The sequence below is a fragment of the Eretmochelys imbricata genome, chromosome 3, assembly GCF_965152235.1.
Source record: "Eretmochelys imbricata isolate rEreImb1 chromosome 3, rEreImb1.hap1, whole genome shotgun sequence".
Taxonomy (NCBI): domain Eukaryota; kingdom Metazoa; phylum Chordata; order Testudines; family Cheloniidae; genus Eretmochelys; species Eretmochelys imbricata.
Genome location: NC_135574.1, coordinates 154,553,621 through 155,707,053, shown reverse-complemented (window position 1 = coordinate 155,707,053; position 1,153,433 = coordinate 154,553,621). Strand labels below are relative to the sequence as shown.

The window sequence follows — 1,153,433 nt, the reverse complement described above, 5'->3', positions numbered from 1 at the left end:
ACTAAACTGTAAACCATGTATATAAGAGAAACCATTTCAAGCCCGGGGGTGCTGCAGCACCCCCACACCCCTAGTTCCAGCAGCTATGTACAGCTGCTTTGTGCTGCTCAGCACAGGTGCTGGAACTAGGGATGCTGGAGATGCTGCCGCAACCCCTTTCTTGATGTGGTTTCCATTATATACAGGTATCAGAGGGGTAGTCGTGTTAGTCTGGATCTGTAAAAGCGGCAAAGAGTCCTGTGGCACCTTATAGACTAACAGACATATTGGAGCATAATTTTTCTTGGGTGATTACCCACTTCATCAGATGCATGTAGTGGAAATTTCCAGAGGCGGGTATAAATATGCAAGCAAGAATCAGGCTAGGGATAATGAGGTTAGTTCAATCAGGGAGGATGAGGCCCTCTTCTAGCAGTTGAGGTGTGAACACCAAGGGAGGAAAAACTGTTTTTGTAGTAGGCTAGCCATTCACAGTCTTTGTTTAATCCTGAGCTGATGGTGTCAAATTTGCAAATGAACAGAAGCTCAGCAGTTTCTCTTTGAAGTCTGGTCCTGAAGTTTTTTTGCTGCAGGACGGCTACTTTTAAATCTGCTATTGTGTGTTTGAAGTGTTCTCCTACAGGTTTTTGTATATTGCCATTCCTAATATCTGATCTGTGTCCATTTATCCTTTTAAGTAGGGACTGTCCAGTTTGGCCAACGTACATAGCAGAGGGGCATTGCTGGCACATGATGGTGTAGATTACATTGGTGGATGTGCAGGTGAATGAACCGGTGATGGTGTGGCTGATCTGGTTAGATCCTGTGATGGTGTCACTGATGTAGATATGTGGGCAGAGTTGGCATCGAGGTTTCTTGCATGGATTGGTTCCTGAGTTAGAGTTTCTCTGGTGCGGTGTGTCGTTGCTGGTGAGAATATGCTTAAGGTTGGCAGGTTGCCTGTGGGCAAGGCCTGGCCTGTCTCCCAAGGCCTGTGAAAGTGAGGGATCGTTGTCCAGGATGGGTTGTAGAGGTTTTAGCTGAGGACTGTATGTGATGGCCAGTGGAGTTCTGTTGGTTTCTTTCTTGTGCTTGTCTCACAGCAGGAGGCTTCTGGGTACATGTCTGGCTCTGTTGATCTGTTTCCTTATTTCCTCATGTGGGTATCATAGTTTTGAGAATGCTTGGTGAAGATCTTGTAGATGTTGATCTCTGTCTGAGGGGTTGGAGCAAATGCGGTTGTACCTCAGCGCTTGGCTGTAGACAATGGATCATGTGGTGTGTCCGGGATGGAAGCTGGAGGCATGAAGGTAGGCATAGCGGTTGGTGGGTTTTCAGTATAGGGTGGTGTTAACGTGACCGTCACTTATTTGCACCGTGGTGTCTAGGAAGTGGACCTCCCGTGTAGATTGGTCCAGGCTGAGGTTGATGGTGAGGTGGAAGCTGTTGAAATCGTGGCGGAATTCTTCCAGGGTTTCCTTCCCTTGGGTCCAGATAATGAAGATGTCATCAATGTAGCGTAGGTAGAGAAGGGGCGTGAGCGGACGAGAGCTGAGGAAGCGTTGTTCCAGCTCAGGAATAAACAAAGACTATGAACGGCTAGCCAACTACAAAAGCAGTTTCTCCTCCCTTGGTGCACACAACTCCACTACTAGAAGAGGGTCTCATCCTCCCTGATTGAACTAACCTCATTATCCCTAGCCTGATTCATGCTTGCATATTTATGCCTGCCTCTGGAAATTTCTACTGCATGCATCTGACAAAGTGGGTATTCATCCACGAAAGCTTACGCTCCACTACGTCTGTTAGTCTATGAGGTGCCACAGGACTCTTTGCCGCTATTATGTACAGGGTTTACAGTTTGGTTCAATGGCTCTCAGCGTCCCCACAATGCGAATTGTTCCAGTGCCCCTGCTGCTCAGGCAGTGTGAAGCTGGAGCAGAAGGATCCATAGGGGACATATGACATGATTTCTGTTAGGCCCCCTATGTGTGGGTGGGTGGGTGTCAATGTGGGAAGGAACATGCCTCTACACTCTGGCAATCCCTATGGAACTGTTCCAGCCAGTGAACCTTTGGCAACTCTAAATTATGCTAGGTCCCAAGATGGACTCGAGGTGACCCCAGGACTGGGAAAGCAGAAAACCTCTTACGGGACAGGGCTGTTCAGCTGCACATGGGGTTCTGACCCACCCACAGGTTCTCTTTTTTTAAATTATGTTTAGGTCCTATCCACATTGGGACCAGAATGGTGCTAATTTCAAACTGGGTTGAACACTCTTGATGCTAGTGGGGCTTTAGTACCGCTTTCCTTCCTCCAGGCGGGATTGCGCTATTAAAGCATGGCATGATAAATTGCACAGAGGGAGAACCTGGAGCACACTTTGGTTAGCACAGATCACAGGCAAGATAGCCCATCTTCACACTGGTCAGGGAAATCATACTAATAGCCATCTAGGAAACACACGGACCGCACCCTGGGGATGACTCCGCTCTCTCTCTCTCGCCTTTCCATCAGACGGCAAAAGCCCCATCTGCCGGATCTCTCAATACCTAGCTGAGACCATCACCTTGATGAACTGCAACTGGCTAAAGCTTAAAGCCGGCAAGACTGAGGGGTTGTAAGATGAGGCGCAGGCTTGGAAGGAACTGGTCTCCTCAGTAACCTCCCCTATTATCAAGGGCATCGGCCTCAGACTGTCAAATCAACCTGCAGTCTTGAGGCTCTTTGGGACTCAGTGCTACTGGATGCCCACAAAGCCAACTTGGGGGGAGGAAGCTTAGTAATCATTGCCATCATTTTTATAGGAGCTTAACCCAAATGGAGGAGCTCCTTCTGCTTGTTCAATGCATCCAACTCAAACTGCAGGGCTTTGCAGAACGAGCTTTTATTAATAGCCTGCCTGTCCCAAGCTTCTATTTTCCCGGTTCTCACGAGTTATTTTTTCTGCACAGCTTCCCATAATCAGTCAGTTTTGGGAGCTGATTAGACCAACTGGTGGGATAAATCCCCACAGATGAAAATAAAACAAACAAACAAAAAACAACCCAAAAGTGTTTCTATAAAAAGTTTAGAACGAGTGCAGTGCATTGTGGGACGAAATGTGACCAAGCACGTAGATTTTTCCCTTGCTGAGAAAAAGCTCAGTTACACGGGGCTTTTAAAAACAAGTTTGCTGAATGGTACCTCAGCAGTTGTCTACAGAGCAGATTGAGATTGGTTGAGAGATAACTGCTAGGTCCTAGGCCCAGTTTGCCTAAAGGGCCAGCCAGCCTGAGACAAGACCCCAATCACATGGAGCATCTTCCTTTCCTGTGGGGAAGTCCTCTGTCAGCGTGTGTCATAGGGACAGGCTTAGTAATTGGTGCACTATAGGACTCAGGTGGAGAGAGATTATTTTTGAGCACTGGCAATGTGATCGGTGCTACGCACACAAGATTACAATCTAATTCAAAAGACAGACATGTATGTACTTGGTGATGGTGCAAGCTCAAAGCAATAGTGACATCTGGGAGAGATCACCAATGAAAGACTTTACAGAAGATTTGCCTCCTTTACTCTTTGTCTTGCTTCCTTGCAAGCAAGGCCTAAAAACACATTCAGTGATGCATGGAATGGCATGAAATTTTGAGCATATGACCTGAGCTCCCAGGAAGGCGCAGATCCTTGTAAATCCAGCAATTTATACACAAGCACACATAGAGCGAAGATACACTTTAAAAAATTCATACATCTATATTGTTTATACATGCACACATGTACCTAAAATATACCCATCCAAATAGATACATGTGTGTACAATTATGTTCATGGATGTCATTTATGTGGTGCATATAATCAAACCTCTATGTAAGGTATCATGTTATGATATTATACATATCATATTACACCCAAAAACAACATTAAAAATATTATTGAGGTTATGAAGTCAAGCATTCAAAAGTTAGGAGATGCAAGAATTAAGGTAACCTGTGCAACCTTAATTTGGCCCCCTTGTGTGTATGTTTATGAGACAGTCTTTAATTACATGATTGCATATGAATTTTTCCACTGGACCTCTGCCTCATTGAGTGCACTGTAATGAGCAGCTATTCAATATTTTGTTTTCTCCTTATTGTTCAACATGTGGCCAAATGCCTTGTTTACTACTCACCATTCAACCCTGCTCTGAAGACAATTATTAATTTCTTCATAGGCTTTTCTATAATGCTCACAATTATAGTCTCTGATTGCTTCACAAACAGTAATGGGTTTATCTTCACAACACCTCTGTGAAGTGAGAGGGTGGTATTACCCTCATATTGCAGGTAGGAAACTAAGGCACAGAGGGATTAAGGTCAAAATTACCCACTAATTTGGGGTGCCTCATTTCAGTCACCTAGCACTTTATATGTTCAAAGTACAGCTCCCATTAATTTCAGTTGCAGCTGTGAGTGCTCAGCACTTCTTAAAATAAAACCCCACGGTTGCAAGTTGGGCACCCAGAAAATGAGGAACACACAATAAGTGATCACCTGGGAAAAGTTTTGTTTAACCACAAAGAACTGTATGGCAGAGGCAGGGATAGAATCCAGTTCGACACAGCGGTATTCAACTGTCTAAAAACCATCCTCTCTTTCTGCAGTCCTCCTGTCTCATTCACTCAAACAACGCCCCATCCAACTTTTGCAGCAAAGGTGGCAGGGGTCCCTGCACACCATGGTCTGCTTCGCTATATAACCATGCTTCATCCCCAGAGCAGGTCCATCCCGTGCAATGAATGAGTAGGGTTCTGTGGAAAAAATAGAATGGCTATGGCTACACTAGAGAACTTACAGCGATACAACTGCACCGATGTAGCTATGCTGCTGTAAACTCTCTAGTGTAGCCACTCTAAGCTGACAGGAGAGAGCTCTCCCATCGACTTAATTAATCCACCCCCAATGAGTGGTGGTAGCTATATTAGAGGGAGAAGCTCTTCCACGGATATTGGGCTGTCCACACCAGTGCTTAGGTCGGTGTAACTTATGTCACTCAGTGAGGTGGCTTATTCTTAAAGAGCCAGTGTCACCCTGTGACAGCCCACATTACCTCACAATCTTTAATGGATTCAGTCCTTGCAACATGCCTGTGAGGGAAAGCAGTGCTATCTCCATTTTAGAGATAGGGAACAGAGGCACAGGGTAGATTATGTGACTTGCCCAAGGTCACACGGGAAGCGTGTGTCTGAATTGGGAACTGAACCCAGGTTTCTAGAATCCCAGTCCAGTGTCCTAATCACTAGCTCTTCCTTCCTCCCCAATATTACGTGGTGATACTTCATATATCATATGTTTGTGGACAGATTATTTTTATTTTAGCAATGCAGACGATAACATGCCTGTCCAGGGCTGGAACACCCATATGGCTAAAGACATGAAAGATACATATGTGGGTGTAAGAGAGAGAGATGTGACATATGATCACATACTAAGGAGATGTCCTGAAGGGATAGAGAACTTGAAAATTTTCCACTCATTGTCTTTCATGTCTCTAGCTGTATGACAGTTCCAGCCATGGCCAGGCATGTTGTCCTCTGCACTGAAAATAAATCTTTTCATAAACACACTGCTGTAGTCTCCTGTGGCTGAAGACGACTCCTAATAGAATCATTTGTAGGCTTTCAGAATACAATTTCCCATTTATCTGACAGTGGAAAGTCAGTTCCAGGCAGTTGTTTTTTCTCTCTGAGGCTTTGAAGTCTCCAGAGTTTAACTGTTTGAAAAGATTGCTTAATGAATACATTTTGTGGACATGGATCACCAATACAGAGGCATTATGAAGCTGCTTGTTTTCATGAGTTATTCAGAGACAAGCAAGTTAGCCCTGGCTTTCTCAGAATTAATCAGCATCTCAACAGAACATTTGTTCCTAGGTGCCCCCCTCTCTCCCTCCCCCCACACCTGCTGCCAATACCACCACCCACCATTGCATATTTCATGGACTTGCGGATTGCCATGTGTATTCCAGCCAAGCTGACATTGCCCCTGTCACCAGAGGACAAATAAAGAGGTGCTCTGAGCAACGAGGCCCAATGGAACAAGGAAAGAATAAAGTTCATCCCATGATGGGTCTGAACTTTGAACTACTTCAATAATTACTGTGTCTGGTGGCCAGCTTCAGGAAGAAACTTGTATGCACAGTTTTGTTGGGGAGTATGTGTTATTTTTTATTGTGGTCCCTTTCCATCTTGCACTGTATTGAGAAAACAAAGGTGTTCAGTGGATCAGGGCCAAGCAGAGCAAACCTGTGCTACTGCAACACAGTGTTACCTTTGGCAAACAAATTCGTATCGCCTACCTGCCCAGGCTTGCCCTCAACCACACACAGCTCTGCTGCCAAGGGAGAGCTGGAGAGAGAGGGGATGGTCTGACATTCATCTCCAACCACCACTGCTCAAAGTGCAAAGGGGGAAAAAATGAAAGCCATTCAACCTAAAGTTCCCTCTTTATCTACAGAACAAATCCAGCGCAGGCTCTGCCAGTGCAAGCTGTGAGCAGCATGGGGACAAGTAGGCCTCAGTCCTACCTACCCAGCTGGGAAGGGGGTTGAACCTCCATGCCATTCAGCTCCTGGGCTTATGGCAGAGACTGGTAACTACACTGGTGATGCGGACAGGCCTTGTTTGGGAACCAGGCTGCATGACATGGCCAGCACTGAAGGCCGCAGAGGAACAGGGATGGGGTTTTGTATGTTTGGGCACTGATTCTGGTTGGGGAAGAGCCGATCATAGTAAATAATAGTAATCTACTCCCCTCGCTCCCTGCCTACGAGCAGTGGACAATTGGGAAGCATAATGTTAGCTCTACACCACTTAGTTTGCTTGTGTGTGACCCAGATACATTGCTTTGGACTTTACCAGACCCATTCATGTTGTTTTGACCGTCAGCTCTTCAGAGCTAGGCCACTGGTCTGCAGTTAACGCCATTTACCAAGTGCAGCGAGTTCTGCAGAAACAAAGAGAAACTTGGCTTTAATGCAAGCAGTGTCTGATCTGATTGACAGCCCTCTGCTCCAGAGGAGCCTGGAGAGTTTAAAACGTGGGAGTTTTGTAAACCAGGCTGTTAAGAAACTGGATCGCTATTTCTGTCCAAGGTTTAGGGCTGTGTTACATAAGACTAAAAATGCGAGAATAAAAAGTTAAAAAAACTTGTTATTTTTCTAAGACCACATTAAACTGTCGTGTCCTTTCCCCTCTGTTTCCTTTTCCATCATTGGCAATTGCCAAGGTTTTTATGTGCACTAAAGAGAACAAGGCTTCTCTTTGATAGCTAGCTGCCTCTTCGCCTCTCTCTTTAACCATTGTGACACTGCAATCCAGAGCTTGTGACGCCACCGTCACCACTTCCATCATGATGAAATGTAACGTTCCCAACCCTAGAGGCAGAGGGGGTGGTGACTGAATTAGTCGTAAAGGAGCAGAATAAGGATTACTGCCACTCACCGTAAAACAGAAACACACCCAGAGCCCACTAGAGTCCTCCTTGGCGGGACAGGTGAAGAGCCCCAAATTGATTGTCATGAAGTCTTCTCGGTGTGACACTGCAACAAGGTGATAGTGTGTCCTCATGTAACACTCTTGAGGATAGCTCTACTGTTTCTTTAAAATTGTACCAGGAAGCCAGGAGAGGGTGGAGCTGAGGGAAGGATCTAAGCAAATGGGGAGGAAAGCAAGGAAGCTTGAGATATATTGTTTTCTTTATTCTCATAAAATTCCTTGTACAGTGTTTAAAGAAAGTGACCTTTTCTGTGATCCTTTACCATTGTCTCGTAGCAGCAATTAGAGATGCTCTCACATGTAATAAATACCAAAATGAGAATAAGAATAAGCAGGAGAGCAAATAATTCCCAACCAACAAACTATTTGACAAAATTTATCCCCATCTTCTGCATGAGAATATCCATGAGGAGATCACCATTTCTTCAAAATAATTTGTTACTCAAATCAGTTGGGTGAATATCTGTTTGAATTAAAACACAGACAAAATACGGACTGACTATTCGAAATTGGAGCCATGGTCCTTAGTTCTGATTGGTCAGATAAACCCCATGGTCGTTTCTGTTCCCTCAGTGTATAAATATACGAGTGTAATAGCTGCCTTCATGGGCCACACACTGGAGGTGAAACAGGGAAAAGCATGAGCTGCTACAGCTTGAGCTAAAGCAGCAACAGGCCCTACTTGGGGCTGTACCAGACTCATCATCAGTGAGTCGATGCAGAGAGGGGTCAGCAACTCACACTTTCCATTCGGTTACACAAGCACTTCTGGTGAGAATACTGAAATTAGTTTTTAATTTCACTTTCCACCAGCATTTGTGCTAGTAAAGCTCGCTGGCAGGCGAGGCCTCACTCAATTCCATTGAGGATTTAACCGAATGCTTGCAAGTAAGCATTGTCAGCATTATGTAGGCGGCATGGCGGGGTGCATCTTACCCTACAAACATTAATCAGTCCTCACCACATCCTTGTGAGGTGAGTAAATGTTGTCATTCCCATTCTGAGGGAGTTACAACGGAGGGGTGAAGTGACTTGCTCCAGGCCATAAAGCAAGAGTGGAAAATCCAGGATTTGAACTAGGGGGGGTTCAGTTTTGCAAAGCCCTTTCTGTGCAGAACATCCTGTGACTCCAAAGTGACCTCTACACATGTGTCTCAGGACTGGCTCCATGCTCAGCCCAGTAGACCACCCTGCCTCTCTCAGGGGCCCTGTAGCGGTCAGGACTCACCCCTGTGGCGCCTCCTGCTGGTCATCCTTGGGAATTAGCTCTTTCAGCTCCCAGAGCGCCCTCTGCAGGGCAGTGTCTCGCTTGCCACTGGTCCCCATGTCCCTCCCAGACCACGGTGCCCCTTTACCTGGGGTGCTGCCCCCTGCAGTACCCCCCACAGATCTAGGTCTCCCCCTCCCAGGGGAACCCTCACCCACTATCCCCACCTCGCCTCAGTATATGGCTACTGCCCAGTCACCATCTAGCCCCCGTTCACTGGGGCAGACTGCAGTATATAAGCCAATCATCACAGGCAAGGGGGGTTTGTACCTGCTGCCTCTGCCTACCCCTTGGGCTGCCCTCTGCAACCCCAGTACCTATTTGGCCTTCTACTAGGCCTGCAGCCTGGGGGTTTCCAGGCTGGAGCTCCCCAGCTCCTCTGGCCTTCCCCCAGCCCTGCTCTACCTCAGGTACTCTGGTACACTCCCCAGCAGCCAGGCCCATCTCCACAGCTAGAGGAGACTCTCTTTGCTTCTGGCCCACTGCCCTCTTATAAGGGCCAGCTGGGCCATGATTGCACTGACTACAGCTGTGGCTGCTTTCCCCATCAGCCCAGCTTTTCTCTGGCACAGCCCTCTCCTGGCTGCTTTAAGTCCTTCCAGGCAGAAGTGGGGTGACCACCCCGCTACAGGCCCATAAGAGCTTGCAGGGAATCTTTGTCCAAAATTCCAACTGAACCTCTAAGGCATAATCCCCTCCATTCTTCCCACTTCCTGCCAGTCTCCACTGCTGGCTCCCGTTCCCCACCATTCCTTGGCCACCCTTTCTGGGAGGAGAGTAGCGGGGCATCATGCAGCACAAGCTCCTGGGCACCTGGACAAGCTCCAGAAAGCCCATGCAGGAGTGTAAGTGCTTCTTTTCTCTTAGTTCTCTGTGTTGGCATATAGTCCAAGTCCAAGAGAGGAAAGATGGTCCCTGGTTTGAGTGCAACCCGGAGACGTGTTCAGTTCCCTGCTCCACAGGAGACTCTGCCTGAGACCTTGAGCAAGTCACTTGGCGTCTCCATGCCTAAGTTCTCCATCTGTAACAAAGGGATAACAGTACTTCCCTGCCTCACAGGGGTCTTGTGCAAATAGATGCATTAAATATTGTGAGATGACCAGATACTACAGTAATATGGCCCATGTATAAGGTACAACTACGTCACAATCTAGCCTTGTGAGTCTACATGGGCCAAAGAAACTTAGGACTGAGTAATCATTGCATAAGGACTGTGGGCCCTGTATCTTTTCAGTGCTTGGAAATCAACATCTAAACTTTTTGAGGTTTGCCCAGCATGAGTTAAAAACTTCACAAAGTTAAATGATACTTGCTAATTCTGGTGCTCTGTTTGGTCCAGATATCTATCCACAGTGGCAGGTCTAATGATGATTCCAGCCTGCACATGCCATGGTTATTCATTGGCTCTCCTTTTTTCCTTTATGTAAATATTCAGCTCAGTCACAGAGGAAATGAGAGAATAGCTATAAATAAAATGCAAGTGGCTATTTCGGGGAAAAAAACTTGTGAAAGTGCGTGTGTGTAAACATGTGTTATCTTCCACATTTACTTTGGCTTCTCTAATCTCTACAACAAATCCCAAAGCTCTTTTAACAGCTTAGTCATTTCAATCAGTCTCTCCAAAGGGTTCCATAAGGGTCAGGTTCTGCCATCCTTACTCATGTGTTGCCAGATTTTCAAAACATCTCAGAAAGTCCTCGTTGTAAGTGTTCATCGGAGCTGAGCACTTCGGAAAAATCTGGCCCTTGGAGTAGTTCCTTAGGCCCTTATCCTGTAAAAACTGACATCTGCATTTAACTTCATACACTGACGGGAATCCCAGTGAAGTCAATGGGGTTACATACACTATGTGAAATTAAGCAAGTGCATCAAACCTGGGAGTTCTTGGTGCCTCACTCTGTGAATAGACCCACTGATTTCAGTGGGACTATTCTTGGAGCACGACACTACTCACTGTGAGTAAAGGTGGCAGAATTTCCCTAAATTTAGAGAAATAAGCTACACCAGTGTAAGGCCCTTTGTACCGTATAACTGTCCACACTTAGGGGGTTGTGTCACTTTAACTAAAGCTATATACACACACATATAGTTAAAGTGGTGCAACAACTGGGATATCCCTCATCTCCAAGGATGGCAGAGCTTCCTCTGAAGCTCCTCCTCCTTTGAAGGTCAGCATGAGCTTCCCTGGCCAGCGGGAAAGTAAAACCCATTCAGTGTGGCACTCTGTCACCCTCAAGTAGTGGCTGGGCGTTAGCTACAGGTCCATGAGTCTGGTGCAGCTTTGCCTAAGGGGACTGGGGCCTTTAGCTCAAGCAGTAGAGGCTTATGTATTTCAGTCCAGCAATTCCAAGTTCTATCCTCACCTTTGAGGAATGGTAGCCAGCCAGAGTTCTCCACACAGGTGGGGCAATGAGAAGTGGCAGCATAGACCATTCCCCGGAGCCAGCACGGCCACTGAAACAACAAATGCCAGAAGCCCTTGCACCTGTTCAGATAGAGCGCTCCACTGTAAGCCTGTCTCTGGAAGTTATTAGACGGCAAGGAAAATTGACCCAAATCCCCTCATAAAGAGGTGGAATAACGTAGGCAAGGGAAAGGATTTTAGACTCCAATAGCTGCTCCTAGGAGGAGTTTTTAAGAAAGGAGAGTGAAGCGTATGCAATTGCAGACAGGGGAAGGCAACAGCTGGGGAATAATCAAGGCAAGGTGGTCTAGGGAGCAGAGACAAGCAGCTAAAGGCAGCAGAACATCCCTGCAAGACAGACTATAGCCTGCATGTTATTGTCCATACTGATAAGAGATAGGAACTTCACTTGCCAGTACTGTTGACAGTTCGAGATGGGTACATAAGCAACATGCTCTGGAAGCTGATAATGGAGGAATGTCAATACTGAGCTAAAAACCTCTCTCACATGCTGCTTTAAATACTCCCCAAGCACCCAGAGGTCAATTTATGTGGATCAGGCCCAAAACCCAGGGAGCCATCTTTGTTCCAGTTTATGACGTAACTCCCAAAGCTGGCGCACTGTCTAGGAAGGCAGACAGAAGAGAGGAGCCTGGGATTTGTTTGGTGCGTGTCAAGCCATTTTCATTAGGAACAGACAGATACACCAAGAAAGGGGTGTAGGGAGGAGGCAGGGAAGAGAGCTGGGTTTCATAAGGAGCCATCAGGCACATACATGGAAGGAGCTTTCAGTGGAAACCACTGAAAATGAGAAAACGCAGAAAAACAACAACATAACTTCGGATGTATTTGCTGAAATTCTCGCCCTGTTGAAGTCAATAAGAGTTTTTGCCATTGCCTTCAATGGGGCCTGAATTTCTCCCAAGGTCACACAGGACGTCTGTGCTAGAGATGACTCCCGCCCTGGGTGATGCCGGCGTGTTGGAATCCAAGCAGCCAGCTGAAATGTTGATGTGCAGTGCACAGATGCATCTGCTCCAAAGGGAGCAAAGAGAAGAAGAGGTGACTGGATAGTAAGTGAATAATGAATGAAGGGCTGAGGGAAAGTCTCAGAAACCCCATTTCTCACCCTTACCCGGGTTGAACCCTTAGGTCACTTAATCATTGGCTGGGGTAGGCCAGGACTGATAGGTCTTGAGTGTAATGGTGCTTACAGGTGAAAGACTAAATTCTTTTTTGAGACGTCATTATGGTTGCACGGATGTAAGTTAAAGTAGAACTTAGCCTTAAGGGTATAAGGGGAGGAAGGGAAAATTCTTTTTAAAAGGAAAACAAAACACAATGCAGTCATTTCTTTAAAAAGCCCTATGCAACCATATTCTACAGACATGATCTCAAGCCCTGCAGTAACCCTGCCATTCACTACAGGTCTTGGACTGCTACTGTAGAGTCCTGGGGACAGATTCTAGGCTGGTCTCAGTTGAAGTAAGTCAGTCGAGCTATGACAATTTACACCAGCCTAGGATCTGCTCTTGGGCCCCCACCCTCCATATAAGTTTGACACTTAGGGCTTGTCTATACTTGGAATGCAACCCTGGCACAGCTGCAGCACTTCAGTGTAGACATTACCTATACTGATGAGAGGGGGTCTCCCATTGGTATAGGAAATCCACCTCCCTGACAGGCAGCAGCTCGGTCAACAGAAGAGTTCTTCTGTCAACGTAGTGTTGTCTACATGGGGTTACATCAACATAGCTATGTCTTGCAGGGGTGTGGATTTTTCCTATGCTGACGTACGTGCCCAGTGTACATCAGCCTATGGATCTCTGTAACTATCAATTGCTGATATAGGCAAATGTGATTCTAATTTCCCATCACCTCTCTCCCTCTCTGCATCCTTCTACAAACATCACAATGCACTTCTATCATTGTCCGAAGAAACACCATATCAAAGCCAGAACTTTCTAAGGCAGCAAAAGCCAAACTAACCTAGATTTCTGTGCATTTCCACAAAGGTTTTTAACACCAGTGCTTGACCCCTTTATGACTAGAATGATCAAGTTATTTTTGGGTTGATTCCCCACTTTCCCACCCTACGCTCTTTTGGTCAGTAGTTCTGGGTGGCTTTTGAGTGTCTCTGAGTTGGGCATTCACTTTTAGGACTTGGTCGGTTGATTCAATCCCAAGATCAACACTATTTGGTAGTTTTAGTAGTCAACAAAATAAAATGAAATTAAGTGTCTACCTGTAAAGTGTTACTAGAACCTGGAGAGGAAAGGGAGAGTGCCTTTGCAAGGTGGGCAAGATGGTGTTGAAAAGCAGGAGAATTTCCAGCAAAAGGTATAACTACTTTAGGGCAAATAATTCATTGCCTAGCGTGTAAAAGCAAATCCCATTCACTGTTTGTTAAACCACTATAAAATCCTTGCCCCACTGACTCACATAGGGACCAAGACCAGATGGTTTGGCTCTGCCAACGTTTGTCAGTTCCCTGCCACCAATTCAGAATGCGACGAATGGATGAGCATCACCACCTCAAGTTCCCTGTGTGTATGCTACACTCATTCTTTTCAATTGGTGCCTCCTGTCGTAGTCTGTTCCCATCAGAAAATTTGAGCTTCTAAAGGTTTCTGGCAGGCTGCAAGGAATCTAAGTGATGGATGGCTGGTTTTATTGTTACTTTGGTGTCCCCAGTGCAGAAAACATGAAGTCTAATTTTGTGGCAATATTTTCATAGCTGATGACAGTACCTCACAATAATGGTCATCATACTGTTACCACCCTGTTGGCATTGCTGTGAAACCCATGACACCTAAGACATCCAGCATGATAGGTTAAAATGTGACATGAGTACCCTCATTTTGTATTTCTCTGTTTTGGTAAGCGGCCTTCTAACAAAGGAAATTCTTATCACTGGGGACCAGAAGTTACTGTTCAGTGACCTATGTGCAATGAGTTAGTTGTCTCAGTCCAGCTGGGAATGAACAGATGCTCCATTGACATCACCGCAGCAGACTTAATAGGTAAGCCAAGGACTGAATGCAACTATCGTCTCTCATTATTTTTTGGGAAAAATGCCATCGCTGTGCCTGGAGATGAAATTTTCTATCTATCCCTGGACAATTCATCACCAGCATGACTCCACAATGATCTAGAGAGATCATTTCTAGGAGTGACGGGATAGTTCAGTCACCATGCCCATTCAATCTTTGGCATCCTTTTTATGGCTGATTTAAAGTTATGAGAGTGGTTGCTAGGGTGGGAACAAGTCTCCAATAGAAACTGGATTGATGTCTGTCATAAACATATAGCTAAGGGTAGCATAAAATCCCTCCTTTACCTGTAAAAGGTTAAGAAACTCAGGTAACCTGGTTGGTACCTGACCAAAGGGACCAATGAGAGGAGAAGATACTTTCAAAATCTGTGGGGGCGGGGGTTTGCTTTTGTTCTCTTTGTTGTTCACTCTGGGGTCAGTGAGGAACTAGGACAGGGAAAATACATCTCCCTAAGCCATATCTGAACTAAGCATCTAATCTTACAGAAATAGTAAGTAATAGCAAGGAAATGCGTTAGATTGTCTTTTGTTTCAGCTTGTGAATTTTCCCTGTGCTAAGAGGGAGGTTTATCCCTGTTTTTGTAACCTTAAAGTTTTACCTAGAGGGGAAACCCTCTGTGTTTTGAATCTGATTGCCCTGTGAGATTATTTTCCATCCTAACTTTACAGAGGTGTTTCCTTTATTTTTCTTTTTAATAAAGTTCTGTTTTCTTTAAGAATCTGATTGGGGTTTTTAGTGTCCCTAAAAACCCAAGGTTGGTCTGTGCTCATCTTGTTTATTCTCAAGCCCCCCCAGGAAAGGAGGTGTAGGGCTTGTTGGGGACATTAGGGGGAGATAGGGTTCCAAATGGCCCTTCCTAAATGTTTGTTTGAATCACTTGGTGGTGGCAGCATTTACCTAATACAAAGTACAAAGGGAAATTTGTGCCTTGGGGAGTTTTTACCCTAAGCTGGTAAAAATAAGCTTAGGGGGTCTTTCATGTGGGTCCCCGCATCTGTACCCTAAATTTCAGAGTGGGGAGAGAACCCTGACAATGTCATTGCACGATTCCACATTGGCCACCAAACAGCCTTCAAATGGTGTTGACTTTCACTCTTTTTATAGCTAGACTGGATTCAAACTGGCAATTTAGAGGTGAAAGTCTCTAGATGCCATCACAAACTCCTGAGCCAGCTGGTCCCCTCTAGCTGATCATGAAGTGCATACATGACTCTGTGGTATCCTGTGCCTCCGTAGTCATGTCTCTCATGGTAATGAGACTATTTCAGTGTTTCAGCAGCTATGCACATATGCTATAAATATACCTTGGGCAATTCTCCTAAGACACGACTTCAGGGAATGGTTCTTAGCCTGCATATTTTCTTTGAATGCAGCTTTAGTAAATGTGTGAACCAGTGTCTAAGAAGTGTAAAAGATTTTTAAAAAATTAAAAACCCACTTCTAACAATTGGCTTGAGGTCTACTAGGCCAGGTGCACACAGAATGATCAGTGGACTGAGTGGTCGAAGGATGATGTGTTATTGTGGACACGTTTCCAGTATCATCAAGAGCTATATGTGTTCTGAAGTAGCGAAGGACTTGCAACAGCCTCCCACGCTGTAACTTTAACCATTTCAGGAATCAGATTATGTTTATACTTAGTCTTAGGCACGCGAACAAGACTGCCGCTGCCACCAGATCAATCGACCATCGAAGTTGAAGGCCTGATCTAATAACTTGCACTTTCTTGCTACAGTTTAAGGGCCAGATATAACCAATTTTCCAAGCCCTCCTTTTTCAGCTAAGTGGATGCAATACAGGAAGATCAGAGCACTCATGTCTCATCAGATAACTGTCTTCTCGTTATCCACAAACTCTAAACCAAGACATCACACAAAGGATTCAGGACTTCCAAAGACCACCTGATCCCTTCTCTGATTCTATATTTATTCTGTGGATTTTAAATCCAGATTCACTTTTGTGTTAAAGGGAAAAGCTAAAAATATTTGCTCCTTTGTACCTGCACGCAGCAATTCACCTTATTAATTTCCTCTTGGTAAGGGAAGAATGTATTCTGCTTTACAGACCATGATTCAGAGATTTACTTACTAAGTTTTTATTAAAGCTAAACAAAATTGTTGACAGTACAATTGTTTTTACCCAAATATTAAAAGGGAAAGTGACAAATACAAAAGTTAAAGGAATACTGCAGAGTTGAGACAATATAGGGTTAGAAACGGATTTAGTTACATTAATGCCACTCCTTTGCAGGACGCTCTTATTTCAGCTGAAGAGTGTCAGTTTAATTGATTTCTCAACAACTAACTCAATAGATTATCACTTTCTAAACAGATTTAGTTCATTTAGTACTATGTTCTCACTCATGTACAAGGCCTCAGTCGTCTGCAAATGGATACTCTCCTCATTCTGTCTGTTCCGAGGAAAAGACGGGCTAGTGAAGGAAAAACAGAGCTCAGGAACAGGTTTGCAGAGTTGAAAAATGAAGAAGGGGCACAGCAGGTGGTCACTGAAGGTGAGAGGGCAAGGAAGAAGAGAAGAGCAGCTAGTCCTACAGGAAGAGGGGAAGAGTCAATGAAGATAACAATGCCAAATATGAGCCCCAGGAGGATACGGGGTGGGTTGCAGAGGATTGTAAGGGATAATAGGAAACGAGAGGATTTGCAGCCAGAGGGAACAGGGGATAGACCGGAGAATCGCACCATCGTCAGGAAAAGGCAGGTCTATGTGATTGGGGACTCCTTACTTAGAAGAATAGACAGGTCTGTAACCAAAGCTGATCCAGAGAACAGATGGGTGTGCTGTCTGCTGGGTGCTAAGATACGGGATGTGGACCTGAAGCGGCTCCAAACGGGAGCGGGAAAGAATCCACTGATTGTCCTTCATGTGGGAACAAATGATACAGCTAGCTTCTCACTGGAACGTATCGAGGGAGACTATGTCAGGCTGGGGAAGACGCTTAAGGAAATCGAGGCTCAGGTGATCTTCATTGGGATTCTGCCTGTTCCTAGAGAAGGGCAACAAAGGTGTGACAAGATTATGATGATCAACAGGTGGCTCAGGCAGTGGTGCTATAAGGAGGGTTTTGGGATGTATGGCCACTAGGAAGCATTCATGGACAGAGGACTGTTCTCTCAGGACGGACTTCACCTGAGTAGGGAGGGAAATAGACTTCTAGGATGGAGGCTGGCACAACTGATTAAGAGAGCTTTAAACTAGGAATATGGGGGAGATGGTTGGGAGATGTCCAAGTAATCTCCACCCCGGATTTTAACATTGAGAGGGAAGAAAACAAAGTAAGAAAGGATACAGCTGTGGGTAGGAGAATGGACGTAAGGAGGAAGGGTAGTGTAGATACCAGTCTAATAGGTGATACTGGCGGTAGAATGTCTGTGCCTAATCAGGTAAAGAATGTGAGTGAAGCCAAACAGCAAAAATTAAGATGTTTGTACACTAATGCGAGGAGCCTCGGTAACAAAATGGAGGTACTAGAGCTACTGGTGCAGGAAGTGAAACCAGATATTTTCGGGATAACAGAAACATGGTGGAATAGTAGTCATGAGTGGACTACGGGTACTGAAGGGTATGTGCTGTTTAGGAAAGATCGAAATAAAGGCAAAGGTGGTGGAGTAGCATTGTATATCAATGATGAGGTAGACTGTAAAGAAATAAGAAGTGATGGAATGGATAAGACAGAGTCTGTCTCGGCAAAAATCACATTGGGGAAGAAAGCTACTAGAGCCACCCCTGGGATAGTGCTTGGGGTGTGCTATAGACCGCTGGGATCTGATTTGGATATGGATGTTTTTAATGTTTTTAATGTTTTTAATGAAGTAAATACTAATGGGAATTGTGTGATCATGGGAGACTTTAACTTCCCAGATATAGACTGGAGGACAAGTGCTAGTAATAATAATAGGGCTCAGATTTTCCTGGATGCGATAGCTGATGGATTCCTTCACCAAGTGGTTGCTGAACCAACAAGAGGAGATGCCATTTTAGATTTGGTTTTGGTGAGTAGTGAAGACCTCATAGAAGAAATGGTTGTATGGGGACAACCTTGGTTCAAGCGATCATGAGCTAATTCAGTTCAAACTAAATGGAAGGATAAACAAAAACAGATCTGTGACTAGGGTTTTTTATTTCAAAAGGGCTAACTTTAAAAAATTAAGGAAATTAGTTAGGGAAGTAGATTGGACTGAAGAACTTGTGGATCTAAAGGCGGAGGAGGCCTGGAATTACTTCAAGTCAAAGTTGCAGAAGCTATCAGCAGCCTGCATCCCAAGAAAGGGGAAAAAATTTATAGGCAGGAGTTGTAGACCAAGCTGGATGAGCAAGCATCTCAGAGAGGTGATTAAGAAAAAGCAGAAAGCCTACAAGGAATGGAAGATGGGAGGGACTAGCAAGGAAAGCTACCTTACTGGGGTCAGAATATGTAGGAATAAAGTGAGAAAGGCCAAAAGCCATGTAGAGTTGGACCTTGCAAAGGGAATTAAAACCAATAGTAAAAGGTTCTATAGTCATGTAAATAAGAAGAAAACAAAGAAAGAAGAAGAGGGACCGCTAAACCCTGAGGATGGAGTGGAGGTTAAGGATAATCTAGGCATGGCCCAATATCTAAACAAATACTTTGCCTCAGTCTTTAATGAGGAGCTTAGGGATAATGGTAGGATGACAAATGGGAACGAGGATATGGAGGTTGATATTACCACATCCAAGGTAGAAGCCAAACTCGAACGGCTGAATGGGACTAAATTGGAGGGCCCTGATAAACTTCATCCAAGAATATTAAAGGAACTGGCACACGAAATTGCAAACCCATTAGCAAGAATATTTAATGAATCTGTAAACTCAGGCATTGTACCGTACGATTGGAGAATTGCTAACACAGTTCCTATTTTTAAGAAAGGGAAAAAAAGTGATCCGGGTAACTACAGGCCTGTTAGTTTGACATCTGTAGTACGCAAGGTCTTAGAAAAAATTTTGAAGGAGAAAGTAGTTAAGGACATTGAGGTCAATGGTAATTGGGACAAAATACAACATGGTTTTATAAAAGGTAGATTGTGCCAAACCAACCTGATCTCCTTCTTTGAGAAGGTAACAGATTTTTTAGACAAAGGAAATGCAGTGGATCTAATTTACCTTGATTTCAGTAAGGCATTTGATACGGTTCCACATGGGGAATTATTAGCTAAATTGGAAAAGATGGGGACCAACATGAAAATTGAAAGGTGGATAAGGAACTGGTTAAAGGGGAGACTACAAAGTGTCACACTGAAAGGTGAACTATCAGGCTAGAAGGAGGTTACTAGTGAAGTTCCTCAGGGATTGGTTTGGGGACCACTCTTATTTAATCTTTTTATTACTGACCTTGGCACAAAAAGTGGGAATGTGCTAATAAAGTCTGCGGATGACACAAAGCTGGGAGGTATTGCCAAACAGAGAAGGACCGGGATATCATACAGAAAGATCTGGATGACCTTATAAACTGGAGTAATAGTAATAGGATGAAATTTAATAGTGAAAAGTGCAAGGTCATGCATTTAGGGATTAATAACAAAAAATTTTGTTGTAAGCTGGGGACGCATCACTTGGAAGTAACAGAAGAGGAGAAGGACCTTGGAGTATTGATTGATCACAGGATGACTATGAGCCGACAATGTGATATGGCCGTGAAAAAAGCTAATGTGGCCTTGGGGTGCATCCAGCGAGGTATTTCCAGTAAAGATAAGGAGGTGTTAGTACTGTTATACAAGGCACTGGTGAGACCTCATCTGGAATACTGTGTGCAGTTCTGGTCTCCCATGTTTAAGAAGGAGGAATCCAAACTGGAACAGGTACAGAGAAGGGCTACTGGGATGATCCGAGGAATGGAAAACCTGTCTTATGAAAAAAGAAAAGGAGTATTTGTGGCACCTTAGAGACTAACCAATTTATTTGAGCATGAGCTTTCGTGAGCTACAGCTCACTTCAGACTAACACGGCTGTCACTCTGAAACCTGTCTTATGAAAGGAGACTCAAAGAGCTTGGCTTGTTTAGCCTAACCAAAAGAAAGCTGAGGGGAGATAGGATTGCTCTCTATAAATATATCAGAGGGATAAATACCAGGGAGGGAGAGGAATTATTTAAGCTCAGTACCAATGTGAACATAAGAACAAATGGATATAAACTGGCCACCAGGAAGTTTAGACTTGGAAATTAGACGAAGGTTTCTAACCATCAGAGGAGTGAAGTTCTGGAACAGCCTTCCAAGGGGAGCAGTGAGGGCAAAAGACGTATCTGGATTCAAGACTAAGCTTGATAAATTTATGGAGGAGATGGTATGATGGGATAGCCTAATTTTGGCAACTAACTGATCTTGGACTATTAGCGGTATATATGCCCAATGGCCTGTGATAGGATGTTAGATGGGGTGGGATCTGAATTACTACAGAGAATTCTTTCCTGGGTGTCTAGCTGGTGAGTCTTGCCCAGATGCTCAGGGTTTAGCTGATCGCCATATTTGGGCTCAGGAAGGAATTTTCCTCCAGGGCAGATTGGCAGAGGCCCTGGGGGTTTTTCACCTTCTTCTGCAGAGTGGGGCATGGGTCACTTGCTGGAGGATTCTCTACACCTTGAAGGCTTTAAACCACAATTTGGGGACTTCAATAGCTCAGACATAGGTGAGAGGTTTTTCACAGGAGTGGGTGGGTGAGATTCTGTGGCCTGCATTGTGCAGGAGGTCAGACTAGACGATCATAATGGTCACTTCTGACCTTAAAATCTATGATTCTATGATTCTTTAGCCACAACTTTACAATGAAAGCAACCATGCTCTTCTGGATGCTTTGCACCATCTGTCATTCAGATGAGTCCCCTGAGAATTCCCATTCCTCCTCTGTCTCTCAGCAGCCTTGTCTATAAACAAAAGTTGTACCATTTTAACTATGCTGGTGTAGTATAGACATAGATATTAGGTTTCAGAGTAGCAGCCGTGTTTGTCTGTATTCGCAAAAAGAAAAGGAGTACTTGTGGCACCTTAGAGACTAACCAATTTATTTGAGCATAAGCTTTTAAAGAGAGCAATCCTATCTCCCCTCAGCCTTCTTCTGGTTCGTCTCTAAGGTGCCACAGGTACTCCTTTTCTTTTTATAGATATTAGGGTTGCCAACCCTCCAGGGTTGTCCTGGGGCCTCCAGGAAATAAAGATTAATCTGTAATTAAAGATTAGGTCATGTGATAAAACCTCCAGGAATACAGCCAAACAAAATTGGCAACCCTAATACTTATATAGGTATAAGTGGGCTTATGCAGGTATAGCTATTCCCATGCAGGAAGAGGAATAAACTATACCAGTATATTAGGCATCTTTATAACGGTGTGCATGCAGAGGTTATACCTATAAAACTATTTTCGGCAAATATCACACCCCAAACCAAATCAGTTCTACCAGTACAAAATCTGTGTGCAGACCAGGCCTAAAATCCTGCCTTGCCTCTACTTCCCCACAGTGAGCTGTGCTTAGCTCAGTTCTTGGTCTAGGGACACACTGAGTCAAGCAGAACTGGGCTGAACAGTGACTTCCACACAGGCTTCAAACAGCTACTGAGCATGCTCAGCAGTTATCACCACCTAGCTTCTGAATTTTTCTGGGTCCTTGGAGTTGTGTCCCCAGCTCAGCTCTCTGCATGCGAATGGAAGTACAGATGTTTCCATCCTTCTCTAGCCTGCTGCTGCTGCTCTTCCTTCTTTCCTTAAATAATAACATATTGCAGTAGAAAAGCATATGGCTTAGACTTGTCTAAATTATTCCAGAATGGCTATTCATCATTAACTAGTCCTGATCAACTCCATGTGTTGATGCTTTTATTCTGGGATAAGAGGGAATTAATCAAAGAATACCCATTCCACTTTACCTTCACGCACTCCCTTAAGCCGAAATAATTTCTCAGTATATTCAAGCCCTTACATTTGTATGCAGGAGGACAAAACAGAGATTTTTGCCTGCCCCCTGCACAGATCCCCATAGGATTAGAACTAGAAAAGACCCACTAGAATGATTTTGCAGCCCAGTTCCCTGACAATGTTGAATGGAATTGTTCTCTACAGAACATTCCCAAGTGTTTTGTCCATCCCAAGCCTGAGTAAACCAGTGCAGAGGATTCTGCCATTTCCCCATTTTACAGTCTAAGTGATCATATTGTTAAGAATGTTTTCCTGGTATTCAGCCTACATTTCCCCTTGCTCAGTTTTATCCCACTGTTCCTAGTGATCCCTTCCTCAAGGGGTCTGTTCTCTTGCTAAGTGCTCCCTGCAAATTGCTGATATATACATTGCTAAATACTTCAAGATCAAAGGTTCTACTATTTATATAGCACTATTAGCTATTATTTACATAGCCTCATTAGTGCACATAATGGTTACTCAGGTACCACTCAAGTGTCCCTCATTTCTTAGGGTTTGTCTACACCAGAAACTCTACAGCGGCACAGCTACCTGACTGTAGTTCTGTAGCACAGACACTTGGTACAGTGACAAAAGGGGTACCTCTGTTGGTGTAGTAAACCCACTTCTCCGAGAAGCACTAGACAGGTTAATGGAATTCTTCAGTGGACCTAAAGCAGTCTACACAGGGGCTTAGGTTAGCTTAACTACCTTTCTCAGGGATATAAAATTTTCACACACCTGAGCAACATAATTAGGTTGACCTAAATTTTAGGTGTAGAAGAGGCCTTAGTTCCGAACATAATGACAGGTTTCAGAGTAGCAGCCGTGTTAGTCTGTATCCGCAAAAAGAAAAGGAGGACTTGTGGCACCTTAGAGATTAACCAATTTATTTGAGCATAAGCTTTCGTGAGCTACAGCTCACTTCATCGGATGCATCCGAAGAAGTGAGCTGTAGCTCACGAAAGCTCATGCTCAAATAAATTGGTTAGTCTCTAAGGTGCCACAAGTACTCCTTTTCTTAGTTCCAAAGTTATCTATGTGCCATACGCATCTGGTGTCCTACCACTTTACTGCTGAAAATTAGTTACCTCAGAAATGCAAAATCATAGAACTGAGGATACCTAAAGAGCCATTTACACTAAAAGAGTGAATCACACAGCATTTTGAATTTCCTGAATGAATCATTTGTTTTGTGTCTCTCATTTTGGATCTCAGTCACACACTGTGCTCCACATTTGAGCCTTGGCTGGTTGAAAGATATGTGCTTAATAGGCAAATAAAAAGCATGGTATGAATACTGCTTTCATGTAGCTGGGTGAAGTTACAGTGGTGAAAAGGATGTGAGACTTTAATCCAGGGTCCTGGACCCAAAAAGCATACAATGTTACAGTCTGATCTTGCAGACACGTACTCGCAGACATATTGCTTGCTTGGTTGAGTAATCCCAATGAGGTCTACTCACAGGAGTAAAAGTTTAGGGCCGGATCCTGCAAATGCCACCATGTTAAGGCAACACTTGAGTGATGTATTCAGAGAAGGCTGGGTGAAGTTAGCACAAGGATTTCTAAATATTATGTTAGACTACAGCTGGCTGAAAACTGAAAGGCTATTTTCATAAAAGGTTTTGAAATTTCAAAGAAGTTTCCATTTCAGAGTAATGGAGCCATTTTTCATTTATTCCTCTCACCCCCACCCCCAACCAATTTTTTTTTTTTTTAAATCACAAACATTCTCGAAATGGTTCTTGACCTGTTCCGTTTACCAAAAACCACTGCATATGGGATATCAGGTAACATGAGAAAAAAACAAAGTGACCCATATTGTTACAAGCACAGAACTAATCATTACAGAACTCCACAGGTCTCATAATCCTTTAAAACTTGTAAGGGAGCTCATTGCAGATCAAACTGCATGTTTGCATTCCTTTCACAGCTGTGTCAAATCCAGCCCTCGTGGATTGCAGAGGCTCATGTGAGCATCCCACATTTTATTCCCTTTCAGTCATCCTGCATTTCCCCTCAAACCTTCCCTCTCTCCAAAGGTTCTCACTGAGTTTCAGGTTCGAATAAATCAAAAACCCCTCGAGGCAAAACTCAGCCCAAACCACCACAATTTCAGCTGGTTTTGCACTGAAAGAATAAGTTTCAATGCAAACCCATAATCCAACCTGTGGGACTTTCAGAAAGTTCACAATCCTGAGACGAATTTCAAGTTGGGAACGAAACCCAAAAGCAGGGAAGTTCTGGGTTTCCTTGCAAACATCATGCAATTGCTCTGAATCCTTCCATACCAGAGGTGTGCCTGTTTTCTAATGAGGTTGTATGCCTGCTGTATGCTACACCATCCTGGAGAAGACAAGGAGGCATCAGAATAAAGATGGGTAACTGACCAGAAGTCTTGGGCATTCAGTTCCCAGCACTGCTACTGATCTTGAACAAATTACTTAACTTGTGATATTGTGAGGCTCAGTTAATTAGGGTTCTTCCCCTGCTTTGAGATCTGCAGATGAAAGGTGCTGCTGAAGTGTTAATATTGCGGCGGGGCGGGGGAGAGGGGAAGAGTCTAGTTGTAGCTGCTGGGGGTTTTGTTTGTTTTCCTCTCTCCCCTTTCTGGTTCTTTTCTGAGCAGGTCTTTATTATGTAATGGGAAAATGCCTAGCTGATGGGCCTGCACATCCCTCTGATTGCTTGGGGCTATGGTGAAGCCAGTCAGAATGTATCTTTTATCGTTAAAAAAAAATCTTTCTTCCACGACAGAGGAAGACATTGCCAGGGGCCTTCTATATTCTCAACCCTTTCTATTTCTGGCTCTCCCTTTTCACAAGACTTTGTTTGCTAAACCCTGCTCCTTCCCCTCCAGGGACATTAGTGAGGTTAATATGTATCTCAGAAGCAGAGTACAGTGGAAAAACAAGCACTCCTGGTATAGCTAACCCTCACTTAGCCCTGGAGAAAAGGGGCACCAAGTCTCACTTTTCTCCCTGTCTTACTTGAAGGGAGTCTGCTGCAGCTAATGGGCATGGGGTTTGGTTCACACTCTCATTAGCTACCACTTGCTTGTCAAGGGAGGAAGCAAGGTGGGTGAGGTAATAATCTTTTATTGGACCAACTTCTGTGTTCAGCGTATTTGGAGTTGTATGTAGCGGTGAGAGTGTTACAGATGGTGAGACCTCTGGGGATGATGTTTTCTTTCTTGCATGTGCTCCACAGAAGTTGGTCCAATAAAAGATATTACCTCACCCACCCCATCTCTCTAATGTCCTGGGACCGGCACAGTTACTACTGCCCTGCATACAAGGTAGAAAGCAGTAAATGATCCACTTCTCAGATGGCCAGGTTTGGAATGATGACATTGATGAGCCCTACAACCATTCAAGAGAGGAGCTCTGGTACTTGTGATGATGATGCGGGGCCAGAGTGAATAAACAGCCGCAGTAGGTCAAGAAGATGCCCATGGAACCTCTTGATGGGTTGTCAACCTAAGTTGAACTGGTCCCCTGCTGCAGAGTTCTAGCAGTTGATTTCCGTTGATGGTATTAGCACAGCAACTCCAGATGACACTGACCCCGCTACTGAGGGCTGATGTCAGAGGTCACAGTGTCGCCGGCCCCAGCGTGAAGGTTTGAGATCCGGCATGCCACTATCTGTTAGTGACATGGGTGAAGCACTGGTCTGAACTCCAGAGTGACTGTCTTTGCTCAGGGTCCTGATCCTAGTGTCTGCTGCAGCCTATGACTCTCTGATCTGCCCCCTACAGTCTCAAGCACGGCCTTCCAACATGGAGGAGAACCTCTGATCTCTGCAGTTGCACCCTACAGCCATACACAAGAGATGTTCCACACAACCAGAAGCTCAAAGTTTAAAAAGTGGCAAGTCCAAGTGCCACCCCTGTATCTCCATGTAAAACAATAATTTCAGGAATGCAACTTCCAGGAAGCTTTGTCTCTGCCTCCGCTCAGATGATGCTCACTGGTTTAATACCAAAGGCAGGTTTGGCAGGACGGAGCTCATTTTAAGCATGTAGAGAGGAAAAGATCCTGGTATTACCAACAATACAATAAAAGTAATCACAATGCTTCTCTCTTATATAGTGGTTGCCATCAATTGACCCCGAAGTGCTTTACAAAGGAAGGAAAGTGTCACAATCCCCACTTTACAGATGGGGAAACTGAGATGCAGAAAGGTAACATCATATACTTGAAGGTCACAGAGCAACAGCAGAAATGGAACTAGAACCCAAATCTCCAACTCCCTGTGCAGTGCCCTGCCCTCTAGACCACACAGCCTTCCACTGTGACGGTTCTGAAAACAAGCCATAGTTCTGCACCCTCTGAATTTCAAGGGACAACACAAGTCATGGTTTCTCTGTTGACAGTGAGTGCTTGGGTGATCACCCTGGAGGGTTTGTCTAGCTCAGGAAAGAAGGTTGAGGTTAGTTAAACATGTGTTAGCTAACCCTGACCTTTTCCATCAATGTAGGGTACCACATTTTACTTCTGCTTAGCTGGTCAAAGTCAACTCTAGGAGAAGCCAGTTATGTCAAGGTAAAAGATATCAATCTACACACCTATACTAAGGAATAGGTCATGGTTAGCTGCTAACCCCGACCTCCTTGCCTAATCTAGGCAAACCCGGAGAGCTGCTGCCTCATGAACACCCTGGAGAACAGTCACGCCCGGGAGGTATGTGCATGTGAATGTGACGCTGCAGCCCATCACAGTCTCAATGGAAACTATGCAGCTACTTGTATGCTGGTGCCTGAAAGACGAGCTGCCTGCACTGGGAAGTCCTACAGACAGGAACGCACTGTTCTGACGTCATTATCATTGCTCTCCTTGCTCTGGCCAGGGGCTGCCAAGCTCTCTCCCTCAGGCTCTTTGCGTCAAAACACAGCAGGCAGGCAGCCGCATTGCCTGAGCTGTCTAACCACCTCATTAGTGCCCTAGTCTTCACTCTTCAGGGACCTCTTTCCAATCCATATGCTTTCCACTTGGGAGTGAATGTCACAGGCAGCTGGCTTCAGTTTTGGACACAGTCCCTGTCTATAGCTGGGGCTCTCTGTCAAGCATAAGTGATTTTCTTATGGTTTATTATACAATTTATTGTTATTGCGCAACACAGATTAAGAGACAGTTCCTGCCGCAAATAGCTTACATTCTAATTGACAAGACAGACACGCATGGGATAAATTAACTGCTATTATCCCCATGTTATAGATGGGGAACCGAGGCTCAGAGAAATGAAGTGATCTACCCAGGGTCACACAGGAAGTTTGTGGCAGAGACAGGAATTAAACCCAGATCTCCTCAATCCCAGTCCCATGCCTAAACCCCAAGCTCACCCCTCCTCTCTGCAGCACTGGTTTTCAAACACTCAGCACCATCCCTTCACCGTACCATTGAGTGACACAGACTCAGCAATTCACTGAGCCACTTGATGGCCAAAATTCAAACACTAAAACTTCACTGCTGGATAGAAAGAAAAAGAACAGATGGTCCACGAGGAACGAAGCCTTTGTTTAATCACAAACAGGTATGAAAAACAAGTGAAGAGCGAATGGATTTCCCTGAATGCACAAGGTATTTGAAAGCTAAAATCCCGACAGACAGTCCTGCTTTAAGTCAAGGCCTGTTCCAATGAGTACAGCCGTGAGACACCCAACACATCCAGATGTGCTTCAGAATACTCCACCAGAAGCCAGGAACAGCACTTCACTAACATGCAAGGTGCTTCCTAATCTAATGTTCTATTGACTTTAGTAGTTGCTCCAGTACAATTGTTCTGAGGCAATCGGGGTCCAGCAGGAAGGAAGAGTTCACGTGACAATAGCCCACTGTTCAGTGTGCAAAGGAAAACACATTTTGGGAGGGGGGCTATCTGCAGGTTAATGTAACACTCATGAAAGTGCGAATGAGGAGCTATGGCTAGAGCTAGGTACAGGCCAGGCAGGCCCTGTACGACCTCCTGTCAGACAGCTCTGCCCCATGTCCCCCAGTATTCCTGGCTGTGTTCGTTTCTCAGTTCCCACACAGTCCTACTGAGGCACCTCAGCCTTTACCCTGCTGTTCCAATTCTCCTTTCTTCCCAGCTCTGCCAACGCATCTCCAGACTGTCTCACAAACCCGGCTGCTTCGTCAGCCCTCGGCCCCCGGGCAGCTCTGCCAATGCCCCTGCCTCACGCCGTCCCCTGCTGTTTCAGTCCGGTGCTCCCACGCTGCTCTGTGGCAATGCTCCTTCCATCCCTGCATTCTTGCACCCAGTTGTTTTCTCCCACATTTGAGCGTGTATGACTCACTCGTTTAAAAAAAAAATCAAACAGCAGGGGAAGAGTTAAGCTAGGCCACTTGGATTTCAAAGATTCAGTTCTTTGTTACCAGCCTCCATTTAGGAGGAACATGAGAATTGCATTTCTATTCCGGGGTGGTTTCCACCTCTCTTTTAGTGTGCATCAAAGGGGAATTTTTTTTTTTTTTTGTCGAGGCAGCGCTCATCACCTTATTACATTGTTCTAATCTGTTCGGGGGGGGAGATGAAGAGAGCACAAAGCATCCCACCAGACCACATTGCCTCAGGCACCTTACCTAGGATGGGGCTGTGCTGGGAGGCAAAGCCAAAGGGATGACAGTCACTGTCTCCACCCTTTCCACCCCTACCTTCCCAACTAGTCACTTAGAGAGATAGAGAGCTTATCGAACACTTCAAAGGTAGTTTCTTACTCCCCTGGGTTTCCTTTCAGCATGGAGGAGGGGAGGAAGCAGAGAGGGAGCTTTCCACTGGAGTCTCTTGGTAGCATAGCCACATTCCATGACCTTTACAGAGCTGGCGCAGAATGCTTTGAGTCTGTGGAAAGTCAGCTTTTCTATTCATCCAAAGGGCAAACAGGGCATGGACAGCTCCCACAATCTCCCATCCATAGCAACCAGGCTTCCTAATGCCTAAAGATCCTAATGATCACACCAGAGGAGAGTGCAGTGCTTTACAGACAATCTCCAGGGAGCTTAAAGCTACAGCAAGGAAAGATGGACAAAGGGATGTGTGGTGGGTACAAAAGGAAAGATCCATGATAATCAGGGTTTTGTGGCATACACATCTTTCAGGTTATATATATAATGTTTGATGGAGTCCCAAAGGGGGCAGGAATGGTGCAGCAGAGGTCAGGGCTGAGAGGCTGAGAGGAGTGAGTCTTGAGAAGAGATTTCATGGTAGACCTGGAATCTGGGACCACATGCCAGGCATATCAATCTGAGCAGACATGCCAGGCATTTCATGGGGAGACTGAGGAAAGGTAAGGAGTCACTTGTGAGAGAAGGAGACCACTCCCCTGCAAACCCATGAAGAGTCATTGTAACCGTGAGAGGGTGTTTACCCCACACAGCTTGCAAAAGGGTTAATATGGGCCTTAGAGGCCAATTAACCAGGTTGGGTGCACTTGGAGGATGGGGCAGGCCTAATTAGAAATAAAGCCTAGCTAGGGGACAGCAGGGTTGTCTCTATAAATAGCTGGGTGAACCCAGTTGGGGAAAAGAGACCCAGAGGAGAAGAGAAGGGAACCTGCCTGACAAGAAGGCTGAGAAGGAGCAAGGGGGAAAAGATCAGATAGGGTTTGATAGGGGCAAACTGGAAACCTGCCAGAAACCATGAGTGCCAGTCCCTGGATTGGGGGTTGATTGAACCAGGGAGGAAGAGGAGGAGGAGCAGCAGCACAGCTGTGCTTAGGTGACTGCCTGCCGAGCCTAGTGGGACTGAAGATTTGGTTTGTATGCAAAGCAGATAAGATAGAACAGTGTGGTCCTTCTGCAGTCTTGGGTCAAGCCGGTTAATAGTGGGAGAGGAGATCTTTCTGGCCAGTTTACTCTGACAATGGATTTTGAAAGCCCTTCCAATTTGTGCTCTAGCTGTTGTCTCCAGTTTGTGTGCTGTAGTGGCTGCCAGCACTATTTCCCTTTGGATTAAGCCTTGGCCCTGGTCTACACTAGGACTTTAGGTCGAATTTAGCAGCATTAAATCGATGTAAACCTGCACCCGTCCATACGATGAAGCCCTTTATTTCGACTTAAAGGGCTCTTAAAATCGATTTCCTTACTCCACCCCTGACAAGTGGATTAGCGCTTAAATCGGCCTTGCCGGCTCGAATTTGGGGTACTGTGGACACAATTCGACGGTACTGGCCTCCGGGAGCTATCCCAGAGTGCTCCATTGTGACCGCTCTGGACAGCACTCTCAACTCAGGTGCCCTGGCCAGGTAGACAGGAAAAGAACCGCGAACTTTTGAATTTCATTTCCTGTTTGGCCAGCGTGGCAAGCTGCAGGTGACCATGCAGAGCTCATCAGCAGAGGTGACCATGATGGAGTCCCAGAATCGCAAAAGAGCTCCAGCATGGACCGAACGGGAGGTACGGGATCTGATCGCTGTTTGGGGAGAGGAATCCGTGCTATCAGAACTCCGTTCCAGTTTTCGAAATGCCAAAACCTTTGTCAAAATCTCCCAGGGCATGAAGGACAGAGGCCATAACAGGGACCCGAAGCAGTGCCGTGTGAAACTGAAGGAGCTGAGGCAAGCCTACCAGAAAACCAGAGAGGCAAACGGCCGCTCTGGGTCAGAGCCCCAAAGATGCCGCTTCTATGATGAGCTGCATGCCATTTTAGGGGGTTCAGCCACCACAACCCCAGCTGTGTTGTTTGACTCCTTCAATGGAGATGGAGGCAATACGGAAGCAGGTTTTGGGCATGAAGAAGATGATGATGATGATGAGGTTGTAGATAGCTCACAGCAAGCAAGCGGAGAAACCGGTTTTCCCGACAGCCAGGAACTGTTTCTCACCCTGGACCTGGAGCCAGTACCCCCCGAACCCACCCAAGGCTGCCTCCTGGACCCAGCAGGCGGAGAAGGGACCTCCGGTGAGTGTACCTTTTAAAATACTATACATGGTTTAAAAGCAAGCATGTGAAAGGATTACTTTGCCCTGGCATTCGCGGCTCTCCTGGATGTACTCCCAAAGCCTTTGCAAAAGGTTTCTGGGGAGGGCAGCCTTATTGAGTCCTTCATGGTAGGACACTTTACCATTCCAGGCCAGTAACACGTACTCGGGAATCATTGTACAACAAAGCATTGCAGTGTATGTTTGCTGGCGTTCAAACAACATCCGTTCTTTATCTCTCTGTGTTATCCTCAGGAGAGTGAGATATAATTCATGGTCACCTGGTTAAAATAGAGTGCTTTTCTTCAGGGGACACTCAGAGGAGCCCATTCCTGCTGGGCTGTTTGCCTGTGGCTAAACAGAAATGTTCCCCGCTGTTAGCCACAGGGAGGGGGGAAGGTTGAAGGGGTAGCCACGCAGTGGGGGGAGGCAATATGCGACCTTGTAACGAAAGCACATGTGCTATGTATGCAATGTTAACAGCAAGGTTTACCCTGAAAGAGTGTAGCCACTGTTTTATAAAATGTGTCTTTTTAAATACCGCTGTCCCTTTATTTTTCTCCACCAGCTGCATGTGTTTCAATGATCACAAGATCTTCTCCTTCCCAGAGGCTAGTGAAGCTTAGAAAGAAAAAAAAAACGCACTCGCGATGAAATGTTCTCCGAGCTCATGCTGTCCTCCGACACTGACAGAGCATAGACGAATGCATGGAGGCAAATAATGTCAGAGTGCAGGAAAGCACAAAATGACCGGGAGGAGAGGTGGCGGGCTGAAGAGAGTAAGTGGCGGGCTGAAGACAGGGCTGAAGCTCAAATGTGGCGGCAGCGTGATGAGAAGATGCAGAATTCAATGCTGAGGCTGCTGGAGGACCAAACCAGTATGCTCCAGTGTATGGTTGAGCTGCAGCAAAGGCAGCTGGAGCACAGCCTGCCACTACAGCCCCTGTGTAACCAACCACCCTCCTCCCCAAGTTCCATAGCCTCCACACCCAGACGCCCAAGAACGCGGTGGGGGGGCCTACGGCCAACCAGCCACTCCACCACAGAGGATTGCCCAAAAAAAAGAAGGCTGGCATTCAATAAATTTTAAAGTTGTAAACTTTTAAAGTGCTGTGTGGCATTTTCCTTCCCTTCTCCACCACGCCTCCTGGGCTACCTTGGTAGTCATCCCCCTATTTGTGTGATGAATGAATAAAGAATGCATGAATGTGAAGCAACAATGACTTTATTGCCTCTGCAAGCCGTGATTGAAGGGAGGAGGGGAGGGTGGTTAGCTTACAGGAAAGTAGAGTGAACCAAGGGGCGGGGGGTTTCATCAAGGAGAAACAAAGAGAACTTTCACACCGTAGCCTGGCCAGTCATGAAACTGGTTTTCAAAGCTTCTCTGATGCGTACCGCGCCCTCCTGTGCTCTTCTAACCGCCCTGGTGTCTGGCTGCGTGTAACCAGGCGATTTGCCTCAACCTCCCACCCCGCCATAAATGTCTCCCCCTTATTCTCACAGATATTGTGGAGCACACAGCAAGCAGTAATAACAGTGGGAATATTGGTTTCACTGAGGTCTAAGCGAGTCAGTAAACTGCGCCAGCGCGCCTTTAAACGTCCAAATGCACATTCTACCACCATTCTGCACTTGCTCAGCCTGTAGTTGAACAGCTCCTGACTACTGTCCAGGCTGCCTGTGTACGGCTTCATGAGCCATGGCATTAAGGGGTAGGCTGGGTCCCCAAGGATACACATAGGCATTTCAACATCCCCAACAGTTATTTTCTGGTCTGGGAATAAAGTCCCTTCCTGCAGCTTTTGAAACAGACCAGAGTTCCTGAAGATGCGAACGTCATGTACCTTTCCCAGCCATCCCACGTTGATGTTGGTGAAACGTCCCTTGTGATTCACCAGAGTTTGCAGCACTATTGAAAAGTACCCCTTGCGGTTTATGTACTCGGCGGCTTGGTGCTCCGGTGCCAAGATAGGGATATGGGTTCCGTCTATGGCCCCACCGCAGTTAGGGAATCCCATTGCAGCAAAGCCATCCACTATGACCTGCACATTTCCCAGGGTCACTACCCTTGATATCAGCAGATCTTTGATTGAGTGGGCTACTTGCATCACAGCAGTCCCAACAGTAGATTTGCCCACTCCAAATTGATTCCCAACTGACCGGTAGCTGTCTGGCGTTGCAAGCTTCCACAGGGCTATCGCCACTCGCTTCTCAACTGTGAGGGCTGCTCTCATCTTGGTATTCATGCGCCTCAGGGCAGGGGAAAGCAAGTCACAAAGTTCCATGAAAGTGCCCTTACGCATGCGAAAGTTTCCCAGCCACTGGGAATCGTCCCAGACCTGCAACACTATGCGGTCCCACCAGTCTGTGCTTGTTTCCCGAGCCCAGAATCGGCGTTCCACAGCATGAACCTGCCCCATTAGCTCCATGATGCATGCATTGGCAGGGCACATGCTTTCAGAGAAATCTGTGTCCATGTCCTGATCACTCACGTGACTGCGCTGACGTCGCCTCCTCGCCCGGTATCGCTTTGCCAGGTTCTGATGCTGCATATACTGCTGGATAATGCATGTGGTGTTTAATGTGCTCCTAATTGCCAAAGTGAGCTGAGCGGCCTCCATGCTTGCCTTGGTATGGCGTCCGCACAGAAAAAAGGCGTGGAATGATTGTCTGCCGTTGCTCTGACGGAGGGAGGGGCGACTGACGACACGGCTTACAGGGTTGGCTTCAGGGAGCTAAAATCAACAAAGGGGGTGGCTTTACATCAAGGAGTATTTCAGGCAGGACTTCACGGAGGGTTCCAATAAGAAATGGTGCACCTAAGTTATTGTTCTTATTGGAACAAGGAAGTTAACCTGGCCTCTGATTGATACATGGCTAGATTTACCTCGCTGCACCTTCTCTGTGAGTGACTGCAGTATGACCTAGAGGAATGAGTCCCCTAGACAGGGGAGGAGGCAAATGAGTACAAAACAAATCTGGTCTATTTCTTGTTTTGATCCACTCCATCTATCTTTTACATCTTTGGCTGGCAGCAGAGGGGGCAGAAGGACTGCATGCCATCCGCATCTCATGGCTGCTCGGCAGAAGATGGTACAGTACGACTGCTAGCCATCCTCATCTCTTGCCTGCCCGGTAGAAGATGGTACAGTACGACTACTAGCAATCCGTATCGCCTGCCTGCTCACCATAAGACGGTTCAATAGGACTGACTGCAGGACTAAAGAGAATGACCTGGTCAAGTCACTCCAAATTTAGTCCCTGCGCCCATGTCTGCCCAGGCGCTCCCAGCCGACGTGTCCAGGAGCACCTCGGACATGACGAGAACGGCTACCAGTCGTACTGCACCGTCTGCTGCCAGAAGGCAATGGGTTGCTGCTACTGTGTAGCAATGCCGTACCGCGTCTGCCAGCACCCAGGAGACATACGGTGACGGTTACCTGAGCGGGCTCCATGCTTGCCGTGGTATGGCGTCTGCACAGGTAACTCAGGAAAAAAGGCGCGAAATGATTGTCTGCCCTTGCTTTCACGGAGGGAGGGAGGGAAGGGGGGCCTGACGATATGTACCCAGAACCACCCGCGACAATGTTTTAGCCCCATCAGGCATTGGGATCTCAACCCAGAATTCCAATGGGCAGCGGAGACTGCGGGAACTGTGGGATAGCTACCCACAGTGCAACACTCCGGAAGTCGACTCTAGCCTCGGTACTGTGGAAGCACTCCGCCGAGTTAATGCACTTAATGCACTTAGAGCATTTTCTGTGGGGACACACACTCGAATATATAAAACCGATTTCTAAAAAACCGACTTCTATAAATTCGACCTTATTCCATCGTGTAGACATACCCTAAGCCTCTGCCAGTGAAAGGGACACAGGCAGTTAGGCTTGAAGTCTAGGAAACGAACCAAACAAATGGTGGCTGTATTAAGAGCTAGAGGGTGAAATCCTGGCCTCATCAAAGACAATGGGAATTTTGCCACTGACTCAGATGACTTCTGAGGACTAGGTAGCTTGGAACTGTGAAGCTTTTATTCTTTGTGTGCTGCCCTATTAAATTCTAAGAACCCTGCCTGTAAGCAGAGCCAGCAGTCACTTTGTTCTGATTGTTGTTTTAGTCTTTTACAAAGAAGACAAACACACTGTGCTCTGTCCTGGAAACTTGACTCTTGTTCTTTTTTTGGTTTGTTTTCTTTGACCTAACATTAATGCCACTTTAGAGTATTTGTTTCGATGTGGGTCTGCAGAAACAGAAGTGTACTCAATGTGAACTGAAGATTTTGTCCCAGTAGGAACAGAAATATTTTCACTTCTTTAAAATTTCATTAAAAACATTTTTGATGTTGTAAACACAAATACACAACAGCATTGCACAAGTGCATGAGAGCCAGAAAGGGAAACTGACCATTTAGTTTCAGTGAAAAGCAAAACAAACCACACCAGCTGATTGTTTTTTATTTATATTAAGATAGTGGGTAAATGCCCTGATCAGGGCTCTTTTATGCTAGGTGCTATGTATGCAAAACAAAGGCCCCCTTTGCCTCCCAAAGAGCTTACAAACTAAGGACCAGATTGTAATACCCTTATGTACACTGACTAGTACCTTGCTTGCATCATGATGATGATAATTATTTAGTATTTGTATTGAGGTACTGCTGCTCTTAGCTTTCCAGGTATCAAAGCTCATGTGGCAAAACACTATTAGAACAGATGTTTTAATGGCCTTGTATTTCCTTTCCAACCCTGTTATATTTCCATACACAAAGAGCAAAACACGTTCTTTCAATCTAAAATTACTTTGGATGAAGAACAAAATTAAAAAGTCTCCCGGAGAGAGCACAGTGTATACATCTCCACTGTAACATGCTACAGGCACGCCGAGAAACAAAATGGCTGTCAAGCTCTGTGTGCATGAGGGAGGTGCTTAGGTTTTTAAAGAGGCAGTACACAGGAAAACTGATGCATCACAATTTCATAGCCAGAAACCTAAAGCAAGGAGGACAAGAAACTTTGTGACTAAGCTTATTCTTCCTCTGGAAATCAGTCTTTTGAAGATTTGGTTAAAGCTAAGTAAGGTTCAAATAAACAGTATAAGCTTTAGATCCTTATCCAATTCTAAACCAAACCTAAACTTTCCATAGTTTATCCATCCTTAGACAAAATTATCTTCAGTCCGTCCATAGCCCTAGGAGAGCCATAGCTCTGAGAAATGAGAGGACTGGTACAATTGCTTCATTCATGTGATTGACTAAAGGCTAACTGGAAGCCATAGGATACAGGATCCTTGATGTGTCAGCCCAGCCCTAGGAGAGCCATAGCTCTGAGAAATGAGGACTGGTACAATTGCTTCATTCATGTGATTGAACAAAGGCTAACTGGAAGCCATAGGATCCTTGATGTGTCAGCCCAGCCCTATCAGCTATTGTGAAGATTTATGGGCCTTATAAAAATCCTGTGACATTTTCTGAGGGGCAAAGGGGGCTTTGTTCATAGAATAACTACTAACTGAGTTATGGGACTGTACTCCCATCTAGGGGTCCTGGTGGAGTTTGAGTCACTAACACCCTGGAGGTGAGTTTGCAGCTTCGCAATTCAAAATAATCTGTTTTTTCTGCTTTAGATAATACAACTAGATCCACGTTGTGGTTGGGACAGGGCACTTGGCCATAGTCACGCAGCAGGCCAGTGACAAAACTGGGAATAGAATCCAGGTCTCCAAAGCATCTGCCAAGTCACTTCACTGCTCTGTACTGCAGACCTCCTCTGTAAAGCACTTGGAGACCTATGGATAAAAGCATTACGTAACAGCTAGGCATTAATTACTATGAGGAGTATTCTCTCTCTGCCCCCGTCCCTGTTCCTCGCTTACCTTTCTCCTCTCCACTAAACCAGAACACAGGTTCCTGCCTGGCCCTGGAGATTCAGTTCCTTGCTGACTCCAGATCCTGGAACCCTGACTCACATGAGTAATACTTATACAAAGTGTTATTGAATTCAGTAGGATTACTCATGTGACTAAAGTCTTCACTATTCTACTAGCATACCTGTGTTTTTGTAACCACAATGTGGTGCTCTAGTCTGAGCTACTGTGACCCAGGAGCCTCTTAGCGCCAACTGGCCAGGGGCGCAGATCAAGTGCCCAGGGGCTACAGGAATCTCCTGAGTCTGGTACGTATTTTGGAGTTTACCAAACAATATCATGTGATTTCTCAAATGAAAGCCAGCGTGTCATTGGTCATCAATGTCTTTGTGAAACAGGCATGTGCGTGTGTGCATATGCACACATAGTATGTTCTTAAAGTCTGCGTCCAGGTACAAATCTGCAGCAAAGGTGAAAATCAGGTTTTCTGTCAGAAGAGAGGTTTTGCCATTGTCTGTTTATGTGTAAACTGAGTATTGTCCCATTAGAAGGGGGCTCCTAGCACCAGTCTGACCTGAATACAAATGGAGGATTGTCAGAACTTCCAAAAGAAACTAACAGGAAGAGAAAGAAAGGGGGAGAGAACTTAATCTTGAGGTGCACTTTCAAGGCTTGCTCCACTAGAGTTGGGGGAGGCAAAGACGATACCCTGGCACCCTTCACTGAGGAAGTAAACAGCACATTTGCTTTATGAAAAAGGGTCTTAACCAGGCTTGACTGAAAACCGTGGAGAAAACTTTTGGTGGGAAATGTTTTTGTATGTAACTGTTGGTTTCCAATATTCTTACTCACCATTCCTTAATCTGTATTCTTTGAGGCCTGGTAATTCTGTGAGTTTTCAGTGGATAAGGGGCTGCAAGGCCCTGGAAAATCATGCTTGTGCTGCCAGAGGCTGGTGGTTTCAGGGAACTGATCCACAGCAGGTTCAGACAAGACTGCTGCATGCTAAGGGCAGGTGGTGGTGAGGTGCCACACAACCCTGGATATCCCTGGGAAGTTATACGCAGTTATAACCAACATCCACAATGGAGTGGCATCCACAATGCAGTTTTTCACAATATGCCCCATCTCAGTGTTCGTGCATCCATGTCTGCAATGCTGCGTGAGCATGTTTTTACCTGTGCTTTGGGGCTCTGCCATAGTGTTTCAGCAGGGGTTCCCAGAGGGTATGTGCACAGATCAGACAGATTGAAAGTGCTCAGCAGTAACAAGTGGGGGCAGATCTTGGAGCTGAGCTCCCATTCAGCCACCTAAATAAGGGCCAGACTTTCAAAAGAGCTGCGGTCTCAACATCATTCCCCACTGTGACATCTATGGTCAGATTCTCCAAAGAACTCTGTACCTAAAATGTGGCCCAGAACAGCACCTTCAGCACACGCACTCTGTGACGTCCTACTTCACAGACAGATGGAAGGAAAACCAGGTTACTCAGGCTTGTGTAACAGTTTCTACACTGAGCAATAATAGTGGGCTGGATGGAAAGACAACCAAGTAGGGGCTTAGGGCACTGACAGAGGCAAAACACACAGTTGCCAAGGCTGCTAACCAAGCAACATGCATGTTGTGTGTAGTCTCAAATCATCCATAGGGTCAACCATGTCACTACGATGAAGAATTAAATTACTGGTTCAAATAGACAGAGTAGGCAGGGCAAACCAACAGGTTTGGAACACAAGATTGAAAGGCCTATTCTACCTCTGGAGCAATGGCTACACTTGAAGGCTGCCCTCTCTAGTGGATCATTAATGGGGCAAGGGAGCGGTATTGTCAATCCCAAACATGCAACAGTCATGAGCCTGGCCCCCAGAAACTGAGTTTTAAAAATAATGATTTTTTTAAAAGATCAGTAAATATTGGGTTCTTTCTATTTGGTTTCTGGTTCCCGAGCCTTCAGCATGTACTCAGATCACCTTTTCAAACTCTTCTAGGCTACCATGAGAGCTAGAACTTTTCCTTTTAAAATGGAAAGCAACAGACTGATTCCCCCACTCGATTTTTAGTGTTTTCCTTGAATTGGCAACACTGAAGTGGTGAATGGTCATGAGTTTGTTTGTTTTTTTTCCCCCTGTGGGTTTCATTGTGTTTAACACTAACTATTTAATATGCCCCTTTGCATGGAACTACATTTGCCTTTGTTTCTCTGTGGTTCTTCTTTTTTCCTTTCGTCCAGCCTTGACACAGGGCCAACATTCCTGAAGACCAAGTGAAAACCCTCCCAGGCTTTACAACTTGAAGACCTTGAAACAAATGAGCCTTGACAAATGATTGTAACATTACAGGGACCAGGTGATGCTGAATTATGTTACAGCTTTTAGCAGGAGCTGTTCAATGGAGGGGTCTGGGAACGATTGTTTGATTAGTGAATAAAAAAAACATTTTAAATAACAGTAAGGTGACATCAGTTGAGAGGAAGGAATGCAAAGTTTTAGGATATAGCCCTCTGTCCTCAATATAGCAATGTAACATGAAATAAGGATGGAGATTCAGGCAGTGGTCTCAGTTTTCTGTAGGTTTATCAGTCAACTGATTACATTATGTGCCAAATGCAGAAGTCCTTCGTCATTAAATATTTGTATTGCAGTAGAGGCCACAGCTGAGACTGGGCCCCTTTGAATGAGGCACTGTCCGTACACACAGTGAGAGATAGAGCTTGTCTTAAATCGCTTGGGCTCAGATCCTCAAAGCTACTGAGGCGCTTAAGCCTCACTGAAATAAATAGGAGTTAAGTGCCTAAATACCTATGAGGATCTGAGCCTTTCAGTCCAAGTAGACAAACGGTGGGAGAAAGAATAAGAATACTGTGATGCTGTCTAAAGAGGTTACCAGCTCGGTGTCGCAGACAGACCAGCTCAGACCAGAGCACCAGGGTGATTCACTTGTATCTGAGGGCTTGGCTACTCTTGCGAGTTAGTGTGCATTAAACGAGCCCCGGGTGCACTAGCTCACTACCCGTCCACACTGGCAAGGCACGTAGAGCGCTCCAACTCCGTGGCTAGAGCGCTCCTAGTACTCCACCTTGGCGAGTGGAATAATGTTTCCTGCGCCCCCACTGGAGCGCCGTGGTGCCAGTGTGGATGCCCTGGTCTGTTAGTGTGCTCTGATCGCCCTCCAGAAGTGTTGCCTATTCTAGTCACTCTAGTCACCACTTTGAAATCTACTGCCTGGCCCTCAGGTGACCAACCGTCAGACCCGCCCTTTAAATTCTCTGGGAATTCTGAAAATCCCCTTCCTGTTTGCTCAGCCAGGCGTGGAGTGCTCTCAGCGCATCTTTCCAGGTGACCATGCCTCCACGTGCCAGGCGATCCCCAGCATGGAGCAATGGCGAGGTGCTGGACCTCATCAGTGTTTGGGGGGAGGAAGCTGTCCAGTTCCAGCTGCGCTACCACTACCTTTGGGCAGAGATCAAGGGCCATGATGGAAAGGGGCCATGACCGGGATGCAGTGCAGTGCAGTGCAGGATTAAAGTGAAGGAGCTGCGGAACGCCTACTGCAAAACCCACAAGGCAAATGGCCGTTCTGGTGCTGCCCCCACGACCTGCTGTTTCTACAAAGAGCTGGACGTGATACTTGGGGGCAACCCCACCTCCACTCCAACGACCACCACGGACACTTCCAAGGCCAGTCCAACAAGGCAGGAGGAGAAGGAGCAAAGTGGGAGCAAGGGTGCTGAGGTGGAGGAAGACACCCCGGAATCCCTAGATGCTCTCAAGCCAGGAAGAAGGCAGCCAGTCGCGGCGCCTGGTGCTTGGGGAAGGACAAACACCAGAGGAGGTTCCTGGTAAGCAGCTTTTATTTTGGGAAGGAAGTTATTCGGTGCGGGTGCTTGGGGTGAGGAGGCTTAGGGCTGCATGCATGCCTAGATACTTAATAGGACGTTGATGTGCTCTCTCACATTATGGTAATCGGCCTCAGTGATCTCTTCAAAGGTCTCAGAATGTGGGCAATGCGCTTGCGCAGGTTTCTGGGGAGAGTCACTGTGCTCCTTGTCCCATTTGTGCAAAGCCATCCACAATGTCACACATGTTACCCAGTGTCACGGTTCTTCTGAGCAGGATGCAATTAATGGCCCCGCAAACTTGCATCAACATGATTCCAGCGGTCAACTTCCCTGCTCCAAACTGGTTAGCGACCAATCGGTAGCTGTCTGGAGTTGCCAGCTTCCAGATTGCAACAGCCACCCGCTTCTCCACCTTCAGGGCAGCTCTCAATCTTGTGTCCTTGAGGTGCAGGGTGGGGACGAACTCCTCACACAGTCCCATGAAAGGTTTCAGAGTAACAGCCGTGTTAGTCTGTATTCGTAAAAAGAAAAGGAGTACTTGTGGCACCTTAGAGACTAACCAATTTATTTGAGCATAAGCTTTCGTCCCATGAAAGTGGCTTTTCTCATCCAAAAGTTCTGCAGCCACTGCTCGTCATCCCAGACTTGCATGACGATGTGATCCTACTACTCAGTGCTTTTTTCCCGAGCCCAAAAGTGGCGTTCTACAGTGGTAAGCATGTCTCTGAATGCCAAAAAGCAAACTCGTGTCATATGCGTTACTCAAGTCGATATCATCATCTGAGCCCTCACTGTCACTTTGGATCATAAGGAATAACTCGACTGCCAAATGTGACATGCCGGCAAGACTCATCAGCATCCTCCTCAGCACTTTGGGCTCCATTCCCACAGACCGAAAGGGAAGACAGAGCACGCAGTATAAAAAACGTTGAAAGATGGCGCCAAATGTGGACAGAAGCACAGGGATTGCTGGGATGCGAACCGATGCATCACGGGGCGTTGGGACAGGACCCAGAATGCCCTGCAATCCCCGCCCCCTTCCCACAAGCCACAGCGCCAGAATGGGAAGAGGTGCTCTGTGGGATAGCTGTCCATAATGCACTGCTCCCAATGCCGTGGCAAGTGCTGCAAATGTGGCCATGCCAGTGTACTTGCAGGTGTCGGTGTGAACAGACGGCAGCGCTTTCCCTACTGCGCTCTCCAAAGGCTGGTTTAACTCAAAGTGCTCTACATCTGCAAGTGTACCCATGCCCTGAGTATCCAAGAAGGGCTGAGTGGGTCAACATGTATTCAGGGCAATTCACTTGTGCTGATAGAAATCAAGAGAGATGTTGATTGCATTGTTTTCATCTGTCCATGTCCTGTACTTAATTAGCCTTAGATTGAAATGTGTGTTAGTGTTTAAATGTGAATTAACTTGATGTGTAAAGCTGCGGAGAAGTGTGAGTAACAAACGGGGCAGGGGAAGCTTGGGGGAAAAGGTGGACCGAGGGCAGGAAGAGGAGCAGCATGGGCAGGGTCACAGGGGAAGAGCAGGACGCAGGAGCGGGGCCGCGGGGCAGAGCGACGGCAGCACTCCAAAGGCAGCAGGCTGGCGGCGTGCCTCCAAAGGGAGGTGTGCTGTATCCTGTTTGGAGAGGCTTAGCCTCCCCTGGCCTATTATACCCACTGCCCATGCTTTTACTGGTCCACCTGCTGTTGGTGAGAGAGACAGGCTTTTGAGCTGCACAGAGTTTTCCTTCTGAAAGCCTGTCTCTCTCCCCAACAGAAGTTGGTCCAATAAAAGAGATTACCTCACCCACCTTGTCTCTCTAGCTCTTTCATAGTGCTGTTCAGCCACAGATCTCAAAGCACTTCACAGAGGAGGCCAGTATCATTTTCCCGATGGGGAATTGAGGCATAGAGAGGGGAAGTGACTTGCCCCCCGGTCACACAGGCAGTCTCTGGCAGAGCCAGAAAATGAACCCAGATCTCCTGCATACCAGTCCAGTGCGTTAATCACCTGAGCAAGGACTTCAGAAGCGACTGCCTTGTGAACTTCTATTGATTTCAACAGGGATTTTCTTGCTTCAGAATTGAACAGGATGTAAATAAAGGTCTCACTCCCATTGACCTTATTACTAAACACTTTTAAGGAAAAGCAACAGCAGTAGAAAGAATGCGGTCAGCATAAATGTTCATTATAATAATCACATTGCATTTATCCAGAGCCTTTCATCTGATGTTCTACTTGTGCTTTACAAAGGTGATTCACTGTCTCCATTCTACAGATGGGGAAAATGAGGTAGAAAGAAAGGAAGCAGCTTGCCCTAGGTCACTCAGTGAGGCAGAGCCAGGAATAGAATCTAGGAGTTCTGCCTATTGGTCTTCTGCTCTCATCACTAGCCACCCTATCTTCCTGCCCACTTCTGCTAAAGTTAGCTGTGCAGTAATCAGATAGTTGAGGGGAGGTGGGAGAGAATAAATTTACTCTCACATCTGGATTTGTCCTCTGGCCTTTGATATTAGTATATGGATACCAAGATGCAAGAAGGAAAGTGGGTGGGGGACCTGGCAATGAAGGAGAACTGGAAGGACTGGCAGAAGTGAAGGATGTGAAGTAATCCAAGCAGCCCTGGGCAGGGCTTTGTTGGGTTGAATGTGAGCTGAGTGGAAAAGTCCCATAAAGAAATTCTACATAAGCATTAAGATTTAGAGGGCAAGGCATTTCCTAGGGATTAGGATCCAAAAGGAGGAGCTGGTGGCCAACGTAGGCCAGGCATGCCCAGACTTTGTTGGCATGAGTTTGGAGTGGACACATTACGTAGGAGAGAGAAAGTTTCAACAACCACGCTGTTTATGAGAACAATAGAAAATAGCTCCGTCGTTCTCAGGGAATCATTATGCCTGGGATCATCACGACTGTATCAGAACACAGAATCCAAGTGGGGCATGGGTTATTCAGGAGGAATGAGCACAGGGGCTTAAGTCAGCAGGTTGTATCCTTTCCTTGCTGCATGGACTTTTGAGCAAGTCACTTCACCTTGCTGCCTAAATTTCCCCATCTATAAAATGGGAACAACACTTGCCTGCCTGCCTACCTAATGGACAACTCTAACTTGAATGGTCCCTTCCAATATGTACTAACTACTTATGCTGAACAATGCGTTCCACCTTGCATGCTGCTGTGACACTGGGAGTGCCTTTCCCAGACCTGAAGAAGAGCTGCGGATGGCTCGAAAGCCTGTCTCTGCCTCCAGCAGAAGCTGGTGCAATAAAAGATATTACCTCACCCACCTTGTCTCGCTAATATCCTGGGACCAACTTGGTTACAAGCACATTGCCTACCTAACTCAGTAACGTTGCAAAGATTGATTAATGTCTGTACAGCGCCTTGAACACAAAGCACACAATTGTATTAATACACACAAAGCACACAGAGTTACACAGATGCTTGTCTAGTAATTTACATACTAAAAGGCCAGACCGTGCTGAGCAGCTGGAAGATGGGGTGCAAAGAGCCAGGACGAGGCCCAGTTCTTGAGCGCAAGGACTAAGGGCCTGATCCTGCTCTACTGAATCTGTGGGAACTTTGCCATTGACTTCAAAGGGCATCGGCTCAAGCCCAAAGTGAAGCTAGTGCCTACAACAATGTTAGAGTCTCCAAAGGAGCCCGGGCATTGGCCAGATTTGTCTATCTGAGGAGACACAATGGCTATGTCTATGTTACAACGTACATTGGCATAACATTTGCCGCTTAGGGGTGTGAATAAATCACACACGCTCCCCGAGTGACATAAGTTACACCGACATAAGCACTGGTGTGGCCCGTGCTACACGGGTGGGAGAGCTTCTCCCTGCTGCTTGTGGGGGCTGGTGTAGTTGAGCCCGTGGGAGAGCTCTCACTCATCGATATAGAGCAGTTCAGCGGCATCGGTGCAGCTGTGCCGCTGTAAACTCTCTAGGGTAGCCGTGCCCAATGTCTCCTGGAGCTCCTGTGGGGCAATTTCTCTTGGCAAAGCATTCAACGCAGGGCTGTGCCTTAAAGACATAAATACATACGCGCACATCATTCTAGAAATGACCTAGTTCACTGCACAGGATGGACCTGCTCTGGGGATGACTCGGCATTGTGTAGCAAAGGAGACTGTTGTCTGTAGGACCTGTGCTTTATTTGTTGCAGAAGTTGCAAGGTGTGTAGCAAATGAATTCTGGAAGAGAAAGGACAGTTTCATGCTTAAGGCAGCTGAATGCTGCCCTAGAGAGTTGGATTCTATCCCTGCCTCTGCTGCTGAGTTCCTATGTACTGCTGAGCAAGTCACTTAAACCAATTTTTTTCCAGGTGGCCACTTATGTTCCTTTTTTTCTGCGATTCCCAACTTGAGCCCCTGGGGTATGATTTGCAAAAGTACTGAGGAGTCACAACTGCAACTGCAGTCAATAGAAGCTGTGCTTTGAACATATTAAGTGCTATAAAATACTAAGTACTCTTGAAAATCAGGTTTTAGGCATCTCAAACTGAGCATCCAAAATTAGTGGGTAATTTGGACCTTAGTTTCTCTGTGCCTCAGTTCCCCATCTGTAAAATGGGGATCACACAACCCCTCACCTCACAAGGGTTTTGTGAAAATAAATTGTCTGGGAAGCTCTCAGATACCACAGTGATGAGCAGCACAGAAAAGCCCATCAGGAATTAACAATTCTATCTTCACACCAGGATGGTGTGTAGTAAATAAGGCAAAGGGCCACACATTGAACAGTGAGAAGAAAACAAAATACTGAATAGCTGCTTATTAAATGCACAAAGCACTGAATGAGGAAACAATAGTATGTGATCATGTAATTGAAGACTGTGCATATGCACAGTCATAATGCATATGCACAATGGAGCTGAATTAAGGTGGCACGGGCAACCTTAATTCTGGTATTTCCTAACTTTTGAGAGCTCGAGATTGCAAACGTAGTGTTCTTTTAACATCATTTATTTATTTATTTTTGTTAAAGAGCTAAAGTGCATACACCTCACTCACGCAGTCATATGTGCCTCTGCACACTGTATCTATGCAGAGAGACAGCTGTAAGAAATGGGCCAGAGTGCCCAAGTCACAAAATTCAGACCACACATCCGTTCAGAGGTGTCTTGATCTAGTCTTCCAGCTCAGGGCCATCTCTTATGCATATACATACACTAATGACAGGCAGCTCTCCTGCTCCTAGCTATGAGCCAGAACTGAAACCTGGCCAATTATAAGCTAGCTGAGGCCTTAAATTACCTTTGTCCTGATTCTCGCTGTTCAGCGTTTAAAGGCAGGTGTCTGTTGTTGTTGTTGACACTGACTGATAAGTGGAGACATATTTTCCAGTGGAAAGAATCTTAAGAATTTCCAAGTTCTTTTAATTCCTTTTTCCTTCCACCTCTTTTCAACAAGCCCTTTGTTGTAGGGCGTGGAATTGGCAGTGCTGTGGCAGATGAGCCCTTAAGCACTTTTTTCAAAATGCGGTTTCCCTCTGTCTAGATTTAAAGTACACACAATCCCATCTTCCTCCCCCCTCCCACCCATTGTCATCCACTCAAGCCCTCTTCCCCTTCCCCACCACCACACCAGTCCCTAGTGGCTCCTATGCTGTTCCCCTTCCTGCACGCACAGTCCTTGATGGCTCAAACATCCTCCCTCCCCCACAGCCACCAGCTTGTGTGGGCAGACAACAAAAGAGGCCACCATTGCAGTCTGCTACTCCCCTGCTACTGCAGCATGTCCTCACACCTCCGGGAACTGCAGAAGGACAGACAGCAGACACCCAAATGAAGGGCTTGCAAGTGAAGAGAGCCGCCGCCTTTGGTGCCTGAATCTGCTGCCTGTAACAGCAATGGCTGCTGCAGAGTTCCCTGGACTCATGGCAGCTCATGCACGGCAGAGGCAGGATCTATACCCATGCACTGAAGCCTGATTTCATAGCTCAGCCCTCATTCCCCATGGTAAAGTCTGTTTCCTTTGCTTCTGGGCAGGTAATGAGATGGGAAAGGAGTGATACTGCCAGAGCCTAGGATGTGGAGCGTAAGAGGGCTTCATACCTAGTTATAAAATGATGCCTCCGAACGGAAAATGAGTGTGGGAGAGACCATCCTGCCTCCTGCTCACATCACAAAACTGCCACCCAAACCTGTCACAATTCAGCAGCTGATCGCTAGACTCTGCTCACCAGGCCCAGGAGCGGAGTAAGCAGAAGGAGGTGCAGGGTAGCAGAGACACATTGCCAGGTTTGTCGGGGGTCGGAATGAACTACCCAAAGGAGGAGTGGATCGCTTTCAAAGCCCAGGTACATTTGCAGAGCTGGGTGGTGAAGAGCCCAAGAGTGGAACAGCAGGGATGCTGGAGGTCAGAACTGAGGTGTGTTGACAGAGCTGGTGTTTGGAGTAGGACTTGACTAATAGGGGGGAGCTGTAGACCTGAGATCCATTAGTTCTGCCAACCTGGGTGAGGAAGGACTGGCAAAGCAGGGGGAGCTGTAGATTAGGAGTGAAGGGGAGTGGCAGGGCGGGGTGTGGAACGTTTGTACAAACTGCCTGAAGTAGGCCAGAAACAACTCTGTTCTCATCTTGGGTCTGCCACTGAAGCAGCATGTTGCCTCTGGCACGTCACGCAGCCTCTCTGTGTCTGTTTTTCCATCCATAAAACGGGGATAATACTGACCTACTTTCTGGAGATGTTGTGTGGATCACTTAGCTGGTGTGTGCACCATGCGCTGAAGCCATAATATGCTAACTATTATTATTCTCTCTCCCGAGCAAATTCATCAGTGTTTGGTTACCATGCGTCTTCAGCTGATCCTCTGCAGGGCCAACCTGTGGTAAAAGCTATAGTAAGCTAAGCTGGCAGAGGGGTCCAAACAACTGAGCTGTCAGAAACACAAAGCACCTCTGGGGGATGGGGATGGGGGAGAGGGACAATAGAGATTTCAAGCAATAATCTTAGGGAACTCTCCTTCCTTGTGCTGGGTGAGGCTCTCTCAGCCTCTCTGGGTTGGGAACCTCTCAGAGCTGCACAGCAGGGCTGGGAATCTCACCAGGACAGGTTTTCCCAGGAAGTCTGATGGTCTCCACTCTGAACCCAGAAGTTGAGATGAACAAAACCTTTTTTGATCCGTAAATGTGGTCCAAGTTAGAGTTTAGGGCAAAAGTTCAGGTCAGTTCTTATATTATCCAAATGGTTTGCGAGTCTCTAATAGAATCCAGGCCTCACCTACTCTAACCTTCTCCGAGAGTGCGTGCAAATTCTGAGATCCATTAGCAACTGCACACGCAGGTACACGCGTGATGCACATAAGCACAGATGCGCCCAAAGAAATGCACACACACCTGTATATGCATGTAAACACATGCATCAGCCTGAATACTCTATGGGCTCAAACACATTTGCACAAAACCAAACATGTCCATATGCACCCACCTGGCACCTAGGCCCTGATCCTCAAAGGTCATCAGGCAGTGAACTCCTAGTGGGGTTTGGACACCTAAATACCCTTGCGGTCTGAGCCCTGCATACTATGGGGAAAGGCACTTTAGAAATAAATAGCTTCATAAACACACTGATGCACGTGCACTCACTCACTAATGTGCCTCTGAACACACATGCTCATATGTGCACATCAGTGCTTAATCCGTCCCAGGGCTTGCCGGGGTTAGCCCCGGCACCTCTGGGCGTGGCAGTTCATAGCCCCGGCACCTCTGGGCTTGCTGCTTCGGTTATGAATGTAAAAAAATTGCTTGAGCCTTGAAACCATGGACGGCGGGTATAATAGGCCAAAGAAGGCTAAGCTTTCCCTGGTGCAGCCGCCTCCAAGGGACACCTAGGCCGCAGTAGCCCCGCGCCTTCCCCAGGCCCCCCCACCCACCGCCTGCTGCGGCTGCCACCTGCCTACCTGCACTTCACCTCCCCCCAGGTCCATGCTGCTCGCTGCGTGGCTTCTCCTCAGGGGTGGGGGAGTGAGAAGGGACACTGTGAGCAAGTGGTGGGTGCGGGAATGAGGCGGCTCGGTCGGGCACTGGGGCAGCTGGCTCAGCTCGACACTCGGGGGCAGGAGGCCCGGCTCGGCACTCGGTGGGTGGAGTGGCTCGGCCTGGTGTGGTGCACTGGGGGGAGGGGTGCAGCTCGACCTGGCGTGGAGGGAGTGGCCTGACACAGCGCTCGGCTCGGCCTGGGATGGGGGGCTGGCACAGGGTGGCTAGGGTGGGTGAGCCGGGGCTCCTCTGTCTCAGGGGCTGCCTCAGGGCTCCCCTTGTTATAGGGGGCGGGTCTCGGAGCTCCGGCATGTGGGTGGCGGAGCCTGAGACAGAAGGGGTGGGGCCAGCAGACTAGCTTCCCCAAAGAGAGGGTTCGCCTGCCGCCCATGCCTGGCACCTCTTTCATTACACATTAAGCACTGCAGCACATGCACACACCCAGAAATGCAAGTAGGCCCCTCTGCCCCCATTTGCACAGGCTTTTCTAGGACTTTGCTGGAAAGCAGAAACGTTGATGACTCACCTATAGCCTTGTTTGTGGCCAGGGCTGAGTGCACATCTCTCTCGGGGTGATAATGATGCTTCTCAGGGAAAGAAGCAAAGCGAATAAGGAGGTTCCTGCCCTGCCATATGATGGAAAATATAATGATATAAAAATAAAAAGAAACACTTGGTAGAAAGTCAAACAGAAGGTGACTGCACTAAGGGGTCGGGGGGGAAGGGGAAAAGGGGAGGTGGGAGAAAGACACACACACACACTCACTCAGCAAATTCAATAGTGTTTAGTTACCCTGCAGTTACTAACTGCCTGTGTCTTCAGCTCCCGTCCATAACTATCATCACAGTGTCACTCCCTCTCTCCCAGAGGTTAGAACACCACACAGCAGTGCTGAGAGTGAGGGACCGGCTACTGGCGTGGAACCTGCACAACGTGTGTGTTACACAAGGCAGTACACCCGTGTCCTGCTTTCATGTGAACCTTGTCCTTCCCCTGCCCCCTTCCCCTTACCCCCTTGGGCTGATTATTTTAATCATTCAGTTTGATTTGTAGTGATACCACCAGGAAAGTACCTCTCCGAGGCTCAGGGCACTGCCTGCATGGATTAAAACCCACAATGGTCCGAACAAGAGTAACAGTCACAGCCTGCCCCCATCCAAAACACGAGAGTCAAGCCCAAGCCGTACCTCACCCCATTTTCTCTCTTCTTTTGCCAGGTCACACAGAAGGGCCAATCCTGGAGGGGCTCAGCACTCCCCACTCTGGCCAGCTTTAATGGGGCCAGGACTGGGCCCACAGACGCAGAGGATTTGGTTCATAGTCTTAACCGTCAATAAGCCAGCCGTTCTCTTATTCATTCATCGTGTTCTCAGCCTCTAATCTTTCCAGGTCAGGAGCTCGGGATTTTCCTTCAGGGCAGCAGCTGAATGTGCTTCACATGATACACACAGACATCTGCCCCACACACCCTGCCCTCCACACACCTCTCCCCTCATTACACACACGGCAGGCTTCTCTGAGGTCACTACAGCATGCCGAAATGACACGTCAGCTCCAGATCCTGGTACCTTCAGGGCATCCCTGCCATCTTCAATCAGAATGATACATGCACATACCAGTTCTACACAGCCTTACAGGCACACACCAGAGGTCACTCAGGACAGCAAAATATTAAGGCCAGCAGAGCGTTCTTGGTACCTGCTTTTGCAAGTGAGTGTAAGCTAGTAGGGGTGGCCTGCCTAGGACTGCATGCCCAGAGTCAGCCTTCCAGAGCACTTTGATTGTAAGCATTTCTGGCAGAGACCATCTTTTTGTCAGGTGTGTGTAGTGTCAAGCACAATGGGTCAAAAATCTAACTGACTGGTACCTCCAGCCTCTGTCACAATCCAAATTATAAACAACCGTTCTGTCCTTCAAGGAAACCCAGCTGATCCCCCTCAGTCCCAAGAAGATATACACAACCAATGTGTGCTTCATTCACATCCGGCCCCACCTGTTAGGCCTTTGCCAGCCCCAAGTGTTCAAAAACCATGAGATTATTAAAAAAAAAAAAAAAAAAACCAAACACTCATGATTTTTAAGCCAATTATTGGGGGTTCTTTTTGTTCGCCTTCTGGGGTCATTTGTCAAGCTTTTCTCTGCAAATACACCGGCTAAAAATGCTTTTATTTTCAATGAAAGATGAGCCGTGCACCTGGCTTCCCACTCCTGGGGCTCTGCTCTTGGGGTCCCAGCTGCAGGTCCCCTGTCCGGGGCTCTGCTCCTGGCCCTGTGCCCGCCCCCAGCCTTTGCCCCCTTGCCTCTGTCTGGGTCCCACCCCCACCTTGGAGACACAGCACTGCTCCCAGCCCCAGCTAGGGGGGCGGGGGGCTGACAGGGGTAAGGGGGCTGGGTTTCAGCACCCCCACTATTAAAAGGGTTCCAGCACCACTGGTAGTGACCCATGTGGACACTCTTATTCTATAGTCAGGGTATGTCTGCACTGCAAGTGACGCTGTGATTGTAGAACCTTGTGCTAGCTTTATTCTAGCTAGCATCAGTAACAATAGGAGTGTAGATGTGACGGCAAAGGCTTCAGTGCAAGTTAGCTGTCAGAGTACATACCCAGGGTCCCTAGCGGGTTTGTACTTGGGCAGCTAGCCCATGCCACCACGTCTGTACTACAACGGTTACCTGAACTAGGTAGATTAAAGCTAGTGTGGGTATGCCGACCTGTGCTACAGGGACACCTTCACTTGCCGTGTAGACATACCCCAGCAGAGTGCCTGTGTGCGAGTTCTGTTAGTTCACATCAAAAGTGAATTAAGCTAAACTGCAGAAAGGCACTTTTCCATGTGGAATAAGGGTATCCACCCTGTGAGCTAGTGAGGAGTTGTTATTCAGCAATAGCTATTCCAGTCTCTTCCCCCTCCCCTCCATTGACAAGCCCTTAGGGTATGTCTGCACTACGGAATAAGGTCGAATTTATAGAAGTCGGTTTTTTAGAAATCGGTTTTATATATTCGAGTGTGTGTGTCCCCACAGAAAATGCTCTAAGTGCATTAAGTGCATTAACTCGGCGGAGTGCTTCCACAGTACCGAGACAAGCGTCGACTTCCGGAGCGTTGCACTGTGGGTAGCTATCCCACAGTTCCCGCAGTCTCCGCTGCCCATTGGAATTCTGGGTTGAGATCCCAATGCCTGATGGGGCTAAAACATTGTCGCGGGTGGTTCTGGGTACATATCGTCAGGCCCCCCTTCCCTCCCTCCCTCCGTGAAAGCAAGGGCAGACAATTGTTTCGTGCCTTTTTTCCTGAGTTACCTGTGCAGATGCCATACCATGGCAAGCATGGAGCCCGCTCAGGTAACTGTCACCATATGTTTCCTGGGTGCTGGCAGACGCGGTACGGCATTGCTACACAGTAGCAGCAACCCATTGCCTTCTGGCAGCAGATGGTGCAGTACGACTGGTAGCCGTCCTCGTCGTGTCCAAGGTGCTCCTGGCCACGTCGGCTGGGAGCGCCTGGGCAGACATGGGCGCAGGGACTAAATTTGGAGTGACTTGACCAGGTCATTCTCTTTAGTCCTGCAGTCAGTCCTATTGAACCATCTTATGGTGAGCAGGCAGGCGATACGGATTGCTAGCAGTCGTACTGTACCATCTTCTGCCGGGCAGGCAAGAGATGAGGATGGCTAGCAGTTGTATTGTACCATCTTCTGCCGAGCAGCCATGAGATGTGGATGGCATGCAGTCCTTCTGCACCGTCTGCTGCCAGCCAAAGATGTAAAAGATAGATGGAGTGGATCAAAACAAGAAATAGACCAGATTTGTTTTGTACTCATTTGCCTCCTCCCCCGTCTAGGGGACTCATTCCTCTAGGTCACACTGCAGTCACTCACAGAGAAGGTGCAGCGAGGTAAATCTAGCCATGTATCAATCAGAGGCCAGGCTAACTTCCTTGTTCCAATAAGAACAATAACTTAGGTGCACCATTTCTTATTGGAACCCTCCGTGAAGTCCTGCCTGAAATACTCCTTGATGTAAAGCCACCCCCTTTGTTGATTTTAGCTCCCTGAAGCCAACCCTGTAAGCTGTGTCGTCACTCGCCCCTCCCTCCATCACAGCAACGGCAGACAATCGTTCCGCACCTTTTTTCTGTGCGGATGCCATACCAAGGCAAGCATGGAGGCCGCTCAGCTCACTTTGGCAATTAGGAGCACATTAAACACCACACGCATTATCCAGCAGGATATGCAGCACCAGAATCTGGCAAAGCGATACCGGGCGAGGAGGCGACGTCAGCACGGTCACGTGAGTGATCAGGACATGGACACAAATTTCTCTGAAAGCATGGGCCCTGCCAATGCATGCATCATGGTGCTAATGGGGCAGGAACATGCTGTGGAACACCGATTCTGGGCTCAGGAAACAAGCACAGACTGGTGGGACCGCATAGTGTTGCAGGTCTGGGACGATTCCCAGTGGCTGCGAAACTTTCGCATGCGTAAGGGCACTTTCATGGAACTTTGTGACTTGCTTTCCCCTGCCCTGAGGCGCACGAATACCAAGATGAGAGCAGCCCTCACAGTTGAGAAGCGAGTGGCGATAGCCCTGTGGAAGCTTGCAACGCCAGACAGCTACCGGTCAGTTGGGAATCAATTTGGAGTGGGCAAATCTACTGTTGGGGCTGCTGTGATGCAAGTAGCCCACGCAATCAAAGATCTGCTGATATCAAGGGTAGTGACCCTGGGAAATGTGCAGGTCATAGTGGATGGCTTTGCTGCAATGGGATTCCCTAACTGCGGTGGGGCCATAGACGGAACCCATATCCCTATCTTGGCACCGGAGCACCAAGCCGCCGAGTACATAAACCGCAAGGGGTACTTTTCAATAGTGCTGCAAGCTCTGGTGGATTACAAGGGACTTTTCACCAACATCAACGTGGGATTGCCGGGAAAGGTACATGACGTTCGCATCTTCAGGAACTCTGGTCTGTTTCAAAAGCTGCAGGAAGGGACTTTATTCCCAGACCAGAAAATAACTGTTGGGGATGTTGAAATGCCTATATGTATCCTTGGGGACCCAGCCTACCCCTTAATGCCATGGCTCATGAAGCTGTACACAGGCAGCCTGGACAGTAGTCAGGAGCTGTTCAACTACAGGCTGAGCAAGTGCAGAATGGTGGTAGAATGTGCATTTGGACGTTTAAAGGCGCGCTGGCGCAGTTTACTGACTCGCTTAGACCTCAGTGAAACCAATATTCCCACTGTTATTACTGCTTGCTGTGTGCTCCACAATATCTGTGAGAGTAAGGGGGAGACGTTTATGGCGGGGTGGGAGGTTGAGGCAAATCGCCTGGCTGCTAGTTACGCGCAGCCAGACACCAGGGTGGTTAAAAGAGCACAGGAGGGCGCAGTACGCATCAGAGAAGCTTTGAAAACCAGTTTCATGACTGGCCAGGCTACGGTGTGAAAGTTCTCTTTGTTTCTCCTTGATGAAACCCCCCGCCCCTTGGTTCACTCTACTTCCCTGTAAGCTAACCACCCTCGCCTCCTCCCTTCAATCACTGCTTGCAGAGGCAATAAAGTTATTGTTGCTTCACATTCATGCATTCTTTATTCATTCATCACACAAATAGGGGGATGACTAGCAAGGTAGCCCAGGAGGGGTGGTGGAGGAGGGAAGGAAAATGCCACACAGCACTTTAAAAGTTTACAACTTTAAAATTTATTGAATGCCAGCCTTCTTTTTTTTGGGCAATCCTCTGTGGTGGAGTGGCTGGTTGGCCGGAGGCCCCCCCACCGCGTTCTTGGGCGTCTGGGTGTGGAGGCTATGGAACTTGGGGAGGAGGGCGGTTGGTTACTCAGGGGCGGTAGTGGCAGTCTGCTCCAGCTGCCTTTGCTGCAGCTCAACCATACACTGGAGCATACTGGTTTGGTCCTCCAGCAGCCTCAGCATTGAATCCTGCCTCCTCTCATCATGCTGCCGCCACATTTGAGCTTCAGCCCTGTCTTCAGCCCGCCACTTACTCTCTTCAGCCCGCCACCTCTCCTCCCGGTCATTTTGTGCTTTCCTGCACTCTGACATTATTTGCCTCCATGCATTCGTCTGTGCTCTTTCAGTGTGGGAGGACAGCATGAGCTCGGAGAACATTTCATCTCGAGTGCGTTTTTTTTTCTTTCTAAGCTTCACTAGCCTCTGGGAAGGAGAAGATCCTGTGATCATTGAAACACATGCAGCTGGTGGAGAAAAAAAAGGGGACAGCGGTATTTAAAAAGACACATTTTATAAAACAGTGGCTACACTCTTTCAGGGTAAACCTTGCTGTTAACGTTACATACATAGCACATGTGCTTTCGTTACAAGGTCGCATTTTGCCTCCCCCCACCGCGTGGCTACCCCCTCAACCCTCCCCCCTCCCTGTGTCTAACAGCGGGGAACATTTCTGTTCAGCCACAGGCAAACAGCCCAGCAGGAATGGGCTCCTCTGAGTGTCCCCTGAAGAAAAGCACTCTATTTCAACCAGGTGACCATGAATTATATCTCACTCTCCTGAGGATAACACAGAGAGATAAAGAACGGATGTTGTTTGAACGCCAGCAAACATACACTGCAATGGTTTGTTGTACAATGATTCCCGAGTACATGTTACTGGCCTGGAGTGGTAAAGTGTCCTACCATGAAGGAAGCAATAAGGCTGCCCTCCCCAGAAACCTTTTGCAAAGGCTTTGGGAGTACATCCAGGAGAACTGCGAATGGCAGGGCAAAGTAATCCTTTCACATGCTTGCTTTTAAACCATGTATAGTATTTTAAAAGGTACGCTCACCGGAGGTCCCTTCTCCGCCTGCTGGGTCCAGGAGGCAGCCTTGGGTGGGTTCGGGGGGTACTGGCTCCAGGTCCAGGGTGAGAAACAGTTCCTGGCTGTCGGGAAAACCGGTTTCTCCGCTTGCTTGCTGTGAGCTATCTACAACCTCATCATCATCATCATCATCTTCTTCGTCCCCAAAACCTGCTTCCGTATTGCCTCCATCTCCATTGAAGGAGTCAAACAACACGGCTGGGGTAGTGGTGGCTGAACCCCCTAAAATGGTATGCAGCTCATCATAGAAGCGGCATCTTGGGGGCTCTGACCCGGAGCGGCCGTTTGCCTCTCTGGTTTTCTGGTAGGCTTGCCTCAGCTCCTTCAGTTTCACGCGGCACTGCTTCGGGTCCCTGTTATGGCCTCTGTCCTTCATGCCCTGGGAGATTTTGACAAAGGTTTTGGCATTTCGAAAACTGGAACGGAGTTCTGATAGCACGGATTCCTCTCCCCATACAGCGATCAGATCCCGTACCTCCCGTTCGGTCCATGCTGGAGCTCTTTTGCGATTCTGGGACTCCATCATGGTCACCTCTGCTGATGAGCTCTGCATGGTCACCTGCAGCTTGCCACGCTGGCCAAACAGGAAATGAGATTCAAAAGTTCGCGGTTCTTTTCCTGGCTACCTGGCCAGTGCACCTGAGTTGAGAGTGCTGTCCAGAGCGGTCACAATGGAGCACTCTGGGATAGCTCCCGGAGGCCAATACCGTCGAATTGTGTCCACAATACCCCAAATTCGAGCCGGCAAGGCCGATTTAAGCGCTAATCCACTTGTCAGGGGTGGAGTAAGGAAATCGATTTTAAGAGTCCTTTAAGTCGAAATAAAGGGCTTCATCGTGTGGACGGGTGCAGGTTTACATCGATTTAATGCTGCTAAATTCGACCTAAAGTCCTAGTGTAGACCAGGGCTTAGTTGCAGGGCTTGGGACCGTTACCATAAATACTACAGGTATGTTTTAAAAGGCAATGGTCCTGGAAAAGCTTGGATCCAGCTCCAAGGCTGACCTTGAGAAACAGGCCCTGCAAATCCAGACACGCCCAGACATTCCATTCCAGCATCTTAAACCCACCTCTCCTTATCAATGCAGCTGGAGCCCTGGGTGCATACAGGGAGCTCCTTCCTTTTCCTGCTTTGCAGAACAGTGTGGAAGCGTTGGCTCTGGGTAGGAGGGGGCGAGTGTCTATAATCAGGACAGGGAGGGGTGGTTAGAACAAAGGAAGAGTAAAAGAGGTCAAACCACAAAAGAAACAAACCACTTTGGGAGGGGGAGCGGGAGAATTTGCAAAAAGCAGGTAATTAAGTTAGTCACCCAGCAGTGAATTACAGCCCCAGTCCTGCTTCAGTCTGACTAAGGAATCTTTCTTCCTCCCCCTCTCCTCAGTGCCTGCCTGTTTATGATATGGCCTATGACAAAACAACCCATTAAAGGAATTATGCAATTGCGTTCCTAACCCTTTCTATGCTGGAGTTTTCCACAGTCTTGTGCCTCGCAGCGATCTGTAACTGCACTCAAGATACTAGCTACATTACTTTACTCACATGGCTCTTTTCTTAACCAGGGCCTCAGCATCTTTATTGCTTTATTGTGAAAGCCCAGTCACATAGATGCAAAAATAACCCAGGAAAAACAAGAATATAAATGACACCAGTTACATGGGGCTGTTCCTGGGAGCTAGCAATGCACTGGCTCTGGGCCACCATCTCTGGCCTCCGAAAGTTCTGCTGGTGAAAGGATTCAGCTCCCTGTATCCCTTGCTGATAAACATCAGGCACGTGCACTGAAGTGTGAGTCCTTTACAAGAGAAGTGGGGAGCAAGAGGCATTGACCGGTGCCAATGGCACTAGAGGACATACTGAAGGGCTTCCCTGCATCAAGGTTTGTAAAGTGCCTTGAAAATGGGATGTGCAATATAAGTCCTAAATATCCCAGGCCACATCCGCGCTGTTGCAAAGTGGCTTGTAAGTTGTCTTCAGTGGAAGTACATCAATTTACACCAGCTTAGGATCTGGCCCTATGATTGTATATCGTCATCAATGTGCCGGGGGCTTTAAAGACAAGGAGTGCTTGCCTACACAGGGAAATTTACTGGCAGAACTACACTGGAATGAGTTATGCTGTAGTTACAGCATAGTAGTTCCAGTACAGCTCCCCATCTAGGACTGGTCTACACTGGGAAATTACATTGGCATGGCTGTGTCTCTCAGGGGTGTGAAAAATCCATGCCCCTGAGTGACATTGCTATGCCAACCTAACCCTCGGGATAGCCAGCACTAGGTGGAGGGAAGAATTCTTTCTTTGACATAGCTACTGCTTCTCGGGGAGGCGATGAGAGGCCCCTCTCTCCTGTTGAGTAGGCAGTGTGAACACTGAAGGGCTGCAGCTGTGCCGTTGTAGCAGTTTAAGTGTAGACATACCCCTAGACACCCTTATTCCAGTATAAAAGGGCCTGTTTCTAGTGTAGTTTATTTCACTTTAAAAACAGTCTATGCTACACTTAAATAAGAGTACCTGCATGGGAAGTTATAGTGGTATAATTAGAGTGGTTTAATTATATCAGTCTAGTTCTGTCATATAGACAAGCCCTAAGATATCAAGGTCCCTGCCCTGAAGAATTTATCATCTAAATCCCAGTCCTGCAAATGCTTCCACACTGGCTTCAGTCAGACCACTCACATGAACGAAGTTACTCACAAAAAGAAAAGGAGTACTTGTGGCACCTTACGTGTGTTTGCAGGATCAGGCCCTTAATGGGAACAAGGAAGCAATAGAAAGAAAAGTGGCTGAATGCTCCAGCTAAACATCTTGTTTGATTTTTGCTCTTTGATATTTTGCACTGGCTAGTTTGTTGATGCTTCTTTTCAAGGGGAAATTGGGGTTTATAGGTTTAGTTTCACTTTCCTTTGATCATGGTTTCTCTTTACTATTGATTCGAATGTTTAAATGGTTGTTATTCATGGTTAAGGACAGTCAGCCCTGTGCTATATCAGCAGAAACACCTTTATTCCAGTACAACTGTGTCTTATTCTACCTTGCTGATGTAAGAATGTTGCAGAAAAATTACACACCTAACCAACATTACTAGACTGGCAAAAGTTTCTGTTGTAGACCTGGCCTCAGTCCCACCTAAACCCATATTTGGTGCATAGGTCTTGTGCTGGTCCTCTGCACAGAGAAGATTTTCACCCAGTTAGAACATTTCTTTTATGCCCAGAATATATATACAATTGTACTGCATTTTGGTAGCACTGAAAGGCCCAGTCATGGACCAGGACCCCATTGCGATAGGTGCGATACAAATGCAGAACAAAGAGACACACTGTGAGGGGTGAATGAGTCAGACAGACGGACTGACCCCAATCTGCTCACCGCGCTGTGAATCAGCCCAGCCAGAAACTGAGACACATTCAAAGTTCCAGGGTAGCAGCTGTGTTAGTCTGTATCTGCAAAAAGTTCCATTTACTCATTTGAAACTTTGCTGCAATTTATGCCTTACCCCCTCAAAACACAACCACCACCATCTCAGTTCAGCCGGTTCACCAAACCCAGAGTCAGCTGGGTCTATAATAATAACTGTTGCGCTTTCCGAAGCATCTATGTACATTCATAATAAGTAATATAGTGTATAAAATATGCATTTCTATATAATTAAGAGTAGTTGGAATAATGACTCAGACATTCCAGTAAGCTTTTCTCTTGTTGTTGGTGTGCAAAAAGTAATTTTAGTCATTTTTTCCGATGACTTTGGACTTAAAAACAGTAATTAGCAAAGTCAGCTTGTTATCAGCTCTTGTCAGTAACCTCTTCTCATGCCAGGCCTTGCTCTGTTTTGGTCACAGCCAAAAATTTGGCAGTCAGTTCCCAGAGTTTGCTTTTCTCTGCATGAATGTGACAGCGGATTGAAACAAATAGGCCCCAATCCTGCATACACACACAGAGTAACTTTAAGCATGTGAGTAGTTTCACTGAAGTATCTGCAGGATCCGGCACTTGGGAAGGAAGCTAGATAGAAAGAGGTGAAATAAAATTTCAGAAGCACTGTTATTACCTCTCTTTCTAGTTACCGATATATGAAGTGCCCCTCCCATTAATGATGCTTCCGCCTTGCTATAGTGCCTTTCATATTGTATGAGAGCAAACTGCTTTACACACCACACACAAGGACTTTAGTTTCCACTCCTGAATCTGCAGCCAGCTGAAGAGTGAAGAAAAGAAGTTGTTTATTATTTATTTATATTACCATTGCCCCTAGGGGACCAAGTTATAGACTGGGACCCCACTGTGCTAGGCATTATAAAAACACAGATACTTGTTTTACCAGTTCTTTACCTACCTCCAGGTGGTATTGCAAAGCTTACATTAATTAAGGGCTAAATCCTGTTCTCATTAAGACAATAACAGTACTCCTGTTTTCTTCATTGGTGGAGGATCTGGCTTGAAGATCATCTGGCAATAGGCTCTATGACAGGGGTGGGCAAACTTTTTGGCCCAAGGGCCACATCGGAGTGCAAAACTGTATGGAGGGCCAGGTAGGAAAGGCTGTGCCTCCCCAAACAGCCTGGCCCCTGCCCCCTATTCATCCCCTCCCACTTCCCGCCCCCTGACTGCCCCCGTCAGAACCCCTGACCCGTCCAACCCACTCTGCTCCCTGTCCCCTGACTGCCCTGACCCCTATCCGCACCCCTACCCCCTGACAGGCCCTGGGACTCCCACACCCTACCCAAACCCCCCCTGCTCTCCGACGGCCCCAGAACCTCTGCCCCATCCAACCACCCCCTGCTCCCTGTCCCCTGACTACCCCCTGGGACCCCCTACCCAACCCCCCGACTGCCGTGCACCCATGCCACCGCCACCCCCTTACCATGCCACTCAGAGCGGCAGGAACTCACAGCCCTGCTGCCCGCACAGCGGCGTAACTAAGTGGGGGAGGGGGGTGAACAGTGGGGGAGGGTCCATGGGTGAACCTCCCGGGCCAGGAGCTCAGGGGCCAGACAGGACGGTCCCGTGGGCCGGATGTGGCCCACGGGCTGTAGTTTGCCCACCTCTGCTCTATGAGAATGATCCAACAAGACCTGCTGCAAAGGAAAGACTCTGACTGACCTCAGTGGGTTTTGGATCAGGCCCCCATATAAGTGTCAGGTATAATTAATAATCCAGAGGGGAATCTATTGATGGTGGATTAATACTAAAGAGAAATATTTACTTAAGGCTGCAGCATTTATGTATTCAGAATAAGAGCAGAGAGGATAATTCCTAGTGAATAATTTATTCAGTGAATTTCCTCTCAATAGATTTGTGCCATTCTGCCATTTGTTAGAAGTGAAACTCACCTGTGTGTGGAGGGTCGACAAAAGGTATTTGCTCCACTCAAGCCCACATACACCCATTGGCCTCAATAGGATTATTCAAGTGAGTCAAGTCATGTGTGTGCCCATGCAATGGTTTGCAGGATTGAGCCCTTCAAACCTATTGTATCTGGAAGGAGGGGAGTATTTTTAATCTTCATGGACCTAACTGATCTTCACAGCTTGGGAAGGGAGAACCTCACAAAGTTCAAGTGTTCACAAATCTTTCCAGCTCTTGTTGGGATCAGAGGTTCACTAAATGAACCTGAGTTCATGAACCTTTTCTTTCTTGTACTTAAAACTAATTTATCCCCAAGGGAATTCATATTTAAAACATATGTTTTCCTAGCTAGAGGGAGGCCTTTGCTACATGGCTCCAGTTCAGGAAAACATACCTATTCAGGACAGCATTCAAGCACACGGTGAAGTCAATGCAATCTAAGCACATGCTTTAAGTTATGCATGTGATTAAGTGTTTTCCTGAATCAGGCCTGTATGAGGGATTCTCCCTCCCCACCAAATTGAAGATGGCACAGGAGGGTACATGCCATGTGTATTTTGTCATTGGATTTTCTCTCATCCCCCCTCTCTGGTCTTTATTTCAGACACTTCCCTGCTCCATTCCCGCCCCCCCCCCCCCCCCCCATCCTCTATCCCGAACTGTTTAACCCTTCCCCTTTTTCCACAGTGGAAAATGAATCTGACAGCTTTTGAGCATGAGTCGAACTTTTGGACGCAAAACGCAGGGGTGTGTTCAGGCTTCGGCTAGATGGGTTTGCCCAGCACACTGCTGACAATGTTGATCCCCATCTGCAAGATGGGATGAAGCCAGGGCACCAATTCAACAAAGCACAAGTGGAGGTATGTCCTGAGGAACCCCTGGCCTTCTGCAGAGAAGGTCACCCCTTGCATGTTTAGTTTTGAAGGGGGGTGGTTTGTATAACTCCCATCCATATTACCTACTTTGCAGACCAAGAGCACAGGCCCAAATTCCCCCTCCCCCTTGTACCCCCAGATTGTACACCCAGCTATGATGAATCCCATGAATCTGTCAAGACTTCTGAATTATTTGGCAAACTCCATTTTAATTCAGATTAACAAGGTGGGGGGAGGGGGGTTGGAAGAGCCTGGTCACAAGAATGGTAACTATTTAAATTCCTTCCCACTCAGACATAGGGATAATAAATCAAGGTTTGGCTGGAGCGACAAGCCCCCGCGTGTCCTGTGAGAAGAGCTGCACTCTATGACATACGTAGCTCACACTGTGTTCCACCTCCTACCCCGTCCTCCCTTTCCATCAGGCCACGTTTAACAGTTTAAATCCTGCTCTAATTCTGTCATTAATTCCCCTCCTCACAAGAGTGTCACAAACAGCATCGGCTAGAGCATTAATGGATTAAACTGACCAATTAAAAATGTGTCCAGTTACTTAAGAGGCCAGGGGAAGGGTAAAGAGCTGCCTCAGAGTTGGAACATGAGAGACAGGCCCTCTGCAGAGTGGGGCTTGTGACCCTGTTTGAAGGGGTTTCCAAAGAAACACATTTGCAACACAGTTTGCACCCACAAGGCACTCTGTTGCCGGCCGAACGAGGCACTCCCTGCACTGCAGCTACAGTGCACCAGGTACCGTGTCATTCAATTTGTCAGCGTATTCAAGGCCTTCCCCCTGCTAACTGCAAAATGGATATAATGGGCCTCTTGAAGTATAGATGGGGTCTTGCCCCTCTGTAGCATGTCCAGAGATGACATGGCAACCATAATGCAACTGTGCTGGCATCAACCATGATGGAAAAGAGTGGCCAATCAGGGTTCTTGAGGAACAACAACCCGTCATGACAGAGCAGGTGATTGCAGTTTTGTTGTCCACTAGTCCAGCTGCAACATAGCCCGAGTTTGAAGTGTAGACTGGGCCATAAGTGAGTTTTGTAATCAGATTCCTTCCTTCCTTCCTTCCTTCCAATTTGACTGCACCTTCCTGGTACAGAGGTGCCCAGAACCGAACATCGGGTGGGGGGGAGGAAGGGGGCAGAACCGCAGCTGGTATCAACTGATGCTACCCCACTGAAGTCAATGCAACTGTGCTGCCTACCCCCAGCTGAGGATCTGGCCCCTGGTGTTTCTCTTCCTTCAAGCAAACAGGCTGCAGCCCTCGTTCTGGGGGCATTCCCTGCTCATGAGAGTCCCACCAACTCCAACAGGGTATTTTGCATGAATGCCTGGAGTCAGGGAAGCACGTAGGTCATACCAATGTTTGGGAGAAGGAGAATGATAGCATTACACACGTACAGACCGATTCTGCAGGAAATATCGGGCTTCATAAACAAGTCAAGTGCAGAAGAAAGAAGGAAGTATTGAAAATAAAACCAAAGCTGCTGTGACATTTTCATGCTTGGCTTATGACATGCTCTCCTCTTATGCTCTTTACTTCCTTGGTTATATTTATCAGATGAAGCTGGTGGTCGCTGCTACGGTAACACTGTGTGGTTACAGCTCTGGTAGAGAGCAAGTGCTCAGCATACACTTCCTTTGTGGCTTTCCTCTCCCCACCACCATGTTCCTTATACTGCTCCCACTCCACTGTCTCACAAACGGGTTTATGAAGCTTGTATCTTTTTATGACTTTTTTCTGCCTTCTGAACCTTTGCGGGATGAGGTAGTCCCTTCTGCTTGCTGACTTTGTGTATTCAGAGGCCACCTGCTTCAGAGGAGACGTACACACTGTGCTCTCTCTCTCTCACACACACACACAGGGACCTTAGCTTTGTACTCTTTCACTGTTTTCTTAGTGCAAAATAGAGGTAATTCTGTCCTGAAGACTATTGCTGCTCTTTGTACATGGAAAAAACCACACCACAGCCAAAGCTAGCAAGGCACTTACAACAATGGGGTAGTGGAGAATATTTGCACTGGTGGGATGAAGCCTGATTCACAACCGTAAAAACAATACCCATCCCTTCCCCTTGTAGATTGGTTGTTCTGTTTATTTGGATTTCTTGCCAGTGAGAGGTGCTGGCTTAGAGAATAAAGACTGGGGCGCACTTCCATCCACTGGAAACTGTGGTGAAATTGCCCATTTATTTCACAAGGGTCATCAAACAACCATCAGGTGATAAAGTCACTCAGTTACTACTGCCGTGCCCTGCCCTGCCATGAAACTGGTGACCTAATGGGGAGAGGCTCTGGAGCCTATCACCCTCTTCCTTAAATCTTTCTGGAAAAAAACATCCTCATTGTGGTGAATGCTTCTTCTCAAACATCTGTGGTATGGACCCCTCCCAATTTTTCAGTGAACAGCTATTCTACTTCACTAGAAAGCTCTCCACCACTGTGGCACATTGTAGCAAACATCAGGAAGTCAAGAGCTCAGCACCAAGCCTTAACAGACGCCCCATTCAACGCAATTCATTTATTTCAGTGGAGTTTCACCCAGCATGAACTTGGCCCATTATAGTCTTTCAGTTTCTCCCTCAAATAAACCCCCACATCCCACACTCAAGCTGGTCAATCTTCTGGTTTTGAGCTTTCTAACCACATCAGAGAGTTAAAAAACAGCTGTTAGTATTTTCTGAATTGTTTCAAGTATCACCACAAGTGACCATGCAGCATTATGAACTGCACTTGCATCTGAAACCAGGGCTAATTGACCCCTCCCTCCATCCCCTCCACACAAACCTTCAGCTTAACTAAAAAGAACATTGGAAAGACTAAATAAATTGTCCTGAACAATACTTTGTAGCCTCCGTGTGCACTGGATCACTGACATGACATACCCCTGATTAGGGTTGGATGAATCTGGTCAGATACAATACGAACCTATCTGGACCTTCACTCACATTTGCACTGAATCAAGGTTAGAACTTTCTGTGGAGGATTTAAAGCATTAACGCTGCTAGGCCTTTTTTAGTTTTTCCAGGTGCTAAGGTAGAACTGAAACAACATGAGAAAGATCAAAGTGTGTGTGTCACTTCTGATATATAGCCCTGCCTTCCATCCCCAATGTCTCCTTTCCCCCAAAGAAAAGCCCAACAAGTCCGGACAATCTCCTTGCCTTGCCAGCTCCATTTCCAAAACATAGGGATATAAGAAAGTTCAAAGAAGCACCCAAACTGAACCACCAAACCTTTTGACATTCATTCCTGATGCTGTATGTATAAAACAACACTCATTTCCCACTTTATTGTTCTAGGGCAGCTCTCAGCCTCCCTCCACAGTAAGTCTGGACACAATTGTCTTCATAAAGCACTCAAGACAAATTACATTAACATGATCTCTAGATTTGTAAACTAACAGACTCTAGCCACCATTTGCAAAACTAGCCTCTGAACTCATCTCACTCCCCAGCTGTTCTGCCTTACACCAGGTTGAGCACAAAATCTTTATACACTCAAAGGAGCACTCACAAACTTTCACTTCTGTTATTACAAATTTGCACTTACCTACACCTGGTCCCTTTCATGCCAGGATCTCAAACTTCCTTACAAAGGTAGGTATTATCCATAGCTTCACGACAAGAAAAATGAAGCACAGAAAGATCAGAGAGACTAGTGTTGGGATGTAGGCAAGGATAACGAGCACAGGCAGGCCCAAGTGGTAGCAGCACAAGGTAAATGCTTTATTAGCAATGACCTGGAAATGCCACAGAAGGGTCAGTGCCCTACACTTCTGAGTGTAGTGAGTGGACTCTTAGAATACCTTCCAGCAGAGTGACTAATCCAAGTTCACACAGGAAGGCGGTGGCCTAGCTGGGAGAAGAACCCAGATCACCTGTTTCTCTGTCTACAGCTGATGCTTCCAGGGCATGCTGCCTCCCAAAGCTCTCTTGGGGCAGCAATTCCATCAGGGGTTCAAGCATCTGGTATTCATGATGTACCACAGTACCTGGCCCATCAGTGGCACCTTCCCACCTGAGCATCTCAATACCTGTCACAGTTATTTGTTGGTTTACCCTAAAGACCCCTTTGAGCTTGGTTTTGAGCAAAGGAAGGTAAGGCTGAGATCCACAAAATAGTTAGGGTCATCACTTCCATTGTAATCACTGGAAGTTAGGAGCCTAAATACCTTTGTGGCTCTTGGCCTAAGTGACTTGCTGAAGATCATACAGGATGGCAGTGTCAGAGCTGGGAACAGAGCTCTCATCTCCTGCCCCTCAAGTCCTGGTCTTTATCTAGGAGAATCTCTCAGACACCAAGGTGATGTCCTTATAGAAACTTAGAGATCTCTCTCATATATGATGGCAGCACCATACACCCGACTTAGCGACAGCACAGAAAGACAGCTATGCTTGTTTTTTAAACTGTAAAACATGGATACATATCTCTAAACTGGGAGGGGTGATAAATATTACATAAGTGTCAGCTAATATTTATCCTTGACAAGCAAAATTACTCTGAAATATCATGCACAGCTGTGGTGGGATGGTTCGGATCAGATTTGTGCATAATTAAACTTCAGTTAAGGGAGCCAGTTTCAGCTTTTAAACTTTTTATTTTCTCACTGTTGTTCCTTTCCCATCCTGCCAAACATAAACAGAAAGCAATCACCCAGTCCAAATCTGGAACATGCCAGAGCTGAAAATAAAAACTCTGAAAAGGATTGAGGGTTTAGTAGTTGCTCCAGTTTACGTATACAAGTTGGGTTTGTTCGATTGCTTTGGAGAGCTTGAAGCATGTCTATTAAAATGCATTGCTCCTTGGCTTTCATTTAGTTGCAGATTATTAGACTAAAGTATTTCTTTTAATTGTGCTTCAAGATCTGCCAAAGCAATGCCAAGGCAGTATGGGGATGTGCTTCTCAACAGCTCAAATACGAACTTTGGACCATTATGAACTTTTTGTCAAGGACAGGAATTTGGGGTTATCCCCTACTCATTACCAAAGAGAGGGTATTAGCTCTTTAAGTGCTGCTAAGTAGAAGCCTGATTCAATGCTTCTTCTATACCATAGCAGATATTGTTACCTGCACTAGCAGGGTATGAACCCCTGGATGGTGGTGAAGCAAAACTGCTTCACTTTACTGACCCAAGCACTTTGCAGGGGCCAGGTGCACACAAAAGGGAGCAAATCCAGTGGAAGTTCATCTGCTCAGCACCACATTGGAAATGCACATGCCACTAATTTCAAAGATGGGGCAAAATGAATGCATGATAAAGGCCAAGACAAGGAATAGTGTTTGTTAACTCAGTGGTATATAGCTATTTGCTTGCATTGCCTTACAGTTAAATGCACTACCCTCGGAAGAATTAATGCTTCAAGTGGAAATGGTAGCCACACAGGGCATATTTACACAGAAATTAAACACCTGTGGTTGGCCTGAGTCAGCTGACTTGGGCCACAGGGCTGTAAAATTGCTGTGTAGACATTTGGGTTCAGACTGGAGACTGAGCTCTAGGAACCGGCGAGAGGGGAGGATCCCAGAGCCCAGGCCCACGGTGCAATTTTACAGCCCTGCAGCCCAAATCCTCTGAGCCTGAGTCAGCAGACACAGGTGTTTAATTGCTAGGTAGACCTCCCCATTGTTTCCCCTTCCCTCCAGAAGGAATTAAACCTTTAAACAAAAGGGAAGAGGGAGAAGCAATCATTGAGTAGCTTTAGAACTTGCACTCTATTTGTAAGGAAGCACCAGCATGATAAGGGCCACCCATTTGACACAGGCCAATTCTGTTTCCATTTGGTGGTGCTCGCACGAGGAGGACAGTGACCCCACTGGCTAAAGCCAAGCACCATATAATAGACTTCCTCCCCCCCCAGCATAGTTCTGCTAGGCCCATTTTAGTTTTGACCTCAGCCAGGTCAGTTCTTCTACTCCAAATGATGTTCACCCGATCAGAGATTGACAGGCCACCTTTTCGGTGCTGGCAAAGAATTAAAATGCACCCTTATGGAACAACACACAATCCGGGGTGTTCTAATCTGAGCCAGAGAACAGTTTCAGCTCACGTGCACCAACATGGCAGGCAAGCACATTCATTTGCTCCCAGCTCCTTCCTCCCTCATTTCTAATCCTTACCAGCTCTGCGCTTTGCCATCAGAGAACCAATATTCTGGTGCAGGAAATACAGCTTCCCAAGTAATCTCACAGATTGCTGCAACATTGCTATAATGGAGAGAATTTGAAGGCCTAAGGAGAGGTGAAAAACTAAATTAAAATGGGGCACTTCGGAAAGAGGCTTAAACCACAGTCCCATCAGGAAAGAGCAAACTTGACATTTTTCCACTAGAAGCACTCACGCAAATATCCACATCACAGGAGCAAGAAAGCATTAAGCATCTCTAAACTGGGGTTTAGTTCTAAGTGTGTCCTTAATTCCCAAGCATTTAATTTTAGTGTCAGGTCCCAAGTTAGTATCTTTAAACCAGTCTAGTGTAAAGTTAATGCTCCAGTCACAGGCCAATTAGTCTGAGGAGATTTGGTTGTAGTCCATTATATACCCAGCCAATAAAACTACAAATTCCCTCTTCTTGGAGGAATTACAGACTTCAGAGGGTGTTTGGCCCTTAACACCTGGATTTCCTAGTGCAAAGTTTAGCCCCATTAAGCACAGAGGGCCTTCTCAGTTAATTGAGCCTGGCAATCTGGTTGTAACCTACCTGCAATTAAAATGTTCCGATACAAGAAAAGCTGTCTAAAAGAGAGAGATTCCATTTAAGGGTCCCAGCTCAACAAAGTAAGACAGCTAACATTTTTGGATATGACCAAGGCTTTAGTCTGGTCACAGAATGATTAAGGTGGAGTCCGTGCTACACGTTTTAATGGTGTTGTAGCTGGGTCAGTAACAACCATATAGTAATATAGCAGGCCTGTTGAATTTGAAGGGTCAGCACAGCTGACAGCCCTAATCTTCAGCCAATGCCTTCCTTGATTACTGTCTCTGTAGTCCATGTGTTTGTGTTCTGTGGCCTTCTTAGGGTAGTGTTGCTGTGCTTTGAACTAAGCAGCAGGGGTGAAAGTGTAACATACAGGTATCAGGACAGATTTGGGTACGGAGATGGATTTGGCTTTTACACTTACAAGCAATTTGTCAGTCAGTAAGAGCACTTCAGATTGTGCCCAGTTCTTGACTCACTACTTTGGGGTGGATGTCCCAAGAGTGTGGGGTTCAACTCAGACTTTCAAGTGCCATTTGTGCCTCTAGAAAAAAAAAATCTAGGGTAGAATCCACAAGACTACTTAGGCACCCGAGTCCCCCACTATGGTCCACAAAAGTCATGTCAAACCAGCTAGAGGCCACAGTTCCCTCAGGCCAACACTTACGTTTCTGCCTCAGCACAAGCACTGCTGGCTCACTCTAAGCACCCAGACACCTGTCTCCCCACCAAGCCCCAGCACAATCCACAAACCCTGGGGAAGATTGGGTGACTTAAGGGGGTGAACACAAACAGCCCAATCCAGTAGGTACTCTGAGCATGCTTACCAAACTGGGTCCCATTCAAAAGCCAGGAGAAGACTGGTGGTGCCCCCACCTGGGTGCCTTGACCACCAGACTGCAGAGTGTCTTCCATGAGCACACACTTGTTTATCCACAGAGGAACACTCATTGGGCGAGAGAGAGGCTGTAGTTGAGTGATTAGGACACCACTTGGAAGGGGGAGACCCCAAGTCCAGGCCCCCTGCTCCAGTCACTCATTTATCCACAGGGGAACAGCCTCAACAGGAGAGGCTGAAGGAGCCCCACATCAGAATATCCCATAGTGATTAGAACACTGCCCTGAGAGGTGAGAGACTTCAGTTGCAATCCTCTTCCCTGCTCTGGTAGAGGCAGGTGGAAATTGAACCTGGATCTCTCACATCCCAGGAGAGTGCTTAACCACCATGTTAAAGTTCAGGTGCAGTAGGACCATCACCACCACCTCCTTGGGAGTGAGGCAGGTACCTAACTTGTTCCCACAAGAAACTACACACCCATTCATGGATTGTTAGCAGAGCGAGGCACCTGCTTACACCTTGACATCCATCTCTGAGAAAGGGGCAGGGCTTAGCACATGGGCATCTCCCATTGGTTAACTTAGACATGGAGAGGCCTAGTATACTGGCTTCTAGACTGTGGATCATGTTCTTATGCTCCTGTCTCTCCCCCCATTTGTTGGATTGGGAGCCTAGGTGCCCAACTCAGTTTTGTAGATCGCAGTGTTCCTGCGATTTCCTAGGTGCCCAACTTGCAATGCCCAAGTCCCTTTGCAAATTCCCCCACCCCTTAGTTCTTTGCAGAGGTGCAAGGCAAAGAAGAGTCAAGTCCCTTGATTTCATCCTTTCAAGTGATTTAGGTGCTAGCTCAACAAGCCCCTTAAGAACTATAATTACCGGGTAAGTCTAAACATATGCTTAAATTATATCAGCTTTACTGGGACACATGCCTAAGTGCTTTGCATAATATGGCCTTGCTTTTAAAGTGAAAGGTTGCTTCCAGTACAGATTAAAGCTCTGGGAAACCTGAAATCCCAACCCACTTTTCTGTAACCAGAATTTAAAAAAGCCACCAAGTTGGAAAGCATTTTCAAACTTTATTTACAACTGTCACAGTGACAAAAAAGTAGTTTGAAAAAAAAAAAGCTAGCTTCTCCCTGAGGCTCAAAAAAGAATTACAGAAATAGAATGTACATCAGACAACAGGAGTTTTACTGGAGTGCTTTGTTCTTCAAATACATTTGACAAATAGAAATATACACAATACCATAAAAAAAAAGAAGAGGATGCAGACAGGAATATGCCAGTCTTTACGGCAGACATTTCTGCTCACATCTGGGGGTTAAGGATTTCCATCCTTTTGCTACCCACGTTAGTAACCTCTGTTAACAAGTCTCAGCATGGTGGCACAGATTGGAGACTAGTAACAGTTTTTAAAAAAAAGGAGACTGGCTGGTATACAGGTGTACAAGTTCATTCCATTAGACAGCAAGACTAGAACAGATGTTCAGATACAAACAGCTGGATCCATCAGTTTAAAAATGATATCACTAGATCATGATGAGAGGTCAGTGATGACAAAGCATCCACCAAACCTTGGGGGAGGGGGGGGCAAGAGACAGAGACAGACAGACTGGTTCTTTGCGGCTAAAAAGGAGGAAGAGACAAGCTGCATTCTACATAGGTACTAGTCCGAACAATGCAAAAAAGAATCAGTCTCCAATCCCTCAGGTCTGTCTGAAATCGTAACAGAGCTGGTAAGTTATTGCCATTATCTTTAATCACAAGCAAGACAAAGACTAAAACAATCCTGCCGATATGTTAAAAGCAATCCCCCAACCCCCACCAGCGTTTAAACTACTCATGAGGTATTAGATACAAATATATATATATATACACACACACACACATATACACACACAGTCCAAATATATTTTTAATTGAACCAGTTATTAGCAGATGGGATGCACTGGGTTTTATCAAAATGTCTGGTTAAGGCCTTAACATCGGTCTTTCTTCCTTTAATGTTTCCAGACTTGTTTTAAGGTGGAAACTACCAGCACTTTATTCTTAGACTTGTCAGCTCCCCAACAGATGCCTTGGAGCCCCCTGGAGCTTTTCCATAAAGTTGCTGGATTGCCACTTTTGTGGAAAGTGGCAAGTCAGCCTGCCTTTCAACCAGTTCCCCTAGTAGACAAAGGTCAGGTAGGACAGACAGAACTCAGCACTGAACAAGTTGCATGGGATACCTTAGACCTTACAAACCAGCTTGCCCTTTATTAAACCCTACTAATACTTTGTTACAATCAGAAGCACATCCTTTTGTCCAAAACACTCAAAAGCCATGAAATACTGTGAAGAGAGGAATCATTTCCCCACCCCCATCTTATCCTTTCAAGTCAGCTATTTGATTTAGGACTGCCTCTTTGATTTCACTTTTGGCAACATTCTTCTCTGACTTTGTGCGAATTTTCAATTTCATCCATTCTTATGCGGTTGATTTTTGCAAGCATCTTGGTCTGCCAGCATTGCCAGGTCTTGGAACTCTGGTAAAGCACTGCTGATAAAGAAAACCCAAACCTACCAATTCCCTGCAGATTCTCCTCATGTCCCTCTACTCAGCCAATTTTGATCAGACTGTTGACCCAGCATGTTTGAGATTGAAACCATGCAGCCCCAGAATCATCTAAAAGGCAGGTGGCCCCTTCACCTTGCAAGCTTCATGCACCATGAGTTCTCTTCCTACAGCAGTCTCAGCTAGCAGGAGAGAAACATCCTGACTACTTCTAGAACAAGATCTCGGGTAGATTTAGATGTTGTGAAATTTCTTTGTTACCTCATGCTAATCTGCAAGAGGAATGAGGATCTTGCAGAACAGATGGAGAGTAGCAGAACACACTGACCCTGCCAGCTGAGTTGTTCAGCATTACAAGGATTAAATGCAGACAGAAGAGAAGGAGAGAAAATATCTTCTGGGCAAAGACTGGGATCAGGTCTGATAGTTAACACAAGAAATTCATTACTCTTACACATGCTTGTGTAACTTCAGGAGATGTGCAACTGGGCAAAGACTACAAGCCCCTTTGCCTCTCTATGCCACCCAGCAATTGTCAGCAGAGCATCCATTTGGGACATGTCACCATACATTTCCCCTCCACTCCAGATACACAAACAGAAGCTTATAAGAAAGGAAAATTTAAGAGATGAAGACTTTAGTCTCATGCTTTTGTAGCCAGAGGCAATTCCTTGCTCAACACTGCTGCAGTTTACATTTCGCTTTATTCCCACCCTCCCCACAACTCATTAAACAACCCTGCTTGTTCACCAGCCACCAAGGGCCTTGGAATTTCACTGCCGCCTCTCAGTCTTAACAAAAAAATTAAAAAAAAAAAAAATAATCAGAGAGTGATCTTGAGAACAGCAAACATTTTTCTCTGCATGACTTCCTTCCTCAGAAGGTCTGGAGAGTCTGTCACATCGAGGGCTTCAGTTCTCGACACAGAGAATATGAAAAAACCTAAGATCTTGCAGGTGCAAAATTGAACTTTGTCTTTTCTTAAGAAAAAAAGACCTTCAGAACAGGTGTGGCGCTTCCCTCAAGACAATACAATCCCTTGTATTTTCTTCAGCTGCCATTTATTGCTCTTTGTTCTCTTTCTTTGCCTCTTCACAGTTTTCTTCCTCCTCCTCCTGGACAAGGAATTCCTCAGGTGGCCATCTCAGCTCACCGCTCTCCACGTCCCCCTCTGTTGGCTCCACCACAATGGAAGGCAGGCGGTCCTTCAGCTTACAGTAACGGTCAAAATCTGAGGGGTCAGGGAAAATCTGAAACAAAAAAAGGAATGCCTCATTAGTACCTTTTAGCGTTTTGATATTGGCTAGCAGCTTACAGAGCATCACAACTATCAAGAGCCAAATCTCAAGAGGTCTGGTTCCCAGGGACAGAGTCAACCATAAATGAAGTTCTGAAAACTCCTGAACTTGCAGGTTAGCTTCAGGAAAACTCATGAGCCAGGCTAGGACCTGAAGAACCAGAATGCTGCCCCAAAAAAAAAAAAAGAAAAGAAAAGAAAAGAGGGCCAGGGCAGCTGTCTGAGGGATTCCAAACTGGACAGGCTGCTGGAGTAAAGTTCAAGATGGACATCTCTATACTTTCAGATACTTATATCAAGTAAGCCTCCCAGATATTCACTGCTTACTGCCAATGCTCATGAATTTGCAGCCAGAGCTAAAAACCTTGCTATGAGAATCTGATGTCTGCATTTCCTGCTTTTGGTCAGGCCAGAAATATTGTGAAAACAGGCTCTGCTATTTTAGCTCTTCTGCTTCTTGGTCTTTTTGCCTCAAGGGTTTGGACCTGCTATCTAAGACTGCTTGTTCAGAGTCAACATGGAGAAAGTGGCTCTTTTACTGAAATGTAAAGATAAGTCCACCTAGAGAACATTTCCAGGATTAGGAGACAGTATGCAGGAGTCATAGGATGAAATTTAGAGGCTAGAATAAACTATCCCTCAATGTTTATGGGGTTTGTTTCAGATTGTCCTACAAGGCCAGTATTTTCTATTGCTCTGAAAGTTCCTGAGATGCATTTCCCAGTCCTAAAGCTGATTTGGACCTCCTGCTGTCTTCCATTTGGATCCCACCCTTTGATAACCCCAGCAGACCACTCAAGCCCAAATACTGGTGCCATTTTGGTAGGATAATGCTGGAGATGGGAGAGCACCCAGGTGGTTTTCTAGAGCAGAATATACTGTCAGTGCTAGGTGTCAAGGCAGAAACTCAACCTAGGAAAAGCACCCTGCTTTTGTAGTAGTGTGTTGCAGGAGTACTTGAAGTTAGAGACCAAATGGCAAGTTTACTGAACCTTCAAAGCAGGAAAGAGGCAAGAAAGTACTATTGCTTGTGAGCAATACAGTGCAATTGGGGGTTACCAAATGGATGTCTTTATTACCCCCCAGTTCACACAGACAAGAATTTGTAGTAGAAAAAGAGGGACAACTACCAACTCTGATTATCCAGTGGATAATTAAACAATTAGCCATTTATCAAAAATTCCTGTCCTGTTTACAACTAAGCATTTACCTGTGCATCATTAAATATAAAACCTAGTCTTCAAAATATGATACAGCAGTCACTACTGCTACTCCATTTTCCTGAGGCTTGCAGAGGAGATAGAGTAGTGCCTCACTTAGACAGCAATGCCTACACTTTCAGAAGCATCCACTAGTTTGGAATGCCTCATTTTTTGAGAGGCAAGGCCTGTTTGTGTTTTTTTTAATAACACTTAGCATTTGCCACTACAATTGGAACTGCAAATGCTCAAGTCAGAAGCCTGAGGTGTTTCTTGTGAGTTTGGAGCAGGAGCAAACAATCTACCTAATTTTAAGATGGAGCTTGATAAATTTATGAAAGGGACTATAAGATGGTGTTGCCTGCAATAGAAGGGGGCTGGACAAAGTGATCCAACAAGTCCCCTTCCAGTCCTATCTTGGGCACCCATACCCAGTAGACATTCTTGGAAAATTTGGCCTAACCTCTTCAATGGCGCTACTAGAGATATGCTGTAACATGGCAGTCAATTAACCCCTTCTGCAGATCAGTTTCCATTGAGTATTCTGAGATTCACTGCCAGGACTCAAGAGCCAAAGGAAGCATAGTTCAGAATACTCAGGGTTTCACAGGATTTAAGCTGTGTTATTCTTTAGATAATGGAAAACTTTTTGGGACCTAATCTTGAGTTCCTGCCAGTTTAGTAGCAGTTAAATGGCTACTAAAGAAGGGAGGGAAAGGAAAGACTAACTTTGGGAGAAGATAGTGAAGTAACAGCCTCAGTATGGCCACTAGAGACTGCCAGTCAGGGATGGATCAAGACAAAAAGCCACATTTCAGACAGGCAGCCTAGGCGAGCAGTAGGCAGGAAGGCAGAGGGGCGTCTAATTCCAGCTCTCCCACACTGCTCCAGGGCACCTTAGCCAGGTCCTTCAGTGCACTGCTAGGAAGCTAAGAGGAGTATAGTATGGACAAGGCCTATGAATGCTGTGACGTTAACAGGTGTGTTGCAGTTGCAGGTGTGTGCTTTGTGCTATTACTCATTCCCAGAGCAAGCCATACAGCAACTGGGTCTCATACAATTTAGTGGCTTCAGCTAGGCCAATCCCAGACATCCAATTCATTGCTTAAGAGCTGTAGACAGAACTGAACTTTCAGTATTAACTCCCCAGACTTGGAATACAGAGAACCTTGACACTGTATTGTTTAGAGGGCTGCAATGGAAAGAAAGTGTATTATAGTAGGTTATATATGCTGATAATGCCACTAAAATAGCCTACACTGTAGGAAAACAGCTTAATTATTATACTGCTAACCTTTGGCTGCTATCATTTTAGCTGCATTAGATCAAATGGAGTAGTTTTGAAAATAGACTGACAGATTGGGTCTCTCAGAGGCCAAGGAGCGAGTCATTTCCTCACAAACAAACATCCCCAAATGTGGTGTTCAGCTTTATTTTCTTACTAGCACAATCTTATCTTGAACAGCTGCACGAGAGGCTGAACTCAAGGAGGTCAAGCTTTTTTTCCACTAAGTCATGCTTTTTAATCAGAGGCAGCACAAAAAAGGAGATGTCGCAATTACCCTTTCCAAGGGTGTGGACAGTCAATGGAAAAAGCGTATGAAGCCAGATTTCCTAGCATGTGACAGATAGCCTCGCTTATTGCCCTTATTGTGGGAACTAAAGAAAAAGGTTTGTCATAATAAGACTGCCACTTACATTTAGGGAACAGATCAGGCAAATTACCCCATGCACTCTGACCCCTAGCCACTCCAAAATGAGAGGCAGATTTCCAGTCACTGTACAGAAGAGAAGAATCACTTCTTTACCCTCCCTCCTCAGCCAGAACTCTGTATGATCTGAAATACAGCATAGGCTGAAATAGCCTGAGGGGGATGTCCCTCCAGAGCAGGAATGGGAAACGAAAAGGGGAATCTGCACCCACATAACTCACTGCAGGTTTTATGTTGAGCTCATGGCACTCAAAATCCTGTCCTGAAATGCAGTGTGAATGCTCATACAGTGTGGATATTAAAGCTTGTACTTACATGCTTCACTAGAGAGTCTTGGAGTTAAAGAGCTAAGATCAGCGTGGGACATGAGCTTTTGGCACCTTTCACCATCCAAAAATGCTACAGAAGAGCGTTTGTGATGGGCTAACTTTCCCCTGCCATCTACATGACTGCATACAACTTTGAATATGCAATCACAGCAACTGTGGTCACTGAATCACAAGCCTTGGCTTCCAAGCTTTATGCAAAGAGCTCTGGGACACATCTTTGCTGGCTGCAGAGGGCAAGTAATAGGTTTGCTGCCTTAACCATGACATGCAGCATACTTTGCCTTCTCAAATCCAGACTTTGTTCAGAGGTCTTTTGGCAATCCCATTCTGTTCCACAGTAGATTCAGCACCAGCTCAGGTACACGCAACCTGAGTTCTCACCTTTCGCCTAGAAGGTGAACTGAAAGGCAATACCAGAAATTGAAGCCCCAGACTTAAGGTCATCCATGTAGATCTCCATGCCAGGTGACCCAAAAGTGACTTCCTAGATTGAGAGCTTGGCACAGAGAATGGAAAATATTTAACACCCCTGGAAAGGCAGATGGTGCCAGAGCCCTTTCCCAGCACCCCAGAGCAGCGGAGCTTTGCCATAATTAAACTAACCTTTGGCTGCTAACTTCATGCAGGACTGCAAGAAGCTGAGAAATGCTAATAAAGAAACCAGATACTACTGGACAGTAAGATGCAGTGTCGTTAACTGTACACGATGGGCTAATTATTGTCAGTACAAAACGAGACAGCAGCAGCAGCATGAACATCCTGCTTTCTGGGAGGGGAATGGGAGACTTGGAAGGATCACAACATTAGATACAGAGGCCCATATTCCAGTCAAAGTTACGCTGGTGTAAATCCAGAGCAACATCCATTGACTTAGAGGGAGTTAACTTCGGATCAACACTGGTGTAACAGAGATCAGACTCCAGCTGCTGGGTCTTTTCTTCCCCAGACACCCTGAAAATTGTTGTTAGCAAGAATGCACTGGTGGGAGAATATAGCTCCCTCCAGACACAAAAGATACTCCCAAATGAAGCCAGTTGCTGCCTTGGACAGAGCCATACATGTCTAACTGCCTATGTTATATGGGTATGGACACCAGTTCTAGGAGACTTACATTCTGACGTTGGCACTTCAGTCTGCATCCAGTGGGATATCCTGCATTACTGTCACAGCAGAGAACCCAGTCTAATGGAATTCAAGGGTGCATACAGATACTACCATCCTTAGAGGTAGAGCCATGATACTAGAAGCTAGATGTTCTTGAAGAAGCCCAAGACCAACTACATCTTATTTCAAACCTGAATGGACAGCGGTCAAGGGAAAAGTTAACCCACTCTCCCATCCCTAGAAGCAGAACATACAATAGCCCTTCTGAGAGACAGGATGAAAGTTCACATTGGATTATCCTTCTCTTTAGAGGTAAGTGGTAAGAAACGCTAGGGCACCTGTTACTGCCATGACTACTCAGGATAGCATAGACAAGTGTCCAGACTGATGAAAAGTGGTAAGGAAAGTAGTGTTTGTGGGTGACGTTGCCAATCAGGAGAACAGATCTCCCCTTGCAAAAGCTGCATAGGGGAGGGTAAGAAATTCTACATGGAGGTCTTGAGATCAGATGGTCCCTTTATCATCCTGGGTTTCAGTTTAATACTGTTCTTTGGTTTACAAGAAAGTTACCTTTAGTTCTAACAATTCCATCTCTATCCTTTTTAGCTCTGATCATATTAGTTAACATTTGAAGCACTACTGTGCTCCTAGGCCTAAGTGTTTAGCCTGATCTATGCAGTAGACATGTGTCAGCACATGCCAGTGCAACTTCCTGAGCCACTGCCTGTACTATGCACAGCTGGATTTGAGTAACAGGTGAAGTTCTTTCATCCAGGCTTTCATTTTATGCAGTGGAATGAATCCCTTCCGGGGACAGTTTTACACAGTGCACGGATATCAGTTCCAACACAGGATTGCCTCAGTACAGATATGGCCCTCCTTACTTTAGTATAAAGGTGTCTTATAAGACACAAGAGATGAATATGAAGGCATACTAAGTTCCCCATTAGCCATCAGGTTGGCAATACATGTGTCTTTGTCCATGGGTTACAACCCCATATGTCTGAATCATTACTCATCTAGTTTCAGCAACATCCAGAGTAACTCCACTGACTTCAGTGGAGTTGAACTGATTTACAACCCAATCTGTAACACTAGTGTGACTCCCTATATGGAGTCAGCTAGCAACACCCAATATTGCCTTTTCCTATTGAAAATCAACTTTGTTCCAGCAGAACAAAAGAGGAGCTGGCTTCCACGGGTAGACAGTGCTGTGAGAAGCCCTAGTCTCAATGCGGGGAAGAAACCTCTAAGTCTCTGCCATGTGCGTGAGGGTTACACATATCAGACAGATCAGATCCCTAGCCAGTGCTAGGATCCCACCATGAGAATACCATGACTGAAGGGGTTCGAGCTTCCCAGGACCACCAGAGCAGGGCTGATGTGACTAAGCCAGCTCAGTCATTGCATGCCTATCCCATTTAGGCATAAATCAGTCACCTGTCCAGGGCAGTTAGTCCACAGGAAAGAACTCTTGGCTCAGAGTTTGGCACACTCCTTGCTCAGTACAGCTGCCTCAGGCATCAAGATGTTTTCACTGTGCTCAACCCCAGCTACCATTCCAAGAAATTAAGATCGATTCAGGTCAAGGCACTGTTTTGACAACAGTGCAGCAAAAATGATTAATTTAGTCTTGAGAGCCTTGTTCTCACCCACATCATTTGCGCTGCTGTGGAATGACATTAGGAGACGGTGAGCCAGCAGAGAGGTGGCTATTAGGCTTTTTCAGATAACCAGCCCTTCTCGGGGCTGGGAGAGAGAGAAGAAGGGGTCACCGTACATTAGCTCCAACTGGCTGTAAAGAGACAGGACTCACACAAGGCTGCCAGACTGGAAATGAATGAAACTCTTCATGTGCACATTTGTCTCCGTAGGAGGGGCATCTTGCTCCATCAGCTGCATTTGAATGAGTTACTGTGTTAATATTCCCACAGGAATTATGGGACAGCCATTAGAGATCCAAAAATAGCTCTTCACTGCAGTCACAAGACCCAGTCTGACTTCATTTTTTCAGATATATTTTGCCCAGGCTTCCCATAGGGATATGCTTTTATTGTGCCAGACTCCTGCTCTGCTTTCACCACCTGCTTCTATTCTGGCCCTTCAAACCTGGCGGCTGAGCCATCTTCCTGGCTAGGTAATGTATTAATAAAAACTTTGTCCTACAAGGAAAGAGTTTTAAGTGCATTAGCTTAAAACTCTCCAAGACGGTCTATTGGCTGCATTTAAGTATAGTTCCATGCTAGCTATCATTAAAGCCAAAGGAACAGAAAGTTGACAATTGAAAATGTGTTTGTGTACATATAATTGCATACAAATGGAGAATTTGGGCCAATGTGAGTACAACAGCACATGCAAAGTAGGTACAGACATCTACAAAAAGACCATGCTTGCCTCATCCTTCTGGAAGTCAGGCCTTCACATTGCTAATTTAAGAGCAAACTTACCAGGATACATTAGTTTTCCTGACATGCACTGGACTCATGAGGTACATTAGTTCAGTTGTATATCTAGACTGAAGTGATACTCTATTGCCAGGAGTACAGAAGAGATCGGTGTTTTAAGTCTATAGAGCACAACAGCTGGTGCGGGACAGAGGCAGGAGTCTTACAATAAAGTTTAGAAATCACTGGTTAATCTTTCCTGCAAAGTCCTGCTGAACTCTAGGTTTACATTCTCTTAGCACAGAGCCTTTTATAGTTTTCCAGTGATCACAAGAGCATTTCAAAACAGAGCTGAGTACCAAATCTATGCTCATTTACTTTAGGACCAAGGTTCTGATTTAAGGGCACTAAAATCTTGCAAGTTAGTTCATGAGTTTTCTACTGGTAAGGGCCACCTTCCAAAGAACAGTCCCCTTCTAGGATCAGGATCCAACTAGGGACCAGTTTAAATGCTCAGGGATCTAGAGACCCATGGTTAGATTTACAACTCCATGTCAAGCTCATCACCACAATCCAAAACTAAGTTGAACACTGGTACAGAAGAGTCGTGCTGAAATTAAGGGACTGCATATGTCCACCAGCCAAGAAAATACGAAAACCAACAGAGCTCCAATTCTGGTTTTACAAGTCCTTGCCTCTTATGTCCAAGTGCTGCGGTTCTTATAATTGGAATTCAACTCTGCAAGATGGGTAGAAGAAGATTTTGTAGCTTAGAACAATGTTGCTTGTATTGCAGGAGCATTCATGCTTCATTAGCCCTGTCCACTTGTAAAATACTAAGCTCAGGCACTCAATAGACTAGTGTACAGTTTCCCATATAGAAAATCTTTCACAATCAGCAGAAGGGGTGGGTCAGCCGTGCCAGTCACAGAAACCAGTGAGCCCAGTGGTTTTGTTTGCATCCTGTTAGGGGGGGTTTCTCTTTCATTCTTAGTGTTTGATTTTACTTTAAACTGTACAAGGCTGTTTTATTTTCTATCACTGTTCACATTTAGTAATCCAAACCACAATATGACAAATAATTTCCATCCCAGTGCATTAGTGGGAGGGCTACAATCTAGACCTTCATTCCCCATTGTAACCTGATTTACAGGGAATGTAAATAAAGCAGGACACTTGTGTACATTGTTCATATAACAATTTGCTTCTGAAGATTGCCAGCATGTCGCTAGTGTCCTACTAAAAGGTGACCACCCACTTTTCACTCAACCCAGCCAGCCAAGGACTGTATGCTAACAGAGGGAGAAAGTAGCTTCTTACAGTCAACTAGGCTGTCAGTTAGGCCAAGCAAGTGTAGACACACCAATAAGAAGCTTGCAGGCATTTGAATAGGACCAGACCACTACAGAGAAGCAAGAGCTCTGAGAGCCAACAACACTTTGCTGTTACAGTAATTTGCAATGCTTAGTACTAAATGCAACTTGCAAATGTGAGTGGAACTCCCAGCAACTTGAATGCTTCATCCAACCAGTTTACACCCCCCCCCCCCATGTTAGGGTCTAAATAGAGACACTTACTAGGGCAGGTCTACACTACAAACTTGCATCAGCACAACTGCACCGCTTCTGATGAAGATGCTAAGTTGACAGGAGATTGCTCTCCAGTCGGCTTAATAATGCCAACTCCACAAGAGGTAGTAGCTATGTTGACAGGAGAAGCTCTCCCGCTGAGACAGTCCTGTCTACTTGTGGGTTAGGACAGCATGAGGACACCGCTCAAAGGTGTGGATATTTCACACCCCAAAGGAACAGTTATACTGAAGTAAGTGTGGAGTGTAGACCTGGGTCCTAGTATCGCTAATGCTCACGCAATATGGTTAGGACAAACAGGGCACCTAGATTCTGACTAGTTCTCCAAAACCTCCAGATCTGTCTGGACAGTTTAAGAGGAGCCTAGAGGAAGGGCGTTATTGGCCTGATTGGCTGTTTAGTTTCCTGTGGTGACCTATTAACATCATTATTGCCATGGCTGGTTGTGTGCTACCATGATGAAGCGGGGTTTGAAGACTCTTCTTGTTGAAGTGTGCCTACTCTCTAGAAGCCCCAACTCACTCATGAGCATCCTTACAACCTTTAGAGCCACTCAAACAGCTATTTCACATACAGACATGTAAACAGAGCACAGCACGTGGAACCAAACCAAACACGCCACGTTTTCCCTGTCCAGAGGTTTGGTTTAGGTTGGATCCAACATGTTGATGCACTCTATGCTAGTATATTTAAGGCCCTTTTCAAGAGCTAGGCGTGCAACGCTGCACCAATTTGCATGCATACTTAAAACCTACACATACAGTAGCTGTAACAGCATCTGCAAGTGCAAAGTTATTTTTTATAAACTGCCCTGTTATGCACAGATCAGGCACACACATAAGCCAGCCACTTGCATGCACAAGCTCACATATCAAACTTTAATAGTAAGTTTCCCACAGGGTAGTTAAAGGGTGAATAATCTCCATTTGAGAGGACTGGGAAGGTACAATTATTCAAATGCTCATCCTTTGCACATGTAAGGTGATGCAGAAAATAGATTGAGACAAGCATTGAAATGTTGGTCAATCAATAGGCTAATATCAAGAGTCATACAAGAGCTCACCACCCCACCAATATTGACTTAATGGCTCATATATCAGAGCTAGTCACTAGAGCCGGTTGAAAGTTTTGTAAAAAGTTTCACATCTGAAGATGCTGCTTAAGCGGAACCAAAACATTTTGCAAAATTATATCAATTTTGATGAAACTTTGCTTTGAAAAACTGAAGTTTCCAGAAACAGTGAAGCAGGATGTTGATATTTTTGGAACAAAAAGTTTAGATTTTCCATAACAGTCTGATTTTAAAAATTTGCTTTATTTTCTAATAAAATTTTTTTAGAACCCTGTTATTTGGAGGTTTTTTTATTAATTATTTTACACAAAACACTTTACTATTTTGGCTTTTGCAATTTTTGTGGGATGGAAAAATCCAGTTTCCAGCTAGTTCTACTAACGCAGTCATTTTAAGTTATAGCCTCCTACCAAAGGTTATTGAAGTGCCAGGAGCTTATATCACTGAGTATTCAGATTAAGGTTTTTTGGGGAGAATGGGGAAATAGACTGTCTCATAGGGCACATGCAAACAGCTTAAAATAGCCTTATCTGCTCAGTATAAACAAAGAATTATCTTGAAAGACTGAAGTGCCACAAATAACTCCTCCCATCTGCTCTAGGCAGACTGCTTGTGTGCCAAGTTGCAGCTCTGTCAAAAGAAACTCCAGGGTTAGATTGTCCACTAGGGCTATCCAAATTCCTGATTAGGAAACTTCCCCCTGGCATAACCCCTCCCCCTCCAAGAATGCTACATGATCAGGATTATGTAAAAAACAAAGAGGTACTTGGTTAATACAATCAGATATTAAGATTGAAATTAAATTTTGACAAATTGCTGCTGCCAAGCAAACATTCTAGACCACTGACTTGTTCTCACTACGGCAAGATTTATTAGCTCAGATATGGGAAGGTACATTAGGCTAGAAATTTTCAACCTAGCTTGGACAGTTCTTACCTAACCAGCCAACAATGCTGTCCAGTCAATAGAGACCTTACCTGATATGATAGGCCATCCTTGCGGGGGCTTAGCCCGATTTCATCCATAGATGTAGTATTCATCATCACCTCAGTCATTTCAGCTGATCTCAGATAATCAGGGCTGGAAACAAAGAGATTTTTTCAGCTCTTATGGAGCCATTAGATCACAGTTGTCCTTGAACAAAATTATGTGGTATCTAAAGAACTAAAGCTTTATACTGCTGCAGAGCTAGTCACAGATATAAGAACCTAAGTGCTAAACCACTGAATCCTATTTCTGTTCTTCCCCCATCCCCTTCATAAGGGATCTAAAATTATTCACCTAAAGAATCAGTACACGATATCATGCACCCAAAAAGTAGTTTGCAGGATCTCTCACTTTGAGCAACACAAGATTTCACCAAGACTGATTAAAGTTTAACTCCACTTCCTCCAAGTCTATCCTTAAGTGTAGGTTTAAAAAAGAAAAACAAACCAACACCCACCACACCAAGCACTAGCACTTCCTGTTTTCCCCCACCCAGCTTTAAAAATTAATCCATTTTAACCCCTACTGACTTATTTTGCTACCTCAGGTATTTAGTTCCACACTGGTTGAGTAGGAGATATGCCAATTCCAGCTCTGCTTTTGCAGTCATAATGAAGTTTCCAGTTCGACAATTTGAGAAAGTGAAGTTGATTTTCACAGCTTGTGGTTCCTCTATTTTACGTTATGCTATTCTTTAAGCCTATTTATAACCGCAGTACTTTGTATCTGCGCACACAAGTCAACTCACATTTGTCACCAAAATACCGGCCATCTGTTGCACCTTGCTCCTATGAAGTCACTTCAGACTAGTTCACATTGCCCTCCCAACGCCACTCCAGCTTACTATGCATGAACCAGCAGATCTAAGACCTTTTAGATCCCTTTTGAAGAAGGGGATGGGGGAAGAACAGAAATAGGATTCAGTGGTTTAGCACTTAGGTTCTTATATCTGTGACTAGCTCTGCAGCAGTATTAAGACCTTTCAAAAGCATCCCAAAGCACAAGATACACGGATAACAGATCTAGAATGATAAACACAGACAAGGGCTTTGTTCACATTGGCAAAGTGAGACCATATGATGCACCAGCTCTTGGAAGTAGCAGCAGTGAAAGCTGTAGCATTAGAGTTGATGCAGGTTTCACTATATCATATACCCCACTCAGTCATGACAACTTGTGGAACTGCACCACCGTAGGTGTCACCCATACAGTAACTGGTAGAGAGCTGGAAAAGACCGCGTTCTTTTCCAAACTTTCACTAAGCGGCACACAAAGAACCTTGCTGATGGGAGATCTCTGCAAGTGCACTGCAGATTAGTATACAACCTCCCTAGCCTAAGCTAATAGTAGCTTGTGTACTTCCCAGCCTCTGCTGCAACACACCAGCCCTGGGAGTGAGAGAAGTTACACAGAGCCATTTGTTTAATGAGCGGGAGCTCTCTATTTTCCAACTCTAAATGGGTTAGAAGGATACTAGCTAGTCAGCACAGGATTAGTAAAAACAAGGGTTTTTGCAAAATCCAGTATCTACATGCATGTTTCTAGGACTGTCTTAAATTGCACTAAAACAACAACATTTGCCTGCAACCATTCCCCCAAAGCGTTTGCAATCCAAACTGCTGCAAGAGCCAGTGTCTATTTTCATCGAGGGAATCAAAAAGAAAGGAAGTGAACAAGAGTGTTGGTGAAACGTAGTCAGATGTTTAGAACGCTCAGCTCTAAGAATACAAGGTATTAACAGGGGAGGAAGGCTTCTTAACTCAGTGTCCTTTTACAACTCCCAGAAGCAACATTAAGGATATTAAGTAGGGTGATTTTTAATTTGGAAAGAAAGGTTGGAGGTGCAACATAAGTGCCAGTGTTCCGACCTGAGCAACCCCTCTAATTCAGCCCGAATGGAGGAGAAGAAAGCCATAAGCAACTGAAAAGCAGGGTTTTAGGACCTCAACTTCAACGTACTACTGCGAGGTAGCCATGGGGCGGCTGAAGGTGACAAGCTCACTAAAGTTCCCACACAATCTGCTTTAGCTCTAGTCCAGGGCTATTCGGATTTCAGTCCTCAAATGGACTTGCACACTGATTGTTCAAAGGATGCACTTGAAAAGGAGTGTACAGGCAATACGGGAGCCTGGCCCAGCCTGTGCCCGCAGTTATATAGGTGTAAATCCAGAGGAACCCGCAGTGAGGCCAATGGGCTAAATTCATCACAGGAGTAACTGCTGAATTCAGTGGTTTACTCTGGCATAACAGAGCACAGTCTGGCCTTGTGGATTTATTGAGGTGGGGGTGAGGGGAGGATGCAGGGCAAGGGCAAGGCTGCTACACTGTCTCCCTAGGGAAGGAAATGGGAGTTAGGATGAGCAGCTGCAGCCAAGGTGTTGGTCACTTTCTGCAGCTGACCTGATCGCCTCTGCCCTCGCTGCTGGTCCCAGCGCCTGACGCTGGCCAGGCTCAGCGCAAGGAAGATGGTAACCGGGTGCGGGATTTGCAAACCGCCTAGCAAGTTCCAGCTGCTGGACAAACACACACAGGGAAAGCATTTCCGCCTGCCTTCCCCGGCGTGATCCCCGCACGGTCCCGCCCGCGCTCTTCTCCCAAGCCAGGGAGAGGATGAAGAGGAGCTAGCGAGCCACCGCGGGGTGTGTGCGCGTGTAAGGATGGGACACTGCAGCCGCTACAGCATGTGCGATCCACGGCAGCCAGATCGCTTCTGCAACACCCCTTCCCTTCCAACGCCCCTGCCAGGCTCAGGCCCCTGCTAGCGTCTGTTGCAGCCCCAGAGACTCCCTCCGTGAATAAAACCCCTCTCCCCGGCACAGCCCTGGCGGCAGCTCACGCATCCGCTCTCAAGTGGGCTTCCAAACCAGCCAACGCCCCCCCCCCACCCCACCCCAGCACAAGCTCCAAGACGCCCTAGATTTTTGTGACTGGGGCGGGTAGGAGGAAGATCTGGCCACGTCTTCTAGCCAACCTCCCCCAGCCCTTCTGCACGCTTTACTGCGGCCCCCAAGCCCACGTCCTTTGTTTCCTTTCCCTCACACCTCCGCCTCCCGTCACAACCTTGACTGTGACTTCTGCCTGCAAAGCCACTGCAGGACGAATGTCCTCCCCCCTTCCAAAGCCTTAGCCAAGCGCCCTCGGGACCCGCGCCGGAGGGTACTCACCAGTGAATGGGGAAAAATACAGACATGAAGTCCTCCCACCAAGGCTGACACGCGTCCTTGGGATGCGAAAGCAGGGAGCGCGTAAGGGCCCGGTGGCTTTCCCTGAGAGCAGTGCGAGAGGGCCAGGGGCAGAGCAGCCCGGCGGGGAGGCTACGCGCTGATCGGCTTTTAACCCACAAGACAAAGGCCACGCTGCCAGCCGCCACTACAGCCCTAAGCCGCCCCAGCGGCCCGGGAAGGCGCTTATATAGAGGAAGGGGCGTGGCTTTGCCCAGAGCGCCCGCCCCCTCCCTTGGGTGACGTCACCAAAATCATGAATGGTTTCGAGCTTCCAGCCCCGCGGCGAGCGGCCGCTCTGGGAGCCCGGGCTGGCGAGCGCCGATTGGACGCAGCTGGGCTTCGCTTCCATGGCCTCAGCGGGGCTCGGGCTGCTGCCGCAGCTTGTTACCCAGCCCAGCCCCGCTCTCGCTCGGGATGTGACCGAGCCCCTCTCCCCTGGGCGGCGTTTCCGAGCGGGCGGTGGGGGCGTCTTTGGGTTTGCAAGCGTGCAGCTCTGCACAGAAACCAGAGATCGGGGCGGCTCCGCATGTGCTAAGTGCTTTGGTGGTGAGTCTGCGTGCGACGTTTACACTCTCACTCCTTTAAAAAAAAAATCCCATTCATTGAAAGGGTGGCTGGCAGCACAGGCCCACGAGCTAGTCAAGCACAGCGCCATCATCTCTGTCCGGTCCATCCGCCTGGCTCTCCACCAGACTGAGCTGTTAGAACCAATCACAGCGGCCACTCCACCTCCTTTCAGCTTTCTGCCTTACTCCCCTGCTTTCTTTACCTTGCTGCCTCCAAGTAGACGCTGAAGAGAAGAGAGCACTATTGGTTTCTATTTTGGGCTGCCTAATCTGGATAGGAGCAAGGTTTAAAATAATCCATGGGAAGGTGGGAGGAGGAAGAGCTGCGTGATCACAAATTGCTGGGCTGAGTTTTTGTTTTTTTCACCCTGGCTCTTCATGTTGGATCTTATTTTTAATGTGTTATGCTTCTTTGTTGGCGGAAGGAATCGTTGCTGGTGCTGGGTTTTTTCCGCTCCACGTCAATGACACTCCCTCACTCATACACCACAAACACAAAGGCTGGGCCCGACTCCGCTCTTGGTTACCTGGGTACCAATCCACAGGCGCTAATGGAGTTACTGCATTTGCACCAGTGTGCTGAGATTGCCATCTGCCCACTAGTTTCCAGGAGCAATGTGACTGTTTTAAGATAACAGGAGTCTGAGGTAGGGCTGGCACTCTGTCCATAACACATCATCTCACTTTCGGTGAACTTCACCCCGAAACAGAGGGCCATCACATTGCCTGTGCACCACTTAATCTCCCTCGAACCATAAAAGGAGATATTAAATAGGGTTGAAGTGGCTCTGCACAGGGGTGAATTTTACCCCCTGTGCCTAAACACCACTATTTACCTTACCTAAAACTACATATTGCTGGAGACCTCTGGGATGCATAGGCAAATTGGGGTGAGATGAGAATAGTGTGTGAACCCTAACTTTGAATTTCCTTGCCGCTGTCCGGTTAAGCTAGAGAGATACTGACATTGATCATGACAATAAAGTATTCCCAGTGAAAGAACATTGGGTTTCTGCCAGCTCCATGGACACTGCCTTCCCCCCACCTCCCAAAAAAGAGACACAGAGAGAGAAACAATCTCTAACTGATCTCTCAATTGTTGGGGAGGATTCTCTTGTTGGCGGGTTACCCACAAGATAGACAGGGTATGCAGGAGTGTCTGCTGCAGGCAAAGATTGATTTGTGAAACTTTTAGCAGGAGAGAATTGAGCAGAAAGCCACACAGTGGGCTCCAAACTCCCAAATGAGGCAAATAATGCCAAGCCATATTTATAAAACAAGAATACAACCACAACAAAGTACAGGAGAAGGAGGTGGAAAATACATTGCCTGCTTGGGAAAATTATAGAACCATTAGAACAAGGTAGCAGATAGTTTAGGTGAACGGGTAAATTTCCCCAGCTTTCCTCTTAAAATTAAATCACTGGTGATGAAAGTCACCCCTGGGCAGAGCACCCCAAAAGGCCTATGCTCATTAAAATATCATTTAAACCCTAGGCTGTGTGCATAAACTAATCCCATGCACTACAAATCCTTCGGCAATATCGGAGCAAAAAAGAAATCACAAGGGATACAGAGTAGGTGCTACTGTGTGGGTCAAATCAGCAGAGGTAGATCCCGAAAAGCACTACTGTCAGTCACTGGTCCGGCTGGGCTCCAGAGACTACTGACCTATACAACATGTTTTTACTGTTACCCTCCCTTCCTATCCTCCATCTCCCGACCCTGTCCATCTGTTCCCGGCTTTTTATGTCTTCTTGTAATCCTGGAGCTCATAGTCTAGGGCAGGGAGTGTCTTTATTTTACCTGCTTGTAACACTTAGCACTAGATTTTGATCCTCGAGTTGGTGCGTTAGTTTCTACCATAATACAAATAAGAAAGAGACAAAGTTGGTTCCTAAGCAGCACTCACAAATGCCGCTATGGGACTGTTTTGCCGGCAACAGGCACCCAGATACTGTGCTGACAACACCAGCATCCTATAAATCCTCAGACAGGCAGCCAACTTCGTGCCAGCAAAACGGGTAATTGTGCATACAAGTTGGAATGGTGCTTGTAGTAGTTGTCCATATTGCTCCTTCAGATGAATGTTATGCAGGGAAAACAGCTGCTCATACAAAAGCTGAAGTGGGTACGTGTTAAACTCTAATTTTTGAAAGCTGGGTTTAAAACCAAATGTTGCCCCACCCATTCACCCCAAAACCATAGGTGTGCGTGTTTTCCACTGGGCCCGACAGACAGCTGAATAGCCTAGTTTAATATTATATAATGGGGAGGTGGTCTTTTTGCATCAGGAGCCATCAGTCTCTCCTTTGTGCCAGGTTAAAGTAAATTATGAGGAACTGATCAAACCATCCCAAACAGATTTAAGTTCTGGTGGGTGAAAAATCACCCCTGTGCAAAAGGGTAGCACTAGGCTTAACTTAATTAAATGGGACTTAAGCAGTGCATAGACCTCATGCTGCCTGTCTCCACACAGGTGAATTTCACCCTGAAGTGAATATAATCAGTTTAACCTTTATCACCACCCCCAGAACATATGGGCACCAGTGAAGGTCAGCAATAGGAATCCAACTGATTTCATGAACAATGAATAAGATTTTGGGCCTTGTTTGTTTTTTAAATGTTGGAGCCAGTGAGTTGAGCCGACTAAAACGGGTCTAAAACAGGACTAAAACAGGTCTAAAACAATCAAAAGGTCTGATTATGCAATCAGCACAGGCGAGCAATTCCCATTCAAATCAGTGGTGCTCAGGATCAGGCCCACGCTCCAATTGCTCCTAACCAAATGGTCTGATAGACAGATGCAATTCTATAGTCACTGACTTTGTTCACCCAGGACCCAATCTAGTGAGATTCTAAGGGCCAGATTTTTAAGGGCACTAGGTACATAAAGATTCAGGGAGATGGCCTAGTGGGATTTTCAAAAGTACTGAGGTAACTATAATAAGAGTTAGGTGCCTAGGTGCTTTAGAAAATCCCGTTGGGTGCCTGACCCTTTAGGCATCTAAATACCATTAAAAATCAGGCCCTAAGTGCCCTGATCTACCCTGGCCTCCAGCAGGAGCTGAGGACTCTCCATATCGGGCCCTTTCTCAATTGCCTCTAATGGATCGTCAGAAATTTCTCCCTGCCTCTCTCATGCACACATATAGAGTCTGGTTTTGTCCATTTGTATGGAGTTGTCCATACATAACAAAAGAAGAAAAGAAAAAAAGAAGAAAAAGAAAGTGTCCCATTTAAACCAGACACACTGAATTTTCTGTGTCAATAATGCTTCTTTAGTTAGCAGCACTTCAGTTCTGTGGCTTCCCCCTAATCCTTCTGGGCCTAGCTCCCATGGCAGCATCTGATTGAGGTCTTTTGTTCTTGATTTCTCAAGTACCAAGCTGACTGAGGGCTGTTTTGTGATTAATCTAACTGATTGACTCTAGACAGAGGACAAGGCTGGAACAAATAATTCAATCCAGCCCTGACTTTTTAGAAAGCAGTTTCTCCTCTCACTGGCTGGGTTGGTTTTTTTGTTTTTGTTTTTTTAATAGAAAAAGCAGAGCAGGGAACCCCAGGCCTTAAGTCAGATTAGACTGGGCCTGTTCCATGCCATAGGTACAGGGATCTTTAGGTAGCGTTTGGTTCTAAGGGGGTTGCCAGGGGCTGGGTCTAAGAGAGCATGGACCACTAAAAATGTATATTTGTGTTGCTTGATGAAAACAGATACTTAAAAGTTCATGTCAACACATGAAGTTATTCAGGAATAGCTATTGCACATTAGATTCACACCCTACTTTAATCTGCGTAAATTTCCAAGGGTAGACAAGCCCTTGCACTGACACCATCAGGAGTTTTGTCTGAGTACTGACTTCAGGATTTGGCCCCATATAATCAGTAGGTAGAAAAATCCTGCATAGATATTAAAAGCCATATATATCCTTAGGGTTCTCTACATGGAACCTCTTAGGAAAATGAATCCAAATTAACTAAAGGTGTGAATTTAAAGCAAATTCATTAAACTTCTGTGTGAACACTCTCATTCTGCATTAAAGTGGCCTTCCTTCAGTTTAGTTTTAATTCAGTTGAATTAAACTAAACCATGTTAAGACCATTGTAATTCTGAATGAAAGTTAAAGTGAATTAAACTAATTCCAAAATAACTCCCTGTGTAGACAAGCCGTAACACATCAATTAAAAAAAAAGAAAGGCCTTTAACCCTTCCATTGCTCAGTAATTTCCTCACTTTTTATTACATCCTTGAATATGATTCTCCTCCCACTTACGCTAGTGTAAAACAGGAGGCGCTCCAGTGAATGCCATGCCATTGCACAGGAGTAAAATAGTATTCAGGGAGAGAAGAACCAGGCTCAAAGAATTTTGATTTACATGAAAATGAGAACTAAACACAGTCCACCTCCCATGTCCCAGTGATAAACATGGAATACACCTTAACAGTTCCATGATTTGACTTTGGTGGACAGGCAGTTCAAGTAAAGGGAGCCTGACATAGAAACATTTTCAGTTCTTTATTCTTTGTCTAATCATGGGCTCTCAGATTCCTTCATCTCATTGTTGCACTCCTTTAAACCCATGGGGCCAGATCCTTAGCCAGTGCAAATCAATGCTGCTCAAATCCTCAGTCAGTGTAAATTGATTTTTAATGTAATTCTATTGATTTATACCAGTAAGCTCTAGTCCCTACTGTTGCTGCTTTGATAATTTAATTTAATTTGATCAATCTTTACAATATTTTGTTTTTCAGGAAAATATAATGCAACAAGACACAAGCAAATACAAACAGGAATTCCCCGTGATGTTACAAATCAGTAACAATCGGCCAATAAAAGGATCACGAGAAACATGCCAGAAAACAATGGCTAATAGTATTCCTGTGTAGAGCATTTGTAGAGCCGAGAAATAAAAGGGGCAAGGTCAGGTAGTTTATTCAGACTTCAAGTTTAGGATTTGTTAAAATAAAATCCAAAACTTTATCACACCTTATATTATTCCAAGTGTTTTCATGACATTTACAGTTAAAATGTTAATGGAAACAGACTTTTTGGATTTAACTGTTCTTCTAATGCAGCAATATGTAAGTCCGTGGTAGCCAGAAAGTGCATTGACCAGGAAATGACAAATGATCATAATGAATATATTACTGGGAACTCAAACATTAAAGCTTAGATTGCAAACGCTTTATGAAGGTACACTTTACAAGCTCCATTTTAGAGATGGGGTGAACAAGGCCCAGAGGGCTCCCCAGACTTGGGAATGGAACTTGGCATTTGTGTCTCCCAGTCAGGGTTGCAAATACTGCAGGGAAAATTTCATAGTGAAAAAATAAACCCTTCAGTGGAGTTTAGAAACAAAATCATGAGCCTGGGTCTTTTGTACAAAGTTATTTTAACAAATTTAAATTTGGGGCCAGATTTGACCTGCCAGAACTATCCTTCTGAATAGTTGAATTAAGGCCACAGAAAGAGGCCGCATCAGGACTGGGATTAGAACTCAAGAGGAGTTCCTAACTCCCATTCTTGTGTTCAGACTGTTAGATCCTCTCTGATCAGACCATGGATCATCTGCTTCTCTTTTACTCATTTCTCTAGTATCATGGGAGAAAATAACCATAACCCTGTCATGCAAGTTGCAACTGGCACTTTGAAGAAAGCATATAGCATGTTTACTGTCTCCACACATTACAATATTCACGGTTTGCCCTACCTGAGTTTGTCCCAAGGCAAACGTTCCCCTTCTTGTAAAGCTCCTCAACTGCAGAGTGCGTCAAGCTATATATTTCTCTAGAAAAGCGGGTCTTGTGGCTTGAAGTGCATCATGTTTCCCGGTGACTTCCAGATGCTGCTTGAGTGTCACTGCAGCCTGCAGAAATTTAAAACAAGATCAGCGTTTGGACATCCTTGTTGTATTTCAGCCGGCGATCACGCGGGAACAGAATCAAAAGGTGGATAGAGAGAGTGTTATTTCATGGCCTGGGTGAGGAATAAGGCAAGGAACGTAATTCTGGCAAACCAGAGTGCCTTGGTGCTATTTGGTGGCAGCATCTGTAGTACCTAGAGATGCTACTAAGGGGACAGAAATAAGAGCCACTTTTGTAACCAACCCCTTTGCTTTGTTTTACACCAGTAAGTGAAGAATACAAGGCTGGAGGCTGATTCTGTAGCCCTTGCAGATGTGATTAATACTACTGGCTATGCAGACCAATAAAGTCCCTTCAACAAAACCCTGATTCAGTGAAGCACTTAAGCACATGTTGAAAGTTAGGCATGTGCAGAAATGCTTTGCTGAATTGAGGCCATACACACCACAGCGATAGTTACTATATAAAACCCAAGAGAGATGACCGATAGATGTATGTGCAGGATCAGGCCCCTCGTCTTGAAACCTAAAATAACCCTGTGCTCGTCCATTTTTTAAATTGATTTTCCTTTTGTTCTATCTTGATTGTCAAACAAGTTTAAACATGTTAGTTTTGCTCCCTGTGGGAAGCTCTATCTCCTCCAGAGTTTCAAAGAAAGCCGAAACCAAACACGGCTCTTTTGATTTGTTCCCTTGCAAGTGCCAGACCGTTACCGAGGAAGTCAGCAGCACGGATCCCCGGCAAGGGTGTGTGTTACTTACCTGCTACTTTCAGATCCAGCAGAGGGGGCTTAAGAGCAACACATGGATTTATTTTCTACACTATAAAATAACTGTTTCTTGGGGGTTTATTGATTTCTTGGAGGCCAAGGAGTGGTGGATTGAAACACAAAGAGCCTGATTCCTGGTTGCCTGGAAAATACTGTGGTCATTTGCACCAGCACATGGGGAAGGCACAGGGCCAGATCAGAATGGCAGCATTTCACACCCACCTTCCACGAGTGCAAATGATGACTCGCAGTGTGAGAATCAGGCCTGGAGCACAAGAAATATTACACACTCTTTGACTGGGACTTTATACACTCGTACTTACAGTTAACTCACTATATACTATCTGCCTACATTTGTGTGTGTGTATTTGTCCTCCCTCAGTATGTGTCACCAGGCTTACTCAAACATGCATCATCACATCACTTTTCCGTGTGTTACAGTATATCTACGCAAGCTGCACTGCTGATATATCTAGACTGTGTGGGATTGCATCACTCTCTTATGGCGGCAGCCTCCAGAAGGTTTAAGCCCCCAAAGTGCTGCAGCAATGTCCAGGTTACTGCTTGTGTCTATCTAGTCATCTTATTATTGGTTTAGTTACTATAGTATTGTAAGTGTAAAAACTGCTTTATATTGGAGTAAACCTACTTCTCTGCTCCCTGTGTGCCACTCAGCTGGTAGAAAGGAAGAAGAAACCACCTTTTCCCCAGCTGGTGATTGCCTGGCATAGAGGAGTCCCCAGCAGGATTCAGAGCCTGCAGAGCTGTCTGCTGTGCCACCCCTCCTGTGCTGCGCCAGGGAAGAGAGCGTCTCAGGGGAGGGTACCCGTGGCTGCAGTCCTTTGGGAACATTGCCAAAAGCTGGTGCTGGAGCAGGACTGAGCAGAGAGCTCTTCATAGATCTATAGAGTCTTAGGCCAGAAGGGACCATTGTGATCATCTAGTCTGACCTCCTGTATAGCACAGGCCAGAGAACTTCCCCAAAATAATTCCTAGAAAAATGTCCTGTCTTGATTTAAAACCTGTCAGTGATGGAGAATCCACCATAACCCTTGGTAAATTGTTCTAGTTGGTATAACGGGCTCCCTGAGGTCCCCCCATCCTCTGCTGCCCCAGACAGATCTTGACCACAGCAGATAATCTGCTGCATAATGGAGAATGGACCAAAGATCAGCATGTCTGTCCCATAAAGCTTACAGTTTAAAGTCCCAGTCCTGATCCCAATGAAATAAATGGAAATTTTGCTGCTGATTTCACTTGACTGTAAGTCACATAATACTTAGCACTTGGATAGCATCAGTAGTATGGTGAGAACTTGAGAGATAACAAGGAAAGGTCCCAATCCCTGAGCTAGCAGGAGGTCAATGCTAGCCAGACTGGGCCCTAAATGACACACAAAATATAAGGAGAGATGGCAACCAGCCATGGAGGAGGGCAAACCTGGGGAAAAGGTAAAGTGGCTCTGAGGAGTTGCAGCACACAAAGAATTCAGACCATTGAGTCATTCTCTATTTCCTGGTCTCCGTTTATTAATTAGGAGGAGGAAGGAAGAGAGAGAGCACACCGGAGCTGAGAGCAGGGAGAGGGTGGTGCCGAAAGAAATGGGTCTCAAGAAGGGACCTGAAGGAGGAGACAGAGATCACCAAGAAAACTGGAGGAGAGAAGCTCTTCCAGGACTAGGGAACAGTGGAAATGTAGTGCCAAGTTGCCAGTAGCAGCAGAAGAAGCCAAAGGGCGTGTTACACAGAGAAGAGAAGGCAGAGCATAGAGCCCAAGGGGGAGGGTTGGAAGAAAACAAAAGCTGAGAAGCAGACGAGGAGCACGTGGCAGCTGCAGTTAACGATTTTCAATACATATATTTTTCCTTTGCGACCTGTTGGCTGGGATGATGGAGAATAAAACAGCCTTTCCCCACCCATCAGTGGACACACTTTATTGTCCATGGACAAGCACGATATGAATAATGTTTGCAGCAGCACGGTTCTGACACTGGGGAACGTTAGTCAGCTGCTTCCGCCCAGCCAGTGAGCGAGTGAGTGGCAGGGATGGTTCTAGGCTGGGAAATTTTGATCCAAATCTGGACTCAAATTCCTCCAAAGTTTTGGTATCTTTAGATTTGGAGGTTTTTGTTCAGCCCATTATAGAAGTAGGGACCAGAGGCAACAATTGGATCCCAGAGTTTGGGATCCTGGGGTTTGGTGGGGTCCCATCTCATGTATATGTGTTCATGCATGCACTGGCAACGAGGCCAATAGTGACAGAGGCTAAAGTTCCCTCCACACTTAGTGAAAGGTTCTTGCTGGGGTCAATTAATGGGAACTATGATGCCTAACAATGACCTTCAGCCTAATGTAGAGGGATCTACCTTTGTCAGGGAGGCAAGAAGTAATCCAGTAAAATCCTCAGCTTCCTGCTTAAAAGAATAGGCCAGTTAACTGCATACCCAGCTGGGAGAAGTGCGCTCTGATACCATAGTGATGATGACTGTGGCATAAATACCGAATCTGCCTGTCCAGAAGAGATGAGAAAGGCATGCTGCATATGTAACATCTTTACCAGGGATGGAAGTGCACCAAAACCCTTCCTCTTTGCAGGTCTGGATTTGTATGCTGTGACTGGGGCCATTCTCTAACCTTGATTTAGCTCTACCAACCACAGCTAACTGAGGGCTTGCCTGCACTTGGAAGGCTACAGTGGCACAGTTGTAGCACTTCAATATAGACACTACCTGCTCAAGAGAAGTGGTTCTCCTATTGGCTCAGGTAATCCACCTCCCCAAGAGGTGGTAGCAAGGTTGACAGAAGATTCTTCTGTCGACCTAGCACTGTCTACACTGGGAGTTAGGTCGGCTTAACTACATTGCTCAGGGGTGAGGATTTTTCACACCCCTGAGCGACATAGCTGGATCTACCTAACGTTTTACTGTAGACCAGGCCTCACACTTACTTCTGTGCTCGTGTCGGCCTTTCACGCCCACAATCTTCAAGTCCCAGAAAATAGGGAGCAGCTTATGAGTTCCATCAACGTAATGGCTATCAGAAAGTCAGCAGCCCCTCTGACTATCTGGCCAATGGGGCCCTGGAAATTCGGCACCCATCGTTCTGGGGATTGCTGTTTTTCCTCCTCCCACCCCCAGAAAATTGTCTCTTTTGCTGTGTAAAGTGCAATGATGAGTATCATCAAGTACTATTCTATAAAGAGAATGCATGCTGCTTTGGCTGACATGAGGGTTTTGAACCTGAAATCACCAGTGTTAAATGCATGCATTTCAACTCCTTGAGCTAGCCAACTATCTTCTCTAAGGAGGGAGTGGGGGCAGGAGGGCTATTCAGGACCCATAAAACCTCTTGTGTACACCAGCCACTATGGGTGTGTCTACATGGCAATGAAACACCCACAGCAGGCCCATGTCAGCTGACTTGGGCTCATGGGGCTCAGGCTGCAGGGCTATACAGTCGCACTATAGATGTTTGGGCTCCGGCTGGAGCTCTAGCTCTGAGGCCCTCCCCCCTTGTGGGATCTCAGACCAGGGCTTCAGTCTGAGCTCAAACGTCTGCACTGCAATTCTATAGCCCCACAACCCAAGCTCTGGGCCAGCCGCAGGTGTTTTATTGCAGTGTAGACATAACCTACATGTTTCAGAGTAACAGCCATGTTAGTCTGTATTCGCAAAAAGAAAAGGAGTACTTGTGGCACCTTAGAGACTAACCAATTTATTTGAGCATAAGCTTTCGTGAGCTACAGCTCACTTCATCGGATGAAGTGGTTAGTCTCTAAGGTGCCACAAGTACTCCTTTTCTTTTTGCATAACCTACATGGATTACATTAGTACAAAAACTCCCTCTAGTGGTGAGAACATTTCATTATCTGTGTTGTTACTCAAAACACTAGAATAAAGATGTTCTCAAATGGCTCCTTCTTGAAACCAATGCAAGGATGCAGATCATTAAGCTGGGCTGGGTACACCAGGCGCAGCTCTCCCCTTGCTTGTGCAGGGCGGGGGAGCAGTGTGCCTCCTCAATGGCACTTTCTTTGCACTGTGCAGACGCCCCTTTCCTGGGTTTCATGTGGATGGAGCTTTGCTGAGGTCAGAGGACAGGGTGGAGAGAAGGGGGGTACAAAGCAGAAAAGGTGCTGCTCTTGTCAGCACCCTCCCCTGCAAAGTCTGGGGATTTCTCTGTGGGAGCCTAGGTGGGGAGTGAGACAGCTGGGAGCTGCATTGCTTCCCTCTAGTTCCCCTCTGGGGCTGCCATGGGTCTAGGGCATGCAGTGAGGAAAATAACACATGATTCTTCCCTTGAAATGCAGCTTTGGGGGGCTGCCTCTTGTCCCATTTACACTAGCTGGACATCAAATTAATGTCACTGAAAGCCAACAAACTTTTCCCTTGATTAGTTTGGTGTTAGTAAGATCAGGATCAGGGCCTTAGAGCTATAACTGCTGTTGAGAAATTCTGCTTAAGATAGACCGATCAAGCCTTTCCCCTGGTACATATCATGGGTCAAATTCTCTACTAACATAACTCCACTGACTCCAGTGGAATTATGCCAGCATAAAATTTGGCTCTTTTACCAGTTTATCTTCTCTTTGCAAACATTGGTGCATTCTAACATTTTGCTGCAGCAGCCTTGGATGGCAAGTGTGTGCCCCCTCCTGGGGAACATGTGGCTTTGCAACAACTAGGATGATTTGGTTTAGTTAGAGTTTCACTATATAATCCATTCGCCAGCCCTCCTGCTTTGTTTTTTTAATCTAAAGGACAGACCAATTACATTTTGGTGCTACAGCAGAAGTGCGTTACGCACCTGACCAACAGAGCAGGTTGGCCATTTCACAGTGATGGACAAGTTGAGAGTATCCAACGCATCATCAAGGACCTACAACCTATCCTGAAGGACGACCCATCACTCTCACAGATCCTGGGAGACAGGCCAGTCCTTGCTTACAGACAGCCCCCCAACCTGAAACAAATACTCACCAGCAGCCACACACCACACAACAGAACCACTAACCCAGGAACCTATCCTTGCAACAAAGCCAGTTGCCAACTGTGTCCACATATCTATTCAGGGGACACCATCATAGGGCCTAATCACATCAGCCACACGATCAGAGGCTCGTTCACCTGCACATCTACCAATGTGATATATGCCATCATGTGCCAGGAATGCATCCAATGAAGTGAGCTGTAGCTCACGAAAGCTTATGCTCAAATAAATTTGTTAGTCTCTAGGGTGCCACAAGTCCTCCTTTTCTTTTTGTACAAAAGATACACAGTTTTTTTGACCAAATGGGGAACAGAAGGATTGTGGTTGTGGGAAGGTGCCCGCACCTGTGGCTCAAAGTCCATTTTCAGTGATGTCTTAGAACTAAAGTAGATAATTTTAGGCTAAAAGGAAAACCACCTGCATTCTTCTCCTGAAAAGAGCATTTGGGGCTGGAAGTTGAAAAAGTGGGCTGTGAACGTATAGTAACAACAGTTGACATGGATATAAAACCATTCATCCCACAGGATGCATTGTCAAAGTGATGTATGGATTTTGTACATGCTCCTTTCTCACCCACCAATGAAATGAAGCCACCTCTGAGAATAAATTTTGTAGGTGGGGGAGTAGTTCCTTCAGTTGAAACTCTTAGAGGAATTTAGGGAAGCCAAATAAATAATAATTACCTTATTGGCATTTGGCCAGGGCACCAGGCCTGCCATCCGTACTCTTGTGCAAATAGTCATGGGATCTTTACGGGACCTTCGTTTTACATCTCACCCGAAAATCGGTCCCTTTGTTAGCATAATGACCACTGACACCACACTGGGACACCGGGTCCTGTACTGACTCAGAGGGGAGAGCACCAGCATCACCACCATTTCTTGCAGTATCTGGTGTTCCCTGAGGGCATTTGATGCTATGGCCTGGCCTGACCTTGCTCAGCTTGTGAGATCTGATTAGATCACAGCACTACATGACACAAAGACAAAGAGCGTGTCTAATACACAGAAGTGGAATTCCCATGTCAGTTGGGGGCAGGGGAGGAGGAAGGAGGCAGAGAGAAGAGGAAATGGGTGGCCATTCCTGATAAAGAAAACAGTATGGCACAACTTCTCATCAAGGGCTGCAAAAATCTGGCTGCTGATCCTAGAAGGCCAACACAGGGGGACCCAAGATAAACAAATCTGTGCATCCACAAATAGGAAATTGAAAAGCTCTCATGTCCTGATTCTGTAGCTTGACCAGCTGTTGTTTGGTGGGATTCTTACTTTGGGGCCATTTGGAATAGATCATTTTGTGCCATTCCCTATGTCTAAAGCCTTTAAATGGTGCCCAGGTTTTCAGCGTGTCCTGCTATTGGCTACCATGGCCTGATGGGAAAAGGTAGCCGCAGTGTGCAGATGGCTATTGGATAGGGTGACCATATGGCCTGGTTTGGCCGGGGCAGTCCCTTTGTTAAGCCCTGTCCTGCCTTTTTTTTCCAAAAGGAGGCATTTGTCCTGTTTGCTCTTGTTGACATGATCAGTTGGCAAGAGCAAACGGGACAAATGCAGTGTGGAGGAACGAGGTGCCAGCTCTCCGCAGCACTGGAGGCAAAGCTGGGGAGGGGAGACAGCGTTCCAGCCTGGGGGCGGCAGGGTTCCAGTGATGGCCGACAGGCCGCTGAGGGCCTCCCCCGCAGGGTTCTAGCCACAGGCAACCAGGGGGGAGAAGCAGGGTTTCAGCCACGGGCAACAGCCTCACATTGCGGGGGGAGGGAAGGCCTCAAGTGAGCGGTTGGGGGTCTCCTGTTTTCTCTTTGGAAAATATGGTCAGCCGTATTGGAGGGTCACTGGTATTTAGTGTGCTCATACCAAATGGAACAGGAAGCTTGGTCAGTTGCCATGTGTTTAAAAGAGAAAACTGGATGTGATATTACCTCTCGCATCCCCTGCCCTCCTCTGAACCTAAAGTGTTGTTGTGCTTTCCTGTGGTGTAGAAGTGAAAAGGTGCCACAGCCCATGTAAAGACTTTAAGATGGACCCAGAGAGTTGCCCCCTTTCCCTTTTTAATGGGTTTCTTATGGTGAGATGAATAAGCACTATGTTTTCATCACAGCTGGCTAAAAGACTAGGCACATTTGCCTTTCTGTCCCTCTTTCTCTCATGTGAGATCTAAATACTGGAGATGGACACAGGGTGAACATCTGGAGCGGAACGTCCATAAATGTCAAGGGTGTTTGACAGCAGGGATGGACCCAAACCAAAACATCCTTCCTCCAAGCCCTCAATCCAGGACTCGATCTATGTCACAATATATTAGCTGACTCCTATCTATATACTGGGAAGAATCAAAACTTCTGATCTGAGAGTCAAACTGAAGTTAATTTGTGGAAATCACAGGCACAAGATGTTGTGTGTGAATCCAGGTCAGATTTGCACTTCCATAAAATGTAAGAGTCTTAAGCACTGTGAAAGTTGAGTTCCGAGCTGCATTTATACATATCCTGTGGCAGGGAGTTCCATAGGTTAGCCTCAGTGCTATCCCATTTCAATGAGCACCATAGGTTAACTTCAGTAATATCCTGCATCAGTGAGTGCCACAAGTTAACCTCAGTAATATGGTGTTGAAATGAATTCCACAAGGTAACTTCAAAACATGCTGCAACAGTGAGTTCTATGGGTTAATCTCAGTAATATCCTTTACTATGAGCCCTAAATGGTCTCTAAGAGTGTGTTCCATGGGCTAACTTTATTAGTATCCTACAGCAGGGCATTCTATACGTTGACTCTGATAATTTCCTGTGGCAGTGAGTTCCATTAGATAATTCAAGAACACTATATAAAATGTTTTTTGATTGAAAAAAGGCTTAAAGTGCTGCTATCTTCCCTCCAGCCACCACTCTGTGCTAATCAGAGTCATCTCAGTGTGGGGCACATAGAAGAAAAGTGGGGAGTAGACAGCTGACCGTACGCAGGTAGCTGGCCTAAGGGATTGAAAAGTCAGTCTGGTCACTGCTGCTAGCCAATTGTCTAACAGCAAAAACTCCCCTCCCCACCAACAGTGAGCTCAAGTAACACCTGGTGGACACACCTGCTCAGTTAAAAGGGCAGATATAGTCTTCACCACGTCTTCCAGCTACTTTCCCCATCCTATGGTAGGCGCATGTTATCCAGAGTGAGCTTCAGCCATGCCCCTCTTGCCTCGCACTGTCCACTACCATTCCTCAGCTGCTTGCTTGTTAGGTAAATAGGTGGGTCCATGTACAAATTACAGAAGGCTGTCAGGGTGGGAGGCAGGGAAGGGGAAGGATGAGAGCAGATCGGAGCCTGATGTGTGGGGAAATGTGACAAGCACCTGCTTCTTACAAGGGCTTGCAAAACCAAACGCCAGCCTTGCCACTGACATCAAACAAAGACCTTGTATGCTGGGAGGCAGTGTTGTCTAGTGGTTAAAGCCCATCACTTGAAGACAGTGCTTTTGGTTGTATTCCTAGCATTGCTCACTGTGCCACTTGGGCCAAATCCCTTGGACTCCCAGTCTCTAAAATGGGGGTGATAATACTTATGCACTGGTGTAAAATTATGTTAAAATCTTCAGCTGGAAAGGGCAACGCTTTCTTATTATTACACATGGAGAACAGGCCCATCTCTAAACATTCACTGTCACACCATGGACTGCAAACTGCGCTGTAGCAAGCAGGTTCAAACAGGTATTATCAGTTACACAGCTCTCCTGTCTCTATAGCTGAGAGTACAGTACGTCAGAGACTTGTGTATGCTCAAACCTATCCTGTGGGGGAACCAGTGAGGCACTAAGTGGCTGGTCCTGTGGGGACCTGAGAGTTAATGAGCAGTTTCGGTAACATGCTCAGCTTTTTAATGACTCTAGTGCTAATTACTAAATGGGGAGATGAAGTGTTTCCAAAGCAGCTGCTCATCTCTGCATGTATGCCAGGGAAACTTCATTAAAGTGACACTGGCCTGGTTTGCAGGGCTGCCATTTGACTTACCTCCTGTCCTTTGGAAGGGCATGTGGATGGCCTCTCCCCTCCTCTCTGGGGGAGCAGGGAGATCTCTGCCCTCATTCTTAGGGGATAGGGAGTCTTTTTCTCTGGGAAGAAGCAGGATAATTCCTCTCCATATGAGGGGCAGCAGGGAGGGCCAATCACATGAGCAGCTACCTGGCTCAATATGCAGTGAGCTCAGTGTGTTCTGTGATTGGGGCTGGCAGCCTTAGTCTAGCAGAGACCTGATTCCAGAATAGGGAGGAAGGAATCTGAGCTGGCCAGTTGTCTTGGATTTGGCAGGCAAAGAAATCAAAGCCACAAAAGCTTGGAATGGTGCTGGATTTGTGCTTGTCGCCAGTTAGGGCTAGCCAGGAGTGCAGATCAGGACACCTGATCTGAAACCTCCGTGAAGCCTTGAGGAAGTTTGCCTCAGGATCCCAACTACACAGCATGGGCCCATCTCTATAATGGGTTTAACTGGAACCCTGAATCCAAACCTCCCCACAGGCTGGAGAAGCGTGGGCTTGGCTCTGGCTCCTAGCTTCAATGCTTGGGCTCATCTCCAGGAGGCACTGAACCTGCAACCTTGAGCTGAGCTACTTGGAGAGTTTGGTTTGGAGTTGCTGCTAGCTTGAGTGAGTGTACATGGCCTAGTGACTAGCACACTGGACTAGCCTGTCGGAGGCCTGGGTGCTATTCTCGGCTCGGTCAATGGGTGACCTTAGTTAAGTCACTTCCTCCCTGTGCCTTGCTTTCCTATGTCTGTAAATTGGAGATAATTATACTAATCTGCTTCATAAAGGGGTTTGAGACCTACTGATATATAGGAGCTGAGAATAATAATTTATCATTATCATCATTATTATTATTGAAACGTCACAGCTCAACCTACTTTTCAGACCTCTGGGAGTGACTCTGTTTCTGACGGGGCAGCTCCTCAGGGACTGTGCGGTCTTTGTTTCTTTACATTTCTTTTCTTGCTCGCTTCAGCTGTTTTATCCTAATGAAGTTTGTCTTCAGGCAGAAGGCTCAGGTTCAGATCAGTTGACCAGAAGATGCCCCAAGCCCCTGCCCTGGATCAGAACAGCGTTAGCTGCAGCAGCATGTCAACGTGGCTGTTGCTAGCAGGCTGCTGGCATGCTTTCCCTGGTCAGTTTGGACAGGGTTATTGTTTGGAGAACCATGTTGTCAACCAGTCTTATGTGGCGGGATCTGTGCAGGACAGTCTACCTAGCATAGGTCTGACTAGTCAAGAGAAACATGCTGGACAATAATACGCAGCCCTCCATGTTCTCAAACCACTAAGCAACCTAAACTAATGAACCCACAGAGGACTCAGCACAGAGAGATTAAGTGGCTTGCCCAACAACAGAGTGGCAGAGCTGATTAGAACTGAGAGGTTCCTGATGTTTGGGCCTTGGTCCAGTCCACATTGCGTCTTGGATACCAGTTAAATCCTGCAGATCATTTAAACATGACTAGCAGGGTTGTGTTCCCACTGTGTACGTAGTCAGAATCTCTTCTCTATCCTGCAATGCCAACCATCTTTAAACATGGTTGCAGGCTAAGTGGTTTATTAAAACAAGGGAATATTTTGCATGTGTGGACTAAAAAATCCATGTGATTGGAACAGTGATTAGTCCCGGTAAATATTCAGGCTAAAACATGGTCCTTCAACATGGTTATAACAGAGATTTTTCTCGTTGCATAAGATAAAAGAGACCATGCTATGACAGTTGGGCTGTAAACATGTGTCAAGGTTCCTCCCCCACTCTGAACTCTAGGGTACAGATGTGGGGACCTGCATGAAAAACCTCCTAAGCTTATCTTTACCAGCTGAGGTCAAAACTTCCCCAAGGTACAAAATATTCCACCCGTTGTCCTTGGACTGGCCGCTACCACCACCAAACTAATACTGGTTACTGGGGAAGAGCTGTTTGGACGCGTCCTTCCCCCCCAAAATACTTCCCAAAACCTTGCACCCCACTTCCTGGACAAGGTTTGGTAAAAAGCCTCACCAATTTGCCTAGGTGACTACAGACCCAGACCCTTGGATCTTAAGAACAATGAACAATCCTCCCAACACTTGCACCCCCCCTTTCCTGGGAAATGTTGGATAAAAAGCCTCACCAATTTGCATAGGTGGCCACAGACCCAAACCCTTGGATCTGAGAACAATGAAAAAGCATTCAGTTTTTTACAAGAAGACTTTTAATTAAAAAATAGAAGTAAATAGAAATAAAGAAATCCCCCCTGTAAAATCAGGATGGTAGACATCTTACAGGGTAATTAGATTCAAAAACATAGAGAACCCCTCTAGGCAAAACCTTAAGTTACAAAAAAGATACACAGACAGAAATAGTTATTCTGTTCAGCACAATTCTTTTCTCAGCCATTTAAAGAAATCATAATCTAACACATACCTAGCTAGATTACTTACTAAAAGTTCTAAGACTCCATTCCTGGTCTATCCCCGGCAAAGACCCAGCATACAGACAGACACAGACCCTTTGTTTCTCTCCCTCCTCCCAGCTTTTGAAAGTATCTTGTCTCCTCATTGGTCATTTTGGTCAGGTGCCAGCGAGGTTACCTTTAGCTTCTTAACCCTTTACAGGTGAGAGGAGCTTTCCCCTGGCCAGGAGGGATTTCAAAGGGGTTTACCCTTCCCTTTATATTTATGACACGCCCCCCAAATCTCAGCTAGGGTGAAACACTGGCTGGGATTTCTTCCTGGAGGTCTAGGAAAAACAGAGTTAATAAGACATATGCATCTCTAAATATACTACCAAGTACATAAAGACTAACAATATTTTCCACATCTCAAGGACGATTTTAACCAGTTGACTCTGGGAAACTTTCACGGGAGAGTGCATCAGCCACTTTGTTAGAAGCTCCTGAGATGTGTTGGATGTCGAAATCAAAATCTTGGAGAGCTAAACTCCACCGAAGAAGTTTTTTGTTAGTTTCCTTGACGGTGTGAAGCCACTTCAGTGCAGCATGGTCGGTTCGCAGGTGGAAACGCCGTCCCCAAACATATGGGCGTAGCTTTTCCAGCGCATAGACAATGGCGTAACATTCTTTTTCAGTGACTGACCAGTTGCTTTCCCTCTCAGACAGTTTTTTGCTGAGAAACACTACAGGGTGGAATTCTTGATCAGGTCCTTTCTGCATTAAAACTGCTCCCACACCACGCTCGGACGCATCTGTGGTTACTAGGAACGGTTTGTCAAAGTCTGGGGCCCTTAGTACAGGGTCAGACATGAGTGTCGCTTTAAGCTTGTTAAAGGCCTTCTGACACTTTCCGGTCCACTGAACAGCATTTGGCTGTTTCTTTTTGGTTAGGTCTGTCAGTGGGGCAGCGATTTGGCTGTAGTGCGGTACAAATCGTCTGTAATAACCAGCCAAGCCTAAGAAGGATTGAACCTGTTTCTTTGACTTTGGGACAGGCCACTTTTGGATAGCATCCACTTTGGCCTGTAGGGGGCTGATAGTTCCTTGACCCACCTGGTGTCCAAGGTAAGTCACTCTGTTTAGGCCTATTTGACACTTCTTAGCCTTAACAGTTAGTCCTGCCTCCCTTATGCGCTCAAGGACTTTTTGTAGATGTTCCAGGTGGTCTGCCCAGGAATCCGAAAATATGGCCACGTCATCAAGGTAAGCGACTGCATATTCTCCTAATCCCGCTAGGAGACCATCTACAAGTCTTTGGAAAGTGGCGGGTGCATTTTGCAGCCCGAAAGGGAGTACATTAAATTCATACAGCCCGAGATGTGTGATGAAGGCTGACCTTTCCTTGGCAGATTCATCTAGCGGTACCTGCCAGTACCCCTTGGTTAAGTCCAAGGTAGAGATGAACTGGGCCCGTCCCAGTTTCTCTAATAGTTCATCTGTGCGGGGCATTGGATAGTTGTCTGGGCGAGTTACAGCATTTAGCTTATGGTAGTCCACGCAAAAACGTATTTCCTCATCTGGTTTGGGAACTAGAACCACTGGAGATGCCCATGCACTTTCAGAGGGGCGGATTACACCCATCTGTAACATATCCTGGATCTCCCGTTCTATAGCAGTTTTAGCTTGAGGAGACACCCGGTAAGGGTGGACCCTAAGTGGGTGAGCATTACCTGTGTCAATGGAGTGGTATGCCCGTTCAGTCAGTCCTGGGGTGGCTGAGAACGTTGGCGCGTAGCTAGTGCACAGCTCCTGGATCTGCTGTCGCTGCATACGCCCAAGGGTCATGGAGAGGTTCACCTCTTCCACACCACCAGCACATTTCCCTTCGTAGTAGACACCTTCAGGCCACTCAGCATCACCTTCTCCCTGGGCTGTAAACTGACAAACCTTTAATTCTCTGAAATAAAAGGGCTTTAGAGAATTAATATGGTACACCTTAGGCTTTCGGTTGGAGGTGGGGAATGCTATGAGATAATTAACAGCTCCCAGGCGCTCCTGGACCATGAATGGCCCTTCCCACGATGCTTCCATTTTATGGGCCTGGAGCGCCCTTAAGACCATGACCTGGTCTCCTACTTTGAAGGAACGCTCTCTGGCATGTTTATCATACCAGGCTTTTTGCTCTTTTTGAGCATCCTGTAAGTTTTCTTTAGCAAGGGCTAAAGAGGTTCGGAGGGTGTTTTGTAGGTTGGTTACAAAGTCCAGAATGTTAGTTCCTGGAGAAGGTGTAAATCCCTCCCATTGCTGCTTCACCAACTGCAATGGCCCCTTAACCTCACGGCCATATACAAGTTCAAATGGGGAAAACCCTAAACTGGGATGTGGTACAGCTCTGTAGGCAAAGAGCAACTGCTGCAACACTAGGTCCCAATCATTGGAGTGCTCATTTACAAATTTACGTATCATGGCCCCCAAAGTTCCATTAAACTTCTCCACCATGCCATTTGTTTGATGGTGGTAAGGAGTGGCAACCAAGTGATTTACCCCATGAGCTTCCCAAAGGTTTTTCATAGTTCCTGCCAGGAAATTAGTCCCTGCATCTGTGAGGATGTCAGAGGGCCAACCTACCCTGGCAAAAATGTCTGCTAGTGCCTGGCACACACTTTTAGCCCTGGTGTTGCTTAGAGCTACTGCTTCCGGCCATCGGGTGGCAAAATCCATGAAAGTCAGTATGTACTGCTTTCCTCTGGGTGTCTTTTTCGGAAAAGGACCCAGAATATCCACAGCTACTCGCTGAAATGGAACTTCAATGATGGGGAGTGGCTGGAGAGGGGCTTTGACCTGGTCTTGGGGTTTTCCCACTTTTTGGCACACCTCACAAGACTGGACATAGGTAGAAACATCCTTGCCCATTCCCTCCCAGTGGAATGATCCCCCCAAACGGTCTTTGGTCCTGTTCACCCCAGCATGGCCACTAGGGTGATCATGGGCTAAGCTCAAGAGCTTGGCCCGGTATTTAGTTGGAACTACCAACTGTCTCTGAGGATGCCAGTCTTCCTGGTGTCCACCAGAAAGAGTTTCCTTGTATAAAAGTCCTCTTTCTACAACAAACCTGGATCGATTAGAAGAGCTGAGAGGCGGTGGGTTGCTCCGTGCCGCCGTCCAAGCTCTCTGGAGGCTTTCATCTGCTTCCTGTTCGGTCCGGAACTGTTCCCTTGATGCTGGGGACATCAGTTCCTCATTGGATTGTGGACCTAGGCTTGGTCCCTCTGGAAGCGATATAGGGGATGGAGCTGTTTCTGTTGACTGTGAACCGCTCTCCGCTGGTGCACTATGTTGGGATTCAGGCTCCGGCTGAGCCTCTTGTGTAGGGTTATCGGCTGCTGCCAGTTCAGGTTCAGTGGGGCCCTCTGGTGTTGAGGTTGCAAGTACTGGATTCAGTGCTGGCACGGGGTCTGGTGTTGGTTGTTCGGCTGGTTCCGGTTCTGGGACTGGTTCCGTCTGGGTCTCTGGGACTGGATCCACTACTGCTGTTGCAGACATTGGCCTGGGGTCCGGGTCCATCACCTCTGACTGGGTCCTGATAGAAGTTTCCGGAACAGAGCTAGGCCTCACGGCTTGTTTAGCCTGGCTGCGGGTGACCATTCCCACCCTCTTGGCCTGCTTCACATGATTGGCCAAGTCTTCCCCCAACAGCATGGGGATGGGATAATCATCATAGACTGCAAAAGTCCACATTCCTGACCAGCCCTTGTACTGGACAGGCAACTTGGCTGTAGGCAAATTGAAAGAGTTGGACTTGAAGGGTTGAATCGTCACTTGGATCTCTGGGTTGATTAAATTGGGGTCCACTAAGGAAGCATGGATAGCTGACACTTGTGCTCCGGTGTCCCTCCACGCGGTGACCTTCTTCCTGCCCACACTCACAGTTTCCCTCCGCTCCAAGGGTATCTGGGAGGTATCTGGGCCTGTGGACCTCTGGTGTGATTCCGGTGCAATGAACTGTAATCTGTTGGGGTTCTTGGGGCAGTTGGCCTTTACATGCCCCAGCTCGTTACATTTAAAACATCGTCCAGCTGACGGGTCACTGGGGCGAGGTGGGTTGCTGGAGAACGGGGTGGCGGGACGGTAAGGGGTCTGGAGGGTTCTTTGGGAGGTAGATGGGGCTTTGGGAAGCCCCCGGTAATAGGGTGTGGTCTGGGGTGGTCCCTTCTGGTCTCTGCTTCAACTGCGACCAGTTTTCTTCTTCTCTGCCACCTCCACCCATCTGGCTCCAATCTCTCCTGCCTCAATTACAGTTTTGGGTTTCCCATCTAGGATGTATCTTTCTATTTCCTCAGGAACACCCTCTAAGAATTGTTCCATTTGCATTAGGAAGGGCAAATTTACTGGAGATTCAACACTTGCTCCTGATATCCAGGCATCCCAATGTTTCACAATGTGGTAGGCATGTCGGGTAAATGACATGTCTGGTTTCCACCTTAGGGCTCTGAACCTCCGACGAGACTGCTCGGGTGTTATCCCCATTCTGACTCTCGCCTTGGATTTAAACAGTTCATACTTGTTCACGTGTTCTTTAGGCATTTCAGCTGCCACCTCAGCTAAGGGTCCACTGAGCTGCGGCCTCAGCTCTACCATGTATTGGTCAGTAGAGATGTTGTACCCAAGGCAGGCCCTTTCGAAGTTTTCTAGGAAGGCCTCAGCATCATCGCCTGCCTTGTAGGAGGGGAACTTTCTGGGATGGGAAGTGGTACTTGGAGAAGGAGTACTAGGGTTTGTTGGGATATTCTGCTGAGCCTTTATCTTCTCCATCTCCTCCACATACTTCCTCTCTTTTTCCTTCTCCTCCAGTTCTTTGTCCCTCGCTTCCATAGCTCTCCTGTGAGCAGCCGCTTGGTGTTGTTCTGCCTCCCTTTCTTGTTCCTTCTTCAGCTGCATGAGTTCTATCTGTCTTTCATGTTCCCTTTGTCTTTCCTCAGCCTGAAATTTGGCTAATTCCAGCTGTAGTCGAGCTGAGGATTTGGTCATTCTAACCTCTCTGTTTTTAACTAACTTTACACCCGAGGTTTAGAAATAAACAAACAAAACTTGGCTGTAAAATTTTGCTGTGCTGGAATAGAATACCTATTCTCTGATGGTGATTGTCAGCCTACAGAAAAAGACAATTCCCTTGTCTCTGCTCTGGGCCCAACTTAAAGCAAAAAACCTCCAACTACTTGGAAACCTGCTTACCCAGCCCAAAGAAAAAGCAAATGGGTAGAACACACACCCCCTATTTACTTTTAGGAAGAAAAGAAAAAAAACCTCTGGGTTGGAAGACTGTGAATTTCCCTGCAGGAGTTAAGTACCCTGCCTCCAGGCAAAGAAAACCTGCAATTCACAAGATAATCCCCTTTTGTCTCTGCTTGGCCACAAAGCAGAGAAAAAACAATCTGCTTTCAGTTTCAACTGCTTTCTGGACTTCCTTTCCAAAGGAAAAAATAATTTCTTTTTAAATTCTGTATTTCTAGTTCAAAAAATCTCAACTGGATCTCAAAATGATTTCAGGTTAATCCCACCACTATGCCACCATGTCAAGGTTCCTCCCCCACTCTGAACTCTAGGGTACAGATGTGGGGACCTGCATGAAAAACCTCCTAAGCTTATCTTTACCAGCTGAGGTCAAAACTTCCCCAAGGTACAAAATATTCCACCCGTTGTCCTTGGACTGGCCGCTACCACCACCAAACTAATACTGGTTACTGGGGAAGAGCTGTTTGGACGCGTCCTTCCCCCCCCAAAATACTTCCCAAAACCTTGCACCCCACTTCCTGGACAAGGTTTGGTAAAAAGCCTCACCAATTTGCCTAGGTGACTACAGACCCAGACCCTTGGATCTTAAGAACAATGAACAATCCTCCCAACACTTGCACCCCCCCTTTCCTGGGAAATGTTGGATAAAAAGCCTCACCAATTTGCATAGGTGGCCACAGACCCAAACCCTTGGATCTGAGAACAATGAAAAAGCATTCAGTTTTTTACAAGAAGACTTTTAATTAAAAAATAGAAGTAAATAGAAATAAAGAAATCCCCCCTGTAAAATCAGGATGGTAGATATCTTACAGGGTAATTAGATTCAAAAACATAGAGAACCCCTCTAGGCAAAACCTTAAGTTACAAAAAGATGCACAGACAGAAATAGTTATTCTATTCAGCACAATTCTTTTCTCAGCCATTTAAAGAAATCATAATCTAACACATACCTAGCTAGATTATTTACTAAAAGTTCTAAGACTCCATTCCTGGTCTATCCCCGGCAAAGACCCAGCATACAGACAGACACAGACCCTTTGTTTCTCTCCCTCCTCCCAGCTTTTGAAAGTATCTTGTCTCCTCATTGGTCATTTTGGTCAGGTGCCAGCGAGGTTACCTTTAGCTTCTTAACCCTTTACAGGTGAGAGGAGCTTTCCCCTGGCCAGGAGGGATTTCAAAGGGGTTTACCCTTCCCTTTATATTTATGACAACATGTTTCACAACCACATTCAAGCATAGTTAATTCTGTAGTGTAGACAGGGCCCTCAGCTCCTAGTGAGAAATCAGAGGTACGTGATGGGGGAGTTGGGAGCTCCTTCACCAAGCCTGGTGTGCCCCCATCTGACAGCTCCATTCAAGAAATCCTGGGACAGGAAATTCCAATATATTGTACATATAGCCCAGAAGAGAGACTGTAAACACAGTGCTTGGGGGTATGTGGGTAATGCAGAGCTACCTCTTAAATTGTCTGCTGCCTCCTGACATGAAGATGAGACGAGCATATATTCAGTATATACCACAAGGGCTGCTTCCTTGTAGGATGATGAACAGGATAATTAACTGATTCTTATTCAAAGGGACTCCCATATAACAGTATCTGGCCTCCTCCATGGAGATCTCTCTCCTAAATCCAGCCAGCAGCAGTGTGAGCTCTCGTTACCTTCTTTCTGGGTGTGGCTTATGTAGAGCACAGCTTTCTCTGGGCTGTTTAAAGGTAAAGTCCCTCCAGTTAAGGAAGGCTCATGACAAGCTATTCAACAAATAGAGTTAGAAATCCAGACATCGAAAGCAGCAGAGTTATCAGGTTTTTGGACATTGCATGTTGATCTGGAACAGTGGGCCAAGGTCATCCTGGGCATAATGATCTTGGCTTCAGCAGTTAAATGCAGAGATAAATTTGACCCTAAGTGTCTTAGTGACGCATCTTGGGAGACTTAGACTGATCCAAGCTTGCAGAGCTTGTTGGATTTAACATAGTCACCTGCCAGCCAGCATTATGTGTGTTGCCAGCCAGATCCCAGTCGCACAACACATGAGCTCACTATCACAGGGGCTTGATCCTGCTAGAATCAACTCAGCAGAACAGAGAGAGAAAGAGAGGAAGAAAAGCTAGCCCTTATCTTATCACACCTTCACCTTTGCAGAGGCCTTTGTCACCAGACTGGATTGTATTCAAAAGGCCGGGGCCAGATCCTACCTGCACTGAAGTCAGTGGTAAATTGATTTCACTAATTTCAGTAGGACCAGAGTTTGGCCCAACCACACTTCCTGTCACAGTCTCCTCCTAAGGGTTGGAACAGAAAGGTTTTTTTCCTGTGGCTGTACTAGTTTGGGAGTGGGTAGAACCAGCCAGTGATTTGTGAGCGCTGGCTCCTCACCAGCCCCCCAGCAGCATGAATTACACTGCAAGACATTTTCAGTGGCTCAGCAGAGTCACTAAAACATTATTAGGACAATGGGCTTTATCTAACTAGTACTAATAATGATAATTCACTCCCAAAACCCTTGTGACCCACTATTAGATTTATTTTACACCTGGGGAAAGTGATACCTAGAAATTAAGTACTTGCTCAGGAATACGTCGAAAGTCAGTGGCAGAGCTGGGACTAGACCCCAGAACAGACTCCCCACCTCCTGTGCTAGCCACGAGACAGCTCTTCTAAAGTGAGCTCTGAAACTGAGCTAAACAAGTAGCCCCACTGCATCTTTCAGCAGAAAGATTTGTATCCGCTGAGCCTTAATATTAAGGCACAGAGCTGACTTCAGAGATTTAGTTCAGCTGTGATCAAAGTTAATATAAGGCGACTATAAATTATACCATAACCTCACATCAACTAGTCATTACCAGTAATAACATTTACTCAAAACCACCACATTCCAGGACGGTTTAAGGACTCTGCAACATCTGTCAGTCTGTGATTTTCCCCCTGAGTTTTAGTAACCAGAAACAATCCTGTTTAGCTAAAAATGCTTGCCTTAGAACTGGTCTCCTTAGAGCCTCAAGGGGAAATCCAATGCTGGCAAAGAGCTAGTAGCTGGAGGATTCGGGGGAATGCGGTTTGGAATGTCCAGCATTTAAACATTATTGGTTCCAGAAGGGAGAGAATGGTGCAGTTGGTAGAGGATGTGTTGAGACACTTTGGTGACGTAGAAAGTAAAATACTTGCAGGGCGGAGGAAAGAAAGATTCAGCCTTCAAAATTAAATTCTCTGCATGTGCTAGGGAAGAGGTGATGGGCAGCTAAGAGGAATTCACACAAATATCCAGTCATGTTTACTTCCTAATTCTTATTCAGTTGTTTTACAGCTATTGCAAAACCACGGAGCCATATTAGGCAGGCATCCATTGTCAGTGCTGTTGTGTTAATTTAGATAAATAGAATAAATGGACCTAGCAGGTCGAAGATGGTAACGTGACCCGGTCACTGTGCAACACTGAACAGTGAAACAGGGTTTCCGGTACAGAGCTCTTAGCCTGCTTATTCCCATGGCAACATCCACTGTTACATTTTTGATAACCTTTTATTAAAGATACAAAAAAAGAAGGGAAAACAGCTGTGGCATTTGAAATGTAAAGTATTAATTAAGGCTTTTATTTAAACAGCATCCCTTTCCCTTTAACTGGCGAGAGTTTTTTATAAGGAAAAAACAGTCTTTAAATGGCGGCTGGCAATACGACCCAGATCGTCAAAGGTATTCAGGCTCCTAACTTCCTTTTTTCGGAGAAAAATGTAGTTGCAATGGGCTGGTGCTGTTGTTAAAGCCTGAACCCATTTCCTCCATGACAAAATGAGACAAACCCACTGAGGGACAGCTCAGTGGTTTGACCTTTGGCCTGCTAGACCCAGGGTTGTGAGTTCAATCCTTGAGGGGGCCATTTAGGGATCTGGGGCAAAAACTGGGGATTGGTCCTGCTTTGAGCAGGGGGTGGGACTAGATGACCTCCTGAGGTCCCTTCCAACCCTGGTATTCTATGATTCTATGAAAAGGGAAGAGAGAAGAGCAGCAAAGGCAGACAGTGCCGCTTGCGTCTCTGGTGTTGGCTCGTACTTGCAGCCTCACTGCTGGAGAAACACGGGCGTGGCACGCGGTCTTCTCAGCCACGCTGAGACCTGGCAAACCTACACCAGTCTCAGGCTGCCGAGTTCTAGTTCACAGCAGTGTCGCGAACGAGACCGTGTTGGCTGGCGAACCCGGAGTCTTATTAAACAAGAGGCAAAAAGAGAGAGAGGATAGAGCAGAAGTAAGGTGGGGAAAGGAAATGACGGCAGGAGGAAGAGGGGAAGGGGCGGATGGAGACAGCAGGAACCCAAGTCTCACATTTCAGGCTTGTTCGGGACTTAGCCAAAGCTGATGGAGGTGGCAATGCCAGTGGTTCCCTCTCTCTGGTCTGGCCCGCGCAGAACATTTCTCAGGAACCATATGATGACAGCCCAACCATGTTGTGATGGATCCCAGGAGATAATGGGGATGGCAGCCATGAGGGTGAAACTTGCTCCTTTCAGTCCAGCTGTCCCCTGTGTTCTGATCCCCCCACAAAGTCTTTTTTAAAGGACCCCAAAAGGGAGTGGTGAGTAGAATAGCCTCATTATTTTACCCACCAGTTAGGTCTAATTTCCAACACCACAATTTGGGTTCATTATCTTTTCATTTACCTTAACACAGTCACTGGGCGGCATCAACAGCCTTTGGCGTTTGGACCAATCCCATCTTCCCCTCTCCCTTTTGTACCGTTTTCTGAATAATTTTATGCAATAGTTTGAGCTGGCTTTTGTTACCTTGGACAGAGTACAGCCCTCTGCTCAACAGTGGTCTCCACTCTGCTTGGGCTGGCTGGCAAAAGAGCTGTTTACACCAATCCAAGGGGCTCTGAACCATTTACAACAAAGCAGCCTCTTGCAGGACAAGCGGCAACATGCTCTACATACAGCATAGCCGGGACTATGCTGTCCTGGGGCCTGATCACCTGTATCCTGGAGGTGGGAGGAATACCCAGAATCTCAGAGAGGGATGCTAGTCCCTGGCATTTGGTTAAATGGTTTGAACCTGATCCCATTGAAATCAATAGCAATGTTGGTGTCTTGTAGGGCAGTGGTTCTCACTTTTTTTTTTCCCGCGGACCACTTGAAAATTGCTGAGGGTCTCAGAGGACCACTTAATGATCCTTCCAAATGTTGTTTGTATCATTAGCTAACTATTATAAAGTGCTTTGGATAAAAGCACTACATTAAAAAACTTAATAATAATAACTTTTTTTGTTCTACAAATAAAAGCACACAACTCGTATTTTAATATCAGTAGGCTTACCTTTCTAATGCGATGGATGTGCCCTCTCTCCCCCACTGCGGCAGCCCCCAAGCTGGGGCTAGGAAGGAGGGGGGTCTCCCTGCCACCATAGCAGCCACAGAGCTGAGGCTGGGAAGGAGGTTGGTCTCTCCCTGGCAGGCGCAGCCCTGGAGCTGGGGAAAGTCACTTTTCTCTGGCCTCTGCAGCCCTGCATGTCCCAAATTCCCCCCACCCCCTGTTCTCACCCCACTGGCCCTTCCCACCTACCCCACATTCCCCTCAAGGCCACCACCTCATCTTACATGTGCGTCTTCTCCAGGGTCCAGGCACCTAATTAGTGGAGCCAGGCCTGCGCGGCTAGGTGGGTGGCCCTTCATTCTATCATGTGCTGCCACCCAGGCATGCACCTTAGAGGGAACTATCCACGGACCGCCTGAATGGAGCTTGCGGACCGATGGTGGTCCACTGGTCACAGTTTGAGAACCTCTGCTGTAGAGGGAAGACCTGGACTGCAGAACTGTAATGCATAGATGAAATTGTTAATGGAGAGGAACCTCCATCTTGGGAAGAGGAGAGGGAGGGGGGAAGTTTTCACTAACAAATGGTAGCTCTGACTTTTACAGGGTAAAGCCATCACTGGCTCAGTGCTTGTGTGAAATGAGTTGATTGGATCTCAGTCCTGTTCCTAATGGAAAAGTATCCATAGAAACCCTCTCCCAGCCTCCCTGGAATAGAAGTGTGGTGCTAGGGTTGGAAGAGGGCATGGCAGTAGCATCTAGTAATTGCTTGCTGGTGTAACCACGCTTTGGGGGGTTTACTAGCTATTGAAGGTTAGAGCTGCCTTGCATGGGGGCGGGGGGGTGCTGAACTGGCCTATGGGAGCCCCTTGGATTGGAAGAACATAAAGATATCATATGGCAACCCTTATGCCCCCCCAGAGTTCAGCGCTGAGCAGAGCTAGGCCAGACCCAAAGATCTGCCCAACCATCAGAAGATTGTTCAGGGGCCTACACGTCAGAATTTGGTGGTGTCACTATGTTACTTAGAGTCTATGCCAAGAGCCTACTCATCACCAAAACAACCTCAGTTGGCACTGGTTGGCACCTTCCTCAGCAAAGAGCAAGGACTGAAGAATGGAGTTGGCTGAAAACCCCCAAAAGAAGCACAAACATTTTTCAAGTATTTTCTTTTATTATTTTTATTTTTTGGAAGGTATTGCTATAATTCTTGCTAGAATGACGCTGTCCACAAGTGTCTACTGTTTTTTCTAATTGAATTTAATCTTATTCCAGAATTTATTTCCCAGGTATTACAAATGATATTCAGACAGCTGCATTTAAAAGGCACATGGATTAAAAGTGCCTCTTTTAAAGCCAGGTATGTTGCATGAAAAAAAAAGACTCTTGCCATGACTCCATGAGATATTGGGTATGAGCAGCAGAGGGAGCAGTTGGGCTTCTTTCACCCAGCTTTGCTTTTGGTATGACATTGCCATGCAAAAGCAAAGCTATCATGGCTGTGACCTGTTTACCTCAAGAGTTTACCTCACTCTGGATCATAAAGGCCTTCAATCCCGCTTATTTTAAGAGCTCACTGCTGTCGCTCCCTGGGGAATCTACAACTTACGTCATTGGCACTAGAAAAGTCTCAAGCGTGGGAGCTGAGGTTGCTGCAGAAGCCACCAAGTAGCAGTGCACATGGGCTCGTTCTCATGGCCTGCAGGTCTGTGTCATGGCTTGGTGTGCCTAATGGACGTGGGGGCTCGATGTGGATGACCCACGGTTTCCTAGGTGAAGATGGGATTTGATGCCTTCCCCAGATCAATCAGCCCCCGCTCCCTTCTTCCCTGTCACCCACCCAATTCAGCAGCCCTGTTATTGTCATGTCCTCAGTTCTAAAGAAAAAACGAGGAGAACTTGTGGCACCTTAGAGACTAACAAAGGTGCCACAAGGACTCTTCGTTGTTTTTGCTGATACAGACTAACACGGCTGCCACTCTGAAACCAGTTCTAAAGGGATCCCCTCATCACCTGGGTACAGCAGGTGTTTTTAACTCCCAGGTCCTTTGTGCTGGCTATAGTGGTGATCAAAGGAGGTGCCAGTGTAGTTCAAGCCCAAGGATTCTGCAGTGTATTTAATACTCAAAGGCACTTGTCACAGGTGACCAGGTTGCCTATATTGCACAGCCACATCTGCTATTGGCAAATAGGTCCAACGGCTGGAAAGGAGACACTACATGGAGAGGGCTCTAGGTTATTGGAATTCTTTACCAGATGTCAGAGTAGCAGCCGTGTTAGTCTGTATCCGCAAAAAGAAAAGGAGGACTTGTGGCACCTTAGAGACTAACCAATTTATTTGAGCATGAGCTTTCGTGAGCTACAGCTCACTTCATTGGATGCATTCACTGCAGCTCACGAAAGCTTATGCTCAAATAAATTGGTTAGTCTCTAAGGTGCCACAAGTCCTCCTTTTCTTTTTAGCAGGTGTCTGGCTGGTGGGTCTTGCCCACATGCTCAGGGTCTAACTGATCACCATATTTGGGATTGGCAAGGAATTTTACCCCAAGTGAGATTGGCAGAGACCCTGGAGGGTTTTCACTTTCCTCTGCAGCCTGGGGCATAGATCACTTGCTGGTTTGAACTAGAATAAATTGTGAAGTCTCTAAACCATGATTTGAAGAGTTCAGTAACTCAGCCAGAGATTAGGGGCCTATTCAAGGAGTGGGTGCGTGAGGTTCCATGGCCTGCGACATTTAGGAAGTCAACCTAGATGATCATAATGTTAGGCACATAGATGTTAAGGCCAGAGGTACCAACAGAAACAGGGGAACTCCAGGTGGGCAGAAACTCCAGGGGACAGTTCAAGCAGGAGGTGGCTTGTTGGCAGGTGAGTAACACACTCAGTCTATTCTGGTGGTGTCCTTGTAGACATGATGTCCTAGTAGATATGATGGCCTAGACTGCTGCTTGCCTAGCACAGCTATGCCAGAGGCTACCCCTAGAAGTGGAGCCATGCCAACTCAAGCTGTGACTTTTGTCAGCCTTTGTAGCCCTGCCATCCTCTTCCCCATTTTTTCCCCAAACAAAATTTAAAACTTGGGGCCTAAACTAAACTGATAATGTCCCTTTAAATAAAACACTGTAGATGGCTGCTTTCCCTGACACTGCCTCTCACCACCCTGCTCAGGACAACCCAGGTGCCAAAATACAGCCAGAAGCAGTTCAGCACAGAGAGCACTAACATCATTCACCACTTCACGTTCTTGTCACACTGCTGTAATTATGGAGTCACCCCACTGCTTGTTCCATTCATTCAATGCTCAGTCACTCTGGAATCGTTCCAGACTTACACCCATCTCACTGGGAGTTGAACTTGGTCCTTTGTGTGTTATTTTCTTGCTGCCCTGATTCTCTCTCTTTATATTATTCATTGATACTAACCTTTATCTAGAGCAGTGGTTCTCAAACTGTGGGTCGGGACCGTGTTTTAATGGAGTTGCCAGGGCTGGCATTAGACTTGCTGTGGCCCGGGGTTTAAGCTGAGGCCCGAGGGCTTCAGCCCTGAGTGACAGGACTCAGGTTAAATGCCCATTGCCCAGAGCTGAAGCCCTTTGGCTTTGCCCCCCCTGCCCAGGGCAGTGGGGCTCGGACTTTGGTCCCCCATGACCCTCCTGGGGTCCTGTAGTAATTTTTGTTGTCAGAAGGGGGTCACGGTGCAATGAAGTTTGAGAACTGCTGGTCTAGAGCAGCAAGTGACCGTGGGAAGAACATGCTCATTGCCCTGCTTGCTACTGGAGGATAGAACACACAGCATTGTTTAAAAACTTTCCCTCCAGGAGGGCTTTAGCTGACAGAGGTTACTCACATCATGGCAAATAGCTCCCAAGGGAGACTCACATCCCTAGCTGATTTAATGCACAGTGACACGCGCATGATTAGCAAGTACAGCCTGTTAGCAGGGGTTAAGACAATTAGGCTCTCCATACAGAGGGAATCTCTGTGCATGGATCACCACACCTGTCCCCACACTGCCCCGGGCCCTGCAGAGAACCCTTCTTAGGTCTGAGGATCTGTACACAGTGGGAGGGGAAGTAGGGTGGCGAGAAACACACACACACCCGCCCCCCAATCTCGTGGGAACTCTGCTCAGAACATGACACAGCTAGGACAACATTCCTTTCTGAATGGGACGCCTTCTGGTGAGGGTGCTAGAGGAAGCTGCTGACAGGGAGTCAGGGAAGAGCAGCCGGGGGCCAGGAGGCAGTGTAGAGGAACAAAGACTGCAGCAGTGGCTCTTTATGTCTGGTGACTGTCAAGGGATTTGCTGGTCCCAAGGGTGGAACCACCTGCCTATTCTGTAGGAGGAGGGAGGATAGAAACCCACAATGGAGCAATTTGACAGGAAACGCTGTAAGGGGACCCTTACTGAGAATTCCTCCCACCTGGTTTTCCTGCAGGAGAGGAGGAGCTGACCCTATCATTGTTACAGAGATGTATTCATTTGCTGTTGTCTCTCACGCAGTACCGCAGGTCCCATACTGCTCTCATTGAAAGTCAATGGCAAAATACCCATTGACCTCAATGGGTGCAGGATTGGGCTTCTTGCCTGAACATTACTCCTGAGAGAGGAGGAAGATCTTTCTCCAGGATGGAGCTTGGTGGTCTCAGCATCAGAGCTGGAATCCCTAGACTCCATGAAACCTCAGGCGCCAATCACAGCAGGGGGACTCAGCCTGTTCTTGGCCTGAAGTAGATACAGTAAGTTGAGTGCACGCCCTGTGGATTTTTCAGATGGGATATTTAAAAATATCATGTCTTTTCTCCGCTACATGGACACCAAAGGCCTGATTTTCAATGCTTAGGTGGCTTGGAATACGTCCAACCGGAGGCATGCTTCCTGCTATTGCACCTTCAAATCCCCAAATACACGCAGGCAGTCACAGTGGTTACACACAGATTAGGTCTTTGCTTGCCACTCTCCGTGCCAAAAAACAGACCCTCAAGATCTCATGACATTTTTTGGAATGGCGCTTCCCTGGTTCTCTATGGTCACAACTTTCCCTCTCTGCCCTGTTGTGCAATGTTGTGTGTGCTGTTTGATACCCTGTCTTGCATCCCCCCTGACCCCGAGATGGACTCATTTCAGCGGTACTGGGTGTAGCATCTGTTTAAGTGGACGGCATTCCCATCCTGCTCCTAACACAGCAATCGCCCTGGGTATTGTCCAAACATACCCCTTTCCTTGGCTTTGTCTTTATTGTTCATTTAACTGACAATATAATCTCAAGATGAGCTTGGCTGTTCCTGTCTCTGCAGGACCACTTTGTTCCTATCCTTAATTCTCTTCTGCCTCAGAGACACTCTGGAATTACAGTACTTATGCTCCATAATTAGAGCTGATGGGACCCCACCTGGTCTGGTTGCCAACATCTGTTAGCAAACAGCTCTGCATCTTTCAGTGGGGTTCTACAACAGGACACCAGAATAAGGCAGCTGAACCCTATATGCCTGTCCCAGCATCCCGTCCAGTTCCACAGCCTCTATTCACATGATTAGTTCCATTGAGGTTAGTGGAACTAATGGGAAGAAGAGGATGAGCAGGACTCATGGTGCATTGTTTGTAATTGCTTTGGCATTCTTGGGATGAAGGCTGCTCTATGAACATGAATTATTCTTCTTAATGGCATGTACTTCAGATTATTCACTGAAATGAATAATAATAATTATTACACTGGATAGCAGATATGAATATTGCTATAGTGCTATCGGAGAAGACTATTTACTGGTCACTCCCCTCTCCCACCCCCACGCCCCAAACACCCAAATATCTGTATTTGCTGTTTAATGGTACTTCTACAAACGATAATTCTGCCCTGTATAGTTTGCACTTTTGTAATTCTATTATAAAATTTTAAATCAGGATAGAATAGAGAAAATTTTTTTAAAAAAACAAAAATCAATTTCATTTGCTAAGAAAAACTTCATGAATCTCTGGCTCAAAATTAAGATCTGATTTTACAAACAAACAAAAACCTTCTCTTGTTTCAAAAATGCCTTTAAAATTTTTTCAGGCTCTAAAAGCATAGAGTAGGTGCTGTATAACAGAATTATGTTTCTGAGATGAAGCGATTTAATAATTAAAACAGCATATATGAAATATAAATGAGATATTAATAAATTAAATTAAATGAAGGCTGCTGAAAGCCAGTTGCCTTGTAAAAGATCTGTGATGGCTAAACTAATGAGATGTATAAAGATTAATTCAGATCCCTGTTACAGGAGGGGATTATAAATTGCTAAAATGCCATACCAAGTTACTAGGTTGTTATTGAAACTTGTGAAATACATTTAGAAGAGCCTATTAATATTAATAGTTAATGAAAAATTAGCTGCCTTGGTACATTTTAGTCCTAATCCCATTAAATGTTCCAGTTTACAAGGCATTAGAGGTCTTGATCTGCAGAGGTTATAGACTATGCTGTTTTATGAGCTGTGAGTTACAGTCAAAAGCAAAACATTAAGGAATTTATTTTTATTGTAAATATTCTTGGGTTTGATTCTTTGTAGGATTGTCTTCGCTGCAGGAATGACTGAGTGAAGTTCTATGGCCTATGTTATATGGAAGGTCAGACTAGATGATCACAATGGTCTCTTCTGGACTTGGAATCTATCATTCTCATTGTAGCAACGTACATGGACCATGGAGAGAGGAGAATAGGTTGCAGGAGAGAAGAGTTTGGAGGAGAAACTGGGAAGTCAGTCTGTGTGCACACGGCTAGGAATGTTAAGGAGTGGCTGGAGTAATTCTATAAACAGTTGCTTTAATGAAGAGCCAGGTTAGTTTAATAAGAACGGAATCCTCATGTTATTATTCAGCACACGGTACATGAAATACTCACACAATATAGAATCCCAGGGAATCTAAAAATGACCTAAGATATACCAATTTTCAAGGCAGTTTTTTCTAATGAGCATAACTGACAAAAAAAATCCAGGTCTAGACCAGGCCGCACTGAGAAAACACAACTACCAGGCCACACATAGTGAGAAAGATCCGCAACCATGCTGGTCACAGAGTTTATTCTGCAACATGAGTTCAAGGTGAGGCACCTTCAGAGTGGCCTTCTTACCATATGGATGTATGATAATCCCATTGGTTTCTGGGCAGCCTTGGGAAGTGAGACCCTGATCCCTGTGGCAGCATGGATCTCTAAAGGGCCCTACTGCTCATTCCTGGCTCAGTGCCCTCATGGAGACATGGGGGAATGGCCAAAAGTACAGACCAGGTGTTTGCATGAACTAACCCTGAGAGTGGCAGAATTAATTTACTGTGGGAAATCTCCGTGGGCTTCTAAGGAACAAAGCTGCAAAGAGCCCACAACTCACACCCCAGCAACATCCACCTAAAACCCATGGATGCCATATGCCCCACAAGATTTGTTCACAGGATTTTGTGAGGTCAGAGGGAGGGGAAGATGAGGCCTCATTATCTCAGTCCCAAAGGACCAGATTTTCCACTCCTTTGGCCCCCTCTGTGGGAAATAGCGGAGTGCTAGGATCATGCATGGAATATACAAGAGAGACCTAATCCAGGCCTGATCCTTGTATTAAAACACTGAATAACTGATTATTGCATGGCTATACTATTATTTCTAGTGCAGTAGCTCCTAAACTCCCATGTGAGGAATCAGGCCCCTTTGTAATAGGCACAGTATAAACAAATGACAAAGACAGTCCCTGCCCCAGCCAGCTCACAATCTGGAAATTGGACGTGAAACAGGTGATGTCTTGCATTATCCTTTAATTTTGGAACTATTTGTACTACACTGTACTGCTCAGTATTACACAAGAACCAGTAAACATTTACTCACAGGCAAGAGTTATTTGCCCTAGTTTCTTTTAGTGTAGTGAACAACCACCAGGTTGCAGCTCTGAGGAGACTGTAGTTTTCAAAGTTGCCTTCTATAAATGTCAGAACACTTGATAAGGTCATTTCTGAAATTCAGATTTTAATTTCTGGGTTTGTATAGGTGGGTTTCCTCTTGCCCCCTTTGTTCTCTCTTCCATCACCTCCGCTTGGCACCGTTTATGCCAGTCACATCAGAAAAGCCAAGGGCTGGGTGAGCACGGACACTGTAACCATCTCATCCTTAGAGGTGCTCCATCCATGCCAGGGTTGAGGCTCATGGGCAGAGCTGTATAGGAAATGGTTGCACTGCTGCACCCTGTATTGTACTTTGTTCAGTGTGTAAAGAATATACTGTAAACATCCCAGTGGTTTCATTTTGGTACCTTTCCTTAGCACCATGTTTGTGTAACATACTGAAGTTCCTGATATCTGTACCTACCTTCACAGCCAAGAAGGGAGAATTGAGTGCAGCACCTGCGACTCACAGTCAGTCTTCCTCCACCTCCTCCTCATCATAATACTTGTCCCACACGCCATAGATGTGGGCTTTGGAGGTGGATGTAAACTCATTATCATCCAAGCACAGATATTTCAGAGACAGGGTGTTTTCAATGAGTTGGATGAGCTCCTGCTCACAGTTGTTAGTGATGCCATTGTGTTCAAGGCTACGCAATAGGAAGAAAGAGGAAAGACTCGGAATCAGAGAGCTTGAAAACCTAATTGCTGCCTGAAATCACTGAAACCATCATGAAAATGAAGAATTACGGAGTGCATTACGGTTTTGTAAACAACCCACTCGGGACTCTTTATGGCATCAACAAAATCAAAAGGAAAAAGAATGGAGCCTGGACATACATTAGCTTCTCAAGATGGCTCTCCTTGTCTTTCAGGGCAGAGCACAAGGCTTTCACTCCACCATCTCCGAGGTGATTAAAGCTCAGGTCAAGCCAAATCAGGGTGTTCTTCCGGGAAAACAGAGAGGTGATGGCAGGAACACAGTCTTCCGTGAGGGCAGCACTTGATAAGCTGAAATAACCACGAAAGAAAAGTTGGACTGATGTGTGTCTTCTACTCAGCTCTCAGAGGACCGGGTGCAGAAGGCCTTCACTCCGCCCTGCCTCCCCCACCCTATCCCACCCATGCCCTATCCCCAGAATCCTTCTGCCAGGAGGGAGGCAGCCTTGGCCAGCAAAAGATCTCCTGTGCACACAGCAAATTCTCTGCCGGCCATCGTACGGCTCTTCATTTCTTAGACTATGGCCCCAATCCTGCAAACACTCAGGGTAGCCACTAAGGGATTCTCCTGTCGCTGTAGTTAATCCACCTCCCCGATAGGCAGTAGCGAGGTTGATGGAAAAATTCTTCCATCGACCTAGCACTGTCTACACTGGGGGTTAGGTCACCTTAACTATATTGCTCAGGGGTGGAGGGGGGAGGGGAATTTTTCACACCCCTGAGAGACATAGTTAAGCCAACAATTTTCTAGCGTAGACCAGGCCACAGGCACATGCTTATCTTGCCTACCAAGAGCAGTCCCATTTAAATGGATGGTAAAGTTAAGCACATGAATAAATATTTGCAGGACCAGGGCCTATGTTAGTAACTATGCTTTGAAGCCAATGGATACCACCTTATGCGCTAGTTACAGTGCCTCATTTTCCATATCAACAGTTACACCAGAGCATCTCTCTCCAACTGTACCTCAGTTTTTCTAGGCAGCAACCTTTACTCTTCAGGCACACTGCAAGTAGTTTAACTCCTTCATCCCCCACAGAGTTGCTCTGAAGGTCCAAGGAGACTGCCGTGTTGCAGAGGAATAGTGAGCAGATATTAGCCATGCTCTCCTGAGTTATGCTGCAAGAGCGAAGGCTTTAAAAAGAAACATACAAAGAGAAAAGATTAAACAAGCCCTGGACTGAAAGACAGCTATAGACAGAGATAGTCCAGACTTCAAACTGGAGAGGGATGACTGCTGTAGCAGATATTTTGAACTTACATGAACACCTATTTTTTAGACCCCTTACCAACCCCTGGATTTCTCATTATGAACAACTCAAGAGTAATTCCCACTGGCGAGTATTTACTGTGTAAGACCTTCATGAAAGTCAAACTGGGGGCTAGATCCTTAGCTGGTATAAACTTCAGCCCTCAGAAACATCTAGTACGGGTCACTGCCAGAGATAGGCTACTGAACCAAATGGAGAACTGGTCTGGTCCTGGCAATTCTGGCAGATTCCTATGTTCCTATCCTGGATACCAGGAAGATACCTTAGAAGATTCTGATCACCTCAGTGACTGAAGCTGATAAATCAGTACTGTTCAGATTTTCACATATTGTTTTCATCAGCTCATCACTGATGGAATTTTCATCCAGGCACAGGGCTAGCGGAGTGAACGTGGAGGTGACCCACATGGTGAGCTCAAGAAAATACTCTTCAGGGAGACAGGCGAGGACAGCACTAGTGGAAAAAGCAGATTTTAACACTAAAAGTTATAACAATAAATAGAAACAACAACTCTTTTCCCACCAGTAGCACTTCCCATCTGAGGATTTCTAAACACTCTGCCAAAGTGTGTACTAGCTGGGGAAACAGAGGCACAAAGCAGTAAAGGCCAAAATATTCAAAATTGGCCACTTGTTTTGGATGCCCAACTTGGAACACTTGGGGCCGGATTTTCAGAGCAGCCATGCACCCGCAGCCTCTTATTCACGTCAACTGGAGTTATAGGCACTTGGCTCCTCTGAAAATCAGGCCCTTCGGGGGTCTCAATCTGAGCACCCAAAAACTGAGCATCCAAAAATTACAGGACACTTCTGAAAATCTTGTCATAAGTGAAAACCCATAGTCACACAGATAGTATAGCAGAGTCAGGAAGAGAACCCATAGAGGAAGAGCCAACATGATGCATGATCCTTCAGGGATCTGTATAGAGTGGCCCTCCCTTGTCAAGATATGCATCATCTCCTTTCCCTCCACTTCACCAGTTAAACTGCCTTTGTCCATCCACCTCAAACAATCACCTCCATGCCATTCAGTTCCCTTGAACTCATGCTAGGCCCCTGCCGTCTCCATTTTCAAGTCCCTCTTACAACACACCAGCCACACTGCTTTTAGCAAATCTTATTGATTTGTACAGAAAATCCATTTTGTTGTCCCCAGTCCCTGACCTCTGTCTACTTGTTTGTCTGACCTTAGTCTGTGAGCTCCTCTTGTATGTCTAGAAAGCACCTAGCACAAGAGGTGAGAGAATAATGGATTTTCTGGTTCACTGGCATTTCCAAAGAACTGGGGAAAAAGTAGTTTCAGATAGAGCCAAAAATAAAATTTTTAGCAAATTGAAAAGCTGGAAAAAATTATTTCAGGTTGAACAATTATTTCAGGTTTCATTCAACCCAAAATGAAACATTTTGTTTCATTTTTGAGCATTTAACATATTTTAAAAAATAATATTAAAAGGAAATTTGAATTGAAAAGCTGTTTTAAACGAAAAAAATTAAACATTTTGTTTAGAAAATGTTGAAACAAAATATGTCAAAATGAATTGATGAAATGTTTCTGTCTCTCCAAATCTGTGTTTTCTGCCAAAAAAAAGTTTTGTTCAAACAATTTCTCCCAGCTCTACCTAGCACATCATGGGCACACTTGTAAACAAATAATAACAATAATAATAATCTGACCAAGGAAAATAACTAAACAAACATTTTTCCTTTCTTCTCTGCCATTATTTCAGAGATGGGACTGAACTGCAAAATTTGGATCTAGATGTTGCCAAAGTTTGTGGCATTCCTGATCCTGGATTCAGGTTTACTTAATATAGTGATGGACACAAATCATGAAGTTTGGAACCAGGTTTGAAATTCCCTGAAGTTCATGCATGGGTTTGATTCGAGTCCTTCTACAGTTTATTTTTTCCTTATAACAGTATATCGTTTATTCTCATTTGGATCTGGTATCTGTCCCTTTGTGGGTAAATATATTCAGGGGCTTCTATCTTATTACAGTGAACTACTGAAAATATTTCAAGAAAGAGTCATGAAAAAGGGGAAGGGAATATTTACATGCAGTCCTTTTTCTTTTGCTTTTTCTCTCCCGTTTTCCTTATTAAACATGGCCAGGGAAAACACTTTTTCTGTGCCTCATTCTTTCCCTTTCTCTTTTCATTCTTCTTTTTCTTTTGGAGTCTGGATAAAAGAAAGTGAACAAGATTACATTATAACTATAGAAAAAAGGTGCTAAAAGAATTACTGCATGGCTTTTCCATTTCTTCTTCCACAGTGGTTTCCATTTCAATTAACCGCTCTGAGATAATTTGGCGAAAGAGGCAGTAGAAATGACATAATTTTATCAACTATTATTCATAACAATAACGTTACTTTGACTCAAGTTACAAATCTAAACAAGTGCAGTGACTGCAAATCCTAGGGTATGATGCTTCTGCGTACGCAGCCCCAAAATCACACTGCCCTTTTCTATCACATCACAAACTCATGTCTAAATTGCTCTCCTTTCCCTCTCAAGTCTCTTTTAGCATTACCATTTCCCACCCACTGAATATCTCTGTTTCAGATTATTTCCCCCAGATGTATTCATTTGCATGTTTTCAAATAGAATCTCACTTGATTATGTTTTGTCCATGTTTCTAATCTCTCTAGGTCTACATTTATGTATCCCTAGACCAAATACCAACCAACCAACCCCGTATTGCTCAGATGAAGTTAAAGCTGGAAGTACATATAAGATCCTCGTTAAATGTGTCAGTGCCTCAAGTGCTTTAGGGGCCTAATCTGCACCTCTGGTGTCTGGGAAGACACACCAGTGGTAATGCTGTGCCCCTGGGTGGGTCATCATAAGCAAGGATCAAATCAACAACCTCTAGATCTTACAAATATAAGCTCTGGCACCTGAGCTAAAAGATCTCGCTCTGTTAGCCCAAGATGAAGCAGGCTTATCAACCTGGCTATGTGGGTCAGTCACCACTAAAAGGGGACAAAGCACCACACTGAATGGGCCTGGGTTATATACTGCCTTAGGAGACATGCTAATGCTACAGAAGGTCAACGGGAAAGGAGTCAGTTCATGAAGAATTTACTTTGCACTGTTTGGTGGTTGTATTGGGGTACTGTCTGGCAAAGTTCATCAGCACTGTGTTGAACTAAAGATCATTATTTAGAGCTTCTGAAGATCCTAACAAAGATTATTGCAGACCAATCGTCCTGGTCAGGTATTTTTACTTTAATGTTAAACAACCTTTCAGACGTGACTGTAAGTTCAGAAATCTGGTTCTATGCACCACACCTCAACTAGATGACTCCAAAAAACATAACTGCCCCCCACTTGATGTTCTCAAGCTAGAGGTGGACATACTACAATGCTACTTTTGGCAGCAAAACTCCAATTTGGCAACAAAATAAAACCACCTTATTCATAGATATCAAGGTCAGAAGGGACCACTATGATCATCTAGTCTGACCTTCTGCACAATGCAGGCCACAGAATCTCACCCAACCAATTCCTGCAATAAACCTCTCACCTATGTCTGAGCTATTGAAGTCCTCAAATCATGGTTTAAAGATTTCAAGGGGCAGAGAATCCTCCAGCAAGTGAATCGTGCCCCATGCTACAGAGGAAGGCGAAAAAACTCCAGGGCCTCTTCCAATCTGCCCTGGAGGAAAATTCCTTCCCGACCCCAAATATGGTGATCAGCTGAACTCTGAGCATATGGGCAAGATTCACCAGCCAGATACCCAGGAAAGAATTCTCTGTAGGAACTCAGATCCCACCCCATCTAACATCCCATCACAGGATATTGGGCCTATTTACCATGAATAATTAAAGATCAATTAATTGATAAAATCATATTATCCCATCATACCATCTCCTCCATAAACTTATCGAGTTTAATCTTAAAGCCAGATAGGTCTTTTGCCCCCACTGCTTCCCTTGGAAGGCTATTCCAAAACTTCACTCCTCTGATGGTTAGAAACCTTTGTCTAATTTCAAGTCTAAACTTCCCGATGACCAGTTTATATTCATTTGTTCTTGTTGGCATAGAGCTTTTTGCAGAAAAGTTAGGGCGACAAAGCAACAGTGTAGACTCTGCATTTGTTAAGTCACTGTAACTGACCTCCAGGAAGTATCCCACAATACCCACCGTGATCACTCTGCTCACTGTTTTGAATGCCGCTGCCCTGTATCCAGCTACACAGGCATGCGCCCCTCCCCTTTCAAAACCCTGGGGAAGTGTTGGGACGTGTTGACATTCCTCAGTGTGGAGAGCTCTCATAGCTACTGTCCAGCAACTGGGCATTCTGGCTCCTGGCAGCAAACGCATTCATGCCTGGACTACAGGACAGGGGTAGATCATCTTGGCCTGTGGGAAGAGGAAGCTGTGGGAGAACTTGGAGGGAATCACAGAATCATTAATGTGGAATCCTGCTCTCCCCAGCACTAGGAACGCTGTGGCAAGGAAGGCAGGGCAGGCTATTGCTGCAGGGGGAGGGGGAGAAATCCTTCCCAAAGCACCCTGCAGCCAGACGCACAGTGGGATAGCTACCCACAGTGTGCTGCTTTCTGTGTTGATGCAAGAGCTGCTAGTGTGGATGCACTCCGCCTCCACAAAGAGCATAGTGTGGACATGCAACAGCGGTTTAATTAAAGCAGTGGCTTTATGTTGGCATAACTTGTGTTGAAAAAACTGTGTAATGTAGACAAGGCCTGAGTAAATGGATACAAATGGAGGCTGAGAGACTGTCTGATCTCTCCCTCCCTCATCCCCTGTTCTTTATATCTATTTATTCTGCAGCATTTTCCTGTGCTAGTTCCTTTTCCCCTTTCTTTGGGAATTAAATGAGTTCCAGAGACTGAGAGTGCTGAGACCTGGAAATAAATGGGGGGTTGCCATGACAACAATTAGCCAGGAAAAGCAGGAATTAATTGCCCTGATTTGATCCTGAAAAAAATACACGAGGCTTGGTGAGGAAAGTGGCGTCTGGGCCAATCAGGGCAGGGGTATGTTGTAGTCTGAAACAGGGGTGCCTTATGTATGAGGGTCAGACTGAAGTCTGTGAACTGGGACTGCTACCTTATGAACTAAAACCAGAATAATCAGACCAGGAAGTTGAGAGCAGGATACTGGAACTTTTAGGCAGTCCATTTTCATGCTGAATCTGGATGCTGCGACTGTTAACCCTCATGTTCTGAGACCAAATCTGAGATGATTGCACACTGAAACGCCTGGCTGTGAAATCCAAATTTCAATCTCTCCATTTTTTTTAGGCTTTGGCTATGTGCTGTCTTAGTTCAGGGAAGGATGAAAATACATGTAAACCCTCTATAAAGAAAGCCCCTGTGATGTTTTATTAAAGCTAGATCCACTTCTTGATGTCCCAGTGACACTCCCCCCCGGTACATATTATTTCAACAAGAGACAAAGGAAGATGAATCAATTAAAATGTACCTATTGCCACTCTTCTCCTCATCCTTTGCCTCGTATCCAAAGTGTATTTCATCCTCCTCATACCTTCGGAATAAGAGGAATTTTCTCGGGCTACGGTGAGTAGCAAGATGTTGGCAGATGTCCTGGAAAGCCTGGAGTCTGGGGTTCTCAATGTTGAAGCTTGGCAGAAAATAAAATTGAATCAAACCATCTGTAAACACCTTCCTGACCGTCACAAGATGACCTGCCTCGGTCCTTAAGTATGAAATTGAAATAAATGGATGCTTATCATCAGGAAGAACCTGGCTCAGTTTCTATGAGAGGAAGGATATGGTGAGTCTGTTTGATAACTTGAAATGACAAATGTCCATTTACCCCACTGATTCCAGTTTGCAGTCCGAGTCCAGAAGACTATTCTTCAGGCTTTTTACAAATTCCTCACTTCCCTGAATCCTATTCACATCAAGGGCGACAATGCCAGGGTGAGCTGGAATAACGTGGTCACAAATCGCAATGGCAGTGTCTTCAGGAAGGTTATCTAAAGTTATTCTGTAAGCAGAATGAGATCACCTTACTTAGAGGTTTTAACAGAGTAGGAAAATAAAATGAGATGTCAGGACAAAACCAGTCTGATCTCCACTTGGCTAATACAAAACTGAATGGTTTTACTGCTCAGAGGTGACCAGCAAAGGAATAGGAAGGGGTGGAGGGGAGGAGAATTGGGCTAGTGGCCTTCAAAAAATTTTTTTTATATATGAAAGAGACCCATATGGTGTTTTGAAATGAAAAATGTTTTTTCATGACATCAAAATTTAGATCTTGTCTACCCAATTCTTCCTCTAAGATTCTATGGTCAATTGGAGTGCTGTTAGCCTTATGCCATTAAAGACACCATGCAAGTGAAAACTCACTGAGAGAGGAAGTGACTTTTTTTAAAATTCAGGTTAATAAAAGTACAGACTTTTAACTAACAGCTATTTAATTCAAACCCAGAGACACATGCGCAAGCAAACTTCTCTTTGTTAATACCCCAGTCCCACCAAGCAAGGGCTGAAAGGAATCACTATCCATATCTCTGAGACCTCCAATGGGTCCATCCACCAAAACCTGAGAAGAACTAGATTTGATATTTGGATATTTCCAAAATAAATGCAAGCATAGGACAAAAATCCAAATGCACTTTTTTGGAAAAATAGTGGGCAAAAAAGGGCACAAGTCCAATTTTTCTTTTCCTTTTCAAGAAGGTCACCTCTAACACCATCATATGCATTCACTACAAAGACAAATAAAACAAAATGATGACTTAGAATACCACTTCTTTCAGACACAACAAATCCTGCATCTTGGCAGCTTGAGGTCCCTTCTAAACCTACAGTTCTATGATTCTTTACGTTGCTCTGCTATTCAAAACAGCTCTGTGATCTTGATGAGACCAACACTAGCTAGGCATGACATTCACCCCGTACATAGGAATGAGGAGGTGCACAGGATTCATGCTGGCTCCCTGCATGGGGTGGGAATTTCACTGACTGAGTGAACATGCAGCAAGCTATGACACAGCAACTGTACCCCACCAGGGTATGTTGCATTTGAGGAAGGCCATTAGAAGCGCTGAGCCTTATCAAGTTGTGATGCATTGGCAGAATTAAGATGGGGTTGTCAACTGGGACTAGTGCCTGATAAACTTTGTCATGAACTAGGCATCTCATTAAAATACAGAGATGATGATAACATGTATCACATACACATATGGAGCTTTCCATCATGAACACACTTCACGGGCATTAATCTTCATGTCAGATCCATCTCATGTTATGGATAAATCAAAATGGCGACAGTGAGGTTAAGCAACTTGCCCAGGGCCCCTTGCAGTGATTCAGCAGCGCTGGGATCAGAACTCAGGAGTTCACTGGATGAAATTCTCCCTGTGCAGAGGGCCAGCATAAGGTCTACACCTCAAGTAAATCCTATCTAAACCCACCAAAATAAGGCTTCAGTGGAATTACATGGTGCACTAATCTAGGGCTGTCCCTTTGCATACAGAGGTGAGTTTATCATAGAAATGGAGGACTGGAAGGGACCTCAGTAGGTCACCTAGTCCAGTCCCCTGCACTGAGGTAGGACTAAGTCTTATCTAGACCATCCATGACAAGTGTTTGTCTAACCTGTTCTTAAAAATCTCCAGTGATGGAAATTCCACATCCTCCCTAGGCAATTTATTCCAGAGCTCAACTACCCGACAGTTGGCAAGTTTTTCGTAATGTTTAACCTAAATCTCCCCTGCTGCAACTTAAGCCCATTACTTCTTGTCCTGTCCTTAGTGGTAAAGGAGAACAATTTATCACCCTCCTCTTTATAACACCTTTACATACTTGAAGGGTGTTATGTCTCCCCTCAGCCTTCTCTTCTTGAGACTAAACAAGCCCATTTCTTTTTCAATCTTTCCTCAGAGGCCATGTTTTCTAGACCCTGAATCGTTTTTGTTGCTCTCCTCTGGACTTTCTCCAATTTGTCCACATCTTTCCCAAAGTATGGTGACCAGAACTGGGCACAATACTACAATTGAGTCTTTATCAGTGCTGAGTAGAGTGGAAGAATTATTTTTTGTGTCTTGCTTACAACAGTCCTGCAAATACATCCCAGAATTATGTTCACTTTTTTTGCAGCAGTATTACATTGTTGACTCGTATTTAGTTTGTGATCCACTATAATCCCCAGATCCTTTTTTGCAGTCTTTCTTCCTAGGCAATCATTTCCCCTATATTTATGCAACTGATTATTCCTGCCTAAGTGCAGTACTTTGCATTTGTCCTTATTGAATTTCATCCTATTTATTTCAGACCATTACTTCAGTTTGTCAAGATTAATTTGAATTCTAAACCTGTCCTCCAAAGCACTTGCAACCCCTCCCAGCTTGGAATTGTCCATAAACTTGATAAGTGTACTCCATTATCCAAATCAGTTATGAAGATATTGAATAGAACCAGACCTAGGACAAATCCCTGCAGGACCCTACTTGATACGCCCTTCCAGCTTGACTGTGAACCACTGATGAATGAGTACGCTTTTCTAACCAGTTGTGCGCCCACGTTATAGCTCCATCTAGATTGTATTTCCCTAGTTTGTTTATGAGAAAGTCATGTGAGACAGCATCAAAAGACTTATTAAAGTCAAGATATACCACATCTACGGCTCTCCCCCATCCACAAGGCTTGTTACCCTGTCAAAGAAGGATATTAGGTTAGTTTGACATGATTTGCTCTTGACAAATCCATGTTGACTGTTACTTATCACATTATTTTCCAGGTGTTTACAAATTGATTGTTTGCTCATCTTTCTGGGTACTGAAGTTAAGATGACTGGTCTATAATTCCCTGGGTTGTCCCTATTCCCCTTTTTGTGGATTAGCACTATATTTGCCCTTTTCCAGTCCTCTGGGATCTATCCTGTCTTCCACAAATTCTCAAGGATAATCGCTAATGGCTCAGAGATCTCTTTAGTGCTGTAGGATGTATTTCATCAGGCCCTTTCAACTTGAAGCCATTTAAGGGCTTGTCTTCACATACAGTGCTACAGCGGCGCAGCTGCACTGATGTAGCATTCTAGTGAAGATGCTACTATGCCAACAGGAGAGCTTCTCCCGTTGGTGTCGTTAACCCACCTGCCCGAGAGGCGGTAGCTATGTCAACAGGAGAAGCTATCCCGTTGACATAATGCTGAGGTGTTTGCCCTCCTATCATTCTGAGAATCATGAATTTAATTTCATGATCACTTTTATCCCACATGAGTGTGAAAGGGACAACATATGGAAAGGCTAGGTCCTACTATCCACTGCTGAACTGGAAAGTACACTATTGTTGGCCTCTCTTTCAACTCTCTTGCCATCAGATATCAAAGGAGCACAACTATCCTGCTCTGGCTGCCTTTTATAGAAATAGCATATGATTCTACCTTCACTGTCCAAAGCCATACTGCAGTGTTTGCCGCTAATGATTTCTCTCTCTAGATTGTCTCTTGGAGTGAGCAAGACAAATAGTTCTATTTACGTGCAAGGGTCCCTTTCACAGCTTGCTTCCACTGTAAAAGACATTTCATCTTCTTCTTCGTGCTCCATGTGCAGTCTGGTCATTCTAAGCTTTTGTGAAAGGTAAGCACACACTTTGTGTACCGTAGACAATGAGATTCCAGAGGCATTCAAACTATAGGGAGAAAAACAGATTTAGCAGTGTTAGTATCTATACCGGAGGCTACAGGAGTAGATGCACTGCTAATCAGGAAGACCATTCAGCACGGAGACGGATGTTATCACAGGAATGATTTCAGTAGACTCCCATGGAGTTTTGGTCTAGAGTACAATACGTAGTAGTCTCATATTAGATACAGAAAATATCAGAGCACTGCACAGTATTTAGTTTATTAATTAACAATTGGATCTGGGCTGAGTAGAGAGACTGAGGAGCCGATGATACCCCATGATGGGACCAGAAGAGGCAGGAGTCCTGGTCAGGGTAAGGGATTGGGAGGAGGAGGACATGGAATTGGGGGTTACAGAAAAGGAGCAGGAGGCTAGGCACTGGAGCTGCAGCGCTATTTGGGAAGAGAGAAGGGTAAGGCTGGGAAGGAAAGGAGGAGGATTTGGTTGGGCTGGGATGAAGGACGAGCAGTGCAGACAAGTGAAGAGAAGAAGACAGCAGATATTTGAATACGTTTGGATAAGGGTCTTAATATGAAGCTCTCTGAAGAGAGACTAAAAATGACACTGAGGCTTTCCATGCTTACTGTCTCTCAATGAATATGTCTACACTGCAGCTGGGAGTGTGTCCCTCTGCCCAGTAGACAGACACATGCTAGCTTTTCTCAAGCTAGCATGCCAAAAATAGCAATGTGGACATTGGGACATAGGTGGCGGCATGAGCTAGTCCCCCAAGAATGGGCCCAGAGAGGCAGCGGGCTTGGATACTTTGCTAATATTAGCGCAGGAGCACGAGCAGAGCTGGTGTATTGTCTGGATGTTTCCAACTCCAAAGTGGACATACCCAAGGAGTCCAGATGCGGGGAGGCGCTGTTTAACTGCAAACCCTGAAAACTCAGCTTATGCTGTGAGGTTCCTTGCTGGCTCATATATAACGGCAAGTAACAAGGATTTTTCAGGCCAAATTTTGCTGTGTGTTTCACCTTCACAACATTATTGGGCCCGATTCTGACCTCACTTATAGCAGTGTAACTCCACTGGCTTCTGTGAAGTTACTCCTTGTTCACACTGAGACAAGTGAGATCAGAATATTGTGAACTCCGCTAAAGTTTGGTCACATTGATGGTACTTACTGGATCTGTTTGCATTTCCCTAGCAACGGAACCAGTTTGATCATGTCTCTCTCTTTCAGACTGGCCAATTTCAGCTGACTGAATTCCTTGGCATGCTGCAGACTGTACAGTATCACCTGTTGGTCATCCTGCCCTAGATTGTTCTCCAAGAAGACCACTTCCTTGATCTCCTCCAAAGCACTTATGACAAACTCCTCATCCTGAATCTCAAACAAACAATGCAACAGCTCCAGGAGGAGATGGTTCTGCTCGCCCTGTTCCTGGCAAATAAGAAGCGCCTTCTTAGTCCATTTCAGAAGCTCATCCTTTGAAATGCCCATGCAGGTTTCATAGTACCTTTTCAAAGGCTTTAGTGACTTGTCGTTGTTCAATCCAAACAGAAAGCGAACAGTTAAGATCAAATGGCTTTTATTCTCCACAAAAGCTTCTTTCAGGAGCTCAGAAGCTTTCTCCTTGTTCCAGAAGGTGAACAAGGCGGCAAACAGCTCCTGAACTGTCAAATGGACAAAGCTATAGATCGTTTCCACAAAAATGTCTGCCTGCAGCAATTCCGTGAGGAAAGTTGATGGACCTTTAGACACCTCCAAGTTACACTTTTTCAGCATGCTCTCATCAAACAGCATTTTCTGGTCCCTCACACCGGCATAGGCCAATGATCCAAGGTTGTGAAAAAGGTCTTGTGTGGATGTCTGTGCATGACCATGGGACTGCAATAAACTGTCCACAAAATAGGTAAATATTTCGGTGGTTGTGCTCACCTTCTGATCGAGCGCTTCGCTATGCCTCAATTGAAGGCTCAGGGTTGTACAGACAATCCAGCAGATGAGGGGGATGAAACACATGGTGAACACTACATCATTTTCTTGGATATAACTGTAGGCAAAGGCTGCTTTCTCTTCATCTTTGAAAAACTTCTTGAAAAACTCCTTTCTGTCTTCCTCCAAGAAGCCCACAATCTCTGCCCAGAGGTCACCTTGCATATGGGTCTCCAGCATTCCTACGGCTAAGGGTCTTGTTGTGACAAGAAGGCATGCTTCTGAAAGGCTCTTGCTGCTGAGGAGACTTTCTACCACAGCTGCTGCTGTTGAGTGAGGTGTGTTCAAATCACAAGATAAGCTTTTACTTTTATCATAATCCTCAGGAAACCTGAGTTCATCAAAGCCATCGATGACAAACAAGACTTTATCTGGGCAAGACAAAATTTCCCCTATCTCTGGCTTTGGATGTCCCCAGTTTTGTAAAATTAATTGAGCTAAGCTCAGTTTTTCTGTTCTTTGGTTCAGCTCTCTGCAGCTCCAATGAAAAATATAATCAAATCTGCCCTGGTAAAGCCTGCCAGATGACCAATCGTACATAATTTTGCTAACTGTAGCAGTCTTTCCAATCCCTGCTATTCCTTGTAAGATCACTTTTCTGGTTATTGTGCCATCTGATAATGTGTCAAAAAGATCTTCCACATTAACATGGGAGTCCGCAAAGCTGCTCGGCTTCCTCATGATCTCCATGTGTCTTTTTTCTCTAGACAGTAGCTCATGTTCTTTATCTTCTGCTTGACGGTGTTTTTTTACTATAAAGAGATTTGTGTAGCGGTCTTCCAAAGACACCCATTCTCCTGGCCTGGAATTATAATCCTTCACTCTTCTAAATTTTTCCTTCACGGAGGCCACATAGTTCGCTCTGTGGTCTGGAAAAGAGAAGAGAACAGTTTATCGGTATTCTAGTCTATTTAAGAACATATCCTTAAATATACCAATATGACAGAAACAGTCATTTTTAGAGGACATTTTACAGTAAAGATGGCTTAATCTGCAAAGCTCAGACGTGGATCCAATTTCCTTACAGTTCAGAGATCTTCCCAAAATCCATTTCAGATTTACACCTAGACAAACTGTACTGTGCAAATACCTGGCACGTCTGGGTCCAGTGGACCTCTCTTAGAGAAAAGCCATTTTGTTTCCACTGAACCACTTCAGTCTAAGAGGAAGTTTCAGTTTAAGCAGACTTGGGAGCTGCACATTTTGATGCATTCTGACCTTCCATTTTACTTTACTGTAAATGGAGTTGCACTGAATTCAAGCATACTCACACAAGTGCCACTGTATTTCATATCACTTTGTTGGTTCTTGGTGTTAAAACAAAAATAGGATAGTGCACAAACTGCTGGGGCAGTGACTTACCGATGTCAGGGGGCTTTACAGAAACAGGTCTGGTTTTCCATACTGAAAGAAAAGACACACTTTATCATGTCTTGATTCCTGGACATGCTCTCAACAGAGTATATATGTCATATCTATGATAACTCTATAATGATACAGACATATGGGCCCAGAGCCGCAGCTGTGTCTAAAAAATACACGGTGCAATCCAGCAAGGAGTTTGTCATGCTGGCCCTTAAGGCCATCTTCAATTAGGGATTGTTAGGGTTCAAGGAAGCCACAGCCAAAATGTTCGTTAGCAGCCAGGAGCAGAGGTAGCCTAGGAGCCACTATTGCATTCTGTCTAGGTTCTAATACCTCCCTCGTCATCACAGCATCAGAGCATCTTCCAGTAGTGCATTGAGATGGCTAACATCTCCCATGTGTGGTTCGTTCTCTCTCTCATCTTCTCTCCAGGGAGAAGCTGGATGTGCAGTGGAGTGTTTTGTTTTGGGGGATTTGTTTTTTAAACATAGACATTGCTATGTGTTTATATTGGAGAAGGCAAGGCTCTGTGCCCCTGAAGGTTCACCCTACACCAGGACAATCTCCTGTGGCTTTAGGGCCAGCTTGCACCAGGACTGCAATGTCACGGGGCTGCCACAGAATCCAGCTCCTACCTTTCATCTCTATCTATACTTACAGACAGGGGCTAGATATCATCCTAATCACCACCCACCTTCAGCTGACTTTCTTCTCAACCTTTCAGCCAGATCCTTATCATTGATGTGATCCAGCACGTTTATCACCACCTCCACAGCATACTCCTCTTGTAGTATCTAATCAGCAGATCAACCATGTCTGTTACGTCAGCTTTCTCCAGACGTCCCTTGGGAATGTTTGCATAGCCTTTCCTCAGTTCAGTGTCACCGAGTTTCAATTTAAACTTCTTTCTCTGTTCCTTTACCAGCTCCTCCAAGATCATCAGCAGGATGTCTTGGTACGTTTCCGTCATTGCACCCAATGAAGGTCAGTTGCCTTAAAGAAAATAAGGTAATTGAAAAAAAAAAAAAAGAAAACCCCACATAATAGTGTGGACCTAGCAAGCTGATGAAGGCTACAGTCATCCTGATGAGTCACACTAGAAATAAACAGTTCCTCAGCTGGCCTAAATCTCTGTGGACTTTAGTGTAGCTATGCCCATTTACACCAGTCAGGGACTGTCCCTGAATGCATGGAATGCACCACAAAGTGCAGTATACACAATCATCCAAATGGTGCCATAACACATGGGAGATCTGAATGGTTCTGGAGGCTCAGTGGTTTGTCAAATACCCCGGGGCACAACAAAATGGGGAAGCCCAGAAACATTAGAAAGGGAGCAAAAGCATGATGTGGAATCTCCATCCTTAGAGATTTTTAAGGCCTGGCTTGACAAAGCCCTGGCTGGGATGATTTAGTTGGGGATTAGGTCCTGCGTTGAGCAGGGAGTTGGACTAGATGACCTCCTGAGGTCTCTTCCAACCCTAATCATCTATGATTCTATGATCCAACAATACCTGCTAGGCCCCAGCCTGCAAAGAGAGTCAAGCCTGTAGGGGACTGTTTCAAAGGGAGAACTGATTTACTGCACCAGGTTCAGCTGGTTCTCATACTATCCAAATCAATTGGCTTATACCTCCTTTTGGGGATGGCAGTGTGATCTAATGTTTAGAGGATGGGTTGGGGAGTCAGGAGACCTGACTTTTAGTTGAGATTCTGCTACTGGTTTAACATGGGAGTCTGGGCCAGTCAGCTAAACGCTGTACCTCTGTGTGTAAAATGGGGATAATAATCCTTACCTACCTTTGTAAAGTGCTGTGAGATCTTTGGTTGAGAAGCTCTGTATATAAGTGCTAAGTATGATTACTAAGGATACGATTCTGTCATGAAAGTCACGGATTCCGTGACTTTCTGGGACCTCTGGGACTTCTTCCGGGGCAGGGCCAGAGCAACTGTCAGCCTCAGGGCTGAGGGAGGAGTGGCCCCAGGGCTGAAGCAGCAACCAGGATTGGGTCAGCCCCCATAGCGCTGGAGCAGCGGCTGTCAGCCCCTGCCACAAGAGCAGCGGCAAGGTTGGAGCAGATGGCCATTGGTCAGCCCCAGGGCCAGCAGAGCAGCGACCCTTGGACCACCAGAGCAGCTGGTTGGCCCCAGACTCCTGGAGCAGTGGCCCCAGGGATGAAGCAGTGGCTGGGGTTGGGTCAGCCTCCTTTGGGCTGGAGTAGTGGTGGGGCAAGGGAGATTTAGGTTAGCTGTTAGGAAGAACTTTCTAACAATAAGGATAGTAAGTTCTGGAATACACTTCCAAGGGAAGTTGTGGAATCACCTTCCTTGGAGATTTTTAAGAACAGGTTGTTCAAACACCCGTGAGAGATGTTCAAACTTTCTCAGCACAGGGGGGCTGGACTTGAGGGCCTCTTGAGGTCCCTTCCAACCCTTCATTTGTATGACTCTATGGTCAGAGTGAACAGAGAAACCTGGTTTTACTTTAGGTTGTATGCCCAAAAAATAAATCATGAGTGCTTTGGGTTCAGGATTTATTTTATCTGAACCACTAGTCCTACGGCCTCAGATCAGGTTCTGATTTTGTCCTGTTTCTATAAGAAAGAAAAGAGGCTGTGCTGAATTCTTATAATCCATGGGGAACCTCAGTCGCTCCTTTAAAAATCTGATTGGGGCTGGAGGGGGAAATTACAGCTGAGATAATACAGCAAGATTCACACACAACTCACTGGAGAGAACCAGGCGGTGCATCCAAGAAACAGCCACTTACTGTACAGGTCACGAGATGTGTGTTTTCATCACCAGAAAGAACTCCAAATGAAAATGAAATTTGCCAGCTCAGCAACCACTGAGTTTTATTTCCTCAGAATAACAAAGCTGAAGATGCATTCTCCTCTCATGCTGCTGGCAATCAGGAATAATTCCACTGAAGTCAATGGGTTATGTGAGCGTTAAACCAGTGGGGGCGAGAGAAGAGTCAGGCCCAAAGCGTTTCAGGCAGCTGGCTCAGTGCTGGGAAAGGTCAAAAGACAGTTTGTCATATTTCGAAGGCAAAACAACAAATCCTTAATTCTACAGAGTTGTTGAAAGATGGATAAACATGATCATTTCCTAGATTTCATATGGTTAGTAGAATTAATGCTAGTAGCAATAAGAATAATTATATTCATTTATACTGAAAAGGGATCTTAATACAGAGTAAATGAAAGAATAAAAACGTTAAATAAATCACTTTGTTTTCCATCCAGCCACCCCACCTCTGATGAGTTCCTCAGCAGCCAAGCTGTATCTTTGTACTCGTATTCTAGAAAAGTATTCAGAGCATGCACTATTATAAAGCCTAGCAGCTAGGGCACAGGCCTCCAAAGCAGGCCGGAGAGGGGCAGGGAGCATGAGGGTGGAGAATAGGGTGACCAGATGTCCCAATTTTATAGCGATAGTCCCGATATTTGGGACTTTTTTTAATATGGGCTCCTATTATACTCTCCCCCCCGTCCCGATTTTTCTGGCTATCTGGTCACCATAGTGGAGAAGGATATATTGGCCAAAACCCACCTAGGGGTAGTTTAGACCAAGGACACTACAGCAAAGGCCCTGCCTACGGGTTGGAGGTGATACGGGCATCACCCTGCACAGCTCCTCTGAACAATCCCATTTGTTTGGGCTGTGCACAGGGACCAAGATATATCTGTGAAACATAATATTCTCCCTCCCCACCTTCCTTCTGCACTCTCTGTCTGGGGTGACCCTAAGATTCTGCTTGGAATACAATCTTCAGACTCTTGAAAGAATTAGAATAGGGCATCCCCAAGCCGATTTCAGAATAATTGTTACAGTCACTGTCACCAGGATAGATTAGTGATTGCTGTTGGGCTGTATATTCTCTGAATAGGAAAGGAGCAGCCCTCTTCAGTTTTACATGCCTGCTGCAATATTTGTCATGAAATCAGAAGAATTGTGACATCCAATCTGTATAGCGAAAGCCGAGAAACTGAACAGACTTACTGCCTTAGAGACTTAAAAACTTTTACATTATTTAATGCAGAGGATAGAGACAGTCCCAGAGCAAAAGCCCAGATCCAAACACCCCCATAGCTGAATGTCATGATAAGCCTCTTGTCTCTACCCTGGACTGAATCAAAACCCTGGATCTGAACACCCCCATACTCTGACGAGGTTTGGATCTGCAGCTGAACTTTGTAGCTCAAACCCATCTCCAGTTTTTACCTTCTCTTACGCAAGTTACTGATGCTGTTAAACACAGAAAGCACAGCACATTTTGAAAAGCACAAACGCACTACATCTTGGGAAAGCCGCATCTTCACTGAAATGCACCAAAGCCAGAAACATAGTTCTGATTCTACATTCCCTACCTTCTCAATGGAATGAGGAGTCTAACCGGAACTGGAAATGATCAAGCTCTGCTTCTGTGAAAGATCTTAAGGCTGTTAGAAGCATTTTAAGAAAAAGATGAGATCTTAGACCCCCTGCTTTGCTTGGATCTAATCTCACTTCTGCACAAGCTAGACAGAAAATTTACCTTTCGAACTTCCTTCAGCATGGGAAGAACAAGCGACTCGTGTGTGAAATCCTCACCCAGCCCAAACAAACAAAGATTTCCCTGTCCCTCTGTCCACATCAGTAAGTTTTTTTATGCTCCCCCCTCCCCCCTCTTTAGAAGCCTGTTTTCCTTTCTCTTTCAGTTGTTTCACTTTCAACCCTTGCACCATCTGCTGGCTGGCTTCTGCCACATTGCAGAGCCTCTTGTCAGCTGAACACCAGGAAGTCTGTTTATTTCAAATGTATTTTGTGGCTGGCTACAAATTTTAGCTATTTTGGGCCAAGTGGGAGAGTAAATTTAAAAGCCAAAGGGTCAGTGTAAAAACTGCTGTGCCAGCAGTCACCTGTCTTTCAAAATCTAGGGGCTGCAGCCTGGGAGCCCCTGCCGATCACATCTGTGGCAGCACTACATGGGAAGAGATGCAATCTATCTATAGCAGGGGTGGCCAAACTTGCTGACCCTCTGAGCCGCATATGACAATCTTCAGACGTTCGAGAGCCGGGGCACACCTGCCGGGGCTTCAGCCACATGGGAGGCGCCTGTTGGGGCCCAGGGCTTCAGCCCCACTCCTGCTGAAGCCCCGTGAACCATAGTTTGTGGACTCCATGGGTGTTCCAGGGCTGGAGCACCCACGCAGAAAAATTAGCAGGTTCTCAGCACTCACTGGTAGCCAAGCTCCTCCCTCTCCCCTGCACCGATGGCCCCTCTGATCACTCTACCCCCTCCCTCACAGCGCCTCCCACCTGCCACAAACAGCTGTTTTGCAGCATGCAGGTCAGCTCCAGGAGGGAGAAGGAGAAGCAGGAATGCAGTGTGTTCGGGGGAGGGGGTGGAAAGGAGGGGCGGGGTCTTGGGGGCAGGGGTGGAGTGGGGGCAGGGCCTGGGTGGAGGTCAAGTACCCCCCCCCGTGTATAGGGGAAGCTGGAGCCTATGCCATGAACCCCTCCCCTGCTTGTTGGAGGACAGGATACTGGGCTAGATGGACCTTTGGTCTGACCCAGTATGGCCGTTCTTAAAAGCCCCTAGCCCCACCAGCCCACCACAGGGCAGAAGCCCCTCCCCCCCCCCGCCCCGCCCCAGTCTGGTAGGCAGAGAATAGGGGGGTGGGAAGTGGGGAGCTCCGTGAGCTGCATTCTACCTGTAGAAGAGCCACATGCGGCTCTTGAGCTGCAGTTTGGCCACCCCGATCTATAGAATAACTACGGTACTTAGGGCCCCCCATTTTACCATAGTATCCGAGTTCTTCAACAACCCTGCAGCTTAACTTTGGGGGTTGGGCCTAGTACACTTCTCTGAAGATCCTACAGTTTAATAGACTGGGGGTGGGACAGCAAGAAATACCCTCCCCCTGAAGATCCCTGGGAGGGAAGGTATCAGGAGGCAGGTAAGGCTATGAGCAATCTTACTTGCAAACAGCAAAAGGTAGGTAGGCAAGGTTAGGGTATGTGTCATCTCCCCCGGGAAACCCTGTGTGACAGGATGGGGGAGAGGGGTGAGGCCGTGAACTGCTTCAACATCTGAGGTTGTCGTGAAGACTAGACCAATCAGCAACCTTGGTTACATGACATAGGTTCCCTATATAACAACCGTGCCTCAGTACTGGATTTACCATGACGCCATAGCGCCGGGCCCAAGCTCAGAAGGGAGCCCATAACACTCACTTCCTCCCCCCTTTGCAGTGCTGCAGAAATGGAACTTCGGAGCTGCAGGGATCCAGCCTTGGAGCTGAGAACCCATGGGGCCCTGGGAACTGTAGTTTCTTGGCCAGCTCCCTGCCTATAGTGCTGGCCTTGGAGCAGGGAAGGAACTACATTTCCCAGCATTCCTTTGGGCGCTAGCAACAGGAAAGGGCGGGGTAGGGAGTGGGATAGCTGTGAGACCCCATGCACTGCAGCTTGCTGTGAATGGAGAGCTGGCTGCTAGAAGGGGGTGGCACTGTGAATGGGGAACAAGGAGTAGAAGGCTTTGGCCCAGATATTACCCTCAGAAGACTTCCCCAGACTGAATTAGGGATGCTGGTGTGACCTCGCCTGGCTGCCCCCAAAGAAGGAATTGGGTGGACTAAATGGACAGTGCACCTCTCTATCTGAAGCCTCGCAAGGGAGGCTTATGCTCAAATAAATTTGTTAGTCTCTAAGGTGCCACAAGTACTCCTTTTCTTTTTGCGGATACAGACTAACACAGCTTCTACTCTGAAATCTGTCAAGGGAGGTATGTGGATCCCACCAGACGTTAAAATGAAAAGTAAGGGAGGGGAGGAGGACCCAGGCAGCTTCAGATACAGTACAGGAGGACTTCCAGATTTGAACACCCTCAAAATTCAGGAGTGCTCAAGCTCAATTTGGGCAGCTGTTACTTCATTTCTCCCAAATCAAATCTGCTGATCCACTGTAATTTGCTGTAGAAAAAGTAGGATAAAATTGAGCAACAAATGCTGGGGTCTTCCCAGTGCTAACTAGGACTGGAATTGCTATTTTCAACAGCTATTACCATTTTTTTTTTTCGTTTTGTTTATTTAAAAGGAAGACAGTAATATTACATTGGGAAATTCCCCATAGAAACGCAGAGTGGAACAAAAGAATAATAAAGACACCTCAGCTTTTCCACATTTATGTAGGATAGTCTAATATGGATCCAGATATCCTCCAATCACACAAACTGAACATTGCTCCACTTTACTGCAGTTCTATAACCATGCGCAAACCAGTCCTGTCTGTGTTCTGTGCATATCCAAAATTCCTGCTGAATTCAGAAGTGCCTGGCTTTTGTGACCATACGTCCTAATCTTTTCAGCCCTGGTAAGAGAAGCAGGTTTACATTTAGTAATTGGGTGGGAAGCCTCTCTGAAAAAGTTAGGTGCTGTAGGAGGTGTTGCTTATTCACTCGGTCATGTGAGACCTTCCTGTTACAATAGTAAACCAGTGCAGCATAGAATGCACTTTGCTCCTAGAGTCTAGAATAAGGTCCTTTGCTTCTATACACAGCCCATTAAAGACAACGAAAAGACTTCCACTCACTTCAAGAGGCTTTGGACAGAACTGGTTATACACAGGGTCCTGGTTCCACAGCGGAGGAGGGGCATGTGAGCTTGTTGCAGAGCTGCTGCTCAGCGATGGGGAACTCCTGGCACCCCAGCCTCCAAAATCATTCAGGCTGCACTTTCTGCATGACTATGTGCTAGCTGAGGGGTGCATGGGAATTGGTGGCCTCTGCTGCAAGTGATGGGCATCTCAGGTACTTAATGCCATGGCCTAGAGGAGAGAAGTGCATAACTGCAGAGTCTGCAGCTGCCTAGGGCCAGCGCTGAGGATTTAGAGTCCCTTGTGCTGCCGTTGCAAGGTTCAAGCATGCTCAGCCTTGGAATAGCCACCCCTCCCTTGACTAGTAGCTGTAGCTATCTAAGGCTGGCCTCTGGCAACTGGCCCTATAGCTATAGCCAGAGAAGCGGCAGGTGGCTCTGACTACTGGGGCCATTAAGCTAAAGCAGATAAAGAAACTGGAGTTAACCTCAAGGAACAGAGGTCACCAGTAGGAAAGGAATGTCAAGGGGAGCAGAGAAAGAGGAAGCAGGTCAGGCTTGCAGCAGGAGAATTGTCCCAGCTGGTTAGGGAGCATGTCCAAAGTAGAAAGGAAAAAAGTATGGGGAGAGGTAGTGGTGATCAGGTAGTAGACTATCATGTAGATAGGAGCAGAGGGAGAAAGGCTGGTGTCTTCAGATTCCCAAGGGCTAAGTCCTCACTTCGGGGGCATGGTGTTTGCAAGTGGCTTGCTTAAATGGCAGGATGGGTGCTGAGGGAGGGATTTGTCAGAATTGATCAGGTATCTGCTGGTTTTGGAACTTTAAGCTGAGACTAAGACCACACACGGTAACTGGTGACATAGGGTGGTACTGGAGACATGGCTACAGAAGGTCTGAATGAGGAAGGAGATAAATCTGTGGAGAGTTTCCCTGATCACTTTGGAAGTTCTGCTCACTGTGGCCACTGGTGTACCCACATGGGTGTACAGCTCAATGAGAAAAACTGGGGGCTGAGGGAGCTGGGTATGGCAAGGCATATAGTCATGTAGAGGAGTGTGATCAAAATGAAAAATGTCTCTGAGATTCAGTACCGGGTATACTATGGCACCTCCACACCAGGCCCACACTGACGACATAGGGGCGCACAAATATGTTTGGTGCTGGGGCCCACAAAAGGTTAATCCAACCCTGCCATGCCTCAGAGCTGTACCAATTATAAATAATGCACCCCCAAATGAATATGGCACCTGGAATCCAAGAGGGATTCAGAGCATATTTATGGGTGAGCTACCATCACAGGGCAGCAGTGAGTAAGAGTAGCCCACTGAACAAACAAAACAGAGTTATTTTCTCTTGCCAGGATTTAATTTTTTTGTAAATGAGCACAAGACACAAGGGCCCCTCCTCTCTATTCTCATCTTTGCAGGGTGCAGTTATGAAAACACCACATTGTGGTTTTCTGTCCCGGAGGGATATCTAGTCAGTGTTTCCTCAGGGCAAAGTCACCCTTTAGCCAGCCACACACAGACTCTCACTCTTCCTCCTCCTCCGATCTTGCAACTGTGCCATGAAACTGAAATGAACGCCACCTGCATTGATTCCTCAGCTGTTTAATCCATGCTGATCTCTCCTTGGTTTGCTCAGGTAGCACTCAACAGGTTCACCCCAGCTCAAAGAGCAAGGCCCTTTTTCAACAGCAGCGTCTAACACCTCTCTTTGTTCCCCTTTCCCCAGGCTCCTCCAACCCAAACTCTCTGCCAGTGCAGTGGCACAAACTGCAGCCGTCACATTAGGAAATTCTGCCAGGGAGCAGTTTATGCTACTACACAGGCAACCTGGGCAGAACCAACTTCCGTTAGCGTGGCCAGTCTCTTTAACATATACATTGTTCTGCCATGGCAGAGTCATTCAATGTTAACTACTCTTTTAATTGTTCTGTGGCCAGTCTTTGCTGGCTAGTGTCTGATTCAATACACTGAGGATTATAGTTCTACATAAAGGTCATTAAATTAATCAGAATTCATCAATTGTAAACAGATGTCCCAAACCGTCACAATACCCATATAAGCTAGGGCACTACTCATACAAAATGGGCACAACCGGGAAAACTAGCTCCAGGCTGCTGGCTTGTTTCGAGGAGAAAGGTTAATAGTCTTAGCCCAGTTCCCACTGAACAGGTTTCAAGATTACAAAACTCCTTACTAGGGCAGTGTCACGAAGGAAGCTGAGACAAATAAGCGCAGAAGTGGTTACTCACCCTGTGCAGTAACTATGGTTCTTTGAGATGTGTCGTCCGCCACTCCCCGTGGGTGCGTCATTCTAGGTGCACTTGTGCGACTTGCGCCTTTGATCAGAGATTTCTCATAGCAGTGTCTGTTCTGCCAGTGCACGTTACTCAGTCTTGTACCCCATCACATTGCTATATAGCACTGCACGGGTGAACTGCCCTCACTTCCTTCTCTACAGCGAAGCCCTATAACAGAAACATCCGAAGGAGAGGGGAAGGAGGATGGTTAGTGGAGCATCCTTGGGGACTCATCAAAGGACAATAGTTACTACACAGGGTGAGTAACCACTTCTTTGAGTAGTGTCCCCATGAGTGCTCCACTCTAGGTGACTACTGAGCAGTTCCCTCTAAGGTGGAGACGGCTTTGGAGCTGAGTCCGGTATGGAAGAAAGTACAGCCAATTTGAACACAGTATTGGAAGCAGAGTCGTGAGCTACTGCATAGCATTCAAATATATGTACAGAAGCCCAAGTTGCGGCTTTGCATATTTCAGTGCTGGGAACACTTCCAAGAAAGGCTGTAGAGATGGAAATGGACCTCGCAGAATGAGTTCCTAAGTCAGAAGGTGCTTGAATATTACAAGCAGAGGTGACCTGGATAGAGTGTGTGAGGGAGGGGGTAGGGGGGGCCGGAGCGAGGGCAGCTGCCTTAGCAGTGTTACTCAGCATGCTCAGTCTGTGTGAGCATGCTCAGTACAAGCCAAGCAGCAAATCTGGGGGGAGGGCCGACCCTACCCGCTCCCCCACACGTCATCTCTGATTACAAGATTCGTAGCAAAAACTAATGCAGTCAGATAGCCACTTGGAAAATCTTTGTTTAGAGATTGCAGAATCTTTTGTTCTATCTGCGAGCAAGAGAAACAATTTGGGAGTCTTTCTGAAGGGTTTAGTCCTATCAAGATAGAAAACCAGGGTTCTCCTGATGTCAAGGGTGTGTAACAGTGCCTCATCTATATAGGTGAGATTTAGGATGGAAAATTGGCAGATGAATGGGTTCGTTAATACAGAATTCATAGGAAATTTGTTAGAAATTTGGGGTGTGGTCGTAATGTGACCTTATCCTTAACAAATATTGCAAAAGGGGGATATGCCATAAGGGGCCTTATTTTCCCAACCCATCACACCGATGTGATGGCTGTCAGGAATGCTGTTTTCATTGATAAAGGGAGGAGTGGTTCAAACTGTAGTCTTGTAACACATTTAACAACCAGATTGAGGTCCAAAACTGGCCTATGACACTTGATTGGTAGAAAGAGATTTCCAAGCCCCTTGAGGAACCTCCCTTGTTCTTAGGTGAGCAAAATGGGGTAACTCTCTTGGAGCATGGAAAGCCATGATGGCTACTATGAGGACTCTAATGGAGCTTTGCAACAGCCCGGAGCTTTTGAGTGATAGAATACAGCCCTGTATCTCTGGCAGCGATGAGGTTGTCGGTGGAGTATGTTTGTGATCACACCGGCAGACAAATCTTATCCATTTCTGAGAGTATGTAAAGTGAAAAAATGATTACTAACCTTCTTGTAACTCATGTTCTTGAGGATGTGTTGCTTAAGTCCATTCCAATCAGGGCGTGCTCACGCCGCATGCACGGCAAACGGAAAAATGTTCACCTTGTGGTATTCATCAGGTCGGCCTGGGGTCGTGCCTTCATGGCGCTGAATATAAGGCGTTGCTGACCCACCACCCCCTCAGTTCTTTGTTGCCAGCTACTCCGACAGAGGGGTAAGGAGGGTGGGTATTGGAAGATGTCAAGGTTCCTCCCCCACTCTGAACTCTAGGGTACAGATGTGGGGACCTGCATGAAAAAACTCCTAAGCTTATCTTTACCAGCTTAGGTCAAAACTTCCCCAAGGTACAAACTATTCCACCCGTTGTCCTTGGACTGGCCGCTACCACCACCAAACTAATACTGGTTACTGGGGAAGAGCTGTTTGGACGCGTCCTTCCCCCCAAAATACTTCCCAAAACCTTGCACCCCACTTCCTGGACAAGGTTTTGTAAAAAGCCTCACCAATTTGCCTAGGTGACTACAGACCCAGACCCTTGGATCTGAGAACAATGAAAAAGCATTCAGTTTTCTTACAAGAAGACTTTTAATAAAAATAGAAGTAAATAGAAATGAAGAAATCCCCCCTGTAAAATCAGGATGGTAGATATCTTACAGGGTAATTAGATTCAAAAACATAGAGAACCCCTCTAGGCAAAACCTTAAGTTACAAAAAAGATACACAGACAGAAATAGTTATTCTATTCAGCACAATTCTTTTCTCAGCCATTTAAAGAAATCATAATCTAACACATACCTAGCTAGATTACTTACTAAAAGTTCTAAGACTCCATTCCTGGTCTATCCCCGGCCAAGACGACTACAGACAGACACAGACCCTTTGTTTCTCTCCTTCCTCCCAGCTTTTGAAAGTATCTTGTCTCCTCATTGGTCATTTTGGTCAGGTGCCAGCGAGGTTACCTTTAGCTTCTTAACCCTTTACAGGTGAGAGGAGCTTTCCCCTGGCCAGGAGGGATTTCAAAGGGGTTTACCCTTCCCTTTATATTTATGACAGAAGAACATGAGCAACACATCTCGAAGAACAAGTGTTACAAGAAGGTTAGTAACCATTTTTTCTTCTTCGAGTGATTGCTCATGTCCATTCCAATCAGGTGGATTCCCAAGCCTAAATTTTGGAGGTGGGGTTGAAGCTTAAATGTTTGCTGACTGGAGCACCGCTCTGCCAAAGGTTGCATCATCTCTGGCCCGCTGGGCAACTGCATAATGCGATGTGAAAGTATGAATGGAGGACCACGTCGCTGCTCTGCATATTTCCTGGTGTGCCAGGAACACCGCTGATGAAGCCTGCGCCCTGATGGAGTGAGCTGTAAGCGGAGGGGCTGGTACCTTCGCCAGGTCGTAGCACACCCGGATGCAAGACATGAGCCATGACAAAATCCTTTGGGAGGAGACTGGAAGCCCTTTAATTCTGTCCGCGACCATGACAAACAGCTGAATGGACTTCCAGAACAGTTTGGTTCGCTCAGTGTAGAAAGCTGACACCCCACAAACGTCCAGCGAGTGAAGTTTTTGCTCCCTGCTGCTTGAGTGCGGCTTAGGATAAAAAACTGGGAGAAAGATGTCCTGGTATATGTGAAAATGGGAAACAACCTTAGGGAGGAAAGCTGGATGCAGCCTGAGTTGAACCTTGTCCTTATAGAACACAGTGTAAGGAGGCTCCGATGTTACAGCCGTGCACATCCTCCTGGCTGAAGTTATTGCTAGCAGAAAAACCACCTTGTATGAGAGGTACAGTAGAGAACATGTCACCAGTGGTTCAAAAGGTGGCCCCATTATTCTAGGAAGGACCAGATTGAGGTCCCAGGCTGGGACCGGTTGTCGGACATGTGTATAGCCTGTCAAGACCTTTCAGGAAACGGCTGACCATAGGGTCGGAAAAGACTGACTGGCCCTCTGTGCCTAGATGGAAGGCAGAAATGGCGGCCAAGTGACCCTTTATTAATGACATGGACAGCCCCTGCTGCTTAAGGTGGAGAAGGTAGTCCAGTATAAGGGGTATGGACACGAATGTCAGTCACGGACAGCGTTGCGCCAACCAGACTGAAAATCTCTTCCATTTGGCCAAGTAGGTAGCCCTGGTAGAGATTTTCTACTGCCCAGGAGGACTTGCCTGACTGGGTCCGAACAAGCGAGCTCCCTCGAGTTCAGCCATGGAGCTTCCGTGCTGTGAGGTGCAACAACTCGAGGTTCGGGTGCTGGAGATGGCTGTGATCCTGTGTTATGAAGTCCGGGAAGAGCGGCAAGGTGATTGGGGCTTCCACAGACATGCCGAGGAGAGATGTGTACCAGTATTGATGGGGCCAAGCTGGAGCTATCAATATCACCAAGGCCTCATCCCTTCAAACATCGAGGAGCACCTTGTGAATGAGAGGGAGGGGAGGGAACACATACAAGAGGTGGCCCTCCTAGGGAAGGAGGAATGCGTCCGTGACGGATCCCGGGCTGTGAATCAGGAAGGAGCAAAATTGCTGGCACTTCCTGTTGCGTCGTTCAGAAAACAGGTCTATCTGGGGAGAGCCCCACTGTTGGAAGATTGAGTTTGTGACATCTGGGAGCAGGGACCACTCGTGGCCATGGAACGACCTGCTGAGATAATCCACTAACTCATTCAGTACTCTGGGGAGGTAGGATGCTTCCAGGTGTATCGAATGAGCTACACAGAAGTTCCTTAGCTCAAGGGCTTCCTGGCACAGAGGAGAGGAGTGTGCACCCCCCTCTTTATTTATATAAAACATCGCTGTGGTGTTGTCCGTCATAACCGATACACATTTCCCTTCCAGATGAACTTGGAAGGTCTGGCGTGCTAGGTGGATTGCTCTCAGTTCTCTGACGTTGATGTGGAGAGCAAGCTCTGCCTGAAACCAGAGAGACTTGTGTCCTGAGGTCTCCAAGATGTGCACCCCACCCCAAGGCTGACATGTCTGTCACCAATGAGAGGAACAGTTGAGGTCTGGTGAAAGGAACTCCCGTACATACCACCTGCGGGTCGAGCCACCACAGGAGGGAGATGGGGGTCAGGCGAGGCAGGGTGACGACCTTGTCCAGACTGTCCCAAACTGGTCAATACACAGAGGCTAGCCATGATTGAAGCAGCTGGAGTCTGAGCCTGGCATGCTGTACCACATAGGTACAAGCAGCCATGTGTCCCAAAAGCTTCAGGCAATTCCTTGCAGTTGTGGTAGGGAACTGCCTGAGACTTCGAACAATGTCACCCAGGGCCCGGAACTGCGATTCTGGGAGGTACGCCCTGGCCTGCATGGAGTCCAGGACTGCCCTGATAAACTCTATCTGCTGAACCAGGGACAGAGTTGACTTCTGCACGTTCAAGAGAAGGCCCAGTTTGTTGAAAGTTGGTGTTACGAATCCGACTTGTGCCTCCACTTGCTCCCTGTAGCGGCCTTTGATCAGTCAGTCGTCGAGGTACGGAAACACCTGAACCTGTTGCCTGCAGGGGAACACGGCCATGACTGCCATGCATTTGGTAAATACTTGAGGCACCGCTGAGAGGCCGAATGGGAGGACTGTGAACTGATAGTGATTGCGGTTCACCACAAACCTGAGGTACCTTCTTTGGGGTGGTGTGATTGCAACATGAAAGTATGTGTCTTTCAAGTCAAGGGCAGCATACCAGTCCTCTGGATCCACGGAAGGGATAAAGGAGGCCAAAGAGACCATATGAAATTTCAGTTTCTTCATGAACCTGTTGAGCTCTTGCAGGTCTAGGATAGGCCTGAGGCCGCCTTTGGCTTTCGGTAATAGGAAATACTGGGTATAGGAGCCCTTGCCTTTCAGCTCCTGAAGAACCTCTTCTACTGCCCCCAGTGCTAGGAGCGAGTGTACCTCCTCTATTAGGAGTTGCTCATGAGAAGGGTCCCTGAAGAGGGACAGGGAAGGGGGGGTGGAAGGGAGGGAGGGCAGAGAATTGGAGGGAGTATCTCCTTTCTACTATGCAGAGTACCCAGTGGTCTGATGTAATACAAGCCCATTCAGGGTAGAAAGGGGACAGTCTGGACAAGAACGTAAGGCTGGTTGGATCCAGTGTCTGTGCTGGTACGCCGTCCTCAAGCATGCCTTCAAAAGGCCTACTTTTGGCCTGAAGACAGCTTTGACTGACCAGAGCCCTGGACTGAGGAAGGGTGAGGCCTCTTCCTGTTGTTTCTGTTCCTCTGCCAGGAACTATCCTGCCTACTGTGTGGCTGGTAGAACCATGGCGGAGACTGTGGCCAAAAACGTTTCTGCTGTGTAGCGGGGGCATGGAGGCCAATGGACTTCATCGCCCTCAAGTCCTTCAGGCGATGAAGCCTCGTGTTAGTTTTTTCAGAAAAGAGGGCCGAACCCTCAAAGGGGAGGTCCTGTATGGTTTGCTTGTAGGGGAGGCCAGAGCCTGGAGCTCCTCCTCATGGCTATCCCTGTAGCCATAGTGCGGGTGGCTGCGTCCGCTCCATCCAGGGCCGCTTGCAGGGAGGCACGGGCGATGAGCTTGCCCTCTTCTACCAGTACAGAAAACACTGCGTGTGAGTCCTGCAGCAGCAGCTCCACAAACTTGGCCGTTGCTCCGGAGGTGTTGTAGGTATACCTGCTAACAGTGGCCTGCTGGTTTGAGATGCAGAGCTGCAACTCCCCAGTTGAATACATCTTCCTCCTGAACAGATCTAGTTTTTTAGCCTCTCGGTGTTTCAGGGAGGGCTCCTGGTAGCCCTGGCACTTGCATTGGTTGGCTGCGTCCATGACCAGGAGTCTGGCAGAGGGTGGGTATATAAATGTTTGTACCCCTTGGAAGGGATGAAGTTCCGCCTCTCATTCCCCTTTACCGAGGTAGGAAAAGAGGCTGATGTCTGCCATGATGTCTTGGTTGTATCACTGATGGTCTTGATCAGTGACAAGGCATTGCAGGCAGGTCCGGAGGGGGCGAGGAGGGCAGAGTCGGCATCCTCCACCACTTCCTTTGCCTTTGATGTCCAGGTCCTGTACCACCCATTGCAGCAATTGCTGCAAGATCCTGCTGACTTCCAAAGCCGAGGCCATTGGCATGCCCCCCACTGCCTCGTCCGGGGAGGACGAAGATGAGAGCCCTGCAGGAAGCGGGCCCTGCTCACTGTCCTTGGTCCGAGGCGGTCTCGCGGTGCCCAACGCCCCCGTGTCGCCAGCACTGGGAGGAACGGTGCAGACACCGCAGGTGGAGCCGGAGCCGCCGGTGCCAAGGCCAATGGCACCGAGGCCACTCGTGCTGGTGCTGTGGATACTGCGGACATCGGTGCCAGAAACATCGGCGCTCAGGGTGCCGCTGGTGTCGGAGCCCCAGCTGCTGACTGGGGCAGCGCTAACGCCGATGCTCCTGGGGCTGCCACCGCCTGTGGTGGCACAAAGGATGCCGAGGCCACCGACGCTGATGTGGAGTGCAACCCCTGAGTCTGGTGAAATACCCTGGGCATCCAGAAGGGCCACTGGGTCAGGGCCTGCCATGGCACAGGATAGGGCTGGCGGTCACACCGGGACCTGGTCCTCCTGCTTCTGCTGAAGGATACAAGTCTGCCTCCGATGACTCCGAGTAGGATGATCATGGAGGAGCAGTGCTCATAGGTGTTGGTGATCGGCGCCGTGGACTGGGGGACAGGTGTAGGTCCCCTGTATGGGCGGCCCATGCTGGGGAACGATGCACAGGCGATGGGGAGTGCCATACCATCATTGCTGGCTTGCCCCTCGATGGTACCGGTGGATGAATCTGCACCAGAGACTTGTCACACCTTACGGAGGAAGACGGCAGCGTGAGCTCCAGCAAGTCCCGAGCAGCTCAAACGCCTCTGGCATGGAGGGCAGCTGCAGCTCTCGGCTGTGTCAGGCCAGAAAGCAGGGGGGTCCGGTCTCGACTGAACCTCTGTGGGAGCAGGAGGAATCGACATGACCCTGGTAGGCAGTGGGGCAGCGGTGTGGCCTGACTCGGGTCTCATGGCATCAGGCTCTTTAGGTTTGGCTGGGCAAGAACGGACGCTCTCCAGCCTCCTTTTCCTTTGGGGCACTAGAGATTGAGACTGGAGTCTCCCTGTGGCCTGTATCTTGCCGGCGGAGCTGTGGCGGTGCCGAGGGTCTGTAGAGGAGTCCTTCTCGGCACTGGCTTGCGTGCCACTGGTGCACTTCACATCAAGGAGGAGGTGCTTTGAGTCAGCTCTGCTGAGTCAGGGTCCAATTGTGGACTGCGCGCGGCCTCCATCAGAAGGATCTTAAGGCGCTACTCCCAGTCTTTAAGGGTTCTCTGGAGAAACCCCCTGCAGATCCTGCAGCACTCCTTCAGGTGGCTCTCCCCCAAACACTTCAGACACGAAGCATGCGGTTTCGCTCCTGGGCATAGACTTGCCACAGTCCTTGCAGGCTTTAAACCTAGGGGAGTGAATGGTGGGTCAGCAGGGCCCTATATTGAGTGCCATGAAGGCACGACCCTAGGGGGCACCCAGGCCAACCCAACAGATACTGCAAGGGGAAAAATTTTCCCGCTGCTATGCAGGGAGTGTGCGCACACCAGATTGGAATGGACATGAGCAATCACTCGAAGAACAGACCATTTTCTACTGTGTAACAATATTCTTTTTACTCTTCTGGGCCGGTTGTTTCTCATCCAGTGAACCATTGACCAGACATGCTTTGAGATAAAGAACTCTGAGATTGGGGTGAAGAATCTTCCTGGGAGAGTAGATGTGGAATGGCCTGGAGAATGATCAGTGAGTGAGTAAACAGCCAGCTGTATCAGGTAAGGAAACCATGTTTATCTGGGCCAGGTCAGAAGTATTTGGATGACTCCTGGAAAAGGGCCTCTAGTCTATAGAATAAGTAGGAGAGCCCTGTACTGATATTTGGGAGACCCAAAGCAAAGTTATCAGAATCCTCTTCCTCCAATTCACCATGAAATGGTGGAGCATCAGAAGAAAACGGAGGTGAAGTTGTCGGTCCTGGGCAAATTTCTAGAGATCTTAATGACTGAGGCAGCTGAAAAAGAACTGAGGGCAGTTTGCCCATGCAGTGCTATATAACAATGGCACAGGGCACGAGACTGAGTGACACGCATGCTGAATGGACACTACTATGAGAAATCACCAATCAAAGGCACAGGTGGAGCACCCCTAGGGATCCTACTTGAAGGCGACTAGCTAATTGCTTCCTCTTTGTAGTTGCTTTCTCATTCAGGGCTGAAGCAGCACACTGTGTTTGAGAGCCAAAAGGCATGGGCCAGCTGCTGAGAGTTTCAGAGCAGCAAACACACTTATTTCCTGGTATCCCTGAGAATCACAGCAATTGAGGTAAATCACCCAACAGAAGAGAGACCTGGTACATTTGTGGCCTTAAATGGGATCCTACATTGGACTGGGAGCCAGTGCAGCATAGGAATCATCAGGTTGAGGTGGTCTCAAATTTCCCTGTTAGTAGTGAATGCCTCTTTGGTGTCAGCCCTACCTACTGTATAGAACATTGCAATCATCCATGCCTGGAGGTAACAAATATGCATCCACTCTTTCTAAAACACATTCCTAATTCCACTGGCCTAGAAAGTTAAGAGCCAACCAATTTGAACTGTAATTTAGCCATTTGAGGGAAGCTTTATTATTTGAGTTTTGCATATGATGAGTATACTGGATTCAAATTGATATAGTACTTTTCACTTCAACACTGGCAAATGTCTACCAAAAGCATTAGCAAAATAAGTCAAAACATTGAAAAAATATTTGTCAGGGTGGCACAGCATGGTAAATTGTCACCCTCACTTCTGTGCTGCAACTGGACCGAGTAACTGGAGAGCAGGGCTGCAGAGGCTGCTGGTGACGATGGGGAGCCCTGCCCAGTGCAGCATGCACCCCCAACTTAGGCCTGCCCCCCATGCACCCAATCCCCCACCTAGGTACGCCACCCCCAGCAACCTCACCCAGCACCCCTAAGGACTACCCTCATAGCATTCAACCCCTCCATCCAGGGATTGCCCCCAGCTACTAGTCCTCCCATGTAGAATCTGTCCCTCATGCATGGGCTGCATCCTGCAGCCCTAGTCCCTGCACCACCTCCCCGTGCTCATTAGTTTCCTACCTCAACGATACAGCATGCCCTGCCCACCAGGGTCCTAAGGCCAGGGAGCCTGCTCCAGCTGGGGTAACTGGACCTGCAATCCTGCACAGCGGGGTGCTGAGCACCCTAGCCTCCTCCCAATGCTGCTGGGCCCAATTCTGCTGGGGGGCACTGCTGCTGCTAGGCCTGATCCTGCACTGCCCCATTCCCCTCCCCCCTGGCCCGCTCTGCATCCTGGGCTGGTGCTCCTCCCACTCCATCCTAGTTACGGCCCAGAGGATGTCACATGGGCCACAGATGGGTGCTGATTGTGCTGCATTGAGAACCACCGTGCTAAACCATGAGTACTCCTTGGCTGTGCTCTTATTGCCACCTGCTCAGACAACATGAGAGGCTGAACCATTTCTTGTTATCTTATATTGTGGAACTGCAGTCATTTGCTCAATTGACTGATCCTATGAAGCACTGAATTTTTCAAATAATCAAAGGCAAAAACACCACACTGGTGGGAGACAATTCAGGACGAAACACATTTTATTGTACTGTAACACTAAAAGGACACAGAGTACTGCAGAGAATCACTCCAATGGAGATTTTTGGGTTCATGAAGAGCTGGCTCACTTGAGGCACAAGTTACACTACTGTTTATGTACCTTGATTCAAAGAGTTCTGGTATGTGAATCTACACTGTGTTCCCTCTAAGTGACATAGTTCTATAGTAAAGCTACTTTTAAGTTAATAGGTGACAGATTTAAGCCATGGGGTGGCCAAAGCACAGCCCAATGTCCAAAGGAACCCTCTGGAATATTACCCTCCCCCCCCGCAACTCATCTGTCTGCTGTTTCAGATACAGAAATAGGGCCTATGGATTCCTTGTTCTGTTTACATTGTTTGTTAGTGGAGTTAAACAAATATTAGTTGCTGGTTAACAAAAAATATAAGTTCAGGCAGAAACTATATCTATGCATATTTATTTGATAAAGAACAGTACATAACATTCAAATTAGGTGCAGCCATTGGGCTCTTAGCAAGTTGTCAGTGTGGTTCCAAGTCACAATGTTTGGGCACCCTTAAGAAAGGTAAAGGAGAACATTTTCACCAAGAGATAAGTAAGATTTCAATATCTTAAAATAGTTGACTTCTACAGGAAGGAAGCAGGAATCAAGTCAGTAATTACAACCAGGCAAGCCTGTTCTGCTGGTTGGAAAGACAAAAAAGGGTCTAACATCACAATAGAAAGATGCAATAAAATTGAGAGAGAGAGATACGAGTTTCAATACCAGAAGCAGCATTTGAAAACAAGCTGTTTAAAGAAGTTGCAGATTGTACGCATGAATGCACATGCTAGCATTCTCCTCCTCCTACCCTGTAGCTGTGTTTTAAAACACAAAGTCTTGGGTTAAAAAAAAAAACATATGAACAAGAATTAAGATTTGCAATAGCTTTGTCTACTTAATGAGGTTATTAAAGAGATGAAAAGGAAAAAAAACACATTCACTACTGGAACAGTAGTTACTCAGTAAACCCCATCATTACAAACAGCTTCTGATTTTTAAAGCAACAAGACTAAACAGACAATTATTACTTTAGATTATTACTATGCTTATAAATTACATCAGTTAAAAGAAAAAAAGCCAAGCAGTTTTGCCCTATTTCAAAAATAGCTTCCAATCAGCAGTTACATGGTGAAAGGGACTTTACAAATAAATGAAGACTGGTGACATCTTTGGGTCAAGAATGACAAGAAAGGATGGGCTCTGTGCTACCGATCAACCTCAACAAGAATATGGCACAATGGCCAGCACAAGCCGTACCAACACTGAACCTTTTGCACTCATCACAAATTCAGATCTCTTTTCTTAAACTAGTATATCTGGTGAAATGACTGGGTAAAAAAAAAGTTAAAAACTTAGGTCAAAAATTGGAAAGTAAATTAAAAAACACCTTTGGACATAAAATAATTTTCTATTGATGTATCAGTTTATATGAACTAAAAACCACTGATTTCTCTAACAAAAGGTATAATCAGATTATTTTCCTTTCACCCCACTGTTAGCTGCAGATACAATCTCAGATCTAAGAGATTGAAACACAAAGGAGAAAAAAATTACAGCATCTGTTCGACATTCTCTACAAACACCTGTTGGGAGAAAAGTAAAAATTAAAGGAATAAAGAAAGGAAGTTTCCATCTGAAATACTCTCACAATCTTTCCCAGTCCATAGTTCAATGAATCCAACTCTGATGCTAAGGTGACAGTGTATATAAGTAGAATTTTTTTTGTTATTTTTTTATTTTATTTTTTATTTTTTGAGTTTCACTGAAGAAAACCAGGAAAGAGGCCGAAGTCTCTTCAGGAATTATCGGATGGAACATGCTCTTCAAATCCCTCACTCTCTCGGACCAAAGCTCTTTCCAGGATAACACGGCCTTCCTTGTAGCGCTGGCTGTCTTCAGTGGCAAATTCATAGATCCAACCCAGTTTGCTGTTGCAGTTCTTGCAGCTTACATCTCGAACCATGTGGCGGCCAGTGAGCATGACCCGATCTTGAACTTCACTATATTGCAGATTTACCACCTGAGAAAAATATAAAGGGGATGAGGAGAAGGGTTAAGCCTATCGAAGGCAAGACTCTTAAAGCCATATTCCAGTTACTAGGAAATCCAAGGCACCTCTGTCGAAGTACAAAACGTCTAAGTGAAGAGCCTGTGGCACTGTGCATATTGGGAGCTGAAACCTAACAGATGCAACTATCGAAGTTCTGCTGCCTGTGCGGGCAGAGCTTGCAAAGATCAACCTCACAAGGGTGTTCTGAGCCTACTTTGTTTTTCAAGCACAGCGAGATCCTGCTACAAAAAGCACAAGTATTTCGTTTGCCCAACTAAGGCATAGCAATTAGATAAAGCTACTCACAATCCGATAGTTTAGTAACCCCTTGATGTCAGAAGTAATTTCTTGATACCAAACTCATTATTAGCAATGGGTGTGGTGACAGGAATGGATCGGTCAATTTAGTCACTGGAATATTAGAGTTAAAAGCTGTTTTTCAGGGAAAAAATTAAGATGAGATTTAAGAGTATAAATCCCATTGACTTTCAACAAAGGTCAATGGGACTTGGGCTCTTAAATCCCTTTGGTAGTTTTGAAAATCCCACCTCCTGAGAAAGATAAACTGAGTGAGCTGACAAGCGTATGCCTTTTAGGGCTGGTACAAATGCATGCCTTCCCTTCCTTAATCCTAGCAGTTAAAAAAATCCACCTGTAACTTGTTTAGGTAACTAAACATGTGGAAATAGTGTAAATAATTTGCTAAAAAAGCAATGTCTATGACAACTGTAATGGAGATTCCATTTAAATAATCTGATACTTTACAATGATGCAAATTGGGGTTGCAGAGAACAACAATCAAAGCCTTAGCCAAAACTCACTGTTTCTCAAACAGAATTTGGACCCAGAGATCCAACACTTTTTGGACTAGTATGAGGACAGATTTACTGCTGTCTTTCCTTACACATGCAGTATATGGAAGACGACTTGCATATATGACCTACTGACAGAACTCAACACATACCACAGTAGTGCTTTCTGAAACCACGCATAACTAACTGAAGACACTTCTGCCTGTACCTGGGAGGACTATGTTGACAAAAAAGCGTTACCAAGGTCTGGTTGCTGATGGTCAATTTCAAGAAAATACATCCCCGATCACCTGGCCATATTTGTTGAGAAAGCACAGAATGTGTGTTAAGCCAGAGTCAGCCTAAAAAATCTGGTCTCTACATAAATATCCCCCCCCCCCCCCCCGGAGCCATATTCTATTCTCATTCCCAACTCTGCCAATCTTAGCCCTGGTCTACACTGGGGGAGGTGTGGGGGGTGTGGAAATTGATCTAAGTTACCCAACTCCAGCTACGTGAACAACATAGCTGAAGTTGACGTACTTAGATCGACTTACTGTGGGGTCTTCACCGCAGTGAGTCGACTGCTGCCGCTCCCCCGTCACTCCACCTGCACCTCTTGCGGTGGTGGAGTACAGGAGTCCACAGGAGAGCACTTGGGGGCTGATTTATCGCGTCTAGACTAGACGCGATAAATCAACCCCCACTGGATCGATCGCTGCTCGCCGATCCGGTGGGCAGTGTAGACATACTGTTAGTCAAGATACCAACTTCTACATCACTATACATGCCTGTAAAATGGGGACAGTATTTATCTACACACTTGCAATGGTGTTGTGAAGTTTAAAGATATAGCAATGGGCACAGTATAAAAATCTGGAATAGATTAGACAAAAAATGTAAATCTCTTTGGAACCCTGCGTAAAAGTATTATTACAATGAACCTGAACTTTACATTATAGAATTCAGAATACTTTGAGTTTAACTGCATGCACTTTGGCAAGATACTAAATTCACAATCCTCCCTGTAGCCTTTTAAGCACTAACTGCAATAGTTTAGGCAGTTTATGGTGAAATTTCAATGACCTAAAGAGCAACTTAGAAAGTAAAAAAAAAAAAACCAACATCCCCCCCCCCCCCCCAACACCCTTTAAACAAAAAAATCACAACAGCAGGATGTCGACTGAATCCAAGAAGATTTAACAGTTAACATGATGGATTCTTAGCCCCCCACAAACTTGATTTTCAAAAGCAAGAAGATCTCTCTCTCAGCATCTAATTTCTTACCAACCTTATTAAAAAGGAAGGCTCTCCCTGTGGCCCCTGTAAAGCGAGTTGATATGAGCTCAGAGCGGTTGGTCAGGATTGTATCACAGTTTGCACAAGAGAACAGACGAGTGCCACCAATATGGTCCAAGAAAATTCTGCCCATTTTTATGAGTTCTTAAATTTAGACTCAAGACCTGAAAGCAAACAGAGATATTTCATCCATACAGCAAATTAACATAAGACTTCCTCTAACATACAGCCAGAACACATTGCAGGGCAATTCAGCTGATGAATACACAAACTCTTTATGATCTATAAAATATTGAACTTACAGTTTGTGTTCATCCTTTATTCCTTAACCCTGATGGAAATAGCGACTAAGAACCTAACCAAAATCAGGAGGGGCTCTCCTAAATTTTCTTCTTTGTCCCAGCAGAATGTTATAATTTTCAGGAATGCGTTATGAAGAAACCAGTAAATATACAGCTGGCAGATCAGAACTCTGTAAAATTTCCAAGTGGTGGGCAGCTTTTAACTAAATCTCTCCCTTTGACTTAAATCAATATCGTGCAGCTTACACCCCCACACAATATTTGAAGGGGGCGGGGAGAAGCACAGAAACCCAGAGCAACCTCAGGTCTTAATTTCCTTACTTGTATGTGGCTCGAGCTGAATCCTTAACCCTTAATTCTAAAACCAGATTTTTTAATCTCATTTCCTTCAGATTTTTAGTAGAACAAAAATAAGAGTTTGTTTTTAAGAAGGTGACCATCACAGTCATTACAGTGACATTTGTGTTGTCATAGCTACACCATGTCAGTACAGGTATTTGACACTTCCATTATAAAAAAGCATTTCTGAGTTTGATCAGACTTGATACATGGCCAATTCAACCGATTTGATAACTGAGTTGTCTCTGCACTGGATATGAAAATCCCACCCAGTCAGTTGCCTGAGACACTTCAAGGAGGACCAAGAAAGTGTGCATAACAGTGTTTAACATAGGTAGCCTGGGCGTTTAACATAGTAGGCTGAAGCTGAATTCAGGCAAGATTGAGGTTATGCTGGTAGGGGGAAGGAGATGCTTGAAAGGATTTGCCACATCCGTACCATCCTCCTCCAGCAAAAGAATCAGCCCTCCAATCCTTAAAATAGTTAAGTCTTGGGGTCCTTCTGGACTCCTTGATACTTCAAATAACCAAATTGTTTAAAAGTGCCATCTTCCATCTATGGGTAGCCTGAAGACTGCACCCTTGTCTGCCAAACTGATTTGGCCACAGTGATACAAGCATTCGTTATCTCCCGATTACTAAAATTTGTCATACCTATGGGTGGAGCTTTACCAGGGTCAACAGCTTCAGTCAGTTGAGAACACAGCAGCTACTCAGCAACATAGAGTACTGGACAGCAGATCATATTCTGCTCTCTACATTTGCTACCCATGGGTGGGGGGGAGAAATCAAATCCTGATATTCCAAGTCCTCCACAAACTGAAAAACTACTTTCTCGATATGCAAACATGATTTCACACAATTACTCAGGAACTATCAGACATGTGGGATTCATGAGCATGGGAGGACATTTTCCTCAGCAGCTGGCCTACAATAGTGGAATTCTCTCTGAGCTCATTAGAAGGAGCACAAATCTCATTAACTTCAAAATAACATGCAAACTTCTTTTAACTTAGTGTGTCTTTATTTTATTCATTTAGTAAGGAAATGTTAGATGGCAGAGCAACTTCAGATACCCAAGATAATTGGGAAAAATGTTTAAACTTGTAAGGCACTCCAATAAGATGATGTAAGAACTTAAAGTAGAGGTTTTCAATCTATTCACTGAGAGGTACCATGACCTATCAAAAAATAAAATGTTTACCTGAACCTTAGAAAGTAACAAGGATGTATTTGTTTTAAGTCCAAAGAAAAATCATCAGTACTTCAAGTCTAGATAAAGCATTTATTTGATTTTAAGGTTCTCTTCTGGTACATGTAAATTCATTATATAAATATGTGATATCTTAATGTAAACAGCATATCAAAGGGTATTGACCTCTTATATAGGCCACTGTTATGCTGACCAGTATTGTCTCACTGTTTCTCTGTACTCCCCCATAGGTCTGTCTGTATCCATCTGTTGTTCGTCTCATATTTGAGGTGGGGACTGTTTTTTTGTTCTGTGTTTGTACAGCACCTACTACAATGGGGTCCTGGTTCATAACTAGAGCTCCTAGGTGCTATGGTAATACAAATAAATAATAAGTCAAGATATTTATCATAATACTGAAGTTATTCTCTCATTAGCATTTATAAATCTCCTTGGAAGCCTGCAACAAATCTGTTCATTAAAATAGAAAAAATGCCCTTCACTGCACTTTTATACTGTTTTGTTATTAGACAAATGCTGACACTGTTTTGTTGCATTTTGATCAATGATGCAGTTATGTTTTAAAAGCAAATACACTTTCTTCCTTAAGAATAAGCAATTAACAGGGAAAGGTAGCATTAAATAGAAAATTTCCATGACTATCCAACCCTACATGTGTACTATATTAAAAATAAGAAAATAGTGTGTGCAGTTACCTAACAAAACTGGAAAGAAAAAGTCATTGGTTCTCAAACATTTTCATAGTATGGAAGGTAACCTAAGATTGTCTCAGACACCTCACCTCCCATTAAGTACATGACTGGCATCAATATGGAAGGAAGTGGTCAGCCCACTGATTATTATATGATCTACAGCAATTTATATAGAACAGTAATATTAGAAAAAATGTATTTTTAGCAGCAGAAGTAAAGAACTAGCACTATATGACAGCACTACACAGCCTATCAATGCTTCAGTCACTACTGTTTGAGAACCTCTTCTCTAAAATGCCCTTGTAGTACAAAGCATGTGAGCCCTGTTTGTTTAAATGTCTGCTTAAGTCTATTGCATGCAAGTCAAGAAACGGCTTTTGAAAATGGGATCTGTGCATTTTCATAGAGTTTTAACTTTGTTTCCAGACTCCAAATCCAGATCAGCCAATACTGCATTTGTGAGATGGTAAAGTACTCTGGGTAACGTATGTAAGGGCCCAATCCAATTTCCACTGAAGTTGCTACCAAAACCTCCTTTTTCTTCAATATGAGGTGGATGGAGCTCTAAAGTTAATTTTAGAATAACGTTGTTTTGCTTGTAGGAATCCTAAATCTAATACTGCTGCAACTATTGTCTTTTGAAATTGACTAGTCTCTAGCCAAGTCGGATCAAATGTGGGAGTATATGATCAATTCTATACCAAAACAGTGAATGCCTATTGTGACCCTAAGAATCCCTATATTCACACCCTACACACTATTGTAATAATCTTTGCACAAAACATGCTTTGTGAGGTATCATTTGAAAACTCATAACTGCCTAATCATTAATATTTTTGCATGATGCATATACACAATGTGTATTAAAAGTATGGATATAGGCTAGGATTATGACTAAAGTATGATTAAACCAGGCATGTTTAAAATGTGTTTAAATCAGGGAGCTGGTGAACAGGTCTGCCTTAGACAAAGGAACATGTGTTTGATTCTCTGACTAGCCCAGTCTTCAGGAAGGTCCATTTTTACTTATTTGGTAAACAAAGCTATTAAGCTACCAAGTGGGGGAAGAAACAGCACAGAGCTTTCTTCATTAACAGACTCCATGTCACTTTCCTCACATCTTGCATAAACTTTACTTAGAGGGATCACCCAAGCCGAAACAGCTACACTGCAATGTCATAGCTCTGCAGCCTGAGTCATCTGACCCAGACCAACTATGGGCGTTTTATTGCTGGGTAGACATATGTGACTTGCTCAAGGTCACACAGGATGCCTGTTGCAGATCAAGCACTAAGCACTGGACTAGTTTCTCATTCTATTGATTTCAACAGTACTACTCACAATTGTAAAGTTAGCAACATCATGACTATTTGCAGGATCAGAGCCCTGGGCAGTCTCCAAAGCCAAACAAAGCTGTGAAGCACCATTCAGACAGTGCAAGAGAAACTACCTCAGGGTAGAGACTGTCCTTGTACTGATGTTTATACAGTACCTTATACAGTGAAGCCCCAATCTGATTACAGTAGAGCTCTGGGCCCTACTGTAATACAAATAAGAGTCATCACAATGTGCCTCTTCAACACTTGTAGTACAGTCCTGGAAAAGTACTCAATACTGTAATAGACATTTTCACAGCTGCAGTCTTCTGCAAAACAGCTATTCCACAGCATAGCCTCTCTACACACAATTGCCTGTGGCCGTTTCCTCCTTTTGTTGCCATATGCTAGTAGGACAACAGCAGGAGATGAGCACAGCAGGACATATTGGAGTGCTCTGAACCAGGAGGGAATGGAAGTACAATCAGATGCACTAAGTGAGTGAGCCTGAAGAGCAGTAACTTACAACTGCGAACCACAGCCTCAGGCTGTAATGATTGTGGCTCCTGTATTCAAAACCGTATGCTCCCTCCCCATTTTAGAATGTATTCTCTCTACTGAATCCCTGACATGCCATTCTAATAAAACTCATCCATCTTAGTCAACACTTGGATACATCACTTAGTATTACCACAGATATAGTGAATCAGCAGGATGGTTACAGATAAATTTTTCTAAGTCACTTTAATACTTAGTCATGTGCCAAGCTTGTCACAATTTGTCACATACAACCATGTAGTAATGCTTCACTATTACACACAATGCTAAAAATCATCCAGGATGCTTTAGTTCCTCTAGTAAAGCAGATTGGGCCGCAATACTTCGCTGCCTGTTGCGGAACCTGGCAACACTATAGCTTCATATACATAATAGTGTAGTTAAGCTTCAGATGCTATTTCACATAAACAACCCACCTTCCAGAGGCTTTAGAAGTAGACAGCTTGTATATAAACATTTTCTATTTAAATAAAAATGGATAGCTTAAAATGTTTGTGTCTACCCTGGGTATTTCTAGGCACCATCACCGAAGCAGCTGAGCAATTCTCCTAACCTGCAAAAAGGAGCTAAAGTAAGTTAGTTGTGTTGATGTTGCCAAGATATTGAAAGTTAGCCATTAATTATGCATAGAAGATACCCAAACAGCAAAAGCAGATAATGAAGGATAACCTGCATTAAACAGAGGAATACATTTTAAAGTGGACTGTTACTGAATCATTTATCTTATTTCCATTTCTCTCTTAAAGAAGCTTTACAACCAAACAACTTTTGTTTCTAGAAGCTCAGTTAAAGTACTGCTTTCTTTATGTTTCAGGTCAAGACGCAGTTACCAAGAAGAATCAGAAGAGAATATCTACCTTCTCTTTCCCTATTACTGCATCATACATAATGCACCAAATTCATTCTGTGTGAGGAATGGTGTTTGGTTTTCTTGTGAAGATCATACATTGGACAACCAGAGACAGGACACCCAACTTGGACACTTAGTCTGATCTGATATGGTGAATCTTAAGATAAATATTTTCCCACTTCAGATTTCTATTTCTAAAGGTTCTATCTCCTAAACTGAAATAATTTGCTTCACAGTCATGAAACAAACTAAACACAAAAATCTCTCATCCATTCTCACCTAAAACATACTTTTAAAGTAGATGGCAGTGATTTTCTTGTTGCTTTGTATTGCCAATTTGTATGGTAATGTGGTTTGTTTGGTAATGAAATAAGCAGCCTATTATTGAACAGAATTATTTTACCACAGGTTTTATGTATTAAAATTTTGTTTGAATTACATGTTTCTCAAAAACCTTATTCAGTATTTAAGTATATATAACTTCAAGGTAACAGCGTTAGATTCTGCATCGCCTTTTCAGTCAGCATGTACTGTGCTTCTTTTAAACAGTAAATAAAGCAGGTCTCTCTACTTGATAAAACAATTTCAACATTACAGCTGAATTTTAAGTGGCAAGATATCCCTTTCTAGCACGGTTTTATCTTACTTGGTAAAAGAAGGGAGGTAAAAGCAGCAATAAAAGAGTTTAAAATTTTTGTAACAAATGGAAAAATGGTGAAGCTGATAGCAAAGAGTACAAGCCAGTACTCAGGAAATGAAGACAATTGATAAAGTAAACTAAAGGAAGCTGTGAAAAAATCCACAGCCAGTAAGCTTAAAAATGACAACAAGAAGGAATTCTTTAAATATAATCAGGAACAAATGAAATCCCACAAATGGTATAGGCCTAACACTGAACAAGAATGACAAAATCATCATGAAAAGGCAGAAGTATTCAGTAAATATTTTTCTTCTGTATTTGGAAAGAAGCTGGATGGTATATTCATATCTTACAATGATAATGAAATGCTCTAGTCGAATGGTAACTAAAGACCATGTAAAAGAGCAACTATTTAATGTTAAACATTTTTAAGTCTGCAAAAATGGATAACTTGCATCCAAGAGCATTAAAATAATTGACCAATGAGCTCTCTGAACATATCCTGCAATACTGAGGAAGTTCCAGAGGACCTGAAAAAAAGCTAACGCTGTGTCAATATTTTGAAAAGGGCAAATGGGATATCCTAGGAAGCTACAGGCCAGTTAACTTGACATTGATCCTGGTCAAAAGCATGGAAAGGTGGATACAGGATGTAATCAGTAAAGAATTCAAGATGATAGCATAACGAATACTAATCAACATGGCTTTATGGAAAAAAAAGTCTTGGAACAAAAGGAAATGGGAGACTGCATCCTGAAAACAGACACTGAAAAGGACTTGGCAGAGATAACCAACTAAACATGAACCTCCAGTGCAATGCTGTAGCTAACAGGGCTAATGTAATCCCTGGAAATATAAACAGAAAATATCAGCTAGTGTAGGGAGTTGATATTACCTCTACACACAGCATTAGTGAGATAGACACCATGTTCCAGAATCTAAGGATGTTGAATAATTGGAAAGGGCTCAGAAAAGAATTACAAGAATGATCTGAGCTCTAGAAAACACACCTTATAGTTAGAAACTCAACCTACTTAAAGTTTATCCAAAAGAAGGTTCAGAAGTGATTTGTTCATGTTGTACAAGTGCCTACTCGGGGAAGAGATTTCTCATGGACTACTTTTTAATACAACAGAAAAAAGGCATAATGATATACAAACAGTTGGAAGGTAAAGTTAAGCAAATTCAGACTAGAAATAAGGCACCCAGTTTTAACTGCAAGGGTAATTAAACCAAAAGAACAATTTACCTAGAGATGCGGTTCTCCATCACCAAGTTTTGGTCAAGACAGGATGTCTTTCTTGAAGAAATGCTGTAACTCAGACAAAAGTTTTGGACTTCATGCTGAAATTACTGCGTGAGGTTTTATGGCCTGTTATGCAAGAGGTCAGGCTAGATAACCATAAGGGTCCCTAAAAATCTATGACTAGCAATTAATGTAATCCTTACTACAGTTTCTAACATTTTAAAAATCCACACACCTGTCTTCCCCATTACAAATTTTAGCCTTATTGCAAGGATAAAGATTTGGAATACTTATTTGGGCTCCGGATTTTATAACTACTTGATAAAAATCCAATTATTTTAGTAAGTAAATGAGGTCTAGTTGAACCGCTCTAAAGTTTACCTCATGCACAGTTCTTTAGGTTATATATAAATCTAGAAATTAACGTGAAATACAGTAGTAATTACAAAATGAATGCTAAAAGAAAGGCCTTAAAAAGCTGATTTGATCTTGAGTATCCTGGACAAGCTGTATTGCTATCAAGGAGCAGGAAAACCCTAGGAAAACTCTGAATTTGGACTTGAGACGCTTCCCTGAAAAAATTAAGGTAAGCACCAGTTTAGCACTATCTTACCTGCAGAACACACAAGTTGAGGGGATATTTTGCTGTGGACAAAGGCTAGCTGCCCTTTCATATACATGTATATTTATGGTAATTAAATATTCATGGTAAATAGGCCCAATGGCCTGTGATGGGTTTTAGATGGGGTAAGATCCAAGTTACCTGGGAAAGAATTTTCTGTAGTATCTGGCTGATGAATCTTGCCCATATGCTCAGGGTTTAGCTGATCGCCATATTTGGGGTCGGGAAGGAATTTTCCTCCAGGGCAGATTGGAAGAGGCCCTGGAGGTTTTTCGCCTTCCTCTGTAGCATGGGGCACGGGTCACTTGCTGGAGGATTCTCTGCTCCTTGAGGTCTTTAAACTACAATTTGAGGACTTCAATAGCACAGATATAGGTGTGAGGTTTTTTTGTAGGAGTGGTGGGTGAAATTCTGTGGCCTGCGTTGTGCAGGAGGTCAGACTAGATGATCATAATGGTCCCTTCTGACCTAAATATCTATGAATCTATGAATCTATGATGCTGAGCCCTGCAAAGGAATTTGTCTGGAGTATAGTCAAGTATGTCTTGAACCCATACAGCATAGGCAAAAAGCTGCCTTTGTACCTTCCAGACTAGCATCCAGTGTCCCTAAATGGAAGGTACAATATCACCCAAGATAATTGGTCTAAAATTTTATTTTTTTCAGATTTCACATCCCATGTAAGAGGTATGGGTGTATATTTATTCACTGTCTCATGCACACATAGGGTCTGAAAAATCCACTCACCGGTGGGAGTGGGACGCCTCTCTCCAGTGAAAGAGAAACTAAGGCTTTAATTCCGCAGAAACTAAATGCCTTTGTTGAAAAAAGTTTAGACCTCCAGTTACAAAAGCCAAGGTTCCAATGACAAAAGAGTATAAACCAGTCCAGCATTGTCTCCCTGCATCTATATACAAACAGCTGCAGTGGACTTCTCATACTAGTTCAAGTTCTCTGCTGATATTCATAACCCCGGAGGCAGCAGCAGAGCTATCAAAAATCATGCCAGTTCCATGTTGTTCTTGAGGAAGCTATAAATAGCACCAGAGACAGGTATCAGAGACATTTACAGGGAAGGACCCAAAATGCAGACGCTAAGGAATAGGTAGAGACTTTTTATCTCCAAGCCCTTCCTCAAAGCAGCTATGCAGCCTCCAATCGTTCCTCACCCTCTAATAAATGTGCACAAGAGATGCAACGTCCTTATGGAAAAGTTTACAAATTTTAACAGAAAAAACTACTTGGACAATATTCAAGTGAATATCAGTATTCTGAATCAAGTGATTCAGAGTCAGTAATCAAATATGAAACTTTTAATCGCTTGATCAAAGTAGCAGTTGATAGCAACTTTTATGAAGTGAATTGCAAGTATCAGCTCAGAGCAAATAGTCACTCATCAAGCTATTCACCTTCGGAACGCACACTGACTCAAGAGTACCTAAGGGGGTACTTCACAGATGTTTGCTCTACCCATTCCACCCACACAACCAAGAGATGACAGAAAGAGATAATGCAAAATAAAACTTTATTAATCTTTTAAAAGCGTGGTAACAACAGAGATTTTTGGTCACACAGAGAATCACCAGAAAATACACCAACTTCTGATGTTTGATTTGACAGCAGACACCTGAACACAGAAACTCACTTTACCAGGGCTTGTTCCAGCAGTCTGGATGCTGTCTCAGCACCATCTCCAACCACTCCTGAAATCTGAGAGAGAAAACCGAAAAAGACTGCTAATTAAAGGAGATGCAATAACAACAGACCTTCTGTCTTCATATTCCCAAGTAATTCATTTACCTTCCCGTGGCCCTCCAGCACTCAATCATTCCCTTGAGGAGAAGTGGTGCATATGACAGGAGCCACATTCCCTTAGGTGGGGGAGAAACTCCCTGAGCCACACGAAGAGGCTCAAAAGATGTATTCACTCTGGACTCAAGCCCAGATCATTTCACCTCTGTATCCTAGAGAGAAATACAAGTGAGAAGGAAACTAGCAGGTAAGCTACAAAACAAAGCAACACAAAAGAGTACAGAGAAACAAACAAGAATTACTGGATAAATGAAAGAAAATACAGTCAATTCCTTACCTTCTTAACACTGCCACCCAAAGGTGCCAAAGCTCATCAAAATACACTCCAGGCCCAGTCAGGCTAACAGCAAGTACAGTGGGAGTGAGTAATCCTCCATCATGACATCTGAGAGTGAATGAGCTATGTAATCTTTTATTTAATGTTAATTTTAGCACGGTTATATTATACCGCAATGGGTTCGGCTCTGGTGGCTACAGTTTCAAGTTCAACAGAGTTATCTCTGTTTGTTCTAGATCTAGAATAGGAACACATGAAACCATAGGCAAGTAACATACAATCGCAAGAACAAGGTCCACTATATTTTAGCAAAAAGAAAAGGAGTACCTGTGGCACCTTAGAGACTAACAAATTTATGCTCAAATAAATTTGTTAGTCTCTAAGGTGCCACAAGTCCTCCTTTTCTTTTGGTGAATACAGACTAACACGGCTGCTACTCTGAAACCTATATTTTAGCAGTTTCATTAAAGTTGCCAACAAAGTTATGAATGTCACAGCATATAAAATTCCTAAAAATATCCATGCACCCATTATAACTACACACATAACACCATCTAGGAGGATGTGAGTAAGAGTCTGATGGGTCTCATGGATTGATCACCAATACAGGGTAGTCCCTGCTGGAGTTTTCCCATTGGAAGCTCAATTTTCCCAGCTCCAGGCACCCTTTCTTATAATGTGATTCTGTCTATACCTACATTCTGTGCACGTACATGAAAGTGTCAACCCTCTCTTTTCTTATTTGGTGCGTGTCCCCTAGAAACATAAGGGACCCAGAATTCTATAGGCTGTATGGGTTCTCTTTAGTCTCATTAACATTGACCTACCCCCTGTATCCTGTGGTTAAGACAAATGTTGGAGACAAGATGTGCTTTTACAGAATTTTTATAATTTAGAATTAATCTTCCAGCTAGATTTTTGCATTACCACCACTTGGTACCTCTTTTCCCATAATCTTAGGGCATCGGATTCTTTTTCAGTCATTTACTTATATCAGCATTTCTATTATCTCCAAGGCCTAAAATAGCTAAGCTACAGTCTTGCAGGCCTCAACCTACAAGTTCTTGCATTTCAGCTTTTCTTACTTATATCTAATACATGATTCCATCTAAATACGGATCAATTAATTAACTCTATTTAACATACAATGAATATTAGAAAAGAGACTACTAAGAGGGGATATGATAGAGGTCTATAAAATCATGACTGGTGTGGAAAAAGTAAATAAGGAAGTGTTACTCCTTCTCATAACACAAGAACTAGGGGGTCACCAAATGAAATCAATAGGCAGCAGGTTTAAAAACAAACAAAAAAGTATTTTTTCACACAATGCACAGTCAACATGTGGAACTCCTTGCCAGAGGATGTTGTGAAGGCCAAGACTATAACAGGATTAAAAAAAACTAGATAAATTCATGGAGGATAGGTCCATCAATGGCTATTAGCCAGGATGGGCAGGGATGGTGTCCCTAGCCTCTGTTTGCCAGAAGCTGGGAATGGGTGACAGGATGGATCACTTGATTACCTGTTCTGTACATTCCCTCTGGGGCACCTGGCACTGGCCACCGTCAGAAGACAGGATACTGGGCTAGATGGATCTTTGGTCTGACCAAGTATGGCTGTTCTCATATTCTTATAACATATTGATTAATCATAACATCACACAATAAGTGGATAATAAATTAAAATCATTGGCTACAGCTAGCAGGGTATAAACCCTGCTCCTCATGATGCATGCAGCCTTATGCCGGACAGAACAAGCTGAAGCAGGCAGTGGAACATTATAACAGACTTATTAGACATTATGCATGTGCTCTAGAAAGCTGAGCCAGGAATTTTAAGGTAGAGGCCATGATCCAAAGGCCCTCCAACGTCTGCAGGGAGCACAGCATCCAGAAGCATTGCACTGTAACCTCCCGGAACAGGATGGCTAACGTGGATGCTCTGTACAATTGCAACTTGCACTTATTCAACAGCACTGGTGCAAATTTCAATAGTACAATTCCCTACTGCAGACAGGCCTAACAGGTAATTTCTCCAGGTTATTTTGACAGGGTAGCATGAGTATTCTCGCATTTTTATCTGAGGGCTGGTATATACTACTGCAGCAAGTCGACCCAAGTTACACTACTTTGGTTACATGAATAACGTAACTGAAGTTGACATAGCTTAGACCGACTTATCACGGTGTCTACACTGTGCTGGGCTGATAGGAGATGCTCTCCCGCCAACTTCCTTTACTCTTCTTGGGGAGGCAGAGTACATCATCGATGGGAGAGCGCTCTCCCATCGATTTAGCGGGTCTTCACCAGACCCGCTAAATTGACACCCACTGCATCGATTGGAGCAGTGCTAATCTACTAGTAAGCGTAGACATGGCCCTAGTGCATCAATATAGCGTTCGATGTTGCAAACAAGACAGCCTGTATCAAAGAACTTGGAAGATAGCTCAGCTGACTTGCATTATTATTTGTAGTACCATTTTCTCTATCGCCCCCCGCACCAGCACAGCATCACAGACATTAACGTATGTGTCCTCACAATATCCCAGGCAAGGTAGAGATATTTCTTCCATTTTACAGATGTGTAATGGAGACACAGAGATGAAGTGACTTTCCCAATGTGACACAGCAAGTCCATAGCCAGAAATTACCTAAGTCTCATCCCACTTGACCACAAGATGGCCTTTCCTCCCTGATTTTTCAAGTGCCTTTGATGAGCAAAAATTAAGTGTACAAACATCATTATTTTGTATTCAGTTTGAAAATAATTTAAGGAAAAAGAATAGTGAACTTTAGTCTCCAGAAGCAACCCCTCAGCAACTTTCACAAAGTATTACACATTTTAAATAAAAATAGAATCTGAATTATATTTAATCAACTTCAGTGTTCAAATAGTACTAATCTTCACTCTGAAAACACCAATGTTTTATTAGACATGTTTAAAATAAGCATTCAGTTAAAACGGTAAAAAGATGAACAACTGTATTCACATATAAACATGCAAAAATGACATCCACTGGCAGGAAGGGGACTTAGATATTTCTACAGTGTATCTCCACTAAAAATTCACTTATGCACTGGAAGATTTTAGGGTAGATAAAGACACTAAAATTTAAAGGAGTCATGTAATCAAAACTTCATCATGTAATATTTCACCTATACACCTAAAGTCATTCTTAAATAATACCATGCTAACTAGGTCCCCAATGCAAGAAAAAAAAAATCCCCAAAAAAATCACACAAATTGATTATTTTAGAGAGGAAACTTGTCTAACTTTAAAAATATTGCTGTAAAATTGTAGTGGCTCCCAATAAAGACTGAAAAGGGAAGTACAATATTTGGCAAGTTTGTCTGAGACTACTAGTAACATTTCTGGTCTTGCTATCCTACCTGCCTGATGGAGCTTTCAGGCACACCCTACATTTCTCACCCCACACAATGGCTGAAGCCACTTATGAAAAAGTCAATCTATGGTGAATTAAATTTGTAGTTTATGTTTCAATATTTTGAAAACTAGAAAAGGGGAAGTAATGGGTAACAGAAGTTTACAAAGGATATTTCTGTAGACACATAACATTAGAAAAGATGATTAATGGTTAAAAGATAACATTTTAATTTCCAGTAATCACCACTAGAAGACAAACTACAGGACAATATCTTGTATATGTCTATGTTTTATTTTCTTTGTTACTTCCTTAATCTAATCTTGATATTGCATTTTGCTCTGTGTATGGAGGATGCAACAAAAGCATTTTTAAAATTCTAGCACTATCCTGTTTTAAAATAGACCCTTTAAAAAAAAGAAACAAGCATGCCATATATTACTCAAAACCATATCTGTTTTCTCATACTAGTTTAGGCATTATAAATTGTGTTTATATACAGACATTGCTTTTGATTCCCTCACTGCCTCAATTAAAATCTCCTCCAGAATTAAAACACTTGGAATAAATATTTTAGTTTCTTGAGAATCCAGGTCAGACGAAAGAGATCCAAATATAAAATCTGTTAGATAAAACTGGCTTTTAATATGACTGCAGTGAAATCCTTAATAATCAGATGACCAAGATCATTCTAGCACTGAGGAAACGGAATGTTTCATATAAAAAAAAAGAGCTGTCAAATAAGGACATGGGGTTTACTTAAGGCTGATTCAACATCTCCCATGACAGATGGGATGAGGCTTCAGAAAGGCATAAACAGAAAAGATGCTTTTAAACAAATAATGGTTTTTATAAAGTGGTGGGGTAGGGGAACAGGAGAAGCAGAAACATAAAGCCGCACATCATTAAGGCCCTAATGTTAAAAATGGCTCTGTGTAGGTAAATGTTAGACCCACACAGAGCTGTTTTGACTTCAATAGGGCTCTGTGCAGACAATTGGATTTACTCATGCAGAACCATTTCCAGGATTGAGGACTTTTTGGATTGTATGAGGCCTCACATAGCCACAAGATACTATCTAAAGTTTGAAAGGTCAGGAAATAGGTTTGCCTGCAAGACAGCACTTTGTTTCAACATGATTGTTGTTCATAACAGCCTTCCACGACTTCCTGCATCTGAATGTTGCATCATAAGCAAGCTACACAGGGTCACATGACAGGAGGGCAAGGGACATGGGAGGAAAGAAGGGGAAAGGGAAATCAGCAAGTTTATATCCACATTAGATAATACATGGTCACAATAACCAAAGAAAACAACTATATTAATGATTAAACAGATGGGAGCATCACCTGAAGCTACAGAAGTGATAACATGCATGATAAGCCCTCCTGGATGCTATAAAAATATGTATTTTTCTGTTTGCCATTTGTAGTGCCTGCATAAAAGGGATTAATGTTTGACAATCTTCTTAACTAAGTTTCCTTAATTGTGGTACTAATACATAACTCATCAGATCAAAGAACGTTAGAGAAGTTGGAGAATAAAATTACTTTTTTGGTATTTTCACTTCACTCAGTTTGGACAGTGAAGAACAGAACAATTTCAGAATTGTTTTTAGTCAATGATACTGTCAGGGTCCCACCTTTGGCTTGCAAAGACTATAGGTATTGTTTAAATCCCCTCCCGCACACATGTATTTTTCCTTAAAGAATGTAAACTGTCACTTTGTTCCTAAAAACTGTATTTGCACACAGAATCACAATAAAGTTTTACAATTTTTTTAAATCATTACATTATTTCTATTAACTTTGTTTGTTTAAAAGAAAACCTAAACTGTGAATGTAAACTACCTCAGAATTTCCCCCAATGGTAAATATATATATATATATATATATATATATATATATATATATATATATACACATACACACACACACACACACTTGGAAGGGAGTTTTGAAATAAGGCATGTTTTATACACAAGGTTTGCAGTTGCACTTGCCACAATACTTTTCAAAAGCAAGTTAAGATTATTCTGTTTCAGTTCTTCCTGTTTCATATACAGTTTACTGAATATGGACTGTTCGAGTGATGTCTATTAGAGAACCAAACCCTAGAAGACCAAAAAAAAAGGCACAGAACCTGCTCCCCTCTGATAAATGTTTTTAGTCACTCAGGCTGCTGCTATATTTGGCAGTGAGCTATGCTCTGGCTAGAGCAACAGCATCACTACTGCAGCACTAGAATCCTCCTCACCGAGCAGCCACTGCAGATTGCAAGAGCATGCGCTACTGCCTTCGCTCATAGCCCCAATCCCCAGAACATACAGTGCACAGCCTCTATTATCTAAACCTAAACTGTACACAAAGAAAACCAAAAGGGGGGCGGGGGAGAGAGCAGTCCAACAGCTGATACTGGTCATGTGGGCTGCTGGGAGCCAATAAGTAAAGGCTCAGCCTATGTCTGGTTTGAGAATGAGGCTCTACCAGAAGCACAGGCAATTTGACAACAAATAAGAGGAAACAGCTGACATGAAACACAAAAGTCCTGTGGGCCTGAGTCACAGGTACCATACTACCAAGGGGGAGGCAGCAGGAACAACCCCCTCAGTAGCAATCCCACAGGCAGTCGTTCTTCTCCCCACCCATCATTTAGACACTCAGCAGTATTATTGTGTTTGTACAGATCCCAGGTCTGGTGCTCCCTATATTTACTTTATGGGCGGATTGGTCATGAACAGAGGCAATTGCTGCTGGACAGGAAGATTATTAACCCAAGAGACTATGTAGCTGAAACTATTTACACTGGGGAGGATGAGTTGATCCAAACACTTCACTCTGCACCACTTTTTTTTTTTTAATTGAAAGGTGTATTAGAGGGTTTGCTGGAGGAGGAAATGTGTTACTGCTGAGCTGGAGGAACAAAGGGGTAACTGGTCCAAGAGAGTTCTCTATACCTCTTAAATTTGGGGCCAGGGAATGATAAATCCAAGGAATGATTCTCCAGGTACTATTTATCTTGCGGGGTTGGGGCGGGGGGGTTTGGAGTGATTCTTGTTGGCCGGGTAGTTTGTCTGTTTAAATATATGTGCCTGTGTGTGTGTGGATAGAATAGTAATAAAGTTAAACCACATTCACTACAGGAAATGAAGCTACCCCCGTGGCGTAAGCCAGCTTCCCCTAATAGCCACAGCCAACCTCTGTTTGTGCGGGGTGTACTGTGCTGTAGGACACCGTACTGCTCTGCTGGAAATGGGGGATAATTATTTAGCTGTTATGGATGGTGCAGGCGAAGGGGGCTGTTGGCGGAGGGAGGTTGGTGCGTGCTGAGGAGGAGGGTTGCTGTGGCGCCGGTTGGGGCAGGGGAGGAAGTTGTGTTGCGCTTTGTGGTGCCGGGGTGATTGTTGTGCTGGGGGGAGGGGACGTACAGGGGTCGGGAACTGTTGGGCGGCGGGTTGTGGTGGTGCTCGGCGGGGGTACAGGAGGACGAGGGAGTTGCTGCAGCGGTACGGGGAGGGGGTTGTTGCGGCTGTGGCACAGGGGGGGGGGTTGTTGGCGGGGGTACGGGGTTGGCTCTGGCAGAGGTACGTGGGGGTTGCTGTAGCAGTACCCGGCGGTGGGGGGGGGGGCTGCTGTGACGGTGCCGCCGGGGAGACGGGAGGTTGCTAGGGAAGGGCGGGGGTCGCTGTGGCTGGGTTGGGGGCCCTGCGCCGCTGGACGGACGGAGAGCGCCGTTGGGAGGAGGGAAGCGGGGCCCCGCACCCCACACCCGGACCGAGGGAGTCAGGGCCCGGGGCCGCCTCACACCGGAGCCCACCGCGCTCTCGAGGGCCAGGTGGGCTGGACGGGCCTCGTCCCCGTCCCGTGGGGCGGTTACCTGGCGGCCGGACGGGCGGGCGGGCGGCCGGAGCGGGTCGGCGTCTGGCGTCTCCCCTCAGCTGAGCGCGACCACTCGGTCTCGGTCCATCTAACTCCGCCCCAGAAGCCCCGCCCCTGCCCTGTCAGTCCCCGCCAGAGACCCGCCCACGGCCGCTATGACCGTTCCCCTGGGCCAAGGGCCACGCCCCCTGCTGGCCCGGGCCACTCACAACGCGGAGTGAGGTCACGTTGGGGGGAGGTCAATTGGAGGCGGGGCGTCCGCTGTGTGACGCTGCCGCCGGTGGCCGGGCAAAGGTAGAGACGGTGCGGTCACGGGCCGCGCTCGGGGCTTTCACTCCTCGTATAATTTATAAAAATCCGCTTAAAAAATTCATTGCGTCACCCAAACTGTCACCCACAGTCCCTGTTACCCCCGTCACCGCCAGAACACCCCCGTCACCCACACCCCTCTCTTACCCCCGTCACAGCCCGAACACCCCCATCACCCACACCCCTCTCTTACCCCCGTCACCGCCCGAACACCCCCATCACCCACACCCCTCTCTTACCCCCGTCACCGCCCGAACACCCCCATCACCCACACCCCTCTCTTACCCCCGTCACCGCCCGAACACCCCCGTCACCCACACCCCTCTCTTACCCCCGTCACAGCCCGAACACCCCCGTCACCGCCCGAACACTCCCGTCACCCACACCCCTCTCTTACTCCCGTCACAGCCCGAACACCCCCGTCACCCACATCCCTCTTACCCCGTCACCGCCCAAACAATCCCGTCACCGCCCTAACAACCCGTCACCCACAGCCCTCTTGCCCCCGTCACCGCCCGAACACCCCGTCACCCACACCCCTTTTACCCCCATCACCGCCCAAACACCCCCGTTACCGCCCGTACACCCCTTCACCATATCCCTGTTACACCTGTCACTGCCCAAACACCCCCTTGTCACCCACACCCCTCTTAACACCCAACCCCCCATCAGCATATGAACAGCTCCCCGTCACCCGCATCCCTCTTACACCCAACCTCCCATCACCACGTGTACCCCTCCCCATCACCCACACCCCTCTTACTTCCAACACCACCCAAATGCCTCCTTATCACCCACACCTCTCTTACCCCCAATCCCCATCACAGCGTGAACCCCCTCCCTGTCACCCACACCTCTGTTACACCAATCTCCTTTCACTGTCTGAACCCCTTTTCATCACCCACACTCCTCTTGCCCCCAACCCTGTCTGAATCCCTCCTCATCACCCACACCCTTCTTACCCCCATTACCACCCAAACCCCTCCCTGTCACCCCCACCCCGTTACCACCCGAACCCTTCCTTGTCACTCACATCCCTTTTACCCCCAAATCCCCCCATATAGCCCAGATCCCTCTCATCCCCAGTCCTCGTCACCCACACCGCTCTTCCCCTAAATCCCACTGCACCGCCTGAAATCCTCTGATCCAAAATCCCCTCTTGGCTGCAATCCCTCATTGGCCAATATCCCCCATCATCTAAACCTTGACATCTGAAATCTCCCATCATCCAAATTACTTGTATCTGAAAACCCTGGACATCTGAAAATAGAGGTGGTCCCTTCTTTCTCCAGTGGTATCAGTCACCCTAAAAATCCTTTGATCGCCCAAATAAATTGCATGCCTCCCCCACCCAATTTGTTCTCTTTAGATACAGGGGTCTCCACTATATACAAAAGCTATTTCAGAGTTTTTTAGGGTCAAACTCATGTTTTTAAAATTAAAACATTTTGGATCTAAACTTTGGAACAAATAGAAATAATTTGTCCTGATTGGGGTTGTGAGGGCAGCATGGTCCCCTGGCAGCAGTTAAAGTGCTAGGGCCCAGATTCTCTGAGATATTTAGGTGCCTACATACTTTGGAGGCTCTAGAACTAGGAGTCAGGCAATCTGGGTTCAATTCCCAGCTTTGATTTCTCATGTGACCTTCAGGAAGTGACTTAAACTAGCTGTATCTCAGATCCCTATCTGTAAAGTGAGGATAATAATAATTTCCTACCTCATTGTGGGATGGGGGGGGTTGACTCTTAATTAATTAATTAATATTTGTAAAGAACTTTGAAATCCTCCAATGGAAAGAAGCGTAGAAAGACAAATGAAAAATTATTAAAATCATTTTGCATTTATTTAGCTATAATGCTGGAACTTGCTGACACAAATCAGCAGTTACATCATCAGTACAAGAGCTTCTTATTTCTGCAAAGTAGTCAAGGAGAAAATGTGGTGAGAACAGCATTTTAAATAAAGGAATCAAAGTTGGTAACATTGTCGAGTGAAAGGTACATCAATTCATTTGGCACAAACATGGCTCATATCAGTGTTATAAAACCACATATTACTTTTAAACTAAACTACCAAAGAGTTCTAACTAGGGTGGAGACATTGATATAATTGTATTAATCTTCCAAATAACTATCGAAATATGAAAGAACTACAAATAACCTATTGTATATTTGTGTGGGAAAGACAGCTCTCAGAATTAAGTAAGTGCAGAGATTTGGCTGAAGACCAGTGTTTCAGTGTGTTATGTACTGCTCAGAAAGGATGTACAGTTTAGGTGTGAAGTGTCAATTATTTTCAAAGATGATGTAATTTGTTTTAAAATGGTAAATTTAGCAGTAGTTGAATTACTGAATTTAAAATAATGAAATTGAGTTTAGTTTTCCAAGGGATAAGAGCATAAGAACATGAATGGCCATACTGGGTCAGACCAAAGGTCCATCTAACCCAGTATCCTGTCTTCTGACAGTGGCCAATGCCAGGTGCTCCAGAGAGAATAAACAGAACAGGTAATCATCAAGTGATCCATCCAGTTGCCCATTCCCAGCTTCTGGCAAACAGAGGCTAGGGACACCATCTCTGCCCATCCTAGCTAATAGCTATTGATGGACCTATCCTCCATGAATTTATCTAGTTCTTTTTTGAATCCTGTTATAGTCTTTGCCTTCACAACATCCTCTGGCAAAAAGTTCCACAGACTGACTATGCATTGTGTGAAAAAATACTTCCTTTTGTTTGTTTTAAACCTGTTGCCTATTAATTTCATTTGGTGACCCCTAGTTCTTGTGTTATGAGGAGTAAATAATACTTCCTTATTTACTTTCTCCACACCAGTCATGATTTTATAGACCTCTATCATATCCCCCCTTAGTCGTCTCTTTTCCAAGCTGAAAAGTCCCAATCTTATTAATCTCTCTTCATACGGAAGCTGCTCCATACCTCTAATAATTTTTGTTGCACTTTTCTAAACCTTTTCCAATTCCAATATAACTTTTGAGATGGGGTGTCCACATCTGCATGCAGTATTCAAGATGTGGGCATATCATGGATTTATATAGCGGCAATATGGTATTTTCTGTCTTATTATCTATCCCTTTCTTAATGATTCTCAACATTCTATTAGCTTTTTTGACTGCTGTTGCACATTGAGTGGATGTTTTCAGAGAACTATCCACAAGAACTCCAAGATCTCTTTCTTGAGTGGTAACAGCTAATGTAAACACCATCATTTTATATGTATAGTTGGGATTGTTTTTTCCAATGTGCATTACTTTGCATTTATCATCATTGAATTTAATCTGCCATTTCGTTGCCCAGTCACCCAGTTTTGAGAGATCCTTTTGTTGCTCTTCACAGTCTGCTTGGGACTTAACTATCTTGAGTAGTTTTGTATCATCTGTAAATTTTGCCACCTCACTGTTTTGCCAGATCACTTATGAATATGTTGAATAGGACTGGTCCCAGTACAAACCTCTGGGGGACACCACTATTTACACCTCTCTTCACTCTGAAAACTGACCATTTATTCCTACCATTTGTTTCCTATCTTTTAACTAGTTACCAATCCATGAGAGGACCTTCCCTGTTATCCCATGACAGCTTACTTTGCTTAAGAGCCTTTGGTGAGGGACCTTGTCAAAGGCTTTCTGAAAATCTAAATACACTATATCCACTGGATCCCCCTTGTCCACATGCTTGTTGACCCCCTCAAAGAATTCTAGTAGATTGGTGAGGCATGATTTCCCTTTACAAAAACCATGTTGACTCTTCCCCAACAAATTATGTTCAGCGATGTGTCTGACAATTTTGTTTTTTATTATAGTTTCAACCAGTTTGCCTGGTACTGAAGTCAGGCTTACCAGCCTGTAATTATCAGGGTCACCTCTGGAGCCCTTTTTAAAAATCAGCATCACATTAGCTATCCTCCAGTCATTTGATACAGAAGCTGATTTAAATGCTAGGTTATAAACTACAGTTAGTAGTTCTGCAATTTCACATTTGAATTCCTTCAGAACTCTTGGGTGAATACCATCTAGTCCTGGTAACTTATTACAGTTTAGTTTATCAATTTGTTCCAAAACCTCCTCTAATGACACCTCAGTCTGAGACAGTTTCTCAGATTTGTCACCTATAAAGAATGGCTCAGGTTTGGGAATCTCCCTCACATCCTCAGCCGTGAAGACCGAATCAAAGAATTCATTTAGTTTCTTCGCAATGACCTTATCGTCCTTGAGTGCTCCTTTAGCATCTCGATCATCCAGTGACCCCACTGGTTGTTTAGCAAGCTTCCTGCTTCTGATGTTGTTAAAATTGTTTTAGGTATTACTTTTTGACTCTTTGGCTAGCTGTTCTTCAGATTCTTTTTTGGCTTTCCTAATTATATTTTTACACTTCATTTGCCACAGTTTATGCTCCTGTCTATTTTCCTCACTAGGATTTAGCTTCCACTTTTTAAAGCAAGGGTGGCCAACCTATGGCTCCAGAGCCACATGCGGCCCTTCAGAAGTTAATATGCGGCTCCTTGTGTAGACCGACTCCGGGGCTGGAGCTACAGGTGCCAACTTTCCAATGTGCCGGGGGGTGCTCACTGCTCAACCCCCGGCTCTGCCACAGGCTCTTCCCCCACTCCACCCCTTCCTGCCCCCTCCCCTGAGCCTGCAGTGCCCTCGCTCCTCCTTCATCCCTCCCAGAGCCTCCTGCACACCATAAAACAGCTGATTGGGAAGTGTGGGGAGGGAGAGGGAGGCACTGATCTGCGGGGCTGCTGGTGGGTGGGAGGCGCTGGGAGCAGGGTGGGGGAGCTGATGCGGGGCTGCAGACATATTACTGTGGTTCCCTGGCAATGTACATTAGTAAATTCTGGCTCCTTCTCAGGCTCAGGTTGGCCACCCTTGTTTTAAAGGATGCCTTTTTGCCTCTCACTGCTTCTTTTACTTTGTTGTTTAGCCACGGTGGTGCTTTTTTGGTTCTCTTACTATGTTTTTTAATTTGGGGTATACATTTAAGTTGAGCTTCTATTATGATGTCTTTAAAAAGTTTCCATGCAGCTTGCAGGAATTTCATACTTTGCACTGTACCTTTTAATTTCTGTTTCACTAACTTCCTTATTTTTGTGTAGTCCTCCTTTCTGAAATTAAATGCTACAGTATTGGGCTGCTGTGATGTTTTCCCCACCACAGGGATGTTAAATTTAATTATATTATGGTCACTATTACCAAGCGGTTCAGCTATATTCTCCTCTTGGACCAGTTCCTGTGCTCCACTTAGGACTAAATCAAGAATTGCCTCTCCTCTTTTGGGTTCCAGGGTTCTAGCTGCTCCAAGAAGCAGTCATTTAAGGTGTCAAGAAACTTTATTTCTGCATCCCATCCTGAGGTGATGTACCCAGTCAATATGGGGACAATTGAAATCCCCCATTATTATTGAGTTTTTAATTTTAATAGCCTCTCTAATCTCCCTGAGAATTTCACAGTCACTATCACCATCCTGGTCAGGTGTTCGGTAATATATCCCTACTGCTATATTCTTATTATTGGAGCATGGAATTACTATCCATAGAGATTCTATGGTACAGTTTGGTTCATTTAAGATTTTTATTTCATTTGATTCTACGTTTTCTTTCACATATAGAGCCACTCCCCCATCAGCATGACCTGTTCTGTCCTTATGATATATTTTGTACCCTAGCATTACTGTGTCCCATTTATTATCCTCATTCCCCCACATTTCTGTGATGCCTATTATATCAATATCCTCATTTAATTTGAGACACTCTAGTTCTCCCATCTTATAATAAGGGATATGAATTGTATTGTGAGATGCATTTCCTGTGTGTTTCCCAACAGGATGTACTGTCTGCAAAATGGCTGATCCTCAGAGCACATCGTCCTGCCAGGCACAGATGAAAAGTGTTGCACATAAATTAAACATCTATGCAACACAAGGCATGCATGGCAATCCAGTCCACATTAATGAGAGCATTGATCACCAGGTTACTCCTGCTGAGTAGCAGAAATGAGGCCTAGGAGGACAGCCTATACAGTGCCTCAGTATAGACAAAGATGATGCTTAAGTCTATGTCTACTCTCATTCTCTCCGGACACCCTACCCCCTTTTACCCGGCACGCTTGCAAATATGGGAGTGGGTGAGTGAGGGGCTTGAGATTTACTATAGTTTGCTGTGGAGGAGAAGGCTTAGTGATGTATTTATGCCCTGGCATAGCCTCTGCTCACAATTCTGCTGGAGCACTATAAACTTGCACTTCTGCTGTGCATTGTGCAGGGACTTGCAGATCAACGGGAGAGAGACGGGGACACCAGCCTCATTCACTGCATATGGAGAGACTGAAACAATGACAGATCTTTGTAATAATGTTTTAGAAAATACAGATTGAGGGGTAATCCATGTTGGGAGTGGGGCAAAGAAGGTTTTTAGCCAGGTAGCCATCTTTGCATTCTCAAAATCCTAGGCTCCTTTGAGGGATGATGCGGCTTCTGGCATAAAATAGGGCATCCTCCAGAGAGCTGCTTATGGGCTGTTCCAGATGTAGGGAACAGAATCTCCCATAGTGTTCCATTCTACAGCATCACCAACTCCCATCCCTGGCTCTGCCCATGGTACAGAGAGGAGGTCAGTGTAGAACAGCAGCCTACAGGGGCTAGAGAGGGGGCACTATTTTATAATCACTGGAATAAATCTGGATAGAATCAGAATATGGCATAGATCCTATGCTGTTTACAGCTATCAGAGCTTTTCCTTTACCACACATGGTAGGGACCTGCACTTTTGGAGAAGAAGGACCTAAAAGTCCTAAGGAGCCCTGGTATGTAGCATAGCAGCACCTGTGAAGTCCTAGGTGGCCATAGATTTTTACTCTACTATCGAGGCACTAATAGCAGATCCATAGATAACGTTGCCAAAGCTTTTGCCTTTGACATGTCCTTAAAACCTCCCTGCAGCCAAAATAGTATGCTTGAAATAAAGAAAAGTGGAAAGTTCCGCTGGAGGAGTCTGACTTTTTGAAAGTATTCACCTGTTCTTGGAAAAAGATCCAAATCATTAAAAATCACACTTTTCAGAAACTGTGTTTGGACTGTGTCACCACACTGTGCATTCTTTTTGCACAAAAACCATAGTACTCGCCAACTTCACAATTCTCCTTTGAAGTCCAAACCCCTTTTTTATTAGATCTTGTAGTTCTTTTCAAAATTGGACAATTTTTACTTGACAAGAAAAATGCCAAAATGAAGCCACCAATTCTCCCCTCTGCACAGCTGACTGCTGCGTGAACATAAAACATAAAATGTATAATATAGCTAAAAACATTTAAAAGTCAAATAGTGTCCCATAATTCAAAGCAATGGCAAAGAGACAGGGGTGGACATCCACTGGGCAAAAGTGCCAGACCACCAGGCAAAGCCTTGGCTATGCATCAGTGGCATGATGATGATTGATGATTTATTTGTATTACCATTGCCCCTAAAAGCCCTGTACAAACACAAAACAAATACAGTTTAACACCTTTAGATTGTAGCTCCAAGGCTTACAATCTAAATAAAAGACGAGACAATAAATGGATACAGACAGATGGGGAAGTACAAGGAATAAGTGAAACCATACTGGTGATACACAGAGCTTAGAGGCCATAGCACACCAGCAGCCTAACTGTTGTCAAGTTTTTACTAGGCCTCATAGCACAGGTGAATTTTGAGGAGGGGTTTGAAGGTAGATTATGAGTAGCCCTGTGGATGTTTATGGGAAGCGCCTCCAAAGGTGATGATGGCACCATAAAGGCCAGGTGGTATCAACGGACAGTTACCCATCAAGATGTAGTGGAAGGAGGTAATCTTTACACCCTCGTCCCCCGCAGTTAAGGACCTTGAGAAGCCAACAGGTTTGAAAACAAACTGCCACTTTGTTGGTAGATTAAAGAATAACACTATGTTTTTATAGCATCTTTTCATTGGAGGCTGAAAAGTGGGTGAGAAACATTAACCCCATTTTAGAGATGGAAAAGCCAAGGCACTGAGGCTTGTCAGGCAAAATGGGTGTGTGTATATAAGGCCAGAGTAGCTAATTACCCTACACCAACTGTCCAGTGAAAGCGGATGAAGGCTTTGAAGTAGTAATTTGGAGAGAGGAAGTTGGTACCAGGGACAGTCAGTGACTGGGAAAGGGAAGCTGCAGGAAGAACCTTGACCACTGTTCCTTTAATTAAGGGGCCCAGGACCAGGAACCTTGTTGAGTTACGGGAGGGAGCGATAAGGCTCCCCTCTCTCCCAGCCAAGCACAGACAGGTATTGGGGAAAGATTAACAGACTGATTAGAGATAACTGAGCAGGGGCGTCAAAGGGAGGCTCCAAGCCAGTTAGAAGAGGAGCTTCTGAAGCCAGTGGCTGCTGGGAAAGGAAAAGAAGAGAAAAGAATGGAATCAGCACATAGCTCTAGGAAGAAGGGTTGTGCAACCCCTAAGTTTGAGGGGTGAGTTATGGGCCAGGGAGGCCAGACCTTAAAGCCACAGTCCTAGCAAGGAGGACTGTGACACCTTAGATTTGAGGGGTGAGCTATAGGCTCGGGAGGCTAAGACTGAACCTGAAACAAACAGACCCCAGGAGGGATGGCTGTGAAACCACAGGAACCTAAGGAGAAATTCTAAAGGACAGGGAGGAGTGGACGGGGCAAAAAAAGGCCCAAGAGGGAGGGCTGTGCAATCTCTGACACTAAAAGAGGATCTGAACACTCTGAACAAATTAAACACACCCCTTCTACCACCACCCTCCTTCAAAAGGAGGAATATTCTTTTAAAGATTCCAGGTGTATGTGAATTATTTGGGGACTTGAGGCAGGGTGCCTACAGAGCCATCTTAGCCCATGAGGGAGTGCCCTGAGGTTGCACCAGCCTACTGTGTTTTGTTTTAATTTTATATGCTCAATCAAGTTAGCTTAACCCAAACGAAAAGCCCTCTTAACACTAATTAAGATGGGAGCCTAGGCTACTATGGTCAGCTCAAGCATTTCTAAAGGTGTTAAACTGTGTGAGCACTGGATGGGTGGGTGTCTTTTAAAAACTGCATTTTTAAAAGTTTTAAAACATAAATAAAATACATCCACATTAAGGCTAGTGGCGAGGAGGGTTCTCAAAGAAGTTAACTTAACTCAACAGAGCTAACTTGACTGAAAAATATCCCTTTTTTACGCCACAGACAAGGCCTTTAGTCTTAGGCTCCCCTCCTGAGATAAAACATGGCCAGCCAACAGGGCTTCAGATCTGCTAGCCTGCACCTTAATAACCATTGTAAAGTATTTGAATAAAGTTAAGCTAACCCAATACAACAGGTGAATTTTCCGAGTGCACAGCAAGAGCTTGCGGTACAGACTGGGAACAGAACACAAAAGTCCTAACTGCAGTACTTTAACCACTAGACCAGTGTTTTTCAAAGCACGGCACCCAGGGACTCTAGCGACTCTGGTCAGCACCACTGACCGGGATATTAAAAGTCCCAGCGGCAGTGCTGCTCAGCTAAGGCAGGCTAGTGTCTACCTGTTCTGACACCGTGCTGCGCCCTGGAAGCGGCCAGCAGTGGGTCTGGCGTCTAGGCAGGGGGGCCCACAGGGCTCTGCATGCTGCCCCTCCCTGAGCACCGGCTCCGCACATGAACCGGCCAATGGGAGCTGGGGGCGGTGCCTGTGGGCGAGAGCCACACAGAGCTGCTTGTGTGCCTCTGCCTAGGAGCCGGACCTGCTGCTGGCCGCTTCTGGGGAGCAGCATGGTCCGCAGTGCTGGGACAGGCAGGAAGTCTGCCTCTGCACCCCAGCTGTGCCGCTGACCAGGAGCTGCCGGAGGTAAGTCTGCGCCCCAACTCCGCACCCCAGTCCTCAGCTCCACCCCAGAGCCTGCACCCCCAGCCCAGAGCCCTGACACTCTCCCACACCCCAGCCCCATGCTCCAGCCCAGAGCCCCTGAACCCCTCCTTCCCAGCCCCACCCTGCTGCCCTCACTGCAACCCTCTACCCTGAGCCCCTCCCACACGCCAAACCCCTCATCCCCAGCTCCGTTGGGTCACGGACGTCAACAATTTTCTTCAACTGGGTCCCCAGAAAAAAAGTTTCAAAACCACTGCACTAGACCATGCTGCCTCAGTTACAACACTGTATTTATCACAGACATCATACAGAAGTAGTTCCAAGTCCTTTCCCTCCCCAGCTCTGCTATGAATTTAGGCAAACTATTGCAGCATCTATTATTTCTCTGCCAGTTCTAAGGCCTTGTCTACTCAAAGATTTTGTGCAGGTGTAACTATTTTGGCGAGGGGTGTGATTTTTTAAAACTGAAATCATTATATGAGTACAGTCTCTACTGTGGACAATGTTATAGAGGTACCTTATACAGGTATAGCTTATTTCTCTTCCCACATGGGAAGAAGTTTTAGCAATACAAGCACTCTTATATTGGTATAACTGCTTTCATACTAAGGCAATTGTATCACTTTAACTACACTGGTATAAATAAAGCAGTCCAACTTTTTGTGTAGATTAGACCTAAAAGGTCTCCAACATTCCCAAGCTACTCAAGGGTGAAAGATAATTTTAAATCTTGTGATTTACATTCATCCGTGCTGCCTGGCCCCGCGCTGCCCAGGGCTCCAGCAGTAGCAGCAGCGGCGGCTGGAGCCCCAGGCCCTTTTAAATCATGGCCCCTGGGCAGGTGTTCCTCTTGTGCCACGCCCCCCACCCGGCTGACGGCAATGACATTAAAGCGCTGCTACAGCAGGGGTTTAAGCAGGGTCCTTTGTCATGGCAGTGCATTAACGTTGCAGCCCCTTTTGCGCCCCCTCGTTGGTGTCCCTGCTGGGCCCCATTGCCGCCAATGGGGGGGTGTGCAGCGCTTTACGCAGGGTACTTATAGCGCTGCTGCGGCAGGGCTTTAAAGTCAGCTAGGTACAGGCCGGTACTGGCAGACACTTTTCCCCAGTACGCCGTACCAGCCCGTACTGCCTTACTTTCACCCCGCGTTTGTTCAAACATGTAGCGTCTGGACAACTTCTCCCAGATGCTGAAGGGTGTTGAGCATATTCATCTCTGTTTACCTGTCTGTTCTTTGCACTATTTAGATTATATAAGCGGGGTGAGGGAGTGGATCAAACTGTCAAAATCAGCCAGGTAGTGGCATGGGGACAACAAAAGTGCTGATGCAATTGCTCCCTTCTAATATTTTCTCCCTTTCAGTGTCCCTTTATTAAGAGGCTGCAAGGGGTCCCATTTACCTCCTGCAGCTGGAGGAAATAAGTGGTCTAAGCTCCTGTGTTAATTAACAGGCTGGTCTGAGCCTCCACTATTGTGTATCACAAAATGGATGTGAGCTTTGTATCTGGGGTTTTGTTCCAGATTCTCACAGGGATGGAGCCTGGAGCTATATTAAGTCCAATGCCTTAATCATAAAAAAGTCTCTCCTTTCTCTGAGCCATAGCTGATGCTGCACAGTCTTGGAAAACTTGCCATGGAAATCAATGTAAACAAAGACAAAAGAAGAGCTGGCATGGCAAAGTGAGAGGCTGTGTGATCTCGTGTTTTAGAGCTGATGACTAAGTTTTTATTCCCAAGTCTCCTGGACTCTATTCCCAGCTCTGCTCCTGACTCACTGTATGTCCTTGGGCAAGTCATTTGATATTGCAGTGCATCATTTACCCATCTGTAAAATGAGGTAACTAAAGCTAACCTGCTTCACACTTCTGTTATAGGGTTTAATTAATTAATCCTCAGTAAAATTCTTTGACACCTGCAGATGAAAAGCATCTCTGAGAACAATGTAATGTTTATAATTATTACATTATTTTATGAAAATCAAAGTATCAATCCACGAATGGTACTGCAAGTAAATTCCTTGTGTTCCGTAACATAAAGGATCGTTGCATCAATCAGAGATGAGCCAAACTGACCATGAGCTGAGCAGAGGACAGATTAGCGTAGCTTGACAGATGGCACCAGGGACTGGGGTTTTTACATTGCTTTGGAAAGGAGCTTAGAAAGAAGGGTGGATATGGGGAGGGCGGAAGAAGGGAGCATTTATTAGAAGGAAGCTGTGCGCTGCAGTGCAGAGGTGCCGACTTTGATAGTTCCCGAGCGCTGCTCGACCACCCTCTGCCCCAGGCCCCGTCCCCACCCCACCCCTGTTCCACCCCGCCCCACTCCACTCCTTCCCCCACGCCCTCACCTCCAGGGTTGTCCTTAGGCATACACAGCATACGCGGCTGCGTAGGGCACCCGAAAATGTGGGGCACTCCTGGGTCTTAGTGTCCACCCTTCTGGTTCTTCCTATCCCTCTTCTGACCCTTCCTGCAGGCTCCCACTACAGCTGGCTGCTGCAGCCTGGTGAGTCTTCCTCCGGAGGGGATCTAGTACTTAAAAGTGAAAAAGCCTTCCAGCCTGCCAGACTATTAGCACAACATTGAATCTGTTAAAGAGCCATTCAAGTGGTAATGAAGCCATTTAACAGGCATTTGCCAGCCCCCAGATATATACTGTCTGTTTCTGAATTTACTGACAAGAACAGTTGTGCATTATTGTAATATTTACTCAGAACGTGTTAGTCTACAGGACCTTAGTTTAAAGCTTGCTTTAAAAATATTTCATAAGTGTGTTGCTGAAGATGATAAAATCACATCTCTAAAAAAAACCTTGCATAGATTTTTAGATGCACAATCTGAGTATTCATCTTTAGCTCTAAATGCTTGGATCTTCAGCCATATAGTTTTTTAAAATAAATCCTTCAAAAGACCACCCTCATCTAAAATACACATTTTAATTTTAATTACTATAGTACAAAAAACTTGCTTCCCAAGTCTTCCTGTCCTTTCTGTCCATCCCTTTCTCCCTTCACCCCCTGTTGAAGAGAGCCCTTAAAGGAACAAGACCCCTTTCCTGCTGGATAGCTGGACAAACGAGTTTCCCTTTCTTTACTTCTGTTTGATGAACTAGTTTTAAGAGAACCCTCTAGCCAAATCAGTACATTAGTAAGATATAAAATCCTTTGTTATGCCTAAAATCTTTGGAAACATATTTTTTAAAGTTGGTGAAATTTCATAAACATGTCTATTGTTATGGAGATCACACAAAGTAAATTAGTGTTCCCTTTTTCTAAAAGCAATGAACATTGTTATGAACACACTAAACCTCTGTGACTGATTAATTTAAAAAAATGTTTTTGTTTCAGTGAGTTAAATATGTAGTAATCTGGAATGATTACTTTATGAAGGCTTAAGAGTACATATAAAATATAAAATCAGCTTAGAAATACTGATGGAGAAAATGTAAAACAGAGAAGTGCTGCGTCATGTATTCTATAATAGAATCATAGAATCATAGAGTATCAGGGTTGGAAGGGACCTCAGGAGGTCATCTAGTCCAACCCCCTGCTTAAAGCAGGACCAATCCACAAGTTTTTGCCCAACATAGTTAATGTTGTATTCAGCAGGGCAGCTGACTTGCCCTTACCACAAAGTTTTTGCAAATAAATCTCTGACAAACTTCAGAGTATATCAAAAAACCTGTGACTAACATTTTTTATTCCCAAATTTAGTGCTTTTAATTAGGTACCTTCTACATGTCCAGTCTTCACCTTCTGGCAGGAAGTGGAAAACATGCTGCATTTTCTTTAGAAAGAAATTGCAGAAGAGTGTTTTTTTCAAATGTCATTTGCTTCATTTGGGTTCAGGGATTTGGCTGGAAGGAGGTGATCAGACAGGGGAAGGGAGACAGTTGGGAGAAGGCAGGGCCTGGGCAGAGTGGGGGCAAGGCCCTGGGGCAGAGCAGGGGTGGAGTATGGGCGGGCTACAGGCAGAAGAGGTGGGCTGGGGAGCTATCCTCCCAAAGCAGCAGCTTCACCCACTGCCCATGACAGCAGGTAAGAGTGGGTCGGCTCCCGCACACCCAGTGCGCACTGCAGCCTCCTTATGCAGGGGCCGTATTCACAGAGCTGAATGTGCAGGTGCTGCGCATTCTGCGTGAGGGAGAGGATACGGGGGTCTCTGAGGGGAACTGTGACTCGTGAAGCGGGCCGAGTGGCTTGGTATCCTTTGCTGCCTCGTCCCCCTGCGCCCCGCCCCAGGCTGCGAACCTGGGCTGCCATTGGGCGTAGGCACACCAGTTTAATAATACTGCGTAGGGCCCCATAATTCCTAAGGATGTCCCTGCTCACCTCACCTCTTCCCGCCCTACTCTGGCCCTGCCCCACCTCTTCCTGCCCCGTTCTGTCCCCTCCCCCCCGTTCGTTCCCCTCTCTACCATCACCTCCTAAATATCGCTGAACAGCTGATCACTGGCAGGCAGGAAGTGGTGGCATCTGGGATACATTTACACTGCAAGTGAAGTCTGGGATATGTTTATACTGTGGAAGGTGTGATTGTAACTTTAATCTAGCCAGCATGGGCTACAAGAGCTGTAAAGTAGATGTTGTGGCATGGGGTTCAGTATGCATACCCAGGATGCATGGTGGGCTTGTCCCTTCCTGTCCTACTTTTCTTTGACTGTATGAAACATTTCTTTTGACTCAAAATGTATTTTAGATGAGATGAAAAAGTGAAGTACTAACCACCTTGTGATCATTAAAATCCATGGCACTTTTTGCAAAAACAGAGGTGTTGGGTAAAATTTTAAAAAATACCTAATTGATTTGGGAGGCTAGATCCCATTTTCAAAAGTGATTTAGGCACTTAGTAGGAGCATAAGTCTCATTTACTTTTAATGATTCATTACCTTCTAATTTGATTAATTAAACTGTATATTTAAAATTTCCCTTTTTGTTTTGTATATGGAATCCTTCAGTCCCCATCTTATACTGTGGTGTAGCATTGTGTAGTTAAACTGCTGCTATGTTCCACTGCAGAAGAGGCTGCTTCTCAGTGATGTGTGAGGAAATTTCTCTCTCTAGTTTATAAATTGCTTTGGGAGCCTTCTAGATGGACAGGTGCAGTATAAATATATTTTATTATCATTAACAGTGCAGTACTGATCCAGTTAATATGGAAAATATTCCTGGTAGTAATTTAGAATGATGCTATTAATAGATTCCAACGCCAGAAGGGACCATTGTAATAATCTAGTCTCACCTCCTATATAACATGAGCCATAGAACTTCCCCAAAGTAATTCCTAGAGCAGGTGTGTTAGAAAAACATCCAATCTTGATTTAAAAATGGCCAGTTATGGAAAATCCATCATGACTCTTGGTAAACTGTTCCAATGAGTAATAATTACTCACCATTACAAATGTATGACTTATTTCCACTCTGAATTTGTCTAGCTTCAGTTTCCAGCCATTGGATTGTGTTATATCTTTCTCTGCTCGACTGAAGGGCCCATTTTTAAATATTTGTTCCTCTTGTAGGTGTTATAGACTATAATCAAGTCACCCATTAGCCTTCTCTTTGTTTAAGCTAAAATACATTCAGCTCCTTGCATCTATCATGTTTTCTAATCCTTTTATCATTCTTGTGGCTCTTCTTGACTCTGAACTCTCTCCAATTTATCGACATCCTTCTTTTCCAGAGTCACTGCTTCCCAGGATAGAATTCCCCATCACATAAGTATGGCCTGCATTCTTTGTTCCTAGATGTAAAATACATATTGTTTGTTTGCTCCCAATTTACCAAGCAATCCATATCACTCTGTGAGTGACCTGTCCTCTTCATTATTTACCACTCCACTGATTTTTGTTATCTGAAAACATTATCAGTGATTTTGTTTTCTTCCAGGTCATTAATAAAAATGTTAAATAGCATAGGGCCAAAACTAGTCCCTTTGGGACCCCAATGGAAACACACCTGTGTGATGATGATTACCCATTTACAATTACATGTTGAGACTTATCAGTTAGCTAGCTTTTAATTAATCCATTTAATGCATGCCATGTTAACTGTATATCATTCTAGTTTTTTAATCAAAATGTTGTGCGATACCAAGTGAAATGCCTTACAGTCATTTAAGTATATTACATCACACTATTACCTTTTCCAACCAAACTTTTTAAATGAGATTGCGAAAGATATCAAGTTAGTTTGACAGGATCTGTTTTCCATAAACCGATATTGATTGGCATTAATTAGATTACCCTCCTTTAGTTCTTTATAAATGGAGTCCTGTATCAGCCACGTCATTATCTTATCTGAGATTGATGTCAGACTGACTGGCTTATAATTGCCTGAGTCACCCCATTTACCCTTTTTAAATAATGGCCCAACATTATCTGTTCTGGAACTTTCCTGTTGTTTCAAGACATATTGCAAATCTACAATAACAACAGTCCAGCAAGCTCCTCAACAAGCTCTTTTAAAACTTTGGATGCAAGTTCTCCAGAGTTGCTGATTTAAATGTGTCTAACTTTACAAGGGCGGCAGGTTTGTATAATTTTTGGTGGTGCCCAGAACGGGTCCAGGTCTCCCCGCCACACACACACCTGCCTAAGGCTCTGAGAGGGAGTTTGGGTGTGGGAGGGGGCTTGGGGTGCAGGCTTTGGGAGGAAGTTTGGGTGCAGGAGGGGTGCGGGCTTGGGGATGGAGTTTGGGTGCTGGGTGCAGGCTCTGGCTGGAGCAGGGGGTTGGGATGCAGGAGGGGGTCTGGGCTCTGGGAGGGAGTTTGGGTGCGGGAGTGGTGTGGGCTCTGGGAGAGAGTTTGGGTGCAGGCTCTGGGCTGGTGCAGGGGGTTGGGGTACAGGAGGGTGGGTGGGTTCTGGGAATGAGTTTGAGTGCAGGATGGGGGGTGGGGTCCAGGCTCTGTGAGGGAGTTTGGGCGCTGGGTGCGGGCTCTGGGCTGGGGCAGAGGTTTGGGCTGCAGGAGGGGGTGTGGGGTGTGGAGCTGGGCCGGGGATGAGGAGTTTGGGGTGCAGCAGGCAGGCTGCCCCAAGATTGGGGCGGGGGGCCAGAAAGGAGGACTCCCCCAGCCCTCTCCCTGACGGCAGCAGTGAGCTCCAAGGGGGGGGGCACTTAGCATGACACTCACCCAAGGCCCCCCAGGCTGCTGCTCAGGAGGTCCAGCCAGGATAAGCCCCCCCTCGGAGTCGACTCTGAGTCACCTGCTGTGGGGGAGGGGGGGAGATGGCTGCCGTGCACCTCCTCCCTCCGCAGATGCAGCCGCCACCTCAGCCTGCCCCCCCCCCCGTGTCGCTCCCTTGTAGCTGGCAGCGGCTGGTGAGGGAGAGCAGTGCGGAGCTGCAAGGGGCAGCTGCCCGCTGCCCACGGCAGGCAGGGATGCTCGGGGGAGGCGTGTGGGGGCAGCAGGTTGGGCTGGGGGATGCTCCGGGGGAGGCACGTGGGGGCGGAAGGCGGGACCGGGGGAGAGACCCGGTCCCAAACATTGGTGGAGACGAGCCCCCCAGGACCCTGAATTTGCTGAAGCCTGGGCACCATGGGCCCATATAACTCACCGCCCCTGTAAATTTAGTAGCTGCTTTCTAACATCCGCTGAGATAGTAGTGGCATGGTGGTGAGGTGGTGGCTGTTATGATAGAAGTAAAGAAAGATTATGTGATCTCCTATTGGATCAACATTTAAATACAAAAAGTTGTAGGGACAAAAAAGTCCCTTATTCATGGATTGCATTATAACCGAGACAAGAGAAGGAGGAGGGAAGGAATTTCTAAACAATAGTGACAGAGATATACTGTTCAGAAATTGTTTTGAATCAGGAGGTGTATGAAGTGCTGGATAAAAAGGGATGGACAAATTGCTGTATGACACTGTCTGGACAAGAAGATAACAATTCTGATAAGGACGGAAGACAGAAAATAGAGGAGATGTAATGTTTTCCACTGAACAGTGTTTACGGTGTCTATGCTAGAAATACTGTCATTCAGGGGAGGAATACAATGAAAGGAAAGGATTTTGTTTTAGTAAGTACTGATTATGATTATTTCATTAATAATACTTAACATGTCTATAGATCTTATCATCCTCCAATCTCAATGTATTTTATAAAGAAAGGTACGTATATCCCCATTTGACAGATGGGGGAAACCGAGGCAGAGAGCAGCACCGACTAACGTTTCCAAAAGTCTCACCTAATTCTGGGTGCTTCCAATTTGTAGGGTCCCAACTGACAGACTCTGGGCCCAATTTTCAGAGGTGCTAAGTGCCTACATCTCCAGATTAAATTGGTTGCTAACTGCTAAATAGTTAGTACCACTGAAAATCAGGCCCTAGGGGTGTTGAGTTAAAGCTTGTCAGGCAGAGGTGACCCTACCCAGCAAGGTCCGGATTGCTTGGTTCATTCTGTAGCTAGGTGCAGGGTCAGCTGGCCCTTTAAGGGAGTCCTGGGTTTTCAGCCTCACCTGTGGCTAGTTTACCTTTCAGTCCAGAGGTCAGGTAGTGGATACATGTGACTAGGAACCAAGCCTGCAGGGGACTATATGGGGGCCTGAGCTCAGTCAAGGGCTAGATGTGCACAGAGTGGCTCCTGCAGGAGAGCAAAGGTTAGAACCGGGGAAGGAGCTTGCCATGCTAGCCAGATGGAAAGGTCTGAGTGGAGCTACCTGCTGTGAGGGACACAGAGTATAAAGGCAACAGGGGGAGATTCAGTAGTACTCTGTATGAAGTCCTGCACCCGGCAGACAAAATGGCATGCATGCTGGGGAACATGCATCCGATGAAGTGAGCTGTAGCCCACGAAAGCTTATGCTCAAATAAATTGGTTAGTCTCTAAGGTGCCACAAGTACTCCTTTTCTCATTGCATGAAGGTGAATTTACCTTTGTCTGATTAATAATGTCCTCACAGCGCTTTTTCAAGCATTATGGAAGGGAAGACATGGGACTGCTAGTGTCTATAATCAGAATCAATCAATAGAATGAAAAAAGCTCCTTGACAGCTGGAGCCCCCATCGCCCCCTTCCATTCTCTAACCAGGCACAATCAAATCCCAGTGGGACCATCATCTTTACATAATAATTAATTTCAAAATGGAGGCTGTAGAAATCCAGTGAGAAGTCTTAAGCTAGTGATAGAAAATGTTTAACACGCACTTCGTTGCTATGATTTTAAACCTTTTTGCAGGAGGCTATCAGGTCAGAGGCTAGCTGTATGACTGTATGAGCAGCACTAATATTTGTCAGCCTACGTGACAAAGTAATAGTGATAATAAACTGCAAAAAGCTGATCACCATAGGGGATCTGGAAGGAATTTTTTCTAGGTATGATAAGCTGAAACCGGACAAACTTCCTCCAACTGAAATTAGTTATAATAATGGTACTTTGCACTTACATAGCACTTTTCATCGGAAGATCTCAAAGCACTTTACAAAGCAGGGTCAGGATTATCCCCACTTTCATGAGGAAATTAGGCAAGTCACGGTGACCCTCTCAGAGTTGACCACTGAGCCAGTGGAAGAGTTAAGATCATATGTTAGGTCAGGGGGTTGATACTGGGCCTTTCATTTATGGAGATCTCCAGGCTCAAATTTGGCAGATGTGCCAAGGGAAATGTGTGTGGTGGGTTCAGTTTAACATCCAGCGTATTCAGGTGTCTGTATCACAAAGAATAGGACATAGCATCATTCAGCATGTGTGATTGGCTATGTTCAGGACAGGCCCAGAGCAGGATGAGCAGGGATGTGGCAGTCCAGGTTTGAGTTACATGATAGCTTGGAGCCAGAATAGCAGGGAGCGTTACAGGTTTAAATTGAGGTGTACAGGTGGGGAGCTTGCACAGCATGAGCTCACGTTAACGGTTGGCTCACTTCTCTTATTTCACAGTGGCTCTGTGCATAGGATGCTCATGTAACCCCCCTTTCTTCCCTGGATTACTTGGGAGCAGGCAACACTCACCTCTGCGCCTCGGTGCCTGATGTTGTTGACATTAAAGGAGATCCTGAGTATCCCAGTGGTGATGTTGGATAAGTGGAAACTCTATATCCACCCCTCTGCTGCAGTCCCTTTACTCCTCAAGGAAGTTAAAATTGGCAATGCCTCCACCTGCTGGCCCCTGTACACACTCAATGGCGTGCCTTGGGAACCTCCAGAAATAAACCTATTCTAATAATAATAATATGTGGCATGAGTCTAACTCAAACATACCAATTATAAATAATATTCATCCAAGACACTTAAATTAGAGCCAACCCTCATTTACTTAACAATTTAAAGAAACAGGGTAGGTATAACAGACTAAGATTAAATGTCACTGCTAATTTAAATCCACAGGGGCAGTTGAATAAAATCAATTAACAAATATAATATACAGTAATAAATGAAACTTATGTAACTGCCACCATTTACCGCACCCTGGAGTGGGGTAAATTTTTTATCTCTGAGGTGTCGGGATAGAAAGGAAGACATAAACATTAAAAAAAATCAGCACAAGAATTCCTTTGATCAATATTTCCCTTTAGCTAATCCGTCACTACTGATATTACATCAGTGTTAGTCATTTTCCTGGACATCTGTTGTTGTGACACGCGTAAAAAATTGCTAGTTATTTATTAGTAGTACAGTGTTATGCTAGTGCCTATAGGTCCAAGTCACAATCAGGGCCCCATTGTGCCTAGGCACTCTACACACAGACCTTGTCCAGACTAAGATGTAAACATGATGTTAGATGGAGTTACCTAGCTAGATCTATTTAACACCTTCCAAACCTCTAGTCAGAACAAAGCAATTGTACTTTAGCCCATACTAAACTGGTCCACTTAAAATCTAGAGTGGTCTGAAGTGAGTTAATTATCATGAGCTGGATTTAAGGTTATGTCTACACCATGAAATTAGGTCAGTTTTATAGAAGTGGATGTTTAGAAATCGATTTTATACACTCGATTGCGTATGTCCACACTAAGCGCATTAAGTCGGTGGAGTGCATCCTCACTACCGTGGCTAGTGTCGATTTACAGAGCGGTGCACTGTGGGTAGCTATCCCACAGTTCCTGCAGACTCCACTGCCCACTGGAATTCTGGGTTAAGCTCCCAATGCCTGATGGGGCAAAAACATTGTCGTGGGTGGTTTTGGGTACATGTCATCCGTCGCCCCTCCCTCCATGAAAGCAACAGCAGACAATCATTTCGCGCCTTTTTTCTGTGCAGATGCCAGACCACGGCAACCATTGAGCCGGCTCAGCTCAGCTCACTGTCACCGCGGCTGTTGTGTCCTGGGTGCTGCTGTCAGCAGACGTTGCAGTAGGTCTGCTAACTGTCGTCATCCACCACTTCCGCGGCAACTCTGCTCTCCTGCAGATGCCATACCATGGCAAGGATGGAGCCTGCTCTGCTCACCGTCATCACAGCTGTTGTCAGCATTGTAAACACCTCGCGCATTATCCTGAAGTATATGCAGAACCGGGCTAAGAGATGCCAGCACGAGGAGAATTTTGATGAGGACATGGACACAGACATTCCTGAAAGCATGGACTGTGGCAATTGGGACATCATGGCAGCAGTGGGGCTGGTTGATACAGTGGAACGCCGATTCTGGGCCAGGCAAACAAGCACAGACTGGTGGGACCGCACAGTGTTGCAAGTATGGGATGATTCACGGTGGCTGCGAAACTTTCGTATGTGTAAGGCCACTTTCCTGGAACTCTGTGAGTTGCTTTCCCTCACCATGAAGCGCAGGAATACCAAGATGAGAGCTGCCCTGACAGTTGAGAAGCGATTGGCGATAGCCCTGTGGAAGCTTGCAATGCCTGACTGCTACTGATCAGTCGGGAATTAATTTGGAGTGGGCAAGTCTACTGTGGGGGCTGCTGTGATCCAAGTAGCCAATGCAATCATTGACATTCTGTTATCAAGGGTAGTGACTCTGGGAAATGTGCAGGTCATAGTGGATGGCTTTGCTGCAATGGGGTACCCTAATTGTGGTGGGGCGATAGACAGAACGCATATCCCCATCTTGGCACCAGACCACCTTGCCAACCAGTACATAAACTGCAAGGGGTACTTCTCAATGGTGCTGCAAGCACTGGTGGATCACAAGGGACGTTTCACCAACATCAGCGTGGGATGGCCAGGAAAGGTGCATGACGCTCACATATTTAGGAACTTCGGGCTGTTCGAGCAGTTGCAAGAAGGGACTTACTTCTCAGACCACAAAATTACTATTGGGGATGCTGAAATGCCAATAGTTATCCTTGGGGACCCAGCCTACCCCTTGCTCCCAGGCATGAAGCCATGAAGCCATACACAGGCAGTCTGGACAGTAGGAAGGAGCAGTTCAACTATAGGCTGAGCAAGTGCAGAATGGTGGTAGAATGTGCCTTTGGGCATTTAAAAGCTTGCTGGTGCTGTTTGCTGACTAGGTCAGACCTCAGCGCAACTAACATTCCCATTGTTATTGCTGCTTGCTGTGTGCTCCATATTATCTGTGAGAGTAAGGGGGAGACGTTTACAGCGGGGTGGGAGGTTGAGGCAAATTGCCTAGCGTCCGATTTTGAGCAGCCAGACACCAGGGTGATTAGAAGAGCACAGCTAGGCGCGCTATGCATCAGAGAGGCTTTGAAAACGAGTTTCATGACTGGCCAGGCTACGCTGTGACCATTGTGTGTGTTTCTCCTTGATGCAAACCCACCCCTCTTGGTTGATTTTAATTCCCTGTAACCAAACCACCCTCCCTCCCCCCTTCGAAATAAAGTAACTATTCTTTTGAAACCATGCATTCTTTCTTTATTAATTAAAAAAAAAAGTGAGATAACTGACAAGGTAGTCCGGGTGGGGTGGGGTGGGGGAGGAGGGAAGGACAAGGCCACATTGCTTTTTGAAGCTATACTACAAATCAAACTGTTTGAAGGACAGCCTTCTGTTGTTTGGGCCATCCTCTGGAGTGCAATGGCTGGGTGCCCGGAGCCTCCCCTCCACATCATGGGCGTCTGGGTGAGGAGGATATGGAATTTGGGGAGAAGGTCAGACAGTTGTACAATGGGTGCTGCAGGGGTCTGTGCTCCTGTTGGCTTTCCTGCAGCTCCACCAGACGCTTCATCATGTCCGTTTGCTCTCCCATTAGCCTCAGCTTCGCCTCCTGCCTCCACTCGTTGCACTCTTGCCTCCGCTCTTTGCACTCCTGCCTCTGCTCTTCGCGCTCACTTAATGCTTTCCTGGCTTCTAACACTGAATTCCCCCATGCATTAAGCTGTGCCCTGTCAGTGCGGGAGGACTGCATGAGCTTGGAAAACATGTCATCGCAAGTGCGTTTTATTCGCCTTCTAATCTGCGAGAACCTCAGGGATGGAGATGATAGGGGGAGTGTAGAAACATTTGCACCTGTGGGGGGGATAAAAAGGGAGAGTAAAATTTAAGATGATATATTTCTGAGAACAAAAGGGATACTCTTTCACAGTGAATCAAGCAATTCACAGCAGACAGCACATGTGCTTTAGGTACACGGTTGCATTTTGCCTTTTATATTGAGCACCTGCCAGTATGGTGACACATCACATGTGGCTGGGCAACAGAATTCGGTTTCCAGGCAGCCATGGTAAGGTACAGGGTACGTGGGGTTGGTTTCTTCTGCATAACATGTGGGAATGGTTTCAAACTGCAGATCCATCCTTTCCTATAGCAAGCAATGGGTTGGGTTTCACATTTAAAAGGAAGGGCTGCGGTTTTCAGGTGGATGTGCAGCATACACCACCTCCCACCCCACTGTGTGGCTATTCTCTGGGATAAGCCCTTCACCCCTCCTCCTGCCACTTGGCTATTCTCCGGGGTGATCCCTTTTAGCCAAGCGGAAAATAGCCCAGCAGCATAGGGTGCGCAGGCTTGGCAGAAGCTACTCAAGCCACTTCACTATCCTTGCCCCCAGTCTCTGAATAATTTACCAGTGCATAGCACTGAAGGAACCTGAGTGCACAGCTCTGGTGCTTGAACTGTGCCCTGCATGCACCAACAGGGGCACAGTATATCAGAATGATCAAGCCACCTGTTGATATTAGCTGCCATTGCACATCACATGAAGAGATCATGCTAATACTTAGCACATCTGAGGTGCTTTCGTGTTCAAAGTGCCATTCAAACTTTGGCCAACTAACCAAGCAGCAACTCAAAGCAAACACCATAAGGATAGATCCCGCCTGTACCTGGAAAGGTTCTAAAGAAATCTTAGTCAACAACCGATAAGAAACAAATCTCACTCAAACCTAGCCTTAAAATGAAGAACTGACTCAGCCATTGGAACCATTTCCCAAGGTCAGGGGAAATAACCATACATGGGCAAGCATGAAGTGAAATGACATGGGAGCATCTGGCACTTGTGTTGGGTTCTACCCAGAGCTATTTCTGTGGAGGCAGCTCTTCTGGAACGTCAGACTGACATGGCAAAAAACACGCTGAAGTAATTGGGAGTGCGAGGAAAAGTGCACAGTACTTCACAGGGGATGAGCAATGGAGCCTAATTCTTTGGAAACTTGCCCACAGCGGGGACTTAGAGCAAAATAAGGCCAGATCCTACTTGTATATAAGTTAATGCTAAAGCTAATGTCCAGGATTGAATCAAACTTTAGGAAGCAATGTAATAAAAATAGCATCACTATACTAACAGATAGATGAGCTTGGATTGAATGTTTCCCAGTGAAGTACTCAAAAAATTGAATATGCCTTTAAACTGAGATTCCTCAATAGTCATTTAATTCCATTTTAAGGGGAGTTCTGTAAGGGGAGCAAATGCATTGGCATGTCAACTGTAGGAAACCTGGATTCATATCTGAGTTGGCTAACAAGTGAATTTTGTTTGACTGATCTCGTTCAAATCCCTTGTCCCCTAAAAGAGGAAGTAAGCAGGTTAAATCCAGATGTGCACAGCAGAACAGGAGAGTAAGGAACACACAGAACAGACCTGATGTGTTGAACCAACAGATGGCCTGGATTAAAAAATGCCTCCAAACCTATCTGAAACCATGTCAAAAAGCCGTGCTAGTGTGCACTGTCCAGCACCACGTCAGTCAGTGAAAGTAGAGACTGGCCATATATAAAGCAGGTGAGTTCCACAGCATCCTTAATTAGCTCCCAGTTACTTGAGGGTGCCATTAAAGCCTACTGATAACACATGAGGCATCACATTACTTCCTACATACCTAACTTTTAGGACAGTGATGCATACATAAGTCATGGAAATTTGCCATAGAGTCCTCCACAAGCAACCCACATGCACAGATCCCTGTTACTAATAGTTGTCATCAGCCTCTCTGCCGAGTTATTAGGGTGGATCTCAAGAGGGGGTTGTGTGCAGTGACTCACTGTACATGCCCGTGAACAAACACAGTTGTGTTATTGCCTGTACGTGTTGCTAGATCAATTCAGGTTATAGGGCTTCCTTAATTATGGTCCCTTATTCCTATTTTTCTTTCGGGTAGCATAACTCTTTCCATTTTGATTATCACACTTTTGAATAAACCATCCCTAGCCACCTATTTTGTGGCCGTGGGCTAATCCTACACAACTTCTTAGTACTATCTATTTCTCTGTTCTTTGGCCTAATGTTTGATTCTACTTTTGGATGCAAGCAGTTTTGTGTTCCAAGCTTCAGTTAGTTTAACAGAGCAGGTCCAGGTACTGCAGGGATGCATCTTGGAAATACGTATGCCAATAAAATATAGAGAAACTTTTCTTACACAACGGCTTAAGGGCTTGACAATAATTGGTTGCTTAATGAAGGTGGCCTCCTACTAAAGATGAAGCAGAACTGTACTTAGTCCATTTGAGGGTAATTTGGGACACTTTTCTAAGATAGGATGTTGCCTAATAAGAAAGATCTCTTGTACAGATTTCACTGTAAAATAGTATCATAGCCCACTGGCATTTTTCCCTCAAACAAGGTGTGGGAGTTTTTATGCAAGATGAACCCTCACTATATATCCTGATTCTCCAGGGCTTTGCACTTTGTGCAATCACGGTGTGAAATGAGTGTAAAATGCTACCTCTCTGATCCAGTAGCATTTCACACTCATTTTGCATGGGGTAAATGACTGTTCAAGATGCAGCGGTTAGGAGTCTCACCCAGGATGTGGGAAACTGCTGGTTCAAGCCCCCCTCTGCTTGATGAGGAGCAGGGGTTCACACAGGTATTGAAAGTGAGTCCAGCTCTCTCTGGTCAACTAATATTTAATTGTTGAAAGTGAAACAGCTTTGATTGGAGAGACCAAGGAGGCCCTACCTCAGAATATTCTATAGCTTAGTGATTAGGGCACTTATCTAAGAGAGGGTAGATCTTAGTTCTCCTGAAGAGGAGAAAGGACTTGAACTGAGGGGATCTTCCACATCCTGGGTAAGTACCCTAGCCAGTAGACTAAAGGCTATGAGGGAAGTGGGCAGTGGTGCTGGAACCGGGGGGGACCAAGGGGCCGTTGCCCTCCCACTTTTATGAAGTGGATGGGCCTGGTCTGGGGCGGCTCTACCAATTTGGCCGCCCCAAGCAGTTGCTGCCGAATTGGCCGCCGCCGCCGCAACAGCGGTGGAGGTGCCACCGAATTCCCGCTGCGGGACACGGACTGCCGCCCCATTCTCAATGTCGCCCCAAGGACGTGCTTGGAAAGCTGATGCCTGGAGCCAGCCGTGGGCCTGGCCCGTCCACTTTTCCCGAGCAGACCTGGCCCCTTTCCCTCCTGTTCCCCCGCAGGGCCCAATGCCCTATCCAGGCCAGTGTGGAGCCTGGCTGGGGAGCCATGCAGACCCTCCACAGTGTTGGGGAGCTGAGAGCAGCCCCTGACCAATGTCCCCGCCCCCAGGCTCCCTGCCCAGCTCAGGGCAGGTGGAGGTGGAGGGTCCGCGACTCCATACCGGCTCCCCACAGTTGCCTGCACAGCTCTCCCTGACCCAACTCCGGCCAGGGGTGGGGGCCTCTGAGCCACAGCCTGGCAATGGTAAGAACCACAGGGGCAGGGGTGCAGGGGGCAGAGACTTGGGCTGGGGGCTGCTCGGGACCCCTGCACCATGGGCAGGTTGTGGGTTCACCATGGTGCCCCACAGCTGCCTGCACAGCTCTTACCATGGCCGGGCTGCAGCTCCACGCCCCACCCCTGGCTGAAGCTGGGTCGGGGAGAGCCATGCGGGCAGCTGTGGGGGAGCCTGGATCCCTCCACCTGCCCTGGTTGGGAGGCCTGGGGGTGGGGACACAGGCAGCTCTGACTTGCAGCTTGGCTGGGGACAGGGCCTTTGGTGGAGGACAGGCGTGAGGCTTGGGAGAGGGAGCCCCTACCCCTCCCCACCCCCACTTTTGGGAAGGCTCCAGTGCCCTTGGAAGTGGGCCTCCTCCTCTTTCCCACTCCCAGCTATTTTGTGTGGCATTGGCAGTTCGTGATTGGGCCCCTGCATGCAACCTAGGAGGCCAAACATCTATCTTCCTTTGGATTGTGACTCATAAGCAGAGATAGGCGCCTCCCTTGCAGCCTGGATTTAGGGGTGGGACATAGCACACCCCTGTCACTAGCATCTCCCATTGGCTAATTTAGGCGGCTCCCATGCTGGATTTGTGGATGGCATTCTAAGGCCCCATCTCTCCCCGTTCCTTGTTCAGGGAGCCTAGATGCCTAATGCAGGCTTTGTGGCTAGCAGTATTGTTCCTGTGATTTTTTTTTCTAGGCACCTAAAAGATAGGTGCTGTAATGCTGAGCATCACAACAGCTAAGTCCCTTTGGTGGGTCTGGACCTAACTGAAAATGTATCCAGTCAGGACAGAGTGCCCCCGCTGATAATGCCTTCACGACGGATGCATATGATAACCTGTGGGTAAAAGTTAAGAGCTGGGGGTGGAGTATAGAAGCTTCAAGCTCAGTATAATGCCAGAAGCCCTCCCTCCCATCTTGCTTGTGACATTGCTGCAGCAGACAGGTATGGAATTAATGTTCATGCTGCTCTTGCTAACTGGAGAGCAGGCTGTTGCCTGCACAAATTGCTCAGCAGGGGCTCGTGAAAAATAAACACAGTGGCAGATCTCCTTAGCTGGCTACCTATTGTAAAAGCGTTTGCTGACACACAGAGTGATACCCTCCATCACATCTGCCCTGCATGTTGGACGACTAGTAAAAATTAAACTATAATATTTTGTAAGCTAGGGAAGAAAGAGAAGCCTGACTAAGATCTGATAGCAGGGAACAACACAAATTGGGAGTGAATTTCATTTAAACAAAGTGCTAAGGGGTGGGGACCTCCAGTCCCAGAAAACTCCAGGTAGTTTTGTTTTTTGATGCTACCCTGCCTTATAGAACAGATAATAAACACTTTTTGTGGTTGTACAGGAGTCTGGTTCTCAAACAGTTGTGCAACCAGATTAGTCTCTGGCCACTAGTCACACCCATTGTGTGAGTTATTTAGCTCTCAAAAGCTATGCAGGGGACCTCCAAAGACTCCAGTCTGAACTGATGTTGGATGTTAAAGGAAGGCAGAATGGAAGAGGGAAACACTTTGAGGAGCTGGCTGATACACTAAGCCTACTATCAGGTGAGAACTTCCTCATCAGTGGAGTAGTCCATTCCTCGGGGTTATGATGGACTTTGCATTGCTCCAAGATACAAAGAGTGAAACTCCAGTGAATAATGACTTCTTCCATTTTCAGCTGGTTAGGGGACTCCTCCCTTTCATTTTAGAGGAGGACCTTGCTAGTATTATCAATACATTCATTGCTTCCAATTAGACTCGCTCTACCTGGGGCAATTGAGGTGTCTTCAGTCTGAAGGTACCTGTGTTACTACTCGTATATCTGTTCTGGAAATGTCAGAGATGAATCGTAGTGACTAGTCCAAGTACAGTCAGTTAATAATCCCTCCAGAGCTTAGGTAGGAAACTTTAGGTGAACAGAGTGCACATTGTATAGAGACAGGAAAGCAGCTGCTCTTAAGGGCTTTTCACAAAGAGAAGGTTTCATTGTATAACACCTCTGCAATTGTTTTTGTGTGGTTACAGTAAAGGAACTATGAATAGATTAAGCTTAAATTTGGGCTCAGATCCACCAGAATTTAAGCCAGTCTACCACCCGACACAAGCCTCCACCCAAAAAAAATGTTCCTGTTCCTTGACAGCCTCTTCTCCTAGCCTTTCTACCCCATCACTAAACCTATCCTTCTCCCATTCCTGAGTACTTGATCTTGCTGCCCAAGTGAAACCACTCAGCTGGTAGCTGATGAGAAGCAATTGCCCTTATCTGCTATGCTGCCTCTGAGTCACTGATCAGTATGGACTACTCATAGGGCCAGGATCCTATTGATACAAGAATCCTGCTTTAATCTGCAGAGGAGGGCTAACCAAATTCTCTAACAATTCTCCTCAATTTGTGCTAGAGTCTGAGATGGGCCCAAGCCAAAATCCCAGATAGGAACACCCTGCTCTTTGGAGGGGGCTTCAGAATGCAAACCAGGATATGGAGAGCTCTCTGTATTAGGTAAACCAATACCAGACAAATTTGGGGTTGTTCGAAATCCTGGTCTGGATCTGAATGTAGTAGCTTGGGATCATCCCCCACATTGTGCACTGTAGAGTAAAAGGACCATTCATTTAGATTTGTCTTTCTATCAACTGTAGTTCTGCAGGGTTAATGTGCATCACTATAACAGCCATGGTGCTTGGCACATATATAGCAGCAGCCATCACATAATTCACAATCTTGGCCCTGGTACAATTAACGTATGTTCTCCCAGCATTTATTTGCTCAGTGTGACTCTGAAGCAGAGTAGAGTGACTGGCTATTCATGGAGGAGGGCAGCTCAGTAACCACTGCTGGCACTGGGCACAGTTACTGCAATGATTCCTTAGGGCCCAGAGCTTTACTCAATGCCTTCACACATGTTGAGACCAAAATATAGAGACAACAGGCTGTAGAGAACCATTGCTGTTACACTTGAATCTGTAGTTGCTACTCTCACAAAACACAAAAATGAAAGATGTTAGAACAGGATAGTTTTTATCAGGAGGGATCCAGGTTGTCTCCCTTTAAAGAGGTAATCAAGTATTTTTCATAGCTTTTGTCCCAGACAGTGACACTTGATTTTAAGGGCGTGTCTACACCTCAATTAAACACCTGTGACTCTGGCTTGCAGAGCTCAGGATAAGGGGCTGTTCATTTGCAGTATAAAGGGACCCTCCCCTTTCATAGGGTCCTAGAGCCCAGGGCCAGCCTGAGCCCAAACGTCTACACTGCAGTTAAATAGCCCTGTATCCTGAGCCCTGCAAGCCTGAGCCAGCTGGCATGGCCAACTGTGGGTTTTTAATTGCAGTGTAGACATAACCTAAGAGATGCTGTAGCTCAAATAGAAGTGATGGGCTTGATGCAGAAAGTACTGCGTGAGAGTCTATGGCTTGTGTTATGCAGGAGGACAGACTATAGGATCATAATGGTCCTCGTGGCCTTAAAATCTATGACCCATTTCATTAGCACAGCTAAGGATACAGCAATATTCTGAGCACTAATCTTTTCCAAAAAACATGTGCTTCATACTGTAAGAACACAAGATTGACATACTAGGCAGACCACTGCCCACATGTACTATTGGCACATAAAAAGGAACGTTGCTGTCAGGAAGGAAATCAGTTTGCACTCTCAAAAATGAGATGTGATTATCTTTAGTACTCTAAGGAATCTTCTGTCTGAAGAGACAGCTATTTTGTTTTGGGTCACCATCAGTGCCTCCATAATGAGATTTATTTAACCTATTTCCCCTTGTTTTTTCCTTCCCCCCTCCCCCAGACGTTCTTGTTAAACCCTAGATTTGTGCTGGAAATGGCCCACCTTGATTATCATACACATTGTAAGGAGAGTGATCACTTTAGATAAGCTATTACCAGCAGGAGAGTGGGGTGTGGGGGGAAAGAAAACCTTTTGTAGTGGTAAACACCCATTTTTTCATGATTTGTGAGTATAAAAAGATCTTCTGTACTTTCCACAGTATGCATCCGATGAAGTGAGCTGTAGCTCACGAAAGCTTATGCTCAAATAAATTGGTTAGTCTCTAAGGTGCCACAAGTACTCCTTTTCTTTTATTTAAATCCTTGTTTTTCTCAAAACTTATATTTTGGCCCCAAACTATTTTAAAGAACTGCTTTAAAAGAATTATTTTAACAAACAAAAAGACTGTGATTGCCAAACAAACATCCTTATCACTTCTTGGATTTGGCATCACGTCATCTGATAAATGGGCCTGACAGACAAATGGCTGTGGGGCTGCTATACACCAAGCAACAGTGGTGCATTGCACAAAATGATCTTTTGGCAAATGCACATTAGCATTTTGGAAGTCACTGCTAGCTAATATGTGAGCCTGAAAGGGAGTGACTGTCCTAAGACGGGCAGCATGCAGCTTGCCTGTGCTACTGAGCTGTAAATGATTGAGAAGTTGGCTTCTATAGTGGTTTGCCCCAGGTAGATATGTGTCTGCAAAATGTATGTATGAGTCCTCCCTTTACTGAGGTCATTTTATATTCCAATGGCTAATCCCAAATCCTTGCAACTGACTGATAAAAATGCTTTGACTTTAGATGTCATAAGCTATTAACAGGTTTCAGAGTAGCAGCCTTGTTGGTCTGTATCCGCAAAAAGAAAAGGAGTACTCCAACGCATCATCAAGCATCTACACCTATCCTGAAGGACGACCCACTCTCACAGATCTTGGGAGACAGGCCAGTCCTTGCTTACAGACAGCTCCCCAACCTGAAGCAAATACTCACCAGCAACCACACTCCACACAACAAAAACACTAACCCAGGAACTTATCCTTGCAACAAAGCCCGTTGCCAACTGTGTCCACATATCTATTCAGGGGACACCATCATAGGGCCTAATCACATCAGCCACACCATCAGAGGCTTGTTCACCTGCACATCTACCAATGTGATATATGCCATCATGTACCAGCAATGCCCCTCTGCCATGTACATTGGCTAGACTGGACAGTCTTTACGTAAAAGAATAAATGGACACAAATCAGATGTCAAGAATTATAACATTCAAAAACCAGTCAGAGAACACTTCAGTCTCTTTGGTCACTCGATTACAGACCTAAAAGTGGTAATTCTTCAACAAAAAAACTTCAAAAACAGACTCCAACGAGAGATTGCTGAATTGGAATTAATTTGCAAACTGGATACAATTAATTTAGGCTTGAATAAAGACTGGGAGTGGATGTGTCATTACACAAAGTAAAACTATTCCCCCATGTTTATTCCCCCCCCACACACGTTCTTGTCAACTGCTGGATATGGCCCACCTTGATTATCACTACAAAAGGTCCCCCCCCCCGTCCTCCCCCCGCTCTCCTGCTGGTAATAGCTCACCTTACCTGATCACTCTTGTTACAGTGTGTATGGTAACACCCATTGTTTCATGTTCTCTGTGTATATAAAATCTCCCCACTGTATTTTCCACTGCATGCATCCGATAAAGTGAGCTGTAGCTCACGAAAGCTTATGCTCAAATAAATTTGTTAGTCTCTAAGGTGCCACAAGTACTCCTTTTCTTTATAAGCTATTAAGATACCCTGAAAAAGATCCAGTTCATTTTTTAATTGACCTGATGATGACACAGGAAGTTTTACTTGAATATATCCCTCTTTTTAAGACTTATGGGACAAATTCTGCTCTCAGATATTCTGAAGTAAATCTGGAATACCTTCTGGAATTGGTCTGATTAGTTTTAGAGCATCAATGAGTAGGGCTCAGTGAATGTAATGTGCTGGCTAGTGTGTATGTGTACTACTGACCTCTGCCAGATAATATGTCTGACTTCCTCAATATGTTTGAATATGTCACTGTCCAGTGGGTCAGTTATTTTTGCTTCCAGGTGATGGTAACTTCTTACATGTTATATGGCAATGGAAAGCAGTGTGGCATAGTGGGCAGGATAAAAAGAAAAAGATTTTGTTCCTGGCTGTGTCACTGAGCTGTTGCATGAACATGGCAGGTTGGCTGGTACAGAAAGTGTTATTCTCCATCTCTATTCAGTCCTTGTCCTTTGTACTAAAACAGCCAATGATGGTGCCAATGTAAAGATGTAATCTGGACACTGTCCCTAGCAACTGGATTGAGAACCGTCAACTCACTTCACATAAATCCCCAAACAGCCATCAGATGGGAACACCCACCACAAATGCTAGCCATTGTTGCTTTGTTATATCATTGGAATTGGGATGGCCTTAGCAAATCAATTATTGTCCTCTTAGCAGGTTCTGGAGCTCCAGCAACACTGTAGATACAGCACAGTATTTGGGTGGAAGAGCTGGTTTGTCTGAGCCGTAAGTGCCACTGTATGGTTTTGGTTTGAAAAACAAAATGTGCTTTTCCCATTGCCTGAAAGGTTCTGTGGCCATTCTCAGAACCCCAGCCCAAACAAAGCCAGCTGGTGCTGAATGGCAGCGGGGAGACAGCTGCTCCTTTCACAGCCCCTGGTGTCTGGGCAGACACAGTTTCCAGAGAGACTGGCTCTTTTTAATGCAGCTCATTAAATGAAGCATCTCATTGACACCAGAGTGACACTGCTCTCTACTCAGCATTTGAACAGGAATGATCCAGGCACACTGTTCCAGCAGAACAGGGACTGGCACAGAACAACAGGTGCCTTTGAAATGAACCCCTGATGTCGAAGTGGGGTTCCCACTGTCTCAGACCTCTCTGGGACAGAGTGAACTTCTGCCACCTCAGCCCCTGCCTGCACAGTTAACAGACTAGTTGAGTTCCCTGATACTGAGGTGCCCCCTACTGGCCCATTCCTTTTTTTCATAATGAGAGCAAACTCTTTCAGGCCCTGGACTCCGATTGGATTGGAGGTTGGCCCATTGCCTCTGCCCCTTCAATGCCCATACATTTTTATGGTCTGTTCTGTCCTTGTCCTTACTGCTGGTGCTAATTAATGCCAATATATATTGATTCTGGTGGTGGTGTGCTTTTTTTTTTTTTTTAATGTGTACCCCTGTCCACTATTGACTGGAGAGAGACCACAGATTCTTTTCACATGGGCCATCTGTCAAGATGGGAAGTGAAAACTGTTGCTTTGCACTGGCAAACTGAGCCAACTTCAAACAGTGGTGACCTAGAGATGAAAGACTGTATCCCTTCAACTTCCCAGCAGTCTCCCCATAGATCTTTCTCATAGCCTGAGAATGGAGAGAGGGCAAAGGAAGTGTTAATAGATGGGAAGGGTAAACATCTTGCTTCAGAATGAACTATTCACAGATTCATAGAAACTTGATATGGAGAATACTTCTTAATCTTCTAGTCCATCCCCATTTCTGCCCTTTCAAGGGCACCATTGTTACCTATGGTTTATCTCACAGTGCTTTGACCAGTCAAGTTTTATATAATTAAGGTGGTTTGGCTTCCATCATTTCCCTTTTGAGATTATTCCATGTTCTTGGAGATCACACTGGAAAGAAGTTTTCCTTTGCTCAGTTTCATCACATTATTCCCAGCTGTTAATACAAATGTGCCTCGGTCAGAAAGTCTGGGCCTGAAATTTGAACAATTCAGCTTGATGGTTTCTGGCTATGAAGTTTTTATTTGAGCCTAATAACCATGACCATTGTTGAATTTCAGATCTGGATCCACGTTTGGATTTCAGATACCCCAAAGCTCAATGACATTCACATCTGGGGACTTCGGTTTGAGTCTGTCTCTAATATGAATGTGCCATTGCTTCTTATTCTGACTCTTTCATGCTAGCACTGAAAACATTAATCGAAGAGCCACAGGCTTCCACTTTCAGTCCCAATGCTGCTGCCTGGCAAGGGATTAATCAGACACTGCAGGGACATCACGTCCCATTTGCTGGACAGGCAGACACTTCAGAATCTTTTCCAAGAAAATCATCTGCACAGACTTCTGTAAAAAATCAAATTCCACCCTATTAGCCAACAGCTCATAAGCAGCTCAGAAAACAATTCAGCTATAATAGCCCCCCAACAAATGCTCCAGTGCTTAGCCCGTTCATTTAGATATCCAACAAATGGATGCTTTAAATCTGAGGGACTGACCCCTTTAACCTTCCTGGTCGATGTTTCCACACCAAATAGATCCATATTATAAAATCATAATACAATTAGAGATGGGAAGGGGGGGAATCTAATAGGTCACCTTGGTCAAAGTAGAATTGTTCCAGACAGAATAATACTAACAAATCTTCAAGAGCTTTTTAACTTCTTTTCCCTCTCCACTCTACCCAAGCCACATGACTCACTGCCCTCCTTCATTATTATTTGTATTACTGTATTAGCTGGGAGCCCCAGTTATGGACCAGGAGCCCCAGTCACAGTCCAGGACCCCATTGTGCTAGGCACCGTACAAACAGTGAAAGATGGTTTTTCACCCAAAGAGTTTGCAATCTAAGTATAAAACAAGAGACAACAGATGGATACCGACTGACCAACAGGGTGAACTAGGAGACAGTGAGGGAATATTGGTCAGTGTGACAGGCAGTGGTCTCAGCACACCAGCCGCATAACTGATGTTTGTAGGCATGGTGGCAGAGGCATTTTCAGGAGGAATTTGAAGGCGGCCAGTGGGGTGGCTTTGCAGATGTTTATGAGATGCTACTTACATGCGTAAGGGGCAGCATGAGAAAAAGTGAAGATGCTGGTTGGTAAATTTAAATAACGAGCAATGGAACCTGGCATCATTTGCAGAGCAGAGACAGGATTTCATGTCCTCTCACACAAGGCTGGTGGATGTAGAGCTTAACAAAGCTATGCCTATTGTTACCGGGACTTTATGGGCTACTCCATTGCCATGGCTACCAATACTTCGTGCCATATGCTATTGCCTAAGATCTGAGAGAATAGCGACCTGCTTTTGTATGCAGATCTCTTCAAACCCTCCCCTGTCTTCCCCCGCCAGCAGCTTGCCTGTCTTCTAGACCCCTTTTATGGTCATTTATGCCACCACAGGACATGACGGTGGAATCTGCTTGGCACAATGAGTGCTCAGTGATGACAGTTGTTAATCACTCTCTCGTCACTGACCAACCATCTGTCCACCAGGTTTTGATCTACCAAGGCACCTGTGGTCATCTCTGAACAGTATCAAACAGGACAGGGCAGCTGTGCAGCCACTCTCTTTAAATGGGGTTTTTCTAATGACCCACAGTGCAGCTGCGGTCAATTTCAGACTGTCACATATCCTTGACCAGTGCCCATTGACTTATTTTGATGGTGGGCTACTGGCTTGCTACCTGGCTGATGATGACACCATCAACTGGCTGGGTTCATTACACATACAGTGATAATAATGTCTTGATAGCATAGGAGAGAGAGGTTTCGTGGAGGTAAGTCAGGAAGGGACTTAAAAAAAAAAAGTGATGCTGTGGAAAAGGGGAGCCAGTAGAGGGATGCAAGGAAGGAGATCAAAGTGCGGAGCCAGGAAAATGGATCCCCCCTTTGTCCTTGTCAACACTCTGGTCTTGGCTCTTTCTGCATGGCCCTGCTATGCCTGAACTCCCATCATCTGACACGCCTCCACTTTCTCTCCTCCTTTGAGTCCCTCCTTAAAGAGGCTTTTCCCACTGGGTTGATAACCCCGTGTATTTCTCTCAGGCATGTCTTCATAAAACAAGATGACAAAGAATGAGAAACAAAATCCTGACAAAAAGGTGGAAGCAAAAAGACCAGGGCTGACTCCACCATTCTGTCGCTCTGCTGTACCCCGATTGCCATGCTTCATCGGAATGTTGACCAGCTAGGCCCTGATCCTGCAAGCTGTTCTGCACAAATGGACCCACAAACCTGTGTACAGCCTGCATGAGGCCATTTGGAGCGATGCATGGACTCAGGGCTCTGCCTCTACAGAACAGCCTGCAGGATGAGGCCCGCAGGCTGTAGTCTTGAGGCAGTGAACTTTCTTCTTCCTGTTTGTCTTGCCTACTACATTGCTGGCACTCCATCAACAGATAGTAATTAGTAATAAATGGGGCTATAAGTATCCATTTGCATGCTTATTTAGCTGTTTTGTGCATGCAATTGCCTGTTGGCAAGCTTCTGATTTACAGATACAATTTAGACACCAACATTTGCAAACTGAGACCACTGTATCCAAAGGATAAGTTAACACAATTTTTTTTCTGCGTTTCTCCAGGCCACAAGGTCAGGAACTGCCAATGGCTCAGGTGCTATCAGGTGTTCCAATTGGATTATTCTATGAATTTCATTAGAATTATGAATAGTTCCCCAGATAGCGTTGCCTGAGAAGAACAACTTAAACTAATAAAAGAGCTTTAATTCTATCTGATGGCTTTGACTCCTTGCTCTGCTGAACAGCGTTTTCTTTTATGAGTACAGCATGCATCCTTACCTAATGTTATTAATGTCTTGTTGACACAAGATATTTGCATGATTTAGGAGTCACTGGTTTCACAGATGATCTGGCATTTAGTAGACATTCTGTAGCATGACCCGTAGAGCACAGAACCTAAAGAGAATTGGAGGATTCTGGAGACTGGTCACAGACCATCAGCACACAACCGAATTCTAGCAAAACTTTCACCGATATCAGTGAGGGCTTTGCCAGAGTAAGGAGTGTGACAGGTTCCCACCTGGAACTGGAGTACCACTGAGTCCTCTGACCCACAAGCCTGGGCTCCCTCTCACACTGTGCTGCGGTGACAAGTTGCAAAGCCCTCCAACCTTGCACTTTCACCAGCATTCACACGGATAGGGGCACACCCAGTTGCAGTTACATGCAGGCTCTCTAACCACCAGCCTCCCAGCTTAGGATCCCAGAGCAGTACCATCCTACCTGGTCAAATCTGGCCAGTATATGGGTTTAACACCCTGACTGCCCCTCCCTCAATGTGAAGAGGACCATGCACACTTGTGGTAACCAAGCTGAGATTTTCCCCAAAGCTCTTAATCAAATGCACACTGCTTTGGATTAAAACGTAACATAATTTTATTAACTACAAAAATGTATATTTTAAGTGATTATAAGTGAGAGCAAACAGATCAAAGCAGATTACCTAGCAAAGAAACAAAACAGGTAAACTAAGCTTAATATACTACATAGATTGGATATGACTAGCAAACCCTCACCCTAAGTGATGATACAAGCGGGCTGCAGATTCTTAAAGGGCAAGCCGCACTGGTTTACAGCTTGGAATCCCTGGGTGTTCCATTCACAGACTAAATATCCCTTTAGCCTGGGTCCAGCACTTCCCCCAGTTCAGCCTTTGTTCCTCAGATGTTTCCAGGAGTCTCTTTGGGTGGGGAGTCAGGGAAGAATATTGATCATGTCACTCCCCTGCCTTAAATAGCTTTTGCATATGGCGGGAACCATTTGTTTCAAAGCTTGGTTCCCACGCCAGTCAGTGGAAAAACACTGATATCCCAAGATGGAGCCCAGCACCAGGTGACCTGGTCACATGTCCCTGTAGTGTTACAGCAGTCTGTGGTTGTCTGCAGTATGCTGAGGAAGACCCCCAGGTGGGAGATAAGCTTCTTCTAAAGCCTACTGTTTTCTCTAATGGCCGCTCAGAGTAAATGGGCCCTTCCCAGCCAGCCATCTAGACTGTGATCTTTTTGCTTAGTGGGTGTTCCCAGGTGTAAACACATTTGTAATACAGATGTATAATCAATATTCCTAACTTCAGATACAAAAATGATACATGCATACAAATAAGATAATCGTATCCAGTAAATCATAACCTTTCCAATGACACCTCATATGACTTATCTTGCATAAAATACATCATAATTATGCCATAATCATATCATAATAATATCACTCCGAAGAATATGGGGAGCACTGTCACAAGGAGTTCACGACTGGGCCAGTGGAGTGTTACGTTGTGAAGTTAGTTGGTAGCCTTGGTTCTAGTGAGAAAATTAAAACGGAATATAACCTGTGATGTCCAGCCAATATTTGAAGTAGGGGTTCCCACAAAAATCCCCCTCTCCTCTTTGCTCTGTATACATGTGCTTTCAGAAATTGACTTTCCTGCTGCTGGGCAATCAGGCGGCTCAATGTGAAGCTGGGGCTGTCATGGAAAGAGGCGGGGCTTTGCCGGCAGAGATGGGCTGTGTGTATGAGTGGCGGGGTGATTCAGATTTGGGGGAGGGGCTAAGCCCCTCTAGCCCTAGCTACCCACCACCTATGCCCCTCAGATCCTGCCCACCCACAGGATCTCCTAGGGCAACTGTGCAACAGACGATTTGGAGAGGAGCGTAAACCTTGAAGGGATATAGTGAGCTCAGGGAGGGGGAAATTCTGAAGTGCTGGAGCACCACTGTCCTGAATTTCAGGTGCCAGAGTGACGCTCCCGATCTCCCCAGCATCACTACACCTCTGCTAGAGAACTGATTCATTTGTTTAACCAAGTCAAAAAGCCGCATCCCCGGCAAACAAATCTTTATTAAGTGCATTTGCTGGAAATGTGTAGATGGACTTAATTCTTGACAAGTGTCCTGAGTCTATTGATAACAGCACAGTGTTCATCTTGCATATGAAGTTGGGGCAGGCAGGAAAGGTATCCTTGACAGAAAAGCATTTTATTAAATCGCTGCCACTTGATGCAATCTAGTCCATTCCAAAGGAAACAAACTAGCTTTTTGGAAGTATTTTATGAAGTCCCAGAGATAAAAGTTGTCTCTGACAAATATAATTTAGCAATATCCTGATGGTGGATGACTCCAGGCTGAGACTGAGCTCTATTAACTGTGGAATCCTACCTGAAGGAAAGTAGTAGAAGACCCATTGCTTGGGACATTCAATAAGGAACAATCTTTCATTGGCTAGGAGACCGGAATACAGTCTTTTCCAACTCTGAGTTTTAAGGTTCTGTGGACTGAATTGCTAGGGGCTGCTGGAGGAGTGACTCCCGGAAGAAGAAAGAAGATGGGTTAGTTTTTGTAAGACTAAGTTATTTGGCATAGAGATACAATAGATACTGAAAAGCAAGGTTGGATCTGGTTTGCTGACTACCCTCAAGCCCTGTAAGAGCCTCTGCTCCTAAATTTTATTACATAGCACCACCTTGTGGATATTTGGAGGGAGTGACAGCTTTCATACATTCTTCTACAAACATTTACCCACATTTGAATAGTGATGCCATTTGTTTGGGGTTTTTTTACAGAGATAAAGTTGGTTCATTGTTTTTCTTAGCCAGGGATAATGTGATAATCAAGACTTGGAAGTCAGCCCTCTGCATATCCCTTCTGTCAAGTGACAGAAACAGATTTCATGGCTTGATGATTGTTGGGTGTTTGTTTATGTATGTTTATAGGAAAACCTTATACAGACAGATTTAACAAGCAAATAATTCAAGATCATAGATGACATGGGAAAAATAAACCCATCACATATATGTTAAGGAAAAAGGCAACTTTGCTTTATGAAGCTTTTTTATTCTTTCTAGATTATATCTCCTCGAGGTGAAATTCCCCTTGATGGCCAGTAGGCAGCCTGGGCACCGCTATGTGTCCTTAACTCATCAAAATAAAGTGTAAATATGTCTTAATTGATGCACAGGCCTTGTTCTGCCATCTGCACAGGAATGAATTTCACCCAAAGGGAAACTTTGGATTTTAGAATTTTTAGAAATTTTAGAAATTAAAACTGACCATAAATAGATGATAAAACTAACCCACCCAGTTTCCCTGTCCATGATGAGGGATTTACTGCAAAGTAAACCAATGGGATAAATGGTGAAAAAGCAAATTAAATTTGTAGGGCCTGATTTTCAAACCGGGCCTCCAGCTTTGAGGGCACAGTGTTGCCTGCGCAGGTTTGTTCATGAATTTTTTTTAGTCATAAAATTACAAACACCGTTCACCGGAGGTGCAAAGTTGGGCCAGTTTGAAAATCTGGGCTCCTAAAATTCTTTTAAATAATCCACGATATGGTTGGTAACAGTGGCTTCACGCTTTGTCTTTACTGACTGTCCATGGTTACAGAGTAACGGCTGAAGAGAGTAAACGCCAGTCTTGGTCTTAGAAGTAAATATGAATCGACTTGAGCTTTTATGGGACTTTCTCCTTTTTTCGCATCTTCAGAAGTTACCTTTTACATTGAAGACAGTGGGGCCACTGCTGCTTCCAATAGCAGTGGCAGCCTAAGGGGTGGTTTTCGCTGACACAGTTAATTTTAGTTACTCCACTCAAGTGACCCTAGCTCAGGTAAGAGTGACCACAGTGCAAAAGAGCACTGGAGCTACACAGGGGGATTGGATTGGATTAGCAGATGAGGGGTTTTGCTAATTGGAACTGTAGCCTATAGCTGCATCCCCACAGCATTACTAACTCAAGTGTCAGCAGCACTTGAGATTCAACCTGAACTACCCCCTGGGGCATGAGAGCATGTGTACATTGCAGCTCGGAGCAAGCCTCTCAGCCTGGGCAGACAAACTGGCGCTAGTGGGGCTAAGGTTGCCAGGCATCCTGTTTTTGACTGGAACGCCCAGGTGACCGGGCCATTAAAAGTCTGGTCGGCAGCGCAGTGAGGCTAAGGCAGGCTCCCTGCAGGCTCTGCCTGGCTCCTGGAAGCAGTGGCGTGTCCACATTCTGGCTTCTAGGTATTGGGGCAGCCAGGGGGCTCTGCGCACTGCCCAAGAGCCACCTCCGCAGCTCCCATTGGCTGGGAACTGCTGCCAGTGGGAGCTGCAGGAGCAGTGCCTGCAGATGGGGCAGCATGCAGAGCAACCTGGCCGCACCTCCGCATAGGAGCCAGAGAGGGGACATGCCGCTGCTTCTGAGAGCCGCCTGCAGTAAGCACTGCCAAGAGCCTGAACCCCTCACTCCCTCCCATGCCCCGACTTTCTCCCACAGCCCTGATCCCCCTCCTGCCCTCTGAACCCCTCATCCCCAGCCCAGAGCACCCTCCTGCACCCCAAATCCCTCATCCCCAGCCCCACACCAGAGCCTGCACCCCCAGCCAGAGCCCTCACCCCCTCCCATATCCCAACCCACTACCTCAGCCCAGAGCCCCCTCCTGTACCCTGAACTTCTAATTTCCAGCCCCACCCCAGAGCCCACACCCCCATCCGGAGCCCTCACCACCTCCTGCACCCCAAAGCCCTGAGCCAGCCCGGTGAAAATAAGCGAGCGAGTGAGGATGGGGGAGAGTGAGCAACAGAGGGAGGGGGGAATGGAGTGAGCGGGAGTGGGGCCTTGGAGGAGAGATGGGGCAGGAGGTTGGGCAAGTGTGTTAGGTTTTGTGTGAGTAGAAAGTTGGCAACCCTAAGTGGGGCTCAAGCTAGCCTGCTAATAATAACAGGGTGGATGTTGTGGCTTGGGCAGAGACTTGACTAGCCACCTGAGCTCAAGCTCATCCAATCCCTCCCAGGCTTGAGATAAGGTGGCTAGCCCAAGACTCCGCTGAAGCCACAATGTCCATGCTGCTAAATGCCACTGAACTTAAGCTAGAGATTTTTGTGTGTGGACAGAAATTGGATTAGGGACAGCACTTGAGTTATACCTTGAGCTAACACCACAGTGAAGACAAATCCTAAGAAGACTTGCAGTTTGTGAGGCTATTTGTATTGTTTCTTTCAGGTTGTAGCACGAAGCTAGGTAAGAGAGGAACTGGGGAAAGTTACAGACAGAAGCAGTGCAACAAAGCAGAAAGAGAGCGAGTAGCATTAGTAATAATACAGTTTGTTTTAAATTCTAATCGGGTTCCTTGTTCAGAGTTAGAAGAAAGCGACTCTTTCTGCGATTCTTTACCATTGTCGCGCCACACGGGGGAGAAGGCAGGAACTCCTACTCTCAAAGGGATGAAAGCAGGCTGCTGCAAGGGGAAGAAAGATTGTCCCTGGAAGCTCAGGTCTGGCTGGGCTGAAATAAGCTGCCTCTTCTACTCCCACTGAAGAGTGGAGTGATAGTCACCTGCCTGCCTCCACCCCTTTTGGTTTGTTGCCAGGAGGGAGACGGGGAGATATAATTGGGCAGGGTATCCTCCCTGGTTCCCTCTCAAAGAGGGTGATGCAGGATCCCCCATTCTGGGAAGACTCTGGGGACAGAGACACCCTGTTTCCCCTGCAGTGTGTGTATAAACTCTTCTGGGTGCAGGCTGCCAACAGATACCATGCACACCATGTGAAATGCTTAAAAACCTTTCACCTTAACTCTGGAAAACTGTGTTCTTCACCACATCATTTACTAGGTGTTGGGAAAAGTCATGGTGACACTGATATTTTGTTACCAAAAATGCAACAGATGGGAACTAAATGATGCAACTTTGCATTGGCTGGTCTCAGAAAAGTGATTCAAATGAAGAAAAACTAAATCCATAGCAGATACCATGTCATTTGCTTCCTACCCCCATGCAGAGGGCCAGCAAAGAGACCTATATGCCACTTAAGCCCATAGGGTTAATAGAAATGCTGGGGCATTCTGCTAACCATCTGCAGAGGAGTGAATTTCACATCTGTTTAACTTACTTACTGGCATAAGGCAGAAAGATGGTTTTGTAATTAAGCCAGTGGATGGGGACTCAAGAGGTCCTGGCCCTGACACAAACTTTGTCCTTGGCCAGCAGAGCTGGTCAAAACGGATTGGTAACATTTGGCCCCTTAACTTTTTTTTTTATTTAATTGATTATGAATGTTTGGCCACCTCTAATCTTGGGCAACTCAGTCTCTCTGGCCCAGATCCATTAAGGTACTTAGGCACCGAAGTCTTGGCTTTAGATGCCCAAGTCCCAGTTTTGGCTCTGCTGCGATCCACTGAACTCTGCAGGTGTTTATTCACTCAGCTCCTAAGGTTGCAGACTAAAAGTTCCCTTGATGCCTATATTTGTGCCTCTCGGCATAAGCACTGCTGCTTCCCTCTACACACCTAGACACCTATCTCCTCCCTCAAAACGGAGAGCAATTCAAAAGCCCGAGGTAAGGCAGGTGCTCGGCCCACCTAAGTTATGTGTGGGGCCCAGTCCAGTAGGTGCACTCAGAGGCTGCCTATTGTACCGAGTTCCATTCAAAATCTGGCTGGAGAAGGAGGTGGGGCCCACCTTATAACCTTAGCCCAGTAGGTAGAGCGCTTACTTAGTATGTGGGAGAACCAGGTTCAGTTTGTTCCCTCCCTGCTACAGAGGGAGAGGGGATTGGAACTGGGGTCTCTCACCTCTAAGGAGGGTGCTCTGACCACTGAGCTGTGGGATATTAGCATGTGGGCCTCCTTTAGTCTCTCCTGTTGAAACTGTGCCACTGTGGATTTAAAGTGAAAGTGACCAGAGCAGGGAATGGGATCCAGGATCTCGTACCTCCCATGTGGGTTCCCTAAGCACTGGGCTACAAAGTCATTCTCATTTTGTGTGTGTGTATGAGAGTGTGTGTGTGTGAGAGAGAGAGACTACTACCTGCAAAGTGAGAGACACAGGGTCCAGCTCCCCTGCTCCAATCACTCTCTCTTTCATTATTTTTCCACAGTGGAACAACTTCAACAGGAGAAACTGAGCCCCTCCTCTGCCCAATATCCCATGGCTCCATGGTTAGAGCACTCTCCTCAGAAGTGGGAGATCCCCATTCAAATCCCTTCTCCCCCTCTAGCATAAAGGAGGGAATTGAACTTGAGTCACCCACATCCCAGGGGAGTGCTGTAACCACTGGGCAACCCCACATCACCATTTTGTGAGGAGTGAGGCACATGCCTACCCCATTCCCAAAAGAAAGCACTTAGGCATCAAAGCTGCTGGACTCCAGGTGACAGGTTCTTATTTGTGGATTGCTAAACAGAGATAGGCATCTATCTTCCTGAGAGTAGCAGGGTTTAGCACCCCCCCACATTCTCCGGCATTTCTCATTAGCTAGCTTACAGGGCTCCCTACCTAGCATGCTGGCTTTTGTGGACCTCATTCTAAGGTGCCTCTCTCCCCTCAGGCATTGTAGAGAGACCCTGATGCCCAACAGGGGTTTTGTGGATCAATGTTGTTCCTGTGATTTTCTAGTGGCTGAAAATTAGCTGCTGTGACACTCAGTGTTGCAATGCCTAAGTGTCTTTGTGAATCCAGGCTGCTGTGCCTCAGCTCCCTGTCTATAAAATGGGGATAATGGTACTGCTCTACCCCAGGATGGTTTTGTGTGCAACGATCCATGAATGTCTCTGAAGTGCTAATATACTATGGGGCCAGGAGGCCAAATAAGTTCCTAAATAGAATTTGGCCTAAAATATTCTTACATCTAATGTTTGTGTCGTCAGTGTGTCCTGTAATAGTACTTACCTAGCTGCTCAGCTGGATTGATGTAGCCTAGCAGAGCTGTGTGGGAAGACAACATGGGTACAGGGCATTCAATCTAGCCTTTGGAGGATCACTGAACTTTGGAGAGAAAGCGTATCTTTGTCCCCTATGAAGAGAAATCCTCATTTTACAGATGAGTAAGATAAACATATGGGTCGCATACAATAGTTAACACTGAATTTTGTGAAGCAACAGTGTGTTAAATATTTCTACATATTTATGTAATGATTTTCAGGCTGTATTTAACAGGCTAGAACATAAATGTGATTGTGTTCTGGCACACAGATGGCACATTTTTGGCATGGCTTTTACAATGTTTTTCCACAGGGCATGTTGATGGGTGACTCATGTACATTCAGATTTTACTGTTAACAGATGCAATAGCTCTGTCTAAGCCTGAGAACAGATGGAGGTTTGTCAGGTTTTTGATACAACCACCAGGGCCAACAATTTCAAATCTCAGAGTCTAAAATTAAGTATCTAAATTCATGATAAATGGCCTCATTTTCAGTGGGCCTGAACATTATCAATCCCAATAAACTTCTATTGGAGAAGAGTCAGGCCAATATGGAATGCTTTTGAAAATCCCACTCTAAATCTCCAGCAGAGGTAACCTTCAGAACATAAACTGTTTGTAAACCAATGCAGTGATACTTGCCAGAGTCTGCAGACCATCTGAACCAATAGTTTTGAGAGGTGGGAATGATCCCTATTTGTTTCAGTGGTGTTAACTCTGGAGCCCAGTGATTTAGAATTTAAATGTCAACACTGTTAGCCATTCCACTGCTGATCAAAGCAAGGAGGAGGACAATTATCTAATGAAGATCTGCACAATGGACTGGGAGTGGTATATCATTTTGGTGTCATGAGAGGATGGAACATAGGTCATGAATGGAGAGTGGGGAATACCAGTACTTCTTTTTCCAATCTGTTCCCTGTTTGAAAAGGTGTATGGGGAAGGAGGAATCATCTGGAACCATTAATGGTAAGAGAATGAGCAGGGAGAGTCTGAATGCACAGCATTCCTCCCCAACCGAATCAATCACACCTTTATTTTTATACATTCAAGCCACAGGGCAGACTCAGAGAGGACTACACTATGTGCTAATGGAAGAAGGGAGTGCTTTTAGCTTTGGGATATTAATGCAGGGCACGTCCCTTCATTTGTCTGCATTACAGCTGGTGTGGAAGAATGACGCCTAATTGGTTTCCTCTGGCAGGGCTGTATCTGTCCCACTGTGGATTCTCTAATGGTCCATTAAGGAACACAGTCCATACTGATGTTTTGGACTGGTTTCAGCCCCTTGCAGTAAGGTACAGTAACTCACTGTGCTTGGAATGTTTATTAGATTCTCTGAGGAAATGAGACACCCTGAGGAAATGCTCAGAAAAGTGACTGTAAAAATGAATTTCTGGGGTTCCACATTTTGGTTTTCTGTATGGTTCCCATTTCTCTCATTTCAGAAGACCAGTTTAAACTTCTAAATGAAGAAGCTCACGCTTAGAAAGGTTTTTCTAATTGCCAGCCCTGTAAACTCTAAGGGCTCGTCTACACTACAGATGCTATAGCTATGCTGCTTCAGTACCATAGTGTGCTTCCTACAGTGACAGAAGGGGTTTTTCCATCAGTGTAAACTCCACCTCCTTGAGCAATGGGAGCTACTTTAGCTGAAGCTGTCTTACATCCACTTAGCTAACTCTACACTGGGGATTGGGTTGGCATAGATACTAGGGTTGACAACAAGCCCATATTACAAGGGACGGCCCTTATTTAAATAGAAAATTGCCTGTCCCGCACTAAATCGGTATGGGATGGCTTTTATCCCGTATTTCAACATATTAAAAATGTTTAAAAATCATTATGCAAAGCCAGTTTTATTATTACTTTACCTTCCAAGGATATAAGGTTTGTAAAATTAGACGATTGTAATAATGCAGAATTGGTCCCTGAACCAATGTACCTATACCAAAGAGGTTTCCAAACTATGGGGTGCGATAAGGTTATTGGGGGGCACGAAGACTTGATGGGGCCATGCTGAAAGGCTGGAGTCAGGAGAGCACTCTGCCCAGCACGGGAAGCGGACAGGGCTCTGTGCCAGAGGTCTCAGCTACCAGACCAGGGTCCCTGCCTGCCTCGCTCCCCTGCTGCAGCAGTTGCCACCAACCAGCAGTTATGCTCTTCTGCTGGGGAGGTTGGCAGAGACTCTGTGAGTGGGGAATGGAAGGCTACACAACAGGAGTACTGACTGCCCTGCCAGACAGAGCCTCTTCCTGACTTTCGCCCTTCTGCACAGCTCCAGGGCACATAGCCCCATGCACTTGCCCTGACAGACAGAGCTTGCACAGGCAAAACAGATGGGGCCATGCTCAAGGGCCGGAGTCAGCAGGGGGCCAGTACTCATGGGTGCATCTTTCCATTCCCCTCCTGACCCTGGCCCTTCAGTGCTGCCCTGTTCATTTCCGGAGCTGGATCCCTGCAGCCAAGACTGCCTGACTGCTGCAAGGAGCAGAAGGTTTCCTGAACTGCCACATGGTTAGTACACCTGCCCCCTGTGTCATTGAGGACCCCACCTCTGTCCCCTGTGGGTACAGGGTACTTCTCCCCTATAGGAGTGCTAAGAAAAGAGTCCTGTATTTTTGAAATACAATGTTGGTGACATTAATAGCTACTGTGCACAGGTGTGGATTTTTCACACCCCATGAGAGATGTAGCTATGTCAATCTTAATTTTAAGCATAGATGAAGCCTAAGATCTGACTCAAAGTGGGTTCTTTCTGCCTTTTTTCATCATTTGCCTGTAGAGCTGGTTGAAAGTTTTCTGATGAAATGTGTTGTTGCGGAACAGATGTTTTCTTATACAATAGAAAATGCTATTTTATCTAAACCAAAACTTTCCATGGGAACATGTTGCTTTTGAGAAATTTAGAGGAGAAAAAATGAAAAAGGAAAAAAAAAAGCATGTAAGCAAGGTTGAAACATTCCTTTTTCAGATTTTGGCAATATAATGTTTCATTTTTACGTTTCAAAACAACTTTTCATTTTGAAAAAACGTTTTTTATTTTCTATTATAAATTTTTTTAAAAGGTCAAAATCGAAAACTTGAAAAAATGTGAAAAATTAGTTTTGTGGAAAATTTTGAAATTCCTCATTTTCATTCTGATTTAGAACACAATTTCAAAATAATGGAATTTCCCATGAAATGGACATTCTGGTTCCTACACAGGTCTAATTGCTAGTAATAGAGATTCTACTATCAAAATGTAGGGAAGATTTGTTCATGATATGCAGTGCCATTTAGTGCCCCAAATAGGGATTCAAAGGTGAATTGGATGATATCCACCATGTCACTGAGGAGGCCTTGAATTGGCTTATGGACCTCCAACTGCAGCTATAGACTGTTACTCTGCAGATGCCATACACGAGAGCAAGAGAGGCATTTTAAAAAAAAAAGCACAACAGTCATTGTCGAAAATCGGACCGTTTACAATAGGGATGCTGCACAGTTTGGGTGATTTACTGCAGAATATTTTGGTTTTTTAGAATACAAAAATAGAATTCAGTTCGCTCTCCCATAGTTGCATTGGCACTGCTGTGCTATCTGCAGTAAAAACATACTTTTGCCAGTAAATAGGTGACTCTGAATGTACACTCAGGGACCAAATCTCAAATCTTTGTAATTCAACAGGATTTTGATCAGGCCCCAGATTGGTAATGGCCAAATGTTATTAACATCTGATGGCTGTTTTTTGGCCTCCCTTTTAAATTATGTATAGTCCAGTGGTGCCTAGGGACCCCAGGAGATCTGGATCCCATTGTGTTAGGTGCTGATGCTGTACAAAGAAATAGCGAGACTGTCCTGTCCTTCCCTAAAGAGTATATAATCTAAGCAGAGGCACAAAGAAGGGAAGTGACTTGCCCAAGCTGGGTCTTGCCCACATGCTCAGGGTCCAACTGATCACCATATTTGGGGTTGGGAAGGAATTTTCCCTGAGGTCAGACTAGTAGACACACGGGGGCGGGGGGGGGGGGTTCGCCTTCCTCTGCAGCATGGGTCACTTGCTGGTTTAAACTGGAATAAATGGTGGATTCTCTGTAACTTGAAGTCTCTAAATCAAGCTTTGAGGACTTCAGTAACTCAGCCAGAGATTAGGGGTCTATTAGAGGACTGGGTGGGTGAGGTTCTGTGGCCTGCAATTTGCAGGTCAGACTAGATAATTACAATGGTCCTTTCAGCCTTAAAGTCTGAGTCACCATGGCAGTCAGGACTAGACCCCTGATTTCCTGACTCCTAGGCCACCCCCTAGCCACGAGAATGAGTTGGAAACAACCTGCCAACTCTCGGATACTTAGCATGTCTGAAACTTCTAAAGGCTTCTCCCTAATACATTTATTTTTCAGCTGCATTTTGAATTCCTTGCTCTTACATCAGCTGGTTCTGCCACTAATGCACCTATTGAGTGAGTTTAACTGCCCAGCTGCAGAAGCACACTAAGCCATAGATAAGAAGGAGCTTGAGATGATCAGCTGTCCGCTAGCAGGCTCTGAACCTATTAAATATTAAATCAGCCGCTGGTAGTAGCAGCAGCAGCAGGTTGTCCTTGTCCCTGGCTAAGGAATGACAAGTGTTCTGCTCAGGGAATGAATTATTATCCCGGCACAGTTCTTTTGGCCCAATGCTGGAGATAATAAAGTCAATCACTTCTGGAAGGATCCTGGACAAGCTTAATTTCTAGGCATTTCTGTCGTTCTTATTGCTGTCTGGGATGTACACTGACCATTTTCTGTACTGACAATTGGAATGAAATTTTTTGCCTTGAGGGTCTGAAACATGGCAATGTTCAAAGTGAGGCATAGGAAACTAGGAATTGCTGCACTGGCTCAGTCCAATAGTCCACTCAGCCTTGTATCCTGTCTCTGACAGTGGCCAGCATCTAGTGCTTGAGAGGATGGTGCAAGAAGATTCTTAATGGGCAATTGTAAAATCATAGCCCTATAGGAGGTTGTGTTTTCTAACGCTCAGCATTTGGTAGTTGCCTTATGTTAACATGGAGAGTTGATTTAGTATTTAAATTGTGGTAGCACTAAAAAGTATCAATCAGGTAGGGCCCCATTGTGATAGGAACTGTACAAACCTATAGTTTAATATTATTACTTTATTTGTATTGTTGTAGCATTTAAGAGCCCCAGTCCCAGACCAGGGCCGCTAGGTGCTGTACAAAGACGTAACAAAGACAGTTCTTACCCCCAAAGAGCTTAAAATGAAAAAGTATCTAATCTGTTTTGAATCCTATAAACTTCCGTCCTTGATATCACATGGCAGTGAGTTCCACAGGGTTAATTATGTTTGTGTGGAGACAAAATGAGTTTGTGTCTTGCTGGATTCTCAATCTTCAGCCTTGGAAGTGGCATGCAGATTAGCAGAGCAAGGGATCTATGCTACTAGTCACCCCATGTTTTATCTTGTTAGATGGGGAGGAGCCCACATCAAAGCAGAGCTGCAGCATGGCCCCTTCCCTTCATGACAGAAAGAGCTACTGGGTGATTTAATTTATTTGTAGTCATAAATCATCAAAGTATTGCCACAACTTAACATTCAGGGTTTTATGCTCTTGGGTTGAGCAGGGTATTTTGGACATTTACACATCATTTGTGGGGAAAGTATCCTCCAGATAGGTTAGGTACCAGGACTGTAAGCAAACAGGCCACCGTGAAGTGGGAGGAAAGTCACCTGATCATAACTTCAGTACATCTTGGGCAGACGCTATGTAAATCAGGTCTCAAAAGCATTTTAAAAGGCTGTAATAAAATCAGGCTTGTTTTTTGTAGCTGACTGAACCTAGCCGGCATCTCATTCTCCAGATATAGACTGTGACTTGTCTAGACTGTATCTGAGGGATACATGACATGCGTTCATTCAATTAGAGTTAGCAGTGCTTTTAACTCTCCCTTTGGAGTTATTTTAGATATTTATTGGGTGCGTGCCCTTAGCACTGGGCCCTCTCACTGGAGCAACAGACAAAACACATTTAACTCATACTCCTGACAAACGGTTAGGAGAGAAGAGCTCTTTGTGAAAGATTCAGCGTCTCCACCTCACTTCTTTGAGGGCTGGATGCTGTAGCTCAGGTGTCAGCCTATTATGATGTCATTCTCCCAGTCTCATTCTCTGACCTCCATACAACACAGGGAATTTGAGATTTGATAGGGAAGAATAAGCAGAAGGAAAAACACCCTGAGAGAAGTGTAAGGGGGCCAGCATTCTACACCATGATGCAGCTGGAACTGTGGTTAAAGGCGGTTGAAAAAGGAGGGGGAAGTCTGACCATATCAAGGAGGAGGGAGAGCTGTGTGGGAGCACTGCTTATCTAAGCCAGGGAGAGAAGGGAGACCCCACTTCGCTTTCAGCAGGTGAGGGGGAGCTGTGCCCTGCCTCCCACGCTTTACTTGAATCCTGGGAAATACAACACAGGCAACAACAACAAAAATCCCATTATTGATGAGTTCTGAAGCAATGGTCCTGACCACTTGTGGTCCTTAAAGGCACCATGACCTTTTAATCAGAGTGGGAAAGTGGTTTAATCAGAAAGGTTGCTGCATTTCAGACAGATAGCACAGCAGTGCCAATGCAACTCTGGCCCCTGTGTCCTGGCCAGATTCCAAACTTTGGCAATGGCATTCTCGCTCCTTTAATTGCCTCTACAGTTACAAGTTGTTTGAAGATTCTTCTTCACCTACTGTCTTGAGCTGTTGTGTGTCATTGTTGTTCACTGTTTGATGGCTACTCTCCTTCCCCCTCACCCCCCACCAAAGGTTGCTGCATTTCAGACAGGTTTGGTGGATGAAGTGATCCCTCTGCATATCAATTAAAAACCCTGATTCTGCATCATTGCGAAGTTAGTGGGACTCTGTGCAGGTGTAAGGGTCTTCCTATATAGATCCCTTTGTGAGATCAGGGATTATGTTTGTATGGGATCCTTTAGAGTGCAATAAGTGTTTAAGATTATTATTAATAATTTACTGCAACAAAGTCAGCATCATGGCCAATTTTGGAAATATTGATGTAGCTCCACGGCATTAAATCTTTGAATAAGCCATGGAGGAGAACTGCTGTGATGTGGTCTGTCACACTGCAGCGCTGCTGGCAACTCTGTTGTGCTAATAACACACGCATGCAGATATGCAAACTGTTGTGCTAATAACACACGCATGCAGATATGCAAACCAGGCTAGCAGAGGACAGTAGAATTGAGGAGTAGAGGCTCCATGTGGCATGCTCTCATGGAAATCCACCATAACTGATGATACTTACTGCATGCAGCAAAATTTAACACTGAGAGCTTCAGCGTTAACTCTCCCGTTGTAAACCCTTACTATGTCTAGTGAAATTTATGGACCTCAACATTCTGCACAATGTCTCCCAGATCCACTACCCTTCAAAAATTCATGATTTCATGAACATATCAGGGCGGCCCTCCGTGGAGGTATACACAGGGAGGAATAGAGTGAGGTACAGATAGTCATATGTACACGTTGATAGTATGCTATTGTTATAGACACACACATAGGTGCTGGAACTAGGGGTGCTACCACACCCCCTGGCTTGAAGTATTAATAACAACCCAAATACATGGTTTCTGCCTTCAGCATCTCCACAATTAAACATTGTTCCAGCACCTCATATACACAGGTCAAGAAAGGACAGGAATGGTCCGGCAGTCTTTTTTTACTTCCAGCGCAAGCATAGGGATCTGTCCTGCATTTTATATTGATTAGTCCTAAGGCCAGAAAGACAGTCTAGTGGATAGAGCACTTGACTAGGACTCAGGAAACTTTGTTCAGTTCAGCTGTTTTTTGTATTGGGCCAGGGATCATATATATTATTTTTTTAAACTTGCAGCCATTTTATGCTTTGCCAGCTGAATTTCTCAGCCATTCTCTGCCAAATAATGCGGGACACAACACAGAGATTTAGTATGCTGGCCAGTTCCTGTAATAACAACCAAGATAGCAAGAATTTCCCTGTACTGTATATGTTTTTTCCAAGACAGAGGTTTTCTGTAACTTCACCTTTTTACACAGTGTCTGATAATCCTGCTATGAAATTACAGAAACAGCAGACCCTGTTTCAAGCTCATTCCTTCCACCTGTGAAGAAATCCAAATAGCATTGTTTGTCGAAACTGAACAGCTGTAGAGATGTTACAACATTCTCAGTGGACTCGATGTTGTCATCTGCAAGCTGATGACTATACAGTCCTCTGCTTTGATCCTTACAAGGTGGTGGTTGTGTTTTTTTCACTGATGTGCACATTTTCCATATGTGTCCCAATATCTGGAAGTTCATAAAGGACTTGTTCTTGAACCAACCATCTGTATTATGAGACTGTTTCCCACAATGAAAGTCCTTGAGTAGTCTCCTGGTAGTGCTTTCTGTGTGACCCACAGTTTGTGTGTTGCACAGATTGCACAGTGCTGTTGCAGCTCCCTGACGTTGTTAGTAGCTGTTTCCATTGATGCAGCTTCTAGTGCACGATTTAGGGTCAATTGAGCCTTAGGCCAGGTCTACACGTAAAAATTAGATTGACCTAGCTACATCACTCACACTGTGAAAAAAATTGTGCGTGTGCAATGTAGTTAGATCGACCTAAGCCCCTCTGTAGATACGGCTTCATTTAAAAAAGCAGTTGACACACAGTCCTAGTGGCTGCCTCTTCATCCCCAGTTGTTTTACCTTTTGCTCTTTACACAATAACAATACTATAAAAAAACCACAGAGGCGCAGCTGGGTTCTGCATAACCGTGTTTGGTAACTATACATAGGCACACAAGAACTAGCTACCTACATAAGTTCCTTTTCGTGGCTGAAGATTCCTGACTGTTGACTGTTCTATTGTGAGATCATGAGTCAGGCTTAATTTTTACTTAGAAATCACGGCTCTCACGATTATTTCCTGAGAGTTGGCATGTCTGCATCATGAAACTGTCTCAGCCGAACAGACTAAACAAAAACACAACCAGACAGAAACACCATAATGGCAGGAAGCAATTTATTCCCGTTGACCCTGTGAATCAATATACACATGAGCAACGCTCCTGGCCAAGTGAGTAGGTTACTAACGGTCCCAGTGCTTATGGCCTGCAGTTACTCTTTCCGTTTCACTTGGCCTCTTCTGCCACTCTCTGTACCACTGCATTCCTGGATTAAGGAATCTTCACCTGCTATATCTTTTGGCCTTTACCCAACAATAATAGCACAAAGAAACCACAATGGCATGGTGGGGTCTGTACAACCATGTATACTAATTATATACAACATGCCAGGCCTGGGTATGGACACATGCTGCAGCTCTGGCTGGTTTCTAAAACAGACAAGACAATTTAAAGGATTCTGCCAATTCCTGTACACTACAGTATCCACATATCTCGATGACTATCAGCTTTAATTGGAAGACCATTCTCCTATCTGGAGTTCTCAAGGGTGGCTGCCATGTTCTAACTGAAATCTTAGCTGGTCTTTAGGAGGTGAGGATAAAAAATCTTCCCCTGTCCCCTTCAACATACAGAGGTGCATAAAACTCCTTTCTGCTGCTGCGCCCTCTGTGAAATTGAGTCAGAATGGCCTGGCCTTCTGCTAACCCTGTGGAATACAGCTCAGCCAATCAGGAAACCAGAAACAACACCATGTGACACGTCTTGCTTGATCAACCAATCCCAGCTCAAAAGGCAAAAAACAACTCTTACTTCATCCCCACCACCTCCCTTGAATGTTGTGGTTGGTTTGGTTTGCACTCATGGATAGTAGCCCAAGTTTTTGCATTCAAATTTGTTGTGAGAAACCTTGCATGTTTTTGTTTTAGAGATTTACTTCTGTTTTGCAAACATTTTTTATTTTGCAACCTCAAAACAGATGCATTATCAAACAGTCCACCCAGCTCTAGCTCGCATAGACTATTGGATGAGATAGGAGCATGCAACATGCAGAGAGCTTGCCTATAGCAGACAGCAGGATGGCGGGGAAAACAGATGAGCAGCTTAAGGAAGCGCGGAGGTGGGCCCAATATATAATCTCTCTGCTACAGAATTGGCCCCATTTCTCCCCAGTGTTCCTTCACAGGACATGCCTCTGTCCCCTGGGCATCTCTTCCCTCACCCTGATGGCACAACAGTGTCTATTCATAAGCCACAGAGTTCAGAGACTAATTATTCCTTCTCCTGGTATTTTATATGGGAAGGGACAATACTATTTGCAGAATAGTTTTTGTTTAGATGTTTTTCACCCGGTGAACACATTTGAACACCCTATAATAACCCACATAATAGAAGAGACTACAAACATTGTACTTTGTCTTTAGCTCCAGACTTCTGCCTGAGTTTCAGAGAGGGAGGGTTGTCCAGTGGTCAGAGCATGGAGAAAAGACTCAGGAGTTCATGGCTTTACTCCCAGTTCTGCCACTGGCTTACTGTGTAAACCTGAGCAAGTCACAAAACATTTGTGCACATACCTCTGTTTCCTCCTCTATAAAATGCGGCTGGCAATACTTACCTATCTCACTGGGGTGTTGTAGACATAATGAATTAATGATTGCAAAGTCTTTTGAGATCGTTGAATGAAAGATGCTATAAACATGTAATGTATTAACACTTTAACTTTTAACCAGACCAGTTTGTTACACGGGGCTTGTATGCTAATGGCCTGATTTTTCAGACTGTTTGGGTAAACAACTGGACACACAAAATATGTTTGCTCCATCATGCACCTACGTCCAACATACCGTACCAACAGACCCTGGTCATAAGCGGGCAGGATTGCTATATGTTTGCTCCATCATGCACCTACGTCCAACATACCATACCAACAGACCCTGGTCATCAGCGGGCAGGATTGAACCTGGGGTCTCTGGAGCTTAAAGCATGAGCCTCTACCACATGAGCTAAAAGCCAACTGGCTGTGAGCTAAGGCTGTAGAGCAGACTCATTTTCTCTCTCTTTCTAAGCGGTCTCGGTGCCACTAAATGGGACAGAACCCCACACCCAGAAGGTGTGTGCGTGACATACTTCCCCTAGCTGAGGAAGTGTGTCCCGAGTTTCGGAGTCTTCCCAGTTGAAATCCCAAATGAGCCCCCACTTGTAACGCCGACAGACCCTGGATGTCGGTGGGCAGGATTGAACTGGGAACCTCTGGAGCTTAGTGCATGAGCCTCTACCGCATGAGCTAAAAGCCAACTCGTTGTTAGCTACGGGTGTAGAGCAGACTCATTTTCTCTCTCTCTCTAAGTGGTCTCGGTGCCAGTAAATGGGACAGAACACCACACCTAGAAGGTGTGTGGATTACACATACAAACTGGATAATGGCGCATGCAAATATCTAATTAGCTGTATTTGCATGCACAGTCACATTAATTGTGAACACAAACTGGGCATTCAATTGCTCACTCAAAATGTGTAAACCTGACCCAAAACATTAAATGTATACACTGTACAGGAGATGGGCTTGAACCAAACCCCAGGATCTAAATGTCCCTGAATTTTGTGGGCTACGAGGTTGCAGTCTGTACCCAGATCCAGACCCAAACTTTGCAAATGGACCTAATTTTATCCTATGATGATCCAAACCCCTGGACCTGAACACCTTGCAACTTTGGGCTATTCAAAATCCAGATCTGAACGTTGTGTGTTAAGTCTCCCAATATGGACACAGTGTAGATTGTTGCCCCTTTGCCAAGTTATAACAGAATTCAGGACCTTGCAGGTCAGGTCCTGTTTAAAGCAGAAATCAATGAAGCAGAGTCAGGTATTTTCTCAGTATAATTTGTTTATTTCCAATGCGTGCAAATCCTGTTTCCTTGAACACAGATGGTAACAAACACCACACAGGTCACACCCTCTTGCAGAAACCTCCGGTCAGGCACCTCTGTCTTGTCCCAGAAGCATCTGCCTTGGGCCTCTGTCTCTTCCCAGGACCTCACCCAAGTCTCACACAGCCCCAAACTCCCCTGCATGGACATCTGGGAAACCCCAAGTGCAAGGATCCCCCTCAGATTAGCTGGTCTAGACAGAAAGGTGGCTTGGACATTAATCCTTTCTTCATGCATCTGCTTTGCAACACAAAGGAACCTCAGAGCTTTAACTGCCGGACAAAGGGAAGTGCTTTAACTATCCAATATCCTTCATGACTCTGGATGGGGTTACTGCATGGTGTCTTCAACTCATTCTATGTAGAGTTTCAGCCTATGGGCTTATGCATCATAGAATCATATAATCATAGAATATCAGGGTTGGCAGGGACCTCAGGAGATCATCTAGTCCAACCCCCTGCTCAAAGCAGGACCAATCCCCAATTTTTGCCCCAGATCCCTAAATGGCCCCCTCAAGGATTGATGACCTCTAATAGACAAACCATTATCAGTGTCCCCTAATGCGTCACCCATAACAGTATTTAGTAAATAGAAGTCACTTTATAACCATATAGCTAGCAATCAGTATATGGAAATTATATATGGTACTCAATATTGATTATATAGTATCAATATACATTTATTATATAAGGAATTGTAGAAGTACGAGGGACAAAGACAAATGAATAAATGCATATTGTGCTTACTGCACTATATCAGCTGATCTGGGTAGGCATCAAACACAGACAGAAAATTGCCTCACCTCTAAAGCTAATTTTAGTCTCTCCTATGTAGCTCTGCATCTATAAAAATCACTGCTAGTCTGACAGCGTTCTAACCTGTGCTGTGCACGGAGCAGAGTGCACTGACTAACCATCTATTGCATGGCATGGGTTAACTGAGCCTGTGGGATTGTGCTTACCTAAACAAAACCACTGCAATGAGGGGAAAAAACAATGAATGGGTGGAGATGTTCAAGCCGAGGCATTCCAGCTAGTGCAGTCTGGGCTGCAATGACAGGCTGAAGGTTGCAGCAGCATCGGGATCTGCATTCAAAGTGAGTGAATCTTACATTCTGGAGCGAGCTTGTGTGCAGGTCTTGTTTATTTGCTGAGACATGGCCAGTAACCAGGCCAGCCTGCAGGATGAGCAGAGCAGGCATTGTAAGTTCTTATCCTATATGTTCTACCAGGCTGTGAGAGACCACAAACCGGTGTGGATGCTGGAAGATATGAGAACTATGGAATATTTTTACTGGGAGGAAAATGCAAGCCTGAGAACATATTCACCTTCGGAAGCCCTTCTCTATGCAGTGGTGCATAATCACCTGCCTTATGCCCAGTATCTGCTGTCTCATTTTCCAGAGGACGCTCTCAAGGTGCCTGGAGAGCATTTCTGCTATTGCCCGTCCTCTGCCCCTCATTTGGCCATGGCAGTCACATACGACAGGAGGGACATTTTGGCGCTGATCATCAAGATTGCACACAAGCTACCCAGCCTAAATTCCTACATCAACAGGACTGGCTGCTTTCATCTGGAAGATGGCAAGACCCCGCTGCACCTTGCCTGCGAACTGCTGAGGTCAGAGACTGTCCTCATCCTCCTAGGAAATGGGGCTTCTCCCAGGATCGAGGACAGCAAGGGGCTCACCCCGTTGGATGTCATCCTGGAGCAGATGTGGGACTCCAAAGTCAACGTGGCATCAAAAAAGCTCTGCCTCGACTACCTCTTGCTCTTCATGCCTAACCCACAGTTTAAGATGCGGAAAGTTCTGCAGGATCATCCAGACCACTGGACAGCTTTGCTCGGGGAAGACAAATTCAACAGCCTGGTGGGGAACACACCTGGTTCTTTATACCTGCAAGCTATGCAAACTATTCTCCAGTCTCTCCCACCTTCACACTTTCCTAAAAGCATCCAGGAACTACCTATACCTCAGGCACTAAAGCCCCTACCTTCCTATGGCAAAAAACTACAGACAAAAAATGTGGTAAATGTTTTTCCTTGACTATATTTTTTTGTGTGCGGGGGGTGGGGGGGAATGGATTTTCAAAGGCTCCTAAGGGAGTTAGGCACCTACCTCCCCTAGAATTTCAATGAGATTTTGGTACCTACCTCCCATAGGCCCCATTTGAAAATCCAATATTTTATGAGAAGATTTTCAGTGTTTTTCTAATCGATTGCAGGCACAGCACTTTTGAAAGCAAAATTCTTCTTTTTTTGTTGTGGTGCATGTGAAGGGTTAAGTTTAATTGAAGCAGTTTTTTTAACAGCCAGCTGAAATCAGTGTATCTGAATTCCCAACATATTAACAGTATCCTGTGTAAATTCTGCCGGTGAAAAAGAATGGCCTGTCCATTGTGATTTGCAAACGATGGAACTGTACTCAACCAGCCCTGTAAAAACCACCAACGGGGTTGAGATGTCAGGTTTCCTTTCTGCTCCAGTGAAGATCAGGAATCCTGTGGCTCACAATACTCTTACTGCAGTGGTGTTGAGTCAGTGCTGCAGAATACTATTGCATTTCCTCGATTAGAGTCAGGGAGTCTGTGTTCTTGCTCAGAGGATAAAGACAGGCAGCATACTGATGAGAAGGCAGCCTTTTTTTTATTTGGGAGTGAGAGGGTTAAAGGCTATCCCCGTGCTGAAGCTTCTATAGAATTGTGCAGTGGGGCGGGATCCGTCTTTCATGCTGTTCAGTGAAAAAATGCAAATCTTGGCAATACCAGTGAGTGGAAGTCCATCTTTAATGCGTGACATTAGTTCCCCAGGACTTTTGTTTTCAGGAGTGATGGTGTCCCCAAGAGAGTTACAGCTGTGCCTTGATTTGGAGATTTATATCAAAGCCACCTGCATTTGCTAATTACTTGAAGATGGGAGGTGGTATTTTGCTGCTATAAATCACCAGCGTGGCAGATTAGGTCATTCATCCTCCAAGCCGCAGATATAGGGCCCAGTCGTGCCATGGGAGCTGAAGACAGGTGGTGTTCACAGGATTGGGCCCGGAAGCTGATGTCGGCTGCCTTGAATTCCCAAAAGCACAGACGGGACTCCCCTTATTGATCAGTCAGTATCTTGCTGTCGGTGTGGAATGCTACTCCCCACACCCCTAGCCACAATCAAAGCAGACTAGTGAAATCATGGCCTAGCAGCAGGCCACTCCGACGCCCTTCGCAGCATAGTCCTTAATTAGCTATACCATAACGTTATTTTAGTCCAAGTGGTCTCATTTTCAATTTAACCCTTTGCTCGAGTCCCCAGCCCGCAAAAGGAACACATTCCCACATATTTGTAGGGTGTGATAGAGAGTGCATGGTTGAGCTCTTTAAAATATATGCAGTGGTAAGCAAAGGGCATGATTACACATTACCTCATGATTCATGAGGTTGTGAACAAGAAATGGTGTGCAATAGAGTGTTGTGCCACCTAGCACACTGAATAGACCACTTGTTACGTTTATAGATGACCTACATCTCAGACAGTAAAATGCTGAGCCATGTTCTCTGTTGGCGTCAATGGATGCAGCCCCATTGACACTGGCAGTGAATGTCCTGAGGGCACCACTGCTATATTGCGCTGGGTATCTGGGCAGCCTGATACTGAACGTACTGGGTACGCCCAGGTGAGGTGCCCCCGATGGGCTGCTGACTGTACAGGGTATGTTCACATGGAGTGTCCCTGTTGTATGTCTCAGGCACATCCGGATAGAATGCTCAGGTTCTGCTACTGAACGTACCGTTTCCAGCGCGTGGCACCTTCTGCGCTGCTGAGTGCGATACGTGCAGCTTAACACCCCTTTATCGTCACTGGTATGCGGAGAAAATGCCAGCACAGCATTTTCAATGGCAGACCAGCAGCGAAAGGGTTAATCTATTTCCCTGCATCTCTCCTCCTGTTACATTGTGCCTCAATGGCATCTCCAAGGACAAACAGTTCCTTCTCGATGTATTCCTTGCTGGGCAGGGTGACTGGTGGGAGTGGAATTCAGTGTAAACCTCAACCCCCCTTTTTTATTTTTGCAGAGACACTGCCCCTGCAGCACATGCTGGCAGAGTTGAAGGCTGTCACAGCTCCGGGGTATTTTTCCCATGAAGCGGGAGCCAAGCTGAAGGCAGATTAGCATAATAAGCTCTTGCCCTGCCAATCCTGCCAGTCCGTGGAGAATGTGCAGGCACCTCCAGCCTTAAGGCGTCATCAGCCCCCAGTGTCACAGGGAGGGAGGGGAGGAGACAAAACTGATGTTCCACCTCCAAGGCTGCTGAACTGACAGAACAATAGCACAGCTGTTAAGAGCCGGCTGTGTCCTGCTGCCTCTGGAGTCAGTGGGAGCCAGATCCATCCAGCTCATCCACCCTGGAGCTGCAGCAGCTAATTTGGATGTCAGTGGGGGAGAGGCGGAGGGTGGGAATATTATTAAGATGCTAATTAAGCTCCAGTAGCAGAAATTCCATATTAAGAACAGTGGAAGGGAATTCATTAGGTATGTTCATGCTCTCTGATAGCGTTAGACCTTCCGTGCAGAACAGAGTTTCAGAAAATCCACTCCAGCTGGTGTGGGTGGGTGGGTTGTTTCTACACAAAACACAGATTGTAGGGATTGATGGTGTGCGCAATATGATATTTTCCAGTAACACAGAGGGAAAGTTACCCCTTGGCAGAGGGCTAGAACAAATGCTTTGGGCACATGTGAGCTTTAAATGGTGCACAGGCCCTGTGAACAGGCATCAATTTCACACACTACAGGGTCAGAGCTTAGGTTCCCCACTGCTCCAGCCTATGCAGATATCTTCAGTTCGCCAAATTGGCCGGGGCAGGAGGTTCAAGGGCATTGTGATGCTTGTGTGTGGCCTGCAGTAAGGAGAAGACGCCTCCTTTCAGCAGCGAAAGGAATTCTCCTGTAGCTCATACTATGGTGTTACAGCAGCCTAGGTCAGTACTGGTTGAAAGTCGCTACCATCTGATGTGTGTTCATTGCCCTGTGTGCAATGAGTTTGGTGTTCTCAGCCCAGTTCTTGATGGGCAGATATCCACATCAAAGAAATCATTACCATTGCCTCCAATTTGCCCCTTTGTTGGTAGTCTTAGCAGAGTGATCAAGAACTGGATGGGCCCTGGAGCCAGATTCACCATTTGACCTCTAGAGGGGGTTTCTTTGGGCCAGGGTTAATGGACACTGACGGGCCAAGGGGAGAAGCTTGTAGTGTTGCTAACTAGGCAGGACATGACAAGGGAACAATCCTGGATGGGATTTCTTTTTGATGGAAGGGCGGGGATTTTTTCCCCCTGCTCGTTCGCCTATCCTTTGCATTGATCTATCTGTTTGATCTCCTGTGTGTCTTCGTTCTCTGTAGGATATTACACCTTACAAAGCCAAATCTACCTCAACTTCATCACAATTTTCATTGACATAGGACAGAAAATCAGGTTCCCTATTCATTGTTCTTCTTAAGCCTGCTCACGAGCAAAACTAAATTCTAGATCTGTTAAACAATCCCTCCAACCCATCAGCCCGTAGCCTTGAAGCTTTCCAGAGGAAAAAATCCCTGCACTTGCATGACAAATACATTAGTGATCGTATTTTTTCTTTTTTAACAAACAACAACAAAAAGGGCACTTGGTGCCATGTAGCAAAGTTTTCATTTGGCATTAAAAATGCATTGAATGAGTGTAGTTTAAGGTCTTTATTTTTAAACTTTGGCAAAAGAATAAAAGAGACAGAGAAGAGGAGGGGGAGGGGGGAGAAATTTGTACCACGCTCTGGATTATCAGTAGGCTCAACAGGATTTTTAACTTATTTCAGTTTCTATGAATATAGTTGGAAAGGCCTAGCTTGTGTTTGTGTGTGTGTATATAGATCACTGCCCTTTCATGGCCTGAGCTGCTCTTGACAGAGGAGTTTCTGGGATAAATTCATCAGTGTTTGTGAGATAGTTAGATCCTACAGTGATCGATACCTTAAGAAAGCCTATAAATTATTTAAATCAAGAAAACAGTGTCTCGTAAGCCCTGCTAAGTTACTGCTTGCAGCTAAGGAAGTTTCTTCATCAGCTAAAGTGGCCTGTGCTCTTGAAGAGGGAGCTCTGTCTCTGAATACCAAGTGGCAATGGGTTACAGCAGGGGTGGACAAACTTTTTAGCCCAAGGGCCACATCTGGCTATGGAAATTGTATGGCAGGCCATGAATGCTCATGAAATTGGAGGTTGGGGTGCAGGAGCGGGTGAGGGCTCCAGCTGGGGGTGCAGGCTCTGGAGTGGGACCAAAAATGAGGAGTTCAGGGTGCAGGAGGGGGCTCCCAGCTGGGGCAGGAGTTGGGGTGTGGGATGCGGGGGCTCCAGCTGGGGGTGTGGGCTCCCGGCTGGGGCTGGGCATGAGGGGTTGGAGGTGCAGGAAGGTGCTCCAGGCTGGGACCAAGGTGTTTGGCGGGCGGGAGGGGGATCAGAGCTGGGGGTTGGGGCGCTGGAGTGGGTCAGGGGTGCAGGTTCCAGGGGGTTCTTACCTCAAGCAGCTCCCGGAAGCAGCGGCATGTCCCCCCTCCAGCACCTACATGGAGCATGGCCAGGCGGCTCTGCACGCTGCCCCATCCACAGGCGCCACTCCTGCAGCTCCCATTGGCCGCACTTTGTGTAGGTGCCGAAGGGGGAACATGCCGCTGTTCAGAGCTGTGCAGAGCCATGGCACACATGGAGCAAGGCAAGCCCTGGACCCCGCTCCCCAGCGGGAACTCGAGGGCCGAATTAAAGTGTCTGAAGGGCCAGATTGGCCCCCGGGCCATAGTTTGCCTACCCCTGGGTTAGAGCACAGTGACAGGTGTAATTGGGCAGCAATGGATTTGTTATTGCATCACCATCTATTTTTGAATCAATTTTTTACCAAAATAAAATCTTTTAAACAGACATCCCCAGCTTTTATTTCTATTGCTATGTAGCCGAACAAGCAGGCTCCTGTTTCTGTGCTGCCAGAGAAATTCAGTGGCCTGAGAACTCCTGCTTCTAGATACCGTGGTACAGCCACTAACAGCAAAGGGCCAGGTCCCCCGAGGACTTCTTATGTTTTTGTCTAAAAAATATTTTTAATGTCTCTAAATGTTCATTAGCATTGATGGCCATTTGTTTTCCTCTGTCCATTTTTGGGTTCAGTGTGAAACTGACAAATGCTGATGTTTACTGATTGAACTGAATCCAGCCAAGCTTAAATACAAATGAATGTTCATCATATGAAACAACTTTCTTATAGATTAAAGCCATACTTTGTAATTTAGGTTTCTCTCTTTTGTTTAATTTTATTCCATATGATTGTTTGTATATTACTCTCTGCACGGAAAGATGAAATGATTGCCTGTATTGAAACTAAAATATTTATATTCTCTCTGATATAATTATATCAACTACGAAGATTATTTAATCTGACTGTATTACTGTAATAAACTTGCAGTATAAACTGACTGTGTCTTTTATTGCCTATTAGGTGAGGAATATCTGGCAGGAGCTGTTCCTATTGTTTTAGCTACTTTTGGTCTTTGATTATCTTATGCTGAATATTAGATCCCCTTGAATGTAATCTCAGGAACAAAGTCATTTCTACATGGCCTTGTAACACCTGGATGTGTCATGAGATGATGATCCTGTGTGATGTCATGTAACCACCCATCACAGCATCACCACCAGCTGAAGGCGGATCAACACAAAATGAATGCAGAGGGAAGGTAAGTGGATGACTCAGGGAATTGGCAATGGGATGTGAAATCTTTCACCTTTAGGTCACTGGTCTGAGTTCAGCTCAGCTCGGTTATGACAGTTGTTTTCATCTGATGGGAGTATAATGATGCAGACAGGCTGCTTTCCCAATCTGCAGTCCACAAACTTATCCCCTTCCTGGGATTTGGCTTCACTAACCAAGCAATCAACAATAAGACAATAAATTCAGTTCACATCTCCTTCATAGGCTTGGCTGCTCCTGGAGTTCCTCCTTCGGGACTGCTCAGCCCCCAGCCCATGTCTTCTATCCCCAAAGAGTCACTCCCACCTTCCTTCTATACAGGGGAAGTAACCAGTATGAGTCTCTAAAATCCACTTAACCCTTTCCCAGCAGGATCAGGACCTGCTGACTGGAGTGTTTTAGGCAAACAGTGTCTGACTTCTACAGGATTGCAAACTGTAAGTTTCTGGTTGCCCCAGGTGGCCTTGCAAAAACCTGTGGTTCCTAGTTCCCTGAGTAGGGGGAAACCAAAATGTAAAGGGGAATTTCAGCTTTTTATTTTTAAATTAAGTTCCTGGTCCTATTCCCTCTGAAACCAAAGACAGTCCCCAGGATGGACAGGAACAAGTACCAGAGCTGGACTTCTTCAGCAGGAGGTACCTGGAGATCCCCGGCACACACAATATTTACATTTGAGGTATATTTCAAATAATCAGTTCCTCAGCTGGCCCTGGGCATAGTGAGTGTGACAGGAACTGTTTATCTGTCGGGGAGAGGTGAGCAAAAAAATTGATTTACTGACCCAAAAAGACTAAGATCAGTGCTCCAGGTGTGGCAGGAGCCATTGTAGAGGAAGATGTAGTCTTGCATGATAGTACTCTGAGAATGGGAATGCAAAAGATGCTCCGACATGGGCTGTAGTGATACAGAAGTTGGTTCACTGGCCACTCTGCTGAGATTGCCATTAATTGGTGTAATTAGTGAGACTGATGATGTGGACCTTTGTCCACCAGAAACTGGACTGACATCAGCAACTGATTTTCTGTAGGCCACTCAACAGCCATCAAACTGCAACAACTTCTGAGCACTACTGATCAAGACTAGATTTGAACTTGTGACCTAGAACTGAAAAGCTGCATGCTGTTAACTACTGCCCCTTCTTGATTCTGTTACTTGCATGACCTATCTTTCTGCTGGGATAAAGAATTGGCTGCCAAGGGGAACAGAAACTAGAGAAGCAGGAGAAATGAAGTCAGCATTGTATCACCTTCACTACGGATTGTCAAAGGGCAGCTCCAACTGGAGTAATCTCTGCAACCGACCATGACACAACTGAGATGTCTGCCTCAGTTTCCCCTCTCATGTAACCCAAGGACTCTATGCCAGGCCCAATAATACCCTCCTGAGGGTTCGTTTATGTCAAAAATATTGATCAATTAATCCCCAACAAAAAGTCCCAAACATACTACATTTCACCCCCAATCCATGTAGTCCTTAAAACCCTGCTCTACCGAGAGTGACCCACCTACCCTCCCCAGTCTCTCTGTTGAGACTCCTTCCATACCATATTCTGGTGTCTTCCACCACATCCAGGATCCTTATTGGTCCTTTTCTGTCCTGGGACAGCCACTCCAGCCCTTTCAGCTGGCATGCAACCCTGCTCTTCCCAGCTGGGAAGACCATCCTCACCAGGGAGCATCCTTTACTCCCCCTTGTCCTCTCACTAACCCCCTGGGTCCAGCTGTCTGATGTGGAGACATCAGTGGGTAAGCTTCTCCACTGGTTCTCAACTTCAGCCCTCTCTGGCCCTCGGCTTTGGTTCTCTGGCTTAGAGCCAGCAGGCGCTTCCCTCTTCTGCTCCTCTTGCCTTCAGCTGTCTGAAGCCCCTCTGGTTTGGGGAGATCAGCCAGCAAACCCCTCTTGCTGCTCTTCTTGCCTTCAGCCTTCCCCCAGGAACCACCTTCTGGCTCTAGCAGCTCTCATCTCCCGCCAGGCTACTACTCCCAGGCAGCCCTGTCTCCCAAGGTCCCAGACACACAAAGTCTCCTTCCCTCTCAGATTCTCCTTGGTCCTTTATAGCCTCAGAAGCTGCCCTGCTCTCTTATTTGGCCAAACTGGGAGCACCTGTTCTGGCATGAGGGTCTGGACCAGCTTCATTCCCAGAGGCCAGCCACCCTATCACAGAGACACTTGTAACATGGTGAAAATTACCACACAGGCCAGGGTGGATTTGAGTCACGCTTATCTCCTTTAGGCAGGGCTAGTAACATTCTTATATTACTAAGTGAACAGTTATGTCTGAGGGCTAGAGACAAAAAAGATGACTCTTCCAGACAGACCATCTTCCAGAAGGGACTCAGGATTGGACTCTCTCGTGCCTTGCACCTTGAGTAGTCATTCAGAATTGTGCAAAGGGGGTGACACTACCATTTGGTTCAGTCCATGTGCAAATGACAAGATACCAGCTAATGCAGGATCATAGAAATGTAGGGCTAGAAGGGACCTCAAGAGGTCATCCACGCCATCCCTCTATGTTGAGGCAGGGCCAAGTATACCTAGTTCATCCATGACAAGTGTTTGTCTAACCTGTTCTTGAAAACCTCCAATGACTGGGATTCCATGACCTCCCTAGGTAACCAGTTCCACTGCTCAACTATCCTTATAGTAAGAATTTTTCCCCTAGTAGCTAACCTAAATCTTCGTGGTGCAAACTAAGCCAGTTTCTTCTTGTCCTTCCCTCATACATGGAGAACAATTGATCACCATTCTCTTTATAACAACCTGTATACCTATATGAAGATTTATTAGGTATCCCATCAGTCTTCTCTTCCCCAAACTAAACATGTCCATTTTTTTTCAACCTTTCCTCATATATCAGGTTTACTAAACCGTTTCTCATTTTTGTTGTGCTAGACTCTTTCCAATTTGTTCACATCTTTGTTAAAGTGTGGCACCCAGAATTGGACACCAGCAGCTGAGGCTTCACCAGGGCTGAATAGAGCAGGAAAATTACCTCCCATGGCTTACATACAACATTCCTGTTAATACATCCCAGAATGGCATTTGCCTTTTTTGCAACAACATCACATTGTTGTCTCATATTCAATTTGTGATCCACTATAATCCCCAGATCCTTTTCTGCAATACTACTGTCTAGCAAGTTAGTTCCCATTCTGAAATTTTGCATTTAATGTTTCCTTCCTAATATGAAGTACTTTGTACTTGTCTTTACTGAATTTCATCTTGTTAGCTTCAGACCAATTCTCCAGTTTGTCAAGATCATTTTGAATTCTAATGTCCTCCTCTAATGTGCTTGCAACTTCTCCTAGCTTGGTGTCAGCCAACAGATTTTGTAAGCATACTCTCCGTTCCATTATCCAAGTTATTAATGATCATATTGAACAGTACTGGAAGCAGGACAGATCCTGCAGGACCCCACATGCCCCAGGACATCATTTCACTTTGTCAATGAATTGTTGATAACTACACTTTGAGGACAAAAAGAAAAGGAGTACTTGTGGCACCTTAGAGACTAACCAATTTATTTGAGCATGAGCTTTCGTGAGCTACAGCTCACTTCATCAGATGCATACCGTGGAAACTGCAGCAGACTTTATATATACACAGAGAATATGAAACAATACCTCCTCCCACCCCACTGTCCTGCTGGTAATAGCTTATCTAAAGTAATCTTCAGGTTAGGCCATTTCCAGCACAAATCCAGGTTTTCTCTGGAAGTGCTGGAAATGGCCTAACCTGAAGATTACTTTAGATAAGCTATTACCAGCAGGACAGTGGGGTGGGAGGAGGTATTGTTTCATATTCTCTGTGTATATATAAAGTCTGCTGCAGTTTCCACGGTATGCATCTGATGAAGTGAGCTGTAGCTCACGAAAGCTCATGCTCAAATAAATTGGTTAGTCTCTAAGGTGCCACAAGTACTCCTTTTCTTTTTGCGAATACAGACTAACACGGCTGTTACTCTGAAACCTATCTTTGAGGACAGTTTTTCAAAAGTTGTGCACCCACCTTTCAGTAATTTCACCTAGACTAGAGGTTCCCAAACTTTTTTTGCTGCACTCCCCCCTTCTCCGTTGGAGCCACATAACAGTCCTATTCCCTGCCCTGCATTCCTGCCCCCCATTGCCAACTGTCGCCTGTGTGGGGCAGAAAGTGGCTCATGGAGAAAGTGGGCTGCTCACATCTGGGGTAGTGTCAGGTCCAGGCTGGCTCAATCCTACGTGAAGCCCATGGAAGTGCAGCACAGTGCGGACCAGGGCTCTTCACCTTCCCTCCCGACTACCCAGAGCTTCTCGCTCCCACGAGCTCTGGAGAGTTTAAAATATGGGGGGCTGCAGGTAGCCTGGTGTCCAGGCCCCAGCAGGCAGCAGGGTGGGACAGCACACACAGAGGTCGGAGGGAAAGCAGCAGGCTGCTACTGGGGCTGGGCTGGGCAGGGCTGGGCTGGGCCGGGCAGGGACCCCCCACACCGCTGAGGACTCCCTACGCATTCTCCCTGTTGCTGCCCTGCCATGGCCTGGGCACCCAGCCAGCTGCAGCTCCTCCATCCCATCTTGCACTCCCCTGATAACCTTGTTGTGCCCTCCAGTTTAAAAACTTATGATCTAGAAAATACGCTCCTAATTTGCTTATGAGAATGTTATGGGGGACCATTCAAAGTCATACAAAAATCAAGATATATTACATCTTCCCCATTATTCACTAGTCTGGTTACCCTGGCAAAGAAGGGAAATAGACTGGTTTGGCATGATTTATGCTTGACATAAATCCATGCTGGCTATTCCTTATCACTTTATCTCCTAGGAGCTCACAAGTGGATTGTGTAACAATTTGTTCCAGTATCTTTCTGGATATCAAAGTTAGGCTGACTCGTCTATAATTCTTCAGGGCTGCTAATTAAGACCCTGATTCAGCACAGGATTTAAGGCAACGCTCAGTTTTAAACATCTGCATAGTCCCATCCCTACTCAGCAAAGCATTTAAACACATGCTTATATCCCATTGAAGTCGATGGAAAGTCACTAATGGGACTTAAGAACATACTTAACGTTAAATATGTTCATAAATGCTTTGCGGAATCGGTGCCTATAACAAGGCCAGAAAAGGGTTGCACCTCTCTTATGCATTTGCATTGAACAAAGTAGAGAACAAGGTCACCAGCCAAATAAAATGGAAACAAAATCTTCAGCAAACCAACCCTGTGCATGGAGTTACAGCTTCCCATTGGCAGAGCACATCCAGAGCTGTTACAAAAATAGAATAAGAATTCCACATTTCAATTAAAAAGGGGAATAATTTTTGACGAAATCTTGTGGTTCCCCCGCCCCTTTTATTTTTGACCAAATGTACAGCTGGTTACAATTTTTCATTTCAATGAAACAAGTTGTGGGTTTTTTATTTCTTTATTTTTCTTTTCTTTTTTTACGAGCTCCAGTTTTTTTTAGGCCCTAACATACCTCCTTGGAGCTTCTGCTTCATGGTTTTTATACAGCTTAACCCTGCTCCTGACTCAGTGGTTGATTTAGGGTGACCATATTTCCCAAAGGGAAAACTGGACATCGCGCGGGGCTGGCCCATGCCCTGCCTTTCCCTCCCCGCACAAGGCTGGGCCTGGCATTGCTGCTCGCCTGAGCCCTGCCTGCCCCCCGCCTGAGCCCGGCCTCCCCACTGCCCGGGGCTGGCATTGCCACTCCTCACCCTGCACATTCTTCTGCACCCCATCTTTTTGAAAACAGTGGGCATTTGTCCCACTTACTCTTGCCAATTGATCAAGTTGCCAAGAGCAAATGGGACAAATGCCCAGTTTTGTGAAAAAAGTTGGGGCAGCCATGACAGGGCTTAAAAAAGGGACTTTCCCAGCCAAAATTGGGCACCCTAGGCAGACTACTACTTTAGCTTTGACTTCCTTTAACTAGACTCTTCTAGGCTAGCTGGGACTAATGGCAGCCTATTAGCACAGAGTCACTGAAAGGAAATTTAGTCTCTGGATCCATCTAGTGAAACAGTCCAATCACGAATTGCTGCCTTTAAATAGGAGCCTTTTCCACGACTTTAGCTGAGCTGTAGCTACGCTATACTACACCTTCAGCAAGAAAACTCTTGAGAAATGATGAATACAAAGGTTAGATGCCTTTGTGCTCTGGGAAAATGTTGGCAAGATCAAATGCTTCACTGATAGGAACCATGTGTACGCTACAGTTAGCTAAATTGTATTTTACTCAAGTTAGCTAGTTCCAATGGAGCTGACGTGACTCCATCATGTTCTTCTAGGCACGTATCCCAGAATTCCTAGCACTGCTTCAAACTGCAGTACACTGTAGATGAATAAGCACACACAGAGATCTCCGGCATGTTCCTGGGGATTGTGGGAAAAGAAGTCAAACTCTCAAAACTCCCACAATCCTACTTTGGGAAATTCTCAAGATTCTCTGGGGGCTATTCCATAATTCCTCCAGGATTCAGAAACCTAGTATAATTTCCCAGAATAGGCCCCAGATGCATCCTGCTTCCACAGTGAGTAACTTCTTTTGGTAAAGCCTGCTCTCCTCTTCTGGCATGGGTCCTTCATGGAGTAGAGATCCGTTTCGGGGTGAACCACCTTTGCTGGATTTCATGTTTAGAGAGAGCAGAGCGTTAAAAATTTCACATTCACACATACAGAATGAGAAGGGTACACCCCTAGGGGATCTCAGAGGCAAAAGAGGGGGGCTCCCATCCTGCTTTCCAGAGCTCTGCCCACAAGGGTCCCAAAACAAAATGTGAAAAAAGGAGAGTATGGCAAGAATTCCTGTGTCATGCAGCTTCCCCAGATAAAGAAAAAATAAAAATAAACTTACCTCTTAGAGCTTGTCTACACACAATACTTGTACCACACAGGTACAGTTAAAGCACCCCCCTCGTGTGGACATAGCTGCACTGGTATAAAGGTTTAGGGGAATAAACTATACTGGTACAAGGCACCTTTACTCCAGTATAACTGTGTCCATACTAGGTGTGGCCTAGATCAGGCCTTGGAGAGTCAGACCAGCTTGCCAGAATCCACCAACGTGACTGGCCACTGGCACTCGAGGTTGAAAGACTGAACTCTTCTGAATAGCACCAAAGCTGCCTGCAGTGGAGCGATGGATGGAGACAAAACTTCCCTGTCGAGTGCCAGGGAACCCAGATTTACAAACTGAAATTTCAGGGGGAGACTCAACATTGTGCGGTTGCCAGTGCTGAGCAAAGTGCAGGCCGGTCAACTGACGAGATTTTATTCAAGCGAGAGCTGATGCCTATCACCAGTCTTAGCAGTTTTTTTGCTAGGCCGGCAAAACATTTTGCCACCGATTAACTCCTCTCCACTCCACTGCCCCCAACATTGTTATCTCAGGTTCCAGCCACCACAAGGTGACTCCTGTACCCCATGCTCACACCTCAGTGGGCATTCATGTGAATAGATAACACAATCTCAGATTTCGTAAAGAATTTGGGTAATAACCGTGTGTCCCTGAAAGCCAGGAATGCCTCTGTTTTCAGGGCAAGTCCCTGTCAGTGCTTTGCCCTATGTAGCGGGGTCGTCACCCTGCTCCAGCCCTGAAGGGGTTAAAACAGCCTTGGGAGAACCAATAGTAAAAGCAGCCCCGGAGAGGGCTGCGGCTGGGAAAGGGGATTAAGAACAGCTGGGGGAAGCTGACTATGTAGCTGACCACAGGTGTGGCTGGCTTAATCAGGGCCCAGCTGGCCCTCGTAAAAGGGCTGTGGGCTAGGAGCTAGAGGAGTCTTACTCTAGCACTAGAGTGGGAAGGCCTAGCTGCCTGCCTGGGAGCAAGGTACCTGAGGTGGAGCAGTGCTGGGGAACTCAGGCTGCAGGCCTTGATAAAGGCCTATGAAAAGGTACTGGGGTTGCAGAGGGACAGGCCAGAGTTAGGCAAAGGCAGTAGGTCCTAAACCCTTGCCAATAATGAGTGGCCATTATAGACTGCAGTCTGCCCCAGTGAGCGGGGGCTAGATGATGACTGGCAGTAGCCACTGAGGCAAGGTGGGTTTAGAGCATGGGGTTCCCCAGGGAGGGGAGACCTAGAGTGATAGGGCAGCACCTGAGGGTAAAGGGCACTGGGGTCTGGGAGGGGACATGGATGCCAGCGGCAGGTGAGACTCTGGCCTGCAGAGGGTGCTCTGAAGGCTGGAAAGAGCTAATTCCTGAGATGACCAGCAGGAGAGGCAGTGAGTCTTGCATTGCTACACCCTGGTTTATGTAAACCCCTGCAGTGTGGCCACCTGAAGGAGCTGCCAACCAGCTGAGCTGATGAAATTCACAGCAGATTGTAGGAGCCCATATCTGTCAAGTGACCCACATAGAAATGTGGGGCTGGAAAGACCTCATGAGGTCATCTAGTCCAGCCTCCGGTAGTGAGGCAGAACCATGTATAGTTACATCATCCTGGAGAGGTGATTGTCTAACTTGTAATTAAAAATCTCCAATGAGGAGGATTCCACAGCTTCCCTTGGCAGCCTATTTCAGAGCTTAACTATCCTTACAGTTAGAAAGTTTTTCCTAAATTTAACCTAAAACCTCCCAAGAATTGGGCATGGTACTCCAGCTGAGGCCTCACCAATGCTGAGTAGATCAAGACAATTATCTACCAAATTTTACATGTGCCACTCCTGTTAATACACCCCAGCAGGAAACAACTGCATCACAGTGTTGGCTCATATTCAATTTGTGATCCACTATAACCTGCAGATCCTTTTCAGCAGTATGACCACCTAGCCAGTTATTCTTCAATTTGTCAAAGTCCTTTGGAATTTTAATCCTATTCTCCAAAATTCTTGCAACCCTTTCCGGTTTGATGTCATCCATAAACTATGTAAGCATATCCTCTACTCTATTATCCAAGTCATTAATGAAAATATTGACTAGTACCAGACCCACGACAGACCTCTGAGACCCTACTAGATAGGCCTTCCTAGTCTTACAGCAAATCACTGATAACTACTCTCTGAGTACAGTCTTTCAGTAAGTTGTGCACCCACTTTATAGTAATTTCATCTAGAGCACATTTCCTTAGTTGACTTATGTCATGTGGGACTGCATCAAAAGCTTTACTAAAATCAAGCTATAGCATATCTATAGCTTCCCTGCTACCCACTAGGCCAATACGGTTTAGCAAGATTTGTTCTTGACAAATCTATATTGGCTATTACCGATAGGTGCTTATAAATGGATTTGTAGTGGTGTGGCTAGAGCAGCATCCCCTAGGGGACCTTCTGGGAGCCCAGACATGGCTGTGGTCTTCCTGAGAGGAAAGAAGCTTATATCAGTGGTGTCCACTGAGGCAGGCTCTAACCCATCAGCTAATTGTCCCTTCAGTCTCATTCCCCTTCAGGGCAGGGTTGAGGGGCTCAGCCCCAAAATGTTATATAACAAAAATAAGTAAATAAAGATACTGAAATACTCAATACTGGGTCATATCCCCAGTCTTCCAGGAGAAGGGCATCCCTGCTCTTTTCTTTAGGTTGGTTCTCCAACCAGTCTCTGATTTAAGTGTTGCTTGATCCTTGGGATCTGGCAGTTCTTCCCCAATGGCTGCTGTGGCTGGCAGGTCTGTCTCCACAATTCTGTAAGGGAAGCTTCCTAGAGGCAGAGCTCCACCGTCCTTCCTGGCCAGTCAGCCCAGAGCTGAGACAGGCTGTCCCCTTTTATCCTTTCTCCAGACTCTGCATTGGCTGCAGGCATAGTGGGCTGGGGCTAGCTGGGCCCAAAGGCACTCTCTAATCCCTTCTCTGCTGGTATGTTGCCTCTGTGCTTGTTTAAAAATTTGTTCCTATATCTTTCCAGGTATGGAAGTGAGGCTGGCTGGTCTATAATTCCCTGGGTTCTCTTTGTTCCTCCTTTTTCAGGTTAGGTACTATGTTTGCCTTTCTCCAGACCTCTGGGACCTCACCTGTCCTTCATGAGTTCTCGAAGATATTCACTAACAGTTCTGAGGTTGCTTCATGCCCTACCAACTTAATTACATCTAACTTACCTAAATATTCTTTAACCTGCTCTTCTCTATTTTGGTTTGTGATCCTTCCCTCTGTTACTATTAATTAATTGTGTTAAGTGTCTGGTCACAATTTACCTTTTTAGTGAACACTGAAGCAAAATAGGCCTTAAGCATCTCAGTCTTCTTGAGGTCATCAGTTATTAGCTCTGTTTCCCCGCTAAGTAGAGGACCAACACTGTCCTTAGTCTTTCTCTTGCTCCTAATGTATTTAGAGAACTCTTCTTACTGCCTTTTCTTTCCCTTGCTAGGTGAAACTCATTTTGTGGATTACCCTTTCTGATTTTGTCCCCACATGCTTGTGCTACTCTTTTATATTCATCCATAGCAATTCATCCATGTTTCTGCTTTTTTGTGGGATTCCTTTTTGATTTTCAGGTCATTAAAGAGCTCCTGATGGAGCCATATTGGCTTCTTACTAGTCTTCCTATCTATCTTCAGCATTGGGATAGTGTGTAGTTGTGCCTTTAGTAGCATCTGCTTGAGAAATTGCCAGCTCTCTTAAACTAGTTTACCCCTTACAATTTACCTCCCGGGGCCATTACCTACCTGTTCTCTGAGTTTGTTAAAGTCTACTTTTTTGAAGTCTATTGTCCTTATTCTGCTGCGTTCACTTCTTCCTTTCCTTAGAATCATGAAATCCCTCATGACATGATTATTGTCATCCCAATTCCTTTCCACCTTCAGATTTACCAGCATATGTTATATTCCATAATAACGTTGCCACTTCCCCTTCCATGCACTCTCCCAGTAAGCACCCCCCCACCCCTCCCAATCCAGCACAATCCTCCACCACACAAATAGATCCATGTAGAGGCTGCTGAATCTCTGGGTACTGCTGTGACTGACGAGTCTACAGCCAACTTGGGTGCATTGCCCCACACACAAGCAGCTAATGAATCAGGGTGGGGGATGGTGTCAATTTTTCTGCTCAGCTCCCCTGCACCACAGGTGAGCACTACCTTGTGCATGGTAATAGAAAGGGGGGAAAACAAAAATGAGAACCCAGGAGCTAGTCCCACTTGCCTCCAAGCATGTGGGTATTTATCAGTACTGAACCCCAACCTTTCATGTTCCACCCACGACCAACAGAAGGTTGCTTTCCACATGCTGATCCTGTCATCTGACTGGATGTTGCTGGAGTATTGCAGTCCTTACACTGCTGTGACTAGCACCAGCCTTTCTGAGTGGAGCTGGGTTGCCCTAACTTCATGTCAGTTTCGATCCTTAAAGATAAGGAGGTGTCTGTCTTACCTGTCATGCCCTTCCATCTACATCTTTCCCACCTCTGATGGCATTCAATGGTAATTGCTTTCTGTAAAACAGGCACAGGTGACCAGACTTATTGGTGTCTTTTGTGTCCATATCAGTCAGAGGAAAAATCTATTGAGTTTTATTCAACAATGATAGAGCAAATTAGGGGCCCAGCCAACCTAGAGAGCCAAAGGCAGTGGTGAGCAGTGGAGTCTGTGTGTTACCCATATCCACCCAGTATGGTGCTCTGCCCCCTCTAGAGGTGGCTGGGCAACATACAGGGGCTGATAAGCCTGCTACAACCTGGGCCAATTGAGTTGGGTCTTTTAGTTCAGGAGGCTCCTGTTTTTCGGTCCAGAGATAACAAGGTTTGATTCCCATTGTGAGGACCCATCCTGGAGAGTGAACACTACGTATGCAAGAGAAACACTGAACACGGGACAGCATACATCTGGTAGGAATACAGGAGGAAGCCTTTTACAATGAATTAACATAAAGGAGGCAGAAGTATAGTGAGACAAGCGCTAAGAACGGAACTGGTCAGAAAATAGAATTTCCGTTCCATGGCAAATTCCAACATTTCATAATTGGAACAAACATTGAAATTTTCATATTTCCCCCAGAATGAAAACTATAAAAAATTAAAAAATCAGATTCAGACCCATCAAAACATTTCAGGTGTTGCATGTTTGAATTTAATAATACAAAATTGTCAAAAACAGGCTCAAATGGAATTATCGAATAAAAGATTATCTGTCAAAGATTAATATAGCAGTATACAGAATTACAGAAAGGAAACATACTATCCCATTCTTTGTAAAAGCGAAAGGATGGCACCCCAATGCTGGCAGGGTTCATCCCTGTCTAATTCCACAAACCTTTCCTTTTATAGAGTGAAAGAGGGGAAAAATTATTATCCCACAATTAATTTCACTATGTGTTCTGTTTTCAGTATCTCATCTTATCTAGTTACTTCTGGCATTTCTTTAAAGTTATTGTTGTTTACATGATTGCCAAGCTAAAGGGATTTCTAACCTAATTATTAAGAACACCCATTGCAACAAGTACTTCCTAGTGAGTTAAACATCTTTCAATGGGTCATTATTTCATTCGTCACAGAAAACATCTGTAACAAATACCAGTTATCAATCACAGAACATAACTGGATCATAAGGTACCCTTATTGATTACCCAGTCTTTTTTATGATAACATACTTCCATAGACACCTTTTATTCATTTTGAGAGGTCCTTTTTCCTGGACATCTGGATTTAGAGGCATGGGCAATAATTAGCTATAGTCAATATATAATTACATAAATTCCTGAGTGTTGCTCAAGTACTAAGTTCGGGTTAAGGGCAGAACTTTCAGCTTCCTAGGTACAGGGGACTAAATGCACAATATAAAAAGGATTTTGGTTAGCCCATAAAAGAATAACTAATTTTAAGATGTAAGCAGAGTCTGGATGAGCTCTCCCCTGACATCCAGTGGTGAGCTGTGGAAAAAGACTTCAGGAGCTGATCTCGTTTACATGGACACACCCACCCTGCCTAGGTGCTCAGCATGATGGGACTGGTTGCCCAAATGATCACTTGTTATTGGGGCAGGAGTAATAAAGGGTGCTGACCTTGTTGTGTGAACTAAGGGCAGCAGAACTGTACCTAGCATACCCCAATGGAGGGACTCACCCTCAATGGAACAGCACTCTGCTAAGCAGGAGACATGGGTTCCAAAGCCCAGTGAGTTGAAAGAGAGTGGGGACAGGTACTTGTACCTGGTGGTGTGGGCCCTGTGTAAGGGTCCTAGACACCATTTGATCTTTTCTCTCTCCATGATATAATAAAAGAGCTAATTTAGACTCAATTGAGAGTCTTGTTACAGACTGCAGAGCAGAAATTTTTCTTTGGGACAGTGTCTCTATTGCAAGAGACTGTCCAGTGTGCATCAGCAGTGAGGCTCCCCCACTCTCAGCTGAAATCACTGAGAGCTGTGTTGTGTGTGTAAGGGGGGGGGAGCTGAAGACACCTTGGTGAGCTGTTGGAGAGGTGTGGCTCGCAGGGTGGCTGCTGGAGAGGGCCAGAGCAGAGCCCTGCAAAGGCATAGCAATCGGCAATTGGGGTGATGAGTGAGTGCCTGAGCAGTGCAGCGTATAAGGTGCCTCCTTACCCCCCACCCTGCCTTCCACACAGGGTGGGAGGTGAAATCTGTGGATGAACCTATGAATGCTGGGGCTGCACTGGCCAATTACAGCAACTGTGAGCGGGGTGCAGAGAAGGGACAGGCATATTAAAGGGACTTTTGGGTTGCTGGACTTAAGACCCTGAGGGGAAAAGGACACTACCCAACTTACTTGGGGGTGGATCTTTTGCTCATGATTTGTGTTTGTGAACCCTACTTGAGGTATTTTCCCAAATTAATGCTGAGTTAATTCCCTCCTTTTATTAAATTTTTGCTACACTCAGACTCTTTGCTTGCAAGAGGGGAAGTATTGACTCTTAGAGGTGCCCAGGGCGTGGTGTGTAATTGTCACTGGGTGGGGGCTCAAGCTGGTTTCGTATTGTATTGTTGAAAAGGAACCCCTAGATACTGAATCTGGCCCTTGTTGCTTCTGGCTTCACCTGGCAGAAGGGTTGCAAAATATACAAAATCATAAAAAGTTAATATTTACTAACATGGGGCTAGTTAAGTGGGGCTGTACCGAACTCATACTGTCTATGGATTCAGCACAGAATGGACTTGTAACACACATTCACCAATGGGTTCCATAATCACTAGGAAGATACAAGCAATTCCAATCACCTCTAGTCATTGAGACACACTGCCAAAAGAAGCAGTGTTGAGGAAGCTTGAGCTACAAATGCCTGGGCTCTAATCATCCTGAGGATACACAGAGGCCTTAAGGCTCTAGAGTATTTAATCTGGAACATTTCATGGGTCCCCCAATTTACTTAACATTTTAGAAAAAAAAAAACCCAAACCTTTAAAGATGACGGAAGCAGAAATGCAGATGCATTAGCTCGGCCTAGAGAATGCAGTGGGACCAACCAAGATAAGAAACATCCTCTATCATACACAGACAAATCAGCATTGTTCTTGTGGATTTTCTTTAGCAACATAGGAAGTACCTCCCTACCTACTTTTAAAGATGCCCTGGAGTTGCTGCAGTTAATTCCAGATAAAAATGTTTTTAACAGGGCACAATAGAAAGGTAGCTCAGGCCTCTAACCACCAGGTGTCACTCTTTCCTTTCTATAAACATTGGTAAGGCAAGAAATCTAGCAACATCAGCGGTTCCCTAGAGAAGTGTGTTGCTTTCTATTCTTCGCTTTCACTCTGAGCCCTTAGTTGGGGTGTAGGACAGTCTGAGTACAGCCATCATCTGGCCTCCTGTTTAACCAGATTAAAACATGATCCAGGGGATTCATGCAAACAGCACAATTTCCTTTTTATTGAATGCAGAATTATGTTTTGTGGTGCATCCACTATATTTTTGGGCAGCCTATTGCTTTTACTTTGGAGTCCAGGCACTGACCCATCCCAATCAGCCTGTTCTAGTTCCGAGATGAGTAATCACAGGAAGAAAGACTCTATTCTCTCAAAAGCTGGCAATGGATCTCTTGCTCCATGAGGGGGAAGAGCAGAAGGGTTCTCAGCAAGCCAGTATAATCCAGCCTCACTGGGACAGATTCTCAGATGGTGTAAATTGGAGTAGCTCCACTGAAGACAGTGGAGAAGCACCTAGAAATATGGAAGTTTCTTGCACGGTCACAACTCTTGACTCTTCCTTGTGTGATGTACAGTACTTCCCTTCCACTACATCAATACTGGAGAACTGGCCTGTTTCATGGAATCTCTGCATCCCTGCTTATGGCCCCTGTTGTGAGTTGCACAAAGGTGCACAAAACTGAAAAGTAAGGTTTTTACCTAACTTTTTCTGAACTCCATGAATGTTCCCCTTGAGTTTGGATTTTGGATAAAAGTTTAACAGGATGTGTGTGCATTAATTTATCTGTACTGGATCACTCCTCTCTAATTCTGTTATGGTTATTTTTGCCCTGTATGACAAATACACAACATTGGCAGCCTGGGACGGTCACACCGTCTCTTTGAATGGTGTCTGTCTATTTTGGTAACTCTGATGGCATTCATCATCCTCATATCTGAGCATCTCAAACAATGAAGTCATCTCCACAACACCGTTGTGAGGAAAAGAAGCATTCTTTCCATTTTATAGATGTGGAATTGAAGATTAGAGAGATTAAAGCATAGGAAAAGATAGGAGGCCAAAAGTAGCCTGCTAGATAAGAGATTAAAGTCCAGAATGTCCATGCTAGCATTCTCTGAAATGCTTCCAGTTCCACATGCAGGGCCACTTACACAGGCCGAACTTCAGGGTCTTATGGAGTGAATGAGACAATGGTGTCCGGAGGCGGGAGTTAGGTTTATTAGGAACTGGGGAATCTTTTGGGAAAGGAGGACCCTGTACTGGAAGTCTGTACATGTTCTATCTAAACCAAACTGGAATCAGATTGCTGGCATGTAAAATTAAAGAAGTCATAGGGGAGTTTTAAACTAAGAGCTGGGGGAAAGCTGACGTGCAGAGGAGCACACGGTTCGGACAGACACATCCCTTATGGGAGGATTTATTAAAGGTGATACTCTAGATCCTAGTAGAGGTGAGGATTGAAGTTAGTAAAGTACAGGTAAGAACTGAAGAGAAACAGTCAAATGAAAGAGTCCCATAAAGGCAGACAACTAAATATTGACAAATGTTAGTCTAACCACTAAAATTGGTGAACTTGAGCGCCTGGTATTAAATGAGGAGATTGATATATATAGTAGGCAATACAGAAACTTGGTGGAATGATAATCAATTGGACACAGTAAGTCCAGGGTACAAAATATATAGGAATGACAGACGAGGCCATGCTGATGGGGGCGTGCGTGGCACTATACGTGAAAGAAAGCATAGAATCAAATATCGTAAAAATATTAAATGATTCAAAGAGTACCATAGAATCTCTGTGGATAGTCAAGGTGCTAAAACGAGCATTCAAGGAAGACAAGGCTGTTGCGGAGAAGCTAAATGAATTCTTTGCATTGGTCTTCACTGCAAAGGATGTGAGGGAGATTCCCCCACCTGAGCCATTTTTTTTGGTGACAAATCTGAGGAACTGTCCCAGATTGAGGGGTAAATAGAGGAGGTTTTGAAACAAACTGATTAAACAAATAGTAGTAAGTCACCAGGACCAGATGGTATTCAACCAAGAGTTCTGAAGGAACTCAAATATGCAATTGCAGAACTACTAACTGTGACATGTAACATATTGCTTAAATCAGCCTCTGTACCAGATGACTGGCAGATAGCTAACTTAATGCAGGTTTTTTGAAAAGGCTCCAGAGAAGATCCTGGCAAGTACAGGCCAGTAAGCCTAACTTCAGTACCAGGCAAAATGGTTGAAACTATAGTAAAGGACAGAATTATAGACCCACAGATGAATATGGTATGTTGGGGGAGAGTGAACATGGGTTTTGTAAAGGGCAGTCATGCCTCACCAATCTATTAGAATTTTTGAGGGGGTCAACAAACATGTGGACTAAGGTGATCCAGTGGATAATGTGTCAAAGGCTTTCTGAGTACAAGTATAAGCAGGGCCAGCTCTAAGATTTTGGCTGCCCCTGCTTTTTTTTTTTCCTGCCCCTGGCTCTGCCCTAACTCTGCCCCTTCCCAACCCCTTCCCCAAATCCCTGGTCCCGCCTCCTCCCTGGGCATGCTGCATTTCCCCCCCCCCCACCCATTTGCTTCCTGCAGCTCCCCCGCCCCAGCTCACCTCTGCTCCGCCTGCTTCCTTGAACATGCCGCTGCTCCGCTTCCCCCCCTTCCTTCTCAGGCGAGGGAGAGGCAGCGCGTTCAGGGGAGCAGGTGGAGTGGAGGTGAGCGAGGGACACAGGGAGCGCAGGAAGTAACGGGGGGTGGGGTGGAGGAACTGCTCCCCACCCCAGCTCACCTCCGCTCCACCACCGCCACCTCCGCCGGGGGCGCCGCTGCTCTGCTTCTCCCTCCCTCCCAGACTTGCCGTGCGAAAGAAGCTGTTTCGTGCGCAGCAAGCCTGGGAGGGAGGGGGAGAAGGGGAGCGGCAGGGGTGCGCTCAGAGGCGGAGGCGGAGGCGGAGCGGAGGCGAGCTGGGGGGGCGGGGGCACACTTCTAGGGGCGGCATGGCTGGCGCCGGAATGCTGCCCCTAGAAATGTGCCGTCTCAAGCATTTGCTTGTTTTGCTGGTGCCTAGAGCCGGCTGTGACTACAAGGTCCCTCACCAAAGACTCTTATGCAAAGTAAGCAGTCATGGCATAAGAGGGAAGTCATCTCGTGGACTGGTAACTGGTTAAAAATAGGAAACAAAGAGTAGGAATAAATGGTCAGTTTTCACATTGAAGGGAAGTAAATAGTGGGGTTCTCCAAGGATCTCTACTGGGACATGAGTTGTTCAGCATATTCATAAACGGCCTGGAAAAAAGGGGTATACAGTGAGGTGGCAAAGTTTGCAGACAATACAAATTACTCACAATAGTTAAGTCCAAAGTTGACTGCCCCTGGTTACAAAGAGCTCTCATAAAACTGGGTGACTGGATAAGAAAATGGCAGATGAAATTCAATGTTGATAAATGCAAAGTACTGCACATTAGAAAAAAAAATCCCAACTCTACAGACAAAATGATGGGATCTAAATTAACTGTTACCTCTCAAGAAAGATCTTGGACTCATCATGGTAGTTCTCCCTAAATACTGCTTAATGTGCAGTGGCAGTCAAAAAAGCTAACAAAATGTTAGGAGCCATTAGGAATCAGACAGATAAGATGACAGAAAATATCATAATGTCACTATATAAATCTATGGAATGCCCACACTTTAAAAATTGCATGCAGCTCTGGTTGCCACATCTCAACAAAGATAGAATTGGAAAAAGCACCGAGAAGGGAGACAAAAATTAGAGGTATGGAACAGCTTCCACATGAGGAGATATTAAAAAGACTGGGACTGTTAATCTTAGAAAAGGGGCGATGTGATAGAGATCTCTAAAATCACGAATGGTGTGGAGAAAGTGAATAAGGAAGTGTTATTGACACCGTCATCCAACACAAGAACCAGGGGCCACCCAATGAAATTATTAGGCAACAGGTTTTAAAAACAAACATAAGAAAGGTTTCAGAGTAGCAGCCGTGTTAGTCTGTATCTGCAAAAAGAAAAGGAGGACTTGTGGCACCAAAGTCCTTCATACAAAACACAGTCAACCTGTGGAACTTGTTACCAGTGGATGTTGTGAAGGTCAAAAATATAAATGGGTTCTAAAAAGAATTACATAAGTTCATGGAGGATAGGTCTGTCAATAGCTATTAGCCAAGATGGTCAGGGACACAATCATATGCTCAGGGTGTCCTTAAACCTCTGACTGCCAGAAGCTGAGACTGGATGACAGGGGATGGATCACTCGATAATTGCCCTGTTCTGTTCATTTCCTTGGAAGCATCTGTCATCAACCACTGTCAGAAAAGAGGATGCTGGACTAGACAAACCATTGGTCTGAGCCAGTGTAGCCATACTTCTGTTCTTAAAGCTTAAAGGAACCTAAGGGAGTTAGGTGTTAAAAACTACTTGTTAAGAGCTGCCGGGGGAGTGATCTACAATGCATAACATGGTTTTGTATTGCTCCTACAAAACATGCATAACATGGTTTTGTATTGCTCCAGGCACTATGCTACATATTTCTGAGTGCCATCTACTGACCCCTTATATATTAACTATTTACATATATACATTAGAGAGAAAGAGAGCGCGCACACGCTTCTGTAACAGTAGGCACTCAAATCCCAGTCTAAATTTTCAAAAATGTCCAGCTGCTCAGCATCTCTGAAAAGTCAGGCCCTGGCCATCTCGGTCTGGGCACCCCAAATCATTGAACACTATAGGCAATTGAAGTATAAATGACTTGCCCAGGGTCCCACAGGAAATCTGTGATACAGCTGGGAACCTTACCCCTTGTATCCCAGTTCAGTGCCTTGCCCACCAGACCATCTTCCCTCCTTTACCAACTCTTCCCTCTCTTCTCTTTCACAGCAGGCTGGGGGGCAGAGGGCACCTTAGTATTTGTCTATCATTCTGCTTCATTGCCAGGAATGCACTTCATTCATTTTGTTTCCCTTCTGAAACATATAAACATTCACTCAGCCCAGCTGCTTCCCTTGTGTTATTACAATAATGCTTTTCCTGTATTCCCTGGAACATATTAAAAAAAACCAACCCTATTTTTAAAATAGAAAAAGAAAATAACTCATATTACAATCTCAGTTCTATTTTCCTTGGAGTTTGACTTGTGAAATATTCCTGAAGTCTGTGGCTGGGAGCAGGACAGGATGGTGATTTGGGTCTGAAAACAAGTAGCTAGCAAATCACATGATGAACCTAATGGTTCATTTCACTACTCAAGTTCTCATACTGTTTCTCCTGTTAAATACCCTATGATGTTTTCCCATAGTCATCAATATGGCAGAACCCTAACCTAGAAGGAGAGAGTAGTTCAGTCTCCCTGGCCCATTCATTGGCTCCTCTGCTGAAGCTACTGATGAAGGAACATTTTTTGCTTATTGTGACAGTAGATTTAATAATGTTGTTATCTGGCCACTAGGATCTGGGTTGAAAAAACACAAACACTCATGCCATCGGCCATCAGACAGTTAAGGCAGGAGGAGAACCCAAGGCATATGAACCACAGTGTGGTGGTCCATGGGCATCCTAGTCACTACGGTAACAAATAATAAGTAACAGTAACAATAGCATAGGACACTATTGCTATGCTTAAAGCTAAGCTCAGACTTACGGGTTTTACTGATCAGGGCATTGGTGGCCTTCAGGATAAGCTGCAAGAGTCACCTGTTCTCCCAGGCTTTTCCTGGGGAAGATTTTGGTAGAGATTATTTTGGGGTGGAAGTTAGGGAAAGGATGTATACTATGGCTGAAGATCTGCTGAGGGTTAGGATGGATATGTTATAGATGTGTTTATTTCTTAAAGATAGAAGGGGTTCTGGGATGGCTGTTTTATTTTAAGTCTGGAGGGCTTTTGTGATGGAGATCCTTTGAAATGTGCATTCGACACAACTGGTTGAATTTTAAAATAACCCCCGGTAACCGGCCAGGCCAAAACTCTTGGCGCCTTTAATTTGTAATTTCTAAGTACTCTTCAGCAACAAAAGCCAACACACATGAGATATTAACAACAGGCACACTAGACCAGGGCCTCAGCTGGCATTAATGGATATAGCTCTCTGGAGTTCCATTGATTTACACCAGCTGAGGATCTGTCCCTTTGTTTGCCTCTACACTAATCAACAGACCTTGCAAGCCAACAATAAAACAAGTGTAAAAATCAACAGCATATACGCTGCATGAAACATATATATATCCGTATTCCAGCAGCCTTAGCAAAATCCTGTTTTATTTGTGTGCATGAAATAACTTTTCTTCCTAGCCCTGCAAAAAGCTGCTTGTTCTTCATGGTCCATAAAAATTCCTTTTGGTGGCACCATGTCTGAAAACGCTGTGTGCCCCCTCTGTGTATGCTCTAAGTAATAAACTGCATAGAGGTGGGTTAATAATTTTGTAGTGTGGCAAAGAGCGTAATGGTGGTTGAGTCAACCTGCCAGGGAACAGGGGTTTTGTTGTTACTGTGCATTTTTTTTTAACAAAGAGAAATGAAAGTTAGACAAACAGACACTTATTTTCAAACCAATGTATTTTCTAAAGACAGCCCACACAGTCACTGGTCCTTCCGGAGCTGCACTGAATCATGAGGCATGGCTGTACAGAAAATGAAGACAGCCAAGAAGGGAAAGAAATCCTCGCTCACGTCGGACTAATGACTAGAGGCACGAAATTGCTTTGTTTTTTCCAAACAACTGATCACCTTAATTAGATGAGTCATAGACCATTAAGGGTGGAAGATGCAGGCCAAGCTGCCCACTGGCATCTGATTCAGTCTTAACAAGATTATCCATCTCCATGGGGGAGGATGTTTCTCTGACTCGGCTGTACAGCAGAGTGCTATGGTCAGGTGCATTGTGATGTTTTCACCATACAATAAGTATTGGACGCTGCTAGAGGCCAATACTGGACATGAGGGACCAGTGGTCTAATCCAGTCCTGCAAACCCTATTTTCCTTTCCAGAATCTAAGTAGCAAGATGGTGCGCGTGGCGATGTTCTCAGTCACAATAAATGGAGGGAGTGGCAGGGGAGGAAGGTTCAGAGGAAAGATTAGGAGACATCCTGAAGGCAGTGCCACTTCTGAGGTGAGGCTGAGGTGAGAGAGGTTTGATTGAGGGACACAGGTCAAGAGCTGATAGGTAGACCTGCAACCCATTGCTATAACACCGGTAGTTGGAGCCATGTGAGCAGTTAGGATGACCCAAGGAAAGGCTGTAAAGGGACAATTTTTCCTGATTTTTTTTTTCCTGTCTGGATCCTGGAATTTCATCGAAATATGAAAAATGTCAAACACCCCCAGCCATTTAGAGACCTAAGTGAGAGCACTGTCAATGCAGTGGAGAGAGCAGAAGTCAGGCTGGAGGGGATCTGGTATGGAGCTGGAGGAGGGGAACCCAAGGCAGCAGTTGTATATGGCACTTTCTATAAGACTGGAACTCAAGGGAGATGGGGCAGAGGCTGGTGAGAGGCAGGTGGGAGCAAGGGTTGGGGGGCAGCTTTTTGAGAACGGAGGAAAGCAGATTACTGCTAATGTTGTACAGAGTGACAATGAGCTTGAAAGCTTTGCCTGGATCACAGAATTATTCTTGTGTTCCCACGGACACTAACAACATCTGCGGAGGCGGGCACAAGTTATTCCACTTGATGGCCAGGATAACATTTGCTTCCCTAATAAATTATTTAGGCATGATTCTGAAGTCTTCATATGGAGAGATTAGGAAAGACCCATGGAAAACCCACAGAATCAAAGCCATCCCTTTGATGGCATTTCAGAATGCAGGGGCAGTTCATGTAGGTGCATAGGAGAGATGCCAGTTCAACATGCATCTTGATCTATTTTTTGCTTATATTCTTGTGCACAACTCAAGCCAGAATTTGGGTCCTGGAGCAGACCTCAAAGGCCTGTGCTTTCCCCTTTATTTTAGTCACAGGAAGGGAATATGCCACAGAAGCACTTTTGCAGTGCTTTGTGACTGGCCATTACAAAAGCAGCAAATAGAAAGATGTTTCCTGACCACATAGAAGAGAAGGAAGGGGAAGAGCACATGAAAGCAGATGAAAGCAGGGACCTACGAACAAGCCAATAGGCAGGCCATGGAAGAGGAGGTGGAGGAAAACAAATGGAATGGAGAGCCATGAATACGAGATGCAGGAAAATCCATCAGGAATGCAGATAAGGATATACAAGGGCGAATGGTCCAGATGCTATGCAATCAAGTTTATCCCAGACAGGGTAAAACAACAGAACCTTTTCCTCCCATAGTAAGGTATGATGATTTGCCTTCCTTTGTGGCTCTACAGTACATGATTAAAGTCCTCAGCCAGGAGGAGTAATAAGGACAATATCGGGATGAGTATGCATATATCTTTAAGTGGATATGACTTTTAGTCAAATGCTAGAAGAGAAAGCAAGCAGACCAACTGCTGAGCAAGGACTATCCCTCAGTCGAGGAGAAGCAGGTAGCTATTGCTCTGCTACTCACTCAAGTTTGCTCAAGATATTGAGATGCTTTTGATTCACAGATGTGGAGCCATTAGGAAAACAATGAAGCCTTTAATTGTAGGAATGTGATTGATTGGAGACAGGTGACAGAGGATGACGGTAATAAATAAGGCTGTTTACTAGAACTCTGGGAACTAAGTTTAAGTTGGGGGTGAAAATCCTCTCTTACTCAGGGAAAACTTCCTTTGGAGTTAGGAGATGGGTTACTCTAAGGATCCAACTTATTTTCTTCAGTGGAGAATATTCCACGAGTAAGGACTAAAGAAGGTGTCAAGGTTCCTCCCCCAATCTGAACTCTAGGGTACAGATGTGGGGACCTGCATGAAAACCTCCTAAACTTACTTTTACCAGCTTAGGTTAAAACTTCCCCAAGGTACAAATTAATTTTATCCTTTGTCCTTGGAATATCCACTGCCACCACCAAACTCTAACTGGGTTTACTGGGAAATGTAGTTTGGACACGTCTTTCCCCCCAAAATCCTCCCAACCCTTGCACCCCACTTCCTGGGAAAGGTTTGGTAAAAATCCTCACCAATTTGCATAGATGACCACAGACCCAAACCCTTGGATCGGAGAACAATGAAAAAGCATTCAGTTTTCTTACAAGAAGACTTTTCTAATAGAAATAGAAGTAAGTAGAAGTAAAGGAATCGCCTCTGTAAAATCAGGATGGTAGATACCTTACAGGGTAATTAGATTCAAAACATAGAGAATCCCTCTAGGCAAAACCTTAGGTTACAAAAAAGACATACAGACAGAAATAGTCATTCTATTCAGCACAATTCTTTTCTCAGCCATTTAAAGAAATCATGATCTAACACGTACCTAGCTAGATTACTTACTAAAAGTTCTAAGACTCCATTCCTGGTCTATCCCGGCAAAAGCAGCATACCGACAGACACAGACCCTTTGTTTCTCTCCCTCCTCCCAGCTTTTAAAAGATTCTTGTCTCCTCTTTGGTCATTTTGGTCAGGTGCCAGCGAGGTTACCTTTAGCTTCTTAACCCTTTACAGGTGAGAGGATTTTTCCTCTGGCCAGGAGGGATTTTAAAGGGGTTTACCCTTCCCTTTATATTTATGACACCCCCCCCCCCCAAATCTCAGCTAGGGTGAGACACTGGCTGGGATTTCTTCCTGGAGCTCTAGGAAAAACAGAGTTAATAAGACACATGCATCTCTAAATATACTACCAAGTACATAAAGACTAACAATATTTTCCACATCTCAAGGACTATTTTAACCAGATGATTCTGGGAAACTTTCACGGGAGAGTGCATCAGCCACTTTGTTAGAAGCTCCTGAGATGTGTTGGATGTCGAAATCAAAATCTTGGAGAGCTAAACTCCACCGAAGAAGTTTTTTGTTATTTTCTTTGATGGTGTGAAGCCACTTCAGTGCAGCATGGTCGGTTTGCAGGTGGAAACGCCGTCCCCAAACATATGGGCGTAGCTTTTCCAGAGCTTAGACAATGGCGTAACATTCTTTTTCACTGACTGACCAGTTGCTTTCCCTCTCAGACAGTTTTTTGCTGAGAAACACTACAGGGTGGAATTCTTGATCAGGTCCTTTCTGCAGTAAAACTGCGCCCACACCACGCTCGGACGCATCTGTGGTTACTAGGAATGGTTTGTCAAAGTCTGGGGCCCTTAGTACAGGGTCAGACATGAGTGTCGCTTTAAGCTTGTTAAAGGCCTTCTGACACTTTTCGGTCCACTAAACAGCATTTGGCTGTTTCTTTTTGGTTAGGTCTGTCAGTGGGGCGGCAATTTGGCTGTATTGCGATACAAATAGTCTGTAATAACCGGCCAAGCCTAAGAAGGATTGAACCTGTTTCTTTGACTTTGGGACAGGCCACTTTTGGATAGCATCCACTTTGGCCTGTAGGGGGCTGATAGTTCCTTGACCCACCTGGTGTCCAAGGTAAGTCACTCTGTTTAGGCCTATTTGACACTTCTTAGCCTTAACAGTTAGTCCTGCCTCCCTTTATGCGCTCAAGGACTTTTTGTAGATGTTCCAGGTGGTCTGCCCAGGAATCCGAAAATATGGCCACATCGTCAAGGTAGGCGACTGCATATTCTCCTAATCCCACTAGGAGACCATCTACAAGTCTTTAGAAGGTGGCGGGTACATTTTGCAGCCCGAAAGGGAGTACGTTAAATTCATACAGCCCGAGATGTGTGGTGAAGGTTGACCTTTCCTTGGCAGATTCATCTAGCGGTATCTGCCAGTACCCCTTGGTTAAGTTCAAGGTAGAGATGAACTGGGCCTGTCCCAGTTTCTCTAATAGTTCATCTGTGCATGGCATTGGATAGCTGTCTGGGCGAGTTACAGCATTTAGCTTACGGTAGTCCACGCAAAAAAGTATTTCCCCATCTGGTTTGGGAACTAGAACCACTGGAGATGCCCATGCACTTCCAGAGGGGTGGATTACACCCATCTGTAACATATCCTGGATCTCCCGTTCTATAGCAGTTTTAGCTTGAGGAGACACCCGGTAAGGTTGGACCCTAATTGGGTGAGCATTACCTGTGTCAATGGAGTGGTACGCCGGTTCAGTCAGTCCTGGGGTGGCTGAGAACGTTGGCGCGTACCTAGTGAACAGCTCCTTGATCTGCTGTCGCTGCATACGCCCAAGGGTCATGGAGAGGTTCACTTCTTCCACGCCACCAGCACTTTTCCCTTCGTAATAGACACCTGCAGGCCACTCAGCGTCCTCTCCTCCCTGGGCTGTAAACTGACAAACCTTTAATTCTCTGGAATAAAAGGGCTTTAGAGAATTAATATGGTACACCTTAGGCTTTCGGTTGGAGGTGGGGAATGCTATGAGATAATTAACAGCTCCCAGGCGCTCCTGGGCTATGAATGGCCCTTCCCACGATGCTTCCATTTTATGGGCCTGGAGCACCTTTAAGACCATGACCTGGTCCCCTACTTTGAAGGAATGCTCTCTGGCATGTTTATCATACCAGGCTTTTTGCTCTTTTTGAGCATCCTGTAAGTTTTCTTTAGCAAGGGCTAAAGAGGTTCGGAGGGTGTTTTGTAGGTTGGTTACAAAGTCCAGAATGTTAGTTCCTGGAGAAGGTGTAAATCCCTCCCATTGCTGCTTCACCAACTGTAATGGCCCCTTAACCTCACGGCCATATACAAGTTCAAATGGGGAAAACCCTAAACTGGGATGTGGTACAGCTCTGTAGGCAAAGAGCAACTGCTGCAACACTAGGTCCCAATCATTGGAGTGCTCATTTACGAATTTACATATCATGGCCCCCAAAGTTCCATTAAACTTCTCCACCATGCCATTTGTTTGATGGTGGTAAGGAGTGGCAACCAAGTGATTTACCCCATGAGCTTCCCAAAGGTTTTCCATAGTTCCTGCCAGGAAATTAGACCCTGCATCTGTGAGGATGTCAGAGGGCCAACCTACCCTGGCAAAAATGTCTGCTAGTGCCTGGCACACACTTTTAGCCCTGGTGTTGCTTAGAGCTACTGCTTCTGGCCGTCGGGTGCCAAAATCCATGAAAGTCAGTATGTACTGCTTTCCTCTGGGTGTCTTTTTCGGAAAAGGACCCAGAATATCCACAGCTACTCGCTGAAATGGAACTTCAATGATGGGGAGTGGCTGGAGAAGGATTGCTAGGATTTGTTGGTATATTCTGCTGAGCCTTTACCATCTCCATCTCCAGTGCATGCTTCCTCTCTTTTCCCCTCTCCTCCTCCTTCAGCCGCATGAGTTCTGTCTTTCATGTTCCCTTTGTTTTTCCTCAGCCTGAAATCTGGCTAATTCCAGCTTTTGTTGAGCCATGGATTTTGTCATCCTAACCTCTCTGTTTTTAACTAACTTTACACCTGAGGTTTAGAAATAAACAAACAAAACTTGGCTGTAAAATTTTGCTGTGCTGGAATAGAATACCTATTCTCTGATAGTGATTGTCAGCCTACAGAAAAAGATAATTCCCTTTGTCTCTGCTCTGGACCCAAATCAAAGCAAAAAACCTCCAACTACTTGGAAACCTGCTTACCAGCAGCCCAAAGGGAAAAAAAAATTCCTTTTCAAACTTGTGCTCCTTGTAAAAAAAAAAAAAAAAAATCAATCTTAAAAAAAAAGCCCCTGCCATTTTTGTCTCCAGGCAAATGGGTAGAACACCCCCCCACATTTACTTTTAGAGAAAAAAAAAAACTTCTGGTTTACCAAGACTGTGAATTTCCATGCAGGAGGTTAAGTACCCTGCCTCCAGGCAAAGAAAACCTGCAGTTCGCAAAGATAATCCCCTTTTGTCTCCACTCTGGCCCCAAAGCAGAGAAAAAACAAGCTGCTTTCCAGCAGCTCCAAAGGAAAAAAAAATCCTTTTTAAAATCTATTTCTAGTTCAAAAAATCTCAAATTTATCTCAAAATGATTTCAGGTTAATCCCAACATTCTGCCACCATGTCAAGGTTCCTCCCTCACTCTGAACTCTAGGGTACAGATGTGGGGACCTGCATGAAAACCTCCTAAGCTTACTTTTACCAGCTTAGGTTAAAACTTCCCCAAGGTACAAATTAATTTTATCCTTTGTCCTTGGAATATCCACTGCCACCACCAAACTCTAACTGGGTTTACTGGGAAATATAGTTTGGACACGTCTTCCCCCCAAAATCCTCCCAACCCTTGCACCCCACTTCCTGGGAAAGGTTTGGTAAAAATCCTCACCAATTTGCATAGGTGACCACAGACCCAAACCCTTGGATCGGAGAACAATGAAAAAGCATTCAGTTTTCTTACAAGAAGACTTTTCTAATAGAAATAGAAGTAAGTAGAAGTAAAGGAATCACCTCTGTAAAATCAGGATGGTAGATACCTTACAGGGTGATTAGATTCAAAACATAGAGAATCCCTCTAGGCAAAACCTTAGGTTACAAAAAAGACATACAGACAGAAATAGTCATTCTATTCAGCACAATTCTTTTCTCAGCCATTTAAAGAAATCATGATCTAACACGTACCTAGCTAGATTACTTACTAAAAGTTCTAAGACTCCATTCCTGGTCTATCCCGGCAAAAGCAGCATACCGACAGACACAGACCCTTTGTTTCTCTCCCTCCTCCCAGCTTTTAAAAGATTCTTGTCTCCTCATTGGTCATTTTGGTCAGGTGCCAGCGAGGTTACCATTAGCTTCTTAACCCTTTACAGGTGAGAGGATTTTTCCTCTGGCCAGGAGGGATTTTAAAGGGGTTTACCCTTCCCTTTATATCCAACTTATTTTCTTCAGTGGAGAATTTTCCATGAGTAAGGACTAAAGAAGGATTTCAGGATGTGGCCCTTCAGTTGTTTGGGGAATTCCCATCACTAGTCAAGCCGTGAAATATTTAGATGAGAAGATCCATTGGTGGCACCTCAGTCCCCCAGTTCCCTGCCTGTGGCACATAATAGTTTACTCTCTTGAGGGCTGTCCTACTTTGGGCATGGATGCTGGGTGGTGTTGATGGCTTGTCATATACAGGAGGTCAGACTAGATGATCCGGTGGTCCCTTCTGGTGTTAAATTCCATGAATAACATGTAGAGTAGGATGATGCTGGCCTCTGTTCTATTTCTGATCATGATCACACATTAAAAATCACAGTGAAATAACGGTTTTCCTTTGCTTTCTTTCTAGGAACATCTCGGAACCCTTCCGCTATATGCAAATTGGTCCCCTCCTCTTATGTAGCTCCCCATGAAAAGGGAAGCAGGTTATGAAACACCGACTGCTTCTCATGTTCCTGCCTTAGTGGCTGTGATGGCAACATGCTCCTGCACTGCTCTGGAAGCTTGATGGCACACATCTTATTTCATCTACTCCTTAATTCTTCTACCGGGGCACTAGATCTGGACTAATCTGAAATCAGAGGACAATAACTCAATGCGCTGTGGAACACTAACCGAGTGTTAAGACAGCGATTTGCTGTACATTAAGAATGTGGCTGTATGTAGTTTCCCCTCTGGAGTTGCTGATTCACGGATGGAGTGATGTTCTTCCACACTGGAATAGATTAATTGGAGACAACAGACTCAGAAGTAATAAATAAGGTTGTACAACAAAAATTGCCTGATATTATATTATTTATGAAATGGTATGTAATCATGTCATTAAAAATGACATCAACACACACACACACACCAGGGGCAGAGTTAAGGTTGCACCTGTAACCTTAATTGTGCCAGTTGCTGATTTTCAGAGATTAAATGTGCATAACATCACAAGCATGTAGGTTTTTTGTGGGAGAGTCATGGGGTTCTCTACTCACCACTACAGTGCCTCCTTCTGACCATGTCTGGGGATTAGCTCTGTCAGGCCAACACCCCTTCCTGCAGTTGCACTCTGTCACTTTCTGATTCTCTCCGTCTTGGGACTTAAATGCTCCCTTATCGTCGTTTGGCCCTCCGGCCAGGTCACTGTAGTTTCCCCTTCTTGGGGGTGTGAGTTCTCAAAGTCTCTCGGGACCCACTGTCTTAGGCAGTCTTCTCATTCACTGGGACTACCTCAGTGCCTGGTTGGGGGAACCCAGTCCCACCCATTACTCTGGGTTTAGACACAACAAATCCTGCATCTTGGCAGGGGGCTGGACTAGGTGACCCTTGTGGTCCCTTCTAACCCTATGGTTCTATGATTCCAGCTCAGGGAGCCTATAACACACAGCCAAGGTCGTCTTAGACTTCAGCCTTACTACTCTCTTCCTGGGCTGTGTCCTACTCCACCTCCCGTAGGCTTTTTTCCTCCTCCCTTCTTTCAGGACTAGTCTTCCAGCACCCACTCTTTGCCTCGGTTCTCTCCTTCCCCACTTCCTCACTGCAACCCTCTTTCTTTCTTCCTCCCCTTTTTTTGTGGCAAAGCAGACTTGAATGAATAGTCTATAGCCATCACTAACTATAATTCCTCACTACTTAGCGGTTTATATCTTCTCACTCTGCCTGTGTCTTTCAGGTAATGTAACAGCACCTTTTGATAATACTCCATTTCCCTGATGTTTTAAATCACACAATGTAATGTGTTTTTTTTACCTTAAGTCATTTAAATCTCTCAGAAAGCTTTTCCCTTTCTTTATCAAAGCCCTTACATACCCATAGAAGGTGATCAATTGTTTCTTCCACATTAGAGTAGAGTGCACATAGTCCATCTTTGTGTCTAGTTATTCCAAACAGATTTTTCTTTAAACTAGTTAGTACTTTAAACAAAAGCCCTTCATTAGTCCTGGCCAAGCCCTGAAGTATGTCGTCGTCCTCAATTCTAGGGCACAATTAAAAAAAAATCGTCCTCTCTCTTTTCATTAATCCAAATTTGCCCTTCCTCTTGTAATTTTTTCTGAACTAAACTTATGAACTAAACTTATATGCACTGGGATCCAAGCTAATGCTACATGTATGCCCATTTGTACTAACTCTGTTAGTAGACATATGATTTCATTAATTAAATCACTTCTACATATGGAGACACCCTTTTTTTTATTGCTATCAGGCCTAGGGTGACCAGATAGCAAGTGTGATAAATCAGGACAGGGGTGGGGGGTAATAGGCACCTATATAAGACAAAGCCCAGAATATTGGGACTGTCCCTATAAAATCATGACATCTGATCACCCCAATCAGGGCTGAGATTGAATCTGAAAAAATGACCGCTCCTGCTGAGCACACATTCCAGCTCCAATCCAATGCTAGCATTATTGCTACTAGTCTGGTTATCATGACACCTAAATAGTCAGATATTCTTTTAGATGTACGAATTCCAATTTTTTGTGTACAATATGCCATCCCCACCTCTTCCTGTTTTTTCTTCTTTGGACCCATGTGTATATATTTAACAAAACTGATTCCACTTCTCCTCCATAGACTGGTACACTTCATATTTAATGCCTACTGTCTCTATTTTAGCCATAAATTTATAAAATAAATCTAAATCCAAGTTGGGACATGTGACTTTCCATCCATAACTAATTTTCACATAACTAAGTTTTGACTTTGTTCAATTTTTCCTTGTCTTTCCACTCCTGCACCCACACTTTACCTCTAACAGCATGTGGAGTTCTAACACCATGTGCTACCGTTTGGCTATCCAATTCCCAACAGCCCACATACATTTGTTTGGTACCTTCATCATTGCAGTTCCCATTAACTTTGGCCCGGAAAGTTAGAGCCAGTAGTTCCATTCATAGTATAACTGGCATGTCACTAGATGCTATATGTAGGGGAGAGGGATAGCTCAGTGGTTTGAGCATTGGCCTGCTAAACCCAGGGTTGTGAGTTCAATCCTTGAGGGGGCCATCGGGGGCAAAAATTGGGGATTGGTCCTGCTTTGAGCAGGGGGTTGGACTAGATGATCTCCTGAGGTCCCTTCCAACCCTGATATTCTATGTAACAAATACACTACATGCAATTCATAGTGCATGGACTTCTATTAGTTCTGCATTTAATGCTGACCCAAAAGCTTGGCAGCCATACTCAATAACTGATCTGATTAAGGCTCTGTGTACCATCAGCAGTGTTTTCTTATTTCCTCTCCCCCCATTACTCCCAGCAAGACTTTTAAGCAGGTTAATTCTTCCTGTACATTTATCTTTAACACAGTTTATATGATCTTTTAAAAGTAATTTAGTATCAAATAGTACCCCTAAGAATACAAACCTTTTAACTACATCTATTTGTTACTTTGTAACTTTCCTTTTTGTAAAGAGCAATCCTTGGGTATTAGCAATGCAGAACATGAAACCCCATGCATTTCTCTAGTCAGAGGTCTCTTGTAATACATGTTGATTCTCCTTTCTGCCACTTCAATATTCCTGGTCCTAACCCACCAAGCACAATCATTTGCTAATAAAATGACTCCAACCTAGAATGACACTTACTTGTTTGGGGGATCATTTATCATAATATTAAATAATGTTGGGTTGATAACACTTCCTCATGATGAACCATTTTTGATATGATGTATTCAACATAACTTTCCCCACTCTGACCTGCATAATACTTTTACTCAAAACTTCTCTAATCTACCTGCACATTCTTCCCCTTATCCCAGTACACCTACTTTGTACAATAAGCCTTCCCTCCAGAGCGTGTCATACATTTTTTCACTATCTAGAAAGGCAGCTATCATGAAACCCTTGTGTCTCATACTACTTTTGTATTTCAGTTTCTCATTTAGCAATCTGATCAATGGTACATCTTCCTCTCCTAAAACCATTCTGCACCTTATCTATAATGCCATTGTTTTCCGAATAGGCAGCCAATCTTTCATTCCCCCTGTAATTTTATGCAGACAGGATGTAACAGCAATTGGTCTATAGGCATCCACTTTTGTGGATAGTTTGCCTGATTTTCATATTGGAATCACTACTTCGTGTTTTCACCTACCTGTATCACTCCTTCTTCCCCTATAGTGATAAACAATTCCAAGATAACCCTCAAACTGCTTTCAGAGATATTTAAACATTATGTTACATATATTATCTTTACCTGGGGATGTATTATTGCTGATATCAATAGCTTTCTCAAATTCACACACACAAAATCATTCTTTCAATAGAGTATCTTCATGTTTACCCCAATTACATAATAAATCATGATTCTCTTCAATGCATTGTCTTTTAATCTGGTAGAAATCCTCACTTAGGTTTCATCATTATTCACCGCTCGGAAAGTTTCTGCTAAAACTTCTACTTTCTCATTATCACAACTTCTATCTGTGTTGTCAGTCCCAATATGTGGCTACTTTTAGTCTGAATTCAGTTCTCTCTTATTTGCCTTTATATTTTTGATGTCTTGATATCTTTGTTTATCCGTCCACAGTATTTTCTCCAATTCTTTCTTTGATCCTTTTCCAATTCTTTGTACTATTGCCTTACTTCTTTTATATGTCATTAAGTCTTCACTATTCATTGTATTTTTTGTGTTTTTATAGACTATGTTCCTTTCTTTAACTGCCATTTTGCACTCCTCATTCCACCATGGAAGTGAGCTTTTATTTTTGGGGTACTTCAATATCCTAGGGTATGGCTACAGTAACTTCTGCTATTAATCACTTGTTACATTGTCTTTGAGATTCTCTCTTATCACTCACAATGGTTAACAAAATTCAGTACATTCACTTGTAAATATCTCCCAATTAGCTTTTGGAAAATTCCAAGTGCGTAATTTTCCATTACCTTCAACCTTACCTTGCCCTTGAAAAGCAATAAGCATAGGGAAATGATTGCTTCCCATTCCTTCTTCCTTATTTATTTCCCAGTTGCATTTACTTGCAATATAGGTTGTTATAATTCCCGGGTCTAAGCAGGAAAATGTAGCATCTGTTGTATTAAATCTAGCTGAAGTGCTATTGTTTAAAACCACTAGATTATTTCCATCTATGAACTTTTCTAAGAATGCATCATTTTTATCAGTTGTCTTACTTCCCCACAATTTATTATGATTATTTAGGTCACAGCATATAATATATGGTGTTTTCATTCTTCACTATTTCTTGTAGCTCTGAGCTTTCTAATTTTCCACATGGGTTATATACATTATAAATCTGTAAAGAAATATTACTCTTCTGCATTGGGATCTCAACAGCATTATAGTCTAGGCTTCTTCTTCCTTCTCTGCTATTTAGTATAATCTTTCCCTGATGAAAGTGCAAATGCCTCCTCCTCTTCCTAGTTTTCAGTCTTGCCTAAAGGCAATATACCCTGGGAATTTAAAAGCAAGCTTTTCAACCAGCCATGTTTCCTGGATACATAAGATGTCTGGTTTAGTTTTCATTTCTAGGATATTTTCTTTTAGTTCTTGACCATGTGCTATCAGACTGTGCACATTCCAGCAAAAGATTGAGATCCCCATACTAGTCATATTTCTTCATTCATTTAATTCAAACTTGCACAAATGCAGTCCATTGACAAGTTGCTAATTCAAAAGTATTTTCCACCACACTTGCTGTTATTCATTTTTTCCAATTTGTGATGTATGTTGTATCACTTCTATCATAAATGCAATAAACATTTCTTTTTTCATTACTAGTATAGCTTTTATTCCTTCCACCGTGTTCTTTGTAGAATGAGGCGGTGCTGACAGTTCACCTTTTCCTGTGCCGATTGTCTCTTCCCTCTCCATTTGATGCTTTGAGAATCTCCTTACAGCTTCTGCATAAGACAGGTTATTCACAATTTTTTTATCTCTTTAGTTTGCCTTGCTGCAACTCACCCTCTATATGTTGGGCTGTGATTACCACCCCAGTTACTACATTTGATCTTTGTTGCTTCTCTACAGTTTTCATAGGAATACTCTCCCCCACATTTACTGCATCTTATTTTCCTTTTATAAACAGCTGCTAAATGCCCATACCATGGGCAGGAGGATATATGGCTTGATTCTGAATATCTGAAACCCTAGTGTTACTCTCTCAGGTAGAGTCCCTCCTTTAAATGTAATCAGTACAGCTGCTGCTGGTTTGGTTTCTCCTCCTCCTTTACTAATTAGTCACTTACTAAACACTTAATCTTCTCCTATGCTATTGGTTATCAGCTGTAATGGCACACTACATATTACCCCCTATATTCCAGGAAAATACTTTGGGAGCTGACAATTTATTTTAACTTTTGATATTTTAATTTTTAGGAGTTTATCAGTTTGCTCTTTAGTCGAATGAAAAAAGAAAAGATCACCCTTTCACAGCCTCCTAGCTCTTACAATATCCCCTACGCTTTTTTTTAAAAAAATCCAGTCAGCTATTTTCATAGGGTTAACATAATCTAATCTTATTTCTCTGAATAGGAATCTTACAATTATAACATTTTGGTTTATTTCCTTTCTTGGGTTTTCTTTCTTGCTGAAATCATCATCATCTTCTCCTACTCCTTTATCTTCCCCCACCGCCTTTGTATCCATTCTCCTTCTCTAATACATGCTTCTTCAGTTTCTAGAGTGACTTCATTTGGGGTCAAAGAATTCTCTACCAGCCCCCTTTCTGTTGCAAAGTAACTTGCCAGCTTCCTGGCTTTATATTAGCCCAGCTCACACCTGCTCAGGTGAGCTTCACCCTCTAATCAGGGGTTTCTCCTCCAGCCTAGTCCACTCATGTGGGGCCTACTTTAACTGGCCCTTTCTGAGCTTCCTTAATCCTTTCAGGGCTGGTGTGGGGCGAAAACCCCATCACAGATCGGCATGTATTTATTTAGCTACAGACACAAACTCTCCTTTTGTTCTTTACTTAATCTATAGATCTCTAAGCATGCTGCAAAGATAAATAAGCACTGTTATCCCATTTTACAGATAGGGAAACTGAGCCAAAGAGGGGCTAAATGACCCAGCCAAGAAGAAGAGCTGGTAAAAGAACACTGGTTTTCTAGCTCTATGCTCTGTCCACTGGCCACGCTGCCTCCCTACTTCTAGCCCACTGCAGTCGATAGGGTTGCATGGGTGGAACTGTGAGGAGACTTTTGGCTCATGTATTACAGCTGGGCTGTCCAAAGTGCAGCCTCCCTCCCCTTCCCCCCCTCCCCCTGCACACACACAAATAACCACCAGATCTCTATGTTCAATAAGGAAGTACAGCAGCTAATTCTAGCCTGCTGAGAATCCTCATGGTGTTGGGAGCTCTCGGCTTGTTCACTGCCAGCATACCCAGTCGCTGTTCCACCCTCTTCTAGGCCCTCGCCTAGGGGACAAATTGGGGAAGGGGGGGATCAAGATAGGGAGTAGGCAGGGCTTGGCTCACTGTCCTCTGCCTATTCACAGCTAGTGTTCAGTCCCTTAGGGAATGTTTCAAATGGACCTTCGCTTTTGGCTGCTCTAACCTATGCAAGGGCCAAACCAGCCAAAATGAATGATAACCATTAGGGAACTGTTACCAGTTTCCTGACTCGCCACACTCTTTCCTCCGCTTAGTGGATCTAGGTACAGGAAAGAATCTGGCCCTCTTTATTCATTGCAAGAAAACACAACTAACAAGCCACATCTGTCAGAAAGGTAATGGCAAAACGCACAGTTATGCTACGATGGAGTGTGTAAATCCTACCTTGGTAGACAAGGGTTAACAAGAGCCTGAAAGCTCATTTAGCCCACTTGTTGTACCTGGAGGGGTGTCCGATTCAATTCCTTATTAAACCCTTTCTGGGGTGCTTCACAAAGGAAAGAGTGGGCATCTAGAAGGGAGGACTACAGTTATAAGCTAAAGTTCCCTCTCTTTGTGGAAAAACCTATGGGGTAGGCACAGATATGCAGCCCACCCTTAGGGTTGCCAATTTTGGTTGAATGTATTCCTGGGGGTTTCATCACATGACATAATCTTTAATTAAAGATTAAGCTTGACTTCCTGGAGACTCCAGGGCAATCCTGGAGGGTTTGCAACCCTATCAGCCCTATGTCTTGGTGTTCTGGATGTGGAACAGGCATCCGGGGAGAGCTTGATGAACTATAAGCCCAGAATGTGCAGAAGTGCTTTAAGTTGTGTTTGGGCTGGTTAAACTCTTCTGGGAAGTAACCTGGGGACCCCCTGCTGTGATAGAAGAGTGGGATTAAAGACCATTTTAGCAGGGGTGGGAGATGTAGTATTGATGACCAGTATTGTATTGGACAGTGTTTGAGACACTGAAACCCTGGAAGGGGTGAGGCTGTATGTGATGCTGTCTGGAGAGCCGAGTCACTAAAAGAACCAGACCAACAAAGGACCTGAACCACTGTTGGAGGTAAGTGACTGAGAGAGAAGGTCCTGCAATGCCAATCCTAGCCAGGAGGGGATATGCTGAGCTGTGGTCCTACTTATACATATGTCTATTTAATTCTGATCAAACACATGTAGGTAAATGTATATACAAATACCAGGGCTAGGTTTTTGGCAGGTTGCTAATTGATTTGGGCCTCCCTGAATTATCTGTCTACACAGAATTCCAACAGCCCCCTTTCCAAAGGAGTGATTTGTACCCATTCTCCTAAGCACGTAGGCTTAGATGCACTACAGTGTTTAGGTGCCTAACTCCCAGTTTTGGCTCCCCTGAGATCCACTATACTCCTGCTTAACCTAAACTCACTTGTTGCCTATGTTTTCAGAGTAAAATTTCCTTGATGCCTATGTTTCTGCCTCTTGGCATGTGCACTGCTGCCTCCCTCTAAGAGTCTGAGTGCCTATCCCCTGCCTAAGCTCCAGAGCAAGTCACGAACCAGCATAAGACGTGTTCAGCCACCTAAGTTGCATGCAGGTCCCAATCCACTAGGGGTGTTTAGGGGCCACCTAGTGGATCAGGTCCCATTCAAAATCCTGCCAGAGGAGGAAGTGGTGCCCACCTTATAACTTATAGAGCATTCAGCTGAGCTGTGGAAGACAGAGACCTCCCCCTCTCTGCTAGAAAAGGTAGAGACGATTTAAACAGAGGTCTCCCACCACTCAGGATGGTGTGCTAACCACTGGGCTAGGGCTATTCTGATGTGGAGATGCCTCAGTCTCTCCTGCTGAAGATGTTCCACTGTGGATTAAATAATGAAAGAGTGTTTGGAGCAGGGGGACTGGAACCTGGGTCTCACCCATGGGTGACCTAAACACTGGGCTACAGAGTCATTCTCTCTCTCTAATCCAGTGACTACTTAAGTATTTATCTACAGTGGAAGAGTTTCAATAGGAGAGATGGAGGGTGCTCCAGCTCAGTGTTTAGAGCAAGTTCCTGAGAGGTGGAAGCCCTCCCTGCTCAAATCCTTTCTTCCAGCCGGGGAAATTGAACCGGAGTCTCCCACATTCCAGATGAGAGTTCTAGCCACTGGATTAAAATTGATAAGGTGGGCACCACCTTTTCAGCGAGCTACCTGGTGTGGAGCAAGGCAGGTGCCTAACTCATTCCCACAAGAGGCACCTAAGTCACCTGACTCCTAGTCCCCAATTGTAAACCGCTATCGAGAGAGAAAAGGAGTACTTGTGGCACCTTAGAGACTAACAAATTTATTTGAGCATAAGCTTTCATGAGTTACAGCTCACTTAATCAGATGCATTCAGATGAAGTGAGCTGTAGCTCACGAAAACTTATGCTCCAATAAATTTGTTAGTCTCTAAGGTGCCACATGTCCTCCTTTTCTTTTTGTGAATACAGACTAACACGGCTGCTACTCTGAAACCTGTCATTATGGAGAGAGAGGCACCTTCCTGAAACCCGGATTTAGGCACCAATCTCCATGAGAGGGCCAGGGCTTAAAACAACCCCATCTCGTTGGCATCTCTCATTGGCTAGCTTAGGCAGCTCTGGGCCTAGCATGGGTGTTTTGGGGATCACATTCTAAGGTGCTTTTCTCTCACATTCATTGTAGAATGAGCCTAGGCCTAGGCACCTCACTCAGCTTTGTGGATTGCAGGGTTGTTCCTGTGGTTTTCTAGGCACCTAACGGTGAGGTACCGTAAAGCTCAGTGTCCCAGTGCCTAAGTCCCCCTGTGGATCCCAGCCATTGGCCATCCAACCCATGAGAGAACTTGCCTAGGAAAACCTAAAATGGGGCCTAATCATTCTCCCTAGGCCAAAGGCAGGAAGAGACTGAGTTCTGGGAAGGTGGGAGGCCAGATCCCCTTTTGGTAGTATATTATGTGGCTGTGACAATAAGGCATCAATCCTCAAGCACATGCTCAACAAGAATCCACCCCTCCCCTACTTGAACTCTCGTTGGCCTCTGGAATGTGAGTCTTCTTCACCACCACCCTCTGCCTGAGGGAAGGGGCTGGGTAAATCCTTTTATTTGGCTGTGTTGCTGGTGACCTGATGTTGCTGGTAACCTTGCTGCATTCATTGGGGAAATTCACTATTTTTTTTATCAGGGCTGTATGATGTTCTGGGCATGTTTCTCTCATCTTGTCCCCCAGGCATAGCAATTGATATTCTATAAACTGCTGCCTCATGCTTGGTCAGGCTGTTTTTACAATTCACTTTTAAGTTTCCCCTAAAATTTGCCTACTAAGAGATTTTGTGTAATTGCTCCTCTGGATTTGGATTTCAACAGAGTATCACTTCTTCCTATCCTATCGTGGACTCTCTTCACCTCCAACATGGTCAATCCATGGAGCCATCTTAATTGGATGATCTGAACTGCTTGAATGGGGTTCACCTTGTAGCTTAATAATAATTACAAAACTGGATCTTTACCATTTTATTTTAATTTAACTAACTCCTTCCTCTGTTTCTTTGATAATTTTTCTCCAGAGGCTCCCTCTGAATTGAAGCCATACTTGAGCTGTAGATCTAGCAAAGGGGTTTCTTTAGCACCCCTTACCATATTATCTAAGTGCTCATCTGAGCTCACAAACTAAGTGGGGTTGAGGTAGGCCTGCTTGGCTTGTGGATCTTCAAGAAATAGTTAGAGGTTGCATGAAGTGCTGATGGTGATCAATAAGTGTTGCTTTTTCCTTTGAGCCAGTTGTGACATTGCACCCCACAAGGCTTTATGGAAATATGCTTATGAATGTATATATGACATAACTGGAATATGTTTTATGCTACATATGACATGTAACATATCTCTGTAAAGGTTATGATCTATTGAATCTATTCATCATATTTGTATGCATTTATCATTTTTGTATTTGAAGTTATGAATATTGTCTGTGTACTGGTTTGATTTTAAGTAGCCTTAGTAAAACATTTGTTCAGCTTCTTGAGAAAGGAATGTGCAAATTAAGTGCCCAGTCAAGAAACACTTAACAAAAAATGGATCTTGGAAGACTCCAATCCACATAAGAAGTCTACTTGAGGAAGTTCAAGGTAGCATGTGAACCATGGCTGCTACCTGTAAGTTCTGAGTCATGCATGGACATGTGACTTGCCCATGTGATTCCAAAACTCCATCTGGTAGCTGGGGGGAGAGAGGGGCATCCACCCACAAGAGAAAGTCTATTTAAACCCCTGGGAGACCCCTCCATTTTGTCTTCAGCTAGCTCAAGAGATAGCCTCTCCACCCCCAAAGGATACCTGAAAGAAACTGGAACAAACCGTTACCATGGGGGTGCGATTAATTGCTGGACCCAGACTAGAAGGAGGCTAGTCTGTAAAGCTGTAAGCTTATTGGAACATCTCTGATGGTGAGATTTTATCTGTATTCAGTTTCTTACTGTGTTAGGCATGGACTTGCACGTTTTATTTTATTTTGCTTGGTAATTCACTTTGTTCTATCTGTTACTACTTGGAACCACTTAAATCCTACTTTTTGTATTTAATAATATTACTTTTTACTTATTAATTAATCCAGAGTATGTATTAATACCTGGAGGGGGGTGGGGAAACAGCTGTGCATATCTCTCTATCAATGTTATAGAGGAGGAACAATTTATGAGTTTATCCTGTATAAGTTTTATACAGGGTAAAACGGATTTATTTGGGATTTTGACCCCATTGAGAATTGGGCATCTGAGTGTTGGAGACAGGAATACTTCTTAAGCCATTTTCAGTTAAGCCTGCAGCTTTTGGGGGATGTGGTTCAGACCTGGGTCTGTGTTTGCAGCAGGCAGACATGTCTGGCTCAAACAAGACAAGTTTCTGGAGTTCCAAGCTGGCAGGAAAAATGGGTTAGAAGTAGTCTCAGCACATCACGGGAGTTTCTGTGATCCAATCTGTCACCAGTACTAATCCAAAACCCCCAGCGTAGCAATGTATTGGAGGGCTTTAGCTGAATGAGTTGTCAGACTGAGGTCCTGACCAGTTATGGTCATGATAGTGATGGCTGATGCCCAAAATAAGTAGTGACCCTCTCTCCTCACACACTTTCATTTCGCATCTCCCAAATAAAATCAACCAACCAGCTGAACAATTTGAGGCTCTTCCTGCCTAAGGAAATAAATTCTGTCCTCCACAATAACTCCTGTGTTGTCTTTCCCACCACTAATCCACTTATTGGAAATGAGCAGGAAGCACTTTCTGCTCTGCTCCGATCCCTAAGTCTCCCTTTGCAAGGTTATAGGCCCTGACCTCAAACTTCCTCAACTTTTGAAAAATTACAGAATGGCTAATGGAAAAATAGAGAGAAAGGGCAGGGGGGAGAAAAAGCCGGGGAGGAATCCCAAACCCTGGACATCACTGATTTTATTGCCCTCATTGGAAAAATTTGGGGAACATAAGGGGAAAGGAAAATTTAAAAATTGGATTTATTTTGCAAAAAGGCTCTGTTTTGTCTTTGCAGGATGAAAACCACATTGACATTTTTCAAACTGTTTTTGACCATATAATATACTTCAGACCTTGGTTTCTAGTGATGTATCTACTCAGAGTGAACACGCAAATAGGAAGCACAAATGCCTGAAAACTGACTCAGTGACTCCAAAGTGTTAAAACGTTATACTTCACTGTCTGTTTAGTAAAACACCAAAAACTTGTTTGCTCTGACTTTTCCCAAGAGTTGGAGGGCCCCAGTGCAGCCACTTCTTTACTGCCCTTGATATTCTGGAGATCGGGTTGGATTGGGGGGGAGACCAAAACCTTGGTTCCAAGCACTCCCAAAGTTTGACTCCAGATTTAAGCTTCAGGGTTAAAATTCACTCAGATTGGCCTTTACTAGAAGCATCTTCACACTGCCAATGTAGAGTTGTTCTCTAGTTTCTCTTGTCTTCAGTCTGATTTTTTTTTAATGAATCATGCAATGGGGCTGTCGTGGGGAAATTGTTCGATAGCCTAACAGACCTCGCTGTCTGGAAATCTTTCCTGAAATTCAGCCTAAATTTTCTCTTTGCTTCAGTTCACCCTTGTGCTCTCCTAGTGATAGCCCACTGGACATACAGTATTCCTCCCATTTCTCTTTGGTGTTTAGACTCTAGTAGACAGTTTTAAGAGCTCTTCCCTCACCCGTACGCTGTAAGTAAGTTCTCTTCATATTTCCTCAAGTCAATCTCCAGCTCCAAATTTCTCTTGTCTTGTTAGCTGATAATGCTTGTCAGGTTCAAGCTCTTTGTGCATTGGTGTTCACCATACACAGGCTCATCAACCGGGGAAGGGGGGAGCAAAGGGGTCAGTTGCCCAGGGGCCTGGCAATTTAAAAGAGCCCGGGTGGCATCCGGGTGCAATGTTCCCTCTAATTTTTGGCAGGCTGTGTGCGTAAAAAATTTCTTCTGTGCAAATTTTTGACAGACCGTGTGCTCAAAAAATGTCTTCTTTGCAAATTATTGTGCTTCTATGCAAATTTTGACGTTGCGGTGTTTTGCCGTGAGCACGGCGTTTAGGGTGTGAGTGCACGCGCACATGCGCACAGCTTAGAGGGAACCGTGTCTGGGTGTTACTCCCATGATCCATCAATTGGGTACTAGTTCTGGCTCATGACGTCACGTCCTGCCCGTCCTCTGGGCAGCAAGTGCAGGCTGGAGAGGAGCCTGGCTTCCTTGAGGTGCGGGGCCAGGACTGCAGCTCCTTCGCTCTGCCAGGCGCCCACACAGGTTCCTCAGTGGCCAGGGGTTCAATATGCTGCCCTCCTGTTTTTCTGCAGCCTGCACTGGGATCTGAGCCCAGAAGGGGCATGTGGCTCATGGGGGCGCCATGAGCCACACCTCACAGCTGTGCAATGGCCAAGTGTCCTCCAACCGGCCATGCGTTCCGGCTGGGAACAGGTCTGCGGCCAGCCAGGAGATAAAGCCTGGGTCAGAGACATTCGTCCCCTTGGCCTCCTGGAGCATTTTAGGACCCCTTCTGCATTCAGATATTATTAGAGTATTTTTTAAAAAAATCTTTTTAAATATTTGCTTTATTATTGTATACTTTAACTTTGTTGGCGATATTCAGTTACATCTTGAATAGCAGCTTTTTTCCTTGTCTTTAGATTACACATGAATCACGATTAGGTGTTTAATTAGCCTACTTGATACTTTAGCTGTTTTCTTACTTTGTACTCCTTTAAATGTTTTATATATTAATTTAAAATTTCATTCTATAATGTGTTTAATTTAAATATATAATTCAAAATTAACAAATTCTACTTCTTATATTTAGGCTCACAATGTGTTTAATACTGTAACTGAAAACAAAAATAGTTAACTAGATCAAGCAACACCACAACTTATGCATAGTGGGTTCTAATGTGTTATCAACAGGATAAAAAGTAGTGTTGTAAATCTCAGCCATCCCTTTCTAGGGGGCCCATTGACTGTTCTGCCCTGGGGCCTGGAATTGCTGTCAGCAGGTCTGACTCCACACTTACCCTGAAAGGCAAGGTAAGCTAAGCAGGGGGCCAATTAACCAGATAGGCCACAGCTGAGGGGACTCAGGTGGTTTAAGTAATCCCTAAACTGAGTGAGGACGCCCAGCTGAGGAGGACGTAGCTGGGCTGGGTTTATAAAGACAAGAAGTTGGCCATAAGGGGAGGTTTCGGGGGAAGTAGTCTGCAGTCACTCTCTGGGAGGTATGTTTGGGGCTGCAGAAGTAAGTAGCCTTAACTACTCCTTGGAGGAGTGGGGAGAGCCAGAAGATAAGGTAAGGCTCAGGGAAAATGCAGCAAGATTCAGGAGGGTGCTGACTTTGGTTGCTGACTTGTGGGTCTCTGAGCTAGAGCCTGGAGTAGAGGGTGGATCTGAGAGCTGGAGCCTGGAGTAGAGTGGGTCTGGGTTCCCCTCCTAGCCACTGAGGAAGTGGCAGACTTCCTGGGACAGCCTCCCTGAAAGACTTTGGTACCATGGAAGGGGCAACATGTATAGTGACCAGGCCAGAGGGTCATGTCACAAAGAAGGGGCACCCAGAGACATGGCAGCAGTAGGATATGAAGTGAGAAGTGTAAGGGGGCCCTGGATCTGGAAGAAGCTAACTCCCAGAGTGGCTAGGAGGAGGGACTCCTAGCAGTGAGTGCACCCTGTGACAGTCTTAGTCACTTCTGCCCCACCTCCCAGCATCACAACCTCTGTATTATAAATGCTTCTCCACACCTTGCCAAGATGTCTTGAGAGAATTAAATGAAAACAAGTAAAGATGTTAAAGTCATTTACTCAGTCCTCTGAGTAATCCAGCAAGTTCCTCACGTTTGTTCTTTGGCAAAATATCCCACTTCATGCTTTGTACTTTCTGGTCTCTACAGCAGAAGGCTGTAGGAAGATGACCTCTGTGCCCCTCACCCCCCCCTCACCTTTTGGGAATGCTTTTCTAAGCAGGGAAGTTTGACTTTCACAGCTTGTTCTGTTGGTGGAGAACAGTATCACTAGAGCAGTGGATCTCAGTCTGTGGGTCACACCTTCCCAAAGGGGTCATAACTAATTCATGTGATGACGCACTGGCTCCTTTTCTCGCCTTGGCCTGAAGTGTACGTTCTTTTGTTTCTTGCCATCCAGTCCTCAGATGCCAGTGGCACTGATTAGATTCCTGAAGAGTAGGACCTGGAAGGTCCTTTGAAGAACCACACTGGAGGTATGCACTCAAACTAAAGGGGCATTTTGCTTGACATTCCTGGCACATACAACAGCAACAAAGTTGTCAGCTCATGTGTCCACTAAAGCTCAAAGGAAGAAGGGAGATACAATGAGGTGACCATGGAGAGCTCCAACCAGGGTGACTAAGGAATATTAGATGACTGTTGTTTCTCAGGCATTTTTAGTTGAGTGTGGAAAGAAAAGCTTAAGATGCCACCTATCCACACCACACTCTGGGCCTGATTCATTGCCCATTGAAGTCCATGGGAGTCCTTGCATTAGCTGCAGTGAGGTTTGGCTCAGGCCCTATATGCAAATATTATAGGTAGAGCTAGTAGTGATGCCTATCAGTTAAAGTTGCATAACACTTTTTCTATTTTAAGAACCTTTGTAGGTTGTTTGTAACTTTGCCTGATTTCAACTGTTTGGGCTGAAATTTGCCAAGCTGGATGTCTGCTTCAGGCTGGCTTGTTCTGGAAAGACTCTAACTGCACTAAGCACACCCTGTCCCCTCACAGATTCTATGTGCCAACCAGATTGAACATGTGCCGTCCCTACAGAATGACTGAGCATGCTCCATCCCCACACAGCTCCTACCCACAGTGCTGACTAGACTGTGCAAGCACCATCTGACAGAGCATGCTTATGCAGGGCTGACTGCCTCTCCTGAGCTCTCCAAGTCTCTGCTGTTGGCTACCATACAGCATGGAGGAGGAGTACACAGTATGACTGGAATTTGGTGGGATGAGAACTGGGGGCGGGGGGAAGGGCAGGGACTGTGGGAAGGGGGGCTGAGGTAGTTGCGGGTTTGTTTGTTTGTTTGCGGGTACAGGAGCTAGCTGACAGGACAGGAGCTGAGAAGGGTGACGGGCAGGAGCTGTAGAAAAGGGGAGAAATAAGTGAAGGGTAGGGAGGGGATCTGGGAGATGTGTAGTGAATGAAACAGAGAACTGAACAAAGAGAAAAGGTGGTCTAATGGGTAAAGCAGTTCAGTGCTGCCATGGAGAACTGGATTCTGTCTCTCTCCCTGCCACAGAGTTCCTATGTGGTGCTGGGGAAAGTCAAAATGTTTAGTTGGCCACTAACTGAGTTCTTCATCCACTGGGTGCCCAACGTGACCTCCGCAGGGTTTGAAGTGTGATTGCTCTCAGCTGCAGCTAAAATCAATAGGAGGTGGGAGCTGTGCTTTGAACATACACAGTGCTATGGAAATACTAAGTTCTCTGAAAAATTCGGCCCTAGGCACCTCAAGCTGGGCACCCAAAGTCAGTGGATGCTTTTGACAAAGTTAGCCTTAATCTCTCTGTGCCTCAGTTCCCGCATCTGTTTATAAAATGGGCGTTTGCGGGGAAGATCATTAATGTTTGCACATTCTAGTGATGAGCGCCATCTAAAAGCCTCCAGGGAAATCAATAGTTCTGCATTCCGAGCAGGATTTAGATGTGAGGAAAATATTCAGTGTGTGGCCCCAGGACTAAGGATTAAAAAGTATTGGACAGCTGCCCATTCACTAAGCCCTGTCCCTCCTGTGCACTGACTGAGGGAGGGGAACCTGTGGAAAAAGAAGTGTGATCAATGTACGTAAATACTATGTGCATATGGATTATGACAAGGGGCTTGAATTCGGGATGCACCGGCAACATTAGTTCTGATGTTTCCTAACTTTTGTGTGTTCCATTTTGCAACCTTAATGTTCTCTTAATATGGTGGTCTGGATGTACTTAGTACATAAAATACACTGATTTGGAAGCTATTAGATAGCATCTTTAATGGGAATGTTGCAGAGTGGGAATCTTGAGAGACTACTTATAACTACTCTTCAAGCTTAGCTAGGGCTTGTATTAAAAGCAATGCGAGGCTGATCTTAGCCACAGATGTCCGTCCTGAAACATATCCGCTCCCTAATTTGGTTTGCACAGGACCCAGGAAAACAACAAAATTGAAAGTAAAGTCTAAACATTGAGCAAAACATGTAAAAAAGTCAAGTAGGCAGAAGCAAGGAGGCTGCAGAGTATCAGAAAATTGATGCAGCATTAGCCTAAACTGCAGGGAAGAAATTAGCTCTGCACAACACCTACTTGAAAACGGGCTTAACTCTTTTCCCTCATGTTCTCGCTCTGCTAAGCAGCAGGGGTGGATGTTTAAGCCTTAGTAGGCTGGCAGCTGCACAGTACTTTATAAAATTCAGGGGATGTGTGGGTGTATAGTAATACAATTGGAGAAAAGGGAGGTGGATTTTTAGGTTAGCTAGTCCATGGCTGGGGTGTCCTTGTTGCCTTCTCTGGAGATAGCTACACAGTTTCAGTGCTTGATGCTACTCCCATTGGAGTTTTTGGCAAAATTACCACCAATTTCAATGGTGCCGGATCAGCTAGTAGGATTTCTAACTTGCTATTTATCTTGCTCTTCTCTTCCTGTTCTCTGTAGCACTGCCTAAACAGCTCCTCTCTCCTTGGGGCCAGATCGTCCCCATGTGGAGTGCCACGGGAGGAGACTTTTTAGTGAGAAATGTCAGTTATGATTGCTTGGTAGCGATTCCCCCTCTTTTTCCCACCAGGAGGTAGGGTTTGTCCCTCCCTCCCCACTGAAAAGTAGCCTGCAGACACCAGGAGAGCCCACCTGGAGGCTCTCTACCCCAGCAGTGGCTCTGGTCCACATGTGGCACCTCTGTTCCCTGGTGGCATGACTCTGTTGGAGCCATAATACCAAGGCCTCTCCCTCTTCCCTGGCTGAAATGGCTCCTGATGTTGGCAAGAGGGTGGGTTTCCTGCAGGGCAGATGTGCAGAAATGTTAATCCGGCCTGGGGCCATATTCATTTGTTTTTGAGGGAGGATAAGGGGCTTCCCTTTGGATCCTTCCCCAACTCTATTCCCCTCCTGCTGCATGGAGTCCATGCCACCCAGAGAGCCCTCCAAAGGGCCAGTGAGGTGATGTATCCCCTCCTACACAGAGGGACTGAGATTCACCCATGAATCTCGGAACTGTCTGGCCCTTGGGACTCACATCTGTCCTTATGCAAATGACTATCATATCCCCTCTTACTCATCATCTGACCAAGCTGTACTTGCTGTATTGGTGTGTGTATTTTTTTTACGAGTTGCCCTGTTCAAAGCCCTCAAAGGGTTGACAAACAGAAAATGGGATGATCACACCTATTGCATATGGATATGGAAGAGCAACTTAGATGTTACAGATGGTTTCAGACACAGCCTAATCCCCCAAAACTAACGGAGTATTATAGATAAATTAAAGGAGACAAATGAGAGACAGCTACGTGGATTAGTCAACATGTCACTTTGCTTACTTCAGTTCACATTGAAGGTGTAAGCGAAGTTACACCTTGAAGCTAATGTTCTCCTATGTCAAACAGACACACACAAAGGCTAGACTATATTCCAAACAGGAGGATTTGGCATTCTCCTGCTGTGCCACAAAGGCATTGTAATTTTCAAAATATGCCTCCCTCCCCACCCGCTGTTTGCATTTATGATGGCACAGATTGCAGGATCCTTGTAGGTAGTAACTCTTAAAGCTTTTCATCTGAGGATCTCAAAACCCTTACCAAACATTGAAGAATTAAGCCTTGTAAACTCCCTTCCATCATGTGGCAGAGCAGTATTAGTATCCCCATTTTACAAAGGGGAAAACTGAGTCATACAGAAGTTAGCAACTGGCCCGAGATCAATTAATGATTTAGTGGCAGACCTGGGACTAGAACCCAGAAGTTCTGAGTTCATACTCGCTGCAGTAGCCTAAGGATTATAATGTATTTAGGGGCTGATGGCCTCCTTGAGATGTTCTCTGAAGCACCATTCAGTAGAAGTTCAGAGGAGGAAACTCTAAAAGCAAATTCTATTTGGAAATTGTATAAAACATGTTGTGATTTATAAAAGCAATATTTTAAAATCACATTATTCTTTTGGACCAATTTACAGATCAATGAACACAGCACTGTGTACACAGATGAAAACAAATATTGGTCTCCAGCCCAGCAAGCGCATTAGTAGAAAATATTGTTACACATAGCAGTCCAGGAAGGAAAAAAGAATATGAACTTTGCTGTCCTGGGACCCCATGCGCCAACAGGAAGAAGCATCCACACACACATGCTATATGTTTAGGGACTTCTCTTCTCACCTAGCAATACAGAAGAGGCAATAAACACATGGGAGGGTGGGGGAACTATGGCCCCCTGAAACCTGTCTGTGATCCCCCTGGGAATTGCTTCTCCCCCACAGCTTGAGAACCTACAATGGGGTATGATGGGGTGTGTACCCCACACTGGCTCAGCAAGAGCTAACTGGATGTGGAGCTCTCAGTTATGGCACCTAGTTGCCTCACAGGGTTGGCCAGGCCCACTTAAATATAAGTCACAACTTAGGGAGGAGCTGACTGGTTATTAGGAATTACTAGGGAGGAGTATGACAGGTTTCAGAGTAACAGCCGTGTTAGTCTGTATTCGCAAAAAGAAATGGAGTACTTGTGGCACCTTAGAGACTAACCAATTTATTTGAGCATGAGCCTTCGTGAGCCACAGCTCACTTCATCAGGAGTATAAAAATATTGCTAGAGCATGCAGGGGTGTAATCGGGAAGGCCAAGGTACAACTGGAGTTGCAGCAAGCAAGCTATGTGAAGGGTTTCTACAGGTATGTTAGCAACAAGAAGGTGGTCAGGGAAAGTGTGGGACCCTTACTGAATGGGGGAGGCCACATAGTGACAGATGTGGAAAAAGCTGAAGCAGTCAATGTTTTTTTTGCCTCTGTCTTCACAGACCAGGTCAGCTCCCAGACTGCTGCATTGGACAACACAGTATGGAGAGGAGGTGAGCAGCCTTCAGTGGTGAAAGAACAGGTTAAGGACTATTTAGAAAAGCTGGACATGCACAAGTCCATGGGGCCCGATGTAATGCATCTAAGGGTGCTGAGGGAGTTGGCTGATATGTTTGCAGAGCCATTGGCCATTATCATTGAAAATTCATGGTGATCGGGGTTGGTCCTGGATGATTGGAAAAAGGCAAATATAGTGCCCATATTTAAAAAAGGGTCATTTCAGTCCCCGGCAGAATCATGCAGCAGGTCCCCAAGGAATCCATTTTGAAGCACTTGGAGGAGAGGAAGGTGATCAGAAACAGTCAACATGGATTCACCAAGGGCAAGTCATGCCTGACCAATCTGATTGCCTTCTATGATGAGATAACTGACTCTGTGGATATGGGGAAAGCAGTGGATGTGATATATCTTGACTTTATCAAAGCTTTTGATACAGTCTCCCACAGTATTCAGCATGCCCCCCTTCTTGCCAGCAAGTTAAAGTATGGACTAGATGAAAGGACTATAAGGTGGATAGAAGGCTGGCTAGTTTGTTGGGCTCAGCAGGTAGTGATCAATAGCTCAATGTCTAGTTGGCAGCTGGTATCAAGCAGAGTACCCCAGGGGTTAGTCCTGGGGCTGGTTTTTTCAACATCATTATTTTTATTAATGATCTGCATGATGGAATTAATTGCACCCTCATCAAGGTCACAGATGACACTAAACTGGAGGGAGAGGTAGGATACACTGGAGGGTAGGGATAGAGTCCAGAGTAACCTAGATAAATTGAAGGATTGGGCCAAAAGAAATCTGAGGTTCAACAAGAACAAGTGCAGAGCCCTGCACTTAGGAAGGAAGAATCCCATGCACTGCTACAGGCTGGGGACCAACTGGCTAAGCAGCAGATCTGCAGAAAAGGACCTGGGAATTACAGTGGACGTGAAGCTGGATCTGACTCAGCAGTGTGCCCTTGTTGCCAAGAAGGCCAATGGCATATTGGGCTGTATTAGTAGAAGCATTGCCAGCAGATCGAGGGAAGTGATTATTCCCCTCTGTTCGGCACTGGTGAAGCCACACCTGGAGTATGGTGTCCAGTTTTGGTCCTCCCACGACAGAAGGGATGTGGACAAATTGGAGAGAGTCCAACAGAGGGCAACGAAAATGATCAGGAGGCTGGGGCATATGAGTTACGAGAAGAGGCTGAGGGAACTGGGGTTATTTAGTCTGCAGAAGAGAAGAGTGAGGGGGGGATTTGATAGCAGCTTTCAACTACCTGAAGGGGGGTTCCAAAGAGGATGGAGCTCGGCTGTTCTCAGTGGTGGCAGACGACAGAACAAGAAGCAGTGGTCTCAAGCTGCAGAGGGGGAGGTCTAGAATGGATATTAGGAAAAACTATTTCACCAGGAGGGTGGTGAAGCACTGGAATGGGTTACCTAGGGAGGTGGTGGAATCTCCATCCCTAGAGGTTTTTAAGGCCTGGCTTGACAAAGCCCTGGCTGGGATGATTTAGTTGGTGTTGGTCCTGCTTTGAGCATGGGATTGGACTAGATGATCTCCTGAGGTCTCTTCCAACCCTAATCTTCTATGATTCTATTACTATGAGGAGATGAAGCCCAGAGTAGAAGGGGGCTGCAGGGAGAGAACTCTGAAGTCCCTATCTTGGCAGTAGAGTGCGGAGAGAGTGACAGGGTCACAGAGGAATCCCTGGGGGGGAGTTAGTTCTGGGATCCTCACCTGAGTAGAGAATTCTCACAAGAGGCAATGAGTGAGACAGCAAAGTCACTGGTGGAGCGAGCTCTGACAAGGGCAGGTCCTTTACCTCCAGAGAAGAAGCCCAGGGAAGTATTCAACTGAGAAATAGAGCACAGGGGAAACTTGGAGGACAAAAATTCAAGCTTGAGGAGGGTAGAAGTGGCTTAAGTTTATTTATTTTCAGATATGGTTTGTTGGAGGACTCCAGGCAGAACCCTGTAAGATCTTACCCTGAAAGAAGGATAAACCTAGAGAGGCAGAGAGGTTCTGAAACTCTGACCCAACGGGTGTAGGACTGCTGGGCTAAGGGTCAGTCTGACATAAGCTCTTGCAACTATTTGTTGGACTCTCCATTACCCTTGAAGCAGGGCCAGCCCTAGACCAAATGGCACCCGAGGCAAGGAGCGTCTTCAGCATGCCCCCCTCCATTTTGAATACTGTTAGAAGGTTCCATGGGATTTTACAAAGATCCAGAACATTCTAGGAGATTAGTGAAAAATGAATCCACATACAGAATACCTGAAACATTTTACCTTAGATGTCTTATTTTCCCTTTTGTCACTAACAACAAAAACAACACCCTGAGCTCAGTGCCCCTCCAAGCCTGGCACCCAAGGTGGTCGCCTGCCCCTATATCTGGCCCTGTCTGGAAGGAGGTGAGGGTGGGGATTGTAAATGACCTGGCTGGGGGGGTTGAGTCACAAGAAGCAGCAGAGGAGAAAAGTGACTGTGGGAAGGGTGGTGATAGATGAGGAGAGCCTGCTGTGCCACACTCAGCCACAAGGGGGCAAACCAGAGGGGAGCCCACTTGTCTACAGAGGGAGTGACTTTGTAGTGGAGGATTTTAAACAAAGTTAATATTAGGATTTATTAAAATATATGTCCATAATGCAACATACCCCTGGCAAACCTTTTGCTCATGTTTATATTCCAGTGGTTGATGTGTGTGGGACCACTCCTCTTGCTTATATTTATAGGTTCTGATCCCAAACCCTTTATCACCAGAAATACTTCTATTCATATCAACGAACTCTGAATTGGGCCCATAACCAATATAGGCAGAAAACACAGCAAATTATTTTGTATTAAGAATGCTGGAGTCTGTGTCTCAGAAGTACAGGGACCAGCACAGCCAGAAGATGGCAGTGTGAGTCAAGTTTACAGCAGCAGATTCTTTGATTTCCACAAATCTAGTCTTTCTCCTGGGCTGCTGAGCTGCCATTCCCTTCTCCCATTCATACCATTTAGCTGCATCTGACTGCAAACTGTTCGTGGCACCTGCAAAGCCATTAGGAAGATCCCATCCAATTTGCAAAGTCCTCTAGGACATACTTCCTGTTCTCTCTCTTCTCTGCTGCTGACTTTAACACTCTGTAGTTCCATTATAAAATATGCATGAGCTGTTTTTTATCTCAAAGGCTAATCTACCCCTTATGAGACATTCATGACTCTTTGTGTGTGGTATGTCACTGCTGCATATTGGAATCAGATGACGTAGGCTTTCACGCACAGCCGCAAATAAATGCAAGTGTATCACTGCAACTGTGCATTTAAATCTCTTGCACATTGGGATTTTTCAAATATTGTGTTTTCCATCCAAGAGGCCGTTGCTGCTTGACACTCTTGGAAGGAACACATTCCCTTAGGAAAAATATACACAGGAATAGCTGCTCTGTGTATGATTATGGAGGATTAGTCAATGTTCATCCCTACTAGGGTTGCTGAATGGTATGAAGATTTCCAGTCAACATCCCTGGCTGAGCCTGTGAAAGCCATGCATGCACTCAGCTGAACAGCATTTCTGTTTGTAATCTTATAGCTTTTGGACACTGCATCTGATAAATTCCAAAATGTCAAGGAATGTCCTAGTTATCAGTGGCCAGAATTGTATTGATTTTTTTGAGGAAAACTAGGAAAAACAAAGGGAAAAAGCAGGAGGCCTGTGGAGCCTCTGCCATCTGATTAGCACAGCCACAGTTTCAAACACCTCTGCAATTGTTGGTAGACCAAAAAAACATGGTTGATGTCTCCCATTAATGCCTTCCGGCATAAGAATATACCATCTCATCTCTGCACAGCTTCCTGATAGGACATCTAGTGTGCCAGCATGTTCAACTGTCTCCCAGACAGAAGAATAATAGTGGGAATGGAAGAAAAATGGGATCATGCACACAGCCCCAGCATGGGGGAGAAAAGGGGCCCCTGGTATGGAGTAAATGGGGGTGAACAGTAAGCCCCTGGGAATCAATAGGAGTTGGGTGCCCAAATATCTTTGAGGATCTGGGCAGATGGTAATATTACTAAGTTTCTTTGCACAGAAAATATGGTAGTTATGTCTAATCCTGCATTTTTTGCATACTCCAAATGTCTACAGACTTCAAGAGACAAGGTGGGCGAAGTCATGTCTTTTATTGGGCCAACTTCTGCTCGTAGCTTGTCTCTCTCACCAACAGTAAAGGATATCACCTCACCCACCTTGTCTAATATCCAGTGGTGCAAGAGAAACCCATTTCTTACCGGGGGGGGAGAGCCCATGACCTCTTCACCTGACCCTCCACGGGACTCCACCCCCCCACACTTACCGGAGCCGGGGGAGGGCTCTGTCCTCTTCCTGCTGCACTGGAGACTTCGGAACTGCAACGGTGAAAGAAACGGAACATGGGGATGCCACACCCGCGGCATGTCCAGCATGGCTGTGCCGCCACCAGTCCTTCTGGGAAGGGTCTCTTCTATCTGTACAGGAGCCAGCCCTGCCGGAGAACAGGGATGGGGGCAGTACAGCAGCCATGCTGGAGGAGCTACTGGGATGGGGCTGTCTGGTGGCCCCACGTTCTGTTCCTTTCACTGTTGCAGTTCCCAGGAGAGCCCTGCAGTTCAGGGCTCTCCTGGGAACCGCAGTGGGGAAAGGAGCAGAACATGGAAAGCATGCTTTGCTGCTCCTCTTTCCGGTACCCCACACCAACTATAAATATCTTGCTGGTATGGTGTACCTTACTGCCCTACTTGCACTGCTGCTAGTGTCCTGGGACCTATACGGCAACACTCACACTGCATAGAAGCTTCAAGGCAGGAATGCAGGTTCAGAATCAACCCTAACTGGGGAAAACACATCAAAGGCAACAAAAAGAGTGACTGCTGAAAAGATCTAAAATATCTTTCTAGCAAACTTGTCTCTTATGAAAGGTGGTGTTAGAAAGAAAAAAAATGCACTTTTCTCCCAATTTTTCAAATAATGTGACCAACTAGTTAATAGAAAAATTGGCAGGGCTGAAATCTCGCACAAATTTAACAAAACTTTTTTCAGATTTTTTTCTAGCTCAGCATCTCTGAAAGTTGATGTCTTCTGTTTAGCTATGTTCTACAGCACAGATTGCACCAGAAGCAAACACTGCCCTGCTGAGAGACCTAAGCTTTGCTCTGGAGACAGCTGCAACAGCTGCTTGGATGAGAAAGGAGCTCAGTCTCTATGCCCTGTGAAATTCTTAGCCATTCTACCTATTATCAAACACGTATAGTCTTTGGGGATGGCTGTGCCACCAGAATGACCTCAGTTCATGGCATTACACCAAGCATTGTGTAATGAAATTCCCAAATCTGGCTCAGTCCTGGGAATTCACAAATCTCTGGGGTGGCCCCAGGTAGGATCGGGCATGCAACCCTTTGCATGTTGATTGGAGAGCACAGTATGCTGGGGTGTTTTTGTGCAGCCTAGCAACATAGCTGAAGAACACACTGTTTTTTAATGTAATGAACAATTGAAGGAAGGCTAGATCTTGGCAAGACTAACGTTTTGCACAAAGTCAAACCACTTTATGCTCAGGATTTGGCACTGACAGGGCATATGGAGTGCCTTATCCCCTCCAAGTCTTCCTGTAAGAGGATCCAGCTTTCTGACCCACATAGAAATTCTATACACATTCTACCAACTAATGCCAATTACAGAGGTGGTTTCTGGACTGGAGATTCCTTTCCTGGAACAAGACTGGCAAATCAACTAGCTTTTAGGACATCACACAGCCTGCAGATACTTTAGCTTCCTAACATTGCTGGTCCAGGTGAGATTTGAACCAGCGACCTATAAGTCAGTAGCAGTGTATCTGGCAGTCAATCTTCTGAGCCATCCAATCGTCTTTTATAAAAGACTTTCTGAAAAGGCTAGACAAATACTTTAGAAAATGCAGTGTGGGCTAGAACTGCTAAGAGGTCATGAACTGCTCTGAACATCCTGGTCCAAACCTCTTATCTAAACAATGGAGTTAAGATCAGAAAATAATGAAATCCTATTTTCAATTCTCCTATTCTTTCAATTGTCACAGCTTCGAGGATGATGGTTTGGAATAAGTGGAATATTTAAAAGCTCAGCCAAGCGCTACTTGCTGACAAAATAGCAATTTGTATGTGCCCAGTGCTTCTGGCAGTCTTGATGCAGAGTTCACATGCTAAATGAATCCTTTTTCTTTCATCATTCAACATATTAACTTGAGGTCATGCTCCATGGACATTTGAAAGCAGCACCAGTCTTGTGTCAGTCACAGCTATGCACAGAAGGAGCATAGAAGGAATTAGTCAGTATAATAGACATAGCCAGCTTGTGTGTATGTCCCCATAGGACTGAAATGATGGCCTTAGGGATTAACATGATCTCAGGGTGTTTTTAGCATAATTGAAATGAAATTTTCGTGTAATTTCAGGACCAATATTTAAAGAGTGATCTGTCAAACCTACTGATCACGCAAATGTCTTTACGAATTTTGAAAAATATTTTATTTTTTAAAATGGCAGTGACAACATTTTGTAGGGCCTGTGACACCAAACCCAATGACATTGTGCCACTCCAATGGGAAGGAAAACTAGCCAAGCTAGTTTGAAGATCAAAGTTGTGTTGAAGTGCAGAAGGCATCAAAAGTGGTAGGAGAACTTGATTCCTTAAAAAATCTTTCAGCAGCAATAACTGAAGATGCTAGTAGCATAAGGAATTTTATATCATTTCACTAAAAATAAATAACCTATGCTAAAAGACAGTTAGTTATTGAAGTTGCAAAGTCAAGCCCTTACAAATTAGGAAATGCCAGCATTCCAGGTTGCCTGTGCAACCTTAAAATTTCCGCCTCCACCTCTTGTCTGTATGTAGTCTTTAATTACAAGATTGCATACTATTTTTGCAAAGAACCCCGGCTCATTCAATGCACATGAACTAAACCTGGGGGGGAGGAGGAATCTATCATAAGCCACTGTAATGATCACCACCACCCAAGTGGTCAGCAGCATTTGAAATTGGGCCCTTCAGATCTGCAGCACAGACCTTTGCCACTTGAGCTAAAGGACTATCTCCATTGCAGCTGTTCTCCTCTTTGGAGCAGCATATAACCTACTAACCCAGTGGGTTACATCAGTGGCGGATTAATGATTTTGCAGCCCCTAGGCCCTGAAATAATTGCTGCCCCCCCCAGCAGCTCCCAGCCCCCCCGCTGCAGCTCAACTCCGCTCCGCCTCCTCACCTGAGCGCGCCGCCGGGTCCTGCTTCTCCCCGCTCCCTGCCAGTGCTTGTGCGCGAAACAGCTCCGCGAAGGAGGGGGGAAGGGGTGGAATGCAGTGCGCTCAGGAGAGGAGGCGGGGCCAGGGCGGGGATTTGGAGAAGGGGACCAATGGGGGCGGGGAAGGGGTGGAGTTGGGGCGGGGCCGGGGGCAGAGGGGGTGAACCGGCACTGGGGGAAGCAGCCTCTGGCTGCTATTATAAATTTGCCGCCCCTGCAAATTTGCTGCCCTAGGCCTAGACCTAGGCCTTGTCAGCCTAGGCGTTAATACGCCGCTGGGTTACATACTCTTCCTGTTACGAGGGCTCATTCCCAGCAACTGAGCCTCCAGACAGCATTTCTGTCTCTTGTAACATCCCCCTGAATGAGTCTTTAGATGTGATTGGATGCAGGACTTTTAGCACTACCGCCTTACTATCACTTGAACTAAAATATGGGTTTGTAAAATGAGTGTACTTCGCATGCATTATGCAGGTCCTTGCAACCAAATGATGATAAAACCTTTATACCATACCACTCCACACCATCTCATCTTTTGTTTATGGCACATATGTTCCTGAAAAAACTATTTCACAAATGCTTGAGAGACTTTTAAAAGAACCTCTTGCTCCTGCTTTTTTGTGTCCCTCCCTCTCTGACACTGGGCTCTGTTAGGGTCTGATATAATGCATCCAGGACTAGAGATGGTTGAGAACTCTTCAACAAACTTTTTTTTTATTGCAAGGTGCTGATTTGTTGAATCCAAAACTTTTCCCAGGAAAGGGTGACAAACTTCTTGTATTGAAAAAATGTGAAAAAGTTTCAAAATGTTCAATGTTTTATTTTTTGCAATGTTGTAGCCATATTGATCCCAGGAATATGCTAATCTTTAAGCTTTTTATTAAGCAAAGAGAAGTGTGGCAATTTTTTTCACAGGCCAGTAAACAAATTATTAGCCCCTAGAGAACTATTTTTGTGTCCAGGAAGATAGGAATATTGAATTATTTTAACATAGCTGTTGCGTGCCAGCTATCCAAACCTCACTAGACAATGATTCAAGCACATGTAGCATTTGCCAGAAGCTGGGAATGGGCAACAGGGGATGGATCACTTGATGATTACCTGTTCTGTTCATTCCCTCTGGGGCACCTGGCATTGGCCACTGTCAGAAGACAGGATACTGGGCTAGATGAACCTTTGGTTTTACCCCCTATGGCTGCTCTTATGTTCTTAAGATTTCAGCTGGCATCGCTCTCATGATTACAAGGTATTTTACAAATGTCTATAAAAGGATGGGTCCTATCAGGAGCTCAGTCAGATAACTTGACCCGCCAGATATATGAGGGTAAGAGGTCACTATACTGGTTACAGGGCAGAGGAGTTCTTCCATAATCTTTATGGGAAGGAGTTCCGTCAGTCTCACCTGGTTCAATTTGGAAAGACCTTTGGATAATAAAGGTTGGACTGTGCTCTGCTGCCTTGTGGAGTTGACCTTAGGCTGTGTGGGACCCCATATGAGAAGGGGATTCTAAGCATCCAGTGTGAGGGAGAGGGTGATCTCCCTCTCAGCTTCTGCTGCCAGTAGGAGCAAGTGCTTCCCCATGCAGTCCCACTTTTGTAGGGGAAAATACAGTGTGAGTGGAACTGGAGAAAAAGGGTCAGTTTTCCAGGAGGGACCAAGTGTGGTGTGACACCAGGGGCTCAGAAAAGCAAGCTGCGCCAGTGTGCTACTAGACAAACAGGGGCCTCTTAGTATGTAACAATACATGCTCAGTGAAGATCTGTTTCCTACAGTTCTGCCTGCCTGCTTTATTGCTTATTGTTAATCATAGAAACATATGGCTAGAAGGGATCTTGAGAGCTCATCTAGTCCATCCCCCTGCACCGAGGCAGGACCAAATATATCTAGACCATCCCTGACAGATCTTTGTCTAACCTGTTCTTAAAAATCCCCAGTGATGGGGATTCCACCTCCTTTGGAAGCCTATTCCACAATTTAAGTATCCTTACAGTTAGAAGGGTTTCCTAATATCTAACCTTGCTGCAGATTGCTTCTTGTCCTACCTCCAGGGGACATGGAGAACAGTAGATCACCATCCTCTCTGCAACAGCTCTTGACCTATTTGGAGACTTGTTAGGTCCCTCCCCTTAATCATCTTTTCTCAACTTTAATGAAACCAACTGTCCCAGTCTGTGAGTTGAGAGTCTTCGCAGAGCCTTCCCAAGCAAGGAGCTGTATCAGATAGCTATTGCATGAATAATTCTGAAAGCTGGCCCAGTTTCCTTATGATCTTTGCTATAAGGGTCCTGTCTGCACCTCATCTAAATGTACATAATTGTCTTGGCAGCTGTAGAATGGATGATTAGAGGACTTACTGCTTTAATGTAGATACATATATTATCAATAGTTACCTATTTGTCTTTTTATTCGTCTAAAACTTGCCAAAGTGTAATTAAAAACTGCTCAAACAGCTTTTCAGCTGAAAACAGACATTTATTCAGAGAGCTCACAGCTCACTCTTCAACTTTTGCTTAAATACTTACATTTCATATTTTTATGCGGTGCATTAAAAGTATGTCCATGGGAACGTGTGCTGATGGCAAACTCCATGCGTTCCACCAAAACCTGCTCACTGATTAGGCTAATTTTGGAAGCATGTTGTAATGAAAAACATTTGCCACTAGGAAGGAGCTAGAGGGTGCTTTGTTGCAAAGCAGATTACAGAAAAGAAGGTAGAGTTGCATAATTAAGAGAGTTAGGGAGCCTTTGGAGATCCTCAGCTGATCTAAATTGAAGTTGGTCCATAGAAAGTGACGAAGTAACTTTGATTTACACCAGAAGAGGATCTGGCCCTATAAATTCTCCATACAGAAGAATGTTCAAGAATTGTACTATAATAAGCTTTTAACGTGAATAAGTAGAGATGGGCCAATACACAAAACCTTGGATCTGAACACTGAGGTGTTTGAATCTGAACTTTGATCCAGGTCAGATTTGCCTTTATTATAATGGATGAAACCAAAAATCTGGATCTGAACTTTGAGGTGCTCAGAATCCAGATCCAAGCTTTGTAGCTTAGTTCCATACATAAAATAAAGCTGTCTCCCCTGTGGACTCCAAGCACTGTCCCATCCTGATTTTACAGGGGCACCCTCTCCTTGTATCTTCACTGTGACCACACCAGGCTCAGGTTTAAACATTAAAAGCCACATTATGAATGGGCCTTGTCAAGGTTCCTCCCCCACTCTGAATGCTAGGGTACAGATGTGGGGACCTGCATGAAAACCTCCTAAGCTTATCTTTACCAGCTTAGGTCAAAAAGTTCCCCAAGGTACAAAATATTCCACCCTTTGTCCTTGGATTGGCCGCTACCACCACCAAACAAATACTGGTTACTGGGGAAGAGCTGTTTGGAAACGTCTTTCCCCCCAAATACTTCCCAAAACCTTGCACCCCACTTCCTGGACAAGGTTTGGTAAAAAGCCTCACCAATTTGCCTAGGTGACTACAGACCCAGACCTTTGGATCTTAAGAACAATGAACAATCCTCCCAACACTTGCAACCCCCCTTTCCTGGGAAATGTTGGATAAAAAGCCTCACTAATTTGCATAGGTGACCACAGACCCAAACCCTTGGATCGGAGAACAATGAAAAAGCATTCAGTTTTCTTACAAGAAGACTTTTAATAGAAATAGAAGTAAGTAGAAGTAAAGGAATCACCTCTGTAAAATCAGGATGGTAGATACCTTACAGGGTAATTAGATTCAAAACATAAAGAATCCCTCTAGGCAAAACCTTAGGTTACAAAAAAGACACACAGACAGGAATAGTCATTCTATTCAGCACAATTCTTTTCTCAGCCATTTAAAGAAATCATAATCTAACACGTACCTAGCTAGATTACTTACTAAAAGTTCTAAGACTCCATTCCTGGTCTATCCCCGGCAAAAGCAGCATAAAGACAGACACACAGACCCTTTTGTTTCTCTCCCTCCTCCCAGCCTTTGAAAGTATCTTGTCTCCTCATTGGTCATTTTGGTCAGGTGCCAGCGAGGTTACCTTTAACTTCTTAACCCTTTACAGGTGAGAGGAGCTTTCCCCTGGCCAGGAGGGATTTCAAAGGCGTTTACCCTTCCCTTTACATTTATGACAGGCCTCCAGAAATGTACATGGAAGGAGTGTGCATGTAGCCATTTGTGCGAGTGTCAGTTTGCGTTTCTGGGTACAAAGGGTCACCAGCAGACGTACCCAGATCACCATTTGTAGGCACAACAGAAGGTTTTTAGGTGTGATCATGGATGAAGGCCCATTGAAAAGTTCTCTAGGTCCCTGCAGAATTTCATTATTTGAAAATTAAGCTTTTTTTTGGCTCTAGACCAACTGCCAAAGAGCAAGGGCCAGATTCTCAGCTAGTCTAAATCAGTGTAGCTCCATTGAAGATGCTGCTACTGTCAGCCTCTCTGGTTGCCTCTTCAGAAATGTGCCACCAAAACTGCTTTACTCCAAGCTTTGTAAGACTGATGTTAGTATGTGCTTGGGTGCTGTGAAGCTACCTACATTAATGAATGTTTATTATGAGCCTTGTTCAAATCCCCCTGAAGTCAGTCAACCTTTGGATCAGGCCCTAGGTGCCTTGAGAGGCTTATATTTAAGGTGCTGTACAATTCCAGTGCAGTATTATTATTGGGCTGTGAAACCAACCACAGTGAGGATCTGCAAATAGAGTAAGAACTTTAAATGTCATTAGCTGTGACCCTAATGAGCAACCATCCCATGGCAAACCCAGAGACCCTTAGTGCTGTATGTCCCATGCAGGTAAGTACCAAGAATTCACCTTATGTGCTGAATCTAACAAAGGAAGAGACACCACATTTCTGCTCCTTTGCAAGTCCTGCAGACCCCTGCAGTCATTTTCTCCCCACAGATCACATGCTGTCAGTACAGCTACTTCTTGCTGTGGCTGCTTCTGTCTCAAGATCGCTGCTGAGGTAGCGATAGCTCACGCCAGCTGCCTTGATCCACACGCGGCAGTGTAACACATAGGAACTATGACCTGATGTGCGAGCCATTGTGCCAGTGAGTGTCTGAGCCAACTTTTCCATTTCTGAGCAGGACCTTGCTTAAGAAATGTTTCTTTTGTTGGTAAAAATGATTTTAATTGGTTTAAATTGAATGACGCACAGTGAGGTGAAATTTGACCCATGACGCAGGAACCCAACAATTGCATTAGCCCATTTTGAATGTATTAATGTAATTCCATAATGCGCTGGACTGAAGAGAAGCAGGTTCAGTGAAGTTAAACTGGTTTCCTTCTATGCTGATCCGGAAGTATTTACGATATACAGCAAAGCCGAGAAGCACTTAGACTTTGGGGGCCCGATTCTGTCTATGCTAATCTGTCACACTAATGTAAAACTGGCATAACAGAGTGGCGAGTCAGGCTGCTGCTATTAATGTGAACTTTGAGTGAAATTCACCCTTTCGCAGAGGGCCAGCATAAGGCATGTGTGGCACTTCATAGAATACTTAGACTATTTTGATGGCTTAAGTAGGACTTAAATAACGTGTAGCATAGACCGGTGGCTCTCAAACTTTTGTACTGGTGACCCCTTTCAGTTAGCAAGCCTCTGAGTGTGACACCTCCCCCACCCCATGGCTGGAGGTAAAGCGCGGTTTGGGGTGGAGGCTGACCGCTCATGATCCCCCCCATGTAATAACCTTGCGACCCCCCCTCCCCTCCGTGGGGTCCCAACCCCCAGTTTGAGAACCCCTGCCATAGACCCTGTGCTGGATTTTTGCCCAGGAGTGAATTTCACTGTTAGCACTGGTGCAACATGCGTCAGTGACAGCCCTGGAGACTGATGTCTTCTCTTTATACATAGAGCAGGTACAGCAGGAACAGAAGTCTTACAAGATTCCCCTAGCGTTTCTCCTGACCCCAGACATGGAGAGATTCCCTCTAATATGGAGAAGAGAGGCTAAGGGGTGATTAGACTATGGAGACTGAACTTTCTCTTGAAACTGCTAGGAAACATCAATGGTGATTTTTTTGTGTTTGTGAGATTTGGACATGGGTCCATTGGGAACTGGAGAGAAACCTACCAATTCAGTTCACACAACAATGAGATAGTAACAGCTATAGGACCCAGACAGAAAATATCTGATTAATATCTGGCTCACACATACATAAGGTCACTATGTTTATCTAGGGAGTGAACTCCTTCAAACCCCCCCGCCCCCACCAGTTTAAACCTATTTACATAATCATGAATCACCAGTGGTAGGTGTCTGATTCCATTTATCCCTCAAAAACTAAACCATGGGATCTTTAACAACCCCTTATTTGACATCTCAACCCAAAGAGACCTTCAGCAACCCTGGCACATTCCAGGATAGTGAGTGTGGCAGACAGAAGCACCAACTCTCAAGTCACCCACTGAACTTCTTTGGAAAGTCTCCCATCCATATAGCAACCGAACAACTCCAACCCCACTGAGCAGTTAAGATCTGGCAATAGCACCGCATGTAGTGGGTATAGCTTTGGCAAGATAGTCTAGAAACAAATGTAATATGTGCTGCTGGAGAAAATAGCACCATCCAGGCCAGACTGTTGGAATGGAAACATTCAGAAAATATTTCCATACTAATCACAATCTCTAATCCCAGTAAAAGTTTTTCCTCTATAGTACGTGAGCTGAAAACATAGCTGTTGTAATACATCAAACTCTTGTGCTGAATGACTGAGAAGTTTTGCATTATTTTCTACTCATTAAACTATTTATGGAGAGGTAGGATCTGCACTTGAGCCTACTTACCTACATGCTTCCAGCTTTCATCCAGACCACACCACACGATCCATTGTCTGCAGCCAAGCTCTACAATACAACCGCATTTGCTCCAACCCCTCAGACAGAGACAAACAGCTACAAGATCTCTATCAAGCATTCTTACAACTACAATACCCACCTGCTGAAGTGGAGAAAGAGATTGACAGAGCCAGAAGAGTACCCAGAAGTTACCTACTACAGGACAGGCCCAACAAAGAAAATAACAGAACGCCACTAGCCGTCACCTTCAGCCCCCAGCTAAAACCTCTCCAGCGCATCATCAAGGATCTACAACCTATCCTGAAGGACGACCCATCACTCTCACAAATCTTGGGAGACAGGCCCGTCCTTGCTTCCAGACAGCCCCCCAACCTGAAACAAATACTCACCAGCAACCACACACCACACAACAAAAACACTAACCTAGGAACCTATCCTTGCAACAAAGCCCGTTGCCAACTGTGTCCACATATCTATTCATGGGACACCATCATAGGCCTAATCACATGAGCCACACTATCAGAGGCTCGTTCGCCTGCACATCTACCATTGTGATATGTGCCAGCAATGCCCCTCTGCCATGTACATTGGCCAAACTGGACAGTCTCTACGTAAAAGAATAAATGGACACAAATCAGACGTCAAGAATTATAACATTCAAAAACCAGTCGGAGAACACTTCAATCTCTTTGGTCACTTGATTGCCACTTTTAGGTCTGTAATTTTTCAACAAAAAAACTTCAGAAACAGACTCCAACGAGAGACTGCTGAATTGGAATTAATTTGCAAACTGGACACCATTACATTAGGCTTGAATAAAGACTGGAAGTGGATGGGTCATTACACAAAGTAAAACTATTTCCCCATGTTTATTCTCCCCCCCTACTGTTCCTCACACATTCTTGTCAACTTCTGGAAATGGCCCACTTTGATTATCACTACAAAAGGGTTTTTTTTTTCTCTCCTACTGGTAATAGCTCACCTTACCTGATCGCTCTCGTTATAGTGTGTATGGTAACACCCATTGTTTCATGTTCTCTGTATATATAAAATCTCCCCACTGTATTTTCCACTGCATGCATCCGATAAAGTGAGCTGTAGCTCACAAAAGCTTATGCTCAAACAAATTTGTTAGTCTCTAAGGTGCCACAAGTCCTTCTTTTCTTTTTGCGGACACAGACTAACACGGCTGCTACTCTGATACCTTGAGGGTGTAACTGTGTGTTCATAATGTATTGGCTGGAGCTGGTGATCCAAACCGCAGCATATGAAAGGTCAGTATGCAAACTACAAGGTTGCATAGCAACATTGGAGAAAATATGGAGCCCAATTTAAAAGCGCCAGGAAGCAAAAGAAGGGGAAGGGCACTTATTGAGAGAGACTCCAGAACAGGACTTTAAAAGTGGGCTTATATGGCAGTGAAAATAGAGAGAAGCTTTTTTTTTTTTTTTAAAGATCTCTCATCCATTATATGTTGTTAATAACTTAAACATGAAAATGACAGATATAACACAAAAACAAATTACAGATATGGGGCTAGATCATTAATTGCTTTAAATGGATGCCAATTTCAATAGAGCTGTATCCATTCACACCAGCTGAGGATGAGGCCGATAAATCAGGATAGACAAAGAAATATGTAAGAGGACAAAACATGGCACAGAATTCTTAACCCACAGAGTCAAATTCTGCTCTCAGTTCACACCAGTGAAAATCCAGAATGAGACCACCTATGTCAGTTGAGGTACTCTGGATTTACAATTCGTAAATGAGAGCAGAACTTGGCCCATAACCTTAATGTAAGAATTTATCTATTGACATTTTACTCTGGTGTTTCATGTGACATATGAATGTGACTCTGGATTCTGCTGCCAAGAAAATTAATGCTAAGCCTTGTGGAGCATTGTTACCAGGATTGTAAAACGATATTGTATCTTAACAAAAACAAATCAGCTCAGATTTTGTACTTTGCAATTGTGTCCTTGGATCCTGTTCACACATTTGTATCACAATGTGAGTAGTGCTCCCCTGACTTTCATGGAAGCAGGCACGCAGATCCTATAATGACGAGGGCCTGATCTATCTATTTACTTATGACCCTCATCCCCACAGATTCTGAGCATCTAGATCAGGCCTAATACTACATAAGGTGATAATAAGAAGTTGGAATCTTGCTAAAACTGTATTAGCAAAGGAAAATCTGACTTTTTGCCATAGTTGCTGTTGAATTCTCTATCCTTCCCTTTTCCATTCCTGTTAGTTAAAAAAAAATGAAGTATTTTAAAAAAGAAAAATCACCATGAAATAGCATTAATTTGTCTAACCTCACTTTGGAGGGGAAATATACAGCCTCAAATCAGTGTACAAAGTGCGTCATACTGACTAAAGTTAGTTATCCTTGTACTGAGACTGAAAGGAGGGCCCTGAATCTATTACAGTATCATTAACAGCAAGGAGAACAGAAACTTGGCCATTTTTTTGCTCCTCCAAAGGGTTCATAACAATACAAATTTTAAATCACAAAAAGTTAGAAGCCAATGAAGCTACTCTGATTTATATTAGCTGAGGATCTGGCCCAGTACATTACTATTCTGTTAAAAATTGCCATATTCCACCTCAAGGTGGTTGCGTTTTAGCGGTAGGTGTCTTGCACGGAGTTTGTAGAGTACTTTGGGTTCCTTTGGGATGAAAGTCACACTGGCAATGTAAGATATTACTACATGCATCTGTTCATTGGCATGGAGAAGAGTTATTGCTGTGCCTGGCAGTTATTTAGAAATCAGGACGGAGATAAGATTATGGGCTAAATTCTTAGTTTGGCTGATCTACACTTGGCTCAGGACCCAGGAAGAGCAGGGACAAATGGTGTTTACACCACCTTTATGCCCCACCTACCTCTGATCCTAAGGCTGGCTGCTGCCCAGTTTGGCTGAGAAGTAACTGTTCGACCTTGTACTTAGCTACCAACATCCCCAAAGGGGCATTCCAACAACTATGGATTGCAGGAGCATAGGGCATGCTTCTTTTCTCCTGCCCTGCCAGGGGACCACCTTGAGGATCAGTCATACTGGGGGGATCCTCAGTTGGCCAATTAACCTATTTTATAGCCTCCTTATGGAGCACAGACTGGGGCCCTAACAGGGCTGAGAAACAGGCGCAATGTTCAGGGGATCAGATGGCAAATCTTAACTGACCCACTGCTCTCAGCTATGATACTGTTTATTGCATACATTTGGCAAAAGCATACCTGAGCTCTTCCTATCCTCTTCCTGTACTTTCTTTACAAGAGACATGGTGGAATATGCCTTCCTGCATGAAAGCAGGTTCTGTCCTAAAGAGTGTTCTTTCTATAGTGCATTTTAGAGTCACAGGGAAACTAGTTTTCCCTCCCCACCATGAACCCACATCCTGCATATGCCACTACTAGAGCAGTGCATCATGTGGCCTTCACGGCTGCTTATCTCCCCTTAAAGGCGTTTCCTGAGTTGCATCAAGAGTGCCTTGATGAATCAGAGGCAGCACAGAAGTTATTTCAAAACAAACAAAAAAGCTGGCAGCTCTTTTTTCCTTTAATTTGAAGGCTTTCCTCTGAAGGGGTCTCTTGGTCTTACATGACAACACAACACAGGAGCAACACTGCTGAGTGATAAACTGCAACGTGGATCTCTTCTTCTCTTCTTTAACTGTGCTTACTCCATATTTTTTGGTAGCTGTTAGGATATGCAATGGCTTTGTTGAACAACAGCCCTTAGTCATCTGTGCAATGTCACAAGGATAGGGGAGGAAGCAGTGATCGTCACAAACTGGTTACAATGGATGGAAGATGCTCAGTCTGTGCTAACCAATACAAGAATTGCCTCAATGTCAAAGGGCCAAGTCCCCACCCCATCCTCAGCAGAACACCAGATCCTATGCGATGGGCCAATTTTTTCCTTTTCCTGAAGCTTAGCTTTTCTGGTAACTTCACACCATAGTCTTCCAAACCTCCAAGCTTGGCTGCTCTGAACATTTGCCTCTAAGGAAGAGGAGGTCCTGGTTCTCTGTGGTCCAAACGAATATTCGCACCCTCTTTTGGTCAGAGTTAATTGGACTCATCAGGACTCAATTACCCCAAATCTCATATGATTCAGCATCAGCAGTAGTTATTCCTGAATGTAGAGTGACTGACAACAAGTTTGCCCCATTCCATTAGGTATCCCCTGTATTAATATATAAACAAACACTCAGGTAATGATCTTTAAGACAAAATTGGGAAGTTTTAAATGCAACCACTGTGCTGCTAGCACTCTGCACACAGCAATCTCAGTGCTAGTGTCCTGTATTTGAGAGGCTTCAGATAGCATGGTGGTGTGCGTGGCAGAGAATACCTATGGCTGGAATTTTCAAAGGAGATTGGAAGTTAGATGCCCAATTCCTAATGGATCTCAATGAGATTTGGGCACTTGCTCCCTTAAGGTCCTTTGAAACTCCTAGCCTAAATGGGCAGAGTAGATCCTTCCCTGTGCAGGTTTGCATTGGGTCAGTGTGCAAAACTTCTGTAAACCCAGTAGCTCCACTCTCTTGAAGATTCCCCCCACCCCCTCGTCTGGTGGTGTGGAGCTGCTGAAGTGGATCTTAGGCCCCCTTCTTCCCAGTTGCTGATGGTTGGGGGGTGTCTAAACTAGGTTTTAATCCCCCTGCTGCTTGAAGGGTGCCTGGGGCCATTGCCAGCCAATGTAGTTTAAAGCAGCCATCAGGTTAATGTAATTTATGCTATGGTATAGCCCAACATTTGTTTATGGTATAGCCCAACATTTATGGTACCAGGATCAGAGTAACACAGAGATGCCTTAAGGTGGTCACCTTTGTACTGCACCCCTGACACCCCATTCTCAGTTTCACCAAGCACGCCTCAACCCCAGCTCTGGCCGTGAGCCAAGCTATAAAGTCTAATTGTGTCATGCCATACAATGCAGTGGGGGATGACATCTTACTGACCCCAGGTGGTGTACATCCCAAACCCATTCATGGCAGGAATCATGTTCACAGGAACCACAAATATTGCGAAAAAGTGAATTTTGACTCCTAAACATGAATTTTTGCACCAGAAAGTTGGTTGTAAGAGTTGCAGTCCTCAAATCAGAGAACAGAAACAATGCCATGTGTCTAGTCCAAGATTAGCTTCAAATACAAAATCAGTTTCAAATACTCACCAAGGCTTGTTCAGCAACAAGCTACAGAGCAAGAATAATTCATAAAAAGTTTTCAGAGAATAATTCTGAACAACAGTCTGAGGAAATCATGACTGACTCAGTGATTCACAAACAGAAGAGGAAGCAGTTTGTTGAATACATTATTCACTGGGATTTATTCTCTTCGCTCTAGTTTCTCTTAAGTAAATGTAGTGCTGGTGAAAAGTGCCAGCCTGACAGCCCTAGGGATTGAAGGAGATGACCTCAGAGCACAAGCAGCATCAGCAGAGGCACTGAAACCTGCCCCATGCACTCCACCCCTATATCTGAAAGGGTTCTCTCTCTTGTTCTAGAGGCCAATTCATTCTCCATGGCCCACGTGGTCCTGGGCCTTTCTACTGACCCAATTGACCATGCAACAAAAGAATGCCAATTGTGATGGTGGGTTTTGTGATGTGGATACCTACGGTCAGACCCTGGCTGCCACTTAGACTGACCAGATGCCCTGATTTTATAGGGACAGTCCCAATATTTGGGGCTTTTTCTTATATAGGCACCTATTACCCCAATCCCTGTCCCGATTTTTTACACTTTCTATCTGGTCACCCTACTGCCACTCCAGCACCTCTGTGCCACTCTGGCAATGTGAAGCAGGTTGTACGTTTCCCTAAGTGGGCAGATGAGCAGTCCCCTCTGACACAGATGGCTCTAAGCCAAGCATTCCAGCCCTCCCAGTGCAGGAGGCATGCTAGAGGGGATCAGAGACATAGCTGGCATGAGCTGCACTTTTCCACTGGCCTAATGGCCCATTGGGGGTTGTTACAAGCTTGCATAGTTTGAAACAGACCTAAAGGCTGGGATGGGAATAGCAAAAAAGTCACAAATGTCTCTTTTCCAGCTCCTGCTCCTCAGCTGCTCCCAGTGCTTTCTCTGCATGTATTCAGCTCCAGCCTAAGGCTTCACATTCATTCTACAATACTTAGGCCACATAAGAGCCATCCACACTGAACTGCGCTGATTCAAAATGGTGACCTCTTTGGAAGAGGTTCTGGTTCTCCAGGATCAATCTTCTGGCATGTCCTTAGAATAAGATGTGTATTTGCTTCCACTGTAATAGTGTTTTGAACTTATTTAAACTCCATGTCAGTTGAATATAGAATTCTTCATTTCCTAGCTTAACCTATGCTACAGAGTGGCTGTACAGCTGCCATATGCTACCCCAAAAGTGGCTGCATTTCAGTAGCAGGTGAAGCATCTGGCTGTGTCTCTACATTGCAGAGCACTTTGGGATCCTTCAGGATGAAAGGTATTACACAAATGTAGGCTGATATTATAAATATATTATTACCCAGTCACAGAAAAAGTCGTATTGTTTCACAACTTGTTCAACAGGCATCAACATTTCTAAAAATACGAGACAAATGTCTTTTTAGTTGACCTGTTTAAGGCGATGTCATAGATCATTTGCGTGTTTAACAGTTCTCAAAACATCAGTGTGCGTGTGCTCACAAAATAGATATCTTCTCGCGCCTTTTTCCCCCCCTCTTGAATGCCATGAGAAATTATTTAAGGAAGTTTTAATGAAATGCATCTGTCACTTATGAAGATAAATAGGCGGAGTATAGCTTTCCATTACTGGAAATGGCAGAATTAAATTAGAAAATTACAATCCTCAGCATCTTCCCTGACTTGTTTTTGCATAATGTGTTAGAAAATATGCCCACATCGGCAGAATGCTGCAGTACCAATGGAGCATGTCGTAAAACAAGACTTCTTTTTATAGTTGTTTTGTTAGTTTGCATTGGGGAATTTTCTTACATGGCCAATTTTGATCCCATTTCTGGCTTCATGAAGGCCCACTTAGTAGGGGAGGGTGAACCAGTTTGGGTGAAATTGAGAGCCATCTCAAACTCAGATTTCTGGAAACCAGAACTTCACTTGACACCCCTCCCTTTTAACAGAGCTAGCCTTTTAGTCCTATGTAGGGGATTCTTGGCTAACTTTTTTTTTTTAAATCAAGGGCTAAACACTGTACTAATGTAAATGGGTGCAACTCTATTGATCTCAGAGATTGGCCAATTTACACCAGCAGTGAATTTGACCCCAAGACTCTAGCCCTTTTCCTTCAAAAAGTAAACTGATAAGTCATGCAAACTGATTGGAGCTTCATTTCTAGGGCAGCACACTTGGGTGGGGGGAACCTACTGTACAGATTCTGCCCCTGCCCTATACACACACACACAGTGTGTAACATGAGTCAGTACAATTTGGCATGTATCCCAAAGAATAACCTCACTGGCCCACCCCACTATCTTTAGGATGGCCTTGTGCTCAGTGTTGTGATCATCATGGTCAGAAGTGGTTACACGTGGGGGGAAAGGAGAAAAATATTACTCCACAGCTTGCACCAAAGTGTTCTGGCTGGCTCTGGTTGTTGAAATACCCAGGCCAGTCCCCTCTGAGGCTTGGTCTACACTACCAACTTGTATCGGTAAAACTATGTCACTCAGGGGTATGATCTAAATAGGTGAGAGAGAGAAAAGGCACTTTATTATCCCTATTTTGCAGATGAGGAATTGACGCACAAAGAGAGATTTAGGGCTTGTCTACAGGAACGTTTAATTTGTGGCAAGCGGGGGTGTGAACCTACCCTGCACTAGCTTGCTGTGGTCTAACCATCCCTGTGGACCTTGCTGATACACATTTACAGTTCATTTGTTCACTTCAGTCATAGAATCATAGAATCATAGAATATCAGGGTTGGAAGGGACCCCTGAAGGTCATCTAGTCCAACCCCCTGCTCGAAGCAGGACCAATTCCCAGTTAAATCATCCCAGCCAGGGCTTTGTCAAGCATGACCTTAAAAACCTCTAAGGAAGGAGATTCTACCACCTCCCTAGGTAACGCATTCCAGTGTTTCACCACCCTCTTAGTGAAAAAGTTTTTCCTAATATCCAATCTAAACCTCCCCCACTGCAACTTGAGACCATTACTCCTCGTTCTGTCATCTGCTACCATTGAGAACAGTCTAGAGCCATCCTCTTTGGAACCCCCTTTCAGGTAGTTGAAAGCAGCTATCAAATCCCCCCTCATTCTTCTCTTCTGCAGACTAAACAATCCCAGCTCCCTCAGCCTCTCCTCATAAGTCATGTGTTCTAGACCTCTAATCATCTTTGTTGCCCTTCGCTGGACTCTCTCCAATTTATCCACATCCTTCTTGTAGTGTGGGGCCCAAAACTGGACACAGTACTCCAGATGAGGCCTCACCAATGTCGAATAGAGGGGAACGATCACGTCCCTCGATCTGCTCGCTATGCCCCTACTTATACATCCCAAAATGCCATTGGCCTTCTTGGCAACAAGGGCACACTGCTGACTCATATCCAGCTTCTCGTCGACTGTCACCCCTAGGTCCTTTTCCGCAGAACTGCTGCCTAGCCATTCGGTCCCTAGTCTGTAGCGGTGCATTGGATTCTTCCATCCTAAGTGCAGGACCCTGCACTTATCCTTATTGAACCTCATCAGATTTCTTTTGGCCCAATCCTCCAATTTGTCTAGGTCCTTCTGTATCCTATCCCTCCCCTCCAGCGTATCTACCACTCCTCCCAGTTTAGTATCATCCGCAAATTTGCAGAGAGTGCAATCCACACCATCCTCCAGATCATTTATGAAGATATTGAACAAAACCGGCCCCAGGACCGACCCTTGGGGCACTCCACTTGAGACCGGCTGCCAACTAGACATGGAGCCATTGATCACTACCCGTTGAGCCTGACAATCTAGCCAGCTTTCTACCCACCTTATAGTGCATTCATCCAACCCATACTTCCTTAACTTGCTGACAAGAATACTGTGGGAGACCGTGTCAAAAGCTTTTGTCCTCTTTGAAACGGGACTAGATCAAAGTACATTAATGAACTGTTAACACCGGTCAGCCTGGTCCCCACGGAAAGTCAGTCCAGGCAGTCTAGTGCATGGTAGTTTCACCCTCCCCTATCTTGTTACAAACTAAATGTTCATGTAGACTAGCCCTAAGTGACTTTCCCAAGGCCATGTAGAGAGTCTGTGGCACAGCCAAGAACTGACCATCTTTCTTGAGCGCTAGTCCAGTGCCTCAGCCATAAGACTATTGTTCCAAATCTGGGTGTTTGTAGACTAGAGCCGGAGAGGTGATCAGCAACTGGAAGTTTCACTGATGAGGATACTATAATCTGAGGAACAAAATAAATCCATGGAGTGGCAGAGAGAGACAATGACTCTCTCTTGTTCCTTCACAGGAAGATTGTTCTTTTTTCTTTTAAATTTTATTTTTATTCAGTTGGCATTTTCAAATTATTCTGCAGGGAGGGGCCTGTGATGGGACCTATTACTCTGCCGTGTGCAAGGCAAATAGAGTTAAACTTTTGGGGGCTGGTCTACACACAGATTTGTACCAGCATAAGTGTACTGGTTACAGTTTATTGCCCTAGACATACAGTAATAAGCTGCACCAGTATCAGCGCCTTTATCCCTATGTAACGTCCTCCACAGTAGGATGTTGTACCACTTTACACCAGTTTCAAACTGATATAATTATAGCAGTACAAAAATTGTGTGCATTGTTGTTATAATTATTTATTATCATAGAGCCTAGCAGCCCGTCATGGACCAGGACCCCACTGTGAGGCTCTGTACAAACACAGAACAAAAAGACGGTCGAAGAAAGCAAAGCAACCACCATAGGGCTCAAGCCCACAACCCTGAGCTTAGTTTGCAGTGTTGCTGTAGCCATGTTGGTCCCAGAATATTAGGGAGACAAAGTGGGTGAGGTAGCATCTTTTACAGGACTAACTTCTGTAACCCTGAGGTTAGGCATCTCAGGGGCTACCCACTGAACTATCCAGGTGTGGGGCAACCAGTCCTTGGAAGGGAAGAAGCGCCACCCTTTTCGCACCGCCGCGCCCCCCCTCCCCCAAGATACTGTATGAGCGGTGAGGCCTGTAGAGAGGGACTGACAACTGGGCTCTCCACCCTCTTAGACTTTGTCGACACTACACACCTTTCCATGCCACTACAGCCGTGCTGCTAAAAGGTATGCAGTGTAGCTGCTGTTTGTCAGCAGGAGAGAGATCTCCTGCTGACAAAAAACTTCCACCCCAGCCTGTTCACACCGGCGCTTTTCGTCTGCAAAACTTTTGTCGTTCAGAGGTGTGTGTTTTTTTAACACCCCTGAACAACAAAAGGTTTACCGATGAAGTTCCAGTGTAGCCAAAGCCTCAAATCCAGGCCCCTTTAAGGAGTCGCAAGTTGGGCCTGAGGCACTCGTTATCACTAGTCACTTTTGGAAATGCAGGCCCATGTCATAGCATCACACACTAGGAAAGGATCTTTTTAATATGGTTTTTAGTTTCATATTCTCCCATTTTACATTTTTGTTTTGCTTCCTTGATGTTGAGAACACAACACTCCAGCAGAATGTTGGACAACTAATGAGCTACCTTCCCTACTGTCTCAAGCATGAAGGTCGTGAACTCAGTACTATGCAGCTACATGTTTATACTTGCTAAAAGTAAGATGTACCATTAATATGCACCACAAAGCAGAGTTATCACAGAAAGAGAATACACAGGAACTATTTTAATCTCCAGACAGGTGGGGGAAAAACAGTAGAAACCCTGTTATATTTCATAATATTATCAAGAAAGATTAAAAATATTTGATTAATTAAAAGTCACTAACAGATGGTTGTGTTGATAGATTCATAGATTCCAACGCCACAAGGGACCATTGTGATAGTCTAATCTCCTATACAGCACAGGCCATAGAACTTCCCCAAAATAATTCCGACAGCAGAGCTTTTAGAAAACATCCCATCTGGATTTAAAAATTGTCAGTGATGGAGAATCCACCATGACCCTTGGCAAATTGTTTCAGGTAGTTACCCTTCCTCTTAAAAATTTATGTCTATTTGTCTCGCTTCAACTTTCAGCCATTGGATCATGTTACACATTTCTCTACTAGACTGAAGAACCCATTATTAAATATTTGTTCCCCATGTGGGTACTTATAGACTTATCAAGACACCCCTTAACGTTCCCTTTGTTAAGATAAGTAGATTGAGCTCCTTGAATCTATCACTATAAGGCATGTTTTCTAATCTGTTAATAATTCTCATGGCTCTTCTCTGAAAGGTCTCCAATTTATCAACATCCTTCTTGAATTATGGACATCAGAACAGGACACAGTATTCCAGCAGCAGTCACACCAGTGCCAAATACAGAGGTAAAATCACCTCTCCACTCCTACTGGAGTTTCCCCTGTTTATGTATCCAAAGAAGATTTTCCCCTCTAGGTGTTATGAGCTTGCAGTATAGGAATAGTGTATGTACAACATTTATTCATCAAAAATTTCCTTCAGTCAATGTTTGGTCAGAGCTAGGGCTGTGTGAAAGAAACACTTGCATTCATCCTTAGTCAGAGTCAAAGACAGGTGCAAAGTCTGACATGAGAAAAGGATGTTTATGTAGCTAGTTTTTTAAAAGAAGGACATTTTATGAACTTTTTAAAATTTTCCCTCCCATTTTTTTCAAAAATTCAAATTTAAAAATAAAAAAAGCCAACCCGCACCATCTTCAATTTGTGAAACTTTCATGGGACACCTGCAAGGAAAAAGGAAGAAGTGGGAGCCACCCACCAGGAACCCTTAAGATATTAAAGATAGGGTGGGTTCCGGGGCTGTTTGAGAGAAAAGAGGAGCTCCAGTAAGCACCACTAGGGAAAGAAATTAAAGGTGGCACTTATCAGACTCCAGACTGCAGTAATTGGCTTAGTGCCTGTCCCAGACAAACTGACCTGCAGGGCTCAACTCACAAAACCCAGCATGAAATGAACCCTGCATGGTTTGCTCAGCTCTTGGCTTTAGCAACCACATCATTGAGGAGTGCAGCTTTTCCAGTAGGGACCCGGTAACTTCCCTTTCTGACTGTGTACAGGAAGAACTGAACAAATTTGAACAGGGAGGGGAACATTTGGCAAAGAGGAATAGCATCCAAATAAAATATAGATAGGATTTGACACTGGATTAGGCCAATGGTCAGTCCATTCTGGGATCCTGCCTCCAGCAGGGGTCAATATTCAGTTCTTCAGAAGAAGGTGACTAACTCCCATAATGGTCCTAGCTAATTATGGAATCCAAGCAGAGCATTTCTACCATGGGGTGGACATTACTTGCTGACCCCAGCAGATGGTAGGTTTATGCTCTGAAGCTTTGAGATTCGATTACTCTTACTTTAGGGGGCATAGCGCTGCATGTTAGTAGTAGTCATAACATGATCAAAAACACCCTTATAAAACTCCAGCCTCAGTATTTAACTCCATGACCTTCTCTTCAACATATTCCACAGACTGATTTCATGCTGTGCCGAGAAGTATTTCATTTTATTTTTTCTAAATCTATTGCCCTTTAATTTCATCAAGCGACTGCTTGTTCTCTCTGTCCTGCCACACACTCTGGGATGAGAGCCTTCTCCTCTATGGCTCCTGCCACCTGGAACAGCCTTTCCTGTATCTCTCTGCTTCATTAGTTCTCCATCTCATCTGAAAGCTTCTCCTTTCCCCTTACCTCTATCTCTTCCCCTCTTTCTCTGCTCTTATTTATCTCTGCAGCTGCACCACTGAGTTCTGCTGAGCATTTTGGAGATGATGTTTGCCTGACAGTTGGAATACAAAATAAAGGCCAGTTTCTTTAGCCCTTACTCATGCGAGCATCTCTTTTGAAGTCAATGGGACTACTTGTGCGAGCAAGGGTTGCCAGATCAGCTGTGCTTTCTTAAGGAAGAGGTTAAAATGAAGAGTGATCAGTTTCATTATGGCCTTCCTAATGTTAAATACTCACCTCAAGTCCAAAGCACTTGGGAGCTCCACAGACCCTGAGGGGTGAAATTGGTTTCCATCCTCAGTATGGAGAAATGAGTGTTCGGACAACCGCTAAATATGTATGATGGCGCTTCTTGCATTAGAAGACTTTGCTTCTGTGCCTGTAGGGAAGCATATGTAACCCATCTGGGTGTGGGGTTCTGTCCCATTTAGTGGCACCGAGACCACTTAGAGAGAGAGAGAAAATGAATCTGCTCTACAGCCTTAGCTAACAGCCAGTTGGCTTTTAGCTCATGCAGTCGAGGTTCATGCACCAAGCGCCAGAGGTCCCCGATTCGATCCCGTGCGCCGACGACTGGGGGTCTGTCAGCATTGCACATGCACCCACCCACTTGGCCTGGAGAGACACAGCAAGCAGAGTATTGCCTCCACAAAATGTCTTTCCCTGACACCCCTGTCCCCCTCTGAAGCCCTTCCTCTGGGATCCAGATTTAAGGTTTGGGTGTGAGGGGTGAGGAGTAAGTTGCACTTGGCAGCAGGTGCAAAAGCCCACAAGGCAAAGAGGATTAAATTACTGCTGGACAAGTCTAAGGTTTCCCCCCTTCATGCTGTGGATCTTCATCCTGGAGAGGCATTCATGCAGCAACTGCCGAAGAGGGGATGCAGTGGACTCTCAGTCCCTGCTGTCAAGGTGCCACAGGGAGCTGAGGGAACCAAACAGTAGCACAGAGGCACAGGTTCTCGTGCGTAAGGCCCATGAATCCCCTATGACCTGCAAGAATTTCAGGTGATCTGTGGTCTGAGGGACTGAATGCCTGGCCTCTTCCATATTAGAGTATGACAGATATGGCAATTTCCTGCAGTATTGTGGGCAAACCTTATTGAATTAAGTTTAGGTATCTTGGGAGTTCATTGTATTAGAAATACAAAGTTTATGGATTACTGAGGGATTGTATTTTACATCGCTGGGGGAAAAGATGTGGCCAGTTGAGACCATGGGAAATGTTAGGAGCTCCCAAGGACTATTTTAAATGATGTGTCAGAAAGAACAAAGCTAAGTGGGGTCCCTAGGAAATACCTGGGGCAAACTGAATGCAAATTACACCCTCTGTCTATGCAAAGATGCAACCTTTTGAAGCTTTGCTCTGGGGAGGGAGCCACTGTCTGGCTGATTACCTGTTCATGGTCTCTGCAGATCAGAGGCCCTAACTGCATAAAGGAATGATTCTCAGATTCATGAGCATGCTTGTTCTGAGATAACAGCTGTTATGAACTTGTGAGCACTGAAAATCTCCTTGGAGGGGTCTGAAGAACAGTTTACTGGTTGGAGCCATTGTTGGAGTTGGGAGTGATCTCTGGTAAGCTTATTCATATGCATTTATGTTCTTCTATTGTTTGGCTGCTTTCTCTGTAATGTTTTTACTTTAAGCATAAATGTGCTTCCTCAGAAAGGGCTGTGTGGTACTTTATACATATAGGCAATTACACTGTTTATAGCCTCTGAGGAGAAAGCAAAGCAGGCCCCTTTAGGCAGTCTGACTTGCTGGGGAACTCACAGTGTAGGCAGGTGTCATGGGGCAAGCACACCCCATCACCCTGGGGCTGGGATAAAGGCGTGGTAGCCCCATATTTAGTCTATATGGCTGTCCGCCTCAGGGCTACATGGTCCAATGGTCAGCACTAAAAGGCAAATGGCCAGGGTCAGCAGAACACCCCTCAGCTGCAGGGAAGCACGCTCCAATGGCCAGGGTCACAGGGCAGAGATGGGAGGGGAACCCAGGCCCTCCCTGCTCCACCAGGTCCCAGCTCAGGGCCCTGGTAGTGGCGAATGGGTTCACCACTAAGTCAGCAGGGAATCTGCCCACAGCACTCCAACTGCTGAAGGGACACTGGCTAGTCCCTTCCTGGGCTACTTCCTACTGTGACTCCTGCAGTTGAAGTCAGGGTTCTGGGCTCCTCAGGCAATGATTACAATTTCCCTGGGTCATCCGCAGGTGCCTGTCTGGGCCTCAGCATCTCCTGCTCCCATGGTCTGGGATCCCAGCTGCTCCTTGGCTGGAGCAAGCAAGGTGAGGCTTTCCTCCTCAGTAGTCTACCTAGATTGACTGAGTTGGGCTGCTCCCTTTTATACTGCAGTGGCAGTTGAAGCATGCCCAGCAGGGTTGAGGGGGCTTGGCTACAGCACCCCCTGGCTTGTAGTGGTTTCCATTAAATACAGGGTTTACAGTTTGGTTCAATGGCTCTCAGCACCCCCCTATAAAAATTGTTCCCGCACCCCTGGATATAACCGGCTTTTACATTGGATATTTAACTCCAATGGCTCCCAGTAACTCAAATGCAAAAGGACTCGGGGGGAGGGGGGAGCGGGTTGTTTTGTTTAAATGTGCTGTTGGGGTAGGGGTATTAATTAATGATTACTTAAGAAAAAGATGAAACAAAAAGGTTTGTGTGTCTGAAGTAAAGGAAAATTGAAGTAATCTAACAGTTAATCTCTAAGGGCCATTCCTGCCTTCCTGGGAGCGGAGTTTACTCAGCATCTCATAGGATCAGGCCCTGCGTAAACTGCACTGACTTTTTGCTGACTAGGTCAGTGTGTGTGGGGGGGTGAGGGGGTGGAAGGGAGGCTATTTCTTGCCAAAGCGCTGAAGGCAACAGCAGCTTAAATTGTTTTTAAATTGGTGAATATAAAAAAGTGGTGAGAGCATTACACTGCATATTAACGGAGATAATCATCTAGTGCTGAAGGTCCCCATTTGTCTTTTGTTAAGGTTGTAAAGCCAGGAAACATTGGAGCAATGCTGTTCAACAAGGGTCTGAAACAAAGCTTCCTATATATATATATATATATTTTTTTTTTTTTTTAAACTGTGGCTATCAGTCCAAGAGCAGAACATACAGTGGAATCCTGCTAACTACTGTGTGTGGTGATTAATAAGCCCCCAAAAGAAGCCACAGTACTCTTGATTAATTGTATGAACATCCTGCTCAGTCTCTCTCCACCTGCTCAGGCTTCTGAAAATACTCTTTTTCACCGCGGATTCACTGAGGCTTAACATGGGCACTAGCAAAGTTGCTTCCACACAAGGAACTCTATTAACTGTCCCTATAAGTTATTTTGTGTGTTTGGGAAAGGGAGAATAGGCCTATCCATTACTCTATTCAGGCACTTGGGACAGGAATAGAATCATAGAAGATCAGGGTTGGAAGAGACCTCAGGAGGTCATCTAGTCCAACCCCTGTTCAAAGCAGGACCAACCCCAACTAAATCATCCCAGCCAGGGCTTTGTCAAGCCTGACCTTAAAAACCTCTAAGGATGGAGATTCCACCACCTCCCTAGGTAACCCATTCCAGTGCTTTATCACCCTCCTAGTGAAATAGTTTTTCCTAATATCCAACCTAGACCTCCCTCACTGCAACTTGAGCTGATTGCTTCTTGTTCTGTCATCTGCCACCACTGAACAGCCTCTCAGGTAGTTCCTCTCTGGAACCACCTCTCAGGTAGTTGAAAGCAGCTATCAAATCCCCCCTCATTCTTCTCTTCTGCAGACTAAACAATCCGAGTTCCCTCAGCCTCTCCTCATAAGTCATGTGTTCCAGACCCCTAATCATTTTTGTTGCCCTTCGCTGGACTCTCTCCAATTTATCCACATCCTTCTTGTAGTGTGGGGCCCTAAACTGGACACAGTACTCCAGATGAGGCCTCACCAATGTCGAATAGAGGGGGACAATCACGTCCCTCGATCTGCTCGCTATGCCCCTACTTATACATCCCAAAATGCCATTGGCCTTCTTGGCAACAAGGGCACACTGCTGACTCATATCCAGCTTCTCGTCCACAGTCACCCCTAGGTCCTTTTCCGCAGAACTGCTGCCTAGCCATTCAGTCCCTAGTCTGTAGCGGTGCATTGGATTCTTCCATCCTAAGTGCAGGATCCTGCACTTATCCTTATTGAACCTCATCAGATTTCTTTTGGCCCAATCCTCCAATTTGTCTAGGTCCCTCTGTATCCTATCCCTGCCCTCCAGCATATCTACCACTCCTCCTAGTTTAGTATCATCCGCAAATTTGCTGAGAGTGCAATCCACACCATCCTCCAGATCATTTATGAAGATATTGAACAAAACCGGCCCCAGGACCGACCCCTGGGGCACTCCACTTGACACCGGCTGCCAACTAGACATGGAGCCATTGATCACTACCCGTTGAGCCCGACAATCTAGCCAACTTTCTACCCACCTTATAGTGCATTCATCTAACCCATACTTCTTTAACTTGCTGACAAGAATACTGTGGGAGACCGTGTCAAAAGCTTTGCTAAAGTCAAGAAACAATACATCCACTGCTTTCCCTTCATCCATAGAACCAGTAATCTCATCATAGAAGGCGATTAGATTAGTCAGGCATGACCTTCCCTTGGTGAATCCATGCTGACTGTTTCTGATCACTTTCCTCTCATGTAAGTCCTTCAGGATTGATTCTTTGAGGACCTGCTCCATGATTTTTCCGGGGACTGAGGTGAGACTGACTGGCCTGTAGTTCCCAGGATCCTCCTTCTTCCCTTTTTTAAAGATTGGCACTACATTAGCCTTTTTCCAGTCATCTGGGACTTCCCCCATTCGCCACGAGTTTTCAAAGATAATGGCCAATGGCTCTGCAATCACAGCCGCCAATTCCTTTTGCACTCTCGGATGCAACTCGTCCGGTCCCATGGACTTGTGCACGTCCAGCTTTTCTAAATAGTCCCTAACCACCTCTTGCTCCACAGAGGGCTGGCCATGTTGTGATGCCCAGCGCAGCAGTCTGGGAGCTGACCTTGTTAGTGAAGACAGAGGCAAAAAAAGCATTGAGTACATTAGCTTTTTCCACATCCTCTGTCACTAGGTTAGCTCCCTCATTCGTTAAGGGGCCCACACTTTCCTTGGCTTTCTTCTTGTTGCCAACATACCTGAAGAAACCCTTCTTGTTACTCTTGACATCTCTTGCTAGCTGCAGCTCCAGGTGCGATTTGGCCCTCCTGATTTCATTCCTACATGCCCGAGCAATATTTTTATACTTTTCCCTGGTCATATGTCCAACCTTCCACTTCTTGTAAGCTTCTTTTTTATGTTTAAGATCCGCTAGGGATTTCACCGTTAAGCCAAGCTGGTCGCCTGCCATATTTACTATTCTTTCGACTCATCGGGATGGTTTGTCCCTGTAACCTCAACAGGGATTCCTTGAAATACAGCCAGCTCTCCTGGACTCCTTTCCCCTTCATGTTAGTCCCCCAGGGGATCCTACCCATCCGTCCCCTGAGGGAGTCGAAGTCTGCTTTCCTGAAGTCCAGGGTCCGTATCCTGCTGCTTACCTTTCTTCCCTGTGTCAGGATCCTGAACTCAACCAACTCATGGTCACTGCCTCCCAGATTCCCATCCACTTTTGCTTCCCCCACTAATTCTTCCCGGTTTGTGAGCAGCAGGTCAAGAAAAGCTCCCCCCCTAGTTGGCTCCTCTAGCACTTGCACCAGGAAATTGTCCCCTATGCTTTCCAAAAACTTCCTGGATTGTCTATGCACCGCTGTATTGCTCTCCCAGCAGACATCAGGAAAATTAAAGTCACCCATGAGAACCAGGGCGTGCGATCTAGTAGCTTCTGCGAGCTGCCGGAAGAAAGCCTCATCCACCTCATCCCCCTGGTCCGGTGGTCTATAGCAGACTCCCACCACTACATCACTCCTGTTGCTCACACTTCTAAACTTAATCCAGAGACACTCAGGTTTTTCTGCAGTTTCGTACTGGAGCTCTGAGCAGTCACACTGCTCCCTTACATACAGTGCTACTCCCCCACCTTTTCTGCCCTGCCTGTCCTTCCTGAACAGTTTATAACCATCCATGACAGTACTCCAGTCATGTGAGTTATCCCACCAAGTCTCTGTTATTCCAATCACATCATAATTCCTTGACATCACCAGGACCTCCAGTTCTCCCTGCTTGTTTCCAAGGCTTTGTGCATTCGTATATAAGCACTTGAGATAACCTGCTGATTGCCCCTCATTCTCAGTATGAGGCAGGAGCCCTCCCCTCACAGACGTTCCTGCCTGTGCTTCCTCCTGATATCCCGCTTTCCCACTTACCTCAGGGCTTTGGTCTCCTTCTCCCGGTGAACCTAGTTTAAAGCCCCCCTCACTAGGTTAGCTAGCCTGCTTGCAAAGATGCTCTTCCCTCTCTTCGTAAGATGGAGCCCGTCTCTGCCCAGCACTCCTCCTTCATGGAACACCATCCCATGGTCAAAGAATCCAAAGCCTTCTCTCCGACACCACCTTGCGTAGCCATTCGTTGACTTCCATGATTCGACGGTCCCTACCCCGGCCTTTTCCTTCCACAGGGAGGATGGACGAGAACACCACTTGCGCCTCAAACTCCTTTATCCTTCTTCCCAGAGCCACGTAGTCCGCAGTGATCCGCTCAAGGTCATTCTTGGCAGTATCATTGGTGCCCACATGGAGAAGCAGGAAGGGGTAGCGATCCGAGGGCTTGATGAGTCTCAGCAGTCTCTCTGTCACATCGCGAATCTTAGCCCCTGGCAAGCAGCAGACTTCTCGGTTTTCCCGGTCAGGGCGGCAGATAGATGACTCAGTCCCCCGGAGGAGAGAGTCCCCGACCACCACCACCCGCCTCTTTCTCTTGGGAGTGGTGGTCGTGGAACCCCCAATCTCAGGACAGTGCATCTCATGCCTTCTAACCAGCGGAGTCTCCTTCTGCTTTCTCCCCCCAGACATATCATCTGATCCACTCTCCTCAATGGTACCTGCGGAGAGAAGATGAAAGCGGTTAGTTACCTGTGTCTGCGTTGCTGGAACCCGGACATTCCCCCTTCTTCTTTTGGAGGTCACATGTTGCCAAGCTTCTTCACTTATGGCTTAGGGGCCCAGTGATATGATTCAGAGCCTTCCTGCTCTATTTTACTAGTTTAAATTCAACACAGGTTGTCAGTAGCCCAAAAGTTATTACCTAATGACGGCTGTTCCACAGCCCCTGTGAATAAAGTATGTGTGTATAGGTGGCGGGGAGGAGAGGATATGCTCAGTCCAATTCCCAGTGGACTTGCCTCTTCTAATACATTCCTCATGATATTGGAGAACCAGTCAATTAACCTCTCTCATATTTAACCTTACCCCACTGAGAGATTAGCCGAGCCTCTGCCTCCTTGATGTGAGTTCAGGGTATCAGTGCCAGAAAAGAGGATCATCAACTCGCATTTCATCTCACGGATGACTTGAGGAATGTCAAGAGAGGCTGTACTTATTTTAGGTAACATTTCTCACTGCTCTCAAGCTTCCCCATTGTCTTAGCATCAACAGCCATTTAAATGCACTATAAGCTTTCAATATCTTTCCTAACTCAGTGTAAGCAAATATTGATCATGACAGAGATAGTAATTGCATTCATGATAATAGATGGTCCATTGGCTGCACCCATTAAAACTGGTTTAATGACAGAAAAACAGCTGTAATTGCCTATCTGGAGAGACAAGGTTGTTGCAGCGGATTGGACCCTATTAATAATAGTAAAGTCAGTGGTTACATTGGCACATTTATATTTGTGTCTATGCCTTCCACAGAGCCTGAAGGATGTTAGTGAAAGCTGCATTGCAGGCTATGGCCGAGTGTAGAATCTTCTGCGTGTAAATAAGATTAAAAGGATGAATTGGTGGTCAAAGTACCAGAGGAATGAGGAGGCTTGCTTCTGTGTCTTGCTCTGTCACAGGTTTCCTGTAGGGCTATAGATAAATAATTGAGAGTCAAAAGTGGCCTCTAATTTTGGTGCTTCAATTTTTAGGTGCCCACTTTTTAATTCATGGGGCCTGATTTTCAGAGACGTTGAGCACCTATTGCAGCTCCCTTTGACTTTGACCAGGAAAGCAGAGTGATCCAGTGGATTTGACACTGGCCTGGAAATCAGGAGGTATTACTAGGTATTACTGCATGACCATCCACCCCTCCCACCGCCACATCCGGCAGAAGAATTGGCTACATTACATACACCAAGCACTCAAGCAGTATATATCTGAGCTACAACACAGAGGGACTCAGCCCAGCATCAATACTGAGTTTTACCTGAGTCCCCGTTGAGAACATTGACAGAGACAATGTGCTGTCTGTATAGATGTATATGTCGCTGTATGTAACGTCTATAAGAGGTAACATTATATGTTGTATAAAACTGCTTTCAAGTGGGAAGAATCAAAATTGCTCAAACAGGTATCAGATATTAGGTTTTTGGGACTGGAGCTTGGACATGTTCTACCCTGGAGCAGGAGGATCTGGACTCTCTGCCTACTGATGCCATGTAATTCTGAATGGCTCAGCTGTACAGCACAGTGACAAAAATGAAGGGCTAAGTGGCCATGCTTTTCTTACAGTACAATTGGTCCCTTTGTCGGGTGCGGGTATGGAGATGGCTATCAGCAGATTCATACAGTTTAAAAGGGAAACCTTGAAAAAGCTTGACATGAGCACCGTATTCTTAAGGGAGAGTTTTATTACTGTGTTCACTTAATAAATTATGCATTACCAATATTGTTTGCTATTCTGTTATTAAACACTTCTTGCGGGGTGAGGAATAACATGGGGAAAACACAATTTTAGGCACCATTTACTTTTAGTAAGAATAAAAAAGAGGAAATACTAGATCTAATAGTCAAGAATATGTCTGTAGTGTTCTCTGTCTGGTAACTGCTGAGCCTCACACCCCATAGCGAGGTATTTGCGAGGACTTGTGTGTGTATGTTCGTTGATATGTACAGACATTACAAAATCTGACCATAGAAGTTGGCCATTCTGTCTGTCTGAACAAAGCTGTTTATCATGGGGCAAATATGGAGGTGGTGGTGTAAAGGTGTAAAAATTATAACACTTGCTTTAAAAATATTTTTCATTTACATAAAGTTTATCGTCACTTAGAAAAATCTGAGTAAATGTGTACTGTTTCTTTAAATCTGTTGTAAACATGCAGACTGAAGATGGCTGGGGAAGTTTTCCTAATGAAACTGAGATAAACAGTAGCTTTAGGCATAATGCTGCATTCATTATTTAAATGAAGTTCCTTGTTTAGAGTTTGTGACCCTTTTATGTAATTCTTTATCATCACATGACAAAGTGGTTTTTTAAAAAAATTATTTCATAATTTGAAAGCAGCACATAACACTAAATACAATATTTGTATAAAACATAACAACCAGTGTCTTGCTTGTTATACATTGCCTGATTACATACTTTTAAAGTTCTCCTGTCATCTCTATGGACATCTTTATACAAAGCAAAGGCACGCTCTGCAGAAGCATAGTTTGCTGGTAAAAAGGCATTTTCATTCAACAGATGAAAGATCTGTAAATCTTAAAATTCAGTTCACACCTCGCCAGCGCTGGACTAATGTGAGTTAGTTCGGATAAAGTATGCATGTGGGCTGCAAACACTCCCTGTGCAGGTCTGTTATCTTCAAACACTGAGAACAATTCAAATATAACTCTGTTCCCCACCATAAAAGTTTTGGCTTTCTGTGGATCAAAACCTCCATGAGATTTGGAAAAAAAAACAGTTGCAGGGCTGATTAAACATTTCTGGCAGATTCATCCACATCATTAGTGAACTTTTGCTTATTTTTTTTTTAATAAGTGTATATGGGGTGTTTTCAGTTTCTGTGGGTGTACAAGCAGCAAGGTCTTGCAGATAATCAAAGCAAGGTGTGATTGACATTTTAAGGACTTTGTTAAGGTGTCCATAACTTTTCTAACATATAGTTATAGAACTTCACGGTTTTCTCTAAGTTCTTGGTCCCATCCCACCAACGCTCTTGGGAATGTAGAACTGCTGAATTTAGTTTTGTGCTTTTTCAGCACCCTATGGGCCTGATTTTCAACTGCTCTGCATCTTGTGCAGGCATTTATCCCTCTGTAAACTGGCAGTAAACACTACCAAATCAGAATGTAGAAATGTAGTCACACTTTGTACAGATATAAATGACTGCACAAGGTGCAAGAGAGAATCTACCCCTGTGTTGACTTCAAGGTATTGTCTGTAATGGTCAGGAGTATTGCCTGAAATCAACTGTTCCACAACACATGGCAAGTGTTGGGAGTACATCTGAGGACACTTCCTGTTTCATCTAGAAACACACAGAACCTTTCCTTTTTTTTTGCTAGGCATGCAGTGAAGCAACATATAACAAAAAGAACAGGAGTACTTGTGGCACCTTAGAGACTAACAAATTTATTTGAGCATAAGCTTTTGTGAGCTACAGCTCACTTCATTGGATGCATGCCTGTATAATATAATACTTATTCTAGATCACTTGCTTTTGAAAAAAAGTTTTTCTCCATTGGTCACCAGCAGAAATGAGTAGCTGTACTGTGTACTTGGCACGGACAGGATTTGGGAGCATAGGGTTCTCATTTTCCAAGCTGCTGAGCAATCAAATCTCTATTTGAAGTCAATGGGAGCAGTGACACATGTTCAGCATTTCTGACAGTCAGGCCCTAGGCTAATAAAATTAGGCAGCTAAATAAGAGTGGCCCAATCGACCAAGGTGCTGATCATTCACAGCTTCCACTGAAGTCAGAGGAAGTTTGCTGGTGACAAATCTTGGAAAAATCAGACCATTGACATAAGTGTCTAACTTTAGGCACCTAAGTTTGACAGTGTTGATCATGTTTCAAGTATCTTTGGAATGCTTTAAACAGGTATGTAGCACTGTCAGGAATAAAAAACGGATACATTATCTTGATTATCTGAACTTGCCAAGGGCTTCTATTACAGCTTTACTTACAGGCTTAAAATTAACAGGTTCAAGCATCACAGAGTTATGTAAGTTAGTTGGACTCCAAGCAGTTAACAGTCATCACTGCAATCAACACTAAGTACCACAAGCACATTCCACATATATCTGTCCACAACTTCAGTTGTTTTATCACATAGGAAAGAAAGTCCTCTGCAGTCAACCAACCTGTCCTTGCTATCTGAGTTGGCGGGTCTCAAAAAGTGCTGGCAAATACAGAATTTGCATTTGACAAGGTATGGGACTAAACCCAGTTTCTTTTACATTGCTTTCCAGCAGGGCCGGATTAACTCTTCTGTGGGCCCTGGGCTATTAGATTTTGTGGGGCTCCTGTATACAAGTCTTTTTCCTAATTTAAAACAAAATGATCACAATTATGGCATGGAGGCTATTAACGCTATACTAAACTTGCCTTTTAATTAACATAAAGCCGTTCTGTGGTTACATTTCAGTCTTAAAACATGTAGAATATAGTTAAGTTAATTCAAAATAGCCTACTTCTTACCTTAGAACAGCTATTATATTAGTTTCTTTCTGGGAGGGAGTTTGGGTCCAGGAGGGGGCTCCAGGCTGGGGCAGAATGTTAGGGTGCAGGAGAGGGTGAGGGGTGTGGGCTCTGGGAGGGAGTCTGGGTGCAGGAGGGAATTCTGACCTGCGGCAGGGGGTTGCGTGCAGGAGGAGGTGTGATGTGCAGGCTCCAGCTGGGAGGCGCTTACCACTGGTGGCTCCTGGCCGGCAGTGCAGCAGGGCTCAGGCAGGCTGCCTGCATGCTGTGGCCCCATGATGCTCCCGGAAGCAGCCAGCTGCTGGCCTGTCTCTACCCCTGGCGGGGAAGAGGATAGCGTGTCTCCATGCACTGCCTACACCTGCAAGCGCTGCCTCTGCAGTGTTCCTGGCCAATGGAAAGCTATGGGGATGGTGCTGGAGGTGGGGGCAGCACACGGAGCTGCCTCCCCACCCCTGCCAGGGGCCACAGAGACATACCAACAGCTGGCTGCTTCCAGGAGCAGGGTGGGGCCATGGCATGCAGACAGCCTGCCTGAACCCTGCTGCACCACTGAACTTTTAGCGGCCCAGAGATCGGGATTGACTGGCAGAGGCTCCAGGATTGACCAGTCGATCACGATGGACAGGTTGGTGACCACTGAATTGTATATAATTATGGATTTATTTTTTCTGGCCCGCCCCTTAGCCCAAGGCCCTGGGCTGCAGCCCCTAAAGCCCTGCACTAGTCCGGCCCCGCTTTCCAGGTGTTTGGTTGATCTATTAAGTGGACAGCCAATGTCACTACTACTCCCTGTCAAAGTGCTTGGGAGTGACTCACCGCTCCCTAACGATGCAGGTAAGAGCCTGCAGACACCTTCTCCTGTGGAGTCGCTGAGCTGTGAGGGGTGGAGCATAGGCAGTCCAACAGAGAGAAACCAGAGACACCCCCTACATTCAGTGTAGTCATGTTCTGTAGCCAACCTGCTGATTATGCTGCATGACCCTAGAATGCGCCTCATGGAGATAGGTCACAGCATCTCTATAAGGGGAGCCAGGGCACCGAGAAGCTTACAGTGTCAGCCCTAATGGAGGAGGGAGACATGCCTTCTGACTGGCTGTTTTCCCCTATTGCCCCACCTCTTGGGAGAACAGCAGCCACTAAAAAGCTGCTGTAGGAAGCAGGCAGTATTCCCTGGACCCCATCCCTTCAGGAGCCAACACCGGTTGAGTGGGAGTGAAAGGACCCCAGTTGCTCAGGGCCCCTCCACCCTGTGGTGAGAGAAAAGGGGTGGCTCTTGTCCTCCTCCCCTGTGCCTTGCTGCAAAACCTAGCCTGGGAAGGGGAAGAGGGCCTCCATTGAGCCCTCTCAGGCTGGGGTGGGGGAGGTGCAGAGCCCCAGGAGTTTCAGGAAAAGCAGAAGTGTGGCTATGGGGCAGAACAGGAAGTGGGATGAGGGCTGGGCAAATGGGATAGATGTCTTGCCTTTTTCAGCCCCACTTAAGCACCAATGCCCCAGCTCTGCACCCCACTCACCAACAGTTTCTAAAGTCTCCTCCCTGCATTTGTGGGCCTGAGCACTTGCGACTCAGCCTTTCATTGCACTGCTTGACGCAGGAGTACATTAGCTCTGTGGACAGCAGGTGAGACCCCATGACTGGTTTTTGGGTGGAAAGTGGGGAAAAATCATGGATGGGTCTGTGATCGTTTGACCAAAAAGATTGCAGCAAGACGGTCAGATGTGCCTACTTGCCTGAGTTGCGGCTTGTAGTACCCAAAGGTGATTTTCACTCAATTTGCTTTAAGAACAGATGTGATCTCTGACACCAGTATAGAGATTGTTTGTGTCGTCTCAGTGTACTTGTTCCACTCTAAGAGCGTGAGAGGTTTGAGTATCACAGCCTGTATGGAATCCAGAAATTGTTTCATCCACTGCTGACTTGCTTCACAGTCCTGGAAAAAAGAACTGACTTGTCTTATTCATTATGCGCTGTGCTGCTTTACTGTAGAGCAGAAGTAGGTCAAGGATGGACTGATTCTTTAAGCCATTGTTCATGTCAGTAAGGGTAGGATCAGACCCTAATGTTGGACCAAATTCATCCCTGGTGTAACTTCTTTGACTTTCTGGTATAACTCAGTCAAATCTGGATCACTGGGTGCTCTTTAAGAAACAATATCCTCTGATGAATACCTCTCTAGTATCTGTGAAACTGGAATGTTCCTAATTTGACCAGTGGTCTTGATATTTTGGCCAGCTCTGAAAATACCATGAAATGGCTCCCTTTCCTCCCACACAAACATCTCATTCCAGGTCAGAAAAGCAGGGCAAGTAAATGTTTGTGCCCAGATATTAATCTATGCACACTCAGAGAAACTATCCTACTGATGATGATTTTCCTTATTGATGATGAGACCAAGCCTACAAAAACAAAGTCTGCAACACAGACAAGTGCAGTTTCAATGTGTCTTTAGTTGGGTTACAGAACTCTTCATCCACACCAAATCTGTCCCCTAAATTCACTTCCTATCCATATTCTCTCTACCCTCTCTTGGAGCATGCCTGCCTCCAAATAGATCCACACACCTGCTCTGGCTTTAAATCCAACCAACTGCACTATGGCCCACTGAAGGGAGGAGATTTAAGGGCAATTCTACACTTAAAATGCCACTGTTGCACTTTAGTGAAGATGCACTAAGCTGACAGGAGAGAGTGCTCCCCCTGGTACAGTTAGCTTCTGCCTCTCAGGGAGGTGAATTATGTTGGTGGAAGACGCTCTCCTGCCAACAAAGTACTCTCTATGTGGGGAGTTAGGTCAGTATAACTACATCACTCAGGGGTATGGATTTTTCACACCCCTGGGTGATGTAGTTATACTGATATAGGTCTGTTGTGTAGATCAGACCTTACAGAAGAGTTAAAATTATCAAATATTCCTACCCTATTTTACATCACACCAAAGATAAAACAATGAAAGATTTGAAACACAAACAATGGTGGCATTTTTCAATTCTGAATGGGCTAGTCTCTCTTACTCAGTTTTTTTTTTTTTTTGCCCCAGATCCTGCTTCTAGGCCAGTGTGTCTTGTTTAACAGCCTGAGGCATGTTCATCATTTATTTGTTTTTCCTTAATGAGCAAACTATTGTGCTGATGCACCCTGCTGCTGGGTGATATTAACAATCAGTGGTTTACTGCTGACACTTGAAAATCTGGGCATTAAGTGGGGGATTAAAATTGTCAATCAAAGGCACCTTCTTACATCTCTGACTGGCTCTGTCCTTGGCAAAGATACCAAACATACAACAAAAGAATGCTTGAGTCATTTAGGAAGAGAAGGGATGAGTCTGGATGAAGGTGGAGCAATCTTTTATACAAAGAATGACCAATCTATTCTTATTTTCCTTGCACTATGCCAGGGATGTATAAAAAACAGTGATTAAATGCAACAGCAGATGAAAGAGCAGCAGCTTGGCTGGAACTGAGCACCCAGTTTGCAGTCATGCTCTTAATTAGAACACAAACGTTGTCAAATAGTAACATTATCACCTATAATTGGTCCAACAGAAAGAAACAGTAATTGTGACATTAGCAGCTGGATTGCTTTCAGGCAGGATCTTTGTTCAAAATGGAAACACACTAATTGCCATAATGAGATAGATGAAAGAATGAATGTAGTGAGAGAGGCTATTATACTTTATTCCAGTGCATGGAAATCTACTGTAGATCCAGTGAAAAGGTAGGTGTTTTATGCAGAGCAGTGAAAGAAATAATGTGCATTGTTAATTCACTGCTTCTGTCTCTGGGAGTTAGAATAGCTACAAAAAACATTGCGAAGCCAGATTCTGCTTTCTATTACAACAGTGTAAATTCGGAGTACCTCCACTGAAATCAATGGAGGTGCATCAGTGTAAATTTCACCCCCAAAGTACAAGACCTTGATAAACAGACTTCTCTCACTCTTCTTCAGAAGTCTCACTCTTCTGAACACTGATAGGGTGACTAATAATAAAATGAGCTGGGCCTGTTATAAATCAAATTTTAGTAGACAGCAAATGCTCTTGAAAGGATGAGAGATTTGCCTGAATAAGAAAATGTAGAATTTGGCCCTTAATTTGTTCCTTCTCAGTCCAACACACCTGAACAGGCATTTCAGCTTCAGCAACCAGTAAGGACTGAATGTATGCAGTGTTTTACATGCCACATACAGAGGGACTGTTAGCTGTCAGCTCCATGAGGTTATATCTTTGCTTCTATAGCCCCTAGAACAATTCATAATGCCATATCCCATTTTAAGCTCCTGTCCAGTTTGTTGGGTGCTGTTGTCTGCCTACTTGCCCCCTATGCTTGATACTAAAAAAGGTGATCGCTATGCTGCTTTGAAATGAGCACATTCTCTGATTATTCTAGTGTGTGTGTGTGTGTCAGAGGCCAGGGAATCCATGAAGCATCCACCTTATCCTCCTTCAGATCCCTCCGTAAGCCTAACTTCTGCTGTGAGGCCTACAGAAAACTGCCCTCCTGAAATGGCTAAGCTACTGCTTATTACATAAAAAGAAGCTCATTTTACTCTTACCTTTGTCTCCTGGGCTCCTCGTCTTTTCATCCACCTGTTGCATCTTGTCATCATTAGGGCTTGTCCATGCTACAGGTTACGTCAGTATAACTTATGTTGCTCAGGGGCGTGAATAAGCCTGACGACATAGCTACCGCCTCTTGCGGAAGTGGTTTTATTATGCTAACGGGAGAGCCCTCTATATGGGTGTAGCTGCACCGCTGTAGCACTTCTATTGTAGACGAGCCCCTAGACCAGTGGTTCTCAAACTACTGTACTGGTGACCCCTTTCACATAGCAAGCCTCTGAGTGCGATCCCCCTTATAAATTAGAAACACTTGTTTATATATTTAACACCATTATAAATGCTGGAGACAAAGCAGGTTTGGAGTGGAGGCTGACAGCTTGCAACCCCCCATATAATAACGTTGTGACCCCCTGAGGGGTCCTGACTCTCAGTTTGAGAACCCCTGCCCTAGACTGTGAACTCTCTGTGGCAGGGGCTATTTTTGTATTATGTTGACTGGGGCCCTGAGGTATGACTGTGGCACAAATCATCATGACCTGTCCACAATCTGAGTTGTGAATGCCTTGGGGGGGGGAGGGGGAACCTCTCTCTCCCTCTATTTTGTACAGCACCGTGCACAGTAATGGCACTCAAATAATACCAATTTCTTCCCTAAACCTAGCTCACAATGACCATTCTTCAACTCTCCTCTGGTCTGGGTTATTTCACCTGAACCGTCTTACACTTTCCAAGGCTGATTTTCATTTTATTACTTCCTGCCCACATTATTAGTCTTTGTCACACTGTCTGGAGTGGCTCATGACTGATGGTGCCTACCTCAGGGCAGGGACACCCCAAACTGGTGGTGTGTTCTGTAATTAGATTTCAGCAAGCCAGTAACAAATGTGAACTTCTGGATCACTATACCAGTCTTACCTATGGAGTCAGACAGTCCCCTTAGACTCTCCTCTATCTTGCCACCCAGACAAACTGGTCTCAGTTATAAATGGTCACTTACATCAAAAAAATCACACCATATTCAGTTTGCTTCCAGTCCCAAGAGACCAGTCACTTACCCCAGATCACTTGGTACACTAGATGTTACACCAAAGACAATGGCTGTAGCCAATCCTGTAATAACTATTTAAAGGTTTAGTAACTAAGAAAGAGGGAGTTATTTATAGGTTAAAGCAAGGAAACATATACACACAAATGAGTTCCCATCTAAATCCTAAATGTGACAGAGTTGTAGTGATCTGTTAATTCAAACTGTCTTTCAGGGCAGCCCTGGGGATCTCTGGTTTCAGTTTGGTGTCTCTAGCTCTGTCAGAGTTCAAACAGCCAAAAAGATGGAAAATTTTCTAGTGTCTTTGTTTTATTTCCTTTCATTCAGCCTCCAAGCCCACAGGAAGCTTCCTTGCATGTAGAGTTTTCAAGGTGCAAGTCATTAACCAATCCTTTGTATTGCGATGTTCCTTGATGGCCCATCTGATTATTTTTCGGGGTTGATTGGGGAAGGGATGATTCCTGTGCATGGGTTCACAAGTTCAGAGCAAACATTTTCAAAGTTGTAAAGCAAAACATGCATACTATCTTGTAGCATGGAATACAGACATTGCAAGTGAGATTAATGCATGGAACAATTTACAAGCTTTCCATAGAGTCTAAACACTAAATACATTCTTATAATACTAATACCCATTTTAAGCAAAACTAACACATAGGTGAACTGGTCTGCTCTTCAGGTATGAATCTGTCCATTCTTACCTAATGCTTTTAGTCTTGGCAAGAGCTGGCACCTGGTTTGCCAGCGTCACAGTCTTGGTATTATTTCTCTGTTCTTACTTGTGTATGTAACCTTTCCCAAGTTAGTACCATCTGTGAATTTAACACTGAACATCACAACATAAGAATGGCCGTACTGGGTCAGACCAAAGGTCCATCTAGCCCGGTATCCTGTCATCCGACAGTGGCCAATGCCAGGTGCCCCAGAGGGAATGAACCGAACAGGTAATCATCAAGTGATCCATCCCCTGTAGCTCATTCCCAGCTTCTGGCAAACAGAGGCTAGGGACACCATCCCTGCCCATCCTGGCTAATAGCCACTGATGGACCTATTCTCCATGAATTTTTCTAGGTTTTTTTTTAACCCTGTTATAGTCTTGGCCTTCACAAAATCCTCTGGCAGAAAGTTCCACAGGTTGACTGTGCATTGTGTGAAAAAATCCTGCCTTTTTTTTTTGTAAACCTGCTGCATATTAATTTCATTTGGTGACCCCTAGTTCTTGTGTTATGCGGCGTAAATAACAATTCCTTATTTACTTTCTCCACACAAGTCATGATTTTATAGCCCTCTATCATATCCCCCTTAGTCTTCTCTTTTCCACACTGAAAGTCCCAGTCCTATTAATCCTGGGGTGAAAGTAACTTAAAGGACTTACTGGTACACAGGGCAGCTGGGCTCCTGGGCAAGGTGGGGAGGGGGCGGCTCTGGGCCCCCAGAAGGGGTGGGGCCTCAGGCAGAAAGGGCGGGGCTGGGGTCAGACTCCCCCAGCCAACCCTTCTGCGCTTCCCAGCCTGCACCGCCCAGAGCTCTGGCGGTGATTTAAAGGGCCTGGGGCTCCTTCCCCGTCATGGGTCACAAAGCCCAGTCTCCAGCCCAAGCCTGAACATCTACACTGCTATTTTACAGCCCTGCAGCCCAAGTCAGCTGACATGGGCCAACTGCAGGTGTTTTATTGCAGTGTAGACATAACTCAACCCTCTCCTCAACACATTACAATTTGCTATGGTCCTGTCTGCATGACAGGACTCAGATCTAGTAATCCTTCTTGCTTTATTGTGACAAATGTTTACTAAAGTCAAGGTATATTAAAAATCTACTGCATCCCCTCCAACCACTGTACAATAGTCATTTGAGCCTAGAAGAGTAATCATGTTTGTCTGGTACAACCTGATAAAGCCTGTGCTCTTTAGCACCTGTGGTTCCTTTATCCTCTGGACTTGCAGCATATTTGTTCTCAGTGGTCCAGACTCTGGTGTTAACTGGGGTGGTTCCACTGAAGTCATCTCAGGCGTTGGCCCACTGTCTCTTCCATTTTATTCCAGTTTTTTAGAGCTAGAATGTAGCCTAACCAAGGTGACTTTTTGCCCCTCTTGATAAAGATCAGCACCACATTTAATTTTTTCTCCATCCTCCAAGATCTCCTCGGTTCCCCTTGACTTTTCAGAACCAACTGCCAGTGATACAGTCAATTCATTAGCTAAATTAAAACCCTGGGATGTGTATCATCCAGCCCTGCTGATATAGATCTCTCATATTTTTTCCAAGTATTTCCTAACATAGCTTTTGTTAGCAGCTGTGGGGACAGGGTCTTCATTACTTCCCAATTGTCCATATCACTTTTTGAGTTACAGATCAATTTAAAAAAAGAGTGAAAAAGCAGCTCAGACATTGTTGAGCCATCATTGATTGTTGGCTCTCCAATCCTTCAGACAGAGACAAACACCTACCAGATCTCTATCAAGCATTCTTACAACTACAATACTCACCTGCTGAAGTGAAAAAACAGATTGACAGAGCCAGAAGAGTACCCAGAAGTCACCTACTACAGGACAGGCCCAACAAAGAAAATAACAGAATGCCACTAGCCGTCACCCTCAGCCCCCAACTAAAACCTCTCCAACTCATCATCAAAGATTTACAACCTATCTGAAAAATGATCCCTCACTCTCACAGATTTTGGGAGACAGGCCAGTCCTTGCTTACAGACAGCCCCCCAACCTGAATCAAATACTTTCAAGCAACCACACACCACACAACAAAAACACTAACCCAGGAACCTTTCCTTGCAACAAAGCCCGATGCCAACTCTGTCCACATATTTATTCAAGTGACACCATCATAGGACCTAATCACATTAGCCATGCCATCAGGGGCTTCTTCACCTGTACATTTATCAATGTGATATATGCCATCATGTGCCAGCAATGCCCCTCGGCCATATACATTGGCCAAACCGGACAGCCTCTATGCAAAAGAATAAATGGATGCAAATCTGATATCAGGAATCATAACATTCAAAAACTGGTAGGAGAACACTTCAACCTCTCTGGCCACTCAGTAATAGATTTAAAGGTGGCAATTTTGCAACAGAAAAACTTCAGAAACAGACTCCAACGAGAAACTGCTGAGCTTGAATTAATATGCAAACTAGATACCATTAACTTGGGTTTAAATAGAGATTGGGAATGGCAGGGTCATTATACATATTGAATCTATTTCCCCATGTTAAGTATCCTCACACCTTCTTGTCAACTGTCTAAATGGGCCATCTTGATTATCACTACAAAATTTTTTTTCTCCTGCTGATAATAGCTCATCTTAATTAATTAGCCTCTTCTTCTACCTTTTCATGTTCTCTGTATATATCTTCTTACTATATGTTCTATTCTATGCATCTGATGAAGTGGGCTGTAGCCCACAAAAGCTTATGCTCAAATAAATTTGTTAGTCTCTAAGGTGCCACAAGTACTCCTGTTCTTTTTGCGGATACAGACTAACATGGCAGCTACTCTGAAACCTGATTATGTTAGTGTAAGGCTTCCCTTAAAATCCTATATGCCAAAGATAAAAGAGAGGAACAAAAAGGATTTATTGAGAGCAAAATTCTCAGGTATATCGTGTCAGAATTTTTGGCTACTTGTTGCCAGAATATTGGACTTAATGTGGGAAATTCTGGCTCTTCAACTGTAGGTGCAGAAGACCCTACGAGCAGCAGAATTGGTGTGGTTTCACTGTGCTGGGAGGAGGTGGAACTGGCAGGCTTGAAGTTCATATGCAGGGGAGTCAATGTTCCCGGGTGTGCCAGAGAGCCAAGATTGGCAAGATTGGCCAGTCACACAAATCCAATCCAACTCCCTGTGAAGCAGGGACATATAAACATCAAGGACTCTTGTGGTTTTAGGCCTGCACAGTGATGGTAATGAAGACACTCCATATTCTGTTTGAATTCTTCCTCCCAGGAGTTATTTCAGGGAAGTTCTATGGCCTGTGTTATGCAGGAAGTCAGACTAGATGATCACAATGGTCCCTTCTTGCCTTAGAACTTATGAACTCTTTCCTCCTTTATCCTATGCAGAAACTGCTCCCTCCAAACACATGCATGCACAGCATGACTGTCTTGATTTCAAATAGATAGAACTCTCTCTTGGTAATTTTCAGTGAATTCTCAAAGTATAAATACCCCCATTGTGGGGAGGAAGTGAAGGCTGGATGGCTCAGTAAGACGTCGAGATAACAAGTTCAAATCTATCCCAGGGTGGTATTGACCAGAAGTTTAACAGTTGTTCATTGGACTTGTGTGAAATAAGTGGCTGTTGTCAGTCAAGTTCCAAAAGATAATAGATGGCTGCTGTGAGAGGTCAGAGCTGGAATGGGTAAGAGTAGCGAAAGTTTCCTAAATGTAGGGGAGCCACTGGCTCCTGAACCATGGCCTTGCCCTGCCCCCACGCTGAGCCTTCCCCTGAGGCCCTGCTCCCATGCCACCTCTTCCCCCAAGAACTCACTTCTCTCCACCCCCTCCCCCATCACTTGCCCTTACGGCCAGTAAAAAGTGGTGGGGCCATGGCCTCCTTGCCCTTCCCCATTCTGGTGCCCCGGTATGGTGTCTGAGCTAGCCTCTGAATTCTAGATGTGGTGCCCCCAGAATGAGACTGAGGCAGTGTGGGAGGAAGCTTGGACTGCCACATGCTATACAAATTATGTGGATAAATAGACTGCTGTTTCCAGTGAGGTGAAACTGACACCTTTCACACAACCTTGACTTCCCAGCTGTTGTGGAGATCATTGAATAGTTTGAATATTTTTCAGAGAATAACAGTGTGGCTTGCTTTGTGAGCTACAGAGCCTGGGGCTAAGCCAATTTGATCACAGAATGAGCCCCACCTGAGGGAAATCAGAAAATTCCCCTAAGAGGTGGCTGTAGTAAAGACAGGGAGCCAGCCCTAAGTGATGACAAAGCCTGTGTAGAGGGAGAGCCAGGCAGGAAGTTCCAAGCAGGGAGAGAGTAAGAAATCTTTCTAGGCAGAGAGGCCTGGGAGAGACCCTAACTGACCAGGGAAAAGACCCACAGGGTAAGCAAGAGATGAGGTAGGAAGTGGCTCAGGAAAAACTGCAACAGAGATAAAGGAGCAAACCTAGCTGTGTAGTATAGGGCCCTGGGCTGAACCTGAAGTAGAGGGTGGAACTGGGCTCCCCTACCAGCCCCAAGAAAGGGGAGGGTGGGTACAGGCCCATTGTAAGGGTTGTCCTGCCTGGCAAGGAGACAGCAAACTGAGCCAAAGACTGGCCTAGGATGAGCCCCAAAGAGGGCAGAAGGACTTTTGTGTTTGTTAAAGATGTTTTTGGACACTTTATTTGGGACAACTGGAGTTGCAGAAGGGGTGGAGTGAAGATGGTGGTGGTCTGGCTGGAGGGCTGAGTTACTGACCAAGAAAGTGCCACACTGCTGGTGTGGTGTGGCCAGAATCCCAGGAGAGCCAGCTGAGATCACTCAATTAGGGTGAGCTGCAAAGAATGGGGCAGACAATCCCCAAAGCTGGTGGATATTCCAATACTTAGATTTACCAAGCCAGCACAAAGCAGCTTCTATTATACCTCACTGGTTACTCAGAAGTCAAAAACACAGTTCCCTTAAAGTAACCCAGCCTCAGGCCTCCACCTAGACACCCAAGTCAGGTGTGATGAGGATTTCTGAAAATCTTATTTTATCATATAAAAAAGGTTCTACCAATCCCAAATGATTGGACACATTACCTCCCAGGTTAATGATATTACAGACCTTTCCCAAATACATGCTTACAGCCAATTCTTATGAACTAAACTAAAATTTATTAAAAAAGAAGATGGAGAGAGAGTTGGTTAAAAGAACAGTATACATATAAACATGACTCAGTGTTAGGATTCATTCATAGCAGAGATGGTGAGCTTTGTGGATGCAAGAGTTCTTTCAGAAATAGTTCAAAGTAGGGCTGTCGATTAATCACAGTTAACTCACGTGATTAACTAAAAAATTAATTGTGATTAATCGCAGTTTTAATTGCACAGTTAAACAAAAGAATACCAATTGAAATGTATTAAATATTTTGGATGTTTTTCGATCTTTTCATATATATTCTGTGTTGTAATTGAAATCAAAGTGTGTATTATTTTTGATTATAAATATTTGCACTGTAAAAATGATAAAATAAATAGTATTTTTCAATTCATCTCATACAAGTACTGTGGTGCAAACTCTTTGTCATGAAAGTGCAACTTAAAATGTAGATTTTTTTTTGTTACATAACTGCACTCAAAAAGAAAATGATGTAAAACTTCAGAGCCTGCAAGTCCACTCAGTCCTACTTCTTGTTCAGCTAGTTGCTCAGACAAAGAAGTTTGTTTACATTTGCAGGAGATAATGCTGCCCTATTCTTATTTGCAGTGTCACTAGAAAGTGAGAAAAGGCATTTGCATGGCACTTTTCTAGCCGGGATTGCAAGGTATTTACGTACCAGATATGCTAAACATCTATATGCCCCTTCATGCTTCGGCCACCATTCCAGAAGACATGCTTCCATGCTGATGGCGCTTGTTAAAAAAATAAGGTGTTAATTAAATTTGTGACTGAACTCCTTGGGGGAGACTTGTATGTCCCTGCTCTATTTTACCCGCATTCTGCCATATATTTTGTGCTATGGCAGTGTTGTCGGTAGCTACCGGTGTGGTGCTCTGCTCTTGTTCGATGATAACAGTCAGCTGCGTGCGTGTTCCCTCTGTGTGCTGCCCCAGCTCTGCGCAGATAGCTAACACAGCAGACCCCGAGAGAACCCCCCAAAACCACAGACTCTAGTAAGGTACGAAGGAACCTGAGCCAGGTTTACTGTCAAACGAAGCACAGCAATAGTTCCCTATAGACTCTACAGGGCATACTACAAATTTGTTCTCCCTGGCAATGGATACAGCTCAGTCAGTGATGGGACACTCCACTGCCCCATAGGCTGGACAAAGATGTGCACTCCCGGACCTACTTTTATTACTCATCATAGTTCAAACGAATCTATCCATCATGTTGTCCTTTTGACCCTGTCTTTAAGATGCACCTGCCTGTTCCTTGTTGTCTGTGGAGTATTCTGATGCCGTCTTGGTGCAAGTTACTCTCATTAGCACTTATGTGTGTATGCATGTGCTTCTAACAACCTTTTCTTGCCAACTTCTGTGAGTGGGACCTACCTCTGGCTCACAGCCCAGCTCTGCTTAACACTGCCTGGAAGTGCTTTGGTTCAGGCTTCAGGCCTCAGACTGGGCCTCTGATACAAGAGTTTATGTTTCAGGGCCTCCCCTTACTACAGGCAGTCTCTAATGATGACCCAGGACATGTTGTTCATTTTAAGAACACTTTCACTGCAGATTTGACTAAATGAAAAGAAGGTACTAATGTGAAATTTCTAAGGATGGATACAGCATTCAACCCAAGGTTTAAGAATCTGAAGTGCCTTCCAAAATCTGAGAGGGACGAGGTGTGGAGCATGCTTTCAAAGGTCTTAAAAGAGCAACACTGATGCGGAAACTACAGAACCCAAACCACCAAAAAAGAAAATCAACCTTCTGCTGGTGGCATCTGACTTAGATAAGGAAAATGAACGTGCATTGGTCTGCACTGCTCTGGATCGTTACTGAGCAGAACCCATCATCAGCATGGACATGTGTCCTCTGAAATGGTGGTTGAAGCATGAAGGGACATATGAATCTTTAGCACCCTGGCACATAAATATTGTGGCAAATTGCCAGCACTACTATGATGGGCCTCGCACTTTCTCTTCTTGTGTGTGTGTGTGTGGTGGGGGGGGGGTTCAGGGCACCGTTTCTTGCTCCTGAACTGGGGTATTAACTACCCCACTAGTGTCCTAGAGGAGGGGAGTGGAGAGGGAGGGACCCAGACCCCCCTCTACTCCGGATCCCAGCCCAGGGGCCCTAGGGATAGCGGTAAACCACTAGAACAAGCAGTTCCTTCCCCTGGGCTACTTCCCTCTCCTGCCCTTCAGCTTGTGGGGCTTCCTGCCCTCCCTCTGCACAAACCAGGTGTCCCTTTACCTAGGGTCTTGGTCTTCTTAGCCCACCACAGCACTTCTCCAAACTCTCTTCTGCTTCCCTCCAAACTGCTCTCTACTCCAACACCAATCCACTCTGCTTCAACTCCTCCTCTTGTCTGACTGAAGCAGGGGGGTTTTATCATGTGACTGGCTTCAGGTGCTTTAATTAATTTGTAGCAAACTTTCTTCCCTCTAAGGCTCCCTTCTAACACTCTCCTGCTGCCCTCTGGCCATGCTGTATCACAATATCTTGTGATGCCAGCTACAACAGTGCCATGCTAATGCCAGTTCTCACTTTCAGATGACATTGTAAACAAGAAGCGGGCAGCATTATCTCCTGCAAATGTAAACAAACTTGTTTGTCTGAGTGATTGGCTGAACAAGAAGTAGGACTGAGTGGACTTGCAGGCTCTAAAATTTTACATTGTTTTATTTTTGAATGCAGGTTTTTTGTATGTAATTCTATATTTGTAAGTTCAACTTCCATGATAAAGAGATTGCACTACAGTACTTGTATTAGGTGAATTGAAAAATACTATTTCTTTTGGTTTTTTTACAGTGCAAATACTTATAATCAAAACTAAATATTAAGTGGATACCGTGCACTTTGTATTCGTGTTGTAATTGAAATCAATATATTTGAAAATGTAGAAAACATCCAAAAATACTTAAATAGTTGGTATTCTATTATTGTTTAACAGTGCAATTAATCACAATTAATTTTTTTAATTGCTTGACAGCTCTAGTTCAAAGGTTATAGTCCAATGTTTGTATTCAGGGTGATCCAATCAGAACTGGGATCTCCGTCCTTGTGGCTTAGGCTTCCCCTGCATGAAACCTCAAGCAGATCTGAGATGACAGGATCAGGACCCAAGCCATTTTTTATACAGTTTCAGACCTTCTTGTGACCACCACTCGGAGATGAACGTAAGGCAATTGCTTGGTTTTCCACCATTCACAGATGATTTGCTATACATTTCAAGGAGAGATGAATACACCACTGGCCTATGTTTACAGTTAATTTAAATGCTAAGATGTTCTTTTGATCTCTGAATTAACAGAATACAGCATAGACAGGGACTGTTTGATTACATTGACCTCTAACAATATATGTAAATACACAAAAACATAAACATTATCTCCCCATATGTTTTTAAGGGTTGAATTTGAGTCATTTATCCCGTAGGATGCTTAACCCTTTCTGGCCATGCATCACAAGTGGCCACTGGCAAGGGGTGCTAGCCCAGCAAGAGAGCTCGGACCACCCAGGGCCGGCTCCAGGCACCAGCTTTCCAGGTAGGTGCCTGGGGCAGCATTGAGAATGGGGCAGCAGTCCGGCAGCTCCGCCGCTGTTGTGGCAGCAATTCGGCAGCAATAGCTTGGGGCAGCAAAATTGGTAGAGCCACCCCTTCCGACACCACACCTGACCAAAAGGCGGTGAGTAGTGATGAATGGTCTCTATGTAACAGAGTAAACAATAGACTTTGGGAGACATGATCTTGCTTAATGGGAAGTTAAAATAATCGAATTAATCCATTTTTTCTGTAAATACTTATTGGCTGTGTTGAAAATCTGCATTACGGCCCAGATCCTGAACTATTATAACCAATGGGAACTTTGCCATTGACTTCAATGAGCATAGGATCAAGTCCTGTGCTTGATGATCAACAACTGGAAACACTGAGGGGTCATAAAAAGAAAAGGAGTACTTGTGGCACCTTAGAGACTAACAAATTTATTGGAGCATAAGCTTTCGTGAGCTACAGCTCACTTCATTGGATGCATTCACTGTAGCTCACGAAACCTTATGCTCAAATAAATTTTAGTCTCTAAGGTGTCACAAATCCTCCTTTTCTTTTTCTGGATACAGACTAAGACGGCTGCTACTCTGAAACCTGAGGTGTCATAGTTCAGGGCAACTGCACCTATATTCTCGTTCCATCATCCAGTGAGGGTACCCACTTCTAGGCTCCCAGTCTCTCAGCTGTCATTTTTCTTGGGCAGAGAAGCGAATCTCTCTCCCTCCTGACTGGGATTTTTCCAGGCTGCACAATTCTGAACACATAAGTATTGCAGAGAAAACATTAAAACAATAAAAGAAACTACATGTGTGCTAATAAGCTTACAAGCTATCACCCCCAACTGCAACAAGGGATCTGGTAGGAGTCAGTCCTTCAGACCCTACGCAGGATTTTCGTTTGTGGTTATAAATCCGTTACATCTTTTTCAGAACAAGAACCCTCATGAACCTTAGAGTCCCTCCTTTATATGATTTGGGCCTTTGATCTTGTCCTCTCCTAACAGGCAATCAGCAGACAAAGGTCCCCTCCTCAGGATGATGCTTCAAAAGGCAGAGCTCTTGCATAATTGGATGGGGTACATTTGCATATTCATCCCCCCAGATATTTCCTGGGAACCTATTTAAGTATATAAGTTCATTCTTATCTGGCCCATTGTTTCAAATATTCCTTTTGAGCTCATACCGCTTCCCATGGTTTACATGGGCCATGTAACCCCCTTAGAGATGCTAGATGCAATCCCCCAATAATGCATAAATATTTGCATTTTTTAATATAATCAACTCTTAAGATTAACTTAATTCAATAAGGCTTGTGCAGGACATGACAGGAAATTTCCATATCTGTCACATGCGGAATGAAAGCTATAAAAGTCCCCTAGTGGAATCTTTATTTGATGGAAATCTGATTCACGCAAGCAGGCAAACAGCCTATAATAAACTAGTCAACGAGACTTTTAGAACATTTTCTTCCACTGCATTGTATTTCATTTTCTCCAATTGCCATTTTTGTAAGAAACTTGCTAGTGTATAGCACTCGGTGTGACTAAGATGACAGGTGACTAAAATAATTTGGTGGAATGGGACAAGTTTGAGGATCGATTTTTCAAGTCTCACTAATGCAGACATTAAAGTGATTCTAGCAGCTACTTTATAAGAGGATGCTGAATGGGGGGCGGGGGAAACCCAACCAGGATAGTTTTATGTGCTTGCATCTTTTTGAATGTATTAAGGTACACATTTTTTAAAAAAATCTTTTTATGGTAAAAGCCTGATATGAGCTTTGCTAATTACTCTAATGGATGCATCATCAGGCCCTAAAATACTACAAGCCAAATTCAGAAGTGATGGGTAAGCAATCGTAAGTCACATGTTGGGTGAGTCTAATGAAACCTAAAATAGTGAAAGTTACAAGCTGTGGGGATTGTAGGGCCCACTGAGGTCAATGGAAAGACTGCCATTGTCTTTAATAGGCTTTGGTTAAGGGAGTTTAAAGGCTTAAGACTGGAATATGGCACCAGTATGCTTTTTGTATTAAAAATATTATATAACTGAGTGTTACTATGCTGACTGATCCTAGTTCTTCAGCTCATGTGTAGAAAAGATGCTTATTATATTTTTATAATACTGTGGCTGTAAATTACAGCCTCTATTTGCGCTACAATTATAGCATGGTTAATCTGTGATTATGCTTTGCAATACCTGTAACTAACACTTTTTTTTTTAAACTGCCAAAAGAACTAACTATGTGACAGAATAATTACACTGTAACTACTATGTAATACCTGGATTATAAAATTATATGCATTAAGTATGAAACACAGGGCAATAAGTAATTCATGCAGACAACTTCCAGTAAAATGAGTAATACTTGGTTATCAAAAAACATAATTACGCTATTTACAGTATAACACTTAGAGCTGGCCAAAAAAAGGAAAATAGCTTCATAAATCTTTGAAATTATTTTAATTCCAAACTGATTCCCCCCCAATTTTTTTCAGTGTTTCCTTCTGAATGCAATGGGAAACGTCTTCAACTTTTGAGGAGTTAGAGTAGGAAAAAGGAGAATGGAAGGTGGGGGAGGAATATTTCACTTTTCTTTCAAACAGCCCTGGACATCATTCATTCTATTGCATTTAATAACATGGTGGGGGAGGGGGGAATAGGAGAGGAAGGGGACAAATAGGAGATGAAGTGTGTGGGGGAATAACTGAAAAGAAAAGAAGCCAAACAATGTCAAATTCTGACATTTCTAGTTTTGAAAAACACATTTAATAAAAAAACAATGAGGAGTCCTTGTGGCACCTTAGAGACTAACAAGTTTATTTGGGTGTGGGCTAAAACCCACTTCATCAGATGCATGGAGTGAAAATTCAGTAGGCAGGTATAAATATACAGCACATGAAAAGATGGGAGTTGCTTTACCAAGTGGGGGTGGGGGTCAGTGCTAATGAGGCCAATTCAATTAGGGTGGATGTGAGTAACTTTTTTTAACTCTTACTTTCAATGTAGGGGTCAACCTACAAAACAAGACCAGTAACCTCTTTCCAACATTTAAATCTTTCCAGGATTTCAAAATGAATTACAAATAATCCCTCTTTTTTATAAATCTAAATAACTATCACTGTGAAATTCAGCCCATTGAAGAGGCTATTACTCATCACATGATGCATAGAGGGTCTTACAGGGGGCCCCTCTGCTATGGAGGCATGAATGCTACATTTACAGATGTTTTAAAGACTGAAAAGTAAGAGCTTGCACTCTATTGACAGGTGTGGAAATGGGGACACAGAGGTTAGGCTCCTTTGAAAACACCTGCCTTAAAATCTCAACCTGACACTTGCCTAAAGTCACACAGGAAATTAGTCAGTAGCAGTAGTGAGAAGAGAGCCCAGATCTCCTCCCACCCCCAGTCCCATACTCGCTCCAGTAGACCACATGGCACTGCTTTCTTCACTAGAGCAGTGGTTCCCAAACTGGGGTTCATGAAATGTTACAGGGGGTTCTAGGGAAAAAATTCCCTAATGGTGGACAGAGCTGTCCTAGTGTGTAATAAGCATGTCATAAAAAACAAATTTTATATTTCCAAGATTACTGCTTTTATAATTTATACTCAGGTGAAGAAGAAAATCCCTGGAAATATTCATTTTTAGGAGAGGGTTTGCCAGACTTGACATTTTCGCGGAAGGGGTTCACAGCTTGTTAAAGTTTGGGAACCACTGCACTAGAGGAATGTGTTCGCCTCCCACCCCAGTACAATTTCTTGTCATTAAAAGTCATTTCCGCAGATGAAATGCAACGGTGCGGATCACAGAGGTGGTGAACTAAACGCCTCTTCTCGCCGATCTCATCCTTTCGAGTCCTGAACTTGCTGTGCTTGTACTTGATCCGCTCAATCTTTGGATGCATAGGCAGGGAAAGTGCATTATTGCCAATTCCCCGCCAAAGGCCCTCGTTTGCCTCCAACAGCCCGCCAGCAGTCACACGGAGCGGGGGTCGTAGTGCTTTTCTCAATGAAGGCGCTCCCCCGCCCTCCTGAGCCTCCTCCCTCTCTCAGATCATTTGAATAATAATGTCCCCGGGACACGCCATTGGCTGGTGGGAGCAGGACTCCGGCGTGACGTCAGCGGTGGCAGGGTAATACCTGGCTTGTGGCGGGTAGTTGGAGCCTGTAAAAAACCCTCGCAGCAGCCGCGAGCGGGCCAGGCAGCTGTGAACCAGGGACTGCCAGGAGTGGCGGCGGCGGCGGCGGCGGCTGCCACGCTAGACCGCCGGGCGGCTGCAGCTTGCCGGAGGGGCCTGAAGCTGCTGAGCCCCTCACCCAGCCTCCCGCCCCCTCCCTCCACGGACGCTCGCAGCGGCTCCACCAATGGGATGGTTCAAGGTGCCCAGAGGAGTGAGACGTAGGGAGCTGGCCCAGGGACCCGGCCGAGGGACCCAGTAGCTGAGCTCGTCCGCCCCACCAGCCGCTACAGCTACTCCAGAAAACCAGCAGGAGCTGGCCAAGGGAGCTGAGGGGAGGCACTGGAGAGCCGGGCTGAGACTGAGAGGGACCCCCGCAAACTGCGGTCCCCTCTCCCCCCCAGCAGCCAGTCACTCCAGAAAGCCACCAGGAGCCGTCCAAGGCCAGGGCCAGCTCAGCGCTGCAGGCGCAGCCCGCCGGGCTGGAGCAGGGTGTCTCCGGCCAGTGACAGGGGAGGGGAACGGGGAACAGGAGCTGGGCAGCTCCTGAAGTTCAGCCTGGGGTTTGCTCCTGCAAAGGGTCGGGCAAGAAGAAGTGTCGCAGCGAGCAGCCGAGGCGCGCGAGAGACTCCCTGCAACTAGCCGGGGATGGGAACAGCTCCGTCCCCAGACGCAGCCCTGCCTTCCAGGGGAGCAGCCGAGCTGGGGCTGCCCGCTGGGGAAGGTGTGCGCTGCTGAGGGGGTGGGGAGCGGGCCAGCCCACACGCCTGTCGCCCAGCCGCCCTTGTGAATGGCCGTGTAGTGCAGATGTGCGGAGGAGTGTGAGAAGAGACACCCGTCCCTTCGCGTCTGCACATCGGGCTCGGACACACGCATCCGGCCAGCGGCGGGCTCCAGTGAGAGAGGACAGCGGGTCGCCTGGATCTGGCTGGTGATCCACTAGGAGGCATTGCTAGGAATCCAGTGGGTCCTGGGGGTGCCCGAGCGGAAGGGAGCAGTCCCAGCACCTCCTGGAAGGGGAGGCGATCCAGGGATTCCCCTGGCTCCCTGCAGCTCCTGCTGGTGACGGAGTAGAGGGATCCAGTGGCTCCCCTGAGCTCTTGCAAGTGAGGAAGTCGGAGGATCACCCGGGAACCCCCGTGAATCCAGCTGGTGACTGAGTCGGGGGGATCCCCTAGAACCCAGTGACTTCTCCCCCCATCACATGCTAACATGAAAGCTGCCAGCCTTTCCCCCTTCTTTGTGGCCACCGTCCTCCTCTCCTTCCCCCCAGCCCTGAGCTTGGAAGAGAGGACCCCTCTCGCCGGCTCCCGGCCTGGGCAGCCGTTGCAGCGAGAACCCCCCAGCTTCTCCCGGCTCCAGAGGAAGAGCCTGGCAGTAGATTTCATCGTCCCTTCCCTGTTCCGGACCTACCTGCGGGACCTGCTGCTGGGCGGAGGGGAAGCAGTGGGCTGGCTCCAGGCGCGCTGCAGCCTGGTGCTGGAGTGCTCGCCCCTGCTTCGGGCGGCGAACTCCTGGCTTCCCAGGGCCGGATCCCCGCAGCAGCCAGCCCGGGCTCGAGCCCTGTCCAAGGTGCTGAAAGGGGGCTCGGTGCGGAAGCTCCGCCGAGCCAAGCAGCTGGTGCTGGAGGTGGGAGAAGGGAGCCTGCGGGATGGCTGCGCCTGGGACCCGGCCCAGGCAGCGGGCGAAGAAGCAGAGCCAGCTGCGGGCGAGCTGGAGTTTAACCTCACGGAGCTGTTCAGCTGGTGGATCCGCTCCGGAGAAGGAAGGCTGAGAATCCGGCTGATGCCTGAGAGGAAGGCGGCATTCCTGGGCAGGGAGACCAGCTTATCCGCGGCGATCAGAGCCTCCCAGCCCCGCCTTCTCTTTCAGATCTCCAGGAGAGGTAAGCAGTTGCGTCGCAGACCCTGGCGTTATGACTTGCACCCGTATAAGCTCAATGTTTCCACCTAGCCCTGAGAACTTCCCCTTGAGCTGGGGGCTGATCGGGCCACAGTTATTCTGCCCATTTAGCGTCTCCCTTACACTGAGGCTAGGGAAAGTTTGGAAAACATGACGGGATCCAAGTCCTTGTTCTCTCCCCACAGCCGGTGTTTACACCTTCTGAGTTGGGGGGGGGGAAAGGGGGGGCTTCCTTGCGCCTCCAGAGTACCATCCCTCTGGGCACGACTAAACTAGCCCTGCAAAGGGGACCTGTCGCTCCGGTTCCTCAAAGACACGTCTGAAGAGCGTGTTGTGTTGGGACCGCACTAGATTGCATCAAATGTCCTTGGTCAAAAATAAATACCTGGGGGATCCTCCCTGGAAGTCTCCCACCACACGCTCTGCTGGCCCCAGAACACCCCGGGAGCCCTACGAGAGGTTTCGTGCTGATTCAATAATATAGCCTTGCTTAAACATCTTCGCTCGAGATTTCCCTGCTCTCCTATCTCCCCCAGCTCCAGTGGGACTAGTGGCCAGAGAATGCCGCCTTCTATTAAGTAAGAGGGGAAAGGAACTAGAGACTTGCTGTGGGGTTAATCCTGGTTTTGACGAATGGGCTGTATCCCTCTAAGAAGCAGTAGGGCGCAAAATGCTACATTCCTCACTTTTCCACCCACCTGATTGTTTGTAAAGAAAAATCAATCCGAGTTGGAGCTTTTTCCTCTTGTCTGATTTTTGATTCTTAAGTAGAACAGAATGTGTCAGGGGATGATCGCGGTGGGGAAGATTATGTAGAAAGCATCCAGCTGTTTTGTTAAACAGGTTGAGTTTGTTTATTTCATTCAGACACAAGGACTCGAAGTCCAGCTACTCACCCATAGTGTAGTCCTGATCTCCTGGAAGTCAATGGCAATGCTGCCACTGACCTAAACAGTGCAGGATCCGGGTCTATAAAGTGGAGAAATGGGGTATGTATTTGGTAATAACGGAGGCAAAGCTCAATGGAGTGAAACAAGTGATTTCCAGGTTCTCTTCTATCACCAACCACAACGAAGCAAAAACATTGATACACTTGATACCAACACAATGAGGCATTAATATGATGAAGGGACACAGAGTGATAGCAAATGCCCAGAACAAATATAAGGCATGAGCATGCCGTTGATTCTCCTTCAGTTGGATATAAAGTGGGGCTTAATTAACTTCATCCTTTTGAATCCAAGGAGTCTAACGTGAACTGGCATTGCAAAGGTCAAAGCAGTAGGGAGGACAACAGCTCTGTTAGCACTCATACTTCTCTAATGAAACAGTGTAGCATAAATTCTTGCGTCCACCTCTCAGTTCTCTGAAAGCAAGCTACGTAAGGACAACTCGACTCCCTCAGATAAAAGGTCTTTGTTCTGCGTCAGTAAAGGAGATTTCTTCTTATTACCCACAATTATTTAAGCTCTAATACTAGCTTTCTTTCATTGTCTCCTACAGAAAGAACATAAGCCCCAATGGACAGCATAGCCAAAGACTTTGTCCCAGGGAGAGTAGTTGGGTAGCTTATTTAATGGACCGCAGAATATACTTATGTAGAGTCTGAAAAGACAAGTCACTACTGGGACTTGAAGCACAATGCTGAAGCAGCCAGCTCTGAGCTCATAACTGAAAAAATGGGCCAGCAGTTTAAATCTGTTGAAACTAACTTTAGGGGACCCTCTTCAGATTTCCACTGGTATAAGTGAAATCAGACTGGGCTTTCAAAGCCTGGTCTGAACGGACCTGCCAAAAAAAGTGAGCTTTTTCTTACAGCGAGATAACTAAAACAGGTCATTGATCTGGCTGTAAAATCCTAATGGAGACCAAACACAGGTAGCTTTTACTATGATATAGCTAGGTAGGATTCTCTCCCCCTCCCACTGTGGCTGACCTCACATAGCTACATCATAGTAAAACTCTCTGCTGTCTCCACTGAGACCTAACAGTGTTACAACTAGCCCAGATTAGTTATCTTGCTGGTTTTGTTAACTTTTTTCCCCTCAGTGAAGAGATTGCTAAAGGAGTTGTCTTCACTGTTTAAGAAGAAAGCCATGGTTGAGCCTGAGTTAACATGCTCCACATTCATGCAACAAAATGACTGTTTCTGTGCTACATGGTGAGGTACCCACCACTGCCTGAGCTAGAAGGCAAGCCCCGAGATATCTGTTAAGGTACATTCACCCCAAGGTAAGTACAGTGAAGACATGTTGCCAAAGGTAGTCTCAACAATTAAGGCTTGTTGGTCCTTCAATCCATTCCAGTAACCCCTGACCCGAAATAAACTATCAATCTCCCTCTGCTCAGCTCCCTCCTCCCCTCTGCCCAGCTTCCTGTTTGCAGTTTCTTACACAGCTCAGTGTTGCTGTGGCCAAGATCCTACCTGAAACTGGGGACATGGTTTCTCCACAATTTTGCTCCACTGATTTGAGCAGTGATGGGAGCTGCAGTGTCTGGGCTTGTCTTCAGTAGGAATAAAGTTATTTTTAACCTGTGTTAAGCGAACCCATGTTAGCTAACTGGTGTTACACTCCTAGTGAAGAAGGCAGCTGAAGGTTTAGCCCCTGCTAGATGGCAAACCCTAAGAAGTTTTACAATACAAAAGGCCATAGGAAGGTGTGGGTTTTTTTTTTTTGTTTTTACTGGAGATCAGTATGTATTAGTGATCTCAGTATGAAAGTCTAGCAAAGAAAAGGCTTTTACTGTGATGTGGCTTGGCAAGGTCCCTGCCAGGTGATGGGAAAGTGTTGACCATGGTTAAAAACTACAGAGCCTTGGCTCCACTTGGATTTTATGCCAAGATAGCTCATGTGTTTTCATTACCTCACCGTAATACGGAGATGCCCAGGACTGTAATTCATATAGGGTATATCTATGCTGCAATTAGACACCCAGTTGACTCAAGCTTGTGGGGCTCGGGCTAAAGGTGGGGGCACTGGAACACAGGGGGCTAAGAGGCCATGGCCCTCCCACTTTTTGCCACGGGCCTGGCCCTGTGCCCCTCTTCTTTCCCCCTGAGGCTCTGGCTCTGGCCAGGCAGTAAGGTGGAGCCAAGCTCTGGTAGGAGCAGCCCAAGAAGCCCGGGGAGCTGCATCAGACCCTCCACCTGCCTGGGGTGGGGCACCCAAGAGCAGTCCCCGACCCATGTCCCCATCCCATAGGACAGATGGAGGATCCCTGGATCTCCAGAGTTGCCTGGGTGGCTTTTTCCATGGTCCAGCTGCAGCTGTTCATCTCCCAGAGCCTCAACCCCAGGCCAGACTGGTAAGAGCTGTGCAGGCAGCTGTAGGGAGCCGAGGACCCTCCATTGGCCCTGGGTGAGGGACCCAGGGGCAGGGCCACAGGCTGGGGGCTTCTCTTGGGCCCCCCAACCTGGCTCTGGCTTCCAGTTGCTCTGGGGGGCATGGCCTTGGGGGAAGAGAAGGGGTAGGGGCATGGTCATGGAAGGGGGGTCCTCGCTCCCCCCACTTTTAGGAAGAATTTGTCACCCCTGGCTAAAGAGCTGTTTAACTGTGGTGCAGACATTTGGCCTTGGGCTGCAGCCTGAACTCTGGGACCCTCCCATTTTGCAGGGTCCTCGAGCCTGAGCTCCAGCCTGAGCTCAAATATCTACACTGCAGCTAAACAGCCCCTTAGCCGGAGCTCTGCAAGCTCGAGTCAGCTGGCATGGGCCAACCACAGGTATAATTGCAGTGTAGACACACCTGTACAGACATAATTAAATATTTTTGCCAAATGGTCGGAGATTAAATTTTGATTAGATGGGGAGGGAGCCAGACGTGGCTAAACTGTGTTTGGCTTTGCTTTATTCTTTAACTGTCCCACCCACTCAAGGCTATTTAGTGAATTAGCCCTCCCCCTTTTTAACAAGTCTTGCCAAGAGATGTTTCCACACAGAATTGTGGTGGGGGTGGGAGAGAAAAAAATTAATAAAGGATGGTACTAAGGGAACCATTGTTGTTCAGTAGACAAACCATAAAGTTTACAGGAACTTCCACAAAATATGCCTGCAAAAATTCTCAGGGCTAAATTACTGCCCCACTTCCATGGACATGGAAATTTCACCCTTAATAGAAGGTCTATTTATCACCTATGCACCACTAAGGACCTACTTATGCCTTCTGTAGTCATGATAGGGTATGTGGTCTAGAAGTTAGAGTGGATCTGCATAGCTGTGAATGCATTGGCCATGCTACTAACCCTTCCTTGAATCAACCCTAAATCATCTGCTCTGTGGTGCCACAGAGACTGGCCACAGATTACTTATGCAGGTTGTGTGTAAGATCCATCCATGTCAGTTCCACTGCAATTGGGGTGAATACACACCTGGACATAAGTGGGATTTAAGTAGTGTATAGGCCTTGTGCTGGCTCTCTTTGCAGGGAGTGAATGTCCCCCTACATGCAGTGAACAGACATGAAGACACCATGGTGGCAGCATGGAGCAGGGTAGTTTAGAGGAGGTCTAGTAGCATGACCAATGGATCTACAGCTACGCAGGTAATCCACTATGCTCTAATTACTAGAGCAGACATTCTCTCACATATTAACATCACAGGTAGTCAGCACACTTACAGTAGGACACCTGGTCTACAAATGTTAAGTGGGTTTCTTGGGAGTCTAGTCAGAAGATTTAATAAGCTGTGATGCCTGTAAAATAACTTCCTGTGATTAATTACTACTTACATATGCTAAGGTGGGAAATGTTCATTAAAAAGGGGGCACAGTGGGATGAAAATGACTCATGCCTTCCTCAAAAGGCCAAAGTACTTCCATTCATAAAATAGATTTAAAATTCCAATTATATTTTTTTAAATAGCAATGCATAACTTATCCCTCCCTGGCCGGGAGACACATTTCTCCTGCTCTGTGGTCTTCACATGGAATTATACTAACTTGCCACATGTCATGTCTGAAACAACAGCTGTCTTCTCAGCATTCACTACATAGCGGTGTCCCTAGCAGAGCTATTGAAATACTGACACTTTCCAAGCAACTAAACTGTACTGCTGCGGGGTGCTGCTGCCATGGGCCTGATTCTCATTTACACTAAGGCCCTTTACATCATTTTGGTAGAGAGAAAGGGATGCAAAAATATTTTTTAAATTGGCCTTTGTGTGAATGAAAACTGGACTGTGTGGGTATAATACTGTCCCTATTGAAGTTAATAGGAGTTTTGCCAAGGATTTCAGTGGTGTCAGGAGTTCACTCATATTTGTACCTTTGTCTTTACTTTACTATTTGTTGCTATTTGCTTCCCAACAACAAATCTGGGGTTGGGCAATAGTGAATTCAGGTGCCCTAAGGGCAGGGGGGGTTCAATCACCTTCTCATTAGTGTCTGTCAGTAATTCTCCTAAATCCCAGCTAGGTACCTGGGACCTGATTTTGTTCCCACTTAAGTCAATGGTAAAACGCCCATTAACTTCAGTGGATCAACCCCTTGCAGCATAGCTTCTGAAGTGCTTCCTTGTAGAGCAAGTGGTTCGTCCCTAGTTCCTGACTCTTTGTCTAGACTTGGGGTTCAGTAGTCAGTGGCTGGCAGGCACTGTAACTGCACCAGTGCAAACCCCAAGGAAAGCCCCAATTTGCACCAGTTGGATTTACCAGTGCTTAAAGCCAAAGTAAGCTCAACCAGTGCAAATTGGGGCTTTTCTTGTCTGCACTTGGGGCAGCACTCATTAAAATCAGTTTCTGATGCAAATATATGTGTTTGATTTCAGTTTTGCTTTCTGCAAATTTCCTTTTGCTATTGCTTAAAACTCACATGAACATTCCTGCCAGTGAACTCATGCACTAAAATTATGGCAAGCAAACACAAAAGGGGCACAAATATAGATAAAGCACATTCGGTTTTTTATTTGCATGAATAGTCACAGCATGCTCTTAATACATTTTCCCTGCTCGCCTTGCTGTGGCTCTATTTCTTCCAGCTGTAAAAATGGGGAATAAATATCTCCTTCACCAGGGGTGGTGGGAGACTTGAACACTTTATTCTACAAATGCAAAGACATTGCTCAAAAATCAGAGTCAATTGATAAATCTGTTTTGCATAGTGTGTTTGAATTGTATCTGAACTTAGTCAGGTCACTTGGTTCACAGTGCATCTTGTGTGAACATTATTTGAGAAATCATGATCTGCCTGTGAGCCGTACACATGTGAATCAGCTATAGAAAGAAGAGGTGAGAAAAGACTAATGGTATTTTGCACTTATCCACAGAGTTCATAGGAAGATCAGCATCATTATCTCCATGTTATCTATATCTTGTGTGAAAAAGCTCTGTTCTTGCCTCCGTGGGTCCCACGTTTCCTGGCAGATTTCGCTAGCCTCAGAGGCTCATTGTGACCTTCCACGTAACCCTTCTCTCTAGAGACAAGGGTCACAGTCTACTGAGCCATTTTCATCATAAGCCACCGAGGGAGGTGAGGAGAAGTTATCCTTCCTTGCACAGTCTCTGTTGTTTCCCAGTCTCAGTGATTAATCAGGGGGCAAAGGTGGGGGGAGCCCGGGACCACCCTCTACTCTGGGCTCCAGCCCAGGGACCCTAATAGTATCAGCTATGGTAGCTGACCTTTTAGAAACATGACATGTACAATTCCCCGGGCTACTTCCCCCACAGCAGCCCTCACTTCCTCAAGCTCCACTTCACCCTTACCTCAGGGCCTCCTTCCTTGTGCCTGATATGGTGTCTACTACTCAGCCTCTCCAACAGCACAACTTCCTTCCACAGCTCCTGACATGCACATGCACCTGACTGGCTGAGAGGCTTTTAACTAGTTTCAGCCAGCCCCTGATTGGCTTCAGGTGTCCCAATCAACCTAGCATTCTCCCTGCCCTCTGGAAAGTTCTTAATTGGCCCCAGGTGTCTTAATTGACCTGGAGCAGCTGCCATTTCACTTATCCTGGTACCAGGGATTTGTTTAGCCTGGAGCTAATATATCTAACTCCCACTACTTTTCTATAGCCATCTGGCCTTGCCCCGTCACACTTGGTATAGATAACATCTGTTTGCTTCAGTTGCTAAGATCAATATTTTTCAAAGTGTTGGCTAATGTTGGGTGCCTCCATTGTTGCATGCCCAAATTGAGACACCTTGGGCTTGGTTTCTTTCAGAATTGCTGAGTTGCAACAACTCCAACTGAAGCAAAGAGGCTCAGCATCTCTGATTATCAGGGTCCAACTGCCCCAGGCTGGTCACTCAAAATTTAAGGCACCCAAACTTAGACACTTTTTGAAATTTTTTGGCTTCAGTGACCATGGCACAGTGACCAGGCACATGGCAATTCAATGGCGGAGCTGGAACCCAGGTCTCTTGACTTCCAAATCCTTCTCTATCTCCTGGATCACAGTACTGTCCTTCTGAATCATCTTCAGAGATAAGTGCCTCTGTACAGACTGAAGTGCCTAGCTCAGAAAGGTCCTTTCTGAAATGTGCCACATTTGTCTTGTTTCTCTAATTCAGAAAAATTTGGTTGGAGAAAAATGTCATGGAAGCATAAATGCAGATTTGATAAGTCTGACCTTTCTTCTCTTCCAAACAATAAATGTCAGGAAGCTTAAAATGACAAGTTGGAATGGCTGGAGGTTATTTATGTGTTTAAATATTTAGGCAAGAAACACATTTTGAGAATAAAGTCTCATATACATAAGGATTTTGATTTATGACAGTGTCTGTCTAGAAATTTCATGGCTGTCACTATGCTGCACAGCATGGTTGCTCAGAAATTCACTGTGACTGCATGGCCAGACCTTAGATCTTCCTGAAGCTATAACCCCTGTCAACTGTACTAAAAGAGAATCCCCTTTAGCTGCTAGCAATATAGGGCTTCTGACACACTAAGTACTTCTGATTGCATCCAGTAGATGGGAGTGGTATACTAAATTAGCCAATTTATTACCATAGAATAGGCACTGTAAAGAAACAAAGTACTGTACAGAGGTGGTGGCAAGCTTGGGAAAGTCTGTTTATTGAAGGTGAAAATGATCCTTGATTTTCAAGAACAGATTACTGAATAATACTTTGCATTGACATAGCACATATTTGCCAGAGAATGTCAAGGTGCTGCACAGAGGGGAAACTAAGAATCAAATTCTGTGCTAACTTACTCTACATGCAACTATATTAACTGGGGGTGTGGGTCGTCATGGAGTGTGTGACACAGACAGATCATGCTGGAGGCAGTATTGTTTAGTGGCTAGAGCAGTCAACTTGAGTCAGGATAGATGGGTTTTCTGTATGCAGTTGTGCCATTGACTTGCTGTGTGACACTGGGCAAATCTGTAAGTCCGGCATCTATCTGTGTGTTACCTTCCCCATAAGTAAAGTGGGGATAACTTTTAATCACCTTTTGAAATCCTTAAAGGAAAGCTGCCATCATATTGGCACAAAGCCTTATTGTTCATGAGGCTGTTACAGAGAGAGCATGAATCTTACAGTCTGAACTCCAAGGTTTTTGTAAGTTCTAAGTAGAAAAAAACAGTCAGATGTACAGTCTTCCAGTGCTAATCAGAATACATCTTCCCCACACCTAACTTTTGTGTGATAGGAAACCTCAGAAACTTCAGTGTAATCTCAGTTTTTTTGTCTACCATGCCTGCTGTGGCATAACAAATTCATATTTCTTCTTTTGGGGTGGGGGAAGTCAATCCTCTGAAATTTCACCCTGTTTTAGGACCAAACTGAAGCATTCAGTCCTGGCTCCACAGAGGTATTTCGGCACAACACCCCTGTCATGTTTTTAGGTACCACTGCAATCCCTGAAACTCCCACTGGGCTGCTGCCTCACCCTTTACACATCCGGGCAGTGTTCCACTGCGCAGCATCCGCTGGCTCCCTTGACAGCTTTGAGAAGCAGTGGGCGCTGTCCGGGATTCTCTGCTAGGTGTCCCCAGCCGGTACCCTCGTTTTGGACCTATGACCTTCACCTCAGTCCTTGTTTTTCTCATTAGTCGTCCCCTGCATTCATTTGGTCCCTGGGTCCAGTGGTCCCTCCTGCTTGGCTGGGGGAGGGGCCTTTGAAAACATCTCCCGGGTTTTCCAATAAGACCCTGTAGGCACACAATTTTGCTCAGTGCCCAAATTTTTGCAGTAACAGTTCCCTAAGCACCTGTATTTTTACCTCACACTGCTGCCTCACTCTCGGCATCTGGATGCCTATCTCCCACCTAAGCCCCAGAGTGATCCATTAACCAGGGGAATATAGGTGTTCCTCTGCCTAACTTATGTGGAGCCTAATCCAGTGGGTATGCTCAGAGGCCACCTTTTAGCTACACAAATCTGCTGAGGTGGTGTTTGGTGTGATTTTTCTAGGCACTTAACTGTTTGGCTTTGCAGTGGTCACCATTGCCACACCTAAGAGCCTTCTGTGGAGCTGGGCCTTGGATATATTGTCTGACTTCTATGTGTGGGACTTTGGCAAATGTTTAATCTTCAGCGCCATGGTTAGAGTGCTCACCTGGGGTATGGGAGACAACTAGTTTAAGTTCTCCTCTGTTTGTTGAGGAGAAGGGATTTGACCAGGGATCTGGCACCACTACAGCTCAGTGGTTAGGTCACCTGAATATCATTCTTTCTCTGGGCCAAGTAATATTTAATTACTGATTTAAAATGGAACAATTTAAATAGGAGAGATTGAGATTCCATGGCCCATCTGAGAAGTGGTATTTGAAGGCTTCAAACCATCAGAACCACTTGAGGGCAAAACTGAGCTGGCAATCTTCAGAAAATAGACTTTTTACATGAGACTTCTGGTAATTGCTGGAAACACCATGAGAATAGGTTTCCACTGATATTTCCAGTTCTGGTCCCAGCAAAATCAAGCAATCCATAAGCTGTGAGTAAGGCAAAGTGGGCTGCACTTCCATGCTGGTCCAAGAAGGAGAGGTGTGCTAAGTCTGTTTCAGACTTGGATTTCCCATGCCTTAACATACTGTAGTCAAGTGAACAGCTGCAGCCGCCTCCCGCACACATCTTCCCTGTAACAAGCAGCTCTCAGATTTCACACCTGCAACTTTATGCACCTGGAGAAAACTGCAATCTCATTTTCAACTCATGGGCTGGGCCTGCGGGAAGGATGTGATTCTGCAGCAGGTGACCAGGAAGTAGACCATGGATAGAGAGCTTCTAAACACACTGAGTAGGTGAGGATAGTCTCTTGCTACGGTGATGTGTAGGGCCAGCCTTTGGGGTAGGCTGTATGGGCCCCCCACCCAGGGTGGCTTGCCGAAGGGGGCGCTGTGCGCCGCTTTGGGTTCCTATGGGACCTGCTGCAGAGACGCGTCATTATTGGCAGGCGAGCAGCAGCACAGGGGAGGGGGCAGCTGGACGACCAGCCGCCAGAGCCAGGTGCTCCGGAGTCACTGCTCTTCCTGTCCCACTCCCCCGGGCTCGTCCCTGCAGTTGCCCCTGGCCACTCCGGATTGGGAGCGTCCTCCTGTCTGCTCTGAAAAGGGGGGCTGATGGTGAATTGGCCCCCTCCCCGTGTACCCGATCTCCACTAAGCTGGGGTGACGGGACGGGGGGAATGTGGATGTACTCTCCGGGGCTGGAGCTGCTGGCAGCTGCTTGTGTCTTAACGAGCCTGGCTCAGGCTCCTGACCCTGAGTGCTTCCATAAAGAGATAGGTTTCAGAGTAACAGCCTTGTTAGTCTGTATTCGCAAAAAGAAAAGGATCCGATGCATCTGATGAAGTGAGCTGTAGCTCACGAAAGCTCATGCTCAAATAAATTGGTTAGTCTCTAAGGTGCCACAAGTACTCCTTTTCTTTTTGCATAACGAGACAGCGCACTCTCACTCACTCAGGCACACACACTCCCCCCAACACCACACCAGGGCTCCCTGCATCCAGGTCACTTCCCCACCTGGGCTGTGTGGAGGCATCAGGAGCTGCTGCTCTCCTGCCCTCCCTTTACACAGCCCGCAGGGAAAGTGACCTGGATACAGGGAGCCCCGACATCGCTCGTTGCTCTCTCCCCCTCTCCCCCCACAGCTCCCTAGGGCTGCGTGGGGCAGAGGAGCAGTAGTCCAGTGGGCGAGTGAGCAGCAATGCCAGCTGCTTTGTGTATCCAGGTCAGTTTCTCCACGTGTGTGCAGGAGGGGGATGCAAGGTTCTGCGCAAAGGGGGCACAGTGCAGGGGTTAGGGGCTCGGGGGGGGAGCAGTCAAGGGGGTGTAGGGATTAGGAGTGAAGGAGGGGGAGCAGGCATTAGGGTGAAGGGACCACCGTGCAGGGGTTAGATGGGAAGGGAGGGTGGGGAGCCCAGGAGGGTGCCATACCTACAGGAGTCAGGGGCAAGTTTGCCCAGGGTACCATTTTCCCTAAGGCCTGCCCCCTGTATAGAACAGATGCATAAGTTGTCATTGCTGAGTGCTATAGGGGGGCCCCATGCACTTGTTCCTTTTGTTTTAATTGTAGAGAGGTAAATCTATACTTCATATATATATATATTGCAAAGTAGAAGGCAAAGTTCCTGTGGAGTTGTCAATGCCATGTGCATTGGCAAATATAGATCCCCCCCCCTTCTTTTCACACTATTTTTAGTGCTGTTATGTCTTCAAATGTTTTTTGTCACTTTTTTCCAATCTCTTAGCCGTAAGCACTATAAGGTTTATGACACACTTGAGCATATGGAGGTTCTGACTTTTTTAAAGAACTTAGATTAGAATCCATGCACTTGGGTTCTCTCACTTCTACCAACTCCCATTAAATAAAGGCATAATTGCATGGACCAAAATGCCTTGCATTTTAGAATGCCTTTCATCTGAGAATCTCTAAATGCTTTGCAGGTGCTAATTAAGCCTCAGAAGCCCTGTGACAATACTGAGTATTTATACCCATTTTACAGACTGCTCATAAAATTTAGAGATGGAAAAAACTTTGTTAGATAATTAAACCAGCCTGCAAGTGCAGGATAGTCTTCTCATAGAGAATGTCAAATACTGTTACACTCTACTCTCACCAACCAGCCAAGAAGTGAGAATTAAGCCATAGAATGTCTCTGTAATTTGCCCAGGATTATATAGCAAGTCAGGAATAGAACCCCACCATCTTGTTCTCTAAACACCAAACTATGCCTGCCTAGATCCTACACCCCTCCCCTCAAAAAACCTTGTTTCTCAGCTCCTACCTCTTAGACAAATCTTCTTTTGGGTATGTTCCGCATCAGATTTATTTTTTTGTGATTTAAATTGTGTTCTCAAGAGGAACTAAGATAACTTTGGTCTGTTGGGGGCCTCAAATTCTGTCTTCAGAAACTGCCCTATGGCCTTTGTTAGTAGCACTGTGTATTAAACTATGTAGTCATTAGGGAGCATGATGGTATGGTTATTTCTGAGGGAGGTTTCGTTATTGATGCTAATTAAACTTGAAGCTAATGAGAAAGGATTACTTTTCGGGTCTTAAGACGAGGCCAGAATAGTTATTATAGGTTAATTATTCTTCTAAAAGACTCAATTTCAGCAACAAATCATTTTATCAACTCTTTTCTTTCATACTGAAAAAGACGTGTTTGAAGGGGATATGAAATATAATTGCAGCACTGACCTCATCTAGCTCTTGATCAGCAATCTCTTTCCATCAGCAAAAGGTTAATACAATGTTTAAGAAAAGGAATTCCATGTATCTTCTACATATGGACAGTTCAGAATATGTCTCCTGGCAAATATTTCCTGATAATCCTCTGCTTGATTTCCTTAGTGTACCTTTTTAACTTTGAAAAGTATAGAATTCTTCAAAGCCCAAAGATGTAGTGGTTGCTCTCCAAACTGCCACATCATGGAGAGTCTGATAGTTAGTCCATAGATAAGATTGTTTGGAGACTTGCACTTCAAGATGGTCTCAGCTCCCTCTGTTTTACACAGAGACTGAGTTCAGCCTTAACAATTGGCATGGCTCCCTTTCATATTTACTTACTTGTAGGGGAGAGACACACATGCTCCCACCTCTAGTTTCTCACATGAGAGCTGTTACTCTGAGAAACTATAGGTGGCTTATCAGGGGGCAGCTCTTCTCCCCCTTCAGGGATCTCCTGCCAGAAACCTCACTTCTCCCCTAGGTTGCCACCCACATGGTCCTGCTTGTCCCTCATGCTTCCCAGGTGTATCACCTAATGAGAGACCTTCTTCATCGCAGTAGACGTTCATGCCCTGCACCACAAGCTATGGTGGTGTGCTACAGGAGGAGGAGGAGCAGCAGCAGCCTGCTTGTGGGGGTAGGGGAAGTCTGAGGAGACTCCCTTAGAGCAACTTTAGGCCCCCAATCCTCTCTCACTCCTGTACAAGCAGAAGAGAGGTGGGAGACCACAGTTGGTTTTAAGCAGACGAAGGGGTAGGCAGCTGGTCTGCTCACAAGAGAAGAGGGCTTTTACAGGCTGGGAGGTTCCATCCCTTCCTTCTTGTGGAAGATGTACTGGCTCACCCTGCTCCCTCCAACTTTGCCCCTACTGCTGGAAAACTGCTTTTGGCAGCTAGGCTTCCTCTCTGTTCCTTGAAGAGACCAGCAAGGGCCTAGGACAGCAGCAATGGAACTGTGTAGAGAGGTAGGGCTGGGCCTTAATTCTCCGTGTTGGTGTGGGGTGGCTTAATTCTCTGTATTGGGGGTGGAAGGGCTGAATTAAATGTGTGGGGAAGTGGGAAGACTATCAGTCTTAACTGTAAGGGAGGCAGCCTGGATCCCCAAATATCCTCTCTTGGTATCCCATGAGAATCCCTGGCAGGGGACCCTCTTTGCAACCCCACATCTGTGTGGAGCACCTGCTGTTGTCATGTTATAATTCGGGATGTGACTGCAGAGGTCAAAGGCTATTGTCTATTTGGGAAGGTGGTACTCTGGACTGCAGAGAGACAGTCAGATAGTGGCAGGTGGCAGCTTACAGCAGCCTCTCATTATGGTGTTATGTAACATTTAAATAAAAACAATTTAATGATTTTATATAAGCTTAACAGAAACACATAACCCAGGTTCCTGGACAGGAACAGCCCTCCTGCTCAACTCTCCCACCAGTAGCAAGTCTATTTCTTTCAAAACACAAAACAGGTCTATTTCTTTCACACAGTGAAGGAAGACCCTTGAAAATAGGTTTTAGATTTCCAAAAATAATCCCATTATCTGTCAGTTATGATGTGTGTAATAAAACCCAGCTATCCCACATTTCAGCCATTTGTCATACTTTGAAGTCTTGGCTGACAGATTTGAAGGCTGATGGGTATGCTCCCAAAACACAGCATAGCTCCAGCCCCAAAGGCCTCCTAGAAACCCCATGCTACTCTAACCCTCTTCCCTGCTTCATTCACAGACAACCTCTCACTTTGCTCCTCTCCTTCTCTGCCTGGTATTCCCTAATTTTATTGGAGGACTTGTTTTGGGTTTCATATGTGTATTCCAAGTTGTCTCAGCCCTTAACAGAGAGGCAGGAGTATTCATGTCTTGAGAAAATCCAACTGTTCTCCCAGCTGTTTGAATTAAATCGATATCAACAAAGCCAAACAGGCAAATGAGTTTTGAACAGTCTGAAAAAATTCTCTTGCCTTCCCTTTTAATGAAGTTTAATTTCAGGGTACCTCTGAGGTCATTTGAAAACTCCTCCAGCTGTTTGTACAGTCTTTTGGGAGAAGCAAGATAGGCACGATCCTGTTCTTATCTGATATAAAAGGCAAGCAAAGCTTAAACCAAAAAATCAGGTGTTTATTAGAATACACAAAGGAGCGAACAAACAAAAGCCTAAAACTACAAACCAACTTTTTATTTTCCTTTTGAAGGTTACCTTAAAGGGTTTATATATTTGGCATTCTATCCTACCATCAGTGCTTAATTTGTGCTGCGGCTTGCCAGGCCTGAGTCCCAGCACCTCTGGGCTTGCTGCATCAGTTATTAAAATAAAAATATTACTTGAGCCCTGGCACCTCTTTCATTACAAGATAAGCACAGCCTACCATCAGGTTTTCCACTGAGCTCCTTATTGACTGCAGCGTGGAATACTGTGCTTGGATCAGTGGCAAGGGATGACCCCTGCCACGCCTGTAAGGTTGTAACGCTCTTCAGATTTTTCCTCCTGTTTAGGAATGAGAAGGTGTGGCTTCAGTTGCTGATTTAGAGGTGGGGCTATGGGACAATAGAACTAGGCAGTGGGATCTGGAGGCAGGGAGAGATGTGGTGATCTATGCATTAAAGCAACAAGAGCTTGTATTGAACAACTTGGTTATTTATACTGAAAGAACACATAACACAAATACAGCAGAAGGCACCGCTCGTTGTTGACTACAAACAGCAGCTCCTTCTCTGTCCCTGCAGGCCAGAACCTCACCTTCAATGTGGAAGGTGCCCTTTTGACCTCTGCACCCACATCCTGACATCAACAGTGGCTCCACACAGGCGTCAGGCTTTAGAGCACCCTGGAGGTTGCTGTTTTGCCCTCAGGAACAAGAGTTCCCTCTCTACAGTAGTGTGTGTAATGTATATGTAGGTAGATAGTTGTTGTTAATTGATATCAGGCCTCTCTGCTGCCAAACCTACAGAGATTGAAAGGGCTGTACTTGTGAAAAGCCCTGTTCCAGTCTTGAGTGTGAAAGGAAGCAAAGCTTTTTTGTTGCTGTCAAGGACCTGCAATTTTTGCAAGACTTTGTCTCTTATTAGTGCCTAAAGAATATCTAGGGGATCCATCTGAACAAGGCCCTCCTATTTCCTTTTGAAAAGAGGCTTTTTTTGTGAGGCTGAAGCTGGCATCTTTTGTTGTGTGCATTGTACTATGTTCTTGGAAGCCCCCAGGCGTGCAGCAAGCATTATGCAAGGTTGAACTGGGGATGAGCCTCATTAATAGAGCTCTGCGAGAGAGCCTGCGATGCTGTACCTGTTATAAGGCTAGACCTCCCATTTCTCGCTCCATCAATAGGACACCATTCACCAGCACTGAATTCACTTGAAAAGTAGCATCCTATGTCTCACGCTCCTCCTAATGGTGTCCTCTCCAAAAATAATAATAATAAAAAAGGTTCTTTTCAGTTTATAACTGCATCCCCATTCATTCCACTCTGCTGAGTTCAGAGTGAAGTGCAAATGATAACATTTGAAGTGCTAACTTTCCAGGAGTAATTAAGGTTTTAAATCATCTGAGCATTTCTGGATCAGCCACAGGGCATGACTTTTCCTCCCCTGCCTTGCCAATCGAAAATCCTTTCTTATTTCCACACACAAAAGCTGCATAAAGTTTTAAGACCTGATTCAATACTACTTTATGGATAATGAGTATGGCTTATATTAAGTCTTCAAAAAACAGCCTATGCATAAGACTTAATGTATTGAAGTTTATCACCAGTGTAACCTATTTGGAGTGGCAGGTTTTTTGTATTGGCTATAAAACAATATAAAATATACTGACTTGAAGAAAAAGCAATTTAAAGGAACTGGTCTTCTCTAGTTCCCTCCACATCGCTAGTGTTTAAGGAGTTTGTCAAGATTGTCAATTTCTCTTGAGAGAGGCAGATCGGTTGATTCATTTAAACTGGATTGGACAAAGCAGTGCATAAATGAATATGCTACAGGGAACAATCCTGTCCTGGCAAAGGGGATATAATAAATTATCTAATGGCCAAGGGATAGTCCCTGAAGCTAATTTGCTCATACATATCTTTTCTAATGATGGGTGGAGTCAGAGTTTTTAGAGATTCTATATAAAGAAAAATTCAACACTTGAATCTAAAGCTTTTCCAAATTATTGGAAGTTCTTGAATCTACAAAACTAGTCAGGATATCCCATGTGCACAAACTTTCTCCAGAGCTTTTCAGTATGGCCTGATTCTGGTCCAGATGGAAATAAAGGAAGCACATTGTTCATGGGATTTTGTGAAGATGAGCCTGGATCCAAGCATCTCCACCCTCCATTTCTTGCAATTTGGCATGTTTGGGCTCATCTGGGACATGGAAGGGCATGAAAATATGTTTGTGTGAGAACGTAAAGGTGACTTTTTCTAACTTCAGAAAAATTCCAGGCAAAGCTTCAGGGAGTTGAGTTCTTATGCTATGGAAGCCCTACAGCTTAAGGGTAAAATGGTCTAATACAAATCGTGGTGGCTGGAGGGAGGAAACATAACTTAGATTCCATGCATGGGCAATGCACAAAGTTCTCTTCTCATCATCATTAAAACCTCAGATGAAGAATCCAGTTCTAAACCCGACTACTTATTCAAATGGAACCTTTTGATATTCATCCAGCTTTAAACTTATCAGGTTTTCTAGTCAGCTTTTTTTTCCTGCCTGTGCTGGCCCTTTCCATAGCTTTCTGTATTAGGCCTGCCTGAGTGGTAACTATCCTAGTAAGATGCTGCCTGCTTGTCTCTCTTTGCCTTTTTTGGTGTGAACACAGAGTTCTAAAATGCATTGGGAGTTGCGTGGTGGCCTTGCTTTGACATCTTTAAATATGTGAGTAATGGGGACACTTAAAACCGATTTTCCACGTGAAGGGTATTCAGGACTGAGGAATCCCAAATCGTGTGTAGTAGAGCTTGGAGAGGAGAGCTGTTCAGCAAGATTAATGAGAAGGGAGATTTCTAGTCTGATGAAATACACAATGCTGACTAGGAAATAAACAATGCAACACTGGATTAAGAGTCCCAGGGACTCAGAGTGGAATCATTTGTGGAAGATGGGTACTAAGCAATCCTGGAGCGCCTTCCCTTTGAGGTCCTTAAAGTGCTTGGAAGACTGTAGGTCTCCTGACAGCCTGGTGAGGTAGCTAAATGATTATTCTTCTGTGACATGGAAACAAACTTAGGTACATAGAGGTTAAGTGACCTCTTCAAGGCCACACATTGACTCAGTGATAGGGCTGAGACTAAAACCCTGGAGTCTTGATGACATATAACTGTTAGAGTATGGGAAAGCAAAACATTTGGAAGCAACAGAACTAGAATCAAATAGAAACACAACTGATTTCAGACAATGGAGGGCATGAGAAAGCTATAGACAAAAAGAACAAATAGAAAAGGAAATAAAGATGGATTTTTCTAGTAGTTTGCATTTTGTTTGAAAGGCTGTGGCTATCAGAGCAATGAATTGTCAGCTATGGGTTACAATTACGGACAGGGTTACTGAGGGAATGGATGAGTAAGGTTGTATACATGGAAGGAGTCGTAGCTGCACACTTCAGCATAAAGGGCACTAGAAAAATGACGAAGTAGAGGTCACTTTTATAGGCTTTTTAATATAATCATAATTGGAGGACATTTGAACTTGGTTGTGGAGAAGTTGAAGCTGTATGATTATGGCTCTTAGTTTTTGAGTTTAAAACCATGTGGCAATGACTTTCCCTTAGAGCACCTTTTAATCCAGAATGATCTCAAAGAACCTTGCCAACTGCTATACAAATGACATACTTGCAGAAATGCATTCTTCCACCGAGCCGCTTCTAGGGTGAAGCCCAGCAACTGTTCGTCATTGCACAGCAATGCTACGAAAGAATTTAGGGCAGCAAGGAAGTGAAGACTACCACATCCCACTGAGCTACAGAGGGATTTTAATGGCCTGGTGTTGCCAGGACTTTGGCTCAACTAAAATATTCTCTGTTCAACATTCAGCCCCAATACGTAGCCTGCTTAATTCATGTTCTATAAAGAAGGCCTGAATGTCTTATTTTATATTAGCAATTAAGGGGTGAAATCCTGGTCCCACTGAAGTCAATATTAAAACTGCAGTTGACTTCAGTGAGGCCAGGATGTCAGTCTAGATCTTGTCTGGTCATTTTTTTCCCCTTGGAAGTCTCTATGAACAGCTGGAAAACTATATGTTCATTACATCGGAGAAGTTATCCAAGTGAAACTTGATTAAATAAGTTTTCAGAGTAGCAGCTGTGTTAGTCTGTATTCGCAAAAAGAAAAGGAGTACTTGTGGCACCTTAGAGACTAACCAATTTATTTGATGAATGCATCCGATGAAGTGAGCTGTAGCTCACGAAAGCTTATGCTCAAATAAATTGGTTAATCTCTAAGGTGCCACAAGTACTCCTTTTCTTTTTGATTAAATAAAAATCAATTCCCCTCTAAATTAGCTTGAAATTGTCTTTTGTTAACACATATGTAACTCCTCTCTACGGTTAAATAAACAACAATAAAAAGCAGAATAACTAATATTTTGGTAGGGAATAAAAAAGTCCAGGTCTTTATATATCCTAACAAAGCAAATAAAAGGCACAATCCAATATTTTTTTCCTTTGCAAATAACTTTTAAGGTTACAGGGTGGTGGTAGCTCTGAAGGGTTTCGCCAGGGTGATGGTGGGCAACGGTACTGGTGAAATCTAACTAGTGATGGCTCAGGGATCATTGTTAGGATTCTGTGGCTAGGGTAATTGTGTAGTGGAAGTGAAGTCTGCAAGCAGGTAAAATAATTCTGACTTTAGAGGGGAAAACAGCCAGTAATAAGCAGCAGAGCAGTAATCAGATGCAGAAGGGCTTATCCTAAAGTACAATGACTTGAAAGATGGCAATGATGGTAGATAACCATAAAGAGGGATATGAAACTGAGAATAAATAGAGCAATATCCTCTAAACTGTAAAGAGCTGGAGCATAGTACCTGGAAAGAAATTCAGGAGTTATTACTTGAGAAAGTTCCCTAAAGCTATCAGGCAGATGTGCAGCTGGTGACTAGACTACTCACTGGGATCGGGACTGAACTGAGAAAGTGAAATCAAAGAGGATGGCATCATTTCCTCTGATAGGCACTATTTCACTTCAATATGATGTGTAGAGTCCTGTGAATAAAGTAGTGGTCATGATACTAGAGGAATGATGGAAGGGACAGAATCAGAGAGGACCCAAGTCCCAAATTCAAGCTACATTATGTAAATGGAATTTCTGTTCCCTATATCATCCTTAAAGTAAACTTGAGAATCAGGGCTCCTAAGTGTCTTGAGTTTGTTTGAAGGACCACACTAGGGGCCTGGTCTGAAGCCCACTGAAGTCAACAGAAATTTGTCCATTTACTTCAACAGGTCTTAGATGACTAAGGAATTTATAAAGCCTTTTTATCTTCAAATAACCAGTTAGCATGTGAATGCTGTTTCTATCTCATGGTTGCTGGGAAGCTTGTGTGAAATGAGTTGATGGGTTTCAGCCAAGTTCCCAGGAAACGGGTATCTGCATAAAATAACTGAGTCTCAGCAGAGAGAGGTGGATGCTTCTTGCGGGAGACAGGGCACACAAGCATTGCCTGGTGTGTTTTCTATCAGACAATAATAATGGCCTTCTCCTGTAAACTGGCCCTGCTGATGCCTCTGAGTGTGTTTTCCCCACCCGTTTTCAGATGTCACCAGCCAAAAGATTGAAGGGAACCATCTTCTGAGCCCTACCGCTAGCCCCCCAGTGAATGAGGGTTTGGGCATATTGTGCGTATCTTTTGCGTGGATAAACTGAGTTCAAGGTGTCAAATCCAGCACCTTTCTCCAGCACTTAGTAAACAGAGAAAACACTGGTGCTGGGTTTGTGTTTGACCCTGTAATGTCCTTGCGCTTGTCAAATGTGCATCGGGGATAATGAAAGCCCTTGTTCTTAAATGCTTAGTCACTGACTTGGGGGAAGGGCTTGGGCTTAGTCTGGCTTGCTGCAGTCTAGAGGGTTAGCTTTTGCTGTTCTCCTAAGCCGGTCTTCTGTTGGATCTGAGGCCTCTCATGGCAGAGATTTGGGTCATATGTGAGGGGAGCTGCATTCCCATAAAAAGTTCTCTAAAGGAGAAGGGAGATGATCCTGGCACAAACAAAGGGAGAAGTGCCAGAGCCCTAGGGTCTGGTGTTGGGAGGAAGTAGTTTGTCTAGCAGGGGTGTGGGGTGGGGGACAGGACTTACAGTACAATAATAGTAATAAAAAGGAAATGTAGGGGCATTGATAGTCACATAATCCTGTTGATAACATTCTAGCCTCCACTTAAGCTTTATACCTCTGAAGACAGAGGTTCAGATTCTGTCTTCTGGTAAAATAAAAAGATGTGGGTTAACTTTATCCTTGCAAAGTTCCTTAGAGCTTGCAGTACAGACAACCAGAAGAATCTATCACATATTGATATTCTGGGGAAAGATCAAAGCTCATGGACCTATTGGTTAAGGCTTGCGATAATTTAGAGGCGATTTGTTCTAGCTGTAGAATAAGGGAGATCTTTTACTGAGATCTTAAACTTCTTCACTTTCATCCCATTACTCCTTTGGGTCAGCTTCACATGGAGCTTTCCAGTAACTTTATCAATAGCTTCCATTCAATGTACAATACGGAGTCCTGTGTCTCAGCTGAAGCATGATCTTCATATATAAAGATAGGCAGTATTCATCTGTGCACATGCCTTGAACTTTGCAAGTCTGATCCTCTGAGTAAGCCGAGGGACTTTGGGCTTGTGTACACTTACAGTGCTTCAGCAGCACAGCTGTAGCGCTTAGTAAAGATATTCCCTACGCTGGTGGGAGAGCTGCTCCCGTGGGTGGAGCTACTCCACCTCCCTGAGAGGTGGTAGCTATATCAATGGGAGAAGCCATCCAGTCAACAGCGCTGTCTATACCAGAAATTAGGTCAGTTTGTCTCTCTTTGGGTTGGGGATTTTCCACATCCCGGAGCAACATAGTCATACCAACATGCGTTTGTCGTATATAGACCAGGGCTAAATAATGTGATCTCTAAGGTATCTATTTGTTTCCTTAGGCAAGAAACTAAAGCCTAGTCTACATCTGAATTTGCAAGTGAATTTGGTGCTCTGACACATCTTAAGTCCCATTCCTGAGCAAGCCAATATGCAAGCTCACTAAGGGACGTTGCCAACCCTACATAGCTACTGCCAATATCCTGGAACTATTCCAATCTGGCTCTGGGGCAGGATATAGGACAGATGGAACTGGTGGCACTGATGAATGATTTCCTTTTGTTTGTGGACAAGTGCCATCCATCCATTGACTCTCTGCAGCATCTAACAAAGTTAATCTTAGAATTTTGCTGTCTCACCTCAGACAAGTTGCAGGGTTCATCCGATCACACTGAGATTGCTTTAAGTGTTTCTCTCAAACTGCCCTCAGAGAGTCATGATCAGAATGGGGCTTGACTGTGGTGCTAAGAACTCACCAAGATTCAGAAGTCTTGGAAGATCTTCTGCTACATCATCCTTTTCTGAACTGGATCCAGAAAAACAGCATCTTTCCAGTTTTGGATTTGACCTGGGACAAAAACCCTAAGAACATGTTTGGATTGAGTGATAAGAATCCAAATTGTGATACACTAACTCTTAGTGAATAGGAATTTATCCCAAAAGTAGCTTCATTGGGTACAGGGTGACTTTAATGAGAGCACTTGTAGCGTAAGGTACTCTTCAGCATGAGAAAGTGGCAGATTCTGGCCCTAAGCAGATCTACCTTGGCAGGAGGAATATGTGGCTTAACTAAGGGCTGTTTCTGTAGGCCTTTTGTGAACATATAACCCCTTTTTAGGAGATACTCAAGGAAAAGCTGCCAGGTAATAGGTATTCTGACTAGTTCTATATCTACGGCAAACCTGAAAGATGATCAATAGCAAGGGGACAAACTACTGGATGAGCAGTGTGTTGGCTATACAGGGAAGTGGCTTGTAATTTTAGAGGGAGGGAGATGAATATTTCAGCACTTGGAAAAGTTGACCTCGAAAAGCGACAAAACTACAAAGAAGCCTATTTTCTAACTAACATGCAGAGAAAAATGTCACACTAAAAATATGAACCAATAACTCATTTCCTGTTTTGTGTTTGCCAGTTTATGTGGTGCTGTGTTTTTCAGTAAATGGAGACATATACCAAGATATTTAGTTGCCACCATTCCATCCCAATGAATTTAGATTAAAATATATTTTTATTTTACTTAATATTGCGTGCTCTACTGGAGCTGAAAGGAGAAGGACATAAACCCAAAATGAGGGGCCAAAGAAAACTTTGTGCCAGGAGCTGAGTTCTGGAAGGTGACACTCTTTTGGCAGCACTCGCATTTCCATGCTCTCATGAACCTGCATTTTCATGTGCAATAGTCACATTAATCAAAGTTAAGATCACCCTAAATTTGTGTGGGATGGAGGTAAATGTGGGTCTAACCCAGGGATAGTCAATAAGTGGACCATGGGCCAAATCCAGACTACCTGACGCTTTTGAATGGACTCCGAAATCTTTTTATTTGCTTATTATTTTCTCTGGAGTCTGGACCTTGACTATACCATGACCAAGAAATTTGGACCTTGACAAAAAATAATTGACTACCCCTGGTCTAGCCTGTAGTGCTATGGATGAACTGAATGAGTTATCTTATCTACATAGCTGGGGAATATCTCTGTGTTGATATTTCGGGTTAGGTAACAAGCTCTGACCTCCTATAGATTTTAATCCTTCCAGTCTTTCATCTCTTAACACTTTACACAGTTTAGTTTGTTCCCTCTCCCTCTTTTTGTACGTGCTGCGGTGTATTAGATAGTTTGAATGAATGTGCATGCTGCCCTCGACGTGACAGGATCAGCTGTGTGTCATAGGTCTCATCCCACTAAGAGTTTTTCCTTTTAGACTAGTTATTGGGGGGCCTGTTATCTTGAAGCAGATGCTGCTGAGTTCAGTCCTGCTATCATGTGATGTTTCAAATGGCCATGGTTTGCTGCATAATGACAGGTATGAAGTTCTGAGGTATCCATGAAGCCTGACCCATCCCCTCTCAAACTGGAACAAATGTCACGTGTGATTTTACAAAAATCACTTCTGCCTATAGTTGTGGGATTTAATTTGAAGAGGCCACAACCCAATTTCTAGCTCCACTGAAGACAGTAATGAACATCGCCTTTCCACTTACAATAAATTCTTTGGGCTGCTCTTCTGGGGCAGACAAAGTTGTGCTCTGTTTCCCTTCATGATCTACACTTTCTTAATGTCCCCCTCCTTTTTTTTGTATAGTCCATCTATTTGGAAATCTCTGTAGCTTGGAATGTCATGCTCAGATTTATTGTGTTCCCATATACCTGGCTGCTCACCATGTGGGTCAGCAGAATAAAGCAATGTTCAAAGCAAGGGACTCATTAGGATAGTCTCTGAAGACTTTTGACAAGATCATTGAGTCCTGAGTCACACATGAGTTCTCAAAGTACTTTAAAGAAGAGCTCAGGTGTTTGGTTGCTAAACAAGACTAGTTTAGCACTTACAAGGCCAGCATGTTAACCCTTTAACACTTCTTTGCTGTCATCCTCCATTAACAGCCCAGTGAAATTGTTTAATAATTGTATTGCATTAGCATCTAGAGACTCTAGTTAAGGATTGGGGCTGTATGGTACTAGGCACTTTACATAACTATAACCTGAACATGATTCCAGTGCCATAGAACTTACAATATAAGTATAGAATGAGCCAACAGGTGGATCCAACAGAAAGACCAGGGGAATGCAAGGTAAGTGAGATAATTAGGATGAGAGATGGATAGGCTGTTCATGGGACGTGTTGCAGTTGCATCCTTCTCAGACACCTGTGGAATACATAATGGCAGCCCGACAATTAACAAGTATGGTAGCCCTTTAGAAAAGTATTTATTTAGAAAGCTGAGAAATGTAACATCTGTAGAAAAGAGAACAATGATGGTCCTAACTTGTTCTATTTTCTACTCCACTCCTTACAAACAAACTCAGCCACCTTGAGGTTGCATTTCCTGGGTGCATTTTCCAGAAATTCTTCTTCCAGCTAGCATCAGTTGGACCTGCTTCTAGCCAGCTTGAATTGGCTGGTTAAAAATATTGCTCCTCTTGGGAAGGAGGAGGAAATAATTCTGTTATCTTCTTTGATGCCAGAAAAATTATGGAGTGAATTTTGAAAAATATAAATTGCAGGAAAATAAGAAAAGAGGGCCTCCTGGGGCATATTGATATTTATAAAGTATCTGCTTCTGTTGGGTTTGCGTGTGTGCATGTTAGAGAGAGTGAGATGAAGCGGGCTAGGAAGCAGTTTGGTTGAAGTATCCTTTGTTATGATTAGCCTAAAGAAACAGACAGAGATTTTTTAAGAGATTTAAACCTTGTCTGTGGGGGAAGGAGCCTTGTTGAGGCTCAGCTCAGTAACATTGGGAACCCTAATGTGACTGGCACTCCAGGTATGGTATAGACCTTCTACTCTAAGGCTATGTCTACACTACACTTCCATCGTTAAAACTTTCATTAGTCAGGGGTGTGAAAAAACCACATCCCTGACCGACAACAGTTTTACCAAGGAAAAGCGCTGGTGTGGACAGCGCTTTGTCGGTGGGAGATTCTCTCCTGCCGACAAAGCTACCACGCCTTGTTGGGGGTGGTTTTATTTTGTCGGCAGGAGAGCTCTCTCCTGCCAACAAAGAGTGACTACCCTGCATACCTTACAGTGGCACTGCTGTGCCGCTGTAAGGTGCGCAGTGGAGACATAGCCTCTGTTATGCCAGGGCTCTGGACTGGTGCACTGCCTGCTCAGGATGGTGGAGTGCAAAGACCACATTGGTACTTGCCCTTCTGATCTGCGCTGTTGGCTCCTTGGATGCATCCAAGGATCTATGCCATAATGTTTGTTATACAGTGATGGCCGCAACTGGGAAGCTAAAAATCTCCCGCCCTCCCCCCCCAAATTTCAGGGGGAGGAGTTGTTTCTAATCTCTAGAGTCAAACTAGGTCTTTACAGTTGTGATTTTAAATTGGATTTAAAATCTGCAGGATCCTATTTTCTGCTTCAGATATGGCGATAATCTTGTCAATGGCCTTTTATGTAATTTTGCATGTCAGATCTTACGAGACAAATGATCCTTACAAGATGTTCACCATTTTGTATTGATGTCAGGAAAAGAGTTTACACTCCTTCCATGCTGAACAACCTGTCTCCTGATTCTGCCTTGAGACCTGGCCTTACCCTGATGTCTAATCAAACCCCACCTCCTCAGATGATCTCATGGATACATTTAATTTTCATATCAACGCTTATTGTTACTAGAGTAACATCCCAAATCCTGCTTTCCAGACACCATTACTTTATTAGATCTATTTTAATGAAACTGTTATTGAATTCTAAAGTGTCTCTCAACACTTAACATTGAGCAACTTTCAGAGTCCCTTGATGCACGGAGAGATACCTGGAAAGCAGTGAGCAGTTTTTCAGTCTTTCATCCATCATGTAAGATGAGTTGTGTCTAAAAAAAAGACTCTTCCTCCTGTCATAAGTGAAAGCAAATGGCTTTGAATTGTCACTTTAACAAACTTTGAAGTATTAGTGGTGTTATGGGCTAAGGAACCAGCCATATGAGTCTTCCATATGTCAGTGTCATTATGAGATATCAAAAGGACCAGAGGAATATGTTGTGACCATTTAATAAATCTTGTCTCTGCGGGTGAACTGATTTTTGGATGGTTTCATAACCAACTGAACCCTAATTGGCTATACTCTGTCTCCAACACAACTGCTGGAATGAGACATTTTATAGAGCTGTTTATTATTTTTTCCATAACCTCAAACCAGTTTTTATACCCCCATACTGGCATGCTATAGTGGATACCACAACATTGGTTGTTCTGTATGGTGCCTGTATGGTTCATTAATGGGTGATGTAAATAAATTTATTCTAGATGGGTGTACTATCAAACTCTTGTTCTAATATTTCACTTTAGGATATGATACAAAATGTGTATATGGCACCTTGCACATAATCATCCCGGAGTCGGGGAAATTCAAAAGTAAATGAAATCTTACTTGGCATGTAACCAAAGAAAAGATTCTTTTTAGGATTGTATACTGTGCCCATTGCTATGGTATCTGAGCATGTGATAGGGCTACAATTTCAGCTCTGATGTAAAAACAAAGAGGGAATAAGCTTTACAAACCTACATCATTAAGATTTTCAAATTCCAGGAACAAATGAAACACAATTTCCAATTATATTTGACCTTAAAATAGGGGGTTGACAGAGCAGAGGACTCAAAAGGGCAATGAGGGAAATAGTAAAATTTATAGTGTCCAAACATTCAAAATATTATGCAGGCTTTTAGCCATGCCATTTCCAATTGACTTTAATAGGAGCTCAGGATGCTTTGAAAATTTGCCCCATAAAGTAAGTGCAATGTGACCCATACAGTTTTGCAGCTAATATGAGATTAATATTCAGACAGTCAAGGTAGAACTGGTGTCTTATTTTTTTATTATTATTATTTTTTAAAAATCATCTTCTGGGATAGTCATTGGGTCTGACTCTTGTTTCACACGTATACTGGATTGCTGCCTATGGATATCAAGGAGTGAACATTTGCCGAGCACACTGATAAGTCCCAGAATGCTAAAAAGGCATCTGTGAGTAGTGTGAGAACTGCGAGTCAGCAGCATAACTGGGACTAACTGAATTAATTTCATATGTAAGAGAAATATTCATGTTTAGCTTTCCTGAGAGCCTGAATCAAACCAGGATGAGGTCAGCAGATCGAGCAGTATGTAAGTAACAAACTGGCACAGCACACTTAAGTAAGAAGCAGAATTCTCTGAGGCCCTGAAAGGCGCCGTGCAATGCTAAATCAGCTGATGAGTTCAGCAGAGTGTGGGAAAAACACTATTGTCTGTTTGAAGCTAAAGAACGTTACAGATCTTTACAAGGGTAGTGTTGATGACTTGTTCCTATACAGAACGATATATTTCCAGAAGTGGATATATGCTGAAGTCATTCACTACATCATGTCAGCCTATTCCAGTGGCTGAGGTGGGAAACAATATAGGCTTATGAATGCCACTAAATCAGCAGTAGGGGTGAAAAACAGGCCATACAAATGGCCTCATTGCATTACGAGACTTTCTGATCCCAAAGTGTTTTAGGGGATGCTTTAGATTAATGGCTGTGAGGCTGTTAATACATTGTCCCAGCATGTGTAGTTTGCATGATCTTCCTACGTTTACCTACTTCCCTGTCTAGCAACCACCTGCTGGCTGCTTACTTTACTTTCTGGTGTCTGAGTACGTGTATCAAAAAAGTAGGTTTCTGCTCTCTGGCAGATACAATTGCAGCCTGCACTGCCCTGCTCCAATCTGGCTCTTCCCTTCACAGAGGAGTACTAGATAGCAGTCAGCAATGCCAGTTACTTATAGTTCATTCCTGAAGAGTCCATAGACAAACACCTGAGGCTTACTGCAGGCTCAGAAGGATGAAGAATCTATGGGTGCAGCTAAATACAGATGATGCAAATCATTGAAGATAGTTGTAGGGATTGTGGAGAGGGATTATGGTAGACATGCATTCCCAAAAGAAGCCAGGGATCACTTCCATGAGCAGAGGAAGTACTTGGAGCCAAAAATAGGAAGCCATTTTTTTTGGCTGGTAGTATTTCAAAATTGCTTAAATAAAGCCAAGAACTGTAGCAAGAGCACACAGCCCTCCTGCCCCCCACACCTGCATAACTCCATTGAATTCAATGGTGCTAAGCCCTCTAAGAACCTGGCTGCAAGTCTGCATTACATAGCACTTTGTAAATGCTACAAGCCTCATCTCGGCATGTAGAACCTGGAATGGGCTCTTTAGAACATCTAAAAAGGAGGGGACCTCCACCATCCTGGTCAGGATTCTAATCTCTATCTATTGGGAGACAGTTTGGTCTCTCTCTCTCTCTCCTGCCATCCATCTCCACCCTCTGACAAACAGAGGCTAGGGACACCATTCCTTACCCGTCCTGGCTAATAGCCATTAATGGACTTAACCTCCATGAATTTATCCAATTCTGTTTTAAACCCTGTTATAGTCCTAGCCTTCACAACCTCCTCAGGCAAGGAGTTCCACAGGTTGACTGTGCACTGAGTGAAGAAGAACTTCCTTTTATTTGTTTTAAACCTGATACCCATTAATTTCATTTGGTGGCCCCTTGTTCTTATATTATGGGAACAAGTAAATAACTTTTCCTTATTCACTTTCTCCACACCACTCATGATTTTATAGACCTCTATCATATCCCCCCTTAGTCTCCTCTTGTCCAAGCTGAAAAGTGCTAGCCTCTTTAATCTCTCCTCATATGGGACCCATTCCAAACCCCTAATCATTTTAGTTGCCCTTTCCTGAACCTTTTCTAATGCCAGTATATCTTTTTTGAGATGAGGGGACCACATCTGTTCTCAGAATTCAAGATGGGGGTGTACCATGGATTTATATAAGGGCAATAAGATATTCTCCATCTTATTCTCTATCCCTTTTTTAATGATTTCCTAACATCCCGTTTGCTTTTTTGACTGCCGCCGAACACTGCGTGGACGTCTTCAGAGAACTATCCACGATGACTCCAAGATCTTTCTCCTGATTAGTTGTAGCTAAATTAGCCCCCATCATATTGTATGTATAGTTGGGGTTATTTTTTCCAATGTGCATTACTTTACATTTATCCACATTAAATTTCATTTGCCATTTTGTTGCCCAATCACTTAGTTTTGTGAGATCTTTTTGAAGTTCTTCACAGTCTGCTTTGGTATTAACTATCTTAAGCAGTTTAGTATCATCTGCAAACTTTGCTACCTCACTGTTTATCCCTTTCTTCAGATCATTTATGAATAAGTTGAATAGGATTTGTCCTAGGACTGATTCCTCTCCATTCTGAAAATTTACCATTTATTTCTACCCTTTGTTCCCTGTCTTTTAACTAGTTCCTGTGAAGGCAGCACTGGATGGGGAGTCAGGAGACCAGTACATTGGGAAACCTCCTTAGCAAGCTCTGCCATTGGCATCCTGTATGATCTTGAGTAAATAACTTTCCCTTTTTGCTTTGTTTCTCCATCTGTAAAATGGGGATAATGATACCCACCTCCTTTGTAAAGCTTTCGAGATCAGTGGCTAGAAAGCATTCTAGAAGAGCTAAGTATTTATTTATTTATTAAGCACGCTATTAAAACAAGAGCAAGACTCTTTCCAGGCACTGGAGGAATCTGAGGAGGGATGTCTTGAGGACATAACATTATGGATATTAAGATGTATATTTGTACAGGGGAGGATAGGGGGAGAATTTGAAAACAGTCTCTTCAGGTATACCAGCCTTAAGCACATTTGTGACAGGGAAGATTTTCTGCCCAGTTTGTATGGGTAAAGAGAGCATGCCTGAACTGCTATAGGGAAAATTCAACAAGATGTTTGGTCACCCTACTCCTGGACAGGTACTCTGTAAACCAGCTTGTTGAAAAGTTGGACTTCTGGTTGTCTTAATAACAAGCTCTTGTCCCCCAAACACTCAGCTCTTTTCTACACCAGTCAAAAGAGCACAAACCACTGCATGGACACTATTTCCGTGTGTGTCTTACTTGGGTTTAGCTTAAATCTTTTCCTAATCAATTTAAGACGAACTGAAATAAACCTGGCTGAAACCAAAATAAGCATGCCCACATAGGTTTTTGCACCAGTTTAAGTAAATTAATATCATACCCTAAGTTTAAATTGGTGCAACTCTGCATGTAGACAAGTCCTTACAGACTATGCTACTCAGTATTGTAGTGAATGAGGGATGTTTATGGAGTACCATAATGAATTGTTAATTAACTTGTGATTTTTGAACATAGTGCAAAAAAAGGATTGACATGAGGGGGAGGGGGAGCATGAAGGTAGATAAATGGCAGTTTGAAAAATGCAAGCGATGAGGACCCTGCATATTTTGTCTGGTAAGGTTGCCTCCTCTCCTGCCTCTCAGCTGGACTGATGGGAATGTTACAGGTCTGACACTTAAGTGACAGTGACAGGTACCAGAGCTCTTGCATTTGGAATGTGATGGCATCTTTCAAAACAGTGATGGTTATGTACATAATTAAAAAGGCATAATTGCAGCAGATTTATGTAAACCATCTTGTGTTTTGATATTCCATTCAAAATGCAAGTCAAAGAATCACTGCTCAGTAGGAAATATTAACATATTGTGTGTTAAACCAAAAATGTTGTAATCTGTTTGAGAATGAGAGGAACATGACTTAGGATAAAAAGTAACTGTTCAGGATACTGAATCAGTGCTGTCAATCCAGGACCTTTTATGTGAACTAAAACTCATTTTACATTAATGAATATATATTGTCATTATTCTTTGTCCCTACATTAGCTCTAGATGAAAAGTTATGTAAATGAGGGGGCTTCTGCAAGGCGCTGGGCTGTCGTGCTAATAGAAGTCATTTGATTAGAGTTGATTGAATTATTCATTGTGAATTTAGCCCCTATTTCTGTGTGTGAATGGTGTTTGTGAACTGGCCCTCATTTGGGCAATTCCTTTTTTTATGAGAGGAGTACAAGATTATTATTTCACGCATCATTGCTTTATGTGCCTCCAGGCTATTGTTGTGGGCTTGTCTGAAGTATTGTATTAGCCAAGTATTCGGTGGTTTAAAACAGGGGTCACTCTGTAACAAATTCTTCCAGATGTGATGGGGTGTTCACCCACACTTGCTCTGAAAGGGTTAAGGCAGATTGAGAAGTGGGGCTAATTAACCCAAGAAGCCACAGCTGAGGAGAATCAGGTGGCTAAGCAATCCCATGACTGAGGGAGGGAGCCCAGCTGAGGAGGAATGAGCTGGGCTGGACAGGAAATTGGCAGCTGAGGGGGCTTCTGTAAAAGTCCGCAGTCACTCTCTGGGAGAAGGGAGGAGAATTTGGAGGCTACAGGAACAGGTAGCCTACAGTTACTTGGTGGGGAGTTAGGTGGCTGGCAAACCCCACAGAGTGGGGAATGGCAGATGGTAGAGAGAGAGCTCAGGGAAAGGCAGTAAGGTCTAAAGGGGAACAGATCTTGACTGCTGGCTAGAGGGTCCCTGAGCCGGAACCCAGAGTAGACGGTGGACCTGGGTTCCTTTGCCAGCCACTGAGGCAGTGGTATTATGTAGTGATGAATGGGAAGACTGCCTGGGACCACTGAAGGAACCCTTTGGTACCCCAGAAGGGGAAAATATGTGAATACCTGGCTGGAGGGCTCTGTCACAAAGGGGCGGCAGCAGCAGCTCAGGGAGTGAGAGAGGGGCTGCAGGAAGGGGTGTCGACCTGGTGAACTATTCCCAGAACAGGCAGGGGGAGGTGCCAGCGTAGCCTAGCGGTGAGTGAAGCAGCCCATCACACCAGGTCATTGTCATTTGTTGTTGATAGAAGCTTTAATTCATTAATATTAGCCAAAGAGTTGAACAAATTTCAGCCGATGGATTGTTTGGGAACTGTGTGCATTAGCTATTTGTCACTCTTGATGCACGATTGGTCACCTATGTCACATAGGGTACAATTTTCAAAAGCTCCAAAGTGACTTGGGTGCTTTTGGAAACAGGTGGTAGGTTCCTATCTCCCATTGATTTTCAGTGGTGCCAAGGCTCCTAAATCACTTATTGTTTAGGTAATTTTTTTTCTATCATAGTGTGCCTGCTCCTTCTGTGAAACGTCTTAAACAGGAGAGTAGCAAATGGATTATTTAGCTAAATAATCCTGTGTCAAAAGTCCTGAAACTTTTATGATGCATGGAAAATATTCACAAATACCCAGCAGCTGTCAACATTTCCTGATACACAGGTAGTATGACCCTACTTTGTGAACCTGTGATAGGAGCGACAGTTACTGCTTATATTTATGAATCTTTTCCAACCAAAGTTGGGTGCTACAACCCAGGCACTGGCAATGCACGCTTCCTGACTGTTGTGTGCCACTTTTGCTGTGGAGGGACTATCCTTTGGAGTGAGAAGGAAATTCATTCCCCTTTGTCCTCTGAGTTGCAGTGCTCGTGTTACGGTGTAAATGCTTGTCCGTAAAGCATTTGGCTGAACCCACCATTAAACATTACACAGCCCACTGAACAGCTGCCAGAGGTCAATTGCCTGTTGGTGCTATTGACCTCTGTTAGATTCAAGCTTATGCTCTGTATTCCATTTCCTGTCCACTTTTCCTTTAAAGAGAAGAGCCCATACAGTGTCACTTTCCAACAAAAGATTGTCATGCTGCAACTACACCACCAGCTGTCAGGCTTCCATGCGGTTTTGCCCCAGAATGTCCTAGCACTATGGAAGAAAGGTGGAGGGCAGCAGAGTGGAAGAACTACTATAAAGCACGAGATGCACTGACTGAGCAGATGTGCTGCATTTTATAATCAAAGCCCTGGAAAAAGTAAAACATCTAGCATTATAAAGCATGACCATTGATTTTTATTTAATTTTTCTCCTACCCTTTCTTGCATAGGGGCAATTGAATTCAAAATATTTACAGTTGGCTGAACAGCTCACTATGGTCCCAGACTGCAGAAATATGTTTTTTCTTTCTTGCTTCTTTCATGCTGCAGTATCCTGAAATACAGGGCTCATGAAATTTCAAGGAATATTTGACAGAGATAAAATGGAAGCAATTGTGTGATCGTGTTAAACCCTGAAGTGAAAGAATTCCTTTCATGCAGAGCTTAGCGAGTAAACCAGTGCAGTGGTTCCTGGACTTAAGTTTGAAGATCTCCAGTTGTGCTCGAGCACGTCTCTCTGTGGACCACCAAGGACCATTTTTGAGTGGTGGGTAGCGGTCCATGAGAGAATCTTATTCTTTTGCATAGTGATCCATAAAATGAAAGAATTGAGCCATTAGTTTAGTGCAGCATGTCTTGAATATAAAGTATGTGACAGACCAAACCTCAAGTATTAGTATAGCCCAAGTTGCAAAACTTGCCCAATGAGAACCAACTTTGTTCACTTAAATGCAGTATATGGTAATAGTGCTTTAATATATATATTTATAGGAGTTGTGGGCAGCATTGCCCACAGCTGAAGTTGCCCAATGCTTCTCATCATAAGACCCTGTTTTTAGTTTCTTATACTTTGCTAAATTTTAACAGTTTGGGCTGAAATTTCCTATGGTGGGTGTCTGCCTAAGGCTGCCTTCTGGAGAGTTTCAGCTAAAATGGTTGACACTTCCAAGAATGAGATTAGAAAAAAATATAGTCTTGCCAAGATATACATGTATTTTTAACTCTGACTGGCATTTAGTTGAGAAGTTCAAGCTCCTATGCGCTATGGAGCAGGAGGTTGAAATTTGGCAGAGGGGTGGCCTTTGCATCAGGGACATGCCTTTGCCATCCTTGTGAAAACCTACCCTAATCTGTTCATGTTATGAGCCTCTGGACAATCTGTTTGCACACGATTGGTAGAGACTTGTTAAGAGAACAAGATACTGTAAGAAGGTCAAGCTTGACGATTTTCAGAGCATTCTGCAAAATTAGCAAAAAGGTGAAAGACTTCCTGTAGTAACTGCAGACGAGTAAATGTAAGTGTGCAGTGAAAGAGCCTGTGCTTGCATACACATACAGATACATGCCCACGCAGGTATACACCTCCTCACAACCAGCCAGCAAATAGGGGAGAATTGAAGAACGGAATGTACTAAGAAATCTGTTGTATTAACATTGCAGTGCAAATCTTACTTGCCTTTTTCAGTACCTGGAGACTCTGGTAACAGACACTTTAGAAGTACATGAGATTCAGATAGGATTTAATGTTTATATTTCTAAAAGTATTCAAAGGATGATGGATTTTCCATCAAATACTATATTTAAGCTTTATGCCTGCTTTGTAACAGGAAGTCACTCATGATAAAGTGCTTCCTTTTTTCTTTTGGAGAGACTGATTTCTAGAGCAGTTGAATAACCAGTTCTCTGCACTCTTTCCCAAGACAGGATCTGTGCTATAAGACACTGATGGAAGGATTAATGAGCACTGTCAATTATAGCTGAGTACCCCTGTAATAACAAAGAGCTGAAGCCAACTCAGTGAATGTTAAGGGGTGTGTGGCAGTGTTCGCAGAGCCACAATTGGGATTTCTGAAGGGTTGTCACTGATTCTAAATCAAGCCATTGATTGATTCATTGAACAAGCAATTGTTTCCAGAGCTATACCACTGATCTATAAACCATGTGTCAGATTTCTTCATCATTCAGTGATTGCTAAATCATTGCATGCTCATGATTTGTATGTATTTATGGAGAAGTGTGATGGAGACAAAGCCAACAAGTTAGACAGCATCAATTTAATCAATCATCGGAACATGCCTGGCTTTTAGAAAGTTGGAATTAAATGGAATTGAGAAAACATCTTAGTCAAGGGCATATTCAGTTCACTAAACTTATTGAGAATCAAGTATACAAATACCCTTGCTTTTGGAAATGGGCTGGATTTCAATTTGAAATGGTATTCGATTCCTGCCATAAACTGTTTTGTGCTAATGGAGTGCAGCAGTTGTTTATCTGTGCGCGCACACAAGCCAGAGGTGGATGCATTTCTCTGGAAGACCTGATTCTTGCGGTGTCTCTCTTTCTGAATAGTGGAGTGTGCACACACGCATGCACAGAGTGTATAGTTTTTCTCTCAAGATCTCAAAAGACTAGGCAATTGTATCTCTTGCCACTTCTGCTATTAAGATGCAAAATGTTTTTTATTCCAACTGCTTTGTTTCAGAAAGTTCTGCCTCTGGGCAGAGGCCGTACCTGGAAAGTGATTTTATTTTATTTTTAAGTTTTGGACAAGCATGGTTCAACCATTTTGGAATGTGAAAGGTGTTTGCTCTATAACCAAAACATCTAGAAGTTGATGTCCATGCGAGACATTAACTTAGGGCCTGATTCTTTAACATATTTAGATGCTAGTCAACTAACCCAGTTTCCACTGTTCTTATGTGCTTTTTAATAATTAATTACTCCAAGAGCTATTCAAAGTATAATTTATACTTTATAAAGTATATAATTTATTAATCAAATGAATAATTTCTGAATTGGCAACAGAAATACAGCAAGTCTCAAGGGATGTGAGTTGATATGCATATGGACATGGTGTTACAAAATTACCATTCAAATATATTGTTTTGGCATGTATATTTTTGTGAAAATGTTACAGTGTACAAAGGACTATTCCACTCTGTTCTTCTGCTCTCCTTTTCTTTGTACTTTAAAATGCTTAAACATGTCCTAAAATAGACTAAAGAGAGTGGGGTACAGGAAAAGCATAACTTAACATTTACTGACCTTCTGTAAAAGAAGGTTAAAATTCCTGATTCTTTCAGCCTGCCTTTAGGTTTCTTTTCTATCTGTTCTACACATCTGTGGTGGCTATTTTCTGAATCTGTAGAAGTTTCCCTCTTGTACAAGAGCTAATAGCATTTCTGAAAAGCAGGACATTTTCTGCTTAAACTTCCTCGCTTGCCGAAAAGGCTGGCCCGGCCTCTATGGCAGTATCCCATTGTCAATCTAGGTCCTAAGAGTACTTCTCTTGGCGTGTGTCTGTCCATTTATTCCCTTCTCTTTCAGGGCTGAAGGGTAAACCCTGCCAATCAAAGTGGTTAGAATCAATGGTTTTTTTTTTGTTTTGTTTTTGTTTTTAAACTGAATTCTTATTTAAATAAATGAAGTACAGGTTTCCTACTTAAAATTAAATTTGAAATTGACAACCTGTTTTTAAGCATAAACTATTAAAATTTAAATTAAATTAAGCAGTACATGGTTTGCAGCAAAGTTTTAAAGAAAGTCATACTACTGAACTTGTGGAAGTCTCTGGCTAAACACCTATAACTAGAGTTCACTGAAATTCTAAACCTGCTTTTGAAAGCCGTAGCTTTTTCCATTTATTTAATTCAGTTCAGTGACTGATTCATTCAAAATTAAGAAACCAATTTGTACTTAAATAAGCTTTCCTGCTTTTTCTCCTCTTCTAATATGTGAACAAAAACTAGGCGTGAGAGGATAAGATCTACTAGTTCCAAAATTATGAAGGACATGGTGACCAGAAACAGTCAGATCAATTCATTAACTAACAAAACTTCTTTTATTTAATATATCAGTTTATCAAAACATTGTGTTTTTTACATTTAAAACTAAACTTTTTATGTAACCAGCACATTTTAAGATTTTATTTAATAAAAACCCCAAAACATTGTTTTTGTGCATTTTTAAATGAATTTGATTTTTCCATCCAAATAGAGTTTGGCACACATCACAACAAAATTATGTAATAAATGAGTCATAATTTACCATTTTCTAACATAATGTAAACATTAAGAATCTCAATAAATGTACGCTAGATAAATATGTATAGATATTGTGTATCCTCCTGATAAGCAAAAAGAAACACCAAATATAGAATAAAGGCAAAACAACATGTTTATAATGATAGACAGATTCTTCATGGTTGGCATTCTTTAGAAAAATAGGTAAAAAGAACATGATTAAAATCAGTAATTTAATTATTTAAAACAAGCCCCAATCCTGGAAAGGGATGTGCACAGGCAGCCCTCTATGCCTGAATGGAGCCCCACTGACTGTGCCCCCCCCCTTTTTTTTTTAAGGATCGGGCCATTGTAAGAGACTTCTGATTTTGTATATGCTTGTGTATGTTCTCAGGCATAGAATCAAGCTGCCATCTCATTAAGTGGTACACACAGAATGTGTTTTATCCAGCATCTGGCTAGGGAACCATAGAAATTAGAGATGAAACAGACCTATTGGAACATGTGATACATCTCCCTGCCTGATAGTGGTATGCTTGAGCCACATCCTGAAGTTTCTTTGACTCTGTGGGAGAACTTTTGCCTGGGGTGTAAGAACTGAGTGAACAATTCTGGGATGTGGCCACCTGATGAGGTAATTCAGGGGCTGTGTTGTCTGTACAGAGCAAAGAATTGGGGATCATGACCCTCTGCCTCACTGTGTGACCTTGAGTAAGCCACTTAGTGTCTCTGTGCCTCACTTATGAAATAGATACAATACAATAACTATGTCACTAAGGTGTTGTGATTAATATTTGTAAAGCATGTTCTGAGGAAAGGAACTATACCACAGGAGTAGTAGTAGTATCCACTACAATATATATTCAATACACTACATGATCTGCATTATCTGTTTTATGTAGAGCTGATCAGAAAATCAGTTTTGTTTTCACAATGGAAAATTCCAGAAAAATGAGAGAGAAATTTTGTTCACTAGCATTTTCCAGAAATTTCAAGTTATATGGAGGGGGAAAAATGGCATGCCACTTCCTTAATTTTTAACACTTGCTCATTGTCTTATTTTCAGGTAATAGTTCAGTTTTTTTTAATTACATTTTGGGCCTATTATAGATTTATGCTAAACTCCATGTTTAAGGGTGCAATGCAGTCTCCTCTGTTCATAAACTCCCCTACTTAGCATTTACAAGTTTATTATCCACCATGCTTTATCAAGCTCTTGTTTCAAGATAATGAGTTATATTTTATTAGTTACTTCCATAGGTGCTGGAACTGGGGGTGCTGCAGTATCCCTGGCTTGAAGTAGTTTCCATCATATACAGGGTTTGGAGTTTAGTTCAATGGCTCTCAGCACCCCTGGTTACTTCCAGCTGCTTCTCAACAAGAAAACTGGTACTCGCTGATCCACACACTCTTCAATACCATGCCAAAGTATCTTATAACAGGTTAGGAAATGTCACCCAAGAAAAATGCTTCTATTTCTCAGTTTTGGGTGTTTGCACTAGTAACTTTGTCCCACAAATATCTTTCCAGATCTTTTTATTTTTGGCATTATTTTCATGGTTAAGGAAAAACTAAGACTTCAGGTCTTCAGGTAAAAATGCATCTGCAGGTCTACACCTACATTTGTGCCTGAAAATGTTTAAATTAGGGACCTTGCTAGGCATTTGTATGAGTGCATAATTGTGGTGGCAAATGTAAATATGCAGGTCTCATTGTTTGAAAATTAGGCTTAAAAGGCATTTCTTTAGGGAGTTTACTGTTCTAGTCCCACAGAAGCTTTGAGGAACTGGTGCTTTTCCTAAGGGACTAGGTTTCCTTTATTTCTATTTGTTTGGATGCTGTACAAATGTCTACTAGGTGCCTAAGTGAACAAATAAAGACTGCACTTTTGAAAAATGTGTGCTAGATTCCTGCTCTGAAGAACCTATAATCTAAATTAAAAGTGACATGGAAGAAGTGGGGATTTAAGAAGCATTTAAAGAGGCGAGGATGGTGGATTACTAAATAGAGCGTGGACAGTTTTTCCATGCAGCATGGCAAAAGACAATGATAGAAGGAAATGAATAGGGTATCGAGGCACTATGAGGGGAAGCAATTAACATTCTTCACTAGGTCAAATAACTGTGCATTTGCCACAAAATGATGTTGAGGTTTGACTAGACCAACATATAGTCAATGAATGGATACACTGGGCTCCTTGAACCAAGGTCAGACTTTGGCTAAACAGCATTCTTTGAATATGACAGAATCTGGTGCCCCAGGCATGTTGTGAATCTAAAATTAGAAATGAGATAATCCTCAAGAAATAAGCTTCCTATATACTGATTCCTTGGATTTTCATTCAGGTTCCTGTCCTTAAGTATGGCCTTGGTTTGATCAAAATCCTACATTTGCATCAAATGGATCAACAAATGTTATGAAGAATTTCATTAAAATCAGTTCAGAGTGAGAGTGGATCTCCATATAGTGGAAGTTACTTACCTTCCCTTTCACAAATCAGTTAGTTCATCCACACTAAACCTAACGTAAGCTCTTTTGAGGTTTGAAACTTGTGACCTTTTTATGTCTCTGCCCTTTCTAATTTTGATCCAGACTGGAATTGGAAATGCAAAAATATTGCAGGAAAGTAATACTTCACTCTTTTATCTGAGGATCTCACAATGCTTTACAAATTCACAAAGCCTCAGAACGCTCCCATGAGCTAGGTAGGTTGCATAGATGTGGAATGCAGGACAAGACAAGCAGTAGAGAAGAGAACCTGGTGATTCTGACTTCCTATTCAGTCCAAGTCCATGAACACACTGGCTGCTGGTCTCATACGATTTCTGGCTAAGCCAAAACTCAGAATAATAGAAAACTTACAAGACAGATCCTATTGCCAGATTTACAGGCTAATTTCCAGATCAAAGAAGTATGGGTAAGAGTCTCTTGGAACTGAAGTGAACTGCCAAATCAACTGAGATTCAAGCATCTCTAATATTTTGGGTATTAACCAGAAATCTGAAGGTTGATAGAACCACAACTACTTTTAATTTTTCATAGCCTTTTGCATGGAGTGAAGATTTATGCCTTGTTCCCTCTTACTGACACTTTTTTTTTCTTTCACATATTTGTCTGATTTGATATACAGTAATTAATTTCTAGGAGCTCTTACACTAATTCACCTGAAAGTTCAAGGATGTTATACTGGGATATCTGCTAATTAATCAAAGGTTACATGTTGGCTATTAATCAAGGATTTCTTGTGAAATCCAGCGCCTCAAATACTGTAAGCAATATATACGTCAGTGATAAGTAGTAACAATATTAGCTTGTTTAAAATAGATCTTAGTGCTTGGTAGATTGTGTTAACAGACAAAGCCTAAACTAATGTGCATACAATTTATTTGGTCTTCACTGTCAATTGGTAGGCAGTAAGTGCCCTCTCAGACCCTTGGGGAAATGTGGACTTAAAATAATCAAGTGCTCTTGTGCTAATTCTCCTTTCCCTCCCAAATCTCCTTCCCTGCTGTGGGATCTGAGACAGAATGGATATTTCTTCAGAGAGCTAGAGAATGACTGAATGCAGAAGTCCCTCACATTATTAAGTCTGCTTTACAACACATCCTGATCCTCTCTAAGAATAAAAGGGTCAAGAATTCTGAGGTCAAATTAACTTCTCCCCACCTTCAAACAATAAATTATGATCAATGGTTTCACTGACCATGGATAAAACTCACTGATGTTCACCATGCCACAGCTTAGCTTTAGACTGTGCTGAATGCACTGAGATATCCTTATCTTCAGGGTTCATCAGACCATAGCTAAACCCATGTGGCATAAAGTAAAGCTAAGCTAAGGCATTGTGAGCCCTGATGGTGTAAGGAGATCTCAGTTCACATGGCATAACCCAAGGGTGAGGTCTTACATTGTCAGTGTTATGCCTCAGGTTATTCCTCAGGTGCTCCTTAAATCAAAGCACTGAGATGCAACAGTGAAGTATGTAAGTAGGAGCTGTATCGATTCTGTCTGTTCACACAACGAGGAAATGAGCCCACAGGAAGCAGACATGACTGACTAATGCTGGTATAACATTGGGTGCTGCTTTTTTTGTGTCACTTTCCATTGGCTGCCTGGTGCTGTGATTATGGCTTTGAAGAGCAAGGCAGTGCTGTGTCCTTTTGAAGAGAGTGCTTGGCATAAAGTAAATATTGATGATTAGGAGCTTTTGTACTGTTTTTCAATATATTTTCCATAAAATACATAGAACTTCTTTTAGAACACTGAAGTTTCTTGATGATGTTTTTGCATTTTTGAGCATCCAAAATGTTGCTAGGCACTTCACAGAAACAAGTAAAGACATGGCCCCTACCCCAAAGAGCTTCTAGTTTAAGGCCTGATCTACACTTAAAAAGATTGATCAGCAGAATGTTGTCTGCAAGGGGTATAGGTGTTTCATTTGGGTGGTAGGGTTATTTTTTGTTTAATTCTTTGTATACTTATGCCAGTAAGCCCTAGTGTCATTGCAGGTATATCCATATATGACACTTTATATCAGTATAACTTATTTTGCTTCACTGAAAGCTTCAGTAAAGCTTAATTAGAGAAGGCCTCACACGACATCAAATGCCCAATCCAATGTCACTGAAGTCAATGGAAGTCTTTTCACTGACTTCATTAGGAGCAGAAGCAGCCCTCAAGTGAGGGTAATAAACAGACAAAGAAGGGGCGAGGAGGGACAACGTTTACCGTAAGATCCTTTAAGATACTCAGTAAGGACCCTATAAAGCAAAACACCTAAGTATGTGCTTAAAATCAACACATCTGGTAGTTTTGATCTTATATGCCTTGTATGCATCTTTCTTGCTTCTTATCAAACCTTTAATAAAAAAAAAAGAGAGAGGTGTGTGTGGGGGGGTCTAACCAAACCTTTTTAGCTGAACTATTTCTTCCTTTCTATCAAAAAGAGTGAGAACCAAGGGGAATGTGCACATGAACCATTCCTCAACATGCCATTTGGGGGCTTGGCTTTGCCAAAACCCAGACTGCCCCTCCTTTGCTCATCTCTACTTATTTTATTGTGGCCCAAAGCAAAGACTGTGTGTTATAAATTTGGCTTGTGGGCAGTATTCTGTACGTACATTTCTATTTGTGTCTAACTCTGTATGGAATAATACTTGTCTCTGCTCCTTCATAATGGTTAATAAATTATTTAAATAAAAATAAATTAATTCCAAGGGGAATTTCATATCTCGGAAGAAAAAGTTACATTCCAATAGTCTTTACCTGTTTGCCCAGTCCTGGTCCTTCCTGAGTAGAAGCTGCCAGATGTATAGAAAGTCATATGGCGTATGGCAGAGATCTCAAACTCAAATCACCACGAGGGCCACATAAGGACTAGTGCATTGGCCAGAGGGCGGCATCACTGACACCCCTCCCCACTCTACCCTTTCCCTGCCCCCCATTCCAACCCCTTCCCCAAATCTCCGCCTCCTTCCCTGAGCACGTGGGTCCCTGCTCCTCCTCTCTGAAAAGCACTAAGAGCCACCAAACAGTTGTTTGGCAGCAGGAAGTGCCTGGAGGTAGGCAGAGGAGCGGGGATGCAGCATGCTGTGGGGGAGGGGAGGCGGCAGGGGAGGGGAGCTTGGTGGCTGCAGGAAATAACTCGGGGCGGGGGGGCAGCTTGGTGGGCCGCAGCAAATAACTCTGCCGGCCACATGTTTGACACCCCTGGTGTACAGTATGTTAGTGATGTGGGCAGTTTTCCCGCAAGGAGTCTATATTGAAGGCAGGCTGCAAACTCCATTTCCAGAGAATACAGCAGCATTATACTTGTAATCTAAGTGTAATTTGAAGCCAGGTTATGGAAAAACTTCAGTGTGTGGGCACTGAGCCTTTTGTAGGAACAGAGCCTTTGTATGTTCTTTAGTTTCACTGATTTATTTGTAATGGGGATTAGTCTGTCACGATCCCCGTTTCATTATTCCTTGGAAACAAAAAGCTCAAGTCTTTTTTTATTTATTTTTTTTAAAATGAAAAATGGAAAACATTATCCAGCCTTTAAAATTGCTTGGTCAGTGGTTCTCAATCTTTCATATTTTGCCAAACTGTCATCGTTGTGTAATTAGAACATTAAAACATGTACCTAGATCTAATTATAATCTAGGTTTTGCTTTCTAGCAATCTGAATGTGCTGTACCATTGTGAGTTTTTTTTTTTTTGTGTGTGTGTTCTGTGAGGTTCTCGGCTCTTCATAATGATTCTGTATACCCATATTTGCTAGCCAAGCTGCATACATATAGCAGTGAGGCTAGAACTTGGGTTTATCCCCTATTACATTTTGTTCTGTAGAGCACTCATTGTCTCAATATTATGATTTAATAGCGTCACTTTATAATGCAGAAAAACAGGATCACCTCTCAGAACGAGGTCCCCAAAGTTATGTTCAAAGTAATGCCTCAAAGTGGCCCTCCCATATCTTTGGAAAGCATGAGGGACGACTTTGGTAAAACCCGAAGGAAGAATCCGCAAAATTTGGGATAGATGATATCTAGAGATGATATCCACAATCCTCCGTTCTCCGAACCCAGGCTTCTCCCACTTGAGTCATCTTCTTTTGTGTACAGTCTCAGTAACTATAGGGTTTATATGTGCTCTATAACTGAGTCACTAGATGGCAAGATGGTCACATTTGAGCTGGTCTGATGCCATCTAGTAGGCATAGGCCTAGTTTGACTTCTATATTTGGGGGTGGGAGAAAGCTCCAGTCAAGACAATGGGGCTGTATATGTGGGGGCAAATTCTGCGCCTGACTGAGGCTTCCAGTCTTGGAGGGCGGGGGGCAATGCCTTCTGCCCCAAAACTATGCCCATGCTAGTAGGGAGCAGCAGCTCAGATACAAGTTAGTACTTTGAAGCTTCACCAAGAAGAATAACTTTTAACAGTTACAGGTCACAGTGTTGCCAACTCCTCCAATTTTATTGCAAGTCTTGCATTATTTGGTGGGTTTTATTTTTCTTAAAGCCCCAAGTGCTGGAATCAAGAGATGGCATCAGAATCTCAGCTTTTATTTTAAAACACATAAAATAGTCACTGGCCTTCATGGTTTCAGCAAAATACTTGAAAAAGTGTAATGAGTGCACCTGAAAAGCTCAGAAACCAGGTGTTTTAAAAGAACCCAACATTTATAATTTACAAAATCTCATGATTTTGGGGGTCCCTTGCTCATTCATCATTTTTTAACACTTATTGTTGGCAATACTGGAGAGAGGTCCCAGCAAAAGAATTCAGATCCAAATTTAGATTTGGAATGCATTTGATGTTTGGGTCAGGAAGCCACATCTACGATTAAAGCAAACTTTCCTTCTCTAAACACAGGAAATATGGGACAAGTATCCACTTCAGATTAAGGCCCCAAAGCCAAAATGTTGATTTTTTTGTTCTGGATTTCCTCATAAGTTAAACAACAAACACACCCTGCCCCCTTGTGGTTTAACTTCCAAGAATCTTGGTCTGTAACTTGACATAGGTGTGGATGTCAATGTGTCCAGTATTCCAGAGCACACAAGTTTATTTTTACTGTTGTATCTTATTAATGCTGGATGTGGGTGTTGTAAGGCAACAGTGATGGATGCTATGTTATTACATACTTAAAGAGCCACCATATACCTTGAGTCTGAAGGACTTCTTATTTTAGATTAACAAGAAACCAGGAAGTAGCAAGGGGTCGGGAGGAAAGCTCAGTAAGAGGGCACAGTCTCTCTCCTTTGTCTATCAGGCTGTAGCAGCTCTGAGAACAAAATGTCAGCTGTTGCTGCACAGAGGAGGCATTTGTGAGAAACTTAAAGGTGTGGTACACGGAGAACAAAGTTTGATAACTATACACTGCACTGTGAAACCTACTGTACGTAGCTTATGTGGCATCATCTTACGAAAGGCTTAAACCTCCCAAGGTGACTCTTATGGGTTGCTTTAGCTCAGTATAGGGCTGGTCAAAAATTTTCCATTAAAACTGTTTGTTGATGGAATTTTGTTTAAGTAAACACAATTTTTCACAGGATCGTCTACTTTGTAGAAAACGTTATTATTTTTCACAGAAAAACCAAATGCCCCGAAACTGAAATATTTTTTGATTTGGAAATTCTGCCATGGTGCCTCATGGATTTGCTAGTTAAGTAGCAACATGTTCCCATTCTTCTCTATGGACGGGGCCCCCTGCCAGATTACATCTCCCATGATGTACTGCCTTCCTTGACTAAAGAGGTGTGATGCATAATGGGAGATGTAGTCAGACCCTGGAGCCCAATTTACAGAGAAGAATGGGAGCATGACTCATCTGAACTACAACTCCCATGAGGCACCACAGTAGCTTTTTCAAATTGAAATATTTTGGGTTTTGGAGGGAAAAATATTTGAATTTCTGCCAAAAACTCAAAAGATTCAGTGGGGGATGATAACTTTTTTTTTTTTTTTTTTTTTTTTTTGCCAGTTGCTGTGAAAGGGGATGGAAAAATGCATGTTGGGTTTGGTCACTGTTTGTTTGCTTAGAAACTTCCTGCAGCATCCAAAGTACATAAATATTTTTTTGATCAAGATACAGAAAATTCACGAAGGGAAAAAAATGTGACATGGAGAGACTTTAATTGGATATTCATGTTTGTTTACGTAGAAGAATGGCTGGATATCTTCACAAACTGTGGATGTCTGGTAAATTTCATCATCATCCACACAAGGGAATGTTTATAGTTTTGCATTGCAGTTCTATTTTTGTCAGCTGCCCTAGCAGCTTAGAGCTTAGCTAGCATACCATTAACAAATAGATTTGTTTGTAAGGAAGTAGTATATATTCATTTATATTTAAAAGTGAAAGAGAAAATATTGCTTTCCAAAGCAAATAGGACAAACTTACCAGTTGAAGAGACTTTATTTTCCAGCTTCTAAAAAGGATAACATATTTACTATTATGATATATTTTATGCTGCTTTAAAATAAAAAAAAAGAGCTTGAAAATAAAATATCTTCCACTGCTGAGTTTGTCCTACTTGATTTGCAAAAGCTGATTCATAATTTTCTTATGTTTGAAGGTTAGTTTGAAATTCACATGTTCATGTTTCTAACTTCCTTTCTCAAATGCAAGTACCATGGATATCTATAGGACAGCTCTAACAATGTGTGAGGATATGTATGATGTTTAAAAAAATTGTTGTAGGAATGCAAGCTCTGTGTGTGTGTCTGGGGAAGGGTCTGAGCAGACACCCTTTAGAGATGAGAAAGGAAGCAGAGTGGTGGTAGGGATTATACTGTTTTCCTATAGTATGGTCTCACTACTGAGATCATAGTTGCGATTGCCTCAGAACTCAGTTTTACAGGATCTACACCTTAGTGTCGCCTTTTTTCCACCCCCAACTTTTTTTATCTTTGTCAACATGTCAGGGAGGGTTTGAACCAAATTTCAGCTACTATTAATGCATGTGAAATGGTTTCCAATGTGCATTTTTTGTGTTTGTGAGTGGTTGGTGGTTTTTTGGGGGAACTTGAGAAAACCAGAATTCCAGATCACCTCACCCCTTGCTCCCCATGCACACTTGTTGCCCCCTGCTGCTGCCTAACTAGTAACATTGTGACATCACAGATAAGCAGCCACTCATCACTCCCTCCCTCAGATGATTTGCAGACCTGGGGGGAGTCACTGTTGCCCTGGCTGTTCTAGCAACAGCTGCCTTTGATAACTGATTTCTCTCACTGTCCTAATATTATTACAGAGAAGGGTCCCCAGGGGGAGCTGTAATGAAAGCAGAATGGGTTTGGGTATGCTCCTGCTGTGCTCCTTTGGAATTGTAATGGGGTAAATTACACAGCTTCCTTCCAAAGGATAATTGTTTGTGACTTTCTTCAAAAAAAGGTTACATGAAACTAAGGCCTCCTTTTCCATGGATATTTTTTATCTGCTTCTTACAATTGGGGGTGGGGGGGGCTTTGTCTCTCTGAATATTTATCTTTAAAAAACAGTGGGGAAACGATAGTTGATTCCCTGCTCAGTTTTCTGTTATGTTTTACTGCAGCTTCTAAATGACTTTATTTTAAAAGGTGTATCTATTTTTTCCATGCTACTGTGAAGTACTTTTCAAGTACTTCTTACTTTCCATGACATGAAAACTTTCTTCTCTCTCCCCCATCCAATACTGAAACATATATATTGAATGAATGATTACTTGTTTATGTGATATAGGTGTGTCAACATTCAATGAACTATATTGCTGTAGTTTAAAGATGTTTTATATTACTTTGTTTTATATATAAATCATAAAATATCTTTCTATTAAAGAAAATTCACAAACGAAACCTACACATAACATTAGTTAAGGTTGCTTTTATCAATGACCAAAACAATAAAAAAAATTAGAAAATACAAAATTAAGGATTAAAAGGTTGCAAAGTCAAGCACCTGCACTTTATGAAATGAACATGCAACCTTAATTTGGCCCCCTTGTGTATATGCATAATGGTAGTCACTAACTACTGCTACTCTGGGGACTTGGCATTATCCCTATCTCTGGCACAGAGTTCCTATGTGATGTTATACAAGTCACTTAAACCAAACTTTTTGTGTGTAGTTAAAAGTTTTATCATAATACATACTCACAAGGGAGGTGAATTAGGGTCGCATGGGCCACCTTCATTCTGTCATTTCCTAACTTGAGTGCTTGGCTTTTCAGCCTTTTAATCCTTAATTTTGTATTCTGTATTTTTTTTTTATGGTTTAGTTTATTGATGAGAGAGAGCCTTAACTAAGGTTCCATACATTCCAACGCCCAGAAGGGACCATTATGATGATCTAGTCCAGGGGTTCCCAGACTTGGTTCACGGCTTGTTCAGAGTAAGCCCCTGGCAGGCCACGAGACACTTTGTTTACCTGGGCATCCACAGGTACGACTGCTCGCAGCTCCCAGTGGCTGCGGTTCACTGTTCCTGGCCAATGGGAGCTGCAGGAAGCCTGCGCCGCTTTGCCTCCAGACCTTGTCTACGCTACAGGGAAAAGTCAATCTAAGCTACGCAATTTGAGTAGCTTAGATCTACTTACTGCGGGATCCATACTATGTGATCTCGAAGGGAGATGCTCTCCTGTTGACTCCACTTACTCTTCTCGATCCAGTAGAGTACAGGAGTTGATTGCCATGTGTCAATCCCCCAGTAAGTGTAGACAAGCCGAGGCAATATAAATGCATGGATGTTTTAGTTACAAGTATTATAGCACTTTCCTAGGGTTGAATTTAGAGAGACATTAAGGCCTTCTGAATGCCATCCTAGTGATACTGTGTCAAATGCCAATGCCTTGAAGCAACTCATGTTCTTGGAGTGTCATGGGTTGCATCTGTCAGCTGGTGACCAAAAGCTATAGAGTGGATTGGGTGGCACTGCTCTAGCTAGGCTGACAAGTGTCATGAATTTATCATGGGTCTTGCAATATTTGCTCTTTTTCTTAAAGTCCCAGGTCCCTGGTGTGGTGTGACCATGTGAGAGTCCTGACTGTGATTAAAAATAAAAATAAGTTTTTAGTCCTCATACATGCAGAGAAAAGGCTGATGAAAATCCTGAGGGATTGGAAGACACCCAAAACAAACCCAAACTGTATAAGTTTTAAACTGGATGGATTGACTTTTAAATCAAAGCAATTTAAATGACTGATTTTAATCATGATGTAAATCAGCAAACAGGGAAATCTTGATTTAAATCATCACATTTAATCTTGTATATTTGTCCTTTTTTAGTTATTTTTCGTAAAGAGAGGTAAATTCTCCCTGGTTGGTAACCATTAAAACATGTTGATTTGGGGAAAAAAAAGGTAGCATTTACACTAAATTTGGTGCTCCTTTTTGCTAAACAGGTGTACACACTATATCTAGACACATTTATTTTAGCTTAACTTGCATTTATTCAGATTCTTAATTTTTACATATTTCATTATATTAGAAAATGGTGAATGATACATTTTCTACTTACAAAATTAACATTTTACTTATGATTTGTGCCAAGCACAATTTGGATGGAAATTGAATTAAAAATCCAAAGAAAAGCATTTTAATTTTTTGTATTTAGTTTAGTTAAATAAAATGATCTTTTAAATATGGTGGGAAAATAGTTCATCAAAACGTGCTTTTGCATTTAAAACTGATGTATTCAAAAAAGGAAATAGAGCTTATTCTCACACCTAATTTTTATTCATAGATTGGAAGAGGAAAACAAGTTTTCCTGCTTTTTCAACTCCCAATTGGTTTCTTAACTTTTGAATGAACTATAGTAATAGAACTGAAATAGCTAAACAAACTGAAATGAAGAAAATATTCTCTCTGCTCTTGCAGAAGAGGCTACTGCTGTCAAAAAGAGGTTTGGCATCTTGACAAAAATCTAGTTCCAGGTGCTTAGCCAGTGACTTCCACCAGTTCAGTGGCTTGACTTTCTTTAAAACTTGGCAGCAAACCAGTCCTGTTTAATATTTTTAAATTTTATTTAACATTTGTTGTAATAGATGTATTTTTTTTTAAAAAAGATTTAAATAAAGAAACTGATATTTTGGGGTGGGGAGGTCTTTAAGTAATTTTTTTTTTTTTTATCCAGTTGGATTTTGAATCTCATGATTGTTGTTCTCATGATGATTGGGGATCTGACTCATTATTTTTGAAAGCTTGAGGTTGTCAATGCTGTGAAAAGCCAGATCATCCTCTGCCACAGTAAAATCAGTGTGTGTGTGTGGTGGGGGGGAATGCCCACTAGCACTCCCTCGGAGAGATTCTCTACCATAGCCCATCTCTGGGGGTGAGTGAGGGTTTGCTCCCTGCAGAAAAGTGGTTATAGGCTTCCCCAATGCCTGGTGTATCCCCAGGGATTTACATGAGGTCAGGACCATCCACATGAGATATCCTGTGCCCTCCTGTACCAGCTTTTGGGCTAGCTCAGGGGTTGCCAATCTGTGGCTCCGGAGCCACATGCGGCTCTTCAGAAGTTTAATATGTGGCTCTTTGTATCGGCACAGACTCCGGGGCTGGATCTACAGGCGCCAACTTTCCAATGTGCCAGCAGGTGTTCACTGCTCAACCTCTGGCTCTGCCACAGGCCCTGCCCCCACGCCCCCCCTTCCTGCTCGCTCCTCCCTCTCCCCCCCCCCCCAGCCTCTTGCATGCCACAAAACTGCTGATTGGGAGGTGTGGGGAGAGAGGGGGAGGCGCTGGGAGGGCGGGGGGAAGGAGCTGATGGCGGGCTGCTGACGTATTACTGTGGCTCTTTGGCAATGTACATTGGTAAATTCTGGCTCCTTCTCGGGCTCAGGTTGGCCACCCCTGGGCTAGGTGGATCACCTGGTAACATGGTTCCAATCGAAATGTGAATTTTAAGTCTTCATTTACATTCTGTTAATGATCTGGGGACTATAAAATGTGCTTTTTAATAAAAGCATTCTCATTTAATCTAACTACTTCTACAACTCAAGGCGCACAGGATTAAAAGGCATTTTTCGCAGATGGATTAATGGATTGAGTTTGTATCTTAAGTTTTTGTGAATCTGGGTTTTATTTTTTTCAGGCATTCTTTATCCCTTAGTACTCTTCAGGCCCAGTATAAAAGAGGGGCTTCATACTCCTTATTTTATCTTGCATGTGCTACTCACAAATAATAATTTTGGACTATTAAATTGTGGATGCTGAATAAGGCTGAGTTGAACAGGACTATCTAATGGGTCAAATATAAAGAAACAGAAAAGTAAACATTTTGAGGTCTGAAGACAGCATGGTATTTCTAATGATTTTTAATCATCTGTGGAAAATTTAAATAAGGTTGCAATATACCTAGAACCAGTGAAAAACCATTGCTGGATTTCTGTAACTGTTCTCTTCTGTTTGTTGGGCTGAATGACCCAGGAATGTTGCATATTGTCTTGTCATGCATTTCATTCTTTCCTTTTGTGGAATCTGCTTTCAAACCAGAGCTGGGTGAATGACTTCTCAGTCTGTAGGCTGTTCCAAAAATCATTGGTGGAGGGAGGAGGAGGAAGGAGTATTGTCATTGCTTTGGCTTAAACTTAATCCAAAAATTGCTCCCAAAAAAAGAGAACTTCAGTGAATCAAAACACCTGTCTGGTTGTTCATTATAATTTGCCACTATTCATTGTCACTGGGCAAGGAAAAGAGTGTGACAGACTCGATAGTCTGGTAGTTAGGGCACTTTTATATGTGGGAAACCCACATTCAGGTGCCTGCTCCACTGACTATTTGTACACAGTGGAACAGTTTCAACAAGAGAGATTGAGCCCTGCCCCCAAAATATCTTTGGGCCTACTGGTTAGTGTACTCTCCTGCATCATGGGATGCCCAAATCCCTTTGCCGCATCAGGCAGAGGGGGAATTGAACCTGTGTCTTCCACATCGCAGGTGAGTGCTCTAACTGGACTAATAATTATAATGAAGCTGCCTCCTCCTTTGCCTTGGTTTTTTATTTTTTGCTGAAACTATTTGGCAAATTTGTATCAAATTCACGTACAGATTTTTGGGTCAAACGCAACTGCATTTTTCAGTCAAATTATTCATTTGAAAAAATTCACTGCTGCCCTTTCCTGGATGGAATTAATACTGCACAAATGTGCATCTGGCCCTGTATTGCTGGCTAGCCTGGGAGATTTTGTTAGCACACGTGAAGGAGTCTTTGCTTAGAACTCAGAGCCTGCTGTTTTAAAACTATCTCCAATGTCATCATGAAGTTCCACATGGCCAATAGTGGGCAGCACAATGACAAGAGCAAAGACCTAAGGGGCTGCTGATTTGTTACGTATGGTTATTAAAATCAAAGATACCCACGTTTTTCTTAATAGATTTTTTTTAACAAGAATTACATTGTTTGGGTGCTCAGCAACCCAAATATTCTAAAACATTAACAAGGACCCTAGCATTGTGTTTCTTTCTATAGATTTTGAAAATAATATAAGAGGTATCTTCTAGGAAAGTTACCTATTATTTTGGACTGGTATGGGGGGAGCAGGTTAACTAGTTTGAGAGTGTCTTTTTAAAAAGTGTTCTCTTGCATTAATGTTAGACACAGAGATATCTGAAGGGCATCCGCTAAGGGTATACTCTGCATCATGCTTATGTGCCTTACCTCTGTTCAAGCACACAAGTAGTTGCATAAAGAAAAGGAGTACTTGTGGCACCTTAGAGACTAACCAATTTATTTGAGCATAAGCTTTTGTTTCAAATGCCCACTATATAATGTCTAGCTTGGTTTTATTTGTGATTTAAATCTTTAGCGCATGATAAGAATGGCCATACTAGGTCAGACCAGTGGTCTGTCTAGCCCAGGATCCTATTCCAACAGTGGTCAGTGACAGATGCTTCAGAAGGAATGAAGAGAACAGAGACATTTTTTTAGTGATCCATACTCTGTCATCCAGTCACAGCTTCTGGCAATCAGAGGTTTAGAGACACCTGGAGCATGCGTCCCTCACCATCTTAGCTAACAGCCATTGATGGATCTGTCTGTGACAGTATCTAATTCTTTTCTGAACCCACTTACAGTTTTGGCCTTCACAACATCCGCTGGCAATGAGTTCCACAGGTTGACCATGCATTGTGTGAAGTACTTCCTTATGTTTGTTTTTAAACATGCTGCCTATTAATTTCATTGGGTGGCCCCTGGGTCCTGTGTCATGGGAAGGAGTAAATAACTCTCTCTCTCTCTCCCTCCACACCATTCATGATTTTATAGATCTCTATCATATCACCCCTCAGTTGTCTCTCTTTAATCTCTCCTCATATGGAAACTGTTCCACACCTCTATTTTTGTTGCCCTTTTCTGTACTTTTTCCACTGCTAATACCTTTTTTGAGATGGAGTGCCCAGTACTGCGCAAACTATTCAAGGTGCGGACAAACCAAGGATTTATATAGTGGTGTTGTGATATTTACTGTCTTATCTATCGCTTTTCTAATGGTTCCTAACATTTTTTGGCTGCTGCTGCATAGTGAGCAGATGTTTTCAGAGAACTATCCACGATGACCCCAAGATCTTTCGTGAGTGGTAACAGTTAATTGACCCCATCATTTTATACGTATAGTTGGGATTGTTTCCCACTGTGCATTACTTTGCATTTATCAACATGGCATTTCATCTGCTATTTTGTTGCCAGTCACCCAGTTTTGTGAGATCCCTTTGCAAGTCTTCAGTCAGATTTGGATTTAACTATTTTGAGTAATTTTGTATAATCTACAAACTTTGCCACCTCACTGTTTACCACCTTTTTCAAATAATTTATGAATATGTTGAACAACACAGGTCCCAGTAGAGATCCTTTGGGTACCCCACTATTTGCCATTTTCCATTGGGAAAGCTGACCGTTTATTCCTACCCTTTGTTTCCTGTCTTTTAATCAGTTGCTGATCCCATGACTTCCCTCTTCTCCCATGACTTCTTACTTTGCTTAAAAGCCTTTGGTTTGGAACCTTGTCAAAGGCTTTCTGAAAGTCCAAGTACATTATATCAAGTGGATCACCCTTGTCCACATGTTTGTGGATGACCCCACCACCCAAGTATTCTAATAGATTAGTGAGGCATGATTCCCCTTTACAAAAGTCATGCTGACTCTTCCCCAACATATCATGTTCATCTAGGTGTTTGGTAATTCTGGTCTTTACTATAGTTTCAACCAATTTGCCTAGCACTGAAGTTAGGCTTACTGGCTTGTAATTGGCAGGACCACTTCTGGAAACTTTTTTATTAAATTTGCTAGCCTCCAGTCTTCTGATACTGAGGCCCATTTAAGCAATCAGTTACAAACCACAGTTGGTAGTTCTGCCATTTCATATTTGAATTCCTTCAACACTCTTGGGTGAATAGTAAGTTACCATGATCAGACGGTACTGTTAAATTTATCAATTTGTTCAAAACCTCCTCTACTGCCACCTCAATGTAGGGCAGATGACAAATCTGAGGAACTGTCCCAGATTGAGGTGTCAGTAGAGGAGGTTTTGAACAAATTGATAAATTTTAACAGTAATAAGTGACCAGAACCAGACAGTATTCCCCCAAGAATGCTGAAGGAACTCAGATATGAAATGGCAGAACTACTAACTGTGGTATCAAGTATCAGGGGGTAGCCGTGTTAGTCTGCATCCACAAAAACAACAAGGAGTCTAGTGGCACCTTAAAGACTAACAGATTTATTTGGGCATAAGCTCTCATGGGTAAAAAACCCACTTCTGTATCTGAAGAAGTGGGCTTTTTACCCACGAAAGCTTATGCCCAAATAAATCAGTTCGTCTTCAAGGTGCCACCGGACTCCTTGTTGTAATTGTGGAATGTAACTGATCACTTAAATGGGCCTCTCTATCAGATGACTGCAAGATATCAGTGTTAAACTTGCTTTTTTTTTTAAAGAAAACAAAAACATTTAGACGTTGAATTAAATAGTTAATAAGAAAACACCACATGAAAATAATTGACAAAGAGAGAGAATTTCCTGTGAATCCCAGTTACTCACTTAGGTGGAGCACCTCTACTGTCCAGAGCAACGTGTGGATGTCATTTTGCTGGGCAGATTAATTATGGAGCTAATCGATATGCAACTGCACGGAGCTAGCAGCACAAGTTTGGTAATGGGGCCATGTGGTTTTTTTTATGGGCTCAGTCCTGAATCCTTTACTCCTGAAAAACTCCCACTGACTTCAATAAGTAAGGAATAGAAGCTTGAGCCTTTAACACAATGGAAATGCTACATTTCTGCAGTTATAGGGGGCTACGAAGTGGCCCACTAAGGCAGACTGGATCTCTCTGCATGTGCCATGGAACAGAGCTCTGTTTCTCTTATTCTTTGTGCCAGAATGCCGGCAGGACTGGGGTAACGTCAGGGGGAAGTAGGTGTCCAGTGGCTATGCAAACAGCACAGATTCACTGGCTTGAAACCCATATAAGGGATGCAGTGGGCCACAGCAGCCATTCCTCTCCATGCTTCTACATGTCCCCTAGTTGCCTCCCATATCTATGCATCTCAGAAGCAACCCCAGTCCAGTGGCATATCTAGCATGGTTGGGGCTGAAGATCATCTTTCTTCATCATGGCCCAGTTACACTTTACGGCAGACTCGACCCTTGTTTACCTGTAAGCACATTAGCAAAGCTAAGCCAACATGCAATGAAGTGGAGTTCATGTCTAGATCCTCATCCAAAGGCTGGCTGCCTATAAGACTGGGATTTCATGAAGTATCAAGAGGCTCTGTAAAGCTCTGCTTCTGTCCAAAAGGCATGCTTCTTCAGTCACATGCATTTCTTAACCTTGGTCTTGCAATATGCAGATGAATCCTGTTGTTTTAGGAATAGGATGCATTAAAAGATACTTTTTTGAAATATAAAAGCACAGTCTCTGCTTTTATTGATGCATCAGTGTGCTAAACAAGCTTCAAAATGCAGCTGTAAAGGGCAGGAATGGTGCAATGTGACCAGTATGAACCACTACAGAATTTATTGCTCTGAACTGTGGGATGGTTTGGAGACCATTGTTCGACTGGGGTGCAGTTTTCTCCTGAGACTCAGAACCTTATTTTTCTCATTCATTGCACACTGGAACGGTGTTGCTGCTGCTGCTTCAAGTGCAGAAAGGAGTAGCATAAACATTTTAATATTGCATGAGGTTTGTGTAAGCCTGAATGATCGTGTGAATGCTAAAATTGTAACATAAAAGCACAAGTGAGAACAACCAGCTGAGATTGTCCAGTGTTCTCAACTGGATAAACCGTTGTGTGTGGCTTGTTAGTATAACTGTTTGTTCCCCCTCCCTGGGCTATTTCACAAACTTAACATTAAAAACAAATATACTGCTTCCCATTTTTAAAGTCGCCTTATAACTTACCCCTTGTCAGTAGGCACTTATGGATCATTACATCCAGCTAACTATTCCACCATAGGGAATGATCTCAGATTCATCGTGTGAGGGGGGTCTTCCATTTGGATAAATTTGTAGAGCACCTCCAGACTTTATTAGTGACCTCTAAACACAGTGCTGAAGAGTCACTTCACCTATCATTGTTGCTGTGGTCCTAATATACAACAGTAGCCTCGGTTAAGGGAAATGGCAGAACCACACCGTAGAAACTGCTGAAGAGCAAAGCTAGAAAAATTATTCCAGCGTCTGACGGTGCAAATTTTTAACCATGAGGGTAATTAACCATTTGAACAACTTATGTAGGGACATGGTGGATTCTCCACCACTTGCAACCTTGAAATCAAGATAGGAGGTCTTAAGTTGCTATAGTTCAAACAAAATTTCCTGAGTGACTTTATGGCCTGGGCTATGCAGGAGGTCAGATTAGATGATCATAATGGTCCTTTCTAGCCTTTAAAATCTATTAAGTCATTTGCCCTAGTCTGATCAAAAAGTCTGAAATGAGACTGAGAAATCTTTCAGCTTTATTTTACTTCCTAAAAAGGCTTAATATTTGGTGTTTGACCAATGAACTAATGGAAACACTCTGCTTTTGGTTTGTGTCTGTCCAGAGAACTTATCTGGCTCATCACCTTAGTACCTGAGTGCCTACAGTCTTTATTCCTCCCCATGTAACCTCCTGTACTCTGCAGCAGTTGCGATAAAGATAAATTTAGGAATGGTGTAGATGAGTGATCTTGTCTATTTTCTGGAGTTATAGCTGGTTTAGTTAGAGGGGATTTGCAGTGGGAAGAGTGGAGGGTTGCTAGAGAATTAGGAATAATTGAGGAACCTTAGTATGGTTCAATTAGGCAAATGTTTTCAGATTAGTTTCATGCTCATTCAGAAATGAAGTGTAAACAAATCCTGAGCTACTTACAAATAATCAAGACCATGGGGAAGAAAATAAGCAATTTTTTTCTATCTAAGGTACTTATATGGCTCCCAATTACCATAGTATCTAAGTACTTCACAATGTACTTATCCTCACAACACCCATGTAAGTTAAGGAAGTACTATTATCCCTATGAAAGACATAAGGACCTGAGGAATGGCAGAGTATGGAACTGAACCTGGGTGTCTCAGAGCTTAGGATGAGATCCTAACCTCTAGATTATCCTGCCTCTCTAGCAATTTCTTGTTAAGTGGCACTATCCTTACCTGGTCTTTGTGAAAATAAAGTGTTTGTAAAAGGTTCCAGATCTCCTAATTATCCACAGATGGACTAGTACAGGCACAAGAAGGGCAAATTTCCCACATACCACCATTGTGCCTCAGCCCTGCCCTGGAGGTGCCACCCCTAAGGAGTGAGATGTGAGTAATGGCTCTGTGCCCTGTTCAAAATTTGCAGATGGCCAATTATGGTATTGGGCTCTTCTGATGGGGATACTTGATCCATCCAAGAACAGGACTGGGACCCGCCTGCTTATTTTACATAGGGCACTGAACAGTCCTCAGGTGGCAACCGTTTTCAGTCATTGCTGTCATGCACTTGATTCAAACTGGTGATTTGCAGGTGAAAAGCCTCCATCTCCCTTTAGCAGTTTTCTTATCTGGAGAGTCACGGCGTTGGAGGGAGCAGGCCTTAAACACAATCGTCAGTAAAATAACATCCATCACCTGCCACTTTATTTTTTGCCTTTTCTTTTCTCCAGCTAATCCTGCATTTCTTGCTTGCTAGTGTAAAGACAAGGTCAGGCTTTGGAAAAGTCCCCTCATGAGCAGATATAGAGGAATAGTGCTATAATGAGTCACTAATATTCATCTGAATTCTGAGTAACTGATTTGGTTCTATTCTATACAGATTCTTATTCCATGCTCATCACCATAGTACTATGTGAGTGTCTTCCAGAAGTGAATTAAGCAGCGTGACTATGCATCTCACATTTGTTCTCTTATCCTCTCCCCAGGGGGAAAAGTGTGTGCAGTCAAGTTATTTGTTTTAGGTGTGTTTATTTTTTAAAATATACAGGGTGTGTGTGTGTATGTGTTAGAAAAGGCAAGGTCAAAGAAATGTGCCTTGCACATAGATTGGAAGGTGGAGAGGTTTATGATAGTCCTTACTACTTGTGGGAGTTCATTCAACAGTTTCAGGCCAGCCCTTGAGACAGTTCTGTCTCCTGCACACAAGAGTTTTACCCTTACTGTGGAGAGTTCCATTGTGCTTGAGAAGCAAAGTTGTCAGCCATGGTCTTCAACATATTTGTAGCCTTTACTTGTGCAAAGTGTTTGTGTGCAGACGGTGGTGGGCTAAGCGGCCACACAGAGATGCCTCTGCACACTTTGAACATAAACTCTGAGCAGACTCTGAAGTGGAATTTCTCTGGATTGACAAGTGTAACTAAGATCAGAATGTGGGGTATGGTGTCTGTAAGAATTTCCATATTTACTTAGGGAAAATATTTTTCCCCTTAGGTCGAAATAATTATCTTGCCATTTAATGAGATGAATATCGCCACAATTTTATACAAACAGTTTAATGAGATGAATAATAATTCGTGAACTTTCTTGGTTGCTTAGTTTTTGGGTTTGGTTCCCCTCCCCCCCCTTTTTTGTCTCCCAGCCGACAGTGGGCTCAGAAACAGATATCACTGCAACAGTATTCATGTACTAAGGTCAGGAATTATATCATTTTAGCAGTAGCGTCTCTTTCTGTGAATATCTCCTTGGCTGTTGGATCCCAGTCTGTGTGAATTATTTCACACTGGTCTAAAAACTATAAAGCAAGGTTAGGCACTTTAAAACAGGAAATAAAGAAAAATTGCCCATTGATAAAACTGTTTGAGCAGCTCCATATTTGTCAGGTGTTAATGATGCATGTTGTTGCTCTTCTTTGGAAGACACGCACAGTACGTTGTTTCAGGCACCTGTAAGTCAGTCATATTTCAAAATGCTGAGTACCTTGCTTCTCATTGGGAAGGTTGAGGGTGTTGAGCATCTCACAGATTAGACACACTTGTGATTCTTTTGTGAACAATATTGTCTCAGCCCAGCACAAAGTTGCTACCATCACTGTTTAGTTTTCATAGTTTCTATGGTCCCTCATGGCAGAGACAAGACAGGAGTAGGCTGTAATGAGTATAGAAGGGGCTCTTAAGTGAGGTCACTGACCAATCCTGTCATTCTCACTCAGGCCAACAGTGAAACAGCCTGCTCTGCCTAATGTATTCACTGTTGTAAGTGTGTTGTTCCCAGACCCAGGATATTAGAGAGACAAGGTGTGTGAGGTAATATCTTTTTGCTGAATGTGGTCCAATAAAAGATATTACCTCACCCATCTGCTCAGCCTAACGACGTTAGTAGAGCTGTTAGCAAAATGGCCTCACAAATTTCAATGAAAACAAAAAAAAAAATCATTTTCATTAATATTTGGGGTGAAAATTTTGTTTTTTATCTATGTTTTCACTTTTCTGCCAAAAAGTGTGTTTTCCTTAGATCCTGGCTTGGATTAAGCAATGATAGGAAGGAACTGCTGTCTACCTTACACTTTCCCCTCAATCTCACGTTGCACAACATCTCTTTATCTGCATTCTGCCTAATTACAATGCACTCAGGAAACACGGTTAAAATGGACAAATTATTCTAATGGCACTCAAAGCAAAGATGGGTAAATCTATCCATCGAGGTTTTTCTCTTCTCCCCACCCCGGTAGTATCTGTCACACCAGACATACATTTAAATAAACTTTATTCTAATTACAAGAAGCTATTTTAAAAATAGTAGCTGCTATTAAACACCCAACACTTAGCCATAGCTGCCACAGTTACTTTCTATACTATATATAGAGGGGACGCCTGCTATCTCAGATAGTCTCTGTAGTGTAATGGCTTGCAAATGCTGACTTCTTGAAACTTGTTTCTTTAAAATTTAAAAAGTAGAGCAACTATTTGTGAATGTAAATATTAGAGATGGGAACCTAACTGATGGCTATGGAAGCTGATGGTGCTCAGCATCTCTGAAAATCAGGTCATTTTTTAGGTGCCTAAATAGGACTTAGGATTCTAAGTTTAGGTGCCCATTTTTGAAAACCTAGGCCCATGCTTTAATTCTTTACTAATAGGGTAACTCACTTGCATGTTTATAGCACCTTTCATCCAGCAAAACATAAATAAAGCACTTTATAACATTCACAAAGTGTAGAGGTTCTCCTGCTGCTGCTGCAGATGGTTTGGAAGAGAGGGTGCCTGTGGGGTGCCAGCTACTTCTCTGCAGCCACAGAGAACAGAGGGAGAATAAAGTGTGTGTGTGTGTGTGTGTGTGTGTGTGTGTGTGTGTGTTACAGGTTGAACTAGGTGAAACTTTTTCACAAAACTTTGTGGGATGGCAAAAATACAGATTACAAGTTCATGTAAATTTTCACTCAATTGTTTGTCAAATAACCAACAATCCCCAAAACAAAACCCTGAAAGATCGGAACACTTTGTTTTCTCTGTTTTTAGACAGAATGTTTTGTTGCATTTTCAGAGTGGTCACCTGCAGAGGTCAGGAAGGGCCTTTTTCCTCCCCATTGTATTCTGAGGGGGGTGTGTGTGGGGCTGTCTTTCCTCTGAAGCATCACAGATGGCTGCAGCTGGAGATGGGACACTGGATGGGGAAGGTCGGCTTCTGAGGTGATACCAAGCACAAACGCTTGGGTACTTGGCTGGCTGGTTCTTGCTCACATCGTCAGGTTCTAACTGATCCCTATATTTAGGGACAGGAAGGAATTTTTCTTCTGATCAAATTGCCAGGGACTGCAGGAGGTGTGTGTTCCCTTCCTGTGCAACATGTGGCGTGGGTATATCTCACTTAATCAATTCTGTGCTATTGTGAGCTTTAGTGTGTGGTTGCTAAGTGGTGGTGGCCCATGATCTATAGCAGGTCAGACTAGATGATCCAGTGATCCCTCTGGCCTTCAATTCTCTGACTTCATTTCAAAATTTCCTTAACCATTTTTAAACATCTGATTTAAAAAAAATTAGATTATCTAAACAACATTTTATTTTGGTTTGAACAAGACGTTTTGTTTGATCCACAACAAATCTTTTTTTGGACTTTCTTCAGAATTGTCAGTGACCTGAACAACATGTAATTTGCACAGCTCTAGTTATGGGTCCCCTTCTATGTCCTATCTGCAGGGGATCTGAGTCTGTTACAGTGCCAGCTAGAATGTCTGTGTTGGCCAAGAGGGCAGCTATCACGTACGCCCCTGAGTAGTTTACCCATAGCTTTACATTTACTTGTCATAAAAGCAGTGTGTAAATTAAGTGGAAATAATTGACATCCACATTTGAGACAAGCTTCTTCTGATCTGGGCATTTGGTGGAACTCGCCTGAATAAATAATGTGCTTGCCACTGCCTTAGGGCTTGTCTGCACAAATGTTTAGTTCACTGCATGCTGGGGTGTGAATCTGCTGCACACTAACTGTCCATGTGGACCTTGCTGACAGGCACTAACAGTTTGTTAGTGTGCTTTGATCTACTCCAAAGATCAAAGTGCTCTAATGAACTGTTAATGTTTGTCAGCATGTCCACAGGGACAAGCTAGTGTGGCGTAGATTCATATCCCAGGTTTCTGTGAACTAAATGTTTGTGTAGAAAAGTCTTTAAATTCATTGTATTTACAATTGTAAATATTGTATTAAATATTGTATTAAAACTCTACAATTGTATTAAAACTGGGTTTCAGGGTTCTAAGACCCCTCTACACTAAGAATTGAAACCATGTTTGCACCTTTCAGACAAGAAGTATGTTTAGCCATAGCTTTCTGGATAGATGCTAACATGGCTTCAAATACCCACTGTAGTTAAGGCAGCATCCAAATGCTTATGAAGTGCTAGAGAACTGTTGAAGGCTGTTCAGATACAACTAAAAGGAAAAGGAGGACTTGTGGTACCTTAGAGACTAACACATTTTTTTGAGCATAAGCTTTCATGAGCTACAACTCACTTCGTTGGATGCATGTAGTGGAAAATACAGTGGGGAGATTTTATATACACAGAGAACATGAAACAATGGTTGTTGCCATGTGAGCTGTAGCTCACGAAAGCTTATGCTCAAATAAATGTGTTAGTCTCTAAGGTGCCACAAGTACTCCTTTTCTTTTTGCGGATACAGACTAACACGGCTGCTACTCTGAAACCAGATACAACTAGAGTATAGTGGGTAGACCTGCTTGTTACAACAGATGAGGCATTAACTGCATTCAGGTGATGGTATGAGAGAATTTCTCACATTTTATCAGTGATTGACAAAGGATGCCTTACACCCTGGCTAATTAAAAATGGATTATACCATCAGAAAAGGTGGTACTAAAGTGCTTTAATGAATAATTGGGAGAATTTTTAAAAAAACCCTGTGTTTTCTTTAGTTTGCAGCAATTCATTTAACATTGCATCTCTCAGTGACAGGCACAGAAGAAGATTTGGTACTTACAGAAGGAAAAGGAACAAGGAATGAAGGAAAAGGAACATTTAAGGCTTACAGCTTTGGGAAGAAAAATCATGAACAAATATTTTTGAGGATATGTTTTTAGCTAAGCCTTTCTCCTTTGGATAATTTTTGATCTGTTCCACAGACTTCTTTTTATCCAGCTTCCATGTCCCCTATTCTTAAGTAATGGTTGGGTGAAGATATCTCTGGCACTGATCTTGCTTAAGGTTCTCCTGCTGAAGGCTTTGGCAATCACCACGCCAATGCATTTTTGTGAGAGTCCGTGATTCTTTAATCATGCCTGTTACCTTCTGAGGTTATCACCAAAGTTTGAACTTGTGAAGGAGCTCGCATCCCTGAGGTCATCCCATGGGTTTAATGCTAGATCTACTGCCTTTGGGGATGCGGGAAGTGGTCCACAGTCCAGTCAATGTGTGGTTAATTTGTACCAGGATTTATGGGAACTTTGTCTACAGTGCAACACGAAACAAACAAACAAAAAACCCATGGCAGTGAGCCTCAGAGCCTAGGTTGTACAGACTTGGGCTCATGCTATGGCACTAAAAATAGCTTGTAAATGTTCTGGATGAGGCTGAATCTTGGCCTTTGAATACTATGCAGGCAGAGGGGTGGGTTTCAGAGCCCAGGCTTCTGCCTGTGCCAGAACATCTACACAGCTATTTTTAGCGTCATAGCACAACCCCATGAGCCTGCAGAGCTGGGCTCTAAGACTCTCGGCCACAGATTTGGTTTTTGGGTTTTTTTGCAGTGTAGGACATGCTGCAAGTGTGTTGACACTAAGAGTAATACTGTAACGAACTGTCTACCAGGCCTGTGTACCTTACCACAGCTCCAGTATCTTTGTTCAATAGGTTTGCAACAGAGAAAGGAGTTTGGCCCAATATCGCCACAATTTTATACAAACAGTTTCATTTGTCTGTATTTATTCAGGCTTTCATTATTCATGTGAGTCAGTCTTGAGGGATGGTATTCAATTCACTAAAATTCTATTAGCTCAAACTATGAATTATAGAGGTGAATTTAAGATTAAGTGATTTGTGGGGAATGACAGCATAATAGCTATTAAAAATAGACTATTATAGATTAGATAGCTACAAAAGAAAAAAAGACACATTTTCAATGCTTGGGAAGAGACACTGCATCTGAGTCTCTCACTTACACTGAAGCTGATTAACAATGCTATAATAATATAAATTGTACGTAAATATAGCTTACTTTCTCCTTAAGGCTCCTTTACACTGGCAGAGTGATCTAAAGTAGCCTTAGAAAATCTTCCCACTAGGCGGAGTGGTATATGTATGTATAGGTCTGCTACATATATGGATTCAAGTTCACTTTATTAAAAATGTCTTCTATTGTATGACCCATATTTGGTATCTGATCTTTTGAAGAGTTAAAAGGCCACTTCACCTTGAATGGTCCCTGGAAATGTGTGTTAACTACTTATGCTAACTAGTCTTTTCCTCCTTGTATTTTGCTGTGACACTGACAGGCCTGTCTACACTTACATTTTATAGCGCTCTAACTTGCTGGCTCAGGGGTGTGAAGAATCATCCCTCTGAGCACAGTAAGTCTGAGTGCTCTAAAGCTCTATGTGGACAGGCTCCGAGTGCTGGGAGCTGCGCTATTCCCCTCATGGAGGTGGATTACCAGGAGTGCTGGGAGACCACACGCACACTTCAAAGTGCTGTTGTCATAAATATAAAGGGAAGGGTAACCACCTTTCTGTATACAGTGCTATAAAATCCCTCCTGGCCAGAGGCAAAACCCTTAAGGGTTAAGAAGCTAAGGTAACCTCGCTTGCACCTGACCCAAAATGACCAATGCGGGGACAAGATACTTTCAAATCTGGAGTGGGGGGGAACAAAGGGTTCTATCTGTCTGTGTGGTGCTTTTGCCAGGAACAGATCAGAAATGCAAGCCTTCCGACTCCTGTTAAGTTAGTAAGTAATCTAGCTAGAAAATGCATTAGATTTTCTTTTTGTTTAATGGCTGGTAAAATAAGCTGTGCTGGAGGGAATGTATATTCCTGTTTTTGTGTCTTTTTGTAACTTAAGGTTTTGCCTAGAGGGATTCTCTGTTTTGAATCTGATTACCCTGTAAGATATTTACCATCCTGATTTTACAGAGGTGATTCTTTTACCTTTTCTTTAATTAAAATTCTTCTTTTAAGCACCTGATTGATTTTTCATTGTTCTTAAGATCCAAGGGTTTGGGTCTGTGTTCACCTGTACCAGTTGGTGAGGATTATTATCAAGCCTTCCCCAGGAAAGGGGGTGTAGGGCTTGGGGGGATATTTTGGGGGAAGATGTCTCCCAGTGGTCTCTTTCCCTATTCTTTGTTTAAAACGCTTGGTGGTGGCAGCATACTGTTCAAGGACAAGGCAAAGTTTGTACCTTGGGGAAGTTTTTATCCTAAGCTGGTAAGAATAAGCTTAGGGAGTCTTGCATGCAGGTCCCCACATCTGTACCCTAGAATTCAGAGTGGGGAAGGAACTTGACAGCTGTTGTGGGAGCGCTCCCGCACCAGCGCTTTTGAAGTTTCTAGTGTAGATGTAACCTGAGTACATTTCCCAGACCTGAAGAGCAGTTCTGTGTAAGCTTGAAAGCCTCTCTCATATCATCAGAAAGTGGCCCAATAAAGGATATTAGCTCATCCACCTTGTCCCTCTCATATTCTGGGACCAACATCGCTACAACAACACTGCATACAGTAATCTTCTTTGTCTAAAGAGAGCTGCTGAAGTACTCAGTGGTATGTCCTCTCTAATGTGATCCATCAGAAAGATATGGTATCTTGGGGAAGGATAGAGAAAATGGTCCAAATGGGACTGCAGCGATGCTTCTACTAATTCTTGTATGTAATGCCTAGATACTTAGGTGGATGGGCAAATCAGAAGCAGATTGTCTCTTACTTGAAATTTGATATGTAATCAGAGTTTGGAAGGACAGGCAAGTTCCCTGTCAGAAATCTTAGTGCTGTGTTGAAAAGAATGTATTCTATAACAACTTGGTGCTCTATATCAATTCTCAGTCAGTGACTTATCAAATTTGTTCAGCATAGCAAGTCAAAACAAGATATGTTTTTCTAATTGCCAGCATGGTGAACTCATGCTGTTGGAAAACCAAATTGTTGGTTTTTTTCCTGTTTCACACATAATTGCCTATGGTAAAGAACTTAAAATGTGAACTTGACAATTTTATTAGTGCTGCATGAGGCAAAACAGCACTCAGCTCACTCATCCACACCTGTGCTGAGTTTGAAAGGCTGAAAATGGTAAGTCACTTTATATAAAAAATAAAATGTGGTCAGAACGTTAAGATGACCCAGAAGATACACGGGGATCCGATAAGGGCAGTAGTAAAGTTCCAAAGGTTCTTTCACAATTAATTTTTTTTATTTCTGGTGATAGCTGCAGTGAACAAGAGACAAAACTCAGAAGCTGTCAGAAATCATCCATAAGTTCTGATGCTCATCTGAATTATTTCCATATAATCAGGATTAAATTTGAGTTTAACTGTTCACGGCAAACACTTATTCGTGGAATCCAATCTCTTTTGATGTCCACTGCTTATCCTCAAGCAGTTGGAACTACCATAAACTTGTTCTTTCAAAATTATTTGTTGACTGTTTTATCCAAATATGTTTCAGACTGAGCTCTTCACTGCGTGTATTGGTGAAATATTTGATGTTGTGAAGGTATAGTTCTGTTCTGACTGCAAACACAGGTCACATGGTATTTTCCCAGCAGGTTCAGGTTTCCAGTGTGCAAATGTTTATGATTACAAATTAGTTTTACCTCAATTTTCCATCCCACCATTCACTTAAAAATTATTGTTCCAGTGACCATTCCTGCCAGTAAATGTGCATGCTAGAATAGTCACTGAAAGAGACCACAAAAAGGGAAGCGAATCTGCAGTGAACATGAATTTGTCGCAAATGATTTTTGGAAGTATTTTCCCAGCACTAATCAGAGATGCTCGCTTGTGCCAGATCAGACTGAAAATCTCAGGAAAAAAGGCTTTGCATGAGACTCATTAGTTTCTGCTTCTGAGCAGGTCAGAAATACATCAATCTTCGCAGGGCTATTTGAACACTTACTTTTTTTTTATTTTTTATCATGCTCCCTACTGAGGCCAGGAAGTATGGAGGCTCATGAAATTGAAAAAACAACTAACTGAACCTTTTTTTAATCCTCAGCATCTATTTGTTTGATGTTTGGATCAAGGGATGGGCAGAGTTTTGAGTCAAATTGTGGGTGCCATTAAAACCTCCACATTCACCACTGCAGATAGAGTATCTGCCTGCAGAACATGTGGTCTCTTCCTATCTTTAGAAAATGAGATCTTGTTGTGTTTCAGTCAGTGCGGAGCAGCAAATATTGAGTTTTCATGGGCACCTTCTGTATGTAGCCCATCCTTCATAGCCGCACTTTAAAGAATGTGCAGTGGAAAAATACTTGCTTATTATTTTTACAATTTATGTGGCCATTAAAATGCAATTTTACCCGGTAGAAATAGCACTGTGGGGCTCCTTATTCGTAGCGTCTCACTATTTTTTCCATCTTAAATAAGCTCACTTTTTGTAAATAAGATGGCAATTCTCCTTCCTTTCGCATCTGCCAGCTCCACATACTTTACCCTGGGATCCCAACAGTCAAACTGGCTTTTTTCCTTTGCGTGGATCAGCTTCAGTTTTAGACGCACGCAAAGCACTCCGTTATACCTGTGCAACTCCATTGTCTTGTATTATGCCCTCAGTGACACCTGCATACATCCACGTAAGGCTAATGGAGATACACAGTTATCACACTGAAGGCAAAATTTGAAGATAACTATGCAACCCTCTTAACCAGTACTGGATTTGTGACTGTGTCACAGAGGGCATAATGTAAAGACTTTAGGTTGCACAGGAACAGGTGAGGGTCTAATATGGGCAGCAGAACCCCAGTTAGTGATTGTGGTGTGCAAGATGAAAAGAACCCAGAATTAGCTTGTGGAGCTGACAGGTAAGGCTTAAAGCCCCTGCAAACATTTATCTGCAAAATGAGCAAATGAGACCTGAAAACGAATGAGGCACAATTAATATGAAACCCCATGGTGTCACTTCTTCTTCAGAGTCACTTTTTTAAGTGTTGAAATTACACTGTAAGTAGTTTTGAAGAATGTTTGTTTGAATTTTTAGACGAGAGGGCTTGTCCCTTAATCCAATGATACTCAGACCTCAGTGGTTCAGGAGCCAAATTAGTGATCAAACATTACCCAAAAGAGCCACAGTAGTGTGAATTCATTTTCATTTACTATAGTGCTATATATTCATATTTAAACAGTATGATGGGGAAATATTTAGTTATATATAAAATAAATATCTCTCAGTATCTGACCAAACATTATTTTATCAACTACAATTGGCTAATATCAATCAAGATGCTTTTAGTATGTTTTAATAAGTTAGATTGGTTAATAATTAAATCACACAGTGTTTTAATATCCATGTGCTGCAAAGAGCTGCAGGAGACACATTAAAGAGTCACTTGTAGCTTGAGAGCCTCAGTCTGAGTATCACTGCCTTAACCCAATTAACTTGTGCTTGGCTTAGGAAGGATTTGTCCTTTTTGGGCTTGTGTTTATCACTTCTGTGGCCAGACTGCTTGGTGAATAGTCACCTAAAGTGCCTCAAGGCACTTGTGTTAATAACTATGGGTCACCCTTGCAATAAGTAATAATAGTATCAGTTGGAATACTCAGAGTACATACTATTAAATGAGAGTAAGGGTGGAAGGACTGAGTCCTTAGTTTCTAACCCAGTGGTTGTCAACCTATTTACCATTGTGGGCCGCATATGTGGCTCACAATGTATTATATGGGCTGCATCCAATACTACCTGTATGGCCCTGAGGATGTCACATGGGCTACAGCTCTGTGCTGATTGGGTTGCAAGCGGCCCATGGGCCACAGGTTGAGAACCACTACCCCATGTGTAAAACAGAGGCAATGCTCCTATGAACCTGCCTTATTAGCTCATGTTGGTTCTGCTGGCTAACTGCAGAAAGTGGCTCATTAATGCCACCTTATATATAAGGGGGGCAGGGGGGAGAAAGGGCGTGGATCTGAGGCAGGGAGAAACCTATTGTCTGGACTGAGCAGTCCTGAGGGAGCAACCATAGGAGATCCTAAGATGAATGTTGTTGCCTTTGGGGGAAAAAATTAACAATAAATACTAGGAAGGGGGTAAGTTTAGACTAAATGCAATGTGTGGATCATGTTTTAGAGCAGGTTGGGAAAGACACTTGTTTATACCAGCATTAGGTATTTCCTAGTATGTGGTGATGTTGTTAATAATCTGACACTGACCTGCAGCACAGTGTCCTCTGTTATAATCTGTTGACCTTATTTGGAGATGACATTACTCGCAATTCTTGACACATGCTGGGAATCTACTTTTTTCTTTGTTTGCTCCCTAGTATGTTTGTCTCATCAGTCCTGAGGTTATCTAAATCATGACTCTATAGCCAGAACACATACAGCTAATATCCTCCTTGAAAATGCCTTTGAGTAACGCTGCATATATTTTACAGATTTTATTTCCATTCTGTAATATTCTAACAGCCTTCTTCGTTGATATACAACCTCTAGATATGGTCCTGTGGTAATGGGAAAAATACTATATTTTTCCTGGCTTTCCTCTCCTTACTCTCTAATTCTCCTTCCCCTTGAAATATGATCCACTTTGTTCTTTCTATTTCTGCTACATGTGCTTATTATGCATCTTGATCCATTTATGTATTTGCCATTACTGCTTATTACTTAACCTAGGCTAATTTCACTTCCCTGGAGTTACCTCTCATTGTTTGTGCCTAGCTCATTTGTAGTATTAATGAGAGACTGTCAAGCTCGAAGTAATATATTTGAAAAATGAAAATTTTCAGTTTCAATAATTTACTATATTATTTTAGTAAGTGAAAGCACTTTAAAAAGTTTATTTTGATTTTTTTTTAAAGGTAGGATGCTATAAAAATACAATAACTTTTATTTCTACTATCTCTGTTTACTTTTTTATATTTCTTTCAGTGTACTATGAAAATAAACTGGTCAGTTTCACTTTGATTCTTGTGCACTAAAGATTGCATGTCTGGATCTCCAGTGCTGCTGTGGATTATTTGAATTATTTGCATTTTTTTCCCCCACTGGAAGAAAAAGGGGTAAAATCTTAAACAGATGAAACTGCAAATTTGGGAAGCAGCCTGTTACACTACAGAATATTGTCATGTTCCTCCATTCTTTGGTTCCCCTGTTTATAACTGGAATGCAAGAAAAATATTTTAATAAACTGTTACAGAGCTCAGTCACTGCAGGAGCACCTCCTCCTGGCCAGGTGTGGGGTAGCAGTTGTTTTTCATTCTCTTTCCCCGTGCTGACAGTTGCTCCTTTGCTGTGGTGGCCTCTCTTCCGTAACTCTTCCTTCCGGCTAGCTTGCAATATTAATGTCCACCCCTTCTGAGGTAACAGCCCAATGCAAAACAGTTCAATGTCTTCACAAGAGGGTCTTTGGCCCCAATTCCAGGTCTCTGTTCTCACACACTTGCCTCAGGGCTTTCTAATGTCCTTGTCCACTTCTCTGGACTCCTGCCAGTGGCTGGGAGGGAAACCTGGGCCCTCCCGCTACACTGGATTCCAGCCTAGGGACCCTATAACCAGCAGCCAAGGGCTTCACTGTCCCACTCCTTGTTGCTGTTTCCCTGGGCTTCTTCCTTTCTGGCCTTTGTCAGGCTCTCTTCCCTGTAATTTCTCTGGGTTGACCCTTCTTTCAGGGCTAGGAGCCAAGTGCTTATTCTGCCTCTCCTCCCCCAGGTTTTCTTCCTCCACACCTCTCTGTTCTCATAGTGACTGCAGACTCTTTTCCTGCAGCCCCTTTCTTCTTCCTTTTTTGGATTAGCTGTCTCGCTTCCTGAGTCCAAGACCGCCATCCACTGTACTTTTTCATGATTTAGAGTCTCACCTTCCTGGTGTTTTTAAAAAGCCTTTTGTTGGGGGTAGGGCTCATTTTCCTTTTTTTTTTTTTTTTTTTTGATACATATAATAAAGAAAATTCGGTTACTTTAAGGCCTCTGAGTTTTCTGTAGAAACACCTCCTTTCACAGGTACAGCCTTTACAATATCAAAGGATATGATCTATCATTTCCTGGACCTTATGTGTTGCTCATAATACATTTTTGTGCATGTTAATTTCATAAGAGAACATAAGAATGGCCCTACTAGGTCAGACCAAAGGTCCCTCTAGCCCAGTATCCTGTCTTCCAACAGTGGTCAGTACCAGGTGCCCCAGAGGGAATGAACAGAACAGGTAATCATCAAGTGATCCATCCCCTGTTGCTCATTCCCAGCTTCTGGCAAACAGAGGCTAGGGACACCATTCCTGCCCATCCTGGCTAATAGCCATTGATGGACCTATCCTCCATGAATTTATTTAGTTCTTTTTTGAACCCTGTTATGGTCTTGGCCTTCACAACATCCCTTGGCAAGGAGTTCCACAGGTTAACGGTGCATTGTGTGAAGAAATACTTCCTTTTATTTGTTTTAAATCTGCTGTCCATTAATTTCATTTGGTGACCCCCAGTTCTTGTGTTATGAGAAATAAAGTAAGAATAAATTACTATTTAATCCACAGTACCCTATTAGAATTCTAACTAGCCATTTCACTCTTGTTTTCAGGGCCTTTGATTATATTAATTTTGTCAACTGTTGGGCATATTTCTTGGATTTTTTCTCCTATTTGTTTCATTTGCCCACAGTTCTTTCCATTCCTTCCTTAGCTCATTTTTTATTAGGTGTTTAAATTCCAGTTTACTTGTTCATATTAATTGCCTATTTGTCCACCAATTTGTTGCCTGCTATCCCTACATACGCTGGGATTCATGCCATCACTATAGTTATATCTAATTGTGCAAATTCAGTTGTTAGCAGCAATACTTCATTAAGAATATCATTTCTGCTGTCAGACTTACCACTGTAAATTGCCCACAGCCCTGATAAGGAGTCCATCAGGATGGTCATGGCAGTTGGCCACACAGCTAAAGCCCAATTTAGTGCTAGCATAAGCCCTATTAGCTCATCTGTAAAGAACAAAAGAAAATAAGAATAGCCATACTGGGCCTTCCAGCAGGGGCTGGTGCCAGATGCTTTGGAGGGAATGAACAGTGGTCCCAGCTTCTGGCAGTCAGAGGCCTAGTGATATCTAGAGCATGGTGTTGCATCTGTGACCATCTTGGCTAATAGCCATTGATGGACCTATCCTCCATGAGTTTATCTAATACTTTTCTGAACCCATTTGTACTTTTGGCCTTCACAACATCCCCTCACAGTGAGTTCTACAGGTTGACTGTGCATTGTGTGAAGAAGTACTTCCTTATGTTTGTTTTAAACGTGCTGCCTGTTATGTTTATTGAGTGACCCCTGTTTCCTGTGTTATGGGTAAATAACCCTTCCTTATTCACGCTCTCCACGCCATTCATGATTTTATAGACCTCTATCATATTGCCCCACAGTCATCTCTTTTTAATCTCTCTCTCCATATAGAAGGTGTTCCATACCCTTAATCATTTTTGTTGCCCTTCTCTGCATCTTTTCCAATTCTAATCCAATTTCCAATCTTTTTTTTTTTTTTTAAGATGGGGGTGAGCAGAACTGTGCACAGTATTCAAGGTGTGGGCATACTATAGCTTTATATAATGGCGTTGTGATATTTATTGTCTTATTATCTATCCCTTTTCTAATGGTTCCTAACTTTCTGTTAGCTTTTTTTTACTGCTGCTGCACATTGAGCGGATATTTTCAGAGAACTATCCACGATGACTCCAACATCTTTCTTGAGTGGTAACAGCTTATTTAGATCCCATCATTTTGTATGCATAGTTGGGATTATGTTTTCCAAGGTGCATTACTTTACATTTATCAACATGAAATTTCATCTGCCATTTTGTTGCCCAGTTACCCAGTTCTTTGAGATCCTTTTGTAAGTCTTCAGTCAGCTGTGGACTTAGTGGATGATACAAAATTACTCAAGATAGTTAACTTTGCTACCTCACTGTTTACCATTTTTTCCAGATCATTTATGAATATGTTGAACAGCACTGAACAGGTCCCATTCTTTGGGGGGACCCCACCATTTACCTCTTTCCACTATGAAAACTGATTGTTTATTCCTACCCTTTGTTTCCTATCTTTTTAACCAGTTGCTAATCCCATGATTACTTACTTTGCTTAAGAGCTTTTGGTATAGGACCATGTCAAAGGCTTTCTGAAAGTCCATATTCATTATGTCCCCTGGACCACATGCTTGTTGACACCCTCAAAGAATTCTAATAGTTTTGTTAGGCGTGATTTCTATTTACAAAAGCTGTGTTGACTTGTTCCCAACATCAGGGCCGTCCCTACCCATACACAAAGTATGTAGCTGCGTAGGGCACCAGGAAATTCGCTGCCCTGCGCAGTGGTGTGCCGCTCCAGCCTCTGCCCTGCCTCTTCCGCATGGCCCCTGCCCCTGCTCCATTCCCACCCCTCCTCCGCCCCAACCCTGCCCCCACTCTCATGAGGCCTGCAGCAGGGCCGGGCCTGCACTCACCGGCGGCAGGAAGTGCAGCGACCCAGCCCCAGCCGTGCTGCCGGTGAGTGCTGGGGCCAGTTTCCCCTGCCCCCCCAAGCCAGCCCCCCCGCGGAGGCGTGGGGCCAGCCCTCCTCTCCCCCCCAATTGAGGCCTGCCCTTGCCCCCCGTGGAGGGGCTGCGGAGGGCTCCAGAATAGCTCTGAACAGCCCTGCCCAACTTGTTGTGTTCATCTAGGTGTCTGATAATTCTGTTCTTTCCTGTAGTTTCAATCAGTTTGCCTGGTACTGAAGTTAGGCTTACTGGCTGTGATTGGCAGGATCACCTCTGGAGCCTTTTTTTAAAAAAAAATCAACATCACATTATCTGTCCTCCAGTCATCTGGTAGAGTCTGATTTAAGTGATAAGTTACTGATAGTAGTTTTGCTATTTCATATTTGAGTTCTTTCAGAACTCTTGCCACACATGGTCAGGACTGAGGTACCTTGGCAGGATGGCTGCCTATATGGACCAGTGGATAAGGCACTCAAGTTGGCAACCAGAAGTCCTGCATTCTGTTCCCATCTCTGCTACTAACTCAAGTTACTTTATCTCTGTAGGCCTCAGTTTCCCTCTTTTTTGTAAAATGGTGATATTGGTTTAGAAGCAGTATAAGAACAGGTTGGGGAAGGGGAGGAAGCTTGCACTGCTGCTTCCCATTGTCTAACTTTTATGTGGTTCAATAGATAATTTCTACTTCTAGAGATGTAAATTCAACGCTAACAATTCACATCTTTAGGCTGTCTTTTTTTTTTTTAATTGTCAGGAAAATTACATAACAAGTGACAGGTTAGGTTAATCTGAAAGTGTATTTTTGACCTGATTTTGCAGTCTCTGTCCACTGAAATATCCCATTGAGTACAACATAGGTGAAACTTTAAACTTAAATGCTGGCTGGTGCAGCCAAGCTGTTAGTCTGATGGACTGGTACAATTGCTTAAAAATGCTGAGAATCACTTCTGTGGACTGTATTCTAAGTATGATTGGTTCTTTATGAAAGATTATGGTATTGTGCTAGGGATACATTGTATTTGATATATTTTTCATCAAAATTCTGTCATCTTTTTCCAATCTGTGCTACAGAGTTCTCCCTGAATTGTTACATCTGATGAGTTCTGCAGGCTGTGATCCAATATCCTGACTTTATTTGCAATTTGATAACAGCATGATAACTTCCCACCAGTAAATGCACAGGGAGGATGGAAATAAAACAATACCAATTGTTGAATAAATCAAGAAGAATATTCGAATCCAAGGTAGAAATATGCATTTAGGAAGGCTGGATGCCTCAGTCTATTGGTAATAAAATCCAGATACTTTCACTTCTAAGTTGTTAGTATGCTAGGAAACCACACCAGGCCAATAGTGAATGGAAATCATTACTGTCTGGTGGCTGTTCAGTAGCCTGTGTAAAAAGAGCTGCCACTCAGTCTAGTGGCTAGTGGACATGCCACACCTAAAATATTAGGCATTCAAGTACAGTGTGGTTGGGGTTGGTATGTTCCTATTTTACAGGTGGAACCCAAGAGAAATGAGGCACAGAGAGGTTAAAGGCCCAATTCAACTCCTGCTGAAGTTAATTGGGAGCCTTTCTGCTGACTTCACTGGAAGATAGATCAGTTAGTAAGGCCACGTGTACACTACAACTGCTACAACAGGACAGCCACAGCACTGCAGCTGTGCTGCCGTGACACATAGTGTTTTTTCCATCGGTGTAGTTAATCCACCACGCCTGAGAGGTGGGAGCTAGGATGATGCAAGAATTCCTTCATTGACCAAGCCTCATCTATCCCAGTAGTTATGTCAATCTAACTGTGGTGCTCAGGGTGCAATTATTTTCACAGCCCTGAGTGATGTAGCTTGGTCAATCTAATTTTTAAGTGTAAACCAGACCTAAGGTCTTGATCCAAAGCCCGTTGAAGTCTTTTCATGACTCCCATTGACTTTGGACTTTGAATCAGGCCCTAAGTAATCTGTTTGTGGCAGAATTGGGATGATAACATAGGTCTTTCCATGCCTAGTTTTGTGTCTTAATCATCCCATAAGCTATCACAATAGCTGGCACTATAATACTCTTCTTAGCAGTCTCCGAAAAAGGGGTAAAAAATCTAACATGTGAAGAGAGAATGGTTAGTTCGCATCACAAGGTGCAACTGCCACAACAAAGCTGAATTACATCACTGGTGTTTCAAAGCGCTCTGCTGCTGTCATTACACTACCTGTTCTGTGGACAAATAGTGCATTTAAACCTCCATGTCTGCCACTTGGTATATTGTGTAAGTGCTCAAGGGCCTGATCTGACTGCTATTGAAGTCATAGAATATCAGGGTTGGAAGGGACCTCAGGAGGTCATCTAGTCCAACCCCCTGCTCAAAGCAGGACCAATTCCCAATTTTTGCCCCAGATCCCAAATGACCCCCTCCAAGGATTGAACTCACAACCCTGGGTTTAGCAGGCCAATGCTCAAACCACTAAGCTATCCCTTCTCCGCAATGGAGTCCTTCATTTCACTTCACCAGGATTTGGACTGAGTCCTACACATGCCTAAATTTTGTATATAGCAGTTTGTAGGGGCCTCATCCTGCAAACCATTAACTCAGGCAAATGGTTCCACTGGCCTCAGTGGGTCAGCTCATGTGAGTACTCGTGCAGGGCCTGGCTTTAGATTTACAACGCTACCCACTTCTATGGAATCTCAAGCAATATCACATCATCCCTCCTCACCAGTGCACAGAGCATCACTTGTTTTTTACAATGCCTCAGAATATCGTAGTCCACAATAGCTGCTTCCTTTCTTTTCTTACATCTGGACTGAATTGTGAAAAGACAGAGGTGAATGGCTATGAATATTGAAAATCAAGGTCTGCAGCTTTGGTTTCTTCACACAGCGTTGAGGCAATGCATGTGAAGAGTAAATGTGTCCACTCCTGAAACTTAATTCTTATGACAACCCCCCCCCAAAAAAAAAAGTACGGCTAAAAAGAAAACGGTGCTAAATGAACCCATTCTTTTGTTGTAGGTCATCGTGAAACCCAGGGAGGCCCAATCAATTCATTCTTACTATAATTTTAAGACTGCAATCTTGTCATTTGCTTGGCTGATAGGCTCTAAATTGGCTCTTGGTATATTCAGTGAGCTTTTTGCTTAATATTGGCTTGTCTATTCTAGTAATTTTTTTCCACCCTGAATGAAATTGGCAGCTGAAACTGATGAAATCTGCACTGGTTGCATGAGTGTTCTTAGTTTTGCTTGATCATTTCCTAATAGATGGTGGTAAATTTGTTTCATGATCCTGTTAGGAAAAAGCCTACTACACTGAGTTGTTTATCCTTATGTTAGTCACAAGTAGAGATTTACATTGTTAATCTTATTTGATATAGAAGTGCTTGAATTCTGTATTTAGAGCAGATTTTCTTAGTTGATTGGGTGCATAAACAAATAAGTGTGGGATTTTTTCAAAAGCCCCTGAGTGATTTAGGAATGTAAGTACCACTGAATATCCATTAGACTTGCACTACTAAATCACTTAGGAACTTCTGAAAATCTCACACTATGCTACTAGTTGTGGTTCAGTATTTCAACAGATCAGTAGGTACTGATGGTAATATAATTAATGCCAGTCAATATGGTTTTATGGTAAGTAGGTCTCTTCAATCAAACTTGATATCACTTTTTGATTATGAATTTAGACTTCTGAAAGGCATTTGGTCTAGTCCAACAAGCCATTCTGAGGTGTGTGTAATATTAACACAATACAAAATCAGTGTAACCCATATTAAAAAGCTGGGAACTGATAAATGTCAAAAAGTAATTGTCCATGGGGCATAATCATCTTGTGGGGTTTCTTGTGGGGTTCCACAGAGATCTGTTCTCTGCCTAATTCTATTCAATATTTCTATCAATGATCTGGTCTGGAAGAAAATATAAAACCATTGCTGGTAACAGTTGCAGATGACACACCAATTTGTGGAGTGGGAAATAACAATGGGGACTGGCCAATTACACAGACCAACCTGGATTGCTTGGTAGGGAGGACTCATTTGAACAATCTGAATTTTAATACAACCAAATACAAGATCATGCATTTAGCAACAAAGAATGTTGGTCACACTGACATGATGGGAGACAATATCCTGGAATGAGGTGACACTGAAAAAGATTCGGGGATCATGGTAAATAATCATTGTAACATAAGCTTCCAGTTTAATGCTGTAAATTGGAGAGTGAATGCTATCTTTGGATGCATAAGCAGGGGAATACCAAGTAGGAATAAGAAGGTGGTATTACCCCTATATAAGGTATTAGTGAGAAGGTTACTTAGAGTGACCAGATGTCCCTATTTTATAGGGACAGTCCCGATATTTGGGGCTTTTTCTTCTATAGGCGCCTATTACTCCCCATCCCGATTTTTCACACCTGCAGTCTGGTCACCCTAAGGTTACTGCAACACTGTGTCCAGTTCCGGCATCCACACTTCAAGAAGAATGTAGAAAACTAGGAAAGGGTTCAGAAAACTGCTGCAAGAAAGATGTGATATCTGGAAAAGATATCTTATAGTGACAGAAGTAAGTAGCTCAAAAATTTATCTGAGATGGGGTGTAGCGGTGACTTGATCACATCTACATGAGAAGGATTTCTTGTAGTAGTTGGATCTTAAACCTAATAAGAAAAGGCATGATGAAATCTGAGTTGTTAGAAGCTGAAGCTAGACATATTTAGAGTAGAAAAAAGGTACATGGTTTTTAACAGGGTAATTAGGTAAATTGTTCCAATAGTTAGAGATGTGGTGGATTTTCCAGCACTTTGCCTGTAAATGAAGACTGGATGTCTTTCTAAAATATATGCTGTAGCTTAAAGAAGTTTATGGGCTTGATGCTGAAATGACTGGGTAATGTTCTATGGTGTTTTGAAGGAATTAAACTTGATAGTCATCATGGTACTACCGGGCATTAAAATAAAAATCTCTGAAACATGGCTTCTGTATGGAATTCCATTGAGTTCAGTGGGATTCTGCAAGAGAGTCAGGATCCTTGAGCTCTGATCTGTTTGCTGGATCTTGCATTTGCTTTCTGACTTGCTGGTGTTTACTTGGCCAGATTATAACAGTGTTGCCAACCTCAAACATTCAAAAAATCTTGGTCAGGCCCCCATAATCATGAGATCTAAACCAAAAATGGGGGCTATTTCTATTCCCTGCTAGCTTCTGAACCGTTAACGTGGAACTGGGTCACACTTCCATGATTTTTCTCTACAATCATGAGCTAGAAACTTTTTTTAAGTGAAAGTTGAGATTTTTGTGTAATCACATGACTCAAGGTCCAGGGGCTTTAATTAAATATCAAGAAACTCAAGATAAAACAAGAAGAACTGGCAACAGAGCATGTGGCAACACTGTGTGTACATGTAACTTGGATTGTAAACTCTCTGAGTGAGACACAGCCTTTTCATGGTGTCGGGGTGTGTGTGTACAATGGCTAACATGACAGGTCCCTGATTGGAGGCCTATAGGTCCTGCCACCTGTGTGTGTTTGTGTTTGTATGTCTTTACCTAAGAGATAGGGAAAGAAGGTTTGAAGAGAAGTATGGAGGGAAAATCTGTTCTGTACCAGTATTTTATTTACTGTTATGTTGAGAGCCTTTACCATATCCTATATACACGGACTAGTAATTATTGTGACTATGGCTTTGTGGCTTTGTTTTTTCCATTCCCTTGCAAATATTTTCATGTGGGAGGAGATTGTGTGGCTCGAAGTTGGCAAACTTGAAAGGTTCAGATAGTTTTGGTAGGCTGATGATCCAGTCTATTGATTTGTTAGCTAGTTTGGTTTGGAACTTGAACAATATCAGATCTACACTTACTACTGTATAGTAGTACTATTGTGACACTGCCTCCAAAATTTTCAAACTTTGGTACTCAACCTTAGACACCTAAATAACGCCTGATCATGCAACACTTACACACATGCTTAACTTGACAGATGTGAATGCTCCCCTTGAATTTAATGAGACTACTTACAGTAGTAAGAGTTAAGCACATGCACATATGTTTGTAGGACTGGGGACTAAGTGGCCTGATTTTTTTCAGAAGCACTGAGCACCCACAATTCCTACTGATATTAGTGAAAGCTATGGGTGCTTAGCACTTCTAGAAAAAAATTAGTGGGTGCTTTAGCACCCACCGGCAGCCAGCGCCTCCTGCCTGCCAGCGGCCCTCCTGCCAGCCAGCGCCTCCTGCCTGCCGATCAACACTTCCCCCTCCCTCCCAGCACCTCCTGCCTGCTATGATCTGCTATTTCGCAGTGTGCAGGAGGTGGGGGGAGTGGGAGGAGCGGGGAGGGGGCGGAACTGGGTGGGAAGAGGTGGGGCTTTGGGCAGAGCACAGGGGTGGGAAGAGGCCAAGCAGGGATGGGGCGGGGTGGGGGTTGATCACCCCCAAGGCAAGGAGGAAACTGGCACCTGTGATCAGGCCATTTATTTAGGCATCTAGATATTAATTTAGATGCCTGTTTTAGGCACCCAGTTCTGAACCCCATGGCCTTTGTCTTTCCAAGGACAACAAATCACTATGTTCAACCTAATCTAAGAAATGCTTCTTGCTGGCATTGCTTCTGTAGACCATAAGAGTCCGGCAGAGTATGAATTGCATATTATTTCCGCTTGTTAAAAAAAAATGCAGCAAATCATTTAAATAAATTATAAGTGGTACACTTTAATGGCAAATCAATGAATGACTAAATGACAATAGATTTCCCCTATACATATCGTATTTGTATTAATGCCACATTAGATCATCTGACTTTAATGAGTTAATGTAATATCCATCACAATTAAACAGGAGAGCTAGCAATTTCTTAGCGAGTTTCTCATTGTTGCTGTCTGATGCCCCAATTCAGAAAGCGTCCCTGTTCAAGATAGCACTTGAGCATGTGCTTAAGTGTCTTGAATAGGGATGAATTCACAGATGCTTAAGGGCTTTCCAGGATGGGATCCAGAGAACTGTGCAAAAGTGGTGAAAATGAATCCCTGAAATCTCTCTCTGAAATGTCCCTTGTTTTATTTTGGGCAATTCTATCCCATTCATATGCAAGTTTCCCCTGATTTCATGGAATGGCTAACTTTATATTCACAATCATTGAAAACTCCAATTTTTTAAAAAATTGGAGTAAGTTACCTTTTATTTGTAGATAGGTTCATTTCATACACAATCAAGCTACATTTTCCAGTGAAAACAATCCTATTTTCAAGTTTGTGTCTAAATACGGAGAGGAAAAACATTATATTGAGCAACTGAATGGGGAAGCTTTGCAACCTTCTACCTCGGTCTAAAGAAGCCAAGTCCATTATTCCTTCCATGTTTCTTATAGAGCCGGTTGAAATTTTTTCACAGAAAAATTTTCCCACCAGAAAATTGGCGTAATTGAAATCAGCATTTCCAGAATCAGTCTAGTTTCCTACTACAAAGAATGTGTCATACTGATGATGTGTTTTTGCTTGGAGTTATCTTTCATTTGTAATACACCATGGCCCCATTCGTATTCAGACACCATGCTTGCCAGTGGGGCTTGAGGCTAACAGCACAAAAAAGACAGGAGGTACCACTTGAGCTAAAAGAGAACTACTTTAGCTATGAATAAGTAGTAAGGTGTTACAGTTGCTGGTACGAGTGGAAAACATGGTCACATGCATAAAACTGTATTACTAGCCATACAAAACTGACTCTAAGAAGCAAGAATTATTGGAATTATTTCCTACCTAATGGGTATGTTTTGAAGTCCACCTTGCTTTCTACTGGATTGGCCATAACTGGCATCATCATCTGAAAAGATTCCACAAGTCCTCTAATATTTTTATTTAAATGACCTAAACTGTTCCTTTATTTTTGTCCTTCCTATTTGTCCATAAATCGTAATAGATTGCAGCACTACATCACTCTCTGTATTTCAGTGGGGAAATACAATATCTCTAGGTAAAAAGAAAAGGAGTACTTGTGGGCACCGTAGAGACTAACCAATGTAGCTCACGAAAGCTTATGCTCAGATAAATTGGTTAGTCTCTAAGGTGCCACAAGTACTCCTTTTCTTTTTGCGAATACAGACTAACACGGCTGCTACTCTGAAAAATATCTCTAGGTGTGCCCCTGACTTTATGTGAGCCCTTGAGCAACTGCTTAATTGCTGTTTTAATCTCCACACCTGTAAAGTGAAATTAACACCTACCACATAGGGATATTGTGGGGATCAATTAATATTTCTGTAGCACTTTGAAAAACTAAAGCATTTTATGAATGCTAAGCCTTGTGGCCACTGACTAAACACTCAGACATCATAGCAATGAACTTGTTGCATGCCTGCACAGATTAAATACTTCTCAAAGAATGATGACTATGTATCTCTCAGCTTGGGCCAAATAGGAAACCATGATGAAGGGAAGAAATAATTACAAGTTCTCTGAGTCACTTAGTTCCCCTCACCAGGGCCCTGAACCAAAGCCTGCTGAAGTTGATAGAATGACTAACAATGATTTCAATGAATTTTGGGTTAGCCTATATGTCCCTCCTGAAGCCTTCATGTTTGGGATCATTTTTTCTTTTTAACAAAACAGTGTGTTTATCACAGATCTTGAGTAAATCAGGAAATACAAATACTGTTTGTTTGGGATAGCTGAATTGAACTTAAATTTATTGAGAAAATTTCTTCGAAAGAGTTATTGTTGTGTATATAGTAGAATAAGGACACTTGACTGCATGAAAAGTCCTATGTGAAATTATTCAATGCAGACAGTCGAACACAAATTTAAAAAGAATGTAATTTTGTATGTGTCTGACTCCTTAAAAGGTAGATGTATTTCTAGTGCAAGAGAGGTTGATGTTTGTTGAACTTGCTTTTGATTTGAGTGTAACATTTTGTCCGCTAAACGGGTTGCATCCTTTTCTTTTCTGAGTAATGTAGTAAATGCTGTGGTTTCATGCACAATTGAAGATCATAGCTCAGGACCACTGTTCCCTCTAAGCTGTTCCCTCTAAGCACAGATCCTAAACCCCACGCACATGGCAAAACACTGCATGCACAACAATTTGCACAGAAGAAATTTTTTGCACACACGGCCTGTCAAAAATTAGAGGGAACATTGCTCAGGACCTTATAATATAGCAGATAAAAATGTTTTGGAGGCATGTGCCTTTTCATTGAGAGCAATATTGTCAAAAGTGTCAAGGAGGGCAGCAGGGAGTGACATGATTGCAAGCAAATGAAGAAAGTGAAATCTTTGTGCTTAGGCAAAAACTTCTGAATAATTTGCTTTTTTTAAAACTCTCACTTTGCATGTTTCAAAGGTAAAACAAATACAAGGTTCATAAGCTTTTGGCTTTCTGAAACAAACAGCAAACTGTGAGGATCTTTACTGACTAATGATTAATCCCTGACCTTGGATTCAAATATTCATGTCAGTTGCACTGGAAAAACTGTCTCTGCTGCATAACTCACTTTCATGTGATATTTGCCATCATTGGTTTGTCCTTGCACAGCAGGTTGAAGAACAGGGACAGAACGAGAACAAAGGGGGTGAGTTAGCATGAACATGGAGATTTATCATTTATCTGTTCACCATAAAATAGACGTTAGGTGAGAGGGACTGGATAGCAGAGGGGACTGATAATGATACATAGAACTTTTTACCAATAAGGCACTGTTACACTCATGAAGGCCAGATTTGAAACAGCCCTTGTCTCCACTCTATGGGTCATCAACTGGTACGGAACCCTGGGCATTCAGTGCTAAAGCATGTCTCTACCACTTGAAAGAAAGAAATAATTCAATTAGGTGGTACTGGTAGGAGGCTCTTATCCTCGATGCAGACTAGTCATTAGCGGAGAGCACAAAACATTTATTCAGTCAGTTACAGTAGAAATGTTCAAAAGTCTTTATTACCCTTTGACTTTTGCGGTCTATGTAAAATGAATTGGTGGTCTTAGCCTAGTTCCTATTATCAAATAGATACTAATTGACCCTCTTGTTTAGTCTTGAAAGACAGGCCAAGGACTTAAGAGAGTGACTTCTATGGGCTCTGGATCAATAAGGATTGTTACATTGATTTCACTGGGCTTTGGGTCAAGGCCTGAATGAACCATGAAGACTGAAGTCCCCTCATCACCTCTCAACTTTTGTAGTGGCCCCTAAAAATAGAGTTGAAGCTCTTTTGGCAGAGCAGACGGGGTGATGTTTGCACTGTCACTGATGGGATCAGCAATCTGAGTTCAGAATCAAATCCCGTAAAATTATCACTTAAGAGCAGTTTTAAAGTTACAGGAAACCCATTTCTTCAGCTTTGCATTAAATGATTGGTCATTTTCACTTACAATTAGGCCTTGTCTTAATTTGGGAAATGCCCTGATTCAGCAATTGGTGTAACCACACCAGTATAGACCCCCCAAGTGTACACACAGACAAGCTGGGGTTTGCTGACTGCTGAATTAGGGTTGTTCCCTAGTATAGACCTTCAGAATCAGATGAGATTACATGCAGTGCTCTGGTGTTTGCATTTACAATAAAACAAGGTTGTTTGTAGTGGTGGTATAGCCATGTTGGTCCCAGGATATTAGGGAGACAAGGTAGGTGAGGTAATCTCTTTTATTGGACCAACTTCTGTTGGTGAAAGAGACCAGCTTTCGAGCTACAGAGAGATAAAGAGCTCTTTGTAGTTCAAAAGCTTGTCTCTTTCATTAACAGAAGTTGGTCTAATAAAACAAGGTACGTTAAAAAAACTGTCGCCATTCCAAAAAACTGTGTGCATTAAAACAAACGTGTAAGCATTTTTATTCATTTTCTGAATAGTCATGTAAAATACAGCACTGTACAAATGTTTTTAAAGTGATTCCTATTAGAGTTGGTAAATCCCTGCATTTGGGCTTGAACAAAGCTGATATCTCTTGAAGGCACTAGTAAACACATCTGTAGTTTCATCTTGTCTTGTCTTTGTAGTTTCAGGTTTTAGTTTTACATACATACGAGATGGGTAAGCCAAATTCTTGCTTAAGAGATGCTAAATTATTACCATAAATCTTATATTGTTTGCTGTTAAATTATTATGAGTTGTGCTTCCAGGCACTAAAGACTGCACAAAACAATCAAATGCGTTCATATTTTCTGTTATGAATTTAAATTATGGTAGAGTGTTCTTTTCCTCTACCGTTTCTCATAATTCTCTGTGGGTATCCACAGATGGAAGCTGCTAGTAACTAAGGCTGGTCTTTTCCCCTACACAGTCATGGACTGTGAGATTCCTTTAGTTTTGCAATTCAAATAAAAAGTCATGGCTGTTCAACAATCCTCTACAACACTTTTAGCTTTCATGGGGGCACGAGGACAGGTGGGGAGAGAAATTAGGTTTTTATAACCATAAGAGCTAGAACACTTCCAACCATGACTCAAGTGTAACTGATACAGGACTGTCTTCCTAAGCCATAGCAACATACAGCACTTCTACAAAGTATTCCTTTTCTTTATATGTAGATATAATTAAAGATGACAAGAAAGATCTAAAATCATGTAATTTAAGAAATGAATAACAAGCTTGATCAAAACGACGTACTATCATTTTTACAATTTATTAATATCATAAACATATATTACTGATTTTTTCCTATTTGAGTTTAACATTGTTTTTTAAAACCACACTAATATATAGGTATTATCTCTCTATTTTAAAATGTACACCATTGGTGAGGAGTGATTCAATTTAACTCAAGAGTTTTTTGCATTCTTTTGGCAACCTTTAATTTTTTTCCCATTTTTCCCCATTTCTTTCCTATGACAAACCACATACCTTAATAGCAATACAGCTTGCATTTCTAAGCAACATCTAAGCTCCTTACAAACTATGCATAATCAAGAATCCTTTTTCCCCCACCACCATTGAAAAGCAGCCACCTGTGGAGTGGAATGCAGCAGCTGCTAAGGCTCTGTCTACACTTCAGGTTAGGTCGGCATTACTTATGTCTCTCAGGGGTATGAATACCCCCTATCCCCCGACTGATGCAAGTTATGCAGAAGCACTGGTGTGGACAGCGCTGTTGGCTGGAGAGCTTATGTCGGTGGGAGAAGTAGTCTACGCTACAGACCTTACAGTGGTACAGCTGTACCGCCGCAGCTGCACTGCTATAAGGTCTCCTGTGTAGCCACTCTATACGAACGGGAGAGAGCTCTCCTGCCAGCATAATTAAACCATCCCCAACGAGCAGCGGTAGCTATACTGGAGGGAGACGCTCTCCTGCTGTCACAGCGCTTTCCACACTAGCACTTTTTTGTTGGTGTGACTTGTCGGCAGGGGGTGTTTTTTTCACATCCCTGACCGACAAAAGTTTCGCCAACAAAAGTGCTAGTGTAGACAAATCCATAGCTACCGCCATTCGGGGGAGCTGGAGTAATTAAGCGAACAGAAGAGTTCTCCTATCAGCTTAGAGTGGCTCTCTAGTGTAGCCATTGCCATACGTTATTAGGCTATGATACACAATGATCGGAGATAGTAGATAATTACTGAAAATGGAATTTGGCTGGGGGACTAGGGTTAATCCTACAGTTTTGAAAATAAGTGCTCTGGGATTTCTTTAATGGTCAGGAACTCAGTTTATCTTCTCCTCTGAAAGGTGACATTTCCTACATCACAGTACCCCTTATGCCATGCTGGGATTTTAGTTAGGCAGCAATACAGAGAAAAAAATGCCACCTAGTGAACCACCAAAACGACTACTGCCTGTGGTACTTTGGATGTATCCCCTCCCACTCCCTGCATGTTGCTTCTCTTAGATTGTAAACCATTTAGGGCAGGGGCCATGTGACTTACATGTGTGTATAGTGCTTGACACAATGGAGCCTGAGTCCTGATAGGAGCACTCTCGGTAGGTCACTCTCCTAATAGAAATGATACATAATTATAACAAGTCATCTAATTTTCCTTCAAGGTTGTAGGACATCATAGAGAATGGTACAGCTTCCCCGCAGCTATGTCTGACTAGGACTATAATAACTTGTGTGCAAGCTCAGCAATATTAGTACTCTCATATATACTGTCCCTCTTGGCTGTTTTGTATACAAAATGAATCTCCTTTTGGAGAGTGGCTGCTAATGGTAGAGCTGGGGGAAAACTAAACTAAATTGACAAGATACCTGAGCCACTTGCCTGTATGACTTGGTGAACTGCTAAGCTTCAGTACTAAGCGCACACATTGCGCTGGTTTCTCATTTCTGTAATAGGATTTCTAAGCTAGCTACTAAGGCGGCTGTTGTAAAATAGAAGTAGAGGCAACAAAGACGCCCCATCTCCACCCTGTGCGGCTGATCACACATTGGAATAAATATACACAGACAATTCATCAGGGCTGCAGCCTTTTTACCAACCTTCTTTCAGGTGCACTCTGATTTCACCAGCTGGTTTTCGGGGCACGACGCACTAGTAGCAGAAATGTTCGTATTTGCATGGGAAAGCAGACAGCACTTTCATAATTGGCACAAGGAGAGACCAAGTAGAACTCTTTTGGAAAGAATAAGTGTCTGTCAGATTTACGTTATGAGTGAACATCACAGCAGAGAGCCTGGTCCTCAGTCAGGTGTGGGAAACATGATAAATGGAAGACTTGACTTCTTTCAGAGTTTAATGATTTCATCAGTTTCATCCTGTTTAATTAATATGTGAATAGGTAGCAGCTTTTTTTTTTTTTTTTGCAAGTGGCAAGGCTTAAAACCCTTCTTGACTTTACTGTAGCAAGGTTGTATGGTCTAATAGTTATAACGGGCACTAGACATTAAGACTTCTGTTTTTTATTTGCAGCTCTGCCCTTAACTCTTGTGTGACCTTGGACAAACCACATTATCCATCAATAAAATAGGAATGATTATATTTATTTGTCTCACAAAAGTGTTGTGAGGATCAACTAATGTCCGTAAAGTGTTTTGAGACCCTTGGGTGGGAGGAGCTATGGAATTGAAAAATATGGTTAATAATTAGAGTTAATGACATAAACCATAAAGTCAAAAGACAAGACCAGTGTCATTTGTTTAGTGTTTTCAACATCTTGTGCAGCTGTCAGAGAATGGAGCATTCCCATTACACTGTTATCTCAAGCCATCTCCACTTCAGCTTCTGTTCCATGGTGCTGGAACAGTTTGGATGAAGCAAGCAAGAGCAGCTGCATACAGTCCTTTTGAATTTTCCTTTCCCTAGAAAAGGGCAGTTTGCAGATGGTGGCTCAGCATCCATTGGAACATTGGTCCCACATGAGTTGGGGAGCTTTAGTTTGAATCAAGGCCTTGGCTTTGGGGCTTTTCAGAGGTACTATGCAGCTGCAGCTCCCATTGACTTTCGTTGGCGTTGTAGGCGTTCAGCAGCTCTGAAAAATAGAGACATCTGGTGTTTTCAGGACCAAATATCCATGTCAGTGGTTGTGGTCAGTCATATACCATCCCATTGCATATACTTTGTCTCGTTGTAATCAACAGGGATTATTATTTTTTAGAAAATAACAGCAGAAATGGATGGGCACATAACACTATCAAAATTGTTTCCATCAAATGGCTTATTTTCAGGTATGTGACTAAGAATAATGCAGGACTAACCCCTACTACTGTCATGAGACAATATTCCCTTCATAAATTTAAGAGCAAAGATAGCTGAGCTCCGAGTTCCAGAGTATATCTTACACTTTGTATTTTCAAAATCCTTTTACCCTTTTCTTGAGGGAGAGTGCACATGTACTACTACTTTCTCATCTGTCCCTTCCTTTTTTATCCACAAGGCCTCTTCTACCACCACCTTTCCTCATTTGCTAAATGTTATCCTGTTAAAAACAATGCAATTCTTTAATGACATTCCCTTCCCCTTGCCTGCACATTGTGGACCCAGTGGGGACTTGTCTATATGCTCTGGGATTCCCGATGAGCATACATTATTTATTATTAATATTTATATTAAAATAGGGGAGATGTATTCTTATCAGTGGAACTGGAGTAAGGAAATTAGGCTGAAAGCAATTCAGTCAGATGGACAGAGCAGTGCACAGGGAAATTTCACTTTTTCAGCTTAACTTGCAATGAGCTTCATTCTTTGTGAATGAAACAGGCTAGTGGGAGAGGTGCTAATTGTCCCCTCTCTGGCCCCTTTAGAAATTACCCAAGAAAGATAAACTACCATTGGGCTGTATTAGCTCTTCCTCAGAATCCCCCACCCTCTAACCTAGCATCTCTCCCCATGATCTACTGGAGCAGAGTTGCCATGGAGACAGGCTGGGGGTGTCACTGGGGTCCAGAGCTAGTATGAAGGCAAGGGACTTCCGTGCAGATCCTTGGAGACCTGCAAGGCTGGAGGGGCTGGGGGCACTGCTTATTGCACTTGAGTTAGTAACTTTGAATGTTGAGCTGAAGATCAATAAACTGTGCTGCTCAGCTTCTTATCACCCTCCTACCCATTGTACCCTCCCCTTTGACAAGATACATGAACAACTCCCCGAAAGTGTCCCAACTCCTCTCTTCACTCCACAGGGGAGCCAAATAGTAACTTCAGTGGGCTTAGTCTCTATGATAAGATTCCAGGAATGTCACAATGAAGCCTAAACTGTCTGCACAGTCAGTGTGAAACCATGGAAACAGCTACAAGCATGGATGGGGGCTCTCTTTGTTCACGTTTCCAGGTTCAATCACCACTGGGTTTCAGTCTGTTACCATTTTGACTTCACAAATTCCACCCATGCGGTGTAAATCTGCAGTAAGGCATGTAGCTATGTCATGCCAAATGTGTTCAACTGTTATCAGACATAACTCATCCAATTGTCACTCTCCCTCTACAGATAATTTGTATGCAACAGTTTAATTTGATGTATGAGGGAGACTGCACAGATGGTGAGTTGCTTGGCATATCCATGCACCCACCTGCACGCATCTCACATTTTCCAGCACAAACCTCCAAGAAACAAATCAACACAACTATGCATGCAACTACACAACCAGCATACACAAAACCCCCAAACATACATAGCCCTTCACTGCAATACACAACCCCTGATTTGCCACCCCCACAAATCAATGCACATCTTGCAATGTTCTCATTCTGTCTGCATGTCACTCTGAAGCTTAGAATATCTATTGAGTCAGTGACACGTGCTGGAAGCAGCTCGGAGCATAGCTGAGAGCTCTCTGTTCAGAACATCACCAGGTTCAACCATCGATGGGACCTGTGGGAACCACATGGAATGATGGCACACAAAGGTTCTGTGGCAGTTGGAATGTGACAGTTGTTCAGAGGGGGTGGGAGTAACAGCTACTAGGGGGGACAAAGAGGTGGTGGTGCCTGCAGCCAAGGGGCTGCTCTGTGCATCAACAATGGTGAACATGTTAACACAGCAACATTGCTGAGTACAACACAGCACATGGAAATAAGAGCCCCCATTTCTGGCTTTTTAAACACATTGCACCCTTGTGACAACACAAGCTTTCAGCCACTAGTAATTTCATAACTCCACAGAGCCTGTTAATTTTGTAAAGGTTGTAGCCTACACTGGAAATGTGCATGATGTAGGGATGGTTGGCTTCTGTTGCAAGAGAGTGAGGATGGATGGATGGAGTTTATATATAATGTCTTACATTTGTACATTAATTTGCAAAACTGTAACTGTGCCCGTAGTTTTTAAATGCGTAGGGGTTTTGTTTGTTTAAAGAAGACGTATTTTGGCTTTGTTTCAGCAGGGTTCTCAATGTGTGTTTCAAGGGAAGTGCCAAATGCGAGTCACTTATTGGTACATGGCTGCTCTTCAAACCCCATTCAGTAGGAATGAGACGCATTTTCTTGAGTCATTCTAAAACTGTGTGCCCTTATGGCATAAGTAGAAAAGAAATGCCTGCATCATGCTGTTAAACTAAACTTCCAGGTTGATGAATTAGCTGTTTCAGCAACAGGGCTCATTGAAGGGAGATCAGAAGATAAATGACTGTCCAACGGTTGAGCAATGTTAAGGTCAATTGTTGCTGAGATCAGTTTTATTGAACAATAGGCCTATTTCTGAAGGGTCACATAATGCTAATAATAATTTTTGCTTTTATGAAAGTACTCAGCATGGTGAAAGGAGAATTAACTTTTAAGTGTTAGAATTAAATATTTTTTTAAACTGGAGATTTTCAGACCATCTGATTGATTTTTATCCCAATGAAAGTGAAATATCTGTACAGGGAAAATATGCTTTGGAAAATAATTTGACTGAATGCCAAAAGCAATTGACTTTTTCCCTTTATTCACTAGCAATTCAAAGTCAATTGGTATACAGTGAATAGTTAACGTATAATTAAGGGTTCAAATTTGCCAGGGCTTGAAAAACCTACTAAATGAAGGCGAATAGAAAATTAACCCGGGCAAATAGGATAGTGGGAACTGCTAATGTAGAGTGTACGTGTGTGTGTGTACACATACACCTTTTGGGAAAAGAGAAGTCTATAGAGGATGGGCTCCACTTGAATCAAAATGGAACCAGATTGCTGGCATGTAAAATTAAAAAGGTCATAGAGGCGTTTTTAAACTAATAGCTGGGGAAAGCTGACAGGTGCAGCGGAACACACAGTTTGGACAGATACATCCCTTAGGGGAGAATTTATTAAATGGGATACTTTATATACTAATAGAGAGGAGAGGCTAGAAGTTGATCAAGTACAGGTAGGAACTGAAGAGAAACAGTCAAAAGAGTCTCCATCCCTACTTTAACAGGAGGAGAGAGGGAATGAGAACAGCTGCCCCCATAAGTTGCTAGTAAGTGCCCACAGGCTAAGCTCTGCTGGTAGGTATGTCTACACTGCCTCAGGAGGTGCAATTGCATCTCATAGAGGCGAGCCTGAGCTGATTGTGATCTAGAGTGCAATATAGACATACTCAATGGGCATTTTGAAGATTTAATGTTTCTGTCCTCTCATCACTGAATTTGGAGTTAGGGGAACTATGCAGGTAGAGGTCTGGAATCAGCCTGAATGTTCCTTGCTTCAGCCTTCCTGCTCATGTCATTGAATTTAACTCCTAACAAAAGCCATTAATTATTCTGTTTCACTGCTAGGCTCTTAACTACAGTTGTTTCAAACACAGCAAGAAGTGGAAATAGTTTGATTTAACTTGCTGGTCCATTGTGGCCTCTTACACCCACTTTATGCACGCATAACTGACTATAGAAAGTGGAAGGCAATGGAGAATCAGACCCTTAATTTTGTATACTCCACAGCAGGTGTGGTTTTTTTGGATGATACAATGCTGATTCTTTTCTAGGACTTGTATCAAGGATTTTATTAGTAAATATACCTGTTTTTCAGGCTGCTTAGTCCTCTCCCACTCTATCTCCCTCCCAGAGTCTCTTCTTTCCTTCATTTCTTATTCCTTTTCCTCCTTGGCCCTTCGAAGGCACTAGAAAGAGTTCAGAACCCCACTATTTGGGGCAGCTACCTCCCCCTGCCCATCCCAAATGTTGGAGAGCATTGGTCTGATTTTCAGAATTGCTGAGTCCCTGCACCTTCCCTTGGCTCCTGGGGAATACTGTGCTGTACTTCCAGAAAATCAGGCCATACATTTTTCTCTCTCATTCTCTTTAAAGTGTGTGTGCATGTGGGTGTTTCACAGCAGCCTAAGAGAACTGTATTTTTCTCTCCAGTCTCATCTATTTTCAGTTCCTTGTCTCTCCCTTTCTTGCACATAGCCTTCCTCGTCTGCAAGAATTACTTTCTCTTCATACATTATTAGTATATTTTGTTGGAGGGCTCGGTTGGCTGCTCCACAGATCTGACATGCACTCCACGGAGAGCCAACAGCAGCCTACTCCTTGGCGGTGTGCAGGCAGCTGTAGCTCATGTTAAGGATGCCAAATGTTCTTAGCTCATATAATCCTTTGTCTGCTTTAGCTTCAGTCAGAGCCTCACAAAAGAAGGCTAGACACTAAAGCACAATGAAAAATCACCTAAAAAGCCTTTGTTCTTTACTTTCCACTCCTGTTGTGGATGGGGTTGGAAACACCATGAAGGTTTGAATGTGTTTCAGGATGGGGTCTATGATCTGTGACTGGCACCGGGACGTACAAGAGATGGGCTCCGTATTTGAGTCTCTTCAACGGATCTTGTCAGGTTTAAAAATAATGTAGTTAAAGAAGGGGCCTTATTTATCATTATCGTAATGATAGTAGGTGCAAAGGGGCTGTAGGGCAGATGTAAAGCCCCCTTTTCCTAATGAATATCATCCATGCAGGGGACACTGTGCTGCCTCCTCAAGAGTCCCCCTGCCATGAAGAGGGCACAGCAGGGATGGGAGGAGAATGGTCTGAGGAGAATCACCATCTGGTGATTCAGTACCTGTGCAATGGCCCATAGGATTTATCTACACTGCAGCCTTAAGTGAGCCTCCCAGCCCATGTAGATAGACTCGCGCTAGCTCTGCTCAAGCTTGCATACTAAAAATAGCATTGTGGACCTTGCCACTCGGGCAATGGCTTGGGCTAGCCACCCCATCTTGGACCCACGGGGTCAGGCAAGCCGGACTTGTGTGCTTCTAACCTGAGCTGCTGCCTGTGCCACAACATCCACACTGCTATTTTTAACACACTAACTCAAGTGGATCTAGCACAAGTATATATAACAGCACTGGGAGCCATGCTCCTAGCTACAAGGTAGACCTATCCATAGAGGCCACTGAACAGGGATTCAAATAAGGGCAGCTTTCAGGGATGTCTGAGCCTGCACTGGGGCCTGCGTCAGCTCCCAATTTCCCCTTAATAGATGAAGCCCAATCTGCCTAGCCTCCATCTCCTCACTTGATGGATCCACCTAATTCCTTACCTGTAGGGCACATCGCAGTTTAGATTATTCCATCTGAAACATGTCTTAAAAATCTCATTTAGTTTTCACTCTTTATGCTATTTGTTTACTTTTTGCGCTCTGTTCAGCTTGGACTGTGGAACTACACAAGTTTCACTTTCAGGCTCTCATGCACTAGCATACTGCTGCAGCGTTTGGGTTGCACACAGTGTAAGGTAAATTTTACTCACAGGGCCAATTTACACTTAGCAACATTGGGCACAAATTTCCATTCTCATTCTGCAGCTGGACTCTGTATGTCCATAAGGAGCTTGGTGACTCTACAAGGGGTTCAGCTGTGCAAATTGGATTGCAGAATCAATGCTAAAATGTTCAAGTACTGTTATTTATTCAACCCTAATCTGAATAACCCAGAATAGTTTGGTCTGGAAAACTGGGCTGGTGTCTGAAACAGCCTACTACTCTATTTGTGTCAAGCTGGTTGAATAATTGGATGGAACTACCCTCTTCCTCTCCCCCCACACCCAAAATTGCTGAAAAATAGAAAAAGCCATGGATAATTGATGTGATAATATCATTAGATTAACTGTAGAGCTGGTCAAATGCTAAAAAATCATAATAATTAATAGTATAGGTCACCTGGGTACAGGGAATTCAGTGGCATGTGGGAACCTCATTTCTGTAGTGTCCTTTGGAAATCCAAGCCTTGTGTGTCAATTGATTGGAAAAAAGGTCACATGGCTTGTGTATATTATTCATCCAGCTCTGTTTATGAGATTCTGGCCCAGCTGGAACCAGGAACCAGCACAGAGGTGTATGACAATGTGTTTGTGTGTTTTGCAGATGAAGGAAGACGACGGGAAATCAGTTGCATACTTACTAATCTATAAATAAAGGTGGGGCATTGTTTGTGGCTGGGCTGAGTCCTTTATTAGCTCTAGTTAATCTATCCCTGCATAGTGCCATTAGTAGTTGTATTGTTTAAAAAAAAATGCCTTTCATTTGATGATCGTAACCGCTTCACAGTGCCCCTGTGAGCTTGGATGTTTAACTTTTACAGATGGCTAAATGCATTTTGGGCCCACACATTATGTGGTCACTTACACCCTCTGTGCATGAGCTTTGCATTGGTGTAAAATGCTCCCAAATCGGAATGGTAGCATTTTACACCCATTGTATACTTGTTTGCATTGGTTTAAATATCTACACAAGATGCTGAACCAGAAAGAATCTGGTTAAATGACTTGTAAAACATCACAGAGGTGGAACTAGAGATGGTGGGCAGCAGAGCTGGCAGTAAAATAGAACCCTGGAGTCCTATGTCCTAGTTCACTTAGTTGTGTCTTGAGTATAGTCAAGATACATATCTTGCAATATGTAAGGTTTTTTTGTTCTTGCTTTTTGTGTAGAAGAAAGTGCTGTTGATAACAGCTGTTACTATTTTTTTATTAGTTTGGCAAACTTTTTATTTGCACCCTTAGGAGCAATGGACATCTTGTGCAGAGAGACAAATGTATGGATGTAACAATGGCTTCTTAGTCACAAAGCAGTAAAATATTACGATCTTCATTTGTAATGTTATACAAATATATGGGTCTGTTCATCATGTCATCCAACTGTAATGTGTTTATACAACTACAGATTCCATTGCCTCATGCAATCAAAAAGGGAGAGCTTTGCCAAATAAGAGAGTGATCCTAGAACACTCTTATTAGGAATCTGATACAAAAGCAAAAAGGGTTTATCTCTTAAAGAAAAAAGATGCAGGGCATAAATTTGTCTTGGGGTTGGAGAGGAATATTTCCCCCCATGTACAGCATTCTGGCCTGGTAAATTCTTATTTTATTTTTCCCCAGATTCCTCAGGAGTGGCCTCTCTTGGGGAAAGGGATATCAGAATTGATGCAGCATGGATCTGATCTGCAAATCCAATAGTCCTGAATATGTTAACTGCTTGGCAGAACCTGGTTTAAAAAAATAAAATTATATTAAAAAAATCCATCAGGTAAAACTCAAGAGTATTTTCTGTCCAACATCAGAACAAGATGAGGTTTTCTGTGTTGTGGGATGGTCATCCAGGGTATAGTTTACTGGAGTTTAAAATTCAAGATATCACCATATTGTAACAAAAGACATGATAGTGAAATTGGGGTCTCAAGTAGCTAGTATTGTGGTTGTTTCAGAACATTTCCAAAATTGGAGGGCGTATCTTCATTGCTGTTCAACTTTTATAGGGTCAGATTTTTAGCTATGCTCAGTATCTGTTGGGTGCAGCTGAAAAATGGGCTTCAAATAAGCTTATAACTGTGTCCTAATCCTAATGAGCAGAGTCCTGTAAAGATACAAAATTTGTATCTGCATCCAATCCATGATCCGCAAAAATGGGCTGCAGATATCTCGCACCCGCGGAAGAGAGATCTGCAAATTTGCAGAGCTCTACTAATGTATAGTTGCTTCTGTAGTGCATGTTAGAAAAGCCTCTGGGCTGCTCTAAGCTATACTGATTGGCTATGGCCCCTCAGGGTCTGGTCACCAGCTCAGGATCAGTGAACTGCTGTAATACTCAGGCCATGCCTTCTCCTGCACCCAGTACCAGTGGCTGTGGAGGAACCATCTTTGTTATCTAAGTCAGCAGGAGATTTCCTTCCCAAAACACGGGGATTCCCCAATTTGGGAGATGTGGCTGTTTCTGGCCTCTGCGCACCACTGAAGTGGTGCACAGGGGCAGGGTCACAGATGAGAATCAGTCTTCTTGGGTAAAATTTTCAAAGCTGCCACCAAAGTGATTTAAGAGATGAGGGTCAGATTTACAAAGGTATTTAGGCATCTGAAGATGCAGATAGGCACCTACTGGAAATTTCAAAAGGGCCTAAGCAAGTTAGGCACCTAACTCACTTAGGCACCTAGTGGGATATTCTAAAGGTGCTGTCTGCATCTTCAGATACCTAAATACCTTTGTAAATCTGAACGTTAGGTGCTTAAGTCCCATTGACTTTCAATGTGACTCTAGTTCTGAGAGCCTAAATCCCTTTTGAAAATCAGGTGTGGGCTCCTGTGCCACTTAAGCACTTTTGAAAATTTTACACCTTGTTTCTAAACTAAGCATACGCTTTTGCAGAGTGTAATTTCGGCTTTGTAAGCTGTCTTTTTATTTTCACAGTTGGTAACACTGAGGCCTTGAAAGAGGCTCAGGAGTGAAGTAGGATAATCAAGCAACTCATTGATCCAAACGTAATCTGCTGCAACAGCCCTCAGCAAATGCTAACAGTGATCTTTTTTTCTTCTTTCTATAATTCAGGGAACAGCCTCTGCCAATATCCCAATAATGCCTGAGGCCCTGACGCTTTCCTCGAACACACTGCAGGCTTGCACAGATCAAATGAAACTCATTTATTATTATTATTTGAGTTTAAGCTCCAGGTGTAGAATTACTTTTGATTTTTTGGGACCAACCTAATAATGCCAAAGTAGTAAAAACAAACGAGAAATTCAGCTTATTGTGGTTTTAAGGTTGTTTTAGGATTCAGGTTTTGCTCTCTTCAGGAGTGACTATGGAGTATTGTATTTCTCTAAGGTTAACTGAATGCTTGCTTAAAAAGAACATAATATCTTACACTTGTAACACCCAAAGAGCTTAAGGTGTTTTTCCAAAGCTATGAGAAGTCTGACTGAGGCATCGTTCTGAGAAACAGGAAATCTTGCATTCTAGTGCTGGCTCTGATACTGACTCTGTTTGAACTTGGGCACATCATTTAAATTGTTTTCCCCACCTGTAAATAGGAATATTATGTATCCCAAAGTACCCAGCCAAACATCTATTCCCCGAGATATGCTAGCACTGCAGATACATTCATTACTGAGAGAAGGAAAAGTTATTTTCTCCATTAAAAGCAAATGCATCTAGGCAGTTCAGATTGGTCTTTGTACCTTGGTGTTTAACAACTGGGACTCTTTTTAAAATTTTTTTAATTTTTTATTTTTTGCTATTAAGTTTATAATTTTGTTTTGAATTGTATGATAATACTTTACACTTTCACAGTGCTTTATACCCAGTAACCCTCCCAACACTCCTGTGTGGTAAATCAAAATAATTATCCTTACTTTACAGATGAGGAAGTGACTTGACCAAGGCCACACGGGACTGTAGCAGAGCTGGGAATAAAACACGGGAATTTGGCTACTAGCTTTGTTCTCAGTTGACTAAACACTGACTTTTTAAATCTTACTATAGAATGTATAAAGTGTCATGTTTTTAAAATTTTTGCTTCAAAAAAACCCAAACACTCTCCTGCTACCATCTGGCCACGCTGTATCACAACAGTCAATTTTTTTCCACAATTAGCCAACCTTCATGTTACTAAAGAGGATAATCCCTATTTATATAACTAAATTACTGCTATTAATTTATACATTGGGGCCCCAAGATAAAATATTTAAATACAATTTTAATTTTAAGCATGCGAACCATCCCCTGTGGGGCTACTCAGGGGCTTAAGTACTTTGCTGGGTCAGGGCTTAAGCTACATCATTCATGAGTACACAGGTGCTAAACAAACAAAAAATAATAGATGCCACACATATGAGTGTACTCAGCAAAAGGGTCTGTGGTCACAGGACACAGAAGGCAGCAAACTGAAATTTGCTGATACTCCCTCCTCCTGCAACCTGGCTCTAGACAGCAGTTGGCTGTAAAGAGACCAAAATCCTGGCTGCCACATGTTTTTAAGCCCCCAGGTCTGGGTAGTGGCTGATCACTCTTCCTAGCTTTGGGTCTCTTAGGCACGCTCGAGGATGGGTGCAAACCCCCTGTCTGGTACTCTTCTTGGACAGTGGGATACCAGAGTCTGGATGCCTTTGACCCTAGAATCAGTGCCACAGCCCTAGGTATCTAAGACGCATTTCCCCAGAGTTCCCTATGGCTGTGGGAGCGTTGGGTTCCCAATTAATCCCTTCGGGGACAACGTGCAGGCAGGCAAGGAACATACAAGAATTTAGGACAGAGTTGCTTAACTACAAACACCTTTTATTCTTAAACAGCACTGTAGTATTACAGATCTTTGGAAAACAACACAACAGTCCTGAACATAATTCCCCTGGTCTCGGCTCACCAATCGTGTGAGTCCAGGGTCTGGTCAGGGTCCTTCGAGCCAGGAGCCCGGGCTTTCTTCTGGTGCTAGTCATCTTGCATCTGGTGTTGGTCAGACCTATATGGCAGAACTCAGCCCTTAAATAGGGTGTGTGTCTCTCTATGCCATGTGCTCCACTCAGAGGCACCACATCCCATTCCACGCAGGCTTCACTTTCAGAGACCCATTGTATCATAAAGGGTGGGCCAGCAGTTGAGTCATTCTTAAATCAGTGGCCCTCCATCTGGGTATCTCTTTTTTTTCCTAATAGCTCTCAAGGAGTGTCAAGTACCCCACGTAGGTAGGAAAGGTTTCCCAATTGGCTGTGCATATACAAGATCAAACTGGTTTTCAACACAGAATACCAAAATGGAAACAGGCATACAAAATGGAGGACAGGCCTGTCCCCGCTCATGCTCACCAGAAATGAATTTGATTTGATTCCATTGCTCTCAGAATAGAGAGAGGCACTATGTCTCAGTGACTAGTGCATTGGACTGGGATAATAGGGCTGATGACACTTGCCCACCTTTATAAAGCATTTTAAGATGTCAAGATAAAAGGCACTACTTATTATCATCTGTCTTTTGTCTAACTGTATGGGTTTCATCAATTCCTTGTGCGAGTGGTTTCCATTTAATTTACCATTACTTCAGTTACTAATGTTTTCCTGTAAATATGATCCAAATAAGAAATTAACGAGCAAATGGTATTGATTGTATTAAATTATGTTTTATGGTTGGTAGTATTAGGGTATTGCTTTCAGCGTCCAACTGAAATTTTTGTTCCCAAAATAACTTTGTGATTTTTGCTGTTTTAATATAAAACAATTTTTTAAATGCAAAAACATAATTCTTCCCATATCACCCTGATTCACAAGTTCACAAATCTTTTAATGAACATAGTCTGAGCTGAAAAAATAAATTCAAGTTCATCCACTGTGTAACTCCATGGGCTTGGTGGTAGTCACTGCAGGAATGAATTTAGCCTGGTATATCCTTGTGAAAATTTCACAGTTAGGGTTGTCCTTGGAATTAGAGAAATCCACCACCCTGACTGTCCTTATCCTTCTCAATGGCTGAGGATAGACAACCTCTTGAGATCTTGAATGCATCCTTGTTTCAGTCTAAAGAAAAGAAAGAGGAGGACACTGGATTAAATATGAAGTTGAGTAAGTTTTGAGGTTCATACATTTTGAAATTTTAGCCAGTGAAGTTGTAACATCAGGGAATAAAAGTTAACATTGTGGGTTTTTTGTTTGTGTGTTGTTTATGTTTTATATGATGAGATCTAGGCCAAAACCCACATATTGATTTTTCCAGACTTTGGAACAAGGAAAGTGTGGTGTTTTTTTTCTGAATCTGTTGGAGGGTGCAAGCACTGGAGTATGTCCCAGTAGTACTGGGTTTTATACTAAATCTTTATTGCCTGGAGCTGAGCCATTAGTGTGATACTGGCAGAGATATTGCTTATATTACAAAGAGGATTTTTTTTTTATTTAGTAAAGTATCTCCTTGATGTTTTGCCAATACATTAAGGGCTATATTCATTAGAAAAATCTGGCTTTCTCCCCCGTGGTAGCTATAGGTAGTGGTGAACTCAGCTTCTGCTCCAGGCCAGCCTACTTGCCCTAACATTGCTGGGAATGTGGAATGCTTTGTTTTTGCTGCACAGATTTAGGACACAATGGGCATAATATTTTTGTTTCCCTGTTTACCTGCCAAACATTGTAGAAGGCTAATAAATTCTGATTTTTGACTCCCGAACTCAATGTAGTTTACTAATGATGTTAAAATGCTGTTCAGCTCTCAAGAGTGACTATCCAAAAATGGTACTTTCTTAGCCAATAGATCTGCTTTGTGTGTGCAATCAGACTAATTTCTGCTAATGTTAGTCGCAATATAATATATTTTTATTTCTTTTGACTTCAACTATGGGAGAGTGAGCTGGATGCTTTTCCTTCTTACACAACATAAGTAGAATTTTGTTCAAGTTCCAGTCAGTTATGTACCTGTGCAACCCCATGGTTTCACTAAAAGCATAATTTGGCCTGCAGAATCTTTTTTATTGGTTATGGTGTACAAGATAGTAACAGCCCAGTTTGACTCTAGAATCCTGGGTTAAGTTTGCAGGGTTGACAGTTAAAGAAAAAAATGTTGATCTGCAAACTGTGCACATCTCATCTGGAAATCATTAAGAGCATAAATAGATAACCCCATCATGCCCCATTTTTTGGAGCTCCTTTTCAGAGTGGAACTGCTTTTAAAAGGTTTGGAGATTTCATTCAATTTGGCTACGGAAGTGATCATTTGGCGACTGCTCTGAACTGCTAATGTCTGCAAAATTGGACTAGAAATGTTAACATTTCTTTCCGTGTTCTGGCACTTCTGCTTTTGTTACTGATCAAAATCTGAATGTACATCGGTGCAGCACAAACGAAAAGCAATGCGGCGTGGGGGAGAAAAGGGGGGATAATTAAACAAGCTTTTTTCAGATCTCATTAAAAGTTAAGATTGTTTCTTATTTTATCCCAAATACATCTGATTGTCCATTCATAAGGCCTCACAAAAATGGACTTGAAAATGACAGGTTGGGTTTTGATTACTGCATTGTGAATGACCTGCCAGCGGTGGTAGATTTGTGGCAAACCCATTTCTGACTAAAATAAGAATGACATTGTGCCATATAACAATTGGCTCTGAAACACTACAGAGCCATCCAAACTACAGGGTTCCATCCTGGATTTTAATTGTACATACCTCAAAAATCAAGGGTGTTCAGAGCTAGGGTTGCGGTTCAGGCCCACCTCTAGTAAATGTAGAAGGTTCCAAACTCCAGCTGCTTTTGACATAAACAACAAGTTAAATCAGGTTGGCGACAGTAAAGAGACCAACACACTGATGCCTTGTCTATACTTAGAAGCTTACAGCAGCACAATTGTACTAATACAGCTGCACTGCTGTAAGAGCTCTTGTGTAACCGCATTATGCTGATGGGAGAGAGCTCTCCTGTCGACATAATAAAAGCAGCTCAATGAGCGGCAGCATCTGTGTCAATGGGAGAGCATCTCCCACTGACATAGTGCTGTGCACATAAATTTTGCTGGCATAAGCACTCATGCTCGGGCATGCTTTTGCATACCTCAGAGTAACAAAAGTTTTGCCAACTGAAGTGCTAGTGTAGACATGGCCTGAGAAGCAGGGTCAGTTGCATTTCAGAATAGTGGAGAGTGAAGAGGGTAGAATCCTTGGAGGGTAAATTTCCAACCCCCCTCCCACCCCCCGAACAAAATGGTCAGAAAGCAAAAGAACTGCTGGAAGCTTGAAGCCCAAAGTACAGAAACTGAATTTGGAATTCATGCAGTCTGCGCTGGAAGATAATCATGTGAATTCCTGAGACAAGTGAGATGGATTTCTGATCAACCTATCTGTGTGAACAGGTGTGCTACTGAGATAGTGACCAACAGAAGACCAGGTCCAAATTTTTTTTTGCAACTTGATGACAGGAGAAGACATTGGAAATTGTGCACTAGTTCTCTTGATAACTAAATTGTGGGTGTTGGGGGTGAGAACAGGGAGATTCTTATGAGCAAGGACAGAGTATGCTTTTCCTTCCATGAAAAGCAGAAATCTGCTGCTGTCTTGCTTGCTCAGCAATGTAGAACTTCAGATTAGTAATTTCCACCTCTGATGTTCACCCTTCTCAAAACCAGTTATTTCCCTTGGATATTCTAAAGTAAATTTAGTTCTGGTGAAAGGTACCTGGCTGATTATTCTCTGAAGAATGAAATCCTCCCTCCTTCCCTGGAACAGCTATAGCACGGGCAGTGGTGGTGCAAGCTTCCCCATCTGTGTGCTTCAGTCCTGACCTGGAAGGACTTCATTTCTAGGGGGAAAAGAGTAAGCCATTCTCCATGGCTCGTTCAATCCTTGGCTTCTCTGCTGAGACTAATAACAGATCTTCCAATTATGAAGGTGGTTTATGTGATGGGGACAGTGGTCCACAGAGATCACCAAATGCTATTAGCTGGCAATTATGTTCTGGTTGTTCCCTTGTGAAGCTGCATTAAACTAGTGACCAAGAAGTGAAAAGCTCCAGAATCTGTTACATTCCCTTGAGCCATCTGATCTTCCTGTAGCTGTGATTTTAAAAAGTTTCCCAAATTGCTTGTCTCTCTCTCTCTCTTTACAAGCCACAATGCATCAATGTGGTTATTATATGCTTCAATTTTTGTCAAAGGCTTTTGTAAGACACCTTGGCTGAAAAACAGATTCTTTTTCTTGAGATGGTAAGGAAAAAATATACTGCCTTTTTTTTTTTTAACCTTGCCTGGATCTCATTTTATCAATGTCCTTAAAAATGTCCAAGTTACTTATTTGCAGCAAAGTACTTTTGCTTGAGTGCAAGTCTGAGGGGCTGTTTCTAAGAACTGCAGTACCTTATATTAGTGTTTTTAAGTTTCGGAGGGATTTTTGTGCAAAACCCAACACTTTCAAAATGTATCTGGGAGCCAATAGGATTTTCTCTACTGCAGGTAAATTAGGGGGAGAAAGGATGCTATGATACTATTATAGGGTGACCAGGTGTCCTGATTTTATAGGGACAGTCCCGATTTTTGGGTCTTTTTCTTGTATTGCCTCCTATTACCCCCTGCCACCTGTCCCGATTTTTCACATTTTTGCCTGGTCACCCTATACCATTATGTGGGGTTTACTGTGCTGTAATCCAATATGGCAGGTTTGAATTGGGTGACTGGGCAACAAAATAAAATTATGTTGGAAAACATAATTCCAACTATACATATAAAATGATGGGGTCTAAATTGGCTGTTATGTCAAGAAAGAGATCTTGGAGTCCTTGTGGATAGTTCTCTGAAAACATCCACTCCATGTGCAGTGGCAGTCAAAAAGCAAACAGAATGTTGGGAATCATTAAGAAAGGGATAGATGAGAAGACAGAAAATATCATGTTGCCGCTATATAAATCCATGGTATTCCCACATCTTGAATACTGCGTGCAGATGTGGTCATCCCATCTCAAAAATGGTACTGGAATTGGAAAAGGTTCAGAAAAGGGCAACAAAAATGATTAGGGGTATGGAACGGCTGCCCTATGAGGAGAGATTAATAAGACTGGGACTTTTCAGCTTGGAAAAGAGATGACTAAGGGGAGATAGGATAGAGGTCTATAAAATCATGACTGGAGAAAGTAAATAAGTAAGTGTTATTTATGCCTTCTCATAACACAGGAACTAGGGGTCACCAAATGAAATGAATAGGCAGCAGGTTTAAAGCAAACAAAAGGAAGTGTGTTTTTTTTTTCAAACAACACACAGTCAAAAGGGGGATAAAATAATATGTTATGTTCCTCGAATGCCTTTCATTCAAAGGTATCAGTGGATTCTACAGACATGGGAGTTAGTAGCCCCTTTGTAGATGTAGGTGGAAACTTTCAAATATAAGCCCAATTGTTTTTATTATTAGTAGGGCTGACGAGCAACAAAAAATTAAGCACTCTGTTAAAAACAGAATGCTACTGATATCAATATTTTTGATGTTTTCCACATTTTCAAAAATATTGATTTCAATTACAACACAGAATACAAAGTGTACAGTGCTCACTTTATATTTATTTTTATTATAAATATTTGCACTGTAAAACAAAATATTTGCACTGTAAAACAAAACAAAACTGTATTTTTCAGTTCACTTAATACAAGTATTGTAGTGCAATCTCTTTATCATGAAAGTTGAACTTACAAATGTAGAATTATATACAAAAAGTAAATGCATTCAAAAATAAAACAATGTAAAACTTTAGAGCCTACAAGTCTACTCAGTCCTACTTCTTGTTCAGCCAATTGCTCAAACAAGTTTTACATTTGCAGGAGATACTGCTGCCCTCTTCTTGTTTACATCACCCTAATGTGAGAACAGGCATTTGCATGGCACTGTTGTAGCTGGTGTTGTAAGATATTTGTGCCAGATGCACTAAAGATTCATGTGTCCCTTCATGTTGCAACCACCATTCCAGAGGACAAGCATCCATGCTGATGACTGGTTCTGCTCGATATCAGTCCAAACAGTGCAGACCAACACATGTTCATTTTCATCATCTGAGTCAGATGCCCCCAGCAGAAGGCTGATTTTCTTTTTTTTTTTTTTTTTGGTGGTTCGGGTTCTATAGTTTCTGCATCAGTGTGTTGCTCTTTTAAGACTTCTGAAAGCATGCTTCACACCCCATCCCTCTCAGATTTTGGAAGACACTTCAGATTCTTAAACCTTGTGTCAAATGCTGTAGCTATCTTTAGAAATCTCATATTGGTACCATCTTTGCCTTTTGTCAAATCTGCAGTGAAAGTGTTCTTAAAATGAACAACATGCTGGGTCATCATCTGAGACTGCTATAAACATGAAATATATGGCAGAATGCAGGTAAAACACAGAGCAGGGACATACAATTCTCCTCCAAGGAGTTCAGGCACAAATTTAATTAATGCATTATTTTTTTAACGAGCATCATCAGAATGGAAGCATGTCCTCTGGAATGGTGGCCAAAACGTGAAGGGACATATGAATGTTTAGCATATCTGGCATGTAAATACCTTGCAATGCTGGCCACAAAAGTGCCATGCAAATGTCTGTTCTCACTCTCAGGTGACATTGTAAATAAGAAGCAGGCAACAGTATCACCCATAAATGTAAACAAACTTGTTTGTTTTAGCTGTTGGCTGAATAAGACGTAGGACTGAGTGGACTTCTAGGCTCTATAGTTTTAAATTGTTTTGTTTCCGAGTGCAGTTCCATACCAAAAAAATCTAGATTTGTAAGTTGCGCTTTCACTATAAAGAGATTGCACAACAGTACTTGTATGAGGTGGATTGAAAAATACTATTTCTTTTTTTTATCATTTTTACAGTGCAAATATTTGTAATGAAAATAATATAAAGTGGGCACTGTACACTTTGTATTCTGTGTTGTAACTGAAATCAATATATTTGAAAATGTAGAAAAACATCCAAAAATATTTAACAAATTTAAACTGGTATTCTATTGTTCAACAGTGCAATTAATCGTGATTTTTTAAAATTGCAATTAATTTTTTTGAGTTTAATCAACAGCCCTAATTATTAGTACTAGTATTAAATATTTTATGTGGTAGTGCCAGGATATATTATGGATGGTTCCTCTCATCCTCTAAAATAATCAAAAATATAATTTTCATTTCAAATTTGTTCATGTGTAGTCTGTGGCCAACAGTGTAGTTTTCATCTGAATTTTCAAGTGAATTCACTGGCTGTGTTTGCTTTCCTTTTGGTGTTCACTTTTGCTAATTACTCTAGGGGAGCAAATTTATTGATAGGGATGTTCTTCAAAACAGCTAAAGCTAAGCGACTATTGGAGAATACAGTATTCATAGGAAGTGCTAGTTTTGACTAAGTATTCAGACTGGAAACACGATCCCAAAAGTCATGTTTAGGCAATTGTGGAACAGAGACATACCATTAGAACTGGTCAACATTTTTCTGATGGACCATTTCATCAAGATTGAAATTTTCCACAGGAATGCATCAATTTTAACAAAATTTCATTTTCCAAAATGAAGCATTTAGACCTTACTCTAATGCAATGTTTAAACTGTTATGAAATTTGTTTTATATTCTAAATTATAATATATAAGTTTAAAAAGTCAAAATCAGAATGAAATGTTTTGATGTTTATTGAAACAGAATGTTTTAATTGACCTAAAATGAATTTTTTGTTGAAAATCTTGTCTTACGGGAAATTCTGAAATTCTTTGGTTTCCTTCTGATTCCCAACAGAAACAAATTTAGAATCACAGAATTTCCCACAAAATGGAAATTCGGGTTCCCACACGGCTCTAGTAACCCTTCCAAACAGTATGCATTTCAAAGACCAGGAGATTGTCTATGCTACCAGGGCTACAGAGGCACAGTTGCAGAGCTATAGCAGCATAGCTATAAATGTTTGCTACAGCAACAGAAGAGGTTTTTCTGTTGATTTGTGTAATCCACCTCTGCCGATGTAGATACTTCCCCACCAGGGTAAGTTTAGCTTAACTACAGTGATCAGAGCTGTGAATTTTTCACCCTCTAAGAAATGTGGTTAGTTTAATCTAAATTTAAAGTGTAACCCAGGGCCAGATGGTGAATAGCTGAAGCAATACTTAGTCACAACCTCCCCCCGCCCCACTGGCTATGTTCGTGTAAAACATGTGTGAGTAATTTCAAAGAACGAATATGTTAATCAAAATTGTGATCTGTCCATGGACGATTCACAAACAGAAAACAAGGACTGAGTCTGACAAACTGTTTGTTCTGTTCTACCATAGGGATTGGATCTATGGCATTAGAAAGGCAATTGCTCTTCTTGCAAAGTTAAAATATTTGGCTTTTTTTCTTATTGCTGAAATCAGTGCAGGAAGGGTGAAAGTAGATGGCTTAGTGAGAATGAGATTTTGAATTTTCTCCTCTGTCATTCCTTCAGATAAACATTTAGTTCTTTTCATCCTAGGATCTCAATGCACAGTAAATGTCATCATTCCCATTTTACAGGTAGGAAAACTGAGGCACAGAGTGATGATGTAACTTGTCCAAGATCCCACTGGAGATAAGTGGCAGAGCTGGGAATAGAATTGAGGTATCCTGAGTCCCAGTCCCTTGACCTACCAATTGAACCATAAACAAGTTGGCATTTATTTATTAATAGACAATTCTCTGGTGCTCATGTCTATAGTTTGTGCAACTCACAAACATTAATGAATCAATCCTCATAACACCCTCATGAGGTAGATCCATATTATCTTTGTTTTACACAGTTCAGTCTCATTGCTCTTATCTGGGTACCTTTAATCGGCACTGAATTCATCTTAAAAGCAAAAGCACTTTGCAAGACATACATGTAAATAAAAACACTCCAAGAATCCAAAATAAGGTACCACTAAAGAAAACAACTAACCAACTCACTCGTGACAGCTAGCTATGATTCCTCCCTGATTATTCCTTAAGAGCCTTTATTTGCAAGCACCTTATGCCTGGAGGGTTTGCTAGATGGAAAAACCAAGGGAGGAAGTCTCCTTAAAGAGGTGTCATCTGTCATGACAAGTTGCTGGTCCTGACGAGAGTTGTGCTGAGACCACATTATGATGACTGATGAGGCCGTCCAGAGCAGTTAACTCAACCATTTGTAATCATTTCTCTTTCAGAACTTTAGGTAATCACTTTGGGAAATTCTTTTCAAACAGTGCAGGATCTAAGGGGAAAAAGGAGCTAAGATATTTCACTTATGCAGGAAAGGATTTAGACAGTCATAAACTCAGGGGGAAAAAACAGCTCAGAATAAAATACCATATTGCCCTTCTGGATATTCCTGCAAGGCCATTTATTTTTTGAATAGTGAAAGCACTTTCCGTGTTCTGCCTCTATTCCAGATTAACAGCATTTTCTTCTCGGTAAGGCATATTAAAGTCACCCGTCATGTCTGGATGGATGGCCAGAGCAGGAGACTTGAGGAGGGGGGCAAGAATACTTGCATCTATTCTCAGCTCTGCTACTGGCTTGCTGTGAGAACTTGAGCAAATCTCTTTGTGGCTCAGTTTCCCTATCATCTGTAAAATGTATCCATTACTATAACAATTTCCCCTCACAAGCTGTTTCATCCCATCAAGTTCAGGTTCTCACCCATAAAGCTCTTCACAACTCTACCCTTCCTTACTTATGTGCTCTTGTCACTTAAATTCTCCCCCACCTCTTCTTCCAGCCAGTGCTGCTAGCTTTGACCTAACTAATAAAAGTTGGCACAAGTCAGGGATATTCACTAAAGAACACACCCCTCACCCCATTTAAACAATGTATATATTTTGACCACCACCCTCTCACATCTTGTGTAGTTTGTCTTCTTGGGTGCATGGACCGCTCTTAGCACATTCTGGGCTCTACCAGAATACAGATGATGATAATAATTGACAATTTAGGTGTAACTTCTGCTGCTTGAGCTAAAGCATGACCTCCATGAGCTGGTACCAATATAGCATGTCACAGAAGTGAGCAGTTCTGATTCCATGCAGTAGAGGGCAGTGGCAGCTGTTCATTATAACACTCACTAGTTTTTCAGAATTGCTGAGGATTAGTTAGAGCTTAAAATTTTGTGATAAAAGGTGTTGTACGGAGCAAAACTATATCATACTACAAAAATGCATATCTCCTATATACTTTAGAGTGCCTCTCTTTTTTTTTCTTTTCCAATTGAAAAACAAAATGATGAGGTACTTTTCCCTTCTACAACTGCCATTTGTAGTCAATTCGAAGGTGCCTATCTGAGTAAAGATAAGAGCTTTTCATGTTTTACTCAGGTGTTTTATGGCCTTCATTTCAGTAGCACTTGCAAAACTTTTTCCTGAGAAATGCTTCCACATATTTAAATACCCCACAGATGTAGCCAGAGATGATATCCTTTACCTCGAGAAACATAAAATATTGCAGTGAAAATAGACAATATAAGCACATTGGCATCCTTCCCGGTAAATGGAATATGAATGAGATTTTATTGTTACTGCCGAGACAGCTGGATTTTAGATTGAAATAGTCTTTTCAGCCTTTTGCTATTTCTAGAGATAAAGCAACTTTCCTACCAATAACAAATGGCCTGTATTTTCTCTGCTGCAGAAACATCTTGTAAGTTCATTGTCTCTTTGCAACGGTACTTCTCAACAGAAAAGTCTAATGCTGCAAATAAATTATATTAAATACACACAAGGCAGGAAATTCATAATTCTGCTTCCTTCCAGCAATCATAATTTGTTTCCATTGTGTATATGTAGTGCTTCATATAATTCTATAGAGCATTACCATTAGTGCCTTCACACAGTGGGTACGTTTTAAAAGTGCATTCCAGTTTTAGAGAGATGACAGGTTTCGGAGATATTCCCGTACTTAAAATGGGCAATATTTCTAGAGCCAGGATGTCTTTTTAAGCATATGGACTGTATATGCAGTATGGCTAAGTCACAGTTTCTATTGGAGACGCTCCAAGTTTGGTAGCTCTTGTGTAATTTGACAACTCCACCTTAATGCTGCTTTTTGCATTTTATTTCCCGTGTGTGGGGGGTGGGGTGGGGCAGGGGGTGTTTTAAGAAAATAAAGAATTTCAAATGTGAGCTTTAAAAAAAAAAAAAAAAAAAGCCACTGAATTCTCACCTGTATCTTTAGTACCAAAAAATACAATATTAAGATTTTGCAGGTCAGATATTCTGCCTGTGTTATCATAGAATCATGGAACTGGAAGGGACCTCAAGAGGTCATCTAGTCCAGTCCCCTGCACTCAAGGCAGGACTAAGTATTATCTAGACCGTCCCTGACAGGTTTTTGTCCAAACTGCTCTTAAAAATCCCCAGTGATGGAGATTCCACCACCTCCCTAGGTAATTTATTCCAGTGCTTAACCACCTTGACAGTTAGGAAGTTTTTCCTAATGTCCAAACTATACTGCCCTTGCTGCAATTTAAGCCCATTGCTTCTTGTTCTATCCCCAGAGGTTAAGAACAACAATTTTTCTCCCTCCTCCTAGTAACAACATTTCATGTACTTGAAAACTGTTATCATGTCCCCTCTGTCTTCTCTTCTCCAGACTAAACAAACCCAATTTTTTCAATCTTCCCTTATAGGTCATGTTTTCTAGATCTTTAATCATTTTTGTTGCTCTTCTCTGGACTTTTTCCAATTTGTCCACATATTTCCTGAAATGTGGCGCCCATACCTGGACACAATACTCCAGTTGAGGCCTAATCAGCGCAGAGTACAGCAGAAGAATTACTTCTCATATCTTGCTTACAATACTCCTGCTAATACATTCCCAGAACGATGTTTGCTTTTTTTACAACAGTGTTACATTGTTGACTCATATTTAGCTTGTGGTCCACTATGACCCCCAGATCTCTTTCCACAGTACTCCTTCCTAGGCAGTCATTTCTCATTTTGAATGTGTGCAACTGATTGTTCCTTCCTCAGTGGAGTACTTTACATCTGTCCTTATTGAATTTCATCCTATTTACTTCAGACCATTTCTCCAGTTTGTCTAGATCATTTTGAATTTTAATCCTATCCTTCAAAGCACTTGCAACCCCTCCCAGCTTGGTATCGTCCACAAACTTTATAAGTGTACTCTCTATGCCATTATCTAAATCATTTATGAAGATATTGAACAGAACTGGACCCAGAACCAATCCCTGTGGGACCACACTCATTATGCCCTTCCAGCATGATTGTGAACCAGTGATAAGTACTCTCTGGAAACTATTTTCCAACCAGTTATACACCCACCTTATAGTAGCTCCATCTAGGTTGTATTTCCCTAGTTTGTTTATGAGAAGGTCATCCGAGACAGTATCAAAAGTCTTACTGAAGTCAAGATATACCACATCTACCTCTTCCCCCTATCCACAAGGCTTGTTACCCTGTCAAAGAAAGCTATCAGGTTAGTTTGACATGATTTGTTCTTGACAAGTCCATGCTGACTGTTATTTATCACCTTATTATCTTTTAGGTGTTTGCAAATTGATTGCTTAATTATTTGCCCCATTATCTTTCCGGGTACAGAAGTTAAGCTGACTGGTCTGTAATTCCCTGGGTTGTCCTTATTTCCCTTTTTATAGATGGGCACTATATTTGCCCCTTTTCCCGTCTTCTGGAATGTCTCCTGTCTTCCATGAGTTTTCAAAGATAATTGCTAATGGGTTAGATATCTCCTGAGTCAGCTCCATAAGTATTCTAGGATGCATTTCATCAGGCCCTGAAGACATGAAGACATTTAAGTTGTCTAAGTAATTTTTGACTTGTTCTTTCCCTATTTTACACTCTGATCCTACCTCATTTTCACTGGCATTCACTATGTTAGATGTCCAATCGCCACCAACCTTCTTGGTGAAAACTGAAACAAAGAAGTCGTTAAGCACCTCTGCCATTTCCACATTTTCTGTTGTTGTCTTTTCCCCCCTCGTTGAGTAATGGACCTACTCTGTCCTAGGTCTTCCTCTTGCTTCTAATGTATTTGTAGAATGTTTTCTTGTTTCCTTTTATGTTCTTAGCTAGTTTGATATCGTTTTGTGCCTTGGCTTTTCTAATTTTGTCCCTACATACTTGTGTAATTTGTTTATATTCATCTTTTGTAATTTGACCGCATTTCCACTTTTTGTAGGACTCCTTTTTTGAGTTTTAGATCATTGAAGATCTCCTGGTTAAGCCAGGGTGGTCTCTTGCCATACTTTCCTATGCAGTGGGATAGTTTGCTCTTGTGCCCTTAATAATGTCTCTTTGAAAAACTGCCAACTGTCGTAAATTGTTTTTCCCATGGGATTTTACCTACCAACTCCCTGAGTTTGCTAAAGTCTGCCTTCTTGAAATCCATTATCTTTATTGTGCTGTTCTCCCTCTTACCATTCCTTAGAATCATGAACTCTACCATTTCATGATCACTTTCACCCAAGTTGCCTTTGACTTTCAAATTCTCAACCAGTTCTTCCCTATTTGTCGAAATCAAATCTAGAACAGCCTCTCCCCTAGTAGCTTTCTCCACCTTCTGAAATAAAATAAAATAAAAATATCTGTAGCTTGAGCATGTGTTATAAGCATAGATTCCACCTCCTGTCTCAGTAGTAGTAGCAGTAATTAAGGATGGTGTATACAAGTGGGAGAGTTTGTTTTTTTTAAAAAAAATCACTATATTTATGCACCTGGCCTCCTTTAGGAGCCATGATTGGTGGAGCACAGTTGCAGGTATGGTAAATATGAGGGCTTTAGTTCATTGAAAAATACCTGGTGTCTCATACATTACTGTTCTGATTATTATCCTACACTCTGTGAGCAAGAAGGATTGTGTGCATTGTAAAAAGGTACATTTTCCACATACTGTAGAAGAAGAAGAAAGGGGTAGGGGAGAGAATGCTGTTACTTTGCTTAAGAGAGAAAAATACATAGCAGTAACATGGAATATGCTGAAAATGAGTTTAGGAAGGAAAATAATGAAGAGACAAAGTAATCTTTTAGTCTGCGTTTGCACAGGTACTGAATGAATCACCTGGGATGAAGTAAAGACTCTTCTCAGACATTCATTCAGGCCAAACCTGAACCTTTTAAAGTCTCTGAAGTTCTGTATTAGAACTAGTAGAAATTTTTTTTCTAAAATATGTATTGGAAAATGAGAACTTTTTTTTTCTTTTAAGCTAAGCTTAATGTAGTACTAGAGGGGGAGAGAGAAACTTTAAAAGGTCAGGTTTGGTCCAAATAAATGTAGAGAGATGGGGGGGAGGGGATGACAGAATGTGCATCTATATCAGTTTAGATGGATATATGATAAAATGTGTTTGTTTCAACCCTATCTGATTTAGACCAAACCAGAAGTGATGAAATTCCATGGGAAAGGCAATACTTGCTGTCTTGTTGCCGATCAGGATAGAAATATAAGTACTAAAAAGGTCCCATAGAGACTCTGCTCTCATGGAATTTGAACTTTTTTTTTTGCAGACCAGAAAGATTCAGATGAACATCTGTATTTGTTGGTGATCATCCTCACTGAACCTTTGAAACTTTTGAGATTCTTTCACGCTCAGCTTGTCAGGAAATGTTCATCAAAACTTTTTTTTCTTTTGACCAAAAATCAGTGTGAGGAGGTAAATTTTCTGGAAGTTTTTCCTGAAAATTTTTTTTTTGAATAGCTGTGCTATTGTATCACTCAACTTCAGTTCTGCCATTTTTTTCCTTTATATTATAAGTACTGGTTAACAAGATCCTTGTTCTAAGGAAAATTCATAAATGTTGAAGGGGGTCAACAGGAATTGGTGTGCTGGTAAAAAGGAGTTGCATTAGCATTGAGAGGAAATCATCTGAGCACTATAGCCCCCACTTCCCCCGATCCAAGAATATAAATGTCTATTTCTATTTGCATGGTCAGAAACTGTGATATTGCATAGAATCATAGAATATCAGGGTTGGAAGGGACCTCAGGAGGTCATCTAGTCCAACCCCCTGCTCAAAGCAGGACCAATCCCCAATTAAATCATCCCAGCCAGGGCTTTGTCAAGCCTGACCTTAAAAACTTCTAAGGAAGGAGATTCTACCACCTCCCTAGGTAACGCATTCCAGTGTTTCACCACCCTCCTAGTGAAAAAGTTTTTCCTAATATCCAACCTAAACCTCCCCCACTGCAACTTGAGACCATTACTCCTTGTCCTGTCCTCTTCTACCACTGAGAATAGTCTAGAACCATCCTCTCTGGAACCACCTCTCAGGTACTTGAAAGCAGCTATCAAATCTCCCCTCATTCTTCTCTTCTGCAGACTAAACAATCCCAGTTCCCTCAGTCTCTCCTCATAAGTCATTTGTTCCAGACCCCTAATCATTTTTGTTGCCTTCGCGGGACTCTCTCCAATTTATCCATATCCTTCTTGTAGTGTGGGGCCCAAAACTGGACACAGTACTCCAGATGAGGCCTCACCAATGTCGAATAGAGGGGAACGATCACGTCCCTCTATCTGCTCGCTATGCCCCTACTTATACATCCCAAAATGCCATTGGCCGCCTTGGCAACAAGGGCACACTACTGACTCATATCCAGCTTCTCGTCCACTGTCACCCCTAGGTCCTTTTCCGCAGAACTGCTGCCTAGCCATTCGGTCCCTAGTCTGTAGCTGTGTATTGGGTTCTTCCGTCCTAAGTGCTGGACCCTGCACTTATCCTTATTGAACCTCATCAGATTTCTTTTGGCCCAATCCTCCAATTTGTCTAGGTCCCTCTGTATCCTATCCCTGCCCTCCAGCATATCTACCACTCCTCCTAGTTTAGTATCGTCCCCAAATTTGCTGAGGGTGCAATCCACACCATCCTCCAGATCATTTATGCAAATGGCATGCAAATGGCCATTAAACCATCTGTCCATTTCAGTGTACAAATACCCCACGTGCATAAGCACTCATGGTAACTGCACCCACAAGTGTGGGCGTGTGTTCATTCTAGCAAGTCTTTGCTTTGAATATAAAAGGTGGCCCTAAATGTTGGGGGCAGGCGGGGGAAAGAGTTGTTTGGTTTTTTTGGTAGACATACCGTCTTGATCCCATTTTTAGAAACGGATGAAACAAGGATAAAAGTCTTTTTTTGAGATAGACTCCAGAAAGGAGTAAGCTTTAATCATGGAAATAGCTGTGCTTAATTCAAAGATGCAGACACTGTGTAGTTTGAAGTTAGCAAGCATAACAAATTATTAAGCCTATGTCAAGATGCCTGCTATTTTGGTTTTTTGAAAGTCCCAGCCTTGTAAAATGGGTAGATTTTTATTTGCTCTTTCTAGAGGTTACATAGCTGGATCTCCATCTAGCAAACATCGTCACACATGAGTAACTTTATGCATGTAAATAGGTGAGCAAATGCAGGATTGGGATCCTAGTGTGTGTGATTTAGAGAACAATTCACTAGCTAATATTGGAAAAGTGCTTTGAGATCCTCAGATGAAAGACATAAATGCCAAATCTTTTAGGGCCTTATCCAGTGCCCACTGTGAAGTTGGTTGGAAGGACTCCCACTGATATCTGTGGGTTGTAGATTAAGCTCTTAATGAATAATAACATAGTTGGGGTTAAAATACTTGCCTGCATTGAGCAGGTATACACATGTCCAAAGGGATATGGTCTGTTGGCTACAGATCGTTTAGGTCTCTATTATATTATTATTTAATCCTTCTGTGATTCTATAATTCTTCGAGTGCTTGCTCATGTCCATTCTATTCTAGGTGTGTGAGCGCCCATGTGCACCATTGTCGGAATTTTTTGCCTTAGCGGTATCTGAAGGGCTGGCCTTGGCACCCATTGGAGTCCTGTGCTCATGCACTGATATGAGGTGCTGCCGGCCCTCCGCCCTCAGTTCCTTCTTATTGTCCATGACAGTTTGTCAGAGCCTTTCTTCTTGCATCTGCAAGTGCAGTAGCGGTTCTGTTCTGTGCTTTGCTGTACAGATGCTCCCCAGATTACGCAAGACCCGACTTATGCAAATTTGCGCTTATAGAAAAAGCTCCGTAAGCCAAAAATAGGATTTTTGAGTTGTGGAAATTTTTGCGTAACGTTCGGGTATACATTTCCAACTTACGCAAAATTCGAGTTATGTAAAGCTTTCCAGAATGGAACGATTGCATAAGTCGGGGACTGTCTGTATGTTGTTCTCATTAGTTAGCTAGCCTTGTATAGTGTTGTATAGTGTTTAGTAGTTAGAGTCCCTGTTAGCGATCTTTTCCCAGGGATGGAGCATACCCCAATCCCCCAGCTTCAAACCGTGCTTAGTTTGCAACAAGCCCATGCCTGTTAATGATCCCCATAGCAGCTGCCTAAAGTGTTTGGGGGAGTTGCACGTGACGGAGAAGGGCAGGATTTGTAAAACCTTTAGGCCAAGGACCCAAAAAGAACCTCCTCATGGAGGCTGCACTTTGCCTGGTGTTGGAGCTATCCTCCTCCAATTCAACTTCAAGCACATCAGTGTCAATGTGGAGCATTCCTCCTGTCACCATTCCCCCTCACCAGTGCCTGAAAAATGCCAGAAGAAACAGTGTGGCCACTCCCCGACACCCAGTAAAGAGGGGAAAAGGGTGTCGAGTAAAGGACCATGTTCGGGCTGCCTGCCCACCCCGGAGCTCCAAGGGGGCACCTCCCTGGCAGGACCCGTCAGCCCGACTCCAGGGAGCAGCAGGGGTCCCCAGTACTTGTTAGTGCCTTTGATGCCCAAGGCCTTTCAGGCGGCTAGGGACCTTATGGCCCTCCAGGCATCGCCTGCAGCGCGTCTGGCAGCAGACACTGCTAAGGCTCCCTCATCCAAGGGTAAGCCAGCCAGGGGTCTGCCTCAAAGGGCAATAGAGCAGTCACCAGTTTCCAGAGCAGAGAAACCGTTCCCTTACACTGCAACCTTGATCTCTGGCTCCGCAGCCGTGGTCTCCGGCCAGACAACCCATGTCTCCAGTACTGCGATTACGGTCTCCGCTGATGTGGTGGGGATCACTTGCCTCTAGATACTGCTCTCTGCCTTCCCAGTACCGACCTTCCTCTTGGCAACCAATGCCCCGGCACAAGTCACCATCCCACAAGAGGTCTTCAGTGCACCAGTGACCAACTCTCCAGAGCCACTCCCCACCATTGCGCCATCAATCCCTATTGACCTGGCACTGCTCTCCGGAGTGGCATCAGTCACCGCCTGTTCAGCACTGGTCTCCTGCTCCTGGCATCAGCTGCCAGATTCACGCTTCCATGGCTCCTCTGTGCATGGAGCCCCTCTTTTGGAGAGGCTAGCCACTGGCTTCGCCCCTTCCACCTGCGGCCAGAGCAATGAGCCCGCCCCCCACCTGGAGGAGCCCTGGGCGCTCTGCCCCCCTGCACCTGCCCAGAGGAGCCCCGGCCGAACACCTCCCTCCCACTTGCCTGGAGGAGCCCTGGGCCAGCCGCAGCCATGTGGCACCTCCCCATCCTTTCCTCCCCTTCTCGGACACCAAGCCGCCTGGGGAAAACTATAGCATGATAGCATCTCTTTCCGAAGAAGAACCTGAGCTTTAGATATGCCCCGTGCAGATTCCGGGGTGGTTGAGGAGGCAGTATGTACTACTCAGCTTCCTGGGTTCATCAGTAATCTCTCTGGAGTCCCGGGAAATTACTGATGAACCCAGGAAGCTGAATAGCACATGCCATCTCCTCAGCCACCCCGGAACCTGCATGGGACATAAAGCAAAAACTTCCTCCACCAAACCCGCAACTGGGTGTCTGGCACAGCAGTTCCAGGGGAGGCAGAGCTACCCACCACCCATGCCTCCATGGTCCCTGAGGGGAGACTCATCTAAGTTGGATCAGGAATTCAGCCCTTCGCTGTGCAAGCAGCGATTACCCTAGGTACTGGAGATCAGCATGGAACCTGTGGTGGCCGTGTGGCAACAGGGCCACTGACCAGCTTGATGGCGCAATTGGAACCCGTGGGGTCTTCCAGTTATGCCGGTGCCATACTCACACCACTCCTCTCTGACCACCTTGGAGAAACAACCCACCGCAATGCAGGCGCCGAGTTCAGATCATAGCACAGATCTGATGCCGGGGCAGAGAAACGGTGCCAACACCACGAGAATCCGCTCCAATGTGGGGAGAGTGCCCCAGCCCCATCTCTGATGGTGCCATCCTCATCCCCAGATCAGGCTGTGATGGGCCCCTCACACTCGGCCCCTCCAGATGACTTTAGGGCACACCATGCTCTACTTAAGAGGGTGGCATCCATCTTGGGCTTGGAGGCTGAGGAGCTGGCAGAGCCAGCCGACACCCTATTTGATGTTTTAACAGCAGCAGCCATAATGAGGGTCGCACTGCCGGTGCATGAAGGGGTCTTGAATATAGCTCAGGCCCTTTGGCAAACCCCTTCCTCTATTCTGCCAACACCAAAACAGGAGGAAAAGAAGTACTATGTCCCTGCCAAAGGATTCAACTATCTATACACCCATCCACACCTTGGGTCACTAGTGGTATCTGCAGCTAATGAAAGGGATAGGCAAGGTCAGGCAAGCGCCATGCCTAAAAATAAGAAAGCAAAGAGATTGGACCTTTTTGGAAGAAAAGTTTATTCAACAGCCAGTTTCCAGCCCCAGGTTTCTATTCACCAAGCCCTGTTGGGGAAATACAAGGTGATTGTGAGGGGCTCTCTCATGATGGTATGGGATGTGGCTGATTCGGCAGCCAGGGTGTAGCCATGGCCATGGTCATGAGGTGCAGTTCGTGGCTGCAATCCTCCAGTCTCTCCTAGGTAATGCAGTTGTCCAATCAGGATCTTCCGTTCAAAAGGAATGTTCTTTTTGGAGCAGGACTGATGTGAGGCTGCATGGCCTGAAGGACTCTTGGGTTACCTTCTGTCAAGGTTCCTTACCCACTCTGAACTGTAGGGTACAGATGTGGGGACCTGCATGAAAACCTCCTAAACTTACTTTTACCAGCTTAGGTTAAAACTTCCCCAAGGTACAAACTATTTTACCCTTTGCCCTTGGACTTCCACTGCCACCACCAAACGTTTATCTGGGCTTATTTTTATTAGGAAAGCGTTGTTTGGAAACGTCTTTCCCCCCCAAAATCCTCCCAACCCTTGCACCCCACTTCCTGGGGAAGGTTTGGTAAAAATCCTCACCAATTTGCATAGGTGACCACAGACCCAAACCCTTGGATCTTAAGAACAATGAAAAAAATTCAGTTTCTGAAAAGGAGGATTTTAATAGAAGTAAAAAGAATCACCTCTGTAAAATCAGGATGGTAAATACCTTACAGGGTAATTAGATTCAAAACACAGAGAATCCCTCTAGGCAAAATCTTAAGTTACAAAAAGGCACACAGACAGGAATATCCATTCTATTCAGCACAACTTAATTTCTCAGCCATTTAAAGAAATCATAATCTAACGCATATCTAGCTAGATTACTTACTAAGTTCTAAGACTCCATTCCTGTTCTGTCCCCGACAAAAGCATCACACAGACAGACACAGACCCTTTGTTTTTCTCCCTCCTCCCAGCTTTTGAAAGTATCTTGTCTCCTCATTGGTCATTTTGGTCAGGTGCCAGCGAGGTTATCCTAGCTTCTTAACCCTTTACAGGTGAAAGGATTTTTCCTCTGTCCAGGAGGGATTTTAAAGGTGTTTACCCTTCCCTTTATATTTATGACACCTTCCACTTTCTGGGCCTTTACACACTGCAGGCTGCAAGGAAGCAGTTCTGGCTGCTTCCACCATCAAAGTCTTTGGGGCCTCCACGGTAAGGCGCTGCAAGGGAAAAGATAGTGATGTCGTCCCTCTTCCTCTCACTCGCCTTCCCAGTCTGGTCCTGCAAGGCATCAGGGAGGATCATGGCAGACATTTTGATGGTGCTCATGAGGACGGTGTCCCGGTTGAGTTCCAGGATCCACCCCGCAATTTATTTTTGAACCGATTGCATCCCTATTTGCATGGGCTCGAGTAACCTCGGACCACTGGGTGTTCAACACGATATCTTTGGGCTACGCCTTGACATTTTCAACCATCCCACCCTTCCTTCCCTATCCCTCTTCCGGGACCCTTCCCACGAGTGACTCCTCATTCAGCAGGTAGGAACTCTTCTCCGACTAGGGTCAGTAGAGGAGGTCCCTCAAGACATGAGGGGGAAAGTGTTTTATTCCTGACACTTCCTAATCCCAAAGGCCAAAGGGAGCCTCAGACCCATTCTGGACCTGCGTTGCCTCAAGAAATATCTCAAGAAGTTGAAGTTTCGCACAGTCTCCCTGGCCTCTATCATCCCCTCCCTGGATCCAGGAGACTGGTATGCCAACCTCGACTTGAAGGACACATTTTCATATTTCCATTTTCCAGGGGCACAGATAGTTTCTCTGTTTCATGGTGGACCAACGCCATTTCCAATTCATGGTGCTACTCTTCAGCCTCTCATCTGCCCCGAGAGTATTCATGAAGTGCCTGGCTCCAGTGGCTGCTTACCTGAGGTGTTGAGGAGTACTGCTTTATCATTATCTCGATGACTGGCTCATCAAGGGAAGGTTGCAGGCCCAGGTGCAAAGAGCCTTGACTTGGTGCACTCCACCTGTCGTGACCTGGGTCTGCTAATAAACTAGAAGAAATCAACTCTGACCCCCATTCAGCGTATTGAGTTCACAGGAGCAATATTCAATTACACAGGCCAGTGCCTTTCTGACAGAGACCCATTTCCAGACCATGTCAGACCTGATCTCCCACGTGAGAGCCCACCCTCTCTCAACTGTCCGCATGTGCCTCAAGCTGTTGGGCCACATGGTGGCTTGTAATTACATGGTCTGGCACGCGTGGCTTCATCTCAGACCCCTTCAAGAGTCACTGGCATCAGTCTACATCCCCAACAGACATGATCCGGACCAGATGGTCATGGTACCGGAACACATCAGGTCATCCCTGGAATGGTGGTCAGACCCCAGCTTAGTGTTGGAAGGAATTCCTTTTGTGGTCCTGTTCCTTTCAGTGACTCTGGTCTCCAGTGCTTCAGACCTGGGTTAGGGAGCTCATGTTTGCAACCTCATCATGTAAGGTTGCAGGTCACTGGAAGATCGCTCTCTTCAGATAAACATCATCCATTCATATCCTATTATGCCAGCACCCAGGAGGCCCGGAACAATGCCAGCTTCAGTAGAGCAGTATTGCAAGCCACATGACCGTGAACTCTGAGCCCACCTCCGGGGATACTGCTTGTGAGTGACCTAGAATGGAATCTGCATGAGCAAGCACTCGCAGAAGAAAAAACGGTTACCTACCTCTTGTAACTGTTGTTCTTTTGAGATGTGTTGCACATGTTCATTCCATTATCTGCCTCCTCTGTCGGAGTTGCCAGCAAGAAGGAACCAAAGGGCATAGGGCTGGTGGAGCCTCATATACCTGTGCATGAGTGCAGGACTCCAGAGGGTGCCAGAGCCGGCCCTACAGATACCGCTAAGGCAAAAAATTCAAACAAATGTGTACGTGAGCATGCACAAACCTAGCATGTAATGAACACGAGCAATGCATCTTAAAGAACAACCATTTCCAAAGGTAAGTAACTGTTTTTTCTCCAACCCCTTGGGTGACAGCATTTGTTAGGGAGAGTGCACAAAGATTCATTTGAAAGGTACAGTACAGAACTTGTTCTCCACCAGGCTCCTGGAGTCCTCCATCCCTGTGCTGACAGAATGGCTCAGGAACCCCCAAAGCTGCCACACTCTTTTTTCCTCTGTGCAGTTTTCCCCTGAGAACGTAGTGTAGTAAAAATCATACCTAGCATGAATAAATGATATGGCTGTATATGCTTAAAGGGATGTTGTCATGTCAAATTTCATCTAGATTTTGTAAAATCTCTAGGTTAAAAAAAGTTAGAGACTAACAGATGTGTTTTGAGAAGTCTTACAAATCCCAGTGGGAAAAAAGTTTAAAAATAAAACAAAAATTTCTCTGCACTACTTGTAACCCAAACACTGCTGCCTTGTACAGCTGCTAGAGACCTGAAAGTGAAGCTGACTGCAGACAAAAGTAAATGAACATTATAAGTAATGAAGCTTGAACATTTCTTTCAGTATTTGCCTGCAACAGTATTAGTAACAGAGGAAAGAAAGTATAGTTTTATGGCTAAGACACTGAACTGGGACGTCGGAGATCTGGTTTTATTCCCAGCTCCGCTACAGACTTCTTGTGTGATGGGTTAATCTCCAGTTTGTTTCCCCATCTGTAAAACTGATATATTAACACTATCTTTACTCACAGGGATGTGTGTGGTGCTCAGTTTATATAGTGGTGGGTGATAGATGACTAGATTAAACTCTAATAAAGTCTCCTTTAAAAAAAAAATAAAAGGAGGGGGCGGTGATAGTGGCACAACATTTAATTTTTTTAATCACGTAAAACTGGAAGAAAGTGCTTTGATTACAATTTTAAGTCCCATTGGCATGACATGGGATATGAATCCTAAGATGTTGGGCAGTTTTGTTAAGAAACCAAAAGCACAGATGCTTATGGGAAGCTTTTTCTCTGGCCTATGTATCAGGTTACAAGTTTATGGGTGAAAACCCAGCTCCATTGAAGTCAAGGGCAAAACTCCCTTTGACTTCAATGGAGCCAAGATTTCACCTTTATGTGTTTAAAGGTTGGGTCTGGTTCATTTTTTAGTTAATAAGGCCATTCCCCCCCCCCTCATTTTTTAAATAACCCTTTACCAATTTGCCCATGCAGAATAACAGCCTAACCCAAACTGTAGAACTACTTTTGCTCAATATGACCTAGTAAATCCTTTCTATCTTTAATTATGATTCTATAACATCTAAAAGCTGATGCTAAGTGCTCCTCCTCCAAATTTAGAAATGTTAAACTTGGCTCTCACTGGCTTTCTCCCCTCAAATAATTCAGTGCTGGTGAAAAGGTGCCAGATCAATGAATCCACAGATTGAGCTGGTACAGAATAGTCAACAGGAGTGCAAGTTTCCCACATTGCCATGCCAGTATATCTCAGCATCCACCTGGAGGATAATCTTTAGTTGAGAGAGGTCTTCAATCTTCATCATTTAGTGCTTGGCCTCTTTGCTGAGATCACCAACAAGGGTGTTAGATGTGGGCCTTTGTCCACTAGGAAGTGTATAGAGATTATCAGTTTATTTAAAAAGGCCTTTCATCAAACATGGAATGGTAACAATTTTCAGCCACTGCTAACTTGGGCTGGATCTGACTCACTGATGTAAGGATGTACATCCCATGACCACTTCCCAGACACACTATGGAACAAATTCTCAGCTAGCAAAAATGAATGAAGTTACTGGAGCTATGCTGATTTGGACCAGTTGAGGATCTGGTACTATATTTTTAAGCCCTTAGACTGAGCTGGGTAGGATACATGTTCACTACTTTATTTTGGTAGCAACTACAGTGTGCTAGATGCTTTCCATTCAGAAAAAGACATGATCCCCCATTCCAAATAATTCATAATCTAGAGACAGTTAAGTAGAACTGGCTGAGGAGGAAAAAAAATCCACAATTTTTTTTTCAAACAAACAAAATTTCTTTCCATCTAAATTTTCTTTGGGGATGGGGGAGCAGAAATAAAAAAATATCTGACAAATCCCAAAACCTTTTAATTTGGAAACATTGCCACAATTCTTCATGAGCATTACAGTTCAGGTGCCTTGTGCTCACATTCTCCTCTGTAGGCCTGGCTTCCTGGTTGGACTCTAACCTCCCACAATGCACCATGGTCTCCCTTCTTGGAGAGAGGAGCCAGTGCATCATGGGAGTCTCTGGCAATGCATCAGGAGAGAGATAGATTAGATGGGAAGCCTGGGCCATACAGGATAATGGGGATATGAGACAACTAAAACTATAATTCCCATGAGACACCATGGCAGCATTTCCAAATCAAAATATTTCAGTTTTGGGGTATCAAATGCTCTATGTAAAGCAGAAACCTTGTTTTATGAAAACCTAAATTTTCAGTTAAAATTTTTTTTGACAGAAAAGTTTCATCAGCCTTACAAATAAGTGGGGGAAAAAACCAACAAAAATCAACATTTAAGGGGAGAGAGTTACAATATATTTGTAGTGTTACAAGCAGTTAATTTAACAGAATATATTTTAAATAAGACATGTAAACTATTCCCAGGTTTCTCATCAGTTTATGGTTGTCAGTCAGTATTGTCTGTGCTTCATTCAGTGTGTTCCAGTGAACTCCCAAAATCTGTATACATCTGCTACCGCCCACTAAATGCTACCTGCACATTCCTTCTTTTAAACAACAATCCAGCACAGATTATCTGACACACTGTTTGTTTGTGCATGTCAGTCTTGTAGAGTGTGACACAAAATCATTATAACATAATACATTATTAAATATGTTTTCCAACTGAACAAGATGAGCTGACAGGCTGTCACTGAACATTTTTTTCACTTTAGAAAGGTTTGTAAAATTAAGGAATACATGGTGACTGGTGTTATACCCATCCGTGGGTGTAAGTAGAGCTGGCCAACTATTCAGAGCAAATCATTTATCTTAAGAATTTTGTGCCTTTCCTTGTTTTGTGATTTAACCACAAACAGATCGTGAGTTTAGTGATTTTGTTTGCCGTTCAAAAGGGTTTGACAGATAATTTATATTAATATATTTCAATCTGTGGTTTATTCGTGATCTCACTCTATTCACTATTGTTCACAGTGTGTGATTGATTGGTCACCTTGGTCACATGATATTCTCTCTCTACTTTTATGGACGACTGAAATGTTTATCAACAGGAGGAGAAAAATTGGAGATTTCAAGATGGCAGCGTGAACATTAGGATGAATTAGGCTCTATTTACATATTTGCGAACACACAATTATAAGTTTCAGAGTAGCAGCTGTGTTAGTCTGTATTCGCAAAAAGAAAAGGAGTACTTGTGGCACCTTAGAGACTAACCAATTTATTTGAGCATAAGCTTTCGTGAGCTACAGCTCACTTCATTTTCTTTTTACACAATTATAAGACCTCCACTTTCTACAAACATTATTGTGATCAATCATATGGAAAACAGAGTTATGTATGCCACCAAAGTCATCCTCTGCTTTCATTTAAACATGTGAATAATTTTGTAATATTCCCCCAGGGCGTATTTTGGGAAATTAAGGGAATTAAAGAAGTCAACTGAACAGGAAAACTCAAGGATTTAAATGTGGAGGAGGTTTGCAATTTCTTCCAATCAACAATATAAAAACTGCCTGAAATTTTCATCCAAAGAAAAGGTAAAAATGTATGGGGAAAAGCTCCAGACCCAGATGCCTGAATAAAGACCTCAAAAAGATGATTAGGAGTAAGCACAGAACCTATGGGGACTGGAAAAAGGATTGATCAGCAAAGAAAGCCATAACTTGGAAATTAGAAAATGTAGGAATAAAGTGAGAATTGCCAAAAGTCCAGTTAAATTAGCTCTTGCCAAGGAAATTAAAATAATTTCAGGGTTTTCAGTTATATAAATAAAAAGAGACTAAGGAAGGATGAGGGTAGACAGCTATGCAGGGTGAATGGCAAGGAGATTGAAGATAATCTAGTTAAGGCTCAAATACTAACTAATACTTTGTCTTGGTTTTCTATAAGGATGATGATATGGAACATGGGCATGAAGTCAGGAAGGCTGATGGAACTGAGTGTATGGAAAGGGAAATTACCTCATCAAAAGAGTTGGGGGTGAGAGAATAACTTCCTTCCCAGAATACTGAAATAACTGGCACATGAGATTGCTCGTCTGGCAAGAAGGATTTTTATTCTATCTCTTCAGGGGTAGTTCCATATAACTGGAGAATAGCTAATTTTGTATTTATATTTAAAAAAGAGGGGGACTGATCAAGCAATTGTAGATCTGTTACTCTGACCTCAGTAGTATGCAAGGCTTTAGAATGAATTGTGAAGGAAAGAATAATTACATACGTTACTTCACCTTTACGTCCATGAAACATGGTTTTAGCAAAGGTAGATCATGCCGATTAACTTGTTTTCCATCTTTGAAAAAAATAACTGATGATCTTTAAATAAGGAATATGCATTAGATCTAATATACTTGAACTTCAGTAAAGCATTTGACATGGGAAATTATTAGTTAAATTAGAAAAGTGGGGATTACTACAAGAATTGCAAAGTGGGTAAGGAATTGGCTAAACAGGAGAAGGCAATGGGTTGTGCTGGAAAATTAATTATCGGATGAGTGGGAGGTTGCGAGTGAAGTTTCTCAACGATCAGTCTTAACACCAATCTTACTCAATATTTTTATTAATGACCTTGGCAGAAAAAGTAGGAGTGTGCTAATGAAATTTGCTGATTATACAAGGTTGGGAGGCATCATCAATACCGTGGAGGGTGGGAATATTACATAAGAAGATCTAGATGGCCTGGACGACTGGTGTGACAGAAATGGATGAAATCCAGGAGTACAAAATGCAAGGTCATGCACTTAGGATCTAATAATAAGAGTTTCTGCTACAGGTTAAGGGCTCATAGTTGGAAGCGACACAGGAGACTAGGTGTACGGGTTGATCACAGGATGACTAAGAGCCACCAATGTGATGTAACTGTGGGGGGTGGGGAAGGCAAATGTGATCCCAGCATGCATTAGGCAAGGAATATCCAGTAGAGACAGAGAAGTACTCATGCCATTGTAAAAGACACTGGTGAGACCTTATTTGGAATACTGTGTACAGTGCTGGCCACCCATGTTCAAGAAAGATTATTTCAAACTAGAACAGGTGCAGAGAAGAGCTACTTGAATGATAAAGGGAACAGAGGGCCTATCTTATGAGAGAAGACTAGAAGAGCTTGGCTTGCTGAGTCTAGCAAGAAGGCTGAGAGGGGATATAATTTTTTTCTATAAATACATCAGGAGGGTAAACACCAGGGAGGGTAAAGAGCTATTTAAGGTGAAGAAAAATGGTGGACAAGAACAAATGGGTGTAAACTGGCCATGAACAAATTCAGGATGGAATTTAAAAGAAGGTTTCTAACCATCAAAGGAGTCAGGTTCTGCAAAAGCCTCCCAAAAGGAGTTGGGGTGGGGGTGCGTAAACAACTTTAGTTTTAAGAGAGTGATGGACAAATTTGAGTGTGATTATATGATGGGGTTGCTTGTGATGGTAGGGGACACTGGGGATCACTTCTGGTTTTTGTGTTAGGTTCCTAAAATCTCATGCTTCAGGGTTTCTGCCAGCCACCTGTTGCAGTCAGGAAGGGGATTTTCCCCCAGTATAGTTTTTGAGGGGAAGGGGTTGTTGGGGTCACCCTGCAAGTGGTGACCAAGGCTGGTGGAAGCCAGAGTGTGACTGAACTGTTGCTGGCTGGCTGCAGCTATATGCAGATACTCAAGGCGAGACCTTTATGCTGTTTGTGAGAGGCCCAAGTTGGGAGCTACAGCTGCAGAGCATTGTGAGGCACCCTAGGTTGCAGGACAGGTGGTGATACAATCCCTTATTAGTATGAATTGCACCCTCGAATGTGATAGCTGGCTCCTTCTGACACATCAAATATGGTTATGGCTGGAGATGAGACATGGGGCAGGGTGGCTGTTGGTCTTGTGTGGCACTGTGCATTCTCTCTGTTAGGTGCTTGGTTGACTACTATTTGCTCACATGCCTGGGTCTAACTGATCACCATATTTGGGGTTTGGAAAGAATTTTTCCCCCAGGTCAGATTGGCAGTGACCTTTGAGAAGATTTCACCTTTGTTTGCAGCTTGACGGTTCAGGGATTGCCAGGACTATCTGCGTATATGCCATTTAATCATTTCCCTGCAGCTGTAGGAGACTCGGGCATTGGTGCACCTCGGTACCTTCTTCTCTCTCCCTGTAGCACATAATAGTCTAGAGTCCTGTGGGCTGTAATACTTCGGTCTAATTTGTAATATTGGGTTTAGTGGGTGGGTGTTCGTGGCCTGTGATTTATAGGAAGTCAGACTAAAGGGCCTTAAACTCTATTACTCTAAGTTGTAGGTGTAGCTAAGAGGGGAATTTGACCCAGAGCATTTAAAATATGATTGGTACACCCCTCCAGAAGCCTAAAAAAACAGCTTCTTACTAGTATGTCAGCTGGAAGTAGCCAGTAACTTAAGGGTGAATACAATATGTAAGTTAGAATTAAGGTGAGACCTAGCTCTTGTCAAATTTGTGTAGCAGGAAACACGATAATACCTGTCTATTCCAAGGCCGAGAGATATTTTGATACCTTCATTTTTTCTCAGTATGTTTTCCACAATGTCCTTGAAACATTCTAAATGTGGAGTTTGGCTGATTCTAGAATCTAAGTTTTATAAGAGTCATCACTGTAAATATGTTTTAGCAATCTGAGATAACTACAATCACAGGTAGAGTAATAAGGCATTATCAACAGGTAGCACTAAGCAGGTATTTCTATGGAGACTTTTACTAACTGTGTGTGTGAAGGAGAGAGAGTGCACTGGTCAAAAAATAGGCAGGGTGTTTTGTTAAAAATTCAAGATTTTAATATTGTTAAACATTAAAGAAATATTCTAAACTTTTCAACTTTCAATGGCAGATTTAGAGTTAGTGGGGCCCTGTGCTCAGCTTCATTTTTGGGGCCGCCCCCATGGGACACAAGAGAAAATGTTCTTTTTCTTGGCTATCTCCCCCGCACCCTGTTTTTCATTCTTTTTTTTCTTCATCCTCCTCCTATATTATAAGTAATAGGAAATAAATGAAAATAAAGTGAGGTACCTTGACTGTTTTTGTAGTATAACTTTTTTTTCCACAGACCGCTTGAAAAGTGCTGAGGGCCTTGGCGGACCACTTAATGATCTTTCCAAATATTGTTCGTACCATTAGCTAACTATTGTAAAGTGCTTTGGATAAGAGCGCTTTATTAAAAAAAAAATCATAACCTTTCCTCGATCCTCCTGAATGGAGTTCTCGGACCACAGTTTGAGAACATCTGGTCTAGATGAAAGCTTGTATTTGAATTATGCTAACATGAAAAATGTGTAAAATAGAAAGTATAGATGATGCATGAATGGAAAAATAAAAGTTAACTTCCTCTGAAGAAACTTATTCAATCTGAAAAAAAATATTTATTCAGATAGCTTTTTTCCTACACTTTTTCTTTACAAAATCATCAATTACGTCTTTATAAGTAATATTTTGTAAAGAGGCACTTTCAATTGCCAATATTGCTGAACTTGTCAAATAATTTTTAACTCGTTTCAATACAGAAAAAGAATGTTCGCCAGAAGCTTTTGTGACAGGTATTGTTAAAAATATGTTCAGAATGGTTTCTACATTTGGAAAGGTTGCCTGCAAACAGTCACATACAGGTCTATACAAATCAACTGGTGATCTCGAAGCACAGACCTCATCATTTTTGATAAAATGAATGGAATGTTTCACTTCATCTTCAAAAAGATTTATGTCTATATCCTCTCAGTAGAATTCACTTAATTTCTTACTGTAGTGGCTTTTAGCATTTTCGTCCATACTTCTGTCAAAAAACACACAAAATAAATCAACAGTTTTCTTTAGAACTCACCTCTACTCTGCAATTACACTATTACTGTGTCACAAATAACACTGACTGTCTCAATGATGATCTTCTCTTTACCTTCTAAATTGATTTCATTGTCTCTAGTTTCATCAAAAAATAACTTCCTGGTTTTTTTACACCTCTCATCAGATATATCAGAGGAACCTATATTTTCTGTTAATGTTAGTGCCTCTGCTTCCACCGCGCTATAGTCATTTCAAACTTCCATGACAAAACTTGCCTCTGAGGCTAACAATTGTGCAGCATTCAATAAATTTGTATCAACCTTTTGCAGCGATTTGCTGACAGCATTAATTCTTTGAAGTAAACGGTTCCACAAAAGAGTAAAAGCAGCAATATCGTACTTTTCAAACTTTTCTGCTAAGGATTTTGCTTCAGTTTTCGCATGTGGTTTTGTAGAATTTGATGTGGCTATGTATAAGGTTTTCTTTATAACATCATAGCTCATTTTCAAAGCCAAACAGCATCTAACGAGCAGACCACCTGGTGTCACAAATTCTTTTGACTGTCAAATCTGTTCCATTTGCCTGCTCCAAGCCTGATTGTAGACTACATCGATGAGTGGAAACAGGTTAAAAAAATGCATACGTGTTTTGAATGAAGTCAAAAAAATGGGTAGCTCCCTCACAAGATTTGGCTACAGCACCACAGATTAAATTTAAGGAATGGCTGGAACATGGTATGAATAAAGCAGAGAGATTTGCATTGTTCAGTCTTGCCTATAGACCTGAATATTTTCCTGCCATATTTGCGGCGTTATCAAAACTCTGCCCATGACCATTTTTGATGTCCAAACCTAAATTTGCAATGATTTCCAAAGCAGTTGTCACTAGACATTCAGAAGTGTGTGATTTTAGTGGGACAAAACAAAGAAATCGCTCTACAACTTCACCATTGCCAGTCACATATCTTAAAATTGATGTTAATTGGTCTACATGACTCACATCTGGTGTTGAATCGACTATTATGGAATAGTACTTGCCATCCTTTACTTCATCAGTGAATTGGTTTCTGAGCTGCTCTGCCATTATGGTGATGAATTCATTGTAAGTTTGGTGCGTTAAAAAGTTGGTCTTCCCTGAGGCACAATTCTGATAATTTTTCAAATGTTCATTGAGAAAATTGTCAAATTCACTAAGATATTCAAGGCAGGTTAAAAAAATTACCTTTTCGATTTGACAGTGATGACTCATCATGTCGTCTTAGAGGTAGTCCCAAAGAAGACAGCAGTTTGACCGTGGCAATAACAGATCTCAGCACTTTCCTCCAATAAGAACACTCCTTTTCAAACTGAGCCGATAACACAGAATCAATTCTTCCAGATACTTTACACCTTTGAACAAACTTACACGTAGCATTAATGAGAGTTTTGGAAGTTTCATGATCAGCAATATGTCTTGCAACGTTTCTCCAATTAGAGTGCCTGTTGACAAATGTTTGTTTCCCTTTACTATGGTCAGGGAATAATTTGCAAACATAACAATAGACTGCCTTGGTGGTTTCCAAAAAAATCAACCAATTTCTCATTTCTGTCGTCTCCTTTTTCTTCTTCCTCAGAAAATGGGACTCATGAAGACCTCTAAATTGCTTTTGTCCTCCAACCTCATACTCTTTTCTCAAATTTTCCATATTACCTATGTTTTTCGGTTTATTTACTAAGAAAAATTCTATCATATCCAATTAAACAGATTTTGGCCATAATGCAATGTCTTCAGGGTAGGTTTCTTCCCTTACTTCGACAAAGTTACCAATATTTTGTAGTTTCATTGACACGTCAGAGTCCACTTGTTCAACTTTTGCAGATGTCGTGGTATCCCCACAACTCGGCAAGTGATCAGACAATTCAGATGTTTCCTCGCCCATACTTTTTGATGAATATCCGCTATTCAATACGTCAAGCTTTTTAAAATAAGATGACAAACTGTCTTTTTGCTTAGATTTGCCATCTGGCCTCGCCTTCATTTTTTTGCATTTTTGATTGCCAGACTCATAGTGTCACTTCATTATTGCTTAAAAAGCTGATCTTGATTTTAGGCAGATTTAAAAATGTCTGAAAGAACAGGGGCGTAGCCACAGGTGGGCCTGGGTGGGCCATGGACCACCCAATTTAGGTTTAACCCCAATGGCGCTGGAACACTTTTAATAGTGGGGTGCTGAAAGCCAGCCCCCCCCATGGAGCAGGCTTCCTGAGTGCCCGGCCCTGGGGCCCCCTGTCATTGGGGGGGTCCTATGCCAGGGCACAGTACGTTTCATGGTAAATCTGCCCCTGCCAACTTTGACAACTCCCCTCAATTTTTTAAAATGTATTTACTGGTTTTGTCCCCCCACTTTCTTTCTAAAAGTGGGGGTGGGGGGGGGAGAGTGTCTGTGTGTTAAAGGGGGAAGAAAAACAAAAATGGAAAACAATTTTAATTTTTCATTTTATTGAATTGGAAAATTAGAAAATTTATATTAAAAAGCCATTTTAATAAAAAAAAAAGCATTGAATGAATAATTTTGAACAGCTGTCTCGCTCCCTGTATATAGGTATGTTTAAAATATAATGTACATATAATTGCATATAGACTTACATGATCAAGTCCTGACTTCAGCAAATGTAAACTACAACCCTTTTAAATCCAAACTCTCAGTTAGCTGAATGAAATTCAAATTCCCTTCAAGTGTCCAAAATCAGAATTTGGCCCTGAAAGCTCCTTTAGGCAGACATGTTAAAGATAGCCAAAGATGCAAACGAAGAATTTGAATGTTAAACCTCTGTACTGAAATGTGCCTCCTCTCTATAGTTGATTATATCCTGCCAAGCTTCTGGCTACTAAAAATGGTGCTGTCAGCTTCCAGTTGCTAATTCATTTATTTATTTAAAAGCTTAGTGTTGCTGCTATAGAAAAGTGGTAAAGCACCATGGCACAATGAACCAGAAAGGATAGTTGGCATGTTCTGTAAGAGTTAGAGGAAGATTCCTCAAATCATTTAGCTCAGATTCTGCTCCCTTAAGGAAGCAAAAACATTTTATTTTGTAAAATGACAGCAAAATAATTTATTTGTGGATTATTCTCGAGAGACTCATAAAAGCATGAGAAATTTGTTTATTTGATTTGTAGGTCTTATTGTAATTACCTTTCAGGACATGAAATACCTTGGAGATGCAATAAAGTAGAAGAGGAAAGGCCTTTCTTTCTCCTGACCTGTGACTCTTACCTGAAATCAAATCATTAATTCCTCATTGAGGAGCATGGCCTCTTGTCTATACAAAAACCTTTTACCTATCATCTTTCTCTGAAGATGACTTAATTGGGAAGGATTCATAACTTCTGATAGAATCTTCTTGCCTTTGTACTAAGGCCAATAATCCAAGCAAAGACCTTGAGATAAAGTTGTATAAAGGATTATAAAGGGTACAGGGAAACAAAAAGATCATTAGGGTAAGATGAGTTGAACTGAATCTCAAGGCTGTGTCTACACTATATAATTTTGTATAAAATCCTGAATTATTGTACTACCATTGGCATAACTCTCTTCAGTTTTGCAATAGTAGAAGAGCTAGTGTAGGAGGGCTCAGGTATCTTTAGGCTTAAAAATTTTATTAAGATGATGTTTAAAAAAAAATGTGGATGGTACAGAGTTTAAGCATAGAAGTTTCTGGTTATCTGAGAATAACATACAGATTATCAAGGGGTGCGAAGTTCAGTTTAAGATTGGATGGCATAAGGAATACATAATCTGCAATATCCCCAATTGGGGGTAAAAGGTTAATGGGTCAAAGTACCCTCCTGTCTCAATGTCTGTATGTTGTTCATATAATAGCTATGTTCAGGTGTGGAATGGATATGATGATGAGGATGGATTGACCCTTATTTGGTGAGATTTAACATTCAGTGAGTTTATGGTTCCAGTTCATATGGTCCAATGGAAAAAGTCTCTCGGTCCCTTTTAGTCGATGCACGATGTCGATCCAGCTCACGCCTCCTGGTACTGTCATCTAGCCCTGCTCAGAGACCATTTTAATTCTGACTCCAGAATTTAGATAGGAAAAAACTCATTACACACTTTTACAGTAAAAGTAAGTGCATTAGTAAGATATATTTCAATCGAGGTGAGGTTGGAGTTAGAGTGGCATGAATCTGAAGAAGGGGATATGTGCAGTGGTGGGTTATAACTGACAGGGAGGTTGTTGTGAAGGTGAGGAGTCTGGGGGAATGTTTGGGTGTTATGATTTTGGGTTGGTAAAGTATAGTATGCCAAATGAGTTTGGTCAGGATGTTAACAGTGACTTAACTCTGCTGGTAGGAAATGCAGCTGAATAATATTCACTGTAAGAGAGAGGGGTGTGTGTGTGTGTGTGTGTGTATGAGAGAGAGAGAGATGGAGGCCTGCTACAAATTTCAGATCAACATCTGATCTTTTTGAGAATTCAGAGGGATTCACAACCACTGTTCTATCTATCATGAACATGTATACAAAAATTGCACTCATTTAAGGCTTTTAGAGATCAAGAGGCCTCAAAGATCTTGTCCTTATGAAGCAGATGATTTGGAAGTAGGATGCTAAATCTCTCCACATTTTTTAGCGTCGATGGTTGCTTACCCTATTATGTGACAGGGAGTATAGTTATTGATCACCCAGTCCCAGATCAAGTGACACACTCTTATTACGTTTATTTGTTTGGCTGTTTGTTTAGTGGAGTCAGCCACTTCAAGAACTTAATTTGTTCAATATATTATACTCTTAAATTCAGCAATACTAGTCTAATGACAGTAAAATTGTTGAAATAGTCAGACCCTAGCAACAAACAGGCCTATTGTCAGATTTCAGGGATTTCATTACATTACCACCAAGATAAAGTCTCAATGAAGGGCATAAGTCAACCACTAACCACCTGGGGTTAGATAGAGACACAAGCCCCCTTATCCTGAGCTAAGTCATTGCATAGTTGTGTATTATGTTTGTATGTAGGGAGATTACTCCTTTATTTACAGTTAAATATGGGATACTAGACTTGATGGTCCACGGGTCTGATCTACTCTGGCAATATCTATGTTGCTAAATTCCACCCAATAATATATAGTATTCAGTTATTTTACCATAAATTCGCAAAGGGTCAAGATATAATTCAGCCATCAAGGAAACTAAACTTTTGTCTACAATTCCAGGATGAGTGACAAAAAAATACTGTGTTGAAGCCAGTTTATATCCTAAAGGTTATTGTTGCAATCAATAGAGTTAAAGTTAGCACACACTGTGTCTTTATATGAAAGGTTAGCACTTGATTCTCCTCTTGCTTATGCCATTGTTACTCCCAATTTATACCAGTGTGAGTGAGATCAAATCAAGTCCTTGCAATCTTCAGAAAACATAAAAATTGTGACAGGGAAACTCTGAATCCCTTGAATTGACACATTTCCATACCCCTGGAATTCTGTTGCACCTGTCAGGCTTGCCTTATAATTCAGGCACTATTTCTCACATGCGTAGAGTCATCCTGGTCTTGCAGAGTAGCTATGGATAAAATTGACCATTGTAACCTGTTCTTGTTCATTTTAAGAGTCTAAATCCCTGAAGACTTGTTTCAAACATTTTAATTTATGCAGCAAAAACTCAATAGAACATGAATTCACCTGCTTTATGTGCAAGATTCCAGGTACCAAATACACATGCACACACAAAGCTTAAAGCACTCTGAGGTAAAAGCAAAGCTTGGAAATATAGAGGGGTAGTGTTGACAATTCTGCTGAGCAACAATTCTCATTTTCCATATGTAGAACAAACAATTTATCCTGACTCTCCCTGTGCACATAAATGGGTAAAAGATATCCTTTCAGCCACTGAAACTATTAAATCCTACTATGAATCTGCCTCAGATTGAAACATAACTATATATAATTGAATTTTCAGTTTCCAATGGATATGGTATTCTTTATGTCCTGTGCATATCAGCACTTATTACATATAGTCTCTAAAACACTTTAGGATCCTTCAGCCTGTTGTTTATTTTGTATTTATTTGCATTTATTCTTTTATTTAAAGGTCTGAGCACTTTGGAATCTCCCATGAATATTCCTTTTCTCCCCCCTGATTTCTCTGCCTGGAATTTAACTTGGATCATGAAAGATGCTTCCCCTTTCTTCCCTCACAGAGGACAGCATGGTAAGTAGGCTTATTTTCTATTCCCATGCAACTTTACATAAATACTGTATCAGTAGTTCAAAACATTTAAAGTAAGACTCTTCATGTTAAAATAGCCATGGCCCCCTGCTATCAGAGAGGCTCTGCATGAACTGAAGGATCCACACTAGCAGGTCAGATTGCTTGGTCATAACCACTACACTTTTAATTGACTTGGCAGGATTGGAATGGGACAGATCTGGGATTATGGTTCAGACTGTTCTCTCATATGACCTAATTAACGATGATGTAAAACCACAGTCGTCATACAGTAGAATGATATGCCAGTGTTTTCCTGGTCAGGGCAGGACTGAGTAAAGATATATCCAGCATGCAATTTAGTAAAGGGACTGAAGGAGGATATATCCACCAGCAGTTTCTCATGAGAAGAGATAAGGTGGAGAGAGGCTAATAAGATTTACTCACCATAAGCCTGTAATTATCTGCTTGAGGGAAAAGTTTGACCGACCTATATGAAGGAGTTCCATATATCTTCAAATTTATGTTGCAGCCTTTTATGCTGTGCAATATATATTATTTGTACTGGCATACAATATCTGCTTCTAGCTGTTGTATCTGCGTGACTGATGAGGACGCACCAATTTCATTTTAGAAGGGACAGTAGCAAATTTTCCCCACCTTGGCTTTCACAGAGGCTTCAAGGAGGATTTCTCATTTATCCTTTATTACTTCATCTTTAAATTTCACCTCTTTAAATTTCTCAGAAATATCATTCCAAGAGAAGGGTTTGTTCTAAGAACCTAAAATCATGTGGATTGGTTCCATCTAATGGAATCACATGTAGATAAATGTACTGTATCTAAGCTTAAAATGGCTTTTGGCTGATTATATAATCTGTCTGGATGAAGTTCTATCAATGCCCAACCCACCATTCTGCAATGAATGGCAGGAAATCGATTGTATATGTTACACAAAGATGATTCCTCCTCAGTGCTCCAGAATTGGCAGAGAACAATATTTTCGTATATAACCCTTCTGCCAGGTGGAGCCAGCAGGAACAAGGGCCGGCTTCGGTATCTAGGGGTTCCTTTTCAACAGTAGAACACAAAACCAGTTTGAGCCCCAACCCCAGGGACCTGGGACAATTACACACCACACCTTGGGCGCCTCTAAGAGGCAATACTTCCCCTCTCACAAGCACAGAGTCTGAATGTAGCAAAAAACTTTTAATAAAAGGAGGGAAGTAACTCAGCATTAATTTGGGAAAACCCCACAACTAGGGTTCATAAATATAAACCGTAAGCAAAAGACCCATTCCCAAGTAAGTTGGGCAGTGTCCTTTTCCCCTCAGGGTCTTACGTCCAGCAACTCCAAAGTCCTTTTAATGTGCCCGTCCCACCTCACTCACAGTTACCGCCCTTGGCCAGTACAGCCCCAGAGTTCAGAGGTTCATCTGCACAGTTCACCTCCCACCCCGTGTGGAAGGGGGGACAAGGAGGCACCTTATATGTGTTGCCCTGCCGGCTGATTGCCACTGTGATCTGGCCCTCCCCGCCAGCTGTCCTGATGGCTGTGCACCTCCCTTCCAGCTGGCCACTGGCTGTGCCTCTCTGCCAGCCACCCTACTGACTGCACCTCTCCACCAGCTGCCCGCCTGGCCACTTGCCAAGATGTCTTCAGGGCACCCCACTTAACACAGCTCTCAGTGATTTCAGCTCTGTGATTTCAGCTGTTAGTGGGAAACCTCATTGCTGGTGCACACTAGGCAGTCTCTTGTAATAGTAGGTCTAATATTTAGACTTAAGTATCGGTGATTTCAGCTTTGTAGCATGTAACAGGACTCTCAATTGAGTCTAAATTAGCTCTTTTATTATACAGTGCAGAGGAGAAGGGTCTAATGGGGTCTAGGACCCTTAAACAGGGCCTGCACCATCGGGTACAAATCCTATCCCCACCCTCTCTCAATTTATTGGGCTTTGGAACCTGCCTTGCAAGTGCTATTTTCAGTTGAGGGTGAGTCCCTCATCGGGGTATGCCAAATACAGTTCTGCTGCCCTTGGTTCACACAACAAGGATAACAACCCTTTATCATTCCTATCCCAATAACAAGGAGACTGGGGATCCAACACCAGCCACAAGTGGTCATTTGGGCGAGCAATCCCATCATGCTGAGCACCTAGCCAGGGTGGGTGTGTTAATGCAAATGAGATCAGCTCCTGAAGTCCTTTTCCATAGCTCACCACTAGGTCAGGGGAGAGCTTATTCAGACCCTGCTTACATTTATAATGCTTTATATTTTCAAAGCTCTTAAAAATCTCAACTAATTTACGGATAGTATTTGAAGATAGATCTGAATTTGGGTCAAGTATTTCCTATCACTTTCAGGATGTGCAGTTCAGAAGAGTGGGAGGAGTCTTGAAGAGGGGCCGATCGCTTTTTGTCACCATTGCACCTGGGGAGCTCTGGAATTTCCAGAGGTTGCTCTGTCCTATGGGTCTGCTTTAATTTACACCTGGACTGCAGTGGACCCCAAGGCACTATCTAGCAACCTGGAATACCTGTAGGACAGTTTGCTTTGGCCACACCCATGTAACCCAGGATCACTATATTTTGGGGACTGGGTGGTCCATGTTTCTGTGTGAAGTTGAGCCACTACACCAGCCCCCGGGGAACAAAACAAGAGGAATTGAGGTGTAAAGGGACTGAAAGCAGCCTAGTCAGGGCCCTATTTATTGTTCATCTGAATCTCCCTGGCTGGAGACTTTGGTATAGTTCCTCCCTGCCAGAGGGAGAGGGAGCCTTTGGTATTCTGTGTTATGACCCACACACCCTTCTCTATTTATCTAAAGGGCACCAAGTCACAAAGGAAATCATTATCAAAGGTGGGAACAGAACCCAGCTCTTCACAGTCCCAGTTCCTTTGCTCTCTGAAATGGCAAAGTGTCACTGAGTCCAGACGTGAGGAGGTGGTCTCAGCCAAATCTCCATTTTGACAGAGCCAATCCATCCATCTATCCAAACTTGAAGGTTGTTTTTTTTTAAATGTAAAAGAGAAAATGTTGAATATCACCAGGTCCCTCTTGCCCCCAACTCTGTCTCCTTTGGAAGTTACCCCAAATCTCAGTATGCTGGTGTCCTTCACTGGCTCCCTTTGATTAGCTGTTTGCTCAGGATGGGTTTGCACTATAACACCTAGTGGTTTATTCAGATAGCATTCAAAGGGAGAAATACTTTGCACTTCTATGATTTCAAAGCACTTTGCAAATCATTAAGTCTCACCTCACTCGTATGAAATGAGTAAGCACCTCCATTTTACAGGTGGGAAAACTGAGGGACAGAGTGGTTAATCTGCTTCATATGCTCTGCATCACTGTGCGGTGCTCAGATACTACAATCTTCAGTATATTTATCCTCAGAACACCCCTGTGAGTGAGGGAAGTGTTATCCCCATTTTAAAGATGAGGAGCTCAGGCACAGAGCTCCTCAAAGGACTGGCTCCACAAAGGTACTTAAGTGCCTAACTCTGAGACTCAAGCACCTGAGTCCCGTTTTTAGGCAGCACTGTGATCCACAAAACTGCTCGGCTGCTGCCTAAGCTGCTAAACTCACTCAGTGCCTGAATGTTTGCAGTAAAAGTTTCCTACATGCCTATGTTTCTGCCTCCCTGGGCATGTACACTGCTGCCTCACTCTAGGTCCTAGGATGCCTAAGCCCCAGTGCAATCCACAAACTGGGGGAAGACAGGCGTTCCCCCACCTAAGTCATGTGCAGGGCCTGATCTAGTCGGTGAACTCAGGGGCTGCCTAGATCTACATAGAGCACCTTTGTAGGTGAGGGAGAAAGAGAATTTTCCTTATAACTGTTAGTTCAGTGGTTGAGTACTCACTGGAGAAGTGGGAGACCACCAGTGCAATCCCCTACTCTGTCTGATGAGGAGATGGGATTTGAACGGGGTTCGTCCCCTCTCAGGTGGGCGCCTAAACTGCTGGGCTATGTGATATTCTGAGGTAGTGCTCCCTCAATCTCTGCTGTTGAAGTTGTTCTCCTTCCTAACTGAGTTCCCTAACCACAGGGCTAATGATTAAAGGGAGGGCCTCCCCTCCCCCAGTTGTTTTATGTAAATCTAAGTGGACTCTAACCACACCAATCAGATCAAGCCCCGCACATGACTTAGTCAGAGCAGCTATGTCCCCCCAGTTGTGTGGATTGCTAGCAGAGATAGGTGCCACCCTGAAGCCCGGACTTAGGTGCCTATCTCTGTGAGAAGTGTGGGGCTTAAGACACACCTATCTCTTCCCATGCATTGTGTAGGGAATTTAGTGTATCTCTACACTGCAATTAAACACCTGTGGCTGTAACTTGCTTGGGCTAGGGGGTCCTAGAACCTGGGCTCCAGCCCGAGCCTAAACATCTACACTGCAATTAAATAGCCGCTTAGCCTGAGCCCAGGTCAGCTGGCATGGGCCTGCCGCGGATGTTTAAGTGCAATGTAGAAGTACCCTTGGGCACCTAACTCAGGTGTTGTGGATTGCAATATTGTTCCTGTGATTTTTCTAGGTGCCGCAATGTCTAAATGACTTAGAGAAGGTCACATAAGATGGCTGGGGCAGGGCAAGGAATTCAACTCAAATCTCCTGAGTGCTAGTGTAGTGGCCTAACCACTGACACATCCTTCCTCCTAGGTTAAGTGAGCAATCCCAGGTCACATAGTAAGTTACTGAGTGTGAAATAAAACCTAGCCGTCCTCTTTCACTAGTGGCTAGAGCATTGTCCTTCCCTCTCCTGGAAGAAAGTGCCACTGTTTGCAGCATTGTGGCACAATTAAGATTACTAGTGAATGTTTAATAAAACTTCTATTAAAATTTTGTTTGTCTAATAGGCTGATGGGATCCATCTAATTAAGTGACTGGCATTGCTGAGGTGGAGAAATATTAGTTTTCTTAATTACTTTTTTCCTGTTGCTCCTGTTAATGGATCAATTTCTTAGATTGAAAGACTGAGTAAATTAATTTTTTTACCACACAAAAAACCCCTAAACAAAACTAAACTCCCCTCCCCTCAAAAAAGAAAACAAAAAACAAAAAACACTGTTGAATTGGCTGCAATAGTTCTTGCAAGCAAATGTTTCATCACATTTGTGAAATTACATTCAACTGTCCCTAGAGGTGGTCATCCACTCAGGCTGTTGGAGAGGTTACTTCAATAGGAAGCTTTTACAATACTCTTCCTTCTGTGTCTCATCAGTACTAGCAGTTTTCCAGATTTGCTGCTGTATGTGAGCATTGATTATTCACCTACCACCCTGGAGATACAAAATTTCACCTGTCCTACAGAGAAGTGAGATTTTTTTTTTTAATTTTATTTTATAGGAGCCCAATGTTGTTTAAGGGACAGGAAGAATTTTTAAGCGTCTAGATTTTTAGGCTTTCCTTTATTCTTTCTCCTTGTCAAGATGCTCTCTCTCCCTCCCACATGGCAGGGACTGAAGAATATGGGATCAGCAAGCATTCTTAAGCATATGTTGTCTAGCATATTAAGCTCCCCAGAGGTACACAAATTGGCTGGCACCTTGCTAGCACCTGTCCTTAACACGCAGCAACCTTGTCTGAGCCTGCTGTGATCAGCTCCCTGAAACCACTAGCCTCTGGCAGCAGAAGCACTATCTTCCAGGCCCTTGCAGGCCTTGCTCTCTCTGTACAGGTGGCAATGGGCACACACCAAATGAAAGTACTCAGAGAACTCTGTGAAGTGTTCAGCTCCTTATCCACAAACACTCATAGTATAACCAGATCTGCTGTTCCCAAAGGTACAAACTAGCCTGTAACATTCAACTCCAGACCAGCACTTTGCTTAATACCACAGCACTTATACTAAATCTTGTTTTCACTATAAATATATTTATTCGTAAAGAATAGATGCAAGTGATAGTGAGTAAGAATATTGGAAACTAATATTACATATAGAAAAAATCAAATATGCTTTCTAGAGACTAAACTTAACTAACAAGTTACTCTCTTATCTAAAGAAGTTTATCTTACTCAACATTCTCTTCAGTGTTTTCAAGCAAGCCCGGTTGAGACCCTTTTTGTATATACCAGAATCAGGAGATTCTGGTAACCCCTCTGCACTCCCTTGCCAATTGTCATTAAGAGGCTCTTTGGTCACACACTGGGATTAGATGTTCCTTTTGTTCAGGATAGGAGGACCAAAATCCAGGAAAACAATCTTTCTCTCCTTGTCCCTTTGTTCTCCTTCATCTGCAGACAATATTCCAATGACAATATGCAATTTATGCAATGACTTATATAAGTATGAAGTACTATACAGTAAGATAACAAATTGCCTTTTTCTTTTTTCCTTTGGTATTCATTTTCCCTAGAGACCACCCTAATTTTTTTGGCAAGGAATCCACTTTTAGGGCTTGTCAAAATATGACAGTTCACATCTTGCTACTTTGTTGAGTCAACTGGAATATAAATTTCCTAACAAACCTCTTTAGCATCAGTTCTTTAGACATTTATACGGAACGTGCATTAGAAATTCCCTTTCATAGAGATGTTTGTCTTGTATGCATGAGAGATTTGGTGGACAAATATTTCCAGCTCTGAGCACATGCACCATAGCTGGACATACCTAATCTGTCACTTTCTTATGGCTGAAGGAATAGAAATGAGATCTGTGTTGGCTGTTTCATTCCCCCATGAGATGTCTTGACAGACTGTGCTTATAGCTGATTGATGAAGGAATCCTGATTCCTTTTCTTTGTAGTCTGATTTTGAATGAACAAAGTAGCTGTCACAGATTTTGGTGACTGAGTCTCCAATGCACGTAAAGGAATAGGGAAGAGATAAAGTGACTGCTGTCAGTTTAGAGATCGTCGTAACAAACAAATTAGTGGCTGTGTTGTTTAATCTAAGAAGTGGGCACTCATGTTATTTGCTACTGTTGGATTAATTTAAAGACTTTTTTGCAGAGTTGAGTTCTCTATCTTTACTTCTCCAAAGATAGAGGCAACATGTCCTAGTGATTAGTGCACAGGCGTAAAGTCAGGACTTCTGAATTTTATTGCCAGCAGTTTACAGTGTTTTTGTAGAACAGAAAAGGAGTACTAGTGGCACCTTAGAGACTAACCAATTTATTTGAGTATAAGCTTTCGTGAGCTACAGCTCACTTCATCGGATGCAACACATAATGCTCAGTGAGCTGTAGCTCACGAAAGCTTATACTCAAATAAATTGGTTAGTCTCTAAGGTGCCACTAGTACTCCTTTTCTTTTTGCGAATACAGACTAACACGGCTGCTACTCTGAAATTTGTAGAACAGATGGATCTTATTATTCTAAACTCATATGGCATTTTAGATCTAGCACTTAACATGTTCAGAGTGTGTTCAAATCCATTGAGGTAGGGGATAAGAGTTTCTCTCATTTTAAAAATGGGGAGGGGGGTTGTGAGGGTGGATGATGTCACAAGGTAGCTGGCCCTTTATGGGGCCTACCTGTGACTGAGGCTATGTCTACACTACAGATATTACAGCAACACAACTATGTTGCTGCAGGCTAGGAAGGAGAAGGGAATAGAGAGGCTCACCTTGACTCTGTTTTTTGAGTATCCTTCGTTTATGGGATGGCTTTCCCATAATCCTAAGGGTATGTCTACCCTGCAGTTAGACACCCACAGCTGGCCCATTCCAGCTGACTCAGGCTCGTGGGGCTCAAGCGAGGAGACTAATTGCTGTGTAGATATTTGGGCGCAGGCTGCAGCCCAAGTTCTGAGACCCTCCCTGTCACAGGCCAAGCAGGAGTACCTACACTGCAATTAAACATCCCCATGAGCCCAAATCAGCTGGCATGGTCCAGCCACCATTTTTTAATTGCAGTGCAGACATACCCCAAGACAATGCTAACTTTTTTGCAAGACATTTGCAATACCAGCCCTCCCTAAGATGTGGAGATGGGACTTTGGCTAGAGGGGGTTTGCCATCCATCCCAACACATTTATGGGACAGGCCTAATTCCCATGGGTCTGTCCTACAACCAATGCTGTTTTTTCCTGTAAGGCGTAAGGTTAATTCTGAAGGCGTAATGTTAATTCTGAGTGCATCTAGTGCTCCTACAAGCTGTCAAATTGATAGCCATGGAGAACAAAGTCTAGCATTTTCTCAGCAAATGGGCAGTAATCATGGAAGTTCCTTCACCCTAGGCCCACTACACAGCCCACTGCCACACACCACTGTCTTAACCTGACATCTCCCTGCACTGTGACAACATGACTGAAGAATCATGGGGTGACTCTTCTTCTTCTGGTGTAGATGAGTGAAAATGGGATTCAAGACTAACCTTATAGGAGGCCCCCAGACTCCTAAAACTGGCTGAACCATGCCATCTATACCTAGAGGAACTGGGAAAGCTTTAGGAACTTCCTTTTTCTCTTAGATTAGTAACTGAAAACTCAATTGTTTGTTTCCCTATCATGAATTAAAAGCTTTATAGGCCTTAGATACTGAGAATATAGAGGTTAGTGGGTGTTAATGGAGGTCCCAGAGCTCACTCAGCAGAGCGTTTCTCCACTATACAATTTAAATTATATCTCTTCCCCAATGAATAAATGTCAATACAGTATTTATTTTAAAAGAAACCTACCGTGGTAAGAATGTTTGATCCCTATCCATTCTCTAGCTTCTGCCATTACTACAACTGATAGAGCCACACTTGTTGGGTGTTGGACATGAATTAGTCAAATTTTTGCCAGTGTAGGCAAGATCTTTGATTTAGATGCCTATATCTGAAAGTATGATGTATGGGACAGCTGTTTAAATACCCAGTTGATATATTTGTGCATAAGCATAGGGCTGAGTGTGTATGGCATTCACACTTATTGATTACCCTAGTCAGAGAAGGGACAAACCAATCCTTGATCATACCATTTCAAAACACGGTGATCCAAGGGGGGGCTCTGATCCTGAAAGTCAGAAAGAGAGGAGATGGAAAAAGACCTTTCTTCGGGGGAGTTGGAACATGAAAACTTATTTGTATAAATCCTTGTTCTTTCCAAAGAGCCAACTCTGGTTTCCCTTACACTAGCTGCCCCATAACGAACGTGTGTGTGTGCTGGATAGTGAAGGAAAGGGAGCTGCCATATAGAAGGATATTTTCCAGTAGACCTTACTTTTAAGGTGGTGGTCTTGAGATCTGGTTTATATTTTCTTTTTACTAGGCTTTTTTTGTTTAATAGAAAACTTTCACTAGCATAACTAAAATGGCTGTAGTTGCCATTCATACTGGAAAATGTACACCAACATAACTAACATAGATATAGTTATGCCAGTGCAAATCCCGAATTATTTTTATTTATTTATTTCTGTTCATCATGCATAGTTAACAGGAGCTCCAGAAGCTTTGCAATAACTTTGTGTTAGTTTGTAATGATACTGGACTAACTACCAGTTTAAAGAAGACAATGATTATAGCAAACATAAGTTGACTATACCAGAAGTTTTAATAGTTGGCAGTATTCTACAAGTTATGCACAAATTCTATTTTGAAGCAACTATATTGGTTAACCTATCTCTAGGAGAAAAGTTTAATGGTCACTTCAGAAAGGCAGCCACCACATTTAGTCAATGAACCAAGCACATGTGGGATAACAGGAAATTGAAATTGAACACTAAAATATGAGTTTACCAGACGTGTGTCTTAAGAACACTTCAATATGGTCCTGAGCACGCTGCTGTATAGCAGGCATGAGAGAAGGCTAAACACATTTCACACCCACTGTCATTTTCATATTTTAAATATCAAGTGAGAAACTTAAGTTCCTGATACCGTAGTATTTGAGAAAGCAAAATTGCCAAACCTAATTACTGTTCTTAAACACAGGTGTCTTCATTGGTTTAGTTATCTGTACTGGATGGATGATGGACATGTTCTAAAGGACCTACTGCATGGAGAAAGTGTGGCTGATCTAAGGCCACTGGGCTGTTGTAGGCTCAGGTTCAAAGATGTTTTGCAATAGTGATTTGAAAACTTCCAACATCAACATTACAAGCTCCAAAGAGGCAGCTAGCAACAGGCTACACTGGAGGGTGGTGCTGGAGGGCTGTACTATACAAGGGCTGGAAGGAGTCAGAGGCTGAAGAGAGGTGGTCAAGAAAGAGAAACGTGAAAAGAACAAAGAGGAAATTACAGCAGGTGTCCTAGCAGCAGTAGTGTACCAGATTAATCTTCTGGCCCTGCACCATCTGTGACAAGGACTGCCACTCAAGAACTGGACTTTTTAATAACTTGTGATGCTGCAGCATGACACGTAGCAACAAAACTGCTTTGGCATTTTCACCATCATCTTTTGAGATGAACAAGTGACATCTATCTGCTGTGTATTTATTTGTATTAACGTAGAACCTAGGAGCCCCAGTCATGGACCAGGGCCCCATTTGCTAGGTACTGTTCAAATATAAAACATATACACAAGGTCTTAACATCACTTCTCAATTACAATTTCCTACCTTCTCAATCAGGTAGTGACTTGCTTTATCTTCTTAGCCAGATTTGGTAAGTTGGCATTTCCTTATATAGCCAGCAAGTTGTGATATACACACTGATGGCTACAACCAAAACCTTAAACAGGTGGGTGTTTACCTTTATTTGATTGTAAGCAACCAAGGTTATTTTTCCATTTTAAAAGTATAATGATATAACAGATTTATTATAAACTGCCTGGGCATTCAAGAAACTGGAAGATATAATGAGCCTTCAACTTATACGCTATATTTTAAAAGTGGCTTTGTGATTTACTGGACTTAGCACCTCCTTTAGAGCCTTTATGATCCATAGTATCCATATAACTACTGCATAAACCGATACCTATGGATATAAATCTTTGTGAAAGTCTCATCGCAAAAAAACCTGAGTATGCACAATTGCCACCTTCTAAAGCTCCATATCTAGTCTTATTTGGGGAGTGGCTGGAGGAGGAGATGGAAGGGGAGTTTGGAAAAAAAAATCTTAGTAGGTTCTACTAAATTTAATTACTTCCTACAGTGTGTGTTTATTTGAAAAAGGGAAATGATGGCTTATTTAATCAAATAAACTCCAAAAACAATCACTTTGTGTCCTACACTGCTCAACACACACACAGCATTGTGTAGGATTTAAACATAAGACAAAGATCAGAAAAGAGAGGTGAAAGACCTATTGTGGGTGCATTAAAAATTGACCAGTAATTTGTATTTGTGGAAGGAAGTAATTTGTGGAAGGAACGGATTCTTAGATGTTATAAGGAACGCTATGCTTGTAAATGTGGTATAGTCCTGCAGCAGCTACCAGAGAAGGTTCCTTACAACTCAAGAACAGTTTGTAAATGAGCTTACATATAGTATATATGAAAAGCATTTACTCTACATTGTGGACTGATCATTAACTTGGTTTGAGAGGAAGAATGGTCCTGTGATTAGGTTGTTGGCCTGGGACTTGGGAGATTTGGTTTCAATTTCCTCAGTACTTGGGTTTTAATTTCAATACCACTGTCTTCCTGTGTGAAGACAAATCACTTAATCCCTGTGTGCCTCATTTCCTAACCTGCAGAAGAGTTAGTACTTCCCTAGGGCACAAGAGCATTGTGAGAATAAATTCATTAAAGCTTGTGAAATGGTCGGATACTATCGTGATAATGCGTGTATAAGTCCCCTAAATAGATATGAATGCTTAATCAAATCAGACACTTTTTAAAGGTGCATATGAGTCAAACACAGCATCTTCCTATGCAAAATGATCTATTTTAAACGTTGTTCTGAGCTGTATTCAGCCAGGCTGATCCAAGGAGGTATATGTTACACGCATCCCTGCACCCCATGGGATTCCACACAAGCGAAGACCGATGTGATTGTCATCCCCAGCCCTTCCTCTGGGTTCCCATTGCTGACAGGCAGCTTTAATTGCCATGAGGGGGCACACTACTGGGGAGATGATTGATTGATTGATTGTTGAGTTGTATTACTGGAGCGCTTGGATACCCCAGTCATAGACCAGGGTTTCACTGTGCTAGGTACTTTACCATCACAAAGCAAAGGCAGTTTCGGTCCTGAGGCATTTACAGTCTAATTATAAAACAGAAGGCAACAGATGATTACAAACCGAAGGGGAGCATAAGGAAACAGTGAGATAAAACTGAACAGCATAAGCAGAGGTCTCAGCACACCAGCAGCCTAGCTGCTGTCAAGTTTCTGTAGGCATCCCAGTAGGGGAGGGTTTGAAGGAGGACAATGAGGTGGCTTTGTGGATATTTACAGGGAGCAGCTTCTATGCTTAAGGGGTGGCATGAGAGAAAACACAGAGGTCCTGTTTGAAAATTGTAACAAATGAGAGATGAAGGGTGGCATCACTAGCACAGTGGAAGCAGGTGGTGATGTCTTGATAGTGTGTAAGAGAAGATGGGTGAGGGGGCATGGGCCAGTTAATTTAATGGCTGTCCTTTCATAGAATATCAGGGTTGGAAGGGACTTCAGGAGGTCATCTAGTCCAACCCCCTGCTCAAAGCAGGACCAATCCCCAACTAAATCAGTCCAGCCAGGGCTTTGTCAAACCTGACCTCAAAAACCTCTAAGGAAACCTCTTAAAAACCACCCCCCCTTCATGTTATTCTCCCAGGGGATCCTGCACATCAGTTCCCTGAGGGAGTCAAAGTCTGCTTTTCTGAAGTCCAGGGTCTGTATTCTGCTGCTCTCCTTTCTTCCTTGTGTCAGGATCCTTTCCATGCATCCTTTCTGGCCTGGGCCACCCAAGGGGGTCAGTTTTGACCTTCTAACATTAGAAAGCCAAAGTTTTTTCATTTCATGATGAGTTTCAGTCATGGGTCAGCTCTTTACTCCTTTTCTTTACAGTTGTTGGCCAAGCTGTGCATGCTGATAAAGGGAGATATATAATGTAAATGCTGGGAAGTGGGGAATGGAAAAAGCAGATGATATTACACAAAATATGCAAGACACACAAAATCCATATGTAATAGTGTCATCCATGTCCTCCTTCCGCCTATTGTTTCCTGTGCTTATACCTTGCATTTTGTCTCAAATTTGGCACTGAGCTTGGAAACATTTAGACAGGAGGGTAACTTCACACATGTGAGAAGTCCCATTAAAGTTTAATGGGACTGTTTATATGTACAGTTAATACTTATGTATGTGCTTTTCATGATTGGAGCCTTACTGTAAACTCTAAAGAGCAGGACTCTTGCAATGTTTTGTACAGCACTTAGCACAATAGGGCCTTGATTCTGGTTGGGGCTTTTGAAGATGCCATAATACAAATTATAAATGTATATGGTATCGCAAATAAGTATGGTGCCCCAGAAACTATGGTGTGGGGCATATATAAATGTTGGTAGTGATAAATAGTTTAGATTGATGGAAAAGGACAGGAGTTCAGAACCAGCTCACCAAAAAAGTCACATGCTTTTAAATCTCTCTCCTTTCATTCGTGTTGGCATAGGCAGGACTAATATTAAATCAAAGCTGTTTGGCTCTTCTCATGTCTTTTTGTGTGTTGGCACAAAACTGAAGAGACTCTTGCATTTTATAGATTGTTTTCCATTCTCCAGGATTTACTAAAAATGTCAGGAAATTAAGGAAGTTTGGTGGCAGTGTTGTAAAAACTGGGTCGCATGTGTTAGGATATAGATATTCAGGCCTGTCTGTAAAGGCCTATACTCTAATTTAGGTGTATTCTTATCACTTAGCTAGTTACAGAGGTATAAAAGAAAGAATCAAATCACTGTCTTCTGGTGTAAGGGCCTTCTCTTACTGTGACAGTCTGAGGCCCTGTTCTTAGGCTAAGGCCTTTGGCTAAGCAGCAGAGGCAGCCATAAGCTCAGAAGCAAACAGTCACATCCTCACATTCCAAACTAGTCACATTGAAATAAGGTGCTATTGGGCTGTTAGGAATACAATCCTGTCTTGATAATGCCTATCACCTCCAGAGAAAGGGAAGTGCCTAGAAGATGTAAAAGGAAACCTAGTTGGATAGCATCCTGTCTGGCAATAACTCACTTATCAATAGCTGGGATGTGAAATCCTCATTTCTCTGTTGTTCTGTCACTGTAGTCCCCATTTCCCTGTTGTTTGTATAATCTCTGTCTGGTTCTGTGATTGTTTCTGTCTGCTGTATAATTAATTTTGCTGGGTGTAAACTAATTAAGGTGGTGGGATATAATTGGTTAAATAATCATGTTACAATATGTTAGGACTGGTTAGTTAAATTTCAGTTAAATGATTGGTTAAGGTATAGCTAAGCAGAACTCAAGTTTTACTATATAGTCTGCAGTCAATCAGGAAGTGGGGGGTGGGGGAATTGGAATCATGTTTTGCTAAGGGGGGGAATGGGCAGAGGGACACAAGTAAGGCTCTATGGTGTCAGAGCTGGGAAGGGGGATACTAATGAAGGAAACTGTAATCACGCTTGCTGGAAGTTCACCCCAATAAACATCAAATTGTTTGCACCTTTGGACTTCAGGTATTGTTGCTCTATGTTCATGCGAGAAGGACCAGGGAAGTAAGTGGGTGAAGGAATAAGCCCCCTAACAGCATGCATGTACAACAGCATCCCCTGCTGGATGGAATCAAATCTGCTCTACTATATCATAACTAAGGCTAAGATTTTGTCATGGATATTTTTAGTAAAAGTCATGGACAGGTCCTGGGCAAAAAAGAAAAATTATCAGAAGTGATGACCTACCCGTGACTTTTACTAAAAATATCCGTGATGAAATGCGGATCTGCGGGTCCCCACACTGTCTGAAGTGGGCAGCTGTGCAGGGGTTAGGAGCCGCCTGCAGCAGCTGGAGGCTGTGGAGTTCCCTGCAGCCTGTGGCTGCCAGGAGCTCTGGGGGTTCCCCCACCACTGGCAGCTCTGGGGGCCCCTGCCACCTGTTGCAGATGGGAGCTCGGGGGTACCCCACAGTGGCTTGGAGCTCTGGGGGATGCCAGAGGCAGTGGGGGTTCACTTTGACAGATTTATGTTACCAATCTGCCTGGGGCTTCAGGTGATCAGGCTGAGGCCACAGGATCTTTAGGGAAGGAGATGAAGGAGCACACCAAGTGACTAAGTTTAAAGCTTTATTAACCAAATAACAGCGGTGAGTGCTGGGTGTGCCCCATGTCACTCAGAGAGAGGAAGAAAGCGTTAGTGCCTGAGCCCTAACCCACTTTCATACTTACACATGCACAACCCAAGGCTGGCCAAGCCTGGGTGTAATGTAAGAAGAAGAGGGGGAAGGGTAGACGAGAGTTCTGCCCTGTGCACAGGTCATCGAGGGTTCGCTATAAATCTTTGACTTGCCCCCTGAAGAACCCAGGGCTTAAAACCCTCCTGAGAGCTGAAGCATTTTCGTCCAGGGACCTTCACCCCACCCATGCTCTCGGTACCAGTCTGAACCGGTCTTCCGTGGCTCCCTTAGTTTCCCCAAAACACACCGGTTTCAGGGTCGCGAGGCGGTTGTTTTTTAACTCACTGGCCTTCGCAATCTTACTGGTTTTGCAACCCCTTCAGTTCTGTCTGGCTCAGGTCTCCTTGCTCACAGCTGGCTGGGGTTGAGACAAAGGCTTCTGGCGGTTTGGCAGCAGAGAGCTTGTTTGTGTGTGCTGGCCTTGGGCTGCAGTTTCGTTCCTTATCTTTGGGCCTAGCTGGATCATCGAGTTAACCCTTTCCTTCCTTCCACGCATATGAAGGTGTTAGCAATATACAGTGCTGTTGCTTACCCAGGGGACCCCACAGGGGGGCATTTTATTGTGAAACTTCTCAGCTCCCTGTCCCCGTGGGTAGTGGGGGACCCTGCAGATCCCGACCACCGCAGGCTGAAGTCACAGAGGTCACTGGAAGTCACATATTCCGTGACTTCCGCGATCTCCGTGACTAAATTGTAGCCTTAATCATAACCTTTATATTGCTAAAATGTTATCGTCTAACTCTAGAGATAGAGCCAACACATTTGGAACAGAAGGACTTGAGTTCTATTCTTGCGGCTATTGTGTGTTGTGCATGTCCATGGATTTGTTACATTTATTATCTCAGTGGTGTGACAAAGGAATTGACAAAACACATGATTCAGAAAGAAGAATGTAAAAAAACAAAAAAACAAAAAACAAACACTAGACCTCACTGATTCCATTTCCTCATTAAAGAGGTGGATTATCTGAAAGTATACAGAAAAGACAATACTATTAACTTTAGGATTAAAAGATGTTATACCAGCAGGAGAATTGTCTGAACTGCATAAATATATGCAGTCTGGGAAGAAATTAGATGCTTAATAGAGAACATAATTGAAGTCTAAAAAAAATCTTAGTTTGACTAATGTCAATTTAAATGATTTGTTTTAATCTCACAATAGTGGCATGAGAGTGGATACTAAAGAAAATCTCCAGAGAACAGCATTTTCCTCCTAAAGGGCCTTAAGAGTAGGCTTTTCAAAAATATCTAAGGGCCAGTTTTTAAAGGTATTTAGGCATCTAAACATGCAGATAAGTGCCTCATGGGATTTTTCAAAAGGGAGTTAGGTGCTTAGATGCTTGGAAAATCCCATTAGGTGCTTGTCTCTATCTTTAGGCACATACACATCTTTACAAATCTGGTGCTGAGTTATTTAGAAGCACAAGTCTCACCCAAAATCTTGGACTGTTAACTGCAGACCAAGTCTGGGGAAGTCAACATACGAGGGGCTTTCAAAAAATAAAGGAGGAAAAATCATTGGACATAGTACTTGGAGATGAATTCCACACTTTACGGTATGTTGTCTTGGACAACTTTACTCCATAATGTGATGGTGAAAATACTGTATTCAGAGAAAGGAATCTTAATTGCACCAACAGTTTTAAGCATCCTTAGAAAAGTCTGTTCTTAAAAGAAAGCTTAGTGCTGGTGAAAGGTGTGGGTAGCGAGCTTTGGTGGTTAAGTCCCAAAGGACACTCAGCAGCAAATCAAGCCTCCGCTGCTGCACAAATGTGCCTCACCTGGAAGGACCACTTTTGTGAGTGAAAGGTCACTTCAGACACTCATGAATCATTTAACCACAGACTGCCATACAATATACCAGTTGTGCTCACGGTTGGTGTGTTGCAGAACCCCGGTCCTCCAGGAGCTGGTCTGAGACCAGCAATTCATAGACCACTGAACAATCTTCAGATTGTAATGAGTTTCTCTTGACTTGGGTGGAATTTGAACTGACATCCTATAATAGAAAAGCTCTATATCCAATTTTCCTCAATCTCTGAGATATCCAGTCACCGTTCTCTAATCAGGGGTAGTCCAATTATTTTTTTTGAAGTCCAAATTTCTTGGTCAAGGTATAGTCAAGGTCCAGACTCCAGAGCAAATAATAAAATATAACAACAATAATGATAAGTAAATAATCTTGGGGTCTCTTCAAAAGTATCTGGTGGTCTGGATTTGGCCCACAGTCAGTCTGTTGACTACCCCGCTGTAGATAATTTTTTTTCCTGCTTGAAAATTTTTGCTGGCCCTCTTTCCCCCTAAGAGATGTGGTGGCCTCTGGCCCTTCCTCTTGGTTTGCTTCTGCTCTGTTCACCCCACAAGGCACCTTTAGAGTTTGGTTCATTCTGAACTCCTCTCCTATCTATCATTTGATCTGATCTGTCCTTTCCTGTGCCCTTTTTTACTTGGAAAGGGAGAAAATACAAGGAGAAACATGAATAAAAATAAGTCCTAACTCATGTAAGAAATATGACTGATTAGGAGGGGAGAAGTTAGGTTTTATTAACACTGTATATACTGTCTGTTTTCCTGTAACAGTATTTGACTGCAATTTTGAATTGCCTTGTGAGCTGGAATATTCTCCTCCACTGAAGGACAAAGAAAACCACAACAGGACCTGGCACAGAGTGAGTGCAGAGGAGCTAAACCTTTTGCGTGGACCAGAGAGAGATCACTCCGAGGATTCACCAAGAGGTAGGATGAGCAAGTATATTTAGTCTCCTTAAAATAATGGTGGTGTGCTTCTAGATACCACACCCTATACAATGTACAATTCTGTTCCTTTCTCTATGGCAAGCAACACGTGAACTTAAGGGAATTGCTCTGTCTACAGGAAGCAAAATAAGACTGGATTGAAATCCGCTTTGGGATTGTAAAAATCTGAACCAGACTGGACTCGGGACATTGCACTTGGAGTTGAATAATAATATTTTACACGTCTATAGCACCTTTCCTCTGAGGTTATTGATGGGGATGGGGGAGAAAGATGAATTCTACTTCACATCACCCGGGGTACACTGTGGCACATGGAGTTCGACGTGCTCAAAGTCATTCTGTGAGTCAGTGGAAGAGCAGAGAATAAAATCCATGTGTTCTGCATTATTGTCTTTCTTGCAAGCCAGTGCAGACAATTTTCTTGTTAGGATTTAAGCTTTTTCCATTGAAGCTATTTAGAGAGAAAATAAATACTAAGCATTTGACATTATCATCAATAAAGCAATGTACATTTAAATAAAGAGATCTAGAAGTAGGAAAAGTAAAAAGTGTATAAATTTTCTTTTCTCGCTCTTTTGAATCAAAGATGGCTTCTTTGACCTTTCTTGGGTATTTTTTTTAATTTTGCTTTTAATCAAACCTGACACCAGCAGCATATTTCATTCCGATTATAAATGACAAAAGGATCAGCAAGATGCACTTTGCCTTCTTAATCCTAAAAGAGTAGAGGAAAATCCCACCCCCCTTCAACCTGTTGTGGGTACCTGCTTGAAAACTGCCACTGCTAAAAGTCAGGGTGTCATTTAAGTGGCTGGAACTACAAATGGGAGAGGAAAGTAGGGACACATCCAAACAAATGTTGGGGAAAGTTTTTCCTCTGAAACCTTCCTTTGTATTAGTCTCAGAAAGACATGTTTGTTTGTTTGTTTGTTCTATCTTCACCGTGTACTATGCTTTCCCATGTGCTTCCCAAAAAGTATTCTTTATGCATCAGCTTTTAGTGCCCATTCCTTCAACCTTACTCGTGTTGAGTTATCAGATTGATTTAAGAGATTTATCGTGGATGGGTAGAAAGACTGGACTGATGAAAGAAATGTCAGGATCGGGACCCTATTGTGCTAGAGACTATACAAACACATAGGATGATGAAGCTTATATTCATTGCATCTTGTCTTAAATTGGATTGTAACAAACAATAGGAAGGAAGGGGGGGGGGAGAAGAGAAGGAAGAATAGCAGTAATGAGAGGAATTTAAGTAGCCTAGCTAAGTGCAATGCACAAAATAGAGTCCTGCATCAAAGAGAGATACACAGAAAGCAGGATGCATTGGGTAAACCAGAGATGGGATGCTTTAGATGAAGGTGTTAAATATTTAAAGTCTTCTCCTTTAACTTCTAATGGAAATTCTGGCTGAATGGGACTTTAAGGAGGATTAGTATGAGAAGGGTGGTTGCTCAGTGAACTATTTGAGAGGAGGTTCCACACCAAACAGGCAGTGGGGAGGAAGACATGGAGACAGAAATGGGAGGTGTGATGAGGCTGGAATAGTTGGTGGAGTAGAGAGAGAATGAAGGAACCCAATAGGATAAGAAGCTCAAGATATAGAGAGGGCCTTGAAGGCATAGAAAAAGAGTTTAACTCAGTGGGTGAAATCCTGGCCTTTTTAGGGTATGTCTGCACTGCAATTAAAAACTCTTGGCTGGCCTGTGCCAGCTGACTTGGGCTAAAGGTCTGCTTAATTGCAGCGTAGACTTAATTGCAGTTCGGGCTTGGGCTGCAGCCTGGGCTCCAGGACCCTGCGAGATGGGAGGGTACCAGAGCTCAGGACCCGAGCTTCAACGTTTATACCACAGTTGAGCAGCCCCTTAGTCCAAGCCCCAGAAGCCTAAGCTAGCTGGCGCAGGCCAGCCACAGGTGTCTAATTGCAATGTAGACGTACCCATAGACGTAAACTTGGGTGAAATCCTGGCCCTCGTGTCATCGGTGTAGTTTTCAAGGGAGTAAATTCTCTATCTATGAATGTGTTCTGGATCCTGCTTCTGTGATTAAGTTTTGAATAATTAGACATTTGTCTTTGAAGGATTTGTTTTCATGTTGGTGTAAATGTTTCAGAGTTGGACTGAGATTTAAAGTCCAACCCGTGCTAGAGGGGGAATTAAGTCATGTGGTTGATTTGGGGAGGGGACTAGAGTAAGAGCCTGTGCAGTCGATGGAGTCAGACTTGGATTTGTTTGGGGTTTTTAAACAAATAGACAAATTGAGGATAGTCAATCATTCATTTTGTGGTGACTCGAGCCCTTGCAGAACCTCCTGAAAAGCCTCGCAGTTCCCAAATGACTGTAACTTCTTTTGCATATGAAGATGGATTTGAAAATTCTACACTCCCAGCTTTCTATTTTATATCACTTTAATTACAGCTGCTTGGCACAGAGACATTTTGTGTGGTCTGTTTCAATCTGAAATAACTAAGTACAGTAATTCCAACCCCCACTGTTTGTTTTCTGCACAACATACTTCCAATTATGTGAGTCCCATTTCATCTCCATTCATGAGCTGTAATGAACAGAAGTAAATAACCAGATAGCATAACCCAATTTTGAGTCATTTTAACTCATCCTTGTCACTTGACTATCAAGTCATGTCAAGTGAATTTCCTGTTAATCAAGACAAATATCCCAAGCCTGCTTCCATTATCCTCCCTTTATGTATAAAGATTAGTAGAAATTCACTGATAATATTTGACACTGAGAAGCAATATTCCCAGCTGTGACTTAGACTCAATGTATGAATTTGGACAAACTTCTGTCAACCCTAGTATCCCCTTTTGAAAAATGGAGGTAATAGCATTTATATACATTTTTAAAACACTTTTGAGATTCACAGAAGAAAGGTGCTAGTAATTATTGTGTTATTAATTATTACATTATTAAAAGCTTCTGAATGGTACACTCTTGCTACAGAAAATTAGTGGATATTTGTAAACGAGGCACCTTTCAGTGTATGTATTAGGGAATACCAGTGGTTCATTGCTTTGTATTTACAGTTATACAACAAGCTTTTCACTAAAGGATTTTCTCCCCAGTTAGTGGATCAGCCAGCCATGTCCAAGACCATGCTATCAGTTGTGAATCTACAAGCTTAGGTCCCGATCCTGCAAAGAGTTTTATATATATATGCTTAATTTCTCGCAAGCAGATAGCTCCATTGAAGTCAATGGGATGTTCACATTCTTAAAGCTTATGTGTAAGTCTTTGCAGGTTCAGAGCCTTATTATATTTAAATTTCAGTAGGAGCCTGATTCAAAGTCCACTGAAGGCAATGGGAAAGACTTGCACTGACTTTGTAGGGCTCAGGATCAGGCCCATATGCATATTAGTGACTAGGTAACCCTTTGTGGGTTACCACATTTTTTGTAATTCATGAATAAGCAAATGCCATAAAATATTCAGGAATACTGTATCACAGAAAGTATTCATTTATTTTGACAAGTATGATTAATGTTTAATTATTTATGATACTTCATAATATACTCTACCAGCAAATGTACAGCAATATATTTTGTAGTGAAATATTAGTAATAGATCTTGCTGCAGTGCTATCCATGCTGTTAAATCCTTGCTAAGAAGGCACATGAGACAACTAGATTTTTGGTTAAAATGACTGGGTTTGCAGATCAGTGAAGTTCTACTGTATCTGTTTGTTATATCCCAAGTAAGACAGAGAGATTTCTCTCTCCATCAAAAATCAAGTTGTGGCCAGACCAGAACCTCTGTGTCTGAACTCTGGATCCAGATCCAAGCTTCCTATGCCTGAGAATGCCATTCAGAGACAGCCCTGAGGTGTGTATATGTGGGAGGGTTGATTGGGGAGGGGGATTGGTACTGGGCCACCACATCAAGAGCTCCAGGAAACACTGTGCCTCAGGAATGTACAGTGCCTCCCAGAAAGGCAAAATCCTTCTGTGTGCCATTGGTACCACCTCATAAGAAGATGCTGCATGCGCTCTCCAGATCCAGAAGGGATCAAGGCTCTGCCTTTTTCCAACACTATTTGAAGAGAGGGAGGGTGTGTATCCTGGTGCACTTGCAGGGAGCAATAACTGTGTGCTCAGAGTTCAAAGACTACAGTTATGGCTGGCCCATGAGTCAGGTGTACAAGGAGAAAGCAAAGATTCCTTGCACTCCCGGTACCACCCCTGAGCCTTCCCTCCTGCTCATCTACCTGTGGAAGAAGGATCAACAGTTAAATTCAAACAGACAGAATGCAAACTGGATCCAAATCTGTACTTTTTCAAATCTCCAGGTCTTCAGATTCAGATCTTTAACAGGCTTAAGCCACAGAACTCGGAGATCTGTCTTTTATATGAATAGATTTGGGGGAGACAACCCCTTTTAGATGAGTGTTTCATATCAAGGTTATACCATATTGGAAGACTGAACAGTACTTGAAAAAGTTCTTCCATGGAAATGTGATTATACTTCTATCAGAGGAAGACAAATGAGGGTAATACCCTAACTTATGGCTGATAGCTTGAGGCTGCCTTGAATTAGAGGTAAAATAAGAATTAAACACACACACATTTTATTAGTTGAATGATCTTCTTTGTCAATGTTGTCGAAAAAATGGAGAGCAAAGGATCTAGAAGGTGTGGAATGAGACCCAGGCAGTGAGAATATTAGCAATCAAAGATAATGAACTACTGGAGTATAAATGCCTACTGCCTTTAATTTATTGCCCCTAGGGGAGAGAAAAATGAGGAAGATGCTATGAGATGAAAAAGTGATGATATGGAACAAAATATTATATATTAACCAAACGGGATGGTATACATCAAAGTATGTGCTAGCAAGAAATTAGTTTTCCCCCCCTTTGCGGTGTTTTTAAATAGTACAACATTTTTCCAGTGTAAATACAATCAGAAATATCAGCACATTCATCAATGGGAAAAAAATAAAGGATGAATACCCAAGGAACCAGGTGGACTTGTGCCAGATAGACAAATGAAGAAGAGATATTAATGGGTGAAGTAACAACTGACTTTGGTCCACAACCTCCTGCTTTGACATGAGGCTTGAACTGATAGAAATGGACTGTATGAGTAATCTTTTTAGTGCTGAAAAACATTTTTGAGAACCAACATGAAATATTTTATTTGTAAATGCAATACAATTGATTTATGTCAAAAATAGAAAAACTTTGACAGAATCAAAATTTTGGATTTTGTTGAAAAGCCATTTTTCATCAGAGAAAGGCTTTGCTTTAAAAACCAAACAAAAGACCTTTTACCTCTGAGTGCATATTGCACCACCCTTCCTAACTGAAGGGAAAAACGAAGGTCAACTTTGTTTGTTAGGACTTAATCCAGATGGTCAAACAGTTTAAAAAATGGTTTATGAATATTTTTGTGAATAAGTGCTACATTTGATCTGTGAGGTCAGTGTTAGTTATTTGTAAACAGTAGGATGGCATCAGGTATTCATGAAAACATATGCAAATCCTAATCTTTAACAAATGTGAGCCCAAATGGTGATCCAGCCAGGAGTGAATTTTTCACTATTAAGTATTCTTCTGCTTAAAAGATTTAGTCATTCAATCAGGAAGCAGAAATATTATCGTATGACTTAAATGGATCAACCACACACCACAAATAGTGAATGGATGAGGCAAACTGTTTGCAAACAACCCATAGTTTGAAAATCAGTCATCCATACTATTGCAAAGAAAAGATATTCACCGGGTTGATGCACAAGCTCCTTATAAACAGAAGAGGTTAGATTTTTATAATGGATATTGCTTGTAATGAATAGCTCCACCAGCTCTACATCAGATCAGATTTTGTTCGGAGACTGAACATGACAGCATATACATATCAAATACTATCTCACAGCCCCATAGGAACATATGCAATATTAAAATACTAAAATGCATCTGATTTTAAAAACACAAACTCCTGATGCCAAACCCCCAAAGTGCAATGAAGAAAAGATGCCACTTTTCATAACTGTCAGATCCCCAGCTCATGCTTCCTCTTCACAGACAAAATGGACTAGATATTCTTGGCATTCTGCAGCCTACCCTCCTAGTTAGTGATATACTTGTGCTTTGTTATTGCAACATTATTTCACTTTAATGAGCCTGCTTTAAAGAGGCTAAATTATCTCATTGTAGAGCTATGTGTTTGTTTCTAAATGTGAGTATTATATAATAGGTATATATATTTATACTGAATATGAATGGGGGTGTGGGTTTGTTGGCTTGGAAATCTTATTTGTTTGCTCATTTATTCCTTAATTCAGTTAAGGTTTACAAGGAATTCATCTGAAATGAAGCATCTTCTACTGCCAAAACTGAAGAGAAAAATTACAGGATATATTAATTTCTGATGCACAGTAAAATTAATGATTTGCTCATTACCTGTGACTACACAATAATTTACAAAGTAGCTATCCAAATTACTTAGCAGATTTGAATGGATGGAAATAGTACTTGACCACTGCTGGATTTGGCATTGTTGTGGGCAGTCTCGGAAGAGAATGAGGGTTGAATGGGTATGAAAAGTTAACTCCTCTCTCTCTCTCTCTCATCTAGAGGTGGACCCGCATGGTCAAGGTTGACAGAGACATTAGAGGGGCAGCATAGAGCAAGCTTGCCTTACTGCCGTCTGTGCTTTCTTTTTCTAAATAGAGATTATGGGCTTGATCTCACACCACTGAAGCTAATGAGATTTTAGCAATTGGCTTCGATGGTGTAGGATTCATTCTGCATAGCTATCAAATCAGTCCCTTTTATCCAACACTGCATTTGCACACATGTACACTTTTTTCTTTACGTAATACACTATTTATAAGCAAAAAGAACACCCATACATTACATAAGGAAGCAGAACACTGAGTAAATGAATTAATGATCATTGAATTATTAGCAATTGCTTTACTACTATTCCAGGTACTTATTTTAGATTGTTTTGCTGTGCTGACACCAGCTACTACATATCAAAGTGTCAACAAAATGCAACATTTAATAAAGTACATAATTAAATATGACAAAGCAGAGAGTAGAGCTTGCATCTCCTATGCCTTAGCTATAAAATCATGAGGGGTTTAACACCTAGAACTTCTGTGACCATGGAGTATTTTAGCATCATATTGCACCCTTGATGGTCTTAGCATATACAGAATATCAAAGGGATTTTCTCCAGCCCTGTTTTTTTGAGGCTAGTAAAAGCATTAGTAAATTGACAAGGGAGGTTGGATTAGAATCTATTCTTTATTGCTTTTAATGGCAAGTGAAAACAGATTCTTTTCTATTGTGTTATACCAAGTACATTTAAATGTCCATTCAGGCATAGGCATAAGGGTAAGGCAGAGTCCCAGAACTCCAAAAGGTAAGATGCATGTGATAGCAGGCCAGACTCCCACCTAGGGTGAACTTGACCTGATAAATTCAGGCAAAGGGTGTTAACCTGCGTCTACAGTAGGGAAAAGGTTGTGATTAGGTCAGTGTGTGTTAGCTAACTTCAATTTAATCTCTTTCCCTAATCTAAAGAAGCCCACTGGGGTAAAGGAAGACTGTGCATTTGACATATTCTGAATGTTTCTACATATGGTATCATACCAGATGCTTTCTGGGCAAATTATTGCTCTTTCCATTAATGCATCCATAAAGCAAAAGCCAATATAGATGCTTCATAATATATCTTTCCAATTGGAGTTTACATACTTCAGTGCCTCTGGGAAGCAGTGCATCACCAAAAATATTACCCAAGACATCATGTATATGCCTTTTGAGGTTAAAACTTCCTTGGGGAAATTGTTCATGTGGTTATAGCTAATATCTCCAGTTTCATATATTTTAAGTAATGAGCAGGGGGTGAGGGAACCACCAAAGTAATTATTTGGTCCTTGGGTTTTTGCCTTAAAATATATATTCGTTTTACACTGTAGACCAATTATGTTTATTTTAATCCAGTTAAAGTGACTAATGAAGACTGCAATGTAAAGGTAAAATGCTGAGGTTAGTGTAATTGAGACATCTGTATTCTGTCTTTTGAGATGTCTTTTTATATTTTTCTTAATTCTGTGAGAGGCATGCACTGCATCACTCTGAGCCATTTCCATGGGTGCAAGAATAAGTACATTGTAAGTTATGATTTATAAACTATTCCTAAAGTTTGGTCTCATCTTGTTGTATAAAATGCTAGTTGAATGGAGAATATATAGGCATCGGGCCAAATCCTGTTTACTTTATTCATGTGAGTAATCCCATTCTTTAAATTGATTTGTAACTAATGGACCAAATTCATCCAGAATGCTAACTCCACTGAAATCAGTCAATGAATCTGGCTTCACATGAGCGGGATTTGGCCCTTCAGATGAGTCTGTTCTTCTTTTACTTATTTATTTTGAGAGTAACTGTGATAGAATAAGATCCACTGACCAACTTTTTCCCAACAGCAGCCATCTTTACATGTATCAGTGCGTCAGCTACATTCCAAGGGTTCCAGAGTGGATTAAGGGTAGTGCCTTGGGGGTCTTGGACTCAGGCTGGGATCTAGGAAGGGGATCTTCTCCTTCCGTGTAGTGACACAAATGTTGCAATGTCCTGTTACTGACGCACGGATATTTAAAGGTTTACCCCATCCCTAGGTTGGGCCATGTTGCCCTTTATTTAGCATATTGTGTTAGGCACCCAGCTCTCCATAAGGAACTCAAAACCCCTTTGGCCTCTAAGTTCCATTGTCAGCCCTATTCACTACATACACATCTGTACAGGAACCATCAAAGAAAACTGTTGTAAACTACTACAGAACAAGACATCAACTCACCTCTCCTTATAGCATGGGGAGTTAAGTAGTTCTAGGTCTCTTCCCACCACTGTGTATTTGTAGGTCTTCTGTGGGATCTCTGACAGGCCATGGTACACCAAACTTTGTTCTGGAATGCCGACCACTGCCTAGAAAAGAGGTCATTATTTGATCAATATCCAGTCCAGCCCACACATGCTCAAAAAAACAAAATAGCAGGACCTTATTTTTATGCTGATCAGTGCAAAATCTGTAGTCATTGAGATCTTTACCACTATCTTATTGCAAATGAGTCACTCAGCCTGGTCTTCCTCACGGAAATGTAGGTCAATCGACATCGTAGAGCTGGTGTTGACTCATCTTGTCCTCAAGGCTCCTCTCTGAACCACAGACACAGAGAATAAATCTTGAGGCTAAGTCGCCATTCTGTCCCCTTTCTGGCTGAAATAAAGAAAAGACATTCAAAACAAAATCCTTTGATATGTTAATCCAGAAACAGTCATTTTTCTGATTTACAAACATTCAGGCATCAAAGGAAGGATGAATGAGCCAGGAAACCATGAATTCAAACTGTACCCAAAATGACATTTCTCTTGTGATTTTCAAAAAGTTCAGTTACCCTTTTGTTCTCATTGTTTCACATCTTTGCTCTTTCCATGTCTGGTTGGAAGCAGAAATCTCCAACATCCTATGAAAAGCTGTTCTCGTAGGATCTTTGGCTCAACCACAAGTAAGACAGCTAGCCCAACTTTGCAGAATCAGAAGTATACAAACGGACCCTCTGAAACCTCTGGTGTTTGCCATTAGTTGTGATCAAGTGCTGGACAAGCAACTACAATAACTTCCTCTATATGGTTCTTGTAGCACCGGCCAACTTGCTTTCATTGTTCTTCCAGCAAGGAAGTGGAAAAGTCAGGAAAATGAAGTGAAGCATTTTGCTATATACCACAGATTCCAATCTCTTGAGGTTTGGAGCCTTGCAAGGTGTGTTAAAAGTATAATGGAGGTCAGTTTGCAAATCCTTTTCACGTGTATCACAATAATTTCATTTATCAAAGAGATGGGCCTGAGCTGACCTGGAATTCTGATCTGGGTCTTAAACACCCCAAAGTTCAAGGATGTTCCAAGTTGAGATTTTTGGTTCAGCTCACTGTAAAGATAATTGGCCTCATTTTAAAAATCTGATTCAGATCCAATTCCAGGTTTGGGTGTCACTCAAAGTTTAGCTGTGAATGGAACTGGAGTTTTGTTTCTGACTCCTCCTAAGAGGTGACAGCTTTTGATACTGCAAGGTCAGGCTCTGCCTGAACAAATTCATGTGCTGCCGTAAGGTCATTTGCTATGACATACACAATTTGGAATTTTCCATACTGAACTCTGTACATTTGGGAACAACAGGCCATGTTGTCAGACTCTGGTATCTAGCTACAAAATAAAACAGAAGCACTTCAACCCTGAAGACACTGTTCCATTTTTCAGATGGACAGACAGACATGTGTCTTCCTAAACTAAGCTCAAAGCTTCCAAAGAGGTGATGATTTAGATAATTTAATTCCTCTTCAATTTATTCTGTGACAAACTAATGATTAAAGGAAAGAGCCTTGGAACAAATACAATGAGATATTCTATGTCTTTATTTAGAAACTGTAGATTCTATTAAATTTATTGACTTTCTCCTTTGGCTTGTGTAGTAAAAGGAGTATCTGTTAAACAAGGACAGATCCTATTAAATACTGCTTAGTACACGTGCATCATAAATGAGGTTGTTTACTAATCAATGGCAGCATCTGAATGAATAATACTTGGCACTCTTCATATCAAGTTTCTTTATGGACACTTATTTATTAAGCTTCATAATACTGCTTTGAGATAGGTAGGTCTTATGCCCACTTTACAGTTAAGTAAACTGAGGTACAAATTAAGCAATCCCATAGTGAGTCAGTGGTAGAAATGAGAATGGACTCCAGAATGCCTGGCTCCCTGTCATCTACTTGAACCACATCCTAATCATTAAGATATACAGTACTTTAAAACTCTGAGGCAAGGTGAGACCAAAGAATAAGCCAAAGTGTAATTGTGGCTCACAGAGTCTGAAAATGCATCCCGCAACTAGCATTTATTTTGCAGGCAGGGTGTAGGACAAAGCTGGTTAACAGTTGCTTTTTCCTGCCAAAAAGCTCAAGCAATTTCAGTTTCTATATCAAATTGAGATGAGTCTGACTCACTGTGGAATTTGAATATGAACTTCCTCAGAGTTCATGATTGTTCAAATCCAGGATTTTGGTTCAAGTTTATCTCTAGGATCAAAGCAGATTCAGGAATAAGAAATACATTGAGGGTGTGGGTTTACTTATTTATTTATCTTGAACACTGGAGGGCGTGGGGGACTGTGGCTATGTGTGTGTATAATTGGATTTGGATTCCTGGCAAATTTCTAATGTAGTCCTTAGTATCACAAAGAATGAGCTCTAGGAGTAAGGGAAGGGGGACCAACTTGCTTCCCAGCTCTGCCACGGACTCCAGGTATGTCTTCAGTGAAGAGTTAACTCAGGTGATCAGTGCCTGGGTGTGTACAAGCATCCAAACTCAAATTAGTGTGTCCTTATTGGTACTGCACTCCCATGAGTATGCCACTATGACTTCTGGGGGCATTACGTTGAGTGGGGGTGACTAGAAAGAGAGCATATCCCAAGTGTTCAGTTAATGGAAACAAATGCTCAATATGGCGAGAATGACTTGATGAGAAGGGGACTGGCAAAAATAAATTAACTTGCTGTGTAATTAATATGCCATTTTTATCACTGTAGCCAAATGTTTTTTGGGCTGAGTTATTGAACACTCCTTTATAGCCAGAAGAACCTCACTAGTCACAATACAAACTTTGGAAAGAGCAGTGGACAACAAATCACTCCTTTTCTTCTTTCCAGTGAAAATGACCAAAATCTTCATTTTCCTTTACTTTCCAAAATTACATCCCATTTTCTTTTCCCCTCTGTGGCACTGAACTCTAACTCTAACTGAACTCTGTGGCACTGAACTCTAACAGTCTCCTCTCTCCTTTAAGAGCAGCCATGTTGAGCACACTGGCTGAACCAAAGTGGTTGGCAGGAAGTCATTCTGCTAATCACACTGAAGTAACCTACCCCCTCCAAAATGGGCCTGTTTGTTAGCTTAGTTCAGTGATTCCCAATTTTGGAGGTGGGGGAAGGCAGCTGCTTCAAGTCATCAGACTAAGAAGGATGAGGTTATAGCTTTCAGGTAGATAGTATGGTGGGATACTATGGAGGGGCACTGCTCCACTGTGTCTGCCTACACTGGGTTAATAACAAGAGTGGCCCTTGCTTCATCTTTCTGCTGGGTGTGTCGGGCACTTCCCTCTCCACAAAGTAGAGCCAGCTCAGATGGCTGGCTGTGGAGGAATTGTCATGATACCATAGCCTCTCCTCTCTTCAGTTTGGGAAGATTAACTCCACTGTCCGTTTAAGCATGAATCAGCCCTTTGCGGGGTGGAGCAGCAAAAATACTGGACTATGTCTGGTGCCTGCACAGAGACTTACTGGGTGTGAGCCTCTTAACGTCTCTGACTCTCTCGTGCAAGCCAGACATAATATGGGCCAAAGGCTTCAGTTGTCCACCACCTCTCATTTAGATATGCTCACTCCTACCACAGTAAAGCATGGGCTGCTCCAAATCCCAGTCTCCTAATTCACGCATTATAGAGATTCAGAGAGTGTCCAGGTAAATAGGAGGCAGGCCTGGCAGAGCACCTGTTATTGACTAGGTCTGGCCAAATGCTTGACTGCACTAGTGGTTCAATATCAAAAATACCTGAGACACCAAATAGCCAAGTGTATTCAGTTTATTGAAGACAAAGGAGTGCAGCACGAAAAGGAGATACACATAGCAGGGAAGCAATCTCACAATATTCACCTTACGTAGTCTTGAGAGCACACTTTCAAAGCAGACCACCTGTGTTTGTTTATCCTGTATTTATAAGATAAAAGCTTTCTATATGTCAGCCAAGACTCAACCTGCCAGTATGTAATAGTTTCTTATCTTGTTTTCTTGTACCTTCCTTATCTTTGTTTTCAATACCACATTCCACGTGTCGGGGAGCCTTGGAGGTACCTCCTAGCTGTACATTCATACACTTTATTTCTGACATGTTTTTATTTGTCTGTTCCAAGGAACATAACACCGTCCACAGTTATACTACTTACGTTAACTACCTAATCTTCATATATGATGTGTACAATATTAATATTGTGCATGTAATATAGAACAGTGTGATGTGCCATGCACATTACAAATATATACTGTGTATTTGGCTAATGCTGCACAACAGGCACTCATCATTGAGAGTGAGCTACAAAGTTGGGAGAGAGGGGGAAACAACAGGTTTAGTGCTCTCTTTGCTCCTTTAAGATGTATGAATGTGGCCTGAAAGGCTGCTTTATGCTTATGTTCATAACATACAAATGGAAGTTAGACAAACATAAAATACTCTTGATGGAGGGTTGCAATGTAACAATACTTTTTTTCTTTGAATTCAGAGAACACACAGTACCCCAAAACTGAGAGAGATAAAGCAGTCTGCTCCCTAAAATGGAGAGAGACAACTCACCTCACCTTACTCTGAGCTACCTGCCTACAATCACGCTCTTCCCTACGGAGCCCCCTGCCTGCAAGCAGGACCAGGAAAATCCCTGAGAATTTAAAGTGATCACAATTTTAATACTTTTCAATACACCACAGTTATATTAGAAATTCAGGTCCTGTCTAAACATTTTTCCCTCGGAGAGGATTCTGTGGGTGACCAGAGACCTAGCAGGTCTATTACATCTTAGGTACCAAGCAAGTAATTGAAAGTAATTGCCAAGAGTAATTGAAAAGGGAAATATATTTTGTCCAGAGTGTCTAAAAGTCTGGTTTCTTTTTTGTTAATAACTATTCAACTCAAATGCCAGACAAAGAGTTGGGCGGAAAGTTTTTCCATTAAAGATAAAATATCAGTATGCCTTCCCTTGACAGCTGAAAGAGCTCTTAGTCCACATATCTGATTCCCTTAGAGTGATCTCAACAAAACAGGGAAGTCCATAAATTTCTTTCTGAAAGTAAAAAAAAAAAAAAAAAACTAATTCAGGCCTTGGATTTTTGTGAGGTAAAAACAAAAAAGGGCCCAAGTGTACTTTTTTTTCATTTCCTCTTCGGATAGGCCATATTTAAGCATGTCTTTAAACTTTAAGCATGCGAGTAGGCCCATTGAATTTGGTGGGGCCATTTTCTATGTTTATCATTAAGAATGTGCTTTAGAGTTTTGCTGGTTTGGAGTGGAGTGCTCAGCAGCTTCAATGGTTAAGCCCTTAGAGCACATTTCATCTGTTAAGTTGTGTCTTTTTAGCTCCTGTGCTCTGCAGTTTGAATCCTATCCTTCTCTGGACACTGTTCCTAGAGGCTAGTGACGTGTTCCCAGCAATTAGACAGGATGGAGTTTTTCTGCTTGAAAAGTGACAAAAGACCCCATAAAGATTTTTTCCCCTCTTCATTGGCTTAAAGGCTAGCAGTGAGAGAAGTGAGCAGTTTGTCATCTTTCTCTTACCAGATGTCACTTTAATTGATGATTTTTTTTTTTTACCACCACTATTTTAAAAATAAAATTGAGCAATGTACTTTTTTGGCCAATTGACAGCAACTTAATGAGTGGTTGTGACTTTGTAATCAATTTTCATTATCATTGTGTTGCTAATAGTGCCAAAAATAACTCCAGATTTGCTGTTGGGTGATTGATTACTGGAACCATTTAAGAATAATTGATGCTTTATTGCCTAAAGATACTTTTTATTTACTCTTTATTTTTAAAGGAATAAAATGAAGACTTTCTGGAAAATATTTCTTTGGCTTACCATACAGAATATAGTATAATTTTATTTATACTACTATGATCATAAATGGACATAGGAACTATTACTAAGACAGTATTTCTTGTGGTTAGAGCAGGAGACTGAAATTCAGAATTTCTAGGTTGTCTTCCTATCTCTGCCACTGATTCGGGATGATTGTGGAATCTTTGTGTGTGTGTTAACTCATCTTCGTGTGTTTACCCATGAGTAAAACTGTGATCATGTTTAGCAAGCTCAGGGCTTAAAAGGCTGAAGTGATGTGGCTGCAGTGCTTCAGGGACAACGCTATCTATGCCCACAGGAGGGCTTCTCCCATCTGAGTAGGTACTCCATCTGCCCGAGAAGCCCTCCTGATGACATAGTGCTGTTCACATGGGGAGTCAGGTTAGTATAACTGTGTCACTCAGGGCCCCTGGGTTTGCATTTTCCACACCCCTGAGCAGCATAGTTATACTGACATAAGTTGCTAGTGTAGATCAAGCCTCAGTCAGATACTGTGAAACTATCACCAGCAGGAGAGTGAATTTGTGTGTGGGGGTGGAGGGTGAGAAAACCTGGATTTGTGCTGGAAATGGCCTAACCTGATGATCACTTTAGATAAGCTATTACCAGCAGGACAGTGGGGTGGGAGGAGGTATTGTTTCATATTCTCTGTGTATATATAAAGTCTGCTGCAGTTTCCACGGTATGCATCCGATGAAGTGAGCTGTAGCTCACGAAAGCTCATGCTCAAATAAATTGGTTAGTCTCTAAGGTGCCACAAGTACTCCTTTTCTTTTTGCGAATACAGACTAACACGGCTGTTACTCTGAAACCTGTGAAACTAAAGGGTTTCACTCAGAAAAATAACTTTTGTTAAAGGAGGGTGACCAAATGTGTTGTCAGCTTACATGATTATTGTGTGTCAATGATTCAAGAGTAAATCTGCTCAGTTTACAAGTGAAAAGATGGTTTTCTTAGCTGCTAGCCCTGCAACCTTAATGTGGAATCTAAAAGCTAAGTCAAGTTTTCTGGTTTTTGCATCGTCAACACTAATGAATATTCTGTGACTGGAACTTCTGCAGTCATCAATTCTATTGCTAATTGTAACTTAACAATTCTACAGGTAATTCATGAGCTAAATGGAATCTAGCTACTCTCTCAAAAGCTAGGAGTTAAAAAATCGTTAGTTAACAAAGCAGACGGACTTGATTGGATGCACACCTCATTGCAATCAGTTGAAAGTAAAGGCCATGTTTACATTGTTTTTACAGCAGAACCTCACTTGAATATTGGAAAGTGCTTTGAGTTCCTCCAAATGGAAGGTGCTATAAGTGAATAGTATACTATCCCATCTGCAAATGATACTGGACCATTCTGTTCCTTGCCCGGAATTGGGTAGTGAGGATAGATTCATATTAATGTCATCAAATACATTTTTAACAATGTTAAATCCATATCTTCATGAAACTAAATGAGATTTCTCCAAACATAGCTACCTATTTATATGCAGTGTGTACTGTGCAGACCACCTCACTATTTTTAAAGTAACTACCAATCAGCACAAGGAGTCTAGTAGACTCTGCATTCTCCATAATTACACCCAATTTTCCAATTGAATTATCCCATGATTTAATTCCTTTGCCTGCATCTGGAGAGCATCAGCAATGTGCAGCTGTTGGGGCTTTGAGAGCTAATTGTTGGTAAATGCATTAGAGTAGCCCTGTTACAATGATTTCAGAAAGTAATTAAAACCCAGCTCACTTCTGGACTAAACTTTCGCTTCTCGTTTCCAAGTCTGTTGAATCTTGTTGTGAAAGAGCCTGTGGACTAGTAGCATTTGGCACCTGCTGTCGCAGACCAATCTCATTCACAGTAAATAGGTTTACAGTAATAGAACTGAAAGATAGGCATGTTCAAATGCAAAGATTAACGGAGACATGCCAGGGTCTGTTAAGCCTGATGGCTATGGCTTGGAGACTGAGGATAAATAGGGTTAGTTGTGTTATAATTATGATTGTAAGTCACAAGCTTTTTTGTAGCTATACAAACAATGGGACAATGGAAATAGCTACACAGATGCCCCTGTTTTTCCATACAGAATGAAAAATAAGTATGCATTGGGCATGATTCTTTACAGTGCAAGGTCCTATGTACAGAGCAAGTCCTAGGTTCATGTGAATGCGGCACCCCTTGGCATGGGGGTTGCCAAGCATTACAGCTGAGAACAAGTCGTATTTTCTCATTGGAATAGAAGATGGAAGGGGTAAGAGCATTGAGGGTCTCATGGGGTTAGGATTAGTAGGGCCCTCCTGGAGGAGGAAGATCATTAGGAAACTGAAGAAACTAAAGCCACCCTGAATGTACTTACAACTTTTTTTCATCTCAGCAAGCAGCTGAAGTCTGTGGGTCCAGAAAGTTCACATTGGCAGTGGGCATGGGCAGGCTGGGAAGTCAGCAGGCTGGCAATGGATCTTTCCAGTAGATGCCAGAATGCTGCTAATGCACAATTTTGAATGCCACTCAGCATCTTCCTGTGTTACTGAAGAACTGTGCTACAATGTTAATATACAATTAATATGTGTGAGGGAGTTTTTGCTCTAATTTTGGTCCTATTTAAAGATGGTCTTGTACCAAAATCCTGGAGCTGAATCTCCTGGAACTTTTGGGAGATCTGAACTTTGTAAGTTGGCCCCATCTTAAATTCTGTTGTTCTCAGCAGAAATTGATTAGCCAGCCATCAGGGTATTGGTTTACATTATCAAGGCTATCTCTGTGAGGTGGTGGAGAGAGAAATTCTGGGTTTCCTTTTCTTTTTAGATGGATGATTAGATTCTAATGAGAATAGTACAGTCTGTGCAGAGGCCCCAGTTCCACGTTTTCCATGGAAGCAAAGTATTATGGTCAGAGATGCCCAAAACACAATCCATGATATTCTAAAATGCTTTCTCTGTTCGTGTAGTGTGAAACCAAAGCCGACCAACTGAGAGGCAGTTTTAGAACTTGATATAGGGGTAGGAATAGGACATGAGGCTCACAAAACATGGATTCTATTCCCAGCTTTGCTAGTGACTTGCTGTATAACCTTTGGGCCAGTTACCTAACCTCTCTGACCTTCAATTATTCCATCTGTAGATTGGGGATAATAATATCTTCCTTTGTAAAGTGCTTTGAGACATCTATAAATGTGAAGTGTTAATCATTATTTCATGGTTTTACTACTTCTCTAATTCAAATGTCAAGCAATTTCTGTTTCTCTACCAAGGAAAGTACAAGCAAATGCTATTGTTAAATATATTTTTGTTTTTAAAAAATGGCCAGATAACATAGGTGCATAGTGTAAAGCTGCTGAATTCATATTTAGGCACCAAAATAGAAGTGGACTGAGTGCTGAGATCCATAAATCCCACTGAAGTCAATGGGTGCTTCTGGTGCTCAGCATCTCTGAGCATCAAGACATTTCTATCCTTTTGCCATTATAAATACACAGCCAAATAAAGTTGTAGTCCTTGGCTTGTAGCAAATTCATTGACTGATCATGTGTGCTAAACATTTTAAATGTAGCTGAGACCCGATCCTCAACTGGTGTAAGTCAAATTAGCCCCATAGAAGTTCACGGAGTTGTGCTTATTTCTGAGGATCAAAAGAACAAAACAGCAGTTGGATATTTTGATCCTAATCTATTAAATAAACTGTGGAGGTTCCAAATATCTGTGTTGGTGAATTTATGTGAACTTGGAATTGAAACAGACTGCTGATTACCCAGTGTTTATATCTTTAATGCATTTGAAAGGCTTTAGGTTTGTGTGCTGTGTGTGTGACACAGTGTATGCAAGAACCAGCACAATCCTCTAAAGTAGCTTGTGGTTTTTGTACAGTATATTTATTATCATGTTGTTACTTGTTTATGATGTAGTACAGGAATTTCCGTTCTGCTAAACTGAGCCTTCTGCAGAAGTGAGGAGTTCAGTATTTATCTTTCTAGTCTCACAAAAAGATGGAAAAACTGTATCTTTTGAACTACTATTATTCAAACATTAGTTTGAGGAGGACAAATAGACTCTGATTATATCTGAACAATATAAACATGACTGCTTTTGCCTAATGATGATGTCTGGCTCAGGGTTTCTTCTTCTTCCAGAGGGAATCATATTGTGCAAGTTTAATGTACCCAGAACACTAAGGCAACAAGCAATTGAATTAGTTTCTCCTTGTGAAAGTTCCCTTTGTTTGTTCTGCCCAGCCAAAGAGGGAAGCAGATTTCTGCAGTGCTTGTTTGTTAAAGGATTTAAAAATCATTATTTTGTCCCCAAATTTGACTGCCTTCCAGGGACATAGACAAGCCCCAACATTATAGTTTTAATTAAAAAAAAAAAAAAAAAAAGAGGGGGAGGGCTTTACCCACCCCTAGTCTCCTCTGTTCCAGGGGCAGAGAGAGTGCCCCACAGAAATTATCCATTGTACTTCCACTACAAGTGGCAGGATCTAGGGAGCCCATGCAGACAGATGCACATCCATAACATGTTACAGAGCCCAGCTACAAAGGGTCTCCTCACTAGACAGGACTTTGGGAGCGGGGGTCATAAAAGAAACAGAGCAGGACCATAGGATCTACTGCTACTTGGATTTACCAGCAATTGCCCCAGTGAGCAGGCCCAGAAGCTATGATGTAAACATAGTCATAGTCTTCTTCCTATCCTATCACTTTGGATATTGGGCCAGTTTCCAGTTGAATTGTATCCAGCAACAGGCCCTTCAAATTTTTAAGAGGGTGAGTTGAATTAAGGAGACTTTTTGACAGATGGGGCACCGCTCGGTAGTCTTGCCTGGAGAACTTTCTGACTAGCATTATGTGAAATTCAGTAGGCCTGATTCTTCTCTCATCCTTGTGTAAATCAAGAGCAATTCCATTGGTGTCAGTAGAATTCTACTTGTGTAAAACCCATGTAAAGTCAGAATCAGACCCACTGTGTTTAGCATGCAGAGGGACTGGTTTTTCAGAGGTGCAGAGCATCTGCTGCTCTCGTTAACTTCATCTGTAGTTGGGAGCGCACAGTACTCCTGAAAATAAGGTTGTCACAGGTTCTTATGAACATTTTCTTTGGTTTGATAGGAATGGAAAAAAGCTGTAAAGCTTGGATCTAGAGGTCGATTTCAAATGACAGAAGTTTAGAGTTGTTCACATCCAGGGTTCATCCTGATTCAGAGAGAGGGTTAAAATGAAGACAAATTTTAAAAATTCTCTCAGTAGCATGCAGTAATCAGTGTTAAACTGTGATCCACAAAAAAAGCAGTAGCCAAATGACATGAAAAGGAAAAGTTCAACTTGAGTAATGCCAGCAGAGAGAGTGTAAGGCAGTTAGCTTGGCAGAACAAAAGATAACGTTCCATTGACAGAAAACCTTTCATCCAGATGAATAATAATTTGTACTAGAATAGTGCTTCTCATCCAAAGATCTTAGTGCTTTACAAGCATGAATTAATCTTCATTATGCTCCAGTGAGATGTGCAAATGTATTAGACTCATTCTACATACAAGAAACTTGAGACAGAAAGGCCAAGTGACTTGTCCAAAGGCACACAGTGAGCTGTGGACAGAGCTGAGGATAGGAGTCTTGGCTTTCAGTTCCCTGCTCTAACCACTGACCTACAGTGATAACAAATGGCCTTAACATGTGGTTTCCAAACTACATATAAATGAGTTGCTTCACTCACCACACTTCTTGGGTGAAGAGAAACCTTACTGCTGTAGAACAGGTGACTAACTGTGATGTGTAGTGTTTTCCCCCCTTCCACTAGGTGGATATTATTTTTGATCCTGGTTGAATGCTGTTCTGTTTGGGATCCCAAGGCTCCCTCTAATTATTTACTTTCTGTATAGTGATCACAGTATGCTGGTTTCTGTACAGATAGGTCTGAAGACATGGGAAGGGAAGAAACAAAAACAGCATGACTGAATAGTGCAATTTAGTAGGCAATTTGTTGGTTTCATGACTTCTGGTTGCTGCCTGTTCTTGCTGCAATTCCTTACATGAACAGTAGATTGTCATCAACCCCACATGTGGCCTCTTCCCTGTAGAGGATATTGCTGTGGCTCTTAATCTTTCTCCAGGCCACGGGAAGAGAGAAGCAGATGAATAGTCTCTACTGACATTGCTTCATTGTAGATTGAGGGCTTGTCTACACTTACAGCACTGCAGTGGTGCTTAGTGGAGATGTCACCTATGCTGATGAGAGAGCTTCTCCTGTCAGTGTAGGTACTTGACCTCCCCAAGAGGTGGAGCTATGTCAACAGGAGAGGCTGTCCCATAGATACAGCATTGTCTACAACAGGGGTTAGGTTGGTATAACTACATTGCACAGGGGGGTGGAAGAGTTTGTAATATAGACTAAGGCTTGCTCTTTAGAAGAACATAAGAACAGACATACTGAGTCAGATCAATGCTCTGTCTACCCCAGTAGTCTGACTTTGGACAACAGCCAGTGCAAGATGCTTCAGAGAGAATGAACAGAACAGGGCAATTTCAAGAGATCCATCCCTTGTCGTCCAGTCCCAGTTTCTGGCAGGTGGAAGTTTAGGGACACCCGGAATATGAGGTTGCATCCCTGACCATCTTGGCTAATAGCCATTGATGGACCTATCCCCATGAACTTATCTAGTTCTTTTTTGAACCCAGATATACTTTGCTTTCACAAGATCCACTGGCAACAAGTTGCACAGGTTGACTGTGCCTTGTGTGAAAAAGCACTTCCTTTTGTTTGTTTTAAACCTGATACCTATTAATTTAATCGGCTGACCCCTAGATCTTGTGTTCTGTGAAGGGACAAACAGTACTTTCTTATTCACTTTCTCCACGCCATTCATGATTTTATAGACCTCTCTCAGATCCACCCCTTAGTTGTCTCTTTTCTAAGCTGAATAGACCTCGTCTTTTTAACCTCTCCTCATATGGAAGCTGTTCCATAACCCTAATCATTTTTGTTGCCCTCTTCTGCGCCTTTTCCAATTCTAATACTGTATATCTTTGTTTTTTGAGATGAGATGACCAGAACGGCACACAGTATTCAAGGTGTGTACTGTGGATTTATATAGCGGCATTATGATATTTTCTGGCTTATTATCGATCCCTTTCCTGATGGTTTCTACATTCTGTTAGCTTTTTTGACTGCCACTGCACATTGGTATATAGATCTCCTCAGTATTTCTAGTGCATCCATCACTCTAGTATCTAAACTGATGAGTTGAGAGGCCCGTGTTCAGACAGCCTCCTTCCCTTCTCCTTTAAGATTGAGTGCTTTAATTTGTATTATTGTGATTATTATTTTACAATGTGTCTAACTCCTCCTCAGGTCTGGAGTATGCTCAACCTGCCGTCGCTTCCCAACCTGAGCTTGATGAGACAGAGCCTCAGCTTTCTGTAAATCCGTGTAGCTCCACTGAATTCAGTGGAGCACTGCTGATTGACACCAACTGAGGCTCTGGCCCTCTGTGTTGCTGGCAGGCTGCTGGGTTCTTTTCACTTTCCAAAATCCTTTTACGGGGATTGGCTTCTTTTTTAATGGATTTTAATGTCCTGAAGTCTGTGCAATTCTCCTGAATATATTTTTACAAGCTAGAATGAAGGGAGCTGTGGTTTGTGTTCAGTAATCTCACAGCAGAATGCAGTGGCAGCAAGCCACTTGTAGTATTTATTTAAATATGTTGTGATGAGGTGAAAACAGGCACTCAGCAGCCTGGCTTGTTTCCCCCTGCTCCTCCCAACAATCTTGTGTTGTGAGCTATGCAGTTTGCTTTTGGTAATTGTGCAATTAAGGATGTTGTATTCTAATTACCTGGCCAATTACATGAAATGCAAAATTCCCTGTCAACACTGCCACAGTGTTCTGAACTGCAGACACTCATGATTAAGACTGTCCGTTGATGATGAAGCTGATAATTAATAAGAGAGATTTTATTACATTGCACAGAAAATTGAAGGGAGAACAGACTTGGGTTCTGAGTTTATTTGTGATAGGAGGATACTTTCTAACAGCTATTGTGTTTAATGGTTGTTAACAGCGTCAGGGAGAAAAGCTGGCTTTTTTCCCTTTGTTTGTTTGTTAAAATTTTCATATGTATATCTGGAAGCCATTTTCTGGGCTGTTTTTTTCCAGTGCAAACCTCAGTTATAACCAAGAAAAAAGTTCTCCCACCAATTCTCAGACCTAACCACTGGGCTATAGGCTATTCTGAGGGGGACATTCACCCCATGAGCCATCTCCCCAAATTCTTGCCATTGACTGTCTTTTGTGCAGGTTAAGTGTGCTCTGAGTGAAGACTACCAGATTGGACCCCCATAGGTGAAATGGCCAGGATAAGGCCTATTCTGAGAATCCCACTGGGGTTTAGGAGTGACTTACAGTGCCAAGCAACTCTGCAGTGTCAGAGTTTAGGCTGCTTTGTGCATGCCCGCTGGCGGAAACTTAGATGCCATGGGGATTTTACTAGCTGAAACTTAAGTGTCTACAGGGTTAGGCAGCAGCTGAGCAGTGATTTTGTAAATGCCAGTGGTGCCTAAATCCCTTTGTGAGTCTAGACTTAGCACCTTTCACATAAAATTAATTACAATAGCAAAGTCCTTAGTGGACTTTATGATGGTGATAACAGTTATATGCTCAGATGTTCTGCTAATCAGAAGCAAATGGTACCAACCCCTCATTATTAGTACCTCTAAAGATCTGGTGCGTTGTACATACCTGACCTTGACACATTTCTGAACTTTCCATCCCTCTTGAGGCTTCAGAACTGGGCTGAAAATCTCTGACAAGGTAAAAAGAAAAGGAGTACTTGTGGCACCTTAGAGACTAACAAATTTATTTGAGCATAAGCATAAGCCAAGCTTTACGACACAACCGCATTTGCTCCAACCGCTCAGACAGAGACAAACACTTACAAGATCTCTATCAAGCATTCTTACAACTACAATACCCCCCTGCTGAAGTGAAGAAACAGATTGACAGAGCCAGAAGACTACCCAGAAGTTACTTACTACAGGAGAGGTCTGTCAAGGTTCCTCCCCCACTCTGAACTCTAGGGTACAGATGTGGGGACCTGCATGAAAAACCTCCTAAGCTTATCTTTACCAGCTTAGGTCAAAACTTCCCCAAGGTACAAAATATTCCACCCGTTGTCCTTGGACTGGCCGCTACCACCACCAAACTAATACTGGTTACTGGGGAAGAGCTGTTTGGACGCGTCTTTCCCCCCAAAATACTTCCCAAAACCCTGCACCCCACTTCCTGGACAAGGTTTGGTAAAAAGCCTCACCAATTTGCCTAGGTGACTACAGACCCAGACCCTTGGATCTTAAGAACAATGCACAATCCTCCCAACACTTGCACCCCCCCTTTCCTGGGAAATGTTGGATAAAAAGCCTCACCAATTTGCATAGGTGACCACAGACCCAAACCCTTGGATCTGAGAACAATGAAAAAGCATTCAGTTTTTTACAAGAAGACTTTTAATAAAAAATAGAAGTAAATAGAAATAAAGAAATCCCCCCTGTAAAATCAGGATGATAGGTATCTTACAGGGTAATTAGATTCAAAAAATAGAGAACCCCTCTAGGCAAAACCTTAAGTTACAAAAAAGATACACAGACAGAAATAGTTATTCTATTCAGCACAATTCTTTTCTCAGCCATTTAAAGAAATCATAATCTAACACATACCTAGCTAGATTACTTACTAAAAGTTCTAAGACTCCATTCCTGGTCTATCCCCGGCCAAGACGACTACAGACAGACACAGACCCTTTGTTTCTCCCCCTCCTCCCAGCTTTTGAAAGTATCTTGTCTCCTCATTGGTCATTTTGATCAGGTGCCAGCGAGGTTACCTTTAGCTTCTTAACCCTTTACAGGTGAGAGGAGCTTTCCCCTGGCCAGGAGGGATTTCAAAGGGGTTTACCCTTCCCTTTATATTTATGACAAGGTCCAACAAAGAAAATTACAGAACGCCACTAGCCATCACCTTCAGCCCCCAACTAAAACCTCTCCAATGCATCATCAAGGATCTACAACCTATCCTGAAGGACGACCCATCATTCTCACAGATCTTGGGAGACAGGCCAATCCTTGCTTACAGACAGCCCCCCAACCTGAAGCAAATACTTGCCAGCAACCACACACCACACAACAAAAACACTAACCCAGGAACCTATCCTTGCGACAAAGCCCTTTGCTAACTGTGTCCACATATCGATTCAGGGGACACCATCATAGGGCCTAATCACATCAGCCACACTATCAGAGGCTCGTTCACCTGCACATCTACCAACGTGATATATGTCATCATGTGCCAGCAATGCCCCTCTGCCATGTACATTGGCCAAACTGGACAGTCTCTACATAAAAGAATAAATGGACACAAATCAGACATCAAGAATTATAACATTCAAAAGCCAGTCAGAGAACACTTCAATCTCTCTGGTCACTCGTTTACAGACCTAAAAGTGGCAATTCTTCAACAAAAAAACTTCCAAAACAGACTCCAACGAGAGACAGCTGAATTGGAATTAATTTGCAAACTGGACACCATTACATTAGGTTTGAATAAAGACTGGGAGTGGATGGGTCATTACACAAAGTAAAACTATTTCCCCATGTTTATGTTCCCCTCCCCCCCTCCCCCCCCCCCCCCCCCCCCCCCCGCCACTGTTCCTCAGACGTTCTTGTCAACTGCTGGAAATGGCCCACCTTGATTATCACTACAAAAGGTTTTTTTTTTCTCCTGCTGGTAATAGCTTACCTTACCTAATCACTCTACTTACAGTGTGTATGGTAACACCCATTGTTTCATGTTCTGTGTGTATATAACATCTCCCCACTGTATTTTCCACTGAATGCATCCGATGAAGTGAGCTCTAGCTCACAAAAGCTTATGCTCAAATAAATTTGTTAGTCTCTAGGGTGCCACAAGTACTCCTTTTTCTTTTTGCAGATACAGACTAACACAGCCGCTACTCTGAAATCAGACAATCAAGGTAATATCTTTTGTTGGACCAACTTCTATGGCTGGAAGGTACAAGCTTTCGAGTGACACAGAGCTCTTCTTCAGCTTGGGGGAAAGAAGCAAGCAGAGTTTCTGAGCTAAATACAAGTTGGAACAAATTGTTAAGCAAAAAGGAGTAAGGAGCATTCAATGAAGTCACTTGACCTGAAGTGGGCAGGTGGGGATTAGATTGTTATGCATGAAGGATTTGAAGTGGGCAATTAAGGGTAGCAGGCAGTGTGGTGTGTTACAAATTGTTGTAATGAGCCGTAAAATCAGCGTCCCTGTTAGATGCCAAAACCCACCAACTTAACAGAGTTATGAGTTTTTAAGTTCCCAGGCTTGCCTTTTGAAGGTGTTGTGCAGGTTTCCTTTAAGGAAAAGTATTGAAAGATACAATATGGAATGATTGCTTTGTGAAAAGTGTTCAACTACAGATGATATGGTATCTTTTTGTCTTATCATTTTTTCTGTGTGGATTCATTCCAGAGCATAGTGATTGTCTGGTTTCACCCACATAGTTGTTGATGGGGCATTTGATCCCCTGCATGGGGTACACAACATCTTGTGGTAAGCATGTGTAGAACCCACAAATCTTGAAACTTGTGTTGTGGGGTTTTTTTTGTAATCACTTGCAGACAGGCTGCAAATACCATGAGGATTTTTTTTTATGATGTCTATAGTAGTAGCAGATCCTCGGGACTCTGCTTCACCCTTCCCTTTACATGTCCGTTCCCCACTTTCTGAAGCACACAGCAAAACTGCCTATCAGGTATGCGGGGCAACACTCTCTACATGTCACCACTCAGTCCTGCCTCTCCGCGCCCCCCCCCCACCTTACTCTGCAGAACAAAGTTAGTTCCATTGCCAGGGGATTCTCCACCATTGCACATTCAAGAGCATGTTTTACCCTTTATATTTAAAACTATTTGACAGTGTCCTTTTAGATGCAGCTTCCTGTTCCTCTTGCCCCTTCATTCTAGGTCCAATCTGGAATAGTGAGAAGCTACCAGTTTCTCTTGCAGTAATCTCCAAATCTCTGTGAGGTGTGGGATAAATTCTGTAACTGAAAGAAGCCTTTCATTTGCATCCCAGTTTTATTAATTACAGTGATGTTTTATGTACTTGTTAGAACTATATTTAAGTACAACAGCTTTCATTATGGCACACATTACTCAAAGGTTGACACCTTTTATAATGGCATACATATCACTATTAGACTTTCCGAACAAGAAATCTGAAGCTGTGTCTACACTACAGCTTACGTTGGCATAACTTATGTTGCTCAGGGGTGTGAATACCCCCCCCAGTGACATAAGTTACACCGACATAAGTGCTGGTGTGAACAATGTTATATCAGTGGGAGACGTTCTCTTGCCAACATAACTACCGCTGCTCGCGGAGGTGGTTTTATTATGCTTATGGGAGAACTCTCTCCCATTGTCATAGAGCATCTTTACCAGACACCCTGCAATGCAGTATGTGTAGACAAGCCCTAAGGTTTCTGGAGAACAAAACAGTTAAAGGTTTTTATTGCCCCACTTTCAGGGAACACAGATAAAAGGGATCAAACAGGAGTAGTACATTATTTCAACTGAAAAGTGAATCTAACTACCCCATATATAATACTTTCATAAACAGATACATAGTTTATGCTACAAAATGCCTATACCCATATTTGAGTAACACTGAGTTACATCACATTAGTTAATCTTTCCTCAGAAGAAAAGCACAATGTATACTGCAATTGTGTAACACTCCATTCAAGTTAGAGAAAAGCTTTAATTTGAATGTTGTAAGAGAACATTCTGCTAAATATTTTATACTGCAGTCTGGTAGGTTTGAAAAACAAGATCAAGTTATAGCACAGACTTCTGCTATAGACTAGGAACCAGACATTTAATGGTACTTAGGCATCTAAATATACAGATAGATGGCTAGTGGGATTTTCAAAGGCACCTACACACCTCTAAAAACCTGGCCCTAGACCTTAATTAAATGGAGTGAAATCCTGGCCCCACTGGCATCAGTGAGAGTTTTGCCATTGTCTTCAATGGGGCCAGAATTTCACCTGGGTGTTTACTCAGAGCCATGGAGCTGCTCAGTAAGATGGGGCTTATAGAAAGGAAAGAGTCTACACTCCAGGTTTACAAGAAATAAGCAACTGAGTTACTAGGGAAGGAGGGAAATTACTTCTGATAATTTTGTTTTCTAGTAAATGTTGTAGACTGCTAAAGTAAAACCATTTGTTTTTCCAATACAGATGCACTAGTTTGCAATATATAATGTTGATATAAAGCCAAAGTCATTGCTGGTAAACTTTATTTTGGAAAGAAATCATGCCAGTATACAGAGCCTGTTTCCCAGAAAGCTCACTTTCTCCAGTGCAGAGGTTGCTTTGTCTTTATTTTAACATACAAACAGATCTGTGCTCAAAAATTAGGTTTTGTAGGAGAATTGATGGGGCTCAGTTCCAAGCCCTAATATAGGACCAGACATTCCTCCTGAAGTATGTGCATCAAGAGGGTGGAGCCTCAGAGAGCCAAGGGAGAAATGAGTGGGCTGGGGCTAGGGGATGCACATTATCTCATCTGCTATCCCAATGGAGTCAGGCTGCAAGGGAGCTGGGAAGGGGATTCTGGTGACAAGAGCAAGTACAGAGGCACTAGTTTTTCACATGGCATCCATAGATACCTGTGGATCTGCCAGGTTTAGGGGCATTACTTGGCTACCAAGTGCAAGCCCTTCCCACAGTAGGATAAAATGGCGGGGGGTTAGTACAGCAGGGGTGATGTAGGTCATGTGTAGGTATGAGAACATATTTTATATATGAGAGAGAGAGAGTGTCTGTATCTAAAATTTTTTTAATTCAACAAACATTTTTAAATAATTGAAACATGACTCTGCAAGGCTTGGGAACCCACGTACAGTATCATTTTACTAGGGCAAAAAGAACTAAAAGATGAAACACATTATTAATGGGAAAGTGAAACTGATTAGTCTACATTCACTGACTCTGGGGAAAGAAGTGCAAAGATTAAGTGGCATAAATGATGAAAAATGATCTCGATTCTAGTTTTTCTTTAAATTACTAAAAGTGTTGGGAAAAAAAATCTATGCCTGTGTAACTATTAACATGTAGCTTTCATCTTGTCAGTGTCTCTTTTTAAAAAGTTTGATTCCTTCCTGTTTGTGGTTTTGGTTGTTTTTTTTTAAATCCTTTTCTTACTGGATACAGCAAGATAGAGATTCTAAATGACTTTATATAAAATCAATATAGAGTGGCAGCAACTTCTAAAAAATTCTTCACTGGAGTCACAAAAACAGCACAGTCAGCAAGATTGATTTATTTTTGGTGCAAGTGAAATACATTGAAGTAGCACAATCTGCATGTGGCTAGTTCGATACTTTAAACAGAATCTTCTTTTATTTATTTACCTTATGAAAATCTTCTAGAGTTTAACAAAGAATGATCATCTTTCTTCTGTATGGGATTGTATGCAATTCTACAGCAGAGATATCATTCTCTATGAAATCCCACAGGGTTAGGTTGGCACCTTGTAATTTACCTTGGGCAATGGGTACAGCAGTAGTTGCACTGTCCCAGGAGCAGAGCAGGGTGTCTGTCTGTCTGTCTGTCTGTCTCTCTCTCTCTCTCTCTCTCTCTCTCTTTGGTTTTGACCAGAAATCATATCCTGGATCTGAGAAACCTTCCCAATGAAATTTTCATTGAAACCTATACATTTGTGCAAAACATTTTGATTTTGACAAACTGGCATTTTTCAAGGGAAAGGGGTTTTTGTCAAAAAATGTTTCAATCAGCTCTAGCACTAACCCAGAAAACCCACACTCTGGGATCACATCCCTGGACTATTGTGAGCTAGACACACAGGGAAGTAACCAACAAAGACTCTCCAAACCAATCACTGCAGCAGAGCAAGAAGGTTGCCCGTGTCTCCATACACCCAGCGCTCTTCTATCAGCAGCACTTCCTCCTTAAATGATATACTTTTGTGGGCTGCCATCTGTTTTAGAGATGGTCAGACTGTGCATCTTAACTGCAAAGTGAAAGTTTTCAGGCTTGCTCACCCATTCTGTGGAGGCCGAAGGGATATTTTCTCCGCCAGTGAACTGTATCCTTATTTATTCTTTTGTCATCATTTCCCTCCCTAAGAACAATAAAGTCTGAAACTTAAATGCTTACAAAATAAGCATAATCTAAAGACTTAATTTTCTCTAATACTTGCACAATACAATTTTCTGTTTATAAAACCAAAATTCTTTGACTCTTGTTTGCTGTAAGAAAGGCTTTTTCCGAAACAAACGCTAAACTGGTTTAGAAGAAAGATATCACACTACTTAAAAATAGTGTCCACCATATCGTATATTTCTCTTTACTTAGCACCCTGTTTATGATTCAATTATTGTACACAGAAAGCAATATGGCAGAGGAAGGGCTGGTCAGAAATGTCTAAATTCTAACCCCAGTTCTGCTTGGTGTGCCACAGACTGAACTTTGGCAAGTCATTTTAACTTTGCTGTGCCTCAGTTTCCTCATCGTTAAAAGGAAATAATACTCTATATACTCGGTGAGGCTAAATTAAATGCTTGTTAAGAACATTGAGGTTCTCAGCTGGAAAGTGCTGTATGTGTGCATATGGCAGTAGTCTGTGCACCCGTAATTTGGCCCCTGGTGTATATACATAATGATACAGTCTTTAATTACATAACCCCATACTATTTTCCCCACCATTTTTGTCCCCTTCAGGTTAGATAACTGCTGTCCTCTGCACCTTAAAAACATCTTGAAATTGCAGCTAGTGCAGAATTTGGTGGAGTACTCATAAAATGCCATTTCACCCAGAGAGCACATTGCACTTCTGCTCTGGTTGCCAGTTGATTTCCATGTTAACTTTATTGGATCATTGTTGACCTATAAAATCTCAAGTGATTCAGTTTCTGGCTATTGGAGAGATTGTGTCTTTCCCACATTTGACACTGCAGCAGCTGTGACCATAAGAGGACTGTGCTAACCCCTGGGTTTGAAAGGAAGGGGTATTTTTGGCAGGGTGTTCTGCGTACGATGTCCTTCACTCTAACATTCCCTTCTTTTCTTGGTTTGCCAGAGCTCAGATTCACTGACCACCTAGGCATACCATAGCATGCTGCACTAGCTTCCTGTTCTCCAGAGGCAAGGAACTTGTTGGGGGTTAATCTAGACTGGATGTGTTGGAGGGGAGTTTTTGTTCTACAGCTGGGCAGAGTATATTCTTGACATATTGTAAATGTTTCATTTTGATGCCTTGCTTTAAGGTTAGGAAGGGCCTGTGAGTGAGATCATTCTAACTGTCTTGATATATTTGATTTAGTGTATAAAATTTTAGAAACAGTTGTAAGAGCTTAAAGATTGATAGGCACAATAAATCTAAATAAATCCCTTTATGTATAGTAGCAGCAGGGCAGTTTATGTAGGGACTAAATGCAACGAATGGGTGAACTCACTCAGATAAAGGACTAGACCTTGCCCCTGTGCCTTCAACATTCCCATTGGCGTCTGTGGGTGTTTTGCTGAATAAGAAGTCCAGGATCAGATCCAATATGCAAGATGACTTTTTTTTTTTTTTTTTTTTTTTGGACAGTCGTATCAGGGCAAGTCAGTCTCAAACTTTGTGGCAATAGGTGTTCATTAAGATCAGGAAGGAATTCTTTCCCCATGATCAATATTCTATTGCTGGGTTATATGTGGTGGTGGTGTTTGGCCTTCCTGTGAAGCATCTTGTATTATTGGCTACTGCCAAAGGCAAGACATCAAAAGTGCTGGACCTATGATCAGATCATGTATTGTAATTTCACATTCCTGTGTTGATTGGTTCCCCTCCCTGCCTCCTCCCCCAAATTTTTAACATATCTTTATTCTTTCTGGTTTCAGACAGCACCAGTAGTGGAAGTGCTGAAATGATTAAGCCTTAGAGCATTTCTGAGTGTTTCTGACCCAGTATTGTAGATTATGAAGGGTCAGATGGTTTATATAAGTACCACACCTTTTGAGTGCTTGTCTGAAATGCACTTCCAGATCTTTGCAAGGGCATCCATCATGTTTTTTAAGAGATCAGTAATGCAGTACTCTATTGGATATTGCCTATCATACCCAGGGTTTTACTTACAAACTGCTCCTGTGAATGGAGTTGGTATTCAATGTACTCTAGCGATCAATGATGCCCTGGCAGGGAGTAAATAGGTCTTTTCTCTCCCAAACCATGTTGGTAGTGGTTGAACATCAGAGGACAATGAGTTCTGCTTGGTGGCCTGTATAATATGAATTAGTTCATAGATTTTAAGGCCAGAAGGAACCATTAGATCATCTAGTCTGACCTTCTGTATAACACAGGCCACTGAAGTTCATCCAGTTACCTTTGCATTGAGCCCCATAACTTGTTTGACAAAAGCATATCTTCCAAAAAGGTAACCACCTTTCTGTATACAGTGCTATAAAATCCCTCCTGGCCAGAGGCAAAACCCTTTCACTTGTAAAGGGTTAAGAAGCTAAGATAACCTTGCTGGCACTTGACCAAAATGACCAATGAGGAGACAAGATACTTTCAAATCGGGTGGGGGGGAACAAAGGGTCTGTCTGTCTGTGTGATGCTCTTGCCAGTCTCAGAACTTGTGTTAGTAAGTAATCTAGTTAGAAATGCGTTAGATTTCCTTTTGTTTAATGGCTGGTAAAATAGCTGTGCTGGATGGAATGTATATTCCTGTTTTTGTGTCTTTTTGTAACTTAAGGTTTTGCCTAGAGGCATTCTCTATGTTTTGAATCTGATTACCCTGTAACGTATTCACCATCCTGGTTTTACAGAGGTGATCCTCTTACCTTTTCTTTAATTAAAATTCTTTTTTTCAGAACCTGATTGATTTTTCGTTGTTCTTAAGATCCAAGGGTTTGGGTCTGTGTTCACCTGTACAAATTGGTGAGGATTTGAAAGTATCTTGTCTCCTCATTGGTCATTTTGGTCAGGTGCCAGCGAGGTTATCTTAACTTCTTAACCCTTTACAGGTGAAAGGGTTTTGCCTCTGGCCAGGAAGGATTTTATAGCACTGTATACAGAAAGGCGGTTACCCTTCCCTTTATTTTTATGACAGCATCCATCTTTGGTCTCTTTCCAATTGTTAGTGAGGGATGGTGTCCAGAACAGCAACACCATTGCCATAATTGTTGCTGTTTGCCATCCATGTAGGCAGCGACAGTAGTGAGGTCAAGGATTTGAATGGGCAGAGAGAATGACTTCCACTCCTGTCCCCAGAAGTTGGCCAAGATCAGTGTTGAGACACTTTGGTGGGACAGCATGGGGGGAGATTGTAATGGTGCTGTCCAGTGCCAACACGAGATATTTTCAGTGGGCAGAGAATTCTGTTACCTGGACTTGTCCACCCAGACCCTTTCCCTAACACTAATTTTTATTTTTTGTTGGGGAAATGGAGTATTTTCTATTGCTTGAAAAGCACTCCCTATGAAGAGAACAATGCCTGAGATCCACAATTTATCCAGTCAGTTAAACAGAGACAGGACTAAAATGTGTGGCAATTACATTACTTACAAATACTTTGCACATAAATTTGTTATTTCATCCAGGGCTCAAAGCATGATATGGCAGGTATAAAAGCTCTTAAAGCCTACCCATTGTATCAGTTAGTCTGAAAAGACATGTTACATAAACAAAAAAAACAGCCGTTATTGACATACAGTCAATTGAGCTACACCAAATGGAATACTCCTACTCTTAAAAAAAAAAAAATCCTCTTAGCCAGTCACAGGCAACTTTCCCCAAATTATCTTTCCCTTTGGTACCCGGCCATTGAACAAAATAGCATTTCTTGGATTTGCCACCACATAACCAACCTTTGAGACTGTTCTGTCTGCTTTTGCAGAAACAAAATTCAGGTGCCAAAATCAAAGTGCAAAGGTTGATTGTAGAGTTTACTTTTAGCACATCACCAAATTATAACAATGTCAGTGCTTCCTGTTTCAAGAACCAGACAGACAATTAGCCCCATTCCTGTGTCTCTTAATGGGAGATTTGCAGCACTTCCTATCAGAGAGGCTGGTCTGCTCCCCTGGTGTAATTTTGAAAGTACATCAGGAAAACTAACTTTTACCCACAGATCTCTTGATACCAACTGGCAGAGGGCATAAGAGATGTTTAAGGGTTCTGGGAATCCCCTGGGTCTGGTATTTATAGTCTGTTTCACCAAAGGGTGTCATGTGAGGTCTCGGACACTAAACTTTCTAAACTACTACATGCTACAAGGGGCCACAGCAATGGTTCCCTCAACCCACCTAGCAATATTGTTAACCTATCCAACTATACTCTCAGCCCAGCAGAAGCAGCTGTTCTATCTCGGGGCCTCTCCTTCTGCCCCTCCACCCCCACGAACATGATACAGTTCTGTGGTGACCTAGAATCCTATTTTCGACGTCTCCGACTCAAGGAATATTTCCAAAATACCTCTGAACAACATACTAATCCACAGAGGTCTCCCTACCAACACTACAGAAAGAAGGATTCTAGGTGGACTCCTCCTGAAGGTCGAAACAGCAGACTGGACTTCTACATAGAGTGCTTCCGCCGACGTGCTCGGGCTGAAATTGTGGAAAAGCAGCATCACTTGCCCCATAACCTCAGCCATGCGGAACGCAATGCCATCCACAGCCTCAGAAACAACTCTGACATCATAATCAAAAAGGCTGACAAAGGAGGTGCTGTTGTCATCATGAATAGGTCGGAATATGAACAAGAGGCTGCTCGGCAGCTCTCCAACACGAGTTTCTACAAGCCATTACCCTATGATCCCACTGAGAGTTACCAAAAGCAACTACAGCATTTGCTCAAGAAACTTCCTGAAAAAGCACAAGATCAAATCCGCACAGACACATCCCTGGAACCCCGACCTGGGATATTCTATCTACTACCCAAGATCCATAAACCTGGAAATCCTGGGCGCCCCATCATTTCAGGCATTGGCACCCTGACAGCAGGATTGTCTGGCTATGTAGACTCCCTCCTCAGGCCCTATGCTACCAGCACTCCCAGCTACCTTCGAGACACCACTGACTTCCTGAGGAAACTTCAATCCATCGGTGATCTTCCTGATAACACCATCCTGGCCACTATGGATGTAGAAGCCCTCTACACCAACATTCCACACAAAGATGGACTACAAGCCATCAGGAACACTATCCCCGATAATGTCACGGCTAACCTGGTGGCTGAACTTTGTGACTTTGTCCTTACCCATAACTATTTCACATTTGGGGACAATGTATACCTTCAGATCAGCGGCACTGCTATGGGTACCCGCATGGCCCCACAGTATGCCAACATTTTTATGGCTGATTTAGAACAACGCTTCCTCAGCTCTCGTCCCCTAAAGCCCCTACTCTACTTGCGCTATATTGATGACATCTTCATCATCTGGACCCCTGGAAAAGAAGCTCTTGAGGAATTCCACCATGATTTCAACAATTTCCATCCCACCACCAACCTCAGCCTGGTCCAGTCCACACAAGAGATCCACTTCCTGGACACTACAGTGCTAATAAACAATGGTCACATAAACACCACCCTATACCGGAAACCTACTGACCGCTTGTCAAGGTTCCTCCCCCACTCTGAACTCTAGGGTACAGATGTGGGGACCTGCATGAAAAACCTCCTAAGCTTATCTTTACCAGCTTAGGTCAAAACTTCCCCAAGGTACAAAATATTCCCCCCGTTGTCCTTGGACTAGCCGCTACCACCACCAAACTAATACTGGTTACTGGGGCAGAGCTGTTTGGACGCGTCCTTCCCCCCAAAATACTTCCCAAAACCCTGCACCCCACTTCCTGGACAAGGTTTGGTAAAAAGCCTCACCAATTTGCCTAGGTGACTACAGACCCAGACCCTTGGATCTTAAGAACAATGAACAATCCTCCCAAAACTTGCACCCCCCCTTTCCTGGGAAATGTTGGATAAAAAGCCTCACCAATTTGCATAGGTGACCACAGACCCAAACCCTTGGATCTGAGAACAATGAAAAAGCATTCAGTTTTTTACAAGAAGACTTTTAATAGAAAATAGAAGTAAATAGAAATAAAGAAATCCCCCCTGTAAAATCAGGATGGTAGATATCTTACAGGGTAATTAGATTAAAAAAACATAGAGAACCCCTCTAGGCAAAACCTTAAGTTACAAAAAAGATACACAGACAGAAATAGTTATTCTATTCAGCACAATTCTTTTCTCAGCCATTTAAAGAAATCATAATCTAACACATACCTAGCTAGATTACTTACTAAAAGTTCTAAGACTCCATTCCTGGTCTATCCCTGGCCAAGACCAGCATACAGACAGACACAGACCCTTTGTTTCTCTCCCTCCTCCCAGCTTTTGAAAGTATCTTGTCTCCTCATTGGTCATTTTGGTCAGGTGCCAGCGAGGTTACCTTTAGCTTCTTAACCCTTTACAGGTGAGAGGAGCTTTCCCCTGGCCAGGAGGGATTTCAAAGGGGTTTACCCTTCCCTTTATATTTATGACACCGCTATTCCTACCTGCATGCCTCCAGCTTTCACCCTGACCACACCACACGATCCATCGTCTACAGCCAAGCTCTACGATACAACCGCATTTGCTCCAACTCCTCAGACAGAGACAAACACCTACAAGATCTCTGTCAAGCTTTCTTACAACTACAATACCCACCTGCAGAAGTAAAGAAACAGATTGATAGAGCCAGAAGAGTTCCCAGAAGTTACCTACTACAGGACAGGCCTAACAAAGAAAATAACAGAACGCCACTAGCCGTCACCTTCAGCCCCCAACTAAAACCCCTCCAACGCATTATTAAGGATCTACAACCTATCCTAAAGGATGACCCAACACTCTCACAAATCTTGGGAGACAGGCCAGTCCTTGCCTACAGACAGCCCCGCAACCTGAAGCAAATACTCACCAACAACCACATACCACACAACAGAACCACTAACCCAGGAACTTATCCTTGCAACAAAGCCCGTTGCCAATTGTGCCCACATATCTATTCAGGGGACACCATCACAGGGCCTAATAACATCAGCCACACTATCAGAGGCTCGTTCACCTGCACATCCACCAATGTGATATATGCCATCATGTGCCAGCAATGCCCCTCTGCCATGTACATTGGTCAAACTGGACAGTCTCTACGTAAAAGAATAAATGGACACAAATCAGATGTCAAGAATTATAACATTCATAAACCAGTCGGAGAACACTTCAATCTCTCTGGTCACGCAATCACAGACATGAAGGTCGCTATCTTAAAACAAAAAAACTTCAAATCCAGACTCCAGCGAGAAACTGCTGAATTGGAATTCATTTGCAAATTGGATACTATTAATTTAGGCTTAAATAGAGACTGGGAGTGGCTAAGTCATTATGCAAGGTAGCCTATTTTCTCTTGTTTTTTCCTACCCCCTCTCCCCCCCAGATGTTCTGGTTTAACTTGGATTTAAACTTGGAGAGTGGTCAGTTTGGATGAGCTATTACCAGCAGGAGAGTGAGTTTGTGTGTGTATGGGGGTGGGTTTTTGGAGGGGGGTGAGGGAGTGAGAGAACCTGGATTTGTGCAGGAAATGGCCCAACTTGATTATCATGCACATTGTGTAAAGAGTTGTCACTTTGGATGGGCTATCACCAGCAGGAGAGTGAATTTGTGTGGGGGGGTGGAGGGTGAGAAAACCTGGATTTGTGCTGGAAATGGCCTAACCTGATGATCACTTTAGATAAGCTATTACCAGCAGGACAGTGGGGTGGGAGGAGGTATTGTTTCATATTCTCTGTGTATATATAAAGTCTGCTGCAGTTTCCACGGTATGCATCCGATGAAGTGAGCTCTGGCTCACGAAAGCTCATGCTCAAATAAATTGGTTAGTCTCTAAGGTGCCACAAGTACTCCTTTTCTTTTTAATAAAAGCCTGTGTCACTGGTCATCAATATCATTGTGAAATGTAAAAAGAACGAGGAGTACTTGTGGCACCTTAGAGACTAACAAATTTATTTGAGCATAAGCTTTCGTGGGCTAAAACCCACTTCATCGGATGCATGCAGTGGAAAATACAGTAGGAAGATATATATATATATATATATATATATATATATATAATATACACATACACACACACACACACACACACACAACATGAAAAAATGGGTGTTGCCATACACACAAAATGAGAGTGATCAATTAAGGTGAGCTAAGGTTTTTCTTTCCTGCTGATAATAGCTCACCTCAATTGATCACTCTCATTATAGTGTGTACGGCAACACCCATTTTCCTACTGTATTTTCCACTGCATGCATCCGATGAAACTGGGTTTTAGCCCATGAAAGCTTATGCTCAAATAAATTTGTTAGTCTCTAAGGTGCCACAAGTACTCCTTGTTCTTTTTGCTGATACAGACTAACATGGCTACCACTCTGAAACCTGTCAGATGGTGAAATGTATGTCTGTATAGATACTGGGTAAGGAGTTATGTGTATATATACTGAGAATTATATTCTGGAGATATGCAACTGTGGGGGTTGGTAACCAGGAGAGGTGAATAGCAGGTTTTTCTCTAGGCAAGAGATGTTTATCCATTTATCTGTTTACAAGTAAATCAAGTATTGTCTGGTTCACAATGGGCAACAATTAACATTCTAATTCAAATGCTAATGTAGAGCTGGAGGGAACTTCAGAACAGGCAGAGGTAAGCAGTGAGGGAGAGGAGATCTCTACGGTAAGGTATACATCAAATGTTTGTTCTGATATATTTGAGGAGTAAAGTAGACATGGTGGCATCCTTCACCTAGGAAGTACATGAATTGCAAGTTTACTTCATGGAAAAGGGATCTCAGCTAATCTTGGTTGAAAACACTGGAGAGAACTTTGTGTTATGTAAGCTTCTTTAGACAGGAGAATAATTTATTACTTAAGTTTAGTCTCTAGAAAGCGTTATGATTTTGTTTTATATGTATTCTTAATCAAAATCTCTTTAATCTCTTTCTTTGATAATAAACTTATTCTTGTTTTCCCTATAAATATATCTAAGTTCTGTTTGTACAGCAAAGCTGCATTCTAAGGTATAACTAGTAAGCTGGTGTGTACTGTTCCTTTGGGAACAGCAGGCCTGGTAATTCTGAGCATTTGGTAGATAAGGGGCTGGACAGTACATGAAATGCTTGGAGGACTCACTAACTTGTAGAGAGGAGGTGAGGCCTGCCGTGGCCTGAATGTGGGGGAGGAATGCTTGCATTGCCAGATGCTGGTGTAGTCAGGGAGCTGATACATGGCAGGCATGGACAAGATTTCTTCATGCTAAGGGCAGGGAATAGCAAAGTGGGGTGCCTCACAACCCTGGGTACCATGGGAAGCATCACAGTCATTCTACCATAGACTTGCTCTTCTACTATTACTATTTAATTCTGGTAGTACCTGTGATGCACTAGGAGCTTTCGAAGAGAAGAAGAAGCCCCAAGTCCTGAGAAGTTCACAGTGTAAACACAGATGGAAGGTACTAGATGGAAGGGAAGCAACAAATACACAACTGTGATAATGTACATATATAAGTAGGATATATAAAATGTGCCCTAGTTACACCGCAAGGATGACACTGTCATTAAGTTTCTTATAGACATCACAACAGAGATGGGTCTTCAGGAGGGACTTGAACATGAAAATGGGGATGAGGGCCTTGCATAGAAGCTCAGGAAGCTCTTTCCCTGCATACAACAGAGGAGCAGCTCTAAGTTATGCCACTGGCATAAAGTCCCTCAAAGACCATTCGCCAGGGGATGATTGTGCACAGCAGAGCTCTGCTCTGCCACATCCTTGGAACACCCCCACCTCACCATTAGCACACACTTTCCCTCCACCTATACCAGAGGGGCTGCTGGACTAGGAACTGCCTCTGCCACCACCTTTAGCCTTATACTAGCAGAAAGCTCCCCTATGTAGGGGGAATTCTTTGGCCATTTGTGGCCCATTTCCATTGACTTGACATTATTTAAGTATCACAAAGTGGACTTGGAGGATTGATGAAACTAACCCTTAGTGTTTTAGTTAGTTATGGATGTGTAGAATCTTGGATTTGTATTCAGTTTGTGGGGAAAGAAACCTATTTGAATTAGGTTAATATTGATCTGCCCCAAACTGTACCCCTATTGTCTAACCGCCTCACCCCCACTGTTTATAAAGTCCTGTACAGTGGTTAGCACTGCAATGTTAATATTTGATCACAGTTACCAAACAATGATTTTTGTTACCACACTATTTCTCTATAATATAAGAAAATAAATGTTGTATCTCAGATACCAGAGTGTAGTTATCGTTGTAGCAGTAAGACGGTCATGGCATGTTTCTGAATGCATTGACTGGCCTGTCAGCATTCAAATAAGTCAGTCACACAGCATTCGGCAAGTGGCCTCCATTTTTAATTTGTGCAGGAGGTTATGAGTGGGTTTAATTGAAAATAGATTTTGTAATTAGGCTACAATAAATTTTACGATGGCTTGCATACTATCTCCTTACCTAAGGCATTGATAGAGTGCTGGCCTGAGTTGTTTCTAGTTACTAGTATTGTTGTATTGATGATGTGTATTGTTTGGTCAGACACCAAAAAGGTAGGTTCTTCACCTCCTTGGTTTAGAGTTGAAGGGTTTAAAAAGAAATTTTAATAATAAATATACAGTATATAGAATAACTGATGGTCAAATTATGTTCTCGATTACATTAAATTTACACTGGTGTATCTCCATTAAATTGAATGGTGTTACTCTGGATTTACACCTGTTTAGCTGTAAGAGCAGAACTTGGCCTTCAATATTTATATAGCACCTTTTCAACCAGTAAGATCCCAAAGCAATTTTAAAATCTCTATTTTGCATAATGTACTTTTATCAAGCATTAATAAAACATCTACATCACAAAATATTACTATTAAAAATTCTTGTCATCTACTTACTTGTCTAGAGGTTTCACACTCCATATTTAACAGATGTCAGGTTTAAGACAGGTGCTGTTCCTATATTTAGTACAGTAATATTCTCTTTTCTTCTTCCTCTGGCTGCAGCCAGAACCCTAGTATGCATTAGACAGTTCAGTATTTCATCTGGTGAAGTGAAATGAACATTCACTGGGAGCTTTCAGGGTTTTAATTAAACATGTAGATTGCTGTGGAGCAGTATATATTAAAACTTTTATTAAAAACATGGATAAGATATGACGTTAATCAGCAAGAGAGATCTTGGCCTTGCTTTCCTTAATGGACGATATTAGTCATTAGATCATTAGAACCAGTTCAGAGCCCTCTCTCATGCTGTCATTTTGTTAACGTCACTCTCTTATGAGTCACCTTCCCTTTTAGGCAGTAATAAATTTTGTACCCTCCCCCCCAAGACACACACTTATTTGATTTGTTGTGTAACTTTCAAGGAAAGGCCATGTTACCTGGCTGAGGAGATTGAGAAAGGCACAACTGAAATGAAACAGCTAGTCACTGAATTAACTTTGTCAGTTCATATTCTGTGTTGATTGATATTCTTTCAAATGCTTCTGGACCACAAAAGATGTGCTGGGCTCTGGGAATGAACACTTAATTTTGTATCCCCTCTTTCTCCTCCCTCCCACCAGTCGTGGTGGACATTAACTACTTAAGTGAAGTCTGATTTATGTGATCAGCCAGTGCTTCCATTTGATACCTCCATCGTTTCCCAAGTAGGGTTCATAAAAGAAAACAAAGCCCTTAGAGAATGCACCCCTCTTATTCCTCCCCGCCCCCTCAGAAAAAGGATGTGCATTTGAGAATGGAATGACAAACTGATCAGAGAAGCATTCGGTCTTCCTAGCAGTAAAAGCATTTGCAAGACAAGAGATAGGTAATGGGATTTGGAATCTTTCAGCTCAAGGTCGCTGGTTCAAATCTAGCCAGTCATTAGAGGCTGAGTGTCATTACCATTGGTAGGATGTTTGATAGCCAATGTGGAATGAGTTGGAGGGCTCAGTCTAGTTTCCAATGGACATTTGTCCACATCCTAAGTTGATATTAATTGGCTGCCATATTGGCAGTCTGAGCAGAGAGGCCAAGGATTTGGATGGGTCATGTACTTCGAGCTACCCTGTCATCCCTCTACCACAAACTCCATTTGCAATGGCTGGCAAAGCAGTGGGTGGGAAGGCTTTGTTAAGCATTGTTGCTACCTCTGCCATGTGTGTGTTCTGAGGAATAGGAGTGAATTTCAATCTTCAGGACTGGCAATTGGGCATCTTTTATGTATGCTACATTCACTCCAGAATGCCTCCTAGCAGCTAGATATAGGTGACCACCCTTCAAGATTTTCAGTCCTTTTCCGAAAATTTTAAAAACAATTGAGAGAGTTGGCTCCTGCCATCACCACCCCTACCCCACCTCCCCAGCTACTATCAGTCAATGAAATTAAATCAATGCTTGCTTATGCCATGTTATTAACTAGGGACACAGTGAAGATGGGTTTTAAAAGGAACCTTATAGTCTTAGGCCTGGTCTACACTTGGGGGGGTGGGATCAATCCAAGTTACGCAACTTCAGCTACATGAATACGTGACTCCACCTGTGCTTCTCGTGGCAGTGGAGTACAGGAGTTGACGGGAGAGCGCTTGGGGGTCGATTTATTGCGTCTAGTCTAGACGTCATAAATCGACCCCCGCTGGATTGATCGCTGCCCGCCAATCCGGCAGGTAGTGTAGGCATACCCTTAGTCCAGATGGATTGTAGGGGTGTCTGTGCGGAGAACAAAAGGGAAAGCCACACCTAATAAATAGAAATCCTCACATACAGGCTGAGTGATCTGTCTTGCACCTGGGCTGTATAGTCAGGGTGCTGCTGCAAAATGTACCCTCAGACTGCTGGCTGCTCACTTACTTATTTCTAACTAAAACTGTTTAGTAAAGTGGTGCAAAATTTCTCCTGCTCTTGTTGCGTCCTGTTGTTCATGCCCAACTCCTCTTTAGAGCGAGTTGCCGTCTTTATTTTTCTCTTGGTCAGCAGAAAACAGTGCTGGCTTCATTTGTTTGCTCCTGGCACAGAAGTGCTTCCTTCCAAGAGTTAATACTCCCTCCAGTCATGGTGCAGATATGCAGTAAAGTCCAAACATCACAGCTCAAACAGTGAATTAAGAATACTGAGTTCTCTAAGCCGTACTCTATCCAAACAACTGAGGAGTAATCTATATGTTCACACAAAACACTCTTCAAATAATTTCCAACATTGAATATACTTGTAAAATCTTCCATCTGTTTGCAGACAATTCGTGGCTAAATTAATGGAATAAATTGTTATGCATTATTCATTCCATCCCCGTGATGTGCACCTTAGAAATACATGAAAAACAGAGGCCGCAGAGCAGGTTGCTGGCAGAGCCAGAAATATTTATTCATATTTATATTACAGTAGTGTCCAGGAGGCACAATTGGGGTCTGGGGATCCATAGTACTGAGCACTGTACAAGCACATTGAAGCACAGCCCTTCACATAGAGATACTATTGGAAGGGCCTGATCCAAAGTCTCTTGACTTCAATATTGGACCCCAGGAGGGGAATGTTTGAACTAACTTTGAAATGAGTGAGTTCTTAGAGGGCTTTCAAAGGGGGGCAAACAGAGGCAGGGTGCCGTAGAGTGACTTCAGGAAATGAGGGGGTGCATGTGTGTTAGACTCCCACTGACTTCAGTAGACTTTGGGTCAGGCCTTGAACCTAATTTTAAACATTGGAGCATGTTTCTTCTATAACCTCCTTGTGTCCTACAGTGATGATTGCTATTAAAAAATTAATTAAGCAATTTACCCTGTTCAAACATTCTGTAGATCAGAGGATGGGGAGAAATTCCCTGGAGACTTTTATTGTCCCTGTTTGTGCGCGATCATGAAAACTGCTTTAGAACTGAGTCTCAAGGATGGCTCACTGGAATATTGTTTTGTTTAGTACTCTTCCATCTCTTCACTTTCCATCCCCTGTACCTCTGTTCTGTTAAGTGCACCTTTATATTCCTGTTCTTACATCCCTTCTGCATTAGCGTTCCATGATTTTGACAGGTTTCAGAGTAACAGCCATGTTAGTCTGTATTCGCAAAAAGAAAAGGAGTACTTGTGGCACCTTAGAGACTAACCAATTTATTTGAGCATGAGCTTTCGTGAGCCACAGCTCACTTCATCAGATGCATACCGTGGAAACTGCAGCAGACTTTATATATACACAGAGAATATGAAACAATACCTCCTCCCACCCCACTGTCCTGCTGGTAATAGCTTATCTAAAGTAATCGTCAGGTTAGGCCATTTCCAGCACAAATCCTGGATTTGTGCTGGAAATGGCCTAACCTGACGATTACTTTAGATAAGCTATTACCAGCAGGACAGTGGGGTGGGAGGAGGTATTGTTTCATATTCTCTGTGTGTATATATAAAGTCTGCTGCAGTTTCCACGGTATGCATCTGATGAAGTGAGCTGTGGCTCACGAAAGCTCATGCTCAAATAAATTGGTTAGTCTCTAAGGTGCCACAAGTACTCCTTTTCTTTTTCCATGATTTTGAGGTGTTGCTGAAGGAGCTTTCAATTCCCAACTTGTCTGACTCTAATAATCTGTTTTTTATTGTGTTGTCTTTTGTCAACCGTAATGTCTGTATGTTTTGTTCTTGAGGGCTGGAGTTCACGTGTAACTCTAACCCTGTGTTGGGATTGATTGTTTCAATTTAATGGCCTTCTCGCTGGAAATGTAATTGCTGGCTTTATCTATAGTTTACCTTCCTGCTAAGCTTTTTAAAAAATTACTATAGGGTTCTACAATAATTTGTATACCATTTTAACACACAATAATGTGACTACAGGACATGAGACCATTTCTGTAGAAGGAAACAAACTGTACATGAAATTAGAGATATTTGTAGGGACCATTATTTCCAAATTGCTTTCTCTTGTTTTTGCTGCCACTGTCCCCCAACGTTTGTTTTTAGGAAAAATATTGAAAATGCCTGCAAAAATGTGTGAAATAGCAAAATTGCACAGTGTGAATAATTTTTGTTTCGAAATAGTGCTATTTTAGCATGTGAAGAGAATAGTGTTGATTTCACAATGAAATATGGGAAAATGCCCAGATTTTGAACATTTTTGGGTTTGTTGTGAGCATTATATCTTTCCAACTCTGCGGTCATCTTCTGTAGTAAAGATGTCTCCTCTTTCTTGTTGCTTCAGTATGTAAGATGTTTTTAGATATCTGGGGAGAGAGCCTCAACTACTGTAATCAGTGTAACTCCATCAATGAAACATCACAGATTTACACCAAGTGAACATCTGCCCCTCAAATTCCAAGAGTCACATAAATTATGGAGGGTTTCTTCCTCTTGATCTTAGAGTGAGGGACTCATTCGAGGACCAAGTGGTCTGGAATATCTATTTACATAAGAACGGCCACACTGGGTCAGACCAATGGTCCATCTAGCCCAGTATGCTGTCTTCAGACAGTGGTTCATGCCAGATAAACATCAGGTGATCCGTTCCATGTCGCCCTTTGCCAGTTTCTAGCAAACAGAGGCTAGAGACATTTCAGAAGTGTAAGGTACAGTCTTTGCCTAAGCAGTTTTCTCAATTACATGTAGTTACCAGTGTTTTTAGTCCTCAAGGCCAGGAGATCCAATTTTCACAGGAATCCGAGTTTGCTGTCCCCTTGGTTCCCTATGTAGGGTGACCATATTTCCAAAAAGGGAAAACAGGACACAAAGTGGGACTAATCCAAGTGCCCCCGCCCTGCCCTGTGGGGCTGGCCTGAGCTGTTCGCCCAAGGCCCCACCCTGTGCAGGGCTGGCCCAGGCCCTCTCCCCACTCCCTCCCCGCGAGGCTGGGGCTGGCGTCACTGCTCCCCCCCACACTTTTCTGCATCCTAATTTTTTGACAAAGTGAGCATTTTGTCCCATTTGCTCTTGCCAACTGATCAAATCAGCAACAGTAAATGGGACGAATGCCCGCTTTTGCCAAAAATGTTGAGATGGCTGGGACAGGGCTCAAAAACGGGACGACCCTGGCCAAAACGGGACATATGGGGGCCCTATCCCTAAGGAACAGATAACTACAATGTCTTTTTGCTTCCCTTCTATTTTCCAAAACCCATTGCCTTTGCTTAAGAGCCAAGAAATCTTCCATGAGGTGCAGAATCTGTATCCTGGTGTGCTCGCTAAACTGTTTCCTCCTCTACCTGTTAGCTTGAGTGTTTTGTTTGACTTATATGTAAATGTACTTTCATTGTCCTCTCAACTTACAAAGCTTGACCCAGACAGGTAAACCCACATTCTTTTCTCTAAGACAAGCTTCTTTTATTCACTGCTTCTGAAACCTATTTTAAGACCATATTTCCAGCACACATACATAATTCTTCACACACCCACTGTACATACATCATGCAATAATATTAATGACCAGTGTGTCGCCGGTTTTTATATGATACCTCAGAAGATGCTGTTTGGCTAAATACTCTAACAACAGTATGTGCAGAGTGTGCCCTTTGCTATTAGGGTCGCAGAAGGTCAGGAAGCAGGAATGAAAAGAGAGGATAGATGGGGAAAATAGCAACAGGAGGGAGAATGGATGTATGAAGGAATTTGAGCAGTTGGATGTAATGAGGAAATAGCAGCATCAGTAGATAGAGAAATAGCAACAGGGAAACCAGGTCAGATGGAGGCTGGGAAAATCTCATGGTGGAGATAGAGGAATTGTAAGATGGTAGATGAGCAGTGTCGGAGAGTGTAGATGCAGCAAGAGAAGCAGATGGGCAGTAATGGCTAGAATAGAGGGTGAGATCAATGTAGTAACGGCATCCACTATAAGAACTCCCCAATGTACCCAACAGAGCCAGGCCTGCAAGGTTCATCCATCATCCCCTTTTACCTCTGGTTGGAGTACACGTGCCTTTGTGACTGATGATATCGATGAACATGGAATAAATAAATTGGTTCTTTACTTATTTATTTAACATATATTTAATTTCATTTATTTAGTAAACCGAATTTAGAAGGATAATGAGATTTTTACTGGCGGCGGTATGGTGCCCTAGAGGCATGCTGCTGTTTACCTGTTAATAATCTCAGTTTTGCTTCATAAAGATTAATTTCAGGTTACTTATTTGTTTAAGCTTCTTTAAACAATTAGGGTTGTTTAGGATTTGTTGAATGGGGAGCTGAGCAACAGGCAAACTTCAGTTTCTGTGATTAGGTTCAGATTATATTTAAATTTAGTGATGTTCATTCTCCTTTGTTCTGCTCAGGTACTTACATTGCACTGCATCACCACAGTGTCTGAGCTCCTTCCGAAGCTAAACTACACAAAGTGGTGAGCATCTGTTGTGGTTTGTTCTCTAATCCTCTCCATAGAGGGAAAGACGCATATGTGTAAAGCTAGTGTAATACATGTTATTTGTGGAGGCACAGTACAAGAGGTGGGCTTTGCATTTGGAGTGTAGAGTGATGAAGTACGATGTCATTCTTAGTTCCTGAGTATTTGATTTCCAATCATGGACCAGCCCCCAGGAAGGCTCTATCTCTCATGCAGACAAACTTTCCCTGTGCAGTAGATTATTCCGTCATGCCAGAAGCAAGAAGTTAAGATCCTGGAGTGGGAGCCAGTTTTATTCCCCCATCTCCAGTAAATCCTCTATTTCAGTTCGAGACAAAATTCTTCTTCACTTCACATCCTAAACTATTGTGTAGTGTTACTGAGGACTATTAATTAGCTACTGCTTTCCACTTCAGAGATGGCTGCCTTTTAGTGCTAGGTGAAGTAAATCCCTATATAACACTCACCTGCATCACAGAGGTATTGAGGAATTAATGTTTTATAAAGCACTCCTTAAGATTCTTGGATGTAGGGTGCTATAGAAGTGCAAAATGTTAATTCTTATGTTATATATTACCCAATTTTCTCAGGTTTATGCTGACATTGGTCCAGTTGAATGCTCCCTCTTGGTCACTTATGAGTAGGGTCTGACCAAATTCACAGTCCATTTTGGTAAATTTCACAATCATAGGATTTTTAAAATCTTAAATTTCACAGTTTCAGATATTTAAATCTGAAATTTCATGGTGGTGTAACTGTGGGGGGTAGTCACAAGGCTGCTGCAGTGGGGATGTGATATTGCTACCCTACTTCTGTGCTGCTGCTGGCAGCAGTGCGGCCTTCAGAGTAGGCTTCCAGACAGCCTCCGTGGAGTTTCCTGCAGCCAGGGGAAGTTCCCAGAGGCGGGTCTGACCTGTTTCCAGGATCAGCCAATGCAGGGAAAGTGGAAGTCCCGTCCCTCCCCAGTCCAGCCAGGACTAGCAGCTGGAGCCCGGCGCACAGTAGGAGCCCCTGACTGGGACACCTCTGGTTCTGGGCCCAGCACTTGGAGGTTAAAGGGGCCTTGGGCTGGCTGTGTGTGTGTGTGTGTGGGGGGGTTGCCCATGGTGCCCTGGGTGGGTGCCCATGTCACCCACCCATAAGGCTGGCCCCTTGGTATGACAACTCCACCTCCATGCCGTGCCACCCTCTCTTCTGTGCTGCTGCTCGCACTGTCTTCAGCACTGGGCACCCAGCCAGCAGCCACTGCTGTCCACTTTCTGGCTGCCCAGCTCTGAAGGCAGCTCAGAAGTACGGGTGGCAATCCTGCAACCCCCTTCAATAGCCAGATTTCACAGGGGAGACCAGATTTCACGGTCCATGATGCATTTTTCAAGGCTGTGAATTTGATTGAGCCCTACTGATGAGGCTGTGGTGAGTGGATCCAACTGCTGAATCCCCAGATTTTTTAAGCCTCCAGAGTCTGAACAGAGCTATTTTGGGACTTCTAAGCACACTCTTGGGGTGCAGATTCTCTGTTTAGTACCTCCTCCTGAGAGCTGCAACCACACAGCCCATTGCTCAGCTCTGAGAACCAGTGGAGTACCCTCAGACTTCCTTACCCCTCATAGCTTAAACACACTGTCCTACACCTCCAGCTACATGGCTATTCTGGGCCCACAGTTTACTTCTTCAAGGGGCACGTGAATAGTGTAACATAATACACAGAAATGTTGCACAGTATTCTAAACTCATTGCTCTTTACTGAATCATATGATACACACACACACCCTACATGCGTGTCCCTGCCTGTAGCATCCTTTGGACTGGGACAGGATCATCTGGGGCTGTCCACAGTCCTGCTGCTTCAGTGTCTGACTTGTATTCTGAAACATGGAGTCTTCAGTCCCTCACCATCTCTGACCTTGACTGATCTCGCCTTTCTCCCTCCATTGCCCAAAACTTCCTGTGTATTATTGTCTTCTCTCTGTAAGCCTTTCTTAAAGGCTAGCATCACCACATTGATGTCTTAGTTTTGTTCCGCTGCTGCTAACTTTCCACTCTTCAATCCCCAACCCCTCCTCTTGAGGGAAGTTGGAGAGAAGTGTTTTCTCCTAGGATGCAGTTACTCTCTTGTTCGCCCCAGGTAAGGCATACCCAGGGCTGATAGTCCTTAACAATGGGCTATTGTCCCTGGTCTGGTTGTGATGTACTTAAATCTTGTCAGCGATGGTGGACACACATAGAAACGGGGGCTTTCCATGATGCAGCAATTTCATAATAGCTTCACGTCAACCAGAATTCCTAAACTGTACAGATTCCCCAAATCATCGGACATCTTGTGTAAATAATTGCTGCTGTTCAAAATCATAGGCTTGACTTTAGTTTAGTCTAAATTTAAAAAGGTTTTGTTTGTTTTTGCCACAATTTGGGTATTCTGTTCATGACCACCTCTCTGTGGTTTTTTCCCCCTTTAATTTAATTTAGAAATTACAAAGTCTTTGCACCTACACAAACAGCCATATGTTATTCATCTTTCTTATTATCCCCAATTAGGGTTTTGTCTGGTGCATGTGTTTTTGTATTTTTTCCTGCAGTGATTAAAGTAAGAGTTATAATCTCAATTACAATCAAACTTTGAGGAAAGCTTATTGGATTTGAGGTGACTTCTATGTGAGTAATTTCCCAACAGCCAAAGAAGACACTCATAATTTCTGGGACTTCAATCCTTTTAATTTCACAGTAGTAGCCAGATACCAGCCAGATAGCAGCGCATGCCTGATAGCCAGGTTTCTGTATTCTTTTTCCTTTAAGGGAAGCATCTGTTCTTCATTAGCTGCAATGTAATTTTACAGAAGGCCATTTTTTCAGATGTTTGGATAATCAGCTTGTTATCAAGGTAGCACAAAGTAATCGCCTGTTGACGTGAGTGTACCAAGCATAGTAAGATAACAGGAGCTGACTGGCAAGACAGTAGCTTGCTTGAAAAACCTGAGGGTGTTTTTAATATAGACCATCTGTATATGCTTGCATAGAATAAGATACATTGACAAATAGCTTGGTAAAGTAATGCCTTTGCCTAAGGCCTAAAATGCAGTGTTTGTGTAAGATCCATAGACTGGAGGAGAACTAAACGAAGATGCATATGACTGAGAAGGTTTAACCCTTAGAAAACTGGCTAGTTGTCAGGGGAATACCTGGGAATTATCTTATTTAAGGGTTTGGAATTATGGCCCCAGAAGGTGCTATTCTGGAAGTAGGAGGGTCAGGTCTGTGGTCTGGAAGTAGGAGGGTCAGGGAGTTTTTTCCTATCCCCAACTTGTCTGTGTGCTGCTGAAAACTCTTCCTTTTACTAGACTCTCACTCCCCATCTGAACCTGCTTCAGTTAGTCTCTTGCTACTGGGTGTTGTGTTGTGGGAGTGGAAGGCCAAGAGGAGAACTAACTGAGAGGCAGGTAGGGAGTGGTGTGTGTGTGTGTGAGAGTGAGAGAGAGAGAGAGAGAGAGAAATTGTGTGTTAGAAGAGAGGGAGGGAGCCGTCTAGATAGTTCTTTTATTGATGGAAAAGCAGGGATCCATATTCATGTTGGAAGGAGAGTGGTGTGTTCATTGTAGAGAGTGAGAAGGGGGGCCGATAGGGATTGAAGGGGTCTTTTATTTTTTCAAATTGTCTAAGAGATTTCTATGTGGAATCCTGGGTAAATGTCCCATTAAGGAAGAGTGGTAAAATGGTAATGGCAATTTTCCCTTTACATTTTGATGGCACCTCGTGATTGTTCTCTGTACCTGGCAGAATTAGAGAAGTGTCCACTGGCACCTGGGCAGAGACATTTCTTGCTGCTTGTGTTCCTGAAGCAGCAGCATCAAGCTAAAAGTCATGGGCTTTTGCAGCCTGGTTATAAAGGAAAGGTGGGTAGGATATGAAGCAACAGGGGAAAGAGACAGATTAAATGAAGAGAACCTGAATTACAAGGACCAAGATCTGCCAGCTGCTGGCTTTAAAATGGTGTGAAATAAATTGTGGTTGCAACCCAGTTGCTAATGGATAAGTGTCCACATGACAAAAACACACTACCATAATTGACACCCTTAACAGAAGTCTCAAGAGGCCAAGGACTGAATTTTGGCATTATTTGTATAGTACCAACAGTATTGCAGGCACTATAGTGAGGACATAACCAAGCAAGTGACCCATTGCTAGAGCTGTTCTGGTTTTTTTTTTCATAGAAAATGTTGACTCTTGAATGAAAAATCTAAATCCAAAATCCAAAATATTTTTATTCCAGAATGCACTGTGGTGTTCCATGGGATTTGTAGCTCAAGTGTTTCATTTGCCCATTCTCCCCTATAGACTAGGCTCCCTAGTCAAACTACATCTCTTCTCAAATACATGGTCTCCTCTCGTGGCGAGGAAAGGCTTTGTATCACGGGAGTTGCATCACAGTCATCACAGCCACTGTTTTGATTTTGGCTGTTCAGTTTTTCAATCATAAATAGACAAACTTTCCATGGAAAGGAAACACCTTTCAGGAAAAAAAAAAATCACCTCACTTTCCCTTGAGAAAGTTTTGACAGTTTTTGACCAGCCCCGCCCATTGCATTACACTGACTATATCATCTTGTCTCCTTAACACTAAGAAAAGGCGTACTAGTGGCACCTTAGAGACTAACCCATTTATTTAAGCATAAGCTTTCGTGAGCTTCATGCATCCGATGAAGTGAGCTGTAGCTCATGAAAGCTTATGCTTAAATAAATGGGTTAGTCTCTAAGGTGCCACTAGTACGCCTTTTCTTTTTGCGAATACAGACTAACACGGCTGCTACTCTGAAACCTCTCCTTAACACTGTTTCACAGTGGTGCTTTATTTTGAGAAGCTGCAGGGAGACATTGGGATCGGGATTGGGGAGGGCGTGTTTACAGTATGAAAAAGTTTGAGAACCATAGGCTGAATACAATCCTAAGTGCGGTGACCACTATCAAGAGCTGATCCTACTTTTATTGACGAGAACTGGAAGTTTGCCACTGACACCTCAGCAGGTGCTGGAGTATGCCCTTGAATGCTGGGAAATGCTTTTCTTGGCTAAAGAATCAAAGGGACAGCTTCTCTGATTAAAGCAACTCTGTTTGAAGGCAGCAGAGAAAATAAATGATCAAAAGAAGCCAACATCTGTTATGGATTTCATATTTTAGTTATATACAATCATGTAGAGAACCATTAGATTTTAATTGAACTAGATTAATTCATTAGATTTTAATTAGGCTGAGATACATTTTGACAAGATGAAATACAGAATATTTGAATGAATTGTGCTTGATATTAACTGTGAATGAATTTACAATACTTCCACTATTGTCATCTTTGTGGTTTATTTTACATTCCACCTTTTCCCTGCCCCAATTTTACAAACTTTTGTGTTCTACAAGAGCTTAGTCAAACTGGGGTTCCACTGCATTTGTTACTTTCTGTGTGTGTGGTTGAGCGCAAAAATACTTATCCCTTACTCAATGTTTGATCATGCAGTGTTAGAATTTTACTTTGTGTTGGACTGCTCAATCTTGACAAAAAGTGTCCCTTCAGATTTCTCAGAACTTTACATTGTGACAAGCTAAGCCCAGTCCCTTAACTGCATAGTTATTAGTTGTTGATGTTTGCCTTCGCTGTCCAGATATAATTCAGCATCATAAAGCAAACAAAATATTTAGTCCACCTTGTTCCTGCTGGTTAATCCCTCTTCACCTCCCACTATTCTCTCGCTCTTGTCTTACACCTTGAACTCTCTTCCTATCTCAGGTAGCCCAGTCACTCAGATCCCTCCTCAAAACTCATTTCTTCCCCCCTCAAAAAGAGGGTCCAAGATAGCTTTTTTTTCCTGTGGGTTTCCTGGCACACTTTGTGTTGGGTGTCTACATTGTAAGTACTTCAGGACAAGATTCCCATCTTCTATCTTTGGCTTCCTCTGTTATGCAGCATCACTGCATCTGAAGCACTGCCTGTATTCTGTACAATGCCAAGCAGGCAGTTGATACTTATATAGAATAGTCATTCCGGTGTGTCATTGCTTCTATGTGAAATGAGAACTATCCTGTGATCAGATTTCCATCCAGCTGTATGTGGCTGGCTCACAGTATTTCCTTAGAGAGCAAGGAACACAATTTTCTTGGCCTGTCATGCTGGATGGTGACGAAAGACAGTTACCACATTATAGCTGTTTACTATTCCAAACTAAGGGAAATCATTCACTCATTTCAGAGGCTTTCCATGGTTTCTGTGATTCATTTGCAAAGGATTATAAAATTCATTTTTTAAGATTAAAAGAATGTACTAATATGAAAAAAAATGAGCATATACACCATTGCCTTACCTTCTGGGTGGTGCTGAGAGTGTTTGGTGCTGTTATTCCTTTGGTGTGTGCATGCATGACTTGGGCTTGGGAGTCCAAACTGACAGCTCTGCAAACCAAAGTCATCTGTTTGTGCACCAGACAGATACAAAATAGGAAGCAATAGTGCATGCTTCCCTACACTGTCCAGCCATTGTGCCTCAAACCTGATCTGGAGGTCCCACCTCTAGGAGTGAGACGGTCATTCCATCTCTATAGCACATTCAAGTCTTGGTCTTTCTACTGACATTGGCAACAAGGCTTCCAGTTAGTGAAGAGAACTCTGAGGACTTACTCATTTTAAACAATGTGCCCATGTCCCTTCCGAGTATTTGGTTAAAAGCCCCTGCTTGTCTCAATACAATCTCCTGTGCATGCTTATTAAAATGACTGTAGAGTAGACATATATAAAACATACTTCTTTTTGCTTACAGTCTCAGAAATCCCAGTGTTGTAACAGTATAGGATATCAAGAGTTGGTCACTCTGCATCAGGGCCAGAATCTTTGGCTTGGCATTCAGGAGTGCTTGAATTTTTGCCTCAGTCAGTTTTTCAGTGGGGGTTATTAGGATCTCAGCCAGATTTCTCCATCCTCCATGGCATCTATAAAAATCCTGGTCTCGCCTCCAATTCCAAATAGAATTCTGAAGAGATGGAAACCAGCTAATAGAACGTGCCTTTTATGTTCTATCAGTGCTTAGGTTGTCTCCATCTGCCACTATCCTTCTCTGCTGCCCATTCAGCTGATTCTCTTGTAAGAATGCCAGGAATCAAGGATAACTATGTTGTTTTACTTGTGGGAATCGTATCCATTCTCGCTGTTCAATGCCTAATGCTGCTAGAAGAGGAAGGCTGTTTCCCTTCAAGGCAAGCGTTTAAAGGGAAACTGCCCGAGCTGTGGAAAGGGAATAAAGTCTATCAACTGTCCAAAATAAGGGCTGCAGCAATATTTAGATGCCAGCTGATTGGGTTGACCAAATTTATGGGCCTGATAGTTCCATCTGATTTGTGGAAATGGAAAAGGTTTGCCCATGGGGTGCTGAAATGCAGAACTAGTTCTGCATTGTAGCTACCAATCAGAAAAGTGTACCCTTGCTCGTAGTGCATCCTTAAAGACCAAGGGTCAGCATGACAAATGCTTGCTTGTATATTTTGTGTAGTATTTATTTATTGTAAGGAAGGACTGAGACCTTGAGCTTTGCTAATAACCCACTGTGACAGGTGTCGGTCCTCCGAGCCCCTAGGGGCGATGGAGAGCTATGGTCTCCGTGGCAGGCCTCAGCCACACCTTCCAGGCGTTGGGGAATTAGCGGGGAAGGTGTGCTGGCCGGAGTCAGTAGCGCACCCCTCCGGCAGGGGAGCGCCGGCACGAGTCAGTAGTGTGCCCCTCCGGCAGGGGAGCGCCAGGGTAGGGGAACGCAGGCCCACCCAACTCCACTGCATTCCAGCCCAGGGCCCTGGCAGTGGCGGGAGGCGAAAGTCCCGCCGCTGGGTCAGCAGGGCCGTCCGCGCCCGCTGACCAAACACACCCACCCCATGGTGTATTTCAGCCCCTGGGCTACTTCCTACCCGGTCTCTCAGGCGGGCAGCTCCGGTCCCTCCATCTCCTCCGGGTACTCCACTGCGGGCAGCTCCGGTCCCTCCATCTCTTCCGAGTATTCCGCTGCGGGCAGCTCCGGTCCCTCCATCTCCTCCGGGTACTCCACTGCGGGCAGCTCCGGTCCCTCCATCTCCTCCGGGTACTCCACTGCGGGCAGCTCCGGTCCCTCCATCTCCTCCGGGTACTCCACTGCGGGCCGCTCCCGCTCCCCCTCGGTATCAGACTCACGCTGGCCTGGGCTGCCGTCAGGCCCCTCCAGGTCCTCTGGGTATTCAGCGGCTGGCAGCCCTGGTTGCCACAGGCCTTCCTCCCGGTCAGGCTCCTCCTTGACCAGGGCTTCGCCTGGGTCAGCAGCAGCCTATGTCTGTCTCCCTCCCTGGTGCTCTCCTCACTGGGCAGAGGGCCCCGCCCTTTGTACTTCCTGTCCCACCCTTCCCCTTCCGGGGATTGGCGGAAGCTTGGCCTGGCCCCTCCCACTCAGGCTGCAAGGGTGGCTCTTTACCCTCTGGTTCGGAGGGGAGCCACCCTGGCTCCCTACATACCCCACCCCTCAAATCCAGCTCCCGCTCTTCGGAGCTGGCGTCCTCACCTTCTCCGAGGCGGGATAGGAAATCTGCATTGGTATCTCATCCCGCCCGATGGTGAATCGTGAAGGCATAGGGCTGCAGAGCGAGATACCATCGCATCAGCCTGGCATTATTGTCCTTCATCTTATTAAGCCACTTCAGGGGTTTGTGGTCCGTAACCAGTACGAAGGGGGCCCCGAGGAGGTAGCAGTGGAGAGCACTGACTGCCTACTTAACGGCTAGGGCCTCTTTCTCCACGACAGAGTAGTTCCGTTCTCTGGGGAACAGCTTTCGACTGAGGTAAACAATCGGGTGTTCCTCCCCGTCCACCTCCTGCGAGAGGACCGCCCCAAGCCCAACGCCTGAGGCATCTGTCTGGACAATAAAGTCACGATGAAAGTCGGGGCTGAAGAGTATTGGATCGCTACACAGCCGGTCTTTGATAGTTCGAAAGGCCGTCTCGCACTCGTTGGACCAATGCACCTGGCAGGGACTGTCCTTGGTCAAGAGCTCCGTTAGCGGGGCCGTAATGCTTGCGAAGTGGGGTACAAACCACCGGTAATAACCAGCTAAGCCCAAAAATTGACGTACTTGCCTCTTCGTGGTCGGCACCAGACATTCCTGGAGTGCTTGGACCTTCCCGATGAGGGGGAGAACCTGTCCCCGGCCCAAGGTGTACCCCAGGTAGTGGTTTCCTCCCACCCGATTCAGCATTTTTTCGGGTTGGCCGTCAGCCCAGCTGCGCGGAGGTCCCAGAGGACTGCTGCTACTTGGTTAAGATGTTCCTCCCAATTATTGCCATAGATGACCACATCGTCCATGTAGGCTGCCGCGTATTTCATATGTGGTTGCAACACCCGGTCCATCAAACGCTGGAAGGTTGCCGGGGCCCCATGTAGGCCGAAAGGCATCCGGGTGAAATGATATAACCCTGAAGGGGTGGCAAACACGGTCTTCTCCTTGGACCTGGGATCCAAGGGGATCTGCCAGTACCCTTTGGTGAGATCTAAAGCGGTGATATAACAGGCCTCCCCAAGCCGGTCGAGGAGCTCATCGACGTGGGGCATTGGATAGGCATCAAATTTTGAGATGGCGTTGACCCTCCAGAAGTCAATGCAAAACCGCCGGCTCCCATCAGGCTTCAGTACGAGGACGACGGGGCTCCGCCACTCGCTCTGGGAGGGCTCAATAACACCCAGCTCCAACATCGCCTGGACTTCCTCCTCTACGGCCTCCCGCATTCGCCTAGGCAATGGCCGGGTTGTCTCTCTGACCACCACCCCGGGTTCCGTCTGGATCACATGGTAGGTGAGCGTAGTCCGCCCGGGTTTCATGGTGAACGTCTTGGGGAACGCCCTCACTAAGCAGAGTGCCTGTTCTCGCTGCTCAACGGTGAGTGTCTCTGCTAGGTGGGGTTCACCATTATCCGACTCCTCGGGTGGTTGGGGCCCCAGTTCCGGTTCGGGGGATATGGGGCCACTAGGAGCCCTTCCCGGTCCCACCAAGGTTTTAAGAGGTTTACATGATAAATCTGCTTTTCCTTACGGCGACCAGGTTGCCGAATCTCATAAGTTACTGGCCCAACCTGGCGGAGGACCTCAATACGGACCCTGCCAGCGGGCAAAAAGCTTTGATTCCTCCGAGGGGAGCAGGAGGAGTACTTAGTCCCCTGGCCCGAAGGATCGAGCCTGGGCGCCCCGATTGTAGTGTTGCTCCTGGGCTCTTTGGGCGGTGTTTAAGTTCTCCCTCCCAAGCTCGCCCACCCGCGCCAGCCGCCCCTGCAGTTGTAAGACATATTGCAAGAGACCCTGTGTTGCAGACGGGTTGTGTTCCCAAGTCTCCCTCAAGAGGCCCAACACCCCGCGGGGTCACCGCCCATAGAGGAGCTCGAACGGGGAGAACTTTGTGGACGCCTGTGGGACTTCTTGAATCGCCAGTAGTAAAGGAGGGAGCAGCTGGTCCCACTGGTGGAGGTCCTGGGTGGGGAAATGCCGCAACATCCCCTTCAGGGTCCGGTTGAACCGTTCGGCCAACCTGTCAGTCTGGGGATGGTAGACCAAGGTCTGCAATTTCTTAATCTCCAATAGGGCACATACCTGGCGGAACAGCTTAGACATGAAGTTGGTCCCTTGATCAGTGAGTATCTCCCGTGGGAGGCCCACCCTTGCGAAGATCTTCACGAGCTCCGCAGCGATAGTGCGGGCGGTGATACTTCTTAAGGGAATGGCCTCCAGGAAGCGGTTGGCGTAGTCCATCAGGACGAGGATGTATTGATGGTCTGCCTTGCTTTTTGGGGACGGCCCGACCGGGTCCATTGCTACCCGCTCAAATGGCACACCTACAACTGGTAATGGGACCAGGGGGACCTTCCGTACCCCGGCCGGGGCTGCATGTTGGCAGTCCGGGCACGACACACAATACTCCTTCACCTCATGGTGGATGCCGGGCCAGAAGAACCTGGCCAGGACCCTGGCCGCAGTTTTTTCCTGCCCTAAATGGCCGGCAGCCGGGATGTCATGTGCAAGCTTCAGGACAGCCCGACGATGGATGCAGGGGACCACGAACTGGGTCCGGACCTCTTGGGTCTGGGGGTCTCGGTCAAGGCGGTAGAGCCGCTCGTGGTTGAGTTCAAACCTGGGCCACTGGGTGATGCGCTGTGCCTCCACGACCTCACCATCCACCCGGGCCAGCTGCTCATAGGCAAACCGGAGCGTAGGATCCTCCCTTTGATCTCGGCTAAAGTCCACCAGGTCAGGAGGGGGGCCCGCCATTTCCCGGCCATCCTGCCTGGGGGTGGGGCCTGGTTCAGCTCCAGGGTCGGAGCTTGAGTCAGGTCCTGTCTTCTTCTCAGGCGGGGCTCCCTCGAACGCCTCTTTGGGATTGGAGCACCTCGACGAAGTCTGGCCAGTCATGGCCCAGGATCACTGGATAGGCGAAGGATGACGCCACCGCCACATTCATCAACTGAGTCACTCCGTGCACCGTGATGGGGACCCACACCATGGGGTACGATTTTACATCTCTGTGGATGCACTGAATCCGTACTTCCCCAATGGTCCGCTTGGTGTCAGAGAAGAGCGCCTGGCAGACAAGGGTCTGCCCACAGCCCGAATCGACTAGACCCACCACAGGGACCCCGGCGACTTCCATGGGATCTGTCAGTTTGGCCACGGAGGGCAGACGGGCCCGTCGCTCCCCGGCGCACACCAGGCCAAAGTTGCAGTCCATTGCAGGACAGCCCCGTTGCAGATGCCCATACTCGCCACATCGGAAACAAGGTCCTACCTCTGGGCACGCCGGCCGCGTGGGGGCACCAGTGGGGCCGCAGAGTGGGCCGGGGCCTGGTGATCAGGTTAAGCATCCAGGGCCGGAGAGTGGTGTTGACTCGCGCCGTCGGGAAAACTCGGTCCTGCTGCCTTCTGGTCGTCAGGTACGGTGGGGTGCGTTGGTTTGGGAGGTGGGCCCCCTCCTTCAAATTTTTGTGCATTGGGTACCGGGTTTGGGGGGCGGGCGGTCAGTCCTATCGGGGCCTCAGCCTCAAGAAAGTCCTCCATAAGCGCGACGGCTGAGCTTAGACTTTGTGGCCAGTGCCGTAACACCCAAGCCCTCCCCTGGGGTGGGAGGAAGTGCATGAATTGTTCGAGGATGACCTGTTCCGTCACCTCAGCTGCGGTTCGACGCTCGGGTTGGAGCCATCGGGTACCCGCGTCCTTCAGTTCCTGGGCCACCGCTCCGGGTCTGGCGCCCCGTGGGTAGACCTTTTCCCGAAACCGTCGCCGAAAGGTTTCCGGGGTAATGTCGAAGGCATCCAAGATAGCCGCTTTCACTCGAGCATAAATGCGGGCCTCATCATCTGGGAGCCCACGGTAAGCCTTCTGGGCTAGCCCCGTCAGATATGGGGCGAGGAGTGTCGTCCATTGGTCAGGCGCCCAACCAGCCACTGAGGCAACCCGCTCGAAGGTCACTAGGTAGGCTTCCGGGTCATCCTCCGGCCCCATCTTGGCCAGACGGATCGGTGGGGCGGGAGGGGTCGGGGTGGCTGCCCGCTCTGGTTGAGCACCACCATGGCCCGACCACAGGGTTGCAAGCTGCTAGAAGCACTGGGTTTGCTGTTCCTGGTGCTGGGCCCCCAGGGTTTGAAGCAACTGCTGCTGGTGGGCGCCCAGCTGCTGCACGAGTTGGTGCTGTTGCTGTTGCTGGCTCTCAGCCAGGAACTTGATAAGCCTTTCCGTCTCCATCTTTCCAGTAGGGGAGCTTCAGAGGCGCCCTCGCACTAACCCCTTTCGGCAGGGGTTAGGATCGCCTGCCCGCATCCTCCACCCCTTGTGACAGGTGTCGGTCCTCTGAGCCCCTAGGGGCGATGGAGAGCTATGGTCTCCGTGGCAGGCCTCAGCCACACCTTCCGGGCATTGGGGAATTAGCGGGGAAGGTGTGCCGGCACGAGTCAGTAGCGTGCCCCCCCGGCAGGGGAGCAACGGGGTAGGGGAACGCAGGCCCACCCAACTCCACTGCGTTCCAGCCCAGGGCCCTGGCAGTGGCGAGAGGCGAAAGTCCCGCCGCTGGGTCAGCAGGGCCGTCCGCGCCCGCTGACCAAACACACCCACCCCACGGTGTAGTTCGGCCCCTGGGCTACTTCCTATCCGGTCTCTCAGGTGGGTCGCTCCAGTCCCTCCATCTCCTCTGGGTATTCCACTGCGGGCAGCTCCGGTCCCTCCATCTTGTCCGGGTATTCCGCTGCGGGCCACTCCCACTCCCCCCCGGTATCAGACTCACGCTGGCCCGGGCTGCCGTCAGGCCCCTCCAGGTCCTCTGGGTATTCAGCGGCTGGCAGCCCTGGTTGCCACAGGCCTTCCTCCCGGTCAGGCTCCTCCTTGACCAGGGCTTCACCTGGGTCAGCAGCAGGATCGCGAGGGAGCCACCAGCAGCCTGTGTGTGTCTGTCTGTCTCCCTCCCTGGTGCTCTCCTCACTGGGCAGAGGGCCCCGCCCTTTGTACTTCCTGTCCCACCCTTCCCCTTCCGGGGATTGGCGGAAGCTTGGCCTGGCCCCGCCCACTCAGGCTGCAAGGGTGGCTCTTTACCCTCTGGTTTGGAGGGGAGACACCCTGGCTCCCTACACCCACTATTATTTATTTAGCATTCATTCATGTCCATTAAGGATTCTGGCCTATATTCTGGTCAAATTGGCCTTTCCTGTTTGAAATAGTACTAATAACACATAAATAAGCAATGGAGAGCACTTGAGAGATAATAGGTGCACCTAATACTACACTGCAGCACACATGAACACTAATACAGCAGTTGTAGTTAGCCAGCAAGATCTGTCCTTATGCTGTTAAAAAAGGACTTATGGAGTATCTCGAAAAGCTTCCAGTTGCCATAAGAAATGTTGTCCACAGGAACTGTAAAACATGCACACTGACATGCATGGCATATGTGCGCTGATGTAAACCTGTTCATAGATTCTAAGGCCAGAAGAGACAATTGTGATAATCTAGTCTCACCTCCTGTATAGCACAGGCCATAAACTTCCCCAATATAATTCCAATTGATCAATGTCTTTCTTGAGTTTTGAGTGCCTTAGTGGTGACATGGTGTCAGCACTGAGTTACTACTGCATAAGACCTTGTAACATTTACATTGAAAGCAAAAAAGGGGCAGAGATGAAACAGGTTGCGGGAGACATCCTTTCTGGAATTACTACCAGTAATTGCATAACAGCCTATAGCATGTGACTCTGCGGAGTGGAGTTTATCGAGGAGCAACTGTGGTAAATCCCACAGGGTTAGATATTGTAAGAAATAGGAGAACTCAGTATTTACTCTTCATTGCTGTGTTTTAAGTTTACATCACTGCTGCCACTACTTGCTTATTCCTATGGCAGTTTATTTTTCCACCCTCAAAGGGAGACTGTCAGATTGATTTAGCCCCAGAAATGAGGCTTTGTATAAACAAGGTTTTAGCAAATGTACGATTGATAGAAATGTTGCCATGAAGTTTTTTGTTTGAAAGCCAATAAAAATAGCATTTTGTTTGGATCTAAATGTCCTCATTGTGCTCCAAGTCTTTGTAGTCTTGTGCCAGTGCATCAGAACAGGAAAGTGAATTGGGCTAGAGAGACAAAGGAAATACATCTTCTGAATGAAATGCAAAAAGTAAACAAACAGCATACATGGTGTAAAAGTAAATTAGATTGTAAAATCCCTTCTATTTTAATAATCGATCATGCTAGTAACAAAATTATTTTAAAAAATAAAGACACTGGGTAACATTTTCAAAAGCTCCTAGGTGATTTAGGAGCTTAATTCTCATTGTCATTCAGAGAGACTTAAACTCCTTAGGCACTGTAAATCAGTGGGATTTAGGTTCCTAAGTGACTTTGCTTTTGAAAATTTTACCCTGTGTCTCTTTAAATTTCCAAGGAGTCACTCTTTAGGTTTGTGTTCCTTATGTACAAGGACAGGAGTTGGCAAGTTTAATCCTGGTGAAAGGTGCTAGTCTGGCGGTGAAGTTGTGTGTGTATCTACAGAACAACAGCACAGCAGCAGTAGTGCAAGCTTCACTTATGCTGCCTTGCCAATGCATCTTGCTCCTGTACCAACAGTGGTAATGGAGGTGGCATGGGACCACTAACTGAAAATAATTTTCAGATAGAAACAACTTGCAAACTCTACCAGATGCTGGCCTGGATTTGAACCAGTAGCGAAAGGTTTCATCTCCTATGTCTAAGCCACTCTGTCATCCAGTCACCTTGTGTCAGTCCTGTTATCTGCTGGTTACAATTACTGAGTTGGGGTATAGAACTACCATTTGGTAAGAGTCTGTCACAGGGGTGTCAGATGCCCAGCCTACCTATGAACAGGCTTCACTGAAGGGAATGAGCCAACCCAGGTCCACCTGGGGATAGTTAACTGCCTACACAGCTGGAAGGAAGGCAGTTAATTAAGTAAGGAGCTTAATAAAAGGCTTAGAAGCTCAATTGAAAAAGGCACTTGAGGAGAAAAGAATCTCCAGACGAGGGGAGCTCCTAGGGAGTGGCCTGCACTAGGTAAAAGCTCTCTGGGCAGACACATCTTGAGAGACCCTGAACAAGCAAGGGAAAGCCTGCAAAATGTTCTCCAGGCAGGGAGACGGAGAGACCCTGAACAAGTGGGGGAAAGATTACAGAGCTCTCCAGCAGGGGAGAAGCCTGAGGCCTTACAGCTGAAAGAGCTGCTGCTGGAACTTAAAAGACTTTTGTTGTGGGACTTTTTTTCTCTGGTTCTCTGAGGTAAGAGTCTTTAAACCCTTGTACAAGTGCTCCATTCAGAAGGCTTAATTAAAGGGAGAGATACCCCTGAAAAGTAGAGTGCTTGGCTTCTTGTCTGGCTGCTCAAGTGGCATCACTGTTACCTACTTGAGGAGGGGGTGGAACTGAGGCAGGCCACAGCAGACCCACACTTAGGTGTAAGGGGGTGCTCGGGAGGTGGCAATGCCCCTTCTAAAGGGACCCTTTGAATAAGACAGCAGTTCTTGTTATCTTGAATCACCTGAGGCCAAACTTAGAATGTCAGTGAGCGAAAGATAAGCTAGCAGAATGAAGAGTCTGGACACATGAATGTATCTCCTTAGATAATTTCAGTAAGAATGGAAAGTGACTAAGTATAGTTAGAAGAGTCAGTATCTTTAAAACAAACATAATGTCCACAGCTTTCTAGTTTTGACTCTTAGTGGTCTTTTCTACTTTGGTGTGGGGAGACTTCCTGTGTGTCTCCTTTTTCATATTCTTTTTATAGATTTAAAGGAAGAAGGGGAGGGGGGAAAAAGTTTGGACTGACTACAATCAATTCTACTTAATTGGATTCTAGGGGAAGGTTGTCCTTTCATTCAGGGCTGCATGACCCCCAAGTTCATTATTGGGGGAAAAAAAATCACTTTGTAAAAGTGGAATTGATTTAAAGAGCATCCTAAAGGCACGATTATAGCAGATACAAATGAACAGCATGTCCCATTTGGTGGCCAAATCTCCCCAAGGCTAAATTTTCATGTTTCAGAGTGAAAGAGATACAGTCTTTAATCCAGAATGTTCATCAAAGGTCTGAGCAACTGCAGCCCTTACTCATGCAAAACCCACGTTGAACCCCAGGGGGTTTGCCTGTGTCAAGAGAGCAGGATGTGGTGTCCTGTGATGGAAGAGTAGTGGCCTTGATATTTTAGTGAGGTTATTAGTTTTACTCAGAGTTCAAAAGTGTGCTAGGAATTTTAAAGTGGTCCCTTCCCCAATGATTTTATTTTCTAATTTAGTCATGATATATCCCAAATAAGGGTAACGAACAATGACAAGATAGGCTCAGGGTTCTCAGTCTGATGGGCAGGAAATACAGCTTTGTATTACAGGGCAAACATTTTGATTTGTGGAACTGATTCCTCTTGCTGTAAAATTCAGTATTGATATGGCCAATATTGTCTGGTTGTGCCTTGTACTCCCTCATCTGTCTGTATCACCTCTCATCTTATACTTACATTGCAAGTTCTTTGGAACAGGGACTGTCTTTTTGTTCTGTTTGTACAGTGCCTAGAACAAAGGGGTCTTGGTCCATAACTGGGGCTCCTACAGTATGGAAATGTAAATTGGATGTCTTTTTCAACCCCTCCTTCATATGTGCCATTTCTGTAGGGTTTTCCAACCCCAGTCCACTACATAGAGAATTAAAACACATATTAATTAGCTAGCTAGCCAACAAGAACTATGTGAAACTAATCAACTCAAATGATGTACATTGTGTGAATGAATAACCACAATATTGGGAGCCAGGTTTGTTACTAATCCTGGCTGTGCCACTGTTACTGCATGACTTTAGGCAGTCACTGCACCTGTGTGTCTGTGGTCCCCTCTGTAAAATGGATTTGGTATGTTCTGAGGATTAATCTGTCAATGATTGTATAATATTTTGACTGTTAAAAAGGCTAAGTGCCTCAGTGAGTTAGGCACCTAAGGTCTTTTGAAAGTCTGGTCTTAGGATCCTATGGCACTTTGAGGCTTTTGAAAATTTTTCCTATACGGTTCTTCTACCCAACATTTGCAAGTGTCCTTCTCCGCATTCTTCCCTTCACCAATGCTCCATGATCACATTGTTCTTTTTGCAGTTATCTTGGTCTAATTTTGGTTCCTTAAGGTTAAATGTTGATGAGTTAAGTGAAACTGAAAAACTTTCCCCTTCACACCTACCCAGTATTTCATATTTAGTTCAAACAGTTTCTCAGAAAAATTAAGTTGAAAATCCTAAGAGAACTTGGTGTCATGTGGGTTTCTGATACTTCCAAATTCTGGTAGGTGAATCTAGAAAACATTCAAAGGGCAAGGTCTTTCATTTTCAGCATTGGCCTAGTCCATTGTGATTATCTGTTTGTGATTATTCCTAAATTTTAAAGCCAGAATGTACTCTTATGATCATCTAGTCCGGGGTGGACAAACTGCAGGCTGTTTCTGGCCTGTTAAACGTTTTTGTCTGGCCCGCGAGCTCCCACCGGGGAGCAGGGTAGGGGGCTTGCTCCACCCGTCTGGCAGTCCCCAGCACCCGACTCACAATTCCCTTGATGAGCCCCATCTTCCGGCATGCAGAGTCACACTGCGCAGGTGTGACTTCCCTGTGTTGTTTCTGGGATTGGAACCCTGCCCCTATGCGGCAACCCCCATCCCCCCCATGCGGCAGGATGCCCAATCCCCTCCCGGTATCCTATGGCTCCACACTCGAGAACCTCAAAACCACCCGGGGCCACACCCGTCCCAGCTAGGCTGCCTCCACCCGTGGCAGTACTGGTATGGCTGCCTTGGTGTCACTGCTGGTAGGGCCCCTAAGAGTTCCCAGTATCCCCCCTGTAGAGCCCCCCCTTCCCCTCCCCTGTGTCACACCCATGAGTCCCTCCTCCCCCCACCTCAATAACATCCCTTATAGAGCCTCCCATGCTACACCCTGTAGAGTCCTCCTCCCCCACCGGGCATTCATGGCCCACCATACAATTTTCATACCCATGTAAGCAGAGTCAGGATGAGCTCCACCCTGACGTCTGGTGGTGAGGTGTGGCAAGTTGTGGAAAAGAACTTCAGGGGCTGATCTCATTTGCATAGGCACACCCACCCTGCCTAGAATAAGGCCATAGCTGCCCAAATGGTCACTTTGGCTGCTGTGGGATCCCCAGTGTCTCTGTTATTGGGGCAGGAAGAATAAATTGTTATTACCCTGATTATGGGAATCAAGGACAGGGAACTGGCCTTTTATGGTGGAGGGACTCGCCATCAACTAAGTAGCACTCGCTAGGCAAGGGACATGGGTTCCAAAACTCTGTGAATTGAGAGAGGCTGGGAACAGGTGTTAATACCTGGTGGCATGGGCCCCCTCGTGAGGGCCTTACATGCTAATTGCACCCCCTCCTCTCTCCACTGTGGAATATCAGAGCTAATTTTGATTCCATTAGGAGTCTAGTTACAGGATGCTGAGCTGAATTCACTTTGGGCTAATGGTGCAGCAGCACTGTGGCTCCCCTACTACAAGCTGAAATCACTGAGTGTTGTGTTAAGTAGTCGGGGAGCCTGAAGCTATATGGTAGAGCCGTTTGCAGCACGGTGAGTGGAGCGGCTGGCGGAGCAGTTTGCGGGACAGCAAACGGAGTGGCTGGCGGAGCAGAGCAGTTTGTGGGACAGCGAACAGAGCAGAGCGGCTGATGGAGCAGAGCCCCATGGAGAGGTGGGGCCATCAGTGTTGGACCACATAAGGTGCCCTTTAACACCTCCCCACCCCCATCTCCACCCAGGTTGGGAGGTAAAAACTCTGCAGATAAACGTTTGAACTCTGGGGCTGTCCTGACCAAGGACAGAGACTTTTGGGTGATTTTGGGTTGCTGGACTCAAGAACCAAAGGGAAAGGACATGCCCCAATTTGGTTGGGGTGGGTTTTTCTCGTGGGTTGTGTTATGAATCCTGTTGGTGGTGTTTCCCCAACATAATACCACATTGTTTCTCTCTGTTATTAAAAGGCTTTTTGCTACACTCAGACTACGTGCTTGCGAGAGGGGAAGTATTGCCTCTTGGAGGTGCCCAGCAGGAATGGTATATATTTGTCCCAGGTCACTGGGTGGGGGCTCGAGCTGGTTTTGCATTGTGTTATTGGAATGGAACCCCTAGATACTGAACCCGGCCCTTGTTGCTGCCAACTCTGACAGGCAGAAGGGTTACATCCAGATGCAGCCTTCAGGCCAAAAAGTCTCACCCACCCCTGATCTAGTCTGACCTCCTACATACCATTGGCCATAGAATCTCACCTAGTAATTTTGCATCAAGCCTATAATTTCTGTTTGCGCTAGAGCAGTAGTTCCCAAGCTTGTGCAGGAAAAGCCCCTGGTGGGCCAGGCCAGTTGTTTACCTACCGCATCTGCAGGTTTGGCCGATCGCAGCTCCAGGCCAATGGGAGCTGCTGGACGTACTGGCCGCCACTTCTAGCAGCTTCCATTGGCCAGGAGCAGCGAACCATGGCCACTGGGAGCCGCGATTGGCCAAACCTACAGACGCGGCAGGTAAACAAACTGGCCCAGCCTGCCAGGGGCTTTCCCTGCATAAGTGGCTGAACAAGTTTGGGAACCACTGCGCTAGAGTGGATCTTTTGGAAAGAGATCCACTCTTGATTTAAAGACCACAAATAACGGATAATCCACCACATCCCTGTGTAAATTGTTCCAATGGTTAATTACCCTCACTGTTAAAAAGTTCCTTTTTTTCTACTCTTAATATGTCAAACAGCAGCTTCCAACACTGGATCTCATTGGGTGCCTTTTTCTGCTAGTAGACATCACTTTAACCTATCAGAAATCTCTTCCCTATGTAGATACTTGTAGACTATGATCAACTCCTCTCTGAAATCTCTTGGATAAACTGAAGAGATTATTATAGAGACACTAGATATCTATTTATGCTGTATAGGGTGACCAACAGGACGTGGACCCTGGTAAATTAAGGAAACAAACCTGGAAAGAAAGCTGTGTGGGGCCTACTTACTTGTCTGTAGAAGTAGTTGTTTTCTTTAATGAACAACTCCTGGTTAAGAAGAACTATGATTCCATATATCATGGCATGAAAAAAACCAGCGGGGTGTGGATTTTTCAAATATCCAGAAAAGTATGGATGTTTAATTTGAGAAGAGGGTTTGGGTCATGTCTTCTCTAAAGATAAGCACATCCTGTAAAATTCAGATATAGATTTAGAAGTCCCCACAGTCTCAGGTATGTTTTGACCCATTGTTTTTGTTCTGCTCACTGCAAAGATTCATTTCAGAATCACTGCTTTGAACACCCCCAAAGTTTGGCAGGGGACTTGCATCAGGCACATCCTACTATATCTGAAAGTGGACACCCAATCCCAGTGTTGCCAACCCTCCCAAGCGTAACACAATTTTGGTCGGGGCCGGAGGCTGGCTCGCAACAATGGGAAAAGCTTCATGAATTTCAGCCCTGCTGAGGAAAATCACTCTGGCTGCTCTCCCTGCATCCTGGGGAAGAACAACCAATTGGAGCATCTGCAGAAAGCAGTGAGAGCTCTCTGGGGGGTTTTGGGTAGGAGAGGGTGGATATGGAGTTGCCAGCTAGAGCTGAGTGAATAATTGTTTTTTCAGTTTGATAGCCAAACTGAAAAATTCCCTAAACATTTGGTTCATTTCAAACCCAAATTGATTTTTTTGTTTGTTTTGTGTTTCTCTCTGAAACAAATGAAAAACAACTTTTGTTTGGGTTAAATTAAATGTTTAGAATATCAATTTGAGTTGACACACTCAGCCCCCATGGACAATGGGTCAATCTGCCAGTGCTGCCCAGAGGATTCAGGGGGCCTGGGGCAAAGCAATTTCGGGGAGCCCTTCCATTTAAAAAAAAGTTAGTTTTGCCGTCCCAAGTGGCGAAGAAAAAAAAAAAGAAGATTGCTGCAGAAGACTGAAGCGAAGCAATTGAGCTGCTGCCGAAGTGCCGCCGATGAGGAAGAGAGGGACTGAAAGACCCTCTGCCGAAATGGCCCCCCACCCTGTATGGGGGGCCTCGAGCAAATTGCCCCACTTGGCCCCCCCTCTGGGCGGCCCTGCAATCTGCTATTTGCTCCTCTCTCTCCCTGTAACACTAGGCCTGGGGAAGGGCGTGATGAATCCCCTGGAAGTGCCCTCATCAGGCCTGGGAAGGGGGAGAAGGGGACCCTGCAGTGGCTGACCCCTAGGGATGGAAGAGGGTAGCGAAGTGTGCCTGCAGTAGAGTACAGAATCACCTCACTGTACACATCTTGGGAACTTGGTAATTGTAACTGAGAGAGAGGCATGCATGTGCACATGCTCTGGAGGTAGATAGGGCAGTTCAAAAAACAAGGAGAGGCCAAAAAAGGAATTTTTTTTAAAACCTGAATTTTAGGGCCAACCTCATGATTATTTAAGGAGGTCTGACTCATGGTTTTTTTTAATTCTTGGGGTTGACAATACTGCAGCCTTTATTTGTACAGCCAAATCCTAACACAAAATAGGAGGCTATGCGGATGAGTATATGGTATTGATTTTTACTCCTCTCCTGCTGCACGTCTCATTCTCCAAGGGAATAACTCACAATAACGGCTCCTTATTAGATGAGGAGGATAGTGACATTGCTGCACAGTCTGACTTGTTGCAATGCTCAGTCTGTTCCAGCAATGAGTCAGTTCAGAAACTGTGTGTTGGTTTGCCATCAGCCTCCTTAATTTTAAAGCTCTTAGCCTGCTGAGCATAATGACTAACCACTCTCAAAGGAAAAGTGATAACTAGAGGTACAGCGTTAGACTTCCTTTCTTATTCTCCCATTAACATGCACACAGGGACGGTGAAGCCTTTAAAACAGGTTCTCAAAGTGGGGGTTGGGATCCATCGGGGGTCGCAAGGTTATTACATGGGGGGGGGGGGAGGTGTATGTCTCGAGCTGTCAGCCTCCACCCCAAACCCTGCTTTGCCTCCAGCATTTATAATAGTGTTAAATATATTTAAAAGTGTTTTTAATTTTAAGGAGGGTCACACTCAGAGACTTGCAATGTGAAAAAGGGGTCACCAGGACAAAAGTTTGAGAACCACTGCTTTAGAAAATGTATTTGCTGCCTCTTTGTTTGTATTGACAGAACATACACATACTACTTAGCTTTCTCTGTTGCCTCTTCTTCCCAATGCAAGATGAAGCAACCTCTCCTCTCATCTGTTCTCTGAAAGGCGGACCTGAGAGTGACTTGTTGTTTACCTTTGTCCATAACAAAGCAGAAAATGCATGATAGCTGATCTGCTGTGCAAGACTGAACTCTTTAAATTCTTTTTTATCAGTCACTAGGAAGGTTTAATTTCAGTGTTGAATTTTAAGTTTTTAATTAACTGACTACTTTTTTCAGTTCACTGCTTCTCAGCTGGGAGCAAACTCGCTACTGAATTATTTAGGAATTGGGCCACAACAGCATCTGGTTCTAGTTCCTATTACTGAAGGCAATAGCTGGAAATTTAAATTTTCCCCTTTTCTTTCTCTCTGCTTTAGAAATCTTAGTCTCAAAGTCCGTTTTTCAGATTGTAAGCTCTTTGGGGCAAGGGTGGTCTTTCTTTTATGTATGTACAGCACCTCAGTCTCTGATTCTAGGTACTACTGCAATACAAACCATAAATGCATAAATAGTAAGGATGTAAAAACAGGCTTTTATATTGAGTTCATATTCAGTTCATGCGCTACTCTTTAACTGCATGGCAACACGGGAAAGCTGTGAATGAAACTGTGTGTGTCTGAGTTTTGATGCTTCTCACTTATGTATACAAGCTTTAGGCTCACTTTTGGGGGATAGGTAGGGGCCTTAATAGAGATTGGAGTGTATTTTCTCCCCCCCCCTCACTTTTTCAAGCTGATGTTCCTGGAGCACTGCCAAAGTTTGCAAGGGTCATGGCAAATAGGTTGTCAAATGCATGAAGGGATTTATGTGAGTAGCTGCCTTGTAAACAAAAGGAATGTTACCTAGGGAAATTTCCCTGCAAGGTCAATGGGAGAAGAGAGCCCTCCTTGATTTTATATCTTCATTTTGCTTTAAATAATTCCTGAATCTTTATCTTTAGATAATTAGAAATGACTCACTGAGAGTCAGCGTGAGATCTAGTCAAAGCAAGAGCCTAACAGTTGGGGCTCTAGGATTTCATTTCCACTTTTAGTCTCAGGCTCATTTGAATCATACAACACCTTACTGAACCTCTCAGTGCCTCACGATACCTATTTGTAAAATGGGTATAATACTACACCTGGTATGAATTTGTGATGGCATTCATTAATTGCTCTGACATTATGTGAAACATGGTAAATGCCTACAAAGCACTGTATTATGGGTAACATCAGGCCTCATTGACTTCATTAGGTTCAGGATTTCACCATTACTCAAAGAATAGGAATAGCTCTGCTCAGTGGTTTGTAATAATTCATAGCAAGCTTTCATCATGTGTTTTAGGCCCTAATGCAGCAAAACATGTAGGCACATGCATATCTTTTTAGTATTGTGATGGGGCAAGGCCAGATGGCTATAGAAAAGTAGTGGGAGATATATTAGCTCCAGGCTAAACAAATCCCTGGTACCAGGTTAAGTGAAATGGAAGCTGCTCCAGGTCAATTAAGACACCTGGGGCCAATTAAGAACTTTCCAGAAGGCAGGGAGAATGCTAGGTTGATTGAGACACCTGTAGCCAATCAGGGGCTGGCTGAAACTAGTTAAAAGCCTCCCAGCCAGTCAGGTGGGTGTGCATGTCAGGAGCTGTGGGAGGAAGTTGTGCTGTTGGAGAGGCTGAGTAGTAGACACCATTATTAGGCACAAGGAAGGAGGCCCTGAGGTAAGGGTGAAGTGGAGCTTGAGGAAGTGAGGGCTGCTGTGGGGGAAGTAGCCCAGGGAATTGTACCTGTCAAGTTTCTAAAAAGTCAGCTACCATAGCTGATACTGTTAGGGTCCCTGGGCTCGAGCCCGGAGTAGAGGGTGGGCCTGGGCTCCCCCCTGCACCTTTGCCCCCTGATTAATCACTGAGACTGGGAGACAACAGAGACTGTGCAAGGAAGGATAACTTCTCCTCACCTCCCTTGCTAGCTTATGATGAAAATGGCTCAGTAGACTGTGACCCTTGTCTCTAGAGAAAGAAGGGTTACGTGCAGGGTCACAGTGAACCTCTGAGGCTAGCGAAATCCACCAGGAAATGCGGGACCCATGGAGGCAAGGACAGAGCTTTGTCACAGTATGTGGAATCACACTGATGTTGGTGGGGATATTCACATACTTATAGTTAAGCACATTTCAGTGGTTTGCTTTAGTGACTGAAATATCCCACAGCTAACCTTAGACAATCAAGAACTACAGAGATCCATACCGATGCCTTTTCTCAATGGTGCAACCCAGATTTTTTTTGCCTCCACCTCTTCCATGTCTGTTGCCTGCTCCCATGTCCCTGCTTTTCAAAGCTGTTGTTTTATAGAGCTCCATTCATTGGCTTGACATTTTTTTTTCTGTACAGCCCCCAATAAACATTGACTGTTAATAGTTTTTAAGGCTTTAATTTAATCTGGTGTAGTATTGCACTAATATGCGAAAGGTAATAAAATCCTTTTAGCAGTAAGGTGGAGTTTGTTCAGAATAAAAATCTATCAATTTTGCAAAAGGTTATAAAACTGCTGCTTTATAATGGTGATCAGATTAAGTTAGTCTCTTTGTTTTGGGCTTTGCTTTTCCAGACGATAAGTTAAACTAACAAAACTCTGGCCTCTGGTAATTAGAGAGGAAATGTCTCTGAATTGCTACTTGGGACACTTTAATGTAACTTGAGTCTAAGGAGACTCACTGGGTGTATATATAATTTGGCTTTGGTGTATTGGTTTAGTTATTTTCTTCAAGTAACGCAATCTGCCCACTTCATTATAAATTCTCATGCTTGCCATTATTTTTTACTTTTGCCTTTGAGCTCACTGGCCTGTTTAGTGGCTATCACTGTATGATAATAGACTCATAGATTTTAAGGCCACAAGGGACCATCATGATCATCTAGTCTGACCTCTTGCGCATTGCTGGCCATAGAAACTCGCCCACCCACTCCTGTAGCAGATCCATAACCCCTGCCTGCGTTAGTGAATTCCTCAAATCTTGATTTAACGACCTCAAGTATCAGAGAATCCACCACTTACTCTAGTTTAAACCTGCAAGTGACCCATGCCTCATGCTGAAGAGGAAGGCAAAAACCCAGGGTCTCTGCCAGTCTGACCCAGGGGAAAATTCCTTCCCGACCCCAAATATGGTGATCATTTGAACTCTAAGCATTTTGGCAAGACCCAACAACTAGACACCTGGGAAAGAATTCTCTTTAGTAACTCAGAGCCTTCCCCATTTAGTGTCCTATTACTGGTGGTTGGGGTTGTTTACAACTAGCAGTCACAGATTGGCTACATGCCATTGTAGGCAGTCTCATCATACCTTCCTCCCCGTAAACTTATCAAGTTCAGTCTTTAAGTCAGTTAGGTTTTTTTGCCCCCACTGCTCCCCTTGGAAGGCTGTTCCAGTTCTTCACTTCTCTGATGGTTAAAAACCTTCACCTAATTTGAGCCTAAACTTGTTGATGGCGTTTATATCCATTTGTTCTCGTGTCCACGTTGGTGCTGAACTTAAATAACTTCTTTCCCTTGCTGATATTTATCCCTCTGATGCATTTATAGAGAGCAATCCTATCTCTCCTCTGCCTTCTTTAGCTTAAGTAAACAAGTCAAGCTCCTTGAGTCTCCCTTCATAGGGTATGTTCTCCATTCCTCTGATCATTTGAGTAGCTCTTCTCCGCACCTGTTCCAGTTTGAATTCATCTTTCTTAAACATAGGACTCCAGAATTGTACATAATATTCCAGATAAGGTCTCACCCCATTCCCTTGCATAATGGTACTAACGCTTCCCTACCTCTACTTGAAATACCTTGCCTGATGCATCCTAGGACTGCATTAACCTTTTTCACAGCCGCATCACATTGACAGCTCATAGTCATCCTGTGATCCACCAATACACCCAACTCTTTCGTCTCTAGGGTGACCAGATGTCCTGATTTTATAGGGACAGTCCCAATATTTGGGGCTTTCTTATATAGTTACCTATTACCCCAGCCCCCGTCCCAATTTTTCACACTTGCTATCTGGTCACTCTATTCTCCTCCCCTGTCTCTTCCAACTAAGTCCCCACCTTATATCAAAAATTCTTGTTTTTAGTCCCCTAAATACATAACTAAAAATGTAAATTTAGTATAACCCCCTTCATCCTGAAGAGTTTTAAAACATCATGGAGTATTGACTTCAGTGAAGCCATATCTGTTTACACCAGCTGAGGATCTGGCCCCACAGATACATTGTAAGGAGAACTCGCATCCCCTATGGTAACGCTTCTCATTATAACCCCCTTGTTTTCCACTGTAACTTTTTCTGTTTGGGCTGAAATCTTCCATGCTTGGTGTCTGCTTCAGAGAGGTCCCTCAGAGAAGGTATGGATATATTTCCCTTGTTTATGGACATGAGATCATTCACCAGAGCAACCAGTATGCCTCTACTGTATCCTGGTTTGAAGACTGACTGGGAGGAATCCAGGATACAAGCAACTGAGAGGACGGATTGATGACTGGTTTTTGTTAGTTTTTTCAATTAGCTTGCTTTAAAAAAGGTTGAAGACTAAGTGGCAGCTGGCAAAGTGCGTAGTGATGGTTACTTTAGTCCACCCACAGTGCTTTTTTTTTACAATGGATGGTAATTCTCCTCATCAAAGGTGGTGTTAACAATTAGAAGGGATACTAAACATTCTCTACACTCTTCTACCAGCCAGAAAGGGCAGGGGTCAGAGTTGCAGGAGGTGATTCTGATGTCAATGCTTCCATCTACATGTGCACACGTTGGACAGAAGATGTCTTTCTAACTTCAAACCTTGCAGATGTCTTCTGTCCAACCTGTGCACATTTGATACAGAAATCACCGAGGGGGAGCTCTGCAATGCCTTTTGGAAAAATTTACTTTTCCAACTAAGATTTCACTTTCAATGGGGTGGGATTAATGTCTCTAGCACAAATAAAGTTGTCTGTAACTTCGCTTCATTGATGTTGCCTCTTTTAGTGGCAAAGATGAAGTACTGCGAAATACCCGAAGGTTAGCATGGGGTCTAGGTAAATTTCAGTTGTACAATGAGCAATATGCCTTCAAAATAGTGAGCAAAAAAGAGCTCCAAACAGTAATTTGCCTGTGAGTCTGCTCTGCTCTCCTGAGCCTGTGCACTCTTCAGACTTCATGGATAAAAATGAATTTCGTGCTCACTGTTAGATTCCCAATGCACAGCCCTGGAGTGTTCGTTCTCTCTCTCTCTCTCTCTCGCATATTTACAGATTAAAAAAAAAAACTCACGGTGTATACTTATCTACCAATGTGCCTCAATCCTGTTCTGAAGGGACCAGTTTTGAGAAATTAATTCACACTCCTTGCACAATCACTCATTGGTATCTCTTAAGGAAAAGTGGAATTTCTGTCCAGTAGATTAGGTCTGTTCCAACAGTTCAGTTCACACAGGCCATCAAACAACTGCCAGGTGGTAACGATTTGGTCTGTATCTTCTAGTGCATTCTTGTCTAATCGGTGTAAGTCTTTTCATTTGTACGCTCCTGGGGATAAGTACTGTGGTTTATACAACGTTTGTGTCCTATATTGCACTGAACACTCCGGTGATGATTCTTAACAAATAAATATTACTTTCAGTCCCAAATAATCCTGGCTGAATTTGAACCAGTGAAGACAACAATATGCCATTACTAATCCCTTGAGCTGTCATTTCCTTCTCACAATATGAATTTTAAAATGCTGAAAACAAACCTCCAACCATTAGGCAGTAATTCTTAGTGCAAGATTTATTCCTCTATTGAATGTTGCAATCATTAGGGTGCTATAAATACACTTTAATGTCAGTTGCAATAATTCTCTTGTGCTTATTCTTAAATCTTTTTTTTTTTTTGCAAGGTGTGGAGTGACAGACAATTAATACAGACACTGTAAAAGGAAATAACCAACAAAGATGGAGAAACCCATTATGGGTTGACTGCAAATATTAGAAAGATGGAGAAATAGTGCAGATACAAATCAGAAGCCTGAGCAAATTGATATTTAGGACTTTCCCATAATGTGTCTCAGGGGGAGGGACATGCTGGAGATGGGGAAGTTTAGGAGCTGGTATTACAATGCAGACCCCTCACTATTTAAAACAAAAGAAAGAAACCCGGCTGAGTAATGTTACTAGCATATAATCATTCTAACTCAAAAATTGCACTGTTTCAGCAGTGGGTGTGTGATTGTAGGATATAGGCTGTGAAGCACTTTGGAATTTGTCTGGATGAAAGGCACAATTAAATAATAAAGTATTGTAGTGAAAGTGTGTGAGAGATATGTCTACTACTGCCCTCTGCTGGATAGAATTAGAATGGCTCAACCAAGTGTCAAAATCCTGAAATTGCAACAGCTAGAGGAGATTTTCGGTTAGCTCGAGTGGTTGTGGCTCATTCTTTTGGTGCAGGAGACTTTCTGGCCCCACTGCCCCCAGGTAGTTCTGAGTGATCCTAGTGACTGAGCAGCATGGTGAGAGTCATGCAGAGCTAAGTGGCCCTGGATTTGAGACACTGTATTTGCTATATTTCTTTAGGGGATTACATCTATTCAATCCCAGCACTCAGCTGGCATGATAACTAGTGTCAAATCTAGTTTAAGTGGTGACTAGTTATGCATGCTTCTGCAATGTTTCACTAGTGAGTATACCGTATCCTAAGATTCTGAAGCATTAGTGTTTTAATCATCTTCACCAGTTGCAAACTCTTCACATCACCCCCTGAGTATTAAATATGGGTTACTGCAATATACCATGCTTTATTAATTTTTTAAAATCCTACAAGTGGTAGACCATGATACTGACAACTTGTTCTATGAAGGGGCCTTTCATCTCAGTTTATATTCCCTAGGTGCCCAACTGTCAGTAGAAGTTTGTTTGAAGCTGCAGTGCTCTTTCTTAGTAATTCCCCCTGCAAGATCCCCGAGAGCCTCATTAGAGCTGTAAGCTGATAAAGGAAAATAGCAGTCCAAGAAAATTACTGATGAAATCTTACAACCCTAAAGACCTACACGATGATCTGAGATACAGCTTGCCACATGGACTTCCTCTTACTGGAAAACTGATAAACAGATTAGAACCCAGTTTTGTCTGGGAACCCACCAGGTGGAAAACAGTATATTTCCCTCTCATTCCCAATTAATAGGAAAACATCACTGCTATATAATGGCTCCTCAGAAAAGTTATAATCCGTAACCTAAGAAGGATTTTAGACACATTCCTACTGATTTACTGAATTTACCTGGAATCGTACTGGTCTGAACTTTTGGACCTATCCTTCATGTGTGTTAATGTGGCTTTGAAAAGGATCTGCATAATATTAATAAATAATAAAATTGTGAAGTCTAAGGGCTGGTATATGCTACAAAGTTAGGTTGGCTTGACTGCATTGCTTAGGGCTTTGAAAAATTTCACTCCCTGTGTGATGTAATTAAGTTGACCTAAGCCCCAGTGTAGACTCTGCTAGCTCTATGGAAGAATTCTTCAGTTGGCCTAGCTACTGCCTCTCAGAGCTGGATTTACTAAAGTGATGGAAGAACCTCTTTCATTGTAGTAGTAAGTGTCTACGCTACAGTTGTGTTTCTAGTGTAGACATAATCTTAGCAAGGGGTAGACTTAATTGGCTAGATGTATTATGGAGAGATGGGGTCTTCCTCTGAGACATTGGGTATTAGTCACTGCAGGAAGTGGGAGCTGATGGACCAAATGCTTTGTTCCGAATGGAGAAATCTTATGTATAGTCTGTTATCAGGGATCTTTAAAATCTACAGTGGGATACACGTTTTGCTTCCAGAATCTGCTATGTGTTCACAGCAAATCCATCACTTCTCACCTTCTGGAAATTCCAAAAGCACCACAGCCAAACAGAATTCTGAGAGTGCTTCTCTGAGTGTTTATGGAGTAGAATAGCACTAAGAGCAGCACTAAAGTAAGTGCAGCAGACACTGTTGTTTCCCTTGAGGGAATTGTGCTTTCAGAAACCAAGATATGTTTACATCCTCAAAAAATGGTACATTACAGCTCCTATGCTCTGTTTGTTGGGTAGCCTCCACAAAAGCACATTAAGAGGCTTTCCCTAGTGCGTTTATGTACTGGTCAGAAGAGCACTGCTTTGGGGAGGATGGGGAGGTCCTCCAGCATGACTCTCAAGCCCTCACTTGGGAACAGTGCAGCATGGGATCATTCAGTGCAGTCGCCGCATAGTGCTGTGTATGGACTGCTCCATCGGTACGGCTCTGTAACCTTCATGTCAACAGAACTGCACACTTCAGTTAATAGGTAGAATTGAGCATAGGTGAAACAATAAGCAAGTGCTTTGGGGGAGAAACTCCTGTTGTTAACGGCCCAAACGAAGGAGAGTAGTGACTGCCTAACATCTACCTCAGAGCAACCAGTAAGTATCTTTTCCTATTTGAGAGTCTCATTGACATTCTAAGTCTAGCCTTGAGCCTGGGCACAAGAGTGATGCTTGCTTGGAAGAACTTTTCCCATACCTACTGCAAGTAGGCAGTGAGGGAACCAAAATTGCCTTCTAATTTGTGATAGCTTTAAAATCCTACTGCCCATCCCAAGGCAATAAGATTAGCAAATGGCTCCCTGAATCTGGCAAGTTATCAGCAATTATTGCAGGGTTTAGTGTCTTTCTGCCATGAGTAGAAATCTCTGCTCTCTTTCATGTCACTGTGATCCTAGTGTTCTTGTGGGGGTGGAAAAATAAAGCTATGAGATTTAATGCTGTAATTCTTGTTGTTCTCAACTATAGAGAGAGATGGGGAAGCACAAGGGTGATATATACAGTTACCATCTCTTTACTGATCAGCCAAATAAACTCCCTTAAACTTTAGGAAATGTATTTGGTCTAGGTAGTGAGAAGACTTGAACCTCCTTAGACAACACTATCTGACACTAAAGGAATAACAGTAATTCACGGATTCACTCTCTCTCTACTTGCTGCCCATGGAATCTTCTGTCATGAGGAAACTATTTCTGACATTTTACTGCCCAATGCTGCTTTCAAGACAGATATTTGCTAGCTAAAATTGATGTCAAGTATATGCTAGCTAATCTACCTCTGGAGACAGTGTTGTCTAGTTGTCAGAGCAATGAACTGGGAGTCAGGACAGCTGGGTTCTATTCCCAACTCTTCCATTGATGTACTGTGTCACCTTAGGCAAGTTGTTCAGTTGAAAATTTTCAGAAGTGCTCACTGATATTAGGTGCCTAACTTTAGATAGTTAGGATCTGATTTTCAGAGGTACTTACCTGTATTATGGGTGGTTAGCATTTGGAAAATCATGCCCTTGTCACACTCTGGGCATCTGAGAAAGTAAAGCACCTAACATTAGTGAGCACTTTCGATAGGACTTCAGCCTCTTTGTGCCTCAGTTTCTTCCATCTGTTAAATGGGAATACAGAACTTGCAGAGTTATTGTGAACATTAATGCCTACTTTAGAAAGCTTTTTGATGTCTGTGATGTAAAGCCTTATGGGAATGCAAAGCAGAGGCAATGCAGGGGGAACATGTGAGGTCATGTGCCCACCCCCATATTCGCTGCTTGGCTTGTACTGAGTATGCTCACATGGACTGAGCATGCTCAGTTACATCTGCTGAAGCTGCTGCCCTTGCTCTGCCCCACCACTGCCAGGAGATACGAGTCTTCTCTAGTGCAAAGTAGAATTTCCATGTTATCTCACAGGATAATGAGTGCATATGGTAAATCAGAAAATATTCTATGTCAAAGACTGGCTCCCTTTTCTATTTGACTAGTGCTTGTTCTATGGAATATTTGGTAACTTGGTATCTGCCAAAAGAGGGTAATTTTGCTTACTCAAGGTGAGCTTTAATCTGCAGAGAGTTCATTTAGCTCTGTCCCCCTGGGTAAGTCTGAGATGTTATTGAAATAGGATTAAATGAAGGTAGTTGATGTACCAGATAATAATCAAACCTTTCATGTGGATTAAGTGCATATAAAGTTAATATGTCAGAATAAATGGCTGAAGCAATAAAAATACCAAGCATTTATCCTGACATGAATAGCTTTGAATATACTGTATGGTTTATAAGAGAGCACAGCTGATGAATTTGTGCTTTCTATTTATACAGGAAACATAATCACTGTAAGCTTTGTTTAGGGTGTGAATACAAATGGGGCCACTGACAGAGCTCTAATATAACCGAGCCTGTCAAGTTGGGACCCTATTCTAGAAAGATCAGAGCCACAAACTTTGGATCTAAATCACATGCATGAGAAATTTGAAGGGGGGAAGTCCACAAGAGAGTCTCTCTATTAGGAAAACTCTCAAATGTTTGATAAATCCTAATCTAGTCCAATTACCTGCAAATGTAGTGTTTTCCCTGCAAAATTTTCTATGGTGTTGTCCACTCTACATACATTTTAAATGTCAAGCAATGGGTCAATCATTGCTTCAATTCAGTACTGATTCTCAGAGGAAGCAGAGTAGCAGCCGTGTTAGTCTGTATCCACAAAAAGAAAAGAAGTACTTGTGGCACCTTAGAGACTGACAAATTTATTTGAGCATAAGCTTTTGTGAGCTACAGCTCACTTCATCAGATGGCATGCATCCGATGAAGTGAGCTGTAGCTCACGAAAGCTTATGCTCAAATAAATTTGTCAGTCTCTAAGGTGCCACAAGTACTCCTTTTCTTTTTCCTTTTTCAGAGGAAGCAGTTTGTAAGATGCTGTGTGGACTATCGTGGGGTGTGAAAGGCACTGTTTTTTTTAAACTCTTCTTCCCTTTTTTTCCCCCTAGGTTCATTCCTGTTCCTCAATACATCAGAAAGCATGAGCCCCATCATCTTGAGCCCCTGGCTGAGGAGCAACAGTGAGCAATGCACTATGCAGGTGTCTGTGTACAGGCATCTCCAACAAAGCGGGAACTATATTGCTCGGCTTCTCCCTGCTGACGAAAGTAGCAGTGAAATCCTGTTGGCCCCAAGTCAAGAGAAACATGGGTAGGTCCCCTTTCTAAACCGGAATATTGCTTTTGCTGGTTTTGATACTACATTATCAAAAGAACGTTGTATTGCAGTACAGGGTCTGTGCACTTAATTGGTACTTATGTCACACCATGCTCCAACATAAAAACTGTTAATGTGCTTGGATCGCCTCCTATTTCAAAGAGGACTAAATCGCCTTCAGCCTGATGCACAGGAACAGTTGGTCTGCGGCAGGCTACTGTAGGGTAGATTCACACCCCAGCTTATGACGAACTAAATGTTCCTGCAGACAAGCCCTACATTTTGTTTAGTAGAACCATTATACAGTTTGTGTCAATAAATGCTTATTTATGGTAACATTCAGTTGTTATGCAATTTTTCGTTGTCATGACCATAGCCTGAAATTTATCTATTTGTTGTCATGAATTATGCATAATTTTACCATGACACAATCGTATCCATGCTGATTAGCCCCTGTAGATGGCTCAACCACCACTAGAGCGGGACAGAGCACCACGCTCAGTGGTTGTGGGTCACACAAAGGCCTAGTGCCGGTTCTCTGTATGGGGTGAATTTCACCCATTGTGCCGTAGTTCCAGGTAATAGTAGGCCTATGCAGAGACACAAGGAGACTCCCTCACTCCAAGGTTCAAAGCTACCTGCACAATCATTCTCCCATACCTATTCCCTTCTTTCCCCGTTCCCTTCACTACTGTGCTTAGACTGTGCAGAGGGCCTTCCATAGACTGCTTTCACTTTTGGTCCCTTGATTGTGTGCACGTGCATATTTTTTATACACCCGTTAATTGTCTCTTTAAAAAAAAAAAAAAGGTGAGCTCTTGCGACACCAGGGATTTCAGTGCCATTTGTCAAGGAGAGCTTTAGATCTTTCTGGACTACAATTGGCTGAAATATTTCCTCCTGGTGTAATTAAGATTAATTGTCAGTGACATCTCAATTTGTCAGACTTTGTATATGCATTTTCTTAGGCTGCGGCTAGCACCAAAACAGCAGGACCGTAGCTGAACAAATGTATTCTGAATGGTTAAATGCGCTGGTGATTGTTTAATTTAGAATGTAATCAGAATATATATGAAGCTAACATTCCCTCTGTTCTAGTTATTGATTTTCACCTCTGTGCCCCAGAACGTGCATTAAGAAACATAATTTGTACCAAGCATCTTAAACTATCTTTGTTTAATGTAATAGATTAGAGAGAGTGATTATTATATCCAGTCCTGCTGGCTTATGCCAGTAACAAGACATGGTGGTTGCCCGATTACTGGGTAAAGCAAACTCAATGCTTTTCCGTAAGAAAAGGAGAATTTGCAATAAAAAAATCTAACCGGAGACAACCTGACTCTCAGGAGTGGGCTGAATGGTTGTATTTCTACTATTATACATGATCTTTAAAACTGAGGAGGAGAGCTAGTGTGCAGATCTAGATCGTGCTTAGTTCCAGCAATATTATCCAACTTCTAAATTACTCCTGATGTCTGGGGAAATGTAACTAGGGGAGCTGCAGCAGCTGTCTTCTTCCCCAGCTCTTTGAAGATGCTTTTATTCTGCGTCATGGCTAATAAACATGCTTTGTGCAGAAGTACAGCCTGTGTTGGCAATGCCACTAGTGCTTCCCGTCTGTAAGGTATACTATTGTGTTACGGTGCTTTGTGGTACTCCACGTAGGCTCTTTAACTTTCAATTTTCACCGTTTAAATTAAGAAAATGTTGAGAATAATTAAATTTGGGGGTGGTAGGAAAAGCATGTCTGAACTAGTGAAACAAACCATATGTGTGTGTGTGTGTGTCACTGGCATCTACTGGAGACTATCAGAACTGCTCAACTACGTACCCTAGGCACTATACTGCTAACAGCTAATGGAGCATCATCTTGCTGAAGTGGTGGGGAACTGTCCCTTTAGAGCAGGAGGATCTGAATAGTATCTTGGCTGTTGCTGAGAAGTTCCAAATTGCCAAGTTATGCATCCTAGATGGCTACCAATTTGTTAAACTGTATTAGCATAATATACCTGTCTGTGCTAGCAGTACAGCAATTCTTCACTCAAACCTCTCTTCATGAGCTGAAGCCAGCCCAGCGCGGCCCCGCAGATAGCTTTCCCAAGGTGTGTGTGTCTGACCGTCTACTCCCTTTTCCCGAGTGTCAGGCAGAGCAAATTCCCACTCTTCCTAATACAGCTATCGAATAACCTACCTTTCATGTTTGTGAAGTACCTATTGCCTTGGTATCAAATGGAGCAAGGAGCACTGAGTAATTAGGACAGGCTCTATTAAGATTTTCTGTTCTGTGTAGGTTCTTATACCATGCTCACCACTAAGGTTAAGATTTTGTCGCAGGGATTTTTATTAAAATTCACAGGCTGGACACAAACAATAAACCACAAGTCATGGAAGCCGGAGCCCTGCAGTGCAAGGCTGAAACCAAAGCCCATGGGTGGGGCGGGAAGAGAAGCTGGCTGTCCGAGCTCTGGGGGGCTGAAGCTGGGTCACAGAGGTCTGTTAAAGTCATGGAATCCGTGACCAAATCATATCCTTACTCATCACCATTGTATGTGAGCACTGATTTCCCCTCTGCTTTCCTCAAGGGTAGAAAGGAGATGAGCTGCCAGGATCTCAGCTCTATAAGTGACCGTGAATCCTCCAGCACCAGTGGGAAAAGCTCACTTACTTCCAGTAGTCAACCTCCAGTTTTTTCACCCACAGATAACCACCAAATGATGGTAATTAGGTGTCTGTCTACCTGTCTGCACCCCCAGATTACCTGAAAGTCAGGCCCCATAATAGGTAGAGAAAACAAGTTTTAATGCACTTGAAGGGCAGCCTGATGATAGATTAATTTCAAGTCAGATTTTCTCATCTCTCAAGCAACTCATAATGTCAGCTAGTTTCTTTTTTCCCCCCTGTAGCCTGAATTACACACATTAATATCTGATAAAGTCTTCACAGCTCATGTAAATTTACAGGAGGGAGAAGAAAGTACTGTCAGATACTACTCTTTGATTAGGGGGCGAGCCAACCAACCAAAGCTGCTTGTTGGCAGGTTGTGGAGTAGGCATTAAACAGTAGAAGTGTTAAACCATGAAACCTTTTTAACGCTATATGGGAGGAACTGCCCTCTTCACTGCATCCAATGTGCAGTTTGCAAACAAGATCCCAGCCTTGCAGTCCTCATGCACAATGCTCCCATTGAATTTGATGGGTATTCTGTGTGCATAAAGACTGCTGGACAGGGTAAATGATGCTCTTCTCACCTCCTTTCACTGCCTTTAGCGTGGATTGTGTACTTCCGGGGACTGCAGAGTCATACAAACTGCTGGATCACAGAATAAGAGTCACTACATTACACCGATTATCATGCGTGTTGCCTGTTGTATTTCTTGCTTATTTGTTTTGTTTGACTGAAGTTGTCATCCTTTTCATAGGAAGAAAACTAAACAGATTTGTATAGCAATGCATTTTGATGGGATGAGGAGGGTGGAAGAGCCCCTGTGGGAAGAATGGGTCAAGAATGATAGACACTTTGAACAGTGCATGGATAATGGAGCTTGGCTTCTGAGGCTGGGAATAGGCTGAGAATAAGGAAGCCTCTTCACCTTTTATGCAAAAGCCTTATGCAATATAATAGTAGATAACTTCACTATAGAATGTTTGTAACATCCTTTATAAATTAATGGAGATTACATCCCTGTTCCATAACTCTAGGATGTGTGTGTTTATGCCATATAGTGAAAGGCTCTCATTCTCCACTAAATTCTGTAGGTTTTTGAAGTAACTTTAGTAGAACAGTATTGGCTGAATTCTATAGGAAGTTTCTATGGGAGTGATACATTACTGTACACTGTTGGAATTGGATTTGTTGTGCAGTAAGAGAGCTAGTTGATTTGACTTTGTGGATTCATTTTTTGATGTCAGTCTATTCTGTCTTCTGTTGTACTGCTCTGTTGTCTCTCAGCTGGTAAAGAAGCAGCTTCAAAAGGTAAGGGAAGGAGAATCTGTGCAGTACTTATTGATCCTTTGTAATAAAGAAATCCATTATTCCATCTTGCTGATGCAATTCCTCCCCAGGGTACCCTGCGGCTTCTGATTGTATCAAATGCCACTAGCCATAGGTACTGTATTCTTTTTCTGCTTGCATAATGCTATAGGCAATCCTTTCTCATTAACTTTTTCAAAGAGGGATTTCTTCTCTTAAATATTGCAGGTGAGAAGATGGCATTTATGCTTTCAAAGCATATTAGCATATTTAGCGAAGCAGTATATTCTAGCAATGCGAGAATCTCCTGCAAGTGAAGAACTTCTGGGTTCTAATTCTGGCTGTGTCTGCCGACTCACTCTGCGGATTTAGACGAGTCATTTCATCTCTCTATCTATGTACCCATGATAAAAAGCACAGAATTTAATAAAATACATTAAACAGACTTGCACAAACACACGGAAAACTGCTGCATAAATCTCCCCAACAGTCACCTCCCATCTCTCACTTAACTTCATTTAACCGTCCTTTCCTCCCCTCTCTTCTCATCTTGCCTGAAAAAACCTAGGACAGGGATCGGCAACCTGCGTCACACATGCCAAAGGCGGCACACGAGCAGATTTTTACTGGCACGCTGCTGCCAGCCGGGGTCCCGGCCACTGCCCCCGCTCAGCCCACTGCCGGCCTGGGTGAACGGAACCCCAGGCCGGCAGTGGGCTGAGCAGGGACGGCAGACGGAACGCCAGACCAGCAGCGGGCTGAGCCACTCAGCTCTCCGCCTGTCTGGGGGTTCTGTCTGCCAGTCTAGTGTGTAAAATTTTTCCCTATAGGAATGTGCTACTTGCAGAGCACCAGGACTGGCAGCTGTAAGTAGTGCACTGTAAGTAGCACATTCCTACGGGGAGAAATGTAATACACACACCAGGGTAGGGAAGGCTGTGCCTCCCCAAACAGCCAGCCCACTTCCTGCCCCCCTCATAACCCCTGACCCATACAACCCCCTCCCCCCCGCTCCTTGTCCACTGACCACCCCCTCCCAGGACCCCCTGCCCCCTGACTGCCCCCCTCAGAACCCTCCATCCATCCAACCCCCCCCTGCTCCTTGTCTCCTGACTGCCCTCTCCTGGGACCCCACCCCTGTTTCCTGACCCCTTACCATGTTGCTCAGAGCATCAGGACTGGCAGCTGTAAGTAGTACATGGTAAGTAGCACATTCCTCTGGAGAGCAATTTAACACACTACACCTGGGCCCGCTCAACCCGCTCAAGTGTTCTCAAAATATGTTCTCACCCCTTATCAAAAATTACACTACAATTAGCTTAAAAACTTAGCTTAAAAACATTGTATATTACAGTAATCGTTAAAGTATAATGCTAATAAATACATAGGTTTGATGAAACAAAGTAGTTGTACTTATGTGCCTGTGCTTAATTTGTGTTTTCGATGATTTACCTTCTAAAAAAAAAAATCTCGCATGTCTCGCACCCCCAGAAAGGGCACCTCGCAAGAACCACTGCACTAAACAGATAAGATCTGTATTTTAATTTAATTTTAAATGAAACTTCTTAAACATTTTAAAAACCTTGTTTACTTTACATACAACAATAGTTTAGTTACGTAATATAGACTTAGAGAGAGACCTTCTAAAAACGTTAAAATGTATTACTGGCATGCGAAACCTTAAATTAGAGTGAATAAATGAAGGCTCGGCACACCATTTCTGAAAGGTTGCCGGCCCCTGTTCCCTTTCTGGTGCATATAACTTCACTTGAAATGGATTTCACTGATGTCAAGAGCAATAAATGAAGGAACCACCAGCATCTGCCAGATTTGACCTTAGAGCCTTGAAGTCTGAAGGTTATTTCTTGTAGTAGTTTTTTTTGCTTTTTTTAAAAAAAAGCTGTACTGGTCTCTTTGATAGCTCCACAAGCTGAGAAGAAAGAAATTTACATTCTTGAAGCCCTTCAGCTTAAAAGAAACGTCCCCTTGCTAGTTCCTTTTTTTTATTGGTGGTAATATGAACCTATTTGGTGTCTCACCCTCTCTCTTCCCACAAATATCTCAAACCACTTTACAGCCACACACTAAGGGCTTGTCTACGCTAACGTATTGTGCATTTATTGGCCCATGGAGACTGTGCTTTAGAACATTAGTGTGCTTTAGAAATCATACCCCTGTAGTGCTCATTGCTGCACCTTGTATACAAGCACTGAGCCTTACAGCACTCCGTGAAGAAGGAAGGTAGCATTTTCTGTATTTTGCAGATGATTAAACTGAGCCACAGAGAGGTTAAGATCAAATTTTTCACACTTAGGTGCCCATTTTAGCACCCAAATCTGTATTTTGACCCCAAAATAAGTGACGTGATTTTCAGAGCCCCCAATCGAATCTGTTTTAAAGTCTGGGATTTTAAAGCTCAGCTCAATTTTGCCAAACCAAGAGGTTCAGATAAGAATCCAGATATTTGGGTGTTTGTTGAATTTAACCTGTTTACCCACTACTAATTTGTGATTTAAAAAGGGATGGGTGAATTCCAATCAATTGCAGACAGAAAACTGGAAGTCCTGTAACTTTTCCAGTTCTAGTCTCCTCCCACCAGCTATGCAGAGACTCAGCCAATCTCTCAGAAATGAAATGCCAAGGAAAATCATGAGACTTTGTTCTCCTTCCAGGAGAAACAATCCTTGGCATTGTTAGGGAATCCACCCTCTTTATAACCTATTCTTAGATTTGGAAACTCTGTTCATCTCCATCTAACAACATTTTTTTTTTATGAAAATCCCAGCCTTAGTAAAGGAAAAGACACAACTATGTCTAATGAGGCACCTGGAAGTATTACCTGCTTGCTTATTTTCAGTGGCTAAAGTGATTGAATTCATAGTCCTGTGAGGGCTGCTAGGTTGAAATGCACTCCTTCAAAGCCTTGTGTGAAACCATAAACCTCATGTGCAAATGCCTCAAGCCAAGAAAGACTTAAATTCCAATGAGACTCAAGCACTAGATTGTGTAGATTAAGTTGTCACTTCAGTATTGGAACTATGTCTTTAAATATGTTTCTTTTACTGCTGGTGAAGTAAAATGCTGGATTGCCATTCCTGCAGGCAGAATCCCAGTTTATTCCTCGAACTGGTACAGCATGGGACTGCTCATGAAGGTCCCCACCTCCTACCTGGTCAGTTAACCTTAACTAGAACTCGGCATATACCTCAGTGTTCCATAATGATTCGCTTGCATAAACAAGAATTTGTGCTGGTTGTATTTGCACTGTTTGTTTTAGTTTTCTGTGGATTTTTTAGCTAATGAGTCTGCTGGCAGGAATGCTTGTGGAAACAGCAAATTTTAAATGAATAATATTAGTGGAAAATAAGTTTTTGAACTCATTAATTTGAGGATTTGCTCTGGAAACATGATTCTGAGAATCTGTCTGCATAGGTATGGCATTCATCACTATGGTATCCCGTCCAATGAGGCAACAGAAACTATAGCATATGATCTATTTGTCCAGTCAAACCAAACATGATTGATCTTTGTCCAGTCTGGAAAGGTTGAGAGCCCCTGTGCTATAGCATACTCTAATGGATCTGACCACTAGGAAATTGTCCTTTCTGTTCAGCCCCAAAATTTCTTTGCTTAATTTTATCCTGTTACTCCTAATGATACCTCCTTAGATCACTCTAAACAATTTCTTTCCCACTTTCAAATACTGTGCATGAAAATGTTCCCTTCATCAACATTTTTAAAATGTTTGTGTCCATCAAAATTATTTGCAGAGTTCTGTTTGACTACGATATTTCTGACTTTCCAGTATCTTTTTTTCTTCTAAGATTATTTTTTAAACTCAATTCTTCCTGTTCTATAGATCTCCCTTTCTATCTGAGGGTTATATTTTGGTTAAAAAAAAAAAAAACACCAAAAAAACCCTCCTCCTTTCATCCTGTACTAATCTTTACATCCCTGCACTGGCCCCTTTTGTGCTTATATCTGTTTAGACAAGCTAAGATTATTTTCAGTTGCATTTTCTTTAATGGTTCCTGCATTAAATGTTCCTTTGCCACATAAAATTCCAATCAGTAACTCTAGGACACAGTCTGGTTTCCTACAGCCAAACAACTTCCAGCATTTCGTTCTGCAGATTAGGCAACATTCCTCATTAATACTGCCAATCTTTTCCCACATTATTTTTCCTGTCTTTTTAAGTAAGCTCTTTCTTATTCTACCATTAGCAAAGTTTTTTATAATCAGCTGTAGTATAATTGCTCTCTATATCTCCTAGCTAAGCTTTTCTTTAAGAATATGCTCCTGGGTTCTCTGGAATCAACTCTGCAGCTGTGCAACCCTGGGTTCTGGTTTTGACAGCGCTCTCAATCTTAGCAGGGCCAAGGCTGCTGAATGCATAGAAATCTCCTACATATCCTAGGTAAACCAGGAATGCTGCAAGGAGTACAGTACAGGATTTACCAAGTACCACTCTTCCCTGTGAGTCAGCCAAGAAACTATAATCCAGTTAATGCTGCCTGCTGGACAATAGACAAACATGAAGTCCTGCACCCCTTGCAGTGGCTCTGAAAGAATTAGTGTGCTGTTAATTCAGTGTTTTTGTTTTATACTTACTTTATGCTCTAGGTGCTCCTGACATGACTCAGAAAGGGGCTTTGAGATCTTTTGTAATGAAAGCACTAAATATACTTAAGAGGTCAGAATTCAATTTCAATCCTTAAAAGAATAAAAAATGAAGCAGGGAGTTTGCAACAGAGACTTGCAAAAGTTTCAAAGTTCTGACCTGGAAGTGGAACAACCCAAAGTTCAGGAATATTTGGATCCAGGGATTTGATTCAGCCTATTATGAAAGAGACCTGGAGTTCCATTCCAGACTCTGCTACTGGTTTGTTTTATGATGTTGGGCAAGTTGTTAACCTCTGACTCTTTCACCATCTATGAATGCAGACAATGATACTTAACACCTTTTTATAAGGTGTTTTCAGAGCTAAGCATGAAAAACTATGTGTACGGTGCTTGCAAATCAATATTATTGTAGTTAACAGACTTTCTAACATTTTGTCAAATGACTGTTTTGTTTTTGTTTGCCATGAAGAGTCATAAAACTGTGTAGGGCTACTGCACAGGAGTTTCTTTTTTGCTGATAAAATCCCAGCAACCTCTGACTCTATACACTAGCTTTTTTCCCCTGTGAGTTGAGTTTCTGAGCCCTGCACCATTCATAGAATCGTTTCTGCTCCGTAAATCGCATTATGCTTATTCAAAGAATAGATCGGTATGGCAAAAGCATAGTAGCATTTATGATGCATTATCTAAATAGGAACAACGTAAGAGATTGTGAAGTCCATCCCCTTAGCATTCTGAAGCATATGCCTCTGTACTAGCTGTTTGCACGGATCACATAGGATCTCTATGGGTCGTTTCTCTATGGGATCTAGTTTTCTGAATCCTAACTATAGTTGCCATTATTTACAAGAAGCAATTAGTATTCTGACTTTTTTCTCAGCAGAGAGCCCTTGAATGTAGCTGTTTTAGTCCCCTTCAGTAATAGCTTGATTTAAACCTAATTTTCCATCTGAGAAAGAAGCAATAAATGTTTAGCTGATTGAGAATAACTGGAGCTCTTTCTGATCATCCTTGAATTTATCATGTGTTAGTCATGCTAGTGGATTGAGATCACAAAAAGACTAAACTCGACTTTTTGGAACTAGAAAAAAACAATTCTTATCCAGCGTTTGAACCAGTTGCGTACCATCATGTGGTCCTTGCTGAGTTCTGCATGAGGGAGAGCCTACAGGATATCAGCCCCAAACCTAAACATTGACTGAGATTGTAAAAAAGTTTCTACATCTTTGTTGAGTCTAATAAGAAACACAGTAGAAAAGCATAGCATAGTGTTGCAGATGGTCTATTTTAAATGATACAACCACTCACAGATCACAGTGACCAGTTTTAACTTACCTCTTTGGTGGAGTAAAATTATACTAAAAGAGAGAAATGATTTTTAAGAACATTTTTTTAATGAACTGACCTGAATAATACAATTTTCATCCTTTTCACTGGAGAAAAAGATGGAAAAATCCAAAAACTCAGTGCAAGGTGATTGTTGGCTGATTTTATAAGATTATTTCGATTATACGATTGCTACCTGTATTCAAAGTGAATTGGATGAGTGATTACTATTTTAAGGGACTGATTATCCTAAGGGTCTCTAGCCAAATGTACAGTTGTATAAGGAATATATAACATTCATGTGAGATGATCCATCTGGACATAAGCTTAATGCGGCAGGACTGTGAGGAACAGAAGGATAGTCCTCTCACATCTAACAACTTTCTACAGTGTCCCCTGTAAGTTACTTACTTTAGGAGACTAAAGGGGTCAGTGGATTGATGATAGGCTCCACTAATGTCATCCATGTGTCAGGAGTTCAAAACCATCCAAAGGCAGTGATGACCAAAAGTTATCATTTAACATCCAGTGTCAAGCAAGATGGTAGGAGTCTCAGTTCTTAACCAACAAGTATCCACCTTAAACTGGCATTAACTGGCCTCCTTGTTGGCCTGCTCACAAAGGATGCCAAAGACTCAATGGGCCATAGAGTCTGAAGTCCCTTTTCATTCCTACCCTGTGGGTGAGTGTTAAGGTGCACGGCTGGGCAGTATGAGGGGAAGCTGACACTGTCCCTGCTATACCTGCTCATAGGTAAAGAGAAGATTTCAGTTTCCAGGGTTAAGCCAGCATCAACACTAAAGATGAAATCTTGACCCTGTTGAATTCAATCGGAGATTTGGGGCCAGGATTTCACCCTATATCACTTTGAAATGGTTTGCTTGTGGGGCATCTTCTTTTCCCTTTCCTTGTCCCCACAGTGTTCTATTATCAGAGAAGTCTAGATAAGTTCATCTTTTTTCCTAGGGCATTTGAAAGTGGGGAGAGGGGAATGGTCAGAGTGGGGAATTGTTCAAGAGGGAGAGGGAATTGACTTTTTAGTTGGGTGGCTCAGTGGTGAAGCTTATCTTGAGTTGTACTGCTACTTTTAGGGTGTATTTCTGAGTCATGTCAGGAGTACCTAGAGCATATAAACAGGTAGCCTTTTTAGCATTCTTGTATGTCTAAAGCACTATCTATGAGAGTTAGGTGTTGTTGTTTTGTTAAATAAATTGATGTGGTTCTTCCTTCTGGAAGCAGTTTGTGTACTTAAATGTCTATACTTTGGTCTGTCCTTGTCCGTTTTTCTCCCCTGGATATCATAGATGCTGCTAAAGCTGGTATCATTTGGATATTTAGCTTTAAGCCAAGAATTTATGTATCCAAATATTACTAGCAGCCAGGTGTGTGGTTGTTGAGCTAGATCTCCAACATTAGTGTTATAACGTATGGGGAATCCTTTTAATGAAAAAAAAAAATCACAAACCACCTTATCTGAGAATACAGTAGATTTTATACTGAGTGGTTACCATTTTTGAAACTTCACATAATAAATATACAGGTAGTAAAAGGTTGACTTAACACAAATGGGTCTACTAAAAGTAACTGGGACAGATTATGAATAAGATTTGTTAATATTTGTGTGGAAAGCTCTGAGGACCAGCACCTGAAGATGAATGGGACACTTTCACAGGTATTTTCTGACAGCAGAGTACTGGTGAGGGCTTGGGAAACTTGGGTTCTATTTCAGGCTCCGGTGAGGCGTGTTCTGTAGTGGGCACAAGACTTTTCTGCCTGTTCCCTCCAAGGGTGACCCCTTTTCCCACAACCCTTCCAAACTGGCCCTGTCCCAGTCCTGCCTCTTCCCCACTCCTTGCTCCTTATTCCAATCGCATTCTTCTCACCTATCCAGTCCCAATCTCCACACCTCAGGCATCTCATCCCAGTCCTCATCTCCTTGCCCAGCAAGTCCTAGTGTCACCTTTCCAGACTCCCTTTTCCATGCCCAGTCTTTCCCCCGACTCCCAGTCATTCTCAGGTTTCCCTTCCCTCCCACAGATTGTCCCTAGTCTGCTTGCCCAGCCAATCCTAGTTCCACATCTTCCATCTGCTTATCTGTTCTGTCTCTCTCATCCACCCTGGCCTCCAGTTGCCCCAATCCCAATCTCCTTTTTCAAGTTCCTCATCCCATCTCTGACCTCTGCTTCCCCACTAATTCCTTGTCTCTCTCTCTTTGCTCAGCCAGTCCCACTCCCCTCTACACCACACCTCAGCTCATCTTCAGCCCTGGCATAAATTAAGCCCTGCTAGATGCTGAGAGGATGGAGGATGCTCAATGAGCATAGAATCTTTGGAGATTTTTAGCTGCTAAAAGCTGAGAAGTTTCTACTGTGTGTGTGCAAACTGCAATTTCCTCTTTTCCCCAAGGCTTGTGAATTGGCCACATTTGAACAGACTTTCACAGGGACATAAAAGGCACTTCCCTGATACAAAGGCCACCCCTCTGCTACATTTCAAGTTCCTACTCTGAAACACAGGGGGAAACTTTTCAAAGAAAAGGTTGCCAGCATTTTTTTTTTAACCTGGATAAACCAATGCATATTTTCCTTAGCCTCACTCTCAGAAACTGCTGAAGCATTTAGGCTGACATTTTCCACAAAAAAATCACCCTAAGGCAGGCAACTAGCATGGAAAATGTCAGCCCAAATGGTTAAAGTTTGTCAATATTATAAGCAACTGAAAGCAGGGTCTCATAATAGGAAGTGTTGGGCAATCTTACCAGGCAGTGTTATTTGCCCTGCCTGTAATATGCAGTAGCAGCTTTCATCGAATGATCTCAAAGTCTTTTAGAAACATGAATACCCTACTGAGATAGACAGGTGTTATACAGATATCACAGAAGGATAAATCAAGACATACAGAGATAAAGTGACTTGCCCAAGTTCACTGCGAATCATTGGCAAAGTCAGCAATAGAACTCATTAGTTCTTAATTCTGTTTCTTGTTCTAACCACTAGATGGCGCTCCCTTCCTCACAGGTTGGTCAGCCTTGCACTTGCCCTTTTTCCCCAAAAAATGCTCTCTGAAGGATTTATCCCTCCCCACTCCAGACATCAGCCTTTAAATGAATTGGGGAATGCCTCTCTTCTCAAATTAATCACACACACGTCCCCCACCACCAATTTCATCTGCTTTTTGATGCCTGCATGTAATTGCTTTAAAACAGGAAGCTTCAGTGAGCAGGGAAATTAGAAGTTACAAAACCCTGCTGCCTTTTTTACTTATTTTCATCTGTACTCAATTTAATCATTTTTTTAAGTTGGTGAATATCTGATTAGTTTTTCTTGCTACAAGCTTAGACTGTGAATATCAAATGTATAGATCTCCTCCTGCACTTAGCCAGTATGGTTTTTTTATCTACAGGTCGGAGTAGAACAAATTCTTCCCTTGTTTTGGAAGCTCTCTTCCTGTAGGGATTCAATCACAAGCTATGACTGAATTGCAAATTGGAAAGGTTGAAAACTCCAATGGATTATGAACTACAGCAACACCATGGGACAGTTTGAAAGGAAGTGAGGAATACTGTATCTAATTGAAAACTTGACCAGTTTCAGTACTGGGATTAGTGTTCCATAAGAGCCATAAAGTGCAGTTAGTTGTTTAGCCACACTCCAGACCAGACCTTTCTCCCACCCTCATTTCCCCTGGCTTGTGCAGCATGGCTCAGTGCAGGAGAGTCCAGACACCAGAGATAGTGATGGTTTTGGGGGGGGGGGGGGACAAAGGACTGCTGTGACTAACTTTTCCTCAAACAACTAAAATGTTTCCTTCCCAGACCTACCCACATCCCTGTTCTGTGCAGCTCCCATTTGTCAGGGTATGGAGGGTGGAGTGGGGGGAGGGAGAGAAGCACTGAAACTGTGTAATCTTCCAAGGGTCAAAAGACAGCTCTTAGTAACTTTAGACAAACTACAAGTTTTCTACAACTGTCCCATTCCCAGCCAGGACTTTTTTCTAAACTCCCTACCTACCTTCCCTGAGACTGTGTGGTGTTGGGCCTGTGCTGCCTGACTGCTGGCCAAGAAATGCACAGACACACGGGCACAATGATTGTTCATTAATAATCTGTTTTTAAGACATAGGTTCAGCCAGGGTCATCAGAATAGTTAACTGGAACTCAATAAAATCATTGATTTTTTTTATTTATTTTTTTTATATCTGTGTCTAGCTTTGGGACCATTTCAGGCTGGAGCAGAGCAGGGCCTGGGCTTAAAAACTGTAACGAGAGGATATTGGCAGAAAGGATGGAGATCCATTGTAATTTACCAGCCTCAGGCTCTTGCTCCTGCTGAGGCTCAGGGTCCTCCTTGGGTTCGTTTTGGGTATAGGTGCAAAATCTCATGCTCCAGGTCGGGGCATCACCCATGGTCCTTGCTGCTGCTTCACCCTCATTTGCATCCTGTCAGACAACCAGATGGCAGGGTTAAGGGTGGTGGTTGTGAGCTACTTCAGGCTCTGTACTAGGAGCCCTTGAGAGCATCTGTTCCAGCTTGCTGTAGAAAGGGCGTGTATGATGAGTCCTCCTGGAGTGATTGTTCAAGTCTTTTGCCCTCCAGGAACCTTAGGTGCTCTGTGTTCCTGGTACTGGACCAGAGTCTGCTCAGCGCTCGCCTGCTGCAGCCTTAGTGAAATTTCCTGGTACAGGTGTATGTTCTTGTCACTCTAGACATAGTCATGGAGGATGGGGCACTCCAACCACCCATTGATCAGCACCCCGGAATGATTGGCAGCCCAGGAAGCTGCTTTCCAAGCAGGATCCATGTTCACCTGTATTAATCAAGACAGTACAGTGGAAAGCTATTCTGATGTGGTTTGTGCAGTTCATTGCTACTCAGTAAAAACGGTGTAACAGGGACTGTGATGGGTTCGGTCTGTGGGACCCCCTTGGGACGTCAGCCGATGTGCTGAAATTACCTCAGAGCCTGTTTTCCCTGCCAGCTTGGGACTTCCAGAACCCTGTCTTGTTGAGCCAGACACACTAGCCTGCTGCAACACAGATAAAAGTCGCTCCCAAAGCTGCAGGCTTCAAGTGAAAACAGCTCTGCAGGTTACCGACTCCAGCACCCAGACACCCAGCTCCCAATGAGATCCAAACCCCAAATAAGTCCATTTTCTTGTGTGTAACGCTTACACAGGGTAAGCTCATAAATTGTCTGCTCTCTATAACACTGATAGAGAGAGATGCACAGCTGTTTGCTCCCCCGGCATTAATCACTTGCTCTGGGTTCATTAATAAACAAAAAGTGATTTTATTAAGTATAAAAAGTAGGATTTAAGTGGTTTCAAGTAATAGACAGAACAAAATAAGTCACCAAGCAAAATAAAACAAAACACGCAAGTCTTAGCCTAATACATTAAGAAACTGATTACAGGTAATGTCTCACTCTCAGAGATGTTCCCATAAGCTTCTTTCACAGACTAGACTCCTTTTTAGTCTGGGCCCAATCCTTTCCCCTGATACAGTCCTTGTTAGGTCCAGCAGCCATCTCAGGTGGTGACTAAGGGTTTTCTCATGACTGGCAGCCCCTTTGTCCTGCTCCACCCCCTCTTTATGGCTTTTGCACAAGGCAGGGATCTTTTGTCTCTCTGCATCCCCACCCCTCCTTCTAAATGGAAAAGTACCAGATTTAAGATGGATTTCATTATCAGGTAGCATGGTCATATGTCCCTGTGAGACCTCATTCTTCATTACCCACTGTCTGGCCCACATGTACGCAGGAAGGCTTACAGGTAAATAAACCATTTACAACCAATTTTCCTAGTCAATGGGAGCCATCAAGATTCTAAGCCACCATTAATGGCCCCCACTTTGCATAGTTACAGTAGGACCTCGGAGTTATACTTCATATTTCTAGCTTCAGATACAAGAATGATACATGCATACGAATAGGATGAACACACTCAGTAGACTATAAGCTTCATAATGATACCTTACAAGAGACCTTTTGTATAAAGCATATTCCAGTTACATTATATTCACATTCATAAGCATATTTTCATAAAGCATATGTAGTGCAACATCACAGGGACCTTTATACTTTGGGTAAGTGTCAGGAAGAAAAGGGTTGAGTGCTTTGTAGGATGGTGGGGGTGGGAGGTGAGGACTACTGAAACTAGAGGGCTGGAGCTCTTTTGCCTCCGTCTGCACTGCAAACTAACATGAGTATGGGGCTGTGCCAGAGCCTGAGGCATGTACTTACCGACACCCCACAGCATGCTATCTTACTGGCCCTCTGCTCACCTTCAGGCATGTGCTTCTGCAGTTTAGATGTGGACAATAGGGGGTTATGACACAGCCATGAGCATGCATACATGTACAGTTGCTAGTGTAGAAATACCTTTAAGCAGTATGTTCCATTGACATTAGCAATGGTCTGTGTACGTCTCCTGTACTTAGGGATAGAATATGGTGGAAAATTGGGGTATATCTGCTGTATGATTAATTTGCCTGGAATTGATATTACTTTGCAAATTGCTTATTTTAATGAACTTGGATACAGTGAAACACTATGGGAAAGAATGAAAGTCCCAGGTTGTTTCAGATCCTGCAAAGTTACTCTGTGGGGTGGGGGGGACGACGACTGATTTTGCTGTAAAAGGACCTCATTATATTTTCTGATGAGTCAAACAAAAGCTGTCCATAAAATATCCTGGTTTCAAGAATTAAATTTACTGCATCTCCTAATGTTGTTTGTTTCTAGGACTAATGCAATTGCTTTCACACAGAACTGACTTTTTTTAATGGCTTTTGTCCTTTGTCTTTTATAACAATAATTTACCCTATGGTTATGCTTGAATAAGGAGCCTCTGACTCATAATATAATGTGCTTTACAAGCTGTATTCATTTTAACATAAGAGTACTGTACAGGCATGGCCTGCCACACTAATGACCTCTGCAGGTTAATGTCATTCTTTACTGTGGTGTTTCTTAATTACTTATAATAAAGAATGTTGTGTTAGCTGCTCCATTGTTGCCACATGCATGAGTTCACTGCTGGGAGATTTCCTTGCTTTGTTTTTGGTGTGACTAAGCCTTGTATTTCAAAACAGATTTTGATGGATTGCTAGAGTTTGGAAGAGTTTTACACACTCTAAATTCCCAGAACGTTTTCTCAATGGCACATTATTAATGATGATTATTCATAGATTCCAAGGATAGAAGGGACCATTGTGATCATGTACTCTGACCTCCTGTTAACACAAGCCATGGAGCTTCCCCAAAATAATTCCTAGAGCAGAGCTTTTAGACAAACATCCAATCTTGATTTAAAATTTGTCAGTGATGGAGAATCCACTATGACTCTCGTTAAATTGTTCCAAGGGTTAATTACTCTCAACATGAAAAATGTGCACCTTATTTCCACTCTCAATTTGTTTAGCTTCAACTTCTAGCTGTTGGATTGTATTAGACCTTCCTCTGCTAGATTGAGGAGCCCAGTATTAAATATTTGTTCCCCAAGTAGGTACTTACAGACTGTAATCAAGTCATGCCTTAAACATCTCTTTAAGATAGGCTCAAGGAGCTCAATCTATATATCACTAGAAGACATGTTTTTATCTAACCATTCTAGTGGCTCTTCTCTTGAACCCTGTTCAATTTATGATTATACTTCTTGGATTGTGGCTATCCAAACTGGTCACTGTAGTCCAGCAGTGGTCGTGCCAGTGCCAAATAAAGAGGTAAAATAACCTTTCTAATCCTACTCAACATTCCCTTGTTTATGCATCCTAGGATCTCATGGGGGGAGCTCCTGTTCAACTGATTATCCATCCCAATTCCTAAATCTTTTTCAGAGTCTCCCATCATGTAAATATGACCTGCATTCTTTGTTCCTAGATGTAAACATTTTACATTTAGCAATATTAAAATGCATATTGTTTGCTTGAACCTAGTTTACCAACTGGTCCTGGATAGGACTCTATGACAATGACCTATTCTCTTCATTATTTAGCACTCCCAATCTTTGTTTCGTCTGTAAACTTTGTCAGTGATGATTTTGTTTTCTTCCGGGTCATTAACAAAAATGTGAAATAGCATAGCATGAACTGATGAATGCAAGACCCCACTGGAAACACACCCACTCAACAATTCCCCATTTACAATTACATTTGAGACCTATCAGTTAGCCAACTTTTAGTCCATTTAAAGTATTCCATGTTAATTTTATATTCTTGTAGTTTTTAATAAAAATGCTATGCAGTACCAAGTGAAAAATACTTCAACTTCTGTAAGGCATTACATCAACACTATTGACTTTATAAATCAAACTTGATCAAAGAAAAAAATTCAAGTTAGTTTGACAGGATCTGTTTTCCATAAACCTTGTGTTTATTGGCTTAAATTTATATTATGCTCCTTTAATTCTTTATTAATCAAGTCCCGTATCAGCTGCTCCATTATCTTGCTGCGGATCGATGTCAGACTGACAGGTCTGTAATTACCTGGGTCATCCTGTTTACCCTTTTTAAAAATTGGCACAATATTCACTTTATTCCAGTCTCCTGGAACTTCCTCAATGCTCCAAGACTTATAGAAAATCAACATTAACAGTCCAGTGAGCTTTTCAGACAGTTCTTTTACAACTCTTACATGCAAGTTGTCTGGACCTGCTGATTTTAAAAAGTCTAGCTTTAGTAGCTTCTGTATAACATCCTCCAGAAATACTAGTGGAATGGAAAGAGTGTCATCATCACCATATGATGAGATATTTTTTTCCCCAAAATACAGAACAGAAATATTTATTGAACACTTCTGTCTTTTCTGCATTATTATTAACAATTCTACCATTTCCATCTAGTAACAGACCAATACCATTGTTAGGATTCTATTTGTTCCAAATATATTTAAAAATCTCCTTCGTGTTCTTTACTCTGCTGGTCATAGATGTTGCCTTGTGTCCCTTGGCTTCCCTTACCAATTTTTTACAGTTCCTAACTTCTGATTTTATATTCATTACTATCAACTTCCCCTTTCTCCATTTGTGTTATGTATTTTTATTTTTATAGCTGCTTTCATGTCCCCTTTAAACCAGATCTTTTTTTAACCTGCATGGCCGCCTTCCTTGATGTGGCTTTTTGGGCATTTAGTAAGGGGTCCTTAAATGATTTCCAATTACCATTCACATTTTCTGATTAAAGTCCATCACCACCACCACCACCAGCCCCCCCCACACACAAGTTGATTTTGCTTTCAATTATTTTCAGCTTTGAAGTTGGCCCTATAAAAGTGCTGTGTGTGCAGATATAGAGACAGACACACACACAGAACTGGTCTGGAATTTATTCCGCTTGCACGTTATAAATGTGATAAAGTCATGATTTAAGGCTCCATTTTAGTCACAGGTATTTTTAGTAAAAGTCATGGACAGGTTACAGGCAGTAAACAGAAATTCACGGCAGAGGCTTCGCGGCTCCCATTGGCCAGGAAACGCAGGGGCAGTGCCTGCGACAGTGCGCAGAGCTGCCTGGACACGCCTCTGCCTAGCAGCTGAGCGAGGGGGATGTCACCACTTCTGGGGAGCTCCCCAGGTAAGCGCCACCCAGAGCCCACCTCACCCTGTCCCGTGCCCCAGCTCCCTCCCACACTCAAACTCTGCTGAGGTGGGTACAGGGGTGCAGTGGTCCGAGACTGCCGCAGCAGCGGCCGGTGCACCTGATGCAGGGGCTGTCTGAGCTGCCCTGAGCCAGGCACAGTGACCGCTGCAGAAGTCATGGAGGGCATGGGATCCATGATGTCTGTGACAAACTCGTAGCCTTAGTCATGATCACTTGTACCTAAGCTACCATTAATTTCTAATTTCTCTTTATCTGTTAGGACACAGTCTAACAGAGAATTATCCTGTGTTGGCTGCAACACTTTTTGAGTTAGGAAATTGTTTTCTATAATGTTTAGAAATTCTAAGAATTTTTACTACTGGTAGCATGAGACCTCTGGCATGCGTCACTTAAATTGAATTCCCCCACGATCATGCAGCTTTTTTCCCTACACATTATAGATAAGTGTGTAAGGAGGCAGTCATCCTGTTTCCTAGTGTGATTTGGTGGTCTGTAACAGACATGGACTACTACCCCATCTTGTGCTTTAACTGTTAGGACATTGATACCTAAACGTTCAAGATCACTTTCTTTCAAGTTATCATTTTTGACACTGTCATTCTCCCTCCTCTTTTGCCCACTTGATCCTTCCTAAATAGGTTATAACCACGGATTTTTTTGACATTCCAGTCACACAAATCATTCCACCAGGTTTCAGTAATAGCAACGAGATCAAATTTATGCTAATAAATAAGCAATTCCCATTCCTTTTTGTTACCCTGGCTCCTAGCATTGGTGTGTAGGCAATTCAAAAAATTTTCTTCTGTCTTTTGGTTCCTTGATTAATTTTGTTCTCAACATCTTGATTTTGTGCTGAATGCTCATACCTTCATGCTTTTTCATCCTCCCCTAATGCTATTAGTTTAATCTTCTCCTGACTACTCTAGCCTACCTGCCCAATAGAAGGGGGACCAATCTCCTCATGAAATGGAGACTATCCAAACTGTCCAGTCTGGTCTCCCCATAAAGGTGGACCAATGTTCTATAAACCAAAATCCTACACCACTTACCTTGTCAGCGTTCACTTCCAGTATCTTTTGACTTCTGTCTTCCATTGCTTGTGGGACAGGAAGGATATCAGAGAGGATTTCTTTTATATTCTTCTTCACCATGCTTCCGAGTTCCCTGAAGTCATCTACTTTCTGCAAGATAACCTAAAATGCACGGTCATTAGTGCCAATATAAATGATCACCTATGGATCTTTGCCTATCTAATCTTAGAATGAAGTCTCATATCTTGGCTCTGGGAAGGCACCACACTGTCCTGTTGTCTACCTGTCTCTTGCAGAATGTTCTCACAATTCTGAATATTGGATCTTCAGCAAGGATCATCTCTCTTCCTGGGTGGCTGGAGAACTCTTCATGGGCAAGCTTGATTTTCTTATAGATTGATCTGAAATGCCATCCACATGTGTCTCGGGTTGCCAGCTGTCTAATCACACACAATCGCTCGCCCCATCCCCACTCCCTCCATCGCTCGCTCTTCCCCACCCTCACTCGCTCACTCACTTTCATTGGGTTGAGGCAGGAGGTTGGGGTGCAGGAGGGACTATGGGTTCTGGGCTGAGCACACAGGCTCTGGGGTGGGGCCAAGGATGAGGGGTTTGGGGTGCAGGAGGGGACTCTGGGCTGAGACCAAGGGGTTTGGAGTGCAGGAAGGGGGGGTGGGCTCCAGCTGGGGGTGTGGGCTCTGGGGTGGGGCCGGGAATGAAAGGTTTGGGGTGCAGGAGGGGGCTCTGGGCACGGGGTTGAGGTGTGGGGGGGCTGAGGGCTCCAGGCTGGGCCAGGGGGTTGGGGTGCAGAAGGAGACTCTGGGCTGTGGGAGGGGGTGCGGGATCCCTGTGGCACTTACCAATGCTCCGAAGAAGTGACCCACCAGGTCTCTATGGCCCCTAGGCGCATGAGCTGCCAGGTGGCTCTGCGCGGTGCATGTTGCCTTTGTGCCCGCAGGTGCTGCCCCTCACAGCTCCCATTGGTCGCGGTTCTCAGCCAATGGAAGCTGTGGAGACAGCACTCAGGATGGGGACAGTGCATAGTCCTCCCTGGCCATCCCAGCACCTAGGGGCCGTAGGGACCCGGTGGTCACTTCTGGGAGAAGCACAGAGCCAGGGCATTTAGGGAGCCTGCCTTAACCCTGGGCTCCCACTGCGCCTCCGACCGGACTTTCAACGGCCCGCTCACTGGTGCCAACCGGCGCTGCCAGGGTCCCTTTTCGACTGGGCGTTCCAGTCAAAAACTGGACGCCTGGCAACCCTACATGTGTCCCGGACATCTCTCTATTCCCTTGCACCTACTGCATTTTGTGAGGTATCTTGCAGCATTTTCACACTGTGGATCTGGTATTGATTTGAAACTTCTAGCTGTGTGGAATTCCTCCCAGTCATCTTCCCCCTGGTGGCCACAGCCTGCCCATCCTCATCTATCTCCAGCTATGTAGAATGTTGTTTAGTAGTTTTATCATAGTGCCCGTCAGCCCTAGTCTGGGACCCCCACTGTGCCAGGCGCTGTACAAAGAACAGGAAGACAGGGTCTGGCCCAGAGAGTCACAGAATTATTTTAAAATGGTGTTTACATATACAGGATAGTAGCATTAAGGATCGAGTGGCTTTAAAAAGGATAAAATTCTTCCTTCTAACTGCCTGACACACTCAAAACCTCAGTAGTTTTCAGGCTCTAATTAAAACTTTTTAAGCAGAGATGGATGCAAGTTGTAAAGTTTTCATTCAGATCTGGGTTTTGAAGAGCCCATGTTTTGCAGTTCATTAGATTTAGGGTGAGGGCCTCACTCATGCTCCAGCTCCTTTTTAAGCCGAGTAAAAGAATTGGAGTGGTGTAAATGGGATCTAAAAGTTCTTTATCCAGCCAGATAGCTCTTCCTGCCCCCCCCCCCCCAAACCACAGGCACTGTGGAAGACACCTGTAAGGTTGCCCTCAGAGGACTCCTTTGCAAACTCTGGCATAGGAGGTGTCCCAGGGCAAGTGGGGACAGGGACATGAAACATAGCACTGAAGAGATTCTGGGCAGTGCTGCAGCCCATACATCAACCTCCTGGTCCTGGTGTATCTTAGAGAGGCTCCCAGGACTGTCTAAGCTATGCCTGGGGCCTTCTCCAGCCCCCGAAAAGCAGCCATGGATCTGGAGAGTACGAAGGTGGCTTAAAGCCACTTAAGACACTTCCTTCCTTGGGCTGTGGGTTCTGTGCTATTCCTCTTAGTCAGAGCACAGAGTCTTACCTCTGGATTTTTAACTCTGGCTCAGAAGTAGCCTTTCTTGCAGTGTTTTGATGATCCTGATAGAGACTACAGGAAGTGGAGGTGGACAAGAGAATGTAGAAAGACACCAACAGTGTTAAAATCCACAAAAGGTTCAGGCTGTGTTTTGTGGAAAGATTGCAGATTGGTGCAGCTGTGGTCTGGTGGACAAAGTACAAGGTGGGCTAACAGGAGCCTAACTCTATGACCACTGACTTGCAGTGTGACCTTGAGAAGGTCACTTCACTTCTCCGTGCATCAGTATTGGAAGAATAATGCTTTGTAAAGTTTTTTTTTTTTTTTAAGCACTACATAAATGCAAAAGAATTGTACTGCTTATTGGGCCTTGTTCTGTTAGGGTACACCAATCTAAATCAGGAACAACTCCAATAAATTAGTGGAGTTACATCAGTGTAGAAATGGAGTAAGGTCAGCATCTGGTCCAGTACCTCAGAGCTGGGGTTCACAACTTTTAATATTCCCTTGCCAATCCTGAAGTGCTGATTTGGGCAAAACTCCCATTGAAGGCAGTGGCGGTTTTGCTCAAGTAAAAGACATCAGGAATTAGATCTTTCTCTCTCATCCTCACCCCCTTCACAACTCTATTACAGTCTCTTCTCTTGAGTTTACTACTTTTGCTTTCAGATTCTTTATAAGCAGAGAATTTGGTGCTGTATCTGAGAGCCCTTATACCTCCTCCATGCTGAAATCACTGCTGAAAGATGGCTTTGTTGATCCGTGTTCCACTTTGAAAAAGCCATCAGTGGTACAGGGGGTCCATCCATCTATTAGAGAATGGAATTTTAAAATAATCTTGAACAGAGTGGAAGAAGCATAAACTCAATATGTTTTCAACCACAGAAGAAGGGGGAGTGGCGGGGAGACTGTGTCTCAGTTTCATTAATCAAAATGAGAAATGGGAACAGCTTCCCAGTCATCTACTATTCGCTGCAAAGTAAATCTGTCTTAATATCAGTGCACTGATTTAAAAAAAAAAAAGTCCATGTCATTAACCTGCCACACTGAATGGCAATGTGCATCGGGGATATGTGCTATTGCATTTCTTTAATGAAAACTTGAGTAATAAAAGTACTTTTTACTGTATTTTAAAAAACTAGGGCTCTCAAAGGAAGAGCATTAACAATATTTCAAGTTACAAATTAGTATTACATATTTAGCTAATATTCCAAATGATAATTGTATATATAATGGGGGGAAATGATGTATTTAGTATTTCTTCTGTAACCATAATTAAGATTTTATGTGTCTGGATATTTCGTTCTACCCTATAAATTTAAATGCATACTTTTACAGATGGAGGAGTCTATTGTCCTTGGGATACATAGGGGATTTACATGTGTAATTACCATTCACTCTAACAGCAGTCAAATGCATAAATCTTTCTCCTTTCCCGTCTGTGTGGGGATGGAAGAATACATCCCTATGTCTGAAATTCAAATAGCAGGTTTGCCGGGCATCTCTGTTTAAGATTCTACTTGGATGTGTTTGATTTATAGCCCTGATGGTATAGAAGTGGGAGACTATCAAATATAAAAATCACTCTGTGTGTGTGTGTATGTACATGTACGTCCACATACAGGTGAGGCATACTGTGTGTGTATTACTAACTTAGATTACTGAAACCGTTTTAAACACTTTTCATTTTATTATTATTATTCTGTTTTTTATTTCTCAGCTTGGACAGTGAATCAAGACTGGTTAGTTTCACTTCCTGTTTATGCTCTAGTAATTTTTATTTTCTTGTTCTCTAGCACTAGCAATGTCTACCATTTATGTTCACAACAATGCAAGCAAATGTTTATATTAAAATGTTAATGTCATGGAAACCTTTCTGAATTTACTGGGATTTATAACCTTCTCCTCTTTCTACCATTTGCCCCCTCTTCTCTTTGTTGTTTTTGGTTTTTTCATATAATTTGGGGCTCAAAAAGGTTTGAAATATCCCCTTAATAATCCTCAGTAGAGCTGGGTGAAACTTATTAGCTGAAAAATGTAGTTTTTAGCCAAAACTATTCACAAATCTGGTACGCATTCACCAAATTGTTTTGGCCAAAAAAACACAAACAAACCCCAAAAACCCTGTTCTGGAGTAGGGATTTGAATATAGGGCTGGTTTAGCTTTCAGGTGCAGGCCTAAGTTAAGACAAGACAAGCCCAAACAAATAATTGCTGAAACTACCTATTGTGAATGTTTACACAACAAGGGCTTACAAATAATAGAAAGAAGAGAAATACTTTGGCAACTATATTGAGTAGAACAGGAATTGGGGTCTCCTTATGGAATTCTGCAGACACTGAGGGATTAAACTTTAAAATTAACTCGTGAACTGATGGATTTGGGCAAACCATTAAAAAAGGAGAAGGAATTAGTACTTTAACCTTTCAGCAGAAGGTATTGACTATTAGTAATATGCACTCCATTGCACAAATTTTGAAATGGATTAATATATCTGTAATTACTATTATTGATTCATTGACTAATAATGTTTCTCAAGCAATTGCTTGCATCATATTTGGTACTAAACGTGTTATGCATTTAACTCAAGGAATAGAAAAATAAAGTGTGTGGGGGGGTGCGAGTGGTCAAGAGTGTTAAACGGCACACTGATCTGTACCACACTAGTAGAAAAGGGAATGTATAATATTTGTGAAGAGCACTTGCAATTTGTAAGGCTAGAAGGTCCTGGTCCTTGAGCAACATGCAAAATTAATAATGGCACTGTGCCATTGCTATTCCCAGATGACTAGGGAGTCTTAGAGAATTAGTATAGTACCCAGAAGTCACCTACTACAGGACAGGCCCAACAAAGAAAATAACAGAACGCCACTAGCTGTCACCTTCAGCCCCCAACGAAAACCTCTCCAGTGCATCATCAAAGATTTACAACCTATCCTGAAAAATGATCCCTCACTCTCACAGATCTTGGGAGACAGACCAGTCCTCGCTTACCAGACAACCCCCCAACCTGAAGGAAATACTCACCAGCAACCACACAACAAAAACACTTAACCAGGAACCTATCCTTGCAACAAAGTCCGATACCAACTCTGTCCACATATTTATTCAAGTGACACCATCATAGGACCTAATTACATTGGCCACGCCATCAGGGGCTCATTCACCTGCACATCTGTCAATGTCATATATGCCATCATGTGACAGCAATGCCCCTCTGCCATTTACATTGGCCAAACAGGACAGTTTCAACACAAAAGAATAAATGGACACAAATCTGACATCAGGAATCATAACATTCAAAAACCGGTAGGAGAACACTTCAGCCTCTCTGGCCACTCAATAAAAGATTTAAGGGTGGCAATTTTGCAAGAGAAGAACTTCAAAAACAGACTCCAGAGAGAAACTGCTGAGCTTGAATTAATATACAAGCTAGATACCATTAACTTGGGTTTGAATAGAGACTGGGAGTGGCTGGGTCATTACACATATTGAATCTATTTCCTTAAATTAAGTATCCTCACACCTTCTTGTCAACTGTCTAAATGGGCCATCTTGATTATCACTACAAAAGTTTTTTTTCCTCCTGCTGATAATAGCTCATCTTAACTAATTAGCCTCTCACAGTTTCTATGGTAACTTCCAGTTTATCTGTATGTGTATGTATTTTACTATATGTTCCATTCTATGCATCCAGTGAAGTGGGCTGTAGCCCACTAAAGCTTATGCTCTAATAAATTTGTTAGTCTCTAAGATGCCACAAGTACTCCTGTTCTTTTTGCAGATACAGACTAACATGGCTGCTACTCTGAAACCTATATGATAACAGTATGGGTACTATTGAGAATGGACCATATAGACAGCACTATCCTAATGTTAAGTTGGCGACCAGGGACAGTGGAGAGATAAACACTGCATGTTGTCAAAGAATCTAGCATAGATAGTTCTGTGAATGTTCAATACAAGATAATATATCTACCTCAGAGGGAGGTTGGGCTCAACTGGTCACCAAGGAGAGAATGAAAGAGGTGGTATGACTCGGTATCCCAATGCACACATGGTATCACTACTACTTTTCAGTTGGGACAGAGCCATGCCATGGTAAACTGGATGGGTTTTGTCTAACCCTCACCTTTCTGACTCAGATTGGGACCCATGCCCTATGGCCAAGCATATGGATTGAGGAGAACATGATGGAGAAAGTGATGGCCAACACTGAATGGGAATCATTAGTGACTAATCTCTTTGTACCCATATCTCCCTTATCCATTAACACAACCGGTTTAGTAAAGAGAAACATACAGCCATTGGTGCCCATTACCTGATTGATAGCCGAGCAACAACAAATTGGGCATGATGCTGTATAGGCTGTGGAAACACCCTGGTGGGCCACACCAGAGGGGGTGAGCTAGCACCCCCTTGTGTATACCTCAAGTTTAGTCTTAATGGGAGTTCAGATAATAACTGTTGTGATCATGGGAATGTGTTGCTGGATAATAAAATGAAAAAAACAAGCACAGAAAGAGAACTATGATGGAAATGAAATAAATGCTAACATAAAAGAAAATGAAAAGAAGTGGAACATGGGGCTGGCTTAGCTGACAGGAGCAGGCCCAAGTTAAGACAAGACAAGCCTGAACAAGTAATTGCTGAAAGAACTACCTGTTCTTCTTCGAGAGATGTCCCTGTGGGTGCTCCACTCCACGTGTTGGTGAGTCCCTGCGCCTTTGCTCTGAGATTTTTACAGCAGTACTTGTACCGGTTGTGCACGTGCAGCACCTGTGCCCCCCCCCACCCCCCCTCCCAAGTGTTCCTTAATAGTAGGAGTGCACGACCAGTATGAGTACTGCTGAACTCAGTTCCTTCTCTACCGTTCCCGGCCTGAGACGGAGTGCAGCAGACTTGTTAGAGAATTTCTTCTCTCCCTTGTTCAACATTTTTCCCTCTTAATTTAGCTTACCAGTAATAGTTAGATACCCTTTTTCCCTTCTCGTCTCTTCAGTTTAAAAAAAACAACACCTTTTTGTTCCTGTCAGCGCAGCCGCTTCCGACATGCCTGGCTTTCCAGGTTTTAAGCACTGCTCTAACTGTAATGATGCCATCCCTCTTTCAGATGGCCATTCTAAATGTAGTAAATGTGTGGGGGAATCCCACATCCCCCAAAAATGCACCCACTGCAGCAAGTTGAAATCCAGGGCACACAAAGACAGGGAGCTGCAGCTAAAACTACTCCTGCTGCAAAAATCTCTCAGACTAGCCTCAGACCGAGGCTCTGACTCTGCTGTACACCACAGCCCCCCAGCCCCCGCTTCAAAGAGACAAAAGAAAACCTCAAAAAACCATCAATCTCTCTCATCCGCAAAGGCTATTCGCAGGGAGAAGCCTTCTCCGGGTACTGCTTCGCCCCCTTGGCTGAGTACCTTTGATGCACTGGGCTCAACCTGCCTGCGGCTGCGGTGGCCCCACTAACCTCCGGTACCAAGGCTTCAGGCTTTCAGTGGCCTGCCTCTCTCACTTCACCGTTCGGCACCGCAATGGAAGTGGTGCCGATGCATACTAGCTTGTCTGACCCCACGCAGGCTCCTCTCATTCTCCCGGCACCGTCAGCCTTTGAACTAGCTGGCAGTGACAGAACGCTCAGGACACTGGTGCAGAGGAATCCCTCCTCACAACAAATTCCTCTCGCTCAGCCCTCCCCTCACAGAGGCACTGCAGCACTGCAATTCACACACTCAAGGGACCTCCTGGTGTCCCCTATCTTGCAATCACCCCTACTTAACACCTGCTTCTCTCTGGACACTCAGGCAAGGTCAGCACAACTTTCCTCCAGTGATGAGGAATCTGGGCTGCAGGGAGAATTTTCATCTTATCAGATCTCCCGTCCACAGACCCCAATCAAGAGAGGTCATAGAAAAGCTGCCTTGTCCTACCCCGAGGGTCCTGCCCCATGGTGCATGAACCCCTGGATGGCACCATATATGCCCTTCCTGCCACAGTGCAGTATTGGGCTCCTTATACTCAGGACCACACTCATTATACCACTGCAGCTAGGAGTGAGACCTGCTTGGTACCACCAGCTGACGATCCTGCCACTGACTCCAGACACCAGGCAGCCCTGTCACAACTGCAAGAGCAAGCACGGCCTGCCTCTAACTCAGTAGAACCAGTTGTTCCACCTGATGAAGCATTGCTTCCTCCTCCCGTGACATGTTCGGATGACTTCTCAAAATTTCAAGACCTGTTTAAAAGAGTTGCCAATGAGTTACGAATTAACTTGGAGGAAGTCCCTAAACAGCAGCATGAGCTAACTGACATCCTGCAGCCCTCTTCTTCTTCTAGAATTGCATTATCTATCAATGCAGCCCTTTTAGAATCTCCCAAGTCCATTTGGCAAACCCTGGCTGCAAGCCTGCCTACCTGTAAGAGAGCAGACTGAAAATACTTTATTCCATCCAAGGGCTCGGAATTCCTTTTTACTCACCCAGCGCCAAACTCGCTGGTAGTAGATGCTGTTAACCAAAAGAACAAATATCAGTTTCCCCACTCCACTCCTTCCAACAAGGACAGTAAGTGATTAGATCTGCTCGGAAGTAAGATCAGCTGCTTCCATGTTGCAGTTTCACATTGCTAATTATACAGCCATTCTAGCAAAGTACGACCACAAAAATTACAATAAATTCATGGACTTTATTGATCACGTTCCAGAAGAAAAGAAACAACAATTTACAGCCATAGTTTCAGAGGGACAAATCATCTCCCACACTGCTCTTCAAGCTGTCCTTGATATGGCCAATACTGCAGCACGGTCCACTGCCACAGCAGTCATGATGCGCCGAGAATCATGGCTCTTGTCCTCTTCCTTTCCCCGAGAGGTCCAGAGTAACATTGAGGATCTCCCCTTCGATGGTGACAAACTATATACCTCCATCACAAATGACATACTCCACTCCATGAAGGACTCCAGGGCAACTCTCCGGTCTCTAGGAATTCAAACCCCCTCTGACCAGAAGGCGACAATATAGATTCCGGCCTTACCAGTGACCATGCTAGCCCACATACACCCAGCAATTCCATAATCTCATAAGCAACAGCAACGCTAGAGACCCAGATACCAATGCCGCCATCCCAACTCCTCAGCAGCGTCTCAACCCACTCCGACGAATAAGTAAATTTGAAGTCTTGGTCAAGGGTATAGAAAACAATATTCCCACTTCAGGGCTTACACCGCCTGTCCCTATTTTTGGTCACCGCCTACGCCCATTCTCCCATCAATGGCAAAATATTACGACCGACAGTGGGCTTTAGAGGTCGTCGCTGTTGGCTATTCCTCTCCCTGCCTCCCTCCCACCCACCCACCCTCCCTATCCCTCTTCAGGGACCCCTCTCACGAGCAACTGCTTCTCCAAGAAGTACATCATCTCCTTCATTTGGGGGCAGTGGAAATCATGCCCAAACAACACAGAGGGAAAGGTTTCTACTCCCATTACTTCTTAACAGAAAAAAAAATCGGGGGATGGCGATCAATCCTCGACCTCAGGCAGCTAAACAAATGTATCAAAAAGCAAAAGTTCAAAATGGTGACCCTCACCACCATAATCCCAGCGCTGGAGCAGGGCAATTGGTTTTCAGCCCTCGACCTAGATGGCTATTTTCATGTGACTATGCATCTGTCCCACAGACGTTTTCTTCGTTTTACCCTCGGTTCGACACATTTTAATACAGGGTGTTGCCCTTTGGCCTATATACTGCCCCCAGACTTTTTTCCAAACTCCTAGCCATGGTTACTGCCCACCTCAGGAAATGGGCAATTACAATATTTCCTTACCTCGACGATAGTCTCCTCAAAGCCTCAACACTCGACAAAGCTCTTCGATCCATGCATCTTACCCTCGCTTGCTTCCTTTCCCTTGGCCTACAAATAAACAAAAACAAATCCACCTTATCTCCTATCCAACAACTGGAGTTCATAGGAGCGCACCTCAATTCCCGAACGGGAGTAGTGTCTCTCCCGTTCGATCGTTTCAACACCATAAAACTCCTGGTTACAAAACTTCTCAACAGTCCCCAGGTCACTGCACGAGACTGCCTGCAACTATTAGGCCCCATGGCCTTGTGAACTTTCGTAGTCAAACACACACGCCTATACATGAGGTGCTTCCAAGCTTAGTTGGCCACAGTTTACAGACCCGAGTGTACACGCTCTAAACAAGCCTCTATCCAGACCCGTCATAGTCAAAGACTCCCTCCGATGGTGGACAGTTCCCTCCAACCTCTGCTCAGGACTCCCCATCACTCATAATGACTACCGATGCGTCCCTCACGGGATGGGGAGCGCATATGTCCCACCGCACGGCCCAGGGCCTATGGTCTTCCACCAAAGCCTCCCTGCACATAAACGTCCTAGAACTGCGAGCCATACACAATGCCTGCCATCACTTCCTCCCATTCATTCAGAACCAACATGTTCGGATAATAACAGACAACACTGCATGCATGTACGTCAACAGGCAGGGAGGTGCTCAATCTTACTCGCTTTGCACAGAAGCCATGAAGCTCTGGAACTGGTGCCTCGCGAACAACATCCAGATATCAGCCACCTATCTTCCTGGAGCCCTGAATACCATTGCGAACGAACTAAGCAGATGTTTTCCCTGGGATCATGAATGGGAGATAAATGACATGATCGTACGCAATATAGTCCGTGTTTGGGGCTATCCAACCCTGGACCTCTTCGCAACTGTGAAGAACAAGAAATGTCCCGAATTTTGCTGCAGAGCAGGATTGGGCAAACATTCCCTAGAAGATGCGTTCCAGATCTCATGGGCTTTAACACTTAATGTATGCTTTTTCCCCAATACCGGTTCTCCATAGAGTTTTGACAAAGATACGAACAGATCATGCCATGGTAATTATGATTGCCCTGTTATGGCCCATACAACCATTCTATGAGTACTGCTGTAAAAATCTCTCGGTGAAGGCGCAGGGTTGCACCAACACCTGGAGTGGAGCACCCACAGGGACACTCATCTCGAAGAACGTCAGTTACTGCACAGGGTGAGTAACCTCCCCTTGTGAATATGTTTTAGTAAAGAAGGGAAGCAGAAACTAACTCAACTAAGTATTGTGGCATGTTTATAGTAAACAAACTAGGCAGAAATACCTTGAACTGATAACCTTGTTTTATGCAATGGGCAAAGTGAGTGAGCTTTACATTCAAGTAGTACAGGTACCAGTAGCTAGGAAAGATGTATGTAAACTATGTGGAATTGTGGTATCACCATATGCCTAAACCCCCTACCTCTGAGCACAGCCAGTGTGGGCAAAGAGTTGTTACATGCTTAATAAAATAATCTGAGTGACAAGCTGTGGTCAAACTGAGCTTGACCAGAGAACTGTATTGAGGGTTCTCCCAGAACTGGGCAAAGTGTTGTGGGTAAGCCAAGTGAAAAAGGTTTCAGAGGGAATCACAGCTTTGAATCTGGGACACCTCATTCTAGGGGAATGTCCTAACCACCCACAGGGCTAGAGTCATTCTTGCTCTTTTTCACAGGCCCGATGACTATGCGTTGTCATTTATCGAATCATAGAAATGTAGGGTGGAAAATGGACCTTGAGAGGTCATCTAGTCCACACCCCTATGCTGAAGCAGAATCAAGTATACCTACACTATCCCTGAGAGGTGTTTTGTGGCTGCAACCACAGCTTGGTGTCATTTACAAATTTTATAAGCATACTTTCTAGCCTATCAGCCAAGTCATTAATGAAAATATTGAATAGTACCAGACCCAGGATAGACCTCTGTGGGACCCCTCTGGATATGCCCTGTTGATAGCAAGCCATTAAGAGCTACTCTCTGAGTACAGTTTTTCAATCCATTGTGCACTCATCTTTAATAATTTTAATCTTGACTACGTTTTCCTAGTTTGCTTATGAGAATGTCGTGTGGAACAGTGTGAAAAGCTTTACTAAAATCAAGATATATCATTTGTACTGCTTCCTCCCTATACACTAGGCCAGTCATCCTGTCAAAGAAGGAAATTAGATTGGTTTGGTATCATTTGTTCTTGACAGATCTATATTAGTTATCACCCTATTGTCCTCTGGTGTTGTAAGAACAGTGGGCTTGTTCTTCATAGTGGCAATAAAATCATTTGTAATGTTTTGTTTGACCCCAAACAGATTTCTTTGATTCACTGAAATTTTTTTTGAAATTTTTAAATTTGTTTTGACCCCAACCAATTGTTTTTCTATTGGAACTGCAGAGAACTGAAGAATCAGTTATTTGCTCAGCTCTGGTCTTCAGCCAATCATGCTGGCTATGTGAATAGCCCCTTTTACAATACAGGAGGTAGTGTATATTCAAAAAAATACTCTTTTCCTCACGGTATATTTGCCATTACTTACGATTAGCTAAGAACTATTCAAATGTAAATCTTGTTGACCAAATGGCAGTTTTACAGTAATTATGGACTTACAAGCTGAAGAGGAACCCACATTTCTGTAGGATTCCTTACTGGAGAAGAAGAGTTGAGTTGAAAAAATAGGAAGCAAAAATGCTGAGAGACCTTCTCAGAGTCTCTCTGTGGGAGATTTGAAGCCCAATTTTGCCTGGGGTTCAGCTGAGCTTTGGCAAGCATCTTCTCTTTTGGGTGATTATCTAAACTGAATTTCCAGCCATTTGGAGTGCTGATAGTCAACCTTGACTAACTGATGTAAGGGACCGGGGCAGCGGTTAGAGGCTGTCTGGGGTCCACGCGTCAAGGATAGTAGTCAGTGAGCAGGGGTTGAAGAAACTACTAGAGCTCAGCTTAATAAACAAGAGTCAGGGTTGGGCCCGGGTTCAGACTGGAGATGAGAGGTAGTACCAGGCTGGAATCAGGAGGCAAGAGTCAGGATCAGATTAAGGCTGGAATTGGAGACCACAGATCAGAAGACAAGGTGAGGTCTGGAGTCTGGAAGTCTGAGTGGTTGCCCAGACAGCTTCCAGGGCTAAATAGTATGCTTGGCCAATCAGAGAGCCTTAGGATACTGTCACTGTGCTGGAAGGAGGAGGCAGCACTGGCAGCATTCCCACCCACTTTACCCTTCTCCTGGCTGTTTTGAAGGAACAGGAGTGTTATATGTTCATGCCTCTCTCCATGCCCCTGTGAATCAACAGTGGGCTTGTTCTTCAAGCCGGATTTGTTTGAATTTTATTGGACACCTAATTTGTGTGGTATGCTTCTGTTTCGAGACTGGATGAGGATAATTCTTAAAATCAAATTACGGATAGTATCATTTGCATTTATAAATTTGGCCTTAAATTTTTAAAAGTGGCTATTAATTTTGCTGCATCTCAGTTGAGTGCCCAACTTCCGAGCCCCTAAGGGGGCCCAGTTTTCAAAAAGTACAGAGAATCTGTCCTCCGAAATTCAGAACCCTTTAAGGTGTCTCACATTGGGCACCCAAAACTTGAGGCACTTGAAATAGCTAGTAAAGCTGGTTGGGGATTTTTTGTAAAATAGACATTTTGATTTTTGATTTATTTATTTTTTGCTAAAATTGTTTTTTTTCTTCCAGGGGAAACTGAACCAAAATGTTCAGCTTCAGGTTGCTTTCTCACTTAACTTTGTTAGCCTAAGGTGCTGTAGTGTCTCCTGGGTATGGTAATTTGGATGCTTCATTCCCCCATTCTTTCCTATGGGCTGGGCTGGGCTCCTTAGATGGACTTCACCTCTCATGACTGGTGGTGTTGGTGTTCTAACCTACCTGCCATCCACATGCACAAACCTCTGACCCATGTTTTGTGATGTTTTTGACCTGGCCTAGCCAGCTTATCTGGGGCTATAGGCTTAAAACAGTGCTGTTCTCAATCAGGCTGGTAACACTCAACTTTGCAGTGAGGATGCAGGCTAAATCATTTGAGTGCTAATAGTCCTCCAGTGCCTTCCCACAATTCCCTTGTGTTCCCACAAGCGCAGACAAGTTCTCCCACAATTGACCAGGAAAGAGTCATAGAGCAGCTCAACTTACTGTAGCACTAAGAAGCATGGGATATGACTCCAGAAGTCCTCAAGTTATGCATAGCTGCACACAACACCAATGCGGACTCAGTAACTTGAGTATGGCTTTACTGTGTGGTCATTCACACATAAGCTAGGCTAATCTGAGTGTTCAGACCCAGGTGTCAATTACCAGGGTTAACTCTGAATGAAGACATACAGCTCGATCAGGTTATCATAGGAGTCTTGTGGCTGAGGTGCATCATGAGATGTAGTCCAGCCCTGGGGCCAGTCCCACAGGAGAGAGCTGGGGCATGACACATGAACTACAACTCCCCTAAGACACTTCAGCTTCTTAGGCAGATGGAGTTTTATGTCAGACTCTAAACAAAATGTTTGGATTTGATTCAACAAACCAAAAAGAAATGCTTTGACTTTTCCTAATCAAAAATTTTCAGAACTTTTTATTCATGAAAACATTCAATATTTTGATCTTTCATCCCAAATCAGGATGAAAATTAATGTCAAAATATTGGATTTTCCCACGGGACTAGTCAGTCTTGAAAATATAGGCCTTAAAATTCACTTTCCATGTATGTGCTCCAATGTTTGCTTTAAAATTATTTCCATGAACATTCCTGCCACTTAACTAATTTGCCAGAAAATTCTGAGAAAGCAAACGCAAAGAGTGTGCAAACAGAGTCAAAACAAACGAATGTATCCAGCCAGTACTAGATAATACTTAAGTTATTAATATGGGTGTTGTGAGGTTAAGTCAGAAATGTTTATGAAGCACTTAGAGGTGCCGAGAAGAGTGGTGCAACGGACATAAAGCCCATAAATTACTAATATATAGAAATAAATGGTCTATTATCTGATTTTCTTCCTGCTTTTTCAGGACTCAATCCAAAGCCTGTTTAATTTGATAGTCTTTCCATTGACTTGAGTGGCTTTGGAATTAGGCCCCAAGTCATCAGCTAGAAGAGCAGTCCTCTTTTTTTATATTTCATTTTCCTAATGTGCTGTGAAATATGTGGAATGAGGGACTATGTGAAGCCAGTATTGTAATATCCTTACATCCCCTGATGCAAACAGCATGTGGCAGATGGAGGTTCAGGGGGAGATGAATATAGAGATATTTCACCTAAATATGAACCCTTCCTTCCCCTGTCCCCATTTTTAAGAGAAACATGAAACTGTGCCCAGGCTTACTGCAGTTTCTATCAGGTTTTTCTAAATGAAACCACCAGAAAGTACATTTTATCATGTACATTTTCAACAGCTATGGTAAAATCACTAAATCATGGACTTAATAAAATAAAATTGTATGTGTTAATTTCAGAGGCACGGCTGCTGACAGAAGTTGTCTTGGGGGCAATAGCAGAGATAGAGGAAGTTTGTGTGCATTGAAAGTGTAAAATTAGAGCAGTAGAAAAGTTATTAGTGGCAGAGGGTTTAATCCATACATAATTAGTGCTTTAAGGTACTTCAGTAGGACTTTTCAGCTCTAACCCATAGGTAACTCCCTCAGTTTACAGTTACATTAGCTGGATGTTTGTTCTGTGGAACTTTTTTGGACCCTGAGGTGGGTTTGGTTTTTTTTTTTTTGGGGGGGGGGGGTTTGTAACATTACGTTGTTTCTTTACACCAGATTTCATTGTGTTCACCACACCTGAATCAGATTTATATGATCAAAGACCAGATATTTCAGCTTCCTGACAGCTGCTCTGCCCTTGAATACCAAGACTAAACTTGGTAGTTCTATTTTTTGTGTTAGCTGTAAACGAATACTTTAAGCAGATAAGATGTGGTTGCTCCAACACTCCCAAAAGTATGAAACAGGATTCTGAAATTGATAATTTGTAAGGCCAGAAGGGACTGTTGTGATCACTAATCTGACCTCCTCCATAACACAGGCTATAGAACTTGCCCAGAATAATTCCTGTTTGAACTGTAGTAGCAGATCTTTCAGAAAAACATCCAAAGTGGATTTAAAAGTTGCCAGTGATGGAGAGTCCACCAGGTAAGTTGACCCAATGGTTAATTACCCTTGCTATTAAATTAAGCCTTATTTCCAGTCTGAATTTGTCTGGCTTCAGCTTCCCGCCACTGGATATTGTAATACCTTTATCTGCTAGACTGAAGAGCCCATTCTCTAAAAGATATTACCTCACCCACCTTATCTCTCTAATATCCTGGGGCTGACACAGCTACAACTACAGAGTCCATTACCAGATATTTATTTCCCACATAAATACTTACAGACTGGAATCAAGTCACCCCATAACCTCTCTTTGTTAAGCTAAATAGATTCAGCTTCTTGAGTCTATCACAATAAGTCATGGTTTCTAATCCTTTAATCATTCTTATGGCTCTTCCCTGAACTTTCTCCAATTTATCAATATTCTTCTTGAATTGAGGACACCAAAACTGTACTCCAGCAGTGGTCACATCAGTGCCAAATACAGGGGTAATATAACCTTTCTACTCCTACTCAGTATTCCCCTGTTCAGAGAGACAAGGTGGGTGAGGTAATATCTTTTACTGGAGTAACTTCTGTTGGTGAGAGAAGTTCTCAAGCTCTGTGTAAGCTTGAGAACTTGGTCCAATAAAAGATATTACCCCACCCACCTTGTCTCGCTAATATCTTGGGACAGGCAGGGCTACAGCAACACAGCATATTCATCTGTATATGCATCCAAGAATCTCATTAGCCCTTTTGGCCATAGTTTTGCACTGAGGGCTCACGTGCAGCTAATTATCTACTATGACCCCCAAGTCTTTTTCAGAGTCTCTGCTTCCCAGGATAAAGTCTCCCATCCTGTAAGTATGGTCTACGTTCTTTGTTCCCAGATGTATACATTTACATTGAGCCATATTGAAACATTGTTTGCTTGCACTCAGCTTACCAAGCACTCCAGATCACTCTGTATCAGTGGCCTATCTTCTGCATTATTTACCAGTCCCCCAGTCTTTGGGTCATCTGCAAACTTTATCATTTTTTGTTTTCATGATTTTGTTTTCTTCCAAGTCACTGATAAAAATGTTAAATAGCCTAGGGTCAAGTAATGATCCGTATGGGATCCCATTAGAAGCACACCCACTCCATGATGATTCCCTGTTTACAGTTACATTTTGAAACCTCTCCGTTATCCAGTTTTTAATCAGTGTGCCTTGGTAAGCTTGCGTCATCCTGTTTAATCAAAATGTCATGCAATACCAAGTCAAATGCCTTACAGAAGTTTAAATAATAATGCATCAACACTATTATTTTTTATCAACCAAACTTGTAATCTCATTTAAATAAAAGAAGTTAATGTCAAGTTTGTTTGACAGGACCTATTTTCCATAAACCAGTATTGATTAGCATTACTTATATTAACCTCTTTAATTCTTTATTAATGGGGTGGCTTATATGGGACTCCATTATTTTCCCCACGATCAATGTCAGGCTGACAGATCTATAATTATCCTGTCATGTTATGATTATTGGGCTTAAAATTTTTATCTTTAACTGTAAGCTCAACAGTAAAAAGTATATGAAATGTCACAATAGCCTACGTTTTGCCTGTTTGGGAATTAAGCATGGAAAATAGGTCAAATTATTTTCAATTAAGAATGTAAAGAAGTAGTACAAGAAAATCAGACCGAGAGGCTCAATTATTCCAAACAAAGAAGACCTACTCATATGATTCAAGGACTGTGATGAGATTGGAATTAATAAACAAGAAGATGTGGGGCAAGAAATTAATGGACTAAATTTGGTGTGGCGGATATTAGGCCTAATCGGTGGTCAAAATAATGAGGTAATGAACTATGCCACCCATTTTTTTCCCCTTTTTGGGGTTCTTGAAAAGAGTCTTTGAAAAATCTTGGCAGCTCATCTCCGCTCCCAGATTATTTTGCATAATCGCTCAATTTCAGTTTCAAAATAAATACTTGTTTTGATTTTTGTTTTTGTTCGTTCTTGTGTTGGATCAATATTCTTTCAATGTTAGAATGACTGCTTTTGGGTGTAGAAAATCCCTCAAACGTTTGTATCCCTGTTATAATGTTCGACACTGAAAAAGTTTATAACACCTTTAACTCTTTTGGCCCTTGGGATCCGTACAACCGTAATAACATTTATCCTTTTCAAATATTGGCACAACATTAGCTTTCTTCCTGCCTTATGGAACTTTTAGTGTCTCAAGAATTACTGAAAGTCAGCATTAACAGTCCAGCAAGCTCCTTGGCCAGCTCTATCAAATGCAAGTTATGTAGACCTGATTTTAAAATATGTAACTTTAGTAGTTGCTATTTAATATTCTCTTGTGTTACTATTGGAAAGGAAAGTGTTTCATACTTATCATGATGCTACAACTACATCATCATATTTCCTCCCCCACATACAGAAGTATGTACTGAACAATTTTGCCTTTTCTGCATTATTGTTGACAGTTCTACCATTTCCATCTAGCAATAGACCAAAACCATTTTTACGATTTTTTGTTCCTAATAAACTTAAAAGAAACCCTCCTCCTTATTGTTCTTAACTCTGCTGGCCATAGATTTCTCTCGTGTCCTTTTGTTTCCCTGATCAATTTTCTACAATGCCTAGCATCTGATTTAACATTACTATTAACCTCGTCTTTCTTCCATTAGTTATATTTTGTTTTTTTAATTATGTTTTAGCTGTGTTCACTTCCCCTTTAAGCCTGGTTGTTTTTTTAATAAGTGCAGCCTTATTCGATTGTGTTTTTTGGGGCACTTAACATAATTTTTTTTAAATAATACCTAATGATCATTAACACTTTTCTATTTAATGTTTTCATCCCAGCTGATTTAACTCATTATTGTTTTCAGCTTTGTGAAATGGCTCTCTTAAAGTCCCCAGTGTAAATATTTCTGGGTTAAACTTAATTATGTTTGCCCATTTAAAATGTGATCAAGTCACATTACTTATACCTTAGCTACCACTAATTTTTAGTTTGTGATCAATTTCTTTTAATCTGTCAAGAAAAGATCCAGTATAGAATTTTCCCATGTTGGATGCAACTCTTTTTGAGTTCAGAAATTGTCATATATAATATTTAAAAATTCTGTGAATGTTTTAGCATTCCAGCATGTATCATTCAGATTGAAGTCCTCCATGATCACTTCTTTTTTTTCCCTACACTATATGGTAGGTAGATGCTTAGAAGCCAGCCATCCTGTTCCTAGTGTGATTTGGTGGTCTGTAGCTGATATTGTTAGGATATTGATCCTTAAGCATTTCAACATAATTTTCTTCCAAGTTGTCAGTGACTGTGAAACAGGTAATGTTATTTTTGTTACTGAGTGCAAATCTCCCTCTTTGCTTACTCAGTCCTTCCTAATTAGGTTAAAACAATTGTTTTTTAACATTCCAGTCATGTGAATCATCCCACCAAGCTTCAGTTATGTCAACTAGATTGAATTTATGCTCATAAATGAGCACTTCCAATTCCTCTTGTTTGTTACCCAGGCTCCTTGGTATATAGGCAACTAAAGACTTTCTTCCCTTCATGTCCTTTGGTTACTTGATTAATTTTGTTCTCAATATCTTGATTTTGTTCTAAATGAGGGCTGATGTCTTCCTTCTGTTCATCCTTTCCTTTTATTATTAACTTAACACCTCCCTGACTACTCCAGCCAACCTGTCCCCATCCTACTGAGATGGCTGCCATCCAAACTGTACAACCCTCTTTTCCCATAAAAGATGGACCAATGCTCTACAAAACTAAAACCCTCTACCTTATACCTCTACCTAGCCAACAGTCCACTTTTAGAATCTTCTCACTTTTTTGTTTTTTCTTCATTCGCAGAAAGGGTGATAAACTCTTAACCAAAGCAGACATGCTTCTTTCAGATTCCTTTTGGAGTTCATTGGAAAACAAACAGATAAACCTGTTCACAGAAAACGAAACCTGACCTATGCATGTACCTCAGCTGAAAACTGAACTGATACTTTACTGAGATTCAGAAAAGTTTGGATTAGATTATTTCCTCAAATATTATTTTCATTCATGGGTTCTGAACAGAGGTGAAGATTTGAGGTGGTGACATACTACAAGAATGGTTATGCATGGCCTCTGACCAAGCCAGAAAGGACTGGAAATCTCATTGATTTTTCCATGCTAGTTCTGCAAATTCAGATTCTCCTAAATACCTCAGCAAAAGTCCCACAATGAATCCATGGCAAATCTGAAAACAGAATCCAGACCTCTTGAATTCTAGATCTTTGATTTTAACCACAACTATACTGTGAGTCCTTTTTGTAAAGAGACTGCTCAGTGTGCAAGAAACACTACTTATAGTACTGCAGGCTAGGAACATGTTGCTTTATTAAACTACATAACTGAGGGCTTGTCTACACTGGCACTTTACAGCGCTGCAACTTTCTCGCTCAGCAGTGTGAAAAAACACGTCCCTGAGTGCAGCAAGTTTCAGTGCTGTAAAGCTCCGGTGTAGACAGTACACCAGCTCTCTCCCAGCGCTCTGCCGTGACGACACAAACCACGTTCTGCCACAGCAGCGCTTTAACATTACCAGTGTAGACTAGCCCAAACTGTGGGGTTAGGGGAGTCAAGTGCCCTCCAAACTACACAGGAAGTAAGGGAGGAGTGACGCGTAGCTCTCACACAAAATACTCTGAGTAACCCAGCTAATCCCTTGATGACAACTTCACTACATCCCCCTCCACCTTTTTTAGCACAGTGTTCTTCTGTTAGGTGATATTTTATTTTATATTGATGATGGGTCCAAACCAACATTCTAGAGCCAAACTCCCCTGAACTTTGGATAAGTTTCATCCAGATCGGAATCCCAGTTTTGTAGTTTGCATCAATCTCTATTTTATAACATTATACTTAATAAATCACCATCCATAAATGTGATCCCCCTGAAGTCAAGAAATTCAGAATTTAGGTTCTCAAGGCACCATGAAGGGGATAGATATAGTGATATATAAACATCATGTTTGAAGGTATAAACTCATACCCTACAGATGTCAGGAAGGATTTTTTCTTATCCATTTACAGTAATGCACAAATTGCCTAGTGCATTGTAAGATTTGGGTTTTTTCCCTCACTTTGAAGCATCATGTATTAGTCAGTGCTACAGGCAAAATGCTGGACTAATTGGATGAATGACCTGGCAAAATCTATGTTTATTTGATATGTTAGTTATTTCCAAAAGAGCTGTAAGTTAAAACACATACACTGGCAGCTCAATACAGAGGGCAAGTTCACTTCACACCCTGAGACAGAGGAACATGGTGGGTTTAATGTTGTCAATTTCATGTAACAATTCAATATTCCAATGTATCCTTAGACTCTTGTTGTTGTGCAATGGAGAAGGGTTTCCTAGTTTAATTAAGGATGATGGTTTTTCCCCTTTATTATACACTTTGGATTAATCATAAGATATAGGTGTTTAGTCTGATTATACTTTCATCTGATTATACAGGAGATTTTAATAGACTGCAATTTGCGAATATTAGTACTAGTGTTTTATGTAAATGATCCTAGACTGTGAAATTCACCTTTAAGGTAATTAAATTAAATATGATTAGTTCAGAGCACTAACCTGTCATGAATATTCTCTCTCAAGTTTAGTTTCTTTCATTCAATAGATTAAGAAAATGAGTGCTTTCACATTCCAGTTCCCCAGCTCCCTTTCTTACACTCCCTGCCTGTCTTTCTCCCCCAGAACCATAGGTATATCATCATGGAGTGATGGAAGTCATTGTGGAAAGCTCTGGTCATGGCACCTACTCTGTAAGCTCGGGGAGAGTGTGACATAGAAGCTGCTACACTAGCTCTTGGATGCTCTGCCCGTACCCTGTACACTGACTCTCTGCCACCAGAGAATCCCCCTGCACTGGGGATTAACCAGACTCTATAGATCTTGAAACAAATATGATGTAGGAGAAGCAAAGACCTGTTTCTTTACCTCCTGCAAAGCTATGGCATAAGGGTGTAAAAACTCTGTTGTGACTGATCAGCTTCAGCACAAGACATCTGCCCCTAGCAGTGTATTTATCTTCTCTTCTGCCTCATTTATTGAGCCCCATTCATAAACCACCGTGATCTGTGAGGGTAAACCTGAGGAGGAGAATGCCTGGGGGTCCCCTCATCAATGGTGGTAAAATGAGCCATATAAAGATGCTGGCATGCCAGCAAATATGGTTGAGCAACTGCTAACCTCACCGTGTTCTCATTGACCAGAGGGACAAGATGCCAGCCTGATCAGCCATGGCTTCAGGAAATATCTGACTTGATTTACTAATGCTCTTTCTCTTCCTTGTTCTTTGTTGATTAAAATGCTTTGGGGAGATGTTAAAAGTTACCCATCTGTTCCAGAGGTGTAGGTCAGTGGATTCCCCCAGCACTGAGTACTGGCTAACCGTCTAACAGATCATTTCAAAGCTGTTTTGTGTCATGCAAGAAATGCTGCAGAATGGGAAAGCCCAACCAACAAGAAGTAAAATCAAGCGCACCATTAATCCCCACACACAAAGTCCCACACGTGTGTTAAAACTCAAAGTGAACTTGATGAAAACTAGGTAGCTCAGGAAAAAGAAAAAAAAATCTATCTGAATACCAGTAACTATTGCTCAATGTGTACAATTGAACTGGAGGTTAATTGTCAGGTTGCTTTCTTAGTCAAAATGGTTTGAAAAGTTTCAGTTCTTTAAAGTAGGTATAAATAGGAAATTGACTTTGTAAAAAAGGGCTCCTTGCAATAGCTGGTATCTGCACCTTGTGTTCCTGTGCCAAATTCTGTAATGACTAACAACCTAACCATTAATAATAATTAGATTGTAAGCTGTACAGGACAGGGACTTTCTCATTATGGATTAGCACAGCAGTGTCTCTTAGTTTTAAAAAACTCATTTTAGCAATACGGCCAATCCTAGGCATTAAAAAAATCATGAATCAAACCCTTAGAATCATGATGTTGGCTTAAAAATATTGACTAGTTAAAAATAACAAATGTTGGGTTCTTCAAGTAGTGTCCCTATGGATGCTTCACTTCGCTGCGCCTGCACCTTTGATCGGAGATTTTAAGTAGCAGTGCCCATTCAGCCCACACATGCGCTATGCACTATGGCTAGATAGAGCTGCACGGGTGAACCGCCCTCAGTTCTTTCTTAACTGCTTCCATCCAAGATGGAGCTGCAACAGTGTCTGAGTTGAGCTTATCTCAACTGTAGTTTTTTTCTTAGTTTTTCTTAGCTTAGTCAGTTTGAGTAGTAGTTAACAGTAGTTAAATCATTTAAAAAATTGTTGTAAAGACTGTTGTCTTTTCGTTTTTTTCCCTGTGCCTTTTCATGCAGGGAGGCTATCCTAGTGAGTGATGGGCACTCCCAGTGTGTCTGTTACCTTGGGGAGTCGCACATTCCCCAGAAGTGTAACTTTTGCCTGGCGTTCCTATCAAGCACCAGAAAAGAACCAGGAGACTAAGTTGCACCTCCTACCCTTCATCTAGCTTCTGACCCAGGCCAGTGGGATCCCTCCCATATACTGGTCTATGAGCAAGTTGACCACCTCAACCTCTTCAGTGCAGCATTCCCCTAGAGCTTCTAAGTGGAAGACTCAAGAATCCTTTCAAAATGACTGTAGGAAATGGAGCTCAGGTTCCCCAGGTAGGTAATCTACTTCAAAGAAACCCTCATCACTGATTGAGAGAAATACTTCGGCACCCGTCAGTTCCCAACTCGGTACCCATGAGGCTACAGGTTCCTTAGGTACTGCAAGCACCATTTTACCGAAAGAATTTAAGGGTTCTGGCTTCATAAGATCATTGGTATCATCAGGGGATTGAGGTGGCAAGGAGAAGACTACCTCTTCTAAGCTGGTACTGGTAGAATCAGCCAGGCCCTTGGTACCTACCATTTTGGTACTACAGAAGACCAGACTATCATTTAGCAGACACACATAAAGAGCACATAAAGCCTACAGTACCATCCACTCTCTCTGCCTCAGTAACCTCTGCTCAGGCTGCTGCCTTGCTACCAACCACCAAGTCAGTACTACAGGAGTTCAGATTTTCATGAGACCTTGTTGTGACAGAGATGTCTGACTCCTCTTTAAGTAACAATCCGTTCTTGGTACCATGCACCTCCAGGTCTTCAGACATAGAACCATTACCGACAGAATCACTACCTTTTTTCTACAAAGTGACATTGAAGATGATGGGGCTTTCTCATCGGTCTCTTAAATTTCTGTTCAGGGCTCCCCTCCTCACAATCAGGAGTATTTTTCCAGTCACTTTTAGGGAGATGGAACATATTTTAGAGAGACACCTTCAAGCTCCATCCCAGGTGTATGAGCACTCTTGGATGCCCTCACCTATTCTATATGGGCCCCCTCATTGGCTGTACTGGGATCCATGGGCGGGCTACCATCAACAATTCTCTAGAACCCTTAACATCACTCATTGCCATGATGGGGTAGACATTTCCTCCCTCCCGCGTCCTGTCTCTAAAAAGCCTGAACCACAAGAAGAGATTTTTGAGGAGCAAGAGCCTCGTGTTCCTCAAAAATCTTTCTCTGCCAACCAAATGAAGCAATCATGTCTCTCCCATCATGCCTGACTGATGACAACAAGCAGTTCCAGGATCTTATTAAAAAGATACCAGACTCCTTACAAATACCACTTGAGGAGCTTAAGGAATCCTAACATAAACTGCTAGATATTTTGCATAGAATCATAGAATCATAGAATATCAGGGTTGGAAGGGACCCCTGAAGGTCATCTAGTCCAACCCCCTGCTCGAAGCAGGACCAATTCCCAGTTAAATCATCCCAGCCAGGGCTTTGTCAAGCCTGACCTTAAAAACTTCCAAGGAAGGAGATTCCACCACCTCCCTAGGCAACGCATTCCAGTGTTTCACCACCCTCTTAGTGAAAAAGTTTTTCCTAATATCCAATCTAAACCTCCCCCACTGCAACTTGAGACCATTACTCCTCGTTCTGTCATCTGCTACCATTGAGAACAGTCTAGAGCCATCCTCTTTGGAACTCCCTTTCAGGTAGTTGAAAGCAGCTATCAAATCCCCCCTCATTCTTCTCTTCTGCAGGCTAAACAATCCCAGCTCCCTCAGCCTCTCCTCATAAGTCATGTGTTCTAGACCCCTAATCATTTTTGTTGCCCTTCACTGGACTCTCTCCAATTTATCCACATCCTTCTTGTAGTGTGGGGCCCAAAACTGGACACAGTACTCCAGATGAGGCCTCACCAATGTCGAATAGAGGGGGACGATCACATCCCTCGATCTGCTCGCTATGCCCCTACTTATACATCCCAAAATGCCATTGGCCTTCTTGGCAACAAGGGCACACTGCTGACTCATATCCAGCTTCTCGTCCACTGTCACCCCTAGGTCCTTTTCCGCAGAACTGCTGCCTAGCCATTCGGTCCCTAGTCTGTAGTGGTGCATTGGATTCTTCCGTCCTAAGTGCAGGACCCTGCACTTATCCTTATTGAACCTCATCAGATTTCTTTTGGCCCAATCCTCCAATTTGTCTAGGTCCTTCTGTATCCTATCCCTCCCCTCCAGCGTATCTACCACTCCTCCCAGTTTAGTATCGTCCGCAAATTTGCTGAGAGTGCAATCCACACCATCCTCCAGATCATTTATGAAGATATTGAACAAAACCGGCCCCAGGACCGACCCCTGGGGCACTCCACTTGACACCGGCTGCCAACTAGACATGGAGCCATTGATCACTACCCATTGAGCCCAACAATCTAGCCAGCTTTCTACCCACCTTATAGTGCATTCATCCAGCCCATACTTCCTTAACTTGCTGACAAGAATACTGTGGGAGACCGTGTCAAAAGCTTTGCTAAAGTCAAGAAACAATACATCCACTGCTTTCCCTTCATCCACAGAACCAGTAATCTCATGATAAAAGGCGATTAGATTAGTCAGGCATGACCTTCCCTTGGTGAATCCATGCTGGCTGTTCCTGATCACTTTCCTCTCATGCAAGTACTTCAAGATTGATTCTTTGAGGACCTGCTCCATGATTTTTCCAGGGACTGAGGTGAGGCTGACTGGCCTGTAGTTCCCAGGATCCTCCTTCTTCCCTTTTTTAAAGATTGGCACTACATTAGCCTTTTTCCAGTCATCCGGGACTTCCCCGGTTCGCCACGAGTTTTCAAAGATAATGGCCAATGGCTCTGCAATCACAGCCGCCAATTCCTTCAGCACTCTCGGATGCAACTCGTCCGGCCCCATGGACTTGTGCACGTCCAGCTTTTCTAAATAGTCCCTAACCACCTCTATCTCCACAGAGGGCTGGCCATCTCTTCCCCATTTTGTGATGCCCAGCGTAGCAGTCTGGGAGCTGACCTTGTTAGTGAAAACAGAGGCAAAAAAAGCATTGAGTACATTAGCTTTTTCCACATCCTCTGTCACTAGGTTGCCTCCCTCATTCAGTAAGGGGCCCACACTTTCCTTGGCTTTCTTCTTGTTGCCAACATACCTGAAGAAACCCTTCTTGTTACTCTTGACATCTCTCGCTAGCTGCAGCTCCAGGTGCGATTTGGCCCTCCTGATTTCATTCCTACATGCCCGAGCAATATTTTTATACTCTTCCCTGGTCATATGTCCAACCTTCCACTTCTTGTAAGCTTCTTTTTTATGTTTAAGATCCGCTAGGATTTCACCGTTAAGCCAAGCTGGTCGCCTGCCATATTTACTATGCTTTCGACACATCGGAATGGTTTGTCCCTGTAACCTCCACAGGGATTCCTTGAAATACAGCCAGCTCTCCTGGACTCCTTTCCCCTTCAAGTTAGTCCCCCAGGGGATCCTGGCCATCCGTTCCCTGAGGGAGTCGAAGTCTGCTTTCCTGAAGTCCAGGGTCCGTATCCTGCTGCTTACCTTTCTTCCCTGTGTCAGGATCCTGAACTCAACCAACTCATGGTCACTGCCTCCCAGATTCCCATCCACTTTTGCTTCCCCCACTAATTCTACCCGGTTTGTGAGCAGCAGGTCAAGAAAAGCGCCCACCCTACTTGGCTCCTCTAGCGCTTGCGCCAGGAAATTGTCCCCTACGCTTTCCAAAAACTTCCTGGATTGTCTATGCACCGCAGTATTGCTCTCCCAGCAGATATCAGGAAAAGTAAAGTCACCCATGAGAATCAGGGCATGCGATCTAGTAGCTTCCGTGAGCTGCCGGAAGAAAGCCTCATCTACCTCATCCCCCTGGTCCGGTGGTCTATAGCAGACTCCCACCACTACATCACTCTTGTTGCACACACTTCTAAACTTAATCCAGAATAGAGAGTCACCTGCCTGAATTGTCTTATCTATTAAAGAGGCTCTGCTGGATCCTGCAAAAGTAAACTTGTATACTCCAGCAACAATACTGCCCACCATTAAAAGGGCTGATGAAAAACATTAAGGGTATGTCTACACTACAAAATTAGGTTGAATTTATAGAAGTCGAATTTTTAGAAAGCGATTTTATACAGTTGATTGTGTGTGTGTCCCCACTTAAGACCATTTAGTTGGCAGAGTGCGTCCACAGTTCTGAGGCTAGCGTCGACTTCTGGAGCGCTGCACTGTGGGTAGCTATGCCACAGTTCCCACGGTCTCCGCTGCCCATTGGAATTCTGGGTTGAGATCCCAATGCCTGATGGGGCAAAAAACATTGTCACGGGTGGTTCTGGTACATGTCGTCAGGCCCCCATTCCCTCCCTCCCTCCATGAAAGGAACGGCAGACAATCATTTTGCACCTTTTTTCATGGGTTACCCGTGCAAACACCGTACCACAGCAAGCATGGAGCCTGCTCAGCTCACCGTCACCGTACGTCTGCTGGGTGATGGCAGACGTGGGACTGCATTGCTACACAGCAGCAGCTCATTGCCTTGTGGCAGCAGATAGTGCAGTACGACTAGTAGCCATCCTCGTCGTCTCCTGGGTGCTCTTGGCTGGCCTTGGTCAGGTTGGTCGGGGCATCTGGGCAGACATGGGTGCTCCTGGTGGACCTCGGTGAAGTCTGTCAGGGGTGCCTGGGTTGACGTGCGTGCTCCTGGCAGACCTCGGTAAAGTCTGTCAGGGCACCTGCACATAGATGGGAGTGACTCAGGTCATTCTCTTCTTTAAGTTTTGTCTAATGGAGAGTCAGTCTTGCCTGGAATATTGGCAGAGGGATAGTTCAGTGGTTTGAGCATTGACCTTCTAAACCCAGGGTTGTGAGCTCAATCCTTGAGGGGGCCATTCTGCCTCAGGCTGCTCTCCCAGGCAGCAGCACTGTCTGCTGCCAGCCTACCCCTTGCTCCCCCCTCCCTCCCTCTGTGAAAGCAACGGCCGACAATTGTTTTGCTTCTTTTTCCGTGCGGGCACCATATTGCTGTCAGCATTGTCATCCACCCGCCGCTTCCAATGCCACTGTGTTTTCCTGCTCACGCCATACCACGGCAAGCATGGAGCCCGCTCAGATCACCGCGGCAGTTGTGATTGCCCTAAACACCATGCGCATTATCATGCACTATATGCAGAACCAGAACCTGCAAAAGCAGGTGAGTAGGCGACAGCAGCGCAGTGAGGAGAGTAATGAGGACATGGACACAGACTTATCTCAAAGTACAGGCCCCAACAATTTGGCCATCCTGGTGGCAATGGGGCAGGCTCATGCTGTGGAATGCCAATTCTGGGCCTGGAAAACAAGCACAGACTGGTGGGACCGCATAGTGTTGCAGGTCTGGGATGATTCCCAATGGCTGCGAAACTTTCACATACGTAAGGGCACTTTCATGGAACTTAGTGACTTGCTTTCCCCTTCCCTGAAGCACCAGAATACCAAGATGAGAGCAGCCCACACAGTTCACAAGCGAGTGGCCATAGCCCTGTGGAAGCTTGCAACGCCAGACAGCTACCGGTCAGTCGGGAATCAATTTGGAGTGGGCAAATCTACTGTTGGGGCTGCTGTGATGCAAGTAACCAACGCGATCACTGAGCTGCTGCTATCAAGGGTAGTGACTCTAGAAAATGTGCAGGTCATAGTGGATGGCTTTGCTGCAATGGGATTCCCTAACTGTGGTGGGGCGATAGACGGAACGCATATCCCTGTCTTGGGACTGGACCACCAAGGCAGCCAGTACATAAACCGAAAGGGGTACTTTTCCATGCTGCTGCAAGCACTGCGCGATCACAAGGGACATTTCACCAGCATCAACATGGGATGGCCGGGAAAGGTACATGACGCTCACATCTTCAGGAACTCTGGTCTGTGGGAACAGCTGCAGCAAGGGACTTACTTTCCAGACCAGAAAATAACCATTGGGGATGTTGAAATGCCTATAGTTATCCTTGGGGACCCAGCCTACCCCTTAATGCCATGGCTCATGAAGCCGTACACAGGCAGCCTGGACAGTAGTCAGGAGCTGTTCAACTACAGGCTGAGCAAGTGCAGAATGGTGGTAGAATGTGCATTTGGATGTTTAAAAGCTCGCTGGTGCAGTTTACTGACTCGGTTAGACCTCAGTGAAACCAATATTCCCATTGTTACTACTGCTTGCTGTGTTCTCGACAATATCTGTGAGAGTAAAGGGGAGACGTTTATGGAGGGGTGGGAAGTTGAGGCAAATCGCCTGGCTGCTGGTTACGCACAGCCAGACACCAGGGCGGTTAGAAGAGCACAGCAGGGCACGCTGCGCATCAGGGAAGCTTTGAAAACCAGTTTCATGGCTGACCAGGCTTCGGTGTGAAAGTTCTGTTTGTTTCTTGATGAAGACCCATCCCCTTGGTTCACTCTACTTCCCTGTAAGCCAGCCGCCCTCCACTCCCCTCTTTGATCACCATTTGCAGAGGCAATAAAGTCATTGTTGTTTCAAATTCATGCATTCTTTATTAATTTGTCACACAAATAGAGAGATAACTGCCAAGGTAGCCCAGGAGGGGTGGGGGAGGAGGGAAGCACCGGGTGGGGTGCGGGAGGAGGGAAGGACAAGGCCACACTGCACTTCAAAACTTATTGAATGCCAGCTTTCTGTTGCTTGGGCAGTCCTCTGGGGTGGAGTGGTTGTGTGCCCGGAGGCCCCCGAACCATGTTCTTGGGTGTCTGGGTGAGAGGCTATGGAACTTGGGGAGGAGGGTGGTTGATTACACAGGGGCTGCAGCGGTGGTTGCATCCAGCTTCAGTTAAAAATTCAGAAGTCCTGCTTGGCCCCAGTGCAAAGATTGGCATTCATAGGAGCGTGGCTTGATGCGGTAATGGCCAAAGCCTACCTCCCAGTGCACAGGTTTACAATCCGATTGAATTTAATCACTATGGTCCAAATCAGCCCCCAGACATTGGTCAAAAGCTATCTTCAGTTGTTGGGACATATGGCAGTTGGTATGTAAGTGATAAACCTCAAAAGGTTGCACATGCACTGCCTCCAGGAGTGGCTCAAAACTGTTTATTCGCCAAGCAAAGAAAGTTTGAACAAACTACTGTCAGTTCCTACTGTTGTGAAGAAGTCCCTCAACTGGCGGAAAGATTCTCACAACATTTGCATAGGAGTCCCCTTTGCTCAACCATCTCCAATGGTAGTAATGACAGATGCATCTCTGTTGGGATGGGGAGCACATCTTGACATTCACATTCGTGGTCATCTCACAAAAGCACTCTACACATCAACGTAATGAAACTCATGGCAGTCAGAAATGCCTCTCTCCATTTGATGCCATTGGGCAGGGGCAATTGTGAAGATCATGACAGACAATATGTCATGCATGTTTTATATCAACCATCAAAGGGAAGCGAAATCACCCTCCCCCTGCACCAAAGCCATGAGACTCTGGAATCGTGCATACAAAATCATTTCAGTGTCTCAGTATCATCGTGATAGCTTATCTTTTGGGCATTCAAAACATCACCGCAGACACCCTCAGCAGACACTTCTCTTAGGATCACAAATAGGAGATAAATATGCATTGGAGTATAATGGAATTTTAGTGTTGGGGCATCCTGCAGATAGACCTGTTCACCAAAACAAGAAGTGCTTACAGTTGTGCTAAGAGGTGGACTGGGATGCCATCCTTTGGGAGATGCCTTTTTCCTTTGTTGGATGTTGGGTCTGTTTTATGCATTTCTGCCAACTCCTCTAATATCTATGGTGTTGATAAAGATAATAAGGAAAGTCAAGGCCAGAGTTATTCTGCTGGTTCCACTATGGCCAAGATAGACATGGTTTCCTTATCTCATCCAGTTGGCTGCTCATCAGCCAATCATCCTCCAGACTCTCCATCTTCTTTCTCAGGAGCCAGTCAAATTCTTCACCCCAACCGTAGGGTTCTTTGCCTCAAAGCATGGCTGATCAATGGTTCGTGGGATTAGAAACAACCTATTTTGAGGAAGTGAGAAGAGTAATATTACATAGCACAAAGCAGTCTACTCATAATACTTACCTACAAAAAATGGACAAGATCAGCCATTGGTGTGACCTGAGACATCTTTCATCTGCATCCTTTTCACTATCAAATATACTAGAGTATATCCTAAAACTGAAAAAGACAGGTTTGTCTTTGAGTTACATTAAGGTACATTTGGCAGCCCTTACGGCCTTCCATTTCCCAGCGGAGGATTTTTCATTGTTCACACATCCAATGACTGCATGGTTTCTCAAGGTGTTGGGGAATTTTTTCCATGAATTAAACATTCTAGCCCATTTTTGGAACTTCAACTTGGAGCTTCGATGCCTTATGAGAGATCTCTTTGAGCCAATGGCAACCTGTTCCTTTCTTGACTTATCTATGAAAACGGCCTTCTTGGTAGCCATTACTTCTGCTCAAAGAGTTGGGGAGATGGGGGCTCTGATGGCATATTCCTCCTTCACCGTATTTTTCAAGGACAAGGTTACATTGTGATAACTTTCCAAATTCTTACTGAAGGTGGTGTTGGATTTCCACGTTAACCAGTCTATTCACCTTCCAGTTTTCTTTCCTAAACCACACCTGAATAAGGAAGATCAGGGGTTACGTAGACTTCATGTCAGAAAGACTAAGCCTTTTGGGGTATGTCTACACTTCAATTAAAAACCCATTGCTGACCCGTGCCAACTGACTGGGGCTCGTGGGGTTCAGGCGAAGGGGTGGTTTAATTGCAGTGTAGATGTTTGGGCTTGGGCTGGAGCCTGGGTTCTAGGACCCTGTGTGGTGGGAGTTCCCAGAGCTTGGGCTGCAGCCTGAGCCCAAATGTCTACACTGCAGTTAGGCTTGTGGGGTTCAGGCTAAGGGGCTGTTTGAGTCAGCTGGAACAGGCCAGCTGTGGCTTTTTAATTGCAGAGCAGACATGCCCTTCGAAAATCTTCCAGGTTGTTTGTGTCTATTGAGGACAGATCTAAGGGATCTCCAATGCCATACAAAGTAGATGGAAATCCAGCTGTTAGTTTTTGTTATCAGTCTCATGATCTCCAACCCCTTCTAGAGTACTAACCCATTCAATGAGCTCTCTTTCTACTTCAGTAGCTCTTCTTAAGAACATTCCCATTGCTGAGATATGCGAAGCTGCAAGTTGGACCTCCATACATGCCTTTTTGAACATTATGCAGTGATTCATGACTTGGCTTCTGATTCTGTGTTTGGCTCTACCTTAATGTCTTAAGTTTTGGACTTGACTCCGAAGCCCCCCCATCTTTGAGGATAGTGCTCAGGAGTACCTGAAGTGGAGCATCCATAGGGACACTACTCAAAGAACAAGAAGGTATTCACCATGTACAGTAACTGTAGTTCTTTGAGGCATGTGTCTGTCTGTGTGTTCCGCTTCCTGTCCTATTTCTGCTCTGCTTTGGAGTTAATTGTTACGGAACTTTCCAGCAGAGAAGGAACTGAGGGCAGTTCACCTATGCAGTTCTATCTAGCCACGGTGCAGAGAATGAGGCAGTGCAGAGTGCATGTGTGGGTTGAATGCCACTGCTACCTAAAATCTCCGACTGAAGGCACGAGGCACATGTGCACCTACAGTGGAGCACCCACAGGGACACACATCTAAAATAACTATAGTCAGAGGTGAATAACCTCTCCTTTTTATTTGTCTCTGGTTTCTGAGTTCTGGTCACATTTTCAAGCTTTTCTCCATGACTGAGGACTGGACACATACTACTTTAAGTGAAAGCTGAGATTCTGACATAATTACTTGGAAGATGGAGCTTGGAGAAAAACACCAAATACTGCAAGACTCGTGATAAAATCACAAGAGGTGGCAGCAAATACAATTTTAAGACCTGGATAACTATGTTATGCCTATTAAACCTACTTTGTAAATGCATAATAAACAAGTAGTCATACACATGAGCATCTGTTTGCCGTTCATTTGCATATGCAAATTTAAATTTTGAATGTGGTCCTTGGGATCTGGTGCAGGCACAATTTAGGCATCCAAGTTTGCAATTATGGCTGAAATCCATTCATGTGAAATCCTGAGCAATCTGTATTACTTATGATAAATACAGATAACTGCCATTGACGTTAACAGAAGTTATCTGTACCTTTAGGGTAGAAAACTGGCCTCATTAAACAATCACCAAAGCAATGGTTATACCCTCATGTGCAGTAGCTGAACAGTATTCTCAAAAACATTTAACTGCTATATAGAGCAGCAGTGGATATGCACTTTAGTTCCATCATTCTCAATACATGGATATACCTGAAAGATTTTGTACAGGGCAGCACTGACGGTGCATTTTGCTTCCTCATGTGTAATGTAACAATGGAAGGTGGGGCATCCCTGAAGCTGTTACTACTGGTTCTCAACCCCTTAACTCCAGCACCTAGCACTAAGCGGGTCCTGCTCCATGACTGGAGCTCATAGGCACTAGTACAATACAAATAATAATTTTTTAATAATCACACATGTATCAGACTGACCCTTGAAGCATTTTCATCTAGCTAACTTTGGGTTCATCTGCTTTGTAAGAGGCTTAAATTTAGGAACAATCTGAACATTGCTTGTCAATGAATGGTAAGTTTCCATAGTTCTAAATTCTAAATGGAAATAGTAGAATTATACAAATAATAATACCAAAAAGGCAGATCTGTTCAATAAATATTTCTGTTCTGTATGTAGGTAAAAAACAGATGATGAAGCCATCTGAACACTTTCCATTCCACTAATATTTCAGAATGATGTTAAACAGCAGCTCTTAATGTTGGACATTTTTAAATCAGCAGGTCCATATAACTTGCCATCAAGAGCTGGCTGAGGAGTTCGCTGGACTGTTAATTTGCAATGTCTTGGAACAATGGAGAAGTTCCAGAAGACTGGAAGAAACCTAATTTTGTGCCAGTATTTAAAAAGGGTAAATGGGATAACCCAGGTAATTGTAGGCCTTTCAATCTGACATCAATCCCGGGCAAGACAGTGGAGCATCTGATACAGGACTATATTAATAAAGAACTAAAAGAGGGTAATATAATTAATGCCAATCAACATGTGTTTATTGAAAATAGATCCTGTCAAACTAACTTGATTTTTTTATGAGATTACAAGTTCAGTTGATAAAGGTAATAGTGTTAAGGTAATATACTTTGCCTTCTGCAGGGCATTTGACTCGGTACCACATGACATTTTGATTAAAAAACTAGAAAGATATAAAATGAACATGGCACACATGAAATTAATCAAAATCTGACAAACCTAATAGGTCTCAAAATAGAATTGTAAACAGGGAATCATCATCAAATGGGTGTGTTTCTTATGGGGTCCTGCAAGGATCAGTTCTTGGCTCTACACTATTCCACATTTTTATCAATGATCTGGAAGAAGAAAATATAAAAGCATCACTGATAAAGTTTGCAGATGACCCAAAAATTGGGGGAGTGGTAAATAATAAAGAGGACAAGTCATTGATACGGAGCAATCTGGAATATTTAGTAAGCTGGGTGGAACCAGCAATGTGTTCTAATATGGCTAAATGTAAATGTGCACATCTCAGAATAAAGAATGTAGGCTACATTTACACAATGGGGAATTCTATTTTTGAAAGTAGTGAATCTGAAAAAGATTTGGGGGTGGCAGTGAATAATCAGCTGAACATGATGAGCTCCTACTGCAACACTGGTTAATGCAATTTATAGATTCTTAAACGGGAATCTCAAGCAGGAATAAAGAAGTTATTTTACGTCTCTATATTTGGCAGTAGTGTGGTGGTTACTAGAATGTTGTTTCCAGTTCTGATGTTCACAGTTGAAGAATGATATTTATAATTGGGAGATAGTTTAGAGAATTGCCAAGAGAATGATTAAAGGATTAGAGAATATGCATTATAGTGATAGACACAAGGAGCTCCATCTATTTTGCTTAAGAAAGAGAAGGTTGAAGTGGTGAATGTATTACAGTCTACAAGTACCTATAGGGGAACCAATATTTAATAATGGGCTCTTCTATCTAGCGGAGAAAGGTATAACACAATTCAATGGTTGGAAATTGAAGCTAGACAAACCCAGGCTAGATATAAGGCATCAAATTTTAATGGTGAGAGTAATTAAACATTGGAACAGTCACCAAAGCTCATGGTGGATTTTCCATCACTGACCATTCTTAAATCAAAATTGGAGGCTTTTCTAAAAGGTATGCTCTAAAATTATTTTGGGTAAAGTCTATGCCTTGTATTATAGAGGAGGTTAGAATAGATGATCACAGTGGTCCCTTCTGGCTTTGGAATCTAAGAATTGTCAGAGTTGTTTCTCGTAGCATCGCTGTAGTATGGAAATGAATCGGTCTATACATATGAGGTGGGGAGAGGTTGTTTTTTTTCAGTTTAAGTTTAAATAAAAATCTGTTGCCCTTAGTTTCTGTTAACATTATATAACCCTGCCCCCTCCTGTTCACCATCCCAGTTTGTGGTTGTTCAAGATAGGGTAGGTCTCCCTTTGCGACTTTTTACACAGCTTGAGGGGACCAGGCCAAAGGTTCCTCAATGTGCTCTGCATTGTGTGCCAGAGCGTGTTCACCTCGTACCAGACGCACTCAGACAAACCACCAGGAACAAAGTGTTATTTTGTAAGGAAACACAGAACAAGATTACAGTCCAGCAGCTTCCTCTCTGCTTGCCTCATCCTCCCAGCTTCAGTGCTAAAACTTCCTGCTGGCCTGGGAGGGCAAAGAACAATAAAAAAATCTCGTTTGGCTTGCGGGGGGAGGGGAAGAAGCAGCAGTTTGTAGTCCACAACTTTTAGCTCCCACCATGGCTGCTGACGCACACTGGACCTTGGGCTACAATGGAATGGAAATAAAATTTAAGCTCATTATTATATTATTTGGATTTCAGTTGCAGCACTTATATTTTAATTAAATGTCCATTATTCCCCACTATATATTGTTTTTAATATACAATGTATAATTGTGGCTAGTAAGTTGCTGTCCTGTATTAGACAAAGTAAATTATCCACTGTAAAGAATATCCGTGTACAAGAGAAATGTTCTATGAAAGACATTTATTCTGAATGAAACATTTAGAGATCTTTGCTTATTGGTTTTAATATGGTATTTGGATAGTTCAACGGAGAAATGTCTGCATTTTCATTCTGTGAGCTAAACTTATCTCTGCAGTATCTCTTTCAAACAGCTCAAACTGCTTTGCGCTCTAATGGTTTGTTTTAGGATGCCATCTAAAAATGTGCTGACTTCAGTTACGAATGCAAAAGGTGTGTGATTTAAGAGTACTAGTTGAAGTCACGTACATTGGTGTCCTAGGGCACTAGCTGGGAATAGACAATCAGCCATGCCAAGGTTAGTTTTCTGTCCCTTTCTTCAGGGCTCTATCTACTCTCTTCACAAACGAGAGAGAAAAGTATTCAAAAACTAACATAAACACCACTCTGGTTAGGGGTTCAGACTGGAGTCCTCTGGCAGCTACTGGGGACACTCCTCTCTGACCCTGCGCAGGGGCCTCACAGGGTCTGCCTGCATGCAGCCTCCTGCTCTGGTTACCAACCCCCCTTTCCTGTTTTCCCCCTTTGTGTAGCCCAGCTGAGTGTGGGCCAATTATGCAGTGCTGATCAGCTGATTCTCAGCACCTGCCTGCTGGGCTTCTCTCTGGGGCAAGGTGGGCAGCTTCTTGTCTCCCCACTCCCCAAACCTTAGGCAATTAAAGGGGCAGATCTCCCTGTCACAAGTCCAAGTTTAACTTTCTTCAAATAATCACTGAAGTGCTCCTAAAACTTTTCTATAGCACTTTTCATCTTTGGATCCCAAAGCAGTTTGACTATGGTACATAAGCATTTTAATCCCATTTTAAAGATGGGGAAACTGAAGCATAAACGTGAAATACCTTGCTTGAGGTCACATAACGAGCAAGTGGCAGAGCTGGGGGCAGAGCCCAGGTTCCCTGCCCTTTCTACTGGACTATACTGGATCTCTTTGTAGTTATTTTTCCTTTTGACCGAAAATGTCACAGCAGTTTATTTATGCAGAAGTAATTTGCTGAACGCAGAGATGGACTCAGAGCAAAACCCTGGGATCCAAACACATCTGTACTTTGAGCAAGTTTGGATGAAGATACAGACTTTCTCACTTTAGCAGCTGGAAGCAGCAAACTGGATCTAAACATGCCCAAACTTTTACCCTGCATCCGGATCTGATTTGTGGTTTGAGTCCATCTTCAGTTGAAGTTGATCTGAAAGGGAAGTAGAGTACCTAAATATATTACTGGAGTGGGCGGCAGGGGCGGGGGAACGTATTCAGCATATAGTAACTAGCCACAATGTTTTGAGCATCCGTAAAGTCATCTAGTAATCCTAATTCTCTTGAGAACCTCCCCCTCTCCCCTTGTATGCATCATTTTGAGATATAACTGGTACCAGAAATCAGTGCAACTCTCTACTCTTCTGGTTTCAAAGTAACAGCGGTGTTAGTCTGTATTTGCAAAAAGAAAAGGAGTACTTGTGGCACCTTAGAGACTAGCCAATTTATTTGAGCATAAGCTTTCGTGAGCTACAGTTCACTTCATCAGATGCATACTGTGGAAGCTGCAGAAGACATTATATACACAGAGACCGTGAAACAATACCTCCTCCCACCCCAGTCTCCTGCTGGTAATAGCTTATGTAAAGTGATCACTCTCCTTACAATGTGTATGATAATCAAGTTGGGCCATTTCCAGCACAAATCCAGGTTTTCTCACCCTCCGCCCCCCTCCCCCCCCCCCCACAAACTCACTCTCCTGCTGGTAATAGCTTATCTGAGAGTGAGTTTGGATAGTTGGACTTGTGACAGGGAGATCTGCCCCTTTAATTGCCTAAGGTTTGGGGAGGGGGGAGACAAGGAGTGGAGGTGAAGTAGACGCAGTTCCTAATTGACTCTGCCTTTTCAGCAGCTTCTTTCTGCTACTTTGCTGTGTTATCAATTGTTCATTCACCTACCAGCTTTTCTTAAAGGTAAGCTGTGAACCAAATAAAGAGAAAAGTCATACTGGCCATAGCTGGAAGTCAGAATAAAAGTCCATCTTCCTATCAAGTGGATTGGTAGTTTAGAGGAGGAGTGTAGCAAGAGCAAAGGGCTAAAAGTCATGATTCTTGTGGTCTATTCCCAGTTCTGCCACTGATTTGTGGTGTGAGCAACTCACTGTATCTCAGATTTGTCTTTCCAGAAAATGGGGATAACAACGCCCATCTCAAAAGGGGTGTTGAGAATTAATTGATGGTTGTAAAGAGCTCTGTGATCTGTGAATGAAAGGTTCTGGTTACAAAAATGCCTGAGTTTGTTGTAATTTTTTTAAACAGTAACTTAAAGAAAGGGGAAATAAAAATGGAAGTGGGCACTTTAGCCGTGTTTAAATTTTTCATGGGGACCAATTTTTTTTGAGGCTGAGGAATATGTAAACTGCCTTCTAATTAAACTAAAGCAATATACAAAGGCTTCCTGGTGCTGTAACTTTAGGGTACAATATTCATTTGATTTTCTAGGCAGAAATGGCACAAATTCTCAGCACAAAAATAATGTTTTACTGAACTGGACCAGGCTGTAACAAGGTTTGGAACAGCAATAATTTTTAATGGTTCCTTAGAGATTGTGGGTAAACTTTTCAAAATATTGTCTATAGAAGGTGCACTAGTAACAAACCAGGTTATTGTGGCCCAAAAATGTAAAATGGGTCTTCACCCAATTTGGGGCCCAATCCTGCTATGTGATATGCACCCTCTGCTGCCATCGAAGTCAATGGGAGTTGAAAATGCCCCATTTCAGCATCTCTGTGGAGGTTTTTAAGCCCCTTCAGAGCAGGATCTTGATGATTTACTTTGTATTTAATAAATAATTAAGACAAGCTTGACCTACCGGGCTCACTGTTTGTTATAGTTCCTCCTCTCTTGTAAGGTTGCCCCAAGCAAATGCGATTGTAAATCACATAATAAAAACTGCAAGAGATCCACTGATTACTCTTTTATAAGGTCTTGATCCAACTTCCATTGAAGTCAATGGAATTTCTCATGTGCTTTATTCTAAACATGTATCTAAGTCTTTGCGAGAATAGGACCTAAATTGTTTCAGAGTCTTAGGACCAGATTTTGAGTTTGCACCCAGAGAAGTCCATGCAAAATGTTTGTTTCTGGAAACTCCATTTGTGCCCACAAAGCACATGAACTTTTTCAGGCACAACATTAAAATTTGTGGCTGAAAATTTGGCTCTTCTATATTGCTGATCTTCCCCTTCTAGTATGCATCCGATGAAGTGAGCTGTAGCTCACGAAAGCTTATGCTCAAATAAATTGGTTAGTCTCTAAGGTGCCACAAGTACTCCTTTTCTTTTTCCCTTCTATGAAGTGACACAAAAAGCCTCAGTGACTGAAAATCTACAGAGCCTGGAGGCAATGAAATGCATTTTTGTGTATGATTGTACTAAGATATATCAAAGTGCCAAAAAGGATTTATGGGGGGACATCAAAATGTTCCACATCCCATATTCCTCATCTACGCTCTTCAATTTAGTTGAGAGAGAAAGGGGATTTCTAGAGCAACAACTCCCCAAGGCTTTAGGAAGATGGAATGTTTAGTTACTTTCAAAATCACTAACAAATTAAAGCGTTTTAAGCCTGAATCTTCATATGTCCCTTATGCCCAGTTGTTCTCTAACAATGGTAGTAAGGGAGATGGTCTTGCACAAGAGAGATCAACTTGGTAACTGGAGAAGTAAGCACCGGGTGATTTAACTAATCTCTTTTTCTATTCTTGACAAGTGTATTGAGAGCAATTATGATCCATGATTGGGAGGAATGATTGAACAGTTTCGAGTAAAATAAGAACTGACTTGAAACTTAACTCCAAACTCAAACCACAATATGGAGGTTTGAGAATATTTTGTTAAATTTTTTTAAAGAAGTTACTTTTTTCATTTTTGGACACCTGGGTCCCTCTGTGACATGAAGTTGAAATTGTTAGAACTGTACTTGGGGATATTTTGGGTCCTTTCAGAAACAGGGTCCCATTAGAGAGCCTCTTCTCATAAAATTCCATCTCAGTTTTGCAGACTCTAGTGGTTCAGATGGTTTGGATCCTTCTCAGAAGCCCCCATTATGAAAACTGTAGGCCATAATGTGGCTTTAAGCCACTGGCGATAGTAAGGGGCAACTTGAAGGTTAAGCTTCCCCATGGAGAGTTCCTATAATCGCTGAGAACTGAATGAAGCTTGGTTTTGAGTGCACTGTCTCCAGGAACACTGCAGGACAGAATGGGGAACAGACGAGTGATTCTTGCAACACACTTTGCAAAAGGCACTTCTGCTGATAAGTGAGAAAGAGGTGGCACTGGGGTATGGCCCCACCCTTGCCTCTTCCAGCTTCCTTTGGGGAGGTAAGTGCTACTCGTGGAGCTAGCCTGGAGTTGAATGTTTGTTCCAGGAGAAAAAGAACTGGAATTGTGAATAGCCCCTGCAAAGATTGAGAGGGAGAAATATTGCTGCAGCTTTTCTTCCTTATGTATGCAGCCTTTGAGTTTAAGTATGTCATGAAAAACGGGTAATAGGAGCTGTCCAAATACTGGTAAAATTAATTAGTAGAAGAATCTTGGAGCTCCCTGGGCATACTAACTAATGAGATTACTCTTCTATTTGTGGGGTAATTGTGATGCTTTAGAACAAGGACTACAGGAGCTGAACTGAATGAGAATTTCTCTCTTCAGTCTTTGACATTTCATCGTGTAATAATATATACGTTATTACAGTAGTTCCAGAGGCACCACCTGAGACTGGGTCTTATTGTACCAGGTGCTGACCATCCACATAATAAGACAGGCCCTGACCCAGAGAATTCACAATATAAATAAACAAGTTAGGCAAAGGAAGGGGAAAGGGAGGTATCTTACAGTCAAGGAACTGAGACATACAGAGATGAAGTGACTTGCCCAAGGTCACATAGGAAGTATCAGAGCTGGGAAGTGAACCTAGTTCTCCTCAGTCCCAGTCCAGTGCCTTAATCACAAGACCATCCTTCTCGAAAGAAAAATGAATAAACCTGTTCATTTTTCCTTGGATAAAGGTAAGCGGGGAGGTCTTCTCATGGATCAGTAACTGGTTAAAAGATAGGAAACAAAGGCTACGAATAAATGGTCAGTTTTCACCATTTAAAGATGTAAGTAGAGGGACCCCCAAAGCATCTGTACAAGGCCTTGTGCTGTTCAATGTATTCATCAATGATCTGGAAATGGAGAGTAAACTGTGAGGTGGCAAAATTTGCAGACAATACAAAATTGCTCAAGATAGTTAAGACCAAAGTTGACTGTGAGGAGTTACAAAGGGATCTCACAAAACTGGATAACTTGACAACAAAACAGCATATGAAAATCCATGTTGATATATGCAAAGTAATACACACTGGAAAACCTAATCCCAACAGTACTTACACAATGATTTGGTCTAAATGAGCTGTTACTACTCAAGAAAGAGATCTTGGAGTCATCACGGATTGTTCTCTGAAAACATCCACTCAGTGTGCAGTGGCAGTCAAAAAATAAAAACCCTAACAATGTTAGGAACCATGAACCAAGGGATAGGTATTAAAACAGAAAATATCATAATGCCACGATATCCATCCATGGTATGCCCAGAGCTTGAAGACCGTGTGCAGTTTTGGTCATCCCCTCTCAAAAAAGACACATTAGAATTGGAAAAGGTGCAGAGAAGGGCAACGAAAATGATAAGGGGTATGGAACAGCTTCCATAAAAGACTGGGTGCCAGGGAATGTGGTGAAGGCCAAAGGTATAACTAGATTCAAAAAAGAATTTAGATAAGTTCATGGAGGACAGCTCCATCAATGGCTATTAGCCAAGATGGTTAGGAATACACCAGCTCCAGGTGCCCCTAAATCTCCAACTGCCAGAAGCTGTGGCTGGATGACAGGGTATAGATCACTTGAAATTTCCCTGTTCTGTTCATTCCCTCTGAAGCATCTGGCACTGGCTACTGTCAGAGACAGGATACTGGGCTAGATAGATCATTTGTCTGGCATTTTTATGTTCTGTGTTCTTATATGATATTAAATTGACAACGAGGGTTTATGCAACTTGTGTAGCCACATATCTGTCTGGGAAAGAGCTTTATAATGTAAAATGTCTTGTGACTCACTTATTTACACATTTTAAATTTTCTAGGGAAAGATTGTGGATTTTCACAATTAATCTTTTAAATTGGAGGACAATTAATCATCAAGTGCAGAGAATATTTCCATATCATCGTCCATTAGTGCCTAGGCTTGCTTGGTGTTGTATTCTTAAATAAACTTGGATCAAAAGCAAAGCACCATTTCCCCCCTATTTCAAGGATAAATATGTCCCAGGCAAAATACAAATATGAAGAAAAAATGTTATTTTTTTCAAGTAAATTTTTAGCCTTGTTTAGAATTATTCTGTGAAGTGTAGAGATATAAAGAGAAAAAAAGTGTGACATGGGCCAGATTCCATAGGTGCTGGAACTAGGGGTGCTGCGGGTGCTGCTGCACCCCTGACTTGAAGTGGATTCCATTATATACAGGGTTTACAGTTTGGCTCAATGGCTCTGAGCACCCCCACTACACAAATTGTTCCGGCGTCCCTGCCAGATTCTGTTCTCAGTTACGCTGGTATAAATCCAGAGTGATTTCATTCAACTAAATGGAGTCCCCTTGGGTTTACACCAGAGTAATTGAGATCTGAATCTGTCCCATTCTGTCTTGTGATTAATTTCCCTTGCTGCATGTGATGTCTATTAGATTCTTGACATAGTTGATAATGTTACCAGCCTGATGGAAAGAGACAAATGTTTGACTTGGGAATACAGCTAATGAGCTCGTCTGTCTTTTCCAGCAGCTGAAAACAACACTGTAGTTTTTCAGTAGCCTCTGCAAATTAAATGTCAGTTCTTTATCTGTCTCTCACCCAACCCCCGCCTTCCACACACAAACCTTTCAGTCTTTTCAATTCTTTTTACCAGCAGTTCACCCCAACCAAAACTTCTTGGTATTTTTGGAAGATGGTATTCTCCAACTGTATACACAACACATGTCCATGAAATTAAAAGTGCTTTGCTGGTATTGGAGTTGAATGAAGCACAATCAAGAAGGCCTGCCTTTTAAGTGTTGGAAAATGAGGGCTGATTTATTGATCTGAGACCTTCACTCTGAAGGGACTTCCAGAGCATGAAGTTGCTAGCATGCAAGTGGCACAACATTGTGATACGGCATCAAAACATCGCATTGTTCTGGGACATATTGGCTTAACTTGTTCCTGCCTCTCACCATTGACAAATAATAGAAAAAAGCTGGAAATATAAGCTGTTTCCTATGTTGCTTCCATATCCTGCCTGAGGGGGTTTATGTGTGTACCTCAGATGTGCACAATTTATTCAACTATCAAACAACACAAAGGAAGTACTCCCAGCTCTCACCAACCCAATGCTCTTGGTCTCTGGAATATTGCCTGTATTGGCATTCCCCAAAGATACCATGGTACCTATATTCCATGTTTATGGGACACATTTAAATATTGAACTATTCATCTAGATATACAGTACATCATTCATAAAGGAGTGAGGAGATCTGTTGGCAGCATCTTGTTAACCATTTGGAGACTCTGGAAATATGCCTTCTGTTCAGAGATAGCAATGAGGAAAAGGTCAGCGTTTTAAGGGTTAATATCCGTTTACACTATTTATTCTTCAGATCATGAACCAAACCCTTGAAGGGATTTCCACAAGGTTGTACAAGAACCAGAGTTATTGAATCTCCTACTTCTTCCCTTCGCCCCAAACACCTACTTTGCAACATAAGCTAGCCACAACCTGTCCAACCATAATATATTATTTGGTTTAGGCCTGATCCTGTAAGGTGCTGAGCAGCCACAGCTCCCACTGACTTCAGCTCCTCTCAGGGGATCGCTCAGATACCTCATAACATATGCTGTTAAATACCTCAATGAGCAGAGAATTGAAGACATCAGAAATGTTATGCTCATTAAGAAAAACAGGGAGTTCTTTGGAATGTTTTGTCTAAGACTCTGGTCTTTTGTTCCTGCTATCTGCTTTTGAATCTTGCTTTATTTATTTATTTAAGAGGGTGACAAACTTGTTTTGCCCAGAGTTTTAGTTTTTACTGGAGCTGGTAAAAAAAAAAGAAAGAAAGAAAGAAAGAAAAAGAATGTAATTAACAATTTCAGTGAAATCTTGAATTTTATCAGAATAAAGGAATACATATCTCATGAATATTTTCTTAGAAATTGCTCCTATTTTCTAGTTTTCATTGTCTGATACATCTTTATTTAACTTAGTATCGTCTATATTCCAAACTATTTCACAGCATTAAGTGATGCAGTAACAAAAGGTTTATGTGAAGGAAAAAGGATGCCAGTTCAAATGAGAAGCAGAGTTGATGAGGTCCTGGAATATGAAAGCCGTTCCAGATGGCAGGAACTGCACAGGAGAAGGCTCTTGTACCGCTATTGGTGGAGGGATAGAGAATTGGGAGGTTCTAGGTTGATGGGGGAAGCAAGAAAAGGAGTAGAGAAAAACAAAGCCTGAGAGGTGGGCTGTGGCAAGTCTGTATGGGATTTGAAGAACAAGGAGGAGGATTTGAACGAGATCCTAAATGACCAGGGATCTTGCAGAGTTGCCTGATGATGAGGGTCTTATGGTTCTATTTCCTTCAATTAAATTTGAGAACGACTGTCTTTCACCTGAATTTGAGAACATCCTCTGACCATCTTCTAAGGATTAAGGAAACACTTTCTAAAAGCAGGCTTTGGTTAGTGCAATCATAGCAAGTGCTTCTGAGATTTTAGTTGATAGGTAGACATTTGAGTTATTTTTATAAAGCACATCTTAGTTATGCAATGGTTCCTTTATTTCCACTGGAAAGCTGTGGTGTTTGCTGTGACAGATGGTTCACAACGCTTGTGGTGGAAACTTCTCTGTGAAGGAATGATCTGTTTCTCAGATGAGTCATGAAATTGAGGCCTTTAGCATATGTGAGGGTAAGAGATCCCATGATGCCCTTCTCAAGAGTAGGCATGCTCCAAGGAGGCTCTTGGTCCCTGATGACCTGGTTAAATTCCAAACTCAATTACATTCTGACCTACCTAAAATCCACTCTGTGATTTCAGTTGAATAAATTATCTTTCACTTTCTTTGAAGCTGTGTAGTGTTTCTGGAGCAGAATGGCTGCTGCTTCACTCAGGGTGGCTGTATTTCACTGGCAAGTGAAGTGATCCATGTAGATAGACTGTAAGGCACTTTGTGATCATTTGGGATGACAGGTGAAATATAAATATGTCAACCTTACAGTTTCCCTTATGGTCTGGTGCCCTATTTAGAACAGATAGTTCTTTGTTATAAGCTAACAGAGTTTCTTCTCTAACTGGATGGTATTAGAATCACTAAATCCAACCCAGCTCTACAATTCTGGTTCTGAATCGGATCCAAACGCAGAAGGGGGATACTTTCCACTTTTAGATATAGCCAGAATCTTATGAGAACAGTAGATCTCATTAGAATTCAACCCAAGGTGGCAAGTATTTCATGCAGTCACCCAGTCTTATGAGATTTTCATCATTTTGGGCCAAAATCTCATGAGATTTCATAACCACTTAATCCAAACTTGAAACCTATTATCTTGAGTCAGCCCCAAACCTCTGAACCCTCCTCTCTTTATCTGTGATTTCATTACACTCTCTCACTCCCACTCACCTCCGTGACTAAGGTTGCAAAGTCAAGCACTTAACCATTAGGAAATGTCAGAATTAAGAGTGGCTGTGCAATGTACATTTAGCCCCCTTGTGTATTTGCCTTATGACACAGTCTGTAATTACATGCAACACTGTGCAACAGTTTGAAAGGAAGTGAAGAAAATGGTATCCATTTAAACTACACAAGTAATTTTGAAGGATCAGAATGTAATTAATAAAGGTGATCAGAAATTTTCCACCAAAAATGCAATTTCTGCAAAATCAAAATTTTCCATGAGGAAAATCTGCTCTGGAGATGTGTACACTCCACTTGGAATGGAATCTTACTTTGGCATCTCAAATGGATACAGCTCTGACTAGCTTGCACCAGGACAAGCACTACCTTTCCTGTGTGTGAACCCACTGAGGCTGTTTCAGTGAGTTGCCCGCTCTGTAGGTTAGGGCATGGGTGCCGACTCCATGGGTACTCCAGGGCTGGAGCACCCACAGAAAAAAATTAGCGGGTGCTTAGCACTCACTGGCAGCCAAGCTCCCCTCCATGGCCTCCCAGCGCCTCCCATCTACCATGATCAGCTGTTCCACAGCATGCAGAGAGGCGCTGGGAGGGAGGGGGAAGAGCAGGGATGGGGTGCGCTTGGGGAGGGGGCAGAAAGAGGCGGGAAGGGGGCGGGAAGAGGCGGGGTGAGAGTGGGGTCTGGGGGAAGAGGTGGAGTGGGGGTGGGGCCTGGGACAGGGCGGGGGATTGAGCACCCCCCAGGTAGAGAGGAAGTCAGTGCCTATGGTTCAGGCAGTATAGCCAGTGCTGTGACCAAATGAAAACAGGTGTTGGTAATGGAAGTGCTTCGCTAACTTCAACTACTGCTGTGGAAGTTGCTAACATTCTAGTTGTAATAGCACTAAAAATACCCCAGCCTAATCCAGTGTATTCTGATTTTTAAAAAACCACCAAAAGTCAAGAAATAGCTAAAAAGAAAGAACATTCATTACTACCTTGGCTTTTGGTATAAGCTAAGAATGTCAGTCTTGAAAATTAAATGGATTTGCTTTATTATTTCTGGCACTGCTACCGGCCATGCAAATGGATTTTGACCTTTTATTCCATAATGTCACAGGCAACAAGGGTTTTCCCTTAGGCTGCCTGGAAAGCAATGTTCTTTTTCCATTTCTATATCATTATGGGCCAAATCCTGCAGTTCCTACTCAGGCAAAACTCCCACGTAAGCCCTGTGGAATCCTATTTAGATGAACTGGTATTCTACTGGAGTAAGGAATGCAAAGTCTGGATCTCATATCTTCTCATTTGAGATAAATGACCTGTTTGTTTTGTAAAGTGAGAGATACAGAATTAAAATATTAAATCATAAGGACAGAGGCAGACAATTTAGCAACTTTATTTATTGCACAATGTAATTTTAACTTCAGCAAGTGTGTACTCTCAAGCAAAACTATATAGAAACTGGGCCCAATTCTGCTCTTGTTTACACAAGCTTATATCTGGAGTAAAACTACTGACTTCATTTTATTGACTCTGTATTTACACCAGAAAAACTGAGAGCAGAATCTGCCACAGTGTGGGAAGAAGTGTTATGCTACAATTAAGACCTGATCTGCATACAGATTTTGTATTGATATAATTTAGACATACGATTTTATATTGAAATAATTATAGCAGATCAACATCCCTAGTGAGGACACAGCTGTATCAGTATATTAGATACAACTCCCCTTCCCTTTTATACCTGTCTAACTGCATCCACAGTAGGGGGGGATGTATGGCTTTAACTATATGGGAATACTTACATTGGTATAATGTCTGTGTGTAGACATGCCCTTAGTCTCTACTGTGAATTCCATGTAGAATTTGAAGTCCCCTCCTATAGCTTTCCACATAGGGGAGAACAATCTGGACCACAATTTGAACGAGTGACCAAGAACACAGAGGTCTCCTTATTTCCATACCAGTCCTCTGAGTCTGCTAGTCCTGCCAACAGAACCTTTTTTAAGTGATCAATTAACAAGTTGATTAGCCTAGTTGGTTTAGATTGAATCAGAGCGTCATTGTGAACTATTGCTCTGTTTTTGAATTTCTTATATAATGTATGAATGACTTGATCAGAGTATTATATCCTTTATCTTCACAGAAAGATCATCAGTAATACTGCACACATTTGCACACTTGGCCACTGTTCTATTGTTCGTAGTAAATGGTTCCCTGGATGTCCTCCCTCTTATCTTACACGGGCTCAGACATTGTCTTCTTAGCCTACTGACCTATTTACTTTCTTATTTAGCACAAATGTTCTGTTTTCAGCTTAATTCATTTCTCCCCACCATCCTACCTTCCAAGAATAAGGCCTCCCTGCATGTGTTTAATTACTGCTGCTAGGCCAGGCCTACCTACACAGACCTGCCTCAGCATTATCAAAATCTGTCTTGACATCCAAAAATTACTAACTCTTAAGAACACAAAGTTTTGATGATTAATCTTTATGCCTCCTGGCCCTGATTTGGTGAGGTTTTGAGCATCCTTAGTGGGAGTGGAAGACACAGCTCCTTGCAGGATCAGATCCTATAATTTGTATCTGTACCAGAGGGCCAAATCCAGAGGTAAGGTGTAAAATGGTAACTTAGACTATCTTAGATCAACTTAGACTCTCTTACACATTGGTAACTGGGTGTAAGTTTGTGTGACTTACATGTTAAGGAGCAGTACATGTAATAAGGTGTAAATTGAGATAGGGTGTGGCTACTTTGATTGACACATCCTTATAACCTCTTGTTAGTTGCTTTCCTTGCTACGCTCCTCTCCTCTTGCTCTTTGTTATAGGAGTTTTACCAGCTTACTCAGTTGGTCAAATTCAGTGATAATGAGTATCAGAGTATGTAAGTTACACATCAATAAGAGTCCAAGGGAATCGGAGTTGGGGTAATGTGCAGATTGAGGGGGTCAGAGGATGGTGTAAATTACTCTGATTTAGATTCCCTTTAGATTTTCTTAAAATCATTTACATCAACTTCTTAACTTGCCTCTGCTTCCCCCAAAGACCATCCTTTCTTGGAACTCAGTCTTTTTGTGCAAACAAAACCTAAACAATTAAAGATCATCCATTCAAGAGGAACCCATTTGCACCTTCCAACAGTCTATAACCCCCAGATAATCTGGCAATCGGCACTTAAAGACAAGATGACACTATTTTCTTTTTGTTGAGCTAGAAGCAGAGTTGAAAAGTTCAGAAAGAGAATGAAATAGGATCACTTTCTCTGTACATATAAAAGCACATAACATAGGATGGATCCTCTTGCTCTTGCATTATTATGTATAGAAAAAATTAGAATCCCATTGAGCTAATGCTTTAGGCATGTTAGATTGTGTCAAGACTCCAAAAAAATGAGTGCCTGAATTTGCCCTGCAGAGCTCTCAGTAAGAAAACAAGAAAAACTAACAAACAAGAAATCAATATAAACTTGAGGAAATGCCAAAGTGAGTGTCACTGAAGGTATAAAAGCCTTGAAGTAGATCAAAGCAGAAACTGTAATGGCTTCACAGACATCATCCATATTGTCTTCTCATTCTCACTCAGACATTAGAGAAGACATTAGAAACATTAGAGAAGACATTAGAGAAGAAAATAAAGATTGTACAATGAAACATGGGGCAGAATTTGTGCTGTCCTTCCTGAGTGGCACGGCATAGAAGGTGCTATCTGGACCGTTTGGGGGAGGGCTTTTGGCCATTTTTGCAACACCAAGATTCTGGATTATTGCAGGGACAAAACCAAGACTAATGCAAGCTAGGGCTGTCTTGTGGGGGCTGCTCTAATTTACAGTAGCCTACCCATGGCTGTCTACAGGCTGTGCTGATAGAGGCATGCCCCTCTCTTGCTCAGTCGGTCTCTCTCCTTACCTTGACCTTTCACTACTACTGCACGAGAGAACCCACTCCTAGCCTGTTATGGCTCTTTTAAATCCCTTATTCTCCATTAGAGAAACACATAAACACCTGGGTAGGGGCTAAGGTTGTGCAAATAATGGATTTTGCAGGTCACTGGCAATTTCAGAACATTGGAGGGGAGATGTAGTTTTGGTTTACCAAAACCAAAATATTTGGTAAAATGAATAGGTAAACACAAAAATCACTTTAGGTTGAACGAAACATTTTGATTTGATTGTGACCATTTTTAATGTCTTTGAATTTTTTAATATAAAATTTAAGGAAATCTTGAAATGAAAAGTAATTTCAAACCAAACAATCAAAATGTTTCCTTTTGAAACTCATGAAACACAATGTTTTGTGCATTTTTTTCAGAATTTTGGGGGACTTTTCCAACATGAATAATTCTGCAAAACTGATATGAATTTGTGTAATGTTTCTGTGTTGCCAAATCTAATATTTTTGCCAAAAAAAAGTTTCAGATGAAAAATTTCACTTAGATCTAGTAGGAGCCAGAATATGGGAACTGTAATAAAGGGAAGCATGGATTTGTATGTGTCACTTACTGTTCCCTTAAGCACAGCCTCAAAGTTGTCCTCCACCCCAGGATTTTTTTTTTTAAACAAAGAAGCTGAGAATAGTGGTTCTCAACCAGGGGTACGCGTAGAGTTGCCAACTCTCTAACTACACAAAACTCAACTCCCTTGCCCCGCCCCTTCCCCGAGGCCCCACCCCTGACCAGTCCCTTCTCTGAGGCCCCACCCCCACTCACTCCAGCTCCCCTCTGTCACTTGCTCTCCCCAACCCTCACTTTCACTGGGCTGGGGCAGGGGGTTGGGGCCCAGGTGGGGGTGAGGGCTTCAGCTGGGGGTACAGGCTCTGGGATGGGGCCAGAAATGAGGGGTTAAGGGTGTGGGAGAAGGCTCTGGGCTGGGGCAGAGGTTGTGGTGTGGGAGGGGGTGAGGGCTCCGGTTATGGGTGTGGGCTGGGAATGGGGATGAATGGTTTGGGATGCATCAGGGGGCTCTGGGCTGGGGCCAAGGGGTACGGGAGCTGAGTCAGAGGGTTGGGGTGCAGGAGGGGGTTAGGGATGTGGGCTCTGAGAGGGAGTTTGGGTGCGGGAGGGGGCTTAGGGCTGGGGTTGGGGTGTGGGAGGGGGTGAGGCCTCTGAGAGGGAGTTTGGGCATGGGAGAGGGGCAGGGGGTTGGGGTTGACCTGGGGCAGGGGGTTGGGATGCGGGATCTGGGAGGGAGTTAGGGTGCAGGAGGGGGATCTGACCTGGGTGTAGGCTCCAGCCGGGAGGCCCTTATGTCAAGCAGCTTCCGGTTGGGAGGCTCCCTGCCTGCCCTGGCTCTGCACTGTTCCCGGAAGCAGCCGGTATGTCCGACCCCTAGGCAGAGGTGTAGTCAGGTGGCTCCACATGGTGCACACTGCCCCCACCTGCAGGCACTGCCCCTGGAGCTCCTATTGGCTGCAGTTCCTGGCCAATGGGAGCAACAGGGCCGGTGCTCAGGACGGGGTAGCACGCAGAGCTTCCCTGGCCATCCCTGCGCTTACAGCCCTCAGGGACATGCCTGCCACTTCCAGGAAGCCTGCCTTAGCCCTGCTGTGCCGCTGACTGGACTTTTTGCAGCCTGTCCAGTGATGCTGATCAGAGCTGCCAGGGTCCCTTTTCGTCTGGGCATTCTGGGAAAAAAATGAATGCCTGGCAACACTAGGTACGCGCATCCACGTGGTACATCAGCTCCTCTAGATATTTGTCTAATTCTACAACAGGCTATATAAAAACACTACAAACAGACAATGACTTGTTTATACTGCTGTATATACTATATAATATTTATATTCCAATTGATTTATTTTATAATTGTATTGTAAAAATGAGAAAGTAAGTAATTTTTCAGTATTAGTGTGTTGTGACACTTTTGTATTTTTGTCTGATTTTGTAAGCAAGTAGTTTTTAAGTGAGATGAAACTTGGGGATACACAAGACAAATCAGACTCCTGAAAGGGGTGCAGTAGTCTGGAAAGGTTGAGAACCACTGCCTTAGAAAAATAATTCCCTTATTTCCCTCCCTCTATTTTTTGGCTAGAGGACCTTCCAATATCTCAGTAGTCACCTGAACTGTAGCTTCCTCAGCCTTTAAATGAGTCGGGGTGGGGCCCTAAATCTCATACCAAGAGCTTTCTCCCCACTGCTATTTGCCAGGAGTTTAAAATAAATGGGGTTTGCTAAAAGCAAACAAAAAGTGTACCTGACTAAATATCCCTTCCCCACTCAGCTGTGGGCTTGAAAATCTATCGCTCTGGTCTCTTGTGATGTCATAACATACTAGGCTGCCAATATTCCATCAAAAGCTGGGACCTAATATTTCTGGAATAAAAGAGGTTTCTATTGTTCTTCCTGTTAGTTTATTGAAAACAGTTTGTGGCCTCTTTATGCCTAACAAAGAGGCAGGAAGGTTCATAAACTTTTCTTTTTTCTTTTGCTCTTGACATTTATGCTGCCACTCAAGAGTCCGACAAAATCAGCATCTTAATGGTTTTTTAATAACAGAGGCGCTGGAATTGCATTTAGTGCTTGGGGGTATTTTAGGATGTAACTTAAACAATACACCTACCCAGTAACTTTAAATTAAAGTTAATCCACTCAATGCTCTGCTCCTAGACCATTGGCAGTGAGAGAGGAGGAAGGAATGAAGAAGAGAGAGAAAATGCAGTTCCAATTCCACCAATCTGTGACACTTTCATAAGTGCAAGGCAGTCTAGTGTCTTCCCCATCAGAACTTTACAGTCAAAGCACCTAGGTGGCATTGCGAAGCCACATAAATCAAACTGAGAATGGGACCATGAATTGGAGTGCATTAGTCCTACAGCAGCATTGAGGGGGATAAACAGGATAGTGAAAACTGGGGAGGGGGAGAGAGCTGTCCCCTATGATTTAATCAGTCAATGGGTATTGCAGGTGCTTCTGTGCAAATCAGACCCAAGGTATCTCATGCTGAACACCAAAATGGAGGTTCACACATTTCAGTTTTGAAAAGGTTGACCTTTGCTGAGTTAGCATGGAAATTTTCATTTTGTAGTGGTGGTGTTTGAATGTTTAAATCATCTGAGAATCACCCCTTTTTTCCTCAGGCTCTCAAACACACCTTCTCCATGTGCATCCCTCTGCAATTTTCAAGTCCACTAAGAAAATAGAATGGTAAATTAACACTAATTGCAAACTGCGCTAAACCTGCCTTTCCTCTGAATTATTTTTTCACCAAAAATTGACACGTTAAATCCACAGGCAGTAGGATTCTCTTCATCCAGTAACTTCATAATCCAATAAGTTACTTTTGAAACCAGCAGCTTTTTCCCAGGGCATTCTCTTTGTTAGATATTTGATTCATGCTTTCTATTTTCCCTGCCGCTTCACAGTGAAACACAAAACAATTCAGTATCCATCTGGCTTTGCAATTTTTAGCAGGCATAGGAAAAGATAATGAACATTAAATCAGAGCAACTGGTCCCCAAAATCTAAAAAGCCAATAATAACCTGTTTAATTTTTCTGCATTATGTTCCTATTTGTGTGTGTGTTAGGGAAGCTGTCATTAAAAAGAAAAGATGTTTTCTTTACATTGCATATTTCAGCATTTTATTTTTCCTGTTTTAATTTTTTTAAATGAAAATAAAGATAAAGGCACATTTTCTCCCTTAAGGAATCCAAAATTATTTTTAAAAATTACTTTAATTTATTCTGTTTACATGAAGAAAAAATATATAAATATAAATTCTACACAGTATTCAAAATTCTAAGGTATATAGAAAAAAGATCCTTTTGCTTACTCTCTGTCTACACTGGGAAAATCCACCATGTTAGAAAACCTATTAACTAACATGTTTTAGATGACATAGGCTTTGTCTATACTGAAGGCTTTTCTACCTGGAGAAATTGACCAGCACAGTGTTGATTTGCTTTAGACTTCATACCTCTTTAGAGCACATTCCTGCACTCTAGGTAACACCTTAAGTGCATAGGTCTTGTGCTGGCTCTCTGAACAGGGGCTGTCATAAATATAAAGAACTCATGCGGCTGAAGAAGGAGGAGAAGGAACAAGAAAGGGAGGCAGCGAAAGAGGCAGAACAACACCAAGCGGCTGCTCAGAGGAGAGCTATGGAAGCAAGGGACAAAGAAATGGAGGCAAGGGCCAAAGAACTGGAGGAGAAGGAAAAAGAGAGGAAGCATGTGGAGGAGATGGAGAAGATAAAGGCTCAGCAGAATATCCCAACAAACCCTAGCAATCCTTCTCCAAGTACCACTTCCCATCCCAGAAAGTTCCCCACCTACAAGGCAGGTGATGATACTGAGGCCTTCCTAGAAAACTTCGAAAGGGCCTGCCTTGGGTACAACATCTCTACTGACCAATACATGGTAGAGCTGAGGCCGCAGCTCAGTGGACCCTTAGCTGAGGTGGCAGCTGAAATGCCTAAAGAACACATGAACAAGTATGAACTGTTTAAATCCAAGGCCAGAATCAGAATGGGGATAACACCCGAGCATTCTCGTCGGAGGTTCAGAGCCCTAAGGTGGAAACCAGACTTGTCATTTACCCGACATGCCTACCACATTGTGAAACATTGGGATGCCTGGATATCAGGAGCAAGTGTTGAATCTCCAGTAAATTTGCCCTTCCTAATGCAAATGGAACAATTCTTAGAGGGGGTTCCTGAGGAAATAGAAAGATACATCCTAGATGGGAAGCCCAAAACTGTAATCGAGGCAGGAGAGATTGGAGCCAGATGGGTGGAGGTGGCAGAGAAGAAGAAAACCGATCACAGTTGGAGCGGAGACCAGAAGGGACAACCCCAGACCACACCCTATTACCGGGGGCCACCCAAGGCCCCACCTACCTCCCAAAGAACCCTCCAGACACCTTATCATCCCACCACCCCATTCTCCAGCAACCCACCTCGCCCCAGTGGCCCATCAGCTGGACGATGTTTTAAATGTAATGAGCTGGGGCATGTAAAGACCAACTGCCCCAAGAACCCCAACAGATTACAGTTCATTGCACCGGAATCACACCAGAGGTCCGCAGGCCCAGATACCTCCCAGATACCCTTGGAGCGGAGGGAAACTGTGAGTGTGGGTGGGAAGAAGGTCACCGCGTGGAGGGACACCGGAGCACAAGTGTCAGCTATCCATGCTTCCTTAGTGGACCCCAATTTAATCAACCCAGAGATCCAAGTGACGATTCAACCCTTCAAGTCCAACTCTTTCAATTTGCCTACAGCCAAGTTGCCTGTCCAGTACAAGGGCTGGTCAGGAACGTGGACTTTTGCAGTCTATGATGATTATTCCATCCCCATGCAGTTGTGGGAGGACTTGGCCAATCATGTGAAGCAGGCCAAGAGGGTGGGAACGGTCACCCGCAGCCAGACTAAACAAGCCGTGAGGCCTAACTCTGTTCCGGAAACTTCTACCAGGACCCAGTCAGAGGTGATGGACCCGGACCCCAGGCCAATGTCTGCAACAGCAGTAGTGGATCCAGTCCCAGAGACCCAGATGGAACCAGTCCCAGAACCGGAACCAGCCAAACAACCAACACCAGACCCATTGCCAGCACTGAATCCAGTACTTGCAACCTCAACACCAGAGGGCCCCACCGAACCTGAACTGGCAGCAGCCGATAACCCTACACAAGAGGCTCAGCCGGAGCCTGAATCCCAACATAGTGCACCCGTGGAAAGCGGTTCACCGTCAACAGAAACAGCTCCATCCCCTACATCGCTTCCAGAGGGACCAAGCCTAGGTCCACAATCCCATGAGGAACTGATGTCTCCAACATCAAGGGAACCGTTCCAGACCGAACAGGAAGCAGATGAAAGCCTCCAGAGAGCTTGGACAGCGACACAGAGCAACCCACCGCCTCTCAGCTCTTCTAATCGATCCAGGTTTGTTGTAGAAAGAGGACTTTTATACAAGGAAACTCTTTCTGGTGGACACCAGCAAGACTGGCATCCTCAGAGACAGTTGGTAGTTCCAACTAAATACCAGACCAAGCTCTTGAGCTTAGCTCATGATCACCCTAGTGGCCATGCTGGGGTGAACAGGACCAAAGACCGTTTCGGGGGGTCATTCCACTGGGAGGGAATGGGCAAGGATGTTTCTACCTATGTCCGGTCTTGTGAGGTGTGCCAAAGAGTGGGAAAACCCCAAGACCAGGTCAAAGCCCCTCTCCAGCCACTCCCCATCATTGAAGTTCCATTTCAGCGAGTAGCTGTGGATATTCTGGGTCCTTTTCCGAAAAAGACACCCAGAGGAAAGCAGTACATACTGACTTTCATGGATTTTGCCACCCGATGGCCGGAAGCAGTAGCTCTAAGCAACACCAGGGCTAAAAGTGTGTGCCAGGCACTAGCAGACATTTCTGCCAGGGTAGGTTGGCCCTCCGACATCCTCACAGATGCAGGGACTAATTTCCTGGCAGGAACTATGGAAAACCTTTGGGAAGCTCATGGGGTAAATCACTTGGTTGCCATTCCTTACCACCATCAAACAAATGGCATGGTGGAGAAGTTTAATGGGACTTTGGGGGCCATGATACGTAAATTTGTAAATGAGCACTCCAATGATTGGGACCTAGTGTTGCAGCAGTTGCTCTTTGCCTACAGAGCTGTACCATACCCCAGTTTAGGGTTTTCCCCATTTGAACTTGTATATGGCCGTGAGGTTAAGGGGCCATTGCAGTTGGTGAAGCAGCAATGGGAGGGATTTACACCTTCTCCAGGAAGAAATCCCAGCCAGTGTTTCACCTTAGCTGAGATTTGGGGGGCGTGTCATAAATATAAAGGGAAGGGTAAACCCCTTTAACATCCCTCCTGGCCAAAGGAAAAATCCTCTCACCTGTAAAGGGTTAAGAAGCTAAAGGTAACCTCGCTGGTACCTGGCCAAAATGACCAATGAGGAGACAAGATACTTTCAAAAGCTGGGAGGAGGGAGAGAAACAAAGGGTCTGTGGGTCTGTCTTTATGCTGCCTTTGCCGGGGATAGACCAGGAATGGAGTCTTAGAACTTTTAGTAAGTAATCTAGCTGGGTACGTGTTAGATTATGATTTCTTTAAATGGCTGAGAAAAGAATTGTGCTGAATTGAATAACTATTTCTGTCTGTGTATCTTTTTTGTAACTTAAGTTTTTGCCTAGAGGGGTTCTCTATGTTTTGAATCTAATTACCCTGTAAGGTATCTACTATCCTGATTTTACAGAGGGGATTTTTTTACTTCTATTTACTCCTATTTCTATTAAAAGTCTTCTTGTAAGAAAACTGAATGCTTTTTCATTGTTCTCAGATCCAAGGGTTTGGGTCTGTGGTCACCTATGCAAATTGGTGAAGCTTTTTATCCAACATTTCCCAGGAAAGGGGGGGGTGCAAGTGTTGGGAGGATTGTTCATTGTTCTTAAGATCCAAGGGTCTGGGTCTGTAGTCACCTAGGCAAATTGGTGAGGCTTTTTACCAAACCTTGTCCAGGAAGTGGGGTGCAAGGTTTTGGGAAGTATTTGGGGGGAAAGACGTTTCCAAACAGCTCTTCCCTAGTAACCAGTATTTGTTTGGTGGTGGTAGCTGCCAATCCAAGGACAAAGGGTGGAATATTTTGTACCTTGGGGAACTTTTTGACCTAAGCTGGTAAAGATAAGCTTAGGAGGTTTTCATGCAGGTCCCCACATCTGTACCCTAGCGTTCAGAGTGGGGGAGGAACCTTGACAGGGGCAAACTTCGCTTTCATGATGTGAAAGTCCACAGTATCCCTTGTTGCTAGATGGGCCGTTCCTATGTTCTGGTGGGGCATCTTCTATGTTTCTATTTTATGAAGCTTTATAGTACCAATATACAGCCTCTTCATTTATCCTAGGGAAATAAGTTAACAAAAGATTTGCTAATTAATACTGATTAGCAACCTAGAGCTCACAAGAGGACAGAATTTTACTATTTGAAGCACTCTCCCAACAGGTGACCACCTTCATGCAAAAGATAAATTATGAAGGTTTTAATGGGATGTATTTGCTTTATTCCTCACTTGACAGTGCAATATACCAGGCTAGTTCTAGAGTCCTTATAAGTGAGTCTGTCCTGGTGATTTTCATGATTAAAAGAATTAGTGTACACCAGCTCCAGACCAAGGATTGGACATCTGCTGCTCAATTAGAACTAATTTAGTTTGTTTAGAAATGATTTGTGCTGGTGCAATGCAGCATAACTGAAAGTTGTTGATTTTTTTTCTCTCTCTACCATAACTTTTTACTGTTAGCTGAAGGGGCCAGATGAAGTCATTTAAGGGAGATGTATTCATTATAACTCATATATTTTAATAAAGAGTTTTGATCAAAAGAATATAAAAACACACACTAGTGTCCAGGTCCAAAAAACACCATCAGTGTTGGTGTTAGTTGGCACCTTTGTTGGCAATCTGAGCAGAGGGGTCATGCTCTGAAGGGGTCTTGGAAATTGACCTACCTTCTCACCCTAGAATAGTTCCCTCCAGGGTTACGGTTGAGGCAGCTTAATGGGGTAACATGGGAACACTTGCAGTACTGCTGCTCATGCTATACTTGCTTTGTAGATGATTAGAGTGTCAGGCTCCAGAGTTCTCAGTCTGACACCAAATTGAACTAAAAATGTTAGCAGAAATGGGCCAGAACCCTAGAACCAAACCCCCTGGTACTTTGTTGAGGTTTGGACCAGAATTTAGCAGCTTTGAGTGTATTGGCACAAGAGGCTGAAGTGGAACCTGTATTGTGAAGACTACTGACAATTGAGAAAATTCCAATTTCAGTAGAAAATCTGTAATGTGGCCCCATCTTTAATTAAAAATTAAGAAAAATAGAACAACAAGCTTAATGGATTTAAAGATTAAAGGAGGGAGAAATGCTGAGAAAAATGTGACAAGAAATGGCAGATTAATGCTGATAAATACTGTTGAGAAATACTGGATTGAAAGAGAGCAGACTTTGATTCTATTCCCAGTTCTCCCATTGACCTGCTGTGTGCCTTTTGGCAAGACACTCCCCCTCCCAATATCTCTGTTTCCCAACCTTTGTCTTGTCTGTCTGATTGTAAATTCTTTAGGGGCATGGACTGTCTCTTGCTATCATTTTACATGTCTGTCACAATGGAGCCCCAGTCTTGATCATGGCAGTTCTATGAACAATAAATAATAATGATGACAGTATTTTTATCTATTCCACTCTATTTTAGCTCTGAACTCCATGTAAAATATCTCTTGCTGTATGTTCGGTAGCTTTGACCTCTGGGTGCATTGCATGTGACTGGACCCAACCAATGCATTTCCTGTGTATTCTAAGTGGTGCTTTGATAAATATTCGTTTTATATTTTTAAATATTCTTTTCTGCCAGTACTTTGCAAACTTTAACGATCTAAACCTCTTGTAACTTCCTGACTGATTTAGAACCAGGCCAAAAAGACAGGTCATGAACATTGATGCTTGAAATATTTATGTTGCATCTGTACTGCTTTCAACCCCTGCACACTTATACACATGAGGCAAGAAATGAAAAACATTAAAAACCAAGTTTAAATTATGAGCATTCTATGATTTCATTCAATTAAATCATGAAACACAAATATAATCAATATTAATTTCATTTTCAGTAGAGAAATATGAGATCTCTGATCTAAACACATTTTCCTGCATGATGAGCTGAGAATTGTAATTTCTCCCATTCTTCACCAGGCACTATTACAGTTACCATCAACTTTTTCTCTACCCTTTTTATTACAAGTGGAATTGCATCTGTTTCCATGATACATAAAATTAGATTTTTTTAAGCAACCTTCAATTAATGAAACAATCATATTTCCTCTTCTGAAATGATGAGCAGCTGTGTCAAACTTTGAGCACCTCTAAACATGGCGAGCATGCACAGATAAATACACAGCTTGCAAGTGAGAACATAAACAAGATTCCCAATTCTGCAATGAACTCCACAGGGGTGGACCCATACACCCATATGAAACCCCATTGAAGATAATGAGTCTGTGTGAATAAACACGTTTGCTCATAGAGCTCATTGGAAGGTCAGGGTCAAAGTCAAGTGTAAGGCTTATCTGAAGAGTTACTTCTGCTGTCCTGACTAAATTCCAAACCAGATAATTATAGTCTCCCTCTCTAACTGTATCTAGCCTATACCCTACAGTTTTCTTGGCTTCCTGTTCATACATTCATAGATTCCAAAGCCCAAAGGGACCATTGTGGTCATCTAGTCTGGTCTCCTGTATAACACAGGCTGGAGAACTTCCCCAAAATAATTCCTACAGCAGTGCTTTTAGGAAAAAACATCCAATCTTGATTTTAAAATTGCCTGTGATGGAGAATCCACCATGATTCTTGGTAAATTGGTCCAGTGGTTAATTACCCTCACTACGAATTCATGCTTTATTTCCAGTCTGAATTTGTCTAGCTTCCACTTCTAGCCATTGGATCATGTTGTTGCTTTCTCTGCTAGATTGAAGAGCCCGTTATCAAATATTTGTTCCCCATGCAAGTACATATATCCTGTAATTCAGTCACCCCTTAACCTTCTCTTTCTTAAACTAAATAGATTGAGCACCTTAAGTCTGTGACTATAAGGCATGTTTTCTAATCCTTTAATCTGTCTCATGGCTCTTCTCTGAACCCTCTTCAATTTATCAGCATCATTCTTAAACTGTGGACACCAGAACTGGATACTGTATTTCACAGCACTTGCATGAGTGCCAAATATAGAGGTAAAAACCCCTCTCTATTCCTACTTCAGATTCCCATTTGTGCATCCAAGGATTGCATTAGCCCTTTTGGCCACAGCTTTGCACTAGGAGCTCATGATTAGCTCATTATCCACCACAACACCCAAATCCTTTTCAGAGCCACTGCTTCCCGGGATAGAGTCCCCCCAATCCTGTAAGTACGGCCTATGTTCTTTGTTCCCAGATGTATACATGTACACTGAGCCATATTAAAATGCATATTTTTTGCTTGTGCCCAGTTCACCAAGCTATCCGGATTACTCTGTGTCGGTGACCTATCCTCTTCATTATTTACCACTCCCCCAATTTTTGTATCATCTGCAAATTTTATCAGTGATGATTTTGTTTTCTTCCAAGTCATTAATAAAAATGTTAAATTGTGTAGGGGGGAGAACTGATTTCTGAAGGACCCCACTAGAAACAACCCACTCAGTGACGATTCCCTGTTTACAATTACACTTGGAGACCTATTGACCTAGTTTTAACCATTTAATGTGTGTCATATTAATTTTATATTAATTTTAATCAAAATGTGCTGTACCAAATAAAATATGAATGGTGGGCAGCAACAAAATTAACAAAATCATGTCAATTTCAGTCAGAGGCTGCCAGGGCTTCCATGTTCCTCAGCTCTGTGGCAAGGCCATCCCCAGGCTTTCAGGCTTTTGGTTCCACAGCAGAGAGCCTGGAGTCCCCAGCCACAGTGTCGTCCACATGTAGGGCTTGTCCCTGAAGCAGCAGACCCTGGAAGCCTGATCTCCCCAGCAGCCCACCAAGTGAGCTGTCAGGAAGCTAGGAAGGTTTCATAGGGAAACTTGCTGGTGATTCATCAACCCTAATATGGTGCCACAAATCATTTCAGTTTTGGCAAATTGGCATTTTCTGACAAAATTCTGTTTTAGTGGAAAATTCCCAGCCAGCTCTAGTCATAACTAGGTATCCAGGTATTTCTAAAGCGCTAAGCACCATATTTAATTTGTATTTTATTATTTATTTTAATGTATTTATTTATTTCTGTTAGAACAGCTGGGAATCAGCTTACACACAGTTCCTGCCCCAGGGAGCTTTACGACCTCTACATGTAGATTCATAGATTCATAGATATTTAGGTCAGAAGGGACCATTATGATCATCTAGTCTGATCTCCTGCACAACGCAGGCCACAGAATTTCACCCACCACTCCTACAAAAAAAAACCTCACACCTATATCTGTGCTATTGAAGTCCTCAAATTGTAGTTTAATGACCTCAAGGAGCAGAGAATCCTCCAGCAAGTGACCCGTGCCCCATGCTACAGAGGAAGGCGAAAAACCTCCAGGGCCTCTTCCAATCTGCCCTGGAGGAAAATTCCTTCCCGACCCCAAATATGGCGATCAGCTAAACCCTGAGCATATGGGCAAGATTCATCAGCCAGATACTACAGAAAATTCTTTCCCAGGTAACTTGGATCTTACCCCATCTAAAACCCATCACAGGCCATTGGGCCTATTTACCATGAATATTTAATTACCAAAACCATGTTATCCCATCATACCATCTCCTCCATAAACTTATCGAGTTTAATCTTAAAGCAAGATAGATCTTTTGCCCCCACTACTTCCCTCGGAAGGCTATTCCAAAACTTCACTCCTCTGATGGTTAGAAACCTTCGTCTAATTTCTAATCTAAATTTCCTAGTGGCCAGTTTATATCCATTTGTTCTTGTGTCCACATTGGTACTGAGTTTAAATAATTCCTCTCCCTCTCTGGTATTTATCCCTCTGATATATTTATAGAGAGCAATCATATCTCCCCTCAGCCTTCTTTTAGTTAGGCTAAACAAGACAAGCTCCCTGAGTCTCCTTTCATAAGACAAGTTTTCCATTCCTCGGATCATCCTAATGTAATTATATCTAGTTGCCGACAGTAAAGATTAAAAAAAAAAAGTAGGAAATATATTGAGAAATCGACATGTCCTCTGTGTATTTCTCATTCAATTGATTGTCTCCTTAAATTCATAGATTCATAGATATTAAGGTCAGAAGGGACCATTATGATCATCTAGTATGAACTCCTGCACAACGCAGGCCACAGAATCTCACCCACCCACTCCTGCGAAAAACCTCTCACCTATGTCTGAGCTATTGAAGTCCTCAAATCGTGGTTTAAAGACTTCAAGGAGCAGAGACTCCTCCAGCAAGTGAACCGTGCCCCATGATACAGAGGAAGGCGAAAAACCTCCAGGGCCTCTTCCAATCTGCCCTGGAGGAAAATTCCTTCCCGACCCCAAATATGGCGATCAGCTAAACCCTGAGCATATGGGCAAGATTCACCAGTCAGATACCCAGGAAAGAATTTTCTGTAGTAATTCAGATCCCACCCCATCCAACATCCCATCACAGGCCATTGGGCCTATTTACCATGAATATTTAAAGATCAATTAATTGACAAAATCATGTTATCCCATCATACCATCTCCTCCATAAACTTATCGAGTTTAATCTTAAAGCCAGATAGGTCTTTTGCCCCCACTGCTTCCCTTGGAAGGCTATTCCAAAACTTCACTCCTCTGATGGTTAGAAACCTTCATCTAATTTCAAGTCTAAACTTCCCGATGACCAGTTTATATCCATTTGTTCTTGTGTCCACATTGGTACTGAGCTTAAATAATTCCTCTTCCTCTCTGGTATTTATTCCTCAGATATATTTATAGAGAGCAATCATATCTCCCCTCAACCATCTTTTAGTTAGGCTAAACAAGCCAAGCTCGCATTAGCTTTTTTCACGGCCATATAACATTGGCGGCTCAGAGTCATCCTATGATCAACCAATACTCCAAGGTCCTTCTCCTCCTCCGTTACTTCTAATTGATGCGTCCCCAGCTTATAACTAAAATTCTTGTTATTAATCCCTAAATGCATGACCTTACACTTCTCACTATTAAATTTCATCCTATTACTATTACTCCAGTTTACAAGGTTATCCAAATCTCTCTAAATTGGCAATACCTCCCAGCTTTGTATCATCCACAAACTTTATTAGCACACTCCCACTTTTTGTGCTGAGGTCAGTAATAATAAGATTGGTCCCAAAACTGATCCCTGATGAACTCCCCTGGTAACCTCCCTCCAGCCTGACAGTTCACCTTTCAATAGGACCCGCTGTAGTCTCCCTGACCATTTCCTTATCCACCTTTCAATTTTCATATTTGATCCCCATCTTTTCCAATTTAACTAATAATTCCCCATGTAGCACGGTATCAAACGCCTTACTGAAATCTAGGTAAATTAGATCCACTGCGTTTCCTTTGTCTAAAAAATCTGTTACTTTCTCAAAGGAGGAGATCAGGTTGGTTTGGCACAATCTACCTTTTGTAAAACCATGTTGTATTTTTGTATTTTGTCCCAATTACCATTGACCTCAATGTCCTTAACTACTTTCTCCTTCAAAATTTTTTCCAAGATGTTGCATACTACAGATATCAAATTAACAGGCCTGTAAATGAGCAAGGATCTTTAGCCATCTTTCTCAAACTCTAAGGTCCCCATTATTACATTCTGTTTCATACATACATATTTAAGGCCCAGTATCATTTCATAAGTGAACATCATTTTTTCCCATAATTGACTTGAAATTGGCAACAGAGCCAACTTTTTCTTAATTAAAAACTGAATTAAAACTCCTGTGTTCTCGCTCATTTTACTAATCACGTCACCAGTTGCCACTCTGCCCCAGAAAGATATCTTAAACCTCTTGGCTTTAAGAAAGTTTAATATTTTTGTATTACTTGGAATATTTCTATTTTTGTGTGAGTAACCTTATCCTTTTCTATTTTCATTTCAGTCTATTTCCTGTGCTCTTGTGGCCCTTTGTATACTAATATCTTAATGAATCATTTTAAATTAATTTTTTACCCTTTTGGTTAGTTCTCTGTAACATTCTTTTTACCTTCTATACAGAATACATTTTATAATTGCAAGGCTCATATCTGCTTACTGCTCCCTTGTATTCTGGATCATATAATCTTGGTTCATGGAACTAATTATGTTTTGAAGCATCCTTAATCTACTACACCCAACGAAGCAGCCTTGATAGAGTTCAATTCTTACATTTTGTTCTTTTAGTTGTTGACTACTGTTTGCCCTGAAGTAGCATCTAGAATCCCATTGTGCTAGATGCTGCTGTACAAAAACATAGGGTATGTCTACACCGCAAAAACTGAGATTTTTTTAACTCAAATTAGCTAACCCCGGTTAAAATATCAATGGAGACATGACGGTTCTGCTTTTAACTCAGATTAGCAGCTTGAGTTAATTCCTATATGGGAGCTCAAACTGCTAAAGTGAGTAAGAGCAGATCTACATGACTGCTTATGTCAATATAACTGACATCGTTCAGGGGTGTGAAAAAGCCAGCCCCCTGAGTGACGCAAGTTACACTGACCTAAGTGCCGATGTGGACTGCGCTGTGTCAGCAGGAGATGCTCTCCCTCTGACAAAGCTAATGCCTCTTGTGGAGGTTGGAGTAATTATGCCAACAGGAGAGCTCTCTCCCATTGGCATAGAGCGTCTTCACCAGATGTGCTACAGCTGCGCAACTGCATCGGTGCAGCTGTGCCAACGTAGCACTTTTAGTGTAGACTGGCCCTCAGAGACATTCCCTATTTGCCATAATTAATATTAATTATATATGTAGCTCCTTTTCAGTTAGCTCTCATTGGCTATTCCTAAATATTTGCTGACAAGTTGGACAGATAATTTTCACATTGGCTTGTTTGCAAACTGTTTTCTTTGACTAATGACCGTTTGTGTCATTGTTTTGGTCACCTAAGTCACTGACATATTGTTTCTTTTCTCTTATTTAATGACTGACCCATTTTAAAACAGGAAACAGCAAATAATTTTCAGCCAGATCATTTGTGCTAAGATGTGTGAAACCCCTGGGATGTGCTAACCCTTTCACTAATACCCAGCAGTCATCCAAATACTAAGAAATAACAAATAATTATATATTTCTTCATTTTGATTTATACTGCTAAACCAAAGAGAAAGTGCTCATCCCAAGCTCTGGTTGCCATGGCCAATTATTTAAAATGTATAAATGAAGATTCCCCAAAACAGTTCCCTCATGAAACATAGTGAACAGATCTCAGTGCTTTGATTTGCAAAAATATTCACAACTCATCAGGGGATTTGGGAACTATTAAACAACTGTATTGTAAACCATCTTCTCTGCTCTATGGACATTCAATGAACAGCTGCCGGATTGGTCCACCTTTGGGTCCTGTACTAGTATATCTGAATTCTGTAAAGTAGTTGCACAGTGAAGTTTGGAGTGTGAGAAAATTCACCCTTCAGCTCCTGTGTGCGCTTCTGTGGTGTCCTAGGAGTGTTTATTTCATCTGAATTTCCCTCCTTTTTTTTTTCTTTCCCTGAAAGGAAAACCTGTTTCTAACATGTAACTAAATATATATTTTTTTTTCCTTGAAAGCTTAAAGACTACTAGTAATGATGACTTAAAGTCTTTATTCCACATCAGAGTGTAAAGGTTAATGGTGCCTCTGAAGACTTTTCCCTCACTGACTGGCCAATGGAAACTCCAGTGGCTCATTGGTGGCATTTTAGAGGAAGCCTTTAAGTGTTCATCACATTAAGATCTGCCAGCAGCTGTAGTTGTCAACTAAGCCAAATGTTTCGGTGTGCACTATCAACTTGCACTTATTATTTCTTTTAACAGGCTTAACTGAAAGAATTTGCCAAAGCCCTGGAAAAACATTTTTGGCTGCCTGTTGCTTTCATGTGTTGTTCCCACAAAAACCCACCTCTTGTGAATGTGAATGAATCAGCTGCTTTTCCATGCTCTCTGTAATGGAAGAGATGAGAATTGAATCTCCGTAGAGAGAATGCTGTAGGAGAAAGCATTGTAGATCACAGGAGTAAGAGGCCCCATCAAGAATCTACTTTTCTGGGTCTGGACTAGGAGGGAGGAATTGGTTCAAATATGAGAAGGGTCCACTCAAGGCTTGGAAATTTGAAAAAAAAAAATTGGAAATTTGAAAAATTATTAATACTTGTTTAATAATTTGTCATGGTCATATGGCTCTGCACTTCCTGGTTGCAGCTGTCAGTGAAAGGGCCAACCCAGCACAGTATTTCTCGCCAGAAGCAACACTTTGTTCTCATTACTTTTCAAGTACAGTTCTGTAGGTTTCAGAGCTTCCAATACACATCTGAAGCTTTAGCTGCTGCTTTATCTTTTTTTATGTATTATTAGTGTGGTTGAAATATCATGGAATTGATTGCTTTAGAGACTGAAGTCTTCTACTTTTAGTGGCAAGAAAGTGGGTTAGTCAATTCAGCCATTCAGACCTCTGTTGAGACTGCCTATGAGGTTGCCAATATGGCTCCACCCTGATTTGGGGGTAAAATATTTAGTGGGGAGAATCTGAACCATAGGTACTGGAACTAAGGGTATGTCTACACTACGGAATTAGGTCGAATTTATAGAAGTCGGTTTTTTAGAAATCGGTTTTATACATTCGAGTGTGTGTGTCCCCACAGAAAATGCTCTAAGTGCATTAAGTTCATTAACTCGGCGGAGTGCTTCCACAGTATCGAGACAAGCGTCGACTTCCGGAGTGTTGCACTGTGGGTAGCTATCCCACAGTTCCTGCAGTCTCCGCTGCCCATTGGAATTCTGGGTCGAGATCCCAATGCCTGATGGGGCTAAAACATTGTCGCGGGTGGTTCTGGGTACATATCGTCAGGCTCCCGTTCCCTCCCTCCGTGAAAGCAAGGGCAGACAATCGTTTCGCGCCTTTTTTCCTGAGTTACCTGTACAGACGCCATACCACGGCAAGCATGGAGCCTGCTCAGGTAACCGTCACCCTATGTCTCCTAGGTGCTGGCAGACGCGGTACTGCATTGCTACACAGTAGCAGCAACCCATTGCCTTCTGGCAGCAGATGGTGCAATACGACTGGTAGCCGTCATCTTCATGTCCGAGGTGCTCCTGGCCACGTCAGCCAGGAGCGCCTGGGCAGACGTGGGCGCAGGGACTAAATTTGGAGTGACTTGACCAGGTCATTCTCTTTAGTCCTGCAGTCAGTCCTATTGAACCGTCTTGTGGTGAACAGGCACGCGATATGGATTGCTAACAGTCGTACTGCACCATCTTCTGCCGGGCAGGCAAGAGATGAGGATGGCTAGCAGTCGTATTGCACCATCTTCTGCCGAGCAGCCATGAGATGTGGATGGCATGCAGTCCTTCTGCACCGTCTGCTGCCAGTCAAAGATGTAAGAGATAGATGGAGTGGATCAAAACAAGAAATAGACCAGATTTGTTTTGTACTCATTTGCTTCCCCCGCTCCCCTGTCTAGGGGACTCATTCCTCTAGGTCACACTGCAGTCACTCACAGAGAAGGTGCAGCGTGGTAAATCTAGCCATGTATCAATCAGAGGCCAGACTAACCTCCTTGTTCCAATAAGAACAATAACTTAGGTGCACCGTTCTTATTGGAACCCTCCGTGAAGTCCTGCCTGAAATACTCCTTGATGTAAAGACACCCCCTTTGTTGATTTTAGCTCCCTGAAGCCAACTCTGTAAGCCATGTCGTCAGTCGCCCCTCCCTCCGTCAGAGCAATGGCAGACAATCGTTCCGCGCCTTTTTTCTGTGCGGACGCCATACCAAGGCAAGCATGGAGGCCGCTCAGCTCACTTTGGCAATTAGGAGCACATTAAACACCACACTCATTATCCAGCAGTATATACAGCACCAGAACCTGGCAGAGCAATACCGGGCGAGGAGGCGACGTCAGCGCGGTCACGTGAGTGATCAGGACATGGACACAGATTTCTCTGAAAGCATGGGCCCTGCCAATACATGCATCATGGTGCTAATGGGGCAGGTTCATGCTGTGGAACGCCGATTCTGGGCTCAAGAAACAAGCACAGACTGGTGGGACCGCATAGTGTTGCAGGTCTGGGACGATTCCCAGACGAAACTTTTGCATGCGTAAGGGCACTTTCATGGAACTTTGTGACTTGCTTTCCCCTGCCCTGAAGCGCATGAATACCAAGATGAGAGCAGCCCTCACAGTTGAGAAGCGAGTGGCGATAGCCCTGTGGAAGCTTGCAACGCCAGACAGCTACCGGTAAGTTGGGAACCAATTTGGAGTGGGCAAATCTACTGTGGGGGCTGCTGTGATGCAAGTAGCCCACGCAATCAAAGATCTGCTGATATCAAGGGTAGTGACCCTGGGAAATGTGCAGGTCATAGTGGATGGCTTTGCTGCAATGGGATTCCCTAACTGTGGTGGGGCCATAGACGGAACCCATATCCCTATCTTGGCACCGGAGCACCAAGCCGCCGAGTACATAAACCGCAAGGGGTACTTTTCAATACTGCTGCAAGCTCTGGTGGATTACAAGGGACGTTTCACCAACATCAACGTGGGATGGCCGGGAAAGGTATATGATGCTCGCATCTTCAGGAACTCTGGTCTGTTTCAAAAGCTGCAGGAAGGGACTTTATTCCCAGACCAGAAAATAACTGTTGGGGATGCTGAAATGCCTATATGTATCCTTGGGGACTCAGCCTACCCCTTAATGCCATGGCTCATGAAGCCGTACACAGGCAGCCTGGACAGTAGTCAGGAGCTGTTCTACTACAGGCTGAGCAAGTGCAGAATGGTGGTAGAATGTGCATTTGGACGTTTAAAGGCGCGCTGGCGCAGTTTACTGACTCGCTTAGACCTCAGCGAAACCAATATTCCCACTGTTATTACTGCTTGCTGTGTGCTCCACAATATCTGTGAGAGTAAGGGGGAGACGTTTATGGCGGGGTGGGTGGTTGAGGCAAATCGCTTGGCTGCTGGTTACACGCAGCCAGACACCAGGGCGGTTAGAAGAGCACAGGAGGGCGCGGTACGCATCAGAGAAGCTTTGAAAACCAGTTTCATGACTGGCCAGGCTACGGTGTGAAAGTTCTCTTTGTTTCTCCTTGATGAAACCCCCGCCCCTTGGTTCACTCTACTTCCCTGCAAGCTAACCACCCTCCCCTCCTCCCTTTAATCATTGCTTGCAGAGGCAATAAAGTCATTGTTGCTTCACATTCATGCATTCTTTATTCATTCATCACACAAATAGAGGGACGATTACCAAGGTAGCCCAGGAGGGGTAGTGGAGGAGGGAAGGAAAATGCCACACAGCACTTTAAAAGTTTACAACTTTAAAATTTATTGAATGCCAGCCTTCTTTTTTTTTGGGCAATCCTCTGTGGCGGAGAGGCTGGTTGGCCAGTGGCCCCCCACCGCGTTCTTGGGCATCTGGGTGTGGAAGCTATGGAACTTGGGGAGGAGGGTGGTTGGTTACACAGGGGCTGTAGTGGCAGTCTGTGCTCCAGCTGCCTTTGCTGCAGCTCAACCATACACTGGAGCATACTGGTTTGGTCCTCCAGCAGCCTCAGCATTGAATCCTGCCTCCTCTCATCACGCTGCCGCCACATTTGAGCTTCAGCCCTGTCTTCAACCTGCCACTTACTCTCTTCAGGCCGCCACCTCTCCTCCCGGTCATTTTGTGCTTTCCTGCACTCTGACATTATTTGCCTCCACGCCTTCGTCTGTGCTCTGTCAGTGTGGGAGGACTGCATGAGCTCAGAGAACATTTCATCACAAGTGCGGTTTTTTTCCTTTCTAATCTTCACTAGCCTCTGGGAAGGAGAAGATCCTGTGATCATTGAAACACATGCAGCTGGTGGAGAAAAAAAAAGGGACAGCGGTATTTAAAAAGACACATTTTATAAAACAGTGGCTACAGTCTTTCAGGGTAAACCTTGCTGTTAACATTACATACATAGCACATGTGCTTTTGTTACAAGGTCGCATTTTGCCTCCCCCCACCGCGTGGCTAACAGCGGGGAACATTTCTGTTCAGCCACAGGCAAACAGCTCAGCAGGAACGGGCTCCTCTGAATGTCCCCTGAAGAAAAGCACTCTATTTCAACCAGGAGACCATGAATGATATCTCACTCTCCTGAGGATAACACAGAGAGATAAAGAACGGATGTTGTTTGAATGCCAGCAAACATACACTGCAATGCTTTGTTGTACAATGATTCCCGAGTACGTGTTACTGGCCTGGATTGGTAAAGTGTCCTACCATGAAGGATGCAATAAGGCTGCCCTCCCCAGAAACCTTTTGCAAAGGCTTTGGGAGTACATCCAGGAGAGCCGCGAATGCCAAGGCAAATTAATCCTTTCACATGCTTGCTTTTAAACCATGTATAGTATTTTAAAAGGTACACTCACTGGAGGTCCCTTCTCCGCCTGCTGGGTCCAGGAGGCAGCCTTGGGTGGGTTCTGGGGGTACTGGCTCCAGGTCCAGGGTGAGAAACAGTTCCTGGCTGTCGGGAAAACCGGTTTCTCCGCTTTCCTGCTGTGAGCTATCTACAACCTCATCATCATCATCATCTTCTTCGTCCCCAAAACCTGCTTCCGTATTGCCTCCATCTCCATTAAAGGAGTCAAACAACACGGCTGGGGTAGTGGTGGCTGAACCCCCTAAAATGGCATGCAGCTCATCATAGAAGCAGCATCTTTGGGGCTCTGACCCGGAGCGGCCGTTCGCCCCTCTGGTTTTCTAGTAGGCTTGCCTCAGCTCCTTAAGTTTCATGCAGCACTGCTTCGGGTCCCTGTTATGGCCTCTGTCCTTCATGCCCTGGGAGATTTTGACAAAGGTTTTGGCATTTCAAAAACTGGAACGGAGTTCTGATAGCACGGATTCCTCTCCCCATATAGCGATCAGATCCTGTACCTCCCGTTCAGTCCATGCTGGAGCTCTTTTGCGATTCTGGGACTCCATCATAGTCACCTCTGCTGATGAGCTCTGCAAGGTCATCTGCAGCTTGCCACGCTGGCCAAACAGGAAATGAGATTCAAAAGTTCGCAGTTCTTTTCCTGTCTACCTGGCCAGTGCATCTGAGTTGAGAGTGCTGTCCAGAGCGGTCACAATGGAGCACTCTGGGATAGCTCCCGGAGGCCAATACCGTCGAATTGTGTCCACAGTACCCCCAAATTCGACCCGGCAAGGCCGATTTAAGCGCTAATCCACTTGTCAGGGGTGGAGTACGGAAATCGATTTTAAGAGCCCTTTAAGTCGAAATAAAGGGCTTCATCTTGTGGACGGGTACAGGTTTACATCGATTTAATGCTGCTAAATTCAACCTAAAGTCCTAGTGTAGACCAGGGCTAAGTGTTGTAGGAGCAGCAGTGATCTGTATGCTATGTATAACCTGTATGCTCAAAGGGTCTGTTACACCTCCTTCCCCCCGTCCCCCAGCTTTTGTCTCCTCTCCCTCTTTAAATACCTGTAAAGTGGGTTTCCCCCTCCCCCTCCCTCCTGGAATGCTTGTGGGATGAATGGGCTGCTTAAGCAGCTGGAAGATCAGAAGAGCTCCCAGGTAGACAAGGTGTCTGGCACTCTGATTGGGCAGCGATCACACACCCAATGCATGGACACTGTCCGAGGTGGAGTGTGACCAACCAGACATTGGCCAAGTCATCTCTAGTCGCAGGCCATAAGGAGCAGGTCCTTAAAAGGGGAAGGGGCCGTGTGCTCAGGAGTGCACTCACAAGATTGTACCTCCCATGAAGGCCCTTCGCCCGGACCGCCTGGCCAGTGGTTCACCGCGTTGCATTCCATCATGCCTCGGCAAAACTTACCTTCATCGCACCGTCCATCGCTGTGCTGTGGGACACTTACCTTGAAGGATCCTGACATCTCCAGTGCCGTGTCTGTCCTGGGAGCATGAGTGTGTACAGTGTGACCCCTACCCCCTTCTTTTGAGCTTAGCTATCAGTATAATAAATGTGCTGCTTTCTGCCAAACTCTGGTGGGTCATTAGTCCTCCCTAAGCTTACTAGCTGGCCCAATTTCGGGTAACACAGGAGGTGCTGGGGGTGCTGCTGCACCCCCTCACTTGAAGTGGCTTCTATTATATACAGGGTTTACAGCTTGATTCAATGGCTCTCAGCCATCACTATAAAAATTGTTCCAGCACCCCTGATCTGAACCTCAATCCTTCGTGTGCTTTCAGATGGTGTGTAGGGCACCAACAAAGCCCAAACCCGCTTGCACTCAGTCTATCCTGGGCCTCTCTTCACACGTTCTGTATGTTAAGTCCCATATGTTTTCTTTATCAGAATAATGTTCAGTTCTTTCAGGTGGACCTTTCTGTATGTTCGTCCAGCTATCTGTGCCTGCTATGGTAGAAACACCGGCTTCATTCTTCACCTATGTCCCAAATATTTCCACATTCTTTTCTGGATAACTTTAGAGATAAGGGGTGGTTGGATTAGCTGATGAATCTCGGCAAGTGTTATACTTTCATTTCATTCAATGTTTAGTAGTTTTCGAAGGCATTTGCTTTTGAAAGCATTTAAACACTTGTCTGTAGGGGGGAGAGCATAGTTCAACCTTCATGGCCATTCACTGCTCAAAGAGGGTGAAAACTAATGCCAGTTTTAATAATGTGGAGATCTGGCAGTAACAGGCTCTGACCACTGCTCTTTCCATCAAAGAGCTATCATATGTCAACAATTTTTGTTCAATACCAACTCTTCACGGGATTAAAACAAGTGATCTAGAAGTAAGGCACCTCCCTACCCTCTAGCTGTCTGGTTTCTCAACTACAGGGTGCTTTAACCAAATGAATGAAAGCTTTTGCAGTTCTGCCCACTCCTAGACATGCATTATATTTCAGGACAAGATCTCCTGCTTGCTCATTCCATTTTTGCCAGAAATTTCTGTACTGGATCCACAGAGTCACTGATGATGTTGAATTATTAAAAGTCCTGTTTGTTTAGTGTTTGCTTTCCCATAGGTTTTTATATTGGATTTCTGGCTCGGACCTTGAAACTCTGTGGTTATTTTCTCTTTCTGGTATAAAACAAGAGATGTTTCCATGAAGGTCACAAGTAAGTGTAAGGCTGCTCATAAAGACTAGGCAGAAGAAGAATAGCTGCAGTCTCCTCTGGCTGATAATTCGCTCAGTTTGATTATTCACCCACATAGAAGGGTCACCACGCCTTTTTCTAAATGGCTTTATTCATGATGATCGACTACATAGGTTCTCTAGTGCCCTTCACAGAATGTGAAGTATCACAGGAGTTTTCCCTGCTTTGGGCTCACCTTGCTGCAATGCTGAACCCAATGCTCAAGAGTTGAGGGAGTGGGGGTGGGGGATGTAGGGATGAGTGAACGAGTTTGGATGAAGAGAGAGCCAGCCCAGATTGAACCTCAGACCATTTCAGAAGTTCAAAAATGTTTGGTTTAATTTGCCTGCGTCCTTTCACTTTCCCAGATCTTTGCAATTCATAGTTTCATCTGGTAGTGGAAGTATTCAAATACAGTAAGTGAGGGTAGACATGGGGTATTTTTGACCCAGACAGAACACTGCCATGTCTTTTGCTGGCTTATGAGCACGTTGTACAGTTCACAAGTGCACTCGTGCTGTCACACTCTGATTCACTTCCTCTGGTGTACTCTGACCCATTGGCTCTGTGGTGTGCTCTCTGGCCTCCTACTCTCATTTGTTTTCTCCCACACAAGCTCTCTCTGGCTCACTTGCTCTCTTGTGCTTTTGCTCTTGCTTTCTCCCTGGTTCATGTTCTTTCACTCACTTGCTATCTCACACACTTTCTGGCTTGTGTGTGATCTGCCATTCTACTCTCTGATGTCCCAGTCACAGACAAATTTCAGATAAGCAACATCCAAACACTGGGATGTTTAACCAAAGCTTTGAAAAACATTTTGAGTTTTGTCCTTCATTAGTGGCTATAAAAAAAATCTGCAAAATTCTAGCCTAAATCCATAAAATCTCTGAGATAAACCATGCACATAGCAGTAGGCTGAGTCTGAAGGGTATGTCTCTGGGGAGATTCCAAAGGCTGCAAGATACTTCATTACAAACTTGGCACATTTAACAATGAAAGTGGTTCTTCCATTTTGAGATTAATTTGAGAGAGAGGAGTAAGGATTGAATCATTTAGACTGAAATTTTAATAACAGTCCATAGCCCTTTGCATTTTCAAAGGGCTGCACAAATAGGATTGATCATGGAGAAGGGGCAAAGAATAGATTATTATAATAAATTGTTCAAATATTCTGCATTTGTATTACTGTGTCAGCTTCCCAGCATACAGGGGGTTGATTTTATTTGGAGTAGCGAGTACATAGCTCAAGAATAAAGATTCAAGAGGTGGATACTGCAGAACCTTCAGTACCATTGATCCAGAAATATCCATAATTCAACAAGGTGCATGAAAGAATGAAGCAGTGGAGGTGAAAGTGCTTTGACCAAAGGAGTTACCTCTAATAATGATATTGTACTTTTCATCTTCAGAGTGCTGTGTAGTCATTAACTAATTAAGCTATTGATCTAGCATGTACTCAGCAGGGTACCTGGCAGCTGTTCCTCATGGCACCGCTGCAGGGAATCAGAGGGTCCCTCTAAGCGGGAAATTCTCATCCCTTGTGTGGAGCCAGAGTAAGTGGGATTTGCATGGAGGTACAATGCAGGGGCATTGTGTGAATATGGGATCTGCCCCTCCCATTCCAGAGACAAGGCAACTGCACAGACAAATCGCTACACTTACTACATCCGCCCCAGCCTGTAATAGCTGTGACCCCTTAAGCATGTTTTTTGGCGAGAGCACCTGTGATGTTCATAGACTCCACTGCTCGCCCTTCTGAACCCCCACCTTCTTTGCAGACAATCACTGTGGAGTTTGGATGTGCTGTGTGTTGAGGGCTTCAAACAGTCATCCCAAAAATGGGATGACAACATCCATCAGAAGAGGCATAAAACTAGATCCTCCCTATGATATGATAATTTATGAGAATTAAAGATCCCGTGCCAGTTTTAGGAGAGCTAAGGCCTTTTTTCTGGCCAAATTATAGGTTGGGGAATCAAAGTCTCCCTCCCTGAATTTCCCCACTTCTGTTTCACTACTTGACCTTAAGTGCTGTGTAGTGTTGCTGTGCTCTGTTAATAGGGTTACGACCTATCTAGGTTTTTCCAGGCTCTGTTAATAGGGTTAGCACCTATCCAGGTTTTCCCAGGATCATCCTTTTTTTGAGAGAGCTGTGCCAGAAAATCCGTAAAGGTGCTCAGCACACACTGCCAGCTGTCCAGTTTTATGAGCTCTGGATCATCCTGGATGATGCCTTTTTTTGTACCTCAGAGGTGGTAACCCTATCTGTTAATAGCTGTTACATTTCATCCCAGACATGGCTGACTGGTAAGTTAAGTTTTATCAGTGCAACCTGATGAAGGTAACCAAACTTCATTGAAACAAAGTTTAGTGAACTGAGGTTGACCTATCTACCTACTCTGTATATAATGTATATTTTGTGCTTTGATTTAGCCAGAATCCCTCAATGGAATAATTTCCCTGTATCTCAGTACAGCCACCTTCATTATTCTCTGTATAATTTTTCCTATTAAGGAGCTTAGATGTCTGACTGAACCAAAATTTCCAAGGCCACTTTTTGAATTGACATGGTCTACATTGGTAAGCATGAAATGTAATATTTCATAAGTTACAGAGGTTCATGATTGCTCTAGATGTGATGATGGGACTATTAACACCGGACATTGCCTGCTGGAGACAGCTATATCACATCCACTAACCCCTTCAAGTTACCAACTCTTATGAGGAAGCAGAGAAGGTCATGTTTAAAATCATATTTGCTAAGCAGGAAGTCAAAATCTTCTTAGGAACAGCCAAACGCAGTACTAGGGTGGCTGATTTCTTTTGCAATCCACAGAAAGAGGGTTTGCTCATCTTTGCAAAGCAGAAATAAAACTCTGGAAGCTTGAATTAGAAAACAACCCACTGCCACCAAAGCATTTGCTATCTGTTTGCTTTGAATATATGAAGGGCCTTGCTCTTTTCATTATTATCCATAAAGATAGCTCTCTTCCCCACAGCTCATGGGCTTTCAGCAGTACTGAATGCCCAGGGCTTGTGCTCCCAATGCCATAATTGAAACAACTGTTCTAGTTCCTAAATCCTTTATTCATTCACCTTTCAAAAATGTTGATGGATCTGTTGTGTGCTGTGTGGTCTTTCTATAGATGTGATTCTCAAACACAGCCACTTGCTGCACGATAGACCTGACCAGGGGAATTTGGCTCTGGTTTTAAATGTGTTATACGTTTTGTTTGTTTTTTAAACAAAATGCTGTTCTTAAACCAGAAAGTTCCTCTTTATGCACTTTGGGAGAAACTCACTTCACCTGCAAAACCTGAAGACATGATTCTCCATTGCCCTGCATCATCTGCTGTCATCTACACTAGTGCAAAGTGGGTGTAAAATGGTACTAGATTGGATGAGTAGTGTTTGACTCTCACTTTGCATGAATGTAAGTGATTGCACAAGGTTCAGCGCTAGATGTAGGTGGAGCAGAATAGTTGAGGAGGTAAAATCTACCTAACACAGGGTCAGGCTGTGTGGCTGTCGTGCAGGCTCCCTTGGTCCCCTGCCAGCTTCTATAGCTTATGAGTGGAAACAGAGGCTATACCTCTCACTGCTATTTGCACAGGGGTTGGGATTGTCAAAGAGGCTACAATCCATGGCAGGTACCCTGATGATAACTTACAGAGGTAAATCATCAACTGACTGAGTGCCAGTGTGGACGTATCCCACTGGCATAATTGGAGCAGTCAATTCCCTCAGCTGGTGAACATCAGTCTCAGAAGTCCTCAGCCAGTCAACTGCCCTCCCTACCCCCATAACCCTTACCACTAAATCCACCCTAGCCATTGTTCACCCTGCCAGCTGTGGATTGCTGGCCGCAAATAACAATTTGACCATCATGATGATAGCTACACGCACTTTAATCAGTGTAAGGCAGCCCTGGCATGGACACAAGGCAAAATCCTAATCCAGTTAGAGGTGGCTGATGGGGATGCACTCAGTTTGTGGTGCGTCTATGAGTGCAAAACAATCAGTCCAGTGCTCTGATGTTGATATGGCCTAAGGGTCTTTTTGTTCCTGGCCCTTTCCTCAAACCACCACACCCTTCAGACTCAGTCAGCATAAAGCTCCTTATGATTGTGGCTCAGGCTCTGAAGCCCCAAGGTGCAGCAGGGGGGCTGAAACTTCAAAGTGCTGTCTATATAGCTAGAGGTATTTCTCAGCACAGAGTAGCCATCCAAAATGTATTCGGATTGGTGCAGAGGCTGCTGAACTTTCCATCATCTAGGAATTGCTAACGAGCTGAAAATGCATGAAACCTTTGAGTTGGGCAGAGGCAAGGGCTACTGTGAGCCATAGGTGAATTTTTATTCAGCAGTATTGATTGTTCTTCCTGGCAGACTCAGAACCTGAGCGCTTTGTGGTTATGTTTGTTAAGGAAAACTAGAGGTCAGCGTGAGACTTTTAGAGTCAATATAAATTTTAATATTGATGAAAAAGGCAAAACCCCACTATGTACTGAGCAAGCAATGTGTGGGAGATAAGGTGGGGGAGCTGCAGAGATTAATGTGTTAGATTAAATTAGATGTGTTTCACTTCAGACTAGATCATCCAGGGTATGGTAGCTTTATGCTGGAGGGGAGCAATAAGTTAGAGAATCTTACCTGCAAGGAAGCAATTCTGGGAAATAGTAAACAAAAGTATCCTAGTGATAACATGAAGGGGCTGATAAAATATTAGGAAATTCACAGTTGAAGCTATTACTCTGTCTTTATATCATCCTTAGTTAAGCCAGTAGTACATGCTGCATGATGTTTTGTAGTGATGCAAGTAGAATTCATTTCTTACTGGTATGCTGCACGAGCTAAAGAGGGGGGCACGTGACCTCCCACGTGACCCCAGCCCGGGAGCCTGCGCTCTCCCTCTTCCCTCCCCATGATCCATCCCATGTTACTTGGGGTGGGGGGGTGCTCTGTCCTCCTCCTGCTGCACCAGACTTCTGAACCACAAGGCTCTCCAGAACCGCAGCGGCGAAAGGAACAGAACATGGGGCCACTGGGTGGCCCTACGCTGGCAGCTCCTTCGGCGCGGCTGTACCACACCCAGTCCTGTCTCCTGCAGGGCTGCTGTACAGACCCCAAGCAGGACTCAGAAGATGCAGCTGCATGGAAAGGCTGGGGGTGGGGCTGGGGGTAATACAGCAGCGCTGGAGGGGGACATTCTGCTCCTCCTGTGTCTTTCCAGTATAAATATCTTACTGGTACAGCGTACCAGAGCATACTGCCCTACTTGCACCACTGATGTTCTGGATCTCTGTGACATCTTCCATCCTAGGAGCTTGAAGCACTTCATCGCTATGCAGACAAACCATTCCACTGAAGCACTCAAAATAGGGTTTGAGTGGGAATTAAATGTTGCCTAGCCCTTTTGCTGGCCCTCTGCACAGGGGTGAATTTTACCCATCGGTGAATAACCTTTAGGATATGTCTACACAGCGTTTTAGAGAGAGCCTCCCAGTCCAGGTCAACAGACTTGGGCTAGCAGGGCTCACACTAGTACTCTAAAAAGAGTTGTATAGATGGGGCTTTGAAGTTGCATCTTGGTTTCAGTCTGAAACCAAGGGATATGGGGGCTGAAACTTCAACGTGCTGTCTATAGAGCTATTGTTTAGAGCATTAGTGTGAGCCTTGCTAACCTATCTCTGTTGACCTGGGCTGGGAGGCTCACTCCAAATGTTGTATAGACAAACCCTTACAATACCCATGTACGGTAAGTAGTTAGTATTATCCCCATTTTACAGATGGTATAGCAAACCGAGGTACAGAGAGGTGATATGATTTGTTCAAATTTCACGCAGGCCGGCAGTGGCAGAGCCTCCTTATTCCACCTCTCCCTGCACCCTGAGTAAGGGGCAGAGGATGGGTATCTCCATCCCTTCTACCTGCTGGCTAGTGCTGCTAAACTGGCATAAGGTATGTTGTGTTGTACTTTGCTGCTGATATAGGCTAGCTTGCCATCCCTCCCAGCTGCAGGTAGCAGAAAGTAGAGGAGGAACCAGGAATCAGAAGTATCTCTGTAATCACAGTGCCTTCTGGGGATACTCCTGGGATAGCGTAACTTATTTCACCATCCCTTCTCAGGGCTGTGCTTAAAGACACAAACTATCCCAATCAGTGTGTTCAGTTGTGTGTTGTAAGTACTGCAGTAATAATAAATGATTTATTATAACTGAAAAAGAACTAGATGTAATACTGAGGAGGAAATAGTGTTGATGGAATGACTGCATTGGGGGTATGCATGAATGGAAATGGTTTGGTTTAGCATTAAACACTAAGGACAATCGTAACCTTTTCATGTTGTTTTAAAATCACCATCCAAACAACCTTAAATTTCAGCTGCAATATTAACCTGAGGAAATGAGTCTCTCAGTTCAGACATCTTTATATCTGACTTTCATTGGCCAATAAATGGCACTTTCACATCTTTGAATCTGTTTTCAGGGCATAGTACTAGTTAGAGGTTATATTTACTCTGAAAACAGTGTGCAGAGCAAGTATCAACTAAAAAATATGGGGCCAAACCAAAACCCCAGATCCAAACATTCTCAAACTCAGGAGAAAGCCAGATCTCAGATTTGTGGCTTGGACACATCTCAAAAATTTGGCCCACATTTTCAAAAGTGGCCCCTGATTTTGTCTGCCTTCTGTTTTTTGGATATGCACCTTGAGGTTCCTTGAGATTGCATTTTAGAAGCATCCAGAATTCCAAATGAAGTCAACACAACAGGAACAATGCATCCGAACAATCAAACCCATCACATCTCATATTAAGAACTCAGAAATTGAGGCACTGAAAACCAATAGCCATTTTTCAATTTGGGCCTAAAATATTTAGTCTTGTCATCACAAATATTCTCACTGCCAGTTACAAGAACATTCTCTCCTGTGAAGAATGGATGATACAGAGAGCCTTGCATGCACACTCTCTCTCTCTCTCTCTCTCTCTCTCTCTCTCTCTCTCTCTCTCTCTGCATTTAATTTGGAATCTGAGTCCAATTTTCACTTTTTCTGGGTGGCCCTGTCTAATCTCCAGTGTGCCAATTGCTATGGTTAGTAGGTGTTGACTTCCCTAACTCTACCTCTTAGAATGAGTCACTTGGACATTTTATACAATCATCTCTCTCATTTCCTCTTTTTCTTTCCCCAAGAATTTTTATTGAAGTTTTGTTCCTATAAGATATGTAACACGAACAAAAGTCATCTATAACAACAGGATAGATAACATGGTTTCTACATAAGTAAGAAGATGTACAGCTTTCTAAGCCATAACCCTCACTTCATTCAAAGCCATGCTAAAGACTAAATTCTGCCCCAAAGCCTACAAAAACTAAATAAATTCAATTAAAAAAAGAAAACTGTTTGTTCATACTAAATATACATCCTCCACCCACCACCAGGTCTCTCTTGTTGGTGCTTACTCTCACTTTGCATCATATCTACATTCTCAGTTGTGAGGGACTTTGTCTAACTTATTTATTCTTTGTACCACACCTAGCATATCTCTGAGCATGATACAAATAATAATTGGCAGAAGGTGCTTCTTCAGATCATAAGAAGAGCCAATGTGTTGTAACTATGCATTGGGAGATATCTAAAGTAATGGGTTGGGGAGGGATGGCATCAGACGGTAATGGCTTTGTCAAGAGTTCTTTACAGATCTGGGCTGGATTTCAGTGAGTCATCTGGAGATGAACGACTCTCTATCCTCTTACTCATTCTCTGGGCCAACCAGTTCTCCACTTCATCACTGATCCAATTCATTGATATACTGTTCTGAAATCTATATTATTAAAACCACTAACCTCTGCACACTGATGTATCCAAAGGGATACCCAAAGTAGGTATGTGCAATATCTATTCTCTGAAGAAAAACCTTTGCTCTCATTCATTCAGCTTTCCAGCATTAAAATATTTTATTATAGTGTTTGGCCCATAAACTCTGAGCTAATGTGACATTTAAACTCCACTTTAGCCCCAGTCTGAAATTTCACTGCACTCAGTAATGACAATTTCCTTTTAATTGGTCATCCAGATGCTGCGCGAGTTCAATTATTTCAAAATAGCCCTGCCATTGGTCTTCTCTTCTGGATGTCTGACTCATGTTACTCCATTCTGAAGCCTTGATATTGGCTTTTGGTCCATGTCTGTAATGAAAGCAAGATTGTTTATTACATCAATGGAAATAAGACTCTGTTAGATTCTTGGACAGCATGAGATCGCCCTGAACAGTAGGACACTCTCCAAAATACACCCTTCAATATCTGTCCAGACTAACTGCTCATGGGGAAAAATGGTTTGTATGTGAACATAGTCCCATTTCCTTGTTCTGTCTAGGAAGATAGGGAAGGCTGTTCTGCTCATACTTTGCATAACCTTGGTTCTAAATTATTCTTTGTAGAGGAACATAGGAATTTATAGACTGGATAAGGTCAGTAGCCCATCTAGTCCAGGGTCCTGCTAGTGTCTAATGTATGTTGAATCAGAGGAAAGTGTAACTCCTGCCAAAAATGCTCCTAGAAAATTATGCAATGCTGTCCATTAGTTTGAGGGGATGGAATTTTTTTCTGACACCACAAGGGCAATTAAATTATTTCCTGAAGCATGAAATGTAATTACTCTTATCCAAGGCATAGGACTAGGAATTGTGAATTCCAGAATACTCATCCCATCTTTGCCATCAACCTTCTATGCCTCATTTTCTTACATGTAAAATGAGGATAATACTTGCTTACTTCCATAGAGGAGTTGTCAGGAATCATTGGCTGATGTCTGTACAGTACTCTGAAGATGTCAGAGGTTATAGAAATGAAGTGTGGCTCTAGTAGTCTTGGCTTACATACCGCCAGCAATTTGTTGCAGTCTGTTTACAGAATTCAGTTTGATCTCTGTGTTTGTTTCATTAAAGCAAATCTAACCAGTAAATGGGAGGAAGAGTGCAAGAGGAGGTGGAGCTGAAGAGCCCTCATGCATTAGAGAAACACACTAAAATCTCATGAATTTGAAAAAAATATTTTCTCATAACCAAAGAAGGAGGCAATCACACTTGGCCAACATAACACATTTGCTAGACATGTATGTACTCTGCTTAGTGCAGCACAATACTGAATTTGTATAAACTGGAATGCTCATAGACAAAGACCTTGTATGGGAGTCTTGAAATATTCCTCAAGGACGTTTTCTAGAAATACCTTCCCTTTAGTGAAATCTGTTCCATTCCAATGGCACCAAACTATTTTCTTGAAAATCAGTTTGTTCCTCATCTGAACAACCACTATTATCCCTCTGGCCTCTCATTCTCTCCCTGATTTCTCTTTTCTTGTTGTTCTCATCTTAACTCCAGATCTGATCCACTGCCCATTGAAGTCCATTAAAATATTCCTAATTACTTCAATGAGAGTTAAACTCTGAGGCTCTATTTGTTCAGTTACTCATGTGATTAAGTCTCTGCAGTAGTGAGGCCATAGTTTGTAAACTCTCCAGAGCAAGGAGACTGTTTTGTAGAGTTCCAGGTGCTGTGTAGGTAATTTTAATAAAAATAATTAGTGTAATCTCTCTGGCAGGGATTCTTCATCAGCCTCTCAAGAAAGGGGTAAACTCCATGAAAAAAGGAGTGAAAAAAGGCCCTATACAATTGAATAGAGAAGGATAGTTCTCCTACAGGTGAACTTTGTTTGTTTTGTGTCATCATATAGAATTTACAAAAAAAATTCTGTATTTACTATATAATCATTTGGGATGGTTCACAAACCCTATGGAAGGGACGTCATTCTCTATTAAATTCTGTGGGCTTAACTGTGAGCCCTCCTCCCTAGCCATGCAAGGCTGGGGTGTAAGGATCCCCCACAACATGAGAGCATACATGGGGAAGGAAAGCAGCTACTGCCAGACTGCTGAACCCCTTTCCTTGCATGTAGGTGACTATAGGCAATAGTCTAATGTGACAACTCCAAAGGGATGGTTCAGATTATTTCCTCCTTGCCACAAGCAAGGAAATATTAGATTGCAACTCAGTCACAATCTTGTTCATGCCCAGTTTCTAAAGCAAAGGAGCTATGCACTAGGCCTGGATTGTAAACCAGGAGCAAAGAGTATAGAGTAATTTCTGTCGGGCCCTATTATATTTCTGTAGAACCCTAGTAGTTTAATCTCTATAAAAATAATATAGGACTTCTCCTTGAAGGAACAAAAGCAAGGATATCTCTGCAGCCATCCCTTCAGTTTTGTGGCAGAATTTTAACAGAGGTCTCCTAGAAGGTTCCAAGAACCCCTTCCAGCACATCCCTTAGCAAAAAGTCCTGTAGAATTTAATAGGGCTAACAAAAGATTCCTATGGAAACTAATGGTCTGAACCAATGCCTGTTAAAGTCAGTGGGAATCTTTCCATTGACTTTTTTGGGCTTTGGATCAGGGCCTAAGCAGGGCTCTATAGATAATATTCTAAAAATTATGGTATCTAGAAGACAGCAGGATTCCTGCTATAGAATCCTATAGGATGGCTTAAATTCTCTACAAAATGTTATCACCTGCTATTAAATCCTATATTAAATTGGTATCACTATCCATTATGACTTTTTTTTAAATGTAAAAGGTTGATGGAACAGGGGCTAGTGAGACAAGTCGTTTTAACTGAAACATAGTGAAATAAATGCCCATTTTCCTCCTTTCCTTATCCAAGTGTTCTCCAAATGGAAGAGTTCGATACACTATTTCTGATTTGCATAGGAGGGAGTCCTTCTGTGTTAATGCTGCATCTGTAGGCAGCAATATATTACTAACTGCCTCTTTAGAAAATAGCTCTTTTCCAAAAATAGCTAACCAATGTACAGGTTCTTGTATTTTAAGTAGTTTTAAGATCAATTCATTGAAATAAATGTAATGCGGATCATTTAAAATAATCTCAGGGCAATGCAGGGTAACATTAGCATACAGTTTGAGCTAATGGGAAAAATGTCTACAGAATTTTCTGTGGTTCATTCATATTATTTTTTCTTTCCTGGAATTTTAAGAGGAATCACTTGCAATTATTTTTCATTTTCTTTCAGCTGCAGCCCAAATAGATCTAATTTGTTCATACCTAATGCAGTATCTGTTGGCAGACACAGCTTGACTTGAGTGTGGAGGATTATTGACTGCTATAAACCACTTTTGTTCATGGAACCATGTGTTGGAAGGGCATAGTTAATCTCTTTCCCAAATTCCCCTAGTAGAAGGTGGGAAGAAAAATCTCTTTAGTGATCCTGGTGAGAATTTTGTCTTTTTAATCCTCTCCTTAACAAGATATCATTTTTAAGTAGCAAGTTTTAACTTTTTCAAAGTACCTTCATGATGCTGTATGTGTGTTTTGATTTGAAATACTCTAACTGCAGGTATTGTTGTTGCGTTTAATTTTACAGCTCTCAAAAGTGTGCAGAACAGTTTAACAAAACAAAACCAAAGAAAAAGAAATGGGTGAAGTCCCTGTCCTGAAAATCATAGGTTCTATTAATAGGCATGACATAATAGGCTAAAAAACAAGAGTGGGGGTTGAGGTGAGGAAGGACATGGGTTTCAGAAATAAGATTCTGCTGATATTCAGTTTAGCTGTGGAGATTTTTATTTTTTTTAGAAATTTTTGTTTATTTTGTGGTCAAGGTAGAAGAGTTGAGCCATAAGCAGAGATCTGAGGCCTTGATTCAGGGAGGCACTTAAACTTGTGCTTCTCACTTAAACATTTAAGCACATGCTTAAGTGCTTTCCTCAATAGGGATGCTATCCTGGATAATGACAAAGTTGTGACTTGCCAGACCCAAACTGGAAGGGCATTCTGGGTGAAACTCATCCACTTCAAACGGCCAGTACAAGGACGATGCAACACTTAAGCCCCTTTTTTGAGGGCATAAGTAGTGACATGGGCTATGTGCTGGCTTTCTGAAAAAGAGTGAATTTCACCCTTCATGCACAGAAGTCTTGGGAAGAGTCACGAAGTGATTGTGCAAGAAGAGCAGATATATGCGGGATTGAGGATAAAATCATTGATAGAGTTCAGTATTTTATTACACCTCCAAACTGAGGGACAGATACCCCAACAAACCAGTGTGTGCACATACATCTGGGGCAGGGATTATCAAAATTCTCTAACCATGCAGTCAGCCTGGCATATGTAGGGCATGCATTTTTTAGCTTGAGATTCCATTCCTGGCTCTAGCTGATCATTTTTTCAGAACAACTCTGCCTCCCAGAAAGTATCGTGACTGCTTGCCCTCAAACAGCCTGATGCTGATGTTATCCAAAGAAGCAAGCAAAATGACATTTAATGCACTAGTCATAATTAATGAGTAATGTACCTCCCCAAATTAAATACTTTGTGAACCAATTGTAGGGAGTCTAAAATTATAAATATCTCCCAAAAGTCAAGTTCTTACCAAAAAAAAAAAAATCTTACTATGTCCACTGAAACTGATGCTGTGTATAAGCAAAACTAGTGCTTGGGAGCTAAAAAAGAGCTGGATTGTAAGTGTGAGGTTTGGGGACAGTTGGGATTGTGGGAATGCTTAGGATAGTTTGGGGGGTGACCATAAAGACTTAACGCTGTGGTTGGTGCTGTGCAACCAATGCCATGAAAGTGCCCAGCATTCTTTTCCCAGGCCTGTTCTCTTCTTCCTAAAGAGTGTAGAGGAGGCAGTGTGTTTGGCTTATGTGGAGGACTGAGGTTCTCTTTTAGTCCTGCAGTGATCCTTCTGGCTATGGAAAACCGGCACTAATGAACTCTAAGGGAGTGGAGTCCAGTCCAGCCCTTCTACAAGTACTTGCTCCTCTCAAACTGTGACATGGGCCTAGGTGGCAGAGTTTGGATCTGGGTCTGAAGTTTTCCAAAGTTTGAGAATATTTGGATCAAGGGTTTTGCTCTACTCAAATTCTTGGGCAATGTCAGAAAATCATGACACTCTTAATCTGCATGTTGAGCTCTTGTGTATATTCTAAATATTAAAACCATTGAAGCAAATTCATCCCTGGTGTAACTCTAACGACTCTACTGGAATTACAAAAGTGTTGAATTTGGCCCCACTGTGTCTAAGGAGGGATAGCAGTCATTGCTCAATGTCAGTCTTGCTTGGCCATCTTTGAGCAACAATGTTCAGAGCCCAAGCCTGGACCAGGACTTGGGATTGTTCCCAATGCAATAGCGGGACAGGGAGAGGGAGCCACTGTCCTGTGAACAGTGCCGTCATTCAGATTAGAAGACATTAAATTGTGGTCTCTTCTGCTATTTGATATGTGTCAAGGTAGACACTAAAGAGCTCATAGGATAAAGATTAGGGAGATACTCCTGGTGCCCTCTCTTGATAAAACAGGCTTTAATACTCATTGCTGCATGTGAGTTATTGCTGTGTGCCCAGCAGCTGAGGCCTTTGTCCATACAGCTGTAGACTTGCCAGTATTGAATTCATTGTTTTGTAAAGCACTTCAGAGGATATCCTTCAAATAAAAGGTGTTATGTGAATCTGCATCTTGTTTTACTGTATCCTGTTTGTAGGAGCGGAGAGAGTTACATGTCCAACAGTTACTGAGCATGACTCCACCTTGGATATTTCCCCTCTTCTTGCCTAAATAATAGTTTAAGCCCCTTACTGCTACCTTGATAAAATGATTTCTAAAGTGTCACAAAAATATAGGCTGCTGTAATAGAAATGTAAATAGTTAACCTACCAGCGGATATAAATTACCCTACAGCATAGCCTGCTGCAGGTTAAGGGTGGGGGTGAAGGTTATTTGTTTGGGATTTTTTTTTTTAGATTTTAGAGCGAATGTAGTGCTGTAAAAACATACCAGTGTGATAGATCTGGAGCCTGATGTCTCGCCTGTATTTATAGAACAACTACACTGTGGACAGTGAATCTTCTCCCATTCTGATCCGCCAACGTTCCTTTATAACGATCCACTTCTAGGCATGAGGACAACTTCTTTCCATTGGGTCATTCACTCCTTGTTTGATGTCTCTGATAAATCTGCTAGTTACTGTCATATTTATAGTGTTTTTTGTGATGTGCCCACCTCTCTACTAGGAAGTGGACTGAGAATTACCCATTTTTTCACACAGATTACTTGAACCTCAAAAAATCCATTTCTAGGAAGTTGCACCACAAACTCTGAAGCAGTTTGTAATGAATCTGGCTTCAAGTGAGCCTGCCCTTCCCCTGTCTTGAATTCCAGTGACATAAAATACCTGCTTGGCCACGGCTCTGAAAGTTAATAAAGTTTCAGTGGTAAACTATGGGAGGCCTGAGAATTTCAAACTGAAGTTATTGCGCCAGTAACTCAGAAAAGCAATTCCTAAAACTCTTGACACATTTATCCGGAGGGTTAGCAGTAGCCCAGAAATGGAAATCATTGTTGAAGGCCACTGTGTACTTGGAATTAAAATCCATCAGTCTTTTGAAACGGTCAGGAATGTTTTTCATGACATACAGATGTTCCTGCATTTTTCAGAGTAAATTATGTCCAAAGCTGGTTCACCCTGCTTGTAGAGAAATTAGTTATCTTTTAGAGATTAAAGGGACACCGGTGAGATGGCTTTAGTCTCCGTATTTTTTTTAAAAAGGGATGGGTGGGAAAAGAGGTGGTTTAAAAAACTGCATATGAATAAAAATGCTTCCATTATTTGATTTGATTTTCTTTAATTTCAGTGAACACAGAATTCATTTTGCAGGGAATAGTAGGAGGAAGGATAAGGTGTATATAGCTTTTTTTGATTTAAAAGCTGCCTTTGACTCTTTTGATTGTCACTCCTTTGGCTGTGCCTGAAAAGCTATTGGTGTACCTGGAAAGCTCCTCAATCTTCTTGTAGAAATGCATTGCCAAAGTGAGAGCTGTGACTGCTTAGATTGTAGAATGTCCAATTGGTTTGAGCACAGCAGTAGCATCTGTCCAATGTGCGTGGCTGCCCCCAAATGATCTGTTCAACCCCATTATTGACCAAACGATGGAAGCCATCACTAGCTGCATACCCGGGTGGTACTGCATGACTTCTGCATAATAGACCTGGAATATGAGAATGACATGGCTATATTTGCATCCTCATGAACTAATCTGATCAATGCCCTGAATTTATATGTGGAAGAAGCAAGTAAGCTTGGTCTTCAAGTCAACTGGTCTTCTACAATAAACTGATGAAGGTGGCTGATGGACCTCTACTCCTACCCGTCATAATTGATGGACAAGAAGTTGAATTAATCAATTCATTTGAACATCTTGGCTCTGTTGACACCAAGGAGGGAAGTTGCCTTGCTGACATGAAACATCAAATCAGCAAGGCTATGGGTGTTATGCACACTTTTGGGAGCCTGTGTAGTGTCAACACCACATATCAGCTCAGACTAAGATGTGTATCTATCAAGCAGCAGTGGCTTTTGTCCTTTTGTATGGCTCTGGGCCACCATAGGGATGCAAATACACCAGCTGGGCACTTTCAAAATGAAGCAGCAATGATGTATTGAAGGCATATGGTGGCTTCATCACATTATAAATGAGGAGGTCAGGCATCAGACCAACCAGCCTCCAGCGTCTCCCAAAGTGATGGTGTTGGCTCAGGTAGTTTGGCCATCTGCTCCATATGTCGGAGTCCATACAAATTCTCTAGCTTTATGTTTGATCCAACAAAAGCTGGATGGAGAAAACTTGCACACAGCCTTGCTGGACGGATGTCATGGCTTCAACTTTGCCCCCCTCAGCCTTAATATAGAGCAGGATGCAATCCTGGCAGGAGACTGGGCTCTCTGGAAATGGGTGATCCGAAGTGTGTACTCTACATTCCAGAAGCAGGAGAATAAATGAAGATTAGTTTGATGTAAATGTCATCTTATAGTAGAAGCCTCAAAACAAAACTACTGGGCTGGAGCATGATAACCAGAAAGTGAAACTGATCATAAACAAGAAATATAACTGACCAGTCTAGTGTCACTATTCATGCTGCGACGAGCAAAAAAGGACTTAAATGGCATTAATGCTTAAAAATAGATTTTTCTTATTTAAAAAAAAATCAGAGTTCAGTAATCTAAAGTGGTGTTAGTAAAAAGGGAAAAGAATTTAAGATGTTCTAGCAGACCCAAGACCTCCTGAGAACTTTGCAGTTGTCGTTGTGCAGCTTTCCATGGCCATCTGGAACCTTATAGTGACAATGGGGGATAGAACTCATATCTTCTTGCTCCAAAAGCACTGGCTATAACTATTGGAATTAAAGGCAAATTTATTTTAGTTATTAACAATGTAGGACCTGTGATACACAGTTAATCCATTAATCTGATTCTACACAACATGGGGCAGTGCTGCACACATGCATTATTATGAGTTCATTAAAATAAAGACTGTAACAGAGAGAGAGAGAGAGATGGTTTTATTTCCTTTTAGGGATACTGTCAAGCTGGTAATGTCTCTTGAAAAGTACATCAGCATTTGGGCAAGTTCTTATCTGGTTGCAGAATGCATGTAAATTGCGTTGTTTCTTTTCTCAAAAACATCTGCTCTGATTCTCTTTTTACTAAAGATAGATAAATTCCTGTGTCCAGCCCACTTGACAACACCATAATAACAAACCAACATGCAATGGAGCAATTCGGGATCTTGATAAGGAAACTTCTCTGTTTCAAGAGGCAGTTAGAAAAGAGCAACTGCTTCTAAACTTTCTTGCCACTGACCCCATTAAGTTAATCTGAAATAGTTATAATGTTCCTCAAAAATGCCTAATATTGCTGTTTCAAAGTGATCTAAAGAAGCACAATATGTTTTTGTTCTTTTTTTAAAAAAACAAAAACAATTGCAGCTGCAGTGTATTGGGAATTTTCTAACAGGCTTTATGGGACACCTGTTCTGATTGTCTCCAGATGACCAATTACAATAAGCTTAAAAGAAAATCTTATATGCTTTTATCCATTTTTTGTTTTGGTATCCTGGAATAATCTGTGAAAGGAGATTTAAGGAACCAGGGAAACTGGATGGCTTAGAGGCCTAAACGGCAGGGCTACAAAGTTTCTCATCTGTATTAATGGTCTGAATATGGCCAAATGGGTAGTGACCAAAAGTTACCATCATCGAGGGCACTGAACAGACTCACATGAAATGAGTTGCTGGGTCCAATCTAGCTCCTAGAGTATGGATATTCATGTCACAAAACATCCTTTGCAACTGGCATTAATTGGTGTCTTTATTGGCAACCTCTACACCAGGGGTGGGCAAACTACAGGCTGCATCCGGCCTGCCAGTCATTTTAATCTGGCCCTTGAGCTCCCACTGGGGAGCAGGATCTGGGGCTTGCCCGACTCCGGTGCTCCTGCCAGGGAGCAGGGTCAGGGGCCGATCTGCAAGGCTCCCGGAAGGAGTGGCATGTCTCCCCTATGGCTCCTACGCGTAGGGGCAGCCGGGGGCTCTACTCCGCATGCTGCCCCCGCCCCGAGCGCCGCCTCCGCAGCTCCCATTGGCCGTGGTTCTCAGCCTGTGGACAGGACAGCATGCAGAAGAGCTGCCTGGCTGCACCTTCGTGTAGGAGCCGGAACGAGGACATGCTGCTGCTGCTGGGAGTCACTTGAGTTAAGCACCACACAGAGCTTGCACCCTGACCCCCCTCCCACCCTCCAGACCCCTCAGTCCTAGCCTGAAGCACCCTCCCGCACCCAAAACCCCTCATCCCCAGCTCAACCCAGAGGCCGCACCCCTGCTGCTGCTGCCCCATCCCAGAGCCCCCTCCCACACCCTGAACTCCTCATTTCTGGCCCCACCTCAGAGCCTGCACCCCCAGCCAGAACCCTCCTGCACCCCAACCCCAATTTCGTGAGCATTCATGGTCGTCCATATAATTTCCATACCCAGATGTGGCCCTCGGTCCAAAACGTTTGCCCACCCCTGCTCTACACAGTGACCAAGGGTGTTTATACCTGTCCTATAGACATACAATGTCAGGACCAAATATGGGGTCATGTGCTAAGGTGCTGAAAGTTACATGTTAAGTAAGTGCCACGGTATCTAAGTAAGTGTAACTTTGATGCTGAGTGGCTGGGAAAGTGGGGTGCAGGAGCAAAAACAACAAGTAGAAGGGTGAGAGGTATGCATGTAAGGGGTTGGTCTTTAATTTTCTTCCAGCCTTTCAGTGAATACATTATGCCAAGATAGACTCATACTCCACTGTTCCCACTTACACTTGCTTAGCAACATGTAACTTACATTGCCTTACACATAGACTATTTGACCCATAGTCTCCAGGGCCATAGTCTAGTTAAAAGAACAAACTAAGGGAACAGTACAGACAGGGAAATGGGCCATTTTAATTTTAAAACTCATACACATTTGGAGTTCCAACCAGCCACACAGAAGCAAAATGCATTACATCAAACAGATATAAAGTCTGGGAAATACAGCTATTCAGCAAGCCCCTGAGAATAACTTATTGCCTGAATCTGTATAACAGACTTTGTTGGTGGAAGGCAGGAAGAAGTGGTATTTAGAGAAGGCGTGCATGTGTGTGACAGATTTCACAGCTCACTTTGCAAAGGAAGTTGGGCTCCTTTTAAACAGCCGCAAGACATCTGCAAGTGATGTCAGAGCTGTGAAGTGTGGCAGATGAGAGAGAGAGAGAGAACCCATCATTAGCAGATGATGTTCATATGTCATGACATCTCCGCTTTGTGGAAATTTTTTTCTTAGAGGTTTATTTTTGCAGTCGAAGGAAGCAAAGGCCAGTGGTGGGGCATCATAGGGGGACAGTATGATAAGGCATGGGTGGACCTGCTATGTTTGGACATGTGCTTCTTGTAAAATAGCCTCCTTTCTTACCACTCTTGTCCTGTGTTGTTTCCTTTTGCTTTGTGACGAGACCAGATGGGTGCTTCTGCAGAAGAGAGTTGGACACCTTAAGAAACCTTTTCGAATCTCTCTGGAATATGTTGCTAGTGGGAACAGGAGCATAGCAGCCATGGACTCCTTTGCAATGAGGAACTGCAGTGCAGGTAATGTAGAGTATTCCATTCTTTCTAACTCGTGTCTTGTTACCTTTTTAGGCAAAAAAGTTTTTGTCAGTAATACAAATCTTCTTCATATAGTAGAAAGTTCTATTGCAGCTAACTAAGTCACCCCTAAGCATTCAGTGCAGTACAAGATATTTTAGTTTTCTGGAAAGTTTAATGATAGCACTTCCATTAAATACGTATCATTAATTCAAGCACTTCACTTCAGTGTTTCACCCCAGAGGTGGCCACATTTCAATTTAGCTGTATGTATGCGGTTTGTGAGTCATGTTGGAATCCTCAGGCATTCTATGTAAATGAGGAGTATTATTAGTGGTAGTACTTAGCCTATTGGTCTTTGTGGATTTTATTAAAATATGTCTAGAAAATAAGTATTAGGAAAATTGGTGAAAGTTGATTTAAACATCTTCCTTTTTCAAACTCTCCAGGACAGAGAAATCTATTTATGACTGTACATAATTTTGGTTATTATTTGTATGGCCATGCCCAAAAGCGCAGTTATAATTAGAGCCTTGTTGTGTTAGCGCTGTACAAATACATAGTAAACTGCTATCAGTTCCAGGCAGAGCGAACCCGTGGTGCTGAACATGCAAGGTACATCCGGGCGGAATGGTCCTGCTGTGCTGCTGAATGTGTAGTACTGTATAGACTCTATATCCCAATGAAGATAATGGAGAACCGCAGCACAGCTGGTTCAAGTAGAGGACTGTGATCAGCAGTGTCAAGGTTAAAAAGAATGTGTTTTTAGGCACTGAAGAAAAAATAAGAGGGGGCTGATGCTCATTCAAACACCTAGGTGCTTCAATAATTAGTTTCAATAAGAAAAGCTACCCCATGATTTCATGACACGAAGGTAAACTGTGGCGATGTCCTTAACACAATTAATATTAACAACAAGGGGGGAGAAACACAAGCCAAAATAGGGAAAGAACAAGTTAAAGAATATTTAGATATGGTAGATGTATTGAAGTAGGTAGGGCTTGATGAAATTCATCCTAGGGTACTTTAGGAACTAGCTAAAGCAATCTTGAACCCATTAGTGGTCATCTTTAGAGAACTCCTTGACGACGGGTGAGACTGGAGAAGGGCAAACATAGTACCTATCTTTAAAAAAGGGAAATATTGGTGACCAGCTGTCTAACTTCAATACCTGGAAAGATACTGGAACAAATTATTAAATAATCTGTTTGTAAGCAGCAAGAGGGTAATAGGGTTGTTAGTAATAGCCAACATGGATTTGTCAAGTATAAATCATGCCAAACCAACCTAATTTCCCCCTTTGACAGGTTTACTAGCCTAGTGGATGGGGGAAGCTGTAAATGTGATATATCTTGATTTTAATAATGCTTTAGACACAGTCCCCCCTGACATTCCCATAAGCAAACTAGAGAAATATGGTTTAGATTAAATTACTGTAAGATTGGTGCAAAACTGGTTGAAAGACTGTGCTCCAAGAAGAAAAGGAGTACTTGTGGCACCTTAGAGACTAACAAATTTATTTGAGCATAAGCTTTCGTGCATGAGCTGTAGGTCACAAAAGCTTATGCTCAAATAAATTTGTTAGTCTCTAAGGTACCACAAATACTCCTTTTCTTTTTGCGAATACAGACTAACACGGCTGCTACTCTGAAACCTGTGCTCCAAGAGTCATTATCAGTAGTTCACTGTCAAACTGGGAGCATGCATCTAGTGAAGTCCTGCAAGGATCAGTCCTGGGTCTGATACTGTTCAATGTGTTTATTAATGACTTCAATAATAGAGTGGAGAATATACTTCTAAAATTTATGAATGATGCCAAGCTGGGAGGGGTTGAAAGCACTTTGGAGGTCATGTTTAGAATTCAAAATGAGCTTGGTCTGAAATAAACAAGATGAAATTCAACAAAGACAAGTGCAAAGTATTACATTTAAGAAGGAAAAATCAAATGCAAAACTACAAAATTGGGAATAACTGGCTAGGCAGTAGTACTGCAGAAAAGGATCGGGGGTTATAATGGATCACAAATTGAATATCAGTCAACAATGTGATGCAGCTACAAAAAATGCTAATATAATTCTGGGGGATTGTGACCTCCCCAGGATACAAACTGGACTTTTGAACAGTGGTGCCCTCTTAATTCTCCAGACTAAGGTGTCTCTCACACTGCTTTGCTAGTGAAAAGCAGCCTCTCCAGGCTTTGCTCCCATACAGCCGTCAGCATGTAAAGGCACACCCAAAGTTACATGAATGCTTTCTCAGCCAATCATGAACAGATACATGGCAACACATGCATATCCCTCAGCCCCAGCCTTGCAAGCCAGAAATGTGCTGCTTACACTGCTCAAGACCCCCTTGGACAGTGTAAGCTCATAAGTCTATCATTTTATCAAAGAAAATGAATATGCACCAGCCCCTTTTAAACTGAGCAGAGGTTCCCCCAATCACTTCAATCAAAACACACTGGTTTAGATGAAAGAATAAAGCAAGTTTATTAACTGAAGCAAGCTAGCTAGATTTTAAGTGAGGATAAGTGGTACAGCCATAAAAGGTCAGAACTGGTTACAAAAGAAATAGTCTTATTCCTAAACCTTTACCAAGCTAAGAAAAATTTTAAGTGAATAGCTTTTTTCACCAATTTGAATGTTGCAAGCAGTTCTTGGTTATTAGTACACAGGCTGGATTTGCTTCCCTGCCTGGAACCAATCTCCCCAGTTCAAAGTCTTTCACGCATTCTTGTTGCATTAGAGATGGTGGGGGGGGGGGAGGAGAGAGAGAGGTGGCCAGAGGCCTTTGTTCCCCCTTTTTATATCCTGACACTTTTTACTGGAAAAGTCCTTGCTGGGTTATGTGGTCAGGCAGTTCCATAGCATGCGTGACCTGCCGGCTGTCCTTCAGGTGAACTGTACATTTCTTGTTTACAACTCTCCTGCTGATGAATGACAAGTTAAGCAGTCAGTGGTCTCTTAGCACCTGGCTGGGTGATGGCCACCCCTTTGTTGTCTCTGAAGAGCTAGACTGTGGGTGTTCCCCAGAATTACAACCTGCTCCAGTTACAAACATATAGCAAAATCTAATATCACCATATACAATGTTGATACACACATTTTAAAAGGAAAATGATGCTCAATTGATACTCAGAAGGCATATTTTGTACAAGATTTATCATAATTTTGTAAAAGTGGTGACCATAGTAATGTGGAATGTCACAGGTATATTAACGGGCGTGACGTATGCAAGACATGGGAGGTAATTGTTCCACTGTACTCAGCATTGGTGAGGCCTCAGCCATAATACTGTGTCCAGTTCTGGGCACCATCCTTTTGGAAAGATGTAGATGAACTGGAGAGATTCTACAGGAGAGCAACAAAAATGATAAAAGGTTTACAAAACCTGTCCTATGAGGAAGGGCATATTTAGTTGTGAGAAAAGAAGTCTGAGGGGGGACCTGATAAGTCTTCAAATATAGTAAGGGCTGTTAAACAGAGGACAGTGATCAACTGTTCTTCATGTCTACTGACAGTAGGACAAGAAGTAATGGGCTTAATCTGCAGCAAGGGAGATTTAGGTTAGCTACTAGGGAAAACTTTCTAATTATAAAGATAGTTGAGCACTGGAATAGGCTTCCAAGAGAGGTTGTGGAATCCCCATCACTGGGTTTTTGAACAGCCCACATAACATGTTGCTGCCCACAATTGTAAATAGGTTGAGAACCACTGGGTTAGACAAACCCCTGTCAGGGATGGTCTAGGAGGTTTACTTGATCTTGCCTCAGCATTGGGGGCTGGACTTGATGACCTCTCAAAGTCCCTTCTAGTCCTATCTGTCTATGATTCTATGATAACCTGCTGGTACTGATTCAGATTATATTTTCACAAGCTGTCCTTTCCTGGAGCTAACAGTCCATGCAACAACTGCAAAGTAGCCTTAGCTTAGCCCTAATCAGGCAATAGAAGGCATTGTGACCCTCTGAATTATTAATATCAGTGGCAGTGGACATACAGTATTACCCAAAGGAAATATTTTCAATTGCTTTGAAGGGGGATTGATACCTTTCTTAAGGTGACTGATTTCTACCATTGGGGCTATCAATATATATTGTGAGCCAGAAGGGGAATGAATCTGCAATTATATGCATGGATTTTGAATGGCTGACTACAACCCTACTCATTAAACATACACTGTGTACTGTATACAATCCACCAGGAATAAGACCACTTGTTCTTTTTCATTTGCTTGTAATTAAGTCTTTCATAGGCAGCTTAACATTTGCTACCATATCCTCTTACTAGAGAGAAAACAGCAATGAACAGTAGAGGGTGATGACGTTGGGGCAAGGGGGAAACGGGAAAAGCAATAAGAAAGGATAAACCTAAATATAATCTTTCTGCAGCTGTTTGGATCCTATCAGCAGCTTAGGTGCTTAGATGCCACAATGACCAGTGTAGTGTGCTTTATAGATAGAAGTGTTTCGAAAATAACATTCTGAGAAAAACTATTAACAAGCAATTGTCCAATGACTTAAATGAGTCTCTTTTTCCCTAAAGAATAATTTTTTTTAAATTGCATATATTTAAACATAAAGAAACAAAAACCATTTTTAAGAAACAGTACTGAGGAAGATAAAGATCTGGATCTGAATTAGACTTAAGGTGAGGTTTGACTCAAGGTAGGGGTTTGGGTTTAATGGTAGAGAGATCTCTCAACAATTTGATCCACAAAATAAGTGATATTTTGAGAGAGATGCTTCTCCTGAGAAGTTTCTGTCATTTTAAATGTCAAATCTCAACTCACGAGACTAACACAATGGGGTTCTGGTCTATGACTAGGACTCCAAGGTGCTCTGATAATATAAATAATAATTTCTCCAATCTTGGACAAAAACATCACTAGAACTGAGATTTTGGTTGCACCTGAATTGGAAAATATCCCTTCCCATTTGAGAGCCAAATCTTCAGAACTGAAGCTGGATCTCTGAAATTTGAAGAGGTTTTGGATAGACCTGTCTGGCTCAGTCCCATCTCTGCAAATTGATGACATGGCAAGTACTTTTAAAAATAGCTTGTCTATCTCTTGTCCTAGGGATACTTTTGGTATGGAGAGCTGAAAATAAATCATAGAATATCAGGGTTGGAAGGGACCTCAGGAGGTCATCTAGTCCAACCCCCTGCTCAAAAGCAGGACCTATACCCAATTAAATCATCCCAACCAGGGCTTTGTCAAGCCTGACCTTAAAAACTTCTAAGGAAGGAGATTCCACCACCTCCCCAGGCAACACATTCCAGTGTTTCACCACCCTCCTAGTGAAAAAGTTTTTCCTAATATCCAACCTAAATCTCCCCCCCTGCAACTTGAGACCATTACTCCTTGTCCTGTCCTCTTCCACCACTGAGAATAGTCTAGAACCATCCTCTCTGGAACTACCTCTCAGGTAGTTGAAAGCAGCTATCAAATCCCCCCTCATTCTTCTCTTCTGCAGACTAAACAATCCCAGTTCCCTCAGCCTCTCCTCATAACTCATGTGTTCCAGACCCCTAATCATTTTTGTTGCCCTTCGCTGGACTCTCTCCAATTTATCCACATCCTTCTTGTAGTGTGGGGCCCAAAACTGGACACAGTACTCCAGATGAGGCCTCATCAATGACGAATAGAGGGGGATGATCATGTCCCTCGATCTGCTCGCTATGCCCCTACTTATACATCCCAAAATGCCATTGGCCTTCTTGGCAACAAGGGCACACTGCTGACTCATATCCAGCTTCTCGTCCACTGTCGCCCCTAGGTCCTTTTCCGCAGAACTGCTGCCTAGCCATTCGGTCCCTAGTCTGTAGCTGTGCATTGGGTTCTTCCGTCCTAAGTGCAGGACCCTGCACTTATCCTTATTGAACCTCATCAGATTTCTTTTGGCCCAATCCTCCAATTTGTCTAGGTCCCTCTGTATCCTATCCCTGCCCTCCAGCATATCTACCACTCCTCCCAGTTTAGTATCATCCGCAAATTTGCTGAGAGTGCAATCCACACCATCCTCCAGGTCATTTATGAAGATATTGAACAAAACCAGCCCCAGGACCGACCCCTGGGGCACTCCACTTGACACCGGCTGCCAACTAGACATGGAGCCATTGATCACTACCCGTTGAGCCCGACAATCTAGCCAACTTTCTACCCACCTTATAGTGCATTCATCCAGCCCATACTTCCTTAACTTGCTGACAAGAATACTGTGGGAGACCGTGTCAAAAGCTTTGCTAAAGTCAAGATACAATACATCCACTGCTTTCCCTTCATCCACAGAACCAGTAATCTCATCATAGAAGGCGATTAGATTAGTCAGGCATGACCTTCCCTTGGTGAATCCATGCTGACTGTTCCTGATCACTTTCCTCTCCTCTAAGTGCTTCAGGATTGATTCTTTGAGGACCTGCTCCATGATTTTTCCGGGGACTGAAGTGAGGCTTACTGGCCTGTAGTTCCCAGGATCCTCCTTCTTCTCTTTTTTAAAGATTGGCACTACATTAGCCTTTTTCCAGTCATCCGGGACTTCCCCCGTTCGCCACGAGTTTTCAAAGATAATGGCCAATGGCTCTGCAATCACAGCCGCCAGTTCCTTTAGCACTCTCGGATGCAATTCATCCGACCCCATGGACTTGTGCACGTCCATTTTTTCTAAATAGTCCCTAACCACCTCTTTCTCCACCGAGGGCTGGCCATCTATTCCCCATGTTGTGATGCCCAGCACAGCAGTCTGGGAGCTGACCTTGTTCGTGAAGACAGAGGCAAAAAAAGCATTGAGTACATTAGCTTTTTCCACATCCTCCGTCACTAAGTTGCCTCCCTCATTCATTAAGGGGCCCACACTTTCCTTGGCTTTCTTCTTGTTGCCAACATACCTGAAGAAACCCTTCTTGTTACTCTTAACATCTCTCGCTAGCTGCAGCTCCAGGTGCGATTTGGCCCTCCTAATTTCATTTCTACATGCCCGAGCAATATTTTTATACTCTTCCCTGGTCATATGTCCAACCTTCCACTTCTTGTAAGCTTCTTTTTTATGCTTAAGATCTGCTAGGATTTCACCGTTAAGCCAAGCTGGTCGCCTGCCATACTTACTATTCTTTCGACACATCGGGATGGTTTGTCCCTGTAACCTCAACAGGGATTCCTTGAAATACAGCCAGCTCTCCTGGACTCCTTTCCCCTTCATGTTAGTCCCCCAGGGGATCCTACCCATCTGTTCCCTGAGGGAGTCAAAGTCTGCTTTCCTGAAGTCCAGGGTCTGTATCCTGCTGCTTACCTTTCTTCCCTGTGTCAGGATCCTGAACTCAACCAACTCATGGTCACTGCCTCCCAGATTCCCATCCACTTTTGCTTCCCCTACTAATTCTTCCCGGTTTGTGAGCAGCAGGTCAAGAAAAGCTCCCCCCCTAGTTGGCTCCTCTAGCACTTGCACCAGGAAATTGTCCCCTACGCTTTCCAAAAACTTCCTGGATTGTCTATGCACTGCTCTATTGCTCTCCCAGCAGATATCAGGAAAATTAAAGTCACCCATGAGAACCAGGGCATGTGATCTAGTAGCTTCCGCGAGCTGCCGGAAGAAAGCCTCATCCACCTCATCCCCCTGGTCCGGTGGATAAATAAGATGATAAAGGGCAGAAAAAGAATTGAAGAAAAGAGAAACACAGACCAAATTCTGATCTGTGTTCCACTGGTGAAAAGATGGCGCAAGCCAAAAGAGTTACTCCAGCTTTGCACTAGCAGAACAGAGAACAACATTTTTACCATTGATGGGGAGAAGCAAGCAATGCAATAGTAGGTTATTAGAGTACAACCCCAGTTTTCTAAACTGATCAACTAAAACTCCTGTTTAACTAGGGTTACCAGATAGCAACTGTGAAAAAACGGGACGGGGGTGGGGAGTAATAGGTGCCTATTTAAGAAAAAGTCCCCAAAACCGGGACTGTCCCTTTAAAAACGCAACATCTGGTCACCCTATGTTTAACTCAAGTTTAATGATGTCCCACGGGATCATATTGTGTTAGTACTATGTCTTCACTGTGCTCTGGATCTCCCTACCCTCCTTCTCCTCCAGTCCTAGAACGCATTAGAAAACCACAAGCATTTTCACTTAACTGCATTTGAGGTCCTTCAAGCCTCAGAATGCAGATACTTAACTGGCTTTGTTCAAGTCACAATAACAAGGGAGAGGATAAATCTAACAGTTTGGGGGCTTTTTAAGTTTGCTATGTCATACCATCCAGAAGTGCACATAACAAATCTATGTCACTATGTCATCTTGTTGTTCTAACCTGTATTTATTACTACCACCACCACTTCTCTCATGTATCACTTCAGTCCCATTGACTTCAATTCATGAAGAGCTCTGAAGCATGTTTAAGTCTCATTGACTATAGTGAGATTTAAGCACGTGATTAAGTACTATTCCTGATTACGGATGCTTTCCTGAATCAGGGCGTCAGGTTCTGATCTAAAGCCCATAGACATCAATGGAAAGACAATGCCCATTGCTTCAGTGGCTTTTGGATCAGGTCCTGAAACTGGTAGCATTCTCCATAATAATGAATGGCTGCCATATCCTGTATTAAATATGAAGCAGATTGTGGTAGTGTGTAGAGCAAAATAAGCAGTCCCTTAATCTTAAAAAAGTAACATTTACTATTTAGAACAGTAGATGCCTCCAAAGCATGCACGCATGAACAAATAAATAAAAATTACTTACCTATTACAATTGCAGAAAAGTAGCAGCTGACATTAAATCTACTAAAAGAACTTGTCCGTTCTCTGAGTACAGTGTACTGTAATTGGTATAGCAATATTTTGTAATTAATGGCAATTTCTAGTAATAAAAAAAAGTTAATTTCCTGAGTAATGTATTGATGTATTAATGGTATTTAATGATTTTCTACTAATATTTTATTGCATTTGTTAAGTAATTAATTTGGTAAGTTAAAAACTTAATGAATTTAAAGTACTTAATTGTAAGTAAATGAGAAGACATTTTTCTTAATCAGGGAAACTGAACATTATTAATTATTTTTATTTAAGAATAGAAGGAGATAAAATGCTTATGAAACATGTGCAATGTTTAGTTCTATTCAGTGTCAGTTAAAAGTAGTTCCTCAGATACATGGCATGTCTGAGAGGAGGAAACACTTAGCTTTCCAGTTTTCATGCTTAGAAATCAACCTGGAAAAATATATTAATATATTTTTGTTGTTGCACGGGGGAAAGAGAGTGGTTCAGTTAACATCTTCAGCCGCTTAGCAAATAGGGATCTCCAGGTTAAATTAAATAAAACTTTCTAAAAATTAAGCTGAAAGTTGTTATATATCTAAAAAAAATCAGTGTAGAAAACCTTAAGATGAGAGAGGAAGGAGAAAAAGCATTTGACCCCAGGGAATGACATTCCTGTGGGGAAAAAAGGATGGCAAAATAAAGAACCTAGAGAACAATTTTGAAATCAATATGAAAAACTACAAGCAGCCAGTGAAGGGACTATCCATGCTTCCCCTGATAAGTAATCTGACAGCTGGGTTTCTGAATGAACTGTAGTTGGCAAATGGATTTTGCTGGATGTCTAGCACAAAGGGGAGTAACAATAATCTTATAATGGCTGGATCCAATCAGGATTGAGTACAGATCTGAGTTATTAAGTCAATGTATATTCCATGAATATTCACTCAAATAAAAACTGAGTTTGTTTCACTTGCGTTTATGCCCTGTTTGCATTCACTTTCTACAAATTTTCTAGCAAATGAATATGTTGGCAGGGGTGTTTGTGGAGTCAGTGAATTGAAGCGAATGACGGTGAGCATTTTTTCAAAAGTTAATTCTAACTCATAAATGGGAGTATGCCTACTGGAAAAATCTGCTTGTAAGAGTTACCCTTATCCAGTCAGGAACTGAAGCAATAACATGTGACAAATGTGTCTGATCAGAACTTACACTGTGTGAATTGTAAATATTAAAGCCTCACAACAAAATGCTGGCAACAAATCTAGGGGTCAATAATTATTCATAGAAAGTGTCTAGTGAATTGTTTTCTAGTAACAATTTCACTTGAGAGTATTATAAGTTGCTTGCAGAAAATTTATGGAGAGAGGCTAAATTAATCAAATTATGCGCTGTGAATGATTTCCTCAACTCTAATTATATGACAGAGAGAGAAGATTCCTGCTTCCAGTGGAAGCAGACACACCCTTTTGGTATGGTCTGTAGATCCATTGCTCAAGGCCTATCTGACAGGAGAATTGATAAGGAACAGAGCAATGAGCAGAGACCATATTGTGAGCCTGTTATACAAACTGTTGAGTGAAGAAAGGGGGAATCCTGCGTCTGAGAACAGCATCTCTGTCCATGTATTATTACAGATCCAAAATCAAATTCTGCCTTCATATTTACAGCCATGCAGCTCCACTGAAACAAGAAGGACTGCATGGGTGTGAAGATGGGAAGAATTGGCCTTGCCCAGTGTCATCCAGTTGCCCTAAATCTTGAAGTGAAAAAGTGGCATCCCTTTTGTAATAAGGGATTTTCAGAGCAAAGAATTAACTGGATGTTCACCCTTACTACTGAGGTACTATCAAGTTAAGGGCTTGACCCAAAGCTTAGTGAAGTCAATGGGAGTCTTTCTGTGGCATTCAATGGACTTTGGTTCGAGTTGTAGGTCTCCTGCATTTAAAACAGAAATTTGGCAGATTGGCTGTTTTTTCCTTATAGTGGGCTGAGCTATTCTTATAGTTCTATTGAGTGGATCTTCTGTGGATCTAATTTGCCTAAGTACGTCTTTGGAAAGTCTTTGCTGTTTGTTTGCTTTCTAAAGCATTGGCAGTCAACTTCTTCTCTGCTCACCTTCACTCCCAAGTATAGCAGTACTGATTATTCTGATTCTATGTCCTGTGCCGGTAATAATTTCGAGCACTCTAGAATTTTGATCCATTAGGGATGTCATGCTGTGGACAGAGCTACTCTGTAGTTGTGAGAATGCAGTGGCCATTTGGAATGAAGCTGCAACTGTTGAATAGTTTCCACTGTGGTTTCTGAGTCTCTTTAGGCTAAATAAAGTAAATCCACAACACCGGTGGTCCTTTCCTTTTTCTTTTTTGTTTCCATATTGTTAAATTTTAATGACCAGAACAATAAAAAATGTAAGTTCAGTCTTAAAACATTTTTCCATGGCCTGCCAGAGGAAACACAATAGCTCAATTAGGGGTCCATCATTTCATATAATAACCATTGTAAAGATTCTGCAGCCCCATAAATCAACTAGTGGCTGCAGTGATGGTTATGTAATATAATTATCTATTGACCAGAAAAAAATAAAACATTTCTGAGCTCACTGGAGAGGGGAAGTTTTATGAATGTGTATATAAAAGGCATCTATTTTTCAGGTTTAAGAGTAGTAGCCATGTTAGTCTGTATTCGCAAAAAGAAAAGGAGTTGTCAAGGTTCCTCCCCCACTCTGAACTCTAGGGTACAGATGTGGGGACCTGCATGAAAAACCTCCTAAGCTTATCTTTACCAGCTTAGGTCAAAAACTTCCCCAAGGTACAAAATATTCCCCCTTTGTCCTTGGACTGGCCGCTACCACCACCAAACTAATACTGGTTACTGGGGAAGAGCTGTTTGGACGCGTCCTTCCCCCCAAAATACTTCCCAAAACCTTGCACCCCACTTCCTGGACAAGGTTTGGTAAAAAGCCTCACCAATTTGCCTAGGTGACTACAGACCCAGACCCTTGGATCTTAAGAACAATGAACAATCCTCCCAACACTTGCACCCCCCCTTTACTGGGAAATGTTGGATAAAAAGCCTCACCAATTTGCATAGGTGACCACAGACCCAAACCCTTGGTTCTGAGAACAATGAAAAAGCATTCAGTTTCTTACAAGAAGACTTTTAATAAAAATAGAAGTAAATAGAAATAAAGAAATCCCCCCTGTAAAATCAGGATGGTAGATATCTTACAGGGTAATTAGATTCAAAAACATAGAGAACCCCTCTAGGCAAAACCTTAAGTTACAAAAAAGATACACAGACAGAAATAGTTATTCTATTCAGCACAATTCTTTTCTCATCCATTTAAAGAAATCATAATCTAACACATACCTAGCTAGATTACTTACTAAAAGTTCTAAGACTCCATTCCTGGTCTATCCCCGTCCAAGACGACTACAGACAGACACAGACCCTTTGTTTCTCTCCCTCCTCCCAGCTTTTGAAAGTATCTTGTCTCCTCATTGGTCATTTTGGTCAGGTGCCAGCGAGGTTACCTTTAGCTTCTTAACCCTTTACAGGTGAGAGGAGCTTTCCCCTGGCCAGGAGGGATTTCAAAGGGGTTTACCCTTCCCTTTATATTTATGACAGGAGTACTTGTGGCACCTTAGAGACTAACCAATTTATTTGAGCATAAGCTTTCATGAGCTACAGCTCACTTCATCGGATGCATTCAGTAGAAAATACAGTGGGGAGATTTATATACATAGAGAACATGAAACAATGGGTGTTCAAGCACCTATCACTACAGTATGTGGGGAACTCTATGCTGGTGTAACCCTCCTATGCCAAATGCTTTCCTTATCCACAGCATATACGGGGAAGGCTGAGAGTGGGGTATTCTGGGGGCAGAAGCCAGGTATGGTGTAGCTGGTGTAAGGTTTCTCATCTGACATGCACTGGGGTCAGTTGGCTTGGGATCAGGGAAACACAACTGGATCCTTGGCTTCCCCCCTCTTGAGAATCTGACCCTAAACATTCTGTTTCAATGACCTAAGAAGATAGTTCCTGATCTTGGGAGGTACTGAAAGCTCCCTGAGAAGCACTGAGTGACCCTCCGCTCAAATTGATGGCAGTTGTTACTGCTCAGTACTTATTAGCATGTTAAACAATTGGCTCTTACACTACTTTTTAACAGTTTATATGATTTTATCTTGACCTTTCGCCCTTAAGTAAAGCTTACTCTAACAGAGAAGCTGTTGATTCAGTGAAAGAAAATTAACTCTGTAATTTGCTTTCCCCACATTGAACTTATTTTTATTGCTATTAATTGCTGCCACTTAGTTCCTGTGATGTTTTAACTGTTCAGATTTATTAACATGGTCGTAGGATTCTCCATTCTCACTTGGGAAATGGGGAAGCAGAGAGATGCCTTGCTGATGAAGCCCTTATTTCAAGCTGATGTTGCCCCAGATTCAAAAGAAGAATTATATGATCTGCTCCGTTGCACAAATAGATGACAATCTAGTTCACTTTTTTATTCTTTTATTCTTTTTAACCATTACGTTTGCAGAAAAGTCTACTAGTTTTAAACAGAGAGTGGGACAAGAAGCCTGATTTTAGACTTTGCAAAACCAAAATCAGGGATAGATTTCAGCTGTTTCATTTCATCCAAATCTCCAAAGTGCTCAATGGGCTGGATAAAAGGATTAGTTCAAGCAAGCCTTGGTTTTTAAAATGATATATACCCTGGCCCTGCACTCTGGTCCAAGCAGATGGACCCTGTTTCTTATGGACCCCCATTGGCTTCAGTGGGGCTGAATGTGGGCATTGAGTGGGCTTGCATGTGTCAGTGGAGAAAGGTGAAGTTACTGAGGAAGAGGGTGGTGATTGTGATGCCAGGAAGGGGGAGAGTCAGGAGTCCAAGTCAGAATGGAAGTTGGATGGTGATCAAATAAACAGTTGATGACAGCAACATGAAAAAGGGAAAGGAGAGAACTGACTCAAGTAAGAGGACAGGTGAGATAGAGAAGGAGAAAGAGGATAATAAAACCAGAGGCACAGAGGTAGATAATGGGGAGTGAATGTGAATCTTGGGGCATGAGTAATAGGTTTGGAGGGGGGAGTGTGTGACGTTGCACCCCATAATGCTTTATGGAAATATGCTTATGAATGTAAATATGACATAACTGGAATATGTTTTATGCTACATATGCCATGTAACACATCTCTACAAAGGTTAGGATCTACTGAATATATTCATCCTATTTGTATGCATGTATCATTTTTGTATTCAAAGTTATGAATATTGGCTGTGTGCTTCTTTGATTTTAAGTAGCCTTAGTAAGGGACTTGGTCAGCTTCTTTAGAAAGGAATTTGCAAGTTAAGTGCCCAGTCAAGAGACACTTAATGGACAATGGATATTGGAAGACTCCAATCCACATAAGAAGTCTACCTGAAGATGTTCAAGGTAGCATGTGAACAATGGCTGCCACCTGTAAAATTCTGAGTTATGCGTGGACATGTGACTTGCCCATGTGACTCCAAAACTCCATCTTGTAGCTGGGATTCTACACAGGGGGAGGGAGGGAGACAACTCACAAGAGAGAGTCTATTTAAGCCCCTGGAAACCCCTCCATTTTGTCTTCAGCTGGCTCAAGAGTTAGCCTCTCCACCCCAAAAGGATACCTGAAAGAAAATGGAACAAAGGACAGTAACCAAAGGGGTGTGCGTGATTGCCGGACCCAGACTAGAAGGAGATTAGTCTGTAAAAGAAGCTTATTGGAACGTCTCTGAGGGTGAGGTTTTGTCTGTAATCACTTTCTTACTGTATTAGGTTTAGACTTTCATGTTTTATTTTATTTTGCTTGGGAATTCACTTTGTTCTGCCTGTTATTACTTGGAACCACTTGAATCCTACTTTTTGTATTTAATAAAATCATTTTTTACTTATTAATTAACCCAGAGTATGTATTAATACCTCGGGGGGGGGGGAAGCTGTGCATACCTCTCTATTAGTGTTATAGAGGGCGAACAATTTGAGTTTATCCTGTATAAGCTTTACACGGGGTAAAAAGAATTTATTTGGGTTTGGACCCCATTGAGAACTGGGCATCTGAGTGTTGGAGACAGGAACACTTCTTAAGCTGTTTTCAGATAAACCTGCAGCTTTTAGGGGATGTGGTTCAGACCTGGGTCTGTGTTTGCAGCAGGCAAACATGTCTGGCTCAAACGGGCAAGGTTCTGGAGTCCCAAGATGTCAGGGAAAGCAGGCTCAGAAGTAGTCCCAGAGCATCAGTTGGCACTCCCAACGGGGTTTCTGTGATCCAACTGGTCATAGAGTGATTAGATAGTTGATGGTTGACAAGTTAGGAGGTGATTGGGATGGGGCAGTGATTGGGTGCATACACCACACAGGCTGCAAAAGTGTAATTTGGACTTGAGAGGCCAGTTGTGTTACCTGGCTGCACCTGGAGAGTGGGTCAGGCTTAACTGATGAAGCACTGCAGAGGTGAGACTGGTAGTTAGGATAAAGAAAGGAAGTCTGAAGCAGAAAAGGACTTCAGGTAGAGAGTAATGAGCTCTGCAGTCACTCTATGGGACTAAAGAGAGGAGAAAACCCAGAGGCAAGTAAGCCATGGGACCTCACCTGGGTGGAGAAGGCTGGCAAGCAGCCAAGGAAGGCATAGAACAGCCACTGTGGTGGAGCAGACTCTAGTGATGTCTCCTGAAAGAAGGGCAGGATTTGGACTTCCAGGGAGAGAGCCCTGGGAGGTGCTTAGCTAAGGAACAATGTAAAGGAAGCTATAGGGGGATGAAAAGTCAAGCCTAAGGAGGGCAGAAGATGGATTTGTGTCTGTACATTTCGTTTGAGATTTGGTTGAGGGACTCAAGGGGAGACCCCTTGAGAGTCCTGGATGAACCTAGAGAGGTTGTGGAGGAGAAGGCCTGAGAGAGGCCATGGTAGGAAGAAGCTAGGAAGCAGCAGCAACTAGTCGGAAGGAACAGTCTTGGCTGCTGGTTACAGGATCCCTGGGCTGGAATCCAGTGTGGGGGGGGTGGGGGCGCTAGGTTCTCCTACCAGCCACTGACTAGTTAGAGTGAGGCTAGAGAAGGGGACAAGAAATGCTGAGAGCCCTGAGAAAATGGAGTGAGAACCCTGGGGTACAGAATCAGGGCTGAAAACCTGAAACAAGGTCTTGGACTTGGGTTTGTTGGACTCCATTACCATAGAAGGTTAGGTTAGGTTGGTTGGTTGGTTGGTTAGTTCTCATGCTGTCAGTTGGACAGCTTAGAGGCCAGCAAACATATTATGCAACTCCACAAATATTCTATCCTGAGCAAAATCTGGCACATTATAGTGAACTATGCTGGTGAGGGACAGGTGCCTGACACCATCCAGCCATCATGTTTTAAATCTTCAAGGGGTCTTTTACATCCTGCTTTCATTGGGTCCAAGTGGAAGATGATTTTTCTCTGGTAAGTTGATAGGCATTCAGAGCAGATTACAGTACCACCTTAGAGAGCACTGAGTGAGTGAGAGAGTGGGACCTATGTAGAAAATAGAGCTCTTCTTTCAACTTCAGTTTGTACCATTTGATGTTTTTGATCATTCAGAGATGCTTCATCTGAATGGCGTCCAACTTCTTTTCAATCTTGACAGTGAGGGGCCATGTTTCAGTCCCATACGTCAGAATACTGACCACTGAAACATTCTATGTCCTCAGTGTTGTTTCTTGACTTATCAGGGTGTTGGGTTTGTACAAAACGTTACTGATGTCACTTTTCCAGTGCGGATTTCAAATGCTTTCTTGATGCCACCCATGTTATTGACAACAGAGCTGAAGTAGGTGGAATCACCAACAATCTTGACTGGATGGTCTCTCACTAAGATACTAGAACCAACAACATATTTGAAGTGACTGATGGGAAGAATTTTGGTTTTATTCAAATTTTCAGGCCCATTTTTGCCACTGAGCTTTCCAGGGCTTTAAGTGCCACAATTAGCTCATCCATTGATTTGACGACTAGAGGTATGTCATCAGCAAAATTGACATCAGTGAGGTTTTTATCATCAAGGCATATGCCTAAAATACTTTGAAGTAGTGTCTGATCAAGCATGTACTCTGATGCTATTGAAGAGGTCTGGTGTGGCAACGCATACTTGCTGAATGCCTGATTTAATTTGGAAGAAGATGCTCCCCCCCCCCCCATTTAAGAGAACACAACTTAAGGAATCATCATATAAGAGGTGAAACATTCTAAAGAGCTTGTCAGAGAGGCCTATGAGTTTCAAGATCAGCCAAAGCAATTCCCTGACAACGAAGTCAGATGTGGCTTTAATGTCCACAAATGCAGTGTGACAGGGATGCTTGAAATCTCGTGCCTTCTCAGTAAGCTGACACACTGTGAAGATTTGTTCAATTGTTGGATGGCCAGGAGTGAAGCCAGTATGTTGTGTTCTTCTCTTGCTTCTTCAGATATCAGCAGCTCAGGCCAACAAGACAGAAGCAAAAACTTTCCCTAGGGCCATTAGAAGAGTAATACTGCAATTAATAGTTAACAACAGTCTTATTTACTGCCTTTGAGTTCCCAACGAGGTAAAATAATGCCTATTTGCCAGTTGGATGGGATCAACTCCATTCTCCAGATAATATTGAACAGTATCTGCAGCCACAGAAAAATAGCTGGTCCAGTTCTGCAGGATTTCCACAGATTCCTGTTGCCTTATTTCCCTGAAGCTTCCTTACATCTCTGTGGATTTTGTTGACTGTGAATTTTCCAGGATCATTATGTGCAGAATGGGTCAACTTTGCAGCAGCCTTAATGTCAGGATCCACAGAAATTGGGGGTGCATTTAGCAGCTGGCTGAAATGTTCACTCCAGTTTGCTGTGCACTCCCCCTCTGTATTGATTACCTGAGCAGAACTGAAGTACACTGCACAGAGCGAATGAGTTTTCTGTCAGTGAGGTCGCACAAGTGTTTGTCAGGAGCCGACATCATTCCTAGCAGAAGCTTCCTCGAGTGCAATGGCTTTGGTTTCCATAAAAGCCTTGCTGTCAACGTGTATTGCTTTATTACAAGCAACTTATGGCTTATGATGTGTCATCATATCGCCTTCCTAATGAGCCACACAATGATGTTCAATGATGGTTATCTGATTGCCCTAGAAGGGGAGAACTTAAATCGTGACCTGTGACTCAGCCTTCCGGCCAGGAAGAGAACCAAAGTGGCACTGGTAGATGTGGAGAGCAACACTCAGCCACAAGGAGGCACTCCCGTGGCAAGTCCCCCTTCACAGGCAGCAATAATTCTTTTTAAATGCAATTAATTAAGCAAATTGATCAGGACTAATCAGTGAGAGACATGGTGAATAAGCAGCTTATTGGTTAAATAGTAGTTGGTCAGGGATTTTTTGACAATTTTTTTAAAATGTCTATTTTTCAAAATCTAATTTTTTTTTTGGACTCATGCATTGGCTTCAATGAAATTTTCTCAGGTCCAGATGGAGTTTTGGGTGGCAGGGAAAGAAAGACACACTAGAATAGCCAGTAGCCTAGTGGCTAGGGCTCTCACCCGGCATGAGAGAGAACAAGGTTGAAGTCCCTGCACTGCCTGATTTTGGAAAACATATTTGAACCCTCAAAAATTTTAGTGAAATGGAATTGTTGTTTTCCATTCAGCCATATTAAAAATGCAGAGGAAAGCACGTACATAACAATGGGAAGTTAATTAAGCAAAATGATTACACACACAAGGGATAATCAGTCAGTTTGTAAGATGATCAAGGGCAACGATAAATGAGGTGTTTGGATGAAAGTTAGTCCCTAATGCCAGGAATGTTTCAGTTAGATCCAAGATGAATCAGTGAAGAAAGTTACTAAACCAGGTTGGCAGGCTGGCAAACAAACATGAAAGGGGGTATGTGTCAGAAGAGAGAGTTATTAGGCACAATTCAGGTGTCAGGGGATGATGTAGAAATAGAGCAATGTCAGCAGCTGAGATTAAAAAAAGCTGCCAGAGTGGCCTTATGCCCTTTTTCTCCTTGAATCTGAGAATGATGCTGTCCCTTACAAACAGGCACTGAAAATGGATGAGGATAACTCAGTGAATGAAACAACTCTTGGAAAATGTCAGTATCCAAATGTTCAAGCAATCAAATGATCAGATTGGCCAAAGAATCTTAGCTCCATAATAGTAATGTATGGGTAAATAGAAATGTAATAGTATCTGACAGAAATTTCTTCCTGTTTAGTTCTTAAACTTTAGTATATAATAATCACCTCAGTTTGGGGGAGTTGGGCTTAGTGCATAAATTTCAATTTGGTTTTGCAAACTCTTAGCTCATCTTCAGCTCAAATAAGGTTTATACTAATCAAGCTTAAGAGAGCACTTTTGCTTCATCCCATCAGCCTAGATAAAATTCTGGTTTCCCAATTCTATTACCAGTTAAAAACAAAATAAAACATATTTTTAAATGTGCTGAATGATATTAAATGTAGGATTAGAAGTACGGATAATGTATAAGTAACCATAAATGATCACTAGGTTATTGTAGACATTCAAAATGTGTGGGAGACCAGAAGGACTTGACCATCTGTACTGCTCCCCCACCCCAACACACACACACACACAAGAAGAGGGGTCTGAAAATCGCATCCATGAAGTAATCTTCTGTAGATCCTATATTTTTGGAGCACATCTTTTCTTAAGGTTGGTGACATGTATTGCTCAGAAGATCTCCAGGGAGGTGCCACTGGATAAAGCAAATTGGAATTGCAACCTTAAAAATCCAGGTACATGCAGAAGAAGGTGTGATCCTTCCAGGCCACCACAACACCAACGAGGGCTGCAGTCCTACTTCCCACAGAAAGGATGAAACCCAAGTGCTTGAGGAAGCCCAAGAGCCAATGTAAGGTACCCAGGCTAGCAATGACATCACCTGATCCCTGAACTGCAGTCTTGCTTTGAAGACCAGGCAAGCTAAAGAGACAGTGTTTTTGTCTAAGCAACTTTCTACATTTTTGTGTCCCCCCCCCCCCCGTTTTTCTTTTTTTTAAAAAAGACTGCCTGGCAAGATCTCTCCCCATCACTTTTTAAGGTATGAATGAGACAGAGGGCACGTGCATGTGCATATGCATGTCAAAGAAACAGCAAGTGCTTATCCTAATTCTCATAAATCCTAGCTGTATCACTTTGTGTAACCCTGAGGTGTCAAAAGTGGTTTGCACAAACCACTGTACTGACAGGAGAAATTATGGGTTGTTGCATCGTAGGGTACGTCTACACTGTGTGATGTGCATACACAGGCACGCATCTACGCTAGTTTTAATTTAGCTAGCACAAGTACTGCTAGGAGTGAAGCTGCGGCAGCACTGGCTTCAGCACGGACTGTACAGCCCTGCCAAGGGCCCTGGGCAGTGATGAGCTGCCAAAATCTTAACAACTGGTTCCCTCCTCACCCCACAAGGGGGTCATTGCCCCTCCCCCGGGACTCCTGCCCCATCCAACACCTCGTGTTCCTTGACGCCCCGCTCCCAGGACCCCTGCCCCATCCACTCCCCTCCCTTGTCCCCTGACTGCCCCCAGAACTGAGCAGGAGGGTCTCGTGGGCCACCGTAGTGGGTGCCCACCGCACCCCTAAGAGCCAGAGGGACCTGCCAGGGGGGCAAGGTGGGGAATCCCAGCAGTGCTTACCTGGGGCAGCTCCCAGGAAGCATCTAGCAGGTCCCTTTGGCTCCTAGGGGCGGGGGAGCATAGCTGGGGGGAAGCAGGGGGAGCAGCCGCTCCCCCCACTGATCACATCAGAAGTGGTGCCTTAGGTGCTGACTCCGTGGGTGCTCCAGGGCTGGGAAAATTTGGTGGGTGCAGAGCACCCACTGGCAGCTCCCCACCCCGTGCCCAGCCCCAGATCACCTCCGCTCTGCCGCCTCCCCTGAACGCACCGCCCCGCTCTGCTCCCCCCCCACACTTCCCACGAATCAGCTGTTTGGCGGGAAGCCTGGGAGGGCTGAGAAGCAGGCGGCTGCTTCACACTCAGGCCAAGTGTGGTGGAGGTGAGCTGGGGTGGGGAGCGGTTCCCCTGCGCCCCCCCCCACACAGTTACCTGCTGTGGTGCTGGCGGCCCTCCTTGCGCCCCCCGCCCCCCCCCCACTCCGCCTCCCTGGGCCTGAGTGCGAAGCTACCGCCTGCTTCTCAGCCCGCCCCAGCTTCCCACACGAACAGCTGATTTGTAGGAAGCCTGGGGGAGGGGCGGGGGGGGCGGAGAAGCAGAGTAGGGCGGTGCGTTCAGGGGACGAGGTGGAGCAGAGTTGGGCTGGGGGTGGGGCGGGGCGGGGTGGGTAGCTGCCGGTGGGTGCTCTGCACCCACCAGATTTTCCCCTTGCATGCTCCAGCCCTGGAGCACCCATGGAGTCGGCACCTAAGGCACCCCTTTTGGCCAGTTAAATTTAGAAGCCCTTTTACAACTGGTTGTTCCTCACAGAACAACCAGTTCTAAAAGGGCTTCTAAATTTAACCACCGGTTCTAGCGAACCGGTGGGAACCGGCTCCAGCTCACCATTGGCCCTGGTGCTTCCTCAGGTGGCCTGGCCCATGCTGAAGCCCATGCTTCTGCAGCCTCACCGCTCCTGGCACTCACACTAGCTAGATTAAATCTAGCACAGGTATGCCTGCATGTGCTGCAATGACACATACTGACTGCAGTGTAGACGTACGATCAGAGAGACAGAGAGATGAGGTGGGGAAAAAAATAACTGTAGAAATTAGGGCTATCAAGTGATTAAAAAAATTAATTGAGGTTAATCGCATGATTAAACAATAATAGAATACCATTTAAATAAATATTTTGGATGTTTTTCACATTTTCAAATATATTGTTTTAAATTACAACACAGAATACAAAGTGTACAGTGCCCACTTTATATTTGTTTTTATTATAAATATTTGCACTATAAAAATAAAAGAAATTGTACTTTTCAGTTCACTCAATACAAGTACTGTAGTGCAATCTCTTTAACATGAAAGTTGAACTTACAAATGTTGAGTCATGTACAAATAACTGCATTCAAAAAGAAAACAATATAAAACTTTAAAGCCTGCAAGTCCACTCAGTCCTACTTCTTGTGCAGCCCATCGCTAAAAGAAACAAGTTTGTTTACATTTATGGGAAATAATGCTGTACGCTTCTTATTTACCATATCACCTGAAAGTGTGAACAGATGTTCACATGGCACTTTTGTAGCCGTCATTGCAATGTATTTACATGCCAGATGTGTTAAAGATTCATATGCCAGTTCATGCTTTGGCCACCATTCCAGAGGACATACTTCCATACTGATGACACTCGTAAAAAAAAAGAAAAAAAAGTGTTAATTAAATTTGTGCCTGAACTCCTTGGGGGAGAACTTTATGTCTCCTGCTCTGTGTTTTACTTGCATTCTGCCATCTATTGCATGTTTATAGCGGTCTCAGATGATGACCCAGCATGTTCATTTTAAGAACACTTTCACAGCAGATTTGACAAGGCACAAAGAAGGTACCAATGTGAGATTTCTAAAGATAGCTACAGCACTCAACCCAAGTTTTAAGAATCTGAAGTGCCTTCCAAAATCTGAGTGGGACGGGGTGTGGGGCAGGCTTTTAAAAGTCTTAAAAGACTAACACTCCGATGCAGAAACTACAGAACTTGAACCACCAAAAAAGAAAATCAACCTTCTGCTGGTGACATCTGACTCAGATGATGAAAATGAACATGCGTTGGTCTGCACTGCTTTGAATCATTATCGAGCAGAACCCGTCATCAGCATGGATACATGTCCTCTGGAATAGTGGTTGAAGCATAAACAGACATATGACAGCCCTAGTAGAAATCATTCAGAAAGTGGCAACTTTGAAGAAGTCTAGGTACTGCTTTAAAGGGCTACAAAGCAGACCATGTCTCTTTAAGTTTCCAGGCTTAAGTATGTACAATAATTGGCTATATGATATGTTAACTTCATAATTCAAATCTCAGTTGTGTTCATTCAGTGATCTGGTCCATTGGTGACTCCATTCCATATTATCAATTTGTTGATTTATTAATTGAGTGTCAGTTATAACTTAGATATAATTGTGTTTAACAATTAGTAAACACAATTAGTATTTAGAATTAGAATTAGTAGGATTTATAGCTATCTTTAGTGAAGTTTGTTTAATTTTTAAGTTCGCTTTATTAAGTTGTAACAAAACCCATTGAAATTGTACATCTTGTTTTTCTTTCAAAAATACCAAGAAGGGCCACAATACCCTTACCCGGGGTCATAGGTCAAAAAGGTAATTTCATAAGGTATCTCAGAGCCCTTTGGTTCTGTTCCTAAATTAATACCTTTATCCCTGACAGCCCTTAGAAGTAACAAGATGACCCTTATGAAAATTACCATCTTTAAAATACTAAAAAGATACTAAAGGCCAGAGTCCACTACCTGTATTTAGGCTGAATAGTACCTTACTCTGCATAGTAGCCTTATTGGTTCAGTCCGATTACTTGTGAAATAAGGCGCTAGTCAGCCGGAGTATGGATGGCTAAATCTGGACCTGAGTCGTAAGGTTCATAATCAACCTTAAGCCTGTATGGCACTTTTCATCAATAAATCACACATGGTTTTACAAAAGAGGGGTAAAGATAACTATTCCCATATGACAGACAGATAGAAACTGAGGCCCAAATTGGTGGCATGACTCACCCAGTGTACCTCAGTAAATCTGGAACAGAGTCAGGAATAGAACCTAGGTTATCTGCCTTCCAGTGTTGTATGCTACCTGCTGGACCATTATACCCAGAAATTTCTCTGATGCTCAGGAGCATTCAGCGCTAATTTCTGATATAGGCCCATCTTTAATACTAATTTTACTAAAAATCCAGTCCACTGCTTTTACAACCGAAGCGTTGTTACCTGTGATTACCATCATTACTTATTTCCAAGTGTAAGAAGAGTCAGGATGAGCTCCACCCTGACATCTGGTGGTGAGTTGTGGCAAGTTGTGGAAAAGACCTTCAGGGGCTGATCTCATTTGCATAGGCACACCCACCCTGCCTAGCATGAGCCCATAGCTGCCCAAGTGGTCACTTTGGCTGCTGTGGGATCCCTAGTTTCTCTGTTATTGGGGCAGAAAGAATAAATTGTTGTTATTCTGATTATGTGAATTGGAACTGTACTTGGCATTTTGTTATGATGGAGGGACTCGCCATCAACTAAGTAGCATTGGCTAGGCAAGGGACATGGGTTTCAAAACTCAGTGAATTGAGAGAGGCTGGGGACAGGTATTAATAACTGTTTGTATGGGCCCCTGGTGAGGGCCCTACATGCTAATTGCACCCCCTCCTCTCTTCACTATGGAATATCAGAGCTAATTTTGATTCCATTAGGAGTCTAGTTACAGGCTGCTGAGCTGAATTCACTTTGGGCCAATGGTGCACCAGCACTGAAGCTCCCCTACTACAAACTGAAATTACAAAAGAGCTAAACTTACTAAGAGCTGAAATCGCTGAGTGTTGTGTTAAGTAGTGAGGGGGCCTGAAGATATATTGAGGAGCAGCTCGTGGGACAGCTGGAGCAGCTCATGGGATGGTTAGCAGAGCAGAGAGGCTGGTGGAGCGGAGCAGTTTGCGGGATGGCTGGAACAGCTCATGGGGTGGCTGGCAGAGCAGAGCGATTTGTGGGACGGCTGGCAGAGCAGAGTAGAGCCCCATGGAGAGGTGGGGCAATTGGTTTTGGACCACGTAAGGTGTTCCTTACCCCTCCCCCCCCCCCATATCCACCTAGGTTGGGAGGTAAAACTCTGCAGATAAACTTTCGAACTCTGGGGCTGCACTGACCAGGGACAGAGACTTTTGGGTTGTTGGACTTTTGGGACTTAAGAACCAAAGGGAAAGGACATGGCCCAATTTGCTTGGGGTGGGTTTTTTGCTCATGGGTTGTGTGATGAATCCTGTTGGTGGTGTTTCCCCAACATAATGCCACATTGTTTCTCTCTGTTATTAAAAGGCTTTTGCTACTCTCAGACTCTGTGCTTGCGAGAGGAGAAGTATTGCCTCTTGGAGGCACCTGGCGGGCGTGGTATATAATTGTCCAAGGTCACTCACTGGGTGGGGGCTTGAGCCGGTTTTGCATTGTTTTATTGGAATGGAACCCCTAGATACTGAACCCGGCCCTTGTTGCTGCCAACTCTGACGGGAAGAAGGGTTACACAAGTAGCATATATGTACACAGATATTTACAAAATGTTTTCAAAAAATCCTCACAATATCCTTTCCCCAAAGACTGTCAAGTTAATCTAGGACATGCAATTACAGTGAGCTACAATTCAGGCACAACATCATTTGTGGCGCTATATGTAAAATTGCCTGAAATAATATGAATTCAGTGCCAGTACAAATAATGAGTAAAAATCCATGTCCATTTTTTCTATGTAGAATTTGAGCTCTTTAACGCCCCCCCCCCCCCCCACACACACACACACATACACTTTCATTGTTTTCAATGAATATGTTCATTTTGCATTCTGAAATTAGGGAGATAGCCAAGATTTTCAAAAGTGACTGACAGGATGCCTAGATCTTGGGGTGATGAACCTGAGACTTTCAGAGGGTGAGTGCTCAGTGCTTTCTGCAAATCAAACCCCTTTAAGGTGTCATAAGTTGGTCACCCAAAATCACTTGTTAATTTTGAAAATCTTGGTTAGTATCAGAGATGTATTGTGCTATGGGTTTGTTTTGGTTTTAGAGATGGCTGCCCAAAGGAAGAGCAACCAACCTGCGCAAGAGATAAGAAATTTAGGGGTGCAGTGGATCTCTGAAAGCTCCTAATTGACTAAGAAGCTTTTAAAAATTCCATCATTACTGAATAGCAATATGACACACACCTTTTTGTGGAGGTAAGAAGGGAGAAAAGTATACGCTTTACTTTCTTGAAGTACTGTGACAGAGCACCTCCATAAATGATGTGTACAGTGCTTTTATGTATTCAGCCTTTGAAAGCCCCAACTAGTGTTGCATATTGATCCAAAACTCTCACTTGGGTGGAAAGATCTTTACTTTACCAGTCAGCTATTATTACATGAAAGAGCTCTTAAGAATCCTTTTTTAAATTCCAGTGGAAACACCCAAATTTTTCCACAATCAGGAGGTCTTGTGCAATTGAATGACTCAGCTGGAGTAAGAGTCCAATTCATTAGGCATTTCTAATGTAAGTGGATTGTGCACAGGGACGTAACTGGTGGTGCATCATCATCTTCATAACAAGAATAAAAGGATGAGTCTTGCTAGGCTACATTAGTTAACACTTGTGGAGATGATTATCTGCCTTAAGAAATTATGAGGTGTAGTGGACACTAGTTTATACAGATGAAGCTGCTAGGGGTGGACAAATCAGTTATCTTGTAAAGGTTGTAGTTGAGGTAGTCACATTCTTGGAGAGTGGAGGTGCATAAACATACATACAGGATAAATGCTATTTGTTTGCAGCATGGTTGCATTTGGGAGGTGATGGCTGATACTTCAGCTTTGTCATATTTCTGAAGAGGTTTGAGCTGCCCTTGTTGGGTTTTTTTGTTTGTTTTTTTTTGTGTATGCCACAACCTGGAGTAACCATTTTCACAGAGGTCACAACCATGACTACACATGCACTCAGGCACAAATTGTGTACTGAAATGTTCAGATGTCATTTACAGCTGCAAGCAATAATTCCACAAGCCCAGAGGTTGTAACATACAGTAAATAATAGAGGATGAAATATTAAAGTTCAGTAGTTCGGTAGTATTATCACTGTTAGTTATATTGATTGATATAGAGCCACTGGCAAAGCCTTGAAGCCCTTTATTGCATAAGTCTGTGGGGTGGGGTGGAGAGGGGGAGATATATGTATACTAGCATTAATGAAACATGAAGGTTGAGAAAGCAAGCACTGAAAGATCAGGAAAATCAAGATTGAATTTTCTTCCCAATGTTAACTCATCTGATGTTTTTATTATATGCAGTGGTAATAAACAGTGATACCATAGCCAAACCCATTTAGAAACTAGCCAAATGGCTTAGATAGCGAAGTGACTTAACCCCAGTATTTACAGTATGCAAACTATTCCCCACAGTAATTTTAGGGGAGTGTAGGTAATGTTGAACTTAAAGTAACTTTATTTAGTTGAGGCAAAACCACGAAGTTTTGAAGAGTGACCAGATTGCCACGGTTTTGATCATTGAAGGTGTTTGAGCTGCAGCACCCTCTATAAAAGAGAGGGCGCTACATGCAGAGCATTCTCTATAAAGGGACTTCAGCTTTGGAGCTTACTGTCTTTTGTTTTGAAAGAGCTTGAACTGGTTAACCTTGAGGACATACTGTAAAGCTGATTGGGTAGATCTTCTGTGGGTGAAAACAGTCATAACTCCATTTAAGTCACTGGAACTATAACTATTCACATCACCAAGGATCTGCAGAGAATCTTTACAGAAGTAAAATAACCTATCTTCTCCTACTCAAGAATCCCCTGTTTATGCATCCCAAGATCACATTAGCTCTTTTGATGACAGCGGCACACGGGGAGCTTGTGTTCAGCTGATTATCCGCCACAACCTCCAAATCTTTTTCAGAGTCATTGCTTCCAAGAATAGAGTCCTCCATCCTGTAAGCATGGTCTGTATTCTTTGTTCTTAGATGTATACATTTACGTTTAGCTGTATTAGCAAGCAAATTGTTTGCTTGTGCCCAGTTTACCAACTGGTTCAGATTGCTCTGAATCAGTGACCTGTCATCTTCGTTATTTACCACTCCCCCAATTTTTGTGTCATCTGTAAACTTTCTCAGTGATTATTTTATGCTTTCTTCCAGGTCATTGATAAAAATGTTGAATAGCATAGGGCCAAGAATGGATCCACACTGGAAACACACCTGCTCGATGATGATTCCGCATTTACACTTATATTTTTGGGACCTATCACTTAGCCAGTTTTTAACTCATTTAATGTGAGCCATGTTAATTTTACATTCTAGTTTTTAATCAAAATGCTGTGAGCTTCCAAGTCAAATGCCTTACAGATATCTAAGTATGTTATGTGAACACTATTACCTTTATCAACCAAATTGGTAATCTCATCAAAAAAAGCTACTGAGTTAGCTTAACGGGCTCTATTTTCCATACATCCATGTTGATTTGCGCTAATTACATTACCCTCTTTTAGTTCTTTATTAATTGAGTTCTGTATCAGCTACTCTATTATCTTCCCCAGTATCGATGTCAGACTGACAGGCCTATAATTACTCAGGTCATCCCATTTACCCGTTTAAAAATTTGCACAACAATAACTTTCTTCCAACCTTCTGGAACTTCTCCAGTGCTCCAACAGTAATTGAAAATCAACATTAACAGTCCAGTGAGCTTCTTAGTCAGGTCTTTTAAAAGTCTTGGATGCAAGTTATCTGGACATACTGATTTAAAAATGTCTAACTTCAGTATCTGATCCATTCAGATACTAGTGGAATGGAAAGAGTATTATCATCACCATATGGTATTATATCATGTTTTCCCCCAAATACAGAATAGAAATATTTATTGAACACTTCTGCCTTTTCTGCATTATTATTGATAATTATATCATTTCCATCTAATAATGGATCAATACCATAGTCAGGATTCTTTTTGTCCCTAATATATTTTAAAATCTTCTTCTTATCCTTAACTCTGCAGGCCATAGATATCTAGCTTGTGTCCCTTGGCTTCCCTTATCAGTTTTCTACAGTTCCTAACTTCTGATTTATATTCATTACAATCAACTTCTCCTTTCTTCCATTTTATATATATTATAGCTACCTTCACTTCCCCATGTAAATGAGATTGTGATCAAGTCATGATTACTTGTACCTAAGCTACCGTTAACTTTTAGTTCTGTCATCAGTTCTTCTATATCTGTTAGGACATGGTCTAATACAGGGGTTCTCACAACAAATGTGGTGGTGGTGGCCGTGCTTACACATTTCCTAAAATTATTTATTTTTCCTAAAGTTAATAAAGTAATATGCACATATATACATCCAAATCATTGTAATTTATTTATGTAAGGTTTGGGGTTTTTTTTTTTTTTTTGTAGACTCAGTAATAAAAGTCATGCACAGTTATCTCTATTCTGAAACTAATGGAATAGAAACACAAATAAGATGCTTTGCACTTTCTTGTCTTTTTTTATTTTTATTTCTTTTGCTTTTCTGGTAAAAGTGGTCGTCTGTATAACGATTCTGAAGTAAGTTTAAAAATGCTTTCACATAATAGAAGTCCAAATAATAATGAAAAACATATCTGGGAGGCTTGAGTCTGGGGAGGGGAGGGGAAAGGAGTCACGGCTGCGGCTGGCCCAGGGCTCCTCCGGGCAGGTGGCGGGGGGGCCTCGGGGCTTTGGCCAGCCCAGAGTTCCTCTGGATGAGGGGTGCTTCGGCCAACCTGGGGCTCCTCCGGAGAGGTGGCGGGGGGGCAGGTCTCAGGGCTTCAGCCAGCCCAGGGATCCTCTGGCTGTGGGGGGCACTCTGGGCTTTCCCAGGCAGGGGGCTTCTGGCTCCGGGCACGGGGTTGTCTCAGGGCTCCAGCTGCCAAGGGTGGGAGTGCAGGCAGAAGGGTGCAGTCAGGGACTAGCCTCCCCAAAGGGGGGCTCCACTCACTGCCCATGCGCCCACCGCTCACCTCTTCACCCCCTGCTCGCCTCCTGTGTCCCTCCTCGCTCCCCCACCCACTACTTGCCTCCTCACTCCCTTGCCACAGACACCCCATCGCGAGAACTCCCACTCGCTGGTGGTTCACCGCTCACCTCCTCACTCCCCCACTCGCAGCCAGACCCCCACTTGCCCTTCTCACCCTGCTGCTGGCTCACCGCTTGCCTCCTTACTCCTCCGCCAGGGACCCCCCTCGCCTTCTTACACCCCCGTCCACCTCCTTGTCCCTCCCATGCCTGCCACTTGCCTCACCGCTCGCCTCCTTATTCCTCCGCCAGGGCCCACTTGCCTCCTAAATGGTTAGGGGACTGGAACACATGAGTTATGAGGACACATGAGTTATGAGGAGAGGCTGAGGGAACTGGGGATGTTTAGTCTACGGAAGAGAAGAGTGAGGGGGATTTGATAGCTGCTTTCAACTACCTGAAAGGGGGTTCCAAAGAGGATGGCTCTAGACTGTTCTCAGTGGTAGCAGATGACAGAACAAGGAGTAATGGTCTCAAGTTGCAGTGGGGGAGATTTAGGTTGGATATTAGGAAAAACTTTTTCACTAGGAGGGTGGTGAAACACTGGAATGGGTTATCTAGGGAGGTGTTGGAATCTCCTTCCTTAGAGGTTTTTAAGGTCAGGCTTGACAAAGCCCTGGCTGGGATGATTTAATTGGGGATGGGTCCTGCTTTGAGCAAGGGATTGGACTAGATGACCTCCTGAGATCCCTTCCAACCTTGATATTCTATGATTCTCGCAGCTCGTCTCCTCAACACCCTCTCACCTCACCATTCGCCTCCTCGCTCCCCCATCTGCCCCCGCCACGCCTGCCGCTCGCCTCACTGCTCGTGTCCTTACTCCTCCACCACACACCTCTTGCCTCCTCATCCCTCCCGCCCGCTGTTCTCACCCCATCCTCGCCGCCTCACCTTGCTCCTTAAGCGTTGTGTGTCCCACCTATGTCTCCAGAGAGGCAGGAAGGAAGGTGAGGGGCTGATGCTGCACAGGAAACTGCCCTGGCTGCAGGAAAACCCCCTGGTGGCCACATTTGAGAAACACTGGTCTAATATACCATTTCCCTGTGTTGGCTGCAATACTTCTTGAGTTAGGAAATTGTCGTCTATTAGGTTTAGAAATTCCAAAGATGTTTTAGTACTGGCACACTCTATAGACTATTCCTCTCGAAGCAGGAGTCATTTAAGGGGACTGCATGTGTGCGTGCCTGCATACTAGGGTCATGGATAGCCAGAATGTGGGTGCAAATTTATCCTGGCTTTCCACACTGATTTGCATCTGTTTTGGGGACTAAATGAAACAAGTACAGAACTGAGCCTTTTCTCAGCAGTAAAAATGAATGACACCTTAATAAGGAATAGGTAGCAAGTATGAGTTGAGGGATTTGACTCAAGTAATGGGAAAGAATAGTTTGAGTCTTAGGTTAATACTAAACGTTGGCTAAGCTAAGAGTGTGTTTAAGTATAATCGGATGCCTCACCTCTGGGACTCATCACACATCATTTGAAAATTGCTCTCTTTCAGATTTGCTCACCAAAGCAGTAAAGCTGGTCACAGCAGCAGCTACATCATCCAGTGAAGGCATCTTCCCTCAGACCTGTGTGGGTTTCATTGCTGCAGGTGTTCATATAATGTGCATGTGAGAGTTAATAAATGAAACAGACAATCTCTTCTCCAGCTAACACAGCCAGGCAACAGAGATGTTTCTTTCTCCTTGTTTATTCATCTTTACCTCATGCAGAGGCTTCCTCATTTTGATCAGCTCAGGGACAAATTCTGCTGACACAATGAGTTGGGTTTTGTTTGTTTGCACTTGAGCAAAGATCAGTGTCAAATTATAGCCTGCTGGACACCTGTGGATCTAACTCTCAGAGAAGCTAACACAGTACATAGGGCTTAGTGTCACCACAAGTGTTAGCCTGGACTAAACTACCAAGGAATAAACCCCAAACTGCATAGAAGGACATTTATCTCATTCACACTTATGGCTTTTGAGCTCCTTAGGTTAGATCTATCTCATCTTAGATACTTATAGGCCCCCTAATTAAGCACCTCACAGTCTTTACTATATTTACTCTTCCAAAACTACAAGGTTTGGAAATACTATTTTGAAAATGCAGTACTGAGGCACAGAGAGACTAAGGACCAGATTTTAAAGGTATTTAGGCACCTAACACCCATTTAAATGATTGGGAATTAAGCACCTAAACACCCTTGAACATCCATCAAAAGGAGAGCCAGGAGGAGTAGGAGAATTGTGCTGAAGAACTGTAGAATGGAATTTCGAATAGTGTTCAGGGATGGTTTAATTCTGCTCCCTGGGTGGTGGGTGGAGCTTCCCCTTGGGAAGGCTAGCCCCCTGCCCCACCTCTTCTGGCTGAAGCAATTCCTCCGCTCGCTTCTCTCAGCCCCCTGTTCTGGGGTCAGGTGGGGGAGTCAGAGCTTGGTCCAGCCCACAGAGGGGGGCTGAGAGCCCGAAGCCCCTCTCCCATTCTGCCCCTTCCGCCGTGGCCCTGCCCCCATCCCATCCCCACAGCGCCTCTTCCTCCCAAGACCCTGTCCCTCTTCTCACTCTTTTCCAGCCCCCCACCCCCAAAGCTTTGTGGCCACAGCAGGGAGCAAGAGCTCTTCCAGCCCTGGGGCCATGGCTGGGGGAGATTTTTACAGGGCCCTGGGCACGGGTCCTGTGTGCTTGTGCAGTAGTCAATCCACCATGCCCCCCCCTCCCCCGCAGCAGCCCAAGGTTTGGGGAGGCTTAGCCACCCCCAGCCTCCATTACCCGCTGCCCATGTTCTGCTGTTATTGAAGTCAATGGTGTTTTATACTCAGAATGTATAAAAAACCTGCCCATCACTTCTCTGCTTTTAATAGACAACATCAGGCACCAAGTTTTGAACAAAGTGATTGTGCCCCATGTTGGGTGCTACATACGTAATTTATAGTAATAAACCTTGCAGGAGGTGTTCAGAGCCTCTGAGGGTAAGGCCATAAAATCTTTGTGAATGATTTTTTAGTACAGGACTAATAGTGCTGGTTTAGAACACCATATAGTAATGGCAGGATCTGTGCAAGGTTGTCCCACACACCTCTGGCAGATCACCTCTGTTGTGCCCTGCAACGCACCCTTCAGTTCCAGTCTGTAACCTTTCCTGAGTTAAACATCACTACCTATGCGCCATGATGTGGTGGTTTGGCAATGTGTGCAAATGGGGTCTAAGAACTAGACCTGTTGAACTCATTTCAGCTGCTATCCAGAAACTGAATCCCGATCTCCAGCTGGGGTATCCGCTCACAAAATCAGAGATGAAAGGGGCCTACAAGTGAGGAGGGTGACTTCAGTGGAATTTAAGCATGTGCATAAGTGTTTTACTGAACTGGCAACATTCCCATTTCACAGATGAGACTGCTCAGGCATAAATAGCTTAGTGTAAGGCCCCAAGGGTTTAGAACCCAGGCCTGAAAACCTGCCTGGCAGCTGGCATCTCCATGCTGCCATCCAGCAGCAGGTGTAACCAGCTTGTGCTCCCCTGCACACGACCTGCTGCAGACAAAGGCCATGGGAAGCCCCACCTCAAGGCATCTCACAGGCAGCAGTTTCATAACTCCTGATTAGCTCCACGCCCTATATAAACCCAAGGGATGTTCCAGGATGTGTCCTGGCAACAGCGCGGCTTTCCTGTAACTGCCACACCATTCCTGCTCCTGAACTTCTGGCTTCGACCTCCGCTTGATTTGGATTTTGCCTCCTGACCCAGACCCTGACTTGGACTCTGACACTTGGTATGGCTCTGGTTTGGAACCTCACTACAAACTGTTCAGCTACTCCCAGCCTCAGGCTGGACCCTGCTCTGACCGTTGGTCCTGACTGCCTGTGTCAGAATCCTGACAGGTGACTTGCCCAAGGCCACCAAGGGACTCAGGCATGTCTGACACCGAGTCTCATAGCTTATGCTGCCTCTCGAAAGCCCTAAAAGCACTAAGCTCCTAAAAAGCTTTGGTTTCTGTTAACTATATTCCCTTATGGGAGCCTTTGTCAGTCTTTTTGAAAAATCTACATAAATTGAATTACACTTTGGATATCCAATCCCTTGCTCCTTTTCAAAGAACATTGAGAAGAGCTGTATCACTTTCCAATTACTCCATTACCAGGAGGTGCAGTTCACTCACTCCCATTATCGTGCTTATTTTTATACCCCTGTGAATGACCCTGTCATTTTTGTTTAAGTGGGGACTGTAACTTCATCCCCTAATACAGCCTTTAACAACATTGTCTCTAAGTGATGTTAAGACCTATATTATTATACGCAGCCTTTGCTGAGGACATTAATTGGTGCTCCTTCTGCGTGGATATCTGATTACATTCAGGAGTTAGTCATTTCAAATCCAGTTGTTTAAGATCATTGAGTTCTAGCCTAAATTTCAACTGGCAGGACATTTTAGTTATAATATGCCATTAAGAGTCAGACAGGGAAATTATATTATACTACATTGTGGCAGTTGATGTGGCATCTTTATTAGTGGTAGTTAAAGCAGGACGTTGTTTATCTAAATATAAAATTGTCACAAGTGTCTTATTTATAGGCTCAGTCACACTTTAATAATTTTAAATACTTCTCTGCAGAAAAGCTGCCACCCTTTGCTTCATACAACTGGGCTCTTTTCTTATCTCTAGCTTTAATCAGAGATGGGCCTCAGTTGCGAAGTTCTGATTCGCTATCAGAATTTCCCCAAAGCTTAAGGGCATTTGGGTTAGATATTCCAGTTCTGCCCATTTTAGAGGGAGACTCAAGATACATAGTTCAGGTCCAGAGTTGGCTCTGCTTACAAATATTCCCAAAGCCTGAGGGAATGGGGGGGGTTTCGGGTCTGATCTATGCCCATCTCAAGTAAGGGGTTGGGGGAGACCTTGAACCACTGCTGTACTAGTTACTTTGGAGAAGTAATTAATATGGAATCAGACATGTAAAAGTGATAGTTTAAGAAACAGAGCACAAATGCTAGCTTGCTGCTATGCTCCAACTCTGTAAAGATTGCTGCACATTTCCCCATATAAATATATAATGGAACCATCTGTGCTACAGCTATAACCGAGTCAGGGATTCAGTTACAATCTGGTTAAAATTTGTAGTGCTAACTAAAGCAAATTGTGTCCTTATAACCTGACTAGGGTCTTGAGCTGCCCAGTTTGTAACCAGCTTACAGAAACACATTATGTCCCATTGAGAATACAACTTTTAACTGTGCTGTAACAGACCATGGGGCACCTGTACTGTAATCGATTTCCCTGACAAAGTTATAGTTGTAACATAGGTGGGGCCAACAACTAAATGCTTCTCCTTCTTAAAGCCTAATTATACTTAGATTTCAGTGTAATTAACTCGTGACTAGGAAATGTGAACCAATTTACATAAAAGAGCCAACCCAGATTTTGGGCCCAAAGTCAAATCCAAGCAAAACCTTGTGGACCTTTTTTAATGCAAAAAAATAAGATCTGTTAATTTGTTTAAAATTAGTTTTGTTTTGTTTTTTTTCATGAGGAAGCAGAAGTCCTGAGCTATAGAAATCTCCAAGGGGGAAACCTTACATTGCAGGGTATCTAGTCACAGTTTGAAGAGCATTCAGACATTACGATGAAACCTCTGGACCCTTTTTGAGGGTCACCTGTTACTAATTTGTACCCTACAGTGCTAAGTTTTACTCACAAAGATATTTAGAACGTTAAGCAAAAGGACTGTCGCCATCTGATCCCTCCTCACTTAAGGCCTGATCCAGTGCTTACTGAAGTCAGTGGGAGTCTTTCCACTGACTTCAATGAGCTTTAGATCTGGCCCTTAATTTGTAAACCATAATGATCGCTGTTTCTGCATGGGTGGTGTGTTAACAAGAGATAAACATGCTAGGAGCGTGCATTAATGATGGATGATCACATTCCTGCCTTCATTTAGCCTCCTGTCCTTCACCGCCTGTTGTTTGCCATTGATTTCAGGAAAAGGAGAAATTGTAACCAAGTACAGAAGGTGGGTGGCAGCAGATTGGGCTGTTACAGGTGGGAGAAGATTTTGCCAAATTGTTATGGTTTACTATACTGCCACCTAGTGTATGCTTTAGGCCATCGCTGATACTGTGTGCTGCTTATCAGAGGCAAGCAAAACTCAGTAGTTTTGGTTCTCAGGGATTTGTATCAAACTCAATTCATGTGTATTTAGACCCTTTGAGGTTCTTTTTTGAGTTCTGGGTTTGAATTAAACCAATAACCATGTTTATGGGTGAAACCAGAGGTTTGCACCTGGTTTGGAGTTTCAAAACTGTGAGTTCCAGTGTGAAAAATAAATCCGACCAGGTTCTCCTGAAACGTAAATGAACATTATCAGATCTTTGGATGACGCCTGGCGGAATTTGTAATATGACCTCTGAACAGGGCGAGCATTGCATAATTTCAGCTTTGTCATGCAACTTTTGTACAGCTCTTGTGTTTATAACAGATATAGCCATGTACATTGCAGGGAACAAGTGTGAAAATACATGAGATCTCTAGCTGCACTGAGGGAGACATCCAAAGGATGGCAAAAGGCTGGGGAAATATGTCCCTCTTAGTTCTCCTAGTGTTTGTGCTGATGATTTATAAAAGCTTTTAGCCTACATCTGCAGTGTTTCTTCTTGCTTTTGCGAGCTGACCTGTATTGTACTGTGCATCAAAGTGATCACAGAGAGGGACACTTTTGTTACATGAACTTTCTAGATGAAATAACTTTTTTCTAGAGATAATCCCAAAGCAAATCTCTGGATACAAACACACAATCTTGGGAGAAGCTTGTTTCCAGATTTGACCTTGGTGGTCCCACAGCACTACATTTTCCTGTTATGAAAAGCAATTTTCACTGAAAATTTGAGCAGAACTCAGCAATTGTCATATCACCATGTGCTCCAATGACAAAGTCTAGGGATAATTCTGATCACATATCAAGGGCTCTGTCCATTATTCCATAGAAAGGCTCTGATGTTTGATTCCAGTTTTGATGTTGTACAAGTCATTGTCTCTTTGATGCACAAACAAGAAGTTTGACACAGTATACATTGCTGATGGCAGTGATTTATATAATCACACATGGGATTTGTAAGCCTCTAATTTATTGCATTAATCAGTGAGCACCAAATCAGTTTACAAAATGCATGTAAATCAATTTAATCTGTCAAATAATTGTCAATGTAATTTTTAATGTAAACTTGACATTAACTCTAATTTCCATACCATTGCTTGCTGAGAAAGCAATAACTCAGCACTTACATAGCACTGTACAAATAATAATCAGTGTTTTGCTCTGCCATGGAAGCCTGGGGGTACCATCGGTTGAACTAGTGGTTTGTGAATATTTACACTTTTGAGATATTTGTGTAATTTGGAGAATGACATCATAGTCACGCTGGTGGCTGACACATGTACACCAATTGCATTTTTGGTGCAGTGTTTGAGTCAGTGTGTGTGGGAGTGATTTTGGGAGGAAGGGTGCTTCTTACAAACAAAAGACGCAATAACAAGAAGGACCCAGAGACTTAATCAAACAGATGCTGTGTAAGCATGTGGCAAGGATTCAGGTGACAATGTCATACTGAGCACTGATTGTTTGCATTTGCAGTCTTTAGAAGAACACCTTTCATCTGAGTGTCTCTCTGTGTTACAAACAATAATGAAACCTCACAACAACACCCCCGCCCTTCCCCCTCCTCACCCCCCCCGTGAGGTGATATCATCTCCCTTTTACAGACAAAGAAATGGAGGCACAGAGAGAGGCAAACTGATTTACTCAAGGTCACGGAGCAAGTAAGTGACTGAACTTAGGACTTCTGACTCTCAGATGCCCTAACCGGTAGTTACGCCTCTTGGTGACAATTCAAGAACCAGACCTATTACAAGCTGAGAAATATATGGTGGCTAATTTGGTGAAGTGCCTAAGAGAAGCGATGGAGACTTGCTGCAGTTGACTCCCTTTCACTGTCTCTCTTCTTTTCATATTTAATGCTTTAGTTTTACCAAAGAACGAAAATGGATTGCTTAAGGGACTGGAAGTGGGATGCTAAGTCTTTCACTTCCCCATTTCCAGCATGCATCTCACCGACTGTAAAACGGGTGGTGACTGAAAGCCATGACTTATCTGCAGGCTGTTGAGTGGCCTTCATGAAATAAGTTTATACGTTTCAATCCAGTTTCTAAGAGTAGTTTACAGAAACTGCTGTTACAACTGGCACTAAAACTGTACTGAATGGGCATGGGCATTGCATCTGTGCTTTTGCATTCATTAAAAGCAGAGTCGAGGAGTTCAGTGAAGAGGAAGCTTGCACTGCTGCTGCCTGTACTGTAGCTTCCTTGTAGACAGGGATTTGGTCAGCAGGACTGTAAGTCCGGTGCTTTTTGCCAGCTCTAAATTTGCTGGTTTTGTACAGGTCCATTGGAAGCTTGTCTCTTTAGTGAATGTAATGACCATTACCCATTAAGAACTTGCTGGCACTGAGCTCAGTGGGCTTTGTGATGTGTTAATGCTTTGGGACTGTGGCTCACTGATTTTATCCCTACTAGATGCTAGGAGGAGGCACTTCTATCTTCTTTGGGACACCGCAGTGACCGGATGTTTAAACTATATTGCTCACGAAAAAGGAACAGTAATTACACTGGGGTTGGAGTGGGAGGGTTTAGTTGACATACAGCTGAGGGCTTTTAATACAACTCCACCTTCATAAGAATCCTGCTGCTGCTCATAAAGTAATCTCACAAAGTGGGATGATGAGGCCAGTGTCATTTCTTTGGTTAAGTACAAAATTCAGGGCAGTTAATTTTCTTGCCAATATTTCACTGAACTTTCTGAATGTAAAATCTCTATGAATTATAGATAAAGTTCCAAGGCTTTGAGATATTGCAGGTGTGTGAATACTTATCTTTAGACCTTCATTATAGCTAGTGAACTGCATCTCCATCCTATTAAAGTAACACCACAGGAGAGCTAGAAGTCAGGTATTTTAACTACTGTCTTTATAGAATATATAACAGGTATTTGCTGCTGTTGGACACAGCATAAGTGAACTACGCCAGAGGAGGGAACATGGGCAGTTTAAGAAGGGATGTCATTTAGGGATCAGATTTTAAACCAGGAAAGACCTGTGTTCCCCAAGATGGCTGATCTCACAAGATTTCTATTATTCAGGGCTGGAATCCCAAACAACTCATGAGATCTTTGTGCCAATGAACCCTAGCCCTGACTTGGTCTTGAACTGAATAAATACATTGAAAAGACCTATGAGATCATATCTGGTCCACTTCCTGCCCAAGGCAGGGATGTTCCTTACAGTGTTTTCTTCCCTGACTTTCCCCAGTCTAGTTCTCAATGTTCTAAGCAATGAGGTTTCCACCACAGCTTTGGGAATCCATTGCACAGCCTAATAGAGGTCTGTATCAGGGAGTACTTTTTGAAACTCAGCCTAAATGCTCTTTCTCTTAGCTTCATCCTAGTTCTCCCAGATACTCTTGGCGATAGGTACTTTATAAATATAGGTAGGTAGATCCCTCTCCCTCTTTGATGACCCTTCAAATATTTGCAGGCTTCATCTCATGTCACTTAATGCTGTCTCTTAGCCAAACTAGACCTAATTAGCTCCTTTAGTCTTTTCTCCAAACCTCAGCATAAAACTACACAGACCTGATTGCCACTTTGTTGGCCAATAACTTTGTTTTTTTCTGTAAACATTCCAGATCTATGTGTCCTTCAGGGGTGTTCAAGGTTTAATGTAGAGCATATGTGCAGGAAAGGGCCCTTCTTCTTGACTTTGTTTGATGTCTGAGGTCACCAACCCATCAGTGGTTTTGCCTCTGGAATTTCGTTCGGGCAAAGCAAGCCCCAGCTGCACAGCATGACACAGAAGAATGAAGAGCTGCTCCCACCATGGGTTGGCTTTGGATTGTAGAGGCACAGGTAGTGTAACTAGTGAGCGATAGCATCCACCCACAGCATCAATATTCTCCAGTGCAGAGAAGCGGGGGCATGTGCTACAATGATTTCCTTTTTCATTAACGGAGCTGAAAGCTGAACAGCCTGCAAGAACAGACAGACATCCTTCCAGCCGCAAACCTACCATCTGTGACCAAAGACATTCCTCTTCCCTAATAGCAAATGGTCATATGTGATTTCATTTCACTCATGCCTGAGTCTCTAACTGTTGTCACTCCATTTTAGAGAGAGGTGGAAATTGGGTCCATGAAGGTGGTTTATACAGACATAGAGGAAGGAAACTTCCTTTCCACAGTTTTATATGGTGCACATCAGTCCTTACCAGTAACACCCTCTGGTATTCCATTCCAGGGCCAATCCCTTGCATGCTGTGTAAATACACCACTCCTGTCTGTTGCATGGAATTGCATATGCTTTAGCTTCTGTGATTACGTTGCTCCCTAGGGGCTGATCTGCACAAAGAGCATACCTTAATGCAGTACTATTGAGAGCTAATGGAGAGCTGATGCTTTTAATTATGCTAGAAGAAGGTTGCATTTTATGAGCAAAAGATGCTGAGTTCTATCTATGAAGATGCTTGTGTTCAATGTAGCTAGTTATGGAGATGCTTCTCTGTGTCTGTAGATTTTGTTACATCATGTCTTAAAATGCACCTCAGTCCCAATATGGGAAACCACTAAGAACATATGATTGAGGGAGGTGGCTGAGGAGCCATTATTACAAGGTTCAGAAAAAGGTGGGAAAGACATTAATAGAAGGAATAATACAGGGGTAGGACTGTGAGAGACAAGCAATCTTAGCTGACCTTTGCTATCTATGAATTTATTTTATTTCCGGGACAGCTGCGATCCAGTGGATGGATCACTGGAATAGGAGTCAAGGGACCTGGCAACTGTTAAACCACTGTCTTGGTGTGTTGTCTGAAGTAAGTCATTTAACCAGTTCATGCCTCTATTTCCCCATCTGTAAAATTAGAATATCTTTCTACAATGCTTTGAGACCCATGGATGATACTTCTACTTAGCACTTACATAGCTTTTAGTGTTGTTGCTGTTTGCATTATGGTGCCCCAGTCAACCAGGATAAGATCGACAAAACTCACTTTCATTAATGATCTGAGCAGGACTTGAACAAGGTCTCTTGGAGTCAAAGACAACTGCAGTCAGACTGTTCATTCAGATCCTTACTAGTTCCAGTTGTAGGTTAGCCTGTATTATTCTTTTCTGAAGCGTTGGCTTCATGCTTTCTTTCTTCATGGCTCTATTTTATTTTGTGTGCAATTCCATATCTTTGGTTGACATTGAGACAAAACCAGTGTTCAAGCCTGTCACTGCTTTCTATAAATAAATCTGGAGATCTTAGTTGGCCACTTCATGCTTCTGTAAGCATCAGCCCCACGCTGCAAGCAGCATTTATCTTCCAGTGATTATTAACCACTTCAATTAGAGCTAACCCCATGCTAAATTAACAGCTGTGTAAAATAGATTGGAGAACTGGAGAGGTCTGAGAGGATGGCAGGGGTGTTAATGAAAGTTGGACCAATCTTTTGGAGTTTCTATTTTGGAAAAGTATACTTTACCAACTTTTTTTAGGATATTCCTTTGTTATATAATATGGAGCTCTGTGATTTGTTTTGGTTAGCACTGAGTTGCCTGGTGGCATTCAAGGTGTTTAGTGTTAGCTAATTGGGTTCCAGTGGTCCTACAGAGAAGAGGGAATCAGACAACTGTTTCCCTCTGAAATGAGAAACAACCTGTAGGAAGGTGATCTGGGCATTTGAACCTGAACACCAAAGTTCACAGTTCCAGGTGGGTCATATTCAAGACTCCAGTTTGTTCTTTTCCATAATTTCCGTTCTTTTCCTGTTCCATAATTAGAATTCCATAATTCCAAACTGTTTGTTATGGGGTTCTTTCACTTTCCTCTAAAAGATCTACACACACCATATTTCACCAGGAGTGTGGGTGTGAGCAGCATTCATTTCTCCACAGCTATAAACTGTATAGGTGCCAGTGAGTAAATGGTTATACATGCTAGAGGGGGACATTGCTTTCTTTGCAGAACTCTCTGTTGCTGTTGCTGTTTGCTGCTGATTACTATTAATTCTCCAATGTGGTGTTTGAGTTCAATGATTAGTAAGCAAATGACAGAAGAAAATGAAGTATTTTATGGGGAGCCCTAAGAAAAATAATAAAACCACTTAGTTTTTGTGCAAGATTAAAAGGAAAGTATGCTCTGAAGTGGTTTTAGATTCAATTATTTGTTTTCTCAAGAACAATGAAGATAAATTTAGCCTGTCAGCCAAATTTCCTAATTGAAAAAGGGAAAAGTGTAAAGTATAGGTACTTATATGTTATAGTTCCTTATTTAATTATAATTTTAAGAAAGCTACGTGTTATTACATCCAGAAAAACTTCATCTAAAGAACTTTAATGGTGCTCTCATTGTAGTTTCTTACTTCATTCTTTACAAACATTAATGAATTGATTTTTCACAACACCCCTCTGACTTGATATGGTATTGCTTTCCCCATTTTACTCTGAACTGAGACTCAAATTCATGCCAAATCGTCAGATTTTGTATGCCCAGTTCTAGAGACCGAAAGCCTGATTTTTTGAAAGCATTTGTATAGCACTTTATATGTTCAAAGCCCAGCCCTCATTGATCTCAGTTGCAGCTGTGAGCGCTCAGCACTTCTGCAAATCAGCCCCGGGGTCTCCAGTTGGGCACCCAGAAAATGAAGAACACAGAATTAGTAATCACCTGGGAAGAGTTTGGCTTAGGTGACTTGCCCAGTAGCACACAGGAACTCTTTGGCAGAGGAAGGGGATAGAATCCAGTTCTTCAGGGTATCAATCAATTGCCTTCACCATGAAATTGCCCTTTCTCTTCCTGCAGTTCCCTGCCTCATTAACTATACACCTTCCAACTCTGCAACAAAAAAGGCAGGAGTCCTACAGACAACAGTCTCCTTTACTGCACAGCCTTGTTCTACCCCAAGAGTAGGTCCAGCCTGTTCACTGAATGAGGCAGGGGTCCTGTGGGGAAAAAAATGTGTAATTTAAAACTCTGTCACAATACATATGCTCAAAGGGGCCAAATTAAGATTGCACAGGCATCCTTAATTATGGCATTTCCTAACTTCTGAGTGCTTGACTTTGCAAATTTAATGATCTTTTAACCTGGTTTTGGGTGGGGCGTTTTGTTTGTATGGTGTGGGAGGGGTTGGGGTATAATTTCCTCGTCTTTTTAAAAACTTAAAAATTGCATGAACAAAAATTGAATCATAGATCATCAGCGGGGTTAGGAGTTTCTTATCCACAGCACAGTCCTCTATTTCTTTAGCTAATTTAACAACTGGTAGCAGTAGGAAGTTATCTTCTGTGTGGACCTTCACTAGAGGATGAGGGAGACGCACTCTCTAACAGTGGTCATAGAATCATAGAATCATAGAATATCAGGGTTGGAAGGGACCCCTGAAGGTCATCTAGTCCAACCCCCTGCTCGAAGCAGGACCAATTCCCAGTTAAATCATCCCAGCCAGGGCTTTGTCAAGCCTGACCTTAAAAACTTCCAAGGAAGGAGATTCCACCACCTCCCTAGGCAACGCATTCCAGTGTTTCACCACCCTCTTAGTGAAAAAGTTTTTCCTAATATCCAATCTAAACCTCCCCCAGTGCAACTTGAGGCCATTACTCCTCGTTCTGTCATCTGCTACCATTGAGAACAGTCTAGAGCCATCCTCTTTGGAACCCCCTTTCAGGTAGTTGAAAGCAGCTATCAAATCCCCCCTCATTCTTCTCTTCTGCAGGCTAAACAATCCCAGCTCCCTCAGCCTCTCCTCATAAGTCATGTGTTCTAGACCCCTAATCATTTTTGTTGCCCTTCGCTGGACTCTCTCCAATTTATCCACATCCTTCTTGTAGTGTGGGGCCCAAAACTGGACACAGTACTCCAGATGAGGCCTCACCAATGTCGAATAGAGGGGGACGATCACGTCCCTCGATCTGCTCGCTATGCCCCTACTTATACATCCCAAAATGCCATTGGCCTTCTTGGCAACAAGGGCACACTGCTGACTCATATCCAGCTTCTCGTCCACTGTCACCCCTAGGTCCTTTTCCGCAGAACTGCTGCCTAGCCATTCGGTCCCTAGTCTGTAGCGGTGCATTGGATTCTTCCGTCCTAAGTGCAGGACCCTGCACTTTTCCTTATTGAACCTCATCAGATTTCTTTTGGCCCAATCCTCCAATTTGTCTAGGTCCTTCTGTATCCTATCCCTCCCCTCCAGCGTATCTACCACTCCTCCCAGTTTAGTATCGTCCGCAAATTTGCTGAGAGTGCAATCCACACCATCCTCCAGATCATTTATGAAGATATTGAACAAAACCGGCCCCAGGACCGACCCCTGGGGCACTCCACTTGACACCGGCTGCCAACTAGACATGGAGCCATTGATCACTACCCGTTGAGCCCGACAATCTAGCCAGCTTTCTACCCACCCTATAGTGCATTCATCCAGCCCATACTTCCTTAACTTGCTGACAAGAATACTGTGGGAGACCGTGTCAAAAGCTTTGCTAAAGTCAAGAAACAATACATCCACTGCTTTCCCTTCATCCACAGAACCAGTAATCTCATGATAAAAGGCGATTAGATTAGTCAGGCATGACCTTCCCTTGGTGAATCCATGCTGGCTGTTCCTGATCACTTTCCTCTCATGCAAGTACTTCAAGATTGATTCTTTGAGGACCTGCTCCATGATTTTTCCAGGGACTGAGGTGAGGCTGACTGGCCTGTAGTTCCCAGGATCCTCCTTCTTCCCTTTTTTAAAGATTGGCACTACATTAGCCTTTTTCCAGTCATCCGGGACTTCCCCGGTTCGCCACGAGTTTTCAAAGATAATGGCCAATGGCTCTGCAATCACAGCCGCCAATTCCTTCAGCACTCTCGGATGCAACTCGTCCGGCCCCATGGACTTGTGCACGTCCAGCTTTTCTAAATAGTCCCTAACCACCTCTATCTCCACAGAGGGCTGGCCATCTCTTCCCCATTTTGTGATGCCCAGCGTAGCAGTCTGGGAGCTGACCTTGTTAGTGAAAACAGAGGCAAAAAAAGCATTGAGTACATTAGCTTTTTCCACATCCTCTGTCACTAGGTTGCCTCCCTCATTCAGTAAGGGGCCCACACTTTCCTTGGCTTTCTTCTTGTTGCCAACATACCTGAAGAAACCCTTCTTGTTACTCTTGACATCTCTCGCTAGCTGCAGCTCCAGGTGCGATTTGGCCCTCCTGATTTCATTCCTACATGCCCGAGCAATATTTTTATACTCTTCCCTGGTCATATGTCCAAGCTTCCACTTCTTGTAAGCTTCTTTTTTATGTTTAAGATCCGCTAGGATTTCACCGTTAAGCCAAGCTGGTCGCCTGCCATATTTACTATTCTTTCGACTCATTGGGATGGTTTGTCCCTGTAACCTCAACAGGGATTCCTTGAAATACAGCCAGCTCTCCTGGACTCCTTTCCCCTTCAAGTTAGTCCCCCAGGGGATCCTGGCCATCCGTTCCCTGAGGGAGTCGAAGTCTGCTTTCCTGAAGTCCAGGGTCCGTAACCTGCTGCTTACCTTTCTTCCCTGCGTCAGGATCCTGAACTCAACCAACTCATGGTCACTGCCTCCCAGATTCCCATCCACTTTTGCTTCCCCCACTAATTCTACCCGGTTTGTGAGCAGCAGGTCAAGAAAAGCGCCCCCCCTAGTTGGCTCCTCTAGCACTTGCACCAGGAAATTGTCCCCTACGCTTTCCAAAAACTTCCTGGATTGTCTATGCACCGCAGTATTGCTTTCCCAGCAGATATCAGGAAAATTAAAGTCACCCATGAGAATCAGGGCATGCGATCTAGTAGCTTCCGTGAGCTGCCGGAAGAAAGCCTCATCTACCTCATCCCCCTGGTCTGGTGGTCTATAGCAGACTCCCACCACTACATCACTCTTCACAGATAATTACTATACAGCAAAGGAAGGCTGAGACTCAGCAATGATGGGTTCAATTCCAAGTTCTGGAGAGTTGTGTTCTTTAGTGGTTATAGACTCTTGTACCTATGTATTCCCTGGCCTGTTCCTATACCTCTCATCACAGCTCCTGCCCCCGTCCTTCCCTTTTCCCATCCCACTTTCTGCCATTTGATTTGATGACATTGCTTAGTGTGTGTGTGTGTGGGGGGGGGTTATAATTATTTCCCTAATCCATTCTTTCCTCTACACTCTCTATTACTTTCCTCACTTTCCTTTTCTTTTCTTTGAGACATTGCCAGGTCATTCTTCTCTCTTGTCATTGGGTGTTTGTACCAAGGTGTGTCTTGTATTCTGCCTTGACCATAGTTTAAGTAGGGCTCCTCCTGATCTCTTTAGTTAGGGCTTCCCAGCATTTGGAGCCTGCCATTGCAAATGTTCTGTCTCCAGCCACCAGACTTTACTAATTATCTTTAATTTTTAGAGGTTGAGAATTGGAGGCCCAGAGTGATAAAGTGACAGGTCCAAGGTCACCCAAGGTATTTCTACACAGTAGTTGAGAGTACCCAGTTCAGGTACAGGTACACAGGCTAGCTCTGCTTGAGCTAGTGTACTAAACTTAGCTGTGTTGGCTGCAGCATCACGGGTGACTGGTGCCAGAGTACAGTTCTGCTCAACCCCTAGGTATGTGCTCAGATGGCTAGCTCGAGCCACGGTTATCATGGCCAAACTGCTATTTTTAGGTGATAGCTCAAGCAGAATCATGCATGAATGTCTACCCATGCTGGGAATCATACCACCCAGCTGCATTGTAGACATCCCCACAGTGAGTCTGTGGCAGAACTGGATAAGAGAAAAGAGTCCTGACACCATATTTAGTCGAAGCACTAGACAGTACACACTCTCTCCGTGTCTAATGCCAACATTAAATCCCTATATGCTCTGTTTTTAAACACCTCTGATTCAGAGATCTCTGAACTGCCAAAGAAAGAAGCAAATGAAATTGAAAAGCCAGTGATGAATTCTCCTAAGACACAAGGAGCATCAAGGAGGGCTTCAGTTTTACTTACCAGAGTAGGGGCTTCAAAATCCAGAAATCTTTTTAAGTGGCATGTCTTAGCTGAGGAGAAGTAAATTAGAGTGCAGAGCTAGCCTGTTAAAATATTTTTGAAGACACGTTAATTAAATATCATACAAATCTCTCTTTTTATTTGGGAAGAGTGTGGGGAAAGCTAATCAAGGAAAGCTTCACATGTAGGTAGTTTCAGAAGCCACTTACACGTACAAATAAAATGTAAAACTTTTACCCAGGACACATTAATGCACAATGGAATGGGTTGATACAGAACTGTGCTCCTGCTTCTTAGAATGGAAGCAGTAACAAGTGCTGGGCCCATTCCTGCTTCCACTGAAACCAATGGTTATGTTCCCACTGCCTTAAATGGATAGGATGGGGCTCCCGCTGAGGAGTATCTTAGCAAGTGTAACGCCGACAGACCCTGGGCGTCAGTGGGCGGGATTGAACCGGGGACCTCTGGAGTTTAGTGCATGAGCCAAAAGACAAGTGGCTGGCTTTTAGCTCATGCGGTAGAGGCTCATGCAGTAAGCTCTAGAGGTCCCTGGTTCGATCCTGCCTGCCGACAACCAGAATCTGTTGGTGTTACAAGTGGGAGCTCAACTGGGATTTCAGCTGGGAAGTCTCTGAAGCTTGGGACGTGCTCCCTCAGCTAGGGGAAGTATGTAACCCACACACCTTCTGGGTGTGGTATTCTGTCCCATCTAGTGGCACTGAGACCACTTAAAGAGAGAGCAATTAATGAGTCTGCTTTTAGTTGGCTTTTAGCTCATGCAGTAGAGGCTCATGCACTAAGCTCCAGAGGCCCCAGGTTCGATCCTGTCTGACGACGACCGGGGTTTGTCGGCGTTACACAAGCACTTGCTCATCCATAAAAGTTCAGCAGTGTGTTCCTTCACTTTGGGTTCTTGCACACTTTACTCATGTTTGCAGAGAAGTAAGGGCCTGCTTTTCAGAAGGACTGAATATCTGCTGGTCCCATTGGCTGATAGTTATTACTCTGTGCACTCATCCAGACTCTTCTGCATTTAATCCTTTCCCTACTGCATATGGATGTGCTGGTCCAAAAAGAGATTGGCAGCAATGGGAACTGATGGTTCAAGAGTTTCTGTTGGTGTTACATCCACATGTTATATGACTCTGCTGCCCTTGGATTTATCCTGCAGCAGCACCATGGTAGATATATAAACTTCAGGGCATCTTCATAAATGTCTGGATACATTTCAGCATCTCCCTTTTTACTCCCATGACCAAGATGGCAAGGAAATTCTCACTTGCCCAGCTTCACAGAGATTAGGTCAAATTTGTATGATCAGGGATGAGTTCAAATCATGTCATTCATGTCCAGAGCCTGGCAGTGGATTCCAATATTTACCAAATTAGGGAGTGATTGGAAGCAGGACCTGTGAGGTTCTAAGTCTGTGCAGGGCCCCCAAGCCATTGTTTGTTTTCTCCTTTCCTTGAAATGTGCCATTTTTTTAATGTTGCTGATTAAATAATAATTTATAAGGCACCAAGCCGGCTCTGGTACAGCTTAATGACTAGTATAATTTATGGATACCAACAGCTACACAAACATTGCTGTATAATATAAAGGATGTCTCCCACAAATTTTACTTTGATGCCTATTTGATATCATTCATTTTTCTTCCCCCAGTCATCTTTTGTATGTTAGTCGGGGTCTGCACAAGACTCAGCAATCCTTGTCTCGAAGGCTCTCCTGGGATGAAGCAACTGGGGCTGGAAAATGAAAAGCCAAATTAATGTCTTTTTTAATATCAAATAGACATTTTAATTAAAAGTTAGTTAACCCCCCTTAACATAAATAAAAATGCCTCCATTTAAAAAAACAAACAAAAAGATCATTTAAGGTATAATTTTGGGAGGGATGCTTTTCGGTACATATTTTTCTAGGTACCTAAATCTTCTCCTCCTTCATCCAATCATCCCTTGTGCGTGTAGACACTGAATATGCAAATAGCAGAAGGGAATAATTCATGCAGTGCCACTGAACTGAGTCTAATAACTCACCCCGCTGTGATCATGCTATTTCTGTTCTGTGACCTATGCTACAAGCCCAGGTATCTGCACATAATGCAAATCTGAGCTAATTCAAATCTCATGTGAACAGATAATATTAATGCTGCTGCAAGTGCTGAGGGCCTGGTGTTTCATCTTATGTGTTAGTTAGATAGCAACACAATGCTCCATAACACCATCCTGGGACATTGATTTAATATTTACTTGACAGGAAGAACCACCTACTGAGTCACCAAAGTCACTTCCTGCAACACCTTGGTTTTCCCCTAGAGATCTCCATACTGACCTAGTCCAACACTTGGGGCTTGTCTACGCTGGCAAGTTTCTGCGCAGTAAAGCAGCTTTTTGTGCTCAAACTGCAGACTTGTACACACTGCCAAGCCCCTTTGTGCGCAGAAACTCCTCAGGTGCAGTGCTGCAAAAAAATCCACCTCGATGAGAGTCATAAGGCTATTTGCGCTGAGGCTCCAGCACTCTATTGCCAGTGTAGACACTTGATTGCTTTCTGCGCTGCCTTTGGCCTCTGGAGCTGTCCCATAATGCCTCAAGTGACTGCTCTGCTCATTGTTTTGATCTCAGCTGCCCTGGAAACATGTGCCCCTCTGCTTTCGAAGTACCGTTTCTGTCAGCCTTTGCGTGCTGTGCTGATCTGCTCCGGGACACAAAGCAAACCATGAATGTGGAATGCTCGTGCTGTTGAACATAGAGACGTGTGTGTGTGTGTGTGTGTGTGTGTGTTGTCAGGGTTTTCCCCTCCCCCTGCCTCAGGACTGGTTGCTTCCTGTCTCTGTCTGAACTTACAAGACAGCATGCGGACATGCTGTCTGTCCCCCAAAACACACTCTCTCTCTCCCTGGCTCCATATTCTCACACACACACACACACACACCTTCAGTTGAAAAGCAGCTGGTGATGTAGTAGGATGCCCATGGAACACTGGGATTGAGAAACCTGCATCATGTGATGCTGTGCCTGCCCCAGGAGGCATTGCAAACCCTTTCCCAAAGCACCCGGCAGCCAGTTGCACAGTGGGATGGATAGCTACCGCAATGCACTGCTGTCTTTGCCGTTGCAAGAGCTGCTAATGTGGATGCGCTCCAGCGTCACAAGGAGCACAGTGTGGACACACAACAGCGGTTTAATTCCAGCATTTTAATAAAAGTGGTATAACTTGTGGTGCAGAAACTTGCCAGTGTAGCCTGTGAAATCTGATGGGGTTCGATTCAGACATGGGAAAGGCTCTAAGCTGTGTCTGTAGGAACTTCCAAACTGTAGATTCTGCAGGGGATAGCATGTTGCAAAAAGGAAGATGCACTGTAGAAATGGAGTCCTTGCTGATAGACCCGCAGGGCTGTCCAGTTCCACCCACTTGTCTTGTTCCTGTATGTACAGTTCTGGTCTGTAGGAATGTCTTGATTCTGACAGACATACAAGTGCAGTGCATAGCTTGTGTGCTGCAAGCCGGAATTGCTGTAAGGCAATCAAAAACTATGAGCTGTCAATAACACAGAGCACCCTGTTTAGGAGCTGGGACCCTTTATTAAAAAGGTTTGGCATTTGTTTGTTTTCCCCTTCTGAATTTATTTGCACCATAAAATGAGCTTGACAAGAAGTAGGGGTTGTTTTTCTACATGCTTCATTAATTTTTAGTTTTGGCAGGCAATATAAATAAAAGTATCAAGCGCACATCTAATTGAATCACCAGCGACTCTCAACTCCCTGTAGTATCAAGGAACATGATGTAGCTTTGTTGTTTAGCAAGCGTGGATGAGTCAGGCAAACAATGGCTCATTCTGCCAAGGGGCTTTGGGTTCAGTCTCTGATTTTATGTTTGTTATATAAAAGTGGGTAGGAATTGTAATAGGGAATTTGCAACAATGGCCTGCTTTGGATGTGACATTCTTGAAAGGCAGGTCCATGATGCATGGTATTACAGGGGAGGGAGGGTCTCTGGTTGTAAGTAGGAAGCAGAGACGCTGGAGAGCAGGTGCATTCTTCTATAAATCTATCCACTTTCATAGATTCAGACATTTTAAGACCAGAAGGGACCATTGTGAACATCCAGTTTGACCCCCTGCATAACACAGGCCATAGGACTTCCTTGAATTGATTATTGCTTCAAGCCCACAAGCTGTGGTTGAACTAAAGTGTATCTTCCGAAAAACATCCAGCCTTGATCCAAGGCAGAATCCAAGAGGCTAGCTCCCCAGAAGAGTTACAGTATGCAAAGTCAGGCTTATCATGCTGCATAACTTATGGCCACTTAGCTGTCAAAGAGATCAAAGGGGACTCCAACAAGGGACTCTGCCAAGAAATGAGAGACTCCAGTTCACCCCTCCGTGGACGGCTTCTGATATCTTAAAACCACTCAAAGAGAGGGAGAACCTGCAAAAGGCCTGGCTCTGGGTTTAGCTGCAATATTTGGTAATCTAATTAGAGCTGGGCAAAACTTTTTCCACCAAAAATCCAGATTCAGGTCAACCAAAACATTTAGAATGTGTCAAATTCACCAAATGGTTTTAATCAGAAAAAAATCTTTGAATAATTTAGTTTCAACATTTTTGAAAAACAGCTTTTTGTTTTTTCTATTTGGAATGATGATTCATTTTGAAATTTCTGCAATTTCCTTAAAAAATAGAGTAAAAAGTTTTTTTAAAATGAAATGAAATTAAATGTTTCATTTTAGGTCTGTAAAGGGGTGGCCTGCCCCTTATGGGCCTGAGGGCTGCAGCTGGCCAGCCCTGCCCCAATCCATTAGCCCTGCCCACCACACCTGAGAGGGTGGTGTGGGACTTAATTAGCTGGCTAAAGAGGGCTGATTCCCTATTACCAAAAAAAAAACAAAAACAAAAACCCAACACAGGAAGCTGCAAGGAGAGGGAGAGGGACTGCAAAGCTCTCCAGGCAGCAGAGAAGCCTGGGACCTTACAGCTGAATGAGCCACTGGTAGAGGAAGCTGAAAGTCAGTAAAGAGAAGCAGGGTGGGCTGGGAAGAAGCTGCACAACGGGCAAGGGAGAATCCTGGCCCCAGCTCCTGAGGATTGATCTGTCCAGACTCAGAGACTGTGGTTTTGGGACATTTAAGTTTTGTCTGGGCTCCAAGGTAAGAGCTTAACCCACAGTTCAAGTGCTCTTTTCAGAGTGGTTTATTAAATGGAGATGCAATTAAGTTAATTAGACTTTGGCTTCTCCTTGACTGGGCTGTTAAAGTGACATCATTGTTACCTTATAGAAGGGGAAACTGAGGTAAGTTTCAGTAGAGCCATAACTGGCCAGAGAGGTTCTCCAAAATAGGCATGTCCATTTACAGGGTCAAACAAAACATTTTGTTCAACACCAAACTACTTTTTAAAAAACGTTTGGATTCAATTGAAACACTGAAAAACTTTTGTTTGGGGTTAACCTGAAACTAACTTTTTCCCTGATCCATTTTAATTTTTTGACCAGCCAGCGAACCAAAAAAGCCAGTTATGTGCATCACTCTATTCCTAACCCCATTCATTGTTAATTCCATTGCATTGTGATAGGAGCCTAGTAAATTCCATGCTCTGGGGCTGGAATCCACGTAGCAGGAGAGAGTTAGCCTCTTGGGAAAGCAGCCAGCCCTCCTATACTCTGGAAGCAACTGCCCATCATAGTGCTTCTGGAGAGTAGGCTCTTTCGAGGTGACCTCTCACTGTAACAATTGTGGTGAGATGTTCGAGCCTGCTAAACTCATATATGGCTGCTTCAAGCTGGTTTTTCATTTTTGGGGGCACAGCTCCAGTTTACGTAATTGTTAAATACTGTAGTTTAACTAGAATAGGACTTTCCCCAGGCAGGATCAGGGCTTACTTTCCACACAGCTCTTTTCGAAGGCAGGATAGGTTGTGCAGAGACAGGAGGAGCAGGGGTAAAGAAGGCAGAGCTGAAGCAAAAAGCAAATGGCCCAGGTCCAGCCATTTTTAGAGTGTGTCTATATTGCAATCAGAGGTGAGATTGCAGCTCGGGTAGGCATACCCATGTTAGCTTTAATCCGCCTAGCACAACTAAAAATACCAGTGAAGATGCATGGGCATAGACCCTGGCACAGGCAAGCAATGTCTGTCTGATAGGATTCTGGGTGGGCGTGTACAGCCCATGCTAAAGCCTGTGCTACCACATCTTCACTGCTGGGGTTTTTTTTTTTTTTTTTTAGTGATTTATTTAGGAAGTTTTAACAAGTTTACAAATCCTTGTCAAGTCAAAATCAGAAACAATATAATCATTACAACAGTTAGCTTTTGTTTAGAGACATTATACAGGAATATAGTCCTCGTGCAGGATTGAGAGCCCTGGAGACTGAACTCTCTTTATCCACAGAATAGGAGAGGCACAGAAAGCAGCAGTGTGAGCTTCCTGTAACCACTGCCCCAACCCTGATGTGCAGATCAACTGCAAGAGTGAGACGGTAAATCAGATGGGCACTTGTCCACCAGGAACTAGACTGAGACCCACCAGTCCATGTCACAGAAGATAGCAACATCTGTCAGATGTAAGAACTGTTGGTGACTGAGCTGTAATTGTTGGCTACATAGCACAACTGCCGATAACATTGGTAGGAAATTAATTGATGCTTCAACACAGTATAAGGCCTTTTCCTTGGGAGTGTAAGAGAGTCACAAACATTTGAACAGTCCTTGTTTTATAGAAGCTTCTCAAATTCATAGCCTTCCACATCACATGCTTGTACATTGAATTACATATGCTGCCCCTTTCTCCGTACCTAAGACTGACAGTGCAGTACAAGCAGAGATCTGTTCCACTTTAACATATAACAGCTTATTCTACCCCTTCTCATTAAACCCAAGAATGGCTATGCTGGGTTAGACCAGTGGTGCATTTAAACCTGTATTCTGTCTTTTGACAGTGGCCAGTGACAGATGCTTCAGAGGGAATGAACAGAACAGGGCAATTACTGAATGATTCATCTTCTATCATCCAGTCTGAGTTTCTGGCAGTCAGAGGTTTAGCGACACCCAGAGCATGGGGTTGCGTCCCTGACCATGTTGGTTAATAGCCATTGATGGACCTATCCTCCATGAATTTATCTAATTCTTTTTGGAACCCACTTTCACTTTTGGTCTTCACAACATCCCCTGGCAACAAGTTCCAGAGGCTAACTGTGTTGTGTGAAGAAGTACTTATTTTCGTTTGTTAATAAACCTGCTGTCTATTAATTTCATTGGGTGACCCTGGCTCTTGTGTTATGTGAAGGGGTAAATAATACTTCCCTATTCACTTTGTCCACACCATTCATGATTTTATAAACCTCTATCATATCACCCTTTAGTCATGTCTTTTCTAAGCTGAAAAGTCAGTCTTTTTAATCTCTCCTCGCATGGAAGTGATTCTATACCCCTAATCAGTTTTGTTGCCCTTTTCTGTACTTTTTTCCAATTCTAAAATATCTTTTGAGATAGGACAACCAGAACTGCATGCAGTATTCGAGGTGTGGGCCTACCATGGATTTATATGTGGCATTATGATATTTTATGTCTTATCTTTCCATTTCTTAATGGATGCTAACATACCGTTCGCTATTTTGACTGCGGCTGCACACTGAGTGGATGTTTTCAGAGAAATATCCACAATGAGATCTTTCTTGAGTGGTAATAGCTAATTTAGATCCCGTCATTTTACCTGTATAGTTGGGATTGTTTTTTCCAGTGTGCATTACTTTGCATTTATCAACATTGAATTTCATCTGCCATTTTCTTGTCTCATCACTCAGTTTTGTGAGATCCCTTTGTAACTCTTCACAGTCAGCTTTGGACATAAGTATCTTGAATAATTTTGGGTAATCTGTAAACTTTGCCACCTTTTCCAGATCATTTATGAATATGTTGAACTGCATTATTCCCAGGACAGACCCCTTGGGAACACCATTATTTACTTCTCTCCTTTCTGAAAACTGACCATTTGTTCCTACACTTCATTTCCTATCTTTTAACCAGTTACTAATCCATAAGAGGACCTTCCCTCTTGCTTTGCTTTGCTTGCTTTGCTTAGGAGACTTTCATGAAGGACCTTGTCAAAGGCTTTCTGAAAATCTAAGTACACTATATCCACTGGATCACCATTGTCCACATGTTTATTTACACCCTCAAAAAATTCTAATAGATTGGTGAGGCATGATTTCCCTTTATAAAAGCCATGTTAACTCTTCCCCAATATATCATGTTCATTTATGTGTAGGATAATTCTGTTCTTTTCTATCGTTTCAACCAACTTGCCTAGTACTGAAGTTAGGCTTACTGGCCTGCAATTGCCTTTTAAAAAAAAAAATTGCCTAGAGCCTTTTTTAAAAAAAAAAAATCGATGTTACATTAGCTATCCACCAGTCATCTGCTACAGATGCTGATTTAAGCAATAGGTTACATACCACAGTTAGTAGTTCTGCAATTTCATATTTGAGTTCCTTCAGAACTCTTGGGTGAATACCATCTGGTCCTGGTGATTACTGTTTAATTAATCAATTTGTTCCAAAACCACATCTACTGACACCTCAGTCTAGGACAGTTCCTCAGAAGGTGTCATCCAAAAAGAATGACTAAGGTACAGGAATCTCCCTGACATCTTCTGCAGGGAAGACCAATGCAAAGAATTCATTTAGCTTCTCCACAGTGGCCTTATCTTCCTTGAGTGCTCCGTTAGCACCTCAATCATCCAGTGATCCTGCTGATCATTAGACAGGCTTCCTGCTTCTGATGTACTTAAAAAAATTTGTTAGTTTTTGTCTGTTGTTAATTCTTCTTCAAAGTCTTTTTTGACCTGCCTAATTATACTTTTATGCTTGACTTGCCAGAGTTTATGCTCCTTTCTCTATTCCTCAGTGGGATTTGACTTCCAGTTTTTCCACGTTGCTTTTTGCCTTTAACCACCTCTTTTAATTTGCTATTATAGCCATGGTGGCATTTTTTTGGTTCCTCTTACTGTTTTTTTTTTTAATTTTGGGTGCACATTTAGTTTGAGCCTCTATTATGGTATATTAAAGTGGTTTCCATACAGCTTGCAGGCATTTCATCTTGTGATCATTCCTTTTACATAGGATTGTGTTTGTAGTGCTTCAGACTTTATATTCAGACTGGGTGTTGCAGTCAGAAGATAGCTAATAAGAGAGCTGACTTGATGGATGACCCCAGGGTGGTAAAGACATTAAAGCAGCAGTAGTCCTTACTCTTGGTTAGATAGATGAGGAGACCTGAGTTCTCTTTTTGACTCTGCTGTTGATTCATTGTATTGAACTAACTCGGTGAAGTTACTTCAATTCTATATGCCTCAGTGTCCCCATCTGTAAAATGTAAATAATAGTAGGTAACCATTTTTTTTAAAGCTCTTTGAGGTCCTTGTAAAAAATGTATGATACAAGTGTCTAGGTGTATCCCTTTACAGAAAGAAGCACCAGTATGTTTTGAGCTACTAGTATTTGAAGTTGGAAAATGGGTTGCACGTTTCACTCATAGAGAGCACAAACTGCAGACTTGTATTTCTTTAGGAGGTAGGAGACCTGGGCTTCAGATTTAGATTCCAAAAAAGATGCACAGAAATGGTATCTGAAGCTTCTTTTAAAAGGGCCACAGGAGGACAAGGTGGTGTGTGTGGTATACTGTATAATAATGAGCAATAAATTGACTTGTTAAACAGCCATGATAAGCATACTGTGTTTTTAGCCAGATCACCCAGATGAGGTAGCTAGCTCTCAAATGCCAAGAAGCTTAAGGTTAGACAGTTCTTGGGTAGAAATTCCCAACCCCGCACCAAAAAAACAAAAACAAAAAACCAGCAACCAAATGCAAGTGCTACAAGAACTAACTCACTAGGTTGTTTTTCCCCTCTGAGCTTGCACTAATAGGGGCACAATAGGTTATGGTCACTTCTAGTCCATTAAAGAACTCACTGCACGTTTGCAACAGTTGAGGGATTGATCTTGGTGTCCTGGCCAGATTTTCACTTTGGTAAATAAATGTCCTGCCAACATCCGTTCCCCTTGTAGTTGCAGAAGAAGTTATTCAGTCCTCTGAAAGCTGTTGTTTTATAGCATAGCAGTACATACAGCTGCTTCATTACAATACAGAATAATACTACTTTGTTCTTATATACCTTATTTCATAGTAATGAAGGGTTGGAAGGGACCTGGAGATGTCATCAAGTCCAGCCCCCTGCACTGAAGCAGGACCAAGTGGTCTCAACTATCCCTGACAGGTATTTGTCCAGCCTGTTCTTAAAAGCCTCCAAGGATGGAGATTCCACAGCCTCCCTTGGAAACCTGTTCCAGAACTTAACTATCCTTATGGTTAGAAAGTTTTCCCTAATATCTAACCTAAATCTCCCTTGGTGCAGATTAAGCCCATTACTACTTGTTCTCCTTTCAGTGGAAATGGAGAACAATTGATCACGGTTCTCTTTATAATAGTTCTTAACATATTTGAAGGCTATTATCAGGTCACCTCTCAATCTTTTTTTCTGAAAATTAAACATGCCCAGCATTTCTGAATTTTTGCTCATAAGATATTTAGAAAATCTGTCCTAACATTTTTTGCTCTCCTCTGGGCTCTTCCCAGTTTATCCACTTCTTTCCTGAAACGCTGTGCCTAGAATTGGACACAGTATTCCAACTGAGGCCTCAACATTGCCGAGTAGCATGGGACAGTTACCTCCTGTGTCTTACATATGGCACTTCTCTTAAAACATGCCAGAATGATATTAGCCATTTTTGCAACTGCATCACATTGTTGACACGCAGTCAGTTTGTGATCCACTATAACCCCCAGTTCCTTTTCAGCAGTACTACCACCTAGCCTGTTTGTTCCTATTTTGTAGTTTTGCATTTGATTTTTCTTTCCTAAGTGAAGTATTTTGCACTTGTTTTTATTGACTTTCATCTTGTTGATTTCTGACCAATTCCCTAATTTGTCAAAGTTGTTTTGAATTCTGATCCTGTCCTCCACAGTGCTTGCAAACCCCCAACCCCCAGCTTGGTGTCATCTGCAAATTTTATAAGCATACTCTCCACTTCATTATCCAAGCCATTAATGAAAATAGTGAATTGCATTAGACCCAGGATTGTCCTATTCAAGACCCCACTAGGTATGCCCTACCAGTTTGACAACAAGCCATTGCACTGATAACTACTCTTTGAATATAGTTTTTCAACCAGTTGTGCAACCATTTTATAGTAATTCCATCTACAATATATTTCCCTAGGTGACTCATGAGAATGTCATGTGGGACTGTGTCAAAAGCTTTACTTAAATCAAGATATCACATCTACTGCTTCCCAATTCCACTAGGCCAGTAAGGAAATTAAGTTGGTTTGACATGATTTGTTCTTGACACATCTGTGCTGGCTATTCCTTATAACCCTATTATCCTGTACATTCTTACACATTCAGTGTTTAATAATTTAATCCAGTATTTTTCCACATATCAAAGTTAGGCTGACTGGTCTATAATTCCCTAGCCCTCTTCATTCCCCTTTTTAAAGATAGGTGATATGTTTTCTCTTTCCCAGTCCTCTGCAACCTCTCCCATGCTCCATGAGTTCTCACAGATAATTGCTAGCAGTTCTGAGATTGCTTCAGCTAGTTTCGTAAGTACCCAAGGCTGCATGTCACCAGGCCATACTGACTTGAATATGTGTAACTTATCTAAATATTCTTTAGCCTATTCTTCCCTATTTTTGCTTACGTTCATTCGCCCTTGTTGTTAATATTAATTGTGTTGAGTTTCTGGTCACCATTCATCTTTTTAGTGAGGACGGAAGCACAGTAGGCATTGGCCACATCAGCCTTTTTTATTTGTCATCACTTATTAGCTCTCCTTCCCCTCTGAGTAGAGAACCTACAGTTTCCTTCATCTTTCTCTTCATCCTAATGTATTTAACAAACCTCCTCTTCTTGCCTGTTATGTCCCTTGCTAGCTGTAACTCATTTTGTGCCTTAGCCTTTCTGATTTCATCTCTAGATCTCAAAGTACTTTACAAAGGAGGTCAGTATACCCTCATTTTACAGATGGTGAAACTGAAGCACAGAGATGGGAAATGACTTTCTTAAAGTCACAAAGCAAATTAGCAACAGATACAGGAATGGCACCCTGGTCTTCTGACTCCCAGTCCGTTGCCCCAGGCCCATCCATGCTATGTTTCTGCTTTGCAGCAATGAGTGAAGTGAATCCAATAGACAGCAGGCCAAGTTCTGCTCTCACCCACCTGTGTAAATCAGGATTATCTCCATGGAAGTTAATAGAATGTAAGTGCAGGTGTAGTTCTGGATTTACTAGTAATATTTTGGAGGTACTCACTAGTATAAATGAGAGCAAAATTTGACTCACAGTCTGGCCTTCTCTTTGAGCCCTTCTGCTTGCAAGGTGTTATAACTGATACAGTAAAGTAAGGGTACTTAAAGCAGGCTAGAAGATTGATATATGTTTCTTTAGAATAATTTGACATGCTTGCTGACTAGGATGTAGGGTATATGGTAACTAAAGTCTTAAACAAGGAATGTACGTTAATACGCAACTCCAGTTCCACCATTACTATCAGTTCTACCTTGTGGTGGCCAAGTTGCCCACATCAGAACATACATTGTCTAGATGTCTGAAGGGGAATTATCATTAGGCTATAAAATCTTGCAGCTTAGCTCAGCACTAACTAAAAGCCATTACTGTCTAAACACTGTTTAGCCTATATGAAATGAGCTGATGATTTTCACATCCCAGTAAATGGTGGTTCACATCACAGCTGGCCTCCTTGTTAGTACTCTCTGCTGTCGGGGGGAGGGAAGAGAGAGGCAAGGATTGATCAGGACAACAGATGCTAAATTATCTTCTAACTCCTAGAAGTATGATGCCTCCATGTCATAGGTTAGGCATACTGGCAGGATGGTGTAGAAGAAGCTCACACTGTTTGCAACCCTTTGCTGTTCCTGAGCTTCAGAGAAAGCACCTCAATCTTCAGGGCTGTCAGGCTAGCAGGAAATTTTCACACAATTAAAAATCCATGACATGTATTGTTTGACATACCACGTTCTTCAGAAGTACAGCAACACAGACAGTAGGAATTCAACTGTTTTTCTAAAGTATCAGCTCTGCCCCCCCCCCACATAAAAACACTGAAAATGCCTTGAGAACTGTACCTATCTAGTACTTAACACGGACTGTTGGGCATAAGGAGAAATGAGAAGCTGCTCTAACATAATGAACACACTATGGTGACCAAGACTGAGAAGGTAAGAAAGGGCAGAACTGCTAATCCTCTGTCATGATGATATGCACTGCTGGGAACGTTCTTGTATTTGCAGAGGGGTGGAGTGGGTAATCCATTAAGTCTTCTGCATCTCTAACTTTCATGATTCTGTGGCCATGTGGTTGGGATCCCAGCAGACACTGCAGTAGGGATATGGAAAAGAGGGTACTCTGGAAAAGAAGGTGCAGCAATCTTAATTGACTAATTTTACTTCTCTCTAGGATCTCCTTCTGGCTCCAAAATGGCCCTACAGGGTTCCTTCAACTGCTGGAATGGAACAGTAATCAAACTGGGACAGACATGTGATTTCATCAGGGACTGCGCAGAGGGAGAGGACGAGGGAGATATGTGCAGTGAGTAAATTCTGACCCCCAGTTTACATCCTTTCACCTCCATTCTGGAAAATGGGAGCTAGATGTTGCTTTCCAAATCACAGGAGCTTTGAATGAACACATGAAGGCTAATAGGCAGAGAAACAACAGTCTTGTAGGACACATCTAGATGTCTACCTAGAATTGACTATCCGCATTCAAAGTAAAAACAACAAGGAGTACTTGTGGCACCTTAGAGACTAACAAATTTATTTGGGCAAGTGTCTCTTCACTGGCATGCACAAGGTCTCATGTAAAACCTGAGATGGATTCCTCAGGCACTCTCACTACTTTGGCAGTCCCAAAATCCTGATTAGAAATACAGGGTAATTCTGGTTTTTATACCAGTTGCCCACAGAATCATAAAGCTGCTCTCTGATAGCACCTGCCATCCAAGGATCTCAAAGTCTATCACAAAACTGGGGGTGGGAAATAGCTATACAGGCGTGAAAAGTGCATATTAACCCCACTTTATAACTGAGGAAGTGACCTGTCTGAGGTCACAGAGTGAGTCTGGGAAAGAACCTACCTTTCCTGACTCCTAGTCCTATGCTTTGACCACTAGTCAATCCTTCCTCCCCATTCCTGGGCAGTCTGTAGTCTAAGGCTATGTCTATGCTACAACCTAAGGGTGGGATTCCCCTGCTCCTGTTCACATACTCGCAGTGGCGCTCCTCGAGCAAACACAATAGAAATAGCAGTGTAGTCACGGTAGCACGGGTAGAGGCAGCAGAGGCATAGCTGAGCCATGCCAAGTAGAAACCAACTTGAAAACCAGCGGTTATGTACTCGGCACAGCTTAGCCATGCCTCCCTTGCTCCTACCTAGGCTGCTGTGTCTGTGCTGCTATTTATACTTGTGCTAGCTCAATGAAAGCCAGTGCAAGAATGTGTATGTGAGATGGGGAATCACACCCTTAGCTCACAGTATAGTCATAGCCTTTGATGACAATTTCTGCACTCCTGAATATTTCATCAATGGTTGTACTGTTCCAGAGACATCTATATAATGGGCTTTGTCATACATGGTCTTTTTTTTAGTTGTTACTGTAGTAAGACAAGTCCTAGATAAATATGTGACCTCATGCATTGTATCTACTTCACACTGACTCTTCTCAGCCTTTTAAAGTGAATTCAGTGCTAATGAAAGGTGCTGGATTGACAGTGGTGGAGACTGAATTCTTCTGTTTCTCCACAAAACAGGTACATCAAGGACAGCAACCTGGGGAAGCTTCTCCTGTGCTGCCCTCTATGTACCTCAATCCTGACTTGGTGGGACCAGCTCTAGGGCCAGGTTGAACTACAGACTTTTGCTGGCATAACTAGGTCAGTCAGGGTGTGATGAGGTGTGATCCCTGACCAATATAGCTGTGTTGGTCGAAGTCTCTAGTGTATTTGCAGATATAGTGATGAAACTGCACGTTTGCCAGTATAGCTCACTTCTCTTCTGGGGAACTAGACTAAGTTATGCTGGCAAAAGTGAAACTTTGCCCATATAAACTCTGTCCACACTTGGCATGCTTTGCCGGTATAGTATACTGTATTCCTACACTGGCAAAGTGATCCTACTGTATATCTAGCCTAGGAGTAACATGGGAGACCATGGAGAATTCCACCCTCTTTACTGCTAGCAAGTGTGCCAATCAAATCAATGGTATCATAAGTTTTATGCAATGGATAACTGGCATCTGAACTAGGATCACCAACATAGCTCTTATAGGCTACCAAACAGCTTTTAAATGGTTAACTTTTGACATGACCACTAGAGTTTTTACCATGTGAGGTGAAATTTATTAGTGAACGTACCAGCCTTGCACTAGTTCAGTTCAGGCTAGGGCCCTAAAAATAGCAGTGTATAGATATTATAGATCCAGCGGAGACCTGGGCTAGCCACCCGAGCTCTGACCCAGGGGGTCAGGTGGGCTTGAGAGCCTGAGCTGCCATCCAAACTGCAACATCCACACAATTTTTAGCATGCTAGCTTGAGTCTGTCTTCCCGGGTTGGGAGGCTCATGCCCAGCTGCACTGTTCCAATACCCACTGGTTCACAGCAAACAGGTCTTCATGATAACATTGTATGTAGCATCACTGCTGACCTCAAGCAGATTTGAACTGGCAACCTAAATAAAGCTGTGTTTCACATTACCAGTCTCCTGAGCCACCCAGTCCCTTCTCTGAAACACTGCATTAAAATTAAAATGCACCTAAAAATTTCTCACTTACAGATCTCAAAAAATCCCCCTTTTGTCTAAAAACCTTCAAGTGTAGCTTTAAAAAAAATGTAATGGGATTTTTATTGTATTTTAATATTTAATTAAAAACAATAAATGGTGCCTACTAGAATTCTTTTTACCATTGACTATATTTCACTTCATTTCTAGCAGGATGTTACATTACTTACCCAGCCCAATAAATGGATCATCTATGTATGTGTTTTATGTCTTGTATCTGCTGTGCATGAAATCCTGTCTGTACTGTTAGGAGCATTGTAGTATGGGAAGTAGAGCTGTACCGACTGTTGTTCCGATCCAAGCACCATCCTTCTGGAATAGGACAGACCTATGGGAACATGTTCATTGTTTCTCTGGCAAGGAGGATGCGACTCTGGCCAGCCACAGCATGCACACACTAACTGGCTAGGGGGTGGATTGTGCCTCTAGCTGCCAGATCCTACACCATGGTGGGTCAGCTGGCCAAGCAGCCAATGCCCCTCTCCCAGTGACATGAAATGCATACACCCTATATGGCTCATTTCACCCACCATTGAAATGTCGACATCTATAGTCAATGGGGTTATGCAGGCGGAGAATTTGGCCCACTATGACCAGCTGAAAATACCATGAGAGTAAAACATGAGCAGAATATAATTAACTACCTTAGACTTTAGCCAAGATGTCTGAGTTCCCATTTCCAGCTCTTGGGGAGGGAATAATAGACAACTTTGGGTTTGACCACAACAACATAACACAGGTATTCTCCTCTGAAAGACAGCATCCTCAATAACACTGTGACCCTTCATTCTAGGGTGTGAGAATAGTGCCACCTCTAGAGTCACTTCCTCCAGTACCTAGGTTTCCATTGGTGTGATAGGCTGCCCGGCCTTCCGAAAAACCTAGTGGTTAGCGCAATTGACTTCCAGCTCTTTGCCCTCTCTAAAAGAGCACTAGATGTGCCTGTCCCTGACCGTAAGCTGGGAATCTTTGGCCTTTCACCAGTAGCTTGGCCTTGACCCCCAAAAGGGTTGTGGTATGGGGAATGATGCCTTCCCTCTCCACCAGGTCCCAGTCCAGGGCCAGGTGGGAACCAACACTGGAAGGGTCCTCCAAGCAGCGAGTCTGATTGCTGCTCTGGGCTACTGCCTACTTATATGACCCTTCAGTTTGGGACATGGCCCCTGAAGTCCAGTCAGTCACTTAAAGAGTCAAAAGGACCAAGGATTTGCTGGTTCTCAAAGGGGGCGATGGTTGGAGAAGGTACTGCCTGTGGGCCTTACCCACTCTGTGGTTCCCTTCGAGACTCAGCCTGCTGTCTGGCTTCCTGAAGAAGGATTTCTCTCTCCTGCTACCTGTCCGCGCCCTGTTCCTGGGCTTCTCGGTGCCTTTTAACCCACTCCTCCAGTTAAAGCATGTTCAGGAGGCTACCTGAGCCCTCTATTGCCTTTTAGCCCCTTCAGGCCAAATGTAGGCTTTGTATACCCCATCACAACTGGGTTCTCCAATCTAAGTACTGACTCACTGCTTAGCTCATGAGTACTAGCCCATTCAGTTCTATTATTAAATTCTCTGCTGTTGCAGAGCTGCCCTGACCATATGGGACATTGCCTATTGTTGGCATAAGGTTCTTTTGCAGAACAAAAAATTATCAAATATTTTACACATCAGTTACATCGGTTTATCAGACCAACACACAAAGTACCAAATCTTTTTCATCATTAAGGTTGTCATTTAGTCCTGACAACTTAAACATTTTCATCAATGTTTTCAAGCATGGAAAAAAATGAATCATTGTTGTAGGTTGTTGGGGGTTTTTGTTTTATGTTTTCCCTAGGCATTGCTGCCACATACACAAAAGAACTGTCAGAAAGGGTCAAGCCAAATTATTAACTGATGGTGTCTCTCTTTATGAAGTTCAAGGTCTTGTGTTTTTCTACCGTTTCTTTTGGTTTTGAAGATACTCATTTTGCCTTTTCTTGTTTTTCTTTTGTGTTTTGTTTTGCTCTTTGCTTTTTTCAAAATGAGCCCTAAAGCCTGCTGTCTGTTAACACCTCTTTACTTATTAATGGCCAAAGAAAATGTCATGGTGGTTCTGCTGCATACAGCCAATTAGTCTTTGTAGAGTAAGTAGAATTAGGGACCCCTGGAGAAAAGAAATGTTGGTGTTTGATTTTTAATCAAACAGTCTTTCGGGGAAAAGAAACCCACCCCACCCCCTCAAAGAATCAAAATGGAATCAGATGCCAAACCATGGTGGTTTGGGGTCATATGTATAGATGTAACAGATTGGCAACAGTGTGCTTGTAAAGGAATTTCCCCTACTGAATATGGGCAGGAAACTTGGTTTCTCCCCCAGTCATCCTGTGATCATGTTAGGATCACTTGAGCCAGAGGGATCCTACAAGACCAACTTCCTGTGATTACAGGGAACCTGGAGACATCTAATCAAGCTGGTTTATGTCTTTTGTTCTCTCTATTTTGATAGTATTGTGGGGGGGGGGTTGAAGCTCTGCATTTGTGGTCATCACAGGGATCATGATGGGGGAGTGAAAGAAGTAGAACAAATTAAGATTTCAGGGAGTGGATCATCCTATGTCTTCTCTGACAAATTCATACACAAGGATCGGAAATTGCTGTAAAGGTAGCCACTGGCCCCCTGATGTAATACAGCCAGTTAGGTAATGTGGCTGCTATGATGCAAGACAGAGATGAAAGGCCAGATTCTCTTCTGGCATAAATTGGCACAACTTTGTTTTATGAAAGCAAAGAATTTACCCCCAGTAGTTTAGATCTGTACTTTTCTGGTGCAGGAGGTGTTGGGGTTTTGGTTCAAGAGCATCCCTCATCTCAGAGTGCTGTCTATGCGTGGTTCCACGGGTGAGGGAATAGCAAATCAAAGGCTGAAGATTCTCTGATGCCAGATGAGCTAACCCAGTTATGTGTGCTATGGATTATGATGTATGGACTGCAGTTACACACCTGAAAACCCTGGGGTGGGGGAAACAACTCCCAAGGGTAACATCACCCCTGTGACTGATCAAAACTCTCCCCCATTCACAATGTAGCCCTCGTACCTGAAGAGGGAGTCACTCTGAAGTTTGAAAAGCAGCTGTTCTAGGAGAAGCAGGAGAGGAGTTGGAGATAAGGGAAAGACATTCTTTTAAATTCACATTCCTGTGTTGCCAAATAAAAGAATAGGGAAAGTTTGTTATAGGGCTCAAGTCCCATTTCAGGCTCTGGTGACTCAAACTCCACTCTGTGTGTGGGTGGAGGAATGTGCATTTATGTCTGTGGGGGAATGAGTGTTCCTAGCATCTAGACTAGAAATGTGTATTTCAGGTTTCAGTCAGAGTGACCAAATGACTGCAAAGCATAGGTAATTCTACTGGGCCCCATATGCTATCCAACTGAAATTCTGTGAGGAAAACCAGCTGATTTATCTGTGCATTGGTGATGGATATGACTCAACAGAAGCTACCCAGAGAAGAAATGGTGAGTTGGCATGTTGCCATGCAATGCTCTCTGTAAAAGTGCCCTGCCTTCTCCTGTCTTGCATAAACCTTTGCTAGGTTACAAACCTTTCTCCCCCTCTTTACATTGAAAAGGTTGCATCTGACAGAATTCCAATCTCCACCAAAAAAGCCATTTGGCATTACAAGAAAATCTTTTTTTTCTTTATTGTGGTGAAATGGATAGTCCCTTTTTGCACTTCATTTCTGATGGAACTTGGCAGACCAAGTAGTAACGGGGAAAAAATATGTAGGCAACAGTGTTAAAGATCTATTGGATGCTTTAAGTGTTATCACATTTAGAGGCTTCTTTGACCCAGATCTGAAACTTCCTTCCATAGCCAGTAAAGATTCATAAATTTTATTGAGGGCCAGAAGGGACAATAATGATCATCTAGTCTGACCTTGTGCATAGCACGTGATATAAGATTTCACCAGTAATTCCTGTATGGGTGGAGTGGGCTAGTCAGCTATAGAGGAGGGCCTGGAAAATATGCCCTTCCCTACAGTGTGGCTGACGATCTGGAGTTCCAGCTTCAGGAAAAGTTTGCAGCTATCCGCAACCACGATTGTGTCAGAATCCATGAGGGAATTAACAGGATGCTCTGTTAGCTTCCACATGCCTAGCTTGTTATTGCTGCATGCAAACACTCCGAACTCTATAGCTTGCCTCCTCTTCACACCCAGCACAGTTCTGGACAAAAACAGACACCCCTAACTCACACTTGGGAGAAGTGATTTTGTGACCTGCAGACTTCATGGACTACCTCTAACTGAAATGGACTAGATTAGGAAGTAGAAAACGGTTTCCCAAATGCACACACTGAGTTCACTGTTTCCAGGCTGCTCCACAGACTGTGGACTGATTACAAAGCTGCCAATTTCAAGCCCTTACTACTGCAAGGAAAACATGAATGACCCTAGCAAACATCTGTGACTCTGCAGTGAAAATACTCTTTAACGCTGTTTTTTAATGTTTCAAATTCCCAGGTGCCATTTTGAACTCTATATGGTAGAGGGGAGGTGGGGGAAGAGGGTGCTAAGGTGGTGTGATATAATCCACCTTTAGCGGATACATGCTGGTAGCCAGGGCTTCTCATAACTATTGCAGTGCTTCTTAGAGCAGAAATCGCTCACATTACTGTAGTAATAAACTATATTGGAGTCAGAAAGTTACCGGGCTCTGGAGCAGCTTCTGTCTCCACTGGGTTTGCTGCAGGCTCACTAGCAGAGTGTTCTTCAGGATGAGATGCGTCAAACAGCTCTTCCAAGTAGGGACCTAGAATTTACTATTGGTCCTGATCCACAGCCTACTCTGGGACTGGTTTCATAAACAGAGTCACTTCATATTCCTCACTGGAGCCTGCTGCTGGCTCCCATCAGTCTCCTGCCTGGATTCAGGGGCTAGCCCAGCACCATCCAGACTGACTAGGTCATCATGAATGGTTGGGTGCAGTGCCTAGGACCTGGTCAACTCCTCATAAAATGGGCATGATGATCGCGAATTGCCCGAGGTGCGGTTCTTGTCCCTGGTTGTCTGGTACTCACTTTTCAGCTTCTTAATACACTCCCTGCACTGATCACCAGTCTGGAAAAACTGCCAGCTTCTTAGCTATCTGCTGGTACACATGATCATTCCTGGTGCTTTTGCTGAAGGCCACAGTTTTATTGGCCTTGCACCAGAGATTCACCAAAATCTGGCTGTGTGCCCAAGACCATGAAGCAGCACACTTTGCAAAAGGCTTGTTCAGTCTCGTCTCCACTGCAAACCCAGGAGGTTCTCCAGTGGTGTGCTTGCAGCTCGCTGATCAGAAGACAGTGGATTAATGCTGACTCACTGAGCTGCTGCTGTACGCCAAGGGACATAGGTGGTGCATGAACCCCCCCTGTGGGGAGGCTAGCCCCTGGCCTTGCCCTCCTCTCCCCACTCACAGCCAGAGGAGCCCCACCCCTGCTGCCCTGAGTTCCAGGCCATCCCACCCGGGCTGGCTAGTCAGAGCACTGGGCAGCCCCGGGCCAGCCAAATGGCCCACTCTCGCCCCAACCCTCTTCGGGGGAGAATCTTAGCAAAGATGGGAAGAGGAGCAGTCTGGGCTAGGGCTACAGGGAAAGAGCAAGATGCAGGAGGCGGACTCAGGGTGGTGCATAGGTGGGGCCACACCTTGCTGTTTGGGAAGACTTGGCCTCCCCTGGCCTACGATACCCCCCACTCATGCCAAGGGCGGTGGCTTCTGTTTTCAGTTGTCAAGTGGAGATTGTTGGGATAGAGAGAACTAAGGAAGTCAGTCCATGAAATTGTGGGATGCTTCTGGTGGACTCCCGGGACATGAGTCAAGTGGGGTGTGTCTACACTGTAAAGCAATAGGGCTTGAACCCTGGGTCCTGGCTTGACTCGTGCTTGAACCCTGCACATCCTGAGACACTGGGACCAAGCCCTGAGTTAGCACAATTTCAGTGTAGAAACAAGGGGGGTTAGGTTTGCGCCCGAGGTTAAGCTGAAGTTTACGTTGCGATGTAGACATACCCACTGTGGTTTGAACCTTTTGAGGTTTGCCTGTCTCTAATGCTATCAAATACAGTAGGTTTCACCAACCCTCATAAAACTCCTGTTCTCCTTAATCAAGCAGAACTCTCACTGAAGACAATGTGAGTTATGCCTAGCTAAGGACTTCAGAAACATGCAATGTGTATGTGGATATTACCTTTTCAATCCAGAAGGTTTTTTTTTCCCTCTGCGCAGTGCATATAGCCCTCACTAATCTGTGTAATGCTAACGAGAGCCTGCTGTGTGTAAATCCCAAGAATCAGGGTAACGTGTTTAGAATGGCTCTATCCTGAAAGCTTTCCTTGGAATGGCAATAAATGGGTGCCATTGCTTTTCTACATATACCAAGCATTAAACAATAGTAGTTGAGAATGCAGCACATCTAGAGTGCAGGACATTCAGCAATTCATAATGACATATTTGAGGAGGAGGACAGAGATGCACTGTGGTAGTAATAGCTTTTATTACACATTTCTATTGCTATTGTGCATCACGAGCTGAGCTACAGCTTTTTCTAGCCTCTAGGCAGGGTTTGTTGCTTAGATGTCTCCCCCGCTGCTTGGGCTTGTTTACAGCCTCCCAGACAGGAAAATGCATTCAATCAGACACCACACTGAGCTGTTACAATAGGAATTCAGGGCACACCTGGTTCTGTCATGTTATCTAGATCCCAGCCTGAGGCCGAGATGGTGAAATAATCAAGTGAAGCTTCTGTCGTCTTAGTTAGAGAGTGTAGGGAAGGCTGAAACCTGCACAAATCTGGAGACTTTAAAAGGCAAAACCAAAAATGTACTTTTAAAGGTTTGATTTATGGTAGATTGGATGGCTATGGGATAAGGAGATTTTCACTTCCACCGTAGGTCCCAAGTTCAAAGCTAGCCCGAGCAGTCCCTCTTGAAAGCCATGGACATGTGATGACTGTTGGTGGCCAACGTGGAATGAGTTGGTGATTCTCAGTCCAATTCCTACCTAGAAAATCAGATGTTCACATCACAGACACAATCATCACAGCATTGACTAACTGGCCTCCTGGAGAGAGACCAAAAACTGAATAGGCCATGGACTCTGAACTACCCTCTTAACATATCTATGTCAGCAGTGAGGCACTTTGGGAGAGCAGAGAAGTTTACGGCCTAATCCTGTGAGGAGCTGTGTCCTGTGATCCTTATGGAGTGAATGAGTATTGATAGTGCTCAGCATCTTGATGATAGGCCTCTTGTACAGTTTCTGACAAGATGATACTTCTTGTATAAACAGAAAACTTCGGGGGTGGATTGAGGAAATGATCTTTTAAACTACTCCTTCAAATGAAGAAGTGGGGGAAGGAAGCATTTTATTAAATCTTGTGGAACTCAGATACTGCAGTGATGAGGGCCATAGATACTTTAAATAAATATACATGAGAAGATAGGTAGTTTTGGTTTCAGGGCTGTCAGTCACCACTGCATTCACTTTTGGTTTTTTCAATTGCCCTTCACAGCTCCCCAGTCGCTAGCAGGATTATGTGAGCTATATTGAAATCACATTTTCAAACAACATAATGGAGAATCCATCCTTCCTTCACTTTCTGGCCAAGATACATGTTCAGGATCCTGTGTTTCTCCTGCAAGAGTTAATGGCGCTGCCAGTGACCTTTACCAAATCACTTCCCTCTGACTCCTTGCTCCGCATTCAGTGTCTGTGGGTGTGTCTTCCTAGCACAATTGGCTGGAGTTGTAACTCGAGTATTACCCCTAATTCGTCTCCACACACAAAAATCACAAGTTGTAATTTCAGACCTAATGGTCCCAGTGGGAGCAGTAAAGGAACAACCCAAGACACAGGTCCCAGATCTCAAAGCTATGCAATGATAATGGATGATAAAATGAACTAATTGGCTATGCAACGTGGTGCTTTAAGATTGAGCTAGCTGGCCTATCCAGGGGCTGGGCTGAAGTAAAGAAGTGGAGGTGCAACAGCTTGAGTCACAGCAACTTGTCAGCAGCTAATTCAATCACTCAACTAATCCGGTCATCCTGTGCCGCTAATCAAACCACCCTGTGTAACCCCAGTGCTGTTTTGAAGTGTAGTTGCTATTCACTCTCACTCCTGCTAAAAGGGGTTATTACTCTGCTTTACTCACCTTTGTGTGTGTGTGTCGTCTAATATCTTGTCTACCCTGCAATTAGACACCCCTCGCTGGCCGGTGCCAACTGACTCGGACTCACAAGGCATGGGCTAAGGGACTGTCTGTCCTCTCACCAGGAGTGCTTGTACCAATTATACTGTCAATGTGGGGTATTGTGGACTGCTCCTGAAAGCCAGTAACTGTTGATATAAGTAAGGCAGTGTCTACACTGACACTGCATTGACTTAACTACATCAACCTTGATTCTATGCCGCTCATGGAGGTAGAGGTATTAGGTCAGCGTACCGGGGAAGATACAGTGGCAGGTGCGAAATTTAAGTGTAGACACTACCACAGTTAGGTCAACGTAAGCTACCTTGCATCGATCTAACTCTGTAGCGTAGACCAGACCATAGAGACAGGAAGCCAGTGACTAATAAAACATTGGGACTTACAATGCAGAACTCTGTTAAAAAGCACAAGCCAGTAACAAAATGAAAGAGGGAGCTTCAAAACTGCAAATAGGGTTGCAAACAAAATGTTCACATTTCATTCCTAAGTGCATTCCAAAGTCGGGGCGTTATTACTATCCCCCTTTCACAGATGCAGAACCTGAGGCACGAAGAAGTGCAATGACTTGCTTGAGATCAGAGCAGAATAAGGGGTGGAGTTGAAACTAGAACCTGAGTGTCCAGACTCTCAGGGATTTGCCCCTCTCTTTCAGCCAACAGTCACACCTTGAAGTGTTGTCACCTTGTCACCCATGGCATGATGGGCAACAGCAAATGGCCACTTGGAGATGGGAAGAGTCAGCCTGCTCCAAAATAATCCTGGGAGAACATTCACTGCTTTCCTTCTGCTGTGCCCAGGATCCACTCATCAGCTCTCCTGTGTTTTTTTGGATTCTCCCTCTTGCAGAAAAGCTCCCCCCTGGCTTTTACTGTTCTTTTGAAGAAGGGGATTGCGGCTGGACCCAGGGCTCTCTCGCCTCTCTCACTCCTTCATGGCAGATCGGAAACCTGGAGTACAGCCACTTCCCTTCACTAGAAGGTATGAGGGTGTACCAGGAGATTCAGGGAATGAATGGCAGGTAACAAAGAGGGTGGGGATATGCTAAAGACAGAGAGGGAGGGTTTTTTCGGTGCAGAACACAGGATTTGCACTTGTCTTGTTTTCATAAGTCCTTTATATTCAGCTTTCAGTGAAACAAAACCTATCTTTCCACCTTAAACACTGAGCATGAGACCACTGGGGCTGTCATTGTCCTGTCTGTCTTGTCACTAGAGATTGGTGTCCCAAGCTTCTGTACTTTACTTCAGATAAGTCCTTATTCCTTTTTATCCTCTTCACATCCTCCTGCCTCCACCCTGCCAAGCCAGCCAGATCCTTCACCCTTCCACAATTCCTTATTTACTTTCTCTTAATCCTGCCTCTGCTTCCTTCCTCCCCACCATCCCTTGCTTTCCTTTACATCCCGTATTATCCTCTTTGCCCCATCATCTCTCAATCCCCCCCCCCAATACACACACACACAAACACTCCCCTCCACTCCCCCTACAATTTCAACATTGCTCTCATAAACCCACAGTATTCAGTGGTTTATATCCTGGGCATTGAACTATGACCAGGCTGAAATGTGGCATACAAACTACCTGCCTCCATGAACATTTTCCCTCATACAATAGTATAAATCAGAGGAGACATTTATTGCTTAGATGCAGAGCCACTAAAGGAAAACAGTAATAAGACAGAGTAGCGTCTGCCGTACACACTATCCCAAAAACGCTGTTCAGAGTTAAATAATACACCGACAAAGTGAAATGTTAAGGGCCAGCTCTTTTGCTGGGGTAGAGTCATTGACTGCAGTGGTGCTATGCCAGTTCATTACCAGTGGATGACCTGTCCCACAATATTGCAGAGAACAAAGAAATTAAGAGGCATGGCTAAGTAAGATAATTGAGAGCTAGAGAGGGCACCCTGGGGAGCGAACAGTAAAGTGTTGCTGCTTCATGATTTCTCTATTCTGCAATGGTGAAATTCAACCCAAGCCACATAACTAGGTTTCTTTGTAGGGGAAGCATATAGGAGTTGGGAGGGTGAGGACAGAACTGGAATCCTCTCCACACCATGTAGGCAGGGTTCAGTGCAGCCTAATCTCTCCTCTTTCACAAGTACTCCTGCCCCAAGGCAGGGGGAGCAAAGCTTATGTGGAAGCTTGCAGCCGCTGCATTGTCCGCATTTTTGACCCACTGATCGTTCCCACAGACTCAGCCCTCTCTGGCTCTGTGTAGAGAGAGAGCAAAGAATTTATCTTTGTGTTTTCCTCCACTCCCTATGCCCTCTGCAAGAAAGTATCTGTGTTTCCAGTTCCTCCTGCAGTCCTTGTTACCATGAGTGACCTTTAGCCTAAAGGAACAGACAGGACTCCAACTGCATTGCTATTAATCTGGTATATTTCACCAACATGAAGATTCACTTAAAATTAATTTTTTTAACATGCATTTTGTTGTGGATCCAGCAAAGAAAATGAATCCCAAATTACGCATAAGCAGAAAAATAATATGTGTGAAGAAGATAGCCAGATCACTTAAATATGTTTCCCGAATAGGGCCCTAGAGTATGGGAAGCTGTATTGACTGCATCCAAACTAAATTGAAAAATGCCTTTTGTCATATGTTATCCCCCTGAAACAGGGACCAGTTAACACAATTGGAACCAGACTAGATAAGGTTCTTAGAGGAATGTTCTGATGGGCCTTTTACAAACCTTGCATCCAGAAGTTAGTGGCAACAGCATGTCTGCTCTTCTCTTTTGTTTTTTATCTAGGTTGTGCATTCTTGCTAAACACCAGTGAGGTCCCAGTGGCAGAAACAACCATCATGACCAGCGCTGTGTTTCCAGCTCCAATTAGGAATTCTCCCTGTGAGGCAAGTCCTAAAGTCTCTTCTTTCTCCCACAATGTTTTCCAAACTTGGTTTTCAAACACCACTACTGGCAGGTCATCCAAATCTCCCATTTGGAGGCTCAGATTGGCGCACAGACATGCAAATGCCCATTTTGTGGATCTGTGTGCACCGTTGGGATCTGGATGCTCTCTTAAAGCACCCACAAACTGGACTCTATGAAAAATGAAGCCTGACTAGCTTACATTGTGGATGTAACCTAGTATAATGTATTTACACTAATGCATTGATCAGCCAGTGTTTTGTTAATACAGAGATGAAGGGCTATATTGTGGCTTAAGCAGCCAAAGTAACAACGAGAAGGGGGATCGAGAGGTGCACTGTGCCAGCAACACCACCCAAAGACATTCTGTCTTCAGAAATCAGAGGCAGCTGTAGTGATGCATACGCATTAGGAGTGTGTTCAAGACTGGCTCCTAATCTATTCAGAAGGTGCAGAATGCACTTTCCTAATCGCCATCCAGTATTCAGGCAACCGGGGCTTTATCGTGCCCCACCGCAATCCCACTACTCCTTGCTTAGGCCCTGTTCTTGCAAGTGCTAAGTTAACAGAAGCTGAGGTTGCTCTGCACTTCAGAGCTGAGCCCTCACTCGGGTGAAAGTGGCATTAATGTCGGTGGGAGACTTTCCTGAGCCAGGAGTGAGTGAGAACTGCAGGATTTGGTCACACAGAGTAACTAGCATTGCTGAGTAAATCGTGTATAACCTCAAATTGTGGTTTAGATAATGATACGTCCAAGGGATGCGTGTAGATTGGAGACATCACATGTCCAGTGGTCTGCACTCATATAGTGCATGATAGTAGCAGTGATATTTATTTATTGTTCTACATTTTTAACAGTAGTTAGTGATTTAGGGTGCCTTGCACAACGAGACACCACAAAAGGTTCTGATTTTCCAAGGGTTTGACACTCTACTTTTGGAAAATCAGACTCCTTTAAAGTATCTCAGGCCGGTCACCCAAAAATCTGGGACACCCAAAATCATTTGTCATGTTTGAAAATATAGATCATTCTGTATTTGTTCAGCACTAATAATGTACTAAGTATTGTGTAAGACATGAAACAAAGACTGTGTGTGCTCCAGTCCCTATACAGGAAGGAAGAAGATGGGATGTTCTGGGACACCCAGAGGAAGGGGTTTTCTTTGATTTAATGTTTGATTTGGTTCACTTCTTGAAGGCATCTTACTTCATGCAGAGAAATGAACGCTAGTTCGTTCCCTGCATGCTCTTGCACTCTTGCTTTTGTAGGAGACTCCTTCTGCCTTTTCTTCCCCCATTCCAAAGGCATGTACGGGATCTGAATATTTAAAGGCCTCCTTTTGTCATAAACCAGCAAGAGTGAATATTTTTCATAACCTGCCTGCTGCAGGAAGCTGGGGGAAATCATTTCCCCATATATATAATTTTTTTTCTTGAGCCTACGATAGTGCAAATAATTAAACTTGCTGCTGAGGGGAAGCTACCATCTATTGTATCTGCTCACATGCTGTCCCACCTCCATTACTCCCCTTGGCACTTACAAGGCATCCGGACACATGCAGCATTGCAGCTGTTGGTAATAAAGAGTGAAGGAGTTTGGCGAGGGGTTTTGTCTCTTGCCTTTTTAAATCGTGTAAAAGCCTCTGTTCTCAACACGTCCCTGGGAGCTTCAAATTCTATTTTACTGGAACAATCTTTCTGCGATCAGAATAATTTAGTGCCACTTCTCAGCCTAACATAAGGAGAGGAAGGAGACCTTCCCTCCTATTTATCCCGCCAATAGGTGCAAATGATCTTTCTCATAATGGAGTTTTAGTCAGAAAAGTGGCTGTGAAATAACATAATGCATTTCCTATTTTTTCCCTCTCAGTCACTTCCCAATGGGGCTGGCTCAAGTTCAGGCATTAGATATAATTGTTCTACGGGTCAGTGCTGACAGCTCAACCTGGCATGTCACAACCAGGTTGGGTTCTTTTGCAACCAGAATTTCTCTGACAAATTTATTCATGATACATGAGGGACAATAGATCCCAGAAAACTCCCATAGAGTCCTGCTTGCTCCCATAGGTGGAGCTCTTGCTCACTGTCCCATTGTCAGTGCAGCTCACATTCCAGAGTCCTGCTTGCTCTCCCTTTGCTGTGCTCACTGCGTCATCCTGTGCAGTACAAAAAATGTATTCCAGTCCCATAAAGAGATCTGACTTTCTCTTACAGGAAGCTGAGGCTGAGTAAGTGGGGCCAGTCTCTTCAGATAAGCACCCACTAATTTAGTTGTTCATTTGATTTTGAGCTGAACCTTTTGAAGTAGCAAAATTGTGCTGTGGGACAGTGAGAACAGATTCCTGCATGTCTGTAATGTAGTGAGAACCCTTTTCTGAGGCTGTTTTGGTACCTTCCCTGGAGGTGGAAGCTGGAAGCCAATTTTAGCTGCCAGAGTTAACCAAACTTGTTTTAGAAAGTCTCAACTTTCCTCTTACACCCAAATGTGGACTGTCCAGAGAAGAACTGTGGCACATTGGTGAAGAAGTTTGTGCTGATTTTATCCATCCTCCCTGGCTACAAAGAAGGCTCCATCCTCCAGTGCCATTGATCCAGCTTCTTTCACCAGCACTAAATTCATTTTCAGCCTGTTTCTTTGATATGTAAATAAATAATGGGAGCTCCTATTGAATTTCCCAGAGCAGCTGTATTGGAAGCACCAATCGTGCATTTTTCTCTTTTTCCCTTGCTCCTGGAGTTTTAAATAAGTCAGGACACATGTTAATAACATTGACTCTGAACACTTGAGTGTGAAAAATGCTACAGGGAGATGTCTCCAGCACTTCTGGCTTTCCTTTAACATGTTTCATTTTGCAGAACGTTGCCCAAGTCCTTTCTAATCTTGAGGGTGTTATTTTTAAATACCTGGAAGTGGTGAATACACGCTTCATTTTCCTTCTTTTGTTGCTTCCATCGCTGCCTGTTCCCTGTTTCATCAGGTGATCTCCAGTATCTCTGGGATTTCCGAAGGACAAGATGGGTGCCCTGTGATCTGGTAGAGGAATTGTTCCCCCTGTTCATTTTGGTTTTCAGTGGAATGAGGCCCCTTTCTCTCTCCCAAGGACAAATGCAACTTGTGCTTTCATTTTTGCCATTATGAAACCAGAGCATGGAGATGAAATGATGAAAGTTGAGGAGTATTTTAAACAATGATGATAATCCAGATAAAATGAAGGGGGGGGACCCACTCAACCCCACTAGAATTGAACAATCAAAGCAGGTGGATTATCATTTTGTCATTTCCATGAGCCTCTTTGCTTGCACATCCAATCTAAGACTGAAAGCAGAAGTGCCAACATGTTGCAAAAGAAACTACTCTCACAGAGTCACTGGCCTGACCAGAAGCATGATAGTCCAGGAATTTCATGATACTTGCATGATACTCACAAGAGGCCCAGCAGAATTTGTGCTGAGGTCCAAATAGTTATCTTTCTAACCCTCATAGCTTGAAATGTGCTTCTTTCTATATGTTCCATTTCTAGTATGCAAAAAAGTGTTGTCATTGCCAATGCTAGCAATGTGATGCTTCTAAAATGCTTCACATTCACACACAAAAATTGCTCAGATTTTATAGAGCTGTGTCTGCCACATGGGATTATACTCATCTATAGCTGTGTTAAATGTGTTCAGCCTGTAGCTTCAATTTTTGCTTCAGTAAGTCCACTCCACCCTGAGCATGATAAAATTTCTTCTGAGCTTCCTTAATACCTAGCTTCCAGTTAGTGAGCTAGTACATTCACATCTGAAGGCAACTTTCATGGTTCCCTGCCTACAAAAGAAGAGCCATGGCAACACAGAGTTGAAATGCAAGAATCGGCAGTTGATTTGTGCAGGATAGCTAACATTCAAGGATACCTGCACTAAACATTGTAGGCAGCGAAAAACCCTGCCAGCAACTGTCAAAGTCATGCTGCTTTTTCACAATATGTCAACCTCTAGCATGTATGTGCTGGTTGAGGTTAGAGGGGGTGGCATCCAATGGGATTAAACTCCTGCAGTTCCAAGGGGAGGCATGGGTAGATTCCTTTCGGTCTGCCTTTGAGCTACTTTTGTTGCTAGCTATCTTTGTATATCCCTCTTTTCTCCCATTCTTCAGCAATCTTTGCTGATGCCAGGCCTTGCCTCCCTGATTGGTGGAGCCATAATGCTGATATTGAAGGTCATTGCAAGTTAGAATGGAAAAAGGGGCTGCAACACTCCAGATTGCCATTGAGCCATCTTCCCTTTAGAAGCCTGGTGCTGTGAGCATGTAGCATTGTCTCTCATGGTCTTCCAGAAGTTTGTCTGGGAAGTAGTTTGTACCAGAGTCTCGCAGATGTAAGCGGACACAGTCTTGGTGAGGACCCAAGTGACTCTCAATATGTTTGTTTCTTCTGCATTTAAGAAGCTAATACATTGCACATGCCTCATGATCAGTAATTCCTGGTTGGCCTGGACTGATTAACCATCTGGTTTTACAAAACCTACCATCAGTGTTTCTTTTTGTCTTCCTACGTAATGGCCCAGGACATGTTAGTATCAACAGGAATAAATCTTGCGCAATTGCTCAGGTGAAATGAGTGTCTACCTTGACCATTTTGAAGGTCCCCCTTGTCTCTAACGAAACTTGTGGACTATCTGATGACATCCTTTTGCCTGGTGGCCTGTTGTCTGCAATGCAGCATAGTTATTTTGCCTCAATATACTAAATTTTAACCTCAGACTTGTTTTTTTAATTCCTCCTAATCATTTCAGAGCTTTCCATTTACTGAGTCAGTGAGGTTGCATATGAGCAGCTAATCTGCATCTGAAGCAGGGCTCCAAAATCCAGAATACAAGACACTGATGAGCCAGCGTCGACCGGAGATGGTTAATTAGTTCCTTAATGGTGTTTCTGGCTTCAGCATATTTTGCTGCCAGTCCAGGACCCAAGGAGCCATTTGATGAATAATGCAGGGATATGCCACCAAGAGCACGGATTCAGCTCTTTCAAAATGTGCCACCATTCTGTTGTCAGGACTCATCTGCCATCATTGATGCCTTACTCCATAAAATGATTGCCAGTCTCATTCAGAAGTCTTAACTAGGGCATCCATCTGATCATCTGCTCCATTTCATTTCAGCAGGTGTGAAAGTACCTGGAATATCCTGCTGTGAAGCTTAGAAACCATAAAAATCACAGCCAAAGTTTCCCATTTGAGCACCATGCCAGTCAATTCATTCAGAGCCAGTCCATTACAGTCTGCATGATGCACTTCGACAATGAGTTTCTCTCACATCTGATTCCAACTACTCCTTTCGTTCAAACAGCTGACATGTGCATCCATTCCAATTCACTGACTGCTTCAGCTTTCAGTTTTGCTATAGCCAAAGGTGTTCTCTTTCATCACTTCAGATTCTACAGACTCTTGTTGCCGGGCTGGTCCCCGGAGAATGTAGAAGCTAGAAGGCTCCTGTGGTAGTATATTGGGCTACTCAAGACTTTGTGTATCAGCCTGAAACTGTTGTAGTCAAAATGGCACAATGAAGTGGCTTCACAAGTCCATATTTGAAGTCTCAAGGTATTTTGCAGAGGAACTGGTCTTTGCATCACAAAGATACACTCTTTTCCCCATTATAGATTAAAATCATTGGCTTGGAAAGGTTGATCAATTCAGTTTCAAATTCACCTCTTTCATTTAATATGCAAAAATATCAACACAGAAGTTTTACTTCTGATGAGCCAAGAAGGAAGTGGTTTACATCACCGCCAAACTCCAATCCAATGGGCTGCAAGAGAAAGCTATCATTACAATTTCGTAGTATAATAATCTGATGTTTATAATCACCTGAAGGAATGTTAAGTACTTCACAGCAGCAGGATCATTTCACCTGACACTAAGATGCAGCAGAAGAGAGATGATTGTATTTCACTGGAATGGCAGCAGGGCTTCTACAACAGGACACCAACATAAAGCCCCTCTCTCCTGCAGCATCCCTCCCTGAAACAGGCATTACGTCTCCAGCAACAGTACAGCCACCACACCAGGAAGTGTTACATCCTGCCTTGCTCTAGAGAGCTAAAAGTATCTGGGCAGGTGGCAAGCTGGAAGCCACTACATCCTATGCAAAGAGATGTTTGATTTATGCTACCTTGTCTTCATGCTCCTCCCTTCATCCCCACTTGTCTGTTTCATCTGGAACTGGGCAAATAATGGATACGTAGTTCACTGGTTTCCCACACCTGAAGAAGAGCGCAGTGTAAGTTCAAAAGCTTGTCTTTCTCACCAACAGAAGTTGGTCCAATAAAAGATATTACCTCACCCACCGTGTCTCTTTAACATCCTGCGACCAATATGACTACAAAAACACTGCGTCCCTTTTGGTTCACTGGCATTTAAAAAAAACTTAAATTGTTTTGGGTTGAATGAAAATGACATTTTTCAAAATTTCAGCAAATAGAAGAGTTTTAAAAAAAATCTGAGTTGAAACATTTTGTTATGCCTAAAAAACATTTGGTTTTATTTAGAAAAAAATATTTTCAATATTATTGAAACATTTTTACATTTTCTGTTTGGTCAAAACTAATTGGCAAACTTGACACACATTCGTGAATAGCTTTGGCCAACTCCAAACTTCATTTTTGGGTGAATAAACTATTCATCCAAAATATTTCTCCCAGCTCTAGTTTAATCCACCTATCACATCTTGTCACGCTTCTAAGTTGTGAACTCTCTGGGGACAGGGACTCTGTTCTTGCTTCTTTGTCCTACACACTGTACAACGAGTTCCTAATCTTGACTGTACCTCTGGGCATTACTGTAGTACAAACTATGAATAAAAATTAATAGCCCGGTGGTGTGTGCTGCCACTGGCAGTGGCCTATACCCATGACTCAGATCACTTTGTGATGCCAACCCATTGGAATCATCACAGAATAGGAAATAGCCACAACATCCCCTGAGATGGATGCATAGGGTCTAACTGATCACTGTAAGCGGGATCAAGAAGGAATTTCCCCCCAGGTCAGATTGGCAGTGACCTTGTATGTGAAGTCCAAGGTTTGGCACTGGTGTAAAATTGGCATGAAAGAAGAACAGGGCCTTGGGGCTTTGGTCCTTACAGTTGCAAACAGAAGTCTTCTCAGTGTGGTCCTCTTCCTAAGTGTGGAGACAAGAGGCCTGAAATGGTAGCTGTAAAAGAAATGAGCTGCCCCCATTCATTTAAATGAGGTGTTAATTTTGAAGCCAAACACAAAGTTATTGGGGTTACTGAGTGAAATTTAAGGACCTGGGATATGCAGGAAGCCAGACTAGATGATCGCTGGAGGGTAGCCATAGGATACAGAAGGACCTAGACAAATTAGAGGATTGGGCCAAAAGAAATCTGATGAGGTTCAACAAAGACAAGTGCAGAGTCCTGCACTTAGGACGGAAGAATCCCATGCATTGCTACAGAGTAGGGACCAAATGGCTCGGCAGCAGTTCTGCAGAAAAGGACCTAGGGGTTACAGTGGATGAGAAGCTAGATATGAGTCAACAGTGTGCCCTTGTTGCCAAGAAGGTTAACGGCATTTTGGGCTGTATAAGTAGGGGCGTTGCCAGCAGATCAAGGGACGTGATCATTCCCTTCTATTCGACTTTGGTGCGGCCACATCTGGAGTACTGTGTCCAGTTTTGGGCCCCACACTAAAAGAAGGATGTGGAAAAACTGGAAAGCGTCCAGCAGAGGGCAACAAAAATGATTAGGGGACTGGAACACATGACTTATGAGGAGAGGCTGAGGGAACTGGGATTGTTTAGTCTGCGGAAGAGAAGAATGAGGGGGGGATTTGATAGCTGCTTTCATCTACCTAAAGGGGGTTCCAAAGAGGATGGCTCTAGACTGTTCTCAGTGGTAGCAGATGACAGAACAAGGAGTAATGGTCTCAAGTTGCAGTGGGGGAGGTTTAGGTTGGATATTAGGAAAAACATTTTCACTAGGAAGGTGGTGAAGCACTGGAATGCATTACCTAGGGAGGTGGTGGAATCTCCTTCCTTTGAGGTTTTTAAGGTCAGGCTTGATAAAGCCCTGGCTGGGATGATTTAGTTGGGGATTGGTCCTGCTTAGAGCAGGGGGTTAGACTAGATGACCTCCTGAGGTCCCTTCCAACCCTGATATTCTATGATTCTGTGATCTCATGGTCCCTTGGGATGATCAGCAGTGAAATACCTCACGCTCTGGGACTGTGGCCAGAGGTTCAATTCAGCATCATCAGCATCACCACTTCATCCTCCCCATGCCCAAATCTGACCTCTGCATAGACTTGATGCCTCAGGCAAAGATGCTCTCATAATGCACACATACAAACTGCATCTTAGCTAATTGTACAGTGTCAAGTCATGGGGAGGGGTAAAACAACTACTGACCAGCTTTTTCCCTGAAGCATGATAAATGCTAGCCTTTCTAATTCTGTAACCTAGCTAAATAGAGAATGGAGAAAATGTATATTATCAAGACAACAAATAGTATTACCATATAAAAATATAGGTGCAATTACCTAACCTCCCTAGTTAGGTTCTGTGCTGGATTTGAAGCATTACAAAATTATGAAGGGTTTTTTTTATGAGAGTTGAATCAGGACTCAGTGCTGTGAATACTCTCTTGTGTCCAGAAATCCATCATTAACGTAGCCTCAGTAAACTCATTCCTTGGGCAGCCTCACATTTGTTGATTATTGTGATGGCTGCATAAATCCAGCCCCTGCATGCAGTATTTTTTTTTCTTATTAAGCTCTTTATAAGCAGAGAGTTTGAGGGGGTTATTTCAAAGAAAATTAGACAGCAGTGTTCATGTTAGAGATTTTGAGACCAGACCAAATTGCAAAGATTTATATTTCATTCCTGACAATGAGAGAAAATGAGTCCTAAAACGAGAAAATGCCAGGAAATAATTTTATCTACAGAGATAAAGAACCACTAAGGGACTTTGTTACATTAGATGTAACCAAAATGCTTGAGACTGTTCTCCATACAGTACTTTAATTAATAAAAAGCAAAATATCACTGGATCATAATTGGAAAGTCCATAAAAACCTGAAGAGAAGGAGGGAAAAACTAATTTTTGAAAGGAATATCTAGGGGACAAGCATGTAATTGCTAGCGACACCGTCTTATTGCAGTCATTCTGCACTTGTTTCTGCTGCTGCCTGAATATAGGAGAGTTCATCACTGAAAAAGCTGTCAGGTTTAACTTGTATCTATTAGATCATGTCTAAAGGGAGAGTGAGCCTTAGAGTTATGGATCACACAAGTATTAAAGTCGTCCTTTTATAATAAAGTACATGTGCACTGAACATAAAAGTGATAAGAAAACGGTCCATGTTTTAAACTTATCTGTTGTTTTGGGTTGTTTTTTTTAAAAAGGCACTGCTCCAATGGCATATATGAGGTACTGGGGGTTTCCACATACATACACTCATAGATTAAGGTCAGAAGGGACCATCATGATTAAGGGCAGAAGAGAAAACTATCCCACTATGTAGAAGAGATAGGAAGTATGGCAAGAGACCACCCTGGCTTAAACAAGAGATCTTCAATGATCTGAAACTCAAAAAAAGAGTCCTACACAAAGTGGAAACTAGGTCAAATGACAAAGGATGAATATAAACAAATAGCACACGTATGTAGGGACAAAATTAGAAAGGCCAAGACGCAAAATGAGATTAAACTAGCAAAAGACATAAAAGATAATGAGAAAACATTCTACAAATACATTAGAAGCAAAAGGAAGGACAAGGACAAGGTAGACCCATCACTCAATGAGGGGGGGAAACAGTAACAGAAAATGTGGAAATGGCAGAAGTGCTAAATGACTTTTTTGTTTTGGTTTTCACCAAAAAGGTTAGTAGTGATTGGTCATCTAATATAGTGAATGCCAGTGAAAATGTGGTAGGATCAGAGTCGAAAATAAGGAAAGACTAAGTTAAAAATTACTTAGACAAGTTAGATGTCTTCGGGTCACCAGCGTCTGATGAAATGCATCCTAGAATACTCAAGGAGCTGACTGAGGAGACATCTGAGCCATTAGCGATTATCTTTGAAAAGTTCTGGAAGACAGCAGAGATTCCAGAGCATTGGAAAAAGGAAAATATAGTGTCAATCTATAAAAGGGGGAATAAGGACAACCCAGGGAATTACAGACCAGTCAGCTTAATTTCTGCACCCGGCAAGGTGGAGTAAATAATTAAGCAATCAATTTACAAACACCTAGAAGATAATAAGGTGATAAGTAACAGTCAGCATGGATTTGTCAAAAACAAGTCAAGTCAAACCAACCTAATTGCTTTCTTTGACAGGGTAACAAGCCTTATGGATAAGGGAAAAGCAGTAGATGTAGCATATCTTAACTTTAGTAAGGCTTTTGATACTCTCTTGCATGACCTTCTCAGAAACAAGCTAGGAAAATACAACCTAAATGGAGTTACTATAAGATAGGTGCATAACTGATTGGAAAACTGTTCCCAGAGAGTAGTTATCAGTGGTTCACAGTCATGCTGGAAGGGCATATCGAATAGGGTCCCACAGGGATCAGTTCTGGTTCCAGTTCTGTTCAATGTCTTCATCAATGATTTAAATAATGGCATAGAGAGCACACTTATAAAGTTTGCAGATGATACCAGTTCAGTAAAGATGAATGCAAAGTACTCCAATTAGGAAGGAACAATCAATTGTGCACATACAAAATGGGAACTGACTGCCTAGGAAAGAATACTGCAGAAAGGGATCTGGTGTCATAGTGGATCACAAACTAAATATGAGTCAGCAATGTAAGACTAGGAGTACTTGTGGCACCTTAGAGTCTCTAAGGTGCCACAAGTACTCCTTTTCTTTTTGCGAATACAGACTAACACGGCAGTTACTCTGAAACCAATGTAAGACTGTTGCAAGAAAAGTAAACATAATTCTGGGATGTATTAGCAGGAGTGTTGTAAGCAAAACACGAGACATAATTCTTCCACTCTACTCTGCGCTGATACAGCCTCAACTGGAGTATTGTGTCCAGTTCTAGGTGCCACATTTCAGGAAAGATGTGGACAAATTGGAGAAAGTCTAGAGAAAAGCAACAAAAATGATGAAAGTTTTAGAAAACACAACCTATGAGGGAAGATTGAAAAAAGTTGGGTTTGTTTAGTCTGAAGAAGAGAAGACAGAGGGGGACATAACAATTTTCAAGTACATACAAAGTTGTTGCAAGGAGAAGGAAGAAAAATTGTTCTCCTTAACATCTTCTGAGGGTAGGACAAGAAGCAATGGGGTTAAATTGCAACAAGGGAGGTTTAGGTTGGACATTAGGAAAAAATTCCTGACTGTCAGGGTGGTTAAGCACTGGAATAAATTGCCTAGGGAGGTTGGGGAATTTCCATTGTTGGAGATTTTTAATAGCAGGTTAGACAAACACCTGTCGGGATGGTCTAGATAATACTTAGTCCTGTCATGAGTGCAGCAGACTGGACTTAGATGACCTCTTGAGGTCCCTTCCAGTCCTATGATTCTGTGATCATCTAGACTGACCTCCTGCACATTGCAGGCCACAGAACCTCACCCACCCACTCCTGGAATAGACCCCTGACCCATGCCATGGCTGAGTTACTGAAGTCCTCAAATCATGGTTTAAAGACTTCAAATTACAGAGAATCCACCATTTACACTAGTTTAAATCTGCAAATAACCTATGGCCCAGGCTGCAGAGGAAGGGGAAAAACTCTCAGGGTCTCTGCCAATCTGACCCGGTGGAAAATTCCTTCCCAATCCCAAATATGGTGATCAGTTAGACCCTGGGCATGTGGACAAGATGCACCGGCCAGACACCCGGGAAATAATTCTCTGTAGTAATTCGGAACCCTCCCCATTTAGTGCCCCATCACCAGCTGTTGATGTGGTGAAAACTGGCCCCCATTAAAGTGAATGGGAGTTTTGCAATTGAATTTGGTGGGGCCAGGCTTTCACCCATAGGCTCCAGCTAAACCACTAAATTTTACCATAGTTCATAAGCCAAAACATGGGACAAAGAGCCAGACTGGAGGAGATAAGAGAAATAACCATGTAAAGAGCCAAATGTGGTTTGAGAATTACTGAGCTCTAATTTTTTAACTGAATATAAAACACCTGAATACTTACCTGAGTGTAAGAATCCTGCACCAAGTACCCATGTATTCTAAGATATATAGATGGGTATAAAGGGCCTGACTTTCATTTAAACTATCGCTATTTATACCACGCACTGTAAAGGGACCTTAAAATGGGTATAAATTACATGCAAACCCACTTTTTAGACCCCTTTGCACTATCAGAATGGTGTACAAGGGGCCTTAGTGTAAATACGAATCAGGCCCACAAATTTTCCATTAACTTCTTGTATCTTTACTAGCATATTGCACCAAATACCTCTGTACAACAATATTGCCCCAAATATATATACCCCTTTGCCGAGAGGGGGAGAAGAACATCAGGGAAGAAGGATTGAGGATTTGGAGGGAGGGAAAGAAGGAACTGAAAGAGAAGAATTGGGGATTTAGTTTATTTATGGATAACTAACGTATCTTGCTTGCTTTCTTCTATGTTCTCTTCCTTGCAGCTCCGAATGTCATGGCTCATCCACGGCTTCTTGTTTGGAAATATTTCCCTGGTCCTTGTCGAGAACAAAACGGGGAAGGAACAGAGCAGGACGTTCTGGCACTTCACTAACAGTGAAGGTTCGGGAGCCTGGCAGTGGATGGTTTTATCTCTTCCTGATGTGTCAGACAGGTGGGAGCCTCTCCTCTTTCTTCTCATCCTTTGCTTCCCTCCCAATGAGAAGGCACTTCAGCAGCAGCTGGTTAGCATCCAAAATTGCCTTACAACTCTTAGAAACAGAGTATTCAGCTCTGAGAGGGAGGGAGGTGCTTTGCCTCCCATTGGGACATTCTGTTATGGGTAGGGAGTATGCATCAGTGAGAGATTAGAGCAGAGCACTCTGCATAAGCTCAAAAGTTGGTCTCTCTCACCAACAGAAGTTGGTCCAGTAAAAGATATTGTCTCTTCAATATCCTGGGACCGACATGACTACAACACCACTGCATACAGAGTCCTAGGTGTCGGCACTCCTGGGTTCCATTCCTGGCTCTGCCACTGAATCAGTGTGTGGCCCTAAGCAAGCCACTTAAATTGTGCCTTGGTTTCCCTGACTGGATGTAATATTTCATGTACATTACTGTTTGCAAAGCATGTTTAGATCCTCAGACGAAAGACCCTATTGACATTGTACTAGAGTTGGGCCTGGGCTGTATAATTCAGTTCTAGTTCCAGATTTCAAACTCCCCAAATTTAGGGCATGTTTGGATCTGGGATTTAATTCAGTCCAACGTGGAAGGGCCAGTCACAAAACTAGAACCTGGATGTGACTGAGAATTCTACCCCCCTGCACCAAACAATAGCAGTCCACTTCTAATAAGGCGTCATCTCATTCCTGGCAGTGGTGTTAGTTCTGCTTAACTTTCACGTATTGGTTCTCTCACCAATAGGACTTTTATACCGTAAAATGTCCACATGACAACCTGTGCTAAATTGCAGAGTGTCATGTGACTAGGACACAGGCGGGTTGTGACAAGTGGTTGGAGTCAGGCCTAGTGGCTGGAGCCGAGGGTGAGACCCAGAGGTCAGGAATCGGAGCTGAGGGTCAGAGCTGAATTAGCTGGAATGAGACAAGGCAGAAGCAGGACTGGGTCTGAGGCAATATTTGCAAACGCTTTCAGCAGTCAGTGCCCTGTTGCTGATCTTAAGAGCAGGTCTCCTTATCGTCTCAGCCTATTGAGCAGATGGGTCATTCAGGTGGCTCAGTTGGGGCCCAGTTACACTTGTTAGACTGTCTGAGGCTTAAGCTAGCAGGTAAGCAGGCTAGTTGCAGGCCCTGACACAGAGTATTGTTTTATCAGTCGACTGCAGATCTCCTTCAAAGGGATGCTGTCTGATTTGTTTACTTTTATTTCAAATGCACTGCAACGTGTGCTGTTCATAGAGGAGACACCTATATAGTCACCTTCCATTGCTCTGATCTTTAGGACACAATATAGATCTCTTTTTTATGTGGTAAGGATCAAAGTCTTTGATCTTTCTGGAACTCTCTGCCCTTTCTGAAGCTCTCTGCCCTAGGAAAAATAGATTTCATTAAAGGGTTAGCTTGAAAAACATGATGCAGTTGTGTCTTTTTATCTAGCTGGGTCTTGGGAATGTGTGTAGGGTGCCAGTACAAAAGTGCGCAGCCATTACTTTATCATCAAATGCATAATTAATATGGATGCATTAAAGATTTTTAAAACATCAACATTAGCCTTATTGTGCAGCCACCACTGGTGGCACACCTGGCTGCTTCCTTCCCTTAAGCTATGTTTTCCTTTGAAGAAGGAATGTATTTTCCCATTATTATTCCTGTGAATTATTATTTACTTAAGTGCTGCCATGGAAATGCCTCCCACTTGAGTTAATCTGTACCTCTACCCTCCTGTTATGTCTATGTGCGCTTTAAACTTTCTCTCATGGCAGATGGAATAAGATAGGATATTTTGATCTTGGGAACCAGGTCCAGTGGTAAGTCAATAAGTCCTTGCAAAATTCTGAGCTTTTCCTGTGAGGTGCTGAGCACCCTCAAATCCCAGTGTTCACATGGAAACACTGTTGAGTCCATTGAAGGGATGGGAGGGGAGGGGTTAGAAGAGGAAGATCAAGGGCTCTGAGGAGGCTTCAGAGTTTTGATGCATCTTAGAAAGTCTTAGGCCTTGTATACACCCAGAAGTTATACTGTGCTAATTAAAATCAATTTTTAAAATGGATGTAGTATAAATCAGTGCAAGTCTTGTTTGGGAAGGATGCAAGGTTCCTGTGAGGCTTGGAAAGACTGCAGAAATTCCTGCATGCCTCTTCTTTCCCAGCACCTGAGACCTGCTTCTCAGGAAGTCTGAAGTGCTTAGAGACTCACAGTTTAGGAAGTGCACAGCTGAAGATACAGATGTGCTGCTAAAGGAAACTGCAGTATATAGTATTTTAATGGTGATTGAGGAAGGTTTTAGTATAACTTATGTATTTAATGAACCAGAAGAAGTACCTGATGAAACAAACCCATAACTGATGCTGAAATCTAACCTGTCTGCATCCTCTGCCTGATGGTATGTCAAAGTCAACACTCTGATCTGGAGGTTTAATTTCCAGCTCAAGAAGATAAATCTGTGCTACTTCTGATACAGCAAATAGAGTCTAACTGCAGCAGCACCAGTGGCAGGAGGGGTTAGCTGCCCAAGTACGTACTAGCGTCTCAGGCGGGATTGTACTCGGGGTAGTTAGCCCTCCCATCACTTGTGCTGCCATGGCTACACTTCTGGCTTTTTAGCGTGCTAGCTTGATCAGCTGTAGCACAAGTATATCTCCTTGAGCTGGGAATCACACCTCCCACCACGAAGTGTAAACATATCTTCAGTCTCTGTAACTGGTTTCTCTCTATGAGGGAGTCTGTATTGAATACCTGAAAACGTGACACCCTATAGTATCGTTCAGGAGGTGCAGCACCTTTAAACATCCAACTGAAGCTTACTTCTTTAATAGCACACACCAGGCCAGTATACCTCTTGTACAGGAGACATGAGCGAGCATGCTGTGTGTGGAAACCTGCATGGAAATTTCTACTGATAACTAAACAATACCTACCTAAAACTGCTCAGAGGCATGAATTCTCACCAGGGACAACATGTTTACTCAAAAATTGCTTAGTCAAGAAACTCAAAGTTAGGCTTATGGTGTTCAAAGAAGCATTAAGAAAGTGTCCAAGAAGTTAGGTCACGTCCGTCTTTGGATCCAGGTATCTACTAAATGCCTGATCTGTCTCACACTGCCTCAGAAAAAATATATACTTTGGCACAGGACCATAACTGTGACATTTCAGTGGTTTGGTTGGGCTAGGAAGAGTGGTTTTACAGAGAAGACACTGAATTGGGACTCAAGAGATTTAGTTTACATTCCCAGACTGCCACAGCTTGTGTGACCCTGGACAAAACATTTAATCTCTGGAGTAAAATGGGAATATAGTACTTCCTTTCTCCCATCCTTTGTTTGTCTTATCTTTTTAGATTTTAAGGAATCATCCAGTTGAGGCCTTCACAGCTGAAGTCCTATCTATTCCATGTGGACATTAAAAATCCTGGAACTCTATCCATAAGAGTAGGAGATTGGACAAGGACATAAAGCCAAAGTTTGCCCTCCCCACTCATGCTGCAAAGCACTGTGGCAGAGGAATGTCAGGCACATCAAGGCCAAACAGTATAAGAAGTAGCTAGAATGGTACTGGGACTAGAGGGACTGAAATGCATTTCCACAGCCTGTGATACTTCTGTTGGGTGTGAGAAAAGGAAATAAAGGTCCTAGTGAAATACATGCTACCAATCTAGCTATGATAAAAATAAAAGAAACAGGTTGTGGCAAAAACCTCTTGTTGTATGGGGGAAATGTCTGAATTTCCTTCTCTCCATTGTCCAAATATCAACCATCCTCTTCAGTTTCCCTTGCAAGGAGGCAAACCCTACTAACTTTCACATGTGCTGTCCCACTATTTAAAGGGTGACTGTCAGGTTAAAAATAATTATATAATCTCTTACGTTACAAATTTCACCTTTTCATAAGAAGTGAAATAATGTTTAAAATCCAATCTACTTTTCAGTGCTTATGATTTTTGTTTGCCTTTTGCATTTCATTTGACTGTGACAGTGGCCTGGATCTACAAAGGGACAGAGCATAGTAACACCTAACTTTTAGGCACCTAGAAAATCACAGGAACAATACTAACAAGGAGTCTGGTGACACCTTAAAGACTAACAGATTTATTTGAGCATAAGTTTCGTGGGTAAAAACCCCACTTCTTCAGATGCATGGAGTGAAAATTACAGATGTAGACATAAATATACTGACACATGAAGAGAAGGGAGTTACATTACAAGTGGAGAACCAGTGTTGACAGGGCCAGTTCAATCAGGGTGGATGTAGTCCACTCCGAACAATAGATAAGGAGGTGTCAAAATGAGGAACAATACTGCAACCCAAAAAGCCTGAGTTTGGCACCTACGCTCCCTATCCAATGAATGGGGAGAGATGGCTACTTAGAATGCAATCTACAAAACCCCGCACATTAGGTAGGCAAGGAGCAGCCCAAGCCAGCCAATGGGAGACTCCAACAATGTTCTAAGTCCTACTCCTCTCTGAGATAGATTCCTAAGTGTGGGCTGCAGAGAGGTGCCTATCTCTGCTTGCAATCCACAAACTGGGGAAGAGAGGAGTTCAGCTGCCTAACTCACGTGTAGGGCCCAGTCCAATGGGTGCACTCAGCAACTATCTAGCTCCACGCAAAACAGCTAGGAAGGTGGACAACCAACCTCCCTTATAACTGTTGGTCCAGTAGTTAAGGATACTCACCTGGGATATGGGAGATCCTCGGTTCAAGTGCCCCCTCTGCCTGAGGAGGAGAAGGGATTTGAACAGGGATCTGTCACCTCGCAGGTGAGTGCCTTAATCATGGGGCTATTGGATATTCTGATGTGTAGCTTCTTCAGTCTTTCTAGTTTAAGTTGTTCCACTTTATTAATTAGGTGAGAGAGAATGAGAATCACTCTGTCACCCAGTGGTTAGAGCACTCACTTGAGAGGTGGCAGATCCCTGTTCAAATCCCTTCTCCTCCTCGTGCAGAGCAGGGACTTGAACTGAGGATCTCCCACATGAATATACCCTAACCACTGGGCTAACAATTATAAGAGTGGTGGTCCTCCTCTCCCCAGCTATCATGTCTGGAGTTAGGTGGCATCTACGCACTCCTACTAGATTGAACTCCACATGTGACTTAGGCTCCCCTCCACCTATCTTCCCATAATTAGTGTATCACTCTGGGTCTTAAGCAGGAGATAAGCAGGCAGATGCCTAGAGAGAGATAGAAATGCTCAGAGGTAGAAAAGTAGGCACCCTGGGAACTTTTACTGCAAAAACGTAAGTGCTGAGTAGGTTTAGTCACCTACAAATTCAGGCAGCAGCCAAGCAGGAGTTTTGTGGATTTCAGTGGTGCCAAAAAAAGGGTGGGGATTTAGGCACCTACATATCTTTGTGGATCCAGCCAATCAGACAAGACTAGTCATTTAAGGTTTTGGTTTTTTTGTGAGTTTCAAGTCATTTCCACATTCTGGCTCTTATGCATTAGCACAGTCTAAAACATTTGGGTTGCAAGCAGTGCTGGGAAATGTTTTATTTAAATTATTTCCATTGGCAATAGGAAAAATAAAAAATAGGAACATATCTTGGTATGGGGCTTTTTTTAATTTGAATCCTTTCATCAGGTTTCAGAGTAGCAGCCGTGTTAGTCTGTATCCGCAAAAAGAAAAGGAGGACTTGTGGCACCTTAGAGACTAACAAATTTATTTGAGCCTAAGCTTTCGTGAGCTACAGCTCACTTCATCGGATGCATGCAGTGGAAAACACAGTGGGGAGATTTTATATACACAGAGGACATGAAACAATGGGTGTTACCATACACACTGTAACGAGAGTGATCAGGTAAGGTGAGCTATTACCAGCAGGAGAGCAGAGGGGGAAATCCTTTTGTAGTGATAATCAAGGTGGGCCATTTCCAGCAGTTGACAAGAACCTCTGAGCAACAGTAGGGGGCGGAAATAAACATGGGGAAATAGTTTTCCTTTGTGTAATGACCCATCCACTCCCAGTCTTTATTCAAGCCTAATGTAATGGTATCCGTTTGCAAATTAATTCCAATTCAGCAGTCTCTTGTCGGAGTCTGTTTCTGAAGTTTTTTTGTTGAAGAATTACCACTTTTAGGTCTGTAATCGAGTGACCAGAGAGATTGAAGTGTTCTCCAACTGGTTTTTGAATGTTATAATTCTTGACGTCTGATTTTTGTCCATTTATTATGTACATGGCAGAGGGGCATTGCTGGCACATGATGACATATATCACATTGGTAGATGTGCAGGTGAAGGAGCCCCGATGGTATGGCTGATGTGATGGTGTCCCCTGAATAGATATGTGGACACAGTTGTCAGCGGGCTTTGATGCAAGGATAGGTTCCTGGGTTAGTGTTTTTGTTGTGTGGTGTGTGGTTGCTGGTGAGTATTTGCTTCAGGTTGGGGGCCTGTCTGTATCAAGGACTGGCCTGTCTCCCAAGATCCATGAGAGTGATGGGTTGTCCTTCACGATAGGTTGTAGATCCTTGATGATGCGCTGGAGAGGTTTTAGTTGGGGGCTGAAGGTGATGGTTAGTGGCGTTCTGTTATTTTCTTTGTTGGGCCTGTCCTGTAGTAGATGACTTCTGGGTACTTTTCTGGCTCTGTCAATCTGTTTCTTCACTTCAGCAGGTGGGTATTGTAGTTGTAAAAACGCTTGGTAGAGATCTTGTAGGTGTTTGTCTCTGTCTGAGGGGTTGGAGCAAATGCGGGTGTATCGTAGAGCTTGGCTGTAGGCAATGGATCGTGTGGTGTGATCTGGATGAAAGCTGGAGGCATGTAGGTAAGTATAGCAGTCAGTAGGTTTCCAGTATAGGGTGGTGTTTATGTGACCATCGCTTATTATTTAGGGTTACAAAACCTACATTTGGGGTCAGTTTTAAGTGGCTGTGACTCTGGAAAGGAGGGGTTCATTTCTGATTCCCCAGCAGCAAAGCTGCAGAGCTATCAGTAATAATAGTAGCACTCTCCTTGTTACAGATAGAAGCACCCTACATCCCAAATCAATCTATCACCTTTCATTAAACTGGGTTATTTACCACTCCAGTGCCACCAGCCCAGATGGATTTAATTAAACTACACTGAAGCATATCATCTAACTGGTGCTTTGTCTTCCCTTCCTAGAGAAGATCAGTGCCACAGCCTATCCCTTAACCCCACATCGAAGGCTAGGAAGTGATTGGGAATGGGGGAAGGTGGAATAACTGTTTTCCATTAAAGGTCTAATGTAGCATGAAACTATCAGGGGCTGAGACATATCCCCATTCTTATTACCCTTAAGGCAAATAAAATGTGCTTTTTTTCATTGGAGTTAAAGGTAATTTGTCAGAATTAGACATGGGTTTAAGCCACAGAATTGTCATCTAGATTTAACCATCTAATATTTTGTGTCAGGATCCAGGCTTACGGTTCAGTTTATTACAAAGAGATAAAAGCCATTAGCAAGGCTGGTAAGTTTAACATTGGGTGTTGGATAGGGCTGTCTGTCAGAAATCAATCTGCGAGCAACAGCTTTGGAAGGGATGTCTTTCCAGCCGGGGGCAACAGAAGGTCCCTAAAAGTCGGGGAACTACAGGTGCCCAAACCGTGGCCCCACCTCCTGTGCGGCCCCTTCTCCCCAAGGCCCTGCCCCCATGCTGCCTCTTTCCCCCAAGACTCCATCCTCTGCTCGCTCCTTTCTGCCCCCTGCCCCTGTTGCTTGCCCTTACTGCCAGTAATGGGGCCATCACCCCCTGCCCTGCCCCCCCCACATTCCAGCGCCCCTGTTTCCAGCAGCTGAGCAGGGATATTGTGGCATTTTGGAGCACCAATGACAGTGTTGCCAACTCTTGTGATTTTATCACCAGTTTCACAATATTTGGTGTTTTATTTACAGCTTCCACTTCTGGAGACAAGTGATCAAATGAGAATCTCTACTTTCGTTCTTTCTTTCCTTTTTTTAAGTTTCTAGACCTCAGAGTTACTGAGAGAAGCTGTAAAATATAACTAGAGTGCATCTTGGAGTCTCGGAAGCCAGATGGCAAATAAAAAACCCCAAAATGTAGGGGATTTAATCTCATGATTTTTAAGTCAATCCCATGATTTTGGGGGGGGGGGGGTCTGATTAATGATTTTGAATATTTAGGGTTGGCAATACTGGGATTATCTCAAAGCTCCTGTTAGCTCACCCAGCTATTCTATTATGTTTCACACTGATTCTTGTTGTCCAGATTTTCCTGAGTCTAGTAGGTATTCCCTCAATTTAATTCAGCCTCTTCAAGAGGGTTTAGAAAATGGTCGGGGTGGGGAAGCCCAAACAACACAAGGAAAGCTCATAATTTCTTTTTTGTGGCAAGCTCAGGTCACTCTGTCTGACTGGGTCGTTCAGCTTCTCATGCCAATCACAGGCCTTGTCTACACTAAAACGTTAGGTTAGTCAAGCTACATCACTCAGGTGTCAAAAATCCACACACACCCCTCAGCAACATAATTAAGCTGACTTAACAGTGTAAACAGCATGAGGTAGACAGAAGACTCCTCTCAGGGAGGTGGATTACCTAAACCAGTGGTGAGCAACCTGTGGCCCATGGGCCGCAAGCGGCCCATCAGGGTAATCTGCTTGTGGGCGAGAGACATTTTGCTGACGTTGACTGTCCACAGGCACAGCCCCCTGCAGCCAATGGGAGATGCAGGAAGCGGCCCACTGCTTCCCGCAGCTCCCATTAGCCAGGAACAGCGAACCACGACCACTGAGAGTGGCGGGGGGGGGGCGTGCCTGCAGACCGTCAACGTCAGCAAAATGTCTTGCGGCCCGCAAGCCGATTACCATGATGGGCCACAGGTTGCCAACCACTGACCTAAACTGATGGGAGAGCCCCTCCTGGCAGCATAGGTTGTGTGTACACCGATGCGCTACAGCTGTTCAATTGCAGCGCTGCAGCATTTCAAGTGTAGACAAGCCCACATCCGTTGTTCCATACAGCCTCTTAGATGCCTAACACATTCAGCCTCTCCTCAGCGTCAAATTTAGATGATGAGGAAGAGAGCTCTACAGTAAAAGAACCATTCATGCAGGTAGGTGTTCAGCATATCCTGCTGGCATGTCAGTTCATTCGATGAGGTCACAATCTACATATATGGCTCTCCTTAAAAATGTCCCAGTTTCTGAGATCTGCAGGGCTGCTTATGTGGTCTTCGGAACATACCTTCTCCAGACACTATGCCTTAGTTAATGCCTCTTTATCTGAGGCAGCAGTTGGCAATGCAGTTCTTTCCTCTGTAATGGACTCAACTCCAAAGCGCTCTCTTCCTTATGGGAGCACCAACACGGATGTTACTCAAAAAAGAAAGAGAGGTTACTCACCCTGTGCAGTAACTGCAGTTCTTTGAGACGTGTGTCCGTATGGGTGCTCCACGACCCACCCTCCTTCCCCTCTGCTTCAAAGCTTCCTTCTGAGACAACTGAGGGCAGAAACAACTGAGGGCAGGTTACCCACACAGCCTGATATAACCTCAACGAGGGGCATGAGGATCTCAACAGCACATGTGCAGGCCAAATGGACGCTGCTAATGAAGATCTCCGATCAGAGGCACATGGTGGTGCACATGCCCCTGAAGTAACCAAAGTGGAGCACCCATAGAGGACACATCTCCAAGAACTGCAGTTATTGCACAGGGTGTGAAACATCTTTCTTTTTTCCTCAATATAGAACAGTATATTTTGTGGCAGGAAGGACAGTCTCTAATGCCCACCCACTGCTGTTTTGTAATGTTCTTCACTCATCCTAATGCCCTACTTTTGAAACACAGTTGGTAATAGGTGTATTAACAATGCCTGTGATAGAAATGGTGCATGTATATTTATTCCCTACAGCACCTTCCCCTTTAATAACAACTTTGAATCCCAGCTGCCCTTTTATTGTTGGCTCATAGGTAACTTTCTGAATGAAAGTTCTTTTTAGCTTTGCTTTACTGAGATGCCTCTATTTCTCCAAACAAGTTCATTCCAACCAGGGGGTATCTCTTTCCTCATTTTCCCAGTATTTCTCTCTGTGGTAAGTGCTACCAGTGTGACATTTGTGCTATGGAAGCTATTAAGGCAACTGGGGTCAGTGGTAAGAAAGTTTGCTATTCCATTGGTACTTCAGTCCTGTGCAGGACAAACAATAATTATTCTACTTAGAGAGAGACCTTGGCCTTCAGAGAAATACCATTCTTAAGTAAGAAACATTATCTGTACGTTCTGACTCTCTGTGTCTCTATCTCTGAATGTATGTTTGTACGTGTAGTGACTTTCATGTGTTCCTTTTCTCGGACATCCTTGACTGGAATGGATTTTTGGTAGTAATGATTATGAACCATTCCAGGCTATAGCATGAAGAGAGCTGCAGGAGACTGGCTGTTGGTTACCTGTACTGTATCTGTGAGCTGACATTAAAAGCACTGTTGGGATTCTGAGTTGTTATTAAAAGGAGGGAGCTGTGGGGACTTAATATAAACGCAGGCTATCTGAGCTCTCCACTCCAGATAAAATGTTCGCTGCTTCTCCCCAAAGAGGAGCAGAACTACTATACACAAAAAATAACAAACCTATGGAATATGATCTCAATTTAGATGATGGAAGCAAAAGAGAATTAGAGCTATTCTGTACAGGGAAATTTACCAGCGTGGCTATACCAGTATAATTATACGTGCATAGCTGTGCTGATAAACTTCCCTGTATAAATAAGGTCTAAATGATTTCAACAGAATCCTTAAACTACTCAGTCAGGGTTGGAGGAAGTAAGAAGGTAAGATTAAGATCAAATACTGATGGGTCTGAAGTGAAACCCCTGATTTAAAGACCCTGAGTTTGGGAGGAATTGGGATCCAGATCATAAATGGGTGCCTGTTTCTATAATAGGCTCAGCCAAACTCAGATCCAAACTCTCCTACTATTTGGGGAAATATTCTCTGAATCCATACTTTCTGACTCAGGCCAAAGAAACCAACCAAAGAAAATGAATTCAGCTTGGTCTTGGATCGCCTTTCTCATCTCTTACCCTCAAGTATTTGAGCTATCACCATCGTCTCCTGTGAGTGTGGTTTAAGTTTAAATAAAGCGTTACCCTACAGTCAGATCAACTGATGTTGCTCAAAAGCACGGATGGCCAACCTGTGGCTCCAGAGCCGCATGCGGCTCTTCATAGGTTAATATGCGGCTCCTTGCATAGGCACTGACTCCGGGGCTGGAGCTATAGATGCTAACTTTCCAGTGTGCCGGGGAATGCTCAGTGCTCAACCCCCTGCTCTGCCCCGGGCCCTGCCCCCACTCCACCCCTTCCCCCTAGCTTGCTTTGCCCTCACTTTTCCCCCCTCTCCACCGGAGCCTCCTGTGCACTGTGAAACAGCTGATCATGGCAGGCAGAAGGCGTGGGGAGAGAGTGGGAGGCACTGATTGGTGGGGCTGCCGGCAGACAGGAGGCGCTGCAGGTTGGAGTGGGGGAAGCTGATGGGGGGCTGCTGACATATTAATGTGACTCTTTGGCAATATACACTGGTAAATTCTGGCTCCTTCTCAGGCTCAGGGTGGCTGCCCGTGCCCAAAAGGGAGATTTGAACTAGTCTTCCTGTCCACCTAGTGAAACATTTCCCGTCTGCTTCAGAAAGAAAGCAAATCCCATGGAATATCATCAGATATTCCCATAAATCAGCTAAGATTAATTTATCTTTATCCAACACTCCACCATCTGCCATGCATCAGAGGAACCATTTTAAACATAGCCTTAGGGTTGAACAGGACAAAAGCAGTGACAAGAAGGACACCAGCACTTTAATGAAACGAAGAAGTTCCTCTTGTTCTCAAGCTAAGATTTTCCAGGACTCAAGCCATTAAAACCACTATCGACCATCATGTTGTTCCTGTAATGGAACTCAGCATGCAAACATAAAACTGTCTGACTAGCATTTGCAATTCATGTGCAGATGCTGCCAAGGCAGGTTTAATAAGCAGCAAACTCATGGCGCAATTGTCAGCATTGATTTTTTTGTTATTAGTTTTTTTTTTTCAAATATCATCTGCAATCTCTGTTCAAAGCATCTCTGTTTGTAAGGCACAACGTGAACATTAATTCACTTACAGTCTCTACATAAAAGAATAAATGGACACAAATCAGACTTCAAGAATTATAACATTCAAAAACTAGTCAGAGAACACTTCAATCTCTTTGGTCACTCGATTACAGACCTAAAAGTGGCAATTCTTCAACAAAAAAACTTCAAAAACAGACTCCAACGAGAGACTGGCGAATTGGAATTAATTTGCAAACTGGATACAATTAACTTAGGCTTGAATAAAGACTGGGAGTGGATGGGTCATTACACAAAGTAAAACTATTTCCCCATGTTTATTCCCCCATTTCCCCCCCCCCACCCCCGCTGTTCCTCTGACTTTCTTGTCAACTGCTGGAAATGGCCCACTTTGATTATCACTACAAAAGGCTTTTTCCCCCCCGCTCTCCTGCTGGTAATAGCTCACCTTACCTGATCACTCTCCTTACAGTGTGTATGGTAACACCCATTGTTTCATGTTCTCTGTGTATATAAATCTCCCCACTGTATTTTCCACTGAATGCATCTGATGAAGTGAGCTATAGCTCACAAAAGCTTATGCTCAAATACATTTGTTAGTCTCTAAGGTGCCACAAGTTCTCCTTTTCTTTTTACAAGTCAATGTTAATCCACAACCTTTGAGCATGCCAACAGTCACTGCCTTTAGGACTTAATCCCAATGCCTATTAAAGTTAATGGGAGCCTTACCGTTGAGTTCAATGGACATTGGATCGGGCTCAGAGTGTATTACATTAGTGACAATGTTCCTGTGCAGAAAGGGGAGAGAAAAGTCATCCATATTTTTTTCTCACTAATATGACATCTCCGTCTTCAGTTTTGATTACATTTCTCTTAATTAGCCCATTAAGCTAAAACCACTGAAGCTAATGATTGAAATGTTGGTTGACTAATGAACGGGTTTCAATGGAATTTGAGAGACATCATATTTCTAAATGAATAGTGACATTAAATCAGAGAGAAAAAAAGATGAACTATTTGTTGCAGACATGCTGGTCTCAGGGGACAAAGTTTTCACGGAAGCTCCATTTGTTTTAGAAAAGAAATAAATGAGATTAACATAATCCCACAGTAATCATGGTGGATCTGAAGGTGTCTGATATTTGCATGGTTCTTCCATTTGGGACCCTATACACTCACACTCCTTGCATCTGGATCTGGGAATCATCTCTTGCTTGGTCTAGCACCCCTTCCACAGGACTCACCACCTTCTCTAGAAGTTGCTGTTGCCCTTTGGGCTTGATCTCTCATAATGTCCTGCAGATTTTTTTGCTATTCTGCCTGCAAACAAGGCCTGGCTCTCTATGTAGTGGGATTGTTGGAAGCTTTACAGAGTCTTCTGCAGCACTTCTTGCAGTTTCCCAGCCACTGCAGTCTTCTCCTGGTCAAGGCTTCAAAACCCTCAAGCCAGCTATAGATCCTGGACAAGCTCCTAAATGTGAAAGTGTGGGGTCCCATTCTTGTCTCTTTTCAAGCTACAAACTGCTTGGAGATCACCTTCTGGTCAAACACTGCATGTGTTTTTCCATTGTGTTTGCCCAGCAATCTGTACAAACTCAAGCAGCTCTGTATTGACCGTATCCTACAATCCTTAGCTCACCTTCATTTCCCCCCCTCCTTGGCCAAGTATCTTCCCCCCTGAGACATCTGTCCTGCTCTGCCTTTCAAAAGCCTGCCAGTCTCTGTCTTCCCCACAGGCACTTCCCTTCCTGTGTCTTTTTTATCTCATGGGTAATGGGCTAATTAGCCTTTTGGGCTCTCCTCAGCCCCTCCCCATCCAGCAGTTAGGCACAGCTCTTCCTAATCAGGGCTACTTCCAAGCAACTCCTTGTTGTTGCAGTGACCAGAGTACTATATCGATTACTGTTTCCCAGCTATCTGTCACAGACCCCCTTTGAATTGAGACAAATTCCGGTCTTGTTCATATCTCCTTATGTAGTTAAGAAAATAAGAGTTCTGGGCCTAGAACAGGTGAATAAAAGAAGTTCAGTGTTTCTATCACTGACAAATAGAGACAAGATGATCAACCTATTTACAGGAACATACAGGAAGTCTGGTGAACACAATGGGACAAATTCTGCCATCTGTTAAATCTATGAAGCCCAAGTTCTAGCAATGATGGTTAGCATTAACTCCAGTGAAGTGTAACAAAAGACAGACATTAACTTATTGCATTTACCGGACTTCTGATGTGGCCAGCTTAGATGATCGTTCTCTCTCCATAATCAGAACAATTCTGTACTGCCAGGAGAAACTGATGAGACATGACTATAACAGGCAGTGAAGAGCAGACTTCAAAGGATGAAGAACTTGGATTCAGCCCTGCCAATCACCCAAAACTCCAGAAACATTAAGGGTCAGAATTCAAAGGTGCCTAAAGAAGGAGAGAGGCTCTCAGTGGGATTTTCAGTTTCCCTCTTTAGGGATCTAAATACCTTTGAAATGTGGCCCTAAGGGCCTATCTGAATATTCCTGAGTCTGCAAAAGTTGGCTTGAAAACTGGCATGAAGAGCCTTTCTGTCTCCTCTGTGAAATGAAAAGTCACCTCTCTAACTGGCATTCATTTGGCAGGCTGAGAAGAAAGGTGAAGGGCCACAGCTACTGAATTCCAGATAGTCCTCTAGTTTAGTACCAAGGCATGTTGGGGTGCTGTGGAGGAGGATTGTACTGCCATTTCCTAAGCGATGTCTATTCTGTAGACAAGCAGAACACCTCACAACTGTCAATATAACATCTTTCACCTGCATTCAGTTCATGCCAAAATGTTTTTAAACGTTTGTGAAAACTCCACACAAACTGCAGACCATATTAACACACACATTTTCCTGATAGAAATACATATTGGGTAGGTAGCCCAGATATTTCCTGTAGGACTGAGTGAAAAGAGTTCAGTTCTTCTTCGAGTGATTGCATATGCCCGTTACACTGTAGGTGTGTGCATGTCCCAGGCACTGGTGCCAGAGATATTTTTCCTAGTGATACCTGAAGGGGCAGCCCAAACTATTGTCAAACTCCTCATGCTCTGAAGTGAGTATATAAAGATCAGAGCCTTCCCACCCACACCTTTAGTTCCTTTGTACCATCCAAGGTCGGAGCAATTGTGTTCTCTTTGAACAAAAGTTTTTCAACTCCGTCAGTGACCCTTGTTTGCACTGTCTCAAATGCTTGGGTGAGGGTCATGTTAGAGATAGGGCACTCTATTTGTTTTGGTTTTGAGACCAAGAGAAAGAAGCTGAGGGAGGAATGTGTCTATTACATCCTGATGGAGACCACTCTTAGATGGGCATCGGACCCCACTTGGTCATTCAAGGGAAGTTCTTAAATGACTCCTTCTCAAAGTGTTCGCCCAGCTTTGCCTGCAGGAGGGAGCTGCAGTAGAGCCCCTTCACCGGGACAGTCTTCTTCAAGGCCCAAGACTTCAGAGCCGTCCCAGCTTCGGAAACATAAGGAGACGTCGGCATCGGCTTTTTTGAAGTCCAGAGATCAGACTCCTCTGCAGAATGTCATGCCAATACCCACAGTGTGCCTTTTGTCTTGCCACTTCCTGGTACCAGTGCATACAGAGAGATCTGAACCGTCAACTGCAGTGCCCTTCTTGGGACTGTCAAGACCTCTTTGGCGGCAATGGAGTAATCATTCCTGATCACTGTGGGTCAGCACCCTGTGTTTGTATGACTACGCCAGAGGCTTATGCCATGGCCAGGGATTTGTTATGCCTGTCAGTACCACCATCCCCATTCCTTCAGAGTGAAGTCCCTCTTCCAACACCAGCACAGCTGCCAAGACCATTGGCACCTGAATGTTTTGTTGTGGGGCCACCAGCTTCAGGCTTGGTACCAGCTCCTTTCACCTCTTGTGGTCCGGTACCAGCTCCCACACAGCGTATGTTACCAGCAGCCAGGAAGCCAGATCCAGATCTTGGTCACCTAGGACCCCTTTTAGTACTGTGCCACCATGGGTCTTGGAATACTCAGAGTGTCCATTGGACCCCAAGGTAGGCTCTCAGGTATCTCAATGCTGAGAGTCCAGAACTTCCTCCTGATCCCATTCTCGTAATCCCTGGTATGGGTTTCAGAAGATTTCAGCCAGGGGTTGTGATGCTAGGGCCAGATATGCCTGGGGCCTGATACCGCACCAGCCCCCTCAGTGGCCCTATTGTAGATCTGGATGCTGGAGGTGTCATACATCACCCATACAGACAGTACTGAGGAGTGAAAGTCTGTACAGAACAGCCTTTGGACTCTCAAGCTCAGGACTTACTTCAACCTACTTTGGAGCTGCAGCCTGCCACGGTAGCACAGGAACAGCTTCAGGAGCTCTTTCTTTTGTCTTCCCTTCAGATATCCTCCTCATTGCCTGATGAGGCTCTGGTACTAGATGACTTCAAGGTATATCAGGGGCTCCTCAGGAGAATGGCAGCTTATCTGGGTATTCTAGTGGAGGCGAATACCCACAAACTGATCAACATTTTCCACCCCACTTCAGAAGGAAAGATAGTCCTTACCTATCAATGAGGCTATTATGCAGCCAGCCAAAACACTCTGGCAAACCCCATCCTCCATTCCCCATGTGGCCAAACAAATGAAACATAAATACCAAGTTCCATCTCAGGGATTTGAATAGTTTTATTACATCTAGAGTTCTGTGTTTTCAGTTTTTATTTGTAAAATAATAATAATAATAATCCAGGAATTTTTCAGTGTTTATTTTCCAAATTAAAACAAGGATGAAATCAGGTTAAAAATAAAAATATTGGGAAAAATTAGGGGGAAAAAAGAACCAAAAAAACTTTTATAATATACAATATAATTGAAACTTTTTTTATGTAAAAAAGTATTTTTTTTGTCTCTCAGAGGTAGTCATTTTTCCAGAAATCCACATGAATTTCTTCACAGTATCCTCACTCATGTTGAGCCTCTTGCTGTCTTGGAAGTAGTCCAAGTTGGAAATTATGCGCTCTGCATCTATAGATCCAGGGGGTTCACTCAAAGCTCACCATGCCACTTTGCTGAAATTGGGAAGTGTGTCTTGATGGCTGTTCCAAAAAGCCAGCACATCCAGTTTCATATTGTCAGTGTTAGGCATGTTCATGTAAGTAGTAAATGTGCCTTTCAGATTTGAAATTTCATCTTTAGTGGCAAATGGTTGAAACCCTCTGGCATAACAGTCATAGTCTATTGCAAAATTCACTTTGAGAAAGGGGTGCAACACCTGGATGACATTCCAAAAATAATCTTTGGCACCAAACACTTCAGGGTTCAGACTGTGGGTCACAGTCGTCTCCCATTGCTTGTTGAGCATTGGGTTGAAGGTTTTGAACGCTTTTTTGGTTTTCTTGTGTTCTGGGGTCAGAAGGATTGCCAGAAACAGCTGGGTTTTCTCGCCATATATTTCTCCTGCAGCTTTTGTGCTCAATTCAGCTGAGATTCTGATTGTCAGGATCCGGTAAATATCTGTATTGGAAACCTGTTGGCAGTGGTCAGAGAAAACTATGTTTTCTGTGCAACACACAGTTATTCCAAATTTTCAACAATGAACATTAGCTTGGTGCACAGAAGCTGGCAGTCATTTTGGTTATTTGCCAGTCTCTTCAGAATTTCTGCTTTAGAACCAATAAACTCAGGATGATTTATGAGATGCATTAGCACTGTCCACGTGTTATTTACATGACAGGTAGCGAAGTACAAGCTCATGCACCGTTGTGGCACAACAGGGGTAGGTAATTGGCAGTCGGCTCTGTGCTTGTCTCACACTGTGTAAAACAAAGCCTTCAGCTTGTCTGAGTGCTTGAAAATGGCTCTGAATCCAGTTAGTCAAGATTTCACATCTTTCATTTCTTCCGTAGCAGTAGCTGCTGACTGCTCAACGTTAATCAGATGAGCTGGACAGGTAATATGTGGCAGCTCCAATTTCTGATTGAGTTTAATCTCCCTTGCAAATTTAGCCATGTAGGAAGCAGAATCTGTGTTAGTTGTGGCCACGTTTTCCCAAGTTAGCTGGTACATCTCAAACATATCAGTTATTACATTGATGAAACAGGTATCAGCAGAGGAGATGAATGTCACATCAGCACAAAACAATGCAGGGTTTATTCTCTTTGAAATCAAAAAGCAAAAGGAAAAAAAAAGGCCAAGAATTGGCAGTCCAAAGCTTCAAGAGACTCGTCAAAAATCTGAGCAGACACCATATTTCCATCAAATTGTTCCATCAGTTTAGATATTAAAGCATCATTTTCTTTCAGATACTTACGAGTGAGGTTGTCTGCATTAGCACGGGTTTTTGTTGCTGGACAGTATTGTCGCACAAAGTTACCAGTAGGCCCCTCAGCTATTAACAGTGGTTGTCCAGTGAAACAAAGAGTACGTGCAAATTCATTGACACAGTTGTGCTGTGTCCTCTCTTTCCTTAAAGCCCTGGTGAAAGCTCCTGATATTGACTGTTTATCCCGAAGCTCACTCGCTTCTTTAAGCTTCCTGTGTTGCTTGCGTTCAACATGCTCCTTTAGTCTGTCAACGTGAGCACTGACCTCAATGCTACCGTACTTGCAGCGCAAGGCATCCTCTTCACTCTCGGCTTTACTTTTCTTGAAAATTTCTAAGCACTGATTTTCCTGTTCGTATTCAGGCACAGATTTGCGGTTTTGCCCCACGTTTACCTTTTCTATCTGTAATCCCCAAGGAGCTTAGCTAGTTTCCTGGGACTCTGTGTGGTGGCAGTTCAGGGAAAGGCACGCTGTCCCAGGTAGGTAGGGGAAGCCAAGGGCAGATCCCGAGTCTGCTAAGCAACCAAGAGGGAGAGAGGAGAGGCACCATATAGAACAACAGGGGCCCCTGTTGATTGGGGAAGGATTGCAGGTATGCCTGCTTGGGGGAGGGGGTAGAGTCAAATGATTGGCAAGGGAAAGCCTGAGAAGAAGAGCTAATCATAGAATCTCAGGGTTGGAAGGGACCTCAGGAGGTCATCTAGTCCAACCCCCTGCTCAAAGCAGGACCAATCCCCAACTAAATCATCCCAGCCAGGGCTTTGTCAAGCCTGACCTTAAAAATATCTAAGGAAGGAGATTCCACCAGCTCCCTAGGTAACGCATTCCAGTGTTTTACCACCCTCCTAGTGAAAAAGTTTTTCCTAATATCCAACCTAAACCTCCCCCACTGCAACTTGAGACCATTACTCCTTGTTCTGTCATCAGCTACCACTGAGAACAGTCTAGAGCCATCCTCTTTGGAACCCCCTTTCAGGTAGTTGAAAGCAGCTATCAAATCCCCCCTCATTCTTCTCTTCCGCAGACTGGACTCTTTCCAATTTTTCCACACCCTCCTTGTAGTGTGGGGCCCAAAACTGGACACAGTACTCCAGATGAGGCCTCACCAAAGTCGAATAGAGGGGAACGATCACGCCGCTCTATCTGCTGGCAATGCCCCTACATATACATCCCAAAATGGCATTGGCCTTCTTGACAACAAGGGTACACTGCTGACTCATATCCAGCTTCTCGTCCACCGTAACTCCTAGGTCCTTTTCTGCAGAACTCCTGCCGAGCCATTCGGTCCCTAGTCTGTAGCGGTGCATGGGATTCTTCCGTCCTAAGTGCAGGACTCTGCATTTGTCCTTGTTGAACCTCATCAGATTTCTTTTGGCCCAATCCTCTAAATTGTCTAGGGCCCTCTGTATCCTATCCCTACCCTCCAGCGTATCTACCACTCCTCCCAGTTTAGTGTCATCTGCAAACTTGCTGAGGGTGCAATCCACACCATCCTCCAGATCATTTATGAAGATATTGAACAAAACCGGCCTGAGGACCGACCCTTGGGGCACTCCACTTGATACCGGCTGCCAACTAGACATGGAGCCATTGATCACTACCCGTTGAGCCCAACAATCTAGCCAACTTTCTATCCACCTTATAGTCCATTCATCCAGCCCATACTTCTTTAACTTGCTGGCAAGAATACTGTGGGAGACCATGTCAAAAGCTTTGCTAAAATCAAGGACCAACACGTCCACCGCTTTCCCCTCATCTACAGAGCCAGTTATCTCAACATAAAAGGCAATTAGATTAGTCAGGCATGACTTGCCCTTGGTGAATCCATGCTGACTGTTCCTGATCACTTTCCTCTCCTCTAAGTGCTTCAGAATTGATTCCTTGAGGACCTGCTCCATGATTTTTCCAGGGACTGAGGTGAGGCTGACTGGCCTGTAGTTCCCAGGATCCTCCTTCTTCCCTTTTTTAAAGATGGGCACTACATTAGCCTTTTTCCAGTCGTCCGGGACTTCCCCCAATCTCCATGAGTTTTCAAATATAATGGCCAATGGCTCTGCAATCACATCCGCCAACTCCTTTAGCACTCTCGGGTGCAGCGCATCCGGCCCCATGGACTTGTGCTCGTCCAGCTTTTCTATATAGTCCCGAACCACTTCTTTCTCCACAAAGGGCTGGTCACCTCCTTCCCATGCTGTGCTGCCCAGTGCAGTAGTCTGGGAGCTGACCTTGTTCATGAAGACAGGCAAAAAAAGCATTGAGTACATTAGCTTTTTCCACATCCTCTGTCACTAGGTTGCCTCCCTCATTCAGTAAGGGGCCCACACTTTCCTTGACTTTCTTCCTGTTGCTAACATACCTGAAGAAACCATTCTTGTTACTCTTAACATCTCTTGCTAGCTGCAACACCAGGTGTGATTTGGTCTTCCTGATTTCACTCATGAATCCCCGAGCAATATTTTTATACTCTTCCCTGGTCATTTGTCCAATCTTCCACTTCTTGTAAGATTCTTTTTTGTGTTCAAGATCAGCAAGGATTTCACTGTTAAGCCAAGCTGGTCGCCTGCCATATTTACTATTCTTTCTACACATCGGGATGGTTTGTCCCTGTAACCTCAATAAGGATTCTTTAAAATACAGCCAGCTCTCCTGGACTCCTTTCCCCCTCATGTTATTCTCCCAGGGGATCCTGCCCATCAGTTCCCTGAGGGAGTCAAAGTCTGCTTTTCTGAAGTCCAGGGTCCATATTCTGCTGCTCTCCTTTCTTCCCTGTGTCAGGATCCTGAACTCGACCACTAGTCTGACCACTAGGGAGTGCGAGACCCTCCCCTGGGAACCCTGCAGTGGGGAGAAGCCATTTTGGGGTAGTCTGGAGCCAGCCACAGAGAGGGCAGAACTAGCTGTGTGGGGATGCAGAAGAACCCAGGCCTGTCCATCCAAACCTGTAAGGAGACTGGCACTAAAGGAGGTAACTAGGTGGATATGGGGCATTAGAATTATTTCTCTGGGGAGGATTGTTTCAATTCAGTGCCGCACTAAATGGACTCAAGAGAAATAGGTGGGCAGCATCTCCTTGTGAGCAAATCATAGCACGATATTCATGTTGTTTGATTTGCCGACCTCTCCTGTGTGGGTGTTCTGCGTTTTACACTGTGGAACTGCTTCAATCCTAGCACTGCAGGAAACAACAGTCGCGGAAAGCACTAGTGTTTAACAAAAATAAGTACCCACAAAAATACCAAGTGGATTGATAAACGGGTGTAAATCAGTAAAAAACAAACTCCTTTTAATAAAGAAATTGGTAATTTATCAGTGGAAATTGGTAAAAACTGAAAATACGGAAAACTATTTCCGTCTACCCCTGACTCTTTGGTAGTGGCCGTGGTGAATGAAGAGAGCCAGCAGGGCTGGGCTAAGGCTAACTCAGAGACAAAGGTGCCCAAAAGCTTGACTGTTTTGGTAGAAAGACTTTTATTCTTCAGCAAATGTACAACTTCACATTGCAATTACCATCCATTGTCAAGGTAGGACTTCTGTAGCTAGGTGGCAATATCTCAGTTTGTGAGCAAGCTACCAGAAGGTTCCAGAGAACAAGGTTACTCACTCATCACAGAGAGCTGCCTCATTTCTCAATCAGTTTTGCAGGCTTCTTTGGATGCAGCAGATTCTGCAGCCAAGGCAACAGTAATGGTGGTGAGTATGCTCCATTCCTCCTGATTGTAGTCCTCGCAGATTCCTGTGGCTGTGCAACAGACAGCTAAGGACTTCCCCCTTTGAGAGATGTGCAGTGTTCTTATCTAAAACTGAGGATGATTTGTACATGATAAAGGACTTGTCTATGTGATGCAGCAAAGTGCTCTAGAGAGGTGTGATTTACAAAATGCTCTAACCTGTTGTGCTTTAGTTGTCCCCATGTAGACCCTGCTGGTGGGCTCATTAATGCAGACTAGATACCTTTTAGAGCACAACACATTAAAGTGCTTTCCAAATCACACCCCTTTAGAACATTTTACCATGCCATTTAGATCAGCTCTAAGTGACTTTCCCAAGGACACATAGTGAGTCAATGCTGCAGCCTGTAATATAACCCAAGTCTCCAGCCACTCAGTCCCGTGCCCTAAGTGCTATATGTGTTGTGCCAAGTATTGAGTGAGGGGAATGTGAGCCATTTGGGATGCCTAGTGTCACTGTGTTCATTTTTACACCAGTACCTGGAATACTTTGATTATTTTATTCAAAGCATGTTGGGGTTTCAGCTTTGGAACAAACAGAAAGATATGGATGGGTGGGCAGAGAGAGGCCTGTGTGTGTGTGTGTGTGTCTATGTGTGTGTGCTTGCATCACTGTGGACTGCAAAAGCAAAACATGTTGGGCAAGGCTTTCCCTTGATTTACCCCCGTGCCCGAATTAATTAGGGCTTCAGGCGATTGACTAAAAACCTCCAGAGCTTCTGGCAGTACCAGGTTGTTGCAGCACAGAAGATGGGGAGGGAAAGGAATATGCTTCTGTGATTTCTCTCAGGAGTTATTTAGGTCGAGCAGTTGCTTCCTAGGTGATAAAGGTAGTTCAGTTCAGAAAACATGTTTGTGTTTTGACATCTGATTGAGTTCCCTCTGATTGTTAACAATGTTTTTCCTTCAGAATATATGCCATTCCCAGTGTCAATCAGCCTCTTCTAAACAGCTGCTGCTTCTGGTTTTTCAGAACATTTTAAAAATAAGTCTATTTTTGATACATTCTCTGTATAGCTCATATCGCCCCCTTCATGCTGAGGGGAGAAACTTCAGCATTACAGTTTTTGCATTTGCAGAAATAAAGAGTAAAGGAATAAATAGACTCTTCTCTGATCAGGGCATTTGCCTGGAGATAAGGGGGCTGATATTTCTACTCTGTTTCACTCCCTTTGTGTCACTCAGGTGGTGCAAAGAGACCACCAGCAACTTTGCTGCTTGTGGATTCCTGGCTGTGCCAGATCTTTGCCTCTGTCCCCAGGGTCCCTAGCACAGGAAGGATGACAGCGGTGGGGACTGGAAGTAGGTGGAGTGGGCTTCACCCCAGCTAAACCCAGCTTGGCAAATACTCTCTTTGAGTATGTCTACACTGCAATTAAAAACCCGCAGCTGGCCCATGTCAGATGACTCATGCTCGCAGGGCTTGAGTTAAGGGGCTGTTTAATTACAGTGTCGAAGTTTGGGCTCAGGCTGGAGCCTGCGCTCTAGTGCCCTGCAAGGTGGGAGGGTCCTAGAGCTCTGACTGCAGCCCAAGCCCAAACATCTACACTGTGGTTACACAGCCCCTTGGGCTGAGCCCCATGAGCCAGAGTCAATTGGCTCTGGCCAGCTATGGGTTTTTAATTGCAATGTACATATACCCTCGGAGACCATAGACAAGTGGCACAAGGTAGACCAGCCCTATGACTCTTCTACCCTGGGCTGGGGATAAGGCAGAGAATCAGGAAGTGGCAGAGAATTTGGCTCAAGAGCTTTCCTGTTTTTCAGATTTCATATTCTCTTGCTACTTGGTCTTCACCTGAAGGTATCATTTTTTGTGGCCTTGATACAACCTTTGAGACCAACATCTTGTCCCAGTGTCATGGTTGGTTACCGTTAGAAATTATTCTTGTGTCCTAAGGAAAGGCTTATGACTCCAGGTGGCAGATAAGCAGCAGGAACAGATGAAATTGCACAGCTTAGATTCTAAGAGTCCGTTTAAGCCCATGAGTACCCTATATCATTACACTGGCTATATATTATAGAACTGGAAATATTTATTGTAAATTAGTATTTTTGCTATATCAGTTGGCTTGAAAAATAATTGAAAATGAATTTGCCATGATATTTCTTCCTATCTCCCCTCTGAGGGCCAGCTGGGAGCATGAAAGGATTTAATGCAAATGTATGCTCAGTCTCTTTTGCACTAAAATAAACAGTTCTACGGTTCCTATAGTCTGCAAGTGGCAAATTCTTCTGTCATTTGTCTTGCAAGATCTGAGTTAGAGATTCTGAATTTCCTTTTGTGATGAATCAGTGGTAAATGTATATTCCAGTGTAGAGGACAGCCCAAGTCTTGACGCCCAGTGGCTAACTCATGTTTAAGCCCTGGCATGTTCCTCAAAGTAGACCTCCTCCTGCCTGTCGTACCTGTGGGGCCCAAAGCAGAAGGCTTTCTCAGAAGTCCCCTACTGGATGGGGCCTCTCACAAAACATGGTCAAAGGGAGCGGTGGTGGGGGTTCTCCTTTTATACCCGTTAGCCCTGTGGTTAGAGCACTCACCCAGGTTTAGAAATGATTTTTTTTTTTCAGTGAATAGTTAAGTTGCTGAAAAATGCATTTCTTAGGGAACCAAAACTGCTTGTGAATTTGGGTCAGATATAACAAATATGGATTGGGCCAGAGAGAGAATGGAAGTCACTGTACATAAGCCCAGCAGTTAGGGCACACCCCTCGGAGGTGGGAGACCTGGGTTTAAATCCCTCATCTGGCAGAGGAGGGGTTTGGATCACATCCTCCTTGGTTTCTTTGAACGAAAGGCCTGACCTGGCTTAGGCACCTATCTCCAGGAAAGGGTTCACAGCTGTGAATCCCGAATAGAGGGATAAGCCTCCCTCTGGCCTGAAGTTAGACATCTAACTGCCTTTGAAGGGTGGGATTTATACCACACTCCTCTCCTCAGCATTACCTATTTACTAGGGTGGGAAGCTCCCCACGTGGCATGCTGGCTTTTGTGAATCCCCTTCTTGGGCACCTAACTCTCCACATGTATTGAATAGGGAGCCTAACTTAGGGCTGTGAATCCCAGTAGGCAGCAGGGCCCCTAAACATTAGGCAGTTCATTGCTGAGCCTAAGTCATCATGGTGGATCCAGCCCAAAGTGCCTAAGTCACTTTTGAAAAGGGAACCTATGCTCTGAAGTCACTCCAGTGCTTTTGAAAATTTTACACTGCGAATCAAGAGAACTGGGTTCTGTTCATGGTTCTTCCCCAACTTGCTGTCTGAGCTTGGACAAGACACTTATTCTCCTTGTGCCTCAGTTTTGCCTTCTGCAACAAAAGTATAAGCATACTCCCCTTTGTATCTATCTAGGTATTTCTACAGTCGCCATCAGCATAGTACCCAATTGACCTTTGCAAGGCAGGGTTCAGTATTCTTTCTCCATTACTATAAGATTGCATGATCCTATGTCAAAGGAGAAGTTTTCTCTTTTCTAAAACTTATCCTTTTATTTTTGGATAACTCTGGAATCGCATCTCCTTAACTTAACTAGATCCCTTTTCTTTACCCCCATCTGTACAGGTTTTGGCTTCAGATCATCACTTCATGGGAAGAAGAATCCGATGCCATTATTGCTTTTGACAATGTGTCTCTTAGCCTGGACTGTTATCTAACAAGTAAGTGTGCCTCTTGTTAGCCTTTATTTGTGATCGGGTGAAGGGGTACAATTGTTTTCTAAATCTTTCCAGAAATATCAGGGTAAATCCCTGAAATTGTACCTGTGTGCAGATGAAGGAGACTCTTTCACTACGTTTTATCAGTTTTCTTGAGCGTTGACTTTGCATTTGAATTGATAATGAGACATACAGTGGAGAAGTGTCCATTACAAATCCAGATGGTGGCATCACCTGTCTACACAATATGGCTCAAATGCCAATTTGTGGTTGCAAAACATTCCTCCTTAGCTGGTTTGTTATCTGTGACAATAAACTGACTAAATGAATAGAAATTGGATGCTGCCTGGGAAAAGAGGTAAACCTAGGTATTCTGTGATTGACCCTAATTTCGTAAGACCATCAAGTGAAGTGTTCTTATTGGAATAGGGCAGTTTCATTTGACTCACACAAAGATAGGTCTGAATCAAAACCCAGGATCTAAGCTGTCCTCCAAACTTAAAGAAAGTTTGGATCTAGACCCAAACTTCATGGCTGGCCCAATATCTATAGCTTGCCCAGCCAAAACACCAGGTTACAGAATCACCCCATGCTCTGGGTAAGTTCAGATTTGGATTCAGCATTTATGACTGGCCCATCTCTAGCCTCATATGTGGCTAATTATTTGATATGTAAGTGTGTTAAATTATCCCAGTATCTTCCTGCAATCTAGAACAGGAACTGATGTGACGATGAGATAGCCAGACTTTAAATAGCAAATAAATATTGTTACCTATCTACCATTTTAGCACCTAAATCTTGGTAAGACCCACTCTGTTAGACTGTGTCCCTTTCAGTTCTCTATTTCAGCTTATTAGCTTCATTTGCTTTGCTTTTTTGTTCAGCATGCTTTCCTCCCACTTCCTTTTCTCCTTCGTTTGTTTCAACTCCCACAGCAGCAATAAAATGCCCTTCTGCCCTCCCTTTAATATTGTTTTGCCCTGTGGCTGGCAGACTCTTGACCCAGGCAGAGTGGCCACCAGCTGTATCTTATCTCCATTTGCTGAGATATGGAGTGCAGTCATAAACCAGAGTGTGGCTTTTTTGTGTTCTAGTCGATGGAGAGAAGACATCTCGAGATGCGGCTCCAGACTCGAGCAATCTATTCACCAAAGGAGACAGCCAGAAAAGGATCAGATTGGAACAAAAGATTCTGGAGAGCCTCCAACTCAGCACTGTTCCCATCTCTGGTCCTGCAGGTAGGGAATTTCTCTGGCTGAGAATCATTCCAGGGCACTCAGCTTTCACAGTCGTGCAGATTTCAGCTAAATGTCAGCAAGTTAAAGAAGTACGGGCTGGATGAATGCATTATAAGGTGAGTAGAAAGTTGGCTAGATTGTCGGGCTCAACGGGTAGTGATCAATGGCTCCATGTCTAGTTGGCAGCTGGTGTCAAGTGGAGTGCCCCAGGGGTCGGTCCTGGGGCCGGTTTTGTTCAATATCTTCATAAATGATCTGGAGGATGGTGTGGATTGCACTCTCAGCAAATTTGCAGATGATACTAAACTGGGAGGAGTGGTTGATAGGCTGGAGGGCAGGGATAGGATACAGAGGGACCTAGACAAATTGGAGGATTGGGCCAAAAGAAATCTGATGAGGTTCAATAAGGATAAGTGCAGGGTCCTGCACTTAGGACGGAAGAACCCAATGCACAGCTACAGACTAGGGACCGAATGGCTAGGCAGCAGTTCTGCGGAAAAGGACCTAGGGGTGACAGTGGACGAGAAGCTGGATATGAGTCAGCAGTGTGCCCTTGTTGCCAAGAAGGCCAATGGCATTTTGGGATGTATAAGTAGGGGCATAGCGAGCAGATCGAGGGACGTGATCGTTCCCCTCTATGCGACATTGGTGAGGCCTCATCTGGAGTACTGTGTCCAGTTTTGGGCCCCGCACTACAAGAAGGATGTAGATAAATTGGAGAGAGTCCAGCGAAGGGCAACAAAAATGATTAGGGGTCTGGAACGCATGACTTATGAGGAGAGGCTGAGGGAACTGGGATTGTTTAGTCTGCAGAAGAGAAGAATGAGAGGGGATTTGATAGCTGCTTTCAACTACCTGAGAGGTGGTTCCAGAGAGGATGGTTTTAGACTATTCTCAGTGGTAGAAGAGGACAGGACAAGGAGTAATGGTCTCAAGTTGCAGTGGGGGAGGTTTAGGTTGGATATTAGGAAAAACTTCTTCACTAGGAGGGTGGTAAAACACTGGAATGCGTTACCTAGGGAGGTGGTAGAATCTCCTTCCTTAAAGTTTTTAAGGTCAGGCTTGACAAAGCCCTGGCTGGGATGATTTAATTGGGGATTGGTCCTGCTTTGAGCAGGGCGTTGGACTAGATGACCTCCTGAGGTCCCTTCCAACCCTGAGATTCTATGATTGTATGATTTTAAACACAATGGAATCCAGTATAGTTTATTATCAAAGAAAACAATAAAGCCTTTTATAAGCCCCTGGCAAATCGAACAGATCAGAGGAAATCAAGCATCATTAGGTTGTTAATTACAATTAATTTGGTTTGTGAGCTGCAAAAGAAAGGAACATGGGTGGGGGGAGGTTCTTCTCAAACTCGAATAATGGTCACTTTGAAACTGTACATTTGTCTGGACTCTTGATCGTTTGGGGAAAAAAGCCATACTCAAAGCAAAATATACAGCGAAGTCCACATCGCTAGTCCAATCCATCCTGGTCTAGTCACACACCTCGCTAGTTAATGTATCTGCATCAGCTCGTTTCACTTCCCCTCTTTTTGGCAGTAGATTAAAATAAAAGTGAGAGATTTTTTAAAGACATCATCTCAGGCTAGTTTTAAGATGCAGCAGTTCTCATGGTTGGTTAGGTATCTTGGGTCCAAATTCTTCTCATCTACTTGGCTATGTTGTGTGGGGGAGAAAAATGTACAATGAATGGGAAACATATCTTACTCATGAGACACTGTAACTGAAATTGCACAGGCAACCTTAATTCTGGCATTTCCTAACTTCTGAGTTCTTGATTTTGCAACCAGAACAATATTCTTTTATGGTAATTTTTTTTTGACGTAATTTGCTAGTTTTTTTTAAAAAACAAACTGGAAGAAAATTAATTCCTTTATGTGGCATCACCTTGACATGCACGTGGACCCTCAGTAGGTTTGGAACCTTTAAGTCCACCACACTGACCTCTGTCATTTGAGCTAACCAAGTACTGATACCAGCACCAGAGAAGGATGAGATGCACTTTGCCAGTGGGGTTCCCCGATATTTGCTGATAGCAGAGGCATGGTGAGTCTCAGGAATCTCTGGCTCAATTTTAGATTCTGGAAGGGAGTGTAGTCTCCTGCTAATTTCTCTTGCCTTGTCCCCTCCAACCTGTCCCTGTTCCGTCTCTTCTCTGCCCCTGTCCCTTGGTCCCAGTCTCATTTTCATTACATACCCAGTCCCAGTCTCCACTCCTCAGGCTTCTTCTCCCAGACTCCTTGCCCAGCAAGTTCTAGTCTCCTTCTCCAGGCTCACTGAGGCCCCGTCTCTCCCTCCTACTCTTAGTCTCTCCCATTCCCCAAACCCAGTCCCAGTCTCCTGGTCCCTCCCATCTCTCCATTCAAACACCATCTGTCCTCCCCACCCCCTTCCCGGCTCCATGTTCCAATCTCTTTGCCCAGTTCTCCCTCCACACCCCAGTTGCTTGTGAGATCTATCTCCCTTCCCCCCACTACTGTTCCCCCCAAGACCTGTTCCTAGTGCCAGTTTCCTTACTCAGCCAGACCTAGTCTTCCCCTTTCTCCACAGTTCCTTGTCCAATCTCAGTGTCCCCCCCCACCACACCCCACCAACTTGCTTCTATTCCCCCACATTTCCATCACTGACTTCCAATCCCAGTCTCCACTCCTCCCAGTTCCCATTCCCAGTCTCCTTATAACCCAGCCAGTTATAGTCACAGTTTCTCTCCTCCTCTATCTCCATTCTCAGTCTCAGCAGACTCCTTTTCCCCTCTCACCATCTTTTGTCCCCTCTGCATTCAAATCAGACAGATCCCTGCTCTTCCTGAGCACTGGCAGAGGGGTCATTGAGATCCCAGGAGAGACAAGCTCTCAGGGATTCATTTGAGTTTCTATAGTCCATTGCATGGGCAGCTGACTTCCCTGACTATCAGAGTTATTAACAAGTTATTTATCTGCCAATTTGAAATGCCATCCTTTCTGCTGCCAGATACCCTTCCCCATGCAGGTTGGGGAACACAGGGCCCTAGCTGGTACACGATTCATAAACCCTGTTAACAAGCCCTGGGATTTGTTCACACCTCCTCCTTCCCAGCAGGCAGCTCATGTACGCTAGAGTAGTATCAACAGAAGGAATGTGTTGCTATTCTCTATAGTAAGCACTGTACAGCAGCAGAATGCAAGAACAAAGGCTGAGAGTTAAGGAATTGGACTAGGACTCAAGATCTAAGTTCAGTTTCTGGGGCTGGCACAGACTTCCTGTGTGATCTTGGGCAAGTCACTAAGGGGAACATTTTCAGCAGCTCCTAAGCAATTTAGGAGCCTAAGCTGCATTTCCAAAGTGACTTAATCACTTATTAAACGAAGTCTTATGGAAATCAATGGCACTTAGGAGCCTAAAATGAACTTTTGAAAAGGTGACTTAGATTCTTAATCCACTTAGGCGCTTTGAAAATTTTACCTTTAATTTCTCTGTGCCTCAGTTTCCCATGTATAAGTGGGGATAATTATACTATCCTACAGCACAGAGGTGTTGTGAGAATAACTTACTAATGTTTGTGAGGTGTTCAGATTCTATGATGATAGAAACCATATAAGAATCAACAGGGTTGACTGTCCATAGGAATATCAGTGCTTGCATGGTAATATAGCTGGCACATGGTGCTGCATTTTGTCCCCAGGTACCCAGTGCTTTAGGTAAGACTGAAACTATTCGATGTTATGGTACAGAAGAATTTCAAGTATTATAATCACTTTGTTCTTTCCTCTCACTTCCCTTTGTAATGAGCCACATCAAGATCTCATCTGTAAAGCCCAAGTACCCTACTGTTAAAAACTCAATCCATTCTGAATGGAGCCATTTCAGCCACCGTATCGCCACTCTCTTACCAATCTCCCTTTTGGGGAGAGTCAAGCTTGCCCTCAAAGAGCTGCTTCATGAAGAACCAATTCCACAAATACAACAATAAGGCCTGTTGTTCTTTTTATTAGCAATGGATGAACCTCAGAACGTTTGGCGCTCGGGTTCAGTTAGGTAAGTGTCCAAAATTTGCATCCAGAGTTAATCTGAGCCTCTTGAGTCTGGAAAATAGAGCTGGGAATCTCATGACAACAGGCTTCCCTATAAAAATTCCATTACTTCCAGCTTCTTTGTGGGCTGAAGATACTGTGAGAATAGGACCTTCTTACTCTTCAACTTCTTGATCCATCTGATATCTTGAAATTCAGAGAGGTACCTGGAAACTCAAAATAATGGGAGAAAGCCTGGGGGAGGGTGGGGGAAGGGTACCCATGCTGCTTTGAACCTCAGAAAAGGTTTGTTTTGAGTCTTGGCTGCAGGTTCAGGTCACTTATGTTATCCAAGCCAGTTTGCCTGTCCCTACTTTTTACCAACATTGCTATTCCTGGCCCTTTTTACAATGGCTTCTGGCACCTGGACCTTGAATAGCTCCTATGTGCAGAGAGGTGGCAATCTTCACCTCTTTGCACCTGTGGGAACAGCTATCCCAGAGCTGGAATTCATACCCAGGAGAGGGTAGACAGTGGTACTACCCCCTTCTTCTATAAGGGCTCCTCCAGGAGAGAACAGAAATAACTTCTTGAAGGAACTTCACAGGAACCATTTTTACACAGATGCACTAAGTCAGTACATCTCCCAGGTGCCCCAACACCAGCCACTTTGAGCTTCTTGTGTTACAGAGCCTCTGCTCTGGGTGAACTTTCCAGTGTCTGTGTCCCATTGTTCAATAAGAGAAGCAGGTCCCTGATCTCTACATTTTACCTGGCTTTTATCTCTTGCTTCCTGCATCCCAGTAATACATTTAAGAAACCTCAGGTTGAGCCTGTCAGGGGCCATTAGTCTGTTTACAGTTGTGCAAGTGAACCCACAGCATCAGCACCACCGTGACGTCCCTAAGAGTGCATTGATCAAGATGAGCCCAGCCAAAAGTAGTTAAAGCTAATGTGATCTTTGGCTTGTATGATGGATCACAGACTGTAATATTTCCTTTTTAACCAGTCAGATTAAAACAAAGAACTATGTTTCTGTAGCTAGAGAGACAATAAAACTACAGTCTCAACTCCCTGAACTGACCCAGCTCATATAGCAGGAAGCTCAGTGTAAGAGGTGCTGCTACTCAGTTACATGAATATAAATCCGGAGTAACTCCATTGACTTCACCAACGCTATTCTGGATTACACCTGGGTAACTCAGAGCGGCCTCTAGCCCACACTCTTTGCTGATTCTGATCTTGTTCAGGAAAACCTGTTCCAGCAGAAGTAGTGAATGTTCATCACCACAAACCATCCCTATCCATTCTCAGACCAGTACACAGCAAAAGACCTTCTCAATTCCTACTCCTGTTCAGCATGGCTGGAGCCTCTCCATGCCTTAGACCCTGTGGGTTGGCAAGGGAGTGATGGTAGTAGCACAGAATTACTATAAATGATATTGAAGCACCCAGTCATTGTCTATGACAGCAATATCATGTGAACATACTGACTAAGTGCATTGCATCCTACCCTAGCATCTGGTTCACATAAATGATGAGAACCCAGTACTGCTACCAGCTAGTGCAGTTACTCCTCTTCCTCAAGTGTTGAAGGGCTGTGTTTTGGTGCTGAAAGTCCCAGAGTTCTGTGATGGCTGATGATCCTGGGGGAGGCAGGTTTATGACACAAAGTTCATAGAGAACTTGTCAGAGTTGTTGCTTCATCTCCCTCAGGTACTTCTGAGGTGGTTATTAGATGAATGCTGATTGTCTGCTCAGAGCTCTATATAACGGAGACATAATCCCTATCACTAAGATCACATAGTCTACACAGGCAAACAGTCCAGTCCAGACACAAAGCACCAGATAAGGTTGGTTGATCACACAGCAGTGTAGATCCTTTTATTTTTAATTTAAGAAGTGGCCACTGTTTGTGTGGCAGATTCTTGTTGAAAGGCTTTGTGGCAGAAGCTTTTTTGAGAAGGAATTCTCAGGAGGAGAGGGTGGTGCCAAGAGCAAGCTTGTCTACATGAGAAGGTTGCACTGATTTAACTAAAAGTGTCATTTTAAACAAATTTAATTTAACTCGTGTCAGTGTGGACACTTATTTTTGTTTAAAACAGATTTATTCTGGATTGCTTTAAAATAAGTTAGGTACCAGTTTAAGCAAAATTGAAATATATCACTCTTAAACTGTAATCGGTGTCCAGCTAAAAGCCAATTTAAATTAAACCATTGCAACTTTATTGTGTAGACAAGGCCAGATTGTGGGAATTTCAGGCATAGGAGGAGACACAAAGTTGAAAGTGGTAGAAGGTTGCAAAAGGCTAGTGATGAATTATTAGCACAGTAAACAAATGACCAGAAACAGGAAGAAACAGAGATGGGCCTCTGGGTAGGCAAAAAGAGACAGAAGGAAAAGGGCTTGATGGCAGTACTGACAGTGGTTAGGTTTTCATCACGAGATTTCTGGTGCTCCTGGACAGGTTGCAAATACCATACAAATAGCCTCTCTTCCAATATTTCAGCCTCTCTTTTGGTCCTAATCACAGTTCAGAAGTGCCATGGCACACAGACACAAATGACAGATCACTGAACAACAAAAAAGTGAACTTTTTTTCAAGTCACACTACTTGTGTGTCCATCAGCAACTGCATGATCCAATTTTCGCCCCTGGCTAATGTCAATGGGTTGTATTGTGATTTGAGCTGGATTGTCTTTTTCCTTCAGCTTCAGTCTTTCCCATGACAGCTGATGTTTACAGGGATTTTGCAGTTTGCATCAGAGGAAAGTTCTGCATAGGATACTGCTCTGGTGTTTCTCGGAAGAACTCTGAGTCATATTAGTTAATCAGATGAAGGAGCTGAAAGGAGCAACGGAGCAAGTATTAAGCAGAAGAAAATTACATTTGTTGGCTCTTCACATGCAATTATACCAACTGCACCATTGGTATAATGCAATAAAGATGTCTGCAGAATTGCATTTCCATATTAAGCAGGAGTAAACTCAGTGAACAAGCAGCCTCCCCCCGCCCCGAAAATAGTAGCAAAGTAGTGATGGAAAGTGTGTTGAAAGTAATAGTGGGGGTGGTGGTCCGACCCTCTGTAGACACAAAACTTTTACACTATCTCGTCCTTCACATTTGCTTTCCCCCAGGGGTTAAACTGAGGAGGAACAGTAGAGGCACTGTACTCAGACAACACCCACAATGCCAGTTCAGCAGGATGCCTCTGCTGAAAAGATCAAAACATATCGCTGTGCAGTTAAATTGGAATTACTACTCTCCAGAGTTACCCACGCAGCTGAGATGAATTGGGCAGTTCACACTTTTTAGACCTATGACTTAACGCTGTCCACTCTGTTGATTTGAGAAGTATTTTCAGGTCTTCCTCTGCCTTGTTCTCCTTCCTCAGAGGACTGATAGATTGAAGAGGAGTGGTTGGTGAGGGTGGATGGATGGATGGATAGAGATTGATGCTATATAAATAGTTGAGAGAGAGTCTAAGAAGAGGGCTGTCTAGACTTTCCTGTACTGATACCAACATCACTCGCAAGATTTGCTTACTTCCCCGTAATGCAAAACACAGTATTCGCTTGTCTTTTTATGTCCCAATAATGTATCACTACTTAGGCTCTGTCGGCACTACAGAACTTATAGCGGCTCAGCTTTGGCTTTCAGCTGTAAGGTCTCCCCCGTAGCCGCTCTATGCTAACGGGAGAGAGCTCTCCTGCTGACATAATTAAACCACCCCCAATGAGCGGCAGTAACTGTGTCGGTGGGACAGCTTCTCCTGCTGACATAGTGCTGTCCACGCCGGCACTCTTGTCAGCGAAACTTATGTTGGTCAGAGGGGTGGTTTTTTCACACCCCGATCAACAAAAGTCTTACCGTGCTATGACAAACGTGCTAGTAGACAGACATACTTAATGATACAGGAACCTAAAAATGTGAGCAAAGCCAACACTGCTCTTTAACACCATTTTTTCACGTCTTGCCCCCAATGTTAACCGTGTCACTCTTAATGCTAGAAAAGGTAATGGCCGCAGGTCTCACATTACCAGTCACCAAGTCACTATTAAACCACTTAATGTAAAGCAAAATTGAAAAGCTTCCTCTTTTCACAGTATTAAATATGTTTCTTATGAATTGATGCAGTATACTTTATCTGGATGCTTTCAGCGCAGAATGACCACTGGAATTAATGGGAGTGAGTAGCAAAAATCTCTCATGCACTGAGGTGAGGATGTATCGCTCCATGTTTTATGGTGTGTCACTGGCTGCAAAATGTTAGTTAAGATTGAGATAGGCAATCCAGCTCCGCTGTAAGTCCCTCCTTCAGTTGCTTGGTGAAATATCAGAGGGGATTTGTGAATGTTTTCACAAATACTTGGGGCATATTAGTTGTTCTGTGGTTTGTGGCATTGTGTTATTTGTTGAGCAACAGCTGTTTCAGAGGAAGATGCAAGAAGATCTCTGAAAGACAATTACAAAATTACCTGTCCACAGGTGAAATTCTTTTCTAGCCCTTCTCAGTTAGGGTGTATCTACACTGCATTTAAAAACCCACGGCTGGCCCATCCCAGCTGATGCAGGCTAGGGGGCTGTTTAATTGCAGTGTAGACGTTCAGGCTGGTGCGGGAGCCTGGGTTCAAGGACCCTGCAAGGTGGGAGGATCTGAGTATCTACACTGCAATTAAACAACCGTGGAGCTGCACAAGCCCATCAGCTGGCACTGGCCAGCCGCAAATGTCTCATTGCAATGTAGACGTGCCCTGAAGCATGAGAGCTTATACTCCTTATATGTGTTTATTCTATCTAACATTAAGTGTGGATGGTCTCTTGGTCTTGATATGTTGTAACACTGAGTTCCATGGACTGCTTATGCACTGTGTGAAAAGAATTGAAATCTTTCAGTAATGCATTACACCTGAATTCTGAAATACAGATAATGTAAGCAGGGGAATAGTTCTGCTATTGTGGGGAACTTTCCTGGCTTCTGCACTACCTCAGTGAAGTAGGCTAGCGAAAGGATCTGAGTCCTCGCTCCCACTTCCTTTACCCAGAGGCCTCCCTACCCTTGAGGACTCCCCTTCCGCTCTCCTGTCTGGCAAAGTCCTCATAACCCCAACAAGGCTGGGCCCAGGATTCCTGGGGGGCTCGACCCCCAACCCTGCTGTGGTCACCTAGGACAGGGGCTAGGGTGTCCCCACTCTGGGGTACTCTCTCTGCACTGGGCACTTCTCTGACCCACTGATCATTACATACAATTTAAAGCAAATGTAAGTTATTTAATCAACAATTAATTTTAAAAAGAGTAAGAAAAAATGGGGAAGATTAAAGGAAACACATCACCCCGCTCTGTGGCAGGGAACATCACAAACAGTGTCTCTGGAACGTCAGGGCAGTTCACAGTCTGTTCCTTGTAAGTCCCAGGCCTCCTTCTCAGGCCCTGGCTGTGCTGCAGGGATGCTGTGGGTTGGACACTTGCTCTGATGGTGGCCACACGCTCTCAGGCTCTAAGTGGTAGGACCTTTCTTCCCAGTGTCGCCCCTGCCCTGTCGGGGTTACGATACAAGCCTAGCCTGCAGAGCCTCTTGGCTGAGGCGTTTCCCTGTGCTGGGCCCGCTGCCCAGGGTCTCCCTCGCTCTCCCTAGCTGCTCACCACACCCAGCTCCGGACTGCTCCAGCCCCAGCTCTACCACTCCGCCTCAGCGCTGCTGCTGCTCTGCCTCCAGCTCCCTGGGCTGTTTCTTTGGCCCCTCTGCCTCTGGTTGCTACAGCTCTGCTCCCAGGGCAAGTCAGCTCTGCAGGCTGCTTCTGTGACTCTGCTCCCAGTACTGACCTGCTTCCTGGGCTGCTTTTCTGGCCCCTCTGGCTCTGGTTGCTGCTCTCTCTGGACTGTGCCTCTGGTTTTGGGGCTGCAGCTCTGCTCCCAGGATAGGGTCTGCTCTCTCTGGGCTGCTTTTCTGGTCCCTCTGGATCTGGCACAGCTCAGCTCCCCAGCTTAGCTTGGGCACCTGCTTTCTCATTAGCTGGGCCCTGGTCTGTCTGACCCAGGCAAATCCAGCTCACACGGAGGATGGGACCTCCCTGGCCTCCTGACTCCCTGATTAGCTTGCCCGCCCTGTCATTCAGGCTGACCTGGAGCATTGGCCTCTTCCCATTGTTCCTGGGGACTATCAGTCTCAGGGTCCTGATTTCCCATAGACCCTTCCCCTTTTAGTACTGGGAGCTAGCCAACCAAAACACCCCACTGAATGTTAGTAAGGGGGCAACAGTCCCCTTACAATAAGGATATGGAGCATGTGGGAACAGTGAGTTTGTGATCATCTCAAGGCTGAATAAATCTATTTACCCTTAACTTTAGCTGGTTTGAGCCAACAGATGCCAGTTAATGTATTTATGCCTCTGAGGAATGGCTAAGATGCTTATTGCCATTTTTGTTACACTTGTTTGGCATATTTGTGAGCAGTGAAATTGCTTTCCACTCCAGCAGAGCAAATATGCCTTGTTCTTTCTTCCTCTGAGTCCTGTTCTTTGATAAAGTTACTCTTTAGAATGCCTGTGTCTGTGCTACCTTGAGCTGTGATTGTGCCCGACCTACAAATTCTGAACATTGAAAATCCCATCACATTTTTTGCCAGCGTCAGGGGTGCTACCCTCCACAGCCTGGCTGAATTCCAGTTTGGTTAATTACAGTACATTACCTATTAGAGTTGTGTGGGAACCAGAATTTCCCTCCTGTGGAAAATTTTGCATTCCCCTACTTGCTCCCCCAAAAAAGTTTTAAATTTGGACAAATCAGATATGTGAAATTGTCCATGGGAAGGACATTTTAAAAAAAAAAATCCATTTCCAAAGAACCAAACAGGAATTTTTCAAAACTTTCTGGTCCTAGCTCCCCAGCAGCTCACCAAGTGGGCTCCTGAGGAGCCTGGAAACCTAGGGAGCCTAGGTCCACAGTAGCCCATCAGGCAGGTTCCTGGAGAGGTCGGGGAGCTGTCAGGAAACTAGGCAGGCCTGCCAGGTTTCCATTGAAAGTTTCAAGTCCTACGGAATATGGGGATTCTGTCAAACCAGCGTTTTCTGTCCAAAACCTGTTCAGTTGGAAAATTTTCTACCAGCTCTAGTACCTAGACATTCCCTGCACAGTTTCAATTTATTTTCAATATTCTTCTTCACTTCTTGTACTAAACAGTTGCATGGATTTGCTGTGAGCCTTTAACCAGCTGCAGTGTTTCATTTCTGGAATGGCTGCATTTCATTGGTTCATGTTTGATTTCTGTGCATATAACATATAATAACTGGTACAATATTTGGGGGTCCTGGTGGATGAAAAGCACTATAGACTTGGAATATATCATTATTGTTAGGGATGTTGCTGACTCAAACACCAATGGAAACATAAGTGAGCACTCGGGAATTGTTAGAGACAGAAAATGGGATTATAAATGCTGTATTTGTTGCCATGTAAAATTAAAAATATTGAAACAAATATACCTACGGATGTTGAAATGTTTTCCTCACCTTGTGAGCGCACTTTCTGCACATGCATGCACATATGCACATACAGGTCCGCATTTAGGGGCAGGTGACCCAGGCAACTGATTTTTGTTGTTAGTGACAAAAGGGAAAATAGAATGTTTGAAGTAACATATTTCAGGGTTAGGGGATTCATTTTTCATTAACTTCCTAAAATGTTCTGGACCTTTGTAGAATCTCTTGGAACCTTCCATACTTTCTGAGAACTGCATTTTCCTTGAATCTCCTAGAACTTTGTCAGCCGTGCCCACCCACGTATATAAGGGGCGGGGCTTCACCAGTCAGTCAGTGAGATATAAAAACCAAGTGAGAGCCCAGCTGGGATATTGTGAACCTTGTTTTATTGTGTAATTGTGAAAGTGTACTTGTGTTTTAATACTTGAAGAGTGTAAGTTGTGACTAATAAAGGACATATTTAATGAAATACCAGAGATCTATCGAACGCAACAATATAAAAGAAATACTGTTACTTTTCTTATCATGCTTAACATGTAATGTATGATGACTTTCTAAGGCTACGGAACATAGACTTTTGCTCTCCCTAATGCTGTCTGTTTCTCCCAGAGAAAATAAAAGATGCCCGTGAAGAAGCCTTCAGGAGCTCAGTATAGGAAGCAAAAATCTCAATTGTAATCTACTTTGCAGCAAGGGGCAAAATTGATGGGAAAGTATCTGAAACAGAACAACGTAGACCGGGCTTTAGGCAGTAGCGATCATCCCAGTGCAGAAGAAATTGAGGAGCGAAGCGTAAATGATGGAAGTCCTATTACTAAGGAATTAGCAGATTTACTGGACGATAAGGAATGGGAATGAGAGGAAAGTGATGGAGAATCATCCAGTTCTCCTAGCAGCATAAAGAAGAGTGATGATAAAGAAGAATGTGGCTCACAGGAAAAGGAGAATAATGACAAAGAAAAACCTGGTTTACATGAAAAGGAGAGAAACGATAAGAATCAGCCTTGCATGATGACAGAAACAGCAATGAGAAAAATTGCACACCACAAATTGATATATCAGATCCTGCTTTATGGCCAGCAATCCTAAACTCTGCCAGTATTGATTGTACAGTTTTGAACAGGCCAGGCAAAACTGAGAATATGATGTTTCCAGTAAATGAGCGGAAGTGACACTTCTCAAAGTCACACTGCAAAAGAGTGCTCAAAAATGGTGAGAAACTGAATCAGCATTGGCTAGTTTACTCAAAATCAACTGACAAAGTGTTCAGTTTTTTGTTGCTAAATATTTGACAAGAATGCCAAATCGTTGCTTGCATTTTCTGGGTACAATTACTGGCATAACTTAACTGGTGTTCTGAAGCAACATGAAAAGTCACCTGGCCATTTTATGGCCTACTCCAAATGGATGGAGGTCGAGTCCAGGCTCAAGCTGAATAAATACATAGAAGCAGAAAGCCAGAGCATTGTTAATGTAGAAACCCAGCACTGGAGGAATGTGCTTGAATGTCTGATCTCAATTTTCCTCTTTCTCACAAAGAATAATTTGGTTTTCCGGGCTCGTTGGATAAGTTGTTCACTGAACATAATGGTAATTTCCTTGGGAGATATGATGAAGTCACACGTGAGCACCTATGTCAAGCAGTTCGTAAGGAAGCTATGGACCATTCCTGGAGCAAAGCAATTCAAAACAAATTGATTGATCTTATGGCAAGGAAGGTGCTTGATAACATATTGATATGGCTTGACAAAGCAAAGGACTATGCTGTAATAATGGACTGAAATCCCGACATTAGTCACAGTGAAAAGATGTCATTTACAATAAGATTTATTGATGACGAGGATGACTGTATCCAAGTACAGGAACATTTTATCTGTTTCCAGTCTGTGGACAACTCTACTGGAAAAGGCCTAACAGAACTGTTTATGAATGTTTCGAATGAGAGTAAAATAAAGCTTCAGGATGGCCGCAACCAAGGCTACAACAATGGTGCGAACATGAAAGGAAGAAACTGTGGCATCCCAGCAAAGATTCTGATGCTGAATCCACGAGTTTTCTTCGTGCCATGTGGCTGCCATTCCCTCAGCCTAGTTATGTCAGATGCAGAGTCGTCATCTTTAGATTCACTACCTCTCTTCGGAGTACTGCAAAGGACATACGTCATATTTTCAGCATCAGCTATCAGATGGAAGATCCTCATGGACAATGTTATAAATCTGACTGTGAAGCCGCTAAGCGACACTCGCTGGCAGAGCCACATTGACAGAGTAAGGCCAGGGAGGTACCAAGTGACTGAGGTTCACGACGCCCTGAGGGAACTGGAGCAGTTGAATAAAGCTGAGACTGGAATCTGACACGAGGCGCAAAGCCTGACAAACTAGATCACTGACTTGAGTTGGCAAGGTCAAAGGCAGGAAAAGCAACCTTTTGAACTAAAGGACTAGGTTTAACATTCTAAGGCTGTCACCTACGGTAACACTCACTATTTAATACTGGTCCACCCAGTGTTGGTGCACAGTTCAATTTCTTGATGTTAGTATATTTCAGTTATTCTTAAAATTTAAAAAGTTTCTATCAGCTTAGAGGAAATGAATGTTTTTATTTGCTTATATATGGCATGAATAAATACAGATTTACAGATCCTAGCTTGCAAATTTATTGTCTTGTATGAATTATTGTCTTATATGTCTTTTATAAATCATGCATGCAAATCGTACATCAGAGTTGTGAAATGGGCTACAAATGCAATAAAAAATAAGGTATTCAAAGATTTAACAAATATAGGGGGGCCGCGGAAGACATACCTTGCCTGGAACGCCATTTGGTCTAGGGACTGCCCTGCACACACATGTGCATCTACTTGGGAGCACTAGCCCTGGTATATGCAAGTCATAGACTGTCACCCCTCCATTTGCAGGTGACAGAAGCTTCATACCCAAAGCCCATTTGGATAAATAGTTCTTGGCCTGTGAAAATTCTATTGCCTGCACATGCTAGGATTAGAATAGTTCAACTGTGTATGCAGGCTTTAGCGCAGAGGTGGGCAAACTACGGCCCACGGGCCTCATCCGGCCTGCGGGACCCTCCTGCCTGGCCCCTGAGCTCCTGGCCCGGGAGGCTAGCCCATGGCCCCTCCCCCACTATTCCCCCCTCCCCCGCAGCCTCCACTCACTGTGCCGCCAGGGTCCCAGGGGGAGCAGTCAGGAATGAGAGGAGGGGTTGGATGGGGTGGCTGGGGGAAGTCAGGGGCGGGGAGTCTGGTGGCAGACAGGGAGTGGGGTGTGTGTGGATGGGGCGGGGTCCCGGGAGGGCCTTCAGGGGACAGGGAACTGGGGGGGTTGGATGGGGCAGGAGTCCCGGGGCCGTCAGGAGGCGAGAAGCGGGGGGGTCGGATAAGGGGTGGGGACCTGGCACAGCCTCCCATAACCGGCCCTCCATAGAATTTCAGAAACCCGATGTGGCCCTCAGGCCAAAAAGTTTGCCCACCCCTGCTTTAGCACACCAAAAGTATATATGCACACCAAGCTGGTGAGAGACTAAGACTACACTGTAAAATCAGGTCAAGAATCTTTTTAGCCTCTGCCCCCAGCCATCTGTTTATATCAGGGGTTCCTAAACTTCTTCCTGGCACAATCCCTTTTTAATAAAATTTCCTCCCAGGAGTCCAGAGAGCATGGAGGATGCCATTTTGTAGAGCAAAATCGTGTCCTCCAGAAAAAGAATTTTTAATTTGTAATCATGATTAATCATAATGGAAACCTGATTCAAAGAGTTAATGCTCATCCAATCAAAAAACAAGTATACCAAAAAACATACCACGTGGCCTTTGCATGCAATCAAAAAATTCATTTTAATGCTAGCAAACAAGCTACAGGCCAAGAATTATTCCCAGAAACTACTTGGCAAATAATTTTGAACAATAAATAAGTCTGAGAAATGACAAGTCCAGTCTCAGACAGGAAAAAGAGATTAATGATTGTATAAATTATTCATTATAATTTATTAGCTTGGCTCTGATTCTCAGTGCAGTTTTTTATTTCATTTTTTTCTTAAATTGAAAGTTTCAGATTATTAACCCAATTAGCGGTCTGATCCAAGATTTTTGAATCAGGTCCAGAGGGTACAACAGAAGGTCCTAAAAATATAGGCCTAAATCTTCCAAAGTGACTAGTGATTTTGCATGCCTCTGTTATTGGGTGTCCTGACTTTTAGCATATTGGTACTCAGCACCTTCTGGACATCAGGCCTCTTTAAAGTATCCAAAGTGGGACCCAAAATCCTTAGTCACTTTGGAAAATTTAGACCAGAATATGTTACTTTTTGGCAGCCACAGACTGGAAAATTATGGTGTGCTGAAGGAACTACCCCATCATGCACTGAAGAACAAAAGAGAACTATACTGTATGTTACATGACCGCGTTATGGTTGCATGCAGGTAGAAAATGTTACGCTGTTATCCCAGTTGCTTAAAGGGTTGTGTTTCAGTGTTGCTGTTTCATCTGTGGAGATCAAAGTTGTGCTCAAAATTGAATTACTCTAAATTGCCATGACATGCAGCAACCTGTGGAAACAGGTTTCTGAGAGTTTTTAATGGCTCGTGTAGTATGTTGCAGTTGTTTCTGGTACTGGAGGAAATCAGTAACACACAGGGAGGAAATAGCCACTTTTACTGGAAAAAGACCATTTCTGAGGTTGTATAGACATTGAGAGAACCTTGGGTGCTTGTTTTGTTATTTAAGACTTCGGGCAAGTGCTATATTTAATAAATTTTTAGATCAGTGTGGGTTTCGTGGGGAAAAAGTCTGAGTTTAGGCTAGATCCAAACTTTTTGAGACCCGTCATCTTTTTAATTCTTTTTAAACCAGGATCGACTCTTCCCCCCCCCCCCCCCCCGGCTACATTCTGTTCCTGTTTGATCCAGCAGTAAAGTTGTAATATATTGGACTGGCCTTCAGTATCAAACACGAAGGAGATTCTGAACTAGGAGGAAGCATGTGGTTCGTAAGTCACGACAGTAGTGATTAAGAGGGAATACTGAAAACACCTGGCAGTGAATATTAGGAGAAACCCGGGCCCCTTTGAAGTTAATGGTAAAAAGCCTCCACTGACTTCAAGGGAGCCAGGATGCCACCCATTATGTTTGATGTGCAACTCATCTTCATATGTGTAGGTTTCTTCAGAAAGAGAAAAGATTCATAGAAATTAGAGATGCAAAAAGACCTATACTGTCCCAAGCAGCCTACCCTCAGGGGCCAGTGCAGGCTTGGTGCCTCCACTGTATCTTCTTGGGCTTCATCCATACTCGTCCAAACTATGGAAGAGAAGAGAGGAACTTCCACTCAGTTCAGAGAAGCCACCAGATCTTTGGCTTCTTATTGGAAATCCAAACTTTTGAGTCTCTGGTTATTAAAAATTCATCGGGTTTGTAAAACAAACTTCTTGTGATCTAGCATTCCCCAGTCCACCAGCTTTTTGGAGACTGATATAATAGGAGGCTCACAGGAGAGAAAACACAACGCTTAGTTAACTGCACAAGTGCTCAGTTCCATCTGAGTTTGCTCAGGGCTCTGGTAACCTCTAGTCCATACTGAACACAGGTATTACCAGAGTCACTCCCATAATAGCATTAATCACCACCTTTAGGGCTTGTCTACCCTGTTCCTGAATAATTCCATGTGCAGACAGATTTTCACCAGCGAGATAAGAGCTGTTTCTTATTATTCCAAACTAAGATGCTCACCTACCCATTTTCCTAAGCATATGCTTCAGTGCAGCTGGCTTAGCGCACTGGGATATTATAATGTTAAGTCACTACGATACTTGGAAGGAGAGGCCTCAAGTTTCTTTCTGGCAATGAAGCAAATGAACATAACAAATTTATGGTGTAAGACTGTCAGTATTTGAAGGATCAGATCCACAGAAACATTGTGTGAAAATTCTTGTTAGGGGGCTTATTCCTTCACCCACTTACTTCCCTGGTCCTTCTCGCATGAACAGAGAGCAACAATACCCGAAGTCCAAAGGTGCAAACAATTCGATGTTTATTGGGGTGAACTTCCAGCAAGCATGATTCCAGTTTCCTTCCTTAGTATCCTCCTTCCCAGCTCTGACACCACAGAGCCTTACACCTGTGTCCCTGTTCCCATTCCTACCCTTAGCCAAACATGATTCCAACTTCCTTACTCCCATTCCCTGTTCCCATTTCCCCCTTTAGCAAAACATGATTCCAATTTTCTTACCCCCATTCCCTGTTCCCATCTCCCTCACCCACATGCCCATGCCCACCCCCACCCACACCCAGTCACTTCCTCATTGACTACAGATTATATAGTAGAACTTGAGTTCTGCTTAGCTATACCTTAACCAATCATTTTCCTGAAATTTAACTAACCAATCCTAACGTATCGTAACATGATTATGTAACCAATTATATCCCACCGCCTTAATTAGTTTACACCCAGGAAAATTAATTATACAGCAGACAGGAACAATCACAGAACCAGACAGAGATTATACAGACAAACAATAGCAAAGTGGGAACTACAATGACAAGACAACACAGAAGCGAGGATTTCACATCCCAGCTATTGATAAGTGAGTTCTTGCCAGACAGGATGCTATCAAACTAAGTTTCCTTTTACATTTTCTAGGCACTTCCCTTTCTCTGGAGGTGATAGGAACTATCAGGACAGGATTGTATTCCTAACAGCCGAATAGCACCTTATTTCAATGTGACTAGTTTGGAATGTGAAGATGTGACCATATGTTTCCCAGCTTATGGCTGCCTCTGCTGCTTAGCCAAAGGCCTTAGCCTAAGAACAGGGCCTCAGACTGTCACAGTAAGAGCAGGCCCTTACACCAGCAGACAGTGATTTTGATTCTTTCTTTTATACCTCTATCACTAGCCAAGTGATAAGAATACACCTAAATTCTTAGAGTACAGGCCTTTGCAGACAGGCCTGAATATCTATATCCTAACAATTCTGATAAACATTCTGTTTAGAAACCATTAGTCCCTGAGATCATATTTTCTGACGTTCTCTTCCCCAGTTTTTGTTTTTTGTTTTCCCCCCATTATCCATATAATCTTCTGATCTATCTAATCTATCTAAAGTGTTTTATGCTGCTTCCCATAGCTGTAGTATCTTTGCTATTGACTTTGCATGGAAGGTGCTAAGTCCCCAGCAGACTTCGTGGTGTCTCTGGCACTTCTCCCTTTCCAGGGTCAAAACTTCTTGAGATAGGGATTTTTTGGGAGGTGGGGAAATTGGGAGGAGGTTGGGAATAGAAGGGGATGTTTATATTGTGAGCATCACATATTGGTGGAAAGACTTTCTCAAAGAGATGGCTTTGCAATGTTTCCTGAAGATGCTCAGGCTCTGGATTAAGAAAGTCATCAAGAAAAAGGATACTTTATTCTTAAGGCCCTGGTCCAAAGCCCATTGAAGTCAATGGAAAACTTCCATTTGACTTCAATGTGTTTGGAACAGGTCTTAAGCCTAGAAAGGATAGTCAGGTGGATAGACCACTGGAGCTCAAGAGACCTGGATTCACTTCCAGATTTTGTCACAGACTTCCTGTGAGAGCATGGGCAAGTCACTTAATCTATCCTGTACCTCAGTTCCCCGTCTGTAAAATGCGGATAATACCTCCCTATCTCATATGGGTGGTGTGAGAATAAATTCTGTTAATTGTGATGTGCTCCTGAAAAAAGCCATATTTGTAGATAGCTCTTCTGCGCTATATATCTTGATCCTTTCTATGTCAAATCCCAAACAGCTGTTGTGATAAGAAATAATTGTTGCTCTATTTCACTGAGGGAATCTCACAGCTTTACAAACATTAATCAATTTAGATTCACCATAGTATTATTATTATCCTCATTTTACAAGGGGGAAGTCGAGGCACTTATGCCTTGTCTATGCTGGCATTTTCTTCAAACACCCCCCTCCCCCAAGCCCCCAGTGAAACTCCACCAGTAATAGCAAGAGTGGAATGGCTGGCATAAACCACCTAATGGTGTTTTGACTATCCTGTCTAGACCAGCTCTGACTTAGATCCAGAGTGGTTAAAATGCCAGCAGCCGGTCTAAGCTAACACTTCCTCTGTTGCTACCACCAGTGCAGCTGCATATGTTGTAATGAATTGGTGGAAATGTTGAAAAGTAATGACACTGCAGACACAGTAGAAGGGTGAATTGGCTTACCCAAAGTCACAGTTGCAGATATTTTGAAAAAATATTTTAAATCTTTCATTTTTAATGACAGTAGAATCTTACTAATGCAATTTACTGAATTTTGTGAATTAGCATATACGTAAAGACACCCCACCCCCGAGAAACCAAAGATACATGTATCAAATGCAGTTTGTCCACTTAGTTTTGATTATATATAATGCTTTGCAGTACATTAGCGAATGTTGCATATATAATTTGAAAAACTAATGAGGTCTTAATAATATGAGGCCGCATAACAGTGCTGGCTCTGGTGGTGAAACTTTGCAGAGAAATGGGGAGGTACTGCAATTTCATCTGCATGAATTATGAGATGTGAAGATTAGCAGGATTCTACTGTACAAATCTATGCACAAATCTATTCACACGGGGCCAAATCCCCAGCTGGTGAAAATAATTACTGTGGAGCTATGTTGATTTGTGCCTGAGGGTCTGGTTATATAAATTGTTATCTCAAACTCTCTGTTAGCTGAAACTGAGTTATGATTGCTTTTGTATTAATTACAGTGAAAATTCCCCAATTATCCAAAATCTCAGTTATCCAGAATTATTCAGTCTTCTCATTCAGGTCCCAGTAACTGAGTACTGTATATTCTTATTTAGTAAACTACAGTAGGGTAGCAGGGGGTAAATTGCAATGGTCTAGTTATTTATGGGTCACACATTATTCATGGTCCAGGGGACAGTGCACTAGACTTGGGTTCTGTTCCTCATTCTGCTGTTGACTTGTCGTGTGACTTTGAACAAATTACTTTACCTTCCTGTGCCTCTGTAAAACAGAGGTAATAATCCTCATTATGAGGCTGAGGTCTACAGAAGAAAATCACTGCATAAGTGCTAAGTATTGTTATGATGTACTAGATTATGAGGAGCCTTGTGAATGACTATCCTTTCTCCCTTAAAAACAGATTCCGCAGATTCTCTTCTTGGTCCCGTCCAAGCAGGAGCAAGTAAAGGGAACGACAGTGAGACTGTCATATATTCAAAGTGTATTTTACATGTATCTTTATTTTAGATCAGTGGTTGTTCACCACATGTGGTGCCAGTGGACCGCAGGGACCCACTCAGACCCAGTGCAATGACGCCTACAGGAACTCCAATCTCAGTGTTATAGTGCGGGCTGAAGGAATTCTTCAAGGTGTGCAGATCTGGAGAGTGCCAGCGACCAATACCTACAGGTGAGAGACTCTGTCATTTTCATGACATGTCACTGACAATATTGAAATTTTCCCCCAGCTCCAAATATGTCCTGAGCACATCAAATGACTATTCTCAGAATAGTAGAACTTGGCCAAATGTGGATGGATTTTCGTGGGGACAGCAAAAGGCACATCTCTGACCCAAGGGGTACTTCCCTGCCAAATTTCAAGTTTGTGATCCAAAGAATGGAGACACAAGAGTGCTTCAAATAAATGGTTGGAAAAAAAATAATAATGGCAAAATTGTCTGTTTTCCCTGCTTTGTTCTGAGGAAGAGCTGAACTGTTTTGCTGAAACTTAAAAATCAGCCTGAGGCAGAGACCAAGCATGGGAAATTTCAGCTCAAATTATTACAGTCTGGCAAAGTTATAAGCAACTGACAACAGGGGCTTTATATGGGAAGTGATGAGCAACCTTAGATATAAGATGGAGTGAGCTGTAGCTCACGAAAGCTTATGCTCAAATTTGTTAGTCTCTAAGGTGCCACAAGTCCTCCTTTCCCTTAGCTATATGGATCACTGTCTGTTCTACCTTTAATTTAATAGAATCATCGAGATGTGCACATACCAAAATTAAATAAACTCTTCAGGGCAGGAAACATATGTTTGTTTGTCTGTTGATCTGCGAAGTGTCTGTCCACCTCTGAGTCCTGTAAAAACAATGATGATAAAAAAGAAAATGAGAAAGCGAGATTGACAGCTCAAGCATTTGACATACATGTGCTCTAACCACATATGCAAACTCCGCCATTGCCAGCTAAATGACATTAATTTCACATTGATTTCTGTAGCACTTCCTGAAGTAACGGAACTGCTCCATTAGTTCAGTGAGTAGAGCAGACCTATAAACCCTGGATTAGGTCTGACATCCCATCCACTTGAGAGCAGTAATGTGTGTGCAGAGGTCAGGAGCCCATAACTAGCCTCCACCAAACCTGAACTGCTGCACAATAACCCAAAGCACATGCACATCCCACTAACTTCAGTGGAATGATGGGGAGCACAACAGGTACATCGATACACTAACTGATGAAATTTGGCCCTGAATTTTTTGATTGCTAGAAACAAGTTTTTATGAAATGTACAATTTAAGAAATGTTTCCACACATTTTTTAACAAGTAATAATTCTCCTGCAGTGTGTGCAATGGCAGGTTTGTGCTAGTGGATGAGACCCCAAAAGTGACATTGAGTAGAAACAAAAGTGAAACTGACTTATCTAGTTTTCTTCTTTCATTGCGAGAGCTGAGAGAAGTGCAAACTGGTAAATAAACATATCCAATGGTGTGGGGCCAGAAATATATTTTTTTTCATTTTAATAATCTACGACGTAGCTTATAATGTAAAGACAATTTTTTTAAACTTAAATTACTTACTACCAGATAGTTTTAATAACTGGGTCCCTTTCTTTTTCTTCTGTGAATTTTTATTGATATGGGTATTTGCTATCCTGAACGAATTGTGCTTGTTAGCGTGACCTTTCCAGGCTTATCCAACAGGCAATTCTGCTACAGAAGTGCTAAAATTAGCAGTTTAAATTTAACAGAGGCCTGTTTAATTGGCGACACTCTAGTCAACAAATAGAGATAGTCAGACATGGTTCAAAATAATTTAATCAGGCTGCTGCGACTGGAAAAAAAAAAGTTGTTGGCCCTTGATAAAAGGGCACAGTCAAAATTGAACCTACTGTAACTAAACAATAACATTGGGCCATATTGTGCTGTCGATTTTTTTTTTAAGCAGAACTCTCCATTCAAATCAATTATTCTGCAGTGGATTTTTAAGCAGAACTCCCCTCTGAAGACAAGGGTAGAGTTCTGCTTGACACTCATTGACACATTCAGATCTTTTATTATTTTTTAAACTTCTTTGTTTTTATTTTAAAGGAATTTCAGTATTGGGGACGCATCTCAATCCTCAATGTCAGGGGACACCAACAAAATAACAAGACGGCAGCCTTGTGAAATTGACTGGGCCAGGCACAAAATCTGTTTGCACACCTATTACCCTGAGGATTGATGATAATGGGGGAAAAAAAAAACTAATGATGTTTTACTCACCTATCAAAAAAAATGACTTGCCTTGGGTGCGTGGGTGAGTAGAATTTTTCAAGGCTGGCATACAGTGAATATGCATATAAAATATAACCCCAAAGAGGTGAGGCAATAAATTAAACACATAAAACTGACATTTCTTTAATATCACACAGCCCAAGGAAGATCCAAAAGTCTGCAGCAACTACAGGCTGATTTTGCCGCATAGTACAGATTGCAAGTAGAGCTAAAATTCCAACTCTTCAGTGTAGGTACCTGTCTTCTTCCATGTCTGTAAAACCCCTAGCACACTTTTAGGGTCTGTGTAAGTAATTAATGGCTAACAGACTAGCTTAGTTCCTGATCTACAACTGGAGTCAGATGTTGTTCCGCACCCCTTAAAGATGCAGCACAGAACTCGCAGCCAGTTGGATTGGTGGGGGGGGGGTGCGATTGTGGTTCAAACCATCTTTGTGCCCGTCTGATCCTGGACTTCTGCAGGAGCTGGAGAGGCCCCCAGCATAACCTAGACAGCCCTGGGGACATGTCAAGTTACAACAGCTTCCCAAGGCTGCCCAGAATAGCACTGCATGCTACATCCCTGCCCCTGATTTATCCCTCCTGCTCCTAGCCCCCAGCATGCCCGCTGTGCAAGGAGGATCTGTAGAAGTTAGCCTTACAGCTGTCTGCACACAGCCTGCACCAAGGGAGAAAAGGCTGCTGGATTTGGGGCTTTTACAGCCACTTTCTGTCACTCCAGCCCTTTCACCCAGTGTGAAGGAGCCGGAGCAGGGTTGAGGCCCTCAATCCTGATATTGATCTATCTAATAGATATTAAAAAGGGTGTATCTAATCCGCTCGGCACTTTGGACACAAGTTAAAATATACTTTTGTGACATTCTGTTCTCAAGACACCCAGACCTAAACAACTGTGTTTCCTCTCAGCACCGACAAGAGTGAACTTTGCTGGAGTTTAGACTCTGAGACAGCTCCCTGCCACATCAGTCTGTCTGCTTCACCAGCCAATTCTCAACACTCTGCCAGTCTAAACCTTGCCTTGCAGGGAATAGTCACTGTCACTGAACCCCAGTTCCTGTGTTCCCCAGAGACGTCTCCCTGCCATGTCCAGTCCCTCTCACAGGACGCTTACAGAAGTTAAGTTCGCTGCCTACAAAGAGACAGTGTATACACCTGTCTGTTAAGCTAGCTGAAAACGCGAACTCAGTTCATTATAGCAGCACTAATATAACTTAATAATAAAACAAAAATAAGTTCATTAACAAATAACAGAGATTTAAGTGATATTAAGCAAGAGAAGAAGAGACAGGTATAGTTACAAACAAAGCACACTTTCTAGTGACAGGTTTCAGAGTAACAGCCGTGTTAGTCTGTATTCGCAAAAAGAAAAGGAGTACTTGTGGCACCTTAGAGACTAACCAAATAAATTGGTTAGCCTCTAAGGTGCCACAAGTACTCCTTTTCTTTCTAGTGACAAACTTAGCTTTAGCAAGTTACAATCTTTTCCTAAGCATTTTTCTCACTTACATCAAGTTCCCAGGATCTCTAGCCCTCAGACTAGGGGATCCAACTTTCACAGGCTCAGAGGTTCCCTGCATGATAGATAACTAGAATGTCTTTTTGGTCTCCTTATATTACCCAAAGTCCATTGTCTCTGCCTCAAGAGCCAGGAAGGCGTCCTGCAGAGCAGACTCTATCCCCTGCTGGGCTTACTAAGTTGTCTCCTTCCTCGCTCATTGGCTTGATAGCTTTGTTTACCTTATATGTAAACATACTTTTGTTGTCCTCTGCCTGTAATCAAGCCAGCCAGATAAGTAAACCCACATTCCTTTGGCTAGGGCAGGTTGGCTGTACGCACTGCCTCCCAAACCACATTTTAAGACCATATTTCCAACACAGATATAATTCTTTGTACACAACCTGCACTTACATCACAAAATGATTTTCAAAGACCAGCGTGTCACCAGTTGACATATGATACTTTCCATGACATATTTTGGATACATATTACGATAACTGTGTTGGGAGTGGTGAGTGTGTCAGGCCTGATGTGAGTTATGGTATAGTGGGCCCTCTGCCCTTTGGCATTGAGGCATTTCCAGGGTCACAACTTACCAGAATAAAAACAGTAGCAAAAGGATAGTTCATTCCCCAGCAAAACTCCCCTCTGACATGAACAGCAGCCCCCAGCAAAACCCACCCTCACCAAAGTTCTGAATAGACAGCTAAGCCTTGCAGCCTGCCCTGAAGGTCAACAGACTTGAGCTATTTCAGTTCAAGGCCCTAATGGGCTGCCCATGTGAGCAAGGAGAGCTGGATTTGGCCCCTGTTGGATTTTACACTGCAAAGACCAGCAGCATCAGGCAAAACAAGACAATATGTATTTTATCATCCGATTTCCTTCTGGAGCTTACTATGAAATCTTCCATCCCTTCACACCCAGGGCTATGATCAAAGATGGGGGAGTGGATGAGGAAAAAATAAGACCCACTCCCATCCTCCATGCATGTTCACCCATTTTTAGAACCACACCCTAAAAGATCCTTTCAGTCAGGTTCACTGTATTTCCCACTCTGTCATTTTAACTGGTGCCTGGCACTTCCAAGTCCTATGTGGGACTGGAATCCTATGAGAGAGGCTATTCTTGATCATGCAGTGGTCCAGCCGTGACATCCTGATCATTTTCCCTCTCCCCAAATCATCTCCATTTCTTTCTCCACGCTGCTGCTTTTGTGTGGAATGGCATCTCCATGCCCAGTTTGCTGATCCACTGTCCTGTCCTTTCATGCAGATCCCCCTAAAGACTCACATCTTCCTCAATGTGCACAAGTCATGATATAATAAAAGCCAAAAGAAAGGAAGGCAGGAAGGAAATGTAAATTATTCCCTCCTCTGGATTTCCTGGGCTGTTGTCTGTCTCTTTTCGGCCTCTATACTGCAAGCCAACACCCACCCCGTCATGCACCTGTGATCTCTGTATTGGTGCAGGGATCCATACTATAAAGACTAAACATTCTGTTTATTTAAATAAAAAGAAAAGGAGTACCACTGGCACCTTAGAGACTAACTAATTTATTTGAGCATAAGCTTTCGTGAACTACAGCTCACTTCATCAGATGCATTCAGTGGAAAATACAGTGAGGAGATTTATATACACACAGAACATGAAAAAATGGGTGTTACCATACACACTGTAAGGAGAGTGATCACTTAAGATGAGCTATTACCAGCAGGAGAGCGGGGTGGGGTGGGGGGAGAGAAAACCTTTTGTAGTGATAATCAAGGTGCCCCCCCCACACTCCTGCTGGTAATAGCTCATCTTAAGTGATCAGTCTCCTTACAGTGTGTATGATAACACCCATTTTTTCATTGTCTGTGTGTATATAAATCTCTTCACTGTATTTTCCACTGAATGCATCCAATGAAGTGAGCTGTAGCTCACGAAAGCTCATGCTCAAATAAATTGGTTAGTCTCTAAGGTGCCACTAGTACGCCTTTTCTTTTTGCGAATACAGACTAACAGGGCTGCTACTCTGAAACCTGTTTATTTGAATAGCAGTTGGCTCCTTTGATGACTGGGGAGCAGCCGTGGTGATGCATCTGCTGCTCACATTCGCCTGCAGCATGTGGATGAGCCACTAATGGGGTCTCTCGCACTTCCTGACTTTATTGCTTGTATGCAAAATCTATTCAGATGTAGAAAAATATGGCTCCTAATTGCAGCTGATTAGTCCTGCCAGTCTGCCTTGCTTCATGGTGCATCTCATTAGCCATTACAATGTCCTGCTGCAAATCAGCTCAGTAATCTCCTGGTCTGTGCAGCATCTGTTCAGGGGACCCCAGGGAGTGTCCCTCACTTTCTCTCCTGGCCTTGTTGAGGAATGGTTGGTTTGGTTACAAAAAGTGGCACCAACATAATTATGTCACATTCCAAGGATCTCATCTTCTTTCTGAGGCACTTGGCGCACCACAGTTGCTCCAGCATCATGCTCACTTCATGCTGGCTGCCTCGGAGCAGAATCTCAAAGCCTCATTTTTTCACACTAGTAACTAGCACGTGAAGCTTGGCTGCACAAGCTGCTTAAGGCCCTTTGGGGAAGCAGTCCTAGTACAGAGCAGTCCTGTGCCATGTATGGTGCTGTTTGTACTCCATTTACATGTGGTGCCATGTCAGGCAAAGTTCAGAGCCCAAATTGAAGGAATGGGGATTAAAGGAAAGCCGGTTCTCCTTCTTAAATAAAGTAATTAGATTAGTTTTATTAGAAGACGATACATCTAGTGGTTAGAGTAGGGAATGAGCTCCCCCTGGGTTGCATTCCTGACTCTGCTTGAGGATCAGCTGTCACTCTGGACAGTTGACTTATCCTCGCTGGGCCAAATTCCACCCTGATGTAAGTGGTTGTAATGCCACTAAAGTCTGTGAAGACTCATCTGCGTACACTGGGTTGAAATTTGGCTCTCTGTGTCCCAATCTCCACACTGGTAAAATGAGGATAATAATTCATATCTGTCTCACAGTGGAAGTTGCCTGACTTAGTTCAATGTTTCTGAAGTACTTTGAGGTCCTTGGATGAATGCTGCTCTGGAGGAGCATATTTATTATTATTATTTTGCATAAAAGAGGGAGGATTTGAGGGATATAATTGTAATGTGACATTTTTGGGTGGGCTGTCTGCAGTGGGGATTGTATCTGGAACATCTGGTTTTCAAAATGTGAGGCTCTACTCATTGAGTTAAAAGCCCAAGGCTGTAGCAGGCTCTTCCCTAGGACTGGGTGGGAAATAGGTTTCCTCTCCTGGGAAAATTCAATATTTTTCCCATTTTGAATTGGGACAAAAAGCCAGAATCTCAAAAAAAATTGCCATCTGATCATCCAAACGGTCAATGTTCCTTCCCCACTGTGAACTCTAGGGTACAGATGTGGGGACCTGCATGAAAACCTCCTAAGCTTACTTTTACCAGCTTAGGTTAAAACTTCCCCAAGGTACAAACTATTTTACCCTTTGCCCATGGACTTCCACTGCCACCACCAAACGTTTATCCAGGTTTACTTTATTAGGAAAGAGCCCGTTTGGAAACGTCTTTCCCCCCCAACAGCCTCCCAACCCTTGCACCCCACTTCCTGGGGAAGGTTTGGTAAAAATCCTCACCAATTTGAATAGGCGACCACAGACCCAAACTCTTGGATCTTAAGAACAAAGAAAAAAAGCATTCAGTTCTTGAAAAGAAGAATTTTAATAGAAGTAACAATAAAAAGAATCACCTCTGTAAAATCAGGATGGTAAATACCTTACAGGGTAATTAGATTCAAAACATAGAGAATCCCTCTAGGCAAAACCTTAAGTTACAAAAAGACACACAGACAGGAATATCCATTCAATTCAGCACAGCTTATTTTCTCAGCCATTTAAAGAAATCATAATCTAACGCAGATCTAGCTAGATTACCTACTAAATTCTAAGACTCCATTCCTGTTCTGTCCCCGGCAAAAGCATCACACAGACAGACGGAGAGAGCTTTGTTTTCTCTCTCCCCCCAGCTTTTGAAAGTATCTTGTCTCCTCATTGGTCATTTTGGTCAGGTGCCAGCGAGGTTATCCTAATTTCTTAACCCTTTACAGGTGAAAGGATTTTTCCTCTGTCCAGGAGGGATTTTAAAGGTGTTTACCCTTCCCTTTATATTTATGACACAAACAAAACCAACCCTGGTTTGGGTCAATCAAAACATTTTGTTTTGATCATTTTGAAACATTTCATTTCAGTTTCAATCCTTTTTTGTGTAAAAAAAAATATATTTTTACATAAATTAATTTTAATGTCATAATGAAAAGCCTTTTCTTACAGTCAAAAAAGGGACATTTCATTGTGGAAATGCCAATCAAGATGTCTTGATGATTTTGAAACTTTTTCTGAAAAAAATTTCAAAACAGGAAATTCTTTGACACCAACCCTTTCCCATGAAAAATTTTCACTTTCAATGAATGGCCAAAAATATACTGTCAAAAAATTCCTGACCAACTCTACTCCTTACCCTTTATACGTGGAGCAGACACCACTCAAGGGGGACAGAGCACCACCTTGAGAAGGTGCATTACAAACTAAATATAAAGGTCAGATGACTCTGCCTGCCTTGTTTGTCAAAATACACTTGAACTTGCTCCAGCCACAGTCTCTCTCTATGCTCCTTCAGTCCCTTCACACAGTCTTGCCACTGTTGGTGCAAGAGCCTTCTCCCTTGCAGCCCCTGCCATCTGGAACAGTTTCTTTGTCTGCTTCCTCGAGACTCCTCCTGTTGAATCTCATATTTATAGCCCCTCGTCGCCCTCTCTCTCCCTGTGTTCAACTCTAAAGCTAGCAAGGAGTGTGCAGTACAGAGAGGAATCTCTCTACACAACAAAGTTGTGTTTACGAGCCCTTGCTCGGCATCAGTTGTTCTTACTCTGGAGTAGAAGTGAGAGACGCTTGCACTGCTGTTGCTCTGGCTGGACTTGTTCTGTGGATACGCAGAGAACGTGAATCTTCAGAGTTCACAATCCAGCTTTTCCAAGGAGGTTTTGGATCTTGATTTACTTAGACTGTAAGCTCTCTGGAGCAGACTCCATCTTTTTGTTATGTGTTCGTATAGTGCCTACCACGATGAAGCCCTGATTCCCTGACTGAGGCTCCTAAGTGCTACAGCAGTACAAATAAATAATAATAATGGGCTGATGTTCTTTACAAGTGTAATCACAGAGTCTGCTATGGACTGGGGAAGGGATCAGTTCTGTTCCATCTGTAGTTCTTGTGATTCTTCTTAGAAGCTGCTTGTCATGTATTTCTTGTACACAGTAGGTTGCAGGGCTGCTACTAGCAGCTCAGGCTTCTGTACCCAATATGGACAGCCACAGAGCTTTCCTAGGGTTGCCAGGCATCCGGTTTTTGACCGGAACGCCCAGTCGAAAAGGGACCCTGGCGGCTACAGTTGGCACTGCCGACTAGGCCACTAAAAGTCTGGTGGGCACCGCAACAGGGGCCCGGAGCTAAGACAGGCTTCCTGCCTGCCCTAGCACCGCGTGGCTCCTGGAAGCAGCCGCCAAGTCCCTGCAACCCCTAGATGAATGAGTGGTCAGGGAGGCTCCACGTGCTGTCCCCGCCCTGAGGCCGGCTCCGCAGCTCCCATTAGCCAAGAACCATGACCAATGGGAGCTGTAGGGGCGGTGCCTGCAGGTACTAGGGCAGCGCGTGGAGCTTCCCTGGCCACTCATGAATCTAGGGGCTGCAGAGACCTGCGGCCGCTTCCTGGGAGCCTCGGTAAGCACTGCTGGGACCCCACACCCCGAACCCTCTCCAGCACCCAAACCCCCTGCCCCAGCCCAGAGTCCCCTCCCACACCCAAACTCCCTCCTGGAGCCCATACCCCCCAGTACCCAAACACCCTGCCCCATCCTCTCCTGCATCCCAAGCCCCTCATCCCCAACCCACCGCAGATCCCACACCCCCAGCCGGAGCCCTCATCCCTGCCTGGAGTCCCCTCCTGCACTCCAAACTCCTCATCCCCTCCCCAGAGCCTGTACCCCCAGACAGAATCCTCACCCCTCCACACACCCCAACCCCCTGCCCCAGCCCAGAACCCTCTCCCAAATCCTGAACCCCTTATTTCTGGTCCTGCCTGGAGCCTGCTACCCCAGCCCAGACCTCATACCCCTCCTGCCCCAGCCTGGAGCCCTCTCCCACACCCCAAGCCCCTCATCCCCAGCCCCGCCCCGGAGCTCTCACCCTCCTCCAGCACCCCAAATCCCTGCCCCAGCCCAGTGAGGGTGGGGGAGAGTGAGCGACAGAGGGAGGTGGGATGGAGTAAGTGAGAGAGGGGCCTCAGAGAAGGGACAGGGTAGGGGAGAGGCCTCGGGGAAGGGGTGTTCAGTTTTGTGTGATTAGAAAGTTGGCAACCCTAAGCTTTCCTCTCCTAGAGAGAGAGAAACACCAGATGTGTTCACTATAAATGCCTTTAATGTTCTGCCATGTAAATCAGAGGTTAGTTTAAATAAGGTACGTTACACACAGCACCATCTAGTGGCTTAACAGTATAATACAGTTTAGCATTCCCTTACTTCTCCCCCTTTAAGTTCTAGATTCCTACCAAATTTTACCAAATTTACACCGTCTTTGAAGTTCAGATCCGATCAGTCTGTTAAGTGTCTGTGAATCTCACTGGTTTTCTAATTACGTGATTCTGGTTGTGCATTAGTTGCAATGACTGGCTGTAGTTGGTCTGGAATCCTTGAGTCACCATCTTGTTCTGCTTCTGCCATCTATAGAGTTTGCTCTGTTGATAGTTTTTTGTTGATTGTTTTGAATTCTTCTCTTTTTGACAGCTGGAGTTGTCCATCCTTTTTCTAACTGAGTGTCTGTCATCTGATGAAAAATTGTCACTTTTAAAGTCAATAGTCTTTACTGGACTATTCAGTTTCACTCTCCAGGAAGGCTCTATGTTATCACAAGGGATAGATCCCAGAAATAATGGCTTTTGATTGTAATATGAGTGAATTCCCTAACTCCTTTGATGCAGCAAACAACTGCAGAATGTCCATAATTTTGTGCATTTATCACACCTTATGCCTTTGGCTGGACATGCATCATCTGTAGAGATGTGAATTTTTCCACATCTTGTGCATTAAGGCTGTTAGACTTTGGTGTTCGGCGGTAATTTGTGCCTCTTAGCTGGGAGTTCTCTCTTTGTCTCAGCAGTCTTATGGTAAAGACTTGTAGCACTCAGGATGTATCTGTTAACTGCTTCGAAGCTAGTTTCTTGTTTTTCAAGTCTGGCAATTTGCTCTTGGTTTTGCTGTCTCACTGCTCAGACTGCTTTGCTATCTGGATAGCTGTGCTTAGGGTTAAATCTCTTAAATTGTGGCTGCTATGAACGGTTTTTATCTGTTAATAACCATCCTGTCTGTGAGGGCAGGTCTACGCTACAGGGCTAAGTCGACCTAAATTATGCAACTCCAGCTATGTGAATAACATAGCTGGATTTGACATACCTTAGGTCGACTTATTGCAGGGTCTATACAACACTGGGTCGATGGGAGAAACTCTCCCATCAGCTTACCTTATGCTTCTCGTTTCGCTGGAGTACCAGAGTTGACGAGAGAGCAATCAGGGGTCGATTTAGCGGGTCTTCAGTAGACGTCCTAAATTGACCCCCCAGTGGATCGATTGCTATGCATCGATCCCCCCAGTAAGTGGAGACAAACCCTGATATTTTCATGTTTTGCAGTTCCAAAATTGCAGTTTTCAGCCAATGCATGCAGAGTTCTTATAAAACATTCAATGCTTTCCCTGGACCTTGAATTCTCTGGTGAAAACATATTCTTTTATAAACCACATATCTCTGGGGTATAAAGTATGCATCAAATATAGCCAGAATCCTTTCATAGTCTTCTTTGTGACTGTCTTTAGTAAAATCAAAGGATTTAAAGATATGCTCTGCCTGCTTTCCCATAGGATAAATTAAAGAGCATATTCGTAGTCTTCGGTTTCCTTGTGGGGTTTGGTAGCAATTCCAAACCTTGCAAAATACTGCTTCCAGTCTGTCAATTGTGAAGGTTTCTCAAAGCTGAAGTTCTCTTGGGCATCGAAGAGCAGGATGTAGATGAGATCCTGCAATCTTTGGTGCTTTGTTCCTTCTGTTTGCAACTTTTGTTGCTGCTTTCCTTCTGTTTCTATTCTCCTCTGGCACTAGCTTACTCCTGACACCATGCCATGCACACCTGGTACACAGTAGGTTTCAGGGCTGCTACTATCTGCACCAGATACAGTCTAGCCACAGAGCCTTTCCTTTCCCAGAAAGATACATGCCAGATGTGTTCACTGTAAGCTCTAATGTACTGACATTAGCTTAAATAAGGTATGTTACACACATCACCACCTCCTGGCTGAACAGTGTAATACGGTTTAGCATTCCATTACACTGCTTTCACCCATTTGGAGCAATTTGGTATCAGGCTTTTATCTTTTCTTTTCATTGCAGCATCTCAGGCTATGGAGCAGCCGGTGGGAAAGGAGGGAAGAATACTATGGTGAGGTCCCATGGTGTGTCCGTATTGGGGATTTTTGACCTCCAGAAGGATGATGCCTTATACATTTTGGTGGGCCAGCAAGGAGAAGATGCCTGCCCTAGTGTAAGTGATTGCCATTTCTGCCTCGTGTTGAATTTTTTCCAGCACTGGGATCTTTAATATTACAACTGTCTGAAGTTAGGGATTTTGGTTTGAGTAGTTCAAACTACAGATACAAGATTTCTGGTAGTGACTTTAATATTAATGGTATATCTATACTGCAGTTAAACACCTGTAGCTGGCCCATGTCAGGCTCATGAGGCTCGGGCTATGGGGCCTGAGCCCTGGGTCTCTGTGAGGGGAGAGAGTCTCAGAGGCCAGGGTCCATCCCAAGCCCGAACATCTACATTACAACTGTACAGCCCTGTAGCCTGAGTCCAAATCAGCTGACCTGGGCCAGCTGTGGGTGTTTCATTGTTGTGTAGACATACCCGTAAGGGCCTGATGTTGCAGTCCTACCATGAAACAGTGGGGCCCCCAGTGGATCTGCGTGCATCTCAGGTAATCTTTGGTTTTAAGTACCAAATCCCTTTCTCATTCTATAGAAGGGATTGGACAACCTCACCCGTGCTTTCCCCAACAGACTAATCTGGGAGAAACTCTGCAAGTTTGGCCTCATGGGGTTTTCCCTTCCTTCCAAACTCATCTCCATCTTTGATATGGGCCCCTCAAATCCTACACGGATCACCACACAAACCCCATTTGCTCAGGCTTTGTTTGTGCATGGGGGGTGGCTGAATGCATTACTACTGAATCAATCCAACTTCCACTGTTACTACGAATCACTACAAATTGCTTACAAGATGATCACTTTCCATTACTACTGCTAAGAGCTGCAGTAACGAAGATACTTCTGAGAATTCTTTTCTTTAGATGGAAGCCCTGATGGAGGAAAATTAAGCATTATCCTGTGAAATTTCACCACAGCTTTTGATCTGGGCATTTAGTAGTCTGCAGGATTCTTGGCGATGGCACTTGTTATGCGGCTGGGGTTCACGAAACCAAAGCGTTGCTGCCCATTACAAACTTTGAGCAGGGAAGGGAAGGAAGATACAGGCAGGAAAGTGAAAGGGTCTGGGGGCCCCAAAGCCAAATATTGCAGAAAATGCTAAAACTGGAATAATGTTCCCACACACACATGCACTTACATACACACACGGTTAATGTAAGAGCCCTTTAGAATCAGATGTGTCCTAACTCAGACTTTCATTTAGCATGTATAATCAGATCATGCCAGTGCAATATAATATATGGAGTCATTAAATTACAGGCCACTGTAATCTTAGCGAGGATTTATTGAGTGCTAATGTAATTCTTTCATCGAAGCAAAGATATTGCATTGACTTGTGGAAGGGACTTTTACTTGATTGGATTGTAATCAGTTATGTCTTTGCAATGAAGGTGTGGTTTTTTTTAATCCAATTGTAATTTACTGGTCTCTCTGGATCATTGCACTTTGTCATTTTATTAATCATCCCCTTCCAAACTCTGAATCAAATTCTTGCCTGCAGTGGATTTTTAATTGTGCCTATGGTACTCGGCAGGCAAGTTTTGCGTCCACTTTATGGTAAACAAAACACTTCAGTTCTAAATTGGAAAGATGCATGCATCAAGTTCTTCTCCCGCAATAAAATACTTGTGTGCGAGAGTTGGAAGATACAGAGGGAGGATTATATTTAGACAAATATTATCTGTAAATATTTCCATTAAGGCTCATTACCCCAGTGTTGAGCCCAGTATAAATAACAAGATTGAAATTGAGAGACAGATACTTACGTGACAACCAGAAAGTAAAATAACTAATGGCTAAGCTCCAGCCAGTGTAAATCCCCAGAGCTAAGTCATGCTCACTGGACACACACAACAGTGTTCTGATTGACTTTAGTGGGACAACAGGTGTGAACCACAGATGCATAATTAGTCACCAAATTACTGTTCTTTCTCCTACGTTAAGGATGGTCATTATGGCTCTCAGTTGGTCTGTATGAAATGAGTTGGTGTGGACTCAGCTGATTGCCTAATGAACAAGTGTCCACCACAAAACTTGTCATGGCATTTGGCACTGATTGGTAGCTGGTCCCTCAAAGGACTGAAACATGTTGGCAGTCGGACTCAGTGGCTAGGGCACTGGACTTTGGAGTCAGGAGACCTGGGTTCTATTCCTGGTTGCCACTGACTTGCTGCATCACTTGGAGCAAGTCATGTCGTTGCTAAGTGCCTCAGTTTCCCCATTTGTAAAATGCAGATAGTAATAATATTTACCTGCCTTTGTAAAGCCTATGGAAATCTGTGGGTTAAAAGTGCTCGGTGAAAACCAAGTTATTGTTGTTACACGTAGGAGGAAGTGGGAGGGGTTCGCACTGGCTACGTCTGCACTATGTTACACACTAGGGGTGTGATTCCCCTCCTTGTGTACACGTACTTGAGCTAGCATGAGTAGCATTGTGTGGCTATGGTAGCAGCAGCAGTGGAAGTGTGGCTGAGCTGTGCCGAATACATACCCACAGGTCTCCGGCAGGTTTCTTCTCTGCACAGCTCAGCCGCTTCCCAGGCTAGCACAGCTATGCTGCCATTTAGACTTAAGCTAGCTCGATGGGAGCTGGCATGCACCTGTGCATCGGTGCTGGAAGCAGGGGTGCTAAGGGTGCTACCGCACCCCCTGGCTTGAAGTGGCTTCCATCCTATACAGGGTTTGCAGTGTGGTTCAAGGGCTCTTAGCACTCCCCACTGTACAAATTGTTCCAGCATCCCTGAGTACGTGCACACGAGTAGAGAAATCATACCCCCTAGCACTAGAGTAGAGTCGCCCTTAGGTTATGCCATACCTCTCCTGTGGATAAATATAGGACACCAGTTTCTAGGGATGTCTATTTGCCTCTTTTGATCAGCACTCATAGGCGCCGACTCCATGGGAGCTCCGGGGCTCGAGCACCCACAGGGGAAAAAATGGTGGGTGCTGAGCACCACTGGCAGCCCCCCCGATCAGCACCGCCCCTTCCCCCCAGCACCTCCCGCCCGCTGGTGGGCCCTGCAGATCAGCGCCTCCTCCTCCTTCCCCGCACCTCCCGCCCACCGCGAACAGCTCTTTCGTGGCGTGCAGGAGGCTAGGAGAGAGGAGTGAAGATGCCACATATTCGGGGGAGGGGGTGGAACTGCGTGGGAAGAGGCGGGGCAAAGCAGGGGCAGGAAGTGGAGCGGGGGCCTTGGGAGAAAGGGTGGAGTGGGGGCAGGACCTGGGATAGAGCCGGGGGTTGAGCACCCCCCAGCATTTTGGAAGGTTGGCGTCTGTGACAGCACTGGATTCATTTTAAAAGGACTCAATTTTAAAAAGCCACAGATTCCTCTGGCCAGTAGCAGAGCAAAAGGCGACACTCTTGTAGGAGACTGTGAGCCTGCTTCTGCTCCCTTTGGAGTCAGTAGCAAAATTCCCTTTGGTTTTGGTGGAAGCACATTTAGGCCATTGGTTTGCAAATGCAGGGGAGGGAAGAATATGAGGCCTTTGTAGCTGATGAGCTTACTTTGTGTGTGTAGCGGGGCTACTTGTCTGAACTCAGACTTGCTGTTCTATCTGCAGACTAACCATGTTATACAGAAAGTATGCATTGGAGAGAATAATGTGATTGAAGAGGAGATTCGAGTGAACAGGAGTGTCCATGAATGGGCAGGAGGAGGTGGTGGAGGGGGAGGAGCAACGTATATATTTAAGGTACGGGAACTTAGCCATTATATCCTATTACATAAAAATGCTGCACACTGCCTAGACTTTTACGTGAATGCCACCCTTGGTTTAGTAAGTGCCCCCTACAACGTACCTGGAGCACCAAGAACTCTCTGGGCCTGATTCTTACTTACACTAAGAACCCTTTAAATCGCTCCGACAGTGTAAACAAGCCTTAAAGTGAGCTTAAATATAACTTATATTTACAAGGTATGGCTGTATATGCACAGAGGTCCTGAGCCCTGATTGAACTGAATGACCCTGTTCATACCTCTTCGAGCTTTTGCTAAGGCTGTCTGCTGACTCAGGCAGGGTCTCTGCATCAGTTTACATTCTGTTCCCATTTTAAGGTTTACCTTGCACCCACGAGGATTAAAAATATAATTTTCTTAACGTGACCTGAGATTCTGGAGCACAGTTCCGACCAAGGGGTAAATTCCATGGCAGTTTCTTGAGCTTTGGAATTACAAAATACACAAGGCCCTGTAGCCTTTGACTTCTGCTGTGCTATGGCATATGAACAACTGGGATCAGCCTTTATGCTCTGCTGTAGATGTAGCTTTTCAGTCAAAGGCCATTGATCTCCACTACAGATCATTTACATTTTATCAAAAGTTGGCTACAATCAGCATTCATTCCAAATCCCAATTTTGTGTGTTCTCAATATGCTTCAAATCAATAGACTTGCACTATATCATAGTAACTCTGCATACTCAAGTAACTCCCAAAGTGGTAATCCCCTGCAAAGTGGAGCCGCTATACTGCACTACAAGAGCAGCGTACCTTAGAGCTCTCGTAATTGATATACTACATCATACAGGGTAACATTACGTGCTTTACAAGAGCCATGAGTACTGGCGTGCACAATACATATAGCCATCGGAGCAGCTGTTCTCCACTGAACATGGTACGATTAGTAGTATCCATTTATCTTTGGATGCAGGTACGTGAATAATGCAATTGTAATTTGGACTGCTCAGCAGTCCTAGGGGCTTGCTTAGTGCAACATAAAGTAACTAGCGTGTGAGATGAACTTGTATTTGCATGTCTGACACAACATAAACCCCAGCTTCATTTCTCAATTCACCCTGTTAAGATGGAGAATGGAGAGCCAGTCCCCTTGATAATTGCAGCAGGAGGTGGTGGCAGGGCCTACAGGGCCAAAACAGATACTTTTCATCCAGAAAGGCTGGAGAATGATTCATCTGTTCCAGGGCTGAATGGAAATTCAGGAGCTGCAGGTAAGGAACATTTACTCCGTTCAGAAAATCTTTCCCAGACCTTAAGAAGAGCTCTGTGTAAACTCCAAAGCTTGTTTCTCTCACCAACAGAAGTTGCTCCAGGAAAAGATATTACCTCACCCACCTTGTCTCAGGAAATCATTGAGGGACAGAACATAAGTTGCGAAAATGTGAGACTTGTCACCACAGGGAAGACATCCCTGTAGACATGGAAATCATGTAGAATTTCTACAGCATAGCTGCTAATACAGATTCCCAGGCTAGTGCAGACAAGGCTATATTGCAGCCTGGATAGCAGTCCCTGCAAAAAGAGCTGAATGAGCCACAGAGGTGGGGACCACCGTCTCACGTCAGGGCAAGTGCATTCTCTGTCTATGAGTAGTTTGTGCTTCTATGTGCTTCTATGTGCCTGTGCTTACAGAATCATAAAAAACAGAGATAGACAGGACCTATTGTCATCCAGTACATCTCCCTGCCAAGGCCGGATTGTTCCCTACAGAGCATTGTCTAGTTTTGTTCTCGGATTGTACTATTCTGTGGTTAGTGGACTTCAGTCTTACAGACTGTCAGTCTGGAACCTTTCCCAAGCATGAAATTCACTTTAATTTACATATGTTTGTTTGTTTTGTTTTGTTTCCTGAGACTGAAAAGCCTCTTCCATAGCTCTGTAATGTCCAGCACTTTGAATCTTGAACCTTCAATCATCATGAACCCTGCAAAAATAAACAAAATCACAATTAACAATATTGAGTGCTTATGGATGTGGTAGTTTGTACAATTTCAAACTAACTCACCCCAATCCTTGTCTGAAAGAGAGAAGTATTAGTATCCCCAATTTACAGATGGGGAATTGAGACACTGAAATGCATTTTTTAATGTTCCAAACTGAATGCTATATAGTGGGGACTGCTTAGAGAGCAGAGGACTGGAAGTCAGGACTCTTAATTCTCTTCTTGACATCCACTTACTTTGTGGCCTATGGCAAGTCACTTAACCTCTCTAGGCCTCAGTTTGGCCACCTATAAAATGGGGATAATGCTTCTCTACCTTCAGGGCTGTTGTGAGCTTTAACTATTTACTATTTGTTAAGTACATTGAGCTCCTCAAATGAAAGGCACCAGTAGCGCTAGTAAGAATCGCTGTAGTATTTTAGACTATTAAAGAGTATAAGCACAAACTCTTTGATATCAGAAAATTAGATATCTCAAGGTAGTAGAAATGTGAGTCAGAATTTGATTTCAAGAAAAATGGTTTGTGTTGGGTGGTCCATTCATTTAAAAGATAATTAAATGTTTGTTTTAAAAACATATTTCAGATCCCAGGTTGGTGACGGAGTAATAGAAAGTTAGTTCCTTCTTCATCCACTCTACTTCCCATAGCCTGAGCTCAGGTTTCTGCGTATAACTTCTCAGTGTTGAGGAAGCTATTCACCCCCACCACTGCACAAACTCAAGTTATTCCGGCTTTGTATAGCGCACTAAAGAGTTGTCGTGGTGTCAGTCCAACTTCCCCATTTTCACTGTGCTGCACACTCTGGCCACCAGGAACTTTACAACAACAGCAAGGATATGCTTAAATGATTTCCTCCAGCTTCAAAAAGTGCTAGCAACTAGAGTCAAGCTAAAGGAGATTCTGTGATAGCTGTCACCAATATGAGACCAAAGACACACACTTGAGAATATCTGATTTCATCCTGTAGAGGGCAATAGAGCACTTACACAGTAGTGAGCTGTGGCTCACGAAAGCTTATGCTCTAATAAATTTGTTAGTCTCTAAGGTGCCACAAGTCCTTCTTTTCTTTTTACAGATACAGACTAACACGGCTGCTACTCTGAAAATGGCCCATTACAGTTAGAGCTAGTCAAAAAAAGTGGTGAAGAAAAATTGCATTTTTAATTATTTTATTTGCAGAAAAATGTTTCTTTTAACATTTTCGGAGGGGGTGGGGGTTAGTGAAAAAAATATTTCAGTATTTTTTGAAAACCAATAACCTTTTGAAAACCAAAAAATTTTTGGGTTCGTTTTTCGTGAAAAAACTGGAAAATTTCCTCCAAAAAAATTTTAAAAATCCTATGTCCCCCTACACCCCCCATCTCAAATTTTTCATCTCTTTAAATTTTTCATGGAAAAATACCATTTCCTGACCAGATCTCATTACAGTATTGCACTTCTTTTATAGATGAATGAAAAGAGGCACAGAGACTTTGTGGCCACAAGTCATACACAGCCAGTTAGTGGCAGACTGGGATTAGTACCCAGCAGTCCTGACTCCCGTCCCATTCTCTAACCACTATATGGTGATCTCCCTTGCAGCTGACGTGTTTGGAATGAGCATTCATTCTGCTGATATATATATTTTGGATGTAACAGAAACTTACGTGGGATGCTTTCTCTTTTCTTAACTGCAGGTGGTGGAGGTGGCTGGAATGATAACACTTCCTTCCTGTGGTCAGGAAAGTCCTTGCTGGAAGGTGCTACTGGAGGAAAATCCTGCCCCCAGGCCATGAAGAAGTGGGGGTGGGAGACAAGAGGGGGTTTCGGAGGGGGTGGAGGGGGGTGCTCCTCAGGTGGAGGAGGCGGAGGATATATAGGTAAAGTGGCTTCATGTTCAAGGTGTCCCTTCCCCTCCTTTAGTGCTAACAGTCAGCAAAACACTGATCAGAAATTCTCCTATAGCTAGCATATATGATTGTTATGTAATAGGATGTCTGTGTGTTGCCTTTTTAGCTCTGGATGAACTTATGTTGTTTAGCCTTTAAGCAAATAGCCGGATGTCAGTTCTTCAGCTGGAATCCTGGCTTTGCATTGTGGAAAACTATGCCATCAAGATCCTGCTGTGATTCTTGACTCATAACTGAATATTGAGCTTTTCATTTCTTGGCCATGATGCTGAAGAAGCAGGAGCCATAAGCTTTGCATTCCTGTGGTCAAAACCAGCATCTGAGGGCTTTTGCCATGGAGTCTGATGGCCAGTGTTTACACTTAGGGTATGTCTACATTGCAGAGTTAACCCGGGTTTTAGTCTTCACCCCACTTACTATCCATGTAGGGGGGAAAAACACCCTTTATCCAGGTCTGGAGGTGCTTTAAGCCCAGGCTAGCTGACCCAGCTTGAGGGGTGGTGAGAGCCATGACTCCACTTTAACTCAGGCTGAAACCCACATACTGTTCAGTGAGGACACAGGCTAAATCATTTGAATCCTCTATGGCCTTCTCACCATTCCCTCTGAGGGAGAGACAGATTCTCCCACAATTGGCTGGGAAAGAAATCCTAGAGTGTCTCAGCATGAAAAACCATGAGGTATTCCCCCAGACACACACAGACAAGTGTGGAAATAGCCAGATATGGCTTTGCTGTGGAGGTGCTCTCACCCAAGCAGGGCTAACCCAGACGCTCAGACCCTGGTGCCAATTACCGGGTTAACAGTGCAGTGTAGACATAGCCTTAAAGGAGATTCAGCATGAGCAGTGGCAATCCAAACTTCGACCACGCTGCCCTAAGACCGGCATGCCTCAACCCTAGAGGAATCACCTCGAAGGGCAAGGCAGGTGTTTCAGTCTCCATAGTCCAATCCTTGGCTCTTGTGCTGAGACTGCCACAAGGGAGGCCAATTAATGACAGCTATGATGGTGGCTTTCGTCAACAAGGAACTGAACGGAGGCCCCTAATTCCTTTCCAGTAGGCTCCAGATCAGCCACCAGATGGTAACGACACAGAATTACTACCGATATGGGCCAGACTGAAAGCCATCATCAGAGGGTGAACAGCTCCACAACCCATAATCGGTCCCTGTGGCCACCCATCTCTTCAGTGGTGGTGGACTTCTTACTCCTGGTTATCCACCACTGTGGTGTGAAATCAGGGCCGCGGTAGAGTCAAAATACTGCAAGGAAGTAATTAGCCTGAATTTCTGGCTTGACCACCTGGATTGTGATGATATTATGTGTAACGATTTTGTCAACAGAATGCCTCATGTGAGATACTTTTGTTTGCAGTGTGCTATTTTCTCCCCTGCCAAAGGTGATGAAAGTAGAAAAACAACCATCTCTTTTTGGGGTGGAGGAAGGGCATCTGTGCATGTTAACAGATCAAAATATTGGTCTACCGCTCCACTTCTGAGACCCTCTGCTTGTCCAAGGCAGACTTGAACATTTCCCATCCAAGCTCCTTCTGTCCCCCATTGCTGGTGGACCACCCTGGCCCGAGGGTGTAGAGGAGAGAGAGCAGATCAGATGATTGTTACTCCCAGTGCTGGTGGAGTACACAGCCTGATCAGCAACTGCGATGAATTAACCCTTATGCACTGGCATAGTCCAGGCTGCTAGCCCAATGAATGCATAGGACGATCTGTTTGTATGTTTTTCACAGCATCCGAATGATTAAAGGTGATGTTTGGGCTTAGTGGGCAATGGTCTCCTTGGGACTGAGGTGAAAGATTAATTTGCTTAATTAAGATCCACAAACGTTATTAAGCTGAAATCCTAGAAGTGAAAGGCCAGTAGTCCATACCACTATCCGCTAAACCTTTCCACCATCCATTAAACATCCCAGCTGGATATTTTGACTGATTAATTGCCCTTTTTCATTTGGATGCTTCATACTGTGAATTTTGTTGCATGTTGCAATTCTTAACTGTATTTTAGATCTAATGAACCACTGTATATTAAGGTACCTTCTGATTTGACATAGGTGGCAATGCTGCAGCGGACAATGACCCAGAGATGGATGGGGAGGATGGTGTGTCCTTTATTAGTTCACTGGGTACTTTATACACCCCCGCACTAAAAGGTATTGATATCAATCAGGAGTCAGTTCTCGTGAGTTTCCTTCCTGTTTGGAGTAGGCTGTGTCTGGAAAAGCTTTGAGATCCTTAGATAGAAAATGTAGATTAGTGTGGTTGTGAACACCAAGGAAGGAGAGAAGTTGTTTAGTGTAGTCCAATGAGGAATAAGGAGATGAAAGGGAGTGAAGAAAAAAATGGAGGCTGTTGGGGAAACATTTCCTAATAGTGAGAAGTGGTGGAAGCTTCGTTTCTTAAGTCGTTTAAAACTGGACTGGACAATGAACCCAAGAAATACTGTAGGGAACAAATTGTTATAAGGTGTGTAATAAGGCAGCCAGTAGGGGGAGTAGGCAGAAAGTTAAACAAGGACACTTGTTGGCATTCCAGTGTTGCGTTGTATGCTGTTGGCAAGTGTGGGTCTGTGGAGCTACTGCCAGGATAGGTGTGCTGCCTGAAATAAAAGAGTGTTATTCAAAGAAGTTGGAGTACGTCTGGTGTACAACAATCTACAACCACATTCCAGTCCTGGATGGAGCACGGACGAGATGATCCAGCAGGCCCCTCTCCCCCAGCCGTCAGCCTGTGATTTATATGTTGTGCTTCTGCTAGTGCTGGAAGCTGAGAGCGAGCTTATGAGAAATGTTTCGGTGCTCAGCTCTTCCCTCACTAAAGCTTCTCCTAGGTCAGACTGAGAGAGTTGCTGGAGAGGGCAGTGAGGCACTTCCCCCAGTTCCTGCAGATGGAGTGTGCTACCGTGGCAGCTTTCCCAGTCTGTGCTGGCCCCAAGAGTTGAGATGTGAACTTGATTTCCCCAGTGGGTCAATAGGGGATGCTGTGGATGGTTAAGCCCCAGCACAGACTAGAAAACTCTGAGGACTGACCTAACTTGTATCTCCTCCCCCCACTCCTATAACCCCAGTGGGGCTTGCTGTAGCATGGAGAGCACAGGACTGCTCCAGCAACACTTCCTCCTGGCCTCAGCATACCCTGGGCCTGCCCCCACAATGCCCCTTGTGCTCTGTAGAGGCAATACAAAGCTGGCGGGACGCCTTGCTGCATTGCAGGATTCACTGAAGGGGGTGGGGCTGTGTGGCCACATTGCACCAGCATAGCTGCTTCAACATGGCTACAGTGCAGGTGTCCAAGACAGCTTAGCGGAGGGATTTTTTCTGTAAATGAAAACTATTAGCTGAGATTCCTTCAGTCTCCTCTCCCCTAATGCAGGCACCAGTGAGAAGTGGGAATACAGTCAGCAGAGAGGGGTGAATGGCAGTCAGGAAAGGTTTTTCACACAGGGCCCATTCCACCCGATATGGGGCACGTGGGCACCATACACTTGTGCATTTCCCATCCCATAATGCGGCAGTTCTCCTGTCGCTGTCTGCAGAAAGCTCTTGGGTCATCTCTACAATAACAACTCAGCCTCTTTCATCTGTTCCCTAGTGACAGAGGGGCATGGAGAGGTGGCTATTAAGCTGCACCTCAACTGCAGCCACTGTGAGCTTGATGAGTGCCGTGTTGATCTGGAGACTCAAAAGGTCATTTGCTTCTGTGAGCCTGGGACAGACCTGGCTGACGATGGCGTCTCTTGTGTAGGTAAGAAGGTGCAGGGAGGAAGGGGCTCCTTTGGGATGGGTAGGTCTATGAGTGAATACATAGTGAAAGCCTCTTTAATGACCTGGACTGCAAGGCAACCTGGTTAATTATCCCCTTTGTTGCTGGCATTTGCAGTGAAAATGCAGTGCACTTCAGTGGCGAGGAAGCTGGCACATGGGGCAGCACTGCTGATGTGTTTTGCCTTATATACCTGGGTCACTGGGCAGCGCTCAAAGCAGTTAAGTGATATTTTGCACTGAAGGGGCAAGATATGTGATCTATGGGTGTGAGTGCCCCTTAAAGAGCCTTTGGTTACATTGACACTGTGTCTGGCACAGATCAGAGAAAGAAGTCCTGATCTGAAATTAACTCTCACTCACTCACCCCAAACAAAGAAGGAATTTTCCCAAGGTTGCAATTTAGGGGTGTATGGGGGTGGGGGGAGAGTTGCTCTTTTTCCCCACCTATGCTTCATGCCACGTGTTAATTTCAAGGTGCTGCCCATGGCCCAGGAGGAAGGCAAGTACCTGCAGGGGGCTGGAGCCCCCTAGGGCCTGTCCTGTGGGCTGCACCTGGGGCTGCCCTGGAGAGTAGCTCGGGCTCCAGGCCCAGAGACCTGCTCTGTTCCCTGAAACCTTCAGCAGCCAGAGACCCACAGGCAGCTTAGAGCTTGCTCCCTGACCTACCCAACCCAGCTCCAGGGACCCACCTGTCCCCTGGGCTGAAGCAACTGCAGCTCTGCTCCAACCTCATGTGGTGCTACACGCCCTCACTGCTGATTGGCCCCAGTGCTTGGGCTAGACGCTGTGATTGGTGAAGGTGGCCAGAACATCGGCTCCTAGAGGGGTGTTGAAGTGCCCCTGGCCCAACGGTGCACTGGGGGCTGCAGTCTTGTGCTTCAGAGTCTCAGCTTTTCCTAGGAAAAGAATAGTGAGGTCTCTCCCCTTGCAACTGTGAAGGGAACTTACTGATTTTGGATTTTTACTTTTTATCCTTCAAAAATCCCAAGAACTTCCAGGGGGTCTAAGTGGCCCCATGGCCTCTGCTGAAAGTTGCCCCGTCGCCATTGAAATCTGAAATGGCACTCCTGAATTTTCCAGTCAAACTCAACCCTAAGCTTTGGTTTCCCAAGAGCCAAAGATGACATGTCACAGGCATGAGGCAGAGGGAGGGGCAAACATCATGGGAAAGGGGAAAGCAATGAGGAGAGTCCCAGTCAGTGCTTCATTTGAGAGCTGAATGCAAAGCATAGGTAAGCAGAGTGGAGTATATTTGCCCTGCTTACACTCAGAGCTCCAGTTCTGGGCTTTCCCCTCATATGTACGTTCAGAAGAGGTACTGAGTCCAGCAGGTAGAGCGAGGAACTCTAAGCCAGGGTTCTTGGTCCTATTCCTAGCTCTGCCACTGAGTTGGGGAAATTGTTCATCCTCTTTATGTTGCAGTCTCCCCATCTGTAAAATGGGGATAGTCAGATGTATTTATATGGGTGTGGTGATGGTCATCGTTTGCCTTGTGATCCCTGATTGGAAAGTGCTCCATAAGTATTATTAAATGGTAGATATTGCGGGGGGATGTTACAAACCATCTAACACTGCATCCATGTAGTAGGATTTTCCCCACCAATAGTCAGCTGTTCTTTCTGCCTAAGAGTGGGTGCATTTAGCAGATGATATACTGCACTCGTCCTCATCCTGCTTTCCCTATGACTTCGCATTGATGGTGGCACTCAGGCCGCTCGACAATTTAACTTTACCCCCGTACCCCCACCCCGGCCCTATTTTTATGGCCTTGCTTTCATATCCAGTGAGTGTGTGTGTTAATTTCCTGATAGGAAACCATCTGTTTTTATGGTTCAAACTTAATTGAGGAAAGTGAAACAATGAGCCATTGGAAGTCAGAGATCTGGAATTTGATTGCAGCAGAGGTTCTCCTCTGTTTCCCACAGTGCAAGAGCGACAGATGGAGTGAATGGGAGGAGGGACAGAAAAAAATATTACATTAAAAAATCACTATAGGCAGGCCCACTGACGGGGCGGGGGGGCAAAGGGGGCAATTGCCCAGGGGCCTGGGCGATTTAAAAGGGCCCAGAGGCCCCCAGCCGCGGCCAGCAGTTCAGCACAGCGGAGCTAAGGCAGGCTTTCTGCCAGCCCTCACTCTGCACCACTCCCGGAAGCAGATGGAATGGCCCTACGGCCCCTGGGGGGACAGGGGGTCTCCGCGCGCTGCCCCCGCCCTGAGTGCTGACTCCACAGCTCGCATTGGCCGGGAACTGCAGGCAGCAGCACGCAGAGACCCCCCTGACCCCCCAGTCTAGGAGCCACTGCCAGAGGGGTGTGCAGGTCACTTTTGGGAGCCACCCGAGGTAAGCACCAACCCCCTGACCCCCTCCTGCACCCCAACCCCCTGTCCCAGCCCAGAGCCAGCACCCTGTACCCAAACTCCCTCCCAGAGCCCGCACCCCACATCCCCTCCCACACGCAAACTCCCTCCCAGAACCTGCACCCCTCCCACATGCAAACTCCCTGCCAGAACCTGTACCCCTCCCACATGCAAACTCCCTGCCAGAACCTGTACCCCCTCCCGCACTCAAACTCCCTCTCGGAGCCTGACCCCTCACCTCCTCCTGCACTCAAACTCCCTCTCAGAGCCCTTACCCCAACCCCCTGCCTGGTGAAAGTGAGTGAGGATGTGGGAGAGCGAGCGACAGAGGGAGGGGGGATGCAGTGAGCAGGTGGTGGGGCTTCAGAAGGGGCAGGACAGGAGCGTGGCCTCAGGGAAGGGGCGGGCTAGGGGGCGGGGCAAGGTTCTTTGGGTTTGCGCAATTAGACAGTTGGCGGCCCTACCAGGCAGGCATGTGCAATCCCTGGCCGTGCCGGAAGAGCGCGCATAGCAGTGTTTGCGGCAGCTTGCTGGGCACCAGCCAGCGCAGGAGCAGCACCGCCCAAATGTCAGGCGGACCGCATCTGGGGCTTGTGCGTCCATGGGGGCCCATTGACTGTCCTGCCCTGAGGCCCGGAATTGCTGTCGGCTGGCCTGACCATAGGGAGATCAGTTAAAACAAGTAACTCCCCCTTCCTTATGCATCTCTTTCAGCTGACCCCGTGGCTCATCTCCCCCTCTCCTTGGTTTTGTCTGTCGTGACTTCAGCACTGGTTGCTGCCCTCATTCTGGCTTTTTCCGGGATCATGATAGGTGAGTGTCTCATGAAGCGAAATGTGCATAGAGCAGCAAAAGTTGCAGCATATTGTGCTTCTCACCTGAGCCATTTCTAGCAGAGCCAAGAACATTGGCATGAGGACTCAGGCTTTAAGCTGTGTTGGGTTTTTTTTTAATGAAAACTCATCTGTTTTCTTTTTTGATAAATGTTTTTAAGCAAAACAACCAATTTAGGGACATTTTTCCTTGTGAAGGGAAAGTTGAAAAAGTGGGGGGGGGGGATTTAGTTTGAGCAATAGTTTTACACTTTATATTTCACCAGGCAGCAAATGGATATCCAGGTATAATTAAAATACCATCTTTGTCTTCCTTTTCTTTACTAGCTAGTGGCAAGGTCCTTCCAGTGACTGACTGCAGCATTGTAATACTTCTCATGATTGCATCCTTAAAGAGAGACTGTTGTGTGGTTTGGGGTGTAAAAATGTCAGACCACAATATCCAATTTTCACTAATTTTAAAGGGAGCTGTGAGTGCTCAGCACTTTCAAAAAAAATCAGTCCTCTTTTAGTTTAGGGTATCGACAATATGTATTTAGGTACTTACATTTAGTTACCCAAGTTTGAAAACCTTGGCCTAGATTCCAATTTTACAAATTATGGTTTAGTAAGACATGGATGTTCATGGCCTTTGTCAGAATTTTGATTACATCTTTTTTAAAATTTTTATTTAAACAATTCCATGCCTATATTCCTACTCTAAACATACCAGGATTATTGTGCTAATGCATGAGAACCAGTTATTCAAACTAGCCAGTCTTTCCATTGTCCACACTGAGGGAAATGCTTTTTAAAAGTACACACACACAGAAGGTCAGATGGTGACTAGTAAATTAGATTTGTGTAGTTATTTCAGTTTAAGAATTTCAGATGTTGCTATTAATACATACACATGGTTTCAGATGTACAATTTCTGTTCTGACAGTATCCCCTTAAGGATCTAATTACTTTTCAATGAATAGAAGAATAACCACATTCTTTCTGGCCATTTCGATCATTCTCATGAGCAGAATGAGAGCACAAGCAATCAAAGCAAGAGCAATGATAAGGTGAAAGGAGAACTAGGAGGGCTTGATAATAAGTCATTAAACCCATCCCCCTTTGTTAGTGGATGTTTTCCCCTTAAACACTTCCTCTCAGTGACTTATCTATCAGAGCCGACATAGGACCCAATACAGCCACAGTCTTTGGGCCCAGTCTCGCTCCCATTGAAGTCAGTGGCAAAATTACTATTGGGCCTGTCCATGCTTGGGCCCTACTTTGTAAACTTACATGTGCAACTCCAATTACTTTCACAGCAAGACTAGCTTTGGTCTGTGATTTCCTAAGAAATGCTGTCTTTCACAGGCATGGAAAGCTAACGTAACAGCTAAGTGAGTTGATTCTGAGACTATAAGAACTGATTTCAGCTTTCCCCCAAATTTGAACCATGCCTGAGGTTTAGAAACATTTGATCAAGTGGATGGATGTCTTTAAAAACTTTACACTTACACGCTAGAGTCTCTTCATGCTTATGGGAATCAAGAGGGAGTTTCATAAACTGAAGTCATTTTATTTACATAACTTCATTGTGAGGGGAGAGATTTTACTTCTAAAGAGATTTCAGTGTGAACATTGTGATACGACGCAACTAAGCATGGACTTTTATTCAACTTCCTCATAAGCTAGGCTCTTAACCAAAACCCTGCATCCAAATGCCCTTGAACTTTGGGAAAGTTGGATCTGGATACTTTGAAGCCCAGACAATCTCTAACAAAACAGATTTGTTACTTCAGAGTTCACTGTTTGTGGATTTCACCCTATTCTTCAAATCAAGAAATACTGGAAGACTCATAAGTGAGCTTGTTCTTAGCCTAATTTCTAAACTGAACAAGTTGGATAAATTCAGCCTGAGCTTTGGAGAAGCACCTAGACTTCTGCATGCACGCGAAGTACAGATGGTTGACAATGCCCCCATTTATTTTGATTTATTGGAGTCTGAACACTAGACCAGTTCCTCAGCACATATGTTCTGTATTGGTTGCCTTCATGTTCACAGGGCAGTCTGCCTCTCTGATTCACTGTGCTCTATTTCTAGTGTATCGCCGGAAACATCAAGAGCTGCAAGCTATGCAGTTGGAATTACAGAGCCCTGAGTACAAACTGAGCAGGCTGCGCACCTCCACTATTATGACGGACTACAATCCTAACTACTGCTTTGCAGGAAAGACCACCTCCATCAGTGATCTCAAAGAGGTGTCTCGGAAAAATATCTCCCTCATAAGGTAAGCTCATCTGTTTGCCTTCCCCATACTTCACCCCATACACTCGTATACACTCTGTCTCTTACATACACACACACACACAATCTCTCTCTCACATTCTCATTCTTTCTATACATTCACACACCTGTCCCTACTCTTGGACACACAAAAGAGCTATGGCGGGTAGGGTATTCCATGACCATTGTGGGGACTGGTCTCCTTAGCCTTTCATAGGCTCATTGTTCATCTTCTGTCTTTTAGAAGGAACTGAAGAGCTATAACCATGAAGCCCAGTAATTCAGACCCCAGACATCTTTCTTCCAGGCTCTCAAACACTTTGTGGCATACCCCTGGTGTTTAGACCAAATATTAACTGATGTAATATGGGGAGCATGAGGTTTGGAGGAGGTTCGTTAGAAGTCTGTGACTGTATTCCTGGCAGTGAGTGATGAGAATCTAGATGCTACCTGTCAGTGGCATTTGGACTATAAAAGCCAGAGATGGGGAAGTCTATCCATGGGCGTGAGCCACATTAAGATCTGGAACAGAACTTTTAAAAAGATTAGGGGGACTTGGGTTGGGGATCATCTCTAGGAAAGACCTGCAGAATCATCGAGTCCAACCCCGCTGCTATTGCAGGATAGTCCTCCCCCATAGAGGATATGATGTGACTCTGATATTACATGATCCTAGACACAAAGCCAAAAGACAGGATTAAGAAGCAGGAGGGTGTGGGAGATTCAGGAGCTTGTATTTCCAAAATCTTCCCTGAGATACAACAGATGAAGCCCACAACATCCACTACCACCCTCACTGTGTTGTCAGGTACTGCAGGGCTCTTCTGTCATATCTAATACCTCACTGTTCACAAGTTAGGACTTCCCAGTGCACTGTGTGCTGCCAAATGCTTTTGTCACACAGGCTGTGATGGGATCACTGAGTTTGTATCAAGCCACAGAGGGTAAAGGAAGCAGCTGGGAATTGATGGGGGAGGAGGGATAGGTTTATGAGCCATAGAGCTCAGTTTTATATCCCCATTTTACAAAGGGTGAGTAAGTGTTGCAGAGAACAATGTTTCAGGCTCACACTTATTGGGAATAATTGATATTTTCAGTCAAGCCACAGGCAATTTGACTCTGCAGTGTGGGTGAGCTGCCAGGGCTGACACCTGACAGTCAGAGAATGTAATGTTCTTTATCCTGGCAAAGAGTAAAGCCACTCTAAGTTGAACTGTATCTACAGAACAGGTACAGCATGGACAACAATAGCATACGCTTCCCACCCTCGCCCACAAGGCATGTACCTTCACCTTATCTAGGAGGGACCATGATCTGGGGAGTTCACTCTCTATGATCTGCTGAGACCATCCACAGAGGTGTCATTTAGAACTGGAATGAGGCCACCTGCTTAATGGAATGCAGACCACCCAGCAGCCATTCAAACTGGCCATCAGTCTGGGTCTGGTTCAAGTCAGTGCCATATAAGTGAATGACTCGGCATCCCACTGCAAAACAGCACCCCTAGAAAGCCCCCTCCATGTCAGATTTGAGGAACAGGAGTATCGGGAGAGGGCTTGCACTGCCTCTGCCAAAGCTGAACCCCTCCGTGGTTGAAGAGGGGATTCCAGCGCTGTCAGTCCAGCAGCTTCCATCTCCGCTACATTCACCGTGGTGTTGTTATGCTGTGTAGCTGAGCCCATAATGCCCATGTGATGTGGCGGCTGTTGCACTTAGTGCTTTAACTTTCATTAACTGAAAACCAGAATAAGCGGTGACACAAAACTTCTATAATGAGCACAATGGAGAAAATGTGCATGTAATATTTATTTATTTGCTTTTTTCTCTATCTTGTTTCATAATTAAACCTCAAACCTTCTTCATAGTTTGTTAACATCTATAGTAACCGTTTTTAGCACTTACATAGCGCGCTGTACTACACAGCCTCTCGTTTGATGCTTTCTTTAAGTGAGATATATAATTGTATGTGGAGTTGTTAGCAAATTTAGAGTATGACTATCAAATGAACAGTGTATCCATGATAGGCCCATCTTTTCTAGCTCACTTTTGAGATACACAGCAAGTAAACTGAAATTAAAAACTGTTCTTGTACTAGCGTAAGAGGACAATGCTATGTACTACTGTGCCAACACTTTAACTCCAGTAGATTGGCTTCATTGGGCATAGTTCATAGTTTCCAAGGCCAGAAGGGGACTATTGTGGTCATCTAGTCTGACCGCCTGTATAGCATAAGCCATAGAACTGCCCCCAAAGTAATTCCTAGAGCAGAGCTTTCAGAAAAACATCCAATCTTGATTTTAAAATTGTCAGTGATGGAGATGACCCTTGGTAACTTGTTCCAGTGGTTAATTACCCTCACTGTCAAAAATGTATGCCTTATTTCCAGATTGAATTTGTCTAGCTTCAACTTCCACCCACTGGATCATGTCATACCTTTCTCTGCTAGATTGAGGAGCCCAGTATTAAATATTTGTTCCCCAGGTAGGTACTTATAGACTGTAATCAAGTCAACCTTTAACTTTCTCTTTGTTTGCGAGAGCTCTCTGAGTCTATCACTAGAAAACCTGTCTTATAACCCTTTAATTAGTCTCGTGGCTCTTCTCTGAATCCTCTCAAATTTATCAACATCCTTCTTGAACTGTGGCCACCAGAACCAGACACACTATTCCAGCAGTGGTTGCACCAGTGCCAAATACAGAGGTAAAACACACCTCTTGAGATTTCCCTATTTATGCATCCCAGAATTGTATTAGCTCTTTTGGCCACAGTGTGACACTAGCAGTTTGTGTTCAGCTGATTACCCACCATGACCCCCTAAATCCTTTTCAGAGTCACTGCTTCCCAGGATAGAGTTCCCCAGCCTACATTCTTTGTTCATAGATGTGCACATTTACATACTGTATAGCCATGTTAAAATGCATATTGTTTGCTTGCACCCAGTTTCCCAACTGATCTGGATTGCTCTGAATCAGTGACCTGTCCTCTTCATCATCTACCACTCCCCCAATTTTTGTGTCATCTGCAAACTTTATCGGTGATGATTTTATTTTTTTTTCCCCCAGGTTCTTGATAAAAATGTTAAATAGTATAGGGCCAAAAAACAAGCCCTGTGGTACCCCACTGGAAACAAACCCTTTCAATTATGATGTCCCTTTTACAGTTATATTTTGAGACCTCTCAGTTAGCCAGTGTTTAATCCCTTTAATGTATGCCATGTTAATTTTACATCATTCTAATTTTTAATCAAAATGTTGTGCGGTACCAGGTCAAAAACTTCACAGAAGTCTAAGTATATTACATCAGAATTATTACCTTTATCAACCAACTTGTAATCTCATAAAAAAAAAAGAAAGAGGAGTACTTGTGGCACCTTTGAGACTAACAAATTTGTTTGAGCATAACAAATTTAAAAAAAAAAGATATCAAGTGAGTTGGACAGGATCTATTTTCCATAAACCAATGTTGATTTGCATTAATTACATTACCTCCCTTTAATTTTTTAATTCTTTATTAATCAAGTCCCGCATCAGCCACTCCATTATCTTGCCCAGGATCGATGTCAGGCTGAAAGACCTATCCTTTTTGACCTTTTTAAAAATTGGTGCAACATTAGCTTTCTTCCAGTCTTCTGGAACTTCCCCAGTGTTCCAAGACTTCTTGAAAATCAATGTTTAATGGTCCAGGAAGCTCTTCAGCCAGCTCTTTTAAAACTCTTGGATGCAAGTTATCCAGAGCTGCTGACTTTAAAATGTCCAACTTTAGTAGCTTCTGTTCAATGATCTTCTCAGACACTAGTAGAATAGAAAGAGTGTTATCATCACTATATGATGAGACTATATCATCTGTTTTTTCTCCATATACAGAACAGAAATATTTATTAAACACTTCTGCCTTTTCTGAATTATTATTGGTAATTGTACCATTTCCATCTAGTAATGGACCAATACCATTGTCAGGATTCTTTTTATTCCTAATATTTTTTTAAATCCTTATTGTCCTTAACTCTGCAGGCCACAGATTTCACCTTGTGTCCCTTGGCTTCCCTTATCAATTTTCTACAATTTCTAACTTCAGATGTATATTCATTACTACCAACTTCCTCCTTCTTCCATTTGTAATTATATATATATATTATATTTATTTTTTTATTGCTGCCTTCACTTCCTTTCTAAACCAGGTCAAAATTTTTACCAGTACAGCTTTCTTCCTCAATTGTGTGATTTTTGGCTGTTTTGGCATCTAGTGTTAAGGTGTTCTTTATTATAATTCATGTTTTTCAAATTAAATTCTTCCTCCCAGCTAATTTGATTTAGTATTCTTTTCACCTTTGTGAAACTGATCCTATTAAAGAGCACATGCGCTCGTGCACACACACACACATAGATAGTGTTTGTAGGTGTGTGTGTATATATATATATTATATTACTAGTCTGGACTTTATTCTGCTTGTACATGATAAATGTGATCAAGTTATGATCACTTGTACCTAAGCTACCATTAATTTTAATTTTGTGATCAGTTCTTCTTTATCTGTTAAGACAAAGTCGAATAAAGAATTCCTCCAGCATATGTCACTCACATTGAAATCTCTCGTGATCATGTAGAATTTTTTCCTACGCAATGTAGATAGGTATATAAGAAGCCCTGGTGTGATTTGGTGCTCAGTAGCAGACACTTACTAGTACCCCATCTTGTGCTTTATCTTTTAGGACATTGATCCATAAGCATTCAGAATTATTTTCCTCTGAGTGATAAGTGACTTGGAAATGGGTTATTATACATTAAGGATCTACAAGCTGTTACTTCTGAGGGCCACCTCCCCTAGCAGTTTTTACAGTGTAGGTCAAAGATAGACAAAATCGAGACTGGAAATCAAGCCATGTTCCCACAAATGGCTGTGCAGAGTGCTACCAATAACATGGCCAAGAATGAAGTTTCAGTTCTTCATATTTTACTGTCATAGAAGCTATATCCATGTTCTGTTTCCTGTGATCAGAACATTACAGTGTGCATGCTCTGCATTAAAACCTCCTTATCTTTTCTGGTTTATCCAGGGGTTTGGGCCATGGAGCCTTTGGCGAAGTATATGAAGGTCAGGTGGTGGGGATCCCGAGTGACCCCAGTCCCTTACAGGTGGCTGTGAAGGTAAGCGACAATATGTGAGTAATCACAGTAATAACACTTTGTGCACCTTTCATCCAGGGGCCCCAAAGCATTATAAAAACATTGATAAATTAAGCCTTACAACACCTCTAGAAGATAGGTATGTATTGTCCCTGTTTTGCAGATGGGGACACTAAGGCACAGAACAGGTGAGATGATTTCTGTTGGGTCACTTGGGCAGAGTAATAATACCTAGCTTTTACATAGCGTTTTTCATCCATACATCTCAAAGCCCTTTACAAAGGACAGTAGGTATCACTGTGCCTGTTGTACATGATCTACTGACTCCCTTGTCCAGTGCCCTGTCTTTGCCTTGGGCCATGTTGCATCGTTCACAGTCCCCTGCCCCGACCACTAGCCATGCTCATCATGTCCATCAACAAGATTGTTTATTTTAGAATCTCAGAGAAATTAATCCAGCTGATTCAACCTTATCCAAATGAGAAATTGCATTACAGAGAACTTTATTTCCAAGCTGTCAGCTTGCATCTATTACCATCTGACCATGTTCTGTGTGATGTCTGACATTGCTGTAAATGAAGCTAACACATAGCTGGTAATGATGAGCTCCAGCAGCGGGGTTACTAGAGCCCAGTGCACTTTGCTGGGGTGGCTTGTAACTTTGGCCTCACTGTCAGAGAACGAAAAGCGAGGTTATATACTAGCCAGCTCCTCAACAACCTTACCACGCCCCATCAATGATCTTGGAAGGTGCCACACTCCAAGCCATCAAGCAGTTTACTTATCTTGCTAGCATGACTACAGATAAAAATCAAAGTCTATAATGCTGTTGTCCTCAAAACTTTGCGCTATGGTTGAAAAACATGGACCTGTTATCAATGGCACATAAAAATCTTGACAGTTTCCATTTGTGACACCAGTGAGGATTGCTAGGCATCAAATGGCAGGACTGGGTTTCCAATATAGAATTCCTGGCAAAAGCTGGTTCGGTTGGTATTGAGCTCATTTGATCTGCACACTGTCCATGTAATTCATATGCCTGAGACCCATTTATTATAATAAGTTGCATATCCCCAATTAAGCTCCAGGAATTGTAAGCATGGAGGGCAGATGAAACGCTTCAAAGTCACCCTCAAACCAAATCTGCCCCAAAACAAACATTTCTGACTCAACCTTTAAGCAACTGGCAATTGATCATATTGCATGGTGCCACATCCATAAGGGTGGGTGTTCACAATTTTGAGAAGAATCACTTTGCGTAGCTGGAAGCATAGTGCCAAGCACGGAAACAGCAAGCAGCACAACTAGGCAAATGGCTCTGTGGCCAGTGTGGTAAATGTTGTTCTTCCCAAATTGGTCTGTGGAGTCACCCGAAGACCCGTTAGTACAAACTATGATTGTTGACGTCATCCTTGAAATCAAGGTGACTAGCATCAAATGCAGATTTCCAGTACAGCAGTAGCTGATTGTAGTGGTCGGGAAAGAATCTGTTTAGGCATTATATCACACTCAACACAATAGAGTCCCCAATATATACAACATTGTGCAATTAACTGTTTGCATTGTGCGGTGTTTCTTCTTCATCTGAAGTATCTGGCTATAGGCCACTGCCAGGAGGAGGATACTGGGCTTGATGGACCAATGTTCTGATCTGATGGCCAATCCCCCATGCCTGCCAACAGGGCTTCACAACCCAGTCTGAAAATGGCATGTTAGTTAGCTTGGTGTGAGAGTTTGTTGTGGGGAGAAGGGGATCGCTGCAGACTGTGTATGTTTCTGGGATTCTACAATCATGAGACTAAAACCTCTCTCTCCCTTCTTGTCCGGTCTTTTCCAGACATTGCCAGAGATGTGTTCAGAGCAAGATGAGCTGGATTTCCTCATGGAAGCTCTTATTATCAGGTGTGTTAATAAAAGGTAACCAAGGGCTTATGTGGGCTATGCATGGCAAAGCACAGGTCCTATAAGATGAAAAGTGTTCTGTGATGTATAATGATGTTAAAACATTCATACTGCACTTTTCACCCAAAGCTATCAAAGTGCTTGACAATGGCAGGTGGGCACTATTCTCTCTTTTTTAAAAATCAGATTGTGAAACTGAGGCTCAGAAAGGTTGACGCTAATGTTCTTAAAACGGTCCATTGAATTTAGATGCTTTAAGGTCTGGGTGCCCAACCTGGAACACCGAGGCCCTAGTTTTCAAGCATAATTACCTCCCCTATTCACCTGGAGCTCAGCACACAAGACGATCCAGCCCTGTTTGTCTTAGGTTGGGCCACACAGAGACCACACAGAGTCAGTGGCAGAGTCACAGATCCCAGACAGCCAATTTTCCATTCCACTAAGAGCTGGGGACACAAAGCGGCATTGAAAACGGTGGTATTAGGACCCTGGGTAATACCCCCTACATAACTGACTCCCATGTCTGAGTATTGCTGCTGGAACAACCCTACTCCCAGTCCAGGCATAGGGAAGTCAGAGGGGAGGTAGAAGACGTGGGTGAGGAGGGCGCATGCCCACAGCACAGTGAATTGTGGCTGTTCTCTGCTTCCCAGGGCCCATAGGCTGTGCCAGACCCAGAATATAGGGAGTGCAAAGGGGACTGAAAGGGGGCATCCTTCCCATCCTCCGTTCCCACTCCAAGAACAGAGGCAGGCTAAGAGAGAACTGGGGCCAGTGTCTTCAAACCAGTAGCGTTGCTAATTAGGTCTACCAACGGTGATACCTTAGACTTGGTAGCATCACAGACCATACCTGCATTTGACTGGCTCAGCACCCCTTCAGCTACATTGTTTCCTCTGGATAACCAGCTTCTCTGTGGGAGGGCAAGTTGACTCTCCACATCAAGGTGCCTTTTGGTTCAAAGCTGCCCTTCCGTTGAGTCTCGCTTTCTCCGCAGCAAGTTCAACCACCAGAACATTGTGCGCTGTGTTGGGGTCAGCTTGCAGGCACTGCCACGCTTCATCCTCCTGGAGCTTATGGCTGGAGGGGACCTGAAATCCTTCCTGAGGGAAACGCGGCCTCGACCGGTAAGGTGGGATGGGGGAAATTATCTTTCTCCACTAGTTTTGCAACCTGTGCCTTACTCTCCCTGCCATTTCTTCCTTGTTTAACTGCACTGGTGTTCTTCCTGGCTCCTCTCCTAAGAGCTCTCCAAGCATTACAAGTAGTAAACTAAAGCACGCTCACACCACTGATCTATTAATAATTGGGAATGGCCACCAGTAATTTTTCCCTAATAACATGCTGTGTCCACATAATTAGAACCTGTTTATTTTCTGAGAGACTGGATGCTTTAGAGCAGCAGTTCCCAAACTGTATTCCAGGGACATGTGTGATCCACAGAGCACTTGCTGGTGGCCTGCAGAGAGCTGGCTGGTCACATCGTGCTGAATCCTTCTCCTAGTTTCCAGTCACTTCTACTGGTCTCCAGGCTCTCTGAGTACTAGGAGGCAGAGTCAGTCTAGCTAGCCTTTGATAAAGCCCATTGCTCTGTGAAAGGAGGAGAAAGAGAAGCCACCCTGAGTCAGGAACCTGAGCCACCAGTGGGTCTGAAGCTGCCAGACAACTCCAGGAGAGGAACATGTAAGGAAGAGGGGGACACAAGGCAGCCAGATAATATACCCATGGGACCGGGGAGATGGGCCAACTGGTGAAGGAGCAGCATGTCCGTGGAGGAGGGGGAGGAAGAGGAACAGATCAGATGGGAAGGGGGAAGAAAAGCAGAGAGTAGGGTTTACTGTTTTTTTTAAATATGTAACATTTATCACACCAGAGTCCCTTAAATCACATAAATCCTTCCCCAATGGCACTTTGCCATGTCCGCAATTGCCACAAGGCTACAATATGACAGCAAATGGGAGGCGAGGTGTCCACCAGATAATCTCGCTAAAAAGTCTCCAACCCTCTTGTGTAGAGGGTTGGTTAAGGGAGCAGAGCCTTTCATCGCTGGATCACTAGTTCGAATACCGCTTAGTAGGGACTAAAAGCTGTTGTTGTTGTTTTATTTATTTGAACTGCAGTAGCCCCTCGGAGCGCCAGTCATGGACCAGGACCCCACTGTTCTACGTGCTGTATAAACACAGAACAAAAAGATGGTCCTGCCCCAATAAGCTGACAAATTTAAGCAGAGTTCAGTGGCTGAGGTGGAAAGAGTCAGTAGTTTCACTTGTGAGCTTTCCTCAGTGTTTACCCCCTTTAAAAATGTGGTGGCTTTTTCATTGCCTATGGCAACTGTTTCTAAAATCCCAGCACCCATAAAATCTGGAGGTCTTTATCAGACCACTGGTAACATTAGTAAAAAAAAAAAAAGAACTAAAGACAGTTTGGATGAAAGAGTATGAATAGGTCCCAAAGCCCTCAGCCCCTTTCTGGAAAAGGAGGGGATTAAGCGGTGTGCTGAAAAGGGGGAGGAGAAATTTAGGCCTGCGCTCACTCCAAAAAGAAGACATTGGTGAGCTGGAGCTGATTTGTTTGCACTGGTGTAAATCAGGAGTAGCTCCATTTAAGTCAGTGGAGTTACACAAGCATAAAACTGATGTAAGCTAGAGGAGACTCATTCCTTGAATTGGTGGGTTCAAGAAGCTGCTATGTTATTTAAAATGTCCTGTGTTCTTAGAGCCTTTCCCGGTGAAACCAGAACCACCAGGAAATGCTGTATAACGATAACTAGAAAGTGCCTGCCAAAGTTTACTGATGCTAAGCAAAATAGATTCAAGTCCAGTCAAACCACTGGATCAGCAAAGGTCTAGATGTTGGGGAAGCTTAGCACCAAACTTGTCAGATTGTCTGTCTCTTTCTTTGAGCCCAGAGCAAAACTCTGGATCTTGTAGGACCCTTGCAGTAGAGAAGAGAGAGGAGTTGGCTGTAATGCATACAAAGGGGATTCCTTATGGAGACTGCTGGACTCAAACAGACTCTGTGGTGACTAAAAACAGCCTGTGCTGTTTAATCTCACTAGAAGGGGTCTCTCTAAACCATGGCCTGGATTAAGCGCTCATGAAAGTCTCTACTGACCACACTATGGGGCCAAACACCCAGAACTGTGCGGGTTTGAAATACACATCTCGACAGACAATTTCTAGGATAGAATCGAGTTTGGTTCTTTGCAACACCTTGTGTTGTGGTCCTGTCAGACATCACAATGAAGCGGCGTCTGGCTGGAGGTGAGCCCACACTGGAGCACTCGACTCAAAGAAGAGCCGGGCGCAGGGGTAATTCAGAACCAAGGCCAGGTATCTTAGACTTTACAACCTGGGCTCTGCTCTTGATATGGTGCCACAGGAAGCAGCATAGTGGAGGAGCAGGTTGTGGTTTCCCGCTGAGTCGGTACAGATCCACAGCCCTAACGCCAGAGCAAGCCGGGCTGCTGGAGGTGCTGACTGTCAGAGGAAACTGAGGAATGGTATGTGGCCGGGCCCACCATCGCTCCACAATGTAGTGCTTGTTTCAGCTCATTAAATGAGAGAGAGAAGCCAAGACTGCAATGCCCTGGGCCCTAGTGGAGAAGCACCCAGGATATTCATTGTGAACTGCAGGCATTTTGACCTATTTCTTACAGGAAAATAAACCAGACACTTTTGAGGATAAAAGGCCCTTTATCTTCATAGAATGAAATCACTGACATTGCTTGAGCTGAGGGTTTTCTCTTTTTTTTCTTTTTTTGCCCTTCTACTGTTTGTAAGTACCACCCCATGCATCAGTGCTTTCATCTCCCCATGTCAGCAGCTGTTCTGCTCAGTCTCTCTGACAGCTAGTGGCAAACACAGAGTTAAGAGTGATGTACACACAAATGAGGAAATGTGGAAAGCTTCTATGTGCCTGTGCTCTATGTAACAAGTATTCTTTCCTAGTTACTTCTCCCTTTATCCCTCTCCTTCCTTCCCAATCTCTTCCTTGACCTTCCTTCTGCCCTTCCTGGGCTCCATTAGGTGGTTCAGGAATAACATCATCAGATATTATGTAGGGGACTATTGTTTTGAGAGGGTAGCCCAGCTGGCAACTTCAGGAGCTCCCATGTCCCCCTGAACTAGAGACCCTCCACTAATACTGCATCTCACCCCACACCAAACTCTGAGAAAGAGGAGGCTCAAACACTGACTTGAACTTGGTGGCTTGGGCCGAACCAGAACTCCAGTTCTCAACATCCCTAAACTTTGGGCAAGTTCCAAACGTTGGATCCAAACATTCCAGCTCTACTTTGAACCCATCCTCACCCTTGGGGCCATGTATCACTGTCACCATCCTGTTTGAGGACTGCCAGGCAAGAGTCCCAATGCAGCTCGTTCTTTAGCTGTCAGAGTGGTTTTCGGGTGACCGGAGGCACCCGCTGGGTCTGAGAATGCTGCCTCCGTTGTTCACCCTGCACTTGCTGGCTCGGGAAGTACAAAGCCAGGGATTGCACTCATTGGTGTGATATCAGAGATGAGCAGTGTGCTGTGCTCAAATGGCTAACAGTTATCATGCTAAAGTTGGGAATATTGGGCTGGAAATATGGATGCTCACTTATTTGGCTGGTAGGCTCCCTCCCATATGCTGGAGTTTGACCAATCCTGTGCACAACTGCTCTGGCCTGCAGCTATGCAGCTTGTACCTACTCAGTCCTGCTCCTCGTGACCCCAAACTGAAGTTCAAAGTAGACAATCTGAGGGTATGTCCTCACTTAAAGGCTGCAGCGGCATGGCTGCAGCACTTCAATGTAGACACTCACTACAGCGACTGCAGAGGTTCTCCCGTTGCTGTAGTTAATCCACCTCCCCAAAAGGCAAGAGCTAGGTCAACAGAGGAATTCTTCCGTAAACCTAGCACTATCTACACCAGGAGTTAGGTCGTCTTAACTATCTCTCTCAGGGTGTGATTTTCAGTGTAGACCAGCCCTCAGAGGGCAGGCTGTAGCAAAGTGACTTTTCCTTTGATCACGCAGATTTCTAGTCTCACCAACCATGTCGTACCCAGCCAGACAATGATGTTTTTTTAAAAAAACACTGACAGAGAAAAGGGAGTTTAGCTTCCTAGGTAAAATTAAGTACAAAGAGAAATCAGCTTTGGCAGGTACAATGGTAATGCTTTACTGCCTACTGCATAACTACCCCTTTTGTCTCTCCCTTCTTGCTTTTCCTCCTCACTCTTTCTCTCCATTCTTCACCTTTTTTCCTACTTTCCCTGTCCTTCCCTTATTGTTATCATTTACAATTTGCCTGTCACTATCGCATCAAGGTACCACATACAATAAAAGAAACATTCAACTGGGCTGAACAAAATAAGCATTCCATTGGACTCTAAACAAGAAATGTAACATTTATACACATAGGCCAAATCCTCAGCTGGTGAAAAATAGCCTATAATAAATAAGAATAAATCCATTGACTTCTGTGGAGCATTACCAATTTATCCTAGCTGAGGGTTATCAAGATCAGAGGTGAGCCCAAGCCAGAAAGTTCAGATCCAAATTCTCCCAAATTTCAGGGATTCATGGACCCAAGGATGTCCGTGATGTCCCAGGGATGTTCTGTCCCACCTCTAATGAAGATCAGTGTCTATTTAGGGGCTGTACTTCCCTGCTTCTCAGCAGTAAGATAAGCTCAATAGATTTGGGTGGTACTTAGCTGCTCAAATGCCAGGAAAATACTGAGAACATTGCCAGGTTTCAGAGTAGCAGCCATGTTAGTCTGTATCTGCAAAAAGAAAAGGAGGACTTGTGACACCTTAGAGACTAACCAATTTATTTGAGCATGAGCTTTCGTGAGCTACAGCTCACTTCATCGGATGCATGCAGTGGAAAATACAGTGGGGTCTACCAATGTGATATATGCCATCATGTGCCAGCAATGCCCCTCTGCCATGTACATTGGCCAAACTGGACAGTCTCTACGTAAAAGAATAAATGGACACAAATCAGACGTCAAGAATTATTACATTCAAAAACTAGTCAGAGAACACTTCAGTGTCTCTGGTCACTTTGATTACAGACCTAAAAGTGCAAAAAGAAAAGGAGTACTTGTGGCACCTTAGCGACTAACCAATTTATTTGAGCATAAGCTTTCGTGAGCTACAGCTTAAATTGGTTAGTCTCTAAGGTGCCACAAGTACTCCTTTTCTTTTTGCGAATACAGACTAACACGGCTGTTACTCTGAGACCTAAAAGTGGCAATTCTTCAACAAAAAAACTTCAGAAACAGACTCCAACGAGAGACTGCTGAATTGGAATTAATTTGCAAACTGGATACAATTAACTTAGGCTTGAATAGAGACTGGGAGTTGATGGGTCATTACACAGAGTAAAACTATTTCCCCATGTTTATTTCCCCCCACACACACACACACAAACACACACACTGTTCCTCAGACGTTCCTGTCAACGGCTGGAAATGGCCCACCTTGATTATCACTACAAAAGGTTCCCCGCCACCCACCCCACTCTCCTGCGGGTAATAGCTCACCTTACTTGATCACTCTCCTTACAGTGTGTATGGTAACACCCATTGTTTCATGTTCTCTGTGTATATAAAATCTCCCCACTGTATTTTCCACTGAATGCATCCGATGAACTGAGCTGTAGCTCACGAAAGCTTATGCTCAAATAAATTTGTTAGTCTCTAAGGTGCCACAAGTATTCCTTTTCTTTTTTTGAGAACATTGCAAAATTCTCCTTTCTGTGGAGTTCAAAGCCCTATCTGTTTGGTCCTTTTCTCACGTGGCAAAGCAATCAGAGGATGGCTTTAGAAGATAAGCAGTAATTTCCTTTCCTTTGTATCCTGAAGCTTGTTGTTCAGAGTAGTGATTATACTGAACAATAGTCAGAGTTTGTTTTGCGGTCACCTTCACCTTTAGAGAGGTTGGACTTAAAGGGGAGGGGTGGGGGGACAGAAGATGTCGCTTTAGCGCTTCCAATGCACCCCTCGCTCTAAAGGCTGATCGTGAGCTACAGTTTCCAGCTGGTTTCAGAGTAACAGCCGTGTTAGTCTGTATTCGCAAAAAGAAAAGGAGTCCTTGTGGCACCTTAGAGACTAACCAATTTTCTTTCTCTCCTCTGGGGAGCAAAAGTGGTAAAAAGCTGTAAAGCAGATTCTCTAGTGTGTCAAGATTGCTCACTGCACAAAATGGTCTGAAAACTCTGTCTTTCAGACAAATTACTCAGATAAATTGTCATTGGCTGATAAGTCACATCTGCTTTACAATTTCAATTTAGCCAAAAGTTGACCAAGGAAGGAAAAGCGTCACAATTAGAATCAGCTTGTGGCTTCATCCCTCGTCCTTCATCCTTCATCCCTTTGCCTTGTGTCTTAGCTCAATTCAGCCCAGGGGTCAGTTTCTGCACCCTGAAGAACTGGACTTTTTATTCACTGTGTAGCCATTGAGTTGGCTACTGGCTCCTGAACCATGATCACAGGAGAAAGGCCATTAAATGGGTTGAAAGGTTTGAAGCAGCCCCTGCTCAAACCCCTAAGAAAAGACACCAGCACCCTTTTGTTGATCATTTTAGCCATATATTCAATGCTGATGAATTACTCAGTAATCAGCAGTGTAAGACTAAAAGAGATCCTCCATCAAAAAGTAAGGCTTCAGGGAACAACACTATGCACAAATAAATAAATAAAAGCCCAGCCCTTTTCTCCTATGTATTAGGGCACTTCAGTAATCCCTGTGCATGTTAAACAAACCATGTGTATAGTAAAACACAGGCAGGATAGATGAGTCTACACTGTCCCTTTTGCTTAACTGTGTGCGTGATGCTGTGCAGGTAAGCCTCTGCTCAGACAATATATAATTCCGGGTGCTTTACAGTTCTTTGGTGCTGCCTTCATTAGACTCAGGTACCTTGGGGCTGGGTTTATCCCAACCCTTTCAGCCAAGACTAAGACCTCTGTTATAACAGCCAGTGCTCGCTGTTTCTTGTTCAATTGTGCATTCTGCAAACTGCAGGGAGGCTAGGAGCTGGTTAGGCTAAAGTCCACTATGGCTCAGAGCTGGAGGGTGGCAGGAAGCAGCATACCAGGACCCTAGTGACCTTTCCTCATTAAGGGAGTGGGGCGTTTAGAGTCCTAGGTGCTGATGAACCAGTACTGCTGTGTGTATCAGTGAGTGGGGTATACAGCATTAAAAGATGCTGCTCTTTAATAGGTGCCATGAAGATGAACTGCTTGATTGGTGTGGAGAGTGCTGGCATGCCCGCCTATCAGTCATGTCACTTAAAGGCAATTCTTCCTCTCCAAAGTACATCATGTTGTTCTGCATGAATGTATGCTCCCTTTCCTATCACAGGACATCAGCTCCCTGCACTGATGAGCTCCTGGAGATTAAGTTAAATAACTAAAGGGGCAATTGATAAAAATCTACACATATGTGAAGGATGCAAATACCAAGATGGGACTCAGAAACTCAGATAATATGTGGGGGCAGTAGAAGAGGATGGGCTGATTGTTTAGGGTGATTTAAGGGAGTATGACTAATGGGATGAAACTGAGCAAAGATAAATTCAGGTTAAATATCACCCAAATACTTATAATACTGAGACCATGGAATAGTCTCCCACGAGAGGAAGTATAAGCGCATTTAAAGCTAAACTGCATAAAGCAGTAGAGAATACACTGTAAGAAATAATCCTACCGCAGCTGTGAGGGGAATTAGGTGACCTACTACAGTAAGGCATCAGATTTAGTGATTCTGATTCTATTAGTGCAATTTGTGCGTATGATTAAGTGCCAGCACCATATATGAAACATTTATGCTAGTTGGAAAGCCATGTATGAAGTAATTTACATCCCCTTGTGTATTTGTGTTAGCATTTGATTCACGTCCTCATTTGAGATCTCCCTAACTCAGTGGTGACTCATAGCTCTGAAGATGAACCATGCAGCATTTCTGCTTTAACTCCACTTTGTACCTTGTCTTTTGGTAGAGCCAACCCTCTTCCCTTTGCATGCTGGACTTGCTCCATGTGGCTCACGACATTGCATGTGGCTGTCAGTATTTGGAAGAAAACCACTTCATTCACAGGTGAGTAAGACTATTTGCTATTAAGGACTATTTACCATTGCCCTTTGTATGTGTGGGTGTGTATTGTATTGTAATATATTGGCTAGCATGTACGGGTAATTCTTGTAGTGAATATGTTTGTGTACCACTGCCCTCTAGTGGTTGGATGTTTTTAGAATATAAGAGCCAAAAGCCCAACAAATAGTAATTATTCACAGGGACTCTACTTTATCTCAAGTGAGGAAGGCCTGTATTCCTGGTGCCAAAGAACCTGAGCTCTATCCCCAGGGCCACAACATGCATGCAGTTTATTTGTCATCTGCACAAAAGCAACCTGGAATTTGTTACAGTAGGTTGCAGGCCTTCCCTCCAGCAAGCTTTGATTATTGCCCTTCTGTTCATTCTTGCATTCTGTGCTTCCTCGCTGTTCTCATCCTGGCCCTGGACACACACACGTTAAAGTTCAGACCTGGAATGAAAAATGGCACCATATGACTGACTGCTCCCAGTGTGTAAGATGTTTGAGATGGGCCTGATTCTAGCCACAAAGTCAAGCAAGGCTAGAGAGCCACTCACCTGTCCCCTTTTCAGTAGGGGTTGTTCCCATCCAGGCCTCAGATATGTGGTTAAGACAGCAATACTCTCTCCACATTTTCCAAACATCAATAATTTAATGATGACCTGAAGGCCCAGAGCTTCTCTTTCCAGGAGTATTTCTTAAATCCCCTCTGTTATGGTTCCAGGGTCAGCTGTACCTTTGACCCTTTGCTCAGTTTCCCCCTGGGTACCTTTCCAAGAGACAGGCCCAGCAGCTGCACTTCTCTCAGGATGAAATTCCACCATTCACCCCACTATTACACTGGGTCCCCTATTCACCAACTGGGAATTGTCAGCAGCTCCAGCTGTGTTTTGCCCGCTGCTGTAGATTTCTCTTTGGCACTTGTGACCAGTATGAAAGTGTAGTGACAGAGAACAGCTTGTTCCAAACAAAGTATTATTTATTTAACTGAAGGAACACAACAAACAGTGAGGGAAAGGATGTTGTGATGGCCAAGACTAGAACAAGACTAGGTTTCAAAAAAGAACTAGATAAGTTCATGGAGGATAGATCGTCAATATCTATTGGACAGGCAGGGATGGTGTCCCTAGCCTCTGTTTGCCAGAAGCTGAGAATGGACGACAGGAGATGGATCACTTGGTGAATACCTGTTCTGTTTATTCCCTCTGGGGCACCTGGCATTGGCCGCTGTCGGAAGACAGTATACTGGGCTAGATGGACCTTTGGTCTGACCCAGTATGGTCGCTCTTATGTTCTAAAAGGGTTACAACAATAAAAGGCCTGTACGCATGTTATCATACCTATGCCTTAATCTTTCCTTGTCAATTTAGATAGGTCCCACTTTTCCCAGGCTCCGCTGGCATTGGGCCTGGATGAGATAGACTGCAGCATCTGCCTCTGTGTCAGTCTAACCTTCAGTCTCCTCCTAGAGCTCACAGGCACTCTTTTATTCATTTAAAAGTCCCTTTGTTTGTCCTGGGACACCTGAACCTGGTCGGTCTGGTTTATGCATCTCGCCAGAGGGGTTGGAAGTAGAATTCCAGCACTGTACTGTCTATTAGGCACCAGTAGCTGAGTTAGAGTCATTGCCTGGTTCCTGTGTATGTGTTGAGAGGTACATTAAGAATTAACCCATAGTGTTCTATACAGCAAGCCCCACCACAATACTCAAACATATAGAGGTACACAAAATATTCATAAAAATAATGCAAATCTAGTCCACATTCTTCAGACCTTTTCAATATCTTCAGTAGTTCTAGTTTTAAGGAAATAATTTGAGAGTTTTGTAGCATCCAGCATGATTAAGAATAGCCAAATCTGTGGTCCTTCTGGCTGAAAAGTCCGAGGTGCTAACCATCAGTGCTTTCCCATTATCTCAGGTTTCAGAGTAACAGCCATGTTAGTCCCTTATCTCTCCCCACTGTCATGAACGGTCATTGGAAAAGTTCAGCAGCCACATGGAGCAGAGTTGCATGGCTTTGCAGGGGAGCCACAAACTTATTGCTGCAATTTTTTAGTTCACTTCTCTGAGGTGATTTTGCCAGGCTTGTGCTCTCGGTTTTCATTCTAGTAATTCAAGTGTCTGTCTAGTTTCTGAAATCCAAGTTTGAGCATTTTCCTTGTAGCACTGACTGTTCTGCCTGCCTCTGGCATAGAAGTGACTACGCATGACAAAGATGTACTAGATATAGGGGCAGTACTCATGATTGGGACGGTGTGTTGTTGGAAGAGGTGGATTGTCCAACTCAGATCTTTTACTGCCAACTTTCTAGAGTCTCAACAACACTTGCGAGGATGGGGTGTTAGCAGGCGGCTCCTGCCATACTGAGTAATGTGTGTGTGATGATAAAAGGCATTAAAGAATTATTACAAGTAGCAAATGGAATGTTTAAATGCAAAAGATTTTTTCTAAAACAATGGGACATAGCTTGTTATCTGCAGATATTGACTTTACTGGGATTTGAAGGGTCTCAGCCCTTCAGAAAAGCAGGCCATGTTTTCTTGTCATTTCCTTGGGCTTTTGCAAAACTGTTGAAAGGTTAAATGATTTTTTTCTTTTCTCTCTCCCTCTCTTTCTGCTGCTTTCCTTCTCTCTTTCTCAGGGACATTGCTGCCAGGAACTGTCTCCTTACTTGTCAAGGGTCTGGGAGAGTAGCTAAAATTGGAGACTTTGGAATGGCCCGGGACATATACAGGTAATAGAACGCAGTCTATGGCGTCACTAAGCAGAAATTTACCAGAACGGGAGATTATGTGCCTAGTTAAGTGTCATCATGTGCTGCTCTGTTTAACCCCAGTAAAGGGATGTTTCTGAAATCCTTCCCATATGACTCCCTGTCTGATGCAATTTTTGCTTTCAAGCTGTGGATTGACGGGCTGCTCACTGCTTTCTCAGAGCCTTCTCCTGGGAGTTTTCCATATGGCCAGAGAACATTTTCCCCTTCTCTTGGATTCCATCCCTAGTTGTTTTCCTTTCACTTTCTCAGCACTAACTGGCATAAGTCATTGGTGTGCCCTTTTGTTCTGTGGCTCCAAATCACTTTGAGTTTAATCTCCCTCCTCCTTGGTATTGACCCTGTTCCCTTCCGTTTTTTTGTCATTAGGAAATCTACTCAACTGACTGCATATAAAGCAGGAAAGATCAGGAGACTGTAATTACCCAAACTGGAATTTAGCCAGGCCACTAGGGTTAATGATGCTGTGCTTGCAAGAAGTGCCAGGAAATCTTTAATGATCACAAGTGGTCAGGACATCAGTTTACAGCTCATCTGCAACTCAGAACCTTAGCGCCCCCTAACACAGTGCTGGGGAATTGATTCACTCCTGACTCAGTGGAAAGAAAGCCACTTACTGAATCACCAACACAATTTCTTATAGTACCTTGGGGTTTTTCTGTTAAGAGGTCACCCATGCAAGTACTGAGCAGGGCTGACCCTATTTATCTTGAGTTCTGGGAATCTCACAGCCTGCGGTGATGGGACTGTAGCACTCCCTTAGAGATATGAGTGCATTTGAGCTCTTAGGTTTTTGTTACCAAACAAGACCCTACTACCATGAAGCCCTGCAATACAAGAGGGCTCTGATATGGCAAAACAGCCTCTGTCACACATGCACACTTGGCACAACTAACTGCTAGTACTCTTTACTCCTCTTCAAAGGAGCCTATGAAATTTACACACTTTTCCATGCACAGACATTCACTTTGTGTGCACACTGTAGTCTGCATGCACCAGCTCCCATTTGTGACTGCCAGTACAAGGGTTTGATCTTGATGGATTTAATTTTAAATGATATTGACACAAAGGGCCTGATATCTAGCTAAGATTGTTAGGATTTTATGCCGGCAGCCATCACCGCAGTGTCTGGGTACCATCTACATAAAATTGATGGTAATAGCAAAATTCCTAGTGGATTTCATGTGCACTCTGGCTTTTCTCCCTTACCATGCTAAGAATGCTGCCTGGGGTATTCTCATAGACTCATAAACTTTAAGGCCAGAAGGGACCACCATGGTCTGACCTCCTGCACATTTCAGGCCACAGAACCTCACCCACCCACTCCTGTAATAGACCCTTAATCTCTGGCTGAGTTACTGAAGTCCTCAAATCATGGTTTAAAGACTTCCAGTGACAGAGACTCCACCATTTACACTAGTTTAAACCTGCAAGTGACCCAGGCCCCATGCTGCAGAGGAAGGTGAAAAACTCCAGGGTCTCTGCCAATCTGACCTAGCAGAGTTGTTTTCTGGTGGTTGATTTGTTTGTTATAGGTTTTTATTATTTTTGAGGGGGGTGCTTAATTGGATGTGGGTATCAATGCTGTGAAATGTCATTCCTGCTACAGTGAAAAAGCTTTTCCAAAGAGGAAGGTTTTGCTCTGAGACACTTACGCGTGTGAGTAATTCTAGTGGAACTATCCACAGGATTACTCACAAGTTGCGGGATCAGGCACAAAGTGAGGGACAGCACAGAACTGTCCCTACATTAAATGCCTGTTCCCACTGTTACTATGAATAGAAAAAGATCTTGTCAGTATAATCTCTGCCATGCTCCTTTGTCTATAAGAAAAGCCCCAATTTAAGCTCTTTACTAAACCAGCCAGTCCCCAGGCTGGTAACTGTAATCCTTTAATTAGAAAAGTACTATAGTAATGCCACTTTCTTTCTGAATCCTGGGCCGACTGTTCACTTTGTTTTTCCTCTGCAGGGCCAGCTATTATCGAAAGGGAGGGTGTGCAATGCTGCCAGTCAAATGGATGCCACCCGAGGCCTTTATGGAAGGAATATTTACATCAAAAACTGATACATGGTGGGCTTCTTTTTCTCGTAATTTGTTTTTACAAATGACTCACTCTCTACTTCCCATTGTAAAAGGAACACTTTCCCGTCCTTCCCCCCCCCCTCAAAAAAAAAAAAAAAAAAGAAGAGATGGAGGTTTGAAACCCAGGGATCTAGTGGAGGGGATGAAGGAGCGAATAGCCGGATCCTTGCAACATGAAGACTTTCTCCTGAGAGCAATGGAACTGGCTTAGGTGCTGTATTGGTTATGAACAGGTGATCTAGGAAGGAAGGTGTCAGCTGTATGCTATTGAAAGGAGTCTAGCCTCTTTGTAGGAGCAAACCATCTTTCAGTGGCAGGGACAGACACAGCCAGTGTCAGAGGAGCAAGTGGAAACGCCCTGAATTGCCACCTCCCCGTGGCCCAGTGCAGCACATTAAGCCATGTGTTTCCAGGTCCCAGGGGAAGGTGGGAGGGAGATTGGGCTGGCCAAGTCAATGAAGGGCTGTGGATACCCCCAAAAGTGCAGGGTCTTGAGCAGTCACTTGAACTGTTTGTGTCTGAGCCTAGCCCTGCTCACTCTGCTGTGGCTGGCAGTCTCTCGTGTCAGGAAGCAGAGGGCCAGTGTTGACAGAGCAGGGGTACTGCTGATTGGGAAAGAAACGCTCAGGCAAAGCTGGGTCAGGAAGCCCGGAGTGCAGGAGAATGTTTGGGGAGAGGAGGCGACTGTGAAGCCACCAGTACTAATGTTCACCAGCTGCCTTCCCAGGATGTGGAGTGAGAGTATAAAGCCTGTTTCTCAGCTGATGGAACAAGTTAAATCCTCCCAAGGACACAGTAGCCTTGTATGCTGTCCATCAGCACCAATGTGGTGATCCTTGGGCTGTTTTATTCTGTTCCCAACCACACTGCAGTGTTTAACCCATAAAATGTTGGCATTTTCCAAGCTGCCAGTCAAATGAACGCTGAGGAGGTTGTATTTTCAATCTTCAGAGTGTTCCATGCCCAGCCACAAAGACCAAAGCTTGTGATGTAACCCAGGGAATATTCTAATTTTAATTCCCTGAAACATATATGGGGCTAGGACTCTGCAGCTAGGGGTCACTTGTATCATCTGTACAAGAGCAAAGTACATTGTTGTTTATTCAGGAACACAGGATTTGCCATAAAGGATCAAACCACAGTCCTGCCTCCGGCAGCGGCTAATACCCAATGCCTCAAAAGAATGTAAGTCCTCTCACAATAATACACCTGTTGTATCAAATTATGACATGCTAGACACAAAGTATGTATGATTATTTCCTGACCCTGCTGGGCAAACAGTGTAGTTGTACTCTGAAGCATGACATTTAATTACCCACATCACAGTCTTGGCTTGCTTAATAACTGTTGTTACTGATGCCCATAAAATCATCCAGCCCTTCTTTTACATCAGCCACTTTGTCTTCATGTTCTCCTGCAGCTGAGAATTCTGCAGGTTGACTGACTGTAGGGTGCTCAAAGCAAATACTGGTTTTAATGGCTCTAAGTGCATAGCCGTTGAATTGCAATACTATTTTGTGCTTGTGTCCTTGACCTTCTTTCTTTCTGTTCTGTGTCCAGGTCCTTTGGTGTGTTGCTGTGGGAGATATTCTCTCTTGGATACATGCCTTATCCTAGCAAAAGTAACCAGGAAGTTCTGGAGTTCGTAACTAATGGAGGAAGGATGGATCCACCCAAAAACTGCCCTGGCCCTGTGTATGAGACTAACTCATTTTGTGCATGAACACTCTGCTCTGGCCAGAAGATTATTAGCTTTATTACCATATATTTAATGACCTTCCTTAATGAACTCAAGTTCTAAAGACTTTTTCCCTACTGGTAATGTTATCTGTCAGCCCTTTTAGGTTAGTAGTCGATGCCTTCTTGGGAAGTATTGACCATTGGCTAGTGTATTAACAAATATTGGTCAATAGCTCTGTCCTTCAGATTAGATGTAAAACTGCAAGTTCTGACCACCTGTGGCCATGAAAGATCCCTGGTGTTGCTCACAAGTAGCAAAACCTTGGCTCAGTTAATTATGTTCTAACCTGCCTACAGTGAATTCCTTGTATGGTTTCAGTTGGGGCAGGTCATTTTTCTGAAGTGTCACTAGATTCCACCCCACAGGTGGTGGGTGAAGCAGTACATCTACCTGGATGGCCTGATTTTCAAATATGCTGTAGGGGCTCGGTGCCTTTGAAAATCAGTTCAATGGTGTTGGGACCCTTTGGAATAAAAGGTAGCACACAATTATCACTAGATCTCCTGCAGTACAGCATGGCTTCCAATTTAGTTTCTCAAGGCGATACTTCCCTGACTAGCCACCAAGGGCAGTGTATGACATCGAGTAACATCCTGTCTTCATCTGAATGGCCCACCTAAGGCTGTGTGGAAAAGGAACATCATGGTTTGGCAGGAATATTTTCAAAGGATGTATGGTTGAAGAGACTCCTGGCAAGGCACCTCTGTGGGAATTCCCAAACCACTTCTTTGAATCCATACCCCCATTCGTATCAGTTTGATTTCTAAATGGCAGTTGGAGCAGCTTCCCTCTCCATAGAGGTGTTTTTTGTTTCGAGTTTGTGGGAAGTGAGGAGGGGATTGGATGGAAATAGCCACTTTGTTAGGTCTTCCCCATATGTAGCAAAGGCCTGATTTTTTCACCAGTGGTGTCAATTTCACGACATGTTCCTACCAGCAGCATTTAAGGGTCTATTTGGCCCTTGAGGTGCACTATCTGCGTGCAGATGGAGAGTGGTATAGGCCCCTACACTTGAAGCCACAGCGGGATGGACTTTTTCAATTTTCGTGGAAGGTGACAATGAACACTTGGTGGGTGGGTGGGTACTGATGGACCATGGTGAACTGAAGTTCATTAACTACCAAACGAATCTTCCTTTTGCCTTCCTGCTTGTCATGATTTTCTCTCCTTCTGCTGTTGTAGGTATCGTATAATGACCCAGTGCTGGCAGCACCAGCCTGAAGACAGGCCAAACTTTGCCATAATACTGGAGAGGATTGAATACTGCACGCAGGTATTTGCTTTTTCATCTTGCAGCATAAGACAACCAGTGGGCAGTACTGCACTACCTCAGTGAGCTCTAAACATGTATGTTGTGTTAGCCCGAAATCAGTGTCATGTAGTAAACGGAGGTGATGGATTCTCTCTGCCCTTCAGAAACACATGCTTCCATCTCACTACCCAAAGAGCGGGGTGCCCCTCACTGCCCATGCACACACCCCACAGGAGGAGAGGCTGTACACAGGCATAGCAACTCTGTGACTGCTGTTTCTACATCAAGGTACAGTTCCTCAGCAAGCCAAAGGCCTGAGCCACTCCACCAGGTTGCACTCTAGCACTTTCACTCCTTTCTTCCCTAGCTGTGCTGCAAGGGGATTGCCAGGTAACAGCCACTTTGCACATTTTAATTCTTAAGACGTTGACCAGTACTGAGCTGGGATGGATCTGACCCAGGGCACCAGTTCCAGTAGACCCCTTGAACTGTGGAGAGATTTGGATCCAGACCGAAATTTCTTGGTTAGAGCCAAGATGGATCTGAACTGGAACACTGGATGCAGTGATGAACTCTGGGGCAGTCTGGATCTAGATTCAGATTACATTTCTTGGGGACTGCAGTGCTATAGGAGCTCTAAGGTCAAGCAGAGGGATTGGGTCTCCTGACTTGAACCTGATTTCCCTTTTTAGTACACAGCTCATTAACGCAGCTCTTCCAGTCTAGTGGTCTCGCAAATGAAGCCGTCAAGAAACTGTTGGCTTGCAAGCTTTGGCACAGACCTGCACAAGGCCAGGCAGCATGTCATTTCACCACTCTGAGCTTCAGTTTCCCCATGTGTAAAATAGGGCTGGTACTGATCCACCCGCTGGGGTGTTGTGAGCTACGTTCCCTCGAAGGTGCACTCCTTCGCGGCTGTGCAAGAGGCCATCAAAGGCCGCACACTTAATTAGCAGAGCCACACAGGTGTGCACACTGCACACAGGTGGGCCTGGAAGATGGCAGTGGGGTGAGGTGCGGGCAGTGAGGTGAGGTGTAGGATGGAAGATGGCAGTGGGGTGAGGTGGGGAATAGGGGGTAGGTGGGGGCAGTGGGGTGAGGTGTGGGATGGTGATAGGGAAGCTTGGGGCATGTGGGGCTGTGGCATGGCCAATAGCGACATCTCTGCCCCCCAGCCCGGGGGCTGTGGTGGGGAGAGACGCCTCTCCCCCGGCCCGAGACGCTTCTCCCTCCCAGCTCCAGGGCTGTGACGGGCTGAGACACATCTTCCCCAGCCCGAGACGCCTCTCCCTCCCTACCCAGGGGCTGTGGCGGGGCGAGGTGCCTCTCTCTCCCAACCCTGGGGCTGTGGCGGGGCGAGGTGCCTCCCCCTCCCAACTCCGGGGCTGTGGTGGGGTGAGACGCCTCTCCTCCAGCTCCGGCCCAGGCCCCGGCCATGGAGCTGCTGCAGCAAGAGAGGGCTGGGAGAAGTCCTCCCTCCTCATCGCAGCTCTAGGGCAACCTGCACCCCAAACCTCTCATTTCCAGCCCCATCCCAGAGCCCACACCCCCAGCCAGAACCCTCACCCCCTCCCACCCCCCTGCCCCAGCCTGGAGCTCCCTCCCACACCCTGAATCCTTCATCCCCCCCAGCCCCACTCCAGAGCCCTCACCCCCTGTACTCCAACTCTCTGCCCTAGCCCTGAGCCCCCTCCCACACTGCAAACCCCTTGGCCCCACCCCCGCCACACATCACCTTCATATTGGTGCACATAACAAAATTCATTCTGCACATGGATGGGAAAAATTAGAGGGATCATTGTGAGGTTTAATCCATTAATTTTTGAAGGGTGCTTTTAGATCATTAGGTGGAGATGTTAACTCGTTTTTGTTTTTTGGTTGTCTATTAATAGTAAGCAGTTGACCCAGCTTCTCACACTTTTACAGCTTTCTGGGGAACATTTTCAAAAGTGCCTAAGTCCCATTGAAATGCCAAATTACTTAGGGGCCCGACTCCATGGAGGCTTAGGCTCCTAAGTGGCTTAGGTCCTTTTGAAAATGTTACCCTGCATGCCTAGAGTCCCCACCTTCCTCCACATTGCTGCTACATTTTCACAGCTGTAACTGCTTCTGCATTACAAGCGAATGGTATGAATTCTGTGTTCCAATCTGTGTCATCCCAACATTCTCCTTGCAGTTTCAGTTGCACCTGGGAATCCTTCTTCACTAAAGTCCATGTGCCATGTTTCTCTGTGCTGGTAAAAAAGCTATCACGTTCCACCCCAGTGGTAGTTGCATTTCCCTGAGATTCCTTTTATAAAGTTTGCGCTCCTCTGTGGCAAAAGGTGCTCTATGGATACAGGACAATTCTTATAAACAGGAGGCAATTGGCGACAATGCCTGAATATCAGCAGTGGCAAAAGAGTTTGAAAGAATCTCATTGTTCTCCCCTGTAGGATCCCGATGTTATCACCACCGCTTTACCTGTGGAATATGGACCATCCATTGAGGAGGAGGAGAAGGTTCCAATGCGCCCAGAAGACCCCAAAGCAATCCCTCCTCTGGTGGTCTCCCCACACCAAAAGAGAGAGGGTGACAAGCAGGCCCTGCCTTCTCCACCCCCTCTGCCCTCAGCCGTCACAGCTGGAAAACCTTTGGCAAAAGTGGCAGCCCCCGAGCCTCCGGTCCCTGTTAATGTGCGACCAGCCCTGGAAGGGGGACACATCAACATGGCGTATGCGCAATCCACCCTAGCTTCTGAGCTTCAGAAAGGCAGGGGGTCCAGAAATAAGCCCACCAATCTCTGGAATCCAACATACGGCTCCTGGTTTGCAGAGAAGCCTGTCGTCAAAAACAATTCTCTGCTGGAGAAAGAGGTGTCCGAGAGGGAGAATTTGGGGCACGAAGGAAACTGTACTGTGGGGCCCAGTGTTGTGACTAGCAGGCTGCCAGGCTCCTCTCTGCTCTTAGAACCGTCTTCACTAACAGCCAGCGTGAAGGAAGTGCCTCTCTTCAGGCTCCGCCACTTCCCCTGTGGGAACGTCAACTATGGATACCAACAGCAGGGCTTACCCCTGGAAGCCTCTGCCCCACCTTGCGCTAGCAATTATGAGGACTCTGTCCTTAGAAACAAGAGCCACGTAGCCCATCAGGGGCCTTGAGAGCCCTCTGCACTCTGACTCTCATTCTGTGTGGCTCTTGAGCTTGGAGAGTATTGTCCTTGTCATCCAAGAGAGAGCAGACAGCGCTAACTTTCATTATGTGCCAACTAGCTCTGAAGTGCCACCCTTTGAAGCTGTGTTTTCAGATAACCCAGAAGCTTCAACTCATCGGAGCCTCTACTCCTACTACGAAAAAGGGGGGATATTAACGTTAACTATAAGGCCCAGCTTTCGGTTGCATAAACTTATATGCATGGTCATTGTCGTGTCGTGCCCTTCCGTGTGCGCTTCTTCTCAATTGTGTACGCTCCGCTTAAATGTAAGGTCAGGATTCACTGCCTGAGTGTTTCATGTTTGGGGTTTTCCTTGCCAAGCTGCCGGTTGCTGTGGAATGGGACACTTGAAATCCCCTACGGATGGCAATGGTAGGGAAAGAGCTATTTATTCAAAACAAAAAGGATAAAACGTCTTTGAATGAAGACACCGGGGAACATTCCCAAGTTGCATTACAGCTGTAACATAGTCTGCAGCAGCCCTTGAATATGAGGTAATTGGCAGAGCAATGGAAAGATGCCAATCACACTGTCTGGTTTGTGAGTAAGATGGGAAGTTTAACTGTAGAGGAAGAGAATGAACTGCAAAAGGAGGATGGTTTATATTTTTTTCAGACCCAAAGCCAAGGACGGTACTGGCCCTTTAAAATTCTTTCTGTGCTACAGAAAGGAAGCATTGTGTTCTACAGGAACTTCTTGTTGTTCAGTGGAATTCAGGTGGAATTTTACAGGGCCAGGCTTGTGTGAGAGAGAAGTTGAAAAGGCCTTTGCAGTGAGAAGTCACCAGTAGATGGAAATACAAAGGTCTGAAATGCCCTTTAACATGCCCTTTACTAACGACTCCAACCAGAAGGCTTGACTTTGTACCCCCATTTGGATTCTAGGCAGTGTCTGCATTTCACGGGTTCGTTACCCTTGTTCCTTTAACAGAATTCTTGTCTGCTAGTCCGTTAAAAGCCCAAAGCTGCACTGATGCATTCTGTACACCTTGTGCATGAAACGTGTGTGGTTACAAGATACACATAAGAATTGAATTCATTTGTAAAGATGTACATTAACAATTTACAATATACTCCGATGGGGCTGCTGAAGCAGCCGTGCTGCCTAAAATACATGGTGCCTATTTCCATAGAAATAGGTCTATGGGAGCAGCAGCAAAGGAATAAAGAAGAGATGGATCTCGATCCAAGACCTTTAACTTTGGGGGAGTGGTTCAGCATCCAATCTTGGATCCACACTTTGCAGTAAATTCTCTAACGAAAGAAACCAGAGCCCCAGATCAAAACACCCCAGTCTTTGGGGTGTCAGAAAAGGATCCAAATCTGAGGACTGTGACCTGAGACACACACCCCCCTTTAAAGTATGGGTGCAGTGAAGTTCTTGTCCCTGCTCTGCCTTCCCCCACCCCTCTGGTAAATAATGCTGAAGTCTTAGTAGTGTAATGTTGAAATTGTGCATCAATTTTTTTTTAAATGAAGCTTATGTTAGCAGGTTTGAGTTGTGAACTGTAATGATTCTGTGAGTGCTTTGGACTTCACTCATCTGCTACTGGTCTGTCGCATGTCATGGCTGCATGGATTTCATGGCTGTAGTGGGGGCCAGAACTCAGGACCGTCGGTGGCAAATACAGAGGCCTCTTCCACTTGAGCTAAAAGGATGTTTCTGAGCTATAAGAGTATTGGGGTTTCTAATCCTTTCTGTGGACCAGCCACTAGAGGAGTGACTTGCTTACAGACACTGGAACATCTAGCTTAGCACTGTTGCATTCACACTACTCTTGCTACTACAAGAAGTGAAGAATTCTTCTACTGTCTCAGGAAAGACCATGTGTTCCAATGACTGAGCTTTACTTTGTACCATCAAGGCTGTTTGCACTGCAATATTATCCACATGGAACTGAAATTTTCTTTAGACATGTCAGCTTTCTTTTCCTTTTTCAAAAAGGGTCCAGATGAATTTTTTTCAAGCAGACCCCAACGGAAAGCTGTATGATCTTACTGCTTTCTTTCACTCCTTTCAAGACAAGAAACCGCTCTGAGTTTTTACTGCTCTACCAGCGTGTATAGATGAGGGAAGAACCTAGTCTGCGTAGTTGTATGGCCTTAAAGGAGCGTCGCTGAAATTTTAATAAACTGTGACTGTCCGTTTCAAGCATATTGATCTACAGGCCTGGGACTGCCTGACCCTGCAACTCCAGTTATTGACAGTTTTCCAATTGCTTCTGTTAAAAGTAGCAATTTTTTTTAAAGATGCTTTAGAACATCAGCAAAGGAAGATGAACAGATGCCTGACTAGCCTTTTTCCCTCCTCCCCATTCAGGGGAAGAGCAAAGAGACATACTGATTTCTTTTCTGCCTCTCGCTTGTGGTGTGCATCTATAATTTTATTGCGGGAGGGGCATCACCTTATATGTGTGAGTCTCACAATGAGAGCTAAAACCATTACTACCATTTACAGCTGGCCCACATGAACAGCATGTTTTGGTCAGTGGAAAATGGGGAATTGTAATTTAAAGTTCCTGACAATATTTTCTTCTACCATTCTTGGAGAGACTGTAGGGTAGGATGAAATCTTCAAAGACGCACAAACCTCAAACAAAATCTTCCTCTTGATAGTCTCTGTGCAAAGTGCTTTGGGCTAGGACAGTGATGTTCAGATTGGCACTGGGCTTAGGCGGAGGAGGTTGGGATCTGTTGAATCAAGGCTAGGGTTAGGGCTGAGGCTGAATGGGATGGAGCAAGATTTTAGCATGAGATTTTGGCCCAAACGTCAGAAATCTGAGTCGGCATTTCTCATGCAGTTTCCATCATCTTGCATAAGTGGTTTCAGCCACATCCAAAACATGACCAGAAATGAGCTGCTTTTGGAGCCAATGAAGACATGGAACCACAGAGGTAGGTCTGAATTCAGCTCCTGACATACTTCTCCTGGAATGCAGAGGAGTTCGGAACATGGAGTTGTGGCTTATTGCTAATACAAAATGTAACCCATCTGAGCCCCCCGCCCACCCCTATTATGATTGTTACACCAGCAGACCCCATTTCAGTGTGTCTGTGCTCACTTCCCACCCCCTTGCTGGGTTAGTGAAAACTCTGGGCATTGCTCTATTTCTCTGTTCCAGTGTGTATAAAGGCATTTACCAAATCATCATCTTTGGGAGCCCTCTGATGCACTGCGGTATTCTGCATGGAGCAGTGCCTGTCACCAGTTACAGTGACCTCCAGCTTAGTACTGTGTGGACCACATTCTGCCCTCTGCTACACATATACTACCCCCACCCCATCAAAGGCAGAGAGTCATACGCATGCTTTTAAGCCTGTTGCTTAATTGTAAGCGTCTGAGTAGTCCCACTGACAATGTCTTTGCAGGATCAGGGCCTTAATAAGAGGCTTTTTTCCCTGCACACTAACCCCAGTAGTGGGGTAACGAAAGGAAACTTCTCCCTGCTGCTGCCGGTTTGTGCTGTGGCTAAAATAGCATTTCACACTCCCAGTATTGCACAGTGCCTGGTCACTTCAAATGTTTAATGATAATAGTCTTGTCTAAAGGGGTTGAGAGATGCTGTGGTAAGACCGCTGCTTCACTTGGATTATCACTGCTATGCTTTGTGAAATGCTCTGCAGAAATCAGTTCAGACAAGGAATTAAAAATGCGATGGATCAAGAGGTGCATAACAAGTTTTTCCTAAAAGCGGGTGGGAAGGGCAACTTAACAGCTGCTTGGTTTGTTGCCTTTGTCACCACATAGCACTACAAGGGAGCAGGGATGAAGTTAGCAGAACAAGTGAATGGGATGAAAAACAGGTGGAGAGCTCCATGTCTGCATGGTCATGCAGTGATTGATAGATGGATATTCAGGTTTTTTAAAAAGTCTTTTATTTTAGCTATTTGCACCCCCAGTCTCCCTTGGAGGATCTGAAGCTATTCAGTGTTCATAAGCCTAATGCAGTAGGATCAGTGTAATTCCACAGTATTTTCACTGAAGTTCCTGCAGCTGTATACCAATAACAAAAGCACTAGTGTGTGTAGAAGAGGGGCTTGTATGTAGAGGGGGAAATTGAGGGCTTGCTTCAAACAGGCTCAGTTTTAAATGCCTGATCATGTGAGCCTACATAACACTTTGACACATCATGTCTCCAGAGAGTCCTAACTAAAACACTAGATGCTATTTTAAGCTTGTAACAAACTTTTGTCCAGAACCGGTATTTTAAAAGTCAGTGTGTCTTGGAGTAAGTTTTATATAAAATGTTCATGTACATAGTATTCCCCCCATTGTGGGCCTTGTGATTCTACTATAAACTATCTCATTGTAGATGTCTTCATATGTAGCTTCCTTTATGCTACAATGAAATGTGGGTAGCCCGAGGGCCTGTAAGACACCCAGTCTAATGGAAAAATAACTATGGCGTAGCTGTAAGTCATTTAACACTGAAACTGGCTAATTCCCATGTGGACTAGACCTAGGAAGGAGTGGTTCCTTGTTGAATTTCAGTAGGTTCTAGGTGGGTGCTAAGCTGTGTGTGTAAGGGGGAATGAGAGGATTCCTGCTCAGCCTTACCCCTGCCCATGTACCTCATCAGTGTTGTAGGTTCAGGCAGCTATAAGGTGAATTACAACAGAGAAAGGAAGCGGCTATGGCTGTGTGAGAGGGGGACATGGGCCAGGAAGTATAAGGCAGTGGCCTCCATCTGAGTTTAGGTTGTTCCACTTCCTGCTGGGACTGGCACGGAGCTCATTGGCAGGTTTACTTGAAGGTAGCTGTCTTCAGTTTAAAAATGGTGATGTTTTCAGCCTGTCATGAACCAGCTAAGTAGCGCATCCAACTGTAGCACCACCTGCTTCCCTTGCTGCGTGTGGGCACAGGTGGTGCATTGTCACAGAAGCCTCTGTGGTCTCTTTCTACATGCACGCCAGGATTAGTCGATTGTACATTAAGAAGAGTTTAATTTTGCAAACTGGGCCCTAGAGCTGCCACCATCATCTTGGTAAAAGAACCCTGAAAAACTAATCGTATAAAAATCCTTTTATCCCTGTAAAGACATCACATGTTGCCTACCCCATATTCCCCAAAGGAAAGTATCTGCATCCAGCTTTTCTGGTCTGTAACAATGCTTCATTAGACTGTCTATCACAGGTACAGCAGCTTATGCAACATTATGTATAAAGGAAGGGCCTATGCACTTCAGGGATATTAAAAACATAATATATGGTCATTGAGTATTTTGTATTGAATAGTGTACTTGTATTGTAAACAAGTGTAGTGAATCAAAAGGCATGAAGATAAATAAAATGACTGACTAATTCCAGCTGTTGGGTTATATATTGAAATCTTTGCAATAATTATCTCATCATCAATTCCTCTGCAGGACATCACACCTGGCCTGTAGTCTGAGGCGAACTATTACATCACTAAGCTGTAGAAGTAATTTTATATAATATTTCAACTCCTACCTAAAAATAAGAGCAAGTCCTGTTAATCTCCTTTCAGATGAGCTGCAGTGGCTATTTAGCAAAGTAAATGTGTTTTAAAGTTCATGGTGTTTCTTTTCTAATGGCAACAGGACTGACAAAATCACAGAGCCAGGTTCAATCTCAATGAGCTGTGGAAAAAGCTATACAAGCCAAACAGATAGTGAGGTTAAATGATTCACCCAAGGTCATATTGGAAGATCTTGAGAGCCTTGGCTGAAGATCACCTATTGCTTTAGAAAAGGTTAAACATCATCCCCTGATTGTAGAGCCTGGGAACTAGAGCAAGACAGGGAACGTGACATGCCTAAAAATCACAGAGCCAGGTTCGATCTCAGTCTTCCTGTCATCACTGTTCTTTAATCTCACTGCAGTGTCAAGGTTAACTATCACCACTGCTGATCATTTTTGGCATAAAGAACAGGAAAGCGAGGCCCTCCAACAGTGGGAACCAGGAGTAGCTGTGCCGTTACCTCAGGTGCCATAGTTCAGCTGTGCAAAGAGCATTATCCTCATTAGCCATGAAAAGAGTGGACAGATGACTCATTAAGTGTGCTCAGGCAGGTTAAGGCAGATCTTGAATTAAAAAGCAGGAATGTCTCTGGTCTCAGCAGTGGCCTAGGCCCTAAAGTTATCACAGACATTGCACTACCCAAAATTGGGGGAGGAGAAAAACAAGACCAGTTGTATACACTTTGTTTACCAGCTTGCAATTCTATACCATACAGCATTATGATAAACTACATGAAGATATAAAACCTGTCTATATATTAGAGCTGCCATTTCCCTGTTCTATTTACATAATTTGTAAGGGGAAAAAAAGGACAATCGTTTTGTGACACACTCCCCCCAAAAGCAAATTATCTTTAAAAGAATGGGTATTAATAGATCAAAGATCAGTGAATATTGTTAATTACAGAAAAAAGATATCTATAGATATAAAACATGGAAGATACAGATGTTCAGAACCTTGCTAACTTCAAATACAAAGCTATAATTTAGACAGTTTACAATAAAATGTGTACATTCAAAATTTACAATTTTTGTCTTCAGTTAAAAACTTCCATAGATGAGAATACACTATGCAGTCTTTTTTAATAGTCCAGAAAAAATAGCCATATTTAAAATACATTGTAAAAGCTGCACAAAGTCAGTCTAAAAACAGGCTACTACAAATGTAATTTAAAGCACTGTACACTTCTCAACTAAGTGAAACAGCTCATTCAGAAGTGGCAAACCATTTTACTGTGAGATATTCTGAAACCTGTATACTTGCACTAAGAAAGGTATTGTTAATACATGCTAAACATGTTCTGCATTTTAGCTGTTCAAGATGTACATGGAAAATTCTGAAAGCACTGCGTTTATTTTAAAAGACAGATAAATCATGTTGCATCTAAATAAGTGTTACCATGCTACATCTAAGAAGATTCACAGGCAATTTACAAATTTTATAAATGGCAAATGTAGCAAAGAAGAAACTGTGCTCTGAAGGACAATGAAGAAATATATAAATTGCAAAGTAAAAACCTTTGCTTAAAAAATATATATATACTGCATCGTACCTCCTGCAGACCATACTTAATAAGGTCACCAATATCTATGTGTGGTGCCATCAAAGTTCTATATGCATTGGAACATGATGATTGTAGCCTGCAACAACAGCAAACAAAAGAATGTCTTCAAACAGTAGGGGAAAGCTCTCCAGAGGAGAGAGATGAAAGTGCATTATATTTTGAAAAGTGCATGCGGCTGTCTTTTTACAAATCCACACAGAGAAAAGTGCAAACCAGAAACAGTGTATTTGTGCTTTTTACAGTCTTTTTTCTGTTTCATTTATGCTGTTCACAGGCATAGCACTGTAGCAGCAAATTCTTCCAATTACCATTTTTTGGGGGATGGGTTTTTTTTCTGAATGATAAAATTCTTAATTGTTTCACAACTGATTTGAAAAAAAAAAAGTCATTTCTCCTGCTTATTACTACTAGCTCACAGGGAGATGGACAAAGTGTCTAGTAAACAGACTAATGTGAGAAACAAGGTGGAGGAGGAATACCTTTCACGCTATACAGCGTTCTTCTTCAGGTCTGAGAAGAAGAAGAAGGAAAAAAAAAAGAGCTCTGCATACTCAAAAGCTTGTTTCCCTCACCAACAGAAGTTGGTCCAATAAAAGATATATTCAGGCATTCACCCTTGTCTCTAATATCCTGGGACCAATACTGCATAGACTAATGTGTCTCATTTAACAATCTCCTTTGTTATGAAAAGGCAGCAGCATGATTTATCAGTTCATTAGTACAGGGAAGAAAATCTTCCAAATACTTTGAATCACAAAGCAACTTAAAAGAATGTCAGATATACTGGCCTTCTGGGAGTGGGACATTATTCAAATAATGCAGTATCAAACCCAGAATGCTTTTACAAGAAACTCACAGGCAGGGACTGTGTCAAAATAGGAGTATATGATTTCCACTCCTGAATATGACTTTGAGGTGGTTAGAGCCTAGAGAGAGAGATTACCAAAAAAAGCAGGTTTCATAGTTCAGATAAAATTTAAGTCAGCATTCCGTGCAGATGATGTTGGGGTTATTGGATGTGGTTTAATGCTTATAGATCATTGCACTCGCACTTGATGCACAGGTTGTAAGCATTCTGGTTCAACAAATATCATCCACAAGTTTTGCTCCATTAATCCCACGATACGTTACTCTACTAGGCCGAACTAAGACTCCATGGTTTGTCTTACAGGTGAAGTAGCGCTTGTCACCCACAGATCCATCATTCTTTCCCTTGGCACTTCTGAGTTCAAGTCCAAGCCATATTCCAGGTGCAAAGTCAGCAGGGCCAATGTACCTAATTGTGCCCATCTCATTAGAGCTGGTCAGAAGGACCTGAGACCCCTCATGTAGTTTCACAGATCCTTCCGTGTTAGTCGTAGTGGTGTTGCTCCAACTACGCCGCAGCAGCGAGCTTCTAGATCTAGTTAGAGAAAGAAATGGGGCTTCTTTCAGTGAGCACACAAGGGCATTTTTTTCCTATGATTATATTGTGCACTGTTTCTGAAAGGCATTTTAATTTACCTTTTTAATAGATTATGTCAGTAGTAGGATGTGTATGTGGTTATTTACAAATAGAACCAGCACATCATAACATCAGCTAAGTGAAAGGGGAACTGATTTTCAATATGTTAAGATCAACCTTTTCTTTATAGTAGACAATCGTATCACTAACGGAGAGCGGCATAAACAAATTGCTGTGCTTATGAACAGGTTAAGCCAAGTCAAGTTGTGACACAGCAGGGCCAGCCCGTATTAACAGGTCAAAATTGTGTTATAGCACATGCTGGCGATAGAAACACATTAATATTGAATTGTGTAAAACACCATAAATACTTGGAATAATGAATGAACTACTCGAACAGAACACAAATTCTCCACTGAATCCAGTGAGGTACCGTACCTGAAGAGAATTCTCCTTCTCAAACGGAAATGTCCCCATATTCTTTTTTCCTTATGTAAGTCTAAGTATAATATGGCAACAGAGATCAGAAAGCTCAGTGTGCAAAAACTGAACAAATAGTTAATACACTGAGAAATTTGGCTCTGTCCAATGAATTTAAGTGGTACAGGGCCATAGTGCTTTGCAATGCAGAACTAGGACTTAAGTGCTGAAACTCCCTGAAAACTGTTTCAACAAAAGCTACGTGATCAAATGTGCAAAATGACAGCCCACTCTGCATTTATACCTCTACATGAGAAATAGATCATTTTCATTTAGATGCTGGGCAGACTCATACAATGAAAGATGATAAAACCCACTGCAAAAATCCATAATCTAAGTGTCAATGAATCTAATTATATACAGCTAAGAAGAAAATAGATTTCATTTTTAAAATATCAGATTAGATTAACATGGTATATTTGAAGCAAAGTAACAAGTCAAGCAAAAAATGTGAAAGGCCACCTCAGAAACAGGACAGAACGCAATTTTTTTCCATGATAGATATATTTCTTTTAAGCTATAGTTTGTCAACTGGAGTTGGAAGAGTTCACAGTTGAAAATTTCACTCCCTGTTCTATTTTGGTGGTACGAGATCCAAGGACAAGCAAAAGTGGCTCACTTCTCCTAGGACTGGTCCTGCAGTCGTTCCCTCTCAGCCAGAACTCAGTGGGAGTTTTGTCTGAAAGAAGACTGCAAGAACTGGTCCTGTGCATTAATGGAAATTACACATGTGAATCAAAAGGAACCCACACCATTCAGTGCAATTACATGCACATGTCAAGAGAAGAAAGTTCTGAGCTTTCTTCCTGTGATTCTAAACTACAGCTTGCCAGTTTTGCACAGTTACTACATATTTAAACAAACACTCACTTGACAAAGGAGTTTTTCCTGTTTATCTCCTTCTGTGAAGATGCAGAAGTTGTACTTAAACTTCGTCTAAAACCTACATGAGAAAGTGAATAAATAAGGTGACTAAGCTGCTTGATTTAAAAATAAAACTTGTACAACCACTTGCTTTGCTCCCATCTCATTTGCTAAGTACCCTCCGCACCACACCTAACTACAGCTGCTTGGGAAATGGTATTTTGTTGTGAAAAATTCCATAAGAACAAAAAAATCTTCGAGAATTTTAAGGAGGAAGAGGAACAAGGGGTAGGTAAAAATAAATAAATCAAAAATTTGAAACAAACATCCTTGAAAAAAATGCCAAAATAATTCACTAGCTCTTGTATCAAACACAAATTATCTGTGAATCATCCCTATTCTGATCTCCTCAACAATCCCTTCTGTGTCTGAACCACTGCCCTCTGTTTTGTTTTCTTTTTGTATTAGATGGTAAAATTTTGGGCAAGAACTTTAATCATCATCAGTAAAAAGAGTACTATGGTAGCAATTGAGCACAGGGCCCTATCGTACCAAGCACTGTAAAAATACATATTAAGGGACAGTTCCTGCCCCAAAGAGCTTACAGCTTAAACAGATGCAGAAAGAGGGGAAGTTCACTTGCCCAAGGGCACACAGCAGGTCCGGGGCCATGACAGGAAAATAACTCCTGGCTCTTGAGTCCCAGCCTAGAACCCTATCCGATGGGCCAAAATGCCTTGTATTTTATATAATAAAACTGAGTGCATAAAGAGTACACAGAGCTTTACAAAACACCTTTTTAAGTCAACAGTAGACAAAGGGGGAAATATCCATTTATTGCAGTAAGTCCATTCTGAAGCCAGGGTTGGGGTGGGGGGAGGGGGGGCTGTTGTTTTGTTTAAGTACAAGCAAAAACCCCAGTATATATCAATAGGGATCAAAGGAATTGTTCAAGGAAGTGAATTCATTTTTATTCACTGGATTGATGGGTTGCATTCCGACACCTGAGGCAATTATTTCCTCCATTTCTGCAACTGAAGGAACTGATACCATATCAGTCTCCTAACTCCAATCCTGCTTGCAGACAGTGACTGCTGGCTGCTTTGTAAAGGAGGGAGAAGTCAAGTAGCAATGCATCTTGGGGCATCTGGGTTGCTCTAAAAGTCTGTTTTGCTTTGGCCATTCAAAGAACCTGGGTGGCATGTCCAGGAAGCTGCAATTTCTCAAAATGTTCTACAGGCTATCCAAACAAAACCAGACCCACATCGCAGATTCTTACCTGGGAAAGGATGATTCATTTTACCTGATGAAACTTCTGTGAGGGAGTCTAAGGAACCTGTTAATCTAAAGTGAGATAATAGATTAAGTCTCACAAATTAAAATTGTTCAATTTCAATTTTAAGAAATATATTGCTGGGCTATTTTGGCTGAAGAGCCGTTGCAAGGTTTTTCAAAAGACTTAATATGTTGGATTAATTTAGGGTTGAATCCTCCCCACCATGCTGGTTAAATTTTCAATCCCAAATAGATTGAGCTTTTAGTTGCCCACAAGTCAGTAAATGCAGAGTTCAGAGTCCCACAGAGGCCTTACCTCTGCCTTGTATACATAACTACAGAAAGTCTTTTGTCAACAGACAGCTAGTATTATAAAATTTTACGTGTGTATCTAAGGATACAGAAATAGGTACAGTATGCTCAAGATCAAGAAAACTCAGAGGAGACATCTTAAGTCTTACTGAGGTGCAGGATGAAAGTTTGCCTGAGAGCATATGCAGCAACAGAAATGCTATATATATACACACACACACACACACACATATATCTAAAGGCTACAGATAGAGTGCTGATTCCTCTGCGTGCTATAACTCAACAGTAGAAAGGGGGAAACTGTGTATCATCTTGTTATGCTGTGTGGCATCGCACTGTGATGGTCTGCCATACTAGAAGACTGGAAGAGAAGAAAAAGGGGAAGTGGAGAAGAGAATGGGTATGTCAGTCGTGGTAACTAGACACAGGCATTGTGCTCATCCACTGGTCACAAGCACACATGGCTAGAGAGCACAGGTTTATCTCTGGTATTCCTTCCCCCAAGCCCAATGGTAGTGGCTGCGATCCAACTGTGTGGGTGTTCTGGCTCCTGTTTGCAGTTTGAGAGATCTATACCCACCAGGAAGCTATGTAGCATCCACAGGCAGAATCCTTGTATTTGAATTCTGCTCACAGTATCAGGATTTGGCCCTAAAAATGAGAACTTTCAAAAGCACCTACTTAATTAGTTATGTCCTTAAATTTAATCACTTAGATACAGAGGCAATGGGATGGAATGAAATGTTTTTAAATTTGTGAGGTTGCTGGAACAGCCACCTGGGTATGCTTCCTGTTTATGTAGCACTGGTGATGTGACATACTAGTGCTCTTTCAATAAGCTAGTCTCAGAGCCAAGGGGATCTACTACCTCCCCAGCAGCAGGAATAATTGTTTTTCCTCTTTGGTTCGTTCAGAATTTTGTTTCCCGTTGGAGAGGAAGTGAGAAAACGTTTTGTGACAGACATAAAACGATATCATTACTCACCTCTGCACTCTGGTTGGTGGGGCAAATATGCCATATCTGGGGAGACAACTGAAGTACTGGACCCCTCCAACTGAACCATCATTCTTGCCCTGAGGTTTGTTCAGTTCAATGCCACACCAAAAGCCTACAGTTGGGATTTGGAATTTCAATATTACTTTTACCCGGGGTAACATTAAAATTTTGTACTTGGAATAGTTAACAGATGCTCAAGTTGTTGCGCATATGACTAATTTATACATAACCATCTGAGTATTTAACCAAACCCAGGACAGGTTTTCCCTTACCCAGAAGTGATCTCATTAAGTCAAATCAAAATGTATGCCACCACCAAAATACAGAAGAAAAATAAGAACAGTTAACTAAATTATATTAAAATACACTGAGATACGAGTGCTATATTAAAAATAGCCCTAGAAATACTATTGATTACTCAAAACTTTTAAACCTATTTTAAGAAAAATGGCCTATTTAGATACAAACAGAAAAGAAAAAAAGCTTTGCATCTTATTTAAGTGAATTTAAGGCTGCTGAAAGCAGCAGATTGACAAAGCTGTACTGGCCATTCCTCTGCACTTATGCCTTAATCCTGAGCTCAAATGACCACTACTAAGATTCGAATGTCACTCAATGCTCATTCAGTCCTTTTCCCTCTCTAAAATCAGAAGTAATTATTACCAATTGCAAGGCAGATTTTGTGATGCAAATACAAGTGTATAAGGAACTAGGACTGGCCAGCAATTCATTTCACACAGGCTACTGAACAGCCATCAGATGGTAATAAGTTTGATCACTACCGACCTGTGAAAAGTGTCAGCTAATTATGTAAAGGTGAGAAATTCTGTATCCTATTAGCAATCCTTATGCTGTCCAGCCCCAAAAGACTCAAAATTAAATACAAGTAATTTGGTGCTATAGGTTTAAGAGCAATACTAATTATCAGCTGAAGAAATAAGAACAGTGACCTATGATTCACAAGGGATCAGTATGTCAAAAGTTCCTTCTTTCCTGTCCACCAAAGGCAGGTGACACAAAACTATTTGAAAAAGATCTGCATTGCCACCAAAAATAAACAGGGAGAGAAAAATCAAGTTTTTGCCAATTGCTCAGAAAGCAGCGTTCTGTATCGTTGCCTACTTTTTGCCATTTTAAATATGGCTGTTTCAAAGGCGAAGAGTTGCAATGGTGATGTTTTCTTTTAAAAAAAACAAAAAAAAAACCACACCTTACATGGTGACCACTCAGCTAGTCAGGAAATCCATTCACCCAATACAAGTTAAATACAGGAACATAATCATTTGAGGTTAACAGACTCTTTTGGCTTTTCCATTAAGTTCTATCGAATCTATATTAGTCTATCAAGTTAAAGAATAATCACATCTTAAATGGGGATTGCTTACCCTAACATATTTCTTGAGATGATGAATGTGGCTTGTGCCTGCTGATGGTTCATTCTGACATTTTATCTTAAGCAATTTTTTAAAAATATTGATATCACCAAGTGTCAAGACAGGGTATTGCCACTTTAAATCTCAAGCAAGAGGGCCTCCATTTAAACTAGGGGAGGTACAAATATACCAGTTACCCTAAGTGCAGACATTGCGTAATTGAACCTTCTTTGCATCAATCTTATGGCTATGTTCTAGGCAGAGGTTTGGATTATGAAAGAGCTCAAAAATGACAGGAAAGCGTAAGAATAACCTGGCTGGAAAGGATACATTTTCAAAAGTTATAGTTCCTATGGCTTCAGAACAACCCACCTCCATCTGAAGACACCTAACTATATAATACTGGGGGGAATTTCCAGCACCTAAGTTCTCTAGTTATCGGTAACTCCTCATTGGGCATAAAAATACAAAAAACGGTCCTGACAAGTAACTGAACTCAAACAAAAACTCTGAAAAAGCTCAATATACCACCATGACACATCTAAAAAGGGAAGAGCACTAAATGTTCTAGCAGAGCGTCAGTAACGCAAGACATCAATGTGGTCAAAAACAGCGGCATATAAAAGCCCAGGGGGAAAAAAGGTGTGCAGCCTTAAGAAAATGAATGTCAGAAAGTATAGTAAGAATACTAAAGACTGCAATGTCAAGTGACAGTCACAATTTAAAGTACCATCTTCTCCATTACGCTAGGCAGCTCCATGTCAAAGTCAAATATTCCATGATAATGAAGTGAAATTGAGATAAAACACTTAAATTGCTGGATTTCTATTTTAAATATTAAGCTCCAAACATTTATATTGTTCCTAGGACATTTCGCTGATTCTACAATGTAGTTTAAGAACAGATAAAATACCTGGTGCAAACTTTGTTGTCCCATAGAATCTAACAGTGCCAGTTCTCTGCCCTACGACTAGCACTTTGTCTCCAAGCTGAATTTCTCCTTCATCAAAAGGGTTTTTTCTTGTAGACGGAGAAGCATTATTCAGTCCTGTTTAATGAAGGAGAAAAACTGAAATAAGCAGAGCAGCAGTTTTGAAATGCAAAGAGGCGTACATCATGAGGTCTCAGCAGAGAGTCAGCCAACCGACCGGTCAAATATTCATATATGCTCTTAACAAAAGGTCCTGTTCCACACACGCTGCTTAGAGAAAACATTCCTTTGCTTCAGTGGGTATTCAGTCTAATTAAAAAATGCTGGATTTAAGGTTTACTTAGTTGTTAGAAGTTGCAGTAATAGTCTGAAGTGCAGTTCATCTGTAAGTGAAACTAAGAACAGCACCTTCTTCTGCAAATTTTCTAATAGTAAAATGTTACAAAAATACAAAACTTAAATTTAAGGACTAACTATCTGACAAGTGCCTCCTTTAAGTTATCACCCCAAATAGTGACAAAGTAAAAGCAAATACATTTATACGAATATTTGACCAAACAGTTAACTGACCTGCCATCCCTATTCCCAGCCTGTGAAGGTGTTCTTTAATAATACAACAGATACAGTACCCGCACTGCTTTTAGTTGAGGTAGGAGCTACTTTAGGCACTGCCTTTTTATTGCTGTTAGTTGAGTTCCATTTCTTGGGATGATTCTGTTTGCTCTCTAAAGAGGTAGTAGAAGAGGAAGAACTGCTGGATCCAAGGAAAGCTGACAGAGGTAATGCAAATAATTATCCAGAGATGGTATGCAGGAAAGGACAAGTCAACTAGAGCAAACAAGCATGCATGATACAGAAGAACCTCATTAATTTACAAAGCAAGCAAGGGAGCAACCAATTAAAAGGCAAAGTTGATACTTCACAGCATGAACTTTAGCCATTTATTTTCACACCGGTAGATTATTTTTAGATCTTTATAATACTTCTTGATGTGCTGGTAAACGTTCTAGTGTACATTTGTTAAACGAATGAAGGATTAGTAACATAAGCCCTCATCACCTCACACTCAGTATCCAGTTTATTAAACAGTTGATGAGAAGTAGGGAAAGTGACATTTTTGTGGGTGAGTAATGGTGTGTGAACTAGCGCCTAATGTATGCATTATATACTGTATTAATATTCAAATCCTTAAAATAAAATAAGAATGGGAGATAAATCACTTTTATCCCCATTTGTGAACATATTTAATAAGATTTATCTGGTTTTAACTTTTTCTTTTAGCTCTCTCTCTCTTTTTCAGCTCTTCTTTTCTGCCTAAAAGAAACACCAGGTATGTCTACACCTCAAGCTGGAGATATAATTCCCAGCTCTTGGAGGCATACCCATGCTAGCTCTGATCATACACGGGGCAGCTCCTGACACTGAGGGTACACACTATTTTTAATATGTTAGCTTGATCAGAGCTAGCATGGGTATGTCTCCTCAAGCTGGAAATGATCCCACCAGCTCAAAGTATAGATGTACCAACTGAATGTGAAGAAAAATTTTTCCCTCTTTGTGCCTCAGTTTTCCTATCTATGAAGTTAGAGATAATACTGCTTATCTGACTCACAGGAATGTTGTGAGGCTCTATTCATTCAGTGTTTGAGATCTATGCATGGTTGGAGCTAGGACACATTCAGTATTCATATAATTAAATTCTCTATCTTGGGGAAGGGGGGGTGTCAAAAAATATGAAGTGCAACTGTTGAGAGCCAGAGCACAGATTAAAGAATGGGGTACCTAAGGAAAGCGTACAAGAAACCAAAGGCTCCGAAGTTAAGATACTGGCGGTCTCAATATGAACTAAAAATAGCAAGTCCTAAAAAAGTATAAAAATAGTGGTTCTGAGTGTGCAAAGGTAACATTCCAAGCTCAAAATTTTAAAAGGTGGATGCCTAAAGTCCGTATTTAGGCACCCAATTAGGTAGCCCAATTTTCGAAAGTGCTGAGCACCAAGCACCTCCCACTGAAGTCAGAAGTGGCTGGGTTTTCAGCACTTTTTGAAAATTAAGCCAATTATTTAGGTGCCTCATTAGGAATACGGATGCCTAAAGTTAGGCTCCTACATCTTGAAACCCTGTCTCAAACTAGTAACTGTTCATGAACTGAAACGTTTGGGAGGAAAAAAAAAAGGATGTTTTTTTCTCAAGAAAAAATATACTCAGTCAGATGAAGGGTAGGTTTCTGTTTTGTTTTAAATAATTGCATATACTCAAAATCTTCAAAGGCAAATAGTAATAGAATACGTGTTCAACTTGTGAAACCTTAGATGGGGGCTGGATTTTTATAAAGTGCTGAGCATCCACCCTCTGATAATCAGACCCCTTTGCGTTGTCAGGTTGAGCACCCAAAAACTGAAGCATCAGAAGTCACTAGCCAATTATAAACCTACAGATCATTAGAGACTGGATTCCAATTTTAAAAGAAAAAATAATATTTTTACAGACTTAACATGGTTTTGAAATGATTACATTACAGAAGACAAATCTAAAAATGCTGTTACACCATTATAATTTGTTACTCACCACTCAAACGTACAAGTAATAAAAGAGTCAAAATTCTGATACTTGTTGAACACAGTTCCCACTGGAATACATGCAACCAGCAGCAGGAACACAGGGGGAAAAGATCCAACAAAACCAACAGAAAGGTTGTTCTACAGACGATCTGCAACATGATGTGGTTTTCTTAGACAGAACCTCAGGCATAGGGGGCTGGGCTCCAGGGTTATACATGCATCTGCCATGCCATGCTGCCCTGGCAGTGGACCATATCACTCAAACTAAGACCTGAAGGGACCATCATGATTAAAGCTACGGTTTAGTCATGGCTATTTTTAGTAAAAGTCATGGACAGGTCACGGGCAGTAAACAAAAATTCATGGCCCGTGACCTGTCCATGACTTGTACTGTATACCCCTAACTAAAATTTGAGCCAGGGGGCCACGGGGCACTGCGCAGCCCAGGACTCCTGCTGGTGCTGGGGGTGAGGGTTGGCGGGGCTGGCAGGCTCCCTACTCAGCTCCGCATGGCTCCCCAGAAGCAGCCGGCATGTCCCTGCAGCTCCTTGAGGGAGTGAAAGCCAGGGAGGCTCTGTGCGCTGCTCCTGCCATGAGGTCCAACTCTGTAGCTCCCACTGGCCGAGAACAACAGCCAGTGGGAGCTGCGGGGGTGGTGCCTGCCACGCTGAGCCCCCTCCCACACCCAAACTACTGCTGCTGCTGGGGCGTGGGGGGTAGTGGCCCGAGACTGCCCCAGCAGCGGCCAGTGCAGCTGGCCCACGGAATCCGTGACTTCCGTGACAGACACACAGCCTTAATCATGATCTAGCCTGACCTCATGTACATCACAGGCCACAGCCTCACCCACACACCCCAGTAATAGGCCCACAGCCTCTGACTGAGTTACCGAAGGCCTCAAATCTTGATCTGAAGAGTTCAAGTTATAGAAAATCCACCGTTCACTCTAGTTCAAACAAGCAAATGACCCAGACACCACACTGCAGAGGTAGACCAAAAAAAAAAAAATGAACCAACCAACCCAAGGTCTCTGACAATCTGACCGGGGGGCGGGGACGACTCAAATCCTTCCCAACCCTCAATATGGCGATTAGATCCCAAGCATATGCGCAAGAGCCAACAGCCAGACACCTGGGAGAGAATTCTCTGCAGTAACTCAGAACACTCCCCATCTAGTGTCCAATCTCAAGCAACTGGAGATATTTGCTACTAGCAGTCACAATGGGCCATATGCCATTGTAAGCAAACTTATCAAGCTCAGCCTCCGAAAACGTTAGTTTTTTTGCCCCCAGTACTCCCTTTGAAAGACTGTTCCAGAACTTCACTCCTCTGCTGGTTAGAAACCTTTGTTTAATTTTAAGCCTAAGCTTACTGATTGCCAGTTTATGTCCATTTGTTCTTGTGTCAGTATCAGCCCTCTACTTAAAACAACTCCTCCCCTTGCTAGTGTTATCCCCTTGGTGTACTTACAGAGAGGAATCATATCTCCCTTCAGCCTTTGTTTTGTTACGCCTAACAAGCCAACCTCCTTGTCTCTTCTCGTAAGGTAGGTTCTCCATTCCACTGATGACCCTACTAGTCCTTCTCTGCACCTGTTCCAGTTTGAATTCATCTTTCTTGAACATGGGAGATCAGAACTGCACTCACTATTCCAGATGAGGTCTCACCAGGGCCTTGTATAATGGTAATAACCCTTCCCTAACTCTACTGGGAATACCTCGCTTGACTCATCCTTGGACTGCATTAGCCTTTTTCACAACGGCATCACATTGGTCCCACTCAGATTAATCCTGCTCCTAGCGGACTGGTGTACAGGGCTGCTTGGAACTAGAATGCAGGTATACATTAGCACTGCTTTTGCAGCATATCTGAGTAACTATAAAGAGGGGTAGGGGAAGGAAAGAGACGTGATACTTCCTTTGCCCTTCCCAGAATTGGCTCAAAATGAATCAACAAGGGGAATTTAGTTACCTTCTTTACCAGGCATAGTTTTCATTCCTTCTTCAGTAGCCAAAAAGGTGGATTCAGCACTACTATCTTTTTTTAATGTAGCTAAGCCTAGGAGACAAAAAAAGACAAAAAAACAAATAGGGTCAACAAATACCCTGCCAATTACCTATAAATAATTTTACAAAAAAAAACACATATGCAAACAGATACAGTACTGGGTTTGTATACCCCTGAACCAACCATGATACCTCCAAGTCCATCATTTCAATCTACATACATACTATAGACACTAGTAATCTTTACAGAAGGGTATGATATCTAGTATTCAGAACACGGTACAGTACTGGCAAAATGTCCTAATCCTGACTGATACTAGTTTCCTGTGTGACCACTGGCAAGCCGCAACTTCTCTGTGCTCTCTCCCGTCCCTCTCTTCACCAATCTGTGAAATGGGGCCAAGGTCTGCCCAGGATGCTTATTTAGTACTCGTAAAATGCGTTGGATTCTTCAAATATAAGTACTACAAAACCACAGTATTTTTATATAAAACTTCTAGTTGTAAAATAATTTACCAATCATGTTAAACCACTGACACTTAAAAAACGCTCCAAAGCAATCAAGCGATATTATAAACAAATTGCTTGCCAAATGTTTATATTGAAGCAATCTGAGTTAACACAAGTGAACAAAAAAATCCTTTAAAATCACAAACATCTGATTTCCTTAAACACACTCAAAACCAAACTTTTTTGCTTTTACTATTGGAATAAGAGTACCAACTGTTAAATCTATAATTTCAATGTATGCACGTATTTATACAAATCTGAGTTTCAACCTCATAACTTTTGTTTTCAAGCCTATGAAAACGGATTGAATATGCCAATATTAATCTAATTAAAGAGCCTATTACACTACATAGCAACAATGTAATAACATATGTATGAACTAATATTGCTGCTTAAATACATGCTTCATGGACAAGCTATTTTGTATTCATAAGTGGTTGTCTGCCACTAGGCTAGGCAAAGAGAACAGAACCTTCCGAACAATTTTGCTGGTACTAGTGATGAGGGCAAAGTGGACTTTTTATTTAATTATATTTATTGGCTTAGCCCAGATGATATATTATTTTGGTATTATTTATTACTGTATTCTATTTTAAGGTGTTTTATATTTCAGCGTTAAGAGTCAGACACGTGAGAACATTGTTCATGGCTGGAGATACGTTTTAGAACAGAAAATCCTTGATGATCACAATAAGTACCAGGACTAATGTGACCATTACTAATGAAATCTAATGGACTATTTAAAGAGGAAATATTTTTATCACAAATATAAATATCAAAAAGTACAAATAAAAAAAAAGCATTAAAATATCTATATACAATATTAAAGGTAAGGTTTGACAGAACTCTGCAGTCTATCTACAATATTTACAGAAGATGTACTAATTATTTTGCACGGCCTATAACACAAATAATTTATTGGTGGTTAAGGCAATGAAGAAATTTACTCCAGTAATGTAAGGAAACGTTTCAGAAGAAAGCTCTGTATTTGCAACTTTATCCTCCCACCCTACCAAGTGACTCCACCAGGCACATTAAGATAAATGGCCCTTTGGCATAAGAATATCTTACAATGGCAGCTCACTACATACTGCTTACACATGTAAGCCCTAGCGGTGCACCAGGTGTAACTTACTCTGATTTTGTCTTAAAGCAAATGTCAAATTTTTGGATTTATATAGACGGCTAGGCACAGCTGTGTCAAAAAACAGATTAATCACAAACTGCTGTCACGAATGCATCGCCTCAGAGGACAACAATCCTTTTCCATTTTAGTCAAGATCTTTTGAAAATAAATCAGAGCTCAATCTTAACAAACAACTGTCTTATGGCTCACAATACTATGAGTGGACCAAACAGCCAAAGTGAAGACTGTTTTATAGAAAGAGATAGCAAAACTGTAAAGTGGGTGGCCTAAGCTAACAAATGTAATTATTTTACTGAAGTGTAGCATTTTATGCAAGGTGTCAGTTTTTCCACATCATGTTAAACTGCCTGGATGTTAAGTTAATTGTCTAAGTTGATATGATTAGGACAAGGCATTTCAAAAAAAGATGAGCTCCGTGGAACATATCCTTTTTCAGATCAAGTCATAACCATGCAACTTATACTATACAAATGCCCCATTTCTAGCAAAGGTCAGACAGAGAACTTCAAACTTTCTGAAGTATGTCAGTGTGTAGAAAATTCTGGCTGTTCAATTATTTTTAATGGTCACAGAGCAGCAAGTCTACCACATGGACATGACAGCAAGAGTCAAATGACTTTTGCAGGTCATCCCAAATCACTGCCAAAAAAATTTATTCCACCATCCCATCATGTTGTCTGTATATGCTGCATATTTTACAGTTAAAAAAGGAATGTTTTAGAGGATTTTAATAATTTTGTAGGAATGTATTTATACCCCTCCACCTGTAAAGTCATGCTGCTTTACTATTAAGGGTCCAACTGGGCAGGACTGAGAGAGAGAGGAAATTATAGAACAATCCATTTAATAGCATTATTTTTACATCATTTAATCAAGATCAGGGCCCATTTGTATATGCGAGGCACTGTACAAACACATAAGAGAGTCCCTGCCCCAAGAGCTTAGAAGCTAAATTGACAAGAAAGGCAAAGGGTGGAGGAAAAGGAATATTATCTTGACTTTACAGATGGGGACCTGAAGCACAGAGAGAGTAAGTTATTTGCCTAAACTAAGGTCACACAGGAAGTCTGTGGCAGAGCCAGGAATTAAACCCAGATCTCCTAAGCCCCCACCCATGGACTTAAACACAAGAATATCTCTCCCCTCCAGATGTGTTCTTCGTTTCTCAGGTGAACGAATTCATTGCCTTGACACATAATGTAGTTATTAAAATAGCTTCTAATTATTTTTGCCAGAAGGGTTTTTATTGAAGAAATTGTGTTAATACTTTTTACAATATTTTAATACTTATATACAGCTGTATATACACTAGCATATAAATGTGTTTTCCTCGACAGTTTGACAGCCTGCTGATCAAGTCAAATAAAATCCACATAATTAAAGCAAAGCAATTTTAGACATTTACAGAGATCATCTCCAATCAGAAACAGCTTTAAAAGCTTCAGAGCGTGTGCTATGGTAAGCCTTTCCCAAACAGTATGTCAATATGTAATGTTAGATCCCCTTAGTATATTATACTACCAAAGTGACCATTAACTGAGAACAGAACCTTTAGTCACTTTACAGCTTCCCCTGGCTCAGCCCTAGAAAAAGACATAGCAATTGTCTTACCAGAATTGGGCAACGGTGTAACTAGTCCCATATCTTACCTTCCAGCAATCAATGTTACATAATGCTGCAGGGGACTGTAAAAAGGCATAACACACCAGTGCTATAGTACAATGACATACCAAATGGTAGAACATTAATTTTTACTGTGATTAAGCCATAGGGCCTGATCCTGAGCAATAAGCACCTGCAGTTTAAACTACTTCAATGCGAGTGACAGATGCTCAACACCTCTCAGCACCAACAACTTCAGTTAATGAGAAGGCATAATTAATAAATGTCATACTACTTTCTTATCCCAAGAGGATGAATTAACTACAAGCTAGGATTTTAACATAAAGATATGCAAAATTACTGTCTGATTTTTGGAGATACTAGCTTTATAAAAAAAATTATTTACCAGTATTCACTTTTGAAGTTATATGCGTTACATCGATTTTCTTGGACTTGACCAAAGTAGATCGTGTGGAAGGACTTCTGACAAAATTCTTCTTGTGATCTGAAGCCTTACTTATTTTAGAAAGAGGTGCAAAGATACCTAGAGAATTAAAAAAAAAAGACATGCATCTCTTTCTGTATGCAGTATGTAAACCAAGAGAAGCAGTAGTGCAAAAAAAAAAAAATCTACCTATTCTCTCTTAGATTACTCTGTTTAACATAGTACCTCAGTGCCTCAATCATTAATGGATTGTTATACTCACACCTGGTGAGGTAGGGAAGTACTATTCCTATTTTATAGATGGGAAAATCTTTTGCTCTATCCTGTGCCTCAGTGCTCTGCCCAGCATCACACACAATGCTTGTGGCTGATCTGGAAACTGAGACAGATCATCCCTCAGCACAAGCTCCTGCATCATCCCACAGGTGGAAATGAAATGCCAAGCAAATTTACAACACACACACACCTCAATTTGACAAACAAAGAAAAGAGACTACATCACATTCCTTTGAGGGTTATGCTGGAGAGAAATTTTAAGAATGGCATATCTGTATGAATGCTCAAACAAATCTCTTTCAAAGTGGAAAGCCAGGTAAGCTATGAGAGAAAATGTCAAATAGAAACAAAACAATTACAATATGGCTGTGAGAAAAGCAAATAACCAATGAAGATGGCAAAACTGGAAAGATACTACACTGCAGTTTCAAGGAAGTAATCAGAAGTGACTTCTTTTGCAACACTTAGAACTGATAAAGTTAGGACCAATTAAAGGAATTTACAAAATAGAAAAATCTGGGACAAATAATTTGTATTTTTCGACCCAAAGATGCCTCATCTAATCAAACCAATGTTTTTCTTTTTTTTTAATTAAGGTTTCAAAGTATCTCTAAAACATCTAGAAAATAAAGTTATACCACATCTTGGTGCACACTTGAAGTACTGGATTTTTCCAACACTTCCGTCATTCTTTCCTTCTGGTTCATCCAGTTCTACACCAGCCCATTGCCCGCTGGCAAATTCTGTTGTGCCACAAAACCTTAATGTACCAACCTAAAGAAAAGAATTAACACAGAATGACTTTGTGAATAATAAATAAATACCATGTCCATTAGATACTATGTAAGATAGTAAGTCATCTCCAGATCCATTATCACTATACACACTGACTGATTTAGTTGGGGATTGGTCCTGCTTTGAGCAGGGGGTTGGACTAGATGACCTCCTGAGGTCCCTTCCAATCCTGATATTCTATGATTGCCACTTTCACATTCCTTTGCGTTCCTTGAGGGCAGAGATCCTTTTCCTTCAAGAATGCCAGCCAGTGAGTGTTGTAAGATATAAGAGACAGGACTAAGTCACCTCAGATTGAACAAAAGCAGTATTTATTGGCAGTTATCACAACAGAAATGAGTCACAGACAACATGTACCATTAGACAATGACATCACTTCAGCAAAATACTGCAGTGCACGTCTTACTAAGCAGGTTTCATTCATTTTGACTTCAAAGAGTAACCCACCTGCTTAAAGTTAGGCACATGCTTAAGTATCCTGAAGAATACAGGCCTCTTCCGAATGAGGGAGGGAGATTATAAAATAAAACAAAACACCACATTCAGACTACCCCTAAAATTTAAAGATAAGCTGCAAAGGAATTTATTTTCAAAGAGTCCATGACCTTTATTCCTTCTTGCTGATGCAAAAAAAAAAAAAAAAAAAAGCCTAAAAAATTGTTTTGGTTTTGAATCTAGATCCTGCTTTTTTAAAAAAAGGATCAGGAGCATTGAGACCGTCTTCTTTGATTTTGCCAGTGGACTTCTTCTGGTCTCAGCCTTAATTTAAGGGGCAGGGTGCTGAATCATTAACAAAGATGTCCTTTCTCCCAACAGTTTTAGATGGTGGATTTAAATCAGTTTTAAAACTTACGGTTTTTTAATTAGTCTTAGTAAAAATAAAAAAATCTCCCTCTTTCAATTACTCAGCTTTCAATCTTTTGTGTTGCTAGTTTATCACTATAATTTCAAGGGCAGATAAGGTGTTGGGGTGGAGGGGAAGGGAGTGTTAACATTAGAAATTCAGCAAACAGAAGCCTCCCCACTCCCCCTTTTAAAAATTGTATTTAAACAGAACTGTTCAGACTAACCTTCTTTATATATCAGAAAGCAGCAAGAAAGGGGGAGAGCCTCCTTCCTCTCTCCCCCCGTTTTACCTGTCCCCTTTAAGTTTGACTATTATAGGATTACTTAATTCAGAGGTCCCCAAACTGTGGGGCATGCTCCCCTAGAGGGATGTGGAGGAACGCTTGGGGGAGCGTGACTGAGACCCAGGCCCACCCTCACGGGGAGGCGGGGAGGGAGCGACACACAGCAGCTGCCCCCCCTCCACACCTGCCCCCAGCTGTGGCCCCAGCCCCATTACTCTTGTCCATGTCCCCCTCTCCCGGAGCCACAACCCCGCTCCCGGCCCCGGCTGCAAGCCTGACAGGGGCAAATGGGGGGTGTCATAAATATAAAGGGAAGGGTAAACCCCTTTAAAATCCCTCCTGGCCAGAGGAAAAATCCTCTCACCTGTAAAGGGTTAAGAAGCTAAAGGTAACCTTGCTGGCACCTGACCAAAATGACCAATGAGGAGACAAGATACTTACTTTCAAAAGCTGAGAGGAGGGAGAGAAACAAGGGGTCTGTGTCTGTCCGTATGCTGCTTTTGCCAGGGACAGAACAGGAATGGAGTCTTAGAACTTTTAGTAAGTAATCTAGCTAGGTATGTGTTAGATTATGATTTCTTTAAATGGCTGAGAAAAGAACTGTGCTGAATAGAATGACTATTCCTGTCTGTGTGTCTTTTTTGTAATTTAAGGTTTTGTCTAGAGGGGATTCTCTATGTTTTGAATCTAATTACCCTGTAAGGTATTTACCATCCTGATTTTACACAGGTGATTCTTTTTTACTTCTATTAAAAGTCTTCTTGTAAGGAAACTGAATGCTTTTTCATTGTTCTAAGATCCAAGGGTTTGGGTCTGTTGTCACCTATGCAAATTGGTGAGGATTTTTACCAAACCTTCCCCAGGAAGTGGGGTGCAAGGGTTGGGAGGATTTTGGGGGGAAAGACATGTTCAAACTACGTTTCCCAGTAAACCCAGTTAAAGTTTGGTGGTGGCAGTGGAAATTCCAAGGGCAAAGGGTAAAATTAATTTGTACCTTGGGAAAGTTTTAACCTAAGCTGGTAAAAGTAAGCTTAGGAGGTTTTCATGCAGGTCCCCACATCTGTACCCTAGAGTTAAGAGTGGGGAAGGAACCTTGACAGGGGGTGTGAGGTAGAAAGTTTGGGGACCACTGACAATCTATATCCACAAACTCTGGCCTCTGACAGCCTATTGGAGGTGCAGCACTTTAGTCGCATCTTTTCAGACTAAAGGGCTCCAAGTCTAGAAAACTCCATCCATATAGACAGTGAAAGTGTTACAGTTTACAGAACCATTGAATATCAGGGTTGGAAGGGACCTCAGGAGGTCATCTAGTCCAACCCCCTGCTCAAAGCAGGACCAATCCCCAACTAAATCATCCCAGACAGGGCTTTGTCAAGCCTGACCTTAAAAACTTCTAAGGAAGGAGATTCCACCAGCTCCCTAGGTAACGCATTCCAGTGTTTCACCACCCTCCTAGTGAAAAAGTTTTTCCTAATATCCAACCTAAACCTCCCCCACTGCAACTTGAGACCATTACTCCTTGTTCTGTCATCTGCTACCACTGAGAACAGTCTAGAGCCATCCTCTTTGGAACCCCTTTCAGACAGTTGAAAGCAGCTATCAAATCCCCCCTCATTCTTCTCTTCTGCAGACTAAACAATCCCAGTTCCCTCAGCCTCTCCTCATAAGTCATGTGTTCCAGTCCCCTAATCATTTTTGTTGCCCTCCGCTGGATGTTTTCCAATTTTTCCACATCCTTCTTCTAGTGTGGGGCCCAAAACTGGACACAGTACTCCAGATGAGGCCTCACCAGTGTAGAATAGAGGGGAACGATCACGTCCCTCGATCTGCTGGCAATGCCCCTACTTATACATCCCAAAATGCCATTGGCCTTCTTGGCAACAACAGCACACCATTGACTCATATCCAGCTTCTCGTGCACTGTAACCCCTAGGTCCTTTTCTGCAGAAGATGTTCAGTGCTCTGGTGCAATGTCAAAATAAAAACTAGCATTCTATGTATGTAACTGAAATAAGTACAAACTTCTTTCTTCTTGTTCTGAAGCTTTTACTGACTTGCAGCTCGAGCATTTTTGATGGCTGTTATTTTCTTCTTCGCTTTCATTGTGTAATAGTTTCTGGCTAAACAACTTTCATATGTTAATTCTCTTGTCAGAACAAGCAGTTTCTTGTATATATTTCAGTTACCATACCTTTTGTATAGCTAATGATTGTGTCACCTTTCCTGACCCAATTTCAGTAACATGTCAAATGCAAATTCAAAATGGAAACTGCTTCATACATTGCAAGGGAAAGATTTTGAATTGAAAAGAACAAATTATAAATCTAAAGTTAATATCAGAAAAATCAAATATGCAAGTACTGTTGTCACAGGTGCATGAAAACCCAAATGCTGAATTCTGCTCTTATAAATAGATGTTTCAGCAAACTTTGCATGTGTGCTTATGGCAATCTTTAAAAACATCCTATTGCTTTTAAATCATTTCTAAGTCCTTGCTACCTACAAGAAGAGGAAAAAGTATATGACTTCATATATACCAATATAGCTACCAGTAGAACAACAAGTTTCCAAACTTATCTAGTTTAAAGCAATTAAAATTTGAGCTGCAGTTATTTAACTAAAGTACTACTCATTGCTCCTTAGATTATATTCCTACCTCTATAACACGGCAGTGTTTCATCAAAGGAGATGTTAGCTGCATTACACCAATGAAATTAAACAACTAACCTGCTAAGCAGAATTAAATGTACCTTTTACCAGTTTCTGGAAATGGAAACTAGATTAATTCTAAGCAATATAAATTCCTGTCACAAGATCAGGATGGTATTTGTGAGCCCTGGCAGCATTTTGGATCCATACCCCATAAAGACTAAGACCCACTTATGTATTATGATGGACTGTTAAGGAAGGGTTTGCAGGTAAAAAAAAAAAAAAAAAAAAAGATTTTGCCTGCCAAAACCTGCTTTTCACAACAGTGAAAAAGTTTCACTACTACATAAGCTTTCAGCTTCTCATGAGGGGATTTTCCTTTCCACCTATTTTCCAGCAATGGAAATATTTTCGCATCTCTACTGTCATCCACATCTCATACCTTCCAGAAGTTATTTTACATTTACAAATAAGAAATCAGTTTCAAACATACTACAAATGCCCCATTCACAGGAGATTACTTGTGCAGTTTCAAATTTGCTCACGTACCTTTTGTCCTGCAATAACAACACGATCTCCTAGTTTCAAGCCAAGTGACATAAGCATGGCCTTGCCAGTGACATGATCATAGTTTGGAAGCATGGCCTTTGAGATGTCACATGACAGAGGCACTGCATCCAACAGCATCTGCTTGATTTCTTTTGCACTTGCTGCAGCATCTGCCATCTCCAATGGCATGTCTACCGGATCAGGAACCACGTCTGCTGGAATCTGTCCTTTATCATTCTATATAAACAAGGTAGAATAATTAAAAGACTTACCATAAAGACAGGCCAAAACTTGGCTGTGCAGAAGTAGAGTCCACGTATAAGATTTAAAATCCCCTTGCAACCATTTTTGTTGTTGTTGTTAGTAACCAGCAGGCAAAATTTTCAAACATGCATATATAAAAATATTAAATAGGCATTTGACTGAGACAAAATACAGCATTTTAACATAAGTGCATAAGTAATTATACACATCTCACAAATTTCAGAGTAGCAGCCGTGTTAGTCTGTATCCGCAAAAAGAACAGGAGTACTTGTGGCACCTTTTTCCATCCCACCATCAACCTCAGCCTGGACCAGTCCACACAAGCAGTCCATTTCCTGGACACTACTGTGCTAATACGTGATGGTCACATAAACACCACCCTATACCGGAAACCTACTGACCACTATACTTACCTACATGCCTCCAGCTTTCATCCAGATCACACTACACGATCCATTGTCTACAGCCAAACTCTAAGATACAACCGCATTTGCTCCAACCCCTCAGACAGAGACAAACACTTACAAGATCTCTATCAAGCATTCTTAAAACTGCAATACCCACCTGCTGAAGTGAAAAAACAGATTGACAGAACCAGAAGAGTACCCAGAAGTCACCTACTACAGGACAGGCCCAACAAAGAAAATAACAGAACACCACTAGCCGTCACCTTCAGCCCCCAACTAAAACCTCTTCAGATCTACAACCTATCCTGAAAGATGATCCCTAACTCTCACAGATCTTGGGAGACAGACCAGTCCTCGCTTACAGACAGCCCCGCAACCTGAAGCAAATACTCTCCAGCAACCACACAACAAAAACACTAACCCAGGAACCTATCCTTGCAACAAAGCCCGATGCCAACTCTGTCCACATATCTATTCAAGTGACACCATCGTAGTATCTAATCACATCAGCCACGCCATCAGGGGCTCGTTCACCTTCACATCTACCAATGTGATATATGCCATCGTGCCAGCAATGCCTCTCTGCCATGTACATTGGCCAAACCGGACAGTCTCTACGCAAAAGAATAAATGGACACAAATCTGACATCAGGAATCATAACATTTAAAAACCAGTAGGAGAACACTTCAACCTCTCTGGTCACTCAGTAAAAGACTTAAAGGTGGCAATTTTGCAACAGAAAAGCTTCAAAAACAGACTCCAATGAGAAACTGCTGAACTGAAATTAATTTGCAAACTAGATACCATTAACTTGGGCTTGAATAGAGACTGGGAGTGGCTGGGTCATTACACAAATTGAATCTATTTCCCCATGTTAAGTATCCTCACACATTCTTGTCAACTATCTGAAATGGGCCAACTTGATTATCACTACAAAAGTTTTTTTTCTCCTGCTGATAATAGATCATCTTAATTAATTAGCCTCTTAGAGATGGTATGGCAACTTCCACCTTTTCATGTTCTCTGTATGTATATATATATATATATCTTCTTACTATATATGTTCCATTCTGTGCATCTGATGAAGTGGGCTGTAGCCCACGAAAGTTTATGCTCAAATAAATTTGTTAGTCTCTAAGGTGCCACAAGTACTCCTGTTCTTTTTACATCTTACAAAGAACCTTTCAAGGGACCATTCAAGGTGAAGTGACCAGCTAACACCTCTCAAATCATAGTGGGAAAGGAAGAAAAAGAAAAGCTGGGAGGAGAGGAGGTCGTTATAGATTATTGTAAAAAGCCATGAATTCAATGTACGTGTTTAGTTCATGATTTTTAGTATCTAGCAAAATTACAATGTAAGCTCCCAGACTCATCCTTTGAAGGTGTTATGCAGGTTTCCAATGAGGACAGAGAATTCAGATAACTACACTCTCCAGCTTCCTCCCCCCCTTTTGTTTCCTCCCTATGACTGGAGAGGTGTTAACTGGACACTTCACCTTGAATGATCCCTTGAAATATGTGTTAACTACTTATGTTAAACAATCTGTTCAGCCTTGTATTGAGAGTGTCACGCTAAATACACTTCCCAGACCTGAAGGAGAGCTCTGTGTAAGCTTGTCTCTCTCACCAACCACCTTGTCTTTCTTACATTCTGGGACCAACACGGCTACACCACCACTGCATACAAGTTTTCTTAAATGACAGTCAAATTAATCACTACACTCTCGAATGAACTCACACAGGAAAATCATAAAAGACAAAAAATCCCTAACACCTATGGACCACTTTTCACAAGCGATCACTGAATATCTGATCTTTCAGCACTATATCCTTGAAGAAAACTTGTCCAAATTTGCACCTTCAAAAGGCAAGCCAGGAAACTTAAATTCGTAACACTGCTAGGCACTAAAACCAAGGACATGGCTAATTACAACAAACTAACACACACCAGCCTGCTAACCCTCAATGGCCCACATCAAACCCCTTTTGCATAAACAATCTATCCCTTATTGCCCACTTTATTTCAAGGGACCTCCTAAAGTTACCCATTATGCTTAACTGTGTCCCAATTTGTATTTAGCACAGAAACGCTGATTTCTTTCCCCAGACATGAAGAACTCTGGGTAGTTTGAAAGCTTGAACCTATCACCAACAGAAGTTGGTCCAATAAAAGATACCCTACCTACTTTGTCTCTCATATCCTGAGACCAACCTGGCTACAGCAACATTAAACAGTCAAAATAATTACTTTTCATCCTTTTGGTTCATCTGAAATCTTACACCTTACCCTAAAGGCAGGATTCGCTCCATGTTCCAGTAAACACTTCACTGCTGCAGTACACAAGTTAAACGCAGCAATATGCAAAGCTGTTCCAAAATCGAAGTCACTGCAGGTGGCATCCACATCTGCAATTAAACATCACGAGTGAGAATGGAAGAGGTGTTACTTGAAACATTTCAACATATAAATAAGCACTATTTTCTGTAACCCAGATGCTGATGAATGGTGATTTTATGTAGCACCCCTCCTTAACCATATATATACACACACACATATATATATTCTTTACAAACTACCGTCTTCTAACTTAGTTAACTCCTGTCATTGCATAACGCTAACTGCTAATAGCTAAATAGCAGATAGCACATAAGATTGAGCATTCTGGGTAAGTAAAAAAATGCTTGTACATTTATATTTCTATTCATTGTTTAAACAGGTAGAAACTTGGAAAAAGCTGTATTTTCCAGCCAACTGTGTTCTTTTTTATTGGACAAACACTGATTGCACCCCCACTTCCCTTATTTACTTCATAAAAAGCAAATGAATTAGTGATAGTAAAGGGTCTTAGACTGACAGATTACAGAATGAAATGTTATAATCCAATCAAGAACAGGTACAGTATAATACAAATTCCCCTAGATTACCCCAATGTGCCTCAACCTCCTTTTGGAGCAATTACTTTTAGCTAATAGAAAAGAGTTCAGTCTCAATATCCAATCTATCTTTGGCATCAACACTGAGGCTAACAAAATGGGTGCCAGTTCAGGATGTGGACATTTGTCCACAACTCCAATTCATTTCACATATGGTACCAAGCAACCTTCATATGACTTTCAGATATTACTAATCTAGTTCAAATTTGAATCAGTAGCCATGAAAATGGACACAGAACCTTTCAACTCTGAGCAATCTAACTTCAAAAAGGTTGTGTACATGGCACACCAAAGCACACCAGTGCTCTAATGTGTTGCAGTCTAACTGTCCCATGTAGACCCTGCTGACGTACTTTAAAAGGTATCTATTTTGCATTAACATAGTCCTGTTTGAAATGGGACTACACCAATGTGAACTAGGTACCTTTATATATAAGCTTGAAATTATCAGTAAAATATCTAAGATAATCCATCTATAAGACCAGGCAAATTTGCATGCCTAGTTAGGCTATCAACCAGACATTTCCATGTCCACATATGGCCTGATTTTCAGAGTTGCTGAATACCGATATCACCAACTAAAGTCAATGAGAGCTACAGGTGTTCAACACCTCTGAAAATCCAGTCTTTTTTTTTTTTTTTTTTTAAATGAAAGCCTTCAAATATATCTAGCAGACCACCATCATGTCCTCGAAACTTAGTCACACACGTTGAGGTTATTAGCATTACCCCTTTATTGCATTTTACACTGACTAAGAATTATAATATTCAAAAACCTGTCAGAGAACACTTCAATCTCTTTGGTCACTCTATTACAGACCTAAAAGTGGCAATTCTTCAACAAAAAAATTTCAGAAACAGATTCCAATGAGAGACTGCTGAATTGGAATTAATTTGCAAACTGGATGCAATTAACTTAGGCTTGAATAAAGACTGGGAGTGGATGTGTCGTTACACAAAATAAAATTATTTTTCCATGTTTATCCCCTTACCCCCCTACCGTTCCTCACACGTTCTTGTCAACTGCTGGAAATGGCCCATCTTGATTATCACTACAAAAGGTTCCTCTGACCCCCGCCCCGCTCTCCTGCTGGTAATAGCTCGCCTTACCTGATCACTCTTGTTCTATCAACTTCATGAAAATCTCGTACAGATACAGACAGACAGAATCTTCCTTTCCAAACGCAAACAGATGGACATCATACCAAAAGGACTGAAGGTAAAAAATCCATTACAATCTACATACCACACAGACTATGCTGACAGCTTGTGCCACACACTCTCAAAGAAACTGTGGAACCACCTGATCAACATCCTCTACAGCAAACAGGGAAAGATTAAGACTGAGCTCTCAAAACTGGATACTCTCATAAAAAACCAACCTTCCACACAAACTTCCTCATGGCTGGACTTTACAAAAACTAGACAAGCCATTTACAACACACACTTTGCTTCTCTACAAAAGGAAAAGGACACTAAACTATCTAAACTACTACGTGCCACAAGGGGCCACAACAGTAGGTCCCTCAACCCACCCAGCAATATTGTTAATCTATCCAACTATACTCTTAGCCCAGCAGAAGAATCTGTCCTATCTCGGGGCCTCTCCTTCTGCCCCTCCATCCCCACGAACATGGTACAGTTCTGTGGTGACCTAGAATCCTATTTTCGACATCTCTGACTCAAGGAATATTTCCAACACACCTCTGAACAACATACTAACTCACAGAGACCTTCCTACCAACACTACAAAAAGAAGGATTCTGGGTGGACTCCTCCTGAAGGTCGAAACAACAGACTGGACTTTTACATAGAGTGCTTCCGCTGATGTGCACAGGCTGAAATTGTGGAAAAGCAGCATCACTTGCCCCATAACCTCAGCCGTGCAGAACACAATGCCATCCGCTGCCTCAGAAACAACTCTGACATCATAATCAAAAAGGCTGATAAAGGATGTGCTGTCGTCATCATGAATAGGTCAGAATATGAACAAGAAGCTGCTAGGCAGTTCTCCAACACCACTTTCTACAAGCCATTACCCTCTGATCCCACTGAGGGTTTCCAAAAGAAACTACACCATCTGCTCAAGAAACTCCCTGAAAAAGCACAAGAACAAATCCGCACAGACACACCACTAGAACCCCGACCAGCGGTTTTCTATCTGCTACCCAAGATCCATAAACCTGGAAATCCTGGACTCCCCATCATCTCAGGCATTGGCACCCTGACAGCAGAATTGTCTGGCTATGTAGACTCCCTCCTCAGACCCTACGTTACCAGCACTCCCAGCTATCTTCGAGACACCACTGACTTCCTGAGGAAACTACAATCCATCGGTGATCTTCCTGAAAATACCATCCTAGCCACTATGAATGTAGAAGCCCTCTACACCAACATTCCACACAAAGATGGACTACAAGCCATCAGGAACAGTATCCCCAGTAATGTCATGGCAAACCTGGTGCCTGAACTTTGTGACTTTGTCCTCACCCATAACTATTTCACATTTGGGGATAATGTATACCTTCAAGTCAGCGGCACTGCTATGGGTACCCGCATGGCCCCACAGTATGCCAACGTTTTTATGGCTGACTTAGAACAACGCTTCCTCAGCTCTTGTCCCCTAATGCCCCTACTCTACTTGCGCTACAATGATGACATCTTCATCATCTGGACCCGTGGAAAAGAAGCCCTTAAGGAATTCCACCAGGATTTCAACAATTTCCCACCATCAACCTCAGCCTGGACCAGTCCACACAAGAGACCCACTTCCTGGAAACTACGGTGCTAATAAGCAATGGCCACATAAACACCACCTTATACTGGAAACCTACTGACCGCTATGCTTACCTACATGCCTCCAGCTTTCATCCAGACCACACCACATGACCCATTGCCTACAGCCAAGCTCTACGATACAACCGCATTTGCTCCAACTCCTCAGACAGAGACAAACACTTACAAGATCTCTATGAAGCGTTCTTACAACTACAATACCCACCTGCTGAAGTGAAAAAACAGATTGACAGAACCAGAAGAGTATCCAGAAGTCACCTACTACAGGACAGGCCCAACAAAGAAAATAACAGAACACCACTAGCCATCACCTTCAGCCCCCAACTAAAACCTCTCCAACGCATCATCAAGGATCTACAACCTATTCTGAAGGACGATCCCTCACTCTCACAGATCTTGGGAGACAGACAAGTCCTTGTTTACAGACACCCCCCAACCTGAAGCAAATACTCACCAGCAACCACACACCACACAACAAAAACACTAACCCAGGAACCTATCCTTCAAACAAAGCCCGTTGCCAACTGTGTCCACATATCTATTCAGGGGACACCATCATAGGGCCTAATCACATCAGCCACACGATCAGAGGCTCGTTCCCCTGCACATCTACCAATGTGATATATACCATCATGTGCCAGCAATGCTCCTTTGCCATGTACATTGGCCAAACCGGACAGTCTCTACGTAAAAGAATAAATGGACACAAATCAGACGTCAAGAATAGTAACATTCAAAAACCAGTCGGAGAATACTTCAACCTCCCTGGTCACTCAAGTACAGACCTAAAAGTCGCAATTCTTCAAAAAAAAAAACTTCAAAAAGAGACTCCAAAGAGAGTCTGATGAATTGGAATTAATTTGAAAACTGGATACAATGAACTTAGGCTTGAATAGAGACTGGGAGTGGATGGGTCATTACACAAAGTAAAACTATTCCCCACCCCCACCCCCATTCCTCAGACGTTCTCGTCAACTTCTGGAAATGGCCCACCTTGATTATCACTACAAAAGTTTTTCCCACCCCCTCTTCCCCGCTCTCCTGCTGGTAATAGCTCACCTTACCTGATCACTCTTGTTACAGTGTGTATGTAACACCCATTGTTTCATGTTCTCTGTGTATATAAAATCTCCCCATTGTATTTTCTACTACATGCATCCAATGATGTGAGCTGTAGCTCAAGAAAGCTTATGCTCAAATAACTTTGTTAGTCTCTAAGGTGCCACACGTACTCCTTTTCTTTTTGCGGATACAGACTAACAAGGCTGCTACTCTGAAACCTGTCACAACATATATGAAAACAAAAGTACATAGACAAAACCTGAAGGCATGTTTAAACACATTTCCAGCTTAACTGGGTGCCCTGTGTCGTTACTTTGGAACTATCTGAAGGGAAAGAAATATGTAGCAATACAGTTTGTTGTGAATGATGTATATGGGATTATATACCAGAAGCATGACACATAAAAACATTATTTCATTCCCAAGGAATGAAACAGTTCTCATATCTGAATACGTTTGTCAATTTGAGGATAAACCAGTTCTCTATATAGGTTCACTCTAAAATTCTTAGAATTGAGAATGTTATATGGAGGCATGCAGGGCATTTTACTGCTGCAGTAAATCAAGCTCATGTGGTAACTGGCTCTTCTTTGGAAGAGTGTCTCTAAATTCATGCCATACTCATTACACCTTTTGCTTGAAAGGTTACATATATCTTGTGACTTTTTTTTCCAGAACAGGTAAAGTAGGGACCCCTCCAAGGTACACTTGGGTCCCTCCATACAGCTCACGGCAAACCAAAAAAAAAATATATGTTTTGTTTGTACATGCACACTTGTTTCTCTGCAAGATCTGAAATGAAAGAGCAACCACATTCTTATGGAACCGTCTGCCCAATTAAGTCTTGTTCCCAAAATGTTAAGAGTATCTCTTACACTAATCCAAACCTCCTGACACATTACGTCAACTAATATAAACTGAATCAGACAGGTTGTTTTATAAACATCTTAGGGCAATCACATTATTTTTAGGTTGTGGGTGTTACGCATGTGGGAGCTGATGAGGTGCAAGTTATTTACTTGTTTTCTTTATTTGGACAAAACCCTGACCTTCCTTGGAACCGCTGTGCAGGAGAACTGAACAAGTATGAGGCCAGGTGTTTGGCACAAGAGCCATTCTGATGCTGCAGGTCATGAAGAGACAGGGGGAGGGTGGCTGTTGCAACATGATGCTGACTGCTCTTCTGAACATGAGCAATAGTGGTTTGTCTCTTGTTGCTGGCTACAGTTTGTGGCCCTTACACTCTCAGGAGATATGGCACATTAGAAGGGAGACTTCTGGCTAGTGTTCGAGCACTGTGGAAAGATCCAGGCTTTCCTCAAGCAGCAACAGGGATTCAGCGAGAAAGGAGCTCCCTACAACACCAGAAGTCAGGATTTTGCCTTTTAATTGCACCCCTAGATATGAATGCCTGCCCACCCTCCATTTGTTTTTGAGAAATGCTAAAGCAGCCACTAGCAGCTATGCTTATGGATTAATACTCTGACAATTCCTTATACAAGATCGGGTGAACAAACCCTGTGTGTCTACATGACGTTTTAAGAGATGAAATGGGGTACTGAGTTGTCAATATTTATAAAAGGATACCTTTTCAGTGTTTAAAATGAAGTCTTTTTAATTACAGCTAGTTAAAAAGAGGCATCTGACAATTCCACAAGACAGCACAACCAGAAGGATCTTTATTTAGTACAATGCGCAAACTGTTTATTGGTGTAGATACTCACGCAGATTAGGAACACAGTAATATTGGCTTCTGCTTCAGAAACCAGTGTCAGTTACCTTTTGCATTAATATAATGGGTTAGACTTTAATTATTAATTTATACTATTATTTGCAGAACTTTAAATGCATTTATAACTACCAGTGAGGTCTCCCATCCCAATCTGTACCCATTCTACTATCTCAGATATGACACTTTAGTTGCTTCGTTTTTAAATGGGCAGTAGAGGTGAGACATATGAACACGTCAGTAGCAGCTCCAATTGCTAGCAGCATGCATCTTTTTCACCTTCTGTTATGTTCGCCAGAACTGATCTACCCCATAGCCTGCTTCTTCCTTTCTGAATCTTGATCACAAGGGCACCTCAGAAAGCCTCAGATTTCACAAATAGAACAGTTGTGCTCGTTTCTCCACATCTGCTCTTTCACTCTGCCAGCAAATGTTTAGAGGTGAGTAAAGTGACGCTCTATTACCCTTTCTCCCCCCCTCCCCACCCCCGGCCATTCCCTCACTTCCCATTCACTATTTACGAAGTCTGATCCCATCATACTTTCTCTTCTTTAAAAACAACCTGGCCTATGCACTACAGCATAAACTCAGTTCAGAGAAAATGGACCGAAAAAGCAAACTAAAGAGAATGAGAAATAACTTTAAAAAAAAAATTATGGGAAAGTGCAGCTTTCATCTATGCCTACACAACCCCATTTACTGGATGGATCAGTGGGGTTAACGGAAGGACAGAATGGCATATTATCTAAGAAAACTGATACTTGATAATACCTACCTTTGGGCTTTGCATTTTTCAAAATAACTCTAATAAGTTCTGGAACATCAAAGTAGGCAGCATAATGCAAAGCATTCATATTTGTCCAGCGACTACGCAAACTAGTATCTGCACCCAGATCAATAAGGTGAGAGGCGAATTTGGCAGCAGTCTCAACATCACCTGCAAAGCAGCTTTTTTTAAAAGTTGTTTTAAATGTTAGGTAAGAGTTTAATAGTGTAGTATAAATATACCAGCCTAGATATCACATATAATGCATTAGAAAACATTTGTATTCCAAATTATGGCTACACAGAGCAAAGCCTAGAGAAAGACATTTTGCTACAAAAAGGCTCTCTTGCGGATTAGGCAAGAAAGGAATCATGGGCATCAGAGGCAGGCCAGGGAGGTGGTGGAGTGAGGCTCCACAATGCCTAATTTTCAAACCTTCTGCCAGCAAAGTTAAAGCTCCATCAGCCACCCCACACCCTTTTGCTGGAGCAGAGTGGAGAACTGGGTTCAGTATCAGTGTAAAAAGGTACTTTGATAGAAGCCAATAGGAGTCATCAAGAAAGAGAGGGCTAAAGGCACTCTTACTTCCTATAAACGTGCATGAAATGCAACCGAAGATTCCTTTTCTCTCCCAAGGAGCCTGAGATTTCAATATTACCAAGGGAGAAACCTCTCAGTTATGTTTAGGTTTTTTAATTGGTATTAATACATACAATAATTACTGCATCATCCCTTCTAATAGCCATTAAGGCACTATACAAATAAAATGTTTACAAAAGTTAAGGCCAAGCACTAGCAAATTTACTATAAGGAACAATTTTGAAACGGAAGAGGGGTAGACTCTGATTTATCGAGGCAAACAGTTCCATTTCTAATTTCTGTTTTTCTTTACTCACCAATACCATGAGCCCCTGACTTGCAGGTGTAATGTAAGAGAGTCATATCAGTCAGTCCATCTCTATCATTCACACTGCAGCCTCTATTAATGATCTGCAGAAAAACAGCACGACTGGTGTAATTATTGAATAAATTCTGTTTTCACACATGGACTTATGCATTTGTTGTGTGGAGACTAGCAAAGCAGTTTGCTAAAGTGGACTACCAGTGCAATGTACAGTAGAACCTCAGAGTAACAAACACCAGAGTTACAAATTGACCAGTCAACCACACATCTCATTTGGAACAGCAAGTACACAATCAGGCAGCAGAGACCCACCCCCCCCCACTCCCCCCAAAAAGTGCAAATACTATACAGCACAGTACTATGTTAAATGTAAACTACTAAAAAAAAAAAATACAAGGAAAGTTTAAAAAAGATTTAACAAGGTAAGGAAAGTGTTTCTGTGATTGTTTGATTTAAATTAAGATGGTTAAAAGCAGCACTTTTCTTCTGCATAGTAAAGTTTCAAAGTTCTACTAAGTCAATGTTCAGTTGTAAACTTTTGAAAGAACAACCATGACGTTTTGTTCAAAGTTACAAACAATCTCCATTCCCAAGGTGTTTGTAACTCTGAGGTTCTACTGTGGCTATACATAACTCAGCAAAATGGATAGAAACAAATGACTAAATATCATTATTAACCTTTAGTGCTTACAGGTTTTAAATAATTTTTCCATCATTAGCACCAGCTTGGCTTTAATGTGTTGAAGAGTTAACTTTTCCAGTTCAGATGCAATGCAGCCCAGGAAAACTAAATCTATTTAAAACACTAATTTCACTTCCTCGCCCACACTTTAATCCTTTGGTCCCCCAGTACCCTGGTAAAACCTGTAGTTATAATGTTGTAAGAAGAATGCAGTCGGGAATATTTGGAAAAACCTACAAAACCTGATGAAATAAGAAAAAAGGCTTCAGCTTCCAAGTGACTTAGATGCTTTTGGAAGTCCCACCTTTAACTTCTGACTTAGTTTTAATTTAGTTTGTCAGAATTTTAAAAGTTACTGGAAACAGAAAAGTGGAAGATGGGAAATCCCAATCATTTTAGTTCCAAAAAGAACTTCTCTATTTGTTTCTTCAACCCACCCTTGCTTCCTTCTCACAATTTTCTTGAATAGTTATATACTGATCTTCCTTCTCTTTTGCAAAGATAGCTGAACGTCGCCTCTACTGTGATTGGTGCCTGTATCACTGGTATGCTGATCAGTAGCTACGTGCTATAAGGCAAAAACAATCTCTTGAACCTATTATTTCGGCTGTTGAATAAGATCAGTTCTGAACATTATCAACACTATACCATTTTTCTTTAACCCTGAAACTGTTCAGGAATCCTCCTTCATTCCTCACCTCATTTCCAATTATATCAATGTTCTGCTGGACCTGTGGGACCCATTGCCGTAAGATGGCGAACAATTCAGAAACTGATGTTTTAGGGTTGAAAAGAATTTCTTGGCATGCTGCATCATTAGGATCGAAGAAGGAGAACTCTGTTTTTTAAGAAAAGATATGAAGTATTATATGCACATTTGGGTATTAAAATGCTTCAACAATGCATCTACTTTTCAAAACTTTTTTGAGGCAAGAAGTAGGGAGGAGATGCGCAGATTTGAAATTCAGAATCACAAGCAAATTCAGCCTCTTCCCTTAACTTTTATCTTTTCTTCTCATGGAGGCCTTGTCTACACTTTGTGAAAGCCACGATTCAGCAATCAGTATAGCTGTGTTGGTGCTCTGGGGCCGAGTTTTAAGTTTAGACAAGGACATGCAAGTGTTTGCAACAATTATGCTAACAAAAATTTACCCATGCTTCAGGCTGGTCACAGACTGCTGAATCAAAGCTATTTTTGGGTGCAGACAAGCCCTTAGTAGAGTCAACTACAGTGATGGAACTTGCACCTGCTTATTCAATGTTATGAATCTTCCCCGCCCCTCCCTCTTCCTCCTCAAAAAAAAATAAATCACAGAAAAGCCATGCATACATATACATGACATCCAGGAGCACAGAAATAAAGAATAATCCGGATAATAAGGGAAAGGCATTCATTACATGATGTTCAGAAATTCTACTGAAATCGATGGGGGCTGCAGGTACCCAGAACCTTTGAAAAATCTGGCCATCAACCACCAACTTCAGAAAGAATTCTCTTTTGTAAACTTGAAACGCACTTATAATACAACCCAAAATGCAGGCATCAAAGATACAGCCTTCCAGATTAAAAACCTATGCATGGTAGTGTATGTCCTCCACGCACACAAGGTAGTAATATGCTGTGTATTAGGGAAAAATTTTAAACCCTGAAAAGAAGAATTTGGATAGCTATGATTATTTGCAGGAGGAATGGAAGCGAGATGTGTCTTACTCAGCCAGTGATTGGAAACTGGAAATCACTGAACTTTTATCACCCCAAAGGCTACTATGGTGCTGCCTTCTAAAAGGTTTATAATGAAAGCACCAAATGTCAACTTGTCTTCCATCAGTTGCAGATACAGGGCTAGCTGGACATAGATATTACTCCTAGTAAATATAGGTCTCACACTTCTGAGACAGGGCTGACAGCGTAACACTGGAGGAGTTGAAATGGTATAAACTACCTCTGGATGCATTGCCACGACTTTTCCCCACAAAACGAGAATCACAACTTCAATTGGGTCAAGAGATCAAGCAAATGAGGCGCGCACACATCAATATTCTAAAGCTTCTTTCATCACATGTCCCCTTGACTCCAAAGGGAAGAAAATAGAGTAGAGCTTCAAAGCTGTTTATCACTTAGGAATTCTAATTCAAACCCAAATTCTGTCAAAAATCTCAACTCTCAGCACCACTCAAGCCTTGCTTCTTAACACAAGCCACCCTGCACCAACAAATCAGATAGCTTTGGGAATAAATAGAATGTACGCATTATATTTATCCTCTTTCTAGGCCCAAGAAAATCTCATGCTGAAAGCTACCACAACAAGTCACAAGCAGGAAGTGGGTTAGCCATGATTATCTCCCATGCATCTCCTCCAGATCTCTAAACTGCAAGAAAGCAAATACTCACCAGCAACCACACACCACACAACAAAAACACTAACCCAGGAACCTATCCTTCAAACAAAGCCCGTTGCCAACTGTGTCCACATATCTATTCAGGGGACACCATCATAGGGCCTAATCACATCAGCCACACGATCAGAGGCTCGTTCACCTGCACATCTACCAATGTGATATATGCCATCATGTGCCAGCAATGCCCCTCTGCCATGTACATTGGCCAAACCGGACAATCTCTACGTAAAAGAATAAATGGACACAAATCAGACGTCAAGAATAGTAACATTCAAAAACCAGTCGGAGAACACTTCAACCTCCCTGGTCACTCAAGTACAGACCTAAAAGTCGCAATTCTTCAACAAAAAAACTTCAAAAACAGACTCCAACGAGAGACTGTTGAATTGGAATTAATTTGCAAACTGGACACCATTAAATTAGGCTTGAATAAAGACTGGGAGTGGATGTGTCATTACACAAAGTAAAACTATTTCCCCATGTTTATTCCCCCCCCCAAGACTGTTCCTCACACGTTCTTGTCACCTTCTGGAAATGGCCCATCTTGATTATCACTACAAAAGGTTTGTTTTTTTTTCCCCTCCTGCTGGTAATAGCTAACCTTAACTGATCACTCTCATTATAGTGTGTATGATAACACCCATTGTTTCATGTTCTCTGTGTACATATATATCTTCCTTCCGTATTTTCCACTGCATGCATCCGGTGAAGTGGGTTTTTGCCCACAAAAGCTTATGCTCAAATAAATGTGTTAGTCTCTAAGGTGCCACAAGTACTCCTGTTCTTTTTGCGGATACAGACTAACACGGCTGCTACTCTGAAACCTGCTAGGAAGTTGTTTCTCTATTATGTACTGGAAGGCAACTTTTTAATATAACGTAATAACCATTTGGGTAAAAAAAAGCTATAGTATTCTAAACAAATACTGAGGAGAGAAACTAATAAAAAGCGTATACCAGTTCACCAACTATGATATCCATGCCAGTAAACAGTAAAAGGTTTTATAATCCTGACAGATAAACAGCACAACCACCACCATATTCAGGAAGAAAGGATCTGATAGGAGGCTAAAAAAGCAAATCCAATACCCTTGGTTCTTACCCAATACCTGCTCTCTCAAGGCACACACACATTGCTGAAGCTAAGATCTAGATACCATAAAGAGGTAATCAGAGAGAGTACCCAAGCTGAGCAGCAATAACTACCATTTTGGTATGGTTATGGTTAAACAGGTGACTGTAAAATGGTATCATTGTACTCCTCACAGAGGCTACATAATCTAATGGCTAAAGCATGGGACTGCAAGTCAACAGGGCTGGGTTTTTACTACTAATGCCCTGTGAGACTTTTTGAAAGTCTCTTCACATTCAATGAAAAGAGGATAATGCCCTTCATCGTCCCCTGACTCAGTTTCCCCAAAATCTAAAATGAAAATACCACATGCCACACTTAAATCTCCAATAGAGTTGAGGAATAAATAAATATTTGTTAAATGCTTTGAGATCCTCTGACAGAAGAAGTTATAACTATATTATTGACAGTTCTGCTCACTGGTCCTGATTCTCTTCATTACAGTTTTATAATAGGTTAAAAACAGTGTTTCAGAGTGAAGCTGGAATAAAGGTGGTACGGTAGAGTTCAGACTCACTGTGTGTATTCAAATCTGTTTATTATTTTGATACAAATAAAAGTTATTACTTTTTATTCCTGATAGCTTCATACAGCTCTGGAAGCACGATGAAATTGTTATCTGAATGGAGAAGCATTAGAGTTAAATAATGTACAAACCAGAAAGGGTACAAGTTAAACTTTCAGATCCCAGACTGAGTTTGTGGTGCTGGTAGTAAAAGGAAATTATCTTTTTGACCGGTAAACTGAGCAACTTGTCTATGGAAAGTTAGAGAACAAACATGAACCCCACGACTCAATTTTTACAGAGTCCTTTCAGCATGTAACTGTACTTTAAATAACAAAAAAAACAAAACTTTGAACACCAAGTCGTATATAGGGATCTATAAATAACAGAGCAAACCTCCATATTGTTTACATTAGGGAATTGCCTAGAACCCCAAACATGGATCCAGCCTCATTGTGCAAAGTAACAAAGAAGACAGTTCCTGACCCAGAGAGCTCACAATTTGGGTTTGACAGAGGGACTTCAACAGGTGGACAAAACAGAAACAAGGTGGTATAGGAGATCAGATGAGGTTACATTTAAACAAAGTTCAGCAGAACAACAGAAGTCCCGCTTCTGACCACTTGCCTAACTAGTGCCAGATGGTGGTGACTTGTGTCCCTTCCCTGCTCTGCCTGCCTCCATAACACAAGAAGATTCTAAGGAAAGATGTAGGATAGAGTGGTGCCTGCCTTTACATATTCAGATGGGAAGTTTTTCCCCCCACATACCGGCTGCAGAATGGGAGAGACCAGGGAGGTACTTGAGGGAGAAGTGGAAAAACAGGCAATCTAGGCCAGCATCACTCGCACAAATGATTGGCTCATTGAGTAAGTAAATCTATCAAAAAGGGTGGGACTAAGTAGTGAAAGATACATATTCACATATTAAAATACAGCACATTCAATCCTTCAAACCTTAAATCCCAGATCCTCACACCAGCAACAGAGGTTGGTCTCAAGAACATTAATTCTCCTGAACATAGAATACTACAGTGTTCAGCAGCATGGAAGTAAAATAAAGATGTTATATGGAATCAATGTCTGGGGAAACCAGAATTGAAAGATAGCTTTTTACACCTCCCAAGCACCCTTGATATCTGAAGGGAGGGTAGAGATTTTCTTAAATATTTCCAATTAATCACTAAATCAAATGGGAAGATATTTATTTAACCTGTTTCAAATATATAACTCTATTTTCAAAGGATGAATATAAAGACAATTTAATAGTGGAATTTGCCTTTTTGAGATACTATCTTGATGTAAGTGATACTGTTCTCCTTAGTAATGAGCACAATATTTCCAACGGAAGTTTTCTTTCCCCCAAAGTCCCACTGTGTGTTTCGAAAATGGAGTACTTATGGGGCCTCATTCACTAGAAAACTGGTCAATTCTTAAAAGTGATTTTAAAATATTTTCAGGCACTGCACCCGAGTCAACCTGCCAATTTTTGTGGATTTACAGCACTTTTTTTTTTTTTAATTTTGACAACTTTCACTTCCGTGTTGAAGGGTGAGGAGCCTACAAAAACCAGGGGAAGGTCACGCTGACTGAATGTACAGAAGAAATAGCAAAACCAACTGAAAACAAAGTGCTTTGAAATGCACAAACTAGAAAATAATTTTTTCCACTAATTTAACTTGTAGAAATTTCAGGTATTACTTGTAATAAACTGTAGATACATTTTCAAAGAGAAGTATAATTTTTAAATTGATGGTATTCTTTTTATCTCACTTCCCTCTCTTAAACTCAGGCACTGCACATGATCTCAAAGTAGTTCCACAAACTCTTGCCTTCTATAAATATACATACCACAGTCCGAAGGCATTGGTGCTGCTGCAACTGAAAAAGTAACTGATGTTTCAGAGCCTGGGAATAAAAACTGATATCTTTCAATCAATGAATCTCCTTCTTGGGAAGGTTCTGGGAGATCCTCTATGGTCATCTTCTAGAAAGCCACCTTAAACAAGGAGAAAAAACCCACTCCAAATACTGTAGGCTACATTCTATTACAATACACAACTATAAACAGTGATTTACACTGAAGTTCATCTCTTTCCTTTTTGAAACATGCAAAAGATTGTAATTATTAAAGTTTTGTGATAATAAGTACAAACTAGTAGCTTGAGCATGCTCCTGGGAACACCACACCCAAGTTGTAATCCTGTCTGTCATGGATTGGCTTTATTGTTTTAGGGAAGTCATTTAAAATCCTTGTCTCAGTTTCTCCATCTGTGAAATGGTCAAAGAGATACTGCCATAGTTCACAGGCATGCTGTAATGTGTAATGTCTGTACACCCTTATGAAAATGTGAAGAGCTAATTATTACTCATCTTCAGCATTCTCATCTCAAGCTTCACCTCCCTTTCCTGCCCCCACAAACAAGAAACCAGTCAATCTACCTGCTCCCTCTCCCAAATATGGGAAGTGTTCTCACCATGTTAATCTTCCCACGGACAGCGCCAACTCTCATGGACTGATTCATTCCTGAGCCTTGCCTAAATTTCCCTGTGCCCCTCCCTGCCCTGCCTGCCTCCATATCAGTTCCCTTCCCAACTTGCCTGCCCCAAATTTTAAAACAGTGTACTTACCGTGCTGTAACCTCCAGTACTTCCAGCCAACTTTCTAAACCCAGAATAACCTAGTAAAAATAATAATTAAAATCAAATGGCCATACAGAAATATTCAACAGCATGATTAATTACATTTTGTATTAGCCAGGCTGCAATCTAGTCCAATCTTATAAACCAAACAGGATCAAATGAGACTTGGTCAGTAAATGTAGAAGAAAATACCCTCCTTAGCAAGTACCATAGGAGCTGGCACTAATTCTCCGAACTGAATCAAAACAACCATCATTCTGCTAGGGTAACTGTGCTACTGGAAATACTATCTTTTGGATGAGAAACTGAAAACCTAGGTCCTGGGCACTCACACTTAAAGGTACCTGTCATAAATATAAAGGGAAGGGTAAACCCCTTTGAAATCCCTCCTGGCCAGGGGAAAGCTCCTCTCACCTGTAAAGGGTTAAGAAGCTAAAGGTAACCTCGCTGGCACCTGACCAAAATGACCAATGAGGACACAAGATACTTTCAAAAGCTGGGAGGAGGGAGAGAAACAAAGGGTCTGTGTCTGTCTGTATGCTGGGTCTTGGCCAGGGATAGACCAGGAATGGAGTCTTAGAACTTTTAGTAAGTAATCTAGCTAGGTATGTGTTAGATTATGATTTCTTTAAATGGCTGAGAAAAGAATTGTGCTGAATAGAATAACTATTTCTGTCTGTGTATCTTTTTTGTAACTTAAGGTTTTGCCTAGAGGGGTTCTCTATGTTTTTGAATCTAATTACCCTGTAAGATATCTACCATCCTGATTTTACAGGGGGGATTTCTTTATTTCTATTTACTTCTATTTTCTATTAAAAGTCTTCTTGTAAAAAACTGAATGCTTTTTCATTGTTCTCAGATCCAAGGGTTTGGGTCTGTGGTCACCTATGCAAATTGGTGAGGCTTTTTACCAAACCTTGTCCAGGAAGTGGGGTGCAGGGTTTTGGGAAGTATTTTGGGGGGAAGGACGCGTCCAAACAGCTCTTCCCCAGTAACCAGTATTAGTTTGGTGGTGGTAGCGGCCATTCCAAGGACAACGGGTGGAATACTTTGTACCTTGGGGAAGTTTTGACCTAAGCTGGTAAAGATAAGCTTAGGAGGTTTTTCATGCAGGTCCCCACATCTGTACCCTAGAGTTCAGAGTGGGGGAGGAACCTTGACATGGTGGCATAGTGGTGGGATTAACCTGAAATCATTTTGAGATCCAGTTGAGATTTTTTGAACTAGAAATACAGATTTTAAAAAGGAATTTTTTTTTCCTGTGGCTTTGAAGCAGCTTTGAAACTGAAAGCAGCTTGGGTTTTCCCTGCTTTGTGGCCAAGCAGAGACAAAAGGGGATTATCTTTGTGAATTGCAGGTTTTCTTTGCCTGGAGGCAGGGTACTTAACTCCTGCAGGGAAATTCACAGTCTTCCAACCCAGAGGTTTTTTTTTCTTTTCTTCCAAAAAGTAAATAGGGGGGGTGTGCTCTACCCATTTGCCTGGAGACAAAAGTGGCAGGGTGTTTTTTTTAGGATTTTGATTTTTTTTGTTTTACAAGGAGCACAGGTTTGAAAGGGAATTTTTTTTTCTTTGGGCTGGGTAAGCAGGTTTCCAAGTAGTTGGAGGTTTTTTGCTTTAATTTGGGCCCAGAGCAGAGACAAGGGAATTGTCTTTTTCTGTAGGCTGACAATCACTATCAGAGAATAGGTATTCTATTCCAGCACAGCAAAATTTTACAGCCAAGTTTTGTTTGTTTATTTCTAAACCTCGGGTGTAAAGTTAGTTAAAAACAGAGAGGTTAGAATGGCAAAATCCGCGGTTCGGCTACAGCTCGAATTAGCCAAATTTCAGGCTGAGGAAAGACAAAGGGAACATGAAAGACAGATAGAACTCATGCAGCTGAAGAAGGAACAAGAAAGGGAGGTGGAACAACACCAAGCGGCTGCTCACAGGAGAGCTATGGAAGCGAGGGACAAAGAACTGGAGGAGAAGGAAAAAGAGAGGAAGTATGTGGAGGAGATGGAGAAGATAAAGGCTCAGCAGAATATCCCAACAAACCCTAGTAATCCTTCTCCAAGTACCACTTCCCATCCCAGAAAGTTCCCCACCTACAAGGCAGGCGATGATACTGAGGCCTTCCTAGAAAACTTCGAAAGGGCCTGCCTTGGGTACAACATCTCTACTGACCAATACATGGTAGAGCTGAGGCCGCAGCTCAGTGGACCCTTAGCTGAGGTGGCAGCTGAAATGCCTAAAGAACACATGAACAAGTATGAACTGTTTAAATCCAAGGCGAGAGTCAGAAGGGGATAACACCCGAGCAGTCTCGTCAGAGGTTCAGAGCCCTAAGGTGGAAACCAGACATGTCATTTACCCGACATGCCTACCACATTGTGAAACATTGGGATGCCTGGATATCAGGAGCAAGTGTTGAATCTCCAGTAAATTTGCCCTTCCTAATGCAAATGGAACAATTCTTAGAGGGTGTTCCTGAGGAAATAGAAAGATACATCCTAGATGGGAAACCCAAAACTGTAATCGAGGCAGGAGAGATTGGAGCCAGATGGGTGGAGGTGGCAGAGAAGAAGAAAACTGGTCGCAGTTGGAGCGGAGACCAGAAGGGACCACCCCAGACCACACCCTATTACCGGGGGCCGCCCAAGGCCCCACCTACCTCCCAAAGAACCCTCCAGACCCCTTATCGTCCTGCCACCCCGTTCTCCAGAAACCCTCCTCGCCCCAGTGACCCGTCAGCTGGACGATGTTTTAAATGTAACGAGCTGGGGCATGTAAAGGCCAACTGCCCCAAGAACCCCAACAGATTACAGTTCATTGCACCGGAATCACACCAGAGGTCCACAGGCCCAGATACCTCCCAGATACCCTTGGAGCGGAGGGAAACTGAGTGTGGGCGGGAAGAAGGTCACCGCGTGGAGGGACACCGGAGCACAAGTGTCAGCTATCCATGCTTCCTTAGTGGACCCCAATTTAATCAACCCAGAGATCCAAGTGACGATTCAACCCTTCAAGTCCAACTCTTTCAATTTGCCTACAGCCAAGTTGCCTGTCCAGTACAAGGGCTGGTCAGGAATGTGGACTTTTGCAGTCTATGATGATTATCCCATCCCCATGCTGTTGGGGGAAGACTTGGCCAATCATGTGAAGCAGGCCAAGAGGGTGGGAATGGTCACCCGCAGCCAGGCTAAACAAGCCGTGAGGCCTAGCTCTGTTCCGGAAACTTCTATCAGGACCCAGTCAGAGGTGATGGACCCGGACCCCAGGCCAATGTCTGCAACAGCAGTAGTGGATCCAGTCCCGGAGACCCAGACGGAACCAGTCCCAGAACCGGAACCAGCCGAACAACCAACACCAGACCCCGTGCCAGCACTGAATCCAGTACTTGCAACCTCAACACCAGAGGGCCCCACCGAACCTGAACTGGCAGCAGCCGATAACCCTACACAAGAGGCTCAGCCGGAGCCTGAATCCCAACCTAGTGCACCAGCGGAGAGCGGTTCACAGTCAACAGAAACAGCTCCATCCCCTATATCGCTTCCAGAGGGACCAAGCCTAGGTCCACAATCCAATGAGGAACTGATGTCCCCAGCATCAAGGGAACAGTTCCAGACCGAACAGGAAGCAGATGAAAGCCTCCAGAGAGCTTGGACAGCGGCACGGAGCAACCCACCGCCTCTCAGCTCTTCTAATCGATCCAGGTTTGTTGTAGAAAGAGGACTTTTATACAAGAAAACTCTTTCTGGTGGACACCAGGAAGACTGGCATCCTCAGAGACAGTTGGTAGTTCCAACTAAATACCGGGCCAAGCTCTTGAGCTTAGCCCACGATCACCCTAGTGGCCATGCTGGGGTGAACAGGACCAAAGACCGTTTGGGGGGGTCATTCCACTGGGAGGGAATGGGCAAGGATGTTTCTACCTATGTCCAGTCTTGTGAGGTGTGCCAAAGAGTGGGAAAACCCCAAGACCAGGTCAAAGCCCCTCTACAACCACTCCCCATCATTGAAGTTCCATTTCAGCGAGTAGCTGTGGATATTCTGGGTCCTTTTCCGAAAAAGACAGCCAGAGGAAAGCAGTACATACTGACTTTCATGGATTTTGCCACCCGATGGCCGGAAGCAGTAGCTCTAAGCAACACCAGGGCTAAAAGTGTATGCCAGGCACTAGCAGACATTTTTGCCAGGGTAGGTTGGCCCTCCGACATCCTCACAGATGCAGGGACTAATTTCCTGGCAGGAACTATGAAAAACCTTTGGGAAGCTCATGGGGTAAATCACTTGGTTGCCACTCCTTACCACCATCAAACAAATGGCATGGTGGAGAAGTTTAATGGAACTTTGGGGGCCATGATACGTAAATTCGTAAATGAGCACTCCAATGATTGGGACCTAGTGTTGCAGCAGTTGCTCTTTGCCTACAGAGCTGTACCACATCCCAGTTTAGGGTTTTCCCCATTTGAACTTGTATATGGCCGTGAGGTTAAGGGGCCATTGCAGTTGGTGAAGCAGCAATGGGAGGGATTTACACCTTCTCCAGGAACTAACATTCTGGACTTTGTAACCAACCTACAAAACACCCTCTGAACCTCTTTAGCCCTTGCTAGAGAAAACTTACAGGATGCTCAAAAAGAGCAAAAAGCCTGGTATGATAAACATGCCAGAGAGCGTTCCTTCAAAGTAGGAGACCAGGTCATGGTCTTAAGGGCGCTCCAGGCCCATAAAATGGAAGCATCGTGGGAAGGGCCATTCACGGTCCAGGAGCGCCTGGGAGCTGTTAATTATCTCATAGCATTCCCCACCTCCAACCGAAAGCCTAAGGTGTACCATATTAATTCTCTAAAGCCCTTTTATTCCAGAGAATTAAAGGTTTGTCAGTTTACAGCCCAGGGAGAAGATGATGCTGAGTGGCCTGAAGGTGTCTACTACGAAGGGAAATGTGCTGGTGGTGTGGAAGAGGTGAACCTCTCCATGACCCTTGGGCGTATGCAGCGACAGCAGATCCAGGAGCTGTGCACTAGCTACGCGCCAACGTTCTCAGCCACCCCAGGACTGACTGAACGGGCATACCACTCCATTGACACAGGTAATGCTCACCCAATTAGGGTCCAACCTTACCGGGTGTCTCCTCAAGCTAAAACTGCTATAGAACGGGAGATCCAGGATATGTTACAGATGGGTGTAATCCGCCCCTCTGAAAGTGCATGGGCATCTCCAGTGGTTCTAGTTCCCAAACCAGATGGGGAAATACGTTTTTGCGTGGACTACCGTAAGCTAAATGCTGTAACTCACCCAGACAACTATCCAATGCCACGCACAGATGAACTGTTAGAGAAACTGGGACGGGCCCAGTTCATCTCTACCTTGGACTTAACAAAGGGGTACTGGCAGGTACCGCTAGATGAATCTGCCAAGGAAAGGTCAGCCTTCATCACACATCTCGGGCTGTATGAATTTAATGTACTCCCTTTCGGGCTGCGAAATGCACCCGCCACTTTCCAAAGACTTGTAGATGGTCTCCTAGCGGGATTAGGAGAATATGCAGTCGCCTACCTTGACGATGTGGCCATATTTTCGGATTCCTGGGCAGACCACCTGGAACATCTACAAAAAGTCCTTGAGCGCATAAGGGAGGCAGGACTAACTGTTAAGGCTAAGAAGTGTCAAATAGGCCTAAACAGAGTGACTTACCTTGGACACCAGGTGGGTCAAGGAACTATCAGCCCCCTACGGGCCAAAGTGGATGCTATCCAAAAGTGGCCTGTCCCAAAGTCAAAGAAACAGGTTCAATCCTTCTTAGGCTTGGCCGGTTATTACAGACGATTTGTACCGCACTACAGCCAAATCGCTGCCCCACTGACAGACCTAACCAAAAAGAAACAGCCAAATGCTGTTCAGTGGACCGGAAAGTGTCAGAAGGCCTTTAACAAGCTTAAAGCGACACTCATGTCTGACCCTGTACTAAGGGCCCCAGACTTTGACAAACCGTTCCTAGTAACCACAGATGCATCCGAGCGTGGTGTGGGAGCAGTTTTAATGCAAAAAGGACCTGATCAAGAATTCCACCCTGTAGTGTTTCTCAGCAAAAAACTGTCTGAGAGGGAAAGCAACTGGTCAGTCACTGAAAAAGAATGTTATGCCATTGTCTACGCTCTGGAAAAGCTACGCCCATATGTTTGGGGACGGCGTTTCCACCTGCAAACCGACCATGCTGCACTGAAGTGGCTTCACACCGTCAAAGAAACTAACAAAAAACTTCTTCGGTGGAGTTTAGCTCTCCAAGATTTGGATTTCGACATCCAACACATCTCAGGAGCTTCTAACAAAGTGGCTGATGCACTCTCCCGTGAAAGTTTCCCAGAATCAACTGGTTAAAATCGTCCTTGAGATGTGGAAAATATTGTTAGTCTTTATGTACTTGGTAGTATATTTAGAGATGCATGTGTCTTATTAACTCTGTTTTCCTAGAGCTCCAGGAAGAAATCCCAGCCAGTGTTTCACCCTAGCTGAGATTTGGGGGGCGTGTCATAAATATAAAGGGAAGGGTAAAACCCTTTGAAATCCCTCCTGGCCAGGGGAAAGCTCCTCTCACCTGTAAAGGGTTAAGAAGCTAAAGGTAACCTCGCTGGCACCTGACCAAAATGACCAATGAGGACACAAGATACTTTCAAAAGCTGGGAGGAGGGAGAGAAACAAAGGGTCTGTGTCTGTCTGTATGCTGGGTCTTGGCCAGGGATAGACCAGGAATGGAGTCTTAGAACTTTTAGTAAGTAATCTAGCTAGGTATGTGTTAGATTATGATTTCTTTAAATGGCTGAGAAAAGAATTGTGCTGAATAGAATAACTATTTCTGTCTGTGTATCTTTTTTGTAACTTAAGGTTTTGCCTAGAGGGGTTCTCTATGTTTTTGAATCTAATTACCCTGTAAGATATCTACCATCCTGATTTTACAGGGGGGATTTCTTTATTTCTATTTACTTCTATTTTCTATTAAAAGTCTTCTTGTAAAAAACTGAATGCTTTTTCATTGTTCTCAGATCCAAGGGTTTGGGTCTGTGGTCACCTATGCAAATTGGTGAGGCTTTTTACCAAACCTTGTCCAGGAAGTGGGGTGCAGGGTTTTGGGAAGTATTTTGGGGGGAAGGACGCGTCCAAACAGCTCTTCCCCAGTAACCAGTATTAGTTTGGTGGTGGTAGCGGCCATTCCAAGGACAACGGGTGGAATACTTTGTACCTTGGGGAAGTTTTGACCTAAGCTGGTAAAGATAAGCTTAGGAGGTTTTTCATGCAGGTCCCCACATCTGTACCCTAGAGTTCAGAGTGGGGGAGGAACCTTGACAGTACCATAACACTTTTTACAAGAATTCAGGTGCCATAACACAAGGGTTACTACTTTCTGCTTCCCTAAACTTCTCATGCAAATGAAATGGTTTCCAATCATGTTTACTTCCTGAAAAGTTAGATATATTACTAAAATACCACAATTTCGAAGTGTTTTCTCCACAAACAAAAAAAACCCACAGAGACATCCCATCCCTATGGATCACTACACTTACTTCTGGCTATTGAGTAAAAACATCTAGCTAGTGACTCTGTAAACTTCTATTCACAGAAAGAGTAACATAATCATCAGTTATATAGTTCTGTCACATATACCAATCAAAAGAACACTAAGACCTAAATAGTTAGGTGTGAAGTTTAAACAGGGTAGATTCTACATAAAGTTAGTAGATCACAATCACAGAATCATAGAATTGTAAGACTGGAAGGGACCTTGAGAGGTCTTCTAGTCTAGTCCCCTGCACTCATGGCAAGACTAAGTATTATCTAGACCATCCCTGACAGGTGTTTGTCCAACCTCCTCTTTAAAATCTCCAATAATGAAGATTCCAAAACTTCCCTAGGCAACTTATTCTAGTGCTTAATCACCCTGACAGTTAGGAAGTTTTTCCTAATGTCCAACCTAAACCGCCCTTGCTGCAATTTAAGCTCACTGCTTCTTGTCCTATGCTCAGAGGTTAAGGAGAACAATTTTTCATCCTCCTCCTTGTAACAAACTTTTATGTACTTGAAAACTATCACGTCCAGTGGTGAGCTGGAGCCGGTTCGCACCGGTTCACTGGAACTGGTTGTTAAATTTAGAAGCCCTTTTAGAATCGGTTGTCCCGCGAGGGTTCTAAAAGGGCTTCTAAATTTAACAACCGGCCAAAAGTGGCGCCTTAGGCGCCAGCTCCATGGGTGCTCCGGGGCTGGAGCACCCATGGGGAAAATTTGGTGGGTGTAGAGCACCCAGCGGCAGCTCCCCGCCCAGCCCCAGCTCACCTCACCTCTGCTCCACCTCCTCCTCTGAACGCACTGCCCCGCTCTGCTTCTCCGCGCCCCCTCCCAGGTTTCCTGCGAATCAGCTGTTTGCGCAGGCAGCCTGGGAGGGCTGAGAAGCAGGCGGCGGCTTAGCGCTCAGGCCCAGGGAGGCAGACAGGAGGTGAGCTGGGGCGGGGGGGGGGAGAGGCGCGAGGTGGGCCTCTTGCACCGCAGCAGGTAACTCGGGGGGCGCGCAGGGGAACCGCTCCCCGCCCCAGCTTGCCTCCGCCTCCCTGGGCCTGAGCGCGAAGCCACTGCTTGCTTCTCAGCCTTCCCCAGCTTCCCACAAGAACAGCTAATTCGCGGGAAGCCAGGAAGGGTGGAGAAGCAGAGTGGGGCAGCATGTTCAGGGGAAGAGGCAGAGGTGAGCTGGGGCGAGGAGCTGCTGGTGGGTGCTCTGCACCCACCAAATTTTCCCCGTGGGGGCTCCAGCCCCGGAGCACCCAGCAAGCCGGTGCCTAAGGCGCCACTTTTGATGTGATCAATGGGGTAGTGGCTGCTCCCCCCACTCCCCCGCAGCTATGCTACCCGGCCTCTAGGAGCAAAAGGGACCTGCCGGATGCTTCCTGGGAGCCGCCTCAGGTAAGCACTGCCAGGGCTCCCCACCTCGCCTCCCCGCAGGTCCCTCTGGCTCTTAGAGGCGGGGCGTGGTGGGCACCCACTACGGTGGCCCACGAGACCCTTCTGCCCAGTTCTGGGGGCAGTCAGGGGACAGGGGAGGGAGGTGGATAGAACAGGAGTCCCGGGGAGGGGGGAGCGTCAAGGAATGCAGGGGGTTGGATGGGGCAGGAGTCCCGGGGGGGCGGGAGTGGGCAACGACCCCCTCGTGGGGAGAGGAGGGAACCAGTTGTTAAGATTTTGGCAGCTCATCACTGATTATGTCCCCTCTCAATCTTCTCTTCTCCAGATTAAACAAACCCAATTTTTTTAATCTTCCGTCATAGCTCATGTCTTCTAGACCTTTAATCATTTTTGTTGCTCTTCTCTGGACTTTCTCCAATTTGTCTATATCTTTTCTGACATGTGGTGCCTGGAACTGGGCACAATACTCCAGTTGAGATTGTATCAGTGCACAGTAGAGTGGAAGAATTACTTCTCATGTCTTCGCAAAAAGAAAAGGAGTACTTGTGGCACCTTAGAGACTAACCAATTTATTTGAGCATGAGCTTTCGTGAGCTACAGCTCACTTCATCGGATGCATACCGTGGAAACTGCAGAAGACATTATATACACACAGAGACCATGAAACAAAACCTCCTCCCACCCCACTGTCCTGCTGGTAATAGGTTATCTAAAGTGATCATCAAGTTGGGCCATTTCCAGCACAAATCCAGGTTTTCTCACCCTCCGCCCCCCCCCCCCCCCCACACACACACACAAACTCACTCTCCTGCTGGTAATAGTCCATCCAAAGTGACCACTCTCCCTACAATGTGCATGATAATCAAGTTGGGCCATTTCCAGCACAAATCCAGGTTTTCTCACCCCCCCCCCACCCCCATACACACACAAACTCACTCTCCTGCTGGTAATAGCCCATCCAAAGTGACCACTCTCTTCACAATGTGTATGATAATCAAGGTGGGCCGTTTCCTGCACAAATCCAGGTTCTCTCACCCCTTCACCCCCCTCCAAAAACCACACACACAAACTCACTCTCCTGCTGGTAATAGCTTATCCAAAGTGACCACTCTCCCTACAATGTGCATGATAATCAAGGTGGGCCATTTCCAGCACAAATCCAGGTTTTCTCACCCCCCCCCCCACACACACACAAGCTCACTCTCCTGCTGGCAATAGCTCATCCAAACTGACCACTCTTCAAGTTTAAATCCAAGTTTAACCAGAACGTCGGGGGGGAGGGGTTAGGAAAAAACAAGGGGAAATAGGCTACCTTGCATAATGACTTAGCCACTCCCAGTCTCTATTTAAGCCTAAATTAATAGTATCCAATTTGCAAATGAATTCCAATTCAGCAGTTTCTCGCTGGAGTCTGGATTTGAAGTTTTTTTGTTGTAAGATAGCGACCTTCATGTCTGTGATTGCGTGACCAGAGAGATTGAAGTGTTCTCCGACTGGTTTATGAATGTTATAATTCTTGACATCTGATTTGTGTCCATTTATTCTTTTACGTAGAGACTGTCCAGTTTGACCAATGTACATGGCAGAGGGGCATTGCTGGCACATGATGGCATATATCACATTGGTGGATGTGCAGGTGAACGAGCCTCTGATAGTGTGGCTGATGTTATTAGGCCCTGTGATGGTGTTCCCTGAATAGATATGTGGACACAGTTGGCAACGGGCTTTGTTGCAAGGATAGGTTCCTGGGTTAGTGGTTCTGTTGCGTGGTATGTGATTGTTGGTGAGTATTTGCTTCAGGTTGCGGGGCTGTGTCATAAATATAAAGGGAAGGGTAAACCCCTTTGAAATCCCTCCTGGCCAGGGGAAAGCTCCTCTCACCTGTAAAGGGTTAAGAAGCTAAAGGTAACCTCGCTGGCACCTGACCAAAATGACCAATGAGGACACAAGATACTTTCAAAAGCTGGGAGGAGGGAGAGAAACAAAGGGTCTGTGTGTCTGTCTATAGTCTGTCTTTGTCGGGGATAGACCAGGAATGGAGTCTTAGAACTTTTAGTAAGTAATCTAGCTAGGTATGTGTTAGATTATGATTTCTTTAAATGGCTGAGAAAAGAATTGTGCTGAATAGAATAACTATTTCTGTCTGTGTATCTTTTTTGTAACTTAAGGTTTTGCCTAGAGGGGTTCTCTATGTTTTTGAATCTAATTACCCTGTAAGATATCTACCATCCTGATTTTACAGGGGGGATTTCTTCATTTCTATTTACTTCTATTTATTAAAAGTCTTCTTGTAAGAAACTGAATGCTTTTTCATTGTTCTCAGATCCAAGGGTTTGGGTCTGTGGTCACCTATGCAAATTGGTGAGGCTTTTTATCCAACATTTCCCAGGAAAGGGGGGGTGCAAGTGTTGGGAGGATTGTTCATTGTTCTTAAGATCCAAGGGTCTGGGTCTGTAGTCACCTAGTGAAATTGGTGAGGCTTTTTACCAAACCTTGTCCAGGAAGTGGGGTGCAAGGTTTTGGGAAGTATTTTGGGGGGAAGGACGCGTCCAAACAGCTCTTCCCCAGTAACCAGTATTAGTTTGGTGGTGGTAGCGGCCAGTCCAAGGACAACGGGTGGAATATTTTGTACCTTGGGGAAGTTTTGACCTAAGCTGGTAAAGATAAGCTTAGGAGGCTTTTCATGCAGGTCCCCACATCTGTACCCTAGAGTTCAGAGTGGCGGAGGAACCTTGACAGGCTGTCTGTAGGCAAGGACTGGCCTGTCTCCCAAGATTTGTGAGAGTGTTGGGTCATCCTTCAGGATAGGTTGTAGATCCTTAATAATGCGTTGGAGGGGTTTTAGTTGGGGGCTGAAGGTGACGGCTAGTGGCGTTCTGTTATTTTGTTAGGCCTGTCCTGTAGTAGGTGACTTCTGGGAACTCTTCTGGCTCTATCAATCTGTTTCTTCACTTCCGCAGGTGAAGAGAGTGGTCACTTTGGATGGGCTATTACCAGCAGGAGAGTGAGTTTGTGTGTGTGTGGGGGCGGCGGAGGGTGAGAAAACCTGGATTTGTGCTGGAAATGGCCCAACTTGATGATCGCTTTAGATAAGCTATTACCAGCAGGACAGTGGGGTGGGAGGAGGTATTGTTTCATGGTCTCTGTGTGTATATAATGTCTTCTGCAGTTTCCACGGTATGCATCCGATGAAGTGAGCTGTAGCTCACGAAAGCTCATGCTCAGATAAATTGGTTAGTCTCTAAGGTGCCACAAGTACTCCTTTTCTTTTTGCGAATACAGACTAACACGGCTGTTACTCTGAAACTTCTCATGTCTTGCTTACAAAACTGCAAATACATCCCAGAATGACGTTTGCTTTTTTTGCAACAGTGTTACACTATTCACTCATATTTAGCTTGTGATCCACTATGACCCCTAGATCCCTTTCTCCAGCACTCCTTCATAGGCAGTCATTTCCCATTTTGTGTGTGTGTGCGCAACTGACTGTTCGTTCCGAAGTGGAGTAGTTTGCATTTGCCCTTACTGAATTGCATCCTATTTACTTCAAACCATTTATCCAGTTTGTCCAGATCATTTTGACTTTTAATCCTATCCTCCAAAGCACTTGCAACCCCTCCCAGCTTGGTATCATCCGCAAACTTTATAAGTGTTCTCTCTGACATTATCTAAATCACTGATGAAAATCTGAACAGAACTGGACCCAGAACTGAGCCCGGTGGGACCCCACTTTGTATGCCCTTCCAGCTTGACTGTGAACCACTGATAACTACTCTCTGCGAACTGTTTTCCAACGAGTTATGCACCCCCTTATAGTAGCTCCATCTAAGTTGTATTTCCCTAGTTTGTTTATGAGGTCATGCAAGACAGTATCAAAAGCTTTACTAAAGTCAAGATATACCACATCTACTGCTTCCCCCGCATCCACAAGGCTTGTTACCCTCCCAAAGAAAGCTATTAGGTTGGTTTGACATGATTTGTTCTTGACAAATCCACACTGACTGTTACTTATCACCTTATTATCTTACAGGTGTTTGCAAACTGATTGCTTAATTATTTGTTCCATTATCTTTCCAGGTACTGAAGTTAAGTTCACCAGTATGTAATTCCCCAGGTTGTCCTTATTTCCCTTTATATAGACTGGAAGTATATTTGCCCTTTTCCAGTCCTCTAAAATCTCTCCCGTCTTCCATGCTTTTTGAAGATAATCACTAATGGCTCAGATATCTCCTCAGTCAGCTCCGTGAGTATTCTATGCATTTTTGGAAGTCAATGTGTATACCTCTTACGCAGGAATTTATGATAAGGGCTCCATATTTGTCACAGAGGTCGAGGAACTCATGGATTCTGTGACTTCCTGTGACCTCCGTAACTTCTTCAGTGGCCAGTGTGGCTGGCCCCAGGGCCAGCTGTATTGGCCACTGCTCTGGCAGCCCCAGGCAACTGGCCCCGGAGACTACCTAAGCAGCAGCCTGTGCAGCTTGCCCCGGGAAACACCTGAGCAGCAGTCCCAGGGGTAGCAGGAGCAACTCGGTGGCTCCCAGCAGCAATCCCGGGGCGGCCAGGGCAGTGATCCCAGAGCAGGAGTCCTGGGGTGGCCGGGGCTCCCGCCTCTGCTGCAGCCAGAGTGGCAGCGGGGCCTCGGGAGCTTCCCCCCACTGCCGCTGGTGCTGTGGGCCCCCACGATTCAATCAGGGGTATTTATGGTATAAGTCGTGGACAGGTCATGGGATTTTTTGTTTCTAGCCCCTGACCTGTTCATGACTTTTGCTAAAAATACCCGTGATTAAATCATAGCCTTATTTATAATGTATTCATCACTGATGTTTGTGCACCTTCTAATGCAATCTCTACTATGAAGACTGGTTGTAGGGCACTGGACTCAGAAATTCACTTATTCAGTTTGTCTGACAGAGCTAGAATTTGTTGAGCTTCCGGGCCCATTTGTTATTATTAAGATTCATCTATTTATCTAGGCTTTTTCCTGAATGAATGGAGAAGGAACAAGTGGGGGTCACTTTTGACAATGTATTATTTATTAATTTATCTATTGTTGTTTTATGTATACCACACATGCATCAGGCTAGTCGGGCTCCTTTTGATGACTCCCTAAATAAAGTCACTGCCTTGTTTGAGAGGCCCACACTGCCAGAATGTTCTCAGACCAATCCACCTTCTAAAATATTAAATTGTAAGTTTTTAAAATGGATTGAAGATGTTGACCTTAAACCAAGTAAAAACCTTTTCTCCTTCAGCACCAAGCACAGTTCATTGCTGGCTGCCATGTTCTCAACTTAGATCTGAAGTGGACTCACCATTAAAGACATTTATCAGCAGCCAATAAGGGCAAATAAGTCAGAACACATTTTAAAAGGGAGGCTGCTTTATAACCATCAAGAACATGATAGAAAAGCAAATCTCATATTTACATCATCATGATGGCCTATAAAGTCTGGAGTGAAAGATGTTGGTAGGATCAGAAAGTTGGGGGTCTGTAGAATCGTAGACTTTAAGGTCAGAAGGGACCATTATGATCATCTAGTCTGACCTCCTGCACAACGCAGGACACAGAATCTCACCCACCCACTCCGGTAACAAACCTCTAACCTATGTCTGAGCTACTGAAGTCCTCAAATCGTGGTTTAAAGACTTTGAGGGACAGTTGAGGAAATGAGGAAAGAACTGCTGTCACAATGTAAGTTGTGGCTGAAGAAAGTTTTCAAAGGACAATGGGAAATATCATTGCATATGATAGGAAGAATTAAGGAGTCATCAGGTGGCTACAGGAGAGCTTTGAACGTTGAAAAGCAAGCATGGATTTCCTAACCTTTGCAGGTTAAGAATAAGAACAGTGTCTTTGCAAATCAAAGGAGGGTCAGGTAGAAGACCTTGTCTTTACACTGAAGAGTGAGATTTTTGGTGCACCAGTGCTTCTGTAGTTGACAATCTTTTATCCTAAAGGTTCAAAAGTACCTGTTGGATGTGGGCCTCTGGAAAGGTGGGTAACTGAAAGCATTTATAAGGGGGAAATTGGTTAGGAGATACATTAGAATGGTGCTAGAGATTTTTCAGGCAAAACTTACTACATGTGCTTTTATTTGTGATGGCAAGTGTACACAATGAACCATCCCTTTGCCTAAGAATTCTTCTATTGTGAGCAGGCAGGATATCCAAGCACTTCAGAGAGCAAGATTCTTGAAAATCCTGCCTGCTCTCTGAAGAATAGAGGGAAAAGTACAGTGCAGAAAGCCATCATGTGAAAACTCAACACCTTGGATGTTAACTGGTTTCCAGGCCAAGAAGCTGGGCCTTCTTGCAATATAGTACCTCATATCTCAATGTCTGTACTTTGACCCGTTAACCTTTTACCCCCAATCGGGGTATTGGAGATTATGTATTCCTTACACCATCCACTTTTAAACAGAACTTCTCACCTCTTGATAATCTTTATATTATTCCCTGATAATCAGAAACTTCTACACTTAAACTCTGTACCATTCACTTTTTTTAAAAAATCTTAATAACATATTTCATTTTGGGTAGCTGAGAAGTTCAGAAAAATTTTGTAAGCTTTGGGCCTGCCAACCTTAACAATGTTGCTTTAAACTGCCGTTCATCTCCTCCTCCTCTCAAAAATCCAACAGAAATCAGTTGGGCAAAGAAAATGCACACAAGTAATATTTAAATGCTGCTACACATAGGTCTCTAGAGTTAGATAAGGGTATTGTACACAGCAAATATTTTAAGTAACAGCAGCCAGCAGTTTCTACGTAGCAGAGGTCAGACACATGATAATGTTTCAAGAGCCAAGTGCATATCAAATCCAATAAAGTATAAGAATTACATAGTAGTATCTTCAAAAAGAAAAGGAGTACTTGTGGCACCTTAGAGACTAACCAATTTATTTGAGCATGAGCTTTCGAGAGTTACAGCCATTGTCATCGGAACATCCGATGAAGTGAGCTGTAACTCACGAAAGCTTATGCTCAAATAAATTGGTTAGTTTCTAAGGTGCCACAAGTACTCCTTTTCTTTTTGCAAATACAGACTAACACGGCTGTTACTCTGAAACCTGTCATAGTAGTATCTTATGTTACATTACTACATACTCAATGTAAACATGGGAAGGCGAAATCTATGCAGCCTGAAAGGGTTTATAAAGTAGCAAGGAATAATACTTTCTCAAATTTAAAAAGTGTCCTCTTTAATATGAAATCCAGCCTGATGCTTTAAATCTACTACTTTACCTACAGTATGACATGTTCCCTGAAACTCCCCCAATCCCTTCACTTTAGCAATTTGTAAAATTTGTATAAATTGGGGGGAAGCTACGCAAAGATCTCAAAATGCATACACTGACGTAAACAGAGCACATTGTAATATATTTACCCCAAAATGCAAGCCACATTATATAAGGGAAACAATATTCCTTAGGTCGAAAGTTATTGGCCATTTAGAGCTAGAGAAGAGATTAATTATAAAGGAAGAGAGGTTTCAGAGTAGCAGCCGTGTTAATCTGTATTCGCAAAAAGAAAAGGAGTACTTGTGGCACATTAGAGACTAACCATCCAATGAAGTGAGCTGTAGCTCACGAAAGCTTATGCTCAAATAAATTGGCTAGTCTCTAAGGTGCCACTAGTACTCCTTTTCTTTTTATAGAGGAAGAGAGTTTGCCTGCTTTGTTTCCTAGAAATAAGTCACTGTTTCTTGGATGGTCTCTAAAGTGAGCTGAAATACAGACCACCAAGTAATAAAAACCTGATCACTCTAATACCACACTTTCTGCCTTAGTAAATTCCCACCAACCTCTCCCACACACATGTATGTGTCTCTTCATAAATGGCAACTCTACAATCAAATTAGAATAAGTTCAGCTATTCTTAACCTGTTTTACAGCCTGCAACCAAAGGAAAATGAGACCACAGGAGGCAGGGTTGCCCACACATAATCTGCTGCTCTAACAATATGACTAGACACACTGTATAAAACCTCATTATCAGAGTGAGTCCTGTCTTAGAAAGATACTTAGTGGAATTTAATATATTAATACTTGTATGTCTCACTATTAAAGCTAAACAAATAACTGATTTTTTGTTTTTGTTTGTTTGTTTGTGTTTAGTGGCAGCTCCAAAAACAAAAAAAAGTTTCGTTTGGGTCATACCAAATCTGAATTTTTTCAGAATTTTCAATTTATTGGTTTTGGGCCTGTTCCAGAACTGATATTTGAACCTGGGTCTCCAACATCCCAGATGTGTGCCCTAACTTCTCGACTAAAAGGTCAGAATGTTAGAAAGGGACTGCAGCAGCATCACCACCACTTCCTTCTCCTCTGGCTGCTTTGAACAGCCAAAACTGTGTGTGTGGAATTCATGAACAATTAGTTTCACATTGACCAAAACGTCGTTTTTCATTCAATAAGCAATTTTCCCAAAACCTTTCCCCCAGCTCTACCCAGCACGCCCATAAAGTTACGGAAACCGAACTGCACGGGGACTCCGGGGCTGTGACCCGACACACGCAGGGTAGCCCATTTCACGGCCCAGTCTCTTGCATAGGGTGGGAGGACAAAGAGAGGAGAGCGTGTTCGTGGGGTGTTCATTTTTTAAAAAACGTGGCTCAGCAATTCATCAATAAACCTAACTGGAGAGACAGCCCAGCAGCAGAATGCAGAGGAGGCGAGCCCACCGCAGCGTCAGGGAAATCCACCTTGCCCCGCTTTGACCCAGCCAGAGACCAGGGATGTCCAGCGCCTGTCCCCTCCTGTTCCGCACCTGCTGTGAGCTACGCGGACAAGGAATTACTGCGACCAGGGAAACTGGACCTACCTCTGCCTGCCCCCACCCCCCGCTCTGGGGACACTTGTCCAGCTGGTCACTGAACTGCTGCCACGAGGAGCAGTAAACTCCCCCCACCACCCGCAGGGACCCGACCTCTCACACCTCAGGCCCTGCCACACGCACCCCCGCCGCCCCCCAGCGCGTCTACACACGCGCTCTCTGCGGCCACACGCACCAGCCCGCCGCCCGCCCCGTCTCCCTGCTCCCACTCGCAGCCCGGGGCTCACCCCGCCGCGCGCAGGCAGCGGCCCGCACCCTCGCCACCGGGAGAGGGGAGCACCCCGGCCGGCTCGCTCGGCTCCAGCCCGCTCGGCGCGCCCCCGCACCGCCCCCGGCCGCCCGACGCCGGCGCCACAGGCTCCGCCCCCCCGAACGTGCCCTCGCCCCGCCCCCTGCGCCACGACGCTCAGCCCCGCCCGCCAACGTGCCCTCGCCCCGCCCCATCTCCGTCCCTGGGGTGGGGCTGCGGAGGGGGATGGGGGGAGTAGCTGGGCGTCCTCAAGGGGGGGTGGGGCTGTGGAGGGGGTGGGGGGATAGCTGGGCACCCCCAAGGGGGCGGGCGGGCGGGGGGAGAGCTAGGTGCCTCTGACGGGTGGGGCTGCGGGGGGAGAGCTGGGCGCCTCCAACGGGCGGGCGGGAGGGGAGTAGTTGGGCGCTCGCGGGGCGGGGGGGCTATGTAGGGGGCTGGGGGGATAGCTGGGTGCCCCTGAGTCTTGGGGGAGTGATAGTGGGGTACTGCGGAGGCAGGAGCGGCAGCTGGCGTTACTGAACTCCAGCGTTGAGGATTTGTGCTGGCTGGAGCCTGCTGGACATTGGCGCAGTGCGGTGCGTACACAGCGGGGAGTCCCTGCCCTGGCTCTAGTTTTTGAAATGCCCATCACATACATGTGTTTTCCAAGTGCTGCCTTCCTCCTCCTCGCTGAATGACAAGAAGTCATGGAAACTCTACACAACGAGACCCTGCTTTCACGCACACACAAAGTTGATGTTAAGACCAAGTAACTACGGGACACCTTTCCGAAGCCTGAACTAGCTGCCGTGCATGGGGCAAGCTTTTTCATCCCAGGCTGATTTTAAAATCATTTGCCCAGCTGGAATTTTATCGGCAGCTGACAGAGGCTAGAAGAAAATCGTAAACGTGCTAGAGCTGCGAGTGTAGTGTGGCACGTCAAAGATTTGTATTGGGGGGGGGGCATGACGAGCCTGGTGATTCACATAGTTAAGAAACACAGATAAGATGCAGCCTTGTACTGTGAGATCTCACATTTTAGAAAGCACTGTCTTTGTAATATAAACACTGCTAAACCAAAGTCACACCTGGCTTATGACCCTTCCAGGTTTGGGGAGGAAGCAAGAGGTTAACTCAGACAAGATTGGTGGCACTGTATGAAAGGAAAGATATTAAAAAAGGAAGAGGTGGATATTGCCACCTGTGGTCCAGTGTATACACAAAGACTTACTTGGAGGTTTCCTTGATAGCAAAACTAAGGGCCAGTTTTTCAAGTGCTCAGTACACACAACTGAGATTAGATTTTTTTTTTAAAGTACCCAGCATCTCCCCTTATGCTGAGCTCTTTTAAAACCTAGCCCTAAGAAGTCAAACATCAGTAGGAAGATTGTTAGGTCCTAAGGCCAACACCAGTGTGGTTGTGTTGATGCAAAGAGGAATGACTTACATCACAGCACTAGACCCAGGAAATAGGCTACAATTTTTGGTTGTGACATATACCTAGGAAGCCTGTTATCTTGGTCAAGAAACAACTTTTTGTGTTTGTTTCTCCATCTGTAAAGAAAGGTATAATACCTCTCATCTCACCCTTCTTTCCTCCCAAGTGCATGACTCAATATTTGTAAAAGTGCCTTGACATACATGGGTGGAAGTCAGTATAAATGTAAAATACTAAATTTGTGGGCTCGGGGGGATATTGTTTGGCACCACAAACTGCTTATGTTCTTTATTATGGACTAAATCTTGCTTTTTGCAGTAACAATGCCAAAATTGTTCTTTAAACCTGACTCCCTTTTATATTAACAGGCAACACTGTTAGTATTACAAAAATTGCTACAGCTCCTTTGTCAACATGTCCTGTGAGCCATGATGATTCAGATAATTATAGACTAGAGATATAGCTAGAAGGGGGGAAAGAAGTTACAAAATACAGTTGATTTTCTTGTTATGCATAATCTACATTAAAATTAAGTCTTTGATTTATTACTCAGTGAAAAAAGCACCATACTTTATGTTAGACCAGGTAAATGGAGTTGCTTTCTTCCTCTGCTGTCCTAAATTCAAGCCTGGTTTACAAGCAGTCACAAGTTAAATTAGTTTGCTGATATCTTGAATCAACCTATAATGTACATTTGTTCACATTACACAACTTCTGCACTGTTAGCATCCTTTTTAATCTGCAGCTACTAAAAGACTAGTGTTGCTAACTAGAACTGATATGCACTAACCTAGAATACATGGCATGAGGACATGCTGTATACAGTGTCTTCAGCCTGTATCTTTCAACAGTATTAACGTTTGCAAAATATACCCATGTGTATTTTTTAAAAGGAAAGATATTTATAGACAACTCTTCATATCACTGTGTGTTGGAAATCACATCTGTAAATATGCTCTCCTGAATAGGACGTGAGATACTGTTTCATCTACTGCGTTCGCGTGAGCCTGCACTAGAATGTTGTTGGCCTGTTCCACACGCAGACAGATTATGTCTCTTGTTTACACTAGACATGGATTGGTTGGAAACCATCCAAAATTGCTTCGAGGACATTTCAGTCAGTTTAATCAACTGCACCTGCCTGGGTTCACCCAGTACTTTGGCACCAAGGAGCTTACTGTATACGGCAGTGATCTGGTGCTGAGAAGTAAAGCCAGTGGAAAATTACAAGCCACTAAATAACTACATATTAGACAGCTTGGAGCTGTGGACAAGTCGGGAACTGATACCAATGTTCTATATTTAAAGACCTAAAAAAATAAATATCAAGAGTCAGAAAAAGACATGGACGGATGGATAATAGGGGCAAGCAGGAAGTAAAGAGACAGGAAAAGGGAAGGGAGAAGAGAGAATGCACTTAGATCATACTTTAAAAGCAAGGATCTCAAGCACTTTACACACATAAATGAATTAAGCTTCAACATCCTGGTGAGGTACATAAACATTATTATAACCACTTTTAAATGGGTAAGATGAAGCACAGGGAAGTAAAGTGATTTGCCCAAGATTGCTCAGGAATTAGTGGCAGAGATGAGAGTAGAAGGCAGGAATCCTGACTCCACATCGTTTGCTAATCACTACACCAGCTGGAAGAGAGAAAGTAGGAGAATAAGGGTGCTTACCCAGCACTGTAAACCTACTCAGTCTAAATCCTGGGTCATCTCTAAATTACATATGCAACAAGAAACCTACTTTCTTAGCTCTTGATCCTGCACCATTCAAGTCAATGGGAATCTTTCCATAGACCTAAAGAGGAGCAGGATAAAGTCCTTACAGAATCCACGCTTAACTTGGGCCAGCACTATATATATATTGTTTACAACATCACAATTCACCAAGTGGTAAACAATTATGATGCTCCAAGCATCAGGCCATAGCATCACTATATGAGCCAGGCAAAAAGAAGCAAGATTTTAAATAATTTTAAAAATATTATTTAGCTATATGTACCTTTTCAGGATATCTTTTCCAGTCACTGCTTATCATCAGGATGTGTAGTCAAATAAAAGCCCTCTCAATCTTGCCTCCTCCTGCCTCGCTCATTTAGTGATGTTATGGACTGATGCTTGGAGCATCATAATTGCTTACCACTTGGTGAATTGTGATGTTGTAAACAATGGAGTGCAGAATCATTGATCATCAGAGAGGAGAAGGAACAGGCTGGGAATATAAAGGAGAGATTCTGTTTACCACTGCATTTTGTTAATTAAAATATTACTTTACTTCTCACAGTGCAGAATCTGGGTATTTCTACCCCGAACTCCTTGCTCCCATGAATGCTAGTATCTACATGAAAGAAAAACTTAAATTACAGAAACATACCTTTATATGGGGTAAAATGTGGTAACTTTAACCAAGCACAGCCACTCTCCATAGAAGTTTAGGATAGGAAATGAAGAACAACATTGAACTTATTTGAAACTCCAGGGGAACTTAGGGAAGCAATAGGTAATTGTTCATACTGGAATTTGGTGAAGACATAAGAGTAAACAGACCTCTGGGATCCTTCACAGCCACATGAAGTCAGGACCTTATTTTTACACCATATTCAAAAGATGGCACCATCACCAGAACTGTGTTCCCTAACTTCATGCTAGGACACTGGTTTAGTACTTAGAAGAATGCTATTTGTTGAATCACCAATATCTCTTCCTACAGAACCTGGGTTTTCCTTGGAAATCTTCCGCCTTACATTCTGATTCCCAAACCTGCTTAGGTTTGTGAGAGCTGATGCAATCACAACCAAAGGTGATATGGATGTGCCCTTTTATTTATTTATTTTTTAATTTGCATGAACATGGGAGTCTATTTGTAAAGCTAATCTCTTCTTGCAATTCCATGCAATTAATACCTGAAACTTCCATTTCTGCCACCATCATCATTTACTGTTTTAACTATTGGAACAAGCAGAAAGCGTAGATTAGTTATGATAGACGGGAGGTTTTAAATACACAGAGGTGGCTTAGCAACCAGAAGCTCTGAGAAAGAAAACAGAATGAACAATCCAAAGGTAATAAAGATACATGTAAATTATTTTCAATTTTGATGTTTAACTCACCTTCCACAGAACGTGATACCTTTGCTGTACTGCAGCTCTCTAACTGCCAGAGCTTGCAATTCTACCTCCTAGGTAGCAAAGTGCAAAGCTGGATTCTGAGTGGAGGTTATCGTCCTGCAATTCCACTTGACAACGATAGGATATATGCGTGCTCGATACCTCCTATGATCAGGCCCCACATTTACATTGCTACAAAAGTTGAAGAGCAAAAGGGAAAGAAGCAACAGTTCTGTAGATTTACCAAATAAATTTGGAGTATGCTTACTAATTTTGTTAACCTATTATTTTAATAAAGATGTATTTGATGTAGCCTTTAAGTTTCTGCAAGCAAATCACATAAGCTCCAGTATATACCACTGTCTTTCCTTTGCAATTAATTCCCTAAAAAGGTCATAAAACATTACTGATGAGAGAGAGAAAGATTTCTTAAAAGTTTTCTGATGCCCTTCTCTTAACTTTTTAAAGTTGGGTTCTACTCTGAAGAGCAGATCTGTTAAAATGCCATTCTCCATAGAAGAGTGGGTGCTTTTTTATGGTCTCTAAATGGCACCTGATCAAATTTCCTCAGCTTAGAAGTAAAAAAGATAGAGGTGGGTTTCAGGCTGCCAGCCTGGAAAATTCACCCTAGGATCTGAGAGTCAAGATGAATTATTTCTTTGTCATGCACCATCGCCAGTAGTAAAGATTCTGTACAGACAAGCTGTCTTCAGTTAAACCCGTGCAACTCCATTTTCTTCATATAATGCCCTCAATGGTACCTCTACTATCCTATTGCTTTAACTGGGTTTGCACAGGTGGAATGGATTGGAACTTAATGAACAATGCTGATGATGATGTGCAAGAAAGAATAGAATTTATTTCCATCTCCCAGAGCTGTGTTGGCTCTACAGGACTTTTAGAAATAAAAACCAGTGAACACTTGTCACCAAAGTCAGCAGATATGAGTGAGCTGCTCTGTTGAGTAAGGAGTTGTTTTACATAGACACATTTCAGAGTAAAATCACATTTAAGCTTCTCGTCTTCATCTTCAAGGTGTTACATAATCTCTCTTCTGCCAACATTTCTATTCTCATTTCTGTCCACACCCCCTCTCTTCAGCACTGCAGCACTAGCTGTCAGAAGGCCAAAGACTATTGGCCCCCAGCATCTCATTCCCTGTACTGGGATACGCTCTGGAAGGCCATCGGGGCAGCCTGGCTCAGTTTACTCTCTTTCTTCCCTCTCTGGTAGGTGGCTAGAGTTCCTTCTCCATGTGGTGCTCCTCCAGTGGAGGATGGGCAACTGCAACCAGGTGAAGGGTTTGGAGAGAGCTTATTGAGGGGTAACCTGGCTGAATTCCTACTGCCCCACTACTGGAGAAGCTGTCAGCTCCTGGGTGTTACCCAGTGGTGCAAGCAGAAATCATTTCTTGATGGTACTGCACTCATGGGAGGGACACAAGCACGGCAGTGCTTTAACGTGGCTGTATAGTCACGGCACCAGTGGTGGGAGACTGCTCTCCCAGCGCTGTAAAAAACCACCCCCATGAGGGCACTAGCTACCCTCACCTGAGCGAGGAAGTTTCAGTGCTGTAAAGTGGCAGCATAGACAAGGCCTAAGTATTGCTCTCCACCAGGCACTAGGAAAGCAAAGATGCTGCGCCATCTGGATTTGATGGAAAAGAGACATAGAACTGTGTGTGCCATGTGCATCTTGATAGAACTACAGCCCAAAGTGTTTTATTATTTTCCTCAGCATAACATACAGGAGGGGCAATCAAAATCAGCCTGGCAGAACGTGCCTGAGAACTGTCTCTGGACAGATAAGCAATTGACCAAAATCACATGCTGTGATCTCTTGGGGCCAAATCCTGTTCCCATTGAAATCAAATGAAGTTTTGCTATTGAGTTCAATGGGAACAGGCTTTGACATTTGGTGAGGAAAGAACAAAACCACTCAAGCAAGGGCTACACTGCTTATATCACAGATATCAAAGGCTGCTGACTCTTGTGAGAAAGTCAGCAGACATCTGATCTTTGTCCATTGCAAGGGAGAAATGAGCAATCAATGAGGCTAGAACAGTCTTTGTACCATATCCAACTCATAAGTCCATCTGCAAAGGATCAAGAAAATATGAAGGCTCCAGATTACCTTAAAGTCCTCAGTCCCTTGGTTGGAATGCTGCCATCAGCATATGTTCATGGTTCAGAGGCTGGAGCAGGAATCAAAAACACTGTATAAACACCTTCTGTCCCCCCTCCCCCTCTTGAGGGCTCCTGATCAACTTAACAGCACAATATATATGCTAACAAACATAAACAAAGCCTTTGTTTAAGTTTGTTAGCCTACGTATTGTGCTGTTAAACCCATATAAAGAACGAATGCCCTCCCTAGGCACGTTCTGCTCCTTTAAGGAGCAGAGTGCAGCTCCACCTCAGCTTGGGCCAGGGGTGGGGGGAGACAATTAGCCTCCCCCCAAGTCTTTCCAGTACTCCGTACCTGCTAAAAATCTGTTGCTGGTACTCTGTACTGGAGAGTACCACCCTACTTGCACTCCTGGTGTTACCTTACTAAGAAGTGTGTGTTGCTGTGATAGCAGTCACGGTTTCAGCGTGAGCCCAGATTAGAATGTCCACCTTCAGCTCTTATTTTAGCATGCTGCTAAAATTATCATGAAAGTAAGCAACGGAAGGGAAATAGTAATTTTTAAAAGTTTATATCTTGGCCAAACCTGAATGGAATTTCACCGGATTAAGAAAAGGTTCTTTTCTGGCCCCAGGGCTTTCTCCTTGCCAAATATCAAATGCCTGCTGCAAACAATGGCGCCATTACTGCTTCTCAAAGAAAGGTTACAAGCAGATTTTATAACTGAAAGTGTTAGGCACCTAAATATAGATGTTGTGGTCACAGTTCAGGGCAATGGCGCCTGTATTTCCCCTCTGTGGTTCAGCAAGGGCACCCACCCTTGGCTCCCAGCAGTCACCTGTCCTGGGTGGAAACCTGCTTCTCTCTCCACACAGACCAGGGTTTTTCAAGGCTGCCTGGAAGGCAGAGGGTGGATAGAGGGTGGCCTAATCCCAGCTTCTCTGGGGGAAGAAGAGTATTGATCACCCACCCCACTGTGGTGGCCTTTTGCTCCACACACACAGAGTCAAGGTGTGTGGCTTGACTCGGATTAGGGTCTTTTACATTTTTGCAGGCTATCAGGCAGTCAGAGACTGTGGGAAGTCGTCCCCCCTCCTTCCTGGCTGTGGTTACCTTAGTCATCTCCCAGGCAGCAGTTGTACCCTTTACTAGGGCATTTCCCACCTTGGGGTGGGTGTCATAGATTTGGCAGTGCAACGCAGCTTCCTCAGCATCTCTACTTTTGGCTGGAGACATTGTCCTCACCATGCTCTATACTGCCTTTAGTTCTCTGGGAAGGGTAGACACTGGCAGCGAACTTACACCCCTGGCCTGTGCTTCAGGATTCAAGAGAATTTCCCTTTAAGTCAGTAGCTCTTGGCACTTCCCAGGAGAAGGAGGCAGTCTCATCCCCTCTCTCCTCATGTATTTGTCCGCATACTCTTCCTTTTGGATACTGGCAGGGGAATCTACCCCAGCCTCCCACCCCCTCCTCCCTGTCAGCTACTCCATCTGCATTTTGGCTGACACAGTCCCTTGCCGGTCTGGAGCGAAGGGGTATTGATTCACCCATTCTGCTTTTAAAGCCATAATAGCAAATAATATGGAAATCTGACAATACACCTACAGCCAGCACCTCTGACCCTTCCTGTGTCTGTATAGAAAGTGCTGCTGTAGGTAAAGTGAAGGCTTTTACACAAGGAACTATAACCCAGATTTCACATACAGAGCATTTGATGGGTATTACAACATGGGGCTTAACCATAGTCTTAGCAGTGCCAGTATCCCTCCATCCAATAAACATTTCCCCACTGACCACCACCTTCCACTCTCATTGGCCATCTGAGGGATCAGTACCCAGGAGGGTGCAGCATGGCATGTGGGCAGTGGTTTGGGGTGTGAATGTGTCAGCAGGAACATTATATGCCCTGGGTGCACTGGGCAGGTGGCTCCCTCCCTCCAGAGGTTTAATCACACAGGTAACTCTTTGAGGTGGGGGAAGCTGGCCTTTCCAGCACTGCATTGGGCCTCAAGGCCTGGACAGGGCAATCCCGAGCAAAGTAACCCCACCGGCCACATACGGAACACCGCTTTCTCCCCCCCCCATCAAAAAAAGCTTCTTAGAGGTGTTTTCCCTCCCTCTAGTCATGGGTTTCTGCATGGGCCTGATCCCTGTCCTCGGATTCCATTTCATCCCTATTTAGTTTTCTATCAAACCCTGGCTGACTATGCACATATCAGTCTGCCAATTACCCTGTTATCGTTAAATGCCTAGGATCTTTGTCTGCTCACCCTGATTTTAGGTAAGGGTGGCAATTTATAAAATTGTTCTAAATTCATTAATTCATAGGCCTCATCAACCATGGTAACCCCCAACCAGTTTCCAGTTTTCTTACATAACCCCTAATTTGAAGTGAAACCTTAGCATAAGTCATGCCCTCATTTTTCCGAACTCCCTGAACCTTTCTCCTATGCCCTTTAGGGGTCAGCTTAGACTTTTGCAACAAAGCTTGTTTACACAGCTCACGCTCTTTAAAGTCTTCTCTGTCCATAAGGATACAAACGTTGAAAGCATTTGTCCCTAACAGTAGTGAATCCTATACAACTCATTCATTAAAGTCTGAGAGCATTACGTGCACCTGGCAACTTGAAGAGTTTTATTAGAAATCAGATAGATTAGATAGCTGCATCCAGACGGTTAGCGATCACACTGCTAGAGGGAGATGATTGGCTCTGTCAGCATAAAGCAGCCTAATGCTACACAGTAATTAGAGTGGGTGGCAAGTGCCTTTTCCATTCCTTATTACACTGGGAGATAGCTGCCTTCTCTAGGAAAGCTGTGTTTGGAAGGTAAAAACAAAAAAATAATCTTAATCCATTAACCTTAGTCTTAACATAAGGTTGGGGAGAATTTTCTTTCTAAATTATGCTTTACAGAGCACCCTTGAGAAACCATCTTTAAAAAATTAAACAATCTGCTGTTTTATGATGGAGTTTTAATTCCTTCTTTCTTGGTTTGATTTCTCTTTAAGAAATGGATTGTTGGTGTTTGTCTGATGGTGGTGGCGGTGGTTGGCTGTTAGTTTGAGGAGTTTTTTATATTTTATTTTATTTTATTTGTAATTGTATCAACAAATGAAAAGGGAACAGTCCGGGGAGATGGTTTGATCAATAGTTCTCAAATGGGTTGCAGAATTGGGCCTCATGTTTCTAGACCAGTATTGAAATTTGGTTTTGCTCGTTTGTTTTCCTTAAGTCCTTGTCTCCTGAAGTAATGTGATTATGAGAATCTCAGGCTTCACTTAAAAAAAAAAAAAAAAAAGAGTAAGTTTCTAGCCATCATGATTGCAAAGAAAAGTTTGAAAATTTGATCCCTAAACACTCAGACACTGGAAGGTAAATTAAAAGGTCCCCACATTTCTTAATTTTTCAAGATCTCATAATTTTTAAGCCAACCTCCTGATTGTTTGGGCCTGACTCATAATTTTTGAATGCTTGAAGTTAGCCATGCTGCTAGCTTGTGGGGTCATCACTGTGAATACTGAGTATTGTGGCATGTACAATTCTGTAAGAACATACAAATTATACTTCTGAACATATGTCTTGGGGCTTGCAGGTAGAAGAATGTTGAGAATTTCTGGATGAGATAACCTAATAGGCATCTCAACTCTAACCTTTTTGATTCTATGTCTTGTGCCTCCCAGCTCTTCTGTATTCTGTCAAAGTCACCCTTCCTCCTGGCAAAGGTCTGTGCATTGGCATTTTCCCCTGTTAAAGTGTGTTTCTTCTAGAAATTATCTGAAACAGTCTCTTCCTTTGGATTTCAAAGTTCCAGTTGTAGAGGGTTTGGGGGGTGGGGGGAGAACATTTGAGAGGGGAGAAAGCTTCTTTCCCTCCACTCTATCTATTGCAGTACGTCAATACAAATTTGCCTACCAATACAGTATTTTTAAAAAGTCTTCCGTTACAAATGCAGCATGTGTGCTGATGCCGGATTAACCTAATGAGCTTAAAATCTTATTTATACATGACATCTGTCAAGACAGAAACAAGGTACGCACGTCCCCTTAATCCACTAGCTCTAACCCAACACAGCTTTCACATGGTTTGTTTCCAATAGAAGAACGCTTTAAAGGAAACAAAATACAACGGGACAGTGTGTAGCTCTTTTGAGACAGGATCCTGGGAAGTAGGAAAAGTTCATTGTAATTAACTAGGCTATCTACAAAACTGGGAGAATTCTTGATGAAACCTTGGGAGAAAAATGACATGTTCCAGTACAGGATGAAACAGTAAGTTTTATTGTCTTCTATTCTTTACCTGATCATCTGGATATCTTTAACAGAAAATAAATCCAGACAGAGACACAGGATGGGCTGTACACCTTCCCACAGTGAGATTGCTAACCATGTTGCAAAAACCGGAACTAATCCTTTGAATAAACCCAAAGGTATCCTGCCTGTTGATCCTGGAGACCATGCATTCTCAATTCCATTGCTGGTCAAAGGCTCCACTTGTTATGATATTGACAAGTTCCCTCAGAGAGGGTCTCCGGGGAAAGATCACCAGCTGGAAAAGGAGGAGAAAACATCAGAGCTGATCAAAAATGTTAACTTCCATTTATCATCTGAGGATCTCTCTCTTTGCAAGATTTATGAGGAAGAGAAGAAAATTGAGAGGACAGCCACAGAGGCTGAAATAGCCATGTCTGAACTGATTGAGTCTCAAAAACATATAGCAGAAGACATACAGATCAAAAAGCAAAGCTCCTGCAAATCAGAGGCAACAGCTTTCATTTGGGATGACAAGAATGAAAGCAATGCAAAGCAAACCCCAAAGAAAAGGAGGAAGCAAAAAAGCCATAAACCAGTGAAACAGGGTCATCTTTGCAAACCCAAAGAAAAATCCACTCCACCTATATGCAAGCCTGAGAAAAAGGTAGATTTCCCAGATCAGCTTGTTAAGGCTCATCAAAATGCTTATGCCTACCTAAATCCCAACCTCTCCAAATATGAAGCTATCCTATGTATGGCCAATCAGGCTACCGAAACTCAGCTGCTTTTACAGCAGCTGGTGAGCTTTCTAGTGTTCCACTTTGATAAAATCAACCAGCTCTTGGAAGAAATTGCCAATGATGGGGAAGAGCTCCTCAAAGAGGTGGGAGGAAACCTGGCCTGGCCAGCTGGAAAAGGGGATCCAAAAGAGCAGCCAGACCTGTTGCAGCAGTTACTGCAGTATACAGTCAACAAAATGCAGCTGCTAAATGGAACAGTGGCTTCCCTTACCTCCAGTGCCCTGCAGGAGACATGGAGCTACTTACAGTCTGCGGCCAGCAACTTGGAAGAAAAACTGAAAGCAAAACAAGGCTTTGATGAACGCCTGCTAAAGGCAATAAAATTGCTTGAAGCCTCTGCAGTGGTCTCCTCTCAGGCCCATGATGATGATAGGACTCTGTATTCAGAAGACAGTGGCATTGGTGCAGACAATGAATCTATCAAAGAGTTCAATTCCCTTGATAAACTTGGAAGGCAAACAAGCTGCGATTCTTGTGCACATGATCATCCATCTCAGAAACACGCTAGAATACCAGGAGAACATCTGTGTAATGGCACATTGTTGTCTGTTACAACTAGATCCCATGACTGTGCACTTGAAAGGCATTTTAAGGATATATTTTACCCATCTGTACACAGCAAAGAAGCAACTTCTTCCCTGGGGGCAACACCAGAAAGTGTTTCTACCAGGCTCCAATGTTCAAATGTGACCAAAAGTCCTCCTTTTAATTCCCTCCAGTCTGATGCTACCCAGGAAGGTGAAAATTTCAAAGACTGTGAATCAATAGATTCTCCTTCTGCAAATGAACAGGAAGAGAGTACACCAGAGGAGGATGACAGTGATAATATAAGTCTATCAGAAATGGGGAAGGATACCCTGCCTAGAAGGCCAATGTCTTCACCTGCAGTAACAGATAAAACAAGGAGGCCATCCGTCAAAAGGATAGAAAATCCAGAGACTGAAGAGATGATACTTAAGATGAAAGATGCAATCAGTGAAAAAATCAAGTTTGTCCCAGCTAAATGTGGACGAAAGGAGTGGACAGAAGATGAAGGTGGAAAAGCAGCCCTAACAGCAAGACCCAGTACAGCAAGTGGTAGCCGGAAAACCTCAGTTAAACAAAGAAGGTCCAGGTCAGAGGAATCCCTCAGGAGCCGTGCAGAAGACCCAACCCTTTTAGAACTTCAAAGGACCCAAAAAGATCTCAACAAAAGATTAGAAACATTTTATAAGCTTAATGGGAACAAAGAAACAGATGGCAAGCAGGAGATCCTGAAGCCAAGAGCAGCAGCTTACTTGCAGGACACTGAACATGCTACACCCAGATTGTCTACCAACAAACTGAAGGCATCCCTCTCTAAAAACTTCAGCATATTGCCTAACCAGGATAAGGTCCCTTTACGTAAGTCCGAGCAAAACACTGTCAGTCATCCAGATGAGAGAAGGGGACGGAAGCCTATAAAAGCCTCTGTATCCACACAGGATTTATTGTACAGGAAAGAAAATGAGCCACCTGGGATAGAGAAATTGAATAGTGGTGGCTGTGCCCCTCGGAAATCTGTCAAAACACTTATTGAAACTTTTAGTCCTTCCGAAGGCCTTGTGAAACCTACACATTTAAGAACTTTAGGACCAATAAAATGCATCAGAAAGTTTGGACTTCCAGTGATTCCTCCCACCATTCCCCTTCAGAGAGTACTGGCACCTTTAATTCACAAGCCTCGTGTTTCACCAGTAGGAGACATAACCCTTCCAAACACAAGTGCATCCCACTGTAACTTTCCAACTGTCTTTCCACCTGTTGCAGAATTAAGCAGAACTGACACAAATGAAGAAACGGATGAAGACTTGGAGAACCTACCACCACCACCTCCTGAAATGTTAATGGACAGTTCTTTTGACTTCTCTGAGTCTGAAGAAAGTACAATAATGGCAGGGAACTCTTCAGAGGTTGCCAAAAAGCCTGCTAAAACAGAGCTTCATGCTACAAAGAGAATGCACATTTCTCCAAAGATAAAAGCCTCTCTACATTCCATTGACTTATTACCAAGTAAAAATATCAACAGCCCCAACATGACTGCCAGTAAAGTACTAAGAAACTCTGGGGTGGACTCCCCCAAATTTAGAAAATATTCATTGGAGCTAAATCCTACCAACATGTTCATCCACAGCCAAGAGGGTAAATTAGCATCCCAAAGGGACCATGAAATGAAAGAGGCTGCAGATCTGTATAAGCAATCGCATAAAATAATACCTCTTCAAAATCCCAGTGGAGTTTCAACACAGAACAGAAACTGCTCAGAAAGTAAAGAGCCTGGCACAAATTTAGCATCAGTGCAAAACCAAAATCAAATTTATCCTGATTCTCTCGGGAGAAATGAGAAAAGTCTAGCTTTTGTCAGAAGAATCTCCCCAACAAGAACACCCCCTTCTTCTCCACCCACCGAGAAACGACTCTCAAGTCCACCTGCATATCCCAGACACATCGTGCAGACTTTTAACCACGTAAAACCAAGCTTTCCTCCTTCTCACAGGCAACCTAGTCCCACAGCTAACCCCAGAGTATCAAGCCCTCCAATGCAAAAGAAGCTGCCTTCTTCACCAAACCAACGAAAACTGCCTAGCCCTCCAGTGGGGCGCAAACAAAGCCCACCAGCTCAGCGAAAGTTGTCAAGCCCACCTGCTCAGCGCAGAGAGGCAAGTCCACCTCCATTCTGCACTACCCCTTCTCCACCAGCCTCTCCATTGCGGTCCCACAAAGGACGACAAAACAGTTTGGATTCTGGTGATGAGCAACAGCTTCCTCCATCAAAGATTGCTAGTAATGCACGTTCAATATTTTGCCCAGCAACTCCTTCTTTATTTGAAGCCAAGCCCCCATCACCACCTAGCAACTGCACTACAGAGGTCGCAGGCCAGCCTGAAGTTTCAGCTTTTGTCCAGAAAAGCAGTGTGCTGCTCAGGCAGTGTGGGGATCAGCAGAGGAGGATGGCTATGAGTGCTGCCAACCCTCAGCCTTTCATAAAGAGAAGTTTCTCTGACCGCAGACCAGGAGTTTACCTTCGACTTCCAGCTCCTGTCTCAGCTGGCAGCGAACCTCTACTTAACCAAGCAAGGTGAGAAACATTCTACTTTAAGTCAAGCACTTTGGGTTGTATTTTATGCTTTGGTTTTTTCAGTTTTTGATAAGCGCTCAATACAGTCAAAACTGTCCTATTTATGTGCAGAATAGCAATGCATCCACCATCCCCACCAATATTGCTTTAACCAAGACCTAAATAGACCATCTGTCAGGGTGGAGAAGATAGGTCACTCTCCACAGCTCATTCAAGCCTGTTTGTCCTGCCTGCTGAGACTGGCAAGCAGGGTAATAATGAATGCCATTTGGAAGGGTACTGCAGATCACCATATTCAATTCACAAAAGATATGAAATAACCCTCAAAGGGTACCAGCTTTAGATTACTAAGGATTTAGGTTGGATTTGAATTTGCAACCTATTATCAATCCCTGAACTAGCCAGTTCCGCAGTTGAATTCTATGTTTAAATATTTCAAAGCAGTAAGCACAGGTGATTTGCAGGCGGGGACCTCTTAAATCGTAAAGATCTATTTATAAAATTGTTACTTGAAGCCTTGAGCTAGTTATGTACATCTAATTTTTCAAGACTCAGTAGATGGATGCACCATTTGAGCTTGGTTTTCAAAGGCACAAGGCACCTGTGGCTACCAAGGACTTGGAGCTCTGATTGCTCAGCTGTTCTGAAAAACATCAGGCCCTAAAGGTCACATGATGGGCACGCAACAATTGAGTCACCCATAATCAATGGCAACTTTTGAAAAATTTGGCCTTTAACCTCCCTACTCTTTAATTTACTCAACCACAAAGTGGGTAAACCTCTATCTGAAATCACAAGAGGGCCTATGACACTAAATATATTCTTGGCAAAATATTTTGCAATCATTAAATGGCATGTAAGTGCAAAATGTTGTTCTAATTTTCCCCATCTTAGTACCTTTAAGCTAATTAAGCTTTAAGATACACAAAAGAATTGAGCCTCTCATGCAAGTAGTTTTTACTCATGCAAGCAGTCCTCCTGAAGTCAGTTGGACTACTCATTTGAATAAATATTTGCAAGACCAGCTCTGCATTTTGTGTGTGTGTACGCAACTGTGTCATCAGCACAGGAATGAGCTTGGCAACTGAATCCAGATAGATCCCAGAAAAACAGAGTCAGCTCCCAACTTCTCTCCTGTACTGTGAATGATATCACAGGTTATCATTACCAAAATAAAACAATGACGAAGTCTTCCACAAATGCTAATAGTTTTGCATCCTACACTCTGTTTTATTATACATTCTACTCTGACATTCTAAGCAAATTTCATCTCCTAAAGGACCTTTTTTTTTTTATGTACAGTTTGAAATCAGCATGGTCTATTCCAATGTCTGTTAGCTGGAATGAATGTTTTCAAAAAGGCTTTATGTCAAACCTCATGAGAAGAAAGTGCTGGCAGTTTTATAGATGAATTTTAAAAACAGCCTATTATAAATTATTAGTTAATTTCTGCTTCAGCACTGCATATTATCTATGTGTTCCAGTTTGCCACAGCACAAATGATAATATAAAAAGACACTGCAATAAACCATTAAAAGAATCATCCTTTTCATGAAATATTTTATATTTTGTGACTCTGAACTATCTATCAATTTCTTTAGTCATTTTGGGAGAATGAAATATTTATTGAGCCCAGTTCAGCTCTCCGTTTACATCAATGTATATCCAGAGTAATTCCACTGAGTTACTACAGATATATACCAGGGTGAGGTAGCCCATTATTTACAGCTTGGACTGATTTAAGATGCAATGTTTTTTCTAGGTTTAAAATAAATAAAATAAATTGCCCAGCCCCAGCTTTATAGACGCTGCTTTGAATTTCATAATATACATATCAGAGCCATAATAGCATGCATGGTGACACAGACAGATGCCAGATGTTTTAGGAATCTGCCCACTGAATATTACCCACCGCTGAAGTACCCAGTATCACTGCCCACCACTTCATGCTCTAGGATACTGAAATATAAGTGGTTCCACTGATCAGAGCCTCGGCATGCTGAGGCACAGGTACTGACTCATAGCCCTCACATTTTCATCAACAGTACAGTATGCTCTGATTCATCACTCTCCTCAGAGCTCATTAGCCATACAAGGCTGCCTCAGCTTCTCATTTCATTCCCCAAACAGAAGAAAAAATTCAAAAAACTTCACCCTTCAAATGTCAGTACTAGGCATCTGCCTGCACCATACCCTGGATCTCAACACCCTCAAATTCTGGGGAAGTTCATATTGCAGGCCCAGCTGCGGGTAAATTTCTTTTAACCCTCTCCTTTCCATTCCCTCCACCTTCCATTTCCTCTCCTCACCAAGCCTAACAAGGGCCCTTCCACACCCCTGGCCACCCTCTCCCTGATGAGAACCAGCAGTGGCCTTCTCCCAGCAGGCTGACTTGTTTTCGCTGCCAGCCTCCTTCTCTGCATGGACTTATTCTGGGATCTGCCAGCTCCTCTCCACACCTGGATGGCCTCCTGATGTGCACAGCTACCTCCTGTGATGGCTGCCAGCCTCTGAGAAGGGACAGGAAGTGGCAGCAGAGGGAGGCAGGGCACATTGGGAGTGCAGACCAGAACAGGGGTTACTTTCCAGGGGGAAATGGAGCCACCAAGGGCTCACTGTAGGCAAGAGTCCTGACCCAGCCTGCCTCTCAGCAAGTAGAAACTCTGTCTTCTTCAGTACAGCACCCCCTACCAGCTTGTTATTAACCAAAAAAAACTGACTGCACTGAATTTAGGAAACTGATCAAACCTCAGGTATTTTACAAGGGCCTAAGGGTTAATCATTCAACCATTAGACATTTCAGTGGATATATAATACTGTATTCTCACATTCCAAAGCCTTAAGGCAGCTACATATTGCCAGGTTCTATAGTGAAACATGCCACAAAAATGTTCCTCCTTTCCCTCCTCCAGAGCAATGTGGTTTTTTTTCCTCCCCAGAATTACATTGTCCTGATTCCCAGACAGACAGTAAAGTGCTGGACCAGCAACAGGTTTAACATGTGAAATCTTGAGATCGTAGAGAGACAGAAATGGGGGAACTTTTACTGTCGAAAGGAGAGAGCCTCAGTTTTCTAATAAGAGCATGCCTCTTGTCCTGGAGAGCCCGTAGGACATTAAAATCACAATGTTATTATGTTGGGAAGAGATATTTTACATCATTAGAGGTTGCTATCACTAATTAGTTGGTGAACTAGGTAGGAGACGGGGAGATGGATCCACAAGATTTCTCTCTTATTAAGTAGTCCACACAAAAGCGTTGGAAAAATCAATGATTTACCCCATTTCTGAGACCTCTGTGCATTTTTGGGGATTTTTCCTTCCATTTCTCCGCACTTTGGTAATTTTCCTTTTGCTGTAGTTAGGCTGCCAGGCTTGGCCCTAGGCAGAAGCAAATACAAACAACCACATGGGATCCTGTGGTGGCCCAGCAATTCATCTCGACAGCCCAGTTTCCCTGTTCAGCAGCAGGACCAGAGGGAGAGGTAACTTTCATCACATTCTGCCAGTCATATAGATGAGGATGAGGGTTAATACACGTAAATGGAGTGTACTCACTTTTCATTTAGGGAATGGGGAGTTTAGCTTCGATTAGTTTACTCACTTCTTTTTTTACCTCTACACCATTGCATTCTGAGCATCAATAGCTTTGGGCCCTGTAAATTGTAGGCCACTCTTATATGAAACTCTGCTAGTCTTCCTGCATTCCCAGTGTTGCATTAGAAAACCGTGAATGCCTTCCCTCCAAGTGTATAAACCTCCCATTTAAAGCTCTGCAGGGTATCAAGATAAAATCTTAAACATGTCACTAGCCCCAGTTACAGCTGCAGCTAGAGCTCTGCACAGCTACTGTTACTTTATAAGTACCAAGAGTCGTGGGTTTAGGTTTCAGTATCCAAGCCACGACAATTCAATGTGATTTGGACAGGTAGATGTACAGAGCTACTTTGGTCTTTTCTAAGCCTGACCTTTGGGTAACAATCAACCCTGGTGGGCATGTTTTCAAGGCATACCTTGCATGACACTTTGCTCGGGCAAATCCTATTAATCCTTAGCAGGATTTGTCTGCATGTGTGTATAGTAAAAAATAGTATTTCGGTTGTACTGTTGCTCTCAGATTAAAGCCCTCCCCCATGGGAACAGCTGAGATGGAAGGAAGCTTAAAATAAAAGCTATTTGGATTTCATTCAATTCAGAGAAAAGAAGAGGAACTGATTCAGTGACACAGGACCAAAAGCAAAACTTTGGATATGAATCCTCCCAGACTTTGGGGAAGTTTGGATCTGGATAAGAACTTCATGCGTAATCCTCTATTTATACACTTGGCTAAATCTATTCATCCAGTACCAATCTAGCACTAGTTCCACCACAACAGAGAGGCAGGACAATCCAGTGGTTAGAGCATTAGCCTAGGACACAGGAGTCCTGGGTCTAAGTCCCTGCTTCACCACAGACTTCCTATGTGACCTTGGGCAAATCACTTAGCCTCCCTGTGCCTCAGTTCCCCCTATGTAAATCAGGATAGTAATTCCAGCTGCATAGAGGTTAAACACCATTAAAGATCATGAGGCAATCAGTTACTACAATAATGGTGGGGGGGAGGTCTAATAAGTATCTATGATAAGATATCTATAGAAACTTCCCTTTTGGGGATCTGGATCCCAGCTTTGTAGCTCAGACCCTTCTCTCATTGTAAGTGACTCTGTTTGTCCATCTGTACATTCAAACACATCACAGTAGCTTTCATGCAGTCACATATTACAATGTTTGGCTCCCAACAGATTTTCAGTGGGAGGAGATTACAATGTACTTGGCATCAGGAAACAGGGACCAGAAAGAAAACCTGTACTGTACTAAACAGCTGAATTGGAGGAAGGTCTTTGCAGAATGCCTTGCTGCATTTCGTTTTAATGGGTTAACATGCTCTCCTTAGCGTTTTAAAAAAGGACATGGTTCATTAGCCTCTTTTCTTAATCCTCTTTTCTATCTGCAGCATGGAGGAGAGTCCTAGAAAGGAGAGTGATTCCTGGAACAGTACATGCTTCTCTGAATTCAAGGGATCCAGCAGGTCTGCTTCTCATCCTGAACTCTACATTGTGGGCCAGGGGCTCCACAGCGAGTGACAATACAATCTGCTTGGAAGATGGACGGTATGGCTCAAGGCAGAGGATCCTCGTGTGATTAAATATCTTAGTCCCAGGCTCCAAAGTATGGCTTCAGACCATATCAAAGAGGAATAAGTACAATATAATTGCACCTGCAAACCCAAACTGGCCATGACTTCCTAATTAAATATCAGCAGGGTGCTTGGCAGCTACTTCTCTCTTTCATGGTGTTTTACAATTTTACTAAAAGACTTAAATTTAGTACCAGAAACAATAAAATATTGGAAAGACACAGGTCAGATTAGTACTATTTTATAAAGACAGGGTCCTGCTGCCAAATCTTTTATTGCACTATTTAACTAAAATGGTCCCAGAGGTGCAGAAATTAACATTAGGTGACATGACATTTATTCAAAGCTTCTGTTTTAAATCAAACCTGACGCCATTGGAATCAATGACAAAACTCCCGCTGACTAAGTGTAGCCAGGACTTTACCCTCTGTGTTCCATGGGCATGCAGGGAATAAAATCAAGTCCAGTTAATAAAAAATAAAGTTGTTGTTTTTTTAAAATAGAAGAAGATACATTCCTCCTGCAGAGAGGTTTTGATCTTATTACATACGTTTAACCATTGTGTAATCTCATCACTTCTAGTTCCCAGAACAAGAACCTTAATCCTTCTTAGAGAAACATTGTAATACCTAATCAGCCAAGAGCACCTACATGACTGCACATTTTACATATCCTATTCTCCCACAGGAAGGTCTGTTCTCCTTTTGATCCATGAATTAAGATGGAATTTATCCCACTTCCACTGAAGATTCTGGAAGGACCCCTGTTGACTTAAATGGCAGCTGGATTGGGCACCATCAAGCAGCTAGAGGATATTGGTAGGCAGCGCCAACATCTAAGTATGAGAATTCCCTTTCTTAGATCAAGTGAAATAGCAACTCTTTTTGGATCCAAGACTCCACGGCTTTCGTCCAAAATCCTTCACAACATGTATATTTTTTAAAACAATTGGGTATTTTCAGACTATTGGACCTCTAGGTTTTGACACAAAAGCTCGTTCATGTTTTGTAACACATTCTGTATTTACTCATCTTTGATCAAAGGATTAGGGTCCCCTTTATAACTAGTATGCAGCTTTTTAACTAATACTGGACCTCTTTCCAACTGTGATTTGGACAATGTAATATCTGGGGGGGAGGAGGGGGAGAGAACCCTGTAAAATTCTACCCCTTATTTATAGATTTTTCTCTGGCTCTCAACACTATGGTATCTGAGCATTTCACATACACAAATGATTTTTATCCTCACCCACCAGTTTTACAGAGGAGGAACTGAGGCACAGAGAGATTAAATGACTTGTAGAAGATCACATAGGAAGTCGGTGGCAAAGCTGAGAATGGGACCTTGACCTATTGAGTCCTAATCAAGTGCCTTAACCACAAGACATCCTTCCTCTGTCTTCTTTTTAATACACTGAAACCGTGCCATTCTCCACCAATGACAAGGCAAAAGACCTCAATAATAGCATTTATTCCATTCAATTACTAAGTAATTTCATTTCCTCTCTCACTTAAGGCCTTATGTTAAAATTTCCTGTCATCGATATTCTACAAATGGCAGGTTTATCAAAAAGTGTTTACTTATGTTTTCCAAGGACCATGTCCTGCCCTGGCCCAAGATTAATAGCACAGCAAGGAGGAGAAAAGTTGCTGGTAGATATATCCTCTGCAAAAAGATTTCTGCTGGCAGAGAATGTCCAGGAATCCAATGATCTGGAAGAGCACTTTGCTAGTCCACTCACCAGGAGCAATGCATGTCCTGCTAGAGGCAGTATAGTGTATGTGCTAACTGGCTAGGAAGACCAATAAGGCCTTTTGTCTTGAAAACCACTTACCCTTGAGGATGTGATGCATGTGCTGACATGTTAACTCAGGGGCTTTCCTAGCACTGTCTTGGACATTAGGGAGGAAACTCCCTGGCAAATGAAAACACACACAACTTATGCAGAATTTTGGAGCTGGCCTGAATGTGTTGTCATGAACTGACTAGTGTGTATTTATACTACTGCCCTCTATTGGATAGAATCTGATGGCTCAAGTGTGTGTCATAGAACCTATACTACTTATAGCTAAGAGATTATCTTTTAGCTTACGTACGGGGATAATGAGCATTTGGAGAAGAAGAGTCTATGTTCTCATCAAGGGGTAAGAGGGAAGGTCCTCTCATGGATCAGTAACTAATTAAAAGACCGGAAACAAAGGGTAGGAATAAACAGTCAGTTTTTACAATAGAGAGAGGTAAATAGCGGAGTCCCCAAGGATCTGTATTGGGGCCACTGCTGTTCAACATATTCATAAATGATCTCGAAAAAAGGGTGAACAATGAGGTGATAAAGTTGCAGATGATACAAAATTACTCAAGATAGTTAAGTCCAAAGCAAAGAATCACAAAAGGATCTCACTAAACTGGGTGACTGGACAAAATGGCAGATAAAATTCAGTGTTGATAAATGCAAAATAATGCACATTGGAAAACATAATCCCAACTATACATATAAAATGATGGGGTCAAAATTAGCTCAAGATGATGTTGGAGTCATTGTGGCTAGTTCTCTGAAAACATCTGCAGCTGTAGTCAAAAAAGCTAACAATGTTAGGAACCATTTGGAAAGGGATAGGTAATATGACATAAAATATGTAATGCCAATATATAAATCCATGGTACGCCCACATCTTGAATATTGCATGCAGTTCTGGTCACCTCATCTCAAATAAAGATGAATTAGAATTGGAAAAAGTACAAAGAAGGGCAAACATGATTAGGAGTATGGAACAGCTTCCATATGAGGAGAGATTAAAAAGAATGGGACTGTTCTTCTAAGAAAAGACATGACGAATGGGGATATGATAGAGGTCTATAAAATCATGAATGATATGGAGAAAGTGATAAGGAAATGTTATTTATCTCTTCACATAAGATGAGAACCAGGGGTCACCCAATGAAATTAATAGGCAGAAGGTTTTAAACAAACATAAGGAAGTACTCCTTCACACAACACAGTCAACCTGTGGAACTCACTGGCAGGGGATGTTGTGAAGGCCAAAATATAACTGGGTTAAAAAAATTAGATAAGGTCATAGAAGATAGGTCCATCAATGGCTCTTCAGCCAAGATGGTCAGGGAAGCAATCCTATGCTCTGGGTGTCCCTAAGCCACTGACTGCCAGAAGTTGGGACTGGACAATTCGATAATTGCCCTGTCTGTTCACTCCAGCTGAAGCATCACTCCCTCTGGCACCATCCACAGTTGGAAGACAGGATACTGGGCTACACGGACCATTGATCTGACCCAGTATGGCCATTCTAATGTTCTTAGTCTTGTTGCTGCATGAGGTTCTGAGTGGCCATGACGTGCAGTATAGTAACAGTGTTGACAGCCTACCTGGCTATTGTTTTGCACATAAATCCAACATTCCTGGCACCAAAGAGTTTTATAACATTGTATTAGCTTTTGTAAGATTTTTTTACTGCTGTAAAGTAACCCAGAGTTTATATGTATATAGGTGTGAATATACGCTCTCTCTCTGTATATATGTGTATACCAAGAGTGTAAATATTTATTCAAAATGGTTTTTGCTGATTTCTTACCCAGAGTGTTAAACATGTACTCTGTGCTATAAAAATAAAGGAAATGTTTTGAAGTGCAGTGAGTTAATATTGGTTTCTTTTTAAGTGGAAAAGGCCCTTATATACCAATTATTTTACATTGAGACCTTCATTAACAAAAAATATGTTCCCCTAGGTTAAAAGATCCCGAGTGGAGAGGATTGGCATAGCTAATAACTGTTCCGGCCTATTAGCCCCTTTGCTCTCTAATTTAAGCTTAGTTTGGCACCAGCTGACAACATTGTATTAATTTCAGTTGAGATTCTATGTAAAGTTACTGCAAACACAACCACCTTGTGGAGGCAGCAGCCAAAGCGTTAACACCAGAATGTGTTCAGTGAAGCGGCTCCTCATTGCAGAAGAAGCCATATTAGCTCTAGACACACGCCATGCCCTCTTGTACACTCTGTGAAGCTAAATACAAGGTAAAGTTGCACCTGTGCTTCTCATCACATTTCACTTGTCTTGCAAGAAGAGTCAAACAGTATCAGCTTTCCAGCTGGGAGCTGCTGTTTGCATAGCCATGAGGTAAGTGCTCTGTGCAGCATTTCATCTGCTGACCTTGAGCAGGCTGAGAGCTGGTCCAGCGCCAACAACCAGTGACACTGCTTAAATCTTAAAGTGTGAAATGACAAGGCCCTTGGCATCTACAGACAACAACCTGAAACCACCATAGACAGGGCTGATTGCTTCCTTTGGCTTCAAAAACTACCTCAGCTCTTAGAAAGAGACTTGTGAATACTGCTCAAGTTAGTGATACCCTATGAAATAAAATAGTAATAACAACAGTACTTGTACAGTATTTCTAGCGCTCCTTCCATCCGAGAGTCCAAAGAATTTCATAATCATTAAGTCATCCCTATGAGCCAGTTATTCTGAGACGCAGTTGTTATCCCCCATGTTATAGAGGGGAAGAAACTAAGGCACAGAGCAATTAAGCCGCAGATCCACAAAGGTACTTAGGTGCCTAAATCCCAGATTTAAGCGCCTAGATCAGAGCAGGGGGACTTGACCCAACATCTCCCACATGTGCGTGGGGGGTGTGCCCTAACCAGTGGACTACAGACTATCTCTTTCTCTCGCCCTCCTCCACTTCCCCAATGACTGTTCCAATGTCGATAAATACCTAAATAGTCATTAGGTAGGAGAGAGAGACTTACTCTGTAGCCCAGTGCTTAGGGCATCCACTTGGGAGGTGGTGAGAGAACCAGGATCCAGCTCCCCTGCTCCAGTCACTGTCTCATTATTTGTCTATGGTGGATTAGCTTCAACAGGAGAGACTGAGGGAACCCCCCACCATCAGAATATCCCAAAGCTCAGTGGTTAGAGCACCTTCCTGAGCAGTGGGAGACGCCTGCTCAAATCCTTTTCTCCCCCCTGTGGCAGAGAGGAGGGAATTGAACTCTGGTTACCCACGTGCCAGGTGAGTGCCCTAACCACTGGACTAAAAATAAGGTGGGCACCCAGCAGCTTTCTCCTCCTCTACTATTTTGTGTGGAGCGAGGCAGAAGTCTACCTAATTTCTGCAAAAAACACCTTAGGTACCTAAGCCACCTGACTCCAGGCAGCTGGTTCTCTTTCATGAACGGCCAAGCAGAGATAGGCACCTATCTTCAAGAGAGAGGCAGGACTTAGCCCACACTCCTCTCACCAGCACCTCCAATTGGCCAGTGTAGGCAGCTCCATGTCTAGCATTCTGGGTTTTGTGGGTCGCAGTCGATGGTGCCTGTCTCTCCCCATTCATTGTATGGGAGCCTAGGTGCCTAAATCGGCTTTGTGGATCGCAGTGTATTCTTGTGATTTTCTAGGTGCCTAAAAGCAAGGCGTTGTGCCGCTCAGGATTGCAATGCCTAAGTCCCCTCTGGATGCCACCCCAAGTGACTTGCTCAAACCATTCTGTGTCATCAGTTAGGGAATCGCCAGTACTTCCTGAAAAACAATCCGTTTAGAGATGATTCAACCATTTTTCTTTCCACATCAGATAAACTTAATTCTATCCAGCGTTACCATGTCTGTGTGTGCCCCCCTTCCAGACAAGCCCTTAAAAACGAAGCGCTAAATCCACCATTCTACTTCGACATTGCAATACTGAGTGTTGCAACAGCTAACCCCTAGGCATTCTGCTACCTAGTGGAATCTCAGCCCTGAATTAGGCATGGGGAGACTTAGGCATCTAAAAAAGGGATTTACAGAAGCCAGCATGCTGACCAGGGAGCTGTCTAAGCGAGACAGGAGAGAAATTCAGAGGAAAGGCCCCAGATTCATAAAGGTTCTTAGGCTCCTAACTCCCACTGATCTGAGCATCTGAGTGATGGGCTAGAGGGAAGCACCTATCTCCGGTTGGGATTCTCAGTCATGAACCCTCTCCTGGAGTTAGGTTCCAAAGCCAGGTCAGCAGCCCCGTCTCACAGAAAAATTCACCCCATTAGAGCACTCACCTAAATCTGGGCCTCCCATGTCTCAAGTAAGTGTCCTGACCACTGGATTATGGGTTATTCTGGGGTGGGTCTCAAGCGCTCCTGTTGGTATAAACAATTAAGCAGTCTTAGGGCAGAGACATGAACTTGGGTCTCCCACAGCCCAGGTGAGTGTTCTAAGCTGGGACAGGGACTAGGACACACACACCTGAGCCTGAAAGCACCCAGTTGACTCACTCTGGCCATCCATTGTTTGTGTACGGCCCGATCCTATAGGCATGCGCTGAAAATGCTGACCCCACAGGTAAGCTAGGTGGGGGAACACTGCCTTGAGAATCCTGTTTTGGGACTGCCAGTGCTTCGGCTTCAGTGAGGGCCCTGAGCAGCTTTTCAGCTGTGGGCGGCTTCTGTGCTTAGGCAACTTTGCGCACGCCGACTGGCGGACACTTAGTCACCTCTGGGGCTAGGCGGAAGCTGAGCAATGGTTTTGAGAACATCAGTGGTACCTAAATATTGGACTTGGGCACCTAAAGACGCAGTTAAGTCCCTAAGTACCATTTTGTACCTAGCCAAAAGATCCTGTGTGTCCTCTCCATAGACATGGAAGTTGTCATAGCACTTTTAGTACAAGTAGGGTCTTGTCCCACTGTCCTCCTCAGCTACAGTCTATAATCAGCCAAACCAAAACTCTGGATTGGAGCATCGAGCATTTTGGATCAGGATCCAAGCTACTCATCATAGGCCCACCACCATTTATGATGAATACTTATAAGAATAATGTCACAAACAGAGGTTGTGACTTCCGCTGGGGAATAGGTGGCAGGAGTAGGGGACGAAGACAAAGGACCTTGCAACTTTTCCATACTAGAATAAAACCAGTCTCCAGCACTCATCTCACACTTACCTACTCTCTGTCCCTCCATACAGTCTCACCACTGTTAGTGCAAGAGCTTTCTCTCAGCTTCTGCCCCCTGGAACAACCTTCTTGTCTCTCTCCACTGTATTGACACTCTTCATTTCAAAATCTCTTCTCCCACCTTTCAGCCTCTTAATTTTTCCTCTCCCTTTGCTAACATTTAATTCTGTGACCAAATTATTTAACACTGTCAAGGCTTTTGGGTGATAGTGGTATGAAAGATGCAATACAGAATATATACATATTTATTTTACCACTTTGTCAATACGGGGCCTGTATGCTAAAATATAGGCAACACTGCCTGCAGACAAGGTGCTTTCTAAAAGTTTTCTATGAGGCCTGAGTTGCTCTTTAATCAATTGTATAAATAACGGCTTTGGACACTGTAGATGTCATCAGTTCTATCATTTTTTATTCTTAATTACTACTATTGGACCTGGAGCCCCAGTTGAAGCAAAGGGCAGCTAATAATGATCCTAGCCTTCCCCAAAGCAATCATTACGAAGCTATGAACCAAACTTTCCTGACTTTCCCCCAGCAACGCAAAAGATCCTACATACAACAGGGCTGAGATTTACTGTATAGCCTGCAACTAAAAAATGTTACCAGCTGCACAGCTTTTAAATCTGAGGCAAAGAAGTTAATCTAACTGGACCGTTTCCATCTTGCAGCCTCACTTCCTCCCAAGCATAATATCACTTTAATACCTGGTCTATCCTCTACTGGGAATTAAATCCTACTATGGCAGAGGGCTGGACACAATGATCAAATAGGTTTTCCGTCTCTACCCCCAAAGAGTCTGTTGAAAGTTTCTTTCTTTTGGTGTATGCCTGGAAATATAGTTAGTATAAGGATGGGTAATCCAGGCAAGAGGTGAATGCATCTCTCCTAACTATTTTGAATATAAAACTTTAATAATATTTTGGCTCTAACATAGCTCTAACATATACAAAAGGTCGGAGCTCTGTCACAGCGTATATACGCACGCACACACACACACACTGTGGCAGAGCTCCGACCTTGTCCCTGTGGGTCCTGCACTTCCAGGCAGTTTATGCTAGCCTCGGAGGCTCACGGCAACCCTCCACATAGCCCTTCTTTCTCTAGGTCCAGGATACAGTCTACTGAGCCTTTTTCATCATAAGCCAGCAAGGAGTTGGTGAGAGAACTCCCACAGTCTCTGTTGTCCCTACAGTCTTATTCCAGAACAGTTTAGGCTCCTGTCCTGACAGGGGCCTGTCGCCCCCTCCAAGGAGGTGTTTCTGTAGTGGCAGGTTGGGGGGAACCCGGGCCCACCCTCTACTCTGGGTTCCGGCTCAGGGACCCTAATGGCAGCAGCTGTTGGCAGCCGACCTTTTACTGCCAGAGTTGCTACATTTCCCTGGACCACTTCCCCACAGCTCTCCCGCTTCGCTCTCTTAATGCCTTCTTCACCCTTACCTTAGGGCTCCCTTTCCAGTGGCTTGAGGGTGTCTTCATTACTCAGCCCTTCAGCTGCACTGCCTCTCCTGTAGCTCTCCTCGGCCTGACTGGAGTGAGCCCTTTTATAGTATCAGAGGGGCCTTAATTAGAGTCAGGTGTTCACATTAGCTTAACAGCCTCACCTGACTCTTTGCAGGTTAATTGGAGTCAGGTGTTCTCATTAGCCTAATGGCTTCAACTAACTCCTTGCAGGCTATTTGGAGGCATGTGTCCACCCTAGCCTGGAGCAGCCCCTGCTCTGGTCAGTCAGGGAACAGAAAACTGCTTATCCAGTGGCCAGCATATCTGCCTTCTACTACTCTGCTGTACCCAACTGGCCTGGGGTCTATCACAATACACACATACTAAACTTCACAAAAATGATGGGGTGCAAGTAAGCATTATCCCCAATTTAAAGAGGGGATACACAAAAGCACAGAAAAGTTCTCTACTCTGATCATTAAACCTTTCTGCTAGGACAACAATCCACATAGCAAATAAATTGCCACCTGTTACAGAGGATCTAGTAGAGGCAAACTAAAATAATCCAGAAAAGAATATGGCAAATAAAAAATTGGATAATACAGTCTTCTTATTGAAAAACTTCAGTATTTTTCCTGGAAATTGTCTTCTCTTATGAGATCTGGTAAGTGATCTGCTCCTGTAACAGTTTCCCCTACATTAGTGGAATCTCAGTTTTCACTGCAAGGATGTCTTCTGAAGTACAATGACTCATACAAACATTTTGTGTGCCACATATAAAAATACAAGATATTTTTGGCAGGTCTGAACAGCTGTGCTCCCATGTAAATACCAATTAAAAGCATGGGCTTGTGTCTCCAGGGAACAATGCAATGCACATGGTACTGAAATGGTCTCCCAGGATCACCTGATATTTTAAGTAAATTCCAGTATTAAGGATGGTGGTTATAATTTTAAAGACTTCTTGGTTTAGGTCCTAACCTAGAGTCCTACTCGAAATAGGTTTGCTGAACCCATCCTCATTGCTTTGTCTCCTACCCAGCAGCAGTCTCACTTCACAGAAACCATTCTGCAAAAGGGAGTAATCTGCAGGTTACCACCTCAGCAGAGGGTCTCTGAACAAGGAGGAAGGATGAAAAGTCTGTGCTGTCGACTATTGGCAAGAGAGAGTGGAAAAAGATCAGATTGCATCTGCCTGAACTGTACTGGCTCTGCTGAGAAATAGCGGATTTTCAGTTTCCAACCCTGCCACGTTGTCTTGACCTTCACAAGGTCAAAATAGTTGGACTGGGCTTTGACATACAAGAAGATTGGAAATCTCAGGCACCGTGGAAGCCAGGAAGCACATCTAGGCAGTTGCTGTAATTCCCAATCCCCTTGACTGAGTAGTTGTGCCCCGACACCCTGTATCCCTCCAGTACACAGTAAAACCTGTTTTAAGGGACCTCTCCAAGGGGCCAGCAAAAATCAGCTCCCTGATCTTTAACTAAATGTTAGATAACAATATCCTGGAGACATTCAGGATCCCTTTGTGGTCTCCATTTAGATCCCTTTCTGCATAGGGGTGCTGCTCCTAATGCAGGCTGCACTGTTCCTCGGCCTACCTGGGGTGATGGTGACATCCCTATAGCATGGGGCTACAGCTCTGTGGCTTACTATTTAAGAGGACTTAAAACAAGTGCTGCCAAGAGATAACAGTCCTGAAGACTAGAGACTGGCCACCGGAACCATTCCTCCCAAGCCCTCTTTTTCTCCCCATTTCTCATAAAATAGGACCCAGGTCCAAACCATCCCAGCTTTCAGTTTTGCATCTCTAAAGCCCAACCCATGTTGCTATTTCCACAAACGCTACTCATGATGCTATCATCGATGGAGGGGGTCAATGCACCATGAATGCCTTTCACTTTCCCCTTTGAAAACTAAAAGCCATATCCCCAGCGAGAGGAAAAAAGCCTTGAAGTCAACGGACTTACGCTCATTTATACCAGTTGAGAATCTAGTCCTTAAATGTTCATTTTTGTTTTACTCTGATGCATTAAATAAAGACCTGAAGGGGCTTTTTCCTGATTAGTTTGTTTTTTTTTTTAAGGGCAGGTGTTGTCTACTCCCGTTTTTCCTGGAAGACTCGGAGGGCTGTTGTGAAGATAAATTCCCAGCTTGGTGATGTTGACCATGTCAGTACCGGTGTGGATTTGGGATGGGGGATTCCATTCTTCTCTGCCACCTATGAACGATCCCTGCTTGGGCTGTGTGCAGCTGTCAGGATTAGGCCCATAACTGATGGGAGATACAACAGGTTTCAACAGAGCGATTCAAAAAACCTAATTAAAAAACATCACACGCACACTCCTGCCTGTAACATCAGAAACTGGCTGCCATGATTTTAGCATTAAGATGTTATTGTTCACACTGGGTTATGAACTGGTTTTTCCAAGGTATACGGATAACAATAGCTACCAATTAAACTAATGGTTTAAAAGGCCCCGCTTAAACTAATATGAAACCAAATACAATTTTTTAAAAATAAGGAACTAGACCAGAGGTCCCCAAACTGTCAGGCGCACCCCCTGAGGGGGGCATGACGGGTCTGGGCCAGTCCCCATGGGGAAGCAAGGAGGGAGCACCACCCAGCTCTGCTCTGGCCCCACTCACAGCTGCAGCCCTGGCTCCTGGCCCCATCCCCTGCCTCGGTGCTGTTCTGCATCTGGCCGTGCACCTGGCTGCTGGCCCCCACAGTGGTCCGGCTGTGGTTCCACTCCTGCCCCCATCCCCATTCTTGGCCTTGGGCCACGGCTCTGTCCCCAGCCCAGGGACGAGGCTGGGGATGGGAGCAGAGACACACCCAGCCACTGGCCCAGCTGCTTCCCTCCACTACGGCCCAGCTGACCTTGGCTTGGTAAAGGCTGCCACCACCCAAATGCAAAACCCCCTTGAAGCCCAGGAAGGCGCACTTGGGAATTCCTCCCTGTGGGGTACCCTCAAGCATTTTCACCCCCACCCCCACCACTCCGGGGAAGAGCTGAGAAAGAAAACAAAGGAAATTAGCTGTTGCCACCAGCTAATTAAACAACATGCACAAACTTCCTAGGAAATTAAAAATCCAATCCTGTTCTTTAAAAAGGTAAATTTTATTAAAAACAAAAAGAAAGAAAATACATCTGGAACTTAGGCTTTTGCTAGATTTTAAAAGAGCAATTCCAAAAATTAAGCACCCAAAATAGCTTTCTTGGGGGTTCAGCTTAAAGGTTACAAGCAAACAAAGCATCTGGGGTTAGCACAGAGGAGTTCACTAGCCATAAGAAATAAACAGAAATAAGCCTAATCGCGTCTTTCTAAACGTTCATGATCTACTCACACATTTGGGGGTTCCAAATAGTAGTTCTAGGTATGATCTGATGCTCTATGATCATACCTGGCTTAAAGCTTCTCATAGCGTAACTGCTCCCGGTTCCCCTCTTTCCCAGAGAGCCACAACAGACAGACAAAGGGAAGTTTTTTTCCCCAATTATAAAAAGAGCCTCCCATTGGCTCTTTTGGTCAGGTGCCCATTCCTTTCCTTTTACCTGTGGGCTTGTTAACCCCTTTACAGGTAAAGCAAATAGAGAACAGCTACTAAGAGGAATTTTATAGCTAACTGGCTGGCTGGGTGTCCATAAAAGGGAGGTCCCCCCGCCCCTTTATGTATCACACATATAGATGATATACTCTTTTACTTTTGATGTATGTTTAATGTTTATTATTGTGTATGTACACATCAGAGGTAGTCCCAAAGTACAAGATTCAAATAGGAGTAGGCTGTGATCCGGAACTGGGTGAAGGACACCCAACGTTATGGGATTCAGATCTGAATATTTTGTTTGGGTACCTAGTACACATGCCGGTATTTTAAATATCTATCTTTATCTATATTTATAGTTTTACTCAGTGCACGATCTTTCATGTACACTTTTTCCAAGACACAAATAAATAATGCAGTCAGAGGGTTAAATAATGAATAATAGCAGAGAGAGACATAAATTCATAGATTCGAAGGCCAGAAGGGACCAATGTGATCATCTAGTCTGATCTCTTGTATGACTCAGGCTATAGAACGTCTCTAAAATAATTCCTAGAGGATAGAAATAAAGAAGCATAGGCAAAACAAGAGAGAGATAGAGAGTTTAAGATGGAGAGTCAATGAGTCGAAGAGATAGTGGGTCAGATTAATTGACCTCACTGGAGTTACATCAGGGATGAATTTGGCAAATTATTTATTGATGAAAGACCAATTTAGTAATTTGCACTGAAACATCCTCAGCTAAAGCATCATCAGAAGGGCACAAACTTCAAAAGTCAAGCATAAAAGTATAATTAGGCAGGGCCAAAAAAAAGAATTTGAAGAGCAACTAGCAGAAGACACAAACTCACTGCAATTTTTGTAAGCACATTGGAAGCAGCAAGCCAACCAACCAATCAGTGGGGACAATGGAAGATTGAGGAGCACTCAAGGAGCACTCAAGGAAGACAAGGCTGTTGCAGAGAAGCTAAATGAATTCTTTGCATAGATCTTCACTGCAGAGGATGAGAGGGAGATTTCCATACCTGAGCCATTCTTTTTAGGTGACAAATCTGAGGAACTGTCCTAGATTTGGTGTGTCAATAGAGGAGGTTTTGGAACAAACTGATAAATTAAATAGTAGTAAGTCCCCAGGACCCAAGAGTTCTGAAAGAGCTCAGATATGAAACTGTAGCACTACTACTAACTGTGATATGCAACTCAGCCTCTGTACCAGATGACTGGCAGATAGATTTTTTTTAAAAAAGCTCTAGAGGCAATTCTAGCAATTACAGGCCAGTAAGCCTAACTTAGTACTGGGCAAATTGATTAAAAGTGGACTAAAGAACAGAATTATCAGACACACAAATGAACATGATATGTTGAGGAAGAGTCAGGATGGCTTACTTAAAGGGAAATCATGCCTCGACAATCTATTAGAATGATTTGAGGCATTAAACAAATATGTGGACAAGGGTGATTCTAGTGACTATAGTATTCTTGGACTTTCAGTACGCCTTTGACAACGTCCCTCACCAAAGACTCAAAAGCAAAATAGATAGTCGTGGAATAACAGGGATGGTCCTCTCATGGATCAGTAACTGCTTAAAAGATAGGCAAGAAAGGGTAGGAATAAATGGTCAGTTTTCACAGGGGAGAGAGGTAAACATTGGGGTCCCTTAAGGTTCTGTACTGTGACCAGTGCTGTTCAATATATTCATAAATGATCGGTAAAAAAGGGTAAACAGTCAGGGGGCAAAGTTTTCAGAAGATACAAAATTATTTAAGACAGTTATGTACAAAGCTGTCTGTGAAGAGTTATAAAGGGATTTCACAAAACTGCATGATTGGGCCACGAAATGGCAGATAAAATTCAGCATTGATAAATGCATAGTAATGCACATTGGAAAACATAATTCCAACTATACATACAAAATAATGGGATCTAAATAAGGTGTTACCACTCAAGAAAGATGTTGGAGTCATCGTGGATAGTTCTCTGAAAACTTCTGCTCAATGTGCAGCAGCAGTCAAAAAAAGCTAACAGAAAGTTAGGAACCATTAGGAAAGGGATCGATAATAAAACAGAAAATATCATAATGCCACCATATAAATCCATGGTATGCCCACACCTTTAATACTGCGTGCAGGTCAAATACAGTGCCAAATACAAAGATAAAATAATCTTTCTGCTCCTACTTTAGATTCCTCCATTTATGCATCCCAGGATCGCGTTATTTCTTTTGGCCACAGTGTCACACTGGGATCACACACCTTAGGGATTCATTTTTATGAGGTGTCAATAGATTGTCAAAAGCCTGATTTTATTTTTTCCTTAGCAGAGAGACGTTTCCAGCTTGGCTGTAGCTAAGGTAAATTGTGGGAAGATGATAATAATGGAGCTGTCATTGCTGAGCTGCAATTACTCGAATGTCAGGGCTTTGAACACAAAGTGCCCCACAAACTGGCTGGCATGCACTTCCTGAAGGGGATGGCAGGTAGTAACAAAAATAGATGGCCTGCAGATTCACAGCTATTTCAAATACGGGCAAAACCCAGGGAAGTGTTTTTCTTTTCTTCACTAAAAAGTGAAAGGTGCTGCCTGACTGGAGCAGGGGGACTGAAGGCCTCCATTTATCCACAGAAAAGGTATTACCACAGGCAATGCAGGCTCCTCCCATAACCCACTTCCCCCTTTTGTGGCTCAAACCCTGTTCCTTGGGCACTACTTTGGAGGATGAGGTGAGGGAGCTCATGCTCCAAACCCACTGAGTTACTGGCTTCTCAGCTGAGGCTCCGAACACAGGGGCACCGTTCAACTATGCGGCAAACGTTTCCAAGATTCCAGTCAGCTCTAATTTTATCTGTCACTATTTTCCTACCTCTGCTTAAATCAAGTGACATCAAAGGCTTTATTGCAGTATCAGAATTCAATGTCAACTGGCAGGAATTTGGTAGAGACAACAGCACCTTCATTTCCAGCCATTATATAACAAGGATGAAAATAGCTCGCTCAATGCAGTCTCTCCCCCAAGTGGAGAGACAAGTTTCTAACAGCTGGTTTTCAGTCAGATCCAGTACATTCTATATACATACCCCATTCCACAGATACTGCATGTTCAGCCACTTGCAACCAGTCCCATTCCGATGCACCCCAGAATCATTTGCTCCAGCTCTCGCAGCATTTCAGAGAGGCAGCACAGGGGGTTGTTTACAGGGTGCTACTTCACCTTCAGCAGCAGAGTTGGAAGATAAGTCCACTTCCCAGGTCTTGCCCGTCTGTGCTCCTCTCCCTGCACTCTAGACGTCATTTGGATTGAATAAGCCAGGAAAATGTTCTGTCTGAGGTCACCAGCCTCCATTCCGCTCATTTCCCACCTACCATTTCTCTCCTTTCAACACTTTCAAAATTTTCCTCTTTTTCCCAGCGTTCTCACAAGTCCCCAAACCACATCCTCAATATTTACTCCCCTCTCAAGTGCATGTCTCTGCCCCACCATCCTTCCCAGCCTGGACACATTATTCTCATTTCCCTCCCCCTATCAATTCTTCACTTTGCTCTCTATCTGCCTTCTCCTCCGCTCCCCAAAGGTCCCCTTGGCTCTGGCAGGTTCTACTGTTGAAATCTCACATGCACTGAGGATTCTGCAGTTGCATGTGCAAATCAGGTAACGGGGCTCATAAGCAGTTAGATGGATTTGGGCACCACTACCTTAATTGCATAGCACAAGCTTCACTGTAACTGTGCACACAAACTGGACATGTGACTGCATACCCTAAGCTGTCTGAAAATCAGGCCCTAAATAGCTGCTGTTTGCTAAGGAGAGAGTAGCAATTTCTGGGAGGAATGATGAGGTTTGCAGTGGATTAGCAATGTACTACTATATTGTGCATCCCTTGATCCCAGTCTTCAATTCATTCACCTTTGTCTTTCAAATCCCTATTACAGAGTAAAAATACTCCCCCAAACAAGAAAACAAACAAAATAAAGAGTCAAGACAACTCTATCCCCACCCTGGCATCTGAACATTAGCCTGCCCCTCCCTGTGCTTGGTCCCAACCCAAAGGGCAGAGTACTGGAGTTTTCCTCACCCTATTTTTTAGAGCTATTTTACTCCCTTATCATGACAACAGCTCTTACCTTTGGCTAGCAGGATGGCATGTAAGTTGCTATCTGTGGCCACTGTCAATGCATCACTCCATTGCTGAACTAGCAGGGTGGTGAAAGTGGGGCATTCAGTCTGCATCTAGCCTCCAGGAGCCACAGTGGATTAGCATCTGTGATGTACCTCAGTGAAATAGACTGGGAGAGCCTCAAGGTTGGCCCTAAAGCCCAGGGAGGGTTCTGTAAATTGGTGTAACGACTCAGCAGAAAAAGCACTTGCAGTCAGCAGGATCTTCTCCTCAAGGATTAATGTTCTAACAAAAAAGGTAGGGTGGGTTAGTGAATTGGCCCCTGGCCACTGAATCAGGCGATCCCAGTTCTGTTTCCAGTTTGGCCACTGATCTGATGTTTGACCTCTGGCAAGTCACTTCACCTCTTTGTACCTCTTACTCCCCCACCCTTGGTCTTGATTATGTAGATTGTGAGCCAGGGATGTCACATGTTCATGCTGTACCTAGCACAATAGGCCTCTGATGTTAGTTGGGGCCTCTAGGTGCTACTGTAATAAAATTACAATAAGCATAAATTGACAAATGCAGAAAGGAAACAGGAAACACATCGTTTAGCTTTGTGCCAGTCCTAGTATCCTGGGTGGGGATCCCATTCCCAACTTTCCCAAAAGCATTTTGTCTCTTCTGTTTCCCAAGCAACCACTTCAGTTGTATTCCACATGTTCTCCTGTTCAAGAGGAGGGAGAAGCGGAGCTGCAGTTAGCCCACTGTTCACCAGGGAGCACCCCTGCTCCATCTTCTGTAAGGCACAGAGCCCCCTTGTCAGCAGGGGCAAAACTGGGTCATTCTGTGTTCTGAGTTCCCATCATATGGTGAAACAGCTGACACAAAAACCCTACCAGACAGAACCAACATACCGACAGGAAACACTTTATTCCCATCAACCCTGTGAAACAATATACACATAAGCAACACTCTAGGCCAGTAGCAAATTAAGAGTTGGTTACATAAATTATCTTTTAATTTGACTCCATGAACCCTACAACTGAACAAATAAAACTGACGGGGGGTGGGGGGTGGGAAGGCGTTCTTTTGCTATACACAAAAGCTTCTTTTCTCTTAAGTACAAAAACTTCCCACTATATCCACAGGGGCTAGAGAGAAGCTGAAGAAGAAGCTAAAACAAAGAACATTTATTCAGCAGTGAAGGGCTCTAGAGGGAGGTGTGCCTAAAGGGAGGGGAACTGTGAGGAGAGAGCACTTTGAGTTTGAAGGAGGGAGAAACAGGGGATCTCAGAAGATGCTACCCCTAAAAAAACCCCAAAACTTTAAAATAAGCTCTGCGTAGTGAACAAGCTCAAGTTGCTTGAAGGAGTAAATGTAATGCAGGCTTTGCTTATTTAACTCAGGTCATTCTTTAACAGTATCCCTCCCCCACAGAAGCCTCTGTTCAACATTTTGGCATTTGGTGTTCTCTGCAGTGCCTTGCTCCTTCTCTAAAGAACAATTACACACCACACTAAGCCTATGCCATTTTCACCTGACTTTTTGAACAATCTTCCAAAATTCCAAGTTCCAAGGCGCTGTAGAACACCTCAGAAGATACTAAATTCCTGGATGCTGTTAGAAGATTTCTGAAGGTGGTCAGTTCCAGGGCACTCCGTAATGTTTCAGAACTAGGTTCCTGGCTCAGAGAGTGCACTAGAATGTTCCAGAAGATTCTGAGTTCCTGGTGCTCTAGAACATTACATTTACACTACATTTCATATGCAGTTCTAAGTTAATCTAAAACACTTCAGAAGGTTTGAATCATTTCACCCATTCTTTACTGTAATAAAAGACCTCGGTGATGGGGGATGAAGGGTAATTCACAGAAAGATAATACAGAATGCAACAACATGTTAGACAACTTGTATGAAAAAAATAAAGAAATTTAAAATTCTCAGACTCATGGACCTCATTGGCTGGGTCCTTCTGTGCTGCTCTTTGGCCTTCTGACTTAAAGGGCAAGGCCCCATTTTCAAGGTCCTTCTATTTATCTGCTCTCATGGGCCCCATGTGCCTCACTCTGCCTGTGTTCAGGGTCCCATATATCTCCTTCTTTCTTTCCCTCTGCCTTTCAAGGTTGTGTGAATGTATGTAGGAGTGCTCAATTTTTCAGATCTGGATATACACCCGGGTCACTTTTTCTGCTTCCAGAGCCCCACCTCTCTCTCTCTTTCTCTCTCCTTTCCACAAGCTTATTGGTATGTCTATACTATGGCTAAGAGCGAGCCTCTCAGCCCAGGTAGGCAAACTCATGCTAGTGACACTCTAACAAGTGTGTTAAAAATAGAAGTGTTGACATTGTGGCTTGGGTAGCAGCTTGGACGCTCAAGCCTAGAGGGACAGGTAGGCTTCAGATCCCAAGCTCCAGCCTGAGCTGCAAGGTCCACACTGTTATTTTTAGCATGCTAGCTTGAGCCCCACTAGTGCAAATCTCCCAGCTCCAATATAGACATACCCTTTGTGTCCTGGGGGCAGCATAGTTCTCTCTTCCTCACTCAATTTATTTTCTCAGCCTGGAGTATTTGCCTCTCACTCTTGCTTCTGGGGCCCACTCATCCACACACCCCCCCCCCCCCCCCGTGTCTAAGGCCCATCTCTGCCTTCCTAAATGTGCCTGTGTATAAATACATTATTTTTTTTTTTACACAATTACAAATCACAACATTTATACATAATTCTTGTTTTTAAAAAATCTATGTAAAACCTCTCAGGAACAAAAGTTCAGGAAATAAAACCTTATAAAAATACATGATTTGTTTAATTCTACTGCAAAATATACTATATACATCTGGATCTATAAACTTATTCCTTTCTCCAAAAACACATAGAATAAAATCATTGCCAGTATAATGTCCACCACTTCATTTATCCACCCCATCAAGTGCCACACTGTAAACTGTCCTGAAGGCTACTGGGCCTCCTTCACTGGAGTTCTAAAAGGTCCCGGAGGGATTTTATTGCATGTTGTGGTTGGCTGGAAGCATGATCCTCTAGGCTGCGTCCCATCTCTTTGTACAGGCTTTTAGCAAGCTTGCAGACCACAGTCCTGACATTCCCGCTCCTACCAGGCAACACCCCATTTCCGATCATGTTGTTCAAGAAATACCAGAGAACAGGCAGGGTGTGACGTTCCACAGCCTGGGGTTTCCGAGGGTATACAGAAGCTACAAGCGCTGCAGGACAGAAGATAAAGCATCTTAACAATCAAGGTGGAAGCCCATCTTTATTTTTAGTTCCTCAAATCTATTTCTGAGTTCTGTCTGGAATCTGAATGCAAACGGTAAAATTCTCTATAAGCAAACTGAAATGATATTATCCATTAAATAGAACTATTGACCTCAAATTACCTTAATTTCTCCAAATCAGAGGCCTCATTCTTAACATGACAGCCCTAAAGAAGTAATTAATATAATTCTTGTAAACTGTTGGACAGATGAACCTTTGATAACATATGATAGAAGTGTCAAATTTCTATTTCCAGTAATCAGCTGTCTAAAATAGCTGTACCAAATTTCAAGATTATACTTCAAAAGGGCACTTGTATGGTTGAACTCCAATAAGAGACACTGTTGACCTTTTGGTGAACTCTGATGAAAAAACAAAGGTCTAATTTGGAGTTTCCTTGTGCTCAGTGGCCCATAATGAATGTCTGCTCTAAACTTCAAAATTCTAGCCTACAGGGGACTAAAATCTGATCAGAAAGATGGATGATCTATTGGTGCTTCTGATGGGAAGGTCTAATTTGAGATTTTTCTTGTACTTAGTGACTCATAATGAATGACTGTTCCAAGATGTTTAGCTATCTAAGGTACTAATATAGCCACCATGATCACAGTGTCTGGGTGCCTGATAATCTTTAATAGGTTTATCCCCACAACACACCTGTGATATAGGAAAGTACTATTATACCCATTTTACAGAGAGGAAACTGAGGCACAGATAGAGCACAAGTGACTTGCCCCAGATCACACAAAGGTTGTAGTGGAACAGGGAATTAAACCCAGGTCTTCCAAATGCAAGGATAAAGCCCTAACCACTAGACAATTTTCTTTTAACCCTTCCTGAGATGAGATTTCAATTTACTTTCCGAATTTGGATAGATGGCAACATTAAAAACAAACAAAAACCTGACACTACCTGGCATCTTTGCTGGCAGTTTCCACAGAGAGGCCAAGAACTGATATGACCTGGAGACTGAATTCTCATCAGTCTGATAGAGGTAAATTGAGGCACATTATCTGGTGATAGTGTGAGGGAAGCATACATTGCTATTCTGTGGTTAAAGCGATTTCATATTTCCAGCATCATAAGTCTGGCACCTTTCACCAGCATAAAAATTCACTTTTTAAAAAAATCAGCCTTAAATAATACTTAAACAACTGTAATAAATCAGCAAAGGGTTACAGTCCCTCATTAAACAAGAGATAATTAGAGCACAGATGCTATTAAATATAGTGGCCACCATGGAGTTTAGAAAAGAGAACTGCCTGTTCCCAATAAATCCCAGAGGGAACATCTGCTCTTTCTAAACTGGCCCCAATTTATATTTAAATGCTTTATTTGCAAAAAGAGATTAAATTGCTGTAGAATTCAATTCTGTGTGTAGAGAGATTTACTTTATGCAAATTACCTTTAAAGGCCCTGTTAGGTTTGCCATGGATATGGATGCCCTTAAGAGAGTCGTAATGAACAAGCAAACCGTATTAAACCTTGGATTAAAAGAAGCTGGAATAATTAACAGTAGATTGAGCCCTAATTAAAGCAAGGCTATAATTAGGCTGCTTTCAGTGTATGTTGAGAAGATCAATTTTACCATTTCTTGGCTGCCACTGGACATAAGCTGTGACTATAGGTCAAGAAATAGCAGCATTATTAGCTTGTAGGATTCAGCTGATGTGGAAATAAAACTATACTTACACACATTGAAATAATGGAAATGCAATGTCATGCTTCTGGGTAGAAGCTGATAGCCTGCAGGGTCAGGAAGGAATTGCCTGCTCACACCTCCAGCAAGGTACATCCTTGCAACAACCATTATTCACATGAACAGTCTGCACTCATGCTGGTAGTCCCAGCTTTTGTGGGATCTAGCCCAAAATGTTTGCCACAAGAGAACTCCTCCCCCAGAGCTCTTTGTGAGAAAGGCAAAACAGACTCCGAGAATAGCAAAATATCAGTGACTACAAAATGTTCCATAGCTGGGTGTGGGTGTTCGTAGACTGTCAGGGATAGACATTTGCCTAAGGAAGCAGCAGCTGTGGGCCTAGCTGTGATCTGACACTGCTGCCCTTTCAAAAACATTCAGGAGGCAGCCGGAATATTTTTAGTTTCTCTTTCTTAGGAGAGAATTTTGAGACCTCCCATCAATGATTCATAACTAGACTCTGAAAGCCCAATGCTCCACTGCCTTGCATCTTGTACAGTCATTTACACCTGTGCAAAGCATATGTAATACATGACCAGATCAGAGCAGGAGCATTTTACAAGCACTTTACACAGGTGTAATTGACTGCACAGGAACAGACCAAGTGCCCCCTGCTGTTCCACGGGCTATAGCTTTGTTAATGCATAGGGATTTCCTCACATCTGTCATTTCCCAAGAGTCTTTTTTGAGTTTAATCCAAATGAACCATGAAAAGTCCAGTTCAGCTGAGCGGTTTGTTACCTGACAGGTGTTCCGTGATCTCCTGCATGGCTCGACCACTGATGAAATGCACTCTGCTGGCAAATACTTGTAAAAGCAATGCATTATCTGAAAGGGACAGAGAGACATTCATGATCCTTGTTTCCTCTTTCTTGTAAGCAAAGAAAATATTTGCATCTTCTAAAATACAGCAAATTTAAGAGAATATGGGGGACATTTAATCTTCTCTTGATGTTAAGGTGGGATGGTTTCAAATTCAGAACAAAAGATCCTGATCCCACATCAGCATGTGTGAAATTCACCAGGGTGTAGAGTGCTAGCACAACTCCAACCCCCTACAGCTAAATCAGTCCCTCACAGTTTAAATGGGATGTAAGTGGCACATAGGCCTCGTGTTGTATTTCTGCAGAGAGGTAACTTTTACACTCAGTGAACATCTGTGCAAATTTAAAATCAGTTCCTCCTTCACTTACCTGCCAAGAGCTCATCACAAGATTCTGTGTTGTCTCTGCAAGAACAAATTATCTGATCACCACCGACATCTGCAACTGTCTTAGGTGCTTGTGATATCAAGAGCCATTGCAGAAAGAGAGAAAAAAAGACCCCATAACTCAGATCTTGGCAGGGAGGTTAAAAGAACTGATTTCCCAATATTTGGTTGTCAAATGTGTTTTTAATTCTTTATCCACAGCTTGTGATTGATGTAGAATCCTGGCTGTTGTTTTAAAACTATTGCACAAAGTGACCTACAATAGTTAGTTCTGCCAAGGTAGGCAGAATTGTTTTTGAATGGTAGTATTTGGATGAGCTACCTCGATGGAATATCTAGATGCCATAGAAAGTGAGGCTGATAGGTCGGTAGGTAACATGTTTCCTTCTGTATCAGCACTGAGTAGGGTGACCAGACATCAAGTGTGAAAAATCGGGACGGGGGTGCGGGGTAATAGGAGCTTATTTAAGAAAAAGACCCCAAAATCGGGACAGCCCCTATAAAATCGGGAAATCTGGTCACCCTAGCACTGAGTAGGGTGATCAGATGTCCCAATTTTATAGGGACAGTCCCGATTTTTTGGGGCCTTGTCTTATATAGGTGCCTATTACTCCCCACCCTGTCCCGATTTTTCACACTTGCTGTCTGGCCACCCTAGCACTGAGCCAAAGCCCCAACACAGTTTTAAGGGCACAGTATTGTTTAGGTGCCATCTTTTGTATGAGACATAACACTGAGGTCATTAATGATCACACTGTACTTTTTGCAAGCAGACAGTTGGGGTAATTGGCACTGGAGGTCTGGCTAAATTCCAACACTGGTAATTATATTTTGTCCATCAAAAATTCCAAATAGATGCTTCACTTCCAGCCCTAAACTGTTGTGTGGTATTGATATGTGCTTTTAAATAGTTGCGGTGTTCCACTCAGAGACGTTTACATGTCAGTTGCTGCTTTGAAACAATTGCTTTGAAATCCTGATGTGAAAGGTGTTCTAGCATTGCAAAATATTAGTTATTACTTTTGATCTCAATAAAGCTTTTCCATTCACCATTAAAACTATTGTTGGGACCCCTTCATTTTGTAAGGTGCTCAGTATACAGGCAATGCTCTCTTCCGAATTAAAAATTTGGAACAGGCTGTATATTTTGAAACAGTGCAAGCTTGCAAGAGTCAACAACCAATTTATACAAGCTTTACCTCAGAACTGTCTGCAGCACAGGGCACCTTTAAATGGAGGCTGGGAGTGAGAAAGCAATGCAGTAGGTGATGCTATTTTCAGTAACTCAGCTTTGACTCTGTCCAATAAATACTAGATTGGTTTCCTGGTTGCAAGACCGGCAGCTCAGTGTTAGCCACAGTAGTAAACACAATGAGATGAATCCTTTGCATTCTCATGTCATTTTCAGTACAGCAGTGCCAGCCTCCTTAGAAGGAATCTCCCTTGGACACCTGATGTTATATCATTAACACGATGCTTATTAGTACTCTTTGGTATAATGAGGAGTCCTTCCCTGTGATTTATCCTGGCAGAAGGGCTCAAGGCGCTATATAAAGCATAGTAAAAATGACTTAAAACGCATTTACAAATATAAAAGCCTCCCTGTAAAAGCTTAACAAGTAAAACCAGCCAAGGGGGTTAAAAAAATCATAGGTATATACTGGACTTTCCACACCAGATCAGACCAGTGGTCCATCTAGAATGAGGTTTTCAAAGGCACAGAGAAGAATTAGGCTCCCAACTCCCATTGACCTCCTATGGGAATTAGTCACCTGTCATTTGTGCCTTTGAAATTCTCCCCCAGTCCAATGTCCTGTAACAAAGTGAAATAAGCCCAAATCAATGTTAGCCACTCAAACCGATTTAAGTGTCCACACCAAGGGATTGTCCCAGTTTGACTCCATCGATTTAGAACCCCATTTAGTTAAATCAGGGCATTCTGGTGTGAAGAAAGGCCCTCGGTTGCCCACCTGTAAAATGAAGATAATGATACTCCCTTTCTCTCACCGTTTGTCTGTCTTGTCTATTTATACTGTACGCTTTTTGGGACAGGGACTGTCTCTAGCTATGTTTGCACAGCACCTAATACAACGGGGCCCTGAGTTCATCTGGACCATATCTAAGCACTGTTGGAATGCATGTATAAGGAAAAACAGTCTCTTGGTTACAGGACAAAGTGGGGATCAAATTAAAAAACAAACACATAAAAAAATCCTCTGGAATAGAAAGGTTTAAAGTGTTGTAAAAGTGGGGAGAGATGGATGCCAGGGAAGATCAAATTCCATTTTCTAGGCCCCATCACCATAAAGGCCTGATTAGCCCCCAACCTATCATGCTGGGTCCTTAAATGGTGTTGAATGTTGTGTTCTGTTCACTGATAATAGACAGGAAAAGGTACAGGGCCATTTATGGCCTTCAGACAAAAACTGGGGACTCTCCAAGCTAGATGTCAAAGTAAAGGTAAATAAATGGTGCTGGGGATTATTCAGAGCCAATTCAGTTTGTTTCCAGGTGGATTTTTGGTCTCAAGAGCAATGATTTTACGATAGGCAACTGAGCAATTTTGTAAGCACTTTGCATTGCTACCAGGATCATCAAAGGTGGTAGATGGGAAAATCCTGTCTAAAATTCATATTTTGATGCCTGTGAACAACCAGAGTTTCCCAACTGCATCTAGGGTCCAAGATATAGGAGTTAGCAGCGTGATTGGGGCATGCACACAACTTACCTCCTGTAGGCTACGAAAGTTGTAAAGCACGATTTTTTAACTGTGAAGATGACAATATTTAAAGACAAGGGGCCTGATTCACCCTACAGGGTTTGCCACCACAATCCCAGTTAGGGCTGTCGATTAATTGCAGTTAACTCACGCGATTAACTAAAAAAAATTAATTGCGATTAAAAATATTAATTGCAATTAATCACTGTTTTAATTGCCCTGTTAAACACTAGAATACCAATTGAAATGTATTAATATTTTGGATGTTTTTCTACATTTTCATATATATTGTATTCTGTGTTGTAATTGAAATCAAAGTGTATATTATTTTTGATTGGTTTCAGAGTAACAGCCGTGTTAGTCTGTATTCGCAAAAAGAAAAGGAGTACTTGTGGCACCTTAGAGACTAACCAATTTATTTGAGCATAAGCTTTCGTGAGCTACAGCTCACTTCATCGGATCCGATGAAGTGAGCTGTAGCTCACGAAAGCTTATGCTCAAATAAATTGGTTAGTCTCTAAGGTGCCACAAGTACTCCTTTTCTTTTTGATTATCATTTTTACAGTGCAAATATTTGTAATCAAAAAAACATTTTTCAATTCAGCTCATACAAATACTGTAGTGCAATCTCTTTGTCGTGAAAGTGCAACCTACAAATGTAGATTTTTTTGTTACATAAATGCACTCAAGAAACAAAACAATGTAAAACTTTTGAGCCTACAAGTCCATTCAGTCCTACTTCTTGTTCAGCCAATTGCTAAGATAAACAAGTTTATTTACATTTACAGGCTATAATGCTGCTCGTTTCTTGTTTACAATGTCACCTGAAAGTGAGAACAGGCATTTGCATGGCACTTTTGTAGCTGGCACTTAAAGGTATGTAGGTGACAGCTACGCTAAACATTCGTATGCCCCTCATGCTTCGGCCACCATTCCAGAGGACATGTTTCCATGCTAATGATGCTCGTTAAAAAATAATGCATTCAATTAAATTTGTGACTGAACTGCTTGGGAGAGAACTATATGTCCCCTGCTCTGTTATACCTGCATTCTGCCATATATTTCATATTATAGCAGTCTCGGATTATGGTCCAGTACATGTTGTTCATTTTAAGAACACTTTCATTGCAGATTTCACAAAACGCAAAGAAGGTACCAATGTGAGATTTCTAAAGATAGCTCCAGCACTCGACCCAAGGTTTAAGACTCTGAAGTGCCTTCCAATATCTAAAGGGATGAGGTGTGGAGCTTGCTTTCAGAAGTCTTAAGAGACCAACACTCTGATGCAGAAACTACAGAACCTGAACCACCAAAAAAGAAAATCAACCTTCTGCTGGTGGCATCTGACTCAGATAATGAAAATGAACATGTGTCGGTCCACACTGCTTTGGATTGTTATAGAGCAGAACCCGTCACCAGCATGGACGCATGTAGCCTGGAATGGTGGTTGAAGCATGAAGTGACATATGAATCTTTAGCACATCTGGCATGTAAATATCTTGCAACGCTGGCTACAACAGTGCCATGTGAACGCCTGTTCTCGCTTTCAGGTGACATGGTAAACAAGAAGCGGGCAGCATTATCTCCTGCAAATGTAAACAAACTTCTTTGTCTGAGCAACTGGCTGAACAAGAAGTAGGATTGAGTGGACTTGCAGGCTCTAAAATTTTACATTATTTTATTTTTGAATGCAGGTTTTTTGTAAATAATTCTAAATTTGTAAGTTCAACTTTTGTGATAAAGAGATTGCGCTAGTGTACTTGTATTAGGTGAATTGAAAAATACTATTTCTTTTGTTTTTTTACAATACAAATACTTGTAATTAAAAATATATATAAAGTGAACATTGTACACTTTGTATTCTGTATTGTAGTTGAAATCAATACATTTTCAAATGTAAATTAAAAAAATTAATCACAATTCATTTTTTTAATTGTTTGACAGCCCTAATCCCAATCAAAACCCCGATCCTTGAATTTTGGGGTGTATAAGATTCAGTTCCGGATCTGAATTTTGCAAATAGCTCTTATCTTTATGATGGGCAGAACCGAAACCCCGGATCTAAAATACTAAAAACTTTGCAGCTTGAACCCATCTCTAGTTGAAACCTACATGAACATAGACAAATATATATTGCACAGCTCCAGTACTGACACTTGCCAGTGCTTACAGGTTATAGTGTTGCAGTTAAGACATAGCCTGGGGTTGCGGGGGGGGGAGAGGAGAAGCTCCTAGAGACAACATGCTTAAACTTGACACAAGACCAACAGGGATCATGGCTGCTGGATACCGCAATACAAGGGTGAGGTATATGCTCACCTCAATTCTGCTGGCTGGTGTGGAGAGGGGGCCTAGGTCCACTACCTACTGTGGAGAGCCCAGAACACAGTGGTACTGACCTCACACAATTCTCTCTGCTTTACACTCAGACACAATCTTGTCCTTATGGTTTAAAAACAATTTCCATGCACAAAGGAACAGCAACAGGCAAGCAGTGAGCAAATCCTAATAGCTATACAAGAGCTCTGGATCGCTGGTGCAAAGAGAGTTAATAATTCCATTCTAAGGCCTGCCTCTTGAACATGCTAAATATTTCAGGCATATTCACCCAGTGCAGTATTTCTATAGCTGAAATAAATCTGTATGGCAAGGGAATTTACAACAGGCCTTGGTTATGTAGTTATTGGCAATAGTAATCTCGCCCTATACAGAACAACATTTGGAACAAGCCATCATTTAGGTCTAAATTTATACTTGTTTGTTCTAGTAAGGAACTTGGCAAATCATAAATTTCAGTTAAAAAAAAGAAGAGGAAGAGTTGAAGATATTTATGAACTGAAGAGAGGAGAAGGAACCAGTCAAGGCCCATAATTTAGGGCTTCCTAGGAGGCAGTGCAGCAGAATCTCTGCTGGGTCAAGGTCCCCTTCACATCAACATCAAAGCAACTTGCCTGGGAAGCCAAGATGGGCCAGAAATAACCTCCAAATCCATGCACCCCTTTGTCCCTACACTCTAGGGATGTTCAGTACCAGGTTTTACTGCTCAACCCCATCTTTATAACAAACCAAACTAAGAGTCCAGATCCAATTAATTCTAACATGTTGGGGAAATTTGGATGCAGATTCAAGCTTTGCCACTCTGACCTTTTTCTTCTAGGAAGCTGGTGACTAAATACCTTTGAGGATCTGTGCCTAAGGGCCTCATTTTTAGAAGAGCTGAGCACCCATAACTCCAGTTGAAGTCAATGGAAAATATGGGTGCTTAGCACCTCTGAACATCACCTACTGAGTGATTTGCAAACCTAGCTCACTCAAACTGCAGTCCACCAAGGTGTGAAGATGAGTCCTGTACAGGGTATAAGACTGTGCCTCTGCAGAAGGAAAACAGCTTGATTTTTAATGTATAAAACTCTTAGTGACCCTCATTACAAGGGGCATCCCTCATTTCAGACCCAAACTCGTCTCTTATCACACACACATCTGCTCTGATCTCATATTTTATTTATTTTCATGTGAGAATTTAGTGCTGGTAATAATATGCCATAGTGACAAACTTGGAGACTGAAAGCCTCTGTTGACAGAACAGGCACAACAAAAACAGTGCTAGCACAAACGTCATCCCAACCCACCCCCATCCACTGGCAAGGTGTCTCAACCCTAACCCAGACGGTTGAGAGGGTAATTCAGTCTCTATGGCCCATTCAGTCTATGAGGGGTACTCTTATTGTAGTAAATCCTCCTGCTTCAGAGAGGGTAGCTCAAGTCAATGGAAGAATTCTTCTGTTGACCTAGCACAGTTTACATGGGGATTCAGGTCTGCTTAACTACAGGCAGGTCTACTCTACACTTGACAAGATCCACGTCCATAACAGGCAGTAGCTATGTCAGTAGGAGAAACTCTCCTTTCGACCTAGCACTGTCTACACCAGGGGTTAGGTCAGTATAACTGCGTTGCTCAGGGGTGTGGATTTTTCACATCCCTGAGCGACAAAGCTGGGTCGATCTAATTTTCTAGTGTACACCAGCTCTCAGTCTTAACCCTCCCTAATGAAATTACCAGCAGTGAAGCCAAACGTGATGTAAACACCTATCCACTGGCAAATGGATTAGACTGGCCAAATCAGTCCACACAGACAATCAGGCAGCCATCTGACAGTAACAACTTTCACTCACTACTGATTCAGGCTTGACTTGAACTAGTATCCTAGAGGCAAAAACTCCATATCCCACCCCCAACAGATATCCAGACCTCCATGCTCACATTTATTGTTGTGATATCAGGAAACACTGACTTATAAAACCGAGATGAGAGAAAATATTAGCTGAGAGGGTGAAAAGTTAATCTCACAGCATTTTAAAACATTATTCCATATTACTGTTTTTCCTTTTGTTCCTCCTTCATTTTGGGTTTTCATCCCAAAATTAGGACCATGGCAGATTGAGAACTGTGGTGGGTGGGAGACAGCATGAGATGGATGTTTGTGTTTGTCTAAGATGAACATACTGGCTGCGCATCTGAGATCAGTTGTGAGAGGGAGAGTGCAAGAGAATGAGTCCCAATGCATGGCCCAAAAACTCAACACTCAGAGGTTAATATGTAGAACAACAACGACACCAATTTACATGTATATAGGGTGAGGGCTTTATTCGGGTACAGGGATCTCACAGCACTTTCCAAGCTACGGGGCACGTTGTGGCTTTAAGAGTGCTGTAAGGGGCAGTGTGGAGGTGCACCACCCCAGCAGGAGCACCTGGAGGAAATGAAAGTGAGGCAGGTGCAATATCGCTGGGAATGCTAGAGCAACTTCGGAAGTTGTAAAGTGCACTCTGCATCCCGTGCAATAGGCCAGCTTAACTAACTGGTGGGGAAGGGGCTTGTGTCATGGCCTCACGTCCTGCCCATCCCGTTTTGGGTTTCTAGCACTGCTGATTACACTAGAGACCTCTGGTCTTTGCACTTGAAGAGGGGGCTTGTGCTTGGACCCTGTACAGATGCACAAAAGATGCACCCCACTCTTGTACACACATGCAGGACCAGGCACAATCTGTGCCAGGCATCCATCACCTGATCTCTGTGTACTGTGCTGGCTTGCTGCAAAATACAGTAACATGTCAAACTCAAGATCTCAGTCCTGATCTTTAACTCAATGGTGTGGGCCTAGGACACCTTAAAAGAGCATATAAAATTCTGGGAGGAGGACCCCACTCCAGGACTCCCACCCTCAGGTACAGCTGAACTGTCCACTGCAAGGGGAAAGCTCACCAGTACAGAGGATGGAGCTTTCCCAGGGCCTGCTCCAAGACAGTGGAACAAAGTCAGGCAGAAACTAAGAATCACCACAAACCACACCATCTTCCACTCCAAGCACAAGACATACTTCTCTGATCTTGCCTGAGGTAATATAGACATAGCACAGCAGACATGTAATACATTACATGAAATAAAAATAAAAATTCCTATACAATTTCTCACTGGGGAGAAGGAAAGAAGCAGACATGATAGATGTTAGTCATATCACTTCATGCACTTCTGGAAAGAGCTCAGATGTTACGATTGTGAGTGTGGTTTATGGTTGTGAGTGTGAGTATGGTTAAGAACATAAACAGAAGAGAGAAGAATCACTGAAATGCAGCCAGATGCATGTTTTTGGTGAAAAACAGCATCCATCTATAGAGCCATTTAGAAGAATTCAGTCAGGACACTTAAGCTGCTAGGCTAACGGACAGCCCTACAGCCGCTGCGCATTCTCTCAAACCAGAGTGGAGTTCATCAGCCAAGTGAGGTAATTAAGGGACTACTCTGAAATGTTTGATCTGAGGCCCAGAAGTGGCTTACTGACTCCAAGATGGAGCAACAGCAATTGTACAGGTATCACACAATGGGATACCCATGGTAGGAACAGGAAGAAGTAAATATTACCTAGATTAGTGATCATTGTGTCCAACACCTTCACTGCTGCAGTATAAATCCCAGAATTCTTAGAGTTCAAGTTATCCGTGACAACCGTCACCATGGAGACCACGACTGGGTGTAAGCCCTCTTTGAGGATAGGGATCATGGTGGCAGCTGACTCTAGCGCATGCTGGTTCACTTTCTTGTTGGAGTCCTGAAGTCTCAGGGAAAAAGTATCAAAAATCTGTTCAAAAATAAAAAAGCAAAATCAGGATGTACAGCACTGTTGGGGCTGGCAGGGAATGTAGAAACAGAGGCTTCCAGCAAGCAGAAAAAATGGGCCAGATCCTGCCAACACTTCATTCCAAGTCAGCACTTACTACTGCGAGAAGTCTCCCGGACTTCCATGCACTGCTCACAATAGTAAGCACTATGCACAGTACTGTTTGCAGAATCAGGTTCTACTTTCTTTAATAGCTTCTCATTTTCCAATGTGTTAGGGAAAGGGGATTTGGGGTGGGGTTGGCTGGGAGGGATAAAAATACTTATCTCTCCTCAATAAAGTTCAGAAATCCTTTTACTGAAGGGAGCCAGCCAACCTCTTTAACGTCCCCACATATGCCTTTCTTTGAGTCATTTCAGTACTTGGGTAGAAGAATCACAATTACCAGTTAACAACAGCGTTTGGGAAGACAGGTGAGGCAAATTGGGGGTAGCTTTGGCTTTACCAAACTAGGATTGGTTCTGATCCAAGTCTCGTTTTATCCAACCCTCACAAAACCTGGGGTTGGTGGAGTGCAGGGGTCTGAGAAGTGGTTCAAGGTCTGATCAGTCTCTCTAACAGGCTGGCCTCCCAGGTGTAATGCATCATGCACTCCTCATTAGAGCAGATTCTGACTCCCTGTCCTGCTGCCACCACATGCTCAGGCAGTGATCCCTGGGACAGAGAGCAGCAGCAGCTCCCTGTGGGGGTGGCAGAAGAGGAGAGGAGACCCTCCTCTTCCAGCTCTGAGCCCCGTGCCCCTTCCCTTCAAGAGGCAGAGAGAGGGTCCCAGTATGGGAGCCCAGGAGCTGACTGTTTTTTTCAGGTAGAGGAGAGGTGAGGAGGAAGTGATCAGGCTGAGCCACTACATTATCCACCGAAGAGGAAGGGAGGGCACAAAGCTGAAGGTGGGCTCTTCATGGCTAGGAGGTCCCACACCCATCTCCCAGCCCTCTCTTACGAAAAATGTAGCAGCCCACCCTACTCCTTCCAACCTCCCCACTCGGCTCCTGGAAAACAGTGAGCAGCTCTGGACAGCTGGGCTCCCTCTCACTGCTCTTTGGAGGGGAGGAGAAGGCAGAAAGCAGCAGGGCCATAAGCAGCAGCAGCTGCAAAGACCTTCTTGGGGGTAGCAGCAGCGGAACCTTGCAGAAAGATAGGGCCAGGCTTAAATTAACTGTATTGGAGGCAGGGGCTGAATTAACTGTATTGAGTAAGGGTGTGCCATCCTTGCCTGAATTAATTGGATGGAGAGTGAATTGGATTGGAATTGATTGTACTGGGGGCAGCCTGGGCAGGGTACATGGGGAAAGGGAACAAGAGAAAAGGCTCTTGAGACCTGGACGATGTTTGCGGAGACAAACTGGGGGTTGTTCCTGCAGTGCTCCACCAGCAGCGTCACTCCCTCCATTCGTGTCTGAAACTCCTTGGCCATCAGGAGTTTGTTCAACTCCTTGAGTTGCTCCATCGCTTCCACACTACGGAGAGATGAGCGACGAACCACCGGCTGTGCTGGTGCTAGGGTGTCTGATCTGGACCTGGTGTTGGGACAGAAAAACTAAATGTCACCTTTGGGTAACAACGTTTTCAGTATAACAATGACAAACACAGTCTCAGGGTGCTTCCTGCTCACTTGGTTATAGTGCAAGCCTGCTGTAATAACTCAGCCTCAGAGCTTATTGTTGTTACAGGAAGCAACATCTAGTTAACATTACCTCCAGTTTATAATTAGGAAAGTGAAGCAAAGGGGGGTTAAAGTGATCTACCCAAGGCCACCCAGAGAATCAGTAGCAAAGCTGGGAACAGAAGCCAGCAGTGCTGGCTCCCAGTCCTGTGCTCAGACCATTCCTCTCTCAGGGCTTGATACAAAGTCCACCGAGTTAATGGAAAGATTCCTATTGATTTTAATGGGCTGGGGACTAGGCCCTTATAAGTCGGGCTCATTAATTCCAGCACGTACCTGGGAAAAATTCTAAACACAATGGTGAGGCTTATGCTCTCTTTCTTCTTACCATTGTTGAACCCAGTGGAACAAATCCATTGGGTTATCAAAAGAAAAAAGACACTGGTGGCTCCACTGCCAGCCCTGGGCACAAAGGACCAAGTTCCTGTCTTGAACACCGATCCCCAGTACAGCAGGTGCGGCATTGCCACAGGACTAGCAGCAGCCACCTGACTCCGGAATGTTCTCTTTGGATCTGATCCTTATAAATAGCTACAAAAAATTCAGACTAGACTAGAGATAGTTTATTGATGAATAAGGCTGAAAACTCCATCATGCACATCATCCTCAAAGATAATGAAATGGTAACAAAGAAATGTTCAGTACCCTTCATTGGAAGGCAGACTGTCCTGGGAAGTAGTCAAGCTGCTGTTCCTAGACTCCCTGCGGCCTTTGGCAGAAGGATGTTCAGATACATTGTCTTCCATCCCCTATATATATATATATATAAAAAATGCATCTATAAAAAGCGAGAGAAGATGGGAAATGATTTCTTATGACAGTCAGTGTAAACCACAGCTTAGAACCAGGATCCGTGTTCTTCAGACGGGAGTGTAGAGAATTTTATAGCTCAAACAGGGAGAAGAGCCAGAGATGCCCTGAAATCCACTGGAGACTTCACCATTGCCATCCTAATCAAGCTGAGAGACATTCAGCTGCTACAGTGATGGGCAGCAGTATAAAACCCTATGACAGTCAGTTAGATCTGGTCACATGCAAAACTAGTCACAAACTGATGCCTGCTGAAGAGCAGGAAACTCTGGGAACTGCTGGACCCCCTTAGTAGTTCTAAAGGTACCGTTGGCCTACAGAATACTGGGAGAATACCACCTGAGACATTCTTCCAACTCCTCGACAAACCCATGTTCTTCTCTAGAAGAGAAATGAATACAAAGCCCATGCTCATCAGGATGATTTTCTACTGGCTGTAGGGATTCTTGGAGCACTTTCTCGTTCCACAGCACATGAGTGCAGAGCTAGTATTTTTTGACTGGAGTAGGTATGTGCTCCGATTAAGACAGCGACACATCTCTCTTATTCTAGGAAATCTTCCAGGGACATCTCCTTCCCTATCTATTAAAGAGGTTTGACACTTTCAAGAGAACTACTCCCACCCCTGCCCTCTTTTTCTTTCTGACTGTGAGGGAGACCATTTTCTTCTACTTTCTTTTCTTATTTGTGTCCATAATTCCACCTACTTTACCTCCCTCACTGCCAACTGATAAACTGGGTCAGGATCTGCAGTTCCTTTCCATGAACCAGAAGAACCAGAGAAAGAGAGAGAGAGAGAGAGAGAGAGAGAGAGAGAGAGAGAGAGAGAGAGGTTGTACATGATCATGTATAGGCTCTTTCAGTACATATAAACAGGAGATATACCTCCTACTAAGCACTTACTTTCTGCTTTATTGTTGCCATAACATCCCGCAAATTATGTGATGGGAGAGACTGTTTCAAATACCCATCGAATTTCGGATGAGGCATCAGCACATTCAGCATCTTCCGGCCATAAAACCTAGCATGGGGAGGGGGAGAAATTAATGAAGGAACATTTTATCTCAAAATATCACCATTTAATTTATCTATCCAGGAGGCAGATAGGGATTACAAAAAGAAACTGAAATTTTATGCTCTCCATGTTCAGTACAAGCTAGTGGCACTTTGTAAGGACTTTTAATCCCCTCGGAAGAGATAATAATAAAGAATAAGATTTACCTCAAATTGTCGTGACTATACAATATGGCCTGCTGCATACAATAGGTCATGGAGCAGCAGAGCAATGAGGAAATATCCTCTCACTCTATGGAGATCTACTAAATAATTAAGGAATTTATTTTCCTTTGATGAGGATGTGTAATGGTCATAACAAGTTAGTTCCTTAAAAAGGCTTTCATTTTGCAAGAGTCTAACCTGCTTTAACAAATTATTGCAGAGGAGGGTTTTTCACGACCAAAGAGCAGCTACCATTGTGGTAGAACATGGAAACTGTTCAACAGCACACAATAGTTTAGGGTGGAAGGTGATAAATATCACAGCCAATAGACACTGCAAGGGGACTTTAGGGAGGCAATATGCATTGATTCAATACCACCAGAATTTGACCAGGATAGTGGGTGCTAGCACTCCTAATCTTACAAAAATGCTCTGGGATCTTTCAATGACCATAAGTGGCCAGGGATTCAGTTTTACATAACACCCAAAAGATACCCGAGAAAGTCATACGTGCATATTGGAGCCAAATGAAACTGATTGGTGGACTAGTCCTATTGCATTCCTTTCGAATAAAGGATGCCTCATGCAAGGTAAATGCTTGAATGGATCTTTATTACTTGATAACCCATACGAGCTGGATCCTGCACCTTTCCTTAGCCAACAATATACACGCTGGGAAGGATGCTTTCCTTATGCTTATTTTACATTGTTTTCCTTATGTTTGTTTTACTTTAGTTTGCATTGTCATGGTTTGTTATTTGCCAGCTACTGATCACAAAAGGTTACTGCATCTTGGCGGTGAACGGAACATCATTACCTAGTGTCTTGATTGCAGTCCTGAGCAAGCTTCACCAGAGTCTGGACCAGTAGTTCTGTGTTGTCTCTGGTACCTGACAGAAGTTTCTCGGCCCCAATCTGTTCCATGACAGTCAATAAGTGTTCAGCGGCGCACTTTCGAACGGGGGGGTTACGATGGCTGAAGACAAGACATCAAACCAGTACATGTCTATATGGCCCTTCATCTCCAAAACCACAGGCCTCTGCCACTTGACCAAGAGAGAGCTCCTTAATTGTTGGTAGTAGCAGGTCTCTTATCCTCTCTTTGGACCCTGCTATTAGTGATCACAGTATCCATTTATAAACACAGAACCACTATGTTACAGAGGGACCACCTATAAGGATGAGAGGGGAATTAAGTCTCCATGGCACATTTGGTCCTTGGGGTTCCTGCTGAGATTACGAACCCAGAAAGGGAGAGGAGGGGCAATTATGCCTTTCTGACACAGATATTGGTGCACTAGCATTTAGACTTAGTTCACTAATTTTTTCATATCCAGCAGCCCATTGAATGGTCAGAGACATAAAACCACAATGAGGGACAGTGCTATAGTATATTCATCAACACAGCCTCTGCCTGGATATGCCTAGAGCATTTGGTGTTTTAATGTTTTCAGGGCTGCAGAAGGTATACAGACATGTATCTCACCAACAGTTTTAGCCAGACCTTCATTTACTGGAATGAATAGCACCTGTTTGAAAGCACCAGGTATGGTACCATCACCTTGAAGTGGTGCCAGCTTAGTGGTTCCCACAAAAGTCTGTATCTCAAGACCAAGAAAATATGCCACACTGAACTGAAGCTGGCATTTTGGTGATGCTCAGCTGTGCATTTTGAACTGAAAGTGAAGTTTTTAAAGGCAATGATGGGAGACTCTCAGGAATTGACCCTGTGTGGCAGGTCCCTGCCAAACCATGCAGTTTCTCCTGTGGGTACGCTCTAGCCATACATGTGTCTGGTCCCTGCTTCTCTTGTTAATAATGCCCTGATGATGTGTGGTTTGTCCCAGTGGCCCCATGATTAGTGCTCTATGGTCATTAAGCAGGAGACTTGGTTTTGGCCACACACCAGAACTGCTGTGGTCCCACCACCTGGAAAGTGGAGGGAGCACATCACAGGGCTCTGCACTGATCTATCACATCCCCATCACCACAGCATCTGGGCAATGTTGATGGACTGTGCTAGAAGGTAGGTCATCACACAATGTGGTGACTTGATAATTGGAGATGTAAATGGGTAGCGGCAGTGAAATACCACAGAGCAGAAGGAATTCCTTCTTCTTCACCATTCTCGTTCCCCACAAAGCAAGTAGTCAGATTGCAGAGCTCAGACAAGGGAAGAGTCACATACTTTACTCCACCGGCCATGAGGGCAGCCATTGCTCGCATGGGAGTCACACTCCGCACCATGATGCCCAGGGATCGATCAGCTGCTTTCTGAATGAACTCGCTGGAATCCCCTGTCTTGTGGAGCAGGACCCGGGCAATCTCCTCAACCTCCTGGTCCATGTGCTTCTTCATGGTCCTGAAGAGTTCGCCAAGGGTGCTAATAGCAAAGCGAGACACCTTTGAGCGGAGGTTGCTAACCTGGAGGAGGAAGAGTTATGAGTAGGACACAGGAGTCAGCTTAGAAAGAAGATCCACCTGCATGTATCTAGGGGGCCAAGGGGAAACCAGATTTTTATACCACATCAAAGGTGAAATGTAGTCTATTGGTCTAAGCATATGACTGGAAGCAAAGAACTACCCCTGGCTCTGACACCAGCTCCTTCTGTGGGTTTGAGCAAATCACTTAAGGCCTGATTCAATTAAACTGCTTGTGGAGTAAGGAACATTCAGCACAACAGAAGGCAGTATTGAGCCCTTAACGTCTCTGCTTTGGTTTCTCAATCTGCATAATGGAGAAAATAATCCCTCCCTCTCTCCACCCCTTTTTCCCTCAGGCGTGTTTTGAGGATTCATTAGGATTGGTAAAGCACTTTGGAGAAATGAGCTTCATAAAGTTCTGATCTCGCAAGATGCTGAGCACCCTTAATTCCCTCTGAAGTCAGTGGGCATCCAGGTGCTCAGCATTATTATGCATTGGGCCCCAATGACAAAGCCTTATCCCATAGACTGGAATGGATCAGCTGCTGAGAGTTCACAACATTGTTTTTGAAAGATAGATTGGTGCTGCCCAAAGGCAGGGGATGGTCCAATGGTTCTAGCCATCTTAATAGCCTATGTTATTTCTATAAAGCAGGGGTGGCCAAACTGTGACTTGTGAGCTGCATGGGACTCTTTTATAGTTAAAGTGCGGCTCTCAGAGGCCCCTCCCCCCTCATTCTCCACCTACTAGACTTGGGCGGGGAGCCGGGGGAGGGGGAGCTCAAAGCTTCTGCCAAAGACAACTGGTGCCAGCTGAGAGTGGGTTGACACAATGTAAAGGTTTGTCCCCCCCCCCCCCCCCAACAGCTTGAGTTACAGCCCCAAGGCACACACCCCTTCTTTCCTTCAACAGCCTCATCCCTTGAGCTCCCAGGTGTTAGCTCTGCACAGTGAGGCAGCGGCAAACAGTTGGGAGTTGCAGGGCAGGGCCTCTGGCTTTAGCTCCTTAGGGAGAGGCAGCAGCAAAAGCAGCAGTTCTCCCTGCAGGTCCCAGCTGTTTGTTACTGCCTCCAGCCAAGGCACAGATCCCAGCTTTCCAGCTGCAGCAGCCGCCGTGCATGGAGGGGCCCTGGTGGCACCATGTGACCAAATGAGGCCAGCAAACCCTGCCAAAAATTTTGGGGGGGGAACATGACCCCTGTGTGTCCCCCTCACACACCTCTGGCTTCTGCCCAGCAGGAAGGGGGGATCTCAGACTTCAGCCCTATGGAAGGCATCTGCTGGGGCTTCTGCCCCGCGGGGCATGCGTGCCAGGGCCCGGGGCTTTACCAGGAGCAGGGCTGAAACCCCAAGCCTGGGCAGGCGCCTCCTGCAGGGCTGAAGCTCCAAGACCCAGTAGCATGCCTCAGCTTTCAAACTTCTGAAGATTGTTGTATGCAGCTCGGAGGGTCCATTAGTTTGGGCACACCTGCTATAAAGGGTTCAATGCAAGCCCCAGAAAATGCAATTTCTGAACTGTGAAAGCAAAATCTGGGACAGGAGTGAAATGAAAGATGAACCCATATCTCTGCATATGAGCTTCTGCAAGGAAGAGAGAAAGGTACCTCTTCCTAAAGATAACAGTGAGGTAAGAATCAGAGAAGAGCCTGAGCTGCAAAGTACAGTCTGAACATCTGCCTCCCACATCCCTGAATTTCAAGGGGGGGGGGGGGTTGAATCCTGCGGATCTGAACACAGTGACCTATAAGCTCTGTAGCCCTCTAACCCCCTATTATTCAAGCATGCTAGATCTTTATATTGCAGACAGAAGATGGAGATTGGAGTTTACAGAAGTGAACCAACTCTCATTGTTTGTTGCAGATGGAAGAAGGTTTAGTGTGCTTGGCAAACCATACCTAGTAATAGGACAATCAGCTGTGCAGGCCACAAACAAGTGCTGAATTGGAACTTGCAGCTGCTGTTAACTCATTGAAGAGTCTAGCACAATAAAATCTCTCAATTAACTGATCAAATAAAAAGTAAAGATGTTCAGAGCAGTCATGGATGACTGCCCTGGAATCCCAAGGCTGGCTGGCTCATGGAGTCCAACACACATGCTCCAGAGCTCTAGATATGCAAGGAGATATTTGTGTCTTAAGCAGGAGGGGAAACATTTCTACGGAGCAAGGCACTAAAAACAGGCACTGGAAGGAAGAGGGAGAAAAGGTCAGCAGGGACCCCTGAGAAATAGAGAGAGAGAGAGAGGGAGAGAGAGAAACATGGTCTAGTGGATTGAGCATAAACCTGGGAGCCAAAATGCCAGAGTTTAATAATCCTGACTGACAATGATGCAGCCTGGTTTTGGCAAATCAGCTTTTCCATGCCTCAGTTTCCCCATTTGTACAATACATAATGGTAATACCTAACTCAAAGAGGCGACAGAGAGAGAGAGAGAGACACTGCATTCTGTTGTAGGCATAGATAGAGATAGATAGATGTTGTATATATAGATGTAGATATCTGACAGAGATCTAAAGACGTAGATATAAAAATAGCTAGAGAGAGACACAGAGCAAATCATAGAACTGGAAGGGAGCTCAAGAGGACATCTAGTCCAGTTTCCTGCAAATTTATAAATAAAGATAAAACACACACACATTTATTCTATACACTGTGTGGACATACATTTAAAACAAATTTCTTACCTCTCTGGTAACTGCCAAGGAAACATCATGAAGTCGACAAAAGAGGACTTCTGAATGGCAGATAGCCAGGCATTTGATGCTGAAAAGTCCTTTCTCCTTCAGTGACCTGAGAAGCAATTACAAAACAGACAGACACAGAAGAGACAAATCATTGGTCTCGCATAGCACTGTGCTAAACACACTTTCACACACCTGCAACCTGGGGATAGACCCTTGAACCCACACAAGTAGGACACTAAAAGCAAAGGTGCTGGATTTTTGAGAAACTCCCTATTAATTTTTTAAACTACTAATAAAAAAATGCTTTCAGAAGCCTGTGTGTGCAATTCCCCAGTGACCTAAGCCAGAGGAAGGTGTATGACTGATTTACTAGTTCCACATGATAGACTCAATCCTGGAGAAAACTAGAGATTTTCATGGCAGACTATGGATTTTCCATCTCCCTTTAGACTCAGGAGACATAACTTGCATTTTTCTTCTATAACCCCTATTAATGTTGCCAGTTTGTTTCAGGACTCAGCTCACTGAATTAACAGTGCCACCTATTGGTGAATGACAAGAAGCACAGCCTCCTCTGACAGCCGCAGCAGAAATGGGGTACATGGATTTAACTTAATAGAGAAAGCCTTCATTTTTTGTGTGTGTGGATAGGGGGGAATTGTTAAAGAAAAGAAGAAGAAAGTAGTGGAGGATTAGAGGTGAGAAGGAAAGAGAAGCAGATGAGAAAGAGAAAGTTTAAAGTAAAGGGGTTTAAAATAAAATCAAATAACTGTGTTTATACAAGCATATGCAGGGTGCCAGATTTTGACCTCAGTTACACCATTGTTAATCTGGAGTAATTCCGCTGAACTGAATGGATTCACTCTGGATTTACACTGGCGTAGCTGAGATCAGAATCTGGTTCTATAGCTTCTGAATCCATGAATGTTCTCTTAGAATATCAAAGTTGGAAGGGACCTCAGGAGGTCATCTAGTCCAACCCCCTGCTCAAAGCAGTCCCCAATGTTTGCTTCAGCTCCCTAAATGGCCCCCTCAAGGATTGAACTCACAACCCTGGGTTTAGCAGGCCAATGCTCAAACCACTGAGCTATCCCTCCCCTCTTCCTTCTCTATGGCTAATTCCAGTATAGTGTGATCATCAGTTAAATATCATTGTTTGTGCCCCTGTTAGTCAGTGAGGAAAGTTCTTATTCTGATGATCCTGGCTTCCTAATAAATGACTCCTCTCACCCCATGCTCCTCTCCCCAAAAATCTTGCCCTAGAGAGACTATAGGCAGAGCAATTCCCTTCTCAGTATGCATTGCAATCCTAGAGTTTACCTTAATCACAAGCAATGCAACTGATTGCTTGGGCCCTACTCACAGATCTATAACTTGCGGAGCTAGGGGAGGATGCAGTTTTTGAAATGAACACCCTCCCACCCTCCTACCAGTAGCAAGGCTAAGGGGAAGAGTCCCAGTTCTCTTCCCTATGCTTCCAGCAATGAGACCAGAGTGGAAGGCAACTCATGATGACTCAATCCCACCTCTCCCAGCAGCTTGAGGCCCTGCAAATTGTAGGGCCAACCCTACTTCTGCCTTTATGACAGCAGAAGTGGCCTCCATCTCCTTTGGCTGAGAGTCAATGCAGGGATATGATACATAGGGAACACAGGCTTCTGGCAGGGGTATCTTCTGATTATCCTATAATTTTAATCTCTTCTTTGTAATTACTATTTGTGGCTACACAAAGGGCCAAAGGAGAAGGTTAATGAATGAAGTTAACCTGCTGTTAGCCATAGCAGCATTACAGCCTGGGCAGGAGAACCAGGCTGGAGAACTTTCCCTTGCTTATATCTACTGGAAAGCAATTGCATTGTGAAGATTGGCTTTACTTGGTTCCCTCCAAGCTCCTGATCCTGAAAGAGAAACTGAGCATAGCTCTGGAGGAGGCAACCACTCACACCTTTATGTTGAGGGGAAGGAGGGAGTTGACGGTGGAGTGTTTCCCTACCAGTCATTGCTATTGAGCCACTTGAGAGCATCAACCAGCCCTTGCTCTGGGTGAGAGAAGGGTCTCATCTCCAAGGCTTCCCCACTTTCAGACTCCTCCTCCCCCTCTGGAGGATCCAGAGTGTTTGCTGGCAAGGAGTTAGCTGTATAGAAAAATCAAACACACAGATATCAATATGGCAGGCGCTGGTCACAAGTCCATAGTTAAGGTCGCAACCAAGGTTCCATTGTGGGGCTTATTTTGTCTTCTGCCTCTTCTAACTTCTTAGCTGAAATTGCTATTGGTCTGAATTTTTCTACCATTAAAATGGGCAGTCTCATTTTTAATGAGTTTCAGAAGCTTAGGATCATAACTGTTTTAATGACAAGGAGACCAAAAAATATGAGCCACATCCTAAACTGGTATAAATCAGCATAGCTTCATTGATTTCAATGGAGGACCTGGCCCATGGTTTTTCACAGTATTTTGTTTAGCCCCTAGCACAGTGGGATTCTGGTCCATCACTAGAGCTCTTGGGTGCTATAGTAATACAAATAAATTAATAATACTATCCTAATGATTTTTCAACAACTTATCACTGGACACCAGCTTGTTATGGAAGTCTGATAATTCACATATATGTATATTTTAACATACCATTGACTGTACATCAGGGATTGTGGGGTAGAATACATTTGTCTTATCAAATATATTTGTTCATAGACTGTGCAGAATCTAAGCTTTCTTTTAATAGGAAACAATTTCTAACCCTTATGGTTTCAAAGAAAACCTTCCAAATGTGAACTGTAGGTAAAAAGATTCAGTGTTAGCAAATGTGGTTGATGATGAATATACTAGTCATCTTAAATTTTACATGATAAATGTATTTTGTCACAAAGCCCATTTGTCATCCGAAGTGCTAGAAGTAAAAAAATTTCACGCCTAAAGATCTTTAGGCCAAAATTTTCTCTTCTAAATTGTATATGAGAAAACTTTTGACTTCTAAAAGTGCAAATGTTGTGTCGAGGTTAGGTGGAATGTAGATTCTGAAGGGGATATCTATATATGAAATATAGGATCTCATAGTTTATATGTAGTCCTTAGGGTTTGTAGGATATATACGGTACAAAAACTAAAGTTGAGAATTTCAAAAGCACTCTGTGCCTAACTCTGCTCCCACTGGTCAATGGTAAAAACCCCATTAACTTTAATGCCAACCATTTTAAAAAATCCCCTCCTACATAGAAAGGTGTTCTATAAAAGATTCCCTTCCAAGTACCAACCCAGCCTATCCCTTCTTAGCTTGCAAGATTTAATAGAATCACAAGGTCCTATGGTTGTAGGCTAAATAAAATAAAAGCTTCCTATCAAACAAAGAAAGAACAGAGTCACTATGTACCCGCACTGTCTGTTATCCATTAATTGCCGGGAGAAAAAACAATTTCAGTATCACCCTGCAGCATCCCACATACATCACCTGTTATATTTAAGCTATAGGACATAATAATACTGTGCAGTTTGTGGTGCGTGAGGCATGACGCCAAAGCTGGGTGTCTCCAACCACCTCTGGCTGCAATGGTATTAGGCAGTATTGCCACCGCTGAGAGTGATTGGATAATGATTGGTTGAAAAGTCATGCAGTGTGATTGTCATTGACCTCTGAGCAGCTACCTATGAGCAACCAATCAGATCACATATGCAAATGAGTTCATCCTGACTGGCTGCAGTTGAGCTCAGTGATTTCGGAGGAAGTGAACAACAGCTTTTCTGGATTTATACATTCATCTCCCTTTTATGATGTCATCTTACAACCAAAAACAATGTTACACTTTAGAAATTCAAAATGGGTAAGGTGCCATATCCTGAGGCCCCTATTAAATTTGTTTTCATGCAAAACTCCCACTGGCTACATAAGTAATGCCCACTTCAGTTTCACTCAGTCTGGAGTGACTTTACTGCGGTTACTATGGATTTATACCAGTGAAACAGAGCAGAATTCAGTCCATTTGTGCTTTAAACTGTATCCAGTCCTCACTCCCAGGGGAACACCTGAGATTGTGATGACAGCTTTGTGACCTCACTGACACAGCATGTCTCACCTGATGAGTGCCGCATGAAGCTGCTGTCATGATTGATGATGGGGATGCTAGGCAGAGATGGCCTGTTGACCCGTTTCTTTAAGGCCATGCCAACGCTGGCTCTGCATGGGTTGCTCACATTGGGTGTAATGGAGATGATCCCATTGGTGTTAAGTGGGCCAAAACCTGTGGGGACTGAAAGAGCACTTGGGGTGTCAGCATTTTTCTAGAGTGATGCATTGGATGGCTCCAGGGATTGGTAATGGGGGAAGGCGCATTGGTGAAGGGGTGTCCCTTATTTAAAAGTACTACAGCGCTGTTCTTAATTGTCCCCCCACACAGAAACAACATGATTGAAAACTGCATTACTAGGAACAATGACTAAAATACAGCAGTACCTTCTACCAGAGCTGAGGGAAGTTAAGGCTTTCCATTTCTTCTCCTCCACTTGTTTTGGGGATGAATAGAGGATTTATGCCGCTGGGGCTGTCACTCTAGCACTTCTCACCAGCATTAAATTCACTCCACCAAATAGTAATAATAAAAAGTAAACATAACCTTTATAATGCCCTTGTGCTCAGTGCTGACTTGCAACTTTCTCTGCTGCTGCACTCTTTAGAGTTTGTGCCGCAGCACAATCAGAGCCTATCAGATACAATTAAATCAGAGTCAGTAAGCCATGCTCTAGTACATTTTTTTAAAAACGTGAACTACTTTTGTAACAGCTTCAGTGCTTCTCTAAAACATAAGCTTCTCAGGAGTGCGTGTAGGGGGTGATTTGTGTTACTGCGTGAGCAGGATCTTTCTTCGTATTTTAATTAGAAACAATTCTATTAAAACTCCTCCGGATCATAACATGATTAAAAGCATTTTTGGACACAATTAGTTTGTCTTCATTATGGCAGGCTGTGCTACAATGATAGGCATAGGTTTGATCTGTAAGGCAGCATTGGATAGACCTTGGGGCTGTGGAGACAGGAACTCCACATTCTGTTCCTGACTCTGCCACTGACTCACTGTGTGGCTTTGGGCAAGTCACCTCATGCATCAGTTTATCCATCTGCAAAAGAATAATAATAATATTCCCCCTTCCTTTGTAAAATGATCTGAAGTCTTGGATGAAAGGCACTACAGAAGTGCTTTGTAGTATCATTGTCATTATTGTTAGAAAGGAAGAAAGTCCAGTAGTTAGGACACTAGTCTGGGTCTTGGGAGATCAGGATTCAATGCCTGGCCCTGCTACAGGCTTCTTATATGACCATAGGCAAGTCACTTAGTTTTTCTGTGCCTCAGTCTCTCCCATATATCAAATGGGGCTAATAACTCCTTATAGGAGTGCTGTGAAAATAAAAACAACAAGGAGTACTTGTGACATCTTAGAGACTAACAAATTTTTTGGGCATAAGCTTTCATGGGCTAAAACCCACTTCATCAGATGCATGAAGTGGAAAATACAGGAGAGAGAGATACAGAGATAGTACATGAAAAGATGGGGGTTGCCTTACCAATTCTAACAAAAAAATTCAATTGAAGTGGGCTATTATCAACTTTTGTAGTGGTAATCAGAGTGGCCCATTTCAAACAGTTGACAGGGTATGAGTAATAGTAGGGGGAAATTAGCATGGGGAAATTAGTTTTTAGTTTGTGTAATGACCCATCCACTCCCAGTCTTTATTCAGACTGTTAAAGACTGTGAAGCGCTCAAATACTACAATGATGAGGTATGTAAGTACCTGAGATCATCGTGTCTAAGCTGGCTCAGGCAGCAAGACTGGGAGCACTTTGTCAGGAAAATAGTCAGCCACACCTTGGTAGAGAGACAGTCTCCCATATCTTTAGAGTGATGTCTCCAGCTGACTGAGCCAGCAGTCCTGACAGGATCTGACCGGAGTTTCATCCAGCCTCCTCAGCAATAGGGAAATTTGCAATGATGTCTAGAGGGAGGGGTAATTGTGTGGGATTTCTCTATAGAAAATCCCTGTGGAAATTATGGTTATTTCTCTAAAGCAGGGGTGGGCAAACTATGGCTCAGGGGCCACATCTGGCCCTTCAGACATTTTAATCTGGCCCATGAGCTCCCGCTGGGGAGCGGGGTCCAGGGCTTGTCCTGCTCCAAGCATGCCGTGGCTCTGCATGGCTCCCGGAAGCAGTGGCATGTCCCCCCTCTGGCTCCTACGCGTAGGGGAAGCCAGGGGGCTCCGCACATTGCCCCCGCCCCAAGCGCTGCCCCCACCGCTCCCATTGGCCCAGAACTGCAGCCAATAGGAGCTGCAGGGGCGGCGCCTGTGAACGGGGCAGTGTGCAGAGTTGCCTGGCTGTGCTCCGCATAGGTGCTGGAGGGGGCACATCCTGCTGCTTCCTGGAGCTGCGTGAGGTAAAAGCCATCTGGAGCCTGCACCCCTGACCCCCTCCCACGCCCCAACCCCCAGCCCTGAACCCACTCCCACCCTCCGAACCCCTCGGTCCAAGCCCAGAGCACCCTCTTGCACCCTGAACTCCTCATTTCTGGCCCCACCCCAGAGCCCGTACCCCCAGCTGGAGCCCTCACCCCCTCCAGCACCCCAACCGCCAATTTCATGAGCATTCATGGCCCGCCATACAATTTCCATACCCAGATGTGGCCCTCCAGCCAAAAAGTTTGCCTACCCCTGCTCTAAAGGGATCTTCTTGCCCTGCAGCTCAGGTTATAAGCATGGAATATAGTGACCCTAATTCATAGGATCAGACACACCAGTGCCTCACACACTATTCATTTACACCTGTGAACAGTAGGTTTAACATGCTACCAGTTGGAGTGAGCAGAATTTTTCACTCACTTTGCACAGGTGTCAATGCCCAAACAAGGTGTGAGGCAGTGGAGAACCAGGTCTATAGCCATTAGCAGCCACTTACGTTCCTGAGCAATAACACCTGGGTCAATGTTCTGCAGTTGCTCATGGAGCTGCAGGGACCTTTCCTTCTCTCTCTCTTTTTCCTTCTCCCTCTCGCTGTGCAAAAGCTCCATCTCTTTCTTTTGCTTCTGGCGCATTTTCTCCTGAGCTGACTTCGATATTGTGACATGGATCTGGACACAACACAAACACACCAAGGTACACAAATGATACAGAAAGCAGGAAACACTGTGGTACATCACAAACACTGATACACTTCAATATACACCCCAATAGTTTCAGAAGCAATTGCCCTCCCCACATATAATTAAACAGAAAAGGTACGTGGCCAGATTCATAGGTGGTGTAATTTTCATGTTTTTAAGTTACTGCGAGTGGATGGAAAGCAAGTGGGTGGGATGGTTAGGGGTCACAGGAAGACAAGCAGCTAACAGGAAGATGTCAGGAAAAGCAAGCTCCTCTGTTTTAATTTACATCCTCACTGGCCCTCAAAGGGCTGTTGGGCCTAGCATCACCTGGAACAGGTGAAGTCAGCTACCTCTCAGTTCAGACTGATAAGCTAGAGATTAGGTGATTATAAAAGCCAGCAAGTAGCTGCGTTAGGGTGGAGAGCTGCAAGGAGCAGGGAGATTCTGGCAGGAAGCCCATGAGTAGAGAGGAGAGAGCTGTAGGAAGCAGGTTGGTTCCTGTTGCAGGCCCGGGAGCACGGTGACTCTCAGACAAGGTGGCTGGTAGAGTGGGAACCTGCGGAGAATGGATAGGCCCCTGCATTAGAAGGGAAGGGACAACTGAGATGCTGAATTTATGTTATTTGGAGGAAATAAAGCTGAAGCCCTGAGAAAATGACCTGACCCAGACTCCGGGGAGCCACTCCTTCCTGGACTGGGTAGACAGGCCAGTATCCTACACACCCTCTCGGTTCCTTCCGATATTACAATCCAATATTATTTTGGATTGTTGAAATTGCCTCCACCTTCTCAACATGTAATTCACACTCAACAGTGGGTAACTTGCACCACCTCTGAATTCACGTAAGAAACAGAGAACTCATCCTACTTAACCTTATCACTATTTCCCAGACAATAATTTCTGCTTCTCCTTTGTTCAGAGAAAATACACTGTGAATGCCTGACTCTTTAACCTAATCAAATTGGGAAGAGGGTCCCTGACAGAGGAAGTTCATTATTTTTATTGTTAGTTATTATTTGTATCACAGTAGCACCTAGGACCCCATTGTAGGAGGTACTGTACAATCACCAAACAAAAAAGGCCATCCCTGCTCCAATGACCTTAACACATACATACCCTTCCATTGCTCTCCTTCCAATCATCACCCTTTAAAAGGTGAGGGCTCGATAGGGGTCCTGTCTCCTTGGCCTGGCTGAGGGAGAGGGTTGTTAATGGCAGTAAATATTCAGCAGGCTTCATGCTACTGGTCAAGCCATTTTTGGGAGCAGGCAAAATGGGTTCCAGAGTTCTGAATTCTGATAAGCCAAAGACACATACCATATATTAGTGCAGCAAGCAGCACACCAGTGCCAACAGGTTGATGGGACTCTGGCTTTTTGCATCTGCTGTAGAAATGACATTTCTTGAAATACAGATCTATTGAGTGAGGGAAAAGGCTCAATCTACAGCCATTGGTGAGAAGCTGTGACTGCTAAAGAAGGATGAAAATTAAGATTTTCCCTGTGAAAAAGGAAACATTTTCCTATATCTTCCCAGCTATTCAGACATGAGTAAATCATCCTCCTTCCCCGAGTTTACAGAGTTTGTGTTCATGTGACCCTTCCACCTTCTGACACCCATGTATTAGGTAAAATCAATTATTCCTCCTCTCTACTGGCAAATTAAAAGCTTTCAGAGAAAAGTTTTGGATTGTTGAAATATGAACAATAAAACAATGGTTACTGCAATGAATTTCCCGCAAGTGGATTCATTATCAAAACTAGCAGCTCAACCCCTGAAATTAGTACCTCTGTCCAGATACACACTGTAGGGGACTGGGTGTGAAAGTTTCCTTTTCAGAGTAACAGCCGTGTTAGTCTGTATTCGCAAAAAGAAAAGGAGTACTTGTGGCACCTTAGAGACTAACCAATTTATTTGAGCATAAGCTTTCGTGAGCTACAGCTCACTTCATTGGATGCATACTGTGGAAAATGTAGAAGATCTTTTTATACACACAAAGCATGAAAAAATACCTCCACCCACCCCACTCTCCTGCTGGTAATAGCTTATCTAAAGTGATCACTCTCCTTACAATGTGTATGATAATCACGTTGGGCCATTTCCAGCACAAAGGAGAGTGATCACTTTAGATAAGCTATAACCAGCAGGAGAGTGGGGTGGGGGAAGGTATTTTTTCATGCTTTGTGTGTATAAAAAGATCTTCTACACTTTCCACAGTACGCATCCGATGAAGTGAGCTGTAGCTCACGAAAGCTTATGCTCTAATAAATTGGTTAGTCTCTAAGGTGCCACAAGTACTCCTTTTCTTTTTGCAAAGTTTCCTTTGATATGTATAGCACAGGGCACCTGATGTTGAATTACTCTCCTACAGAGCTGCTAAGGCTCATAGAACTAATAATTCCATGCACTGCTTCACAAGTCATCAAATCATACCATAAACTAAACTAAAAAAAAAAAAGATATCTTTTAAAATCAGGACTTTTTTTCACTAACTGGTCAGGCCAAAGTCTTATCAACTAAACAGATGGATTAACTTTAAAGGGCAGTTCTTCTCTGAAAAACAGTTATGTAAAAACATCACCTTCGTATCTCAGCAAATCTGCTCCCTGGTTACATTTATAGTCATAGCTGTATGTCAGTAACCAAATTAAGCGTTTACTATGTTTTACTCCTGGCACCACTGGAGAGTCCACACAGCTCTGGGAGAGGTAAGCTGGATTCTATTATTTTTCAAACATTATCAACAGAATTATTTACTAAGTGCCAGTAGTTATATCTGTGTAAATCCACTGAAGGCAATGGGGTAGCAAAGGTGTCACTCAGGCCTCAACCTAAAAATACTGGGGTTGCACACTCGTAACTGAGGCCCTAATTTAACTCGCAGAATATTCTCAGTGATGATGCATGAGAAAGAACGAACTCAGCAGGACTCTCGACCAAGGTTGAGTTTGCAGGGCTGGTAGTTAAGTGAACAAAACATTTTTAAGAGTCAACTGATCTCATTTGATCTGAAGTAACTGAGAGGTGACTTAATAAACGCCTTTGATAAAATAAACAATAAATGCCTCTTTTACAGATGAAATTTTTAGAACTATACTTTAGGAGGTTGAAAAGTTCAGTTCAGATGATCACTCCACAGTGTGAATCCATATCTGAACCTCTTGGTCTAGTAAAACTGGGCTGGAAAGATTGCAAGAACAACCTCTGTCATGGGGTTTTGGAATTACCAGTGCAAAAATAAACAAAGTGGCTCAGACTAGTATAGATCTCACAAAAGGTTCAGTCTGGGTTCAGTTCAAGTTTAGAGTGGAGGTTTAGAGGGCATTTCTTATTTTGTATGAAATGGTTCATGTGTCTGTAACCTTCAGTGGCACTAACAGCCAGTGCTTAATTTGTAATTAAAGAGGTAACAGCGCTCACGCAATTAGGTGCCAGGGCTCAAGCAATATTTTACTTTCATAACTGATGCAGCAAGCCCAGAGGTGCCTGGGTTATGAACTGCCAAAGGTGCTGGGGCTTAGCATTAAGGCACAAATTAAGCACTGCTAATGGTCATATAGAGAGGCAAGTTCACATCTAGTAAAGTGTATGAGATGAAGGAGCTCAGGAAATGCTTTCTATTTTATTTATGAAATGTTGGGGGTGAACTTTTCAATGCGTGCCATCAAACAAGTGATGTCATCTATTGGATCCATTCACATTTGGCAAGGACACCTCACTGCTTCCTCCTGAGTGTCTGGACTCTGGGTTAGTTTTCTAAAGTATCTCCCTCTAATAATAAAGGATTGTGGAATGTTTTCCAGTAAGACATTTATATAATTTCACCTATGGGGGGGTGAGGGGGAGAACTCACTGTGTTCATTTTATGACAAAATAAATACATGCCCTGTACATACCCAGAGATTTAAGGATCTTCTCCTCAGCATTGCTGTCTAGCCTTGACCTTAAAACAATTGAGGAGAAAAGAATTTATGAGGAAATATAGAGGAAGAGAGAGCACTTTAATGGAGGAGGGGTTCCTTGTCAGAATCACCATCACAGAGCAGGAAATGTAACCCACAGGTCTCAGTCTGCTGGCAACTGCTTTACAATGGTCATTAGGTCCATCAGTAAGTAAAGCCACATGAAGGGCAAATCCTGCTCCGACTGAAAGCAGTGTGTCCCCCAATGCAGCTCAGGAGGGAGGGGCACATTAGTGACTTTCAGACATCTTTATAGTCCATGGTCTTGGTTCCACTAGATGTTAGGCTGGTCCTACAGCTCAAATTAGAGCAGCCACATTGATACTAGTGTGAGAGAGAAAAGAATCAAGCTTTGTCTGTTCCAGTTTTAGATCAGATTGTGATTCACAGATTCATGGATTCATAGATTATAAACAAGGACCATTGTGATCATCTAGTTTGACCTCCTGTATAACACAGGTCATAGAACTTCCTTGAATTAATTCCTGTTTGAACCAGGGCATATCTTTTTAAAAAACAACCAATCTTGATTTAAAAATTGCCAGTGACAGAGAATCCACCTGATTCTCAGTTCCACTGATGTAACTTCCCCTCAGGAAACAATTAGGCCCGTCTGCTCTTAAATAAATAAATAAATAAATAAATAATCTTCAAATAAATTTGTGAGTAAGAACCTAATAAGTATATTCTGATGCAACTAGACATGTATATACAATATCTTAGTGAAGTATATAAATTGCAATTGTAGCTTAACACTATTTATTATTATATCAAACATAAGGCTGACAGCTAGTTTTTCACAAGCACAGAAGTTAAACTAATAAATGGGGATAATACTTATAATGTATATTAATTTTATAATCATCCCATAGTGCCTTAATAGAATCATAGAATCACAGGATTGGAAGGGACTTCGAGAGGTCATCTAGTCCAGTCACCTGCATTCATGGTAGGGCTAAGTATTATCTAAACCAGGGGTCCCCAACGCAGTGCCTGCAGGCACAATGGCGCCTGCCGAGGCAGTTGTGTGCGCCCGCAGGACACCACGCCGCTGAAATGTCGCCACCGACATGCTGCTGAGAAGCGTTGCCGTTTCTCTACAGCATTTTGGCGGCAGGGTGTCTTGTCGCTGCCGCTTCTCGGCGGTGGGGTGTCAGGCACCCACCACATTCTTCTGGGAATAGGAATATGCTATTCCCACAGAAAGGTTGGGAACCATTGATCTAGACCATCCTTGACAGGTGTTTGTTTAACCTGCTCTTGAAAATCTCCAATGACAGAGATTCCACAACCTCCCTAGGCAATTTATTCCAATGCTTAACCACCCTGACAGTTAAAAAGTTTTTCCTAATGTCCAACCTAAATCTCCCTTGCTGCAATTTAAGCCCATTGCTTCTATCCTCAGAGGTTAAGAACAACATTTTTTCTCCCTCCTTGTAAGAATTTTTTATGTACTTGAAAACTTTTATCATGTCTTCTTTTTTCCAGACTAAACAAACCCAATTTTTTCAATCATCCCTCATAGGTCATGTTTTATAGACCTTTAATCATTTTTGTTGCTCTTCTCTGGACTTTCTCCAATTTGTCCACATCTTCCCTGAAATGTGGCACCCAGAACTGGACACGATACTCCAGTTGAGGCCTAATCAGCATGGAGTAGAGTAGAAGAATTACTTCTTGCGTCTTGTTTACAACACTCCTGCTAATACAACCAAGAATGATGCTCGCTTTTTTTGCAACAGTGTTACATTGTTGACTCATATTTAGCTTGTGGTCCACTATGACCCTCAGATCCCTTTCCACAGTACTCCCTTTTTGGCAGTCATTTCCCATTTTCTATGTGTGCAGCGGATTGTTTCTCTTAAGTGGAATACTTTGCATTTGTCCTTATTGAATTTCATCCTATTTAGTTGAGACCTTTTCTCCAGGTTGTTCAGATCATTTTGAAGTATAATCCTATCCTCCAAAGCACTTGCAACCCCTCCCAGCTTGGTACCGCCTGCAAAATTTATAAGCGTACTCTCTATGTCATTATCTAAATTATTGATGAAGCTATTGAACAGAACTGATCCCTGCAGGACCCCACTCATTATGCCTTTCCAGTATGACTGTGAGCCACTGATATCTACTCTCTGGGAACCGTTTTCCAATCAGTTATGCACCCACCTTATAGTAGCTCCATCTAGGTTTCATTTCCCTAGTTTGTTTATGAGAAGGTCATAAGAACGGCCATACTGGGTCAGACCAAAGGTCCATCAAGCCCAGTATCCTGTCCTCTGACAGTGGCCAGTGGCAGGTGTCCCAAAGGGAATGAACAGACACGTTATCATCAAGTGATCTGTGCCCTGTCACCCAATCCCAGCTTCTGGCAAACAGAGGCTAGGAACACCATTCCTGCCCATCCTGGCTAATAGCCATTGTTGGACCTATCCTCCAGGAATCTATCTAGCTCCCTTTTGAACCCCATTATAGTATTGGCCTTCACACCACCCTCTGGCAAGGAGTTCCAGAGGTTGACAGTGCATTGCATGAAAAAATACTTTCTTGTGTTTTAAACCTGCTACCTATTAATTTCATTTGGTGGCCCCTTGTTCTTGTATTATGAGAAGGAGTAAATAACACTTCCTTCTTTAATTTCTCTATATCACTCATGATTTTATAGACGTCTATCATATCCCTCCTTAGTTGCCTCTTTTCCAAGCTGAGAAGTCCCAGTTTTATTAATCGCTCCTCATATGGAAGCTGTTCTATACCCCTAATCATTTTTGTTGCCCTTTTCTGAACCTTTTCCAATTCCAATATATCGTTTTTGAGATGGGGCAACCACATCTGCACGCAGTATTCAAGGTGTGGGCATACCATGGATTTATATAGAGGCAATATGATATTTTCTGTCTTATTATCTATCCCTTTCTTGATGATTCCCAACATTCTGTTCACTTTTTTGACTGCCGCTGTACATTGAGTGGATGATTTCAGAGAACTATCCACAATGACTCCAAGATCTCTTTCTTGAGTGGTAACAGCTAATTTAGACCCCATCACTGTATATGTATAGTTAGGATTATGTTTTCCAATGTGCATTACTTTGCATTTATCAACATTAAATTTCGTCTGCCATTTTGTTGCCCAGTCACCCAGTTTTGTGAGATTCTTTTGTAGCTCTTCACAGTCTGCCTGGGACTTAACTATCCTGAGTAGTTTTGTATTGTCTGCAAATTTTGCCACCTCACTGTTTACCCCTTTTTCCAGATCATTTATGAATATGTTAAATAGGACTGGGCCCAGTACAGATCCCTGGGGGACACCACCTCTCTCCATTCTGAAAACTGACCATTTATTCCTACCCTTTGTTTCCTATCTTTTAACCAGTTACCAGTCTAAGAGAGTCTTCCCTCTTATCCCATGACTTCTTATTTTGCTTAAGAGCCTTTGGTGAGGGACCTTGTCAAAGGCTTTCTGAAAATCTAAATACACTATATCCACTGGATCTCCTTGTCTGCATGCTTGTTGACCCCTCAAAGAATTCTAGTAGATTGGTGAGGCATGATTTCCCTTTACAAAAACCATGTTGACTATTTCCCAACAAATTATGTTCATCAATGCATCTGACACTTTTGTTCTTTACTATAGTTTCAACCAATTTGCCCGGTACTGAAGTGAGGCTTACTGGCCTGTAGTTGCCAGGGTCACCTCTGGAGCCCTTTTTAAAAATTGGTGTCACATTAGCTATCCTCCAGTCATTTGGTACAGAAGCTGATTTAAATGATAGGTTACAGATGACAGTTAGTAGTCCTGCAATTTCACATCTGAGTTCCTTCAGAACTCTTGGGAGAATACCATCAGGTCCTGGAGACTTATTACTGTTTAGTTTATCAATTTCTTCCAAAATGTCCTCTAATGACACCTCAATTTGGGACAGTTCCTCAGATCTGTCACCCAAAAAGAATGGCTCAGGTTTGAAAATCTCCCTCACATCCTCAACAGTGAAGACCGATGCAAAGAATTCATTTAGTTTCTCCGCAGTGGCCTTATCTTTCAGTGCTCCTTTAGCATCCTGATCATCCAGTGGCCCCGCTGGTTGTTTAGCAGGCTCTCTGCTTCTGATGTATTTAAAAAAATGTTTGCTATTACTTTTGGAGTCTTTGGCTAGCTGTTCTTCAAATTCTTTTTTGGTCTTTCTAATTATATTTTTACACTTAATATGCCAGAGTTTATGCTCTTTTCTATTTTCCTCATTAGGATTTATCTTCCACTTTTTAAAGGATGCCTTTTTGCCTCTCACTGCTTCTTTTACTTTGTTGTTTAGCCACAGTGGCTCTTTTTTGGTTCTCTTCCTATGTTTTTTTAAATTGGGGTATACATTTAAGTTGAGCCTCTATAATGGTGTCTTTAAAAAGTTTCCACACAGCTTGCAGGGATTTTACTTGTGGTACTGTACCTTTTAATTTCTGTTTCATTAATTGCCTCATTTTTGTGTAGTTCCCCTTTCTGAAATTAAATGCTACAGTGTTGGGCCGCTATGGAGTTTTCCCCGGCCACAGGGATGTTTAAATTTAATTATATTATGGTCACTATTTATCAAGCGGTCCAGCTATATTCACCTCTTAGACCTGATCCTGTGCTCCACTTAGGACTAAATCAAGAATTGCCTCTCCTTTTGTGGGTTCCAGGACCAGCTGCTCCAAGAAGCAGTCATTTAAGGTATCAAGAAACTTTATCTCAGCATCCCTTCCTGAGGTGATATTTACCCAGTCAATATGGGGATAATTGAAATCCCCCATTATTAATTATTATTATTATTGAGTTTTTTTATTTTAATAGCCTCTCTAATCTCCCTGAGCATTTCAGAGTCACAAACACCATCCTGGTCAGGTGGTCCATAATATAGCCCTACTGCTATATTCTTATTTGTCAAACATGGAATTACTATCCATAGAGATTCTATAGTACAATTTAGTTCATTTAAGATTTTTACTTCATTTGATTCTATGCTTTCTTTCACATATAGTGCCACTCCCCCACCAGCACGACCTGTTCTGTCCTTCCAATATATTTTGTACCCTGGTATTATTGTGTCCCATTGATTATCCTCATTCCACCAGCTTTCTGTGATGCCTATTATATCAATATCCTCAGTTAATACTAGGCACTCTAGTTCATCCATCTTATTATTTAGACTTCTAGCATTGGTATATAAGCATTTTAAAAACTTGTCATTTTTTGGCTGTCCCCTACTGCATGACGTAATTGAATGGAACTTTTTTTCATTTGACTAAGGAGATGTCATTTGACTGAGGTCATGCAAGACAGTATCAAAAGCTTTACTAAAGTCAAGATATAACAACATCTACCACTTCTCCCCCTATCCACAAAGCTTGTTAACCTGTCAAAGAAAGCTATCAGATTGGTTTGACACAATTTGTTCTTGACAAATCCATGCTGACTGTTACTTTTCACCTTATTATCTTCTAGATGTTTGCAAATTGATTGCATTATTATTTGCTCCATTATCTTTCCGGGTACAGAAGTTAAGCTGACTAGTCTGTAATTCCCTGGGTTGTCCTTAGTTCCCCTTTTATAGATTGGCACTATATTTTTCCTTTTCCATCTCCCCCATCGTCCATGACTTTTCAAAGATAATCGCTAATGGCTCAGATATCTCCTCAGTCAGCTCCTTGAGTATTCTAGGATGCATTTCATCAGGCCCTGGTAACTTGAAGACATTTAAACTTATCTAAGTAATTTTTAACTTGTTCTTTCCCTATTTTAACCTCTGAGCCTACCTCATTTTCACTGGCATTCACTAGGTTAGACATTCAATCACCACTAACCTTTTTGGTAAAAACCAGAACAAAGAAGTCATTAAGCACCTCTGCCATTTCCACATTTTCTGTTATTGTTTTCCCCCCTCCTCACTGAATAATGGGTCTAGTCTGTCTTTGGTCTTCCTCTTGCTTCAATGTATTTGTAGAATGTTTTCTTGTGACTCTTTATGTCTCTAGCTAGTTTGATTTCATTTTGTGTCTTTGCCTTTCTAATTTTGTCCCTACATACTTGTGTTATTTTTTTATATTCATCCTTTGTAATTTGACCTAGTTTCTACTTTTTGTAGGACTCTTTTTTGAGTTTCAGATCATTTAAGATCTCCTGGTTAAGCCAAGGTGGTCTCTTGCCATACTTCCTATCTTTCCCACGCAGTGGGATAGTTTGCTCTTGTGCCCTTAATAATGTCTCTTTGAAAAACTGCCAACTGTCTTCAATTGTTTTTCCCCTTAGACTTGCTTCCCATGGGATCTTACCTACCAACTCTCTGAGTTTGCTAAAGTCTGCCTTCTTGAAATCCATTGTCTTTATTTTGCTGTTTTCCCTCCTACCATTCTTTAAAATCATGAACTCTACCATTTCATGGTCACTTTCACCCAAAGCTGCCTCCCACTTTCAAAATTTCAAAACCAGTTCCTCCCTATTTGTCAAAATCAAATCTAGAGCAGTCTCTCCCCTAGTACCATTCTCCACCTTCTGAAATAAAAAATTGTCTCCAGTACATTCCAAGAACTTGTTGAATAATCTGAACCCTGCTGTGTTATTTTCCCAAGAGATGTCTTGATAGTTGAAGTCCCCCATTTACCACCAAGTCCTGTGCTTTGGATGAGTTTGTTAGTTGCTTAAAAAAAGTCTCATCCACCTCTTCTTCCTGGTTAGGTGGTCCGTAGTAGACCCCTACCATGACATCACCCTTGTTTTTTACCCCTTTTATCCTTACCCAGAGACTTTCAACAAGTCTGTCTCCTATTTCCATCTCAACCTCAGTCCAAGCATATACATTTTTAATATATAAGTCAACACCTCCTCCCTGTTTTCTCTGCCTGTCCTTCCTGAGCAAGCTGTACTCTTCTATATCAATACTACTTGTTGTCTTTCACCTAAGATCTCAAAGCATTTTACAGATATTAGTGAATTAAGCCTCACAACCTCCTGAGAAGTTGGTAGGTATCTGGGGTCTCATTTTGTGATGGGAAGACCAAGGCACAGAAGGGATTAAGGCCTACATTTACAGAAATGGCTTCTAACTTTGGTAACTAGATACCCAGTTGATAATTTGTGCACCAGCAAATTGTCACAGAAACAAGTATTTGCAGATACAAACTTCTGTCCTCACAATGAGGGGCCAGACTCAGGTCCAGCTGAAGAGCGGGTCTTAAATGATTTGCCAAAAATTACATAGTGAATCAGTCTGCAGTATACTTGTAGCCATGCTGGTCCCAGGATAGTAGAGAGACAAGGTGGGTGAGGTAATAGGTTTTATTGGACCAACTTCTGTTGGTCAAAAAGGCAAGCTTTCAAGCTACAAAGAGCTCTTCTTCAGGTCTAGTGAGTCAGTGGCAGTCAGGAATAGACATAAGAACATGAGAACAGCCACACTGGGTCAGACCAAAGATCCCTTTAGCCCAGTATCCTGTCTTCTGACATTGGACAATGCCAGGTGTCCCAGAGGGAATGAACAGAACAGGTAATCATCAAGTGATCCATCCCCTGTTGCCCATTCCCAGCTTCTGGCAAACAGAGGCTAGGGACACCATTCCTGCCCATCCTGGCTAATAGCCATTGATGGACCTATCCTCCAGGAATCTATCTAGCTCCCTTTTGAACCCCGTTATAGTATTGGCCTTCACACCACCCTCTGGCAAGGAGTTCCAGAGGTTGACAGTGCATTGCATGAAAAAATACTTTCTTGTGTTTTAAACCTGCTACCTATTAATTTCATTTGGTGGCCCCTTGTTCTTGTATTATGAGAAGGAGTAAATAACACTTCCTTCTTTAATGTCTCTATGCCACTCATGATTTTATAGACATCTATCATATCCTCCCTTAGTCGCCTCTTTTCCAAACTGAGAAGTCCCAGTTTTATTAATCGCTCCTCATACGGAAGCTGTTCTATACCCTTAATCATTTTTGTTGCCCTTTTCTGAACCTTTTCCAATTCTAATGTATCTTTTTGGAGATGGTACAGTATCTGCACGTGACCACATCTGCATACACTCAAGAATCCTGGCTCCTATTCCTAAACCGTAACCACTAGAACATACTCCCGTATATCTGGAGTGATTTTGGTTCATATCTATAGTATACACATAACTCAGTAGAAATATCTATGAGATCTGTAAGGATGAGGCTACAATGGAAGGGAAGAAGATGCCAGGAAGAAGTTTACCTTATCTCAGCAGACTCCTGCATAGTGAGAGCAGCCTGGTCCAATTGCTGAGAGCTTGAAAGAGGCATTGGAGCATTGCCAGAGTCTCTGTCAGGTGGTCTCACTGATTTGGGAATAGGTGGAATCAAAGCAGAACCTAATGACTTCCTCATCTTCTCATCATTGCAATGCAAGTACTGCCGGGAAGTCTGGAATTGGAAGAGTCCAGGGCCCACAGGGTTAAAGTTCAAACTGAAACAAGTAACCTTCATCCTAACTTTAAAAAGCAGTTCAATCCAGCTCAGTGATTATGCAGAGGCAAGTGAGGTTTAGAAGGGAAGGCTGGTAACATGGGTTAGCACAGGCAGGAATTCATTGTTAGGCTACAGAGCAGAAGATCTCTGCAGAGATAGGGATTAGAGGGAGTGTATCTGGAGGGCTAACAGCCAGCATTCCACTCTAATCACAAAAGAAAGTGCACCTTCTTCCATGCTCTGTATAGTGGACTAGCACTGTCAAACTCCCCTCTCTCACACTCCACTGAAGCCCCAGTCAAGAGGAAGAAGCTATCTGAGGGAGGGAGAATTGATGGCACCCCTATGCTCCCGAGCTGGGAGAGGGGAAAATGAAGGCCCCTTTCTCACTGCTTTCCCTTCATTTCCCCTCTTGACTGGGGCTTCAGTGGAGTGTGAGAGAGGAGAGTTTGACATCTATCTAGGTATATTATTGTGCTCATCACTGCAGAAGCTATGCACCCTCCGTCTATCCTTCCTGTCATCCCCCTGCTTTGCCAGTGTAGTTTCTGGGAAGCTGTTGCTCTTTCAGACTTTCTGATTGTACTGGGATGAGTTTGGCTTACAGTCCCATGGCTGTACCTAAACCACCTACCATACACCACTGAACTCCAGCCAATTTTCTACTGCTTATTTCACATTCTGTCAAAATATACTTCTCTAAAGTCCATTTTTTTCCTGTTATTGCCCTTTCTACAGAGCCTCATCAGCCTTTCAGCCCAGACAATAATGTGATCACCGGATCCTAGGTGCGCTCCGATTTTCATCTAATTTATCATATCTGGCTCATTGTCAGCTATCAACTCCAGTACAACAGCCTACCTTGATGACAGTGCAATGTGTTGTGTATGAAACCATCCTGTACTATTTCCATAACAGACATACATTTCTATTGGAATGGGTCCCCTTCTGGGTCATCGATATTGTGACTGGGAGAGTGGAGGAATGGAGAGCAAACATTAATCCTTTCTTAGTTCTCCCATTATCTTCTTCACTGCCAATGAGCCAAATTAATTCCTGATGAAAATCCAGTGAAACCAGTAGAATTACTCTAGGCATGAATCTGGCCCAGTATCTAGATAACTGAAATCCAATGCACTGGCCTTTTGATAGGCTTCCTTTGTTTGCAAAAGCATTTCCTAATCATCTTCCTTCTCCTGTGTAGTGAGGTCTAATAGCTATAACTCCTGTCACCCTTGCAGAGTCAACACAGTTAATGGAAAGGTTGCGGGATTGCATCCCTTCTAGGGTATCCTTAGTAGAATTGTTTGCAAAGTTCCAGTCAGTTACCTCTGTGCAATCCCACTGAAGGCAATGCAGCTACTGAGGGTCTTACTTGAATTCTAGAAACTTTATTTGAGTTGATGATGGACTTTTGGATTCCAGGTTGAGTTTGCAGGGCAGGCAGCTACAGCAAACACCTTCATACTTCTAAATTTAGCAGCTTTGCTATGAAAATCATTGAGACACGATTGCATCTTTTGCTCTTTACACAATATTAACCATAAGAAACCACAGAAGCACAGTTGGGTCACAAATGCCCATGTTTACTAACTATATTGAAACATGCAAGACATTACTACATACATATGGTGCCTCTGATTGGTTTCTGGTGGCTTCTCCTCAAACACAGAACATGATAAGCACTATTTAAAGAGATACAACCCAATTCCTATACAGTACAGACACTAAAACCACAGTACCTCCATGATGCCACCTTTACAGAGTAACTTTTCATAGTACAACCACACTTCAAATAGGATCCTAGACTTTACCCACATCAGAGGAATCTCTTAGAGCTCTGCCAGGCACTAAATAAACTGCAAAGGAACTATATTTGGTTTGGTTCAGTTTTCTTATTCTATGCCCATTTACCTCTTGGGAAGTTGGAGTCAGCTCAGTGTAGGTCTCACCAGAGCCCCAGCTGACCATGCCATTCTCCAAGGTAGTCTTCTCCCTTTCATCTGTGCCATTGACCTCTGGGAAGGTAGGGATGCTCTGAATGGGAGGCATGGGCTTGGAAGTTATCAGCAGCCTTTGAGAGGCAGATCTGGAAACAGCTGGCTTCAAGGCAACCTCCTTGGGGCCACTGGAGTCAAGCAAGCCTGCAAATCAGAAACATGTAGAACTAGGGATACTACCTTTTAGATCCAAGATAACAGAGATGTGACTCCAAATCAGGTAACTTTCTTCTAAACATGTAGTTAACCAAATGGTGAGAACTGTTCCCATAGACACACATTAATACAGAGAGGCTGCAGCCATCTGCAGTTGAGTGGGCCAGTCACATCCATCCAATTCCACAGAAATACCCCAGATAACATGGTGGTTTTCTATGCTCCTCTTTACTGTTTGGAAACTGACATCTGGATTCATATGGATTAGGAAAACAAACTTTTAAACCCCTGTGAAAGAAAGATTAAAGCAGGTACAGGAAGGGGGGGAAAGGAAATATAGACAAGATGACTATATAAACCAAGCAAAAATAGTGGCTCCAGATAGTTAAGCTCTATTACAAAAATCAGTAACATAAACAAGGATGAAATTTGTCATTTTTTCTCCACAGGAAAGGAAAGTCTCCTCATTTTTGTCCTTGAAGAATGTTTTGACGCCTGCATCCACATACAGATCCCCTTATAAAATGGGATCTGTGTCCAGCCAAGCCACATATGTCCTCCCAACACTCTGGGTGAAACCTGGACATTGCTGGCAATTGAACTCAGTATTTGTCAGTGTCACAGTCTAACCCCTCTATTCTTGGAAGGGTTTTGTTTCATCAGGGACAGGAGGTAGGCACCCAGCTTTACCTCTGTGTGATGCAAATAAGCCATCAGAGATCCTCCTCTTCTTGAGCTTGTCCTTGATCTGAGCAGTTTCCATGGCCACACTGCTCACCTCCAGTTCTTTGAGATCCTGTTTCAAGGTGGGGCTGTCCAAGCCCTCCAGAGAGGAAATAGCTCTGGGATAAGGTGGGCCACCATCTCCACTCCACAAGCATGACTGTTTCTTCATCTGGACTTTCAGTACAGAGTGAAGAGAGGCTGCAGGCCAATTTAAAGGCAAGAGTCAAATAGGTCAACCTCACTCATCAAGAATCCATTAGTCAATTTGAGACATTTATTTCTCTCTGGTTTTAGAGATCAATTTAATTTTATTTTCATTTTGGATCAAAATAATATGACCCTAGTGCTTGTGAAGAGTGCTGCATTGACTGACCAGAAGAGTGAAGCTGAGGGCCCCATCTCTAGTAATGAGAAGGGAGCATCGTATCCTAGTGATCATCTCTAGTAATGAGAAGGGAGCATCATGGCCTCTCTGCTGGGACTGCCCTCAAGGATCCCAATGGCAGTGGTTTTTATTCAAAGGACTATGGACCATATTGGCCATTAGAAACAGGACTGTGCAACATGCACCAACAAACAGTCCTCAGATGGTCACAAGCAGCTGAATTCTATTAGCAAGAGGTCAAAGCCCGGCTACTAATCAGTGACCTTCAGATCTACTTAATGGCGGAAATTCCACAGGAGGAAGGGATCAGGACTCTACCAACAGCATTCTCTGACTTGTAACTAGTTCCTGGAATCATCACTCACAGTAAATGAAAAACAAAAGGGTAGATCTGGACACCAGGCTCAGACAGTGCCTCCCATTCCGTTTCTATGCGGGCTAGGCCACAGGTCATAGTCATTCTGTCCCCATCCTTACCTTCATCTGCTGTCGTCCATCTGCTTCCATACAGCTGCAAGTTTGAATCGATGCTTCCCCCTCGCAGTGATCTGTATCCGGGTTTGACTTTGGGGACACTCCCACAATACACTGCAACAGGGGCTCGGTACTTAGCTTTAAATTAAGAACAGTACAAATGACCCAAGTGTGTGGTGCTTGAAAAGGAGAAAAAAAAGAACAGCTGTCCCCTTTCACACATTACACATCAGATAGTGTGGGTTAAACCCTGCACTCCAGGCTCAGGCAAAAACTTCATTGTCTGCAGCCTCTCTAATCTGACGCTCATTACTCGGGTATCTGACTGCCTTGCAAAATTACACAATTCCTTGTTAGTGATCTACCCCATATTTCCTCTCCCTGCCTGACTAAGGTTGCTGAACGTCAAGGAGGTTGAGCTTTTGCAAAACTCAAACCATCTGGAAGGTTCACAAAACTAGATCAAAATTCCTTCTTTCCTTGTAATTCAAATCCTGGCTTTTTTCCTCCAAGAGAAACAATTAAAAAAAAAAAAAAAAGGAAAAGCACAAGACCAATTAATAACTTCTGTGTTTCTAGCTAGAGGGGGCCTGTGTTCCAGGTTAGCAGTCCCCAAAACTCATCTAACACATGTGGGTACCCTATCTACCAAATGCAGACCTATTTCTTGATTCAAATGTCCTCCTTTGCCCCTCTTTGCTCCAACTCCACTCTATATTTTCACTGGATTTGGTTCTCCTTTCTCCTCTCTGTTCCTTCTTCCACAGAGACTCCTAAAGACTACATAAACCCATAATATTTGAGTTAAACTTTCTAATCCATGATACTCACACTGATTCAAAATTAGGTAAGGCAGTTTTTCCCCTCCCTCATCCAGGCCAGCCTCTGCTACCTTTGCGCATCAAAGACAGACCATAAACTCTTGCAGAGTGCAAAACAGCGGCCACACTTGCGAGCACAGTCACCGCCCCCTGGTATCTGGCTCACTGTACAGTGTTTGGAACACAGCACTCGCACACATGGTGCCTGTCCTAGAGCATGACAGCATTACCGGCACAGTCACAAGACTCCAGTTAATTTCCTCTGGGTAACCAGTGAGTGGATGGGATTGCAGCAATCCCCAGTTGTGGAGCTGCGAAAGGCAAAGAGTGCTAGCATCTAATCCAGTCCTTTACCTGCTGTGAAATCATCGTGTGTTGCCATGCGTATGAGCTAAAGGGCTCCTTTCAGCTGAGAGGCTACTTCCTGTTTCGATTTTCACTCGACCTGCTGCAACTGGTGGTACCTTCTCCTTGTAACGTCCAGAGGCCTGCATGGAAAAACAGCAGCATTAACATGGGTGACAAACGGTCTTTCCCTCACATTTCCCTGTCTAAGGGTGTTCTTGCCTAGAACATATCAGAAAACTGGTAAAGTCAAGGGAGAGCTTAAAAGTACTAACACAGTGGCTCAATGTCAAATTCAAATGCCACAATCTCCACCTGTTGCAAACCTGCCAATTTTATTTAGCCTTGCTCCAGGCTGTTCCCTTACTTTTCTGGTCCCTATCACTTCAGTAATCCAGAACATTTAATGCTTCTAAACAAAGGGTAGCCAGCACACAGGTGGGAGTACAATTCCTCCAGCAGCCATTCTCTCCAAAGGTGTGCAGGCAAGGGGGCACAGAGGTAGGGCACTGTCTCTGAAAGGGTTGCCACTGAAGCATCCAGGCAGCAGACTGTGTAGCAGAAATTACATTTTCAAACTCTTGATGGCAAAGGACCAAATTTATGCTTGGTGTAACTCCATTGTAGAGTTACACCAGGAATGACTGTGACCCAATATAAGGTAGGGCAGAAGGGGCAGAGTGGCAGATTTTCTTTTCTTTTTCTTTAATTCAACTGAATTTGAACATTAGTGAAAGGTGCCTGATTAACAGCTGAAGGCTGGAGTCTTCTGTATATCCACAGCCTAGTTATAGTGTGAGCAGCATCAGTGCTAGCTGCCCGTATCCTGCCCTCCCCCACCAATCTGCTTCAATCCTGATCTGCCTCTGGGGTTAGATCAACCTTCTTGGCCCATTCGTGCTGAACTTTGCAGCTAGATCCCAAACCAGAACCTGAATTCTTCTGAATCCATCAATCCTGACTACAGCAGACAGAAAAACAGACCAACACACACTTGGTCCCACCCAGCATTTGCTGCGCCACTGGTATTTGTGGTATTTACTTCGGAGTAGGAAATAGCATGGTGAAGCCAACCACCACTGCACAGTCCATGTTGAATTTTAGTGGTGACCTCTGTGTGCACATTCACCAAAACCATACTCACACTCTCTCTATATATAGAGAGAGAGAGAGAGATAGATAGAGAGATAGATACACACACACACACACACCCCAATATATACACACACTTTACATACACACACTTGCCAAGGGCTAATGCACCTTGGGGCCAATATTATAGTGTTCAAAGTCTAGCAGGGTGAAGGGTAGTTTGTGTAGAAGCAGGAAGAGTGGTGTAATTTAAAGGATTTACTTTCCAATTTTATTTAGCCTTGCTCCAGTCTGTTTCCTTACTTATTTGGTCCCTATCGCTTCAGTAATCCAGACAGTACTCTCCAGTTTATAACAGAGACTTTGTCATCTCTCAGAACTTTTTACTGCCTCTTCTTTAGACATTTTGGCCAATATATTGCAGTGTGAAATGAAGATAAATTGGCCTAAATTTTATCCACTGAAGTTGATGGTAAAACTCCCATTGACTTCAATGGGAGCAGAATTTTGCCAATGTCAAATGCTTTTGAAAATGTCATCCTTAGATGATATTAAAAAAAAAAAAGCATTGAGAAAAGATCTTTGCTCATAGTAAGCCGACTGCAGCAAGGAGCCAAAGAAACCGATTCATTAAAAGAACTAAATGCATATAGCTTGGTTGAACTCTGACTAAAGGAGGAGTGTGGGGGATAGCCAAAGTAATTTATTTATTAACGTATTCTTTCAATTGAAAACATAGCACAAAGAATGCCTGTACATGAGGTCCAGGAGCCCTACCATCAATTAAACTTGCAATCAATTAAAATAGCACCCTGCAGCCCAATACAATAGAAAGTAAACAGACCAGCCAATAAACACAGGAGCAAAGGCCCTGCCCCTCTCCCACCCAGACACTGAGCTCTCTCTAAGTGCACTATTGAAGCACTTGTGTACACTAGAAAAAGTGCCTGAGTTTAAGTCAGAGTTAACAAACATGTTTAACTAACTCTGTCTTAACCTCCACCACTTTTCCTATTCTAGACAAACCCAAATGCATGGCTTTTGCAGCTTGCCCATGAGATCAAAGAATTCAGGCTATTTTGGACCAACATGTGTAGGCAATGTGTGTAAGGAATGAGAGCAATCATTTCTAGTGGTGCAAAGGGCATAAACTAGGGGTTGTGGGCGGAAATGGAACGTAAGAAAATGTAGGGTGAATATGAGAGAAATGTCCCAGTGGTAAGTTCCGCTAGACTGTAATTATCTCCCAAAGGAAGTAGAAGATGCCCCATAGCTTGAGGCATTTAAAAATGGGACTGAAAAATATCCTGGAAAGGAGTGTGGTCCTGGCTTGTATATCCAACTCTGCCACTGCCTTGTTGTGTAACCTTGGGCCAGTCACTTAATCTCTCTGTGCCCCAGTTTACCAGTATGCAAGACTGGTTCAGTAAATGCAGACCACTTTGTTAGTGTAATGTGAAGGTTACACAGGCAATGCACAATTACACAGATCCACCCCTCCCTTCAGAGTGAAGGTGAGGTTAGGTAATTGCAACAGAAGCCAGGGTAACCCAGAGCGGTAGCTATGGTGAGACTCCACTGCTGCCCTGCAGCCTTTAGAAAGGACTCGGGGAGTAGGATTCTGCCCTTACCTGTCCAATGTGAAAAAACCTCCCACACCTCAAATCCATTCAAACTGGACTCATTGCAGGGACCAGGATTTGGGTCTATGATATTATAAAACCAATCCCAGCAGGACGAAGAAAATGAACACAAAGCAACTTCATGGCATTCTCCATCCACAACCAGCAACAGCACTGCATGATGTCAAAACAATAATGCTAAAAAATCCCTTTTCTAAAGAGATAAGGAAAATTCAGCATTTGAACATTTCTAGGCCCTGCTAACATTTGGACAAACAGGAATTTATACTCCTTTCTAACTATGTACTACCTAAAAGAAGTTCATCCTCCAGGGATTCTTGTTTCCTTGGGATGATTAGCAGACAGGAAATGAAAATGGAGATGTTTTCGTTATTATTTTTATTTAAATCTCTCTCAGCCCACCAGCCATTTCTGTGATGGTTTTTCAGTGTTGCAAGTCTACAGGATCAGTTGCAAAATACACTTGACTTTTAACCTCCCTATAAAGCTCTCTATGAACTGGAATTGGCTTGAATTGGGCCCCAAAGGTTAATGGCCGTAGGATTAGGATAGCTGAGGATCTGATGAAAACTCAGCTGCTGACATTCCCCTGACAGGGAAGCCCATCTTAAACAGAAATAATGCAGCTATAGCAATGCTGCTCATTGTAATGTAGACAGTCACAACTCTGGCTGACAACAAACCAACAGGGGCAGATGACTCAAAGGTTCTCAAACCTAGTTGCTGTTGCTAAATCAGGGCAAATTCACAGCTGCCAGCCAGCCACTGATTTATCTGTATGGGGGCAAAGACCATGGGGACACAAGCAAACCCACAATTTGAAGCTTACTCTGGATTCAAGCAGGGATAAGCAAAAAGCATTCCCTAGCTACACTGCAGAGTTGAACCAGTGCAGTTGCTTAAGCGGTTGGCCATCGATTACTGGAATCAGGGCCAACTCCCAATATAGAAAAGAAAAGAAAAAGAAAAAGATCGCTGAGCTGCTAGTTTTACCATTTTTTCTGTTTGCTAATTATCCATAAGCAGCTTGTGTTTTTTTCAAACTCATTCACCCTTCCAGTTTATCTGCAGAATCATTTCTGCCCACGGGCTTTGTCATTGTTAGTAAGCAGATCATTGCAAGTTGTCAATATCTGAGCAGCTTTGATTAGATGCACAGAATATATGACACGTTCCTGTTCCCTGACTGGATGAGCACTACCTTTAAGATAATGTTTCTAGAACAAATTCTTGAAATTACATGTTTGAAATTTGCTCTCCACAGATATCAAATTCCCTGTTTGCAGGAGTTTTTCTGCTAGCAAACTTGTTTGCTAGAATATCCATAGATCACAAGCACAGCAAGGAGCACAAGCAAAGAAAATGCAATTTAAAATGTAACCGGCTTTCTTGAAGTTCTGGTACCCCAGTTACATGCCCAGAAGGGGTCCCAAGGAATTCTTTCAGCGCAAGAGACTGAAGAGTACAGTACCCCCATCAAAAGACATGGCACAAAAGACTCCTTACAAGGGCTGTGCTCACTTCAGCAGAACTGTTTGCTCATCCCTGAAACAAGAGTGATTGCAAGCAGGAGTTTGTTCAGGGCAACAAATGAAGAGTTAGGAGCAACCTGGTTTGCAAGCCAAACCTTGTCCGCTACTTCAGTGGTAATCAAACATCAGTTAGAACAGTACTGACTGCCAGCCCTAATGAGGTATGATGTTGAACACCAGAGCTATTTGAGTATTGTACACGATGTATTCATAACACATACTGTAACTGTCTCCACTAACAGCTGTGGCCAAGTACATTCATTTCTCAAAGGTGGCTGACAGATTGTTCTGCAACCTTTTGTGACTGCAAGAAACAAAGAGGCAACAGAGACAAGCACACAGATTACGTTTTACCTTTTCTTTCCGTAGGGCCTGATCCAAGCTCCATTGATATCAATGGAAAGCCTCTCAGAGACATCAGTGGGCTTTGGATTGGGCCCCTAAATTGTAGTTTCTTGTACATTGTGAGCTCTTTGTGGGAGAGACAGTACCCCGATCCTGACTGGGGCCTCTGGCTGCTACTCTACTATGAACATTAAATAATAATACAAAATAATAGTGCAGCCACAATGGAAGGTGTTCTAGAAATATCTGCACAGACAATGAACGTGTGAAATCTTGGGTGGCGGGGGGGAGGTTGGGTCATTTACATGCCAAAAAGGGGACAAGGTTACGTTTGGTTTTAAAGGATTCGCACAATGGTTGAGTGCAGGAGGAGAGCCTCGGTGGGTATGTACTCAAGTGTAAGGGAATGGATTGCAGTGTGAAAGAAAGGCCAGGGTCAGTATCAGACACTTTGCTGGTATCAAACCAACACCCTGTGCCTGAAGACCCCATGGCCAGGTTGTGCAGCCTGCTCAGCTCCCCTTGTGCAAAGGGGACAAAGATTGGCCATAACTCCCTAGCTGGGGATTCCCCTGGCATGGAAGAGTGGTGCGAGTGAGAGCAGCAGCACCAATCTCTTAGGGAATCCTGCTGCTTGGGGCCACCCCATCAACCGCTACTCATGCAAAACACTCATTGATCTGAAGAGAATGTGTCCTTTTCCATATCCTTTTGCCTGAAACCATTTTGTTGTAGTGCTAATATCAAGTACTTTAACATATATACTTTCATGTGTATTTTTCCCTGGCGGGTGGAATCACACACAATGTTCTGTGCCTCTTTCCTGAAAGTTAAGCCATTTCTGTATGCTGGGTCAGATTCTGATTTAAGTTATACTCATAGAATCACAGACATGTAGGATTGGAACGGCAGGGCCGTCCCTAGCCATTTTGGTACCCTATGCAGCACCCCCGCAGGGGGGCTGTGTGTGGCCCCAAGCCTCTGTGGGGGAAAGGAGGCTGGCCCCGGGCCTCCATGGAGTGGGAGGAGCAGGCTTAGGGGGCAAGGGGGAAATCGCCCCCCAGCACGAGCCGCCGGAGTGGAGCGGAGCGGGATGGGACCGGGTCGCTCCACTTCCTGCCGCCCAGTGAGTGCAGGATGCCCAACCCTGCACTCACAGGGTGGCGGGAAGTGAAGCGACTCAGCCCCAGCCCGTTCTGCTCTGTTCCCCTGGCTCCCAGCCTTGGGGGATAGGGGGAACCGCCCCCCAGCACTCACCTGAGGCGCAGCTGGGAGCCGGCAGCGCGGAGTGGGCTGGGGCCAAGTCACTCCACTTAGCTCCACCCAGTGAGTGTAGGACGCCCGACCCCTGCTGCAGTCCTCAGGGGAAGGGGTGGAGTGGGGGCAGGGCTGGGGCGGAGCAGGGGCTGGAGCAGCACACAGCTGTGTAGGGCACCAGGAAATTTGGTGCCGCAAATTTCCTGGTACCCTATGCAGCTGTGTACTTTGCTTATGGGTAGGCACGGCCCTGTGGAAGGGACCTCAATAGCTCATCTAGTCCAGTCCCCTGCACTGAGGCAAGCCTAAGTACTATCTAGACCATCTCTGACAGGTGTTTGTCTAACCTGTTCTTAAAAACTTCCAGTGATGGAGATTCCACAACCTCGCTCGGCAATTTATTCCCATGCTTAACCACCTGTATAGTTAGGAAGTTTTTCCTAGTTTCTAACCTAAATCTCCCTTGCTGCAAGTTAAGCCCATTATATTTTGTCCTGTCCTCAGTGGCTAAAGAGAACAATTTATCATCCTCCTCTTTATTAACATCCTTTTATGTACTTGAAGATGGTTACCATGTCCCCTCTCAGTCTTCTCTTCTCCAGACTAAACAAACCCAGTTTTTTCAATCTTGCCTTGTAGTTCATGTTTTCTAGAACTTTAATCATTTTTGTTGCTCTCCTCTGGACTTTCTCCAATTTATCCACATCTTTCATGAAGTGTGGTGCCCAGAACTGGACATTTGTGACGTTATTAGTGCTGAGTAGAGTGGAAAAATTACTTCTTGTGTCTTGCTTATAACACTCCTACTAATATATCCCAGAATGATGTTTGGTTTTTTGTTTTTTGTTTTGTTTTTTTTTGCAACAATAGTACATTGTTGACCCATATTTAGTTTGTGAGCCACTAAAACCCCCAGATCCTTTTCTGCAATACTCCTTCCTAGGAAGTCAGTTCCCATTTTTATTTATGCAATTGCTTATTCTTCTTTAAGTGTAGTACTTTGCATTTGTCCTTAATGAATTTTATCCTATTTAATTCAGACCATTTCTCCAGTTTAAGATCATTTTGATTTTTAATCCTGTCCTCCAAAGCACTTGCACCCCTCCCAGCTTGGTATCATCCGCAAACTTTATAAGTGTACTCTTTATGCCATTATCCAAATCATTTATGAAGATAATAGAACTGGATACAGGACAGATCCCTGTGGCATCCCACTCAATATGCCTTTCCAGTTCGATTGTGAACCATTGATAACTACTCTCTGAGTATGGTTTTCCAGCCAGTTGTGCACCCATCTTACAGTAGCTTCATCTAGGTTATATTTCTCTAGTTTGTTTATGAGATGGTCATGTGAGAATATCAAAAGCCTTACTAAAGTCAAAATACATGACATCTACTGGTTCCCCTCCATCCACAAGGCTTGTTACTCTGTCAAAGAAAGATATTAGGTTAGTTTGATATGATTTGTTCTTAACAAATCCATGTTTATTGTTACTTATTATCCGATTATCTTCTAGATGCTTACAAATTGATTGTTTGATTATTTGCTCCATTATCTTTCTGGGCACCGAAGTTAAGCTGACTTGTCTACAATTCCCTGGGTTGTCCTTATTCCCCTTTTTATAGATAGGTAGGTACTACATTTGCCCTTTTCCAGTCCTCAGTTCTCTCTCCCATCCTCCATGAGTTCTCAGAGAGTCGCTAATATTTGCTCAGAGATCTCGTCAGTCAGTCCCTAAATGTATTTTCTCAAGCTCTGACTACTCATGTAAATTCAAGGTAACTTCAAGTGACTTCCCAAAGCGCTCTCCACCTTCCTAAACAATAATCAAGTATGGGAAATCCCCATGAAGAGATTTCATTCAGTTAGAAAGAACCAAGTGAAATTTTAGTTTCATAACAGAGATTCCTTATTACAAACAATATGTTAACAGGTGTGAAGCATGGGGCCTGATTCTCCTCTCTCTTACACCATTGTAAAATCAGCAGCCAAGAGTTACACTCACTGGTGTAAGCGAGAGGTCTATCAGACCTCATGTTACTGTAATTAGGAAGGTGCAGTAGCCCTTCTTACTATTATATGATTTGTTCATCCCAACACTGTGCTTAGTGGTGCACAAATCAGAAAAGAAAACAGTTCCTTCCCTTAGGAAATTACAGTCTAAGGGTCTGGTCCTACAAGCCTTGCTCACACAAGCAGTCCTTACTGACTAGTGGCTAGTTGTATTGATTGGCCTCTGAAAAGATACACAAAATGAATAAAGACACAGAACTTCCAGAGCAGCCAAACTGCACTCAGTAAAAGTTTGGAGGGCAGGGGGAGGACACAAAGGTAACTTTTCTTCACCTTAGTGACCAGCTGGCCACTGAAATTCAGCAACACAGATCACACAGGGTACGAGCAGTTCATGCGATGATAGGAATCAAGGTTCCCAAAAATTCCAGGAGAAAGTTAAACACTCATGTGAACCTTGCAAAGTCTGGTGTCCAGGACTCCATGGAAACCTCTGTTAGGTGGACTTAGGAGGGGAGGTTTGACAACATGGAGGGAGAGTTTGGTCACTTGTCACTGGGGGTGGTGGTGAGGAATAGGGAAGGTTTGACGGCTAGGGTAGACCTTTTCCGTCCCACGCTCTGAGGATGGGGGTCCTGGAAAGTCAGAGTCCCAAAAGCACGGAACCTTGCACCCTTTGTGCTCTGTACATTCCTAGGGTCATCCCTGAACTCTGTCTCAGCTTACATCAGGAGCTAATGCAGGGGAAAGGCCCAGTGGCAGAAGTTAGGGATCACGCTCTTGCTTCAAATGCTGGACTTTTCAACAATTCAACTTACAGACTTTGCAGGAAAAAAAGACATTCAAACTATTGTCATTTGAAACTGCACAGCATCAAAACTAATAAGGCAAAGGAAGCAACATTGTCTAGTGCTAACAGCACAGGGCTGGGAGACAGCAGAAGTGGGTTCTAATTTCCACTCTGTCACGGGACACACCATGGTCTCCTAGATTCATAGATCTTAAGACCAGAAGGGACCTTTATGATCATCTAGTCTGATCTCCTGTATAACATTGACCGTAGAATTTGGGTAAGCCACTTCATCCCTGTGACTCGTTTCCCCATCTGTATAATGGAAATGGTACTCACGCACCTTTGCAAAATGCTTTTAGATCCTTGGATGAAAGATTCTGGATAAGTACTAAGTAATACTGTCATCATCCCAGCAACACTGTCTAGCTCAGAGCTGCAGTTTGCAGAAAAGGGGCATAGACACTATCAAAGAAGGAAAGGAAAGAAACATGAAGCAAAGATTTCTCTCTGGAGAGGGAGGGAGGGAGAGAGAGAAACTGGCAAACATCTCTAATAATGAGCAGAGGGAGTCCTGCATCTTATCCCTTAGAGAGGTTGAGTGGCTCTTCATTTGCTATCTCTGACAGGCTGACATCTCTGGATTTCAAATGGAAAAGAAGCTGCTTTTGAGCAAGTCTCTTCCCTTCTTCTATTTGCTGAAGCTTTCCCAGCTCTGGTTTCTACAGATCCTTATTTCCTTGATTATACACTCATTTGCAAACAAAGGCTGAACGTGAGCTGGGCTAGTTCCTACACAGAGCTTGTGCCTTGGAGTGGGCACCTATATACCAGAGATGCTGCAAGCTTACCTAGATTTTCTATCGTCTATTTATTCAGAGGAAAAACAAAATGCTTCCTCTTTCCTGCCCCACTCCCCTCCAGCTTCTCATTTGGGGTATGAAGGTTACTGTTACTGAAACCTAGCAAGTTATACTATTGGCCAGGTAGGATTTTAATTCCTGGGATTAACCAGAAATACACTGAGCCCTGATCTTGATCCAAATATCTCTGAAGTTCAGCCAGGGTCTGATTTGGGGGAGGATTTGGCTTGAGCCTGGCTCAGTTCTATTGAGAAAACAGCAGCGTGCTTCTATCAAATGTCTGAAATGCAGTTGATGCTCCATGGCCCCACAAAGACCAATCAAGTTGGGTCAGAAGCGGAGACACAAGCTCTCTTATTTGCCTACACACAATAATGACTTAACACCACCGAAAAAACTCTTAGTCGAGAGACCTGACTCTGCAGCTTGTGAATGGAAGAGGGCATTCTCCTGCTTCTAATGGCGTTTCCCTACCCCTCTCTGGATAGTGCTAGACTCCGCCTGCCAGGAGCCACAACTATGCCAAGCTATGAAGAGCCTGTTCTCATTCAGCAGGTTGCATGAAATATCCTGGCTTATCAGACAGTAGTTCCTGCTGCAAAGTGATCCAAGCTCTGATCTTCTTCCACTCATCTCAGGACTCCCTCTCCTAAAAAGTGTCCTAGCTTCACCCACTCTCAGCTAAACCAAAAGGATTCGCCCACCAGAAATTTCCATGACACTCGCTCACGAAAGCTCATGCTCAAATAAATTGGTTAGTCTCTAAGGTGCCACAAGTCCTCCTTTTCATTTTTTCCTGTTACATTAATAAGCTATTGGGAAAAATCATCAACCAAACTTTTCCCCCAAATTCTCTTTCACTTCAGAGCACCTGCTGCTTTCGGGGAAAAGAACCCTCACACCAAGCAAGCTCCTGCACCACCACCCCCCCCCCCGACCCCAGGTCACAATGCAACAGATCATCAGCATGGTCCATCCCATCCCCCACACGAGTGCAGCAAAGCATTAGTCAGGGCAGTTCACTAACCTCTTTCACAAACAGGGTTGCCTTTTCACTTTGTATGCCTAGTTTCCATGTTGTTAAATTTGTGATCCCTCAGGGAGCTACAAACCCCAACTGCCTCCGACAATGAATCCCAGCTCCCCGCCAGCTCCAGACTCTGGGATTTTGAAAGTTGTGGGTATGGATGGCAGCTCTGTAGCCCAGCCCTCTTCTGTGTGAGGATAACAGGCTCTCACTTACAGGTTACACACACAGCAGGCAAACAGTGTTACATACCGTGAACAAACAAGGCTGCATAGCAACGACTTCTCTAAAGTAGTCTTGAGCAGGAGGTGTGAGGGAAAGGCTTTGCCTGCAGGGCTTGTCGGCCGTCTCCCAGGGTGCTGGAATGGAGAGTACCTGAGTGACCTTGACAGCACCCAAACTCTGGAACAGGGACACGCTCTGAATAGCCACGTGTGCTCAGAGTCCTGGCCTGCCTGTGATTGATTCCCAAAAACACACACACAAAGGCTGTGTTATACCCAGTCAAGGAGTGGAGTCTTCAGAATTCATGAATGAGAGGGAAAGGTTTAGACCCCCACTTACTACAGAATACAATTTGCAAGTGACTTATCTAGGTTGTAAATTCTTTAGAACAAGGCTTGTGAGCTTGATTCTCCTCTCACTTACATCTGTGTAAATCAGGAATGTCTCCACTGAATGGAGTCTCACCAAGGTAAAAATCAGTGGAAGAGTAGAACTAACTAATCACTGTGGGCTGGATTCCCCCATGGTTTGCACCTTGGACAGTTACTGACACCTCTGCAAAGTGCTACTAAATCAGACTCCTCCATTTGCCCTGCGATGGCACTTTACACCCAGTTGCAGGATTGTCAGTAGCTACAGAAGGTATAAAGCAGAATCAGAGTTGGGGTCTTTATTCTTTCTGTACAATGCCAGGCACATCTGTGCTGCCAAGTACTAATGCTAAAGAATAATGATTTTTTCATTCATGCACAACGCATCAGTGTCTAGCTTTGAAATGTTTTCAAAATAGCTTCTCTGCTGGGTTTTTACACACACACATGCATGCACACACGCACTTATGTGTAGCTGAATTTAGTGCTCTTGAAAGATACCTGATTGGCCACCCCTGGACACTGAAACCCTCTATCCACAGACCAGGTATAAATACATGCAACATCAGTACAAGCTTCTCCCACCGTGTCTGGGACCAGGAGGGACTACACCAAGAGTCAGAGGGGAATTCAGGCTCCATAGCTCATTCAGTCCCTAGCCTCTCTGCTCAGACTGCCAGCAAGGGGGTGAATAGTGGTAGTGATTTCTGTGATGTGCAATAATTCACACCACAAGGAGAACAGAGGAAACCAACACAGTTAATTTGTCCCTTGGGGCTACCAGCCCTTCTCCGATCACATACAGCAACAGGAGAACCCATCTATTACAACACTTACCTATTATGCTTTGGAGAGACAACCCCCAACTCATTTGATATAGGACATGAAACAGACACCAAATAATATCTTCCTCTCACTGCTAAACTTGTTTGAACCAGTGATCTAGAGGTAAAAAGTTCCATCTCACATCACCACCCTAAACCATCCAAGTCCCACAGTTTCTCTATTGTTTGGTATCCAGCTATATTTAAAAAAAAAATCTTATATTGTAGAATGCCAGAAAATTAGATGATCCCCCCAGACTAACCTCAAAACGTATTTTGTTAGGTACATCACCCAGCTAAGTAAGTCCCCCGATAAGATTCGCATTGTTTGAAATAGAACAGAAAGGAAGGATCATTCTGTGGTTAAGACACTACAGTAAGCCTCACAAGACCTAAATTCAGTTCCCAGTTTTGCCACAGACTTGTTGTGTGACCTTGGGCAAGTCATTTAATCTCACAGTGTGCCTCAGTTCCCCAACTATAAAATGGGCAAAGTAATACTTCCTCTATCCCATCCTTGGTCTGTGTGTTCTATTTAGACTATAAACTCATCAGGGCAGGGCATGTCTCTTGCTATATGTATGTGCAGTGCTTTGTACCCCGTGGCTTTGATCTTGGTTAGGGGTGGTACTGTAATACTATTAAAATGATAGCAACAGCCGATCTTCAAAGGACCAATGCTTTTCATGGGTATACTCCCTCAAAAGAAAGGAATCAACAAGGTGAATTAAAATAATTCTTAATATTTTGTGCCAATCCCACATATACTCAGTGATAAGAAGTCTTTTGGCCTACTTTCATCTGCTAACCTTGGCAGAATCCAAGCTGGTTAGACCTTAGCATATCATGAGCTTTTGGCGGGGGGGATGGGAGGGAGGGTGTTAATGATCATTTTAATCAATTTACCCGGTACAGATGAAAAACTTACTTCTCTTTTCCCCATCTCACTTGCATTTGTCACATATAGGTACAACAACTGCTACCCTCTAGTCCTGTGGAACAGAGGCTGTTTTGATTGAGATATTGTATATTTTTGTAAGTGCCTCCAGAACTCTCGGATGTACCATCTGGCCTGGTGATTTACTACTATTTAAGTTACCAGTTTGTGGTGTCAGAAAATGAGGTTCTGAAGCAATCTCTGATAGTACCTCATCCTCATTAGCAGAAAAGAACGGGTCCAGGGTAAGAATCTCCCTAACATTTTAAGCAGTGAAGACTGATTGTTAAACTTCTCAGCAGTGTCCTTTTGTGCCTTAATTTCTCTCTTGAATTCCTGGTGATCCAGAAGATCCACTGATTCTTTCACAGGCTTCCTGCTTCTGATAGACTAAAAGAATCTCTTGTTGTTTGCTTTTATACCGTTAGCTATTTGTTCTTTGAATTCCACTGCAGCCCTTCTAATTTCCTTCTTACACACTGTCTACTGCAATTTATGCTCCTGTTTATTGGTTTCACCAGGGTCAGATTTTGAAGGATTTGCATTGACTCAAATAGCCTCTCGAACCTTGCCATTTAGCCATATTGATTTACTCCTTGTCTTCCTGACTCCCTTTTTGTTCACAGGCACAAATGCCTTCTGAGTCTCTAATATTGTTTAAGTAGCACCCATGCCACTTCCAAGGATTTTACTTCCCTTTCTTTTAATATTAAGGCTTTTTGACTAATGTCATTTTATTGAAATCTTCCTTTTTAAAGTTTACTGTCACTTTTAAGTACCTGCCTTGTCCCTTGAACCTAATTATATTGCAGTCACGATTACTTAGTGGCTCAGCAACTAGCACTTCTTGTATTAGCTCTTGTGTGTTACTTAAGACTAAGGGCGTGTCTACATGAAGGTTTTAAACCAGATCAAATCAAGCTAATCCAGTTTTAAAACAGTTGCGTATGTACCATGCAACCCATCACTGCACACTAACTCTGGAGTCCTCTTGCAAAGTGGACTAAGTTTTCTTCTAATTGAAATAGTTGGGTCTATTTTTCATGTGCGCACAATTGCAGCCCACCACTTTTGCATGTTTCTAACAGCTATCCCACAGCGCTTTGCAGGTCAACCTTTACCAACCTGTCCGTTTACTTGTGTCCCCCCCCGTCCTGATGTCAAGTTTCCAGAATGACCCTTAGGTAGTGCAGAGCCAGATTTTGCTCCTGGATCCCAGTGTATCACTATTCTGGTTATACAACCATGATAGCACCCCAGAAGCCCCACAACATGTCTCAGATAGCTGCTTGGAGCTGTGCCGAGACCCTGGATCTCGTTGCCATCTGGGGAGAAGCGTTGGTTCAGGAAAAAGCTCTTGTGGCCAGCCACAGGAATAGGGACATACTGTGGACATTGCAAAGCAGACGTCTGCGAGGGGTCAAGACTGGAATGCAGATCAGTGCCAGTTAAAGAGAAAACAGCTCAGGAGAAAGTATATTGAAACAAGGAATAAAAGGAGACATGTGACTTGTCAATGTTTTGATGAACTGGACGGGATTCTACACAATTACAGTACAACCCCTCAGACACTATTCGCAGCCTGCTGACCTGCACTCCACACCACTTAGAACGAGTAGCATGACCCATCAGGGGAGAAGCAGGAGGATGCTGGAAAACAGCTACTCCCTGAAGCCCAGGATTTTTTTGTGACTCAAGACCCTGACAACAGCCAGTTGGAAAGCCATCTCCAGTCCTGCCCAGCTACAACACACCCTGATTCCTGCTCTGCCTCAGCTGTGCCCAGGTCACAGCCAGAAACCCAGGTCAGGACCAAAGAGATTCCCTGGAAGGATCTTTAGTATGTAAGTACCTATCTTTACAATTTATTCTTTATTATTTATTATTATTATTATTGGCTGATGTGAGCTGGGAGCCACCAACTCCACCCCACCCCACCTTGTGATGCTTCAAAATCACGCCTGCCAGCATGGCACAGTCTGTGCTTGCCCCCCTCCAGTAGTAGATTCAAATGAGGAAAGCATTCATTTCTGCAAAACTCAGCAGTGTATTGAGACAGCGCTTACAGGAAAAGAAACTTGGTTAGTTTTCGTAGTTTGCATCAGATATCAGTGCACACACTACACACCCGGTCAAGGCACAGACTCTACTACTCCTCACTGAGGTGCAAATGCCCGGTGACATGCATCATAGCTGACAATCATTGCAGGACCTTATCTGTTTTTCTCTGCATTTTCTCCACGTCTGCAGGGGAGACAGAACTTAAAACTGAGAAATAGCTTGATTTTGTTTCAGACGTTATAAGGAACAGCCACATGCCCATGCGCGCCAGCATAGCTTGAGAGCCCCTTCCACTCCTGCAGCACTGCTGGAGGGACAACCTGGTGAATAACTGCACAGCATATCTTGCTGATCTGCCTTTGTCTTTTGGAATAAGGCCATTCTCTGCCTCCTAGACACCTGCCTCAGCATAATGTCACCAAAAGAGGACAGCCTAAAGGGGACGTAGAGGGAATTACTATCCAGCTTGCCCCCAAATCCCACAACTTTACAATGCCAATGTGATCGTAGCACCTCCAGCATACAAAAATAACTGCAAAAACCAACCTGGAATATAGCTCTAAACACCCCGCCTCACTCTTAACATCATGAAAGCAGATACAGTGGACTGAAATCCAAACGTACCCAGCACCTTCCATAAATGCAGACCACTCACCAGCTCTGAGGTTCTCCCAAGAATAGAAAGAGTTTAAGGGAGGTAAAGTCATATATACACAGTAAAAAAAACAAACGATGATGACTTGTCTGTGATACAAACAATAAGCAAATTTTATTCCCTACTTCCCAAGCCACAGCACCTGCAACAGCAAGATCTTCAAGCACGGGGCATCTATGTACTGCTGGCAGGCTGGCCAACCTGAGGGGAGAAAAAGGAAGACTTGGGACCAGATGTTTGCAGAGCTCTTGGCAGAGTCACACAGAGGGAAAACAAAGCTGCTGAGAGGTGGATGCTGGACATGAGGACCAGAGAGAGAAAGATCTCCCAGGAGATCGTGGCAGTGGCCCAGGACAGCAACACAATGACCAGAGAAAACATGGCTGGCGCCGTGGACAGCATCACCATGGCAAAGGAGAGCATGGAAAAAGACAGAGATGCAAAGGCAATTTATGGACGCTATCCTGAACCAGAATGCCCTCCTGGCTAGGCCAGCTGGCCCTGCAGTCCTGTAATTTAGGATGCAGACATGTCCTTCAGCCTCTGGACAATGCTGGCTTCTGGGATCAGCAGCAACTCCTAACCTCCACATCCCCACAACAGGGCTCCCAGCAGCTCCCATTTACCTCTCCGGTCCAACCTCTGGGCACCAAGAACCCTTCACCTGGGAGGCCAGCTCTATAGAGTCCTACAGTGTCCCTGAGAATTTTGAGCCAAGGCACTCGACTCCAGAACCCACGTGGACAAGAAGAGCCAGAGGCAAGGCATATACTCACCTTGAACTTTATGCATGCACACACACCCCGCCCAAATTGCTGTATTTGAAATGTTCTTACCGTTGCACTTTGCGATTTGTTTGCACTGTTGCAGTAATTAAAGGTCCATGTACAGCTGGTTGCTTAAGAAGATTGGTTTGTTAAATGTGTTTCCAAATTCAAAGATATTATTTTTCTATTGGTTTCATTAAAATTTTTTTTTTAATTGTTCTTTCATAGTAAAACCTTTATGGGTCATCATTGCATTTAACACAGACAATCCGTTAAATAAAGTGGAAATAATGCACAGACTTTTACAAAAGCATGTAGAGAATGTTAAACCTCAACCACCCACACACAATAACCCCAGCTTTCACAATGTCTACATACCAATACACCCCCACAGGCTAACCTGTTCAGGCATGTGACTCAAAATACGAACAGTAGGCAGTCCTGACAGGATGCCCATGGGTGTTTGTGTTCTCTGTGGAATGCCTGACTGGATGACTGAACCTTTGAGCAAGTCCTCGCACCTCAGCTTCCCACCCACCAGTAAGGCTTTTCCCCTTGCTCTCAAAAATATTATGCAAAACACAACATGCTGCTATAACAGTTGGAACTTTTTTCCTGCTGCTTCCAACTGTCAAGGTTCCTCCCCCACTCTGAACTCTAGGGTACAGATGTGGGGACCTGCATGAAAACCTCCTAAGCTTACTTTTACCAGCTTAGGTTAAAACTTCCCCAAGGTACAAATTAATTTTATCCTTTGTCCTTGGAATAACCACTGCCACCACCAAACTAACTGGGTTTACTGGGAAACGTAGTTTGGACACGTCTTTCCCCCCAAAATCCTCCCAACCCTTGCACCCCACTTCCTGGGAAAGGTTTGGTAAAAATCCTCACCAATTTGCATAGGTGACCACAGACCCGAACCCTTGGATCTGAGAACAATGAAAAAGTATTCAGTTTTCTTACAAGAAGACTTTTAATAGAAATAGAAGTAAATAGGAGTAAAGGAATCACCCCTGTAAAATCAGGATGGTAGGTACCTTACAGGGTAATTAGATTCAAAACATAGAGAATCCCTCTAGGCAAAACCTTAAGTTACAAAAAAGACACACAGACAGAAATAGTCATTCTATTCAGCACAATTCTTTTCTCAGCCATTTAAAGAAATCATAATCTAACACATACCTAGCTAGATTACTTACTAAAAGTTCTAAGACTCCATTCCTGTTCTATCCCCGGCAAAGCAGCATACCAACAGACAGACCCTTTTTTTTCTCTCCCTCCTCCCAGCTTTTGAAAGTATCTTGTCTCCTCACTGGTCATTTTGGTCGGGTGCCAGCGAGTTTACCTTTAGCTTCTTAACCCTTTACAGGTGAGAGGATTTTTCCTCTGGCCAGGAGGGATTTTAAAGGGGTTTACCCTTCCCTTTACATTTATGACACCAACCTATTCCATAAACAGTGCCACCTGCTTTCCAAAGGCCAAATGCACACTCAACCACCATTCTGCAACTATTCAGGTGATAGTTAAAATGTTCCTTCCTTCTGTTCAAGCAGCAGCCTGTGTATGGCTTCATTAGCCTGGGCATCAGGGGATAAGCCGAGTGTCCCAGAATTACCAGACAAACCTCCACACCAGTAACGTCCACAGTGCTCATAAGAACGTAAGAGTGGCCACACTGGGTCAGATGTCCCAGAGGGGATGAACAGAACAGGTAATCATCAAGTGATCCATCCCGTCTCCCATTCCCAGCTTCTGACAAACAGAGGCTAGGGACACCATCCCTGCCCATCCTGGCTAATAGTCATTGATGAATCTATCCTCCATGAACTTATCTAATTCTTTTTTGAACCTTGTTATAGTCTTGGCCTTCACAACATCCTCTGGCAAAGAGTTCCACAGACTGACTGTGCGTTGTGTGAAAAAATACTTCCTTTTGTTTGTTTCAAATCTGCTGCCTATTAATTGAATTTGGTGAGCCCTAGTTCTTGCATTATGAGAAGGAGTAAATAACACTTCCTTATTTACTTTCTCCACACCAGTCATGATTTTATAGACCTTTATCATATCCCTCCTTAGTTGTCTCTTTTCCAAGTTGAAAAGTCCCAGTTTTATTAATCTCTCCTCATACAGAAGCCGTTCCACACCCCTAATCGTTTTTGTTGCCCTTTTCTGAATCTTTTCCAATTCCAATATATCTTTTTTGAGATGGGGCAACCACATCTGCACTCAGTATTCAAGATGTGGGCGTACCATAGATTTATATAGAGGCAATATGATATTTTCTGTCTTATTATCTATCCCTTTCTTAATGATTCCCAACGTTCTGTTCACTTTTTTGACTGCCACTGCACATTGGGTGGATTTTTTTTTCAGAGAATTATCCACAATGACTTCAATATCTCTTTATTGAGTGGTAATAGCTAGTTTAGACTCCAGCATTTTATATGTATAGTTGGGATTATGTTTTCCAATGTGCATTTCTTTGCATTTATCAACATGGAATTTCATCTGCCATTTTGTTGCCCAGTTACCCAGTTTTGTGAGATCCTTTTGTAGGTCTTTGCAGTCTGCTTGGGACTTAACTATCTCTTTGTATCATCTGCAAATTTTTCCATCTCACTGTTTACCCCTTTTTCCAGATCATTTATGAATATGTTGAATAGGACTGGTCCCAGTACAGACCCCAGGGGGCAAACAGTCCTTTCGCCATTCATTTAAATAGCACTGAGTTCTGAACAATCATAGCATCGTGGACCCTCCCAAACCACCCTGCATTTATGTCTGTTAGCCTACTGCAGTGATCCACCAGTCCTTGGAGCACCATGGAGAGATAACCCTTTCTATTTATAAGTTCTGCACCCTGGTGAAGGGCTTGAGGGAGGGAAGAGCAAATGACAGGCATATGAATTCCATCAACTGCCCCCATACAGTCTGGTAACCCCATGTATACAAAGGCATCAATAGCCTCCTGGGCATTATCCAGCTTCAATACCGCATTAGAGAGCGCCTTATCAAAGGCATAGCAGACCTGCATGAGAGTTGCCCCAGCAGTTGATCTCCCCATGCTGAATTGGTTGGCTAAAGAATGGAAACATTCTGGGTTGTCCACCTTCCAGATGGCAATGGCGACCCGTTTCTCCATGGGTATGGGGCACGCACATTGGTCTGCTGTTGCTGAATCTCCAGGGGTCACTTCTCCACAGATCTCCAGAAAGGTAGCCCTTCCCAACACGAAGTTCTTTCACACTGCTGGTCATCCCCACTTTGTAGGATGATCCTCTCTCACCAACCCATGCTGGTTTCCTGGGCCCAGAAATGGCGCTGCATGCTCTGCTAGTGAGCCAGGAACCCGTTTTCTTGTTCCAACAACTCAGCGTCCTCCTGTTCTTCTGCCTCATCGTGCTGCCACCGCTTCAGAGTAACCTCCTGCTGCCAGAGGAGCTGCTGCTGTAGAATATTCTCCTGCTCCTGCATCATCTGTTTGTTGATGCAACAATCAAATGCCAGTGCAGAAGTCATCAGTTTCAAATGTGGTAATACAGCCCAAGATGCCTGTGAGTATTCACACTTGTCACCATAGCATTGTGGAGCATCGTTGGGTCAATGCTGACCAACAGCAACTTGAAAATGGTGTGACCCACCCAGAAAGAAAGTATGGGGCAGACAGCAGAATCATGGGATTTTAAAAAAAATATTTGACCCCAACTGGCTTCCCACAATTCACAGTGAAAACAGTCCCAAGATGGACACTGCTCAACAGCAAAGCCAAGGACCATTGGATACCCCGGGAGAATGTTACGCTCTCAGTTTGTAGGAAACTGCTATTGTGTCTCCACGCAAGGCGAATTGAAAACAGAACAGGTGTTGTGTGTACACACTGTTGGTATGACTTGTGTGATGTGAGATACCTGATGTGCATCAAAAAGATTTGTATTAAATCCCCCATATAGATACACCCTAACAAAGGAGATCCCATAGATGCTGAATTTAAGTTCCACATGGAAGGTCCTGCGTCCATAGCCCTTTGGCACATCGAGGGAAGGAAAATGGATGAGAGCTACTCACGAGTCTGTCCTGTGATATCTGCAGCCACAGAAAGGGTTCATAATAAGATGAACAAATAGTGTTAGGAGATCAAAAGTAATCTCAAATCTGTCCACCTAGCTCTACCACTTGTACAGCCTCCATCGACCTCAGCCCAACCCGACAGAAAAATCAAACTGAACATCCCTCTGCTGTTTAAGGAGATCAGCTACATTTATATTCCCTGATCCAGATTCCAGTGATGGATGAACACTGCTTCCGCCTCATGGTGGGCAATGTGGACAAGTTCCACTGAACATTTGACAGGTTTCAGAGTAACAGCCGTGTTAGTCTGTATTTGCAAAAAGAAAAGAGTACTTGTGGCACCTTGGAGACTAACCAATTTATTTGAGCATAAGCTTTCGTGATGCATCCAATGAAGTGAGCTGTAGCTCACGAAAGCTTATGCTCAAATAAATTGGTTAGTCTCTAAGGTGCCACAAGTACTCCTTTTCTTTTTACTGAACATTTGAACGTTCTCATCAGGTAGTCCCTGAGCTACATTTTCACAGGCAGAAGGGGGAGCTGTTAGGAAACAGGCCTGCTCTGGGTCAGAGGCACTGTGTGAGGGGTCTTTTCCAGTTGTGAAGGAGACAGACCACCTTCTCCACACCCGCTTCCATGGCTGTAACCTGACACCTGCTCAGCTATTGCTGTACTGTATTGTTTGCATTTGCATTCGTATTGTTTGCATCCTACACACATACACAAGAGGCACATTTGGCAGCAGAACCATTCGCTGCTGGAGCAGCCACCTCCTGGCACTCTAACAGGCATCTTTTGTTCACAAGAAGCTCTGCTGAATTGGGAACCCTTGGGCTTTCCCCATAGCAACTTCTGCTATGCATTGGACAGGTGCCTGGGTGATCAAAATGCCGCTGCAACTGAGTCCATGAGGAATGGGAGCATGCACAACATCTGCATTGATTAGAGCCCAGTGGACACATCCAGAGCAGGTTAGCTTATGCAGACACCCCTTCCCCTTCCCCATCTCCCCCGGTTATATAATCAAGAGTAACAGAATGATATTATTAATTCAGCATCGTAGGTGTGAATGGGCTTTGCAGACATATAGGAAAGAGCTCACAATCTCTGTAATAAGTAGGAGCAGAGGTCCAAAGCAGCCTCCAGTGCTAAAACAGAATAAGAGAGAAAAAATATTGATGGAAATAATAATAAAAGGAAAACTGATTAAAGAAACCTTATATTATTTTTAAAATATTTCCACTATTATCATCCTAGTGATCACTTCTATGCAATGAGAGGGAATTTGGCAGTGATTGGAGAGAGTGAGCAAAAGGCTGCTGGCTCACAACACTGTCCATGTCTCCCCTATGCTTTGCTCCCCAGCTCAGCCCTGCCCTGAAGGTTTATAGCTGAATTCCACCATCTATTTATTCCCTCTCTGAACCCTACCCTCAAGAACAAACCAAAATAATCCAATAATCTGTAAGAGTGGCTTTCAGTAATCCTGAGGCGGGGCTTAAATTCAGCCAGAGCTGTCCAGAGTGGTGCTCCGGTAAATATTTTAAATCCCACAGGGCAGAAGCCCCAAACCCCAGCACCTCCCGTGGGTCTGAAGCACTTTACAAACATTATCATGAAGCACTTCACAAACATCATCATAATTAACAATCACCATACCTGCATGAGATATCATGCACGGTATGCATTATATGGATGGGAAACTGAGGCATGGAGCAGGTAAGTGACCTGCCTTAAGTCACAAAGCAAGTTAGTTTTAATAGAGCCTAGGCATCCCGCACCCTATTCCTCTTCGTCCAACCACTAGACAACACTCCCTCTCCGTAGAATGTCCACAAACTGACAGATTGGGAGGGTGAGAAGCTGCAGAGATGCTAGCATGCTGTGATTAAGGTAAAACAGATTTTATAGATACTGCTCTTATTTAAAGGAGTACTGAGATAAAAGGCCCAGAGTCTGCACTATCTATTCTATGCTACAAAGATTGGGACAATTGTAGGAGCATCCCATTCAGTATGCTCAGTGGAGCGGACTGATATTGTCCATCAGGAAAATTTCAATTTCACAAAATTGTCATCTTCTGCAGACAGTGTTGGCTTATTTGAATTTTTTGATGAAAAAAATATTGAAATATTGTGATAAGGTCAAAATATTCAATTTGGATTTTTATGTTTAATAAAAATATTTATTATAATTTATAATATATTATAGTTGAAATGTTTCAATAAGGTTGAAATGAAATGTCATTTTGATTTTTTTCCCTAAACAAAATCTCAGAGTTCATTCTGCAGGAAGTTTCAATTTTTCATTCTGATTTAGAATGAAAAAGATCCAAAATTGTGTAATTTCCTGTAGAATGGGAATTCTGGGTTCTGACCAGCTCTAATCCTGAATGGTGAACAATGTAAAAGACTAATTTGGCCACATCAAGCAATAGTGCCTAGCACTAGTGATACTGAGGGCTGGTTTAGCAAATGCAAAGAACTTGGTGGCCTGCACTTAATTTGTCTCATAAAGCTACACCATTTTGCTCTCTGCCAAAATAAGGGTCTGATCCTGAGAAAGGCTGAGTGCCCCTCATGCCCTCTGAAGCCAATGGGCGCTGCAGGCCCTAGACACTCTGCAAGATCTGGCACTGAAGGCACATAAGCCTATTTCCTTGTGCTTCTCTCCTCTTCATGCAGCAGATGAACAGAAAATGGTGCTTGTTTGAGTTCCTGAAGTTAATGAGCTTTGCCTGATCATATAGGGCAGCCATGGCACACATTTTAAAATGCTCCTTTGGGCTGTAATAGGCCTTCAGGCCATACTTTGGACACCATGGTGTAAAGGGGAAGGGAAGTCAAGTAGGAATACAGCTTTGAGCTGTGTGTGTGTTTCAAATGGCAACCATGTGAGCATCCATCACACCCAGGGAGAGGTCACTCACCACTAAACAGACCAGATGCAATAGTGAGGCAGCGAGATGAGAGTGAATCCAGGATAGATGTGAGCCCCGCTGAACGTGGCCATCCATCACAGACTTAGTGATTCAGTGCACTCTATCTAGCTGCTCAGTGCTTTGCTACCTAATCCACTTACATACATGAAAATCACATGGTCTTGAGCAAACTCCATTTGGTTGCCTGGGCTGCTAATCCAGTTAATTGCATATTAGCTAATTGTATACTTCAGCTCTCTGTCAACTGCATTGAGATCCAAATGCTGCTACTCATGGTTTATTCACTCTGGATAACAGAATAGTTATATTCCACATGAGATTTTGTGTTTATCTGGTTTGGGGAACACAGGAATGCTGGTTACCATAAGTGGGAAGTATCAGTGGGTCTCAAAGTAACTGGTTTTCATGTTGAAAACCATCATAGGGGGCGTGATTTTAATGGACATATAGAACAAATCCCAGGACATCTTATACAAGGGTCTGAGGTCTGATCACAATTGAAACATGTGGCCGTCTAGGAGCAAAAGCAGAGGAGACCTTCATAAGTGGGGGAACATGAGCATGTCCAGAGCCAGGGCCAGCGCCACATTTTTTGCTGCCCCAAGCAGCCAAACAAAAAAAGACCCCTGCCAAATACGCCGCCGCTGGAGAGAACGGGAACATCGGAGAGGAGCTGCTGCCGAATTGCAGCCGTGGCTGCTGCAGGAGTGCCGCCCCAAGAACAGCCGGAGTGTCGCCCCTTCAGCAGCACTGCCCCAGGCACCAGCTTGCTTAGCTGGTGCCTAGAGCCGGCCCTGTCCAGAGCCTCGCCAGTGCATGTATACACAGCACAGATCCAGTAGGCCAACACCTCATGCGGAAGGGAGGAACAGTAGTCTCTCACACACTCTCTCACTTCCCTCTGGTAGCCACAGCTCATTCTGAGGACTATGGAGGCCAAAGCTTGGCTCTGTTTCCCAAGATTTGGTTCCAAATAATTTCTAAAACAGAATTTAGTTCTTTTGGTTTTCATTTGATGCGTATGAATGTTCAGTCCCCTAAATGCCAAGCTTGGGTTGATTGCATACTCTTCTGACAGGCAGATTCAGGGCTGGTGCCATAGCTACAAGCACAGTACTAACCAAGGCACTGCCTATGTGCGTGGACCTATTTAGCCTGGTTATGGAACACTGTTATAGTGCAATGTACCCTACAAATTGTAACTGCCTTGTACCCAGCTCCCCTGCCTAGGCAGCTCTGTAGTGTAGATGGGCCATTGGAGACTGTCCTTTGAGGTGGCTGGGCAAGCTGCTGTCCAGCAGTACAAGTGCTGAATGCAGAGGAACTTGCTCAGAGTGAACGGTTTCAGAGTAACAGCCGTGTTAGTCTGTATTCGCAAAAAGAAAAGAAGTACTTGTGGCACCTTAGAGACTAACCAATTTATTTGAGCATGAGCTTTCATGAGCTACAGCTCACTTCATCGGATGCATACCGTGGAAACTGCAGCAGACTTTATATATATATATATATGCAGGACAGTGGGGTGGGAGGAGGTATTGTTTTATGATCTCTGTGTGTATATAAAGTCTGCTGCAGTTTCCACGGTATGCATCCGATGAAGTGAGCTGTAGCTCACGAAAGCTAATGCTCAAATAAATTGGTTAGTCTCTAAGGTGCCACAAGTACTCCTTTTCTTTTTGCTCAGAGTGAAGTCAGTTATTTTTCTGTAGAACTGCACTGAAGCCCAGGTGAGAGTCACCAGTGAGCATTAACATGAATTACAGTTCTGGGGCTTTAAAATCCCACCTCTCCTGCAGGAAGTGAGGTTTTGTTGTTGTTTTGCAAGAGCCCATGTTCTTCAGTTGCATTTACCCTTCAGAGCAGGAAATCCTCATGTAGGACTCTGGAGCTATACTAATGCTTTGAAGAGGCCATGTAGATTAACAACAATCGCATCATAAGTAGCTGGCAAGGAAAAGGCAGTATGCAATGGGAATTGGTCATTCAACAGTGTGCTGTTTTATTAAACTATCTGTCTCGTGTGGCTTAGATAGATTAGGTTTGCTCCAGAAAAAAGGCAAAGGATAAACAGGTAGGGGCTGCTGTCTACCCTGGCTAATTTATCTAGTCCATTTTAACTTCACCTATTCTGGGATGAATCAACATTATCAGGCATAAAATCTACCCCCTTTAAAGAACAAGTCTATCTAATCAGGTAGAAATGTGTTGTAAACTTCAAGTTAAACTCAAATGTTAAAAGGCAAAAAAACCCAAAAACAAATAAAAAAACAAAAAACCCACACCCATATACAAGAGGACAAATGGTCTTAGAATGATGGGACTAAACTGAGATGCAAGAAAGCTGGGTTCTGTTTCCAGCTCTTCCAGTGACTTTCTGTGTAACCTTGGGAATGTCACTGAGGCTCTCTGTGCCTCAGTTCCCCATCTGTAAAATAGTATAATAATATATACTTCCTTTCTCTCCACCCTGCTGCTCCGGCACCCAGCTATCCCCAATAAATCTCTGGCTCAGCCAGAAGCTGAAGTTCAGTTTATATTTGTAAATGATTGTTCTATAAGCTTTGCCCTTTATAACTCTTAATATTGTTATCTCCCACAAATACTAAGAGGTACCTCCTGCCAGCAAAACAAAAACATTGGAGTTCATGGATCAAATTATTTGGGAGCGATGATGAGCTAAGAAGAATTAGAAAAATATTCAAAATTCAACTAGAGGTGAATTTTCAACACCCCATGGATGAAATCCCAGACCCATTCAAGTCAACAGGAGTTTTGCCATTGACTTCAATAGAGCCAGGATTTAACCACATAACTTTAAAAGCTTTGTCTAGTAGTTACCAAACTTCTTGACAAGATCAAGCAAAGTTTCAGGAAAATCAGTTTTGTCTGAGTCAAGTCAGGGATCGTAATGGGGCAGCTGCTGTTCTGTAGCACTGAAAGTGTTTTTCAGCACATCCTTGACTGCGTCCATCAGCAGTCAAATCAAGTAGATCCAGGCCAGTCAGTGAGATATGGCTGAGGTTAGTATAGGTCTGCAATTTTATGTCTAGGAGCAATAGCTAGTTCATCCAAACAAAGAACAGAATTTATATCTGGGAATCCCAAAGAATATGACAACAAGCTAACTATGGCAGCACTGGCTCTCACAACAGCTCATGCACAGCCTCAGATATTAGACCCAGAGGAGGAAATATTGGCCAAGACATGATCAGACCCAGCGCTCTGCGTGGGCACTGAAATCAATGGCAAAGCTTCCACTACCATCAGTGGTGGATAATGTTGGCCTTTACCATTTTGTCTGAAAGACAGTGAACAAAATTAATCTCTGGTGCAGTTCCATTGACAGTGAAGTGACAACAGGGAGGAATTTAGCCCTAGAAATTTAGAAAACTTATTGTCATCAAAAAAAGTTTTGACAAAGGGCCTTTCAATCAAAATGAAAACATTTTCTATCAACTTTTTCATTTTGGAGTAAGTTTTAAATTTTTTCTATAAAAACAAATTGAAAACCAAACAATATTTGGCAACAGAAAATTCAAGATTTGGTTTTTGAAAAGTTGCACTGCAAATTTAATTTTGTAAAGAAAAGCTGTTTTTGAAAACCAAACATTTTTCAGTTTCAGATTCAGATCAGAAAATAAAAATATTTGCAGGAGATATAGAAAAAAATCCCCACTAAAAATAATTGCCATTTTCCAAGTGTCTCTAACATGGCAGTGATAAGTGCTTGTAGTTAAGGCTAAGATTTTGTCACAAAGGTCATGGAAGTCACTGAATCCACTTCAGCCCCGGGACAATGGGGCTGGAGCTGTCAGCCAGTGGGCCGCCCCTGCAACTCCTAGCCATTGCTGGAGGCAGGAGCCCCTCCATAGGCCCCAGCTGGCACTGCGGGTAGCAGGGGTATCACCACAGCTCTGAGCCACTGCCAGGGGCGGTGGGTGGGGGGACCCTGCAGCTCCCACTTGCCAGGGCAGACCTCACAGCTCCAAGCTGCTGCCGGCAGACAGGCGGGGGGACCCTGTGCTTTCAGTCACCATGGGTGGGGGGAACCCTGGAGCCCCAGTAGCAGTGGGTGCTGGATCCTCCTCCTTCCCCATTTTGTCATAGTTATTTTTAATAAAAGTCAGAGACAGGTCAGGGGCTTCGGTGAATTTTTGGTTATTGTCCGTGACCTATCGGTGACTTTTACTAAAAATAACCATGACAAAATCTCAGCCTCACTTATAGTTTTAAAACATACCGAGACCTTGACTGTACAGTAGAGATGAAGGGCATGGCAAATTAATTTTAAATAAAGCTCTTTTCGCCTATTGGAACATAAAAAATCTCTAAAAAGAAACCCCTAACACTCTTAGCAGGTTTTACCCTACAAGTCTTACGTAGGTGTCTGCTATCCATGTTTGCGCAGCATTCAACAGGTAGCCCTGTTTATAGTACATTTCAGTCCATCCTAGGTTCAGTCAAGCCAGCAGAAATGAAATCAGTATTACTTCCTGAACCAGTCTATCCTTACCACTGCCAGCAGAACCACAAAAGGATCCATTGATATGCGGAACCTGGCCATATGGCAACTGCTTCTGTTCCAGATTCCAACAACATGGTCCTCTCCTAATGACAGAGAGCCATAGCAAATTAGTTCACACAGGATCAGTGCTATTGCTTAGCGCTAGCTTTGTTCAGGGATGCAATCGCACCTTCCAATCTTTGATCACACAAAACCTAATCTGCTACAAAGTTAGCATGGAAATAAGTACCTTTAATTAAGGCATTTCTAATGCGCCATCCCCACAGTATTTAGGCACCACCATAGCACATAGTGAATTGCTGTGACTCAAGTGCACTCTGCGTGAAGTAACAGTTTACTCCAGCTCCTTCCTCCTTAAAGGATCCCTTTAAAAATAGTTGAAACCACAGTTCAATAAAGCCCAGTAGTAAATAAAACCTATTCAAGTTCAGCTTGACAAACAGTTCCAGGCCATCTGGCAAAATGCATGAACCACAAAGCAAATAACTTTGCTGCAACTATCACAAGGGAAACCTACCTTCATCCTTATTTACATGGTTCCATTAACACTTGGGGAAGATTTTCACAGGGCTTGGTTATGGCTTTTACTGTAGCATAGTAATGATTCCAGGTTTCTGCGGTCCCCTAGCCATCCATCACCCCTCTGCAGTCATTGCCCAGGTGTTAAACTGTCACAGCTCGCTAAGAAATTAGACCTGATGGCACCTAAGGAGATTCATAAATCCATTAGGCGAATGTGATCTGATTGGTTCCTTTTTTTAGGCATTTGACAAACAGAAGGCAAACTGATCTGCGGGACCAGGGGAGACCAGGCGACCTGCCAATGTACTTGCTTAAAAGGGTGGAAAGAAAGTTTCAGTTCCCTAAGGCTGAGCCAAAAGAATTTACAACCCACTCATTGTTTCAATACAGTAAAGCCAGAAGCTGCCTTTGCCATATGGAAAAATTATGTTTTTTCCACGTTATGTTTCACAAGGTGTAGAAGGTTTATACTACAAAGGGAAAGTGACATGATTAGCAGGCCCAAAATCTGACCACCCTTCTGGCAATTTGCTTCTAGCGCTTCTGCTTTGGGCTGTGACTTCACAAACGAAGCAAGGTCAAGCTGGGTCAATACTTGGCTGGGAATCCTCCAAGGAAAAACCAGAGTACTGCAGAAAGCAGTGCTGGTGATTCAGTAGGCAGCACTCTTCTGGGAGTCAACGCTTAATCAATAAGCCCAGCAGAATGTTTTGAGGGGCCTGGGGTGCTGAAAGTGTCCCCTTTTAGGTGAGGAAGTAGAACTAAGGTACTAACTTGCTGTGACCATTAAAGAGCCCATGGCCTTTCCCCAAGTATAAAGATGTTAGCCCCAGAATCTGGTCAAACAGAAATATGTTTCTTTACATTCTGCTGGCCTACATACCCAAAACAGTTTCCATTGGAAGCACTATTGTATTATCCTTCATTTTCTGTTTCTGTGCTGAACAGTTGTGATATGTTGCTGGATAATGATTACAACCGCCATGTTCCACCTAAAAAGTGGCCACATTTATGTGGAATGTGCAGCAATTTTCCATATAGCACAGATCATTTGTGAAGCTCTTTGGGGTTCTTCAAAATGACAACCTTTTATATATAAATCATAACTATTTTGTATTTTTTCATTTATATTTTGTACAAAATTCATTTCTTTATGTTGGGGCTTTGGTTGTGTTTAAATTCTCAAAATAACCCCCATCAATGCCAATCACACAGTTCCATGAAACCCAACAACAAACCAGTGTGCACACCCCTTAGCTGACACTTAACTCTCCAATACAAAATAAGCGTGCACAGCTTAATACATGAGCAATCTCACCACAAATAATAAATGTGCCTAGTTCTCACATGACATGAGGTCAATATTGTATCCTTATTGGATTGGGGAAACTGAGGCAGAGGGAAGAGAGTGACTTGCCCAAGATCATCCAGCAAAGCAGTGGCAGACGCAAGAATAAAACCCAGGCCCTCCTGCTTGCTAATCCAGTGCTCTAGCCACCAGCCCACACTGCCTCACAAACAACCCTAATTAAACCTAGTTGACACTGCCCATCTCTCATAAGCAACTCTACAACAATAAACCAGTTTACAAGGCCTTACACTTACTAGCAACCAAACCATAACAAGCCAGCAGAGCTGGCTGAACAGTACCAAGAGAGATCAGTTTATATTTTGTGAATAAACAGGGCGAGCTCACTTTGATGTCATTGCTGGAGAAGGGCTGTGTTCTGTCATTCCTTGTTTGCAAGTATTTGGATAACCATTGATATGTTCATGAAAACGCTGGCAAAGCCTAAAGTTTCAAGAATTTAGTGCAAAATAGAGGATGAAAGCCCGTGCTGTTACACAGGTGTGGTAGTTGGGCCAAGTAATCCATCATCTGTGCGCTGTATCGGATTTATTTTTCCTTAATGTTCTTCTTCTTGTAGCTTCTCTCTGGCCAGTGTGGGGAGCTTTCTTTCTTGGCATGGTGGGTGGTCAAAGCTTAGAGTGATATTGGTAATGGTGCCACCCTATACCAGTAGCTATGGGAAGGGTTTTCACTTGTGCCCATTTTGGTACGGCATGGAGTCAGATTATTTTGTGGCAGGCCTTCACCCCAGTGCGCCTGTGTACTATTTCATCAAACGCAGTCACAAAGCACCGCAGCAGTAACCACGCTAACACAATAAAGCGGTGTGTGCTAGAGACCAGGAAATGATAGAAGCAGTACAGCCACATAGGTAGGTAGCGTTTCGGGGCTCATTTCCGTGTGCTGCGTTGCATTGACCAACGTTGCTGTGTTAGCATGTTCCCCATGGTTTGTGACAGAGCTGCCCTCTGGCTGCAGGCACCACAACCTCTTTGTCCCTCCCCCCCTTACCGCCCCAATAGCTGTTACTCCCACCTCCTCTGATCAACTGTCACATTCCAACTGCCACAGAACCTTTGTGTGCCAACATTCCATCTGGTTCCATAGGGCCCAGCTGGTGATGTTCTGAACAGAGAGAGCTCTCAGCCATGCTCCCAGCTATTTCTGTTGTGACACACGGGAAGAGTTGTGTTGGTTTGTGCAGGTGGTGAATGATGGGCATGCGCTCCAGTGAGAGGCTCTGTGTGTTTTGGGGTTGCTTGTGCTGGCTGTGTTGTGTGGGTGCTTTTGAAGAACTGTGGCAAATGGGCTAAGTAATCCACTACTCTCCCTCATTTAACCAATGTAATTGTTGCACACAACTTAGCTGTAGAGTAAGCGTGGCAATTGGTTGAGTTACCTCTGATGTAACTATGACCTAGAACCCTTTGCATGGCACAGATATATGCCTTACTATAATTATACACCACATGGGTATAATTCATAAAGTCAAAATATCTGGGAACTTACAAACTGGAGAGTAACAGACTGTGAATCCCAGTGATAAGTCAACCTGGTAACATTCTTAACAAAAAGAGCTCTTAATCATGCTCATAGCAGTTTCTGTCACTTCAAACTGACTGTGCAGACAGTCTAGGCTTCAGGGTTACACAGTGTGACAATACTGGAATCTTATTCTATAGATAATTACTTGCTCAAAAAATTCTACCCACAAGTATGATATTTAATTGTTTGTTATTCTTCCGTTGCAGAAGTTTCAGTCAGTCGGTTAGGAAGCAGAAACATCATCCATGGGACCAGTCATACACCATGAACAACAAACAGGCAGTTGTAGTGAACCTGAGAATAATTCACAGGCTGAAAATCATCTATCTAAAATATCAGGTGCCTATTTGTGAATAATCAATCCATTCACTAAAGTTGGAATTGGTTTGTGGACAGCAAAATGAGCTACATTTGTCAGATAAGTTATTCACAAATAAGCCAATCAACTCCCCAAACCAGCAGGTACTCCACAGCACCCAAGAGGAGCCCCTAAAGGGTAGTGAAATGTTCACATGCTAGTCAGTTCATAAAAGAGGGTGTAATTAAACTGAGTTATCATTCATTGTTGCTTTGGTTGGCTTTCATACAATACGAGAGTTGCACGGAGACGAGATGGATTCTGAATGGGATGGCACCATCAGATCACTTGTATTTTTTCTTCTTTGGGATTTGGCTTCAGAGGCAGTTTGACCTGTATAGAACCCTTGGAGAAACCTAACCCACACTTTGAGTCCTTCTCTCAGATGTTCATGAAACTTCCAGATTTTTGCCTGGAACCCAGTCATTCAATACATGTGTGTACATTTTAATATACAATCTCCTTCTACCTCTCCTTGAGCTGAGCCCAGCAGCTAGCTCTGTTCTCACACCTGGCCCTTTCTTCATTTTTATAAGCTTTGTAATTAAAGTTTATATAGTTGATTTTTTAAAAGTCTGCCCTTTGGATGACCCAACCGAGAATAAGGCAAATGGGCAGCATCTGGTCAGGATTTGGGTTTGTTTCCTTTAAGCATCTGACACTCCAAGCAGGAGTTCTAAAAAGCATAAAAAAAAGACTTGAACCAAAGCATCAACTGGACACCAAATTTCTTGGGGATTTTTTTCCCCCCATGTATATAAGTACATGATTTTCCTAGGACTGGGCAAATGGGTTTGGATGAAAAGAACAGAATCTTCTCCTCTTGTGCCCCCCCCCCCCCACACACACCAAAAAAGTCTCAAACCTGAACCTTTTAGAGGTTTGGAAAATACCTTGGTTAACTAGAAAAAAAGTCACGCCTCTGCCCTTCTTGATCTCCATGAGAAATACCACAAAAAGGCCAATACCTGCTATTTTCAGTTTTGTACCTGAGGCAGATGGAATAGAACTGGAGAGAGAAGGTGCAGCATGTGCTTCAGAACAGTAGAGGGACCTTCCATGAGGAAAGGGAGCAAAGGACCGTGGTGAAAGCTGTTAAAATGTGTGAGTTAGCAGAAATAAAGAATCTAGTTTCAGACTTCTTACTGACCACAGTCAAATTCAGCATTCAGAACAACCATAACTGGGAAATACAACCTGTTGTGTTTCATGTACAAAGGGTGAAACATATACTCTCATCTAAAATCATTATTTTAGAAAGCCAACAAGCAAAACTCCTGTCATCTTCAGGAGAGATAGCACAGTGTGATGGGCTCCTTGCAAAGAGCAGAGAACAAAAGAGCCATTGTCTGTGCAGACAGAGTTCTTCAAAGTATAAAGATACAGTACTCAGAGAACAAAGGCAGTCTCCAGCTACTATACAACAAAACTAGACCCACACCCAGTGGGGTGCCTTAATCACATGACTAATTTTCCTCTAGCCAGTTTCTATGGTGAAAACAAGCCCTTGTTTGACTCTCAAAAATTATAATAGTTAATACTCCTTTAATAATTATTCCTTTGAGGATGAGGATGGATAGGTCAGATATAGTGATCACTTTGAAAAAGACAAAAACACTATCACCGGAGGGTGAACACTTTTCACATTTTCCTGTGAGAGTTCATTCCAGAGCATAGTGATTGCCTGGTTTCACCCACAGTTGTTGTTAAGGTATCTGGTGCAAGGGATGAGATACACCACATGTTGTGATAGGCATGTGTAGGACCCATGGATCTTGAAAGGTGTGTTGGGGGGGGGTTGTTGATCATTGTAGCAGTGGAGATATGCCTGCAGGCTTTGCTTATGTTGTTCTGGCAGGGTCTGGTGCTGCTTTGAGTTGGTATGTCCTGTTCTGTGGGGAGCTTGCTTCTGGTGATGAGCTCAGAGGGGTTGGGGGGTTGTTTGAAGGCCAGAAGAGGGGGGTCAGGAAAGACTTCTTTCAGGATTGGGGTTCCCATCAAGTATGGGTTCTAGTTTGATGATACCCTGTAGGGGTATCAGAGTGGGGTGGTAGGTGACAACTAGGGGTGTGTGGCCAGAACAATCACTCTATATCTGACCTCATCCTCAAAGGAAACATGCACAATACTTCCAAAAGACGAACTAGGAGCTTAATTTCATTATTCTGCTAGACACTAAAAACCAGTCTTCAGAAAGACACTGGATTTATGGCTTAGTACAACAATCTGAACCCCACTAACCCCCTCTTTTTGTCCTATGACTACAGAGGTGTTAACGGGCCACTTCACCTTGGTTCCTTAGAATATGTGCTAACTTCTTCTGCTAAACTATTTGATCTTGTATTTAAGTGTGACACCTTGTGTACCTTTCCCATACCTAAAGAAGAGTTCTGTGTAGGTCAAAAGCTTGTCTCTCTCACTAACAGAAGTTGGTCCAATAAAAGATATTACCTCACCCACCTTGGTCTCCCTAATATCCTGGGACTGACATGGCTACAACAACACTGCCTACAATAGTTAATACTAACAGGTTTTGGAAGGGATTTTAAACTTTATGCTTCAGGGCTTAAGCCAGTCTCAGAGGTCAAGATGAGATGTAATATGGGAGCAGATTATCCCATATCTGCCTACTGCAGTGTTCTTACATTTTCCTCTGAAGTATCTGGTGCTGGCCACTGTCAGAAATGAGATACTGGACTAAATGGACCTCAGGTCTGATCCAGATTGGCAAGTCCTATATTCCTAATTCAGCACACCTAATGTCTGGTCTTTGTGGGACAGATCCATCACCTAACCAATTAAGTGCAACTTTAGCAGCACTTCATTCCTTTGAAGAATTTTTATCGAAAAGTCAACTTGCTGATTTCACATTCACTCATGGCCTTGTAAACAATAAGGTGTTTAATTCCTTCAGGCTTCATAAACAATACTGACATGTAACAGCAGTGACTCCAAGATCAGATAAACACCCCAAATACAGAGATGGATAGATATACATTCCAGCCTATGCTGCAATCAGTAATACACAGCATGTTACAACAAGCTCAACAGTATATTACCAGGAATTAGACAGGGGTGTTTCAGTATGGTCAACAAATCACTACGGGCCCAGAGTGTAAAACACCAGGTGTCAGGCAGAGACTATTCAAGGACTAATTGGAAGGGAAGGAGTGAGAGGGGAACCACAAATATTGGAGTATTAAATGACAAGGATATGTACTATGGACTTACAATTGAATATTGTTTGTCCAGAGGATTGGATGGCTCAGGGGGTTAATGGTAGCATGCAGAGCCTTTCTTCTCCAGTTTTCTTCACTACTGTCATGGGATTTAGCAAAGTCATCATCATCTGATGGCTGTTCATTGGCCTGCATGAAAAGAGTTTTTAGCCTCAAACTGCTGGTAAACCAGTATCCCTATCACAAAATCACCAGCACCACTGGGTCTCTTGTTGTCAGGCAGGTTAAGCTCAGATGGGCCATGGAGTCTGCATTCTCCTCTTGCTCCTAGCAGTTGTTCCTCCCAGTCACAGATCGTGCATCTGAGCAGGGACACATGGATGAATCTTTCACTGCCTTCCCTGTTCTGCAGCTCTTCAGTGGATAGAGGACCTCAGACTCCAAAATTGTCAAACCTGACACCTTTCACTAGCATTAATGGTCACTTACAAAAGTGAAAGAAGGAGATATCTCCTGTTCTACATCTATCCCTCTCACTTTGGATCTGGTAACCAGCTTTATGGCATATTTCTTGCCACTGTAGCATGGATTCATTTGCTGCTGGGAGTGAGATCTTCCAAGTGTTCCTTTTAATGCTGGTAATGGGGGCATGATGGAAGCATTACATCACAGGAAGCAGGAAACTAGTCTGAAGTAAATTTAGCCTGTAAACTACTTTTAGAGATGGGGCTGAGCTGCCGAGTTCAGATCTGGAAAGGAAAGGTTACTTACTTGTACACTAACTGGAGTTCTCTGAGATGTTTTATCCCTATGGATGCTCCACTCCAGGTGTGCACACACACCACTGTGCCTTCAATTAGAGATTTTTGATAGCAATGTCTCCAGTCCATGCTGGCACGTTACACATTGTCCAATACTAGAGCATACAGAGAAGTGCGGACCCACCATGAAATCCAACCATTAGTGGAATTTCTTCCATTTTTGCAAAGAAGTCTTTCTTGTGGACTATTTCGTACTATTCAGCAGTATGTTCAGTACCTTGGATAAGCAGTCCATTGCTAAACTTGAGCCATCCAGGAGCCAGACCTTGAGATGTAGCTGGGAAAGGTTGGGATGCTGCAGTTTCCCCAGTTCCTGTGTCAGAGGATCCAGAGTTAGAGGCAGGTGACGAGCTGGCTTCAGGGACAGGCAAATCAGGTCTGGGAACCATATCTTCCTCAGTCAAGCTGGTGTATGAGGATTATTTTGACTCTCTCATTTTACTCTACTCAGGATCTTGAAAAGTTACGTTGTCAGTGTAGAGCAGCATTCATGGTTGAGGGGTGGTCAGAGCATCTCCCAGTGAATCACAGCCAAATACCCTCAAACAAAATTTGTAGTATTTCATGTTAGATGGGGTTGTGCAAAGGTCTATGCCAGGGAAGCCCCAGCTACCCTAAGCTGAAGAGTAACTTTTGTGTCCAAGGTAGCCCAACCGTTTGAGCGCCTTCTCATGTGGCATAGACTTGGAGCGATGTTGTCTGTGTTTCTTGTTTACTTCATCCACCATGAGAGAATTCGGTGGGGGGATGGGAGAAGAGAACTTAGGAGGGACACAGTACTTTGTGTCAGCCCTTTTGTAGGTGGGAGGAATAATGGCTGGTGTTTGCTATGCTGTCTTGGCTGGTGTCAATAGGGCTTTATTTATCAGTAAGGCAACCCTGCCTTGAGAAGAAGTATGGAGGATACCCACCAAGCTGTGCTGTATTTCATCTACTTCCTCCAAGGGATTTATAAGGACTCAGCTACCCTCTTCATAGGATGTGGGAGAGGGCATCACCACCTTACCCAGGGAGGAAGAGGACTTATTAGAAGTTGCCATCTCTTCCTCAATTCCCAGATGTTGTTCCTCCAGAGGGTTGTAGTGGTGGTGCTGGCAGGATATTGGTGTGTTCAAAGATGCCCCTTCATGCAGATCTTCTTACTAGAATGTGCTCTGTAAAACTGGCATCTATACAGGCTCCAAGGATTCCAGAGGGACCTTGTTCCTGTCAAGGCTGTTGGTGGATTCATCTCCAACTGATTCCTGGAAGCTCCTCCTCCACATAGATGTCAGGGGAGGGAGGTCTAAACGGGAGGGTGAAGAAACCTTGGACAGAGACCTCATGTCTCCCCGTTTCTAGTGGGGGGGGCCTAGTAGTGAAAGTTCCCTCCATATGGAGTGTGCCTAGATTATAAACTCTTCAGGGCAGGGAACAGATCTTCCTGTCTGGCACAATCGAGGCCCACTCCTGACTGGAGCCTCTGAGCGCTATGGCGATTCAAATATGAAATAAGAAGTTCACATTCTCCCAGCAGGAAGCATAAATGTTTGTCTTGTACAGAGGTTCATGGGCACAGCAGTCTTTCCCTCATGCGAACCCCTCATGGCTACTCAGTGCTAAAGACACCCTTCTTCTGGTCAGTGAACTTGGAGTCCTGCAAAGTGAGGCAACTTCATTCTTAATTAAAAGAGAAGGCAGAGCTAGGACTGCACACAGGAAGTTATCGGTGATTGCCCATTCATTACATAAGTAACAATCAAGACACTGTTTGCTAAGAGTACACAATATGTTTGGCCCATTAAAAAGCAACAGCCTCTGCCCTGAGGAGTTTACAATCAGAGAGACAACTGTCCCCTCTGTTTCTTACCAAGTACAAAACCACAGGGATGTCTTCCCCATCCTTGGGCAGGATAATTGTAGTGTCCACTTCGTGCAATGAACCAGAGCCGTCCTGGGGATTTACTGACTGGCAGCTGCCATATCTAACACCAACACAATCTCCAGGTGCAAAGCCATAAGGGTGAATAAACCTCTAGGAGTCAGGATTAAGCACTGGCTGGAAAGGACTAATGAATTACCCCAAGTGCATGGAGTCCGCCAAAGGCCGGACAGGTAAAAAAAATGTTACTAGCGGGCACTGCACTTGGGACAGTAACGGAAATCCCAGCATGGGTGAAATTGCTGGGAGCTATCTGTACTGTAATCTACAAAGGGAGAAGAGCAAGACTCCAGGAAATCTGCTAGGAACTTCAGCTATTGCCAAACTAGTTGCCATGAGATATGCTCATCTAGGGTGATGGGTGGCAGCACAAGATGCTTAGCTAGACAGTTATAATTCCTTAGACTGCCCAGAAGTGGACCAGGTGACTCTCAGTACAGATCCCAAGATCCCTGACCTAAGAATGTACAATCGACATTTCACACCTGACATAAACGAAGGAGCAACCAAAACAACAGAGCGGGGGCAGGGCTGAAAAGAGGAGAATGGTCCTACGGTCACACTCTGAAGAAAGAAGTGGGAGGGGCAGCTTGCTTCTCCAGGCTTCGGGGGGCTGCTGCCATCACAGGGCCACTGAGCCAATTGTTAGCTTCACTCTGTGGACTCTAATGGGGGGAGGAGGAAGTCACAGGGTAACTAGAGCAGAATATGGCCCATACTCTATGCACTTGGTAGCAGGAAAAAAGAAAGAGTAGGCGAGGGTCCAGAGTCAGAACTTTAATCGCTGCTGAGGGGAACCAGCCTGCCCTGCACAGAGCATGTCACCAGAATCCTATTAGGGCTGGTGTAGATGAGCTAGGGTGCATGAGGAAGTCCTAGTAAATAAATAATCATGCTCACAGGCAGGTGTCCCTACACCAAAGTGAAAGAGGTGCTGTTGACAAGAGCTTGAAATTATGGGCAGGTAGCTGCAGCTGCTTAAGACTTCTCATCAGCTCCAGCAATATTTACAGTCCTGCTGAAAGGAAGGGAAGAACAGGGCTACATGTGGGGAGCACGTCCTCTGAGGCATTCAGTGGAGTTGGAACTAAGCTATTTCTCGTCTCTGCTTTCCCCACCATCCAAGGGAATTTGTCTTATACAGCTTACATCTCCCTTTCACTCTGCCAGCCAGCTCTGCTCTCAGGTATTGAGCTGAAATGGTTCCCAACAAAACCACAGAGCTAACCTCCCCCCAGCCCCAACTCTGGAAATCTGGATTTAGATCTGAATTTCATGGCTCTGACACTTGGAACTGAGCAGAATCCAAATCTCTTCCCCCTCCCCAATAGATTAGCTCTTAAATTATTACTTTGTAAAGCACCTTAGAGTACAAAGTGCTGCTAAAAGCTAGCTTCTAGTCTGTGCCATTTATCTGCCTCCCCAAGCCAGCAGCTTGGCTACTGGCACTGAAGCCATAAATAAAGCAAGGACTGACAAAGGAAGTGATGCCAAGAGAAATGAGAGCATCCTTAAGAGAGGCTAATCTGGCAACAGAGAGTCAAGCTAACTGGGGAAGTTAATGGAAGGAAGATTTGTACAGGTGGATCTACTCTAATCTAATCCTTCAACGGGTATAATGTAACACTTGGAACCCAAGCCAATGAGCCCTATTTCTGATGATCAGTGCATCTCTCATCAACTGTAATTAGGGCTCTAATCTTAAATCCTTGAGAGAAAAAAAAACCTTAGCCTCAAAGTTAAATGAGCTCACTGCCTAATCTGCCATTTCCCCCTCTTTTCTGTGTCACTCGCTCATGATTGTTTCTGTCTCTGGGCAGATCCTCAGCTTTTGTGAATCAGCACCCCTCCAGCGACTCCATTGCCTTCAATGGAGTACGGCTGATTTCCAGCAGCCATTGATCATGCAGATCAGTTGGATTTCATTCTTTTGTCTGCCTCTGTTTTCTCTCTCCGCTACTTGCAGTGGAATTAAGATTAGCCATGCAAGTCACAGGAGCACCCTACAGCAGGAGTGTCAAACTCATTTAAAGGGCAGGCTGAATTCCATGTTTAATTAGTAGGCCAGGGTATAAGCTCTGTGATACACACTCCTCCCAGTGCACAGCAGAATGCTCACTGATGGCAGTGGTAGACTTGTGCAGAGATTGGGGGATGGGGAAATATTGCCTTTATGTAATAACTAGATGTAGTTATTTGTCCCATGCTTTACTGATACTTTCGCTCATTGAGAACACACGCCCCTTTTTAGGTCCACTGCTCTTCCTGCCCCTTGTTTGTTTCTTCCTCATCCTCCTTTCACTGTTTCGTTCCCCCAGCCCTATTTAACAGTCACATCTGTTCTTTCCTCTGCATTGCCCTCACTGCAGCAACTCCCAGTTCCCAAGAGCTTCACCCCCGTGCTAAAACACACTTACCTAGTTCATTGCTGTTTGTGTCATCACTGGGCTTTAGAGCTGACACTCCGCATCCCCTCCAAGACTGACTGAAGTCCACTCCCTGAGTCTCTGTTTCAGGCTGTCTGCAGACTCAAGCAAAACTTGGTTCATGTGTGGAAAGTGCTCTCTGCAGCCAGGAAGAGTTTTTGTTTGTTTTAAAATGAAAACAGTGAGATTCTGCTCAGTCTGGATATGTCCTGTGGACCACATAAATATGACTTATGGTCTGGATCCAGCTACCAGTCCATACATTTGTCACCTCTGCCCTACCTACTCTTGTGGGAAGTTGATTAGCTTCCTCCTGGGCTCCAGAGTGCACGTAAATATCCACAAAACTGCTTTCATTTTTGAACACTCTTGTTATGTTCCCTTTTTTGTTTTTCTAACATTCCAGGCTTCTGAGAACATAGCAACATCCTCCCCCCAGAGGAGAAAGATTTATGTTGCACAAGAGTGGGAGCCAAAGCCACATTGGAAGGGGTTTAACTGTGCAGAGCACCCTGAAGTTCTGGGGGGGCAGATCCTCAGCTGGTGTAACTGACATGGATGTATGGCAATTTACATCAGCTAAGGATCTTTGAAAGCCTGATGACTGCAGAGCTAGGCTCAAAATCTACAGAACATACTTTGATGGTTATTTTGGCACTTTTCCTTCCAGCCCCTGGTGGAACCAGAAAACAAAGACCCCTGGAAGAGAGCTGAAAACATCAACTGAACTTCCAACTTAAAAACTGGTTCAATTCCACTTTTGGGTGGCAGAGGGAAACCAGATGCCAATTCCCGCTGCTGAAGAACAATTTCTGAATGTCGGTCTCTTCTCCTTAAACTGTAGGGTGGGAAGAAGTCATCATCGGTCATCAGCATTTGGACTTTTATACTACTTACCTTTTGGCTTCTGGGTGCATGTGGAGGGAAACAGCTCTGCTAGGCTTTGTTCAGATCTCACTGCCAGTCAGACTTTTTTTTGCTGGGCAAGAATTACGCAGGGGTCCCTGGGCCCACTCCAAACTGTTGAACCCTGTTCTGCCCCTTCTCCACTGTCCCTCCTCAGCCCCAAGATATAGATTATCCAGCCACTTTACCACTGCCATCTTCCAGCTCTGTGTCACCCCACTCCTGGGGTCCCTTCCACTCTGAAGCAAAAAGGTGAAAGGGAAGATGGACACTGTCTGCTAAGACATGCCAGAATCTTCATTTCCTGCCCCCTACAGGTGAGGCAGCAGCACCAAGGACCTTCTGTTCCCTATGGGAGTGGGCTGCTGGGCCACCACTGCTAGTGCTGATGGTATATCCAAGTCTTGCTGCAAAGCCTTGCACACACACTGTATTGCAGTGGTTCTCAACCTGTTTATCATTGTGACCTGCATATGCGGCCCACCATGTGTTATGTGGGCTGCAGGTTGAAAACCACTGTGCCCCCTCCTCAAAACCGCCCACAGTCCCCTATGCCCAACATGACCATCCAAAGCAGGGCCAGGAGCGGAGCCCTGGGCATGGGCCGGGCAGCCGGGACCCGGATGCACTGCGTGGGGCTGAACCGTGGGACCCCGCCACACAGGGTTGGGCAGCAGCCTGCAGTCGGACCGCGGAACCACTTTACATCAGTAGATCTTGAAGCTCTTGGAGATCAGTATCGTTATCCCCATGATACAGATGGGGAAACTGAGGTACACAAACATGAAGTGACTTGCCCAAAGTCACCCAGCAGGCCAGTAACAGAGGTGGGTTCTGAAGAGGAGGAATTTTCAAGCCAGAACCAGTCAGCAGGGATTAACCCCATGCCCATGGCAATTTATCAGCCCACAAACACATTCAGATAAAAACTAACAATAAGCTGGCACTGGAGGTAGTCATGGTTCTGTCAGAGACCCATCCATGAAGAATGGGTTAGATCAGCCCTGCCATTACACAGGAGAATGGTATAAATCAGCCCCTTTTGTTAGCAGGCCAATCTCCCAGCATTAGGAAAAACCTAGGAGCCACCTAGTCCTTTCCATAACCATCAAAGCTCTTAATTGCATAGAAGTGCAAGCAGTGCAGTTTTCCTGATCTGTTATTGTTTCAATGAATCGCGTATCAAGGCTGGCCTCCTATTTCTGTAGCAAAATCCCACTAGAAAAGCCACAAGAATTTAGCACAAAAACCTGTTCTTCCTCCTGACAGTGTTTGCTCATGAGCACATAGCACCTGGAGGAAAAGCCAGCTGATGGACTTGAACAGCTCTTGCCTGTCTTTTTCCTTTATGTTCTCTAGAACAGGGGTTCTCAACCTTTTTCTTTCTGAGGCTCCCCCCAACATGCTATAAAAACTCCACGGCCCACCTGTGTCACAATAACTGGCTTTCTGCACATAAAAGTCGGGCCCGGCATTAGTGGGTAGCAAGCAGGGCAACTGCCTGGGGCCCCCGTGAAGCTACATTGCTCAGGCTTCAGCTTTGCCCCCGGGTGGTGGAGCTCAGAGCCCCAGGCTTCAGCCCCATGCGGTGGAGCTTCGGCTTTCTGCCCTGGACCCTACTGAGTCTATCATCCTAGCGGCCCCCCTGAAACCTGCTCGTGACCCCCTAGGGGGCCCTAGACCCCTGGTTGAGAACCACTGCTGTAGAAGGAAGTATCAGAATGCAGAATCTATGTTCCAATCCATAAGGACAGTTTGATCAAGCAGACAAGAGGTGGACACAACCAGGTCGGAATGAACAGATCTGTGTAAGCAAAATCATCACCCCAGCACTCAGGGAGGGGTGAGCATCAGCTGTGCTATGGAACCCCCATCTCCACAGAAAACTCCTTCCAGAAGCTGCAGCACCTCCGGCTTTCAGCTCCTTACACAGGGAAACCACAGTGTAGTGACCTCCTTTAAATGGTTACAAATATTGACAGCTAAAAAGAGAAAATTGTCCACCACCTAAAACAGAATTTAATTGAAATTGAGAATTTTGCATAAGAGTCACAAGTTGACTTAAAAGGTCTCTCTCCATACGGATGAAAATCTGTTTTAGGGCCTCCTCAGGAATTTGGTCTCATCAATTCTTTTCAAACTGGCCTCCCCTCACTCCTCGCAGTTCTCTTTTCCAAACTTTTGATCTGTCTGTTTCCGATGCCTTTCATCCAATGTATAAAATTCCCAACTGATTCTCTAATTATATCATTAACCATACATTGCTCTGAGAAACTTGTATGTAAGACAATTATAAAACTTCACATATGCACAAGTTTGGATGATCACCAAAACTTTTTTTCTTTTAAAACCGCAAACACTGGAAACCCCATCAACTGAAACAGCTACTACAAATACCAACCAAGTTCATACAGCTTGTATTCAAGAGTTCAATCAAAAGCATTTTGCATTACAGCAATCACTGAACACACAAACACACAAACTGAGTAAAACAAGGAACAGCAGAATCCCACCAGTTCTAGCTGACATCATCCATCAGACACATTCACTTTGGGGTAGGAAGGTTGGGGGGGGGGGGGAAGGGGGGTTAGGTTCTGATAACAAGTAGCTCCATTTCAGGAAGACTTAGGGTGCCATCAGTCCCACACCTAGACATTTTGCTTGATATGATTTCAATTTCACTTACCTCTATAAATTTTTTTTTTTTAAAGTGTCACAAATGGTCTTGTTCGACTCAGAGTAGGAGGATTTTTAATACACTCATTGACATGGACATGAAAGATTCTTGTTGATCCCAGTTTCCTACAGCAACTGTTGCCATGGTTATAAATCATTTCTTATTGCCCCCCCATGGGTCAGCAGCTGAATATAACCCGTGAGTTTACTATGTGAGAGAGCGTGACACACACACACACACGAATACTCCTCCAGAAACGTGCCACTGGATGCTGAAGTACTATAGACAACTTTATTGCCAAGACTTTGGGAAGTCAATAATATAATGAAGAGAAAAGTGCTCTCTGTTGATGCCAGTAAACAATTCCTGCTTTCATGAGCGCATGTATTAAGAGGGAAAGACTGAGTGTGCGTGTTCACACAGAAGCCAATGTGTCAACATGCAAGCATATTGGAAGTGCAGAGAAAACAAGGAGGACATGTACAGACACATGAAAATATATCAAGCCTACAGGGACCAATGTATCTCCAATTCCTAAGAACTTTAGAAGGCACCACTAAGGCTGCTTAAGGTGAGCTAATTAATTCCATCTCCATGATTACGAGAGCCCTGGAAAGTTTGAGTCTGACCATGATTTCCTTTCCACTCCCAGCTTCTATGAGAGTCATGTACACGTGCAAATGTTAGCACTGTAGCGAGAAGCACTAAATCACTGTCAATGCAGATGCAGCGATGGGGGCACATGGACCTCTTATTATACAGCCTCAGGCTCCATTCTAAATAGAGAGATTTTTTGGGGGGCTTCGGGAATTCTAGATGTTGTGGCAAAAAGTGGGTGCAACCAGATAGGCTGCTCAAGGGGTGGACCAGGTGGACCAGGTGTTCCAAATAATTCAGAAGGTTATGCTTTGGACAGCAGCTGAGCCATTAAAACCCCTCAGGCAAGGTGAAAAGGACAAACTTTGGTGGCTATATGCTCTGTTTGAGAGAGGGGCTGTTTTTCATAGTTTCCATTATTTCTGGAACTAACCCACCCTAAATTGGAAGCCAATTTCTCTCTCTGGCTTAAAAACTCTTGATCTTTAAAGTAAGCTGCCAAAACCTGAGCACAGGGGTCTGGTATCTCTGCTGCAGTAAAACAGTAGAGATACCATTATTTGTATTATGGTAGTGCCCAGAGGCAGTGGTTCTGAAAATCAGAACTGTACTACATGCTGGATGTACACAGACAGTCAAGACAGCTCCTGTCCTAGAGAGCTTAAGGTCTATACAGGAGCTTACAATCTATATAACGGTCAGAGAGCCGGCACTAGGCATAAGCAGACTAAGCAATTACTTAGGGCCCCAAGCAGCTCAAAGCGACCCCCTACTTGCTTTTTATTGTGTTGGTGGTGGGGTGGCGGGGGAGAAATGGGCTAGCACTGCCTCTGGTCAACTACATCATTAACAGAACAGGAGGCTGCCTTCTTCACACTGTTCTGAGGTTATCATCAACTGTTGCGAGGTTATCATCAACTGTTGCAGGGGATGCACAAGACCCCTGAACTCAGGACTCGGCAAGAGGAACTAATTTTCAACTGATTCTACAGCATTCATTTTCCTACAGTACTTAATATTTGTAACATGCTGTGAACATATACATTAACCTGCATGCTGCCAACAAGGTGGTTATTGCCCTATTTGGCTGATTGGGGTGGTAGGAAGAAATTATTTCCTTGCCAACATTATACAATCTGGTTCATAGTGAAGAACTGCAGATTCACAACACACCCACTGAACATTCATTCACAAAATGCTTAACTGTGACACACAACAATGAACAAAATCTCCAAGTCAACCAGCTTCTAGGCAGCTTTCGAGTCACTGATCCAGGTTTTCTGCATAGTTTCTCCAAGCTCACATGGGCAAGCTAGAACATCCATTACGAAAGCCTCTCTCTCTGCCCCCTTCCTTCCCGTTGCTCCTAGAATAGGGAAACCACTAACACATCGGCTATAGATGAGTCTGTATGCATAACCCAACACCAACATAGAACTGTGCAGAGACAAGGAGAGCGGTTTTCTGACATCACAAAACCGTGCCATCCCAGAGAAAATGTAATGAAAGAAATGAAGGTAAAAAGATGGAGATTGCATAACGCCAGCATTCTCTCACACCCCAGCGCAGCCTAGAGCTCGGGTGCTGGAGCACACGCCATATCTCAACATTGTTCATATTCAGTTTTCAAACATTTTACTGAGAACAAGAGCAATAATAGGTTTGCTACACTGTTTTTTCAGGGCTAACAAGCATGTGTACAGACACTTCTCCAAAACTTTTCCCACTCCCCTTCTGGTCTCCCCAACCCCTCCCCAATGCCCCCATCAGGCATTTTCTTCTCCCCCATCTCTTATCTGCACATTCTGCTAACGATTTCGGGTCCTTGTGTTTAATGTTGGATGAAAATAAGCCCTGAACAGGGAAATGTAAAGGTGAACTGAAAAGCTTTATAAAAAACATCTCAGATCTGTCACTTCACAGAGCACAGGGGGGCTAAGAATGAAGCTTCAATGCTTCCAGTCCTTGAAGAGCGGCAGGACAGCAACTGCAGACTGTAATCAGTGAGCAGCCTGCTTAAGTAGTAATTCCCCAGCAGAGCTTTCCAAGGTCACAAAGCATTTGAAAGACCTGGCAGCACACAGCGGAAGAAATGACATGCACTGAGATTTGCGTACCTGGCAAAACTAAGCGTAAGCACAGCCATGACAGCCGACATGAATTGCAGAGCCACACTGCCCAACAGCACGCCTCAGCGGCGGCGGGGTTATGCCAGCCTGAAGTTCATCAGCTCCTTTCATAGCTTTGTGCCCGCCTAACCCAGGATATTTTCATAGAGCAATTTTGACACCTACTGGCCATCTTTGGTACTGACTGTTACAGCATTCAAAGATCACACGGAGGAAGGGGGTGCACACAAAGCTGATGGCATGGGAGAATGAGCACAAGGAGACCCTGGTAGGGAAGAGATTGGGGGGAATTGCAGGGCATCCCTGAAAGAGAGGGGAATGGGAAGGAGGTACACAAGGCCCTTGTGGAGTAGGGGAGGGAAAGTGGAGGGATGCAAGGAACTCCTGGTGTGTGCAATAAACAGCTTACACAAGCTATGAAGGGTCCGACCCTCTAGCAAGCCCTCATCTTGGCAGTTCTATCAGACACCTGCACAAACTGTCAGCCAAATCCCCCATTCAGATAAGGCCTATTTTAGAATTAGCATTTGATCTCCCCCACCCCAAACAAACTAGTGCCAGCACTTGGGGGGGAATAGGAGTCCAGACACTGCAGCAACAGCAAGTGGGGAGAGCCGAGTCAGCTGGATACATTCAGTCTGATATTTCCCCCACCCCGTCACTGGAATGTCATAGCTCCTCCTCCAGAAACAGGGACAGCTTATAAATTCAGCAGCAAAACAGGAGTCTGAGGCTTTGGAGGCAGATTCAAGTAGTGACTGGTTACGTTTTGTAAAACTAGCTGCTCTTTGTTCTGGATGCCAGGTGGGTCATGCTGAGAGCACCTTTTCACATTTGAAAACAAAAGCAGGTGCAGGCTCTATGATTTTTCCTGCTGAAGTCAGTAATCCCAAATCCAAGTTAGGTGACCCCTGCATTTTTAAAATCAGACTATTCGGATTAGTCCCATACGCTCCACAACTTCAATTCTAGCATTATAAAAGTCAATTAAATAGGTTTTTTTTTTTTTAAAGTAATGTATCCTAGTGGATAGAGCCCTGGAATGGCATTCAGCACCCCTCGGATCTATTCAAGGCTCTGCCACTAGTATGGTGGGTGACCATGGGCAAGTCACTGCACCTCTGTGCCTCAGTTTCCCCAATGAGAACTGACCTTCTTTGGAAAGCACTTTGAGATGTACTGATGAATAATGTGTAAGAGCTAAGCATTATTGGTGGTTGAAACAGGGAATCGGAAAGTCTAGGCTCTATTCTAGTGCCTTGCTCAATCATGGCAAATCTGGGGCAGGCACTTAAAAACACTTTGTGCGCCTTGGTTTCCTCCATTTTTTGTGGTGGACAGTACAACTTGTCAGGATATGAGGCTTAATTAATGTTTGTAAAGCACTGAGATTGTCAAATGGTGGGTGTTCTAAAAACACGAAGTATTAGTTCTGTGTGTTTCAGGAAATCTTGGAACCATAGGACAGGTCTACACTCGAGAGTGTTTTGTTTTTGTTTTGATTTGGTTTGTTTTTTTGCCAGCATAGCTATGTTAGTTAAGGATATGATTTTTTAGGACACAGGTTGGTCCATAATAACCCAAATCTGGAGACTTTGAGAAGGCTGCAAAAGGCATCTCTTTGACCGGGTCTCTGAAGAATGCTCAGGGTGCACCACTTCCTAGAGGCTGAAGTGGATAGCTGGAGGGTGATGGAATCCCTGTAGAACTGATTTAAATGCTGCTGAGGTTTAATTTAGTTACGTAAGGCACCTAGAGCCTGGAACAGGTGTTTATTTTTATAGCTAAGTAAATAGCTATACCAGTAAAGCACTCTAGTGTAGATAATTGTCCTGGCATAAACGTGTTTTGGCAGTATAGCTTATTTTGTTCCCTGAACCAGTATAATCTACACTGCAAAAAAAACCCCAAAACATTCTCGTCAGTATAACTATGTCTACACTAGAGGGTTTGCCGGCATAGGTATAGCAGTTAATCTTTTTCCGTGTAGACCAGGCCTTACTTTTACAGTTGTTTACAGCAGTGTTCTCAGCCTTTTCCATACCAGGACCCCTTTTTCTATTCAGGACCCTCCTTCCATCTAGAAAGGGATGGTCATCCCTCTGGATCTGTGTCCCCCGCCAGGTTGAGACTCTATGGTTTACAGCCTTTGTTTCTAGCTGTGGCAGATCACAAGGTATTAGCCCTTTAATTATTTGGGCAAGCAATTTTTTTTTGGCACTCATTCAAAAATTACAGCAAGGTACTGCAGACAAGCAGAGTTTTCCTGTCCCTGTATCAAACTCAGGACTCCCACAGAGGGTCCCCAAAGCTACACAAGTATGAGACAGATATATCACAATGCAGGAAAACCAATTACATGCAATCCAACTTTCCAAAGCTTAAATATGGGATGCTAGTGAAGGCACCCAGCCAATGAACTCATTAAGACTGAACTCCTATGATATATGTCATAGGTCCAATCTGAGACAACAGTACATCTCAGGAAAATTACCTTTCATGTAAGTTATGGCAGCACATTCAGTTCCTAAGAGCCTGGATGGGGTTCATACATTCAGAATCCCATATTACACAAAGAGCATAAATCAGATTTGATCACGGAGCCAGTCAAGTTGCTCAGTTGGCAGATCACCACCACCTGAGTTACCGCCAGCACCACAAACAGCAGCAATAGTGAAATGGTCCCATTATTGGGGGTAGGAAAGGGAAGGAGGGAGAGACTTCACATTTAGTTTTAAAAGCCACCTGTGAGCAGTTGTCATGTATTAAGCACGCACTACTCTTGGAAGTGTCTCTCCATAAGCATTCTGCTACTACCTTTTTTGCTTTAAATACAAACTGCTCATTCAATGCAACAGATATGAAGAAAAGCTAACAGTAAAAGTGCCATTATGCTCTGAAATGGGACTGGATTTTCTGAGTTTGGATTTACCAACCCTCAAAAGTTGCAATGGTTTCACTAAAATCTGTTTTAAATTGATTTAAAATGGCACAGACCTCTCCATAGGAACACACATTGGTTAACAATGGTCATATCAATTTCGCTTAGTTTGGTAATGGAGTGTGTGGAGGCAAGGCCTCGGGGCTTCTGTATTTACCCTCTCTCCATGGCACAGGTATCACATGCGCCTAGTTTACACTACCAAAGAGACTTTTCCAATTGACAATACTTGCAAACTCCACCTAGGATTGGGAAAACCAAGCCATGCTTCTTGTGCTTTCCATCTTCACCTATAAGATTTTGAAGTGAACTTGGCGGACAATGCCATGCAGCACACGAGAGAATCCAACTTGCTCTCCCTCTGAGCACCTGGAAGCCAAGCTTAGTGAAAGCCTGTTTGTGTCAGTGAAGCCAGCAGACACAGCTAAAGACATAGGGAGCTGAGAATCTGAGTTACCACTGGATGTGCTTCAAGCCCAGAACACGGTCATCATTTTCCCCTGGATACCTGCTTATGAGACAACTCCCTCAGGCACACAACCTCTTCTATCCCCACATACATTACAGAACAAGTACTTGGTAAAGGAGATGTATATTTATTCACTTTACAAAGAGGGCAGTATTTAGTTGCAACAGCTCCATTTATAGACAAATATACTGTACATTATACTGGTGAATGGCTCAAACCTTTACCATATCTTGCTCTTAAAAATGTGTTTATACCACTTCAGCTTCCATTAGCTGAGCAAATAGCAATCCTTGTTCTGCCACTGAGAGGTTAAAAATCAGTAATAAATGTATACACTTTGCGTTACATATTCACAAGCATTCCCCCTCCCTCTCCCCTAATTTTTTTCCATTCCCCCTCCCCTTCAAGATGAAGCCTCTCCACGGGTCAGTGTTAAACTTATATACAGGATCAATTAAAACAAATTAGAAACCACTGATAGTTCTAATGTCCTTCTGAAGCACAAAAAAAGCCATAGATTTATACATACATATAAAAGTCGAGTCCAATATTGTTTAAAAAAGAAAAAGCTGTTTTAAACCAGGTTGGCATTCAGACATTGCCAAGGCATGGGTGAACCTATGAGGAGAAAATGAAGAAATTCAATAGTGAATTTAAATATTACAAAAATATTTTTTATTTTCATTTTTTTTTTTTTTGAAAAAATGCAGCAGGATGCCCACTTGCTATCGCTAACTGAAGTGAGAAGAGAAGGTATAGCCTATCTTTGATCTGTTATATTTTAAACAAATTCAATGAAAAGCTGCAACAAGTTTACCACACAAATGGCGGTGGCAGGTTTATTTCACTTGAATACAAATATGCTTGTCCATGAGATGGGCGCAATCTGATCATGAGATGGCAGAAATGTTATATATAAGCTCGGGGATATGGGGCAAGAGAAGGCTGGCATGGTTAAACATTCTGGATTCGGTAATGCACACAGTGCCCAGAAGTGCCTCTGCACATGGCGAGTGCAGACTCATGCCTGGCTATGTGACTACAGCAACTTTTAGCAAGGTGATCCAGAATTTTAGAGTTCTGGCAGCCCACTTCTTTTAATAGGGGTTTCACTTTTGTTTAAAACCATCAGTTATTCTTCTTCACTTTCATTTTCTGGGTCCAAATCAGATTCCCCATTGATTTCTTTTTCAACAGCCATTTCTCGTTCATCTGATTGCTCCCCTTTCTCTTCATCTGATTGCTCCCCTTTCTCTTCATCTTCATCCCAGTTCTCCTGGAACCAAAAAAAAACCAGGAACAGCTTAATATTTGGTGCAAGCATTTCTACAATCCTATACTCCTGCAATCAGTCAAGTGAAGGACAGAAGTCCCGGACAGAGAATTTTACTTACATCAGAATCTTTATCTGCAATCATCTCATCTTCAGAACCATCCTCAGAGGATTCTGTAAATGGAAAATGCTGCATAAATCAGGAGAACACAACAGGTTTGATGCAGTCTTTGCTCAAATGAAATCCAAGATCATGTGCCACTACATATTAACTGGCTTTGACATTTAAGACATCTACCAGAACTGAACTTTAGGTTATTTTGATCAGTATAAATCAAGCACTGTTCCTCAATCATCATCCTATGGATAATATTTCAGTCTACATAAGACCCAAACCTCAGGTGTACAGATATTTTAAATCCTCTGGATTCTGGACAGATTTGGAAGTTTCTTTTAGTGACTTCATCTTCAGGAAAGGTGCATTCTGCACTAGAGACATGGGCCAACAAATCTGGATTGCTGGCACTAGAGTTAAGCGGTATGCTGGACTTGCAGTTACCACCAGGGTTTTCATAACTAGAGAGGAAAAAATCCAACCAACCAAAATGCTACTTGACAACTCCTTACCACCTTCTCCCCTCCACTGACTTTGAGCAAATCCTCCATGGCAGATCACACAGCGAGAGGCACAGAATTGGAACGTGGATGGCTGGCAAAAGTTAGCTGTAACCTTAGTGAACGAGCTGAGCTACACCAAGTGTACAATGGTTTGATCGGTTCCTAAGGTAACCCAGGAAGTCTTCTGCTTACCTTCCTCATACACTAGTTTTGCAGTCTGATTAATATCAGTTGCATCCTGAATTTTTTCTAGTGCTGCAACCTGAAAGAGATTTGCAAATCACAACAAACTGCAGTCATGCAATGCAACCTTAAAACCTACCAAGTGTTTACAAAACTCATCACAATTTAAGTGAAATCTCCATTAGGCCTGGATTTTATTCTTCCATCCATATCTGTAGTTTTAAATAGCTGAGTATTTAGGATGGGCAGAAAAGTTACAATACTAAAGACAAGAGAGATGCACCTTAAGTGGTTTAAAATTCTCCTGCTTATTTCCAGTCTAAAAAGATTGAGGGTCAGCATATAAATCAGAAGGAAAAATGTGACTGACCCTTCAATGAAAACACATCCCCAATTAATATTAAGTCAGTTTAGAAGAATATGGTCAGTAGCAATATGCTTGTTAATCAACTGTGCTGCCTTCAGCATTATCAGTGTGACCATCCAGCAACTGTACTGAGCTGTCGATGGCAGGTTTGGTCGCATCAAATTTGAAGACAACCACCATTTCCAACAACATTTCCATCTTATACCTCAATGTTTATAGCTTGAACTCACCTGGGTGATGATAAGATAGAGTTTTCCATGGAGGCGAGAGAGCTTCTGCAATGTTTTTACTCTGCTCTCCATTAACTGATATAGCATACCCAACTGGGGAACCAGGTCTGGCAACTTGAGAGAAAAAGCACAAGAATGAGGCTGTTTTGTTGTCATCCTCCATTTCATAAGAAGATTCTAAACTGCATTTTAGGCTGTGTAGAGGGTCCTTGCTCATGTTGCTTGAAGTAATGATCGTTCATACATAGTGAAATCTCAGTTCTCATTTTGTCCGAGAGGCAATCTGTTAAACCAATGCCTGTCTAGGCAAAAGGCATGAACTCTCATCCACTTTCAGCTCATGCAGATCTAGTTTTCCTTCTTCACTTGATTGTGGTTTACAGCATTAAGAGTACTAATGGGAAGGGCCAGTTTGAATTTGAACTGCACAATCAGCCAAGAGTCTGGGAATGTCAATGCACATCAATCCTAATCCACAAACTCCCACACTGTAGACCTGGTCCTTTCTGGAACAGAAAACCAACTGTGCCAAACTAGTGGTTTCTATCACTAGGTCAAGACCAAATTCATCCTTCACTTGTGAATGATGGTAGGCTTTGAAGTCAGAAGCCAAGAGGCTAAATGCTCCTGCATTAGCTTATCCATGACACCCAGCTAATACTCCACTTCCAGCATACTTTTATGCAGTAACCTCAGGTCAGTCTGCAGTAGGAAAGTACTTGGGCAATTTCTGTTTAGGAAGTTCACCCAAAAAGGCTAGATCATCATATATTCAGCCAGCTCTGTGCATGGGTCCATAACTAACAGAGGCATGCTAATCAACTTCAGTTTGAATTAGTACCAATGGTTGTACTAGATAATGCCCACTACCAGGTAATTTATAGCATGTTGTGGCAAAAAAAAGTGTTGCACAGGACATGAAACATCCTTTTGGGGAGATTCATTTAGACAGTAGTAGCACCATATTAGGATGTTAGGACGGTTGACTTAATGGGAGAGCAACAGCAAAACAAGAACAGAGGTAAATTTTAGTTAGCTACAAGCATCAACTGTAGAGCAAGATACTTACTGTGGAAAGGTAGGATGCATGTATAGTGAAAACAGACTTTAACCACCGGACCATCTGAGAGGCACTGGAGGAGAGAAGAACACAATAAATCAAAGATGAGCATAGCCAAGAGAACACCTTGTGTTTTTACCACTAAAATGGTTTAAATCAAAATGCTTCAGTGTTTTGTTTTAGAAAAGAGAAGCCAAGCTAGAAATAAAAACAATTCATCTACACAGATAGGAGACTTAAACAGTTCCATTAGAACTGGAATAGTCATTTAAGTGTCTGAGTTATACTAAATTTGTTCTTTGTGGTTGCTTCCAATATCTTCCCTGCCAAGTTTAGATTGATCAAAGATCTAACAGCGGGGTCTCAAACACGCGGTCCGCATATTTGCTGCGGCCCACCAAGCTCCCTGCAACCCCCCCCCCCCAAGTTATTTCCTGCGGTATTTTCAAGCTCCCCTCCCCCGCCACCAAGCCTTGGCAGTTTCCAAGAGGGAGGGGGGAGGAGCAGGGAGCTGCTTGCTCAGGGGAGGAGTCGGAGAAGAGGTGGGGCAGGAAAGAGGCAGGGCCAGGGGCAGCATGGGGAGGGGAACAGTGTCAGTGTTGCAGCCCTCAGGCCAATGTATTAGTCTTCATGCGGCCCTCCTGGTAATTGGAGTTTGAGATCCCTGATCTAAAGCATTCTTTTTTTTTTTTTTCCTTCAAATTATGGAGTAAACTTGTCTCCCAACATAAGAACAGGGTAGATAGCCCTGGGAGTCCTAAAATGGTCCCAGTACTGATAGAACAGGTTCTACACAGTGCTGAGATGACTAATGTAGTAAATATATAACAATTCTTTTCTAAATATGAACAAGTTTTACTATTTTGCGATTTATGGGTTAATATACAATTCAGATTAGATTATCCTCTATGATATTTATCTTTGTAAACCATACATAGTAAGTCCCAATATGACAACTATACAAATATTCACACTGTATATATGATTTTAATTCTGAAATCAGAAACTAAATCTGAGATAACTTAACCCCCCCACACACACACTTCTGCCCCCCTCTCCGGCCCCACTCCAGGTTACAAATGGAAGTTCTATTTGGGAAAGCCAGTGAACAAGTATATTCTAACTGCAGCTTGTTTAACCCAACTATTAAGAGCAGCTTCATAATTCAGATATATATAAAAAAAGACATCTTTCTTAATGGCTGACCTATTCATTTAAGCATTTTAACTGAGTCTCTGAAACATTAAAAGGCCACTGGGTTACAAACATTTTTGGTCAACTCAACTGAGATTTTTAGAAGCCGTCCACTGGGCAAAATGTCTCTTCTATTAACGCAATAAAAATGCACAATCAAAAAAATTTCAGTATAAAGTTTATTCAGAGATACTACTCTATTATATTCATTCAAAAATCTCACTGCGTTTACCATATATTTTGCTTCTTTAACAAAAATGAGAGTGCCTACGTTTTAGCCATTTCTCTCTAAGGCAATAAAGGCACCTACTGAAGTTGTTTTAATTATAAACTGCTGATACGGCCAGAGGGTAATGAGTTATGGGAATACTGTTTCCATACTCAGATGTCCTTTTCCGTTTCTCTTACATTTTGATGTATGCAATGATTTCTCAACAGAATAAGTTCAGACAGAAACACCCGCAAACAGCTGGAACCTCCATCAGTCAAGTCAGATATTTCCTTTCATGAAGCTATATAGTTTTTTTTAACCACTACCGTGGGCCTCCTCCAAACAAATGAAAAAACACCATTCCTTTAAAATTCAGTGAAACTTGCTTGTGAATCATTTCTCTTACCTGTACGGGTGGCCTTGCAACCTCTTTGTAATCTGAAGAAAGAAAGATCAGGACACTTAGAAGTATGATATACATGATAGTTCTCATCCTGACATTACATCTGTGTATCAGCCCAGAAATCGGGGCACAAAAATCTTCAGGTATTTAAAGTCTGCTAGAAATCACCAGCGATAAATAAAATGTACACTCTGAAGCTCATATTGGTTGCACTATGTCCTTGTTCAGCGCACTGACTGCTTTTGGGGAAGCAGAGCTTCATTACAGTAACAGTACTGAAGCTAACAGGAGTCAAACTATATGTTACAAGTGCACATGGAAACCAGGTCATAGATGGCAGCAAGAACCAGAACCGAATCCCTCTGTTACTGTGCATGCAAAATCTCACTCTATTTAGTATCTATTACAGCACCTGCTGCACAGGTGATACGTTGATAAGACAAGCCACTGTTGCAGGAAAAGGGTGCTGAGCACCAAGTAAAAAGTCTCAAGTACTGGAAAGGATATACTTGTTAAGTGAAGGTCTTTTCCTCTCGCCGATTAATACTGTCAAATGAACATGCACATATCAGAAAGTGTGATCACTCAAATAAAGAGGGGTCTATATTGGAAACACTGCATCTCCGTACCTACTTAGAATCAACGTATCAGCATGTATGCTTGGTGCAAGTTTAACATTCAAAACAAGGCAGTCAGCATTCCTCATTCAGGGTTACCATCAAGCCAAATGGCAGGTTTCAGAGTAACAGCCGTGTTAGTCTGTATTCGCAAAAAGAAAAGGAGTACTTGTGGCACCTTAGAGACTAACCAATTTATTTGAGCATGAGCTTTCGTGATGCATCCGATGAAGTGAGCTGTAGCTCACGAAAGCTCATGCTCAAATGAATTGGTTAGTCTCTAAGATGCCACAAGTACTCCTTTTCTTTCATCAAGCCAAAGTCATTTGTATTAAAAAGCAGACAACACGCCTTAATTTTAAATAAAATGGACTTATTTCACATTCAGGTAACTCGAGTGATTGAATGGGTTATCAGTTCAAAACAGAAATCCGCTTCTGGGTAAAGCTACACATGAGAAGTTTCAGTCCAAATACAAGGTGTTTTTTTTTTCAAATCTAGTTGAATACACGCAGAGAATTAAGCGCGTTACATTTTTTATCCTAACTGATTTAGGCTCTAAGACCCATTTTCAAAAGTGACTCAAGGTACTTAGGAACCCAAGTATCATTGGAACTCAATGGGACTTGGGCTCCTAAGTCACTTCTGACAATGGGACTTAAGCACTGCAAACAAAATTTTCACCCTCAACTGGAAGTACAAGTTCAATGTAACACTGTTGCTAGCATGCCAACTAGGTACATATAAGGTCCCCATCATTGTAGTATCGCTGAGTGCCTCTGAAGTACGAATGGAGTTATTCTCACACCACCCTCTTAGGTAGGATCATTATCCCCATTTTATACATGAGGATCTGAGGTGCAGATATTCATTAAGTCACCAATAGTCTCAAAGGAAGTCACAGAAGGGACAGGAGATCAGAGTTCAGTTCCTGGTTGTGCTGAGTCCTAGGCCAGTGTCTTCACAAAACCATCTTCCAGTTTTTATTGTGAAAAAACACCACAGTTAATCCCTAGCAGGACTGACAGTGAGACAAGTCCAATGAATGTGCAGTTATTTTGCATGGTTTCAGAGTAATGCAGAACCTGACTCAGCTCTCCTGAATTAAACGTTTCAGTAACAAGTCAGACTAGTCAAAGCTGGCCTCTTCTAAGTGCCCACACTAGTATGAGGTCAATACCTCGTTAACACAACCAGGAGGCTAAGCCCAACTCTGGGAATGACATGGTTTCCATATGTTTGCCTCAGGAGACAACTGTCAGAGTCAAGACAAAAACGGCTTCAATACTGGATAACCTCCACACCGATTCTATGGAGTAAAAGCAGGTGTATATTTGGACTTCCCAGAGTTAACTTGTTCTACAACAGCAGAAGTTCTACAGCAGTAATTCTCCTACCTCATGCAGCAATGGAATGACAGCATGTACAGGTATTTTAGCTATTGTGTTCTTTATTAAAGCGTCCTTCCTTGTTTGAAGCACTTTCTGTGAAGAGGGGGAAAATATGAGATCAGAGAAACATTCATCAATAAATACATATGTATACAATCAAGGACACCAAAGACATATCTACAGGGCACAGAACAACAGGAGACAGAAAAAGATGAGGTTTGTAGCTCTGACACTCACATCTCAACCTTGTATGTAAAGTCTGAGGACATGTGTGCTAGAGAGAAGATGAGCAGAGAGTCATCTTTAATGAGGCACTTCCTAAAGAGACAAGCAAGTTCTTTGAGGTATATGCAAAAAAGCTGCTAGCATGTTTGCACGTTACAGAGCTGTTCTGTTTTTTCAGTAACTTTAGTGCTCATGAAAAAAAAAACTGAAATGATTGGGTCATGGACACAACTTCATTTCATCCATCATGCAGCCTCTCCATGTTAAGGTTGAGGCACATTAGAGGAGGCAGGAACTTTTCCTTGCTACTGTCGGTGTTCCATCTGTCCTGTGGATAAAGGACTTCAGATTCAGGACTCCCAGGACTGCTAATGCAGCACCAAGTTCTCTTAAATATTTAAGCCTCCTATTCCTACACATCCCCAACAGCAGATTTATTACATCAACTGACTTGTGGGCCCTCCAATACTTATTTATCCAAAGCATATCCACTCAGAAGATCTCAAGTCGGGTCTAAACAGAAACCGTGCTCTAATCAAACCCAAAAGGAAAAAGTGACACATTATTAATATTAATGGCAGAACAGGTGAACTGTGACACTACAGAATTTATACAGTTAGATAACCATTTTTAACATGACCTGTGAGGAAAGGTTATGTTTATTTTTGAGAAAAGAAGACTGATGGGGACCTGATAACAAAGAGGATGGTAATCAATTGTTCTCCATGTTCACTGAAGGTAGGACAAGAAGCAATCAGCTTAATCTGTAGCAAGGGAAATTTAAGTTACATATTAGGAAAAACTATCCTTATAGTTAGAAAGTTAAGTACTGAAACATGTTACCTAGAGAGGCTGTGGAATACACATCACTGGAGGTTTTTAAGTATAATTTAGACAAACACCTGCTGGGGATGGTCTAGGTATACCATATGTGGTCCTGCCTCAATGTGAGATGAACTAAAAAGACGTTCCAAAGTCCCTTCCAGCCCTACATTTCTATGTTATATACAACAAACCGATTAGCTTTGAAATCCAGGGGTTCAGTTAGGGGGATGATCCAGAAGACATCTTGCAAAGCAGATCAAATAGAAAAAAATATAGCAAATGTCATCAATTAAAGCAATGTATATGACAGATAAACATAATGGAACTACTGTTTCTATGCTGCAAGGCAGTGGGATAATGCAAAAAGCAGGAGAGAGGAAGTGGCAAATTTAAACACTAGTCATCCAGCCTAGCATGCACAAGAAGCCACTTCACAAGTCTAAGCAGAATAACTTGAGCATCACGTGGTGCTCTTATAACACTTACATTTAAGATATCAGGATCATTGCTTTCCAAGCCCTGAACCAAAAGCACTGCAAAGCTGTCAGTTTGTGGAAGGCCACCTTTTGTTTTTATTTTCACAGTGTCAATATCCATTGCACCAAGACGGTCTTCAATACTATCCTGCAGAAGAAATAAATATGGGCAGTGTCACTTAAACCAACTTGTAACCAAATATATAAGGCTTGGACTATCAGTTACGTTTTCTCAGAGGTGTTTTTTGAGCCACCAGCTGAACCAGGGTACTGAACCCTCTGCAACAGTTCTCGATGTTGAGTCCTATCTTGCTATATTTTTTAAGCAGGACAAGTTCTTATCTCTCATGGCATAGCAGAGACATTCAGGAAGGAAGGAGCAAGCAGACCTGGAGAAGGGGAATATGGCATCTGTGTTGAGAAGAAGTGGGGTTCAAAGCCCAGCAACATGCTCTAGCAGAGAGAAGGCAAGAATACAAAGTTCTTCAACATGGTAGATTTGTGGGCAACATCTAGAACTTGGATGCAAGACTGCTATCATTCACAGCTGCAGGGGAGCTCATCCCAGATGAAGCCAATTCATACCAAGTGATAGTACAACAGTTAGCTCTGGATGATTATTTTGGCCAAAAAGGGAAAACAGTCCAATCTGGCATGCTTATTACTGTTTGGTAAGAGCTCTTTGATTACCTCTTTATCTCCAGGTTTTCTTTTGCTTTCCATTTTCTGCATTCCAGAGGACTGAGATTTGATGGTTGCACTATGTCCAGGAATTCCAGGCACTAAAACTTTGGCTTCTTTGTTCACAATGGGCGTTTTTACCTAGTGACAAAGAGACAGCCACATACACAAAAATAGGAAACATGTTCATGTTTGTTTTCTGTAGTCCAAAACACTGGTTTATTGTTTCAGACCCACACACGGTAAAACCATTCCCTGCTACGTGTGAATATCTCTTCTCAGAATCCATGTCTAGTATTAAGACAGGAAAGCCCTATAATGAAGTTTAAGGTTGATCTCAGTAGACCATTTGCTGAACTAACTCAGTTAATATTTGTAACTGGGCTAATTACACACCAAGTGAGATTCATTTATTTATATTCCAGGGTGTTCAACTAGAGGAAGTGTTTCCTAATTACACTTAAAACAGAAACACTTGCATCTTTGCTGGAAATATATATAGTAAGTGTAGAAAATCTAACACCTTCAAAAAGGGATTGCCTTATCTACCACTGAAAGATAGCAACCATTTAACAGCAGCACAATACAACAGTTTAGGGAAATTAGTGGATCTCTAGGGCAAAGGTTCTCCAACTTGGGGGGCAGGACCCCTTGGGGAGGTGCGTGTATTCTGGGGGGAAGGAGTGCGGGGGGGGGGGCTGATAAGCTTTAGAGGAAAAAATTTTTAAAGACTTCCTGCACACATTTTACCCACAGCAATGCATAACTAGCGACACCAATTCCTCCAGACACATCAGGGCCTAGATGGCGCTGTGCATTTGACTCTAGAGGGCAGTGTGCATTTTGATGGGTTTCTGTTAAGCTTGCAAAGCATTATACAAAGTCGTTGCCATCTGTATGTTAATATGTTTGCTACGATGTGGTGTGGACATTTAACTGTAAGCATCAACCACAGCTGCAGTTTTGCTTTTGCTCTTATTACAATGGATCATTCGTTGGCTCTGTTTGAATCAATAATTTACTGTTTTTAATATTTAGTGAGAGTTGCATGTTGATTTATTTTTATTGGTACAGTAAGTCCTCACTTAACGAAACAAGGTGAACCGGGACAACATTGTAACATTGCTGATCTATTAGAGAACATGCTTGTTTAAAGTTGCGCAATGCTCCCTTATAACATTGTTTGGCAGCTACCTGCTTTGTCCACTGCTTGCCTGAAGAGTAGCCCATTGGAGCTAGCTGGTGGGGGCTTGGAACCAGGGTTGGTCGGCAGCTCCCCATCAGCTCCCTTACATTCCCTGTGCGGCACCCTCCCAGCAGGCTATTAATTGTCGGGCAGTTCAGGCGTCCCTCCCCCCACTGCTATGTGCTGCTCCTATCCTCTACCTTGGAGCTGCTCCCAGGAGCCTCCTGCTTGCTGTGCAGGGGGTGGGGGAAGAGGGGTGTTGATGTCAGGGTGTCCCCCTCCTCCTGCACCCCATCTGCACAGAGCAGGGTGGGGACATGACGGCACTCAGGACTAGGATGGAGGGAGCTTGCTGGCAGCAGCAGCTGATCTACTTAAAAAGGCAGTGTACTTAGAGTGGGGTCAGCGTACTTAAATGGGCAACGTGCGTCTCTCTCTCTCTCACACACTCACCACCCCCCCAGCACTTTCGAAAGTGGAGGGAGTGGTGTGTTCCAGTGGGATAGTGTGGGTTCATTATTATTATGTTCAGTTTCTGCAGGGAATGTTTGTAGCCACTGCCATGCATCTATTATGTCTCCTCCCTTCATTCGGGCTGCCTTGTAGAGTGTCAGGCTACATTAACAACAACGTGTTAGCCCTTGAGGGCTCAGCCAAGTGCTAGCTCATCATTTAGCAGCAAAACATTCCCTGGGATATATCACACCCTCTGACTCCACCACCTCAACCAAGCTTCACAATCATCATTGCCGTGTACAGTATTAAATTGTTTAAAACTTATACTGCGTGTGTGTGTAGTATAGGTTTATATAAGTATGTACACTTACACACACACACACACACACACACACACGTCTTTTGTCCAGTGAAAAAAATTCCCCTGGAACCTAACACCCCCCCACCCCGCCCCATTTACATTAATGCTTATGGGGAAATTGGATTCGCTTAACGTCGCGTTTTTCAGGAACATAATTACAACGTTAAGCGAGGAGCTATTGTATATGTACTTGTGCAGCAGGAGAGAGGGCATAAATTATAACAGACAAAAGGGGGGGAGGAGGAGGAGTGTGTGCAATCAAGTAAGTTTGCACTCTAGAGCAGTGGTTCTCATTTAGGGAGGCAGAATACAAGTAATTAAATCAGACCAGGATGCTTGAATAAGCAACCCTTTATCACACAAAGAAAAGCCATGGGATCTTTAATGAACACAAGGAAGCTAAGTTGTAAGTCTCAATTGGAAGTCAGCACCTCCAGCAGCACAGTGATCACGCTGGATCAGTGCGGATGCAAGGAAGTGTGACACATACAAAACTCCAATAATCACTTATTGCAGAAACCTGTTTACTTAGAGATCATCCGTTCCAGCACTGACCCGACCTAATCCTTCTTGCTTCGAGATATGACCGGTTCCCAGTAAGCAGCAGCACTAGCTGTCAGTACACCAATACAGACTACTATAATGACTGTAGCAAATTCCATTTATCACCTCACTTCTAGTAAGGTTTAGATGTAGTAGGCAAAATGTGATACTCCAATTTCATGTTGTTACAGTACAGCAGATGTGGTTTTGAAACCTACTCTAGCTACAGATATTTGTAGGGCAGTGCCAAGTGCATGACACATGGAACTCTTCTCCAGAAGGCATGCTCAGACAGCCAAGAGAAATGCGTCTTCATGGAATTCAGCAATAAGCGAAACCAAGACGAAGGTCATCACAGCAAGCCCAAGATTCCCTACAGCTTTCACTTTGGTGCATCTATCATTGGCTTCATGACTACAAAAGAACACAAGCCCACATCTGGCTCACAGAAACCCAGAGATGTAGTAGTCCGAAACCCAATAAGCCAACTCACACACCAAAATTAAGTGTGCCAACTCAGAGTTATCAGTAAGTGTAGTCTGAGAAAATGCCGCCTCTATACATTTACACTTGTGGGATAAGTGTACTTAGTCTGCAAGCCAGGAATCTTCTGAGCAGAGCATCAACTGGGCCAACTCATACCATAATACAGGGTTCCCAGGGTACAAAATGGGGAGCAGCCTCAACTGCCTTTTTGTTCTTTCCACTAATTCAGAAATTCTTAACCTGAAGAAAGATGAGATTCCAAAGTTGCAAAGGCAGTGGCAGGGATTATACAGCGACAACACCCTTCACCAAAAGCCACTTACTGATAAGTATCTCAAGGTAGCCTCCCCTTTTAATACCCTGGGAACCCTGCACATGGGCCAGAGGTGGAAAATGGTCTCAACAGACATTGTTGTGTAAGATTTCAAGTTCATATTCCCAGGTGCTGTATCTCTGGGGAATTGGAACATATGAAGGCCACTGCAGAGAAAAGCCAGGACACCAGATTTAAGAATCTACAAAAAAAGCAGGATTAATTTTACAGAAATGCTAACACAAGAGCACCCAAACCTTGCCCAACTGAGAGCTGCAAGAGCAACTTCTCATGACCCAAGGCAAAACTGGAGATACCTCCTGGCAAAAACTGGAGATACCTCCTCTTAAATACAGAGATGAAGGCAGTAGTAGTCCTAGTCCTAGTATGCAATACCCTATCTCCATCTAAGCACTGTGTGCTAGGACCAGTAAAAAGCCGATGAGATGCATTTTGTTCAAGGAATGCTATTTGTTATTGAATTTCTCCTCAGAAGTAACCAGTGTAGAACCCTATCTTCCCTGCTAAAGTGAAAGGTTTAGTATTGATAAATATAAAACCGGAACAGGGACTAGGATGATGTTTCATAGACCACTCACCTTTGTTACAGACATTTCTGTTTGAAGTGCCATGGTCTTTTGAACGTCCCTTATCAAGCATACGTGAGATTCAGCGGTGTTCAAGGACTAACATGGGAAGAAAAGAAACAGTCCACATCATTTTAACACACCACTGTGACTCATGAAGCTACTTCAACAGGTTAGAAATAACTCAGCAGGCATTATCTGTAAAGTGAAATTTCAGTTACTTCAGGAAAGCAGCTGCTTTGCTTTTCCCCAAGTCACCAGATTCCTATGCCTTTCAAGGGAACTTGTTCAGGTAATGGAGGACCTTCAACTGAAGCTTAAATGACAAACACCAGTTTTCACGTTGCTGAAATGGAGTGCTCAACAATGCCTGTTGGAACAACAGCAGGAAATACCCCCAACATTAGCTATATTGTATTTAATAAAAGAAAGCAGGATCAAAATTTCCTTTCAGACAGCTGTACTGAGGGCACTGAACACACCACAGAAAAGAGTGGCTTTACCTCGCTACGCAAGTCCAAATTAAAAATTCCTCCATTCAGAGAGTAGTTGGGAGTTTGTGTTACATGCTTACAAAACATTAGGTTCCAAATCAAGTAGGCTTTACATACCACTCTCTCAATGATGGGTTGTAAGGTGTTTCCATACACAAGCAGTAACGACTGCTTGTCGGAGCAAAATGCAGCTGCTAGAATAGGGACTGGTTTTGGTGTGGCATCGCTGTCCTTTCCAGACGTTGCTATCTGAATAGTACAATTTGATGTTAAGGGCTTTTTGCAGTATCTGAAAAGAAATGATTTAATCAAAACAGATTTAGCTAAAAACAATAATACTTTGCATTTCTAGAGCACCTTCTGTCAGCTCTCCAATCAACTCAATCTCAACAGTTCATAATTTTAAAGGTGGGTTAAGTGAGGCTCAAGGAGGTTAAGCAACTTGTCTAATGTGATAGTCAATAGCAGAGCTAAGTGTAGAATGCAAGAAACTAATTTTCACAGTCCTCTGCTCTAACCACTAGATAACGGTCTCCCACAGTTACATATGCAAGGTACCAACTTTATAGAACACAATTTCTGAAAAACAAGCACCGTGTATTTTTTAAATACCAACTTACCCATTTAAGATGTGTTCAAATAAATGCAACTGTCCATCTCTGCATACAACTGCTAACTTCACCGGCTGAAAGTCACAACATATGGTTTTTATTAGATCAGAGAACAAACTTCCAGTCATTGATACATCATGAGAAATTAACATATGCTACTATGGTAGGAACTTAAAGTGAAGCTACTGAAGTACCACAGATATGGGCAATCCTACTAAAATGGCTTGGGCCCAAGTGGAGAGGCATAGGTTTGGTACCTGTTTAATAAAGCAAGATTTTCAGCATATATACATGGAGGCTGTTTCTATAGAAGAACATGTATGCGAGGCAGCAAGTCAGCCATACATGCCTCTTTGGCCAATTAACAGGTATACATATATATCATATTCTGTCTGAGATCTCCACAGTAATGGGTGAAAAAGTAGAAAACTTGGCTTGACGTAGTGCATTTTAAGAAGGAAAGTGAATGATGTAGGAAAGAGCATTGTGGCTTAAATAGAGACTGAAATGTTATTGAACTTGCTTCAGATGTGTCATCTGTGAATAAGATGTGTTTCAATTCCCCGATTCTTTTATGTAGAAGTTTCCCGCAGAACATCGTAATGTGCTAAAAATCTGACTTATGGAATGCATATCTGATACAACATATTCAATTGTAATTCATTCAAAATTCAGTGGGATTGTCCTTGCCTCCTCATTTCAGGAAAACCATGGCAATACCTGAACCCTATTTCGGAAAGAAACATGCTTATTTTGTGCTACAAGATGTGGCAAGTGACTGATTGATAATAAATTGTTTCAATTTTATAAGTCAGTTAACATTTTCACATTATTAACAAGAATGCTGAAAAACATTTAAGGGAGGGAAGTCTGAATGCTGTTACTGTGTAGTTCCCTAGTCTGTAACATCAGTTCTCAAACAAACCCATTAATTCGCATTCAACATTCATCCTTGCTTACCACACACCGAAGTGTTTTCTTCCAACATTAACAAGAAATCAGCACTGAAAACTTGAAACCAAAACGTACAAGTGCAAACTACTTCTCTTACCTCCTCTTTGCTTTCTGACACTGTTAGGTCAATAAAGACTGGCTCATCTGTAACAGTAAAAGACATCACAGCATTCTTGTCTTTCCTATCTGATCTGATCTGCCTGGAGACACAAATAGCACATATTTAGCGTAGTAAGAAAAAAACATTAATTACTCTGCTACCCTCTGCATCATCACTGAAGGAGAGCACAATATTATAAATTCCCTAAACAGTGACCATCTACAACCCAGCTCTATGTGGATTAATTTAACTATTAAAAAGTGTTTTAACTATTCAAAGCTGACCATGCCAATCATATTAAGTTCTCTTAAACTCCTAAGTGTTCTAGCCCCAAACCGTAAACTACTTAAAAAAAAAAAAACACCAAACACTTAGGCAAGATTCTTGTACAAAACTATCCAAGTGCAAAGAAAATGTGAATTTTTAAACACACACTTTTTAAAAAAGACACTAAGAGCAAAGAAGTCAGTCATGTAACATGCTCATAGCATGTATTATAGTCCTGAGTAGGGTCTACAGGTAGCATGCTCAGACACAGCCAAGGAAATTCACATCCTCATTTGATTGTCAGTGAATTGAAACCACAGTTGAATCATCATTGCATCAAACCAGAATAACCCTCTGTTTATCTATGAGCAACAGAATACAATTAATACTTTTGTGAAAAGTTTATGCTCAAACTGAGCATCAACAGATTGTCACAAGAAAAGCCTACATACCATACACTGAGTAACCGGTCACGTGCTGCTCCAGACAAGAAATAGAGTCCTGTAATTCCATCAAAGGGCTGACTTTCATTCGGAGGTCGTACCGTGGTGAACATTAATGATGAAACTGCTGTTGCATGGCCTGTGAAATTCTAGAGGAAATGAAATTTTACTTGTGATGGGATGGTGAGGAGCAGTCATATAGTAAAATTTTGATGTTTAAGCTGAGACGAGGAACATTATGCAAGCTGCACAGGTCAAATCCAAGTATTACAGAATAAGTCAAGACGTTTCTGCAGTGTTTTCAGTTAGAACTAGAATCCAGCTGCCTTGAGTTTATAAATCTCCATGAAGGGTTTCTTGAACCTCATGATATTCATGAAGAGAGAAATGAAAGAGGTTACACAAGGAAAAGAGACAGACTAATAGGTGGAATTTCAGGTTGGGGAAAAAAATTGAGAGAGAAAGAAGTCATCCTCCCCAACAACCTTCTGTATTTTACAAAGTCCCCTGCGGGACTACCCAATGAGGCAGTGTTACACAGGCAGTGCTGTTACTGCCCAAAGTTACTTCCCCGTCTGTTCATCTTCTCATGGGGCTTACAAGAAAACAGACTCCTGTTTTCATTTTCTGCCTACAGTTGAGTATTCTGGTCAGTCAATGCACCTACTATTTTTAATTGGAGATTACCAGCGAATAATTAAGTTCCATGTGTTTAGATCAGGTTTTTGTCTGTGTACCAAACAGGATGTTTGCTACTATGCCTCCCAACCTGTTTAGGTAACAGATTAATAATGTAGCCGGTTACATTAAGATTGGAAAGATGCTGTCTGAAGTCTAATAGCACTGGGTCTCTGCTGAATGCTGCTGGCAGAGTCCATTGTCACATCTGAAAGGAGCTGGTTCGGTCTATTTTTACATCTCTATAGTCAGAATTAGGAGAACACGCAAAAAATGCATCCAGTGTAAAGGAACCATATGAAGCTTATGTTAATATTGGCTTGCACAGGGGCTACTGACAGCACACTAAAACACAGCCAAGGAATTTAGTGTCCTCATTCAACTGTCAGCAAGTCAAACCACAGTGTGAAGGTATCATCATAGCAGCAACTTCCAGTAGCCCCTGGACTGACAATTATTTCTTTATACTCAACACAACTGGGACTTGCTGCATCAGGAAATACTAGCCACACGAGGTCAGTTTAATCAGGGAAGGATTTTTTTAGATCCAGTATTAAAAAAATTCACTTACTCTGTAGACTTCTTTGGTCTCCAGGTCCCACAATTTGATAGTTCGACCAGCTGAAAGTAACATCTTTCCATCTGGGCTGATGCACAGGCAGCTAACACTGCTGTTGTCACCTTTCCATTTGCTAGATTTTTGTTTGCAAGGGAACAGAGGAAGGTGAGAAAAGAAAGGGGCACCAGTTAATACATCTCAAACTCAGAGCTGCAATGCTGAAGAGGCTAAGAAAAATGCAATAGATTTAAGAAGCTACAAGTTGTGTCACAGCAATTAGTTGTTTCTCCCCCCACAACCAAAGCCGTTTACACACAAAATTATTAATGTGCATCAACTGACTGCCCCAAAGTCCTCTACACCCAAAACAGATGTAGCATGGGGCACAGTAGTACATGATTCCTACTGCATTAGACCCCAGAAAGTGTGCTCAACTTGTTCTGGACAGACTCTCCCAACAGTGTAATTCTGCTGTGTGCCATTATTGAGGCTTAGTTCATTAAAGGACTTTTGTTAACATTTTCACATTAAGGTGAATAAAGGTGTTATAAAAGCATCAAACGTTGCCATGTACACTTGTCTCCACCAGGAACTAGTTAGTGACCAACACGCTTCACACAGGCCACTAAATTGCAAGAGGAGTTCATTCAGTGTAAGAAGTGACCCATGCAACCCATCATAAACATTTGGTTCAGTGTTACAATTTTAAGACCGTTTTTTCTGAAATGCTTCAATGCAATATTCACAAGATTGAATATCTTCAAAACCAAGCTAGTTTATTCTACACTATCCTTGACAATCCAACAGAAAAGTCTAAATGGAACAGGTTTCATTGCCTGTATATTTCACAGGTAATGATATGTTCAACAGAGTTCTTTGGTTTCATATGCTCTTCCAAAGAGGAAAAGGACAAGACTAAGCAAACAGCATCCAAATTGACACTTATCTATTTAAATATTCTGCTCTGGCCCATGTAAAAAAATTTTAAACCAATAAATATAAAATATGTCTAAAAATCATAAGTTACTATTTAAAGATTCCTGCCATATAAAATATTTAGATATGAAACTATACAGCAAGGAAGAGCTATATTGTGATACTGGTGACACATAGCAAAAATGCAGTCAGACAATAAGCAGCTACAGCAGGTGAGACAGAAGAGCAGAAGTTTTCCACTGCTCTTTTGGGTAGGTTTGGTATTTAACCCCCTTCTCTAACACTGCTTCCTCCCCCTCCCCCCCCAAAAAAGTATTTCAGTGTATATACCCATTCAATGCTTTAATTTCTTACCAAAAGAAGTGTGGAAGTTTCCTGCTGTTCTGTGTCTGATCTTTCTGATTTTGAAACATGTGTTACTGGGCAGTGTTTCCCCTTGGAATTAGTAAAATGGATACCCACCGGGATCACAGAGTCAATATTCATATCAGTGGAGATTTCAAAACATATTTCAAGTGGGTTGTTTTAATACAGTTTCACAATCTTTGTTTAAAAGGACGAAATTTGAACTCCATTTTAAGAAGTTTAAAGTAGTTTCAAGTGCCATACCTGTCCCTAGATCATTCTAGGAGGACCCTTGACAGTTTGACAATCACCTTTTTCTAGGTCTTGAAAAAAAAGGTTTCTCTGCCCCGTTACTGTGTGAAATACTCCAAAAAACCAGTGGAAACAGGGAAAATTCTTGTACCTTAGAGCTATCAACTACACAAAGTAAATACGACAGGATAAAGAAAAATAATTTTTTCCAGTTTTCAATCACAGTAACATTAAGTGTGACTTGTAACAACTGCAGGTAAGGGATTTTCAGACAGAACTGTGATTTTTATGTGGTTGGTGTGCCTTCAGTTTATATATTCTAATTAAGTAAATTTCTTCTGTAGTTATCTACAAAGGCAGATAACTGCAGCGAACATGGTTTCTTTCAAACGTTAAAGGCAACCATTGTTAAATGCTTTGAGCAACTACTGAGACACTGAATACAGGTCACATGATAAACCCCACCTATGAACAATCCGGCCCCTAGCGGTGATTTTTCAAGGCATCTCCAAATCCACAGGTTGCACTGATCAAAGTACTGTGTTGGTTCCAGCGATGAAGCTACAAAAACAAGACTTTAGCTAATATTGCTTCCATGCAAGTCATCTAAATCAAACATCCTGTGGTAATTTTGGCTTAGTGAGCTACTGAGAACTCAGTGACAAACAGACTCAGGGCAATCCACTGAGATCAATGCTACCATAAGGAAATTCTTTAAGGAACAAATACACGAATACAGATCAGTTCCCACTGAGCATGAGCAACCCAGCCCCTTCTGGGGGAGCCAAAAAGTCATCCAGGGAAGAGAAAGACAACTTGCTCTTCTGACAAGATTTTTTAAATTTAGCATTAAACCAAGCAGAGACCTATCTGCACAGTACTAATCAATCATTAGATGGCGGTGCTTTCGCAGATTCCCAAAAACAATAGTTGTGGATTCCAGTGAAAGAATTAGGAGAAACATACAGGCTTACTGCTGCATTAACAACTGAACTATCTGAGAAGAGATGGGCTGAAACAGACTTCCTGAGAACAAAAAATCTTCTATAACCACCTACTTTTACTTACAACTGTTAAGTTCTTTCACCACAACACTGATGGTTTTTAATTATGTCTACTCAGAACTCTCTTTTAATCTTTTGTAAGAAGTCAACTATTCTGTTTAAACTATTAAAGACAATTATTTCAGGGAAATGGCACAGAAGAATAAAATTTACAGGTCACCATATTTGAGTGTACATCTATACTGCAGTGAGGGATGTGAATGGCAGCTTATGTTGACATACCCACACCAGCTGTACTCTAGCTAGCTTGCTAAAAACAGAAGAGAGGACACAGTGGTGAGAGCTTCAATGCAAGCTGCAGAGGCAAATACGTACTCAGGGGAGTCAGGCAGGCTTGTGAAGCCCACACCACGGCATCCTCCCTTCTAATTTCAGTGAGCTAGCTCGAATACAGCTAGTGCCAGTAGATCTACAGAAGCTGGCACTCACTGTCCTGGCTGCAATGCAGACATACCCTGAGAATTTCCTTTCAAAAACACACCTGGCTAGATTCTGTGCAGTACCACCCACGAGGCGCACACCAGGGAAAAGGAGGGCAAAGGTTGCTTTATGCTACCTTTGTCTCTTTCAGATTCTGGGCTGCTGCAGAACTGAAATGGCTCAAGCAGCCCTGGGTGGTTCTGTAACTTATGGCAGCCTCCCCAGTGCTAAATAAGTGCTATGCAGCAGCTTAAAATCTGTGCAGCACCTAGCACTATGGGAACACCTCCTCCTCCCACCCCTATACACTGGGATATGTAGTACAGAGCTACCTGCACCGATGCCATGTTGTCAGAGCGGCATATAGCAGCAAAAGGAGAGAGGCCAAATCAGTCCCACCCTCTCTTACTAAGATCACTTCACAGAGACTCACTCCCCATTCCAGATAAGTTTCATAATTCGCAACACACACCAGCACATTGGCAAAGCCTTTACATCATTTTCTGTACTCTAAACACATTGTGAGCTAGATATTGAAAGAATGACCGTACCAGCTGACAAGATGACAACAGTGGTCAAACAAAGGAACCAGAGCGATTTTAAAGACCATACAGTACTACACCGACTGAGATACAGAATCTGAGACATCCTGTCACGACCTAAGGCTGTGTCCACACAAGCATTTTTCTTCCAATTTCCACTGGTCGTAACGCTAGAATAGTCTGCTGCTGGCAAGTCTGCACTAGCACTTCTACCCTTGCCACCACCAGTGGAGCTCCACCAACGACAATGCAATGTTACGAGTGTCCTACTGAGTGCTAGCTTTATCAAAGACGGCACTTCGAAGTCAAGAGGATATGGTTTGTGTTTTAATTTTCAAAGCAGATTTTGCAAAATTAAAAAAAGAAACAAATGACTACTCTGGCCCTCTAGCAATTGCTGCCTTCAGCTTTTGTTTTACACTATTACAATCAGCACCAGCCTGCTCAGACAGCCAAGAGGAAGTTGTCCCCACTGCACATCAGTAGTGAGCGAAACCAAGTGGGTATCATCACAGCAAGGCATTCTGCTTAATGAATGGGCAAAGACTACTGATTTAACGAACGCTACAGTGTCAGGATATCAGTTCCTGACTTTACACCATGGTGCGAGAACGCCCTTTGGATTCCGAAGGTAAAATTTTCAAAAGTGCGTAAGTGACATAGCAGTTTAAACGTCACACTCACTTTTCCAAAGATTCCAGACTTAGCATGTCAAAAAAGCAAGTAGTAAAAGAGTGCTTGGGGGGGAAAAAAAAAAAATCCACAGGCCACGCCCATGAAACACAACAAACCAACAGTGGTGAGGACTGCATAGCTGTCGGCATCATTTGCACATTCTTGTGCCTGATAAGATTTTCAAATCAGCCAGCCACAAACAGCAGTGGTAGGAAAGCCATGGACAATGACGAACCCAGCACAACAATGGCAGGTCATAGGGCAGGAGCCCACTCATCTGTAGCTGAGCATGGTTCCAGTGGTCACATACCTCCTGTGCTGTAACAGGAGAATAGATGTGGTCCTTAGAAGATAGATACTGATGTTGAACAAAATGAAATACAAACACAACAATAGGCGGGGTTGATCCAATAGATAAGTACCTGGGATATGCTGGAGTGCATGTGATGATGATGATGTTGTGATTCATATGATGTCTTATTGTGCTACTTTTGGTCAATGTGAACTACCACTTCAACCAGAAAATGCCATCTGCAGAACGAGTCATTCCAAAAAGAACTTCACTTGGAGAGAATTCACAAGATGGCCAGCTCACCACTCCCTCCCTGCTCTGTACCGAATCGCAGCAGCGATAGTGGAATGGGGGGAAAGAAGTGGTGCCTGAGAAACTACAGGAGGGCAAATGAGGGTGTCTTAAGCATGTAGGTAATTGGATACCAGGTCATGTTAAATAGGTCATTTTTCCCCAGCCATACAACCACTCATCCCTGTCAGGGGTCTGGAATGGCAGGGTGTTTGTGGATGGCTCAGCATCTAAGAACACAACAGCCTCCAAGTAATATCACCTGCAGCAGAGGACTGCACAATACAGCTCAGGAAGGAATGGCAAATGTGGATTTAAACCACCTTTGCATTCCCTGATCTGCTCTGGCTGTGCAAAAGGCTTGGTCAGTCCCCCTGGTGTACGGTTAGAACTGTCTGAAGACTTCTCTAATCTTTAATGACTGCTAACATCCGTAAGAGGCTCATGAAGCTGCTCAGGTTCATGCACGTATTCTACCTTACCCAAACCCATATCCCACTGTGCTGGCTCTAGAGGATTCCCATAAACTGATGTGACTCTCCCATGGCTAGTCAGTCATTTTCAGACTGCTTTCTTCTGGTGCTGATGTGCAAAGCTGCTTCACCACAAAAGAATGTGGCCCAATCTATGGGTTTTAGCCAATGCCCACTGAAGTGAACAGAACCCTTTCCATTCACTTCAGCGGGATGTGCATCAGCATCCAACCATAGCACAAGAATATCATCTTGACTGTCTCATGATCACATGAGCCTGAAACTCAATGAGTTTTGCATATTAGGTTTTACTGCAAATAATTTATTGCAAACAGGACTACTGTGTGTTTCAAAGAGTATCAGGTTTGTTTGGGCTTAAGGGCAAGACACATTCTTGATTTAGGAGTTCAAGTCCTATTTTCAAAATGAGGTAGCAGCCTAAGTGCCCAAGTCACTTTTGAAAACAGTATTTGAGCTCCTAAATCATTTAGGGCACTTGAAAATTTTACCCTAAATAGCTATTGTAGAGACATCTCACAAGAGTCTACTATTCTGCTGCTGAAAGCCAACAGACATTTCTATGGACTCAGAAAAATTAGTGAACTCCATCGGTTTTGTAGCAGCCGTAAACCGAGGCACTGTGTACACACAGTTGAGATGTTTGGTCAAATCTATGCAAATCACCTTTGATGAACACTTGTTAATCCATTTAAGAGTGACTGATGTTGATTTAATATAAGTCAATTCCCTACTGACGTATCAATTTAAGTTTACATTGGTGAGGAATATTCTTAAGTTAAATTAATATAATTCACTCAAACCAATTTAAGAGTATACACTCAAGGGGATTTATCAGTAAGTACAACTTTCACAATTAGACAAGGCTTGAGACAGACAACGCAAGACAGATAAAAACAAGAGTTTTAACAATGGTCAAGCTTTTATACAGAAAGTTTCAGCAGCAGATAAAAAGCCTTCTCATGCACCTGAACTCACCCTCTCAATCTTACATTGCGTGGTGGCTGAGTTACAACAGTGCAAGAGGAAACAGAAACAAACACACATGAGGCTATTAAACCAAGAGGATGCTGGAGTATAGAAAGTAGTTGTCCCATGGACTGAGGAATTCCGTCAAATTTAGTTCTGAGAATGTTTTCAGCAGTAGTCAGGCTAAAAGGGCATTTTTGTGCATTACTTAAAAGAAAGGCTTACACAACCTTTCACATTTTGTGATGTCTGTCTCCCACAACCAGATTACACACCAATGTAGCAATCCTACCATACATACTGCTGAAGTCAGAGCAACCAATGAACTATTGAACACTATGTCAATAGTGAAGTTCCATGATGTTCTGTAAAACTGTGTAATATACTTACTGTTTCATCAGAGAGGAAAAAGCCTCCTTTTAAGATTTCCTACTTTTTAAAGCTGGTTCTGTTTCAAAGGTTTCAGTTCTTGCAAGAAATGAGGTTAACTTGTCTTGTCTATATTACCTGGGGTGACCACTAGCTGCAGTGTAAGCCATTTTACAAATCTGCCATGGACTGCCACAGTTGCATACAGTCTACACTAGCTAGAACAGACATTCAGCATCATTTCCCTCACTAGCGTGAACAAAAGCACCAACTCCTTATGTATACTACAGACAGGTTATGCACTAGCATGGTTGCCTGACACAGTTAGTGATATCCATAATCTAACATCGACAATCTTAACTGTGGCATGCAACTGTACAAGCATATGGTTGTGTATAATGCAGACAATCTGACAGGCTGCCAGCTACTGTACCTTACTGGAAATGGATCTGTGACAATATTGCTACCCCAGCTGCTTTCCACACAGCATACAATAGAACAAGAGCCAATTAAGATTGCTGTCATGGGCATATTTCAGAGATGTTTAAATATTTAGCCCTTTTATACTAGAACGTATGCGTTTTGTTGTGGTTACATATTAGCAATTTAATCTATGAATTTTCTGCAATGGTCTTACCACTTCAATAGTTTTCAGTTCAGACCTTCAAAAAAATGGGTGCCAAATGGGTGCCTGAGGTTATGCTCTGAATCTGTATTTAAACATCCAAACAAGTGGTCTGACTTTCAGAAGCAATGAGCGCACACCCAATGAAGTCAGCAGGAGATGCTGGGCATTCAATATTTTTGAAAATCTTGGCCTGCATTTCAAAAGGCTGACACGGATTTACATAACTACGTGACTGTGAAATACTAGATGAAGACAGTGTACTGCACAGCACATTTTAGAGTTTCAACAGACCTACTTTAGAATACAAGAACATGTTCTAAATTAAATGCTTGTGAAATCTGGTTTTGTGAAGACAGCCTAAAAACAGTTCTGAATAAAAGACAGTTACCTTTTCCGTAACTGGTGTTCACCAAATGTGGAATGGACATGAGCAAGCACTCGAAGAATTCAAATGTATATTTTTGCTGAGACTTGTGATAAGAATGTCTGATATTTTTTATAATTGATTTTGTAGAAATGCCAGACCCAATCATTTTCTTGGCATAGAGCATCCTTTATGCCCTTAACAGAGCCACAACAGCCCCCCTTCGAAGCCCAGCAGAGTGACAGTTTTCCCTTCAGCACAGAAGACTGGCTACCAGCCCCTACTGGCATGAAACTCAGTGTCCAAACGCCTTGCATAACAAAATATGGCACCTCCAACTAGACCTGACCAAAATGCTTTGATGAGGGGAAAAAGGCATGTGTAAAAGAAATGCTGACACTACTGACTGCAGACCAGTCTCACTCACCACTTCACTTTGCAGGTCTGTGTGTTCCATTCCACAATGTGTTTGTCTTCTGAACAACTATATAAACAACCATTGTCCTGGTGCCACCGTACACAGTTTATTCTATTGTCGTGACCACCATCCTACAAGAGAAACAAAGGTTTAATTGTTAATGGGCAAATGAAGAGGGCCTTGGCTAACGAGTTTTTGTGCAATCAGCATACAGAACAGGCCACTTTTGGGAAGCTAAATCAGGTTATGGAAAATATGAAAAGGGTTATTCACTCAAACAGAGAGACGGGACTATACTGCAGTTTTAAGCTGGTCTCACAAACATACATCTAGATGCTAGAAATGTAAGTGGTTACACCTTTAAAATTCTTTAAGTAATGAAAGGTTTAGTGAGAGAATTCAAGCTGGCTAGCACTTTAAAGTCACAGATAAAGAAAACCATCCCCCTCCTCATCACATCAACATAAATACAGCCCAAACAGCCTTCTGAATAAACTATGCATCTTGCTTGCCTGCTTCCCTGACCATACAGATATCTCTCAGATGGACACCTCAGAGCCTGCCTGTCCAAACAAGCTGCTAAATAAGTGCCATTTCCTTGTATTGAGCACTTCAGAAGGAGCCATCACCAGACCAGACCCGACCCAAGGACTCAGCAAGAAACATCAGCCACCTCTCTTGTCCATCAAGTGATCAAAATGGCTGCAAGCTCACAGGCCTAGAAAACAACTGGATGGGCATAACTAAACACTCTAATGAATAACTCAACATTAAATAGAGTCTAGACCAAACAAGGAAGAAAATGGGGACTGTCACAATGTAATCTTTAAAGGCAGCTAAATCTGATACTCTACACAAGGAGTTTTTTGATCAGGGGCAGAAAAGAAAGAGAAAAGGCAGGAGGATGAAAACCAGAGGCACTAGCAGAAGGGTTTCCAGCTCTGAGATTTTAGAGAAGGTTGGGGTTGTGGCATTCTATACCTTAGGAGAGCGTCCTGTAACCCCCATATTCATTTTTATATAATTGTGATCTTACCTTACAATACATGCTTTATATGTATCAGGGGAAAGGTTATGATCAGTTGAAAGTAATTTCTCTATCCATATAGGTATATCATTAATGCATATGAAATTATGAGAATTGTATTGTATGGTTGTCACTGAAACCTGGTTGCTTCAGTGACAACCATACAACACAATTCTCATAACTTCATATGTAAGAGAATGTAAGTTGGGAAATCAGCCAGATATTAGCTCCCCCGAGACAACAGCAAGGAAAGTAGTCAACACCCGGGCAGTAGTCAATCAACCCATCAACAACCATTGTCCAGCAAGGGAGCTACAATGCAATGACTCACCTGCATGAGGCCACACCAGGGGAATTGCTCAGACCCTTGCCTGGAGACTCAGGCTCATAGGACTCAGGGTATAAAACATACCCAGGCCCAGCATGTGGCCCCTTTCTCCTTCACCCAACCATGCTGCAAGCAACAAGGTTACTCTGAAGACTCCAACTGAGAGGACTTGCCCAGATTTCAAGGGTGAAATCTGTGTACTATGAACTGCAATATCCAGTGGGGGTGAGAAAAAACTACTTAGGCTAGCTGTTGCTCAGTCTAATAGGGGTGAGAATTTAGACTGTGTGTTTATATTTTATTTCTTTTGGTAACTACATCTAATTTTTTGCCTATGACTTAAAATCAATCTTTTATAGTCAAATCTGTTTTACTGTTTATCTTTACCAATGAGTTTGTATAAAGTGTGTGGCAAATCTGCTCAGGTTTTGCAAATGCATTCCATTGATGAAGTAGTGAACCGATTAATAAATTTGCACTGCTCATCTTGAGCAGTGCAAGACGGTATATTCCTAAGATGCAGTGCTGGGAGCTGAGGGAATTTGGCTCTGGTGCCTTTCTCTGTGTGATTCGTGAGTGGCTCTGGGAGCATTCATGCAATATAGCTGGGTGTGGGGCTCCACATGCTGTTGTGCTGAACGATAACAGCAACTGGAGGTGTTTGCTGCTGGTCACTAGCAAGGCACTGTGAGAGGCAGCCCAGGCTGGAGAGAGCTCAGGGGGCACAGTGGTCCCACAGTCCCAGGCTGCACCCCAGAGATCCCATCACAGGGCTCATTAGTCAAGTCATTGAATAATCCTGGCATCATGTGTCCCAAACATGGGAGTTTATCAGTGTGGGGAAAAAATGCACTGTTTTATACTTAATCTGAGACCTCGTATTAGAACTCAAGTGGCTACCAAAGGAGCAGCAACAGCATCTTACTAAGACTGTTCTAACCAGAATGAGGGGATGAAACACATGCCTAGAAAAGTTATTGGATCTTCTTCCAAAAGATTAAAGTAGTTTTGTAAGAGCATCGCTAATCCACTTGTAGTCATAATTTGAGTTTCTTGTAAATTTACTGAATTTTACTATTTAATTCAGCACCAGCCTGCTCAGACAGCCAAGAGGAAAATGTCTTCACTGCAAGTCAGCAGTGAGCGAAACCAAGTAAGTATCATCACAGCAAGACATTATGCTTAAATATGGGCAGAGAAAATTTTTAATTTGATATATTTCAAAACCAAAAATAACTTTTCAGTTATGAAAGAGTGAGGAATGTTCTTGCAATTCTAAATATCTTTTTTTTAAATATTGACACCCCAAATACAAGCCACTATTCTGTTACTAACAAAAGAAAAATGGTGAACATTTCTGTGGACCCATCAAAAAACATGAACTTTGTGGCTAAAATAAAGACGTGCCACCAGCAAAGTTTCAGCATTCACCATATCAATTTTAAGTTAATGTTGTTAAACCAGTACCCAACTTAACAAGGCACACAGATGCTTTCCCATATGTAATACATACACACAGTGCATCAATGCCACATGACTAATAGTCTAGAATCAGGAGCAGGAAATCAGTCTTGTATGTCTATTCCAAAATATTAACACTGATATCAACCATTATATTCCTTTCTTTTGTTACAAATCAAGGCTAAATGAAAAGGAAGAGAAGAAGGAAAAATGACAGCAGGATGGAACTATCACTTGATGGGTTTGGGAAAACCATATGCTGAGAATATAAGGACTCACATAAGACTTTATATGGAAAGCTAAGTCTGTGATTCACGCTTTTATACAAAAGCCAACATGCCAGTACAAGTAGCATCTCCATGCTAGCCAAAGCAATTTTTTTTTAATTCTCAGACACAGAATATTGTCTAATTGTTGAAGACGCAATACACCCAAGACGAATTTCATGATGTCTAAATCCTTACTATTCTCTTGAGTTAAAAGGAATTCAAGAATTACAAATGTACATGTAATCGTATGATGTTGCGCTAGCCTAGAAAAAGTAATTCCTCAGCCTATACATACTAGCAACACTAGAAGTAGAGTCATTCTGACATTCTTGTGGATACTACATGCCCATTCATATGTGTAACTACATAACCATGCAGAATTTAAAACTTTGTTAAATTAGCTTAGCCCACCCCTTTGAGCAACAGATATGACCTTACAAATACGCAGAAAGATTGATGTGATGCTTACTAGTTTGCTCTGTAATTCTCCTTTAACTGTGCTGTATAATAAAATACTGCCAACCGCTGTACCAATAGCCAACAGGTCAAACTGTTCACCAGCTTCTGCAGCTTCAGATTTCCTTTTTTTCCTCTGAGGACCCTCCTGAAAAGAGATTGGGAGCGGGGTTAAAAAAAAGGTAACAAGTTAGTCTGGTCAGCTTCCCCAAATAAGGGTTCCGTAACCCTAGAGTTCAAACACAATTGGGAACAAATGTGTGTAAATTCTAGTGTAGACAGGACACGACCATGTTTTAATACGTCAACTAAAAGGATTACAAATCTTAGTGTAGACAAACCCAAAGATAGTGTGCTGCTCCATGAAGAAAACCCCAAGGTCATTTTCTAGTCTTTGCTTTATTCCCAGAGCCAGGCTGAAAGGTAGAACACGGAGTATGCTTCATCCCCAAAGGGGAAGATCAAAACCATAACAGAATTTAGCATTTCTATAGTACTTTTCATTTTTAAAAGCACTTTACAAACATTAAATAAATCTTCAACTCTCCTGAGAGGAAAGTGCTATTCCCACTTTACAGTTGGGGAAAATTAGGACAACACAGTGATTTGCCCAAGGCCACAAAGGAACACAGTATCCAAACAGGCATTATATCTCATAGTTCCTGGCTCCCACGCTCAGACCATTCTTTAATCCCTTGCGCTCTCAGTTTGAGAGCCACTGACAATCTCTACACAGAGTTTCAGCCTGTCCTCTTTGGCCAGAAGTGTGGTGGGATGGCCAGGTTAGGTAAATGAAATCAGTTTTTCAGGATGCCAAACCATAAAGAACAGAGGAGGAAAGGCCGCCGCCACCACCACCACCCTTCTGCTCACAAGGGTTTAATGTCAGACTGTGTTCATACTCACCTCTTTAAGGGCTTCAGAAGAACAAAGCAGCCCCAACCGCAAGCAAAAGGAAAACATTTTTCTGCTGAATTTGTTGTACCTTATGTAGACACTCGGTCATCTCAGATTTCATTTTTAAAAACTTTCTATCCACAGACACAAAATGATGTTTCCTCTACAGAACAGGGTATCTGCACTAATGCACTGCCAGGAAGCGCAAAAAGGACTCCTTGTGGGCTTGAAAGAAGAGCAGCCAACTCTGTGACAGCCTTGCTGCTCCACCTACATAGGTGTGTATCTTACATTACAATAGGTGACATGCAGCATGTAATTATTTTGTGCCCAAGCCCGAAGATATGAGAGCCGCAGGGCATCTGGAAGCTTACACATTTAAGTTTTGAATTTTAAACAATGCAACCCAAAAAAAAGAGACAGACAGACAGACTTTGGATCCTTGAAGATACAGTACTTTAAAAACTTTTGATGCAGGGCTAAATTTAGGATATTTGGCAAGCAAAAATAGAATAATTTTAGCTGAAGTTAACTCTATGCCAGTTTAAAAAATATCTAACTCCATTCCAAAAGCTTTCAAATAAAGCCAAACCTAAGTAGAAAGCTGAGGTCTTTGCTTGTCAGGAACATACTTTCAGGCTTCATTTTCAGAGACAAAGGAAGAGTTTTTAAAAAAATGCATCAAAAACATGAGTGCAGCAAAAACTATAACACACCTCCCAAAGCACGTTCGTACCTGGAACTAAACATTTCAAACTAGGTCTAATGCATGTTAATCTAGGTTTAAAGTCATGATCAATACTAGGTCTGAACATTAAACCAACTAACTAAACTTGTTTGGAGATAGTCACATTAAAGCTGTGTTTAAACACAGTTCTTTGGTCAGTGAAGATCAGGCCTATGTTCGCACTGGATGCCCAGATAGTACCAGAAGACCCTAAACACTATCTGCATTTACTAATACTCTTTCATACTAAAGATGAACTGCAAAGGAAAAATGAAACCAGTTAAACACAGATGGGTGCTGAAAACCCTTTCCCCTTGAAATAGCAAGCAACCAGCCATCAGCACAGAAGCACCTACTAATCTATCCTCCCTCCCATCACCTCTTCCCCCCTCCCCCACCATTCCAGACCACATTACAAATACAAGCAAGTCTTACCGAAGTCCATTCAACTCATAGCATTTCTGATGTCACAGAATGAGCAAGCCAGGTAGTAGCAAAGATTCTCCAAAGGGAACTTGTTTTTAAGTTACCTTATATCTTTGCTGAAATGCTCCCAAAAGCCTGGCTAAAGAGGGCATTTGGGTATGGCGACTTTGGAATAAAAGGTGCTAAACAAACATGAGAATTAGATATTGATCTAGAAAGTGCCTCGCTCACACCCTTCCAAAAAAAATCCATAGAACTAAAATACAAACCAGTCTTAGGTCCTGGTCCTGCAATGATCACCACATGGCAATATCTCTTATTAACTTCACTGCAACCCAACACGGAGCTCACTGCAGAATCAGGGCCTTAAAATACCAGACAACATCTAGGCTTTCACGTGCAAGACACAGAACTTGATCCTGCCACGTACGAGTGCCTTACTATTTTTTCAGATGCTAGGGATTGAAGAAATATTTAGAATTAATTTATGATTTTGACTGAGGAATATTAGTATTTTAATTAAAGCAGTTATGGTAAAATAATTTGATTTTCTTCTTTTAAGAGGGCATGCTTTTCCCTAATATCCTCACATAAAAAGTAGATTTTTATAAGGGTCTGTTTCAGGGAGACTTTCTACTGACCAGCACTTTAAGAAAATAGTGTCACCATAACAAAAGCTAAAATACCTCCCACACTACAAGCACATATATAGAGATTAGGGAGATGTGTGCTCCAAGCAGCTATCACAGAGCTAGGAATTCCCAGGATTAGAGTTCAAGATCCCACCAATTTCTATAACTCATCCCCATACTGGCCAAAAAATGTGTGGTCATCATTGAAGTGGCAAGAGTCCAGAACATACTCTGCCTTTGTGTAAGTGAAACCTGGCCAAACACCACCTAGAGGCATCTACTGGCATATGGAAAAGGAGTACTTGTGGCACCTTAGAGACTAACCAATTTATTTGAACATAAGCTGTCGTGAGCTACAGCTCACTTCATCAGATGCATACTGTGGAAAATGTAGAAGATCTTTTTATATACACACAAAGCATGAAAAAATACCTCCTCCCACCCCACTCTCCTGCTGGTAATAGCTTATCTAAAGTGATCACTCTCCTTACAATGCGTATGATAATCAAGTTGGGCATATGATTGTTCTTAAAGCATATGACACATGAGCAGAAAACAGCAAGCTTTCCAGTGCAAAAAAACCCCAAAAAACTTACGTTACAAGCATCCTTTAGTTGGTTCACCTATCAGAGGTTTAAGCTTTTTTTTATTTCCCTGCTCATTCAATCTGAGCCAAACCAACAAGTTGCAAAGCTACACAGAATAAATACTGCAAGATATGAAAAGTTACCAATTCCACAAGAGAACATGCTGAAATCTAAGTAATGCTCAGAGTTTAACATGTTAAGAGATAATTAGCACTAAGATGTGACCCAGTGTTCGACAAAGTTCCTCACACAAGATAAAAAGCCCCGTCTACACCTAGATTTTAAAAACATGTTAGCCCTCTTCTGAAGAACCATTTTCAAACACAGATCTTGCTAGAAAGCTGCTTAAGAAGCTCATGTACACATTGTATCATGCCAGGACACCATGTTATAACAATGTTTGAAAGCTATATTACAGGTTATAACATACTTTGGGTCCATCCACACAGGCAAAACCAAATCTGTGCTACGAAATGGTGTCCCAACATACAATACACTAAGTGAGAGAGCCCTGCAGTTTCTTCAGTCAGCACAGATACCAAATTATAAATATGGTTTTCAAAAGTGTGTTATAATTGAGCAAATTAAAGTACAGGACAATAAGTTAGGAGATCTGAACTACTTCTCTCTGCCACAGAAATCCTGTGTCCTTGGGCAATTCACAATCTCTCCGATTTCCCAAGCAGTAACATGGGATAATACTCAGGAGCACTCTCAGAATAAATTAAACAAGTATGTAAAGCACTTTGAAATCCTTATACAGATGTTATAGAAATACACACTATAATATTGTTACGCCCTGTCTATACTACTAGCCAGGGGAAACTGTACTTTCTGAACAAGAACAAGGTTCAAATACTGTTTTTATCCTTAAAAAAAATGGCTGAGGTGGTGCCTTCAAATCTCAGTATAGATAGGCCCTAACTGAGCTAGTGCCTTGTTGTTTGAATTCTGATCACACCTTTGGTTTGGTAATGAACTGTAAAAAATAGACAAATGCTCTGAAATTCAACACTGGAATTTCCAAGTTCCAGAATGACTGCTCTGAGTGAAATCACTGAATGTTACTCATACCTATTTAAAGCATTCCTGAATCCTGGAAAAATTTCCCTCCACAAACGACTTGCAAAGAGCAAAAATGGTGAGGCAGATATTATCCGAAAAGGAAAGACTGAATTCCACATAAACTAATAGTGTATGAATTCCTAATGCCATTACTCTTTCCTTAAGAGTATCTTACCAATAGAGCGGATACGAAGGACAGCATGTTGCAAATATGATTCATTCTTTGAGCAAGGCATACTTACAGCTATTACACATACACACAGTTCAATTAATTTACTTGGCTAATACAAACCTATTTCAGAAGAACTACCTGTCAGCCAAATCATTCTGTCACAGCCACAGGTGAGAATGGCTTACCCAAATGCTTCCCTCCACCCCCAATTATCTGGATCAGATATTTCTGATTACACAAGCATTTTGGATAAATGGGTCTGTACTAGGTATATGTCAAAAGTGTCCCGCAGATACAATAAATCATTGTTCCTGAGTTCTTTTCCTAGCTTCGGACACTGGGTGACCTTGGGCAAGACACATACTCCCTTCATCAGTTTCCCCAACCTGTAAAAGTAGAAAATGCTTACCTACATCACAAAGGGGCTGGAAGTCTTAGTGCAATAATGACACGTTTCAGAGTAGCAGCCGTGTTAGTCTGTATTCGCAAAAAGAAAAGGAGTACTTGTGGCACCTTAGAGACTAACCAATTTATTTGAGCATAAGCTTTCCGATGAAGTGAGCTGTAGCCCCCGAAAGCTTATGCTCAAATAAATTGGTTAGTCTCTAAGGTGCCACAAGTACTCCTTTTCTTTTAGTGCAATAACACCTCTAAAGTGCTTCTAGGCTCGCTACTGAAAGACACCACAGGTGTTATTGTGGCATATATAAAGTACCCACAGGCACAGACAAAGCACCATACACATAGTGACTGTAAACACTGTGTAAAGAGGAGACACAACACCAGCTTGGGCCACCCAAGGACTACCTCACCACTAGGTGCACACACGATGGGAGGTAAGATTGCCCCATCCCATGCTCTCCCCACCCGCAAGCCTAGGACTAGGCTCATCAGTAATTCTTCCCTTCCCCCACGGGCTTGCCCGCACTAGCCCCCCTCGCTGGAGCGGTCCCCCGGAAGGGGACCCTGTCGGCCCCACCACCCCTAGCCTCGGCCCGAGCGGGGTGGGTGCCCCACGTGCGCTGCCGGGGGCCCGTCTGCCGTCGCGCTGCCCGGCAGGGTGCTGCGGGCAGGAGGCGGGAGGCCTGCAGGAAATGGGGGGAGGGGGCTGTGACCGCGTCCCCGTCACACGGGGGCTGTTCCCGGCTGTAGGGGGGGCTCCTCCTCCCCCCCCGCGCTCGGGGCCTGCTGGCTGCTCTCCCCAAGGAAGCCACATGGTGCCGGGGCGACGCAGGCCCGGCCCCGCACTGGGCGAGCGGGCCATGCGGTGCGGGCGGCGGCCCCCCCGGCCCGGCGCGGCGCGGCGCGGCCCCACGTTCCCTCCCGCCCCGGTACCTTGCTCGGGGGCTGGCGGCCCCCCGGTGGGGCCCAGGCCAGGCAGGTGCAGGAGGCGCTGAGGTGGGCGGAGGGCACGTACTCGTGCTGCAGGCGGCTGCTCGTTGTGTCCCACACCCGCAGGCGCCCGTCGGGGCCGCACAGCGCCAGGGAGCAGCGGCCGCGCGGGGAGAAGGCGCAGGGGGCCCGCGGGGCGTCCCCGCCACACGCTGCTCCGGCCGCCGCCATGGCGCTCTGGGCCCGGCCTCTGCTCCAGGCCAGCGGCGCCGCGGCCACGTGTTTCCGCCCCGCGCAGGCGCACTGGCCGGGGACGGGCTCCCCCTGCGCCGCTCCTCCCCTCCGCTGCACGGCGCGCGGTGGGGTGGGGGGGGCTGAGTGCAGGAGGAGAGGGAGTCTGGGGGTGGGAGGTGAGCGTGGCAGGAGAGGGAGTGGTGGGGGGGAGGCTGAGTGTGGCAGGAGAGGGGGTGTGATGTGTGTTCAAATAGTATTTTGAGGCTGGTGGGGGGAGGGTTATGAGAGTATCAAGGGTGAAAGATGGTGTCCTGGGGGCTGAATATATGACAGCTTGGGGAGATACTTTCTGTGTGCTGGGTTTTTGTTTTGTTTTGTTTTTTTGTGGGGGGGGTGTCAAGAGATGTATAACAAGCTTTTTTTAAAAAGGTTTTTTAAGGCTTCTAATTTTGCAGGCCTGTCAAATGTAGGATATAATGTGACTGTACCAAGCAATGCCTGGGACATCATTGTTGCATATTAATTTTATTAAGATTCATCTTGTTGTTAGATACTGGGAAAGAGTAAATACCGCAGAAACATCTGCTTTCTCTCTGCCGGAACTGATCAAAGGATTCATAGATTCCAAGGCCAGAAGGTATCCGTGTGATCATCTAGTGCAGGGATCGGCAGCCTTTGGCATGCGGCCCGCCAGAGAAAGCCCCTGGCGGGCCAGGCCGGTTTGTTTGGCCGATCGTGGCTCCCACTGGCATCCCAGGCCAATGGGGGCTGTGGGAAGGGCAGCCAGCACATCCCTCGACCCGCGCCGCTTCTCACAGCCCCCATCGGCCTGGAGCGGTGAACCGCAGCCAGTGGGACCTGTGATTAGCCAAAACTGCAGATGCTGCAGGTAAACAAACCGGCTGGCCTGGCAGCACACTTGGGGCTTTTCCTGGTGGGCCACATGCCAAAGGTTGCCAATCCCTGATCTAGTGCGACTTCTTGTGTAACACAGGCCATAGAAAGTCTCCAAAGTAATTCTTAGAGCGGAGCTTTTAGAAAAACATCCAATCTTGAGCCAAGTATTAAATATTTGTTCCTAGACATATACATTCCCATTTAGTTAAATCAAAACACATATTGTTTTCTTGCACATAGCTTACCAAACAATCCAGTGACCTGTCCTCTTCGTTATTTAACACTCCCCCAACTTTTGTGTCATCACCAAACTTTCGGTGATGTTTTTATGTTTTCGTTCAGGTCATTAGTAAAAATGTTAAATAGCATAAGGCAAAGAACTGGTCCCTGTGGGAGCTCACTAGAAACACACCTGTCTATGATGTTTCCCTGTTTTTAATTACATTTTGAGACCAATCTGCCATTTTTTAATCCATTTAATGTGTGCCATGCTAATTTTATATTGTTCTAGTTTTTTAATCAAAATGTCATGCAGTACTAAGTCAAATGCCTTACAGAAGTTGAGAGAGACAAAGTCTTTTATTTTGGATCAACTTATGTTGGTGGAAGGTACGAAGCTTTCGAGCTTCAGGTCTGGGGAAGGTACAGAAGTCTAAGTATATTACATCAACAGCAAACTTGTAATCTTATCAAAAAAAGATACCAAGTTAGTTTGACAGGATCTGTTTTCCATAAACCCATGTAGATTGGCATTAATTATATTACTCTCCTGCATTAATTGAGTTCTGTATTAGCTGCTCCATTATCCTGTGGGAGTGATAGGAAATAGAAAATACAGCCTGGATATCAGAAAAAAAGTCTTGGGCAGTGGGGTCTATTAAAATGCAACGTAGTTTCCCATGGGTAGTGGTGGAAGTCCCGGTGGTTAAGATATTTTAAGCAAGAATGGAAAAAGCACTAGAAAGTGTAATCTAGAGATCAATCCTTTACTTACAGGGAGGCAGACTAGATGATTTGAGTGATTTTTCTTCTGTAATTTCTATAATTAGCTTATTTCCCCTGATTATTAGGGCAGTGCATTGCAAATTGTTGTATCAGGCCAGGTCTACATATAAACAGGGGTGTGAAAAGGTGTGATTCCTGACCAACATAGCTGTGCTGGCAGAAGCCTCCTAATGTAGACACAGTTATAACTGTAAAACTATGCTTTTGCTAGTCTAATTTATTTCACCTGGTGTTGTTTTGGAGGGGGTGGGGGGAATGCATAGTGGTGGTGCTAGAATAAACTATGCTTGCAAAAGTACAATGCTGCTGATTCAAGCTGCAAACACACTAGGAGCACTTCGCTAGTACAGTTAAGCTTTCCAAATGTAAACCTGATTAATTTTCATTTATGATTATCATAATTCAGTACACTGTAAATAATTATTTTTTAAAAGTACATTTCAGATGCATCACCAGATTTTCAGGATGCATATTAAATATATACATAGTCCTTTCTATACTGTACCCATTACATATCTTCTATATTCCCCTTGTGGCACATACAGTCAGAAGAAGCATAAGAGAAGTACTTCCTTGCAAATGTAAATTTTTTCATACCCTCTCATTTAATAATTCTTGTCTACTTCCTTTAACTTAGGGAAAATTAATACGATGAAAAAAAATGAAAATATTGCTAATGACTAATGTGTCTCTATCATAAATAGTTTTCCACAGAAGAGGGGAGCAGGAAAAGCCCAGAAACCTGTTCTGAATGTAAACATATTTATAGTCTGTAAGTATAAATGTATAATGACTTATGTTCAGCATTAAAACCATGCATATCTCACAGCCAGAAGATCTTCAAGAGCTATTAACATGATTATCTGTTTGATTTACAGCAATGGAAATATGGTAGTCACTTTACAGAAACATGAGAAAAGACAACCAGTAACATTTTCAAAAGTGCCTTTAAAAACAGGACTTGGGCTCATAAGTCACATAGGTGCTTTTGAAAATTTTACTCAAGGTCTGTGTCCCATAGGGATGATGGCAAGGGATGAGAAAGTACATAATAGTTTACAGTAACAATATAAGAATTCACTCTGGGCCTGTGTACATCTTATGATTCTGATGCAAATAATGAAGCTTTGAATTTTTTTCCTCAGTGAAGTAACTGACTTCTAAACAACACAGCAGAAATTAATTTTACGGAAGGATTTAGAGGATGGGAGGAGGAGGGAGGATGGATTGTTAAACGAGTTTCTCTTAGTTTTAGGTTTTCAGCTATTGTTTTTTGAAATAGACACATGCCATCAGTGGATTCCCATTGTCTTCCCTCTTTTAGGCTCTAGTCCTGCAGTGAGCTCCCTGTGGTCCCACGGTCCATCCACACTGAGCTCATTGCAGATGGGGGCCTTATAATTCATTCTGAAAAATAAATACAATGTTCCAGCATAAACAAAAACCTTAAATCTTCAGAAAACGTAGTCAATCCCTGACTTCCGGCCTAGTGATTTTGCAGTTGTTCCTTCTTCACCATTATGCATTGTAAATGAAAACAAGCTTCTAGACAAAGTTATATTCAAATTTACAACATATTGTAATTTTCTTTTGATTGTATGTTTTTGAAAAATATTAAATTGCAGCAGCATATCTGCCTTAACTATGTTTTGTGCCAAACTGTTTTGCTAAAATAAACTTAAATTACAGTATAATTTGTTTAAATCAAAATGTTATGTTTCATGTTTTTGTCTGGCTGAACAAGAAGCCAGATTTTAACTATATTCATTCAAATTAGTTGTTACTTCCAAGGTATGTTTTTTGTTTTCTTGTTTTGGGGGGGGAAGGGGTGTGTGGCAGCAACTATAAGAGGGTAAAATAAATAATAATCTTAGCATTCATATAGCAATTTTTTATCAAAATACTTTAACTGGATTTTGATTAATGTTTGTAATCTTCAGGACAGATTTGAGAGTCAGTTATTCCCCCTTTTTATAGATGGGAATGTTTATGGGATTGTATTTCAAATCCTTCCAAATCTCGTTTACTTAAGAACATAAGAACTGACATACTGGGTCAGACCAAAGGTCCATCTAGCCCAGTGTCCTATCTTCAGACAAAAAGAAAAGGAGGACTTGTGGCACCTTAGAGACTAACACATTTATTTGAGCATAAGCTTTCGTGAACTACAGCTCACTTCATCGGATGCGCATCCAATGAAGTGGGCTGTAGCTCAGGAAAGCTTATGCTCAAATAAATGTGTTAGTCTCTAAGGTGCCACAAGTCCTCCTTTTCTTTTTGCGGATACAGACTAACACAGCTACTACTCTGAAACCTGAGTCTTCAGACAGTGGCCAATGCCAGGTGCCCCAGAGGGAATGAACAGAACAGGTAATCCTCAGGTGATCCGCTCCTTGTCGCCCACTTGTTCCTACTTGGAAGGAACCATCTTTGCAGTCTGTATCCATTTTAAAGCAGTTTTAAAATCTTTCCCCTACATGGTTAAAGGTTTTCATGGGTCATTTTCAAAAGCTCACGCTATTAGGGTGAGGGGGTCCAAGGAACACAGGGCTGTCTGCGAACAGAACAGCAGCTGCTGGACCCCAATCCGATCGGCGCTGCCTGGGCCATGTGGGCAAACACGTGGATCCGGACGGTCGCAGGCTTAATACAGACGTGAGTCGCTCTGTTGGCTCTCGTGGTTCCTGCAGGGGGAAGGCAAAGGCGAGTCCGCCTGCGCGTGAGCCCAGCCCCGGGCGGCCAGCCAGGAGGACAGGCTGGGCCGACAAGCAGCGCCCGGGCCTCTCCCGGCCGCGGCAGCTTTGTGTGCAGCGCCCCCGCCCCCGGCGCCGTGCGGAGGGCGCAGCCATGCTGCAGTGTGCCAGGCGGCGGCTGAGCCTGCAAGTGCTGGGAAGGGAGAGTCGGGCGCAGCAGCCCGCGCGTGCGGGCCCGGAGAAGACCGCGCTGGTGCCGCAGGGCGGGAGGAAGCGGGCGCTGCTGGGCAGGGGAGGGTTTGTGCCTTGCAGGTGTGTGGCTAGCGATCGCGCCGGGGCAGGGGGTGCGCCGCCCCTGCCTTCGGCCCATCGCCCCCGGGCGGTCAGAGCGCTGTGTTCCGGCTCGCCCCGGCAGGGAGATGGGGCCGAGTCGGAAGAGCAGGTCGCTGCCGCCGTGTCGCGTGTCGCGGACTCCCCTCCGGCGGCTGCCTCGCCGGCGGACCCGGGTCAGGTGCTGAGGAGCCGGAGGAGGCGAGCTTGGGAAAGGGCCCTGTCTCCCCTGGAAAGAGTGAGCCGACTGCTGCCGGAGGCGTTGCTCTCGGAAGAGATCCGGGACATACGGCGCGCAGACCAGGGGGAATCGAGGCAGGAGGACGGCAGTGAAAACAGCGACTCTCACCCGCTCCAGCGGCCGGCTGCAAGTAGGGCTCCCCCAGCACAGCCGCAGAGGGATGAAGACAATACGCCTGTTGACACCCATAACACGGCGGCGAAAGATGGGACTTTCCAAGTCGGGGACTTGATCTTAGCAGAGTTTCGCAGAAAAACCTACATGGAGTTTAAACATATGCGTAACCTGACAGCTGTCGGGAAATTGAATAGCAATTGGGGAGCTATTAGCCACCTGGATATCATAGGCAAGCTACCGGGCCAAATGTTTAGGACTTCTAGTGGGTTTCAGTTCCTGATAAGGAGACCAGCCTTAGAAGATTTTGTGTTGTTGATGAAGAGAGGACCTACTATTTCATATCCAAAGGTAAGTCACGGTTGCGCGGGTTGTCAGTTGTTGCAATGGATGTTTCCACAACTGAACAATTTTAACTTAAAAACCGGTTTAAACAGCAGCCGGTGGTGATTATTGGTTTTAAAAAGGCAGGACCGCCCCCGGTTCACCCAGCTACAAGATGGGTGCCCGAGCCATTGGGTTAAGGTGGTGAAGGGTCCGATGAGCCATGGGTTTAGGGAACTTTGATTAGGGTACAGTTCCAGTCTCCAGGCTCTGGAGATGCTTTGGATGTCTGTTAAGCAGCCCTTCACATATAAAAGTGAGGGTAGTCCTAATTGAAAACCTTGTTAGAGATGCAGTCTCTAAGGGAGAGTCTTCTGATGTTAATTTGCATATACACGCATTTTCAGTTTAGGGAAACAGCAATACAATTTAGACAGCTTCCTTCCTACTAAAAAGTCAGTGTTTTACAGTGGGATATTTTAGCTTTCACAATCATGATTTGCCTCTTGTATATATTACAATATATTAAGGAGTCCTGTCATTCCTGTATTAGTGAATTACTTCTTCCTATTAATATTTGCTCTGTTGATCTGAATAGCTGCAGGAGCTTCAGGTGGCTTATGCGATTGCATAGTGATTTTCAGAGACACCACATACTCACACCTCCTATTGATTTCAATGGAACCTAAGAGTACTTGGCACCACTGAAAATCAGGCCATCCATTTAAGCAGTATTCCAACACATTACTGTTTGAATATACAGTATAGAAAGTATTGGTTTTTTACTTCTCTTTTAACCCTTAGGATATTAATGCAATGCTGATGATGATGGATATCAACCAAGGAGACACTGTGGTGGAAACTGGTACTGGGTCTGGTGGTATGAGCTTGTTTCTATCAAGAGCAGGTAATTTAGATTTAGCAAATTTAGGAGTTTATTTGAGAAGGAACACAGATAATACTAGTATGACACGTGTTACTTTTCCATTAATAAAAGAAACTTGAAGTCACTCTCTATGTCCACTTTCAGGATTTGCTGTGACTTTTCAGATTTATATATACTGTTTACCTAGAGTGAAATTTAGCATTGTGCAGAGGGCCAGCACGTAGCCTATAAGCCATTTAAGCTGCATTTTGATGTCATGAGGTGTACAGGCCTTGTGCTGATGCTTATATGGGGCTGAATTTCACTCCATGTTTTTATCATTGCTTCATTGGTATCCTTGTATTGCCTTTCTAGCCTCTTTCTTGCTATTCTTGGGTTACTCTTTCCTCACTCCTCTTTGATTGTGTGTAGGTAAGTAGACGGCATCGCTGAAGTCGTGATCATAGGGGAGGAGTAGCTCTGCTATTAAGGTTAAGGCTTGCTTAGGCCACGTCTACACTGCAGTGGTACAGCTATTGCACTGCAGCCATGGTGCTGTAGCATAGATACTTCCTGCATTGATGAGAAGGGGTTTTTCCATCGATGTAGTTAATCTACCTCTTCGAGAGGCACTAGCTAGGTCCGTGGAAGAATTCCTCCATCAACCTAGCTGCATCGACAGTGGGGGTTAGGTTGGCCGAACTATGTCACGCAGGGCAGGACCATGAAGCCGAAATGGCAGTGGTGGGGCCAGGATCATATGGGAAGAACTAGTTGCCACATTGCGAATGGCATCAGAGCCAGCACAAGAGTCCCAGCCAGAACAGATCATTTATTTTCTGGGATAGGCTTGATGAATTCTCCTGCATTAGAAATGATAAACCAAGTCTGCGCCAGGCACTGAGGACAGGTATGCGTGGCACAGAAACTCACTGAGATCAGGGTGAGGCATAGTCAGTGCATGGCATGGTACACAATGCTGAGACTGTACTGGGGAGCTGAGAACAGGAATGCTTGGTGCTTACAATGCTGAGGCTAGGGCGAGGAGCTGAGAACCAGCAAGCTTGACATAGGCCCACAGGAGTTGCCAGATAAGGAGGGCAGGATAAGAACAAGCTTTGAGAGGAATGGACCGATAAACACCTATTGTTTCAGGCTGTATCATCTCCACCATGGGGTGTTCTCATTCAGCTGAGAACATTTCTTGAATGGGCTACTTCACAACTCCATGAGCTTCCTGTGAGGAAGAGGGAAATGTAGAACCTCTTTCCTATATACTGGACCCAGATGTAAGGTACAGATTCTGGACCTCCACTCTCTTCCCACTTCTGTCTGCATTCCTCACGACCTTCTGTCCTCCCTTTGGCCTCAAAATTTACCAGGGGCATGTAGTTTGTTTGTTTTTTTTCTACAATTTCAATGAATAAGGGATCATCTTCAAAGTGGTCTTTGCTCTTTGGGAACTCAGACACGCTGACAGAATAGAACCATAAGGGGGGGAAGGTTGGGCACCTTCCCGTCCAGTGACATATCTGATAACGGCCAGAGAGTGGAACCATCGATGCTTTCCACCCTTCCTGCCCCCTTCCCTACAAATATCCCCATATTCCTCCCAAATTCTTCTCTATGGCTGCTCCACCAGGCTGGGAGAAGGAGCTCCTTTACTCCCCATTCTTCACTTGAGGAAGGAACCTAGAACTCCCCACCTCCCCTCTTCTGCTTCCAATAATAGAAAATGGGCTCCCCAGGTTCCCCTTCCCCCACAATTGCTGCTGCTCCTATGGAAAAGGGGATGTCAGAGTTGTGCAGAGGAGTGGGGAGAAAAGGGGATCCAAGTTGTGCAATGTTGGCACAAGGCTTAAGTGGTCAACAGACACCTTGTGTTGACCTTCTGCACAGAGGTGAATTTCAGCAAGAGAGCCATGCTTCTGTTACTGTGAATGTAAAACCAACCCTGACTTAGACACACCTTCATTTCCAGTGCCTATGTTTATCTTTCCTGAACTCCTGTATCCACTACAGAGCGAGTTAACTGAAGGACAGAGTGTCTGGGTGAGGCTGCTGTTTCACTCCTGGAGACTTGCACTCTGATGTGGGTTACAAGTGAAAATTAGTGCATTGGGTTTCATTGTAGTCTCTCTTTGGCCACTGCTTTAATCTTGCCCCAAAGTTAGGCATAACTGAGGCTATGCCCTGCAGTTGCTGTGGGCATAAACTAAAAGGTTCCTAGTTCTCATTAATGTTCTCTTGTCTGAAGAGGGCTACATTAATGTGCATTAGAAACCTTTTAGTTTGTGCCTGCATCTGCCCTGGAGAGATACAGTGCATAACTTTATTGCAGCAGTGTAGATGAGCTCATACCATTGTTGGCAGCTTTAGCAGAGAGATCAGAGACCGAAAGGACTATAGATATTGAGTTCCTCTCTTTTCACTAGAGATGCTCTCTCCAGGTCAGGGTTGAGACAAATGGTTCTGCCAGCCTCTGCTGTACCTGTTCATAGAGTAGACAAATCTCGGCCTCCAAGATATTAATTTGGCACTTTTTACATGCACAGGATCTCTTAAATTTAAACCAAAATAAATTGTAGTTGATACTTTTATATAATTTGCTAGGGTGAGGAAAGGGAGACATTTTAGACTAACCCATGCTGTTGTTTACTTTGATGTTTTTAGCCTGTTAACTTGAATCAGGAAAAAAAAAATAGTAAATTTAGTGTGTTTTTCATTTGCTTTAAGTTGGGCCTCGAGGACGTGTTATAAGTTATGAAATCAGAAAAGATCACCATGCGGTAGCTAAGAAGAATTACAGGCGCTGGCGTGATGCATGGGAAATAGGACATGCAGAAGAGTGGCCAGATAACGTGGATTTCATTAATAAAGATATTTTAACAGCTGCTGAGGATATGAAATCTATAACATTCGATGCAGTAAGTCTTTAGTAGAAAACTCCCTACCTTAAAGAGATTGGCATCTGATATTTTTTTTCTGATTAAATAAAAAGCAATTTTCTTATCCTCTCCATTGTGGGATTTCCCACATCTAGCCTAAGCATAAAGAAACAGCCAAGCCTCCATTAGCGAGGATGGACAAATCCCATTGTCAGCAAGTGTCTTTGAAGGTCTGATGGTGCATCACGCTCAAAAGAAACACTGATCTGTCTATACACTTACTCCTTTCTGTCTTATAGGAGAAAGCACACTTTGTCAGTCTCCATTTGCAATAGTACAGTTGAGAGGGAAAATAGATTTTTCCACTGCTGAACTAGGCACATGCTTTGTATGTATTAAGTTCAAGAAAAATTGGAGACTTATTTGTACTTTTAATGTGTTGTTTAAAAAAAATCCTTTTATATCACCTGTGCTCCTGAATAAAATGTTACTACAGTCTAAACTGAAGTAATGAAGGGTATTGTTAATTCCTCTGTCTTAAGGCTGTAACTTTTAATATTTTCATGCAAAGTATGTAAACAAAATACAGTTTTGGTTTTTATATCCTTATTCTTTTAAATTGATGTGTTTTACAAGAATTGTTTGAACGCATATTGTTCCAACATAAACAGTGGGAAGCTAGTTAATGCAGTATTTTATTATATCAGTCTTATTGGCTCAACATAAATCTTTAGATTAAACAAATAAATGAAATTTTGTTGACAAGTTTATGTGCACAGATACAAAATGGCCAGCACCTAAAAATATAATCTGACTCAGAATCTTGGATATAACAGTTTTAGTCCACAAAATAGGTATTCTTACATACTCATTCTTTATTTGAAGTTTAAATAGGTTCTTGAAGAGGGGTTGTCAGAGAGTTTGCTGAGATAGAAGTCTCATGAGTTAAACATCTGAATTTTAATATTTAATATGATTATTTCATTGCAAAATATGGTTTGAATATTAACTTTTTTTAAAGCAGATATGCAAAAATCAATTACATGCAATCTGTTTCAGGCATTAGTTTTTTTTATTTTGCCAGCATGATATAGCTTAACTGCTGGACGGTTTGACATTAACCCAAGACTACTGTATGTTGGTTAAATATGAATAGTTCATTTAGTAAAAACTACCAGATCTCATCAACACTTCATTTGGAATTCAGTAAAACTGAAAGGTCTAAGAGTTCAGGATTTTAATTTATTTATTTATTTTTAAACACATGGATTTTAGGCCTGCATAATCTGTTCAGAGGCTGGAATAAAATTAATTTTCCATGAACTAATTCATTGTTTTCTGCTTTTGTTGACTTGGAGAAACTGATTTATGTCTATTCAGTTTGGTTAATAATTATGTTGTTCTATAGGTAGCTTTGGATATGCTTAACCCTCAGATTGCTTTGCCTGTTGTGTATCCAAATCTTAAGCAGGGTGGTGTATGTGCTGTATACCTAGCCAAGTAAGTATTAAAACCTGGCATTTATAAATTTGTTTCATACAGACATCAGATAACTGTAGTTTTGTTAAGCATGTCTTTATGCATAATAGATTTTAAATATAAAATGTTTATTTTTTTTAACAGTTTTCTATATTTGTTTTTCCTGTAATACTTCATGAGATGCACTCAGTACAAGTCCTGCAGTCTTTACCTTAGGCAAAATTCCCATTCGGGTCAGGGGGAGTTTTACCTGAATAATGTCTGCAGGATAATTGCCCATGTTCTTCAATGCAGTTGCTGGGTTATACTAAAGCTGATGGCTTTGAGTTCACCAAGAAGTGAAGACCACAGTGCAATGCACAGGTCCAGGACTAACAGTTGTATAAAAGGATCTCAAAGAAAAATGTAACACTATCTCTCTTGCATTTCTCTGAAAGTATCACACAGGTTATTGATCTGTTGGAAGGAATACGGACCTGCAATCTCTCTCTTTTATGTGAAAGGATCATTGAGGTGACTCACAAAGATTGGTTGGTACTCCCTGCTAAGCGGAAGGATGGCAGGTTAGCCCCAAGAGTGGAACCTCAACAAATTGTAGATGAGGAACCTCAACCAAAAGAAGGTGAAGAACTTCCTATTCAGGATCAAGCAGTAGTTGGAGAAAGTGACGATATTGGTAAGGAGCTACCCTGAATTAGATACGTATTGCACTAGGAGACTAATGTAAATTTCCCACCCTTTGAAGAGAGATTCTCCCTCACCACATCTGTTTTGAACAAGACATAACTGAGAAGTCTGTCACCATTTCACATACCCATCCTCTCCCACTTCCAAATCTCCTTACATCACTTCAGAAGTACAAATATCATCCACGTTTATGAGCCAAAGTTATCAGCTTGTGATATATGCAAGCTCCATTGGTCCATACCAGCATCTGCTGGTTTTCTAACACCTTTCCAGAAGCATTGCTGTTGCATGATGCAAAAGTATTAGCCCGTGTTTAACAGACAGAGACTTGCTGTTGGTGTGGTTGGCTTGCAGTATAACGTCTTTCTGTAGTCTGAAAGCTGCAAATCTGGGTCTCTATGCATGAAACATAAACAGACACTACTTTGTTACTTTTATCGTATAAACATGAGGGTTTTTTGAGAGCTAAAATCTAATCCTGTAAAATACCATTTTCTGTTTTTCAGACACTTCCTGATCTACTCACCCCTAGCTCTTTTACTACTTCCTATGAAAAGTACTAGGAGTAGTGAAGCTGAAAGTCTGCGTTGTGGAGAACAGGCTTAGCACCCAAGTCCTCTTCTCCTACAAATTAATTTTTTCTGGCTACAATCAATATTTTTTGGGAAGCTCTTTCCTAAATTTTGATTGGCAGCTATATTAATGGTAAATATAAATGTAAACGAGATGGCCTTTTAATAAATCCAGTTGCAAATTAAATACATAAAAAATAAATTCTAATTGGCAGCTCAATCATGCTAGTCAGTGAAATTTTTTAAACTTGAATTCAGGAACTATTGTCTTAGGGTAGCTCCCATGTTCAGACTATTGCTGCTTTTTGATTATGATGTGTTTTTAGGACTGTGTATAGCAGACATTAACCAAAACAGGATACTATTTCTGCAAGCTGCAGCTCTGGCAAATTCAGACAGTACAGCTCATTCTAGCTATAGATTTGTGAATATAGCAAAAGAGGTTGTCTGTACTGATGGATGGCTGCAGAGCAGCCTGACAGGAGTAGATGAACAAAAGAGAGAAAGGCAAGATATTAGGGAAATCAGTATTTAGACTTAACACTCTCATCTGATGTATGTAAATTTATTTATTTTTTACCCGTCAGGAAATATATTTTTATTTTAATTCAACAGAATCACTTTCTGATTATGTCGAACCATATGGTTCAGTGCCTTACATTGCGAGACCTTACCCTTGGCAAGCTGGTCACACAGGTAAGAAATGTTTGGGAAACGTTTTTATAATCTAAGACTTGTTAAATAGTATTGTATTTTTCACAAACACTCGCTCTTTGTAAACTAGTATTTTATCATTGACATAATGAAATGATATAACTAATAGTAGTTATCTATTAAATGCACACTGAGGTTGCTGTGGCAATAATATATATATATATATTTTTCCCCTCCAACTAGCATTTCTCATCAAGATGAGGAAATATAAAGTGGCATATCCAGACACTACTCCAGATGGCAGCTGCTAATTTGAGTTACTGTACTTTGCCAGAATAAAATTAAATGTTGTAAATGGCTGTTGAATTTTGTAGACTTGTGAATTTTTTTAAATTACTACTTTGATTTATAGTGAATGTACATTTTTATATTCAATGTACAATCTAAAGAAGGGATGCTAATGAAATAGTGAACTATGGTACAGCTACACAATACTGTTAGAAACATTTTCTAATTGATCTGGCACTGAGTTTGGTATTCTGAGCTATGTCTAATAACTCTGGTCAAACATTTCACTCTTCATTTCCTGTAAACCAGTCCATGGATTTGTCTTGATTCATGCAGCTATTCGTTCTCCCTTTGGTGGATAGGCTGTTGCAATCTACCGGAAATTTAGAAAAAGAAAAGAAAGGAATTTGTTTACATAAGGTAAGAATACAATAGACCAAATTCTGCCCTCTGCTACATGTGCAATTCCTGTTTGCATTGTTATGTACCAATCAATACTGATAGCCTTTTTTCGGAGCAAAATGTTTGCACAGCTCTACATTGAGTCAATAGAAATGCAATTAATGGAATTTTGGCCCTATTATATATACTTATTTACTACAAGGCACTGTTTACACAAAGAAAAAGACCAGTTATTGACAAGATTTTCCTTGCTATACCTCTGTCAATCAGGGCTGAAGATGGATTGTTTGGCTGATAGCGGTCAGATCATTTTCAACATCATTACGGAAAGCACGGCTACTATTTGTAAGAGGGAGAAGTGGAGGGATGGTACTGTGGACAAAGCATAGGACAGAAGAGTCAGGAGTTCTAGTTTTAATCCCACCCCTGAAACGGACTTCTTATGTAGTTTTGGAAAAATCAGTGCCTGGGTTTCTCCCTATTTAAAATGGATATGCTAAAATTTCTCTACCCTATGGGGTATTGTGAGGTTGAAAGGAAAACCATCCACTGGGTCTGGACCACTTAAAATACATTAGAAATAGTTTCAAGTATTACCACCTTCCTCAGTTCTTCTGTCAGTTGTGGGTATATAAATAATTTCTTTTAAAACGTTTCTCATTTGAAGCTGTGTGGAAAACCCACACAAGCAGAGCAAAAGGACTACTTGTTCCAGAGACACCGTGAACCTGACTATATACAAAGTGCTATCAAATGCATGAAGTAAATAAACTAAATTTTTTCCTAATCTTTCAGATTTAGTAATCTTACCTCTTATCTGTAACGGTAGTAAATTTAAAAAAATTGGGACAAGTGTGATTATAGTCTCAGATTGAAGGCTCTGTGTAAGTGCAAAGTATTTTAATAATGAGCTGAACCTGTGATATGTCCTACTGGACTCGTCTGCCTAATTCCTTTTCTGTTATAAATATCACACAATTGAAAAATTTTCCAGGTTTAAAGAGCCCCTTAGAATTGGAGCGGTTTACGGACAATATCAAAACAGTAAGTATAAAACTCTGTAGGAGTCCTAATGCCAACATTTCAATCCTATTTGCACGAATGGAAAAATGGATATTAAAAAGAATTTATTATGTCTCCAATTTTTATTTAGATAAATTAATTCCACTCCTTCAAAGATATATGCATGTATTTAATGTTTCACACTGTGAGTAGTGCCCAGTGGTTAAGCGCATGTGTAAATCTTGGTAGATTTGGGCCTTACACATTTTTATAAAATGAATCTACCAAAAGATAACCATCTAAGGCGTGATCCAGTCTTAATACTTAATTTAAAAATGAACAAATACCTACTTTATGTTGGAGACTTCTCAGATACAATAAAAGCTATCCAATATTTTGGGGTGGGAGGTGGGTTAGAAAACACACCACAATTGATTTCACAAGTGATCAAGTTCAGAATATATATATGATAGAGGGCTGCACTGTTTTGTTTTGTTTTTTTTTAAACCCTGAACTTGTGTTGCTCACAACAGTAATCTTAACTCAGATAAGCATAATTTATTCTTATTGTTGCTTCTAACAAACAGGAAATGTTAGAAAGGAATTTTCAGAATTAATTTGAGAAATTAATAGTGGACAGCTTCTTGCTCATCGTAGTATATATTCATCAACAGTATGCTGAAGTCAGTGAGTAGTTATGAATAAAAGTTAACAGGATTTGTCAACTCCCAGAAGAGTTAGAATTGAGAACCGTTCAACATCTAGTTAAGTAGACAAGGATAATTTCAATAAACCTAGAACATCTTTAGTTCATTCAGCCACAGAGTGTTTAGATTAGTACTAACAAGAAAGGGTAATTTGCAACAAAAATCATAAAAATAGTGTTATTGTGATAGTAAATTTGTCTAACACGACTTCAGAATAATTTGGTGAAACAAAACATACTGCTCTTTATTGCAAGTATGTAAAGAACCATGGAAGGAACTCAATACTTTTGCAAAAGATGCCTTAAGATAAAACATTAGTTGTTCAAACAGACAGATGCGCTTTCTGAGAGTAAAACGTCTCAGAGCTGTCTCCTAACAAGGGTTTACTCAAAATACACTCATTTATTTTACTAAGAATAGCACACAATCTGGATAGAGTTCTGGTTACAAATGGGATTGTTCACTGGCTGCACAACACTGCTAAATCCTTGGACGTCAAGAAAATTGATTTAATAAATGTTCATAACTAAAACATGCTTGGCACTAATTAGCACATTTGTTGGCAGTCTCTGCCTAGATGCCTATATAGCCCCCATTCCCATAAATTTGAGTCTTAATAGAGAGTCCAAGGATTTAATAGGCATGAAGACTACTCTGTGGTCTTATTACTACAAAAGCTTCACCACACTGCTCTGCCAGCGTTTTTCCAGGTTAGAGATAAGCAACCTTGGCAGGGCAGATAAAAGCTTTTATTGCTGCTATCTATGCTATCCCAGTTCTGTAGATAAATAAAGCGATTGAGATTCTAGTCTCCTTTCACAAGCACTACTTTCATACTTTCCAAAACTGACATGCAAGTGGAATATGAAGTGGTTTGTTTCTCACTTTATATCAAGTTGTTGGTTAAGTGATAGATCTCTTACATACAGAAGAAGGGAAAAGCAGAGGAATTTAGTCCCACTTTGTACAGAACTCTGCAGCAGAGGTGTGTGCTTTATAAATGCTGATATATTAAATGTGCTATACCAGTGGTTCTCAAACTTTTGTACGGTGACCCCTTTCACATAGCAAGCCCCTGAGTGCAACCCCCCACTTATAAATTAAAAACACTTTTAAATATATTTAACACCATTATAAATGCTGGAGGCAAAGCAGGGTTTGGGGTGGCGGCTGACAGCTTGCGACCCCCCCCCCATGTAATAACGTCAGGACCCCCTGAGGGGTCACAACCCCTAGTTTGAGGCCCCTTATACTATACAGATAAAGCAGATTCCAAGGTAATAAATATATACCTAAACCAACTAAATGAAAGTGACTTACAAAACTAAACTCTATCTTGGGAATAACAGCAAGGAGAAGGATCAACTAGCATTTTTTCAACTGGGAAAATACCCTTCAATTCTTGAGATCCATGTTGCTCCATCATCGCCAAAGTCCCAGTGGACGAAGATGATGAGGATGATAATCCCAGTCCTACAAATCTTCCTTTCTTACCACAAAGCGAACAATCTGCTGGTGTGGCGCTTGGTCCGCGGGGCAGCTGCACTTCATCTCTGCTGTAATTTCTGACAGCCCCACTGTGATGCATGGAACGTTCTCGCTGCCATATATAATGTGATGGAGCAATAGCCATTACCTAGATTAGAAAATCTTACTTATGTATGGAACCAGTGTCAGAAAAAACAACAAGCAAATACTATACAACTGAAACTGAGAAAAACCTATTTCTGTTTCTAAGTACACGTTTATCCTGGAAGATGGTACCTCTGTATGAAACTGAACATTACAGTGGAAAGAACAAGTTTGAAAATAGCTCCTCTGTGCAAAAAATTTTTGGTGACCGAATAATCACTAATTTCTAATTGATGTAGGGATTCAGGGAGGAAAAGCCACATTCAGCTTCCATCATATCTGTGTCTGAGAAATACACATCATTGGTTTAGAGTGGTAGGGAAGTTAGAAGTGCACTTTGCTGGCTGAACCGCTCTGGATGACTTAATTAAAATTCCCTTAACTTTACAGTTTAACAGTCTTCTGCCGTTCCACTTATCCAGTGTGACCTGTATCATGCTTTCCAACAATTGATGATGCCATAGTTTCAATATGGAGCTTCCTAACAGAAAAAGTAGGTAGTTTGGGGAATTGTTTTGTTTCCTCAGTCTTAAATCTGGTATCAGTTCTCGCTGTGCTAGGGTGTAACTGTGCAGTTTCACAATATTTAGTGGAAATAGATAAGCTCCCATCTTTTCCAGATCCAAACAAAATGTATTTCACTACTTTCTACAGTTCAATCCCCCATGTCATAACAGGGCCCTTCCTGGCAGTAGGAATAAATCCAGACAGAATACTAAGAAACAGTATTTTTCAGGGTGACTTTTTTTTTTCTCTGTTAAACTCAGGTTTGGAAAACAGGATGAAATAATGTAAAAGCAATTAAGCAGTTGTTAAAACAGCTTTAATTTTTAGAAATAAAAGGTAAAATCCTGGCCTCACTGAAGTCAAATGGAGTTTTGCTGTTGAGTTCACCTGGGCCCGGATTTCACCCAAAGTATTGGATTTTTATCGAATAATGAAAATTGACAATTTTCCAAGTAGTTTGAAAAATGAAATAATTCTAAACTGAATGAGGTGACTTCCATAATCAGTTTCTTCTTTGCTGCAAATTCCTTCATTCAGGACCAATAGTAAATAGGGTATTTATATAAAACACAAGCACTCTGGTCAGCAAAAACTCATGCAGCAACTTTGGTAGTGAATGCTCAATGGCACAACGTAAAACTTTCCAAGTACAAGGTGGACTGCCTATGTGGGCAAATCTTTAAAAATTTGGATATGGAGTTTGAAACAGGAGTTTACCCTAACAGAGGCCTAGATCCACAAAGATAGTTAGCAAAAAGAAAAGGAGTACTTGTGGCACCTTAGAGACTAACCAATTTATTTGAGCATAAGTTTTCGTGAGCTACAGCTCACTTCATTGGATGCATACTGTGGAAAGTATGTGGAAAGTGTAGAAGATCTTTTTATATACACACAAAGCATATATAAAAAGATCTTCTACACTTTCCACAGTATGGATCCGATGAAGTGAGCTGTAGCTCACGAAAGCTTATGCTCAAATAAATTGGTTAGTCTCTAAGGTGCCACAAGTACTCCTTTTCTTTTTGCGAATACAGACTAACACGGCTGTTACTCTGAAACCTGAAAGGTAGTTATGCACAAAACCCCAGACTTAGGCACCTAATGGCTTCAGTCCCAGTTTTTGGCTCCGCTGCGATCCACAAAACTCCCACCAAGCCCTGTAGGAGCCTATACTCATTCAGCATCTAAGTTTTCAGGGTAAAAGTTCCCGAGGTGCCTAAGTTTCTGTCTCTGGGCATGCACATTGCTGTCTCACACTAGGTATCCAGGCACTTGTTTCCTACCTAAGTGCCAGAGCAATTCGCAAGCTAGGGGAAAATATACATTCATCCCCCTAAATCATGTGAGGGGCCCAATCTAGAAGGTGTGCTCATAGGCCACCTACCAGAGGAGGTGGTAGTGGTGCCTGGCTTATAACATTTATCTCAGTGGTAAGAGCACCCAGTGGGAGACTCAGGTTCAATTCTTCCCTCTGCCAGAGTGGGAGAAAAGATGTGGGAGAGCCCTGTTCAAATCCTCTCTTCCCTTCTTGCGGGGGAGGGGGGAGGGGGATTGAACCTGGGTTTCCCACATCCCAGGTGAGTGATGTAACCACTGCGATAAAAGTTATAAGGTGAGCAGCACCATCTCCTCCTCTGGCCATTTTGTGTTGAGTGAGGCAGGTGCCTAACTCATTCCCCCCAAAAACTATTTAGGCACCTAAGCCACCTGACTCCTAGGAGACAGGTTCCTACATGTGGATTGCTAGGAAGAGATAGGCGCTTCCCTGAAGCCCAGATTTAGGCACTTATCTCCATGACACCATTTTGCATACCCCTCTCATTGGCTAGCTTAGGCAGCTCCCCATCTAACATGTTAGCTTTGTCGATTGTATTTTAAGGTATCTCTCTCTTCCTATTCATTATATAGGGACCCTAGTAACCTAATTTAGGTTTTGTGGATTATGGTGTTATTCCTGTGATTTTTACAGGCACCTAGAAGTTAGGTGCCATGATATTCATAGTTGCAAGCCTAAGTCCCTTTCTGAAGCCAGGCCAGAGTTCCTAAGAATGCATATTAAATGCAAAGGAAAATAATCAGTTTCAAAACAGAATAGGCAAATCATTAAATTTCAACTGCTTTGTTTTCCTTAATCCCTGGTTTATCAATACATTTCTGTTAAAGAAAATGTATTTAATATATATCAGACCAGATCCTCAACTGGCATAAATAGCTCAAGAATCGAATGCATGAAAAGCCTACCTACCTCTTCACAGCAACGTCTGCTTACAATAGCCCTGTAGTCAATTCTACCCCAGAGCTGGTCTCTTAACTTTAAGAAATCAGGGAAAAGCTTCCGCCAGGTTTTTCCCAAAGCCCATGGAAAAATTTCATACTTTGACTCTTCATCATCTTCTTCAACTGTATTTGCGAGATACCTACAAAAATATATATTAAAGATCTCCAACCTTGAGTCATCACATCACATGATTTTAACTTTATACACCTTTAAAATAATTCCTTACTTCCACTAGTTTGGGGAAATTTGCTACCAAAGTTTAGACTTCTCCCAGGATGAGAGGAATTTTCTGGTTTACTTCAATCTATATAATACAAACGCATGTGAAAGTCATAAAAATTGGCTTTGTACTAACGTCCACTAGATGGGCACATACATGAAATATAATCCAGTTTCACTGCTTTTGCCAAATCAACAGGGCATCCTCACATTAAAATGAATAGTTTTTGATTGACTCCTTAGGATATGAGGCACAAATACATTGTCTGAGGTTTAAAAGTTTAAAGAAAATGTCAGCGATAGATCTACTTCAAAACTAAGGCCTTACAGGCCTCGTCTACATGTAAAAGTTGTACTTCCTAAACCACATCTGTTTAGAAACCAGGCAGCAAAAAATATTAAACATTAAGAAAGCAGCGAAATAAATAAAAACATACAATAGGTACAACACCATTTGTAAGGGGAACCCACTTTTTTAATATCCACATTTCTCCATTCTTTCAGAAAATTATATATCTTGTTCCTTGGTTTTCTCCCTCCTATCCCCTCCAGACCATAGGCAAATATTGTTACCTCCTATCTAGAGCCACAAAACCACCACAATCAGCTATCAGTACAGCTTGCTAAAGGGTCATGAATGTTTAGCAGTCCAGACATAGAAGTCCAGGTCCACAAAAGGACCGAAGCACTTAACTCCTCACTTTAGGTGCTTAAGTTGAAAATTTAGGCACCAATGAGGTCCTCAAAACCCCTGGTTCAGCAGCCGCTTAACCCAATAAGCACCTAAATTCACTCAGCATGTAAATTTTCACTGTAAAAGTCCTCTACGTGCCTAAGTTTCTGCCTCTGGACATGCACACTGCTGCCTCACTCTAGGGGTCTGGACACCTGTCTCATGCCTAAGTCCCAGTGACATCCTCTAACCAGGTGAAGATAAGTGTTCCCCTGCCTATTTCACTGCAGGGCCAGTGGGATTAGTGCACTCACTCTGGATGTGAGACTTGGGTTCAATTCTCCCCTCTGCCTGATCAGGTGAAAGGATTTAAATAGGAATTTCCCCTCTCTCAGAAGAGTGTCTTAGCCACTAGCCTAGGGGATATTCTGATGTGGGTTGCTTGCAGTTTCTCCTATTGAAGCTGTCCATTTTGGATAAATATTTAAATAGTCATTAGGCCAGAAAGAGAGAGTGAGAATGATTCTATATCCTGGAGGATAAGGCACTATTGTGGGAGACCCAGAATTGAGTCCCCCTGCTCCAGTAACTGTTGCCATTTTTGCCACTTGGTTTCACACATTTGCTGACAGCAGAGTCATGGAGAGACACAGGAATCATGGGTTCCATTCCAGGCTCTGGAAGGGAGTGTGCTCCAGAAGATACAGACTGTTCTGCCCATTTCCCTGAAATTTGACCCCTTCTGCCCTGTCTGTCTCTTCCCCACCACTGGATCCTTGTTGCAGTGCCATTCACCCTGTCTACCCAATCCAGTCTCCACTCCTCAGGCTTCTTACCCTAGTCTCTTTACCCAGACAGTCCCAGCTCTTCCCCATGCAGCCCCAACTCCTTACCCCCAACCCCGGCAATACAAGCTCCCCCTTCCAGCTCCTCATCCAGTCTGTCCCTCCTCCCCGCTGTATCCAAGTTACAGTCTCCCTCCCAAGGATCCTCATCTAATCTCGGTCTCCCTCTCTGCCTGTCCCTGATTCCTTTTTCCAGTTTCTTTGCCCAGCAAGTCCTAATGCTCCTTCCCACCCCAGCTCCTTGTCAGATCTGTCTCTCTTCCACCTCCTGCTCCCACTCCTCCAACTAGTTCCTAGTCCCAGTCTCCTTGTCCAGCCAGTCCCAGTCTCCCGCTTTCCCTAGTTCCTCATCTGATCTCAGCGTTTTCCCCAGCCAACTGGCTCCGAGTCCCCCAACATTTCCCCCAAAGGCTCCTGTTCCCAGTCCGCTTGCCCAATCCATCCCAGCCTCCTAGTTCAACCAATCCTAGCCTGCTCTCTCCTCTTCGGTTCCCAATCTCCTTGCCCAGCCAGTCCTCACTGCCCACCTTCAACTCTCAGTCACAGTTTCTCTCCCCGTTCCAATCCCAGTCTCACGCACTCCTTGTCCCAATCTATTCCTTTCCCTCTCCCAGGTCTGGTTTGTCTCCTCTGCATTTGAATCAGACATCTTTCTCCATGCTGCCTGGGTCGCAACAGATTGAATGGCACTGTCATAAAGACGCAGTGGTGGGGAAGAGCACGCTAAGAGCACAGGAGTGAGACAGACTCCCTTCCTCTCAGTTCCAGCACCCAGTCCTACCCCCAAGCCAGGAGGAGCCATTATAGGGAAAGGTTTCAGAGTAGCAGCCATGTTAATCTGTATTCGCAGAAAGAAAAGGAGTACTTGTGGCACCTTAGAGACTAACAAATTTATTTGAACATAAGCTTTCATGAGTTACAGCTCACTTCATCCGATGAAGTGAGCTGTAGCTCACGAAAGCTTATGCTCAAATAAATTTGTTAGTCTCTAAGGTGCCACAAGTACTCCTTTTCATTATAGGGAAAGTTGTTCTGAGGCTCTGTAGCCCTATGCTGCACCATGCTCAGTTGCTCTGTGGGGAAGATGCAGGTGCAGTCTTGTCAGCTAGGAGCTGTGAGAATCTTGAGCTTGCTTCATGAGAGCAGAATTTTTGGAGATTACAGCTGCTAACATTGATGTGTCTACTGAACAACATGTATGAACTCTAATTTTTAAAGGCTTATAATTTGGCCATATTTGGGCAGATTTTCACAGGGATGGCAAAAGGCACTCCCTTAATACAAAGGCAATCCCCCTGCCAAATTTCAAGTCCCTGCTCCAAAGCCTGGGGGTGCTATTCAAAGAAAAGATTTCAAGAAGTTTTTAACCTGGGGAAATTAATGTATTTTTCTCTAGCCCGCTCATATGGGGAGGGGTTGTGATGTGAAACCTATCCCCTATAGAATCCTAATTTATAAATCAAAATCATTAATGGAATAAACACAGAACTAAATAAATGAAAAAATATTTAAAGAATACTTACAGAGCAACAAAGAAATTAAGTCTGGTGTGCTCATTTATACTGAAGCTAGCCCTCTTGAAATAAACAAAAGTCATTGCCAAAAGATACTGTTAGAAAAACAAAATATTAAAATAGAACATTAGTATTCTTTTGTTTTCTATATAAAATTTCCTAAAAGGACGTAGCATCTTTTAAATCTGTTTCTGACATCACCATAAGATTTTATTAATTTCTCACCCTCAGAAAAGTGTAAATCGTTTCCTGTATTACTTTGCCAGAAGCTATGTGAATACATTAGAAAGCAGAATATGGTTTATGTTCATATTACAATATCAAGTGATTAAAAGTAAAAGACGCAAAAAGTGGCCTACGAACCAAAACAATACCAAATTTACCTTATCTGCAATTTTACAGCAGCAGTCCATCCATAGGAAATCTTGAATGAGATCATCATCTGTAACAAAAAACAGCGGTGATATTTCAATAGAAAAAATGATTTTTTTTATTGGGGGGGAGGGGAGGAAGCATTTGTTTCTACAGATATAGATACAGATGGGGATTTTATCAAGCCAAAGAAAAGGATATCGGCTGGACTGATCAGTAGGGAGCAGAGCAGCTGACAGAAGAGATACGTTAGGCTTAGAAAAAAATCTGAACAAAAGCAAAAAGAGAAGCCATAACAAAGGCAAAGTGGAGAACACAAAGAACCAAATTCTGTGTTAACATTAGTGAGTGCAACTCAACTGAAAGCCACTGTACAGTGTTTTTCTCTGTTTATTTTATTCCCTGCACTCTTAATGGGTTGTATATAATTTACACTATAATTTACAATTATTTCTGATTAACCATACAGTTTTGAGAATCTCTGCACTCTGACAACCATTAGTAAGCAAGACAAGTTTGATTGTTTGCCCGATCAGTGTACCACTTTTAATAACCATTCTACAAATATGAAAATTTACTGTAATTGGCTACTATAAATTCTCTGCTCTGATTGACTCCTATACTCAACATTTTCAAGTCAGCAACAAAACAGCTTTCCTCTATTTCTCACACTTTTCAGATGAAGCAGAAAAAGCAACAAAAATTATATGGAAGAGAGAAAAATACTAACTTCTCCAAACTCCTTTCTTCCTTCTACCTTCATTCCACTTTCCACCATACATAACTATAATAATGTATTTGCTTACAGTGGTGGGAAATCTAGCCTCTTTCAAATCTGTTTTGAAACATAATGTAAAACAAATGTATATTGGCAAAAAGAGCTTTGCTGACCTGCAGGGTGGGATCAGGATGAAGGAAGAAATAAAAGGAAAAGGAAGGAGATGTGTAGGAAGGGTCAAATGATTTTTGTTTTATCTTTAAGCAACGTATTTTTCAGCAGTTTGACAATCCTTTTGTAGTTATATTTTATTTAAAATGTAAATATTTATACATTGAAATATAACAGTTGTGGTGGAGGAATGGAAGTGTTTTCAGTTAACTGAGGAATAATATTCAGCCATTTCAGTTTAGTGGTCTGAGTACTCACTCTGGCCTTAGATTTTATTCAGACCAAGATGTGGCTGTTAATGTATGCATGAGAAGCACTCTCAAGTTATTATATTTAGAAAACATAGTTGCTTATAAAAAGTATTTTAGCGTTCAATCAACACATTTTACTCAAAACGTATAACTGTTAACCTACCAAATAGTTTAAAGAAAGCAGTCATTTCCTGACGCTGAATAACTAGACATGCACCTTTTGGACGTTTAGACTTATTACTGTGCACATCTTTTTCACAATTTTCCTGGCTGTCTTTAAAAATAGGACGTTTTAGACTAATCGATTTTTTTTGCTGGTGTGATCTAGATGCACTCGACTTTATATGAACAGTGACAGTGCGAGGTGTCTGACAGACCAGATTATGTCTCATTTTTGTAATTGAAGATTCCTGTTAAAATAAAAAAAGACAATATTAACAATACAGATGATATAGAATAGTTGCAAAATAAAAGGCATCAATAAATCTTTTTTCTATATCCATTTTGGTGTCATGAGAAACCATAGATATAACAAAAAATTCATACACAGTTGCTTTGCAGACTCCCTCTCTGTAACTGTATTATTTAGCCTAAGCATTTTCATGTATAGTTTGTATGGAAGATGAAATACAAAATAGTTGTATTTTAATAACATAAGTCCCAATCCTGCAAACACTAATGTAAACAATTTTACATATGAGTAGTCCCACTGAACTCAGTGTGGCAATTCACATGCATAACGTTACTCGGGTGTAAGCATTCGCATGATTGGGGCCACAATGTGGTATAGTGAGCAATATAATGCACATTCTATTTTTGCTTTTCTGTACCACGCAGATTGTGTGGTCATCTTGTGAAAATAAAATAATAGTTGGCATTAAAGTGCCCATAGTCAAAGATTCTCTCAACTTTATATGAAGTTTTGTAATAAATATTTTCCCTGTAAGTCATCTGTATTAAACTGCACAATATGTGATTGTACTAGATAAGTATTGTGTGTATTAAAGATTGGAATTGGAAACTTGAGTTTTTACGTGTAAATATAAATATATGCTCATGAATGCTAGAGATATATTAAGTTGTATACAGATTTGTCAATACATTTTGCAACTAGAATTTGGACTGAGATCAGCAATTTAACTTGTATGGACTAAAACATTTCAGCTGGATGCTACCTACCTGTACCAATTCAAATTAATGATGTAGGGGTGAAATTCTAACATAACCCATTACTAGCCTTCTGAGCCATCTAGCACCTCGTATTAATAAATAAATAACAAAACAAAACCGTCAGAACATTATCGTCCCCAAAATGGTACAAGACCTTATAAGCCACCCAAGCACCATGCTACCCAAGCACCCATGCTATAACACTAGTACTTTGAATTTCTATAGTATCTTTCATTCCATCATCTCAAATAACTTTATATCTTCTGAGATAAGGAATGGAAATAATTACCTAAGACTAAGGCCCTATCTTATATCAGTGTGAATTGCGGACAGGGGCCTTACTTGAGGTGAAATTCTCCCACAGAGGAAGAGACTTCATCCTGCTTTTCTCATTCAGAATTTCCAGTGAAATATCCCTTATTAAAAAGGTTGTGTGATCAGACTTACATGCTCCCATTTTTTCATTAAAGCCTATAGTAATCAAAGACATCTTCATTCTTACCTTATTTGCAATTAGTGACATAGGACTGGAAGGGGCCTCCTGAATCACTGAGTCCAGTCTCCTGCTACTGCAGACAACCCATTTATATAATCCCAGTCATAAACGTATGAAGCTCCATCTAAACCTAGTTAAATCGTTTGCTCCCACAATTCCTATTGGAAGACTATTGTTCCCGAACCTCACTCCTCTGACAGTTAAAAACATTCTTCTAATTTCCAACCTAAATTTATTCACTGCCAGTTTATATCCATTTGTTCTTTTCCCAACATTGTTCTTTAGCTTAACTGTGTGCTCATAAATAATACCAATGGAATTAAATTATTGGCAATTTTAACAAACTATTATTAAATTCAAGCACAACATAATGTTACAGTAACAGTAAGGTCCTGAACTATTTTATAACATTTGTTTCTGAAGTGTTGCAAGTACAGCTTGGACAGAGAAAACTCCCCCTTAAACAGATTATCAAGAAAGTCAAGCTTTTCAATAAAGTGAGGTTGCATACAATTTCAGCTTCAAGAAGGTACCAGAGTGAACGTGAGCAGAATATTCTTGGGTGGAGGGTTGGAGGGAAAGAGAAGTGTAATAACCTGGCGAAGAAAAAAAAATTGGGGGTGGGAGAGGTGAAATGGTCTGTTAATCACTGCAATAGGAGGAAGAAGGGACTGCTAATCTATAGGAAAAGAAAGGAGCAATCTTTGGTAGCAAACACAAGGGGAGGGAAGTGTTCTTTAGAGAGGGTGTTAATACCCAAGAGAAATTATCCATCTCTCCCTTACCCCCAACATAATCCTCTTCTCTCAGATTTATCCCTGCACAAAATACAGAGATTTCTTAGAAGAGCAGTTTGTGCAGAACCAAAATAAGACACAGGCAGGGCCTCAGCTCCTGGAGTCATGAGATTACATCAGAATATGAGTGGTTTTTCTTTAAAGTAAATTTCTAGCCTGGTGGTTATGAAATTAAGTTGGAGCCTGGGGCCCAGGTCTCACTGATGTGATGACGTATGTCCGAGGCTACAGAGGGCCTGAGACAGTAGCTCAGAAGGGTGCGAATGTCCCTGTGCGGCTCAGTGGGACGTAGCCACCAAGACCCAGTGCTCTGCCGGGCCCTGCCAAAGCCACTCCAGCAGCAGGAGGAGAAAAGTGCAGCAGGCCCAGCCCAGCTGCCCTCGCCAACATACACACTAAAGGAGCCCCATGCCCCTGCTGCTCTCGGGAGAAAGGGGCCCCGCGAGAGCCCCAGGACCCTGTGCAGGGTGAGCTGCGGGCCTGGCTGTGTGCTGTGCCCGAGGCCCCAGACTGCCTGACTCCAGGGCTGAGTTTGCCTGCTGGAGGGGCAGTAGGCGGGGGTGACCCTCCCCCTTCCGGGGGTACTGTGGGGTGGGGGTGTTGTTCCGAGTGGGGACAGGGCGGAGATTGCTGAAACAGTTACCTCAGGCTGGGCACCCCAAGCAGGAGCGGGAGGTGGGGAACCCAGCTGCCTCCCAGCCTCCCTCCTACCCTCACCGCAGAGACCAGCCCGAGGATGTTCTGGCTGGAGGCTGCCCAGCCCACCCCTTGTATAGCCAATCCGGGCAAGGATAGGAGCAGCCTCGGCCAATCAGAACACAAGGGACTCGGCCTCATGCCATCTCGAGGCGCCAGGCGGTTTGGTTTCCCCTCAGGCCCTTTCCTGGGGGGGGGCAGAGGCTAGTGTCACCCAATTAAAAAAGGGAGAGCCCTGTTGCTAGGCAGGATTGCAGATGGAAAGGCCACAGTCAAGTCCCGCCCCACCTTGCCAGTCTCCCAGGCCCTGGCTGTAGACAGAGTTAGGGACCCCCACACCAGAGTGCCCGCCCCAGGGGCTTCTGGGCAACTCTCTGCAGCTCCTCCTCCTAGTAGACAGGGGGCATCATGACACTCCCTTTTCCTGCGGCTAGCCTGCAGCAGCTGCTGCTCTGCCCCTGCCCAGCTCAGCCTCTCCAGCCCAAGGCAGCTCATGGGCGCTGGGGCAGGGGAGAATGGGCCAGCCACGAGGATCCTGTGCAGGGAGGTTGGGTGACAGCAGAGGATACGCTGATGAGAGGCTGGGGCAGAGCAGGGGGATGGGAGGTCGAGGGTGTAATACTTAGGGACCTTTGGGAGAACAGGTG

General features: G+C 43.5%; 11 protein-coding genes and 4 non-coding genes across 18 annotated transcripts; 4 read left to right on the top strand and 11 right to left on the bottom strand.

Moving 5' to 3' along the window:
• Positions 1 to 70,400: 70,400 nt before the first annotated feature.
• LBH (LBH regulator of Wnt signaling pathway) lies at positions 70,401 to 86,933 on the bottom strand. Its single transcript, XM_077813646.1, has 3 exons — positions 86,736 to 86,933; positions 83,562 to 83,664; positions 70,401 to 73,148 (listed from the first exon to the last, which is right to left on the bottom strand). Exons 1-3 carry the CDS (start codon positions 86,759 to 86,761, stop codon positions 72,960 to 72,962), a joined length of 318 nt encoding a protein of 105 aa, XP_077669772.1. The 5' UTR covers positions 86,762 to 86,933; the 3' UTR covers positions 70,401 to 72,959.
• A 35,844-nt stretch (positions 86,934 to 122,777) lies between these two features.
• Positions 122,778 to 143,452, bottom strand: LOC144263052 (NACHT, LRR and PYD domains-containing protein 3-like). The gene is given in 15 exon segments (XM_077813645.1): positions 122,778 to 124,513; positions 124,704 to 124,874; positions 125,550 to 125,717; positions 126,136 to 126,155; positions 126,157 to 126,307; positions 127,909 to 128,031; positions 131,307 to 131,465; positions 131,661 to 131,834; positions 135,332 to 135,484; positions 136,611 to 138,294; positions 138,788 to 138,829; positions 139,485 to 139,577; positions 139,580 to 139,783; positions 141,520 to 141,802; positions 143,331 to 143,452. Coding segments are annotated over 13 exon segments (3,297 nt in total). The 5' UTR covers positions 139,761 to 139,783; positions 141,520 to 141,802; positions 143,331 to 143,452; the 3' UTR covers positions 122,778 to 124,335.
• A 15,771-nt stretch (positions 143,453 to 159,223) lies between these two features.
• YPEL5 (yippee like 5) lies at positions 159,224 to 180,211 on the bottom strand. 3 transcript variants are annotated; one of them, XM_077813643.1, is made up of 6 exons: positions 180,096 to 180,129; positions 172,834 to 172,941; positions 172,545 to 172,708; positions 172,390 to 172,454; positions 162,959 to 163,130; positions 159,224 to 160,846 (listed from the first exon to the last, which is right to left on the bottom strand). In XM_077813643.1, exons 5-6 carry the CDS (start codon positions 163,097 to 163,099, stop codon positions 160,622 to 160,624), a joined length of 366 nt encoding a protein of 121 aa, XP_077669769.1. In that variant the 5' UTR covers positions 163,100 to 163,130; positions 172,390 to 172,454; positions 172,545 to 172,708; positions 172,834 to 172,941; positions 180,096 to 180,129; the 3' UTR covers positions 159,224 to 160,621. The 3 variants fall into 3 exon arrangements, with proteins under 3 accessions (XP_077669769.1, XP_077669770.1, XP_077669768.1); XM_077813644.1 differs by having other exon boundaries at positions 172,545 to 172,941; positions 180,096 to 180,119; XM_077813642.1 differs by lacking the exons at positions 172,390 to 172,454; positions 172,545 to 172,708; positions 172,834 to 172,941 and having other exon boundaries at positions 180,096 to 180,211.
• Positions 180,212 to 238,503: 58,292 nt separating this feature from the next.
• Positions 238,504 to 239,394, top strand: LOC144262236 (ankyrin repeat domain-containing protein 9-like). Its single transcript, XM_077811917.1, has one exon. It carries the CDS (start codon positions 238,504 to 238,506, stop codon positions 239,392 to 239,394), a length of 891 nt encoding a protein of 296 aa, XP_077668043.1.
• Positions 239,395 to 353,072: 113,678 nt separating this feature from the next.
• ALK (ALK receptor tyrosine kinase) lies at positions 353,073 to 891,028 on the top strand. Its single transcript, XM_077812189.1, has 32 exons — positions 353,073 to 353,745; positions 488,302 to 488,421; positions 506,195 to 506,350; positions 586,959 to 587,160; positions 700,660 to 700,787; positions 760,850 to 760,981; positions 772,291 to 772,422; positions 774,199 to 774,299; positions 786,931 to 787,100; positions 812,729 to 812,823; positions 813,915 to 813,980; positions 814,170 to 814,214; positions 829,335 to 829,354; positions 834,789 to 834,946; positions 847,021 to 847,171; positions 850,683 to 850,814; positions 851,923 to 852,067; positions 854,476 to 854,658; positions 856,758 to 856,856; positions 858,295 to 858,447; positions 860,074 to 860,079; positions 861,541 to 861,639; positions 863,737 to 863,923; positions 868,974 to 869,064; positions 870,881 to 870,945; positions 871,943 to 872,072; positions 879,941 to 880,038; positions 882,679 to 882,771; positions 884,782 to 884,883; positions 886,456 to 886,590; positions 887,819 to 887,909; positions 890,324 to 891,028. The coding sequence occupies exons 1-32, from the start codon at positions 353,073 to 353,075 to the stop codon at positions 891,026 to 891,028; spliced, it is 4,863 nt and encodes a 1,620-aa protein (XP_077668315.1).
• A 6,205-nt stretch (positions 891,029 to 897,233) lies between these two features.
• CLIP4 (CAP-Gly domain containing linker protein family member 4) lies at positions 897,234 to 955,810 on the bottom strand. Of its 2 annotated transcripts, XM_077813639.1 has the most exons (17): positions 955,698 to 955,810; positions 937,686 to 937,735; positions 936,906 to 937,053; positions 931,718 to 931,857; positions 930,330 to 930,423; positions 929,443 to 929,604; positions 922,434 to 922,552; positions 919,475 to 919,711; positions 914,987 to 915,122; positions 914,034 to 914,171; positions 910,334 to 910,420; positions 906,432 to 906,572; positions 905,785 to 905,919; positions 903,487 to 903,610; positions 902,194 to 902,258; positions 900,921 to 900,993; positions 897,234 to 899,528 (listed from the first exon to the last, which is right to left on the bottom strand). In XM_077813639.1, exons 3-17 carry the CDS (start codon positions 937,036 to 937,038, stop codon positions 899,207 to 899,209), a joined length of 2,106 nt encoding a protein of 701 aa, XP_077669765.1. In that variant the 5' UTR covers positions 937,039 to 937,053; positions 937,686 to 937,735; positions 955,698 to 955,810; the 3' UTR covers positions 897,234 to 899,206. The 2 variants fall into 2 exon arrangements, with proteins under 2 accessions (XP_077669765.1, XP_077669767.1); XM_077813641.1 differs by lacking the exon at positions 906,432 to 906,572.
• Positions 955,811 to 966,729: 10,919 nt separating this feature from the next.
• On the top strand, positions 966,730 to 975,651 carry PCARE (photoreceptor cilium actin regulator). The gene is made up of 2 exons (XM_077812188.1): positions 966,730 to 970,529; positions 975,522 to 975,651. Exons 1-2 carry the CDS (start codon positions 966,730 to 966,732, stop codon positions 975,649 to 975,651), a joined length of 3,930 nt encoding a protein of 1,309 aa, XP_077668314.1.
• A 19,055-nt stretch (positions 975,652 to 994,706) lies between these two features.
• Positions 994,707 to 1,040,096, bottom strand: TOGARAM2 (TOG array regulator of axonemal microtubules 2). Its single transcript, XM_077811916.1, has 19 exons — positions 1,040,069 to 1,040,096; positions 1,038,897 to 1,039,031; positions 1,037,999 to 1,038,232; positions 1,037,067 to 1,037,296; positions 1,034,920 to 1,035,107; positions 1,026,639 to 1,026,685; positions 1,023,859 to 1,024,037; positions 1,022,555 to 1,022,726; positions 1,019,684 to 1,019,857; positions 1,017,606 to 1,017,747; positions 1,015,613 to 1,015,718; positions 1,012,597 to 1,012,928; positions 1,011,322 to 1,011,480; positions 1,010,190 to 1,010,307; positions 1,009,122 to 1,009,225; positions 1,008,132 to 1,008,330; positions 1,006,558 to 1,006,774; positions 997,450 to 997,536; positions 994,707 to 994,957 (listed from the first exon to the last, which is right to left on the bottom strand). The coding sequence occupies exons 1-19, from the start codon at positions 1,040,094 to 1,040,096 to the stop codon at positions 994,707 to 994,709; spliced, it is 3,102 nt and encodes a 1,033-aa protein (XP_077668042.1).
• Positions 1,040,097 to 1,089,949: 49,853 nt separating this feature from the next.
• WDR43 (WD repeat domain 43) lies at positions 1,089,950 to 1,125,319 on the bottom strand. Its single transcript, XM_077813638.1, has 18 exons — positions 1,125,069 to 1,125,319; positions 1,119,241 to 1,119,375; positions 1,115,696 to 1,115,817; positions 1,107,643 to 1,107,763; positions 1,106,403 to 1,106,542; positions 1,105,681 to 1,105,783; positions 1,104,639 to 1,104,703; positions 1,104,136 to 1,104,307; positions 1,103,537 to 1,103,623; positions 1,099,602 to 1,099,733; positions 1,098,922 to 1,099,059; positions 1,097,392 to 1,097,478; positions 1,095,381 to 1,095,412; positions 1,093,579 to 1,093,642; positions 1,092,510 to 1,092,623; positions 1,091,922 to 1,091,991; positions 1,091,233 to 1,091,285; positions 1,089,950 to 1,091,114 (listed from the first exon to the last, which is right to left on the bottom strand). Exons 1-18 carry the CDS (start codon positions 1,125,294 to 1,125,296, stop codon positions 1,090,971 to 1,090,973), a joined length of 2,007 nt encoding a protein of 668 aa, XP_077669764.1. The 5' UTR covers positions 1,125,297 to 1,125,319; the 3' UTR covers positions 1,089,950 to 1,090,970.
• On the bottom strand, positions 1,102,422 to 1,102,499 carry LOC144263345 (small nucleolar RNA SNORD53/SNORD92). The gene has a single exon (XR_013345808.1). It is a non-coding gene; the product is annotated as a small nucleolar RNA SNORD53/SNORD92 (small nucleolar RNA).
• LOC144263346 (small nucleolar RNA SNORD53/SNORD92) lies at positions 1,106,208 to 1,106,287 on the bottom strand. The gene has a single exon (XR_013345809.1). It is a non-coding gene; the product is annotated as a small nucleolar RNA SNORD53/SNORD92 (small nucleolar RNA).
• Positions 1,111,630 to 1,111,707, bottom strand: LOC144263344 (small nucleolar RNA SNORD53/SNORD92). The gene has a single exon (XR_013345807.1). It is a non-coding gene; the product is annotated as a small nucleolar RNA SNORD53/SNORD92 (small nucleolar RNA).
• Positions 1,118,136 to 1,118,213, bottom strand: LOC144263343 (small nucleolar RNA SNORD53/SNORD92). The gene has a single exon (XR_013345806.1). It is a non-coding gene; the product is annotated as a small nucleolar RNA SNORD53/SNORD92 (small nucleolar RNA).
• A 4,578-nt stretch (positions 1,125,320 to 1,129,897) lies between the features above and the next one.
• On the top strand, positions 1,129,898 to 1,138,414 carry TRMT61B (tRNA methyltransferase 61B). Its single transcript, XM_077813636.1, has 7 exons — positions 1,129,898 to 1,130,930; positions 1,131,708 to 1,131,810; positions 1,134,505 to 1,134,695; positions 1,136,065 to 1,136,156; positions 1,136,573 to 1,136,811; positions 1,138,010 to 1,138,090; positions 1,138,292 to 1,138,414. Exons 1-7 carry the CDS (start codon positions 1,130,049 to 1,130,051, stop codon positions 1,138,357 to 1,138,359), a joined length of 1,656 nt encoding a protein of 551 aa, XP_077669762.1. The 5' UTR covers positions 1,129,898 to 1,130,048; the 3' UTR covers positions 1,138,360 to 1,138,414.
• Positions 1,137,836 to 1,150,019, bottom strand: SPDYA (speedy/RINGO cell cycle regulator family member A). The gene is made up of 6 exons (XM_077813637.1): positions 1,149,791 to 1,150,019; positions 1,148,499 to 1,148,557; positions 1,148,125 to 1,148,210; positions 1,144,832 to 1,145,003; positions 1,141,840 to 1,142,083; positions 1,137,836 to 1,138,709 (listed from the first exon to the last, which is right to left on the bottom strand). The coding sequence occupies exons 1-6, from the start codon at positions 1,150,017 to 1,150,019 to the stop codon at positions 1,138,621 to 1,138,623; spliced, it is 879 nt and encodes a 292-aa protein (XP_077669763.1). The 3' UTR covers positions 1,137,836 to 1,138,620.
• Positions 1,150,020 to 1,153,433: the final 3,414 nt, after the last annotated feature.

What these genes read in the sequence shown, in the direction of transcription:
- CLIP4 (XM_077813639.1), bottom strand. Translation starts at nt 937,038, where the DNA reads ATGACCATAGAGGATCTCCCAGAACCTTCCCAAGAAGGAGATTCATTG. An exon ending in AACTATGCCTGGTAAAGAAG is followed by an intron (nt 906,573 to 910,333) that starts GTAACTAAATTC and finishes TACCTCTGTCAG; the next exon opens with CTTTCCTTGGATCCAGCAGT. An exon ending in CCACCAACCAGAGTGCAGAG is followed by an intron (nt 902,259 to 903,486) that starts GTGAGTAATGAT and finishes ATCTCACTTTAG; the next exon opens with ATTAACAGGTTCCTTAGACT.
- TOGARAM2 (XM_077811916.1), bottom strand. Translation starts at nt 1,040,096, where the DNA reads ATGGCAACACACGATGATTTCACAGCAG. An exon ending in GAAGATCCTTAAATCTCTGG is followed by an intron (nt 1,024,038 to 1,026,638) that starts GTATGTACAGGG and finishes TTGGCTTATCAG; the next exon opens with AATTCAGAACTCTGGAACCC. An exon ending in GATCACGGAACACCTGTCAG is followed by an intron (nt 994,958 to 997,449) that starts GTAACAAACCGC and finishes TCTGTCCTGCAG; the next exon opens with CGCTTGTAGCTTCTGTATAC.
- ALK (XM_077812189.1), top strand. Translation starts at nt 353,073, where the DNA reads ATGAAAGCTGCCAGCCTTTCCCCCTTCTTTGTGGCCACCGTCCTCCTC. An exon ending in CCACTTCCCTTCACTAGAAG is followed by an intron (nt 772,423 to 774,198) that starts GTATGAGGGTGT and finishes TTTTTTATCTAG; the next exon opens with GTTGTGCATTCTTGCTAAAC. An exon ending in AAAAACTGCCCTGGCCCTGT is followed by an intron (nt 886,591 to 887,818) that starts GTATGAGACTAA and finishes CTGCTGTTGTAG; the next exon opens with GTATCGTATAATGACCCAGT.
- PCARE (XM_077812188.1), top strand. Translation starts at nt 966,730, where the DNA reads ATGGGCTGTACACCTTCCCACAGTGAGATTGCTAACCATGTTGCAAAA. An exon ending in CCTCTACTTAACCAAGCAAG is followed by an intron (nt 970,530 to 975,521) that starts GTGAGAAACATT and finishes TTCTATCTGCAG; the next exon opens with CATGGAGGAGAGTCCTAGAA.
- LBH (XM_077813646.1), bottom strand. Translation starts at nt 86,761, where the DNA reads ATGTCTGTATTTTTCCCCATTCACTG. An exon ending in GTATTTTTCCCCATTCACTG is followed by an intron (nt 83,665 to 86,735) that starts GTGAGTACCCTC and finishes CTTTGTTTCCAG; the next exon opens with CCCTGATTATCTGAGATCAG. An exon ending in AGGATGGCCTATCATATCAG is followed by an intron (nt 73,149 to 83,561) that starts GTAAGGTCTCTA and finishes TTTTTGTTTCAG; the next exon opens with ATTTTCCCTGACCCCTCAGA.
- SPDYA (XM_077813637.1), bottom strand. Translation starts at nt 1,150,019, where the DNA reads ATGAGACATAATCTGGTCTGTCAGACACCTCGCACTGTCACTGTTCAT. An exon ending in TGCTTTCTTTAAACTATTTG is followed by an intron (nt 1,148,558 to 1,149,790) that starts GTAGGTTAACAG and finishes TTTTTGTTACAG; the next exon opens with ATGATGATCTCATTCAAGAT. An exon ending in GCTGTAAAATTGCAGATAAG is followed by an intron (nt 1,148,211 to 1,148,498) that starts GTAAATTTGGTA and finishes TTTTTCTAACAG; the next exon opens with TATCTTTTGGCAATGACTTT.
- TRMT61B (XM_077813636.1), top strand. Translation starts at nt 1,130,049, where the DNA reads ATGCTGCAGTGTGCCAGGCGGCGGCTGAGCCTGCAAGTGCTGGGAAGG. An exon ending in CTTGTTTCTATCAAGAGCAG is followed by an intron (nt 1,131,811 to 1,134,504) that starts GTAATTTAGATT and finishes ATTTGCTTTAAG; the next exon opens with TTGGGCCTCGAGGACGTGTT. An exon ending in TTGGCAAGCTGGTCACACAG is followed by an intron (nt 1,138,091 to 1,138,291) that starts GTAAGAAATGTT and finishes CCCTCCAACTAG; the next exon opens with CATTTCTCATCAAGATGAGG.
- YPEL5 (XM_077813642.1), bottom strand. Translation starts at nt 163,099, where the DNA reads ATGGGCAGAATTTTCTTGGACCATATTGGTGGCACTCGTCTGTTCTCT. An exon ending in GAGCCTTCCTTTTTAATAAG is followed by an intron (nt 160,847 to 162,958) that starts GTTGGTAAGAAA and finishes TATTTTTCTCAG; the next exon opens with GTGGTAAATCTGCAATATAG.
- WDR43 (XM_077813638.1), bottom strand. Translation starts at nt 1,125,296, where the DNA reads ATGGCGGCGGCCGGAGCAGCGTGTGGCGGGGACGCCCCGCGGGCCCCC. An exon ending in TTTGAACACATCTTAAATGG is followed by an intron (nt 1,104,308 to 1,104,638) that starts GTAAGTTGGTAT and finishes ATTTCTTTTCAG; the next exon opens with ATACTGCAAAAAGCCCTTAA. An exon ending in TTGCAGATAAAGATTCTGAT is followed by an intron (nt 1,091,115 to 1,091,232) that starts GTAAGTAAAATT and finishes TTTTGGTTCCAG; the next exon opens with GAGAACTGGGATGAAGATGA.
- LOC144262236 (XM_077811917.1), top strand. Translation starts at nt 238,504, where the DNA reads ATGGCCAGTAACCAGGCCAGCCTGCAGGATGAGCAGAGCAGGCATTGT.